General features: G+C 45.6%; 4 protein-coding genes, 2 long non-coding RNA genes and 5 other non-coding genes across 17 annotated transcripts; 5 read left to right on the top strand and 6 right to left on the bottom strand.

The window, feature by feature from the left end:
* Window positions 1-19,988: 19,988 nt before the first annotated feature.
* Window positions 19,989-281,276, bottom strand: SHISA9 (shisa family member 9). Its single transcript, XM_029057989.2, has 6 exons — window positions 281,117-281,276; window positions 280,535-280,990; window positions 271,532-271,659; window positions 43,323-43,478; window positions 36,636-36,683; window positions 19,989-21,929 (listed from the first exon to the last, which is right to left on the bottom strand). The coding sequence occupies exons 1-6, from the start codon at window positions 281,209-281,211 to the stop codon at window positions 21,550-21,552; spliced, it is 1,263 nt and encodes a 420-aa protein (XP_028913822.1). The 5' UTR covers window positions 281,212-281,276; the 3' UTR covers window positions 19,989-21,549.
* MIR1332 (microRNA mir-1332) lies at window positions 175,507-175,585 on the bottom strand. Its single transcript, NR_034634.1, has one exon. It is a non-coding gene; the product is annotated as a microRNA mir-1332 (primary transcript).
* LOC114809290 lies at window positions 217,987-218,091 on the bottom strand. The gene has a single exon (XR_003757077.1). It is a non-coding gene; the product is annotated as a U6 spliceosomal RNA (small nuclear RNA).
* A 30,666-nt stretch (window positions 281,277-311,942) lies between the features above and the next one.
* Window positions 311,943-324,533, top strand: LOC114809185. The gene is made up of 4 exons (XR_003756956.2): window positions 311,943-312,275; window positions 312,357-312,490; window positions 323,284-323,368; window positions 324,092-324,533. It is a non-coding gene; the product is annotated as an uncharacterized LOC114809185 (long non-coding RNA).
* Window positions 324,534-348,751: 24,218 nt separating this feature from the next.
* CPPED1 (calcineurin like phosphoesterase domain containing 1) lies at window positions 348,752-448,836 on the top strand. The gene is made up of 4 exons (XM_029058662.2): window positions 348,752-348,846; window positions 362,250-362,468; window positions 418,827-419,249; window positions 447,451-448,836. Exons 1-4 carry the CDS (start codon window positions 348,777-348,779, stop codon window positions 447,678-447,680), a joined length of 942 nt encoding a protein of 313 aa, XP_028914495.1. The 5' UTR covers window positions 348,752-348,776; the 3' UTR covers window positions 447,681-448,836.
* Window positions 448,837-483,343: 34,507 nt separating this feature from the next.
* LOC114806314 lies at window positions 483,344-485,251 on the top strand. The gene is made up of 2 exons (XR_003754342.2): window positions 483,344-483,499; window positions 485,113-485,251. It is a non-coding gene; the product is annotated as an uncharacterized LOC114806314 (long non-coding RNA).
* Window positions 485,252-522,196: 36,945 nt separating this feature from the next.
* Window positions 522,197-1,076,140, bottom strand: SNX29 (sorting nexin 29). Of its 7 annotated transcripts, none has more exons than XM_039911120.1 (22): window positions 1,076,071-1,076,140; window positions 1,049,393-1,049,457; window positions 1,046,537-1,046,589; window positions 1,025,682-1,025,806; window positions 1,003,025-1,003,205; window positions 998,547-998,617; window positions 997,531-997,779; window positions 992,890-993,268; window positions 989,974-990,092; window positions 984,211-984,286; window positions 983,167-983,249; window positions 939,403-939,466; window positions 935,741-935,869; window positions 883,204-883,286; window positions 830,290-830,396; window positions 768,464-768,580; window positions 744,333-744,388; window positions 740,125-740,206; window positions 702,707-702,826; window positions 653,093-653,233; window positions 588,735-588,874; window positions 522,197-524,464 (listed from the first exon to the last, which is right to left on the bottom strand). In XM_039911120.1, exons 1-22 carry the CDS (start codon window positions 1,076,075-1,076,077, stop codon window positions 524,335-524,337), a joined length of 2,577 nt encoding a protein of 858 aa, XP_039767054.1. In that variant the 5' UTR covers window positions 1,076,078-1,076,140; the 3' UTR covers window positions 522,197-524,334. The 7 variants fall into 7 exon arrangements, with proteins under 7 accessions (XP_039767054.1, XP_039767055.1, XP_028908875.1 ...); XM_039911121.1 differs by having other exon boundaries at window positions 984,217-984,286; XM_039911122.1 differs by lacking the exon at window positions 522,197-524,464 and adding an exon at window positions 571,910-572,285.
* TRNAR-CCU lies at window positions 660,084-660,156 on the top strand. The gene has a single exon. It is a non-coding gene; the product is annotated as a tRNA-Arg (tRNA).
* On the bottom strand, window positions 969,430-969,536 carry LOC114809312. Its single transcript, XR_003757099.1, has one exon. It is a non-coding gene; the product is annotated as a U6 spliceosomal RNA (small nuclear RNA).
* LOC114809485 lies at window positions 1,026,039-1,026,165 on the top strand. The gene has a single exon (XR_003757269.1). It is a non-coding gene; the product is annotated as a U6atac minor spliceosomal RNA (small nuclear RNA).
* Window positions 1,076,141-1,083,870: 7,730 nt separating the features above from the next.
* On the bottom strand, window positions 1,083,871-1,089,176 carry TNFRSF17 (TNF receptor superfamily member 17). The gene is made up of 3 exons (XM_007666026.4): window positions 1,088,964-1,089,176; window positions 1,088,406-1,088,552; window positions 1,083,871-1,084,685 (listed from the first exon to the last, which is right to left on the bottom strand). The coding sequence occupies exons 1-3, from the start codon at window positions 1,089,088-1,089,090 to the stop codon at window positions 1,084,375-1,084,377; spliced, it is 585 nt and encodes a 194-aa protein (XP_007664216.1). The 5' UTR covers window positions 1,089,091-1,089,176; the 3' UTR covers window positions 1,083,871-1,084,374.
* Window positions 1,089,177-1,110,226: the final 21,050 nt, after the last annotated feature.

Here is a 1,110,226-nt window from a genome sequence, read left to right as displayed (position 1 = left end):
CCGGTTCTGTAGTCTTTGGTGTCCAGCTTTCTCCATTTTAAATATTCACTGCCTTCCCCATGCTGTTCTCCAGCTCTCTGCTTCTCTCTTCCCAAGCTCATCTTATATCTGTATCCCGCTCAGTGCTCCAGACTCTTTCTGGTGCTCCACTGGACGGACTATAGGGTAGATGGAAGGTGGCAGAATACCCAATCAACAGCTGTCTGGGGAACTGGAGGAAGGCACAGACAGCGATGGAGAATGGGAAAAAAAACATTTTCGAGAAAAAGGTAAGCCCATTCTGCAACCATCTCCCCCTTACACCATATACCGTGTGCAGGACAGGGACTGTGTCTGATTTAATTAATATATACCTGCCCCAGTGCTTAGAACAGTGTTTGACACATAGTAAGCACCAATAGTAAGTAATAAATATCATACAAACCCCAAAACAAAAAAAAAATACAACAAAACAACAGACTACACGTACTATACTGCCAGGATGGACAGAAATCAGGGGAAGGCTTGCTCTCCTAGAGCGAAGGCTGTTTGAGCGTCAGGATTTAAGGAGGTAGATTCAAAAACAGAGATGGGAATGATGAGGGACAAACCCATTAGTGCAGCCAATGGAATCTGTCCTTACTCCTTACTCTCCATCGGTCTCTTCAGCTGCCTCTGTAGGCATGGCCAGGATCTCACCCACGGTCCCACAGTCTTTGATAGGAAGCGTGGAACCACCAATTTGCTTCCAGAATTCAGGACTCACCTCAGGAATTACTCTCCATAGAAGAGGGCCAGATTCTGGGCCTTGAGGGAAACCCAATAGACAGAAATGGGATGTTCTGAAGGAGGTAGGAGAGTGAGGATAGAGAGAAGGAAGTATTGAAAAACACAGCATGGCCAATTGGAAAGAGCAAGGGCCTAGGGAGTAAGAGGACCTGAGTTTTAATCTCTGCTTACCTCCTCTGTGACCTTGGGCAAATCACTTCATCTTTCTGGGACTCGGTTTCCTTATCTGTGACATGGGGATTAAATTCTACTCCCACTGATTTAGAACGTGGGCCCTTTGCGGGACAGGGACTGTGTCTGACCCCATTATTTTCCTTCCACCCCAGTACTTAATACAGTGCTTGGTATTATTACCCTATTTATTTTGTTAATGAGGTGTAATCCCCTTGATTCTATTTATCGTGATTATGTTGTCTTGTTTTTGTCCGTCTGTCTCCCCGGATTAGACTGTGAGCCCGTCGTTGGGCAGGGATCGTCTCCCTCTGTTGCCGAATTGTACCTTCCGAGCGCTTAGTACAGTGCTCTGCCCATAGTAAGCGCTCAATAAATACTATTGAATGGCATGTACTAAGCTCTTAAAAAATACAACACTTAAAAAGTATTACTATTATCATTATTGTGATTATTATAGAGTTGGGAGGCAGAAGGACCTTCAGGTCCTCCTGAACCAGTGGCAATCCTAAACACCTGAAGCCCACCCTTGCACTTAGATCCACTTCTATAGTACTCAGCCCCCAAATACCTGTGGCATCTTTAAAGACTTCCAGTTGGGCCAACAGAGACTCAGAGTTAATCTTGACATTTATTTTCAATGTTCCCGTGCCCAGTCTGGCCTTTTCTTTCCCTCAGTCACTGCCCTTAGGTTCTGGCTCAACCTCACCTTCAGTGTGGCCTTAATCGCACACAATTCTGAGTCTGCTGAGCACTGGGGTAGATGCAAGGTTATGAGAAGGGGCACGATTTCTGCCCAGCAAGGGGCTGGCGATCTATTTGATGCCCAGTTCACAGAGGAGGAAAGCGAGGGTCGGAGAGGTTAAGCATTGTGTCCAAAGGCACACAGTAGACCTGTGGCGGAGCCGGCTCTTAAATCTAGGTCTCTGACTTCCTGTTCCGTGATCTTTCCACAAGCCATGCTGCTTCCCGACACATCACAGAAAGGAAACAATTTTCCCCACTGGAGAAGCGGTGCAGTCTACTGGAAGAGCACAAGCCTGAGAGTCAAAGGACCTGATTTCTAATCCCAGTTCTGCCAAGTGCTTGCTTTGTAACCTTGTACAAGTCACTTAACTTCTCAATATCCTCAACTGTAAAATGGGGATTGAATACCTGTTCTCCCTCCTACCTAAGACCGTGAGCCCCATGTGGGATAGGGATTGTATTCAACCTAAGTAACTGGCATCTACCCCAGCAGTTAGAACACATAGTAATAATAATGTTAATAATGTTGGTATTTGTTAAGCGCTTACTATGTGCAGAGCACGGTTCTAAGCGCTGGGGTAGACACGGGGTAATCAGGTTGTCCCACGTGAGGCTCACAGTTAATCCCCATTTTACAGATGAGGTAATTGAGGCACAGAGAAGTGAAGTGGCTTGCCCACAGTCACACAGCTGACAAGTGGTAGAGCTGGGATTCGAACCCATGACCTCTGACTCCTAAGCACTTAACAAACAACAATAAACAACAACAAGCAATTAGACAAACAGACAAGCCCGACCTAATCAACTTTAAAATGGAAGGGGCAGGACTAAAGGATGATGAGTCTCAAAGTTCTCAGCTAAGTCAGGGGCTGAAGGTTTCTTCTGCCAAGGAAGATGAAAGGTAGCTGGGGAGTGAGATCTGAGAGGGGAACAGTTGGGTTTCCCTCTCTCCCTAACCTCTCTCCACCTCTCTCCTGCTCTCCCACCTGTTAAACCGAGACCTCCCCCAGCTCCCCATCCACCCCTGGTGGAACAGGGATTATGTCCGGTACAGTTAACTTGTGCTTAGCCCAGTGCTTGGCACATAATAAGTGCCTAATGCATGCCTTGGTCATAAGCAGCATTAGTGGAAAGAGCACAGGCTTGGGAGTCAGAGGATGTGGGTTCTAATCCCTGCTCCACCACTTGCCCGCTGTGTGATATTGGGCAAGCCACTTAACTACTCTGCCCCTCAGTTACCTCATCTGTAAAATGGGGATTAACACTGTGCGCCCCACGTGGGACAACATGATTACCTAGTATCTAGCCCAGAGCTTAGAACAGTGCTTCGCACATACTAAGTGCTTAACAAATACCATAATTATTGTTATTAGGAGTGGTAGAGCATGGGCCTGGACATCAAAAGAACCTGGGTTCTAATTCTGGCTTCGCCACATGTCTGCTTTATGACCCTGGGCAAGTCACTTCGCTTCTGCCTCCCTCAGTTACCTCATCTGTAAAAATGAGGATACGAGTGTGAGCCCCATGTGGGACAGCGGATGCATCCAACCTGATTATTTTGTAATTACCCCAGTGCTTAGAACGGTGCTTGGCACAGAGTAAGTGCTTAACAATTACCAGAATTACTCAATTAATAATTTGTTTTTGTTGGGGGCAGGATGTAAAGGGCGAAAAGAATGGAAGAGTTAACATTGATGTGGAGAAGAGGGAGTGACAGATTTATGGCAGTGAAACAAGATAAGGCATCTGGGACGGGATAGGGAGCTCTAAAGATGTGTGTGATGGGGTAGAGCTAAAATAATGTAGAAATATAAAGCCAGCACCTGCATACTGAAGTGAACTTATGAGAAACAGTGCAAAATCAGGGGAGTAGGGTCAAGATAGCTCATATCCCCACCCACAGTAGGACAAAGAACATGATCCAACATACAAACCTTACAGAAACATTCAGGGCATGTCACCCTCCCCCTCAAAAATCTCCAGTGGTTGCCTATCAACCTCCAAATAAAAAAAACCTCTTCACTATTGACTTCAAAGCTCTTCATCACCTTGCCTCTTCTTATCTCACCTCCCTTCTCTCCTTCTATGTCTCAGCATGCACACTCTGTTCCTCCGGTGCTTACCTTCTCACTGTGCCTCAGTTTCTCCTGGCTTACTGTCGACTCCTGGCCCACGTCCTACCTCTGGCCTGGAAAGCCCTCTTTCCTCAAATCCTTCAATCACTCGTCCCCCCTTCAAAGCCCTATTGAAAGCACACCTCCTCCAAGAGGTCTTCCCAGACTAAGCCGACTTTCCCTCAGCTCCAACCCCCTTCCACCTCACGTCGACTCACTCCCTTTGCTCTTCCCCCCCGCCCCACAGCACTAATGTATATATGTATATATCTATAATTTTATTTATATTGATGCCTGTTTATTTGTTTTGACGTCTGTCTCTCCCGCTCCAGACTGTAAGCCCGTTGTGGGCAGGGATTGTCTCTCTTTATTGCTCTATCGTACTTTCCAAGCGCTTAGTACAGTGCTCTGCACACAGTAAGTGTTCAATAAATACGATTGAACGAATGAATGAATGGAGGAAGGATGAGAGAGGAGGAGCTGGGGTCGAAGAGGACCAGACAGGGCCAAGAAAGGTTGAAAGGAACTGAAAAGGGATGCAACAGAGGAGTTTTGGTCAGTTACCTGTGCAACTTTAGCTCACTGTGATGGTGACATCCCCACGTGGAGGTGGGGAATGGCAGGATTCAGTAAATAACTCCCACTGACTGGAAACCGGCGGTGCCCTGTTGCTCCTTGTCTCCAAGCAGCGACAGCAAGCACGACAGTGGTTCAGAAACCAAGTTGCGTGACTGAAATTTCTCTCTCTTATTGTGAAGGGATAAAAGATAGTTAGTGCAGAATTCTACTTTGCATTCCGTCTGAAACATCAGCTCCAAATCTGAATAGGATTCAGAAGTAAAGGACACATATGCACAATAAAAACATTTGAGTGTGTCTCCAGCATTAAACTGTTCATTCAGCAGTTAATAATAACGATTAATTATGGTATTTGTTAAATGATATTCTAAGAGATGGGATAGATATAAGATAATCAGGTTGGACACAATCCCTGTCCCTCATGGTGCTCAAATTTAAGTAGGTGGGAGGACAGGTATTAAATCCCCATTTTACAGTTGAGAAAACTGAGGCACAGAAAAGTTAAGTGTCTTGCCCAAGGTCACCCAGAAGGGAGGAGCCAGCGTTGGTTAGGAACCCAAGTCCTCTAACTTCCAGGCCTATGCTCTTTCCACTAGGCCACACCGCTCCTCTGCTATGGTATAACTTATGTGACTTGATTCACAATCTTTGAAGCAACTCCGCAGGTTGACATTTGCTGCTGGGTCTGCTATGATTTTTATAAGGGGATGACTAATGCTCTCATATATGAACACAACCGGCCTCTTCTACAACCCCATTTAAATAGGCCAGAAACTGCATCACACTTTTTCAGCTCAGAAGAAATGGATCAGAAGATATTTAGCAGACGAGTGAACAGTTCTGGCTAAGGGTTTCTTTGTAATAAACCAGGATCATCCAGAATAGCATCTTCAAGGTCCCAAGCCCACCCTCTGGGTATCAAGTCCAGAAATCTCTTTTTTAAGACTCTCAGCTAAACTTCAGCTAAATGCAAGATCTTCAAGATCTCTTCTGTCATATCAGCCGGACAGGGTTGGTTTGCTTTCCAGGCATTTTGTCCCTTCAGAGACGGCCCTTTGTGGTGTGATAAATGGACCGGCAGCACTTCGGTTCTTTCAGTGTCTAAAGAAACACGAACCAGGGCAGAGGGAGAGCATGGACAGCATTCTGAGAGGAGCAGACAGACTCTTTAGGTGACCGCTAGGTACCGTTTGACATCACTGCAATGTCATGATCGTTGAAGCAACCTAAACACCTCTCACTGCCTAAAAAGAAAAATGAGAAAATAGAATTGGACCACATTCAGCTAGAATGAGTCTGACAGGATAGTAAAAACAAACATCTCACCTCAAACGTTGATGGATGTCTTGTGCCACCGGTCTCCGAGGCAGTGCAGGAAATCTCACACTTGGTTGTCATAGCTTGTTACGGGCTGGGAACTTGTCTACCAACTCTATTGTACCGTACATTCCTAAGCGCTTAGTACAGCACACTGCAGATAATAAGTGCTCAATAAATATGACTGACTGATTGTTATGAAATGTGGGGAAACCAGAGGGCTAGAGTCATCATACCCACAACCTTGAACCTTGTTTCATTAAAGTTCAACACTACCTAAAAAGGCCAGCTGAAATGAATGTAGGACCTGTTTTGAACTTGCACTCGTCCCCTGGAAAGCTCACGAAGTGGGAGCTTGGTCTTCACACTTCTGGCCGTGAGGGAGGAAGTATAGCGACCTCACCTCAGAACAGCCACTGGCTGAAATCGTGCCCAGATCGAAACACGATCTGAGGCCTTTACTTGCTTTCATAGTGGCTGCTCAGATCCCTGGACAGGTGAGCGGAATGCCAGTAGATTCCGAATTTTACAATGCTCCTTCTCTAGGCCATGAACAGAACCAAATTTGCATCCCTCTAGCTCTATGGCCGGGTCCATCAGCGAACCACCAGATTCAGACTGAAGTAGAAAATTCAGACTAACATTAACATCCAGATTTTCCTTGAGTTGCATAAAACAGGCAGGAATAGGTGAAGTGCTTTAACAACCTCAGAAGGAATGCACTCTTCACGTCTTGTCGTATGCTGGCAAGTGGTCTCCGACTCCGTGGACACATCTCTCCCAGAATGCCCCATCTTCATCTGCAATTATTCTGGTAGTGTATCCACAGGCTTTTCTTGGTATAAATACAGAAGTGGTTTACCATTGCTTCGTCCACGCAGTAAACTTGAGTCTCCTTCCTTGACTCTCTCCCATGCCGCTGCTGCCCAGCACAGGTGAATTTTGACTTCTGGCAGATTGCCTTCCACTCTCTAGCCACTGTCCAATCTAGGAATGGAAAGGCCTCTGCTTGACTCTCCCACCCGTAGCCGAGACTGTTAGAGGACTGGAAACAACCCAGGTGCAATCCTGAGAGGGGGCTCTTCATATAGAAGGCTCCTAATAGTAATTACTGGCTCCCTCTCTCTATTTTCCTCACTTTCACCGCTGATTGATTCCATCACTGCCTGCAGTCCTCAGCTCTTCCCCACAATCTTACACTCCCCATTCTTTCCAGTTTGGGCGTTACGGTGTCCCCTTAAACAATCGCCTTTGCCTACATATGCCCTCCCTTGACGCATCTGCCAATTCCCAGCTCTGGTCTGACTAAACGTATGAAGGACAAATTGATATTTTGTGGCTGTTGCCCTTGACATTCCTTTTCATTTCATTTTTGCTTTTCCGGAGGTTTTTGCAAAGAGAGTGGAAAACAGCCACTCACTCCAATCTTTACTAAGCCCCACGTGGGACAGGAATTGTGCCCAACCTGATTATCGTGTATTTTTCCCAGTGCTTGGTACATTGCTTAGCACATAGTAAGTGCTTAACAAGCACCATTATTATTATCATTACCATTATTATTACTCAACGATTACTTATAGAAATGGTGACGGTGCAGTGGTGTCTGCCCCTTCTGCTGAGGCCTCAGAGAAAATAGTAATAACAATAATAATGATAAAAAATAATGGTACTTGTTAACTGCTTACTATAAGCCATGCATTGTACTAAGCACTGGGGTAGATGTGAGATACGCAGGTTGGACAGTCTCTTGCCACACATGGGGCTCAAAGTCTAAACTGGAGGAAATAGTATTTAATCCCCATTATATAGATGAGCAAAATGAGGCACGGAGAAGTTAGGAGACGTGCCCAAGGCCACCCAGCAGATAAGTGGCTGAGCTAGAATTAGAACCCTGCTCCTTTGGGCTCCCTTGTCTGGTCTCTTTCCGATAGGCCGTGCTTTTTCTGTCCAAGACCCCAGGCCGCTCTCATCCTTCCTCCTGGCCACCTCATGAAGGGGCCACCGGGCAAAGAAGGATCAGGTGGGAAAGTGTGAATGGCTCAATACAGATCATCACCATTTCTGCAAAAACAACCCAACTTCTTGGGATCCTGGCAGAAAGCCATGCCTTTCCCCTCTAAACCATTGGTGTCTGAGCAATGTCCATCCCAAATGGCAAGGGACCAGAAAAGGTGCACAACAGGCAACTCTTCAAGAGATTCTCTCTCAAAGACACATAAGCCCATGCCATCAGCAGCATAGACTGCAAGGGCAACTTGACACCCTTTATATGAGAAGCAGTGTGGCTTAGTGGAAAGAGCACAGGCTTGGGAGTCAGAGGTCATGTGTTCTAATCCCGGCTCTGTCACTTATCAGTTGTGTGACTTTGGGCAAGTCGCTTCACTTCTCTATGCCTCAGTTACCTGATCCGTAAAATGGGGATGAAGACTGTGAACCCCACGTGGGACAACCTGATGACCTTGTATCAACCCCAGGGCTTAGAACAGTGCTTTGCACATAGTAAGTGCTTAACCAATACCATAATTATCCTTACTATTATTATGAGATCTCCCGCCGATTCTAGTCATATGTCAACCTCGTTAAGGGACTTAAAAGGAATTTTTTCAGAGAAGGGAACAGGTCACCACAGCACTTTAAAATATCTAAGATCCAAGAATCATTTTTTTGAAATACAACGGTAAACTGATCTACCAAATCTCTTCGACATCAATTATCTCATTTTGTGAAGTAGAAAGAGGCAGGAATTAATGTCCCCATTTTACAGATGGGTCAGTGGTGGCAAAGACGGAGCAGGTCACGCGGGGAGGCCGTCAGCGGCACCGCGATAGGGGTCCAGGTCTCCTAACCCCAAGCCGCCTACTCTTCTATCAGATCATACTACTTCCAAGCCAGTGAAGCAGACTGGAGGCACACGGTGACTTTCCGATCTGCCCCTGACATTGGCTAATGACTGCAATGGGCTCCCACTCACCATCTCACCAACACAAGAAAAGTGTGGCTTCCAATTGCACCCAGCAACCCCGTTGCCAAGAAACAAATGAATGGAAGCAGACACCACCCTTTTCGAACGTTCCTGCTGAATCGGACTTGGGTTTTCTCGTTTACCCTGAGGTAGAGGCTTGTGGGACGAGGGGGAGGTGACCTATAGCCATCTCTAAATAGAGGAGAGATTATTACACCGAGGACGATGAATCAATCAATCAGTCTGGTGAACAGATGTTTCCCATTTTTTGTCAGGATTGAGCAAGACAGAATGTTCTTAAACTACGGCAAGAAGAAAGTAGGTGAAATGCACTGAATAATTATTAGGGTACTTGTTTCACGCTTGCTATGTACCAGCATCTTTCTGAGCACTGGGGTAGATACAAGTGAACCAGGTAGGAGACAGTCCCTGTCCCACAAGAGGCTCACAGTCTAAGTAGGAGGAAGTAAGAGATAATCTCCATTATACAGGTGAGGTAACTGAGGCATGGAGAAGTGACTTGTCCGAGGTCACACAGCAGACACATGGTGGAAATGGGATTAGAACCCAGGTCTTCTGACTCCCAACCCTGTGCTCTCTCCATTAGGCCATGCTGCTTTTTTTATGAATGTTCTCTTTATGAGGGCAGCTAAAGAAGGCCGGGCAAGCGCTGTCTTAACAGGTCTTCGGAAATAGGCCCAACTCTCACCAGTTTGGGACGGTTTGGGTCTCACCCTGCCTGCAGGTGGTCTCCTTTGACAACTGAAGATTTCTCCTATAAATCCAAAGAGGCTGTGTAGTTTGGGAAATATCCAGACATCGACGGTGTACATATGCTTTAGAGAAGCAGCGTGGCTCTGTGGAAAGACCCCGGGCTTGGGAGTCAGAGGTCATGAGTTCGAGTCCCGGCTCTGCCACTCGTCAGCTGTGCGACTGTGGGCAAGTCACTTCACTTCTCCGTGCCTCAGTTACCTCATCTGTAAAATGGGGATTAACTGTGAGCCTCACGTGGGACAACCCGATGACCCTGTATCCCCCCCAGGGCTTAGAACGGTGCTCGGCACATAGTAAGCGCTTAACAAATACCAACCTTATCATATGATTTGATTCATTCCAGATCCGTGCAGAATGTTCTCCCCTAGTTAGTGAAACAACCATGGTAACCATCGTTGACAGCTAGGAAAGAGGAAGGGAGAAGGTCTTCTGCTTATGTTTCTTGCCTTGCAGCTTAAACGCTAGCTAGCATCCTCAAAGCAGAACCTAAACTGTACCCCTCATTCAAGTGGAGATCCCCCTTTATTCTCAGTCCAAGTAATTCCTAAAACTGAGGATGCTCAGAAAATGAAATGAAATGTCAACACCTGTCGACGTGAAGTGATACCCACTTCCGATGCAAGTGTGAGTGATGTTGCTAAGCAAAGCAAGCCAGTGATTGCTAAAGCTCAAAGAAACGGTGCCGCTCACAGGAAACCGTGAACGATTGTTTACATCATTTTGCCAGAAGAAATGAAGGTCTCATGTTCACGACAGATCGTTCACCAGAGCGCCAACAGGAAGTATAATGGGGTGTTCCCAAACTGGGGTTCCTTGAGCAGGTCCTAGTTAAAGATCACCCCAGGTAATTGAAATCCTCACACTTTGCTGTTTGGTGGAATGAAATACAGAATCCCCGATTCTTAGGTGACAGAGAAAGCCAGCGGGAGTGTCTGAGGGACTGGATGCGCTTCCTTGACTCTGGGCAGGCAATCAAGCAATTTCATACAAACCAAGGATTAGAACGACAGTGTTGCGTCCTTGTTTGGGGGCAAGCAGACTGTATGAGGGCCAGGAGCTCCCAGGAGGCTTGGAGCAGAAAAAGTGGGACCTGAGCCTCAGAGGGGCCAGGAGAGATGGAGATTGGAGCTGTCAACTCGTTATGGGCAGGGAACATATCAGTTAACTTTGGACAATTCCCCTTCCAAGCACTTAATACAAAGCTCTCTATATGGTAAGTGCTCAGTAAATATCACTGATGGATGGGTAGATTGATCAGATCCTCTTGCTATGCTCCACCATCCAAGACCCGAGACCTGGGAGAAGAGGAAGAAGAGCTTTCCAGTCACCTGTTGCCCAAAAATTCCGAATGCGCTCCTTTTTTATTTCCTAATAGTAGCCTCACCTCCTTCTTGCTTTCTGCAACTTCTATTTCCCCTCTTCCTTAAGAGAACACCGGGAATGGCCTCCACCACCATTACCCCCTACAAATTCCCACGGAACACATATTCCCAGGAAAACCATACATACAGAAGAGGCTGAAAAGGTGGCATTTCCTTCGGGACGTATGCCTCTTTCTCAATAGGCCTTCGATCTCACTGTCAGTGGGCCTGCAGCCTGATTTCATTCTGGCCCATCCTGATTCCGTGGGGCCCAGTTGTGAGAGCCTAGAGTCTCTTTGCAGAAACATCATTATAATGACTCACGTGTGCCGAGATTTCCACTCCAGAATCTCAGTGTCTCCCGGGCTCCAGATCTGGTGGGAAGTAATGGCGTTCCCATTCCGCATCTGGGTAAAATCTGAGCACAGTGACATAACGGGAAGCACTGTGGCCTACCGGAAAGAGCACGCTCCTGGGAGTCAGAGTATCAGGTTCTAATTCTGGCTCTGCCACTTGTCTGCTGTGTGACCTCGGTCAAGTCACTTAACTCCTCTGTGCCTCAGTTCCCTCTTTAGTACCTGCATTCCCTCCTATGTAGAATGTGAAACCCACAAGAGACCTGATTATCTTGTATCCACCCTGGTGCATAGTAGAGTGCTTGGCACATAGTAGACCCTTAAAAAATATCACACTTATTATTGCCTCAGAGTGAATCAAAACTTGTTTTCCAGGGCAGAATCCAACTTGATTGTAGTAGATGAAATGCAATTCTTTGGTTTCAAAGCCCAATATTTCCTTTTTAAAACTTCCAACCAAGACCAAGTACCCATAACCCTTTACTCAGTTTGGCCCCACAGATTTCAACAGTTAGGGGGGATGAAGTGATAGAATACCTGCTGGGATGTTGCCAGCACCGGTGAAGGTTTCTGACCAAAGAATCACCCAGGACATCTTCCTGATGATCAGACTCAACTGGCAGCATGGAAATAGATGGCTCACGTAGGTGGTGAATCAGTTCATCAGTCGCATTTATTGAGCACTTACTGTGTGCAGATCACCATACTAAGCGCTTGGGAGAGTACAGTACAAGAGAGTTGGCAGTCACATTCCCTGCCCATAATGATCTTACAATCTAGAGGGGGAGAATGACATGACTTAATATAAATAAGTTGTGGATATGTACGTAAGTGCTGTGGGGCTGAGAAAGGGTGGAATAAAGGGAGTAAATCCACCACAGGAGACGCAGAAGGGAGTGGGAGAAGAGGAAACGATGGTTTAGTCAGGGAAGGCCCCTCGGAGATGTGCCTCCAACATGTCGCCGACGTGAAGGCCACAACGGCTGCTTCCCCGAGCAACCAGCATCAGAACTGGGCTGCAGTCACTTTGGCCGTAAACGGGTTTCATCCCCTTGGTGCATTTTGCCAAGGGTTGCATCCCTGCCTGCCTTCCAGGCATGAGAGCACATGTGTTTATGGTATTCTGCAAACCACCATTACCAGAATTGAATCCTCACTCATGTCCTGCCTCTGGTCTGGAATGCCCTCCCTTTTCACATCCGACAGACAATTGCTCTCTTCTCCTTCAAAGCCTCATTGAAGGCACATCTTCTCTGAGAGCCCTTCCCTGATTAAGCCCTGATTTCCTCTTTTCCCACTCCCCTCTGAGTGGCCCTGACTTGCTTCCTTTATTCACCACGCCAGCCCTGCCCCACAGCACTCACGTACATATCCATAACTATTGAGAGCTCACCTCCTCCAAGAGACCTTCCCAGACTGAGACCCCCCTTTTCCCTCTGCTCCCCCCCCACCCTCTGCTCTTCCCCCTTTCTCCTTCCTCTCCCCCCAGCACTGTGCTCATTTGTCTATATTATTTATTACCCTATTTATTTTGTTAATGAGGTGTACATCCCCTTGATTCTATTTATCTTGATAATGTTGCTTGTTTTTGTTTTTGGTTCTGTTTTGACTCTGCCGTCTGTCTCCCCCGATTAGACTGTGAGCCCATCACTGGGCAGGGATGGTCTCTATCTGTTGCCGAATTAGGCATTCCAAGCCCTTAGTACAGTGCTCTGCACATAGTAAGCGCTCAATAAATACTATTGAATGAATGAATATTAATGCCTGTCTCCCCCTCTAGACTGTAAATTCGTGAGGACGGGGAATGTGTCTATATTATTGTTGTTTGTACTCTCCCAAGCACACAGTAAGCACTCCATAAATATGATTAATTTGGTTGATTCCGTAGGGAGAGCTCTTGGTTCTGACATCTTTGGGTCTGGGAGGAGGGTTGTTCGTCATTTAGGAAACGCCACTATTATCACTCAGTTCCTGAGCTCTCATCTCCGGCTTAGGGTGCATCAATGGGACCCAGGGTCAGGGGCTGGCTAGTGAGGTCCTTCCCCTCGACTCAAACCTCAAGACTTTGGAAACCCTGAAGGACATTCCCTAGCTAAGGAAACCTAGGGCAGGGAGCCACCTGGGCCCTGGAATTTCTCCTGCCTAAAATGGCATAATAATTTCTAGTTCAGCAAAGAAATATGCAGAAATATAAATTGCCAGAAAATAAGGCATCTTCATATCATAAATCCCTCCTTCAGATCCTGCACATTTTGTTCCTTCTGAGGAAGAATGAGGATTTTTTTTTTAACAAAACCAAATTATTGTACTGCCATAAAAAGCATGTTAGAAAAACGCTGAATCAGATAGAAGTTTTCTGAATTGGCCAAAAGGCAAATCGAAGGGATGTGACAAAATTGTGTCAAACAACCATGACATCTTTTGACGTGAAAACTCTATCGGAACTCTTCATCCCAGCACCGGTTAGGATGTAGAATGTGACAAGGTATGGAATAAAACTCTGTTCTATGAAAATGACCCTTCCTTTCCACTATCCATATTCCTTCAGGGTCCCAAAATGAGATATAGCTCAAATTTATAATGGGGACCATGTGGTATGTGACTGGATGGGCAGAGAGCTCAAAGAGGTTGTCCTTTTTAATATAGTTGCTAAGCCCTTACTTTATGCTGAGCAGTGTATTAAGTGCTGGGGTAAATACAAGATAATCAGGTGAAGTAAGTCCCTGTTTCACATGGAACTCACAGACTAAATGAGAGGAAGAGCAGAAATTGAATCTCCAATTTCACTGATGGGGAAATTGAGGCCCAGGGAAGTTAAGTGACTTGCTCTAGGTCACACGGCAGACAAGTGGCAAATTCAGGATTAGAATCCAGATCTTTTGACTATTCCCAGGCTCATGTTCTTTCCTCTAGGCCATGCAGCTTTCTTTGAGGGGAAACGGAGGAAAGCGGCCGTGTCTTAATGATGATGCCTTGTTAGATGCTTTGGCTACTAAGTGGGCTGGGAAATCCAGGCTGTTGGGTATCAGAGGAGCTGGTTTCCAAGGGGCAACATGATGTTTTGGTTTCTTGGCAACACTGTTCTGGGGCACCTGCAACAACTTGTCATGAAGTTGACTTTTGCATGGCTAAAGGTAATGTTCCCATGTCCTGCTAATCTGTCCTGCTAACTGAGGGAGGGGCTTAGAAGTGAGAAGCAGCACGGTCTAGTGGATAGGGCATGAGGCTGGGAGTCAGAAGAACCTGGGTTTTACTCCTGGCTCTGCCACTTGTCAGCTGTGTGACTGTGGGCAAGTCACTTCACTTCTCTGTGCCTCAGTTACCTCATCTGTAAAATGGGGATTAACTGTGAGCCTCATGTGGAACAACCTGATGACCCTGTATCTACCCCAGCGCTTAGACCAGTGCTCTGCACCTAGTAAGCGCTTAACAAATACCAACATTATTATTACTATGATTACTCCTGGCTCTGCCATTTGTCTGCCATGTGACCTTGGGCAAATCACTTACCTTTTCTGTGCCTCAGTTGCCTCATCTATAAAATGTGGATTAAGACTGTGAGCCCCATGTGCGACATGGACTGTGTCCGGCCCCATTAGCTTGTGTCTGCTCCGATGCTTAGTACAGTACCTGGCATAGAGTAAGTGCTTAATAAATACCACAAAAAAGCCCTTAGCTCAGCACACATTCTGGTCCTGAAAGGAGCTAAGGCAAACAAACAGTCCCCGGGGGTGAAGAGAAAGACAGAGGAATAGACAGCGGTGCATGGATCAGAAGTCAACATCACTTATTATTAGTCTTTTCCTGGGTTCCAGCCTCTTTTCGGGTTCTCTCCTTGGGCAGAACCAGAGGCTTTGCCCAATTTTCAGGGATCGCATCCCAGCTCCAACTCCTGGCTGCTGGGTAACCTTGGGCCAGTGGCTTAACTTCTCTGTTTCTCATTGTCCTCACCTGTAAAATGGGGGCACAATTCCTGTTCTTCCTCCTATTTAAACTGTGAACTCCATGTGGGTAGCCTGTAGCCCCTCCAGTGCTTAGTATGGTGCTTGGAGCTTAAGAAATATCACAATTATCATTTCTCCATCTCTCCTCTCCCACTCCAAGCCCTGTCCTTTCGGCAAGAAGTCAGACATTTAAAGCTACTGTCATAAAATAAAGTTCCTGGGAAGTAATCAGGTATTCACACTACTGAACCAGGCCCCAGCCCGTCCCTCCGACGATTGCTGCAAACACAGAAGCCACCACGCTGGGTCCCAATCTCTATTGCCACATACGAAAACCGAGCTGGGGAAAGAAACCAACTACATTATACGTTTCTCCTCGGGATGCCTTTCAATTCTTTCAATCAGAGATGCAACGTGGCCTAGTGGAAAGAGCAGGGTCTGGGAATCAGAGGACCTGGCTTCTAATCCCAGCTTTGCCACATCTGCTGTGTGACCTTGGTCAAGTCAATTAACTTCTGTGTGCCTCAGTTTCCTCATCTGTGAATGGGGATTAAGACTACGAGTCCCATATGGGGCATGATCTCTATCCAGTCTGATGATCAGGCATCCACCCAAGTGCTTAGTAATAATAATAATGATGGTATTTGTTAAGTGCGTACTATTTGCAAAGCACTGTTCTAAGCACTGGGAGGGGGGGATACAAGGTGATCAGGTTGTCCCACGTGGGGCTCGCCAGTCTTCATCCCCCATTTTACAGATGAGGGAACTGAGGCACAGAAAAGTGAAGTGACTTGCCCAAAGTCACACAGCTGACAAGTGGCAGAGCTGGGATTAGAACCCATGACCTCTGACTCCCAAGCCCGGTTCTTTCCACAGGGCCACGCTGCTTCTCCAGCCACGCTGCTTCTCCTACAGTACCTGGCACAGAGCAAGCGATTAACTAATATCATTTTTAAAAAAAAATCCAATTTGAAGTGTTTAAAAGGAGAAGGTAAGCCCCAGTGGGGAGCCCAGAGTTAAATGAACGGCAAAGTAACACCGTCACCTATTAACTGAATGACTCCACCGTGATCCCATTTGAAAAGCTGTTCCCTTCATGAGGAGGCTCAAGTGCCAAGCGAAAACATACCAGCCTTTCCAAGGCCGGTGAAGGAATGGGCAGAAAAGGCTCAACTGTTCCCCTGCAGAAACTCTTCCCAAGGAGTGAGCGAGGCTCCCTGGGAAGAGGAATTCAATCTCTTAGGCCAGAAGCGAACTGAACCTGGAGTTCAATCAGTAGTTCCCTGGTTTATGAGTCTTCCAAAGTGTTTTCCTTTCTTCCAGGTAATTCCCCACCTGTCTATTTCAGGGGCTGATTCACCTGTGTCAAGAAGGGCGCATAGCATGGCCTAAAGGAAAGAGCACAGCATTGGGAATTCTAGCTGTGGCTTTGCTGCTTGCCTGCTGTGTGACCTTGGACAGGTTACTTAATTTCTCTGTGCCTCAGTTTCTTCCTCTGTGAAAATGAAGATCACATATCTGTTTTCCCCTCCCCTTAGCCTGTGGGTCCCATGTGGGACAAGGGCTGGGTCCGATCAGTAAGTACTCAATAAAAATCGCTGATTGATTGACTGATTATCTTGTATCTACCCAGGGCTTTTTTATGCCATTTGTTAAGTACTTACTATGTGCCAGGCACTGTACTAAGCTCTGCGGTAGATACAAATTAAACAGGTTGGACACAGACAAGAGTCACAGACAAGTTAAGTGATTTGCCCAAGGTCACCCAGCAGACACAAGAGGCAGAGTCAGGATTAGAACCCAGATCCTTCCGACTCCCAGCCCCATTGTTTTATCCACTAGGCAACGCCTCTTCTCAGTGCTTGGCACAATACGTGCTTAACAAATACCACAGATGAGTGATATTCGGAGAAGCAGCGTGGCTCAGTTGAAAGAGCACGGGCTTTGGAGTCCGAGGTCGTGGGTTCGAATCCCGGCTCTGCCACTTGTCAGCTGTGTGACTGTGGGCAAGTCACTTCACTTCTCTGGGCCTCAGTTACCTCATCTGTAAAATGGGGATGAAGGCTGTGAGCCCCACGTGGGACAACCCGATTCCCCTGTGTCTCCCCCAGCGCTTAGAACAGTGCTTCTGCACATAGTGAGCGCTTAACAAATACCAACATCGTCATCATCATCATATTCACACATCATCCATTTCCAACATCAAGTTAAAAAACAAACCCCAAATTAAACCATCAACTGTCCTGCTCCCTTGAGGGAATCCTAAACATTTAAATGAGTGGTTCCAAATGTAAATATCTGCTTACCTTTTCCCCTACCTTTCTGCTTTCTCCCATTCTGGAGTGGGGTGCGAGGGGCTTAGTCGGAAGAAAGACAATTCCTGAGGAAGAGAAGTCACATCCTGATCCCTCTGCCCCCGGTCTGCTCTGGAGAGAGAAAGATGGCCTGGAAAGGGATGGGGTCCTGTTTCTTTGGCCTGGGTTGCTTGCCAGCTGGAACACTGTATTTTTCTTGAGAGCGTTGGAGAGTCAGTTAGAGAGCAAGTGGCCACTGGCAACATGGTGTTCCCAACTCCAGCCACCCAGATTTGCGGACTTTGGTATTCACCAGCCCCGAAAAATACGTCCTTCCCACTTGCCTCCCAGAAAACTGGGCCGGATGAAGCCCTTCTCACCGCCTATTTTGTTACTCACCTCCTCAGGTAGAGTTTGAAGTGGGGGGACATTCTACCGCAAAAGAGACAACCCATCTCCCTCCTGCTCATCGCTTAGAGTGCTCTTTTTCCTGCTTTACTCGGGAAACATAGCCAGACCCAACAAGCACCCTCCCTTGCCTGTGCCTGTGTACTTAACCAGATAGATAATCCAAGAGATTTTGAGCAAGCCACACTTCTTTCCCAGTCATGGAATATCCTGGCTAGGATAAATGGCAGGGAGTACAGAGGGCCAAAAGCCCTGGGTTAGTACGTTCCAAGGAAATCTTTCAAAGGCTTCTCTGAGATGAGAATGCCTCCCTTTCCGGGCTTGTGTCCTGGACGTCCGGAACCTCTCTGGACCTGACATCAAACTGCAGTGGTTCAGCTGTCCCGGTCGTTGCTCTGCAGGAGGGAGTTGGGGGGGGGGTGGGGGGGGGGGAGGACCAAATCCTCAGCAAGGTGCCCTGCATCCTGCGGACTCTCGTTAACAGGCCGGAAGGTCCGAGGTGACGGGGGCTCAGTGAGCACATTCTAAATCATCGGCTGGGGCTCAGCTGGCAGAGAGGCAGCTAGTGACCGCGGATCACGACTCTGCCACTGACTTCCCGAGCGACTTCAGATCCGCTACTCTCGATTGGCCCCTCTGGCATTTAGCAGCTGGAGGTGAACTGAGCGACCTATACACCTGACAGGATCTCACCTTCTGTCAGTTTCAGCTTCTCTTTCACAAAACAGAGCCAGGCTGTCGGGAAGACTAAACAGTTCGTGTTTGGAACGTCCTCTCACCGTGCTAGAATAATACAAGTCAGATCTGGCTGGGTCGATTTCCCTCAGTGGGAAACGATGGGAGGAGGGACAGGGTGGATTCATGCCAGCCACCAACTTCACATGTAATTAGATTTATTGCCAGGTAAGAAATTTATATTAATATAGTGAATACATATGTTTACAAATAAACATTCTTAGAAAACAAACAAACGTTTTTATTGTAGGAAGTATTATTGGTCTCAAACTCTGCAGTTAACAAGTATTAACACGGTTTTACTTACAGAACATACAATTACTAAAATATCGTCACATGAAATATGCTCAAGGTACACAAAACTTTTGTGGAGTAGGTTGCAGTTGCCAGGGGCGGGACCCAAAGCCATTGGGTTCAGAGCAACTAATACTCTGTTCAGGGGCCAGTGCAGTTCAAACAGCCACTGATGGAGGCAGTTAAGATCAACTAAATGCACATAGGGAGGTGTAAGAGGGTCTTGAGTGCCTAGAGTCTTCTTCTCTGCGATGCGTTCCCCTACCCATTGCTGTTAGAGGCCAAATAGCCAGTCTACCATCTTGTGTAATAGCCCATTTAGACAGCAAGACCTGAGACCCTCCTTTGGAGATGACTCCAGAGCTGGCCTTCCCTCTGCCCACTTCAGGCCCCAACCTGGCTCTCTTCTCTCCGTCTTTCTCTCCCTCATCTCTTCTTTCTTTCTCTTCCTTCCTTTCACTCTTTCCCTCTCTCTCCCTTTCACTTTTCCCTTCTTTCTCTATTCTTCCCTCCCTTTCCCTTTCTCTTTTCTTCCTTTCTTTCTCTTTCTCCTGTTTGCTTTTTCCCAAATTCTCTACTCTTCCACCCCTTTCACCTTTTCCCTCTCTCTCTATTCTTCCTTGCTTTCTCTCTCTCTCCCTTCCTTGCCCCCTTCTCTCCCCACTCCCCCTTTAACACATGCACTGGATCCATTGATTCTGGCCATTTCTACCTATTTCTTCACTGGGGATGTTTTGCCACCCCTCCGGGTGACTCACTATTTTGAAATAAGCGTTTCTTTCTGGGCTGCCATTCCACCTCCTTCCACCCCATTACTGAATACCGTCCACTACACTGCACATATCTGCCACCAAAGCGGAGGCAGACTAGGAGGACTGGTGTTGCAGGGGGACTCAACAGGGAGACATTCCAGGCAGGGACTGACAGGATGGGAGCTATATGACATAAATGCTGAGGACTCCTTGGGTGGAAAGGAAGGTAATGATGTGCAGGTTAGGACTTTGGGGCATGGGAGTACTGACCCAAAAAACTTGTTCTCTCAAGATGCCTAAATGCCGGGACCCCCTGAAGCCCCCCTGCTCAGGTCTGATTGTTTCCGGGTGCCACACGGCGAACCCCACCCACCCGGATGCAGACAAGCCTAGCGTCTCAGACAGCTCTCTCCTCTGGCGTTAGGAGCAAGACACGGACAACAGAGGACTAACAGAGTCACCACAGTTGGGGCGGGAACTCCCATCTTCCCTCTCCCCTGCTTCTCTCAGGGTCAGGCTGGGACAAAAATCAAAGCCCAAAGGGCCAAAGTCTCGCATGCCCTGAACCAAGTAACAAAGAAGTGTCCAATCTGGAAGTATGTTCCCAAAGGCAACACAACTTTAGGTCATTTTGGTTGAAAAAAGCAATGTGTGCGCAAAGGGAAACTCTAGGGTGGGAATGTGGCGGGCTGGGATGTGGGGTAGGGGGCAGGGGGAGAAAAGGTGTGTGTGTCGGGGGGGAGTTTTCCTGTGAACCCCTGGCTGTGCTACCACAACGAAAGGAGAAACAAGAGTGCTCGGCAACTAAAGGAGGTATGGAAACAACTCCTAATACTTTAGTAAATCATGAGGAAATAAGCCTAAAGTAACACAGATTTTCACTCAGAAAACAAGACTGTCATCGAACAATAGTAATACATTGAAGGCACCACCCACGCTTAGTCATTTTCAGTCCAAAGCAGTTGAAGTCAGGCGACACACTCAGGGTGAAGGAGAGTTGGGAACAGACAGTTAAGTAAGATTTGTTACCTTCCTGCTCTGCGAGGCAAACGGCTGCTTCGGGGAGGGCTAAGGATGGGTTTTCCCCTCGCCTTGCTTTGCTGCTGTGTTTTAAACAAACATCTCTCCGTCTGGAGACTGGGAAAAATATTTTTGTTCTGCAGCTGGTTTTTATTTGTCCTTTTATGCTTTTCTTTTATATATATATATAAAAAGAGGTTCTTTTGCACGCCTCTAAACCCACTCCTGGCCAGAAAGTTCACCCTGCACTCTGCAACTGTGACAGTCTCAGTCATCTTTACGTGGAATAGTCTTTGCCTCATTTTGTTAGAAGGTGGTGGGCGCAAGGGTTTTTTTTTCATGTGTGTTGTTTTTTGCTTCCGACGGGGATGATATGAGAGTTCGGCAAATGGCAGGCTGAGTGGTGAGAGTGCCTTCCTTGGCTTTCCCAGGCAGGCGTCTGAGAACCGGTTGTTCTCTTGGAATGAAATCAAAAATTCCTGACCAAAGCAATGGGTTACGGTAGGGTTCCAGGAGACCTTATTCTCCTATGTGCTCGTTCTCTCTCTCTCTCTCTCTCTCTTTCTGTCACTCCCACAGCAGGAACAAATATCTCCTAGTTAAAAGTTTCTGCAAATGGAAAGTTTCTCTGGAATTGTGCTACTCGTCATGGATTTTAATTTCAAGTAAAAAAAAAAAATAGTCACATGGTTTGGGTTCGTTATTCTGCGGTCTCCAGTGGGAAGTATGAGTTGCTAATTCTCCATTCGGTGTATTGCTGATTGCCTTTTCTCCTGTCCCGGGCTGCCCATCGCCTGTGTACTAGGGAGTCCCCGAGGCCAAGATCTTCTCCATGTCACCGATTGGTTGGTTAACGGTTTTAGCTGTGTGTGTGTGTGTGTGTGTATTTGTGTGTGTTTGTTTTTTGCCTCTCTTAGTTGTGTGTGGTCATCAGGACATTCCAGGGTTAAAGCTCAGACAGTCACCTCTGTTTTGCTGTTAGTGATGAAGTATGGCTGTGGGGGCAGGTAGTGCTGGCTCCGAGTAGCCAGCGGTTCGCTGGAGGCCGGCTCAACGGCCCCGTGCTTGCCCTTGTTGGCGAAGGCCTGCCGCCGCAGGGAGGGCTCGTTGGGGTCCCAGCCCTTGAAGTTGGAGTTGGAGGTGTAGGCCAGGGGGTGCGTGTGCATTTTGGAGGCGCGGGACTTGTGCCCGTTCTGCTTGCCAGGGCCGTGCTCGGGGCTGTAGGGCCGAGGCTCCTCCTCCACGCGCACCGGGTGCAGCGGCAGGCTGCCCTTGGCGGCCAGCTCGGCCAGGTGCCGACGTTTGGAGTAGAAGTCGTCGTTCACCTTGTCGGCTGGGCGGGCGGGGTGACCAGGGTCGGGACGGGGGGACGGGGGAGGGGTTGGGGGGAGAAAGAGAAAGAGAGAGGAGTAAGGCGCCGGCAGGAACGACAACACGCCGCCAACACCAACGCAAAGGTGAGGAAACACGTCAGGACACCGTGCATGCCACAGCCCCGAGGGGCACAAGGTCCCTCCCAACAGCGACTGCAGTCAGAGGGTACGGTTAGAGCCTTTCTGATCTGGCTTCCTGGATTCGAGGCCTAGGAACAAGAAAGCGGATTGTGGATCATCATCCCTCTCATCGCCTCCCACTCCGACTCCGAGAGCCACAGACGTTCTGGGAAGAAGAGCCAGGGCTCCGATCCCCCCCTGCTAACACGATCGCTGGGCCCCGGGCAGAACCTGGACAGGGCACGCTCAGTGCGTTCTTCCCCGAGAGGCTACAGGGCCCTAGCGATAAAGCCACAAGTCCACAGGCCTCAGGTCTGATCCTTCCCTCTCTGATCCTTTCATGGACCCCCATCTCCAGCTGTCCCTCCTGAGGACCCTTTTATCCTTCCCATCGATGCCCCGTAGATCAATTAGCCACCAAATCCTGTCTGGACCCAGGCTTCTAATCTGAGCTTTGGTCCTCAAGGATCTTAGAAAGACACTCAATCCCCTGCCTCAGTTTCCCTATCAGGCCCCTGACTTTCTCCACTCTTCTGGGTACAGCATGACTTGTTCAAGGCTACAGATTCTCTGGTGGGGAGGGAATGCCATGCTCAAAGGGCTAAGCTCCTTTGGCATCTCGTATGGCTATTCATCCAGGAATCACGGTTCCCCTGAGAAGCTGACACAACCAGACTTCTTGTCCAATGCCTGAGGAGCTTCTCTCATCTGCTCTAACAGGCTGGCGGTCATCAGAAGCACCACCAGGTGAATATAAGAACAGCGGTGACACCATTACTGGGTCAGACCCGGGGTCCAGCCTTCCGGGTATTCTTCTCCACCAGTGGCAAAGGAAGCTTGGATGAATCAGGTGAGAGTCGCCTTCCTCAGGGCTAGAGATGGAACAGAGAACATCCTGAACTTCCTCTTGGGAAAGAACACAAGATACGTGGATTTTTTTTTAACCAAATGCAGCTCCCCAATGAAGCTTGGATGAGCCCAAATCTAGTTTCCCACATCTTCCTTTGACAGTGACCCTTCTGACTTGGTTTTCCTTCTTACGATAGGCTTTAAAGCACGCCATCACCTTACCCGCTCCTACCTGACCTCCCGGATTTCCTACTACAATCCAGCCTGCACATTTCGCTCCTCTAATGCCAACCTACTCGCTGTGCCTAGTTCTCATCTATCTCACCACCGACCTTGTACCCACATCCTGCCTCTGTCCTGCAATGCCCTCCTTCTTCATAACTGACAGATCACTCTCCCCACCTTCAAAGTCTTACCGAAGGCACATCTCCTCCAAGAAGCATGGCCTGGTTCTGAATTCCAATAATACTGTTTTCCCCATCTGTCTACATTTCGGACCACGCCTGAATATCAAATTTAGTAACAAGTACTACCTGGTTCTGCTAATTAGAAGAACAAGGAGACCCCCCCTCTTCAGCTCTACTGCAATGAATGGACACAGTCAGGCTGAAGGAAGAGAGGCAAGGAAGCTGTAGAACTGAATTATCTCCTCACGGGAACCACTGTCTTATAGATTTAAGCAGGGCCGCCTCTGAAAAGGACCCACTGATTCTGAACTTAGCCATGAGGGGGTGGAGGGTGATGGGTTCTTATTCAGCCAAGGTAGCTGTCATTAGGTATGCCTTGAACTGGTAGCCCTTGGCTTATTTAATTGCCGAAGGCCAAATGTGGCTCTGGATCCAAAGCCATAGGCCATAATTCACAGTCTAGTGGAGAAATCCCTAGCCTGGGAGGTTGAAGACTGAAGTTCTAATACACCTCTGTCACTCACTCGTCATGTGGACTTGGAGATGCCGCCTAACTGCCCTGGGCCTCAGTTTCCCCAGATGGGACATTGGATGATACTACCTATCCCTTATCTCCTCAAGGGGAAATGGGAGAGGGTGAAGATAAAACGAGATATGTGAAAGACTGAACATTTAGGATGAAAGGTGTGTGTGAGTGGTATTTTGAACTTTTTCTTTACACTAATGGTGTTCAAGGAATATAGCATTTTATGAAACTTTCCAAAGGCTGGACAGAAAGTTCTTGCCGACATTTATTCCTATAGTAGGAGAATGGGCAGAGTTAAGGAGACCTGATCAAGATGCTTGATACACGACAACAACAAAAGTAGTAATAATAATAATTATGATAATGGTATTTTGTTGAGCACTTACTGTGTGTCAAGCACTGTTCTATATGCTGGGGTAGATACAAGTTAATCGTGCTGGACACAGTCTCTGTCCCACATGGGGCTCACCCTCTTAATCCCTATTTTGTAGATGAGGTAACTAAGGCACAGAGATGTTGTGACTTGCCTAAAGTCACACAGCAGACCAGTGGCCTAATCCCAGTTTAGAATCCAGATCCTCTTACTCCCAGGCCCTTGCTCAGAATCAAGATGGATCCTGTGACGGCCTCTTAGCTTGGCTCAACAGGCCATTTCAGGTTTAAGCCTTCTTTTCACGGGCTAAGAACAACAGCATACAAAGCCCAAATTGGCTTTTGACTGGATTCCCTGGAATTAGGCCAACCAAGGTGACAGAACTTTCTTCTAGTTCTTTAAGGCAAAATTGTAGCTAGTGAAATTCAGGTGCCTTCAGCTGCCCTAGAAATGCCTGCTCAGAGGGCTGAGGGAATGGTGGACAAGGTAGGAATAAAGATTCTGTGATCTTGTCCCTCTCTCAGCTACGATTAAGCTCTACTCCAAATTCCATTGTTCCCTTGATTTCTCTAGTTCTTTGACCTGTAGTTCTCATGTTTACCCATCACCTTGAAGGGTCAACTGTGGTACCCTACGGATTGCACTTTGAGAACCTACGATAACTCACCCGACTGCCATGGAATTTAAAGAGAACCTTTCTGTAACTAAGAGACAAGCCCAAAGTCATCACTCCTGCCTAGTCCATTAATGGACTGACAGTATTTATTGAGCATCTACCCTATGCAGAGCACTTCATAAGTGCTTAATACAATACTCTGCACACGGTAAGTGCTCAGTAAATACGACTGAATGAATTAAGCACTTATGAGAATACAATAGAGTTCAGAGACAAGATTCCTGCCCTCAAGGAGTGGATGATCTAAAGGAGGAGACAGATGCTAAAATAAATTATAGGTAGGGGGATGAAAAACAGTTACAGATATGTTCACAAGTGCCGTGCTGTGCGGGAGAGGTTGGGAGAGTATCAATCAAAGGTATTTCTTGAGCACTTACTATCTGCAGAGCACTGTACTAAAACCTGGGGAGAGTACAATTAAACAGAGTTGGTAGACACATTCCCCATCCAAAAGGAGCGAACAGTCTGCTTAAGAGAGCAAGATTCAGGGGCATAGAAGACACGGAAATAATGAGGTGGAAATAGAGGGGCTTAATAACAGTAATAATCATTGTGATATTTGCCAAGTGCATAGTATATGCTAAACACTGTTCTAAGTTCTGGGGGTGGATATGAGATAGATCCTGTGGGAGAGAAAGATCAGATATTCAACCACTATTTTACAAATACAGAAATGAAGGCACAGAAAAGGCAAGTGACTTGCCCAAGTGCACCCAGCAGGAGGGTGAGGGAGTCAGAACCAGAACCTGGACCTTCCGACTCCCAGACCTATGCTCTTTCTTTGAGAAGCAGCGTGGCTCAGGGGAAAGAGCACGGGCTTAGGAGTCAGAGGTCATGGGTTCTAATCCTGGCTCCTCCACTTGTCAGCTGTGTGACTTTGGGCAAGTCACTTCACTTCTCTGCGCATCAGTTACCTTATCTGTAAAATGGGTTAAAGACTGTGAGCCTCACGTGGGACAACCTGCTTACCTTATATCTAACCCAGTGCTTAGAACAGTGCTTGGCACATAGTAAGCGCTTAACAGATATCATCGTTATTATTATTATTTCCACTAGGTGTAGCTAGGGGAATGGAAGGTGGGTGGGAGTAGTCTGTCTCCCACTCTAGACTGAAATGTCATTGTGGACAGGAAATATATCTGCTTATAGTGATAGCGTACTCTCCAAAGCGCTTAATACAGTACTTTGCACGCAGTAAGCACTCAATAAATATGACTGAATGAATGGGAAATGCCACAAGAGGAAAGCTCAATCTCAGTCAAACGATGGCATTTATTGAACGCTTATTGTGTGTAGAGCATTCTACTGAGCACTTGCAAGAGTTCAATAGAGTTGATAGACCTAATTCTTAGAAATATCAGGCAACTTCCTTAGGCAGCATTTTTCCTCACCTTTGGCTTTCTCATCCCAATCCAGCTCCCCGAGTCTCAGGTGTGAGTCTGGCTTTAGGACCAGAACAGCCTGGTCCTTCTTCCAGGTACGGAGGAGGAACTGGCAGTAACTGGAATCAGCAGTCGCCAGAGACGGTCCTACTCACTCTTTCCCAAGGCTCTCCCATCAATCATCAATCAGTGACATATATCGTGTGCAGTGCACTGAAATAGGTTTTTGGGAGAGTCCATTCGAGTAAGTAGGAATGATCCCTGCCCTCATGGATTTTACAGTCTGGCAAGGGAGACGGAGACTAAAATAAATTATAGGGAGGGGAGAAAAGTGAGTGTAAGTATATGTACATAAGTCCTGTGAGGGAATAATAATAACTGTGGTACTCGTTCAGGGTTTACTATGTGCTAAATGCAGGGACAGGCACAATGCAACTGGATATAGGCCCTGTCCCTCCTGGGGATCAAAGTCTGAGAAGGAAGATCAGGTACTGAAACTCCATTTTACAGATGAGGTAACCGAATTACAGAGAAGTTAAGTGACTTGCTGAAGGTCACGTCACAGGCAAGCGGCGAGGCCGGGATGAGAACCCAGGTCTCCTGACATTCAGTCCAGTGCTCTTTTCACTAGGCCACACTGCTTCCCCACTCACAGGGATGCAAGGTTAGAGTCAGCAGAGCTTTCCTTATCGTAATAATAATAATAATGATAATGGCATTTGTTGAGCTCTATGTGTCAAGTGCTGTTCTAAGAACTGGGATTAGTGCAGGGTCAAACTGGACACCCCAGTCCCATATGGGGCTCATGGTTTTAATCTCCATTTTACAGATGAGGTAACTGAGGCACAGAGAAGATAAGTGATTTGCGCCAGGTAACACAACAGACAAGTAGCAGAGACAGGATTAGAACCCAGATCCTTCTGACTCCCAGGCCCAGGCTGTATCCACTAGGCCATGCTGCTCCTGCGGGTCATGTCTAGATAAGCTGACCTTTCGTAGGTTTCCAATTGGTAGGACAAAAACTCAAGAGCAGGGCAGATGGGAGATTGGAGGAAATAGGTCCGTCAACCCTCTGAGCAGGCATTGCTGAGGCACCCGAACAGAACCTACCTTATAAACCTTCCCTAGAGAGGGAAGGAGAGTTACGCCTCGCCGTCTGCCCTGATTTTGGGGAATACAGTCCAAAGACCATTTCGGCTTTGGGTGATGTTCTTAGTCCATTAAGGAGTTCCTTGCATATAAAATTAAGAAATTCATTGAGAAGCCTGTAAGAGCCATTGAGGCATTCATTAACCTAGTCAGTCCGTGGTGCTCTGTGGGCAGGCAGCCGACAAACAACAAACCAGGAAAGGAATCTGCCCCCCACCCGCCCTCGTAATATCTGTAGCCTTCTTTGGTCAGATCTTTCTTCATTTGAAAAAGGTGTTTCCTTTCAGGTGCATCTAATTGCCTCTGAAAGAGCCAAGGTTGGAAAATTAAGCTTCACCTGCTTCCATCTGTCTCTCCCTTAATTAGCGACAGAATACGTTCTGGAAAATACAGATGCAGCAAGTAATCGGCCCTTGCTTTCATTAACCGGGAGAATGCAGAGATAACAGCACCATCTCAAATTAGAATGTGCTTTTGAGGTTCGCCCAGAGTTCCATCACCCCAGGTTCCCGCTTCCTGAAGGACGGATCTATTACAGAGGCACACAGAATGGCACCATAACTTGCTTTCTTGAAGGGATTTCACTGGGTGAGATGCAGCTCGAAGGGGAAACGGCCCTCTGAAGCAAGCCTTGTTCTTTGCAAGCATGCACACATAGCCCCCGCCCCCAGTGCTCCTTCTTTTTGAAGGAAACAGAATCTCCCACCGAGACACTGCAAGAGCAAATGGATTGCCAAGACCCCTACTGAATTTCCCACATCCCTCTTTCCATCTCCCCAGTGCCACAGATCTGATTTTTCACCCTTTCTGAGGGCTAAGAGAATGTGATTTAATGGCAATATTTTCATTCTTCATCAAATGGATACATTTGATCGATGGTCATTATGTCCTTGAGCGATATCTCTGACACCAATGATTTTCTTAGATCATAAGCTCTTTGAAGGCAGGGATCATGTGATACCCACTTTATACAGTGCCTTACTTGAAGACAGTGCTTAAAGATGGTCCATAATAATGCTAATAATAATAATGGTCCATAATAATTGTGATGAGTGAAATTGAAGGTCTATTGGTAATATCTTCCCTAGGGAATTCTGGCTGTAATAAGGAACTCTCAGGACTAATGCAGCCAACAAAAACCAGAAAGCCCTATAAAAACCAATCTGAATCCCCCTCTTTCTCCTCACTAGAGGGAGGAGAAGATAAAGGCAGCGGAGCTTGCTGCAACATGGCTGTATTATGTCATCCTGGATGTATTGCCCGGGTCTGCAGTTCCATTAAGATGAATGCCTTCAGACCCCAGTAAATTGTGTCACCATTTGGGCTTTAATGGTTTATAAATACAATAGAACAGAATACCAGCTCCCACTGTAGAGAGACAAGGGCTGAAGAAAATGCCGCCGCTTGGAGGATTTATTTTTGCTCTCCTATGTTTGGCACACTGTCTGTGAATTTTTTTTTCTGGTCTTCCTGCTTTATCATCCCCAAGGATGCATGGATGATTAAAAGCCGGGTGGACAGTGCCAACCCCAGAACGTTTTTTTGTTGGGTTTTTTTTTTTTTGATGTTTTTAAACACTCCAGTTGGTAAAAGGCAGAACAAATTCCTGGGGTTTTGCATTTACCATCAGTCAGAAATGGGAGAAAAAAAAATCAAAAGAACAGTAAGGCTTCAATATGCAGAAGAAATACCAAGAGGAAACCAGAAGAATTGTCTTGGTTACAATCCACCACTTTCTACTTTTCATTCCCAGTTGCAAGGATAAAATGGCATTTGAACTTCAACTAATCAAGACAACCACTCCCAGACACCCTGGCAGAGAGCTCCGGGCTGCTCCAGACTTTAATTGTCTGGAGAGCTTGGAAAGCCACACAGGTGGTCAACTCCTTCCTCCCTCCTCTTGCCTTCCTTTCAACAGGCCCCAGAGTGCAAGGATCTAAAGATTGCTCCTGCCACTCCAAAGAGGGCTTGAAAATCCATTTACAATCACAGTGGCTTCGCTTCTGTGGGTAAATGTTTGGCACCTGCAAGTGATCCCTCTTTACGCAGGGAAGGGCCGCAAAACCACAGAGGCTCCCCTGTTGATGAGGCTGATCCCCTCCTGTCCTATTCACTCCTGACACTCCTTTGAAAAATCAAATCTTTTATTTTCTGTTTCATTCAAATACTGCTCTTGGCTGAACCTATTAAGCTGTTTGCTAGATTGACCATGAAAGATGATTTGAGGGGCATGAAACTGGGCACTCTTTGGGGCATTTTCTCATTATTGATCCAAAAATCGGTGCAAACACACAAAATCCAATGCCAGGCCAGCCCCCTGGCAGTGAGAATTCAGGGAGGCACAAGGGTAGCCCAAAGTAAACCCAGACTCGTAGTCTTCCACCCTGATCCTTGGGAAGCAGTGTGGCCTAGAGGATAGAGCATGGGCCTGGGAGTCAGAATGACCTGGGTTCTAATTCCGACTCCACCACTTGTCTGCTGTGAGACTCTGGGGAAGTCACTTCACTTCTCTAGGCCCTAGTTACCTCATCTGTAAAATGGGAATTAAGCCTGTGAGCCCCATGTGAGACGGACTGTGTCCAACCTGATTAACTTGCATCTATCCCAGCTCTTAGAATGGTGCTGGATACCTAGTAAGTGCTTAATAAATACCATTACTATTATTATTATCCTCTTGACCAACTCCATTTGCCAATCCTGTTGCTTGGACTTGGGCTCTGTCTCTGCAGGCTCAACAGGCAAAGGGAAAGCCAAAGAGGAGAAGTGGAAGGGAGTAGAAAAGAAGCAGGAAGATGGTGGGGCAAGGAGAGGAAGAGAGCCGAGAAGAGGGGAGTCCAAGATCTAGTTTTCTCTGATGTTGCTAGGACTTTTAAGCAAGAATGGTTGGGAAGCAAGAGGGCTTTGAGACAGAATTGTTGTGGGATGGGGAGGGAGGAGGAAGGGTGCGACCCTCACGGTTCTGCTCAACAGGCTGGGTGGCAAGTTGCCCTCACGCTCCTGTGCCTTCCTCTTATATTTGCAGCAAACTGGGCAAAAGGAGCCTCAGTAAAGAGAATCAAAATGCCACGCATTATTCCCCTAGGACTAGCAAAATACATTTCAATTATGGTATTCATCAAATATTTTCTAGAATAATTGTCACATTTTCAAGTGTTTACTAAGGTCCTGGGGTCAGCACAGTATGTATTTCTCAGTGCTGGCGTAACTCCAATATAAGTAGCTTGAACCCAGCTCCTGTCTCACTTGGGAACCACGGTCTAAGAAGGGAGAGTCTCAGGTCTTTTAGCCGCATTTTATGGATGAGAAAACTGAGTCATGGAGAGGATAAGAGGCCTGTCCACGGTCACCCTGCAGGTCAGTGGTGTATCTGGGGATAGAATGAATCTATGACTCCTGGCCTCCCAATCTGGTGCCTATAAATGGGTTGACCGGGACATTAATCTACCTTACACACACAGCGCGGACAGAACCAATCTTTGTAACCTATTCTCTGGTCCACAGGAATCAAATTACAGTCCCTTTTCAAACAGGATCATTTCAAAGTTGGACACAGAACCTGTCATCCAGGTAGGAATGATGTGAGCTCACTAGGCCAGGATGCTACACTGGTCTGTCTTTAAATTTTAATGAAGTTTTATGGGTAATTATCATTCTGCAGTACTGCTGAATCAAACAGGAGTCTCTCTGGTGACTAATTTAACACCTGTTACACTCCCCAGTCTTCTCATCAAAGGCTGGGCAGCTTAATAGGTTAAAATGTTTGCTTGGAGCTTTTCAAAGGGTATTGAGCTTAAGTGCTGGTAGAATTGGATTTTTATTAAAAATATCTCAATTCCTCCCCCACCACTTGAAGGAAGTTTGCCCACTCCAAGTCAGGAGGGAAGAATATATTAAAAAGTGGGATTTCCAGGAAGCGACCCTAGCTTTTTATGTGCAAGCATTCATTCCCCCTGGGTTCAGAGTCGCTGCGGTGCAGGCAGAGTTTGGCTCAGTCACAAATTAGATTTTCTTCTTTCACTGTGCACAACCTTCAATGCCCTCATGGGATGGGAGTGATTGTTGTTGGCCTCCTCCACGTTTGTCTTCTGCACAAGTTCTTGACATTAAAACTACCTTGGGCTTGTTTCTCCCCTAACGGAATGAAGTAAGAATTGTGGCCTGATTGAAGTTCCTGTCCTTATTAAAATTAAAAAGAAACATACCCCAGTTGGGTAAAATGGAACTGAGTTAAATCAACTCAACTTTCCTCTAAGAGGATGATGCCACTGAGTTGTAGTTTGAAGACATTTGGGACCGACAGGGCGGTGCCTGCAATCTTAGGACTGTAGACACTTTGTGGGTAGGGATCGTATATATCAACTCTACTGTACGGTAATTTCCCAAGCACTTAGTACAGGGATCTGCACCATAAGCACTCAGTAAATACCCATGATTGATTGCTTTACACACAGTAAGTGCTCAGTAAATCTAACTGATTGATTTGATGGAACCCTCTTGGAACAGAAAGAAAAAGACCAATTTCTATTTCAGTTCACTGGGGATTCAGTTCTGGAATTCATCCTCTAGTACAAAGACCATTGGGCAAGGGAAGTTTGAACTAGACTCGGTCCTAGCACATGATTCTGAGGCAGTAGATCATTTTTTCTAATGCTCCTCCAGGACAAAGGGAAACAGGGAGGAAAATAATGTATAAAACAAACCAAGGGATGGAAATCAGCTCTTGGAGAAGGTTATGAAGACTGTTTCCTGTCTCTCCCCTCTCTCTCTTCGATCACATTTCTCTGTCAATTCTCTGTCAATTCTCTGACAGACCCCCAGTGTGCGTAAATGCTCAAGGAAATACAAACCAGATGACATTCTCCACTCCATTCTCAGTCAGGGTCTGCTGAATTCTGTTTCCTCTCCCACAAGAGGTAGTGACTTCACAGTGGTGGGGTCCTGGTATTTTAGCCGGTGGCTCTTCAGAGGGTCTAGCATTTGAAAAACCCATTGAGAATGCAGCAGTCTCACAGTGTCTAGGTCTCAGAAAGCTGACCAGGCTGTGAGGGATTAGCTGATGACAGAAGCCTTCCGAAAGGACAGAGGCTCCCCCTTCAAGAACATGCGGGCCTTTATGAAGACTAGAGAGCTTTCCCTTCTCTGGCTAAATCACTCCTGATCTGTTAGCCCCTCCTCTTATCTGTGGAGAAATCTATGGCCCTTCGAAGCAGGGATGTAAATAGTTCCATCATCTCTGGCCACAGGAAGAGGGTCCCTCAGGGCCCTGTGGCAGTAAAACTGGAACAGCTGTTTTTTTTTTTTTTAAAGAAATTGTTTCCTCTGAAGCATTTTTTCTGCTCAGATAAAAATAAGCCAGCTTCTCACAGGGTGCACCCAGCCCAGTTCCAATCCTGGAAAAAGTGTTCCGGCACTGCCCGTTTTCACAGAAGAGCAAACTTAAAAGTCAAAAAATATGGAGCTTTTAACTTGATTATTTCGATGTAAATAAAATCCCAGAGTAGCAGATACATATTTGTCAGATCAGTCTGGCAGACAAGACCCGGTTTGATTCCTAATGAATTCTAAACAAACGTCAGGTGAGTGAAGGAACATTATGGGGTTGAATGTGGATTGATCATAACCAGTAATGGGGTATCAGACTGTAGGCTGTGAAAAACTGAATACAGAAACCATTGTGATACACTCGTCCCTCCGTAGCATTTTCTGCCTCAGGATGTCAAAGTGCTTCACTAAGCCCAGTGCTACCCAGGCAGTGAAAACTTTCTTCCTCCTTCAACTCTACCTCAAGAGAAGGGCATGAACATGGAGCGATTCTGCACTTGAGGCAAGCTAGAACCTCAGTTAGGCCTCATTGCTTCCCTCCTCACCTGGTGCCTAGTGATGGCCCTTCTGAAGAAAAAAAAAATCCAATTTTCTCCAGGACGCCTTCCCTGATTACTCTCTCAGCTCTCTAACCAATATCCCCCTCAATTATTATCAGTACCATTATTGCTAACTGCCACTTCAGCACTTCTATGTCACTAAAACTCTTGGTTAGTCACACGTATTATTATACTCTACATATATACTTAAAATGCACATATTGCTATCCTCTACTGCTTCCTGTAATTTACCGTAGTGCCTCTCCCAGTAGATTGCAAACTCCATGAAGGCAGGGACTGTGTCTACAGTACAATCCTCCCCAGAGTAGTCATTCATTAAATAGTATTTATCATCATCATTACTACTATTGTGAGATTAAAACTCAGGAATGATTGGGCTAGGTTTCCTGAGAAAATATCCTAGAAGGGTGACTATTTCTCCAGTTCACTTACAAACTCTCTGGGAATCACGAGGTGACCACTCCCCCGAAGCCTCCCCTACATACAACCCCCCATAGCTATATTCATGCATAGGAATGGAAGGAGAATTCCAAATGGATTGCTTGAAAGAAATTGTTTTCCCCTGACCCGCTCCCCTCAGGGAAGTCTCTGAGGTAGTTATTAAGCAAGGGCATTTTAAATATTTTCTTGCCAAATGCAAAATTAAGGGCAGAGTCCAAAGGAGCTGAAGGACAACGGTGGAGAGACTGGAGGAAGGTTGAGAGTGCCTTGTATCGTACTCTCCCAACATTTTAGTGCAATATTCTGGATCAAATAAGCACCACTGATTGACTGAGCTACTGTGACTTGCCCTCTTTCCCAACACCCCCAGCTTCTGGGGAGGGAAGTGAGCCGCAATCCCAGGTATTGGGTCCCCGGTTTTGTGAAAAAGCACCTTCCCTCTACAATACTCCCACCCTGTTATCAAGAAGTTTCTACATACTTCCAGAAAACAGCAGACTAATAGCTGGGAAGAGAACTGACTGCATCAAAATTCTGTCACAAGGTCATAATCGCTTTGTTTTTCAAAGCAAAAAAAAGTTTCAATCTTAAATTAGTACGTCTGTTGTTCCAAATTGTTTCAATTTCCAAAAATATACTTTGACATGCGAACTATTATCTGACTAGATCAGAAAATCTATTTAACTCAAGAAAATAATTGGATTCCTAGTAGCATATTAACCAGTACACTCTTCAACTTGAATTTTAGCCTCCCTAATGCTCCATTTCCATTTGGCAATGTACTGTAATTCAGTTCTTTCTCCTGAATTTAGGTTGCCTACAGGGTTCCCAATTTCTGACTCTTCAAAAAGAGTGTCTACTCACTTGGTATCAAGCTAGCATGGCCCCTATCCGGCGAAGGGATATCTGGTATTCTTCAATACCACTGGTGTCTCCCCTATCTTTCAAACTATGAGCCTCTAAGTGATGCTGTTTGATATTGCTAAGGGAGTCACTGGAGGCCTTCGTGAATTCTGCACAATGAGAAGCAAGTGTGGGAACTACCCAGGATAGCACAATATACTGATGTCAGGGTGGCTCAGTGAAAAGAGCCCGGGCTTGGGAGTCGGAGGTCATCATGGGTTCGAATTCCGGCTCTGCCACTTGTCAGCTGTGTGAATGTGGGAAAGTCACTTAACTTCTCTGGGCCTCAGTTACCTCATCTGTAAAATGGGGATTAAGACTGGGAGCCTCACATGGGACAACCTGATTACCCTGTATCTACCCCAGAGCTTAGAACAGTGTTCTGCACATAGTAAGCTCTTAACAAATACCAACATTATAATTATGTCAAATATGATGTTTTATGCCTGGGACAGATCCACCTGGGAGCTCCCCACAGCCCATGCCGGGTCCTACCAGGTCCATCTGAACACAGGTGCCATGACATTTGGAGGCAGGAGCAAAGGTGGAGGGAGGTTGGGAGCCTTAAATAAAGGAGTCCATCATAAAGGAGTCTGGTTCTGTATCTGTAAAGGGAAGACTATCTGAAAACTGGACTGTCCAGAATACAATGAGTTGAATAACCAACCTAAGTGGGACACATCCCACCGAATTCCAACGGGAGTCAGGACGAAGTTAAAGGAAGACATGGTTTGGAGTACAGAAGTGTGACCTTTCACAGCAGACTAATGGCAGCGGCATTTTTCCTGAGGGGAGCGCAAAGTGAGGGAGGACTCCAGAAATACTAAATCTACAGCCATCACTTTTGAACACACTCTGAGCTCTGGGCTGCAATCTGGGTTTTTTCAGTGCAAAATGCCTCATCGGGAAAAACCACAGTCATTAGGCCTTAGCTCAAGAGGCAAGGTACAGTGTAGAGTGAAAGCCATGACATTCAGGCCTGACTCATTCTTCATGCCTCCCACCTCTGGGCAGCTTGCTCATGGCAACTCCCAGTTCTGCTCTTTGGCAGCCAGAGAAGCCCCCAATCCACCACAAATCCCTCTGGAATGTTTGTCTCTCTAGATCACAATCTCCAAAAGAGTAAGGATGGTGGTGCCCACCAATTCTATTGTATTTAGTCAATCAAGCACAGGTATTAACCACTTGAGAAAGTACAATACAGCTTTGGTAGACGTGATCTCGGTCCACAGAGAGTTTACAGTCCATCCCAAGCATTCAGCAAGTGCTCCTCACGTGGTAAGCACACACTGACATCACTTAAACAAATACCACGATTATTATTAAGTAAATATTAGGGAAGCAGCGTGGCCTCTTGGAAAGAGCATGAGCCGGGGAGTCAGAGGATGTGGGTTCTAATCCCAGTTCTGCCATTTTGACTGCTGCTTGACTTTGGGCAAGTCGCTTAACTTCTCAATGCCTCGGTCTCCTGAACTTGTAAAATGGGGATTAAATCCTATTCTCCCCCACTTAGACCGTGAGACCCATGTAGGGCAGGGACCGTGTCCCACCCGATTATTTGGTAGCTGACCCTGCGCTTAGTACAGTGTTCAGCACATAGTAAGTGCTTAACCAAGTACCATTAAAAATAAAAATAAAAGCTTAGGCTTCTTACCTGAATGTTTCCTCTCACACATTTGCCTTTGTGAAAAATGAATTTTAGGACACAGGTAAGGTCAACAAATCAGCAAATCAATTAGCATTTCACCCTAAAAGAGCCCGAGACCACCTTGGCTAAGAGCTGTGGATAAGGCCTCCTATGTCCTTAATAGGCAGACACATACACGTACGTACACGCACAATCTGACAGGTACACCTATGTGCAATCTGACATGGACACACACCATGCAGAAAACTTCTGCACTTCCACTGTTGTGCCAAGACGTCCAAACAGAGGAGCAAGAAAAACCGTACCATACCTTTGGGTGACTTAAGTGTCGCCACTGGCCAGTCACCATCACAACTTCCTAAAAAATAACAATCAAGAGATGCAGATCTGTTTGTTCTGCTTCACGGGCACTAGTGGCTGGTTGGCACCGCTCTCACCAACCGGGCACTCCCATCTGCATCGCCAGCTGCTACCTGAGTTGGCGAATGGGCACTCCAAAACAAGTTCATCCACGATCTCCCATTTCGTAGAGTCGGGGTAGGAGGGGAGGGGGATCCCTCAGTGGGCTATTTGTCCCAGAGACTAAATGTTTTTGTGGGTACCGATGACAGCAGAATTTAGAGTAATGGGCCTTGGTTTGCATCTCTGGTTTAACCTGCTCTTCTCTGTTTCCAAAATCCCAACTGCAGGTTTTAGGACACGATCCATGAAAACATTTTAGGGATCCATAGAAACAAGATATGAAGTTGTACTGGGTCATGAGTCACGCCTATACACCTTCTTGTTACTGCTCTCCTGTTGGGCTTTGGGGTTCTCATGGCACTTTTATTAAATACATAATTCAACCTCAAAGGGATTTAGCACCTTGCAGCAGAATGAATGGAGATTTGGAGAGAAGAAGCCATCAAAACAGATGTTTCCCCATTACCCCCGATTAGACTGTAAATGCGTCAATGGGCAGGGACTATCTCTATCTGTTGCCGATTTGTACATTCCAAGCGCTCAGTACAGTGCTCTGCACATAGTAAGCGCTCAATAAATACTATTGAATGAATGAAACAATGCAATTTGGTGCCAGCCTGCATTTGGCACAACGCAAAAAGGAGAAGAACTTTGGTTTGTGGAAACCGCCCCCTGACATCCCACATAGATGGGGCCCACTTTTAATGGTGAGGGGCTAGAAAATAGCCTAGAGTTAGTTACTTCATCAGTGTCAAATCTCCCTTACCTTAGAGGCAACTGTTTTTCAGGTGGATTTTCTTGTCCTGGTCACTCCACTCACACCACTCTCTAGCAATACTTTCACCACAGACACCAGCTCATTAGACTATAGGGGCCATATTAGACCAGGAATTTATATGGCTTGCTCTTTCTAGACACAATTACCTAGAGTATTCAGACAAACTCCCACCCTATCCCCGAACCTAGTCATCCTCTTCTTCCTTTCCGTGCTCCCCTTTGCCTGAAATGGCTGGGGATAATTGAGGAAAAGCCATGGTTAGGGTGGTCCATGAGTCAGATGCTGTCCAGAGTCAGAAGCCTCTTCAACCCTGAGGCTGAACCCTCACGGCCTAGCACCAAACACTGATCCTCACAGACTGACTGTGCTGGAGGCCTTCTGGGATCATTCCCTTTAGGGCAGGCTCTCCCATCAGAGGAAACTCCTGGTCCTCCAAGAGATGAGAAGAGAATCTTCAAGTCATGGCTGTGGAATCCAAGCTGAATTGTGGAACCTGAGAAAGTGCCTGACACTAGTATTCCGGGTGTGGCAGAGATGAGAGCCTGGATGCTTACTGCTGCTAACTGAATCCCCTTCCCTTGATGACCAATGATGCGTATATCAGCCTTTCCCCATCTGCTCCTTGGGCATTGATCCCGGGAAAGCTATGCCTCTTGTCTGAGATTCTCACTGAATTCCTCTCAGACGCAACCACTTCCGGAAGCTGCAGAGCTGACCCATATTTGGGTTCCTACTTACGATAAAGAAGGCACCTATAGAGGTACCCTTTTATTTCATCAACCTTACCTGCCAATCTCTCGGGCATTCAGAATGCTAGCCCTAATTAATACATCTCCTCCGAAGTGTTTTTGGCTCTCCCAACATTCCAGATGCTGTAACGAGTGTGAGAAAAGCACGACTAGATACAGGTGAGAGTCGTCTTTCCCTATCCCCTGGATGTCAGAATTGATAAGAAACTATATGGAAATGTTAAAGTTTAGGGGCTTTTTATGAGACAATTACATAGAAGGTAATAATGACTCAACTTCTAATAAGTAAAAGTGCTAAGTGAGGTTTTCTCCACATATATTGCTTAAAAGGATGGTGGTTATGTCGCTGAACAAGGTGCCTTTAGGCACACGTGGGGTCAGGTCAAATACCCATTTTTCTTGCCAATTTACCTTTGGAATGTCTTCAACCTTAAGCTGTTAGTGGTGAAGGAGTTCAAGTCAGCCCCTCAGGACCGTGACTTGACATCAATTCTTGTTCAAAGCTGTTCCTGTTTCAGGTATGCTAACTCCGTCCTCATTTGGAGTTAGCCTCATCAGTGGTGCATAAAAGAGCAGTGGCCAGTTATGCACAAAAAAAGCAAAGTTGATGAATTGGAAAGAAGAATAATTTATGCAGAAAAGGGGTAGACAATCACTTTGTGCACTTTCCCCCACCAAAAATGAAATGCTGAAAACTGCTTAGGAGCATCAGGATAAATGTCATCACAGGAAATGAAGGCATTGAACCATCTGAAGACTTTGGGGTAACTTGGAAAAGAAATGAGGGATATGATAGAAGTAGATTGTGAATTAGTAGTTGATGCAGGAATCCAATTGTCTTTTGGGTTCTCATTTATCAAGAGGTAAAGACTTCCACCTTATGAAATAGCATATACCCTTCTGGGGTTCAAACCAAGGCATCAGCCACTCTGCTCGAGAGTTGAATATTGATGTAAGGTGTTGAGCAGAAAAGAGAATCTATGCAAAGTGCAAAAGTGGGACACAAATGGGAAGCAGCTCCTGCTAGGTCGGTGTTGTTTTGAAGGTGCTATTTTTTAAAAAGAAAAAAAGAGTTTTTCTTTAAAGAATGTAAAGAAAGGAATTTTTTATGAATTAAAGAAAGGCTCAAACAGCTAAAAAAGAATTTTGGCAGCACTGAAGAATGACGACAGAGCTCAAGACTTTCAGCAAATAAGTGTACTCAAAATCCTCAATCCTCCCGTCCCATAAACATCCCAGAACTCTGGACATACGGGACTAGGTGGAGCATAGGTTCTAGAAACCAGAATTTCTACATTTCCATGCATTCCAAGACATCTGTCTATCACAAGCCCACAGAGCTGAAAGCTTCTGCAGCTTTAAAAATGGGATAAAGGCAATTTCAATAGCCTTGCAAATAGCCAACATTTATCAGCCTAGAAAACATTTATCGAAGTCCATCCTGCCCCAGGAGGTGCATGGCTAATACAATTGGCATTCTTTTCGATTCAAATACAAAACGGGAGCAAAGATTTATATGCAGAGCATAATTAGCATAAATCAGCCAAGAGGACCGAAAGCAACAAAAATCTCTTGTAACTCAGGCCCGATGTTCTTGGATGGAAGTTATTTCTCCCTATCAGCAGCAGCTAGCCAGGAGCTCAGAGTTATCTTCAATCAGTGCCTGTCTCTCATCTTGATCCAGACACTGCCATTTCACAAGCAGAAAGCAAGATAGCACGTGAGGTTTACTGCATAGCAAGTAACAGTTGATGGCTACCTAGAAAGGAACGTGGGTTCTGCAAGGAAACTCAAGTAATCAACGTATCCTGTTTCCTGCCTCCTGCCTCCAGATTGGTGAGTGACTATTCCATCTGAGACAAAAGAGCTTCTCTGTAACCCTTGCCCATCGCCCTGCCAGGGGAGAACTTCCTGTGTCTACCTGAATGCTTTCCGCTGCAATTTCAGCTTATTTGATCTTGTTTGGGCCTCCGTGGGCATGGAGGACATCAGGTCGGCATTGCCCAAGAACATCTTACCAGTTAGGCTCTGGCTTTAGTTAGTTCCTTTTTTCTTTTTTTTAATAGATTGATTGACTCAAGAAGGGAAATGAGCCTTCATCAGCATCCCCTGTTCTATTTGCATCCCGATCCCAGCAATAGAAAGGGATAAGTGGGAGCAGCCTTTGTAATAAAACACTTGTGGCGTGGGCTGGGGGAGCCGGATCACTGCAACACCTCCAGTTGTTTCCAGGGCTCTGCAGGGAAAGAGGAATCCCACTCTCCACCTCATGTCTGCCGCCGGCTGCTGGATCAATACTCAGTCATTTGCCCCCCTGCGCCAAGGGGAAATGAAAGTGATGGAGCGAAAGGGATTAGAATCCGAGGGACCTTATCATTAAGACCATGGCTCTGTAGACTTGGATGAAAAGTAGGCCTGGGGCAGGGTTCCTCCCACCTTGGCCCATGGTCACTGCCAGAGGAAAAAAGACTGAAAAAACAGGCCAGCAATCACAAAGGGCACACATGGCGTGATTTTCGGGCAACGTTCTCCTAAGCGTGTTGGCCAGGAGTCAACCATCTTGTTCTATTTGGGAAAAAGGTGATGGGTTTGCAGCCTTGGTTTGAGGAAAAACAGATAAGACCTCAGAACGATCCCCATTTTGGGAAAAAGGAATACTTTTTAAAGAGTTTCAGGTTGGGCTTCAAGAGAAAGCTTCCCTGAATGCTGTTGGTTTCAGTGCTTCAATCCGAAGGAATATTTTTCCAGGTCTTTTAGACCACAAAAATGGTGCCTCGTCGATGAATCTATCGGCTCCCAAGCAAGGAGAGGGAAAGAACAGCTTTGGGCAATTTCCTCCATTCTTAATAGGACCAAATTTTCATTTTGCAACATTTCAAATAGAATCCATTTTCTTGTGTCAGAGATTGCCGTGTTTGGGAAGTTTCACCTTTGAAATAATTAGCAACGTGGCCTATAGAGCTGAAAAGTTTTTCAAGGATGTGGATGCAGAACAAAACCAAAGATAAGCAATGCTACATGATGGGTTTTAGGAACTCTGTATTCAAGAAGGAGATAGCTAGATAGATGTACTGGTCAGAGGGTCCATGTAAGGGGTTGTTTGTCTCGAGCTAATGCACCCACATTTGCAGAAGGAAACTTAGTTATTATCAGTTCTGCAACACCGCTTTGAAATTGGTTGATGACAGTTGGTCTCAATTCTTTCGGGCTATTCATCTGATTTAAAAAACGATTCATCTAGTTAACGAAAGCCTAGGAAGCTAAAACAGCAAACCATTTCAAACTGACTTCTCTGCCTGGCTCTAATGATTCCATTAATGATATGTACTTCATCATTCTCACTATGATCATATTACGCCTTAATAAAGAGCCTCTGAAAGCACATTTATTACAGATTTACATTTCCCTCAAGTGGTAAAATACAAAACTATTTTCTACCCCATGTGAACATTGAGGAGTCAGTCACACCACTTGTTTGGTTACATGCTATTTGGCTCCGAGACCATCTGTGGCTCTCTGCCTGTTGGCTCAACTCAGAGAGATTTATGTGGTGCTGCATGACTGTGACAAAACATCGAGAGGATGGTCATCTCACACCAGATTTCTGGAGTTGCCGCAAAATGGCGGTGGGAAGGGGAGGCGTGGAGATGACGGATGAGAAAGTGAAGGCTTTGTCCACATTTTCTCATCTCCTCTCCCTACTGTAGCTGTGGAGACATAGCCACAGGCTATTTGGTTTCATCCTCTGCACATAGCCTTTATTTTTCTCTTTCCAGAACCCAACACTCTTCCTTTGGCTGCTTTGCAGTAATTATGACGGGCCCTGCAAAAATACCGGTTAGCCTTTCAATCAGAGTTTCTCTGGCCCCATGCTCAGCTTGTTCTCAATATTTCAATCCGTTAGTCTTTGCCAAATAACCCATGCCCTTTGTAAGCGATGGCTGGTATTAGGCCAACATTTTCACCTATTCTGAAAGAGTTGCTGTTAGATCCTATGAAAGTTTAACAAACTGAATGCCTAATTAATAATACTTTTCCAAAATGATGGTTCCAGGGAACCCAGTTGAGCTAAAGGAGCTGGGAGGCAGCTCTAGAATGGGTTTGGTTGTTCCTAAAATGCTCTCTACTCTTCAACTTCCCTAATTTTCCCCAGCCGGGAGGGTTGGGCTTTCTACTGGGAACCTGGAGAGAGAATAAAGCATCTTGTTGGTCTGCCAAGATTTCCTTCTTTACCTTGCAAGTCAAATTGGGCTTTGGACTAATCAGGGAGTAGATTTCAAGACCACTGTCTAGGCTCTAACGGCCACTGGTGACTGACATAAAATGAGCCGGAACCCTGATATGAGTTGAATATCCATGCATCAGTTTATCGGGGAGCTTCCCCAGAGACAAGGACCGTGTATTTTCTCATAGTGTTTAGTACAGGGCTCTGCCCACTGCAAGCTCTTAATAAATTATATTACTACTAGGGGAAAATGTGTTAAAGGGTTTTAACCCCACCGTGGTGTGAGACATAGTCTTGGAGATTTTGAATGAATTTGAAATGGAGCGCTCTCCTTGCCAGTATGGACTGTACAGGAGATGAAAGGGTGGCAGAATGAAGTCCATGGGGGCTGAAGAAGGGAAGGAATGTCATCTTACATCGTCAGTGACTTGAATCCATTTCCCAACCTCCTGTAGTGTTATCTTTACACAGTCTCCATGGGGAGGTAAAAGAGTGGGATGATATTACAGTGCCCTATGTTTCCCACTGAAAGTGTCTTGGAAAGTTCTGGATCTTTACAGAAGCTTCTAGGAGGTAGGGGTGTGTTGGCAACTGGTCTATTTCCCAGGACTGCCAAGAGTGGGGCACTGGGCCAATGTCGGGGGAGGAGAAACATTATGAACTGCTTTTTGTTACGGACATTCGAAAGCCAGGGTGAAAGATATAAACAGCCAGACATCCCTTTTCAAGAATCGATTAGGTTACGCGACTCAAGGAAAGGCAACTTGCTTAGATACTGCTTACCGACTGCCTTGAGGGAGGCGTACTTGTTGAGCTCCTTGCCCGGGGGCTGCTGTTCGTAAGGATTTGAGATTTGGCCCAGGTTGGGGTAAGAATGTGGATGGGACATCTGGGGGAGGAGAGGCGAGGTCGGCACCACGTTATTCATCTGCGACGCATCTGCAAACGAACAGAAGCAAACAGAGGGTGAGGCACAGACAGGAGCCAGCTGGGTCAGAGTTAGGCCCCCTGCACACATCCCACTCCAAACCCAGACCATCACTGTGCTGTGCCTTCCGGCCAGGTGTACCTGGCTCCAAGGGGGTAATTCCCGGAGAGATTTAAGAGTGGTGCCAGAACCACATGCATCCAAGCCTGCCACTCAGCCCACCAAAATGACTGCTCTATGGCTCTAGTGTCAGTGTGATTGATTGTGGAATTTGTTAAGTACTTACTATGTGTCCAGCACTGTACTAAGCACTTGGGTAGATAGAAGATCATCAGGTCCCCCATGGGGCTCACACTCTAAGTAGGAGAACAACAGGAATCCCCATTTTGCAGATGAGAAAACTGAGATACAGAGAAGGTAAATGACTTGCCCAAGGCCACGCAGCAGGAGAGTGGTGGACCGGGGATTATAATCCATGACCTCTGATTCCTAGGCCCATGCCATTTCCACTAGGCCAAGCTGCTTCTGTTCTGTTGGTTGTTTTTTTAGGGGGAGGGGTTGTATAGCATTTGTTAAGTGCTTGCTATGAGTCAAATACTGTCCAAAGCACTGGGGTAGACACAAGGTAATTAGGTTGCACACAGTCCTTGTCCCGCATGGGGCTCACAACCTAAATAGGAGGGTGAACAGGAGAACTGAGGCACGGAGAAGTTAAGTGACTTGTCCAAGGTCACAGAGCAAGCATTGGCAGAGCCAGAATTGGAACCCGGGTCTTCTGACTCCTAGGCCTGTGCTCTCTTCAATAGGCCACACTGCTTCTGATTAAGTGGAATAAGCTTCCCCGTGGCCTTGATGGGATCAAGGCAGCCTCCAATTGTGGACAGGTAATTACTGAGAGAGAGGTCAAACCTTTGCAGCCTTTCCCTTGGAAGACAGATACCAATATGGAAAGATTAGAAGGCTAGCTAATTTATTCTTCCTACATCCTACATCCTAACTGGCGCTGGACCTTTAGGGGAAGCCCACGGCCACTGGAATGAAGCAGGTCTCGAAGAGCAGAGGTGACTCAGGCTAGGCCGAAGGGTGGTCGCTTCCACTGAACTCTTGCCAGCTGCCGGGGCTCCAAATTTCTCCAGCCTAACCAGGAGACTCAGCAGTGCCATTCCAACTGGAAAGAAAAAGGGTGAAGCCTACCATTTAATTAATTTAATTGGGGTCTTTGTTAAGTACTTCCTGAGGGCCAGGGATTAAGCACTTGGGTAGATATAAAATGATCAGTTCAGACGTCGCCACTGTCCCACATGAGGTTCACAGTCTGAGAGGGAAGCAGAACAGGTATTTAATCTATATTAAATAAATATATATTTATTTCATTTATACAGATGAGGAAAATGATAAACAGATAATAATAATAATATGTTAAGTGCTTCCTGTGAGCCAAATAAGGTCCTGACTACTACTACTACTACTAAGGTACCTTAGTACCTTACCGCTACGGGCTCTCGTTATATCCCGGCTAGACTACTGTGTCAGCCTTCTCTCTGACCTCCCTTCCTCCTCTCTCGCCCCGCTCCGGTCTATTCTTCACTCCGCCGCCCGGCTCATCCTCCCGCAGAAACGATCTGGGCATGTCACTCCCCTTCTTAAACAACTCCAGTGGTTGCCTATCAACCTCCGCTCCAAACAAAAACTCTTCACTCTAGGCTTCGAGGCTCTCCATCACCTTGGCCCTTTCTACCTCTCCTCCCTTCTCTCTTTCTACCGCCCACCCCGCACGCTCCGCTCCTCCGCCGCCCACCTCCTCACCGTCCCTCGGTCTCGCCCATCCCGCCGTCGACCCCCGGGCCGCGTCCTCCCGCGGTCCCGGAACGCCCTCCCTCCTCACCTCCGCCAAACTGATTCTCTTCCCCTCTTCAAAACCCTACTTGAAACTCACCTCCTCCGAGAGGCCTTCCCAGACTGAGCTCCTCTTCTCCCTCTACTCCCTCTGCCACCCCCCCTTTACGTCTCCGCAGCTAAACCCTCTTTTTCCCCTTTTCCCTCTGCTCCTCCACCTCTCCCTTCCCATCCCCACAGCACCGTACTCGTCCGCTCGACTGTATATATTTCCATTACCCTATTTATTTTGTTAATGAATTGTACATCGCCTCGGTTCTATTTAGTTGCCATTGTTTTTACGAGATGTTCTTCCCCTCGACTCTATTTATTGCCACTGTTCTCGTCTGTCCGTCTCCCCCGATTAGACTGTAAGCCCGTCAAACGGCAGGGACTGTCTCTATCTGCTGCCGACTTGTTCATCCCAAGCGCTTAGTACAGTGCTCTGCACATAGTAAGCGCTCAATGAATACTATTGAATGAATGAATGAATGAATGAATGAATGAATACTATGGTAGGTACAGATAAGCACATCGGACAGAGTCCCTGATCCATATGAGATAGGAGAGAGAACAGATATTGAATCCCCATTTTACAGATAAGGAAACTAAGGCACATATAAAATAAGTAACTTGTCCAAGGCCACACAGCAGGAAATTGGAGGAGGTGGGATTAGAACCCAAGGATCCTTACTCTCCGTTATGTATTCTTTCCATTAGGAAAGGGGTTAGAAGCAGTGTGGTTTAGTGGAAAGAGCACAGGCTTGGGAGTCAGAGGATGTGGGTTCTAATCCCGGCTTCACCACTTGTCTGATGTTTGACCTTGGATAAACCACTTAACTTCTCTGGGCCTCAGTTACCTCATCTGTAAAATTGGGATTAAGACTGTGAGCCCCAAGTGGGTCAACCTGTTTGCTTTGTATCTACCCCAGTGCTTAGAACAGAGCCTGGCACAAAGTAACTGCTTAACAAATGTCATTATTATTATTAAACTAGACAGTAAATGTAAGCACCTAAAGTGATTGAGGCCCTCAAAACTGTACGCTTATTGTGGGAAGGCAATATGTCTGATAATTGTTGTATTGTACTCTCCCAAGTGCTTAGTACAGAGCTCTGCACGTAGTAAGCTCTCAGTAAATATGATTGATTGTTTGATTGAGATGGAGGAAAAGAAAATGAGATATACCTGAACTTTCAATAGTTCCTGGTAACTCTTAGTAGAGAAAAGCACTTCCACTACAGAATGATGTTGGGCTCTTAAAGGGAACAAATGACCTCGAATCTGTAAGCTACCTGTGGGCAAAGAACGTGTCCTACCATCTCTGTTATATAGTACTCTCCGGAGTGCTTAGAACAGTGCTCTGAACACAGTAAGCACTCAGTAAATACGATTGATTGACTGACTGATTTACTCTCATGCTAAATTAAAGTTATGACTGGTGAACACCAGTAATTTGGGGAGAGGAGAAGATGAGTGGGAGGGAATACAGAGGGAAAGCAGAGGGAAAAGGGAGATGAAGGGGAGGGAGGGGAAGGAGGACAGGAAAGGGAAGAGAGGAGAGAGAAGAGAGGAAAGAGAAGGGAAGACAGAAGAGAGAAAAGGGGAGAGGGGAGCAAAAAGAGAGGCACCAGAGAGGGGAGGGAAGGAGGAGAGAGGAAAAGAAAGGGAGATGAGAAAGGGAAAGGGGAGGGAGGGAAGAGAAAAAGGGGAGGGAGATGAGAGAGGGAAGAGGTAAAGGGAAGAGAGGAGAATGAAGAGGAAAAGAGGAGAGTGAAGAGGGAGTGGGGAGAGAGGAGAGAAAGAGAAAAAGGAAGTAGGGGGAGGAGAAGGGCAGAGCAAGCAGGGGAGGGCAGGAGAGTGGGAGAGCAAGAAGTATTTGACTACTTCTTCATCCTCCTGGCTGACCTCCCGGCCTCCAGCTGCTCCCCGTCCCGTGCAAACATCACACTGCTGTCTGGATCATTTTTCTAAAACATCTTACCCCCCATTTCTCCCCACATATCTCCAACCATTTATTCATTTGATCATATTTATTGAGCTCTTACTATGTGCAAAGCAATGCAGTAAGTGCTTGGGAGGGTACAATATAACGACAGTCACATTCCTGCCCACAGTGGGTTCACAGTCTTGAGTGTTTGTCCATTCCTCTCCACATAAAACAGAAACTCCCGACCGTTGGCTTTTAAGCATTCAACAATCTTTTTCCTTCCCATTTATGAATGTTCTTTTTTTTTTCTTTTAGTGGTATTAGTTAAGTGCTTGCTATGTGCCAGGTACTGTATTAAGCATTGGGAATGATACGAGATAATCGAGTTGCACAATGTCCCTGTCCCACAAAGGGCTTACAGTCAAAATTTCCATTTTATAGATGAGGTAACTGAAGCACAGAGAAGTGAAGTGACTTGTCCAATGTCATACAGCTGACAAGTGGTGGATCCGGGATTAGAATCGAGGTCTTCTTGACTCCCAGGGCAATGCTCTTTCCACTAAGCCACACTGCTTGCCCTTCATCCCGGTTCACAATAGTCATTCCCGTCACGCTGACCTTTCATTCATTCATTCAATCGTATTTATTGAGCACTTACTGTGTGAAAAGCACAGTACTAAGCACTTGGGAAGTACAATTCAGCAACAGATAGAGACAATCTCTGCCCACAAAGGGCTCACAGTCTAGAAGTGGGGAGATAGACATCCAAACAAGTAAACAGGCATCAGTAGAGATTTCTATGCATTGGCTGGGAATTGAACCCGGGCATCCTGCGTTGGCAGATGAGAATTCTATCACTGAATATTCTCACTGTGCCTCATTCTCATCTCTCCCATCACCAACCTCCTGCTCATACTTCCTTGTCTGGAGCTCTCTCCCACTTTTTATTGCACAGACCTCTCCTCATCTTCAAAGCCCTTCAAAAATATATCTTCCCCAGAAGTCCTTCCCTGATTATTCTATAATCTCCCCACTTTATAGCCTCTAACTCTCCCTTTAGTCCTTCAGTACAACCTAGGCAGTTAAGTACTCATGACATATTGTCATATTCTATTACTTCCTCCTATCAACTTGACAGCATAAGACAAGACATCTGTAATTTAAGTGTCAGTGTACCCAGCTTTATTGTAAGATCCTTGAGGGCAGAAATCAGATTTATTACAGAACTCTTTATTTTCCCACCCAAACCCTCGTCCTTCCCCTGAATTTCCCATCACTGTAGACAATACCACCATCCTTCCTGTCTCACAAACCTGTAACCGTGACATTAACCTTCACTCCTCCCTCTCATTCAACACACTTATTCTATCACTAAATCCTGTCGGTTCAACCTGCACAAAATTGGTAAAATTCGCCCTTTCCTCTCCACTCAAACTGCTACCATGTTAATCCAAACACTTATTCATTCATTCATTCATTCATTCATTCAATCGTATTTATTGAGTGCTTACTGTGTGCAGAGCACTGTACTAAGCACGTGGAAAGTACAATTCAGCAGCAGAGACAATCCCTGCCCACAATGGGCTCACAGTCTAGAAGAGGGGACGCAGGCATCAAAACAAGTAAGCAGGCACCAATAGCATCAATGTAAATAGAATTATAAATATATACACATCATTAATATAAACAGAATTATAAATATATGCATATATACAGTGCTTCGCACATAGTAAGCCCTTCAATGCCATCATTATCATTATTATTATTACACAAGTGTTGTTGGGGGGGAAGGTGGTAGAGCAAAGGGAGCGAGTCGGGGTGATGGGGAGGGAAGAGGGAGCAGAGGAAAAGGTGGGTTTAGTCTGGGAAGGCCTCCCGGAGGAGGTGAGCCTTCAGTAGGGCTTTGAAGGAGGGAAGTATGATTGGCAGATTTGAGGAGGGAAGGCATTTCAGGCCAGAGGTAGGACGTGGGCCAGGGGTCGACGGCGGGACAGGCGAGAACGAGGCACAGTGAAGAGGTTAGCAGCAGAGGAGCGGAGTGTGCAGGGTAGGCTGTAGAAGGAGAGAAGGGAGGTGAGGTAGGAGGGGGAGAGGTGATGGACAGCTTGGAAGCCAAGAGTGAGAGGTTTTTGCTTTATACTCAGCAACCACTGGAGATTTTTGAGGAGCTTGCCATGACTACTTTATCAGCCTCTTTGCCGACCTCTCTGCCTCCTGTCTCTCCTCATTTCAGTCCATATTTTATTCTGCTACTTGTATCATTTTTCTACAAAAAATGTTCAGTCCATGTTTCTCCTCTCCGCAAGAACCTCCAGCCTTCTCTGCATCAAAAAGAAACTCCTTACTATACGCTTTAAAGCATTCAATCACCTTGCCCCCTCCTACCTCACCTCTACTTTCCTACTACTTTGCTTCTCTAACGTTAACCTACTCACTTTACCTCAGTCTCATCTATCTCACCATCAACTCCCTCACCTATAGCCTGCCTCTGGCCTGGACTCCCTCCTTCTTCATACCTGACAGACACCTACTCTCCCCGCCTTCGTAGCCTTATTGAAGGCACATCTCCAAGAGGCCTTCCCTAAGCCCTCTTTTCTCCCACTCCCTTCTGCGTCGCCTTGACTTGCTCCCTTTATTCACTACCTGCTCCCAGCCCCACAGCACTTACGTACATATCTATAATTTTTTTTTATATTAATGTCTCCTTCCCCCTTCCAGACTGTAAGTTTGTTGTGGGCAGGGAATGTGGCTATTGTATTGTTGTACTGTACTCTCCCAAGTGCTAGTTCCAGTGCTCTGCACCCAGTAAGAGCTCAATAAATATGTATAATTGATTGACGTTGTACTCTCTCGAGCACTTAGTACTGTACACTGCACAGGGAAGGCACTCAATAAATATGATCAATTCATTGATTCCCCGAGCTGTGAAGTGGAGGCCCCTCTTCTCCCCCAACCCAAACTGCAATAAATTACAAGTCGCCATTAGCAAAGGCCAGAACAAGAACTAAGTTACAGCTGGCTGGTTCATCCTGCATGCCCCGGTTTGGACAATCCAATTCTAGGCTCCTCCAGCACTTGGCTTCTCTCCTCCCTCAGCTGGTTTTCAGGAAGGCTCACCTAGGGGATGAGGCCCTCCAGCCTTCGCCGCTCTCTTCCTTCCGCTGGCCCTCAGGAAGACCTTCTGGGGAGATGGGGGCTCCTTCAGTTCACCCTCATGTCTAGACCGCGTCTCAGCAGGAGCTTCATCCTGCATTACATGTCCCAAATGATGCTTTCCAAGACAATTGGGGAATTTAAGTAGAAAGTGTTCAAGTGCACATTCAATTAGTCATGACAACTCCAGTTGGTGCTGACACGGAGATGCCACGTACACAGGGAGAAGCGTTTACAGATAGCTCCAGCCTCTGGAAGCTTCCCATGTTTCACCTAGATTTCAGTGGCTCAGTAGCCTCAGAGGATGGTGTCCTCCTAGTGGGATACCATAGGGGCACTCAATAAATCGTCAACTCAGAGTGGTCCATGAATGGACTCTCCAGGGGGAACTACTCTTCCTCCAAGCTTCTCCCAAACTGCGTCCATAGTTTTCAAATGCAAGCTCCTTGAGAGCAGGGAATGTGCATCTTCTATCCGTTGCACTCTTGCAACTGTTTAGTACCCTCTAGTCTTTAGGCTCGTTGTGGGCAGGGAATGTATCTGTTAAACTGTACTCTCCCAGAGCAGTGTTCTGTACACAGTAAGCACTCACTAAATACGATTGCCTGACTGATGCATTGCATTCAGTCAGTGCTCAAAACCACTGATTAATAATATGGTCCACCAGCCAAAGCCTATCTCCCATTACTGCCCAGACAAATACGAGGACTCCCTCCTGCTGCTGACCATCTGGCTCAAAAAGCTGGAGGGCAGCACTTGGAAATGGAGGTGAGAGTCCAGTGGGAAATGTTCTCCCCTGGTTTGTGGTCTCCACAGCTCTTCCTCCCTCTAGCAATGATAACTGTGGCATTTGTTAAGTGCTTGCTATGTGCCAAGCACTGTGTTACAATCATATCAGACGCCCAACTATAGCAGAATTGACCATATATTAGTTTATGATTCCAAAGGAAATATGGGCCCCTTGCAATTTCAGAGTTCCTGTGTATTAAATTAGAGAAGCGCCATGTCCTAGTGGATAGCCCACGGGCCTCAGAGTCAGAATAATAATAATAATGTTGGTATTTGTTAAGCGCTTACTATGTGCCGAGCACTGTTCTAAGCGTTGGGGTAGACATAGGGGAATCAGGTTGTCCCACATGGGGGCTCACAGTCTTAATCCCCATTTTACAGATGAGGTAACTGAGGCCCAGAGAAGTTAAGTGACTTGCCCACGGTCACACAGCTGACAAGTGGCCGAGCCGGGATTCGAACTCATGACCTCTGACTCCAAAGCCCGTGCTCTTTCCACTGAGCCAAGAAAGACCTGGGTTCTAATCCCAGCTCCACCATGTGTCTGCTGTGTGTCCTTGGGCAAGTCACTTTACTCCTCTGTGCCTCAGTTCCCTAATCTGTTAAATGGGGATTACTGCTATGAGCCCCATGTGGGACAGGGACTGTGTTCAACCCGGTTTGCTTGTACCCACCCTAGAGCTTAGTACAGTGTCTGGAACATTATAATCACTTTACAAATATCACTATTATTATTACTAATATCATCATTATCAGTATTATTTCCTGAAAGCAAACTGGGAAGAGGTGAGCTACAATCATATGCAGACCCAAGAATAGGGTAAATCAAGGGAAATAGAGGAGAGGGGGTAAAAGAGCCAAGGGCGGGGGCCATGTTGCCTATTCTAGCAGATGTTCCCAGTGCATGCTAGTGCTCAGCATGCAGGAGTTGCTTAGTAAAAATCTGATGAATGATTGACACGATAAAAGGTGTATCTTTAGGGAAGGGTTGGGACAAAAAGAACCAAACCCTGAGAGATGAGGGAAAGCACGAATTGCTACAATCCAATTTTGGTTAAGACTAACCTTGCTGTATATTCAAACTCACTGAAGAACAATTAAAGCCAAATCCCTCTGAAAAACAGTGCCTCCAAAACTGACCAAAATCCAGAATCAAGGCACACTCGGCTTTGGGTGTTTTCTACATTTCCCTGCCTCGTTCCTTTCTGCCCATCTCCCAGTAATCCTCATGGGGTAAATGCTGGTGATACCAGCCAGGAATAAGCCCTACAATAAGTCCGAGTAGGTTGGGGAAGAAGGCCTTGAGCTAATGCATTGAATAGTTTCTGCCACTAGTCAATCAATGGTATTTATTGTGAGCTTACTATGAGCAGAGTACTGTACTAAGTGCTTGTGAAAGTACAATATAACAGAGTTGGTAGACATGTTCCCTGCCCACAGGGAGCTTACAGTATACAGTAGAGACAGACATTAATATAAATAAATTACAGATTTGAACATAAGGGTAGTAGGGCCTAGGGAGGTGTGAATAAAGGACACAAGTCCAAGTTCAAGGGTGGCGCAGAAGAGAGTGGGAGAAGATGAAATGAGGGCCTAGTTGGGGAAGGCCTCTTGGAGGAGATGGGCTTTCAATAAGGCTTTGAAAGTGGGGTATGAAGAGGGAAGACTTAACAAGCCAGAGGTAGGACATGCCTATGGGGCTGTCAGTGAGATAGATGAGATTGAGATAGGTGAATAAGTTGGCAATTAGAGGAGAGAGTGAGTGGGCTGGGTTGTAGTAGGGAAGCAGCGAGCTAAGGTAGGAGCGGGCAGGGTGATTGAGTGCTTTAAAGCCGATGGTATGGAGTTTCTTTTCGATGGGGAGGTGGACAGACAACCACTGGATGTTCTTGAGGAGTGGAGAAACATGGGCTGAACATACAACCAAGCTGGTAGACACAGTCCCTTTCCCACAACAAGTTTACAGTCTAGAGATGAGGGCTTACAGCCTATGCTCATCTCCCTTCCTTTATTGTTGGAGCTCCAACAGAAATCTGTTGGTGTGTAATAGGGATGAGGGGGAATGAATGAGTTTCCGGAAGTGGGTATCATGCTCTTTGAACCAGTGGGAAGGGAAGACCTAAATAGAGGGGAAAAGGGTAAACTTAAGAATTAATCAGTGATAATGATTGAACACTTACTGTGTGCAGAGCACTAACCTAAGCACTTCGGAGAGTACGATAGAATTGGTAGATACAATCCAAGTCCTCAAAGGCGGGGGACAGAGACACTAAAATAAATTACAGGTAGGGTAAATGGAAGAGTATAAGAATGTGTACATATTTGCTGTTGTGATGGAGTGAGTATCCAGGAGCTTAAGAGGTACAGACTAAGCCCATAGGTCAAACAATCAATAGCATTATTGAGTACTTACTGTGGGCAGAGCACTGTGCTAAGTGCTTGGGAGAGTACAATAGAATTGGTATCCACCCACGAAGAGTGAGGAGAAGTAATCTTCCCTAGTGGATAGAGCATGAAGCTGGGAGTCAGAAGGATCTGGGTTCTAATTTCAGCTCTGCCACTTGTCTGTTGTGTTACCTTGGGCAAGTCGCTTCATTTCCCTGCGACTCGGTTCCTTCATTTGTAAAATGGAGACTAAGACTGTGAGCCCCATGTGGGACAAGGCCTGGCTACAACTGGATGATCTTGAATCTACCCCAGTGCTTAGTATAGTGCCTGGCACATAGTAAGTGCGTAACAAATGCCATTTTAGAAAAAGAGCTCACAGTCTACAGGTGGAGACAGACATTACGATTAATTACAGATATGTACAAAAGTGCTTTTGAGTTGAGGATGGGGCGAGTATCAAGGGCTTAAAGCATACAGACCAAAGATCATAGGTGATATAAAAGGGAGAGAGAGTAGGAGAAATTAGGGCTGAGCGGGAGAAGGCCTCTTCGATGAGAGATGTGATTTTAGTAAGGATTCAAAGGTGGGGAGAATGTTGATTTGTCATACATGAAGCGGGAAGGGGGTTCCAGGCCAGAAGGAGGATATGAACAAGGGTTCAACAGGGAGACAGACAATACTGAGGAACAGTGAGTAGGTTGGGTACCTGGGACCAAGGTCAACAGGTAGAATGAGTAGAGGTAGGGAAACATAACATCTTTTTAGAATGATTTGCAGAGATACTAGTCCCATTTCTCTCTTTCCCTGGTTCCCTTTATCAGTATCAGGTTCCCTTTAGAATTTGTCCTTGGTTTTATTAAGAACGTATATGTCAATCTGAGGTTACACACATTATTTGGATATATGCATTCATATATGTGACACTGAGTGGAAAATCGGTCTTTCAACCCACACTTTCAGTCTGTCACCAAATCCTGCCTGTTCTACTTTCAGAATATCTCTAGAATCCATTCCATTCCCTTTCGTCTCCATCCAATCTGCTACCACGCTGATCCAAAAGCTTGTCATAACCCTCTCTATTTCATCAGCCTCTTCGCTGACCTCCCTGCCTCCTGTCTCTCCTCATTCTGAGCCATGCTTCACTGTCTGAATCATTTTCCTAAAACATCACAACTCCCCACACCTCAAAAACCTCCACTGGTGGCCCACCCACCTCTGCATCAAACAGAAACTCCTTACCACTGGTTTAAGACCCTCAATCAGCTCTCCCCTGCCTTCCTAACCTCAGTCATCCCCGACTACATTCCAGCCCACACATTTCATTCCTCTAACACCATCCTACTTAATGAACCTCAATTAATCTCTCCCCATCACCTCCCTGCTCACATTCTCCCTCTGGCCTGGAACACCCTTCCCTTACATACCCGACAGACCACCCTTCTCCCCACCTTCAAAACCTTACTAAAATCATATCTCCTCCAAGAAGCATTCTCTGACTAATTTTTGATTTTCCCACCCTCTCACATTCCCTACTGCATCGCCTAGCAGCTTGGGTCTGTACCCCTTAAGCGCTTTGATACTAATCTCACCCCAAGCTACCCAGTACTTATGTACATATCCTCATATTCAGCTGTAATATATATTAATATCTATCTCCCCATTTAGTAAGTTCTCTGTGGGTAGGGGCTGCATCTACCAACTCTATTGTGTTGTTCTCTCCCAAGCGCTCGGTACAATGTTCTACACCCAGTAAATGTTCAATAAATACCACTGATTGATTGAAATTGATCGATTGAAAGCTACACTATAGCTATGGGTGAGGAAAAATCCAGTGTATTGTTATTTTTGAACATACTCAGGCATACCCATACCCTGCACAGGAGTTAAACTAGAACTCTGGTAAATTTAGCCCATGAAACCTAGTGTCTGGTTAGAGTCCAAGAAGGTGGGAGTGGGCTTCTGCTGTGCCAGTTGGCACTCTGGCTGCCATCCTGCAGCCTGGTGGGGGCTGGGGGTGCTTTAGTCTTATGAACAAACTGGCTAAAAGCCTGTTTCAGCTATATCATCACAGCCCTTCTCAGCTTTCTGTTTCTCTGAATATACGTCTCCTTCAGATCACTGAAGACATTATATGGTCCTGTAAATGGCGTCATAGCACTTCCAGAAGACTGAAGATAGCTCCAGCCTAATCACAGACAAGGAGGAAGCCTGAAGAGATGGCAACAACATTTCCACATACGCCTCACACTTTCTGCCATTGAATAAGAGGCCCTTCAAAACATACAAAGCCTCCCCTCACACCCAGGTCACAACTGCTGATGAAGTCATCTCAGGCGTCAGAGCTACGAAAATGGAAAAGCGCTTGGTCCTGATGGCATATTTTCTGAGATCTATAAACATGGCAAAGACACCCAGCTTTAACACTTACATATGCTCTTGTTCCAAAGCTGGAACACTAAGGAAATGCCACAATATCTCAGAGGTGCCACCATCATCCCCATCTTCAAGAATTTGGGCAGAAGACCAGATCGCTACAGATATGAAGGCATATTACTCCACTGGCAAGATCTAAAATTCTCATGGACCAGCTACTAAAGGATACTGTGGATTGAACACTCCCTAAACCACAGTGTGACTTCATATCATAGCATGTCATAGTGGACATGATCTTCTCTGCTTGTCAAAGACAGGAAATGTGCAGAGAGGACCATTAAGATACCATGCTGAGAAGCTGCATGGCCTAATGGATAGAGCACTGACCTGGGAGTCAGGAGGATCTGGATTCTAATCCCAGCTCTGCCACTTGTCTGCTGTGTGACTTGAGTAAGTCGCTTAACTTTTCTGTGGTTCAGTTATCTAATCTGCAAAATGGGGATTAAGATAGCAAGCCCCATGTGGGACATGGACTTTGTCCAACCCAATTTGCTCGCATCCCCCCCCCCAGTGCTCAGTACAGTGCCTGTCACATAGTAAGTGCTTAAAAAATACCATAACACAAAACTCTCCAAGACTTTTTGAAAGCATTAGACACCATCAGGAGATTGGGACTCTGGGAGCTAGACATCCTGAAAAATTCATTACGATTCTGAGACTACTTCATGGTAGCCTGTCTGAGCTGAGAGAGCCCTGTTTGATCCATTCCTCATTGCCAATGGGATGAAGCAGGGGTGAAAAACACATCTGGTCCTATTCAATTTATTCTAAGCAGCTATGCTGGAAGATGGAAAAAGAGACCCGGGCGTGAATGTTAGAATATCTCTTTCACAGGCTCCCCTTCCGCTTCCCACCCTCTAATGGTGGGGATGGATCAAGGTTCAGTTCTGGGGCCCCTTTTATTCTTCTTGTAGGCCCACTTCCTTGGAAAACTCATTTGCTCTCACAAATTCAACTCTCTAGGTGGATGATTCCCCAATATACCTTTCCAGGCCTGACTTCCCTCCTTCTCAGCAGTCTTATATCTCCTCCTACCCTCAGACACCTGTACCTCAGTGTTCTGCCAACACCTCAAAATTAGCATCTACAAATGAGAACCCTTCATTGACTGATTATAGTTGATTGATTATGGTATTTATGAAGTACTTACTAAGCGTCAAAAACTTGCTCTAAGTGCTGGGGAAAATGGTTGAACACAATCTCTGTCCCACATGGGGTTCACAGTTTTAATCCCCATTTTACAGATGAAGTAACTGAGGCACAGAGAAATAAGGAGAATGTCCCAAGGCACACAGGAACCAAGGGGCGGAATCAGTATTAGAACGTAGGTTTATCTGACATTCAGGCCCAACCTGTATGCACTATATCATGCTGCTTCTGCCCTCATCTTCCCACTCAAACCCTACCTTCCCTCTGACTTTCCTAACACTGTAGACAGAACCATCATCCTCCCTGTCTCACACGCTCGTAACCTTGGCATTATCCACAACTCATTTCTCTCATTCAACCCACACATTCAATCTGTCACAAAATTCTGCTTGTTTCTACCTTCACAACATCTTTACAATCTGCCCTTTCCTCTTCATCTAAACTGCTACCATGCTGATCCAAGCACTCATTATTTCCTGCCTCGATTAGTGCATCAGCTTCCTTGTGGACCTTCCTGCATCCTATCTCTCCTCTCTCCAGTTTTTCCTTCACTGCTTAGATCAGTTTTCTGAAAAACTATTCGGTCCAAAGCTCCCCACTCCTCAAAAACCTCCAATGGTTGCTCATCCACCTCCAACTTTACAGAAATTCCTGACAACTGGCATTAAGGTACTCAATCAGCGTTCTCTCTTCTACCTCTCCTCACTCATCTACTACAACCAAAACCACATAATGCACTTCTTTAACACCAACCTACTCTCTGTACCTCATTGTCATCTATCCCACCATCAACCTTTTACCCATGTTCTCCCTCAGACCTGGAACTCCCTCCCCCTAATCTAAAAGACCACTGCTCTCCACATCTTCAAAACCCTTCTAAAACATCACATCTCCTCCAAGAGGCCTTCCCAGACTAAGCCTTAATTATCTCTCTCCTCCTTCCCCCTGCATCGACTATGAACTTGGCTGTGCAAGCCTTAAGCACTTTCCCACCCCAATCCAACAATACCTAAATATTATCATATTCTACTATTTTCCCTATCCCTAAATCTATTTTAATATCTGTCTTCCCCAGTAGACTGTAAGCTCCTCGAGGTGAGGAATCGAATCTACCAACTCTGTTGTAATGTACTTTCCCATGTGCTCAGCTCAGTGCTCTGCACACAACAAGCACTCAACAAATACCACTGATTGCTTTGATCCAAAATCTAGAGACAGTTCTTCAAGAATTCCTGAACACATATACTGAGCCCTAGAGGCACACACCTCTAGCGCATACACCCAAGAAGACACACAAATGATTGTAAGTCACTATTTTTATATCTGTTAAGTGCTTATTACGTGTCAAGCACTATTCTAAGCGCTGGGGTGGAAACAAGTTTAACAGGATGGACACAGTCCCTGTCCCATGGGGCTCATAGTCTAAATTGAGGAGAGGAGGATTTAATCCCCATTTTACAGATGAGGTGACTAAGGTGCAGAGAAGTTAAGTGATTTGTCTACAGTCACACAGCAAGCAAGTGGCCAAGCTGGGATTAGAACCCAAGTCTTCTAACTCCCAAGCCCTGTGCTCTTCCCACTAAGCAACACTGCTTCAAGTCAGCTGCTTTATTGAATCAGCCATCCGTTATAGGTGGAAGTTTAAGAAAGCTGAGGAAATGTATCAGCCTGCACCAGAAGAACCATACCCACAACCAAAAATGTTTAGTGCTGATTGCGGAGCAATACATTGCCACCGCATTCTATTACCTACACAGCAAACGATCAGCGATAAACAGGGAAGTAGATAATCGGATCGAGAAGGCCAATGCATCCCGTGGGAGACCATCGGACAGAGCATGGTGGCACTGTGGTGTTCAGTTCCAAGACAGACTAAAGCTGTAGAGCTGTTCAACTTTCTGAGCAGATGTGACACCTGGACTTCCCATCCGATTCCTTGAGCAGTTACACAGTGTCATTTGTAGGGTTTTAGCATCAGATGGTGAGACAATTACAAACAAAGAAATCCTGGAATATGTCAGACTCCTAAATCGTGCCTGTGCTCACCTCAAAACAGCTGCATCGGGTGGGATAGGATAGAATACCTACGCAGCTGTTGAATGATGAGCTGAAACTGGAGAACCAAAAGCAAGGAGGCCAGAGAAAATGCTTTAAGGACACAGTAAATAATTCAGTTGTATTTACTGAGTCCTTACTGTGCACAACACTGTACTAAGTGTTTGTTTTATTGGGGGCCTTGGAACTCACTAACGCATATCTCCTTTGCAGACTGTCTTCCAGCCTGGCCCACACCAGAAGGGGATGGGTTCCTTTCAGAGTCAATCTCTCCCTCCCTGACATCATGTAACCTGGTGGTCAAAATAACCTCTGCAGAGGGAGCTGGGAAAACTCTATGAGTTATCACAGCCCCAACCAAGACTGCCTCCAGTTTCATCCTAAACCCTGCTCATACCCAAAGCTCATTCATCACAAAGCTAGAGAGGAGGAAGTAACTTAGCTCCTGCGATTGTTCTTGGAAAAATGAGCTTCTTGACCCATGGAAGACTCTCTGGGAGTTGAGGAAGTAGCCAATGCCAAAGGTTATTTACATTCATTCTAATCGGTCCAAAGAAAAAGAAAGTCAAGGAACGCTCTGATGGTGGGCACGGAAATAATAATAATAATGATGGTACTTTTTAAAGTGCTTACTACGTGCCAAACACTGTTCTAAGCTTTAGGGTAGATACAAGTTAACCAGGTTGAACACGGTCCCTGTCCCACATAAGGCTCACACTCGAGAGCTGCATCCAAAAATGGGTTCTTGGAGCAGATTTCTCCAACAATACTTTCTCTCTCAAGCAGTTTTCAGAAATCGGTAGGCTACAGAAATCTGTGTTCCCAGGACACCTCCTCTAGCCAACTTCACTTGATTCTAGTCCTAACCATAGCAATAAGCCTAAAGAACCCTCAGAGTTCTCACAACACAGTTACCCCTTAATCCCAAACTCAAAGGGGATGAAAAGGAGAGGTAGAGGGCCGACAGTGTCTTTAAGCCTTGTGTCCAGTTTATTTTAGGCCCTGGATACAGGTCTCAACACATGCTCTTGTTCCTTTGGATATTGTCTCTGAGATTTTCATTCAGATGATATACTGAGTAGATTATTCTCCAATTAAGGACTGATTTTAAAAAAAGACAGATAATTCATAAAAATAAAATTCACATTCTTTCAGTCTTCTTCCAAATCTTCCTTATTGGGAAATTGAAAAAACATAGGACTGGGAGTTAGAGGCCTGGGTTCTAATTCCAGCTCCACCATGTACCTGCTGTGTGACCTTGGGCAAGTCACTTCCCTTCTCTGTGCCTCAGTTCTCTCATCTTAAAAATGGGGATCAACACCTGTGCTCGCTCCTACTTAAACTGTGAGTCCCATTTGGGACCTGATTATCTTGTATATCTTGATTATCTACCCCAGGGCTCAGTACAGTGCTTGGCATATTCATTCATTCATTCAATAGTATTTATTGAGCGCTTACTATGTGCAGAGCACTGTACTAAGCGCTTGAAATGAACAAATCGGCAACAGATACAGTCCCTGCCCGTTGACGGGTTTACAGTCTAATCAGGGGAGACAGACGGACAAAAACAATAGCAGTAAATAGAATCAAGGGGATGAACATCTCATTAAAACAGTAGCAATAAATAGAATCAAGGTGATGTACATCTCATTAACAAAATAAATAAGGTAATGAAAATATATACAATTGAGCGAACGAGCACAGTGCTGAGGGGAGAGGAAGGGAGAGGGGGAGGAGCAGAGGGAAAGGGAGGAAAAGAGGGCTTAGCTGAGGGGAGGTGAAGGGGGAGTAGAGGGGGAGCAGAGGGAGCAGAGGGAAAAGGGGAGGCTCAGTCTGGGAAGGCCTCTTGGAGGAGGTGAGCTCTAAGTAGGGTTTTGAAGAGGGAAGAGAATCAGTTTGGTGGAGGTGAGGAGGGAGGGCGTTCCGGGACCGCGGGAGGATGAGGCCCAGGGGTCGACGGTGGGGTAGGCGAGAACGGGGGACGGCGAGGAGGTGGGCAGCGGAGGAGCGGAGCGTGCGGGGTGGGCGGTAGAAAGAGAGAAGGGACGAGAGGTAGGAGGGGGCAAGGGGATGGACAGCCTCTAAGCCTAGAGTGAGAAGTTTTTGTTTCGTGCGGAGGTTTACAGGCAACCACTGGAGATTTTTAAGAAGGGGAGTGACATGCCCAGAGCGTTTCTGCAGGAAACACATATAATAAGCTTAACAAATATCTTTATTATCATTAGTCTTTTTTTATTATCTAGAATCCAGTGTCCTCATCGCAGAAGGAGATATTTTTCCAACCTAGTAGCTGCCTTTTGTGTGTGTTACGGAGGGGAGCTGTGTCCTAGGCAAAGAAAATCTATCTTGCCCAGTTCACAGTTACACTGAATTTGTCAGGGGAGAACACAGTGGTGTGGGTACCTAGGAGAACAAGTTCAGTTTTGAAATAATTCAGTTAATTTCACTGAGTTTATAAGGCTCACTCAACAGCTGGTAACTCCTGAATTCTCACCTTTAAACAAAAAATTGCGCTTTATGTTGTACTATTCAGTCCACTGCCCAAGTTGGTAAGCAGTGTGAAGACTGCTAACAGTGAAATGTACTGGAAAATTGTGTTCAGCCGGACCAATCAAGATGTGTTGGCTTGCTTTTACTTCCTTGGAAAAATAATCAGTCATATTTATTGAGCACTTACTGTGTGCAGAGCATTGTACTAAGCCCTTGGGAGAGGACAATGTAACAGAGTTAATAGAAATGTTCCCTACTCACAATGAGCTTACAGTCTAGAGGGGGAGACAGACATTAATATAAATGAATAAATTACATTTATGTATATAAGTATTGTAGGGCTGAGGGAGGGATGAACAGAGAAGCAGCGTGGTTCAGTGGAAAGAGCACGGGCTTAGGAGTCAGAGGTCATGGGTTCTAATCCCGGCTCCGCCGCTTGTCAGCTGTGTGACTTTGGGCAAGTCACTTACCTTCTCTGTGCCTCAGTTTCCTCACCTGGAAAATGGGGATTAAGACTGTGAGTCCCGCGTGGGACAACCTGATCACCCTGTATCTACCCCAGCGCTTAGAACAGTGCTCGGCACATAGTAAGAGCTTAACAAATACCAACATTATTATTAAAGGGTTAAAATCCAAATGCAAGGGGGATGCAGAAGGGAGTGAGAGAAGAGAAAATGAGGGCTTAGTTGGGGAAGGCCTCTTGGAGGAGGTATGCCTTCAAAGGGAGGATGAAATAGCAGATCAGTAACACCCCTGATAAAAACTGCATCCCAGCAGGAGTTGCTGTAGCCTCTGGACATTCCCAGATTGGAGGATGTTTTCTAAAATTTTCAATTTGCGCTGCAATCCAATCTCAATTTGGTAGGCTTCGCGATGAAGCACTGCAGTTTCAGACTTTCCCTGTAATTTTCCCTTATAGCTTAAATTCTGCTGACTCAGGAAGAGGCTCCACCTTGAGTTCAAACTTTCCTTCCGTAACCCCGAGTATACTCAATTCTGCCGTTGCATCTGTTTTCCAAAACCATCTAGGCTAAAAGGGAAATTAGGGAACTTTCTCCTCATGACACCAGCTTAATTGGGCTTGGTGCTGTTTTTATTGAAGAAATTCATTAAGAATGCAATGAAAAGAGGGAAGTGGAAAGAGCACTGTGGAAAAAGCACGGGCTGGGAGTCAGAGGACCTGGGTTCTAATCCCAGCTCCACCTGTTGGTTGCTGTCTGACCTGGGCAAGTTAATTCGCTTCTCTGTGCCTCAGTTACCTCAGCTGTAAAATGGGGATTAAGACTGAGCCCCATGTGGGACATAGTCCCTTAGTATCTGGTATCTACCCCATTACTCAGTACATTGTCAGGCACATAGTAAGCCCATAACTCATACCATAAAAAAAATCCTTACATGCATGAGAATAACGGCAGAGGACACAACCTGTGGGTTATGGTAGAACTAGTTGTATCAGAACTAAGGCAAACACTGCAAGGAACCATCTTTCCCATTTTCTCCCTTTAGCCCTTCTCCCTCTTTTCTCTCCCCCAAATATATTCTCTTCTCTTTGCCTCAGGAGAAAGCATTTCCTAGTTCTTAGAAAGTTCTGGTGTTCTTGATGCAAAGCTTAACACGCGGAGTTCAGAACATGGAAATTCAGAATATGGAAGGCACTTAATAGAACATATAAAAGGGAATCTAGCAAGCATATTCTCCTGTATTGAAAGAGAGGTGAGATTTTCAAAGCAGTTGTGAAGAATGCTTCAAAGTGGGGTTTTTTTGGTCCTGCACTGGCTTTCAGGTGAGTGTGAGACCATGAGTCCTGCCCAAGAGGAAATGTGATTCACACTCTTGGCCTAAACCTGAATAAGAATTTTGGACATGCCTCAGCACATGATTCAAAGTAACATTTCCCCCCTTTTTCAAAGCTTTAGTAACATTATGACCCAAAGGGCTTTCAATAGAGCAGGTGAAAGTGCACTCAAGATAATAATGCCTGCATCAGGAAGTTTCAGCTCAGGAAAGTCAAGTTAGATTTAGAACACATAGTTAAAGAAAGAATATGGGCAGCAGGAAGACGTTTTGAGCAAAATGAAGATTATACATTAATGACTTTAATGGTCATGGGTTCGAATTCCAGCTCCGCCGCTTGTCAGCTGTGTGACTATGGGCAAGTCACTTAACTTCTCTGGCCCTCCGTTACCTCATCTGTAAAATGGGGATTAACTGTGAGCCTCACGTGGGACATCCTGATTACCCTGCATCTCCCCCAGCGCTTAGAACAGTGCTCTGCACATAGTAAGAGCTTAACAAATACCGACATTATTATTAATGAGATTCTAAAATCCTGTTTAGATTATAAATTCCTCAATACCATACCTTCACTCTCCATCCATATCAAATAAAAAATACCATTGGATGAATCAATCAATTATACTCATTGAGCACTTACTGTGTGCAGAGCACTGTAAAAAGTGCTTGTAAGAGTACAATATATCAGAATTGGTAGGCATATTCCCCGCCCAAAATGACCTTACAGTCTAAAGGGGGAGATAGCCATTAATATAAATTACTTAGGGATATGTACCTAAGTGCTGTGTCTCCACCAATTCTCTCCACTTATTGCTCACTGCTACCAGCTCAATCTGCTCTCTTCCCACCTGCCTCTTACACTTTTTCATCTTAATCCCCTAGCCTGGAACTCCCTCCTTTCCAAATCTATCAGACCGCAGACCTTACCACCTTCAAAGCCCTACTAAAATTCCACCTACCTGCCTAATCCCACACACTGTCACGTCAACCCAACATACATGTCTGGTCCTTATACGTTTATACCCATCCTCAGCGCTTGTGTGTGTATACGTGTCTGTATATATATGCACAGTTAAACATTCAATTGTCAATCAGGGGCATTTATTGAACGCTTATTTTGCAGAGTATTGAACTAAGCTCTTGGGACAGTAAAAGACAGAGTTGGTAGATATGACCCCTGCTCTCATGGAACGTACAGTCTTATTTATTCTAATTCCATAATTCTCCTGTTGATAAATATTTTTATGTCTTTCTCTCCTATCAGAGGGGTTAGGGAACATATTTTTTTCCCTCCATGATACTTTTCCCAGAAGTTTAATACAGTATATTTTATTCAGGTTGCACTCAATAAAGGCCATTGCTACTATTCCTATTGTGGCTTCCCAAATGCCCCATCCAGGGGTCTGCACACTTAAAGGGCTGAATAACTGCTATTGATGATTTTTAATTGCAAACCCCCCTAAACACTAGACCTTTCGCTAGTTCAGGCAAAAATGGTGATTTGGAAAAAGGTAAAAAATACTTTTAAAAAAAAGGTAAAAAGGTAAAAAATGGTTTAGAAAAATATCCTCACCTGCAGCCAAGATCACAAACAATAAACCCAAACAATTAATCTCCTGGAAACACATATTCTTTTAAAATCCAGTTGTTAGCTCTGCATAAGGCCACCTTCCCATACTTCAATATCCAAGTCTCGGGAAACACAAGTTGATCTTCCCTGGACAATGATCAGGATATCAACTAATTAAGAAGCTAAATAATTTTAATCCTCCCAAGATTCTTCTGGGAGACACGAGGGAGATCAGATATGGGGATGAAGGCTACATCCTTCGGCCTTACCTTTAGAAGAATATTAGGGGAATTAATTAGCTTTGCCATGGGCTCCTCCTCCTCCTCCTCCTCCTCTGGTCCACCTGTATTTATATGACTTCACACTAGCTCTTGAGTTATCCGCTCTCTGCTGATGAATTAGTTTATTTAACTGGACCCCAGCTGACTCATTGCTCCAGTAAGGCAATATTCATAATCCTTGTTTACTGATTTTCTTTCATTTATTTGGCAACAAGATTTACAGCTTCCTAAATTATACAAAGAATCCATCTAGTGCCCCAAACAGTGCATGCTAATATTTTGTCATGTAATTCCAAGTTCTTTTAAGGAAATATAATTGGTGCCTGACCATTTGACTTCATTCTTGTCACCAGGTAGCAAATTAGAAATTCCAAGATGTGAGAATTTTAATCCATCTACAGATGTTGGGGTACTTTGAACACAGCACAGTCAAAGGGGAAATTGAAAAGAAATGGGCATCTTGCCCTGTTTGAAAGAGTCCTCCTGGGGACAGAAGAGAGGAGAAAACTAACAGTGCAGCTTCCGACTCTCCTGCCAAGATGTGAGAAGGGGAAGTGGGTGGATGGAGGATGAAGTTGGGGGGATACACAGTTAGCGGAGAGACATAAGTACCTGCTCACCTGCCCCCCACCCCCATCTTCCTAGAGCATTCCTAGAGCATCAAGCCATAGAAGATGCCTATGACCCAGGAGAAATATTCGTCCCCCTACTCCAGCAAACAACGGCCAACGGTGCCAACCACTCTGACCTAGCGGAGAGGTCAGGATGGGAGAGGGTGGCACCGAGAATACTTGCTAAGAATGCTAAGAAGCAGTGTGCTTAGTGGTTAGAGCAAGGGCCTGGGAGTCAGAAGGACTTGGGTTCTAATCCTGGCTCCACCACATGGCCGCTGTGTGATCTTGGGCAAGTCTCTTAACTTCTCTGGGCCTCAGTTACCTCACCTGCAAAATGGGGATTAAGAGTGTGAGCCCCACATGGGACATGGACTGTGTCCAACCTGATTAACTTGTTTTGACCCCAGCGCTTACAACAGTGCTTGGCAAATAATAAGCACTTAACAAATACCATAATTATCAATCATCATTATAAGAATTTAACACACACCACTACTATGGTTATTATCACATAGTTGTATCTGTTAGAAACAACTCAAACCTACAGCTACATTGGAGGTAGGGGATCTTAGCAACCTCAATTCAATTTAGACCCCGCGTGTATTAGCAAAGCCAAAATCTAACTGGCATTTAAAAACCTTAAAATCAACTTTCAAAAGAAGAGTATTTCTCCTTTCAAAGTAGTGAGACACTTACCTCAGTCATGTGAGCCTACAGTTTAGGAATTAGAGTGGATGTTACTTCTAAGTGAATTAAATTTTTCAGATCACAGTTTTCTCCTTTGTAATATGAAACTTTTATTTCCAAAGCCACTTTGAGGCACTCAGTATTGCCACCAGACTACTATTAGCACTTTCTCATATATTTTCTTACCCATAATAATGTGATTAATATAGCACACGCCATCAATGAGACTCCAAATAGCAGTTGTTTACTAAATGTGCCTGACTTTCAGTAATTCTGAATTTAAGGCAAATGTTCCTATAACAATTAAATTCTCCCAGAGCATTTATAGGCACCAGGCTAAAATACTGAGAGAATATTGTTAGCGTTGGGTGGCACCAGTTGGAATCTGGAGAGGGACCTGGGGCAAAATTCCACTGGTTCAGCAGAGAACAAATCCTGTTTATGCCACAACCCCCTGGACACCACTGGAACCTGGCAGGAATTCTGGGTCTGGGCTGGAGCGGACTCAGGAGATGGCAGAAGTGGTGCAGTGCTATCGGCAGCGCAGTTCCAGGCCCAGAGGGATCCGAGGGCGCTCCAAGCTTGCTCTGTCCTGAGCTCCCTCCATGCCAACTCCAACCATTTATACCTCCTGTTGGCTACCCTGTCCATGGTGGTTGTCCCCCACTTCTCTCCACACCTCCCCGTGGCCCTTCTTTTCGACAAATAACGTCAGAAATGCTTTGCCCAGCTGTCCTTCCAGACCATTATTCGCCCTCTGACAATGGCAACTGGATCCTTGGAGGATCTAGATGATGGCTCCCTTCTTGATATCCATCCTCATGCTTAGGGATAGATCAAATCACATCCCTAAATCGCAGCCCCTGCATCCCTAATTTTCTCTCTAGCAACCCATTATTAACCATTCATCCATTGATTTATTCAAAACTCTCAAATGCACTGAGAGTTTTCACTTACCTCATCAGATAGCAAGGTTCTCAAGGTGTAAGGTACCTATCTTTTCTACTTCAGTTGCTTAATTTGGTAGGAATTTAATCAGTAGCATAACTACCACTACCTTCTGTCCAATTTCCCATGGTAACCAACCTCAAGGGCTTCCCAACCACACAAAGTGTTTCCATTTGTTGGCTTTCAACCTCTTGCCCTTAAGCTGCAAAAAACATGGCAACTGCTGAACTACGATCCATTTTCACTCTGCCTTCACCCTTCCTGATTTTGTAGGCTTTAATCACATCCCATTTTAATCATCGTCTTTCTAGACTAAAGAGTCCTAATCCTTCTAGATTATCTTCAGGAAGAGGTTGCCATTTCCCACGTCATTTTGATTTTCCTTTTCTCTATCCCCTCTGCTCTTTTTGTGCCTTTACTGAAATGTAGTCAGTAGACCCAGCATGAAAACACTTCCAGTGTTGCATCCATCTTCTTGTTCCTTTGGCCCTGGACCCTGAAGCAGCTCCCCCTCATAGTTTCCATTTGTAGGGAAAGTGGCCACCAACTCTTGTACTGTACTCTCCCAAGCACTTAGTACAGCGCTCCGCAGCAGTAAACGCTCAATAAATATGATTGATTGATTTATAGAAACACATATCAAGGACTGGGCATTTCCCCACTTCTCCCATCAAAAATTGGGTCATTCACCCCCCAGGGACTGCTTGGATTCCTGGTCTCGCCTCCTACAGAAGCTTGTTTTCTGATAATTCCCCAACTACTTCCTTTAGCTCCTAGAAGTGTTGGGATTGAAGCTGGGAGCTGAGAGTGTCTCTCCCACTCACAGCTGGAGTCTGGAAGATCAAAACTTTGCATTTCCCAGGCAGCTCATCCTTGGACTATACCAAAAGTAGGTGAAGGAAAAGGTAGAAGCACACTCCCATGGTGACTGTGGACTGTGTAGGAACGAGGAAGTCAGATGAAGAAGACTGAGGTGGGAGGGGTTTGTGAAATGAGGGAAAGAGGAGAAGGAGGACAAGATTGCAGAAAGGCAGAAGATGCCATGTATCCAAAGTGCCAAAGTTCAGTTTTCCATACCCTATAGTCAAACCCTGAGCAGAAACTTTCACCATGGGGCCAAAATATTATTAAATATGCCCATTTCAGCTCCTAGGAGACTTGAATTCCTCAGTACCACTGCTGGCTTGAAACAGAAGCACTCTTGCTTGCGTGTGTTCCCTGGCTTCAGCGGAGAGAACAGGACCTCTTTTTTCCAGGCTTTGAGAACTTCTATCCTGGTTACAGTGTCCAGAAGTCTCACTTTAGGTGGGATTGTCCCAGATCTGTCCCAATTCTGAATGTTTTCACCCTGCCACCCAAATGGCCAATACTCTGTCTCATTACCTCTCCCTGCAAAAATGGGGCTGATCTTCTTGGAGGAAAAAGATCAACTCTACCTTCCATAGGTGATAACTCCCGGGGGGTTATAGGAGCAATTGCCCCCAGAGCTCTTTGAGCTCAACTCCCAGTCTTGTTCAACACAGAGAGAGTTTCCTATCAGGGCTGATGGTTCTCTGGTCTGTTAGTTTCTGGAGTTTGTCACTTCTCAGTTCCCTTCTCCCTCCTCACCTAAAACACTTGTTCCCTTACCTCGCATAAGGAAAAATTGACACCTTTTCCTGCCACCCATTTCATGTATATCCAAAGGAGGGATTCTCCTGCCCTTCCCCTTCTACCGTCTAGTTGAGAATTTCCTCATTCTCATTTTGCACTCTGGGATTTGGATCAGTTTGGATCCCTGGTTCATCTCAGATTCCTCCCTGAATATGGGTGGGATCTAGGAAGTCATATAACAACCTCTGTGGCAAAGAGATGACCTAATTCTCTTCAAGGAATCCATAAGATAGCTTTCCCAAAGGGGAATGTTCCTTCTATTTCCTTTTCCTTCTCTCTCCTGTCCCTTACGTCCTGGTTGAATTGGACTTGAATGACAGAACCAGGGGTAGCAGGGAATTCCAAACTACTCTGATGATTGGCACAATAGACTCTCGGTGCCACCCTCTCCCATCCTGACCTCTCCGCTAGGTCAGAGTGGTTGGCACCGTTGGGCTCAGAGCTGGCCTCACCCTGGACCGAGTCCCAAGTCCACCTTGGAGAGTGCAGAAATCAAACACCGTACTCTGGGCTGAGCTCTGCTGGTGTGTGTTCGGTACCTCTACTCCCATTAAGCTGCATTCAAACAATTAAAGATCTGAAGAAGGGAATCGCGGATACAGTCAGCAAGGTCTAGTGGAAAAAGCGTAGGCCTGGGAGTGAGGAGATGTGGACACTAATCCTGGATCTGACAACTGCCTGTTGTCTGACCTTGGGCAAGTCACTTTCTGGGCTTTAATTTCCTCGTCTTTAAAAACAGAGATTAAAATACATTGTCAATCAATGGCATTTATTAAGTGCTTCCTGTGGGCAGAGCACTGTACAAAGTCCTTGGAAGAATACAGTACAGCAGAGATGGTAGACATAATTCCTCCCCTTCAGGTTGGGAGCCCTATGAGAGTAGATACAGTTGGAAGCCGAGTGGCCTAGTAGAAGGGCACAGGACTGAGGTCAGGAGACCTGGGTTCTAGTCCCATCCCGGCCGCTTGCCTGCTGGTGAGCTTGGGGAAGTCATTTAACTGCCCTGTGTCTCAGTCACCTCATCTGTAAAATGAAAATAAAATTCCAGTTCTCCCTCCATCTTGGACTGTTTGGAACACAAACTGTTTGATCTGTTTATATTGGATCTACCTCAGTATTTAGTTTAGTGCTTGGCACGTTGTAAGCACTTATCAAGTACTACAACTAATAGATATGATCCCAAGGGCTTAATACAACTATGCCTAGCACTCAGTAGGTACCTAATAAATATCACTGACCGACTGACTGAGTTTACCGGGTCCCTAAAGCCAGCTCTGCCTGGTTACTGCAGATTTTGTTTCTGGGCTGCAATATTGCTATTTTCTTTCCTGCAATGGTTCAAGTTGAGCAATGCATTCGGGGATGGTATTTTGGGACAGAAGGGCTTTTCCTGAATTATATTCTAAATATTGCTCCTTGCTCTTTGCCTGTCTCCAGGAGACACACACCATACTCTCCAGCATACCGAACTGGATAAATCTGAGCTAAACAAAGAACACAAACTGATTCTGCCTTGCTCTTTTTACATTTGCACTAGCTGCTGTGCCTATTGGCTTCTTGGGATGAAATGAAGCTCATGTTGGTGCAAAGTCAGTTTTTTGGGTTTTTTTAAGAGAGTAAGGCACACTTTCTATTTGTACTGCACATGCTCCTCATATTGAGAACACAGAGCAGCATGAAAGGACGATCAAATGGCAAAGTGTGGGTAAGTACAGAGGTTGGTATTGTATTGGCATTTCAGCTCTCAAGTGGTGTGAACTTGCTGAGTCAATGAACAATTATCACCCAGAGAACTTCTAACTGGGCTCCTCAGTGCAATGACAAACTTGGAAAGGGGATCATGGTCTTCCTGTGGCATTTTAAAAAGAATATTACTATTGTTTAAACTTTAATAGTGACTCCCACATTACTAACTACCCTGTGGTACCACTTCATCCCAGCTACCCGTCTCCATGTGAACCAAATCTACTCACCATTCCCTGCAAGTGACTCTGTAGCCTTCCCACTATTCCCCCTTAACCTGGATTGCCCTTCTTCCTCCTCTTAGCCAAGTCTCGACCCTTTCCTCCTTCAAAGCTCCTGCATGAAGCCCTTCATTTAAATCCCCACTAATGCTATCCAGCGCTTAGAACGGTGCCTGGCGCATAGTAAGCGCTAAACAAATACCTTTATTATAATTATTTTTTCACCACAACCATCTAGATTGGGTGACTATATCTACTAAGGTTGTGTAAATAAATCTGCAAACCCCATCCCTCTAACTCTTGTATTTCTGTCCAACTGCAAGTTATAAGCTTCTCGAGGGCAGGGACCACACCTTACTCTATTACTCCCTTTGGTCTCTAGTTTGGTGTGCTGCCAAAGTACAATGTTTACCGAACCTGGAAAATGGATATTCAATACCCATACTACCTTCGACTTAGACTGCAAGCCCCACGTGGGACAGAGACTGTGTCCAACCTATCTTGTATCTCCGCTAGTGTCTAGTCCAGTGTTGAGGATCGTCGCCGGCAGCACACAGATCAGCCTGGTGCGCAACAATAAAGAAAGGGATGGTGCTTTCTGAGCAGGGGCTTCTCAAGTCACATTGCTAAAAGCCAGGATCGAAAACAGAGCCAACAACCACAACTGGCAAATGCATAGAAAAGAACAGCTTTTACATGCCACAGAGTGGAAGGAAATGTCACTCACGCATCAGTATTTTAAATCACATCTGCACTCAGGAAAACAACGTTCGATCGGGAGCATCAACTTCGCCACTAGTTTGCTGTGAGACCTTGAATAAGTCAATTAACTCCTCTGTGCCTCAGTTCTCTAAAATAGGTATTCAATAGCTGTTCTCTCTCCTACTTAGAATGTAAGCTTTATGTGGTGTCTGATGATCTTGTGTCTACAGCACTTAGTATGATGGTTGGCACATAGTTTTTAATAAATACCACAATTACTAATTATTATTTTCCAATACGAAGGACAGCCTAAACCATTCTGCATCCTTAATAAGGTTGTCTTACAGAGAAGAAGTGGTCCAAAGAATTGTCTAATTTTGACTTCACCTGGCAGATGAAGACCTATTCTGTATCATCCAACAGAGGAATTCTACCCTAAAGAGGGAAGGGTTGCCGGGAATGGAAGTAGGCTTTTACCACGAGAGTTTTTAAAACTCTCCTAGTGGCTGAATCATTATTACTTGTTGAGTGGTTAAGGGAAAAGAACCAGTCCTTTTTTAGTGTGTGCTGTTCCATCTGTTGTTTCCATAGTTGGAAAAGTTTCTGGAGAGAAAGAGACCTAAAATGTGGCTAGGCTTAAATCAGATTTCGGACGGAAACAGCTGCAGGAGGTCAGAAGACGTTGCACTTGCCATCAGCCTGTCAAGTCACATAGCCCAAGAAATGAATTTGGAGAGACAGCAATTACCATAGGATGTGACATCCTAAAGAGAGAGAATGTAGAAGTTGATGGTGGGTGGTGGTAGATGGATGGAGTTACTTAGTAACCAGGGCCATGTTAACACCCCATTTGCCTGGGGTCAGTGGATTTTGCGGGGTCCCTCGTGACATAATATCACAGCGTATGGTGACATTAACACTGTCTCCCTGGTTTAGCCGAATAGAACCAGGCTCATCCCTCCATCTCGGTGCCGGCCTCTAGCCCACGTCCTGCCTCATGCCTGGAACGCCCTCCCTCTTCATACGCAGCAGACGATCATTCTCCCCACCTCCAAAGCCTTATTGAAGGCACATCTCCTCCAAGAAGCCTTCCCTGACTAAGCCCTCCTTTCCTCTTCTCCCTTCTGTGTCATCCTGACTTGCTTCCTTTATTCATCCCCCCTCCCAGCCCCACAGCTTATGTCCATATGTGTAATTGTATTCATCTATATTCATACCTCTCTCCCCTTCTAGACTGTAAGCTCGTTGTGGGCAGGGAATGTGTCTGTTGCACTACACTCTCCCAAGCACTTAGTTCAGGATTGACTTGATTGACAGACAGTGCTGACTTCTCCATGCTATTCTTCCAGCCCAGAGGGGATTTATTTATTGCTTGGGGGCAGCGAGGTAATGGCTCCCACTAACAATCCCTAATCTCCCTTCAATTAGTTGCTAATTGATGGGGCTTTAAGTTATTGCTAATGGGACTATTAGTATTTCAGCTCCTGAACCTGGGCCCCTGGCATGGCTATGCCTGGGTCAGCATCCTCACAGCCAAGGGCTTGGGGACAGGGTAAGAGATGAGATGGGGCAATAATCCTGCAACCCCACTCTTCTCTCTACAGGTCTCTTCTCTTCCTGATTTATGATGATTGAATCGGGGGTCTTCTGATCTGAGCAGCCTAGGATGGATAATAATAATAATAGCTACTATTATTATTATTATAGTACTTGTTAAGTGCTTACTATGTGTCAAGCAGTGTTCTAAACACTTAAGTACATCCAAAGTAATCAGATTGGACACAGTCTCCATCCCACATGGGGCTCACACTCATCCTCATTTTATGAAGAGGTCACTGAGGCCCAGAGAAGTGAAGCGACTGGTCCAAGGTCACACAGAAGACATGCGGTGGAGCCGGGATTAGAACCCAGGTCCTTCTGACCTCCAGGCCCGTGCTCTATCCACTAAGCCATGCTGCTTCCTGTGTACTTCTTGCACGCAGTCCCCATCAACAGGTTGGAGCCGAGCTGCAGAGGTAGGAGGGAGTTCTGCCGCAGGGCTAGGAGGGCTCGGGGATGGGAGTGCTCTTCGGTGAGGGTGGGCCTGGGAGTGGTGATGGCATTTTATACAGCCTGGGACCACATTATGGACTGTTTGCCGAGGGATCTCTAATCCTTAGGCCCCCGGATTAAGCTCCATGAATCCCTGCAATCAGCCAGGACCGGTTGAGGCATATATGTGGTGGGTGAGGGTGGTTTGTAGTGGAGTGTAGGGTCTAAGTACCCATGCTGGAAGCAGAAGCCGTGTTAACCAACATGGGCCAACCACAGGTCTGTAACCACATGTAGCCTCTGGGTCATTTGTGAGAGCCTGGGAACCCCCACCTCACCCAGCGTGGCTCAGCAGCGTGGCTCAGTGGAAAGAGCCCGGGCTCGGGAGCCAGAGGTCAAGGGTTCAAATCCCGGCTCTGCCACTTGGCAGCTGTGTGACTGTGGGCTAGTCACTTCACTTCTCTGGACCTCAGTTCCCTCATCTGGAAAATGGGGATTAAGACTGTGAGCCTCATGTGGGACAACCTCATGACCCTGTATCTACTCCAGTGCTTAGAACAGTGCTCTGCACGTAGTAAGCGCTTAACAAATACCAAATACCAGCCACCTCCCAGCACAAACATATCCTTAATGAGGTTCTTTTGGTTAGATTCCCCAGTGGCAGGGGACAATACATCCTCCTCCCTGGAATATCCACTTTCCCTTTGCTCATGAAAGAGAATTTTTCCCAGAGCCCTCTGAAGCCTCCGAACTGGTACCCTCTAGGCCAGGGCAATAAAGGCATGTGCCTTCTCCTGGAATATATAGAGTAAGTCATTCTTAAATATTTCAATGTAAAATGAGAGGAGCAGCAGGCTACTCTAACTATTCTATGCAGATTTACTCTTTTGGCCACAACTGTCGCCTCTATGCTGATGACTCCCAAATCTACGTCCCCAGTCCTCACTTCCTTTCTTCTCTGCAATCACATATCTCCTCCTGCAGCCTGAGTAGCTCTACCAGGATGTCCCACTGGGAGTCGAGATCAAGGATGTGGGTTCTAATCTCGGCTCCGCCACTTGTCTACTGCGTGGCCTTGGACAAGTCACTTCTCTGGGCCTCAGTTACTTCATCTGTAAAATGGAGGATTCAAACCATGTGAGCCACATGTCGGAATTGGACTGCGTCCAATCTGATTAGTACAGTGCTTGGCACCTAGTAAGCGCTTAAATACCACAAAAATGAAAACGACGAAAAAAAACCCAGAACTGAAAACTTTGTCTTTCCCCGCAAATCTTCACTTTTCCATCACAACTGACACCACCCCCACCGCTATTCTCCTCCGCTTCTGAGGCCTCTTATCCCTTATTATCTTACTTTATACCCACCACCATAGTTCATTCTGCCAGTTCTAAAAAGACAGATCATTAGGACTTGGATTTCGGTACCACCTTTCTTTCTGAGTCCAGTGTCTTGACCTTCTGTGATCTCATCTGTTCTCACAACGTGCTGCCAAAAAGAGGTGGGGGTAAGATACTCTTCCCATTTTACTTATGTGGAAACTGAGGCACTGGTCAGCTGTGGGAGCTGTCCAATCACCCATTGAATCATCGGAGAGAGGATTAAACTCCTGGACCTTCATCCTTGGGGCAGTGCTCTGATTGGACAGAATCATTGCTCATCATTCTGAGTTTGGCTTTCTCGCTTCAACTCAATGCCTTGGTCCATGGGCACTGATTCCATTTAATTCGAAATTAAATCATCAAGTTGTTATTTTCAAAGAAATTGTTTTCAACCTTTTCCTAAACAGCTTTGGGATCCTTGGCCGGGGGAGAGAAGGGCTGGGAAAACAAGAGAAAGCATTTACCCACAAGTAAACAAATGTGAATGCTAAATGGTGCTAGTCAAGTAAGAGACTAAAGGCTAAGGGAGGTTCTAAAATTGGAAAAGTGAGCTTTTCCAACCCCACCAGGAACTGTGCATATGAGTAATACCAAACCAGTAGTGGGGTTTGTCATTTTCCCGACGAGCAGCAATGAGAGAGGGAGATGCTAAAGATCTGAAGGTTGCTGCAGTTACAGGCCATTATCTGCCTTCAGCTGTGAACCACCCAGACACCCACTCCTCCATTTGTGGTTATGATGTAACAATAAGCCTGCAATTATATTTTAGTTGTAAAAAAGAAAAAAATAATAAAATGAGCCGTGAGTCAAAGTGCCAGCCCGGTGCTCTTTCTGCCATAAAGTTATGTAACTGGGTGGGAGGGTGTGGGGACAGGAGGACAGGGGTTTGTGAAGGCTTTGGGCTATAACCTTTGGACAAAGTAGGGCCGTTTGCTGTAAGAAGCCGCCTATACCAAAATTGCAGAACCTCCCTCAGTGGAGGAGGTGAAAATCTGAAAGCCACGGAACAGGTGCTCAATCATGAAAATAATAACGATGATGGTATTTATCAAGTGCTCACCATGTGTCAAGCACTGTTCTAAGCGCTGGGGTGGGTACAAGCTAATCAGGTTGGACACAGTCCCTGTCCCAAGTGGGGCTCACAGTCGTAATCCCCATCTTATAGGTGGAGTAACTGAGGCATGTAGAAATTAAGTGTCTTGCCCGAGGCCATTCAGCAGACAAGTGGTGGATTAGAACCCTTGACCTTCTAACTCCCAGGCCTGTGCTCTATCCACTAGGCTATGCTGTAGGGGGGAGTCACTCAGACCCTTTCGAGGGGTCTTTCCCAGGACAAATCTCTCTTAATGGGCAGAGAACATGTCCATAAAAATTGTGATATCTGTTAAGCACTTACTCTGTGCCAAGCACCACACAAGATGCTAAGGTAGATATAAGGTAATCAGGTCAGCCACAGTCCCTATCCCAGACGGGGCTCAACAATCTAAGGAGGAGAGAGAACAGACATTTTATTCCCATTTTAAAGGTGAGGAAACTGAGGCACAGAAAAGTGACGTTCCCTCGGCAATCATGTGGCAGAACCGGGATCAGAATCCAGGCCTTTGGATTCCTTGGCCCCTTCCACTAGGCCATGTGACACAGATATGGGCAAAATCAGAGCCTCTATTCATTCATTCAATCGTATTTATTGAGTGCTTACTGTGTGCAGAACGCTGTACTAAGCGCTTGGAAACTAAAATTCGGCAACAGATAGAGACAATCCCTACTCAACAACGGGCTCACAGTGTAAAAGGGGGGAGACAGACAACAAAGCAAAACAAGTAGACAGGCATCGATAGGATCAATATAAATAAGTACATTTATACATAGGGTTCTGAGAGCCCGAAGAAGCAGTGTGGCCTAGTGGAAAGAACATGGGCCCGGGAGAAAAAAGATCTGGGTTCTAATCCTGCCTCCACCACTTGTCTGCTGGGTGACCCTGGCTAAATCACTTAACTTCTCTGTGTCTCAGTCAGCTCATCTGTGAAATGGGGCTTAGGACTGTGAGCCCCACGTGGGACAGCCTGATTACCTTGTATCTACCCCAGCGCTTGGAACAGGGCTTGGCACATAGTAAGCACTTAACAAATTATTATTATTATTATTAATAAATCCCATCAAAAAAAGTCCTGCAGGCAAATGTTAAGGCCATGCAAGGGGAAGAGGTAACAAGATCAGATCTAGCTAAATGGGTTTCATGACCTCTTAAGCCCCAAAATGCCACTTAGGGCCCGGACGATCATCCTGACTGTTCGGAGAGGACAAGTTCCTGAGATAAATGCAGGTTTTTCCACTGCCCTTGGTGCCCTGTAGAACCAGCCCTGATGGAACAGAGGGGATGAACCACTTCACAGATGGTTAAGCAAATCCACTCTCCAAACCTTGGCTCAGCCAGGGAATTGCCTTGGGCTCCTCACTTGACTTTGAGTCAGCACGAGCAGAGCCGGCTGCCCCCCTAACTCCCCTGGGCTCTGGGTGGTACAAACCTTCTAGCAGGGAGGTGCCCATTGTCAGGAGGCCAGAGAGAAGCAACCACCCTATGCCAAAAGTCCTGATTCGGACCTCAATGCCCGCTACAGTTTGATTGGTGGGGGGTGGGTGCTCTGCTTTTCTAACGACAGTGCCCCATTGCTTTTATTTCATTTTTGTATTTATCCCTATCTTTGTCTTTTACGTTGGTTCGTGTTCTTATTTTATCTTTCCTGTGGGTCTGTCATCTGTACCCCTTCCCCCCTTAACACCTAATTCAAGAGCCCCCAAAAGGAGAGGAACTGTGTCATATTCCCACATGTTTATTTCCCAGTGCTTCAAACAGTGCTTTACACACAGCAAACACTCAGTACATTCTATTGCTACTACTAAGCACCTGCAGCAATGAGAACTGTTTCTTTGTTTCCTAATTTGTGTGAAAGTTATGTTTCTTCTCCTTCCTTTCCAACAGAAATGAACTAGCCAGTTTTCCTAAGGGCCCTTCATATGACTGATAATTTCATCACCGCTCAACCTTGTCTTCTCCAACTGAACAATCGCAGTTTTTTTTTCCCACTTTCTTCCAGTAGTTCACTGTTTCCTACAAGCAACTCTGTAACTCCTTCCTGAACACACTCCCAAACCCGATGTCCAGACCCAGACAAAGGTCTCAAGTCGAGTCCGATACCAGAAGGAGTCAAAGAATAAGTCCTTGGACACATACTGTGAATCAGTGGCCAAACTCCTGCCTCCACTCGATGACCTCTTAGGATTAGAACAGATGTCATTCAAAAAGTAGAGAATTTGCCACTTGTCATCTGTGTGACTTTGGGCAAGTCACTTAACTTCTCTGTGCTTCAGTTACCTCATCTGTAAAATGGGAATTAAGACCATGAGCCCCACGTGGGACAACCTGATTACCTTGTATCTTCCCCAGCGCTTAGAACAGTGCTTGGAACATAGTAAGAACTTAACAAACACCATCATTATTATACACTGGGTCCACAGCACCGGCTAACAGTCCAGGATTCACAGTGATTTCTCCCGACACAGATACATTCCCTTTCTCTGAGGAGTTCAATTCCTTTTACATCCATTTGGGAATAAGACAGCTGTGTGCTTTAGCTGTTCCCAAGAGAGACTGCAAGGGAGGAGGAGGAGACAACAATAACAGCCAAAAAATAAATCTCCTCTGCCGACTGCACCTGGCTTGCTTACATGGGGTAAAGTGGGAGACCACAGCAGCTAAGAAGTGAATTAGGGGCCTTTCATTAGAGGCACTGTCATGTTTAAATGCTTTTTTCAAGTCTTTAAAATTTCAACGGATGCCAATCCCTGCACCATCTTATCCTATGTCACATCCACAGATATTTTTAAAGTCACATTTGTGTTCTTTTTATTTTCTTGTGGATTCCCAGGTAAGTTTTCTAAGGGTAGGCAATGTATTTTTTTTCCTGAATGCATTGGACATTTCTGTGTCTTTTTAAGCATGGCTAAAGGAAAAATCACCAAAAAGATTTCATTTCATTTAGGCTCTGCCACAGCCTTTTGCTTGATTTTCTATTTTGCCTGTCCTCTTTCAAATACTGATCAGATAACAAAAAAAATGGAAGAAAAATCTTTCTGCATTTCACAAAAGAGACATTATTGTATCATTAGAGTGTCATTATACTCGGAGCCTCTAATGCACTGGTCTTTGTTAGCATATGGCAGTGGTTAGCAGTGGAGTGTTTATTGCCAGATTAACAGATCATGAAGTAAGATATGAAACTGTGCTATTAAGTTGTAGATAAGTAATTAGATGACAAGGAAAATACATTACCCAGCATTTCAAAATATTTCCACTGCATAAGCAGTTCATTAAAATCTCTCTTCCTTTAACAGAGCCCCATCAAGAATCTGCATCCCATACCATTTAGTTTCAAAACAAAACAAAAACTCCATTTGGATAAATGATTTCTGACTGAGCTGAATGATTAGGCTATTACAGTCACAGGTGTCTATGCCAACGGGAGGGGTCAGACTTTTTCTCTGAGTACAACAGAAATAGCCTACGCCTTGCAGGATTCTGTATTTATATGGATGTTTTTAATTCTTGTTTTTCAGAAAAATGGGAGGCCACCCCCTTCAGCCCAAACGAAGAAGCTTCTGAGGCAACGTGACTATCACCTAGTTCACACATTCTTTAATCCACTGGCCATCTGACTTTTGGAGAAGAATATTGAGAAATCTCTGCTTTCGGATGCGGTGAGAAAGACCACAGACCTGGGAGTCAGAGGACCTTGGGTTTTAATCCTGGTTCTGCTATAGGCCTGCAGTGTGATCTGGGATAAGTCATTTAACTTTTCTGTGACACAGTTTCCTCACCTGTAAAATGGGGATTGAAATCCTGTTCTCCCTCCTAATTAGCCTGGGAGACCCATATGGGTCAGGGACTGTGTCCAATCTATTGAACTGGTATAGACCCCAGTGCTTGTCACACAGTAAGCACTAAACAAATACCATAATATGAACATTATGAAGTGAGAACTGGATTGAGCTGGCTGGATTTTCGGAAAAAGCCCCAAGTCACGGAGTCTTAATAAGGAATGGGAACTAGGTCAGAGGTTTCAGGGCTCTGAAATCATCAGTCAAAAGTGTAAAGAAGAGAGACTGAGGGATGCAGACAAAATGATGCCTATCTGGTGGTGTGCCTGACCATTTCAATCCATAATTGTTTGAGAAAGTCTGGGTCCAACAGCCGGAAATACCCCATTTAAATGTTTTAGCTTTCCCTAAGAAAAGACTGATCCACTGTTCAGAATTCCTCCAAGTCTTTACCACTTTTTTTATGGCCTTCCAACTTTTAAACATTTGGAATTATTTATGAAAATGGCTGTGGGATTATGAATCTAAAGCACAGACTCTCTAATTAATACACCAGGGAGGTATCTTTTTAATGGGGCCAGTTTTAAAGGGTCCTAATATTATAATAAAATGTTAACTTTCCTGGTCCTCTGACTTAGATGATAAGAAGAGAGTATAGGTTAGCCGTCATTTGGGGTTCTCAAGACACCACAAATGGCATTTGTGGTATTTCCCTAACAAATTACATCCTGTCTTGAGAGATTCAAAGGTGATGCTAACAGTGGTGAGATTTTATCAGTGTGCCTGAATCTATGAAGACAAATTCATTATGGACAATACCTTGAACATCGTGGGCATATAAAAGTGACCCCTGTCTGGGCTGTAGCATCTGTGGTCTCTATACTGCTGCAGTAGCTTCCATTTCTGACTTTTAAAGGCATGAACTTCTAAATGTGTCAGTCTATTTCAAATATTTGTACACCACTTCTGTCTCTCAATTTTCCACAATGGTGCAGCACCTCAGGCTTTGCTTGAGTTTGTCTTTACAACATTTTATGACAACATGTCAGCACTTACCAGCTCCAAAAGCTGTCTCCACCCAGGAGAGTCATTTTGTGGGGATTTTATGGAATTTGTTAAGCACTTACTATGCGTCAAGCACTGTTCTGAGTGCTGGAGTAGATCCAAGTTAATCGGGTCAGACACAATCCCTGTCCCACATGGGGCTCACACTCTAAGTAGGAAGGAATACAGGTGTGGAATCCCAATTTCGCAGTTGAGGAAACTGAGGCACAGAGAAGTGAAGTGACTTGCCCAAGTTCACACAGCAGAGTGGTTGAGCCAGGATTAGCACCCAGATCCTGTGGCTCCCAGGTCTGTGCTCTAACCACTGCATCACATTGCTCAGGGATCCCATTGCTTCATACATTACTGTGGGAGAACTTGCTAGCACCATCCCTCCTCACATAAATAATGAGCCTCATCTGTTGAGCAGGTCCTTCACAGCGTTCTGTACAGGATTTTCAAAACTTTACACCATTTTAAAAAGATCTGTCGACCTGATTTATTGGAAATTGTGTCCATTAACATTTTAAAATGCTCAACAAATCCTTCAGCATAGCCTGTGAATTATAAAATCTACAGTAGGAAATAGTATAAATCTAGGAATTGATATTTGACAGCATGCTCAAACAACTCTCTTTTTCTAGAAACAAAGTTACTGAACTTCTACTTTCCAAAATAAACAACTCCAGGATCTCAGGATGTCATGGATCAGGACAGCCTGACCACTAATGGGAAAAAAAAATTCTGGAGTGAGTTTAAATTTCAAAAAACACATAACCACATAATTCCCAGGTGAATCCCTGGGAAAATTCTCCAGGCAGTCACAGAGTCTCTTTGGGGAGTTTACAGGTCAATTAATACAGCCACCTGCAGACAGAACAGCGCTGGTTTCGGACAAAATTTCCACAGTTAAAATAGAATCCGGTCAAATGGATAGAAATAGATCCCTGAGCTCGTTTGCTAGCCAGGATCTTTCTGAAGTCAATGTGCCTCTCAATTTGATCATATTCCCAAGAGGGACAATTGGACAATTGGGAAGCAGCATGGCCTAGTGGCAAGAGCACAGGCTTGGGAGTCAGAGGACGCGTGTTATAATCAAGGCTCCACCACTTGTCTGCTGTGTGACCTTGGGCAAGTCACTTAACTTCACTTTGCCTCAGTTACCTCAACTGTAAAATTGTAAGACTGTGACAACCTGACTACCCTCTATCTATCCCAGTACTTAGAACAGTGCTTGGCGCATAGTTAGCACTTCACGAATACCATAAAAATAGTATTTGGATTAAATAAGGTTCATGACACAGGTGGCAATTAAAAAGTACGTGCTCTTAACTGAACGTTTAGATTGTACTGTGTCCCTTTATTTCCAAAGGGGGTGAACATTTAGATTGTACTGTGTCCCTTTATTTCCAAAGGGGTTTGAGGTTATCTGTAAGACTATAATTGCTTTTCACACATCTATTAGTCTCTGGTTTGAGCTCGTCTACCTTGCACCTAGTTTCGGGTAAACTAATCAGTGATCAGTAGGTGAGCTGAAATCGAGTATAGCGTCGAGACTCAGTATGCCCTCAGTAATATCACTGACTGACTGACTGATTTGATCTGAAATATTTGGGTAACTGAGACCAAGACACAGTATTATTTTATTTCAGCTATTTGGAAAATCTGATGTAGACCTGGATTCTTACTATGTGCCAAGCACTGTTCTAAGTGGTGGGGTAAATACAAGAGAATCAGGTTGTTCCACGTGGGGCTCACAGTCTTAATTCCCATTTTACAGATGAGGTAACTGAGGCCCAGAGAAGTTAAGTGGCTTGCCCAAGGTCACACAGGAGACAAGTGGCAAAGTCTGGATTAGAACCCATATCCTCTGACTCCCAAGCCCGCGCTCTTGCCACTGAGCCTGGATCTGTGAACTTTTGAGCTCACCAATGAAGGCGGTGTTCTCTGTATCATATCACCCAAGATCTCCGCTGGACCAGGTTTTATCTCACTTCCCCTTGGGCAGAACCTCCTCTCAGAATAGGAAAGTTATTAACACTGCTTGGCATGGAGCTCAATGCTGTGAGGGAGTTAGGGATGACCGTACCTGGGCCTTTCACCTACTTTCACAACCTTTGGTCGGATCACAACGGGGAAACCATATTTGAGGAGATGATTTTCCCAGTGGGAGTCTCCATTGTTTAATGAGCACCTGCCCAGACAGCAGCATGAATCAACAATGCCACATATGGGGTCGTGCGCCATGCAGACTAGCCTGTTTTGGGGTCATATCCTTCTAGTCCTGATAGAGCTACTCTAGAGATCCTGCTACCTGATTGACGTATTGAATTGAGGTTTTCCCACCTTTCCAGTGCAATAATAATAGTAATGGTATTTGTTAAGCACTTACTATGTGCCAGGCAGCATACTAAGTGCTGGGGTGGTTACAAGTGAATCGAGTTGGACACAGTCCCTTTCCCACGTGGGGCTCACAGTCACAACCCCCATTTTACAGATGAGCTTACTGATGCACAGAGAAGTGAGGTGGCTTGTCCCAGTTCAAACAGTGAAGTGGCGGAGACGGGATTAGAACCCATGACCTTCTGACTCCCAAGTCCTTGCTCTATCCACCACTCCATGCTGCTTCTCATGGTGTCCATCTTAGGCCACTCCTCTCCCACCACGACCCATTCTGCACACTCTTCTCCTCTAGAACCCACGTACTCACTGTCCCACACTCTTGTCTCCCTCTCTTTCAACTCAGAGCCCATACCCTCCCTCCTGCCTGAAACTCCTTCCCACTATAGATCTGACAGACAGGCACTCTTTCCCATTTTCAAAGCCCTACTGAAACCATATATCCTCTAATCAATCAATTAATCATATATATTGAGCGCTTTCTGTAGGCAGTCCACTGTACTAAGTGCTTGGGAGAGTAGAGGAAGTCTTCCCTGTTTAAACTCATCTCTCCACCCTATTTTCCCGCCCTACAGCCTGAGCCACAAACTCAGTCCCATTCCTTAAACACTTAGGTAGTTATTTCCCTCCTCCACTCAGCCCTCCTGCCCCGGGCACATCGGTACGTATCTTTACACTTGGTTGCATCCCTTACCCATAATTTATTTTAATGCCTGTATCTCCCACTAGACTGTAAGTTCCTTGAGAGCAGGAATCTTGTCTACCAACTGTACTGTACTAACTCAAGTATTTAGTACATTGCTCTTCACATACTAAACACTTACCTCCAATTGACTGATAAAACAAATGTTCTGTCATACTGATGATGCTGATGACTTTTATTAAGTGCTTTCTGTGAGCCAGGCATTGTCATAAGATAAGCAGCATGGCTCAGTGGAAAGAGCCCGGGCTTGGGAGTCAGACAGCATGGGTTCGAATCCTGGCTCTGCCACTTGTCAGCTGTGTGACTGTGGGCAAGTCACTTCACTTCTCTGTGCCTCAGTTCCCTCATCTGGAAAATGGGGATTAACTGTGAGCCTTCCGTGGGACAAGCTGATTACCCTGTATCTACCCCAGCGCTTAGGACAGTGCTCTGCACATAGTAAGCGCTTAACAAATACCAACATCATTATAAGGACTGAGGTAGATTCTAGGGAAAGTACTAGGGCATCAGTGTGGTCTAGTGGATAGAGCACAGACCTGGAAGTCAGAAGGACCTGGGTTCTATCACTTCTCTGCTATGTGGCCTTGGGCAAGTCACTTCAGTTCTCTGGACATCAGTTACATCTTCTGTAAAATGGGGATTCATTCTGTGAATGCCATGTGGGACACGGACTGTGTCCAATCTGATTAGCTTGTGCGTAGCACATATAAACACTTAACAAATACCATAAAAAAGATACAAAATAATCTATATAGATGGGCAAAGCAGTTACAGGGGTTACAGGGATGTTTATTTGAAATCTTATCAACAATAGTGTTTTCCTACTATCACCTAACATTGCCGACAAATGGCTGGCTAATTTGTGCAGTGAAGACTGATGTGACTACCCTTGCAACCACCTGCTAATTAATTTACAATGTTCCAGGCCAGAATCCCTTAAGACTGTAAGTTCCTTGTGGGCAGGAAATGTGTCTACCAAATCTTTTGGTATTGTACTCTCCCAACAGCTTAGTACAGTACTCTGCACACAGTAAGCACTCAGTAATTACCATGGATTGATCGGCCCCTTCCCATCCCGTACCTCCCGCCCTCTCCTCACAATCCTTCTCTGATTCCTTGCCGCTGGGCCCTGCCCTTGTCACCTTCTATTTCTGTGATTCTGGTCATCCCCTTCCCTCCGTGAATCGATCACTCATGGGCTAAGCTGGGTTATGTCAGCTGTGTGACTTTGGGAAGTCACTTCACTTCTCTGTGCTTCAGTTACCTCATCGGTAAAATGAGGACTAAAACTGTGAGCCCCATATGGGACAACCTGATCACCCTGTATGCCCCAGCGCTTAGAACAGTGCTCTGCCCATAGTAAGCGCTTAACAAATACCAACAATTTTTTATGTCCACAAAATTCCTGCTTGTGCTTTGCGATACCTGTCCCCTTACTCAGTCATTGCACTCTCTGCCCCAGTGGGAAGACGACTGATAGGGAAGAAAGAGTGGGAATGGTGTCATGCAAGCCAACAGCACTATAATCAAGGCTTTTCTGCTGTTATCCCCAGGAGACTCCAGCACCATCCTCAATCCTCCAGAGAGAACTGAAAGGCCACAGAAAAAAAAGTCCTCCCTCTGGTCATCCCACCTTGTTGTAGATAATAATAAGAATAAAAATAGTGGCATTTGTTAAGCGCTGACTGTGTGCCAAACACTGTACTACATGCTAGCATAAGTACAACATAATCAGATCAGACTCAGTTCCTGTTCACATGGGGCTCACAGATGAAGAAGAAGGAAAGAGAGATTTTAATTCTCATTTTAAATATGAGGAAACAGACCCAGAGAAGTTAAATGACTAGGCTAAAGCCACACAGCAGGCAAGAGATGGAGCCAGGATTGGAACCCAGGTCCCCAACTTCCAAGATTGTGCTCTTTCCACCAGGCAGGGCTGCAGAAGACTTTAGATAAGATCAATTAGCACATTAGCAGATCAGAAAAAAAGCCAGGTCAGGTTGACTCCAGCACCAATCAGAAATCAAACCCAAGACTCCAGTATCACAGGAGGAAAAAGGTGACTTAGTTCAGAGGCCCTGGATAAATCAGGACAAAAGGAAGTCACTGCAAATCCTTCAGTTGGAAAATGAGATTCGTGTTTTGTTGAGAAACATGAGGGTTTACATTTTTGTTTCAAACAAGAACTGATGTTTGCCCTTAGAGAATAGACTCATGGCTCGCTTTTCAAATGCAAATCATTCAAAGTTAAAAGAGCGGAACCTCAATTATCTAGGTATTTCAGATGGCTAGGCTTTGGGAACTGAATTATCTCCATAATATTGGCATTTTTGTGTTCTTATCCAGTTCTTCACCCAACAGGTGGAATTTGTTACCATCGCAAATTGTCCAGGTAAAAAAAAAAAATCAATTAATACCATTTATTGAGCACTTATTGTGTGCTGAGCATTGAACTAAGCACTTGGGGGGTATAATTCAACATAGTTGGTAGACATGTTCCCTACCCACATTGAGTTTATAGTTTAGAGGATATTGGTAGTTTCAAGAAGGGCTTGGGTAATTTATGTATGAGAAGACCACAGTTGGTTATATGAAATGGAAATGTAGGCATATAGCAGAAAAATGTTGGGAATCTTCGTTAATGAGTCCTCAACCACAAGGGCGGATGTCAAGGAGGGTGACTATCAAAACGTTTTTCCAACGGCCTCGTGCCTGCTATTGGAGACCAAATGTTGGCTGAGCCATTGGTCTAGCCCACTGATGGCATATGTTCTTATCATTTAGGCCAAAGTGTATTTTTAGGCCTCTGTCCTCTGGGTAATGTGCATATGCAGATCCACATGCTGTCTTTCTCCCTCATTTCACTTTCCCATTGCCATTTGTGGTCCACAATCTCTCTGTCTCTTCCAGTCATTCCTGCCAACCCCTTCCCATCCCGTACCTCCCGCCCTCTCCTCACAATCCTTCTCTGATTCCTTTCCGCTGGGCCCTGCCCTTGTCACCTTCTATTTCTGTGATTCTGGTCATCCCCTTCCCCCCGTGAATTGATCACTCACGGGCTAAGCTGACAATTCTATTTAAAACAATAATGGGAACAACAACAACAACAGAAGTGTGACAGAGGCACATCTGCTTCCCCCACCTCTCAGTTCCGCATTGAGCCATCCTCCTGCTGCAATTACATCAGCACGGGGCTAAAATAGTTCCCATCTCCCCCCCACTGCACAAACTTTATGCCCTTCGATGCCTGCAAATGGGAGATAGCTCCCTGATTTTTAACCTTCTTTTCCTGCCAGCATGGTAGCCACCAATTCTTCCCAGCTACCTTGAAGGTTCAAGAGATAGCCTTACCTTCAGGGAGGCTGGAACGCTTTGAAACAGGATGGGGCGTTTTTTCAAAGAAGTCCAGAGAGGACTCATCCTCTCATTAGCAGTGGGTTGGCATTCCGGAGCCTAACTCTTGCATCTGACTCTGAACTGGATTTTTCTGTATCTATCCCAGCGCTTTGAACAGTGCCTAGCACTTAGTAAGTGCTTAACTTATAACGCATTTACTATTATTAGATAATGAGTTCGGACTCAGTATCTGTCCCACACGGGCCTCACAGTCTATGAAGGAGGGAGTAGGATTTAATCCCCATTTTACAAATGAGGAAACTGAGACGCAGAGAAGCTAATTGGCTTCCCCAAGGTCACACAGGAGACAAGTGGCGAAACTGGGATTAGAATTGACTACCAGGCCCGTGCTTTTTTCATAAGGCCCTGCTGCTTCTCTAGTGCCTTCAGAGTGTCAGAGCTGGTAGTCCATGAGCTGCTGCTGCCCAAGATGGCTCACTAGGTGGGCAGGGCTGAGGAGAAGGTCATGGTTAGGAGGTTATCAATCAGTGTGTGACTCACCCTGTACCTCCTCCTGGAGGTGTGCTTCAAAAGAAGACTCTGAGTTTGAGCTCCTGGAGTGTAAGCAGGGGTCCTTCATATGTTTACCACATACGGTGCTTCTCTGGCCAAGGGGAACCACTGATATAATCATTCAGGGATAGACTGATTTGTCAGATTGCTCATCCCACTCCTAACTCTGGGGCCAGAGAAGTCAAGGAAACTAAGCAAAGAGGATAATAAGCTCCTCTTTCCAAGGGAAGCTGGAGGCCCAGAGGGTGGGAAGCTGATGTCTCCTCTTCTGGCTTCGTCTCTCATATGCCTCGTGACTCAGGGAGAGGGGAAGCCCAAAACTTGCTGTGAAATCTGTTTCATGTTCTCATTTTTGAGATTCTGTCCTGGCCTTTTCCTAGCTCTGCTCCACTGGGGCCAAGAGAACAGGTTTGGGCCCAAGTTTTAATTTATACAGAAAGAATATTGTACCTTTCATCCTGCTTTTTTCCCTGCTCTAATTAAGTTTTCTTCAGATCTGGCCTCAATATGGGGCAGGTAAAAAGAACCGAGAGAAAAGAGTAGTGGGAGACAAGCAGGAAGCTGAGAATTTCCATAGCTCTGAAATTTTCCAGGAATTTATTGCCAGACATGTCCCTCACTGAATCTTCCAAGTGCTTAGTACAGTGCTCTGCACACAGTAAGTGCTCAATAAATGACTGAATGAATAAATGAGTGACTTTCCCTTTCTCTTTTCCATTTCATTCATTCATTCAATCCATTTGATCCACTCAACGTTATGCAGGAAGGTTCCCCAGCAAGAGGGTCTGTATCTGTCTCCAACAGTTTTCAATTTAATTTGGAAATGTTGGGGACATAATTGTGGAGTTTCCTCAAAACCATTTCCTGCTGGGAAGAGTTTGGATCTCTAGGAGGAAGAATGACCTGAAGGAGCCCAGGAAGGCTGCTAACTTTCTAACCCTGAATAGGACTGGTACTGGTCCAAAATGGTTTATGGGCAGCCTAATCTTGGATGCAGAGGGTTGGACTAGATGATTTCTCTTCTTAACCAAAGAGCCTATGGTTTCTGAGAGACTATTTTTGTGATTTGGCTGTTTACTAAGTGGTTACTAAGCACCAAGCACCGGATTAAGTGATGGCAGGGTAAATTCAAGATAAACAATTCAGGAACTGTAAGCTTATTGTGGGCAGAGAATGTGTCTGTTTGTTATATTGTACTCTCCTAAGTGCTCAGCACAGTATTTTGCATACAGTAAGTGCTCAATAAATATGACTGAATGAATGAATGTTTCTATCCCCTCAAAATCTCACAATTGACCCCCAAAGGAGGTCCCAAGAGACAGCCTGGCAGCTTAAGTGAGTGGACTGGGAGTCAGAAATCCTGGCTCCACACTCCCACCTCCACTCCACCCAAGTGTCCTTGAGCCAAATTTTCTCCCCATTTTAAAATATGAACTATTGGAGGATGAGAGCTCGGGTTAAACCACAGAACCAAGTTAATGCAGAATATGCTGTTTGGCTCCTCAGTGACCTCATCAAATGTGGTAAAAGGAGACCACATTACACTGTAAGATCCTTTAGGGCAGGGACCATTGATTTTAAATTGTATTGTACTCTCCCAATCAGTTAGTACAGTGCTTTGCTCATAGTAAGTGCTCAGTCAGTACCACTGATTGATAAGAGCAGAGGAAAAGGAAGCTTTCAGGCTGCTGGTATTATCCTCCTCTAGCTGTTAAAATGGCACTTTTGAGAAGTAGATTGGGTATAATTTATTTCCTGCGTTTCTTAAATGGAAATAATGGCCTGTTCTGTGGTTATTATTTCAGAGGGAAGTCAGTGTCCCCAACAGTCAGTAGTTAAAAAAAATGCCAAAACAGTAATCAAAGAAACAGAGGTAGAAAATGTAAGAATCTGGAAATCACCTTTTCCATTATCCTCACAGAAATCACCAGAGTCGCATCAACTGGGGATCCGGTTCTGGGCCAGGCCCCCCCCAACGAAATCCTGGTTCATACTGAGAGGAGAGCTAGTGATTGGTTCAAGGGCTATGCAGCATGAGGAAAGGGCAAAGGAAGCCTGGAGAAAGAGGATGAAGGGTGATTTATAATGGATCCTCAAGTATTTGAAGGAACCGTCTTCAGAAGGATGGTCACTCTATACCCCTCCATCAAGCCCAAGGACTCAAACCAAAATAAATTTAACCTCTTATTACATATAAGAACTGGGGATCTAGGGAGGTTGTGAAAGAGCACGGGTCTGGGAGTGAGAGGAACGGGGTACTAATCCAGGCACACTTGCTGTGTGACCTTGGGGAAATCACTTAACTTCTCTGTGCCTCAGTTACCTTATCTGGAAAATGGATATTCAATAACTGTTCTCCTTCCTACTTAGATCGTGAGCCCTGGGTGGGACAGGGACTGGGTCTGACGTAACTATGTTCTATCTTCACCAGGATTTAGATCAGTGCTTGATCCGTTGGAAGACCTTAACAAATACCATTGTTGTTATTATTATTATCATCATCATTTTGCAGTGTGGTCTAGTAGAAAGAGCGCAAGCCTGAAAGTCAGGGACCTGGGTTCTAATCCCTGCTCTGCCACTTGCCTTGGGCAAGTCATATAACTTCTCTATGCCTCAGTTTCCTCACCTGTAAAATGGAGGTTAAATTCCTGTTCTCCCTTTCACTTGCACTGTGAGCCTCATGTGAGACAGGGCCTGTGTCAAACCCTCTTATGTCATATCTACTATAGTGCTTGGTACATAATGAGTGCTTAAATACCACAGTTACTCTTATTGTTATCTTCTTTGGAAGATTTTAAAAGCAGAATAGATCTTTACCTTCTGAGATTGCTGGTGTAGGGTCCCGCTTAGAGCGACGGAGATGGACTGTGGGACCTCTCAAAATTCAGATTTCTCTAACTCTGTGAAAAGTCACCGTTGCAAGGAATCTTGATCAGATCCTCCTCTGCTTCCCGAGACCCCAGAGGGCATCCCAGCTCTGAGACTAGGCATCTGATGAACTCTCTGTGCCGAGGCCCTATCTTTCCTGGCCCTCAGTTAGCTATCATACTAAGGAGAGAGTGGATATAAGTAGGAAAGAGCTAGTCTGCTGGGCTACCAGGTAAAGCCTAGGGGCTGGTGTGGTATTTGGCTCTCACTGACTCTATCCTCGATTGGAAGCTCCTAGAGGGAAGGATCAAATCTTGTCTACCAACTCTACTGTACTCTCCCAAGTGTTTAGTAAAGTGCTCTACAGATACAACGTTACAAAGTAAGATTGAATGGAACCTAGATCAGGCAAAGAGTCGCTCAGAGGCAGAGCAGCACCACTGCCAAAAGCATTCATTCATTAGTATTTATTGAGCGCTTACTATAGAGAAGCTTCTGTTCTTTACACTTCTCCAACCTAGACTCCAACTCTAGTGTTCACAGAAGGATTTCCCAGGCCATCCTGCTCCCGCTTGGACTCCTTACCCAACCCTTTCGATGCACACAGATTCATACTCTTAGCCACTCCCTTTGCACTGAACACAAGTCCCTTGCATCCCTGTCCCTCTATCGTCCTTGAATCTCTAATCCCAGCCTGGGATCACCTCCAGAGGCTACTTCCTTCTCTCCTGCCCTCATGCCATGGAATGATGTTGCTGGAAAACCAGACTGACTTCCACCACTTCAAACTCACTCTTTCTTAAACACAGCCGTCTCCTCTGCTCAGCACCTCACTTCTCCCTCAACAACTGCTATATCCATTGTCCCCTTCAATTATCCCAGATCTTTGACCTCTTCCTGAAACCCCCAATTTTCCATCAGCTCCCCCTCTTACCCCCCCCTTCTGCCCCCAGGGTGCTTGCCAACCAAAAAATCAAACTAAGATGTGAGCTCTCCCAAACCTCCCCCTCACATCCACTCTCTCACCCTTCCCAGCCATCTCTCAAGAGGAGATCTCTTGCTTCCTTTCAAAACCTTACTCCCTCCACCTGTTCATTTCAACCCATCCCTTCCCATCTTTCAAAAACTCTTGCATTCACTCTTTTTTTGCTCCTGGGCCACCATATTCCACGTTTCTGTCTTTCTCTCTCTTCTCCTTCCTTTCTGTCTTCAAGCACATCTTGTCTTTGCTCAGGACTCTAGCAGGATTGTGCTGTTCTAAGACATGAGAGGACCTCTTGTTCAAGACAGACATCCCTGACTGACAAATGTGACAGGAGCAAGGCTGACACAAAAAGCCAGGCCCTCAGGGGGCCTGGGCTACTGGGGCAATCGTTAACATATTCCACTTGTTAGCATCCTCTGAAAATCTTGCCCCAAGAGCCATGGTAGAACAATTCAGGTTCCGCCACTGCCCCCAAGATAGCCAAGGAGAGCAAATGGGAAGCTAACTGGTCCAGAGAAGAGTCGCACCTTGCTATGTGGTACTGAGTAGAGTTGCGTGTTGTCTACATTTCCAGCAGGGCCCTTTGTTTTCCAAACAATAACTCTGTGTGTCTCTCTCTGGGGGGGGTGTGGGGTGTGTGGGGTGTGTGTGTGTGTGTGTGTGTGTGCTCCACGTGGACCAGAATGTGCTGGCACACCAACCGGACTCACACATATTTAAACCACCTCTCGATCAGAGTCCATGCCTGCAAGGTAGGGAGGGATGCCTGGGTTCCTTTGTTGACCCTGGAGTAGACCTTGGGTATCTCCTCTTTTCCTTCAGCTTAGATCTGATCAGGAAGCAACCTATTTTTTCCTGTCTCTTCAGCTCAGAATCAGGGCTGAGGAAATGGAGGGGCACTCTAGGCTCCATGACTAACTTTGGGTGGGGCAAAGGGACCCTCCTGGACCCTTCTCAACCCAGGCCAGAAGCTGGTCTCTGCTGTAGTTCCAGCCAGCCCTCCGAGGCAGCGTTTGAAACAAAATTTGTACGGACCCCAGCCCCTATCACAGTGCTTGGCACATAGTAAGCACTAAACAAACACCATGATTATGATTATCCACTTTGAACACTACATGCCTGAAGGCCCAGTCACCGGAACTAATCCACGATCCTGATGGAAGATTTGGTTAGAAAGAGACATGAGGGTCAACAGTCAGTGAACTGATGCTGACCACTGAGGCCGCTCGGTAAATATCACTGGGACATTCTGTAGATGATGGAACTGATGATCTCTCTCACATCCGGGGGCCTAACAGCTCAGGGTCCGCGAGTCAAGAGCCTCAGTTAGCACTATCTCACCTCTTGATCTCATTTCCCCTCTCTGCACCTCCTCAGCTGGATGACGGGATTGATAATGCCAACGCGCTTACTGAGTCTGTGACGTACAACAGTCAGATAACATGTTTTACTGTGAAGAGCTTCGATTCTCTGGGTTCAGGGAATGAGAAAGGTCTACCTGGAAGCAAGTAGAGGATAGAGACCAGAATGCAGCATGAAAGTCAGAAGTCCTAGATGGGTCTTAGCCCCAGCGTGGCCACTGGCCTGCTCTGTGACTTTGAGCTTGACACCCAACCTCTCTGGGCTGCGATTTCCCCATTATAAACTGGGGACAATGGTGATGTCAGATTTCACTTCGCCTCACAGCAGGAGTGTGAGAAAACTGACATGGGATTGCTTGGAAAAACAGAATGACTCTATAGACATTCTTGCCCTCCTAACCATTGGTTTCTTTTGAAAGACAAGATAATGATTTATAAGACACTTTCTCCTACTCACTCTTCCTGGGAGAGGTAGCCAACCCATCAGAGGAAGTCTGGGTTTTTTTGTTGTTGTTGTTGTTGTTTGTTTTTTTGGTATTTGTTAAGTGCTTGTTATGTACAAGACACTGAACTAAGTCCTGGGATAGACAGAGTCCATGTCCCATTGAGGGCTCCCAGTCTTATTCCCCATTTTAGAGATAAGGTAACTGTGGCCCAGGGGAGTTAAATGACTTGCCCAAGGTCATACAGCAGAAAAGGCACATAGCCGGGAGTAGAACTCTGGTCCTTCTGACTCCTTGCACCGTGCTCTATCCAATAGGCCACACTGCAATCAACCAACAGTTTATAATAATAATGTTGGTATTTCTTAAGCGCTTACTAGGTGCCGAGCATTGTTCTAAGCGCTGGGGGAGATACAGGGTAATCAGGTTCTCCCACGTGGGGCTCACACAGTTTTAATCCCCATTTTCCAGATGAGGGAACTGAGGCACAGAGAAGTGAAGTGACTTGCCCACAGTCACACAGCTGACAAGTGGCAGAGCCGGGAGTCAAACTCATGACCTTTGACTCCGAAGCCCAGGCTCTTTCCACTGAGCCACGCTGCTTCTCCCACAATCAATCATATCTATTGAGCATTTACTGAGCGCAGAGCGCTGTACTAAGCATTTGGGACAGTACAGTGGAACAACATAGAGTCGGTTGACGTGTTCCCTGCCCACAACAAGCTAGTTTATGGCTGGAAGTGGGTAGGGCACAAGTCAATGAATCTGCCACACTGTAATGGTTAATTAGACAATTTGAATTTCAGTCTCCAGAATGAGATTAGCCAAATCCCCCTTACTAGAATAATGAGCTCCCTGATGACCTTTGCTGGAGCCGTTTCGGCCATCCTCCGAGCTTCGCCTCTTTGCCTTTACCTCTTTGTCCCCTGTCTGATGGCAGCTTGCCGGGGAGAACCCCAGTGTCAGAACAGTGGTGGCTTCCAGCCAAAGGGGCTGGTATGGCACCTGGTTCTCAGTGACTTTATCCTCACTTAGAAGCTCCTAGAGGGCAGGGATCGGTTCATGTCTACCACTCTACTGTACTCTCCCGAGTGCTTAGTACAGTGCTCTACACTCAGTAAGCAATCAAACGAAACCAGTGATTGACCGGAGCCTAGATCAGGCAAGGAGCTGCTCAGAGTCAAAGCGGCACCATGTCAGAAGTAGAGAAGTTTCTGTTTCTTAAACCTCTCCAACCTAGACTCTAACTCTAGTGTTCACAGTGGGATTTTCCAGGCCAGCCTGCCCCAACTTGGGCTCCTTACTCAACTTCCCCTCTTGATGCACACAAATCCATAATCTCAGCTGCTCCCTTTGCAACTGAACTCTGCCCTCTCTTCTGCACACAGTAAGCGCTCAATAAATACTAGTGAATGAATCAATGAATGCTCAGCAACATCACTTCTTCATCAACTTCCGTGTCCATTAATTATCCCAGTTCCTCGACCTCTTCCCGAAACCCCAGTTTCCCACCAGTTCCCCCTCTTATCCCCGCTGGTGCTCATGGCTGACAAGAAATCACCTTCCCTGGCAGGGCTGCCTTGTCTGTGAAAATTTGCAGACACCTGAGAAATCTCCATAATCAGTTATTCTCGCTGTTCAGCTGGCAAGTTATAGGCGCAAGGTAAAACCCTAAGATGGTACAACTTTGCGGTACAGAGGTTAAAGATGTCATCAAACCACCCAGCTCAGGATGATCCAAAATAGATGATCCAACTGCCTCGTGTTGTCTACATTTGGTCACTACTGTCAATCAGGAAGACTTCTTGCTGGAGCCCAGTTAGGGACAGAGGGAGACCCTACCCCTAACTCAGGGGGAACAGAAGAGCCTGAGAGATGGGCCAACAACCGCCTTTGGCCTCAAACCTGCTTTTGAAGGATAAGATGGACCGGGATTTCTAGTTCAGTAAATCTTGGGCCTTTAGCTCAGACTTCCTGGTGGCTGCGGGGCTCTTCTTCGGGAACTGTGACTTAGAGCACCAATTCTGTCTAAATGCACCACCTTGGCCCTTACTATGGCAGCTCGACTTGCCTCTAACCACCTAAATTGTTCCAACACGCCCACTCCATCTGTTACCTACCTTATCTTTGGATTCTCAAACCCTTTCCCCCTCTCTCTCCCTAGTGATTCCTGCTGGCTCATGCACTCAAGGACAGAGGAAAGAGCCAAACCCCAAGTATTCCCCCACCCTTCTGGCCTGCTGTCTAGCCAACAAACCAATTCTTGACTGCCAGAAGGACCTGCCAGTGGAAATCTCAGCATCAACCTCTTGGTCTCCAACAAAGGCGCTCTAGAAAGCCTGCTGGATACCGATACAGAGAGCCTTATAATGATTTTTTCCACAACAACCCTGAAACACCCAAATATAGTGCCATAATTGATCTCCAAGAGCTTGCAATTGTGGAATCAGATACATTTCATCTGTATTAGAATTGTGGTTAGGTCAATAATCATATTTATTACAATTATTAGTGATAATAAAAATAGTAATGATATTTTTAAAGTACTTACTATGTTATAGACACTGTACTAAGTGCTGGGGTTGATACTAGCAAATCAGGTTGAACCCAGTACCTGTACCATATGGGGCTCAAAGTCTCAATCCCCATTTTACAGATGAGGTAACTGAGGCACAGAGGAAGCGAAATGACTTACCCAAGGTCACACAGCAGACAAATGGTGGAGCTGGGATTAGAACCCATGATCTTCTGACTCCCAAGCCCATGCCCTATCCATTATGCCTATGTGCAGAGCACTGTACTAAGCACTTGGGAGAGTACAATACAACAGAATTAGAAGACACATTCCCTGCCCATAACGAGCTTACAGTCTAGAGGGGGAGGTGGATATTAATCATTATATCACAGTATAGATTTCTAATGCATTTAGATTGATATTCACAGATGTATCATTCCCAAACACCACAAAAAATAAAAAATAAGAACAAAGCATAGTGATAGAAGTGCAATCAAAATGAAAGATCATCAAGCACAATATTTGCTCAGGATCCAAAAAAGATTGGCAAATGTCCTAGAATGCAGAGCCTCGATCCCCTCCAGAGGGGAGTGTTGTCTTCCTTGGAAGTCAACCAGTGAAGTGAAGAACCAGTGTTCAAAAAGAGTGACTGGAACTGTCCAGGGCCCCGACCCTCTTTCATATCTCGGGCCTATGCTGCTCCGTGTCAAAATCCCCAGTCGACCGTTCCCATTGTGGCGACCACCCAGAGGCAACCAAGCCACTGCGAACCTTGAGGTCCCAGAATGCTGCAACCGAATCGCAATTCCACACCACTTATCTGAGATCTTGATCCTCACAGGGAGAGAGATTTCACATGTCAGAACGAGGTGCGTGACAAATGAAGGCTGAGATCAGCTAACCAGAAGGAGAGGGAGAGAAAAAGTAAGAGACAGTGGGAGACAGCAAAAGTGGGAGAGAGACCAAGGAAGATAGAGACAGAGGCAGAACATGCGTTGGGAACACACAGAGTGTAGGCGACCTGGTGAGCATCGCTGTAAATGTATTTGACCAAACAAACATTTCCAATACAAATAACTTGACTCGATGAATTGACTTACATGGAGCAGTAGACCGATGCATACATAAAGCTCAATATTTTCACAGCTAGATGGGTGGCACCGGCTCTTCTTATTTATTTACCTTGAATAAGAAAAGCGGTTTGATGATATCAACAGTAGGGTGGCTAATGGGCATGAAATGTGATTTCTGTTTTGTTTTCCTCCCAGACCCTGTTCTCATATCAACAACTTTAGAAAATGCTATAGTTCAAGACCAAGAATAGCTGCAGGGTCAGATCCTGCTGACAATCTAAGAAAATAAAACCCCATAGAAAACCAAATTTCCAATGTATCTGACGGTCTCTGGGCCCGAATGGGACACTTGGTGAGGCATGTAACCTCTCTATGCCTCAGTTTCCCTTCTAGTGATAATGCTTGCCACCCTAGTATCTCGGGAAGTGTTGGAAGGATTGGTGAGAGAAGAGATGTATAAGAGAATATGCAGTTGCAGTCATAAAGCCAAGGCAACTATGTGAAGGGTGGAAGGGGCTGAGAGTGGTTTGCTCAAATGATCATCTCACAGCCCGGCTCACCTTCACCTTGGATCCTGAAGGCCAGTGTTCTGAATGGATCAGGAGAACGTGTTTCATACTCATCTCCGAGGAGCAGCCTTACCAAAGCCTCTCCTTGGCTTCACTCCACCTCCCACAATGGCCCCACCTAACACTGTGTGGCCGAATCCCTCATCGATAGGGACCGCCCCCCCTCCCTGCCCCAGATATGGGAAGCAAGCCCCTGCAGCCCCGACTCAGACAACTTTAAATGCCAAGTGGAGAGGCTGAGGGGAAGGAACACGGCCTGGAGCCAGAGTATCTAGGTTCAAATCTCATTTCCACCACTTGCCTACTGTGGGACCTCGGGTAACTCCCATAACTCAGTTTCCCCATCTGTAAAATAGGGATTCACTACCTACTCTTCTTCCTACTTGACCGTGCGCCCCACGTAAGACCGAGACCGCATCTGACCTGATTATCGTGTATCTACCAGTGCTTGGCATACAGTAAATGCTTAACAGATACCAATCAATCAGTTGATCATATTTACTGAGCACTTACTGCGTGCTGAACACTATATTAAGGGCCTGAGAGAGTACATTTTAAGGGAGTCGGTAGACACATTCCCCGCCACAATGAGTTTAGAGACTAGAGGAGCAGATAGACATTAATATGAATAAATACACGAATCATGGATACGTACACAAGTAACGTGGGCCTGAGAGAGGAGTCAATAAAGGGTGTAAATTCAAATGCTAGGGCACTGCAAAAGGGAGTGGGAGAGAGGGAAATGAGGGCTTAGTCAGGGAAGACCTTTTGGAGATGTGCTTTTAATAAGGCTTTGAAGGTGAGGAGATTGATCATCTGTTGGCTATGAAGAGGAAGGGCATTCTAGGCCAGAGGCAAGATGTGGGACAGAGGTCAGCAGCGAGACAGGTATGATCAAGGTGCAGTGAGTAGGTTGGCATTAGATTAGTTTAGTGAGCCGACTGGGTTGTAGTAGAACATCAGGGAGGTAAGGTAGGACGGGAATAGGTGATTGAGTGCTTGAAAGCATGTGGTAAGGAGTATCTGTTTGATGCAGAGGTGGATGAGCAACCCCTGGAAGTCCCTGAGGAGTGGGGAATATGGATTGAACTTCTTTTGGAAAAAAATTCTGGGCAGTAGAGTGACAAATAACTGAAGTAGGGAGAGACAAGGGGCAGGGAGGTCAGCAAGAAGGCTGATGCAGTAGTCAAGGCGGGATGATATCACAGTTGCTATTATTAGGACCAGGTACTGTGTCTGATTCCCTCCGATGAATTCCTTTTCCCAATGCTTAGTAAGTACAGTGCTCTGCACACAGTAAGTGATTAATAAATAAGATTACCTATTAAGAGCCACAAAATGGATAAAACCTCCTGAGGCAGAAAGGGGCCTTGGAACTTTATAGACCATCCATGGGGACTTTTCTGAAAGGGATCATCCAAGGGACTGGGCAGAACATGCCACTCAGTCAGTCAATAACATTGATTGAGCACTTACTGTGTGCAGAGCACTGTACTAAGTGCTTGGAAGAGTACAATAAAGCAGACACATTCCCCGCCCACAACGAGCTTATACGCTAAGCTTTAGAGTTCCCTTGGCAACGGTGCCTCCTTTCTCTGAGAAGAACTTGGCAAATTAGATGGCCCTGGGTGAAGAGAACTGAAACCTTTTGTATAGAAAGTCAATCAATCAATCAGTGGTATTTGAGCACTTACTATGTGCAAGACAATGTAGCAAGCACTCGGGAAAGTACAATCATCACAACAGAGTTAACAGAAATGTTCCCTGCCCATGGTCGAAGCTGAGAGAACAGGAGAGGAGAACCTAGGAGGAGCCCTCTAACTGGAGCTCCCAGAACCACCTCAATAGCAGACTCCTGAGGGAAGAAACCTGAAGTGCTTAGTACGGTGCTTTGTATTCATTCAATAGCATTTATTGAGCGCTTACTATGTGCAGAGCACTGTACTAAGCACTTGGAATGTACGTTTCGGCAACAGATAGAGACAAACCCTGCCCAGGAATGGGCTCACAGTCTAAATGGGGGAGACAGACAGCAAAGCAAAACAGAACAAAACAGTAAGCGCTCAATAAATCCAACTGAATGAATGGAGAAAATCAGCCTTCCACTTGGCAGTCCTTTCTTTCCATTATCATTCAGCAAGACACCTGAGTGCTAGTGAGGAAGAGAGGGTGCCAGCTTTGGGGAGTATAGGTTGTGGTGAGTGGGGAGAGTCTCATTCTATTGATCCTGTGGGGCGTCAGAAGATATCTCACTGGGGAACCAACATGGCCTAGTGGGAAGGGCATATGCTGTAAGGACATATTTATATGTATCTGAACATATCTATAATTTATTTATTTACTTGTTTTTATTAATGTCTTGCTCTGACATTAATCTGTCTTGCTCTCCTCTAGACTGTAAGCTCAATGTGGGCAGGGAATCTGTTTGTTTTTGTTATATTGTACTCTCCCAAGTGCTCAGTACAGTTCTTTGCACACAGTAACACTAAATAAATATGATGGAATGAATGAATGAATGAATGAAGTCAGAAGATGTAGGTTTTAATCCCAGCTCTGTCACTTATCGGCTGAGTTACCTTGGGCAAGTCACTTAACTTCTCTGGGACTCGGTTGCCTCATCTGTAAAATGGGGATTAAATATTTTATATGGCATTTATTAAGCGCTTACTAATGTTTCGGGCACTGGGGTAGATACAAGGTAATCAAGTTAGACACAATCCACATCCCACATGGTGCTCACAGTCTTAATCCCCATTTTACAGATGAGGGAATTGAGGTACAGAGAAGTGAAGTGACTTGGCCAAGGTCACAGAGAAGACGAGTGGTGGAGTCAGAATTAGAACCCACATCCTTCTGATTCCCAGGCCTAGGCTCCATCCACTAGGCCATCCTGCTTCTGCTGAGAAGCAGCATGGCTCAGTGGAAAGAGCCCGGGCTTGGGAGTCAGAGGTGGTAGGTTCTAATCCCGGATCTGCTGCTTGTCAGCTGTGTGACCTTGGGCAAGTCACTTCACTTCTCTGTGCCTCAGTTACCTCATCTATAAAATGGGGATGAAGACTGTGAGTCCTAAGTGGGACAACCTGATCACCTTGATTCTACCCCAGTGCTTAGAACAGTGCTTGCCACATAGTAAGCACTTAACAAATACCAACATTATTATTATTATTACCCCTTAAACTTTGAGCCCCATGGGGGGTGGGGGCCAGGTCTGTTCTGATTATATTGTATCTATTCAGACCTTCACACAGTGTTTGGCACATAGTAAGCCCTTAGCAAGTACCATAATTACTATTATTAATAAAACTGAGATTTTTCTGAAAAAGAGAGGCAGCCTACTTGATCTGGTGCTTAATGTGATGAAAACCCCCAGAGAAAGTGACCCTGAACTGGAAGAGTTTGGGAGGTCCCCAAATATAGCCTGATACCCTTTGGAGAGGTTTTAAGGGTTTTTTCCCCTCACAAGGAATATCCCCAAAAGTTGCCGATTTGGGATCTGAACCCCATTCCGGTCCCTAATGCTCCTGTTGATTCAAATGGCTGTTGCATTCACGTCATGTGTGGCGTCAGGCTCTTGCGTTCTAAGTCAAAGCTGCCTCAGGTTTTGCAGCCACAAAGGGGTGTCTTAAAATGGAATTGGGCCGTATTTAAACTCGAGGAAGCCGAAAATAGGCAATTTTTTTTCCTCACAAACTTTTACAGATTTATTTTTTTTATCTTGAGCCGGGACTGGGAGGCACTGAATCTTTGCCTGGGGCGATCAGCTCCAAGCTGAATTATCTTTCCTGGGAAATTCAAGAGTTTAACAGAAATCCTGAAGGACCTGGGCTCCCTGGCACCCAGTGGCTTTCTCCTCCATCCCCGAAAATAATGGAGCTAAGAATATCTCTTCTAATGGGAAAATCCTCCAAGAAGGAGGTATTTCTTAACATTAGCCGATGAGGGGGGCAGGGGAGCATGGAGCGAGAAGTGTTGTTTTTTTCTCATCCTCTTCCGCTCTTCATTCCTGTCTTCGTTTCTGGCATGTTTAGCTGACTTTTTTGCTCAGCAGCTCAAGTCTCTGAGGTTCATGTTGAGCTCTATCTCTCAGCTTGGAAATTCCCTTCCAGGAAAATCCAACTGTCATTCCCATCTTAACAGAAACTGGGTCCCAGGAAAGAAGTTAGCCGGTAACAATTTTCCCTCCCCTTCCCCTGTCCCCTTCTCCTCTCACTATTAAAACTTTTCATTCCTCAGGGTTGATGGGGGTCTCTAGAAATAAAAGCCAAGGACCTCCAAAGTTTGTGTGAATTTGGTTTTCTTGGAATATACACATAGATAGACATGGATAGACATTAAATAAGTTTGAGTCTCTTCATTAATAATTTAGCTATGATATTTATTGGGAGATTACTCTGTTTGAAGCACTGTACTAAAAACTGGGGTAAGGAGGAGACTCATCACAAATGTTTACTGAGTGCCTGCTGTGAGAATTAGAAAACCTGATTCCTATCCTCAAAGAGTTAACAGATTACTGGGGAAGACAAACACTAAAATAAATTGCATATAGGAGGAAGAAGGAAAAAGGGATAAGCATATGAGTTAGGGTTTAAGCAATAGGTTATGTACAAAAGTGCTGTGGGAGTTTGTTCAGCAGAAGTCCTGGAGGGGCAGTAAGTAGGGGAGGATAAACAGGGACGATTAGACATTAATCAGGGAAGCCCTCCTGGAGGAGATGTGACTTCAGAAAGGGCCTTGAAAAAGGGGAGAGCTGCAGTCTGTTGACATAATCAGTTCAGACATAGTCCCTTTGCCACATGAGACTCACAATTTAGGTGTGAGGACAACTGTGTAAGACACAAGAATAAAACTGCTGACAAAGGGGGCACTGTGAAAATTGAACAATCTAAAATGAAAGGCCCAGAGAGGTACTCGAACGGTCCTTGAAGGGGCAGCCCTGAAACTTCTCCCCACTCCAGGCTTCAGGCCTTAGTTCCAACATGCCCCACTGTCCTTCTGCTAGCCGACTGTGGTATTGTTCTGGAGAAGGAGAGGGAGGTCGGTCCGGCCAGTGGCTGTACACTGGCAGACACCCAAATGCACAGTGGTATGGCAGCTCTGGGCATGTGGGTTATGACTTTTTGTTGCTCACTGGGTCTGTAGTCCTCTGTAAATTCTGCTAATTCCCTTTCCTAAACTCTGCAACTCCACTAGGTGCCCCTGGGGAATACAACTGTGTTCTTTACGAGCTGGATGGCATTTTCAGAGCCACCTTTGCCTAGGCATGAGAGAGAGAGAATGAGAGAGAGAAAGAGAAAGCAGGAGCCCCCAGGTGTTTTCACATTTGCACTTAAACTGCTCCTACCCCCAAGAGTGGAGATAAACTATGGCAGCTTCAGAGGTGACTGAGCAGAATGCAATTTGGGGAACTCAGCTGGAAGAAGCTGAAGCCCCCAGGCCATGTGAGCTTCCCAGAACCCTTCCAGGCCATCAAAAAGCCCCGAACCAGAGATGCTGTGGAATGCAGAATGATGTCCTGCTCAAGCTTTTCATCAGCATCGAGCAGAAATCAATCCAACCCATTAGGCAGGCAAATGAGGAAGCTGTCAGGCTGGAAGCTGTCAGGCTGCTGGGATGGATATTTCTATTTTTCTAGTTCGGATCGGATTTCAGCCCATGAAGGTGAGCAACGAGCGGAGGTAGACAGCATTAGGGTAACAATGAGGGCGGGAAAGCAGCAGTGTCGATAAGTGCCACAGAATCATGACACTAATTGAAACTGATGCTTCCTCCTCGACCAAAACCTCTCTCTGTCTCCTCAGAACAATAAATCAAGAATAACTGTTTACTCTGTCTCATCCTATTCTAGTGTGTCGTGGCCTGAGATTCTTTCCCTGCCACATGTTCATAATGTGAGAGTTGATTAAGGACCCTCATTTTCCTAATGAGAGAAACTTAATTTTTTGGCATTATCTTCCTCATTAAAAAAAAAAAATCCGTTTGGGGTGACTTCTGCTGTATTATTTTTCCAGCCAAGGCCCTTTAAGTGTACACAAAAGGCCAATTTTAGCACTAAACTTAAGCAACAATGAAATCTGCTGCTTATTTTAGGGAAAGCATTTTCATAAACAGTGAGAGAAGTCAATTACCATGGTGCGCTGCTTGCTGCCCAGCTCTTATCTCCAGTCTTGCACTGCTAGAGGCCACCCCTCTTACGACAACATTTCTTTGAGAGTCAACTCATCTCCTCAGGAAAATCCACTCATCAGGCCAAACAGAAGCCACCTTCTGTCTTTTCCCGAAACCCCAGACAGCGTTTGCTGCTTTCCAGCACTATTGACGTTTTCTCTCCCTAAAAATCAGGTGCTTTGCTCAGTTTTTCCCATGGTCCTGTTTTTCTAAATGGCACTAGAACTCCTTCATGGATAGAAAATGGCTCTGCTATTGTCTACCTCCAGTAACGTGAGCCAGATGGCCAAGAGGATAACCTGAATTTACAAGGGTCTTCTGAAGGACTGGGGTGCAGCGATCCTGCTTCTTGTAGGTGTTGCTGCATCTCAAAGTGCAACGCTCTGGACGACATATTGCCGACCGCTCTCTGATCAATTCATGCTGATGGCGGGTGTTCTGGGTCACAGTGTTGTAAATCAGGAAATGCTCAGGTTTCTCATTTTTGAACTCCAACCTGTCTGAGATGGTAAGCAGGTGGAGGGGGGAACCCTGGCTTTTGGTGGCGCTTTAGCTTGCTCAATACACCACTCCCCCCAACCGCTTGCCTGACAACTGCAAAGAAACTCAATCTGCAGAAAGATGGTGATGTTTGTGATCCATCTGAGTCGGTCGGTGCCATGACAATTTCTGTCACAATTTCCTGTTGGTTTTTAAGTAGACACCCGCAGGCTGTACACTGTCCTGCCATGGAAAGGGAGTATACAGTCAGTGACTGTCTTGCTCCATCTGAAAGTATCAGTAGTGGCTGTTTGAGTAGATAAACTCGTCTCTGTTTTTAATCCCATTTTATATTGAGCATATACTATTTATATACAGTGTGTCAGCTGCTAAGAAAAGTGATCCAAAACAATGTTGACGCTTCCCAATCCATTCTTTTCACCAGAAAACACATCCATTACCCTGATGGAAATTCACACCCCACACTCCGCATCTGGAACCTTTGCATCCAGCCTCCTGCAAAGGGGTAAAGGATGCACTGGGCAGCATTAGAAAAAGTCAAAAGAGAGAAGCTGAAGTGATAACTAGAGAACATAACAAGGTGTGTGTGTGTATGCATGCATGCCATGTTAGTGAGAAATGCATATCTGAAAGGCAGCTTGGGAGTTACTGAAAACTAATGGGTCACCTGAAGGTGCTTAATATCCTGAAGGAATGTAGACTGCAATCTCCTCTTGGGCAGGGATCACGTCTACAACTCTGCTTTATTTTACTTTCCCAAGCACTTAGAACAGTGCTCTGCACACAGGAAGCAGGCAAAAAAAACCATAGTTCGATTGCTTGATTGATTAAACAGGGTCCTTTGTTTCAAAGTTGGACTGCGAGTCCCGTGGGCTCTGAAAAGTCATAGCAAAGACAAACTAAGACAGGGTATGTCTTTGGTCTAGGGTGGTTCAGCTAGCCCCGAGGGGTTTCCTTGGCTATTCAGGCTCCCTCAAGTCTATGCCAAGGTCTGACCCGAACCAAGATAGCCTAAGACTTTCTTCAGTCTGAACAATTCTAAGGAACTGGAAAAACAGCATCCCCATCTTTCCCTTCCATTCTATGGAGTTTTTTGCAGCTCAAGATTGCAAATTCACAGGGTGTTTTCTGCCACCTCCCAGCACCTAGCCCTACACTGTGGCCCTGCTTGAGGACTATCTGTTCCTCCTTAAAAGCGGGTCATTTGAGATAAGGACAGGATTTTCAGGACACAAAATGCAAAGGTGGTTCTTTTGTTAAAAAAAATAAAACAAACAAAAAATAAACCTAATATTTTCCTAAAATTAAAGGGTATACTTGAAAATTTAGGAAAAGAATGAACAAGCACTCTTCCTTACAACAAAACATGGGCCTTCTGATTGTAAATAAGATCAGTATAAGGCAAAAAGAGAATAAAATAAAATTCATCTCTAAACCTAAGATTTCCCTCCCCCAGACATTATCCTGAATTAGAGTTTCAGCAGTTTTATAATTCTAGAATGGTTTTCTCCGGCCAGCCCAGTCCGGTGCAGGCCTTCGATATCTGCCTCCAAGTGATGTCTGGTCCCCTTGTGACCTCTCCTGTCTTCCCCAACCAGTCCTGCCCAGCATTGACAAACAACTTAAATTCTCCGCTGCCTCCTATTTTAAGTCTTTGCCACCTGCAATGCCAACCGGGAGGAGAAGCCCTTGTGGGCATTTCTGTCTTCTCCTGATAGCTCCTATTAGAAATCTGCACAAGTTTGGAATCTATAAAGCTGTTAATACCTGTCCCATAGAAGTCCCATACTTCAATCTTTCCCCTGGAGATTAAGTCTAATCAATAAATCGAGCAATCAGTGGTATTTGTTGAGCACTTAGCACGGAGCACTCTACTAAGAGATTGGGAGAGTACAATACCACAGAGCTGGAAGACATATTCCCTGCCCACAAGAAGCTTAGTCTACTGAGGAGACAGACATTAAAATACTGTAAATATATGTACAGAAGTGCTGTGATAGCAAGTGCTTAAAGTCCAGGAACATTTTCTAAGATCATTTAACACGCTCAATCTCAACATCTCTAGTTACTGTACAATTTCTACCCTCACCACTCTGAAATCCCTCTATGGCACCACAACCTACCACCTACCTTCTCTCCCACACAGCTCCTCCTCGCAAATCTGTCCTGTTCCCCTCAGAGAACTCCAATCTTTTACTTCCATCAAGTTTTCTCAAGTCATTGTGCCCCATTTAGTCTCCACACCCAAACTATCTCCCCTTGACAACGAAATTGACATCCTCAACTCCAACTTCTCTACTGAACTTAATTAACTAATTCGCTCCCCTTTCCCTTCATCTAATTATACCACTAACCCCCTCCTACCTCACCTCATTGCTCTTCTTCTACAACCCGGCCTGCACACTTCACTCTTCTAGTGCCACCCTACTCAATATAACACGATTTTGTCTATCTCTCCACTGACCTCTCACCTATATCTTGCCTCTGGCCTGGAACACCCTTCCTCTTCATATCCAACAGAAAATTACTCTCCCCACCTTCAAAACCTTATTCCAAGCCTCCTCTAATAGGCCTTTCCTGACTAAACCCTCCTTTCCTCTTCTCCCATTCCCTCCTGCACCATCCTTGCACTTGGATATGCTCCTTTATTCACCCCTTCCTCAGCTCCACAGCGTTTACGTACATATCCTTAATTTATTTTTTTACATTAATGTCTATCTCACCCTGTAGACTGTAAGCTCATTGCAGGCAGCCAATTTAACCAACTCTTTTAAATTGTTATATTGTACATTCTCAAGCATTTAGTACTGTGGTCTGCACAGAGTAAGCACTCATTAAATATGACTGATTGACTGATTGACTGACTGATTTCCTTCAATATCTTCAAGAAGACTTTATCCCCAACGTAAATCTTAGGGAAAAGACTTCTGGAATTAACACTTGTCCAGTGTCTTCGGAGGACAGGTTTTGGAATTCATTCTTTCAGGACACTAAGGCAGCCCTTGGTGTGTTTCTAATTCTAATTCTCTTCCCCTCTTCAAAACCCTACTTAAAACTCACCTTCTCCAAGAGGCCTTCCCAGACTGAGCTCCCCTTCTCCCTCTGCTCCCTCTACCGCCCCCCCCCCCTTCACCTCTCCGCAGCTTTACCCTCTTTTCCCCCCATCTCCCTCTGCTCCTCCCCCTCTCCCTTCCCATCCCCTCAGCACTGTACTCGTCCGCTCAACTGTATATATTTTCATTACCCTATTTATTTTGTTAATGAAATGTACATCGCCTCGATTCTATTTAGTTGCCATTGTTTTTACGAGATGTTCTTCCCTTTGATTCTATTTATTGCCATTGTTCTCGTCTGTCCGTCTCCCCCGATTAGACCGTAAGCCCATCAAACGGCAGGGATTGTCTCTATCAGTTGCCTACTTGTTCATTCCAAGCGCTTAGTACAGTGCTCTGCACATAGTAAGCGCTCAATAAATACTATTGAATGAATGAATGAATGTTTAGGGCACAGTTTGCCAAATTATATCATACTAGCCAGAAATGGCTAATGCCGTCCCACCAGGATGTCACTGAGTACCTTGTCCCTGATTGACCATGTTCAATAACTTTAGTTTTGGGACATAGAGGGTTTTTTTTCAGTGGGTGGAGTGAAGCTGCTTTTCAGCAAAAAACAAAAAGCCAAAATTGGAGCTCTTTGTTGATTCAGACAGTGTTACAGGAGGCCCATTTGTTTCATGTCCTCTGGCTAAAATCACTTTGCATTTCCTGTTAACGACACTGCTATGACAGTGACCACATAAGCTGCACAGCAGCAATGCTTGACGAGTTCCCTACCATCTAAGTTGCATGAAATGTGTTTCTTGAAACTACATTCACCGGGTTTCCCAGTCCCTGCCAGACAACAAGCAGAAGCTGGTTCTTAGTGCATGGGAGAACATGAGTGCTTTAGATTCCTGCAGACCCATAGGTGGTCTATTGTGGCCTTTTTTTGCAGAGAGGTGAAGAAACCCATCCAAGGAACCTGGCCTCATCCAATTAGAGTCCTCTCTAGGATAATCATCATCTTTATATCTTGCTAATAAGCCAGTATAGTCCTTAAACACTTTAATACCCCCAGCCCCACAGAACATAAGTAAATATACTTATGTATATATATACTCTATGTATAAGTATATGTAGATCTATCTACACTATCTATCACTATCAGATCTATCTATACTCTACTCACAGAGTATATGTATAAGTATATGCAGATCTATCTAAACATATAGATACTATCTAAACGTATATGTATAAGTATATGTAGATCTATCTAAACATATAGATAGATCTACATATACTTATACATAGAGTATATTTCCCCGCCCATAATCTATTTTAACGTCTGTTTCCCTCTCTAAAATGTAACCTCCTTGTGTGATCACACCTACCAACTCTAATGTACTGTAGTCCCCAAGCGGTTACTATAGTGCTTTGTCCACAATAAGCACTCAATTCCAATCGATTTATCAATTGATAGAGCTTTCCTAAAAGGCTGGCTTCCCTTAGGTGCCTAAGAAGCCGTGACCGTTGACTTGGTCTGTTGACTTGCTTATTTCGAGTGTTTCGCCCTTTGGTTAAGTAAGCAGCCCCGACACCCTCCAGAGGAGGCCAGTAGATGACCCTGTGCAACTAGACTTTCCCACTGGTCATGGCCATCCTCGTTATCAATTTATGCCACGTGCTCAGTGCATTTGATCCAGGGTTCAGCAGTGACATGGAGTTGGATCTACTCTGCCACCTATCCTACCATGCTGGGGTGGGAGGTGGTCCAGGACCTACAAGGAACAAGCCAGAAGCGAGGCCCTTGCCCTCAAGGAATTTGCAAATTAAAGATATGCTCAGAACCCCCTGGTGAGTGCGGCTGGGCAAGGGTGAACATGCTTCGCTCCCAGGAAAGAAAGACAGTGACTTTCTCTTTTGTTTTATGGTATTTGTTAAATGCCTACTATGTGCCAGGTGCTGTACTAAACACTGAAGTAGAGACTCTGTCTTATATGGGGCTCAAAGGCTTAATCCCATTTTACAGATGAAGTAACTGAGCCACAGAGAAGTTAACTGACTTGCCCAAAGTCCCACAGCAGACAGGTGGGGGAGCAGGGATTAGAACCCAGGCCCTTCTGACTCCCAGGCCGATGTTCTATCCACTAGGCCGCCACGCTGCCTGTCTTCAGAAACTCCTTGTGGTGACCTGCATTTCTAGGAAAACTAACAAAAAGGAACTCGAAGGGAGGCAAAAAGAGGCTGCTTACACCAGACCGGCAGAGAAATGCACTCAGCTATTTCTGAAATGGCTGGGCCAAAGTTGAGAACAAGGGACTAATGGTGTTTCAAAGCCTTGATCTAAGCATTTTCGAACGTCAAATGAAATGTAGGGACATAATTACCAGAAACCTTAGAGACAGCCGCTTAGAGGGCAGAGTTTTTAATAAAGCTATTAGCTTCACAAGTGAAGCAAGAACACCTCATGGCCATTGCTTGCTCCCAATATGCTTTTTTTAAAAAAAATGCATTATATGTGCAAATCTCTGGGGGTGGGGGCTACGAGATGGAGCGATGAAGAGGGGAGTGGGCGGAGATTTGGTTTATAAGAATTCGAATGCAAAAGGCACAGGCAGCTTGGGCCCTGATGCTTCTCTCTGAGACTCTGGAAAAGCTTCGCCTCCCTCCAAAATGATTCATTTGGAAATGAACCCCTCCCTCAAGGAAGCTGGTGGCAAGTAATGGACAGCTGAGGTGGGGATCCCCCTAGCACTGCGTAATCTGCACAGCCACTTGCTCAGCTCCAGGAATTTGTATCTGACCCCTTCAAGTCTTAGGCACTTCTAAGCATCCACAGAAATCATCGCAGAAGTGATATGATCCCACCCTCCACTCTCCACCGGTGAAAACTGAGTTCTTATGGGACAGATGCTGGAGGTAGGCAGCCATTCACAGCACACTCTGCATCAGCCGAGATTTCAGATTACCTGGCCTCTGTTCAGCCCAAGTGTCTTTCACCCGCAAATTCCCTTTTCTGTTCTGGTCCAAAAGTCACTTCCTCCAAGATTAAACTTCCTTTATTCCTCAAACAGTGGAGGAACCAGAAGCAGCAGCATCGCCCTTTGGAATTGTGTGTTCACGTACACAGTGGGTTGAGATCACAGGATGAGGCTGCCTAAAATGAGCACTGTTCAGAAACACTACGGACGGAAACAAGATATAGGGCAAAAGCCCTTCCTGCTTGTTATTCTCGGGGAACAACTTGAAGGAGCTAATTGGTCCAATTTCATTCTCATGGTGGAAATGGCTCTTCTATTCTTTTTAGACCTTCCTCAGCCAGCGAGGTCACACAGTGGAGCTCCATAAAGACCAGGGACTGGATCAGACTTGTTTATCTTGTATCCACCCCATGCTTAGTACGGGGCTTGGCATGTAGTGCTTAACAAAGACCACAGTTATTAATTATCATTATTAGTCCTATCCAAACAATGCCTCATCACTAATGACTAACCTCATCAACCTTGACCTGCCTCTTTCCATTCACAACCCTGAACCCTGCCACATCAACCACAGATTTGGGTCTCGGCTCTACACTGTCCTCTAGACACAACCACCTATCCCACCTCATCTCACCTCATTCATTCAATAGTATTTATTGAACACTTACTATGTGCAGAGCACTGTACTAAGCTCTTGGAATGTACAAATCGGCAACAGATAGAGACAGTCCCTCCTCATTGATGGGCTTACAGTCTAATCGGGGGAGACAGGCAAAAACAATAGCAATAAATAGAATCAAGGGGATGGACATCTCATTAAAATAATAGCAATAAATAGAATCAAGGTGATGTAGATCTCATTAACAAAATAAATAGGGTAATAAAAATATATACAAATGAGCGGATGAGCACAGTGCTGAGGGGAAGGGAAGGGAGAGAGGGAGGAGCAGAGGACAAGGTGGGGAAAAGGGGGCCAAGCTGAGGGGAAGTGAAGGGAGGGTAGAGGGGGAGCAGAGGGAGCAGAGGGAAAAGGGGAAGCTCAGTCTGGGAAGGCCTCTTGGAGGAGGCGAGCTCTCAGTAGGGCTTTGAAGAGGGGAAGAGAATTAGTTTGGCGGAGTGAGGGGGGAGGGTATTCCAGGATAGCAGGAGGACGTGGCCCAGGGGTCGACGGCGGGAAAGGAGAGAATGGGGGGCGGCAGAGGAGCGGAGCGTGCTGGGTGGGCAGTAGAAAGAGAGAAGGAGGAGAGGTAGGAGGGGGCAAGGGGATGGAGAGCCTCGAAGCCTAGAGTGAGAAGTTCTAGTTTCATGCGGAGGTTGATTGGCAACCACTGGAGGTTTTTAAGAAGGGGAGTGACATGCCCAGAGCGTTTCTGCAGGAAGATGAGCCGGGCAGCGGAGTGAAGAATAGACTGGAGCGGGGAGAGACAGGAGGAAGGGAGATCAGAGAGAAGGCTGACACGATAATCTAGCCGGGATATTACGAGAGCCCGTAGCAGTAAGGTAGCCGTTTGGGTGGAGAGGAAAGGGCGGATCTTGGCGATATTATAAAGGTGAGACCGGCAGGTTTTGGTGACGGATCGGATGTGTGGGGTGAACGAGAGAGCCGAGTCAAAGATGACACCGAGGTTGCGGGCCTGAGAGACGGGAAGGATGGTCGTACCATCCACGGTGATAGGGAAGTCAGGAAGAGGACAGGGCTTGGGAAGGAAGATGAGGAGCTCAGTTTTGGCCATGTTGAGGTTTAGGTGGCGGGCAGACATCCAGGTGGAGACGTCCTGGAGGCAGGAAGAGATATGAGCCTGAAGGGAAGGGGAAAGGACAGGGGCAGAGATGTAGACCTCACCCAAACTCCCTCCCACCCATAGGTGAAAAAGTACCCACCCTCAACTCTGTCCTTTCCATCAACCTAAACTCCTTTGCCTTCCTATCCCTTCAACACTTCTACACTTCCAACTCCAAGCTTCTTTCACTCCTGCCCCCACGTAGCTGAATGCGGCTGGTGGAAATCAACGCTCTTTCTTAATAGTATTTGTTAAGGGCTTACTATGTGCCAGGTACTATACTAAGCACTGAAGTAGATACCAGATGCTCAGGTTGACACAATCCATGTCCCACATGGCGTTCACAGTCTTAATCTCCATTTTACAGATGAGTAACTGAGGCACAGACAAGTTAAGTAACGATCAAGATCACACAGCAAACAAGTGGCAGAGCCAGAATGAGAACCCATGTCCTTCTGACTTCCAGGCCCACGCTCTATCCACTAGACCACACTGCTTCTCACACAATTCCCAGCCAACTTCTCCCTCTGCAAAATCACACTCTCATTCTTTAATTCAGCTTTCTTCTGGAAATGGTGGTCCCCGAAGGAGATTTTGCCGGGAACAGGGGAATTGACCTCTTCTCTGAATCCCAAGAGGCAAGAACCCACAGCCTGCCAATAAATGGTTTTCCTTTCAAGCCCCAGCCGTCCAAATCAGCAGCCAATTTGGATGGCTCCAACCGAGGTCCAGAATTGTGGGACTTGTGGCCAAACAGGGCCTGGTAGGATGATTCGGATGAACTTGATGCGAATAGCAAATAGCTGTCACTTTCCTATCCTCCGTTGCCAGCATCCCTGAATAGTAGCCAGAACCAGGAGCCAGGGAGAGAGGAAGGACTTAGAGATAGTCCTACTATTTCTGCCTCTTACCCTACGCCTCTTAATGGGGGACCCCAGTTGCTAAGCTGAACGAGCGAGGGGCCAGGATCCTACAATATCTGGTTCATCCAGAATCCCTCGCGGAGCTTATTGAGGGAGCTTAGAGCTGCATAATCAGGGTCCCGCCTGTGTGAGACCGGACCAGACATAGACTTGTTAGGGAAAGGGTCAACAATCAATCAATTAAGGCTATTTATCGAGCGCTTACTGTGCTCCGAAGACTGTACTAGGAGCTTGGGAGAAAGTACAGCAGAGTTATTAGACGATCAACCTGGCCACAAGGAGCTCACAGTCTAGAGGAGACTGAGGCAGAGAGACTCAAATTGGCAGCGGTGGTGGGCTCCTCAGTCCAAATGGCCCTCTGCCCTTCTGCTCTGTCCCCATCTCCCATGGTCCGTGATCACTCATTTATTCAGTCGTATTTATTGAGTGCTTACTGTGTACGAAGCACTGTATTGAACACTTGGAAAAATATAACAGAACAGTAATCACAGCTGTACAGTGTGTACGGAAGGCTTCTCTGAGGAGGCCAAAGTTTCAATTCCATGAGTTTTTAACCCTATACCCTGACCTTTCTCCCTTGGTATACCAACTTTTCTCTCACGTACTGCCTCCACCACTTAATAATAATAATAATAATTATGGTATTTAAGTGCTTACTATGTGCCAAGCACTGTTCTAAACGCTGGAGTAGAAACAAGGTAAGCAGGGTGTCCCACATGGGGCTCACAGTCTTCATCTCCATTTTACCGATGAAGAAACTGAGGCTCAGAGAAGTTAAGTGGCTTGCCCAAGGTCACACGGCAGACAGGTGGCGGAGCCAGGATTAGGACCCGTTACCTCTGACTACCAAGGCCGTGTTCTTTCCACTAAGCCACGCTGTTTTTTTTAAAAAGGAAAAAAACCTAGGTCCCTTGAGGTGGCTACTCCCCATTCCTTGTCCTGAAGTGCCAGGTTTGGGGGAACCAGGCAGTAGAGTCAGTTGAAGGCTGTGCCTGAGAAGGTGCCGGAAACTGCCATTAAGGCAGATGCCAGCCATTCTAACACGAACCTCTCCCTGGAGCAATGGGCAACCATCTCCACAGCTTGGGCATGCTGTGTCCCACAACTTCCATGTCTTCTGAAGCAGCAACGTGGCCTAGAGGATAGAGCAGGGGCCTGGGAGTCAGAAGGACCTGAGTTCTAATCCCAGGTCAGCCCCTTACCTGCTGTGTGACTTTGGGCAGGTCACTTCACTTCTCCGGGTCTCAGTTCCCTCATCTGTAAAAATGGTGAGCCCCTCGTGAGACTTGATTATCTCCTATCGACCTCGGCGCTCAGTCCGGTGCTTGCCACATAGTGAGTGCTTGACAAACACCACTGAACATTCCCCAGGACGGCACAGGCTTTCACTGTTTAGGTAATAGTAGTGATGATAATAACAGCAACGATAATGGCATTTATTAAGCACTTACTACGTGTCAAACAGTGAACTAAGTAGTGGGGTAGATGCAAGATAATCACGCCAGATATCATCCTGCCCCACATAAGACTCAACCTAAAGAGGAGGGAGAACAGGTAGAGAATCCTCATTTTACAGATGAGGACACTGGGACCCAGAGAAGTTAAGTGACTTGCCCAAGGTCATACAGCATGCACGTGGCAGAGGCAGAATTAGAACCCAAGTTCTCTGACTCAACAATAATAATTGTTGGTACTTGTTAAGTGCTTACTATGCACCAAGCACTGTTTTAAGCACTGGCATAGACACAAGCTAATCAGGTGGGACGCATTCCCTCTTCCACCTGGGGGTTCACACTCTCAAATCCCCATTTTACAGAGGAGGTAACTGAGGCCCAGAGAAATTAAGTGGCTTGCCCAAGGTCACCACCAGACATGCGGCAAAGGCAGCATTAGAACCTAGGTCCTTCGGACTCCCAGGCCCCTGCTATATCCACTAGATCACGCTGCTTTCTAGGCAGAAATTATGCCATCAGCAATGAATGGCCAGGCCGAAGTGTGAATTACTGCCCGTGTACCTCCTCAGTGCTTAGTACAGTGTTTCACACCTCCGTGCATGTAATGCCCTTTATGATTGGTCGACTGAGCTGGGGAGAAAATAACTACAGGACTAAAGAATGAATTCCTCAGGCCTCTGCAGGGCGGAGGCAGCACTCGCCTGGGATAAACGCATCAACGAGCACAGTGTGCTCACCACGGGGCGGAGCAGACGGTGGGTCTCGAGAAAGGTGTGAAGTTGGCATCTGAGCGGCAGAAGGGAAGTCTGGAATACCCAAGTTAAAGTCCCGTTGCCCTAACCAACCTCACTCTGCCCAGACTGGTGCCTCCAGACCCAGAGCCCAGGACCCTGCCAGAGTGCTGAGGGAATGGAGGTACTGATCCTGGGAGAACCCTCTGGGGAAAGTGGAAAGGCGTCAGTGGGATTTCATTCATTCAATAGTATTTATTGAGCGCTTACTATGTGCAGAGCACTGTACTGAGCGCTTGGAATGTACAAATCGGCAACAGATAGAGACGGTCCCTGCCCTCTGACGGGCTTACGGTCTAATCGGGGAAGGCGGACAGACAAGAATAACAATAACGATAGCAATAGGGATCCTTTCCAAAGCGGGGTTTTTAATTAAGGATAGGGACTCGGGCTTTTATCAGACTGCATTTGTGCCAATTAATAACTTTCTGGAACTTCTCTGCTCCTGTGGGAGGGCGGTCTTAGCCCGGAGAGGTGGCAAGAAGACCAGGAGTTGGGTGAGATGAACCTTCACGGTTTTGTTTACCAATTCTGGGGATGAACCGGGGGGACGCGAGATCAAGAGAAACTGGATTTAATGAGCGTGGAGAAGAGGAGAAGAAAAATCACTGTCAAGCTGTGGGACTACAAACACCAAGGTCTCTTCTTCTACAAAAAAAGGAGAATCGCTTGGGTCCCTACCTATTTCCCAGGCTCGTGTCTGTGTGAGGCAATGAGTCCTTTGGGTGGGGTGTGTCAGCTCACCATGCCGTCTTATATCGATTCTATTTATTGTCATTGTTCTTGTCCGTCCGTCTCCCCCATTAGATCCCCCATTAGACTGTAAGCCCGTCAAAGGGCAGGGACTGTCTCTATCTGTTACCGATCTGTACATTCCACTGTACATTGTACAGTGCTCTGCACATAGTAAGCACTCAATAAATACTATTGAATGAATTATCAGCCAACAGACGTTAAACTGAAGCGGCTGAGGGGAGGCAGAGTCCCGAAACTCTGATTTCAAAGTGCAACTACCTAAGTTGCAGGTGGTTCCGAGGATGACATAGCAAGGACCCCTCTCTTCCTAAAGACATTTGGGTCTGGCCAAAGATACCCGAGAGGATTTTCCCAAGTCGCCACACAGTCGGACTGTCCACCAGCCATCCCACTTCACTTCCCTATGCAGCCCCATTTGTCACCATAGACAGAACCTACCAAAGAGTAGTAGCGATAGAATTGCCCGTCGATTCCCAGACCAGATAACGTTCCAAAGTGTTGATTTCCGGAATCTGGAGTGATGTGGGGAACCAAATCCAAAGTAATCTCTGTGTATGCAATTATTATTATTCTATTTGTTAAGGGCTTGCTAAATGCTGGGGTAGACACCAGTTATTTAGGTTGGACACAGTCCCTGTCCCACATGAGGCTCACAGTCCAAGTAGGAGGGAAAACAGGTATTGAATCTCCAATTTACAGTTGAGGAAACTGAGGCACAGAGAAATCAAGGGACTTGCCCAAGGTGACACGGCAAGCAACTGTCAGAGCCAGGGTTAGGACTCAGATCCTCTGATTCCCAGACCTGTGCTCTTTCCACTAGGTGACTTCTTGGACATGTACATAAGTATGTGACCGCAAGGTCAAATGTTGGAGCCTCTCCCCAGAGTCTCCATGTCAGACGGAGGTTTGATTCCAAGGTTTATGGTAAAGCTTTAATCCAAGGCTGCAAATTGCTGTCATTAACCACTCTGCCGTGAATGATTCCCTGCTTTCATCCTGCCGAAGCTCTGAAGGATTTTTTTTTACCCTTGGTAAGTCAGCTCACTCATAGGATGACAGACTGCAGCTGTCGCTAAATTCTGATTTGGTTTCTCAGTAATTTGGAGTTTTTTATGGCATTTATTAAGCATTTACTCTGTACCAGGCACCGTACTAAGCGCTGGAGTACATACAAGCTACTCGGATTGGAAACATTCCTTGTCCTACATTGCGTTCACAATATTAATCTCCAATTTACAGGTGAGGGAACAAAGGCCCAGAGAAGTGAAGTGACTTGCCCAAGTCACAGGGTAGACAGGTGGTGGAGCTGGGATTGAACCCAGGACCTTCTGACTCCCAGGCCTATGCTCTAATAATGTTGGTATTTGTTAAGCACGTACTACGTGCAGAGCACTGATCTAAGCGCTGGGGGAGATACCGGGTAATCAGGTCGTCCCACGTGAGGCTCACAGTTAATCCCCATTTTACAGATGAGGTAACTGAGGCACAGAGAAGTTAAGTGACTTGCCCACAGTCACACAGCTGACAAGTGGCAGAGCCGGGATTCGAACGCATGACCTCTGACTCCCAAGCCCGGGCTCTTTCCACGGAGCCTCGCTGCTTCTCTTTCTGCTAGGCTATGCTGATTCTTAGTCTCCTAGAGATTTGCCAGTATGTAACAGCTAGGCTTAAGAAAAGGATCACAGGCCTGGGAGCCACAGGGCTTGGGTTCAAATCCTACATAATATTACTTCATAATGTTACTTTCCTGATGTGTGACCTTGGACAAGTCAATTCATCAATCAATCAACTGTATTTCTGGATCACTTACTGTGTGCAGGACACTCTTCTAAGCACTTGGGAAAGTACAACAAAACAATATAACAGACATATTCCTGCCCATAACAAGTTTACACTCTAGATGACTTCTCTGTGCCTCAGTTCCCTCATCTGTGAAATAGATCTGTGAAATAGAAAATCTGTTCTCCCCACCTCTTAGATGGTAAACTCCATGTGGGACAGGGACTTCGTCTGACCTGATTATCTTGTAATAATAATAATATTCATATTTGTGAAGCGCTTACTATGTGCAGAGCACTGTTCTAAGCGCTGGGGGAGATACAAGGTCATCAGGTCGTCCCACGTAAGAGTCACTGTTAATCCCCATTTTACAGATGAGAGAACTGAGGTACAGAGAAGTTAAGTGACCTGCCCACAGTCACACAGCTGACAAGTGGCCGAGCCGGGAGTCGAACCCATGACCTCTGACTCCGAAGCCCAGGCTCTTTCCACTGAGCCACGCTGCTTCCCTTCTTGTATCTACCCTAGTGCTTAATATAGAGTTTGGCATATAGTAAATACCAACAAATACTGCTATTAATATTACAATTTTTACTGTGATTGTCAGCTTTATCTTTGCCTTTCCCCTCTCCCCAGCATGGGCTGTTTTTCCAGCTCCTTTGCTGAAGTGCCCTGCTAGATACAGAGCAGGCTTAATAATAATAATAATAATAATGATACTAATGATGTGTGGTATTTGTTAAGCGCTTCTTATGTGCCAGGCACCATTCTAAGCCCTGAGGTGGATGCAAGCCAATCGGGTTGGACACGGTCCCCGTCCCCCATGGGGCTCACAATCTTAATCCCCATTTTGTAGGTTAGATAGGTGAGCTCACGCAGTAAGTCAGTGGCAGAGCCAGGAAACAAAATGTAGTTGAAGAGATGGAGACCAATTAGCTCCCTTTAGATTTCAGTGATTTTAAGAGTTATTGTTAATGTTACCAGAGGAGGGGCTTTCCCTCCAGTTTCTGTGTCCTCACTCTCCCCGCTGCGAACGCAAACTCCCTGTTGGGGAAGCTGGACCAATGGGCCTCAACACTTTCCCACCCCGCTTTCTTTACCACAAGTCACACATCACCCAGTAGCCCTTTGAGAGCAAAACTATTCTGGGTGATTTAAAGACGCATCTCTCCGGGGAGAAACTGGTAATAGCTTCAACATTCCTTTTCCCCACCAAAGACATTTCACACAGAATATGTACCAGATCCCCGCTGACCAAAGCCACGGTCTCTACGGAGCCAAACGCCAGGCTGGCAACAGATCCCACAATCAAAACTCTTGGTTCAGCCAGAACACACTTTGGGACCCAAAGATGGCTAAGGGTTGGAGAGAAGGGGAGAATGGTAGTGTTATCTACACTAGTGGGGAAGGAAGGAGGCAAAGAGGATTTAGGAGGGAAGATGAGGGGTTCCGTCTGGGACATACTGAGCTGGGTGCAACCTGCAGTTTCTTGTCAGAAGCAACATTTCCATTCCATGAGAAGCAGCGTGGCTCAGTGGAAAGAGCCCGGGCTTGGAAGTCAGAGGTCATGGGTTCCAATCCCAGCTCCGCCGCTTGTCAGCTGTGTGGCTTTGGGCAAATCACTTAACTTCTCTGGGCCTCAGTTCCCTCACCTGTAAAATGGGGATTAAAACTGTGAGCCCCATGTGGGACAACCTGATCACCCTGTATCTACCCCAGCGCTTAGAACAGTGCTCTGCACATAGTAAGCACTTAACAAATACCTACATTAATATTATGATTGTCTAGAGTTGTCCTATTGTTCCTTCATTCATTCATTCATTCATTCATTCAATCGTTCATCCTTCCTTACTGAGCGCTAGGTACAAAGCACTATACTAAGCACTTGGGAGAGTACAATAGAACAATAAACAGACACATTCCCTGCCCACAACAAGCTTATCATCTAGAGTTCACAGATGACTTTGCTGACAGTGACAATGCTTCCGTGGATGCGGTGGCCACACAGAGAGTCTTGCACGCTTGCCCTTCCTCTTCATGAAAATTCATCAGGGCTTTTTTTTTCAGGTGAACGCCGCTCAGACACCGGTGCTTAAGGGGATTAAAGATATGCCCTGCCATTTGAAGGACCTGTGCCGGAATTGCTTTTTGCAATAAAGGTGACGGCTGGTGCCGAATCATCCATACTCCCCACCTGTCACCCCATCAGATCAGACCCAATCCCTGTCCCACAGGGCTCACTGTGTAAGGTGGAGGGAGAACAGGTGAGGAAAATGAGGCACAGAGTAGTTAAGTGACTTCCCCGAGGTCACCTAGCAGCCAAATGGCAGCGTGGGGTGAGAACCCGATTCCCAGACTGCATGAATGACTGCCACAATCCCTAGGGGACGAGTTTCACCACCGAGAATCTGATTTCACTGCATTTCAAAAGGCGCAGGCGAGAGGCTTCTACGGCCCGTGGTGCTTCATTCTATACATTTTGCTCATTAAAAATTCAGCAGTTTTCCTCATGTTGAAGTTCTCCTTTTGCAGTTTACAAGACAAAACCTTCCCTCGCTATGTCAGCAGCTGTCAGCACCAGCAACTCTGTATTGTCCCCGCCTACTGTCATGCCAGCTGAGAGGTGATTTGCCAGCCAGGCCTGCCTAGAAATAAAGGTCGCCAGCCTTCACCCGCTTTCAGCCTTGCCAAGAATAGTGGGAACTAGGACAAGAGTCTAATGCAAGCCTGAGTTTAAGATCCCCTGTTTCTTTGGCACTCCTAGACAGTAGCTATTAGACTTCCCTGGAGCGATCTTCTCCACTACCTTTCCCTCTACCTCTAATAGTAGTTGTCAAATTAAGCTCTTACTATGTGCCAAGCACCACACCAATCACTGGGGTAGATGCGAGACAATCAGGTCAGACACAGTCCCTGTCCCACAGAGGGCAGGTTCACAGTCTAAAGTAGGAGGAGGGGCAGATGTCGAGTTCCCATTTTGCCGATAAGGAAACTGAGGCACAAAGAAGTTGAGTGACTTGTCCAAGGTTGCATGGCAGGCAACTACCATGGCAGAGGCAGTAATAGAACCTAGGTCTTAAGCTTACTCTGAGCAGAGAACATGTCTACCAACTCTTTAATACTGTACCCTCCCAGGCATTTAGTACAGTGCTCTGCACACAGTAAGCACTCGATAAATACCAGTGATCGATTGATTGATTCTGCCTCCCAGGCCTATGCTCTCTCCACTAGGCCACGCTGCTTCCCTGTCATTCTAGCTCTCATCGGTGAAACACAGTGAAGCACATGTCCGTTTGGAATCCCAGGCCTGCACCTCCTGCATGAGATATATAGGAAGTAGCCCCACCCTCCATCCTCACCAAATGCCTGTTTCACCTCTTTGTCTCCCTCACCCTCCAACCCCAGCCAGAATCCAGGGGAGGGGGACTGGCCACTGACCTCTCGCCCACGCCCTGCCTCTGGACTGGAGCACACTCCCTCTTCATATCCGACAGACAATTACTCTCCCCCCTGCTTCAAATCCTAATTGAAGACACGTCTCCAAGAGGGTTTTGCTGTCTAAGCCCTCCTTTCCTCTTCTCCCACTCCCTTCTGCATCTCCCTGACTTGCTCCCTTTATCTATCCCGCCCCCCACCCCAGCCCTCTTCTGGCCCTTGGGGGCTGGGGTTCATTGGAAGACTCTCTGGCCCATGGGTCCTAGCCCCATGCCACGACTGTTTCGCTTCAGGCCTCTACTATTATTTGATCTTTTTCTGGTATCTAATTGACTTAATAGTACAGTTTTCAAAATGCAGCAGTCTTCAAGAGCCACGAAGCAAAGCCTATTCATAGAATTACGAGCCATTAGCTGAAGAAAACAGCAGAATTTAAGGACATAATAACAGTAATTCTAAGATCGGTAAAGGTCAATGGGCCCATCATTATACCCCTTCTTCCTCCTCTTGATTTGCCTTTTCCTCTCCCCCCTCCTTCTTGTAGCTGCTGTCTCCGGGAACACTCTCTCCAGACAGTGTGTACACTGATGTCTCCTTTCCAGTGTGTGGAGCCATGCGGACCTTCCCGATGTGCTCCGAAGGGCTTTCTTCACTTTTGTCTCCCACTATAGCACGTAAGCTTGTCGTGGACAGGGTGCGTTTCTGCTAAGTCTGTTGTGTTACATTCTCATTCATTCAATTGTATTTATTGAGCGCCTACTATGTGCAGAGCACTGTACTAAGCGCTTGGAATGTACAAATCGGCAACAGATAGAGACAATCCCTGCCCTTTGACGGGCTTACAGTCTAATGTACATTCTCCCAAGTGCTTGGTACAGTACTCTGCGCATAGTAAGCGCTCAATAAACACCACTGATTGATGGTCTCCTGACACCTCCCACCATCATGCTAGTAGCCCAGAAGAGCTATCCAGAGTCTAAGCTTGTTGTGGGCAGGGATCACGATTACCAACTCTGTGATATTGTACTCTTCCAAGAGCCTAGTACAGTGCTGTGCACAGAACAAGCACTCAATACATACCACTGATTGACTGATTGATTTAGCCCTTGGTGATTCTGCCCTTGGTCTAGCCGGGTCTCTTGGATCCACAGAACACCAGTTCCTCCCTCCACCGAGCCCATCCCAGGGCTCCGATGTCACTCACTTGTCAGATCGTCCCAAGGACATTTTGGGGGTTACCAGCCCTCAGCTCGTTCCCTGCGACTGCTCTGAGCCCCACCCCAAGCAGACCTCCAGGATCCGGACAAGCTAACGAAGGAAGCTGGACAGAATGGTCAGGTGATAGTTGATCCTAGCCTCCCCACCCTCCCTCTGAGGTTGCCGTGAGGGATCATTTATGGCTTTGAATGAGGCTACTCTTTCAGCAGCTCTCAGAAGACGGGAGCTTTCCCAAGAGCACCCAAGCAACTCAGAGAACGAGGGGGTCAGGGGAGTGGGAGAGAAGAGAAAAGGGGTGTTGTCACATGAGACTCACCCCACGACTGGTTCTTCAGAGTCACGGGGACTTCAGGCAAGGACAAGTGGGGGCTTCTGGGAACAAGCAGTCTGCTCGCTAAGTGGTCTGACATTCCCCACCCCCGGATCACGAGCCCTCCTTCATGCCAGGGCCTCTCTGAATCCCTTCTTTTTCCCAGCTTGAAAAGCTTCAATTTGGTTACTGTTCATTATCATCCATTTAGACTACTCTCAACACCGTGGAACATTTAAACAGTGTGAACAATGTTGTCAATCTTTCCACATGTTGACTCTAAGACATTAAGAGAGAAATTTATTACCCAGTAGGAGGGGAATTAGGGGGTCCAGTTTCCATTAAAAATAACAGAAATAGTGAACTGGTCTCCTGGGATTGCCTTGGGACTGTTTATACTTGCCCCCCACTGGCGGTGTGGCCTAGTGGAGACCCGGGTTCTAGCCCTGGCTCTGCCCCTTGTCAGCTGTATGTCCTTGGGCAAGTCACTTAACTTTTCTGTTCCTCAGTTTCTTCATCTATAAAATGGGGATAAGATATCTCTTCTTCCTCCTTAGAGGGAGGTTCTCTTGTGCAGCAGGGGCCGTGTCCAGTTTATCTTCCACTCCAGCACTTAGTACAGTGCCTGGCACGTAGTAGGTGCTGGATAAAATAGAATGTGGATAAGACAAGGTTCTCTAGGTCCTGGCACTTGCCACAGCCCCTAGGAGTGAGGTCCAGGTCCCAAACAATCATCTTTCCCAAGCTGCTGGAATGTCAAAGGAGCACCCCAACCCTCTTCCTCTGAAAAATAGTCTCTTTCTTCTCCAGTCAGCACCAGCTTAATATCAATGCTCCACTGGCATCAGAGACATCTAATGCGGGAGAGGGAACTTCTAACTTCCAGCGGCCCCCATATCCAGGTAGACTGACCCCAAAATCACCCTAGGCAGGTCAGTCTAACCAGCCTTTAATGGACACCCGGGGAAGAGATTCTACCAACTCCCTCCGTTCCCATTTCGGGGTTTGCTAATCTTCCCTTTTGCAAAAGTTTTATTCAAACTAACCTAAATCTCTCCTATGAATCGACGCCTTATCGTGGCAGGAGAGTTCACATACACTGATGAAGCTTAGAGTTATGCCATATAGGGCTACCCATAATGGAAAGGTCTAAGATGAAGCGTCAGACAAAGTCGATTCAACTGTGCTGGGCAGCAGCGGCATGGGAAAGAGTCAAAGGTGGGTGATCAAGTGACCGAAGCATTTATCAAAGACAATGGAAGAGACTCTAGCTTTGACTGCACCGAAGAAGGCGATGGTAAACTATTTCCATATCTTTACCAAGAAAGTTCTATGGCTACACATACCAGAACAATTTTATGACAGAAGATGGTATGTTTCGAAAAAGATTTGTCCATGCAGTCTCTGTGGGTCAGAAACTACTCGACGACATTTGAAGAAGAAGAAAGAGCCTAAATCTGCCATGCTACAGTTCAAACCCATTTCCCCTCTACCCAGTGGATGTAGAAAAGCCATCCCTCTGCTCTGCATAAATGGCTCACCACCTTGGGGCAAACTCTCATCAGTTCTGCCCTTGGGCTTCTCTCCTCCTGTAAATCCATCAATCAATGGTATTTATAATGGGAACTTGCTGTGTGCAGAGCTCCGTATTCCATCCTTGGGCATGTACAATAGAAATGGTAGACACGATCCCTGACCACAGGGATCCAGTGGGGGAGACAGACAAGAAAATAAATTAAAGTTAGGGAAAGTGACATAGTGAAAGGATATGTACATAACTACTGCTGCAGTGGGGTGAGTATCCAAGTGCTTAGGGGGTTTTCATTCATTCAATCATATTTATTGAGACTTACTGGGTGCAAAGCACTCTATTAAGCACTTGGGAACGTTTATACAGTATAACAATATAACAGTAATAATATAGCTGTATAACAATAAACAGGCCTAAGTGCATAGGTGACCCAGTAGGGAGGAAATATAGAATGGGAAGATAAGAGATTAGTCAGGGAAGACTTCCTGGAGGAGAGGTGATTTTAGTAGGGCTTTGAAGATAGGAGAGTGATGGTCCATCAGATGTGAAGGGGGAGGGACTTCCAAGAAGGAGGGAGGATGTGAGTAAGGGGTCGACGGACGGCTAGACGAGATAGAAGCCCAGTGGGTAGGCTGGTGTTAGGGGGGTGAGACTTGGGCTCCTCTGGGCTGCATTGCTTTCTGAACTTCCTCCGAGTCTCCAGCACCCTCTAAAGATGCAGAGTTCACCAAACTGTTCCCGCCACTATAGAGAGGGCTTGGGCAACACTGAGGACAAGGGAAGAATGACCTCAGAGTTGTCACCTACTAAACTCTTCCTGACCAGGGACTCAGCACTGTGCTTTTTTAACATCAGCACTAGCCACTTGCCCCCGAACAATGAGCTAAAAACTTTCCTGTGAAAACCTCCTCGGAAGCCACTGAAGTGTTTCCCCATCCCGGTCACCACCCCTCTTTTCCACTCCCAAAGGGAATTTATTCCTTGGCATCCAATTATCTCCCCTTCTCTTCCTCCCCACAGGGTTCCTCGTGGCTCAGTGGAAAGAGCCTGGGCTTCGGAGTCAGGCATCATGGGTTCGACTCCCGGCTCTGCCACTCGTCGGCTGTGTGACTGTGGGCAAGTCAGTTAACTTCTCTGGGCCTCAGTTCCCTCATCTGTAAAATAGGGATTAACTGTGAGCCTCACGTGGGACAACCTGATTACCCTGTATCTACCCCAGAGCTTAGAACAGAGCTCTGCACATAGTAAGCGCTTAACAAATACCAACATTATTATTATCATTCTGGGAGGAAGAACTTCCCTGAGGCCAATAACCACCCATGAAAGGTTGGCGGTGAAGTATGCCGATTCTCCTTTTCTCTCCCTCCTATCTATGCAACACAGGCTGCTTAGCCTGCAGGAAAAGCAAACTACTGCCAGTAGTTCTGAAATGTTCCTGCGACAGCCTTTACCCAGTTATAACCGGGCTGGTCTTCCGCTTGTTCCGAACTGGATAGCGTTTCCTTGCCGAGCTTTCGTCTTCTGGAAAAGCAGCACCCAAATCTGGAGGTGTGCTGTTTCCATCCGCGCTCACTGCTGTTTCCTCCCATTGTTATTTCGCTATGGCCCGCTCCTTTCCACGTTTTCTTCTGACATAAATATTTGCAGAAAATGGGACTGTTCTGTTTCATTTCATTTTCACGCCTAGTTCTGCCACCTTTTTATTTGAGCTCATTTGACATAAATATTTATATGTAAAAATATGTTCTTGCAACCCATGATGTTCATTTAGAGACAGTCTCCTGTACGAGGCTTTTAGAACCATACTAACTCGGTCACCTGAGCACTGGCCTTTTGCCCTCAATCAAAACCAGGCAACATACCGTGTAAAATCAAAGAGAGGAAAATGTGCCTATTTGCAGTTAAAATCAGGGCAATAAACACTTGAGCTATGTTAACTCTCCTTTCCCCCAACAAATATACCATTAAATGTTATTGTTTTGAATGCCCGGGTGTGACCCTTCTCTAGAATCTGGGCCTTTCTTTCCGGGGAGTTGTATAGCTCTGTTTTGGGAAGTATTTTTGCAATGCACATTTGGGTCCACAAGTAAAGGCCAACTTTCTATTTTGAGTGTGGAGGTGAAAAGGGGTCAGGGATGTTGTAGGAGCAGGCTTCAGTGAGCTAGCAGGCCGGAAATCCACCATTTTGGAACTTTTGAGTCCCGTCTGGCAACTCTCAGGTCCTGTCACAGGCCAGGGATGAGCAAGGTTGGAGAAAAGCAATGGGGCCTAGGGGATAGAGCAAGGGCCTGGCAGTCAGAAGGACCTGAGTTTTAATCCCAGCTCTGCCACTTGTCTGCTGTGTGACCTTGGGCAAGTCACTTCACTTCTCTATGCCTCAGTTCCCTCATCTGTAAAATGGGGATTAAGACTGTGGGCCATGTATGGGACAGGGACAGTGTCTGACCCAATTATCTTCTATCTTCCCCAGTGCTTAGTACAGTGCCTGGCATATAGTAAATGCATGGCAATTATCATTATTATTATTATTATATAATAATTAAATCCAGCTCCCAAAGCTGCGGGGGCCATCGCTCTACTCTCAATCAGTGGAATTGCTCTAGCACTTACTGTGTTCAAAGCACTATACTAAGCACTTGAGAGAGTATAACAGAATTAGTAGGTAAGATTGCTTCCCTCATAGATCTTACAATGGAGGGGAAAGGCACTGTTTCACAGCTTCACAGTGTAAAACTGTTCATGCTAACAATTGTTGAATTTTTAAGTGTTTATCATGTGCCACGCACTGTCCTAAGTGCTGGACTAAATACAAGATAAACAGATCAGCATAGTCTCTGCCCCATAGCAATAATAATAATAATAATTTTGGTATATGTTAAGCGCTTACTATGTGCCGAGCAGCGTTTTAAGCATTGGGGTAGATACAAGATAATCAGGTGGTCCCACGTGAGGCTCACAGTTTAATCCCCATTTTAGAGATGAGATCACTGAGGCACAGAGAAGTTAAGTGACTGGTCCAAGGTCACAGAGCCGACAAGTGGCAGAGCCGGGATTAGAACCCACGTCCTCTGACTCCCAAGCCCGGGCTCTTTCCACCGAGCCATGCTGCTTCTCAATCTAATGCAGTCTAATGCATAACTAACACAGTCTAATGCAGAGGGAGAACACGTATCTTAATCACATTTTTACAAATAAGATAATTGAGGCAGAGAGACATTAAGTGATTTGGCCAAGGACAAGAAGCAAATGGCAGAGATGGGGTTAGAACCCAGGTCTCCTGATTCTCAGGCCTAAACTCTTTCCACTCTGCTTCCGGACTGCTTTCCCCACCGTTCTATTTTGCCCCAGGGGAAGCCGTCAAGCCAAGACCCAAGGTGTTCATCTCCCACAGGAAGAGCTGCTGGCCCCAACTTTAGAGCCCGGCACTTACAGAACAGATGGGAAGGGTCCCTAACTCTGAGGAGGAGTCCTAAGAGTTCAGGTCAGTGCTGCAGAAGAGGTAACCCAGACCCTCCATTACACCTGATCATCATCAGTGGCATTTATTAAGCTGACTGTGGGCAGAGCTTGGGAGAGTAAAATACGACAGAATAGTACAATCTCTATTCGGTGTGGAGGCAGAACCAGGAATGGCCTTCATCCCCTGCCTCTCTCCCCTCCAGAAAATAACCTCATTTTCCCTTTCATCTTTTCCTGGATTCCAAGAGACATCTTAGTTGCTATAGCATTTTATCACTTGAAAAGGCAACCAGGGCTATTTCAGCATTTACCCGAGAGTCCTTCAATTATCACCTAGCCCGGACCTTCTCTTTGCCAGGCCGCATCCTCTGGGTGATTCAGAGAGATGGAGGCCCAAACGTGATGGGAGATGAAAGAGAGGGTGTATCTACCTGGAAATAGGGAAAAAAACTTTTTATGGTATTAGTTATGCACTAGGCCACTTCCATTTCCCTCCGGGGCACTCAAATCGAGACTCCCTCAGACCAGCACCCATCCTCCAGCCACTTTCCCAAAATGGATAATAGTGGTGGTATTTGTTAAGCGCTTACTCTGTGCCAAGCCCTGTTCTAAAAGCTGGGGTAGATACAAGGTAATCAGGTTATCCCACGTGGGTTGTCCCACAGTCTCAATCCCCACTTTATCGATGAGGTAACAGCACAGAGAAGTTGAGAGTCTTGTCCCAGGTCACACAGAAGACCGTGGGATTAGAACCCACGATCCTCTGACTCCCAAGCCCTCACTCTTTCCACTAAGCCTATTTACAGTGCATATGCACACTGCCTTATATACATTTCTCCCTGTTGTGTGATCAGGTTCTCTGTCACTACGCTAGTTACATTTGGTCTTGACTTAAGTCTCCCTTGGGAAGGGACTGTGAACTTTTTTTCAGTCATCAATCAGTCAATAGTCTTTATTGAGCACTCAACACTCTGTAAAGTACTTAGGAAAGTACAATACAATGGAGTTGGAAGACAAGGAGTTTACAATCTACAGGGGGAGACAGACATTAAAATAAATTATAGATAGGGGAAGTAGTAGAGTATAAGGCTATGTACATAAGAGCTTTGGGGCTGGGGTGAGAATTAAAGGGTTTAAAGTGTACATAAGGCGTACACAACCAAGTGCAAAGTCAACAATGAGGGGAAGGTTGAAAGGGGAAATGTGGGCTTAGTTAAGGAAGGCCTCTTGGAGGAGATATGATTTTAAGAAGGACTTTCCCATAGCATCTAGATCAGAGCCAAAGCCCCCTTTGGAGCTTGATTCAGAAGGCTAAAGTAAAAAGGATAGATTTCTAATTTAACTTCTTCAGGAGTCACTTTATCTTTACTTGAACTGATCTGATCATCTTGATCTGATCTGATCAGTGTCTGATCTGGTCATCTTGAACTTACTCCTGGTGCTTAGCACAGCACTTGGTTCCTAATAAACATTTAACACATTCCACAATTAGGATTATTAGGAGAGGGGACAGTTTTCGGGGATTTCAACTCCTCTCAGGAACCAACTAATACCTGCTCCTGGAGGTCTTGGCACACAAATTTCAATTTACAGAAAACAGTGAGAGTCAATAATAGGGGAGGGATAGAGAGCGAGAAATAGAGTGGGAAAGAAAAGAAGAAAGAGAAAAGGAAAAAGAAAAAAGAAAATAAAAGAGAGAGAAAATCAAAGTGAGAAAGAGAAAAGGAAAGAGAAAAAAGTGAGCTGGAGAAAAAGAGAGCTGAACTCCCAGTACTTTTCATGCCAGGTTTCAAGCAGCAGGTTTTAAGCTTCTAAACGATTTAAACCAAGTTAAACCTTGGAATATAAATAGCTGGGGAAGAGGCCAAAAGCAGAACACTACCTAATGGATGCAGACAGACATATATGGTGTTTGCACGTGTAATGCACACAAGTTGTTTTTTAGAGAAATGAACCCTAGCCGGAGCCAGTGTACAAAGCTGCAATGTAATTTAGAGAGAAAACCCCATCAGCTCCCAGAAGCAAAGGATTTCTCTTACTAGCTAGAAAACATTATTCATGCTATGGTGATTTCCTGATCTCATTTCCAAAACAAAGACACAGAATTCTACCGATTACTCACAGACCCAGCTATTCTACACCAACAAGCTTTGAAACAGCCAAAAAAAAAAAAAAAGAGAGAGCGAGCTTGGGCACAGAAAGGGCATGAATGTGTTGAAAATCCTAAAAAATCCACAAAATCTCAATTAGGAAAGGGAAAGAAGCTGCTCTTAATCTCTCGTCCCCCTCAAAAAATTGGCTGCCTTTACTGTGAAAACATGTGCCTGCCACCCTACCATGAGTTCAGGTTAATGTAACCTAAGCAAATTCTACCAACCTACATGGTTGGGACCCATTTCTGAAAGAGAAAATATCTAGATATAAACAAACCCTTGGAATTCCCACCCAAGGTGAGGTGCTTGGAAATGAGAAGGTGTGATGAACACACAGACATTTGGGTCTGGGGGTAAGACAAAAAGGAACCCTCATGGGGTTTTCCACAAAGCACTTTCTCAGGAGGCAGAGAGGAAGTCTGTGGCTCTGGGAATGTTGTTTTGTCACGAGCGGAATGAGAGGACTCAAAACAGCCCGATGAAGCAGGGTGGTTCAAGGTAAGAATGCAAGAAGCGAGCAGGTTAGGTGATTCGATGTTTCTATTGTTATGGCTCATGGCAAGCACTCATGATATACCAAGCACTGTGCTAAGCACTGGGGTAATCATGATGTTGGTATTTGTTAAGCGCTTACTATGTGCAGAGCACTGTTCTAAGTGCTGGGGGAGATACAGGGTAATCAGGTTGTCCCACATGAGTCTCACAGTTATTCCCCCTTTTACAGATGAGGTAACTGAGGCAGAGAGAAGTGAAGTGACTTGCCCACAGTCACCCAGTTGACAAGTGGCAGAGCCGGAATTCGAACCCATGACCTCTGAGTCCCAGGCCTGGGCTCTTTCTACTGAGCCACGCTGCTACACAATACCATCAGGTTGGACACAGTCCCTGTCCAACGGGGGCTCTCAGTCTAAGGTGGAAGGAGAATAGCTATTTAATTCCCATTTTATAGACGAGGGACCTGAGACATAGAAAAATGACTCATTCATTCAATCATTCAATAGTATTTATTGAGCGCTTACTATGTGCAGAGCACTGTACTAAGCACTTGGAATGTACAAATCGGTAACAGATAGAGACAGTCCCTGCCCTCTGACGGGCTTACAGTCTAATCGGGGGAGACGGACAGACAAGAACAATGGCAATAAATAGAATCAAGACTCACCCAGGGTCACACACAGGCAAGTGGTGGAGCCGGGCTGACTCCCAGAACTGAGAAGCAGCGTGGCTCAGTGGAAAGACCCCGGGCTTCGGAGTCAGAGGTCATGGGTTCGAATCCCGGCTCTGCCACTTGTCAGCTGTGTGTCTGTGGGCAAGTCACTTAACCTCTCGCTGCCTCAGTGACCTCATCTGTAAGATGGGGATTAATTGTGAGCCTCACGTGGGACAACCTGATGACCCTGTATCTGCCCCAGCGCTTAGAACAGTGCTCTTCCCCTAGTAAGCACTTAACAAATACCAACATTATTATTATTATTATTATTAACTGTGCTCATTCCATCAGGCTCTGCTGCCTCTCTAGGATTAGAACACAGGTCTTCCGGTTCCCAAGACCCTTATCCACTGAGTCAGCATCCTTGTTTCTCGTGCGTCTCTTTGATCAAAAGGTAATTGTTGTGCCTATTACCCCACCACTGTGTGTTTGTGATTTCTAGGATGCCGCAGTGCTCACTTAGAGGGCTCAACTCCAGACACCAGTAACCCGAGGGCACTGCATCTTCGACATGGCACATGGTGTCTTTCAGGCAGCAGGATACGGCAATGGCATTGTTACGGGAGGAGAGAAGGAGCAGGCCTAAGTAGGAATGTCTGCTACTCTAAAGTGACCTTTCAGCCCATGTTTTCCAAAGGTCCCTGAGAGTTTGGGGATTACTTAAATGTCTCCCTCTTGGGCGACCACCCAGACATCACTTCTGATCTGCCTCGGGCATTGCTATTGCGATTAAGTTCCTTTCCCTTTTTTCACATGTGAAAACGACTCTTTGTCTCCCTGCCCCATCTCTGTTCTTTACCGACTATTTGTTTGGTTGAGAGGGCTCCTCAGCAAGAGGAATGAAATGAAGAGCTCGTCTGAAGCCTCCTGTTTCTAAGTGCCACGCAAATGACATCTTCATAACATCTGACGAGCTTCATCAAGTACAAAGGAATTGTCTAAAACTACAGCAGTTTCACTTGCACAGTGTACCAAAAAGGTAAGAGGTCATTTTGTTTTTCTAACCCTGCGAGGGTTTGTCGCTGACCGTCTGGGTCTCTCTGCTTATCGTTTACTACCTTGGTCTCCCTAAGAGAAGAGAAAAAAATAATAATCACAGACAAAAAAAATCCCAAACTCACATCTGTTTGAATTTCCTAGCTAAATAAACAAGAGTGGTTAATATCCTCGTAACTGCCTCTCTCCAATGACAATGGAGACTGGACTCTTGTCTCTTCTGGGGAGAAAAGTATAGCGACAAAGCAAGTCAACGTAAGAGGAAGTTATACGTCTCAGTGTCTATTCACTCGTTACTGGTCATAAAGCACTGAAGAAGACTAGGAAAAGACTAGGTTGCTTCAGCTGACAGTCCCCCAAGTTCCCCTGGCTTTCCATTTCCAATCGATCATATTGATTGAGCGCTTCCTGTGTGCAGAGCACTGTACTGAACGCTTGGGAGAGTAGAGTGTAGCAGAGTTCATAGACAATTTCCCTGTCCAAAAAGAGCTTACAGTCCAGAGGGATAAGTAATACAAATAATAATTATGATAATGGTATTTAAGTGCTTAATCTGTGCTAAGCACTGCGGTGGACATGAGATAAGCAGGTCAGACAAAGCCCACAGATATAACACCAGAGAACACATCTGCCCATTTTGGGGTGAATCTGTCTCAGATCAATAGCTCAACGCATCAAGACTATAAGCTCGTTGTGGACAGGGAACGTGTCTACGGTAGGTATTGTTATATTGTACTCTTCCAAGTGTTTAGTACAGTGCTCTGCATACAGTAAGCACTCAATAAATACAACTGACTGACTTCAAGATGGGGGAAATGACCTCTGGAGGCAGAAGCCAGCCCGCAATCTCACTGACTCTGCCCTATTATGGTGCACCAATGCGATCTGAACTCTTCAGATGGACATAGATAAGACAGTCAAGTCAGGTAAAGTGACCTCCAGCTGTGGAACCCCAGCACTAGGGACCGACGGTAAGTAAGAAGGAAACGAAAGTTACATACCAGCCCACACCCTTCACTCTACCGAGGGATCTCAACACCACCGCCCAGTTTACAGCTGTTACTGGAATCTGCTACGTAGGCAGGATGTTCGTCCAACATGACACAGAGAGAGACCAGCTCAACCTTGAAGGTTGTCGGGAAACATAATAAAAACCCCCTTCCCAGAAAACGCATTAGCCAAAGATACCACAAACCATAGGAAAACATCGGCATTCTCATGTCCATACCCAACAAACAAACATCTCAGAAAACATCCGGTGATAAGCTTTTGGTTGACCAGCTGGACGGGTCCGGGCCGTTCCAGGGACCTTCTGAAGTCTCCCTCGGGACACAGCTGAGCAGTACTACAGTCTTCTTAAGATTTCTGATCCAGGCAAAGAGACTCACGAGAAACAAGGATGCTGGCTCAGTGGATAGAGCACGGTCCTGGGAAGCGGAAGACCTGGATTCTAAGCCCAGCTCTGCCACAGGTTCTGCTGTGCGACCTTGGTTAAGTCACTTCGCTTCTCTTTGCCTCAGTTACCTCATCTGTAAAATGGGGATTTAGACTGTGAGCCCCACGTGGGATAGGGACTGTGTCCAACTTTATTAACTCGTATCTACCCCAGCGCTTTGAACAGTGCTTGACACATAGTCAGCTGTGTGACCGTGGGCAAGTCACTTCACTTCTCCGTGCCTCAGTTACCTCATCTGTAAAATGGGGATGAAGACTGTGAGCCTCACGTGGGACAACATGATTACCCTGTATCTCCCCCATCGCTTAAAACAGTGCTCCGCACATAGTAAGTGCTTAACAAATACCAACATTATTATTATTATAGTAAGTGCTTAACAAGTGCAATAATTATCATTATTATCATTTTGCCCAAATCAGAATATTGAGTCGGCAGCATCACAGTGATTTCCATTCTCATGGATCCCGCCCGGCCTGCTGCACCTCACTGGAGAACCAAGCAGGAGGAACAACTGAACTGCAAGAGCAAACGCTCTCGTTCTGACAGGGAGAGCCTCAATAAACTCAAACACCATGTAAACAACGGCTGCCAGAGCAAATTGCTTTTCTTTAAAGCTCCAACCTGCTCCAATCTGAAAGTCTGTCTGGAAACCACAATTGCCTAGTTACTCAGTGTTGCTTGAATTTATTGAGAGGAAATGTCAAGGTTCCCGCTTTAACATGGATCACTTTGCTCTCCTTGAAAACTAACAGGTCAGAGGGATCTCATCTTCAGACTTTCTCCTTTGGCGGCGAGGCGCTGTTCTTCCCCTCTGCCTTTTAACTCACCTCCAGGGACCTTTCCTTTGAAAATGGACATATTCCCCTGGGTGCCTTCTTCCTTTGGATCCTTCTTCCATCTCGCAGAGGAGATTGAAGTTCGTCCAAAAAAGAAAAATAGCAAGAGGCAAAGGACTCTCTCTCCTGACAAGCCCAGCAAAGCAATGTATCGGTGGTATTTATTGATAGCTTACTATAATAATGTTGGTATTTGTTAAGCGCTTACTATGTGCCGAGCACTGTTCTAAGCGCTGGGGTAGATACAGGGTAATCAGGTTGACCCACGTGAGGCTCAAGGTCTTCATCCCCATTTTACAGATGAGGGAACTGAGGCCCAGAGAAGTGAAGTGACTTGCCCACAGTCACCCAGCTGACGAGTGGCAGAGCCGGGATTCGAACCCATGACCTCTGACTCCAAAGCCCGGGCTCTTTCCACGGAGCCACGCTGCTTCTCTAATGTGCAGAGCACTGGTCTAAGAGCCTGAGAGAGTACAATACAAAAGAGTTAGTAGACACCACCCCCGCCTTCAAAGAGCTAACCGTCTACTGGGGATCAGTAGAGGGTAGTGAATATCTCACTGAATGAGTTCAGGGGCAAGTTTCACCCTACCGTCTGTTAATTATTCGAATCCCAGATCTGCCACTTGTCAGCTGTGTGACTGTAGGCAAGTCACTTAGCTTCTCTGGGCCTCAGTTACCTCATCTATAAAATGGTGATTAAGACTGTGAGCCTCACGTGGAACAACCTGATTCCCCTGTATCTACCCCAGCTCTTAGAACAGTGCTCTGCACATAGTAAGCGCTTAACAAATACCAACAGCAGCATTGAGGCCACTTATGTCTTCCTAGCTAAGACTCTTGAGGCCCTGGCACGAATTCTGACTATTCTTCATGAAATGCCACTGTGTCCAAAAAGATACTCTCTGGAGAATTCTCTCACGAAGGTGAGTAAGTAGAATAAAGTCCTAATCATGACGTTTTGGGGGGTTTTTTATGGTATTTGTTAAGTGCTTACTATGTGGCAGGCACTGTACTAAGCTCTGGGGTATATACAAGATAATCAGGTTGGTCAAAGTTCATGTCCCACTTAGGGCTCACAGTATTAATCCCCATTTTACAGATGAGGTAACTGAAGCATAGAGAAGTGATTTGCCCAAGATCACATAGCAGACGAGTGGTGGAGCTGGAATTAGAACCCAGGTCCTTCGGACTCCCAGGTCCCTATCCACTGGACCACACTCCTTCTCACCTTTACCTACTTACAAGGATGGACCCAACCCCAAACATGAATGTACCAAGTAGACTTTTCCCCAGGGGAATCAGTGAAGTCTGGTTTCCTGCCAGTTTGAACCCTGGGGCTTGAGACTGAGTCTGTCTGCATTGGCCATAACCCACGGCAATTCTTCCTCATGGAATCAGACAAGGGCAAGTAAGCCCTTAATATAGCGCTCTGCACACAACGCTCAGTAAATTCAATAGTATTTATTGAGCGCTTACTATGTGCAGAGCACTGTACTAAGCGCTTGGGATGTACAATTTGGCAGCAGATAGAGACAATCCCTGCCCATTGACGGGCTTACAGTTTAAGCGATACCAATGACTGACTGACTGAACAAGCAATGCCTATAGCAATAATGGCAATAGCCGTAATTTTGGCTTCCTATAATGCCTAGCATCCTGAAGCCTCGCTAAAGAATAATAAGGGCTGAAAGAAATTTCACAAGTTAGAGCTAGGGTGAGGAAGCTTGTAGGTTTGAGGAAACCTTTCTCCAACGCTACTGAAGAGTTACACTTCTTGTAGGAGCCTAGAGTAAATTCCTGCCACACTCGACTTCTCCTCTCCTTCTGGGAAAAATAGGTTTCTTTCAATCCCCGGCTGCTAGTTGGCCCTTTGGAAACAGGAAAGAGGTTGACATTGTGATGGCTCATATCAGAACTGGGGGGCAGAGAAGCAGCCTGATGGACCCCCTCCTTCCTACCCCCAAAATGATTTTGTTTTGCCTCTGCCTTCCCCCAGGGGTCTTCCTGGTTTCCACAGGAACCGTTCTTAGAGAGGTGGGGAAGTAGCTCGGTAAAATCATTTCCTGTTCCCTAAAAACTGGTTCACATGCTCTTCGGAGCGACACAGTAGCCAATCCAGTGTCACCCAGCCCCTTATGGGCCCAGGGGTGGCCTGGGGGATTCTTCCACTTGCTGGTCTGTAACTAGGCCTAGTTTGGGCTTCCTGGGGTTCTCCCTGGGAATTGTCAAAATCAATGGGGTAAAACTTCTGAGCCCATTCATATACTCTGCCTGCAACAGAACTGCTTCAGACCAAGAAAAGATGATGCATTTTTTTTTGCTGCTCCTGGGTCTGCTTTTAGCCTCCGAAGCCAAATTTTGTGGGCACGAAAGAAGGCTTATGATGGTTGGGATAATCGGGAAGGGGCTTAACCATCAAGGAGAGCTTATGGTTAGTTTGAATCTGAACTTACTTTAATCCATTTGCAGTAGCTACATCACTTATTAAAAATCTGTTTTCTAACCTAAACTCTCTCCTCCCCAACCCTATACACACACTTCCTTGTGCCAGTTAAAACTATCAGGACTCCAAAAAACCACTAATTCATAATTTGTTCATATCAGATTATTACAATGAAAACTGCAGCTAAAATGTATGTGGACTCTCTTCTCTGACAATCTCAAATCAGTTTTCATCTTTTGAGTCACTGTGAGATGGGCACAGGGCCAATCTGGGGGGGTCATTTCTGGGAATTGCAGGATGGAAATGCTGGGAAAGGGTTCAGGGATCTTCAGTGAGATGCAGGGCAAGGGGAGACATGGACATGCCATGAGAGGGATGGGGATAGGAGGGGCAGCGGCAGAGAAATGCTCTTCCACAAAATGCTACATGGATAAGCTAAGCCTGGAACTTCTTCCCCCTCCGCATAATAATGATGGTATTTGTTAATTGCTATGTGTTAGGCACTGTACTAAGCACTGGGGTGGATACAAGCACATCGGGTTGGACACAGTGCCTTGTCCCACTTAAGGCTCATAGTCTCAATCCACATTTTGCAAGTGAGGTAACTGAGGCCCAGAGAAGTTAAGTGACTTGCCCAAGATGACCCAGCAGACAAGTGGCAGAACCAGGATTAGAAGCCATGAGTTTATGACTCCCAGACCCATGCTCTATCCACTACGCCATGCTGCTTCTGGCCAGACGATCACTCTCCCCACCTTCAAAGGATCATTAAGGTCACATTTCTTCCAAGAGGCCTTCCCCAGTAAAGCCCTCTTTTCTTCAGCTCCCTCTCCTTTCTGCATCAATTTGGAATTGGATCTGTGACATTAGGGCATTTGCTATTTGCCCCACCCTCAACCTCATGGCACTTCTTGTACAAAGCTATAAATTACACAGTATAGTGGGTAGGGAATGTGCCTCCCAACTTTAAGTTGTGCTAAAGTAAGCACTTAATAAATATTGATGATCACAGGTTTGCCCAATTTCACTCATTTCCCACATAGCCTCTCTTTCCTCTGCCGAGTTCATGAAATACTCTGATAGAAAATAACCACCCCAAGGGGATTCAGGGCAGACTTATTTGAGTAGCAAGTTAGACTTTTTGAGGTCTTTTGAAGCCTAGCTCTCTAAATTAATTTTTCATAGTGAAGAATTTCCAAACCACACTTCATTCCAACTTTCAACTCGTTTGTCCTCCCCTAATCCCTTCTTTCCCTCACATTTTACAAAACTCAACAAAAAGATCCTGAGAAAAATCAGTGCATTTCAGCTGAGGATGCTCTAATTTCTCGTTCTGGGGTTCCTGGAGCGGCCGAATCTTCACCACGTTAACTCAGACCTCCCCGTTCTGGGTAGTTTTTTTAAAATTTTAGTTCACTAGGCAGCCACTTGATCCAAGAGAAACTTTCCTGCCCAATTAGCAAATGTTTTGATGTCATGCAGAAAGCTAGCTAGTGTTGATAAAATTTAAATACTAAAACAATCTGATTTCAAACCTTCTTGGAATGGGAAAATAATTGAATTGAAACATTCCAACCTCACCACCAACTCATATGGTCAGGTTTCCCACAGTAAATCAATTCTACTCTATCCCAGATAGATTTTTTTTTTTAAGATCCTCCCCCATCTCTCCTCCCCTGCAATGGTTTGGACATTCTTTATCTTGGCTTCAAGTATTGAAAACGATCCAAGGCAAAAACTGGGTTGAAAGCCGTGTTTATTAAGCACAATGAAAATCTCTTAGAAAAGATGAGTAAATATGACAAGCTTTTCATAGCAGCTAAAGGAATTCACCTTTTTAGCGTAACATTCATCTTTTTGTCTCAATGATGAAAAGCCCCTTTCAATAAGAAAACATTCATCGCTGGCTTAACAGTCACTATATCAGACCCATCTGGAGAGAGACAAGTTAGCAACCACATTCTTCTTTCCATCATCCATCCTTTAAAAGTGACTGGATATGAAATGTGGTCCTTGGATTGAGGTCCTGATGTACCATCACTCCTCAAACAGGTGCTTCTGATGGAGCGGTGATATCACCTCATCTGTAAAATGGGGATTAAGGATGTGAGCCCTCTGTGGGACAGGGGCTGTGTCCAACCTGATTATCCTGTGTCTACTGGAGCGTTTAGTATAGTGCTTGGTACATAATGTTATTATTATTATTAATACATTTGTTAAACGCTTACTACGTGCAGAGCACTGTTCTAAGCGCTGGGGTAGATTTACAGGGTAATCAGTTTGTCCCACGTGAGGCTCACAGTCTTAATCCCCATTTTACAGATGAGGTAACTGAGGCACAGAGAAGTTAAGCGACTTGCCCCGGCCCACAGCCGACAAGCGGCGGAGCCGGGATTCGAGCCCATGACCACTGACACCCAAGCCCGTGCTCCTTCCACTGAGCCGAACTCCTTCTTTATTATTATTATTTTTGAGAAGTAGCATGGCCTAGGGATAGAGTTTAGGCCTGGGAGTCAGAAGGACCTGGGTTCTACTTCCAGCTCTGCCACGTGTCTGCTGTGTGACCTTGGGCAAGTCACTTAACGTCTCTGTGCCTCAGCTCCCTCATCTGTAAAATGGGGATTTAGATGGTAAGCCCTATGTAAGAGCCCGGGCTTGGGAGTCAGAGGTCATGGGTTCGAATCCCGGCTCTGCCACTCGGCAGCTGTGTGACTGTGGGCAAGTCACTTCACTTCTCTGTGCCTCAGTGACCTCATCTGGAAAATGGGGATGAAGACTGTGAGCCTCACATGGGACATCCTGATGACCCTGTATCTCCCCCAGCGCTTAGAACAGTGCTCGGCACATAGTAAGCGCTTAACAAATACCAACATTATTATTAGTATGTGGGATTGGCACTCTGTCCAACTTATCTCGTATCTAACCCAGTGCTTAAAACAGTGCCTGGCACATAGTAAGCACTTAAATACCAGATTATTATTATCATTATTATTATCACAAGATAGGACACTATCATTCAGGATAACAATAAAAATCTGGCCACTGTCTGTTGTTGGTCGGTGAATGGGGGCATTACGACCCCAGGAGAGCAGATCCGCTCAAGTGAGGAAGGGGCCTCCTGAGGTAAGTAAGTATTGTCATAATTGTTAAGCTCTTATTATGTGCCAAACACTGTACTAAGTGCCGGGGTAAATTTTAGCTAATCAGATCCCACATGAGGCTTATAGTCTAAGTAGGAGGGAGAACAGGTATTGAATCGCCGTTTTGCAGGTGAAGTAACTGAGGCAGAGAGAAGTGAAGCTACTTGGCCAAGGTCACACAGTAGACAAGTGGAAAGATCTGGGATTGGAACCCAGGTCCTTCTGACTGCCAGACCCGTGCTCTATCCATTAGGCCACGCTGCTTCCTTGTAGGGTCAGGCTCTGTAATAATCAGTAGTGGTATTAGTTAAGCACTTACTAATAATAACTGTGGCATTTTTTAAGCACTTACTATGTGCCAAGCACTGTCCTAAGTGCTAGGTAAATACAAGGGAATCAGGTTGGACACAGTCCCTGTCCCACACGGGGCTCACAGTCTTAATCCCTATGTTACAGATGAGGTAACTGAGGTATGGAGAAGTGAAGTGACTTGCCCAAGTTCACACAGCAGACACGTGGCAGATCCAGGATTAGAACCCATGTCCTACGACTCCCAAGCCTGGGCTCTTTCCACAAGACCATATCGCTTCCCTATGTACCTAGCACTGTGAGAGGTACTGGATAAATTAGATGGGGCACAGTCCCCGTCCCACACGGACAAGGCGGGGCAGAACAGATATTTAATCCCCATTTTACAGATGAGGTATCTGAGGCCTGGAGAAGTTAAATGATCTACCCCAGGTCACAAGTGGTAAAACCAAGATTAGAATCCATGTCTCATCCCTCCTGGTCCTGTCTCTCTTAATTAGACCACACTGCTTGACAAGGCGCATTGAGCACCCTGCTAATCGCCTCTAGCTCAAGGCAAACCCTGTCCACTACTATAAGAGTTAATACACCTCTAATGTCACCATAACAATAATAACAATTAGAGTGGTATTTAAGTGATTACCATGTTCCAAAGGCAGCATGAAATGTTAGGATGATCAGGTCAGACACAGTCCACATGGGGGACACAGTCCAAGTAGGAGGAAGAACGGGTATTGAATCCCCATTTGAGGAATTAAATGATTCATTAAATGATTAAATGAGAAGTTAAATGATTCACCCAAGGTCACGCCGGCAAGAGGCAGAGGCAGAATTAGAACCCAGTCCCTCTGACTCCGAGGCCTGTACTTTTCCCACTAGGTCACGCTGCTTCTCTAAACCAGCAGCTTGCTCACCTGGCTCAGACTTCAGCTGGGGATGTTGATCTTTAATAATGTTGGTATTATGTGCAGAGCACTGTTCTAAGCGCTGGGGGAGATACAGGGTAATCACGTTGTCCCACGTGAGGCTCACAGTCTGAATCCCCATTTTCCAGATGAGGTAACTGAGGCCCAGAGAAGTGAAGTGACGTGCCCACAGTCACACAGCTGACAAGTGGCAGAGCCGGGAATCGAACCCATGACCTCTGACTCCGAAGCCCGGGCTCTTTCCACTGAGCCACGCGGTTTTAAAGCCCTTTACCTAAGAACTGTGGAATGGGAAGATCCAGGGCTCTGACCGTAGACGGCGAAAGCCTGCCTATCCGTGACCTTTACGCTCCACTGTTGGGAATACCGAAAGAAAGGTTACAGAAAAATCCATTAAAGAAATTGAAAAATCTTCAGCCTGACATTAGCGTTCCTACTGGACAGCGATCTTAATTAAGGAGGTTTTTCTCGAACAAGAATCACATCATCGGATCCTGGAAATGTGGCCACGGAAAATGGATGCAACATAACACAGAAAATGAAGAAACGGGAATGAAGAGAGCCTGGCATATGGGGCCGGTTGGGACTGAATCCTCCGGGCCAGTTTTAGGAGAGTCCGAAGTTGAGTGACAAATTGATGAGACGGAAAATAGAGGATCGGAGCCCCTTTTTTGTGGAAATCCTGGTTTGGAACATTTATTTATATTAATGTCTGTCTCTCTCTCTCTAGACTGTAAGCTCACTGAGGGCAGGGAATGTGTCTGTAATAATGCTGTATTGTACTCTCCCAAGCACTTACTACAGTGCTCTGCCTACGAGTGCTCAATAAATAATAATAGATAATAATTGTGGTATTGTTAAGTGCTTTCAACGTGCCAGGCATTGTACTAAGCCCAGGGGGAGATACAAGGTGACTGGGTTGGACACAGTCCCTGTGCCTCATGGGGCTCACGGTCCTAATCCCCATTTTACAGATGAGGTAACTGGGGCCCAGAGAAGTGAGTGACTTGCCCAAGCTCCCCCAGCAGAAAAGTAGCAGAGCCGATATCAGAACCCAGGTCCTTCTGACTCCCTGCCCCTTGCTCTATCCCCCAGGTAGATGGACTGATTGGTTTGGGGGGCAGAAGGCACCCACCCCCGTGACGTCCTTATCTCCTGGAATCATCCCCGGCATGAAATGATCCATCTCTGTGACTGTTGGGCGCTGGAAAGGCCAGTGAGGAAAACGCAGTCCAACGAGAGAACGTTAAACAAACAGGGTGTTCCAGGCAGAAAGTGGCCGAGACGAGGCTAGGGTCCAAACCTCCGGGCCACGGCCCCCTACGCCGCACCGCCGTATTGATCATTTAAAGCTACTCTAACAACGCGCACCCTCACGCCCGCTTTACAGGAAGGGAGGCCGAAGCCGGAAAGATTACCGGAATCAATCCATCAATCGATGGTATTCGTTGAGCATTTATGGGGTGCAGACCACGGTAGAAAGTGCTTGGGAGAGCACAGGAGGCTTTTTGTTTTTTATGGTATTCGTTCAGTAAGGACTTAGTATGTGCCAAACTCTACTGTCAGCTGTGTGACTGTGGGCAAGTCACTTAACTTCTCTGGGCCTCGGTTACCTCATCTGTAAAATGGGGATTAACTGTGAGCCTCACGTGGGACAACCTGATTACCCTGTATCTACCCCAGCGCTTAGAAAAGTGCTCTGCACATAGTAAGCGCTTAACAAATACCAACATTATTATTAACTTCTCTGTGCCTCAGTGACCTCATCTGTAAAATGGAGATTAATAATAATAATGTTGGTATTTGTTAAGCGCTTACTATGTGCCGAGCACTGTGCTAAGCACTGGGGGAGGTACAGGGTAATCAGGTTGTCCCACGTGGGGCTCACACACTTTTAATCCCCATTTTACAGATGAGGGAACCGAGGCACAGAGAAGTTAAGTGACTCGCCCACAGTCCCACAGCTGAGGAGTGGCAGAGCCGGGAGTCGAAATCATGACCTCTGAGGCCGAAGTCCAGGCTCTTTCCACTGAGCCACGCTGCTGTGAACCCCACGTGGGACGACCTGATCACCCTGTATCTACCCCAGCGCTTAGAACAGTGCTCTGCACATAGTAAGCGCTTAACAAATACCAACATTATTACTATTATTCTAAGCCCTGGGGTAGATACACATTAATTAAGTTGGACCCGGTCCCCCTCCCTCACTGGCCTCACAGTTCAAGTAGTGGGGAGAACAGAGAACTGAGGCACGGAGAGATTAAACAATTTGCCCAAGGTCACAGAGTGAGCAATTGGCAGAGGCAGGATTAGAACTCAGGTCCTCTGACTCCCAGAGGACCATGCTCTTTTCACTAGGCCATGGCTGCTTCTCCGTGTCTGTAGACACATTTCTTGCCTTTAAGGATCTTACAAGCTAGTGCAATCACAATCCACTCTATCGTAGAGAAGCAGCGTGGCTGAGTGGATAGAACACGGGTCAGAGTCAGAGGTCATGGGTTCAAATCCCGGCTCTGCCACTTGGCAGCTCTGTGACTGTGGGCAAGTCACTTCACTTCTCTGTGCCTCAGTTCCCTCATCTGTAAAATGGGGATGAAGACTCACGTGGGACGACCTGATTACCCAGTATCTCCCCCAGCGCTTCGAACAGTGCTCGGCACATAGTAAGCGCTTAACAAATACCAACATTATTATTATTATTATTATGTGCCAAGTACTACTGTAAGCACTAGGGTAGATACAAGTTAATCAGGTTGGACACAGTCCCTGTACCCCAATGGGGCTCACATTTTTAATCTCCATTTTACAGATGAAGTAACTGAGGCCCAGAAAAGTGAAATGACTGGCCCAAGGTCACACAGCAGACATGTGGTGGAGCCAGAATTAGAGCCCAGGTTATTCTGACTCCCAGGCCTGTGCTCTGTCCACCAAGCCACGGTGCTTCTCTTTCCAATCCAGCAGAGACAGACGGGAAAATACATGATGGAAGGTTTAGGTCCAATTTCTTTTTGTATAATAATGTTGGTATTTATTAAGCGCTTACTACGTGCAGAGCACTGTTCTAAGCGCTGGGGGAGATGCAGGGTCATCAGGTCGTCCCACGTGAGGCTCACAGTTAATCCCCATTTTCCAGATGAGGGAACTGAGACACAGAGAAGTGAAGTGACTTGCCCCCAGTCACACAGCTGACAGGTGGCAGAGCCGGGAGTCGAACCCATGACCTCGGACTCCCAAGCCCGTGCTCTTTCCACTGAGCCACTCTGCTTTTTGTACGAATAGAATATATTTGCATAGGGAAAAGAAAAAGACAAGGCGTATGCATCGTTGCCCTTTGAACTTGTGTTGGGCTGGAAAGGTCGATGAGAGGATCGCCGTTCCAGCCTCACCACGCACATCCCAGTACTGTCCCTTCTTGGTCGGCTGCTTCCTCGTCTCGTCATCCTTACGAAGCTTCTGCTCCAACGGGACCACTCTTGTTTTCATTGCAGCGTGCCACGCTGCTCCATCTCTGCCAACTGATTCCCAGTTTTCCATCTGGGATGCGGCACCATCTAAGCATTTGTTTTACCGTGCCCTTGAAACGTTTCCTCTGCCTGCTTCTCTTTCAGGTTTCCTAACTGCACCTTAAAACACAACAGCTGTCAGGGCATCCTGCTGTTCCTTAGAACACATTGGATATCTTCATCCTTAGGATAATAATAATAATGTCGGTATTTGTTAAGCGCTTACTACGTGCAGAGCACTGTTCTAAAGCGCTGGGGGAGATACAGGGTCATCAGGTGGTCCTACATGAGGCTCACAGTCTTAATCCCTATTTTCCAGATGAGGGAACTGAGGCACAGAGAAGTGGAGTGACTTGCCCACAGTCGACCGGGGGCCTGGGAATCCGGTGACCTGGGTCCTAATCCTGGCTCGGCCACTTGCTTGCGTGACTTTGGGCAAGTCAAATAACTTCCCTGGGCCTCAGTTTTCTTAGCTCTCAAATGGGGATTCGATCACTGTTCTCCCTCCTACTTAGACGATGAGCCCCATGTGGGACAGAGACGGTGGTCATCCTGATTATCTTAAGCCTTCCACAGCGTTTTGTACAATGTTTGGCACATAGTAAGCACTGAAATACAATAGTTACTATTATTATCGTTACTGGGGTTACCAGCATTCTGGGCACAAGTCCTCTCTTACTGTGAGTTCCCCAGATAGGTGACTCCGATCCCCAGGAGGAAAAGAGACGACGACGATGATGATAATAATAATAATAATTCGAGTGGTATCTGTTAAGTGTTCACTATGCGCGAAGCACCGTACTAAGCATCGGGACAGGTACAAAACCACCAGGTCCCACACGGGCTACACAGTCCGAGTAGGAGGGGGAAAAGGTATTGAATCCCCATTTTACAGATGAGGGAACTGAGGCACAGTGAAGTTAAGTGATTTGTCCCAGGTCAGAGAGTAGACAAGTGGCAGAGCTAGGATTAGAACCCAGGTCTGACCACACTGCTTCTCTGAGGTGTCAAGGAGGAGGGAGCCAATGGTCGCAATTTGCTCCGAGCCTTAAACCAGAATCAGTGCCACTCATCCACACCAGACAAGCTCCAAAGCTCGGTCTGGTTCACTGTCCATGCTTGTAGGACCCAAGATGGGGGTCGTGCTTATTTGGGATTTGATAGTGGATCTCAGCTTTCCGGGAGGATTTTCGCCACTTACGCTTATGGTCTTTGGGAAGACGTTCTCCAGTACATTAAACACTGATAGATCAATAACATCCACTGGGTTGTACTGTCCCCGGGGACACGGATTGTGTCTACCAACACTACTGAACTCTCCCAAGAGCTCTCTAAATAATGTTGGTATTTGTTAAGCGCTTACTATGTGCCGAGCACTGTTCTAAGCGCTGGGGTAGACACACAGGGGAATCAGGATGTCCCACGTGGGGCTCACGGTCTTAATCCCCATTTTACAGATGAGGTAAATGAGGCACAGAGAAGTGAAGTGACTTGCCCACAGTCACACAGCTGACAAGTGGCAGAGCCGGGATTCGAACTCACGACCTCCGACTCCCAAGCCCGTGCTCTTTCCACTGAGCCGCGCTGCTTCTCTTCGGTGATCGCTGCACACATTCATTCAATCTTATTTATCGAGCGCTAAGCGCCGTACTAAACACTAAGCTCACCAATAGAGACGATCCCTGCCCGCAACGGGCTCACAGACTAGAAGGGGGGAGACAGATATCAAAATAAGTAAACAGGCATTAGGTGCATCATTATAAATAAATAGAATTATAGGTACGCACACATCATTCATAAAAACAGAATTATAATTATAAATACGTACACGTATACACAAGTGCCGTGGGGTGGGGAGGGGCGGTAGAGCAAAGGGAGTGGGTCGGGGCAATGGGGGAGGGGAGGGGGAGTAGAGGGATGGGGGGCTCAGTCTGGGAAGGCCTCCTGGAGGAGGTGAGCTCTCAGTAGGGGTTTAAAGAAGGGAAGAGAGTTAGTTTGGCGGAGGGGAGGAGGGAGGGCGTTCCAGGACAGCGGGAGGCCGTGAGCCGGGGGTCGACGGCGGCACAGGCGTGAACGGGGGACGGCGAGGAGGTGGGCGGCAGAGGAGCGGAGCGTGCGGGGTGGGCTGCAGAAGGAGAGGAGGGAGGTGAGGTAGGAGGGGGCAAGGGGATGGACAGCTTGGAAGCCAATAGTGAGGAGTTTTTGCTTGGTAAGGAGATCGACAGGCAACAAGATACCTTGGATTGAGCAACCCACTGTGTGCAGAGCACTCCACTAGGAGCTTGGAAGACCGCGACAGAGTTGGTAGACGCAATCTCTGTCCTCAGAGAGCTTACGATCTAGATTAAAGAGTCACTGCAGTAATTGCAGGTTGTTCTTTTCCCTAAGTTGTCATAAAATCACGAGGGAGTCCTGCATTTCACCGCACACTCACCTGAGGAAGCCTGCTGGGGAGACTGCCATGGGGGAGTATTTAATTGGTTCATTTACAAACTCGAGTGGCTCACAAGAAGACCATTTCCCGACACTATAAATATTGTAGGTTTACATAGGCATAGTTTAAAATGGAAATGATTTCTCGGCTATATCCTAATCGGTCGGGAAAAAGGGTTCTGCCAAAAATCTCACAGTTTACAACTGCCTCTCGAATACATTTTTATGACACGCAAGGTACCGTATGGTGTTACGCTCTCTCTAGACGTAAGCTCACTGTGGGCAAGGAGCGTGTCTGCTATCTCTATTACGGTGTGCTTTCCCAAGTGCTTAGTAACAGTGCTCTGCACAGAGTAAGCGCACAATTGATTGATTGTAGAGAGAGTGGATAGGCTACCAGAGAAACTTCTCCTCACTTTTTGAAGAACTTATCCCCACACTTGGGGTTCCAAACCCTCCATTCACTTTGTCGTTACAAACAAGAGTCAGCCGGTGTCTGGCCTGTGCAAAAGGAGTGGAAATAGAGAGCAGAATAAGTATAACAATAATAATAATGTTGGTATTTGTTAAGCGCTTACTATGTGCCGAGCACTGTTCTAAGCGCTGGGGTAATAATAATAATTGTGGTATTTGTTAAGCGCTTACTAGGTGTAAAGCACTGTTCTAAGCGCTAAGGGTAGACACAGGGGAATCAGGTTGTCCCACGTGGGGCTCACAGTCTTAATCCCCATTTTACAGATGAGGTAACTGAGGCACCGAGAAGTTAAGTGACTTGCCCAAAGTCCCACAGCTGACAAGTGGCCGAGCCGGGATTCGAACCCATGAGCTCTGACTCCAAAGCCCGTGCTCTTTCCACTGAGCCACACTGCTGAATGTTGGTATTTGTTAAGCGCTTACTACGTGCCAAGCACTGTTCTAAGTGCTGGGGTAGATATAAGGGAATTAGGTTGTCCCACGTGGGGCTCACAGTCTTCATCCCCATTTTACAGATGAGGTAACTGAGGCACAGAGAGGTTAAGTGACCCAGAGTGAGAGTTGCTGAGAAGAGGAGACCCCTCCATTTTAGAGTGGTTTTCTGTCACCACAAAGCTCCAACAAACACCCACACAATCCAATAATTTAAAAATCTATGGACAACGTCCTTTAGTGCCCAAGCTTTTATAGACTCAATCCTTTCTGGAGAATAATTAAAAGTCCCAGATATAAATAATGTCCAGTGCTATCTGGAGCTATTTATGGAGTAAATTTGTGTCTATTCACCACTATAAATTCTCCCGAAGGACAAGCAATGTCCTTCCTCGGAGGTGCTTTTATGAAGTTCAGGTTTGAAGGGAAATTCTCACACCACTCGAACAACTCCCTGCCGGCAGCCTCGACACATAGCAAAGATGAGGATCTCGAAGATCTAGGCCTCTGGAGCGGGCCCCCGATGGCTGATGCCCTCTTCTCCTGCCCTTCCCTAATAACGTTGGTATTTGTTAAGCGCTTACTATGTGCAGAGCACTGTTCTAAGCGCTGGGGTACATACAGGGTAATCAGATTGTCCCAATGAGGCTCACAGTCTTAATCCCCATTTTACAGTTGAGGGAACTGAGGCACAGAGATCCTGACCACAACTCCCCACACAAGGACTTCCTGCCTCATTTCTCTAGCTGCAAGCAGGCTGCACTGCAATTCCTACCGAGCTCCGGAGCTGACAGTCCTCAAAAATGCACCCCCGACCTTGTGGAGGGAGCCGGCCTGGGAATCGGAGGCAGAGGGAAGGTTTTGCCGGGCCTGCTGCTCATCTAATCCACACCACTAAGGGAGTTGCAGCATGACCTGGTGGAAAGAGCGAGGACCCGGGAGTCAGAAGACCAGGGTTCCAATCCCAGCTCCATTTGCCTGTGGTGTGACTTTGGGGAATTCCCTTAACTTCTCTGTGCCTCAGTTTCCTCAAGAGTAAAATTGGGATAAGATACCTCTTCTTCCTTCCCCCTTAAATGGGGAGCTCCATTTGGGTCAGGAACTGTGTCTGACCTGATTATCTTGTACCTAATTCAGTGTTTAACAAATACCATGGTTATTATCATTACAAGCTATACTCCGGGGAATTTTGCCTCTGTTTCCTCATCCACAAAGTGGGAGGTAGCAGGGGGAGGAGAATTCTGCCTTGCTGCCTCCTGGGGCCCAGAGTCCTTCAGTTCCTGTATTTTATCTTCTCACCAAGTCCACTCTTCTCTCCCCGTTTAGGGATTTTGAGATCCTTCTGCCGCTAGTACCTTTGCCCGAGAGGGTTCGGGGGACCAGAGTTGGATTCCCTGCAAACTCACTGTGGAGGGGTTTAGCCAAGAGAATTTCTGGAGCCATTTGGGAGGAAACTTTCCATTTTGGACAGAAACTAACTGCTGGTGTTCCTCTGCTGAACTTCAGTAAGTACCCGGCATAAACCGAGTAGTAAATGGGACTACAAACGGGTGCGAAACCTGCCACAGTCGATCTCAGCAGCTGCTTAATTTGTCTTGACGACAAGCCAAGGCTCCTCAGCTTCCATTTTCTTTGCAAGAAGCCAGCACTGCCTCCAGGTGCACTCTTAAAGAAGGTGTCAGCTTTAAATACCAAGGGCATCACATCTTTGTTCCAATTGCTTTTCACACAATCCCACACCCCTTCCAGGCCCCAAATTTATGAAGCAGTTCTAATTGAATCCTTCCCAGCGTCCTATCCTTCGGGGTGTCTTGGGGGGCTGCCATAGGGAGAAAAAGCACAAAAACCAGAGATAACTCTGGTTGGTCTCCTGCAGGCCGGATGGTGTCCAACCTGATTCACTTGTATCTACCCCAGCACTTGATGACGATCACGGTGTTGGTTAAGTGCTTACTATGTGTCGAGAACTGTTCTGAGTGCTGGGATAGATATAAGCTAATCAGGTTGGACACAGTCTCACTTGGGACTCACAGTCTTAATCCTCATTTTACAGATGAGGTAATTGAGGCCCAGATAAGTTAAGTGAGTTTGCCCAAAATCACATTTAGCAGACTAGTGGCAGAGCTGGAATTAGAACCCAGATCCTCCTGACTCCTAGGCCCGTGCTCTACTCACTAGGCCATGCTGTTTCCTAAAAACTTAGACTAGTGTTTGGCACATGGTAGGTGCTTAACAAGTACAGTAATTATTATTATTAGCATTATTATCATCATCATAAATCCCACCCCCACTCCCTATTCTCTAGGGTTGGTCATTCCAAAATGGATACCAGGATGGTCAGTTTTCCCATCTGCTGAGTGCTCTGAGTCAGCAGACCTGGTATTCTCTAAACCCAAAGAAGTCTCTTCCCCTCCCTGCCTTCACAGAGTTAGAAGTAGAGGAGTCAAGTCCCGTTCCAGAATTCATCTCTAGACCGGAAGATCCCTCAAGACTGTAAGCACTTTTGGTCAGGGAACATGCCTGCTAATTCTGGTTTATTGCACTTTCCTAAGTGCTTTGTGCAGCACTTTGCACATAGTAAGCGCTCAAGAAATACCACTGATTAATTGATCTCATCTCTGAATGAATGAAAATAAATGGTGGTATTTATTAAGCGCTTACTATGTGCAAAGCACCGTTCTAAGCGCTGGGTGATACAAGGTGATCAGGTCGTCCCACGTGGGGGTCATAGTTTTAATCCCTGTTTTACAGATGAGGTAACTGAGGCACGGAGAAGATGAGTGACTTGCCCAAAGTCACACAGCTGGCAAGCGGCGGAGCCGGGATTAGAACCCACGACCTCTGACTCCCAAGCCCGGGCTCTTTCCACTGAGCCTCGCTGCTTCTCTACTGTAGAACGTTTCTCTTGTTGGCTCTCATCTCCCCGGGTGCCCCCTGTTTGCAAGGGATTATGCAGCAGCCGAGGCTGACACGCTTTCTTAAAGCATTAAAGATCATTTCTCCATCTCTACAAGGCCAATTAGGTCATCACAAATGCATCTCTGGCCCAGAGAAAGTATGCCTTCTTGCAGCTAAATGGCTATTCGAGACACCTTGGTATTAGTGCCGGTGATCCCCATAATTTTTGGTCTCAATTAGAAATAATGAGGTTTTTCAAAGGCTGAAAAAGAAATCTCCATTCAAATATACAGTTAGGTTTTTTTTTTCCTCTCTTCTCACTTAAGAATTAGAAGTCTAAAGGTTGAATTAGCAATTCATCCTTTAAATTAAAATTCCTGTATGCACTCTGAATTCAGATGGAGTAATAATGATTTTGTGTTCAACACCTATTGCTTAAGATAAAACATATTTATCGAGGGTTACCCACTTCGGAAATAGACAAGTGGAGCATCATTGCATTCTTCCCCAACACAAGGGGCAAAAATCAATGAAGCATCCTACGGGCAGAGCCAAAGAGGAGGAAGAAGAAAAGAAGAAAAAATCAATTACCATGCTATGGATGACATGTTTTCTACGCCCCTGACGCCACCTTGGAAATTGGTTTACAACATGATCGCATCTAAAAAGGCTGCATTAAGTCATCAGCCATTCAGAACCAAGAGTGCCCTCCTTTACCCCCAGCTCTGGTGTGCTGAAGTACAAGTTCAAGGTAAACATCACTAGAAGGCTTAAGGTGATGATGATGATAATACTATTATTATTATTTTTCTAGTATTTGTTTAGTGGTTCCTATGTGCCAAGCACTGTGCTAGGTGATGGGGTAGATACAAGATAATTAGTTCCACAACAGTTCCTGTCCCACATGGGGATAAGTAGGAGAGAGAAGAGGTATTTAGTCCCATTTTTCAGATAGGGAAGCCAACTTGCCCAAGGTCACACAGCAGGCAAGAGGCAGAGCCGGGATTAGAAGCCAAGGCCTCTGACTCCCAGGCCTGAGCTCTCTCCACTAGGTCACAGATACATGAGGCATAGTTCTTGTCAAAGGAACAGTGTTATTGGAGCTGTGGGCTACCGCTCCCTCTCCCCAATCCATCTGAGGCAACCATGCTTCATCTTACTCCTTAGGGTGAGGGGGGATGCCTGTCCCTGAGAATGAGATACCTTAGAGGCAGAGCCAACTCTTTCTCTCGTGACCAAAATGCAGATCGCATATATCCACAGTCACCTCGAAAACCTTACAGAATTCCCTTTCGTTGCTTTCCGGGGGTTCTATAGATAGTGCATGATTCAAAACTCTACCGCCTTCATCAATAAGTAATGTTGCTTCCCTGAGCTCACTGGAAAAGAATGGAATTTGACCTATTCCACTGAGGTTTGAGGTTGACAAGCGTAGTCAATCATTTTTATTGAGCGCTTACTGTGTGCAGAGTGCTGTACTAAGAGCTCGAGAGGGTTATAAGAGATTTAGTAGATACGTTCCCTTCCCACAATGAGCTTAAAGTCTAGAGAAGAAAGAAGCCCTCTGGTATGCTATTCTTCATTCCACTTGAATTTATTTTCGCCCCAGGATCGCAGTGCGTGCTTTAACTGATGTCACAAGGGCTTCTGGGATGATGGGAGATGGTTAATTTCAAATGCCCATCACTCCCTACAGCTGTGCAGGTCAAAAGTAAAAAGAAACTCAGATGCAGCCCATTTCTAGAATAATTGCCTGTATTTGCAATTACAATTTTATCTAAGCTCCTGGCATATAAAAATGGTTCCAGGAAGATCCTTAGTCCTTCCTGATAATGTAAAAGGATAAAAACGATGAGTCAGATCATCCTCCATATCAGGGGACCTGGGTCAACTTAATTTCCATCAGTCGATAGTATTTATTGAGCACATACTCTGCACAGAACACTTAGGGGAACACGATAAATCAATTGGTACTTTTTGAGTATTTTCTGTGTGAGGATCACTGTATTAAGCGTTTGGGGGAGTATAATACAACTGAATTGGACGACACATTTCCTTTCCACAAGGAACTTACAATCTAACTGGGGAGACAGTCACTAAGCTGAATACTGTAGGAAAAAGCAACAAACAGAGTTTACAAAAATGTTCATAAATGCTTCAGTGAAGGTGAAGGAAAGGGTGAGTGCTCAAGGGTGTAGATGATGTTGAAATGCTGAAGGGCAAGTACTAAGGGAAATATATAGAGACATGAGAAATTAATCCGGGCAGGCCTTTGGGAGGAGATGTGATTTCCATGGACGTGTATGGGGTTTAGATTTCAGGAACTTCACCTCTCTCTCCCCTTTGATTTCCCCTTTGGTAAAATGGGATGATGATCATCTTTGACTCACTGGAGATCCATATGCCTTCTATTCTCCAACTACACCAACACCCTTGAAGAACTCATTCTCATGGCTCCAACTACCATCTCTATATGATGATTCCCAAATCAACATCTTCAGCCCCAATCTCTCTCCTTTCTCTGTAGTTTCACCCTTCCTCTTGCCTTCAGGACTTCTCTACTTGGATGTCCCACCGACACCTCAAACCTAACACATCCAAAAGAGAATTCCTCATCATCCCACCCAAATCCTGCCCTCCCTTTGTCTTTCTCCTCACTGTAGAAAACACCACTCTCCTTGTCTCACAGGTCCATAACCTTGGCATTATCCTCGATTTATTCTCTCATTCAACCCACATATTCAACCTGTCAGTGTGGTCAATCCAAATTGCTACTCTGCTGATCCAAGCATTTTTTATTTCTCACCTTATTACCGCACTGGCCCCCTCGCTGACCTCCCTGCCTCTCCCTTCTCCAATCCATACTTCACTTTGCTGTCCAGATCATTTTTCTGAAAAAGCATTCATTCCACATCTCTTCCAATGGAAGCCCATCCATCTCTGCATCTAACAGAAACGTATCAGCTTTAAGCCACTTAATCAACCCTCTCTCTTTTTACCTCGCTGATCTCCTACTACAATCCAATCCACACAGTCCACTCCTTCAACATCAACTTGATTCTATTTATTGCTATTGTTCTAGTCTGTCTGTCTCCCCGTTAGACTGTAAGCCCGTCAAAGGGCAGGGACCGTCTCTATCTGTTACCGATTTGTACATTCCAAGCGCTTTCTACAGTGCTCTGCACATAGTAAGTGCTCAATAAATACTAATGAATGAACTTACTTTCTGTACCTCGATCTTGTCTATCCCACTGTGAACCCCTTGCCCACTTCTTGCCCCTGGCCCGGAACTCCCTCCCCCTTCCCATTCCTCCAACCGCCGGTCTTCCCACCGTCAAATTCCTTTTAGAATCACATCTCTAAGAGGACTTCCATGAGTAAGCCCTCATTTCCCCTACTCTCCCTCCCTTCTGCATCATCTTTGCACTTGGTTCTGTACCCCTTAGGCCCTGTTTATTCACTCTACCTCTAGCCCACACCACTTATATACATATAAGCTCATTGTGGGCAAGGAATGTGTCTAATTATTGTTACACTGTACTCTCCCAAGCACTTAGTATGGTGCTCTGTTTCCCCTAAAACACTCAATAAATAGCACTGTTTGATAGACATTTGTAAGCCTAAATTAAATGACAAGTGTCTAAACATCCCATAGATTTCTCCTCAGAGTTGGCAGAGATGACTCCATTTGGATTTTTAATGAATTTTCCTGGATTTTCACCCACAGAAAACTAGAGCTGCCCAGTAGGTGAATAAGATTAATGAAGGGATAGGAATGGAGTAGGGTAGCCTCTGTCTAGTCTTAAACTAAACAATCTAGCTTTCAGCTGCTCTATCCCCAGGCTGGTACTGGCTCAGTGTTGTATGCCTTGTGTTTGGTAATTTTATTGAAACGCCCAGGTTTCCTTGGCCTTGGCTCCCACTGTCAAATCCTGGGTTACCCATGTGTTTGAGGGTACCGGGGATGGAATCCAATGGCTCTGAAGCCAGGCCAGACTCAGATGTCACCATGGCAACACCATAGCAACATGCTCCATGTTTGGTGAAGTTTCTCCTACTACAATCCAGGCCGCACACCTCGCTCCTCTAATGCTAACCTTCTCGTGCACCTCAATCTCGTCTATCTCGCCGCCGTCCTCTCAACCACATCCAGCCTATGGCCTGGAACGTCTCACTCCTCACAATGAGTCTCCCCCCTTTCTAAGACTTATTGAAGGCACAAATATTCCAAGAGGCCTTCCCTGACTAAGCCTTCCTTTCCTCTTCTCCCACTCCCTTCTGAGTCGCCCTGACTTTTTCCCTTTATTCATCCTCCCCCGACCCAGCCCCACTGCACTTATATAAACATCTGTGATTTATTTATTTATATTAACGTCTTTCTCCCCCTCTAGACTGTAAGCTCATTGGGGGTAGGGATTGTGTTTGTTTCTTATTGTATTGTACTCTCCCTCTGCACACAGTAAGCAATCAATAAATATAATCGACTGCTCAATCTCAGAGCAAGAGAATCTCTCCCTGATGACTTGGACTGGGAAAGCCCCAGAACTCAGTCCTTCCCTCCAGTTGGGACAGATCTGAAGCCCAAAGTTGCTTTTTGCAAAGGACTGTTCTGCAGGCTCTCTATCAGGCCGTCTTTACCCTTGAATAAAAAGAAGCAGGCGGTAGCTGAGCCAAAGGCCGGAGCCATCGAGGGTCTTGCATGAGTCAGATAGCTGCCGGGATTTCCAGCCAGGAGGGGATTTTGCTCAACTGAATCATATTAAGCTCATTCTCTAGATTGTAAGCTCACTGTGGGCGGGGAACATGTCTCTTTATTGTTGTACTGTACTTTCCCAAGCACTTAGTACAGTGTTCTGCACCTAGTAAGCACTGAATAAATATAATTGAATGAATTAATCTTTCAGCAGAGCTCACTGTGGGCAGGGAATGTCTACTAACTCCGTTATAAGACTCTCCCAGGCATTTTGTTCAGTGCTCTGCACACAGTAAGTGCTCACTAAATACCACTGATGGATTGATTGCCCAGCACCTGAAGAAACACATAGCAAGAGAATTGCTAGCCCACTTTGTTCCGTGATTGTGCAGGGCCTAGGCAAGTTACCTGGTTGCTCACAAATGCAACCTCTAAGACAAAGAAAGAACCCACTCTGAAGTGTGCCGACTGCATAAACGTTGCTGCATCGGCTTGATTAATTTTTCATGCAAATTATCTTGGGCCCATTTGCCAGGACTTGAAAAGAAATCAGACAGAGGGTCTGAAATAAAATACTGATTTCTCTCTCCTTCCTGCTACTTCTCTTTTCATGGAAATGTGTGCCTAGGGGTGATCCTGCTGGGTGGCTGGCTGGCTGAGTGCAGAGACCCGGTGAGTAGAGGGTGAAATAAGTAGAGTGGTTTGGATGGAAAAGGGAAGAGAGGTGCCTAGGGAAAGTGCCTGGAGGTGAAAATGCATGAAGCCTCTGAGATTTCCCCAACCTGACCTGAAAGTCTGCTTTTACTTCAAGTCACTTTTAAGTTCCTGAAGGATTATTAACTCTACCATGTTCCCAGGAAGGAGCGAAACAGCAATTACATCGATTACCTCCTCAAGAAACCCTGTGGGAGATTTAATTCACAGACCTAAAAAAACCTGTCTGAGGGACAAGTAACTTCCCCTCCCCCAAGACTGACAAACACACAACACACACACACACACACACACACACACACACACACACACTTCCCCATCCCCTTCAAAGATAGCAATCTGAGAAAGCTCGTGCAGTGAACATCCTTTAATTAGATTTAAACAAACTGCTTTCCAGAACACCTCCAGAGGGGAGTTTTTGTAATTTTGTCCATTATAGCCAGATCAGTCAAAGTGAATTTGTTGTTTTCACCTTACCTAGTCATTATAAACAAGATCTATTAAAGTAGTCGAATGAAAATTCTGTTTTCCACAACAAACATTTTATAAAATTTTAGCTCTTCACCTTTGCCTAATGCATTTTTCAGAAGTCCTGTTCTGAGAACGAGGAGGGTCACCTGCTGTTTTCAAGGTGCATCGAGAAGACTTAAAGAATGTACTTTGGAGAGAAATAGGAGAGAAACTCATGAAATGGGGCATGAGCCCACTGTCCCCCACTCAATATCACAATTCCATTTTCCACCTTACTCTGGTCTCCCAGTGAGAAAGGGGGTGGAACAAAGGCAGGCCCTCCCTTTGAGGTTAGAAAGAGAACCAAGGTTTGGGGGGGGGGGTCCCATTCCCTAGAATAGGAGGTCTCGGTTCCCAGGAGCCTCTTAAATGGAGGCATCTCCACAGACCGGAGGGGCAGAAACATTGAAAGCATAGTTACAGAGGGGAGAGAGGCAGGAAAGATATAATGGTGGTATTTGTTAAGTGCTTACTATGTGCAAAGCACTGTTCTAAGTGCTGGGAAGGATACAAGGTGATCAGGTTGTCCCACGTGGGGCTCACAGTTTTAATCCCCATTTTGCAGATGAGGGAACTGAGGCACGGAAAAGTGACTAGACCAAAGTCACATAGCTGGCAAGCGGAGGAGCTGGGATTAGAACCCATGACCTCTGACTCCCAAGCCCGGGCTCTTTCCACTGAGATCTCGAAAAGCCTCCTGGGTGACAGAATAGGAGTGAACAACTGAGTCAGCAACAGTCTTATCTGAATGGATTTGCCCTGCTCTCTCTTTCATGTGAGAGAGAGGAGGGGGGAGAGACAGAGAGAGAAGGGAGGGAAGAAGGAGGGCAAATCCTTTCAGATGTATACATTCATTCATTCAATCATATTTATTAAGAGCTTACTCTGTGTAGAGCACTGTACTAAGCACTTGGGAAGGTACAATACAACAACAAACATATGTAATACATATATAAACACACGTGCGTGCGCATGCATGCGTTCTCTCTCTCTTTCTCTCTCTCATCCCGCGGACTCAAACACACCCAGGAGTGTTGATGGCTAGAAATGAGAAGCAGGAAGCGAGTGGGCCAAAGGAAGTGAAATACCAAATTCAATGACTAGTCATAGGAGTCACTGGAAACCGATCTGGAGACTGCTGTAGAAACGGATCCATATCTTGGGGGCTGGAGGAGGCGGGCGATCACAAAATCACCTTGCGCTGAATTCCTCCAGGAGAACGAGCGAGAGGAAAGAAGGGACTCATCACTAGCCACGGCTGTTTCACAGGACCATGTCTCTGTTGTATTTTTTCACAAAACTGCCCAATCAGACCTCCCGCCTTCCCATTCACACACATCCTAGATTTCAGTTCTCCAGAATGGAAGAACTGGAGTCAGGCAGGAGAGGACAAAGGGGGATGGAGTTAGCTGGAGAGGCCCAGTTCCTCCTCCTCGCCTCCCGGCCAACAAAAGGAGCCCAGGGAACAGTAGACAGGCAGTGACGGGAGGGTAGACAGTAGAAACCTCGGCTCCCACTGACAACTTGCCCCAACCCTGCTCCCACCCAACGGCCCGCTTGGGTCCTGTCTGTCTCCTTGCAGCCCCTGCTCATCCAGGAGGCAGCATCGATAGAGTTTCCCCGAGCAGGGGAAGTTAAGAAGGGAAAATGAACCACAACCACTGCTCTCAGAATGTCCTTCCTAACAGGGAGACAAGACACTGGTGTGGCCCAGAAGAAAGTGCATGTATTGGCATGAGAGTCAGGAGACCTGGACTCTGGTCCCTTTTCTGTCGCAGGCCTGCTGGGTGATCTCAAGCTAATAATGGTGGTATTTGTTAAGCGCTTACAGTGTACAAAGCACTGTTCTAAGCACTGGGGGGATACAAAGTGGTCAGCTTGTCCCACGTGGGGCTCACAGCTTTAACCCCCATTTTACAGGTGAGGTGAGGTAACTGAGGCACAGAGAAGTTAAGTGACTTGCCCAAAGTCACCCAGCTGGCAAGCGGCGGAGCTGGGATTTGAACCCATGACCTCTGACTCCCAAGCCCGGGCTCTTTCCCCTGAGCCACGCTGCTTCTAGTCACTAGCCTCTTTGTGCCTCGGTCCCCTCCTCTGTAAAACGGGGATAAAATACCCGTCCTCCCTCAATCTTAGATTGTTCGCCCGGTGTAAGATAATAAGTCTGATCTGATTGTCCTCTAACCCAGTGCTATTCATCGGTACTATTGCTATAATTATCATTTCTCTATTTCCCCTAGCTTTAATATATTTTAATATTTATATCCCCCTGTAGGCTGGATATAGGCAGAGATCATTTCTACCAACTCCACTGTACTGTACTTTCCCAAGCACTTATTACAGCGGTCTTCAGGCTGAAAGTTCTCAATATACAATAATAATGATGATGATGGTATTTGTTAAGCGCTATGTGCCAAGCACTGTTCTAAGCACTGGGGGAGATGCAAGGTATTCAGGTTGACCCACGTGGGGCTCACAGTCTTAATCCACATTTTACAGATGAGTTAACTGAGGCACAGAGAAGCAAAGCGACTTGCCCAAGGTCACACAGCAGGCAAGTGGTGGAGCCGGGATTAGAACCCACGACCGCTGACTCCCAAGCCCGGGCTCTTTCCACTGAGCCACGCTGCTTCCCTATTGGAGTAGATCCAAGATAATGAGATTGGACACAGTCCTTGCCCCACGTGAGCCTCAGTCTGTAAAGGAGAGAGAATAGGTATTTAATCTCCCTGTTACAAATGAGGAAACTGTGGCACAAAGGAGATGAGTGATTTGCCCAACATCCTGCTGGAGGCACATGGGTGATGGGAGATCACTTCTATCAACTCCACGGTACTGTACTTTCCCAAGCACCTATTACAGTGGTCTTCAGGCTGAAAGTTCTCAATATATAATAATCATGATGGTATTTGTTAAGCGCTTACTATGTGCCAAGCACTGTTCTAAGCACTGGGGTAGATGCAAGGTATTCAGGTTGTCCCACGTGGGACTCGCAGTCTTAATCCACATTTTACAGATGAGGTAACCGAGGCACAGAGAAGCAAAGTGAGAGTCCACTTGAGAGTCCAAGTCTCCTGACTTCTAGCCCAGGCTCTTTCCACTACACCACACTGCTTCCCTAAAACTTACACTGAAAGATCAATGGACTGTACTCACACAGAATTGGGCGGTGGAAAAATAAAACAGGAGATGAGCTCCGAAGAACTCAGCAATGATGGGAGGCAGCCTGCCATTTATTTACCGAGCTTCTCGGATTACTAGAACGCAGGCAGGAAAGTGACACGACCCAGATGAAAAATCCATGACCCGGCAGCAAACCTGTCATTGGTGAGAAGAGAGAGCCGGTCTATCTCTAGTCCACTCCAAGGGAGAAGGGGCCTCTACTGTAGCCTCCACCCACCCCCACCCAAAATCCAGCTGAGGATTTTCAGCCAGTCTAAATGAGAGACTAGAAAAGGGGTGAGATAATAATAATAATGGCATTTATTAAGCACTTACCATGTGCAAAGCGCCATTCTAAGCGCTGGGGGAGATACAAGGTGATCAGGTTGTCTCACTTGGGCTCACAGTCTTAATCCTCATTTTACAGAAGAGGCAACTGAGACATAGAGAAGCTAAGTAACTTGCCCAAAATCACACAACTAACAAGCGGCGGAGCCGGGATTAGAATCCATGACCTCTGGCTCCCAAGCCTGTGCTATTTCCACTGAGCCATGCTGCTTCAAAGGATAATCTCAAAGCCCAAGATGAATTCCTTTTTCAAAACATCAGAGATGAGGACAATTCTTTCCAAGTCTGGATTTTGGTTTAAATAAGAGCCTTCTGTCACCTTAATCAATCAGTGGTATTTATTGTGCTTTTTAAGTGCAGAGCATTCTACTAAGGCCTGGGAAAGTATAATTACCACAGAGTTAGCACACATTCCCTGCACACAGAAAGCTTACAGTCTAGAGGGGGAGACAGTCACTAATATAAGTAAATAATTCATAATTCATAGTTGAAATATGTGTGTACATAAGTGCTGCGGGGTTGAGGGTGGAGCAAATATCAAATGCCCAAAGGTCACAGAACCAAGTGCATAGGCAATACGGAAGGGAGAGGGAGCCAGAGAAAAGAGGACCTAAGCGGGGAAGGCTTCTTGGAGGAGATGTGACCTTAATAATGCTTTGAAGGTGGGGACAGTGGTGGGCTGCTGTATATGGAGGGGGAGGGAATCCAGGCTAGTGGGAATGGGGTCGGTGGCAAGAGACATGAGAACGGGGCAGGGAGAGTAAGCTGCAATTAGAAGAGTCGAGTGTACAGGCTGACGAGTAATAGAATAGTGAGGTAAGGTAGGAGGAGGTGAGCAGATTGAGTCGCTTTTGAGCCAATGGTAAGGGGTTTCTGTTTGACCTTCAACAGTTCTCCCCACTCGGGACTTTCATAAACGCTTAAGTTGCACACCCCCTCAGAAAATCCACTGAAACCATTTTTTTTGAACTTACAAGCAGAAACAGCGTGGCCTAATGGATAGAGCACGGGCCTAAGGGGTCAAAAGGATCTGGATTCTAATCCTGGCTCTGCCACTTGTCTGCCGTGTGAGCTTGGGCAAGTCACTTTACTTCTCTGTGCCTCAGTTACCTCATCTGTCAAATAGGGATTAAGACTGTGAGTCCCATGTGAGACATGGACTGTGTTCAACCTGATTAGCTTGTACCTACCCCAGTACTTAGAACAGTGCCTGACAAACAGTAAGCACTTCAGTACCATTAAAACAAAAAATATCTGCGAGAGCTTTAGTGAAGTTGATCTAATGCCTCCCTAAAATCACCGAAATCCACCCAAGAATACAGGTAATATTACCCGAACATTGACAAGAGAAAATGGATCTTCCAGAGAAATGCATTGTTTATGGGATGCTTTGATTGGCATGAAAGCTCTGTTTTTATAAAAGTGCTTTTTCAATAAATTGAGTGTAATTTGTTAATTGCACAGTGTAACTCTGCAGACTGGTTTTTTAATGACCTGCGTTTTCGCTCTCGTTAACACTTCAGCTCTCCTCCCACCGCAATCTGGCTCGGAGGCATTTATTAATACTGAATAAGAGGGTGAAACCTGAGTGATTTGCAGATGCCCCAAATTCGGGGGGAGGAGGGAGAGGTAGAACGGCTGGTGATGGAGATGGCATTAAGGGCCAAAGTGCTTCCGCTCGGCAGGCCAAGCAAACACCCCGATATGAGAAAACAGGACAGAGCTTCTAGTGACAAGGTTGCTGAGGCCTAGTGCCTTTTGGCCTCACAACAGGGAGGATGGGAGAAGGGGCAAGAAGACCAAATGTTTCTGCTCTCTGCACCCGCCCCCACACACCCGATCTGGAAAAGCACGTTGAATCTCACAGAAAGCTACGCAAGGCACAAATACTTGGAGGAGCATGGAACTGGTGACAGAGATAGAAACGAGGCACAGTGTTTACGTTAGCTTGGGATGAGTAAAGCACATGAGCTGAGGTATAGCCATTTGTTTTGCTTTATTACCATATTCCATTCCTTATTCAGCAGTTTGCCCAGGGTGTTTCATGCCATTACCACCTCAGAGGGCGGGTAGTATGAAGGTTCAGTAATTAGAAGAGCCAGGAGTGGAAATGGCACCCACGGGTTCACCTTGTAGTCAAAGTCCTAGATGTGCCAGCCAGCCAGGAAGATCAGTCAGTCAGTCAGTCGTATTTATGGAGTGCTCCCTCTGTGCAGGGCACTGTACTAAGTGTTTGGAAGAGTACAACAATAAACAAGCACATTCCCTGCCCACAGTGAGCTTAAGGTCTCGAGGGGAGATCACTGGGCCCACATGAGCGAGCTGTCCCTGTTCAGGACTGCAACTTAGAGAACCATCCAGTATACACTTAAGGGACTATCACTCAGAAACAACAAGGCTAAGAGTCGAAATGAAAATATCTCCATGTTTGATGGATGCAAAATGGTTACCTGCAAACATTTGAGACCCGGAGGGAGGGGAGGGGAGAAAGAACAGGCCTGGAGGACTAGTTGGGGAGTAGGAAGAAAGGAAGGAGGAGAAGAGGCTGGTTCTCTCTCTCACCGGGTTTGTGGCCGAGAGATCTGTCCCATGGGGAATCCAGGCCATCCCACTTGACTCTCTGCCGCTCTGAAGAGGGTAGCCACACACCCCTCCTCGTCTGCCAGGGTAGCACATCACACTCCAGGCAGCAGACTGGAGACCATAAATAAAGAGTCTTATGCTTAAAAATCCCTCTTGGTCACAGATGGGAACCCTACGTATTTAGGGCCAAATGGGACGAGGACCGTGTCCAATCTGATTTCCTTGTCTGCACCCCAGAGCTTAGAACAGTGCCTCATACATAGTAAGCACTTAAAAAGTACCGCAAAAAAAAAAATGGAGCTCATCAGGCATCGGTGCTCCAGACAGAACAAGCCAATGGTGCCGGGGAGCCAGCATGGACCAGTTGATGCATCTGTCAGGATATTGTGTTTCCAGATCTACAGCCTGAAAGGCGGGAACCTAGTGAATGATGTCAATTTCCAAGATTGTAATTATGTTACATGTTCACTTCATTATTCCAACTAAGCCGCCTCTGAGGAAATAGAGCTGTTTCTGGGGCTGCTCCATCCGATCGGTGGTTCTGCCTTGCAGATGTGGGTCAGGCAGTCTAGCCTCCTGGAGATCAGCTGCTGTTAATCTCGGGGATTCTTCTGACTCACGGCAGGGGCCTCTGAGGGACAACTGGAGGAGTTGGGAGGAAGAAGCCCCTTTTAGACCCGCCTTTACATATTTGTTTAAAAACCTGTCACTCCATTTCTTTGCTGGCTATGGCGAAGCCAAACGCAAACGCACCATTAGCAGCGAAGCACGGCAGCACAAAAAGTCATCCCCCGATCCCGGCTTCCAGGAACGTGTTTACCAACTCTATTGAATCGCACTCTCCCAAGCACTTACTACAGTGCTCTGCACACAGTGAGTTCTCAATAAATATGATTGATTTCTCCCGAGAGGGGAGATTTGACTGTATCTTCCATATGTACGAAAGCATATTTTTACTTATTTACAAATATAAGCAGTGATTTGTATATTCAACGTTTTATTCACCTAATTTATCCTGTTACTTCTACTACTTTCAGCTGAATCTTGGTTCTTCCTTCTACCGCCACTAATTCTAAATCATTCTCATCAATGAGTGGTATTTATTGAACGCTTACTGTAAAGTGGACTGTAATAAGCGCTTGGGAGAATACAGTTCAACAGAGTTGACAGACATACTCCCAGCCCATAAGAAGCTTACAGTCTATATTGTGTCCAACATTAGATTGTAAACATTAGATTGTAGATTGTAAAAAAAATCCCTTTGATTCTATTTATTGCCACTGTTCTTGTCTGTCTCCCCCGATTAGACCGTAAGCCCGTCAAAGGGCAGGGACTGTGTCTATCTGTTACCGATTTGTACATTCCAAGCGCTTAGTACAGTGCTCTGCACATAGTAAGCACTCAACAAATACTATTGAATGAATAAACTCCTTGAGAAGAGAGAACATGTTTCTTTAATATAGTGCTTAGCACACAGTAGGTGTTCCAAAAATACCAATCGATCAGTGGTATTTACTGAATGCTTTCTGTGTACTAAGTACTTGGGAGAGAACAATACTGTAGGGTTGATAGAGACAATTCTTGCTCATGTGACACAAGCTCTCAGTACAGTGCTCTGCACGCAGTAAGCGCTCAATGAATACGCTTGAATGAATACCACTGATGGATTGATTGTTTAGTTGTTATCAGCTGACCTGCTGGGGAGTCCAGAGACTTTCTCTAGGGTGAATTAATTGCTATCTCAAGTGGGACAACCAGAATACCCTGTATCTTCCCCAGCATTTAGAACAGTGTTCTGCACATAATAATTATTATAATTATTAATTCTTGGAACCTCGGTAGAACCAAGGTATTCGTGGGACCACTGGATATTTAAATAGGATTCTTGGAGGTTGCCATCTTTTGCCTGTGAGCTGCTTTATCTTGCCTCATCAAAGTTTAGCATTCTACTGCATCTGCCAACTTGTAAAACTCTCAAGGACCTATTATGACAGATAATCATAGTAGACATTTCCTGCCCTCATTGTATTTCCTGAGGGCGTGCCTCATTAGCTCTTATCTGGCAAGCATGCTGGTCATAGATGTTCAGTTGACTTCTAGAGTGTGCTTTTAAGCAGGGATTAAATGTGACTTAAAGCTTTTTGGACAGGGGAGATTGGTCTGTCTGGGCAAATTGTCCCTGACATGGGATTTAAACCTCAGGAGAGGTCTGATGCTGGGAAGATGGAATGGTCAATACGGTCGGGTTACTGTAGCCTTATCTTTTGCTAGAACATTGTGGTTCTCCCTACCTTTATTCTTCATTCCCTTAGATTTCCTAATAGAGCGGAATTCACTTCTCCAGGATCTGGTGACCCAGGATAAGATGATACTATAGGTGAGCAGAATGGTGGAAAGGGCAGGGGCCTGGGGGTTCAGAGGACCTGCATTCTAATCCTGGATCTGCCATTTTTCTGCTGTGTGACTTTGGGAAAGCCACTAAATTTTCTGGGCCTCAATTTTCTCATCTATTATTATTATTACACTTCATGCCCTAAATGATACAGAGAAATACCCAGTGGAAATAAAGCGGACAGACTAGAGTTGTTTCCATAGCTAGGGCCAGCACAGAGCAGCCCTGGCTTCAGAAGATAAGCGAATGAGGGGGATTGCCTCGGGGGACTCTGTTATTAGGGGAAGGGGTCCAGGGATTGGGGGAATGGCTGTTAGGTGGGAAACAGGAAACCTCCAGATCAAGTTGGGGGAATCAAGGGTGCCCCTGGAGAAACACTCCCATACAGAATGGGGGTGGGGTCAAATGTCTCAAGCCAGGTCTACCTGAAACTTTTGGAAACCAATCAGAAATGGGGTTGACTAGCTCTCCTTTTGCCTGGCCATCATTTCTCAAAAGATAAGTTACTCGCTTGGCCTCAGCCACTTTCAGAATGCTCCCTCACACAAAGAGCCCTCCCCCCGCCCCCCGGTTCTCCGAAAACCCTGACGCCTCCCAGTTCTCATCGACTTTTCTGCCAGATTACCTGCTACGGTCCTGTGGCCAGGCCAATTTCTCCTACTTACTCCTCAGATCCGGAATGGAGAATCATAGGAGTGGAAGGAAATCATGGGAGTGCCTCTAAGGGAAGGGGGCGGGAAATGAGTGTTGTCATCCGAGAGAGATGCCATCTATCCATCTTCACTCTCCCCAGGAGATTCTTCAGCATCCTCTGGCCACAAAGTCCAAATTTCTCAATGCTCAAGAGACATCTTCTCTTGCCAAGTGATTAATCCAGATTAACTCTATGACTCCCCTTTCACAGCAGTGGGAACTCCTTCTCCCACTGAGCTAAGTTACCGCAGAGGAATGGGTCCAAGCTAGTAGAGGCACCGGCCTGATTTTAAAAGAGTTCCTCTCCTTAGTCTTCAGGGAGCCTGTCTACTGAGGGAGCTGTGGCTGATCTGGGACATCCTGTGGACCCACTGGTCACTCGGGGGGGACTCGGCGGAGCAGCTGACAATAAATCCTACAGTCAAGTGATCGCAGCCTGCTGCCTTGCTGCTGTTTCCTAGGTAACCAGCTCACCGCAACTGTACTGGGTGAAAGGAAAGCCAGAGAGGGGAGGAAAAAAAGTGCAGTTAGTAAAACTCCCTCCCCCCTTTTTCCACTTTTTCTAATCAGTTTTGTTTAGGAATGAGAAATATGCTGCAATCCAAAAACTCAGCTGCCAGATGGGGCTTGCTCCACTTCTTAACTATCCCACCCTCCCACCGACTGACAAGTACTAAGCGCTTAGTACAGAGCTCAGCAAAGAGTAAGAGCCCAATACACACCATTGATGATGATGATGATGAAGATGGCAGAAGAGAAATTACTTATCCTAGAGATTTCCAAGGCTGCTAACCTTTCCTCCCACCCTCTCCAAATGGATGTCCCAGAGCCAGCCTCTTCTAGTTTGCACCCCAAAAGTGCAGGTATAGGGTGAATAGCAATACCTGAATGGAAAGTTCCCATCCTCCAGGAGAAGCTCTAGGAAAGATAATCTTAAAAGCAAAGTGTTGGAGAAAACCTTGAAAAACCTGTCTTATATCACTGGGCAGTGCCTTAAAACCACCTAATAATAATAATAATAATTAAAGTACTGAAGTGCTTACCATGTGCCAAGCACTGTTCTAAGTATTGGGGTAGGTACAAGTTAATCAGGCTGGACACAGTCCCTGTCCCACATGAAGCTCAAAGTCTAAGTAGCGGGGAGTAGGATTTAACCCCCATTTTACAGCTACGGTAACAGACGTAGAGAGGTTATATTAACTATCCAAGGTCATACAGCAGACACATAGCAGTGCCGGGATTAGAAACTAGGTCCTCTGACTCCGGGGCCCGGGCTTCTTTCCGCTAAACCACGCTGTTTTTCCTCTAATCTCCACAATTACTTTAGGGAGAAAGATGTCAACATTTTCCAGGGTAATCCAGATTGTGGATGTGGATGTGCGTATTTTGCGTATACAAACTCCCACAAATCCTTTAAAAAGTGGAGCGGCAGATCCTGGTCACGGTCCACCCATACAGTTCACCAGCAGCCAGCTTCAAAATTGCAGTTGTCCTAACCCCTCTTCCGCACTCTTAAGTGTGCAAAGGGTCCCTGCACTACACCTGGACTACCATTTTGACGCACGTGGACTGGGTGTGAGCTAAGACTGGGACCATTCCACGGAAATTACAAACAATTTCAAACCCGCCCCAGTTCTCAGGTGTCTTTATGTAGCATCTTATTTACTTTGAAATTCCCTGCTTTCAAGACACCTGACATTTATCAAAATGAGTTGCAACTGAAGGTAGAAGGGTGCTTTCCCTGAAGTAGGCTATAAATCGTTGGACTCCATGCCGAAGTCTCTTACGGTGAGGCTACATTCAATTATGGCTATTAGTCTCTAAGCATTTTCATTCATTCAGTGGTATTTATTGAGTGCTTACTGGGTGCAAAGAACACAGTTGACTGAACTGCGTCAGCTGTGGGAACCCACTGTCCCTGAGGAGGTGAGGAAGCCTTATTAGAGGAACGAGGTTGGGGACTGGGAACTTGGCTTTCTAGTAGTAGTGTTAGCATTGTGGTGTTTGTTAAGTGCTTACTATGTATCAGGCACTGTACTAAGCGCTGGGCTAGATGCAAGCTAATCAGGTTGGACACGGTCCCTGTCCCTCATGGGGCTCACAGTCTTAATCCCCATTTTACCGATGAGAAACTGAGGCAAAACTTGCCCATGGTCACACAGCCGACAAGTGGCAGAGGCGAGATTAGAACCCAGATCCTCGTGACTCTCGGGCCCATGGGTTATCATGGGAAGGGTCTACACCCCTTCCCTCCTGCCCATCTCCAGGGACAGAGCCAAGCTACCTTTAGGGTGGAGCAAGGGATGGGAGACCTGTCAAAGTCAGTCAGTCAATCGTATTTATGGAGAGCTTACTGGTTGTGGGGAACCGTACTAAGCGCTTGGGAGAGTACAGTATAACAGAGTGCTTACTATGTGCCAAGCACTGTTTTAAACATGGGGTATAAACAATACTAGCAGATCGGATGTAGTTCCTGTCCCTCACGGAGCTCAAAGTCTAAGTGGGAAGAAGAACAGTTATTTAATCCCTATTTTACCGAAGAGGAAACAGAGACAGAGAAATTCAAGTGCCTTGCCTAAGGTCACAGAGGAGGCAAGCGGTGGAGCCGCAAATAGAACCCAGGTCCCCTAACTCCCACCAGGCCTGTGCACCTTCTACTAAGCCATGTTGCTTCTCCAGAGAAATCAACTTTAGAGATCAGCAACCTCCCTCTAGCTTTCCACAGCTGGATATGTTGTCCCTAACTCAGCAGGTCTTCTTCATCCTTGCCTAGTTCAGTCTCTCCGCTCACCCTCTGGCACTCTCCCCATGGCGTAGTGGATGCAGCACGGGCCTGGGAGTCAGAAGGTCATGGGTTCTAATCCTGTCCCTGCCACTCATCTGCTGTGCGACCTTTGGCAAGTCATTTCACTTTTCTGTGCCTCAGTTACTCATCTGTAAAATGGGAATTGAGACAGTGAGCCCCATCTGGGACGGGGACTGTGTCCAATGTGATTTGCTTGTGTCCACCCCAGTGCTTAATATAACGCCTGGCACATAGTAAGAGTTTATTAGTATTACTATTATTATTCTAGAGTCACTCCTCAGGGGGAATAGCAGGATGGATATTGACTGGTCAGAAACTCCCAGAATATGGGCAGCAGAGATTGGTTGGTTAACACAGTAATCTTAAAGTAACTAAAAAAAACAAACCCTGCAAGTTCCTGGGCATTGGGTGATGATAATAATAATAATGATGATGACAATAATGATAGTAAGCAGTACACTAAGTGCTGGGGTAGATACAAGATAAGTAGGTTGGACACAGTCCCTGTCCACATGGGGCTCACAGTCTTAGTAAGAGGGAGAACAGTACTGAACCCTCATTTTGCAGATGAGGAAACTGAGGCACAGAGAAGTGAAGTGATATGCCCGAGGTGACCCAGCAAACAAGTGGCAGAGCCGGAATTAGAACAAAGGACCTCTGATTCCCAGGCCCATGCTATTTCCACTAGGAAACTCTGAAGGATACTTCAAAACTCAAAGTATTCCTACCCCTAAGTCATATCCACTGGAACCAATCAGAACTCATCATAGGCTGTAGGCTTCAGGAATAAGAAGATCCTTTCAACCATTCCGGACTCTGCCTTCTCTTTTCAGTAACTTAGAATCTGTGTGGCCACCTGGATCACTCTGGACTCTATTATCAATCGGCGTGGCTCAGTGGAAAGAGCCCGGGCTTGGGAGTCAGACGGCGTGGGTTCGAATCCCGGCTCTGCCACTTGGCAGCTGTGTGACTGTGGGCAAGTCACTTCACTTCTCTGGGCCTCAGTTCCCTCATCTGTAAAATGGGGATTAAGACTGTGAGCCTCACATGGGACTACTTGATTAGCCTCAATCTACTCCAGTGCTTAGAACAGTGCTCTGCACATAGTAAGCGCTTAACAAATACCAACATTATTATTATTATCAGTTGTACTTATTGATCACTTACTGGGTGCAGAGTACTTGGGAAAGTAAAATATAACAGAATTGGTAGATGTGTTCCCTGCCCACAGTAAGTTTACATTCTAGATAGGGACAAAGACTACTGTGATGAAAGCAAATCTCAAAGACCCTTTCTAAATACCAAAAAAAAAAAAACCTCTTATGGCAGACAGATAACAGTAATATAAGCAGAAAGCATATCTAAAAATCCACAGGGAATTTTCCAAAAGCTGCAAATGTGTAGTTTTATTTTGAGTTAAAGTGTGGTTTTCACACATTCGTTTTTCTCTCTTTTGTTAATATCATTAGTGGTCCTTTTTCTGACATTCTTCTTCCTTCTCTGGCTGGAGAGGAAACTGCCGATGAGAAACTACACACAGTAAGGCAACTATCCAAGACAACGCCTGCAAGTGGGTGTGAAGTCCTGTTAAATAATTGGATATTTCTGCATCTTCTGCTCAGCCAAAAAAACAAACCCCACAAGGGTATTTTTTTCAGATACTCAAACCTCGGCTAGCCACTGTAAATCACCTAATCTCCACTCTCAGCCAATCAGTGGTATTTTCTGAGCACCTGCTTTGGGCAGATCACTATACTAAGCATTTGGAAGAATACCATATAATTAGATTTAGTAGACATGATTCCTGCCTTCAAGGAAGAGAAGCAGTGTGGCCTATTGGATAGAGCATGGACCTAGGAGTCAGAGGACCTGGGTTCTAATTCTGGTTCTGCTACTTGTCTGGTATATGATCTTGGGTAAGTCACAACTTCTCTGGACCTCAGTCACCTCATCTGTAAAATGTGGAGTAAGACCGTGAGCCCTATGTGGGATAGGAACTGTGTCCAACATGATCAGCTTGTTTCTACTCCACCACTTAAGCGTTGTGCTTGGCACATAGTAAGTGCTTAACAAATACTGTTAAAAAAAACACCAGGTGTCATAACCATTCATTTTTTTACAGGGTGCTATCATTAAATCATCCTCTAATTTAGGGTGAAGATTTAACTTTCTAAATGAGACCTGTGGGGCAGCTGTACCTCCTTCCTTCATGTCCCCAGGGGGCCACTAAGCAAATAAGTTCACTGTGGGCAGTAAACATTTCTTCCAACTCTGTAATACTGTCCTCTCCCAAGCTCTCAATAAATGCGAATGATTGAATAAGCCCTCGGTAAATACAAATGACTGATTAGTGCAAGAATACCCCAGGTTACGCTCACCTCATTATAACAACAGCCCTGGATCCTTTTGATATCTTACCGCAGTTTACAACCAGAAGCTCAAGCACACTGCTTCAGAATTGGCGCAGCCTTGCCAGATCCATTCCTCTTCATCAGTGAAATAAAGCAGGGTTTTACAACTCTGCTGAAGTGTTCTCTTCCAAGTGCTTAGTACAGTGCTCTCCACACAGTTAGTGCTCAGTACGTACCTTTGATTGATTGGTACCAGATTGGATTTTTTTTACAGTATCTGTTAAGAACTTACAGTGTGTCAGGGGTAGATTCAAGATAATCATGTTGGACAGTCCATGTCTCACATGGGGTTCACAATCTTCATTCCCATTATACAGATGAGGTAACTGAGGCAAGGAGAAGTTACTTGTCATGCTCAAGATCACACGGCAGACAAGTAGCAGAGCCAGGATTAGGACCCAGGTCCTTATGACTCCCTGGCCCGTCCTCTATCCACTGCTTCTTGTTCAGCCCATTCTATGCAGCCACATTTGAGGATGCAACCAAGAGACTGTAGGTTGGTCTTTGGGTAAAAGGTTTAGGAAAATCATAGCATCAAAGGAAAAATGCAAACAGTGCCACAGACTTCAATTAGGAAACACAGCAGTGCTGCAAAAGGCAGACTTTATGTATACACGATGCTGAAGGGAGTGCCACTCAAACACTGATCTTGGCAATCACATCCGATCGCACGGATGAAAACCTCAGCATAAGTAGTCTTCTTGGAAACCAGAGGATGGATATAGAAAGGGTGGGGGTTGTAAGCTCAGCTCAAATCACAAGCTGGAACCATCTTATAATGTGACTGGCATCAACAGAATTGGGATTGATCGAAATAACATGCAGTGAAGATTTAATTGTAGGATTTAAATAATATTGGATTTTAGAAAGCCCTCCCTCAGGGTAATTCTACAATATCCTGGGAATCTTGGGCACAGCCACCTTCAAGCCAGACAGGTTAGAACATTCAGGCCCTAAATCCAATGAACCGGGTGCAATCGACCCCATCTCTTCTTTGTTCTATTCAGCGGAAACATAACTTCTCAAATAGCCACTATCTAAAAACAGCAGCTGTCACTGGCAGCTTCAAAGGGCTAGTTGTTTCTTTCGTTCAAACACTGGCTTTTGAAGAGGTTAAACATCTCTCTTGAAACTCAGGACGTGTCCTAGGTGTTTGATATTTAGGAGAAACAAAACAGCATTGTGTCATGCTTAACAAGGACAGACGCAACACCCTCAGAAGGTCTGTCGACCACTGTGTCGCTTGGTTCAGCTCCCCAGGGGAAGACTGGGACCAGAAGACATCCCCCATTTGGTCCTGATGGCAAGAGCAGTGGGGAGAACTCCTGGGAGTTGGCAGGCACCCAGGGCCAAGCAGAGGTGGCAGGAAGAGGTATGTCACAGCAGCAGGTAGGATACAGGACTCACAGCCACTGTTTCCATAAAGTTTCCAGTGTGGTTTCCTGTTTCCGTTGCCCTGTCCGTCTGCCTGCTTCCCCTGCTAGGACATCTCCTTTCTTTTTCTCCCTTTTCCTCCCTATCTGCTCCTCTTCCTCCCTTCTGCTAATTCTTTGGCTAATGGTTCTGTCCTCTGGAGACCCTACATCCGTGGACGTTAGAACATCAGGTCCCTTTAGTTTTTCCCCTTGACGTCCCCAGGTTAGAAGCCAGTGCACAAAGCAAATCTCTCACTTTCAGTCTGGGAGATTGAAAACATTTTGGTGACACGGGGTCCAAAGAGTAAGGAAACGTGGGTTCTAAACCCAGATCTACACCTGGCTCAGTGGAAATGTTTGTTCATGATCAATCAATCCAGCCAATTTATTGAGTGCTTATTGCGTTTAGGGCCCTGTACAGAGCACTTGGGAGATTATAATCCAACAGTATAACAGACACATTCCCCGCCCAACAAGAGCTTACAGTCTAGATGAGCAGACAGAATAAATAAATTACAAAAATATACATAAGTCCTGTGGGGGTGGGAGGAGGGGTTGGTGAATATAGGGACCAAGCCAGGATGATATAGGACAGAGCAGGAAAAGAGGGAATGAGGGCTTAGTCAAGGAAGGCCTCTTGGAGGAGTTGTGACTTCAATAAGGCTTTAAAGCGGGGAGAATAACTGTCTGTCAGATATGAAATAGGAGGGCATTCCAGGCCAGGGGCAGAATGCAGGCAAGAGGTCAGCGGTGAGATAGACAAGATCAAGGTACAATCAATAGGTTGGCATTACAAGAGCAAAGTGCGAGGGCTGAGGTGTAGTAGGAGAGCATCAGGATGAGGAAGGAGGGGGCAAGGGATTTGAGTGATGGTAAGGAGTTTCTGTTTGATGTGGAGGTGGATGGACAATCACTGAAAGTTGTTGAGGACTGGAGAAACATAAACTGAACATTTTTGTAGAAAAATGATTCAGGCAGCAGAGTGATGTATGGAATGGAGTGGGGAGAGTCAGAAGGTTGGGACGTCAACAAGGAGGCTGACATAGTAATCAAGGTGGGAAAGGATAAGTGCTTGGTTTAACATGGTCGCAGTTTGGATGGAGAGGCAAGGATGGATTTTAGCAATGTTGTGAAGCCTGAACCGACAGAATTCAGTGATAGATTGAATATGTGGGGTGAATGAGAAAGATGAGTCCAGGATAACATCAAGTTTATGGGCTTGTGAGACAGAAAGGATGATGGGGCTGTCTAAAGTGATGGGAAAGTCATGGGGAGGGCAGGGTTTGGGTAAGAAGATACGGAGTTCTGTTTTGTACATGTTAAGTTTGAGGTGATGGCAAGACATGCCAGTAGAGATGTCTTGAAGGCAGGAGGAAATAAGAGACTGCAGAGAGGGAGAGAGATCAGGGCTGAAGGTGTAGATTTGGGAATCATCCACATAGAGGTGGCAGTTGAAGCCATGGGAACGAATGATTTCTCCAAGGGAGTGGGTGTAGATGGAAAATTAGAGGGGCACCCAGAACTGACCCTTGAGGGAAACCCATAATTTAGGGGTGAGAGGTATAGGAGGAGTCCGTGAAAGATACTGTGAGAGGACAGTGTCAATAAAGCTGAGGTTGGATAACGTTTCCAAAAGGAGTTGGTGGTCGACAGTGTTAAACGTGGCTGAGAGGTTGAGGAGGACTAGGAGGGAGGAAAGACCGTTGGATTTAGCAAGAAGGAGATCATTTGTGACCTTTGAGAGGGAGGTTTCCATGGAGTGAAAGAGATGGAAGCCAGATTGGAGGCGGACAAGGAGAGAATTGGAGGAGAGAAACTTCAGACAGTGGGTGTAGACAACTCACTTAAGGAGTTTGGAAAGGAACGTTAGGACAGAGAGGGGGTGATAACTGGAGGGAGCCGCAGGGTCGAGAGAGAGGTTTTTTTGGGGTTTTTTTTAGGATAGGGCACCTATGAGCATGTTTGAAAGCAGTGGGGAAGAAGCCATTGGAGAGGAAATGGTTGAAAATGGCAGTCAGGAAGGAAGAAAGGAGGGGAGCAAGTGTTTCGATTTTTGAAACCGTATTTCCTGATATTCCCACAGTTTCATTTTTCAATCCAGCACAGAGGAGATCTGCAACTAATTCTTTATGTCGCGATTGACAGGGAGCCCCTGAAAGGTGCCTGTTGGAGTCTGTGTATCCATGATGTGGCCTCCTCATCCAGTGCCTCTTGTTTGGCCTAGAAGCTCCCTCGATTGATAGCTCATTCCGCTGCCAACCTGCCTCCTCGGGGCACAAACACGGATCGGACGTCTAGCGACATCACACAGTCGAGCTCCCCTTCCGTTTCCGAAGGTTGCACGGTACCCTTGGCCAGTCAGAGACCACCTCTAACCAATTGGAGACTGTTCCCGATCGGTTGAAGATGGCCTCTGATTGGTCGGGAATGGCTTCTCGTCTGTCGGAGTCTCTTCCACCCCCGAGCGCTATCCGTTTGGGCAGAGGAGGGTATTCCGGGCTCAGGGACCCAGGAGCTGGGATCCCGCAATTCCACTCACCAGTCAGGCTGACATCTTCATTTCCAGCAAGACAAAGGGATTGGGGAATTCTACAAAGGATCCTTTGTTTACATAGTTTTCTCCCCACAAATTCAGATCTCAAAATGGAGAGTTCCAGTCAAAATATCTTTTCCAAAGTATTTCTCTCCCTTACAGATACCACCACTATGACCCTGTGAACAAATCACCTATTTCTCTATGCTTCCATCTTCCAATCTGTAAAACTGAGATGGCAATTCTTGCCCTTCCCCCACACCTCTTGTCTTATTCATTCGTATTTGAGCGCTTACTATGTGCAGAGCACTGCACTAAGCACTTGGAATGTACAATTTGGCAATAGAGACAATCCCTGTCCAACAACGGGCTCACGCTGTTCAGTCATTTCCAACCCATGGACGCCATGGACACATCTCTCTCAGAACACCCCACCTCCAACTGCCGTAGTTAGGTGGTGTATCCATAGAGTTTTCTTGGTCAAAATACGGAAGTGGTTTACCCTTGCCTCCTTAATAATAATAATGTCGGTATTTGTTAAGTGCTTACTATGTGCAGAGCACTGTTCTAAGCGCTGGGGGAGATACAGGATAATCAGGTAGTCCCACGTGAGGCTCACAGTTAATCCCCATTTTACAGATGAGGTAACTGAGGCACAGAGAAGTGAAGTGACTTGCCCACAGTCACACAGCTGTCAAGTGGCAGATCCGGGAGTCGAACTCATGACCTCTGACTCCGAAGCCCAGGCTCTTTCCACTGAGCCACGCTGCTTCCCCAGCCACGCTGCTTCCGTGCAGTAAACTTGAATCTCCTCCCCCCACCCCTCTCTCCCCAGGAATTTGAGCATTTTAAGCAATGAGAAATAGGTGGCACATAAATCGAATGCATCATCACCGTGCATTCACTCTGGGCATGCCAGTGTGTCAATATGACCAAAATCTTCTCTTAGACTTCAGCCTGGATACCTGACAGATACTGATTTTTTGTGAAGCAAGTAATGAGCCCTGTTGGCATATGGGGACATCTTCTTTTGGGAATACATACAACTCGCACCTAGAAAAAAATATTTTTCTTCTCTTGGCCTAAGGAGGAGCACAAGTGTAGAGAGTGCAGAACATTTCTAACCTCCTCCATAGCTACAACCTCTTCAAATTAGGTTAGGAAAGTTAAGAGAAAAATCAATCATCCAAGACCCAGGAAATTGAATAGCAAATCCAAGGCCAACTCACTGCCTATTCCTCTTTGACCAACTTCAACTGAATTTGGCAAATAATTTTCCTTTTGAGAAGGGTGGAAGCTTTTTTTTTATGGCATTTGTTAAATGCTTACTCTGTGCCGGGCACTGCCTTAAGCACTGGGGTAGATACAATCTAGTCAGGACACAGTCTCTGCCCCACATGGGACTCACAGTCTTAATCGCCATTTCACAGATGAGGCAGCTGAGGCCCAGAGAAGTGAAGTGACTTACAATAATAATAATTATCGTATTGGTTAAGTGCTTACTATGTACCAAGCACTGTTCTAAGAGCTGGGGTAGATACAAGGTAACCAGGTTGTCCCACGTGGGGCTCACACTCTTAATCCCCATTGTACAAGTGAGGTAACTGAGGCATAGAGAAGTTAAGTGGCTTGGCTAAGGTCACACAGCAGACAAGTGGTGGAGCCAGAATTAGAATCCAGTACCTTCTGACTTCCAGCCCCATGCTCTACTAGACCATGCTGTTCAGTAGTCCTGATTTCAGCATGAACTGGTGAAGGATTTAGCATGGAACACTTCCTGCCCCTCTAAAGATGGGAAGCAGCATGGCCTAGTGGAAAGAACATGGGCCTGGGAGCCAGAAGGAACTTGGCCTCAGTTCCCTCATCGGTCAAATAGGGATTAATACCGTGAGCCCCACGAAGGGCATGGACTGGGTCCAACCTGATTATCTCGTAGCTATCCTATCTACCTTAGAACATAGTAAGCGCTTAACAAACACCATTAACAACATCAACAGTTAAGCTATTTCTAACAAGACACTCATGACGCAGGACAGCAAACTTGGAGTTGATGATGTAGACTATTGAAGCAGCGGCCAAAAAGGCCCACAGAAATCAGGGCATCAACAGGATGGAGAAAGCAGATCTAATATTACAGCTTTTCCCTCACAGAAGATATAATAATTATATTTATTAAGCTCTTACTACACGCTTAGCCCTGGAGAAGACATAAGATGACTGGATTGGATACAGTCCCCATCCCACATAGTGCTCACGGTCTAAGAGGTAGGGAGAGTGGGTATCTTATTCCCATTTTTTAGATGAGGAAACAAGCATGGAGAGGTTAAATGACCTGCGCGGCAGGCCGGGGGCGAGAACTGGCCCTACAACTTGGGTCGCCTGACTCCCAGCCCCGTCCACTAAACCGCCCTCCCTCCGGGAAGTAGTAGTCAACCTATGAAAGCCTTCATGACCGAGGCACCGTCAACAGAGTTACCTCCCAACTGAAGTCGTCGACTACATCTTAGAAAGGACAGCCCTGAGGGAGGAAAGGCAAAGAGAGAAAAAGCAACCAAAATGATCACAGGGGTGGAGCAGCTTCCCCATGAAAGCAGACGGCAAGTATATTTTTTTAAGGGTATTTGTTGAGCACTTACTATGTGCCAGGTACCGTTCTAAGCCCTGGAGGAGATACAAAGTAATCGGGTGGGGCACATTCCCGCTCTCACTGAGGGCTCACCGTCTTGATGCCTTTCTACAGACGAGGGCCCTGAAGCACGGTGAAGTGAAGTGACTTGCCCAAGGTCACACAACAGACAAGTGGCAGAGCCGGGATTAGAACCTAGGTCCTTCTGACTCTCAGGCCCATCCTCTAGCCACTAGGGCATGCTGCTTCTCAAGTATTAGATCTCCAGCAGTCACGAAGCCAACAGTCACTAAGTGAAGAAGCGTGGCCTAGGGGAAAGAGGATGAGCTTGGGAGACAGAGACCTGGATTCTATTCCCACCTCCACCTCTTGTCTGACATGCGACCTTGGGCAAATGACTTACGTTCTCCTGTGCCTCATTTTCCTCATCTGTAAAATGGGGATTCGTCACTTGTTCTCCTTTCAGACTGTAAACTCGTTGTGGGCAGGAAATGTGTCTATTATATTGTTATATTGTACTCCACCAAGTGCTTTATTCAGTGCTCTGCAAACAATAAGTGCTCAGTAATAATAATAATGCTGGTATTTGTAAAGTGTTTTCTATGTGCAGAGCACTGGTCTAAGCGCTGGGGTAGATACAGGGTGATCACGTGGTCCCGCGTGAGGCTCACAGTTAATCCCCATTTTACAGATGAGGTAACTGAGGCACAGAGAAGTTAAGTGATTGCCCACAGTCACACAGCTGTCAAGTGGCAGAGCCGGCATTCGAACCCATGACCTCTGACTCCCAAGCCCCGGCTCTTTCCACTGAGCCACGCTGCTTCTCAATAAATATGATTGACTGCTGTTTAGACTGTGAGCCCCACGAAGGACGTAACAATAAATAATTATTATTATGGTATTTGTTAAGTGCTCACTATGTGCCTGGTAATGTTGGTATTTGTTAAGCGCTTACTATGTGCAGAGCACTGTTCTAAGCGCTGGGGTAGATACAAGGTCATCAGATTGTCCCACGTGAGGCTCACAATCAATTCCCATTTTACAGATGAGGTAACTGAGGCACAGAGAAGTGAAGTGACTTGCCCACAGTCACACAGCTGACAAGTGGCAGAGCCGGCCTGGTACCGTACTAAGCGCTGATGACTAAGACCTGATGATCTTCTACCTACCCCAGCCCTTAGTACATTGCTTAGCACAATGTAAGCGCTGAACAGTTACCACCATTATGATGATGATGATTGCAAAGGGTTTGGAGAGGAGGCGGGTAGAAGAGCAGTTCATGAATCCCTCGGAATCAGCACTTGGCTGCATGTGCTTCTCAGAGCAAGCGGCGTGTAAAGGGAACTCATTTCCTCAGAGTCGTATCAGCAGCACACACCAAGAGATTCAAGGAGAGTTTAGACAAAAGTATGACGGGATATTAGAGGAAACATCAGAGGGCCTCAGTCAGTCAGTAGTATATATCTAAAACGGAGTACAAAATAGTAGACATGGACCCTGTCTCCAAACAGCTTATTTATTCAATCGTATATATTGAGCGCTTACTGTGTGCAGAATATTGTACTAAGCGCTCCGATCTAAGAAGGGAGACAGACACTAGAAGAAATTACAGATAGGGAGATGTGATTAGATGTCGAGGAGGACAATCACCTCACTGTGCCTTCAGCATCCTTCAGTGCCACTGTCAGAAGCAGAATCCCGGGGTGATGAATGGATGGACATCAGCCTGACCCAATACCGAGTTTTTTATGATTTTTAGACCCATTGAGGAGTGCTAGAAAGGAGTTTGGAGAATTCTCGGGAGCAGAAAAATATAAGCACTCTTTCTACTTTCCAAAAATATTTTTTTTTCTTTTTCATTGGCTTTTCTCCAGACCATCTTGCCTGTCATTGTAAATGACGAGAAAACGGTGGTTGGCCCCTGACCATTCCCAACCTTCTAACTGGCATCTGGCTGAGAGGAATACCTGAGCTCCCAGTGATCAAAGCAATCAATCTCCCTGCATTTTATGTGGTTCCTCCACTTACTGGACCCAAAAAAGGATTTTGGCATCTTTTCAGTCTCTTTTAGGCTTTCCATCCTACCGACCTTTAGTTTTCTTAGTTCAACACAAATACATTATGTAACTCGGGATGGGAGAGTCATAAAAAAATATTCCCTTGCCTAATATCATTCTGTTATTATTTTGACATCTGTGTAGGCTGTGGAATGATTCCTTTAATGCTGTGTGAGACATATTTTTATCCTCTGCTGTAGCATACAGCATATGCAAATCTTTCTGAAACCTATTATAGAAGGTTGTACTTATAACCCTATCTAGCTACACGAGAAGGCAAGTCCATAAATGGGTAACCCTGACGTTTGGTGGGACTTACTGGAGATCAGCTCAGTTGCAACAGGGTTAAAATGGTTCCTGACACCCCTACCCAGCAATTCATTTTCTTTTCCAAAGAAAAGAGAGGTAAATTTGGGGCTTAATTGCTCCCCCCCCCCCCATATTTTCATTGCACAAACTATACCCCAGCAAAAGGAATTTGAAAGGAAGCAATTAACTCACAGAGCTACATCGCTGCTTCATCTCAGCCAGTCTTTCAGAGTAGAGTACAGAGAAATAGTAGAAGAAAATCAGGGAAGCAGCATGGCCTAGTGGAAAGAGCATGGGCCTAAGAGTCAAAAGACCTGGGTTCTAATCCTGACACCTCCACATTCCTTCTGGATGACCTTGGGCAATTCCCTTAACTACTCTGTGCCTCAGTTCCCTCATCTGCAAAATCGGGATTCAGTACCTGGTCTCTCATCCCGTGAGCCCCGTGTGGGTCCTGATTATCTAGAATCTATCCCAGCACTTAGTACAATGCTTGGCACATAGTAAGAGCTTCATACCACAATCATTATTATTTATTATTTTTATAACATCCCTACCTTTTACATAAGAAAGGTAAATACACCCAAAAGACATAAAACCATCACTACTCTCATCCAATAATAACCAAGTCACAAGTTAAAGGATAAAGAATACTAGGTGACTTTCAGTGGTGTGGGCAACCCATGAAACTATGTTTGAGATATAGTAAGATCACATCTCCTCAAAGAGGCCATCTTGGATTAAGCCCTCTTTTCCCCCCCTCCCTCTCCCATCTTCATCCTCTATGCACTTACATCAGTATGGGCTCTTTGGGCACTTGAATCACCCCTCCATACAGCACCTACAGCATCCAAATATCCGTAATTTGTTTATATTTAATGTCTGTCTCCCGCTCTACACTGTGCTTATTGTGAGCTGGGAGCATGTCTTCCTATTCTGCTATATTATACTCTCCCAAACGCTTAGTATAATGCTCTGCATCCAATAAGCACTCAATAAATATGACTGAATGATTGAGCGCTTACTCTATGCAGAGCACTGTACTAAGGGCTTGGAAAGTACAATTCAGCAACAGATAGAGACAATCCCTACCCAACAGTGGGCTCACAGTCTAGAAGGGGGAGACAGACAACAAAACAAACCAGGCAGAGGGGCATCAAAAGCATCAAAATAAATAGAATTATAGATATATACACACCATTAATAAAATAGAATAATGAATATGTACAAATATACACAAGTGATGTGGGGCGGGCAAGGGGGTAGAGCAGAGGGAGGGAGAAGGGGGAATGGGGAAGGGGGAGGAGCAGAGGAAAAGGGGGGCTCAGTCTGGAAAGGCCTCCTGGAGAAGGTGAGCTCTCAGTAGGGCTTTGAAGGGGGGGAAGAGTTAGTTTGGCAGATGTGAGGAAGGAGGGAATTCCAGGCCAGAGGTAGGAGGTGGACCAGGGGTCGACGGCGGGACAGGCGACAACGAGGCACAGTGAGGAGGCTAGCGGCAGAGGAGCGGAGTGTACGGGGTGGGCTGTAGAAGGAGAGAAGGGAGATGAGGCAGGAGGGGGCAAGGTGATGGAGAGTTTTGAAGCCAAGAGTGAGGAGTTTTTGCTTCATGCAAAGGTTGTTAGGCAACCACTGGAGGTTTTTGAGGAGGGGAGTGACATGTCCAGAGCGTTTCTGTAGAAAGATAATCTGGGCAGCAGAGTGAAGGTTGTTAGACTGAAGCGGGGCGAGACAGGAGAATGGGAGATCAGAAAGGAGGCCGATGCAATAATCCAGTTGGGATATTACGAGAGATTGTACCAGCAAGGTAGCAGTTTGGATGGAGAGGAAAGGGCGGATATTGGCGATGTTGTGAAGGTGAGACCGGCAGGTTTGGGTGACGGATTGGATGTGTGGGGTGAATGAGAGAGCCGAGTCGAGGACGACACCAAGGTTGCGGCCTTGTGAAATGGGAAGGATGGTAGTGCTGTCCACAGTGGTGGGAAAGTCAGGGAGAGGACAGGGTTTGGGAGGGAAGATAAGAAGCTCAGTCTTAGCTTGATTCAAGTGACATGCTAAATCCAACAACACCAGTTTAAGGCAAGTAAAATTGGGCCTGGAGTGAGGGTTTGCTACTGTTTATGAGGATGCTCCTGATGCCAACTCCTTCATTACAGCACGTGAGCTGCCTCTTTGCAAATACCCAGGTGGTAATTCATACACCTAAGGAACACTTCTAATATCCTGGAAGTTCCTTGAGGGCAGGGAACATGCCCGTTAATTCGACTGTTCTTCCCCAAGTACTCAGCACAATGCTCTGCACACAGTAGATCTCAATAACTACTAGAGAAGCAGCGTGGCTCAGTGGAAAGAGCTCGGGTTTGGGAGTCAGAGGTCATGGGTTCTAATCTCGGCTCCGCCGTTTGCCAGCTGTGTGAGACTTTGGGCAGGTCACTCAACTTCTCTGTGCCTCAGTTACCTCATCTGTAAAATGGGGTTAAAATCTATGAGCCCCACATGGGACAACCTGATCACCTTGTATACCCCCAGCTCTTAGAACAGTGTTTTGCACACAGTAAGCGCTTAAGTACCACCATTTTTATTTATTTATTTATTGTCAGTTTACCTGGAGGTGGGTGCTTCCGGAGTCAGGAGCAATAGCTACTGTTGTCTCTGATGGGTTAATTCAAAGTTCAGACTTAGATTCAATTACAGAATTACTTGAGAAGCAGCATGGCTTAGTGGAAGAAGCACGGGCTTGAGAGTTAGAGGACATGGGTACTAATCCCGGCTCTGCCACTTGTATGCTGTGTGACCTTGGGCTTAACTTCTCTGTGCCTCCGTTCCTTCATCTGTAAAACAGGGATTAAAACTGTGAGCCCCATGTGAGACAGGGAGAGTGTCCAACCTGATTTGCTTTTATCTACCCCAGCGCTTAGAACAGAGCCTGGCACATAGTAAGGGCTTAACGAATACCGTCATTATTATTAGAATATAAGCTCATTGTGGGCAGGAACGTCTCTGTTATATTGTTATATTGTAGTCTCCCAAGTGTTTAGTACATGCTCTGCACTCAGTAGGCAGTCAATAAATATGACTGACTGAGAAGCCTGAAATGAACCAATGGTAAAAAGTGGCCTCTGGGCATTTGGATTAATCAAACAATTGTATTTACTAAGTGCATACTGTGTGCAGAACACTGTAATAAGTGCTTACCAATATTGTTTTTGTTGTTTGCTGGTTTTATGATATTTGTCAATAACAATTATGGTTCCTTAGCGCTTACCATATGCCAAACACTGTACTCAGTGCTGGGGTTGATACAAGTTAGGTTGGACACAGTTCCTGTCCCACACAGGGCTCACATTCTTAATCCCCATTCTACAGAAAGGTAACTGAGGCCCAGAGAAGTGAAGTTACTTGCCCAAGGTCACACAGCGGACATCTATCGGACCCCAGATTGGAACCCATGACCTTCCAGCTACCAGGCCTGTGCTCTTCCCACTAAGCCACGCTACTGCTCCGGTTAAGCACTTCATTCATTCATTCGTATTTATTAAGTGCTTACTGTGCAGAGCACTATTACTAGGTACCCAGCACTGCTAAAGCACTGGGGTAGATACAAGCTAATCAGACTATGTTCCACACATGGGGCTCACAGTCTTAATCCCCTTTTTAAAGATGCGGGACCTGAAGGTCAGAGAAGTTGAGTGAGTTGCCCAGGGTCACAGGGCTGATAAGTGGCAGAGACAGGATTAAAACCCAGGTGATTCTGATTTCCGGGTTCGCGCTCTATCAATCCACCAGGCCACACTGGTTCGCTACTGAACCAACTGAGCCATCTATTTCACTCTTCCTCACACCTTCGATATTTTGCTGAATTATCGTACTATTCCAAATGCCCCTTGGAATGAGCTTGGTGGGAAGGTAGTATTTCTTTTCGAAAGGCTATTATTTCCTTCAACTGCAACTCTTCTGGAGTTCACTAAAATCATATCCCCTTAAGAGCCCTTCCCTGACCATCCCCTCATTTCCCTCCCAATATCCCTCCCGTCTTCTTTGCCTCTGCACTTAGGTCTGTACCCCGTAAGCCCTTTGATACTCACCTCGCACCCCAGCCCTCCAGTACTTATTTCCAGATCCTCATACTCTGTTGCTTCCCCTATCTGTAGTTTAATGTCTCTCTCCCCCTCTAGAATGTAAGCTCCCTCGGGGCAGGGAGCAAATCTATCAACGCAGTTGTACTGAACTCTAAGTGTTTAGTACGGTGCTCTGCACACAGTAAGTGTGTAATAAATACCACTGGTTGATTGCAACCCTAGGGTCATAGTCCACTCTTTTGAAATGGCAACCGAATCTGTAACTGAATGGAAAGAACCAAACCTTAGCCCCTTGAACATTCTCTTCAGCACCTTTAGCATTTAGTTTGAGGACTGGAGCTACATCTCTTACTTCTGAGGACATGGATGGAGAAGCACATGCAGACAGGGCCTTTCTTGCATCTTTCCAAAATCCATTGGCACTGAGCATCCTGCTCTTTGGCATTACTTTGACTGTGAGCCCCGTGTGGGACAGCGACTGTGACCGACCTAATTACCTTGTATCTACCCCTGTACTTAGAACGGTGCCTGGCACCAAGTAAGCACTTGACCGATACCATTAAAATAAAACTAATGAAAAAAATAATATTTGTGGCATTAAAGTGAAGAACTATGGAGACAAAGGCTTGGAAATCTGCCTAACATGCTTGGCTCTTTTTCAGTTCATTACTTCCAAATGAATTTACACTGTGGGCCCCATGTGAGATGGCGACTGGGTCAAACTTAATTGTCTTGTAGCTACTCCAGCGCTTAGTACAGTGCTTGGCACACAGTCAGCATTTGAATACCATCATTATTATCATTACTGAACTTTAGTATTTTAAAAGTATCTTGATTAATGAACGACACCACTGGCATTCAGCTTTTCCTAATACATTCCCTCTTCTGGCCATCACCTGAGATTGGACTGCTCAGATTGATTAATCGATTGCCACTAGCTCTGCAACAGCCTCTACCACCACCTGAAGGGACGGAGGCGGCAGGGGGATGGGGAGATAGGAGAGAGATAGGAGAGAGGGAGCACGCACACGTCCACACCCACAAGAGGCTGCCATATTTAAGTGTTTCCAATGATTTTTGCCTGTCCAAAATTGAATGGAGAGGAAAAGGCAGATTTGAGGAATGCTGTGGAGGAATACGCAAGAGGTTCAAACTGCTACCATGTAATCCAAGGATTTATCCTATGCCGCCCTGATTACTTTATCAACCTCTACGTTGACCTCCCTGTCTCTCCCTACTTCAGTCCATACTTCACTCTGCTGCCTAGATCGCTTTTCTATAAAAGCATTCAGTCCATATTTCCCCACTCTTCAAGAACCTCTAGTGGTTGCCCATCCACCTCCACAAACAGAAACACTTTACCATCAGCTTTAAATAATTCAATCCCCTTGTCCCCTCCTACCTCATCTTGCCACTCTCCTACTGTAACCCACCCCACACACTTTGCTCCCGTAATGCCAATCTACTCAAATATCCCTCGATCTCATCTATCTCACTCCTGACCTGTCACCCACATCCTGCCTCTGGTCTGAAAAGTCCTCTCTCTTCATATCCGACAGAAAAGTACTCTTCCCAGCCTCAGAGCTTTATTGTACGCACATTGAAAGAAGTCTCCCCTGACTAAGCTCTCGTTTCCTCTTTTCCCACTCTCTCTACATCACCCTGATCTGCTCCCTTTATTCAGCCCTCCCTCAGCCCCACAGCACTTACGTTGTTGCTGTTGTTTTTCTTATGCTGTCAAGTCGTTTCCGATCCAATAGCGACTCCATGGACACATCTCTCCCAGAACGCCCCACTTCCATCTGCAATCATTCTGGTAATTTATCCGGAATGATCATTTATCTGGTAATTTATCCAAAAAAACGGAAGCAGTTTACCATTGCCTCCTCCCGTGCAGTGAACCTGAGTCTCCAACCTCAAATATCTCCCGTGCCATCGTTGCCTAGCACAGGTGAGTTTTGACTTGAAGCAGATTGCCTTCCACTCGCTAGCCACTGCCCAAGCTACGAATGAAATGGATATACCTCTGCTTGACTCTCCCTCCCGGAGTCAAGCTGCTAGAGTACTGGAAACTCTCCAGGTGCGACCCTGAGAGGAAACTCCCATTTAGGATGGGATATTATTTTCTGAGTGGCCGGAATACTGTAGGACTCCTGAGGGACACTGAACCAGATTGGGCTTATCCTGAAAACGTCAACACCCCTCCAAATAACAAGATATTTGGAGAAACGGTGTGGGTTAGTGAATAAAGCACAGGATTGGGGATCAGAGGGTTAAAAAACTAGCTTTGCCACTCATCTGATCTGTGATCTTGGGTAAATCACTTATCTTTTCTGGGACTCAGTGTAAAATGAGGATTAAATATCTGCTCTGCTACCAACTTAGTCTGCGAGTCCCATGTGGCTCAGGGATTTGGGTCTGATCTGATTGCATTCTATGTACCCCAGCGCTTAGCACAGAGATTAACATATTTTCTGTAATTTTTGAAATAATTTTGTATTTACAAATTACCCGTTTCTTGTCATTTCCATCAGATATCCTTCTTCGGGTAGGGCTCCATGTCCTCTCTCTGTACCAGGTGGCTGCTTCCCATCCCTTTTCTTTAACCTAGTCCTGGAATGACGCTGGGATATTTCTTATACTTTGAATGCCTCGTGGTGTTTCCTTGATCAAGCCCAACATCATTAAGTTCATCTCCACTTAAATAGTTTTAAATAATGAATGGCTCCTAGATTTTAATTATTCATCCAAAACATATACAAAATAACATGTGAGCTTAATGTAATTTGAGAAAATGAGCATTACAAGCCTAAGTGCCACTCTTTAGCTGTATGTCACTCATAGTGGTCATGGAATCAGACATTTCTATCATAGTGACCTGCCGGTAAATGTCAACTTTCCTATGGGTGTCCACCTTTGGTTGGCTGGCTTGGAAAATGTGAAGATATCCTGTTGGCCTTTTCTCATTTACATTCGGCTCTCCGTCCTCCTCTTGAGTATAATCAATCAATAGTATTTACTGAGTATTTGTGTTGTCTTGAGAGCTTGGGAGAGCACAGCACCATAGAGTTGGTAGACATGATCCGGGTCCACCGGGAGCTTATATTCTAGAAGGGAAGATGGACATTAAAATACAATAGATGGGGATATAATATGAGGATATGGGTATAAGTGCCGTGGGGCTGAGGGTGGTGTGAAAATCAATAACATCTCTGCCTCTCTAGGGAAAAACAAAAAAGGGTCACATTGGAACTCAGCATTTCCCTATAGAAGGACAGAGTTGAGCTTTCTCAGTGGGTCAGGCAGGATTTACATCAAACTTAGCATTGCTTGACCGTGGTTTGTCTATAGTTGCTAAATCAATAAATAAATTATATTTTTGAGTGCCTTCTGTACTATCATATTTATTGAGCACTTTCAGAGTGGGGAGCACTGTACTAAATGCTTGGGAGAGTGCAATATAATAGAGTTGGTAGACATGTTCCCTGTCCACAAACGTTAGTATAAATAAATTACAGATACGGACATAAGTCTATGGGCTGAGGAAGGGGTGAATAAAGGGTGCAAATCCAAGCACAACGGTACGGCAAAAGGGAGTAGGAGGAGAGAAAATGAGGTTTTTATCACGGAAGGCCTTTTGGAGGAGATGTGCTTTTAATAAGGTTTTGTAGGTGGGGAGAGTGATGGTCTGTCAGTTATGAACAGGGAGAGCATTCCAGGCCAGAGGAGGATGTGGGCGAGAGGTCAGCAGTAAGATAGATGAAATCTGTACTAAGTACTTCCTGTACTAAGCGCTTGGGAGACTGCAGTACAAAAGAGTACAAACAGATGATCCCTGTCCACAAGGAGTCTAGAGACAAGAGGGAAAGACAGACATTAAAATAAAATAGAGATAGATGCCTACTTAAGTGCTGTGGGGCTGAGGGAGGGGTGAATATCAAAAGTGCTGAATCCAACTGTTTTAGTAGCTCAGGGCTCCACAAGTAATTCATCTGAGATAAACGTATGTTGGGGTGGGGAGGGAATTAAAGTTGGAAACAATCTTTAGTTCACAGTAATCCCAATTCCTTCTCTGTTCCAAATAATGTATCTCAATCTTTCATTTAGTGGCGGGCAATCTTGAATACCACAGAGTCCCCAGATGGTGGGCGGGCAGGATGCTGTTTTGATGGCTTTAGGTATTTACTGAAGTATTGCAACTCAGAGATAACCTCCATCTCATCCCTTCTGAATTCAATAAGGCTGTCATAGGTGTTGTTTTGAAGCTGACAACAAATGGGGATAGCTAGGCATCAAGCTCACCCTAATCATCTATTTGTACTAGGTGGTCTGTTGGAAAAAACAGGCTACTGGGAGTCAAAAGACGGGTTATTCATTCATTCATGAGTATTTATTGAGCGCTTAAGGACTGTACTAAGCAGTAGGGAGACTACAGTACAATACTAGACACATTTTTGCCCACAACAAGCTTTGTCCTGGCCCTGCAAGGACTTAACCTCTCTGACCCTCAATTTCCTCATCTGCAAAATGGAAATAAGATAGTTTATGAGTCCTGTGTGAGACAGGGATTGTGTCTGATATCACTTTGTATTTTCCCCAGCAGTTGGTTAAGAGGAAGCACTGAATAAAATCCACAATAACAAAAGAAGTTCATAGTTATAGGACCCAGTGCAGATTGAGTCTACCCTTTTCTTGCTCATGGAGGGGGCCTATCAACTCTGTCGTACTGCACTCTCCCATTCACTTAGTGCTTAATAAACACCACTGATTGATTAAAGGTCTCTTTCGGTAACACGTAACTGCAGCCTTGTAAATAAGTACATAAAATCCCATCTTATCCTTCCTACCGAGCTCCCAGTTAAAATTTTCCTCCACTTTGAAAATGACACTGCCAGAGAGACTGCATCCCTGTGTGTGATTATTATATTATAGACAGTAAGCACATTGTGGCCAGGGAATGTGTCTGCTTATTGTTGTATTGTTCTCTCCCCAGTGCTTGGTACAGTGCTCTGCACACAGTAAGCGCCCAGTAAATACAATTGAATGAACGAATATTATGGCATTTAGTGCTTACTGTGAGCTAAGGATTTCGGTAGATACAAAGTATGATATTGGGCACAGTCCCTTTACCAGTAGAGGCTCACAATCTATCTTAGTCCCATTTTACAATTGAGGAAATGGAGGCACAGACAGGTTAAGTGACTTGCCCAAGGTCATTCATCAGGCCAGTGGTGGAGATAAGACTATTATTATTATTGTTGTTACGGTATTTGTTGAGCTCTTATGTGTTCTAATTGCTGGGGTAGATACAAGTAAATCAGGTTGGACAGTCCCTTCCCCACAAGGACCTCACAGTCTAAGTAGAAGGGAGAACAGGTATTTAATCCCCATTTTGCAGTTGGAAAAACTGAGGCACAGAAAAATAACTTGTCCATGGTCACACAACAAGCAACTAGCAGAACCAAGATTAGAACCCAGGTCCTTTGACTCCCGGGCCCATGCTCTTCCACTAGGCCACACTGTCTCTTTTGAGAGACAATCTCTTGCACATTTAGCTCTTAAAACTAAGTAGGGCATCATTTTTTGGCTCTGTACCATTCAGGTGAGCATTGGTTTCAGTACTAGTTATGTGAAAGAAAACAGCCTTCTTGTCTACTTGCCCAATATAAATTGGCAATGTCATGATTACAAAAAAGGACACTTTGTACATTTCATTTTGCAAATGTACCCTTTTTCATCTTTCATCATAATGATTATCCAACAACGTTGATTGACCCCAAGAACCATGAGGCACTAGAGTGTAGGGACTGGCATGGCGGCATATCTATGCATGGATAAAAGGGTGAAGGCACACATTTACAGAGACAAGTCGGCGCTCGAAGGAGACGGGGTTTAAGGGAGCTTCTTGAACCAGAAATGTGAGCAGTAAAGGCTGGCCCGAGTCAACCGCCTCATTCCCTTATTTCTTTGCTTAGATATTTTTCCCTTCTAACAGAAATATCAGCCACCATGGCAGAGCCAGAAAACAAAGACACTAAATATTGAAATGAGTAATAAGAACAAATAAGACCTTCTAGTGCTGTCATCCAGCTGCCTCACGTGGGTTGGCTGAAGTGTGAGCAGGAACGGGGCTGGGGGGGAGGGAGGGAGGGGGTGTGTGTGTGTGTGGTGACAGAATATCTATCAGACTCCCCCCTCAGAACAGGAACATCCTTCAGATCTGTACACTGCAACCCAGTTGGCAAAAACAGACAAACCAAGGGGTAGGAAGCAACAAAGAGAAGATGGGGAAGAGAGGAAGGGAGTGAGGAGAAGAATGGAGAAGGATGGGGAAAAGGGAGGGGAAAAGGGAAGAGAAGGGTGGAAGAAAAGAGGGAAAAGGGATGAGGAAAGAGGACAGTGGGAAAGAAGAGACAAAGGTAAGGGGCAGAAGGGAAAGTGAAACGATAGAAGAAAAGACAAGAAGAGGGGAAAAGGGGGGAAATGAGTGACAAGAGAATGGGGTGAGAAGAGAGTAAAGATTCCCCCCTTTTCTGTGCTCTCCTTTCCCCTTTCCCCTATCCCTTGCCCCTTGCTCACCTGCAGCCCAGAAGGCCCACAAGTACATCATTGGAAAAATGGGGTGGAGAGGTGGCTCTGCAGGTGCCACCTCCACTGCTGATTGACCAGGAAGGCCTAGGCAATGTGACCCAACCATCCCCTATCCCCCTGGGAAACGGAACTGGCAGTTTTCCACCACTGTCTCGGCAAATGCAGTCCCCCTGATGGGTACCAACGCAGGCACTAGTAAGTACTCACTAACATGATCGATTGATTGGCCGTTTGATTGGGAGAAGCAGAAACCTCCTCTTCTGCAATGGACAAACCACTGGCCAGGAGGCAGAAGTTTCCTCTGCTGCTATCATATGGAGCTTTGTTCAACTGAAGATAATAATAATAAGATGATGGTGGTATTCGTTAGGTGCCAAGCACGGGTACTAAGAGCTACGATAGATACAAGACTGTCAGGATGGAGACAGTCCCTATCCCACATGGAGCTCAAAGTTTTAAGAGGAGGGAGAAGTTAGAAGCGTTGGTGCAAAGCACCGTTATTTTCAGAAGACATGAGGTTCACTTATTCACCACCCCATAAACTATACATCTCTCTAGCAAAGGGGACAAATGAGAAGATACCCAGGCACTTACTCTGTGAGAAAGAAGATAAAATCGTTGGCATTATATTAATAACAACAATGGAATTTGTTAAGCACATACTATATGTTGAGCACTGTTCTATGCCCTGGGGTAGATACAAGTTTATCAGGTCAGACACAGTTCCTGTCCCACATTGGGCTCACAGTCTAAATAGGAGGGACAACAGATATTAAACCCCCATTTTACAAGTGAGGAAATAGGCACAGAGACGTTGTGACTTGTCCATGGTTATACAGCAGGCAAGTGGCAGATCTAGATCCTCTGACTCCCAGGCCCAGTCTCTTTCCACTAGGCCATGCTACTTCTCAATTATATTAAACCCCTAAGATTCTGAATGGTTATTCATTCATTCGATAGTATTTATTGAGCACTTACTGTGTGCAGAGCACTGTACTAAGTGCTTGGAATGTACAATTCGGCAACAGACGGAGACAATCCCTGCCCAGTGACGGGCTCACAGTCTGAACGGGAATATTTGTAGGCTTTCAAATCAGTTATGTTCACATACAAGATTAGTCCTCAGGGATTCAAGCCCTTTTGAAACTTTGAGTACAGCATAGATCTAGCTTTAAATAACCTTGATTTGATCTAAATGACTTTCCATTTAAGTGGCTTTCCAGTTATTGAGTAGGAGTGACATTTTGGCCCCTCCTCCAGAGTCTCTCCACCAGTCAGTTAAGGGCATCCTGCTTGTGTCCTTGTTCTCCCCCAAGGCCCCATCCCCTCCCCTGGCTTGGGAAAGCAGGTGGCGAGAGGTAGAGAATTCAGTTCCTTGGACCAGGAATTACTACCTAAGACTATGAACCTAGACTACGAACAAACGAAATGCGCAAAACAGAAGCTTCGTCCTTCCAACATGACCTTTCGGGGCTTACCTTGGCTCAGGCGGGATGGAATGTCAGATGTTTAATTCTTAATGACCTGATTGTCACCACTTTGCCACCGCTCGACTGAATGAAGCCCTGACTTTCCGGAAAGCTGCCAAGCTTAGAGAATAACACACGGAGATAAATGATTCTATAAGTAACTAGCAGCTTAAAAAAAAATCTGTATTTTATTTAACATGCTTAAGCCCTTGCTGTCATTGGAAAAGAACAGCATATGGCTAAAGAACTTTAACTTAATCCAGGAAACAAAGAAGGCTCCCAGAAACCTTTAGAAGCATATGGATTTCTCGGTTCACTGAGTTTATTTTGAAAATAATTCTTACAAAATGTTTCCCATTCAAAGACATTTTTTTATTGATTGAAGTGTGGTGCTGATTTTGGAGCAATTGACAGCCTAATATATTTAAGAGATTTGTTTCAGTAATTACTCATCAGTTTGAAAGAAATTCTCATTACTAATTAATATTTGTAAAGCACTTTGCAGACATAAAGCACTACATAAGTGCTTAGCTATACTATTACTATTCTCACTCTCACAATCTTTAATCATTTTAAGAGCCAAATAGTCCTTATGACATGTTCACAAAGAATTATTTTAGAAAAAGCATTTCATTTCCACCATCCTGAAGAACATTAAAGAATAAAATGACTAATCCCTAATGCAACTATAAAATTTTTACAGGATTGAGGAGGGGGGTCTTACTTGAAATTTATACGATATTTTTGGGGAAATGACTGGTATTTCTTCTTTGGATTTACTGGGCTTTCTCTCTACGATGAGGCTGCCTTGTGTATTCAGAGGTGAGATTGGGAAATGCAACGGTGAGTTCATTGTGGGCAGGGAATGTGTCTACCAACTGTTACATTGTACTCTCCCAAGTGCTTAGGTACTGTGCTCTGCATTCATTCATTCATTCAATAGTATTTATTGAGTGCTTACTATGTGCAGAGCACTATACTAAGCGCTTGGAATGAACAAATCGGTAACAGATAGAGACAGTCCCTGCCCTGTGACAGGCTTACAGTCTAATCGGGGGAGACGGACAGACAAGAACAATAGCAATAAATAGACTCAAGGGGATGAACATCTCATTGAGACAATAGCAAATAAATAGAATCAAGCACATAGTATGTACTCAATAAATATGATTGGTCGACTGATTGATGTGAGAGAATGAGTGAAAGAGTCAGAAGGGGTGGTCAACCTCTTACTTGCTGCTGTCATCTAGACTGTAAGCTCGATGTGGGCAGGGAATGTGTCTGTTGTATTATGTTGTAGTCTCCCAAACGTTTAGTACAGTGCTCTGCGGTAAGTGCTTTAAAAATACGATTGTTGTTCTTTCCCGCCGAAAAGATGGCTTTGGAGGAGGACTCCATTTTCCAATCAACTTCTCTCCATCACCACTTGCTCGATCACCCGAGCCTTTGTGCCCCACCAACCTGGGGGCTTGGAGGGACAGCTGGAAGCGGCAGATAGGGTTGGCTGTGAGCAGAACGGAAGAGTGGGAAACGTGGGAGGGCAACGGGAGCCGAGTGGAGCTGAAGTTGGGTCTTGGCAGATCATCTCATCAGCTACCACTGAGCAAGGGCAAAAGGGGTAAGAGAGAGATAGAGGACACTCAGCCCCCAGGAAGCAGCAGCATGGCTTAGCGGACATGTCTGCTGTATGACCTTGGGCAAGTCACTTAACTTCTCTGGGCCTCTGTTACCTCATCTTTAAAATGGGGACAGGGACTGTGAGAGAGGGACTGGGTCCAACCTGATTATCTTGTAGCTACTGGAGAACAGTGCTTGGCACATACTTAACAAGTACCATCATTATTATTATCATCAAGCTCACCCCTGCTCAGGCTGACCTTTCACCAAGAAGCTGCCCCCTGCTCAGGCTGACCTCTTAACCCAACTTGTTAGGCCCTGAAAACCTGCTCCAACTTTAACTGCTTTCCAGCAGGGAGGTAGTGTGTTCTAGTAATGTTGGTATTTGTTAGGCGCTTACTAGGTGCAGAGCACTGTTCTAAGCGCTGGGGTAGATATAGGGTGATCAGGTTGTCCCACGTGAGGCTCACAGTTAATCCCCATTTTACAGATGAGGTAACTGAGGCACAGACAAGTGAAGTGACTTGCCCACAGTCACACAGCTGTCAAGTGGCAGAGCTGGGATTCGAACCCATGACCAGTGGAAAGCATCCACTGGTTCTAGTGGAAAACATCCAGGGATGGGAGACCAGAGTTCCAATCCCAGCTCTGCCACGGGCCTGTCGTGTGACTTTGGGTAAATCCTTTACCCTGTCTGTGCTCCCATTTCCTCATCTGTGAAATGGGACTAAAGCATTTGCTCTCTCCACCTCTGATTGTGAACCCCATGTGGAACTGTGTCCAATCTGATTATTTTGAAAGTATTCCAGTGCTTGTCAAGGTAGCAAGTGTTGAATAGCATTGTTTATCGTCAATCAATGGTATTTATTGGGCACTGTATGCAGAGCACTGTTCCAAGCGCTTGGGAGAGTACATAATAACAGAGTTGGTAGTCACATTCCCTGACCACAGTGAGCTTACATCATCGCTTTGCAGGGCACACCTCCTCCAAGAGGCCTTCCCTGAATAACCCCTCTTCCCTCCCCTCTCCTCCATCTCCCTCTTCTTTCTGCATCATCTTTGCACTTGGATCTGTCATTCACCCTCTTCAGCCCCAAAAGCACTCATGTACATATCTATAAATTACATATTATAAATTATTTATTTATATTAATGTCTGTCTTCCCCTCTAGGCTGTAACCTCATTTTGGGCAGGGAACGAGACTACCAACTCTGTTGCATCATACTCCTCCAAGCGCTGAGTATAGTGTTCTGCACACAGTAAGCACTCAATAAATACCACTGATTGTACAGACAGAACAGCAGCAGGCATAACAGTGTTTCCCACCCTCCTCCTGACTTCCTTTAAGCAGCTTTCGATGGAGGGAAGGAGCCTGCATAGGCTACAGGCTGCCGGTTGTGCTGATCAGCCTATTTTACTGGTTTTTTCGGAGGAGGATAGAGGGGAAGAGGAGAGTGTCAGTGCATTGTGGGGACCCGGGAAGCAAGGGCATTGGGTAGAAATGCCAGGATTATTATCCCTCCTGAATGTCCTCCTCATCTCATTTCCCCCTTTGACCGATGGAATTTAAAGTATAAGGTGCAGGGAGGGGAGGGAGCTATCAAGAGCTGTCCTCTTTCGTGTTGGACTACACAACTTTTCCCATTCTGTGTTGGCGACTCACAAGGTAAATAAAACCTAGAAAGATGGGGCGACCCAAGCCGTGCCTGTTTTCTCGATTTGTATTTTTTAATAAAAAACAATCAAAAGTTACTGAAACGAGAATTACTGTTTAAAGCAACCCAACAGTCACCTCGATCTCGGTGCCTCAGTTACCTCATCTGTAAAATGGGGATTAAGACTGTGAGCCCCACGTGGGACAACCTGATTCCCCTGTGTCTACCCCAGCGCTTAGAACAGTGCTCGGCACATAGTAAGCGCTTAACAAATACCAACATTATTATTATTATTATAAGCCTGTGGGGAAATTTCAGCTTAAGCCATTCCTTTTCTTTTAATTAAGTGAATGTCCTAAACCACCATTCCTCTAGCAAGCTGTGGCCAAAAAACTTACGCGGCTTACAATCAAATAGGAAGGGCAGCCCCATAGATATAGAAGGGACTTGGTATCCACTCCCTGGGGGCCTTGGGAAGACATCTGTAGACATCCCATCTATAGTCAGTCAACTGTATTTATTGAGAGCTTATTGTGTGCAGAGCACTTTACTAAGTGCTTGGGAGAGTACGGTGTCACAATATAACAAACACAAACCCTGACCACAAAGAGCTTATCCTGCCCAAGCTGCAGGTCTGGAGAAAGACGGAAATTTGAGGCTTTTAAACGTCGGTGCAGACCATTAACAAGATATGTTATCGTGACTTAATTAACTTTTAGACAGTCAGAAATCTGGCACTCGCCAATATGAACTGAATTAATCAAGAAGCCTGCAGAAGCAAGCTTAATTCACAGATTCCTCTCACAAAATTCAGACAAGCCTCTCAGGAAAGAGATGTCTTTGTACCCCACCGAATCATACCATTCAAACTGCTTTTCTCTCCCTCCACTTTCTGGCCCCCATAATTAACCAAGCAGGTGTAATCCAGAAGAGAAATGCATTTCCAGAGCTGGAGACATCATGGGCTGGTTTATCCTTTAATGCATTTTTTTTTTTTGGAGCGGGGCGGCAAGGGGGCGATTTTTTAATGCTATTTGTTAAGCACTTACTGTGTACCAGGTACTGTACTAAGCACTGGAGTAATCAGGTTGGACACAGTCCCTGTCCCACATGTGGCTCTCAGCTTTGATCCCCATTCTATGAATGAGGAAACTGAAGCCCAGAGAAGTTAAGTAACTTTCCCATGGTCACACAGCAGACTAGTGGTGGAGTAGGATTAGATCCCAAGTCTTTCTGATTCCTAGGTCTATGCTCTATCCACTCGATCACACTGCCTCTGCACTCCTGAAGGCATTGCCTACTTTTGCAGTCAGTCGTTCAGAGATTATCAAGGTACATGCCTGAAAACAGCCCCGTGAAGGTTGGTGAATTGGCGAATATTCCAGATCAGTTGCCTGGATGGCTTTATTTGGGGGAAAAAAAAGGAAGGTGGGGCTCCCTGACAAAAGAGGTTTAAGGAGCATAAGGCCTGCAGGCACAATCGGTGAAACGCAAACACACTATGTGCCAGACACTGAACTAAGTGCTGGGGTAGATACAAGCTAATCAGGTTGGAAATAGTCTGTTTCCCACATGGGGCTTCACAATCTTAATCCTCATTTTACAGATAAGGTAACCAGGCACGGAGAAATGAAGTAACTTTCCCAAGGTCACGGAGCAGAACAGTGGTGGAGCTGGGGTTAGAAGCCAGATCCTTCTAATTCCCAGACCCAGGCTCTTTCCACTAGGTCACGCTGCCTCTCAGGAAGCAGGAAAGGCCGGTCCAGTGGAGGGGATAATAATAATAATTAATAATAATAATGGTATTTGTTAAGCATTTAACTATGTGCCAGTCACTGTACTAAGCGCTGGGGTGGATATAAGCAGATAGGGTCGGACACAGTCGCTGTCCCACGTGGAGTTCACAGTCTCAATCCCTATTTACAGATGAGGTAACTGAGGCCCAGAGAAGTTAAGTGACTTGCCCAAAGTCACACAGCTGACAAGTGGCGGAACGGAATTAGAACCCGTGACCTCTGACCTCCAAGCCCGGGCTCTTTCCACTGAGTCACACTGCTTCTCATGTATGTTGCAGGGAGGCAGACATTATTTCTCTCTGTCCATCAGGATGATTTTTGGCCTCACTCCTGAGAGCCCACGTGAAATTCAGCAGGCGCTTGCTCTTGCTTAGTTAACACTGAGGGCAAACATCATTGAATATTTTAAGTTGACATCATCTGCAGACGCCGGCCTCAGCAAGTAGTTCCTGTTGTCCAGCGTGACCTTCCCCTATCCTTTAGCGCCTCTCTCTCCTCCTCCCCAAAGCCTCGCAATGATCCCACGGTCGAGCACTGCAGCATTTGAATGTCAACTACTCATTCTGATTGTTCAATCTGTCTCAGAGAAAAGGTGACTGTCAAGAGCGGAGTCCTGCGGTTCAGATAACTCCAGCACCCTCCCAAGTCTGCACCAGTTTCTCCTCTCCTTCCCAAGGCTTAGGTCAAGCCCTGTAGCCAAGAAAACCCCTGTGCACTCATTTAGAAAATGATGAGAAATATATGCACACTCATTCAATCTTTGACACGGCAATTTCGCAGATATATGGAGGAAGGATGGATCGTGCAGAGTTTTTGCCAAAATCTACGTGTCAATCAATGGTATTCTTTTTTATGGTATTTGTTAAGCGCTTACTATGTGCTAGGCACCGTGGAGCAGATAGAAGCTAGTCAGGTAGGACAGAGTCCATGTCTCACAAGGGGCTCATAGTCTTAATTCCCTTTCTACACATGAGGTAACTGAGGCACAGAGAAGTGAAATTACGTGCCCTAGGTCAGACAGTGGCGGAGCCGGGATTAGAACCCAGGTCATTCTGACTTCCAGCCCTATGTTCTATCCACTAAACCACACTGCTTCTCCATTGAGTGCTTAGTATGTTTAGAGCACTGTACTAATCCCTTCGGAGAGTACAATGCAATAGAGCTGACAGACAAAATCCCTGCCCTCGAGGAGCTTACAATCTAGCTGTGGAGATAGGCATTAAAATTAATTAAAGATAGGGTAAGCAGCAGAGTACAGGAATATTTATATAAGTGCTTTGAGGCTGAGATTGGGTATCAAAGAGATACCAAGTGCACAGGAAACAAAGAAAGGGAGAAGAAGATGGGGAGATAAGAGGCTAATCGGGGAAGGCTTCCTGGAGGAGGTAGGCTTTTAGTAGGGCCTAGAAGATGTGGAGAGTGTCGCTCTGTTGGATACGAAGGGCAATCTCCAGGTAGGAGGGAGGGTATGAGCGAGAGGCTGGCAGGAAGAGAGACAACACCGAGATACAGTAAGCATGTTGGTATTAGAGGAGTAAAGTCAAAAGGCAATTATACAAAAAATACCCAAAATAGAACTGAGGTACCTTAAAAGAATTGAAAATAATTCCTTGAGTATATCCCTCTCTTCTCATTCAACTAAACCACATACACCTGAAATTTTCATCTTGGAAACATTCATCCCAAGCTCTACAGGGCTTATGTACTTATTTTTATACTCTGCATTTCCCCAATCTGTAATTGATATGAATGTCTGTCTCCTCCGGGCCTGCATCTATTGTACGGTCCTCTCCCGAGCAATTAGGCCAGTGCTCCGCACACCAGTAATTGCTCAAATACCACTGATTGATCAATCCAGGTCCTAATATATGTACATCCACAATGAAAAATATCCTTCCCCAAGGAAAACGAGAAGATAGCCCTACTGCAGCAAACCATCTCCAGATAGAATTTCTTTCATTCTTATTTTTTTGCAGGAAAATTAATGAGGTCTGATGGATATTTACATCCTGCCTCCTCAATTCCACAGTAGGAAGGTAAAGAATTTTAATAAACACTGACATACAGTAAATTCCGGCCCTTTTCCCCCTTTGGAAGGCTGGGCTTAATGGGCTTGACCATTCTGAAATGTGATTTCGATTTAGAATTGTGACATGTGCTATCTTCCCGGGGAACCCAACCTGGCAGCTAGTTACAAAACAACCGCCTCCTCTCAAATCATTTCAATGCATTGGAAACTCAATTCATTTCACCCAGGACACAGCTGGGCCAGCAAGGGAGGAAGGAAATACAGGGACTGTCTCTATCTGTTACCGACTGGTACATTCCAAGAGCTTAGTACAGTGCTCTGCACATAGTAAGCACTCGATAAATACTATTGAATGAATGAATGAAATGGGCGCAGGACAATAAGCTGTTGGTAGGGGGAAGGAGAAGGGGATGGTCCTGAGATAAAGGCCCAGTGCTATGATTCCGGAGAGCGCTTTTGCTGGGAATAATGTTAAAGGTCAGTTAATTGTATTTATTGAGGGGTAACTATGTGCAGAGCACTGTACTAAGTGCTTGAGAGAGGACAATACAACAAAAAGCAGATACTTTCCCTTCCCACAATGAGCTTACAGTCTAGAGGAAGGAGAGCCAGATCTCTCTCTGGGTTTTCAGAAGCCACGGAAGTTTGCTGAATGCTCTGATATTTAAGTTCCTGTGTAGTTTCAAAGAAGAACACGTGAGTTTCTGAATCGTTTCTACCCACCTCAGCTGATGGACCTCTGGGGAGTTTCTGATGCTAGACTGTGGGCCTCATCAGAAAATGGAACGGGGAGCGTCGATGGCAGGAGGGTGGGAAGCAGTGTAGCATAGTGGATAGATCTCGTGCCTGGGAGCAAGAAGGACCTGGGTTCTAATATTGGCTCCACCACTTATCTGCTCTGTGACTTTAGGCAAGTCACTTCACTTCTCTAGGACTCAGTTACCTCCTCTGTGAAGTGGGGATTTAGAGTGAGCGTCCTATGTGGGACAGGGATTGTATCTAACCTGATTAACTTGTATCTATCCCAGTGCTTAGTACAGTGCCTGGTACATAATAAACATTTAAATACCATTTAAAAAACAAACCTATGGCAGGGATGCTGTGTGAAAGTGCTGGTGTCTGGGGTTGCATCAGCAGGAGAGTTTGCTGTTCTAGAGGAGCTTGGGGGGGAAAAAAAAGGAGGCGGAAGGTCCACTGAGGGATCTGGATGAGAAGCGGCTGTTCCCGGCCCACAAAAGTGATCTCCCCAGCGCTCTCCCCAGTCCTGCTACTCTTCCTTGGGGAGAATGGCAGGAAGGAAGAAGTTCCTGGTATGCAAGCTGAGGTTTCTGATCACCAACATCTTAACTCTAGACTGTAGAGAAAGTGTAGAGTCTAGACAGAGGTCTACACTCCCTCCAAACGGTAAGCTCATTGTGGGCAGGGAACACGTCTACCAACTTGGCTGTATTGTACTCTCGTGGCTCGGTGGAACGAGCGCGGGCTTGGGAGTCAGAGGTCACGGGTTCGAATCCCAGCTCTGCCATTTGTCAGCTGTGTGACTGTGGGCAAGTCACTTCACTTCTCTGGGCCTCAGTGCCTTCATCTGTAAAATGGGGATGAAGACTGTGAGCCTCACGTGGGACAACCTGATTACCCTGTATCTCCCCCAGCGCTTAGAACAGTGCTCTGCACATAGTAAGCGCTTAAATACCAACATTATTACTCTCCCAAGCATTTAGTTCAGTGCTCTGCACACAGTAAGCATTCAATAAATACCATTGTTCTATCTAATGCCTGTCTCCCCCTCCATACTGTGAGCTTGTTGTGGGAAGGGAATGTGTCTACCAACACTGTTATATTGTACTCTCCACAGCGCTTAGTACAGTGCTCTGCATGCATTAAGCACTCAATAAATATGATCGATTAAAGTTCCTTGAGAACCGGGTCCATCCAGATCTTTTCCTTGTAGTTTGTTTCCAAAGTGCTTGTACACACAGTAGGTCCTCACCAAATATTGATGATGCTAATCGATGATCATATGGGAAGAGGTCAGTATAACAGCAGCCTTGTTATACTGTAGTAGATCCAGAGAACCTCCATCTTACCCATTCTCCTTGAAGTTGAGAAGGAGCATTTCACTAATAACAATTCCTATCATCTCTGAAAGAATTGGGGGCAACTTTAGGAGGTATTATTGTGTCAGAGGGAAAGGCAAATGTCCTGCCCAGAGAGGTTAAAATGAGCTATGGACTTGCATTTGCATATGAGAACGGAAAAAGGAAATTCTAATGATGCGACTACTGTTTTCAATGTGTGTATGTATCTGTGAAAATGTGTGAGTATGTGTATATGAGAGAACGAGAGAGAGCAAGAAAATGTGTGTGTGTGTGTGCAGAGCTTGGCTAAACTATCTCCTTGTCCTTGAAAACCTCTGTAGTAATTCCCATTAATTACAGTCAAAGTTTTATCATCATTTAATTAATCCTACCAGCCCTAAGAGAAGTAAATTTGGTCAATGAGTCGGAAGCAGTCCTAACTATTGTTTATACTTTGCTGAGCTACACATTGTTAATCTGTTTATAATATCAAGTGTGAGGGTATGAAAGTGGACAATTGCTCTGTCATGAGTTCTGCAAAGTACTCAGTGTTCCTGAGCTCTTGCCTCAGGATGGCTTGGAAGGGGGGAAACCCAGTTTTTCCAGTATATCATAATTTGGGGTAAACTTCAAATCATTTGTCATCTATTTTCAGGCAATCCACGATAGAAGGCAGGTATTCCTCCCTCCCAGCCCCTTCCCCGCAAGTCCAAGCATTATGTTTGCTTGTTGTTATTCAGTGAGGAAAAATGATTATTTGAGCTACGTGCATTTAATGACCTGTTCCTATTGATTTGGTACCTACTATAAGGTTCCTCATCCTACTAGGGCTCCTTCTCCCGAGCAGTTCAAAGGACAGTTACTACATTGAAACTATGAGGAAAGAGGTAAAGTAATATTGTCTCCATTTTCCAGAGAGGGAAAGTGAGGCACAGAAAGGACACAAAGCAAGTGTCTGAAGGAGGATAGACTAGAACCCAATCACCCTTCCTGCCAGCTTGGTGTCACATACCCTGAATCGCCTTCCCACCAGCACTCTGCCCCTCAGCCTCGAGGGCTCAGTTGGGGGGTTGGCATTCTGGCAGCAATCTATGCTATTCCTGACCTGTTCCGATCAACTGCTTTATCACCTGCTCAGTGGGTTATGTAATAGTGTTATTCCTGCCGGAGAAGTGAGACAAGCAAGACCTTCTTGACAAGCAATCTCGTCCTTTGAACCGGTGCATATGTTAGAAGCAATCAGTGCCAGAAACCTTGGCAAAGATGGGCAGGGAACATGTCTACCAACTCTGTTATACTGTATTTTCTCAAGTGCTCAAAGCAGTGCTCTGCACACAGTAAGTGCTCAATAAATATGATTGATTTTGCCATTTCAGTCTCCCAGCCGCTCTAACACCTGCTCTGGACTTCTGCAGCAGGGGCAAGTTCTGCCCTAAAAAAAAGACTGATTTCTCCACAGAGGCACAGTGGAGCCCTCTTCCTCAATTCCCCTTCTCAAATAGGTACTCTGAAACTTGCTTTTAAAAATTAATCATTTTTTCTAAAGAACATCCATTCGGACTCTTTCCCCAAACTACCTCTTCTCATATAATCATCAATTAGCATCATCAATATTTGGTGAGGTCCTACTGTGTGTACAAGCACTTTGGAAACAAACTACAAGGAAAAGATCTGGATGGACCTGGTTCCCAAGGAGCTTTAATTGATCATATTTATTGAGTGCTTAATGTATGCAGAGCACTGTACTAAGCGCTGTGGAGAGTACAATATAACGGTGTTGGTAGACACATTCCCTTCCCACAACAAGCTCACAGTCTGGAGGGGGAGACAGGCATTAGTATATATAAATTTCAGACTTGTACCTAAGTTCTGTGAGGCTCAGGGAGGGCTAAAGGGAGGAAATCAGGGTGATACAGAAGGGAATTGGAAAAGAAGAAATGAGGGTTTAAGTCAGGAAAGGCCTCTTGGAGGAGATATTCCTTCAATAATGCTTTGAAGGTGGAGAGAGCAATTGTCAGATATGAAGAGGGAGGGCATTCCAGGCCGGAGGGGGGACGTGGGCAAGAGGTCAGCAGCAAGATAGACGAGACTGAGGTACAGTGCGTAGGTTGGTATTAGAGGAGTTCAGTGTGGGGCTGGGTTGTAATAAGAGAGCAGTGAAGTAAGGTATTCATTCAATAGTATTTATTGAGCGCTTACTATGTGCAGAGCACTGTACTAAGCGCTTGGAATGAACAAGTAGGTGGGGGTAGTGATTGAGTGCTTTAAACATGACGGTAAGGAACTTCTGTTTGATGTACAGGGGGACGGGCAACCACTGAATGTTCTTCAAGAAGAAGATGGAGGAGTGGGGAAATATGTACTGTATGTTTTTGTGGGAAAATGATCAGGGCGGCAGAGTGAAGTAGGGACTGGAATGGGCAGAGACAGGAGGCAGGGAGTTCAGCAAGGAGGATGATACAGAAATCAAGATGGGATAGGATAATTGCTTGGATTCACATGGCATCAATTTGGATGCAGAGGAAAGGGTGGATTTTAGTGAGGTTGTGAAGGTTGAACTGACAAGATTTAGTAATAACAGCAAGGTTAGGGGCATGTGAGTCTGGAAGGGTGGTGGTACTGTAAAATCACGGGGAGGACAGGACTTCGATGTGTACATATCTATGATTCTATTTATCTTGATGGTATTGATGCCTGACTACTTGTTTTGTTGTCTGTCTCCCCCTTTTAGACTATGAGCCCATTGTTGGGCGGGGATTGTCTCTATCCGTTGCCAAATTGTATATTCCAAGAGCTTAGTACAGTGCTCTGCACACAGTAAACACTCAATAAATACAATTGAACGAATGAAAAATAAAGAATTCTGTTTTGGACATGTTACGTTTGAGTTATCGGTGGGACATCCAAGTAGAAATGTCTTGAAGGCAGGAGCTTCCCATTTAATGGGGGAGGCAAGCTGATCAAAACCGTCTGTACACATAGGTACATGAGTTGTCAAAGCAATCTGCCCCCCCTTCACCTCCTCTCAGCTAAGCCCCCTTTTCCCCCCCTTTCCCTCTGCTCTTCCCTCTCTCCCTTCCCCTCCCCTCAGCACTGTGCTCGTCCGCTCATTTGTATATATTTTTTATTACCCTTTTTATTTTGTTAATGAGATGTCCATCCCCTTGATTCTATTTATTGCTATTGTTTTTGTCTTTCTGTCTCCCCTGATTAAAATGTAAGCCCATCGGTGGGCAGGGATCGTCTGTTGCCGAATTGTACATTCCAAGCACTTACTACAGTGTTCTGCACATAGTAAGTGCTCAATAAATATTATTGAATGACTATATACAAGTGCTAAAGGTGGCTAATGGGATGAGGTGAGAATGATGGGATAAGGAGTGTAGGAATTAGCCTCTTGGAACTTATGCCTTGCTAGGAGCAGCGTGGCTCAGTGGAAAAGAGCCTGGGCTTCGGAGTCAGAGGTCATGAGTTCGACTCCCGGCTCTGCCACTTGTCAGCTCTGTCACTGTGGGCAAGTCACTTCACTTCTCTGTGCCTCAGTTCCCTCATCTGTAAAATGGGGATTAACTGTGAGCCTCACGTGGGACGACCTGATTACCCTGTATCTCCCCCAGTGCTTAGAACAGTGCTCGGCACATAGTAAGCGCTTAACAAATACCAACATTATTATAGGAGGGGTTTGAAGGTGAAGAGACTGAGATTTGATGAATTTGGAGGGAGTTCCACACAGAGGATGGAATGGGTCAGAGATGGGAATTTGTGAGCAAAATATAGACGGTTCATTTCCCTTCATCAGATTCCTTGTCTGCACTGTAACACATGAACTCCTACTCAGCGTTCTCCTCTTCTCTGAGTCTCCCACACCTGCCCCACCCTCAATCCTCCAGTGATTTCATTCATCTGAAAATCCAAATCTCTATCGGTCTTCTCCTTAGTGACAAAATTAATCAGCCATGAGCTCCCTCAAATCTCCCCCTCAGCTTCCCCAAATTTTCTCCTCCCCACTCCCCAACCACTCATCCTTCCTGGCCACCTCTCAGGAGATCCCCTCCCTGCTCATACCTCATCCCTTCACATCTTGTGCCCACTCTTCTTCCTTCCCTGACCTCCATCTTTAACTGCTCACTCTCTGCTAGCTCCTTTCCCTCTACTTTCAAACATGTCCTACTCTACATGTTTTTTACACATCTCCTACTCTAAAAAAAAACCAAAAACCAAACTCTCAACCCTAGTATACCATTCAGTTATCGCCTCACTTCCTTCCTTCCCTACTGTTTGAACTCCTCCAACAAACTGTTTACATCTACTGTCTCCAACTTCTTCAACTCCCTCCTTGTTCTTCTTCATTCAGGCTTCTGCCCTTTTCCCTCCAAGTTCACCAACAAACTGCTGCTCACCAAATCTACTAGACTCTACTCTGGACTAATCCCACCAGACTTCTCAGAAGCCTCTGATACTATGGACCAAACACAGTGGAAGCACTACCTTACTTTGTTTTCTTTGACAATTCCTCTCCCAATTCTCCTCTTACCTCTCTGACTGCTCCTTCTCAGGAATAATTTCTCCAGTTCTTCCTCTTCCTCCCATCCCTAACTGTGCTTTACCCTTAGAGCCTCAATTCTTGCTCCCCGATGTTCCAAGCTACCCCCATGCCCTTGAGGAGCTAATCTGCTCTCTTGGCTCCAGTTTTCACCTCTATAAAAATGATTCCCAAATCAGACTCCCTAGCCCTGACCTCTCTCCTCTGCAATCTTGAATCTCTTCCTGCTTCCTGGTCATCTCTACAGAAACTTAACATGCTCTAAGTTAAACTCATCTTATCTCCTGAATCCTCTCCTTTTGAACTTTCCCGTGCCTGTTGACAAGATAACCATCCTATTCCTCCTTCAGACCTCCACCTTGATTTATCCTCCACTCCTCTCTTTCAACCTAAAAAATTCAGTCACCCTATCATGCCTATTCTTTCTTATTCATTCATTCCCACAAATCCAGAATCTGCACTTTCCTCTTCAGCCAAACTGTCACTACGCTGATCCATATATTTTGACAACTACTGCATCATTCTCCTCACAGACTCTGCCTCCATTCTCCCCCCTCTCAGGTCCATTCTTCACTGCTCATATTTCTCTAAAACATCATTCTACACCCATCTCCTCAACTCTTCAAAAACCTCCAATGATTACTCATTCCTAACAGAGTTAAGGCACTCAAACTCAACCCTCTATTTCTCCTCACAAGTCTCCTACTGCTCCCCAGCTCAGAGTCTTCACTCTTCTCAAGCCAACCTACTCATTGTGCTTTGTTTCCTTCTCTCCAGGCATTGACCCTTTGCTGACCTCTTCCCTCCTGTGTGGAACTCCCTCCCCATTCACATCCAGCAAACCACTGCATTCCCCATCTTCAAAACCCTCCTTGAAGTCACACTTCCTCAGGGAAGACTTCCCTGATTATTCTCATCTTCCCACTCTATTGGCACTGCAGCACTACCACATCACTAAAGCACTTTCCCCACTCCCCTCTTCTGGGTAGAAATTAAGCACATTTCTATTATTTCCCCCAATTTGTAATTTACTTTTGTGTCAGTCTCCCCCACTAGACTGTAAGCTCCTTGAGGAGGGTAGGGGTCGTGTCTACCAACGTTTTTGTAGTCTCCCAAGAGCTTTACACAGAATAAGTACTTAATAAATACTTTAGATTGACTGCCGGTGGGGTCAGCCGGTTGGATGCTGGGTCCCTTTCTCTTGGCAGGAACACTTGGCTGATGTCAGTGCAAGAGAGTTAGGAGATATTGGATGCTAATACAGAGGAAGTCACTGGTCTTTCCATTCATACCTCTCTTGGGGCTGGTTCACTTGAGTTTCCAGCTGTCAGCCTCCAAAAAAGAGTTCAGAGAAGTGCAAAGGCTCCTAGGACTATTGCATTAGTAATTTTAAAACATTTTATCCTTAAGGTTGGATTTATAGTACAAATTTATCCAGCTAATTCAGACCCCACATACTCACTCAAATTCTCACCAGAAATATCCAGATTACTGAGGCCAAAGTATTTTCTAAGGCTTAATAATCATTAGCTAGGTATACTTAGCCTAGTGGGGAAGGAGAACCTTCTATCCATGAAATTCATTACCATGCCCATGATCGATCCCTTTACTTTAGCAAAGTAGCCTGGGATATCAAAGAGAACAGTTGTCCCCAGGACCAGGTGGATCCAACTTCCCACCCTCAATGTGGGGAGAGTCCATGGGAGCAAACTCACTCCAAGTCCCAGGCTCCATGAAACTCCAGTGAAGACAAGCAGCTCCAGCAAGAGATGAGAAGGAGAAATGGGCCATTTATATAAAAAAAGCTCCTCGGTGTGCCACCCGAGAATAAATATTCCAGGTGCTCACTTCTCCTGCGTGTCTCCCAGTTCCTAGGCCCATGCTCTTCCTACCAAATCACAGCTTATAAAATTCTTCTGCATGATATAATCAACATTGTGAGTCAACCAACCAATCATATTCATTGAGCCTTTACTGTGTGCCGAGCACTGTAGTAAGCACATGAGAAAGTAAAATATAACAGAGTTGGTAGACCATCCCCAGAACACAGTGAACTTACAGTCTAGAAGGGGAGACAGATATTAATACAAATAAATAACAGATATGTACAGAAGTTCTGTGAGCTGAAGGTGGGATGAATATGGGTGCAAATCCAAATGCAAGTCCCGCTTCTAAGTCCATAACTTTTCATATCCTTCATTTCTACCCTCATGAAGATCTCTAGACCTGCTGGGCTCTTGGTGAAGAAGGTGGCTCCCTCATAGGGTTGGGGCCTTTTATTCTCTATAAAATGCCCTCTGTGTAAAGGATTTCATTTCTTGGCATCCAATTAACCTTCCCACTGAAAAAACTGCCCAGCCCCTAGGCATCAGGGAGAAATTGAAAGTCATCAGCAGCTGGGAGGCTAAAGAAATTAATTTGTCTTTGTGGGGACTCTCGATTGAAGTGGCACCAGGCTTCAAAGGTGTTGATGAATCAGCTGCCCAAGGCAGCTTTGATCTTCTGGAAGCAATTTGTATAAACAAGAGAAATATTATTACCCTCCCCTGGAGCTTGCCCGTGGCTACCTGGTGAATCTTAAGGGAATTGCCAGTCTAAAATAATTCAAGGAAACTTTCTGTGTGGCTGACCAGAAGTTTCCAGAGTGCCTCAGAAGAGTATGTGCAAGGAAGACTAAGTTTTGCAGATTAAAATCCTATGCCAGACCTCTTAGACAGCAATTTCTGCCTGGGCCTTCTCAACACGGAAGTCAGTCATCAGGAGAAAAGCAGCATGAGGCCATGAACACAGGCCTGGGAATCAGAAGGTCCTGAGTTCTAATCCCAGAAATGCCAGTTGTCTGCTGTGTGACCTTGGGCAAATCCCTTAGCTTCTCTGGGCCTCGGTTACCTCATCCGTAAAAGGAGAATTAAAACTGTGCGCCTCACGGGGGACACGGACTATGACTAATCTGACTAGCTTGTATCTACCCCAGGGATGAGTTCAGTGCCTCACACAATAGGTGCTCAACAAATGCCATAAAAAGAAAAAAATAGGTCTGGGATTCTCCATTGCTCTAAAGACCTCAACATCCCCGAGCTGCCTTCTGAGCCCAGTCTCTTTCTGATACTCCCAAAGTCTGTTTTAGGCCCAAGCCAGAAGACCAGAACTCTCTTCTAAGCAGACAATCTCTTCTGATTGGATTCACTGCAGCAACAAGGTAGGTGCTCCCTCGAGTAGCAATGAGAATGGATATTGTCCCCATCCATGGTCCTCGCTGCATTTCAAGCCTGGGTTTGGTTCAAATGAGGCTTAGTCCCTCATTAGCAAGGCTCAGGGGAGGGAGAAAATTCCCCATCACCCTCCTCTGGGAGCAGGATGCCCAAGGAGCTCAGCCCCCTCCGCTCCTCTTAAAGCACCATCGGGCGGGAATGGGATTTTGGTAAAGCCACTGGCTCCGGTCTGGGGCTAATTTACCCACAGCAATCTGGATGTCTGCCAGCCCTGGAGTGCCCGTCACTACATTCAAGAGGAAACACAAGCCTCTCCTTGCCAAAAGTCTCCTGTAACCTCAGCATGAGAGATCTTCTTCTAACTCCTGACTGATTAATCAATAACAACTTCAGGGGAAAGAGGATGTAGGCAAAAGAGGTCTTCACTCCATTCCCCAGGTCTCCGAGAAGCTGAAAATAACCTAATTAGATTGTCTTAATGCCTGGGTGCCATGGAGATAATTCAGCTCCCAGCCTATCATGGCTTGCTCTCTTTTGAAAAGTATCTGGCTTCATCGTGGGGGAATCTTGCTGATACTGGGGCTAGGCCCTGCCTCATCCTTACACCACTGATACATCTCTCAGAAGATGATCAAAGTCAACACTGGCTTTACAAGATCTTTGCCCACTGCAACACAAGAGTTAGAGTGCAAATGACAATGCTACAGAAACACATGGGAAATATTTATTCTGTAAAAAGAGGAGAGGGGATTCCTAGAACTCAGTTCTGCTCCAGGCCTACAGACCTGCTGTTTTGAAAATGGCAGGCTACCTCAGAACTCTCTGGAATTAGCTGAAACGATTCCATTTGTGCCCCCGGAAGGACCTTATTATGTTGTTTTTACTCAAGTGGACAATAAGCCTTTCCCACACCTACCCCGAGTCCATTTTGGGCTTGTCATTCGGCTACCTCGGTGATGTATCCGGAGTGAGCCCATGTCTCAACTGTATATATTTTCATTGCCCTATTTATTTTGTTAATGAAATGTACATCGCCTTGATTCTATTTATTTGCTATTGTTTTAATGAGATGTTCATCCCCTTGATTCCATTTATTGCTATTGTTCTTGTCTGTCCGTCTCCCCCGATTAGACCGTAAGCCCGTCAAAGGGCAGGGACTGTATCTGTTACCGATTTGTACATTCCAAGCGCTTAGTACAGTGCTCTGCACATAGTAAGCGCTCAATAAATATTATTGAATGAATGTGGGGTGGGGGTAGGGTCTTACCACTATCATTCTGACATTCTTCCCAAAGATTTCTGCTCCCTCTTCCCTGTCAGAATGAAAAGGAGAGGTTTTGGTGTCACCTAAGTGGAGGAATGCAATAATCAAGGTAATTGGTGTGTTTGTTAAATACTTACTAAATGTTCCAAGTATGGGCAGCGCACTGGGCTAGATACAGTAGTCGATCGTATTTACTAAGCACTATGTGAAGAGCACTGTGCAGTAAATAAACACATTGCTCGCCCAATCAGTCCTTCATTGGGCTCCCAATCCGAAGGAGAGAATAGTATTTAATTCCCATTTCACAGATGAGGAAACTGAGGCCCAGAGAAGTGATTGTCCAGGGACTTTCAGCAGGCAAGTGTCAGAGCCAGGATTAGAGCTTAGATCTCTTATTCTGTGTTCTTGTCATTCGGTTAAGATGTCAGTGCTCAGATGAATTCTGACACTGTGTGCAAGTCCCACGTGAGCTAATAAGCACTTTTGTGAAATGAATCTATCAAGGTGGGAATTACTATTACTACTAGGGGTGCAGCAGCATTTTCTGGAAAAAGCCCGGGCATTCAGAGGACCAGGGGACTAATCCTGGTTCCACCATTTACCTGCAGTGTGTCCTTGGGCAATTCACTTAATTTCACTGTGCCTCAGTTCCCTCATCTGCAAAATGGAGATTCAATAATAACTGTAGTATTTGTTAAGCGCTTCCTATGTGCCAAGTGCTGTACTAAGCGCTGGTGTGGATACAAGCAAATCAGGTTGGACACGATTCCTGTCCCATGTGGGGCTCAAAGTCTCAATCCCCATTTTACAGATGAGGTAACCAAGGTCCAGAAAAGTCAAGTGACTTGCCCAACGTCACACAGCAGACCTGCAGCGGAATCGGAATTAGAACTCATGACCTTCTGACTCCCAGGCCTGTGCTCTATACAGTAGGCTGAGAGGCTTCTGTTCTACCTACTTAGACTGTGAGCTCCTTGTAGGACCTCATGATCTTGTCCCTATCTCAGTGTTTAGTACAGTGCTTAGGACAGAGTAGGCAATTAACACGTCACAATTTTTTTTTATCTTAATGCTACTTGTTAAGGGTTTGCTGTGTGCCAGGAACTGTACTAAGAGCTGGGGTAGGTACAAGATAATCAGGTTGGACACCCTCCCTGTCCCACATGGGGCTCACAGTTTTAACCCCCATTTTAAAGCTGAAGCAAATGAGGCGCAGAAAAGTTAAGTGACTTGCACAAGGTCACACAGCAGACAAGTAGCAGAGCCGGGATTAGAACCCAGGTCCTCTGTCTCCTAGGACTGCGCTCTTTCCACTGGGCAACACTTCTTCCTCCTAATAACAGTTATCATCGAGAAGCAGCGTGGCTTAGTGGAAAGAGCATAGGCTTGGGAGGCAGGCGTCGTGGGTTCTAATCCCAGCTCCGCCAGTTGTCAGCTGTGTGACCTTGGGCAAGTCACTTAACTTGTCTGGGCCTCAGTTCCCTCATCTGTAAAATGAGGATGAAGACTGTGAGCCCCATGTGGGACAACCTGATTCCCTTGTATCTACCCCAGCGCTTAAAACAGTGGTTTGGCACATAATAAGCGCTTAACAAATACCAACATTATAATTACTATTATTACCCATCCAGAGCTCAGGCTGCAACTGTACATAAACCTTGTGTTGGTGATTTAAAAGAAGACACACCTCTAGCTTCGGATTCTGGTACGTTGGACATTCTAACAGCTTTTCCTTCTCGTAGGGAAAGGGAGGACATGAGAACTATAGCGGGATTTAACATTGTGGTACCGCTCCGCTCCCCACCCTTCCCAAGGCCCAGATTGTTCCAACCCAGTGGTCTCCTCAAAACGAGAAACAACTCCAAAGATCTTAGGGTCTACGAGATTCAGGATTGTAGTACAAATATGACTTCTAGAAAGTTTAAGGGGGCTGAGTCCAGTGACCTCTTCAGGTCACTTGCCACCGGAAGATCTCAGATTCTCAGCAGGGGCCCTGTTTCATTCATTCAATCATATTTATTGAGCACTTTCTTAGTACAGAGCACTGTACTAAGCACTTGGGAGAGTACAATACAAGAAGATGAGAGTCAGAGTCCTCCTGTGTGAGAAGGGGCAGTTTCCAGTACTGGTGTGAGCTCCTCTTCTTCCAGAATAAGTTCATCCAGATGTTTTACGACCACCTTGCCTTTCAGCTGCCAATTAACGCTCACTCAGAAAACATCCACTAAATGCAAGGTCATCTAGGAGTCCGAGGACCTGGGTTCTAATCCCAGCTCTGCCACTTGCCTGCTGTGTGACTGGGGGCAAGTCACTTAACTTCTCTGGGCCTCGGTTACCTCATCTGTAAAATGGGGATGAAGACTGTGAGCCTCACATGGGACACCCTGATTACCCTGTATCTACCCCAGCACTTAGAACAGTGCTCTGCACAGAGTAAGCACTTAAATACCAGCATTATTATTATTATTATCTGAATTATATCTACTTCAGTGCTTAGCCCAGTGCTTGTCACCTACTAAGCACTTAACTGTTCTCCATTTTATTTAGAATGAGACTCCCATGTCAGTCAATCGTCACTTAACTTCTCTGTGCCTCAGTTCCCTCATCTGTAAAATGGGGATTAAGACTGTGAGCCCCACGTGGGACAACCTGATTCCCCTATGTCTACCCCAGCGCTTAGAACAGTGCTCGGCACATAGTAAGCGCTTAACAAATACCAACATTATTATTATTAATTGAGCACTTACTGTGTGCAGAGCCCTATACTAAGCGTTTGGCAGAATACAAGGATAAACAGAGACGTTCCCTGCCCACAGCAAGCTTACAGTCTAGGAACTGTGCCAGACCTGATTAACTTGCAACTATCCTAACGCTTAGAAGAATGTTTGATGCATAGTAAATACTTAAATACCCTAATAATAACCATAATTTTTCATTATTATTAAAAGGGCAGCCATACAAGAGGTAATATCCCCCCAGAGGTTTATTCCTAAAGTAGAGAGACTTTAGCATCTGCAGGTTAACCCAACCAGAGACGGGGGTGGGGGCAGTCTTCTTTGTCCCTTTGGTAAACCTCTGACCTTTCTCTGTGGCACTGGTAAGAAGAGAAGAATGGTTTAGTGGTTAGAGCACAGGCCCGGGAGTCAGAAGGACATGGGTTCTACTCTTGTCTCCACCACTTGTCTCCTGTGTGACCTTGGGCAAGTCACTTACCTTCTCTCTGCCTCAGTTACCTCATCTATAAAATGGAGATAAGGCCATGAGTCGCTGGACAAGGACTATGTCTGACCGGATTTGCTTGTCTCCAACTCTAGCGCTTAGTACAGTGCCTGGCACACGGTAAGTGCTTAACGAATACCACAATTATTATTATTATTAATTTTGTTTCTGGCCCAAAGAGAAGATGTGGGAATCAAGATGAGATCCGTTCCATAGAGTTTGCTTCATTCTCAGGAAGCCACATAAAGGAAACTGCTCTTTCACAGGTTGTCTCTGGTCTGAAATGGGTCTTGATTCCAAATAAGATGATACCCAAAGAAAATGAGGCAAATTCTGATGGGGCAGGGTTGGGGGGGAAGCTACGCCACTTATAGGAAACTACAATGCATCATCTTCCCTGCACAACCAAGAATTTTGAAGCTGATCGCCCTCGGTTTCACCGCACAGGCTTTACCACGCACTGTTTTTACACGTATCTCAACGCCTGTGAATTTCAAAGGGTTGGCTGTTTGGACAGGAAATAAAATAAGAGATCCTCACAGTGCATGAATAATTCTCTTCATTATGTAGCCAAGCAGAAAAGCAAATTGCAAAGGAAAAAAAACCTCAAGAAGTTAACAACATCCATAATATTCTTTGTGGTGGTACTAATTAAAATAAATTAATGGGACTTTTTAAAAAATCCACATGGATTTCATGCATTTTTTATGAATCCTGTTACTGAAGACCATTGTGGAACCAAGTGTTTGCACAGAGTAGAAAACAATGGAAGGCAGAGAGGGAAAAGGCCGAGATATTCTCCAGTTTGTACCCTTGCCATCTCATGTTCACTTAGCATCTTGGGAGTGCATTTATTTACAAGGTCCTTACCACCTAGACTGGTCGTATAATTTTTATCAAACACCCTAGCTGGCACTCCTTCCCCTTGCATCCTGGCCAACAGGGGAGTGGGGAAGGAGAGAGATAAGGGAAAGATGATAAAGGGAAAAGGAAGGAAGGGGAGAGGAAAGTGAAGAGTTGAGGTTCCCCAGAATTCCAAAACATATCTACTCCAGCATTTAGTCCAGTGCTTGGCACCTAGTAAACAACAAATACTACCATTATTAGTATTAATATTTTGACTTTACAGTCCTAGAAGACAGAGAGAGAGAGAGAGAAAGAGACATCTAAACTGAAGATCCTTCATCCCAGTTGGGAAAGTCCAAGCATTTAAAGGGACCAAGAGTAGCTGAGCTTGGTGCAGTCAAGCCTGGCTTTTTTTAACTGTGGCTGGCCCCATTATGAGATATTTATTTGCTATTGTTTTAATGAGATGTTCTTCCCCTTGACTGTATTCATCGCCATCGTTCTTGTCTGTCTGTCTCCCCCGATTAGACCGTAAGCCCGTCAAAGGGCAGGGACTGTCTCTATCTGTTACCGATTTGTACATTCCAAGGGCTTAGTACAGTGCTTTACACATAGTAAGCGCTCAATAAATACTATTGAATGAATGAATATTTGTATATTTTTCTAAAATGGTCCAGGATGACTTACAAATATCCAGGATTATCCCTAAGGTTAGTCTTTGATACATGCATCACACAGCCCCCGAGCGATGGGATCGGGGTTAGCTCTAGACCAAATGAGTGCTTACTCTATGCTGAACACTGTACTAAGTGCTTAGGAGACTACAATACAATGTAGTTAGCAGTCATGTTCCCTGCCCACAGTGAAACCCTGATTATCCATTTCTTCAGGGGACTCTCCCCCACCCAATTGCTCCCCCTGACCTGGACCAAATGAATTCAGAGGCAGAACTGATGCGTTTTGTGCTGGGATAAGTCACCCAAACAATGCCCTCTTCCATTCCTCATGGCCCTTGTGCCACTGCCCATCCTTGGAGGCACTCCCATTAGGAACTGCTCAGGTGCCCAGCACAGGGACATCCCTCCCCATCAGTGCCACAGCCCACAGCAGGGCAGAGCCCCGTGAAGCTCAGCACTGTGGCTCATCCCCAATTACTCCACTGACCACACGATGATTTCCGAACTTCAATGCCAAGTTAGCGTATGGAAAGTTTTCCTCCGGCCTAGTGGAAAGAGCAAGGGCCTGGAGGTCAGAGGACCTGGGTTCTAATCTCCGCCTTACCAGTTACCTCTAGTGTAACTTTCGACAAGTCTCAACTTCTCTGTACCTCAGTTACCTCATCTGGAAAATGGGGATTAAGACCGTGAGCCCCATGTGGAACATGCACTGTGTCCAACCTGATTCACTTGCAATTATGCCAGTGCTTAGTACAGTGCCTGGCACATAGTACTTAACAAATACCACAAGTATTATTATTAGTAGTAATAGTACTAATACAATAATATAATACTAATAATAACAATAAAAAAGCATGTCCCGGGACCTGAAACCTGTGACTCTGCCCAAGCCAAGAGCCCCCAGGCTGAGCCTAGGCCACCTACTCCTAAACCCAGCCCTGGTTGCGTCTCTATGGGCTTCCCCCTTGTACTTGTCTTCTCTATGCTGTCGAGTCATTTCCGACCCTTAGCGACACCATGGACACATCTCTCCCAGAACACCCCACTCTCCATCTACAATCATTTTGGTAATGTATCCATAGAGTTTTCTTGGTAAAAATACGGAAGTTGTTTACCACCGCCTCCTTCCACGCAGTAAACTCTCGACTCTCTCCCCTGTTGCTGCCGCTGCTGCTCAGCACGGGTGAGTTTTGACGTGTGGCAGATTGCCTTCCACTCTCTAGCCACTGGCCAAGCTAGGTATAAAATGGGTATGCCTCTTTTTGACACTCCCTCCTGTAGCCAAGACTGGTAGAGTACTGAAAACTCTCCAGGGGTGACCCTGAGAGAGGTCCCCCTTGTATAGAATCTACCAAATGGAACGGGCCTGAGGCAGTGATCTGGTCGAGCCCACTGCTTCCAGGCAGAAGGCAGCTAAACTACCCAGAGGAGATGGCTGGCTGGCTGGCTGGTGTTGACTCTTTAAAGCTCTTCATGAAATGGGGAATCAACTTGTTCCAGGATTTAATGGGCCTGAGAGTCCGGGAATTCTTCCTTCTGTTAACTGAGCTCTCTCTTGCTGCCATTTTAACCTATGTTCTTCTCTTTTATTCCACTTGAAAATGAATAACCAGATAATGCATCTCCTCCTGGCCTTCCACCTACTTGAAAACAACAGGTTACAGGGTGTCCTGCACTCACACAGCAGGTGCTCAATATATACTGCTGATGGTGCCATCATTTAATCTTTGCCCTTTTCCTCCGGACGATTCCTTCTCTCCCTTGAATCCGATTTTCCAACGTTCTCACCATTTCGCTGGAGAACCTCATCCGTAGAATGACAGATACTGCCACCTGCTGAAGATCAAAATTGGTGGGATGTCAGAATTTTTGAACGGTAAAGGAAAGACTCTGAAAGGTTCTGAATGCCTCACACCTACATCCCATGGAAAGTGCAAGTTGTATTACTATTTACTACATCTGTGCCACTCCATTGGTAGGGCCAGGGCCCAAGGAGTACTAGATGTAGTAATAATAAGCTCGTTACGGGAAGCCAGTCACTCGTATTTCTTGAGCGCTTACTGTATGCAGAGCACTGAATTAAACATTTGGGAGAGTTCAATACAGCAATAAGCAGACAAATTCGCCACCCACAACGAGCTTACTGTCTAGAGAGGGAGACAGACATTAGCATATTAATATAAATTACAAATATGTACCAAAATGCTGTGGGGCTAGGAGGGGGGATGAAAAAATATGGAACACTTCGCGAATGTGAGTGACATCCTTGTGCAGGGGCCATGCTAATCTTCTCTGTATCATTCCAATTTTAGTATCTGTCGCTGAGGCAGGGAATGTGCCTGCTAATTCTGTTGTACTGCACTCTCCCAAGTGCTTAGTTCGCTTGGGAGAACCAAGAATAAATACCACTGATTGATTAATATTCATTGTGGAATTTGTTAGGTGCTTACTATATGCCAAGCACTGTATACTAAGCACTGAGGTAGATACAAGATAATCAGGTAAGGCCCGACCACGAGGGGTTCTCAGTCCAAGGGGGAGGGAGAACGAGTATTTAATCGCCATTTTACAGACAAGGAAACTAAGACACAGAGAAGGTAAGTGATTTGCCCAATGCCCTGCAGCAGGTAAGTGGCAGAGCTGGGTTTAGTCCCTTGACTGCCGGCCCCAGGCTCTTTCTACTAGACAGACTAGCTTCTCTGCTTCCTTGTCCCTGAAGCGCTGGGGCAATGTCTTCCTCTTTCCTTCATTATCCAGGAATGTTACAGCCAGCAACAGGGGCAATCACCAAAACATAGAGAAGAACAGCCAGGACACCTAATAACGGCCAACAGTTAACACATTCTGTGGATCCTGTCAATACCACCCACAAACACCAGGCCCAAAATAGCCCCCTTATCCCGCCCTACCTTCCTGAAACAGAAGCACTGAATTCAAACACTATGTGGGTCTCCTGTCCAAGCGCTAGCCGGCTTAACGATCGTAAGGGAGGAAAAAGCTCAACTCTCCCCAAGAGTCTCAACTTAAAGCCATCTCTGGAAGGATTTAATTAAAATGAATAAATGCCAAATTAGGACCCAATTAAAATGCTCATTGAATAGAATGATTAAACATTATAAATAGCAATAAAGACAAACATATTTTGAACTTATTAAAAAAAACAACTTTTTCTTCATGAAATTACTACAATAAATCTTGGAAGAAAAGGGCATTGCAGATTCCAGTATCACTCACCCCTAGGCACTCTCAAAAACAAAAGCGATTCCGGGGAGGAGGTTTTAGTCAATAGCTATGCAGAGAACAATCCTAAGAATATTATTAGAAAGACCTGAACTACTCTTTGGGAAGGGGGAAGACTGACAGATCTACAGTCAATCTCTTTTTTTCTTTCAACTTTTGATGGAGCTGTGAATAGAGTGATGCTAATTTAGTCTTTATTCAGAAATGAGGAATTTTTTTTTTTTCCCTAGTGGGGTTAGATTTTGAATTTGAGATCTTCCTTGAACTTCCTCAGTCCTGGGCATTTCATCCACACTCAGAACTTCAGGATTTGAACTTCAGTTACTTCAGCAAATTGTGAGAGTCTTAAGGACTTAGATGCCAGACATTTTCATCCTCAAACATTTCATAAGCTTTTAATTGCCAAATGGTGTCCAAGGGGGAAAAGGCCCCAAGAAGCGGATAATGAACCTAGGGCATTCAATCTTTCTTATTAAACAATATTTTAATGAGCTACTACTAAATGAATCAGAAATATGCAGATTCCATTTCCTTTGAAATATGCAGGGCTTTTAAACTGCAAAGAAAAAGTGCTGAGGGAAGCAGTTTAACCCTCTGACAACAGAGAGAAGGGCTGAGTCCTATTTGGAACTGATACTCAGTGATTTGGTCTGTAGTTTAAGTTCCTCCCCATCCCATAAGGTATAGCCCGGGCTTCCCCTGAAGGAAAACAAGAATAAATAAAAAGCACCGGAATAAGCAGCCATCTCTAGTAAATTCTGTGAACCTGGATCGAAGTGTGTTTTACAGCAACTCTGTGAAAATGTCAGCTGTAATAAAGAGCCCTAAAGAACGTTTTCCCTTTCCTAGGTATCCAGCCAACCTCCTCAAGGAGGTGGAGAGTTAAGCCTTAGAAACGTTGAAATTATTATATTGCCTTTCATGGGACATTATAACTGGAGGCAGAATGAGTGTAGAATACGTTAATGTCACAAAAATTGAAGCCATAGGAAAGGCAGGGTGGGCTGCTTTTTGGTTTGCTTTCTTCCAGAGTTAAAAAAAACTCTTTAAATTCCTATGGGCAAATTCTTCAAATCGCCAGGGTCTCAGAAGGGAATTCCAGGCTGCACTGGACTAGTCATGCTTAACCACTGAGTCGGCCTAGGCTACCAGGGCAAAAAAGAAATCAGGTTGAGAAGCAGTGTTGCCTAATAAATAAGGGCACAGCACTGGAAATCAGAAGACCTGGGCCTTAATCCCGGCTCTGCCAGTTGCCTGCCGCACGGCTTTAGGCAAGAGATATAACTTCTCTGGGCCTCGGTTTCCTCATCAGTAAAATGGGGTTAAAATACCTTTTTTAAAAAAATGGTTCTCGATAATAATAATAATGAGGGTATTTGTTAAGTGCTTATTATGTGCCAAGCACTGTTTTAAGTGCTGCGCACTGTTCTAAGTACTGTGCAAGGTTCTTGTTAGGTACTTGTGTGTTAAGCACTGTTCTAAGCCCTGGGTAGAATTCCAGTTAATCACGTTGAACACACAGTCCCTTCCCGACATGGGGCTCACAGTCTAAGTAGGAGGGAGTAGGATTTAATCCCCATTTTGCAGTTGAGGAAACCGAGGCACAGATTCCAGAGTTGCAGAGCTAAGGCCTCATCTGGAATGGGGCAAGGAAGGGGAGAATCAGTGGCTCTCAAATGCCTTCATTCTGACACCAAATTCTTGGCTCCCTGTTGGAATTGTCACTGATAGTAGGTCTGAAGCCGCTAAGGGCGTGGGGCCTGGGCTCACAACCAGCCAAAGTCTTTAGGCCAGTTTGGTCCTGCACAGCCGGTAAATAGTACGCACTACCTCCCAGGAGCTGGGTTTGCTGCTACTGTACATAAAGAATCCCCAACCATAACCAGATACTCGAAATTCTTGCTTTTGAAGAGCCAGAGAACGTGATCCAAATTTTAAATGCCCTTTGGACGTTTGGTATTCACGTCACCCTTACTCCCACAGAAAGTGGGAGTACATATGTGTGTACATATGTATGTACATACTTTGTACATATCTGTAAATCATTTATTTATATGTCTGTCTCCCCTTTCAGACTTTAAGCTCGCCAGGTGCAGGGAATATCAACTCTGTTGTATTGTACTTCCCAAGTTCCTAGTACAGGGCTCTGCAGAGATGAAGCTACCATTGGTAGGTTAAAAGTAAGCTCGTTGTGGGCAGGGAATATGTCCACCAACTCTGTTGTATTCTCCCAAATGCTTAGTACAGTGCTCTGTGCCCAGTAAGTGCTCAATAAATTCCACTGATGATGATAAAAGAGTAAGAATTCAGAATCAGGTATTTTTTTTTTTTTGTCTCTGTAATGTTTATCAGACAAACACGTTGTGGGCAGGGAATGTGTCTGTTCATTGTTATATTGTACTCTCCCAAGTGCTCAGTACCCTGCTTTGCTCACAGTAAGCGCTCAATAAATATGACTGAATGAATGAACATATGAAATAACCTTGCAGACCAACCCTTTCCAGGTCAAAAAATCTCTACTACTACAATCCCTACCACAGGGAGAAAGCAGAGATGGGAAAACGGCAAAGAATCTTCATTCTGTTAAGCAGCTACATTGTTGATGGAAGTGAAGACTCTTCTGACCCTTCCACAGATCTGCCACTTCCCTGCTGGGTGACCCTGGACAAGTCACTGAACATTTTTGTGCCTCAGTTTACTCAGAGTTAAATGGGATCCTTCACCTGATCTCCCTGCCACTTAGATTGTGAGCCCCATATAAATCAGGGACTGTGTCCAAACTGATGATCCTGTATCTACCCCAGGGTTTGTAAGTCCATAAATGTCATCGTTATTATTATCATCATTAACGTGTGAGCTCAGACCTCTCCTGAGAGCCTGGCCTGCCCATTGAGGCGGCATCACCACCAGCCCCTGGTCCTAACCCTAAGCCCTCTGTCACCAGGGCAGGTTTCATGCCAGTTAGTCCCCAGAGCCCAGGGAGATTAGAGAGAGAGTCACGGCCACATGTGACACAAGCAGGGCAAGAAAAACATCTCAGTGACCCCACTGGCTGCTTGGAAAATGGAAGGAAATCACCACCTTCCCACCACCAGCACTCCCACCTCCTCTCCCCATCTGCAGCTGCCAACTAGTTGGGCTCTGCAGACCGTCAGCCCCATATGAGACAGGGACTGTGTATGATCTACTGATCTCGTATCCAGCTTAGCATTTAGCATGGTGCTTAGCACAAGGAAAGGCTTAATGAATATCATTACTACTTATTTTTATTGCTAAGAGTAGCAATAATGGACCGTAAGCTCATTGTGGACAGGGAATGTGTCAGTTTATTGTTATACTGGACTTTCCCTAGCGCTTAGTACAGTAGCCTGCACACAGTAAGTGCTCAGTAAATACGACTGGTAAACAATAACCTGAGGCAAGCATAATGACACAACCACAACGACCAAAAAAATCCCTACAGACTCAAAAGCCTGCCTTCAGCCAGTCTGTGTAAGTTACCACAATCAATAATCAATACAAAATGCGCTCAGTGGAAAGAGCCCGGGCTTGGGAGTCAGAGGTCATGGGTTCGAATCCCGACTCTGCCCCGTCAGCTGTGTGACTGTGGGCAAGTCACTTCACTTCCCTGGGTCTCAGTTCCCTCATCTGTAAAATGGGGATGAAGACTGTGAGCCTCACGTGGGACAACCTCATTCCCCTGTATCCACCCCAGCGCTTAGAACAGTGCTCTGCAAGTAGTAAGTGCTTAACAAATACCAACATTATTATTATGGCAGTGTGCATAGGCTGCACCACATTATATTCTGGATAGAACAGGAAGACACTGATTCAGAACAGGTCCAGAACCCACAGGGGGTTCACAGGAACGCAGCGAAAAGCAACATGTGAAATTCAGCAATTCCAAAATTACAACTGTGTATTATGGTTAGGAAGGGATGATGATGATCTTCGCCTCCTCAGCTTCTTCATGGCGCAGTTAGAGGCTGCCACAGACATTTGGTGGAAGGGATGTAATCTCTAACCTGCCAGGCCAAGTGGAGGGGCTGACTGGCTAAGGGTGACCTAATAGGCTGCCTCACTTGCACATGGCGAGGGAGAGAGGTGGTGATTTCTGCCCCTCTTCCCCCTGTCGCTCACCCTCCAGTTAGTGTAGTGGGCTGCACACCTAGGCTACAAACCCCAGCTTCCCCCCCATCCCCCTGCAGTGAGGGGAGAGTGGGAGAAGGGAGAATTTTCCAAGGCAACTGTACTGAAGAATGAAGTCAGGCACTGAGAATGTGTTTAAGGATGTTTTTGATGTTGTGCTCCTTCATCTCCCCCGTGGCCTTAGAGCGGGAAATGATCAAGTCTTCCCTTAGCCCGTCCACATCTTCTGGTTCAAGAATAAAGACGTTGGCCCCAGGTCCAACATTTGTTACCCTGATGGTGCGGCTGATTTGTATCTTAATGACCTCTGGGGGCAATTCATTTTCATGACTTATACTCCAGGTTGTTTTATCAAAGCGATTATCACCATAATGAGAGCTCATGGGGTGGGCTGTGGCGTGGAATGACAGGGCAGTGTGGATACATATGCCTAAAGCGATCCTTTCTCTCTTTCCTAGTGTTCTAAGCTTGAAATCTTCTCTTCCTGTATTTTTGTTAAAACACCAAAAGCCGCAATATGGACACCATGATGAGAAGCAGGGTCGCCTCGTGGAAATAGTACAGCCAGGGGAACTAGGTTCTAATACTAGTTCTACCACTTGTCTGCTGTGTGACCCAAGGTAAGTCGTTTAACTTCTCTGTTCCTCAGTTTCCTCAACTGTAAAATGGGGATTAAATACCCGTTGTCCTTTCCACTAAGACTGTGACTCCCAGGTTGTGACTGTCCTTATTATCATGGACCTAACTAAGCACTTACTTGGTACAAGCCTTGGCACATTGTAAGGTCTTAAATATTACAATTATTATTCAATTATTATTATTACCGCCATCTATTTGGTAGTGACTGCAGTTTAATAAGACTGGAAATTTCAAATCAGTTTTTGGTTTTAATCTGGCTAGAAAATTTGGAGCTATTTACCCAGACTGGGACATTCATAAATCCTACATATAATATCAACAAAAGAAATTATTCCCTGTAATGAGAGGGAAATGAATAATTGAATGATGGAAAATAAAATAAAACCCAATGCCTGAAGTCTAATTCACTTAACACTGGAACCATCCACAGCTTTTACTGGAAAAGTTCCTTGGAAGCGGCATGGCCTAGTGGAAAATAGGACATGTCTGCAAGTCAGAGGATCTGGATTCTAATCCTGGTTCCACCATTCATATGCTGAGTGACCATGGACAAGTCCCTTTACATCAATGTCCCTCAGTTTACTCATCTGTAATGGGGATTAAATTACCTGTTTTATCTCCATCTTAGACTGTGAGCCCTATGTGGGTCAAGGACATTCTTACATAGTACCTACCCCAGGTCTTTGTACAGCACTTGGCAGATAGTTTTTAATGTTATTATTATTATTTTGATAGCTCATTCAAATCCTATTTGATATTTAGCTCTCAACTGGGTATGGGAATAGGGGTTGAGAGAAGCATTTCACTAACATCCTGGGAGATGGGAGGGGGAAGGAAGTTGGGAGTCGGAGAGAAATGGAAGGAGGTAGGAAATGGAGGGAAGGCGGGAAACAGAAGGGCCGAGAGGGAAAGGGCAGGGAAAGTTAGGGGAAAGGGGCAAGCTTGCAACCTACTTGTGATTTAAGATATGAGACTTATGGAAAGTTTCCTGAAAAGACAACTTTTTGGCCCAAAGCAGACTGTGTTTAAGATTTTTGACAACATGCCTTTCAACTTGAAAAGGACTCACTTCGTTCAAAATATGTATGCTACCTCAACAGCCATTAGCCAATCAGAAAGTGTTAACACACTTTAAGTCCCAAACCTAAGAAATGTCAGATGAACCAAATTCTGGTCATCCAAGCCCACAGGAAGTTGGTGGACACAGGGGTGGGACTGGGAGGGCAGCAAGCAGGAACCTGGGTTTTAAAATCACAGCTCTTCCACTGGCCTGTTGTGTTCAATCATATTGACTGAGCCCTTACTGTGCGTAGAGCACTGTAGTAAGCACTTGGGAAAGTACAATAAAACAGAGTTCATCCATTCAATTCTATTTACTGAATGCTATCTGTGCACTGAGCACTGTACTAGCACTTGGAAGGGTACAGGTTGGTAGTCATGTTCACTGCTTTTAGACTGAGAGCCCGTTATTGGGCAGGGATTGTCTCTATCTGCTGCCGAATTGTACATTCCAAGCACTTGGTCCAGTGTTCTGCACATAGTAAGTGCTCCATAAATACTACTGAACGAGTGGATGAAGGACCTTACAGTCTAGAGGGTGCTGTAATCTGTAAAATGGGGATTCACTAGACTGTGAGCCCCCCATAGGACAGGGACTGTGCCCAACCTGTTTACCCCAGTGCTTAGTACAGCCCTGGCAGATAGCAAGCGCTTAACAAATACAACAACTACTGCTGTAATGGGAAAGGCAGAGACAAGACCAGAAAGTCAAAAAATTGGAAGACGTGGTAACCCGGTACCAGACAGAGCAAATCAGAGAGCAGCGGCAGCGAAAGAGAAGCAGCGACTCATGATCGGCTCTGCCTCTACCTGCATCAGCCACCTCCACCTTCACTCCAATCGCAGCTGTGGATTGCTTCCCCCCAAGACTGTGGGAGCAATCCAGGGTCATGGTGGAAGAAGCAGGCTAAGCCTGACTGAGCGCTCAGTACGGCGCCCGGCACAAAATAAGTGCTTAACAAATACCTCTATTATTATTATTATTATCATCAACTCCCGCTTCCCCTTACCTCCTACTGCTGCACGCTACTTCTCAGCTCCCTGCTGCAGCTGCTGAGCCCGTCACTGGGCAGGGATCATCTCTATCTGTTGCCGAATTGTACATTCCAAGCGCTTAGGACAGTGCTCTGCACATAGTAAGCGCTCAATAAATACTACTGAATGAATGAACCCCAGCCCGTCTGCTGTCGCCAGGTCACAACAAGACTTCTGAGGGTGGTAGGATGAGGAGAGGGTAGGATGAGGAGCTAAAAATCTGTGGCTGTCCTATCTCATACAGAACATCCGGCCTTGCTGGACTAAGGATATGGTTTTCTATATAAGGCAGACCACCGGAAAGGCAGAGAAGCGGTGTGGCCTAGTGCACAGACCATGGGGGTGGAAGTCAGAAGGACCTGAGTTCTAATCCCTACTATAATAGCACTTCCCTGCTGTGTGACCTTGGGCCAGTCACTTACCTTCTCTGTGCCGCAGCTACCTCATCTGTAGAATGGGGATTGAGACTGCGGGCCCTATGTGGGACAGGGACCGTGTCCAGCCTAATTAGCTTTTATCTACCCCAGTGTTTACCACAGGGCCTGGCACATAGTTTGCATTTACATGCCATAAAAAAAGGCAATCCAAGTCAACTGGCACTTTTAATCTTCTTCTTCTTAGGGGAAGCAGTGTGGCTTAGTGGCAAGAGCCCGGGTTTGGGAGTCAGAGGTCGTGTGTTCTAATCCTGCCTCCACCATTTGTCTGCTGTGTGACTTTGGGCAAGTCACTTAACTTCTCTGTGCCTCAGTTACCTCATCTGTAAAATGGGGATTAAGACTGTGAGCCCCACGTGGCACAATCTACCCCAGCATTTAGGACAGTCCTTGGCACATAGTAAGCTCTTAAATGCCATAATTATTATTATTATTATTGTTAATAAAAACTGCAACACCACATGGGGGGAAAATCCAAGGTGCCCTCGACTTGGTCTAATGGGGAGGAGAGACTAAAACAGAAACCATTTACAAAAACCAGTTAATGTTTCCTTTAGCTATGGACTAGAACCCAGACCAAGAGATTGACCTTGAGAGTCTTCTTGTTCAGAGATCTCTGAGTATTAAGGAACTAATTCTGAGGACTTGTTTGGTATCAGGATGCTATTTCTCTTCTTCACGATATATCAAAATATCAAATGTGCATTTTTCAATGGAGTGGTCCTGCCTAGAGGCAGGGGGATGGCCTCAATGACCTATGACTGCCCCTTAATAAATGTTGGTATTTGTTACGCGCTTACTATGTGCAGAGCCCTGTTCTAAGCGCTGGGGTAGATACGGGGTAATCAGGTTGTCCCATGTGAGGCTCACAGTCTAAATCCCCATTTTACAGATGAGGTAACTGAGGCACAGAGAAGTTAAGTCACTTGCCCACAGTCACACAGCTGACAAGTGGCAGAGCCAGGATTCAAACCCACGACCTCTGACTCTCAAGCCCGTGCTCTTTTCACTGAGTCACGCTGCTTCCCTCTACACTTGAGGACCCCAACTCCTTATCTCCCCTTCCCCCACAGAGCTGAGGTGAGTATGAAGAGGAGGGGATGGAGGGGATTCCCACACCTCTTCCAGGTCTTGTTGCTTGGGCTTCAAATTCAGTCTTTCAACGGAACAGCAATCTTTACCTTGGCAACGGCTGAATCCAGTTGCAGCAGGGTTAAGCAGAAGAGATCTCTCGGTGTCACAACAAAAAATATTGTTTAAAAAAGAATAACCCTGAAACCTTGACTTCCAGGATCTCCACCAGACCACTCCATTTACCAGTGCTCTTCACTAACTACTCTCCTGGCACTCACCTTCTCCCAGGCTCTCCCACTAAATGTCCTGTGCTCTCAACAGTCCCACCTTCAATCCCTCCCTCAAGCTTTGTCCCCGGCCTGAAACTCCTTCTCCCTCAAAATCATCCAGTCTGCAGCTCTCCCCTTCTTTAAGGTCCTCCCAAAACGCCACCTACTTCAGGAAGCTTTCCCCAGTTAATTTGCAGGACCCCAGTTTGGTCGGTCTATTACCCACCTTTGACATTTATGTACTTTAATCATCTCAGCAATCACATCTATTTTTATCAACACATTATTTACGTATCTATACATTGGTGTTTAGTTCAGCTGTCGTGTCCTGATGCATTTCTACTCTTCCCTGTTTATACCTTTTCTTCCTCCAGCTTTTCCTCTCTGTAAGAAATTTTTGTCTATCTACCCCATTAGACTGTAAGCTTTACAGTCATTTGGCATTCCAGGAGACAACCAGCCATTACAAGGCTACATGTGTCTTGCTATCCCGGCTCAGCCACTTGTCAGCTGTGTGACTTTGGGCAAGTCACTTAACTTCTCTGTGCCTCAGTTATCCCATCTGTAAAATGGAGATTAAGACTGTGAGCCCCACGTGGGACAACCTGATCACCTTGTATCCTCACCAGAGCTTAGAACAGTGCTTTGCACATAGTAAGAGCTTAACAAATGTTATCATTACTAGGGTACTCACCTGATTGCTAATAGTAGGTGCTCAATAAATAGTACTGATTGAGTACAAAATCCTTCTTACACCTGTCTCGTTTCCACAAAATGAATAACGTTTCTTTTTTTCCTGAAAACAATTTCAGATCTCTTCTGACTCCAGTGAGTTGGGAGAAAAATCTATACCTCTTTCTTTTTAATAAGAAAGCGAAACACAAGATAAGGGGCTGACAGATAGTGGGGTTGTGCTTTGATGTGCCTGTTCTTTTCTGTCTTGCCACTTATCTTCCTCAGCGTTGCTGCCTTGTACATAAAGACTGGAATAAATTAAAGTCAGGCAGGCCTATTCCAGACCTCACCTGAGGGAAAAAGTAGTTCCTCCCCTGGATTGTGCTGCTTTTTTACCTCTAGATACCCAGAATCATTTTGGCACGGCGCACTATCCAACCTTCCCCTACAAAGAAGTACTGAGGAGAAGCAGCATGATCTAGAGGAAAGAGAACAGGCTTGGGAGTCAGAGGACTTGGCTTCCAATCTCAGCTCTGCCACTTGCATATTTGTGACCTTGGCACATCACTTAACTTCTCTCTGCCTCAGTTTGATCAGCAAGCTCGTTCTGGGCAGGGAATGTATCTGCTTATTGTTATACTGTATTCTCCCAAGTGCTTAGTACAGTGCTCTGCACAAAGTAAGTGTTCAATAAATACAATTCAGTGAATCAGTGAAAATTGGAATCCAATACCTATTCTCCCTCCTTCTTAGGCTGAGTCCCATGCGGGATCTGATTATCTTGTATCAACCCCAGTGCTTAGTACAGTGCTTGGCATATAATAACCACTTAACAAATACAGTTTACTCACACAGGGTCCCTGATTATCTCTGGAAGAGTGTAAGAACTTGAAGGTACTGCTCAGAATCTACCACATTAATGATTTTTTGGTCCAACTCTTCTCCCCTAACAAATAGGCATTCTTTTTGGCAGTGTCTTCCCAAGCCAAGATCCCCAAGGCAAACATTTGCTTCCTCCAATAAGAAATGTTATCCATAATTAATCATATTTAGTGAGTGCTTACCATGCAGAGCACTGTATTAAGCACTTGGGAGAGCATGAAAGAACAGAGTTGGTAGACATTTTTCTTGCCCACAAAGAGCTCCCAGTCTAGAGGACTATAGCCATAAGCATCGCAGCCCAACAAATCTTTTAGAGAAGTTGAATTATTTGAGCATTTTTAAAAAACATTTCCCCAAACAAGCTACTGCTCATTCAGTCAAATCACCTAACTGCAAGCTATGCCCTTGGCCCAGGACTTTCACAAGGATTAAAGATGACCTAGTGGAAATATTGGCAAATAGATTTGGGCTCTTGAGAAGGCATAAGTGCTTTTCTAATTGTTCCATTGCTGTCTCTCCACTATAATCTTACTGTTAAAATCTCCTTAATTAGAAATCTTAGCATCTCCACCAGCAAATTGGCACAAGTGGATAGAGCCTAGGCCTCAGAGTCAGAAGGTTAGGGTTCTAATCCTTATCTGTCAGTGGTGTGCTGTATGATCTTGGGCAAGTCACTTAACTTCTCCGTGCCTCGGTTTCCTCATCTGTAAAATGGGAATTAAGACTGTGAGCCCTATGTGGGACAGGGACTGTGTCCAACCTGATCATCTTGTACCTACTCTAGTGCTTAAAACAGTGACTGGCACATAGTAAGCGCTTAAAACCATCACTATTATTATTATCTAGACACATAGCCATGGTAACTGGAAAGGAACTAACCATGGGTGTGGTGGAAGGGAAAACCCAAGGGTTAAAGCACCAAAAGGGATCTGGGAAGTTTAATCCAGAATCCCTGGAATTCCACTGAACCTCTTCAACAGGAATCGAACCTGACAAGCTATACTGTGACTGAAAGGACCTGCCATCCAAGTACCTGAACACATCTTTTCGGCGAATCACGGCTCTTATTGTAAAATGGTAGTGATGGCTAATGGGTCTCCTAGTTACTGATGGCAGGTTCCCCCAACTTAGATGCTATTAGGTCATCCAGTCCAGTACAACTGGTCGCTTTGAGCAAAGGAGAGGTGACATTAGGGAAAATCATCTTTCCTAAAGGATTTATCATTTTTGTCTGAACTAAATATTTTGACACAAACTCTTACCTTCTGTTGATAAGAAAATACCCTAATAGAGGTTGTACAGCAGGTCGGTTGTACAGAAGGTCATGACCAACTTCCACTTCTACTGTGAACACATCAAGACAGCAAAGACTTAAATTTCAGGGAGAGGTTTAGTTTAGGCATGAGGAAGGAGAAAATAACCCAATACATTCCGGTAGAGAAGAACTACTTCTTAGACTTTCAAGAGATGGTCCAATATGGGGTAATTTGCTTTTGCCCTACCAGGAACCTCTTCTGTAAAATGGGGATTAAGACTGTGAACCCCATATGGGTCATGGACTGTGTCCAACCTGATTATCTTGTACCTGCCCCAGCGCTTAGAACAGTGTCTGGTACATACTAAGGACTGAGCAAATACCATTAAAAAAAAACAACAGTGAATTTGCACCCCCACGTGAATTTTCCGGTGAAGTTAATATCTGGAATTAAGCCAAGGAATGTCTGAAGGAAGGAAATGTAATTCTTATCCCTGCCTTCAAGCACACCAGGAGAAACCCTTGATTGCTAAAAATGGTAATCTTTCCTTCCGACCCCAATTTCTACGGCAAGGACGATAATCGCTATATACTATGCCCTCAATTTCAATTACCAAGCCATTTTGAAAAAGGTTCTTTGGTTGATGTTCTTGAGAACATCTTAAAAATACTTATAACAGCTAAAAGTCACTCACCTTATCTGGTGTCCGGCATGAATCTAATCTAAGGTCAAAAGCCCATTTTCCATCTATTTAGAGCGGAGAGACCCAGTTGAGAATGTTATTCCATGACTTTTGTTATTAGGCACATACATTTCCATCAGTAGATGAGAGCTCGCCATTTCTCAAACTGCAGAATGAGTTTGAGCTTTTGGAATGGGGTAGGTGTGACGAAAATGTGAAAATCTTCTGCAAGGCTATGATTTAACAAGTTAAAACATCCTTAGAGGTTTTTCCAGCTTCAAATAGTGATTTTTAGTCTCATCTCCCTACACAGTTGTTCATTCATTCAATAGTATTTATTGAGTGCTTCCTATGTGCAGAGCACTGGACTAAGCACTTGGAATGTACAAATTGGTAACAGACAGAGACAGCGCCTGCCCTTTGACGGGCTTCCAGTCTAATCACGGGCTTACAGTCACTAAGGAGGATGCATGGAATGACAACTGGGTCTAATATGATAGAAAAAAAAGTCCCATTAAAGAAATTGGTTTGCCTCCTCTGACATAGCACACAACATTGGTCCAATTTTAATCTCCAGCAACTGCCTGTCATTTTTGGATGCCATATGCTCATACGAGTCAGTAAATTTTGGTACGCTGCTATTCTCAGTTCCTGCTGCTAACTCTATGGAAAAGAAATTGCAACTTATTGGTATTTGTTCTGGGGGTCAAAAAACAAATCCATGGTCCTAATATTTCCCATTATTTACTATCTTTGTCTAGTATAATTAAATTCTGGATGCTTCAGATGATTCTCTGAAGTCAACTACAGTCAAAATTGACTCCTTTGGTTACTCATTTCTTTTCCTTCTCTCAGTACAAATCAACCAAGATAATTAGATAAGGTTCATCTACACTTATGAAAACTGATGCTCTTCTTCCCAGAGGAGGAGCCAAATCATACTTGCATGTGTGTTTTTTTTCTTAAGCAAATGATGGGTATCAGAGATCACAGTAGAAATGCCAAGCAAATCTGAAGTCTTATTCCATGTGTCATATCCAATTTTAGCATACAGCAAGTTGGAGGTGCAAGCCAAGGCAACTATTCCACTTTGTCTACATGAAATCAAGCAGCCAATTATTTTTGGGGGGGAAATGGGAAAAATGCACCAGCCTTGCACTTCCAGTTCTCATTTCAATGCTTAAATCATTTAGTTTTTGCTAGTTAAGCAAATAAATCGGCAAAACTTGCACCTTGGTGACTAAGGTGTCACTGCATCGTTGAGCAAAATTCACAAATCTTGTTATTAAATAGTTACAGTACAGTTTTAGATCATTTTAAGCTTTCTTCTGATTGGACTTCATCCTGAGGGAATGAGTAGTAAATTCTTTGGGTACACTGAACTATTCAGACAGGTGCAAAGAGGACCCAGTAGAAACAAATTCTCTTTCCCCGCCAGGTCTCTTCCTCCACCTCTTGGTCTTTTTCAACTGGGTCCTCTGAAAATAAATATTGACTGTGAGAGTTTGTGAGGCTCCACAGAATTAGCCTCTGACTCTAAAGCATTTCCCTTACTGCGATGAGGGACCATAACAATAATGGTAATGGCAATTGTTTTCATTATTACAGTAAATAGTAATAATTATGGTATATGTTAAGCACTCACTATGTGCCAGACACTCTTCTAAGCGCTGGGGTGAATACAAGCAAATCGAGGTGGACACAGTCCCTGTCCCACATTTGGCTCACTGTCTCAATCGCCATTTTACAAATGAGGTAAAACTGAGGCCCAGAGAACTAAAGTGACTTGCCCAAGACCACACAGCAGACAGTGGCGGAGCCGGGGTTAAAACCCATGACCTTCTGACTCGCAGGCCTATGCCTTATCGACTATGCCATGTTGCTTCTCTACTTATTAAGCACTTACCATGAGCTAAACACTAGGAAAAATACATAATCAGATTAGACCTAGCATCTGCCCCTCATGGAGTTCCCGATCTAAAAGGAAGGGAGAGCAGGGAAGTACAAAGGAAATGCAGGAAAGCTGACAAGAAACCCCTGGAAATCCACTGAACCGATCAGAAAATGATCAAGGCCGTGGCAAAAAATGATTAGTTTTCACAGAGATAAGATTCTGTCCCACCTTACCAAGTAAAACTCATCGGTTTTGCTGTGACTAACAAAGTTCAGATACAGACTATGAAAGTGGTCGAGTAAGGGGGGAAAAAAATCAGGATAATTGCCTTGCGTGGGGAGAGGAGACCAGAGGCCCAGGAGTAGGAGTGGCGCAGAACCTCCTTTGGCTCCAGAATGGCATAACCTCTACAGTCTGCTCCAATCTGGGCCGGGGAACTCCAAAAACAATGACTCCCACCTCCCAGCTACTGAGCAAAGCTGTCTCCCTAGAGGCTAAGCGGGAACCCAAGCAGAAATGGCCCAAGGGAGAAGGGACCAACAGCCTGGTGTCAAGAGTGGTGTTGGTCTGAAGACTGGAGGAGAAGACCCAGCAGCAGATTTTAACTGCGGGGCAATTATTCATTCAATAATATTTACTGAGTGCTTACTATGTGCAGAGCACTGTATTAAGTGCTTGGAATGTACAAATCGGTAACAGATAGAGACAGTCCCTGCCCTTTGACGGGCTTACGGTCTAATCGGGGGAGAGAGACAGACAAGAACAGTAGCAGTTAATAGAATCAAGGGGATGAACATCTCATTAAAACAATAGCAAATAAATAGAATCAAGGTGATGTACATCTCATTAACAAAATAAATAGGGTAATAAAAATATATACAGTTGAGCGGATGAGTACAGTGCTGAGGGGATGGGAAGGGAGAGGGGGAGGAGCAGAGGGAAAGGGGGCAATTATCAGCCATGGTATTTACTGAGCACTTACTGAGAGTGCAGAGCGCCATACTAAGTGCTTGGGAGAATACAATACGACAGAGTTGGTGGACAAGTTTCCTGCCCTCAACGAATCCAAGTGACACACTCAGCATCAGCCATTCCTTAGTGCTGCCCCATTCCAGGGTAAGGGTGACATCCTGATATCAAAGCTCCATGCGGGCAGGGATCATGATTACTATTATTACGCACTTACTCTGGGCCAAGCACTCTTTTCTAAGTGCTGGAGTAGATAAAAGTTCATCATGTTGGACACAGTCCCTGTCCCACATGGGGCTCGCAATCTAAGGAGGAGGGAGAATGGGTATTTTATTTCTGTACTTAATTTGTTTTAAAGAAACAGGCATAGAGAAGTCAAGCCACTTACCCAAGGTCACACAGGAAGCAATTGGCAGAGCTGGGATTAGAACTCAGGTCCTCTGACTCCCCGTATCCCAGGCTTTCTATTAAACCATGCTGCTTCTCAACCGGATCTACTGTGTTGTATTCTCCAAAGCTCTTAGTACAGTGCTCTGTACACGGTAAGGACTCAATAAATACCACTGATTGATCTGGAGTCTTCGAAGGGGACCCTTGAATATGGAGCGGGCATGGCACCAAAGCCCAGAGTTGAAAGGGGCTGACAGGCTTCCGGGAAAGTTGAGCAAACTGGGAAAGTCTGCTCGCTCCATGAAGCCAGAGGAAGTAATTCCCAAAACATTTTGAGAGGAAGAAGCAACCGTCCCATAACGGGGAGCATTCTATCCAAGTGAATTCAGTGCCACTCAGAGCAGCCGTAAAGGATAGAAAGAGATCTTGACAAGCAAAGAGTCCAAAAAAATTGAATGAGGTACTTTACTCCCAAGTGATCAAATCAGATATTATGAAGAATGAAAGCAATGGAGTGAATTACCTAAGCAATGCCTATTTTATGACAAATTCTGTAATGTGAGCTCAGAGCTAGAGATATTCCTCTGGCATTCCCTTCTCCCTCCTCTCGCACCTGCCCCTAGAAATGTATCACAAAATGAATTGTTTTCACAGAAATAGGGTAAAAAACATTTTCATCTCTCTGGCAGCCATTCTCTAAAAATATTCTGTTATCTTTCTTTTTCACAGCCTTGTTCAAAACATCTATATTTCCAAATTATAAGTCTTCAAGGGCAGTAACCTTCTATTCCCCTCTTTTCCCAAATTTCCTCCTTGGTTAGTACCTTGTTTGGCACAAAGGAGAAATTCAATAAATGATGACAACGATTATGACGTTGATGATGAAGACTAATCCCTCGCGATAAAATCTGGGATTCTAGCAGCCGTCAACACCCTTCAAAAGAAATAAGGGACTACTTTCTGACAGGCAGGGATTCCTAAAGTACTCCAATTTTAGACCATAGGTTGGTACTGAAGTGACTTTATGACTCAACCTGAATAAACTCCCCTAGCTCAATCTGCAGACTGTTTCTTGAGATAATTAGGGAACCGTTTGTAAATATGCCTTAAATTGAGGTGTCCACCAACACACAGTTATTCTGACTTTCGATTTTCCCTGGAATAAGATCTGTCCAACCTGCCACCTGGTCCCTTAACACTCAGCAAAATATGGCAGTGTTTGAAAGAAAAGAAAAAAAGAGTCTATTTATCACGTCTCCTTCATCAAAATTTGGCCTAGACAGAGCTGACAGGACATCTTATGCCAAGACGTCTACAAGAATCCATGGGATGAACCACGAAAAAGAAAGCTAATTCTGAAGACCCCCTGAAGTGATACAAGGTGGAACGGAGTTGGGAAATTCATCTGCATAGAAATGAGCTCCCTTAATTATTAGGGTCCCTCCCAACTGTTCAGCTACCTGGAGGAACAACAGTTCTGACAGCTATGTGATGTGGGTAGATAGTAAGACTACGTCAAAGAGATCCAGTTGCTGCTGATGTATCCAGCTCCATGCACCCTCTAATAATAATAGATACCGTATTATGGTTAAGAGCTTACCACGTGCCATTATTACTGTGGGTTAGATGTAGTAATATCAGATCAGACGCAGTCCCTGTCCAAAGTGGGGCTCCCAGTTGGGGAGACGGATATTTAATCCCCATTTTACAGATGAGTGAAGCATAGAAAAGTTAATGACTTGCCTAGGATCACACAGAAGGCATGTGGCTGAGCTGGGGTTGTTAGACCCAGATCTCCTGACTCCCAAGTCCTGTGCTCTTTCCACTATGCCATGCTACTTCTCTAGGTGTTCATAGACACACGACCACACAACAAAAGACGGTATCTATATTTGCTTTTTCATAATCAGTGGTGTTTATTGAGTGCCTACTGTTTGCACGGCATTGTTCTAAGCTCTTGGGAGAGTAAGATATAAGAGAATAAGCAGATGGGCTCCCTGACGACAATGAGCTTTCAGTCTAGAGGAGGAAACAGACATTGACAGCCTCACACATCCACACAAGAGTAGATTCATCCTTGATTATGCCCTGATTAGGCAGGGTCTCTCTCCCCCTCTAGACTGTGGGCAGGGAACACATCTACCAACTTGTGTGCTTTCCCAAGCACTTTGTACGCTGCTCTGCACACAGTAAGCGCTCAATACCATCGATAGAGTAAGTCAGGCACTCGGCTAAAAGGCAGTGCGTCTCTCCGCCGCCCTCCCCGCAAAGTCTGGCCATGCGTGCCCCACCTCGTTTCTGCTGAGCCACAGCACAAGCCATGGGGAGGAGTCAAAATTAGGCATCAAGACTAGCTAGCAAAACCAGCAGAGCAAGCAAGGCAGAAGCCACTAATGATCTTTTCTGTACAATAAAAGTGGGAAATTTCAGGGAATGGCAAGTCAGGCTTCACCTCTTAATATCGGCTCGGGGTTTTTATGAGTCGCGCTGGAACAGCCCTCTGCTCGGCCGCTGAAAATTAGTGGTGCTTTTGTCTGGATTAAAGGTGTTAACTCGTCAGCTCCTGGGTCACACACTGGACTCGAAGACAGTTCTGGATATCCGGCCACTTGTGTCTGGGGATCCGAGCGCAGCCACCGACGTGGAACAGCTAGCTCCTAAGTCTCCCGAGCCTCTCTCAAGAGAACGCTGTCATCACCATTCATCTTCTTTACTGCCCCTATGCGGCCCGCTCCTTGTTAGAGATTCAGACCTGAAAAGCCGAGGATGCTTTTTCCTGAGAAAGAAAATGAATAGGGAGCAGAAGAGCACTGACCAATCCTCCCTGAACAACCATTGTTTACGAGCACACTGTGCTCGCCTTCGCTTCTTCGCAAAATTGATTTTTTTTCCCTTGAACATTAGTCCCGTGAAAGTCCAAGCTTTGTTTTACTGCAGAATTCCTCGGGCCACAGACACTGCTCAGCTGCCTCTGCCTAACGGTCGCTCACTCCTTCAGTTCACAGGTGTAAGAGCCTCTTAACTGAGGTTAAAAGACCCCCTGAAAGCTGAAGGGAGCTCCGCACACAGTGAGTCCTCAATAAATACTATTGATTGATTGATCTGGACCCATTGCTCACCTTCAATGGATTCATTCCCCAATTTCTTTTCTCCAAGCACAATTTCCCAATTTTTTTTTTAAATGCTCATTTAGGGCAGTTCCCCTAGACTAAGTCAGTGTGACCAACAGCATCTCAGAGGCGAGAGGCTGTCTGATCTGAATGAGCTCAACTGGTTCCAAATAGATTATAGCAATCAATCTCCTGAACCAGGAGCCAACATAGCAACAGCAACACAGGCACTCCTTGGCAATCACAAGCCCCTCTTAAATATTCAAGGGAGAGAGATGGGACTCAGCATTTGCTAGCTCACAAAATGGAAGGGACAACCTACAAGGCTAATCGTCTTCTCCCTTCTTCAAGGATGCCTTAAGTTTATGAGGAAGACAGAGGCAACTCTCCCACTCTGCACTGTGCTTTCGTAAGACCTTCAGTCCTGAACAAGACCCGACATCGAACTTCAAATAGGCCAACAGAGAGTATACTCCTTATTTTAAATGCCCTCAGCGATATGCTCACAAGACAAAATTAATATTACATACAGTTTATATGGAATGACATAACAATTAACAGAGCCACACCAGTTAGAACAACTTCACTCAGTAAGGAAATGAGGCGCTAAAATGTGCATTTCATTACTGCTCTCTCCAAATCCTGGTCCTAAACCTCTCCATGATCTAACCTGAGGGGGAAGCTGGTATCTAAGGAGGGAGAGGGAGAGTTTGTCAGCCCCTTAGTGGAATATTTCCACATTGGTGGAAAAAGAAATCCTTAAATTCCTTTAGGGAGTGCATTCTGGGTCCTCCTCCTCATGACAGCTCCGAGCTCCTCAGCACAGTGATGGCTTCCTTCTAGTTGGCATGTCTCGCCAAGCACACATATGGCTTATTGGTTCAATTCCCCTTTCTACAGCTCCCTACCTACTAAATGACTAGAAAAGGTGGCAGCAAGTAGTCAGTGTTCTCATTGATCTTCACCTAGAATTGGCCTTTCAGACTGAAAACAGTCCCAATTTCAGTGTCCCTTTAATTTGTTTCAACAAAAGTGTGTGATTATACAGGGCTTAATCATTTTCACGATCAGCTCCTTTGAAGAGTCCCTCAATTTCGGACTGACCTTAATTCAGTTCATTAATAACGAGGCACTGATTTAGAAGGGTTTCAATAGCCAACTTCATGTGGGGGAGCGAGGGAAGAGGGTAATTTTATTTTCACGATTTACTTTGTAGCAGAATTGCCAGAAGATGGGAAAAGAAACACGGGCAGCCTCATTCGAGTTTACCCTAGAGTTTAACTTTTCAAAGAGAGAGAGACAGAGAGAGAGGGAGAGAAAGAAGTGGTGGGGAGACCGTTAAAGCAGCTCATTTAGAAATAGACCTGCTCAAAACAACAAAAGTGCCACAGGTCGGATAGCAAATGAGCCATATCAGACACCACTAGCTGAAAAGCATCGTGGCCTGATGGAAAGAGCCTGGGACTCAGAGGACTTGGATTCTAATCCTGGCACTGCCACCTGTCTGCTCTGTGACCTTGGGCAAGGCACTTAACTTCTCTGGGCCTCAGTTTCCTCATCTGTAAAACAGGGATTCAAAACCAGTTCTTTCTCCCCCTTGGACTGTGAGCCCGTGTGGGACAAGGGACTGGGTCTGACTTGATTATTTTGCATCTATCCCAGCTCTCTTGGCATGCAGTAATTGTTTAACAATATTGATATTATCAGCTGAAGGAACAGGACAAACATCACTGAGTCCAGGAGGAACTTCGTCCCAAATGTCAACTTGGTGGGGGGCCCAGAAAAGGAGTTACTCTTCGGGGAGGGCCAAGACGAGAAGGCTTCCAGCAAGCTTCTCCAACACCACGCCTTCCAGGGCTCTGCCATCTTGGATTGGCGTGTTCTACGGCCCCTAAAGAGGTCTGCTTTATTTCCCAACAGTAAACATTTATTTCCCAGTGGCTCTGGTGAACAAGAAGTGCAATGGGGCAAGTCACTGCGGGGCAGGGCCATGCCATCTTTTACGGAAAACTGCTCCAATCCATACTTAACTAACAGGTCCAAGTCACACAACGACTAATTACCCAGTTTCTGGTCTGCTTCCGCAGTAAGCCCCTGAAAACCTGTGGTTGCTGCAGCTTCGGTTTCCCACAGACCCATGGGATCATAGCTTGCTCCCTGAATTTAAGGACTGCTGCTCCTCTCCTCCAGGGAGGGACAGTGAGGTGTGGATGAGGCGGGAAAAGCGCTGGGCATCTGTGCAAGAACACAGCCCATTTTTTTGGTATTTGTTAACTATTTACTGTGTGTCAGGCACTGTATTAAGCCCCGGGTAAATACATGCTAATCAAGTTGAACATAGCCCATGTTCTACTTGGGGTTCACAATTTTAATTCTCATTTTACAGATGAGGTAACATGTTCAGAGAAGTGATTTGCCCAAGGTCATGCAGCACACACGTGGCAGAGCCAAGATTAGAACCCAGGTCCTTCTGACCCCCAGGCCTGTACTCTACCCACTAGGCCATGCTGCTTCTGCCATTATGCCCAGGACCTAAACACCCATTCAGTGGACATACGGACACACATTCGAGAGGTACGGGGCAGGGCCACTGGGCTGCCAAATTATTTTTTAAAGACAATGGGATCCCTAGCCCCCATTCTTTTTCCCTCCAACTGACAATTTACTAGAGTCGGTAGGTCTGTTTAGTTCAGGATTGCCACCTCTGTAAGAAGCACACAGAATAATTCCACTTGACAGGCCTGTACCCAGGCCTTGCTGAAGCCCCCCGTTCGGTCTCATTTTCACTGTCCACGAGAATGGTCTTTGCTAAAGCGGCCGATTACTTCAGTTAAAATTCTGTTGCAAATCTGCCCCATGGCTTTGGAGATTGATTTACTTGTTGCAGCTGTCAGTGGAAAATTGGCTTGGGTCTTACCAGCAGGTTGCACGGTGACGATGAGAAGTTATTAGAGGATCTTGGAAACCGGGGAGGGGAGCGACACGCATTCTTAAGCCAACAAGCCACAAAGGGAAAGAACCATTTGGAACTGTTTTGTCTGGGAAGCATGAAAATAAAATCATCATTTCTGGCCCGAAGGCTACATCAAGCTGAAGCTCAACTTTAGGCTGGAACCCAGTGGTTGGGAAAGCGCCAGGTGATAGGTTGCTGCAAGCTCAAAAAGGAATAAATATGACGTTCTAAAATGTTAAACGATCTCTGAACCATAAATTGCCCACCAGGATTTGTACCAATATACGGCAGGCTGCCAAAATCTCCCCGGGAGCCAAGATTGCTAAGGGAGGGGACATATCCAAAAATTCCAACACCTAAAAACTCCCCAAACTCCATCCCTTCTATTCCTTTCTCGGTAGTCCCTTGGAGTAACTGGTCAGAGGAACAAATTTCAATCTTCTAGAACCCTCGGAATATACTGAGCAGCGTGGCTCAGTGGAAAGAGCACGGGCTTTGGAGTCAGAGGTCATGAGTTTGAATCCCAGCTCTGCCACTTGTCAGCTGTGTGACTGTAGGCAAGTCACTTAACTTCTCTGTGCTTCAGTTCCCTCATCTGTAAAATGGGGATTAAGACTGTGAGCCCCACGTGGGACAACCTGATTCCCCTGTGTCTACCCCAGTGCTTAGAACAGTGCTCGGCACATAGTAAGCGCTTAACAAATACCAACATTATTATTATTATTACTGTACTAGACTGTACAGTACTAGACTGTACTGTAATATACTATACTATACTGTACTGTACTGAGAAGCAGTGTGGCTCAGTGGAAAGAGCCCGGGCTTGGGAGTCCGAGGTCATGGGTTCGAATCCCGGCTCTGCCACTCGTCTGCTGTGTGACTGTGGGCAAGTCACTTCACTTCTCTGTGCCTCAGTTACCTCATCTGGAAAATGGGGATTAAGACTGTGAGCCTCATGTGGGACAACTGGATTACCCTGTATCTACCCCAGTGCTTAGAACAGTGTTCTGCACATAGTAAGCGCTTAACAAATACCAACATTATTATTATTAGACCTCTTCACTGTCAAGCTATATCAAGGACGCCTCATTCCCGAACATATTGCATAGTCCTGCCTCTTCCTCCCCGGCCTGGATTCTACGGTTTTCGGACTTTCCTATTCTGCTCCCTGAATCCCACCCACACCGGCTCTCTGCTCTCCCAAGCAGGTAGTCCATCAGTAGCAAAAAGGCACACTCCTTGGAGTGTTTCCAGAGCTGGCTACAGAGAGTAAAGAAGGTCAGGGCTCACCTCAGAGCAGCTGGACCTTGGTGGTTGGCCCGACATTATTCGCACTCCCTGTCTTTCCAGAAACGTCTCCGCTGGTGCACGGAGTGCAGGGAGTACGTAGATGGGCGGGAATGCAACACGCTGAGCAGCGTGACCTAGTGGATAGAGCACGGGCCTGGGAGTCAGAAGGACCTGAGTTCTAATCCCAGCTCCACCACTTGATGGCTGTGTGACCATGGCCAACTCACTTAACTTCTCTGTGCCTCAGTTACCTCATCTGTAAAATGGGGATTAAGATTGTGAGACCTATGAGGAAGAAGGACCGTGTCCAACCGGATTATCTTGTATCTACCCTAGTGCTTACTATGTGCTAGGCACACAGTAAGCACTTAACAAATACTGCAATTATTATTACTAGGTGGGCAGGAATGAAGTGTATTATGTATAAAAAAACCTAGACATGACCTGCACAGTTAAATCGACCGTATTTATTGAGTGCTTACTATGAGCAGAGTACTGTTTTAACCACTTGGGAAAGTACATCAACAGAATCAGTGGACCCCATCCCCGACTATAACGAACTCACATTCTAGAGGAAGACCTGTTTAGAGGTAAAGTGACCACATGATAGTGCTGATGCGTGTGTCAGAGGGCCACACCCCGGCAGGTAGTTGCCTTGGAAACCGCTGCGATCTTTGCCACCCATGTTAGCTGGCTGTTCTTCAGGGTTCCTGATGGGCCTGTAAACCTCCCAAAATGCCCTTGGTGGTTCTTTGGTTAGACTCTTTGGAGAAGCAGTGTGGCCTAGAGGATGGAACACGGGTCTGGGACTCTAAAGGACCTGTGTTCTAATCCCCAGCTCTGCCACTTGTTTGCTGAGTGACCTTGGGAGAGTCACTTCACCTCTCTGGGCCTCAGTTACCCCATCTGAAAAAAGGGAATTAAGACAGAGTTCCCTGTGGGACATGGACTATGTCCAACCTGATTAACTTGTATCTACCCCAGCTCTTAGAATAGTGCCCGGCACAGAGTTAGCACTTACAAATAGCATAAAAAATAAATTTAAAAATCCTGGATGACTGAGAACCCCAGCAAGTTATTATAACTAGAACCTAAGTGTACTGATTTCCAAAGCGGTGGTCTTTTCACGGGTCATCGGGGTTGAACTCTAGACTGTAAGCTCATTGTGGGCAGGAAGTGTGTTTTGTTATATTGTACTCTTCCAAGTGCTTAGTACAGTGCTCTGCACTCAGATATGATTGACTGACTGACCTATGAAGAAGCCGAGGAGCAGAAAAGTGAAATGACATCCACCGTGGACCAGGGATTTCTGACTCCTACTGAAGAAAAACTACCAGAAACAGGTGAAAATAGACTTGGGATCGAATAAACTGATGGGTGGATAAGAAGTGTTCCCCATTTGGAACATTCATCTAGAAGAATAGAAAAAAAAGTGGGCCCAGGACTAGAGTAGGTCATCATTTGCTTTGAAGAAGGATTTTTAAAAAAACGGTATCTGATCAGCGCAATGTTTCAGGCACTATATAAAGTGTTGGGGTAGATACAAGAAGATAATCATGTTGGACAAAGTCCCTGACCTACATAGGGCTCATAGTCTTCATCATCATTTCACAGATAAGGTAACTGAGGCACAAAGATGATATATGACTTGCCCAAGGTCACACAGCAGATAAGTGGTGGAGCCAAGATTAGAATCCAGGTCCCCTGACTCCCAAGCCCGGGTTCTTAACACTAAGCCACACTGCGAGTTGGGACTGGGAGGAAAGAGCCTCACTTTCCGATTATATATCTTAGTTACAGTCACAGGCCTAAACTGTTCATTACCCAGCACTCAGTACATTCCTCTGGACACAGTAAGCGCTCGATAAAAGACTGATTGATGAAGATGCCTGACTCCACTACTAAAATGAGTCAGAAAAAAATATTCACCAAAAGTTCAGATGTTCATCCAGCCTTTCAAGCTGACGATGGTGAGTCGGACTTGAGGACTATGTTTTGGCGTGTACGGTGTGGAAAGCCACTCAACCCGCCCCTGGGAAACTGAAAGCTTGGGGACATGGAAGAGTGGATGATCTCAGGGGATCCAAGCACTGCCCAATTTAAAATCTCAATATAGGCATGCACCCTCAAATTACTGTGAAAAGCCTGAATAGACTGAACATTATCACACGATTCCTGTTAGAAGTCACAGCACCAGCAATTAACACAGAGTTGGGGTGAGAAAGACTCAGAGGAGGAGGTCATCACTCAAGGGGGTGGCAAGAAGTGAAATGATATGAGGAAGAGGGAAGTTACTCATCAGGGCTGAGCTGCTGCTGGCTTCTAGTTTGGAGCAGATCCCTTCCTCTGGCTGGACTCCATTTGGGAAGAGGAGCAGCGTGGACTAATTGACTGTACCTCGATCCCATCTATCTCAATGTTAGCTCCTCATCCACATTCTCCCTCTGACCTGGAACTCCTTCCCTCGTCATGTATGGTGGGCAGGGAATCAGTTGTTTGTTGTTGTAGTGTACTCTCCCCAGCGCTTAGTACAGTGCTCTGCGCACAGTCGGTGCTCAATGAATTCTACTAATGAAGATCCCATCTCCTCCAAGAAGCCTTCCCTAATTGAGCCATCTTTTCTTCTCTTCCCTCTCCATTCTGTGTCACCTACGAATTGATACTATGATTGAATACTTGAATTTGTATCCTTGAAGCACTTAATGCTCACCCCACCCTCAGCCCCACAGCACCTACGTAGCCATAATATTTTATTTTAATGTCTGTCTCCCCCTCAAGACTGTGAGCTCTTTTTAGGCAGGGTATGTGATTACCAGCTCTATTATATTGTACTCTCCCAAGTGCTTAGTACAGTGCCCTGCACACAGTAAGTGTTCAATAAATACCATCGATTGACAGAGGCTCTACTTAGCATTCTCCGAGCTTCTTGGAGAATGTTAAGTTTGTAATTCACCGTTTCGTTTGCTGCAACCAATATGTACTGTGTAGATCTATCATCAAAAGGAAGCCCTCCTGATAACTGCAAAACCCTGGCCCTCCATTTTGGAAGTGACCCATTTCTCTGGATGAACGTAGACTAGCATTTGAAGTTCACGAGCTCATAGGTGACTAAATCCGTGCTTCCCCTATCACCTTCCCATCGTACTTCCTAGAGTCTTGGTTCATCCATCACAGTCAAGCCGTGCACGTGAATCTCCTCCGATTCATTTCTCTGTCCCTGGGAATCTGAGAATTACCAGCAGGCCCCACTGTCTGCCATTTTGGAATAATCACGATGGGAGTGATGCATCTGCTGAGGTCTGAAGGACCACCCAGGCTTCAACTGCAGAAAATAATTAGCCATTTGTACTCCTTTTCTCAGTGGAACCACATCTTTATTTCACAGTTGTATACTAATAGCTTAAAGGAACAGCAAACCATCTCCCCCATCTCCTTTCTGTGATTAATGAGATTTAAATTGGTCCTGTGATAAATGAGTACCCTAAAGGCACAGAATAGTTATAAGAAAATTATTTGATAATAGATCATGGATTTCTGGATAGTTTCAGTATATCGGTCTACAGTGCCTACAACCCAGTTGATTTCTGCTTGTCATTGGCATCAAGTACATGATTGCAAAGAATTTGCAAATATAAAAGGGGCATCTGTGTGCTAACAAATAATCAAAATAACAGAACGGTTTCCCACTAACTCGTTCTACAAAGGCAAAGCTGAAGTGACCAGACTTGCTTATCACCACTCCAAATAATTACGCTTTAATGCATTCTTTCAGTATACCCAAGACTCTCCATTCCTGTGATTAAGGTTTTCTAAATGAAGTGCATTTCTAAAAATGAACTTTAATTGGGATTGAGGAGTTACAGAAGGTAACAGCCGCACAGATGTCAAAGTTGCCCTCTTGGTTAACAAACAGGTCACTGTGACCCTGCCCTGTGCCCCAGGGAAGAGTCTTTCTGCTCTACTCTTCCCCAAGCCCCTCAGCCTCCTAACTACCAGCAGAGCTGCCAGGTTTGGGATTTTTCCACAGTGGTACTGCTTCGCTCTCAAATTTACTTCGTCAATCAATCAGTGCTATTTATTGAGCATTTACTGTGCGTAGAGCACCATACAAAGTACAACAGAGTTGGGAGACACGCTCCCTGCCCTCATTTTAGCTACTGTTCCTACAAAACTGGCTGGAGGCAGCTCTGTCAGTCAGTCAGTCAGTCAATCGTATTTATTGAGTGCTTGCTGTGTGCAGAGCACCATACTAAGCGCTTGGGAGAGTATAATGCAACATAAAAACAGGGGCATTCCCTTCTCACAACGAGCTCACAGTCTAGTCGGGGAGACAGACTTTAATAGAAACAAATTACAGATATGTATATAAGTGATGTGGGACTGAGGCGGGGAGATGAATAAAGGGAGCGGGTCAGGGCGACGCAGAAGGGAGTTGAAGAAAAGGAAAATAGGGCTTAGTCATCAGGGAAGGCCTCTTGGAGACGTGCCTTCAATAAGGCTTTGAAGTCGGGGGACAATAATTGTCTGAAGGATATGAGGAGGAAGGGCATTCCAAGCCAGAGGCAGGGCATGGGCGGGAAGCAGATGGCGAGATAGATGAGATCGAGATACAGTGAGAAGGTTAGCATTGGAGGAGTGAGTGGGCTGGGTTCTAGTAGGAGAGTGGTGAGGTGAGGTAGGAGGGGGCAAGGTGATTGAGTGCTTTAAAGCCCACGGTGAAGAGTTTCTGTTGGATAGGGAGGTGACGAGGCAACCACCGGAGGTTCTTGAGGAGTGGGGAAATATGGCCCGGCAAGGTCATGGGAAGGGCTTCCCTCTGGGAAGGGAAGCTTTGGTAACACGCAATCGATGGCATTTATTGAGCAGTTACTGTGGGCAGGGCACTATATTAAGTGCTTGGGAGAAGCACTTATTACGACTGATTGATCACTTGAGAGAACAACAGGGCCTGCAGACATTTCCTGCCCACAAGGAGCTTGTAGACTAAGGTACACCCTCATCTCCTTTGGGCTAAAAGTGTCTTAGCTGATATGCTTGTCATTCCCTTTGCATAGTGGTGTCTGCCACCTCCTATCTGCTTGATGGGGAGGAGCCAATGCTCTGCCAGAACTCTTTCCGCCACATCTTCCTCCCTCCCACACAGTCCCCCACCAAGCCCCAGTGCTACTGCCCTTTTATACCCCGTTCAGAGGAGCCAGAGTTGTTTGAGGCATAGGTTCAAGAAGGGCTTGAACAGACTGGAAGATGAGCAATTCAGAATGGGTTATTTTACAGAAAGTGACGAATGCAAAGGGGAAGAACTAGGTACGTTACATGGTACGGCCCTAGACATTATAATAGTAATATAATTGTGCTATTTGTTAGGTACTATTTGTCAAGCACTGTTCTAAAACACTGGGTTATATAAAGGCTAGTGAGGGGACAAACATCAAACTGGCTCCCTCAAGCATCACACAACCACTGTTGGAGACGGAATAGAGGTCTGGAAAGACTCCTTGTCTAAGCCAGGATTGGTGTCGCTGATATGTTCCTTCCTCTTCCTATGTGCTCGTAGTTCTTGAGTGATCACTTTGAGGAGAGAAGGTACGGTTCGGTTCCACTACTAAAACTGCTAACGCTAGAGCTATTTTTTCCAACTCAGGATCCCGCTCCACAGGAACCAATCTTGTCTTGCTTTTACATGGATGACCAATCAATAAACAGGGTTTACTGAACTCTTATTGTGTGTATGGCATGCTTACTGTGTGCACGACACGAAGCGCTTGGGAGAATACAGAACAACAGAATTAACTGATGCATTCCCTGCCCATGAGGAACTTACAGTCTAGAGAGATAGTGGGGAAGGGAGACATCAAAATAAAATACAGATATGTACATAAGCACTATGGGGCTAAGAGTGGGGTGGGAAAAAAAATCAAGTGCGTAAAGGATACGGATCCAAGTGAATAGGTCACCCAGAAGGGAGACCAGGAAGGAGAAATGAGGGCTTAGTCACTGAAGGCCTAACGGAGGGTATATGATTTGAATTAGGCTTTCAAGGTGAGAAGAACTGTGGTCTGTCAGATACGAAGGTGGGCAGAATCCAGGCCAAAGGGAAGACATAGCCAAGGGATGAGTGGCATCATAGATGAAATTGAGGTTCAGTGGCATTGGAGGATTGAAGCAAGAGGTTTAGTACAGTGCTCTGCACACAATAAGCGCTTAATAAATATGATTAAATGAAATTCGATTGAATGAATTTGCTTGTATTACCCCAGGGCTTAGTACAGGACCTTACCCGTAGTAAGTGCTTAACAAATACCATAATTATTATTGTTCTTAAATTGAAGGGAGACTGGCATCTTCAGCCTGTCCAGAGACCGAAGGTGGCGAGAAGCCAGGAGACCCTGACCCATCCCACACCCTCCATTGCTTCCTCCTTGCTGAGTCCCCGTCGTCATTATTAATAGCTCTGCAGGAACATCACGTTAGCTTTCAGGATGTCACCTGAGAAATCAAGTGCTACAAAAGTAGTAGGACAGATTGTTAGAAGCATTCTATTCTCATTATACGAGACAGGCAATTTTCTCTGTAAACTTGAATTTTTCTGACACCTTGCTGGTGGACCCCATACTCATTTAATACACATTACAGTAGCTTGATTTTTATGGCACTGTCTTGTAAAGGATTGTCCTAGGATTACAGACTGCATCATTAATTACCTTAAATACTCTAAATGTTTGTGATGTACCCTTCATGGCTCCCATGCTAAATCAAGAAGAACGGTTCCCAGTAGCAGCTCATTAGTACTGTGGTTTTCAACTCTGGGGGGAGAAGTACCCTCCAGATGCCACTTGATCTTTGCCTTGATCCAGCAGAGACCCTCCGGTAGGATGGGGGCAAGGAATGTGTCTGTCCTCTTGTACTCTCCCAAGCACTTAGCACTCAATAAATACGATTAACTGACTGACAGGGAAAGGAGGAGCAAGTGACAGGCCCAGAATGGAGAAACATGATGACACAGAGACATAACAGGCTTCAATAGTAGACAACTCTTTGCTGCTAGATTCCTATCTAAAGCAAACAAACAAGTGAAGTGAATGATTCATTCCCACCCTCCTTCCTCAAAGTCACCGCCATAGTAAACGGAGACCTCGAGCACTTGGGTCAAACACCACCTGGTCTAATGTGCAGTAACAGTAAGCTCATTGTGGGCAAGGAATGTGTCTATCAACTCTATTTTGTACTCAAGTGCTTAGTCCAGTGCTCTGCACACAGGAAGTACTCAAATACGACTGATGATTGACTGATTGATTCTTTTGGGGTCTCGTTTGCTAATTCAGAAATATTATGAAACCAGGGCTGCAGTTTTGGGTTTGCCATGACAGCTGGTCCCAGTTCAAGCCTATCACAGTTGAAACCAGAAAACACTGGGAAATGTCTCCAGAAACATTTTAGAAAGTTAAAAAACTCAAAATAATGGTTCAGTCAATCTGGTATTTATTGGGTACTTACTGTGTGCAGAGCACTGTACTAAGCACTTGGGAGAGAAAACTTCAATTGAGTGGGTAAACATGATCCCTGCCCACAAGGACCTTACAAGGTTCATGTTCAGTCTGCCTCAATCCCCCTGCTCCTAGTAGTTACATAAATCTATTCACCATCTCTTTTTCTTTAAGGCTTTCCCAAACACTTAGTGCAGGGTATTGCACTCAAATAGATGTTCAGTATAAACTACAACTCCTATTCATTCAATCATATTTATTGAGCACTTACTGTGTGCAGAGCGCAGTACTAAGCGCTTGGGAAAGTACCACACAACAATGAACAGTGACATTCCCTGCCCACAACGAGGAACAGATCATCCCCACATTCAAAACCCTGTCTTTATTAGTCTACATTAAGTTTCTTATTATTTCCTCTTTCCCTCCTCACTCCTTTTTATCTAGGGACCTTCACCTTCTCATGTCCCCACCTCTCTCTTTTTCAATTGTCAGTCACCCCAATTCCATAGCTCCGGCCCTGCCTCGCTGAACTCCATCCTCTTCCTCCCGGTGTGCCTAGCCAACAAAACCTCTTCCTCGTGCCCATCTAAGATTTTCCTCCGCTTCCTCACCTGACATTTTCAGACTCTTCTGCTGCTACCTCATTCTCCCCAGTCCCCTACCTGGGCGTCATTAAGGCGAGATCTGATGAAAAGACCAAGAAAAATGACACCGACTCACTGAAGCAGAAAGCCATTCCTCACCCCACTGTTCTTTGTCTTGTCACATCCAGACTGTCAGGCCAGACAGCGGACATCAGGCCTCTGGCAGCGAGTACCAGCGACCCCTATTCCAGGAGTCAACGTCCCAAGTCCTCTGGTAATAGATGATGCACCAGGATTATGCTGCTGCCTAATCTGGCAGACGTAGCCTACCTGAAATATCTTCTGCCATTTCCAAGTTTCAGACCACCACTCTGCTGTTAGAGGGTCCTCCTTCTCCCTTCCCACCCCGCCCAACACTTCCCTGCGTCTGCTTAGCGGCTCTGGCCCCGTGGAAGGGCAGTGGGGAGAGAGGAGAAGGTCCACAGGACAGCAGCAGGAGCCTCACAAATCACAGCTCAAATACAGAAGTGGCAACAGCCATGCTGCCGTGGTCTCAGCTCCTTCTGAGAATTCAGCTCGCTCTACGCTCCTTCCCCTAGGGTCCCCTCTCAATCACCACCACAACCATTTGGACCTGCTAAAGCCGGCTATGAGGAGTTGAGTGCTTTATCTCTCTGGGCCTTAAGCAATTCAGTTTTTTTCCAGGGCATCTGCCCTATAAGGGAGGTGGCTTGAGATCAAATTAAATCTGTGTGGGAAGAGAGATGGGTGAACTAAGGTATCACCATTCCTACACACCAAAAATTTTCTGAGAATCTTTTGATACTACAGATGGATCCTGCTCCAAATTAAATGAGGGGGGAAAAAGAAAAAAAAAATTTGCCGGGACTAGATGAGATTGGGCCTGCCAAATCTAGTCACAGCCTTTATGTGTCCTAAAAACAGGCTGGCACAATGTTAGTGAAACTCCTGTTCTTATTGACATGACTAGGTGCAGCTTTAGAGTAAAAGATGCTATTTCCTGTCTTGGCATCTTCTCTTCCTTTATAAAATAAAAATCCTATTTCTAAGAACTAATTTGAACTATATTAGCTCCGTCTAGTCTATCTGGCCACCGACCTCTCACCCATGTCCTGCCTCTGGTCTGGAACACACTCCCTCCTCATATATAACAGACAGTTACTCTCCCCACCCTTCAAAGCCTTACTGAAGGCATATTTCCTCCAAGGGGCCTTCCCTGACTAAGCCCACTTTTCCTTTTCTTCCACTCCCTTCTGCTTCGCCCTGACCTGCTCCCTTTATTCATCACCCTGTCCAGCCCCACAGCATTTATGTATATATTCATAATTTATATTAAATGTCTGCCTCATCTTCTAGCCTGTAAATTCACTGTGGGCAGGGAATGAGTCCGTTATATTGTATTCTCCCAAGCATTTAGTACAGTGCTCTGCACACAGTAAGTGCTCACAAAATATGACTGATTGAACTAAAGCACTCAGCAGGGCAGCACATCCACTTTGAGGGGTTCCTGCTTAAAGCCGAATGCGATGATGAGGGAACTACTGCTGATCAGGCATATTTTTATGAACTGAAGAAAACAGTTGGAGTTTTCTACTGTGGTTTCCGCTCGGCTTCAATTAATTCTGCAAGACCCATCTCGGTGTCAGTGTTTTATTAAAGAGCGCCACTGTCAAAATGCAGTCTGGAATTTTTCCGCAACCTTCTGCAATCCTGGGGTGAATTCAGTGAGGGCAAAATAGCCTGCAGACTAATGTCCCTTTGTATTCGGGGAGACAGACGCTTTCTTAAACATTTCCCTCAACTAGGACAATGTCCACAACAGTCTCACACTAAAAGAGGGAAGAGTGGGGGTAGAAAGATGATATTCCAATGGTTCTTTTTCTGGAATCCTCTTGAATCTGACAAACCAGATAATTATCTAAATTTACTCAACTAGAGGATGCAGGGCACTGAACTAAGGTTTAGAGACCATAAATTTTAAAAAACCCAAAAAAACAAAGACATGATCCTTGCCATCAAGGAGGTTAAATCTAAATGGGACCACAAGAGATCTGAATCAGTACACTGTTTCTCTGAACCTCAATCTATCCCACCAATGACCCCTTGGCCACATCCTCCCTCTTTCCTGGAACTCCCCCCCCCTTCATACGTACATATCTGCAATTTATTTATATTAGTGTTTGTTATATTGTTCTGTTGGTTCTACTGTTCTACTGTACTCTCCCAAGTACTTAGTACAGTACTCTGCATAAAGTGAGTGTTCAATAAATACAATTGACTAATATCCAAACAGACCACCACTTTCCCCACCTCCAAAAGCCTCCTAAAATCACATGTTTGTCCAGACGCCTTCCCTGACTAAGTCTTCATTTCTCCTATCCACCCTCCCCTCTACATCACCTATGAACCCAAATCTTTACCCCTTAAGCGTGTGATACTCATATCTTTATATCTTTACACTCTATTTTCCTTATCTGTAGTTCATTTTAATATCCATCTCCTCTTCTAGACTCTAAGTTCCTGTGGGTAGGATCACATCTACCAACTCTATTGCATTGCATTCTCAAAAAATACATTTATTGATAGGCATAAATAGGTTATTAGACTATGACCCTGAGTGAGACTAGATATGAGTAACAGATACAAATGAATAGATACACAACAAATACATGAGTGTCGAGATGGCTGCTAGACTGTGAACTCTATAGGGGACAGGGGCTGCGTCCAACATGATTATCTTGTATCTACCCCAGAGCTTGGTAGAGAGCTTGGCACTTAAATACCATTATATTATTATGATGATCAGGAAGGTGAGGAAGTTAACTAGGGTTGTCTCTTGTGGGAGGAGGAAGTGACTTTATAAGAGGTCTATGAAAGAGGAGAAGAGGAGAGAAGAAAGAGGAGAAGGTCAGCAGGGGAGACAGGCCTGAACAATAGCTTAGAGCCAGTTCAACTGAGGAGGCAGGAGAACTCTGCCTGGGAGAAACAAAGAGCAAAAACTGGCAAGGAACAAAAGGAAAGAGTGGGTAAGGGGGAGCCAGCTGTCAGAGAGCTGAAAAACTCAGGGTCAGTACTTTTTGTTTTACACAAAAAGCAGTGGACGGGTCATTCCCCTATGATTTGTGAGGAGGGAAATAATATGATCCCACTGAGGGAATCACTTGTTGATAGGTGTGCATATTTCTTTCATTCCACTCCCAACATAACATGGCCACTGTAAACCCTGCCATCCCCAAAATGTCAAAGGTATAAAATGGTATACTTGTGTTTTCTTGAAAAGCAGCATGGCTTAGTGGAAAGAGCACAGGTTTGGGAGTCAGAGGTCATGAGTTCTAATCCTGGCTCTGCCACATCTGCTATGTGACCTTGAGCAAGCCTCTTCACTTTTTAGTTCATTTGTAAAATGGGGATGAAGACTGTGAGCCCCATGTGGGACAACCTGATTACCTTGTCTCCACCCCGGTGGTTAGAACAGTGTTTGGCACATAGTAAGCGCTTAAATATCATCATTATTATTCAACCGTGTTTTTAATACTGAGTTCACCTGTGTAGGGACGGGGCCTGGTACAGATCAACTTTTAAACCCCTCCCAGCTCCCTTCCCATGGTTCCTTCTTAGCCCTGCAGTCCACCCCAGCCAACCGAAAGCTCATGCCAGGTTTCTCTGGGTGGGTTCCGGGGGGAGAAGGGATGACGGCGGGGAAACCAAGTGACCGCTCTATGGGGAATCGAAATGTAAGGAGCAATCAGGAGGGAGGGAGGGCAGAATGCAAACAACAGCGGACAGACCAACCTGGAAGGCAGCAATCAGGAATGAGGGCATGGGGAGGGCTTTTTACACCAGAGAACTCAACAAACTTCACAGCGGAGAAAAATAAAATTGAAAACAGCGCTAAGCACTGCAAATAGCCAAAACAACCTCCTAGTCAAGGTCTGCCTTTTCAGCTTTATGGTGCAGAAAGAACTGCCGGTCACACATCTATCTTTTTGAGACACACATACACACAGATAAAATCTCACTGTGAGTAGCATCATCTCTGAACTGGAAGGGTATCCCTCTAATGTTGATGATAATAATAGCCACACCAAGGATTTATACTGCATCCTTCCTCTAAAGGGCTCAAATCCCCTCATATCTATCACCTCCTTAATCCTCGCAGCCTCTCCCTGAGCTAGAGAGGACATCTGATGGTATGAAGAAATATTTGCTGTGGGCTATTCAGAGTGACTTATCTAACTAAAAATTCCTGGGAAAACAACTGTCCTCTACATAAGTAACTGGTTAAGCATCAGAATGTTGTTTCCACACTTTTCTTTTTCCTTATCACTTGTCTCCTCTGCAAAAATAGGCTTTCTATTTTCTAGGGTAGCCTACAGGTACACTGGGCGAAGATAAAGAGTGCGAAGGGAGCTCATTTCTAATTCACAAAAAACAAGTGCACAAAAATCCCCCACAGAATTTATGTACAAATCCATCTGTAATTTAATTTTCACATCTGTGTCCACCTCTAGTCTGTTAAACCCCCTTTTAATAGTATTTGTTATGCATTTACTATGTGCCAGGCACTGCACTAAGCACCGTGATCAGGAACTGTGCCATTATTTTCTCCCAGATGCTTAATAAGGTGCTTTGCACATAGTAACCACTCAATCATTACCAACTGATTGATTGGTTGATTGATCAGAAAATTGTGCTAAAGGAAAGTAATTATGAGGACAAGCCCTAAGCATTGCAAGAAAGAATTCCTCCTTCCCACATCATGGGCATCCCTGCAAACAACAACAATTTGGTTGTGAGGGGTAAGACTTTATTATGCTTTGGGTCATATTTTAGTCTTCCTCCTATTCCCAGGAGAATAGTAGTCTTAGCTTGGTTTTACACAGTGATGAAGGTGAAAAATAAAAACAGTTCCTTGTGGTTAGGACTTGGACTACTGCCCAACTGTGAGCCAGGAGATTTCTTTGCTTTTTTTGCTTCCCCCAGGTTTTAAGAACCCTGGTTGAGCATAATAATTAAATCTGAAACATATCCCTAAGTGATTTAATAACATATTTTATAACACAGTAAAATCAATATTGTGATCATTGGTGAGTGATTATTAAAGTAGTTTTGCACCTCCAGAGGTTTGGTACCGTTATATTTTTATATCATCCTTACCAACAGCATGGTCATTTCATAAATATTAAACACACCAATTCCCTCCTTAGCTTCCTTTTGTGATAATGAAATTGAGCCGGCACTGACAGGGACATTGCTAGGCAAGTAATGATATAACGGAGTCAAAATAAATTAAATGGAACAAAGCTCCTGAAAAATCAATTGTGATTGAATTTGTGGATTGAACCTCGGAGGAATATTACCTGTGATTGGGTGGCATTTGACAATTGCCTAGCTCTCTATGAGATTTTTAAGGTGTGCAACTAACCCTGACACTTTATTTTATGTTCACTGAGCTCTGATAGAGACACCTAAAACAAACACGTATGAATTACGAGCCAGATGAGTTGCAACGACATGGATGATGACAGTATTTATTCAGGAGATAATGCACAGGCTTAAAAGCGGGCAAAGTTCTAGGGAGAGATTCCTGAGCAAAATGAGTCCAACCCTATTTGATAAATGGTCTGAGAGTCTTAGATTCCATCTGATTTAAGTCTTGTTGGTTATAAGAGTGGTGCAACTGGAGACTACTGATTCCCGGAGTAAAAATTTCACAATGAAGCCAGCCATCCATTTAGGTCAGAGACATTTTAATCTTGCTACATGAGAAGCTTAAGGGTCTCATTAGGGAAATAAACAAAGCACAGAGTTGAACCTGAGAACATGGCCAAACTGCTCCATTTCCAAAGTACTCTGAGGGCAATTTGGTCAGAGAGGTTGCACCTTCAGAAAACCCAGTTTAAGTGCGGTTGAACTGGCTTATCCAAAGCTAGAGCAATATGAAAAGCAGTGTGATTTAATGGAAAGCCTGGGAGTCAGAGGACCTGAATTCTAATCCCTGCTCCACCACTTATCTGCCATTTGACCTTGGGCAAATCACTTCACTTTTCTGGGCCTCAGTTACCTCATCTGAAAAATTGGGATTAAATGCTCCTCCCTGATTTAAGATTGTGAGCTCTATGTGGGAGACGGACTGTGTTCAACCTGAGTAACTTGCATCTTCCCCAGCCCTTAGTATAGTTTCTGGCACATCGTAAGCGCTTAACAGGTGCCGCTAAAAAAAAAATTAAAAATTAAAAAGCATTTATCACAGCAGGAAGGTGAGTCCTATCATTAGGTCCTATTTTTTCCCCTTAGGATCTGGCAGGGGCAGGCTGTTGGAATTCATTCATTCATTCATTCAATAGTATTTATTGAGCGCTTACTATGTGCAGAGCACTGTACTAAGCGCTTGGGATGAACAAGTCGGCAACAGATAGAGACGGTCCCTGCCGTTTGACGGGCTTACGGTCTAATCGGGGGAGACGGACAGACGAGAACAATGGCAATAAACAGCGTCAAGGGGAAGAACATCTCGTAAAAACCGATGGCAACTAAATAGAATCGAGGCGATGTACAATTCATTAACAAAATAAATAGGGTAACGAAAATATATACAGTCGAACGGACGAGTACAGTGCTGTGGGGATGGGAAGGGAGAGGTGGAGGAGCAGAGGGAAAAGGGGAAAATGAGGCTTTAGCTGCGGAGAGGTAAAGGGGGGATGGCAGAGGGAGTAGAGGGGGAAGAGGAGCTCAGTCTGGGAAGGCCTCTTGGAGGAGGTGAGTTTTAAGTAGGGTTTTGAAGAGGGAAAGAGTATCAGTTTGGCGGAGGTGAGGAGGGAGGGCGTTCCGGGACCGCGGGAGGACGTGGCCCGGGGGTCGACGGCGGGATGGGCGAGACCGAGGGACGGCGAGGAGGTGGGCGGCGGAGGAGCGGAGCGTGCGGGGTGGGCGGTAGAAAGAGAGAAGGGAGGAGAGGTAGGAAGGGCCAAGGTGATGGAGAGCCTCGAAGCCTAGAATGAGGAGTTTTTGTTTGGAGCGGAGGTCGATAGGCAACCACTGGAGTTGTTTAAGAAGGGGAGTGACATGCCCAGATCGTTTCTGCGGGAAGATGAGCCGGGCGGCGGAGTGAAGAATAGACCGGAGCGGGGCGAGAGAGGAGGAAGGGAGGCCAGAGAGAAGGCCGACACAGTAGTCTAGCCGGGATATAACGAGAGCCCGTAACAGTAAGGTAGCCGTCTGGGTGGAGAGGAAAGGGCGGATCTTGGCGATATCGTAGAGGTGAAACCGGCAGGTCTTGGTGACGGATAGGATGTGTGGGGTGAACGAGAGGGACGAGTCAAGGATGACACCGAGATTGCGGGCCCGAGAGACGGGAAGGATGGTCGTGCCATCCACGGTGATAGAGAAGTCTGGGAGAGGACCGGGTTTGGGAGGGAAGATGAGGAGCTCAGTCTCGCTCATGTTGAGTTTTAGGTGGCGGGCCGACTTCCAGGTGGAGACGTCCCGGAGGCGGGAGGAGATGCGAGCCCAAAGGGAGGGGGAGAGGACAGGGGCGGAGATGTAGATCTGCGTGTCATCTGTGTAGAGATGGTAGTCAAAGCCGTGAGAGCGAATGAGTTCACCGAGGGAGTGAGTGTAAATGGAGAACAGAAGAGGGCCGAGAACTGACCCTTGAGGAACTCCAACAGTTAAAGGATGGGAGGGGGAGGAGGCTCCGGCGAAGGAGACCGAGAATGATCGGCCAGAGAGGTAAGAGGAGAACCAGGAGAGGACAGAGTCCGTGAAGCCAAGGTGAGATAAGGTATGGAGGAGGAGGGGATGGTCGACAGTGTCAAAGGCAGCAGAGAGGTCGAGGAGGATCAGAATGGAGTAGGAGCCATTGGATTTGGCAAGAAGGAGGTCACGGGTGACCTTAGAGAGAGCAGTCTCGGTAGAGTGGAGGGGACGGAAGCCAGATTGGAGGGGGTCTAGGAGAGAATGGGAGTTAAGGAATTCTAGGCATCGATTCTGGAAGACACCCATGCTGAGAGGATTCATGATGTGACATTTTCCTTCACCGTCTACTATGCTGCCAGCTGGTTCCTCAGGAAGATGTAAGTAGTGTCATTCCTACAGCCTCCCTCTCCCCATCCCTCCTTTCTAAATGAATGGAACTACTCGTCTATTCCCCATCGCTCACACCCAAAGCTTAGGCTGAGCCTCCACAAGCTGTCTCAACTGCCCCAGAGCGCTTAAGGCAAGCTGAAGTTAGGCTCAATAACTTCTCCTTAGAGCTCCTCTGGACCCATGTGTTTGTGTAGATCCTTAGGGGCAAAGAGGGGAGAAAAAAATGGAGTTCAATGCTGCCTACTAACTGCTGCAAAGTGTTAGTCAAGAGGACCCAGCTGAGGGTGAAAGCCAGAGACCACACTCAATAAATAGTTCTCCTGCTCCATTATGTACACGTGGAGGTGAATAGAAGCACATTCAAGAAAAGTACAGGAAACAGCACCAACCTCCATGAGGTCTCCACACCCTCATAAAAGCATTCCACACCTCGAGTACATATGGACTCTGAAAATTACTAACCAAATTTAGCTGCTCTGAAAAGGTCAAGATACTGGAACTGTTCCATTGAAGCAGGGTTGCCTAGTGGATAGAGCAGGGGTCTGGGAGTCAGAAGGACCTGGGTTCTAATCCCAGCTCTGCCACTTCTCTGCCGTGGGACCTTAGGCAAGTCACTTCACTTCTCTGTGCCTTAGCTACTTTATCTGTAAAATGGGGATTAAGACTGTGAGCCCCATGTGGGACAGGGACTGTGTCCAACCCAATTTACTTGTATCCACCCCAGAGCTTGGTAGAGTGCCTGGCACATAGTAAACACTTCACAAACACCACAATTATTATTACTGTTTTATTGAACAGCTGGCTAGGCCAGAGCCGAGGGTGCCCTGTCTGATCCATTCCCCGTTACCAATGAAGAACGGTGGGGATGTGTAGTGGGCTGGGTCTTGTACATTTTATTGGATGCAGCCATGCTGGAGACATGGATGCAGTAGTTAGAATACACTTCTGCACCTCCGGAATACTCTTCCAACTAGGTAGACTGCAAATTCCTTGAGGGCAGGGATATACCTACTCTATTGAACCCTTGAAAGCTCTCAGTACAATGTTCTGTGTTGAGTAAACATTCAATATCATTGATTGAATAGACTTTGTCTGACATCCAGAGTCCTAGGAAAGGTGATTTCATTCATTCAGTCATATTTATTGAGCGCTTATTGTGTGCAGAACACTGCACTAAGCAGTTGGAAAGTACATTTCAGCAACAAATAGAGAGAAGCCCTGCCCACAGTGGGCTCACAGCCTAGAAGCGGGGAGACAGAATTACTGTATGCAAACATGGCACCCTAAAGCCTCACATCCAAGAAGACAGGCAACTGACTATTGACCCTTTCTCCAGATCAGTCTGACACTGAACAATTAGTCTAAAGAAAACCAAGATGCTATGTCAACCTGCACCAGGAAAGCCAGACACACAACCAAAAACATATAGTGGCAATACCGAGCTAAATATTGCCACAGAATTATGTATTTAGGCAGCACATTGGCCAGCAGCACAATGATAGGTAAGGAAGTACAAAACCTCACATAGTAAGCGCTCAATAAATACTGTTGAGTGAATGAAAACCAAATTAAGAAGACCCACACATCCTGGCAGACTGTGGTGGCAATGTAGTTAACAGGCCCCAGAGCAAACTAAAAGTCTACAGAGTTGTTGCGTTGACCAACATTCTCTAAGGCTTGGAGGCTTGTACCATACAAGGACATCAAATCCAGAAACTTGAGCAGTTCCATCAGCATCGTGTATTGGCTCAATAAATCACCGGTTCCATCAGCATCATTTAGTTACTCAACAGTGAAGAGCAAAGGAAGATCAGCAAAGATGTTCTGGAACGTATTCAGTCTCTTAACATTGAGGCTACGCTCACCTTAACACAGCTACGCTGGGTGGAATGCGTGAGGAGGACGATCAACAGGAGGATCTCCAAACAACTGTTGAATGGAGCCCTGAAATTAGGAAACCAAAAGCGAGGAGGACAGAGGAAACGTTTCAAAGACACAGTAAGACACAGCCTTAGACAATGCTGCATCCCAGCAGAAAACTGGGTGTTGATTCCTTAGGGCAGAATGCCAAGAAGTTGCAAATATTAAACATCACAACCCAACAAGAGACAGTCTTTTACGTTCACAGTAGGTCCAGGATATTGACCTTCTCAGCCACACGCATACCCTTAGGTGAATTTCAGTGAGTGGGGTCTGCAAAAATCAAAGCTAATTGTGTGTGTGGGTATTCATCTTTCCAGAACCGAACAGCTCATAAAATGAAATGGAATTCATGTTCTTGCAGTGTTCTTTTCAGTTATTAGCACAGTATTTGTTTTACTAATAGGACAATCAATCTTCTAATGAGACAAGATTAAAAATTCTGAAACAATGACTTTGAAGAAAAAACTTCTTCATCCCACAGTTGTTGGCATTCTGTGCAGGAAATTTGATACTCGGAGAAGCTTTGGCAATATCGCCATGGTATCATTAAATGCTTTGCTAATAGAATGTCGAGAGTGGTTATGAACTTTGAAAATGATACTCTTCAGATGGTGTGAAGTGTCAAAGATAAATGATTTAAAGAACGACTACAAGCATAATGTGGCAGGTGCCTTGCCTCAGTGCCCTGGACATATCATTACAGTCATTATTGAGCTAAGCACTGAAATTAGCACTGGGGAGGGATAGAAGGAAGGTAATTGAAACACGCTTCCGTGTCCTTTAAGTGATCACAGATTATAGGGGCAAAGACTGATACAGAAGAGTCAACAGGAAAATTGCACTTCAAGATTCAGAACGTACAAAATGAGTACGTTGGGGTACGTGTTAAGTGCGTACTTTGCACGAAGCACTGTTCTAAGTGCTGGGGTCGGTACAAGACAATCAGGTCAGCCACAGTCCCTGACTGACATAGGTCTCACAGCATGAGGGAGACCAGATACTGATTCCAGAATAAAAACATCCCCAAATCAATCGGTGCACAGGGTTTCCGGGAAGGCCAGATACATGTATCTTTGAGATATTTAGAGAAGCAGTGTGATTCAGTGGAAAGAGCCCGGGCTTGGGAGTCAGAGGTCATGGGTTCGACTCCCTGCTCTGCCACTTGGCAGCTATGTGACTGTGGGCAAGTCACTTCACTTCTCTGTGCTTCAGTTACCTCATCTGTAAAATGGGGATTAACTGTGAGCCTCACGTGGGACAACCTCATTGCCCTGTATCTACCCCAGCGCTTAGAATAGTGCTCTGCACATAGTAAGTGCTTACCGAATACCAACATCATTACTTTAAATATCCGGATAAGACTCAAATAACAAGGATAGTACCGATCTCTCGTTCATCTGACTTCACCCATCCGGCATAACTGTTGGCAATTGTGATCAGTCAGAATATATTTCAGTGCCAAGCAGAGAGTCTTTTTTCAATTTGAATCACTTCCCTCCTCTCTCGCAAATGAGCTGAAATCCCAAAAAAGCTGTATAACATTACACGCAACTTTTGTTTTCAGGCTTTAGATTTGAATTAACCAACAGTCGCTTAATAAAGCATCAAGATTACGATTACGCTTTGCTTCATTTACTCTGTGTTCTTGTTAAGATAATGTGATCGGATCTCCCTTTTCAACTCGTAATTAATTAACTCCTTTGAAAATGCTTATTGGTTTTTTGGGAGGGCTCAGAAAATTGTATACTTTTTATAATATGGGATATTATGTTATTAAATGTAAATAAGTTCATTTTACATTAACCACTGGGAGATGCAGTAGTTAAAAATACATTTTAAATTAATTCAAAATACAAGTGACAGATGGATTGCACGGTCCTGAAGCCTGAAAGAGTCATGAAAAACTACTGAAAGCTTAAGATCAGAAAATCACAGAACTGGAAGGATACTTAGCAGTCATCATCATCATCATCATCACAATAATAATATTTATTAAATGCTTACCCTGTGCCAAACACTGGGGTAGATACAGTCCCTATCTCACAAGGGACTCACAGTTTAAGGGGTGAGAAGAGCAGGTTTCTTATTTCCATGTCACAGATTAAGCACAGAAAGGTTAAGTGACTTACCCACAGTAACACAGAAGGCCAGCAACACAGCTGGGACTAGAACTCAGGTCTCAGCTCGGGTCACCTGATTCCCAGTGCCATGTTCTTTCCACTAGACCAAGCTACTTGTCCACGCTTCACCCGTGTTCACGGCAAGTTAAACATGACCTCTAGAGATCCCACTGAATAAGGACCATTAAGAGGTCCTCTAGATTGTAAATTCAATGTGGGCAGGGAAGATGTCTACCAACTCTGTTATACTGGACTCTCTCAAGCACTCAGTACAGTGTTCTGCACACGGTAAGCTCCCAGTAAATTCCACTGATTGATCGATAGGAGGTATGGGAGAAGTCTCGCAAGGGTTGACTTGTTCTAATCTCTCCCACGAGAGAGTTTTATGTCTCTCCTTCGATAGGTTTGGCTCCGAAGAAGGCACTTTACTGACCCAAAGCCACTGCCCTGAGAGACTCAAAGATGGCAGGCACCTGCTTTCCCAAGGTTCAGGCTTCGATGCTGGAGAGACACTGGGCTCATTAAACCTCTGGCATAATCTCAAGCATTGAATTCCTGACTGGTGACTTCCTGAATTATGACAAGTGTTTTTCTGCTACAAACAGTTTTTTTTAAAAATTTTCCTGGAGCTCTTTGCTTTTAAATAGCTCATCTGTTTGCATAGGAGCTATGGCTGTTTTATTATTAATTTGAAGTTTGAAAGTTAGTAGGTGCAACTACATGAAGGAGAAGAACGATTATAATTTTTTAATGTCTTCTCAATACTTTGAAAATTTGAGTGCCTCTTCTACACAGCAGCCCCTCATAAACACGGGTACACGATAATAAATTACAGGCTTTCTGAGTCAGTTATAAACTTGTCATCAGGTTTGCTTGTATTTTTTGGTACATATCTTAGCCATTGATTTGGACCCCATTCCTGATTTTTCAGTGCACTAGAGGGGAAAGAAAGCATTTTAAAGCGGAACAGAAGAATGATCACATGAAAAATGATCCTAGACGAGTTAGACATTTGTAGCCATAAGGACCCCTTCACTTCAAATACGAACATCATTAGCTGCACAAGATAGTTGATCCTAGTCCTTTCTAGCATGATTCGTGGTTTTTCTCTCCAGTATTTTAGATTGAGCCTCTTACGATAAGGTGCATGAGAAAATGAAGCATCATGGCCTAGCGGAAAGAGCACAGGCCTGAGAATCAGAAAGGCCTGGATTCTAAACCCAGCTCTGCTACTTTTCTGCTGTGTGACCTTGGGCAAGTCACTTCACTGTGCCTCATTTATCTCATCTGTAAAATGGGGATTAAGCCTGAGAGCCCCATGTGGGACAGACTGTTTCCAACCTGATTAATCTGTATCTACACCAACGCTGAGTACAGTTCCTGGCACATAGTAAGTGCTTAACAAATACTATTTAAAAGAAAAAAAGAACAAAGCCAAAGCCTCAGACGATCAGTGGTATTTACTGAGTATTGACTGTGTGCAGAGCAACGTACTAAACACTCAGGAGAGTACAATACAATCAAGTTGGTAGACACAATTCCTGCCCACAAGTTGCTTAGTCTGGATGCAGCCTAGATTAGTTAGGATGAATGACTTAGCTAGTTTTTAGAGTGTGCTTTACCTTTAAGAATGGAAATGTATGGCCATTCACAATTACTTTCTAGACTACAGGGAATGTCATGATTAAAGCTATCTTACATTAAATGGGTTTTCTTTTAAATGGGTCACGCTGTATAAATGTAGCTGGTTCTGCTGTCCAATCACGGGCACAAGGGACAATGTGAAAATAATGAATGGTGACTTTGTCAGCCCCACAGCCCTTATGCACGTATCCGTAAGTGATTAATCTTAATATCCGGCTCCTCCTCTAGACTGTGAGTGCGTGCCAACTCCAATATATTGTATACTCCTAAGTGCTCTTAGGATAGTGCTCTAAGGATAGAGGGTAGTACAGTGCTCTGCACTCACTAAGCATCATCAGTGTACTGATTTTGTGTGTGTGTGTGTCTGAGCCTCGAACTCCAAAAGCACTGAGACAGAGAAGAGTATCACTAGGATAAAAAGTAAAATCAATCAATGGTAATTATGGAGGGTGACTATAGGCAGAGCACTACCCTAAGCCCTTGAGAGAGAACAATAGACTACATAGACATGATTTCTATCCTCAAGGAGCTTATGATCAAGAGGGGGACCAGACTTCAGGTGGGTACCCAGTGCCAATCACAGGGATAAGTAAACCCTAAATTACTACCTGACACCCAGAGAAAGCTTGTGACATTACCCAATGGACCAGGTGGGTTCCTTGCTGGGAAAACCTGTGAGAAGCAACAGTGATGTCCACAACAATGGTGGTTGGATTGGTTTTAAAATTGAGCTCACTGGGCCCAGGGCGGTGTCCAAAAAAACCCAATCTCTCTCTCTCCGCCTCCCCCCGTCCCACCTCTACAGATTTTTGGGCTCCTCAAGTGCAGCACCCGCACCCCCCACCCCAAGTCTCCACATATAACTTTCATCCAGTCTGACTGTCCCTAGGGAAGATTGGGGAAAGACAGGTTTGATGCTTCCTAACTGCATTAAGTGGGGAGAAGAGTGTACGAAACATCTCAGGCCTAGTGAAAGGATTCTTTCCTGGAGAGCAGGACTCTTCCCACGCCATCACCTCCCCATTCACTCTTCAAAAGCCAAAGCATGAAAAACTTCAAGGGGGCAAGTTAATCAGAAATCTTTATACCAAGTAATCAGTGTTCACTTTGTCAACAATCTTTACCAAAGATCAATCATATAGGGTGTATCAGATTGAAAGTATATTCTTGAGAGGCTGCGCAAATCCAGGTTTTAGGATAGTAGTAGAAAGGTTTCAAAAAGAAGTCATGAGGCAACTTGTAGAAAGTGACCTCTGCGGGGTTTGTTTGGCAGTTTGCATAAAATGGCTCTTATTCTTTAAGAGCACCCTGTCACTCAAAATGTATGTTTGAGCCCCTCACCTTTCTACCAATTCCACTTACCATGGCAAATACATATCAAAATCTGAAGTTCTAACCGTAAGAGCCCGTGTGTTTTAAGTGGGTAGAAAAAAAAAACCTACATAGAAAATGAAGAGAATAACAAATGGCTAAGAATAGGGGCAGCTGCTCTATGCTAGTTACTGCTCTGAGCAAGAATTGGCATCTTTTTCCTTTCTTATTTGCATCTAAATCATTAGTCTAAAAAAAAAAAATCTACTCATCTTAGCTGACAAGCAAGTCTAGTGAAATCATTTCACTGTGGGCAGGTCTATCTACCCATTATATTGCGCTGTGTCCTCCCAAGTGCTTACTACAATGTTCCGCACGCTTTAAGTGCTCAGTAAATGCCAATAATCGACTGTGAGCATAAGGACGACGATTGAGGACTGTGGATCTTGGGAGGAGCTGTTTACCACTGCCCTCTCGTGTACACAATCAGCCTTGTTTCGGTGGCCTTGGCCATTCAGCCCGTCTAGAATAACGCAAGCCTTAATATCACTGATCACAAGTGAAGAAAGGTCTCCTATTACTTGGCAGAGGCAAGGCTATGTGGAGAGGAAAAAAAAGAAAAAGTAAAAGAATCCGGAAATGACCACAACTCTCAAGTGTTACTGGAGACTTAAACTGAAATAACACTGATCAATCATGTACCTGTATTGGTCAGGAAGGTAAAATCCTCCCAGATTGAAGACCCTGCGCGGTCTATTACGATCTAGTCCAGAAAGCCTTCTCTCCGTGTCCTATAAAATCCCTGAAAAGCATTTTTATAAGGGCTTACGATGTGAAAAGTACTAAGTGCTGGGCTATTAATGTGAAAAATCAATTAAGACAATTTCTGGCTCACCAGGGGCTCTCAGTCCTAACAAGCATGATGGCATTTATTAATCACTTATTATTAGCCAGATTGGACACAGTCCCTATCCCAGAGGAGAACAGGTATTTTATCCTCATCCTACAGATGAGAAAACTGAAATACAGATCATCTCCTCCAAGAGGCCTTCCATGACTAAGCTTTCATTTCTTTTAACGGTATTTAAGTGCTTACTATGTGCCAGGCACTGTCCTAAGCTGACTACAGGGTACGTCGCTGAATACAGGATAATCGAGTTTGACCCAGTCCATGACCCACATAGGGATCAAAATCTCAATCCCCATTTTACAGATGAGGGAACTAAAGCACAGAGAAGTTATGTGACTTGTCCAAGGTCACACAGCAGGCAATTAGCAGAGCCAGGATTAGAAGCCAGGTCCTCTGACCTCCAGGCCCTTTGCTGCTTCTCCTTTACTTCCCATTCTCCCTTCCTCTTCTGTATCAGCTACACGCTTGCATCTGTACACTTTAAGTGCTTGATATTCACCCCACCCTCAGCCCCACAGCACTTACTTACATATCTGTATTTTAATGTCTGCCTCCCCCTCTAGACTGTAAAAATCCCTGGGAGCAGGGACTGTTTCCACCAACTCTGTTGTATTGTACTCGGCCAAGTGTTTAGTTCAGTGCTCTGCTCACAGTAAGGGCTCGATAAGTACCAGTGATTAATTAAGGGACAGCAGGAAAGTGGTGGAGCTTCAACAAGAACCCAGGTCTCCTGGTACCCAGTTCCACGATCTTTTCACTAAGACTATATCTCTCTGCGTATCTGGAGCGAAGCTCATTTTGGGCAGGGAACGTGACTGCTAATTCTGTTGTACTATATGCTTTCAAGTGCTTAGTACAGTGCTCGCACATAGTCAGCACTCAAATAATACGATTGATTGTTTGAGTTCCCATTCAGGAGACCGTCAAAGCTCACCAGTGAGTTCTGGACTCCCCAAGAAACACTGAGGACATGAGGCCTGTCATCATTTTGAGTGCAAGCGAGAAGGAGTCGAGACCTTCTCAGAGAGAAGCAGAATGGGCCCAAGCGTAGGAGATAGTCTTTTCAGAATGGTCAGAATTCCCTGATCTGGGAGGGTTTTCAGCTCCACTCAGAAACCTCTAGTTCTTTTCAGCTCCCTTCAGGTCTTGTGGCAACCTGTGGAATGGTTAGGGCTCAGAGACCAGTTCCCAGATGGGGAAGAGCAAACACACTCTGCAGGCGAAAAAGCAGTAGGGGCAAAGATCAACCAGTGCCATGGAGTTGGTTGGCACCTCTGATTTCCAGGAAAATTTGCACCATCAATTTTCTGTGCTACCACATTGCCCTTAGAGTCATTTTAATGGCCTCACTTCTCCCACATGAAATAGAAAAAAATCTATAATAAGAATCACCCTGCTTGTGGTCAGGGAATGCGTCTCCAAACTCTGCTATACTGTACTCTCTCAAGCGCTTAGAACCATGCTCTGCACGCAGTAAGTGCTCAATAAATACCACTGACTGGCATCATCTATATTTCACTGAGTCAGTTCGGTGTTCATCCTTTTTGTCTATATTAAATTGGTCATCTTCTCCATGTTTTATAACCATCCTCTTCCCTTCGTCCACAGAGTCCAGTCAGCATTATATAACCCCTGGTCATTCAGAAACTATTCATTCATCTTCAAGGCCGACCTGTTCTACCTCCGCCATCTGCTTTATTATGTTTCCAAAGCACGGAAGCAACTTCAGAAACTTTAGCACAGTGACTTGTTTGGCTAAGAAAAGTGATTCATCTTTATCTTGCCCAACCTCGACCCCCAGAAGTGTTCTTGAGTGAAAAAAAAAGTCAATGGACACGTGTCGGGAAGAGAAAAATGAACTGACAATTAGTATTTTATAATAAAAACATACAAAGTACCCCTGACCAAAGCCCTCTGAGATCACATCTCCTCCCAGAAAGCCTGACTTGACTAATTTCTCCTCTTTTCAGATATCCCCCACCAAAGCCCCTACCCAAACTTCTGTGACTCCTGAACACTAAAAGCAATGTGACTTAGAGGATAGAGCGTGGACCTGCAAGTGAGAAGGATCTGGGTTTTAAATCCCAGCTCTGCCACTTGTCTGCTCTGTGACCTTGGGGAAGTCATTTCACTTCTCTCCACCTCGGTTGCCTCATCTGTAAAATGGGAATAAGAGTGTGAGCCCCATGTGGGACAGGGACTATATCCAACCTGATTAACTTGTACCTACCTCAGCACTTAGAATAGTGCTTGACACATAGTGCGCGCTTAACAAATACCATCATTATCATTTATTACTAGTGAACTCACAACCTCCCAAAACACTTTTGCACATACCTTCTATACCCTATTATTTACGCACAGCTCAGGCATATATCACCTTTACGTGCCTCCTCCTATCTGTTCATCGTTTTACGTGCCTGTCCCCCTTACAAGATTATAAGACCTTTAAGGGCAGGCACCTTATCTACTAATTCTATCGTTCCTTCCCGGATGCTTAGTTCAGTGTCCTGGCACCCTATCAATATCACTCATTCATTCAATTCAGTCATACTTACTGAGCGCTTACTGTGTGCAGAGCACTGTACTAAATGCTTGGGAGAATACAATATAACAATAAACAGACACATCCCCTGCACCCAACAAGCTTATAGTCTAGACTGACTACTGAAAAAGGTGGTCACAAAATCGGAAAACAGATCCAGGTCATAGGAGTTCATCCATCAGTCGGCAGTATTTACTGAGTACTATACTAAGGGCTTGAAAGAGCATAATTCGACAGAGTTGGTAGACATGATCCCTGACCCCAAGGAGCTTATAGTCAGTCTATCTTGTAGAAAGCACTGTGTTGGCTCTAAGGTTAGGATTGGGTGTTGGGGCCTTAGTTTTGAGGGTTGCGACTTTTCAAAAGTCCCACTCATTCATTCAATAGTATTTATTGAGCGCTTACTATGTGCAGAGCACTGTACTAAGCGCTTGGAATGAACAAGTCGGCAACAGATAGAGACGGTCCCTGCCCTTTGACGGGCTTACAGTCTAATCGGGGGAGACGGACAGACGAGAACGATGGCAATAGATAGAGTCGAGGGGAAGAACATCTCGTAAAAACAATGGCGACTAAATAGAATCGAGGCGATGTACATTTCATTAACAAAATAAATAGAGTGATGAAAATATATACAGTCGAACGGATGAGTACAGTGCCGAGGGGATGGGAAGGGAGAGGGGGAGGAGCAGAGGGAGATGGGGGGAAAAGAGGGTTAAGCTGCAGAGAGGTGAAGAGGGGTGGTAGAGGGAGTAGAGGGAGAAGAGGAGCTCAGTCTGGGAAGGCCTCTTGGAGGAGGTGAGTTTTAAGTAGGGTTTTGAAGAGGGGAAGAGAATCAATTTGGCGGAGGTGAGGAGGGAGGGCGTTCCGGGACCGCGGGAGGACGTGGCCCGGGGGTCGACGGCGGGATGGGCGAGACCGAGGGACGGCGAGGAGGTGGGCGGCGGAGGAGCGGAGCGTAGGGGTGGGCGGTAGAAGGAGAGAAGGGAGGAGAGGTAGGAAGGGGCAAGGTGACGGAGAGCCTCGAAGCCTAGAGTGAGGAGTTTTTGTTTGGAGCGGAGGTCGATAGGCAACCACTGGAGTTGTTTCAGAAGGAGAGTGACATGCCCAGATCGTTTCTGCGGGAAGATGAGCCGGGCGGCGGAGTGAAGAATAGACCGGAGCGGGGCGAGAGAGGAGGAAGGGAGATCAGAGAGAAGGCTGACACAGTAGTCTAGCGGGGATATAACGAGAGCCCGTAGCGGTAAGGTAGCCGTTTGGGTGGAGAGGAAAGGGCGGATCTTGGCGATATTGTAGAGGTGAAACCGGCAGGTCTCGGTAACGGATAGGATGTGTGGGGTGAACGAGAGGGACGAGTCAAGGACTCATTCCAGGTTCCCCGTGAAAATTGTCTCACTGCCTCTGCATGCGTTGCTTCTGGTGGGTTCTCCCGACACACATTCATTCATGCAAGACAGTCTAAAAGTATTAGCATTGTCTGGGGCAACTTTCTAAAGGATATTTTTCTGCTTCTCAATCACCCAGTTTGCTCAATTCATAGTAGCAGCCTACATTTAGCCTGCCTTTTTAAGTTCCCTATTTAACCGAGATGAATTAGTGTTCCCTCCCCTTTCACCCCTTGGAACAATGAGATAGGGATGACTACAATGAGCTTGTAATTTCAGTTAAATTCCAATTTGGAGTGATCCTAGGGCTTGTAACTTTAAATGAAAAAGCTGTTAACAGTCACCCCTCATAGCCAAGAATACAAACGCCATTTCATCTCCTCGATGGATGGAGTATCACATGACATGTTTGCTCTTAGAAGTCTAGATTTATTTCCAGGTACAACATCTGAAAGGGTTATTTCATTTCTATTAACCAATACTCAATCCCAAAGCAATGGCTTTACCAAAGTTATTGGAATTAATCCTGTTTTTCAAGGCTTTGGGACTCAATCATAAAGCTTCCAACTGCTGAGATATTTTACAATGAAAAGTTGTCTTCAACACACACACACACACACACACACACACACACACACACACATACACAGAAGTTTATGGTGTAAATGAATGCCACTTAAAATAAATACTTGTCGTATTTAGGTTAAGCCCATTTTGAAAACTGTAATTTTTTTTCCATAATTCATTAGAACATTCTCTAAAAGCTGTTATAGTTTACCCACAAAATAATATCCAGACAAAAAAGAATGCTGCATTGAGTGAGACTTTATGTTAATTCCTACCAACTTTTTCTCTCCCAATAAAACATTAACCCTAAAAAAAATAAATAATACCAAAAAATCCAGGAATCCTGAAAAATGTGACTGCAAATGAAATCTTCTGTGATCCCGAGCTGAGGGCAGGAATAGCAGCACCAACTTGGGAATGTGCAAAACCGCTATTTTTTAGGTTTTTCAAGAACATCCAGAAGCAACTAAAGTGTTTCTGAATTGTCTGGTTTTCATTCTTTTCAACCAGCCCCTTAACATTATTTTAATGTGGGGGTTACTTGAAAACATAATTGCTATGAATAACCACTGTAGTACAATGTTGTCAAAATCTAAACAGTTTTGTTGTTCCTCAGCTAACATTAGTCAGAGTATCAGCTCCACAGCGTAAGGTACATTCAGACCTTTGAAAGAAAATCAATTTGAGGAATTTGCAAGGATTCACAACCAGAATAGTTCTGCTTACCACGAAGTAGAATTCAACCTTCTTTTGACTGACTGAATAATTAAACTTGCTTCTGCTGGATCTTGACATTTCCCCCATGAATCCCACTCACAGAAAAAAGGACTCCAAAAAGCAGATCATGTTTCCTTTTCACTCAAACTCCAAGCCTATGATGTCGCTCTACAGTTCTCTCTAATGTGTAGGACTACCTCTACTCCAATCAGATGCCCCAAAACTCGGAAGAAAACATAGTCAGATCCAAATGGAAATACCAGGGATCATTAACCAGCAACCCAGGCCCCAAGAAATCACCATTCGGGTGGAGTTCATTTTCTCAATTAACTTGATTAGCCCCTGCCCTTTCAGTTGAAAAATCACAGATGACTGCCAAATTCAGCGAGGAACAAACTCTTTTCTAGTTCATCCAAGTAACGATAAATCCCTTCACCTCACCCAGTCTAAAATTGATAAAGCCATTTCTACTTACGTAAGTTATTGACTGGCGCTCTTGTATCCATGTTTTCATAATGTTGAACATGAACTACAATGTTTAGGTCTCTTTCCATGTGATCCGTTGCGCAGTGGCCTTGTGGTCTCATGACGTCAGCGAGAGCCCTGAGAAAACACGGACACAGATTAAATCTTAAGGAAAAAGGATCTTTCACAGTGGGTGGTAAATTCTCCATCCAGGAGATGACAGGGCCCACATCCTGAAAGAAGATGCTTGCAAGGCTCTACTGGCAAATGCCACATACCTGCTGCTGTGTCAAAGAAAATCATGGAACAATGATTCAGGGGAGGGGTGGGACAGAAGGCAATGAGATGCTAATCAAAAAAAGGGAGCCCAGTCAATCCTCCTCCTCCCCCTCTTCCGCTTTCCCTTTCCTCACTCACCCCAGCCACTTAAATCCTATAAGGACCAAGCTTTTCCTATTCACCTATTCACCACGTGCCCCGGCGTCCAAAGATGTCCCGAAGTAAATCCACTCAACTGTACATTTGAACGGGCAGACTACATGCTGAAAAAGGCTAAATCAGCATTCCTTCCCTCAGTAGGGTCCAATAACTGATATTAGTGTTGAGTAGCAGGAGCCAGGATTTCAATGGGAATAGGGAGTCTGTGAAAGGACAAGTATGGTTCTAGTGCAGAGATGACCCATGTGCAGCTCACAAGCCACATGTGTCTCTTCTTCACTTACTCTGTGGCTCCTGGTCGTGTGAGTTTTATCATTATTTTGCCATGGTGGCCGACTGCAATTTTCTTCTGCTCCTGCTTTATCAGCCAGTGGGCCCAGTGTGGGAAGGGAGCCCAGTTTCATCCCAGCTCCTGCTCCGAGAACATCTGGTCTCCATCACTCATTATCCAATCACCACCACCGGAACACTTGCTCTCCGCCACTCACCAACCAATCGCCGCCACCGGAACACTTGCTCTTCACCACTCACCAATTACCACGGCAGGAACACTTGCTCTCTACCAAGCCTCCAGTCTCTCCCTTCCCCCAAGATACCAGAGGAACCAAACCCCACTCTGGAAGGAGCCAAAAAATAGGCAGAAAGAGAGCATCCCATCACCTGGAATTTTCTCTCTGCTGTGTTTCTGAAAAGCAGAGGACTCCCAAATGCTTGGAATAATCTTCCCATGCTTCCCACCCAACACTGTGAGAGCCAAGCTGATGAGAATATTGAGATGGTCATGATAGTCGATAACCAAAGAATGTTTGCTGGCAACCAGGCTTCATTGCCCCTTCCAAGAACTATGTAGTTCACATATAATTGAATTTTAAGCTGTTTCCAGTTGGTAAATTCCTTCTCTCCACCCCTTAGAGCACGAGCCCCTTGTGGGCCAGAGACTTTGTCATCTTTTATTCTTGCGTAGTTATCTCAGCCCTCAGTCCAGTGCTTTGCACACTGAAAACAATAAGTGGTATAATAAAGCATCCTACCAGAACTCAATATTTAGGCATCAGCATCCTAAGGAGCCCCATTAAGAGACTCAAAGGAAATAATCCCCCAATCTCATATTTTTAGACTGAGAGATTCCTGAGGTTCAGTAAGTGCTAAATAAATAATAGTACTTCTAGTATTAATCCTGTACTAATGAGAATGTTAGGAGGCAAAAAAAAAGGCTAGGAAAGGAAACAGAAGAATGTAAAAAAATAAGTGATAGTAGAAATACTATTAAATACAATTGATTGATAGTGTATGGGAGACCAATAGCTATGCAGTCCAGTATCCAGCAGGGACAACAGAATGCTTTGTGAAACTATGTGAGGTCCTCCTTGACATCTAATCTACCTACATGCTAATATTCCTAGCATTTCCTCCTGGAACCCTTCTCGGACTACTTGTCCACAAATTTATCCCAATCTTTGGGAAACAGCATGTCTCAGTGGAAAGAGCCCGGGCTTGGGAGTCAGAGGTCATGGGTTCTAATCCAGGCTCAGCCACTTGTCAGCTGTGCGACTGTGGGAAAGTCACTTAACTTCTCTGTGTCTCAGTTCCCTCATCTGTAAAATGGGGATTAAGACCGTGAGCCTCACGAGGGACAACCTGATGACCCTGTATCTACCCCAACGCTTAGAACAGTACCCTGCACATAGTAAACGCTTAACAAATACCAACGTTATTATTACAAATCCCACATTCTTACAGCTCACCGTGGGAAGAAATGTTTCCTTTGATTTGTTTTGAGCCTATCACTTTCAAGATTGCAGGAGGAGGAGCGGGAGGGGACTTCCTCATTCTGGCATTATGGGATTTGGCCAACAACAATTCCCTGTTCACCCTATCCACAGCTTTCAGGATTTTCAAGAAGCAGAATGGCCTTGCGGATAGAGCACAAGCCTGGGAGTCAAAAGGACCTGCGTTCGAATCCTAGCTCTGCTACCTATCTACTGTGTGGCCTTGGTTAAGTCACCTAACTTCCCTGTACCCCAGTTACCTCATCTGTAAAATGGAGATTAAGACTGTGAGTCCCATCTGGGACACGGACTGTGTCCAAACTGATTTGCTTGTATCTTCTCCAATCAATTGTATTTACTGAACACTTACTGAATTCAGAGCACTGTACTGAGTTCTTGGGAGAGTACTATATAATAGAGTTGGTAGACATGTTCTCTGTCCACATGAGTTTACAGTCTGGAGGGAGAGACAGACATTAATATAAACTATGGATATGCACATCAGTGCCGTGGGAGGAGTGAATAAAGAGAGCAAATCCAAGTTCAAGGATAAGCCCCCCCCAGCGCTTAGTACAGTGTGTGGCACAGAGTAAACCCATAAAAAAAGTGTAGACTTCACCCATGTTCCCCAATCAGCTTGCATTTTTCCAGATGGGAGGAGAAAAGAGGGGAGACGGGTGGGAAGGCAAGAAAAGGGGAGGTGGAGGGGAAAAAGGAAGGAAGGAAATGTTAGGGACGAAGTGGGGGAAGCAAGAAAGGGAAAAGGAGAAAAGAGGGAAAGGGGACAGCTGTGTAGAGTTGGAGGAAAAAGAAAAATCAGAGGGGAAAATAATCTCGATAGAAGGGATATTAAACCCATGCAAATGATTGGTAGTGACGACCTAGCTGTAACGCCAGGCTGCCGTTTGGGCTATTATCAATAACAGCATCGGGCACCACTTTATCTCTACTCTTACCGATCTCGTTGGCTGCTGCGCACCAGGCTGGCACTCCCCAGCAGCAAGGGTGGTGACATTTTTTAAATGCTTCCGTTTGTGCTCTCTGGTGGAGGTCAACGCTGCATGGGTGGAGACCCATGTCTCTAAGAAAAATGCATGGCTTTATTGTAGATATGTTTTGGTAAACACCGCAGTGGATCTTAACAGGCATCAGAAATTGAGCTACCGGAAATATCCATCTCTTTGCTGAATAGGTACGGGGTCCGGGGATGGGAGGGGGGAGGAGAGACCGGCGAAGGCAAGTGAACCCTGCCCAAAACTTCTTCTTAGCACAGAGATTGAGCCCTAAGCTCCTGCTGAAGATCTCACTGCAGCACAAATGTCTAAGAGTCCGGGTGGGGTTTGGTTTGAAGAGGAACGGTTCAGAGCTAGCGATAAAATGCTATGAATGGGGGATGTTTCTATGCAGCACTGCAGAGAGTTTCCTTCACCATCTAGAAGGAGCCAACCTCTCAACTTGACAAGTGCAGTCACTCAAGACCTAAGCCACCACTGAGGTTTAAACTGGGGTCTAAATTCCAAAATTGCCTTTAGATGGAACGCGAGGGGGGAAGATTTCAAAGGGTGACGCCTTTTCTCGCTAAACATCGAGGACTTTATTCTACGGCAAAATAATAGGGCTCGCGACCTTGGGTTTACAAAGAAAGCTTTGGGACATCCTATTTGTTTCTCCAAAGAGTTTCTAAAACAGCACCCAAGTCAAAGGACGCTCTGATCAGGATCCTTCCTTGATCTGAGGAACAAAGGTGCAGTTTGTTAGAGAGCCATTCCTCCTTTTCCCAAAGCCATGGTGCGTTAGTAAATGCCATGCTCCGAGGGTTTTATTGTGAAGATCAGCTCTGGAAGGCTACAATCCTCAGAAGGGTTTAGGCAACCCACATGAAACGTCCTTCTTAACTTCCTCTTCTAAAGCTATGTCAATTGGCCAAAGAATAGGTTTTTATTTCCCTGCAGTTGCCTCCTTGGGCAGTTAGGATCAGGCTACTAATTTAGCCCTTATTCTAATCTATTTTCCTTTCCTTGAAAATGAATAAAATGAAGACACATTCTGACCCTTGTAGCCAAAAAAATAAATAAATTCCTAGGCTTTTTATTCCCCTCTTCAAATTACAGGTACAGGATACTTGAAGAAGAGACAGCAGACAACTTGTAAAGGAAGACGAACTGGTAAGAGTTAGACACGGCCATCGATAGATGTCTCAAGTTCTCTTTAATGAACAGCAGAAAGGGAAGACAAAAACTCAAAACTGCCCATGTGAGTAAAAACAGAAAAAAAGAGAGAGAGACTGTGGAGGAGAAGCCGGGGCATGGGCAGAGACAGAAAAGACGGCAGAAACTCCCACCTTCTTCAAAAACTACAAAGAACACACAAGACACTCCGGAGGGTATTTTGTCACTGGGAGCCCCGATTTCATCGGAAGGCTTAAAAGGCACAGGGGGGATGTTTCACGCTACACGCTCCCTATACCTGAAGTCATCAAAGAAGACTTTATCGAAATCTGCCCGAGGAAGACATGGACATCGTCGCCTCAGGAAACAAGAGGCTCGGAGATGTATTTTTTTAAATCCCTCTCCATGGGATGAGCCCAGGAGTTGAAAAGGGAGATAAGCAGGAGGGTCTTTCCCATTTATAAGACAAACCACAGACAACCTGGCGGGTTCCGCTGCCCGGCCCCACAACCTATCCCCATGAAATTGGTCTCTATGAATCTAGGGTGACGGCACCTTCCTAGACTGTAACACAGAAAGCGGGACTCCATCAGTCACTCCATAGTATTTACTGAGCACCTACTGGGAGTGGAAAATTGCGCCAGGCCCTTGGGCGAGCACAGTAATACTAAAGACAAGCTCCCTTCCCTCAAGGACCTTAAAATCTAAAGATTCTACCATCTAACAGCCTCCACATACAGGGAAAGCTCAGTGCCACGGACTTAGAGAAAAGTGACCATCCTCACTCGCAGATTTTTGGAAATGAAGGCGTGAGCCGAGAGTCCTTAAGATTTACATCCCTTGCTTGCCCACATTCCTTACTTACCCCTGGCAAAATTAGGGAGCAGAATCGATAATGCTCCGATTCATTAATAATAATAACAATAATGTTGGTATTTGTTAAGCGCTTACTATGTGCAGAGCACTGTTCTAAGCGCTGGGGTAGACACAGGGAAATCAGGTTGTCCCACGTGGGGCTCACAGTCTTCATGCTCATTTTACAGATGAGGTAACTGAGGCACAGAGAAGTTAAGTGACTTGCCCACAGTCACACAGCTGACAGGAGGCAGAGCTGGGATTCGAACTCATGAGCTCTGACTCCAAAGCCCAGGCTCTTTCCACTGAGCCACGCTGCTTCTCATTCATTAGCCATTCATCTGATTCATTAGCCAGGCTCTAAGCCTATCCCTTTAGAGGAGTCACTTTCAGACGAGATCTAATTCAATCTCTGTGTCCCACTCGGTCCCAGCCAAAACTAATTGAAAGGCTTGAGATGAACAAGTTAATTTCACATGGAAATAGCTTTATACAAGGTTTCCTAATACTGAGCTCGATGCTTTAGCCCTGGTCACCTCGCTCGGCCTACATTAACTGGTAAATTTCCGACGTTTATTACGAAACATTTGAGGGAAGCATTCTCCTCACACTTTGGGGGTTATCCTGTTTACTGATAACACATACCCAAAAATAAACATAAAGGTTGCAGAGAGAGAGAGAGAGAGAGCGCAGGAGAGAGAGAGGTAAGACATTTCAAATGAGCCAGAGATAACTTCTTTGATCTTTTTTGATGCGATAATTGCGAGTCACGTCAAAAGTTCCTGAAAACAGAGAGGAGATATAGGCCTAGGGAACAAGTAGTTACAGCTGCAGTCTTCAAGCAAGAATTAAATCTCTTTCATTAGGACTAGGAAAGCATGCCACTTGAAACAGTGAGGTTTTCCTATTCATTCTGAGTTCTAGGCTTCCCAGAAGTAATAGAAAGAACCTCTGCAGTGAGGCTTGCGTGGTGGATCGGGGAGGAAAGGGGCCAGATCTCACTGGAACCCATCTCAAGAAGCTTCTTTCTCTAAATACAGGGACACGGGACTCGTTAAGGGCAGGACAAGGAGGGAAAGGTGAACTGCAGCCATGTAAATTTACCATTAAACCTGCGACCGCAGGGGAGAGGACCCTGGGTTAACCGTCCTTTTTCTATTCACCCCAGGTCAAAGACCCAAGTGAGCCCACGGCTTTACTAATACTTTGCAAAAATATACGGTGCCATCCTACACAGATCAAACGCCATCACCTATTTATGAGCAATTTTTAAAAACCGTATCTCTGAAAAAGGACTCAGCTGGACTTTTTAACAAAGCAGGGCACCCTATCTGGGACGATCAGCCAGTTTCACCCATCTTTTCCTCACAGTTCAGCTACAGAGGAGCAACCGAACCCAACCCGCACCAAACCCCCTGCAGATTTCACCTCGGAAAATCCAAAAACGTGAGGGAAATTACCGCCCTTCCAGATCGCAGATCCCGGGGGGAGGGGGTGAGAAAAGAGTTCAAGGCTCAGGAAAACTCATGTTAAAATCACCGCGGATTGGGTTTGGGATGCGTTTTGCATTGGAGGGTGCTGTGGATGATTTATAGTAGAATGCTCTGAAACGTCTAAAATGGGCACTCCGGCTCCCATTCCGGTCCTCGGGCTCTTCTGCCTCCAAACCGGTCTGCCGACCTAATTAAGAGGGGCGCTCCCCCTCCAACGACTGAAAAACGAGGCTCCCGCTTATAAATAGAAAATAACTAGCGAGGCACTCGCTGGTCTATTTGGGGGTCGGTTTCTTTGTTCGGTTCAGGCTGTTTTGCACCGGCACACACACGCAGGCACACGCGTACACACACATACACACTCGCACACACATCTCCGCCCCCTCCAGACTCAGTTCCAAAAAGACAACTCGGGTCGCAGCCATCCACCTGTTCCCGGGGCCTCGTTCCAAACTGCGCCCCGCTCCCAGCCACGGTCTCGGGGGCCTCCCCCGCTCCTGCCCGGCAGAATAATAATAATCAGAATAATAATGGTACTCGTCAAGCGCTTACTACGCGTCGGGCTCCGTACTAAGCTTTGGGTGGACACGAGCAAATCGGATCGGACGCAGTCCCTGTCCCACGTGGGGCTCCCAGTCTCGATCCCCATTTTACAGAGGAGGGAACTAAAGAGGCACAGTGAAGTGACTTGCCCGAGGTCACTCGGCAGACCAGTGGTGGAGCCGGGATTAAAACCCAGGTCCTCTTGACCCCCGGGTCCCCGCTCTATCCACTATTCCATGCGACCGAGCCTCCTCTTTCCCAAATGACCGAGATGCGGGGATCGATCTGGTCTCTTAAGAACAGCAAAAAAAAAAAAGGCAAATCGCTTCATTGATCCTCAAATGCCATTTTCCATCTGCTTTGACTTTCCCCTTGCCTGGGAATAGCATATCGGGGGAGATGGAGGGAAAACTTGGTAAAAAGGCCCGTGTGCGGGAGTTTTTCCCGACCCCGGAGGAGCGTGGGGTGACTGAGGGCTCCAGGTGGCTAACCTGGCTAAGGTGGCTAAGGTGGCCAAGACGGCCAGGGTGGCCAACACCGCCTCCTCTGCGCCCCGGGCCTGGGCTGCTCGCCGGGCATAGGGGAAACGTGGGATCCGGACCCCCGGAGCCGAAGGGACCCTCTCGGTTCTGGAGGCTGGGGGGGGGGGGGGAGGCCGGGGGGGACGGATGGGCGGGGGAGGGAAGCGGGGGGGGGGTGCAGGGAAGAAGGAGGGCAGGAGCCTGTTTCCCCTCTATCCTCCACCCCCTCCCCACATGCCTCTTCGACTTCACCTGTCAGAAAAAGGTAGGTGCGAACCCTACTGATGCTCACACTCACGGTTTCTCTCTTTCTCTCTGCTTTCTTTCTCCCTCCTTTCCCCTCTCCCCTCTCTCTTTCTCTCCATCTCTCCCCCTCTCTCCCTCACTCTCTCTCACTCCCCGCCCTTCTCTCTCTCCCCCATTTCTCTATCTTTCTCTCTCCCTCTCTTTCTCTCCCCCCCCCACGACTCTCTCCCCCATCTCTCTCACTTTCTCTGTCTCTTTCTCTCTCCCCCTCTCTCCCTCATCTCTCCCCCCTCCCCATCTCTCTCTCTCTCTCTTTTTCTCCGTCTCTCTCCCCCCTTCCCCCTTTCTCTCTCTCTCTCTCCCCATCTCTCCCTCTCATTCTTTCTCTCCCCCTCCCCTCTCTCGCTCTCTCACTCTCTCTCCCCTGTCTCGCTCTCTTTCTCTCTCCCTCCCCCCTGTATCTTTCTCTCTCCCCCCTCGCCTCTCTCTCACTCTCTCCCTTTTTCTCTCCGTCTCTTTCTCTCTCCCTCTTTCCCTTTCTCTCTCCCCTCTCCCCCACCCTCTCTTTTTCTATCTCTCTCCCCCATCTCTCCTCTCTTTCTCTCTATCTCTTTCTGGCTCCCCACCTGTCCTCTCCCCTCCTCCTCAGCTCCATCCCTCCCCTCCCGGCTCCAGCCTTGCGCTCCGTCCGGCTGGGCAGGATCCCTGCGTGGAGGGAGGCGGACAATCCCCGGAGTCCGAGCGGCTCTCCCTGGTCCCGGAGGGGGAGGAGGAGACGATAGACGACCGGAGACGCCCCTCCTCCCCTTTCTCTCCCCCGGGCTCCAGACCCAAAGTTCCGTCCCCCCCCCCCGGGGGAGAGGGAAGGAAGGAAGGAGGGAGGGAGGGGATGGGGGTCGAGAAAGAGAGATGGGGGGAGAGAGACAGAGAGAGAGACGGGGAGGGGGCAGGGACGAGGGAGCGAGAAAGAGCCGACCCACCTGGACATGTGTTCCCGCTGGGGCCGGTGCGCCTTCTCTAGCCCCAGCTTGGTGAAGATGCCCACCAGGACCATGACGGCCACCACGCCGCAGATGATGTAGACGATGAGGTTGGTCTTGTCCTTGGTGGGGTCGTGCAGGGGGTCGTCCTTGCGGGCCGGGGGCTTGCCGGTGTTGAGCCACAGCGGGGTGTCGTAGTTGGTGCAGGTGCTCTGGTCGAGGCGCGTCTTCTTGAACTTGCAGCAGAACCTGAAGCCACAAGTGCCGCAGCAGAAGACGAAGTCGCCGGAGCTGCAGTTGAACGGCGGGTCCCACTGGCCCATGACATCGAAGTAGCCTCGGCAGAAGTCCGGCGCCGGGGAGCGCGTCGGAGGGGGGTCGGAGGAGCCTCCCGAGGGCTCCCCGGGCCCCGACCGGTTCCCCGCCGACAGCATCCCCGCGTTGCCCGGGGGTGGCGGGGGAGGAGGCAGGGGAGGAGGAGGCGGCGGAGGAGGAGGCGCCGGGGCCGGAGGCGGCGGCGGCGGAGGCGGCGGCGGCGGCGGAGGAGGAGGAGGCGGCGGCGGCGGCGGCGGAGGAGGGGGATGCTGCTGGCCGCCGCCGCGCTCCTGGGCTCGCCCGACGCGGGCGCACAGCTCGGTCAGGCAGCAGCCGAGGAGCAGGCGGATGATGCGACGCATCGCGTCTCCCGCCCGGGGCCCCGCCGCCCTGCGGGCGCCCGAGCCGGGGGTGCCGGCCTCCCTGACCCCCTCCAGCGCGCCCACCGAAAGGGGCTGGGGGGCGAGGGGGAGGGGGAGGGGGGCTCCCACCGAACCCCCCCCCTCCCCCGGCCTCCCCGCGACCCCTCTCCTCGGAGCCCGGGGACCCGCTCCCCGACCGAGCCGGGCCGGGCCGGGGCGAGCGGCACTTGTGGAATGGGAGAGGAGGGCGCGGGGGAAATTGAGGCAGAGGGAAGGAGGGAGGGAGGGAGGGGCCGGCGAGGGAGGGGCCGGGGAGGAGCCGTCACCGGGCTGCCCGGGCGGAGGGGGGACGGGCGGGGGGCGGGGCGGGGGGCGGGGGGGACCGGTCCTCCTCTCCCCGGGGGCGGGAGCGACGGCGGGAGGGGCGCCGGAGGGACGGGCGGAAGACACGGGGGTCCGCAGCCCGGGGGCCGCCCACCCGTCCTTGCAGCCTGCCGCCGAGGGGACGCTGGCTCCTCCTGGCAACCTGGGGGAGAGGGGCTTCTGACCTGCCCCCGCAAGCCGGGGGAGGGGGGCTTCTGACCTGCCCCTGCAACTCGGGGGCGAGGGGCTGCTGACCTCCCTCTGCGACCCGGGGGAGAAGGGCTTCCGACCACCCCCTGCGATCTGGGGGAGAGGGGCTTCTGACCTCCTGCAACCTGGGGGCGAGGGGCTTCTGACCTCCCCTTGCAACCCGGGGGCGAGGGGTTTAGGACCTCCCCCTGCGACCCGGGGGCGGGGAGCTTCTGACCTCCCCCTGCGACCCGGGGGCGAGGGGCTTCTGACCTCCCCCTGCGACCCGGGGGCGAGGGGTTTATGACCTCCCCCTGCGACCTGGGGGGCGGGGAGCTTCTGACCTCCCCCTGCGACCTGGGGGCGAGGGGTTTATGACCTCCCCCTGCGACCCGGGGGGCGGGGAGCTTCTGACCTCCCCCTGCGACCCGGGGGCGAGGGGTTTATGACCTCCCCTTGCGACCCGGGGGCGAGGGGTTTATGACCTCCCCCTGCGACCTGGGGGGCGGGGAGCTTCTGACCTCCCCCTGCGACCCGGGGGCGAGGGGTTTATGACCTCCCCCTGCGACCCGGGGGGCGGGGAGCTTCTGACCTCCCCCTGCGACCCGGGGGCGAGGGGTTTATGACCTCCCCTTGCGACCCGGGGGCGAGGGGTTTATGACCTCCCCCTGCGACCCGGGGGCGAGGGGTTTCCGACCTCCCCCTGCGACCCGGGGGCGAGGGGTTTCCGACCTCCCCCTGCGACCCGGGGGCCGGGAGCTTCCGACCTCCCCCTGCGACCCGGGGGCGAGCGGCTTCCCACTTCGACCCGCCGGCGAGTGGTCTCCGACCGCGACCTGCGGGCGAAGGTCCTCTAAGCGCCCCTTGCGACCCGCGGGCCGGTGGCCCCTGCCCTCCCTCGGCAACCTGGGGCCGAGGGGCCTCTGACTTCAACCTGCGGGCCAGGGGCCTCTGCCCCGCCCCTGCAACCTGGCCCAGGTCCAGGGCGCAGGACCGCCCGACCGGCCGGGAGGGAGGGAGGGAGAGAAGGAGGGAGAGAGGGAGGAAGGAAGGAAGGTAGGAAGGGAGAAAGAAGTGGATTCCAAGTTCCCCTTCCCCACGTGCCTTCGCCCCGCGCCCCAGACCTGCTTCCCTGCCCACCCTCGGCGCCGGCCGGGTCCGGGACCGGGGATGGACGGAGGGAGCCGGGCAGGGGCGGGGGAAAGCCAGAGACGGGAACGCACGAGGAGGGAGAGAAAGACGCGGCGGGGAAAGCAAGAGGAATCTCTCCGAAATCCAGCCGGGGCTTCCCTTTCTCACTGCCACGCGGAGGGCGCCGCCCCTCTGCACAGAGCCCCGCGCTACAGGCGACCCCCCTGGCCCTGCCCTGTCCGGCCCTGTCCCGTCCGACCTCATCCTGTCCGGTCCTGCCCTGTCCAGCTCTGTCTTGTCCGACTTTTTGTCCCGCCCGGTCCTGTCCTGCCCGGTCCTGCCCCGTCCGGCCTGGCCCTGTCCGCTCCTGCCCTGACGAGCACTGCCCTGCCCTGCCCTGCCCTGTCCTGCCCTGCCCTGCCCTGCCCTGCCCGTCCCGCCCTGCCCGCTCCTAACCCTGCCCCGTCCGGCCTGTCCTATCCGCTCTTGCCCCGCCCGGTCCCACCCTGTCCGGTCACATCCCGTCCCGCCCCGTCCGCCCGGCCCTGCCAACCTCCCGCGGCTCTCCTGCCCCTGCCCCTGCCCCGGGGGATCTCTGGGGCCACCGATGGTCCCTCAGACGGCTTCCTCTTCCCTGCCTCTTGCTTGCCCGGTGCACGGCCGGGGAGTGACGCGGGCCGGCGGACGGCTCCGTCCAACGACCCAGAGCCGGGAGGGCCAGTGCTCGTCGCTTCCCCCCTAACCCTCCGAAATATCTCTGTCCCCCTAAGCCGAGTTTTCCCTCCCTCCGGCCTCGGACCTTCAGATGGGCCTCCGGGCCTGGCACGTGTCCCCCCGCCCCTCGAAACGCTGAAGCCCCGGGGGAGGAAGGGGCCGGTCCTGGGGGGATGGGGTAGGTCTCGGGGCCCGGCCTTCCGGCTCCACTGCACCCCCAGATTCCCTATCCCGTCCCGCTGGCGGCTCCCACGCCCTCCCCCCCCCCCCCCGTCCAGCCTCCTCCCCCCGACCCGCTGGCTCCGTTGCGCCCAACCACCCGGGTGCCGACCTTCTGGCTCCGGTACCGACCGTCACCCCCCATCTCAACTTCTTGGCTCCGACGCCCCCCCCCCCCGTCGCCCCCCTTTCCCCCTCTCTGGTCTCCAGACCCTCCCGTCCTTCCTTTCCCGTCCTCGGCCCCTGCCTCGGCTGGGAGTTCGTTCCCGCGGGCGGATTTTTCCGCCGGGGGATGCCGCATCCTCCCCCTGGCTTCGAGCTCCACACGGGCCGAGGCGTTTGGGCCTCTCGACCGCTCCGTCGAAGGCGGTATCCGGCCGGCCGGCTGGACTGCGGAGTTGGGTTTCTCCGACCGCCGACGCGACGTTCCAGGGCCTTTCGATACTTCGAGGCTTCTCTCCCCCGTAAATGAGACGCACTTTGGGTTTTCGACACCGTCCGAGGGGCGGGAGTATCGATCGTTACTCCGTCGCGGTATTCGCGTGCTGGTTTTTGGGGATGTCTTGCTTCCGCACCGTGGCTCCCCTTTGAACGCCCTGAACTCTCCCGGATTTAGAGCAGGCCGAGGATTCCCGCCCCCTCCCGCGGAATACTTGGGTTTAGGGATCCCTTTCCCCCGGGAGCAAGTTTTCCCACAACTCAATCTCACAGATGTGATTGATTCGTCACCGGGGTGTAGAAGCGTCATCCCAGGGATGTTTTCCGACACGCCGAGCTAAATCTAACCGTAAACCGCGACCGATCGACGTGCAAATGGCATATGATGTGTGTGGAATGTGTGGAACGTGTGAGTCTTACTGGGGCTTGTGTGTGTGTGTGTGAGCGACTGACACATTGCGGGGTGCTTCGTCGATACTGAAATCTCTGAAGAAGAAAAAGACGAAGAGTCGTGGAGGGAGCGGCTAGGTCCCTGCCTTGTCTGCATTCTGACCTCCCCCTCACCTCCTCCCCTTTCCCCCATGCCTTTTTCTGGTCGAAATTGTAGAAATCCACAGATTTGGTTAGCAGCTTTTACTGACGAGTGAGCCCCTAGATGGGTGGTAAGGGAGTGCCTGGCACCTAAAGAAAACAAACCCTTCAACCTACCGATCCACCTGTACCCCCCCCCCTCTATTTTTAGGAAACCTGATTCCACCTGTGCTACTTCAACAAGATTCGACCCGGCTCGCACTTACTTTCTGTACATCCTGTGGGGTTTTTCCTCCCGCCGACCTATCGACAGGGAGGTCGATTCCCAAATGTCATGAATTTTTAAAAAGGGATGATCTTTTTGTAATTATTCTGTTTTTATCATGTATATTGTTCCAATACAGACAGTTGACACCCTATAGCGCTTAGGTAAGTATCCTTATACTCTACCATTTCCCCTCTCTGTGATTAATATCGGACTCCCGCCTGTAGAGTGAAAGTTCTCTGTGGGCAGGGATCATGTCCACAGACTCCATGTCGTCCTTTTCCAAGCTCTGCAAGGAATATGTCTTTAATGAATATCACCGACTGATCGAAATGGCATATGATGTGTGTGGAATGTGTGGAATGTGGATCGATTGAATACCTGGTTAATGGGGGACGTCCCTCTATTGGGGTTGAGTATTGGTCCCTAAATTTCCCCAATTCTTGTGATTCTAGAGGGGTTTTTTCCCCACTGCTTAATGGGGCACCTGGCAAGTTCATCTGCTATAACAGATCATTAGATTTTTTTTTTTCCTGAAATGTGTATATGCAAATGAGATGAAATTAAAGTTCAGTTTTTGATTCAAGTGCTTTTCTGAAAGAGATTATGACATTATTATTTACAGTACATTCATTTTTAAGGTGTCTTTGTAGAAATTTCATTCAGGACTACTTCAACCATTTTAAGAAATGCAAATTCTGCACATTACAATTACAATGCAATAACATTAGAACAATTAAAGAATATAGAAACAAAACACTCCCCAAGACCTTTACTTAATAGCAAAAGAAATAGTCTTTGGAGCAGCTTCTACTCTGTTCATTTGGTGTTCAAGAGAAACAAAGATAAAGGGAAGTAGACAGTCGGAGTGATTTTTCTGGATAACTGAGGTGAAAAAATCTGCCGCTAAGGGAAATTAAGGTGGGGAGCAGAGGGGAAACTGAGGTGGGGCAGAGGGGACGGCTTTCCTGAGGACATCTGGTTGAGGAGATCCCCTGCGGCTCAAAACAGAGAAGCAGCGTGGCTCAGTGGAAAGAGCCCGGGCTTGGGAGTCAGAGGTCATGGGTTCGAATCCCGGCCCCTCCGCTTGCCAGCTCTGTGACTTCGGGCAAGTCACTTAACTTCTCTGTGCCTCAGTTACCTCATCTGTCAAATGGGGATTAAAAACTGTGAGCCCCACGTGGGACAACCTGATCACCTCGTATCCCCCCGGCGCTTAGAACAGTGCTTTGCACGTGGTAAGCGCTTAACAAATACCACCATTATTATTATTAAAACAACTAAGTTCTTCCCCGGAGAGAGTCATTCAGTCAATCAATCAGTGGTATTTACTAGGTGCAGAGTATTGCACTAAGCGCTTGGTAGAGTAAAATACAACAGAATTAGAGGACACAGTCCCTGTCCATTGTGAGCTTACAGGCCTAGGGGGAAGACCACCGGCTTGGGAGTCAGAGGTTGTGGGTTCTAATCCCAACTCTGCCACTTGTCTGCTCTGTGACCTTGGGCAAACCTCTTAACTTCTCTGTTACCTCATCTGTAAAATGGGAATTAAGACTGTGAGCCCCACATGGGACAACCTGATTACCTTGAAACTACCCCAGCACTTAAAACGGTGCTTGGCACAGAGTAAGCACTTCACGAATACAATAATAATAATCAGAGGGGAGCTCACCGTCTAGAGTCTACCTTCTCTAGAAGTTAATCTCTCAAGAGAGTTAATAATAATAACTGTGATATTATTAAGCACTCAACAGATACTTTTGAGGGATTGAGGAACTCACCAAGTGCTGGTGAGAGACACTGCTGGCCTCGGGCAAATCTCTCAGGCTTGTGGTCCCACTTCCAGGGTCAGATCAGGATCACCTGCATTGGGGAAGTAAGAAAAAAGGTAAGGATTGGAACTTCATGACAACGCAGCAATTGCGCTCAAGATGCTTAATAATAATAACTGTGGAATTTGTTAAGCACTTACTATGTGCCAAACACTGTACTGAATGCTGGGGTGGGTACAAGACAATCGGTCCCCCAAGGGGCTCACAGTCAAGGTAGGAGGGAGACCAGCTCTTGAATCCCCTTTCAGCAGATGACGGAACTGAGGTCCAGAGAAATTGACCTGCCCGAGGTCACACAACAGATTATATGGTGGAGCCTGGAGCGGAACCCAGCTCCTCTGACTCCCGGTTCTGTGCTCTTTCCACTTGACCATGCTGCTTCCCTTTATGCGGTCAAAGGATCGGTGTCTCGTTTGCAGGACAAGAGAGGGGAGTGGGTGGAGAGCCTTAGGGACAGACCAAATGGATGATCGTCCCAGTTATCCAATTTTTAAGAGGTACCGGCTATGGAAAACCATTCCCTAGAGAAATCTTGGACCAGACAGGGTGGCTTAAAGAACAGAATTGCCACATTGGCATGAAGTTTCAACCCTTACCTTTTTTCTTACTTCCCCAGTGCGGTTGATCCTGCTCTGAACCTGGAAGTGGGGCCACAAACCCGAGAGATTTGCCCATGACCACCATTGTCTCTCACCAGCACCGAGGGGCTTAGGGTTCCTCAATCCCTCGAAAGTATTTGCTGCTTGCTTTTTGGGTGCAGAACACTACCCTAAAAGCTTGAAAATGTGCAATAGAATTAATAGATGGGACACCTTCCCTCATGGAGGGTGCAATTTAGGTGGGAAGGTAAAACCCTAAAATAATTTACAGACCAGATGAAGAAGCAAAATCAGGTAGGCAGATGCATGAGTGCTTAGGCAACAGGGCATGTAAGTCTGACAGGCACAGAATTGCTAAAGTTGGGGGTATAACCTAGGGAGATGAAAGATTAATTGGGACAGGTGTCATAGGGGAAATGTGATTTTAGGAGGGCTTTGAAGACGGGACCAAGCTGTGTATTGGTGGATTTAAAGAGCCAGTAAATTTCAGGGAGAAGGAAGGACATGAGCGAGGGATAATAAGGTAAGAGACACAAGCGACAAGTGTTCCCAATTCCTAAGTACTGAAGCTGAGTTTTTTTGTTTCATTATCCATTTAAAGGGAGTTGTTTACTTTAGGGAATTTGGAAAGTGAATCAGGAAAAAGGAGTGCTGTATGGTTTATGTTGTGCCTCTTCTAATGTGCTCTGAGTTCATTCTGAAATAGGCTCTCTTTTTTGTGTTAAATTTAAAAAGAGATTACAGCTGCTTAAAGTAATATATGACATTCTGTTTTAAATTATTCCAAATCTCTATTTTGGAAGTTCTTTGAAATGTATTTAGCTTGAGTGCCTGGTGACAAATCAGCCTTAATAAGATACTCCTATGGGGTTTTCTTTTTTTTTTTTTAAGTCCAGTCATGGGTTTTCACATAAGAGACTTAAAGCATATTTTATTTTCTTCCAGACTGTAGATTCTAGACTGGAAGCGCACCGTGGGCAGGGAATGTGTCTACCAACTCCGGTTACCCTGTACTCTCCCAAGAGTTTAGCCCGTGTTCTGCACACAGATTGATCGATTCTTTTGGACCCTCAATTGCTAAGTCAGAAACATCACGACGGCAGTGCCGCAGTTTGGGTTTAGGAGGTCCTGTCTAGTGGTCAGAGTGTGAGGAGCAATTCCAATATGATCTCTGGGAGGGAGCGAAAGAAAGAAGAGCATGGGAAGCTCACAGAGAAAGCACAATGCACAGTAAGTTCTTCGCTTTCTCCGCTCTTTCCAAGTGAGAATGTGGCAGGCCACTGCACTGTCTTTTCTGTGCAGAGCCAGTCGGAGCCAGGGAACATGGATGTTCTAGTCAATCAAGGGTATTTATTGAACATTTACTGTGTACGGAGCACTGGACTAAACTCCTACAATACCACAGAGCTAGCAGAAAAACTCCCTGCCCACAAGGAGCTTAGTCTAGCCACGGTAGCTATCGGCCAAACTAGTAAACAAACTCGCTCTGTATTAGATTATCCTTCCTTCTGAGCTCAAATGTCCGTTTCCCTAAATAATAGGCTTGCGTAAGCTCCTTGTGGGCAGGGAACGTGTCTACCAACTCTGTTAGATTGTGTCACCCGAGCGCTCTGCATACCGTAAGCGCTCAATAAATACGTTTGATTCATTGATTATTTCCCCCCAACAAAGTAGTTGTTGTGGATCCTGCACCTGTCTTTGTAGCAGTCAGAAATGTGTGAAATATAAGATATCTGAAATGTCTGTGCACTGGTAGCTGTCTCTCATGGGTTGTTTGGACTAAACCTAATAAGGAATCTGGCAACATTCCTTTTGGCCCCTTTTTTTGAGAAAATGGTACAGGAATAAGAATGTTCGACATTTCTCAAAGAGAGATCTTTGGACTGCTGACCTTCATACTTGTCCTGAGCCAAGAACTCCCCTTGGGAGATTTGAAGAACAGAGTTGATTTGAAACGGAGGAAGCGAAAGGCTTCACGGTCGAAACTTCACCAGTTACTACCTTTGTGCCTCTAGACCCCTTTGAGATGCTGAGCTGGGGTTGGAAAGGGAAATGGGAGCCTGAGAGAGGGGAGATTTATATGGAACACTTCATCCACTTTCCCCTCACACCCAATACCTCCCCACCCCAAATTTATTTCTTCCCTTCGATCTGATTTAAATGGGAAAATGGATTTCAGACTGAACATCATTTGGGCACACTCAGGCTGTTCATGACCGAAGGCACATTACATGTATGATGTGAATGAACTTCATGGTTGGAAAGCAGCGTGACCTAATGGGAAGAGCACAGGCCTGGGAGTCAGGAGGACCTCCGTTCAAATCCTGGCTATGCCACATACCTTCTGTGTGACCTCGGGCAAGTCACTTAACTTCTGTTTGCCTCAGTTACTTCCTCCATAAAATGGGGATTATGAAAGTGACCCTTATTTGGGACCGGGTCTGTGTCTGACCTGATTAACTTGTATTTTCCCCAGCACTCAGTACTGTAAGTGTTTAACGAATACCATAAAAAAGTCACTTGACTTGTCTGTGCCTTAATTCCCTCATCTGCAAAATGGAGATTCCATATCCATTCTCCTTCCTATCAGACAGTGAGTCCCATGTGGGACCCGATCATCTTGTATCTATCCCAGTGCTTAGTACAGTGCTTGGCCTATAGTATGCACTTAAAAAAAATACCACAATCATTATTATCATCATCATCATTATCATCATCGTGATAAGTTTTATTACTATTAAAGGCTTCTTTGTGGAAAGACCTGGCACTAGTGACAGTTTTGAAGTGGATTCTTCCATCCCACTTCAGTGAGCTTCTTTACTTTGTAACGAAGACTAGCCTACCCCAGCACCGGTTTGATAGAGCAGCTTTCTTGGGTGAGTTTAACCAGAAATAGACTTTTAAAAAATATCATCTGTGTAGAGAAGTGCAGGTTTCTTAGCTGCATTATATATAGAAAGCAGAACACCTAAGTCAGACCACATGCCATCATTACTGAAACAATATGTAGATAAAATGCCAGCCTAAAAAAAGTGCTGGGTGGCCTTGTACAGCATCAAACCAAAGCAAACTCCAGACTAGGGATAACGCATTACCGCGTGATTATCTTCGATTACAGTAAACACATCTGATTTTATAAATCTGTTTTATCAGCACACACTTGAGTACTTTTCACTTATACCTGTATAAAAGTTGACTGAAATGGCTGGTTAGAGGATTTAAACTTACGGTCCAATAGGCTGTAAGCTCCTTGTGGGCAGGGAATGTGTACACCAACTAACTCTATGGTATTTTACTCTCCCAAACTCTTAGTACACTATCGGGCACGCAATAAGTGTTCCGTAAATGCCATTGATTGATTTGAGGTTTTTGGAGGAGTGAGGAGACATAGGTATACTCCGTGTACTTCAATCTCATCTATCTCAGGATGGAGATCCCTTGCCTCTTTCCTCCCTCTGGCCTAGAACTCCCTCCCTCTTCATGTCTGACAGACCACCACTCTCCCTACGTTGAAAGCCTTACTAGAGTTACATCTCCTCCAAGAGGCCTACCCTGACTAAGCCCTCATTTCCCCTACTTGCCCTTCCTTCTGTGTCACCTTTCCACTTGGATCTACACACTTAAGCGCTCGATGTTCACCCCAACCTCAGCCCCACGGTACTTATCTTCATCTCCTTACAGTCCACCGCTTCCTCTCTCTGTAATCTATCTTAATGTCTGTCTCCCCCTCTAGACTCTTAGGTCCTTGTGGGCAGGGATCATGTCTACCAGCTCTGCTGTATTGTTCTCTCCCAACTCTTAGTACATTGCTCTGCGCCCAGTAAACGTTCAGTGAATAGCATTGATTGGTTGATTGATCGAGGTAGAGAGAACCGTGAAAAGGCTGAGATATGATGCACATTTGGATGAAAAGGAAGGGGCAGATCTTAGAAATGTTGTGGAGGAAAATGGACCGGATTTACCAACAGACTGACTAGGGGAATGAAAAGAGAGGGAGGAAAAATAAGAACATCTCAGTTATAGGTTTCAGAGAAGGGCAGTAGAGTGACATTGCCAACCGTGATAAGAAAGTTAAGTCAGGGAGAGCATTCCCAAAACTTCAAGCTATCAGAAGGGGCATAAATCTGGGTTACATGTATTGGTCTTATAAAGTTAGCTGGGAAGGATGGGATAGTTAGTGAAACTTGACCCAGTGCAAATATAACTGGTTTTATTTCTGATTAAAGACTTAACTATCTCAACTGATGAGAGTAAACAGAACCTCTCAGCTCCCTAATTACTTTGACCTGCCTTGTCAGCTGTGTGACTGTGGGCAAGTCACTTAACTTCTCTGTGCCTCAGTTCCCTCATCTGTAAAATGGGGATTAAGACTGTGAGCCCCACGTGGGACAACCTGATTCCCCTATGTCTACCCCAGCGCTTAGAACAGTGCTCTGCACATAGTAAGCGCTCAACAAATACCAACATTATTATTATTCCCACAACTGGAGTCTGGGACAGAGTCCCGTCTAGAGTCCAGCAAGTCTTGACTTCTTAATCTACCATTCCTCCCAGCAGGCCTGTCCATCTCCCTCCGTGGGTCGGCTTACTTAATTCACCTGAGAAATCATCAGCATTAAAGGTGCACATCCCAAAACAGTACTTTGCTGAATAATACCCCACCCTTGCCGCGGGCAGGGAACTTGTCTACCATCTCTGTTCTATTGTACTCTCCCAAGCGCTTAAAACCCAGTAAGCGCTCAATAAATTGATGACTATAAAAGTATTAAGACGACCGCTTCAATAACCGAGGAAAAGAAACTAGCCAAAATGCATAACAGGGTGCATGAGGGAAGAGAGGAGTTCCTTTTAATTCATCCAAATTTCCAGTAACTATAATTCAGATATCTCAATTCATCATTTCAATGGGAATATAATCAAAGTTAAGAGTCCCTACAGTCATCATCCTCAGCCCCACAATGCTACTTACGTTAGGCTTTTCTTCTTTGCTTGACTAATTTCTGACAATATTGATTGAAGAAGCTGACTTACAGCATGTTCTTTTCCAAGAAGAGATGGAGTTGAATTTTTCCCTCTCTCTTGACAAGACAAATAGCCTAGATGTAGATATCAGGCATCCGTGGGGGAAGGATGAAATAGTGAGGCCTTAGTGCCTGGGGAAGAGGGCAAGCAAGCACCTAGAAGGAGTTTCATATCATGACTATTCATTTGTCTTTCCCGGCCTGGGGGATTACAGGAATCCCGGGTAGCGTTTCACTGGGAAAGCAATCAATTTCCCTTAGTTGGAAAAAGCACTAGTTTTAATACACATCTACCAACTAGGCAAAGCCACTCTCAGTTCTCTCTGAGAACTCGTGGGGGATTGGTGAGAAACAGAAAGATCAAAAAAAGGGATAGTCCAATGCATGTCTATAGTAAGTGGGGACAAGGATACCATGGAAATTATGGATTGTTGGTAAATTTAATTTTCTCACCCTTCAAACCGAGCTCAAAACCCACTTCATTCAGGAAGCCCAGAGGCCTCTATGATGCTTAACGTCACATTTCATCCAAATAATTTTCGTGTGTGTGTGTGTGTGTGTGTGTGTGTGTGTGTGTGTGAAAGAGAGAGAGAGAGAGAGAGATCAGTAAACCTGGCTCTGAAAACTGAAAAAGTTTGACTGGCTTAATAAAGTTATCAAGATCCCTATATTACTCTATGATGATGTTCATTCAGTCATTCATTCAATCATACTTACTGAGAGCTTACTGTGTGCAGAGCACTGTACTAAGCACTTAGAAAGTACAATTCGGCAATAAATAGAGACAATTCCTGCCCAGCAATGGGCTCACAGTCTAAAACTGGGGAGACAGACAACAATAGCTGGGCTATGCAGGATTTGGAGACGTCTAGACTTATCCTTTCTCCATCAGCAATGGAGTACAGCAGAACTACACAATGAGAACAATCTTGTTCAATCTCTTCTTTGCAATCCTGATTGAGGATGCCTCAAGGAATCAGATGAGCTTATGCTTCTCTAAGTCAAAGCCTGTGAAAATCAACCAAAATCCTTGAATCAATTATACAAGAGGCCCTAAATGCACTAGTTGCCTACCCACAAAAATAAAGGCATCTCTATGTGAGAAGTGATTGTCTCTACCCTCTCTCTTGTACTGTACTCCCCCAAGCATTTTGTACAGTGCTCTGCACTCACTGAAAAAACTGACTAATTATGAACCACCATACAGTCAGCAAAATTCTGCAATGTAACAGTAGGTCTAGTTATATCTGACCTGCCTCTGGTGAAATCAATCAATCAATCCATGGTATTTATTGAGTGTTTACTATGTATAGAGTAATACATAGAAATAAGCGTTTTGGAGAGTCCAATACAACAGAATTAGCAGACATGTTCCCTGCCCTTAACGAGCTTAAGGGCTAGAGGGGGAGCAGACATTAATATGAATAAATAAGTCACTTATAATATGTAATTTAAAGATAAGTGCTGTGGGGTTGGAGGTGGGGTGAATATCAAAGGTCCAAAGGTCATAGATCCAAGTGTATAAACAGCCAAGGATTTCTTTCAGTGACCAGAGCTGAACATGGTCTCTGGATTCCACTACTTAAGCAGCACACTGTCCAATAATGCGAGGCTTGACAGAGAGGTAGAGTGATTCAGACCAAACTGAAGATCATTATAATAGTTGTTCTTTATACTCCAAGAAGACATCATCAGTGATGAAATTTTCTTGTAAATGCCCTTCTGGCTAAAAGGATCTCTGCCGGACTCACAGCTTCTATCACACTGCACACACACTGTGCTGTTGGGTTGGTCTGCAGAGGCTGGCGGTGTTTTCATTCTGGTCTCATGGTGTCTTAATCCTTTCTAAGACTACTAAGAGGAGCCACTCCTTCCTTGATTTCAGTGTGCCTGGATGGTCTGTATATCGCAATTGTTTCTCCATTTTCAGCTTAGCTGGTGCGTTTTCGATGTCTCTGTTTTACTCCAACTTTAAATTGATTTCCGCAGTTCTCTGCTTTTGGTTGCACCACTTTCAACTCACCATTATAACACCTGTTTGGTCCATTTACTCTGCTCTCATATCCCACCCAGCAAAGCTGTGTTGAGGTGAACCTAGCTTCAGTGCTAGGAGACTCTCTTTTTTTCCCCTTCTTTCTTGTCTATAGAAGTGGATGTCCAACCTCCTTTACCTCCTCTCCCTCTCCCTTCTGCGGTCATCTATGCACTTGGCTCCGTGACTTTGAGCATTTGACATTCGCCCCACCTTCAGCCCCACAACCCTTATGTGCATATCTTTAAATTATATCTTATAAATTACTTATTTAGATTAATGCCGGTCTCCCCCTACGAGACTGTGAGCTTGCTGTGGTTAGGGAACGTGTCTGCCGACTCTACTGTCTTGTACTCTCTCAAGTGCTTAGTACAGTACTCTGTTCATAGTAAGCACTCAATAAGTACCATTGATTGATTGATTAGGCCAGCTCACGGGGATCTGTCACAGAGGTCACATCCGACTTCTACAATCGTTTCATCAAGGCCCCTTATCTTCCATATTCAACCTCAAAAGTCATGCTAGATTGACAAACACTGAGATTATGGAACAGAGTCTGTCTATCACAGCGGAGTACAGTAATCCTCTTTACACCTCATAACACTCTTCTTTTAGTGCTCTTTCCCTGTAACGCTATGAATTTAAACTGCACTTTGCCACTGCAATATTTACCTTGGTTTAACCACTTAGCTTATCCTCCTTCTGAAATATTTTAACTGATTTGACTAGAGATTATAGGCCGTTTCAGTTTGGTTGATGGCAGCTCTATTTAGCATAGATAATGACAAGTCTAACCTGCTAGCACAAAGTACCTTTTTCCTGAATAAGTTGTGAAAGGCAATACTTTGAAAATTAAGGACTGTGTTTACATATGATTACAAAGAAAGCCAATCGAAAATCACTATTGACATATATTTACATTGTTCTTTGTCATGTAACTATATTGATTGGGCTTTTTATATATTTGGTCAATATTCTGGACCTCAGGAGAACATCCTATGGGAAACTATAATTAATTAACCACTCTTTATCTTAACACTCGGTTTTCACGAAAACAGTTATAAGTGTGAACTGAAATAGAGCAGGACTTGTTTTTTTTCTACTGGTACTTGTTAAGCGCTTACTAGCTCTGCCACTTGTCAGCTGTGTGACTGTGGGCAAGTCACTTAACTTCTCTGTGCCTCAGTTACCTCATCTGTAAAATGGGGATTAAGACTGTGAACCTCACTTGGGACAACCTCATTACCCTGTATCGACCCCAGCGCTTAGAACAGTGCTCTGCACATAGTAAGCGCTTAACAAACACCAACATTATTATATGCCAGGCATTGTACTAAGAGCTGGAGTAGATACAGGTTGAACACAGTCCCTGCCCCATATGGGGCTCACAATCAGAAGGAGGAAGATGTAATCCCCATTTTACAGATGAGGAAATAGAAGCACAGAGAAGTGAAGTTATTTGCCCGAGGTTGCACATCCACCTCTACATCAAGCAAAAACTCATCGCCATTGGCTTTAAAGCAGTCAATCATCTTGCCCCCTCCTACATCACCTCGCTACTCTCCTACTACAACCCAGTCCAAACACTTCGCCCCTCTAATGATAACCTTCTCACTGTACCTTGATCTCATCTATCTCCCTGCCGACCTCTCACCCACATCCTGCCTCTAATCTGGAATGTCCTCCCTCCTTTTATCCTACAATTACTCTCCCTTACCTTCAAAGCTTTATTGACGGTTTTATTGACGGTACATCTTCTCCAAGAGGTCTTCTCTGATTGAGTCCTCCTTTCCTTTTCCTCGATTCCCTTCTGCATCATCCTGACTTGCTCCCTTTATTCATCCCTCCTCCCAGCGCCACAGTATTTAAGTACATTTCTGTCATTTATTTATCCTAATGCCCGTCTCCCCCTCCAGACTGTAGGCTCACTGTGGGCGGGGATTGTGTCTGTTCACTGTAATATTTTACTTCCCCAAGCGCTTAGTACAGTGCTCTGCACACAGTAAGCACTTAGTAAATACAACTGACTGACAGCAGTCAAGTGGTAGAGCCAGGATTAGAACTCAGACCCTTTGACTCCCAGGCCCGTGCTCTTTCCACTAGGCAGTACTGCTTCCCAATACTTTCTATCTACATACTCTGAGTGGGCCACGTAAGGAAAATGGAAGACAGCAGGTTTCCAATAGTTGCTCTACTATGAGCCCAGGTCGGGTAACTGTAAATGAAATGGACAGAGAAATATTTTGTAAACACAAGGAAATCAATGATTCTACGAATCTTAAATTTACATCTTTCCCTTTGTGTTTTTAGATTTCTTAGAGCCTTTTCCCACCAACCCCAACCCTAATCAAGCCAGGCACACATGAAGAATGCCTTGTAAATCGAGAAATAATTCAACCCCCTTTGCGACAGATGTACTTGAGAAGCAACGTGGCCCAGTGGAAAGAGCACAGGCCTGGGAGTCGGAGGACCTGGGTTCTAATGTCAGCTCTGCCACTTACCTGCTGGGTGTCCTTGGGCAAGTCAATTAACTTAATGTTGGTATTTGTTAAGCGCTTACTATGTGCCGAGCACTGTTCTAAGCGCTGGGGTAGACACAGGGGAATCAGGTTGTCCCACGTGGGGTTCACAGTCTTAATCCCCATTTTACAGATGAGGGAACTGAGGCACAGAGAAGTTAAGTGACTCGCCCACAGTCACACAGCCGACAAGTGGCAGAGCTGGGATTCGAACTCATGAGCCCTGACTCCAAAGCCCGTGCTCTTTCCAATGAGCCACGCTGCTTCTCCTCTATGCCTCATCTGCAAAAAGGGGATTCGATATCTCTTCTTCCTCCTACTTAGACTGTGAGCCCTATGTGGGGCCGGATTATCTTCCATCGACCCCAGCTCTTAGTGGAGGGTTTGACTCATAGTAAGCACTTAAATGTTACAGTTATTATTATTATTATTACTTTGGGTTGGAAGATGACAATACTAGTCTTGGAGAGAAGCAGCGTGGCTCGGTGGAAAGAGCGCAGGCTTGGGAGTCAGAGGTCATGGGTTCTAATTCTGGCTCTGCCACTTGTCAGCTGTGTGACTGTAGGCAAGTCACTTAACTGCTCTGTGCCTCAGTTACCTCATCTGGAAAATGGGGATTAACTGTGAGCCTCACGTGGGACAACCTGATTACCCTGTCTCTACCCCAGCGCTTAGAACAGTGCTGTGCATATAGTAAGCGCTTAACAAACACCAACATCATTATTATTAGTTTTACAAGTCTGCGTAGCTGGGGTCGATAAGATCAGTGCAATTGACTGGCAGTCCCCTTCGCATCATGTGAAGCAGCAGAAAACAGTAATCTTAGGGGACTGTTTCAGATCTAATTATCTTGCATTTGACCCAGTGCCTAGCATGTAGTTCACGCTTAACAAATAGTATAAATGCAAAGTGGTAAACAGCTACTAAAGCAGTTGTTTACTTGGAACAATCCGCAGAAATGGCACTTAACTAATGCTAAAGTTTGACTGTTCAGGTTGAGGCAGGTTGGATTAGGGGAAAAGAGTCCAGGGCTGGGAGACAGGAGACCCGGGTTCTAGTTCCGTTTCTGCCGCTAATCTGCTGTGTGACTTTGGGCAAGTCACCTAACCTCTCTAGGTGCCAGTTGCCTGATGAGTTGACTGATGTAAATGCAGATAAAAATACCTCCCTGCCACTTACACTGTGAGCCGCAAAGGGGATAGGGACAGTCTCCATTCTGATTATCTTGAATCTATCCCAGGATTTAGCACAGTGTTTGGCACATGGTAGACGCTGAGTAATACTATCATCAATATCAATAGTATAGGCCAACGAGGGCCTTTTCTACTGCGATAATGTGGAAAACACACTTGTTCCATGTAGGTACTATCAATCTTTTTCAGTGTCTCACTTGAGATTTTCTATAACTAGCTGCTTATTTTTATTGGGCTATTAAGTATGATCCAGAGTTCTAGGAGAACAGCTTTTCCTCATAGTTTTTTGTAAATTGATGTACAATTTTGTTCCTTTCCTTAAAACTGCTGATTCCCACTTTTGTCTAAAGTGGCAGACAGATTATATCTCTCCAGTTACCACCGCATCGCCCTTCTCCCATTCCTCTCTAAACTCCTTGTGTGAGTTGCCCGTACTCTCGGCCTCCACGTTCTCTCTTTGACCTCCTCCAATCTGGCTCTGCCCCTTCCACTCCAAAGAAACAACCCTCTTGCCAAATCCAATGATCTCTACTCCATCCCAATCCTCTTTGACCACTCAGCTGCCTTTAACACTATGGAGCACCCCTTTTCTCCTGGAAACGTTATCTAACCTCGGCTTCATTGACCCCGGTCCTCTCCTGGTTCGCCTTCTATCTCTCAGGCTGCTCAGTCTAAGAATAATAATAATGATGATGGTATTTGTTAAGTGCTTACTATGTACCACGCCTTGTACGAAGCACTAGGGAAGCAGCGTGGCTCAGTGGCAAGAGCCTGGGCTTCGGAGTCAGAGGTCATGAGTTCGACTCCCGGCTCTGCCGCTTGTCAGCTGTGTGACTGTGGGCAAGTCACTTCACTTCTCTGTGCCTCAGTTACCTCATCTGTCAAATGGGGATTAACTGTGAGCCTCACGTGGGACGACCTGATTACCCTGTATCTACCCCAGCGCTTAGAACGGTGCTTCGCACATAGTACGCGCTTAACAAATACCAACATTATTATTATCATTCCAAGCAAATAGAGTTGGACCCAAACCCTGTCCCATGTGGGGCTCACCGTCTCAATCCCCATTTGACAGATGAGGTAACCGAGGCACAGAGAATTGAAATAAATTGCAAAAGGGCACATAGCAGGCAAGTGGCAGAGCCTGAATTAGAACCCATGACCTTCTGACTCTCAGGCCCGTGCTCCATCCACTATGCCACGCTGCTTCTCGGACTCTTCTGCGGGCTCCTCCTCTGTCTCCCATGCTCCAGCTGTGAGAGGTCCCTCAAGGTTGGGTTCTGGGTCCCGACCTACTCTCCATCTACACCCACTCTTCGGTCCGCCATTTCCTCTCCATCCAAAGAACTACTATGCCGATCGTATCACCTCCCATCTTGACTACAGCATCAGCCTCTTTGCCGAGCTCCCTACCTCCTGTCTCTTCCCTCTACAGTTCATACTTCACTCTGCTGCCCAGATGATTTTTCTACAAAGCCAAGAACCTCAAGAACCTCCAGGGATTGCCCGGTCACCTCTGCATCGAACAGAAATTCCTTAGCATTGGCTTTAAAGCAGTCGATGGGCTTTCTCCCTCCTAAATCGACTCGCTGATTTCCTACTACAACCCAGGCCGCACACTTCGCTCTTCTAACGCCATTCTACTTACTGTACTTCGACCTTGTCTATCTCGCCGCTGACCCCTCGTCCACGTCCTGCCTCTGGCCCAAAACGGCCTCCCCGCTTCATATCTGCCAGATAAAAACTCTCCTTACGTTCAAAGCCTTATTTAAGCACATCTCCTCCAGGAGGCCTCCCCCAATTAAGCCCTCACGTCCTCTTCTCCCACTCCCTTCTGCGTCGCCCTTGTATTTGGATTTCCACCCTTTAGTCAACCACCCTCAGCCCCGCAACACTTAGGCACATATCCCTAATTTATTTATTTATATTAATGTCTGGCTCCCCCTCTAGATTGTACTAGAGGCAGGAAAAGTTTCTACTCAATCTATTATATCGTACTGTCCCCAGCACTTAGTACAGTCCTCTGCACACGGTAGCCGCTCAATCAATTTCACCGATTTTTTTCCTATAGTAGATAAGTGCTTTTTTATGTGTCAAGCACTGTTCTAAGTGCTGTAGTAGATACAAGTTAATTAGGTTAAATATAATACCTGTCCCACACAGGCCTCGCAGTCAAAGTAGGCGAACAAGTATTGCATCCTCATTTTGCAGCTAAGGCAACTGAGCCACAGAGAAGTTCAGGGATTTGCCCAAGGTCACGCAGCAGGCAAGTGGTGGAGGCGGAATTAGAACCCAGGTTTTCTGGCTTTCAGGCCCATGATTTAACAATAATAACTGTGGAATTCAAGCACTTATTATGTGCCAGATCCTGTACTAAGAGCTGGGATGGATGCCAGGAAATCAGGTTGGACATAGATTTATCCACTGAGCCATGCTGCTTCAGTGACTTGATTGATTGAATATTTGTATATATACATATGGAGATGCTGACTTTGTCCATTACTTTGTTTTTCATTTGTGGCTTTTATTTTTCTCCTGCTTTTCTCAACAATATGGAAGACCCTTACGAAGCCAAGCTGACTTACAGCTTTTGTAATCCATCAGTCAGCGAATCGTAGGTATCGAGCGCTTACTGGGTGCAGAGCACCGTACTAAGCAGTTGGGAGAGTACAATATAACAGAGCTGCTAGACAATTTCCCTGCCCACAGCGAGCTTACAGTCGAGAGAAGTGGGAGTACTATGGTAGCCACTGTTGTCGAGATCTCGGATATTCCCTGTTCAAAGATCAGATCTCGCACCCGTTGTCCTACCGCCTGTCTTGTAATGCGTATCACGGGGTGTGAGGAGAACTGGGTGACAGTGTGTGGACAGTTCCACCCAAACCATCGCCACTACTGCAGCGTGGCTCAGTGGAAAGAGCCCGGGCTTGGGAGTCGGAGGTCGTGGGTTCGACTCCCGGCTCTGCCACTTGTCAGCTGTGTGACTGTGGGCAAGTCACTTCACTTCTCTGTGCCTCAGGTACCTCATCTGTAAAATGGGGATGAAGACTGTGAGCCTCACGTGGGACAACCTGATTACCCTGTATCTACCCCAGCGCTTAGAACAGCGCTCTGCACGTAGTAAGCGCTTAACAAGCCCGTCAGTGGTCAGGGACTGTCTCTATCTGTTGCCGATTTGTACATTCCAAGCGCTTAGTACAGTGCTCTGCACATAGTAAGCGCTCAATAAATACTATTGAATGAATGAATGAACAAATACCAACATTTATTTATTTATTTATTCTTATTTTACCGCAGAAACAGCTCAATCACATATTCTACCGGCCTTAGAAATATGTTTCTCCCCTTAATCACTGATGTCTGGGCAATGCTTCCCGGGAATGGCAAGAGGCCTAAAATAGTGTACTATTGTATTTTCATGGGCACGGTGAGCAAGTGGATGAGAGTTCTCAGTGTGACACTCGCATCCATGGATACAATCTCACCATCAGCAGCATCATCTGCAAGTCGAACCACAACTGTAAAATAATTAGAAATGGGGTGACCGATAAAAATATGCCTGCCTGAGGTATCGTTTCTGAACCCACAGAACGGTGCTCTCTCTTCCACTCTATGCCACATACACTCAAACAAATACACGCGCATAGTCGGTCCTCCTCTAACAGGGTGGCCAAACCTCATGAACTGAAGAGCCATAAACCAAAACCCGAATGTATCTGAGAGTCCCAGATCCAAAAACAATCCTTTAACTGGAAAGTCAATCGGGCGATCGGGGAGGGAGCGGGAGAGGGAAAAGGGGGGTGATGTGGCCGGGATGGGGAGAGGGCTAGAGCAGATGCCCACTAAAGCCCCTGCTGCATTAAAATGGTAAACAATAAAGCGTAATCTCCCTCACTTTTCACTGTGAGCTGTACCGCAATGGAATCCCCTGTGGCTTGCAAGCCGTAGTTTGGCCACCCATATCAATCGGTGGTATTTAATGAGCACTGACTGTGTGCAGAGCGCTGTACTAAATGCTTGAGGGAGCACGACAGAGTTGGCAGACATGATCCCTACCTTTAAGGAAGTGACAGAGGAGGTTGTGTTCTTGCAGAACCCCACATTAAGGAAACCTTATGGTGCCTTACTCATCCCATGTCTAACATTACACACACACATTTGCATAACTATTTCTTCCAAATTACCCTAACATGCATTTTTGCAAAACCTCATAGAGAAAATGTGTTACAGCAGAAGTAGCATAGCCTAGTGGAAAGGGCCCAGGCCTGGGAGTCACAGGACCTGGGTTCTAATTCTGGCTCTGCCAAATGCCAGCTGTGTGACCTTAGGCAAGTCACTTAACTTCTCAGTGCCTCAGTTTCCTCAACTATAATGAAGGGGTAAAATACCTGTTCTCCCTCCTTAGACTGTGAGCCCCATGCAGAACTGTTGTCTTGTCCAACCTGATGATCTTGTATCTTTCCCGAAGCTTAGTACAGGGCTTGGCACATAGTAAGCACTTAACAAAACCCATAAAAATAAGATTAATTGGCCCATCCAGCCTGATGATTTATTACTTATAGGTGGGCTCGTCTATCTTATCTCACTATTAGAGCGTAAGCTCTAAAACTATATATGGGCCTCTAGATTGTAAGCTTCTCATGGGCAGGGACCATGTCTTCTAACTCTATTACACTGTACTTTCCCAAGTGCTTATTTATTACAGTGCTCTGCACACAGTACGTACTCATTCAATCATATTTATCCATCGTAACTGTATTCATTCATTCATTCAATAGTATTTATTGAGCGCTCACTATGTGCAGAGCACTGGACTAAGCGCTTGGAATGTACAATTCGGCAACAGATAGAGACAGTCTCTGCCCATTGACGGGCTTACAGTTAAATCGGGGGAGACAGATGGACAAAAACAATAGCAATAAATAGAATCAAGGGGATGTACTGTACTGAGCGCATGGGAGAGGACGACACAAAAATAATAACAAATTCTCTGCCCACAGCAAACTTACTGACACTGATTGATTGATATACCCTGTACTATCAATACAGTGATGGTGTGTATATCATCAAGGGTAGTTATAGAGTCTACTCTTTGGGGGATTTTTCCAAAAAGGGCATATAATTATCCTCTTGAAATAGTTTGAATGCTTTACCACATGGAGACAGGAGGATATACCAGATGACTTGAAATATCTTCAGAGGAAGAGTGTTTGGAGTTAGTTACCGATCACTGTAAGATGAATGTCCAACATACAGGATGCTAAGCATCTGAATAATCATTGGTTTGGCATTGGTGATCTACATTTACCTGCTTTGTGTTGCTGCCTAGATGATATTTATAAGGAAAGCCCAACACTGTTGCTTTCATGAGTTATGTGAAAGATGTAGCAGAAATTAAAATCTTTTACAGGTTGTCTATCGGGATCCTAAATGAAAAACCTTGTAAACTTTTCGACGAAGCTACATGGATATGCCTTTTGGGATAGATTAAAGGTATTTTTAGAAAGTCCTAAGTACTCATTTGTATTTGATTCCTCAACGATAAAGTCTCCCATTAAGAGATTGTTAGCTCCTCTCTAGATTTTAAGCTGCTTCTTGGCTGGAATGTAATGATAATAATTGCAGTAGTTGTTAAGCACTTAGTATGTGCCAAGCACTGTACTAAGTGCTGGAGTGGATACAAGCAAATCAGGTTGGACACATTCCTTATCCCACATGAGACTCACACTCTCAATCCCCATTTTCAGACGAGGCCCAGAGAAGTGATTTGCCCAAGGTCACCCAGCAGACAAGTGACAGAGTCGGGATTAGAACCCATGACCTTCTGACACCAAGGCCCGTGCTCTATCCACTACGCCATGCTGCTTCTCTGTCTACCAACATGTCCACCAACCCTTTGGATTTTACTCTTAGTATAGCGCACTGCACATAGAAAACATTCAATAAAGACCATTGATTTATTATCGATCGATTGAGCAAAGGACCAGCCTCTGTCCTACGGAGAGAACCTCTGTAAAGGAATTGACCCTAACGAAACTGATTCGTGCAGCTCTACATGCCCCATCTCATCCTTCCCAGTTGCGGGGCAAGGCACGCCGCAAGCCAGTTGGCAGGCAGGTGTACAACTCGTTGTGAAGTTCCCACAAAGAGGTTTTCCTCGCAGAACCCATTTTCGGCCAAAGTCACTTCGACAGAGTGCCGATGCTGTGCCGTAGCTCCAAAACCCAGCAGGCGGTTACCTTGGTAACCACTGGGGTCTTCGCTGCCCACATTAGCCAGCTATTTTTCGGGATTCCTGCTGGATCTGGCTACTTCATGGATTGCCTTAAGGTTTTATTTTTTCCCCCTCAGAAACCTTCACCACTAATGGCATATTTTTTTATGGTATTTATTAAGCCCCTGCTGTGAGCTGCACTAAGCACTGGGGAAGAAAGAAGCTATTCAGTTTGGACGCTGTCCCTGTCCCACATGGGGCTCACGGTCTTAATCCCCATTTTGCAGATGAGGTAGCTGAAGCACAGAGAAGTTAAGTGACTTGCCCCAGGTCACAGAGCAGACAAGTAGCGGAGCCAGGATTAGAACTCAGGTGCTTCCAGGCCCATGCTCTATCCACTAGGCCATGCGACATCATCCCAGCAGGTAGAATGAGGACCAGAGTCCATGGATCCACAGTAGTACTAGAGGCTGCCAGTGTTAAATGGAGAGGTTATAAACATCTCGATCATCAGCTATATTTATCTATTGCTTATGTGTGCGTACCACTGTATTCAATCATATTGCATTCATTCAGTTGTATTTATTGAGCACTTTCTGCGTGCAGAGCACTGCATTAAAGACTTGGGGAGTACAATATAACAATAAACAGACACAGTCCCTGCCAAGTACTTGGCAGAGTACAGTATAACAGAATTGGTAGACACATTTCCTGCCCTCAAGGAGCTTGCGGTCTAGAGGGGAAGACCGATTTTAATATAAATAAATAAATTACGGATATACGCGTAAGTGCTGTGGGGCTGAAAGTTCGATGAGGGAAGGGTGCGAATTCAAGTGAAAGGGTGATGCAGAAACAAGAACAGAGACAAGGACAGAAACAATGTCTTTTGCATTTATTGTATTCTCCTGGTGCCTAGCATACTGCTTGTCACACAGAAAGGGCTCAATAAGTAATATTGTATGGATTAACAACCGAAAGAACAGATGAAACATGAATCTTTAGGAAGCCATATGGTAAAATACCCAAAAGGGAAAATGGAAATCTTGTTCTATTTCATAATCCCCTCTGCTACATTAACATATCTCAAAATCTACGCTTATATTGAAATGCTTGGAGAAATAGAGAAAATAATATAAACACAAATAATTTAAGTGCCGAAATTATAACCGTTTGCTTCAAATATCTCAGTCCGATCCGCCATTCAATTCTTCTTAATTCTTTTCCATGGGGTTTAAGAGAGTGTTTAGCATTGATAGAATTAAAATTAATTTGCGCCCCTCGGAAAGGTTTTGCAATTTGCGAGGAAATAACGCCGGTGTATACGATATGGGAGAGCAGAGTGCCTTCTTTAAAATATGAGCTCCAGCCTCTTCGGTGGTATTCAGAAATATAGCTCAGCGTTCAGGCCGATAAAACTTTCTTTCAAAATAGGATAAAACCATCTGGCTTTCCACGGGGCCAAAGAAGTTCGAGGCATGTCGTGAAAACGGGGGATGGAGGATGATTTGGTCAGGGGACTCTGGCAGTGAAAACCGGTAGAATGGACATTGTCAAATATTGGTAATGCTGAGCACTCACCTGCTGAATTCCAGAGCGGCCCTGCCTGAGAGCGGGAACCCCAAACGGAGGTTGGAATGGAGACCCCATGGATCGAGTAGCTATTGCAATGCTGCTCTGGGGACCCTCAATCTTCTCTGAAGGTACAAGGGCTCTGTTGGACACTGGGGTCGGGATAATCACTGACTTTTCCCCTGTCTCCCTTTCTCCTACCCTGCCCAGAGTTAGAAAATGTCATCTTTGTCATCCTTCTCTTAGCGAAGTAGCGCGGCCCAGTGGTAAGACAACAGGCCTGGGAGTCGGAGGACGTGGGTTCTATTCCCCACATTGCCACTTAACGATAATCGTGGCTCAGTGGAAAGAGCCTGCGCTTCGGAGTCAGAGGACGTGGGTTCGACTCCCGGCTCTGCCGCTTGTCAGCTGTGTGACTGTGGGCGAGTCACTTAACTTCTCTGTGCCTCAGTTACCTCATCTGGAAAATGGGGATTAACTGTGAGCCTCACGTGGGACCACCTGATTACCCTGTATCTACCCCAGCGCTTAGAACAGTGCTCGGCACATAGTAAGCGCTTAACAAATACCAACATTATTATAATAATGATGATAATGATGATGATGTTTGTTAAGCACTTACTGTGTGTCAAGCACTGCTCTAAGCGCTGGGGTAGATACAAGATAATCAGGTTGGACACAGTCCCTGTCCCACATGGTGCTCACAGTCTTAATCCCCATTTTACAGATGAGGTAACTGAGGCACAGAGAAGTTAAGGGACTTGCCCGAGGTCACACAGCAGAGAAGCGGCAGAGACGCGATTAGAACCCACGTCCTTCCGACTCCCAGGCTCACACTCTATCCACTAGACCACGCTGTTTCCGTCCTGTGTGATGCTGAACAAATCTCTTGACGGCTCTATGCTCCAGTTTCTTCATCTGTAAAATGGGGATTAAGTACCCGTTCTCCCTCCTACTCAGATGATGAGACCCCGTGTGTGAGAGAAATTGCATCCCATCTGATTGAATCGAATCTACCCTGGCGCTACGTACGGTCGTCGACACCAGTGAGCACTTTAAAATACGACAATCAGCATTATTGTTAGAGCTCTAGATGTGCCGAGAAGCACAAGGAACTCACCGCTGAAAGCAAACGTTGCAGATACAAGAATTTTAAATCCCATGTAAAACGTGCATCAGGGAATTGGGAGAAATAATGTAAGACGTTTCTTAGAACTGATCTTTAAGGTGTCTTCTGTGACCCGTTTGCTTCCATCCGTACATTGTGTGAAAGCAGGAAAACATCTTATTTGAATAACACATCTGAAAAGCAGGAAAGCATCTTATTTGAATCACACATCTGAAAAGCAGGAAAACATCTTATTTGAATAACACATCTGACTGCTAATGTCTACACAGGCGGTTCTACGATGGAAAAGCAAATTCATCCTAAGGACAGGTATCATAAACCAATACATCTACAGTGTTTTACACATGACATAGCAGTAAAATTCCCTATCCTTCTCTACATAGCATCCCATTAAAATGAAAGTACTGCTTCAAATAAAGATAGCAGATCTAAGGTGGTTTTTTTTTTTTTTGCTTTCCTGGGTAGGAGGGATTGTTTTAAAGAGACTAACCCCACTTTTTTATGGTATCGGTTAAGCACTTAGTATTTAGTGCAGTGCTTGGCACAAATAAGGTAGATATAAGATAGGTTGGACACCATCCCTGTCCCACATAAGGCTCACTGTCTTAATTCCCACTTTACAGATGAGGTAACAGAAGCACAGAGAAGTTAACTTAATTGGCCAAGGTCATACAGCAGACAAGTGGCAGAGCGGGATCAGAATGCAGGTCGTTGGACTCCCAGGTCCGTGCCCCTTCCATTAGGCCATGCAGTATTCTGACGGGAGAGGCAGGATAATCGTTCCATCAACCCACTGATGAGCTGACCGGCCTTTTCAGCATCAGTTTTCTGAATTTCACCCTGTGCCACCGTTAAAGTCGCATCTAATTCCTACCTGAGTATTCATTCCCACTGCTTAGTACAGTACTTTGGACATAGTAAGAGCTTCATAAATACTCCTCCAGGTGGGATTTTCCAGGCTAGGTTTCACTGATTGTTTTTGCTTTTTGAAAATGTCTCACTCTATACGGTGTCTTTCTTCTTCTTCTTCTTCTCCCTCTCCTGATTTGAAACAGAATATGGAAAATGCCAGGCAATTTCTATGCAAATTAGCATTTCCCAATTGTTCTAAATGGGATAAAAGAATGTGACCGTGGGTAATTTGCAGGAATAAAAAATAGGCTCCAGTTTCGGCAGCAACAGGAATATATAGGAAAAGGGCAAAGCAGAAGGAGAGGCCACCTAACAGGCATGTCCCAGGCTGACTTTTTAGCTACAAAAGCAAATGGTTCATCAAAACTCAGAAGAAAAACCCAAATAAGGTCAATAGAGAAAAATCACCCTAATAGCATCTTGCTCCAGCTCAATAACCCTGTCTTTTTAAATCTCCCTCCTTTGGAAAACTAGAGAAGGATGAGCCCGGGTGGCAGAAGGACCTGGATTCATTCATTCATTCAATTGCATTTATTGAGCATTTACTGTGTGCAGAGCACTGTACTAAGGACGTGGAAAGTACAATTCAACAGCAAAGAGCACAATCCTTGCTCACAAGGGGCTCAGTCTAGAAGGAGTTAATCCCAGCTCCACCATTTATCTGCTGTGAGACTTTGGGCAAGTCACTTAACTTCTCTGTGCCTCAATCACCTCATCTGTAAAATAAGGATTAAGACTGTGAGCCCCATGTGGAACATGGACTGTGTCCAATCTGATTAGCCTGTATCTACCCCACTGCTTAGTGCAGAGCCTGACACATTGTAAGCACTTAACAAATACCAGTTAAAAAAAACAAAGCTGGAGAACCTTTTCAAGTTCGGTCAGTATCTGTCCTAATTTATCATCTGCCTCAGATTACGAACACAAATTCTGGGCACTGCATTACTCAAGTAAGGACATATCCCAGCCTCTCCGGTGAAAAACGTTTCTTAAATCTTTGCACTCACTTGTCTCCGAGCAAAAGTTATTAATTCTTGTCCAAGGATCTTTCACACTTTAACATTTGCACAGTGGAAGTCTCAGAACCCTTTTGAAAGCAGGACAATATGAATGATAAAATATTACAGGGTGAAGATTCCAGGTATATTCTGGCTTTAAAGCTCATGGCCCAGAAGGCTACCGGGCAGCATTCTGGTCTCTCTGGCCAGGGGGCTGGGCTCAATTTTCTCATCTGTTGTTTTGGAGAGTACCGCTGACTCCAAGTTTAGGATAAAAGTAGGTCACCCAGACGATTTCAGATTTGAAAAACCTAGTGAGGTTCAAAAGAGGAAAAATGCAGAAATGAAAATGTTCCAATGAGAGGAAGTAGAATCTAGTCTTTCGTGTAGCCCTCCCCATAAATCTTGCATTTGGATTTGTACCCTCTATTCACCCTCCCTCAGCCCCACAGCACTTAAGTACATGTCTGGAATCTCTTCATTTATTTTACTGCCTGTCTCCCCCTCAAAACTAGAGCTCCTGTGGGTAGGGCCTGTCTGCCAGCTGCTATAGTGTACTCTCTCAAGGGCTCAGTACAAAGCAACTTCTTAATAAATACCATTGATGGATTGATTGATACATTTTCAAACAGGTGGGGCCATCCATACGTCTCCTAATTCCAAGTCCTTCCTCTCATTTAGCCTTTGGATTTAAGGTGGGACCAGACCTGAATTATCGTACAGTAGAGACAATGTGGTCAAGTGGGTAGAGCACGGGCCGAGGAACCGGAAGGACCTGGATTCTAATGCCGACGTCACCGCTTGTCTGCTGGGTAACCTTGGCTGAGCTATTTCACTTCTCTGTGCCTCAGTTACCTTATATGAAAAATGGGGGTTAAGACTGTGAGCCTCACGTGGGCCAGGGACTGTGCCCAGCCCGATTTGCGTGTATCTACCCCAGTGCTTAGTACAGTGCCTGGCGCATAGTAAGCACTTAACAAATACGACAACTATTATTATTATATAGAATCTCGAACCTCTGCAGAAGAGCAAAGAGACTAAACTGTCCCCAGAGGAGTGAGGACCACAGGCTTGGAGTCTGCCGTTCTTTGATTCCAATTCCTTGGGCAGAAGGAAGAGGCGGGAAGTATCACTTTCAGGTAAAACCTGCAAAGTGGTGCTCAGGGATTCTTTCCCTCCACCTGACTTCCATTAGCATCGGTGTTAATGGGGCTCCTGCTGCTCAATCCCTTTAGAGACTGTGCAGTTTAAAGACATTAAAGAAAAATGCTAAATACAGTTCAAGACCAAGAGGCAGAGTTCAGGTTGCCAGGCTCGGTAATCTTCAAGAAAAGGCAGTCCTCTCTCCCACCCCATCCTCATTGCCTTTCCTTTCATGTGAAATGGGACAGTTTCCCTAATCTCAGCTCTACCACTTGCCAGCTGTGTGACCTTGGGAAAGTCTTTTGGCCTTGGGAAAGTCTTTTGGTGCCTCAACTGCCTTATCGATTAGACTGTAAGCCCGTCAAACGGCAGGGACCGTCTCTATCTGTTGCCGACTTGTTCATTCCAAGCGCTTAGTACAGTGCTCTGGACATAGTAAGCGCTCAATAAATACTATTGAATGAATTTATAAAATGGGGATTAAAAACATTGGACCGGAAGCCCTATGAAGGACAGGAACTGAGCCTGGATTGATTATCTCGTATCTACCCCAGAGTTTAGCGTAGTGCTGGGCAATCAAGCAATAGTATTCATTAAATGTTTACTGGGTGCAAAACACTGAATTAAGCACTTGAGTACAATAAAAAAGGGTCGGTCTCCTTGTGGGTTTAGCATAGTGCTTGGCAATCAAGCAACGGTATTTATTAAATGTTTACTGTGTGTACAAAACACTGAATTAAGCACTTGAAGAGTACAATATAAAAGGGCTGGTGTCCTTGTGGGTTCCCTGCCCACAAGGAGATTACCATTTAGAGGACTATATATGGTAAGCACTTGAATGCCGCAATTTTTATTCATTCATTCAGTCGTATTTACTGAGCGCTTACTTATATCTCTACTTTTTAATCACCAGAATTATTGTGCACCTACCGTGGAGTAAGCATAACGTGCAAACCAGGGAATTCAAGAGAAGATTAAGAGAGGATCATTCCATCAGTGGTATTTACTGAGCACTTACTGTGTGAAGAGCACTGTACTAAGCACTTGGGAGAGTGCAACAGTTGGTAGACATGTTCCCTGCCCACAGTGAGTTCACAGTCTAGAGGTCCTTTTCCTTCAAGGAGGTAGGAAAACCAGAAAGGCTCATGCGATTAGATTATTTGAATCTGATCACCTTAGAGTGTTAAAATGCTACACAGGTGGGATTGTGTAAAGAGCAATAACTCAGTAGGATTTAATATCTGCTCTGAAATGGGGAAAAGAAGATGGAGCAGGAAGACAGAACTATTAATTTATGGCTCTGCTCTCAACCAGAGGGAGGAGGAAGAAATTTTTTTTTGTTTTTGTTTTTTGAGCACTGCTGCTAGGTCAGCTTAGGTTATAGTGGAAATAAAGGAGGTCTGGGAGACAGGGATTCTGAGTTTTAGTCCCTACTTCGCCCCGGCCTGCTGTACCACTTAACCTCTCGATGCCTCAGTTTCCTCAGTTATAAGAGAGGAATAATAATGCCTTCCTTCTCCTCCCTCACAGCAATAATGTCAAAACAAAATGAGGTAAGAAATGTGGAAATAATCACCCTCCACAGATTCCAGGTATTATTTTTTCTCCTAGTTCCATAGCTTTTTAAAATTTAATTGCTCCTAAATCCCGGAGAACATCCTAAAAAACACTAAACCTAATACAGCTGAGGGAGGGGATGGAGAAAGGGGTTTGTCTGAGAGAGCAGGATGTTTGCCAAGTTTATGTTGAGCTTCATTTTACTGTATTCCATCTTTACCCACACACAAGGCTCTGGATTTCTCCAGGACTCACCCAGCCTGAAAATGACCTTCAGTAATTTCCATAAATGGAACTGGCAGACCTAACAGTAGAAGATCTCTCTGAGATCTCGTCTCACAGGCCAATCGATGTACCCCTTTTTTTCCAGTTTATTTGTTAACTAAAACCATATCCAGATGAATGGGAGCTTCACTAAAGTTTGTGTTCCTTTGGAATTTACAATCAGCTTCAATGAGACCCAAGAAGAGCGAATTCTACAACTAACACTCAGGAGGTAAATAATTTTGCTCCACTGTGGAACTCCAGCTGTGGTGTCCGTGCTGCTTCTGAAAAGAATTCTGTTTTGACTCATCAGTGAGATGACCTTCCGTGGTACCAACTCTTCTGGAGAAACAGTAAGCTCCTCTATGCTGCAGTGTAGCCTTCCGAAGGGGTGTGAGCATGCCTACCAACTCTATCCCAAGCAATTAAGACAGTGTGCTGCGCACGGTAAGCACTGAATAACTCCAATTGATTGATTTGATTTGAGGTATTCTTTTCTTCTTCTGAAATAATGGAAATTCTTCTCTGCAGCCTCATTCCCTACAACCCACAAAGGCTTTAAGTGCAGAAAAGCTTGGGCCGGAACATGAAAAAGTGGGTTGTTGTGGTGGTGCCGTTTGGCCATGGGTGAGGGGTTGGGGAGTAGGCTTAAATGCAAGTTCAGCAGAGTTCTGCAAAAATTGAGAAGCAGCAGGGCCCAGTAAAAATAACTGTGGTATTTGTTAAGAGCTTACTCTCTGCCAAGCACTGTGCTAAGAGCTGGGGTGGATATAAGCAAATCAGTATGGACACAATCCCTGTCCCACATGGGGGTCACAGTCTCAATCCCCATTTTACAGATGAGGTAATAGAGGCCCAGAGAAGCAAAGTGACTTGCCCAAGGTCACACAGCAGACCAGTGGTGGAGCCAGGATTAGAACCCACAACTTTCTGACTCCCAGGCTCACACTCTATCCACTATGCCACGCTGCTTAGAGGATAGAACACGAGCCTAGGCGTCGGGAGGACCTGGGTTCTAATTCCGGCTTGACCACTCATCTGCTCCGTGACCTTGGGTAAGTCACTAATCTTCTCCGGGCCTCACTTACCTCATCGGTAATATGGGGATTGAGACTGTGAGCCCCATGTGGGACCTGAACTATGTCTAACCTGATTGGCTTGTATCCCCCCAAGTCCTTAGCACAGTGCCTGGCACATAATAAGCACTTAAATACCATTTTTTAAAAGAAATGGAAACCAGGGGTAAACTTTCAGTTCACAGACTGATTTAAATTTCCGTGCTCCTCTAAGGAGGGCTTTGATAGGGAAACCAGTTTTTATCCATTATGCTTTATTTATATTAAAATCCATTTCCCTCTTATTGCGAGCGGGGAACGGATCTCTTTCTTGTTATATTGTATTCTCCCAAGTGCTTACTACAGTGTTTTGCACATAGTAAGAGCTCAATAGATATGATGGAATGAATGAATCCCAGCTCCTGGGCTTTGCTGTTCGACTTAAGGGGACCACATTGATCTGCAATGTTCACCTACTGGTGAAAAGAAAAGGGGTGGGGAAAATGACTAATAAAAATCAGGTAGAGTCCATTTCAAACATGAACTGCCTTAGAAATGGTTAGAAGAAAAACAAATATCAGGACTAAATCTTCCTCTCAAATCGTGTCTGCCCTTACTGGCCCCATCTTTGGCTAAAACCCATCTACTGATGGCAGAGAATGTTTTTCCAGTCTCTCTCAGGTGCATCTGTAAAAAAGCAGAATTAACACTAGGGGAAAGTGACAACGGTGATTTTCTTGGTCTGGGAATCCTGATCAAACAATTTATGGCATTTATTGAGAGCATAAGTGGGCACACGGGGCGGTGCTTTTGCTGGTATGGTGCAGGCAGGTTGGAGGAAGAAGGAATCAAGATGCTACACAAATTGTAAGGGAGCTTGGACTCCTTGTGAGGCTTGGAGTTTCTTCAAAGTCCTATCTGCATCCAGATTTGGGTGCGGCCTCAGGTCCGAGGGCTTTGCCGCTGTTTATGACTCTGCTGTGGTGACTTCTTCAAGAGTCTTGGCCTGTTGGAAGATTTTTTTCTATGTTCTGAAGGGCCTCATCTTCCACAGTAGTTTTGAGGAGAGTGGAAAATCTTATTCCTAACTCTTCAGGATTCCCTTCTGCTCTGTGATGAGATTATAGTTGTCTTTACTCTTTGGAGGGGTTGTGGAGGCATGTAATGAATGAATGTAGAGGGTCATATATTAATTTTTGACATTTATTGCACACTAAGCATTGGGATAGGTACAAGATCATCAGATTGGATGTCCAGACTGCCATAAAACATCTTTAATGATGTGTAGAAATTTTTGGGTTTGTGCCAGTCTGGGTAGCCCCTGTTCCCTTTTGCTTCGCCCTATCGCCACCTTTATCTTAACTTGAATTGTGTATCACAGTGCAAGTGTCTGTAAACCCCACCGTTAAGTGAGTTTTTAGGTGCTGCAAGGCTGTGGTGCAATAATCCTTTTGTGGCAAAATAGACATTTTATTTTGGGGAAATTTGCATCAGACTAATTTTTGAAACTCTGATCATGCCTGCTGTCTTCACAATTGTGTGATAGAAAATATCATAGAGAAATGCCCAGTTGTTCATACTGAGGATGGAGTTTTAGGCTTCCAGTTCCAACAGAGCCACTGTAATATGGCTGCAGAGTTCCATGCAGATGATTTAATTCTCTGGGAGACTAACTTTTAGCTACCTCGGGTTGGAGAGCACTTTTCAACACAATCATCGTATAGGCAATTTGGATGTGGAATGTTCCCGACAACGGTCCGCCCATCATTTTCCTCCATTCGTAGTTTGCCGTGACAATATGCTTGAGGTCCCCCTGATGCTCTGTGGTATTTTTGTTCCCGTCAGGCTACCCCACCCACTGGCTCGTTCCCTCCTCTCCCATCTCTGCACTCTCTCGTTTATGTATTTGGTCCAGCCTGGAACTCTCTGCCCCTTCACATCTGGGATTCGGCTGTGAGACTTCCAAATTTGTACTTCAAACCCTGATTCCTCAACTGTACTCTGGTGTCAGATTTCCTCCTGCCTCCAGGACATTTGTATTTGGAAGTCTTGCCAGCACTTAAAACTTTGTGAGTTTTTTTGTATTTTCTTCTACAGGGGATATTTCCTCCTAACCCCCCACTCTTCTAAACTTTCCCACCAATATCCTCCCTGTCCCACACTGCCATATCTTGAAATCACCTTTTGTGCCTCCATCTTCAAACTGTCACCAGGTTCTTCAGGTTTTTTCCTCTAACATTTAAATGATCTCTTCATTTCTTTCCAGTCCTCTCCGTTGTCACTGCCACGACCTCAACATCTCCTTCAGGAGGCTATCCCTTGTTATTTCGTACATACAACAGCCCGTAAGCAGTTTTTAATAGTATTTAAGCGCTTACTATGTGTCGGGCACTGTACTAAGCTCTGGAGTAGATATAAGATAATCCGTTTGGACCCACTCTCTGTCCCACATAGAGCTCATAGTCTTAATCCCCATTTTACAGATGAGGTAACTGAGGCACAGAGAAGGTAAGTGATGTGCCCAAGGTCACACAGTAGACCACTCTGCTTCTCCTCTCCAGCCTAATAACAATATTAATAATAATAATAGTATTTAAGTACTTGCTCTGTGCCAGGCACTGAACTAACTGCTCAGATGGATACAAGCAAATCTGGTTGGATGCCATCCCTGTCCCATTTGGGGCTCACAGTCTCAATCCCCATTTTACAGATGAGGTAACTGAGGCACAGAGAAGGTAAGTGATGTGCCCAAGGTCACACAGTAGACAGGTGGCAGAGCTGGGATCAGAACTCAGGTCCTCTGACTCCCAAGCCTGTGCTCTTTCCACTAGGCCACTCTGCTTCTCCTCTCCAGCCTAATAACAATATTAATAATAATATTAGTATTTAAGTACTTGCTCTGTGCCAGGCAAATCTGGTTGGAAGCCGTCCCTGTCCCATTTGGGGCTCACAGTCTCAATCCCCATTTTACAGATGAGGTAACCGTAGCACAGAGAAGGTAAGTGATGTGCCCAAGGTCACACAGCAGACAGGTGGCAGAGTCGGGATTAGAACCGATGACTTTCTGCCTCCCAGGCCCGGGCTCTATCCACTAGGCCGTGCCGCCTCTACCACAGCAGCATGAATGACCTTTCTGAAATGCTGAGTTCCATCATTCTTTTATCTGCAGTAGCCTAAAGTGGCGCTCATTCACTCCTCGCATCAGATTTAAACTTCTCGCTCTTAGATTCTCCACCAGCTGGATCCCTCCACCTTGGTCGTCTTCTTTCCCGGCTCTACCCGTTCTCTCCATTGCCCAAGCCAGTCTCCTTCCTGTCCCTTCTATTTGACTCCCCTACCTCTAAGCTCCCCTTGACCCCATTCCATGGGGTAGGCTTCCAATTCCACACTGACACGACAGCCCTCTCTTCGAAACCCTAATCAAAATCGATTCTTTCCCGACGCGTTCCCTGACTGACCCCTTGCCGCACGCCTACTTCATTCCCTAGTACCTCCTCAGCATTGAAATTTTGATCCCTTCCCTTAAGGAGCTTACATTCTCCCGGAGAGACACACACTTATGAGAAGCAGCGTGGCTCAGTGGAAAGAGGCCGGAGTCAGAGGTAAGGGGTTCGGATCCCGGCTCTGCCACTTGGCAGCTGTGTGACTGTGGGCGAGTCACTTCACTTCTCTGGGCCTCAGTTCCCTCCTCTGGAAAATGGGGATGAAGACCGCGAGCCCCACGTGGGACAACCTGATGCCCTTGTATCTACCCCAGCGCTTAGAACAGTGCTCGGCACAGAGTAAGCGCTTTACAAATACCATCAGCCTTCTCTGTGCCTCAGTTACCTCATCTGTAAAATGGGGATTAACTGTGAGCCTCATGTGGGACCACCTGATTACCCTGTATCTACCCCAGCGCTTAGAACAGTGCTCTGCACATAGTAAGCGCTTAACAAACACCAACATTATTATTATTATTAATTACAGATAGGAGGAAGTAATAGACTATCAAGTCATTTTTAAGTGGTATTTAAGTGCTTCCTGTGTGCCAGGCACTGTACTGACCACTGGAATAGTTGCAAAGCGATCAGATTGGACGCAGTCCTCGTCCTACATGGGGCTCACAGTCTTAATCCCCATTTTACAGATGAAGTAATGGAGGCCCAGAGAAGTGAAGTGACTTGCTTAAGGTCACACAGCAGACAAGTGGCAGAGTAGGGATTAGAAACCAGGTCTTTCTGACTCTGAGGCCCCCGTGCTCTAATAATAATAATGTCAGTATTTGTTAAACACTTACTATGTGCAGAGCACTGTTCTAAGTGCTGGGATAGATACAGGGTAATCAGATTGTCCCACATGGGGCTCACAGTCTTCATCCCCATTTTACAGATGAGGGAACTGAGGCACAGAGAAATCAAGTGACTTGCCCACAGTCACACAGCTGACAAACGGCAGAGGTGGGATACGAACCCATGACCTCCGACTCCCTAGCCCGGGGCTCTTTCCACTGAGCCACGTTAGCACACAAAGGTTCTGGGGTTTGTGGGAGGGGAGGCATGTGAGTACTTAAGTTCTTAATTGGCATGGAAAAGCTGAAGTGGTCGTTGGGGAGATCAGATAGGTTTATTAGAGTTTAATCAGGGATAGCCTCCTGAGGAGATGTGATTTCAGAGGGCTCTGAAGGTGGGAAGAGCTGGGATGTTTTGGATGTAAAGAGGGAGCAAATTCTAGGAAGGAAGATGGGAGGGGGCAAGAGATCAGAGATAAGAGAGATGAGAATGAGGCCCTGGGAGTAGCTCGGTTGACTATCAGTCTGCTGGACCATGAAGCTGCAGTACAGAGTTTATTCCTTCATTCAGTCGGATTTATTGAGCGCTCGCTGTGTGCAGAGCACTGTACTAAGCACTTGAGAAAATTCAGTGCAACAAGAAAGAGTGACATTCCCTGCCCACAGTGAACTTAGAGTCTGGGAGAGGGGGAGACAGATATCAATACAAACAAATATAATTTCAGATATGTACATAAGTGCTGCGGGGCAGGGAGGCAGGATGAGGGAAGGGAGCAAGTCAGGGAGATGCAGAAGGGAGTAGGGGATGAAAAATGGGGCATAGGGAAGGCTTTTTGGAGGAGGTGTGCCTTCAATAAGGCTTTGAAGTGGGGGAGAGCAGTTATCTGTCTCATAATTGTCTTTCTCTATACTTCTTGTGGTCCAGGAAAATGCACAAAGAAATTGTTAAACATCAGCATGATTCTAATAATTTAGTATTTGTTAAGCACTTACTGTGTGCCAGCCACTGTACTAAACACTTGGGTGAGTACAAGCAAATCGCGTTGGAAACAACCCCTGAACCATTTGGGGTTCACAGACTCAATCCCCATTTTACCAAAGAGGTAACTGAGGCACAGAGAAGTAAAGAGACCGGTCCAAGGTCACACAGGAGACAAGTGGCAGAGTCCGGATTAGAACCCATGACCTTTTGACTCCCAGGCCCGTGCGCTATCCACTAAGCCTAAAAACACAATTTGAAATGGAGGGAGCGCAACGACGATGTTCCTTATTGGATACGACATTTCTTCAAAAACCTGCTGCTTATCTCCAAGTGGTTTAGCATTTCCACTGTCAAGGGCACATATTGGCTGCACTGCAGTGTGACCTGGTGGGGGAGGGTCCCCAACTCCCCTCCCTCTTGCAAACTGTTGATTTCATAGGGCACCCTGACATCCCTGTGAAGAGCTTTGGAAAAATAGGAGGGCTCTTCCTTTGGCTCGGTTATTTCTGAAAAGTTAGTCTCTGATATGCCCTTTTTTTCCCCATTAACAGGCTCACCTCCCATTTATTGGTTTTAAAGTCTCCATGTCACATTGGCTCAGTGAAAGCACTCTTGAAGTAGCAAAACCTGCCTCTACCACAGCAATTTGCATTTCAAAAGGAACCTGTCGAAAACATCAGAAGTTTTTTTTTTTTTTCTCCCAAAGATTTGCATAAGGAAGCAACTAGTAACAGCTTTCCCTTTGGGAAAACATCAGGATTCATTGCCCAGCTAAGCAAATGTTGACCTCAACTTTCTCCAGCATAACATTTAGCTCTCAAGTCAACAAACCAAGATATTGTCTGCACACACAAAAAAAGAGGTCAGTATTAATTTTGCTGTAAATCTTTTCTGTAGGTAGCGCTTACCCTACAACTGTTTTTACAAGAACACTGAAAATATCAGAATGTAAGAAAATGGGGTATTTTGCATCACACATAGGACAATTTCGCAAAAGATTGTTCAGGTGCCAGAGTAGACAGATATTTCAGATACTACTGTATGTTTCAGGGTTTATGGAATTGAAAAGCTGGTGTAAAAAAAACATTAACTCCCCAACACCCTCAGAACTTTCAAGTCATTTAAATAACTCCCCAAATTTGAAACAGAGTTTCACTCCCATATAGTGGAAACAGCTTAGCCTAGGAGTCAGAGGACCTGGGATTCTAATCCTGGCCCTGCCACTTGTTTGCTATGTGACCTTGGGCAAATTCAATTATTCAGTCGTATTTATTGAGTGCTTACTGTGTGCAGAGCCCTGTACATCACTTAATTTCTCTGGGCCTCAGTTACCTCATCTGTATAATGGGGATTAAGACTGTGAGCCCCATTTGGGGCAGGGACTGTATTCAACCTGATTTCCTTTATCCATTCCAGTGCTCAGTACAGTGTCTGGCACATAGTAAGTGCTAACAATCCACAATAGTTGTTATAATAATAAAAATATATCTCACTTGGGTGAACTGGTGAACTACACAAAATTGCAGGACCTCTTCTCCCCCTTGGGTTTGAATTCTGTGTCTAGACTGTAAGCTTCTCCTGTAGACTGGAAACTCCTTGTAGGCAGGGATTGGAGTTTACCAACTTTCAAAGAGCTAGGCCTTGTACTCTTCAAAGAGCATAGTACAGTGCTCTGCACACAATAAGTGCTTAATAAATCCCACGGATTGGTTGTTCAATAGTATTTATTGAGCGCTTCCTATGTGCAGAGCACTGGACTAAGCGCTTGGAATGTACAAGTCGGTAACAGAGACAGTCCCTGCCCTTTGACGGGCTTACGGTCTAATCGGGGGAGACAGACAAGAACAATAGCAATAAATAGAAATAAGGGGATGAACATCTCATTAAAACAATAGCAAATAAATAGAATCAAGGCGATGTACATCTCATTAACAAAATAAATAGGGTAATGAAAATATATACAGTTGAGCAGATGAGTATAGTACTTGAGGGGATGAGAAGGGAGAGGGGGAGGAGCAGAGGGAAATGGGAAGAAGAGGGTTTAGCTGAGGAGAGGTGGGGAGGGGGTAGAGGGAGTAGAGGGAAGAGGGCAGCTCAGTGTGGGAAGGCCTCTTGGAGGAGGTGAGCTTTAAGTAGGGTTTTGAAGAGGGGAAGAGAATCAGTTTGGCAGAGGTGAGGAGGGAGGGCGTTCCAGGACCGCGGGAGGACGTGGCCCAGGGGTCGACGGCGGGATAGGCGAGAATGGGGGACGGCGAGGAGGTGGGCGGCGGAGGAGCGGAGAGTGCGGGGTGGGCAGTGGAAAGAGATAAGGGAGAAGAGGTAGGAGGGAGCAAGGTGATGGACAGCCTCATAGCCTAGAGTGAGAAGTGGGAAGTTGTGCATTCTTTACTTCATGGATTCTTTCTCTTCTGTAACTGATACACTATAAACAAATATAATTTTACCCTTTAAGAGATTAGAAAACTGACAATAGGAGGTAGTCAGGATCATGTCTTTTTATGGTATTTATAAAGCACTTTCTATGGCCAGGCACTGTGATAATAATGATAATGGTATTCGTTAAGCACTTGCTATGTGCCAAGCCCGCTGGGGTAGATACGAGATAATCAGGTTGCCCCACGTGGGGCTCACAGTTTAAATCCCCATTTTACAGATGAGGTAACTGAGGCACAGAGAAGTGGCTTACCCAAGGTCACACAGCAGACGAGTGGCAGAGCCGGGATTAGAATCCATGTCCTCTGACTCCCAAACCCGCGCTCTTTCTACTAAGCTAAGCACTGGGTGGGTAGATACAAGACAGGTTGGACACAGTCCATGTCCTACTGGGGCTCACGGTCTTAATTCCCGTTTACAGATGAGGTAACTGAGGCGCAGAGAAGTTAAGTGCCCAAGGTCATCCAGCAGAAACATGACAGAGAGGGATTAGAACCTGGATCCTTCTAACTCCCAGGTGTACTCTATTCACTAGGCAACACTGCTTCCCTGTTCAGTATATGGGGCTGCCCTTATATTAGAAGATGATGCTACCGACTATGAATTATTACCAACGCCTGCAGGTCGGTGTGATTGATATAATCCGTAGTATACTCTGAATGTAAAGATTATCTTTTGCTAAATTGACGCATTAGCTTGCAGAGACCCTATTCAACTCTGATGCTTTTGGTGATCCCTAGTGGAAAGCTCATGGACCTGGGAATCAGAGGATCTGAGCTCTAATTCATTCATTCATTCATTCAGTAGTATTTATTGAGCGCTTACTATGGGCAGAGCACTGTACTAAGCACTTGGAATGTACAATTCGGCCACAGAGAGAGACAATCCCTTCCCACTGACGGGCTTACGGTCTAATTGGGGGAGACAGACGGACAAAAACAAGACAACTTAATCGCGATGAATAGAATCAAGGGGATGGACACCTCATTAACAAAATAAATAGGCTGATAAAAATATATACAGATGAGCACAGTGCTGAGGGGAGGGGAAGGGAGAAGGGGAGGAGCAGAGGGAAAGAGGGGAAAGGGGACTTGGCTGAGGGGTGGTGAAAGGGGGGGCAGAGAGGGAGCAGAGGGAAAAGGGGAAGCTCTAATCCCAGATCTGCTACTTCTGAATGATGTTGGGCAAGTCATTTCATTTTTCTGGGCCTCAGTTTTCTCATCTGCAAGCTGGAGATTCAACGTGGCTCAGTGGAAAGAGCACGGGCTTTGGAGTCAGAGGTCATGGGTTCGAATCCCGGCTCGGCCACTTGTCAGCTGTGTGACTGTGGGCAAGTCACTTCACTTCTCTGGGCCTCAGTGACCTCATCTGTAAAATGGGGATTAAGACTGTGAGCCCCACGTGGGACAACCTGATTCCCCTGTGTCTACCCCAGCGCTTAGAACAGTGCTCTGCACATAGTAAGCGCTTAACAAATACCAACATTATTAATACCCATCCTTCCTCCTACTTAGACTGTGAGCCTCCGTGGGACCCGATTATCTTTAATCTAACCCAGCACTTAGCACCGTGCTGAATTATAGTAAGCACTAAACAAACACCACAGTAATAATAATAATAATATTGTGGTATTTGTTTAGAGGTAATTATTGTTATTATTGTGATATTTGTTTAAGGATAATTGTTATTGTTATAATTGTGATTATCCCCAACCTTCTGTTCAAGGAGATCAACTCTTTTTTTTGTATGCCACATTCTAGAATGAACTTTCTGACAGTTGCCTTCTGACAGTCTGTCATATTTTTTAAATGGTATTTACTATGCACTTACTATGTTCTAGGCACTGTACTAAGCACTAGGTAGATGCAAGGTAATAATAATAATAATGGTATTTGTTAAGCACTTACTATGTGCAAAGCACTGTTCTAAGCTCTGGTACAAGTTGATCAGGTTGTCCCACGTGGGGCTCACAATCTTAATCCCCATTTTACAGATGAGGTCACTGAGGCACAGAGAAGTGAAGTGACTTGCCCATAGTCACATGGCTGGCAAGCGGCAGAGCTGGGATTAGAACCCATGACCTCTGACTCCCAAGCCCGGGCTCTTTCCACTGAGGCAGTAATCAGGTTGGATACAGTCCAGTCCCACTCAGCGCTCACAGTCTTAATCCCCATTTTACAGATGAGGTAACTGAGACACAGAGAATTTGTGATTTGCCCAAAGTCACATAGCAGACACATTTTGGAGCCAGGATTAGAACCCAGGTCCTCCTGACTCCCATAATCTTCTAGGCCATGCTGCTTCTCCTTGTTTGAAAAAAAAGTCACTCTGCCTTCAGAATGTTTGTTCTGCTTTATATGCTTGTTTATTCCATATTTTAGCAACACGTACGGCAGCTGCTTGGTTATCCACCTATCATCTATTTTCTTCACATGTTCCAACTAAAGAGACTGAAAGCAATGAACATTGCTTCAATCTTAGTTAACTAACTGTTTTTCAGGACTTGGTGGACCTCCTGCCTTTCACTTGAAGTTGAGGTGATGCTGATTTAAAAACTGCTCAAGAAGCCCAGTCTGACTTCTGTGGTATGACGGAACTCACAGTTATTTTATTTTTTTTAAAAAAAAAGGCAAGGCATCACCTTGGCTTTGCAGATCTTTAGTCTGATCACCTGAGATTGAAAACCGTGCTGTTCTCTCAGAGGATACATATCTACCAAGGTTATATTCCTGAATCTGGTTGTTTGAGGGGTTTTTTGTGGGGGGGAGGGGATTTTTTGGTCTTTGTTTTTTGGTGTTTAAGTGCTTACTATGTGCCAGACACTGTACTAAGCACTGGAGTGGATACAAGCAAATTAGGATGGACACAGTCCCCGTCCCACATGGGGGTACAGTCTTAATCCCCATTTTACAGATGAGGTAACAGATATGGAGAAGTTCAGTGTTTTTCCCAAGGTCACACAGCAGACATGTTGAAATTGGGATTAGAACCAAGGTCCTTACAACTTTCAGGCCCGTATTCTATCCTCAAGGCCACGCTGCTTTCCGTATGTCCACTAAAGCAGCTTAGCTTACTGGAAAGAGCACAGAACTGAGAGTCAAAGTACCTTGGTTTATATCATAGTTCTTTCACTTGCCCACTGTTTAACATTGGGCAAGTCACTTAACTTCTCTGTGCCTCATCTGCAAAACGGGGATTCAACACCTGTCTCTCCCCCTCCCCCTCAGACAGGGAGCCCCAGAGTGCATAACAAATATCATTATATAAATCCTTTTTATTGATAAAGATCTTCTGTATCTTTTTTGCAGAGATCATGTCTGCTCTACTATGCTGTGGTTATGAATCACATGGCAATACCTTCATTCTTCAGTAACCTGAACAGAAGAATTCTAGCACGAACCTGGTCGACAATGGAGAGCGGTGATATAGCCGACAGCACAGTCCGCTCTCTCACTTTTTCTTCTTGAAAATGGTGATCACTGTGGCTTCTTGACATCCTGTGCCATTTCTTCTATGTTCCGTATAATGATGAAAAGACCCTACAGATTTCTAAGCATTCAGTCTCCTACCTGCAGAGAGATTTACCATTTTTCGCATCTTAGCCTGCAGTGGTGTTTTCCTTTTAATATTGAAGTTCCAGCCATGCATACACCTTTTGATTGGTTCTCTATGCATCAAAGAACATAATCCTTGACGTCGGAAGTTGTGTTCATACTATCACCGGGAGTTGAGATTTTCAATAAATAACGGATCCAGAATTAGAACTTGTAGCCTCTGATTTTTATTTTTTTTTAGTCAGTTGATTACCCAGAGACCCAGACTGTTTCTGTGGCACTACTGTTAAAGGTAGGATCCCCTCAAGAGGCATTTGTTTGGCTTATGATCCAGTTTGGGTCTAGTGGAGTTAATCTCACTATTAACCATATAACTGTCACAGTGAAATTCAGTTAAGCATAAAAGAAGAAGCAAAGGGCAAGATGGTATGAAAGAGATCGGTTCTCCCCCTGAATCATCGAGAGAGCATACAAAGGAAAACTCCCCCTTTTTTTGGTTTCTTCCCACTACAGACACCTTCTGGTATTTGTTTGGTGGCAGTTAGGGAAGAAGGAGAGATAGAGGAGGGAAGAAAGGAGAAATGGGAGTCTCCAATTTGTATAGTTTGATTCTAAATATAAAATGAACCAGAAGGTTTTCCCTGTGGGATCGGTTTCTTCTAGGGATATTTCCCTGCAGGGCAGGAATTCCACAGGGAAAACCCCAAGTACTCATTTCAAATTTAGAAATGAGCCATCACCCCCTTCCCTGGGTTTGGCACTGCCTTCTGGTTGATTGAATGCCAGTTGCTGGTCCCCGTCTGGTGATTCAGAGATCTTTTTACCACCGTAAAGTTCTAGAGGTGCATCCAAGCACTTTAGGGAGCAGTAAAACGATACGGTCTTACCCTAGGAGTTTACATTCTGTATTTAGTACCAAAGACGATGGGGGCTAGGTCCACTCATCATTTAAAGTCACATCCCAAAGGGACCTCATTTTGACTGCTCATTTCCATCTATTCATCCAGTTGTTATATCTTTCTGTTGATTTCCCTGAGCATTTCAGCTATGAGAGGTGAAGAGGGTGTACAGTAAGTTTACAGCATTAAGCAGCGATAATTTGTACCAACTGGCAGTAATCTTTAGAAGCCTGGTCCACTGGCAGGAGGTTATTACACAAAGGAGCAGAATCTAAAACAGAGGGGAGTGAAATAAAAACAGCCAACCCATCACTACGTTATATAAAAGAACAATGAATGCCGTGAGTCTTACACTGGAAAGGTGATGCAGATGGGCATAAAACATACAGGACAAACAGAGGGAATTCAACCAAGTGTTTAACTCATTATTTCGGCTTTGTATCTCTTATTGCTTCAGTGACTCAAATAATATATTATAGGTTTTACAGATAAATGGTTCAAGCCCACACTAAATGAGTCAGATATAAATCAATTAATTTGTGAAACCTTATCTCTGCAAATAGTCAATGTCATTTCTGTCCTTTTCTGCCAAATGATTCTTCAAGTTAATTTACACAAACCATCTTTTGAGCTCTTAGCATGAATGAGTTCTTTTTTTTAAAGCTATAAAAAGAATAATCAATATGCCTTTGAGAACTTCTGAGGGAAAGAGCATACCCTACCACCCAGTAGGATCTGAGGTTGAACGTAGTTGTTTTTCCATTCAGCCTGGAGAGGTCTTGCCTCCGGCACGTGTTAACAGAGAATTTAATATTCCAACGACTTGATTAAAGCCCAAACAATTGGAGGAGGAGTGTTGTCAGTGTGCTAAGGAAGGGCAAACCGTGGAGGGTACGAATAAAAGAGAAATAGTAATGGCGGTGGTGATAGAGGGAGAAGAAGCAGTGTGGTTTAGTGGCTACAGCACGGGCCTGGGAGTCAGAAGGAGCTGGGTTCTAATCCCAGCTCTGCCACTTCTCTGCTGGGTGACCTTGGGCAATTCACTTCACTTCTCTGTGCCTGTTCCCTGAACTGTAAAATGGGGATTTAGAGTGTGAGCCCCATGTGGGACGAGAACTCTGTCCGACCTCATTAACTTATGTCTATCCCGGTGCTTAGAACAGCGTTTGGTACGCAGTAAGTGCTTAACAAGAGCCATAATTATTATCAGTAGTAACGTGACCTGTGTCCTCTCCCACACACCCCATCCCTGCAAATCTGCTCTGTTCCCCTACAGATACCTCTGATCTTTCAACCCACTTGAATTTTCTAAAGCCATAATGCCCCATTTGGTCTCCTGACCTAACCTACCTTCCCTTGATGCCCAAACCCATACACTCAGCACCACACTTTCCCCTGAATTCAACTCCCTCCCTCCCTGTCCCTCCCCCGAACTCATACCACCAACCTGCAGTCCTGAATCACCTCCACAGTATGCTTCTTCTGCTCTTGTGCAGTAGCCACAGAGCTGAAGGAAATCCAGACCCCTGGCTGACCTCAACCATCCTAAATTCATTTTAGCCTGCTTTAACTCTGCCCTCTCATCCTCCCGGCAACAATACTGCTCCATCCTCATTGACTCCCATAACCATTGCCCCTGAGAGCTATTTCAGACTTCTAACTCCCTCCTTAAAGCCCCTGTTCCCTCGCCCCCAAAGACCTTGCCGGGTAAAATTGAAACTATTTATTAGGTGTGCTCTCTCAAATCTCCACTGCTCCTTTTGAATCTCTTCCTGCCCTGGCTTCAACTTTCCCATCCTTCCCACCAGTATCTCAAAAGGACATTTCCCACCTCCTCTCAAACTCTACCCCCTCCTCCTATGCCTCTGACCCCATCACTTCCCGCTATTAGTCCTTGACTATTGCATCTGCCTCTTCTTTAACCTCCTTGCCTCCTGTCTCTCCCTGTACTTCCCATCCTGTCTCTTCCCTCTGCTGCCTGGATCATTTTTCTTAAAAACCATTTAATCCATGTTTTCCCCCTTCCTCAAAAATCTTCAATGGTTGACCATTCACCTCCACATCAAACAGAAACTCCTCATCAGCGCTAAGACACTTAATCAGGCCTCTCCCTCCTACCTCACCTTGTTAATCTCCTACAACCCAACCGGGTCACTCTGCTACTTTAAAGCCTACCTTCTCTCTATATCTCAGTCTTGTCTATCTGGCCACTGATGCCCTTGCCCTTGTCCTCCCTCGCGCCTGGAACTCCCTCCCCTAAATATCCAACAGTCCACCACTCGCTCCACCTTCAAACCCTCCTAAAATGGCATCTCTTCCAAGAGGCCTTCTCTGACAGAGTCATTTTTCCTCCCCGCCCTCCTCTCTGCATCAACTCTGTGCACTTGGCTGTCGTATCCCTTATGGACGTTGATACTCAACCCAGTAAGCGGCGTGGCTCAGTGGAAAAGAGCCCGGGCTTGGGAGTCAGAGGTCATGGGTTGGAATTCCGGCTCTGCCACTGGCAGCTTTGTGACTGTGGGCAAGTCACTTAACTTCTCTGTGCCTCAGTGACCTCATCTGTTAAATGGGGATTAACTGTGAGCCTCATGTGGGACAATCTGATGACCCTGTATCTACCCAGCACTTAGAACAGTGCTCTGCACATAGTAAGTGCTTAACAAATACCAGCATTATTATTATTAACACTTTTATGTAAATACCCATATATTCTACTGTTTCCCCATCTGCAATATATTTTACTGTCAGTTTACCCCCGTTTCCAGTGACAGTGTATGGATCTGAAAGCTGGGCAGTGAAAAAACAGGAAAGAAAGAGCATTGATTCTTTTGAAACATGGGGTTGGAGGAGACTTTTGAGAATACATGGACTGCCCGAAAAACAGACAAATGGGTTTTGGAGCAAATTAAGCCAAAGTGCTCTTTGGAAGGCCAAATGACTCGATTTAGATTATCATATTTTGGACACATAATCAGGATGACTAATTCTCTGGAGAAGACATCAATGCTAGGAAAAGTCCAGGGAAAAAGTGGAAGAGGCAGACCAGCAGCTAGATGGGTAGAATTCATAACAATGATAATAGAAGAACTGTTAGCAAGATTACAGACTATGGCAGAAGATAGGACGTTCTGGAGAAAATGTAACCGTAGAGTCACTAGGAACTGGAAATGACTCGACGGCACTTGATGATAATAATAATAATACTTACTCCTGTAGACTGTAAACTCCTGTGGGCAGGGATTCTGATTGCCAACTCTACTGTATTGTACTCTCCCAGGTGCTTAGAACAGTACCCTGCACACAGATTAGTTTGTATCTACCCCTGTTCTTAGTACAATGCCTGGCACATAGTAAGTGCTTAACAAATACTGTAAACAAAGATCCAAAAAAAAAGAAGCACTCAATAAATACCTTTGATTTATATTAATTGACCACCCTCTGAGTGCAATACATTTTACTGGGAAAGTACATTTTATTTGGGAAAGTCCAACTGGCATCTTGTCTGCCCACAAGGTCACAGTCTAATGTGAGAGACAGACATAAAAGTATTTACAGAAGGTGGAATCAGAATAAATAATTGAATGTACAGTTGAATAAACATATGGACACAATTGCCATTGATGGGTATAAATTAGTATGTAGGGCCTGAAAACCCAAATGGTTTGTGCACATCCACAGGTTGACTACCTGCCCCGGTAGAAGAGTTCCTAATTAGGCAAGAAATCTTGCACTTTATTGTTTTTACTTCTTATTTTGCCCTCCAGTGGCAAACTGTTCCCAGATCTTTCTGGCAACATCGATGAACTGAGAAAGAATTAGGAACAGGAGAATTCTACTCTCATCATGCCACTTGGGTAATGCAGTCAGAAGCCACAGAAAAATCAAATCCCTTTCATGTCTGAGGTTTGTAAGGACTAAATACTAGAATTTCCACTCCTAAAAATCAAATACTAAATCTACCTCTGGCCATTTGACTATCAATGAGGCCAAAGGTGCTTTTCCTAGAGTGTTCTTCAGCTTATTAATATTTTCTTGGTCTCCGATTCAGAAGTTTCTAGAATCTTATGTAGCCCCCAGGGGTAGACATAAGATCACCGCAGAAACAGTTCCCATCTACTGTTGTTCTGTTAAAAAAAAAAAAAATAAACTCAAAACCCAAAGGCACCAATTGCCTTCCAAATGTTACCCTGAAGCAAGATTTCTACAAACCATCTCACGGCAGCAAAGGAGCAGTTTTCCCATTTTACTACAACAGATTATCATTTTTAACTAGTCTATATGGAGACAATCAGGAGGAGCCTGCATGGGGAGAAGAGATTTGAAGAGGGAGACAATTTTTCAGAAGAAAATATCGGCTTGTCCTGGAACTCGCCCCTGCACTCCTACCTTCCTTAACTTCTATTTTTAACCACTCAATCTCCAAGGGCTCCTTCCCCTCTGCCTTCAAACATGCCCACGTCTCCCCCATCCTAAAAAAACCCGCTCTTGACCCCACTTCCCCCTCCAGTTATCGCCCTATCTCCCTACTACCCTTCCTTTCCAAAATCCTAGAACGAGTCGTCTACGATCGATGCTTAGAATTCCTTAACTCCCATTCTCTCCTAGACCCCCTCCGATCTGGCTTCCATCCCCTCCACTCTACCGAGACTGCTCTCTCTAAGGTCACCCGTGACCTCCTTCTTGCCAAATCCAAAGGCTCCTACTCCATTCTGATCCTCCTTGACCTCTCTGCTGCCTTTGACACTGTTGACCATCCCCTCCACCTCCATACCTTATCTCACCTTGGCTTCACGGACTCTGTCCTCTCCCGGTTCTCCTCTTACCTCTCTGGCCGATCATTCTCGGTCTCCTTCGCCGGAGCCTCCTCCCCCTCCCATCCTTTAACTGTTGGAGTTCCTCAAGGGTCATTTCTTGGCCCTCTTCTGTTCTCCATTTACACTCACTCCCTCGGTGAACTCATTCGCTCTCATGGCTTTGACTACCATCTCTACGCAGATGACATGCAGATCTACATCTCCGCCCCTGTCCTCTCCCCCTCCCTTCAGGCTCGCATCTCCTCCCGCCTCCGGGACGTCTCCACCTGGATGTCGGCCCGCCACCTAAAACTCAACATGAGCGAGGCTGAGCTCCTCATCTTCCCTCCCAAACCCGATCCTCTCCCAGACTTCTCTATCACCGTGGATGGCACGACCATCCTTCCCGTCTCTCGGGCCCACGATCTCGGTGTCATCCTTGACTCGTCTCTCTCGTTCACCCCACGCATCCTATCCGTTACCGAGACCTGCCGGTTTCACCTCTACGATATCGCCAAGATCCGCCCTTTCCTCTCCACCCAAACGGCTACCTTACTGTTACGGGCTCTCGTTATATCCCGGCTAGACTACTGTGTCGGCCTTCTCTCTGACCTCCCTTCCTCCTCTCTCGCCCCGCTCCGGTCTATTCTTCACTCCGCTGCCCGGCTCATCTTCCCGCAGAAACGATCTGGGCCTGTCACTCCCCTTCTTAAACAACTCCAGTGGTTGCCTATCGACCTCCGCTCCAAACAAAAACTCCTCACTCTAGGCTTCGAGGCTCTCCATCCCCTTGCCCCTTCCTACCTCTCCTCCCTTCTCTCTTTCTACCGCCCACCCCGCACGCTCCGCTCCTCCGCCGCCCACCTCCTCACCGTCCCTCGGTCTCGCCCATCCCGCCGTCGACCCCTGGGTCACGTCCTCCCGCGCTCCCGGAACGCCCTCCCTCCTCACCTCCGCCAAACTGATTCTCTTTCCCTCTTCAAAACCCTACTTAAAAATCACCTCCTCCAAGAGGCGTTCCCAGACTGAGCTCCTCTTCTCCCTCTACTCCCTCTGCCATCCCCCCTTTACCTCTCCGCAGCTAAACCCTCTTTTTCCCCTTTTCCCTCTGCTCCTCCACCTCTCCCTTCCCATCCCCACAGCACCGTACTCGTCCGCTCAACTGTATATATTTTCGTTACCCTATTTATTTTGTTAATGAATTGTACATCGCCTCGATTCTATTTAGTTGCCATTGTTTTTACGAGATGTTCTTCCCCTCGACTCTATCTATTGCCACTGTTCTCGTCTGTCCGTCTCCCCCGATTAGACCGTAAGCCCGTCAAACGGCAGGGACCGTCTCTATCTGTTGCCGACTTGTTCATCCCAAGCGCTTAGTACAGTGCTCTGCACATAGTAAGTGCTCAATAAATACTATTGAATGAATGAATGAATGAACTGCATGGGGCAATACCATGCTTAGTGCCTAACTGAAGTTTAGTTTTCTGTGATTGAGCCGAGCAGTCCAAATCCCCATTAGCAGAGTTCCCAGTCTCTCTCCTGCCTCTGAGCCACATCTGTCTGATTGGCAGGGGACATTCCAAGCTTTTCCAACACCTCCCACCCCCCACCTTGACCTCCCATCTCACTGTGATCCTGAGTTACTCCAGGAGTCTGGGCAGACTGGCTGAAGTCATCGATCGATCCATCGGTCGGATTTATCGAGCACTCACTATGTGCAGAGCACTCTATTAAGCGCTCGGGAGAGTACATTACAACAGAATAAGCAGGCACATTCCCTATCCAATAACAAGCTGACAATCTAGAGGGAGAGATGGACATTCATGTGAATAAATAATTTATAATATATAATTTAAGGATATGTACATAAGTGCTGTGGGGGTGGGCAGAATATCGAGTATCCAGAGGTCACAGATTGAGGTGCATAGATGGTGAGGACGTCTATGCAGCTGAGAAGGAGGAGGAGGAGGAGGAGGATGGCAGAAGCAGAACCAGAAGCCCATATGTGGAAACAATGCCACAATCCACCTGCCTTGCCTCCATAAACTCAATCTGTGCTGCGTGGGACTAGAAAGTAGAGTAATAGATAGTAAGCCCCTTTCCTTAACTAGCAAAAGAGGCTGGAGGTGTTAGAGCTGTTAAGAAGGCATCCTTGAGGAACTCCTAATCTAGTGGGATTCTAGGCAAACATGAGGAGATGACTATAAATTTGTGAAGATTATATTTGTAAAACTAAAAGTCCTCCACCCCCTCCATCCCCTCTCTCATCCTTCCCAGCCACTTCACAAGAGATGATGTCTCATCTACTTCCAAAATCTACCTTCTCTACCTGGGTACCCTTGACCCTATTCTCACTCACCTTTTATGAAGATGATGATGATGATTAATAATAACAAATATGGCATTTGTTAAGCACTTACTATGGGTCAAGCCCTGGGTGGTATGCAATTTGATCTGATCAGAAACAGTCCTCCTTGTCCCAAAAGAGGCTCACAGTTTTATGGGGAGGGAGAACAGATATTTAATCGGGAAAATGAGACTCCAAAGAGTTAAGTGACTCAGCCAAGGTCACCCAGCAGGCAAGAGAGATATTCCATCCCAGGTTTCATGACTCCCTGTTCTGATGATTTATAACTACTCTTCTACCCTTCCTGATAACCATCTTCAACCATTCACTCACTGATGGTTCCTTCCCATCTCCCTTCAATCAATCAGTGGTATTTACTGAGTGCTTACTGTGTTCAGTGCACCATAGTAAGTGCTTGGCGATATATCAGTCACATTCCCTATGCTTATGCAGCCCCTATTTTTTAAAAAAGGTCTTCTCCGGATCCCACTGGATCCTCTGGCTACCACCCCATCTCCCTATATCATTTCCTTTCTTCAAAATCCTTTCTTAGCCCTCTATAATCTGGTCTCTACCTACTTCTTTCCGGTGAGTCTACGTTCTCTAAAGACACCCCAAAAAAACCTCCTTGCCAAATCTAATGGATTCTTCTACCCTAACTGCTTATCTTATATCTACCTTTATGCTCAGCACAGTGGTTGGTACATAGTAAATGCTTAACAATTATCATCGTGCTCCTTCTCAATCTCTTCGGCAAGCTCTTCCTCTGTCTCCTACCCTCTGACAGTGGGATTGCCTTGAGGCTCAGTTCTGAGTCTCCTTCCATCCTCCATCTACACTCACTCCTTTGGAGAACTAATTTGACCCCACAGTTTCAGCTACCAGCTCTATGTGAATGCTTCCCAAATATACATCTCCAGCCCCAACCTTCCTGCTCCTCTGCAGTCGTACATTTCTTTCCGCCTTCAAAACATCTCTATCTGGATGTCCTGCCGGCACCTCCAATTTAACACGTCCACAACTGAACTCCTTATCTTCCCCCCCAAACCCTGTCTTCCCCTTGTCTTTCCCATCGCTGTAGACAGGAATATTATCCGCCCTATCTCACAAGCCTGTAAAGTCGACATTGTTCTCGACTCCTCTCTCTCATTCAACCCACATACTTAATCTGTCACCAAATCCTGTCGGTTCTAACTTCACGACATTGCTAAAATCCGCCCTTTCCTCTCCATCCAAAATACCATGCTGATCCAAGCATTTATACCATTCCACCTTGACTACTGCATCAGCCTCCTCACTGACCTCCCAGTCTCCTCTCTCTTCCCACTGCGGTCCCTGCTAGAGAAGCGGCCTGGTTTAGTGGCCAGGGCATGGGCCTGGGAGTCAGAGGACTTGGGTTCCAATCCCGGTTCTGCCACTTGTCTGCTGTGTGACCTTGGGCAAGTCACTTCACTTCTCTGTGCCTTAGTTCCCTCATCTGTAAAATGGAGATTAAGACCGTGAGCCTCACGCGGGACAACCTGATTACCTTGTACCTACCCCAGTGCTTATAGATAATAACAGTGCTTGTCACATAGTAAGTACTTTACAGATATTATTATCATTATTATACTTCACTCTGCTTCATGGATCATTTTATTAAAAAAAAGATCAGTCCATGTCTCCCCACTCCTCAAGAACCTCCAGTGGTTACCCATTCTCCTCTCCATCAAACGGAAACTCCTTGCCATTGACCTCAAAGCACTAAATCAGTTCGTCCCTTCCTATCTTACCTCAGTGATTTCCTGCTCCAGACCAGCCTGCTTTGCTCTTCTAGCACCAACCTACTCACTGTGTCCCAGTCCCACATCCTCCCCCTAGCCTGAAACCCCCTCCACCTCCATATATGCCAGACTGTCAATCTCCCCACCTTCAAAGCTTTATTCAGCTCATATCTCATGGCTCAGTGGAAAGGGCATGGGCTCAGGGGTCAGAGGTCATGGGTTCTAATCCCGACTCCGCCACCTGTCAGCTGTGTGACTTTGGACAAGTCACTTAACTTCTCGGTGCCTCGGTTACCTCATCTGTAAAATGGGGATTAAGACTGTGAGCCTCACGTGGGACAACCTGATCACCCTGTATCTACCCCAGCGCTTAGAACAGTTCTCGGCACATAGTAAGCGCTTAACAAATGTCATCATTCCTATTATTATATCTCCTCCAAGAGGCCTTCCCCGGTTAAGCTCTCCTTTCCCCAGCTCCCCTTCTCTTCTGCCTCATCTCTGCATTTGGATCTGTGACTTTGAAGCATTTGATATGTGCCCCACCCTCAACCCCACAGCAACCCCCATATCCACGGATTATATATTATTATTTATTCATATTAATGTCCGATTCCCCCTCTAGACTGTAAGCTCACTGTGCGCAAGAAACATGTCTGCCAGCTCCTGTCTGCTGAGTACAGTGCTCTGCTCATAGTAAGCACTTAATAAATACCATTGATAATGGTGATGATTTCTTAGCCTTTCAGCCGTCTTTAACAGGATGGACCAGTCCCTTCGTCTCTTCTCGGGAAAACATTATCTAACCTTGGTTTTATTGACACCATTCTCTCCTGACTCTCATCTTAACTCTCTGGTTACTCCTCCTATATCTCTTTTGTTGCCTTTCTTCAGTCTCTCACTCCTCAACTATGGGCATCTCTTAAGGTTCTGTTTGGGGCCACCCACTCTCCTCCCTTTACACTGACTCCCTTAAGAGCTCATCCTATCCCATGGTGAGGAGTTTCTGTGTGATGACAGATGGATGGGCAACCTGAAGAGGTTTCAAGCAGTGGGGACCCTTACAAAGAATGAGTTTTTAAATAAATGATCCATCAGCAGACTGAAGTATGAACCAGAGTGGGGACAAACTGGAAGCAGTGAGGTCAGTGAAGGGGCTGATGCAGTAATCGAGGCAGGACAGTAATAAGTGCTTGGACCAGCAAGGGAGTGGTTCCTTCTCGCTCTCTTCTGATTCTAGAGGAAGGGGCTGATTCTAGAGATGTGATGATGTTCCTAGAAGGGAGACTGGCAGAGAGTCAGGTCAAAACCAGAGCCCTTCATATCCAACCCCTCAGATCCCACCATGGTCCACTGGGCTCGTACTTTACCATTTCCACTGTTGTACTGTAGCTCGAGTGGACGCAGTGTGATATATGAATGCTGATGAGGGTGTAGGGATTGGGTGATGTTGGGTTCTCCACCGTTGTACTGTAGCTCGAGTGGACACAATGTGATATATGAATGCTGATGAGGGTGTAGGGATTGGGTGATGTTGGGTCAGCTGGGGTTAATCAGGGAAGGCTGCATTTAGAAAGTGGATTGGGGGAGTGGCTTTGAAGAGGGAGGACAGAGTTTGGCAAAATCGAGGGGAAATGGCATAAATAATGGACCGGTAAGCAAGGGAATCATAAAAAAGGAATAATGTGATTGCTTAGAGAGAAAGAGAAAGCAATTCATGTCTTGTAGCAGGAAAAGAGCATAGTTAGCCACAAGGTTTGTTCCATCTCATATTGAGAGAGAGAGAGGGAGGATTGGACTTGTGAAATATTGAGGAAGAAACAGCAGACCCTAGAGGTGTAATTAAATGTCAATTTGATTCTTTGTGGGTAACTATCTTTATGATAGAGGCTAACAATTGTTCTAAATATGACCTCTAAGGAATTCCACGTAGACTCGTTTAGCTGATACAGAACTATTCTATTTTTAGCTTACACAAACATATGCAAAAAAAGTACAATTATACGAATCCACTGAACTATGCTGAAATTCAAATGTGTACATAACTTTGGGGGATTCCTTCTTCTAATACTCTGTATTTTGACTTTGTAGCTCTTGAGATAAAAATTCCAATTTGTCTGCCTGGGAACATTAAGAAATAGAGCTATCTCTCTGCCAAGGAAGAACCATCTAGATATAGATGTGTGTCTGAGCTGATAAATCGTTGTTATGTCTTGTAATTTAAGAATACAGTTACAAATTCAGATCGTCAAGGGCAGTACAGGAGGTTAGGGTGAATTATATGGATTCTTTTAGCCAAGAATATCTTATGAAATACTCAAGCCTGTTCTTCTGTAGCTATGGACTCTCTAGGTTGGTTGGCTATTAAAGATTGATAATATTTATTTATTCATTTACACATAGTTGTCCCTTGTGTCAGAGAACTCGCCCCTGACAGGGAAATTCACCTATGAGAGCATGTAATAATAATAATAATATTGGTATTTGTTACGTGCTTTCTATGTGCCAAACAATGTACTAAGCACTGGGATAGATACAAGGTAATCAAGACCCACGTGGGGCTCAAATTCTAAATAGGAGGGCACACAGGCATTGAATCTCCATTTTGCAGATGAGGGAACTTTGGCACAGAGAAATGAAGTGACCTGCCCGAGGTGACAGAGCAGGTAAGTGGCAGAGCTGGGATTGGAACCCAGGTCCTCTGACTCCCCAGCCTGTGCTCTTTCCACTAGGCCACGCGGGACCCGCATCTCCCATATGAACTATATATACATTCACTTCTCTGTGCCTCAGTTCCCTCATCTGTATAATGGGTATTGAGACTGAGAGCCCTACGTGAGACGGGGACTGCGTACAAACCGATTTGCTTGTATCCACCCCAGCGCTTAGGGAAGTGCCTGGAACATAGTAAGGGCTTAACAAATATCATCATTATTATTATAAAAAGACTGATCCTGGTTGTGCAGACATGTTCCTTGGTTACAGTGTCTGGTTGTGTTGTTACGTGACCTTTATGACCCTTATGAGATTTCAGCTTTTGGTTTTCCAGTTTCAAGTCAGTACACAGAAACTGTTTGGGCATCCTGCATTTTCCCTTGTTCTCCAAGAAGTTTTAGTAACCCACTGAGCTAAGAAGGACACTCCTAATGTTTGTCCTGTCACTCTCTGAGCCTAACCCGACCTCTCCTCATCTTTTAAGCGGTGGTATGCACACTTTCCCAATCCATGACCTTCGCTGAAGGATGATCCTGACCAGAAGGGATTCCTCCAAGGTGATCTGTGAAGCTGGGAATCTAAGCCTAGAGCTTCACAGTCATCAATCAGTCGTATTTATTGAGCGCTTACTATGTGCAGAGCACTGCACTAAGCATTTGGGAGAGTACGATACAACAGAGCAAACACACAGTCTCTCTGCCCCAACAAGCATGTCATAGATCATACTGTTTATCCTATTTAGTAGACTATGCTCTCCCTATCTGTCTCACTCTCCCCCTCCTAAAGCTATAATCTATTTTTTAGTTTCAGTACTGATGCATCTTTTCCATTTTCAAGAAAATTATTGGTACTCTCAAAAGGTCAATTTTCACCACTATTAGATTTCTAAATTGGTTCTGTCCCTTAAGCATGGTGAGTTGATCCATGGCATTTCAAACTTGGTTACTGTTTTTATTATGTCAAATACTCCCTCCCGCATTGAACCTACTAAAGCACATCCAGAATAGATGTGGCAAATCTCCTGAGTCCGTCACACCCTTAAACAGTCTCCCCATCCCCGACGCTGTGACTTCTGAAATCTTTCCACCTCACTCTTTCAAAATGGGTTAATTTTTTATCTGCATCCCTCACTGCTTTGTCATTTGAGTTCCAAAGTCTAGACTTGATCCCTGCAAAGCCAGGAAGAGATTGGGGATTTTCTTGTCCTTCTCATCCTTGGCCGGCAGCCATATTTGCAAGCTGACACGTTACCTCCTGCTCAGAGGACCTTCAAGGAGCTCCACTGTGTAACAGCTGCTCTGCACTCCTGCAAATGTTCTCTGTCAGAGAGATTTCTGTGAGATGACAATCTTTCTGCCCGGGGGTGGCGGGGAGGGGCCATCCCAAGGTAATGCAGCTTTCGTCGGCCTGGTCGACGGGTCTCCGGCATGTGGAAGGTGGGAATCTGTATCCAGACGGCTCCTTTAATCCCACCATTTGCTGCAAGATTTAGTAACCATCAGAATGATAAAAATCTTAATTATGGCATTTGTTAAGTACTTACTATGTGCCAAATACTAAGCGCTGGGGTGGATACAGGATCATCAGGTTGTCCCACGTGGGGCTCATACTTTTAATCCCCATTTTACAGATGAGGTAACTGAGGCAGAGAGGAAGTGAAATGACTTGCCCAAGGTCACACAGCAGACGAACGGCGGAGCCGGGATTAGAACCCACGTCCTCTGATTCCCCAGCCCGTGCTCTTTCCACTAAGCCAGGCTGCTTCTCCATAATTATTAGTAATAGAGAATACTGTTATTCTATACTATAGAATAGTGCTTTAATATTTATTTCTGTATGTTGATCGTGCTGTATTTTTTCCCAAATCCATATCTTGTTTGGAAAATACATGTATTGCTAGCCCTTTGTTTCGGGAAGGTTGTTACTGGATAATGGCTAAAAAAAACAATGCTTTGCATGCCTAGATGATGATGATGATGATGATAAAAATAATAACCATGCACGTTTAGCAACTACTATGGGCCAAGCACTATGAGAAGCAGCATGGCCTAATGGACAGAGTGTGGACCTGGGAATCAGAAAGTCATGGGTTCTCATCCCGGCTCTGTCACTTGTCAGCTGTGTGACCTTGAATGAGTTACTTCACTTCTCCGTCCCTCAGTTACCTCATCTGTAAAATGGGGATTGAGACTGTGAGCCCCATATGGGACAGGGACTGTTTCCAACCCGTTCGGCTTGTATCCACCTCAGCACTTAGTCCAGCACCTGGCACATGGTAAGCACTTAACAAATACCACGATTATTATTATTATCCTAAACATTGGGGTAGATTCAAGGCAGTCAGATCGGACTCAGTCCCTGTGCCATCCGGGGCTCACAGTCTAAGAGGGAGGGAGAACAGGTATTGTGACTCCTTTTTACAGATGAGGAAATGGAGGACCAGAGAGGTGATTTGCCAAGATCACACAGCAGACATGGTGGAGCCAGGACCAAAATCTGTCTGCCTGTCTCTCCGTCGAACCCTAGCCCTCCTCCTTCCTCTGGCCTGGAAAGCCCCCCCTCTTCAAATCCGCCAGACAATTACTCTCCCCGCCTTCAAAGCCTTAGTGAAGATACATCTCCAAGAGGCGTTCCCGGACTAAGCTCCACTTTTCCTCATCTCCCACTCCCTTCTGTGTTGTCCTGACGTGCTCCCGTTGCTCTTCCCCTTCCAACCACCCCCCCGGCACTGATGTACCTACCTGTAATTTTATTTATTTGTATTGATGTCTGTCTCTCCAGCTCTAGACTGTGAGCTCTTTGTGGGCAGGGAATTGTTGTACTGTACTTTCCCAAGTGCTTAGTAAAGGCTTAATAAATACAATTGAATGAATGATTGAATAAATGCTATTGGGTTTGTTACACATTGAACCTATTTATGTTTTCAATTCGGCCTCCCGGCGACCCAATCTTCAAAAAGTCTGTGCTCAAGGACGATAGCCCCACTCTTTATTTCTCCCTATCACACTGGTCTACCTGTGGCAAAGAATAGTACCTAGAAACAGCTGTTCTTTCCATCTTGTGATATTAATAATCTGAACATTTTTCTTTGAATGTGTTAACTGTATATTCTTGGACAGTTTGGAAACAACAAATAACTGGTGATGCAAAGAAAAGTTAAACAAACATCAAACAACACAATGTTTTCCTCTAAATGAGAACATTATCTGCCACTGTCAGCAAAAAAAAAATTGCTGGAGTTGTCGGCATTCTAAAGTTTCAGTCAGAAAATAAAGTTTGCATTCAATAATTGGCTGGTTAGGAAGCCACCATCATTTATTTTGCCTAGGCTTCTGAGACAATTCCTCAACTGTCTCAGATAATCTTCATTTACTATCTGTAAGAGTGGTTTCCCAAAATGTCAACAGTCCTTCCCCCTCCTTCCCCTGTCATCACCACACCCTTTTCTTCCCTAAAAATAACCTCTGAGATGAAGGTAAGGTACAAGATACCGTGACAATTTATTGCATTTCCTGTTTTTCTTTCTTCCAGTATTGGTGAAAAGCAGGGATTCCTGTCCCTGGTCTCTTTCCCCCAAGCTCGATGTAGTGGAGCACCTAATGAGATTGATACAGTTTATCGCTCACTAATTCATCTCAATTAGCATTGAGATTAGTTTTAGTACCTTTAATGTCAACCCCCCAGGGCTCAGTCATTGGGTAGCACATAGTAAGTGCTTAAGAAATACCACAATTACTTTCATTATTACTTAGTAAGGAAGGTTTGGGACTCCTTGTTTCTTAACTGGAGGATTCATCATGTAAGGCCAATCAAGGGAAATAGGGAAAGTGGTAGGAGGCAGTCCAGCTCTAATTACATTATCGATCCCCACTCTCCCCCAAAATAACCTCCCTGAAGGCTTTCTGCTACCCAGGAAGCTGTCTGCCTGCCTTAAAAGGTAGCTGCCTCACCTGGTCACATGAAAACTATCTCTGCCCCACTTTAAGATATTACATAAGAATAAGAAAATGATAGAAGCTGGGTTTTCGATGGTAATTTAAAAATGTCTCCGGGTAGTCAGTGCAGGCCCTGCGAAGAAATAACAGGGAATTAAAGCCGTGCCTACACAATTCAGTATTAAGGCTTAGAATCCAAAGAAAAAGCAAAAAACGGGGTTTATTTTGGCTGAATATGAGGATTTTTCAGAACAAAAGCTGAAATCGTAGAAATGACATAATTCATGGGACCTGTCTCTACTCAGATTTGGAAAATGATTTATCAGTAAATGAGAAAAGTGGAACACCTACAGCTAATCCAGAAAGACTATTTTCAAAATGACATTAAAATGTGGTGGAGAGAATGGAGGCTGAATAACAAAATAGCGACTGGGAGAATGAATTCGGGGTTCTAACTTGTTGATACCAAAAAAAAAAAATACACATGAAACATTAATAAGACCAATAAGAGGGGGAGGTCTATGAGGCAATCGCCGTCAGTTTATATTTGCTGAGTGGCTCCAGAGGACAGTTTTGAGGAGAATACAATATGCAGAAAAAACCCCTTGCCCTTAGTGTGTGAAATTATAAAGATGGCCCAATATATATCTTCATATATCCATATATATCCTTATGTTTTCATATATCCTTGAGTGCTTCAGGGCATTCAATCGCCTTGTCCCCTCCTACCTTACCTGGCTGTTTTCCTACTAAATCCCAGCCTGCACATTTCACTCCTCTAATGCCAACCTACTCGCTGTTTCCCAATCTCCTCCATCTCGCCACTGACCTCGAACCCGTGTCTTGCTTCTGGTCTGGATCGCCCTCCCTCTTCATATCCGACAGTCCACCACCCTCCCCATCTTCAAAGCGTTATTGAAGGCGCATCTCCTCCAAGAAGGCTTCCCTGACTAATCTCCTCCAAGAAGGCTTCCCCTCATTTTCTCTCCTCCCTTCTGTGTTGCCCTTGAATGTTGATTTGCTCCCTTTAGTCACCTCTCCTTTAGCCCCACAGCACTATTGTACACTTCTGTAATTTATTCATTTATACTGATGTCTGTCTCCCTCTCTAGGCTGTAAGCCGCTGTGGGCAGGAAACATGTCCCCCCAACTCGTGTGCAGACGAAGCAGCGTGGCTCAGTGGAAAGAGACTGGGCTTGGGAGTCAGAGGTCGTAGGTTCGAATCCCAGCTCTGCCACTTGTCAGCTATGTGACTGTGGGCAAGTCACTTCACTTCTCTGGGCCTCAGTTCCCTCATCTGTAAAATGGGGATGAAGACTGTGAGCCCCATGGGGGACAACCTGATTCCCCTGTGTCTACCCTAGCGCCTAGAACAGTGCTCTGCACATAGTAAGCGCTTAACAAATACCAACATTATAGAGAAGCAGCGTGGCTCAGTGTGGAAAGAGCTTGGGCTTGGGACCCAGAGGTCGTGGGTTTGAATCCCAGCTCTGCCACTTGTCAGCTGTGTGACTGTGAGCAAGTCACTTCACTTCTCTGGGCCTCAGTTACCTCTTCTGTAAAATGGGGATGATGATTGTGAGCCTCATGTGGGACAACCTGATTACCTTGCATACCCCAGTGCTTAGAACAGTGCTCTGCACATAGTAAGCGCTTAACAAATACCAACATTATTATTATTATTACAACTCTGTTATACTTTCCAAGCACTTAGTACAGTGCTCTGTACATAGCAAGTGCTCAATAAATCTGATTAACTGATGGATTATATCTAGTGAAACCTCAATGTAAGATTTTCCTTTTCTTTCTTTTTGAATTGGAAGTCAACTTAAGTGAAAGCTATAGCTTTTAGGCCTTCTGTAGCCTTCTAGGCCCTTTCTCTAATTTCTAATCTGAGAGTTCTGATGAGTTTTAATTTGGAAATTAAAAATGTAAGATCAGTTTTACGATCAAGTGACAGACAAGAAGGAGGTTTTGCAGAGACACATAGAAGACGCTTAGCAAATGTGAAATGAACGGTAAAGGACCTTTAAAAGATAACTAAACCTTGTTTAAAAATGCTCTGGGATTTGGAAGACAAATTGATTACTCTATTGGAAAGAGTAGGGCCACAGGTAATGGCTTGACCTAGTGGAAAGTGCAAGGGCCTGGGGGTCAGAGGACCTGGGCTCTTATCCCAGCTCTGCCACTTACCAGGTGTGTGACCTTGGGCAAGTCACTTACATTTTCTATGCCTTAGTTTCCTCCTACTCCTTAAAATGTGAACCCCATGAGGGACAGAGACTGCGTCTGACCTGATCATCTTGTATCTACCTCAGTGCTCAGCATATAACATTTGACAAATGCTGTCGTTATAATTAACAGTCACACTGAAAACATCAGGGAAAAAACCTCTCGGTCTTCATCTGAGCAAAAAATGATTTTGCATGCTCTATCTCTGATGGAAAAATTTGGCCAGGAAGTCACCACCTTAGTCCATCTCCTACAGAAAGAAAAAAAAAAGTTTGTACCTATCAGCAAATCTGAGTCAAAGTGAGTATTACTTTGATGTTGGTAGACTGCCTTTTTTTTTTAATGGTATTCATCAAGCGCTTTCTATGTGTCAAACACTGTTAATAATACTGAGGTAGATACAGGTTTATCAGGTTGGACGCGCTCTCTGTCCCGCATAGGTCTCACAGTTTAAGCGAGTCCCCCAGTTCTTTTTTCAAGAACCTCGTTATTTAAGATCCCGTCTTTCCACGTGATGCTAGAAATGGCAGGTAGTTGAAGGTGATGGAACTTCTTTCTTTTCTTATTCAGGCCCTTGGCCAACTAACGATTTCAAGAGATTTTATCAAGTCTATGAAAACAGGTAAGAGGTCTTAGGGTTGTGATCTGGACTCCTCCTGTATCTGTCAAACTGCAAAAATCCTATCTGCCGGGCTTAGCTTTGGTGGCATGAAACACTCCTAAACACTACTTCAAGTATATCAGTATGAAACAGACTAAGTAGTTGAATACACAAATCAAAATATACATATGTACAAAGTGCTGGCCTTTTAAATTCAGTTCTGTGCTTCTGTATAAACTGTGAACTGTTATATTTAAGGTTCCTTAAAGAAAACTGCAGTTTTCTTTAGCTGGCCAAAATGTTAAGGACTCATCTTAGCCTCGACTTTTGAGGAAGTTATTATTCATTTCTTCAGTTGTATGTATCGAGTGCTTACAGTATGCAGACCACTGTACTTATCGCGTGGGAGAGTACATTATCATTTGTATATATTTTTATTACCCTATTTATTTTGATAATGAGATGTACATCCCCTTGATTCTATTTATCGTGTTTATGTTTTGTTTCTCTCCGTCTGTCTCCCCCGATTAGACCGTGAGCCCGTCATTGGGCAGGGATTGTCTCTATCTATTGCCGAACTGGATATTCCAAGCGCTGAGTACAGTGATCTGCACATATTAAGCGCTCAATAAAAACTATTGAATGAATGAATCCATTATAACAATAAAAACACACAACGAGCTTACAGTCTAGAGACCGTAGTAGTCATAACCACGGAAACTGGTTAAACACCTGGATGCGATGGCATTCGTGGCTCACTGGAAAGACCACAGCACTGGGAGTCAAGAGACTTGGGTTCTAATCCTGGGTTTGTCGCTTGCCTGCCGTGTGACCTTGGGCAACCCACTCAACTTCTCTGGGCCTCAGTTGTCCCAACTGTAAAACGGGGATTAAATACCCATTCTCTTTCTGACTTGGACTGTGAACTACATGGGGGACAGGAACTGTGCTTGATCTGATTGATCTGCTTGTACATAACTTTAAATTAGTCATTATAAATTACTTATTTATTCATATGAATGTCTGTCTCCCCCTCTAGACTGTTATGGGCAGGGAACTTGTCTGCTAATTCTGTTGAATTGCACTCTCCCATGTACAGTGCTCTGCACATAGTAAGTGCTCAATAAATGCATTGATTACTTGATTGATTCTATTGTACCTATTCTTGTGCTTATAATAATGATGGTATCTGTTAAGCTCTTACTCTTTGCCAAGCACTCTTCTGAGTGCTGGTACAGTGCTTAGCGCATGGTTGGTGCTTAGTACCATTACTATTAAATCTATAATCAAGGAGGGGACCTTCTCCTCAGGTATCTGCAGAAACTTTTCCTCAGTGTATGGAAAAACTCAAAAAAGCCCTCAAAATTTCCAAGATGTGACAATAATCATCATTTTCAAGAGGAAAATTTTCATGACTGACTCTGGAAATTACTGGGCCACCTCACTATTTTCTGTTGCGGTCAAGGCTCCAGCCGTTTTCTGGAAAGACCCGTGAAGAAAACAGTGCTGGGTGAAATGCGTCGTGGCCTCAATCCCAAAGCCGTTGCTAGTTATTTAGTTTTTTATTGCTTTCGAATCCTCAGCACTTCGTACCTATGTATAGTTTGATTTGTATATTCAATTCCTTATCGTGTTTCATCCTGATATACTTGAAGTAGCTTCTTTGATATCCTCCTAGGTCTACTCTTTATAAATTATTTTTGTCCTCCTGCCTATCTTGTTAGACTGTGAGCTCCCTGAGGATGCAGTGTGTGTGTCTTGTTTATGTTGTACCCTCCCAAGCCCCCAGGACAGCGTTACGTGCACTTGGCTGAATGGATAGATCATAGACCTGAGAGTCAGAAGGACCTGGGTTCTAATCCCGACTCTGTCACTTGACTGCTGTATGCCCTCGGGCAAGTCACTTAACTTCTCTATGTCTCAGTTAACCCATTTGTATTTAGTTTTTTATCGCTTTCGTATCCTCGGCACTTTGTACCTATGTATGTTTTGATTCGTTCATTCAGTCGATCGCATTTATTGAGCGCTTACTGTGTGCAGACCACTGTACTAAGCGCTTGGAAAGTGTAATTCGGCAATGGATAGAGACGATCCCTAACCAGTAACGGGCTCATAGTCTACAAGGGGAGAGACGGACAACGCAACAATACCCAGCAAGTGGACAGGTATCGATAGCATCAATATAAATCGAATTTTATATACACATTATTAATAAAATAAATGGAATAATAAATAAGTACACATATACACAAGCGTTGTGGGGCGGGGAGGGGGTAGAGGGTGGTGATTATCTTCTATGTACCTCAGTGCCTGGCATATAGCGTGGCTCAGGGGAAAGAGCCCGGGCTGGGGAGTCAGAGGTCATGGGTTCTAATCCCCGCTTGCCAGCTGTGTGACCTTGGGTAAGTCAATTCACTTCTCTGTGCCTCAGTTCCCTCATCTGTAAAATGGGGATTAAAACTGTGAATAATGTATATTCAATTCCTTATCGTGTTTCATCCTGATATACTTGAAGTAGCTTCTTTGATATCCTCCTAGGTCTACTCTTTATAAACTGTGAGCCCCTGTGGGGCAACCTGATCACCTTGCATCCCCTAGCACTTAGAACAGTGCTTTGCACATAGTAAGCGCTTAACAAATACCACCATTTTTTTTATTACCTTGTATCCCCCCCCCCCCGGCACTTAGAACAGTGCTTGGCACACAGTAAGGGCTTTTTATTTCTCCCCCAATTAGACTGTGAGCCCGTCGTTGGGCAGGGACGCTCTCTCTCTGTTGCCGAATTGTCCATTCCAAGCGCTTAGTCCAGTGCTCTGCACATAGTAAGCGCTCAATAAATACGATTGAATGAATGAATGAACAGCTACCACCCTGGATGTTAACCCCATTTTACAGATGAGGTCACTGAGGCCCAGGGCAGTGAAATGACTCTTCCAAGGGATTAACTGTGAGCCTCACGTGGGACAACCTGATGACCCTGTATCTCCCCCAGCGCTTAGAACAGTGCTCCGCACATAGTAAGCGCTTAACAAATACCGACATTATTATCTTTCCTCAGTTCCCTCATCTGTCAAAAGGGGATGAAGACTGTGAGCCCCACGTGGGACAACCTGATGACCTGTATCTCCTCCAGCGCTTAGAACAGTGCTCGGCACATAGTAAGCGCTTGACAAATGCCACAATAATAATAATGTTGGTATTTGTTAAGCGCTTTCTATGTGCCGAGCACTGTTCTAAGCGCTGCGGGGGGGATACAAGGTGATCAGGATGTCCCACCTGGGCTCACGCATTTAATCCGTTTTACAGATGAGGTAACTGAGGCCCAGAGAAGTTAAGTGACTTGTCCAAAGTCACACAGCTGGCACGCGGTGGATCCGGGATTAGAACCCATGACTCTCTGACTCCCAAGCCCGGGCTCTTTCCACTGAGCCACGCCATCATTCATTCATCCATTCAATAGTATTTATTGAGCGCTTACTATGTGAAGAGCTCTGGACTAAGCACTTGGAATGGACAATTCGGCAATAGAGAGAGACAATCCCTGCCCAATGATGGGCTCACAGTCATCATCATCATCATCATCATCTTTCCTATCCTTTTCATTCAATCATATTTACTGAGCGCTTACTACGTGCAGAGCACTGGACTAAGCACTTGGAATGTCCAATTGGGCAACAGTGGAAAGAGCCCGGGCTTGGGAGTCAGAGTTCATGAGTTCGAATTCCGGCTCTGCCCCTTGTCAGCTGTGTGACTGTGGGCAAGTCACTTCACTTCTCTGTGCCTCAGTTCCCTCATCTGTCAAATGGGGATGAAGACTGTGAGCCTCACGTGGGACAACCCGGTGACCCTGAATCTCCCCCAGCGCTTAGAACAGTGCTCTGCACATAGTAAGCGCTTAACAAATACCAACATTATTATTATTGTCAGCTGTGTGACCTTGGGCGAGTCACTTCACTGGGCCTCAGTTCCCTCATCTGTCAAATGGGGATGAAGACCATGAGCCTCACGTGGGACAACCTGATGACCCTGTATCTCCCCCAGCGCTTGGAGCAGCGCTCTGCACCTAGTAAGCCCTTCACACACCCCAATATTATTACCATCCCTGCCCAGTGACGGGCTCACAGTCTAATCATTCATTTTTTCCTTTATTCTGTGCAAGAGCCCCAGCGGGCAAGGTGGCGAAGCACCGACGGAGCACGGAGGAGTCGATGGAGCTTTGAAGGTTTTAAAAGGGCATTTTTAATTTCAAGATTTTCCATTTTAAAAGATTTTTCATTTAAAAAATGAAGGAAAGCAGAAGAACCAAGAGGCCTATGGGAGAGGCCACAAGGGCGGCCCACTTCCGGTGGCCCACTTCTGATGCTATTTATTGCCATTGTTCTTGTCCGTCCGTCTCCCCCCGATTAGACTGTAAGCCCGTCAGAGGGCAGGGACTGTCTCTATCTGTTACCGATTTGTCCATTCCAAATGCTTAGTACAGTGCTCTGCACAGAGTAAGCGCTCAATAAATACTATTGGATGGATGGATGGATGGATGGATGGATGGATGGATGGATGGATGGATGGATGGATGGATGGATGGATGGATGGATGGATGGGTGAATGAATGGATGGATGTATGAATGAATGGATGTATGAATGAATGGATGGATGGATGAATGGATGAATGAATGGATGGATGGATGGATGGATGGATGGATGGATGGATGGATGGATGGATGGATGGATGGATGGATGGATGGATGGATGGATGGGTGGGTGGATGGATGGATGGATGGATGGGTGGATGGATGGGTGGATGGATGAATGAATGGATGGATGTATGGATGAATGAATGGGTGGATGGATGGATGAATGAATGGATGGACGGATGAATGAATGGATGGATGGATGAATGGATGGATGGATGGATGGATGGATGGATGGATGGATGGATGGATGGATGGATGGATGAATGGGTGGATGGATGAATGAATGAATGAATGATTCACAGGCTCGCAGGCCGAGGGCCCTCCAGGCTGCGCCATCGATCCCAGAGCGATCGCCCCGCCCGGGCCCAGCCCCGACTAATCGCTGAGGAGCGACGGAGCGCGCTGCCCCGCCCCCAAGGACCCTGGACTTCCGGCGCCCGTCCGTTTCCGGTCCCCCGGCGGAGCCATGTCCGCGGCGGAGGAGCGGGACGTTTTTCGCAGGGCTCAGGGCAGGACGCTCCATGCCTTTGCCGCAGGTAGCGCCGGGCCCGAGGAGGGGGCGAAACCGGAGGGAAGGGGGGGCGCAAGGCGGAACGTTTGGGGGGGCGGGCGCGGCTTCAGTCGGACCGGTTTGAGCTGCACACTGGGCGCGCGCGGGGAGGGGAAGGGAAAGGAGGGGGCGCGCGCGGGCAGGGGAAGAGAAAAGAGGGGGCGCGCGCGGGGGCGCGCGCCCGAGTGACCGTTTTCCTTCTCTCGCGAGATTTGGAGGAAGCCGGTTTGGCCAAGGGGGCCAAGGCCTTTAACCTTGTAGTTGAGGCAGAGAATAATAATAAAAATAAAGGCATTTGTTAAGCTCCTGCTATGTTCAAAGCACTGTTCTAAACGCTGGGGGGGATATATAAGGTGATGAGGTTGTCCCACGTGGGGCTCCCAGGCTTCATCCCCATTTGACAGATGAGGGAACTGAGGCCCAGTGAAGTGACTTGCCCAAGGTCACCCAGCTGACAATAATAATAATAATGTTGGGATTTGTTAAGCGCTTGCTATGTGCAGAGCACTGTTCTAAGCGCTGGGGGAGATCCAGGGTCATCAGGTTGTCCCACGTGGGGCTCACAGTCTTCATCCCCATTTGACAGATGAGGTCACTGAGGCCCAGAGAAGTGACTTGCCCCAGCTCACACAGCTGACAATAATAATAATAATGTTGGGATTTGTGAAGCGCTTACTATGTGCAGAGCACTGTTCTAAACGCTGGGGGAGATACAAGGTCATCAGGTTGCCCCATGCAGGGTTCACAGTCTTAATCCCCATTTGACAGATAAGGGAACTGAGGCCCAATGATGTGACTTGCCCAAGGTCACACAGCTGACGATAATAATAATAATGTTGGTATTTGTTAAGCGCTTACTATGAGCAGAGCACTGTTCTAAGCGCTGGGGGAGATACAGGGTCATCAGGTTGTCCCACGTGAGGCTCCCAGTTAATCCGCAGTTTACAGATGAGGTCACTGAGGCCCAGAGAAGTGATTTGCCCACAGTCACATAGCTAAGTGGCAGAGGCGGGATTCGAACCCATGACCTCTGACTTCCATGCCCAGGCTCTTGCCACTCTCTAGAGGGGGAGAAAGACATTAATATAAATAAATACATTACAGATATGGACATAAGTGTTGTGAGTCTGGGGGGGGGAGGCATGAATGAAGAGTAAAAGGTGATGCAGAAGGGAGTGGAGAAAAAGGAAAAAGGATATTAATATAAATAAATAGATCGTGGATATGTACTGCTATGGGGCTAAGGGAAGGATGGATAGAGGGAGGAAAATCAAGTACGAAGGCAATGCAGGTGGGAGTGGGAGAAGATGAAATAATAATAATAATAATGGTCCTAGTTAAGCACTTACTGTGTTCCAAACAATGTTCTAAGCGCTGGGGTGGATACGAGCTAATCGGGTTGGACACTGTCCCTGCTCTATATGGGGCTCCCAGTCTTCACCCCTTCACCTTTAATAATAATGTTGGTATTTGTTAAGCGCTTACTATGTGCAGAGCACTGTTGTAAGCGCTGGGGGAGATACAGGGTCATCAGGTTGTCTCACGTGAGGTTCACAGTCTTCATCCCCATTTTACAGATGAGGTAACTGAGGCACAGAGAAGTGAAGTGACTTGCCCACGGTCACACAGCTGACAAGTGGCAGAGTCGAGATTCGAACCCATGACTTCAGACTCCCAAGCCCAGGCTCTTTCCTTTGAGCCAGTGAAGTGACTTGCCCAAGGTCACCCAGCAGACAAGAGGCGGAGTCAGGATTTGAACACAGGTGCTTCTGACTCCCAGGCCCCTGCTCTGTGCACTAAGTGTGGCTCAGAGGCAAGACTGTGAGCCTGTCAATGGGCAGGGATGGTCTCTGTTACCGAAATTGTACATTCCAAGCGCTTAGTACAGTGCTCCGCACATAGAAAGTGCTCAATAAATGCTACTGAATGAATGAAGAGCCTGGCCTTGGGAATCAGAGGTTCGAATCCCGGCTCACTTGGCAGCTGGGTGACTGTGGGCAAGTCACTTCACTTCTCAGTTCCCTCGTCTGGAAAACGGGGATGCAGACCGTGAGCCTCACATGGGACAAGCTGATGACCCTGGATCTCCCCCAGCGCTTAGAACAGTGCTCTGCACATAGTAAGCTTAACAAATACCAACATTATTATTATTATTAAGCCATGCTGTGGGCTTAGTCAGGGAAGGCCTCTAGGAGGAGGAGTGCCTTCGGTGAGGCTTCGAAGGGGAGAAGAGCGATGGCCTGTTGGATCAGGCCCGTCTCCCTGACGCCGCACCTCGGCTCAGGGGGCAGGATTCTCCCCGTCGGCCTTCCAGATGAGGCATTTAAAAATCGCATTTAAAAAAAATTTTAAAGTCGGGTCCCGGCGTGAGACCCGGGCAGCTCTTTTCGGAGGGAAGATTTAGCAGCGGGCCCAAGAACAGATAGTGCAGGATACAGAGACGGGCTTCCAGCTCAAGAACCCGAATGTCTCTTATTACTACTGAACCTACCGTTTATTTTGGGGTGGGTGGGCTTTCGAGAAGCAGAATCCTCTTAAAATGCTCAAGTTAAACTATTTTAATTTTAAAAAAAGCCAAAAATAGAGGATTCCGTTGCGGCACCTTCAGATAACCGCATTTTTGGAGAAGAAAAGCCGATGCCGCAATGGGGTGTGATTATTACAGACGGATTTAAGTGCCGACAAGCAGTCGGTTAACCGATTGTATTTATCGAGTGCCCGCCGTGTGCGGAACTCAGACCGAGGGTTTGGAAAAGTACATGCTAGACATGATCCCAGCCCACGAGAGTTTGCAGTCTACAGGGGGAGGCAGACATTAAAGTAAATTTCGGATGGAGAGAAATAGAGTATTCATTCAACAATATTTGAGTGCTTACTAATAATAATAATGTTGGTATTTGCTAAGCACTTTCTATGTGCAGAGCACTGTTCTAAGCACTGGGGTAGACACAGGGGAATCAGGTTGTCCCACGTGGGGCTCACAGTCTTAATCCCCATTTTACAGATGAGGTAACTGAGGCACAGAGAAGTTAAGTGACTTGCCCACAGTCACACAGCTGACAAGTGGCCGAGCCGGGATTCGAACTCATGACCTCTGACTCCAGAGCCCGTGCTCTTTCCACTGGTACTAAGTGCTTGGAATGTACAATTCGGCCACAGATAGAGGCAATCCCTGCCCAGTGACGGGCTCACAGTCTAATCGGGGGAGACAGATGGACAAAAGACAACGTAATCACGATAAAAAGAATCAAGGGGATGGACACCTCATTAACAAAATAAATAGGGGAATAAAAATATATACAAATGAGTGATAATAATGTTGGTATTTGTTAAGCGCTTATTATGTGCAGAGCACTGTTCTAAGCCCTGGGGTAGATACAGGGTGATCAGTTTGTCCCACGTGAGGCTCACAGTCTTAATCCCCATTTTACAGATGAGGTAACTGGGGCACAGAGAAGTTGTGACTTGCCCACAGTCACACAGCTGCCCGGTGGCAGAGTCGGGATTCGAACCCATGACCTCTGACTCCCAAGCCCGAGCTCTTTCCACTGAGCCACGCTGCCTCTCAAACAAGTAGTAGAAGGATATATCCTGGGTACGAAGCGCTGGTAAAAAAAAAAAAAAAAAAAACCGCAAAAAAATTGATGAGAATAAAAGATGGTCCCCAACCCTCATGGGCCTCTACATTTTAGGATAAGGAGATTCCAGAGCCCTGCTACCTTGGTAATAAAGCCGGGATTTCAAATGTTCCAGTTTGAAGATCACTTCAAAGGGAAAACTCTCCAAGAATAGGTTTCTCTGGGTCTACACAGCGCCTAGAGATTTTCCCTCACTTCTGCTTATGCCAAGCTACTTCCTCAGGCTCTCAACTACTTCCCAGATTCATCATTTTTAGAAGAGGACCAGGTGACAGTAGCCCCACTCTAAAAATATCCGTGGAACCACTCTACAGGCCTAGAGCTGAGGGAAATCCCTAAGCAAATCGCCCCCAATGGCCATTTTCGATTTCTGGTCTGTCGAGTTCACCTCTGCTGCTTTGTAATATTGGCTAATTATTTAGTCCCTTTCAATTAGTTTTAAAATTCTCTTTGGTCATCTCTAGACCGATACAATGAAGGATCAGAGTATTGCAAAAAGTGAAGCGTGTAGTACGTTTTGGAGATGTTGCTGGCACGTGTCTTTGTTGATTCTCTGGATCACTTTGAATTATATGTTATCCGTGATATTAATACCTGTTTCCCCCTATAATAATAATTATGGTATTTATTAAGTGCTTACTCTGTGCAGAGCACCGTTCTATGCGCTGGGGGAGATACAGGGTGATCAGATTGTCCCACTTAGGGCTCACATTTTGTAATCCCCATTTTTACAGATGAGGTAACTGAGGCACAGAGAAGTAAAGTGACTTGCCCAAGATCACACAGCAGACAAGTGGCGGAGCCGGGATTAGAACCCATGATCTCTGACTCCCAAGCCCGGGCTCTTTCCACTGAGCCACGCTGCTTCTCTAGACCATAAGCTTGTTGTGGGCAGGAACACGCCTGCCAACTCTGCTGTACTATACTTTCCCAAGCTCTTAGTACAGTGTTCTGCACGTACTGACCACTGACTATAGGGTGCAAATAATCTAATGCCATTTGCCACTGGAGAGGCAGTCTGAGATTCATTCATTCATTCATTCATTCAATAGTATTTATTGAGCGCTTACTATAGTAGTGTTGGTATTTGTTGAGCACTTACTATGTGCAGAGCACTGTTCTAAGCGCTGGGGGTAGATACAGGGTCATCAGGTTGTCCCACATGTGACTCATGGTTAATTCCCCTTTTTCAGATGAGGGAACTGAGGCCCAGAGAAGAGAAGTGACTTGCCCACAGTCGCACAGCTGACGAGTGGCAGAGCCGGGATTCGAACCCATGACCTCCGACTCCCAAGCCCGGGCTCTTTCCACTGAGCCGTGCTGCGGAGCACTGTGCTAAGCGCTTGGAATGTACAATTCGGCAACAGGGAGAGACAATCCCTGCCCAATGACGGGCTCACAGTCTAATCGGGGGAGACAGACAGACAAAATCAATAGCAATAAATAGAATCAAGGGGAGGGACATCTCTTTAACAAAATAAATAGGGCAATAAAAATATATACAAATGAGCACAGTGCTGAGGGGAGGGGAAGGGAGAGGGGATCATGGAGATCCCAGTTGAATCGCTGGTGTATATTTACCAACAAGTACTGCCATCTCTGTCCTCATGGAATCTCCATCCTCATCACCGCCCGCTTCCGTATAAAAAACCAAGACGGTCCTAAAAGCACACACGCAAAAATGTGGGGTTTGGAAGCCTGTCACCCAACTGTAAACTTGAATCGTATTTATTCTTCATGTACTGCGCACATAGAAGGGTCTGAATTGTGACAGTGAGATCACCCCATCGTGATAGTCTTTGTAATGTGTTCTAGAGAACTCGTGCTTGAAGCTGTGTGACTGTGGGCAAGTCACGTCACTTCTCAGTGCCTCAGTTCCCTCATCTGTGAAATGGGGATTAACCGTGAGCCTCATGTGGGACAACCTGATTATCCTGTATCATCTACCCCAGCGCTTAGAACAGTGCTCTGCACATAGTAAGCGCTTAACAAATACCAACATTATTACCTACCTTGCTCAGTTATATAACCACACTATATGTGTTGGAAAAGCAGCATGGCTCAATGGAAAGAGCCCGGGCTTGGGAGTCAGAGGTCATGGGTTCTAATCCCGGCTCTGCCACTCATCCGCTATGTGACCTTAGGCAAGTCACTTAACTTCTCTGGGCCTCAGTTCCCTCATCAGTAAAATGGGGATTAAGTCTGTGAGCCCCATGTGGGACAACCTGATTACCTTGTACCCGCCCTGTGCTTAGAACAGTGCTTGGCACATAGTAAGTGCTCCCCCATCCCCTCGATTAGACTGTGAGCCCGTCTTTGGGCAGGGATTGTCTCTCTCTGTTGCCGCATTGTACATTCCAAGCGCTTAGTACAGTGCTCTGCACATAGTAAGCCCTCAATAAATACTATTGAATGAATGAATGAATGAAAGTAATTGGTTATTTTTAGGAAAATATAAACAGTTGGGCATAGTGTTCATATTCTTTTGCAGTAGATTGTCACCCGGCAGATCGGTTCTTCATTTTCACGCAATTAAATTTTCCCTTATAAATGATATGTGCAACCTAGATAATTTCTCCAGTAATGTGAAGTAAGAACAGAAGAAATGCCATTAGTGGATCAGACTAAGGATTCATCCGGCCCAGTATTTGGTCTCAGATTATGGCAACAGAATATTTAGAGGTACTAAGTACCCCCCCCGTCAGGTCACAGTCCACCATTTCCCCTCTCTGTCTTCTATTTTATTGTCTGTCGATCTCCCCCTCTAGACTGCAAGTTCCTTGTGTGCAAGGACTGTGTCTACCAACTCTATTAATAATAATAATAATAATGTTGGTATTTGTTAAGCGCTTACTATATGCAGAGCACTGTTCTAAACGCTGGGGTAGACACAGGGGAATCCGGTTGTCCTACGTGGGGCTCACAGTCTTAATCCCCATTTTACAGATGAGGGAACTGAGGCACAGAGAAGTGAAGTAACTCGCCCACAGTCACACAGCTAACAAGTGGCAGAGCTGGGATTCGAACCTACGACCTCTGACTCCAAAGCCCGTGCTCTTTCCACTGAGCCACGCTGCTGCTTCCCAAGCGCTTAGTCTGCGCATGCTTACGTACCGATGATTGATTGGCTATGTGACGGTTACCTTCCTCGTCGTAATAATAATAATATGTTGGTATTTGTTAAGCGCTTCCTATGTGCAGAGCACTGTCCTAAGCGCTGGGGGAGATGCAGGGGAATCAGGTCGTCCCACGTGAGGCTCCCAGATTTCATCCCCATTTTGCAGATGAGGGAACTGAGGCACAGAGAAGTGAAGTGACTTGCCTACGGTCACACAGCTGACAAGTGGCAGAGCCGGCATTCGAACCCATGAACTCTGACTCCCAAGTTACGTGTTCTTTCCACTGAGTCACGCTGCTACTTTCACAGATAGGGATGAGCCATTTAAACGTCCCTCGTTTGGCCTTCTTAGGACCCTACCTTCTCTTCCATTAATTGATCCAAATTCCCCGTGAGCCTATTGATATTTTTAGCCAGCATAACTTCTGGCAGTCCACTATTTCATATGCTTTCTTCATGCTGGGAGCACAATATAAACTGTATAAATCTCACCTGGGAATAGCTACGGTTCCAGGTCCTCTTCAAATATACACAGAAATGATAATTAACTTTTCCTAATGGGTTTTCTGATTAGGCCTACCCTTTTTCATAACCAGAGAAGCAGCCTGGCTCAATGGAAAGAGCCCGGGCTGGGGAGTCAGAGGTCATGGGTTCTAATCCCGGCTCCGCCGCTTGCCGGCTGTGTGACTGTGGGCAAGTCACTTCACTTCTCTGTGCCTCAGTGACCTCATCTGTAAAATGGGGATTAAAACTGTGAGCCCCACGTGGGACAACCTGATCACCTTGTATCCCCCCAGCGCTTAGAACAGTGCTTTGCGCATAGTAAGCGCTTAACAAATGCCAACATAATTATAACAAATAATCCTTATCTGGCAAATCTTTAAACAGCTCCTGTGAAGAGATGGGGGCATTCTGGAAAGCAGAACCCAATTTTAAGGCATCATCATTCTGATTTATATCTGTAAATAATAGCAAGAATTTCTTTTTCCAAGTTACCAGAGTGCTAATTACGAATAGGTTGAAGAAATACAGTTATTCTCATATTTATCTATCGTATGCCGAACTGTCAAGTAGGTTTTTTCAGCCTAAGTGATCATCTTTATTGACGTACCTGACGGTTACTCAGACGAGACCCATTACTTGTGACAGTGATTATTCTGGAGAAGAAGCCCATTTGGTGAGCATTTTAAAGAAGCCTCACAACCGTAAATCTCTCTACTGTTGCACACCTTTGTGGTAAACCCCTGATAGAGGGCTGAGAAAATCCAGTCCTCGTTTAAACACGTACCGACGGGCTCAGAATTAAATTTCCAGTAGTTGTGGAAGCGGTAGGTTGAGGAACAGTTTTTTAAATTACGCATAGAAATTCCAAGAAGGATCAAACAGTACTGAAAATTTGATAAATAGTTTAAGGCGTTCGCAAGCTAGAGCTGAAAGCAATAGAAGCCCATTCCTTCAGATTATTTCTTTAGAGGTGTTGGTAGGATTTAAATGTAAATTTTCATTTATGATCTCTGTAGTCTCTCCATCGGTACTAATAAATGTACCATTTTTCATACTAGCCCATGAAAAGCTTCCTATTGGAATTTTTTTGGTGGAGAAAAATGAAATCCTTGTCAGTTGGAGGTTTATCCGTGTCACACTCAATGTGGAATGTTTTCCAGTGATAAGCTCCTTGATGACAGGGATCGTGCCTACCTACTGCGTCGTACTCTCTCAAGCACTTATTACAGTGTTCTGCGCACAGTAAACACTCAAATACCATTGATTGACTGAATGATCTGCTTATTAGTGACAAAAATGAGATACGTGAACTATACGGTTGGAAAAACTCAGTTAAGGGACAGGCCCAACCAACTAAGAGACTGGGGAAAGAGAGGCAGATCAACAAGCCAAGAGCTATGCTTTCTAAACTGAGTTTGTTTATGTATATTAATATTTCCCTCCCCATCTAGACTGTTGTAAGCTCACTGTGGGGAGGGAATCTATAATAATAATAATAATGTCGCTATTTGTTAAGCACTTACTATGTGCAGAGCACTGTTCTAAGCGCTGGGGTAGACACATGGTAATCAGGTTGTCCCACGTGGGGCTCACAGTCTGAATCCCCATTTTACAGATGAAGTAACTGAGGCCCAGAGAAGTTAAGTGACTTGCCCACAGTCACACAGCTGACAAGTGGCAGAGCGGAATTCGAACCCATGGCCTCTGACTCCAAAGCCCGTGCTCTTTCCACTGAGCCACGCTACTTCTCTAATTCTATTTCTTGTTATATTGTACTCTCCAGAGTGCTTAACGGTGCCTTGTTCCAAGTAAGCGCTCAGTAAATACGACTGATCGAGTTAATCTTTAAAGTTTAAAAGCAGTATAACTATATCCGAGATTTGGCATGCCGACCTAATAAGGTCCTTAACCAGCTAGGCTAGAGTTGAAAACCTTGCCACCTATAAGTATAACTGAGTTTTGGAATTTAAGTCTTTTTGTTAAAAAATGTAGGAATTTACCCTTGATGATCAATGCTCACCTCTGTTGATAAAATCTAATGCTGAACTCTCTCAAGTGCCTCATTAGCACTCAATGCGAAGTAAATGCTCAATGAAAACCCTTGATCGATTGATTTTCTCTTTTGGTAATATCCAAAAAAAAGGAGTGAGAACAAAACATTGAGTTGGGCAGAATTTAGCAGTATTTCTAGTTTCTCTAGGCTTTTCTCAGATGGGTGATAAGAACTGGATACATTTATTTCAGCAGGGCAGCTAGTACAGTCACTGGTTGGCTGGTCACAACTAAAACCGTCAATGGTATTTCCAGTTCACGGTGGAGAAAAATGTCCACTTCATCAGTAAATGATAAACATGCCCAAAAGGTGCAAGAAAACTGCAGGGAGAAAATGTACGGGCAGAGTAAAATCTGATCCAGATACCTAGTAAGACCGATGGTCTTAAAAGTCAAAACAGAGAGGCTGTTGCTCTTTGTTTGTATCGCTTTTAAATACATTAGTGTCACACCAGTGATGTAGACAGAATAATTCAGAGCTATAGAGGGCAAAATTATTTTGGATACGTCTCAACAGAATAGAAGATGTCTTCCCTTCAAGGGTGTCTCTTGGGATAAATTCCACTTCAAAAGATGTCATAAGGTCAAATTGTTTGAGGGCCGCCTTTGACGGCAGTTTAAATCATTTCGACGCGTCATGAAACCTGCTACCTCACGTATAAAAAAGCGAACCAAAATTCATTTGCAGATGCCAACTGTACCCTCTAAAAGAAGCAGCGTGGCTCGGTGGAAAGAGCCCGGGCTGGGGAGTCAGAGGTCATGAGTTCGAACCCCGGCTCTGCCACTTGTCACCTGGGTGACTGTGGGCAAATCACTTAACTTCTCTGGGCCTCAGTTCCCTCATCTGTAAAATGGGGGTGAAGACTGAGCCTCACGTGGGGCAACCTGATTCCCCTGTCTCTCCCCCAGCGCGTAGAACAGTGCTCTGCACAGAGTAAGCGCTTAACAAATACCAACATTATTTAAACTGCATGGATATCTCATTTCAGAAAATTATAGCGACATCTTGGAGCAGTCGCGTTGGTCCTGTGGCCCGTCTAGGTGTGATGAATCAATTCACGATAGCTCCACGTGACCCCTAAATGCCAAGAGGTTCCGGCCAGTTATTCTGTCAAACTTTCGGAATACGGGAAGAGATGATCTTTAAAGTGGTGGGGAGACGAGGCACTAACCCTTTTATAGGTCCAAGGAATAGAGTGCTGCTCTGGGAATAATAATAATGATAATGTTGGTATTTGTTAAGCGCTTATTAAGTGCAGAGCACTGTTCGAAGCATTGGGGTAGATACAGGGTAATCAGGTTGTCCCACGTGAGGGTCACAGTCTTAATCCCCCTTTTACGGATGAGCTCACTGAGGCACAGTGAAGTGACTTGCCCACAGTCACACAGCTGCCAAGGGGTGGAGCGGGGATTTGAACCCACGACCTCTGACTCCCAAGCCCGTGTTCTTTCCACTGAGCTACGCTGGAATCAGGAGCCCTGGGTTCTAACCCCGGTTCTGCCCGTGCCAGCTATCGAAGGGCACTTGGCTAGTTGCAGTTTGCCCCCATGGGACTGTGACTGGCAGCAGTGAAAGAATTTGGCTATTGCAAAACCTGCCACTAGCCCCGTAATCAACCCCTCCACCTTGCTAAAGTCTCTGAACCGAGGATCCTCCTGTCATTCGATCAGTGGTATTTATTGAGTGCTTACTAGAGAAGCGGCATGGCGTAGCGGATAGAGCAGGGGCCTGGGAGTCAGAAGGTCAAGGGTTCTAATCCCGGCTCGGCCCCTCGTCTGCTCTGTGACCTCGGGCAAATCGCTTCACTTCCCTGGGCCTCAGTTTCCTCGTCTGAGCCTTATGCGGGACGTGGACTGTGTCCAACTCGATTTGCCTCTATCCACCCCAACGCTCAGTACAATGTCTGATAAGTGTTTAACAATTATGTGCAGGACACTGTACTAAGTGTCTGGGAGAGCACGATACGACCGAATCGGGAGACGCGTTTGTGGCCCACGGTGAGTTTACGGTCTAGAGAGGAACTTGCAGTTTAGAGGATTGACGGGAAACTCCGCCATCATCGTAAGCCGCCCTCCTCAGTCACCGTGTGACTTTCCCCCACTAACTCCAGCTTGTTTCCGATGTTAGAAGTCTTAATGATGCAAACTGTTTTCCACTCCTATTTAAAAATGAATGCATTTCTCTGCCCAAACTGTTCTGACATGATGTATGAGCAGATTTTGTGACAGATGTGTTTTCCACTTTTCACGTAAAGGGCATGAAGTAAAAATACTTCCCTCATTTTTGAGCAATTAGAAAAGGATCCTGCCAAAATTTCCGGATCGATGGACCGTACTCTTTAGTCCGAAGAAAGAATTGTCCATAAAAGTCTTCTGGCTGGCAACCGTCGGCGGTGAAGGGTTCACGGCTTCATTTCAAAACTGAGATTTCAAGAAATAGGATTTTGATTAACGTTATGAATATTTCATTTATAATATATCGGTTTTCAGGAGATGTGTGGATGGAGTGAAATCCGAATTGAATTCTGAGTATTGTATATGAACGACGGTGAGGTCATCTGAAGAAATCTATGCCGGTGATTCCGGGGGCAAAGCAGGACTAGGTTTACCTGCTGAAACCAAAGATTACAACCCCAAAATTTGCAGGGCACATTTGAGAAGTCCAGCATTTACATTGGCGTGTTGTGGCACTGCGGTTGGGGAAATCTTAGTTGAACCTCAAATCTCCTCCCTCTATCTCTCCTCCCATTCATCTATGCTGTAATTCCTGGACCCTCCCCTGATGACTGTAGAATATTTGTAAATCGATGGTCTGATTAGCTGATATCCCTGTTTCCCCCATTTCTCTTGGAAAAGAAAAATCCATTTTTGAAATTTTTCCAATTTATTTACAACACACACTTAGCCCTTGGGTTAAATAAGTGATTTGCTACCTCAGATGATGATAAAAATAATAGTGATAATACTAATAATTGTGTTATTAAGCGCTCACTACCTATCAAGTCCTGTACAAAGCACTGGGATAGATACAATATAAGCAGTTCAGATAAAGTACCTTTCCCACATGCGGCTCCCATTCTAATGGAGGGAGAATGGGTACTTTTTCCCCATTTTACAGATGAAGAGACTGAGCCATAGATAAATTATCTCTAAACTTTTCTAAACTCAGTTTCTCTAAACTAAGCTAGAGTTTCATGGTTGCCCTGAAGAGTTTAGTTTGAATATCCCACAACATTCATGTCCTACTTTAAGAGATTTCTGCTCGGAAAATCCAACCTGGACCACCCACCCAAAGTTCAGAATCTAAATGTTATGCAAAGAAAGTTACAAATTCTGCATCCACTACTCAAGCATTGAAAATTTAATGTAAACTGTTGTCATTCAGACGTGGCTACTTTGACTACAGAATTGAGGCCTCAGCTTTTTAGCGTTAGTGATTTTCAGTGGTTTTGGGGTAAAAATTTTCAGGGTCACAAATCGAGAGTCTAAGTATTTTAGCAGCGGACAAGTTTTGGGCTGGGACTAGAACCCAGATCTTCTGTCTCCCTGTTCATGTTCTTCACACCAGGGCACACTTCTTCACAAGTTTCTAAGAACCAATTTTAGTCACTAAAAAGCTGTCCCTGCCCTAAAGAGTCACCATTATAACCTGTAGGTATAAACGTTTCTAAGAATTCCACGTAATAATTTAAATATGCCAATCCTGGCAGTATAAAAATTCTGTAGATTGAAAAGTCGAACCGAAAAAGCCATCACTGAAAATCAATATCTTACGTACAGTGCTATGCTCCATTCTGTTTTGCTATAAGTCAGTTGTAGAATTTCAAACGAACAACCTGGTTTCACTGCTTGGAAAGTCCCTCAAGGTTTTCTCTAGCTTTTGGGAGTCATCAGATCCCAAGTATAATTCGTAAAAAAATCCAGACGCTCAAGTCTGGAGCAGGGAAATGATCTGTTTGAAAAGAAGCTTATTAGCATGAGCTACTTAACCATAAGGAAATGTTACTTTCAGTGGTATGGTTATCGGCACGCTTCCCTTGCAAGATTTGCTAATATATCGTGAATTCTTCGTTTAAGAAAATGAACGCCACTGGGAAGCCCCCTTCTACTTCATCCAAGGAGCAGATCCGCAGTTCGGCCTGATGAAAGCCTGGGCGGATGGCGACTGTAGCAGCGGGGGAGATGAATGGGAGCAAGAGATCAGATTAACTGAGCAAGCAGTGCAAGCTATTAACAGGCTCGACCCCAAACCGAAGTTCTTCGTGCTGTGCGGTGACCTCATCCACGGAATGCCTGGTAAGCCCTGAAAATGGTGTTCTTCCGTTCTTCGCCGTGTCCCGATTGTAATCAACATGCTAAAGAAGGCCCACCTGAAAAGAAATCTTTGTTCGGTAATTATTTTTTTAATGGCATCTGTTCAGCACTTACTATGTGCCTGTCACTGACCGGAAGCCCTCTGAGACTGTAAGCTCACTGTGGGCAGGCGATGTAATCCACCAACTCCGCTATTTTCATTCATTCAATCGTACTTATTGAGCGCTTACTATGAGCAGAGCACTGTATTAAGCGCTGGGAGTGTACAGTTTGGCCACAGATAGAGACGATCCCTGCCCAACGACGGGCTCACAGTCTAAACGGGGGAGATAGATATCAAAACAAAACAAGTAGGCGTCGATACCATCAAGATAAATAGAATCATAGATATGTACATAGACCTTTATTGAGTGCTTAGTATGTGCAAAGCACTGTTCTAAGCACTGGGGGGGAATATAAGGTAATCAGGCTGTCCCACGTGGGGCTTACAGTCTTAATCCCCATTTTACAGATGAGGTCACTGAGGCACAGAAAAGTGAAGTGACTTGCCCAAAGTCACCCAGCTGACAGGCGACAGAACCGGGATTAGAACCCATGAACTCTGACTCCCAAGCCCGGGCTTTTTCCACTCAGCCACGCCGCTTCCATATTTATATTCCATATTCCATAGTCCACTGTTATATTTACTCTCCCAAGCAATGTTCTGCTCCCAGTAAGTTCTCAGTAAATATGATTGAATGATCGATAGACACTAAGCGCCGGGCTAGATACAAGCTAATCAGCTTGAACCCAGTTCGTGTCCCACATTCATGCATTCATCTGGTCGTATTTACTGAGCGCTTACTGTGTGCAGAGCACTGTACTAAGCACTTAGAAAATACAGTTCGGCCACAGATAGAGACAGTCCCCACCCAACAACCGGCTCACAGTCTAGAAGCGGGGAGGCAGACAACAAAACCAGTAGACAGACATCAAGAGCGTCAAAATAAATGATGCTAGGTGGCGCGTGAGGCTTACGGCCCGAATCCCCATTTTACAGATGAGATAACTGAAACACAGCTAAGTGACTCGCCTGAGGTCACACAGCAGACAAGAGACGGAGACGGGATCAGAAATGAGGGTCTCTGGCCCGTGCTCTCATCTGTCAGGCCACGCTGCGTCTCTAAATGCTCTTTTCTTCACCGCATGGTACCGCAGTAGTGTGAACTGTGGGAAAGCTCATCGTAGCTGATATTCAGAACTTGTGAATGATTAATAAATTTAATCAGGTGGAAACTTCTGATGACCCAGTTGAAGGTGAATAAGGGCTGCACCGAAGTGGGAAGACTTCAGACGTTTCCAGAGGAAAGATTTACAACTGATATGGGTACCCGTTGCTACGTATTGCCTCATCTTCTTTTCTTTCCCCCGGTTTCTTTTAATTTTTCTTTCCGTCTTGCTCCCTCTCTCAGGGGCAGTGCTAGCATTTTGGCAAACCTGGACAAGGTGTCACTGTTCAGGGCAGAGGGAAGGGAATGATTAAGAAGCAGCGTCGGAAGCAGCGTGGCTCAGTGGAAAGAGCCGGGGCTTGGGAGTCAAAGGTCACGGGTCCGACTCTGCCACTTGTCAGCTGTGTGACTGTGGGCAAGTCACTTCACTTCTCTGTGCCTCAGGGACCTCATCTGTAAAATGGGGATTAACTGTGAGCCTCACGTGGGACAACCTGATTACCCTGTATCTCCCCCAGCGCTTAGAACATTCCTCTGCACATAGTAAGCGCTTAACAAGCACCAACATTATTATTATTATTGTTAAGGGGGAAATCAGCTCTTTAAATGACACTTCCCCTCACACCGTCACATTCCCCTGTGACCCTCTGAGCCTCTCTCTTTCCCGCTCCGTTCTCTGCCCCCAAATCCAGTCCTGAGCATTGCACAAAGTAGTCTGGTACCGTTCCATACTAGTCACTTCGAGCTGGCTTTAGGGGTGGGCTGGCTACAATTGGCAGTCAAGACAAATGCCTGATTGCCCATCCAAAAAAAATAAATAAATAACAATAATAATAATGTTCGTATTTGTTAAGCGCTTACTTTGTGCAGAGCATTGTTCTAAGCGCTGGGAGAGATACAGGGTCATCAGGTCGTCCCACGTGAGGCTCACAGTTAATCCCCATTTTACAGGTGAGGTAACTGAGGCACAGTGAAGTGACTCGCCCACAGTCACACAGCTGACAAGTGGCAGGGCTGGGAGTCGAACCCATGACCTCTGACTCCGAAGCCAAGGCTCTTTCCACTGAGCCACGCTGCTTTCTGCTTTGCTTGGTCCTTCCCTTCCTTCTTTCCTCACCCCACCTTTTAAACTGTCTCCTGCCCCTTCTCCTTCTCTTCATTCTTCCCTCTGTTTCCGCTTCTTCCACTTCACCCCAGCCCGAAGCACGGCAGGGAATCCAAGAAAGTTGCAGGATTTCAGTTGCAGGGCGGTGGGAGAACCTAGCGGCTATTAGATCAAGCAATCATGGGTTCGAATCCCGGCTCTGCCACTTGTCAGCTGTGTGACTGTGGGCAAGTCACTTCACTTCTCTGGGCCTCAGTGACCTCATCTGTCAAATGGGGACGAAGACTGTGAGCCTCACGGGGGACAACCTGATGACCCTGGATCTCCCCCAGCGCTTAGAGCAGTGCTCTACTGTTGAATTGAATGCTATTGAATGCTCTGCACATAGTAATCGCTTAACAAATACCAACATTATTATTATTATTAATCAATCAATGACATTTATTGAGTGCTTACCGTGTGGAGAGACCGGTATCGAGTCCTCGGAAAAGAACGATACTCGAGGGTCGTTGGAGAAGCAACGTGCCAACCACTGTTAGAGAAGCGGTTTGCCAAGCACGGTTCTAAGCGCCGAGGTAGATACGAGTTAATCGCGTTGGACACGGTCCCTTTCCCCCATGGGGCTCACAGTCTTTCCCCCCATTTTACAGATGAGGGAGCTGAACCGTAAAGAAGTGACTTGCCCAAGGTCACACAGCAGGCAAGCGGCACAGCCGGGATTAGAACCCAGGTCCTTCTGACCCCCAGGCCCGTGCTCGATCCGGTAGGCCACGGTGGCGTTACTGGAGGCTGGAAAGGAGATTGGAGTAATGAGCCATCAGTGGTGTTTGTCGAGTGCTTACTTTGCGCAGAACACTGTACTTAGTGCTTGGGAACGAATAATACAATAGGAGCTGGTTGGTAGACAGCTTCCCCTTCCTTCTTTCTTCCTTCTTCCTTCCTTCCCTCCTTCCCGTGAGGAGCTTACAGTCTGGAGTCGCGGGGACAGACATTCAAATACCGTGGCTGGGTGGAAAGAGCCCGGGCTTGGGAGTCAGAGGTCATGAGTTCGAATTCCGGGTCCGCCGCTTGCCAGCTGTGTGACTTTGGGCAAGTCACTTCACTTCTCTGGGCCTCATCTGTAAAATGGGGATTAAAACTGTGAGCCCCACGTGGGACATCCTGATCACCTTGTATCCCCCAGCGCTTAGAACAGTGCTTTGCACCTAGTAAGCGCTTAACAAATACCGCCATTTTATTTATTTGAGTGTAAGGATGTGTACATGATTGCTGTGGAACTGGGGCTGTAGCAAACTACTTAGTGGGTACAGAGCCTATTGCATAAGTGACGCAGAGGGGAAGGTGGGTGGGGGAAACGAAGGTTTAGGGAATAATCCCGGCTTTGCCACTTGTCTGTTGTGTGACCTTGGGCAAGTCACTTCACTTCTCTGGGCCTCAGTTCCCTCATCTGTAAAATGGGGATTGAGACTGGGAGCCCCACGTGGGACAGGGACTGTGTCCAACCCGATTTGCTTGTTTCCACCCCAGCGCTTAATACGGTGCCTGGCACATAGTAACATAGTAAGCCCTTAGCAAATACTATTATTATTATTATTGTTATTAATAATAATCATACTACTTAATGGCAGTTGCATGCATAGTGGAGCAAGACTTGAACAGTGACTTCGATTTTGACGATTACTGTGGGCTACAGTCAAGTTACCGATCCAGACTGTAGGACCGTTGTCAATTCATTCGTTTATTCATTCATTCAGTCATATTTATTGAGCGCTTACTGTGTGCAGAGCACTGTACAAAGTGCTTGGAAAGTACAGTCCAGTCCCTGCCCACACCGGGCTTACAGTCCAGAAGTGGGGCGACAGACATCAAAACAAGTAAACGGGCAACAATATAAATAAAAAGAATTATAGATATATACACTTCAAAATAAGTAAACCGGCATTAAAACCAATAAATGGAATTATCTATACATACATATATACACAAGTGCTGTGGCGCGGGGAGAGGGGGTAGAGCAAAGGGAGCGAGTTGGGGAGACGGGGAGGGGAGGGGGAGCTGAGAAACGGGGGGGCTTAGTCTGGGAAGGCCTCTCGGAGGAGGTGAGCCTTCAGTAGGACTTTGAAGGGGGATCGTTTGGCGGATTTGAGGAGGAAGGGCGTTCCAGGCCAGTGGTGGGACGTGGGCCAGGGGTGGACGGCGGGCCAGGCGACAACGAGGCACGGAGAAATCATTTTTGTCCGCTTGGAGACTACAGACCCTGGCGAAGATTATTTCATTCGGGAGGAATACCCCATTCAGCCCACTCCCGGCGATTAGATATCGATAGCCTAATGATAGGATGACCGGATGGACTGATTCCAGGAGACGAGTCGGGCTTCGATATCATCAGCACCCACGTCTCTTCCCTCCACCCTACCTCAGCCTAGCATGCTCTGTGTTACTCATCAGCTGCTCTGCCGTGGTGTGTCCTTAAAGGGTAAATGATAATAATGTTGGTATCTGTTAAGCGCTTACTATGTGCAGAGCACCGTTCTAAGCGCTGGGGGAGATACAGGGTAATCAGGTTGTCCCACGTGAGGCTCACAGTCTTAATCCCCATTTTCAGATGAGGTAACTGAGGCACAGAGAAATGAAGTGACTTGCGCACAGTCACACAGCCGCCAAGTGGCGGATCCGGGATTTGAACCCGTGACCTCTGACTCCCAAGCCCGGGGCTCTTTCCACTGAGCCACGCTGCTTCTCTAGAATATCTAGGTCCGTCCCTCTGCCTGCCGAATTCCAGTAGTGGGGCAGTTGGGGAGGCTGCCAGGTGTTTCCGTTTACCAGGGTGTTCCCCGATTCTAAATCGTTCCCTTTTGGACATCGCACTAAATTCTTTCAAACCCCTAGGGTACCGTTTAGTGCCCGGAAGCATTAACGGACTCACTGAACGGGACGCGGAATTTACGCTAAGTCCTAAAGCCTAATTTATAACGAGGGGGTAGCTTAGGAGCTGGGAGAATGAACCGCCCTGTTCGGATTCAAGTCCAAATTGAAAATCCTCAGCAAGCGGGTGCATCCCGAGACTAGGCTTCCCTGGGCCGACTCAGCCCCCGTGAGCTGTGACTCGAATCGTTTGTTTAATACCATTTTGCCTTTTTCGAAAACTCAGAGTAACAGATCTCAGTGGACCTCCGTCAGACTTCCTTGTAGATTTTTTTTCGTTTGTTTCGAATTCTATCTTCTGGCATAGAGATTCAAAATACAATTAAAACATCACAGGATGTCTTTCCCTTTTAAAGTGCAAATAAAACCACTGCCAAAACAGATTTGTATTGGTCATCACGGACCACTTTGTCAAATGAATTCCTAAACTGCACCTGCGCGTTTTTGAGCATCTGTTTACATCGTGAAGCACTGCATTATAGAAATAAAGCCAACCTCGATATGAGGCTATCTGTTTCTGGAAGTTAATGCTCGGTGCTGTTTCAAGGAAGCCATTGAAATCTGGTCCTGTTTTGGGATTCTTCAGTCCCTTGCGATCAGTTGTAAAATTTTGCAAAGGAATTTAACGGTTCTGTAAAATCTAGTGAGCCCGGGCTCATTTCGGGCGTGAGCATGATCGGGGACTAAATTCAGTACTTTGTTCTCGTTAGCTATTAATTCTCATTCCGGTACGTGTAAATCTGTTTGGGAGCAGAGAACGTGCCTGGCTCATCTTTCGTGCTTTCCTAAACACTCGGTAAAGTGCACTGCACACAGTAGGTGCTGAGAAAATATTGATTCTATTCTTACTACTGCTGCGCATGTATCATTTAATAATTACAATGGTAATGTAATAGGATTTCCTTTCCCTGAAATAGTATATTCAATCTCAGTGGTTTCAAATTCAAATTGAAGAAAATTACTGTTGGTTTGAAAAATTAATACCTTTTCAAAGTTGGCCCAGACTAATCAGAATAAGATTGTAATGCCACCTCTGTACAGAGCTCGCAGTTAATTTCACAGAGGTTTAAACAATTACACAGGTTTTTGTTTTTAAACATTACCTTTTGGATTACTAATAATGTGTGACCTAGTCCTCAAATGGCGAATCCGGGAATCCTGTGGTCTTTGAACTCGCTGTTGTTTTTCTGAGACCTGTTTGGAGGTCACCGATTTGAAAAAGGCAAAACAAAAGCCTATCCGTTGTCATCCCCCAAAGTGATATCGGTTGAAAACAAAGCAGCTTCATGGGGTTTACTGACATATCCCAAAGAACCCTAAAATGATTCTGAACTCTGAATTGAGGTCGTGTACTGATCATAAATAGCATTTTTTGGATTGTAACTTGTATTTGGCTATTATGAAATATTTATTCAAATAGCATGCATATATCTTCCGTTTTTGTTGCGTGAAGATTGTTTTCAACTCTTAGGTGGGCTCGTGGCTTGTTTCTGGGACCTACAACTGGCTTCTTTGGTGCCCTAAATTCTTTCTCACAGTTTAGGACATTAAGATGGGATCTCATAATAATAATAATAATAATAATAATGTTGGTATTTGTTAAGCGCTTACTATGTGCAGAGCACTGTTCTAAGCGCTGGGGTAGACACAGGAGAATCAGGTTGTCCCACGTGGGGCTCACAATCTTAATCCCCATTTTACAGATGAGGTAACTGAGGCCCAGAGAAGTTAAGTGACTTGCCCCCAGTCACACAGCTGACAAGTGGCAGAGCCTGGATTCGAACCCATGACCTCTGACTCCAAAGCCTGTGCTCTTTCCACTGAGCCATGCTGCTTCTCTACATATCCAACCCTGCGTTTGGAAAAGAGACCCAAGTATCCCGTGAAAGGATGGGGGCTGACTGGTTGTTGTTTTTTAACTTTGGGGTTCAAAAAATAGGATGCATGTCATACTGGGGGGACAAGTTTTTTTGTTTGTGTTTGTTATTTTATGCAAAATTATATTCTGCCCTCTTGCAGCATTGTTAGCTGTTTTCAACTCTTCAAGATCAATAGTCGAGAAGCAGCGTGGCTCAGTGGAAGGAGCCCGGGCTTGGGAGTCAGAGGTCATGGGTTCGAATTCCCGCTCTGCCACTTGTCAGCTGTGTGATTGTGGGCAAGTCACTTCACTTCTCTGTGCCTCAGTTACCTCACCTGTAAAATGGGGATTAAGACTGTGAGCCTCATGTGGGACAATCTGATTACCCTGTATCTACCCCAGCGCTTAGAACAGTGCCCTGCACATAGTAAGCGCTTAACAAGTACCAACATTATTATTATTATTATTAGTCTGCATAGAAGAGCTCTTTGTTAAACATAATGGATGCTCCCAAGTGCTCAGTACAGTGCTCGCTGCCCACAGTAAGTGCTTAGTGAATACAATTGATTGAAAGATCATTCATTCAATAGTATTTATGGAGCGCTTACTATGTGCAGAGCACTGTACTAAGCGCTTGGAATGTACAAATCAGTAACAGATAGAGACAGTCCCTGCCCTTTGACGGGCTTACGGTCTAATCGGGGGAGACAGACAAGAACAGTGGCAATAAATAGAATCAAGGGGATGAACATCTCATTAAAACAATAGCAAATAAATAGAATCAAGGTGATGTACAGAGAGGTGCGGGGTAATGCGTTTCCGGAGAGAAAACGGAAAAACAGATAAGGAAGGAATAACGGTGCAAAATACGGGCCAAAAAGATCGGAGGGTCATAGTGGAATCAAGGTGCCGAGCCTATAAAGGAAGCCTGAGTGAAGGTTTATGTAGTTTTCAGTCACTGTGCACCTGTATCCATTAGGAGAAGGTGAGGTCACCATCAAAGCCCTGTGCTTTAGAACCCTTTTGAAATGACCTGGCAGGAGAATTGCAGGAAAAGAAACGCAAGTAAAATTATAAAGGCCGGAATGCCAAGGGACTGGCTCTGCTGGCGCTTCTCTGAAACTATTGGCATATTGAACCCTTCGAGGGCCAGGCACTGCAGTTAATTCTCACCCTGCCTAATTCTCACTCAATTCTCCAATTCTCAATTCCCCCTCTAGACTGTAAACTCTTGGAGGCCAGGACCGTGTCTTCCAACTCTGTTGTATCACACCCTCTCAAGTGCTTAGAACAGTGCTCGGCATACGGTAATCGCTCAGTAAATACCACTGATTAATGATGTTGGTATTTAAGCGCTTACTAATTGCAGAGCACTGTTCTAAGCACTGGGGGAGATACAGGGTCATCAGGTTGCCCCACGTGAGGCTCACAGTCTTCATCCCCAATATCCAGATGAGGTCACTGAGGCACAGCGAAGTGACGTGCCCACAGTCACCCAGTTGCCAAGCGGCAGCGCCGGGATTCGAACCCATGACCTCTGACTCCCGAGCCCAGGCTCTTTCCACTGAGCCACGCTGCTTCTCTTGATTGAAGAAGACCCACTGGCTGACCAGAGAGCCGTATCCCTCCACAGGCGTGGCAGAGGTTTTGTCAGAGGGAGATTGGCAACGAAGATACGGTTTTCTTCGGAGTGCTGTTTCCTGCTGCTTTTGCCTGGTTAGATCCACACCAGAAGTAATAATAATAATAATTATGGTATATGTTAAGCGCTTCCAATGTGCCAAGCACTGTTCTAAGCACTGGGGGAATAATAATAATAATGCTGGTATTTGTTAAGCACTTACTCTGTGCCAACCACTGTTCTTAGCACTGGACTAATAATAATGTTGGTATTTGGTAAGCGCTTACTATGTGCAGAGCACTGATCTAAGCGCTGGGGGAGATACAAGGTAATCAGGTTGCCCCACGTGAGGCTCACAGTTAATCCCCGTTTTACAGATGAGGTAACTGAGTAGATACAAGGCAATCGGGTTGTCCCACGTGGGTCTCCCGGTCTTCATCCCCATTTTCCAGATGAGGTCACCGAGGCCCAGAGAAATCACGTGACTGGCCCAAAGTCACACAGCCGATAAGTGGCGGAGCCGGGATTCGAACCCATGACCTCTGACTCCCAAGCCCGGGCTCTTTCCACTGAGCCACGCTGCTTCTCTTGCCGAGCTCCGTTGAGTAATAGATATCTCCCTGCTTCAGCTAGACCTGTTGTTAAAATGAGGCAGGGTTAAAATAATTCGGGCGTATTTTCACCTATGCCCCCTTTCCATCCACTTCCCACAAATCAAGTTTTCGGGTGACCTTGTAGCTCAGCGTTTGGTGAGCGGCTTCTGATAATCAGGTCACTGAGCTTTGCTTTGGAACATTTGAAGTCTCAGTGGCTTCGAAGAGGATTCCGTAAATCTTGAATCTTAGTATTTTTTTCCATTTGTGATATTGGTTAAACTTCCATTATCCTGTTCAGGGATCTGGTTCGGCTAGGAGTACTCATTTCACCATTACCTAGTTCCCGGTACTTAGCGAAGTACTTAGAGCTTGGTGCAATGCTCAGCACACAAGAGCTGCTCAATAAATACTATTGATTGACATGCCCCTTCGAAATTCAGGAGATTTTGTATGATGACTTTTTACATTTTCATCTACTGATAGGTTTTTTTCTGATTTTTGAAGCATTTACCCTGAGTTACCTATCATGGTACTGTGGATGCTCAATAAGCATTGATTAACCAATTGTAAGAGAACATTTTAAGAGAAGCAGTATGGTCTAAGTGGATAGGGCTTGGGCCTGGGAGTCAGAAGGATCTGGGTTCTAATCTCAGTTCCGCCACTCGTCTGCCGGGTGACCTTGGGCGAGTCACCTAACTTCTCTATGCTTTAGTTAACTTAGCTGTAAAATGGGGAATAAGATTGTGAGCCCCATGTGGGGCATGGGCTGTGTCCAGCCTGATTACCTTGTATCTACCCCAGCATTTAGCACAGTGCCCGGCACAGAGTAAGCACTTAACAAACACCATTAAAACACAATAAAGAAAAACACAATTTACCACTATCTCCATTCCTTTCAGTAAGGAATCAGTTTGCTCTTTGATGCAGTCCATACAGTTTCATAGAAGTGTCAGAGTTCATTTTAAACCCTTTGTAAACGGTACTTTCTTAAAATTTACTTCAACATTTTCAATACTTAATTTAGTGCAGATCAATAACTTCAGTAGGTCATTAACCGTGGCTTTTTATATTAGGAGTCAAGTAACTCTCATGAAATTCCTTGGAGTAATTCCAAGGTGCCATTGGAAAACACTGAGCTTAATTCTCCTACTGCCTAGATTTAGGACCTGAGACTAAATTAGGCACTTTGAGAGGAACATTATCTCTTTGCGAGTACTGTTGAATTCATTCTTCCAATCGTATTTATTGAGCGCTTTCTGTGTGCAGAGCACTGTATAAGCGCTTGGGCAGTAAAATTCGGCGACAAATAGAGATAATCCCTGCCCACGCCGGGCTCCCAGCCTAGATGGGGGGAGACAGACAACAAAACAAGTAAACAGGCATCAGTAGCATCATTATAAATAAATAGAATTATGTGCACATCATTCATAAAAATAAATAGAATTATAATTATAAAAATATGTGCATATATACACAAATGCTGCGTGACGGGGTGGGGGGGTAGAGCAAAGGGAGCGAGTCTGAGAAGGCCTCCTGGAGGAGGGGAGCTTTCAGTAGGGCTAGGGGACTTGATCATGCTGTCACTGCCCTAACCTTCCCTGAATGATCAGAAAGAGTTCACCAGAGTCCCCAGTTTATCTCTAGTAAGGAAATTTCAGCCCAGAAGAATGGGATACTCTTTATTTTTGATTAACATATGGAAAGCGATGAAAGAAAGAAAAAGATCTTTAAATTGAGTGGGTTAGTTAAACTCCCATCAATTCCTTTGAACACTGACTGCTGGAAGTCTTAGGATTCCAGCAGACAGAGGTGATGCGTAGAATTTCTGAGCAGATAACCTAGGCAGCAATCAGATGCAAGGCTTGGATCTGTTACCACTTCATATCCATTACAAATGCTGTTAAAGTAGCTAAGCAATCAGTGATAATGCCTCCCTATACTGATGTTGATTAAAAGTGGTTTAAAACTAATTTACCTAATATTACTAATTAGGAGACTTGGAATATTACTTGAAAAGTTTTTTTTGATTAGGTATGTGCTCAGAAATAGTATTGTTGAGAGCATTTAGCATTCCAGGACTTTTGCCAGCATTTCCAGTTGGAGGTAGGAGCCTATCTGGTGTGTGTTGTTTCAACTCGATGTTTTACCTTACGCATTTCTATTTTTAGTAAGCGACGATGGCTTGTGTATTTAAAAGTGAATGTTGTAGCGAATTAGAGTGTAAACTACATGATGATAAGGGACCCTGTCTTTTTATATGCAGAATTATCTAGCCCGGTATGGGCACCTGAATCAGGCTCAAAGTTTTCTTTCCAACATATTTACAAAAGGCACCGAAGAAGGGGATGAACTATTATGATTCTCTTTCAGAGATAATATTGATCGTAATAATAAAAACCAGTAGTAATAATGATAATAATAGCATTTAGAAAGCACTGTGCTAAATCTTCCCTCCCAAAGCCGGTCCTCTCCCAGACTTCTCTATCACCGTGGATGGCACGACCATCCTTCCCGTCTCTCGGGCCCGCGATCTCGGTGTCATCCTTGACTCGTCTCTCTCGTTCACCCCACGCATCCTATCCGTTACCGAGACCTGCCGGTTTCACCTCTACGATATCGCCGAGATCCGCCCTTTCCTCTCCACCCAGACGGCTACCTTACTGTTACGGGCTCTCGTTATATCCCGGCTAGACTACCGTGTCGGCCTTCTCTCTGACCTCCCTTCCTCCTCTCTCGCCCCGCTCCGGTCTATTCTTCACTCCGCTGCCCGGCTCATCTTCCCGCAGAAACGATCTGGGCGTGTCACTCCCCTTCTTAAACAACTCCAGTGGTTGCCTATCGACCTCCGCTCCAAACAAAAACTCCTCACTCTAGGCTTCGAGGCTCTCCATCACCTCGCCCCTTCCTACCTCTCCTCTCTTCTCTCTTTCCACCGCCCACCCCGCACGCTCCGCTCCTCCGCCGCCCACCTCCTCACCGTCCCTCGGTCTCGCCCATCCCGCCGTCGACCCCCGGGTCACGTCCTCCCGCGGTCCCGGAACGCCCTCCCTCCTCACCTCCGCCAAACTCATTCTCTTCCCCTCTTCAAAACCCTACTTAAAACTCACCTCCTCCAAGAGGCCTTCCCAGACTGAGCTCCTCTTCTCCCTCTACTCCCTCTACCACCCCCCCTTTACGTCTCCGCAGCTAAACCCTCTTTTTCCCCTTTTCCCTCTGCTCCTCCACCTCTCCCTTCCCATCCCCACAGCACCGTACTCGTCCGCTCGACTGTATATATTTTCATTGCCCTATTTATTTTGTTAATGAATTGTACATCCCCTCGATTCTACTTAGTTGCCATCGGTTTTTACGAGATGTTCTTCCCCTCGACTCTATCTATTGCCATCGTTCTCGTCTGTCCGTCTCCCCCGATTAGACCGTAAGCCCGTCAAACGGCAGGGACCGTCTCTGTCTGTTGCCGACTTGTTCATCCCAAGCGCTTAGTACAGTGCTCTGCACATAGTAAGCGCTCAATAAATACTATTGAATGAATGAATGAATAAATGCTGTGGCGAGGGGGGTAATGGTATTTGTTAAGCACTTACTCTGTGCCAGGCACTGTTCTAAGCACTGGGGTAGATACAAGTGAATCAGGTGAGACACAGACCATGTCCCACATGGGGCTCACGGTCTTGATCCCCATTTTAAGGAAGAGGTCAGAGAAGTTAAGCGGCTCACCCAAATTCACACAGCAGACAAGGAGAGGAGCCGGGATTAGAATTTAGGTGCTTCTGACTCCCAGGTCTGTGCTATGCTACTTCCCAATATCTACTTCCCAGTATAACCAGATTGGACACTGTCCCTGGCCCACAAGGTCATCACAGTCTAAGAGGAAGGTAAAGCAGGTGTTTTTTCCCTTATCTGCAGAGGAGGAAATAGGGGCACAGAGAAGTTCAGTGACTTGTTCGAGGTCACACAGCAGGCAAGTGGCAGAGCCAGCACTCCCAATCATTTGCTTCTTCCACTAGGCCATCTGCCTCCTAAAAACATATTACTAAGTGGAGAAAACTGAGAAAAACCCTCAGATCCATCTTCACAACCAGCTTCAGATGGATCTCCACATACGATGCGTCCAAATAATTCAGAGAATTGCCAAGACCCCGGGAGAATTTTTCTAATATACATTAAGGTAGATTTAATTAATTCATTAATCCATATTGTTGCTAAGTGTCTAAGGCATGCAGAGCATTATACTAAGTGCTTGAGAAAGTAAATTGTAAATAAAAGATAGGATTGTTGTTTTCTCAAAGTGGAAAGTCTAGCAGGGGTGTTCAGAGAACTTTTTGCAGTTGGAGAAAAAGAAAAGCTACAAATCGTCAACTTGTTGTAAGAAGCAACATCGTTGGATAAGAGATTAAATATATTCAGAAATAATAGACGATGTAAAGAGATGTATGCGTAAGTGCTGAGTTGGCCTTTGGGATCCTGAAACCCGGGGGAAGGAAAATGTCCAGGGAATGCCTTCTGGAGCTGATGAGATTTCAGGAGGGCTTTGAAGCCAAGGAGAGTTGTAACCTGGTGGATTTGACGGGGATTGGAGTTCCAAGACAAGAGTTGGGAATAAGCAAGGAGTAGAAGACAGGAGAGGCGGGAGTTAGGGGTAGGACTGAGTTGGCTTGGATGGAGCATAGCGTGCAGGCAGGGGAATGGCAGGTAAGGAGAGCAGAAGGGTAAGAAGGAGAGGGCTGGCGGAGAGCGTTGAAGTTAAGATTGGAGCAGAGGATGATGAGAAGCCATTAGAGGTATTTGAGAAGGCAAGATACATGTCCTGAGCTTTGTTTGGGGAAGGTGACCTGAGCCTCAGAAGGAGGAGATTTAGTTCTTTTTACCTTTTGATCAACATTTAATCCCCTTTCCATATTGGACTTATTCCTCTAAGCACTCATTTCCTGAAAATGAGCATTCTGCCTCCTTGATGTGCCTATTTTCTGTTGCTAAGTGAAAAACTAAAAAGGAGCACGATCCCGAAGGGCTTGAATTGCCAGGTAATTGGTCAAGTGATCGGAATGTGTAATAAAAAAATCATTAGAGATTGGGAAATAGAATTTAAGTGCTAAAACTGCTGAGAAAACGCATTTGCATAAAGCACTAATGACAAGGATCTAGAGGCTCAGCTTCTTATACCATGTTCTTTGCAGATATTTAGGCGGCTGATCAATAGACCTCTTTAATTCTTTGTCATCTATTTGAATGGAAATTTATTTGTTATAGCCTCTAGATAAATTTATCTAGTTAACCTGTTGTTCGGGTATTTCATCTTTGGAACATACGATCCTTAACCTTTTAAAAATGTGACACGAATTATACGTCGGGGCTTAGTCGGGTACGTACAAGTCCGTACAAGGAGGATGGTGTGTGGATATGGCACTGATCACCCCTAAACCTGTGGTAGCTCTTACTGTAATTAGCTGAAGCTGTTAGAAAGTGAGTGAGATGAGTCTTGTCTCATACCTTGTAGGATCAAAAAACTGATTAGTCTCTGATAAGGGATCAGTGAATGAGGAATATGTATTCTTTAGATCCATTTATTTGCATACCTATGTTAATTAGGTAAAGATAAAAAAGAAAGCATTCCAAGTGAAAAGGATTACGGCACCTCAAATTCCTTGTTAATAGATAAAGCTAATTCATCTCTTTAAGAGAAGGAGTCAGTTTCTCTCATGCAGGATGCTTAGAACAAGTTTGGAGCAAAATGTGTTTAGCAGTCTAGAAAGGGTGTCCCGTCAGCCTAGTGATAATGAAATGTTTTTGCTCTGCTAATTTCCTTTGCTTCAGGCAAGGGAAACGGCTTTTAATCCACTAGTACAGATTGCATTATATTATTATGTATATGAGTATATGCATCTTGCCAGGTGAATATAAAACCTTGGGGCTGGGATGGACCTTAAAAATTGTTTTAGTTCACCCCTGACCTTCCAGCTAGGATCCTAGTTAATCAATCAGTGATATTTATTGAGAGCTTACCGTATGTGCAGAGCACTATAGTGAATGTTTAGGAGAGTTCAATTCAGCAGAGTTGGTAGACACGTTCCCTGCCCACAAGAAGCTCGTAGTCTAGAGCGGGAGGCAGACATGAAAATAAATTACGGATGTGTACCTAAGTGGAGTAGGGATGAGTGTGGGGTGAATAGCCAGTGTTTAAAGAGTACAGATCCAGACGCTTAGGCGACGCAGAATCGTACTCGAATCATCCTGACGGGCAAGACTGCTTTTAGACTTCCAAAGAAATAAGGTTCCACATTTGATTTCTGAAATGGATAGCATTTCTCCTTTCACCTTTCAAATTTTAATAAAGCATCTTTCATACAAAAGCTGAAGCTATTGTAGAACTGCTCACTAGGGTTGGCGGGACAGACGATACGCTTTTTCGTTTCTTTGCACTTAGCCGCAAGTACTGACGGAACAAGGAAGGGGACGAAGTTTTCATTTCTGGATTCTTCCCTAAACAAGCCAGTTTTTTTTCAACCATTTAATGACAAAGCCGTGTCGTTATATCGAAATAAAATGCTTCCAGTTACCGTCTAGGACCCGTCCTGCCAAACGTACTCACTCCCTCAACCCTTCCAGATGAAAGTAATAGAAAGATATTAGTCTGGGAATTGCATTTCCTTGCTTATTAGCCTGGGGTGGCAGTGGGGTACTTTCAGTATAACTCCACAATCCCTAAATTAACAATAATGTGGGATTCTCAGTCTAATATCTCAAAGAAAGTCATTTACAAACACTTATTAATGGGAATTTCATACTCATAGATATTTCTTATTGTGTAATGTAGAAAAATGGAGCAGAGAGATTGAACGCCGCACCCACAGTCCACCAGTTTCCCCACCTTCAAAACCCTCAGAAAATCACATCTTCTTCAGTAGGCCTTCCCTGACTAAGCCCACATTGCCCCTACCCACCTTCCCCTCCGGGTCAACTCTGAAATTGGCTGTGTACCCCTTAAGCATTTTGATACGTACCCCATCCTCGGGCTTGGGAGTCAGAGGTCATGGGTTCAAATCCCGGCTCCGCCTCTTGTCAGCTGTGTGACTTTGGGCAAGTCACTTCACTTCTCTGGGCCTCAGTTACCCCATTTGTAAAATGGGGATTAAGACTGTGAGCCCCACTTGGGACAACCTGATCACCTTGTATCCTCCCCAGCGCTTAGAACAGTGCTTGGCACATAGTAAGCACTTAAATGCCATCATTATTAATACCTATCATACAATTAATCATATTTATTAAGCACTCTTTGTGTGCAGAGTACTAAGCGTTTGGGAGACTATAGTTAACAGAATTGGTAAAGACATTCCCTGCCCTTAAATATTCTTATACTCCACTATTTCTTCTATCCCCAATTTATTTTAAGGTCTGTTTGCCTCTCTAGACTGTAAGCTCCTTATGGGCAGGAAAAGTGTCTGGAAATTTTGTTGTATTGAACTCTCCTAAGTGCTTAATACAGTGCTCTGCACTTAGTAAGTGCTCAATAAATGATTAATTGATTTGATTAATTGACACACTCATTCTCAGTCTCTTTTGCGGACTTCTTCTCTGCTTCCCACCCCTTAATTGTGAGAGTCCCCTTCTAGTTCTGTGTCCCCTTCTAGTCTCCATCTCCATCCACTCCCTTGGAGAACTCATTCCTAGCCCATAGCTTCAAGTGCTGCCTCTCTGCGGATGATTCCCAAATCTCCTTTTCCAGTCCTGACCTTTCTCCTCTGCAGTCTGTCATTCCCTCCCACCTTCAGGACATCCCTGCTTGGATGTCCCACCAATACCTCAAACTTTAACGTATCCAAAGCTGAGCTCCTTAACTTCTTACCCAAACCTTGTCCTCCCCTGTCTTTCCCATCTCTGTAGACAGTACCACAGTCTTCCTTGTCACTTCCAGCCCGTATCCTTGACATTATCTTCGATTCATCTCTGTCATTCAATCTCATATTCATTCTGTCACTAAATCGTACCGGTGGAACGTGGCTAAAATCCGCCTTTCCTTCCCCATCCCCACTGCTTACTATGCTGATCCAGGCACTTATCCCACCTTGACTATGGCATCAGTCTCCCCACTGATCTCCCTGCCTCCTGTCTCTCCCCACTCAAGTCCTTTCTTCATTCTGCCACTTGGCTCATCAGTCTAAAAAAAAATGTTCAGGCCGTCTCTCCGCTCCTCAGGTGCCTCTAGAGGTTACCCGTCCACCTCTGCATCGAACAGAAACGCCTTACCATCACCCACGCCTGCCTTACCGCGCTGATTTCCCATTACAACCCAACCTGCACACTTCACTCTTCTAACGCCAAGCTGCACACTGTACCTCCGTCTCCTCCGTCTCCCCACTGACACTTGGCCTCTGGCCTGGAATTCGCTCCCTCTTCCGTATACGACAGATCACCGCTGTCCCCAAAGCCTTATTGAAATCACAGCTCCTCCAGGAGGCCTTTGCCAATTCAACCCGCATCCCTCATACTCCCCTTCCATTTTGCATCTCCCGTGTCCTTTCATCTGTTACTTTAAGCACTTGATGATTCCCTCACCCTCAGCACTTACACACCTATATAGGTAGTTTAATTTAACGTCTTTCTCCCACTCTAGACTATAAGCTCCTCACGGGCAGGGAACCTGTTGTATTGTACACTCCCAAGTGCTTAATACAGTGCTCTTGCTCACAGTAATGCTCAAATACTATGGATGGATTGAATGAAAAATTAGACCCAGCTCCTGGCCCTCACAGGAGCTCATAATCCAAGAATAAATGGGGAAGGGAACGGTAACACACACATGAGGAAAGATTGAAATAACAAAATGCAGGTGGATTCTGGGATACTTATGTAATGTGCTCCTTGAAAATGTGGGTGTAGTTTAGGATCGTATTTTAAGATTTGTTTTCCCATCAGACTTAAATGGTATTTGTCCCAGAATCAGGCCCGACAGGATGACTGAGTAATGCAGGTAACTAAAAATTAAAGTAGAGCTCCCTCCCCGCACCTGTTTCTCCCTCGTCCTCGCCTCCATTCTCCCCAGGCGCATCTCTGAGTGCTTCTGATCGTTTCTGGCTCCTCTCACCCTCGTAGTATTTTCTTTCTGTGCAGCAGTCAGTCAATCATACTTATTGAGTGCTTAACTGTGGACAGAGCACTATACTAAGTGCTTGGGAGAGTACAGTAGAAAAATAAAAGAGGCACATTCCCTGCCTACAGTGGGCTTGCGGTCTAGAGGGGGAGACAGACATTAATATAAATAAATAAAATTACAGATACGTACGTGAGTGCTGTGGGGCTGGGAGGGGGGATGAATAAAGGGAGCAAGTCAGAGCCGTACAGAAGGGAGTGGGGGAAGAGGAAAGGAGGGTTTAGTCAGGGAAGGCGTCTTGGGGGAGATGTGCCTTCAAGGAAGATTTGAAGGTGGGGAGAGGAACTATCAGTAGATACGAAGAGGGGGAGAGCGTTTCAGGCGGGTAGGCAGTGACCGCCTCCGCAAACCGGGCACCATGGCCGCTGCCAGCAAGAGAGGGAAAATGTTCCAAGGTTTCCTCTCCTAGGAAATTTTGACTTTTGTCCTGGGACAAAATACCTGGGTCCCAGACCTGCCTCTTTGCCTCCAGGGCCAGCTCCGTGGAGCTCAGCTGCCTTGCTGTTCTCTGTCTGACTCTTGGATCTGTATTCACTCCATCCTCAGCCCCACAGCACGTGGGTGCAGATTTCTCAATTATTTAGTCATATTAATGTCCCTCTCTCCTTCTATAATAATGATGTTGGTATTTGTTAAGCGCTTACAGCGTGCAGAGAGAGCACTGTTCTAAGCGCTGGGGTAGATACAGAGGAATGAGGTTGTCCCACGTGAGGCTCACAGTCTTCATCCCCATTTTACAGATGAGGGAACTGAGGCACAGAAAAGTGAAGTGACTTGCCCACAGTCACAGAACTGACAAGGGGCAGAGTCGGAATTCGAACCCAAGACTTCTGACTCCCAAGCCCGGGCTCTTTCCACTGAGCCACACTGCTTCTCTTCTTCTATACTGCATGCCTGTCATGGGCAGGGAACGTATCTACGAGCTCTGTCGTAGCGTTCTCTCCCGAGTGCTTAGAACACTGATCTGCACACAGTGAGTACTTGTTAAATACCATTGATTGATTAATTGACTCCAGTCTCTATTGCCCAATTTTAGCCTCCCTAGACCCTTAAACCCCCTAGTAGGGACTTTGTTAGGCTAGCGATGGTAAAACCTCAGCAGGAAGTTCCCAGGCTTGAGCCCTTATCAGTGGTTTGGGTCCCATTAGCAATAACAATAATAATCATGATATTTATTAAGCACTTATTATGGGCCAAGCACCGTCCCGAGTGCAAGGGTAGATACCGTATGGATACAGTCCTTGTCTCACATGGGGCTCACCATCTGAGGGGAAGGGGGAACAGGTATCGAATCCCCATTTTCAAGATGAGGAGCTTGAGGCCCGGAGAAGTCAAGTGACTTGCCTGAGGACACACAACAGGCAAGTGACAAGTGTTGGTTATCGGCAAAAGAGTTATTACGCCCCAAGTCTTCAGTTGTTGTGTTTACAAAGGTTTGGTAGCTACAGACCTCATTAATCCAAAATTCTAAGCTTGAAGGACCCCTCCGGTTTTTAGTCGCTTATTCTGTGCATTTATTTTTTCAGGTCACTGAATATCATTCTGGGTGTTCATTTGCATGTTTATCAAGCATAGCCTTCAAGTTACTAATTTTCACAGCCCAGTGAATTCGATACATTCCGATGAATGTGACACCGATCAATTTCCGCCCCCCTGCCCTAGTTGTGAAAACTAGTTATAGTCTGAAGCACAGAAAGCAGCTAGGGAGAATTAAGTGGAAGCTGTCAAGACTCAACGGTGTTACCCAGCTCAAGACAGTAGAGTAATTGAAAATGTGAGGGTTCGTTATCAACTGTGGCACCTCATTAAAACCCGAACGGAGCTTCATGGCAAGGGATGTTACACGGTAATCGGATAGCGGGTTAGATCTTTGACTGCCCAACGATGCTTTTCGCCATAACTAGTATCGCTCGTCCATGCTCGGTTGAGAAATTCCTCCGAAGAAATCTTCAGCGGTTTCGTTTATCAAAACCCAAATGGTCTGTTCTTTCAAAATAGCATTTTCAAGAAAGATTGGGTCAGACAGAAGTTGGTGGCATATGCTACTTTAAAATATTTCTATCACATGAACCCATCTTCCATCTCTAAATGCTTATTTATACTCAGAAGTGGAACTGAGACAGAATGTCCTGGAACAAGGCACAGGTAAAATAATACGTGCCAGTGCTCCCGTTCCGGTTTGCGTTATTTCAGTCGGTGGTATTTTTTGAGCCCTTCCGGTGTGCTGACTACTGTACTAAGCCTTTGGGAGAGTACAACAGAGTCGTCAGGCATATTTCCTGCCACTTCAAAGTGGATGTTTTTTGTTGTCAGTCACTCGTACTTACCGAGCGCTTACTATGTGCTGAGCACTGTACCAAGCCCTTGATTCTATTTATTGCCATTGTTCTTACCAAGCCCTTGATTCTATTTATTGCCACTGTTCTTGTCTGTCCGTCTCCCCCGATTAGACAGTAAGCCCGTCAAAGGGCAGGGACTGTCTCTATCTGTTACCGATTTGTCCATTCCAAGCGCTTAGTACAGTGCTCTGCACATAGTAAGCGCTCAATAAATACTATTGAATGAATGAATAATAATAATAAATAACGATGGCATTTATTAAGTGCTTACTATGTGTCAAGCACTGTTTTAAATGCTGGGCTAGATACAAGCTAATCAGGTTGGACAGAGTCCCTGTCCCACTTGGGGCTCACAGTCTCAATCCCCATTCTACAGATGAGGTAACTGAGGCCCAGAGAAGGGAAGTGACTTGCCCAAGGTCACCCAGCAGACAGGTGGTGGAGCTAAGATTAGAATTCAGGTCCTGGGCTCTATCCTCTAGGCTATGTATAGCAATGTGTCGAGCTCACGGTCTAAAGAACCGTCGTCGTGGGGGACGCGGGGTCTCTTGGACCGGGGACTCCGTGATAATCCAGGTGCGGGGCCGTCCCACCCCGGCGAGCGTGCCAGCGTCCCAGCGTGGGCGCATGGGACCTCGACTGCAGGGTTCCCGGCCGCCACCGAAAACACCGTCTGCTGCTCTCAGCCGGCCTGGCACTCAGCGGACTGGGGGAGTCACCCCAGGGTGGGAAAAGGGGGAAGAAGACTAATAATTCTAATGTGGCATTTGTTAAGCGCTTACTATGGGCTTACCGTCCCGGCTCGGCCACCTGTCAGCTGTGTGACTTTGGGCAAGTCACTTCACTTCTCGGTGCCTCGGTTACCTCATCTGTAAAATGGGGATTAAGACTGTGAGCCCCAAGTGGGACAACCTGATTCTCCTGTGTCTACCCCAGCGCTTAGAACAGTGCTCGGCACAGAGTAAGCGCTTAACAAATACCAACATATGTGCCCTGCAATAATAATAATACTGTTGGTATTTGTTAAGCGCTTACTGTGTTCAGAACACTGTTTTAAGCACTGGGGTAGGTACAGAGTGATCAGATTGTCCCACGTGGGGCTCGCAGTTTTAATCCCCATTTTCCAGATGAGGTCACTGAGGCCCCCGAGAAGTGAAGTGACTTGCCCACAGTCACACAGCTGACAAGTGGCAGAGCCGGAATTCGAACCCACGACCTCTGACTCCCAAGCCCGTGTTCTTTCCACTGAGCTACGCTGCTTCTCCGTGTGCTAAGCGCTAGGACTGATACAAGCAAATGGGGTTGGACACAGTCCCTGTCCCACATGGGGCTCGCAGCCTCGATCCCCATTTTATAGATGAGGGAACTGAAGCCCAGAGAGGTGAAGTGACTCGACCGAGGTCACACAGCAGGCAGGCGGCGGAGCCGGGATTAGAACTCAGGTCCGTCTGATGCCCAGGCCCGGGCTCTAGCCACTTCTCCGGGTGGGCACAGCCTCCCTCTCAGCCTGGGAATGGTCGTGTGGCTGCTGGGCTTCTAAGCGCCTGGCCTGGAGTCATTCATTCAGTGGTATTTATTGAGCGCTTACTATGTGCAGAGCACCGTACTAAGCGCTCCCGCCTCAGCCCCACGCACCCGGCTCCCCGGAGCCGCTGGGCATGGAAAGGCACACCGCGGCTCCTTAAATCCCCCCTCCAGCTCACCGTCCCGGTCGCGGTCGATTTGGCTCGTCGTGTTCACCCCTGTTTAGGATAAGGACTCAGCACTTACGTTTGCGATTATACCATTCGATCAGTAGGATTTATTTTGCGTCTACTTCGTGTGCAAGTCGGACTCGATTTTGATTTCCGCTCTCACCCCTGTTTAATACGGGTACTTAATATAAGGACTCGGCACTTACGTTTGTCATTATGCCATTCGATCAGTAGGATTTATTGAGCGCCTACTGCGTGTGCAAGTCGGAGTCGATTCTGATTTTTGCTCTCACCCCTGCTTAGTGGGGCTACTTAATGTAAGGACTCAGCACTTGGGTTTGTGATTGTACCATTCCATCGGTAGGATTTATTGAGCACCTACTGCGTGTGCGAGTCGGACTCGATTTTGATTTTTGCTCTCACTCCTGCTTAATAGGGGTACTTAATGTAAGGACTCAGCACTTATGTATGAGATTATGCCGTTCGATCGGTATTATTTATTGAGCGCCTACTGCGTGTGCAAGTCAGAGTCGATTTTAATTTTTGCTCTCACCCCTGTTTAATGGGGGTACTTAATGTAAGGACTCAGCACTTAGGTTTGTGATTATGCCATTCTATCGGTATTATTTACTGAGCGCCTACTTTGTGTGCAATTCGGAGTTGAATCTGATTTTTGCTCTCACCCCTACTTAATGGGGCTACTGAATGTAAGGACTCAGCCCTTATGTTTGCGATTATACCATTCGATCAGTAGGATTTATTGAGCGCCTACTGCGTGTGCAAGTCGGACTCGATTTTGATATGTTTCACCCCTGCCTAGTGGGGGTACTTAATGTAAGGACTCAGCCCTTATGTTTGCGATTATACCATTCGATCAGTAGGATTTATTGAGCGCCTCCTGCGTGTGCAAGTCGGACTCGATTTTGATATGTGCTTTCCCCCCTGTTTAATGGGGCTACTTAATGTGAGGACTCAGCACTTATGTTTGTGATTATGCCATTCGATCGGTATCATTTATTGAGCGCCTACTTTGTGTGCAAGTCGGAGTCGATTTTGATATGTGTTTTCACCCCTGGGGGTCCGTAGCGTAAGGCCTCAGCACTTATGTGTGTGTTTATTCCATTCGATCAGTCGTTTTTATTGAGCGCCTACCGTGGGTGGAAGTTGGGAGTCGATTTTGATTTTTACTTTCACCCCCTTTTACGGGTGCTTTGGTAGAAGTTCTCAGTACTCAGGTCTGTGTTAATAGTAATAATGTTGGTATTTGTTAAGCGCTTACTATGTGCAGAGCACTGTTCTAAGCGCTGGGGTAGACACAGGGGAATCAGGTTGTCCCCCGTGGGGCTCACAGTCTTCATCCCCATTTTACAGATGAGGGAACTGAGGCACAGAGAAGTTAAGTGACTTGCCCACAGTCACACAGCTGACAAGTAACCATTCGATGAATATTTAATGAACAGCTACTGTGAGCAGAACATGGTACTAAGCTCTTGGGAGAGTAGGATCTAGCAGGGGAGGTAGACACTAAAATAAATTACAGAGAGGAATAATAATAAGAAGAAGAAGAATGGTATTTGTTAAGCGCCGACTGTGTGCCAAGCACTGTTCTAAGCCCTGGGGTAATAATAATAATAATTATATTGGTATTTGTTAAGTGCTTACTATGTGCAGAGCACTGTTCTGAGCACTGGGGGAGATACAGGGTGATCAGGTTGTCCCACGTGAGGCTCACAGTTAATCCCCATTTTACAGATGAGGGAACTGAGGTCCAGAGAAGTGAAGTGACTTGCCCACAGTCACACAGCTAAGCGGCGGAGCCAGAAGTCTCACCCATGACCTCCGGCTCCGAAGCCCGGGCTCTTTCCACTGATAGAAGGTAATCAGGTTGTTCCACGTGGGGCTCACAGTCTTAATCCCCAATTTACAGAGGAGGGAACTGAGGCCCAGAGAAGTGAAGTGACTTGCCCAAGGTCATACAGCTGAGAAGTGATGGAGTCAGGATTAGAACCCACGATCTGAGTCCCAGGTTTGTGCTCTTTCCACTAAGCTACGCTGCTTAGGAAGAAATGATAGAGTATAAAAGTGTGTACTTAAGTACGGCGGTGAGGTGTCCGTCTCCCCCTCTAGACCGCGAGCGCGTCGTGGGCAGGAATGTATCCGTCTGTTGTTAGAGTGTACTCTCCCAAGCGCTTAGTACAGTGCTTTGCACTCAAAAAATACGATTGAATAAGCAGCTTGGCTCAGTGGAAAGACCCCGGGCTTGGGAGTCAGAGGTCGTGGGTTCTAATCCCGGCTCCGCTACTTCTCAGCTGCGTGACTTTGGGCAAGTCACTTCACTTCTCCGGGCCTCGGTTCCCTCATCTGTAAAATGGGGCTGAAGACCGGGAGCTCCACGTAGGACAACCTGATCACCTTGTATCTACCCCAGCGCTTAGAGCAGTGCTTGGCACATAGTAAGCGCTTACCAAATACCATTTTATTATTGTGGTTGTTATTATTAAATATGATTTATGGCTGACAGGTGTGAGTGTCCGAGCGCTCAGGTGGCAACAGGCTGAAGAAGCAGCGTGGCTCAGAGAAGCAGCGTGGCTCAGGGGAAAGAGGCCGGGCTTTTCATTCATTCATTCAATAGTATTTATTGAGCGCTTACTATGTGCAGAGCACTGGACTAAGCGCTTGGAATGAACAAGTCGGCAACAGATAAAGACGGTCCCTGCCCTTTGACGGGCTTACGGTCTAATCGGGGGAGACGGACAGACGAGAACGATGGCAATAGATAGAGACGAGGGGAAGAACATCTCGTAAAAACAATGGCGACTAAATAGAATCGAGGCGATGTACATCTCATTAACAAAATAAATAGGGTAATGAAAATATATACAGTCGAGCGGACGAGTACGGTGCTGAGGGGATGGGAAGGGAGAGGGGGAGGAGCAGAGGGAGATGAGGGGAAAAGAGGGTTTAGCTACGGAGAGGTGAAGGGGGGGTGGTAGAGGGAGTAGAGGGAGAAGAGGAGCTCAGTCTGGGAAGGCCTCTCGGAGGAGGTGAGTTTCAAGTAGGGTTTTGAAGAGGGGAAGAGAATGAGTTTGGCGGAGGTGAGGAGGGAGGGCGTTCCGGGACCGCGGGAGGACGTGGCCCGGGGATCGACGGCGGGATGGGCGAGACCGAGGGACGGTGAGGAGGTGGGAGTCGGCGGTCATTGGTTCGAATCCTGGCTCTGCCACTTGGCAACTGTGTGACTGGGCAAGTCACTTCACTTCTCTGGGCCTCAGTGACCTCATCTGTCAAATGGGGATGAAGACTGCGAGCCTCACGTGGGGCAACCTGATCACCCTGTATCTCCCCCAGCACTTAGAGTAGTGCTCGGCACATAGTAAGCGCTTAACAAATACCAACACTATTAACAGGCTGTTAAAGAGGCAGTCGGAGGGTAAGGAGATGAGAGATGAATCGGGGAAGGCCTCCGGGTAGAGATGGGATTTCAGATGGGCCTGGAAGACGAGCGGGGCAGATGTGAACGCGGGGAGGGGTTCCAGGCCGGAGGGAAGGGGCGAGCAGTAGTTTGGGGAAGGAGAGACAAGGATAGGACACCGTGACGTGGGAAACTTTGGATGAATGAAGTGTGCAAGCTGGGGTATAGTCATTGTCGCATTTATTGAGCCCTTACGGTGTGCAGAGCCGTGCTAAGCGCTTGGGAAAATACAGTACAGCAATAGAGAGAGGTAATCCCCGCCTACACCGAGCTCACAGTCTAGAGTAAACGGACACCGGTGGAAGAAGTAGGATGTTGCTTTTGATTATAGTATTTGTCAATATTGTTCTATCTGCTGCTCCATTAAGAGCTTAGGGTACGCGTAGGGAGGAACCACGTAATTTCTCCATTTTGTACTTCCCAAGCACTTGCAATTTTGGATGCCCAGCAAATGCTAACTGCTCTTACTGCTGTTGAAAATAAAATTCTTCCCCCACAGATTCAGCTTGTGTTGTTTTCTTGATCATCATTAAATGGAGCTTTTTATGTTCAGTGCTCTCAGACTGCTTAGAATCATGAATGTTGATATTATCAAGGTTCACCGATCCAATTTTGCAGTGGTTGATGAAATCGAAACGGAATGATCGTTTCCATAAATATGACTGTCGTTTCTGTTTTGAAGTCCGTGACTTGAAATGTACTGTCAATTTTAAGTTTCAGAGAAATGGGACTGTCTTTGCGCGGTCGTAGCTTAAGTTGTGAGACTTTGAAAGTATTTCTATTTTAGCAACTGTACTAGAGAAACTGTAAATTGGTTCAATACAGTGATCCTCAGAGCCCTAGAAGCTTCTAAATATCATAGTTGCCTATTAAAGTTCCCCTTTATATCTGAAAAATTATATTTTTTAAACTCGTCCTCATAATTTTTTTTTCAATTGCTTTAGTGATTTCACCTCTATGACTCTTCTATTTTTTACTATCGAGTAAATACTTTTTCAGGAGACCATCGCGAGGTACTCAATTAATAGAGTCATGTGAAAACGGCTCCCTCGTTCCTGAGTTGGGTTTCATGTTTTAAATCGTGGAAGTAGTGAAGGTTGTTCCTTTAACCTCGCTAAGAGCACCCGATCTTTCAGAACTCACATTTGTTATCTCTAGGAATTTTATTCATAATTTATCCTAATTCTCTTGGCCTCCCAAAATGCATTCCGTTGAGGCTCAGCATTTTCCATCTGGTCTAAAACTCCAGGGTAAATTAATCTCACCAAGGACTCTGTAGGCCTCTTATAAGCTAGCACTATCCTTTCTAAGGATTTGGTTCTTCGGCAGTTGCTTGCAGGTTAAAAATGCAAGTATATTCATCCGGTATTTATAGTAATAATAATTATGGCACTTGGTAAACGCTTACTATGTGCCGGGCACCGTACGAAGCGCCGGGCTGGATGCCTGCAAATCGGATGGGGCACAGTCCCTTTCCCACGTGGGGCTCCCAATCTCAATCCCCATTTTCCAGATGAGGGGACTGAGGCCCAGAGAAGTGAAGTGACTTGCCTAAAGTCACGCAGCAGACGAGTGGTGAGGCCGGGATTAGAACCCTTGACCTTCTGATTCCCAGGCCTGTGCTGCTTCTCTAGGTGGGTCGGAGATAGTGTCATATTTTGTCACGATTGCCTCCTCTCCTATTGATGTTGACGCACGTAGCCGGATTGAGATACAGGGAGTCCTCAACCTATAATGCCATACAGCAGTTACCCAATATTAATGTTGGTATTTGTTAAGCGCTTACTATGTGCAGAGCACTGTTCTAAGCGCTGGGGTAGATCCAGGGTAATCAGGCTGTCCCACGTGAGGCTGACAGTTAATCCTCATTTTACAGATGAGAGAACTGAGGCACAGAGAAGTTAAGTGACTTGCCCAAAGTCACACAGCTGAACAAGCGGCGGAGCCGGAATTTGAACCCATGATCTCTGACTCCCCAGCCGGGCTCTTTCCACTGAGCTATGCTGCATGAATGGTATCCTGTGGACCTGAATGCAGATCATCTCTTATTTTACTTTTTGCCAAAGCAAGCTTGCTAAACCTTGCAGGAACAACAGAGAGTCATGAAGCTTGAAAATATATATACATATATATATAGATATATATAAAAGTTTACCTACTTAAACACGAACAAGCTGATTTAACGGAGATACCTTTGAGTCATCTATAATTGAGTACACAGATCTGGGTCATTTTGATAAAAAATGGGGTAGATGACCTGGGTTCAGGAACCCGCAGCGTGACCTAGAGGATAGAGCACGGGCCTGAGAGTCAGGAGGGCCTGAGTTCTAATCCCGGCTCCGCCACTTGTCGGCTGAATGATTTGGAGCAAGTTACTTCACTTCTCTGGGCCTCAGTTTCCTCATCTGTAAATTGGGCGTTTAAAACTGTGAGCCCCATGTGGGATGGGACTGTGTCCAACCCAATTATCTGCATTCATTCATTCAAAAGTATTTATTGAACGCTTACTAAGTGCAGAGCACTGTACTGAGCGCTTGGAATGTACAATTCGGCAGCAGATAGGGACAATCCCCGCCCAATGATGGACTCACAGTCTAATCTTGTATCTACTCCAGTGCTTACAACAGTGCCCAGCACATAGGAAGCGCTTGACAAATACCATAAATAATAATAATTATTATTTATAACATTATTCCTTTGAGAAAATCGGTTCCTTCGTGCAACATTTTGCCTTCAGATGCAGTTTTGGGGAAAGATTTGTCTCATAAATCCGAAGTCTGACCTATTGAACTGATATTTAGGACGGTTTGGTTCCATGAAAGCATTAACTAAATTCTCATCAGTAATATTGATACTAATATACATACTCTTAGCCCTTTGAGTGACCAGCTTGAAATTACAGTCAGTGAAGTGGTTCTTTTACCAGAACTCATTTAAGCGGTAACTTTATTAAGTAATGGGAAGATCAACAACCTATCATTTTATTTAAGCCAGTTACAGACCAGTGTTTATAATTAAGACCGGGTAATTAAGATTTGATCATTCTTGCTGTTGACAGGTTAGTAAAAGAGGCCAAGGAGACTGTCCTTGTCCAAGTTCAGTGTTTGAGTTCAATGTTTCCCAGACTGAGCTTCCCCTTTTCCCTCTGCTCCCTCTGCTCCCTCTGCTCCCTCTCTGCTCTGCCTTCACCCCCCCTCAGCTAAGCCCCCTTTCCCCCCTTTCTCTCTGCTCCTCCCCCTCTCCCTTCCCCTCCCCTCAGCACTGTGCTTGTCCACTCATTTGTATATATTTTTATTTCCTTATTTATTTTGTTAATGAGGTGTCCATCCCTTTGATTCTATTTATCGCGATTAAGTTGTTTTGTTTTTGTCCGTCTGTCTCCCCTGATTAGACTGTGAGCCCGTCACTGGGCAGGGATTGTCTCTATCTGTTGCCGAATCGTACTTTCCAAGCGCTTAGTACAGTGCTGTGCACATAGTAAGCGCTCAATAAATACTATTGAATGAATGAATCTTTGTTATATGGAAATGGTTTGCAAAGACAATTTGGGAAGATTTTTTTTAATTGAGGGTCTACCCTGCTGACACCAGTGAACTTTCCATGAAGCATTTAATACATCAGATGATGATGAGAACGCTTAGCAAACATTATCCTTCTGTTAGCCCATAAGCTAAAGGCTAAATAATTTGAAAAACCTTGTTTGCCTTTAAGTAGGTAAGCTTTTCTACATACATATATATGTATATATGTATGTATATATGTATATGCACACACACACACACACAGACACACACACACACATATATCTTATCTTTTCAAGCTTCATAACTCTCTGTTGTTCCTGAAGGTTTAGCAAGCTGCTTTGGTGAAAAAATAAGAGATGATATATATATATATATATATATATATATTTTTTTTTTTTTCAAGCTTCATAACTCTCTGTTGTTCCTGCAAGGTTTAGCAAGCTTGCTTTGGTGACAAATAAAATAAGAGATGATCTGTATTCAGGTCCACAGGATACCATTTATGCATTTGGGAAACTGAATAATTCAGAGACGTGTCATCTCTGGCACATGGTTTTAATGATGTGTACTTTAAATTATCGAACATATTCTACAAAGGAGAGAAAAAATGGACACTCCAGATATCTCTCTCAACAAGCACTTATACCTGCAGTACCGACTAGGTTATTAAGCATCCATCCTTGACCAGGAATCACTTTTATTGCTGCCGTTATAATGACATTATTCCAGGAGAGCCAGGCCACAAATAACCTTGACAATAAGAATCGGCGGGGAACTCATTTTTGCAGTCAGGCCCTTGTAATCGTTGGGGAGGAAGGCCTATATGAAAGAGGCAGAAATGTTCATGTGTTTCCAAGTTTGGGTCTTCTTCTAGTGCATTATTTTCCAAGCTGGTCTTGTAGCTCTAAGTTGATGAGAGAGTCATGAGGAACGCTTCATAGCGCACGCTCTCTCCCCTCACTCAACGCCCGATTCACTACCTCCAATACCAATAGGCTCCCAATGCAGCGTTTAGAGGGGAACCACTATCTGGAACTTTCTGCAGCCCTCCTGCCCCCCTGGACCGGACTGTTCCCGTTACATTTGAATTGGCTCAGAAACCCCAGTCGATCCTTCCCTTTTAGGTCTTAGAACTGCAGTGGTTCAAAATTAGAGGGTTAGTTCCAATCAGGTACAAAAAACAATAAAACATTCAATCATCAATTTAAACCCAAGACTTAAACGTAGGGAGTGCAGCAGGATTTCGGTTAGGCTGCTTTGGCTGTCGAATACATCTTCTATGTAGTGGAGTGTTTAGAGAAGCAGCGTGGCTCAGTGGAAAGAGCCCGGGCTTGGGAGTCAGAGGGCATGGGTTCGAATGCCGGCTCTGCCGCTGGGCAGCTGGGTGACTGTGGGCAAGTCACTTCACTTCTCTCTGACTCAGTTCCCTCATCTGGAAAATGGGGATGAAGACTGTGAGCCTCTCGTGGGACAACCTGATTAGCCTGTATCTACCCCAGCACTTAGAACAGTGCTCCGCACATAGTAAGCGCTTAACAAATACCAACATTATTATTTCTCCCTCTGAAATTTATTTTAAAATCTGTCTCCCCGTGTAAACTGTAAACTCTTATGGGTAGGGACCTTGTCCTCCTATTCTACTGGGGGGCAAATCACTTCACTTCTCTGGGCCTCAGTGACCTCATCTGGAAAATGGGGATGAAGACCGTGAGCCCCACGTGGGGCAACCTGATCACCTTGTATCTACCCCAGCGCTTAGAACGGTGCCTAGCACATAGTAAGCGCCAAACAAATACCATCATTATTATTATTACATTGTACTTTCCCAAGTGCTTAGTGCAGGGTTCTGCCTGTAATAAACACTCAATAAATACCACTGCTCGATTTAACGTTAGCATCACAAGGTCATACTAGAGTGAGATCATGGTGGGCAGGGAATGTGTCTACCAGCTCTGTTATAACGTGCTCTCCCAAGTGCTTAATAATAATAATGTTGGTATTTGTTAAGCGCTTACTATGTGCCGAGCACTGTTCTAAGCGCTGGGGTAAACACAGGGGAATCAGGTTGTCCCACGTGGGGCTCACAGTCTTAATCCCCATTTTACAGTTGAGGTAACTGAGGCCCAGAGAAGTTAAGTGACTTGCCCACAGTCACACAGCTGACAAGTGGCAGAGCTGGGATTCGAACTCCTGAGCCCTGACTCCAAAGCCCGTGCTCTTTCCACTGCGCCACGCTGCTTAGTACGGTGCTCTGGAGACTGTAAGCTCGCAATAAATACGTTTGATTGATTGAGACTTGAGGGGAAGCCAGAGAAGTGATCTGGGTGGCTCCCTCTACTTTGACGCTTGAACTGTTGATGCCAGAAGCAGCCTGGCATAGTGGATAGAGCACGGGCCTGGGAATCAGTAAGTAGGTCACGGGTCCTAATCCCGGTTCCACCTCGTGTCTGCTGTGCGACCTTGGGGAAGTCACCTCTCTTCTTTGTGCCTCAGTTCCCTCACCTGTAAAATGGGGATTGAGACCGTGAGCCCTGTGTGGGAACAGAGACTGTGTCCAACCCGATCTGCTTGTATCTACCCCAGTACTTAGTACAGTGCCTGGCACATAGTAAGTGCTTAAAAAATACAGTTATTGTTATCATTATTATTATTTACCGTTCCTTTCCTATTCTCTCCCTTGGCTACCCATGTGACTTGAGACAACCCTTCACAAGGGGGTTGATCTCTGAAGGGATGGTTGGAAACTCAGCCGGATGTCAATCAAACTGTCCCAAAGTGAAAGAAAGTGTGCATTGTCCTGGGTCAGGCTGCCGGCGTTTTCCACCTGATCCCGTTCACTTTTCTCACATCAATCCATCAATCGAGCAACAGTATTTATTGAGCGCTTACTGTGTGCATAGCGCTGTACTGAGCGCTTGGGAGAGTACAGCGTGGCTCAGTGGAAAGAGCCCGGGCTTGGGAGTCCGAGGTCATGGGTTCTAATCCCGTCTCTGCCACCTGTCAGCTGTTTGCCTTTGGGCAAGTCACGTAACTTCTCTGTGCCTCAGTTACCTCATCTGGAAAATGGGGATTAAGACTGTGAGCCCCATTGTGGGACAACCTGATTACCTTGTATCCCCCACCCCCAGTGCTTGGAACATAGTAAGCGCTTAACAAATGCCATCATTATTATTATTATTCAGTACAACTGAGCCACATCTGAGCACTAGTTTATTGTTGCATTTGATTTTCAAGGGTTGTACAGGATTGCCATATCAATACAACTAAAAATTTGATCTACTACCCCCATTTAAAAAGTAAAGGAGACTTAAATGGTTTCAGTAGGGCCACTGAAATGCTAAATCAGTGCAGCCTGAGTTACTTTCTTCTCTCAGAAATGTAAAGTTTTAATTAGAAAGAAGTTATCTCATGGTAAGGTTAATGCAGGCTAGTATGCCGAATAAAACCCAAGGGGCATTATAGTCAGAAAAATGATTGGGGAACCGCCTAACTGTTTCTGCTCCCTGTATTTTCCCTCAGTTACATCTGCTTAATGGTCTCACGAAAATAAGGTTTTACTACTCTCAGCGTTGCACAGCTGCGAAAGAGCCGGCTGCATCCCCTCTGCCCTCCGCATCTTCATTAAAATTGTTAGATGATGTTCAGATTTCAATCGCTTTCTTGTCTGTTGTGAGGGTTAGTGATGAAGCGCAGTAGAGAAAACACAGCTTGAAGGATTCTTTATTTTTGAAATTCTTTGTAATACGGAGAAGCTTTGCGGTGATGACCGTGAAAGTGTTTGATTTTAAACCGAGCAAGCCCATAAATTGTGGTTTCATTTCTTGAGAGTTTCAATTTCCCCGAAACACTTAGGACAGTGCATAGCACTCTCCCCCTCTGTAGACCGTAAGCTCCCTGTGAGCAGGGTTAGCATCTATCAACTCTGTTGCGTTTTCCCAAGTTCTTCGTATCGTGGTCTGCACACGGTAAGTACTAAATAAATACCATTGATCGATTGGGACTCGGTAAATGGCATTATTACTTCTACCACTAAAATTGAACTCGTCCAAAGCAGAACTCGGTATCTTCCCACTGATTTTCCCATCACTGTAGACGGCACCACCATCCTGCCCTGAACCTTGGCCTTCTCCTCGACTCCTCTCTCTCATTCAACCTACATATTCAATCTATCACTAAATCCTGTAAATTCAACCTTCGCAGCATTGCTCTTTCTTCTCCTTTAAAATTGCTTCCACGTTAATCTAACCACTTAGCCTATACCTCTTTGGTTACCATATCAGCTTCCTTGCTGACTTCCCTGCCTCCTGTCTCTCCCCGCACCCATCCCTACTTCACTCTGTTGCCCGGATCATTTTTCTACGAAAACGTTCAGCCCACGTTCCCTTACTCCGCAAGAACCTCCAGTAGTGGTCCACCCATCTCTGTGTCAAACAGAAACTCCTAACCATCGGCTTTAAAGCACTCAATCGCCTTTCTCCCTCCTACTTCACACTGTTGCTATCCTACTATAATCCAACCCTTACAGTTTGCTCCCCTGATGCCAATCTGTTCGCTGCACCTCGATCTCGTCTATCTCGCCACCGACCTCTCGCCCTGGTCCCGCCTCTAGGCCGAAACTCTTTCTCGCCCTCCCTCTTCATCTCTGCCGTACAATTACCCTCCCTACCTTCAGAGCCTATTGAAAACACATCTCCTTCAAGAGGCCTTCCCTGACTCAGGCCTCATTTCCTCTTCTCTCAAACCCTTCTGTGTTTCCCCTATTTGCTCCCTTTATTCACCCCTTCCTCAGCCCCGCAGCACTTATGTAATAATAATGATAATAATGATGGCATTTGTTAAGCGCTTACTATGTGCCAAGCACTGTTCCAAGCACTGGAGGGATAGAAGATGATCAGGTTGTCCCACATGGGGCTCATGGTGTTCATCCCCATTTTACAGATGAGGTAACTGAGGCGCAGAGAAGTTAAGTGATTTGCCCAAAGTCACACAGCTGACACGTGGCGGAGCTGGGATTAGAACCCATGACCTCTGACTCCCAAGCCCGGTCTCTGTCCACTGAACCACGTACATATCCATAACCTATTTATTTACATTACTCTCCATCTCCATCTCCTCTAGACTCTAAGCGTATTGTGGGCAGGGAATGTGATCTGTTGTGCTCTCCCAAACACTCAGTACAGTGCTCTATACATGGTAGACGCTCAATAAATATGATTGATTGATACTACTTTCCTGATTGTACCTGGGGTTACTAGGTATATGTCTTGTGCTGCTGACACCACAAGGGTCCTAAGGGTTGAAAATTTGAGTTAAGTAATTACCTGTAAGTAATTAGAGGTGAACAACCGTACTATTCAACCTGAGAATTACATTAGGGGGCCAAAGCCACTCAATATCTGTGGGGGTTTTCTCCTCTTCTAATAATAGTAATGTTAGTATTTGTTAAGCGCCTACTATGTGCAGACCACTGTTCTAAGCGCTGGGGGAGATACAGGGTAATCAGGTTGTCCCACGTAAGGCTCACAGTCTTAGTCCCCATTTTACAGATGAGGGAACTGAGGCACAGAGAAGTGAAGTGACTTGCCCACAGTCACACAGCTGACAAGTGGCAGAGCCGGGATTCTAGGTATGAGCCGCAACGATCAATTGGCAAATGTTAGATCAATATGCCACCTCACGATTGTACGAGGTGCACCTGAGATTCAGCTGGCTTGGATCTGCCATCTTTGGGCTAGGATTTCCTCCCCCTGGGCTGCTGTTAGATTTAATAATAATAATAATAATAATAATAATGTTGGTATTTGTTAAGTGCTTACTATGTGCAGAGCACTGTTCTAAGCACTGGGGGAGATACAGGGTCCTCAGGTTGTCCCACGTGAGGCTCCCAGTCTTCATCCCCATTTGAGAGATGAGGGAACTGAGGCCCAGAGCAGTGAAGTGACTTGCCCACAGTCACACAGCTGCCAAGTGGCAGATCTGGGATTCGAACCCATGACCTCTGACTCCCAAGCCCGGGCTCCTTCCACTGTGCCACGCTGTTAGAGGGGTTGGGTTGAGCCAGGCCAGGGGGAGACCGCCAGTGACTCAATACGACTCTCCTAACCCCAATCTGCCTCAGCTCCAGAGTCCAGGCTAAAAATAATCTGGCGGCTTTGAACTCGAGCCAGCCCAAAGCGACGAGGCCACAGAGGGACCCGAGACCTTTCTGAGGTGCTCTGGTACTGTATTCGTGTTCTTCAGGTAATTATAGGAGCGAATTTGAAATGAACAATTTTTCGACTGCTTGGGAAAGATCTTGAGAGGTTAGAGTGGCCATCCGCGCCCTTCTGGGCAGGACTGCATTTCTAACGATTTGAGGGAAAAACCTTGTCTCCCCTTTACTTTAAAGCCTGTAGGTTCACTCCCGCCTTGGCAGTCTTTGCCAATCCTTTCAGACTGAATCAGGAAATGCTTTCTGGGCATCAACTGTCATTTAACCTTACCTGCCCTTAATTTGCGCTAATGCAGAGAGAATCATTTGAATTGCAGCTATCTGCTTTATAAGCCTTCCCCTGCGGTGTCGTATTGATTTCATTGCTATTTAACCGTCCCTCGCGTTGAACGGTGAAGCCAAGTCCAGATTTCAGTGGGTGAACGAGGGGCTCCATTAGCAGTTGTTCCACTGACTAAATGCTCTCGGGTTATAAAGGTTTTCCTGCTGTTCAATCTAAATTTCCTCAATAAGAGTTTATTCTGTGTTCATCACTTCCTATTTGGACTCTGAAAGCTAATGAAAATAGCGGAGTCTCTCATTCTGCATTAGCCTCTCGTCTGCGTGCTACTGAAAACACACTTTATTCTCATAAAAGAGATGTCCCGCAACAGGAAAGCAAATCCATGATGGTGGGAAAAACTATTTGCAGGCTCTGTTATTATTATCTACCGACTTGATCCTCGGTGGGAAAGGGAAAATATTTTGAAGGTCTCCGCGGTACTGGCCGGTGTGTAGTTTTCCAGCGAGCTGATTTGTAAAGATTTTGTCAAATCTGCCCGTTGAAAAAAATATTTGCGAACAGAAGGAAGTCAGAAACAGGCAGCTTGCGTTTTTGGTGTTCCTTTGTGAAGTTTATATTTTAAGTTTTCCTTCATTAGGGGAAATTCCTCTTTTTATCATGCAAAAGAGAAACCTCGTCCCTGGTCGTTTGCATTTGACAGGTAAGCACTAAATTACCAAGGCATATGCGGGCTGCTTGGGTGCAGTGTGTTTAAATGAAGCAGAGTGATTATTTTCACAGCAGAAAGTAGAACAATAATCCGAAGGAATGGGTAGTTAAGTGGACACCTGCGTAGTTAAAAATGAAGAAAAAAGCCTGAGTTCACAATAACCAATACAAGTACAACGCATTAAAACTCCAGGAATGGCTATCCCGCCGAACGGTCTCGTCCTCTTGGGAATTTTACCCATATTTCAAAAACCGTAGCGTCACATTTCTTTAACTTTTACCATATGTCCTTTTAATATTGTCTACATCCTTGTAGCACGCCACAAAATATCTACAGATGGGTTTGTTCTGCAGGGAACTTCCATTTTACTATGGAACCTCATTCTAATGAATTTGGTTTTGTTTTATTCGGGTAAATCGGAACTTAAGTAGACCGTACCTTCTGACAAAGCACCTACTTAAAATCCAAGATGAAGAAAAGGCAAAGATTCATTTGATCCGTAAGAGATCCAGTGGATGAAGCGGGATCAACTGAAAACAAGAGAAGAAGCGTGGCTCAGTGGAAAGAACATGGGCTTCGGAATCACAGGTCATGGGTTCGAATCCCAGCTCTGCCCCTTGTCAGCTGTGTGACCTTAGGCAAGTCACTTGACTTCTGTGCCTCAGTTATCTCATCTGTAAAATGGGGATTAAGACTGCGAGCCTCACGTGGGACAACCTGATTACCCTGTATCTACCCCGGCGCTTAGAACAGCGCTCGGCACATAGTAAGGGCTTAACAAATACCAAAAAAAAAAAAAAGTCCCACAGAAAGAACTGCTAAGTATTGATCTTGGACTAGGCGTCTCGGTTAATGCTCTGTTTCAGATGTGGTCAAAAGTAAACATTCGGCCTTTTGAGCTAAACTGACAGCACTGATGACATTTCTAAATCTGTACCCTGTTTCAACGGTTCAGCACTTTCGTCCTTCACGGGCCTAGCCCCAGGAGTAGGGGTAATGGGGATTGGAGAGTTGAGGGGGGCGTGGGAGTCCTGGGGAAATTGCTGTTGTGGTCAGGGAGCGTGTCTACCAACCTCCATTGTACCGTACTCTCCCAGGCACTTAGAGCAGTGCTCTGCCCACACTAAATACTCTCCCCAGCTCTAAATAAGTATCACTGATGAAACTGGGAAGCAATTTCACAAGAAATAGGGTTCAAGTTTAAAAGAAGGTGGAGATTGTTGTGCTCACGTGATTTATGAGACCAGGGCCTTCTCGTTGAACGACACTGAATGATGAGCAGAATTACTAGCCCGTCTATTCCCTGGCATTCCGAAGAAATAATGGTGGGAGGTAAAGAATCTGATTAGGATCCAAACGGAGACGCCGCAGAATCCTTAGGGAACATCATTCGATCAATCAATGCTATTTATTGATCATAACTGTGTGCGGAACATTGCACTAAGCTCTTGGGAGGCAACAATCCGATAGAATTAGTAGACGCAATCCCAGCCCTAAAGGATCTTAGAGTCTGAAGGCGAAACAGACATTCAGATGAATGACAGATAGGTGTTGTCTTGTTTTTGTCCGTCTGTCTCCCCCGATTAAATATTGGTATTTGTTAAGCGCTTACTATGTGCCGAGCACTGTTCTAAGCGCTGGGGTAGACACAGGGGAATCAGGTTGTCCCACTTGGGGCTCACAGCTAATCCCCATTTGACAGATGGGGTAACTGTGGCACTGAGAAGTTAAGTGACTTGCCCAAATTCACCCAGCTGACAAGTGGCCGAGCCGGGATTCGAACCCATGACCTCCGCCTCCAAAGCCCGTGCTCTTTCCACTGAGCCACGCTCGTTGGGCTTAGACTTTGAGCCCGTCATTGGGCAGGGATTGTCTCTATCTGTCGCCGAATTGTACATTCCAAGCGCTTAATACAGTGCTCTGCGCATAGTGAGCGCTCAATAAATACTATCGAATGAATGAATGAAATGGCTTGAGTAGAAAAACAGATTATATAAGTTTTATGGGGCCAAGGGTGGGCTGACTATCAAAGTACGTTCAGCATATAGTGGAAGCATGTTCTACCTAGGAAAGCCCAGTATCTGCTGGGGACAGATAAGCAATCAGCCCCTTTGCTTTCTGGGAAGTGAAATTTTCTCCTGTCCTTCCCTGCAATTTATTCCCTTGTCAACTCGAAACCAGATCGCCGATTGAATGGTCGGATATTTTAAACAGCTCTCCCCCTGGCTTTCCCATTATGAAAACGTGGTGGGAAAAAAGTGGTGGTAGACTGCACCGCTATTTTCCCCGATGCACAGGCCCGTCACCGTGGCATTGTCCTTGACTCATCTGTCCTATTCAGCCCACGTATTAAATGTCACCATGGCTCTACCTTCATAACATTACTAAAAATCTGCTCTTTCCTCTCCATCCATACCGCTATTATGCATCCAGGCACTTAAATCCCGCCTTGACTAGTGAATCGGCCTCCTCGTTGACCGCCCAACCTGCTGTCTCTCCCCACTCCAGTCCATACTTCACTCTGCTGCCCAGGGCATTTTTCTAAAAAAAGTTCAGACCTAGTCTCCCCTCTCCTCAAGAACCTTCAGCATTTGCTCATCCACCCCCGAATCGAACCAAACTTTCTTACCGCGACCTTTAAAGTACTCAGTCAGCCTGTCCCCCCTTATCTTCACTGATTTGCCACTATAGCCCAGTGCAGTTCATGCACTTCACTCCTCCAATGCCAACCTACTTACTATACCTCTCTCACCACCTATCCCTTGTCCATGTCCCCCTTCCAGCCTAGAAGTCCCTCCCCCTTCTTGTACGACAGACGACCGCTCTTTCCTCCTCCAGTGCCTTGTTCAAATCACGTTCTTTTCAAGAAACGAAGCCCCCATTTCCCCTACTCCCTCTTATCTCTGTGTTGCTCTTGCACTTAGTTTTGTACCCTTTCATAATAATAATGTTGGTATTTGTTAAGCGCTTACTATGTGCAGAGCACTAAGCGCTGGAGGAGATACAGGGTCATCAGGTTGTCCCACGTGAGGTTCACGGTCTTAATCCCCATTTTACAGATGAGGTAACTGAGGCACAGAGAAGTTGAGTGACTTGCCCACAGTCACCCAGCTGACAAGTGGCAGGGCGGATTTGAACCCGTGACCTCTGATTCCCAAACCCGGGCTCTTTCCATTGAGCCACGCTGCTTCCCATGGGTCTTAAACACTTGGGTTTTAATCCTGGCTCCGCCACTTACCTGAAGTTTCACCCTGGGCAAGTCAAGTAACTTCTCTGGGCCTCAGTTCCCTCATCTGCTAAGTGGGAATTCTCCTTCCTATTTAGACCGAGAGCACCATGTGGGACCTAGTTATTCTTTATTTACCCCCCAACATTTAGTATAGTGCTTGGTGTATAGTAAGAACTTAACAAATACCACATTATCATCAATATTATCATTATTATTGTTAATAATAATACTTGCCCCACCCTCAGCCTCCCAATCCTCAAACGCTTAGTGTAGTGCTTTGCAGACACCAAGCACTCAATAAATGTGATTGATTATGTACATTTTAATGTCCGGCTCCCCCTCTGGATCGTAAGCTTCTTGTAGACAGGGGACACGTCTACCAACTTTGCGTTATCCTTCCAAGCGTTTAATACAGTGCTCTGCCCATCGTAAGTGCTCAATAAATACCACCCATTGTGACGCGGCAGTCTAACAGAGGGAAGGGGTGTGGGAGTTTGGGAGAGACAGAGAGAAGGAATCACTGAGGAGAGTCAACAGGAAGGATGAAGTAAAATTCAGCGACCCTATCGTAGGAACTTTCCACCTCAAAATAAAAACATTAATAAAGCTACACTCTTCATCTGTGCACAGCTGAGTTCACAGTTTTGTAAAATTTTGGTAGAAATAGGCCAATGAACCTTGGCTCAGGAACCAACCTGCCATTTATAATTTGTTCCTATGAGAAAATTGGTGTTGACTCACAGTGTTTCGACTTGACGCAATTTTCAGGAACCATTTGTGTATTGGTTGGAGGACTTCTTGTATAGGAAATCTATATTTTACGCTAGCTTTAATTCAAGGACTCTGTCCTTCTCTGTGGTGGGCCGTATTAATAGCAACAATAGCCTTCCAATTTTGTTTCTACAATTTCCTCTGGGGCCTTATCCTAGGTGATTATTGATACAATTGGCCGTGGACCTACTTCGCCTCCTCGAAATAGAAGAGAGTAATTCAGTTTCTGCAGTTCTATCACCCTAAGAGATCGTCGCTTCTGAGTTCATAAGGACAAATGGCTATATTTGAAGGCTATTTAGCTCTTAAACCCCTTTTCATTTGCATTGAGCATCTAAGACTCCGAAGAACTGCTGAAAATTCAAAAGTGAAATTTGGTTCCAAGGGTCCTGGCTTATAATGGAGTCTTAAAGCACAGATAAAGCGAGTCATATGAAACGAGAATTTTTTGTAGCATTTGACATCCTTGGAAGACAATGAATAAATAAATTCCATTTATTCTTCAAAAGGATTACAGTAAGCATGGTAATTTGACGGACTAGAGGTGAATCGCAGAATTTAGTTGTTGGAAACATTCTGTGTTCTCAGTACATTGGAAAATGGTGGGGTTTTTTATACCAGGTAACCTTTGCAGTTGCCAAAGTTGCCTGAAAATATGGATTATTACAAAGAGGATTATCCCTTCGGTGTAGCAATCAGTTTAAGAAGACAGTCTGCTGGTAATAAGATGAGGCGAAGGCGGAAGGGCAGTCTTCTTATTTTCTTCCAAATGTTTTCCTTTTTAATAATAATAATAATAGTAGTGTTGGTATTTGTTAACCTCGTACTTTGTGCGGAGCGCTGTTCTAAGCGCTGGAATAGACACAGGGTAATCAAGTTGTCCCACATGAGGCTCACAGTTAATCCCCATTTTCCAGATGAGGTCACTGAGGCCCAGAGAAGTGAAGTGACTTGCCCACAGTCACACAGCTGCCAAGTGGCAGAGCTGGGATTCGAACCATGACCTCCGAGTCCCAAGCCCGGGCTCTTTCCACTGAGCCACGCGTAAAGATGAGCTGTCTTGGTTTTTTTTTCCCTTTGGGTAGCGATGCTACATGCGGCGAAAAAGTAATTGAAATCCTAAAATATACAGTCCCTCTTCCCTACCTCTGTGGGGAGATTTTGCTCCCCTGAGCTGTCGCCATATTTTAAAGCTCTGGCGTTGTAGGGGTGGTAGGCTGGAGAGGGAGGAGAGCCGTCTTTCCCCCCTGCCATCTGGGCTGGGCTTTTGAGGGAAGACTTCCCACTGTCTTGAGCCACTCCAGACGCCCCACATCAACCACTGAGGCTGCCTGCAGGAGCAGAATGGAGGGTGAAGGGGGAGTCCAGGCTTCCTAACAATTAGTGCATCTGGAAGGTCGTGACATTTTAGGCCAAGACTGAGCCTGTCAAGAGCAGGGAGGCCTCTGAGGCCTCTTTCCTATTGCTGTTTTTATTCTAATAGCGCTGATTTTCTTCCATTGTTGTCTTCTCTAAATTTGTCCCGCTCTCTTTTCCTGTGAGTCTGTTTTCTGCTCCGTCTACTCCCGGAGTCCCCCGTGACCCAAGGATTGGGCCTGAATCTGAGTCCCTGTAATTTTCTCCAACCGCTCAGGACAGTAATAATAGTAAATAATGGTGGTATTTGTTAAGCGCTTACTATGTGCGAAGCACTGTTCTAAGCGCTGGGAGGATGCAAGGTGATCAGGTGGTCCCACATGGAGCTCACAGTTTTAATCCCCATTTTATAGATGAGGTGACTGAGGCACAGAGAAGTTAAGTGGCTTGCCCAAAGTCACACAGCGGGCAAGCGGCAGAGTCCTCTGCACATTCTAAGTTCATAATAAGTGGTATTACTCCTCCTTCAGTTCATTCATTCAGTCGTATTTATTGAGCGCTTACTGTTTGCAGAGCACTGTAGTAAGCACTTGCGAGACGATAAAATGACACATTCCCTGCCCACAACGAGTCTAGAGGGGAGACAGACATTAATACAAATAAATAAATTACAGATTATTAAATTCCATCAATAGCTTGAGTAGAAGTAATGGGTGCTTGGAGCTTGCTTTGCATTGAGAAGTGTATCAGGCAGTGGAGTGAATAGAAAATAAACACATTTTAGCCCCGGTCCTTATCCCCCAGGGGATCCCTGATCTCGACTGGAGGCAGGAGGGGATGGACAGGCATTCAGAAAAGAGACCTCAGTTAGAGACAAGGCACAGACGGTGGGAGCCCTTCAAATTCAAGAATCAACAGCCAAGAGAGTGGACAGACTTGATGATTAGGATGATGAGCAGAATGGAGGGAGAAGGGGGAGTCCAGTCTTCCTAACCATTAGTGCACCTGCAAGGTCGTGACATTTCAGGCCAAGGATGAGTCTGTTATTTGAAGACAAAAATAACGAATGAACAATCTTCAGGACACGCCCGATGTATTTCCCTGCGCCGCTCTTAGAACCAAGCCGCTGGTCCCTCCCAGGATTTGAACATTCCCAAAGTCTTGGGGGTTCAGGTCCCCGCAGGGCCTGACCTCTGGTTCCTGCCTGGGGCAGGGTCTGGACTCCTACAGGGTCCGCCAGTTGAAGGGAGGCCCTTCCGGACCCGAGGGGGTCCTGCAAAAAGCCAGAGCGGATGCTGGGTTCGCCAGACCCCGCGGTCCTGATCTCTCTTTCATTCATTCATTCATTCATTCATTCAATAGTATTTACTGAGCACTGACTATGTGCAGAGCACTGTACTAAGCACTTGGAATGGACAAATCGGCAACAGATACAGTCCCTGCCCATTGACGGGCTCACAGTCTAATCGGGGGAGACGGACAGACAAAAACAATAGCGATAATAGATATTAGATAATAGATATAGATAAATAGAGTCAAGGGGATGTACATCTCATTAAACCAATAGCAATAAATGGAATCAAGGTGATGTACATCTCATTAACAAAATAAATAGGGTAATAAAAATATATACAAATGAGCGGATGAGCACAGTGCTGAGAGGAAGGGAGAGGAGGAGGAGCAGAGGGCAAGGGGGGGTCCTGTGTGGACCAGACGTCCCTGATGATTTTGTGGGAGGAGAGAGATTGCAAGTAGCCCCCTGCAGAGGCAAGAACGCGCAATGCCATCTACGATGGATATTACTCTCCAGCTAGATTCTAGGTGAAACGTTAACTTTTTTCCTTCATCCTTTTTATTCTTCAGGTGTAAAATAATAGAACTAGTGGTAAGGAGCTGCTCGTGACATACGTGACTGGCCTTCAGGTGCAAAGATAAGATTTGGTCCCCTACCTCCGATATGACATCTTGTAGGAAAAAAGAAGCAGCGTGACCTTCCCCTCCCCTCAGCACTGTGCTCATTTCTATATATTTTATTACCCTATGTATTTTGTTAATGAGGTGTACATCCCCTTGATTCTATTTATTGCAGTTAAGTTGTCTTGTTTTTGTCTGTCTCCCCCGATTAGACTGTGAGCACGTCATTGGGCAGGGATTGTCTCTATCCGTTACTCAGTTGTCCATTCCAAGTGCTTAGAACAGTGCTCTGCACATAGTAAGCGCTCAATAAATACTATTGAATGAATGAATGACCTAATGGAAAGTGCACAGGCTTGGGAGTCAGAGGACCTGGGTTCTAATTTCAGCCCCACCACTTGTCCTTGGGCAAGTCAATCAGTTATATTCATTGAGTGCTTTCTGGATGCAGAGCACTGTCATTGGGCGCTCGGGAGAGACGGTATTAACAGAGTTATTAGCAGGGAATGTGCTCGTCTCTAGACTGTGAGCTCGCTGTGGGCAGGGAATGTCACTGTTTATTGTTGTACTCTACTTTCCCAAGTGCTCAGTACAGTGCCGTGCACACAGTAAGCGCTCAATAAATACAACTGAATGAATGAATACCCATAACTAGCTTAGGGGCTAGAGAGGAAGGCAGGCGTTAATCTGAATAAATAGAAATTTAAAGATCTGTACATAAGGGCTGTGGCCGTGAGTGTGGGGCGACTATCAGATGTCCAGAGATTACAGATCCACCTGCATATCCGACGCAGAAGGGAGAGTGAGCGGGGGGAAAAGAGGGTTCAACTGGGAAAGGCCCCTTAGAGGAGATGGGACCTTAATAATGCTTCGAAGGTGGAGAGAATGATGATCTGGCGTATATGGAGGGGGAGGGATTAAAAACAAGGAGGGAGCACTGTGAAAACCTGACGTCCTTGCCCATTCTCAAACCATCCAGGTGCTTGCCTATTTGCCGTTCATCTAACGCTTACACTCTTGCTTCCTGTTGTGGAGTGGGAGATGACCGCTATGTTCTGCTGTGGTCCTTCCCAAAGCCGTACTTATAATAATAATAATGTTGGTTTTTGTTAAGCGCTTACTATGTGCAGTGCACTGTTCTAAGCGCTGGGGTAGATACAGGGTAATCAGGTGGTCCCACATGAGGCTCACAGTTAATCCCCATTTTACAGAGGCCCAGAGAAGTGAAGTGACTTGCCCACAGTCACACAGCTGCCAAGTGGCAGAGCTGGGATTCGAACCCATGACCTCTGACTCCCAAGCCCGGGCTCTTTCCACTGAGCCACGCTGCTTATCACTGGACACTTTCTTTTTATCTTGGGAAAATGAGAGTCGGAAAGTGAGAGACCCCATCCCTCTTGTCAATCAGTGGTCTTCACTGAGCACTTGCTGCGTGCAGAGCACTGTACTAAATGCTCGGGAGAGTACAGTTTCAGGTCACCTAAGACGCCCTCTCAATCTACCCCGCTTCCGGCTAGGGGCAGCCTGCTCTGCTCGTACCGGGGTGGACCGGAGCCTACGTAGACCGCCCGTCCCCCCGTACATCGATAATGACGGAATACCGAGGAAAGAGGTGGATAAGTCCAGGTTGATAGTTTATTTAGAGTGGAACGCGGCGGGGCATCCCACAGGACGGTCCTGTGGCGGCCGGCGGACTCGGAGAGATCACACCGCACCGCGTGCACTGCCTTATATCCCCTCTGGTGTGCCAAAGGGGGCCCCGGATGGGCGGAGGGGAGGGACGCATCGGCCACCTGGCTCGATGCTCCCTCCCCGATATCTCCGGGGCCCCAAGATTGGCGAGGCGGTATGTCCTTGGCGGCCGTTCACCGCACGGTCTCGCTGCCGCCGTGGGGCCTCCTTCCTCCGGCGGGTCCGTCTTCCACCCGGGGTTGGCACTACGCCGGCGCTGTGCCATTAACGAGGCGGGATGGAGCGAGGGTCGGCCTTGACCGTGCAAGCCCAAATGTTTCCCATGGAGTCTGACCATAGCCTGCTCTGTCCACTCTACCCCAACCCAATCCACCGGTGGTGGGAAGCTCTCTTCCTAGTGAAACGGGTGCCCGGTCATTTTAGTTTCCGAATCTTCCACAGTGTAACCTTTGAAGACATTCATTTTAGAGTCCAGCTGCGTTTTCAGAACAAAGACATCATCCTCGAGTCTTTCGACCTTAGAGTTTGGTAACAGAACTGTACCTTGAACTGAATAATCAATTGGCAGTAAAGCATTAGATTTCTCAATCATTCTCTGCTGTGATATAGAATAATTCCTGCTGGAGTCATCTCTTTTACCTGCTCTCATTTTCCTCTTCCTAAGCGTGAACAAACCCCTCGGTATTGTATTCTGATCTTATCTCTGTAGCTATTCAGATTTCTTACCTCAACCTTGCTCGTCTGATGAATTTCTTGCCGTTTCCCTTTTTTTTACAATTTTGCATTGGTTCCTAAGAATCCATTTCAGTTCTCACAGATTTACATTCCTTCAGTCCTTTTCATTCGAAATTAAAAACGGCCAAGGGATCGCAACTGAATATTATGTTTTGTAGGTATTATTAGGGAGGTATTATAATAAGGTCCCGATTACATAATGGCTTTTCGGATTCTTCGGGCGGCTGAAACTCATCTGCAGAGGAGTTAAAATTATATTCAAACATATGACTGTTTTAAACATAGGACTGCTTTTGATCTAATATAGAAACACACTTCTTGACGTAAGGGGTGAAATAAAAATGAGCTGGATTTACATTTAATCCAGAATCTCTGTGAATGGAAGCCGCCATATTAGTAACAGGCCCACAGACCTCCCGATACCTTAAGGAAGCGTCCCGCCAGCTGCTCATTTTATGGTTTTACCAAATTGATTCTCAGCCCTGGTCTTCCTCTGTGATGGATTGGCTAACCCAGACCGTGTCTGATCTCGTATTATATCCACCCTAGCGTTTAGCACAGAGCTTGGCACAGAGAAAGCGCGTCACGACTATTATCATTAGTATCATTATCAGTACTCCTTGTGGGATGGAATCGAATCTACTGATTATGTTGCTTTGTACTCTTCCAAGTGCTTAGTACAGGACCCTGCGCTCAGTTAGAACTCAATAATATCGATTGATTGTTGTTATTTGTGTCAAAGACATAATGCAGGGCCCAGATAGTTCTCCAGCGTGGCTGCTTTGACATTCATTCATTCAGTAGTATTTATTGAGCGCTTACTATGTGCAGAGCACTGTACCAAGAGCTTGGAATGTACAATTCGGCAACAGATTGACCGGCTCACAGTCTAATCGACATATTCAGAGAGGCAGGAAGGCAGAAACTATGGTGTTTGTTAGGTGCTTACTGTGTGTCTAGCACTGTTCTAAGCACTGGGGAAGACCACCAGGTGAGAGACAGTCCCTGTTCCACACAGGGCTCACAATGTAAGTAGGAAGGCATCAAACCTCCATTTTACAGATGAGGTAACTGAGGCACCGGGAACCTACGTGACTTGCCCGTGGTCCCACACTAGGAACGCAAGGAATGCGTCGGTTACAGCGCACTCGCCCAAGCACCTAGTACAGTGCTCCGCACACAGTAAACGGTCAATACGCTTGACTGACTGACTCTGACTCCCAGGCCTGTGCACTTTCACTAGGTCACCCTGGCAGTGGGCCCTCCGAGTTCATGAATCGTTAAGACTCGGTTTTAGGAAAGCGTATTAAGAAACTGGGGGTGGAATGTGTATAGCCGAGCGATCTGCGGTGTTTATCGAGTGCTTACTGCGTGCGGAGCGCTGACCCAAGTGTTTGGGAGAGAACGGTACCAAAGAGTTGATAGATATCATTCCTGCCCTTAAGAAACTTGCAATCTAGAGGGGGAGGCAGAGTTTAAAATTAATCGGGGAGGGGAAGCAGCAGGGTGTAAAGCTGTGTACCCACGTACTATGGGGCCGGGGTGGGGTGAGTGTCAGAGTGCTTATCCCCCGTAAGCCCCACACGGGACAGGGGTCGTGTCCAAACCCATTTGCTCGTATCCACCCCAGCACTTAGTACGGTGCCTGGCACATAGTAAGTGCTTAACAAATACCATAATAATAATAATAATTACTTAAGGGAGACCGTCCCAAGTGCACCTGTCAGCTGTGTGACTGTGGGCAAGTCACTTAACTTCTCTGTGCCTCAGTTACCTCATCTGGAAAATAGGGATTAGCTGCGAGCCTCACGTGGGACAACCTGATGACCCTGTATCTACCCCAGCGCTTAGAACAGTGCTCGGCACATAGTAAGCGCTTAACAAATACCAACATAAGCCCGTCATTGGGCAGGGACTGTCTCTCTCTGTTGCCAATTTGTACATTCCAAGCACTTAGTACAGTGCTCTGCACATAGTAAGCGCTCAATAAATACTACTGAATGAATTATTATTATTAGAGGGCAGAGAACGGAGGGCAAGTAGGGTAAAGGAAAGGAAAGCTAGTCGGGGAAGGAGATGTGATTATAGTAGAGGCTTGAAGAATGGGGAGTGTGGCGGTTTGTTAGAGATGAAGGGGGAGGGAGTTCCAGGCCAGAGGGAGGATGTGAGCAAGGAGGGATTGATCGGCCGGGAGAGAGACAAGATGGAGGCACAGTCCTGGCTTTCCCCTGAGGTTCTACCCTTCGGGGGAAAAAGAGCAGACGGGACTCCCCGCTTCGTTCCTCCAAAGGCACAACCACTTGAGCCGCTCCAGTTTCTGAATGGGTTGAAGTCGGAAATTCTGTGACTGCCAGAGCATAAGGCATCTCGCTCTTAATCAGTGATTTGAGTCTTTTCCCTTTCATGTTTGGAATTTCTATTTTGTTTGTACGGGTATGCGTTCAACTGCCGAGGAGTATTTAGCCATGTGTACCCGGATTCTGAAAATGCGTACGTTGCCATTCGTCTCACGTTTTTGCTGTTTTTCTGCAAATGAACTAACATTATTTACTCCATTTCCAGGAACAGTGTCGCTCTCTCCCATGCAGTTTAAATGATTGGACTTGGGAATTTGTTTTTCTGTTTAGTTTCTGTCTGGCAGATGGTAGAGCTATAAACGCCACACCGAGTTCTTAGTTCAGTGTTTTGCCCCCAGTAGGTGCTCAGTAAATATCACTGACGGAACGATCGATCGATAAGCTCACCCAGGTCCTGCCTCTGGCCTGGAGCTCCCTCCCTCTTCATATCCGACAGACGATTACTCTCCTCCGCTTCGAAGTCTCAATAAATAGATTAAAAAATAAATAAATGGTGGCATTTGTTAAGCGCTTACTATGTGCAAAGCACTGTTCTAAGCGCTGGGGGATACAAGGTGATCAGGTTGACCCATGTGGGGCTCACAGTTTTAATCCCCATTTCACAGATGAGGTAACTGAGGCACCGAGAAGTGAAGTGACTTGCCCACAGCCACACAGCTGACAAGTGGCAGAGCTGGGATTCGAACCCATGACTTCTGACTCCCAAGCCCATGCTCTTTCCACTGAGCCACACTGCTTCTCGAATGAAGGCGCGTCTCTCCCAAGAGGCCTTCCCCGACTAAGCCCTCTTCCTTTTCTGCCACTCGCTTCCGTGTCGTCGCGACTTCCTTCTTCCCTTTATTCGTGACCCCCTATCAACTCCACAGCACGTCTGCACGTAGTTGTAATTTTATTTATTTATATTAATGACCGTCTCCCCCTCCAGACTGTAAGGTCACTGTGGGCTGGGAATATCTGTTGTGTTGTTATATTGTACTCTCCCAAGTGCTCAGTACAGTGCTCTACAGACGGGAAGCGCTCAGTAAATACGATTGACTGGCGGACTGACTGACTCTGTGCCCTCCTACAGTCTCCTTAGACCTCAGGAACTACACGACTGTCGTGAGTGGAACGGTGCAGACGTGCTTCCAAAATGGCATAACAAAACTGCTGGGGAATGTATCCGTGAATGCCACCAAAGCGGCGGGGTAAACACTCCCATAAAGCGGACGTCTGGTGATATTTCACTGGTGGCCAGCTGGGGAATATAAAACCGGCAACTCGTGCCTGGAATACTGAAGAATGGTGACAGCAAAGACTGGGAAGAGGGAGGGTATCAGAAGAGAGGACGGAAATCACCTCTTCTGAGTTGGGCATGATCCTTAGTGGGTTGGCAACAGGAGTTGGCACCCTGACTACTCCAATCTGGTTTTGTCCCTTTGCAGGCCCTTTCAGGATTTGATTCTCTTTATTGCCATTGTTCTTGTCTGTCCGTCTCCCCCGATTAGACCGTAAGCCCGTCAAAGGGCAGGGACCGTCTCTATCTGTGACCGATTTGTACGTTCCAAGCGCTTAGTACGGTGCTCTGCGCATAGTAAGCGCTCAATAAATACTATTGAATGAATGAATGAATGAATGAATCATTCCTCCTGTGCACGGGGAGGCATTGGCAGCGGGGCGGGAAGCATGATAAATCTCTCCATCATCTTCCACTTAATTCCACCCAAAGAGTAAGGGAGGAGAAGCGGGTTTCGTGAACTTAAGGATCACTCCGTAACTCTTGGCAAGTCGTAGGCCTGGGCCGCCAACTGAGAACTGTGATCATTCTGCCTCCCTTTACTAGCACCTGGGTGCGTCGTTCCCCACCGATGACATATTGTCATCCTCCCGCTTCTTCCCTCCCAGGAAATGCCTTTATCACAGATTCTTCCTCGGTCCTCTTCTTGGGTCCTTCTCAATCGCTCAATCGATCCATCGGTGGTATTTATTGAGCACTTCCTGTGTGCAGAGCACTGTAGTAAAGGGCTCCGGAAAGCACTTTACGACAGAGTTGGTAGATGCAGTCCCTGCCCGTAAGAAGCTCCCAGAATGCAGGGGGAGAAAAACATGAATATAAATCAATCTATTCATCTCTCTCAATCAACCCACATATTCCATCTGTCACCAAAATATGTCAGTTCTACCTTCACAACATTGCTAAAGTCCACTCTTTCTTCCCCAGCCAAAGCGCTCTCATACTGACCCATGCACTTATCCTATCCCGCCTTAACTACTGCATCAGCCTCCCTTCCTCCTGACTCTGCCCACTCCAGTCTATACTTCACTCTGCTGCCTAGATCATTTTTCAGTCGCTCAATCATATTGAGCACCTCCTGTGTGCAGAGCACTGTGCTAAGCTCTCGGGAGCGTACAGAACGACGACGTAACAGACGCATTCCCTGCCCGCAGTGACTCCTCCAAGAATACTTTCGGCCTGTCTTCCCACTCCTCAAGAACCTCCAATTTTTGCCCGTCCACCTCCGCTTCAAAAAGAAACTCCTTTCCATTGGCTTTAAGGTACTCGGTCAGCTGGCCCCTTCCCGCCTTACCTCGCTGATCTCCGACTCCAGCTCAGCCCACAGGCTTTGCTCCTCTATCGCCTCTGTCCCGATCTTGTCTGTCTTGCCATCGACCCCTTTCCCACCTCCTTCCCTAGCCTGGAATTCCCTCCCCCTCCATATATGCCTGACCGGTACTCTCCCCACCTTCGAAGCCTTAATGTCACCTGTCCTCCAAGAGACGTCCTCTGATTAAGCCCTCTTTTCCCCGGCTCCCTCTCCCTTCTACGTCGTCTCTGCACTTGGATCTGCGACCTTTGGACGGTCGCTATTCTCCCAATCCTCAACCGGCACTTTTTTCAAAAGCCGTCGATTCCTTTCTGATCCGTAGCGACTCCACTGATACACCCTCTCCGGAAAGTTCCGTCTTCTGCCGAAAAGCCATTCCGTATATGGATCCGTTGAGTTTTCTTGGTAACGATACGGAAGTGGTTTGCCATTACCTTCTTCCATGCGGTGAAAAACCTGAGCCTCTGCCGTTGTCTTTGATCGACTTGATCATCCGCCTTTGACTCTTTCCCACGACGTAGCTGCCCAGCACAGGCGAATCGACTTTGTCTGATGCTTCGTCCTAGACCTTTCCAATTGGGGGTAACCCTGTATGGCGGAGCTCTAAGCTTCATGGGCACACGCAAACTCTCCTGCCGTTATAAGGTGTCGATTCGTAGGAGAATCAGCGCTTAAGCATTTATCTCTGAACGATAAATTACAAATTTATTTATCTATATTAATGTCTGTCTCCCCGTCTAGACTGTAAGCTCACTGAGGGCAGGGAATGTGTTCAAAAACTCCCTATTGTATTCTCCCAAGTGCTTAGTACAGTGCTCTGCATACAGTAAGCGCTCAATAAATACCATCGATTGATTAAATCACGGAGAGAAGAAATAGTAGAGAAGCAGCGTGGCTCAGTGGAAAGAGCACGGGCTTTGGAGTCAGAGGTCATGGGTTTGAATCCCGGCTCGGCCACTTGGCAGCTGGGTGACTGTGGGCACGTCACTTCTCTGTGCCTCAGTGACCTCATCTGTAAAATGGGGATTAAGACTGTGAGCCCCACGTGGGGCAACCTGATTCCCCTGTGTCTACCCCAGTGCTTAGAACAGTGCTCTGCACATAGTAAGCGCTTAACAAATACCAACATTATTATTATTATTATTATTATTAAAGAGATTTTATTACCCTATTTATTTTGTCAATGAGGTGTCCATCCCCTTGATTCTATTTATCGTGATAATCTTGTCTTGTTTTTGTTTCGTTCTGTTTCGCTCTGCCCTCTGTCTCCCGCGATTAGACTGCGAGCCCGTCATTGGGCAGGGACGGTCTCTATCTGTTGCCGAATTGTCCATTCCAAGCGCTTAGTCCAGTGCTCTGCACATAGTAAGCGCTCAATAAAGATGATTGAATGAATGAATGAAAGAGATGTTTATAGATGTTTGGGGGCTGGGGTAGGTATCAGAGTGGTTAAGCAGCCTGCAGCCAAGTGCGCAGTTGATGCAGAGGGGAGGATGAATAGGGAAAATGAGGGCTAAGTCGGGGAGGCCTCTTGGAGAAGATGTGATTTTAGGAGGGTTTCGAAGGTGGGGAGTGTGGTGGACTGTCAGATATGAAGGGGGAGGGAGTTCTAGGCCCAAGAGAGGATGCGGTCAAAGGGTTGTTGGTGGGAGAGACAAGATCGAGGTCCAGAGACTTGATGCGTCTCGAAGAGGCTCTTGCTAGTTGTACCTCAGTGATCACAAAAGAAATTATGCCTAGCAGAGGGCTGTACTGTGGAGGAGGCGATCAGTGATTTTGCTGGCACAGTCCCACTTTGGTCGCCTTTCCCGTCCTCTCAGAAAACATCCCGGTTTTCCCCGCTACTGGCCCCTTCAGTCCCCGATTTTTAAAGCAGTCTCCTATGTTACAATTAGAGAGTAAAAAATTTCTTTCAACATTACTAGTGGTTTAAAAGAAGTTATTTGAAGTTAACGGTACGTTGTTATTTTGAGTATAAGAAGATTTGGAGACATTAAGACAGGTTAATGTTTAAAAGATTTCTATTTATTCCATTTAATTTGGTTTCTGCGGTTTCTAGAATAGACGCATTCATAAGGCCGCATTACCCTTTAGACATCTGCTCATAAATTCACACCTGAAAACCTAGTTATATTTCAACACATTTTTTTAAATCTAATTATTTGTAGTATTTGTTTTCCCTCAGGGAATAATTTTGTCTCCTTGTATATAAATGACATTTAATCCGTATATTAGAAAAGCTTTCGATTTTAAATTGCTCTCAAGATTAGTTTTCTTCTTCAAGTTTTGAGTCACTCTTTTTTGGCGCACCTCTTACCCGCTTTCATCGCTTGTCACTACAGTGTATTAACTACTCAGTAACTACAGCTTATTTCTCTTTCCATTCGCATCTGTGAAGTCCCATAATTACTGTTGTTGAAAACAAAGAAGAAAATAACACATTTTGGAAAGTTTGCCATGAAGTCGATATTTCATTTTCCTCATAAATCCGTCGGGTCTTAAGTAGGACAGTTAAGTAAAACTCTCTCGTAACCAAACCGATGGTTCAGCAGCAGAAAATACCCAAGTCAGAGTGGAAGGCAAATTTAGAAATGAAAGACTGTGAAGAAATGGAAGAGTCAACTCCTGGCATTTATTGATCTCTGGACAGTAAGCTTGTTACGGGCAGGGGAACGGGCCCACTGAAGCAGCGTGGCTCAGTGGAAAGAGCCCGGGCTTGGGAGTCAGAGGGCGTGGGTTCGAATCCCGGCTCCGCCACTTGTCAGCCGTGTGACCTTGGGCAAGTCACTTCACTTCTCTGGGCCTCAGTGACCTCATCTGGAAAATGTAGATGAAGACTGTGAGCCCCACGTGGGACAACCTGATTACCTTGTATCTACCCCAGCTCTTAGAACAGTGCTTGGCCTGTAAAGTGCTGTAAAGTGTGGATGAAGACTGTGAGCCCCACGTGGAACAACCTGATCACCTTGTATCTCCCCCAGCGCTTAGAACAGTGCTTGGCACATAGTAAGCGCTTAACAAATACCAACATCACTATTATTATTGTACTCTCCCAAGCACCTAGTACAGTGCTCTGCCCCTAGTAAGTGCTCAAGAAATACCACTGATTGACAGAAATGGTATAAAATTTGCTTTAATTTTTACAACATTTAAATATTTCAGGTTTGATTTTCATTCGAAAAGAAAACGATACCCTGGTCCCGGAGATCTAATAATTATAGTATTTGTTAAGCGCTTACTATGTGCACAGCACTGTTCTAAGCGCTGGGGTAGATACAGGGTGATCGGATTGTCCCGCGGTCGGATTGTCCCACGTGGGGCTCACATTTTTTAATCCCCATTTTTACAGATGAGGTAACGGAGGCACAGAGAAATTAAGCCCAAAGTCACACAGCAGACAGACAAGTGGCGGAGCCTGGATTAGAACCCACGACCTCTGACTCCCAAGCCCGGCCTCTTTCCCCTAAGGCACGCTGCTTCTCTTCCGAGAAGACCTAGGGATGGGGAGTGGTGGCTTTGGAAAGGCAGCATCTGCTTGCACCTTGACTCTTCCATTGGAGCCTTAAATGAGAGGGAGGAATGAAGTAAGAGCGGACGGCCTTGCTTGCAACGGTCGCCGGGAGAGCTTCTCCTATCGGTTAATCCTCCTGCTTGGGAGAGAAGGCGGGGAAAGGAAGAAGGGAGCACAGTTACTCAGGGAAGAGAGGAGGAGAAAAGAGCAGAGAGCAGCAATACCAGCAGCAGAGCCGAAAAGCGTTCTGTGGGCAGAGAGAGAAAAATCCTTTATTTTCTTCTGCGTTTTGTCTGGATTTAGGAAGATAATAATTAGGGGTAGAAATAAGGGTAAATCCTGGGTATTCATTGCTATTACAGATGGTTAGATAATTTGGGACTCTTTTCTGGGCTCTTAAAGATCCCCATCCCCCCACACCCTCTGCTCTTCCCCCTTCCCCTCAGCACTGCGCTCATTCATATATATTATTTATTCCCCTATTTATTTTGTTAGTGAGGTGTACAGCTCCTTGATTCTGTTTAGCTTGATGATGTTGTTTTGTTTTGTTCTGTTTTGCTCTGCCGTCTGCCTCTCCTGGATTAGACCGAGAGCCCGTCGTTGGGCAGGGATGGTCTCTATCTGTTGCCGAATTGTAGATCCCAATTGTGTAGTCCAGTGCTCTGCACATAGTAAGCGCTCAATAACTACTATTGAATGAATGAATGAATGAAAGGTTCCATTTAAGAGCTCTGAGCCGGTAATTTCCTAAACGACGTCCGAACGTCTAGAGGAGTTAACGCAGTTTCCCCACACTGCCTAACCCTGGAAGTAAACTTGGACTTGGGATGCATGTAGGCAACGAGCATCCATGATGTCCTTGGGTAATCTGAGCCCCTGAGAGGGTGGTAGTAATAACAGTCATGATACTCATTAAGCACTCACTATGCGCAGAACGCTGTATTAAGCACGGAGAGAAAATACACAGGTGGGAATTGAATATGGTTCCGGTCCTTTGTAAGACTCACGGTCTAAAAGTGTAGATCCTCAGAAAGCCCCAGACTTCTAAGAAAGCACCCATTCTGTACTTGAATAAACATAAATCATCTAAGATGCCTTCTGAGCAATTTTTACCTTCCTGCGCCATTTGCACTCTTGGTATAATGGTCTTTTTTCTGTACGTTGCCTTTCATTCATTCATTCATTCATTCATTCATTCGTATTTATTGAGCGCTTACTATGTGCAGAGCACTGTACTAAGCGCTTGAAATGTACAAATCGGCAACAGATAGAGACAGTCCCCGCCCATTGACGGGCTTACAGTCTAATCGGAGGAGACAGACAAAATAGCAATAAATAGAATCAAGGGGATGGGCATCTCGTTAAAACAATAGCAGTAAATAGAATCAAGGTGACGGACATCTCATTAACAAAATAAATAGGCTAATAATACCTTAAGGTTAGTTTTCGACAAGGTCGTAACTAACTTACTGACTGTTGACTGTGATCTGTTTCTAGGAACTCCATGGCGGGAGGAGCAAATAAAAGACCTGAAGAGAGTCCTTAAAAACATCGACCGAGACATCCCCCTGGTATTCGTCAGCGGCAATCACGACGTCGGGAACACCCCCACCTCTGAAACCATAGATGATTATTGCCAGATGTGGGGAGACGACTATTTCAGCTTCTGGGTCGGCGGCGTTCTTTTTCTTGTCCTGAACTCCCAGCTATACTTTGATTCTTCCAAATGCCCCGACTTGAAACGGGCCCAGGACCAGTGGCTGAACACGCAGCTAGCGCTGGCCGAACAACGGAAATGCAGGCACGCGATCGTGTTTCAGCACATCCCTCTTTTCCTTCAGAGCCTCGACGAAGACGACAGCTACTTTAACATAACGAAGCCACTTCGCCAAGAGATGATGGACAAATTTGTGAAAGCAGGTAAGATGCTTTTGCGTTTATCTAAGGGTTGGCAGTATTTTGAGCGTACGGCTCTGTCCTTACGAGGAAGCTTTTCATCGGTCGTTGAGTCATCCGGCCGTATTTATCGCACGCCTGTTGTGTGGAAAACACTGTACTAAGCACTTGGGAGAGTACGGTATAACAATAAACAGACATATTCTGTTCATTTATTCCCCGATTAGACTGTAAGCCCGTCAGTGGGCGGGGACTGTCTCTATCTGTTGCCGATTTGTCCATTCCAAGCGCTCAGTACAGTGCTCTGCGCATAGTAAGCGCTCAACAAATACTATTGAATGAATGAACATATTCCCGAGAACTAGATGGCGAAGACTGTGAGCCCCATGCAGGACAGGGTCCAACCTAATCCACCCTAGGCACGTAAAATAGTGTTTTAGTGTTTTATACGTAGCAAGCACTTAACAAATACAATTAAAAAAAGGTGGGGTGGGAGGCCAGTAAACATGACTCACACTAATAAATCTCTTTTAGGCTGTTTCTCTCTTTTCCCGTTCTTTCCTTGTGTGTCTGTCCCTAAATCGTGATCCCTTTGTCCACCCGAAAAGTGTCTGAAACCTCTCCGGGTATTTTTACCAGCTCACGCCCGGGCGCTTTATACTTTTTAAATGCTTTATTAACATTATTTTTGATGCACTGCTCAACGTCACCCTCCCCCAGGTGACGTTGGGTGGCTGGGCAGTGAGGAAGAGCATAAGGGAGGAGGTCTGTACAAGACCTCGTTGCAAGCTGAGCCCGTCATTGAGCAGGGACGGTCTCTATCTGTTGCCGAATTGTCCATTCCAAGCGCTTAGTACAGTGCTGCACATAGTAGGCGCTCAATGAATACTATTGAATGAATGAACTCTTCTTGAAAATGGAACAAATGGCTAAAAAGTCAGGTTGGAAAAAATAGCGGAAAAGGCAGGTCTAATCTCCAGGTCCGGTTATGCTCTGGCTAAACAATAATAATAATGTTGGTATTTGTTAAGCACTTACTACGTGCCGAGCACTGTGCTAAGCGCTGGGGTAGATACAGGGTAATCAGGTTGTCCCACCTGAGGCTCACAGTTAATCGCCATTTTACAGATGAGGTAACTGAGGCCCAGAGAAGTTAAGTGTCTTGCCCACAGTCCCACAGCTGACAAGTGGCAGAGCCGGGAGTCGAACCCATGACCCCTGACTCCGAAGCCCGGGCTCTTTCCACTGAGCCACGCTGCTTCCCAACACAGTCATACGGGAAGGAGGAGGAAAGTCTTCTGTCAGTAGCAGCAAATTTCATCTAGGGAATTCAAAGTCAGTCAGTTATATTTATTGAGCACTTACTGTGTGCAGAGCGCTGCGCTAAGCACTTGGGAGAGTACAATATAGCAGTATCGGCTTTAAGGTTGCACTGGTCAGTTATATTTATTGAATGCTTATGGATTCGAGCACTCTACTGAGCGCCTAGGAGGGTACAATACAACAATATATCAGGTTGTAGAGGTGAATCTACCCTTTCGTATGGCTGTGTGACCCGGACTTACTACAGCTTCTTGATCAGTCTCATCAGTGTCACCTACTAACTATTGCCATATAAAAGGACCTCCTGCATAGATTATTATTATGGCATTTGTTAAGCGCTCACTGTGTGTCAACTACTGTTCCAAGCCCTGGGGTAGATACAAGTTAATGAGGTTGGATTCATTTATTCATTCAATAGTATTTACTGAGCGCTTACTATGTGCGGAACACTGTACCAAGCGCTTGGAATGTACAATTCGGCAACAGGTAGAGACAATCCCTGCCCGGTGACGGGCTCACGGTCTAATACAGTCCCTATCCCAAATGGAGCTCACAGACTAAGGAGGGAAGAGAATTTCCACTGGAATGAGGAAATTGAGGCACAGAAGAAGTTGAGCGGCTTGCCCAGGGCCTCACAGCCGGCAGCTGGTGGAGTTGGGATCAGAACCCCGGGCCTTCGGACTCCCAGGCCTGGGTTCATTCAGAGAAGCAGCGTGGCTCAGTGGAAAGAGCCCGGGCTTGGGTTTGAATCCCGGCTCTGCCACTTGTCAGCTGTGTGACTGTGGGCAAGTCACTTCACTTCTCTGGGCCTCAGTGATCTCATCTGTAAAATGGGGATTAACGGCGAGCCTCACGTGGGACAACCTGGTTACCCTGTATCTACCCCAGCGCTTAGAACAGTGCTCTGCACTTAGTAAGCGCTTAACGTTATCATTCATTGCAGCACTGAAGCAGTGCGACACAGCAACGCGGCTCCCTTGGACTGACCTTGCAAACCTAAGCCGTAGCAAAATACCTGAGCAGCTCCTGACCGGTGAATTGAATTAGAATTTCCATACATGCAGCGAGCACAGAGTCAACAATTTAAAGCTCCAGTGAAACATGCCGCGAAGGTGTGATATGGCAGTGGAGCGCGGGAGGTCACCGAAGCAGGCGGACCACCCTAGCGGGCGAGGTTCGGGAGAAGGGGGTCGTGAAGACGACACATCGGGAAGGCAGACTCGGATAGATGAACCGAGCCACGAGGTGAACGCGTCGGGTTAGCAGGCGACTCTTTTTAGGTTCACCGGGTGCAGAAGCATTTCAGTCCCGCGACAGTCTTGGCAGGCACACCCAGCCAGGTGCGGAGCTAAGATCTCTCTATCGGGACTGTCGTCTTGGGGGCTGAGGGTCAGCTCCCCGGCGAGGAAGCCGGAGTCTTCGTCGATAATGTCGGTGGACTGTTTTCTCCAACAATGTCTTCCAACCTTTCCTTGTGGAAGCTCACCTGGAAAGGTTTTTTTTTAGAAATGATTCACTATCTTTCGGGCTTGTCAGATCACAGCAGATGATGACGTTCCCTTTCTATCTGAAAACTGAAGATTTTTTAAATCTGTGATATGGCTGCCGTGATTGATCGCCCTGGATTTTGCTCTAGTTATAACATGTCCCCCCTTGATATTAAATTTTCAATTCCAGGGCAATTGCTGTAATCTAAACAGATTTTGTCGAACTCGAGAGTCCAAAATTCACCGGCTTTCATTTTGTGTCGCGAATCAGAGAGGCAGCGTGGCTCAGTGGAAAGAGCCCGGGCTTGGGAGCCAGAGGTCATGGGGTCTGATCCCGGCTTCACTTCTTCACTTCACTTCTCTGTGCCTCAGTTCCCTCACCTGTCAAATGGGGATGAAGACCGTGAGCCCTACGTGGGACGACCTGCTGACCTCGTATCTCCCCCAGCCCTTAGAACAGTGCTTGCCGCACAGCAAGCGCTTGACGAATGCCAACGTTAATTCTTATTATTCTCCGGCCCCTTGCGATTTTCCTGTTGCTTTTGCTTTCTCGTTTCTAAATCCAGTACTTTGAGGCAAATGGTAGTGCTCATCTAACGTGCCAAAGCCTGACGAACAAACGGTCATAAAATAAGAGTGGATTTCGTTCCCTCAGAAGGCCCCTGAGTACTGGGTGATGCCGTATGACAAAAGTACCAGAAAATCTCGACAGTCTCCTTTTAGTCTTAGGGCGTTATGGGGGCCAGCGTTGCTTTTTGAAAACTAATAAGCACCAGTAAGCATTTTGAGACGGTTGATATAAAATACCCGGAGTTTGGGGGGACATTTTCCTGCTGTTGTGTAACAGGGGCTTAGAAGGGGGATCTTGCTGCCATCTAGTGATTCAGTGGAAGGTATCTGGGGGGGAAGGGGAACGGGGAACGCTATCGCCAAGGAGGTTTTCGTTCTCTCCTAGAAAGAACCGAGGGCCCACCTGCGTCGCTCTCAAAATCAGTCGATCGGTCGGATACATTCATTCATTCGTTCAATAGTACTTATTGAGCACTGACTATGTGCGGAGCACCGTAGTAAGCCCTTGAGAGAGCACAATGCAACAGGATTAGCAGACGCCTTCCCTGCCCACGACGAGCTTCCGCTCTAGAGGGGGAGGCAGCCGCTAATAGAAATGAATAACCTACAGGAGAGCGGTGCCCGAGTCGGCGGGTGTGTCTGGAGGCCAGGTCGACCGTGCAGAATCGAAGGCGCGGAACGTCTTGGGGCCGGGGGAGGCGGGGCGCAACGAGGTGAAGTAAGCCGCTGGCCTAGGCGTGGGGGTCCTGGGGACGGGGCCGAGGAATTCTCAAGTGGGAGGAAAAGGAAGTCCTGCCCAGGAACTTGAGACTGGCTGGAAGGGATCCACAAGCAGGGTCAAGACTCTAATAACCGGAACTGTAGCACCGGGCGACCCGGCTCCTGGAGACGGAGCAACGCTCTGCGGCCTTAGAGTCAGTCGCCCTTCCCTGCTTATGCCCGGGCAGATGGAAATTGCCCCCGCAAGGCTCCCTAGAACCCACATCCCTTAACCCAAAGTTCTTGCACCTGCAGCCCCGAATAAACCCCACCCTGAAGGAGAGTTACCGCATCTGCGAACGTGAGTCACCATCCCTTAGTGAAAGAGAAGCAGCACGGCCTAGTGGCTAGAGCGCGGGCCTGGGAGTCGGAAGGTCACGGGTTCTGATCCCGGCTCCGCCACTGGTCTGCTGTGTGACCAGGGGCCAGTCGCTTCACTTCTCTCTGCCTCAGTTACCCCATCTGTGAAATGGACATTAAGCCGGCCAGCCCCACCCGGGACGACCTGATTACCTTCTATCTACCCCGGCGCTTAGTGCAGTGCTTGGCACATGGTAAGCGCTTAACAAATACCATAATAATAAGCATTGATTGTTAAAAATAATAGTAATAAATATGACCGAATTGAAGCACCGTAATAATATAATATTATAATTATTATACATATTATTATAATACTATGCTATTATATATTATTATTACGGTACTTCATTCAATTTGGTCGTATTTATTCAGCGCTTACTGGGTGCAGAGCACTGTACTGAGTGCTCGGGTGAGTACGATATAACAACACCCAGACACATCCCCTGCCCACAATGAGCTTACAGTCTGGAGGGGGGAGAGGGGAAGGGGAAGGAGTGGTTCAGTGCTGAACCTGAACTCGCATCACCCGGGGGAGGAATTCCGGGTCTGAAACCCCTAAACGGGAGGGCCTGAGGGAGATCTGCTGCCGGGGCAGAGACCCAGATGGGAATCAAGCGGCGTACCACTGGCGTGAGAGTCGCCCGGATCCTCGCGGAACGTTGGGCCTCGGACACTGGGCTGGGTTCCTACTTAAAATCCACAGTCTCTGTTGCTAAACAGGATACTATAGAAGAAACAAGCGCGTGAGCAGTTATTACAGTAGTTTCACAACAGAAGGCCGTCCTTATTTACCCCATGGGAAGCAGGGATCTTGCATCTATCTAACTCTGTGCTCAATACAGTGCTCGGCACCTAGTAAGAGCTTAATAAATACCATTAGCATTATTATCATCGTCGTCGTTCCTATTTCACGTTTGCCAGTGGATATAATAATAATAACAACGGTGGTATTTGTTAAGCACTTACTATGTGCAAAGCACCGTTCTAAGCGCTGGGGGGATCAGATTGTCCCCCGTGGGGCTCACAGTTTTAATCCCCGTTTTACAGATGAGGTATCTGAGGCACAGAGAAGTTAAGTGACTTGCCCAAAGTCACCCAGCTAGCGAGCAGCAGAGCCGGGATTCGAACCCACGACCTCTGACTCCCAAGCCCAGGCTCTTTCCACTGAGCCGCGCTGCTTCTCTGTGTCCACTGAGGGCTGCCAGCACCAAACTCTCCCGGGTTTCTGGGTAGGGGCTACCCTACCGTCGGACGGCAGCCCGGAGTCTGCAGTTATATCTGAGATTGACTTGGGACCCCCTCCTCTCGTGGTCTTTGCAGTTTTACTCCACGCTCGAGGAGGTGCAGAGAGCCAGTTCAGAAGTAAGGATCGGAGACACCCGCTCGACCCCGGAGCTTCGTTGTTTTATTTTCAGAGAACGTTACGAAGCGGGGGAAGTGAGGCCAGCGAGAATATTTCATTCCACAAGTTTGTTTTTTATATTAAACGTCTGATGGTATAAGTGCTTCCGTAAATGCGGTAGTAATTGCTCTGCCCTGCATTGTACTGAGAAGCGGTAGCTTGTCGATTGGCGGCTAGAGCCAGTTCCCCCCCACCCCCAATCCTCCAAAATTGCTGGCCAAAAACCTATACACGTGGCCGAATGAAGTATTTGGCCCTATTCAGACAGGGATATAGTCAAGGAAAAGAATCTCTCCTACCACGCACTGTGATTTGATTTAGAGAAGCAGCGTGGCTCAGTGGAAAGAGCCCGGGCTTGGGAGTCAGAGGTCATGGGTTCGAATCCCGGCTCTGCCGCTTGGCAGCCGTGTGACTGTGGGCGAGTCACTTCACTTCTCTGTGCCTCAGTTCCCTCATCTGGAAAATGGGGATTAACTGTGAGGCTCACGTAGGACAACCTGATGACCCTGTATCTCCCCCAGCGCTTAAAACAGTGCTCTGCACGGAGTAAGCGCTTAACAAATACCAACGTTATCGTTATTATTTGGAGCAAACCTGATATTCAGATTTGTAAGGATATTGAGGGGTTCAACCATCCTTAGAGATGGCTTCACAGAATCCTTGCATATGACCTTATCGGCGCAACAAACCTTCGATTGAATGGTTACGAGAAAACGACTGAGGCCAGAGCAGTGTGAGGGAATGGATGGGCCAGAGTGTTTGATTTGGACCGTGGCGTCAAAAGGCAAATTACATGTTGGGCCTGACGGAGCGATTGGGTGGGTTACTTGAGAAATGTGAGCATCTGAGTCGGTATTGTCCTCAGATTTCCTGGTTCACCGCAAATGAATTTGATCCCTTTCCATAGCAAGTTCATTTGATCCCGTTTCCGAAAGTTCAAGGGATATTTTGTAAAATTAATTGCTTAAAGATGATGATAAAATGGTAAGTGATGATGGCAGTTACGTTCATATCACCTCGGGTTTTCCGGGTGGTATTTTCGCCTAACGCTATTCCAGGCTCGTTTTTCTAGTGTCCACCCTCTCACCTCCTCCACCGTCGCCTCCTCCCCCCCCGCCCAAAAAATATCAGTTCTTAAAAACATGTCAAAGCTCATTGGAATTATTAGGGTATTGTTTAATTATGATAATTGTGTTGTTAGAAAATACCATTTTAATGAACAGATCCCTCCTCAAATAACCCCCGAAAGGAAACCTGCCTCTGCTTAGGTTTCTAACAGATGTTTTAGTGAATAATTCTGGATTTTATGGAATGAATAAATCATTGAATAAAATGTAAACAACCTTCTCAGATCACTGCCTTAATTTAAAAAAGTGGAACGTGGTGTGTAAGTGGAGGGGGAGGGAGTATAATTGCACATTACAGTAGCAGAAATATGCTGAGTCCCCTGTCAAGAACGGTGAGCTCTCCTTGCCTCCAGGTTTCCTTAGCAACACTCTTTGCTATCTTAAAGATCCTCCTTTATAGATCTACAAAGCGTTGCGGAGAAAGTACAAATAAACACGGAAGGACAGATCCACAGATGTGAAGTGACACCAGTTATTTTCTGTCTTTTTGCCTTGCCAAAGGATAATCAATTTCCGAGCCGTCCGCGGTTATGAAATTGCTCTCTCTCATTCGCCCGATTCACGCGTTGAGTTCTAAAATACCAACACGAGGCGATGTAATCCCAGCCCCATCGATAGAGTTTCGAAACCTGTGCTGCCTCTTACAGTTCAGCAGGTTAACATTCAGAACAATTACTATTTATGTCAGTTTTCTGAATCCGAGCTGAAATTACATACTTCGCTTCGGAATGACTGCTTCTCCAAGTTACCCTAATGCTTTACACTCCTTCGGTATGGTTATTAGCTTGCCTAAGGGGATTTTGTACTCTTGGAAAATTCCAATATATCGATCTTTCTAGTAAAGAAGCAGGATTCATCTTAGAACTGGAGATATGTCTCCCGCGACTGTGTATTTTTGTTAAAGGAGATGATGACCTACGTTTGTGATCTTAAGAGTTTTTAACGTTTCCATCATTCATTCAATAGTATTTATTAAGCGCTTAGTATGTGCAGAGCTCTGTACTAAGCGCTTGGAATATACAATTCGGCTACAGATAGAGACGATCCCTGCCCAATGACGGGCTTTCAGTGTTCTTTAGAGGAAATATAAGGTTTCTAGGAATAGCAGTAATTATATTTATTGGGAAAGTGCAGCAGAAGGCCGAGATGTGTTCCCTGCCCGCTCTGGGGGAGATTGAGTTCCTGGGGAACAGAAAATCATCAGAAATGCAGTGGCGACGTAAGCAGCGGCCTCAACAGCCGCAGTACTAGTAGTCTGTAGTAGTGATCGAGCACCCACTCGGTGCGGTGCACTGTACGGAGAGCTCTGGAAATACAGAACAAGGAAGTCACCCATTTTCTGCCCATTAGGTTTCGACTCTGATTTGTTTACAGCACTATAAAAATGAATAAAATGTGTGGTCAGATGTACATGAGGGAGGGAGCCAGTGGAGATATTGAGGAGAGCCTTGTTAAAAACACACGTCCAAGAAGTCTTCCCCAGCTAAACTCCCATTTCCTCTTCCCCCACTCCCTACTGGATGGCCCTTGTACTTTGATTTGTAATAATAATAATGTTGGTATTTGTTAAGCGCTTACTATGTGCAGAGGAATGTTCTGAGCGCTGGGGTAGATACAGGGTAATCAGGTTGCCCCACGCGGGACTCACAGTCTTAATCCCCATTTTCCAGATGAGGGAACTGAAGCACAGAGAAGTTAAGTGACTCACCCACAGTCCCACAGCTGCCGTTTGTACCCCTCGTATATCCCTCCCTCGGCCCCATAGCACTTACGTACTATTTATTTATACTAATGCCCGTTTCCCCTATTAGACTGTAAGCCTGATGTGGTCAGGGACTGTGCCTCCCAACTCTGTCGTATTGTCCTCTCCCAAGCACTTAATACAGTGCTCTGCTCACAGTAAGTGCTCCTTCGTTAAGATTGATTGAGAGATGTGAACCGAGCAATGCTTGAGAAAGGCGATCTGGGCATCAGCAGCAAGATCACACTCTCCCTCCAGACATTTTTCGGGACAGCCCCTGGAGACGGAGTATGAGGTGGATATAATAATAATGATTATGGTATTTGTTAAGCGCTTACTATGTGCAGAGCACTGTTCTAAGCGCTGGGGTAGATACAGGGTCATCAGGTTGTCCCACGTGGGGCTCACAGTTTTTTTAATCCCCATTTTTACAGATGAGGTAACTGAGGCACAGAGAAGTTAAATAACTTGCCAAAGGTCACATAGGAGATATGCCCTTGGCCAGAACCGGAACAAAATACCTTGACGGTCTTACATTTGACCTTCAAACCAAGGTGCAGAAAGAGTGGCCCAATGAACTTCCCAAGTGCTTAGTAGAGTGCTCTTCACACAGTAAGCACTCGGTAAAGACCGTTGATGTAGATACTTTAGTCCTTTTAGTAAAGCAGCCACAGACTCTCCATAGTTCCATTAAAATAAAATCCTCTTAAGGAATTTCATACTCTTTAGTTCATTTTCCAAGTTTTGATCTCAGAATTTGATGTGGTGGGCCACATTTTTATGTTCCAATCAGTTCCGTGTAAACATCATGTTTTAGTCATTCGATGTCTGTATTTCATTATAAACCTAGATAAAAGACCAACTGCAGAAGCTACATCTGGTGTGAAGTGATGAATTACATTTCTCACATTGGAGGTACCCTTAACAGTTGGGCTAATTAAAGTTAAAATCATGTCCTTATGATAAATATTTATAAATTGAGAATCTGTCACTTGTAAATGTGTGCTGTTACTTTATGAAGTTAAGATAACTCTTTGAATGCAACGTTTTCCTGTTCACTATTATTTCTTCAGAATCTTATTTTTCCTCACTGCTAAAGCCAAAATGACTCCTAAAGGTAACATTTAAGTTACAACCAGCGCTTAGTGCAGTGGCTGGCACATAGTAAGTACTTTACACATTACAAATTTATTTACAAAGAACCACAATAAGTCACTTCAAAAACGGACTTGAAATCAGTGGCCGAACGGAAAGTCTGTCTTTAATTTTTATCTTTCCGGCAGTCGGTTTTCATTTCACGTTAGACACAGCTAAAGTGAAAAATAACTTAGATGATGCTTATTTACAGAGCCACCAAAATACCATGTATCATGTTGTCTGTTTCATGGTACAGGTTTGTTTCGTGGTACTCGTTAAGTGCTTACTATGTGTCATAAACCATTCTAAGTGCTACGATAAGTACAAGTTAATTAGGTTGCAAACAGTCCCTGTCTCCTATCGGAGGTTCAGTCTTAAGAAGGAGGGAGAACAGGTATTGAATCCCCATTTAACAGTTGATCAACCCCCGATTAGACTGTGAGCCCGTCAATGGGCAGGGATTGTCTCTATCTGTTGCTGAATTGTACATTCCAAGCGCTTAGTACAGTGCTCTGCCCTTAGTAAGCGCTCAATAAATACTATTGAATGAATAAATGAATCAAACTGAAGCTCAGAATTAAGTGACTTGCCCAAGGTCACGCTGCAAGTAATTGGAGGAACGGGGATCAGCACCCAGGTCCTCCGACTCCCAAGCCTGTACTCTTTCCACCGGGCCAAGCTGCTTCTACATAAACTGGATTACAAATGGCTCTAAAATATATGTACGTAAGTGGTCAAAAGTTTAGTATTCAACTTTTAAAATATAGAAAAGAGTTATTATAAGCGGGTATTGTGTTATTTAGTATAGACCGTCTCAAGACCGGAATAGAGGGAGACGGTGAGAAGCACTGAGGGGGAAGGACAGGATTTGGATGGGAAGAGAAGGAATTCTGTTTTAGACGTGTTTAGTTTGAGGTGACGGGAGGGCATCCAAGTAGAATGTCTTCAAGGCAGGAGGAAATGCGTTCCGAGAATATCCGTCATATTTGCTGGGTGCTTATTGTGTGCCGAGCACTGTACTAAGTGCTTGGGAGAGTCCAGTACAACAGAATTGTAGTCATGTTCCCTGCCCACAACGAGCTTACAGTCTCAAGGGGGAGAATTTCCAGAAACACAACTCCCGTTTTTCATTCACTGGGAGAGATCTGTCTCCCGTGGCATTGCAGTCTGGAACTGATGGGTCTTCTAACCTGGCTTAAAAGGCGGGCAATTCTGCTCTCTTTTCATCTAATAACAACAACCATAATAATAATAACTGTAATATTTGTTAAGCGCATACTCTATGCCAAGGCACGATACTAAAGTGCCGGTTGATGTGGGGGGTGATACAGACAAATTGGGTCGGACACAGTCCCTGTCCCACATCGGGCTCGCAGTCTTAATTTCACAGATGGGGTAACTGAAGCACATTCATTCATTCGTTCATCCAATCGTATTTATTGAGCTCTTACTAAGGGCACTGTACTAAGCGCTTGGAATGTACGATTCGGCAACAGATAGAGACAAACCGTGCCCAACAACAGGCTCACAGTCGAAAAGGGGGAGACGGACAGCAAAACAAACAAGTTGACAGGCATCGATACCATCAAAATAGATAAATAGAATCCTAGATGTGTACACATCATTAGTAAAATAGAGAAATAATATATACAAATATACACAAGCGCAGAGTGATGTGACTTGCCCAAGGTCACACAGCAGATAAGCGGTGGATCTCAGTGGAAAGAGCACGGGCTTGGGAGCCAGAGGTCATGGGTTCTGATCCCGGCTCTGCCACTTATCAGCTGTGTGACTTTGGGCAAGTCATTTAACTTTTCTGTGCCTCAGGTACCTCATCTGTTAAAATGGGGATTAAGACTGTGTGCCCCACATGGGACAACCTAATTGTCTTGTATCTACCCAGCGCTTAGAACGGTGCTTGGCAAATAGTAAGCGCTTAGCAAATACCAAAATTATTATTATTATTATTATTATCCAGGATTCAAACCCAGGCCCCCAGGCCAGTGCTGTATCCACTAGATCATCGGGTGGCCTCTAAGGACTCCGACACCCAAGCACACATGTTATATAAATTAGAGAAGCAGCGTGGCCCAGTGGAAAGAGCAGGGGCTTGGGAGCCAGAGGTCATGGGTTTGAATCCCGGCTCTTCCACCTGTCAGCTGTGTGACTGTGGGCAAGTCTCTTCACTTCTCTGGGCTTCAGTTCCCTCATCTGTAAAATGGGGATGAAGACTGGGAGCCTCACGTGGGACAACCTGATGACCCTGTATCTCCCCCAGCGCTTAGAACAGTGCTCTGCACATAGGAAGCGCTTAACAAATACCAACATTATTATTATCATTATTATTATTACCCCGGTCACGCGGTGAGACAAAAAGATGTCATGTGCACTAGCTCACCCAACCCGAGAGTGTTTCCAATTCACTTCCCAACTCCCGTCTACCCCAGAGTTGTTGAGTTCCCCATCTAGATCCCCGTAAGCTGGGGCGCCACTCCCGATCTGAGGAATTCCGTTCCAGGAGCTGAGGCGAAGCAGGGCCGGGTACATAAAATGAAAACACCAGGTAAAGCCATCCAACGCTGTATGGGTACCAGGCAGGGGATAGATCATCTGCAAACCAAGAGTGTGAGACATAAATCCGCATTAATGGCCGCTTTCACCTGGTCACTAGCCTGTTAGGTGCGCACAATCTGCATCGTCACTTCAGAGTGGAAAACGCGATAGGCTGGCTGAAAAATTTAAAAGGTTCATCATTTACACAACAGAACTAGATCTCTGTTAAGGCTTTAGAGCAGTAACTGACTATAACGAAGAGAGTAGTATGGAATATTCCAGTTGGCATATGAACTCCATTACACTACAAGAGCTGAAAATCCAATTCAGGAGCAAAGGTGATTCAGGAGCAGGCAGTTACTTTTTATTGGTGACCCAGAAATGATGATTACGGTTTTTAAAGATGGTAGCAAAGGTGTGACGCTGATATGAAAGACCTCACGCTAAGTGCCTCATTTCCCAAGAAATGGCACAAAAACACCTCAGCCCTAGATTATCGGGAATTTCATGCTTGTGTTTATGGGAAGCGATCGCAGTCTTTTACAAGGATGGCATTTAAATACTGGAACTCCCTCCCAGAGTTCAACGGACAATGCGTGGAGAAAAAAACAAACTGCAACACACTCTAAAACGTCAGTTCCTGAGTTATAATTCTCCCTTTTTAGCTCTGTGCAAACGTTCATTAAAATGCAGCCTTCTTTTAGTTGGTCATCCTGTTACCCCCCCACCGATAAATTTCAATTACCAAATTCAGCTCTGCTCTTGGTCCAATGGGAAGAACGTTGCATTGGAAATCAGGAGGGCAAGCGGTACTAGCCTTTTAGGGCTATATTTTCAGCGGTGAAGGTTTCTGACCCCCGAAACCGCCTGAGGCATTTCACGAGATAGATGCCCCAGCTGGAATCTTGTCAAATAGCTGGCTGCCTTGGGCGGGGAAGACCACGGTGGCTACCAAAGCAACTGCCTTCCAGGTCACGGTGCCACAGCACAACATGGACACAGTGCGGCGGTCATTTTGACTGTGAGTGGGTCCGCCTCACAAAACGACAACAGAAAAACCTTTGTGTGCATGTACCCCTGCCCACCTACTCATTTGACACTGACCACATCCGAGCGAGAACGCTACTAGAACGCCATAATCATTTTTGCGGTCCTCGTATATCGTTCTCCACTCCACCGTCATCACCATCCTCCATCTTATACAGTTTCAAATTACTGCGTCCTTTCCGGGACACCTAATTTGTGTCAGAAGGACTGGATTTTAATGCCGGTTCCGCCACTTGTCTGCTGTATGACCTTGGGCAAATCACTTCACTTCTTTGGGCCTCAGTTCCCTCATCTGTGAGCCCTATGCAGGACGTGGACCGGGGCCAATCTGATGACTTCGTATCTACCCCAGCACTCAGAACAGTGCCTGGCACATAGTAGGCACTTAGCAAATACCACAGTTATGATGATGAAGATGATTATTATTATTACTTGTACTAAAATACACCTCATGAGTTCACCTAGTGTTAGGTAATTCATTGTTTCCAGGAGAACTGGGAAATGTGTGTCCTTAGAGGAAATTCTGCCATATTGGTATTTCCTTTCTAGTTATTAAGATAGACAGTGATTATTTGGGGAACAAACATTTTGATAGAACAGTTTGGAAACAAATAACTTTCAACAGTGAAGGAGTTAGATTTTTTTCCCTGGAAATTCCACCACTTCAAAAAAAAATTCCTTTTCCCACCCTTAGTATGTATACCGTCTACCTCCCCAGAATTCTAATCAATTCTTATCGATATATCAGATTAGAAATCCTCTAGGTGAACTTCCCATCGGTCAAAGCAATATCACTAATAAGCCCCTCGTCCCGGCAGCTGTATTTAAAATGAGACTAAGGCAAATGAATGCCCTATGATAGAAATCTAGAAAAAGACCATTCTGAACTATTTCTGTCATGACTCCGTGTGCATTTCTATACACAAGCCAGTTATCTTCTCTTGCAGATAAAATTGAATTCCCAATAAAAGGCTTAATTTGTAAAGCTAAAAAAGATGTTATGGGAAAATACTTAAGCACCCTTTATGCTAATTGGAAACACATGCTGATTATGGTAAATAATGAAATGTGCACCGTATTTAATTTTCTTTCCCATCCTCTACGAAGTTTGAATGACCAAAGCATTAGGGACAGATTAAAAGAATAGTCTCCCTTATTCCTTCCCGGCAACTGAAGTTAAGTGTCTCAAAATTATGGAGCATAATTAAGCAATAAGGCAGGCAAGAAGTGTAGATGTCATGATGTAATCACACCCTAGGGCCTTTTGATGCATGAGGTACAGCTAAGTGGCACTGTTCGGCTGGAATGGAATTATTTCCTAACAGTGCTGTCCCCTTTGCCCTGCAGTTTTGAGCGCTGGTGCGCTAAAGGATTATAAGACAGATGTTTGCATTGAATGTGGAATAGGTTTTGCTGGAGGAAAATATTACGGGCAGGGATTTCTATTCTTCTCGTCTTTTTCCTCCTCCGGCCACTCCTGTTCCAACCCGCCTTCCTCTCTCCCCCTCTCCTCCAGTCCTGCCTCATTTCCTCCCTCCCTCTCCTTTCTCCTCGGCACCGTGCAGCTCGCAGACGTCGTCGACAGTAGGATCCCAGTCCCCTGGACCTGCTCGCTTTTTAAAAAGCAGGTTCATACCCCTGCGGGGACGAAGACAGATCTACCAACAGGATCTGTCCAAATCTATTTTCTGGCTGCTATCTCTTGAATCAGATACGGGTCTTCCCTTTTGCTCTAGATCCTGGCACCTTTCCAGGGAAATTTCACAGATGATTAAGGTGGAAAGATGGCCCGTCCATCGATCGGTGGTATTTATTGAACACTTATTATGTGCGGAGCAGTGTATTAAGTGCTCGGGAGAACACGGTACAACAGAATTAGCAGGCACATTCTCTGCTCATAATGAGATTATATTCTAAAGGGCCACGAAGAGAGAGCTCGGCATTGGAAGTCGGAGGGACCCGGGTTCTAATCCCGGCTCTGCCATCTGTCTGCTCTGTGTCCTTGGACAAGTCAGTTAACTTCTTTGTGCCTCAGTTACCTCATCGGTAAAATGAAGATTAAGACTGTGAGCCCCATGTGGAACGGGGACTGTGTCCAATGTGATTAGCACGTCTCAACCCCAGCACTTAGTACGGTGCCTGGCGGACAGTACGCGCTTAAGAAACACCATTAAAAAAAATCAGAAAACTAAATATTCTCGTGGTTATTTCTCAGTCACCAAGAACTTTTTTGGTATTGAAATAGAAACAAAATTTCAGTAGTGGAATAAATAAACAAAGCCTTAACCTAGGGCTTAAATTTTAATTCTGGGTCCCCTGAAAAGGCCCGTCTTGGTGGTGCCGTATTGGAATTTCCTTTCTAGTTATTAAGATAGTGATTATTTAAGGAACAAACATTTTGATAGGACAGTTTGGAAGCTATTAAATAACTTTCAACAGTAAAGGAGTTAGATTTTTTTTCCCCTGGAAATTCCATCACTTCCAAAAAAATTTCCTTTTCCTAGCCTTAGTATGTATACCGTCTCCCTCCCCAGAATCCTTATCAATTTTATCAATACATCAAATTAGAAATCCTCCAGGTGAACTTCCCATCAGTCGTTACTAATGAGCCCCTCGTCCCGGCAGCTGTATTTAAAATGAGACTAAGGCAAATGAATGGAAATCTAGAAAAAGACCATTCCGAATTATTTCTGTCACGACTCCGTGTGCATTTCTGTACACGAGCCAGAGCACTGTATTAAGTGCTTGGGAGAACACAGTACAACAGAATTAGCAGGCACGTTTTCTGCTCAAAAACCAAACCAAAGCAGCCGTTACTAGCAAGAGAGAGGTCACCGACTGTTGCTGATTGCCAGAACTGCTCTCTCCTTAAAAAATGTTGGTATTTGTTAAGCGCTTACTATGTGCCGAGCACCGAGAATGCTCACGGATACCCCTCTTTGGGGGACCCCCTCAACGAGGAAGATCCTTGTGTGTACGAACTCCGCTGTTGAAATAATGACAGAACTCTTAATGAGTTTCCACTGCAGTCAAGATAAAAGAGGGTTAAGCTGAAAGACACGGCTTGGTGCCGGTCCCTATGGGTCCCTGCAGTTATTCAAGCGGCAATTACATTTTTACCTTAACTGTTGACTTGGGGAGTAGTTGGAGTCAATATTGTATACATTTTGAAATCTTGCCTGCGAGAAGCACTATTGATTCTGCAGTTCCCGTGTAGTCATTTCTATGGACAAAAATGAGTGTGGTTTGAAGATTATGAACTCTTAATGGCACCATAAAGAGAATTTGAATGCCTCACCTAGCTCTCAAATTTAGCACCCAGCTAAACTTTGTAATAAATATTTTTTGCGACTTAAAGCCACAGACTCAGGGGTTGTGTAAAAACAGTGAACTCTCCCAGGTGCTTAGGACAGTGCTCGGCACCCACTAAGCTCTCAGTAAATACGACTGACTGACTGACAAAATGAACAAGCAAAACGTAAACCCGGTTCTGCCGAAAAGTTGAAGCTGGGGCTAATAATGCTAACTGAACTGCTTTAAACCAGCAATTTCTGCCTGTCATTCCTCGTCCCTACCCAGGACCAATCAGTGCTTAGTACAGTGCTTAGCACATAGTAAGTGCTTAAAAAACTGTTATCATTATTATTCCATCAGAGATTTTTTGATTCTTTCAACCAGTGCACAAATTATATTCTCGAAGAATAACTGATTATCCTGAACATCTTTCTTCCGGTTAAATCCTATCTATGTTAGATAGGATGATGCAGGCTTTAGATGTCATGTTATTGGGTCACCAGAGTGGTCTAGCGGAAAGAGCACGCTACTGGAAATCAGGAAATTCATCTTTTGGTTTTGATTTTTTGTGGGATTTGTTAAGCACTTTGTGGCAGGTCCTGTACTAAATGAAGCGGTAGATCCAAGCAAATCAGGTTGGACACTGTCCCCGTCCCCCATGGAGCTCACAGTCTTAATCCCCATTTTCCAGATGAGGTAACCGAAGCCCAGAGAAGTGAAGTGACCTGTCAAGGGTCACACGGCAGACCAGTGGTGGGATTAGAATCCAGGTTAGCCGGGATTAGCCAGGATTAGAACCCAGGTCCTTCTTACTCTTAGGCCCCTTCTTTAATAAAAATAATAATAATAATAATGTTGGTCTATGTTAAGAGCTTCCTATGTGCAGAGCACTGTTCTAAGCGCTGGGGGAGATACAGGGTCATCAGGTTGTCCCATGTGAGACTCACAGTCTTAACCCCCATTTTACAGATGAGATAACTGAAGCACAGAGAAGTGAAGTGACTTGCCCACAGTCACACAGCTGCCAAGTGGCTGAGCTGGGATTTGAACCCATGTCCTCTGACTCCCAAGCCCGGGCACTTGCCACTGAGCTACGCTGCTTCTCTAATGATGGCATTTGTTAAGCTCTTACAATGTGCAAAGCACTGTTCTAAATGCTGGGAAGGGACACGAGGTGATCAGGTGGTCCCACACGGGGCTTCCAGTCTTCATCCCCATCTTAATAATAATAATAATAATGTTGGTATTTGTTAAGTGCTTACTATGTGCAGAGCACTGTTCTAAGCGCTGGGGTAGACACAAGGGAATCAGGTTGTCCCACGTGGGACTCACAGTCTTCATCCCCATTTTACAGATGAGGTAACTGAGGCCCAGAGAAGTGAAGTGACTCGCTCACAGTCACACAGCTGCCAAGTGGCAGAGCCCGGATTGGAACCCATGACCTCTGACTCCCAGGCCCGGGCTCCTTCCACTGAGCCACGCTGCTTCCCCTTTCTAATCACACGTCTGCTGCCGGCCTACTGTGTGATATTAAGCAAGTCATTTAACTTCTCTGGGCCTCAGTTTCCTGGGGATAAAAATACCTGTTCTCCCACCTCTTAGATTAAGAAACTCCCTCTTAGATTATGAACTGACTCTAGATATAAACTCGTTGTAGGCAGGGAACATGTCTATCATCTCTGTTGTATTCTACTTTCCCGAGTACTTAGTTTAGTGCTCGACACACAGTATGTGCTCACTGATTACCAATGACTGATTGAGGGATCGACGGCACTAGAGATTATATCTGCCCCAGTGCTTGGCATGTATTAAGCCCTTAAAAGAGACCATAATTATTTTATTAAAAATAAGTTTGGTGTATCTCCGAGTTAAGCAGCGTGACTTAGTGGAAAGAGCGCGGGCCGGGGAGTCAGAGGTCGTGGATTCTATTCCCAGCTCCGCCACTTGTCAGCTGTGTGACTTTGGACAAGTCACTTCACTTCTCTGTGCCTCAGTTGCCTCCTCTGTAAAATGGGGATCAGGACTGTGAGCCCCAAGTGGGACAACCTAATAACCTTGTATCTATCCCAGCGCTTCGAACGGTGCTTGGCACACAGTAAGCGCTCAACAAATACCAACATTATTATTATTACTTAAGTAAACTTTAGCAAGTCATTGAACATCAGTGGCAATGATTCCTTAGTGAGTTTTTGCCATCTTTTTATCCAATTACTGAATCCTCAGACATAGCCGATAAGTGATATTTTTAACAATGCTTGTCTTTCTATCTGGTGAAGAACACTGTCCTCAGACTTACGCTTTAAGAAAAGTCCGGTTTAAATTATCTCCCGTTCTTTAAAAGGCATGTAAGTTGTCAGAGCTCATTTCCTTCTGTGGAATCTGTCAAAAAAAAAAAGTTTTATCCCAGCTGCCCAGAAAAATGTCTCTTCTTTCAGTCTTCTTCTTGAGTCCCGCTTGATCCTTTGTGATAGCGTGAAGATAATTGTAACTGAGGTCAAACCTTAGAAAGAATTACACTTGTTTCCGTGGGCTGATTTGCCAGGTAGAATTACATTTCATAATATTCATCTTTCTCACCCCTGAACAAGCAGTTTTCGAAGAAAGCAACCTATAGCCCTCATTTAGCTCTTACCTATGCTACAGTCGTCCCTTCATTTCAAAGATGATGCGGCCGACGTTGTTTCCAGATTGAAAACCCTGATGTGCAGCCAAAAATCCATTATTGCATTCATCTAGGCTCAAAGCTCATCTTCTAGACTGTAAGCTCGTCGTGGGCCGGGAATGTGTCTGCTAACTCTGTTGCGGCGCCAGACCATATTTAATAACAATAATAATAATAATTATGGTATTTGTTAAGCACTTACTATGCGCCAAGCACTGTTCTAAGCACTGGGGTAGATACAAGGTCATCAGGTTGTCCGACATGGGGCTCACAGTCTTATCCCCATTTTCCTGATGAGGTAACTGAGGCACAGGGAAGTGAGGTGACTTGCCCACAGTCACACAGCTGACAGGTGCTCTGCACATAGTAAGGGCTTAACAAATACCAACATTACTATTGTTATTATTATTATTATTGTTGTTAATTCTGGATGATTATCTAAAAACTAAGAGCTTAAAAGCCAGATTGTCCTTTAGACTAACAGTACAGAGGCAACATTAAGTTATGAATGAATTATGGTCTTTTTAATTGAGTTGAAAATGAGCGTTCTGGGTTCAAGGGAAATGATACTCGTATCCACCTCATATAAAAGCAATATCCACAATTCAGGGTGCTGAACTACAAAAGGCTGCTTCCCTGACCCAAAATGTGGAATCCCCAAGAATATCATTTTAAAGACTCAAGAGAGTGGAAATGTTTGACAGTTTCGGAGAATATTGAAAGGAAAAGGGTATTGCAGTAGGTCGGGATGAAATAGAAGAGATTCTTCCAGGTGTAATGGAAAATGCACTCTAGGTAGCTTGACCAAAGTGCTCCCCTGAAAAGTGCTCCCAGTGCTCAGTCCCACTGTGGTTTAGACATAAGGAGAAGGGTCACACAAATGAATAGGAGCAAAGTCTGGGCACATTTGAAAACTTAAACTAGAAGCGATTTGATCTTCATGGCCTTGTCTTATGCCGCCGAGTCGTCTCCGACCCGTAGCAACGCCATGGACACCTGGACGCAGAGAAGCAGTGTGGCTCTGTGGAAAGAGCCCGGGCTTGGGAGTCAGAGGCCATGGGTTCGAATCCCGGCTCTGGCACTTGGCAGCTGTGTGACTGTGGGCAAGTCACTGAACTTCTCTGTGCCTCAGTTACCTCATCTGTAAAATGAGGATTAAGACTGTGAGCCTCACGTGGGACGACCTGATTACACTGTATCTACCCCAGAACCTAGAACAGTGCTCTGCATATAGTAAGTGCTTAACAGATACCAACATCTCTCCCAGAAAACCCGTCTCCATCTGCAATTGTCCTGGTAATGTATCCATAGACTTATCTTTGGTAAAAATATGCAAGTGGTTTACCACCGCCTCCTTCCGCGCAGTAAATTGGAGTCCCTGCCCTCAACTCTCTCCCATGCCACTGCTGCCCGGCACAGGTGAGTTTAGACTTCATCCATTCAATAGTATTTATTGAGAACTTACTGTGTGCAGAGCACTGTACTAAGAGCTTGAAATGTACAGTTCGGCAACAGATAGAGACAATCCCTGCCCAACGACAGGCTCACAGTCTAAAAGGGGGAGACAGACAGCCAAGCTGAACAAGTAGTCAGGCATCAATACCATCAAAATAGATAAAAAGAATTATAGGTATATACATATCATTAATAAAATAAATACAGTAATAAATAATATATACAAATATGGGGAGAGGAAGGAGGTAGAGCAGAGGGAGGGAGTAGGGGGAATGGGGAGGAGAGGAGGGGCAAAGGGAAAGGGAGGGCTCAGTCTGGGAAGGCCTCCCGGAGGAGGTGAGCTCTCAGTAGGGCTTCGAAGAGGGGAAGAGAGTTAGTTTGGCAGACGTGAGGAGGAAGGACGTTCCAGGTCAGCGGTAGGACGTAGGCCGGGGGTCGACGGCGACACAGGCGAGAGCGAGGCACAATGAGGAGGTTGGCGGCAGAGGAGCGGAGTGTTCGGGGTGGGCTGGAGAAGGGGAGAAGGGAGGTGAGGTGGGAGGGGGCATGGGGATGGAGAGCTTGTAACCTGTAACAGATTGCCTTCCACTCTCTAGCCACTGCCAAATCTAGGAATGGAATGGATGTACCTCTACTTGACTCTCCCTCTCCGAGTCGAGACTGGTAGAATACTGGAAACTCTCCAGGTGCCACCCTGAGAGAGGAACGTCATGGTGGAGGGGTACATTTATTTTCTAGTGACTGTAAGAAATTACCGTTCTGGAATAAGTGTGAGTGGGAAAATGGCTAATTTAAAAAAATAAAATAGTTGGAACTATTATATGGATTTGGAATGCTCCATTAACAGGAACCACTTCTCATCTTTTAGGAAGACCTGAAATTATGTAGCAGATTCTCGAAATTACCATTAGATTTGATAAAGTAAAAATGAGGTCAGAATATAAGCCTGTCCTTGGATAGCAGATGTATTGGAATATACCCAAGTGGTGATAGTGTGAGAGCAATTATATATTGGTATTCGTTGTACCAAGCTGGGAGCAGAAATGTACTAACTGAATAACAGAGTTTCTTACTGAAAATATAAAGTGGGATTTAAACAAATCTTCCTGTTGACTGTTTACCCCTACAGAGACCATTTCTTGAGCATCTGTCTTTTACATCAGACAGGTAAAGAGGAAAACACTCAATCACGTCTGTCGAGTCAGCTTTCCCAAATGTCTTGGGGCCTGGGTTGATTCTTTCCTAAGGTGGATATTTTACTCTCCAGTTGCATTTTTCAGCCCCTCTTCCTTCTTTCCAAGTTTTGGTTTTCTTACGGTTAACGAGATATACGGGGCGAAATTGGGGAAAGATGAGATTTTGCTTCCTCAGCTTTACCTGGCTGAGGTATTCAGTAAATTCTTTCCGAAGGTGGATATTTTACTCTCCAAGTGCATTTTTCAGCCCCTCTTCCTTTTTTCCTAAGTTTCGGTTTTCTTACGGTTAACAAGATATTCAGAGCGAAAACGGGGAAAGGTGAGATTTAGCTTCCTCGGCTTTACCTGGCTGAGGTATTCAGTAAATCGTAGTCGTATTCAGTAAATACGATTGACTGATTAATTGATTGCTCTTTCCTGTGATTATTAAGCTCTTACTGTGAAATAAGCACAGTGCTTAAGCGCTGTGATGGACGCAAGATAACTATCAGAGACAGCCCTATCTCTCATAGGGCTCACAGTCTAAGAAGAAGGGAGACCGGGTATCTTATCTCCATTTTATAAATGGGAAACCTGAGGTCCTGAAAGGTTAACCGACTTACCTGTCTACCTGTTTCGTTTTGTTGTATTTCTCCCCCTTCTAGACTGTGAGCCCGTTGTTAGGTAGGGATTGTCTCTACCTGTTACCGATTTGTACTTTCCAAGCTCTCAGTACACTGCTCTGCACACAGTAAGCACTCAATAAATACGATTGAATGAACGAATGAACTTGCCTAAACTGTGGCACTGTGGGCAGGAAAAAGTGAAAACTCTGTTGTACTTTCCCAAGTGCTTAGTTCAGTACTCTGCACCCGGTAAGTGCTCAGTAAATTCCATTGATTGATTAGAACCATGGTCTCCTGATTTTCAGTTCCGTGCTCATCGGTCTCCTCACCTTCACGGCCTTTTTAGAAGCACATCTTCTCCAGGAGGTCTTCCCCGACTGAGTCCTCATTTCCTCTTATCCCGCTCCTTTCCGCCTCGCCCTCACACTTGAATTTGCACCCTTGATTCACCCCTCCCTCAGCCCCACAGCACTTTATGTACTTATCCGTAATTTATTTATATTAAATGTCTGTCTTCTCCCTCTAGACTGTAAGTTCGATGTGGGCAGAGATCGTGTCTGCCAAGTGTATTATATTGTAATCTCCCGAGCACTCGGTACCGTGCTCAGCACGCAGTAATCACTCAGTAAATACCATTGATTGATTATTCAGTCCTGATTCCCAATTTCCAAAAGCCACCTTCTCTAGACTCAAGGGGGATGAAAACTCGTCCAATTAGGTAGAGATAAATTGCTTGCCTGACAAAGGCCAAACAGAATATTAAGACTGTGTCTTTAAGAGCAGACAGTAAAAGGAGGGATTGGCAAATATTCAGGTAATTTTAACTGTGCATCCAGTGAAACCGGTAGTCTTGCCAAAAAAATCCATGCGAGGCTCCATTCAGACCAATTAAGTGACTATATTGATCGTGTCTCCTAGATAATTGCCAGATCTCCCTTTAATTTGTGCTCAGTAGACCTAACCTGTGGATAATCAGGAAGTAGATTTTGAATTTTACAATTCCAGTTTTCAGGCAGGTTTGAAGTGACTGTAGAGTGATGCCACTTGAAAATTCTTTAGCTGCCATATGACTTATGAAAACTACAAAGCTGTTGCCATTTGGGGTCATATTTTGTTTATACACTGGATAGATGTTTTACAGCAGATGTCATACATTTATCCCACGTGCCTATCTGCCTGCTTCAGTGCTGTGAACACAGAAAGGGCTTAAAATATACTGATGATGTTGAGGAGGATGATCAAATGTATTACCTGGAGAGAGTTAAGATGGTCCCCATATCTTTAATTTACGATGAAATAGTTGTTTACTTTTAGTTTCGAGTGAGAGTGCAGGAGCATGGTCAAGACAGATGACTGAAGAGTTGAATACACAGACATCTAGACCCTCCGTTAGACTCTTGGCTAAAATCAGTCTGCTGAGGGGATCGATCAGTCAATCGATGGTATTTATTGAGCACTTACTGGAGGAGAGCACTGTACTGAGCATTTGAGGACGTACCTTACAACAGAGTCGGTAAAGATGGTATCCTATCCAAGGTTCACAGAAATTAGAACTGGATCAAAATTTCACAAGTTCTGTGGGTTCGTGAAACAGTCTCTCTCCCTTACCTTTTGCCTGGGGGCGAGTGGGGATTTGTATATGTGCGGTTGTGGGTCAAAAAAGTGGAGTAAAACGTTGGTTCAAGAAAAAGCGGAATGGCGATAAGAGGGGTGAGGGCCCGAGTGACTGTGGAGGCAGGCGGCAGACAAGGGGAGCGAGGAAAGTGAATGAGGTGTTGAATGACCGTTCCTTTCCGCCCCTTTGGATTTTAAGGGCCAGGGATTGGTTTCAGAGAAATACGAGAAGAACCAGTTTGTGCTACACGTATTGACGTACTACCCTTCACTTCCGTACAACAGATCACTCCTCCTCGGGCGTCTCTCAGACGCCGTCTCAGTCACCTTATCTGAGGCAGGACTGGGGGAGGCAAATGGGCGTATCCCCCAAAACTAGAAGTGAACCTGGGGAAATTCTACAGCGCTCGGAGAAGGAGTGAAGATCCTCTCTAATAGAGATTCTCCCCCAAGCATTTGAGACCGACTTCCCTATCTCCCATCGCGCCTCAGGTTAGCCACTAGTTAGGGGTGGATTGGCCATCTCGCCACCCCTAGGGACTAAGATTAGTGCCCCTCCTTTCCCCTTCCTCCCACTTTGGAACAAAAAAAAATGTTTTCCGAGTTCCCGACTGTGCTGCTCCTGAGGCGAGCTCACTCGGGATTTCCCCAGTCATAAAGCCAGTCGTCTTTCTGTACTTGCACTCTCTGTTCTGCTGTGTGCTCGGGTAGTTGGCTGCAATAAAAAAGAAGAGGTCACAAACACCCTGTATTATATTGGTAAATGTTTTTAGGGTCTTCCCCCCCGCCACAAAAGAATTAATAGGCTCAGTGGAAAAAGCCCAGGCTTGGGAGTCAGAAGTCATGGGTTCTAATCCCGGCTCCGCTGCCTGTCAGCTGTGTGACTTTGGGTGAGTCACTTAACTTCTCTGTGTCTCAGTTACCTCATCTGTAAAGACGATGAGCCCCATATGGGACAACCTGATTAAAAAAAACTGTTGGTATTTGTTAAGCGCTTACTATGTGCCGAGCACTGTTCTAAGCGCTGGGGTAGACACAGGGGAATCAGGTTGTCCCACGTGGGGCTCACGGTCTTCATCCCCATTTTACAGATGAGGTAACTGAGGCCCAGAGAAGTGAAGTGACTTGCCCAAAGTCACACAGCTGATAAATGGCTGAGCCCGGGATTTGAACCCATGACCTCTGACTCCAAAGCCCGTGCTCTTTCCACTGAGCCTGAGACTGCATCTCCTCCCCCAGGAACCGTTGGCTCGGTTCCTGGAGTTGGTCGGGAACACTAGGACGCTGAGCAGCCAGTTGAGTCTGCCCTCCCCTCTGTAGATTTCTAGACCTTACACTCGTTGGAGTCAGGGAACGTATCTACCAACTGTGTTATATTGTACTGTTCCAAGCGCTTATATTTCCCCCCCCCCCCCAGCACTTAGAACAGTGCTTTGCACATAGTAAGCACTCAACAGATGCTATTATTATTATTAGTGATGGTATTTGTTAAGTGCTTACTACATGCCAAGCACTGTTTTAAACTTTGGGGTACATACAAGGTAATCAAGTTGTCCCACGTGGGGCTACAGTCTTCCTTCCCATTTTACAGGTGAGGTAACTGAAGCACAGAGAAGTTAAGTGACTTGCCCCAAGTCACACAGCTGACAAGGGGAGGAGCCAGGATTAGAACCCACGACCTCTGACTCCCAAGCCCGGGCTCTTTCCACTAAGCCACGCTGCTTCTGCCCTCATTCTGCCCTCATTCCCACTATTTTCTTCTATTAATAATAACTCTGGTATTCGTTGTTAAGGATTTTTTAGGGTACTTAAGTGCTTGCTATGTGCCAGACACTGAACTAAACACTGAGGTAGGTACACGATCATCAGGTTAGACACGGTCCATGTCCCATATGAGGCTCACAGCTTTAATTAATCCTCATTTTACGGGTGCGGTAACTGAGGGATGGAAAAGTTAAGTGACTTGCTCAAGGTCACACAGCAGATTAGTGCTGGAGCCGGGATTAGAATTCAGATCTTTGTGACTCCCAGGCCCGTGTGGTCCTTCCACTAGGCAACGCTGCTTCTACAGCACCAAGCCCCGTACTAAGCATTGCAAGGAAAAATAAGCTAATCAGGGTGGACGCAGTCCTTGTCTTACATAATAATAATAATGATGGTATTTGTTAAGCACTTACTATGTGCCTAGCACTGTTCTAAGCGCTGGGGGAGATACAAGGTAATCAGGTTGTCCCTTGAGGGCCTCACAGTCTTAATCCCCATTTTACAGATGAGGTAACTGAGGGACAGAGAAGTTAAGTGCCACGCCCAAGTTCACACAGCAGACAAGTGGCAGAGCCGGGATTAGAACCCACGTCCTCTGACTCCCAAGCCTGCGCTCTTGCCACTTAGCCACGCTGCTCATGGTCTAACTGGGGGAAGAACAGATGAAGCAACTGAGGCCCAGAGAAATGAAGTGACTGGCCTGAGGTCGCACAGCAAGTTAGAGAAGCAGCGTGGCTCAGTGGAAAGAGCCTGGGAGTCAGAGGTCATGGGTTCGAAGCCCGACTCTGCCACTTGGCAGCTGTGTGACTGTGGGCAAGTGACTTCACTTCTCTGTGCCTCAGTTACCTCATCTGTCAAATGGGGATTAACTGTGAGCCTCGCGTGGGACGACCTGATGACCCTGTATCTACCCAAGCACTTAGAACAGTGCTCTGCACATAGTAAGCGCTTAACAAATACCAACATTATTATTATTATTATTAAGTTAGTGGCATAGGCAGGATCAGAACTCAGGTCCTCTGACTCCTAGAGCCACTAGAACCCACTGCTTCTCACCAGTGTTATTGGCTGGGCAGCACCGGGTCCTCATTCGACCACCAGACTACCTCCAAAAACTGCCCTCAAACCAAATCAAATCAGCGGTCAGTGCTCCAAACTTGTAGGACCTCACATCCTGGGGTCAACTCTCATTCACGGCTCAAATAATGCTTCGCTACCATCTCGTGCTTCAACACCCCTGCTAAGTTTCTTTCCTTATTAAAGCAAAATTAGGGAAAATCTCACGCTGCAACGGAAATAGTTGTCGAACAGAAGCAATTAGGCCACTGGCAGCCTATTCTGTATTATTTGAAGTATTTTAGGACAGCTTTGCCAATATGAACATCCTCCTGTGATTTCTTTCGCTCTGACTCACTGGGAACAGGTTAGTCCGAAGCAGCGGGCTAAAACTCAGATGTGCATATTCAAAGAAGAAACTGTAAAGCCATCCAATTAGATCCACTGTAAAATCATTATCGGTCACTTGAACAATCATCACAGACGTTCTTCTCTTTGAGAATGCCAGTAAATATGAAATGAGATTTAAAAATAAATGAGTCTTTCCAACTAATGATTGCTAACGTGAACTGCTTTCAAAATTACCAAACAGCACTCCCCCAAATTTGCTGTTGATAAATATGAATTAAGCACGAATAGCCAAATTTCATAAATGTAATTTAATGGAGAGAAAAGGCTAACCGGTCTGTAAGTCACCTCCCCGAGGCAAGTACCTCATTCTGCTCTATCCCACTGTGCTTCTACCTTCGAAGGCCATATGGTTCTATAATATAGGAAATGAGATTTTGGTGGTAATAAATTCTCTGATCCATCAGTACCTGTTTTATTTTCACTTCATAAAATGGGTCCATCAAATATTTTTCGATCACTGTTACTTGGAGTCCAGTACGATCCCGGCCGGGCCGTTTTGTTCTCTGTGCGTGTGCTTCCAGACAGTTGACCGTCTTGTAAACTATCTTTTCTCCTGATCTTTTTGCCTAAAGGAAAAGAGTTTCATTTAACTGGTTACTTGACTTCGCTTTTCTAAGCCCCACCCTGGTTAGTTACTCCTTTTTTCCCTTTAATTCCAGGTATAAAAGCTGTGTTTTCTGGCCATTACCACCGAAATGCTGGGGCCCGCTGCAAGGATCTGGATATGGTTGTGTCTTCGGCGATTGGATGCCAGCTGGGCAAAGATGCCCACGGGCTCCGAGTGGTGGTGGTTACAGCTGAAAAAATCGTTCACAGATACTACAGTTTAAATGAATTGAGCGACAAAGGAGTCGAAAAAGATCTGATGGATCTGATGATGCCAAAATAATCATTTTTCTTTAGAGCGACGCTTCCTCCTTTTTAGATGCCACTATTTTATTTCTCTCTGAACCAAGGTATGATAATCTCTCAATGGAAAAAAAATTAATTGGTGACTTTGCATCATTGTGCATAAAGTAGTTACCTTTTTTTATTCATTAATGCTGTCTGTCCTAAAAGATAATTCACCAGAGATTTAACTTGAAAGATAATAAAGCATTTATTATTATTATTTGCAAATAAAGCATTTGCAAAGCGCCTGCTAATGCTAACAATTATTATGGTATTTTTTAAGCACCTACTAAGTGCCGAGTACTACTGGGGTAGAGAAAATACAGTGAGGTCAGATACAGTCCCTACCCTTCCTGGGGCTTGCGGTCTGAGGCGGGAGAAAGTACAGGTATATGATCTCCGTCGACCAGATGAGGAAATTGAGCCATGGAGAAGTTAATAATAATGTTGGTATTTGTTAAGTGCTTACTATGTGCAGAGCACTGTTCTAAGCGCTGGGGGAGATACAGGGTAATCAGGTTGTCCCACGTGAGGCTCACAGTCTTCATCCCCATTTTACAGATGAGGGAACTGAGGCATAGAGAATTGAAGTGACCTGCCCACAGTCACACAACTGACAAGTGGAAGAGCGGGGATTCGAACCCCTGACCTCTGACTTCCAAGTTAAGTGACTTGCCCAAGGTCACACAGCAGGCAAGTGGTGGCGTGAGGTTAGAACCCAGGTGTCCTGACATCCAGTCCTGTGCTCTTCTCACTAGGCCTTGCTGCTTCTCGAGATGAGAATGGGAACAATTGGCAAAGGCATAGTAAGATAGAAGGAATCTGAATCAAACCACTTCTTGACCGATCCTTCAGACAACATTACTGAGAATCAAAGTTCAGGTTCTGTTATCCAAGTTGATCTCTGCAGCCTCCAACCCCAATTAAACTCAATCCCAATTAGGTTTCTCACCTTAAGGTTCCCATTTACGCCTCAGACTGCACCTGGCACCCTAAATTGCCGCTGTGAACCCCAGGAGCTGTCCCAGACTTGGAAGAAAACTCAGATAACCTGTGATAACATTGCTCTCTTTTCTGGTGAAAACAATTGTCTTTCTCCTGTTACCGGAAACATGTCCATTTATTAAAATAAAGAGCTACAAATCCAACCTTCACCTTGATTACGGAATATTTCATTTCTCGCCGTGTCACATAAGGAGAACAAAGAGTACAGCCTGATTGTGCAGATCAGACCCGAAGTTTGCATTCGTGATAGCAAGAAAGGTCACTTTGGGCATGCGAATCAACTGTATTTAATCAGACATCATTTAGGGTGGATAAGGGAAGCCCAAAGATGCCCCCTGTGTCAAATCATTCTACCAGTGCTCCAGCGAACGTGGTCTTAAACTCGTTGGCAAATGGCTGACTTGCCAATCGTTGACAGTCACCAAAGTCTCATTTCAGAGAGCGCTTTGGTCGGGGTCAAGTCGACATCCATAAATTGCCTGGCTATTTCAACCCTGAATGGGATTTTAGCTTGAAATGTCCTAATAACTGAAGCCAAAGCATAGTTTTGGATGTACGGGATCCCAATGATATGCTATTGTAAACCTAATCTGTCGGTATTTTTCAAATTTTCAGGGTTAATTATCTCTCCAGTGTATCTGTGTAGAATCCACCTGTTCCTATACAATCATGATGAAATGCATTCATCCAAGTTGGGAGGATCCATCAGATTTTGGTTTCTTTCCCTTTCGATCCACTAAGAAACCTTGCACGTATACCACATCTAAACTAGCAAGTGATATTATTCCCAAAGGAATTTCTCAGCCGCTATTTCCGTTTTTGCCACAGTTCTATGCCACACTTGATGCCCACCTAACGTTAGTGGTTTCTCGCTGGATAGGTGCAGTTCTCCATCAGGGAGACATTTTCCTTTACTTCGGCCTCAGAGTCCACCCCGGGATCTCTGACAGTCGCTCCGTGTCTGTCTTTGCCTGGCCACAGGACAGGGTCCAGAGTTTGAAAATAGGGCCATGTCACCCAGCACCTCTGGAACGCTCTCCCTCTTCATATCTAACAGACAGTCATTCTCCTGACCTTCAAAGCTTTATTAAAGGTGCAACTCCTCCAAGAGGCCTTCCCTGACTAAACCCTCATTTCCTCTTCTCCCACTCCCTTCAGTGTCCCCCTTGCATTTGATTTTGGTCCTTCCCTCAGCCCCACAGCACTTGCATACATGTAAGTATTTATATAAATGCCTCCACCTCTAGACTGTAAACATTGTGGGCAGGGAACTCCGTTACATTGTATTCTCCCAAGCGCACCGTAATCACTCAATAAATACGATTGACTTCAACGATCAGGCATGCGACTGCCCGGACCAATCAGAAAGCATGCCCAAGGAACCACGTTCCATACTCCTTCTACCTTATTGCCACAAATCCACCCTGCTTCATAAATGAATGAATGATGGTATTTGTTAAGCGCTTGCTATGCGCCAAGCACTGTTCTAAGCACTGGGATAGATACAAGGTTATCAAGTTGTCCCCCGTGGGGCTCACAGTCTTCATCCCCATTTTCCAGATGAGGGAACTGAGGCGCAGAGAAGTTTAGTGCTGGTCCAAAGTCACACAGCTGACAAGTGGCGGAGCTGGGATTAGAAACCGCGTCCTCTGACTTCCAAACCTGGACTCTTTCCACTAAGCCACGCTGTTTCATGAAAATGAACCCTGCTGAATCGAACCCCCAAATTCTAATTTAATTGGGTTGAAAATGAGACTGTAAATAAAAAAGCCATTAAGCAGGAGACAATATCTGCTCTTCTTTTTTTTTTTTTTGAGCTGCCTTTTTGTCCTCGTCCTTTTTAATCATAATAAATGTCATTGTCGCTGTCTAAAGAAGGCATTTTACTTTGCTAGCGTTGGCCTTTAATTCTGGAGGAGTATATCGGTCAGTCGACAAGTAATTTTTGGACTGCATTCTGCAGTTGTTTTTGAGTTGCAGGTTTCTCCGATGCTTTCATATGAGTAGCTGAACCTCAGACAAGGCTCGATAGTCCTTGGTCATGAGAAAGAAATATAGCCTTACCTTAATGTTCTCATCCTGAAAGCTTTTTTAAAAATGCATTGCTTTACAATTAAACTACAGAATTCACTAGAGACCTTGCCAAAAATTTGGGACAGTGTAACAAAAGCAAGGAAAATTTCATAGAAAAATAATGGGATACGCAAATTCATAGGGAATAAAAAAGGAGTTAATTCTAAAATAGACTGCAGGATTATACCATAACCCATACTATATGCCCCAAGAATACGTTTTTTAAAGATTAGAAAATACCTCAGACCTTTTATCTGAATTGCATGCTTTAGTCATTTAACATGATCAAATAAATGTGTTAAAAAAATATACCTTGGCATTGGAAACTGGTGGACAAAATGTATCACTAACCAATTCTGGTTTTTTTCTAACAGACTAAGCTTGGAGTGGATACGTTTCTAGGATATGTGAGAATTGGAAAAGGTTGGCAGGGAACAGATTCAGAGACAGGAGGAAGCAGTGGAGGCTTTGTCCTGTGGGCAAAACTTTGGGGGGATTGGGACTAATTGGGTAAAAAAGGGTCTTCTCGTGAATTTCTCCATTTGCAAGATCTTCTGGGTTCAGGGGCAAGGTACGTGGACACACCGCGGACAGCTCTGGCCTCCTGAGCACTCAGAAGCCAACAAGCCAAGACAGTTTGTAGAGAAGCAGAAATTCTTAAAATTCTCACCGAGTAATGCCCGAGGTAGAGGAAACTCCCTTCCTGGGTAAACCCAAATGACTCTTGGGTAGAATCCAATCACAAATCTCTTCGACAGGTCACGATCAACGCGCTTGAGATGAAGCAAAGAAGAAAACTGGGCCCTGCCCGCCCTGTGGGCTTACCTGAGGGTTGGATTGTTTTAACATTTCGAACACCAATTTGAACAGGGATTTAGCGGCCTAAATCTACCCTTTTGCCATCCCCTGCCCCCACCCCGGAGACACAGACCTTGTCCTTGGGACTGTTCTATGTTTTGTAAAATTAGACCTCTCTCTGTGATTCTAGTGAAAAAAATGGATCGTTCCTCTGACAGCTTTATTCTGGAGGCAACCCAAAGCACTAGAAGTGTGGAGAACAGGAAAAAAATATCCTACAAAGCTGCTCTGTTCACATAAAAGATGAAGGCAGAAAACAGGGGAAATGTTTTAATGCATCTTTTTAGTTTTTCCGATATTTTAGAATTGCCCGTTGTTGAGGGAAAGTGGGCATTGTAGGGAATGCTAAACCTGGATAATTTAATGGCTTTATAGTAGTAGCTTTATTTTTCTCTAAGCGACTAGGCCATATATCACTCTATGTATATACACTGAACCGTGTCCTAAAGGTAAGTAAACGAACCTATATATTTACGCTCTAAAACTTTGAGCGGGCATAGCAGAAAGTAATTCTTAATAGTTCATTTTGATCTCTATGGAGTGCCAGAATGTTTAGGACGAAGCAGCGTGGCTGGAGAAGCAGCGTGGCTCAGTGGAAAGAGCATGGGCTTTGGAGTCAGGGCTCATGAGTTCGAATCCCAGCTCTGCCACTTGTCAGCTGTGTGACTGTGGGCAAGTCACTTAACTTCTCTGTGCCTCAGTTCCCTCATCTGTAAAATGGGGATTAAGACTGTGAGCCCCATGTGGGACAACCTGATTCCCCTATGTCTACCCCAGCGCTTAGAACAGTGCTCGGCGCATAGTAAGCGCTTAACAAATACCAACATTATTATTAGGACAGATATTTCATTACATTTGAAATGAAAAGGTGTGTAAATATGTTGTCATGCCAATTTGTAGGAATGCCTCCTTGTAACATAAGGCATGGTCTTTTTAATGAGTAGATCATTTTCTGTCTATCCCTGTAAAAGGTTAATGTCTGTCCCTTAAATGTTCAAACGTCCACCTTAAGAAATTATAGACTAATTAATTCTGTATTCCTGTGGCTGATTTTGTAAAACTATCGGAGAGTTACATTCTGGGAATAATGGATGCCTGTCATTTTAAAACAGTGTGTTTTGGCTTGGAGGACTGAACGCTTTTCATTTGATTGATTTTTGTTTACTTGATTCTTTTACTCCTAGTGTAGTAATACAAAATTTCCTTTTTTAATAATCAAAGCTTATTCTGTGGAGACAAATTTGAAGTATCTGCAATCAGAAGTTTCGCTTTGTCATTGAGCGGGATTTTTTTACGTAGAAAATAATTTTATTGATTAAATAATAGGGGTGCTAATTATAGCCATTCCCTTTCAGGGTCGCACCTGGAGAGTTTCCAGTACTCTATCAGTCTTGACTATGGGAGGGAGAGTCCTCAGTGGCCAACCCATTCCTAGCTTGGGCAGCGGCTAGCGAGCGGAAGGCAATCTGCTACACGTCGAAACTCACCTTTGCTGGGTAGCAGCAGCACGGGAGAGAGTCGAGGGCAGAGACTCGACTTTATTGTGCAGAAGGAGGCGGTGGTAAACCATATCCATATTTTTACCAAGTAAACTCTATGGATACACTACCAGGATGATTGCCGGTGGAGGTGGGGTGTTCCGGGAAAGATGTGTCCATGGTGTCTATTGATCGTAGACGACTCGACGGCATAAGACAAGAATTACAGCCGGATAGAGCCACGTACATACCACAGTTGGAAATACCTCATCCTTGAAGACACAAATATTTCTTCTTGGACTTGAGGTTTAACGTTGTTTCCAGGGAGATCTAGGTGTTCACTGATTAGCAGTATCCCCGTTATCCATCCATTTTGTGTTGTTCCCAAAGAACAATACTACCAATGGTTTGTATATATTGGCCAACACAGTTCTAAGTGAAGAACCCATGAGCTTGGGCTTTATGACTAAGCAGGTGTTGATTTCTGGATTTAAGCACGTTGCACCTTTTTTATTGTTTGGCAAAACGCAATGGCATTCCTGCCATCTGTTTAGAATGGGGAGCCATCTGTCTTTCTGAATGTTCTTGTCAGATTTGCAGAATTGATGTATCGGGGATGCCTAATGGAGAATAATTTTAGGATATGGCATAGTAGACCCAACCTTCAATCCAGTTCAGTATTTCAGACCTGTCTCTTCCCCTCATTCGCAAAATTATCAAAAATTACAACTTTAGAAAAACGCGCTGAAGGCATCAGGCGTGATCCGGGTTAAACCATGGACTGCTGGGAGGCAACTTCAGGAGATAGCTTGGCATGAGACAATCAAGGAGCAGTTGCTCTTCTTGAGCAGGAGTCTCGAGAAGCCTGGGAGACCAAAAGGCAGATTCAGGTGGCGGTGGGGCCAGCAATCGACAAAAACAATAACCTCATGTGAACACAGTGTGGGATGAACTCTTCTGGCCTATCAGTCTTCTCAGCCACACCCTCGGATGTGAGTAGGAGTTCACTAGCAGTAGCATCACTCATTCATTCAGTAATTCTTACCTATTGCCAGACCTCTTCTTGGTGATCCAGTGTGGAAAGAGGTTTCCACTAAGCACCCAGGAAAACCTCTTAGTACAGTGCTCTGCACACAGGAAGCGCTCAATAAATACGATTGAAAGAGTGAAAGAACATGACTCTAGATCCCAGGTTCTAGCCAAGGCCCTGCAAGTAGAGAAATGCAAACTGGGGCTATGCCAGCAAGTACAAATCTGTTGCCGATTTGTACATTCCAAGCGCTTAGTACAGTGCTCTGCACATAGTAAGCGCTCAATAAATACTATTGAATGAATGAATGAATGAAGGTCGTAAAGGATTCTGACCAAAGAACCACTTAGGGTATCTCACAAGGAGGATAGGCCCAGCAGGCATTGTGTAAGTTTATTCTGGGCAGGGAACATGCCTATCAGCTCTGTTTTATTGTACTCTCCCAAACATTTAGTACAGTGTTCTGTACGGAGTGAGTGCTCAATAAATACGTTAGATTGTAAATGAGTCCTTCCTGAAAAAATCCTTTTCCTGCCCTTCACCGTGTACTGCACCCCATTCACCTACTCACTCACTGAAGACCGAGCCACAGCCAGAACCCAACTGCCAGAGAGAGTGCGTGTGGCACTGGGTAAGTCACCACAATCAATTCTTTCACTCAGCTTCTCAGTCCTGAGGCTTCAGGACTGAGATTTGTCTCTCGTTCTAAATGGGGGACTCCACCATGGAGCACCTACTTTGTGCAGACCTCGGGGAGAGTACAAAGATGATCATTCAGAAAGGCCCTTGATCCACGTGGAGCCTCACAATCCGATCAGAAATAAGGAGTGGGGCGGGTGAGGTGGTGGAAAGGTTGTCATGACTGAAACAGCAAGACAGCATGAAAATCAAGAACAATAAGCACAATAATCGATCAGTTGTATCTTATGGAGCACTTATGTGCAGAGCACTGGATTAAACGCTTGGGAGAGTACAATAAAGTAGAGTCGGTTAGCACGAACCCTGCCAGTGGGGCCTTAAATTACAGATAAGGGAACGATTTCCCTGCTCCTCTTCAAACTATATTTCTGATTTTGCTTCACTCTCTCTATATCTATCAGGGGTATTTATTGAGTGCTTACTGTGTGAAGGGCACTGTGCTAAGTGCTTGGGAGACTACAAGTCAGTAGATATGATCCCTGTCTACAAGGTGTTAATAATCTGGAAGGGGAGACAGACATTAAAATAAATTCCAGATAGGGGAAATAAAAGAGTTTAAGGAGATGAATATAAATGTCACGGGGCTAACGCTGGGGGAAGTATCAAAATGCTTATGAGATCCAGATCCAAATGTAAAGGTGATGCAGAAGGGAAAACGGATAGGGTGGAAAAACTAGGGGTTAGTCAGGGAAGGCATCCTGGAGGACAGATGATTTCAGTTGGAGAATCGATTGAGTGTTTTAAAGTCAACCATAAGGCACTCCTTTTCGAAGTGGAGGCGGATGGGAGCCACTGTAGGTTTTTGAAGAATGAGAAGACTTGGTCGAACAATCTTTAGGAAATTATCTGGGCAGCAGAGTAAAGTATGCACTGGACTGGGGAGATACAGGAAGCAGGGAGGTCAGTGAGGAGGCCGACGCGGTAGGCGAGGCGGCACGTGATAAGCGCTTGGATCAGCATCGGTGGCAGTTTGGGTGGAGAGGAAGGGGTGAATTTTAGTGATGTTGTGAAAACAGAACCTACGGGATTTGCCAACAGATCAAGTACGTTGGTTAGACGAGAGATGAGTCAAGGAAAATGCCATGGTTAAGGGCTTGTGAGACAGGGAGGAGGGTGGTATTTTCTACGGTAATGGGAAAGACGGGGAAGGGAACTGGGTTTGGGTGGGAAGATGGGGAGTTCTGATTTGGAGATGTTAGCGTTGAGATATTTGCAGGGTAGAGAGGTTCCAAAGGCAGGAGGGAATGCGAGACTGCAAAAAGGGAGAGAGGCCAGGATGGAGAGGTAGATTTGATTAGTCAACCGTGTAGAGATGGTAGTTGAAGCTGTGGGAGTGAAGGAGTGGGTGTGGGTGAAGAATAGAAGAGGACCCAGAACTTCGCTTTGAGGAACCCCCGCAGATAAAGGGGTTAGTGGTAGAGGAGGAGTCTGTGAACGAGAATGAGAAGGAGCAGCCAGAGAGTTATGAGAACCAGAGAGGAGAGAAGAGTGTCAGTGAAGCCAAGGTTAAATAATGTTTCCGGGAGAAAGATGTGAAAGGAGGGTGGAGAGAGAAAGTTTTTCATCGACTTTTAAGTAATTTGCACACATCAAGCATATTTTTGAAGATGATTTTTTGACAGAAGAGTTTGTTGTGGATCTAAATCTTCAGTCGACAGCCTTAATACTAAGCACCGTCCTAATTAGTAGGGATTCAAGGCCGGTAAGATCATTTGCTTAGTTCTGGAAGCTATGAACCACTCAGTCCCATCCCCCCGCCCCAACGCCTCACCACACAGTGGCTCTGGCTGTCCCCAGTCCCCGGGCTCCAAATGAACCAACGTCTAACGGAGTGTGGTCAAGGGGAGCTCCTCCAGGTAAGCCACTCCCAACTTGGCAAGCACAAGGGCCAACAAGGAGGTCGGGATATTACGGCATAAACAGACCAGAATCTAATTAGCCTGGCACCCTGAGCCAGAGTCCCTCGATCCAATTATTTGATCCCCGTACTTCTCGAACTTGAGTGATGCCTACGCTATCCGGCAGCCATCCGCAGAGATCCAGCAGCAGCGACGCAGGCGAATCTCACCCACTGTCTCGAGAGGAATCAAAGCCTCCTCGTCGAGGTGGCCAAGTTTCGTGGCTTTCTTTGACTTCCCCAGCTATAATTAGCCAAGAGAGAATGGCACTAACGATGCCGTGGCGCTCCGGGAGTGGTGTGTGCCTTGGTGATCTCGGAGCCTCATCTTGTTTGTTTATGAAAAAGAACGGGACCGCACACTGAGCGGAGTTATGAAATAATCCACCCATAGAGACAGTCTAATTATCATTTAAGAAAACGGGCTTTTTGATGTTGAGTAGACATTTCAGCGACATCTCTCCAACGGGGCCGATAATTGTAACTCCCCTTCAAAAGGTGATTGGCTTTGCTGTGTGTGTGACTACCACATGCTCGCCCTGCTGGAGAAATAGAAAATAATTAAAAGTCTTTTGTGGTTCACTTCGTGTCGGATAACTCGAGAAAAAATAGGCAGTCTGGCAATCCTGGCCATCTCCGATCCCTCAGTCAATCAATCAGTCAGTGGTACCTATTGAGTGCTTACTACGTGGGGCGGAGCGGCTTTCTAAGTGCTCGGGAGAGTCCGTTTCAACGGACTCGGCAGACACCTTACCTGCCCAGAGCCTCAATGCTTGCCTTCGGAAGAACGTGTCCGAGTGATGGAGTTGCCAAATAAATGCCCCAGCACATCAGGACAGCCCAGGAGGTAAAAATCCCATTCCCTGTAATTAAACTTGATCTGAAGGGAAAGATTTAGTAGCTGATGATTATGGAGGAATCGATAAATATTCATTGAGGGTGTTCCTGATGATAAATTGCTTACCTTCGGTAGAGCGTGGCTAATTTGAATTTCCTCATTGGAAGAATTCCATTTAGTTTTAGAGAAGTAAAAAATCTTTAATGAAGTTAATTATCCTCTGAAAATGTGTGTCCCCTTTAAGTCTAATAGCAGCAATATTTTCTCTTTTTCTAGCTAATTTGATCACAGCTCCTGAGAGGGAGATTAGCTACAGGCAGTGTTTTGTCCCGTGGGGTGGGTTTTCGGGGCACGGGCCTCAATTTGTGTCTATTCCTCAAAATAAAGCAACTGGATACCTGTGGGTAGGGTTGCCCACAGCCTGATATTTCCATGACGTAGTTTCAGTGGGCTGAAATAGTGGAGAATGCACCATATAGTCTGTGATTAAACTAGCATGGCATAGTGGATAGAGCACTGGCCTGGGAGTCGGAAGGTCATGGGTTCTAATCCCCGTTCTGCAACTTGTCTGCTGTGTGGCCTTGGACAAGTCACTTCCCTTCTCTGTGCCTCAGTGACTTCATCTGTAAAACGGGGATTGAGATTGTGAGCCCCAAGTGGGACAGGGACTCTGTCCAACCCGATTTGCTCATATCAACCCCAGCACTTAAACAGTGCCAGGAACATAGTAAGTGCTTACCATATATTATTATTGTTATTAATTGCATTTAAAAAAAATCCTAATATTACTAATTACTAAAACTCACGTAGGTGAGTTTTATTGTACGACACATTTCTCTCCAAACCTCGAGAAGAGTTCTGTTCTGTTTCTTAGCAAAACCTAAAGGAAAAACAAAAACAGAGGCTCATGTTTCAGGCTTTAATCACACCAGGGGAGCACAGGGGGCCAACTTGCCTGGAAAAGTTGGCACATACAGACTCCAGCCCCTTCCCTTAGGGAGAGAATTTTGAAAGGTACCACAGCCATGGGGAGAAGTTCAGTGTGGATGACTAGACTCCACTGAGGAATTTTCCTCAGGAGATTGAAAGCCTTCCTGTATTTAGTGCTCCTAAAGGAAGAATTGGAATTGGGAATTACATCTAGGATCCAACTGCTAGCTTTGTGTAGGCCCCAATGTCCGTGGCTCACCTAGATTCCTAAATAAGACAGGATCAAAATTGGGATTTAATTACTACCACAAATTAGAAAAGTTCACAACAGAAAATACCAAAAATCTACATTTGCAAGATAATATTGAAAGCCACTGAAGTTCTAGATTGTTAGGGCCAAATTGAGGAATTGATTAGCAAAAGTCAGGTGGAAGCAGCATGGTCTTGTGGAAAGAGCATGGGCCTGGGAGTCTGGACACCTGGATTCTAATCCCAGCCCCGCCACTAACCTGTTGTGTGACCTTGGGTAAGTCAGTTAACTAGTCTGTGCCTCAGTTTCCTCATGTGTAAAGTGAGAGTTCAATACCTTTTCTCCCTCCTATTAAGACCGTGAGGCTGATGGGGGACAGGGAGTGTGTTCAGCCTTATTATCTTGTATCTGCTCCAGTGCTTAGTACTGTGCTTGACACGAGAAGCAGCTTGGTGTAGTGGCGAGAGCACGGGCCTGGGCGTCAGTAGGTCACGGTCTCTACTCCCGGCTCCGTCACTTGTCTGCCGTGTGACCTTGGGCAAATCACTTAAGTTCTCTGTGCCTCCGATAGCTCATCTGTAAAATGAGGATGCAGATTACGTGCCTCACATGGGGCGGGGACTCTGTCCAGCCCAATTTGCTTATATCCACCCCAGCGCTTAGTACGGTGCCTCGCGCATAGTAAGTATTTAACAAATACCATAATTATCATTATCATTATATTATTATTATTATTAGTTAGCACTTAAGAAATACCACCGTTATTGTGCGCTAGGCCTGCCACTGACTGAGAGCTTGGCTGGGGGAAAAAGCTGGGAAATAAGGCTGTTAACTCTCTGGCAGCCCTAAAATTAAGATAATGTGCAAATTAACCCACTCTAGTTTACTTTTTGCTCCAAGTTTAGCTTTTAGACTGAGAGAAATTAGTATATAACATGAAGAAATATTCTGGCTGGATTTCAGGGAGCAGACAGGCTGCTCAATATCAGAAAGCTTCCAACTATCTCCCATCCCTTGCTCCACCTTAAAGGTAGTTTGGATCTGCCCCCGGAGATGGGCGGGAGCAGGTAATAATAATAATAATGTTGGTATTTGTTAAGCGCTTACTATGTGCCGAGCACTGTTCTAAGCGCTGGGGTGGACACAAGGGAATCAGGTTGTCCCACGTGGGGCTCACAGTCTTAATCCCCATTTTACAGATGAGGTAACTGAGGCACCGAGAAGTTAAGTGACTTGCCCAAAGTCACACAGCTGACAAATGGCCGAGCCGGGATTTGAACTCGTGACCTCTGACTCCAAAGCCCATGCTCTTTCCACTGAGCCACGCTGCTTCTCTATATAGACCTCTTCCGTGATTAGAGAAGCAATGTGGCCTAATAGATAGCGCACGGGCTTGGGTGTCAGAAGGACTGGGTTCTAATCCTAGCTCTGCCGCCTGTCTGCCATGTGACCTTAGGCAAGTCCCTTAACTTCTCTGTGCCTCAACTACCTCAGCCGTGATATAGGGATTAAGACTTTGAGCGCCAGTGTGGGAGAGGGACCTGATTTGCTCGTATCCACCCCAGTGCTTAGAACAGTGCTAAGTACATAGTAAGCGCTTCACAAATGCCACAGTGATTATTATTATGATGATTGGCAAAGGGACCGGCCTCCTCCTGGAATCATCCAACCAATTCTGGGGCCCCCCTACAATGTTCGAAATGATTCTGGAGGGGGAGTTTGCCCTTTTGTCCTATTATTATTATAATATTATTATTAAAATTCCTAGGTAGAGAAATTAATTGTAATATCAAGGATTAGAAAGGGCATCAGTTCAAAGAGGTGAGGTGCCTAGAAAAGAGTCAGCTTTACCTAGCGGAAAGGGCATGGGATCCAGGAACTAATCCCAGTTCTGCCATTGGTCTTCTACCTGATTTTAGTTAAACCCTTTACCTTTCTGTGCCTCAGTTTCCTCATCTGTAAAATGGGGGCACCGTTCCGGGCCTCCCCATATTTCGGACTGTGAGCCTCTTATAGGGCAGGCATTTCGTCAGTTAATTAATCATTCAATCAGTGGTATTTATCCCATCTGTTTGTCTTGTATTTACTCCAGGGCTTGGTACATAGCCCAGAATAGCATAAGTATTATTCTCTCTTCCATTCAGTCTAGACTCCCTCTAGACTAGAAGTTTATTGTGGGGTGGGAATGTGTCTATCAACTCTGTTGTATTGTCCTCTTCCAAGCGCTTAGTACAATGCTCTGCACACAGTAAGTGCTCACTAAATGTAATTGATTGATTAAGCTCAGAGGAGCAGCATGGTCTAGTGGGAAGAGCATGGGCTTGGGAGTCAGAGGACGTGAGTTCTAATCCCAGTTTTGCTATTTGTCTGCTGTGTGACCTTGGGCAAGTCACTTCACTTCTCTGGGCCTCAGTGACCTCATCTGTAAAATGGGGATCGAGACTGTGAGCCCTACGTGGGACAATCTGATTATCTTGTAACTACACCAGCGCTTAGAGCGGTGCTTGGCACACAGTAAGTGCTTAACAAATACCATAATTATTATTATTATTAATAACATAAGTATTATTCTCTCTTCCATTCAGTCTAGACTCACTCTAGACTGTAAACCTGTTGTGGGAAGGGAACGTGCCTACCAACTCTGTTGTATTGTACTCTTCCAAGCATTTAGTACAGTGCTCTGCACACAGTAAGCACTCAAAGAATGTAATTGATTGATTGTGTCCACCAAAGCTGCTGGAAGCTTTGAGGAAAGGAGTGAGTGAAGAGGATGGGCGAGGGGTTTCAGGGCAATGTAAAAGGTCAATATTGCTCAAGTGACACTTATACTAACATGCCATTAGCTACCATAATAATGCTTTTCTCTTTATTGGCATCTAGTCTCTGGAGGAATTTCACTTATTTTAAGGTAGCAATTGAGTTTCTATCAACTCCAGATAAGACAATAATTTAGTATTGTAAAGGCAATGTAGTTAAGTGAATTCTTCTCCCTCAGTGCCCCTAACCCCAATATAAACATGAAGGAAGTTGACCTTAGTTAGGTGAATGGTTTCATTCAGACATTTAAACCAGGACACTAAGAAGCTTCGGTAAGTGCTGCGGGGAGAGAGCTTTGTATCATTTTGAGTTTTAAGGGAGAAGAAAAATTGGCCTCAAATGATATTCAAAGCTCCAAACATTAGGCTCTCTCCCAAATGACAAACACAACCAGAGCAGAAAAGAAAAGAGATTACACAGGCACTAGAATAAGACAAAAACACCTCCGAACACCGAGGAAAATGAAGAGGACTAAAAGATGACCAGATGGCTAAATAATGGAAATTGTAATCCATTTTGAAAGAGTCATTTTCATCATCAGCCCAATGGGAGGAAGATAATCTAGCCACATACTGCATTGAGTGGAGGGGGTCCAGTAATTTTCCACCAGTAATGGCCTCCCGCTTTTAAGGAAATGGTGAACAATACTCTCCCTGGGAAATGGAAAGTGAGCCATTTCACAAAACCTAAAATGATCAGCTCTGGAGCAAGCAAGAGCCGCTGAATACCTTCAAGAGAAGTCCTTGTCAAGCTGTTACTCTTAGTTAGCCCCGACCTGAGCCCTTTTTTTACTGAAGGTACCTGCAGGAACACTTCATCAGGTTCCATTGCAGTCTTGTCTGGTCTGGGTCTGCCTGACATCTGTCAAGGTCTGCAATCTGCCTTCAGAGTCCTTTGTTTTCTTTAATGGTATTGGTTAAGTGCTTACTATATGTCAAATACAATTTTAAGTTATGGTAGATACAAGTTAATCAGGTTGGACACAATCCCTGTTCTGCATGGGGCTCACAGTCTAACTATTGAATCCCCACTTTACAGCTGAGGAAACCGAGGAACTGATAAATGACTTGCCCAAGGTCACCAGCAGGCAAATGGCAGAGCCTGGATTAGAACCCTGGTCCGCTGACTCCTAGGCCTGTGCTCTTTCCACGAGGCCACGCTGCTGCAAACACCGCTTTTCCATCCCCATTACCGGGCATTTCCTGCTCCCACAAAGACCAAATTATCTTTCTCTGATGAAGCTCAGACCCCTCTCTTTTCCCTCCAGCCTCTCTATCACCGTTATACTCCCGTTTTCTTAAATGATCCATGGAAGAGTAGGCTTCCACTCTACTACACTAGTCGACAGCCACTCAGCTTGGCAGGAAAGGAGTAGAGCCAGCTTCTATAAGGGACCATTTCATTTCCAAAAAGAGGCTGCTGTCAGGGTCCGATTTCCAAGCACTGCTTATATAATGAATATGAAGTGGAAGCTCCTTGTCAGCAGGGTCCATGTGTCCTCTTACTGTTGTATTCTACCAATCAATCAATCAGTGGTATTTACTGAGCACTTAAAAGTGTGCCGAGCACTGTTCTAAGTGCTCGGGAGAGTACACTATAAGAGAAATTAGCAGACATGTTCCCTGCCTATAGTGAACCTATCAAGCGCAGTGCCTGGGACCCAGTAAACGCTCCATAAATGGCATTAACTCATAGACTGGAAAGAAAGTAAGTTTTGGAAAATACTGTCTAACAACAGGCACCTCACCTCTTGGAACTGATCCCCTTTCTTATCTCCAGTATTACCATCAATTTCTCTATCTAGGAATTATAATTATTTTTCTAGTATTTTTTAGAGGGGTAAGCCAACAACAAGCTGCCATATTAGTTACTGTTTGTGAGCACTTGTATATATTTGTACATATTCATTGCTCTATTTATTTTATTGATGATGTACATTTATCTATGATTCTATTCATCCATTTTGATGGTATTTGATGCCTGTCTACTTGTTCTGTTTTGTTGTCTGTCTCCCCCTTCTAGACCGTGAGCCCATTGTTGGGGAGGGAGTGTCTCCATCTGTTGCCGAACTGGACTTTCCAAGCGCTTAGTACAGTGCTCTGCCCACAGTCAGCGCTCAATAAATACGATTGAATGATTGAATGAATCCCCCGAACAACAACAAAGAGGAGACTGGCGAAGGCACTGATGGGCTCCACCTGAGAGAGGCGATTGCTGGCCTGTGGGGGGGAGCACGAAGGGAGGTGTGGCCTTCTCTCCCTGTTCTATCGGGTAATGGGCCTGGACCCCTGCACGAGGAGCCACAGCCGCGATGCCTAAGGCAGATAAAAGGCACTTGTTTTGAAGTGTAAAAAAGCACGTGAAGTGCCTGGAGTGGAAGGCAGGCAGAGAAGCACTGAGGGAGAAGGACCTGGAGTAGAAGTATGCGTGCAGGGGAGAAGGATGCCGGGGAGAAGCAAGAAGGAAGCACGGGGAGAGCAGCCCTGGAAAGCAGCAGAAGGCAGCAGCACTTGGAGGCAGAAAGAAGCGTTGGCAGAATGGATTTTCTTCACCAGCGGACTGGTACTGGACCCTGGGTGGGGGCGAGTGGGTGTGTATAGATGTGTCACTGCCTTGCACGTTGGTAAAACTAAGTAAAAGCCTTTCCACGGTTACCTTGGTCCTTGATGGTGTGGTTGGATTCACCGCATGTCAGGGAAGCTCCCCCGGCGGTTCAGGAAGGTCCTGGTTGGTATTAGCTGGGGGGCTCATGATAGACAATAACTTGGTGCCATATACGGTACTCACTGCCGGGGTAAGTACAAGGTAATCAAGTTGGATGCAGTTCCTGTCCCCCCACGGGCTGGTCAGTCTGTGTTGGAGGGAGAACAGGTATTCAGTGCCCATTATAGAGATGGGAAAACTGACACAGAAGTTAATTGATTTGCCCAAGGGAATTGTAGGCATCTTGGCTGAGATTTGGGGAGGGCTAATTAATTTTATGAACCAGTACCCATTTTTGAGCTGATGGTCATCTGCAGGGCTGGAGTCACCAATCTTCAGGAAAATTAAACCAAAGCCTACTCTAAATTCTAGTGGACTCATCCTTTAGTAACTTTGCACTAGAGCTTTCAGACCTTTTTGTCTAACTTCAATGATAATGTATTTTCACTGTATCAATACAAATGAAAGGACAGTTGTAATGCCGAGAAATCTCTGACATGTGACCCCTGAGCTGGCTAAGTAGCAAATTTATTGTGCAACTGTTTTTATGCTTCTAAAAACCATACAATTATCTTCCCTCCCACTGTTATGTGAGCTTAATCACCCATTCCTAGCTCATCTGAAGCTGGTTGTGTATTGGTTGGTACCAAATCAAGGCTAAAAGTTGAAGCTGTTAATTCAATAATTTGTTCCAATTCAAAATGCTGATACGAGTCTAAAGTAAGTTTCTTATCCATGGTGGTTCTAAGCACTTTTCATCCTTGGATTCTTTCCCTTAGCCAAGGCCCCACTGAGTGAATTTACACATATGATACTTAAGCTAACAGGTTGGATTTGGAAATTGGCTGGCTTAAGCAGGGTCTAGAGAGACTCACACAGAAGGAAGAGGCTATTTTAGTGAAGAGAATAAGTGCTGTTCCTTTTTTCACCTTTACTTCAAAGTAGATAAATTCTATGTGTTTATTTTTAACTCTGAGGGTTCTTTTTATCTTTCCAGGTATCAGTTTCCCCACTCTGAAGTCTACTCTGTGGTCTATGGGTAGCTGGATAGGACCCCTTTGGGAGTTTTTGGTTGTTTTACCCAGAAATGCCGCAGGAAATTTGAAATATCTCAAGGATATAAAAGGCAGCAATTAGAATTCTGATGAAAATAAGCTTGCAGGGTTCAGATATAGTCCTTCCAATTGCAATTTCTTTATTCCTTTGGAATTTGAGGGACATACGCATATCCATGGATCTGGGCAAAGAACCGATTTAAAATGTCTCTCCCCAGGCACCCTTATGTGGAGAACACACAGCGTTTCCCGTTGTCAGAGAACTGGGAACTCCCAGGCAGAAGTGCAGGGAGCAGTGGGAAATCCAAAATGCTAGAAAGGGTCTGGTTTTGCTCCAGGCCTGGAGAGCTAGACAAGGAGTCTTTTCAATCTGTGGGCCCTAGAAGGACATCAAGCTTGTTAGCCAAGAATTGGTCCCCAAAGTGAGAATGATGACAACAATTTAAAAATAATAAAAATAGTGGTATTAGTTAAGCGCTTACAGTCTAACCCGATTAGCTTCTATGAACCCCAGCCCTTAGAACAGTGCTTGACAGGTAGTAAGTGCTTTAGAAATACCATCATCATCAAAGTATGACGCATTGGAGTAGATAATCGGATGGGACACCTGTCCCACTTGGGGATTAGTAGAGGTAGGAGGAAGTCAAAGTATTTAATCCCCATTTTACAAATGAAGACATTGATACACAAAGGTTAAATGACTTGTCCAAGGTCACACGACAGGCAAGTGGAAGAATCAGGATTAAAATTCAGGATTGGAAGAACCAGGTCCTCTGACCCCCAGACCCGGGCTCATTCCACTAGGCCCCACCACACAATTCAGAACCCAAACTCAACATGCTGCTTTCATCTGGTCAGGATGAAAAAGACAAAACTAAAAGATGAATTGAGGAGCACATCAGGGAAATCTAGGGAGAAAAGGGTCCCTCAGAGTATGGTAACGCTAAATTGTGTCAATCTTTGAAGACCACTGTCTTTTTTTTAGAGGTGAAGGGGTTGCACCTGCTAGAGAAGAATCACATACATTAATGTAGATGTAAAGGGGCATATAGGACACCCCAATCATGCAAAATTTTTTATTCAAATGTTATATGAAGGTGCAGCCAATTCTGTTATTCCATTTCCGGGCTATCAAAACAACTTTCTTCTCCCCTCCACTTTTCCCCACACCCTCAAATCTTCCACACCACAACTCTTGCCATTTCCACCTTCTGAAATTCTACATCCTCCAAGAGGCTCTTCCCAATTGATTTTCTTTTCTCCAGATCACGTCCCCTCTGGTGTTCACAGCTATTTTGTACTCCCTCCCAGCTATTTTGCCCTCCCTGATGCTTGTACCATTGATATGTTTTTATTGTACAATATCTGAGCCCCTCCTAATCACAAATGATTGTCTCTCTCCCCAGCTAGATTGTAAACTCCTCTAGGACAGGGATCTGGTCTATAAACTCTATGATACTTAATACATTTATACAGTGCTTACTCTATATACTAAGCACAGTAGGTGCTAATTAAAGACTCTGGATTGATTGTTGCTGAGCCTCCCCACCTCACAGAATGCCTTAGGTAGCTCTTTTAAGGATCTTTCCACTAACATGCCTGAGAGACCAAAAAGGTTAGGGAAACACAAAGTGAGATACAATCATCCTGTTGTCGTCAGCTCTTGAAAAGGTTAGATGGGGAAGGAGGCTGACTTTTTTTTTTTTTTTTAAATGGCCGCAAACAAGGGCTTGGGATTCTCGGCCAAATTGGAGAAGGACTGTGAAGTGGAAAGAGCCTGGGCTTGGGAGTCAGGTCATGGATTCTAATCCTGATTCTGCCACGTGTCAGCTGTGTGACCTGGGGCAAGTGACTTCTCTGGGCCTCAGTTCCCTCCTCTGTAAAATGGGGATGAAGCCTATGAGCCGTACTTGGGACACTCTGATTATCTGGCATCTACTCCGGCGCTTGGAACAGTGCTTTTCACAAAGTAAGCACTTAACGAATGCCATCGTTATTATTTTCTTGATCCTGTCTAGTGGTCACCCTCGCTGACTTCCCCCCGCCTTTATCATGAATAATCAAATGCTTTCTGAGTAGAAATTTGTGGAACAAAGCTTGCAGAGCTATCCTGCTGTGAGCTTTATTCAAGAGGAAGAATCTTTCCCTGCCCCTTTCTGAGAGTGGCTGGGATGCATATAGGACATTGTGTTTTTCCATCCTTCTTCCAGAAAGGCGCAAACATCTGTAAATAACTGTCTGTGTGCTAATGATGGCAAACATGGAAATGGCTGTGGCTAATTGCCTACTCAGCATTGAATTTTATGACAAGAAAACTGCATCGCCTTAGCACACAAATTGCCCTCATTCCCTCATCACAATGGAAACGATAGCTTGATCGTTTCCTCTAATTGAAATCCCCTCATTTCCCATCTGAATTTTAAACTCAGCTCTGCCTTTCTCTGGAACAGTCACCCCTAGTCAGTTGGTGGGGTAGGGTGGGAGCAAGATGTTCTAAATAGGGGAGGGTCACCCCCTGCCCCCTCCCTTTAGGGTCTTTAGGGGTCCATCTGGGAGTGATTGAGTTGGGGGGCCAGTGGGGAGGGTGAGGACTGTGTGGTTGCCGCCTCCTCCTCTAGACTGTAAACTCATTGTGGGCGGGGAACGTGTCTCTTATTGTGTACTCTCTCAAACTCAATAAATGTGATTAACTCTCCCTTTAATTTCAGAGCAGATCTGAGGGGATGGGAGAGGAAGCAGAGTGGCTGAGGAATTGGTAGGCATCTGGGAGGGGAAGGTCAGCTCGGAGCCTGGTGTGTGGTAACAAAATCACTTCAATTCCATAGGATGACCTTGCAGAACAGAGAACCAGATGGCCTCAAGTGGTAGACAGGGTGGTCTCACGTTAGAGAAGTAGTACGGCTTAGTGGATGGAACACGGGCCTGGGAGTCGGAAGGACCAATTCCAGCTCTGCCACTTCTCTGCTGTGTGACCTAGGGCAAGTCACTTTGCTTCTCTGGGCCTCAGTTCCCTCATCTGTAAAATGGGAATTAACACTGAGCCCCATGTGGAACAGGGATGGAGTCCAGCCTGATTTGCTTGTATTCAGTGATATTTACTGAGCACTTACTGTGTGCGGAACACTATACTAAGTGCTTGGGAGAGTACTGTACAACAATTGACACATTCCCTGCCCACAGTGAGCTTACATTCTAGAAGGGGGTGACAGACAATATAGATATGAAGTGCTGTGAGGGTGGGAAGGGGGAGAAGAACAAAGGGAGCAAGTCAGGACAACTCAGAAGGGAGAGGGAGAAAAGGAAAGGGGAGGGCTTAGGGAAGACCTCCTGGAGTAGATGTGCCTTCAGTAAGGCTTTGAAGTGGGGGAGAGTAATTGTTGGATTTGAGGAAGGAGGGGAGGGTGGCTGAGGGGTTGACGGTGAGACGAGGCACAGAGAGAGCAAAGTGTGAGGGCTGGGTTGTAGTAGACTAGTGAGGTAGGAGGGGGCAAGGTGATTGAGTGCTTTAAAGCCAACGGTGGGGAGTTTTTGTTTGAGGCAGAGGTGGATGGACTTCGAAGAGACCTTGGTTGAATAGGTGGGCATTCTTCCCGACTCACCGTAAAATCACAGGTTGCTTTTCAATGTGTAAGGACCCAGAGGAACCATGGAATCTTGTAGGGTGATGATGAACTTCTCCATATCAATATGGAGGCTCACTCATCTCATCCTCTTCTCCTGCCAGTGTCCTGTGTGGAGTAAGGATCCCTCATGTAGGGAATGCTCTGCCCAGATGACGTGCCCACCTACCCATAACACTAATGTCTTTGTATAAGCTCGTTGTGAGGAGGGTGTTGTTGTACTCTCCCAAGCGCTCAGTGTAGTGCTCTGCACACAGTAAACACTCAGTAAATACAATTGATTGAATGCTGGATGGAGTGTAATCCTGGCCCGAAACGTTTGAGGGACGTGAAGGAGGGCTGGCATTCCGAGTTGGGGGCTTCGTCTCTCCCCGAGTCCAGATATCGTCACAGAAGTCTCCGCTCACCAAGTCAGTTCAGTTCTCGTCTGCTGTCGGAGGGTGTCCGTTCTAATTTTATTTTCCATCCTCTCCTTCCTCCGGGCACCGAAGATCTCCTTCCCATCAACCAGCTCATTCATTCAATCGTATTTATTGAGTGCTTACTCTATGCAGAGCGCTGTACTAAGTGCTTGGAAAGTACAATTCAGGAACAGAGAGACAATCCCTGCCTACAACGGGCTCACAGTCTATAAGCGAGGAGACAGATATCAAAACAGGTATCAATATAAATAGAATTATAGATATATATACCCATCAAAACGACATTAATATAAATAGAATTATAGATATGTATACATACACAAGTGCTGTGGAGCAGGTAGGGGGTAGAAGAAAGGGAGCGAGTTGGGGTGATGGGGGGGCTAAGAAAAAGGGAGGCTTAGTTTGGGAAGGCCTCCTGGAGGAGGTGAGCCTTCAGTAGGGCTTTGTAGGGGGGAGGGAGTGGGATAGCTTGAGGATTTAAGGAGGGAGGGCATTCCAGGTCAGGGGTAGGACATGGGGGTCGGAACAGGTGAGGACAAGCTGGAGGGATATGCACTGGGGGCAATCTTGGGCTGACCAGACCTGGGGACATCTGCGTTTCATTTTGTGTCTCACTGATCTGAAGAAAAGCCATGGGGAAATATGAGAGAGAAAGGGAGAGGAGGAGAGAGTGCAGGAATGCATGAGTATGTACACTGATCACATTATTTCAGTATTTCAAGAATGGTGTCCACTTCCCATAGTGTTGCCCCTTCATGGAAAGCAGATTGGCCTAGTGGATAAAGCACAGATCTGGCAACCAGAGGCCCCAGGTTCTAATTCTGGCTCTGTCCCTTATCTGCTGTGTGACCTTGGGCAAATCACTTAACTTCTCTGTGCCTCAGTTTCCTCCACTGCAAAATGAGGATTCAATACCTGTTTTCCCTCCTCCTTGACTGGGGGCCCCATGTGGGACAGGAGTTGTCCCTGGCCTGATTAACTTGTATCTACCTCAACACTCTGTAAAGTTCTTGACTCATAGCGAGGGTTTAAAAGAATACCATAAAAAAATCTTTTGTTGCCTTATGTACCCACCCAACCCAGGGAAAAGGATGCAGTTTCTTTTCCTCTTAGCTTGGAATGCCTTCTCCATAAGGAAACCCCCCATGTTGTTCAGAGAGAAGGGAGTATATTTTGCATTCCCCTTGTTGGGTTTGGACACAAGAATTAAAGGGGAATAGATCACAAGAAATACAGAAATCAGGTCAGTGGGATATGTTTTTCAAGCCTTCTTGAAAGAAAATAAATAATGAATACCGGGAAGATCATTTGTTTGTACAGCGTTCCCTTATAACTGCAGTAACCATGTTTCTGTAATCAATATCAGCCGGATGCTTAGCCTAAATCCTAAACTCTGTGACTGGCTTCGCATCCCTGGAGGAATTCAGAGTGTTTAGACTTCCCAAATGTACCGCAAACGCCAGGAGCCTGCGCCCCTTGTGTCTGAGTGGATGTTCCCCATCTCAAGAGATTGTAGATTAAACCAATCCCTTAACAGATTGCTTCATTAGGAGAATGGATTGAGCTTTAAGGATTATCAGAGAGATATTACTGGATGCCTCACATTAGCACACTTTGAAAAAAAAAATCTCCTGCAACGTAATTTCTCTGCTTTACCCCTCTCTTCCCCAGAATTTAATCTAAGTTGAGGAAATTCATTTTGGGCTGTGTGCATTTTATTAACTTCCCATCAAACTTAAGTATAATAACCATGACACTCTAGCAATCTGGAGAGGCAGCAGGTCTCTTTGAAATTGCTTTTTATTGAGTCTGTGCATTAAGTCCTATCACCTCAGGACATAGGCAGGCCTGACAGTAATAGGACTTTACTACCAAATAAAGCATTTTTGCTTCCCTTGGACTTAAAGGAAGAGCCAGAGGACCAGACCAGAGTTCCTGGTGTAGCATGATCTTTGGGGTTTTGAGGGCTCACCATTTTGCGACAGGGAATCTACCAACTCTGTTATATCAAGCTCTCCCAACCGCTTGGCTCGGTGTTCTGCACACAGTAAGCGCTCAATAAATACCGTTGATGGAGCTGATTGATTTTTCTCAGTTTGGGAACTAGGTCTTAGCTGCAAAGCCACAGTCTGTGTGAAAGCGTCACTTTCCTCTCCAATATTTGGTGCTGGGGTTTCCTGCCATTTTCCACAGAGAAGATACTGCATTATCATTTTTCTGAGAAATCGTTCTGCACACATTTCCTCTCAAAACCCTGTGTTTGCCCATCCGTCTCCGCATCAGACAGAAACTCCTTACTATTGGTTTTTAAGGCACTCGGTCAGCTATCTCCTTCCTCCCTAACCTCATTCCTCCCCCACAACACGCACTTCACTCCTGTAACATCAATCTCAATCTTCATCTCGGCTCTCTCACTGGCAACCGCTTGTCGTCCCCTCCAACCACCGCTCCCGGCCTGGAATTCCCTCCCAGTTCATATCCACGGACCACCTTCTTATCTTCATCTTCTCCTCATCTTCATAGCCCAACTAAAATCACATCTCCTCCAGGAAGTCTTCCCTGACTAACCCTTCATTTCCCTACCCTTTCTCCCTCCCTTCTGTGTCACCTTTGCACTTGGGTAGATACCCCCTGAGTGTTTTGATACTCACTCTACCCTCACCCCTATAGCACTTATTTACCTATCCTTCTACTCTGTTACTTCTTCATTTTGGATAGGGAATGTGTCTAACAACTGTTATATTGTCCTCTCCCAAGTGCTTAGTACACTGTTCTGTACGCAGTAAGTGCTCAGTAAATATGATTCTACCTGTAATGCGTTTTAATGTCTGTCTCTGCCACTAGATTGTATGCCCATTGAGGGTAGGATACGTGTCTTTTTTTTCATTACATTCTCCCAAGGGCCTAGTACAGTGCTCTGTGCACAGTAAGCTCTCAGTAAAAATTCTGAATTGCCTGATTGTTTACCCCGACCTTTACAATTCCTCGCTACTGCTCCTTAAGGCCAGAGTAACTTCTCTGGGCCTCAGTTACCTCATCAGTAAAATGGGGATGGAGAGTGTGAGCCCCATATGGGACAGGGACTGTGTCCAACCCGATTTTCTTGTATCTACCCAGCGTTTAGTACAGCACCTGGCAGAGAGCAAACACTTAAATACAATTATCAGAGAAGCAGTGTGGCTCAGTGGAAAGAGCCCGGGCTTGGGAGTCAGAGGTCATGGGTTTGCATCTTGACTCTGCCCCTTGTCAGCTGTGTGACTGTGGGCAATCACTTCACTTCTCTGTGCCATCGCTTCACTTCTCTGTGCCTCAGTTCCCTCATCTGTAAAATGGGGATGAAGACTGTGAGCCTCAGGTGGGACAACCTCATTACTCTGTATCTACCCCAGTGCTTAGAACAATGCTCTGCATGTAGTAAGTGCTTAACAAATACCAATATTATTATTATTATTGTCCAAGAGCCTTGACGGAATACAGCACTGGGTCTCGCTTGTACTCCCCCCACCCGGTTTGTGATTAAGTTCTTCATCTGGAGAGGTCACCGAAGGGTCCCTGGTTCTTCTAGACACAGGGATTATGTTCTCTGTGCACAGCCTGGCCTAATAGAAAGACCACAGGCCTGGGAATCAGGTGACCTGGGTTCTAATCCCAGCTCTGCCCCTTGCCATTTTAACTTCTTAAAGTCTCAATTTCCTCATCAGTAAAAGGAGGAATATTCAACACGTGTTACCCCACCCCCTTAGACTGTGAGCTTCATGTGAGACAACAACTGCACCTTTGATCTGATTGTGTTTTATCTAGCCCAGTGCTCAGAATGGTGGCGTATATTCATTCAGCCGTATTGAGCACTTATAATAATAATAATGTTGGTATTTGTTAAGCGCTTATTATGTGCCGAGCACTGTTCTAAGCGCTGGGGTAGACACAGGGGAATCAGGTTGTCCCACATGGGGCTCACAATCTTAATCCCCATTTTACAGATGAGGTAACTGGGGCACAGAGAAGTGAAGTGACTTGCCCACAGTCACACAGCTGACAAGTGGCAGAGCTGGGACTTGAACTCATGACCTCGGACTCCAAAGCCCATGCTCTTTCCACTGAGCCATGCTGCTTCACCTATGTACTATTTACTATTTACTATGTACTATGTACAGAGCACTGTACTAAGCACTTGGGAGAGAACAATACAACCATAAACAGACACATTCCCTGCCCACAACGAGCTTACAGTCTAGAAGGTAAGACCTTAATGAGTAGCTCTGTTATTAACTGGAATTAGAGCACTGTAAGCTTACCTACTCTTTGTATTGTACAAGCATTTAGTACAGTGCTCTGAGCAGAAAGAGCACTTATGGTCACATCTTCTCCAAGAGGCTTCCCCCACCCTGAAGCTCTCTTTTCCCGACTCCCTCTCCCCTCTGCATCATCTGTGCACTTGAATCTGGGACCTTTGGACATTTGATATTAACCCCATCCCCAAACCCACAGCGCTTAAGTACATATATTTATAATAAATTATTCATATTAATGTCTCCCCCTCTAGACTGTAAACTTGTCTTGGCCAAGGAGCGTGTCAGCTAATTCTGTTGATTTGTACTCTCTCAAGCACTTAGTACAGTGTGCTGCTCGTAGTAAGCACTCAATAAATATCAACTGATTAAGAAATTCCATCAATAAGTTGATCACCATTTTCAATACCACATGCCTGTGCACAAGTTGTCTTCCAATGCTGAGGTGCCCTGGTTGTGAACAGGCTGAACTTTGTCAGTCAATCATATTTATTGAGTGCTCACTATATGCAAAGCACTGTACTAAGCTCTTGGGAGAGTACAAAATAACACTAAAACAGACACATTTCCTGCCTACAACGAGCTTACAGTCTAGAGCATTCCCTAATTTCTGAGCAGTGTTCCAGCCAACTCATGGAGTAGAAACGTGAGTTCTGGCAGAACTCAGGTGTTTCACATGTCACCTCAAAACTGGAATCCGTTAGGGTCGGGAGGAAGGGCCAATAAATTCACTTCACTTTTTTTACTCAGAGCTTGAGCTCCTGGATTCATTATACTAAATTTATACTAAATATGTAAATTGAGAGTCTGGGTGCAGAGTTCCAGAGATTTTTGTAAAGCAGCCTGCACTTTAGATGCTCACAAAGCAGGCAATGGTGATTTTTTTTTTTTTCTTTCGGCTCTAATTCCTTGGCCCTTTGCTGCGTTTCTACCCAGCAGTTGGCGCGGCCTAATTGAAGAAGTCGGAGAGAGCAGTTGACCGAAATCCAATAACTTAACGTTGAGAGAGTATGAAAAGAGATCTATAAATCTAATATATAAATAAAGCAAAAATAAGCAAGGAATCAAAGCGGTGAACGCTGCTGGACAAAGATGCAAAAGAGGAATGTTGAAGGGATGCATTTACCTTGAAGGAACTCTTATAGACAGTACAAAGATCTAGGCGAGAAAATAGTTTGACCCAGCAGGAGCGGTGGGGAGATGTGCTGGAGTTTATTCGATAGTATTTATTGAGCATTTACTTTGTGCAGAGCACTGTACTAAGTGCTTGTGAGTTTGGCATGAGAGGAAGAGTCCCAGTAAGTGGCAAAAGACTGAAGACCCTGGTTCTTAGACCCAGCTCTGCTGCCGACGTTCTGAGGAAGAAGTCTTCTTACTCAGTCCCACTTCCAGCTCTCTTGGGCGTGCTGTGTTGAGTGACAATTATCCTTTAGGTTCAAATCATGACTGGAAATAATTATCCTAAGTGACAAGGCTCGTAATTTACCGAGGACTAAAAGTACACAGTCTCCATATTTGGGTCTGGGAAAGTCCACTGAGACTTTGTGTTGGGCACCTCACATTTATAATAATTATGACATTTACTAAGCGCTATTATATGCCAAGCACTGTAATGAGCTCTGTGGTAGATACCGGATAGTCCTTTTAAACAGAATCCCTGTCCCACATGAGGTTCACGGTCTAAGTAGGAGGGAGTAGGATTTAATCCTCATTTTACAGATGAGGAATCTGTGGCACAGAAAATTTAAGTGACTGGCCCAGGGTCCCACATAGCAGACAAATGGCAGATCCGGGAAGAGAGCCACACTGCTTCCCTAACTACACCGTCCTTCTGACTGCATGTAATATTCAGTTGGAGCTACTCAGGACTGTTAAAATTTCTTGCGCGCGCGTGTGTGTGTATTGCCGTCCGTGAGAACTGACCGGCAGCCCGACCTATGGAGCAGAACTGAGAGGATAAGAGTGACTCCATCTGAGTGACTCCATTTTAGGGTCTCCAGGACTTCCCTCCATTTTCTGATCCCCTCCAGTTTGTGAAACTGTGGACCTTCAGATAAGAAAGCCAAATAAGGAAAGACCTGACACACTGACCCCAGTTTGGCCACTCAAGTTGAACAAAGAACAGGGAGAGGAGAATGGAATTTTCCCACTGGACCTAATGAACGTAACCTGGAGGCATGGCATGGCTCAATAAAAGACGCAGCAATTCGGGGGTTCGAGGCTGCACACCCCCCTGGGACGAACGGACGTATAGCCACTTTCCTCCTTTTCTGTGCTATCCCAACTCCCGTCTCTGAGTCTTTCTATCTATATCACCACCTGGGGTAATCGACCTCTATGATCGGAACTGCCGATCTTCACCCCGACGCTTTTAGATTATTTTTTCAAGAACAATATGCTTGTACATATTTGTGTTTCTGATCTGGCAAGGCTTTCTGAAATGGCTAGGCGCTGGCCCCGTGAAGCCCGCCACCTTCAGCGGAGTTGGTTCACAGGTCAGAGGCCTCTGGGGCACCCAGAACAGAACCACCTACCCCCGGACCTTCAGACCATTTCAAGGACGTATCATGGAGGGTGAGAGCTTGGGACCTGGGCCACAGGAGACCTCATTCTTCTCCGGCCCTCACCCGTGCAAATGGCAATGTCGGTGGCTTTAGAATGGAACCTTCCAAAGGGCTGGGATCTTTACCTTTAAGCTTACTCTGCCTCCATCTTACCCCTCTTTCAGTCAACACCTTCCTCAGAACCTCCCTTCTTACTGGAATTCCTTCTCCTTACAGATCATCAGACCAGCGCTTTCCCCATCTTCAAAGCCCTACTAAAATCATATCTCCTCCAGGAAGCCTTGCCTGACCGATCTCTAATCTCCCCACCCTGTTTTCCCTCCCTTATTTAGACTGTGACCTCCCATGTGATGATTTCCATTATCTTATATCTACCCCAACGCTTATTAGGATGCTTGGCACATAGAGAAGCAGCATGGCTTAGTGGATAGAGCACAGACTTGGGAGTCAGAAGGACCTGGATTCTAATCCCAGCTCTGCCACATGTCTCCTCTGTAGCCTCGGGCAAGTCACTTAGTGTCTGTGGACCTCAATTACCTCATCTGTAAAATGGGGATTAAGAGTTGAGCCCTATGTGGGACAGGGAGTGTGTCCAACCTGATTCTATCTACCCCAGTACTTATGATATTATATATTATATTATATATTATCATACCATAATTATGATGGTATTTAAATGCTTACCATAATAATAATAGTACTGGTTAAGTGCTTATTAGGTGTCAAGCACTTAACCAGTACTATTATTATTATTATTATGGTAAGCATTTAAATACCATCATTATTATTGTTCTGTCACTTATTCACTTTAATCCCCCATCCACTATGCACTTTGATACTCTCCTTACCCCCATAGCACTTATATACGTATCCCAATACTTTTTTGCCTCCCCCTACATGTAATTTATAATAATAATAACGATGGTATCTGTTAAGTGCTTACTATGTGCCAAGCACTGTTCTAAGCGCTGGGGCAGATAAAAGGTGATCAGGTTGTCCCACGTGGGGCTCACAGTCTTCATCCTCATTTTACAGATGAGGTAACTGAGGCCCAGAGAAGTGAAGTGACTTGCCCAAAGTCACACGGCTGACAAGTGGCCGAATGGGGATTAGAACCCAAGCCCGGGCTCTTGCCACTAAGCCATGTTGCTTCTCAAAATTAAAATTTATTTTCATGTCTGTCTTCCCCACTACACTGTAAAGTCCAGGGATCATGTTTACCTACTATAGTGTGTTCTCAAGCACTTAATATAGTGCTCTGCACATAGTGTTTAAAAAATACAGCTGATTGTTTTGATAATACAAGATGATCAGGTTGGACACAGTCACTGTCTCACATGCGTTCTCATTCTAAGAGAAAGGAAGAACACGTAGTTTGATCCTCATTTTACAGTTTGGGAAACCGAGGCACAGAAAAGTTAAGTAACTTGCCTAAGGTCACTCAGCTGGCAGGAAGTGGAGCTGGGATTAGAATCCAGTTCCCTTGCTCTTTCTCCTAAACCACGTTGTTTTTCAGGAGTAAGTATTGTCATCCACACGCAGCTATTACTCAGTAAATTGCCTGGATTGATTGTTTGATGGATTGATTGAGCATGGGGTTTCTCGCCTGGATTTCCCAAAGATACTCTCTGCCTTGGGACTGTTTGGGTGTAATGTTGTGGGGAGGTAGGCTGATGGATGCCAAGATGGCAGTCAGTGGTATTGAGTGCTTACTATGTATAGAGCGTTATATTAATCACTTGAGAGAGTACAGCAGAATTAGCAGAAACATTCCCTGCACCTAACAAGTTTGCATGTCCTATTCAGTCCATTTTCCCTGTGATTCCAAACATGTATACATGCATATTTGCATACATGTATGCATTTTAAGTGTGTATATGGGGTGTGTGAACTTCTGCAAAAGAGCAAAGGTCTCTATTTTAGAACAGGGAAAGAGGAACAGAATTTAGCCCAAAAGATGACAATTCTTTTTTTTATGGTTTATCTTAGTATTTCCTGAAGTAATATCACCGTTTCCGCTCTTTAGATGCGCAAAGGTATTTTACATTATTCATGAAAGCAGCCACGGACTACAGTTCAGTCACGGTAATTAATGGGAAGTGTGAATTTTTATTTTCTTTTCACAAAGTGAACTTGTGGTGGCCGCTAAATCACGGCAACAGTCACAGAAAGACTGTAGCGCATACTGAAGAAGATGTTAGTAAACATAGTTAAACATTCATTATACTGCAGTGATCAAAGTTTCAAATGATTTCAAATTACAAACAGCATTACGTAACCTTGCCAAAAATATTTACATATGCTGGAGAAGAAAAATAAATACAAAAGTCCTCAGCAAATTTAAGATGCACTTTTTTCCCCAACATTGGTGATTATTTATTCATTGAGAAATGAACTTTCAGAGGTCATTCTGGGGTGCTGATTGGGGAAAGAAAAAGGGAGGCATTCTTTTCTCAAACTTCTGTTGTCATTTATCAGCAGGGTTGGTTCACATCGCTCCGGGTCACAAAGAACAGAACCACCTACCCCCAGACCTTCGGACCATTGCAGGACATTCCATGAAGGGTGAGAGCTTGGAAACTGCAGCCTTAGGAGGCCTCGTTCTTCTCAGGCCTTCCCCAGTGGCTAGAGGGATATTGGAATTACAAGAATTTTGTTTCTCTGGAAACAAGTGTCTTTTAGCTCTTGGGGGCCAACTTTGCCTTTTGAGAGTAGGGTTGAAAAAGAAGAGACTTTATGGAGGATAGAAAGTGGAGGGCCCAGGCTTCGAAGTCCTAACAGGCTGCAAAGTCGTCATTTTGGGTCCCTTTAACACTGATTGGAAATTCTCAGGTCTTATCAGACACTGAGCTGAGAGAGCCTAGGAGTCTATCACATAGTAGGCAATTACCCCTTTGTCCCCTTGGAGTGGGTGCTTAGGCTCCTTCTGGTGCTTATAATTTGCCTCAGATTAAAGCGTGTATTAAGCACCTATTCTACGTGCTTCCTAAACTCTAGGAAGTTATGAGATTGGACGCAGTCCCTGACCCATGTCAGGGCTCACCATCTAGTCGCATTTTACAGATGAGGAAACTTGGACCCAGGGAGGTTAAGGGACTTGCCCAAGGTCACACAGTAGGCCAGCGGTGGAGCAAGGACTCGAATCCAGGTCTCCTGACTGCTAGTCATGTGCCCTATCCAAGATGAGAAATGGGTCCGTTTCCATACCCTACATCTATTACTCATCTTCATCTTCCTCACCCTTGTCCTAGCCCCAAGAACACAGGTGGCCAAGACACCATTCGGTCCTTGCTCTAACAAGAAAGCCTGCTATTGGACGCAGCAGCCTGGCCTAGAAGATAGAGCACAGAGTCAAAGACCTGGGTTCTAATTCTGCCCCGCCACTTTGCTGTGATACCTTGGGCAAGTCACTTCTCTGTGCGTCAGTTACCTCATTTGTGAAACGGTGAGTTAGTGAGGGTAAGACTAGGTCTAGCATGATAAATAGTAACATCCACCGATCCCAGTTCAATCCCCATTAGACCTGCTACTGAGGGTATTCCCATCACTTTGTCTTTTGGGCTGTCTGAGACACTAGATCATCATCATCAAGTGTACTCGAGTGCTGACTGCGTGCGGAGCACTGCACTAAGCACTTGGGAGGCGATGGACCGAAAGTAATCAAACCTCCGGACACTGGCTATAGTCTCGTGGTCCACGGGGTCCATTGGTGGTCAGGGAGATTCTCAGTTTTATAATCAGGTGCACGATTGTGAGTTCAGCTTCCTCTCATTAATTGGCCGGTTGGGTTTCTATCCCCAGTAATCTTATTTGGTGCTCACTGTGTGCAGAGCACATACTAAGTGCTTGGGAGAGTACAATATAGCAGACACATTCCCAACCCACAGTGAGCTTACGGTCTAGAGGGAGAGACAGACATTAATATAAAGGAGTAAATTATGGGTAGGTACATTAGCACTGAGGGGTTGAATGGGGGGTGAATCCGAGCGGTGCAGAAGAGAGTGAGAGAAAAGGAAATGACTTAGTCAGTGAAGGCCTCTTGGTGGAGTTGTGCCTTCAGTAAGGCTTTGAATTATAGGGGAGAGTAATTGTCTGCTAGATATGAAGAGGAAGGACGTTCCAGGCCAGAGCCAGGACATGGGCAAGAGGTTGGTGGCCAGATGGACGAGATCGAGGTGCAGCGAGTAGGCTGGCGTTAGAAGAGCTAAGTGTGCGGGCTGGGTTGTAGTAGGAGAGTAGCGAGGTGAGGGAGGAGGGGGCAAGTTTATTGAATTTTATTACCCTATTTATTTTGTTAATGAGGTGTCCATCCCCTTGATTCTATTTATCGTGATTGTTGTCTTGTTTTTGTGCTTCTGTCTCCCCCGATTAGACTGTAAGTCCATCGATGGGCGGGGATTGTCTCTATCTGTTGCCGAATTGTACATTCCAAGTGCTTAGTACAGTGCTCTGCACATAGTAAGCTCTCCATAAATGCTATTGAATGAATGAATGATTTAAAGCTGATGGAAAGGAGATTCCGTTTGTGGAGGCGAATGGGCAACCACCATAGGTTGCTTATATTTTTCACAGGGTACATGGTTATGGTTACAAAGTCGTGGCTGCTTAGCGATGACAGTACTGGGCTGTGGCCTAGTTAGTTGTGGCTAACTAGATGTTGATTCTCCTGGTGCCGTGTCTCCTCAATAATAATAATAATAATAATATTAAACCCTTACTATGTGCCGGACACTGTACTAAGCGCTGGCGTGGATACGAGTTAATTATGTTGGACACAGTCCCTGGCCCGAGTGGAGCTCACAGTCTTAACCCCCATTTTACAGATGAGGTAACTGAGGCAAGGAGAAGTGAAGTGCATTCCCCACAGTCACAGAGCGGACAAGTGGCAGAACTGGGATTAGATCTTCTGACTCCCAGGTCCGTGCTCTATCCACTATGCCGTGCTGCTTCCCGTCGGCTAGATGAGAGCGCTCGATCTTCCGAAGAGCTCACGTACATTTTCCTCCCTTTGTAATGTTTTTCCTACGTTTCCTCTTAGCAGGCCTGCGTGAACCCAAAGAGGTATGCAGTCCCTTTAAATCACTTCGGGTAACTTGCACCTGGGACTTGGCCCAGCCCAGCAAGGTCATGCTCTTCTGCATGGACTGCTTCAACTTCTTGAGATCCAATCCGTTGGCAAGAGGGCTATCTGTTGCCCCTCCTGTGACCTAAATGACCTACCCACCCATCTTGCTTTGGCTGCCTATGTGCTCTTTATCCTTCCTTTGTCTCCTGAATGTGTCCCGCTGTCTTTGAAATATGTCTCCACAATGAGACTTTGCCCATGTGTTCCTTGGGTTCCTTTCTTAAACGCTTGCTGTCTGCCAACACTGTGGGCAAAACAATGGAAGGTTCTCCTTTTCTCCCATCCAGACTGTAAGCTCCTTATGGGCAAGGAACTTGTCTACCAAATCTCTTACGTTGTACTTCCCCAAAGGCTTAGTACAGAACTTTGCTCACAGTAAGGGCTCCGTAATTCTGACTGATGGATAGTCCATCCTACCCGCATTCTGAATGCAATGCAATGGATCCGTGCCAGTGTCCTTTACCTAGTATATTCACCACTGGCGTTATTTCCTTCCTGAGATTCAATCGTATTTATTGAACACGGTACTAAGCACTTGGAAAGTACAATTTAGCAACATGTATATAGCGTCCCGCTTCCTCCACTTCTTCACAATTTCTCAAATGGATTCTCCTGGGCCGTATTCACTGGGCATCCATTTGGTCCTCAAAAACTTCATCGCTGGTCCAGCTCCCTGCTACGGCAGCTGCCGTCTTCACTTTTTTCGGTCCGATTTTGCCGCGTCGTTGGCAGATATAGCCCTGTCGTTAGGGAGGAATAGTAGGCGTCGGTTGCTCGCCATCGATGTCGACTCCCTCTTCCAGTTGAGCTGATCGAAGAGCGACGCCGATGAGGCTGTAACAACTTCAGTGATCTTAGGCAGCTCTGCCTAATTCCTCTGCTTATGTTCATTTGGCATAGGCTGTGGAGACTCACGGTTTCTCGTCTGCAATTCTAGTTGTTCTCCTGGCAGCCTATATATGTCATGTTAAGTGCCATTGATCTGAATGCTGTCTTCTAATCGAGGAAAGTGAGGCAAGATGGAATTTGGTTTTACTAGCACCTTTCTGCTGATGGCATATGGACTATCCTGAGTGAAATCTGGCCTGTCTTCTTTTTTCGTTATGGTACTTTTTAAGCACTTACTATGTGCCAGACACTCTCCTGAGCGCTGGCATGGAGTCAAGGTAATCAAGTTGAACACAGTTCCAAGTCTTGTCTCAATTAGGGCTCGCAGTTTTCATCCCTATTTTACAGGTGAGGTAACTGAAGAGGAGGTTGCCTATCAACCTCCGCATCAAACAAAAAATCCTCACTATTGACTTCAAAACTCTCCATCACCTTGCCCCTTCTTACCTCACCTCCCTTCTCTCCTCCATCCCAGCCCACACACGCTGCTCCTCTGGTGCTAACCTTCTCACTGTGTCTCGATCTCACCTGTTCCGCCGTTGACCCGTGGCCCACATCTTACCTCTGGTCTGGAAAGCCCTCCCTCCTCAAATCTGCCAAACAATCACTCTTTTCTCTCCCCACCCCACTTCAAAGAGGCCAAGAGGCCTTCCCAGACTAAGCCCCCCTTTTCGTCAGCTCCCGCTCCCTTCTGCATCGCCTCAACTCACTCCCTTTGCTCTTCTCACCGCCCCACAGTACTTACGTATGTATGCATATATCTATAATTCTAATTATATTATTTTTTATATTGATGCCTGTTTATTCGTTTTGATGTCTGTCTTCCCCCTTCTAGACTGTAAACCTGGCGTGTGCAGGGATTCTCTCTTTATTGCTGAATTGTACTTTCCAAGTGCTTAGTACAGTGCTCTGTACATAGTGCTCAATAAATACGATTGAAAGAATGAATGAATGCCCAGTTGGCCCAGGTTTCTCCAGAAGGCATTTATGTGGGTGAGATGGGCACTCCGAGCCCCGGATTCGAGACTAAGGGGTGGGAACAATCAATGGGAGAAAGCCATTTGGACAGCAAAGATCAACGGCACCTGTACATCCTCTTCTTTTCCCTCCCTCAGAAATGCCAGCACTGGGAAGTGGAGAATGACTTCATTAAATCCCGTGGTTCCACGGATCCGTCTCCCTGGATTTATTGCCTACTCGCCACCCGGAAGGACCCCGGAGAAGGAGAGAGGGCCGAACGCTTGCTAAGCTGTTCCGGTCCTGTAGCCTGAAGTGGGTAAGTGCTAACTGTGTGTCGGGGGGCCTGCTAGTCAGAAGGTCATGAGTTCTAATCCTGGCTCTACCACTTGTTTGCTCTGTGGCCTTGGGCAAGTCACTTCACTTCTCTGTGCTTGTTACCTCATTTGAAAATGGGGATTGAGACCGAGTCCCACGTGGGACGATGGGACGAGGACTGTGTCCAACCCGATTTGCTTGTATCTATCCCAGCGCTTAGTGCCTGGCACAGAGTAACTGCTTAACAAATACCACTACTATTATTAATAATAATAAATGCTTTATTATTATTACGTGTTATAAGTTGGGATATGTTCAATACCTCTAGAAAAATCAGTTGATCGATTGGATTTACTGAGAATTTACTGTGCGCAGAACACTGTACTAAGCTCTTGGGAGAGTATAATAATAAAATTGGTGGACACGATCCCTGCCGACCTAGATCTTACAATCTAGATTAAAAAAAAAGGAAACGCCTTTATGAGCTAAATGGATTGTTCCTTGTTAAAGAAATTCAGAGCATAACAACACTAGATCATGAGTTTCTCGAGGGCAAGGATCATGTCCATCAACTCTCCTGTACTCTTTCAAGCACTTAGTACAGTGTTCTACACGCTGCAAGCGCTCAATAAGCATCACTGATTGCTTAAACAGTAACTAAACCAAGTGTCATAGTATAATTAGGAATCTTTGCAAGAGGCTGCCAAAATAATTTATTCTGCTCACTGAGGTCATGGTTTTTCAATTTAGGGCAGCACGGTCTAATGGATAGAACACGGGCCTGGGAGTCAGAAGGACCTGGCTTCTAATCCCGGCACTGCCACGTGGGTGCTGTGTGACCTAGGGCAAGTCACTTCACTTCTCTGTGCCTCAGCTACCTCAGCTGTGAAGTGGGGATTAGGACCGTGAGCCCCATGTGGGACACGGAGGGTGTCCAACCTGATGAGCTTGTATCTATCCCAGCGCTTAGTACGGTACCTGGAACATAGAAAAAAAAAGAATTCCTCCAATTAAGATGGACCAACAGACTTCTTGCTTTCATAAAGTACGTCGTGGCAGGCCAACAGCTTCTCAATACCTCTTCACACCTTTTGACCTCCTCTCTCCATCAGGGTTCTCGCTAGCCATTTTTATAAATTCATCTTTCTTTACAATTCATACAAGACTTCTCAAACCTCAAATCTTAGCTGGTCGTGGAGAGACTGTAACTGCTTCATCTTTTCTGGCTTCTTGCCAGGGATACGTTAGATTGTTCGGGGTTAAACAATAATGACTGCACCCCCAGGTTTTATGTATGATGAGATGGCTGTGACCCGTGGTAAGGAATCAAATAATAATGATCGAATCTCTGGGTTGTGTGTGTTATGGGGTGGCTGAATCCTGGGATACTCCTGTAACATAAAAGTCCACAGCAAAACTAAATGATGAGGCATAGAAACTGAAAGCCTGAGCAAAAGACCTTCCCGGAGGCCGATGAGCCTTCCATCAATCGATCAATCATATTTAATTAGCACTTACTGTGTGCAGAGCACTGAACTAAGCACTTGGGAGAGTACAATAGAACAGTCGATTGACACGCTCTGCCCACAACAAGCGTCTATCATCTGAATTCAGGGTCAACTGACAATACAGCAAATCTGCTGAGCTGCGGTGTTCTCTGCTCATCCCATTCTGTGGAGTCCCACCGTGAATCAAGCCTACGTGGAAAACCGCTGAACAGTTCCGGTTAAAGTTTAGGTGACCGTTCTCTGGATTTTTTCTTTTTCTTTTAAAACACTTTTCTTGAAATAAGTTAATGTGAATCTAGCATCCGCCTTCTAGGGACAGTGCACCATTCTTCATCAGGGTAAACACTGCAGAGGTAAGCGTCTGACACTCGTCAGTAGCCAGTGTGTGTGTGCGCATGCAGGTTTCGATTCATCGGGGAAAAAAAAATTACATATTTTGAAGCCACACCAGGATCAGGGCTGTTAGCGTTGCCATAGTAACAGAGCACGGAGCATCCCTGCTCCCGATTTTTCTCCTGCCCTCACTCTAAGCCGATGTCCTCGGAGTCCTGGGAGAGCAGGCAGCGGGTAGGAGGGAGGGGCCTGCTTGGCCTGGCCGGGAAATCTTTGGGGGCGTCAGTCTGAGAAGGCCATCGAAACACCATACAGATGATCAGATGATATAGATCTACAGGTTACATCTCGCAACCTGGCCGTGAGGTGAACTGAGCTCCTCTGTTTCTTCCTACGGTAAACGGAGCTCAGATGCAGAGACTACACAAAAGTCCGGGCTGTAACTCAGTAGTCATAGGAGAAGGAAGAAAAACAGGGGGAGGAGGAGTAATGCAGGCTGTACTCAGTGCTTAGGAAATGCAAAACAAAGAGACATGTTCCCTGTCCACAAGGAGTTAATCTTTTTTTTTTATGGTGTTTGTTAAGCCCTTACTAGCTGCCTGGCGCTGTACTAAGCACTAGGGTAGATAGCAGCCAAGTCCAGCTGGACACAGTCCGTGTCCTACAGAGCTTTAATCTCCATTTTACAGAGGTACTGAGGTACAGAGGTACAGAGAAGGTACAGAGAAGTTAAGCGACTTGTCCGAGGTCATGCAGCAGACAAGTGGCAGAGCTGGGAATAGAGCCCAGGTCCTTCTGATTCCCGGGCCTGTGCTCTATCCACTAGGCCTCATTGCTTAGCAGGAAGATAGACAATAAAATATTTACAAATAGAGTAATCAAAATGAATAATTGAAATACAATTAAACATGAATACAAAAATATTGAGGATGGGTGTGGTTTCCCGTTTGGTGTCTTCTCCAGACTGTAAACTCATTGCGGGCAGAAAATGAGTTTACCGATTCTGTCATATTGTACCCTCCTAAGCACTTAATACAGTGCTCCGTACACAGTCAGTGCTCAATAAATGCAACTGATTAATTTGGTGTTCAGAGAGCTTGACGGAGTCCCTGAATGGCCATGAATTATCCCGCAAGCTGGATTCAAAATGTTTGAATGGTTTGCTATTCCCTCTCCGAAAGCAGAGACAGAATCTTCCTTGCCAGTTGGCTGATCCCTAAGCATTATTATTGTTATTCATCCATCATAATTATTATTATGGTACTTGTAAAATACATGATATATGGCAAAGCACTATACTATACTAGAGAAGCAGAGTGGCCTAGCGGATGGAGCCCTGGCCCTGGGAGTCAGAAGGTCATGGGTTCTAATTCCTGCTCTTCCACTTGTCTGCCCTGTGACTTTGGGGAAGTCACTTCACTTCTCTGTGCCTGTTACCTCGTCTGGAAAATGGCGATTGAGACTGTGAGCCCCATGTGGGACAGTGATTGTGTCCAAGCAGATTTGCTTGTATCTACCCTAGTGTTTAGTACAGTGCCTGGCACATAGCAAGTGCTTAAAAAATACCATAGTTATTATTACCATTATTATAGAGAAGCAGCGTGGCTCAGTGGAAAGAGCCCGGGCTTGGGAGTCAGAGGTCATGGGCTCGAATCCCGGATCCGTTACTCGTCAGCTGTATGACTGTGGGCAAGTCACTTCACTTCTCTGTGCCTCAGTTACCTCATCTGCAAAATGGGGATGAAGACTGTGAGCCTCACGTGGGACAACCTGATGACCCTGTATCTACCCCAGCGCTCAGAACAGTGTTCTGCACATAGTAAGCACTTAAATACCAACATTATTATTATTATTATTATTAATAAGTACTGGGGTAGATAGACTTTTAGCACCAAATGGGTCAGGGACTGTGTCAAATCTGATTGTCTAAGTTCTCTTCCTTCTCTGTCTACCTCAACCCATGTGACCGGGTCATTGACAGAGGAGGTGTGCCTTGTGTCTTGAATAATCGAGATGGTTGAGGATGAAGACTGAGGATGGTGATTTTCCTGGTAGGCTCAATACGTTCCACCTCCTGTGGGAAGTTCAGGGCTTGATCTACATTCATTCAATACTATTTATTGAGCGCTTACTATGTGCATAGCACTTACTGACCGCTTGGAATGCACAATTCGGCAACAATTCGGCTTACCAAGCCTGACCAGAAATGCTCCCAGTTCTGGTCAGAGACCAGGGACGGGCAAGGCTGGAAGCCCAGCCCAGAGGGTGGGGTGGCCCGGTGGGGTGGCCCCGTGGGGTGGACGCCTCTGCTCTGGGCTCAGGGAGACCGGGGCCGGTCAAGTTCTCCAAAAGAGGCATTTCTATTCATTCATTTGCGATCTGTGGACTCGATGATCAACTTAATTGCTTCTGCTTGATTTTTACCACTTGGGCCTGCTCTTACCCTTGAACCCATTATGCGTTCAGCAGCTTGTGTCTGCCTGTCCTCCCGAGTGGCCTGTACAGTCCTCGGGGGCAGGGATTTTGCCCCTCCTGGACGGTTCTCAAGGATGAGTACCTGGCTCCGCACTCAGGAGGCTAGCTCCCTAAGTGCCGGGGATGACGAGAGGATCTTATCAGTCCATGTTCCAGAGCCCTTGGTTACGCTGTTCTGAACGAGGACTCGGATTAGGCAAAAACCTGCATCCAGTTCCCCGTCTGGGGTAAAATGCGGACTTGAATCGATCCCTACTTCGATTCCCTTTTTTCATTCATTCATTCACTCGTTTTCATTAAGTGCTTACTGTGTGCAGAGCACTGAACGAAGCGCTTGGGAAAGCACAGTACAACCCCAAACAGTGAAATTCCCTGCCCACAATGAGCTCACAGTCTAGAGATTCAGCCTCACGTGAGCCCGTTCACCGACTTTTCAAAGTCAGCTCTACTCCCAGAGGTTGAGAGATGTCTCCGGGGGTACACGGTGTTACTGTCAGGATTATTATATCAGACTCTTGGTTCAGCTCCCTGCCTCCTGTCTCCCCCGCCTCCAGTCCCTACTTCACTCTGCTGCCCTGATCATTTTTCTACAGAAACTTTCAGTCCGTGTGCCCAGCTCCTCAAAAACCTCTAGGGGTTGCCCATCCACCTCCGTGTAAGGGAAGTGTCTTGGGTGACAGCTTATAGCCTGCCACCTCAGACCACCTGACTTGAATCGATGGGTTCTAGGTGCCGTGTTTCCCATCACAGCGCCTGGGACTCTTCTCATGAGAGCTTCTTCTTCCCAGAATGACCGAAGCGAAAGATGGCATTTCCTTCAATCTATTGAGGTCAAACTCCTCAGGGGCCAGAGGATGTAGGAGCGACAGTGTTGACCTTTCCTGTATGAACTCTCCTTTGGAGGGAAGAACAGCTGTTCCGTCAGAAGCCGTCAGGGGCAAAAAGGAATGATTAATTTTCAAAAACCAGACGTAATTGGAGGAGTGGACAGGATGGAATATAGAAACAGAAAATGAGGCAGGGGCAATAGCAAGCACAACTTTGGAAAATTGGGATGAATGTGTGTTCCCCTAGCTCTACCTCTCTTAAACACGATGCCCTTTCGAGTGAATTTCTGAGAAACGGAGACTGGGAGACACATGATCTGGTGAAAAGTTGTAAGCGTGTGCTGACTGTGTGCAGGGCACAGTACTAAGTCCTGGAAGAAAATATACAGGGGGAAAAAGCACAGGCCTGGGAGTCAGGGGAGCTGTGTTCTAGATCCATCTCTGCCACTTGTCTATTGTGTGACATTTGGCCAGCCGCTCAACTGGGTCTCATTTTCCTCATGTGTAAAACAGGATTCAACACCTGTTGTCCCTCCTACTCAGACTGCGCACCTCACGTAATAATAAAAATTACGGTGCTGTGTGCTAAGAGCTTACTATGTGCCTGACCAGAGTAGATGCAAGCTAATCGGGTTGGACGCAGTCCTTGTCCCACATGAGGCTCACGACCTTAATCCCTTCACAGATGAGGAAACCGAGGCCCAGAGAAGTGAAGAGACTTGCCCGTGGTCATACAGCAGATGAGGATTCTGCACACAGTAAGCGCTCAACACATAGGATTGAATGAATGAATGAAAGCGGCAGAGCTGGGATTAAAACTCCCGTCCTCTGACTCCCGGGCTCCTGCTTTCCACTAGGCCACGCTGCTTCTGTCCCATGGGGACGAGGAGGGTGTCTGACAGGGTTCTCTTATATCCACCCCAGTGCTGGGCATATAGTGAGCACTTAAATACCACAACTGTTCCGCTCCTCTGTCTCCTCTTCATCTGGCTGCTGAAGCAATTGGCCGGAAGATCACCCGGCTACGCTGAAGTTCATCTCCCAGGGAGACCAGTTTGGGCCTGAACCGGCAGATTCAGTCCAACCGAGTGAGCTGGTACCAGCTCGATTCTGGTCGATGAATATTTATCGCGGGCGCCCAGCACGCTAGTGCCGTGCTACAGTTCACTTATCGCACTGCATATTCAGTACATGCAGATGAGCTCCTGGAGTGGATGAGACACATACCCTTCTCCCTCTTTTCCAAACAACCCTTCCGATTTTGCCATATGTGCGTTAGTATCACTCTCCCCTGCACAAGGCGCAAACTGCAATTTGAAAGCTCCGAACCCCCGACTGTCGCTATGGTGGCTCACGTTCATTTGTTTACATCCCATCCCTGGGATGGGGATTCTTGCGGGAGGTGAGAATCAGTCGTATGTACTGAGCGCTTGCTGTGTGCAGAGCACCGTTAAGCACTTGGGAGTGTGCAACGTAACAACGTTACGGACGCAGTCCCTGCCCACAGTGAGCTTACAGTCTAGAGGGGGAGACGGACATTAATATAAGTAAATAAAATGACAGACATGTACGTAAGTGCTGTGAGACTGGGCGGGGGGATGCAGAAGGGAGTGGAAGGAAAGGAAAAGAGGATTTAATGAGGGAGGGCCTCTTGGAGGAGGTGTCCCTTCAATAAGGCTCGGAACTGCGGGAGAGTAATTGTCGGATATGAAGAGGGAGGGACGTGGACGAGAGGCGGGCAGCAAGATAGACCAGAATGAGAGCCAGTGAGAGGGTTAGCATTAGAGGAGCGAAGTGTGTGGGCTGCGTTGTAATAGGAGGGGAGTGAGGTGAGGTAGGAGGGGGCAAGGTGACTGACTGCTTTAAAGCCGATGGAGAGGAGTTTGTGTCTGGGACAACTGATAACACTAGCTTCCGCAAATAGGGAAGGAGAAAATGTTTCAGAGGCATAGAGGAGCACACTCAGTCTTTTGAGGTCAAATGCATTGCCACAGTAAAGGAGGAAACACGCTGGGCAAAAGGCAACTTTGACTTCCCCACAATTAGCTGACGCTCTCTGAGGTTGGCGGGCTGGGCAGGCCTGGAGTCTCCAAGGGCAGTGGTGAGGCAGACAAACCCACCCTAGGAGAAGTTCTCCTGGCAGCTGGACCCAAGCAGGAAACTGTCCAATCCCCAGAGGTTAGCCAATGGGTCCAACTCCAGTGGACAGGGTCGAAAGGAACTCCTTCTCTCAACTCTCACAGAAGTCTCAGTGGGGGAAAAACGTAATTAAGTAAATGGTTTTCCCGTCACGTTTTCCACAATCACTACCTTTTCTTACATGATTTTAGTTTCTTTGCCTTTTCCACCTGAAACTCCCTCCCCCTTGATATCGGAGACCACCACTGTCCCCATCTTTAAAGCTCTACTAAAATCACACCTCCTCCAGAAAGCCTTCCCTGACTAACCTCTCCTCTCCCCATTCTATTTCCTTCACTCACTTCATCACCCAGGCACTTATATACTCACCCCATCACCCTCAATCTGAAAGCACTTACATATGCATCGTTTATCACCTGTAATTGATTTTAATGTCTATCTGCCCCAGTAGATTGTAAGAGTCTTGAGGGCAGGCGTGTGTCCATTGACTCCTTTACTCTCCCAAACACTACAGTAAGCTCTAAATACATATCGATCAATTCATTTTCTTCCACCATTAAATACTCATTGTTTTTCAAGTAATCCTTCCTATTAATGTTGAGGGGCGGCAAATGATCCCATCCCTCGTTTGTTAGGCAGGATGTTAGACCAACTCTAGCTGTTGAGCTATCAAATACATTTTCCTGTGTCAAAGTGATTTGGAGGAAGGGGTAATTACAGCTTGCATATTAATTCTCCCTATTTAATATAATTTCTCCCCATCCAAGGAGAATAAACAGGAGTCTTTATTCAAATATTAGGAACCGCTTGACTAGGGCTCTCTGGGTATAGTCCTTTAAAAAATAAAATGAAAGCAAAACAATCGGAGCTGGCTTTTCAATTATGAAGTGATATATCCTTATATGTAATCGTCTCAGTGGTGCTGCTCAATGCCTAGGGAGTCCACGTAAATTCGCAGTCACGGCCAATCAGGTGGGAGAATTTTCCTATCGGGGAGAGTTGTGGCATTTCTCATCGGTGACTTATTCATCAATAAAGCCGAGAACCAGGAGTGGAGAATGATGTCACAGCGTATCTGAGAGGATGTGAAATTGGATTACTGGGGTAATTGGTGGACCCTTTTGATGAATGAGGCAATCGTAAATCCGCCGCTTAAACGATCTCAGTTGCCTCTGTTAGCAGCCGCTAGCTTCCCCAAGAGGCTCTCTATTGTTCATCCCAAACTGTGAAGTGTTCCGTCATCGGTTGGACGTAGATGGTTGGCTTCGTTAGTTATCTCACTGACATGAAAAGTGGGCAGCCGCGGTGTCTGGGGCCTGAGGAAAGTATTCGTGGAAGACTTATGACATGAGCCAGCACTTCCCCACAAGGTTCAACAGAGTCCCGGGCTTCGTGCTTCCTGATCAGTGCTGGACATCCTCATATTGACTTAAGTTTCCACCCTCATAAGTCCTGGGAAATGAACAAAACACCGACTTTAAAATAAATGATGTGGATCTACTATATTCATGCAAGAGGGGTGTTAGCTGGTTGGCACAAGTTTCTGATGTATCATTATCCATCCTGCAACTTCCCTGAATAGCACAGTAAGACTGAAGAAGAGATCTGGCTAGGGGAGTAGGGACGGGCCAGGGAGATGGGGAAATTGAAGAATGATCTTGGCTCCCATATGCCGTTTTCTCATTACTATTATTATTATATTTATAAGATGCTACCTGCTGAGCACTGAGATAGATATGAGATTGTACAGAATCCCTGTCCCACATGGGAGCCCACAGTCTATCTTATATCTCTCTCATCTGTCTTCCCATTTTACAGAAGAGGAAACCGAGGCCCAGGGAGATTAAAGATTTACCCAAAGTCACCCAGCAGCCCAAAGGCGGGACTGGGACTCAAACCTGGGACTCCTGACTCCAAGTCCTGTGCTCTCTTTCTTTTAAGGTATTTATTGAGCACTTACTATGTGCCAGGTGCTGTACTAAGCATTGTGGTAGATAAAAGATAATCAGATTGCAGTCCCTTCCCACATGGGGCTCAGAGTCTTAATCTCCATTTTACAGATGAAGTAACTGAGGCACAGGGAAGTTGTGACTTGCCCAAGGTCACGCAGCAGGGAAGTGGCGGAGCTGGGATCGGAGCCCATGACCTTCTGAGCCCCAGGCCTGTGCTCTATCCACTAGGCAACATGGCTTCTCAGGCTGCACTTTCCTTTAGCCCACATGATCGGATGTGTCTCCGGCCCCTAGAGCGATCATCGCAGACGGCACTGTGCCCTCCGATCCTCCCTCTGGCGCTTGGGTGGCCCACCCAGGAGTTGGCTGACTCTGTGCCCAGGCATTTGGAATCAGCGACTTCCCAAGTAGTCTCCTGCCCCTGTAATTTATGACCGGCCTGAGATGGTTGCACCGATCATTCTGTCAATTTTTTCAGTCCCGTTCCAGAAATCAGTTGATTTTCTTTCTATCAAAGCTATTCTTCTAATTGCCCAGGCTGGCCCTGGTGAATTGAAATGTACTTATTTATTATGCATTTCCTGTCTGCAACCTCAATTTCCCTCATTACCAACATGTCAGGGTGAAATCCCAAGCTGATCTGTGACTTGGGACGAATGCACTACTCTAGTCAGCCACGCCAACCAGCAGGGGAAGTAGCCGAACACGAATATCGGTGCAGAGAAGAGCCCAAAGGCCCGGTCTGGGGCTTCTCTACTAAAACTCAGTTGAAGAAGTCACTCGGGGGAAGAAGACCTGTGTGTGGGGCATGAGGTTTTAGTCGGGGAGAAAGGATGGAGTGAGAATGTCAGGTGGAAGCCTGGTGTAGTGGATAGAGCATGGGCCTGGGAGTCAGAAGGTCATGACTCCTGAAGTTTCTAATCCCAGCTCCACCGTTCGTAGGTTGTGTGACCTTAGGCAAGTCACTTTCACTTCTCCGTGCCTCGGTCAACTCATCTGTAAAATGGGGATTGAGAGTGTGAGCCCCATGTAGAACAGGGATTGGGTCCAACAGGCACCAGTGTTTAGTAAAGTGCCTAGTACATATTAAGCGCTTAAATAACACAGTAATTATCATTATTATTATTTTGAAAGTAAGTGGGAAATCTCTTCTGGAGAGATGACTGAGAAGCTTGAGAGAGCAGAAGTGGAGGTGGGAGAGATTTGGAGAGGTGAGGGAGAGACTTCAGGGAAGTGCACAAGGGATGGTTTCAGTTGGGTCAACAAAATAGTTGCCCAGTTGGCATTAGGGGTCAGAGGTGGGGAATTAAAGGCACTGGAGTTAAAGTTTAATAATTCATTTTAATGTCTGTCTCCCCCTTTAGACTGTAAGCTCCTTGTCTACCAAGGTCGTGTCTACCAACTCTATGTAGTTACTTTCTCCCTAGCCCTCAACCACTAAAAAATACCACCGATTGATTAGGCTAAATGAAGGATCGGGCATGGGAGTCAATGAGGGAGGAGAAGTGATGTTGCCGGGGAAGAGAGGGCAGAGTTTGAGCAAAAAGGCAGAATTTGAGGTGGCCGCAATCAGCCAACCCCAGGGTTTCCACAAGCAGTGTGGCCCAAGTGGAACGAGCACGAGCCTTGGAGTCACAGGATCTGGGTTCTAATCCCAGGTCTGCTAGTTGTCTGCTGTGTGTCCCTGGACAAAGTCACTTAACTTTTCTATGCCTCAGTTCCCTCATCTGCAAAATGGGATTATCTATTCTCCCTCCTACTTAGACTGTGAGCCCCATGTGGGACCTTGATTATTTTGTATCTGCCCCAGCACTTAGTACAGTATTTGGCTAATAGCACTTAACAAAAACTACTACTACTATTATTATTATTTTTATTATTATCATCAACATCCCTCCACGGCACGAACCCAGGAGAGGAAGTGTGCTGTGAAAGTGATCCGGGGCTGGCTGTGGGGAGTGCAGGATGGAAGGAGGGAGAAGCAGACCTCACATAATGCTGTTCTCTCCTCCCCTCCTTTTCCTCTTTGAGGTCCCTGGCTTTGGGAAATTGGGAAATTCCGGCTGGAGCTCACATCTCCCATCCCCTAATTCCACTCTGTTTTCATTAAATTCTGGTATCCAGCTTCTACAAAGGTAGGCCCTATCTGGGTTTAGAGGAGCTCCAAATTTTCCCAACCCAGATTAAGTACGAAACCCTCTGTTTTGCCAGTCACTTAGCCATATAATGTGCCCCAAAACTCCTCTCTCACCCACAGTGGCTCTGCACTGAGTTCAGTACTCCGCCCTGGCTCTGCTCCCTCCTACCCCTGGCTGAATTAACCTCCTACACCCTCAGTATATCGAAGAGCAGTTCAGAAAACTGCAGGCTTGTTTCTTAGACTATTCTATTTAGGTTGAGAGATCGTGCATCTGGGTATTTTCCTAGGTTTGCGGGGAAGAGTTGAACTGTTATATTGTACTCTCCCAAGCACCTAATACAGTGCTCTGCACACAGTAAGCGCTCAATAAATACTATTGATTGATTGAACTCCTTTGGTGGTTGTTCCCCCTAATCATCTTTCACAACTCACCTCCTGGCTTGCTCCAACACAAGGCAATTTATCTTGTCAGCAGCAGGAGTCTTCCTCAGAGGGAATTGGCTATTCCTATTACTGAATACTGTCACTGTGATTACTACCAGAATTTGCACCCTGTCTGAGAGCAGGGGGCGGAGGGTGGAGAAGAGAGAGAGAAAGATTGAGAGATTGCTGTAGAGTGGAATTAGGGGCTAAAGAGACTCCATGTTGGGTTGGGGTTGGCTGATTGCGGGCCACCTCAAATTCTGCCTTTTTGCTCAAACTCTGCCCTCTCTTCCCCGGCAACATTACTTCTGGTCCCTCATTGCCTCCCATGCCCGATCCTTTATTTAACTTAATCAATCAGTGGTATTTTTTAGTGCTCGAGGGTTAGGGAGACTGTAATACAACAGAGTTGGTAGACACGATCCTTGGTCGACTAGGAGCCTACAGTCTAAAGGGGAAGACAGACATTAAAATGAATGATTAAACTTTAACACCAGTGCCTTTAATTCCCCACCTCTCCCCCCTAATGCCAACTGCATGCTAAAGAGAAGCCACTGGGGAAGGAGGACAAGGTTGCAGCCTCTTGGGTTTGACCTTTCTGAGTGGCCAACAGGGCCCACTTCCTGTCTTTGTCCAACACCCGGAAAGGGCCTAATGAGGGCCATTAATCATTCAGTCGAAGATATTTACTGAGTGCTTGCTCTGGGCTGAGCACTGTACTTGGCAGAGTACAACAGTATAAGTAGACAGGACCCCTGCTCCTCTGCAGCCCCCGACTCTCTTCGAGTGGCCGGATGGAGCTCCCTTCTCCCCCTGAATCTCTTCCCCCCTCGAGGTGGAACTCCCTCCCCCTCATGCAGTTCCGACCATTTGCCGGAGGAAGCGACGGTGGCTTAGTAGGTAGAGCATGGGCCTTGGAGTCAGAAGGACCTGGGTTCTAATCCCGACTCTGCCGCTTGTTTGCTGTGTGATGCTGGGCAAGTCACTTTTTTGTGCCTCAATTACGTCATCTGTGAAATGGGGATTAAGACCGTGAGTCCCATGTGGGACAGGGACTGTGTCCAATCTGATTTGCTTGAATCTAACCCAGTTCTCAGTACACTGCCTGGCACATAGTAAGCACCTAACAAATACCATAAATATTATTATTATTAGCATTATTATGAGTCGCAGGGGGGCTGCAGCCCTCAGTGGGAGCAAACATCTCAGCCAATCAATTGCCTAATGATATTTATCGAGAGCGGTCCAGCTCGGAAGAGCCTGGTTTGAGCATCTGTAAGTCGGGGAGGGGAGAGAGCCCCAGACCTATTGGAGAGAAGTGGGGATGGAGGATCATGTCGTCACCTATCCTCTCCTCCCCTTCCCCAAAATCTCTGGGCAGCCATGAGGCACACTAGCCCCATCCATTAGCAGGAATTAGTCAATGTTAATATCGGAGGAATTAGTGCAAAGGGGACATCAAAGCTAAAAGCTAATCACCACGGGGCAGGAGAGTGGCTGGGTGAGCTGACATGGGGGAAGAGGGAAGCTCCTATCAGGATTCATGTCTCAGAGCTTTGTAATCTTGCCACAGCTCCCTGTGTGGGCTCTGGTTTGCTCCTGCACGTACGTATACACACACACACACACACACACACACACAAAAAAAAATCCCCCAGCCTCCCACCCCGACTTCAACTGCCCTAAGCCTCTGTGTGTGTTGTGTAGGTGGGGTTGCGGGGGAGAGATTGTCCACAGAGCAGGGGAATGACTCTGGGTCGGGGTGGAGCAGAGCGAAGGCAGGGAGAAGGCTCCGATGTTGTCATATGCAGTGTGACATAAGCTTATCATGCATTTTATGAGGGGCCCCTGCTAAATCAATCAGCCCCAGAACCCGTGGCAGGTGTTTCGTGACCCTGACCAGGGTAGTAAAGTAACAAACGGAGCACAGATGCACCAAACACCCAAGGCAGTATTCCTACAGGATATTTCGATGTTTCTCTCAAGAGCCCAGTGAGAGAGTGATCCATCATGTGGGAGGAAGTCTAACATTAGGGATACAAAGGAAAAATGCCAACATGGTGAGGGGGAGAAAAATAGAGAGAAAGAAAAAGAGGAAACTCCTCTAGTCCCACGTGTTAGACAGTTTTATGGGAGTCTTTGAAATGAAGATCTGCTTTTCCTTTGGGACTGGATAAAACCTCCATCCGGCCATCCTCTCCCTTTCCCACCTCCTACCGTCAGTCTTCTCCTTTTCTTCTTGTGAGGAGGGGAGAGATGCTCTGGGGACCTCAGGTTTGGGGTGAGCTAGAGGTCCCCCAAGGCCACTGCCTCGCTGTGTTTGACTCTTCCTGGATCACCAAGAAGCAGCAGACTTCAGTGTCTCTTCCTGTTTCTCAGCCCACAAGATGGGGCGAAGTCGATCCGGTTAAAGCTGGTCTCTTGTGGCATCTGGCCTGAATATTGGGAGGGAAAAACAAATGCGGGAGGTTGTCGTGTTCAATTTTAATTTATTTTATGGAGATGGAATCAAAAGCCCATGAACCTGATATGCAAATCTATGGAAAAGGAATTGTTAATGATAATCGGGAGCCCTGGGCTTTGGCGGGTTGATTTCTCCTCAATCCAGGCAGCGCTTTCCACTCTGAGAGGGTAGAGCACGTCGTCTGCTTAGCCACTGGGGGTTCCTGGCCGTGAACCAGCCTGCTGTTTTGCCTCCAGTAAAGTCACTCTCTAGTGGCTTGGGAGGTTCTGCTGGGATGGCTAACTGGTGTTCGGCCAGTGCCAGGGAAGAGTCTGCCCTCAGGGCCGGAGCTGAATGCATTATGCCCTAGGCAAGTCAAGAGGAGTCAATCCCTTTCAGGGAATTTAGAGCGTGACTGGGAATTTGCTGATCTGTGAGGAGAAAGAGGAGAGGGACCATGCCGTGGTCAAGACTTTGATATGAGCACATCCTGCTGCCTGGCTGAGAGAGGTGGAAGCCACAGCTGCCCTCTTCTCTCCCATGGTTACGTCTGCCATGGGGCTGGAGTTGGTTGGGGCCAATAGCCTAACTGGCCGTCTGACCATTCTGGTCTGATCTCCTCTCAGGGCCTCTCCCTACTAGGGGAAACGTTAAATGATCACTTGACAATAATTCTGATGTTGACATTCAGTAAGCCTTTACCGTGCATTAAGCACTGGGGTAGGTAGAAGATTATGCGATCTGACACTGTCCCGGTCCTCCATGGGGCTCACAATCTCTTTTTTCACCATTTTACAGGTGAGGTTAAGTGAGCTGGCCAAGGGCACGTAGTATACCAGTTGTGGAGCTGGGACCCAAACCTGGGGTTTTTCTGACTCCCAGAAATGTACTTTTTCCAAAATGCCACACTGCCTCCACCCAGATCAAATCTCTTTCTAAGAGACCCTTTTTTCAGAGGGGAAAGAGAGACCTGAATCAATAGATCCTGGGCTTAATACATTCCTGCTCATTTCCCCTACTCTGTCTCCCTTCTGCATCGCCCTTGACCTTGAATTTGAACTTTTTATTCACCCCACCCTTAGTCCCACAGCAATTATGTACGTGTCTGCAATTTATATTAACGTACATCTCTCCCTCTAGACTGTAGGTTCCTTAAAATGATGGCATTTGTTAAACGCTTACTATGTGCAAATCACTGTTCTAAGCTCTGGGAAGGATACAAGGTGATCAGGTTGTCCCACGTGGGGCTCACAGTTTTAATCCCCATTTTACAGATGAGGAGGCACAGAGAAGTGAAGTGATTTGCCCAAAGTCTCGCAGCTGACAGGGGGCAGAGCTGGGATTTGAACCCCTGACCTCTGACTCCCCAGCCCGTGCTCTTTCCACTGAGCCACGCTGCTTCTGGGCAGGGAACATGCTTACCAACTTTGTCGTATTATATCCAAGCACTTAGTACAGTGCTCTGCCCCCAGTAAGCACTCACTAAATATGATTGATTGGTACTTATTAAGTGCTTACTGTAGGCAGAATACTGGCCCTGGGGCAAGTAAAATAAAATTGTTAGACATGATTCCTGTCCTTGAGGAGCTTACAGTCTAGTGGGAATTACCGGAATCTGCCATACCTATTGGGCTTGACTGTATCAATGGCTAAGTGTCTCGTGGGCAGGGAATGTGTCTGTTTATTGTTATTTTGCACTCTCTCAAGCACTTACTACAGTATTGGGCACGCAGTAAGCGTTCAATAAATACGATTGATTGGAACGACAGATGTTCCAGGTCCCCAAGCAGCATCCTGCAGTCCCGGAAGAGAAGGAAAAAAAAAAAAAAACCGTGATGGTACTTGTTAAGTTCTTTACTATGTACCAGCCACTGTTCTAAGCACTGGGGTGGATACAAGCGAATCGGGATGGACACAGTCCCTGTCCTATGAGGGGCTGACAATCTCAATTCCCCATTTTACAGATGAGATAACTGAGGCCCAGAGAATTGAAGTGACTTGCCAGGGTCACACAGCAGACAAGTGGCAGAGCCGGGATTAGAAGCTATGACCTTCTGATTTCCAGGCCCGTACTCTATCCACTCCACCATGGTGCTTCTCACTCCACCATGCTGCTTCCGCTGCTGGTCCTGTCTTCACACCCATCAATCCCCAAACCTGAGGTCAACTTGGTTTCCCCAGTCCGGATGGCTACAGGAGGCAGTTTTCTAAAGACACCCGTTCCAACACGAAAATACATTTACTCTTCACTCCTCATTCGTTCTGTTATTCGGGGATCTTCTCTATTATCTACCATTATTTTCTCCCTGTTCTGGGTTTTTCTTTTGTCTTTTTCCTTTTTTTTCCCCTTAAAGAAGGCTATTTATCACTCCTTGTTCCCTGTGTTTGTACAGCCAGCCAGCTTGGCGTAGGAATAAAATAATCCATCAAGTGGAAATTCTGTTTACTCAGCCTCCTGAATTCAAGATTTTGGGAGTGGGAGGAAATATAAATTCCTAAAGGGTAGATTGTACTATCGATGGATGAGGCATCTCGCTGTCCTGCCATCAGCTGGGTAGTCAATGCAAGATGCACAGTTCATTTACCTGCTTATCCCTAGAGGAAAGAGAAGTTTCTCGGTTGGCAAACCAAGCTCGCCCAGCCTTTCCCAAACGCACCTGGGTGCAAACATTCTATTTTCCTCCAAATCTGCCCTCGTTCGCATTCCCTGAGTGATGTGCATTTTTCAGTGCCCTCCTCTCCTGTAGGTTAACCCACCGCCTTTTCCCGAAGCAAACTCCTGCTGCCAGAGAAGGGAGACAGAATCTTTCCTTAGTGCCGGCCCCGAATTCGTCAATCGATCGATCGGATTTATCGAGCACTTACTATGTGCAGAGCACTCGGGAGAGTACGGTGTAACGGAGTTGGTAGAGACGTTCCCTCCCATAATGAAGTCCAGAGAAATTTGCAGGCCAGCAGGACCGATTAGCATTTTGGTCCCTTCTGCCGAGGTCGAGGCAGTGCTTAGAACAGTGCTTGGCGCATAGTAAGCGCTTAAGGAATACCATTATTATTAGTCCCATCCAAACCCCGCCATCACTCCCCAGAGGTGCTCCTGCTGCTACGAGAAGCAGCGTGGCTCAGTGGAAAGAGCCCGGGCTGGGGAGTCAGAGGTCATGGGTTCGAATCCCGGATCTGCCATTTGGCAACTGTGTGACTGTGGGCACGTCACTTCACTTCTCTGTACCTCACTTCCCTCATCTGTAAAATGGGGATTAACTGTGAGCCTCACGTGGGACAACCTGATTACCCTGTATCTACCCCAGCGCTTAGGACGGTGCTCTGCGCGTCGTAAGTGCTTAACGAATACCATTATTATTATCATCATTATTATTATTATTATTATTAGACAATAGCCCTTCTCTGGTCAGGGAGGAACCCCGGTCTGTGAAGCTGAAATGATGAAGACTGGAGGCAAGTGATGTTCATGATGTTCCTGCTGGACCTATACTCTTCCTCCAGAGAGGGACTGTGTCTTAGACTGTGAGCCACCCCTGAGGGGCCTTTCCCCCCCTCCCACCTCACCTCACTACTCTCCCAGCCCACACACTTTGCTCCTCTAATATTAACCTTCTCACTGTACCTAGATCTCACCTCTCTCGCCGCTGACCTCTCACCCGTGTCCTGCCTCTGGCCTGGAACTCCCTCCCTCCTCGTATCTGACAAAATATAACTCTCCCCTCCTTTCCCACTCCCTTCAAAGCCTTATTTAAGGTACATCTCTTCCAAGAAGCCTTCCCTAACTAAGCCATCCTTTTCTCTTGTCCCGATTCCTTCTGCAGCACCCTGACTGGCTTCCTTTATCCATCCCCGACCCTGCCCCACAGTACTTACGTACATATCCATGATTTCTTTATCTCTATTAATGTCTGTCTCTCCCTCTAGACTGTAAACTCGCTGGGGGGAAGGGAAATTATCTCTCTATTGTTATACGGTACTCTCTCAAACACCTAGTACAGTGCTCTGCACAAGGTAAGCACTCAAATATGATTGAATGAATGAATGGCAGGGACGGTGTCTAATTCCCACCTGTATATTCCCTCCCTCCTCTGAGTGCAGGGCTCTGCAGCCCTCTAGATTGTAAGCTCATTGTGGTCAGGGAACCTGTCTACCAGCTCTCTTATATTATACTCTCCCAAGTGCTTAGTACAGTGCTTTGGCACACAGTAAGTGCTCAATAAATACGACCGATTAATTGATTGATCTGTGCCCCAAAATAAGCACTTGTGACCCTGAAAAGCAGCATGGCCTAGTGAATAGAGCACAGGCCTGGGAGTCGGAAAACCTGGGTCCTAATCTCTGTTCTGCCTCTTGTCTGCTGTAGGACCTTGGGCAAGTCACTGGGCCTCAATTATCTCATCTGTAAAATGCGGATTAAGACTGTGAGCCCAATGTGGGACAGGGACTGTGTCCAACCCAATTTGCTCGTATCCATCCCAGCGCTTAGTAGATGCCTGGCCCATAGAAAGCGCTTAACAAATACCACGATTATTATCGGTACCACAGAGTGAGTAGACATGATCTCTGCCCTCACGGAGCATCAGTCTAGCATCTAGGCTTATAGTGTTTCAGTTTACAGCTTGATGAATTTGACTGTCCCGCCTCAGAGGTGTCTTGGAGAACACACAAACCCAATTCAAATTGCCGTCACCCTGCCACTGACTCACCAGCCTGCTGGATGCATTGGGGAGAAAAGAGAGCTGGATTGAGACCATCCAGTGGTGAGAGAGGGCCTTTTTTGTCCTTTCCAAAAAGACCTTAACCCAGCAGCCCTCCACCTCCACAGGGTCGGGCACATCCCCAGACTCCTGGGAGGGGAAAGCAGGGCCCAAAGCCTATTTATCTAACAGAAAGCGAAAGCCCTTTGCACCCGAATTAAAATGAGGCCATATTTCCTGAGTAGAGGCTGTCTTCCCGCCTCCGGGACTTCCCGACGAGCTTGCCGTCACTATTCCTTCTCGACGTTCCAATCCTTCCTCACGTGCATATAAATACACATTTCCCCGCCCACTCACACAGATATACATTTGACACTAAACTGTTTAGCCACATTTTCTCAGGGGCTCCTTCTGTGGAGAACAACTCGTCATCCTTTAACTTTATGTGTCGTTTAATGGACTGGAAAGCTTTCTCTCTCTTTTTTTTTTTGGCCGAAACAGTCCCCGAAGTCCATTATACACTCCACAAATGGGAGCTTCATCCTATATAACTGGTCATTTACACAAGTGCCTGCAGGCCTCCAAATACTGTGAGCCCGTCCTTGGGCAGGGATGGTCTCTATCTGTTGCCGAATTGTACATTCTAAGCGCTTAGTACAGTGCTCCGCACACAGTAAGCGCTCAGTAAATACGATTGAATGAATGAATGCTGGAGTCAAGCGCCCACAACCACTTGAGATAGCCGCCTCTCTGGCAGCTTCTGAGGCCCAGCACTCCGACTTGACTGCTCTCATCATCAGCCTGATTAGTCAGTCCGTCGTATTTATTGAGTGCTTACTGTGTGCAGAGCACTGTACTAAGCACTGGGGAGAGTAAAATACAACAATAAATAGATAAGTTCCCTTCCCACAATGAGTTTACATTCTCATCAACATTTTCCCTGTTGGGCCAGTGAGGTGGAAAGGATTGCATCCCCACTGTGGAGAGTGTAGACACTAGTCGGTCACTCAGTGAGTTGTATTTATCGAGCGCTTACAGTGGGTAGAGCGCTGTAATAAGCGCTTGGGAGAGTACACTATAACAATTAACAGACACAGTCCCTGCCCACAATGAGCTTACGCTCTAGAAGGGAAGACAGACATTAGTATAAATACGCAAGAGTGTAAGCTTGCTGGGGGCAATTCTGTTGTACTGTACTCTTCCAAATGTATAATACTCTGTGCATAATACTCATAATAAGTGCATAATGCACTGTGCTCAGTAAATACCACTGATTGATACACCAGGACTCAATCTGAACCTCTCTGGGCCATCCCAGAGGATGTGCGGCTGTGCAGCTGAGGGAGTGAGATGAAGCTGTTTGCTATACTGATCTACCAGGATGCCCATGTGAAGCCTTATAGGAAACCAAGAGCCTTCTAATTCAGGAGAATTGAGAATGGAAAGCTCAAAGGGGGGTGGAGAGGAAGCAAGGGGATTGAGGCTGAAGAATATGTGACTCTGCCATTCCTCTGGTGGCACTAAAGACGTGGTGGGGCTGCAGGTGTTTGTTTCCCAGGTTGCCAAGGGGCTTCTCAGTCCATCAGGCACTGGCACTCGGCCATCTCACTGTCACTATTGCTCCACTGTAGAGTTTGTGCTCCTTATTGGAAATGCAATCTGTCTGAGGTCCAAAACAGGCCAGACACGCCCACCAGCAGACTACTGAGGAACAGATCATCGTGGACTTCTAAGCCAGGGTGAGACCGGATCCTCTAAATTTTAACGATAAAAGGGACTGAAGATCGCAAAAGGCGGGTCTGTCACTCCCTCCTTCCCCTGCATCTTCCTTTCTGTTCTCAAAAAGAAGGACTTAAGATGCCTGGAACTTGATTAAATTAGTTACATTCATTCAAGGGTAAAGCGAGAAAAGAGAAGATAGCAGCAACGGCATCAGTATTAAGTCCGGCCAGAAAATGGGGTTCAAATGGTATGTTTCTGAGTACATACTGTCTGCAGAGTATCGTCCTTTGTTCTTAGGAGAGTATAAGAGAGAACTGATCCTGCCGGACAGGAGAAAGGGAAATTGCTCGTAGCTTTGAGCAGGTGCAGTCTGCCAATCCTGCTCACCAGGCGGATGGACACTGAAGAGGGCACCCAGCCAGAACCCAGGAAGCGGCAGGGCAAAGCCTTCCCGATGGGTACAGGGATTTGGATGGAGGTTTCTGCCCAGCTGGCTGGCATTGTTAAGATCATCCTCTGGGAAGGAAGGCCTTGGTAACCACGGGAGCCCAGGGACCAGATCCCAAACTCACCTTTCATAGGTTGCTCCGAGAAGCGGCATGGCCTAGTGAATAGACCATGGGCCGAGGAATCGAAAGGACCGGGGTTATAATCCCAGCTCCGCCACATGTCTGCTGTGTGACCTTGGGCAAGTCACTTTGTTTCTGTGGGCCTTGGTTACCTAACCTGTAAAGTAGGGATTAAGACTGTGAGCCCCGTGTGGGGCAGAGACTGTGTCCAACCTGATTTGTATTTACCCCAGTGTTTAGGAGAGTGCTTGGCACATAATAAGCACTTAGCTAGTACCATCATTATTATTATTGTTATTATTCTCAGTTCCTGCCTTGTTAAGTTGTACCCAACCTCAGAGCCCCCAAAGAGTTAATGAACCTCTCAGAGGTCCATAGACCCATATTCACGCAGGGGATTGGTGTGCTTGGAGCGAATGCATTTGGCCTTATCCAGGTCATTATCTGCAAAAGGCTTAAAGCTCAACAGATGGAAATATCACTCTGAGCCAGCTAATGAGTCTCCCAACTCAAAAGGCCGTTCCTTCGGGATAAGGTCTGGCCTACCTTTCAGCGCAGCATTCGGTTACCCCTCTCTAACTTCCCAAAAACCGATTTGTAGCCCACTGCAGTGGGATTGTCGGCTTGGATCGGGCTGGTTTCAGTGCTTGAAAAGAAGATTGACCGCAGACTCAGGTGAAATCAGGACTCCAGCAGCTGGTTCAGGCCCACACCAGGTGTGCCATCATCCATGTTCACAGATGCCCAAATTAAAGCACATGAATTACTAATTGGGAAAGCATCAAAAACTTCATTTAGGTTAAAGAAAAGTTGTGTGTTTTTTTTCCCCAGATATGCTAGACCTAATTACAACCAAGCTTGGTTTAAAGCCCTATACGGGTTCAGTTGCGGCGGTCGCTTTCCTTAGCTAAAGCCAACTAATTCAGAAGCCCCTATTTGCCATTTAAGTACCTCATTAAAAGTCCAACGCTGACTTTTTCTAAATTGGAAAACACAGAGGTAGGGCTTCTCTGGCTGGAGGGCCATTCTCCAGTGAGTGGGGGGTTGGATGAGTTGTAGGGAGGCTGGCTGAGCTTCCGCTCCAGGAAAGTTCTGGGTAGGGCTCTGCTAGTGAGTTTGTCACCAAGGGGAAGTAAGGCTCATCCTTCCGGCTATTGCCCAATAAAATCCATGACTTATTCTCATGGTAATGGACTGGCTTCCTAACAGAAGGCATCTCCTTGGAAGACACATGAAGCTACTACAGTGGTATCGGTGATAATTGGTAAGTGCTTGCTATGACTGATCGAATCTTGTCCTGCTCTTTGATGTTGAATATGGTTCACTGAGGACGATGGAGAAACGGCTGTAGTGTGACCTAGTGGAAAGAGCACAGGCTTGGGAGTTAGATGACGTGGGTTCTAATCCCGGCTCTGCCACATGTCTGTTGTGTGACTTTGGGCAAGTCGCCTGTCTGTGCCTCGGTTACCTCATCTGTAAAAGCACGGTTCTAAGCATTGGGTTAGATACAAGGCAATCCAGTCAGACACAATCCCTGTCCCACATGGGGCTCACAGTCTTGAGCTCTTCTCCCACTCCCTTCTGCACCGTCGTTGGGATGACACTCTCTGTTAACTCCTGTCCTCTCCTCAATCTGCTTAAAACCCTTCTTTCAATCATTCAGTCAATCAGTGGTATTTGCTGAGCTCCGACTGTGTGCTTGGGAGAGACAACAGAGTTGGTAGACGTGTTCCCTGCCCCCAACGAGCTTACTGTCCGGTGCCCCGCTCATGGGCCTTAGATCGCCCCTGCTCCTGTCTGTATTTATTCTAACCACTTGGGTCCCAAGTGCCTCTGAGTAAGACAGAGAGTATTGATTGACCACAAAATGGTAGCTCCTGTGGGAATACATAATAATAATGGTATTTGTTAAGCACTTACTATAAGTCAAACACTTTTCTAAACACTGGAGTAAATACATGACAATCAGGATGGACACTGTCCCTGCCCCACATCCACCTCACAGTCTTAATCCTCCATTTTACAGATGAGGTAACTGGGGCACAGAGAAGTGAAATGACTTCCCCACAGTCACACAGCAGACACGTGGCAGAGCTGGGATTAGACCCAGGCCCTCTGACTCACAGGCCTGTACTCTTTCCAGTAGGCCCCACTGCTTCACATATTGTCAGCTGTGTGACTGTGGGCAAGTCACTTCACTTCTCTGTGCCTCAGTTACCTCATCTGTAAAATGGGGATTAAGACTGTGAGCCTCACGTGGGACAACCTGATTACCCTGTATCTCCCCCAGCGCTCTGCACATAGTAAGGGCTTATACCAACATTATTATTATTATTCTTCCATCCAACCCTATTTCTTTCATCTCGATTTTATACTCCCCATAAATGTGTACACTGAACTTGTTGAGTGTGGTGAATGACTTGGGTCATTGGAAGAGGGTAAGATGTCTAATTAAGAGTCAATTAAATGAATACCATGGAAACCAGAGATAATTACATAGTAGTATGTAATGCTTCCAGAGGTTACTGTGAAAAAAGCTTCCTGAAATAGCTCACACACACTGTGGGCATTAATGTAATTACGTTTTTAAGGTCAACTCCCCCCTCCTTGTTTTTTTTTTTTTCCTTTACTTGTTCTTCACTTTTAGATGGGATCATTTCAAGCTTCTAATGGGAGTCTAGGCATGTAGGTCTCTTTAGACAGAGTTGCTGTGTGGGAGAAAAGCTACCACAAACCTTTAAATTCTCCCATTTCCTTTCATGCCCACCCCAGTTTCCCTCAAAGTTTTGTTCAAAATGGACACAACTGTAAAGATGCTGATAGGTTTTGCCTAGCGAATAGAGCACAGAAATGGAGTCAGAAGGACCCGAGTTCTAATCCGGGCTCTACCATTTGCTTGCCGTGTGACCGTGGGCAAGTCACTTCACTTCTCAAATGATGTAGAAATCCTGGGTTCTTAGTGTTTGCACCATCGCTCACTTATTGTAGCTCAAGTGGGTGATCGAGTGATCAGAGATAACGGTAGAGACTCAGGCTTTTACAGCGTGTAAGAAGGCAGTGGGAAAAAGGAAGTGGGAAACCACTTTTGTATCTTTACCAAGAAAACTCTATGGATACACATACCTGAATGACTATATGACAGAAAGTGGGATGTTATGAAGAGGGTGTGCCCAAGGAGTCACTTTAGGTTGGAAATGACAACGTCATTTAAAAAAGACCCATTCCCTGCCCACTCAAGCTTAAAGTCTAGAGTTTTAAATGTTTGGCTGTCAGGCAGAGGGGAGCTCTGAAATTTCTTCTCATTTTTCTGTTCTCCTGCTCACAGGTACACTTATACTTGTGTATACAACTGCTTTTATCCTTAGTTTAAAAGGGCCGGAGAAGCAGCACGGCCTAGTGGATAGAACATGGGTCTGGGAGTCAGAAGGCCCTGAGTCCTAATCCCAGCTCCACCATTTGTCTGTTGTGTAACTTTGAACAAGTCGCTTAACTTTGCTGTGCCTCATTTACCTCATCTGTAAAATAGGGATTAAGATCATGAGCCCCATGTGGGGCATGATCTTTGCGCAACCTGATTGCCTTATATCTACCTCAGGTCTTAGAACTGTGCCTGGCAGATAGAAAAGCGCTTAACCAAAAAAAACCCCTTCCCCAGGACTACACTTCTCCCTTCTCTCAGGAGGATTCCTCCGTAATTGTCTCAACTACTCCACTTTCCACCTCCCCACACCGTCCCTCTCCTGATTTCTACCCTAGCCATGCACAGGCTAATAACAGGGGCGCCTGGGCACTACAGGCTTGGCAAATAAGATGGTGGGTAACTTTGGGGTAGACTTCTAAAGGAGCCGTAATTTGAGGCTGAACGTGTCTCCTGTATCCTTCTGTATTCCCTGCAGGTCATGGAGGAAAGTGTTTTGAGTAGTTAAGTGGATTAATAGCTGTAGAATATTACAAAGTGTTCTACAAAGCCAAGGCTAACTGACTTGCTGTGTTTTTTGTGGGTCATGGAGCTACAATAAGTAGGAGATGGTGCAAATGCTAAAAATCCAGGATTTCTACATCATTTGGAACTAGGGAGCTGGGTGCTAATAAGCAGGGTAGAGAGATCTTATTTGGTTGCTGTAGTTTTATTTTTTTTTAACGGTATTTGTTAAGCACTTATTATGTGTTCTATGCTGGGGTAAATACAAAATAATTAGTTTGGAAACAATCCCTATCCCACATAGTGCTCACAGTCTTAATCCCCATTTTACAGATGAGGTAACTGAGGCCCAGAGAAGTTAAGAGATTTGTGCAAGGTCTCACAGGAGACGAGTGGAATAGGTGGCCTTAGAAGGCAGGTCCTCTGACTCCCAGGCCTGGCCTCTATCCACTAGTCACGCTGCTGCTCAGCACTGAGGAGAGATGACCTGTTGGAAGAATTATCTTTCTGGGGCCGCTGTGTTTGACTTCAGTGACTACTTGAGGGAGCGCGCCTTGATGGGGGGGAAGCTGGGGAACGTCTTGCACACGTGAACCACAAACACAAATCCTCCACCTTTTAGACCTCGCTCCTGACATGGCCAACTGACTCTTCATTAGAGAGGGCATTGGCTTTATATTCGACAGGGTATCGATTCCCGTGAGCATCCAAACCCATTTAGTGGAGAACACCAGACTGCTTTAGGTTGCTGTTATTGCTTAGCTGTGTGATAGTGGGAGATATCTACCAAAGTACCCTGTTATAGGATAAATACGTAATTGAAAAAGTGGATGAGAGATATGTACACTGAGGCAGCAATGATTTAAAGCATCTTTAGTCTTGAATGCTGATAGTACCATCCTCCCTGGGCTGTTACTCCGGTTCAGGTTGTACATTTGGAATGGGTTTGCTGAGGGCAACGGGCAGATCTTGGGCCTGCCAGATGCTTTCTCCAGATGAGGTGTCATCGGGCGGCTTCCCTCGGCTGGGCCTAAAGCAGCCAGGCATGAAGGCAACATAGTTTTCCAGGTCTGTCCTCTTTTGTTTTGCAAAAGAAAGTCAACAAGCCATCTTAGCCAATGCCCTGTTGTGTGTCTCTGTATCACTGCAGATGGTTCTGGCTGGTTGGACCCAGAAACCCGGAGTCAGTCATATTTACTGATCACTTGCTGTGTGCAGAGCACTGTAGTAAGCGCTTATCTTGTAGTAAGTACAAGATAACAATATAGCATACATATTCCCCGCCCACAAGGAGCTTACTGGGCTCTCAGTGAGTCTGCCATTCAAATACGAAAAAAAGCTTTCACATATTTCAGTTGTTTTAAAGCTGAAAACAGACTGAATGTAAAGTATATCTACTAGGTTCAAATCTCCTGTCAGGACAGAAAAATACAATAGACTCTTCAAAGAGCCTAAGACATTAAAAGTGTTCAGCACCAAGATTGATTTTTTTCCTTTTTCCCCTTCAGGCTTGAATTTACTCACCAGCATGAATCAATGAACACAAAGTATGTGAAATCAATGAACGCCAACTTCACATTTCTGATCTGAAATTTTTTTTAATGCCACAATATGTCAATACACCTAGCCTGCAAAGCTAGAAACAACATCTTTACTTTTTTAAAAAAATCTTTAGTCCCAGGCAGGTGACAGTAAAAGCCCTCACACTTGTAATTGTGGCTGGTATTTCCTACAAATTATTGCTATTATTATCATCATTATTATTACTACTATGAGAAACAGGGAAAGGCCAACAGCCTATAACTGAGATAGAGGAAGTAGCTTCTTTCAGCAATCCCGGATCTGCCAATTGTGTGCTGGGTGACCTTGGACAAGTCATTTAACGTCTCTGTACCTCAGTAACCTCATCTGTAAAATGGGGATTAAGACAGTTAGCCCCCCCTGTGGGCCAGTGACTGTGTCCAACCTGATAAACCCCCATCTACACCAGTACTGAGAACAGATCTTGACACTCAGTGCTTAAATGCCATTAGAAAACAACAACAAAAGAACATTTAGTATTAATTCCAGACTGCCCACTTTAATTTTGGCTCGATACTGAGAGGACAGGAAAAGGGCCTTCACTGTCATCAGCTTTCCAGGATGTCATTTCTGACTGGCTAGCAACAAAACAGCCTTTCATTCATTCAATAGTATTTATTGATCACCTTGACTTGTGATTCATTTAGCCCTGGGCTTTTAGCACTCTGAGGCTTTGCTCCTGTTCTGAATTTGCTCTTGCCTGCATGTTACCGTGCATTCAGAAATCTCCAAATGAATCAGTTGTGAAGATTAGATTGAAACTTAATGAAAGTTGCCATTCAGAGAATCTTCCAGAAACTGAGAGAAGGACAAATGTTGGAAAAGCAGCCTGGCCTAGTGCAAAGAGCACAGGGATGGGAGTCAGAAGACCTAGGTTCCGATCCCTCCTCTGCCACATGCCTGCTGTTACTCTGGGTAAATCTTTTAACTTCTAAGTTATAGATGCCTCAGTTTCCTCATCTGTGAAGGTAAGATTCGATAACCATTCTCACCTCATACTTAGACTGAGGGAAAGGGGACTGTGCTCTGCACACAGGAAGCGCTCAATAAATACGATTGAATGAAGGACCTGATCATCTTGTGTCTGTCCCAGCACTTATTACAGTCCTGGGCACATAGTAAGGGCCTAACAAATATTTTATTATTATTATTATGATTATGGTCGATGGCTCCCTCATCACAGAAAAGCAGCGTGGCTCAGTGAAGAGAGAACGGGCCTGGGAGTCAGAGGCTGTGGGTTCTAATTCCGGCTTCGCCAGTAATCAGCTGTGTGACTTTGGTTGGGCAGGTCACTTAGCTTCTCTGTGCCTCGGTTATCTCATCTGTAAAATGGGGGTTAGGACTGTTCGCCCCACGGGGGGGCAACCTGATTGCCTTGTATCTACCCTAGCGTTTAGAACAGTGCCTGGCACATAGTAAGCGCTTAACAGATGCCATAACTATTATTATTATTATCAATGGTATTTATTGAGAGCTTATTGTGTGCAGAACACCGTATTAAGCGCTTGAGAGAGTACAGTGCAACAGACTTGGTAGACACATTCTCTGCCCACAGTGAGCTTACAGTCTAAGGCCCCACCCCGATTTTCCCTAGCTAGTTCTTCAGTCATTGTCGGGATTGCAATGTTAGCTTTCTTTCAGGTTGCGTGAATCAGGCCAAAGAAGTGAGTGCGAATACTGTTACCACTGCGTTCGATTGGACTTTAATTTTAGCTGGCTACCAAGTAATTAGCTAAACCGACTGAGAGCACATCTCCAAGATTGCCACTGGTTTCTTGGATAAGACTCTCGTTCATTCATTCAGTCGTATTTACTGAGCGCTTACTGTGTGCAGACCACTGTACGAAGCCCTTGGAAAATACAGTACAGCAATAAAGAGAGACAATCCCTGCCCACAGTGGGCTCACAGTCTAGAGTGGGGGAGACAGACAAGAAGGGTTCCTGGAGATTGTCCAACACTTTCTTAGTTCACTTTTTCCACAGATTGTCATAGGGAGGAAAGCAGGTGGTTGTTTTTTAAATTAATTTCAAAGAAGCAAGGGAGTGTTGAAGGCAGTGCTGTGTGAAAACATAAAGAAGAATTAACTGATTTTTTTGGTGTCTCATCTAAACAATTTGTGTTAATGTTGGCAGCATTCCCATTTATGGTGTTTTAATTAGTATAGCATTTATTAAGCACTTACAATGCGCTAAACCCTGGCTCGGTTACAAATTATGAGATTAGACACAGTCCCACACAGGGTCATAGTCAGATCTCACTATATATTATAATAATAATAATGATGATGGCATTTGTTAACATCTAAGTCCCAAGCACTGTTCTAAGCACTGGGGAGGATACAAGGTGATCAGGTCGTCCCACGTGGGGCTCACAGTCTCAGTGCCCATTTTACAGATGAGGTAACTGAGGCACAGAGAAGTTAAGTGACTTGCCCAAAGTCACACAGCTGGCAAGCGGCGGAGCTGGGATTTGAACCCATGATCTCTGACTCCCCAGCCCATGCTCTTTCTACTGAGCCACACCGCTTCTCTTAGCCACGCTGCTTCTATTATCTTATGCCTATTTTGCAGGTGAAAAAAACTGAAGCCCAGAGAGGTTGTGACTTGCCCACAGTCACACAGTAGGCCAGTGACAGAACTGGGGCACAAACCTGGGTCATCTGACTCCCAGGCGCATGTTCTTTCCACTAGGTCAACGCTGTTTCTTTTTCCCCCCTTTCTAAAACATCTTATGTTGATTGAATCCATGGTTTTCCTTTTGTGAATTTACTTTAACTTGCAAGGTACTGGTAATGTCAGTGCATGAAAATGTATTGCCAGTAGCAATATGTGAGAGAACTAGAGAAAACTAAAAGTATAGTTCTTTTAATTTTTTTCATGTGTGTTTAGCTGACAGTCCATCTTCTGCCACCTCCCATAATACCCATCTTGGGTTGCTTTCTCTAGTAGTTCAATTCTATTACCTTCTCCCATTAAATGAATTCTATTTTATAACAGGCACAGTTAATAAGAATATTGCTTCAATAAAAACCTGACGTCTAGCGTGTCTTATAGGGAATTTAGCAGCTAACATGTGTATGCTAATGAAAAGTGCATATAAAAGAGACTCAATTACAAAGAAGCGGAAAACAGTATCTTCTAATTTATAAAATGTCACAGTCTTTATTTCCTGTAAAGAAGCATATTTCCACCAGATTATAACAAAATTACCACAGCATATTTCAAAAGAAATTTTTAATACAAGAGGTTTTTTTTTTTTAGAAAATTAAATACATTTGTTTAAAAATTCTATTATGTAAACTGAAATGTAAGAGGGCTTAAAATAATACTAAACATTCCAGGACAAAAGCATATCTCTATGCCTTATGAATACATACACACTACCTTTGCATTCAGATACTTGTCCTTTAACTTACAGATGGCTAACAACAATACAATCAGCAGGCTGCCCAGATTATTCAAATGCCTTAAGGTTCTGTCACAGGCAAATTTCCTTCTATTGCACACTGCCTTCAACACAGCTTAGCAAGTTAATATTTTTTTAGAACCAGACTTTTTTCTCTTCTTTTTAACAGGAGAAGCTAATCGATATTTACAGTTCAGTGGATCATTCCAGGGATGGCTAAATCTAAGAGTGGATAGGCATTTACTTTTCAAATATTAGCTAGTAAAAATTCGAACGAGCCTTTTTTTTTAACAGTTCCATGCTCTAACTGTGACTACTTCTTTAGCTGTCAATGCCTCTGTGTTCATCTACATAAGGTGTTGTCACATCCTGTTTGTTTGTTTTTTAATGTTAAGTGCTTACTATGGGTCAGGGATTGTACTAAGCACTGGGTTAGATACAAGGATATCAGGTTGGACACTGTCCCTGTCCCACATGGGGCTCACAGTCTTAATCCCCATTTTGCAGATGAGGTAACTGAGGCTCAGAGAAGTTAAGTGACTTGCCCAGGGCCACCCAGCAGACAAGTGACAAAGCAGGGATTAGAATCCAGGTCCTCTGATTTAGAAGCAGGTGTTCTTTTCAGTGGGCCAAACTGCTTCCCAGTACTGTTTTCCAATGCTTTTTTTCTTTCTTTCCTCTCCTACGTGCTCTATGCTCCTGAGTTCTCAGCCGCAAATAGCTCATTTGGTGAACAGATATCACCAAGAATGTCCCCAGAATTAGATTCTGAATAGGGAACATAGGAAATGAGGTGAATGAGTGGGAAACCCAAACTATCCCAAAATGGCTACCTTGAGCCAAGCTCAGTGACTTTTCCAATGCCGAACATTTTATGCATGCAGGTGATGCTAATCCTCATACCCTCTAATATATCCAATTATTTTGGATGAAATCCAAACTCCCGACTCTGCAACGCCATTTAAACCAACACCCTCAGACTGAGAGAAAATTTAGGGTTGTCAGAGCCCAACTTTACCGACAGTGGGACAATATGCAGTCAGGATGAAAATAGGACATGGATAAATGTCACTATAAAAGTTATAATCAGGAGGATTTAAATAACTATGAGATAAGAGCAACCTACCATCATTGGCTTTAAAAGATACCTCAGTTTTTATCATTCATTCTTATCAATCCTTTAACGGAGGTTTGATGCTTAAAAAGTCATTGCACTTCTTTGCTACTAGAACATAAAATGAACTTCTTGACAGAGGAATGTTTGCGAAAATATATAGTGTTACAATTGTGCAAAAGCGACAGCATTTAGGAAGCAAATAGTTGATACCGAGTTTAATGAAATAATGCATAAAAGCGACAGCATTTAGGAAGCAAATAGTTGATACCAAGTTTAATGAAATATGCATAATATTTTGAACTGTGTTAACTGCAATCAATTTAGTTTCGTATTACATTGTCTATCTGGGAAAAGCTTGCCCAGGGAATGGCCGAGTGGTTGAAACATGCGTAGGTGTCCCTGTGAAGATGAAAATGAGTAAAAGGAAAAGAGAGAATAAACTGGTTATGAGCCTGATCATGGGGCTGTAGAGTTGAATATATTCAAAGTACGGATGCATGTAAAATCTGAAAATATGTTTCTCCTCCTCCCTAATTATTTATGAAGCCCATCATCCAAAGTCCTGCCCATCCTTCCCGGAAAAGTAATTCCCTCCCCACGCTCTTTTTCCACCAAATAAAAGCCATTTTTTCTGCTCTATCCCAAAGCACCTGAGAATCATGGTATAGCAGAAAACACTGCTACATCTGGCCAAATTCCCTGTCTTTCTACCTCACCACAGTTCTGAATCATTTTTGGATGAAGTGGAGAAAACCCTATTCTCGGGTGGCACAGAAGGTGGTGGTCGTGGCTGCCTTTAAGGCTAGAATCCTAGCTCCACCACTAGCTGGGATTTAGATTTTGGTATTAAAAAGTCTTGCATCAACTTTCAAGAAGACAGAGGAACTTTCAAAAGTGTTTGAAGCTGGTGGTAGAGAGGAGTTCAAAGGTGTGCAGAGATTTTCGGATCTTAGCCTACTCTAAGGTGCCATATTAAGGAAAAGAAGAAAGCTGTCGTTCAACCTAAACTGGACGCGTTGTTCACTGAATGTGAAAAACCATGCTCCCAGTCAGCAATACAAATTAGCCCCGCAGCCTCCTGCAAAGGCTGATCGTCATAATGCGACTCCTCGCTTAATTATTTTACTAGAGAGTAATAGCTTAGTGACATTTAATGCTACGGAATATTGCAGGTAAAAAATTCCATATTTTTCCAGAGGTTCTGGAACAGATTTCAATTTTTAACATGAAAGTCTAAGGGAGAGCATATCCTTTGACGCAGCCATTCATGAAACAATCACTCTTTTGAGGCAACCGATCCCTGAGGCTGTAGCCAAAGACAGCAGCTTTTTTAGAGCTTGTTTTGAAATATTTCCCATTTCTCAGGGCGCTAATTATACCTTTATGTAGAGATTCCTGAAACTAGTGTGAAGAGGATGGCTCTTGTGGCCTGAATATAGGAGTGAGGAGAGAGAGAGAGAGAGAGAGAGAGAGAGAGAGAGAAAGAAAGAGATAGTAGGAATGAACACACACCCATGCACTGGGAGAGTGAATATTTTGTTTCAGAGCTCTGAGACTTGCTTACTGAAACACTCACAGAATCAATTCTTTCCTGGAATTATTTGGAGACGAGTCACTTCTCGTGGGCAGAGAATGTGGCTGTGATTATTGTGTGGTACTCTCCCAAGTGCTCTGCACAAGAAAGTGCTCCATAAATATTTACTGATCGATATTTAGTGAACAGGACACAATTACAGTGGAGACGTGATAGAAGTTGCAAGCCACGCTGGCCGAGTTAAAATTGGGGTGTCCAAGGAAGGAGGCTGGCTTAAGCTACGAGGTCAGCCTAAGGAAAGCACGACTTCGATATTGGTCTAGGGACTCTGCCCAGCTGCTGTCTTGAGAAGCAGCGTGGCGTAGTGGATAGAGAATGGGCCTGGGAGTCAGAAGCTCATGGGTTCTAATCCCGGCTCTGCCATTTGCCTGCTGTGTGACCTTGGGGAAGTCACTTCACTTCTCTGTGCCCCAGTTACCTGATCTGCAAAATGGGGATTAAGACTGGGAGCCCGATGTGAGACAGAGACTGTGTCCAGCCTAATCACCTTGTATCTACCCCAGCGCTTAGAACAGTACTTGGCACATAGTAAGGGCTTTACAAATAACATCATTATTATTATTATTACTATTACTAACACAGTGGGAGCTCAAAACCCCCTATTTCAGAAGGGATAGAATGGAGGCTTCATGTCCAGGTTGAGTGAAGGTGAGCCTCAAGCCAGTTCTCCCCAGCATGGCAAATCCTACCATTTGTTCTGCTCTGGAGACCAAGGCAGAAAGAACTTGAGAAACTGGGTTTTGGGGATTTTGCCTTGTTTTTAGAACCACCCCTAGTCTCAGATGGCTCGGTGCTCACCCACGCTATTACGCTTATACGTCCTGATAATGAATTGCTAAATCTTCTGAGCTGATCTTTCCTTCTGACTGATTACAGCCTATTTCTTCATTTGACAGCTGTATACTACTTTGGGATCCTGGAAAACAATTTGGCATTCTTTAGTAATTTGCCTTCGTAAAAAACTACATTTTAATAAAGATCCCCTCTAGGGAGCAGAGCCAGGCTTCCTGTAATTTTGTCTCGTCTCCAAATCCTTGCCAATATCAATTCCATCCTCATGATTTATGACTTGCACTAGATTTTACATGATGATATAATTTGTTTACAACATATTCTCTGGCAATCCTGCTTGAGAACAGGGACCTCCTCTGGAATAGCCTTGCTACTATTAATCGAGCTAAACAAACATGCTTTAACAGACTTGGGAAGCATTTCCTACCCCTTTGTTAACCCTGTTGCACACAAACCTGGGTTGGGGTTTTTTTCTTGGATTGTTTGTTTTTGCTCTATGGGTGACTTCTTTTAAGTCCAGCTTTACACTGCTGTGTAGAAGCTATGCCTGGGAATAGTGATGAACATAAATTCCCAAAGATGATATTTTAAAAAACAACGGTCAGGTGGCAAGCTAGTATTGACAGATACTTCTATTCTACAAACCTTTGGCAGGTAGAGCTCTAACAATATTAATAGTAATGATGATGCTTAATAATTATGATATTTAAGTGCTTACAATGTGCCAGGCACTGTACTAAGCACTGGGGTGGATACAAGGAAATTGAGTTGGACACAGTCTCTGTCCCACGTGGGGCTCACAGTCTCAATCCCCATTATACGGATGAGGGAACTAAAGCCTAGAGAAGTGAAGTGACTTGCTCAAGGTCGCACAGCAGGTTAGTGGTGGAGCAGGGACTAGAATGGAATAGACAGGAAATCAAGTTGCTAGTTGTCTATGGTTTGATGGAGGGATATTCCAGGAGAGCAGCATATTGTAGTGGCTAGAACATGGGCCTGGGAGCCACTTACCTTCTATGTGACCTTGGGCAACTCACTTCTCTTTTCGGTGCCTCAGTTACCTCATCTGTAAAATGGGGATTCAGACCGTCAGCCACATGTGGGACAGGGTCTGTGTCCAACCCGATTTGCTTATATCCACTACAGCGTTTAGTATGGTACCTGGCACATAGTAAGCGCTTAAATATCAGTCATTTCTAAGCGGACTGAGTAAAGAGAGTCAGATAAACCCCTGACTACTTTCATTATACTAAGTCCGGTTTAAGTAATTCAACAAGGAACTCTCTCAACTGGTCCTTAGCCCCTCGGGGCAGTCTGTCCCCAACCTATTTCACCTGAATCACACTGTTACACATTGATATTCAATATTAATATTAATAATACTCATTAGGTGCTATGACTCTACCACGGTGCTAAGTGCTTTCTAAGATACTAGTAGATACAAGGTATCAGATTGGGTACAGTCCCTGACCCTCAGGAAAGTCACAGTCTAAAAAAATAGGAGAACAGGTATATTATCCCGTTTTACAGACGAGAAGCTGAGGTACAGGAGGGTTAAGTCAATTGCCCAAAGTCACACAGCAGGCAAGTGGTGGAGTGGGGTCTTGAACCGGGGTCCCAGGCCCTGGTCTTTAGGCCACATTGACTCATTTATTTTACTGGACCTGGTCATTTACTTCTAATGCTTCAGAAGATAAAGTAAGATACTCAGTGGATGCCCCTGAATGGACAGTTAATCAGCGGACCTAGTGTAGAGTGGCCAGGGACAGCACTTGTGGTACCGGCCACCGAGACACCCATGACATGGCATGTATTAAACTGAGCATGCAGCCTACCCCAGCTATGTCCAGCGGGACATTTTGTGGAATTCTCCCCAACTCCACCCAAACCTGGGAGCCCACCTTCTTATCCCCTGCCCACCCCAGGGTCATTGCTTCCAAGCTACAGAGCTCAGAAGCAGAAACTGAGGAGGAGAGGGGATTGGAACATCAGATAGCTGACTGAAAAGCATCCAGTTCCATATTTCTCCTGAATATGGTAAAGACCAACTGAAAACCAGATTGCTCAGTATGAAAACGGCAAAAGGTCACTCTTAGTGTCTCGTCTCTTCTGCCCTCGAGCCCAGAACCTTAAATCTGCTGGCCCTTTAGGAGATGAAGGGCAGGGGCCTGTCTGTAGGAATGGACAGAAGTTTTTGAACAGTGACCATGGCCTCGTGTGGTTTTTAGCTGTTCCGTCCCCATCCGGTCATGGACCTGGATGCTTCTGTATCTCCTTAAAAATTTTCAGCTCCAAGCCTCCATCCTCATGGCTTCTGCTACCTTGTTTCGCGGCTCTGACTGGGACCAGAGTTCACATGAACCCAAGGGCTCTGGAGCAAGTGGAGGGTTTGGGGCCTGTTTCTAGAAAAAGCTTTAGTAATAATAATAATGACTGTGGTATTTGTTAAGCACTTACTAGGTGCCAAGCATTGTTCTAAGTGCTGGGGTAGATACAAGATAATCAGACTATCCCATGTGGGGCTCACAGTCTTAATCCCCATTTTCCAGATGAGGTGATTGAGGCATAGAGAAGTTAAGTGGCTTGCCCAAGGTCACACAGCAGACAAGTGGTGGAGCGGGGAATAGAACCCACATCCTCTGGCTCCCAAGCCCGGGCTCTTGCCACTAAATCACTAAACTTGCTTCTCTAGGATTGCTTGAAATTGGTGTATGCCTTCAAAATGGCTGGGCTACTGGCTTCCTATGTGCGGGCATCTCCTTGTCCCCATATTTGCCAGAGCGGACAACCACCATTTCATTTGTGACTCTCCATGCCCTGAAGCCTAGCCGACTTCCAGATTCTGGCAGCCATGGAGTTAAAATCTTCCTTAGCAGCTTATTCAGGGAATGACACCTGGAGTGGGCGGGGACAATTGTTCACAGCTGGGGGTGTTGGGCCCCTTTCCCAGTAATCAAGGAAAGGCATCTGGGGTGTGTGGGAACAATTGTCCTCAGCTGGAGGTGTTGGGCCCTTTTCCACTAATCTTTCCGGGATTCTCTTGAGGAACAGCGCAGTGGCCAGATCCTTCTTTCTTCAATCCAGGTAAAACCTCAAAATATTTGAATGAAAGCTAGGAAGAACCTCAGGGGATCCTTGGTCTAAGAAGGGTTACAAGTTTGTGAGCCAAGATGTAGGTTGGTTGTGGTTTAGTGGTTAGGATTTGTAAACATTTGGTTCACAGGGAGAGGCGAACTCTGAAATTGGTCACTTTTCTGTTGTTGCTCACTTGCGTGCTTATTTCTGTATCTGGGGCCACTTCAATCCTTACTCAAAAGGGTCAGCCTTCCCAGGCTCAACTTCTACCTGGTTTTTGGAAGATTTCTCTTTAATCGTCTGAACAGCCCCACTCTCCCCCGACTTGTCCCCCATTTCATGTCTGCTGTGCCCACAAGTGGGCTAAAAACAGGGACCACTGGGCACTACAGGCTTGGCAAAGCAGTCGGTGGAGATCTTGGGGGTGGACTTCTAGTAGAGCTGTAAGCTACTTCTAAATGTGGCTCCTATTTCCTAAAATTCCCTGGAGGGTGTAGTGATGAATGTTAAGTAGTTAATCCTATAAGCTCCTTGTGGGCAGGGAATGGGTCTACCAACTCTATTATGCTCTCCCAAGCCCTTAGAGAATGCTATACGGAGTAAACCCTCAATAAACATCATTGAGTATTGTATTAGAAAGAGTTCTGGCAAACTGAAGTCGTCTGGGTTGCTGGGGTTTTTGAGTGTGAGGGGCATCTGAGCCACAATTAGCGAGAGATGGCACAAACACTAAAAACCTAAGATTTCTGCATCATTTGGGACCAGGAAGCTGGGTATTAATAAACAGGGCAAAGAAAGGTTGAGGAACTATTTCCTTTGGACCATCAAGTGAATAACTTTAGGATATAAATAAGAGTTGATCAAACTAAGCCGAAAGAACATTCTCTTTAAAGCTATGGGCAGCAAATGGAAACCATTCTCCACCTGGCATTCTTCTAACTGGGCTCTACATGCAGTTTCTTTCTATGTGCGAATTTCAGAGTAGTTAGGACTTTGTAGAGTGTTTGGGGAAGAAACTTGCGATGTGAATCTGCAGGATTCAAGGGCAAAGTCAACCGCTCCGCCCAAGAAAAGGCTCTGCGGCATACACTTGGGCTTTTATGTTTTCTTTGGCTAAAAGAGGTAATGTTAGATACGTGAACAGCAGGCGGTACCACTATCAATCTTACCCACCTCTGAACCTTTTTAAGATGCAGGTTCTCAGTCTGTTCAAAACAAAACTCATGAAATGGTCATGAATTTTTCAACAAAGGCAAACTTCAAAAATATCAAATTCACAGCACACCAAATTCAGGGTGAGGAGGTGCAGAGAAAACTTGAGTTTTTCGACTGCCCACAGTTATTTATTTTATAAATACATGCAGAGCTGCCAGCTCAAAGCCCCACATTCTGACTCACGATTCAAACTTAGGCCTGTGGAACCCCTGATCTCTGACCCCTTCCGGCTTTTGTGATTTTTAGCCTAGCACTTGTTAACTTTGGCACCCAGGTGTGTGTCTGCATGTATAGTTATTTATTTTGACCACTGTAGAGGTGAATTTCTTTTATCCTGTCTCCTTTCTCCCTCTCCCCATCCTCTCCCCCCCTCCATTAAAGTATAAGCCCCTTATGGGAAGGAAACAAGCCATTTTATTCTTTACTTTCCAAGCACGTAGTACAATGCAGTGGGTGATCAACTAATACTACTGTGACACCCTGTAGGTACCACCACGACAGATAAAGCCACAGTAATTGTGATATAGCATTTCATTTCCAAGTCCAGTGGCTCTCCTTCAGCTTCTCTCCATAATAATAATAATAATAGTACTTGTTAAGTGCTTACTATGTACCAAGCCCAGTTCTAAGCACTGGGGTAGATACAAGTTGGACAGAGTCCCTGTTCCACATGGGATTTATATTCTTAATCCCCATTTTACAGAGGAGGTAACAGGCCCAGAGAACTTAAGTGACTCGCTCAAGGTCCCACAGCAGACGAATGGCGGCGCTGGGATTAGAACCCAGGTCCTTCTGACTCCCAGGCCTGTGCTCTATCCATTAAGCCATGCTGCTTATCTCAAACTCAAAAATATCTAAGCCATCTTTCAGGTGTGCCTTGTTGGGTCACACCATTTGATATCCGAATAAAGCTCCGTGGGTTCATTTTGAGGTCCCTACAATCAATCCTATCTTCCTCCTCTGGGAAAAAAAACTATAGATACCATTTTGTATGGACCCTTGTCTTTAGGCAGAACAGTACCTATACCTGTTCAAACTAGAGTTATATTTTACTGAGCTATTAAACTATTAAAACTCTCCAGAGGAACAACACATTCCTGGATTTAACAGCCATAACAACTATTAATTCTTTTTAAGTTCTGGCTTTTAAGTATTTGCGGCAGTCTGAGTCCCAATTTGGATATAGCTTCCTTAGGCAACTTTAGTACTTTAGGTAGTCCTTCCGGCTAGATCGACCTTCTCAGGATAAATAATCCCAAATGCTGTGTTGGGTATAGTTTATCTTCTACTTCATAATTCTCTCCTTTCTGGGCCATCTCCAATTTTTTCCAATATTTCACCTAAAATGTGGCATTCAGGACAAAAGTCACTGATCTGTCCAAGGTAAAAGGGAGAGTTAATGTTATCAACTACCCTTTTCCCTTGGCAGATAATAACACTATATATTGGCCCAAGGACCTGAACTCTGATATCTGGCTCACTTAAAGGTGCCATGTGCTTTAGCGTGAACGATCTGATTTGTTTCCGGGGTAGTTGGTAACTGGACCTTTGACCATTTTCTGTTAAACTGGATTCTGTTGATTTCAGACTGTTTCTTCCAGTATATCCTGGTCATTTTGAATACTGATCTTTTCCTGGCTGATCTTTTGGGGGCCTGCTCTCTAGTCCACTGGTTTTGGTCTGTCATTCTGAGAAGGAAACCCTGTTTCTCTCCAAAAACGAACTCATTAGTTGGAGCCTTCAATTTTCAGGCAGAACCAGGATTTTTAGATGTAGTCATTCAAAAACATGCTGGCTAGAACACGGCCAAATGGCAAGAGTAGCTGAGGGTTACTATGGGTAATATCTTTAGGATGAAATCCCTTCTAGATCACGATCCTTTGGTTCATCCAACTCAGGAGGCTGGGCTGGGGTTGCCCTCCTTGCTATCTGTTTTAATTCATTCAATTGCACAAAGATAATCGGTATTTTCAGACCTTTGGTAGCTCATATGGAGGCCTAAGTGGTCCCTCCTTAACAAAGGTCAGTGCAGGGTGGGCCATTTTACCTAGGGCAGACACCTTCCCCTATAACCCATCCCTACATTGAGAAGGTCTCAACCACCTTCTCCTACAGGAACACTAAAAGCATTTTAAGAAGAGCCAGGTCATCAGGCCCTGAATCACAGAGCCCAAAATCAGTGCTAGGAAGTTCATTCTCATCTGTGCTACTTTAAACTCGTTATCAGGCTTGGCAAAATAACCATTTAAAGTGGCTCCCTCCTGTGGCATTGCACCAATTCCCCAAAAAGATTCTCCAAGAATATTACACTAGAAGGGAGAAGCCTACAAAATACCTCTATGTGACGAGGCTCTACGGCTCGGAGTATTTAGTGTCTCAGAACATTCTAGGAGTAGCAGATCATTACAATAAATAAAAAAGTCATTCTGTTTCCAAAAAGGAAAATATTAGAGGGATTTCCAGTTTCTAAACACCTCTCTCCCTGTACCAGGTTTCTGGAAGTCTGCATTGTCAGCTGGGCATCACAAACGGAAAGCATCTAGTGTACCAGACAGTGGAAGTGGAAGTGTTACAATGCCTATTATGAAAGAGAAAGGACCTTGAACCACAGAACTCTGTACCAGTTAATTTTGAAGCCAACGGGCACTGCCCCTGAGCCGGTCTACCGAACATTGGAAATCTGTGGCATATTTTCAAGTCTCTACTGTAGGGCTTTAGAAATATGGTCACTGATGTGTTCAGAACGATCAGTTTAATCAGGAGTGATGACCCAGTCCTAATCAGTCTGACTCTCTCTCTCCCCCACCCCTCAGTGGAGCTTATAGAAGCAACCGAATAGGGCAGGCGAGAAGGATGGGGTGGGCTAAAAGGAAGGCAGGGCCAACTTCCGTGATCATACAAAGAGGTCAGAGGTCACCACTCTGTGGCTCCAGATTCCGTGATTCCCTAGGCAGGTTCCGGGATAATTTGGGGAAGCGAGAAGCCACTCTTGTGCGACCGCCCTTGCCGGCTGGATCTCCAGGAGGGGTGATGTTGCTGCAAGAGACGGAGGGAGAGAGAAAGAAACAGGGGTCAAAGTTACTCGTGAGAGAGAGACGATTGGAAACCTTCCCCAACCCTGCTTTTCACAGGAGGAGAGTGTTCCAGGTATACCCTGCTCGGGCATTTGTGTGTGGTGTGGCCTGAAACTAAATACCTCTATGTCTCTGACTTTAACTGGCTTGCATTTTAAGATGGCCATTCGTTTAGTTCTCCGCTGACTTGTCCTCAGCCTGGTACCGATGCGGAATCAGGCACTTTCATCCGTTCCTTGGAACCTTCAGTGCTACGCCTCTCTCCTCCCCAGCTCCGGCTGCAGGGTGGCCCTGAGAGAAGGCTCCAACAGACCACCACCACTCCCCACTTTCAAAGCAGTGTCGCCCAGTGGATAGATCGGGGTCTGGGAGTCAGAAGGACCTGGGTTCTAATTCCGGCTCCTCCACTTGTCAGCTGGGTGACCTTGGGAAAGTCATCGCACTTCTCTGGGCCTCAGTTACCTCATCTGTTAAATGGGGATTAAAACTGTGGCCCCCCCAATGGGACAGGGTCTGTGTCCAATCTGATTGGCTTGTATCTACTCCAGCACTTAGAAAAGTGCCTGGCACATAGAAAGCATTTAACAAATACAATGCACTTGTACTATGCACTTGGAATGTACAAATCGGTAACAGATAGAGACAGTCCCTGCCCTTTGACGGGCTTACGGTCTAATCGGGGGAGCGGACAGGCAAAAACACTTATTAAATTCACATCTCCAAGAGACCTTCCCTGACTAAGCCCTCATTCCCCCTACTCCGTATCGCTTCTGGCATCACCTATTCGCTTGGATCTGTACCTTTTAAGTCCTTCATATTCACCCACCCTCAACCCCAGAGCACTTACGTGCATATCCAAAATTTATTTTAATGTCTGTCTCCTGCGCTAGGCTTTAAGGTCCACGTGGGCAAGGAATGTGTCTCCCAACTCTGTTGTACTGTACTCTCCCAAGTGCTTAGTACAGTGCTCTGCACAAATAAATGCTGTTGAGTGACTGGAATTGGTGAACTTGTATAGTAAGGCATGGTTGACATCCTTGCTAGACAGGGTGCCTGGCAGGTCATCCTAGTTGGTCCTTCCCAGTCTGGGTCCCTTTAATGAGGAAGATGGTCCCTTAGAGCACCAGCAGCAGGGCTTAGGTTTGTTTTGCTTTATTTGCTTTATGGTACTTGTTAAGCGCTCACTATATGTCCGTTCTAAGATCCAGGTTAGGTACAAATCAACTGGTCAGACACAGTCCCTGTCCCACTTGGGGCTCACAGTCTGAAGTAGGAGGGAACACAGGTATTGAATCCCCATTTTACAGCTGAGGAGACCGAGGTACAGAGAAATTAAGTGACTTACCCAAGGTCACAGAGCAAGCAACTGGCAAAGTAATTGGCAGCACTGGGATTAGAATCCTGGTCCTCTGACTCCCAGGCCTGTGCTCCTTTCACTAAGCCAAACTGCTTCCCCAGCCTCCTCCTCCAGCCCACAGGGAGATCCAGTGGAGAGTGGGCTGGAGCTATCTCCCCGGCTGTCCCTACCCAGGTGGAGGGACTGCTGATGACCCCCTACAATAATCATGATGATGTTGATAATTCTTAAGTGCTTATTATGTGCCAAGTACCAGAATTGATCCAAGATGATCAGATCAGGTACAATCTGAACCGGGAGGGACAGTTCTTATTTAATCTTGATTTTACAGCGGCAGAGAGAAGTTCAGTTGACTGAGTTTCCAGCAGGCAAGTGATGGAGCCCCAGATCTCCTGACACCCTGTCCTGTGCTCTTTCCACTAGGCCATACTCCCCTCCTTCTTTACTTGCTCCCCCATTCCCACCAGCCTTTTGGTAGAGGGGCGGGCCATGGACTCCTCCTTCCCCAACTTCATCTTCCTACGAGGGTGGACCTTGGAGTGAGGTTGGGCAGGACCCTGGGAATCCCAAATCAAGTGAGTTGAGTCAGTACTCCCCGGCCAAGGCTGGCACGGAGCCAGGACCACATGGAAGCAGGGGACCCGAACGACCGGGAGGGCAGAGATGTCAGGGTTCCCCCTCCAGCTGGAGCCAAGGTCCCACTGTCTGGGATGTAACGCCCGAGGCCTCCCCTCTCCCTGATATCGGTGCTTGTTATCCACACGGGACCGGGAGATGGGGCAACCTGGAAGATAGGAATACCTGCGTTAGCTGTCTGTTCAGGTCAATACACCCCTGTTTTTACCCTGATTATCTTAGTATTGCTATTATTATTTTGTGAGTTATTGGGAGCTATAAGAACTTTTCATCTGATTTTAAGTATAATAATGTTGGTGTTTCTTAAGCTCTTCCTATGTGCAGAGCACTGTTCTAAGTGCTGGGGTAGACTCAGGGTAATCAGGTTGTCCCTCGTGAGGCTCACAGTCTTAATCCCCATTTTCCAGATGAGGGAACTGAGGCACAGAGAAGTGAAGTGACTTGCCCACAGTCACACAGCTGACAAGTGGAGGAGCTGGAACTCGAACCCACGACCTCTGACTCCCAAGCCCATGCTCTTTCCACTGAGCCACGCTGCTTCTTTATAATATGGGAGGTGGACAGCAAAGGGGGGTGTCCTGCATTCTCCAGAGCTATCACTGGTCACTCTGTCTCTGCCTGTCTCTCCTCTGCCTGCTCATCAATATAAAGCAGGCCACATTGACACAAAAAGCTAGTCGTCGTGGCAGGGGGCCTGACCCGTTTCCCTCTTGAATTTTGTGTTCTAACAGTTTCACAGTCCAAAGATATTTTGAAGGGGACAAACTGATAAGGTGCCAATCTTCACATTTATTTGACTTTCAGCTCTGCATCTTGTCATTTTAGCATCCATTATACGACATAAGGAGGGAACGATTATGGACAGCACCATAATCCTGAAAGGTTATTCTTTTCCAATTCTGTGTCGTCTTTCCTGTTGTTCTCAAAAGTCTTGAAATCCATTAAGCGTAGCCCCTTTCTACAGGTGGAAAAATCACATCCTCTTCAAGAGGCCTTCCCTAACTAACTCCTCATTTCACCGCCCTATACACTCCTCCCTCTGCATCGCCTATGCAGTTGGGTTTTGTATCCCTTACTCCACCCCCAGCTCCACAGCACTTACGGCCATATCCTTTCATTCAATCAATTAATGGTATTTACTGAGCACTTACTATGTGCAGAGCACTGTACTAAACGCTTGGGAGAGTTCAATTTTATTCTGCCATTTTCCCTATCCATAATTTAATGTGTCCCCCCCCCCAGACTATTAACTTTTATGTGCAGGGATCATAAAATAATAATAATCACCATATTTGTTAGGCGCTTACTATGTGTCAAGCACTGTTCTAAGCACCAGGGTAGATACAAGCTAATCAGGTTGGATGTAGTCTCTGTTCCACATGGGCCTCACAGTCTCAATCCCCATTTTACAGATGAGGTAACTGAGGCATAGAGGAAGTGAAATGACTTGCCCAAGGTCACACAGCAGCTAAGAGGAGGAGCTGGGATTAGAACCCAGGCCTGTGCTCTATCCACTAGTCCATGCTGCTTCCCAATATCTACCAACTCTACTGTATTATGTTTAGTAGAGTGCCCTGCACATAGTAAGCACTCAAATATCATCGGCTGAATCAAAGCTAGAGGACTCCCTGTAACCATGCCTCGTATTCCGTCTCACCACACGGTCTATCTTCCTAGGAACCTTTCCCTTTCCCTCAACTTTCTACCACTTACCCTGAATCCCAACCTCTGTCCCGTCTGACAACGCTGCCCGAGGCCTGTGGCAATCAGCCTAACCTGATCCGCCTCTCTGAATCGCCAAGCAGCAGGGCAAGGAGGGATGAGGTGTGTTGAGGCTAGAATTCCTAACCTGAACAACTTGATCTTCCTATGTGGGGGGAGGGAGCGAGATTGTAACCTCCACAGGGGTAACGGCCCCTCAGCTTTTTGCGAGTTTCCCATCAGGTCTGAAAATAACCCCTGCTCCCCACCAAACGGTGACTTTCTGGCTTGTTAATTTTTCGAAACTTGTCTCCTCTTAGTCCCTGTCTTTACCCTCCCCTCCTAAAATCCCTGACTCCTTTGTGTCTTCACGCTTTAATGAAAAGTTGGCACTTAGAGGAGGGTTTTAAAGCTATTAGTTAAAATAAGGTTTGGGAATTATTTAGGGATTGCATTATCCATGTTCTCCTTGGTGCCCTTCCTCATAAGGAATATCCTAGTTGGTTGGCCATTTCAACTGAGGTCAGTCCTGAGGCTATGCTCTTTAGCAATCAATCAAGTGACTTTTTTAAGGGCTTACGGTGTGCAACATGCTGTACTATGCTCTTGAGAGAGTCCAATATAACAGAGTTGGTAAACACGTTAACTGCCCACAGTGAGCTTCCATAAAAGTGAAGGAAACACTCTGTCCACCTAGGACTGTCTTTCAAATGACCTTGGGACTCTTGCATGCTCCCTTCATATGTTTCTGTGTGTTTCTGCTAGATTGGAAACTCTTTGCGGGCAGGAATCATATTCTCATTCTGTTAGTACAGCATTCTACATACGGTGGATGCTCAATAAATGCTTTGGAAGCTAATTTTTATTTCCCCAAGGGGTGCTTTTGGAAAACAGCTCTCTAGAGCAGTTTGGATTTCCTTATGTCATTTTGTAAATTCACACATCCACAACCCGGCAATGTTTTGCAACTATATCTCAGAGCTTATTAACTAGTGGTGGCAGAAGATGGAAATAAGAATGATCTATATACTGCCTTAATGTGGCTCCTGTTTATAATGATCTGACGTGTGATTCATTCTAATCTACCACAGTGGGTATTCAGAAGTTCACAGGTTTAGCACAACTACGGCATCTATAATTTGCCAAGGTTTTCATATCGTTGATTTCCATGGTGGCTTGGCCAACTGGTGTTTTTATTGGCATTATAACCTGCTACTGCGCTTCATTAAAGCCATTTATTTTGAAGGAGAATCTGATTCAAAGATTGGCTGTGGAATAGGTGCTCAGCGCTGCCTATCCAAGGTAAACAGTTCGGCTCGACTAAGCGTTTTCACTGCGTTCTCTAGATAGAATGCTGTTAGAGAATGTTTTTCCAACAACGCATGTCTATCGGGACAAGGTGGTGTCAGAAGAAACAACTGTCCATATGCCCGGGCCGTCAGTTGTGTAGAACCTAACACAATACGAATTTTCCTGAACATGGTGTGAGTCAAAAATGAAACCCCCATGCCGTAGAAAAACCACGGCTACTCGGTCTAGGTTGGAGACGATTTTTGTTGCTGTCTGTTCTCAGATTCTCCTGTGACACAGACAAGTATTGTAGCAAGCGTGACGTTGTTGGCAGTGCAGAAATTGCTTAAGCTGGGCGGCGGGGATGGGGAGTTCATGATATACCTCTGTAAGATTCTGAAAGCAGTATGCATAAGCGTGACAAGCAATTCCGAATTTCTGAATAATAATTATACAAGTACACCCAGCGAAAAACATTGGCAAGACAATGGGTTGTTCATGTTTTTTGTTGCTTGACTACAAGGACAATCACCCAGGTCAATCTGTAATGATCACATTCACCTTAAAAATGACCATTTGCCATTTATAGGTGGAGGATGTTTCTAAACAGCCAGTAGAACAAAGGACTTTCTATTCTTCTATACACCGGGCTAAAAATGACATGAATCCATCCTCCATGTTGGGGAGCCCTGGGATGTCCCTAAATCAGTATTATCTGTTGACCTCTTCCATTTAGCATCTGCTCCTCCTAAGCTGGAAATCAGTGACAGGTTTCAAAACTAATTTAGATCCCTTGCTTCCTCTCAAATAGGTGGCTTAAAAGGATACTTGTCTTTTCCAAATGGCAGCTAAAAATACTCAGTGCTGTGCTGCCAAAGCTAATGAAATTCTTGACTTCTAATGAAGACACGACTTTTCTGATTGCCAGGAGAACTAGCTACAGAAAGACGTTTTGATCAAAACAGCCTGTTTTGATCAGCCAGGAAGTTCTTGAATTTTAATTGAATCTGTCTAGTAAAAGAGCTTCATCTGTCTTTTTTCTAAATGTAACCTCAATGTTTCTGATAAGACTTAGGAATACATCTAATATGTGTAACAAAGTAAAACCACCAGGCACCCTTTGTGTGAAGAAGTTGAGGTTTCAGAGGGTTTAAAACTCCTGAAAGTAGATGATTCAAAGGGAAAAAGTTCAACACACCAAATCAGTTCCTAAAACACTGCTTAAGTTGAAGTTGGCCAATCCAAAGCCCTTAACCCTCACGTCTCTTTATTCCAGACCTCAATATGTATATTTTTATTTATTGATCTGTATATTTAATTAGTTCAGCTGTTTCACTGTGATATTTGTTATACTACTCCTTGCTTTATCCTTCTTCCTCTTGCATTCACTAACTGCAAGTAATTTTTGTTTCCCCATTATATGTTCAGCTCCCTGAAGCAGAAAACATGTCTTGCTACTATTATGCTCATGCCTCGGTGGAAAGAGCCCAGGCTTGGGAGTCAGAGGTCATGGGTTCGAATCCCGGCTCTGCCACTTGTCAGCTGTGTGACTGTGGGCAAGTCACTTAACTTCTCTGTGCGTCAGTTACCTCATCTTTAAAATGGGGATTAAGCCTGTGGGCCTCACTTGGGACAACCTGATTATCCTGTATCTACTCCAGGGCTTAGAACAGTGCTCTGCACATAGTAAGTGCTTAATAAATACCAACATTATTATGCTCTCTTACGTCTTAATACAGTGCTTGCATTACGAGGTGCTCAGGGAGGTCCTCATTGTTATTAGCGTTATTAATGTATTTAAGCACTTACTTGGTGCCAAGCACTGTACTAAGTGTTGGGGTAGATACAAGATAATCAAGTTGGGCTCAGTTCCTGTCCCACATGGGACTCAGTCCAAGTAGGGGGGAGTATCATTCATTCATTCATTCATTCATTCATTCATTCAATTGCATTTATTGAGCACTCACTGTGTGCAGAGTACTGTACTAAGTGCTTGGGAAAGTACATTACAACAGTAAAAGGTGACATTCCCTGCCCACAGTGAGCTCACAGTCTAGAGGGGGAGAGAGATGATTGGCCCTGAAATTACAGGGGTAAGAACACATTTCCCAGCCCAGAGAAGGATACCTCCCGCTCCCCACCGCCCTCATGCAACCTAGAGTTCCGACTTGGGCTGGCAGGCCTCTGCTGACGAATTAGACTCCTGAAACAGCAGACAACTCCACACAACAGCGAGACTGAACACAAGAAAGCCGACCCTGAGTCTGTGGGCCCACGAAAGGGATGATCCTCCCCTCGACAACAGGGAGAGAGCTGTGCTGAAGGAGGATACCTGGAGCCCTCCAAAAGCTAGAGCCAGGGGATGATGCCCCGGGCCCTGCCAGGGGAAAAACACCGAGAGTTGTTGCCCCAGTGAAAGATAGTTATAAGCCCAAAGCCCAAAGTTATAAGCCCAAAGCCAAAGCTTATAACCTCACCTGAAGGAGAGGTGCCCCTGCTACAGGCAAGGCCCACTGGGTCAGGACCTGGAATCAACCTGGAGTCAACGGTTTTGATTGAGTGCCTACCGGACTAAGCATTTGGGAAATAAAAGATGGGATTCTTGTCCTTAAGGGGCTAATGATCTAATGGGGGGAATTAGTGGATAAATTAATGAATGTGCTATAGCTGAGGATTAGCAAGAGTAAATCGGTGCATTTTGAAGTGGCTGATGGGAGGGGGATTAATCAGAAAATGCCTCACGGAGGAGGAGGGTTTTCAAGGAGAAGAGGGCTATGACTTAGGGAAGCTGAGGGAGAAGGCCATTCTAGACAAGGGGGCAACGCATGAACAATAGATTAAGAGCAAAGAACAATTAGAAGGCTTTCCTCAGTGGAATGAAGAGCATTGAGGAAGCATGCAATTAGTAAGAGAAGAGAGTATATAGTGGGGCCATCTGCTCCACACCCATAAGGGTCCTGAACAAAATAATTCAGGAGCTGGCGCTGGAAGCGTGGACCCTTGGATTGCTCAACTGGTGAAGCGGCGTGGCGTACGTGTCAAAGGGTGAGGAGTCTGGTCAGCCCAGCACGTGGAAAATCCTGAGTCGAGGAGGTGACAGAGCTTAGCATTTTACACATCTGGTAAAGGAGCATAAGAACCCACAGTGACTTTGTGAGGGGGGTGGTCTTTTGTAGCTGCTGAGCAGAGGACACCAGCTAATCTGGGCCCGTTTGCTCATTTGTTCATTTTATGGTATTTGTTAAGCACTTACTGTATGTTCTAAGCACTGGTGTAGATACAAGTCACTGAGGTTGGACCCAGTCCCCTAAGGGGCTCACCACTTAAGAGGACAGTGCTCTGCACATAGTAAACACTCAATAAACACCACTACCTGAGGGATAACAGGAGAATTGAAGCACAGAATAGTAAAGTGACTTGCCCAAGGTCACACAGCGAGCAGTTGGCAGAGCGGAGATGAGCCCAGGTGCTCTGACTCACAGGCCCGTGCTCTTTCCACTAGGCCTTGCTGCTTCCACTAGGACTTGACCAACTACTCGCTGTGACGGAGGACGCCCACAAATGTGACCAGCCCAAGGTAGGATGGGGAGCTCAGGAAGTCTGTAACGTCCGAGCCGTGGATACCTAACTATAGTAATCGACTCGTCCCAGAGTGCACGAAGGCAGCGATGCGGACTCTTAAGGCTATACCTGACTAAATGTTAGCTCCAAGGTACTCAGTTGAGATGCTCAATTCATCATTTACCTATTGAGATTGGTATTTGTAGTCAGTGCTACTCGGGGTCTCTTGTTCATTCTTGACTCGGAATCGAAAACCAACCCGGTCCCAACTCTCCCCCCTTCCTGGTTGGTTGGTGACACTAGGCAGGAGGGAACGAGCTGGTGGAAAAATCTCAAGATGACAGCCAAGGATTCTTGGTTTCTATGAGAATTAATAATAATTATGGTATTCGTTAAGCACTTACTAGGTGCCAAGCACTGTTCTAAGCACTGGAGTAGATGCAGGGTAGATTGTCCTACGTGGGGCTCACAGTCTTGATCCCCATTTTACAGATGAGGTAACTGAGGCCCAGAGAAGTGAAGTGACTTGCCCGAGGTCACACAGCAGATAAGTGGCAGAGCCGGGATTAGAACCCATGGCCTTCTGACTCCCAGGCCCATGGTCTATCCACTATGCCATGCCGCTTCTCCTATGAGAGATGATGGGCAGCCTTTGGAGGTTTTTGAGGGGGAGCCCAAAAAACCCCCACAGCTCCCACATTTTAGAAAGATGATACCTGCAGTTATATATGATAGGTTGAAGGCTGAGAGAACCAGAAAAAAAGCTGTTATAGTCATCCAGCTGGGAGATGAGACGATATTGTTATACTGTACTCTCTCAAGCGCTTAGCACAGTGCTCTGCACACAGTGAGCACTCAATAAATACGATTGACTGACTGTACCAATGTGGTGGTTGTGAAGATAGAGAGAAGGGGTGGATGTAAAAATACTTTAGAGGACCTGGTGCACAGTAAGCATTTAACAAATATTATTATTATTATTAACTGGCAGGACTTAGGCAAACTGTACGTAGGAGGTAAATAATAAAGTAATCAAAGATGGTACCAAGGAAGGACTCAAGTTTGTGGTAAAGGGAGCACAGTGATGTTATTTAGAAAGAAGAGAAAATTAGGAAGGGTGGGGGTATAGGAAAGGATACGACCAATTTAATGTGATAGTGCCTCATCCAAATGACGATTCCAAAGGTGGGAAGAAATGTAAGAGTGCAAAGCAAGTGAGGGATGAGAGCTAGCTAGCATGGTAGATTCCAGAGTTCTTGTCATAAGCTGCTAGTCAGAGTTGATGAGCTACAAGAGAATGCGGTGAGAAGAAGCTGAAGAACCGAAAGCAAGAACACAATGCACATCTGTACCGAGAATTATAGTTGCACAGAGAACACAGTGATATAAACGTACAGCACAAATTTCAGGGAAGAAAACGGGTCAGTGTGAACAATATGAATTAGGAGCATCATGTACATAAGACTGTTAATATTGATGAGGAAATGCATGATAATATGAAATAGACCCGATCGCAGGTGCCACAAAGATTTCCAAAGAATGAGGTGAAAGCTGCCATACGGAAGAGCCCGAGAAGGGGTTACAGCTATTGGTAGCCAGAGCAAAGCAAAATATTCAACCAAAGAAAGACAAAATCACTAGGGTGAAAAGGTGACAGTCCCAGGATGGGACAATTTCCCAGGAAAGTGAATCTCACTCAATAATTTTAGAATTTAGAGACTGTTTAAGTGAATTTAGACAACATTCAATTGGCTTTACTCAGCTTGAGTCCAGTCCCCTGCTTGCTTCCTTTCCATTGTTTTTTTAAAGGTTGGAGAGGAAGGAAAGACAACAAAAATAATGGTGCAGCCTACTGAGGTAGTTTAGGACAGCAGTCCCATTATCAAATGCCAAAGGCAAAAAAGTTTTTTTAAAGAGTCAAAATGTGGAGGAGGAAAAATGAATAGAAAGAGAAAAAAGTGAAGTAGAGTACTTGGGCCAGTAGACTGCAATTTGGTGGATAAATAAAATGACTAAAAGGAACAGATATAAATTAAGAGCAAACAGTGAAGCTAACTGAATACACCAGGTTGAGATGTGGGATTCAAGGGCGTCACTGACTGACCATTCCCTGGATGTTCCTGTCAGTATTCTGGGGATTCACGGGGAATGTCGGGCACTAGGCCCATCCAGAGCCTGCCCTGAGAGACCCTGGCAAAATCCACTGGCAGTTTGCAGGAGGAACCTGCTTGTCAGGATATGGAACCTCCTCTAGACTGTAAGCTCGTTGTGCGCAGGGAATGTGAATGTTGTTATTTTGTACCCTCCCAAGAGCATAATACAATGCTCTGCACACAGTAAGCACTCAGTAAATACCATCAAATGCCTGCCACTAAGGTCTTAATTCCTTTTGTCTCCCTGTCCCTCTCCTGTCCTTCCCCCGTTCCTGCTCCCCTGGTCACTCGAATTCACTGGACACCGCCCGTGAGCAGAGCACTGTACTAAACACTTGGGAGAGTACAGAGCAGTAAGCGGACACGATCCCGGCCGCCAAAGAGCACACCACATTGTAGGGAGAGAGAACAGAAGAATAAGTGCCCAAATAGTAGGGTTGGTAAATTAAGTCCTCAGAGTACAAGAGCAAGCAGGAGAAGGGGGACTCAGCTGCTCTGAGGAAGAGGGTTGCCCTGCTCTGCAGAAACTGATAAATATTTCTTCCCTTCTAAATGAGGAAGCTGAGAGTTGGTCACAAGGCAAACTGATGGAAGAACTGGAAAAAGGAGCAAGTTCCTCCCAACACTTCCTGTGACTCTTACATACCAGCAGAACCTCAGTTTCTTCATCTAAAAAAAAAAAGAAAACACTACCAAGTTATCTCCCTGCTACAAGAGAGAAATAATGAAAGGTGATTTTAAAGCAACCAGTTAAGGTGCTCTAGAAATACTACATGACAGTATTGCTCACACACACATATTTGCTGGGAAATACCCATTTCTGATGACTTTTACCCATCACTAAAGAAGTACACTCCCTCATTCAATCCACATATACAATCTGTCACCAAAACCTATCAGTTCAACCTTCATAATATTGCTAAAATCCATCCTTTCCTCTCTCTGCAAATTGCTACCACCTTAATCCAAGCACTTAACCTTTCCTTCCTTGATTACTGCATCAGCCACCTTGCTATCTTCCCTACCTCCAGTCTCTTCCTACTTCAGGCCATACTTCACTCTGCTGCCCGGATCATTTTTCTACAAAACCATTCAGTCCATGTTTCCCCACTTGTCAAGACCCTCCAGCGGATGCCCATCCACCTCCACATCAAACGAAAACTTCTTCCCATAGGGTTTAAAGCACTCGCTCAACTTTGCCTCCTGCTACCTTATTTCCCTGATTTCCTACTACAACCCAGCCTGCACGCTTGGCTCCTGTAATGCCAACCTACTCACTGTATTTCTATCGTGTCTATCTCACTGCCAACCCCTCGCCCACGTCCTGCCTCTGGCCTGGAATGCCCTCCATCTTCCTATCCAAAAGACAATCACTCTTCCCACCTTCAAAGCCTTATTAAAAGCACATCTCCCAGAAGCCTTCCCCGACAAAGCCCTCATTTTCCTCTTCTCCCCCTCCCTTCTGTGTCGCCCTCACACTTGTATTTGCACCCTTTATTCACCGCCCCCCCGCCCCACAGCACTTCCGTACATACCCGGAATTTATTTCTATTAATGTCTGCTTGCTCCTCTAGACTGTAAGCTTGTCGTGGGCAGGGAACACGCCTACCAACTCCGTTACATTAAACTCTCCCAAGCACTTAGTACAGTGCTCTGTAGCGAGTAAAGGCTTAATTAAAAAGTCTGATATGCTGGGGAACGGGGACTCGCCACAAAAGACACAACCAGCTTCTTGAGCTATTTTTCCATTGTCACTTACAAACTTTACTCAACCTCAAGTGGCAGGATAAGATTTTCACCCAGGAAAGTTCTGGAGAACAGTCAGCTCTCCGGTACTAAGGCAGTGCTCTACTGCAGCCTAGCTTCACTGGGCAGGACGTGGGAGGTGAGCAACCAAGCAGCTGTGAACGGAAAGGGGGCATGTACATGCAGGGAGGACAGAACAAAAAATTTAGAATGAGCCACCGTTAATATGGCGATGGGCCGGGGGGATGGACTCATGCAATCACTGACACAGATCCAGCCATCTGAGTGGCTTGCTTTGAGAAGATTGGGATGTTAAGAAACTGTCTCAAGCAGGGACAAGACCTGTATGCAGGAATGACAGGAAGGAGCTGTCTTTGGGTGCTAACACTGTGGAATGCGCCATCCACTGGTCTTCCCCGCCACATGGCGTATCCGGTAGAATTTCCTGGTTAGTGTCACCTTCGACAATGAAAGATACAAATATGTGTGGATATGTAGGTATAGTCAATTCACATGCATGATTTCATTCATTCAGTAGTATTTATTGAGCACTTACTATGTGCAGAGCACTGTACTAAGCACTTGCAATGTACAGTTCGGCAACAGATAGAGACAATCCCTGCCCTTTGAGGGGCATGATGTCTTCACATCCTAAGTGAAAACCGTCAGTATTTGCTGGCACAATACCAAATCCTCAGAAGGCCTTCTGACTCCCTGAATGATTTTTCTAGTCTCCTGGAGGCAAGATGGACTGATATATTGGGTTGGGTCATCATCACCCTCAGTCACATTTACAAAGGGCTTACAATGTAAAGCACCAAGTACCAGGAACTTGAAAACATCTAGTAGAAGTGAAAGATGTAACCCTTTCCCTTGAGGGGTTTAAAACTGAAGGACTCACCTACCTAAACATCCTTAGGTGGAGGTTTAGATTAGGTTAGGGCTAAAAGAGTCCTCACTTCCAATAAAGCCGGGCAGGTTTTTAGGAGGAGATGGGTTTTTGAGAGGTGAGAGAACTTCTTTATAGTATTGGTGAAGTGCTTACTATGCATCTGACACTGCTCGCAGAGCTGGAGCTCAAGACTTGGACATGGAGCTCAAAGTCTTGGATTTGTGCTATTTACTTACCCCACCCTCTGCCCCACAAGCACTTATGGACATATCCAGCTGCTTGAGCCATTTAAAGCTGTTTAAGGCAGAGGAAATGACATGGAAAAGGCTCAAAACAAGTGGATAGAGCATGGGCCTGGGAGTCAGAAGGACATGGGTTCTAATCCCGGCTCTGCCATTTATCTGCTGTGTGGCTTTGGGCAAGTCACTTAACTTGCCTGTGCTTACAACACCTCTTCTGAAAATTGGGGATTAAGACTGTGAGCTCCATGTGGGACATGGATTGTATCCCACCAAATTAGCTTAGTATAGTGCCTGGCACGTAAGAAGTCCTTAATACCATAAAAACAAAAGAAAAAACTTGGAGTCAGAAAAGCTAATAAAGATGGTGGAGGAAGGGTTTTCTCGATTAGAGGTAGATGCCTAGTCAGGGAAATCTGGAATATACATAAACCCGATGTGGAGGTGTTTTGCCTTTGTTATGGCTGTCTGCTGAGTTGGTTCAGCAGTGATGGAGAAAACTATAAGTGATGGTTTTAATTTGTGTGGCATCATTCAATTTAGAAGTTTAGAAAAGTAACTACATGTGTTCTTTTTTTAGTTGATTTTCCAAGAGGGTGCTTATAATAAAACTATCATTCTAGGAAACATTGCACTGCCCACTACCATAAGACTTTACCAGCAAAATAAATTTCAAAGCAATAATCATTCTGTAGACAAAATCATCTTCTCTGGACTCCCTGTGAATACAAATGGCAGAAATTTTGAATGCTCACTTAAATCACTTCATTTCTTCTTTTTGTGTACCATGAACAGATTTCTCCCTCTAGACTGTAAGCTCATTTTGGGCAGAGAAAATGTCCGCCAACTCTTTTATATTGTATTGTCCCAAGCACTTAGTACAGTGCTCTGCACATAGTAAGCGCTCAATAAACACCTTTGATTTTAAAAAAAGCTGTTATACTGACATTTGGTCTGTTAGAAACCTCAGAAAGTGTTTTCTGAGATTGGTTTGTGTAACTAATATAAAACCAAATTCAATCAATTAATTGTACTCAGTGCTTATTGTGTGCAGAGCACTGTACTAAGTGCTTGGGAGAGTACGACATAAGGGTTGGTGGACACATTCCCTGCCCACAGTGAGCTTATAGTCTAAAGGGAGAGACAGAGAATAATGTAAAGAAATTATAGATGTGTACATAAGTGCTGCAGGGCTGAGGGAGGGGTGAATAAAGGGTGCAAGTTCAAGTTACAGGGGCAACGCAGATGGGCGGGGGAGAAGGGGAAATGAGGGCTTAGTTGGGGGAGGCCTCTTGGAGAGAAGCAGCATGCCTTAGTGGAAACAGCCCGGGTTTGGAAGTCAGGATGTGGGTTCTAATCCCGGTCTGCCATTTGCCTGCTGGGTGACCTTGGGCAAGCCACTTAACTTCTCTGTGCCTCAGTTACCTCATCTGTAAACTGAGCCCCATGTGGGACAACCTGATTACCTTGTATCTACCTCAGAGCTTAGAACACTGCTTTGCACATGTATACCATTATTATTTTAATTGCTATGCGCTTTTAATAAGGCTTTGAAGGTGGTGAAAGTAACTGCCTGTTATATATGAAGGAGGGGGGACTTTCCAGAGCAGAGTCAGGATGTAAGTGGAGAGATAAACAAGAGTGAGGTACAGCGAATAGGTTGGCGTTAGAGGAATGAATTGTATACTAAGCGCTGGGGTGGATACAAGCAAATCAGGTTGGACACCATCCCTGTCCCACGTGGGGCTCACAGTCTCAATCCCCATTTTGCAGGTGAGGTATCTGAGGCCCAGAGAAGTGAAGTGACTTGCCCAAGGTCACACAGCAGACAAGTGGCAGAGCCGGGAATGGAACGCATGACTTTTTGACTCCCAGGCCCGTGCTCTATCCACTACACTATAAGGAGGGGGAAGGTGACTGAGTGCTTTAAAGCCTATGGTGAGGAGTTTCTGTTTGATCCAGAGGTGGATGGGCAACCACTGCAGGTTCTTGAGGAGTAGGAAAACATGAACTAAACGTTTTGGTAGAAAAATGATCCAGGCACCAGAGTGAAGTACGGACTAGAGTGATGAGAGACGGAAGGCACGGAGGTCAGCCAGGAGGCTGATGCAGTAATCAAGGCGGGATAGGATAAGTGCTGGGATCAAGTTGGTAGCAGTCTGGATGGAGAGGACAGGGTGGGTTTTAGCAATCTTGTGAGGGTTGAACTGACATGATTTGGTAACAGATTGAATACGTGGATTGAATGAGAGAGATGAGTTGATGATAGCGCCAAGGATATGGGCTTAATGAGACAGGGATGATGGTGGTGCGGTCAACCTAGTGGGAAAGTCAGGGAAAGGACAGGGTTTGGGTGGGAAGGGAAGGAGGTTTTGGACACGTTAAATTAGAGGCGTTGGTGGGACATCCAAACTGTTTGTAAATGCTAATGTAATCCAAAAATAAATTACCCCTGCAATCCGTTTTTTCTGGGAAAAAAAACACATGTCCCTTATTCTATTCTGCTAAGGCACTTTGTGGTCTAAAGTCACTTTATGTAAGTGTCAAGCAAACCAGTGACCTTACCCTCAACTCACACCAGGGATAGGTCTGCGCACAACATGGCAAAAATCACTATCTCATATTTTTCCTGAAAACCGTAATTCTATCGACATTTGGAAAGACCAGTTTCAGAGCTCTTTTCTGCAGAAACAACCAGGCTGGTGAAGTCACAGTCCACCTGAACCTAGGTTCTCAGTCAAGTTCTTCTCAGTTACTCCCCGAGTATGGTAACTCTCAATCTGCAGATGTGTCTAGTTCTAAGGTAGCCTTCTGAGGTCGTCCAGTTTTTGTCCCCTAAATAAGACCCGGTATGTAATGAGGTGGCATGGTGGATAGAGCCCAGGCCTGGGAGTCAGAAGGTCATGGGTTCTAATCCCGACCCCACTACTTGTCTGCTGTGTGACCTTGGGCAAGTTACTTCACTTCTCTGGGCCTGTTACCTCATCTGTAAAATGAGGATTGAGGCTGTGAGCTTCACGTGGGACAGGGACCGTGTCCAACCTGATTTAGTACTCTTAGTACAGTGCCTGGCACATAGTTAAGCACTTAACAAACACCATTGTTATTATTATTATTATTAACAATATAATTATCATTATTAATCACATGGACATCAATCACATTCTCCCCATACCTTCCACGTAGTCGATTCTGCAGCAAGTCCACTTCTAGAGTGGAAACTAGGACCTCTGTATCTTGGCTAACAAGAAATGAATGGACATTACTGAGTTCCGGATGGCATGAATGTTCAACCCAATTAGAGTCGAGAAAGTGGCCTTGTGTGGAAACAGCTAGAATGTCTGAGGACAAGAAGGCATAAAGAGTCTTCTTTTAATGTCAAAAGTGTGATTTGCTTGTTTCTTCTGCAAAAAGTTTGTATTCTGTATTTTTGAATCCAAATGAGTAGATTACAAGAACTTGCCCAGTATATTAAACAATATACAGATTGTGAGACCCTGAAGGGCCAGGATGCCTGCCTAATACCAAACGTATACTCTTTCCCAGTGCTCAGTACAGTGCTTTGCACACAGTAAACCCGTCATACAGAGCATTACTACTAAAGGCCTTCAAAAGGTTTAGTGGTCTGCAAAGTGTTTCCCAGCCCCTCTCATGTTCATCTGCATTCTTTCCCTGAAGGGAAAATCACTGGCAAGAACTTTTTTAATTTAATGAAAAATCCACAGAAAGTCCAGTTTCTCTCTTCTTCCCCATGACAGTATGCAGAAGGGACAGAGAGAAGGGGAAATGAGGGCTTAGTTGGGGAGGAAGGGAGAGATTGATCAGGGAAGGCCTCTGGCTCAATCTTTTGTGCTTAGTACAGTTCCTGGCTATACCATTAAAAAAAAAAACTAGTATCTTGGAAGTAGCAGCCGGCATACAGTCACCCCTGGATAGTGGTGAACTCAGGGGGAAGAGAGAACCTTCACTTTCTGTCTGTTTTTTATTAAATTAAAAAAATTTCTTCCCAGTGATTTTTCCCTTTGGGGATAGGATGCAGATGAACATGAGAGGGACTGGGAAATACTTTGCAAAAACCTACACCATTTGAAGACCTCCAGTAGAGATGTTATATATTAAGGGCTTACTGTATGCAGAGCACTGGGAAGAGTGGACAGTTGGGAATTAAGCAGGCCTCCTGTCAATTCAGGGCCTCACAATCTTTATCTTCAAGGATGTTTAAGATACTGGGCAAGTTCTTGTAATGTATATATTTGGATTTGAAAAGATAGAAGACACTTTGAGCAGAAGAAACAAGAACCCCCAGTATGCAGGCTGCTCCATACAAGACAATAGTTAGTTTTTGTTTTTTAAATGGTAAGTGCTTACCATGAGCCAGGAACTGTACTAAGCACTGTACTAAGCACAAACGTTTGTGCAAGAGGCCTTTCCCAACTGAGCCCGCCTTTCCTCTACTCTGTGTCTCTTCTACCTCACCTAAGGATTTGGATCTGTAACTTTTAAGCACTTGCTATTTTCCGCCCACCCGCCTCAGCCCAACAGCTTTGATATACCTATTCTTATTCTCTCCCATTTGTCCTATCTGTAATTTATTTTACTGTCTTATCTCCCACTCTAGACTGGGTCATGTCTATCGACTCTATTGTACTGTACTGTCCCAAGTGCTTAGTACAAAGCTCTGTACACAGTAAGCTCTCAATAAACACCACTGATTGATCAATAGGCCATCTATCACCTTGACAGTGCAAATAGTGCAGCCAGAGCATTTTTTTGACAGAGATAAATAACATAGTGTGTCTTTTCCCGAACCTGGGCTCTCCAACAGTGACTAATCGACTGTGTCATCAGTTCTTGACTGATCCATGATCGTAGTAATTCAAAACATTGGGATTTTTAAGGTGCTGGTGGTGGACCAAATAATCTATTAAGAGCCAGGGTAATAAAACACAATCAGATCAGTTATACAATCCATGTCCCTCCCACATGGGGTTCATAGCCTAAGGGGTCGGGAAAGCAGGTCTTAATCCCCATTTCGTAGATGAGATAACTGAGGCCCAGAGAAGTTAAGTGACTGCCCAAAGTCACGCAGCAGGCAGGTGACGGAGCTGGGATTAGAACACAGGTTCCCTGACTCCCAGGCCCGTGTGCTCTCCACTGGCCTCACCAAGGCTGCTTCAGTAGTCTGTAGGAGGCTCTTGAGCATACTTGAAGCCTATGGATTGGGGGTGAAATTACATGACTTCCCCCACACTCGGTAAGCCACTGAGGCCGAATCAGACCTGAGCAAACAGAGCGTGGCCAACTTTCAACAATCTTGCAAGAAGTTCCTGGAATTCGTGACACAGACTCCAATTTCTAAAATGCGTGTCCATCCTTTATAAAGGAGTCAAAGGGGGCCAACTGGTCTCTCTTAGATGAGACCATCTTTCAAAACCCACCGCCCTATCTGAAGCCCGAGGCCGCCAGTCCTCAGGGCAATTGGTGAGGGGCTCATAAATGGTCTCCCTAAGCAGACACTTCTCTGATCTAGCTGTTTTTTGGTTTCATCCTTCCCTTCTATCTGCTTTTAAGGTTGCCAACAGATCTCCCCTCCTTTCCTCTTCTCCTTCTCCCCCTGTATGCTTCCCTTCTGCTCCTTAGTGGAGAAGATCTGACTAAGAGCCTGCCCTGGATTCTGTACTTGAGAGATTCACCATCTCAGGCAAGTCAAAAGGAAGGGATTTCCTACTATTTCTTCTAAGGGAATAGTAACAGTCAACTGAGAAACAATATGTCCTAGTGAATATAGCACAGGCCTGGGAGCCAGAAGGTTCTGGGTTCCTATCCAGTCTCTGCCACTTGTCTGCCGTGTGACCTCAGGCAAGACACTTTACTTCTCTGTACTTCCATTACCTCACCTGTAAAGTGGGGATTAAGATTGTGAGTCCCTTGTGGGGTGGGGCTTGTGTCCAACCCGATTTGCCTGTAGTCACCCGAACGCTTAGTACAGTAGCTGGCGCATAGTAAGTGTTTAACAAATGCCACAGTTATTATCACTATTAATTTCCTGCTGACCCTGCCATACTTTGAACACACATAGTGTGGTGCCCCCAGCCTGGGGCCTTTCACTATGTGGCACGAAGAACTACAAGAGTTTCCGGATAACAAAATATTCTGTCAGCCTAGCTAAAGTTCCAGAGGTTGGGGAAGAGGTGGGATTGTGAATCATAGGATTTTAGGAATGACAGCCTAAAATGCATACAACTGCTTCCTCATAAGGAATAAGCACAAGGACCTAGAAGCCTCACCCAGCTAGAATTGGGATTTCGATTATTTCATGTTACTGAACACCCACTGTCCCCTAGGTATCTCCACATAATAATATTAGTATTTGTTAAGCGCTTACTATGTGCAGAGCACTGTTCTAAGCGCTGGATAGACTTCCTGTCGGCTCCTTTAGCTCAGTAGGTCTAAAACTCCCAAATCCTCCCCTCCACCTAACTTTCCCATCGCCATTGACACCACCACCGTCCTTGCTGTCTCTGAAACCCACATCTTTGGTAATTCCTTAACTCCTTTACTCTTTCAATGATCCCATTCAGACTATCTCTAAATTATGTCCATTTTTCCTCCATACGTCCAGGATCTAGCCCTTCTTCTCCATCCAAATATCCGCGCCCCCCCCCCCCCCCCACTTTTTTCACAATTCAAGAAAGGAGCGTATCAAAGAGAGAAACTTTAGCTACTGAAAGCTGGTGTGGTTTTGTTTGCAGCTATCTGGTGGGCCTCAAAGCTGGTGTGGTTTTGTCTGCAGCCATCTGGTGGGCCTCGGGCAAATGCCTGGGTTTCAGATACTCGATTGGTCAGCTAGCTTGTTTGAGAGATGGGGAATGGAGGTAGATAAGTGAAGATGGTCCCGAGAAGGATCTCCCCCAAATGTAACCTCTTGCAAGTAGTAACCCTGAAAACTTAAGCATTGCTAGAAACAAGTGTAACTAGGGACTCCCGCGGAGACCACTGGTATAGATGTGCCTATTTTGTCTCTGGGTTACAGTCTCCATATAGGCTTCTGGGGTGCCTAACGTCAGCCTACGCAAGCCATGGAGGCTTGATGCATTCTGGTGATTATGGAAAAGAATAGCGGATCGTTTCGGCTAGTTCTGTTGAACTGTATTCTCCCAAGCACTTAGTACAGTGCTCTGCATAAATACCGCTGATTGAATGAAATGCTCTTTCATAAGCAACTTTCCAGGTAACCTTGGGGTGGTCGGCCAGAGAAGGACCTGGGAGCTTTCCCAGGCCACACATTGAGAAGCAGCGTGGTCTAGTGGTTAGAGCACAGGCCCGGAAGTCAGAAGGACCCGGGTTCTAATTCCGGCTCAGCCACTTGTCCGCTGTATCACCTTGGACAAGTCACTTAACTTCTCAGTGCCTCTGTTCCCTCATCTGTAAAATGGGGATTAAGACTGTGAGCCCCAGGTGGGACATGGACTGTGTCCAACCTCATTAGCTTGTATCTAACTCAGTGCTTGGAAGTCAGAGGGCCCGGGTTCTAATCCCGGCTCGGCCACTTGTCTGCTGTGTGACCTTGGATGAGTCACTTAACCTCTCGGTGCCTCTGTTCCCTCATCTGTAAAATGGGGATTAAGACTGTGAGCCCTAGGAGAGACATGAACTGTGTCCAACCTGATTAGCTTGTATCTACGTCAGTGTTTAGTACAGTGCCTGGCATTTAGTAAGCACTTAACAAATACCACAGTTATTATTATTCACAAGTAAGAATAGCTTTTCAAGAGAATGAAGGTCTGGTAAGGCATTCTTGATGGAGATACTGAACGTGACTAGTAAAACCTTTTCCTTTGCCATGCAAGCTGCTATCTAATGCACTGAGGCATCCTGCTGCAATTAACAATGAATAAAACAGTCAAAATGATCTTTCCTCAGTATCAAGCATACACATCTTTAGAGGCTCTGTTCCTCTTCTACTTGCTCACAATTCTCGAAAGTTGGGTTATCCGCATAAAATGGGGAGGGGGGTGTCCTCGGCCTGTGCCAGTGAGAGTCTCATTGGCCCCTGCCCCACCAAATGGATGGGATGGGAGGTGCTTCTTGAGATTCCCTCCGTGCATAAGCGGCAGGATATGCAGGTCGAGACTATTCGAAGTTCTTCAGTTTACGGTAGTTTCGACGGTTTCTACCGTGGAAGTTACCAATTCAACACTGCTTTGCCTATAATTCACTGGGAGCTCTCGCATAATGGCAATAAATGATTGAATTGAACTTCCCTGGAATAGCAGAGGTTTCTGGAGGTTTCCAGTTTTTTGCCTCCAAAAGGACTTCAGCTAGCGCACCCATAAAATAGCTTAGTAACTGCCTTTCAGCTTCCCGTGTCCTTTAGATTTAGTCTCCCGCGAGATGCGTTGGAAGCATTTGAGGTGGTCCGTCTCCCCCTTTCTAGACTGTGAGCCCGTTTTTGGGTAGGGATCGTCTCCTGTTGACGAACTTTACTTTGCAAGCGCTTAGTATAGTGCTCTGCACACAGTAAGCGCTCAATAAATACGATTGAATAGATAAATGAATGGTCTTGGACCCCCATGGTCCAGCGACTGCAGTTGGTAGGGTCTTCCTAGTGACCCCGCTCCTCCACCCAGTGGGGATCTCACTTCAAATGAGTGGGGTTCATCACATCCAAAAGACACAGGAACACATTTGGGATACAGATAACTGGTATTTCTTTGGTACTGTGTACCTTGTTACAACAAGGTAATGACCCAGAATTTAAGTAACAATTGGTATTTGGTATAAGGGTTTCTACAGCAGCACTTACGTACATCTCAGTAATTTATATTAATGTCTACCTCCCCCTCTAGACTGTAAGATCGTCGTGGATGGGAATGTGTCTGTTTTATTGGGATACTGTACTCTCCCAAGGCTGGTGGCAATGGGGGAGCAAGGAAAGAAGGAGGGGAGGATGGCCTAGTGGAAAGAGCATATGTCTGGGTGTCAGCAGCAGCGTGGCTCAGTAGAAAGAGCTCGGGCTTGGGAGTCAGAGGTCATGGGTTCAAATCCCAGCCCTGCCACTTGTCAGCTGTGTGACTGTGGGCAAGTCACTTCACTTCTCTGTGCCTCAGTTACCTCATCTGTAAAACGGGGATTAAAACTGTGAGCCCCACGTGGGACAACCTGATCACCCTGTATCTACCCCAGCGCTTAGAACAGTGCTGTGCACATAGTAAGTGCTTAACAAATACCAACATTACTATTACAGTGCTCTGCACACAGTAAGCATTCAATAAATACGATGGAATGAATGAATAAATTGTGAGCCAGGACCATAAACCAGACCCTGGAAAAAATAGAGACTTGCCCTAGTCTTGTACTCTTTCTTAAATTTAACTGGGATTTCCCAGCTCCCCTGCAGTACCTCCCTGGACAGATCCCCCCATCCCCATGATCATGTTGTCCTCCGGCACCCTTCCTTAATCTCAGCCAGGCCAAGGCTGACTGCACATTCCAGAGATAGGCAGAGATTGAGTGCTACTTCCTTGTCCGCATGGCCTTTTATCTTCTTTCTAGCTCTGTTTTGACCAGTTCCTCCCTTCAGCTTCAGCTGATGTCAGCAAATGTGTGATTAGCAAGTTATGTAATTGACATTCCCCTTTGGGAGAGTCCTCGAGGAGCTGGAAATTCACTTGTGCAGCCTGTAAATCTAGGAATTCTCATCTCTGTGTATTCCAAGGCCCAGGCTGGGCAGCCCATCATAAGGGTGCAGTGAGAGACTCCTCGAAGGAGCTTAACCTAGTGGAAAGAGCATGGGCCTGAAGTCAGAGGACCTGGGTTCTAATGTTAACTCCGCTATTTGCCTGCAGGGTGACCTCGGGCAAGTTACTTAACTTTTCTGTGCCTCAGCTTCTTCATCTGTAAAATGGGGATTAAATACCTGTTAGCCTTCCCACTTAGCCTGTGAGCTCATGCGAGACAAGGAATGTGTTTGACTTGATTATGTTGTGTCTATCTGAGCAAATATTTTAGTATAGTGTTTGGCATATAGTAAGTGCTTAACAAATACAACCATTAATCAGTCAATCAGTCAATGCAGTGTTCTACACAAAGTAAACACTTAATAAAAAGCATTAACTGTTTAATAATAATAATGTTGGTATTTGTTAAGCACTTACTATGTGCAGAGCACTGTTCTAAGCGCTGGGGTAAACACAGGGGAATCAGGTTGTCCCACGTGGGGCTCACAGTCTTAATCCCCATTTTTACAGATGAGGGAACTGAGGCACAGAGAAGTTAAGTGACTTGCCCACAGTCACACAGCTGACAAGTGGCAGAGCTGGGATTCGAACTCATGAGCCCTGACTCCAAAGCCCGTGCTCTTTCCACTGCGCCACGCTGCTTCTAGCTTCTGCTGTTTAGCGTGTGTAGACCACTGCATTGAGTACTTGGGAGAGTCCAATACAATAAAGTTGGTAAACACGATCCAGGTGTTTATAGTCTAGAGGAGGGGTTCACAAATTTCTATTATTCTTGTTCCCTGCCTCATCTAGAGATAGGTTTAGGCAAGACAACCAGTTCCCAAGAAACCAACAGCCGGTAGAATGTTATGTCCCTGGTTGGGAAGTTCTCACAGTTGCCAATTCTCAAAACCACTTTTGTTTAAAACAGGTTGGAAGTGCTGGATTGAGAAAATCAAATGAGAGATGTCACAGTCTGTTGATTCTGCCACTTTCCAGATGTAGAGCAGCTGAATGGGCAGAACACAGAAATTCAGTTATTTTCGGTAGTGAATTACTGTGTTTGGAAGGAAGCAAAGGGAATTTATTTCTTTTTCTGGAGGATGTGGGGGAGAATATCTGTAGTACAACTTCTGCATAGCTCGTGGATCCATATCTTGCTTGTGTCTTTTCAGTATGGGGTCAGATGCTACTAAGGGATTTAATTAGACTTTACATTTCACACTGAGTCAAAATGTGAATTCCACAGGAAGCTATTTTCACAAACACGTTAATCACTCCCGAACAGGAGTATGTCACCTTCAGAGAGACTGTTTGAAACTGTAGTCTTTAGACTTCACTCTCCAAAGGCTTGAAATAGTCTCTGTGAGTCCCAAAATGAAAGTTTTACTAGAAAAGGTGTTCTCTTTTGCCACTGGCCTTCTTACTCTTCCTGCTTAGATTGTGGGACAAGGACTGTGTCAGACGGTCTTGTTTGGTATCTATCCCCCAAATTTAGTGCGGAATTTGGAGTTTAGAAAGAACTCAACAGATTACATTCTACTAATATTAGTAACAGTAATGGTTTTTTTGTTTGCCTCCTGGGTGCCAGGCACTGTACTAAGCCCTTGGGAAGTACAAATCAAATAAGTGATGCATTCCCTGCATACAAGGAGCTTTCACTAATGGAGAAATGAACACGAAAACATTTACAGAGTAATCAAAAGAAGTAACTGAACGTACAGTCTGTATATTGTAAGATCTTTTCTAAACTATAAGCTCCTGTAGACTGTAAACTCCTCGTGGGCAGGGATTGTGGCTACAACTCTACTGAATTGTACTTCCCCAAGGGCGTAGTATAATGTACTGCCCACAATAAGAACTCAGTAAACACTTCTGACTGAATAACTTCTATACAGAAGTACACGGGAGCGGTATTAAATAAGTGGATGCACACTGGAGAATGCCAGTGGGTTTGTATGCCTTGGAGTGCTGGGAATTAATCGGGAAGATGAGTTGTCGGAGGTGGGACTCGACCTCCCTCAAATCCAGTCAGGAGGGAGGGCTGCAGTCTGTCACATTGACAGAGGAGCAAGTGCCAGTCAAGCATTTATTGAGCTCTCATTGTCAGCAGAGCACTGTACTAAGCACTTTGAAGAGTTCAATACAACAGAGTTGCTAGACATGATCCCTGACCTCAAGAAGCTTACAGTCTAGAGGGGGAGACAGACATTAACATTAGTTATGGATATGTGCATAAGTGCTGCAGGGCTGATGGTGCCACGAATACCAAGTGCTTAGAAAGTAAGATCTAAGACACATAGGAGAGGAAGTAGGGGAAAGGGGGACTTAATTGGGGAAGGTCTCTTAGAAGAGATGCGATTTGAAATAAGGCTTTGAAGGTGGGGACAGTGGTGGTCTGATGTGTATGTAGAGAGAGCTTGGATCAGGGTAGTGGTTGTGAGTAGAGAAGAAGGGAGGATCTAAGAGACGAGTAGGCAGAAACAGCAGGATATGGCAATATATTGATTGTTGAGAATCAAAAGACAATGAGTAGTCCAGGATGGCACTGAGGTTGGGAGCTACTCTGATGGGGAAGATAGCAGCGTAATCAACACAGATCATAAAGTTAGGAGAAGTGTGTTTAGGGAACAAATTGAATAGTTCCATTCTTCACAAACTGAATTTGAATGACTGAAAGGTTATAATCATTATAACTGTGGTATTGGTTAAGCAGTTACTGTGTGCCAAGCACTGGACTAAGCACTGGGGTAGATATAAGATCATCAGGTCTCATAAGGGGCTCCTACTCCAAGTATGTAAGCAGCATTTTCCTAAGGCCACGCTGCTGCCTCTCAGGATGTCGGAAGCAGAGTGGACTAGTGGAAAGAGAACATGTCTGAGAGTCGGAGGACCTGGGTTCTAATCCCAGCTCTGGCACATGTCTGCTGTGTGACCTTGGTGAAGTCACTTTCAATTTCTTTAATTGTAAAATGTGGACTAAATCCTACTCCCTCTTGCTTAGACTGTGAACCCCATATGAGATGGGGACTGTGTCCAGCTTGATCATTTTGTATCAATTCCAGCCCTTAGTACAGTATTTGGCACATGGATAGAGCATGGGCCAGGGACCTGGGTTCTAATTCTGGCTCCATTTGTCTAGTGGGTGACCTTGGGCAAATCGCTTAACTTCTCTGTGCCTCAGTTCCCTCATCCGTAGAATGGGGATTATGACTGTGAGCCCAATGTGGGACGGGGACTATGTCCAACCTGATTATTTTGTATCTACCCATTTGTTGTGGCATGACAGTGGAGGAGGGAGGATTAGTACAGAGGACTTGCTGATCACAACAGGTGGCAGAGAACAAAAATGTGTGACCTAGTTTTGTTTTTCTTCTGGAGATTTTAACACATATACAGGAAACTGGAAGTTTTGGGGTGAAGAATTGAATCAGGGTAGATATTAAGGGAACATTTGCACTCAGACAGCACCACTGCAGACTAGACTTTCACAAGGCAAATAGCATTTGTCACTACAAATTAGATAAACCAGCTATTTTTTAAAAAAGATTTTAATGCAGTGACATTTCTAAAGGCCTTTGCTGAAAGCAAGGCAGCATTAGTGCAGTCTGCATGACACCAACGGCACGGAAACAACAGCTGGAAGAAAAATCAGTTGGAAACAAGTTTCCACTGTCAGGAAAGAAATACGGCGATAGTTAACATCATCTATTTGCTGTTAAATTTGCTTGGTTTTGGTGGTCAAACCACATCTGTGACAGGCCGGATGTTGGCTTTTTACCTCCACCTTTGATTTCCCACCAATGCTACTTTCAAGAATAAGCCCTGGCCCCACCCTCATCATAAAAAGACCCCCACAAACATCAGATCCTCTGTTTTCAATCCATTGATAGATTTATTAAACCGCTTACTCTGTGCTGAGCACTCTACCAAGCACTTGGGAGAATACATTAGAATTAGTAGACATGATCTCTGCCCTCAAAGCGCATAGTGCAGTGCTTTGCAAACAGTTAGCGCTCAGTGAATGAAAGACTATTACCATCTAGCAAGGGAGAAGGACACTAGAATAAATTACAGGTAGGAGGAAGCGATGGACTGGAAAGATATGTATTGGTGGTAGTGGTTAAGAGTGGGGAGGGGACACAGTGTGATGAGTACCCAAGGTGATGGGAAAGTGCTGAAGTTGTGGGCAATCGAAAGTGGAGGAGAGAGATTAATCAGGAAAGGCCTTCTGGAGAAGAGGTGATTTCAGATTGGCCTTGAAGAGGGGGAGAGTAGAGGTCCATTGGATACGAAAGGGGCAGGAACTCCAGGAAGGAGGGTGGGTTTGACTAAGAGGTCGGCAGCATGAAAGTTGGCTAGAGAGGAACAAAGGGTGCAAGCTGGGGTGTAATGGGAGAGAAGCGAGGATAACTCAGGGAGAGAGAGCTGATCGAGTGGGACCAAGTTCCCATTTTGGGTATATCTTTTCCATTTTTCCAAAGGTTTTGAGAGAAGATGCAACTGGTGCTCTTTGTACCTGTTATCTCATCTGTAAATGGGGGTTGAGACTGTGAGCCCCGCAGGGGACAGGGACTGTGTCCTACCCTACTTCCTTGTCTTCCCCCCCCCCCCCCCGGTGCTTAGTACAGTGTCTGGCATGTAGTAAGCGCTTAACAAATACCATAGTCATACACCTCCTTACCTCATCTGTAAAATGGGGATTGAGACCGTGAGCCCCTCATGGGACTAAGGACTGACTGTGTCTAACCCGATGTGCTTGTATCCTACCCAGTGCTTAGTAAAGTGTCTGGCACATAGTAAGAGCTTAACAAATACCATTATCATTATTATTCATCCCGCTATACTTCCTGGTCTTCTATATTAGACCATAGCCCTCAACCTTGTAAGTCAGTTGCCCAGGAACAGCTGAAGTTGCCAGCAGTTCAAAGATAGAGTGGACCAGAAGAATTGGCACAGGCTCAGAGATAAATGGCAGAAAGGTGGTTCCTTAACTCAGTGCAGTGCTGAAGGAAATTAAGAAGACCTGTGAGGAAAATGGGAAGAAAGAGCACCAACCACTCAATGGAAGTTGCATCTAGTTTCAAAACTTTGGGGAAAATTGAAATCTTTCCGCCTTGTAACCCAAAATCTGTGGTGATTCTTCTGTTCATGGGGATTCCAAGGCCCCAGAATAACAGAACGAGTCTGGCCCACTGCATCTAGGAAATGCAGGCGGTTCAAGCTAGTCCTGGGCAAGTGGACTTCCAAGGTATAGGGCTTTGGTGTAACTCAGAGCAACTGCTAATTTGGGAACCAAAGCCCCAGAGGCCTGGGAGTGGGTGGGTTGAGGGGAAAGCTTTATTCTCCAGAGTGGAGCACATTTAGAATGCAGGGGTGAGGGGCTGCTGGAACAAAAGGATTGTTCTGAAATGGTTTTAGTATAGGTCAATTAGAAGTGATAAACTTGAGGGAGGGTGACAAGCAAACAATCCCCATAACCATTTTTGGCATATATTAAAAGAGATTTTGGTTTGAAGAGACAAAATGGCTCTCACCGCTTGTTATATTTTGGAAAAAACAAATGTAAATATAAGTATTTCTCACTGAAGTAAACATTAAGACGCCGAGTAAGTTCTGCTTATAAAACTTTTCTTTGTACCATCTTTATCCATTTTGTATTTTTCAGGGAGAACTATGGTTTTTCAGAATCTGTTTTTGCCTCTCTCTTCTAGATTAACTCAAAATCCCAGAACACATTACATCAGAGGTTTTGAAACTCATGAGAACAGTCAGGGGAGAAATTCACAGTGCAATTAAAACTTTCCACTTCCCTCAGTACAATGAAGCATGTGATCTGGGTGGGGCAGTTGAAGAAATTACGTGGTCCATTTTTCCATCTTTATGATTCAACAATAAATGTATTAGCAGTTAAATATCATCCTTGGACTTGAGCGATCACCATGGCCCATTCAGACTTTAAGGAGAAATGGTCGTGTTGTTAAAAAGAGGTGATATGGCCTTTTAAAAATATTTACAAAGCAGAATGGCAAAGTATGCTTTCTGAAAGTGCAGAAAGACTTGACTGCCCCGATAATATTTTAATTCCATTAAGCTTAGGTTGGACAAATCCAATAATATCATTTAATGACCTCAGCACAACCATTATTTTGGTTCCCCTTTGCTATTAAACGGTGGAACCTTGCTCTGTTCTCCTTGAGAAAAAATTCTGGTACTGTGCTGCAAAGCCGAAACATTAGCCTAGTTAGGACTTCAACCTAAATGCAACAGTGGTTTTTGTTCAGTGATTAATTGGCCCGGGGGGTCATCATCCATGAACAAGTGCCAGACCCAGTAATATTCTAAGTCAGGTTCAGGCAGCACCTTCCTTCCTGCCAGAAACACAACGCAGATGATAGATATTCCCCAGCTTTGGAATAAACTCCTGTGAAGGTTGGAGAAAAACCTCATCTCTTTATTGGACCAAGATTACAATTTGGAGATAGTCTCCACTAATTTGAAGTTCAGGAACAATACATTTTGGATCTGTATCTAGCCTAGGCTCCTAACTCCAGGAAGGAACACATATAATACAACCATGACAGATAGCTGCTCCATCATTTCTATGTATCTCCAGCCCTCAGGATCCACGTCTTGCTTGCTAGCCAGCTCCTAGACAGTTTGGAAGCTGTTCCTCATGGCTAGCCTAAATTTTCTCCAATTCCAGTTACTTTCCTCTAATTTTAGACCCTATAGAACTAGAGAACTGGCTAGTATCTCTCCCACCAAGGAAACAACAACAACCTTTCTTAGACCTGAAATTATTTTCAGCCTTTTTTTCTTCCAGAACTGTACAATTCCAACTCCTTTAACTGTTCTTCAAAGGTGCTATTTCTAATCCTTTGATTTCTTCAAGTCCTCCTAAAGCTTTGATTGCCATGGCTGATGTCCTCTGAGTTCTCTCCAATTTCTCCCTATCTCTAGTCAAATGAGGAAATGAAAACCAGACAGAAGGGTATAATTTTGGTAGTGGAAGGATTGCCTGTTCCTTCTGTACATTCCCGTGTCAGAATCGCTGACATTGACCTCATGGTCCACTGTGATTCTTAGGTGTTTTTCAACACTTCCTGTTTCCCGCAGGGCATTACTCTTTCACGACTTTGGAGGAAACATCGTCTAGTGAAAAGAACAAAGGATGGGAAATCAGGAAGTCTGGGTTCTAGTCCCAGCCCGGCCACTGGCTAGCTCGTTAACCTCGGATAAGTCACAGGCTCCTCCATGCCACAGTTTCCTCTTTTGTAGACTGGGGATCAACACACTCATTCTCCATGCCTCTTTGTAGACTATAGAGTGCTCTCCCCCGCTAGACTGTAAGTTCACTGTGGGCAGGAAATGTATCTATCAACTCTGTTAAACTTTACTTTCCCAAGTGCTTTCTACAGTGCTTTACTCACAGTACGTGCTCAGTAAATACGATTGATTGAGATTACGAGCACTGTCTGATAACAGTTCATGTATTTAGTAAGGGCTTACCATATGCCGAGCGATAGGATATATTCAGGATAACCAGACACTGGACCCTGATTATTTTGATTCTTCTCCAGAGTTTGGCACGCGGTAAGCGATTAATAAATAACAAAAATGGTACTTAAGTGCGTACTGTGTGCCAAGCCCTGTTCTAAGTGCTGGGGTAGATGCAAGTTAATCAGGTTGGACATAGTCCGTGTCCTGCAAGGGGCTCACATTTTTATGCACATTTTACAGATGAGGTAACTGAGGCCCAGAGAAGTTAAGTGACTTGCCCAAAGTCACAGCAGACAGGTGGCAGAGTCAGGATTAGAATCCAGGTCCTTCTGACTCCCAGCCCCATGCTCTATTCACTAAGCCATGCGGCTTCTCAATACTAGCCTAACCTGTAGCAGTTTGTTTTGACCTAAATGCCCTCTCCGCTCTTGTGTTTTAGGTGGCTATTTCCCTAATTTGTCAAGGTCACTTCGAATTCATTTTTTTGGACTCCCAAGATGTTAGCAATTGTACCCGATGTACTTTCATCCTCTAATTTAATAAACTTAAATCATCATCCTGGCTATTAAAAGGTAATCAGTGCCAAGCCCAGGATCAATCTCCAGGAAACACCTCTCGACATGTTGAATTGTACTCTCTCAAGTGCTTAGTACATTATTCGGCACACAGTAAGCACTCAATAAAAATGATTGAATGAAGGCTCCACACACAGAAAGTGCTCAATAAATGTGAAGATACCTGCTCAGCTGCACCCAAAGTGGGTTTGCCGTTCTTATTGGTACGAAATGTCCCTCTTTCCCTATTATGATGCAGAACAGTGTTTTCCACCTGATTTTGGCTTGAGACAGCCTAACTCTCCCTTTCCTGATTTTGTAGTAAGCCTCCCCCCGCAGTGGAAGTGGACGGTTCTATTTAAATCAAACAACTTTATCTGTGTGGGAGAATAAATTTGAATCTCTCAACTTTTCTGAAATATAATTGAACATGGAATCATAGGTGGCCTCATCTGATCTTCAAACATGATCAGAAATGAATCGTAAGGTAAAGAACTCCATCAGAAGCCAATGATGTTCAAAATCACTAATCTCAACGGAAGTCAAGAGATCAAAGCGATATCTTTTCAATATAGGTGTCTTTTCATCAAACGCTCTCACATTTTCTTCTTCTGAAGCCTGAAGTCTTCCCCGCTTCTTTCTGAGGTGGAAGTCAGACACAACCTCACTATGTTCGCCTCGAAAGAGCTAAGTTTCAAAAACGCAGCTCCCAGAAGAGGAGGGCTGATAAAATGCCACCCCTGAGGGCTAAAAGAAGCTAGCTCAGTAGATCTAACGGGTCAAGATGAAGGGAACAAATGTCCATTGTCAAGCCTCTTAAAGATGAGGGCTTTCTCATGGAATCTGGTTGCTACTTGGATTTGCCAGCCGATATGCCCACTCCGTGATGGCGATGGGGATTGACGCCCACTCTATAAGGGCCATGGAGGCGGCCGCCCACACCGTAGGGTGTTATGGGTGACTACCCGCTCTGTAGGGCAGATGAGGGTGACTACCCACTCCACGGAGGCGGCTGCTCACTCCATGGGAGCGGTGGGGGTGACGATGAAGGTCGCCCACTCCATTGGGGTGATGGAAGTGGTGACCTACTTTGTGGGGGCAATGGAGGGGGAGGCGATGGAGGTGGCCACCCACTCCATGGGGGTGATGGCCTGGCCACCCGTACCAAAGGGATGATGGAGGTGGCCACCCGCTCCGTAGGGGCAGTGGGCATGGCCACCTACCCCATGGAAGCAATGGAGGCAGCTCACTCCATGGGGGTGGGAAGGAGTGACCACCCTCAGCTCGGGGACTTAGACTCCCAGACCTGCTCGTTGCAGGGCTCTTACAATAATGGACGATGTCGGCTTTGTGACCTGTTAGGTCTGTTAGGCGACCTGTTGACGTTGATCCTCACCCATATCTCACCACTTCCCCTACCTCTCCCACTCAAAGTATCCAAATCCCTGCCTGTTTTTAGCCCTCACTTTCCAAACGAAGAGTGATCCATCTCTGTTTTCCAATTTTGCCCATGATTCCCTTGACTGCTCCAGCGCATCATTTTGTGCTCTAACCAGAACTTATTCCTCAATCAATAGCAACACTTATTTATTGTGAAACATGTCCAGAGCCCTGGAATAAGCAATGGGGGGACAACATGGTCACCCGAATTCACATCTGGTCCTTGAACCCATAATCAAAATGGCGGGGGAGGAGGACGTAAACACAGCGGGAAAGAGAGAAAAGATCACCGTGAAACAGCTAAAATTAAGAATAAACAAAGTAAATGAACCCAGTCATTAGTAGAAAGATGAGAAAGGTCTGGGCTTTGTATTTGCCCTTGTTAGCTTCACGCAGTGCCAAATTACCATTACTCTCCCTTGAATTCTAGCATTGGGAAGGCAGGTAGCCTTTGCCTCCCCTCCCCTCCTTTGAGGTGGGAATCGTCTTTGGGTGTGTTGGGAGGGTGGAAGGGGACGCCTATTATAACAAGTCACCCCCTTAGGGACCCAGAAATCCAGGAAAAGGGGAGCTTGAGGTCACGAGTTGAGGGGCCTTTCTCCAAGTAACCAAGGATAAAAATGACGTCAGTGTCTTTCTGCCATTAACATCATCATGTGTTTTTCACTGCTGCTCTGGGCCGAGTGTGATTTATCAGTCACTTCAGCTGGAGGCTTTAAATGGTATTTTAGGCAAGGATCAAAGTGGGTCAGTCACACCCAGGAATCATGCCAGACAGACAACTGACAGAAGCCGCCACACGGGTTTAGCACGAGGAAGGCTAGTAACCATATTCGAGAAAACACTCTTCTCTAAGAAATCCCCTCCCAGAATTTTAAAACTATTCTATGACTCTGCTGTTAGTGATGAAACAAGTTAGGCCACAGTAAGGCCTCCGTTCCTAGATCCTGACTTTCAGAAGCCTTGGTTTCTCTTTCTCGTGACGGTCAGCAGAACAGCAGATGTACTTATTGAGCTATCAATTATTTATATTAATGTCTGTTCCCCCCCTAGACCGTAAGCTGTTTGTGGACAAGAAATATGTCTTCCAATTCTGTTGCATTTTACTCGCCCCAGCACTTCGCAAAGTGTTAAGCAGTCAATAAACACCATTGATGATGATGATGCTCTGCACCTAGTAAGCACTCAATCAATGCCATGGATTGATTGATCGATCGATTGACTGTGCACAGAGCTCTGCCCTAGGCCCTTGGGAGCATCTTTTAAAAGTAGAATCAATTCATTATATTGACCACTTTCTTTGTGCGAGGCACACAGTACTAAGCACTTAGAAGAGCACTGCAGAGTCAATAGGTATAATCCCTGTTGTCAAAGAGCTTTCCATCTAGAAGGGGAGATAGACACTAAAACGAACTACAGGCAGGAGACAGTAATAGACTATGAAGATATGAAAACAAGTGGCAGGAGGGGGTTGTGAGAATTTAAGTAGTTAAGTGAGGCAGAAAGCTGAAGTGGCATTTGGGGAAAACAAATGGGGAGAAGGGAAATGAATTGAGTGAAGCCTCTTGGAGGAGATGTGATTTCAGAAAGGTTTAGAAGATGGAAGAAATAGTGATCTGTCGAGTATGAAGGGGGAGACAATTTTCCATTTGCAGTCTTCCCTCTCTAGATTCTAAGCTCACTGGGGACAGTGAATGGGTCTCCTATCTGTGGTGTATTGGACTCTCCTAAGCATTTGGTACAGTGCTCCTCATAGCATAAAGGCTCAGTAAATACCATTAACTGATCATCGACTGAGTCTAGGATAGGACTGCTACCCGATTTAGGCTGTTGCGCATGAATCCTCTTCCCTGGCAGGTCTTCACCACCCATCAGATGGTGAGTTTGGAATAAGAGAAAATCAATCTTTTTGTGGCGATTTTTGCTCAGCACTTACGATGTGCCAACCACTGTTCTACGTGCTGCGGTAGATATAAGATAATCAGGTTGGACACAATCCTTGTCCCAGATGGGGCTCACACTCTAAATCAGAACTCTTTGAGGGCAGGGATCGTATTTACCAACTCTCTTGTAATCCATCAATCAATCAGTGGAATTTATCGAGTACTTATGAGCAGAGCACTGAACTTGAGCCCTTGGAAGAGTACAGTACAATAGAGTGGGGAGACATAATCCCTGACCTGAAGGAATTTACAGTCTAGTGGCATTTCCTCTCCCAAGTGCTAAGTTCAGTGCTCTGCACACAGTAAGTGCTCAGTAAATTCCATCGATTGATAGCGTGGGTCGGACACACCATCCCAGCCCCAGCCGGGAGTCTCATATCTCCCGCCATAGCGAGGGAGGCAAATCACATGATCTGCATGGCTCAGTGGAAAGAGTCCGGGCTTGGAAGTCAGAGGTCATGGGTTCGACTTCCGGCTCTGCCACTTGTCAGCTGTGTGACTGTGGGCAAGTCCCTTAACTTCTCTGCGCCTCAGTTACCTCATCTGTAAAATGGGGATTAAGACTGTGAACCTCACGGGGGACAACCTGATGACCCTGTATCTACCCCAGCGCTTAGAACAGTGCTCTGCACAGAGTAAGCGCTTAACAAATACCAACATTATTATTATGATGATGTTGTGGAAAGAGCACAGGTCTGGGCATCAGAAGGTCATGGGTTCTAATCCTGGCTCTGCCGCTTGTCTGTGTGACCTTGGGCAAGTCACTTCATTTCTCTTGGCCTCAGTTACCTCATCTGTAAAAGGGAGATGGAGACTGTGAGCCCCATGTGGGACAGGGCCTGTGTCAGCCTGATAAACCTGTATCTACCCCAGCGCTTAGTACAGTGCCTGGCACCGAGTAAGTGCTTAACAAATACCAGAATTATCATTATAATTAGAAGCCAAAAGCCCACAAACCCCTTAAAGAGGCAGGCAGAGAGGAGGGAAACCCATTCCCTCTCTCCACCAACCCAGACTGCAACACTCCTCAAGCAGGGCTCCCAAACCCCTTGACCTGCAGCGTAGGGAAACGTGCCTGGGAAGTTAGTCCCGGACTAGGATGACATGAGGATTCTGCACTGCCTAGACCAGGAACAACTGGGCCCATCCAAGACTTCAAGGTCCACAGGGGTTCTCAGAGGGGCTGGCCCTGGCTCCCATCCATGGTTGGGTCCCAGGCCGCCACCCCCTCCTCCCAGCATCAGCTGCTCTACCACATTCCCCCACCCCCGCCACATTGGCCGCCAGCAGGCAGGCACCCTCGGGGCAGGATCGATGGGCTTTAGATTATCGATGATCGTTAAGGAGCAGCGCCCCCGTAGGCCCCCCACGATCCCACCGTTCCGCCTGTGATTCACTTGTTTCCGTTTCGCCGGGAACATCTCTCGAGCATCCCAGATTGGGTGCGTTTCTATTTCTGCCCAGCCTGGGGACGCATGTGTCAACGTTTCTCATCGTGGCATCGGCTTCCTGGCACAGCCCAGTCTCACAGACGGGGAGAGGGAGAATTCCCACCCCCAAAGAGAGCTGAGAATTGGACAACCGGAAACGGCAGTCGGAGGGGAAAGGGCAAAGGCACATCCCGTATCACCAGAATGATAACACCGGGGGAATGGGTTCGAGTTGGTTCAAGGCACTCTCCTAATTGAAGAATTTCTCTTCCGCTCCATTCTCCTCCCACACACTGAGCCCCCAGATCTCTCTTCCTTTTACCGGTAACACGGCTGACTCTGAATTTAGAAGTGTAATTGAAGAGACACCTGCTGCATGACTAAATGTCTTAAGTGTGTGCGACTTCAAATGGGAGAGTGCATGTCAGTCCCTTGTTGCCAAGGAAACCGGACTGCTGTTGTAATGACCCAAAACTCTAACTGGTTGCGTGTTCTATTTTTGAGACAAACGTTAACCAGTTCCTAGGTTGCTACAGGAATGACTGGCCCGGATCCAAGTTGCTTTCACTGTCGGGGACCAGGAAGGCCGGAAGGGAGTGTTGAGGTGCTGGTAGAAGGAGGATAATAAGGATCGGTCCTGGAACTTCTATCAGAATGAACTTCCGAGGAAGCTGGTTTTGTGGAAGTGTGACTGTGGTACCGGGTGTGTGGGGGGTGGGGTGGGGAAGGGACTCAAATATGCCCACGTAGGTGGACATGCGAGCACATACACGCATCCAAAAAATATGGCCTTGCATAATGACTTCCTGAAATTCTGAAGAGGCTACAGGAGAAGAAATGGCACAGCGAGCAATATTACCTGCATTACTGAAGCTAGAAGAAAGGCTTGTTAAGCAACCCACCTCATAGTCTACTAAGCCGTTTTGTCCATTAAAGGGGAAGAGAAGAAGCCTGACCTAATGGGAAGCGTTCAGGCCTGACAGTAAGGGGACCTGGCTTCTAATCCCAGCTCTGCCACTGACTTGCTGTGTGATCTTGGGCAAGTCACTTTTCTGTGCCCTAGTTTCTTAATCTGGAAAATGGGGATTGACTACCAGGTCTCCCTCTGTCTTAGATTGTGAGTCATGTATGGGACAGAGTTGGTGTCTGACCTACTAATTTGTATCTGCCCCCAGGTTTTAGTATAATGCCTAGCACATAGTGAGTACCTCTATTATTATCTAAGCGATCAATTGCTGCTTATTTCCTCATTAGGCAGACTAGCAGCTCCTTACCCTGAAGTGCAGTAGAAAAGGCAGCACGCACAGGGTTCTGAAAAACAGAGGTGGGACGAGAAGCTTACCTTCTCCCAAATCTCTGCTTCCTTCTCAAAAAACTTGGAGGCCAAAATGACCCATTCTACAAGATTTAACCCAGTCTTTGCAGATTCAGAGAGGAAGGGGTAGAAGAAGGGTCTCATTTCCTGCTATGATGGAGGTCTGTCTATGAGATTAGAATGAAAGCATAGAGCCATCAAATCAAGCATGCACAGCTCTGTGGACGTAAACTTTATGTTCTGCCTTGCTTTTAAAATGTCTCTTTGCCTGATGGCCCTTCACTGAATGCTACATATCATTCTGGAGGTCTCTTTGTGGGAATGCATCCATGCTTTGCCCCCATTGAGAAATGGAGAATAAAGCACATAAACATTATGATACCAGCATCTTTATTTTCTGATTCCGAATGTAGCTCTATGACTTCAGAAGGAAAGGGATAAGCCTTAAATTCTCCCAAATTTTAACTGAATTAGTATTCAATCCAGGTTCTTCCAGTTGGGTACAGTTAGTTTCTTCAGAAGCAGCGTGGTCTAGTGGATAGAGCACAGGTCTGGGAGTCAGAGGCACCTGGGTTCTAATCCACTGCTAATCCACTTGTCTGCTGTGTGACCTTGGGCAAGTCACTTCACTTCCCTGGGCCTCAGTTATGTCCTCTGTAAAATGGGGATTAGGACTGTGAGCCCCTCATGGGACAGGGACTGTGTTCAAACTGATCAGCTTGTATCTACTCCGGCGCTTAGTACAGTGCCTGGCACATCAATCAGTGGTGTTTATTGAGCACTTTACCTATGTGCACAGCACACAATCAGCAGACACGCTCTCTGCCCATAGTAAGCACTTGATAAATACCATTAAAAACAAACAAAAAAAAGCGCCCTGAAATGGTAGTTTTACATTAAAAAAAGTTCACACAATCTCTTGTATGGCTATATCAAAAAGACCAGTTATTAGTGAGAATTGGTAAGCGGTATTTCAGCAAATGACTCTGAGAAGCTCAGTCATCTTCTATCACATTGGACAAGATTAGCTTCTAAATAACTTCTATTCCTTCAAAGTGAAGCTAGTGGTTTGCCGTTTTTTTTCTTACCTGTTGGGAGTTTTAAGGGTAAAGTCAGGTTTTGACTAGAGAGGACATCACCTAGGGTGGATGGAAATGTGTCTCATACCTGAAGCTTCCAGACTAGGTACTGCATTAGAGTTGGTTGGAGATGAGCATGGAAGTTTTTACAAAAGAAAGGGAAGAATTTAATTAGACCTAACTCCATCTGGAATAAGTACTGTTTTAGCTGTGGAAGAATGTAGCTGTCTTTGTATTCAAAAATGGTACTACTGCTAGTGAAATCTCAGCCTGTGGGCATGGCTGAAAATATTTTTGCATAACTGGCAATCCATTCCACACTGTGCCCAGAAACATGGTCCTTTGCCAGGCTGATGTCTGCCCTGCGTAACGCCTCTTGCCATTTCATATCTTCCTCTTTCCGTCCCAAATTTCCTGAAACATCTGCTCGAGAAGACCAAACCTACTTCTAATTTTAGGGCAGGCCTCATGTTAAGTCTACAGAAAGTTGAAGTTCTGCATCTGGGAAATCCTATACAGAGCCAAATATTTTCACTGGCCACGTGGACCTCAGCGCCGTCTCTGAATTCTGATACCTAAGCAGTATCCTTTCAGCAACCTCCCTTGTGATCACCGTGGGCAGTGCCAAGTCCATAGACAAAGGATGATTCTGCCAATGCTTGGTAGACTGTGAGCTCGCTGTGGGCAGCGGATGTGTATACCAACTCGCTTATATTGTACTCTTCAAACCACTTAATGGAGTGCTCTGCACACAGTAAGTGCTCAACGAATACCACTGACCCATTGATCAATACTGTGTCCAGGGGGGTTCAGAAAGCTGGACAAGCGTCCCATTCATTCATTCAATAGTATTTGCTGAGCGCTTACTCTGTGCAGAGCACTGTACTAAGTGCTTGGAAAGTACAATTCAGCAATAAAGACAATCCCTGCCCACACCGACCTTGCAGTCTAGAAGGCGGGGAGACAGACATCAAAATAAGTGAATAAGCATCAATATAAATAAATGGAATTCTAGATATATACAAATCAAGTAAACAGACATTAATATAACTAGAGTTATAGACATATACACAAGTGCTGTGGGGCAGGAAGAGGTGGGTAGAGCAAAGGGAGAGAGCAGAGGCGACTCGCTTCAGCCCCTAAAAACATCCTGGCCAAGGCACATAGGGAGAATAATAATGTTGGTATTTGTTAAGCGCTTACTATGTGCAGCGCACTGTACTAAGCACTGGGGTAGATACAGGGGAATCAGGTTGTCCTATGCGAGCGAGGCTCACAGTTAATCCCCATTTTACAGATGAGGTAACTGAGGCACAGAGTAGTTAAGTGACTTGCCCACAGTCACACAGCTGACAAGTGGCGGAGCCGGGATTTGAACCCATGACCTCTGACTCCGAAGCCCGGGCTCTTTCCACTGAGCCACGCTGGAGAAGGCACATAATAACAGAATTGAGCATACTCTACTATCCGAGCACTTATTTATTCACATATCAACTTCTCCACTCTTTTTTTTTGCTCCAAATGGTGAATTATTTTATGTCTGACTCCGCACTTGGATTGGCAGGGATAATGTCTCATATTGAACTTTGCCAAGTGCTTCGCCCAGTGCTCTGCACACAGTAGATGAACACAATCAATCAATTAATGACATTTATTGAGTGCTTAATGGATGCACAACACTGTACTATTGTGCTTGGAAAATATAATCCAATAGCATGGGTTGACAGGGTCTCTGCCCGAAAGGAGCTTTCAGTCTTCAGCGGGGAGACAGACAATAAAATAAATAACAGATGGGGGAATAGTAGACTGTACACATATGTGCTATAGGGCTAGGGTGAATATCAAAGTGCTTAAGGGGTATATAGCCACTGCATAGGTGACGCAGGAGAAATGGGGGCTTAGTCAAGTCAGTGAGGGCCCTTTGGAGGCGATGTGATTTTAGGATGATTTTAAAGGTGGGAAGAGTGGTGATCTGTCATATATCATGGGGGAGGGGGTTCCGGGACAGAGGGAAGACTTGGGGAAGGGGTCAGGGGGGAAAGTTGAGATCAGAGTCCAGAAAGTAAGTTGGCATTAGTGCGCCGACTGGTAAGAGATCAGCGAGGTAAGGTAGATGGAAAGCTGACTGAGTGCCTGAAAGCCAACGGTAAGGTGTTTGCGGAGATGGATGGGTAGCGGCGGTGAAACAATTTTTCAGAAAGATGATCCTGGCAGCAGAGTGAAGTATGGGTTGGACAGGGGAGAGACAGGAAGCAGGGTGCTCAGCGAGGAGGCTAATACAGTCGTTTTAGACTGTGAGCCCGTCGTTGGGCAGGGATTGTCAGTATCTGCTGCTGAATTCATTCAATAGTATTTATTGAGCGCTTACTATGTGCAGAGCACTGTACTAAGCGCTTGGGATGAACAAGTCGGCAACAGATAGAGACAGTCCCTGCCGTTTGACGGGCTTACAGTCTAATCGGGGGAGACGGACAGACAAGAACAATAGGAATAAACAGCGTCAAGGGGAAGAACATCTCGTAAAAACAATGGCAACTAAATAAAATCGAGGCGATGTACAATTCATTAACAAAATAAATAGGGTAACGAAAATATATACAGTTGAGCGGACGAGTACGGTGCTGTGGGGATGGGAAGGGAGAGGTGGAGGAGCAGAGGGAAAAGGGGAAAATGAGGCTTTAGCTGCGGAGAGGTAAAAGGGGAATGGCAGAGGGAGTAGAGGGGGAAGAGGAGCTCAGTCTGGGAACGCCTCTTGGAGGAGGTGATTTTTAAGTAGGGTTTTGAAGAGGGAAAGAGAATCAGTTTGGCGGAGGTGAGGAGGGAGGGCGTTCCGGGACCGCGGGAGGACGTGACCCGGGGGTCGACGGCGGGATGGGCGAGACCGAGGGACGGCGAGGAGGTGGGCGGCGGAGGAGCGGAGCGTGCGGGGTGGGCGGTGGAAAGAGAGAAGGGAGGAGAGGTAGGAAGGGGCGAGGTGATGGAGAGCCTCGAAGCCTAGAGTGAGGAGTTTCTGTTTGGAGCGGAGGTCGATAGGCAACCACTGGAGTTGTTTAAGAAGGGGAGTGACATGCCCAGATCGTTTCTGCGGGAAGATGAGCCGGGCAGCGGAGTGAAGAATAGACCGGAGCGGGGCGAGAGAGGAGGAAGGGAGGCCAGAGAGAAGGCTGACACAGTAGTCTAGCCGGGATATAACGAGAGCCCGTAACAGTAAGGTAGCCGTCTGGGTGGAGAGGAAAGGGCGGATCTTGGCGATATTGTAGAGGTGAAACCGGCAGGTCTTGGTAATGGATAGGATGAATTGTACATTCCAAGCGCTTAGTACAGTGCTCTGCACATAGTAAGCGCTCAATAAATACGATTGAATGAATGAATGAAAGTGGGATAGGATATGTACTTGGATCAGCTTGGTAGCAGTTTGGATGGAGAAGAAAAGGAGGATTCTAGGGACATTGTGAAAGAAGAACCAACAGGATCTATTGACGGATGGACTATTTGAGTTGAATGAGAAAGATGAGTTGAGGATAATGCCAAGGTTACAGGCTTGTGTGACAGAGATCCTGGTGGTGTTGTCTATAGTGACAGGAAAGTCAGGGAATGACAGGGTTTCGATGGGAAATGAGGAGTTCTGTTTAAGTATGATTGACCCGATGATAGATCTAGTGCCAAAGTTGTAGAAAGTGAATTGAGAAGGGCAGTGTAACCCGTGGGAGACTGAGAGATTCAAGCTTTAAACCCAACTAAAGTTCTATGAAAAAGGAGGATGTGGATGGCCTTCTATATGGACAGGAAACCTGGACCTACCAAAAAAGGCACATTTGACTTCTTCAACAGTTTCTCATCACGGTCCCCTGTAGGTGAAACACAAGCTCAGATGGAAAGACCAGCTGTAAGTCCCTAGACTGCAGCCAGTTCACCTGATAATAATAATATTAATTTGTTAGCATTTACAACGTGTCAAGCACTGTTCTAAGCGCTTGTCAAGCTAATCAGGTTGGACACAGTCCCCGTTCCACATGGGGCTCACGGTCTTAATCTCCATTTTACAGATGAGGTAACTGAGGCACAGAAAATTTAAGTGATTTGCACAGCAAAGTGGAGGAGTCGGGATTAGAACCCAGGTCCTTTTGACTCCCAGGCTTGTACTCTATCCACCAGGCCATACTTCTTGCTATTCTTCTTCTTCTTCTTCTTATTCACCTCCATTTGAGGGTATTGCTCATTGTAACCCAGCTTCAATGTGGGGAACATGATGCGAATGGGGGACAGCAGCCTAGCCACGTGACTGCTATATTGAGAGGTAAAATGGAGCATATGCAAGCAGGGAGAGCAAAATAAATGTTTTAAAGATATACTGAAACATGGTCTCAAACAATGTGGTGTAATAGGGAACTGTTAGGACACAACTGCAACAGACAGACCAGCTTGGCATGGAGAGAATATTTCCACACAACAGTGCCTTAACCATATGCTAAATAAGAGAGAAGGAGATGGATTAAGTACAAAGCCTGAATCGGTGAAATATCCCTGAGAGCTTCATTTACACGTTTATGAACTGGAGCTAGTAACATTTCACCTTTCTGCTAGGGTTCTGGCGAGATCCTTAGAAATGCTGCATAAATATTTTGAAAAGAGCCAATATTTAAATATTTGAGAAGAGCACGTCCAATATTGCTCATTATCACTCCTGTTTGCCTCAAGAGCAAGAAGAAAGATTATTGCCCCAAGTGAAATATTTAGATTCGGTGACTAAAAACGACCCCTACTTGCTATGTTGTTCTAGTTGATTTGAAATTTCTAAAATTAAGCGCACCTAAAAGCACTGTGCTAAACAGGTATTAAATGGAATGTGGGTTTCATGAAGTGGCAAATTCATGAAGCAACTTTTTATTGGTTCCTTTCTCTGTACTTCCAAACAGCTGCTTTATGGTGAGCTGGAAGTGGGAAGCGGGAAGTCCAGAGGAAATGTCTTGAGGAGACGTAGCCTCAGACCAGGCCGACCTTCCCGTGGAAAACTAGGTATCCGTTGCCTCAGATGGACTACCGTGCTGCACTGCAGTCAACGAAGGAGTGGTTCCTTCCGAGCGGAAGATTCATAATGATGGTGACAAGGAGGCAAATGCAAAAAAGAGCTCCAGGCCTTGCAAACAACATATATGGCAGCACACCAAAGCGTAGCCTTTGTGTGGGCACAGTGAGGTCAGAACTGTGGGTCCTCTGCATTGACCTTCTCAGTCACAAATTGCACCCATAAATAAAATTCACCATCAGTGGATTATTTTTCAAACACGAAGGGCAAATATAGATAAACAGATAAAGAGCTACCTATATATCTAAGCTCCTGTGGGCGGGGATCATGTCTACCAACTCTGTTGGTCTCTACCCTTCTAAGTGCTTAGTACAGTGTTCTGCAACCAGTACGTGCTCAATGAATACCATATACATATATATGCGTGTGTGTGTGCGTATGTATATGTTCTATATATATTTGTCCTTTGTGCTTGCCTCAGTATATATGCGTAAGCACATATGGATATGTTTACAGGGAGCTATGAATAGATAGATACATTTGTCCTTTGTGTTCACAGATAGATGTATCTCCAAATTATGCCTCATAATTCATTATGGAGCATGGCATAATGAGCTCCCTTGTGTCAAAGAGAATCGGTTGCAGCCAGCTGTCCAATCTCTTCGGGCACGGATGCCACATACACCATGCCGATGAGACAGAGGAAGAGGGCAACCATCTGTTCTCTGAAGTCTCTCTGGATCTACACCAAATGGGGAGGGAAGAGCTGACCACCTGCTTCTAACCAATCCCCCACCCCTCCAACACCCACATACGTGCACACACACTTCAGGAGGATCTGCACTATCTAGTTCCTCCCTCCAACCTAATCTCTCTAGAAGGAGTCAAAGGGATAGGGAGTTGGGGGAAGAACTTGTCCATTCCTGTCACTCCCAACTCACCTCTGACCTTCCACTTCCAGCAGTCATAAAAAAGATGCTATGGACTATGACGCCCCTCCTCTCCCTTTCCGGCATCAGGAGCCTCTGGTGTTGTTGGGAATAGAGGGGGAGGACTCAAGGTTTTCCTTGAGTGACCTGGTGACCTGCATATGGAGGCAGAGGCCTGTTAACTGTGGTATTTGTTAAGCGCTTACTATGTACCAGATACTGTACTAAGTGTTGGGATGGATACAAGCAAATCAGCTTGGACACAGTCACTGTCCCACCTGGGGCTCACGGTCTTACTCCCAATTTTACAGGTGAGGTAACTGAGGCCCAGAGAAGTGAAGTGACTTGCCCAAGGTCACACAGCAGACAAGTGGGAGAAGTGGAATTAGAACCCAGGAATTAGGAGCGGCGTGGCTTAGTGGGTAGAGCACAGGCCTGGGAGTCAGAAGGACCTGGATTCTAATCTCAGCACTGCCACATGTCTGCTGGGTGACCCCAGGTAAGTCAATTAACTCCTCTGTGCCTCACTACCTCATCTGTAAAATGAGGATGAGTGTGAGCCCCATGTGGGGCAGGGGCTTGTCCATCCTGATTAACGTGTATCATCCCCAAAGATTAGCACATATGATAATAATAATAATGGCATTTGTTAAGGGCTTACTATGTGCCAAGCACTGTTGTAAGAGCTGGAATAAATACAAGGTAATCAGGTTTTGCCACATGGAGCTACAATCTTAAACCCCATTTTACAGGTGAGGTAACTGAGGCACAGAGAAGTTAAGTGGCTTGCCCTAGGTCACAGCAGACAAGTGGCAGAGCTGGGATTAGAACCCACATCCTCTGACTCCCAAGACCATTCTCTTTTCACTGAGCCATGCTTAACAAGTACCATAAAAAAAGTCCTTCTGAGTCCCAGACTTGGGCTGTTTTCCACATAGGCCACGTTGCTTCTCTATTGGCCAAGAACCAGTCCTGGGTTGGTCTAGACTAGACATGTAATGTCACTCTGTCACACATTCATACACTGGGGGTTTTATTGGCAATTCCAGCACCTTGGGAGGTAGTTGATAGGGACAGGGGTAGGGAGCAGCAGAAATCGAGCTCCGGCCAGCTCGGTAAGTGGGTAGGAAGGCCCGGAGGTTGGGGACAAAACACTGCTAACACACTTCCTATGCTGTTATGGTCCACTCCAGCCCAGCCAGCTGCCTCCACCAGCCCAAGTAGCACAGGGACCTGGGCTGGAATAGGTTCTGGAAACCCCAGTGGAATTGGTGGCAGCACTGCTGAGGTCTGGGGAGATTTTTATTCTTTTTCTGTAATAGTATTTAAGTGTCTACTATGTGCCGGGCACTGAGGTAGATGTAAGGTAATGGGTTAGTACGGATCCAAAATGGCGCTCCCGGACTTAATCCTCCATTTACAGATGAGGTAATGGAGGCACAGAGAAATGAAGTGATTTGCCCAAGGTCCCCCAACAGACAAGTGGCAGAGTGGGATTAGAAGCCAGGTCCTTTTGACTCCCAGGCCTGTGCTCAGTCCACATGCCACACAAGGAGATTCTGGACTACCTGGGCCTCCTCAATTACTAGTAATAGGAGTAGCTTGGGGCCTGGGAAAGTTGCCCTTCTCTCCCCTCACCATTTTCCTCCAACCTGGGTTGGGTTTGCAGATCTAATAATGGATCCTTTTTATTTAATCTAAGTTCGGGGCCATCTACCAGTATATTAACCTTTTAATTAAGGGCTAGATAGATAATAGAAAAGGCCATTTTTGGTCCGCTTAAGGATACTGACACCAAACTCGACAGCTCTGCTGAAAAGGACATGGTGCTGAAAAGGAAATCGATGAAATGGGAAGTGTGTGTGGGGGGGGTGGGGGGAAGGAGGATGGGTTTGACTGGGAAACTGTCCTCCCATTCGTTTAATTAAAGACAACAGTCACCCAGCATTATCAGGCTCTCAAAGCTAGTTGCGTTTCTTTTCCTAGAGGAGACTGGCTCCTAATAGACCTTTCCGGCTCAGGCTAGTTGGAAACAGAGAAAAAGCACTGAAGGCAACAGTTTTATTAAGTGGGAAAACGATGTGTGGTCTGCATACTTTCTACATTAGGTACCTGAAATCCAAAGCCTTTCTAGGTCAGTAATAATGGAACTGGATTTATCTGCTAGAATTTATCCACACTCCTACTATATAAATAGAACACATATAACAAGCTGCAGGAAGGATGCTACTTTTATCCTTGATGAGGGAGGAAGCAAGGCTCTATATTCTTTCATTTCGGTTCACAATGCTTTGGGGGAGTGTTCGCCTAGTTTGGGATTGTAAATAAGCAACAGGGGGAAGGCTTTGTCCTGCAACTTCCTAGCTGGGAATTTTGCCATCATGAGTAAGGCTGATAATAGGTTGGATAAGGCTGATAATAGGTTGGATACTGCAAAAGGCTAATTCTCCAAAGGTCATTTCAGGGACAGATGACCCACAGGCTCAACTATGGCAGCCGCTGGATCAGTCGGCTATTCTCCTGTTACAAGCCAGCCTGCACACTTCACTCCTCTAATGCCAACCTACTCATTGTACCTCAGTCTCGTTTATCTTGTCGCCGACCTCTCGCCAACGTCCTACCTCTGTCCTGGAATGCCCTTCTTCTTTATATCCGACAGATAATTACTCCCTCCACTATAAAGCCTTATTGAAGGCACATCTTCTCCAGGAGGTTATTCCTGATTTAGCCCTCATTTCTGCTTTTCCCTTGCTCCCTTTATTCACCCCTCCCTCAGCCCCACAGCACTTATGTATACATCCGTAATTTATGTATTTATATTAATGTCGGTCTCCCCCTCTGGGCAGTGAGCTCACTGGGGGCACGGAAGGAGTCTACCAGCTCTGTTGTATTGTCCTCTCCCAAGCACTTCGTACAATGTTCTGCACACGGTAAGCGGTCGATAAATATGATATAATCAGGCACCTACTATGTGCACAGCGCTGTACGAAGCGCTTGGAACGGTACAATATAGCAGACAAATTCCCTGCCCACAACGAGCTTACAATCTAGAGGATCGGGTGGCTCCTTTCTGAAGGATGAAGATTACGTCCTGTCCTTTGCAGTGTTCTTCTCTGAGCCCTTCCCCATCTCCAGGCAATCAGGAACCTTGACCCCTCTGGTTTTCTTTTTGCAAGGGGCCTCGCCTTTTCCATCTAGTTCAACATTTCCCTCTGGATTCCTTTCAGTTCCTACTGGGCTCTTTCTTCTCCTGGTCTCCAATTTTTCTCCCTGATGGGAATGACAATAAAGGGAGAAAGGATATTAATAATATTTGCAGGATTTGTTAAGCATTTACTACGTGCTAAGTGCCAGGGTAGTTAAAATCAAATCGGATCAAGCAGGGTAGAAGTGCTTTCAGTTTTCTTTCGTATCTGCTCCGGGGGAAATCCAGCTCAGTGCTGAGCCTGGAAGAAGGGGGATGATCTTGCCAAAATCATCCCGAGTGATGGCAGAATCTGTGTTGAGGAAGAGCATGTGTTTTCCTGTGCTTAACTCCCTCCACTTTTGGTTCCCGACTCTGGGTGTCACTTCGGTGCAGATGCGGTTTCCTGGAATAACTGTCATCAGGCATGTGACATATTTTGTATCTGGGATTTTTTTATCCCTTTTCTCCTTATCCCCCGGAACTTATTATGGCTAGAGCTGCAGCCAGAATGGCCTGGGGCCATGGATAATGAGAGAGCACCTAGGCTCCTCAAACATAATTTACACTGGAAATGAAACTGCTATTCTCTGCTCCAGCTCTGCCCAATAAACAATGAAATAAAAAAACCCCTAAATGCAGAGAGGCAGCAGGAGAGGAGCCTGGCTGGCTGGCATAAGTGAGCAGGGGTGAGGGGGAGACCGGACCCATTTTGTAAGGAGAAGGAACACGGGCGTTATGGAGAGGACTCGGGAGAGGGGACTCATGCCTAACGAGTGCAGAAATCCTGTCACAGCTCTTCCTGTACTATTCCTTGCCCAGCTGCCAGGGTCAGGGGAGCAAGTTCCGAGAAATTAGAGAGAGAGGGATTTTTAAATTCACGTTCCCTGGATTCCACTGTGCATAACTAGTGCCGAAACGTGGAAGGTAATCGACGATCGGTGGAACTGTGACATACACGAAAGCAGTTGTGTTTTTCCTAACCTTTTTGGGTCTCCAATCTATGGTATTTATTGTGTGATTACTGTGTGCAGAGCACTGTACTAAGGACTTGGGAAAGTACAGTACATCAGAGTTGGTGGACACGTTCCCTGCCCACAATGAGCTTACAGTCTGGAGGAAGACAGACTTGAATCTAGATACATAATTTATAGATATGCACATAAGCACTGGGTCTGAATTCCTTTATTTTTGTGTGTTTTGAAAGCACACTTAAATGGTTTTCTTTTATATTTTCTTTAAAAAAGGCACTCTAAATGGTAGCTGCTTGAACTTCTCTGTAATTTCCTCTTCATGTTTTTTCAGTTTACCAGTCAAAACAACAGTTTTAGTAGTTATCACCTGAAGGTATTGAGGAATGAAGTTACCTTTTCCTTATTTTCAATGTCATTGTTCATAATAACTCACCTAAAGTCTTAATTCACTCCTGATTATATTGCCAGGGATAACAGTGACAAGCAGAGGTGGTTAAGCCTTTCTTTATGACATCCCGCTGAAGAGCCAGCCAAACTCTCTTAAACACTTTTCTAGTCTTGGCTGTTATTGTATCTGGAAATAAGAAGTTGGTCCTTGAACTGCAAAGTTCAAAATTAAGAGGAGGAGGGTCAGAAAAGGAGTCAGCAAAAGAGATGAAGGGCAGTCAGCAAGGCAGGAAAGAACTTTTGGGGAAAACTAACAGTAAACAATGTTTTCAGGAGGAAGGATGGTCTGCACTGACAAGGTGACTGAAAGTTACAGGAGGAAGCCATCTGGGAACTTGGAGTGCCCTCTCACTGGAGTAAAGGGGATGGAAACCAGATTGCAGGGAATCAGGGAGGAAGTCTGATTTTTAATGGTATTTGTTAAGTGTTTACTATATGTCGAACATTGGTCTAAGTGCTGGGATAGGTACAAGTTGATGAGGTTGGGCACAGTCCCTGTCCTGCTTGGAAGGAACAGCTATTTAAATCCCCATTTTACAGTTGAGGAAACTGAGGCCCAGAAGAGTTAAGTGGCTTGCCCAAAGTCACACAGGAAGCAACTGGTAGAGCCGAGATTAGAACCCATGTCCTTTGACTCCCAGGCCTGTGCTCTTTACATCAGGCCATGCTGCTTCCTCTTGAGAGATGGTTGGAAAGGAGATGGCAAGAGTGGATGTAGGGATGGGACTGAGTTGGGGAATGGAGGAAGGACACTTTGGAGAATTCCAGCTTGATGGTTCCAGATTTGTTAATAGAGTACTTGGAAGGTCTTCAGGGGCAAGGGAAGGAGGCACTTTATTGGTAAGGCTTAAGTCTGATGCCTATTGTTGATATGTTATAATAATAATGGCATTTGTTAAGCCCTTACTATGTGCAAAGCACTGTTCTAAGCGCTGGGGAGGATACAGAGTGATCAGGTTGTCCCACGTGGGGCTCACAGTCTTCGTCCCCATTCTACAGATGAGGTGACTGAGGCGCAGAAAAGTTAAGTGACTTGCCCAAGGTCACACAACTGACAAATGGCAGAGCCGGGATTAGAACCCATGACCTCTGACTCCCAAGCCCGGGCTCTTTTGATCCTTCCATTCTTTGGCTCAACAGCTCTGTTTCATAAATGGCTTGTGTCTGCATTCTCTCTCATTAGGTGACAAATTCTTCGAGGGCAGGGACCAGACATCTTCCTCCTTTGTATTCTCCCAAGGACTCGGTAAGTTGTTTTCCAAATATCATCCTTATTATGCCTATCACTGTATTGATGGTTCATACTCCAGAAGAAGGGGCTTGGCTTCTAAACTTCTGCTTCTTAGGAGTCCCAAACGTGTTTCCCTCACTGTAAATTTGATGATGGATTCTTCAGACAATGCCTCCTAAAACCAAAGGCAACTGAACAATGAACCCAGTCATCAAATTCAGATTCCCATGTTCTCCACCCATTTAACCCTGAGACCATGAAAGCATGAAAAGTGATCACAGGCACAGGAAGTCCAGATACCTAGTAAATGAACAGGTGAAAGAGTAATCCCGGTTCAGTCAGAGAGGGGCATGAGAGTTATTTAGCTAGTAATTGGACTCTCAGGTAACTGGGGGCAGGGGATGAATAGTATGGCTCTGATGTGCAATTGCCTATCTGTATTACCACTGCGCTTGTGGAAATGTTTGATTTTCAATAACCTGCCTAAATTGTATGTAAATTCTCACCTATTAGACCTGACACACTGATAGTGAATATACAAATAGATAAATGCTGAAACAAAGCAGAACGCTAGAGTCTGAAATTTCTCAAATTAATCCTTGCAGACAGACAATTTCTCAAGTTGACATTTCCATTATTCAAACCACAGCATTTACTGAGCACCTATTACTTATGGTATCCTGTATGGGCATACAGGAAACAGCATGGCTTAGAAGAAAAATCACAGGCCTGGGAGTCAGACCACTTGGGTTCTAATCCCGGCTTCCCCGCTTGTCTGTTGTGTGACCTTTGGCAAATCATTTCACTCTCTGTGCCTCAATTACCTCATCTGTAAAATAGGGATTAATGTTGTGAGCTCCATGTAAGGCATGGACTTTGTCCAACCCGATTATCTTGTATATACATAGATGCCACTAACAAAAAAACACACAAAAAAAAAAACCAAAAAAACCCAAACCTGTTATATAAAGTTGGAAACCTAGCCTCTGCCTTGTGGAACATGCATCCAATAGGCTATAAAAATATTATTCCTGTTTCCCCTACAATTTTTAAAACAATGTTACTTAGCTTTTGACCTTGTATTATGACCTCTTTAGACTAACAGGGCAGATGCTTGTTGATGGAGCATTAAACTTACTCCCTCAACAGTACTCCCTCAAAAGAGTCTTCCCAGCAACAGGTTTCAATCAATCAATCAAGCCATCACTTAAATTTACTGAGGCCTTACTGTGTGCAGAGCACTGTCCTAAGTGATCGGGGGAGTACAAAACGAAGTTGGTAGACACATTCCCTTTCCACACGAGTTTACAGTCAGAAAGCTGCTCAGATGTATATATATATGTATATATATATGTATATATATATGGCAGCTTTGCAAACAGCCTCAAATCTCTCAGCCTGCAATATTTTCCCTTTGCTAGGATTGCAATAGGTGATGATGATGGTATTTAAGTGCTTACATGGGTCAAGCACTGTTATAAATGCAGGGGTAGATAGAAGCTAATCAGGTTGGACAGAGTCCCCGTCTCACACGGGGCTCACGGTCTTAATCCCCATTTTACAGATGAGGTCACTGAGTCCCAGAGAAGCAAAGTGGCTTGCCCTAGGTCACACAGCAGACAAGTGGTGGAGCCAGGGTTAGAAACCAGGTCCTTCTGACTCCCGGGCCCTTGCTCTCTCCTCTAGGCCAAGCTGCTGTGGGGAAGCTACGTGGAAACTGGGCGGTGAGTGGTGGAAGCCTGGTGTGGGGAGGGATTGTCTCTTTTTATTGCTGAATTGCACTTTCCAAGTGCTTGGTTCAGTGCTCTGAACACACTAAGCGCTCAATAAATACGATTGAATGAATGAATGGAAGGCACTGATGACTATATTATCACCATCATCTTAGGGCAGGGTTAGCCACCCTTAGGCGGGGAAACTTTTCGGGGGTAGCTTTTGCCGCTGATGGGTCCGTGGAAAGTGAAAATAACTGTGGGAATTGGTAGGTGCTTAGAATGTACCATACACCCTAGTAAGCACTGGGGTAGAAACAAGATAACTGGATCAGACAGAGTCTCTGTCCCACAAGGGGCTCACTGTCAAAATGGAGGGGAAAGAGGAGATCAGGACTCCCTGAACATACAAAGGCAACTCTTGTTTTCTGAATCCTAATTCACCCCTACCCCAACCCCATTTTGGGGTGAAGTCCTCACTCTCATCCTCTTCCACAGAGCCTTGGATTAACCTGAAAAGAATTTCAAAGGCAAATGAAGAAAGTACAACGAGATAGTTCTACTCCTAGATCTTCACAAACATCTCTCCTTATCGACTAACATCTTGACTTTTGGCCATGTTTCCCAAGATCTTTTGAACTGATTTAAACTGGCCTTGTTTTCTAAGATGCCTTCTTCCATTTTTAAAATAACTATCAATAATTCATCTAGTAAATAACCTATTTGCTTAGAATTCCGTTGGAGGCCAACCTTCCATTGTGGAATATTTTTAAGGCACAACAATTCCCAAAACAAAGCCTACAACTACAGTCACGCTTTGATGTGAGCCGGCCACTTTTGCTGGAAAATGATGGTGACATTCGCTATTTTGATGTGCAATTGCAAGGGAAATGGCGATATGGAGTTTACTACGGGGACAACGACTGAATGGGGGAATCTCAGTTTCCAGTCCACCTGTAGTCAACCGTTGGGGAGAAAGGAACCCTTTGTCTTCCCAGGCACCAGGACACATTAATGGGACCATACCAATTACAGTATATTTTACAGCAACCTCACTGCTACATTAATTCATCACCATTAATATTTTACAACAAGACTGCCTGGCCTAAAATAGATTGGAAATATATCTCTTAAGATAGATGATGCCTATTAGAGACCGTTAAGGCTCAGGTCCCATCCTTGTTAGGAGTTGGTGGGTTAAGGGTGCATTTATCATCTGCAACAGAGAAACCCGATCTCTTGGAGATGTTTCTGTTCTAGCGTTGGGGGTTTGGACCCCAAAATACAAAGGCAGGCCCTGACAGCATGATGTAGTGGATAGAGCGTGGGCCTGGGAGTCAGAAGGACCTGGATTCTAATCCTGGCTATACCACTTGTCTGCTGTGTGACCTTGGACAAGTCACTTCACTGGATCTCAGTTATCTCATTGGTAAAATGTGGATTAAGAGTGTGATTAGTGGCAAGAGCACGGGCTTGGGAGTCAGAGGATGTGGGTTCTAATTCTGACTCTGCCACTTATCTGTTGTGGGACCTTGGGCAAGACACTTAGCTTCTCTGTGCCTCGGTTACCTCATCTGTAAAATGGGGATTAAGACTATGAGCCCCAAGTGGGACAACCTGATTGCCTTGTATCTACCCCAGCTTTTAGAATAGGGCTTGGCACATAGTAAGTGCTTAACAAATGCCATAACTCTTATAATAATTACAATTATTATTATTACCATCCCCTTGTGGGACAGGGACTGTGTCCAACCTGATTAACTTGTATCTACCCCGCGCTTAGAACAGCGCTTGGCACATAGTAAGCCTTTAACAAGAACAGCGCTTGGCACATAGTAAGCCTTTAACAAGTAACGTAATTATTAGTATTATTAATTTTCTCTGAGGAGCATAGGCATAACCCTGGCATCAATGAAACAAGACTGTTGGGCTCTTGGGAGTTGAGAACTCACTAGCCTACTGGGTGATCCCCCTGCGGGCATCTGAGTAAACCCAGACCGATATCTATCAGCCAATCCAAGGTATTTGTTGAATGCTTCCTGAATGCAGAGCACTGTACTGAGCACTTAATAATTAATAATTATGGCATTTGTTAAGCGCTTAACTATGTGCCAGGCCCTGTACTAAGCACTGGGGTGGATACAAGCAGATCGGGTTGGATGCAGTCCCTGTCCCACGTGGGGCTCACAGTCTCAATCCCCATTTTACAGATGAGGTAACTGAGGCCCAGAGAAGTTAAGTGACTTGACCAGAGTCACATAGCTGACAAGTGGCGGAGTCGGCATTCGAACCCATAACCTCTGACTCCCAAGCCTGGGCTCTTTCCATTGAGCCACGCCACTTGGGAGAATAAAGTACAAAAGAGTTGGTAGACACATTCCCTGCCCACAAGGAGTTTTTAGCCAGTAGGAAGAAGCATGAAGGTTCATTCATTCAGTCATATTTTTTGAGCACTTACTGTGTGCAGAGCACTGTACTAAGTGCTTGGGAGAGTATAATATTACAGTAAACAGACACATTCCCTGCCCACAACAAGGTTACAGTCTAGAGCCCTACTCTCGGTGAGAAAACTATGTTGTGCAGATGGTGGAGTCCCTGCCTGATCTACGACCATCTTCCCAAGCTGAGCGTTCCTAACTTCTCACCTTACCAACTTTTCTCCCTCTGTTCCTGGGGTCCCTACTCACCTGAAGAATACTACACGTGTACTACATGCATTTAAAGTGTACGTATGAGAAGCAGAATGGCTTGGTGGATAGGGCACGGGCCTGGGAGTCAGAAGGACACGTATCCTAATTCCGGCTCTGCAACTTGTCCGCTGTGTGGCCTCGGGCAAGTCACTTCACTCTCTGTGCCTCAGTTACCTCATCTGTACAAAGTAGATTAAGACTGTGAGCCAATGTGGAACAAGGACTATGTCCAATTTGATTAGGTTGTATCTATCCCAGCATTTAGTACAGTACCTGGCTCATAGTAAGTGCTTAACCAATACCTCCCTCCTCACAAAAGTGCCCTTTAACATGATTTTTATCTGGGTACTCAGGAAATTATTATCGAAGTAGAGTGTCCTAGTGGATAAAGCACAGGCCTGGGAGCCAGAGGACCTGGGTTCTAATCCCAGTCAATCAGTGGTATTTTATGAGCACTTATTATGTGCAGAGCACTGTACTAAGTGCTTGGGAGAGTGCAATGCAACAGAATTAACAGACACGTTCTCTGTCCCTAACAATCTTACAGTCAGCTCTGCCACTTGCCTACTGTGTGACCTTGGGCAGAGAAGTCACTTAACTTCTCTGTACCTCAGTTTCCTCAACTGCATAATGGGGATTCAAGTCCTTTTCTCCCACCTACTTGATTATGAGCCCCTTGTGGGACAGGGACTCTATCCAGCCTGATTAACTTATATCTACCCAAGCTCTTAGAATAGTCCTTGACACGTAATAAGTGCTTAACAAAGACCATTTTTTAAAAAGTCACCTAAGTTAAAAAAGCAAGTGAATAAATGGGAGCTAAATGTGTGAATAGTAATGGTATTTATTAAGTTCTTACTATGTGCCAGGCACTGCACTAAGCACTGGGGTGGAGACAAATAAATTGGGTTGGTCACAGTCCCTGTCCCACATGGGGCTCACAGGCTCAATCCCCATTTTCCAGATGAGGTAACTTAAGCCCAGAGAAGTGACGTGACTTGCTTAAAGTCACACAGCAGACAAGTGGCGGGGTCGAGATAAGGACCCATGACCTTCTGACTCGCAGGCCCTGCTCTATCCACTACGCCTTGCTAAGAAAAGGGCAGATAAGGAGTACCAAAGTGCCCACGGCAACTGGGTTGCTTGGCACTGACTGATAACCTAGGCTGGCACCATAAAGGTAGTGGCAAGAAATGGGCTCCAGTGGCCGTGTGAACGGGAACATCTTTGCGGATGATCCTCCATAAAAATCAGCCTGTGGATGGAGATTAACTTTAACCTCGATTTAAAATGAAAGAACCATAAGACTCTCAACTCCACTGGCACCCCAGTGTTCGAGAGCAAAATTTCTGAGCGAACTGATTACTGGGACACAATTGAAACTTCGCTCAGCATCCACCGAGAACTCCCGGGAAGCCCTGGATGCTATGTGAATTTTCATTACTTCAAACGACACAGGAAAAAATGAAGATCCACAGAGACAAAATTGAAACTCTGGGAGTCGTTCTTAAGCTTATCCCACTGGGGAATCTCTGATGAAAGAAAAGGTGATAGTCAATAGAGTCTCCCCTCTTTGAAATAGTCAATATTTTACCTGCAAAGGAAAACTGAAGCAAATTAGATGTGACAACCTGCTTAGGGAAAACAATGAAAGGGCCCTCCAATTCAGAGCAACCACTGATTTGGTGAAGAGCTGCCTCACGGACCGGTATCTCGGGAGGCTAATAGCACCATCCACTGCCAGCCTGTAGCATCAGGTCTCAAACTGTGGGAAATGCTAATCAAGGAAATTAATTACACATTCTGAAATGGAATAGTCCCTGTAAGGATTATCAGTCATTTATTATGGCCTCAGCAAGCTGCCAATCCTTGTCAAATCTAATTATTTCAGAGAGAAATTTCCTTTGAAATTAGGACTTATTGATTCATGTTTCTAAGCAGAGCAGCACATTTTTATCACATTTCTAGGCCGTGGCAAATGACTGGGAGTTCGGGTTGATTTTTCTTTCCTTTCTACAGCCGCCAACCACTTGTTCCATTTTTTTAAAAGCCTTTTTTAATATTAGTTTAGTGCTTACTATGTGTCAAACACTGATCTGAGCACTGGGGTAGGTACAAGTTAATTAGGTCAGACACAATCCCCATCCCGCATGGGGCTCCCAGCCTAAATGGGGGATGGGGGGACGGGCCGGGGAGGGATCTCTGAGGTTTCCCCTCTAAATAGGTTAATCCGATGTCTATGTAACAGGCACCTCGGCACAGGTCAATAGGTCAGCTTGCTTATCTTGGGACTGTGGAGTCAGAGCTCATTTATCAACTGCCCACATACTTTGAAGTTAGAGAGCTATATTTAACTCATCTACCTGCCCTATAAAACACATCAAAGCCACCCTGAGGAGAGGCTAGTTCTGGGTGAACGATCCCCACCCTGACCACCTAGAAGGGCTCTGAAAAGGGTAACTGATCCAGTTGGATCGGTTGCCCCGGAAGTAGTTTTTGCCTCCCCTCCCGTTTCCAATCTGGATTTCAGAAACTCTCCGGGCTGGCTTTCGGACAGAACAAGAAGGTTACGTGTCCATATCACGTTGCGGTCACTGAATATTTGAGAAGCAGCATGGCATAATGCATAGAGCTCGGGCCCGGGAGTCAGAAGGTCATGGCTTCTAATCCCAGGCTCTACCACTTGCCTGCTGTGTGAGCTTGGGCAAGACACTTCCCTTCTCTGTGCCTCACTTATCTCATCTGTAAAATGGGGATTAAGACTGTGAGCCCCATGTGGGACAGGGACCGTGTCCAACCCACAATTTGCTTGTATCCATCCCACTGCTTAGTATAGTGCCTCACACAAAGTCAGCGCTTAACAAATACCATGGTTATTAACAAGAGGATCCCCTTTGGGTGGCAAGGTTAAATACGGGCGCAGGGCAGAAGTGTTTTGTGAATAGAGCCCGCACTTCAGACTCCAAACTGAACGCTCCTGGGCACTTGGTTATGCGATGGCAGCAATGTGCTGGAGGAAAAAAACAAAAAGCTCTGCCACAAGATATTGGAAATGACATCATCAGGTTATGTTGATGAATGACTAGTGTAAAATAATGACATCGTAAGGAATGGGTTGTGGGGGAGTGATCGTTTTTCTTACCCCATCAATCAGTAGCATTTATTGAGTGTTTATTCTGTGCGGAACACTGCAACAAGAGCTTGAAAGAGTACAATGGAGTCAGAAGGCACAATTTCTTCCTTCAAGGTTAAAGACTAAAGGAGAAGACAGACATCAAAATAAATTACAGATTTACAGATCGGGGGGAAGTTATGGAGTATCACGATATGTACCTAAGTGTAATGTTGGGGAGTGTAGGAGTCTAGGTACCCTTGTAGGGTGTAAGGCCCTCGTAGGCAGGGATCGCATCTCCCAACTCTGCTGCATTGTGGTTTCCCAAGCGCTTTCTATAGTTCCCTGCCCACGATAAGTGTCCAGTAAATACCACCGATTGACTTAGGGGATAGGGAGGGGCTGAAATGGCAGTTGTGAGAGGAGAAGTACGGTGAAAATATGAGGGATTGAGAGAAGTCCTCCTGGAGCAGACGTGATTTCAGAAGGGCTTTGAAGAGATGCAGCATGGTGGAATGGAGTCAGAAGGTCATGGGTTCTAATTCCGGCTCCACCACTTGTCTGCTGTGTGACCTTGGGCAAGTCACTTAACTTCTCTGGGCCTCAGTTACCTCATCTGTAAAAAAATGGGGATTGAGAGTGTGAGCCCAGTCTAGGAGAGGGACTGTGTTCAAACTGATTAACTCGTATCTACCTCAGCACTTAGAACAATGCTTGGCACCTAGTAAGTGCTTAACAAGTACCATAATTACTATTAATTATTACCTGGCAGAAGGGAGGGTGTGAGCAAGTAAGGTGCAAGAAGCAGTGTTACTTAGTGGATAGAGCTCGGGCCTGAAAAGCCAGAAGCACGTGGGTTTTAATCTCAGCTCTGTCACTTGTCTGCTATGTGACCTTGGACAAATCACCTCCCTTCTCTGTGCCTCAGTTACCTCATCTGTAAAATGGGGATTGAGACTGTGAGGCCCATGTGGGACAGGGTCTGTGTCCAACATGATTAACTTGAATCTACCCCAGTACTTAGTACAGCACCTGGCACATAGTCAGTGCTTCACAAATATCATAAAAAGTCAACAGTGAGCAAGTGGAGAGTGAGGAGTGAAGTATGTGAGCTGGGGTGTTGAGAGAGAGGAGTGAGGATACGTAGGAAAGGGGAGCTGGTGGAGTGCCTTAAAGTGAGGAGTTTTCCTTGATGAGAAAATGGCCGGAGAAACATTTGGGGGTTACTGAAGGGGGGGGGGATGCATGCAGAACAATGTTTTAGAAACCTGACCTGTGTCACCGAGTGAAATATGGAGTGGAGAAGGGAAAAACTGGAGGCCGGCGAGGTGCCCGGTGCAGGAGTTGAGTAGGGATAAGACGAGGGTTTAGAACAGTGCAGTGGCCGTCTGTATGGAGAGGAAGAGGAGAATTCTGGACACGTAAAGGCAGAACTGACAGGATTTGGTGACTGACTGATTATGGGGGTTGAAAGAGAGAGATGTCACAGATAAAGCGTGATTGAGAGACTGGGACGATGATGGGGTGTTCCTCCCCTTCAGGTTGCCAGATAATGGCTGAAGCTGGGCCTGGGAACTCTATGAACCCTCTGGGGCCTTCTGGAAATGGCTCCCTGGAACATTTTCTAGCTGCTCTGGTGGCAGAACACCCACCCCGGATCTATCCCAAAATGATGTCCATGGCCATCAAGGGCACTGGGGTCAGGGAACGCTTCTACCAATTCTGTTGTATTGTACTCTCCCAAGTGCTTAGTGCGGTGCTCTGCACACAGTAAGTGCTCGATAAGTACCATTGTCAAAATCAGTGCTTAGTAACCCTTTGAGGGACACGAAGAAGGGGCGCGATCTCGCCCCATATTATCACTGCAAGGTTACACACATGAGCGGAGGCCTGGGAGTCAAAGGACCTGGGTTCAAATCTCAGCTCCACCACCTGTTTTGTGTGACCGAGAGCAAGTGGCTTCACTTCTCTGAGCCTCGGTTCTCTCATCTGCAAAATGGGGATTCAACAATACCTGTTCTCCCTCCTACTCAGACTATGAAGTCTCTGAGGGACCTGATTATCTTGTGACTACCCCAGTGCTTAACACAGTGCCTGGCACATGGTAAGTGCTTAACAAATACCACAATTATTATTACACTCTCACTTCCCCATATCTTTTACTCAGAGTTATTAGGGATTCTGAGGCCTCTTTGCACTCTCAAGTCCATTAGGAATAATTAGACCAGGTTCATTAGTGGATACAGAAAGGGAATCGTTTGAAACCCCATAGCTATTGGCTACTGTTTATGAGAACTCACAGGGGTCAGAAGTACCATCTGTATAATGGACAAGAGAAAAATGAAGTGCCTATCTTGGAAAAAGGGAGGCCGTACAATCAATCAATTGTATGTACTGAGCATTTCCTGTGTGCAGAGCACTGTACTAAGCTCTTGGGAGAGTACAGTATAATAATATAACAGACACATTCCTGGCCCACAGTGAGCTTACAGTCTAGAGGGGGAGACAGACATTAATATCAATAAATAAATTCTAGATATAATAATAATGTTGGCATTTTTAAGTGCTTACTATGTGCAGAGCACTGTTCTAAGCGCTGGGGTAGATACAGGGTAATCAGATTGTCCCACATGAGGCTCACAGTCTTAATCCCCATTTTACAAATGAGGGAACTGAGGCACAGAGAAGTTAAGTGACTTGCCCACAGTCACGCAGCTGCCAAGTGGCAGAGCTGGGATTCGAACCCATGATCTCTGACCCCCAAGCCCGGGCTCTTTCCACTGAGCCACGCCGCTTCCCCATATCTATATATCTATGTGTATATCTATCTATCTATCTATCTATCTATCTATCTATCTATCTATCTATCTATCTATCTCTGTATAGATATATATATGAATGCTGTGGGACTGGGAGAGGTGATTGAATAATAGGAGCAAGTCAGGGTGACCCAGAATGGAGTGGAAGAAAAGGAAAAGAGGGCATAGTCTCCACTTGGAGGAGAAGTACCTTCAATAAGGCTTTGAAGGGGAGGAGAGTAATTGTCTGTCGGATATGAGGACGGAAGGCACGTTCCAGGCCAGAGGAAGGATGGGGTCGAGTGATTGGAAATGAGATAGACGAGAGAAATTTGGTTCTTGGAGAAGAATATCTCAGAGACTGAATTCTACCTGGATATCTTATCCCAATAAGCACATCGCTTATTTTCTATCACTTCACTTATCCGCAAACCCCAAAATAGTCACATTATATTTCTGAGATCATTAAGTGCCACTTACTGCCATCTATCTTGCTGCAGGCAATGACTTCCCCAAATGAGGAAAGCTCCATGAAACTAGCTTTCACAAATGTCCCCTGGCTTTGCCCTTCAGGGGTTTTTTTGTTTTGTTTCTAAAGGTATTTTTCTCAAGCATTTTCTATGTGCCCGGCACAGTACTAAGCACTGGAGTAGGTACCAGATAATCAAGTTGGAGACGGTCCATGTCCCACATGGGGCTCAACTCTCTGAATCCCCATTTTCCAGATGAGGTAACAGGCACAGAGAGGTTAAGTGACTTGTCCAAGGTCACACAGCAGATAGGTGGCCAATCTGGGATTAGAACCCAGATCCTTCTGACTCCTAGGCCCTTGCTCTATCCAGTAGGCCATTCTACTTCTCGCTGAACTATCTATAACAGGCAATGCAAACTAAATTGGCCTAGAGGTTCATCCAAAAAGTATTACCTAGTCACCTCCCCGATCCTCCCTTTAGAGAGATTCACATACAGATATAACAAAACCTGGCAAGCCTCCAAATGATTCACCCAGCACCTAAAATGGGGAAGGATGGCAGAGGCGAGGGGGCGAAAAGACAACATTTTAGTCTGAATTTGTGGATCCTTAAGCTAGACGGGTCCTTCCAGCTGAAATAGAGTGCACAGGTGTTTCATAATGCATGAAATTTGCTCAAACTTGGCATTCCAGAGTGGCAGAGAAATTTCACTACAAAAGGTGAAAGGCCAGGCCTTTGACCTAAATTGTACAGTTCTGTGATTCAGACCTGTTAATTTGGATTTTCTAAGTGGGCCTCGGCTCACTTGGACAATATTGTAACTGAATGACTTTTCAGCAAAATAAATTTCACAACCTGAAGAGTAAATGTGGCAGCAGATGCGGGGGAAAAAAAAAGTCAACTAAGCTTTCTGCTGAAAATTCAGCTAGGAATTTGTGCACTGACCTACATTGCTCTTTCCTTTCCACCCCCGGAACGTTTTAGCTTTTTTTTCTTTCTTCTCTGCATCAGAAAAATAGGCTGCATTTCCTTAGGATGAATGACTTGTTTAAAAAATAACTTTTTAATAACCTGTTAAGTGATAGAGCCACATATTTAAACTTTCACAATGTGTAGACCAATTCCAGGCAATGAGTTTCTGGAATATTAAGAGAAGATTTTTTTTTTTCCCCCTAATCAAAGCGTTTGCAAGAGAACACCTGATGCTTCTCTTGCAGCCTGTGCCAGCAACCTCAATGTGTCATGTCAAATTCACATCTGCTTTTTCAAAAGTGGAGCAACAATTAAAACAATAGACTGCTTGGGATAAATTGAGAACTTGGGATTTTATTTATCAATCTTTGGTGGAGACCAGCTACCTGGCAAAGTCCAGGGGAAGGTACAGAAGAGTCAAAATTCAGTACGTTACAAGAGTACAGGAAAGGTGCAGTTAAAAGTTAACATGAGTAGTTCACTGCCCTGCCATTCTTGTAACTAGCTCATCGCTGTTCCTGTCCTTAAGGCTCTAAATTCTCTTTAAAGAATCGGCAGATTTTATCTTTCACCTGAACAATATATCGGAGCTGGTTTGGGAAGTTACGCTCATTAAGGACTAAAGGTTTCTCCCTCTCCCTTATAGCCAGCAGGGATCTCAGATACACCCAGGACGAAGGAATCGATATCACGTGAAAGGAATTATGGCAAAGAGTCAGGCTCCGGGGAACTGTGAGACTTTCTCGGGAGCGGAGGGTGTTTCCTAATGGGATCTGGCAATGGGGAATTCTGGGACTCAAACTTCCGGCTGGACCAACGTGCCGTTTTCCCAGAGAATGTGGGAGCGAATAGCTCCTGGTAGGTGTGATCGAGGGCTGCCCAGCCAGCCCAAGACATGGCTGCACATCTGGTGCCATTTATGCCAACCAACACATTTCAACTTGCAAATCCCACTTCCCTCAAAAGAACTGCCGTGTGACAGTGAAGCGAACAAAGCCCAAGAAAGCTGTTTCTTTTGCTTTCCGCTGGGGTTTATACCAATGTTTAGTCAAAACTCCAATATCAATATTGTGTCATTTCTGTGATCTCCTACAGAAATTCTTTTTTAAAAAAGCCCATGAAATTGAACCTTATGTTCTCTATGTTAATTAGGCACAAAAATGTTTTTTTTTTTCCCAGCTCTGATTAATGGCAACCAGAGCAACGGAAATTATACAACATGCAGGGATGTTCACATTAACATACAATTTTTACAATTCGACTGACTAATGTTTGGTAAACATGCACAGGAGATTTCTAGAATTGCTCCAACCAGACTCATTAGCACCTACAAATCTGCCCCAGCCTTTTCATCCTGGACTTGCTATTGTAATATATAACAACACAATTTAGGGATTTAGTCAAATATCAAGTGGAGGGTAAAAACAAACTGATTAACTGCCACCGAAATTCATTTGGGTTTGTTGCTTTGTTAAAGAAAAATGGAAGCAATTTTTGGCTCCTACAAAGAAGGGCTGTAGTTCTGGGTCTTAAATCATACATGCATTTGGAAACTTGACGGTGTGCTAACCTCTCTGTACCTGTAGGCAAATCTAAGGCCTCAATAGCCATGACAAGTCATCTTGACTATCGTTCAAAATTTTCTCCAAACTGATGGCGTTGAATTCAAAGGCCTGAAGACATGCTACTCTTCCATGTGATCACATTAAGCATTTTTGTGAAGACTGGATTCTTTTTTATTTGTCTACTTTGATTTCCTGCAGGCACATCCTTCTAACTAACATATATCAAAAGTCCAGTACAAGGTATACCGTTTCCAGCTTTCTTCCCCGCACGTGAATATATCAAACCTTTGTTTTAAGCCCTTGGAATTTTTGTTACTAAGTAACAAACCTGATATAAAAGCCCATCCAATTAATGACTTGTGATTATGACAACCTTTTAAATGGGTGAAGAAAGGACATAATTCTCTAGTTTTCCGGGTGTTAAAAACTTAAAAAATCCAAGTGAGTTCCATTGGATGTAGCAGAGTTCAAGAGTGCTATCATTTAATTGAATAAGCAGGAAAGATAAAATTTTAGCATTCGGGTTGAATTGTGAGTCATAATCGTTTTGCAGTTACTTACACAAAAAAGGGCATCAGTTGAATAAGAGTCTCTTTTTTGGGATTTGCTGTAAACTCTGGGACAGTTTGAATGATTTTGTTCATAACACTTCTTAAGTAATTCTGTAGCTGCTTGCGTCGCTCTTCCACAAACTTTGCATCCTAAAAAAAGAGAGAGAGAAGATAGCCTTAAGCTTTATTTCCCCAGACTAGACACTTGCCCACTTGTAAGTACTCAGAACTGATATTACGACTGGTCTTCTCTTAATCAATCCGCACTTACTGAGTACCTACTGGGTGCTGAGCACTACACTAAGCGCTTGGGAGAGTACAATGGAGTCAGTGGCCACGATCCCTGCTCTCAAGGAATTTACAGTCTAGAAGGTGAGGGAGATAACTTGCAGATAGGAGGAAGGCGGAATGGGTGTCCTTAAATAAAACAAAAGTCCTTCAGGTGATCGTGATGACAGAAGTGCTGAAGTGATGGCTGGAGGGATAAATCGGGGGAGCAGAGACATTAACCGAGGAAGGCCTCCTGGAGGAGGTGTGATCTCAAGACGCCTTTGAAGATAGGGAGTGGTCTGGTAGATATGAAGAGGAAGGTAATTCAAGGCAGGACAAATGGAGTGAGGAAGGGGTAGGAATGGGAGAGACAAGAGTGAGGTTCTATGAATAGCTTAGCTTGAGTGGAATGGAAAGTGTGATCTGGATGTAGTAGAAAAAGAGAACTGATAAGTAGGATGGAGAGCATCTTAATGTAGTTTCTTAAAGCCTCAGGTCTGGAATTTATGCATGATGCAGGGAAGAACGGGCAACCATTGAAGGTTTTTGAGGAATGAGGAGATAATATGCAGAACAGTGTTTTAGGAAAATGATCCAGGCAGCAAAGTACAGACTGGAGAGACGAGACATTTCTTTTTCTTTTACTTTAAAAGTCACTCAAAACCAGCCCATAGCATATTAATATTTAAAACATTTTTATCATTATAATGAGATTCCCTCATTTGTACCATCCTCCAAGATGTCGTTTTATTTGCATGATTCCATGCCCATTTCTGTGCTTTCCCCTGAAAACTCCCTCATTCAGGGTAGCGATGGAAGAGAGAGGCCTGAGAAGAAGCTGATGCAGGAGTCAATCAATCTGTGGTATTTATTGAGTGCTTACTGTGTGCAGAGTATGGTGCTAGGTGCTTGGGAGAGTACAATACAACAGAGTTGGTAGACAGTCCCTGCCTACAAGGAGCTCACAGACAAGAAGGGAAGACATACATTAAAATAAGTTACAGATGGATATGTACATAGCGGAGGTGAGGGTTGGGGGGGGGCAGTCAAGGTGGGATGTGACTTAGTGCCTGAACCATCAGGGTGGTGAGGTTTGAGTGGAGAGGAAGGGAAGGATTCTGGAGTGGCCTACCAGATAGAGCTTGAGCCTGGGAATCAGACGGACCTGGGTTCTAATCCCGGCTCCTCCACTTGTCTGCTCTGTGACCTTGGACAAGTCACTTCACTTCTCTGGGCCTCAGTTCTCTCATCTGTAAAATGGGGATTAAGACTGTGAGCGCTTTGTGGGACAGGGACTGTGTCCGACCCAACTATCTTGATTTCTCCTCCAGTGCTTAGAACAGTGCCTGGCACATAGTAAGTGCTTAACAAATACCATCATCATCACCACTTCTCTGTGTCTCAGGTACCTCCTAAGTAAAATGGGGATTAAGATGCTGAGCCCCATGTGGGACTCCTAGACTGTGCGTGGAGCACTGTACTGAGCGTTTGAGAGAATAAACAATAAGCAGACACATTCCCTGCCCACAGTGAAACTGTGAGCTCACTGTGGGCAGGAATGTGTCTGTTGGTTGTTATATTGTACTCTCCCAAATGCTTAGTACAGTGCTATGCATACAGTAAGCGCTCAATAAATACGATTGAATGAATGAATGACTCCCTTCTGCACTGCTCTGACTTGCTCCCTTTATTCATCCCCCTTCCAGGCCCACAGGACTTATATACATATCTGTAATTTATTTACTTCAATTAACTTGTGTTTCCCCCTCTAGACTGTCAACTTGTTGTGGACAGGAATGGGTCTGTTTAATGCTGTACTTTCCCAAGTGCTTAGAACAGTGCTCCACATAGAGCTTTCACTTAATACAACTGAATGAATGAACACTGCATTTTGCCTGATTATCATGTCTCTCAGCGCCTGGCACAGAGTAAAGCACTTAAAATTATCGTATAAATATGTGGAGGAAAAATCAAAAGAAGGTAGCAAGAGACCGAATATAGGAGTTCCAAAAGAGAGGGTGAAGTCAAGGATAATGGGAATGTGCTTCAAAAATGGGAATGTGGCAGTAGTCATCTATGATGGGAAAATTAGGTGGAGGCACTTGGGAGAGAAGATGAGGAATTAAGTTTACGAGAAATAGAGCTTGAAGGATTAGCAGAACATCCACAGAGAGATGCCTCAGAGGCAAGAAGAGATATTCCCGTTGTTGGGGAGGGATTGTCTCTATTTGTTGCTGAATTGTACTTTCCAAACACTTAGTACAGTGCTCTGCACACAGTAAGCGCTCAATAAATATGACTGACTGAATGAATGAATATGAGATTGAAATGGAGGTGAGAGGCTGGGGCCAGCTAGGGAGATTGGAGAATAATCCGCACTGAGGTGATAGTGAAAGCCATGGGAGTGGAGGAGTTTTCTGAGGGAGGAGTATAAAGTGAGAAGGGAAGGGGGCTCAGAACAGAGCCTTGAGGGACAGTCATCATTACCTGGTGAGAGTTGGAGGGTGAGCAGATGAAAGAGACTGAGGCTCAACAGCCAGAGAGGCAGACAGAGAACTGTTAAGCACATAGAGCATTAAGATATGCACGTAAGTGCTGGTGCGGGTTGGGGATGAGGACCTGAGTGCTTATGGAGTAAGGATTCAAGTGCATAGATGAGGCAACAGGCAGGGAAATAGGGTGGGGAGATGAGCGGTTAGTCAGGGAAGGCTTCCTGAAGATGTGATTTTAGTAGGGCTTTGAAGATGGGAGAGTAGTAAATTGCCAGATGTGAAGGTAGAGGAAGTTCCAAGCTGAAGGAAGGGAGTGAACCAAGGGGTCCCCCAGTGAGAGAGTTAAAGTGAGGCACAGTGAGTAGGTTGGCTTGAAAAGACCAAAGCGGCTGTGCCGGGGTATAGGGAGAAGATCGAGGATAAGTAGGGGCGGGTGGGGAGATAGGTGGTGGAGGGCCTTAAAGTCCATGGCAAGGAGTTTCTACTTGACGTAGAGAGGGAGGCACAAAGATTGGAGGTTTTCTGAAGCATGGAGATGTGCACCGAACGATGTTACAGATAATCCCAATTTGATGGTGATGTCAATATCTAACCCCAGAGCTGGAGAGGTCCCCAAGAATCGGTGCCCTTTAACCTTGGGACACAGAAGGAGACAGGGAGCATTTCTGAAAATCTTGCACATGAACACTAGCGGATCTGGAAACTACATGTCTTAGCACCGCAGCTCAGCTCCTGAAGTTCAGTCCCACAGACAGGCAGATCAATACCGTTTCGACTGCATCTGGGGAGAAATAGCTCTCCCACATCACGGCCCGTCACTCCGTATCAAACACTGGCATGAACAGCCAAAAGGAGTTCCTTTTCTCGTCAGGTGGGCCCATGGAGATTTGCAAATTTCTCCATCCTTGGCTGAAAAATCATCCTGAACTTTTTGTTTCTTTTATGGTATTTGTTAAGAGTTTACTTTATGGCAGGCACTGTACTAAACACTGGAGTAGACATAAGCTAATCGGGTTGGACACTGTCCCTGTCCCACATGGGGCTCATAGTCTTACTCCCCATTTTACAGGTGAGATAACTGAAGCACAAAGATGTTAAGTGACTTGTCAAAGGTCACACAATAGACAAGTGGCAGAGCCGGGATTAGAATCCAGACCCTTCTGACTCCCAGGCTCATGCTTTATCCACTGGGCTGTGATGGTCTGAACCCAAAAAACTCTCTCTCTCTCTCTTTCTCCTGCTCTTCCTGCCCCTCCCCCACCCCCGGCAAACACGCACACTTTGTTATATTTAACCCATGGTAAAAGAAACCTTATCTGCTTAAGGATTTAAAATGCTTCAACCTCATAATAATAATTACGGTATTTGTTAAGCACTTACTTCGTGCCAAGCACTGTTCTAAGACCTGGGGTAATCAGGTTGTCCCACATGGGGCTCACAGTTTTAATCCCCATTTTCCAGATGAGGTAACTGAGGTCCAGAGAAGTGAAGTAGCTTGCCCAATGCCATATAGGAGAGAAGTGGTGGAACCCGGATTAGAACCCATGTTCTCTGACTCCCAAGCCTGTGCTCTTTCCACTGAGCCACACTGCTTCATAAAAGCAAGCCCTACCAACAAACACCCAACTCATCTGCTGACACACAACCCCTTGTTGTTGACTTCTTTTGTTGTTGCTAAAGATACAATGTCCATTAGTCAGAGAAGCAAATTCTTACACAGATTAAAACATTTTACAATAAAATATTAATGAAAAACCCTTTAAAAGGCTGACAGTGAGCTATGCTTTCAGTATGAAGGATTTTCCAAACCTGCTTTGGTATGAATATTGATGTGTGCGGAAGGCAACAACAATCTCTACCATTGCAAAAATGGTTCTAGATTTCAAAATGTAATTTTGTCTGCTGACAGCCATTAAAAGATTTATTATTTTAAACCATTTCTAGGATGACAACGGAATGTAGAAAAATGGCAACGAATACCAGAAAAATCATTGCTCTCATCAACTTTAGCAGATCTTGAAACTCCTCACCTTGTCTCCCCCACTTACTGTTGAACAAGCGAAAGGCGGCAAGATTCCGACTGAAAGCGTAGCTACAGGTGCTGACGTTCAGCCAGAAGGAAAGCCACATCATTAAGACATGCACTGCCCTTAAACCAGCCTAATTAATTCTGCGCTGCCAAAAATGGATCTTGTTCAGCTCAATCCAGTACCCCAAAACGATGGCATCTCTGCCACTACTGAGGTCGATAGGTGACACTGTAAACCCGTCAAAGGGCAGGGATTGTCTCTATCTGTTACCGATTTGTACATTCCAAGTGCTTAGTACAGTGCTCTGCACATAGTAAGTGCTCAATAAATACTACTGAATGAATGAATGACACTATTAAAGAGAGCTCTTCATAGTACTAGTAATATTATCATTGATAGAATGCATTTATTGAGCTCCCACTGGGTGCAAAGCATTGTACTAAAGCACTTGGGAAGTTGTCCGGTAGCAAGATATGGAGGGTCACAGGGAGCTAGTGTACAGTTTTGTTTTCATGGTACTCCCAAGTGCTTACTATGTGCCAGGCACTGTACTAAGCATTGGGGTAGATACAAGCTAATCAGGTTGGACCCAGTCCATGTCTCACATGGGGCTCAGTCTCCATCCCCATCTTAAAAATGAGGTAACTGAGGCACAGAGAAGTTAAATGACTTGCCTAAGGTTACACAGCAGACAAGGGGTGGACCTGGGATTAGAACTTGGGTCTTTCTGACTCCCAGACCCGGGCTTCATTCATTCACTCATATTTACTGAGCACTTACTGTGTGCGGAGCACTGTACTAGGTACTTGGGAGAGTAAAATACAACAATACATAGACCCATTCCCTGCCCACCGCGAGTTTACAGATCAGAGGAGGGGAGACAGATATCAACACAAATAAATTATAGATATGTACATAAGAGCTATGGGGCTGGGATGGGGGAAGAAACAAGGGAATAAGTCGGGGCGACCTAGAAGGGAGTGTGAGAAGAGGAAAGGAGGGGTTTAGTCTGGGAAGGCCTCTTGGAGGAGATGCGCCTTCAATAAGGCTTTGAAGCAGGGGGAAGGTAATTGTCTGTCGGATTTGAGGCGGGAGGAAGCTCCAAGCCAGAGATGTCTGTTGTTGTTTTATTTGTTTGTATCGAGTGTAGTGGCGATAGAAGAATCTAATCGTGGTAAGCATCACTTAATCCATCTCAAGACGTCATTTTCTCAGATATTAGGGGTAGCCAGTCTCTGTTTTGGGTTTGTCAAATAATCAGGACACACAGTGTCCTGAAATTTTTCTGTTTTCAGTTTCCAGCTCCTACTAGTCACATGTTTTACATACACTCTATGTGCTCCATGAATTGAATTGTCACTGGTCCCTAGGCTTGAAACATGCATTTGCAAATTTGAATGAAATTATTTTTTTCAGCACATTCATTTTTGGATACTTTGAGGGGTCTGTTTCCTAATGCTCATTTAGAACAACAGTATTGTTCTGCACTGTCTTGTTAGAGTATTTTTTTTAAATCTGTGTGCTTTGGTAATAACTATGGTTTTTATTAAGCACTTATTATATGCTAGACACTTTACTAAGCATTGGGGGAAGGAGGGGTAATACAAGTAAATTGGATTGGACAGTCCCTGTCCCACATCGGGTTCACAGTCTTAATCCCCATTTCACAGATGAGGTTACTGAGGCACAGAGGTGAGGTGACTTACTTTCTATCTTTAGTTTTAGTCTCCTTTGTCTTTATGGCAGCATGTTGCTTAGTGTGTATATCCTCCATTGGATTGCAAGTTAAGTTCATGGGTTGTTTTTATTTTTATTCTGTGCTGACACATCGTATTCCAGAGGTAGATACAGTTCAGTGGAGCCATCAAATAGAAATTGAGAAAATATAGATAGATATCAAATAGATATTGAGATAAGGAGTGAGGTATAATGTTAGGGAGATTGAATTTTGAGTTCGGAGCGACTGGGCTGTTGAATTTGTTCTCTGCCTGTGCTCTGATATTCAGTGTTATTTAAGAAATGTTTCAGTTAGTTTAATGATCGGCAAAATGGACATCCAAATACTATTTTACATATAATTTTTATTAGGTTCACGTGTGATCGGGCCTGTGTTTGACATGAATTTCTTATGTGTTTAACAGTGTCATTGATCAAGTAACATTCCAACTATAATTGGAGGAGAAGTAGCTCAATCCATTTTACATGCTAATCTGCAGCACAAGTGAGTCCTAAGCGAGATACGGAAAATGTTGGCTTTTTTCCTTTGTGGCTGGGGAATGATGAATACTTTGAACTATGTCTTTTTCTGGGGTTTTATAAATCAGCCATTGTCTGTATAAATTGCAATCAGGTTTCATAGTATTGTTTCAATGGTATTGTCATGCACTATATCTTTTTGATGGTAACATTAGGATTTTTGTTAGATTTTTGAGTTGGAGTCTGGATGGTCATATTATCTGTCATCTGCAGGAAGAAAATCAGTTGGTGAGTTCTGATATATGGGCATGTCTTTTTTTTTTAAATGGCATTTGTTAAATGCTTATTATGTGCCAGACATTGTACTAAGCTCATCCAGTTGGACACAGTCCATGTTCATCATAATAATGTTGGTATTTGTTAAGCGCTTACTATGTGCAGAACACTGTTCTAAGTGCTGGGGTAGATACAGGGTAATCAGGTTGTCCTACGTGAGGCTCACAGTTAATCCCCATTTTACAGATGAGGTAACTGAGGCACAGAGAAGTGAAGTGACTTGCCCACAATTGACAAGTGGCAGAGCTGGGAGTCAAACCCATGACCTCTGACTCTGAAGCCCAGGCTCTTTCCACTAAGCCACGCTGCTTCTCTAATAGGGCTCTTTGTCTTATTCCCCAACTTACAGATGGGGTCACTGAGGCACAGAAAAGGTAAGTGACTGGTCCAAGGTCACACAGCAGACACGTGGTGGAGCTGGGATAAGAACTGACTCCCAATCCCATGCTTTATCCACTAGGCCACGCTGCTTCTCACATCAGGGTAGTTGTGTGTTTTATTAGAGGGGTGGTGGAGAATTTCCAGTACATCTTTAGATATGTGTGTAGTTTGTTGTTTTTGTGATTGGTTATCAAGTACTTGGGAATGTGTAGGTTTGTTATACCTTGCTGATTGTGATTTTACAGCAATGAAAATTGTTTTGATTTATTCCAGGTCATTTTTGTAATTTTGGCTTGTTTGTAGTTGATAAAAGAAAAATTTTGTGTCGGTTCACATAGTACTGTTTATTGGATTTATTTTTATGTATTTTTTATTTTGCCTTAATTCATAATAGCTTTTGATTTGATAGGATAGAGGATAAGAAGGACCAGAGTCTTCTTAGAAGGTAAGTGAAGTCTTCAGAACAGGTGCCTCTTGTTCCGGGATCATGGAGCAAGGTAAAGCGACTGCTGCTAACCAGTGAACCATAGGTCTGTGTGGAGCAAGGGGCAAGAGCCCTGTTTACTGATTCTGAGGTTGTAGTTTCAAAACTGGCTTGAGATACAAGTAAAATGGTATTTTTAATATAAAATGAGTATATCCCTGACATTGGTGTGTTGTGAAGTATCTTTTGGATAAAGAGTAATATGGCTTATGTGTATATATATATATATATATATATATATATATTTTGTTGTTGTTCCTGTTACATGGAGAGAGGTGAAGGTAAGAGGGATCAGGGTCTTCTTGGAAGGTAATTGAAGTCTTCAGAGCAGGTGCTTCTTGTTCCTGGTGAGAGGTAGGTTGGTGTGGAGCAAGGGGAAAGAGGCCTGACTGTGAGATTGTAAGTTTGAATGAGTGTCAAAGTACAAATAAGATGGTATTTTTAATATAAAATGAGCATATGCCTGTATATTGGTTGGTATGTGGTGAAATATCTTTTGGCTAAAGAGTAAGATGGCTTATGTATTTTTTTTTTGTTGCTCCTGTTACATGGAGAGAGGTAAAGGTGAGGGTAATTAAGCAGAGCACTCAGTGTGGTACAAGGGGCTAAAGCCCTGCTTATGGACCTTGAGGTTGCAGGTTCAAATCCCACTAGTGCCAGGAAAAAAGTGTATGTGAGAGAGAGTGAGCAAAGGGGAATATTCCCAGGCCAGAGCTGGGAGAAGTCCAGAGCTCCCCTATTGGGGGGGGGGAGAGAGAGACTGTTCTTTTTCTCCCACCCAGCTTCCTTCCCCCACCCCAAGGAGAGGAGACAGAGGACACCACTCTCTGAGGCTTCCTCCTTACCTCCCCTCCAAGAGCAAAGGGGGAGTCCTCTAGGGCACCCCCTCCCCTCTTAGTAGAGAGGAGACAGGGGTAATCCTCTGGGGCCTCCCCTGCCTCCCTTCCCCTGTTCTCCCACCACCCTGGCTGGGATGCCACCCAAGGTTTTGGGGAGTAACCACCAAAGGCTCCCCTGCGAGAGCCTTATCAATCGGCCTCGACAGCTTTGCCCTCTCAGGCATTGGGCCCCCTGTCTGCCTCTCAAACTGGCCCAGGGCCATGGGATTCCCGTGACAGGTGACTCACCTGGAATTTAGAGGCAGCCGCCACCTCATAGGGGCACGATAATACCGAGGACAAGATGACCCCACTTGCAGGTTCCCCCTCTCCCTAGAAGTACATAGTTCTTGTGTTTCTTCAATGGCAGACTTCCGGAATGCTTCAGATCAGTGACTCTCCCAAAGCCACACATCACTAGGCCACCTGCTTCTTATTTCAAGGAAGGGAGAGAGATGGGCTATGATGATCTGTACAGTGGCGTCTAGTCAAGATTTCAAAAGGGAGTGGTGGGAGGCAGGAAGACCAGCGAGGAGGCTGAAAAAATATTCAAGCCATAAAATGACCAGAGCTTGTACCAGAGTTGTGCCTGTTTGATTTGAGAAGAAGGGGCAGATCTGGGCGATATCATGCACAGGAAGAACTGGTAGGATTTGGCAGGAGATTAAATATGGGGCTTGAAGGAAACTGCAAAGTGAGATGAAATTGAGGTTATGAACTTTGGGGTCAGAGAGGATGGTGGCATTTTGACTTAGAGAGGAAAGTTTGGTAAGTTATAAATATGAAGTGCTGTGGGGATAATCAAGTGGAGATATTGTGGAGACCAAAGAGACGCGGGCAAAATGTCAGGGCTGGAGAGAGCTGGGAATTGTCCTCACAGAGGTAACTGAAGTCATGTACTGGAGGAGATCCTTGAGAGACTGGGTCTAGAGTGAGACGTCCCTCTAAACTATAACCTTCTTGTCGGCAGGGACTGTGTCTAACGACTCTGCTGTATTCTACCAATCAATTAATTGTTTATACTATGCACTTACTATGTATGGAGCACTGTACTAAGCACTTGGGAGTGTACAGTGTAACAGAGTTGTAGACACTCCTGTCCACAATGAGCTCACAATCTAGAGGGGGAGACAGACATTAATAGAAATAAACAAATTACAAGTATGTATATAGGTGCTGTGGGAGGGGTGAATAAAAGGTGGTAAATCAGAGGGGGGGGGGGTGGGAAAAGAAGAAATGAGGGGGGTTTTGTCAGAGAAAGCCTCTTGGAGGAGATGTGCCTTCAATAAGGCTTTGAAGGTGAGGAGACTAATTGTTTGTCAGATATGAAGAGGGAGAGCATTCCAGGCCAGAGGCAGGAGGTAGGTGAGGTGTTGGGGATGAGACAGACAAGACTGAAGTATTGTGAGTAGGTTGGCATTAAAGGAGTAAAGTGTGTGGGCTGGGTTATAGTAGGAGAGCAGTGAGGTGAGGTAGGAGGGGGAAAGGTGACTGACTGCTTTAAAGCCAATGGTAAGTCAAGGACTTATTGTGTTCTGCACACAGCAAGTGCTCAATACCATTGACTGACTGACAGACGGGATCTCAGAACAGAAGCTTCTGGGACATTGGCAAGCAAACAAAACTGAAAAGAAATGGTCAGAGAGGTATGAGGAGAATCTGGGGAGCACTTTTGTTCAGCAGAACCAAAGTCTGAAAGTGTTTCAAGGAGGAGGAAGTAGTTTCCCAGTGCCCAAGGCAACCAAGAATTCAAGAAGGAGTAGGATGGAGTCGAGCCCATTGGATTGGCTACAAGGGGGTGGGGGGAACCATGAAGCAGGCAGTCGCAGGGGAGTGATTGGTCAAAAGTCTGATTAACAGTGGGCCAAAGACAGAGTTGGTTGAGAGTAAGTACGGGCAGTGGGTGTACGTGACCTGCTCCAGGGGTTTGGATAGGAATGGGGCTCTCTGTGCCAAAGAAAATCTTTTTAGAGCAATGGGAGGAGTATCCACTGTGGGGAGAGCACTCAACTATATAAAGCAACCTGAAGAATACTACAGGATAAGGATGTCTATCATCAGCAACAACTATATGACAATGCCTCATGAGGAGGAAGATTACTGGCTATCTGCCCAATCTTCTGAGACCTAAACAAGAAATCAGAGGGGTTATAATAGCAGGAAAGATGGGAATATAATTAGAGAGAGCTATGCAATCAAGATAAATTTTTTATAATTTTTTATCATTAACTAATAAACTGTAGTACTTGTTAAGCATTTATTATGTGACAAGAACTGTACTAAACACTGGGGTAGATATCATACAATAAGATCAGACACAGTTTTTGTCCCTCCCAGGAATCACAGTCTAAGGGGGAGGGAGAAAAGGTATTTAAATCCCATTTTAAAGATGAAGAAACCAAGGCACAGAGAAATGACTCAGACTCTCTGGGAAGGGACAATCATGAAAGTATTTAGAAAAAAGGAAATCAGAACAAATAACTAAATGTACAACTGAATAAACCTACACACGCTGAAGATAAGTATACATTAATAAGTGGTAGCTGAGACTGTTGGTTGATAAAAACTAAAGGTGATGGGAACTAACTGGGGAGGGCTTGTTGGAAGGGATGGGATTCGAATAGTTGGAGAGCTGTGGTAGGGCAGATTTGAGGAGGAGTTCCAGGTGTGGGGGAACAGCATGAGCGAGACGATCGGGGTGGGAAAATCAAGCATGAAGTACAGTTTCAAGGTGTACAGGTTTGCTGAAAACCTGATCCTTATAGAACCCTACCGGTAAAAGGGAGGATCCTGGAGACATCATCAATATCCATCCTCCTGCCCTCAGGCAAGATCCCATCTGAGGTGTTTTTTTTTTTAAAGATCTCCCAAGAAGGACATTCCACCACCTTCTTCAATCACTTATTCCATAGAAATGCAATTCTCTATATTAAGAATTTCTAATTGAACCATTCCTCTGGCTGCCTGAGGCAAGAGAGGAGGAGAGAAGAAAGGAGGGAATGGGTAAGAAGCCTTGACTACTTGGTCAGAGTAAGGCCACCCCCATGACAAGTCACATCTGCAGTGCAAGACTTACTTTAAATTTGTACTCTACCGATTACACCGAAATTACACCTTTGCTGGCGGTACTGAGTGAAACAAATAATTCCGGCCTTATCCCTCAAAGAATCCTACTGCCACATGCTCGCCAATGAATACGGCTATTTACATTCGATAATTTCACTACTGGCATAATTCCTTTTCTGTGAGAAACACAATGATGGTACCTCTTAAACAATACAATCTGTCAGGATGGGTAACTCAATATGTAATTGTTGCTCAGAGAAATCAAGTCCTTTTGTACTAAAGCCAAAAACAGCTATCTCCACTATTCAGGCATACCGTTTGCCTGGTTTGAATATCAAGATAGGGTCTTCGATTCAAAATCCCAACCCAATTAACCCAACCCAATTAAGTAGTGGTAATAATAATAGTATTGAGCCCCTATATGGTGCAGTATACTGTACAAGGTGCTTGAGAAATATGTAACAAAGAAGTGCCAAGATTCTCTGTCCACAGGGAGCATACACTCTAATGGGGAAGACCAACATGAATACATACATACATATGGAATAGTCAAAATAAGTAAACCAATGTACAACTGAATAGCATATGTACAAAACTGCTCAGAACGGGTATAAATAAGTTGATACGTACTAGAATTGGCCGATGGATTTATAGGCTAGAGGGTGCTGATAAATTAATTGAGAGAAGCTTATTGGAGGAGGAATTTTAGGGGGGCTTTCAATGTGGGGAGAGCTGTGATCTGTCAGATTTGGGAAGGGAAGGAGTTCCACGCTGGGAAAACAGTCTGAGTGGGGGAATGGAGGTGGAAGAATTGAAAGTGTAACTCAGGGGCACAGAGAACCACTAGAGAAATAACAGGGTGAAAGGTGGGGCAAGATGGAGAATTTTAAAGCTCATTGTGAGGAGTCTTTATTTGATGCGGAGAGATAGAGGAAGCTAGAGTAAGGGTTTTAGGAAAGGAATGATGAGGGGAAAATGATGCTTCAAGAAGGTGATCCGTTTGGTAGCGGATACTGTAGACTGAAGGAGGGAGCGGGTGGGTGCAAAAAGACCAGTGAGAAGACTGATGCAACTGCCTAGCCATAATTTGATCAGAGTTCGTACAGAGTGGAAGCCATTTGGGTGGAGAGGAGGGGGCAGATCCGGGAAATGTAAAGGAGAAATCCATCGGATTCGGCAGGAGATTGAAAATGAGACTTAAAAGATGGTGTGGAGTGGAGGATGGCACTGGGGTTGTGGGCTTCTGGGACAGGGAAGATAGCGGAACTACCGCATCAGCTAGCAGTGGGTTCAGAAGGGGAGGATGTTCTCTTTGAGACATGATATATTTGAGGTACCAGAGGGACATCCAAGTAGAGATGGTCTAGAGGCAGCAGGACATGTGGAATTGCAGGTTAGATGCACTTTGGGAGTTATCCACAGAGGGATGGAAATGAAATCAGGTGAACAGATGAGATACCCCAAGAGAGTGGGTGTAGAGTGACAAGGATAGGAGTGAGAGAAAAGAGCCTTGCAGGATGGTCATAGCTAAGAGAGGAGAGGTGGAAGAGGAGACAGTCAACAAAACTGAGCAGCAATAGAGAGGAAGGAGGACAACCAGGCTACAACTCTATCAATCAAATCAAGACCTGATAGTGGTTTTCAGGAGGAGGGAGTGGTCACTGATGTCATAAACATCTGAGACGTCCAGGAGGATTAGGATGGAGCACAGACTAGGGTCCTGATGGGCAGAGATTAGGTCTACCAACTCTACTGTTCTCTCCCACACACTCAGTACACTGCCCGGCACACACTCGGTAAATAGCATTGATTGATAAATAGCATTGATTGACTGCGCATAACCATTCAGTGGCCTTAGTTTTGGTGGAATGAAAGAATTAAAAGCCAGACTACAGAAGGTTGAGAAGAGTTTGGTTTTTCTTTGTTGTTTTTTTTGTGGTGCTTGTTAAGCTCTTACTATGTGCCAGATACTGTACTGTGCACTGGGGTAGATACAATGTAATCAGGTCGGATACAATCCCTATCTCACGTAGGACTCAACAGTCTTAATCCCCATTTTACAGATGAGGTAGCTGAGGCACAGAAAAGTGAAGTGACTTGCCCACGGTAACACAGCAGAGAAGTGGCAGAGCCGGGATTAGAATCCAGTTCCTTCTGACCCCCAGGCCCGTGCTCTATCTAGAGTTGTTGGAGAGGAAATGAAGGCAGCTGGTGTATATGCCACTTTCGGTAAGTTTGGCTAGGGATGAGACAAGGGAGATGGGGTGCCGTGGGCTCAAGAAAGGGATTTTTTAGAATGGGGAATATTTGAGTGAGTTTGGAGGCAGATGAGAAGGTTCCATCAGAAGGTGAGAGATTGAAAATGGTAGTGAATGAGGGAGGAAAGTGGGAGCAAGTGATTTTAGGAGGTGAGAAGGGACAGGGTCAGAGGTGCTGGCAGGAAGAGGGGATTTATAAATAAAACAGGGGCAGACCTTCTCTTGAGGAACAGGTGGGAAAGAGGACAAGGAAGGAACAGTTCATGCCTGATGACTTTGATTTTACCAACAAATTAAGTGGCTAAGCTCAACAGGAGTTAAGGAGGGAGTTAAAGGGTTCTACCCTCAAAATAGAGGTGGTAATGAGCCCAATTCTCTCTATGCATAAATTTAATATTGATGATAATAATAATAATAGTTATTAAGCATTTTACTCTGTGCCAATCACAGTACTAAGTGCTGGCAGAGATAGACGATAATCAGGCCAGACCCTGTCCCTGTGCTACATGGGTCTGACTGCCTAAATGGGAGTCAGAACAAGTATTTCACCTCTCCCTTTTATAGATGAGGAAATTGAGGCACAGAGAGGTTAAGTGACTTGCTCAAGAGCACACAGCAGACAAATGGTAGAGCCGACCTTAGAATCCAGTTCCGCGACTCCCAATCCTGTTCTTTTTTCCTAGGCCAAGCTATGGTAGTAGGTAGGCTGCTAGGGAAGAGTATTAAGCTTGCTGTGGGCAGGGATCATGCCTGTTATAATCTATGAAGTGCTCAGTACAGTGCTCTGCACACAGTAAGCGCTTAACAAATACCACTGACTGATTTTAGACTGTGAGGGGCCCCCGTTCAGTGCATTCCTTCACGTACTTACATGTCCTCTAGTGATCAAAAAGTCAAGTAGCAATCTTATTCCCAGGGAAGTAACCAAAGGAAAGCCCTAAGGAAACTGAGGTCCATAGTCTTAGTTGGTGTAAAATGAATCCAAAGTTTTAATCTGTAAAGCTAAATTCCAAGAACTATGTGATGTTGCTGCTTTTGACGAAATATTAATTAACCTAAGAAATTGTTTAGAGTAGGTGGGGGTGTGTGTGAGAGAGAGTGAGTGCACTTCATGTCTGCGAGAAGAATTTAAGATGGCACCTGCTACATGAGATTGGACTTTCCGAGTTCCAGATCCTACTGAAAAGATTGGTCCTCTCAGGGGAGATCAGCTTCTGGGGTCTCTGCCTTCTACAGAAACAGGTGGATCCAACACAGGCCTTGGAGCCTTGGGAAAAGCGACAAGCCACCCTTGCCTCCCCTAAAATGATTTTTTCTCAAACCAGTGAGGAGAGTTCTCCCCTTCCACTCCCCCCTCCCGTACACATGCCCACCAGGCACTAGGATTTACAAGCAGGCCCATTTCCCCAGAATTAAGTACAGATAAAATATTCATATACTTGATTAATTTTTAAAAATTCTTTCGCTCTTTCTACTACATTCTTGATTTAACTGCCTTTTTTCTCAAAAAAGAAAGGACCCTGCTGCAATCTCTCAGTACTCGATAACCTGAAAGATAATTTAGTGTGCAGAATTCATTGATGTTTTTAAGGAGGGAAAACACAGACTTTAGTATCAGTCAATCCGCGAAATTTATCTTACGTTTATTTTCTGCAGTGGATTGTTCTATGCACTTGGGAGGGTATGACTGGGTATGTAGAGCAGTTTACAATTGGGCTGGGGAGAGAAACAAAATACAATTCATGTAGGGGAGGCAACCGAGTAGAAGGATATGAATAACTGCAGATTGGAGGGGAGGGCAGTGAGTGCTTTACAAGTAAAGAGGTGCTGGGGTTGAGAGGGAATATTGGGTGGAACAGAAGAGATTAGTCAGGGAGAGTTTCTTGGAGGAGATACGAAGAGAGGGCACATTTACTAGGGGAGTGAAGAGTGTAGCCTGGGTTGGAGAGGGAGAGCTGACTGAATGCCTAAAAGGCAATGGCAAGCAGTTTCTGTTTGATACAGAGATGGAGGACAACCCCTGGAGCTTTTTGAGGACTGGGGAGAAGTTCACAGAACCTTTTTTGCAAAATCATCCGGGCAGCAGAGTGAAGTATAGACTGAAGCAAGGAGAATGAAGTATGGACTGAAGTGAAAAGAGGAAGGGAGGTCAGCAAGGAGGCTGATAACAATAGTTGAGCTTAGACCAGCAGGTTAGCAATTTAGATGGAGAGAAAGGGGTGGATTTTGGAGATGTTGTGTGGATGGACCCAACAAGATCTGATGAGTGCTGGAATATGCAGACTGAAGGAGAGAGATGAGTCAAGGATAATGCCAAGGTAGTCGGCTTGTGAAACTGGGAGGATGGTGGTATTGTCTATAATGATGGGAAAGTTGAGGGGAGAAGAATGGAATTCTACCATTTTTGGCAATTCTATGATTTTTCTATAAAATTGTTCAGTCCATGTTTCCCCACTCCTCAAGAACCTCCATTGATTGCCTATCAATCAATAAGCAGCGTGGCTCAGTGGAAAGAGCACAGGCTTTGGAGTCAGGGCTCATGAGTTCGAATCCCAGCTCTGCCACTTGTCGGCTGTGTGACTGTGGGCAAGTCACTTCACTTCTCTGCGCCTCAGTTCCCTCATCTGTAAAATGGGGATTAAGACTGTGAGCCCCACGTGGGACAACCTGATTCCCCTATGTCTACCCCAGCGCTTAGAACAGTGCTCGGCACATAGTAAGTGCTTAACAAATACCAACATTATTATCTACCTTTACATAAAACAGAAACTCCTTACCAACGGCTTTAAAACACTCAATCACCTTTACCCTACCTACCTTACCTCCTTGCTTTCCTACAACAACCCAGCCCTCACACTCTGTTCCTCAAATGCCAACCTACTCACTGTAGCTCGATCTCATCTATCTCACCACCGACCCCTCGCCCACATCCTGCTTTTGGCCTGGAGTGCCCTCCCTCTTCATATCCGACCATCATGCTAACTTAACTAGCCCAGAAAAGGGGTTGAGATACACAAAACTAAATGTTTCTTTTTATCCAGTGTTATAAAACAAGGAAACTGTGAACATGGGGGATACAAACTCAGTATCTTATCTGCAGATTTACACAAAGGCTCCGCAGACCAGATTATTCTCCTATCAGAGCTGAGGCATCTTGAGCGAAAAATATTGCTAGGATAATTTGCATATGGCCTTTGAATACCATTTTGTCCTGGTCTACGAAATGCATGAAATCCTTTGCCGAAATGGGACAATATGCAGGGATGGCAGAGAAATGAAGCTAAGTGTAACCCATTTCAATGGCTGAAATGTGTGACTTCACTTGGAAAATCCATGTTTTAAGATTACCCATGAGCAGGTTATTAGAAACTTCAGGACAGGTCGATATTCACACTATACCAAAGGTCATCAGTGTCCTCATAATACTACTAATAATAGTGGTGTTTAAGTGCTTACTGTCAATCAAGCAATGGCATTTATTGAGTGCTTACCTTGTGCAGAGCAATGTACTAAACGCTTGGGAGAGTACAATATAACAGAATTAGTGGGTGCATTCTTCCCTGCCCATTACAAGCTTACAGCTTAGAGGGTTGAGGTTCTATGTTCCAAATGTTGGTGTAGATACGCGATAACCAGGTCCCACATGGGGCTCACAGTCTAAGTTGGAGGGAGAAAAGGTATCCAATCCCCATTTCGCAGATGAAGGAATTGAAGCATAGAGAAGTTAAGCGACTTGCCCAAGGTCACACAGCAGGTAGGTGGTGGAGCCGGCCTCAGGGAAGGTACTTATCATGAGGGGTTTCTTGAGTACCATATTTTCATTATATTTGGTAAGCGTTTACTATGTACCAAACGCTAATCTTTGGGTAGATACTAGTTAATTAGATTGGACACAGGCCCTGTCTTGTATAGGGCCCACAGTCTAAGTAGGTGTATAATCCCCACTGTTCAGTTGAGGAAACGGAGGCACAGAAAATAGTAATAATAATAGTTATGCCATTTGTTAAGCGCTTACTATGTGCCAAACACGGTTCTAAGCGGTGGGGTAGATACAAGGTAATCAGATTGGACACAGATCCTGTCCCACATGGGGCTCACAGTCCCAAACCCAATTTTACAGATCAGAAGTTAAGTGACTTGTCCCAGGTCACAAAGCAGGCAATTGGCAGAGCTGGAATTGGAACTCAGGTCCTCTGACTCCCAGGTGGATGCTCTGTCCACCTGCATGAAACTGTTCGTTCACTGAAGGACAGCTTGGCTGGGCAATTCTTGGTATTTTAAATAAGACTGAGTTATCAGACGTTTTCCAGGTTGGTTCCTTGGGTCCCCAATCACAAACAGCACTAGACTCAAGGAAGCTGTAGGCCAGTCCAGATTCTGGCAACGGCGACAATGGTCTGAGAGTCACTTAATGAGATCTAACAGCTTGTGACTTCTCTGGGTTTTTTTTTCCCCTGCTGTTCCTTTCCTATCACAATCCTATTGTCAATTATGCTTTCAACTATTAATAGAGAACACTGGGAGTTAGTGTGCTCTCTCTCTCTCTAAAAAAACAGAGCATTCGGGGCTGTTGTAATGGGATTTTTTACCCACAGAGGTTCATTTTATTTGGAGCCGTTAAAGGATAAAGGCGGCGGCACGTTAAGAAATGCTATTTTAAAATCATTGACTGTCAGGATGAGGGCTGCAAGACACATTCATAAAATCCAAGGCAGGGATCTTCCTCTCTCCCCGCACTTTCCCCAAGAAGTTTCTCAGTTCTGGGGACATTTTCCAGCAGTGCCATCGCCTGCCAGATCTTCCCAGGCAAGGAATTTGTCCATTTATTGTTACCCTCTTCTCTCCCAAACATCTAGTACAGTATTCTGCCCACAAAAAGCACTCGATAAATATAATCGAATAAATTCAATGAACACACATTGGCTCTCCGGGCCTACTGCTCCCCAGCTGACGCCCGTCACTCCTCCCAAGCTAACTACACCCTGCTTTCCACTCGCTCTACCCCTTACTCCGTCCCCTTGAAATAACAGATCCTTGTGCAACTCTCCCCATACTCAAACCCTACTTTAAAAACCTCACCTCTTCTGGAAAATTTTTCCTGATCAAATGGCAACCCCCAGTCATGACAGATGATACCAACAGCCAGCTTTAGTATTTATGTATTTCGGTCCGAATCTCAGCAAAGAAGAACTAGACTGTAAGCAGGGAACAACATGTCGACCATCTCGGTTGTAGTGTTATATTGAACTCTCTCACGTGCTTAGTACAGTGGTCTGCAACAGTAAGCACTCAACAAATACCACTGATTGATATATAACATTTGCATAGTTATTCAGCTATTATTTACCCTGATATTGTTGTACTGTTGGCTTCCTTCTCTATCCTTGTTCTACTCCCTGCTCCTCTATTTAAAAATAATTTTGGCCAGTGTCCCCTGTTAGATTATGGTTTCTAAAGACAGGAGAGGCAACTTAATTCTCTGAACCCTCTCAGGCTCACAGTCCAGTGCTTTGAACTCAGTAGGTGCTCAATCAAGACCACTGATTATTTGATTGAAATTTCTGCCTTTCCAAAGTGCATGCCACTCACTTCATATAGAGGTTTGAAAGAAAAATACATACTGCTGCTTTGCACGGATCTTGACAAGCTCAAAATTTCAGAGTATTTTACAAAACAAAATGTGAGGAAAAGAGAGTACGTGTACACACACACACATTGTCCTTTTTTATGGTATTCGTTAAGAACTATGTGCCAGCCATTATACTAAGCGCTGAGGCCGATACAAGCTAATCAGGTTGGAAACAAGTCCATGTCACACAAGAGGCTCAGAGAAGTGAAGTGTCTTGCCCAAGGTCACCAAGCAGACAAATGGTGGAGTAAGGATTAGAACCCAGATTCTTCGGACCCACAGGCCCGTGCTCCATCCACTAGACCACACCTCTTCTCTGCTTGTCCTTCCCATTTGAATCTTTCTAAACTTCCAACAAGGGGAATACTCCAATTGTGTGAGGCCAAGGGGCTGGCTCCCATGAGTCCAGGTCAGGCAGAGAGCTCCTAATTAATGTGGGCCACAGGACTCAGCTTTAAAACCGATATATCACCCAATCAGTCAGTGGTATTTGTTGAATGCTTACTGAGTGCAGAGCACCGTACTAAGCATTTGGGAAAGTAGAATACAGTAGAGTTTGGAGAAACGATCCCTTACAAGGAACAAGAGGAAAACATAGGAAAACCCCTCCCTCATCCCCACAGCACTTATGTCCATATCCATACTTCATTTCTTTACATTAATATCTGTCTCCCCCTCTGGATTATTACCTCGCTGTGGGCAGGGAACGTGTCTACCAACTCTGTTATATTGTAATAATGGTGGTATATGTTAAGCACTTACTATGTGCAAAGCACTGTTCTAAGCGCTGGGGGGGGGGATACAAGGTGATCACATTGTCCCACGTGGGGCTCACAGTCTTAATACCCATTTTACAGATGAGGTTACTAAGCCACAGAGAAGTTAAGTGACTTGCCCTAAGTCACACAGCTGGCAAGCGGCGGAGCCGGGATTAGAACCCATGACCTCTGACTCCCAAGCTCGGGCTCTTTCCACTGAGCCACGCTGCTTCTCTAGCTCTCCCAAGCTCTTAATGCAGTGCTCTGCACACGGTAAGTGCTCAATAAATACAATTGATTGACTGACTGAAAACAACATCAAAGAGAAAAACCAGAGACAATGAGGTGGTAGATTCTTTTTTTCTGAATAAAAGCCTTCCTCCACATAGGATAAGTAAGAGGACCTGTATCCTCTAAGTCCTTGATATCCATCTCACCTTAAACCCCCCCGCACATATGTACATATCCATAATTTGTTGTAATTTCCATCTACTCCTCTGGACTTTAAGCTCCTTGTGGGCAGGGAACCTGTCTACCAACTCTGTTGTATTGCACTCTCCCAAGCACTTAGTACAGTGCTCTGCACACAGTAAGTGCTCAATAAATAACCTTGATTAATTGATTACTAATGGTATAGTTTGAGTGCCTTCTGAGTGTGATGCACTGTACTAAGCACTTGGGAGAGGACCACAGAAGCAAAGGGCACGTTGGAACTTAACCTCTGATGAGGGAGTCAAGCAAACAAAAAAGTCACAAATCGTCAGAACAGTGGGAATAACCAGGATCAGAAAGGGAGCAGAATGAGAATGCCGGGATGAAACAGCAAAGTAAATCTGGACAAATTAAACAAGACTAAGAGTACAAATAAATATAGTAGCTGTGGTCTTTTTTAAGCACTTATTAGATAAAAGATAATCAGAGAAAACATAATCTGATTGGACACAAACTGTGAGCCCCATGTGGGACAGGGACTAAGTATAAGGGACAACATGTACTGAATCCCCATTTTACAGCTGAGGAAATGGAGGCCCAGAAATGTTGTGACTTACTTGCCCTGTTCTACAACAGGTAGGTGGTGGATCTGGGATTAGAACCCAGGACCTCTGATTTTCAAGCCCATGCTCTTTCCATTAGGCCTCTCTGCTTCTTGAATAATTGAATACACAATTGACTCTTCATGAGCACAGAAATTCTGAGGATAGGCATATGTAGGAGTACACGAGCGCTAGCAGTGGCTGGGGGTTATTATTCTTAATCTTATTTTAGTTGTCCTGATCTATGCTATTTCATGATGATGATGATGTTGGTATTTGTTAAGCGCTTACTATGTGCCGAGCACTGTTCTAAGCACTGGGGTAGACACAGGGGAATCAGGTTGTCCCACGTGGGGCTCACAGTCTTCATCCCCATTTTACAGATGAGGTAACTGAGGCACAGAGAAGTGAAGGGACTTGCCCAAAGTCACAAAGCTGACAAGTGGCCGAGCCGGGATTCGAACCCATGAACTCTGACTCCAAAGCCCGTGCTCTTTCCACTGAGCCACGCTGCTTCTCTGGCCGTCTCATTCTACTTCCTTACTGACGCTTATTATTCCTACTGATCATACTATTTGTAACTCTTCTGTATGCCTGACTCCCCCATCAGGGTTTAAGTTCCATGTGGAAAAGGAACATGCCCTTTGCTTCTGGGAGCCTCGTGGAGTTGCCTTGGATCCAATTCTAGAACTGCTTCAGCCAAGGTTCTATTTATTCTTGATTCTATTTATTCCTATTGTTCTCGTCTGTCCATCTCCCCCGATTAGACTGTAAGCCCGTCAAAGGGCAGGGACTGTCTCTATCTGTTACCGATTTGTACATTCCAAGCGCTTAGTACAGTGCTCTGCACATAGTAAGCGCTCAATAAATACTAATGAATGAATGAATGGTCAACCCATTTTTAACTAATTAAAAACTAATTAATTAACTCCAAAGCCAGGAGTTTCACGCCACCATCCTTGGCTCTGGTCACTGCACTGGCTCTCTTTTACCCCGTTTCCTACTTTAGGTAGTCGATTTTAAGGGGAGTCATTTAACGCTGAATGACTTAATACAATGCCTAGCAATACAGTAAGCACCTAACAAATATCATAAAAAAAAATAATTTCCAAGCAGGGTGGGCAGTAGCTCTGCTCTCATCTTCTCAGTTCTCACTGACTTGGAGGTGGCCAGAGAGTGGCAACCCACGCACAGTCCCGGGACCAAGGCCAGCTAGCTTTGGCCACACCGCCTGCCGAATGGCTGGCTCCGAGGCCGCTGAGCCGTCGTCGGGGACAAACTGTGGGTGTGTGGCCTAGGCCCTGACTGGTGATGGAGGAGGAGGCCAGCTGCCCGGCTTCAGGAGCCACAATTCCTCCCTTTCCAGCAGGAGAACGGGGGACGTGCAGAGCGATGAAAATAGATGGACCCAAAACGGGTGAAAAATATGGGAAAGGGAGTGATGGAGACTGGAATGGGTGTATTGCTGAGAGAGGGAGAAGGAGAAGGCAGGGCAGTGGGTTAGGGCTGCTGAATAGAGGAGAGGGGAGGGTACTTGGATGGGGGTACGGAAGGAAGATGGATGAGTTGGAGAGACTAGAAGGGATGTGTGTGTGTGTGCTGCATCATCATTAAAAGCAGTATTTGATTGAGCATCATCATCATAGTGCAGCATCATCATTAAAAGCAGTGTTTGATTGAACATCATCATAGTGCTACATGCTCATTAAAAGCAGTGTTTGATTGAGCACCTATTTTAGGTGGGGGCGGGGGGGGTGGTGCATGCACACATGCTGTAGGATGTTGAAAACAGTTACAGAAGTAAGGAGTCATCCAATCCAGTGGCGATGGAGTGGACCATTCACTGGATGTAACGGATTCAACGCATGGTCTCAGAAAGTGTCAGTGAGAACCACGGTTCACTCAACGAGGGCATATCGTCAGGCAGCAGTGTAGACACCAGCTCTTGGGTGGCACTACGGGCTTTTGGTTCGATACTCGTCAGCCTGGGACTGTTCTGAATGGCTCCCTAACAAGAAGGCTTCTTGTAAAAAAAACTTTAGAAACGGTCAACCAAAGTAGCTCACCAGGGGGTATCCTACTCATAGCATTGCTATCGATCACTGACTCTTATTAAGCGCTTACTGGGTGCAAAGTTGTGAACCAAGGGCTTGAGAGAGTACAATACAGTGGAGTCGGTAGACATGATCCCTGCCCAGGTGGAGCTAGCGGTCTAGAAGGGCAGATAGACAATGAAAGAAATACAGATCAGGGAAATGGCAGGGGATAATGGTAAGTACATAAACAATAATAATAATAATGTTGGTATTTGTTAAGCACTTACAATGTGCAAAGCACTGTTCTAAGCACTAGGTGGATACAAGGTGAGCCTCATGGGGCTCACAGTCTTCATCCCCATTTTACAGATGAGGTAACTGAGGCCCAGAGAAGTTAAGTGACACAGCTGACAAGTGGCAGAGTCGGGATTAGAACCCATAACCTCTGACTCCCAAGCCCGGGCTCTTTCCACTGAGCGACGCTGCTTCTCTCAGCACCGTGGGGCTAAAGGTGAGGTGAAGATCAAGGGCTTAAAGGGTCCAGATTCAAGTGCTTTCTTTTCTTTCTTTGTTGGTATTTGTTAAGCGCTTACTATGTGCAGAGCACTGTTCTAAGCGCTGGGGTAGACACAGGGGAATCAGGTTGTCCCACGTGGGGCTCACAGTCTTCATCCCCATTTTCCAGATGAGGGAACTGAGGCACAGAGAAGTTAAGTGACTTGCCCACAGTCACACAGCTGCCAAGTGGCAGAGCTGGGATTCGAACTCATGACCTCTGACTCCAAAGCCCAGGCTCTTTCCACTGAGCCACGCCGCTTCTCTGTGCGACACAGAACGGAAAGCAAGTATGGAAAATGAGGGTTTAGAAAGGGAAGGTCTCTTGGAGGAGATGTGATTTTTCAGGATGGCTTTGAAGGTGGGGAGAGTGATGGCCAGTTGATATGAAGAGGGAGGGAATTCCGGGTCAGAGGGAGGTGACGGGCAGGGGTTGACTGTGAGATAAAAGATGGCACTGCGGTACAGTGAGTAGGTTGGAATTAGAGGAGCCAAATCTACAGGCTGGCTTGTAGTAGATCAGCGAAATGAAGCAGGAGGTAGAGAGCTGAGTGCCTCAAAGCCGATGGTAAGAGTTTCATGCACAGGTGGTTGGGCAACCACTTGAGGTTTTTTTTTTTGTGGAGTAGGGAAAGTGGGCTAAAGATTGTTTTAGGAAGATGATCCGGGCAGCAGAGTGAAGTATAGATTGGCGCGGGGAGAGACACGAGGCAGATGCAGTGGTTCAGGCTGAACACGCTAAGTTCACGGATCAGTGCAGCAGTGTGGCCGGAAAGGAAAGGGCAGATTTTAGCAAGTAACAGATCGAATGAGAGGTGAGTCAAGGATAACGCCAAGGTTACGGGCTTGTGAAACGGGGACGACGGTGGTGTAGTCTACAGTGATGGATACGGCGGGGTCTGGATGGGAAGATTAGTTCTGTTTTGGACGAGTTAAGTTTAAGGTGTCGGCGGGACCTCTAGAAGAGACATCCTGAAGGCAGGAGGAAATGTGAGACTGCAGAGGGGAGAGAGGTCGGGGCTGGGGATGTAGATTCTGGAATTATTCACTGAGAGACAGTAGTTGAAGCCATGGGAGCAAATCAGTCGTAGTCCAGGAGGGTGTAGCCGGAGAATAGAAGGGGATCCAGGACTGAGCCTTGAAGGAATCCCAGGAGAGGGTGGGAAGCAGAGGAGGAGCACCAGGAGAGGACAGTGAAGTCAAGCATATACCAAAAACACGAACACTAAAGTAAGACTAATACAAAGCCGGCTCCAAAAAAATCTTTGTTTTTATGTGTACAAGCACAAATGGCCAACTGTGGTTCAAGAGTGGATTATGCCATGACCCCATTTCTTCTCCTAGCCCCTGTTCTGGATGCCTTGGAGAAGCAGTGTGGCTTAATGGCAAGAGCATGGGCTTGGGACTCAGAGGATGTGGGTTCTAATCCTGGCTGCATCACTTGTCTGCTGTGCAACCTTGGGCAAGCCACTGCACTTCTCTGGGCCTCAGTTACCTCATCTGTAAAATGGGGATTAAGACTGCGAGCCCCACGGGGGACAACCTGATTACCTTGTAATTACCCCAGTGCTTAGAACAGTGCTAGGCACATAGTAAGTGCTTAACAAATATCATCATTATTATTATTTGGGCTAGGCCACAGTTTGTTTGCAATTTATGAAGGAGAGGCAGGGCAGCAAAGGAACAAACCCTCCAATGTATCAATCCAAGGTGCAGGCTTCTACATCTCTTATCGGTCTCGTCACTACAGTGAAGAGCTTCGGAACAAACACTTTTGTCATGGTGTTAATTAAGTCATTACTATGTGTCGGGCACTAAACGAAGCGCTGGGGTAGATACAGGCTAATCAGGATGGACCCAGTTCATGACCCACTTGGGTCTCTCAGTCTTAATCCTCATTTTAGGGATGAGGTCACTGAGGCACAGAGAAGTTAAGTGACTTGCCCAAGGTCACACAGCGGACAAGTGGTGGAGTCAGGATTACTTCTGGGTGGCAACATCAGTTCGGCTGCTGTACTGTTTGCTGTTTCTGAAATGAATTACTCAGATATAGATTTATGAGCTGGAAATGTATTCAATTAGCATTTGAATAAAATTTTTCTAAGTGCTCTAGCCGACACTCATTGAGTATACCTTGACCATTATTTGGGATTTGGGGTAATCCATGCCAAACACGGTTTTCTCCCAGTACCCTGACTAGAACAGGGTGTTGATGATGATGATGATAATAATAATTAGGGTATTTGTTAAATGCTTACTTTGCGAAAGGTATTGTACTAAGTACTGGATGGATATAAGCAAATTGGGTTAGATACGGCCCCTGACACATGGGGCCCACAGTCTTAATCCCCATTTTACAGATGAGGGAAGTTACACAGAGAGAAGTAAAGTGACTTGCTCAAGGACACAAAGCAGACAAGTGATAGAGACAGGATTGGAACCCATGATGTTCTGTCTTCCAGGCTTGCGCTCTACCCTTTAGACCATGCTGCTTTTTACTCTATCTGACTGACGTGTAGAGAAGAATTTTGGCTTTATTTAGCCACTAGTGTTCTTGTTTCCTTTATGGTCTAAAATGAAGGAAGGGGAAACTGAGGGGTGGATGATGTACAAAAATTATGATATGGCAAATACTGTGGGCAAGGAAGGTCTTTTTTTTTTCTTGCATTAAGTAGATCAGGCTTTCTAACGTGGCTCCCTCTGCTCTTAAAAGGATAGTCGAAACCTCACAGAGGCACCAAAGAATGTGGCCGAATGGAAAGAGCACGAGACTGGGAATCAGAATCTGGGTTCTAATCCTGGCTCGTCCCTTGCTTGTTGTGGAACCTTGGGCCAGTTACTTCACTTCTGTTTCCCCATTTGTTAAATGGGAATAGAATAACTCTTCTCCTTCTCCCTTTCACTGTGAGCCCCATGAGGGATAGGGACTGTGTCTATCCTGAGTATCTTGTATTCGTCCAGTGCCTAGCACAGGAACTGGAACATCAAACGATTTTATTTATTGAGGGCTTACTGTGTGCAGAGCACTGTACTAAGTGCTTGGGAGAGTACAGTGTAACAGAGTTGGTAGACACATTCCTTGCCCATGAGCTTAAAGTCCAGGGGGGACACAGTCTAAGTGTTTATCAAATACCAATGGTAATTATACCACAATTACTGTTTTCATCATTATGACCAAAAGCTGACTCAAAATACCTCAACCAGATCTTCTATTATGAATACCCACCCCTCATCCCACAATTATATTTAGACACAGGGGACGGAGAGAAGCTTAATCCTTTTCAGAAAAAACATTTAGGCTATTTACCTACTAGCACAAGGTTGAGGAGTTTTCATAAACAATCCTATCTCATGCACCTGTAAGCACTATGCAATAAAAGCAGAAGGGCACAGTGCAGTTAAATAACCAGTTTAGAAAGATGTGAGCTGAATATTGGCCATCTGTGGCTCTCAAGGGGTGCAGTACTTAAATGCAGCTACATATAATGAAATTCTCCCCATGGGTTATAATAAAAAACCATTTTTCCAGTTACACTGGCTTGTGGACATATTCCATACCTGAGGAGGAGAACTGCTAAGTATGGTCCACTTGAACAGGTGTTTGCCAATTTGTTACTAGAAATCATAAATCCTGCCACTCTTCCTAGTTCAGAATATAACTTCTTTAGGAGAAAAATAATTTAAAAAAGAAGTACTTGCCTCGTATTTCCAGATTATCATTAAACAGGGTACTGGCTGATGACAGCTGTAGAACCAATAAAGCTGAATTGCCTATGCTTAGCTCAACCTTGGTCATTGAACCTGGAGGAGACTAGAAGTTAATTCAGCCCTCTGGACCTCTTCTAGACCACTGGCGGGGTCAGGGTTGGTCCAGTGGTCCAGGGATGATCGGGAAGCAAATGTCGCCATTCAGGAAGTGGCATCGTTCTTCCTTTGGCAGTTGCAGGTAGGAGGGTAACTCTTTCCCTCAAAATCCATGGTTCAATTTCTACACCCCTAGCTCACCTCCTCCAAGAGGCCTTCCTAGACTGAGATCCCCTTTTCCCTCTGCTCCCTCTACCCCCCCTTCACCTCTTTGCAGCTAAACCCTCTTCTCCCTCCCTTTCCCTCTGCTCCTCCCCTTCTCCCATCCCATCCCCTCAGCACTGTACTCGTCCACTCAACTGTATATATCTTCATTACCCTATTTATTTTGTTAATGAGAGGTACATCACCTGATTCTAGAGAGGCAGCGTGGCTCACTGGAAAGAGCACGGGCTTTGGAGTCATAGGTCATGGGTTTGAACCCCGGCTCTGCCACTTGCCAGCTGTGTGACTTTGGGCAAGTCACTTAACTTCTCGGTGCCTCAGTTCCCTCATCTGTAAAATGGGGATGAAGACTGTGAGCCCCACGTGGGACAACCTGATTCCCCTGTGTCTACCCCAGCGCTTAGAACAGTGCTCGGCACATAGTAAGCGCTTAACAAATACCAACATTATTATTATTATTATTATTTATTTGCTATTGTTTTAATGAGATGTTCTTCCCCTCGATTCTGTTTATTGCCATTGGTCTTGTCTGTCCGTCTCCTCCGATTAGACTGTAAGCCCATCAAAGGGCAGGGACTGTCTCTATCTGTTACCGATTTGTACATTCCAAGTGCTTAGTACAGTGCTCTGTACATAGTAAGCGCTCAATAAATACTATTGAATGAATGAAATCTCTGTGTGAAATTGGTGAGGGAGAGGTGGCTACTTCCCACTAGCACCCAACTCCCGTTGCCCACTGAAGGTGCTCACTAAATTCCTTTAAGTATATGAGCTTAACTCCAGTGTCCCTCCTCTGGCTTCATGGGGCCTTCTCAGGAGTGTTCTACAACTGAGAAGCAGCGTGGCTCAGTGGAAAGAGCACGGGCTTGGGAGTCAGAGGTCATGAGTTCGAAACCCGGCTCTGCCCCTTGTCAGCTGTGTGACTGTGGGCAAGTCACTTCACTTCTCTGTGCCTCAGTTACCTCATCTGTAAAACGGGGATTAACTGTGAGCCTCACGTGGGACAACCTGATTACCCTGTATCTACCCCAGCACTTAGAACAGTGCTCGGCACATAGTAAGCGCTTAACAAATACCAACATTATTACAACTGCTCTCCTGAAATCCTAACAGGTCTGGCTTTGGCAGGGTAGGGTTCACCGTTCTGCTAATGGGATTCCCAAGTTGTTCCCGCCCTCTAATAACAACTTCACTGGGCGGTTATCACCTCATCATATCGGCAAACAATTCTTTGTTCATAAACAGGGTCTGCAGGAAGGACTTTGCTGGAGCTTGCTCTTAAAAGTTCATTAAAAATAACAGTATTATTTATTAAGGGCATGCAATCAACTCACCCCCTCCTACGTTACCTTGCAGATTTCCTACTATAGTCTAGCCTGCAAAAACACTCCTCCAGCATCAGTTTGCTCAATGTGTCTCAATCTCAACTATCTCACCACCGACCCCTTTCCCATGTAAGCCCTCTGGCTTGGAACTCCCACCCCCTCCATATATGCCACACCTTCTTTCCCCACTTTCAAAGCCTTATTAAAATCACATCTCTTCCAAGAGGCCTTTCCCAATTAAGCCCTTTTTTCCCCTCTACTCCCTCTCCCTTCTGTATCACCCATGCACTTAGATCTGTACCCTTTAAGCACTTGACATTCATCCCATCCTCAGCCCCATAGCACTTAAGTACTTATCCGTACTTCAATTATTTCTATAAATGTCTGCCTCCCCGCCCTTGACAGTAAAGGCCTTGTGGGCAGAGAATGTGTCGACCAACCCTATTCTAGTGTGCTCTTCCAAGCACTTAGTACAGTGCTAAGCACACAGTAAACAATAAATACCACTGATTGATGGGATTGATATGTTCCAAGCACTATACTGAGCACTGTAGTAGGTAAGCCCGTCGTTTAGACTGTGAGCCCGTTACTGGGCAGGGATGGTCTCTATCTGTTGCCGAACTGTACATTCCAAGCGCTTGGTACAGTGCTCTGCACATAGTAAGTGCTTAATAGATACCATTGAATGAATGATCAGGTCACAGTCCCTGTTCCTTATGGGGCCCAAAGTCTAAGTGGGAGGGAGAATATCTCCATTTAATCCACATTGTATAGATGGAGCAACTGAGGCATAGAGAAGCTAAGGGACTTTCCCCAGGTCACCCAGCATACAACTGGTACCCTTGACTCCCAAGCCTATGTACTCTCCATTGGAGAAACAGTGTGGTTTAGTGGGAAGAGCCCGGGCTTGGGAGTCAGAGGATGTGGGTTCTAATCCCCGCTCCGCCACTTGTCTGCTGTGTGACCTTGGGCAAGCCATTTAATCTCTCTGTGCTTCAGTGACCTCATCTGTAAAATGAGGATTACGACTGAGCGCCCCACGTTGGACAACCTGATTACCTTGTATCTACCCCAGCCCTTAGAAGAGAACTTGGCTGATAGTAAGCACTTAACAAATAGCATCATCATCATCACTCATTTTTGCCTTAGGGTCAAAACGAATTTACGAATTTTACCGACGGCAAAATGAGAAATTAAGCCAATCTGATCTGTAGTCCTAATTTATCATCTGAAAAGTACAGTACTTTCTGAGTATTTGCTCATCAGAACATCATAGCAACAGTAACACCCCAGATAAGGGAAGGATTGTTTTTTTGTTCCTGGGAAACAAACAAATTAAGAGTTATTTTCTCCACCCTCCCAGTGGACAGCTGTCTTTGGTAAGGGCCCATTAGGTTTTTATCTACCTTGCTAAATATAAAGGATGCCATATTGGTTCAGACCAATGATCAATCAGTGCTCTATCTCTGACAACGGCAACAAAGGAGGCATATGGAGGAATTACTTGGCAGCTGCCCTCCGGAATCAATATCCTCAATTTTCCCCTTCAAACACCTATCGTTATTGTAACTGCTCCCAGGCCAGTTGGATTCCCATGAATCTTCTCCCGGAAGTCTTTTCCAGCTACAAGCATCCAGGAGTCATTTGGTCTGGGAGAATGCTCCCTGGGGAAACTGAAGGAAGCAACGATATTACACTGTCCCACTGCTGAACCACCATTTCGGCCTGTTCATTTTCCACTGGGAGGCCCCAGGGAAATTAAGAGGTTTCCCAACAATCACAGAAGCTGGAGTGTAGTCTGTCAGATAATTGGTGGCTTTGTCTTTGCCTTCCCCGGCTTTCACTGTCAGCTCTGCCCGCTCAGTCTCAGATGATCACTTTCAAATGTCAGAGTCTGGCTATCGCCTTTTCTCTCTTCACCTCCACAAAAACAAGGTCGGTGATGCCTGTTTCGTGAGGATGCTCTTTTCCCCTACTCCCTCTCCCTTCTGTATCATTCATTCATTCATTCAATAGTATTTATTGAGTGCTTACTATGTGCAGAGCACTGTACTAAGTGCTTGGAATGGACAATTCAGCAACAGATAGAGACAATCCCTGCCCATTGACGGACTTACAGTCTAATCGGGGGAGACAACTGGAGAAAAACAAGACAACTTAATCACGATAAATAGAATCAAGGGGATGGACACCTCATTAACAAAATAAATAGGGTCATAAAAAATATATACAAATGAGCACAGTGCTGAGGGGAGGGGAAGGGAAAGGGGAAGGAGCAGAGGGAAAGGGGGAAAAGGGGCTTAGCTGAGGGGAGGTGAAGGGGGAGCAGAGAGGGAGCAGAGGGAAAAGGGGAAGCTCAGTCTGGGAAGGCCTCTTGGAGGAGGTGAGCTCTCGGTAGGCCTTTGAAGAGGGGAAGAGAGTTAGTTTGGCGGAGGTGAGGAGGGAGGGCATTCCAGGACAGCGGGAGGACGGGGGCCGGGGTCGACGGCGGGCTAGGCGAGAACGGGGGACGGTGAGGAGGTGGGCAGCAGAGGAGCAGAGCGTGCGGGTTGGGCAGTAGAAAGAGAGAAGGGAGGAGAGGAAGGAGGGGGCAAGGTGATGGAGAGCCTTGAAGTCCAGAATGAGAAGTTTTTGTTTCATGTGGAGGTTGACAGGATTTTAAGGAGGGAAGTGACAAGCCCAGAGCATTTCTGCAGGAAGATGATCCAGGCAGCGGAATGAAGAATAGACTGGAGCGGGGAGAGAGAGGAGGAAGGGAGATCAGAGAGAAGGCTGGCACGATAATCCAGCCGGGATATTATGAGAGCTTGTACCAGTAAGATAGCCGTTTGGATGGAGAGGAAAGGGCAGATCTTGGCGATATTGTAAAGTGAGACTGGCAGGCACTGGTGATGGATTGCAGGCATTGGTGATGGATTGGATGTGTGGGGTGAATGAGAGAGCCGAGTCAAGGATGACACCAAGGTTGCGAGGTTGAGAGACGGGAAGGATGGTCGTACCATCCACAGTGACAGGGAAGTCAAGAAGAGTACAGGGCTTGGGAGGGAAGATACGGAGATAAGGAGGGAAGATAAGTATCACCTATGCACTTAGATCTGTACCCCTCGAAGCACTTGATATTCACCCCTTCACCCCCACAGGACTTATGGACATATCCACAATTCATTTATATTAATTTCTCTCTCCTCCTCTAGACTGTAAGGTTCTTGTGGGCAGAGAATGTGTCTACCAACTCAATTGTAATGTACTCTCCCAAGTACAGGTAAATCAGGTAATTGGTGGCTTGTGGTTTTTGTCTTTGCTCTCCCCAGCATTCACCGTCAGCACTGTCCGCTCAGGCTCAGAGGATCATTTTCAAGTGTCTGAGTCTGGGGGTCAGTTTTTCTCTCTTCACCTCCACAACCTTAAGGTTTGTGACGCACGTTTCGTGAGGATGCTAATGGAGGTGCCGAGGGGCTTGTCAGTTCTGCGTTGGTGGTGGTGGGGACTTATTCGGACAGACTTTCAGACAGCTCTTCTCAATCCGCAATAATGCATGCTGAGCAGCTGCAGGGCACAGTGGAAAGATCACAGATCTGGGCGGCAGGGGATCTGGGTTCTAATCCTGACTCAACCACCTGTCTGATGTGTGGCCATAGTCAAGTCATTTGCCTCGATGCCTTCATGTATAAAATGGAGGTGGCATGCCCGTTCTTCCCCTCTCTCAGACTGTGAGCCCCATCTGGGACAGGGACCGTGCCTGATCTAATTATCTGGTATCTACTCCAGGGTTTAGCACAGCGCATGACACAGAGTAATCGTTTAACCAGTACCACCGTTGTTATTAAGATGTCAGGGCTTCTGGTCATAATAGATGGAGTTTTCAGTCCCACTTTCCAGGACATTATTTGCGACCAGACTACAAGCCTAAAAAGACAGCCTTCTGCCTCATCTGACATTTCCCTCACCCCTAAAATAGAATGCCAAGGATAGTGAAGCTCTGATTCCTCATTTTCATCATTTGAATTTTCAAAGGCTGATTTTTTAAAAAGGCTTTACTTCTTATTCGGCAGTATTCTTGGCAGCTACAGATCAGAAAACTTATCTACAGCATGATTGACAACCATGAATCACTTAGGTTCATCCCTGAAATGATTGAGATTCAGACTAGTTGGTTAGCCATTAAGGAAACAACTCAAATGAGTTGCCACTACCCAAGATCTGTGGCTAATAAGGTTAATCCATGCTGAATCCAATCTTTGTACCAGTTATTTCCTGCTCCCTGAAAAACACAATGGAGTCCCATAATCCACTGTCTTTCATCTCTTCCAATTTACAGCAATCTGGGCTTCTTTCTGAGATAAATGTATTTACATTTCCATCCATCATCTAAAAAGTGTCTTCTTTTGTATTCTTTTTGCACTTCCTTGACACTTTCAAATAGTCAGAAAGTCAGGCTGCTGCGCATGAGACGAAGCAGTAGACACACAGGGCAAAGGATATCAGCGAAAGGACAAAGAATGATTTCACTTTCCTGAAAGGATGAAGAAAAGGATCTAGATGCACCATCTAGTTCCCAATAAGTCATGCCTCTAAACTCCAGAAAACCATAAACTGCTTGTGGGCAGGGTCTATGTCTGACTTCTAACTACTCCTTTAACAATGAGCTACTGTTTGGGTTTGAAGATGATGACAGGGAGCTCTTTGGTAGCGTATGTGGGTGGGATAGGTTGATCCCGTCCTCATCATGTGTGAGGAAGATTGCCCTTTGCTGCAGTGCATCATTTCTCCCTCTTGGAGACAGGATTTTCTCAACGCTTCTGCTCTAACACAGTTACCCGAAGTCTGATTGCTGCACACCTATCCCATCTGTCTTCTGCTGCTGTCTCAACTGTTCCCTGCTAGGTCATATCTTTGAAAACATCTGTTTAAAACCCTTCATGGTTTTGCCATTGCAGTACTGTTGTCTGGGTATCCTGCTGTTGTTGATTCTCCTCCCACGGCCTTCCCAGCAAAGGTGGAATACGATGAGACTTAGTAGAGTGATTATAACTCTTGGGAACTCAATCAATTTCTACGTCGGACACGACGACGTTAAGCTGCTACATTATTATGGTTGTTTCTTACCTCTCTATCCCCTTTAAAATAATAATAAATAATAAAGGCAGAATCCACAAAGGGTGAAGGGCAAAGCAACACCTGACACTAAGAAAGAACCTGCCTTTGGGGATGTCTCTACATTGCTCCTCCAGGAGACTTCTGCAGTCAGTGCTCTCCTGCCACTGTGGAATATCTGCCACTTCAGTTAAAAATGAAATAAAAAGATAAATCTCCCTGTAGGCGCCGGCCACACAAAACATCGTATTTCCAGAGAGGCCATTTCACTTGGCCCATCATACAATGTTCTACACACAGATGAACTCCAATATGTCAATCATATTTAACGAGCACTCGCTGTATGCAGAGCACTGTACTAAGCGTTTGGGGGAGTAGAATATAACAATAAACAGACACATTCCCTGTCTACAACGAGATCACACTGACACTACTGTGTTGTTCCCTCCCAAGCATCATTCCAAGCGCTTAGTACAGTGCTCTGCACATAGTAAGCGCTCAATAAATACTATTGAATGAATGAATCTGATACAGTGCAAAACTCAGAATCAATATTACTGAGTGCTTACTTTGCCCAGAGCCCTATACTGAGCACTTGGGACAGTGCAATATAACTGAGTTGTGAGAGTATGAGAAAATATAAAAGAATTGGTAGACGAGATCCCTGCCCACGAGGAACTTATAAGTCTAGATGGAAATGAATGAATTAATAGGATGCTGGCTCTTCACAGAGCTGTGGCTTTTAAATAGCATTTTCCCACACTCCTAGGGTGGGTGGGGTCTTCAAGAATGTAGATCATCCAATTGGGCGATCGATCATGGTCTGTTTAAGGAAGCCGTTTTCAGTAGAGACATTGGGACTGGTTCTAGCCAAAAGTGCTCAGAGACAACTTAATACTTGTTAATTACTGTGCATCAGATAACAAGCACAGCACCCACACAGCTGGCTGGTCTCTCTCAAATGGCCTGAGGAAAAATTTCCTGAACAATCGAGTCTCAGCTCCCATGTAGGAATGATTTCTTAATTAAGTGGTTCTTGATTTGAAAACCCGCCCCTATGAAATACACCAAGGCAAGCAAGCTGCAGTATAAATTCCTGGCCCCAGAAACATCCCATTTTATAAATGGAGCTGTTTGGCGCTGTTAAGCACAGGCACAAAATATCACGGGCATAAGCTGGTTTTTCATTCCTAAACTTGTTCTCTTCCCCAAATATTAACAAGCAGGTGCATTCCTAGGTTCGACTTCCCAAGGGAGTTTGAATGTCAAGGGGCAAATCACTTAAATCCAAAGAAATTCGACCTGAAAATCTCTCAAGAAGAATTAACATTAACAAGCTTAACGTGGTTCACAGGAGCTCTAGTCCCACAAATAAAATGTGCAACTCGGAATGCCAAAATCCTTTCTTTTCTGTTTTTTTTCACTAGAGGGAGTTTGGTCCCAGTCTGCAGACTGAAAAGCTACCAGTTTCAGGTCATTATTGGTCCAAAATGTACACTGGGATTGCCTGACCAATGGCTAACACTGGTATTCCACAATTATTCCACTTTAAAGCGCCTGTGAAGAATATTCAGAGCATTTAAAGTGAGACGAACATAAACGGCATGATTTAGAACCACTTCAAGTGCCTTCATCGTCAAAGGTTTAACAGCATCATAATCAACACCAAATGGGACATTTTTTGATTGTCTAACGATTGCTTTCTAAATCAGTACAAATTTTTCAAGGAGTATGCCAAGAGGAAAATCACGAGCAGAACAGCATGCAAAGAGGGTTTTCTGATTTGCCTGCAAAAGCCAGACTGAGGCATAATCCTATGGCCACTGGGCTCTGATAAGTAAAAGCCAGCTTTGTCCCGGCAAGTGTCTGCACACAATTCAAGTCCTTGATGAACCAAACCATTGCTATCAATCTACTGGGATATGGAAAAAAAAAAAAATCTCTTGAAAGGCAGCTCTAGGTATTTCCTTGAAAAGGTCATGTTCCATTCTGGAAATGTCATGCTTTGGCTAGGTTCAAAGTAACCCCATAAATACAGTGGGATTCTCTAGACCTTGGACTTTAGGTAGAATATGTTCAAATCCAAAACAACTCCCACAAGCACATCAATCAGTCATGCTTATTGAGAGCTCAATGTGTGCAGAGCACTGTACTAAGCGCTTGGGAGAGTACAATATATTCCCTCCCTTCAACGATCTCACACCGATGTCCTTCGTGTCCACTTAATAATAATAATAATAATAATGTTGGTATTTGTTAAGCACCTACTATGTGCAGAGCACTGTTCTAAGCGCCGGGGGAGATACAGGGTCATCAGGTTGTCCCACGTGAGGCTCACAGTTAATCCCCATTTTACAGATGAGGGAACTGAGGCACAGAGAAGTGAAGTGACTCACCCACAGTCACACAGCTGACAAGTGGCAGAGCTGGGAGTCGAACCCATGACCTCTGACTCCAAAGCCCAGGCTTGACAAGGAGGCATTACTGAGGAAGTCTCACAGTATTCTAAAGAGTCAACTTTCCCTTGCAAAAGCCTGTCTGCCCCTCTAGACTGTAAGCTTGCTGTGGGCAACGAATGTGTCTGCTATATTGTTATGCCGTATTCTCCCAAGCGCTTAGTACAGTGCTCTGCACATAATAAGCTCTCAATAAATATGACTGACTACTCCTGTAGTCACTCCAGCTCCAGCTGGTATTTACTGAGTGCCTACTGTGTGTAGAACACTGTTCTAAGCACTTGGGAGAGACCCAGTCCCTGCCCAGAATGAGTATACAGCCATTAACATAAATTAGAGATAGGGGAAATGACAGAATATAAGGATATGTAATGAAGGAAGTGCTGTGGGTTGAGGATGAGGTGAATAGCGAGTGCTTAGGGAAAATAAGTGCATAGGTGATGCAGAAGGGAGGGTGAAAAGGGGAAATGAGGGCTTAGTCAGGAAAGGCCTCTTGGAAAAGATGTGACTTTTAAAAGGCCTAATAATAATAATAATTATGGTATTTAAGTGCTATGTGCCAAGCACTGTTCTAAGCACTGGAGTTGATACAACGTAATCAGGTCGTCCCATGTGGGGGTCACAGTCTTCATCCCCATTTTACAGATGAGGTAACCGAGGCATAGAGAAGTGAAGTGACTTCCCCAAAGTCACACAGCTGATAAGTGGCGGATCCGGGATTAGAACCCATGATCTCTGACTCCCAAGCCCGTGCTCTTTGCACTGAGCCACGCTGCTTCTACACGTGACTAGGATCACATCTCCTGTAAGATGGATCCATGGGGCTGATCCATCTTACCGGGGAAACTACTCAATGATGACAAGGGACATGCAATCCCTAGCCTTTGCCAAACCCTGGGATCTACCAATCTGGGTGTCAATGGCATCTTCTACCCCCTGCCAGCTAAGGGTACACCTTGCATCAAAGGAGGCAGCCAGGGCTTCCCCACCACCACAACAAAAGGGAAGGGGGCTGGACCAGGATTTGAGGTTTCTAGATAACCCATGCTCAAGATGAGCAAGGTGCTAGGAACTTGTCTAGAAGTATCAACGGCAAATCCTGGTTCCAAAATATGACAATACAGCAAAGTCTCAGCAGGTCTAGACTCCCACCCAATCACCAGCCCTGTCACCCACCTTGTCCGGTGATTCAAGGAGATCCTCTTCTGGGGACTGAGCACCCAGCCCCAAGGGAGGGCATGAGCGGTGAGCCCTGGTTAGACACTCCCTCCCCGCTCCATTGGAAGTACATATTCTGATCAAATTGCACAACCTGGCACATAGTCTGACTGCGGCTGGTGCCCACAGATACTGCTGGCATAGTGGATAGAGCACGGGCCCGGGAGTCAGTTGATCAAGGGTTCTAATCCCAGCTCCACCACTCGTCTGCTGTGTGACCTTGGACAAATCACTTCACTTCTCTGGGCCTGAGTTACCTCATCTGTAAAATGGGGGTTGAGACTGTGAGTGTCACATGGGACAGGGTTTGTGTCCAACCTGATTGCTTGTATCCACCCCACCGCTTAGTGCCTGACACATAGTTAGCGCTTAACAAATAGTACAATTCTTATGATTACCACCGGGATTGTTCCAGCAGTTGTGTTCCGTGACAGAAATTGAGCCCAGGCATAGTGGGTCCTCCCTCCCTCCATTAACGCCCACCCCAAATGCCTCTTGTATATGCCACAAACTAAATACAGTCCTAGCTTTGAGAATATTGCCAGTTTGGTGGCACATTCTAGCAAATCCAGAGTTTCTTCACTGAAGCGTATAGCTAACGCAGACCTCGTCATTAAACGGACATGGCTGATTGTGGACAACTGGGCATTGGGGATGCATGCCAGAAAGAAGAATTTACCATTACTTGCAAATCAGGACAGGGAATCCTGAGCCCTGATGGACGGAGGGGACAGAGACATCTGAACAAGAGATCTTCAATGCTGCGGAACTGTTCCCGGTTAAGGAGAAAGTTCCCTGGTTGTTTTAGTGATTGGCTTCTCCCCACCCTGTTTCCCACCTCCTTCCCTCTCACCAGAGACTGCTGGGAAGTAGAAAATGAAAGCATCTCTCTCGAGTTGACCGAAGCAATCCCTCTAAACATTCTCTCTAAAAGCACATTGAGACATTTCTGCATAAAGGGAAGGATTATTCTCTTCATGATCATATTTCCCCGTTTAGATTATCCCCCATTTAATTTTGATGAAATGACACTGATCTAATGGGAAAAATAATAAGGAAATCCAGTAATGAGACCCGACCAGTTTAATTATCAAAGGGAGATGTATCATGCTGTTTTGCCTAATGGAGAAGAATGAATTTGCCCACCACAATGCATCACTGTCATTTCATCCATATGAATCTGTTAATGCCTTGAAACATTAGTCTTCTGCTTGATATGGTAACACCCTGGTATCTCAAGATGACTTTCTTTCAGGGGGATACACAAAGGATAAGTAGATTAGCATTGAACTATGGGCCCCTGCTCCAGTCAGGCCTTCTGCTTCATCTCTCGCCTACCCTCACTCCACCTGTTCTTTCCTGGGCACAGGTCCAATTATTTTCTGGCCTACATAAACCCCTGGCCAATCAATAAATGCATTGTACTGATTGAGTGCTGTGTGCAGAGCACTGTTCTAAGGGCTTGGGAAACACAGTGAACAAGATTATGGACATCAAGCACTGTTTGAGAGGGGCTAGGTTTAGCTGCATTTTTAAGAGGTACATATTTTGAATGTTGGTCTACCCCAATTAGATTGCAAGATCCTTGTGGGCTGGAAACACGGCTTTTGCTTGTTATAGTCTTCCAGGGCTTAGTTCAGTGTGCTGCACTCAGCTGATACTCAAAAAAAAATGTCTTTACTTCTACGATAGGCCATGGCAGTCATCTTCCTCGATGAACTGCTGGCCCACAAAGACATGTGTGAGATGGTCCTACCTACAAGAGATCTCTTTTGCAATAGTTAAGCTCCTTGGGGGCAGGGAATGTGGTGATTAGTAGAGTGCACTGAGTCCAGTGGGTACTCAGTAAGAGCTAGTCAAGCATAAGGCTTGATGGCCATGAAAGTTCACCCCAATAAACAGCACTGGTTTTGAATAGAGGGAAATATCAAGGAAGTTAAGAAATAGCAGCTGCAACTCAGGGTCTTGAATAGTTTCCAAAAAAAAATGCAGCTTCAAAATGAAGTTTGAGTGAATCACCTGAGAGGTATCTCGGCGGTGGTTCATAGCAGGAATACATGGATTGGTGGATGGAAAAGTTTCAGGTTTAGGGAAACCTGCTGAAGGGTTTCGGTGTACGTTTTGTCAGTTCTAAGCTGCACCAATTCTCAGGATTCCCTCCAAAATGCTGGCAAAGCATTGTTCTTTCCCTCTGTGGGTTTATACACCAAAGAATACTACCACCAGCAGGGCCAGAAGACATACAGAGTCCTTAGAGAGCAAAAAAGTGTGGTCTAGTGGATAGAGCACAGGCCAGGGCGTCAGACGGGACTGAATTCTAATCCTGGTCCCACCAGTTTTCTCCTGAGACACCTTGGACAAGTCATTTAACTTCTCTGGGCCTCAGTTACCACATCTGTAAAATGGGGGTTAAGACTGCATGCTCCATGTAAGACATGGACTATGTCCAACCTGATTAGTTTGTATTTCTCCCAGGAAGTGCTTAACAAATACCATTAAAAATAAAGAACTAAATAAAGGCAAGTTGGCAATAAGGCCCTTTAGGACCAGTTCTCACCTAAGTGAGAAATCATTAAGAATCTCCTTTCAATTCATAAAACAAAGTCTAGAAAAGGCATCCTGCATGGGAAGAATGGATGAGTCACAACAGAGATCTAAGAAGTGCTGTAATCTGAAAAGAGTGACAACCTCAGGCAGCAAGCAGGATGGGTTGTAACTTTTCCATCTGGGAGCTGTGCTCGCAAAGGAAAATTCCCCTTGGTGCAATGACACCTGAGAAAGGGCATTCAATCAGCAGTCTACCCACCAAAACTCCAAATGAGAAAGCACAAAAGTCTCCAGATGACCAAATCATGTGCATTTATGGTGAAGACAGCTATTCGGAAACCCGGTCTTTGAAAATCCCTAGCATTTAATCGCAAAAAACTTAGCTCTCCACAGAGAAATACTACTTTACCACTCCCCCTTGGATTGAATAAACCAGACATATAAATTAGCTTGGGGATGTAGGCCCAGAGCTTGAGATAAGGCAAGCTGAGTCTAATAAAAATCAGGCCAGATGCAAAGAACAATTCTAACCATGGCAAAATCGCCCATCAAGAACAACGCATGAGCCTCAGTCCTGAGACTTCAGGTCTGTTATGTCCTCTCACACGCTCTCAACCCTGCCTCCCATGTTCCTTTTGGAGGAGGTCTGCGGCACCTTGCAAAGGGCATGTCACCTCTGCAAGCATATCACGACTGCAAGCTCGCTGTGGACAGGGAACATGTCTACCAACTCTGTTATACTGTACTCTCCCAAGTGCTTAATACAGTGCTCTGCACCTACTAAATAAGAATGATTGATTGAAGTGCAAAATCCATTTATGCCTAATAACGATGACAGCCTAGCGCCGAAGACAGCCCCATGAGTTAGCAGGCTTCACCCTCGTCAGCCAGCTATTTTTTTATGATTTCTGCTCGGTCTGCCAATTCCACCGAGCACCGTAGGTGGTGTAGGGATGGAAGAGCTCAGAAAGAGCCAGAACTAGAGCCAGCTCTCTTGATTCCCAGGGCAGTCCCCTTCCCATTGGACCCATGCATGGCCCTGGACTTAACAGAGGTACTTCTCGATTGATCGACAGTGTTAATTCTACTCAGGACACTGACTGTGAGCTTCTTTGGCTTCCGGCGAATACCGTCATCAGCAGCGGCAATGCTTCCTTTCCCCTTCTCCCACTCCCTTCTGCGCCGTCCTGACCTGCTCCCTTTATTCATCCCCCCTCCTCCCAGCCCCACAGCACTTATGTCCCTGTCTGAAATTTATTGATATTCACATTTGTCTCCCCCTCTAGACTGTATGCTTGTTGTGGGCAGGGTATGTATCTGTTTGTTGTTGTACTGTACTCTCCCAAGCAGTTAGTACAGTGTTCAATAAATACGACTGACTATGACACTGACAGGAAGGACTGAGGACTGTCAATTACATCTGTGGGCTAGTAGAAGTTTGTGCTATTTGACCATCGGGCATCAACTACTACTGAAATCTGGGGCTAATACTAGTAAATGACTCAGTAATGGTTAACATGCCAGTTAGGCTGATTGATTCTCAAATGCAGGTTAAGAAGAATAATCTGACAAAAGCATCTTATTCTTATGCCCATCACTTAATCCCACCACTTGTCTGTTGTGTGATCTTGGGCAAGTCACTTAACTTCTCTGTGCCTCAGTTATCTATAAAATAAGACCGCAAGCCTCATGTGGGACATGGATGGTATCCAACCTGATTAGCCTGTACCAACCCCAGGGCTTAGAACAGTGTCTGGCACACGGTGTTTAACAAATAACATAAAAGCAAAAACAAACTAAAAAAAATTACTTATTTGGAAAATTTATGATCTGTAAGCTCTCGTGGTTTCAAGGGCAAATTTGTGCCATATTTAATATCTGCTAAATTTAAATAAGATCTATTTAAATAATGATTCAAAACCCTTTCAATCTTTGGATACAACATTCAGATTACTAAATGTTTAAGTACCATCCCTTCCTATAACAATGTTACTATCAAATGGAGGAGAGGATGAATAGAAACACACAAGGATAAATGTTCTTAGAACTGTGTCAAATATCATTGTTTCAGCAATAATGCTGAAATATCAGTAACCTTGACCAAGCAATTGAAATTTCTACCAGTAGAAAGAGTCTCACTGAAAGAATCACACTCCCTGGTATGAAAATCAAGAAAGCATCCAATTCTTATTGGAATCATTTCCCTTTTTTATGGTATTTGTTAAGTGCTTACTATGTAGTCAGGCACTGTACTAGGCGCTGGGGTAGATAAAAGCTAATTAGGTTGGATACAGTTCATGTCCCACATGGGGCTCACAGCCTCAATCCCCATTTTCCAGTTGAGGTACCTGAGGCACAGAGAAGTTCAGTGACATGCCCAAGGTCACACAGCAGACAATACTTTATTTCGTCCTCCCCATCCTTCATACTAAAGTTTGAAGATATTTAACATACTATTTCAGTAACCCAATCCCAGATCTGATAGTGTGTGTGGTTAAACTTCTTCCTGGGCAAATCTAAGCCTCCTTTTGCCATCTGCTGCATTTTTATCACAATTCCTCATCACATGAAAAGGAAAGGTGTTTTCCTCCAAATAGCCTTTGAGAAATGTCCTACCCTGATCTCAATTTCAGGCTCCCTCTATTGTATGCAATTCATCCCCAAACTGCCTTCCAGAAATGCCCTCTGCCTAACTAAAAGGACCACATTTTAGTGCCGCTTTTAAAATCTCCTTTTCAGGGAACCCAGATCAACAACAGTTCTGATCTCTTTTTATTATTATTATTGTTAATAATAATAATTGTGATATTTGTTAAGTGCTTACTATATCCCAGGCACCTTACTAAGCGCTGGGGCAGATACCAGCAAATTGGCTTGGACACAGTCCCTGTCCCACATGGGGAATCACAGTCTCAATCCCCATCGTACAGATGAAGAAACTGAGGCACAAAGAAGTGAAGTGACTTGCCTAAGGTCACACAGCAGACAAATGGAGGAGCTGGGATTAGAACCCACGACCTTCTGACTCCCAGACCCGTCCACTCTGCCATACTTATTCAATACCTTATATGCCATGATTCCTCCTATCACTTCAGTTGCCCTTAGACACACTTTATTTGATTCATTTTAGGCAGAAAAATGCACAGTAACTATAATGTGATATTACTAATTCCTTTCCCCAACCTAGAAATAATTTCACTGCTACAAATTCCCAGGCTGATTTAGTTTGTTAGTTGGTTTTCCCATTCCTGAGCTAAAAGTGGATTTTTCATGACCTCTATCTCCTTTCACTCCTTAGATATTCATAAGTGCCTGGTTCAGGCAACAGTTCATGCTTCTTGGATTTCATTCTCAAACCTTAAATGGAAATCATCCAATGCATATGCTAATCCAAATGTAGATTTCTCTGAGCAGTATTATCTGAAGTATAACACAGTATTTTAGCCAAAGAAATGTCTTTCACCCTTGTATTGCACCTGAAATGTAACTCTGCTGCCTAAAAATAAAGGGCAAGGATCATTTTTAGCTCATTCTCCCATTCATTAATTATTGATCTAGGGCTTGGATGCCTTATAGAATGGCAAACTTCAGGAAGGAGAGGGTGGCTGCCTAGAGGCAAGGTGAGAAGCAGTCCCTGTGGCAGGGCCTGGGAGTCGGAAGGACCTGAGTTCTAATCCTGGCACTGCCACTTGCCTGCTGTGTGACCTTGAGCAAGTCACTTAACATCTCTGTGCCTCAGTTTCCTCATCTGTAAAATGGGGATTAAAACTGTGAGCCCACGTGGGACATGCACTTTGTCCAATCTGATTAGCCTGTATCGCCCCCAGCACTTAATACAGTACCTGGCATATAGTACATACTTAACAAATACCATTTTTTTAAATTGAAAAAAGGGGGCTTCAGGAAGTACCTCTCTTCCAGAATGCCAGAGGCCAGGAGACCTGACCCTTTGGACAGAAAGTAAGAAATGATGTTCAGCACTAAGGAGGTATATTGTAGATGGGTGTAGGGTTTTTTTGCCATGATATTCTTCACCTCTCATTTAACAGCCTTGAATTGGACCAGTTCAAAATGCATTAAGCGCTAACCGGTCAGAAAATTTTATACAGATTTTTATCCATTTATTTCAGATACTGTTCTTGCTAACAGGGAACTGAATTAGTTTAGCACAGCAGAAAGGGCTCAGATTAGATTATCTCATTACAGAAAGAGGAAATTCCAAAGGGCTTTGACTCTGAAATGTTAGGAAGGTGACAAAAGATGTAAGTCAAAAACAGTGGCCAATTTTTCATCCTAATGCTACTGATGCACCCCTCCACTGTCTTCAGCCCCTTGGAGAAGACCACAAGGAAGGGAAAGCATTTGATTCATTTATTAAATCAATGCTTTTGAATCATACACAGATACCCCTGGAGCAATAACGAAAGGATGATTTACAACTCTTGAGATATGTTGAGACACAAATGGTATTTCTGAGGGAAATGCCTGTGAAACAAAACATTTTTTATTTGCTTCATTCCATTTTCAGCTTGAAAAATGCCCCAAATTGTTCTCGTTTGTGTTTTCTGTTGGGATTTCCTATTCTGAGAGAACAAAAAACTGAAACGGCACAAGGAAAAGATAAAAAGGTGAAACGAGGATTAAGCACAATGCCAGTTTTGTTTGGCTGGCTCATCTTTTAATGCTCCCAGTCAAAAACAAACTTGGTATCTATTTCAGATCTTACAATCAGTCCAAGGGAGGCCCAAAAGGTCACGCCAAGATGATCTCAGGACTTCTCTCTTAAAAAATGTTGGCATCTTCACATTTCCAGTATCACCTTCCAAAGGACTATTCGCAACCTAACTTGTCTCCACCACAGTGGGTAAAACCCTGACCCCAAAAAACAAACCCAGATTTTTCATTTGCAAGTTCCCAGTTCCTGTTAATGAAGTCAAAGATTTTCTGGAGACAGAAATGTCCAAGGGTCAGTTCCACAGAAGTATTATACCTGGGAGCGACTTGGAGCCGGTGGAAAGACAGGGTAACTAATAGCAGTCTGTTCTAAAACCTCACCTAGCCCACAGAGGATTTTTCCGGTACCTGGCCTGACACCCATCACTGTCTGGCCCCTCAGTATCCTTATCTTAACCCAACTTCCAGAAAGCCGGGGAGACGTAGGTTTTTGGACTCAATGTTGCAAAATGGCCACAGCCCTCATATACAGCAACTCATCTGGTGTGTGGATACTGCTAGGCATTTTCGTCTCTTCAATCAGAGCACTCCAAGGCATTTGTAAGGCCACATAAGAGTACGGTCAAATTTAAAAGCCACAGCCCCAAAAGGCCTGACCAGAGGGATATGAGGTTTTTTTCATATTTATATTTTAGGTCTTTGTTAAGCTCTATGTACCAGGCACTGTACTAACCACTGGGGTAGATACAAGCTAATCGGGTCGGACACAGTCCATGTGCCACATGGGGCTCACAATCTTAATCCCCATTTTACAGATGAGATAACTGAAGCAGAGAGATGTCAAGTGACTTGCCCATGGTCACCCGGGGGCAAGTGGTGGCATTAGAACTCAAGCCCTTCTGACTATGCTCTATCCACTAGACCATGCTACTTCTCAGTTGCCCATGCCAACTTCAGATGGCGAAGCGGGCTACTGTCACCCCCAAATTGTCACAATGAGGGGACAAGGCTCTTTGAGAAAGGTGGGCAGCCAGAGGAAGCCTGTACTTCCCGTTGGAGCTAGATGGTAGTGGGCAGAAATTAATCAATGGCATTTATTGAGTGCTTACTGTGTGCATAGCACTGTACTAGGCCATGGGGATAATACACTATTAAAGAGTTGGTAAACACATGCCCTGATTACAGTGAGCTTACACTCTGGACTTTGCAGCTGTGATGGCAACTCCACTTCTTTAGCTTCCTCCCACCTCGAAGTCACAGTTTAAACCAGCCATTGGCGATGGATCCACGTTTTGTGGAAAATCCCTCCCTCCACTCTTACTAGCTTCCCCCCTCCCCTACTTTCCATCATTCTGATCTTCCTGGCTGATTTTCTAAACAGAGGGTTTCCTGTTAGACGTCAAAGGAGCAGCAATGGTGAGAGTATGATGAGCTGCTTGGATATATATGTTGGTATTTGCTAAGCGCTTACTATGTGCCGAGCACTGTTCTAAGCGCTGGGGTAGACACAGGGGAATCAGGACGTCCCACGTGGGGCTCACAGTCTTAATCCCCATTTTACAGATGAGGTAACTGAGGCACAGAGAAGTTAAGTGACTTGCCCACAGTCACACAGCCGACAAGTGGCAGAGCTGGGATTCGAATTCATGAGCCCTGACTCCAAAGCCCATGCTCTTTCCGCTGAGCCACGCTGCTTCTCTGGCACAATCTTCTGCCTTTTAGTCTCTCCGCGCTCTCTTTGCATGTAGCTTCTGCTGAACGATGGCAAGTTCAGGAGCAGGACCCAGGGGATGTAGCATGGCATAGGGGATAGAGCGTAGGCCTGGAAGTCAGAGGACCTGGCTTCTAATCCTAGCTCTGCCAACTTGTCTGCTGCTGGGTGACCCTGGGCAATTCACTTCCCTTCACTGTGCCTCAGTTACCTCATCTGGAAAATGGGGATTAAGACCGAGAGACCCACGTGGGATTTGGACTATGCGCAACCTTTTTAGCTTGTATCTATCCCAGTGCTTAGTTCATTGCTTGGCCCATAGCAAGGGCTTAACAAATACCATTAAAAATGCAGCTTTAAGCAAATGGCAAATTTAAAGCTGGATCTGGGTCATTTTTCATGTGGATTTTCCTCAGAATGATTATTCCATGGAAAAAAATTCCAGAGAAGTAATTTTAAGTTTCAAAAACACCTTGTAAATCCCAACTTCCTCCCTCCTTCAGGCATCGCTCCTTTCTCTACCTCCTCCAAATCCCACCCCTCAAGTCCCTGGTTCGCTGCCCCTCAGAAATGATCGTATCTAGATGACAATTTCAAGAATCCTGGTCTACCATACAATGGTGTGAATTTTGCCAAACCCTCCTTTACTCATCTGCATTTTACAAATCCCCAAACTATCCAGGAAATAGTTCAAAGCTGCTCTGAGGGTTGGTGACTTGAGACTCTTCCAAATGAATAAGTGGACAAGGGACCAAATGCTGAATGCAACAGTAGGCATGAGGTTGCCGCCAGAGCACCCCGTGCGTGGTGCCATCTCAGAGTCGTTCAGGATGTTACTGAGTAGGACAGTGCCACATGACAGAGCAATGAAATCACGTGAATCAAACTTCCCCATAATACTCCATGCTGGGTAGCATTCTGCTCATTTTACAGATAGGTTGCTCAGCACCTCCCAAAATACAAGTCACGCACCCAAAACTGCAGCGTAACTCAAGTCATTCATGGAACCCAACTCTCAACCCTTAGGCTTCATTCTTTCCAACTGAAAGTTGATGTGATAATGGAAAAATACTATTATTTCTTCTACTACTCTACTAGTAATGATAATGATGATAATAATAATAATTTTACCTTGTTTTAAGTACTTACTGTATGTCCAGCACTGTTCTAAGTGCTAGCTTAGATACAATATGGGCAGAACAGATACAGTCCCTGTCCCACACAGGGATCACAGATTAAATATGGTGTGCCCATTTTTACAGATGAGGAAACAGACACAGAGACATTAAGTGACTTGCTTAAGATCACAGAGCAGACAATGAGATGAGAACCCAGGATTTCTGCTCTTTCCACTAGGCCAGGGTGCTTCCCGATGAATACAATCAGGGTACAATTCTGGATCAGAGATTAATGAGGGTCTAGAACATTTTTCCTCCCAGCAAGCTGTGAGGGTCTCCGTTAGCTAAGAACCATCTCTCACTCAGGGGCTGCAGTTTAATCTTGGTTCCAAAAGTCTCTTTTGTAACACAGATTGGAAAAATTTCACTTCATTGAGTTTCTATGGAGGGCTTAACACTATCTTCTGGCCCTAACAGGTTCCTGGAATGCAACACAAATAACAAAAATTGTCTGAGTGAAGTGATGGTCATGCACTTAGTCTAAAAAGTTTCTGAAAATGTCAGACTGCAACTTCTGATTTCCCACAAACTCAGCTTCGTCAGTCTGGAGGAGCTAAGTAGATTTGGCTGGGTCCATTTCTGCTATGGATTTCTACAATCCTGGGGTTCATTATCCAGTGTCAGTCAGTCAATCGTATTTACTGAACACTTACTGTGGACAGAGCACTGTACTAAATGCTTGGGAGAGTACAATATAACAATAAACAGACTCATTCCCTGCCTACAATGAGCTTACAATCTAGAAATGAGGTTCCTACTAAACCCCACTCCAACTATTCCACTACATATCATTTTTGTTCCCAGCTTTAACGTTTTTGTTACTTGATATGTCATTGACCAGAGAGAGGGCAGAGATGGTGAGAGGAGGAACCTTCCAAACCGGCAATACTCTGAGTTAAATGTTAAAGTCTAACTACTTTAAAATGTCTGTTCTCTCTCACCTTTACATTATGAACCACAGGTGGGATAGAAATCGAGTCCGACCTGCTTTATATTGCATCAACCCCATTGCTTAACGCAGTGCTTGGAACATAGTAAGTGTATAATGGTAATATCAATAATAACAAGAACAAATAATAACTAGAATTTCTTGTTAATATTCTTGTTATTATTACTGGAGGGTGTTGAAGCTAACAGACAACATTAAGTTTATGCATTATCTGGGAACTTCAAGTGTCCATGTTGGATTCCAGTTTCCATGAACAGGGAACTTATGAGTTGTAAATGAAGCCACCTTTTTTCAGAAAGTGTTTCTTGGAAAATGAGTTGGATTGTGCTAGAGGGAACTTGAGTATTTACCCAGGGCCTGGAGGTTAAATTGCACTTTTCCAGTTTTCCAGAAGGGTTTGAGGAAGAGCAGAGCAGCAGCACTGAAGTGTCATACAGTCATCACCACTCTCTAGAACTCACACCCCTGGACTCTCCACCCAGCCACCCAGAACACCGGAAAGTGGGGCCTATCCTGGAAGTAGAGGGAAGTCCAGCCTATTACCATCTATTTATCTGGCTCTTTGAGATTATTTGGGTAACTCGCTCGTATCCAACTATCTCCTCAAATCAAGGCCTTGCCTGGTCCGACTATTGGAAATAACTCAGTTAAGACAAATAAATAACCAAAAATATCAGGAGAGATAATAGAATGCCAAAGGGGGAAAGGGGATAAAAAGATCCCGAGGATCAGTGGAATGACTTCCTAGGCCAAGGAGGCAAGAGACACCCAGGTGTTGGATTTTAGGTCAGTCATCTTAAATCCACTTGGTTTCTGGACAAATAGCAATAACAATAATAATATAATAATGAAACCAAAGTGGGTTGGAAACAGTCCTTGTCCACATAGGGGCTCACAGTCTTAATCCCCATTTGACAGATGAGGTAACTGAGGCCCAGAGAAAAAGAAGCGACTGGCCCAAGGTCACACAGCAGACAAGTGGTAGAGCCAGGACTAGAACACAGGTCCTTCTGACTCCTAGGCCTGTGCTCTACCCATTAGGCCACGCTGCTTCTTATGAAGTCACAACAGTGAAGTGAACTGTTGCCCTCCATTTTCTGACCCTCCAAATTGAAACATAGTATTCACTGAGTGCCTAATGCCAGCAGAGTATTTTACTACCTGTTTAGGAGAGTGAAGGAGAATTACTAGACATGATTTCTGCTCTCAAGGATTGCATTCTAGTGGAAGAGACAGACACAGACATGTAACACATAGGAAGAAGTGAGTACAAAAGATATGTATATAGCACTATGGGGCGTTATGAGGATCTAAGTGCTAAGGGAAGTGTGAACTTGAGTGCTGGTGTAGGAGTTGGGGATTATCAGGTGAGGAGATCAGAAATTAATCAGAAAAGGCCTTCTGGAGTTGCTGTTTCCGAAGGCCTTTGAAATTGGGGAGAGCAGTGGTCTAATGGTCTAATGAATGGGGCGAGAGTTCAGACAGGGGAGAGGGGCTGAGCAAGAGGTTAGGGTAGGAGTGACAAGAACGAGGCATAGAGAGTATGTTGGCTTGAGAGTCAGTCAGTCATATTTATTGAGTGTTCAACAGCACTATACTAGCACTTGGGAGAGTACAATCTAACAATAAAGGACAGATTCCCTGCCCATAACAAGATTACAGTCCTAGAGGGGGAGACAGAAAGAGAGAAAAATGGAGAGTATGAGGGGATGAAATGAGAGAAAAGAGTGGCTAAGTAGACAGAAGGAGGGAATCGAATGAGTGCATTAAAACCAACTTGGAGGAGTTCTTGCTTGATGAAGAGAGGAATGGACAACCATTGGCGGTTTCTGAGGAATGTGCAGATTGTTGCTTTAGAAAAAGGATCCGGGCAGCTGAATGAATTACAGACTGGAGGTGGAGAAGACTGGAAGCAAGGAGAACAATGAGGAGGCTGAAGCCGTAGTTAAGCCAGGATTTGGAAAGAGACTGGAACAGAGTAGTAACAGTTTGGATAGAGAGGAAGGGGCAGATTTGGAAATATTTTGGATGTTTGAAGCTTGCGGTGGTGGTGGGGCATGCGTGTAGAGATGTCCTGGGCCCTGGAGGAAATGAGAAATTGCAGAGGAGAGAGTTCAGTGCTAGCAAGAGAGATTTGGGAATCATATGCATAAAGATGGTACTGAAGCTATGGAGTAGATGAACTCCCCAAGGGAATGAGTATAAATTGAGAAGAGAAAGGACGCAAAATAAGACCTTGAAAGGCATCCAGAGTTAGGGGGTGGGAAGAAAGAGGATGAGCTCAAAAAAGACACTGAGAAGGACTGGCCAGAGTGTTAAAGGGAGACTCAGGAAGGGACAAAGAAAAACCAAGATTTGATAGTGCTTCCAGATGGAGGGAATGGTTCATGAGGTCAGAGAAAGATGAGAGGTAGAGAGGAGGAAGAGGATGGAGTAGAGTCCATTTGATGTGGCAAGAAGGAAGTCCTGGGTATCCTTGGAGTTGGGGGTCTTGGTGGTGTCAAAGCGGCCGAAACTGGACTGTAGAGGGTCAAGACCTTTCGACATTTGACATTCTTCTTACCCCCAACTTTACAGCACTTACGTATAGATCTTTAAGTTAGTTATTATAAGTTACTTATTTATAAATATTAATATCTGCCTCCCCCTCTGGATAGGGAACGGGCAGGGAACGTGGCTGCTAATTCTGTTGTATTATCCCAAGCGCTTAGTTCATTAGGGGCAGGGGATGTTTCCGTTTATTGTCATATTGTACTCTTCCAAGGACTGAGTGCAGTGTTCAGCACACATAAGCACTCAATAAATTCAACTGAATGAATGGTGTTTTGCACATAAGTGCTTAATAAATATCATTGATTGATTGACTGATCAAGAAGGGAGCTGGTGGAGAGGAAACGAGGGCAAAGGGGATACAAAACTTACTGGAGTAGTCCGGACAGGAATGGTGGAGATGCAGCGATGGGTAACTGGGTTGTGCAGTGGGCTCCAGAGGATGGGGGAGAGGTGCCAGTGTTTGAAGGCAGAGGGGAAGGAAGCATCAGGAGAGTGAATGAGTGGGAGAATCAGCGGTGATATCAGAGGTGGAATTGGCCTATTTAAGATGCCTCCGTCCATCACTTCACCAAAGCAGAAGCAGCAATTGAATGGAAATGAAACCTTTTAACCATGACTTGTATTTTTTCTCACATCTTTGGAAATAAAATTCTTTCATTTCCAGTCAACTCAATATGGAGCTGTACTGCGACTTTCATATAGCGATCCATTCTTGCAGATAGAAACCATTTCAACCCTGTATTTGAAGCCTAGCAGACGCAGGTGAAAAATACTAAGATCTGATTATTTTTTGCATTCCTATCGAGACAAAATATCAAGTCCATGGGCCTGTACGACCGCCTTCAGTTAAGCCAACAGGATTATTATAATTTTCAGATCTAATTACTTCTGTCGGCTCGCTTGCTGACCAATTACAACTGAGCACCTAGGAACATCAGCCTGGTGAAAATCAAAGAGTTCAAAACTCATCGCATCCTGGTGTTTGTCATACGATGGAAATCAGTATTTGGCTCGCACTGGCCGCTTTGTAGCAATCCCTTGTCCCAGAGGCAGAGAACCCAGCTGGACTGTTTCTCCTCTCATCATTTTACCATTTCATTGCAGAAGGAACGGTTTGGAGAAACCTCAAATCACTCTGACCTATCAGGAATCAGTTTGTAGCTACGGTGCTGGGTTGCTCCGTTAAGGACAAGGGACGAGAAACTCCATTAAACCCCTGGATAACCCTACTTTTTCCCCTCCCTTCCTTGAGTGAGCCCCCAGCTGCACACCTGAACAATTACATTCATTCCTGCTGGATGGATCTGAAGACTAATCTCCAACCTCAAGTAACCAATACCGCAGGCATCCGTCTCAACCTGAGGCTCGATGAAAATTTACTGGATTAAAAAAAAAGATTCACCAGTCTCTGTCAGGGTGTGCACACAGGAGAAGTGTTGCTTTGCTATTAAAGTGAGCTGAATCTGGATTTAAGATGCCTTCCTCCTCTGCAGTCCCACAGAAAGGAAAGGAGCTGGGTGCTAATCCAAAGAGTTTGGACCGGGGCCATCCTGGACAGTGGATATAGCACAGGTGTGAACGGATGAGAGGTGACAGATCTTCTGCCCGACCCCCAGACATCCTACTCACCATCTGACAATGGCGAACATTTGTAGACTTAAAAATCCAATTCTCCTTATCGCTCAAGCCCAACCACATTGCACTTTCTAGATTCCTGTGTAAGTGACTTGCTTTGTGTAAGAGAAATGCAGGAATCCTCATCTAATATCCTATAAGATCATTCCTGGGTACTTTTAAGTGGTTAAACCTTCCCCCTCTTGACATCTGGTATCAAACCTGTTCTCATCCTGAATGGCAGGGGCCCAGAAAAAGGTAGACTATTATATTTTCATGGACACAGTGAGCAAGGGCTCCAGAGATTATTTTTTAGTAACACTTCAGCCGTGTGGCTGGCTGGACTCTCCCCCAGTAGATGATGGATGATCCTTGTCCAATCATGAAAATTTTGGGGGTTGAGGACCGGTGCAAAGGATTGATTATAAGGCTGATGGTTTGCCCAGTGCCAATCACACTTACTCAGATCTACCTGCAGCTTTCCACTGGGACAGTGGGTGCAATGAGAGAGTAGGTGGGCAGAGTGTAAGCAACAATTTCACATACCAAACCCATCTGGGGCCAAACAGGCAATGCTCACGCTGGGCCATTGTGCCAGAGTGGTCATCACAGAGGTCTTGGCCACCCAGCCTAGCCCACTACTGTCAGGATTCCAGTGGGTTACGCCACCAAATGAGGTCCCCTGGGTGGTTCTTAACCACTAAAAAAGGCATTCATTCTCCTACTTCGGGCTCTTTGACCCTTTCCCTGCAGGAAGGGACGGATAGATTTACGGATACAATCTTCCTGTCAGTAACTTTACCTTTGAACCAAATTACAACTAGTTATGATACTGACACTGGAGAAAATGAAGGACAAGCTCCCTAAAATCAGTAAAGACTGAATAAAAGACATGTTTCCATTAAATCAATCAGTGGTACTTCCTAAGAGCTTACTTATTTGTAGGGCGCTCTAGTAAGCGCTTGGGAGAGTACACTACAACAGAGTTGGCAGACACATTCCCTGTCCACAGTGAGCTTACAATTGTTTTAACATCTTTCTCTCCCATAAGAGGGTAAGCTCTCTGAGCAAGGACCATGTCACATCTTTGTTTTATACGTCCCATGCTCTGACTATAATGTACTGTGCCAAGTAGGTGGCTGAATAAATGCTATTTCCTAGTACTACTTTAGTCCAAATATCTAAAAAAATTATATTTAAATTTATATTCCATTACCTATAAAGATTGAGCATAATAAGCGTGGCCTAATGGAAAAAGCATGGGCCTGGGAGACAGAGGACTTGCGTTCAGGATACAAAACAGTTGCTATAAAGGCAAGGAAGACAGAGGAAATGTTTAAAGGTTTCAGTAAACCACAACCTCAGAGAGTGCTGCTGTGTGCAGAGCACTGTACTAAGCCCTTGGGAGAGTACAATATAATAGAGTTGGTAGACGTGAAGTCTGTCCACAAGGGTATTTTGTAATGTCATGAGATCCCTAGTCGGTATTTGTTAAGCACTTTCTATGTGCAGAGCACTATTCTAAGCGCTGGGGTAGATACAGGGTAAACAGGTTGTCCCACGTGAGGCTCACAGTCTTCATCCCCCTTTGAAAGATAACTGGGGCACAGAGAAGTTAAGTGACTTGCCCACACAGCTGCCAAGTGGCAGAGCCGGGAATCGAACCCATGACCACTGACTCCCAAACCCGGGTTCTTTCCACTGAGCTACACTGCTTCTCACCCAAGAGGTTCCCACTCACTGAATCACTCAGTTGCTTCCACTCCAAGGAGGTTCAGTTTAACGCTGATAAATGTGGGATAATAGCTGGGGGCGGGGGTGGAAATATATGATTGCTAGCTACAGCTAGTAAATCTCTATTCATTAACTTACATAAATAAGTTCTCTCTCTCTCTTCCTTTTTCTTTCTCTCCCCCTATCTCTTTTTCTCTCTTTTCCCTCTTCTCTCTCTGTCTGTCTTTCTTTTTGTCTCGCCTATATTACTTTCTCTTTCCCTTTCTCTCCCTCTTCCTCCCTTCCTTCCTGTCTTTCCTTCTGTTTTTCTTTCTTCTCCCTACCTCATCTAAAAATTACAGCCTCAGCAGTACAGAGACTATATCCTGACCCAAGACATCACATCCTAAGTTCCCCTTAAACTGTTTGCATTTAAAAAACAATTGATGTACACATAGAAAATTGCAAAACAACAAACCTTTTACACCTCCTAAGCTGTTAGTACAGGTTCATACTTGAGGCAGCCCTTCCTTTTTACCTAATGAAACTTATGAGGGGTAAAAAAACTCTAGGGGACTTGAAAGATCCCAGCAATCCTGATTCCTTGAAACTCCAACCTCATATGTTTGCATCATATCTGAATGAGATATACTCTGTGTCCAATTCGGCTGAACCTCCCTCAAGCCAAGTCAAGGATGGTTGTGGCTATTCAAGTCAGGTACCTTCAAAACACCCTTACACCTAGTGCAAAATCAGGACTATGGGGAAAAAACTACTATGGGTTTGGCTAAAGTCACTCACATAAGTAGAAGGAAGGCAGTCCATCAATTACCTTTTTCACCTGTTTTCCTCTCATCATTGGCTAAAACATCAAAGATAGAAAAAAGCTCAAATCTCTTGGCATTTTCTCTAACCCTCCATTTGTTGGGTTATCAATGTATTGCTCAATGGCATTTATGGAGTGCTTACTGTGTGCAGAGCACTGTACTAAGCACTCAGGAGGATTCGACACAACAGAGTTAGTAGCGTGGCTCAGTGGTAAGAGCACGGGCTTTGGAGTCAGAGGTCATGGGTTCAAATCCCGGCTCGGCCACTTGTCAGCTGTGTGACTTTGGGCAAGTCACTTAACTTCTCGGTGCCTCAGTTACCTCATCTGTAAAATGGGGATTAAGACTGTGAGCCCCACGTGGGACAACCTGATTCCCCTGTGTCTTCCCCAGCGCTTAAAACAGTGCTCGGCACATAGTAAGCGCTTAACAAATACCAACATTATTATTATTAACCACGTTTCCTTGCCCATAACAAACGTACTCTCTAGAAGGAGCTTATGTCTTTATTTTTATGATTTCCCCTAACTTCTTCTGGACAAACCCTCAGCCAGGTCTCACCTGTACCTGAGTTTCCCCACAATTCCATTACAGAAAGGAGGAAAAAGCTCTCCAGCATCCATGTCATGGGTATACGTGTTTACAGGCCCTCACACATCCAGTCAAGTTCCGTACCTTCAAACAGGACCAGCTGGTAGTTTGATTACTGTATCAGCTTCCTTCTGACCTCCCTGCCTCCTACCTCTCTCCCCTCCAGTCTATACATCACTCTGCTGCCCACATCATTCTTCTACAAAACATTCAATCCATTGTTTCCCCACTCCTCAAGAACGTACAGGAGTTTCCCCTCCACCTCTGCATCCAACAGAAACTCCTTACCATCGGCTTTAAATCACTCAATCACCTTACCTCTTTCAACCTTACTTCGCCATTTTCGTACTACAGCCCAACCTGCACACTTCGCTCCTCTAGTGCCATCCTGCTCACTGTACCTCGATCTCATCTGTGTCGCTGCCAAACTCTCACCCAAATCCTGCCTCTGGCCCGGAATGCCTTCTCTCTTCATATTTGACAATCACATCTCCTCCAAGAGGCTTCCCTAAGCCCTCATTTCCTCTTCTCTCTCTCCCTTCTGTATCCCCTTGAACCTAGATTTGCACACTTTACTCACCCCTCCCTCAGCCCCACAGCACTTATGTACATATGTGTAATTTATTTACTTTAATGTCTGTCTCCCCTTCTAGACTGTAAGCTCACTGTGGGCTGGGAAGCAGTAAGGCCTAGTGGATACAGCATGGGACAGGGAGACAGAAGTACCTGGATTCTAATTTATTTATATTCATGTCTGTCTCCCGTTCTAGACTGTAAGCTTGCTGTGGGCAGGGAATGTGTCTGTTTATTGTTATACTGAACTCTCCCAAGCACTTCGTACTGTGATTTGCGCACCCTAAGTGCTCAATAAATACGAGTAAATGAATGAATGAATCCCAACTCCGTTACTTGCCTTCTGCCTGACCTTGGGCAAGTCACAACTTCTCAGTGTCTCAATTACCTCATCTGTAAAATGGGGATTAAGACTGTGAGCCCCTTGTGGGACAGTGACTGTGTCCAACCTGATTAGCTTGTATCCAACCCAGGGCTTAATATAGTGCTTAACAAGCACCATAAAATAGAAAAAAAACAGGGAAAATATCGACCAACTCTCTTACGTTGTACTCGCCTAAGTGCTTTAGTACAGTGCTCTCCATAAAGGAAGTGCTCGATGAATATATTTGATCGATCCTGTCTGCCCGAAGAGCTTGGACGCAAAAGTTTTGCTTCCTCCATTTTGCAGAGAAACACAGACTGGTCTGCCAACATCTCCAGGGCCAGACTAGTCACTGTGTGGGTACCAAGCCCAGGAATTCCCTGGCAGATTCCAGTGGCTGAGATTCTCTGGAACAGCCAGAATGTAAGGTCTGTATCTGGGAGTTCAGAAAGACTTGTGAAAGGATGATAATGTGGGCGGTCTACCCCACCGGCACCACCCCACACTCTGCCCGCTGGGATGCTGTCCCTTTATTGCACTATAGGAATTTGCTGCCTTCAGCAATTGTGCTTGCTTTGCGAAGCAATTGGGAATGTAGAAAGCGAGTCCTTTTCCAAAACAATGTGGCCCAGCCTAGTTCTTCCTCACCCTTTCTTGTGTTCTTAATGAGAATTTAAACACCCTATTTCTACAATAAGCTGATCTATTTGAAGCTTAGACAGAAAAGATATGCCTTTCCCTGTTTTCCAGGGAAAAGAGAAAAGCAGAAAAGCCATATGACCTTTCGATGAACTAGTCTTCTAAGCAAAGAAAAAAATCTCAACTGTCCAATGAAGCACAGCAAATGCACCCTTATTTTACAAGGTAAGACCTTCAGTAACCAACAACAAGCATTTGCCTAAGACTCCATACAGTAAAGTCCACTTTAACAAGACACCCATCACTAAGATTCCTGGGGGATCTAGCTTCACTCATGCTTTGGAAAACTCTTTCTGATTGTAGGAAACAACCAGGAAATTCTTTCATTCAGTCGTATTTCTTGTATGCTTACAGTGTGCAGACCACTGTACTGTGCTTGTGAAGCACAATTCAGCAACCAAATAGAGACAGTCCCTGCCCACAAAGGCTCACAGTCTAGAAGAAATCATAACGCCCAAGGAGGGAGTGAGAACAGAATCACTTATCAATGACCTCTTCTAATCAATTTCAGTTTTACAGAAGGCACCAAAATGACTGAGGAAGGGAACTTGAATTATTGGCCTTACTTTTCATGTAGTGGCCTCAAAAACAAAATCAATTGAAACCTCAAATTTCCTTTTAATTTGATTAAGCCTAAATTTTCATATTCAACTTGAGGCTTCCCTTTCCAAAATGATCTGATATGCTTAATAAATATATAATGTCGATTGAGGGAATATGTATCTGACAGCTACAATAGATTACACTTCACAAACAGTTGTTGATAGAAAGGAAAAACTGTTTTAACACGATTCTGGCTTTGCGATTTTACAAAAGGAAAGACATACTTGGTGAATGATTTGGCTTTGTATTCTTTAGTAGACCTGAGTGTTATCCAATTTTTTTTTTATTTTTTGATTCCAACCCTCAAAATGTACGCTTGGAATATTAAAAAGGCATTTTGAAGTCAAATCCTGCTCTTGTAAAATATACGGCTAATGCTCATCACTTCACTGCCAGTGATTCCTCTGTCAGAAATGTAAGGTCAAATAAAAACTGCTTACTGGGTTACTTTTTTTCTCAGCCCCACATTCTACTGTAGAACAGACGATACCTGAAAAATGGGCAAATGTATTGCTATTCTAAATTGCCACGAAAGAAATAGCTGTAACGGTGGTTTTAACTGTTTCCTTGAATAGCATTTTGGACTATAGATTCTAGATCAGATTACTTAATGATCTCAGAGATGACAGAAACTTTGAATACATTATGTAGCCTCCCTAAAGACACATTTAACATGCTTTCTGCTTGTAATTATCCTACAGTATTCCACTGGGCAGGCAGATAATTGTTGAAGTGAGAAAAAAAGTTCAGAAGACCCTTGCCATCTTTCAAATAAAACAGAAAACCCTATTGATTTTGCTTAGCCACTGGATAATCAAAGGGCTTTAGAAGCTTACTTGTGAATAACTGACATCCAAGCGGTTACTGACCAAGCCACCGGGGGTAACTGAGCCTTTGAGACAGGTCGGTATCCAAAAATCATACCGTTATAACGATGAAACCGTTACCTCATTGTGTTATAAATCCGCCCTTGAAAACAACAAATATTTTAAGAATTCCCCAACTACTTCTAGAATGGCAGCCAAAAGTGGTACGGGAAGCAACCACCTCTTTGCCATTAAGGACGAAGAAGGACAAATTGCTACTGGGCCGGCCAATTAAATGGTCAAGGTGACAGCTCATCCAGGTGAAGATGTTTCAACTGCTTTGATTCTTGGCAACTGTCAGCAACCCTTTGGATGCCTTCGCAATAAAGGACCTCTCCTTTCCCAGCTCTCAGTAAACAAAGGCTGCAGGAACGGAGGACTTAGATGGGCCTTGAGCAGTCAAGGGCATGAAAACGTCCCCTGTAATATTTAGATATTTGACCACCTAAAGTCATGCGATGCTGGGTCTCTTCCTCCGGTTTGTAACGTAACAGAGTAAGGCCACAGAGAACGCCGGGTGACGGTGTCCCCTAGCCCACACAAAACTACATCCAGAACACAACAGTGATGATGACAAAGAATACAATCAACCTGTTACCCATTTTTCACCTTAATATCAGATCTCAAAACTGCAACATCCCAAAAGAAATCTCCACTTCGTCATGTGACCTGAAGGGGTGCCTCTCTCACTTACCATCTGGAATAGCACTTGGGGTTGAGGGGAGCTACAGTTTTCATATAACAGCTAGGCTACTGTATTAGACTCCTCCCTGGTCTCCAGCCTCTCTCCCTTCCCATTTATACTACACACTGCTAAATGGATCACCTTTCCAATGTTACTATCCAAACACTGGTCTCCACTCCTCCAAAACCTCCACTAGATTCCCATTTTCGTCTCATCGATCAGTCAATTCAAATCACCTGAGAAGCGGCATGGCCTAGTGGAAAGGCCACGGGCCCTGGAGGTAAAGGGGCTGTGTTCTAAACCCTGCTCTTCCACTTATTTGCTATGGGACCTTGAGCAAGCCACTTCACTTCTCTGTGCCTCAGTTCCGTTATCTGCAGAATGGAGATTTTATTATTATTATTATTAATAATGATAATGGTATTTGTTAAGTGCCTACTATGTGCCAGGCATAGTACTAAGCACTGGGATGGAGACAAGCAAATTGGGTTGGACACAGTCCCTGTCCTATGTGGGGCTCAGAGTCTCAATCCCCACTTTACAGATGAGGTAACTGAGGCACAGAGAAGTGAAGTGACTTTCTCAAGGTCACACAGCAGACAAGTGGTGGAGTCGGGATTAGAACCAATGTCCTTTTGACTCCCAGGCCCGTGTTCTACCCACTACGCCATCCTGCTTCTGTTGTACCTCCTAGTTAGTCTATGAACCCCACGTGAGATCTGATTATCTTGTTTCTACCCCAGCACTTAGTACAGTTCTTGGTACATAGTAAGTGCTTCACAAATACCAGTTATTATTATTATCATTATTATCTTATGATAGGGGGTCACTCCTCTTCAGTACCTCTCCCTCCATTACGTATCAGCTCACTTCACTCATTTTCACTGACCTTCTCCCTTCTAATCTAACATTTTTACTGAAACACGCTCTCAATTATCCCACTCCATCCACTGTCACGTGGACCATTCCAGCCCCCCTCAAATCCAAAAGACCACAGGACTTCTTACTTGCAAAGCCCTTGGAAAACCCCAACAAATATTCCTCCCATTAACTGCCCCAGTGGTATCTACCCAACAGCCTCTTCTAGCACATACATATTTATCAAACCATCCCGTAGCACTTTTTATATGTGCATAAATCAACTGGACGTTCATTCATTTATTCCAATTACTCCCCTTGAAAACACTATGCTTCTGTTGTATTTTGCCAAGTGCTTAGTACAATGCATTACTTCTCGTGGATGCTTAAAAAATAAATTGTGATTGTTGTTAAAAATAAAGTACTAAAGTGTTACTTTTCAAATCGGCTAGCAAATGTTTGAATGAGGAAGCAAAAAAAAAAAAAAAAATCAATACCCCCTTCCAAAAGTCAACAAACTCTACCCAGAAGATTACCAATTGCTCTTGATTATTTTTGTAGTGAAAACATGGCCACAGATATTACATTAAGGAAAATGGGAATTTACTCAGGTGGCAAATGCAAGAAATTTAATTTTAGCTAATGATTGAAACTACCTAATTTTTTATTTAAAGGTTGTTTAAATTCATAAAATCTCTTCTGATGCTTTGAGCTATTCTTTTAATTAGTGGTTTTGAAGCTGGTTTCTATGGAACATTGGAATTCACAGATGGTCACAAGGGACTTTGTAAAAAAAAAATAAAAATAAAATAACAAAAGGTAATTTTGATTATTGTACAGTTTGTCCTCCACAGTCTACTATTGCTTTAGCTGTATTTCTTTGGAAACCTTAAGCAAAATGGTTTGATGCTACTTGACATAATTGACTCACTGCACATATATTTACTGACAATCACCCTGACCTCCCCTCCCCCCCACAATACGTGCAGCTATACCCTTTGACTGCAACATCTGGACAGGGCCATCCAGTATGGCCTAGAGGAAATACGGCCTGGAAGTCAGAGGACCTGGGTTCTAATCCCAGCTCTGCCAACTGCTTGCTGTGTGACATAGGGAAAGTCACGTACTTTCTCTGTTCCCACCATTCCTCAACTGTAAAATAAGGATTAAATACCTATTCTCCCTCTTACTTAGACTGTGAACCCATGCAGGATAGGGACTCTGTCCAGCCTTGCACCAACACCAGTGCTTCGATTAGACTGTGAGCCCGTCGTTGGGCGGGGATTGTCTCTATCTGTGGCCAAATTGTATATACCAAGTGCTTAGTACAGTGCTCTGCACATAGTAAGCGCTCAATAAATACTATTGATGAATGAATAGTGTTTGACACAAAGTAAGCGCTAAACAAATGCCATAAAAAGGTAGGTCAGAGATCCTGTCAGGTAAGTAAACCTCCTCATCCTGTCCCTTCCCAACACCCCAAACTCACTTTCCCCCCTCACCTCCCTAGCCTTTCTCCTCACTGCCAACGCTTCTTTTCTTTGAACTTCACCCCAACACCAGCTACTGTTACCCGGTCCCCCTTCCCTGCCCCTTTTCTCCCTCCCTGCTTCTTGTTCCACCTCCCCACCAGAGCACCTGGAATGAGGGCGTATCAGGGCAGCCTGGGGGTGGCCGTCCCCTCCCAGGCCACCATCAATGCCGCCACTCCCCACCCATCTGGTCCACAGAATGTCCCACTGCCCATTCCCTGGCTTTGCCCAGCCGGAAAAGGGAGCACAAAGCCTGGTAGGGGAAGGGGAAAGGAGCCCGCTGCATCCACACAACACCAGCTGTTGCTATGACTACAGTTCAGGCAAAGGAGATAAATTAGTGGGGACTTGGAAAGACAGGGCGGGGGTGAGTGTGTGATACTGGGCTAGGAAGAGAGGAGTTAAGCTCCTGGGAACAGGAAAGGGCAAGGAGAGCTCAGGGCATGAGAAGGAAGGGAGGGATTTTTTATAGTAGAACCTCTACATTCCTGCAGGGCTGGATCATTCTATCAAGCCCAGCTCTGGACCAGATATTAACTGTCATACGTCTAAGGAGAAATGGACCTCAAGATACCCAAATATAGCCATCATCTACAATGCAATCACATTTTCACGGAGTGCAACCCTCTTGGATTGTGGGTTTGCCTGAATTAAAATATACTCGGGTCACTGCCATAAATTTTATGTATTGGCTCTTCACCAGTGATGCATTGGTGGGTGAGGTGGTAATTTCTTGGGAGTCTGAAGCAATTTTACAAAGATTCTATGATTCTAAATAACCTCTAACCCTCTAGTTTTTCCTGACATTTTTTTGTCCTTCCTGTCTCATACTAGAAACCTATAACCTGATGTAGAATCTCAAGTCTGTAGTTTTTATGGACTCAATTCCACATTTCTCTAATAGGAAAATGATTTATCTGTTTGGAGATGGAGATAAAGTTGTTTTATGTTTGTTGTCTTCTGTGTTTGTTCTTACTTGACTGAATGCATTTTCTAAACTACTAGTTTATTTAAGAGATTATTAAAAAATATCATTTCACGTTGAGGTGAAATTTGAATCAGTAATAATATCCTAAGCCACATGGCTTAGGTGCGAATTTTCTGAAAGAGGTTGATTCCCGTCTCATTCTCTGTTTAAATTTCAAGGGGATATTTACAAGTGCTGTCTTTGCAATATCCGAGATCGGCAGACAATGTTTTATCAAAATCAAACAAATGAAAAATACTAAATCATCTTGCATGCATTCTCCATGTGACTACTGTAGCAAAACACTAGGCAATGGGATTTGATCTTACGTCACAATACCTTATTTCCAATGGCCTTCTTGGGCGGGAAGTTATAGGCTCTTACTTGGGGGTACTTATTTTGTAACTTGTGATGCAAACTTCGGAACTCTGTATACCGTCTATACACATTCCATTCGTCGTCCTTTATCCTGATATAGACCTGTTGAGAGTAAATGAGAAAAGATGGAATTTAATCCAAGAACAACAACTTTGTGAAGATGGCATGAACAGAGTGCTCTGACCCAAGAGTTTCTCATGCTAATCAATAATATTTATTGAGCTAAGAGTCTAAAGAGAGAGACAGACATTAAGGGATATTTACAGAAGTGCTGTGGGGCTGGGGTATCAAAAGTGATAAAAAGTTAACGTACTAAGAATTAATTCTCTAGTAATATATTTTGGCTTGATTCTTTCTCCCGAGTTTAATAAGCTACTGAATGTTTAGAGTTATCATGTACCTCTGCAGTTTCTACAGAATCCAGTGAGACACAATCATAAAAGATGAGAATTATTAGTGACCTAAAGAGGAACATAAAATTATGTTTCTCAACCCTTGCTTCATAGAATATACGAAGCAAGCTTGAAAAAAAAATATATAACTAGGCTTTCTGAATTCCCAAACTGCTTTCTTATTCACAAATGTCAATCACTTGCTTTTATGTCCCTCAGAGATAATGTGAACTTCCAAATTATGTCGTTTGTGAGGTTTTGGAATGGACCACAAAGAAGAAACCATGGCAATGTTATTATTAAAATGCAAGGAAATCACCATAAATTATATTTAGTAAGCATCAAATGATACTAAGTACAAAGTAAGTTAAACTTTGCTGAATAAAATTCCTGCCCTCTAGGGCCTTAAATTTCAAATGAGACAACAGTGAAAATGACAAGCAAATAACCAGCCCAGGACATCTGCAGTGTACAAGGGGGATTAAGCAAATATTCTCCAAAATAAATGAAATTAGAAACCAAATATTTACAGCTATTCAGTGCAATGTGTTATGTAAATCGGTCAGTCAACAATATTTAATGGGGCACTGCTTGAAGGGGAGAACATCATTAGAAAATGCTTCAAGAAGTGGAAGAGGACATTAACTTGTTCTTAAGGGAGGAAGGCAAAGAATGGGGCTATGCTTTGGAATTTTAGGAGGAAATGCAGAAGGAACGTTTAGAAAATTCAACAATTTCTTACTATAAATTGTTGTTTTCCCTTCAGGTGTCAAGTCTATCAAAAAGCGCACTTCTTTCTAAGCCAATTTTCACAGCTTTTTAAGGCCTTTGTGGCCTTGGTATCATTCTGGATTTTTTTTTAACAAATACAAAAAGAAAGCAGAGAAAGGCATAATGTTTTTAAAGATATATCTCATAAGTGATATTGTCTCAGTTTCTTCATGTGTTTTTTCAATCTCTCCCAGCACCAAAAAAACCCACAAAACTTTAAGGCATCTCCCTCATACCGGCCTTTCTCTTTTAAGTGATTTTTCTGGAAAATAATGTAATTGCTGAAAATTAATAGAGAATAGAATGCTTTCCACTTTGCATTTTTCAGAGAACCTTTTGTATAGCTAAAAGCTTCATGCTGGAAATGTGATGGGAGATCATATATTGTTTTTTAAAAATGCATATTTATTCATTCATTCAACAATTGTGTTCACTGAGCACTCACCGGGCACTGTATGTATCAGTGAGCCCTCTTCCCTACTCTGAACAAAACAAACTACCTTTAAATGGAATTTTCTATTAGCTATACTTATCCAATTAGATTAACTTCCCCAAATTTCCTACCAAATGTCCTCTCCAGCCTTACAAAATTCAATTCAAGTAGGTGGGGTGGTGGGAGACCACTTTGGGTTTTCAAGCCACAGCTGAGGGAGGTATAATGCTTGCCAAAGGACCAAAATGAAACTTCAAGATTTAAGAAAGAAGCCTAAAAAACAGAGTCAGTACTACCAACTTGCACTTCCTGGCCCACACAGTAGCTAAACAGCATTTATTAAATGTTTACTGTGTGCAGAGCAGTGTTCTAAGTTCTTCAGAGATCCAATACAGTTGATCTCGGTCACTCTGTTCCTCTAGTTCATCACCTGTAAAATGGGAATTCAATGCCTCTTTTCTCTCTTACTTCAACTGTGAACCCCATGTGGGGCAGGGAATGATTATCTTATATCTACCCCAGAACTTAGGGTAGTGCTTGACACACAGCAAATGCTTAAACAAATACAATAATCATAATAAAAATAATGCAGTTGGTAGACACAATCCCTGCTCCTAAGGAATGTGCAGTCTAGTGAGGGAGATGGACATTAAATTACAATTAAGGGAAGCAACTGGTACAGAACATAAGTGCTGTGGGAGTGGGGTGAGAACTTTAGTGTTTAGTGGGTGGACTAAGTTCATGGGAGAGACAGTAGGAATTAAGGTTGGGGGGAGGGGGAATGAGAGCTTAATCTAGGATAGTTTCCTGGAGAAGACTTTACTTCAGGAGGCCTTTAAAGGTGGGGATAGCGCTGGCCTGTCGGATCGAGAGTGGAAGGGGTTCCAGGCCACGGGTCAATGACAGGCGAGGCGAGGGCGAGGCACGGTGAGTAGGTTGGTGTTAGAAGAGCTAAGGATAAGTAGGAGGAAGAGAACTAAATGAATCAGTATCTATACAGAGAAGTGATCTCCCCTCTCCTTCCTTCCACAAGCCCCTTGGTGATCTATCAACCTGCCTATTGGTCTGTTGAGGAAGGAAGCTGAAAAATCCACTTATGACCAGAAAGCCAGGACCCCAAGAATCTACACACGAAGTGTGGAAGGCTAGCCTGGGGACCAGACCCTCTGAGAATGCCTGATGATCAGTACGCTGGAGTTGAAGTGCTCTCAGTATGACCCCCCCCCCCCCCCCACCAAGCTCAAGAAGCCTCCCAGTTTTTGGGTAGATATAAGATAAGCAGGTTGGACACAATCTATGTCCCACATGGGGCTCACAGTCTTAATTCCCAATTTATAGATGAGTTACTGAAGTCCAGAGAGGTGGAAGTGACTTGCCCAAGGGTCGCCCAGAAGACAAATGGAGGAGGTGGGATTAGAACCCAGGGCCTTCTGACTCCCAGGCCCACGCTCTAGCCACTAGGCCGTGCTGCTTCAGTTGATGTCCATCTCCCCAGGCTATTTGAGCCAAACTCCACTTTTACCAGTTTGAACCTATACCCATCCTTAGCACTTAAAACTTATTTCAAACACTGAACAATCATGTATCTATTCTCATACTCAGATCTTACAGACAAATCGCTATTTTAGAACAATGTCAATTAGATTCTAAGGTCTTTAAGGGCAAAGCCCATGCCTTTCACTACTTTTGTGCCCTTCCAAGCACTTACTAGAGGTCTCTGCAAGAGGAGGAAATCAAATTAAAAACTATTGATCGACTGCACTCGGTAATAACATACTGCTGATTCTTAACTATGTGAGGAGTCACAGGCAGATTATTTCTCAATAAAGTGTGGGATTTTAAAATCCATGCACTAAACTTTGCCAACATCCAGAATCCATAGTCCAGGGCAGAAGTGCTGTCTAATTTTACTATCAGGTCAAGTTTAACCATCTTGTGCTGGAGCGACTGCTTTTGAATAACACGGCTGGAATGTTGGAGCCTGAAAGAGTTATACAGTTGAAGTTCTCTTTCTCTGTTCATATTACTTTGCTCTCTCCCTGTACTTATTGTAGTATAGCTTTTCTTCCCTTGTCTCCTAGTCGCTATGAGTCCTCTCTCTCAGTTGCTCCTTGTTCTGTCCCTCAGTCTCCCACCTTTGTCTCTCTCAGTCTTTCCTCTTGCTAAACAGGGCCGACTTCAGATTTTTGACTGAATTGGTTGCGTTTAATATTCCTCCACAACCCATTATGCTCCATGTGCACAGCATTCTGTATGACATTTCCACGTTACCCCCGCCCGGGCCCACAGCAATTCACCATAATGTCACATGGAAGCCTTTTTGACTCCTCCAAACCTAGAGCTCTTCCCTCAGGGGAAGCCTTAAGCCTCACCCACTGATCCGGAGCCATAAATTGGACCTCAAGGGTGCCATTTCTGACTCACCTCGCCACATCCAGGGGTGGTTGTACCTAAATTCTGATGTTGACTTGGCTGCTGTGCCTCACTGGCTAGACCAGGACTAAGCCAGGATAATTTGATCCAGGGAGAAAATGTTCCTTGTCATCTCCACCCTATGTCGTCTGTCTTCAGAGGCAGCTTGGCCTAGGGGATAGAGCACGGGCCTGGGAGCCAGAAGGATCTGGTTCTAATCCCGGCTCTGTCACCTGTCTGTGTGATCTTGGGCAAGTCACAGAACTTCTCTGTGCCTCGGTCCCCTCATCTACAAAATGGGGATTAAGACTGTGAGCCCCACGTGGGAAAGGGACTGCATCTGACCTGATAACCTTGTATGTACCCCAGCACTTAGAACTGTGCTTTGTACACAGTAAACACTAAACAAATGCCATTATTAATTACCATTATTATCCCAATGGGCCATAAAAATGTGCCATTTTGCACTCTACCCCCTCACTGAAACACTCTTTGGGGGGGAGACTCAAGCTCTTGGTGAGCAGGGATCATGTCTATCCTCCCAAATGCTCTATATAGTGCTCTGCATACAATAAGTGCTAAATAAATACCACTGATGCTTAGGCTGAAACACAGTTAGGCTGCTTGACCATAAAATGCCATGAACATCAATCAAAAGTATTTATTGAGTGCTTACTGTTGAAGGAAGGTACAAAGCACCTGGGTCGGGGACAAAAGAATAGGTAGAAAAGACCCCTGCCCTCGAGGAGCTTTCAGTCCAGAGGGGAAGAATTCCTTAGGGACGGGTTTCATTTGAAACAAAGATCAGCTGTAGAGAGAGGGCTGAAAACCAGGTAAGTGAAAAAATGCATCCAGGCTTTGAACGGCTCAAATGAGAAGCGAGTTGTTACACAACTTAGTTGAACACATTACCCTAGAGTTAATTCTTAATATTGCCCAAGAATAGAATTGGGTTCATTAGATTCATTTTCTCGCTTTAAAAGCCCAATTAAACATACAATCCCACCACAGTTGTCTATGACCTCTGGTTTTTGAAATAGGGGAGAGGGTCTAAAGAAGAGGCGGCATTTAACACTCCGGATGTGACAGAGGGAGGCACATGTCTCCATCAAAGGGAGGAGGAGCTCAGTGGCAGTTCGCAGTGGCACCCAAATTAGCAATCAACGTTTGCAGGAGGAAGTGGGAAGGACCACGGTAGAAAGAAAAACCGTTTAGAAGCCGAGGAGCTGAAGCTCCAGTGTAGGAACCTCTTTAAAAAAAAAAAAACACGCTAAAAAGAAGATGAGGAAAAATATAATCAGTTGAAGCGACATTGTAAAGAGCATGAAAGCAGGCTGACAACGCAAAGCGCCTTTCGTTAATACGGCATTATTCGATTTGCTTCCATGCCAGGCAAATAGAGAGGCAGAATTACAGTATAGGGGAAGGCAGTCAATAAGAATACAATAATAATGATGGTATTTGTTAAGCGCTTAGTATGTGCCAAGCACTGTTCTAAGTGCTGGGGCAGATACAAGGTAATCAGGCTGTCCCAAGTAGGGCTCACAGATTTCATCCCCAATTTACAGATGAGGGAAGTTACTTACTGCCCAAAGTCCCAAAGTCACTTACTGCCCAAAGTCACACAGCTGACAAGTGGTAGAAGCGGGATTAGAACCCAAGACCTCTGACTCCTAAGCCTGGGCTCTTTCCATTTAAGCCACACTGCTTCTCCACAATGAGGCTCCTCCGCCGGCAGAAGCAGATAACTTGAGCCAGATGTTCCAGAGAAGAGTGAATGAAAGACTCCCATTCTAAAAGTAATGATTCCGACGCCTGTGGCTAAACAAAGTATGTGCTCAGAGGACTAGTAAGGGGCTTGTTATTTGCTTCGGATATCTGGTTGCATACTGTGCATATGTGGGCAAAAACGGGGACATCTGGAATCGGCTTTTCCTCGAAGCCGTAGAAGTAAAGCATTTTCAGAAACAAATATGGAATGTCGCTCTGGTAACGATCTTCATTAGTGTGTGGCGATGTGATGACGCTGATGATGGACTAGCAACCCTAAATTCAACCTTTGCCTATAGGAAACCTTTGGCGGGGATAAAAGACCAACTACAGACGAGACCGTACAAACCAAGAAAATCCAGCATCGAGCGTACTACTCAATGCGCAACACCTGATATTAAATGCCCATTAAAATGGATCAGGAAAAAAAGAGTCGGAGGTGGAGTGAGGAGGAAAATTGCTGAAGAAATTTCCCTTGTTCTTTTCCCACATCACCTTGGGATTTAGGGGCTTGAAGAAGGGTGTGTGAAGGAAATAGATGGCTAGCAATTGAAACAAGAAAGCTTGGGGAGTTTCAAACTAAATCTACCTCTCCAGCTTCATCCTCTCTCCTTCCCTACAGTCTCATATTTCCTCCTGCCTTCAGGACATCTCTACTTTGATATCCCACTATCACCTCAAACCTCACATGTCCAAAATAGAACTCAATTTCCCACCCAATCCCTTGCCTTTAAACTTTCCCATCACCGTGGACAACACTACCATCCTCACTCACAAGCCAGTAAACCTGGCATTATCCTCGACTCAACTCTTTCATTCCACCCACGCATTCAGATGATCAAATCCTGTCCGTTCTACCTTCACTACATCTCTAGAATCCACCCCTTTTTCACCAACCAAATAGCTACCACCCTGAATCAAGCACTTAGCAAAACAACCTTGACTACTGCATCAGCCTCCTCACTGACCATCTCTGCCTCTGTCTCTCCCCACTCCAGTACACACTTCACTCTGTTGTCCAGGTCATTTTTCTTAAAATAAAAAAAAAACCCCAAAACATTCAATTCTCATCACCCCACTCCTCAAAAACCTCCAATGGCTATCCATCCATCTCTCAATCAAACAGAAGCTCCTGACCATTGGCTTTAAGGTACTCAATCAGCCCTCCCCCTTGGCCTCAGTGGCCTAATGGTTAAGGCACTGGCCTCCTAAGCCAGGGATTGTGCGTTTGAGTCCCATCTGGGGTACATTAATGATATTTTGTGAGAAGCAGCGTGGCTCAGTGGAAAGAGCACGGGCCTTGGAGTCCGAGGTCATGGGCTCGAATGCCGACTCTGCCACTGTCAGCTGTGTGACTGTGGGCAAGCACTTCTCTGTGCCTCAGGTACCTCATCTGTAAAATGGGGATTAAGACTGTGAGCCCCACGTGGGACAACCTGATTCCCCCGTGTCTACCCCGGCACTTAGAACGGTGCTCTGCACATAGTAAGCGCTTAACAAATACCAACATTATTATTATTATTATTACCTTCCCTTGCTTATCTCCTACCATAACCTAGCGTGTACATTTTGCTCCTCGAACACCAGCCTACTCACTGTGTCGTGATTTTGTCTCAACTTACCACCAACCCATTGTCCACGTACTTCCTCTGGTCTAGTACTCCCTCCCTCTTTATATTCAACAGACTATTACTCTACCCACCTTCAAACCTCCATAAAAAATCACACCTCTTTCTATAGGCTTTTCCTTACTTAGCCCTTATTTTCCCACCCTATTCGCCCTCCCTACTGCATCACCTATGCTCTTGGATCTGAACCCCTTAAGCACTTTATAATCACCCTACTCACCCCAGCCCCAAAGCCCTTTGGTACATATGCTATATTCGGTCATTTTCCCCATCTGTAATTCATTTTAATGTCAGTCTCCCTCTCCAGTCTGTTAGCTCCTTTTGGGTAGTGATCGTGTCTGCTACATCTACTGTACTATACACCTCCAAACCCATACTACAATGTTCTGCCCACAGTAAACACTTACTGAATACTACATGACTGATTGATCAACTCTATATGATTTCTGAAAAAAACACTAGGTCTTGGTGGTTCAAGATTCTAAAATAACCAAGGAATATTGGTTAGTATACATTACCGCCTGAAAAGAAAACCTTTTATGGCTTGGCATGACAGAAATTTGGGGCTGATCATAACATAAAACAAGACGAGAATGATGCTAGTGGAATATGTGATGTCTGTAAGGAGACACATGGCCTCCTCCTCTTCCTTTTCCCTGTTATTTCTTCTGCCCACCACTAACGGAGGTGAGGAAACAGAACTGAATGAACTAAAAGAAATAACTGAATGAACTAAAAGAAATAATCTTGAGTGTGGCGGGAAGTGGGGGAATATGAGCCAACTTCTTTGGCAGAGGAAGATGAAAGGTGAACATTTGAAATTAAGAAAAAACAAACATTCTATTTAGAGCATCCAATAGTGCTTGGAACCAACAGCTTCAATGACTCTTGACTTGGATACCTAGCCAACTCCATGGTGGATGAGGCAAGAAGAATTCTAGGTGATTTCCCAAGTGACCCACACCGATTAACCATCATGCAATATTTCACTGTGGGTGTTTTTGTGATCAGGCCACAACCCCGTGGAGATCATTTTGGCATGCATATTTGTGATCACGGCAGAACCACAATATACCCTTTCGAACTCTATAAGGGAGTGTCACCAAATCCAATGTGCCAGAGGCCTCTTAGTATCTGGGCTTTTTCCCTTTCTGAGTGAGAAAATTGCCCCAGAATCAATGTCTAGTCATTTAAAAGAAAAAGAAGCTTTAAAAGTCACAACAAAAAACATCCAGGACCACACTATACACCCTGTGGACAGCTCAACTCAACTGTGTTGACTGACTAAAAAAAAAATATATAAAAACCTTCCATTTCAATAACTTTTAAGATAAAGAAGCCCATATGTTTCTAAAAGCTTTCAAATTTCCATTTACTTCTTCATTGCCTACCAATAGGTTATAGCCTAAAAATAGGTGAGACTGAACTGTGAGATTCACCCAATTACAAGCTTAGCATTTACTTAGGTAATGAAAAATAGAATTCAATAAAGCCAATTGAGTAATACAAAAGGGATTGGGAAGAAAAAATAAGTATTTATAATTAATTAAATCAAGGTAAACAAGGCTGTGGATGAAGTCGTGGGCAGAACTGCCATAACTGAGAAGTAGCATGGTCTAATGGATAGCGCAAGGGCCTGGGAGTCAAAAGGATCTGGATTCTAATCCCAGCTCCGCCACTTGTCTGCTGTGTGACCCTGGGCAAATCATTTAACTTCTCTGGGGCTCAGTCACCGCATCTGCAAAATGGAGATTAAGACTTTGAGCCCCATGTGGGACACACCGTCCAACTAGATTAGTGTGCAGCGACCTCAGCACTTAGGACAGTGGCTGGCACGTAGTAATTACTTAAGGAATACCATAAAAAAAAGCTAAAATTAGGTCCTAGGACTCAAACATCTAATAAGACCCCCTCCTTTATGTGACCCTCAATAACGTCATTACAAGTGTCACCAGCCAGGATGGCAGCAAAGGTAAAGAAGAGCTGTGGGTAAGGCAACTACCAGAAACTTCTATCCTCAAGTTGACCTCCATCCTCCTAATGCATATTTGGCTCCCTTAAAGCACACCCCCCCCCCCCCCACTATGAGTTTAGAGCCATGGTGAGATATAAACCCTCTCACTGCTCTATACAGATCTCTCTGCCCTCTGAAAAATACTATCTCCTTTAAATTGATCGGATTTTCCTGACTTTACTTGTACTACCTAACAACAGAACCTTTGAAAATAGGACACTGAGATGACCTTGAGCCATTTAAACCTCATAAATCGAGCTATTTTAGCTGAAAAACATAATATATGTTAGGCCCAAACTCTTCATCTGAGTAGATTTGGTAAACTATGTTCTGACTCTGAGGCAAGTCTAAGAGCTTTTGTTTTGAGAAATGAAGAGAGGAATCCCTAAAAAGGAGGAAGACCGAGGTGATTACCAGAAGTATCTGTTCCGCTTTTTAAGCCAGAAAAGGCTTCTTCAATTTCAGTCTCTATTGGTTTAGAAAAAGGTAGAGGATAATATCTATAATCAAACCAGCCCTTCACTCTTCTACTTAACAGCAAGTTCAGCTTTCAAGATATCCTTCCTCAGGGGAAAAAATGATGGAGGAAACTCCTTTAAAACACGGGGGGAAAGGAGAGAAAAAATAACCATACAAGGTACTAAACTTGACACAGCACGAGTCATGACTTCATTTAGCTGCTGCTGACAGGTTTGAAAACTGGTCATCCATCACCATCATCATCAAAGGTATTGATTGGGCACTTACTGGCTGCAGAACATTTACTAAGGACTTGGGAGAGTGTATACATAGCTGTCCTATGTAATAATTCAAAGAAGACAGTACTGATGAAGGAGTTCAACTATGAGTGGGTGGGTGGCTGATTTACCATCCCGGACACAACACCCAAAAAGGCTGTCCCTCTGCAGTTTTCTCTTTTGCCTCTTCGTCTCTCTTTCCATGTGAAGTCTCTCTCATAGAGAGTCGCTCCCTTCCTGAGAGCAATGCACCATGCAGCTCCGTCCACAGCAACAGACTCAGTTTTCAGCTGGGATGCAATATTGTCTGAGGCTTTTCATTTCTACTATGTCCTTGAAACATTTTCTCTGCCCTCCTTGCTTTTGGTTTCCCAATTCCAACTCTCCCTAGAGCTGCTTTTTGGATCTTGTGCTGTTACCCATTCTCCTTACATCTCCCACCCCATGAAGCTTTGTTTAAAGTGAGCATGGCTGCAGTGCTAGGAGAGGAGAATACATGATCAACAGAAAGGTCACTGTCCTCTAGGAGTTTATAATCTAGTGGGGTGGACGGATAAAAATTATTAGCAAAGAGTGAGAACAGGAAGGAAGAATTAAGATGTAATAGCTGAACAACTGAACGCATAAAATTTAAAAAATACAGATATACACAAATGCTTAGGAACAAATCATCTCGGGGACATGTAAAAAATCTGAGAAAAGCTTCCAACTCTGTCCTATTTATAGGACTTGAAATAGACCTTTCATTTGGTCTAGTACCATGTGCACAGGAAATACTTATTTTCATCTTTAAAATAGATAATAAAGGCACTACTTAATTTAAGCAGGCCAGGAAGGCTGAAGATTTGATTCAGTGGGTATACTGTTTGGAGAGGGCAATACAGTAGAGTTGGAAGATATGATCCCGGCCCTCCAGGAGCTTCCAGTCCAGCAGGTTGCAACCAGTGGACAGGTTACGCTCCTTCCGTCACCCACCACCATGGCTGCAAAAACCCTGGCCCTGGCTGAAACCCACAGCCACAGAACCCATCATTCCCCACGAGGAGGTTTCTTGGGTTCATGGGGCAATTTGCACCCTGAAAGTACTTAGTAGCAGTGTCAATGATATTTACTAACACTCTGGGGAAGGAAGGGTTGAACAAGAAGAAGCTGGTGGGCTGCAATATCATCGATGATGGGCGGAGCGGCGGTAGAACAAAGGACCAGCATGGGGGTGGCAGGCATGGGGGGTGATTAGAGGGTGCGGCTCGGGGGGTCTCAGTGAGGCATAAGGCCACAGCTTCTAGAAAATGAACCGGAGTGACCACAGTGTCTGGTTCCACGCAGGCAAGAACACAGTGGCCAGTCCCTAGTCTGGCGACTTTTGTGGCATTGAATCACGGGTCCTTCCTAGTAGTGATGAAGGTTGCCTCTTCAGAACACACACGATCTCATCCCCTTTAATCACTGTACGATCTCTAACCTCACCAACTCTGAAATCCCACTCTCCGACCACATTCTCAATCAATCAGTGGTATTTATTCAGGACTTACTATGTGCAGAACACTATTCTAAGTGCTTGGGAGAGTACAGTTCTCCTCTCTCACACATCCCCTGTACACAAAAATGTCCTCTCCCTCTACAGAGACCCTTCTAGAGATATCTTTGTTCAAATTCATTCAGCATGGAAACCGAAATTCTATGGACGATAAAAATCAACAAATAGCCAACGGTCAGGTCCAGATGAATTGTCCGCTTTGAACATTATTAATACTGCATCAACCTTCCCACTGACCTTCCTGCCTCCTGCCTCTCCCTTCTCCAGTCCAAACTTCTCTGCTGCCCAGATCATTTCTCTGAAAAAAAACATTCAGTCCATATCTCCCTACACTTCTAAAACCTACAACGGTTACCCCTTCACGCAGGCAGTAGACAGAAACTCCTTACCCCCAGTTTTATGGCATTCAATCACACTGTCCTCTCCCATCTTTCCTCACTCATCTACTAAACCCAGTCCATATAACTTTAAATTGTGTATTAGAAATTACTTGTTTTTATTAATGTTTGTCTCCCCCTCTAGACTGAAAGCTCACAGGGATCATGTCTGCGAATTCTGTTGGATTGTACGCTCCCAAGAGCTTAGTACAGATAATAATAACAATAATAATAATAATGTTGGTATTTGTTAAGCACTTACTATGTGCAGAGCACTGTTCTAAGCGCTGGGGCATACAGGGTAATCAGGTTGTCCCACATGAGGCTCACAGTCTTCATCCCCATTTTACAGATGAGGAAACTGAGGCCCAGAGAAGTGAAGTGACTTGCCCACAGTCACCCAGCTGACAGGTGGCAGAGCCGGCAGTTCTCTGCACAATGCATGCGCTCAGTCAGTACTACTGATTGATCGATCCTCTGACACCCATCTTCCCAATATACCTCAACCTCATCTCTCTCACCGGCTAACTCTTGTCCATATCCTCCCTCGGGCCTGGAACTCCCTCCCCTTTCATATTCAAAAGTTTTCCAACTTCCCACCTACACATCTCCTCCATGAGGCCTTCCTCAACTAAGACCTCATTTCCCCTCTCAACCCTCCCCTCATCATCGACTGTGCACCTGGCCGGGTACCCCCTTAAACACTTTGATACTCGCCTCAGTTCTATAGCATTTATGTACCTATCTTTACACTCTGTCATTTCTCTTAATGTGTGTCTCCCCCGTAGACTGTATGCTGCCTGTGGGCAGGGATCAGGTCTACCAACCCTATTGTATTGTGCTTTCTCCCAAGCACTTTGTAAAGTATTTTGCTTTGCAAAGTGTTTTACACTTTGTTCTGCACAGAAGAAATGCTCAATAAATATTCCCGACTGATGGATTACTTTCTCTGCTCTCCTTGGGCAGGACCCCCATCTTGGCTCCGTCTCCCTTCTATTTACCATTACAGGAATTGAAGCATCACCCATGACCTTCCTTTAACTCCAGGCACCCACATGACTTAGTAGCACCTCTTCAATATTTCTTGGCTTTTGTGGGCATGAATTTTCCTATTACCTAATTAGGATAATTACAATACATGCAATCATGAAATTAAGGCAGGTAATTATAATGTTTAATGAATTGTCAAATGCTATGCAGTCTTGTAAACAAAACAGAGTGTGTGCCACAGGCACCACGCTGTTTTGTAGCCCCTTTCTGCTATTTTGAAAAATAAGTAATTAAGTGGCCGAGGACTTTCTACACACTTTTCCCTAGAGGTCTTAATACGTTTTTGGATCCCTGAAAGAAGCAGCATGGCCTGGTGGATAAAGCATGGGCCTGGGAGTTGGAAGGACCTGGGTTCTAATCCCGGCTCTGCCAATTGTCTGCTGTGTGACCTTGGGCAAGTCACTTAATTTCTTCGGGCCTCAATTACCTCATCTGTAAAATGGGGATTGAGACTGAGTCAGGGACAGGAACCGTATCCAATCCGATTTGCTGGTACCCATCACAGCACACAGATCAGTGCCTAAAACAAAAACTCCTCACCACTGGCTTTAAAGCACTTAATCACCTTGCCTCTCAGTGTGGCTCAGTGGAAAGAGCCCGGGCTTGGGAGTGAGAGGTCATGGGTTTGAATCCCGGCTCTGTCACTTGTCAGCTGTGTGACTGTGGGCAAGTCACTTCACTTCTCTGTGCCTCAGTTACCTCATCTCTAAAATGGAGATTAACTGTGAGCCTCACGTGGGACAATCTGATTACCCTGTATCTCCCCCAGTGCTTAGAACAGTGCTCTGCACATAGTAAGCGCTTAACAAATACCAACATTATTATTAGGGAAGCAGCGTGGCTCAGTGGAAAGAGCCTGAGCGTTGGAGTCAGAGGGCATGGGTTCGACTCCCGGCTCTGCCACTTGTCAGCTGTGTGACTGTGGGCAAGTCATTTAACTTCTCTGTGCCTCAGTTACCTCATCTCTAAAATGGGGATTAACTGTGAGCCTTACGTGGGACAGCCTGATTACCCTGTATCTCCCCCAGCACTTAGAACAGTGCTCTGCACATAGTAAGCGCTTAACTAATACCAACATTATTCTCCTACTACAACACAACCTGCACACTTCGTTCCTCTAATGCTAAAATGCTCACTGCACCTCGATCTCGGCAATCTTGCCGCCTCTCGCCCATATCCTATCTCTGGCCTGGAACGGCCTCCCTCCTCATAGCAGAAAAATAATTGCCTTCCCTCTCTTCAAAACCTTATTGAAGGAACATCTCCTCCACAAAGCCTTCCCTGACTAATCCTTCCTCTTCTCTTCTCCCCCTGTCTTCCGTGCCGCTCTTACTTGCTCCTTCATTCATCCTCCTTCCAATCCCCAAAGCATATATGTATGTATCTATATATATCTGTAATTAACTTATTTATCTACTCATTTACATTACTATCTGTCTCTCCCTCTAGACTGTGAGCTTGTTGTGGGCAGGAATGTGTCCGTTTGTTGGTTATACTGTACCCTCCCAAGCGTTCAGTACCGTGCTTTGCAAACAGTAAACTCTCAATAAATATGATTGAATGAATGAATGCCTGCTCCACAGTAAGCACTTAACAAATATCACAATTATTTTTAGAAACACTTGTTAATGTTTTCACACAAGATGTGTTTTCTAGTTTTAAAACTACCTCAATGTATACACAGCACCCATCACTGAAATATCGAGACTCCTCGTCCACTGTGCTATTTTAAGATGAACAATAATGATTCCAAGAGGGCGAACGCATGAACCTAGCAGGAGATGACTGAGTTTAAACTTCCAGAAATATTATGTCCCATGGAAGTAAGCACTTGATGAACTGAACATAATAGCCACTCTACCCACAGCTTCTGAAACGATCTCTCAGCCTATTACTAAAATGCTGACTTTGGAGAAGAGAAAATATTTGGTTCCTGTGCTTTTCTATGGATGTCTTGCAACTAAACGTACTAGAGAGAAGTCGCTGCCTCTAGATCCCTGTTTCTCAGTGCTAGACTTGGCTCCGAGAAGACTCCTGGGCGGTACGTGGAGCAGCAGTATAACCTAGTGGATAGAACACAGGCCTGGGATTCAGGCCCAGGTTCTAATCCCGGCTCCACCGTTTGTTGGCTGTGTGACTCTGGGCAAGTCACTTCACTTCTCTGTGCCACGGTTACCTCATCTGTAAAATGGGGATTGAGACTGTGAGCCCCTCCTGAGACAGGGCCTGTGTCTAACCCAATTTGCTCGTATTCACCCCAACAATTAGTACAGTGCCTGGGGCAGCCAAGTATTTTATTTCTACAAAGAAATACCACAGTTATTATTATTATTATTATTATTATTAACCTCATCTGTAAAGTGGGGATTAATACCATGAACCCCCATGTGGGACACAGACTGTGTCCAACGTGATTATATTGTATCTACCTTAGCACTTAGGACAGTGCCCAGCACATAGTAAGTGCTTAACAAATGCCATAAAAACAAAAGAAAATAAACAATAAATAAAAACCCTTTGAATCCTGCACGGCCTCAGCGTGCAGTTACCATGTCAGTGTTGAAGTCCTACAGAGCCACAGGGCAGATCTGCTGAAACAGCTCCCAAGTCCCAGGCTCTGGGTTCAGAGCATCAGCAGCCCCTCCTGAGCCCAAGGCCCACAAAATATTCATTTATATTAGTGTCTATATTAGAGACTATAAGCTCTAGACCGTCAAGTGTCGGCAAGGAACGTGCCTACCAACTTCGTTATATTGTACTCTCCCAAGTACAGTGTTCTGCATTCAATAAATTCCATTAATTGACTGACTTGCAGACCCTCTTCTCTCTTTCCCCTGCTCACCCTTTTCTCCTAAATCAAGTAAGATCACATGTCAACGGGGGCACACATCTCCGATCCCTGACGGAGATGCGCACGCGTCTCAGCCAACCATTTTCTTCTCAATTAGGTTTTGCAGGACATGGCGATACCCTAAAGAACCTCCAAAGGGTCGTGGAGTGGACCCTGAAATTTGAGCACTGTCCCATTGAAATCAGGCCGTCTGGTCACCTAGTGTAGGGGTGGACAGGTCATCAGGTTGGTTGGGGGAAGAACAGCAGCAAGCAGCAGAACCAGGTCCCCAGGACAGCACTGGCAGCAGAGGGAGAGGAGCAGGAAGAAAGAACTGGGGCAGGGACAAACACAGGAACACCCCTGGTGCCCTCAGTAAAATCTCCTCAGCATCAGTGCTAAATCATGTTTCAGAGACTCTTAATTTTACTGACTCAATTTCCTAAATATTAAACATGGTTTTCGCTACACCAGTTTAAATATTCATTAACAAACCCAGAAGCCGGTCGCAGGTTTGTGGACACAGACAACCATCCGAGAAAAGGCAGAGAAAAATTTGTCGCAATAACGGATAATGACTGCCACCAATGCTAGGAACCTACAAACACCCTAGTAGTTGAGTTTCCCGGTTAAATATTATCAGATTTGCATCGTTTGGGTTTGGTTAAAAAAAACAAAAAACAACAAATGGGATTACACATTTAAGTTTCTTTCTAGCATAAAGTGCATAGACACTTTTTTTCCCCCCAAAGTTGGTCCCAAATTGATTTTGCTTCCTTAATAATGATATCAGGAACAAAATGATTTGCATTTTGGCTCGTGGACTGTGTTAATGGATACTAACAAGACTTTTCTCTTAATGAAATGGTTTCATGTGTTATTAGCTATAAGTGTCCTCTTTGCTAAAATGAGAGAATTAACTGGTGGCTTGTGCTAATCCAGTGAAACCATTAATGCCAAATGCCAGAAGTGAATAACTGATTAAGGAAAGCTCCTTTTCGGTTCATTGGATTACATAAACAGAGCAACAGCTTGGGCAACATCAGAATGTATTATTTGATGAGAAATTAAAAAGATGTGCAAGTACCATTAAAATCATCATCACTACGGTGTTTAAGTGTTTGATAATAATAATGATGATAATAATTGTAATAATGATGACAATGGTATTTGTTAAGTGCTTACTATGTGCCAGGCACTATTCTAACGGCTGGGATTGGTACAAGCTAATTGAGTTGGGCACAATCCCTGTCCCACCGTCTTAATCCCCATTTTACAGATGAGGTAACAGGCCCAGAGAAGCGAAGTGCCTTGCCCAAGGTCACACAGCAGACAAGTGGCAGAGCTGGGATTAGAACACAGGCCCTCCCGACTCCCAGGCCCATGCTCCATCCCCTAGGCCACGCAGCTTACGACGTACCAAGCTCTCTTCTAAGCGCTGGGTTAGAGCTACAAGGTAATCAGGTTGGACAGAGTCCCCCACAAAAGGAAGGTACTTTTACATTTAAGTTTCACTGACAACCCGTGTCCATGAAACCCACCCAGTTCCAACTGCAGTGAGGAAGGTAACAACAAAAGCAGAGCATACTCTCAAAAGATGGATTCAAAGTGGGCCAGAAGTTCTTAGACTCTGTCCACTTTTCCAATAATGCCATTGTAGGCATTTTGAATACACAACTCAGAAAGGGTGAGGCCGTGCTAATAAAAGGTAGTTCAGAAAGGTGAGTTGCTTTTTAAACGGTATTCGTTAGGGGCTTACTATGTGCCAGGCACTTTACTGAGGGTCGGGGTGCATTCCAAGCGCTTAGTACAGTGCTCTGCACATAGTAAGCGCTCAATAAATACTATTGAATGAATGAATAAACACAAGCTAATCAGATTGGACATGAGTGTCATTCAGCCTGGGCATATGGTCACTGTGGCCCTCTATTTCCACCTGTGAAATCAACAGCCCATTACTTGCAACGTTCAGCACACTCCATCAGTACAAGCCTCATCCACTGAGCCCCCAGTAGCCCCCCGGATGGCTTTGGGAGCCCGAAAAGGAAGGGCAGAAATGCCTGAGCACTGAGGCAGCCCAGGTTCCAGATCAGTGACCGGAACTGTGAGCCCGTCGTTTAGACTGTGAGCCCGTCATTGGGCAGGGATTGTCTCTATCTGTTGTCGAACTGTACGTTCCAAGCAGTTACAACAGTGCTCTGCACATAGTAAGCGCTCAATAAATACTACTGAATGAATGAAGCAGTGACTGGAGAAGCAGTGTTGCCTAATGGATAGAGCACAGCCTTGGGAGTCAGAAGGACCTGGGTTCTAATCCCAACTCTGCCACCTGTCTGCTGCATCACCTTGGGCAAACTGCTTCACTTCTCTGGGCCTCAGTTACCTCTCCTGGAAAATGGGGAATAAGACTGTGAGCCCTATGTGGGACAGGGACTGTGTCCAACCCGATTACCTTGTAGCAGCTTAGTTCACCGCCTGGCACATAATAAGTGTTTAACAAATACCTCAGTTATTATTATTAGTCCAAGAGATCATGGGGCATTTTGCCTCGTGTCATTTCTCATCTTCCCCTGGCTGTCTCCAGGGCCTCCTCTCCTGCTCTGAGTGACAACGGGCCGGCAGTGGCCACAAGCATCACAAGCATCACCGGAACAAACAGAGCAGATCTCCAGTCAGAGAGTATCTGGCTGTCCCGGGCCCCCAGGGAGAGCCATGAGCAAACCTCGCTGGCCTGGGGAGAAGCAGAGAGTGCCACAGGCCACCCAAGCGAAATTACAGCCCATCTCGGGTGATCTGTGCTCTAACGGGACGCGATCTGGACAGCCCAGCGCTTCTAATGCCGCAGAGACAAGTCACTTCTTTACCTGCCAGGGTTCATCTTCCACGGTGCTCCGATGCAGCGAAAGCAACCGGCAAGGTTACGGTTTGGTGACGCCAGTCTTAATCCCAGTATAGATTTCTATTTTCCTCGTGCTAATGAGCTCACACTTTAACAACCCAACTCCAAATGAGTGGGAAGGCAGATCTCTTTCTAAGTCTATAATCAGAGACAGGGTTGGGGGGGAAGGGGGAATTGCACCAACCTTAATACATGTTATGGGCTGCAAAACATTTTATGAGGAAACCAAAATATAGGTTGATGGAGCAATAAAATGAGGGCATGAATACTAAAGCATCATTTTGAAATATTAAACTACTTTCCAGAGCTGGGGAAAATTACCATTAATACGAGAGTTTTATCAGGATTTGGACCTGAGTAAGCCATATGACTGTCCTTCAAATTAAAGAAGTAAATGATATAAATACGCATGGGAACATGAACAGGGGTTGCCTCCTCCTTGTGCCCCTTGGTAATATTGGAAGTTCTCTGTCCTGCCTCTATCATTCAGGGAGGTAGAGAACAGAGGGGGGGGTTATGATCACTCCCGCCTACTCTCAGATAAAGCACAAAATGTGGTGGCTGATCCTGGGGTACACCCGCAAAATAGAGATAAATGATAGGCATGAGAGAATGAATAAGCCACAGATTCATTAGGTAGCCCATGATCATGAAGGTGGCTGATGGGAAGGCACAGAAAAATGAATCGTGGAGGAGGAAACGTTTCCAGGAGGAGACTTTTTTTTTTTATGAGGGCTTGAAGGGAGGGACAATGTGGAAAAGCTAAGGAGACAGGCTGTTCCAGGCAGAAAAAGGAGAGAACGATGGGAGGGAGGCAGGAGAGTCAAGAATAAAGGACAATGGGGTTTTCTTGGTAAAATTCAAGAACATGACCTGGAATAGTCTGGGCAGAGGGGTTGGAGGAGTGTACTCAGCTGATGAAAGGCCCTGAAGCCAAGAATGAGGAGTCTTTCTTTTCTATGGGAAGCGAAGGAGTCACTGGAGAATTTTTTTTTTTATGGGCGGGCTGACGACTCATAATGTTGCAAAAAGATAAATGCGGCTGGGGGTGACATTTGCTTAATTGTAAAAAAAAAAATAATCTATAATGTTAAATTATTGTTTCTGTTTGTCTTCCCTTCTGGATTGTTGGCTTCTTGAGGTCAAGGACTGCCTCTAATTCATACTTCCCTGTGTATACCCTAAAGCACTTCAAACAGCATTCTAATTAGGCATTAGTCCCTCATTTGGAGTTAATTCCATCATAATTCTGAAATGGTGATGATGGCGACAAGGACGTTAAATGATCAGACTCAATGTGCGACCCAGAGAGGATCCTCAAAGGAAACAAAAGAGGAGAAAAACAGAGAGCGAAACAGAGTGATAGGCAACATGGACAATGACCTGAGAGTAGGGAATGTGTCCTATTTACTGTATTTGCCTATTTGCTTAGTACAGTGCTCTGCACACAGGATGCACTCATCAAATACTACTGATCAACTGAGAACAGTGAGAAGGGAAAATGAGGGGAGGCAACAGAGAGGGGACGACTAAATAGAAAGACAGGCGAAAGGATATTGGAGGACAATGAAGAATTGACGGTCTGAAGGGCAGGGGGATGAGACGAGGGAAAGGGAAAGAATCGCAGAAAACGAAGGAAGGAAAAAGGTCAAAATGAGAATGGGGAAACCATCTGTTTAACTTGGGCTCCACTGACCTCTAAACAAACCAGTTTTACGGTCACCCTTGGGAGAGCAGAACTGAGTATCAGAGACTCCAAGGATGTTCAGCGGCTTTAGCTCGCCAACATTTTAGTTGAGCGATCTCACGCCATTAAGCAAAGCAGCTCTTAAGTAAACTCTGGGGTTTGAGATACAGTAATCCAGCAATCATGTTCATTAGGACATCATTTCAATGTAATAAAGAATTATCACCTCCTTCATACCAAGTCACTAATCAACTTTTCCAAGATGAGTGGCATCTCAATAGAGATAGTTACTCTGAAAAGGGATCTATTTCCATTCAACATATCTTAGGCAGAATACAATTTCTCTGTGCTTCAGCTTCCTCATCAGAAAAATAGGCATTAAATATCTGTTCCCTTTCCCCCTTAGACTGCAAGCCCCAACTGTGGGACAGAGACTGTGTCTGATCTGACTGCATCTACCCGAGAGTTTAGCACATAGGAAGTGGTCAACAAATACCATCATTATCATTACTCTATTTGCTTCGCTTTGGTAAATCACAGAGGTGTGGGAAAGAGAAGCAGCATGGCCTAGTGGAGACAGCACAGGCCTGGGAATCAGAGGACCTGGGTTCAGATTTTGGCTCCACCCCTTGTCTACTGTGTAACCTTGTGCACTTCTCTGAGCCTCAGTTCTCTCATCTGTAAAAATGGGGATTAAGACGGTGAGTCCCGTGAGAGACATGGACTGTGTCCAAGCTGATTAGCTTGTATCTGCCCCAGCACTTAGTACAGTGCCTCGCACATAGTAAACGTTTAACAAATACCATTAAAAAAAAAGAAAGGGTGAACTGCTCCCATGGCACCAGTTGGGGAGAATTCAGTTCACTGGTTTCTGGGGGACACTTGGCCAACCCGACAAACAGACTCCATGCTCCTGATATAACAAGATGCAGAAAAAGAACTGCTCAATCCTCAAACCCGGCCCTGTAATCCATAGGACGTGGACCTAGACCCTGCCCACTTCCTCCAAGGCTAGATACGTCACGAGGTGTCCAAAGAACAGTTAGTCTTTCCATATTTTACTTGTTCTTCGTAAAATGACTGTCCGGTCATTTTCACCCACCAGTCAGATTTCTTAACGTTCAAGAGGATGAGCAGTTTGTGAAGCCCAGCGGGCGAGGAATCTGTCTTCTTATTCTTGTATTGTATTCTCCCAAGTGCTTAGTACTGTGCTCTGCACACAGTAACTCCTCAATAAATATGAGCGATTGATTGAAACAACCTCCCTAGTGCTATATTGTACTCTCCCAGGTGCTAAGTACAGGGCTCTGCACACAATAAGCGCTCAATAAATATGATTAATTGACTAATGGGAATGCGGGGAGGTCAAGGTCAACACGAAAGAAGATGGGCCGTCCTCAGAGAAGAAACGCTTTCCCCATAAATATATGAATTCTGCTCTTTCCTGCCTAACAACAAGGGAAGGGAAGAATCATTTTTTGCCTTGTTCTCCAGTTCCAATTTGTGATATCATTCGCTCAAGGTGAGTTCTCTAAAGTTATCCCCAAAGTGTCACCAATAAACACAGATGTAAATTATTTTTTTTTTTGACACAGCTGCAAGATTGTGCTTATGGCTGTTAATCTCCCTCTTCGAAAAGCACCCAATTTAAGAATTTCTGCAGTAATCATTTCAGAGTAATGAAAAACAAACAGAACAAAAGAACGTTTCAGCTGTGATCCGAGCAGCCTTTTGGTGTCTCTTTCTAATGTACATTTTACAGAGACATATTAGTAATTATGAAGAACCCGCTTTTATCTCCACAAAGCCAAAGATTTTCCTGCTTGCAGACCACAAACATGGTAATATATTTAATTTACATGCTGGATTTTTTTCCATACTGATGTGTCTCGGAAACCTTTAAAACTAAGAAGGATCTTTGACTAGAGACGGCCCAGACTTGGGTAATAGCAGTCACAAAGAAAGCTCTCCTGATGGGCCAGATCTCTCTAGGTTTCTGCATCCAACAGCCTGCTAGAGCTGTTTTTTATTGGTTTGTTGTTTGCTTTTTTAATGGTGTTTTTGAAGCACTTACTATGTGCCAGGCACTGTCCTAAACACTGGGGTGAATACAAGCTAATCAGGTTGGACACAGTCCATGTCCCCACTGGGGCTTACAGTCCTAATCCTCATTTTGCAGGTGAGGTAACTGAGGCCCAGAGACGTTAAGCGGCTTGTTCAAGGTCACATAGCAGGTAAATGGCAGAGCCGGGCTTGGCACTGTACTAAGCGTTAGGGAGAGTACAGTATAACAGAGTTAGTAGAAATGATCCCTGGCCACAAAAGCAAGATATTCAGATGAGCAGCCCTTGTTGTGAGACACTGGATTACACTACTGAGAAGCAGCATGGCCTCCTGGATAGATCAGGGGACTGGGAGCCAGAAGAATCTGGGTTCTACTTCCAGCTCCACCATTTATCTGCTGTGGGACCTTGGGCAAGTCTCTGTGCCTCATTTTCCTTATTTATAAAATGAGGATCAAGGCTCTGAGTCTCATGGGGGACAAAGAGTGTGTCTGTCCAAGCAGATTATCTTGTATCTGCCACCAGCATTTAGTACAGTGTGTGGCACACATTAGGCACTCGATAAATATCATTTAAAAAAAAATCACACCAGCACTACTCTGACGTGCCTGAGAACTCTGCAAAGTGAGGCTTTCAGAAACCTGCATCATGACTTGCAGATCAAACCAAGGTACAAACGTGGCACAGGGAGGGAGGCCTATGTGAAAGAGATCCAGGGCTACGATCGTGGTGATGGTATTTGTTAAGCGCTTACTATATGTCAAGCGCTGATCTAAGCACTGGGGGAGATACAGTGTAATCAGGTTGGACACAGCACCGGTCCCACACTGGGCTAATAGTCTTAATCCCCATTGTACAGATGAAGTAATGGAAGCACAGAGAAAGTAAGTGACTTCTGCAAGGTCACACAACAGACAAGTGGCTCTATTCACTAGGACATGGTGCTTCTCTTTGCCTCGCTTTTCCCTGACACCTTCTTCACTTTACTTGAGGCATGATGTGGCTTGATCCATGCCATCACAGAACCTCTGAAGTGTGAAAACAGCCCCAGGCTCATCACAGATCAGCAGAGAATCCTAAAGAGATGGCAAGAACTTTCAAAGTTCCTCTACATGTCATCCACTACTAAAGACGAGGCCTAGCAAAACATCCAAGGCCTTCCAATATGCCAAGATATGACACTCGTGCAAGCCATCGGAAAAGCATCCGTGCAGTCAGGGTTATGAAAAACATAAAGGCACTTGGACCTGATGTTTTACTTGCTGAGATCTACAAGCATGGAGGCTACACTTCTGCACGATGCAGAGTTTTGCACACAGCCTCTGTGGGTCCCCAATTTTAAAAGCAGCAGAATGCCTAAATCTGGCAAATTTGGCCTAAACCCTAAAATCGGGAGAGAGTCCCATCAAAATTGGGACACGTCAATTCTCTGTGACAGTGTAAGGGCCTCAAGGGCACGGATCATGTCTACCAACTCTGTTGTACCCTCCCTCATCCTGAGTACAGTGCTTTGCACAGAGAAGGTGTTTAATACATACTACTGACTGATTCTTCTAGAGACAATTCAGTCAACAGTCAAGGAACTAGGAAACAAGGGCTATGGTTTTGATAATCTAGCAAATAGGAGTAGATTCCCTTCTGGAAAGCAGAGTGCAGTTCTGGTTGCTGCATCAGAGTAAGAACATTAATAAAGGTGGAGAAGGTATAACGAAAATCATCAGCAGGATAGGAAAATTTCCTCAGAGGATAAACTGAGAAAACAAAGATTCTGAATTCTGAAAAGATGCAGGCTCCGGAAAGCCATGATCGAAGACTACAAAATCACAATGGACCGGAACAGGGCAAATGCAGAATTGTTGTTCAACAAATCCACAGTGCTGAGAAGAGCGGACATCCATTGAGGCTTGAAGGTGGTAGCTTCAAGATAAACAAAAGGAAACACTTCTTCACACGGCAGCTGGAAAACCTACAGAATTGATCACTGGGGGAAGTAGTGCAGGCAGAAAATAGCAGGACCGCTGGGGATCTGCATAACTTTAGGGACCAAATCTCTGTCTAGGGTTACCAGAGGGACAGTTAGGGATGTCAGATGGACCGTAGGACACATTACTTCACGCGATTCCTTCCGGCGAGCACTGCTGGAGACAAAATTCTTTGCCGGAAGGACCACACTGGTCCAGCTCTTATTGACTTACTCTTAACCTCTCAGTGTCTCACTTTCACTACCAAAAACAGTAATAGCAAAACTACCCCTACCTGCCATAAAGAGATGCTAGGAAATGAAGGGGATGAGACAGGCCATACTCTCCCTGGCAGAAAGCTAGCACATAAATCCAAGACTTTGCTCCTGTTCTTTTAGGGCTGCTTAATCCGTTAGCCCCCGACTTACGGCAGATCAGCAGTCGATAACCCTCTACGCATGAACTCGCTGACCTCAAGTCTGCTACGTTTTTCCTCTCTCATGCTAACGCTACTTGTGTGCTGTTGCCTTTAAAAACGGAGTGGGGAGAAAAGTCAGTGTTGGATTATGATAAAATATCGGCTAAGCACATACGGAATTTCTAGAAGGCAATTTGATATTTCATACATCTGCAGTCACGGCAGAGGAAAAATAGGGCGATAGTTAAGCGCATTGTATCAGAACAAAACAATGAGGAAAAAAAAGAAGTAGGTAGTTTGCTCCAAAATGTAAGTCTGAGGGAAATTATAAGATACACACTGCAGCTGATAAGAGAGAATCGTTTTATTGCTGCAATCAGATTTTTATTATACAAGCATAAAGAGGCAGCAGGTAGCTAACACCACCTAGAGGACAGATATTTAAACTTAACTAGGGTTTTCAACCCGAAGATGAAGACTTTCCCTTGAAGACTTACATGGTATGATCTAGGAACAAACGAAAGACTTCAGAGTCAAAGGAACTGAGGTCATGAGAAACCCCGAGCCCCATATCCACAGCAGGCCGCGACACTGAACTACAAGCATATTAGAAAAGCGTACAGTGAGCTAAATTCCAAAGTCAATCGTTCCTCTCCTGCTGTGTTAGAGCCAGATCGGTGCTCTGACTTGTTTCCCTTCACAGTTTCCAGGGCTCAGCTGACCAAGCTCCAAAAAATCCCACTGCTCTAAGCTCCTCCTATAGATCGTAAGCTCCTTGTGGCGGGGAATCAGTCTATCGATTTCATTTTATTGGACTCTCCCAAGCGCTTGGTACAATGGTCTCCACCCAGGAAGTGCTTAGTAAAAACCACTGATTGACTAAGAGCTGAATCCACAATGGACTCATTTAGTGATAATAGTTCCCCAATCCAAGATGGGTAACCATGAACCCCAAGAAGATTCCCAATTAGAGTGTGTGCATGCGTGTGAGAGACTGTCTTTATTAATAATAATAATATCATAATGATGGCATTTGTTATATGGCAAGAACTGTTCTAAATGATGGGGTAGATACAAGGTATTCAAGTTGGTCACAGTCCCTTTCCCACATGGAGTTCACAATCTTAATCCTCATTTTACAGATGAGGTAACTGAGGCACAGAGAAGTGAAGTGACTTGCCCAAGGTCACACAGCGGACAAGCGGCAGAGCTGGGATTAGAACCCATGACCTTCTGATTCCCAGGCCTGTGCTCTATCCACTACACCATGCTTTTGGGGTAGACAACCCAGTACAGGTGGCTAGACTTGGGTGACCAAACAATCTTCCCTCCTCGCTGGGAGAAAAAAAAGACTACTCGGAAAGAAAACATACAGCCTCCCTATAAACTATGTACTTACTGACACAGTTTTTCAAGAATATAGGGGTGTGTGTGTGTGTTTTCTTTTTAGATTGCCAAATGAGAGCCAACTATCTGGTACTGAAATTCTTTAAGATAAAATTATGACTTGGAAGGGAAGTTGAGCAAGTCAATTGGGAGGATAGCTCGTCCCTATTCAGTAGCCTAAGGGGGCAAGAAGCCAAAGGGCAAGGAGCCTTCATCTGGGTTCTACTGGCTGCAATCTCTCCGGGAAACCTCTGGCATGGTAATAATAGCGATGATGATGACGATAACAATAATGATAATGACAATAATTAGAGGTATTTGTAAGTCCTTACTATATGCCAAGCACTGCAGTAAGCTCAAGGGTAGATGCAAGATAATCATGTCCATTCAGTCCCTGCCCTATATGGGGCTCACAGTGTAGGAGGGAGAACAGTATTGAATCCCCATTTTACAGTTGAGGAAACTGAAGCACAGCGAAGTTGTTACTTGCCTCGTGACTGTAACCTTACTGTGGGCAGGGAATGAGTCTGTTATATTCTTGTTTTGTACTCTCCCAAGCGCTTAGTACAGTGCCCTAAGTGCTCAATAGATGAGACTGACTTGCCCTAGATCACACAGCAGGCACGTGGTGCAGTCAGAATTAGTACCCAGGTCCTCTGACTCCCAGATCCATGCTCCTTCTACTGGGCAATGCTAAATCATTAAGACGATTCACTTTAACTATAAAATGAAGCTTTGAGAGCTGGCCCATCTCACAGGACTGTAAGGGGAACATTGTAGTTGAAGGTACAGTTACCTGCTCTGTTAATAATAAAGCCCATTCCAATTATCCAGTGACATCTAAGTACAATAGAGGCTACCCTCTCATCTAGCATTTGATGTTACTAAATCCCTTATGACATGCGATTTGTAAGTCCACTGTGGCAGGGAACACCTCCACCAACTCTGTTACATCGTACTCTCCCAAGCACTTCGTACAGTATTCTGCACCGAGTAAGCGCTCAATAAATACGACCGATCAACTGATTTGTGGAACCGAAGGAGTCACAAGTCTCAGGACTGGTGTGCCAGGTCATCAACAGTCCTAAACTGAGTGGGGTCATTGCTCCGTCGTGACCAAAGATAGGGAGTCCCTGCCGTCCGTCGAACTCCAATCTGACGTGGGCTGGGAATGAAATATCCCCTGTGGTCTCATTGGGGTTTCTCTGGACTGGTTTAAAATTCCTTAAATCCCTGGAAATTAGTTCAGTCATCAATGAACCTCCCTGACTCCTCTCTCTGACCTAATCTTATGTGTGGACTGAGAATGTAGAGGGGGGAAGGGGAGGAGGGAAAAGGGGGTAGGAAGATAGGACCCTTCCCCGGGCCAGAGAGAGCTCAGTTGTTGGATCACATGACAGCACGGTGATTGGGGAATTTTGGAAAATGGGTGCTTAGCAACCCCTTTAAATAAATGCCACCTCCGGGCTTCAAAATACGCCTATTACTAATGAACGTTCCTCAGGAGTAACAAAAGAAATGACAGCTACAGACAGAACCAAGTGCAATTTCATATATAAACACAACTTTAGAAGGGCAGACGTGAGAACGCTTATCTGTAAATGAAGTCAACAACTTCAACCCTAGTGCCCAACTTCCCACTACCATCACCTCTCTTTTCACCCTCTCCCACTTGCTCTTGCTAATACACACAAACATACACATACCGGGGTATGAAACTAATGAACAGAATTCTTCCTTGGACAAGCTGCCATGTTGTTGGCTTGCGTATAATGAATATCAAATCAGTGAGTCAAACCACAGGGGAGATGGAAAGCAGCCCTCTCCAATAGCTCAGCAGACGACACAAACCTCAACTCCAACTCAGTACGTTTCAGCTACGTTTACTGCTTTCGTAGACCCGAAGAATAATTAATTAGGAATGGACCCATTTCACTGACTTTCAAGGTACGATACCTCAGTTTTCTTGACTGACAAAAACAGCCAATTGGTAAGCTGTTCTGAAGCTCCATTTCTGGGCATTTTCCTAACAGTATGATTGTGTGTGTGTGTGTGTGTGTGTGTGTGTGTGTGAGAGAGAAAGAGAGAGAGAGAAAGACAGAGTGCACGCTTGCCATTTAGATCCCTGCTTTGCTCAGTACCAACTGTAAGGATGTTCGGGGACAAGTTTGTCACAGTCTCTCTGATCAGAGAGAAAAACTGGAGAATTTACATGGTACAACCCTAACTATGAAGAAGGTTAAGGAGGGCAACCATCATACTATGCCACCCAACCTCTTCTCGTGCCACTGTCAGAGACAGACGAGGAGGCTGGGCGGACTGTTGGAGTAGTAGAAAATTGGGTCTAGTATGCCATTTCTTATGAACCAATTTCTCATTCAAGGAAGGAAATGTTTCTGCATAAATAAAATACCCAGATTCAAAGTAGTCTCTGGCCCTCACTGGATCTCGGAAACGCTGCAAAATGTACCTGCCAATGTTTTATGTTATGTCGACACTGCAGCTCCCCCCAAAAACAAAAACGGAAAAAAGCACACGCCCCTAAAGAAAAAAGAAATTCAAGGAAAAGTTAAAGGCAGTGTGGTCTAGTGGAAAGAGCTCAGGAGTGGAAATCAGGAGAAGTGGGTTCTGATCCTGGTGCCATCCCTTGACTGCTGAGTAAACTAGGGAAGTCGCTTCATTCCTTTGAGCCTCGGTTTCCTCATCCAGAAAATGGGGATAAAATACCCGCTTCCCTCCGCTTTAGATTATGAGCCCCATGTGGAAGAGAGACTGTGTCTGAGCTGATCGTATATCTCCCCAGCATTTAGCAGAGTGGTAGACATACAGCAATCACTTAACACATACCACCATTATTAACAATAATAATAATAATAATGGTATTTGTTAAGCGCTTACTATGTGCAGAGCACTGTTCTAAGCACTGGGGTAGATACAGGGTAATCAGATTGTCCCAAGGGGGGGGTCACATTTTTTAATCCCCATTTTTACAGATGAGGTAACTGAGGCACAGAGAAGTTAAGTGACTTGCCCAAGGTCACACAACAACAAGTGGCGGAGCCGGGATTAGAACCCACGACCTCTGACTCCCAAGCCTGGGCTCTTTCCACTACTAGTAGTGGTGGTAGTAATAACAGGAAAACCCATTTCCTAGTAAAGTGAAGTTAAACATTTCTTGGCCTTCGAGAAATTTTATCAAATTAATGTGAATTTTTAAGGGGATTTTGGTGGAAATGCTGTGATCATACATCTGGAGGTCTTGGTTAAACGTTCCTGTTTGCTTTTGTTCCCTCATTTCATTAACTCTTTCAAAACCTCTGTTTTTTCCAAGCCCTGATAGGCTTTCCATCTCTTCACTGCCACAGAATCATCGCTACACGTTCTCACGTTTCTAGCAGTTTTCTGAGCTTTGGACTGTTCATAACTCTTGTAGGACTTCACAAATGATTTCCATGTTTCACCTATTTGCAACCGATTTTGCGAAATTGATGGAACTTGGGGTTTAATGAAATCTGAAAGGATAGCTCCATTCTTTTGCAGATCTTTGCAGACCAGCACAAAACCCTTTCCTGCACTCAGACCCATTTTGTTAGAGAATTCCATTTTGTCCTTTCCCTCACGTCTCCCAGGTCATTCGGGGGTCCTTTGTGATGAAACTTGAACTTTGACAGGGGAAGCCAGGTAGTTCAATTGCTACGGGCATTTGGCACCCTTTTGCCACTGGGAAATCAATTCCGATTTTCCATGAACTCCGAATAGTGATTCGCTGCAAATTATTTCACTCCTCCAAGACACATCTCCAGAGTTATAAACACGTCTTGTTCTTCTCAAATGGAAAAAGCGGGCCAGTCTGTCCCTTTCTTGGGAACTCTGTGCACTGTTCCTATAGAGTTGCACAGGATGAAACACTGGTCCAGAATATAATTCCGATTCTGGGAACTAATGGTGGATCACGCCACTCACCATTTATTCCCTCTGAGTTCAACCCTTTTCACTGCAGTCTGGTCAACAGTCTTTTCTTTATTTTTTCCCCAGCTTCAACCTCCGCATAGTCTTTAATCAATCACACATCTTGTTTTGTCACTGAATGAATGATGGGACAGAAAAGGTCTTCTGTTCCATTGTGCTCGGTCACTGAAGTCGCTCTACGCTATTCAGTGGCCAACGCCATCCCTTTTCTCCAAGGAGCTTCTGGAAAAATAGCCTGGCATTTAGTGGTAACCACCCGCCGGGTGCACGGGGCAAAACTAAATGGTCAGAGTTCAAGCTTCTCTTCAAAAGGCCCAAAGTACCCTGGATGATGGAAAGGAACAGCACAATGGGCTTAAAAGACGCCAAGCAGACCCGTGAGTGGAAGCCTAAATGGCAAGTCTACTTTCAATCCAGCCAATCCGACACCAAAATGAGGTTGACAATTCAGCACCGAGAGCAGAATACCATTTTTGTCCAATCTCTCCATTAACTGACAAAATAAGATGCGTGGATGATTATCAAAAATGTAAATGTGGAAGCTGGAAAAAGTTGTCAGTCTGACTTCGGGGAGACGGTCTGGTGATGAACCGACTGTCAGCCCGACTGACTGAGCTGATTCTTTCTCTCTCCTCCCCAAGGCTGAGCAAATCCATCAAGTAAACTGCTGCCCTGGCATCACGGTCCCTGTTCCCCGAATGCCCTGGGCGCGCCGGCCTGCAAAGATCTCAGCCACTGCAGAACATCTTCCGGACCTCTCTCTCCATCCGATGGCCAAGAGAGAATCTTGAAGCAGCATAGGCTACTGGAAAGAGCATGGGCCTGGGAGTCAGAAGGACCTGGGTTCTAATCCCAGCTCTGCCACATGTCTGCTGTGTGACCCTGGGCAAGTCGCTTCGTCTTTCTGTGCCTCGGTTACTTCATCTGCAAAATGGGGATTAAGACCGTGGGCCCCATGTGGGACAGGGACTGTATCCAACCTGATTACCTTGTATCCACTCTAGTGCCTAGAACAGTCCTTGCCACAAAGTAAGTGCTTAAAAATACCATTATTATTATTTCAAGAAATCGCTGCTTACCCACACGACTTCCATCTACCCACCACGACCTCCAGGGTCCTCCTCTCCCAGCCCACCGGACTGCCTCCCCGAGACCCCACTCTGGCTCTCCTCGGAGACCGAGGAACCTCAGTCTCAGCCTTCCCTGTGCTACCGTGGTGGGACAGAGAAAAGCCACCACAACCTGCCACTGACTCCACAAAACCCTGGGCAGATTTTGGCGGCTGCTGCTCTAGCCACAGTTGTGAAAGTGGACGCTAAGCTTCGAGGAGCCCGACATTCTGCTCCTTTAGCCACAGCACTCTGCGGATCTTTGTTTTTATTTTCCTTCTGTCCAAATCTTTATGTTGTCTTAGAGTCTTGTTTCTTCTCTCCTTGAGTGTCTCTTGCCAGTCCCCTCTCCCCTGCTTATATTTTGAAGACTGTGAGTCCCCAGAGAACCACAGACCGTGTCCACTTCCCATCTGTGTATTCTTTCCCTGCACTCAGTAAAGTGCTCTGCCCTACAATCAATTCCTTAGAGCTGGTTTTCGGCTGAATTCTCAGGATTGAGGCTCATCTGTCACTGCCAACGGGAGACTCTATCATCAGAACTTCATTCAGTTACGCAAACCTTTGACAAGGCAAACTTCTCTTACTTTATAATATGTTTGGATAATCACCTTTACATAGCAAAAGCTTAGGTGTAGGCTCACGTCACCCAGCTAGGCTGGTTGAAACACACAAAAAACCAGTTAAAACTCAATGAACACCAAAGGCGAGCTTCTCAGGATTTACGGATGCTTGCCTACTGTCAATCTTGCTGACGCTTTCCTGCGGTTCACCCCAAGTAGCAGCAGAGAAGCAGCATCGCCTGGTGGTTAGAGCACAGGCCCGGGAGTCAAAAGGACCTGGGTTCTAATTCTGGTTTTGCCACATGTCTGCTGTGTGATCTTGGGCAAGTTATTTAACTTCTCTGTTTCTCAGTTACCTCATCTTCAGAATGAGAATTAAGACTGTGAGCCCCAGGTGGGACACGGAGTGTGCCCAACCTGATTATCTTATATCTACACCAATGCTTACAACAGTGTTATTCCAAAACTGTACTTTCCAAGCACTAAGTACAGTGCTCTGCACACAGTGAGCGCTCAATAAATACGACTGAATGAATAGTAAGTGCTAGACAAATACCATAAAAAAGTAATTATAGCCTACCCACATTGTGCATGCCTGCACTATTCTTCCAATTGTCAAAGATCAGAAGTCCAATTTTCCACACCTGTTTCTCTGGCAGTGTGGAAACGCATGAAGTCATTGAAATCATTTTCTCTGTAAGTGTCAATGACTGAGCCTCCAGGGCTAGACCACTGACACCTGGTCTCTGAGAGGAAAATGAGGAAAACCCAAACTGAGGCACAGCTGAAGAGCAAGGCAATCAAATACATTTAAGATGGTGACAGCATTATCAGACGCAATAGATTAAAACAGGATTTTCTTTTTATGGTATTTGTTAATCGCCTATGTGCCAGGCACTTTTCTAAGCGCTGGGGTAGACAGAAGATAATCAGGATGGACACAGTCCATGTCCCATATAGGGCTCACAGTCTTAATTCCCACTGTACAGAAAAGTAACTAAGGCCCAGAGAAGTGAAGTGACATGCCCAAGATCACACAGCAGACAAATGGCGGAGCCAGAATTAGAACCTAGGTCCTTCCGACTTACAGGTCCGTACTCTATCCATTAGGTCATGCTGCTCCATTCATAGTCAAATTCCTTTATCATGGTATTTGTTAAACGTTTACTATGTGTCACATACTGGTCTAAGTGCTGGGGTAGATACAAGTTAATCAGGTCAGTCTAAGTAGAAGGGAGAACAGGTATTAAATCCCCATTTTGCAGTTGAGGAAACTGAGGCATGGAGATTTGAAGTGACTTGCCCAAGGTCACCCAGCAGGTAACTGGCAGAGCCAAGATTAAAACCCAAATCTTCTCGATCCTAAACCCATGCTTTACCCACTAGACCTCGCTGCTTCCCTGAAATCTCTTGCCTGTAGGCTTCTTATTTCTAAGCCAGAGACAGAAACAAAACAGACATGCCTTTGAACCAGGCACTTTATGGATGCTACTAAATGTGACTAGAGAGGCTGGAAAACAATCCCAGAATTAATGGAAAATTTTGATGCTTTATCTACTGCATTACCAGTTAGTCCCAGACCACATCCAGCCAGACTACACCAGAACCACGTAGCAAAGGGGACAACACCTGGCTCTGTTCGGTGTAAGGAATATGCCAATTTTTCCAGAAGCACAGATATTGTTTATAGTGGCTTGAGGAGAACTTTCAGTTGACATACGTAACAATTTGGAGTAATATTCTTAAAAGTAAATGCCTATCGATAGCCCATTTCTAAAAGCCTGTTCCAGTAATGGACGAATTCTGAAGTGAGTCCCCAAATACAGGGATGTTAGAGTAAGGAAAAGTGTCTCAGGCACTGTCAAAATTTCAGCTTTTAGTGAGAAAAGAAAACACTGACCAATAATTAGTCTCAGCCTGAAAATAACACATAATTGTCAAGCTTTTAAAATAATGCACAGGGGCTGCTAGCCTTACCAATTTTAACCACCATCTAAACAGGCTGAGAGACTTTTTAAATCCAGTTAATGAGATATTTTAGCCAACTGATTTCCATAGAATCCTTTGAAATAATAATGGAAGGAAAATTTAAAAAATAGGAGTAAAACTGATTGGGAATTAAGAGTCTTGGGATTTAATCCAGGCTCCTCTGACCACGTGATCTTGGCAGAGTCATTTCTCCGTGTCAGTTCCTCCTGGAACAAAGGAATGGACAGAAGGCCACCAGACTGTCCTGGGCTCAAGAATTGGATGAGAGCAAAAAACAACAGGATAGTCAATAGGGACAGAAAATCAGTTTTGAGGTGTGGTGGGAGCAAAAGACAAAGAGATGGGGAGAAGAGGGAGAGAGGGAGAAAGAGAAGTGGACAGGAAAGAAGGGGGAGGTGGGAGAAAGAGGAAAGGAGAGGGAGGAGATGAGAAAGAGGAGAAAGGAGAGGGAAAGTGAGACAGAGGGAGGGAGGGAGGAAAAAAGAGAGGAAGAAGGAGACGGAAGAGGGTGGGAGAGGGAGAAGGAGGGAGAGAGAGGGAGATGGAAAAGGAGAGCAAGAAGGAGAGAGGAAGAGAAAGGAAAGGAAAATAGAGGGAAAGTGAGAGAGAAGAAGGAAGAGAGGAAAAAAGACAGGGAGAAGGAGAGTAGGAGAGAGAATGAAAGGGAGAGAGAAAGGAAAAGAAACAGAGGGAAGGAAAGGGAGAGAAAGGAAGGGAGAGAGAGGAAAAAAGGTGAGAGGGAGACAGGGAGAAGGAAAGTGGAAGAATAAAGGAGAGAGAAGGAGAGAGGAAAAAAAGAGAGAGATGGGAAAGGAGAGAGGAGAGAGGGAAGTAGAGGGAGAGTGGAAAAGAGAGGAAGAGAGGGAAAGAAATGGGAGAAAAAAGGGGCAAAAAGGGAGGGAAAGACTGACAGGGAGGAGGCCGGAGAGAACGTTAGGAAGGAAGAGGAGAGTTTCTCACTCACCTGCTCCCTCTACCCCTTACTATTACTGCCGTCCACAGTGGCTCCAGCAATGCCCAGGCCCTCGACTGGCACCGTACAACCACACTGGCTAGGGTTCGGCAGACGGGCAGCGGTGGCAACGGGGCCAGTTGTAATGAACTGGCCCTTCCCCAGTCAATTCTTGGGTTACTGGTACGAGCGACGAAACACATTTCCAGCCTTGCCAGAAAGTCCAGGGGCTGTCTGGGAAGGCCTGGTCAAAGCCTGGAAGTGGCTACTCTTGTAGGAGCGGCTGCTGCAGCCGACCCCGCTGGAAGCCCCGACCCCGCTGGAAGCCCCGGCCCAGCCCGGCAAGGGTCCCACAGTCTGGCCGGGGAGACAGATACTAATGGAAAGGATGGGGATGGGGAAACTGTAACAGACTTCACGCATCTGCTCGGGACTGCCGGGGTTGGAAGGGGTGACGTACCTAAATGCTGGGGCAGTAATTACTCACGTGCATGGGTGAAGCAGGAGAGAAGGAAACATTGTGGTCAGGGGTTTCCTGGAGGAGTTGTGATTTTGATAGGGCTTTGAAGATGGGGAGAAAAGTGGTTTGTATATTTTGTTTCCTTGTGGCATTTGCTAAATGCTTACTATGTACCAGCCACTGTACTATACACGGGGTAGCTATCTAGCTACCAGCTTGGACACAGTCCATTCATGTCCCACACGGGGCTCACAATCTTAATCCCCATTTAACAGATGAGGTAAATGAGGGCCAGAGACGTGAAGTGACTTGTCCAAGGTCACACGGCAATCAAGTGGTGGAGCCGGGATTAGAACCCATGTCCTCTGACTCCCAGGACCTGGGCTTTGGCCATTCGTATACCATTATTATTGTTATTATCATGATTATCATGCCACGGCGGGACTATTCGCTGGTCTCTTTGCCTCCAGCCTCTCCCTCCGGTCTATATTACGTGTAGTTGTCACTCGGCACACACCACTGCACTCCTCAAAAACCTCCACTGGTTTCCCTTTTCCCTCTGCAACAAGCCAAAACTATAATAATGATAATTATAATTACGGTACTTAAGCGCTTACTATATACCAAGCACTGCTCTAAGCACTGCGGTAGATACAAGTTAAGCGGATTGGACAAGGTCCCTGTCCCACATGGGGCTCACACTCTTATCGCCATTTTACGAATGGGGTAACTGAGGAACAGAGAAGTTAAGTGACTTGCCCAAGGCCACACAGCGGACATGTGGCAGAGCTGGGATTAGAACCCAGGTCCTACTGACTCCCAGGCCTGGGCTCTATCCACTAACAAAAATTCCTCACAATAGGCTTCAAGGCTCTCTACCAATTCATCATACTCATTAGCATGTAAGCTTTTTGTGGGCAGGGAATGTTTCATTAATTTTTTTGGAACTTTCACGCGATTAGTACACTGAACCGCTCCTGGGGGCACACAATAAAAAGCTTGTATTCCCAGAGGTACCAGAGGATTTACTATCAGAAACCCTTTGCCCCTCCCGCTACATGCTACAGAACGTATATAGAGAGTGAATGACATAACACATTGAAATGAGGGGGGTTCCTCTGACGAAAGGTGCTCTACAAATACAGAACCTTATTAAAATTGAGTCACTGTGTACAAAAGGTTACCTAACACTATGTTCCTTTATCCTAACTTGCCAGAATATTGGCAAGAGACACACATGAGGGCAAGACAGGTTGCCTAGTTTTTCCTTGATCATTAGGCATTGCACTGCAGGCCCGAAACAATAAACAAGCATTTTCTAACTTTTTTTGAAATTCATCAAGCATTTTCAAGCATTTGCAAACATTTTCTAACTTTTTTGAAATTCATCATGACAAAGTGAAACGTGTTGAAAGCTATTAAAAGCTACCTATATATTTGAAATGACTTCTCATTTCTCCGTGGGTGCCCCTTGAAGTTTTTACTGGAACCGGCACTAAATGAAAGTGTCCAATTTCAAAAGTGTCCAATTACGTTCAACAAGGCAAGATGCACTAAACATGCCAAATGGTAATTAAAATCATGACTTAATACAGTTACGCTTTTCCTTCCGCGCGGCAGGTTGTAATTTCTATTTCTGAAATAATCAATTTCTGATTCATAAATATAAAAGCATGCCTCATTACCCGATTCCACTTGTTGGAAATCAAGAGTTGTTCCAATTTTATCGTAGGTAAACCTAGCAGCTCCATAGAAATTGCTGATTGGGAATCAACATTAACTTCTCCACGCCATATACTTCCAAGATTATAACTACCAAGTTACTTCTATCCAGCCCCCTCTTACTGGAATAGGGGGCCCAAGCCTAACTGCCCATCTTCATCATCATCATCACCATCAGTCATCATCAGGATTTGCTGAGCAAATACTAGGCACTTAGGAAACAGACCAAAAAAAGAAAAAAAAAAAAAGAGTCCTGGCTTTTGAGCAGTTGATAATCTGGTAGGAGAAAGTTGGCTCCGTTTGGTACCGGAACAACGTCGGACCTGAGTATCTCATATGTACTCCAGCTCTTAGTAGAGTGCTTGGCATATAGTGACTGCTTAACAAATGCCATTAAAAAAAAGCAAAAAACCATCCCCAATACTACAATTACGATGTTTAGAGATTGAAGGCTGCTGGCTACATTCCTGCATCCTATCCACCCCCTGCAGGATCTCTGCCAGTACCGGGAATTGCCTCCCACAATTCCCAGCACTTCCAGCAGCCAGATGCCTCCTACCCACTTCTGATGCTCTGACGTGTCACACCAATCAATCAAACAATAGTATTCATCGAGTGCTTACTCAGTGCCGAGCACTGTACTAAGCGCTTGGAGGAGCACGATAGAGTTCGCAGACATGCTTCCCGCCCCTTGAGGGGCTTACAGGGTGGTCTTCTCTCCCTGTCCTTCCACTCCTCACGCTCACGTGGACTTGCTTCCAAGCTGTTCCAGCCTTACCAAGTCAACCACTTCACCGACCCCCCACCCCCCGCCCTCCTGGGGCCATTCGTTTCTCGGTTTTCTCCTAGGATGGGGATGAAGCAGTCCCACCCTGCAGATGCATTCAAAGTTGTTTCATCAATCAACCAATCAATGGTATCTGAGTGCTTACTATGTGCAGAGCACTGTACTGAGCACTTGAGAGAGTACAACAGAGGTGGAAGACAGGATCCCTGCTCACGAGGAACGTACAGTCTCTGGAGGAGCTCACGGACTAAAGTCAAACCTTTTGTGTATAAAGTTCATTTATTCAATTGTATTTACTGAGTCCTTACTGTGTGCACAGCACTGTGCTAAGCACTTGGGAGAGTACAATATAAAAATAAAAAGACACATTCCCTGCCCACAATGAGCTTAGAGTCTGCCTTTCCTTTTATATTATTTGTGTATACTATTTATGTATTGTATATATAATATACATATATACCTTTGAGATATATATAAAATATACCTCTGATATATATATACACATTTAGAGCTTAGAGTCTGCCTTTCCTTTTATATTATTTGTGTATAGTATTTATATATTGTATATATAATATACATATATACCTTTGAGATATATATAAAATATACCTCTGATATATATATATATATATATATACACATACACACACATTTAATTCATTTCAGCTGCACCCTTGTGAAAGTACAGAGGGACAGGTACTATCACACCCATTTCGCCAACAGAAAGACTTAGACCCACAGAAGTTAATTAACTTGTCAAGTTATTCAGACAGTAGCCGAGTCAGGACTTGTTCGATATGCCCAGACATCAGATGGCAGGTAATAAATCCACAGCACTTAGCAGTAAGTGTCTCCTGCATGCAGACGATCGGATGAAGAGCCGGGTGGGGATTAGCACGGAGGACGAAGATACCACTTTTTGTCCACAAGGAGCTTATGTTGAGGAGTTGCTCTGGGTCGGGAAGTGATGGATTGGAAAGATTAATCAACCCAAATCCCCTGTTCTCAAGGGAAGAACAGTGCACAATAGTAGCCCACCGGTAACTTTCTTTTCCACTTGAGTATGACCTTCCAGGAAATCTTGCTAGCGACAAACTTTTGGACTCATTTATTACTTGCTCAATCTCGAGACTGTCAAAAAAGGGCAGGTATTCAACCGGGCCAACTCAACAGCATTTCCAGGAAGGAAATAACAGGGAGAAAACTCAATAACATCCCCTAGGTTGCTGTATCCAGGTGCCTTCGAAACAACATTACCTAATAGAGGCGTCTCAGAGTCGCTAAATTTGGCAGCAAAGAAGCCTTATATGGAATCCTATCCCTAGAACCCACTTGGTCGCACTGAAACTACAAAAACATTTACTGAAACTTCCAATTGTGTAGAACAATATATGACACATCCTTCTTCCACTCTCCTCTTTATGGTGTCAAGAATCCTCCTTTGCCTCACCCACAATAGAAGACCAAATCTAAAATGCCATTAAATTAAGCACGGCAAAATGCATTAAATATGCCACACGGCAATTAAAATAATTATCTACTGTGTTATGCTTTTTGAAACTGGAGCTGAGAGGCCCACACTGGAATCAGAAAAGGCTTTCATTATCTAAAAACAAAATGAAGGAGGGTAAGAAACTTCAATCAAACCTTTCTGGGATGGAAGCGATATCTCATTATGGAACAAGAGAATTTTCTACTCTATACCTTAATCCTGGGAAACTGGGGAGAATAGCCTCATCTTTGACACAGAGGGGAGTTCAAATGAAATTGGATGGAGCAGTGATTTACAAGGCTTGAATTTGCAAAGGGTGTGGAAGGGCAGTGGGGAGGAAAGGGAGGGAGGGTCTCAGTGGATTCCTCTGTTTCTGACCTGAATGTTTCTGAGACAAAACAAATCCCTGGCACCAAATCAACATCTTTAGGCATCACCATAGGCAGACAGATACATTTCTGTATAGTTAAAAGGACCATCCAAAGCCACCCAGGTAATTACCATTATGCCACTCCCACCTGGGGTCTGGAAGGAAGAGGATACTTGTACCTGTTTTGTTTTGTTTTCTGTCTCCCCCCTCCTTCACTGTGAGCCCGTTGATGGTTAGGGATCGTCCCTATCTGTTGCTGAATTGTACTTTCCAAGCACTTAGTACAGTGCTCTGCACACAGGAAGCGCTCAATAAATACGACAATGAATGAATGAAGGTCATTCTTTACCTTACAGAGAGCTGTTTCCGTGGAGTGAGTCATGGAAGCTGCATGGCCTAGTAGAGCACGGGCCTGGGAGTCAGAAGGACCTGGGTTCTAATCCTGACTCCACCACTTTGCTCTGTTACCTTGGGCAAGTCATTTCACTTCCCTGTGCCTCAGTTACCTCATCTGTAAAATGGAGATTAAAACTGTGAGCCTCTTGTGGGACATGGACTGTGTCCAACCTGACTACCTTGTATCTACTATTACTTTGTAATAATAATAATAATAATGTTGGTATTTGTTAAGCGCTTACTATGTGCCCAGCACTGTTCTAAGCGCTGGGGTAGACACGAGGGAATCAGGTTGTCCCACGTGGGGCTCACAGTCTTAATCCCCATTTTACAGATGAGGTAACTGAGGCACCGAGAAGTTAAGTGACTTGCCCAAAGTCACACAGCTGAAGGGCTTAACAAATACCATAAAAAAGTGGAGGGGGCAGAATCCAGATTGGAAGGGATCAAGGAGATAATTGGAGAAGAGGAAGTGGAAACAGTTGGTGTAAAAAACTCTCCAGAAGGTTAGAGAGGAATGGTAGGAGGGAGATGGGATGATCACTGGTGGGAGCCATAGGGTCCAGGGGGAGGGGGGCGTTCCAAGATAAGGAATTTATAAGCATGTTTGAAAGCACTGGGGAACCAGCCTCTGTAAAGTGAACACTTGAAGATGGTGGTCAAGGAGGAAAGAAGGGAGGTGAGTGTTTTGAAAAGGTATGAATGGATGGAGTCAGAAGAAAAGGTGGAGGGGGTAGTTTTAGAGAGGAGGCAAGAGATCTCTTCTTGAGTTAGTGCACGGAATATAGGGAGAGTCGAAAAGGGCGGAGGAGGAGAAGAGGTGGGGGGATTGGAGAGAAGCAAGAGAGATTTTAGGAAGATCACACCCGTTTCAATTTTGTAGATGAAGTATGTGGCCAGGTCGTTCAGGGAAAGAGACGGTGGGGAGAGGGGAAAAAGGAGGTTTGAGGAGGGAGCTAAATAACTGGAATTGCTTGTGGGAGCAGTGGGTATGGGAGTGAATTACGAAGGAGTGGTATTGTTGTCAGGCAGAGTTGAGGGCCGAATCGAAGGAGCTAAAAATGATTTTAAGGTAGACAAGGTCAGAGAGATGTCTGCCAACAGTACTCCAAAGCTTGGACACGGGAACAGAGGAGGCATACTATGGAGGTGATCCACGGTTGCAGGTTTGAGATTCACAGTGGGACAGGGGAGCAAGGAAGTTCAGTACAGTGGAGAGGGCGGTGTTCAGGGTACTGATCTGTACGTCAAGAGAAGGGAGTTTGGTACTGAAGACCCAACGGGATAGATGGCTGTAAAATACTGGAGGGGTGGTCAAAAGAACGGAGGTCTCTGTGGGGGAACAGGACAGATTTGTCAGGAGTGGTGGTACGGGAAAGAGAGAAGGTGAGGAGGTTAAGATCTGAAAGAGGAATTTAAGAATTGGTGAGGGTAGAGATTGTTCACTGACTAAAGATTATTAAATCAAATGTGGGTTTGAATTGGTGAGTCTGTGAGATGGGATGTAGCAGGGGGTCACTGGAGCAGATGAGTGAGAGGATGTGGACAGTGGGAGGGTGACTGGGGACATCCACATGGATACTGAAATCCCCAAGGACCATGTAAGGATGGAGAATTGGAGGAAGAATATGAGAAAGGGATCAAAATGGTTCAGAAAGTGGATGGTGGGGCCTGGGGCGGGAGTTCGGGGAGGGCAGTAGATGACTGACCAGTAACTGGAGTGGGTGGAAGAGGCTGATAATATAGTCTTCAAAGAAAAGGAAAAGTATTGAGGGGGTGGTTCAAAAGCAGCACTGGAGCACCGGAAGGAAGTCAACTTCTCCCCACCTTTCCCAGCGAGTCAGGGGGAGTGGATGAAGATGAGACTCCCTCCAGAGAGGGTAGCAGGGGAGACTGTGTCACCTAGGGAGAGCCAGGTTTCACTGATGGTGAGGAGGAGCAGTGACTGTCAGGAACAGGTCAATGGAGAAAGGGAAGCTTCCCCATGGAGTGGGGGTTCCACAGGCTACACTTGGCTGAAGCTGTGGGGAGGGTTTGAGGGATGGTGGTGGGATAAGAAGTAGGAAGGGGTCGAATGGAAGTTATCCACCTTACATATTCTTAGCCTACTTTTCTAATTCAAAGGAATTCTTTGGCATTCCTCCTCAGTACTCAGATCAAAGCTTAAAACCCTTAGGTGACCTTTAGTTATATAATCTCAGATACAAACTAGTTCCCACACTCTGCTCTCAGAAAGACCTAAACAAAACATTTCAAGTTTTGCCACATTTCCTTTCCGAAAGAAGGGAGGAAACAAGAGAAGACATGTATGTAAAGTGTCAATCAGACTGACTGAGTAGCCTAAACCATGCCCTGGGACACGTTTTTGCAGGGGAAGAAAACTGATTGTCTCTAACAGATGCCTATGAGCTGATCTGTACCAACTGCTTTAGCAGCCTCAGTGACAAATTCCTCCCCCTGCCCTCCTGAAAACAAGGCTGAAATGCAATTTTCTCTAAAAACATCAGGGGATTACTCAAAACAATAGTAATAATTACAGTATTTTGTTAGGTGCTTACTATGGGCAAACACTGATCAAGTGCTGGGGTAGGTGCATGATAATCAGGTCAGAAACCATCCCGGTCCCACAAGGGGCAATTAGGTCTAAGTAGGAGGGAGAACCTCCAGAACGGATGAGGAAACTGAGCCAGAGAAGTTAAGTGACCGGACCAAGGTCACACAGCAATCAAGTGGCAGAGCCTCTGACTTCCAGGCTCCTGCTCTTTCCACTAAGCCATGCGGCTTCTCTTGCTCCACTCAAATCTCTGACAAGATCTAGGAGTTTCTACTCAGGGCTGAAAAGGCCCAAAATGGTGGGGTTCTGGTCCCTTAGCTCTTTGAAGCTTGTCTCCTTCCAGTTTGCTCCCACCAAAATCTCCACCTTGATTCTGCCCCACTCTCAGAATGAAAAATTGGCCCATCTAGTAGCTTATGATAACATGCAAAGAAAGAGAATTCAGTTGAGTTGCGAGCTGCTTTGGGTTCTGGAGGAACAGTGCAGCAGATGCTACTCTCGTGACTGGAAGGAATTAATGCTCTGCCTCAAATTCTAATTTCCAGCCGGAGTGTGGAGAAGATCAGAGTCCGAGTGTTATATCTCAATCTGCCTTGTACCATTTTCTAATCTCATCTTACAGGAACACACAGCCAAAAGGGGAGCTTATGGACTTCTTTCTTGGCCTGAAAATTGTTGAAATTGTCTTGAAGCTGTGCTAAACTAATGAAAATGGAAAGAAATTTTCAGGCAGAATTGACCTGTTAGCTCAGGATACAGATGGAAATAAAAATACGTGGAGGAAAATCACGTAACACTGTCATTTCCAATTTCTGCTTTCAAAGATGGAAGTTAAAAGACAGTTTTTAGGTCATAGGCAGATAGCTGAGAGTCAGGGAATTAGTGAGGAAAGGATTTTTTTTCTCTGGAGAAAGATGATAAGGCAGTCTGCTGGTGTATTGTATTAGCATTTCACTTTGATTTAAAAATTAATAAATCAATACAATTTACTGAGACTTGGCTCTGTGTAGAGCATTATTCCAAGCATCTGGAAAAGTAACAATAGAGTTATTAGGCATCATCCTGCCTTCAAAGAGCTTCAATAATAATAAACAGTATTAATCATATTTATTGAACATTTATTGTGTGCAAAGCACTGTATTACGCGCTTGGGAGAGTACAGAATTCTCATCTATCTTGCTGCTGACCCTTTGCCCTCATCCTTATGCGAAGAACAGTGGCTGGGTGGATAAGTGTACGGGCCTGGGAGTCAGAAGAACTTGAGTTCTAATCCCGGCTCTGCCACATGTCTGTTTGTGACCTCGGGTAAGTCACTAAACCTCTCTCGACCTCAGTTACTTCAGATGCAAAATGGGTATTAAAGGTGTGAGCCTCATGTGGGACAGGACTGTGTCCAACCTGATTAACTTGAATTTACCCCAGTGCTTAGAACAGTGCTTGGCACATAGTAAGCGCTGACAAGCACCATTATTATTATCCTCCCTGTGGCCTAGAACTCCATCCTGCTTCATATCCAACACACCACCACCCTCCCCACCTTCAAAGGCTTATTAAAATTACATCTCCTCCAAGAGGTCTTTCCCCACTAAATCCTCATTTTCCCAACTCCCTCTCCCTTCTTCATCATCCCACACTCCATGAGGATTAGTTTTCAGCAGGTTTGGAGAGTGCAACAAAACACCCCGGGGCTAGAGCAAAGGAAGGACCCTTCTCATCCCGCTTCTGAAGCCGTTGGCTAGAGCTGCGGCTTGCACCGAGTGGTCAGGCCTCTGGTCTCCCTTCTTCATCCTCTCAGAAAGTATCTGCTTCAAGCTCGACCACGTGTGAGGACGTTCAGGGATGGCGGCAACCGTAAGTCCTCCTCTTGGAGCTGCCAGAAGGGGGTGAGTGGGTTCAGGAAAGGACCATGAAGAAAACTCCACAAATAGGGTATGGGGGAATGGTGGAGGGAGAGAGAGGAAAGACAAAGAAAGAGGAAAGGAAAGATAGGGAGGGAAGAAGAGAGAAGTGGGGCAGGGAGGCCAGTGAGGAGAAAAGGAGGGGCAGAAGTAAGGGTCTTAGGAGGAGCTAAACTCCAAGAGAGAGGAGAGTTGTCCTTAGCAAAGGAGCAAGGGCAGTCAGCATTATTATATGAGCCAAGCATCTCAGGGAACCGAGAATTTGTGGTTTCATTAATGCCATCTGATGTATTCGAGTTAGGTAAAAATCCCATTTTCGGTTTGAATCTGAGCCCAGACCATATTTTATAAAATTTCAAAAATGGCTCAAAAACACTTTCCACCAAGTTTCTTCATTACTTCCTCATTTGACCTCCCCCCGCCCCATTCCAGGAATTCTTAATATGCTGCTAACCCCAGGTTCTACATTACTATTCAGGGAGGGGTAAAGAGCTAGGACCAAGGGAGTCAGTATAATATTACCTTTCTATAGTTCTCTCTCTCTCTCTTTCTCCCTCTCTCTCTGGTTCTGATGGTCTTGTACCATGTTTACCTAGCCAATGACTGGTCAGATAACAGGAGCTCATGCCATACTCCAATAAAGAGGAAGGACCCATCACAATTTGGGAAAAGAGAAGGTGTGAGGCAGAATCTTACAGCCTGGTGAGCTCCTAGCATTTATTCAATCATTCACTTGTATTTAATGAGCTCTTACTGTGTGCAAACTACTAAGCATTTGAGAGAGTATAATAGAACAACAAACAGACTCATTCCTGCCCACAATGCTCAGGGTTACCAGTCAGCACGGAGGAGCCAATGAAACCCCCCTTCAATCAATCAGTCAATCGAATTTATTGAGTGCTTACTGTGTGTAAAGCATCATACTAAGCACTGGTATAATATAATAGCGTTGATAGATAAGATCCCCGCCCACAACGAGCTTACAGTCTAGAAAGGGAGTACACAGCTTTGTTACCTCCAGTCTACACATTCAATTGTATTTATTGAGTGCTTACTGTGTGCACAGCATTGAACTAAGCACTTGGGAGAGTACAATATAACAGTAAACAGACATATTCCCTGCCCACAGTGAACTTACAGTCTTGGGTCTACTGCTACCACGGACATAGGAGCAGGACAGGCAGCTAAAAGTGGATCTACATGGTTCAGAAGTCCCCAAACACCAAGGTGGAGAAGAAAGGAGAAAAAAATTAATTGGTCTCACCCCTCCCTCGCACTAAGTGGCAGTCCTAAGAAGCTGCTGGCAGTAGGGCAAATAAGAGGGGTAAGAAGTCAATATTCTCTGGATTTGCCTGGGACTTTTGGTACTCAGGAAGCTCAAGAGGATCATGGCCTGGGAAATTTACTGTCACCTCTGGCAGAGCCCTGACCATCCCCCCATCCCACCACCAATTAGTACAATGCTAAGTGCTTAGTACAGTGCTCTGCAGACAGTAAGCGCTCAATAAATATGACTGAATGAATGAATCTTGCTCCCATCCGTCAAGCCACTGGGAAGAGGAGTTGCTTTGGGAAGGCAAGAAACAGAACAGAGAGGAAAAAGGAAAAGGAGTAAGGGAGGGAGGAGAGAAAAAGAATGAAAGAGAAGATGCAGGGAATTGGAGTAGGAAAGGAAGAGCTACAGAGGGAGGCGAAGGACTGAAAAGAAAAAAGAAAGGGGCAGAAAGAGTGGCAGGTAGGGTGGGACAGAGTGAGGGAGGAGTTGTAAAACAAAGAAAAGATCAAGAAAGGGAGTAGGGATTTCAGGAGTAAAGAAAGGCAGAGAGGAATATCAAACGGAAGAGGAAAATGAGATGGAGAGGGGTGCCAGTGGTTAACAAGAGTCATAAAGGGGAGGAACAGAAAGACAAATGAGTACACGTTCTGCTTAATGAAGAAAAGAAGAGATAAACGAAAGAGGGAGAGGAAGCGTGGGATTGGTGGGGCGGGGGCAGAGGGGTAGAAAATTTCAGAAAGAAAGGCAAGAAAATAAGACTGGAGAGAGAACAGAAAAGTAAAACATCTACATAACCCAGGCAAAATAGAGATTAAAATGGTAGTATTCAAAAATATCCACTTAGTAATCCTTATAACTTGTGTTTTCACTAGGCCTTGTGACTAGAACTTTGCTAGTGAATTAGGGAGAGTTCTGCTGGCCAAGCAAGTCTGCTTGATTACAGCCTAACTGTTGGCAAAGAAATGGACTTTGGACCCACGCATTATGTCATCCTTCATGTTCTTCTTCCTGCTCATGTTCCTGTTTTCCCTCCTACTTAGACTGTGAGCCCCATGTACACAGGGACTGTGTCTGACCTGATTAACTTGCATCTATCCCAGCATTAGAACAGTATTCGACACAAACTGAGTGTTTAACAAATACCACAACTCGGGTGTAGAGCTTTCTCTTCCCAACCACTGTTTGTGTGACCATAGTTTCAAGCTTCCATGCTCAGAGTTCTCACTACCCTTTTGAGTAAACTTGGTTTTCCATGCATGCGGCGGTCAACCCCTGCCATTTCCAACTGCTCCCCCTCTGGAGTGGAGGGGGTTGCATAGTGAGGAGCATTCAGTAGTATTTATTGAGCACTTGCTATGTGCAGAGCACTGTACTAAGCGCTTGAGTATTTGTTAGCGCTGACTATGTACAGAACACTGTTCTAAGCACTGGGGTAGATATAGGGTAATCAGGTTGTCACCCATGAGGCTCACAGTTAATCCCCATTTTACAGATGAGATAACTGAGGCACAGAGAAGTGAAGTGATTTGCCCACAGTCACCCAGCTGACAAGTGGCAGAGCGGGGATTCGAACTCATAACCTCTGACTCCCAAGCCCGGGCTCTTTCTACTGAGCCATGCTGCTTCTGAATGCCTCAGACTCAATCTTACATTGGGTGTCACACCATTAAGGTTCAGTTGCAGGGCTCCACACTTTTCTCTCAATTCACTGTGGATCTTTGCAAATTCTGCCATTGCTCTTGGCCTCGGAGCAAAATATGAGAAAGCAATTTGCGATCGGGGCAAAAAAAGTGAACTGGCTTAACAGTGAACTTACTGTTAAAAGGTAAGAAAAGTATTGCCACTTACTAGCACATTTATCTTGGTTAGCGCTAGCTTGGAATAATGATTTCTGGCTGTCACGAACTTTCCTGAATTTCCAATCAGTGTCAACATCAGGTGATAGGTCAGGATCACAGACGATGAGGTTGTGGAAGTCTCCTAGCATTGAAGCTTTTCCCCCCCTCCCCACAGCCTGTGCTGAGTAAGACATGGGAGGAGAATGAACAACAGCGGAAAGCCCAAGCGACTGCTGTATGGAGCACTGAAACTGGGAAACCTAAAGCAAGGAGAACAGCATAAACTAATGGATAGTGCTTGGGCCTGGGAGTCAGAAGGACCTGGGTTCTAATTCCAGTTCTGCCACTTGTCTGCTGTGTGACCTTGGGCCTCAGTTACCTTGTCTATAAAATAGGACTGTGACCAACCTGATTAGCTTGTATCCACCCCAGCATTTAGTACAGTGCCTGGCACACAGTAAATACTTACCAAATGCCATAAAAGAATGAAACATTTTAAGGGCACAATAAAACAGAGCCTCAGTCTTGCATTCCAATTGAAGAATGGGAGTCAACTGCCATGGACAGATGAGAATGGTTCACAACTATCAATAAAGGAGCGACTCTTTACGACCCAAAGTTGATAAGAAAAACGAGACGAGGCTGCAAAAGAAAGCACGGCTCCAAGGGCTGCAAACAACGCACATGAAAACCCAACAAAGGATAGCTTTTTGTACATATAATGTGGTTGGGATTCTGATTTCCTACATTGGCCTTTCCACTCACTCCTGCGCTCAGAAGTGTCTTCTTTGAATATTAGGGATAATTATATATAATCCTACCTTTTACCCAGCACAGCATTCGCTCTACCAGCCTTACCAATATTTTGCCAGCCACAGGTTGTCAGAGGAAACTTGAATTTAAGATAGAGATCTCAGAGAAATAGTTTGCTTCCAGAACAAATGTGTCAATTAGCTTTGCTTTAAATTACACATTCTTCTTCACACAGTAGTAAAAGGAACAGATGACAGTAAATCTGTGACTAATGTTAGTAGGATGCTCCATTACCTTCTGAATACCTGATTTTGTAGTGGGTAACTGCACATTAAGAAGTCTAGCCCCTGGTTTAGAACTCACAGTCACCCCAGTCAAGCTGAAGCAAAGGACTGAAATCACTGAACACACCATCCAATCAGAAGCAGGATTTTGGTCGCAATAATCCAAACGATTGCCTTAAACTCTACTTAGGTTTGGCTGAAGAGATGGAAGTTAATGTAATATGTGTGTGTTTAATAATAATTGTGGTATATGTTGAGTGCTCACTATGGGCCAAGCACTGCATTAAGCACTGAGGTGGAAACAGGTCAGACACGGTCCCTATCCCACACGGGCCTCCCAGTCTAAGGGGGAACATGAACAAGTATTGAACACCCCATTATGTAGATATGGAAACTGAGGTCCAGAGAAATTGAGTGACTTGCCCAAGGTCACCCAGCAGGCATATTGGCAGAGCTGGCATTTTGGGGCAAGTTCATGTTCTTTCCACTAGACCATGCTGCGGAAAGAAAATGATGTTACTGATGATTCATTCATTCATTCAATAGTATTTCTTGAGTGCTTACTGTGTGCAGAGCACTGTACTAAGTGCTTGGAATGTACACATCGGTAACAGAGACAGTCCCTGCCCTTTGGCGGGCTTACAGTCTAATCGGGTGAGGCGAAGAGACAAGAACAATAGCAATAATGACGAGGTCCTACCCATGTCTGTGAATATATTTGAAAATGCTGATGCAGGACACACACACACACACACACACACAGAGCACACACCCGCACGGCTTACAAGGATAGATTACCGTTGTACTAGTGAGTCTGTCCCACAAAAGAACTGTCCATTCTCTACTTTGCCTCATTTCTTCCTGGTCTTCCTGAAGCCTTGCTCTAACAGATGTAGCATTTAAGTAGAGTAGGCTTCTCTGCAAATGAAAAAAGGACAGAAGGGTAGCCAGAGTCGTTCCACAGAATTTACTGAGGGTCTGCCAGGTTCAAGGTCCTGCACCAGGCAAGTGGGGAACACACCGCAGAAAGAGTACATGTGGACGATGAGTAAAAAGAGGAAGATCCAGGCCAATAGTGAGTCTAGAATTCTCAGTCCTCTAACTGGAAAAGTAAACTGCTCCCTCATTTGCAGTTAGGTTGTCCTAATGGGCCACATTCTCAATGTTTCTCCAGACAGGTATTTCCTCTCAAATGCACCATTTGCCTCCCAGAAAATGCTCCAATAATTTAATCAATTGATCAATCGTATGCATTGAGTGCTTAGTCTGAGCAGAGCACTGTACTAAGTGCCCGGGTGAGTACAATATAACAGACTTGGTAGACACGTTTCCTGTCCAATTTAGCCAGTTCCTTCCAATTTAAGAGATTGTTGGGAAGTGATACCATAAAAAAAAATCCAAAACAAAACAGAAGAAGCACTTATTGAGCTGTCATTTATGTATTCATATTAATGTCTGTTTCCTCTTCTAGACTGTAAGTTAATTATGGGCAAGGAATGTGTCTACCAACACTATTATAGTGTACTCTCCCAAGTACTTAGTAGAGTGCCCTGAACACAGCACTTGATACATACAATTTAAAGATAGACTGGTACTTCCTCAGAATAAATTTCCTGTGTCCTGCTCTTTGTTTCTATTTCATATTAGCAAGACTAATCAACTTTTGGCAAAGGTCCCAAAAGAATTACACTGCTAGACTTTCTGAGTTACTATCCTCTTCTTCCTGGCTTATCCTTACTGACAACTCCAAAGAACATCTGAAATATATCAATATGCAATGGGTACAGGGAGGGATGGGATACGTTAAGGGGCATCCCTCAGGATTCTCATCCAATTAACCTACTAAATTGAGCAGGGTGCTAACGTTTTAGAAGACAAGAAAATAATTCAAAATAGACAATTAAAAAAAAAAAATTCTTGAAAAAATAGGATGAAACCTGATAAGGATTCTCAACAGATAGTGCAGAATGGGGAAAGATAGATTAGGAATGTGTGGCAGAAATATTTTAGGGCAATAGTTAAACAGAAACCATAAACCAGTCATGTACGGACAATTAGTCAAAATGCCAACATAGTATAGGACTATATGAACAGAATGATGGTCAAGAGTATTTATTAATTTACTCATTCATTCACCCAATTGCAATGCTGAGAACTTACTTGCCTGAAGGCAAAGGAGCTGGACCAGATGGACTCTCAAAGTCCCCTTCAACTACTGGACTCATTCTATCATTATTCCTGATTAACGCCTCCAGTGATTAACATTTATTAACTGTTCTTCTCCAGAAGAAGGGTCTGTTCTGAGTCCCCTGTTCTCTATCTACACTCCGTCCCTTGAGGAGTTCATCTGCTTCAACTACCACGAGAGCACGGGCCTGGGGGCAGAAGGCTGTGGGTTCTATTCCCAGCTCCTCCGCTTTTCTGCTGTGTGACCTTGGGCAAATCCCTTCCCTTCTCTGTGCCTCAGTTATCTCGTCTGTTAAATGGGGATTGAGACTCAGAGCCCCATGTAGGGCTGGGACTGTGTCCAACCCAATTTGCTTGTCTCCATCCCAGTGCTAAGTACACTGCCTGGCACAAATACTATCATTATTATTATTATTTTTTTATTACTATTATTATTATTAAGAGAGTGAAGGAACCTGGCTAAAGCATGGGAGGCTAAAGAGAGCTAAGGAGACTAATTTAGGAAGGCATTAAAGTTGAGAAGGAAGCAATGGAACTCATGGAAAAAACACAGACCTTGAGAATGTTTCCCTCTTTTCAGTCTTGAAACAGACATGTGCGAAGGTTCAGAAAAGACCTGTCCAGTACACAGAAAGGTGGGGAAAGTGACTCAGAGCATGAAAGCGAAAATCTGAAAATCCTGAATTATTTAAAATCTAATTAATCCTTGTGAATATATATTCTGACCATAATTCTGGTGGGAAAGATTCTGATGAAGACTGTCAGGATTACTCCATTGCCCTTTCAGAGACTCTGAATTTGCTAACCCATAGGAAGAAAAATGTACCAGAAAACATGTGGGCTTTCAAAGCTCAGGGAACATCTTAAAATATCAGGCGATCATATTTATTGCACGCTGACTGTATGCAGAGAACTGAACCAAGTACTTGGGAGAGTACAAGCAACAATATAACAGACATATTCCCTGCCCACAACGAGCTTACAGTCTAGAGGGAGTCAGGTGATGAGGACCTGAAAGCCTGAGCCTTGTCTTTTCCTCCATGCTCGGTCACCAAAACGTGCCAGTCTCACTTTCACAACATCGCCAAGATCCGCCCTTTCCTCTTCATCCAAACTGCTACCTTGTTGGTACCATCTCTCATAATATCCCTACTAAAAGCTCACCTCCTCCAGGAGGTCTTCCCAGACCGAGCCCACCCTTCCCCTCTGCCCCTCCTCCCCTCCCCATTGCCCCTACTCCCTCCCTCTGCTCTACCCTCTTTCCTTCCCCACAACACTTGTGTATATTTGCAAATATTACTCTATTTTATTAATGATGTGCATATATATCTATAATTCCATTTATCTATTTTGATGGTATCGATGCCTGTCTCCTTGCTTTGTTCTGTTGTCTGTCTCCCCCTTCTAGACTGTGAGCCCGTTGTTGGGTAGGAATTGTCACTATCTTTTGCCAAATTGTACTTTCCAAGCGCTTAGTACAGTGCTCTGCACACTGTAGGTGCTCAATATATACGATTGAATTTGAAAATTTTATCTTCATGATAAAAAGGCCTGCCAAAATATGTGCTCCAATTAATGGGTGTCAAGCAAGAGGAAGGGGATGCTCATGAGCCATAACCTGGTTCAAATTAGAAAGTGAGAAACAGTGTGGCCTAGCAGAAAGAGCATGGGCCTGAGAATCAGAAGGACCCTGGTTCTAATCCCACCTCTGCCACTTGCCTAAGTGACCTTGGACAAGTCACATAAGTTCTCTGGGCCTCAGTTGTCTCACCTGAAAAATGTAGATTAAGACTGTGAACCCCATTTGGAACGGGGACATTTTCTATCCTGATTTCCCTGTATCTACCTCAATGCTTAGTACAGTGCCTGGCACACAGTAAGCACTTCAGAAATACCACAAAGAAAGGGAGACAATTATCAACAAAACAGCCTTCATATTCTTAGATCGTGAGCACCTTGAGGGCCAGGGACCTTGTCTAATTCCTAGTTCTCCATTTTCTCCCAACAGTACAGTGCTCGGAACCCGGTAAGCCCTTAATAAACACTATCACTAGAGGTATCACCCAGAGATACGAGATCTGATTTTACAGTGGGGGTGAACTCCTCTCTGGGTATTAACTTCCGCTCGCTTATACTGAAGTAAATTAAACTCATTCAGGACCCCGCTAGTAAAACAGTAAAATGGCAAAATATTCTACCATAAATTAGATTATTTTTATGGGAGAATATGGGTGACATTTCCCTGTGCTGCCTCAGGAGTTAAAAAGTGTCCAAAGAAAGCGGACAATTAGGAATTTAAGAAGGTGCCACTTCATGAACAAGATTATGCTTGCAATATCGTCAGCCACAGTTGAGCCCACACATGGGTTTCATTCCTGAGGTGTGGATCAGTAGCGGAGGAAACATGGCGTGTTCCGATCCTTCCCCCTGTCGATGGACAAGAATATGCAAAACCGGAACTTCTTCTTTTCCCTCCACCAATCCCTCATCTGGGAGCTACCATCACCAAACAATATCCTTCCTCTCCAGCCCTTTGGGGGACTCATTCGTCTCATCGGCCTCTAAACCGGCTAGGAACAGCAACCTCAGTTGGCAGTCCATCTCCCCCCCATTTCACATGATCGTACGATTAAATACAGACTACGGTTCCTGCAGCTGAGGGCTTTCTTATTTTAATCCCTGGAATGGACGTCACTCTCAGTTTTGATTAAGGGTAATTCGAGCCTTTCAGATGTCCAAATTGTTCGTGTTGATTTCTGGAGTACAATAATAGCATTTTGTACTAAACTTATTTGCAGCTCAAACAGTGTTCAAAACCTTGTTTTGATTGCTTGTTTGCTGAGAGGGTAACATTACAAACTCAACAGAATCGCATTCTGTATTGAGGGTGGTGTGGGGAGCCAGCGGGGGGAGGGGGTGTTACAGTTGGAAACAATTTAGGAAAACTGAATATTCAACAGGCTCTTCTGAATCTAAGTCTACCACTGTGTTTCACATTTCCATCCAACACATTTTCTCTCCTCGATCCATATGATTTTCCGCATCTTTCAAGCAGAAACTCAATTGGCATAGGCAGCTGCTCCCTGTAATTTGTCTTGGAAAAACAGTTTAATCTGAGTCGAAGTGTTTGCGATGATTTTATTTTAGTCAGTTTTTATGGAGTTTGTCCTAAGAGTGTTTCTCCCTCGTTTGGGAGTCTCCTCGGTAAAGTTTCATTTTCCATCCAAGAAATATGGACATTATTTTCCATTTCAGCAAAACACGAGCTTAACAGGAGCTTGCGCTTTACCAATGTCAGCAGGATGTGAAAGATTCCCCACGCTGACTTCCTTACAAATCTCAGCCCTAATTTATTGTGGCATTTCTCCACGGGATTTTATTAACAAATCAAGCAGGGCCCACTGCTGCTGCCATGTTTTCCGTCAGCAGTTTTATTACAAAGTCTGCAAAGATTTTAGAAAGTTGCTTCAAATTCTCATGGGGTTCAAGCTTCACTCGAGAGGTCTCTGACCGGTGTCTGCTCCACTCTTATTTGATGAATGCCTGATGTCTTGTCTTGAACATAACGGGTGTCATTTGCAACCTATGTGTATATAATTTGCATAGGAAACCTATTAAATACCACCCATGCCCTTTGATCCTGCTAGACACAGGTAAAACCCATGTGTGGGCTCAACAGTGGCTGACGATATTGCAAGCATAATCTTGTTCATGAAGTGGCTCCTTCTTAAATTCTTAATCGTCCGCTTTCTTTGGACACTTTTTAACTCCTGAGGCAGCACAGGGAAAAGGAAGCAGAGATGCAATTCTGCTGAACTTACACTTTTATCTGTTTGCTCATCCTGCACGGGACTAAATCCTTTTATTCACCATGCCGATACTGCTGCAATAACCCAGGCTGTATAACAACCATCTGGATCATGATCCCAGATCCCTTCACTCACTCTGATCCTGGTAGTTATATTCCTAGTATTAGTAGTAATATTAAATTTTTTTGATGGTTCACGGGGTAAAATGCACTGCGCTAAGCACACAAGAAAGTCAAAACAAACAACTGACACATTCTCTGCCCTCATGAAACATACATTCTAATGGGGGAAATCAATCAATGGTATTGAGCGCTTACTGTGTGCAGAGCACAGCACTAAAACCTTGCAGAAGTACAAAACACCAGAGTTGGTAGACATATTCCCCACCCACAAGTAGTTTAAGAGTCTAGGGGTCAGGATCTTTCACCCTAGAGAAATAGATATAAAAATACTTTGAGTAATCAAAATAAGCAATTTAATGGACAACTGAATAAATGTTTTGCTATAAGAGCTAGGATAGATATAAATATGTACGTGCTAGAGCGAATCAAAGGGTTTATATGACTTGGGATCCAGGGAATCAATAAGGAATATTGAAAGAGATGGGAATTCACAGGGACTCCGAATTTGAAGAGGGCTGCGGACTGTAAGTTTAGGAAAGGAGGAGAGGAAGTTCCAAGTCGAGGGAACAGTGTGAGTGAGGGGATGGAGGCGGGAGAGTCAAGAGAGAAGTAGACTTTGAAGGTTAGTTTGGGAAGAATGAAGAAAGGGAGTTCAGGAGTTGGGTAAAGAGAGTTTTGTGAAGCGAGGTGGATTGGTGGAGAGCCTTGAAGCCAATTGTGAGATGGTTTTGCCTGGTGTGGCGGGACAGAGGGACGGATGGAAGGTTTTGAAGAACGAGAGATGATTCGTGCAGTTGTGTTTGCCTAGATTGGAGGGGGGAAGACAGACGTAGGGAGACCAGTGAAGAGGTTGATACAGCCATCTAGTTATGATATGACCAGAACTTGTACCAAGGTGATAATTATTTGGGTGAAGAGGAAGGAGAAGGTAAAGGTGAGCAGGAAGAACCGGCAGGATTTGTCAGCAGAGTAAATGAGAAAGTTTTAAAGTAGAGTGTGGAGTTGTGTGACTCCAAGATTGCAGGCTTCTGGGCCTGGGAAGATGATGGTACTAACAACTGATATAGGAATATTATGAGGAGGAGTACATTTGAGAGGGAAGAGATTAGGTCATTTTTACTGGCCAAAATTTTTTTAATTATTGACTATCCATAGCACCAGCAATATGGAATTTTGGTAAATAAATAACTATGATATCCACATCTTTGTCATTAACTCTACAGACCCATTACTTTACTTCATTGGCCAGCTGCTGGTGGGACAATTCACATCACAAATCATTTGCTAATCCATTCTTTCCTAAAGAGTTAGGTATTTTTTTCCCCCATCGGGATACTCACCATTTTTCCATGGTGATGTGACATTCAAGTAATAATAATGATAATAAAAATAATCATGGGGTTTGCTAAGGACAAACTATGTGCCACTCACTGTACTAAGCACTGGGGCATATACAATCTAAACAGGTGGGACATAGTCTCTGCCCCAATTGTCTCCTTTCTAAATAGGGAATTGAGAGGGGAAGACAGAGGCAGGGAGACAACTGAGGAGGTTGATACGATGGTCTAGTTAGGATATGACCAGAGCTTGCACTGAGATAGTAATCAAAATGGAAATTAAACAGGCTCTGTAATCCTAAATAGGATCCCCATTTTACAGATAAAGAAACTGAGACCGAGACGGTAAGCAAACTGCCCAGGCCACCCACCAACAGAGCTGGGATGAGAACCCAGGTCTCCTGAATTCCAGGTTTCCTGAATTCCAAGCCTGTGCACTTGCCACTAGGCCATCCTCTTCTCAAATGCTTCCACCTCCCCTAGCTAGCATAGATATTACTTTGACTATGCATTTAACGTTCTCCTCTTAAGTGCCTCTAAAAGCCAAGGGGTTCCAGAAGGATTCAAGATTAAGTTACGAAACTTCCAGGCTTTTAGCTCATATTCGCCAAAGGCTTCTTTTCACTCTGCTTATTTTATATTCATTAAAGTCCTCAGCTCTTAAATGATTTCAGCTGCTTACTGCCACAGAAGGCATTTAGACATTATTAGCAATAATTTACAGGTACGTCAAAGACTCTCTGTTCTGCTGAAATGGGACAGCGACACAGACCATATTTGCCTGGGGAATCTAGAAGGGAAAGCATTACAATCTTAATATTATCAGTTAGCCCATTAAAAAGATAAAACTATTCAGTTCACATTAAAGTGATCACTTCAGTTTTCTTTGTAAAATACTCAGAGGCAGAAAAAATATGAAAGCATGGTATTCTCGACAAAGAGTTATTTACGGGGCCAGCTTCCTTGACAGGCCCTTCGCATAAGCCCAGAGTGAAAGGAGAAGTGGGTCTGACCAAGATCAATACTCACTAGATCAACGGATTTAGTTCTCTGCTAAAAAAGCAGCCTGCAGTTTTGCCTGCTGTGTTCTTCGGTGACAAGTCAAAGTTTGCTCTCCCATGTTATTAGCTGTAGCCTTACAAAAAGAATTAAGCAACGTCACCTCGTGGAAAGAGCACGGGCCTGGAAGTCTGAAGGACCTGGGTTCTAATCCAGGCCCTGCTGCCTGTCTGCTGTGTGACCTTGGCCAAGTCACTTAACTTCTCAGTTACCTCATCTTTAAAATGGGGATTAAGACTGTGGGACATGGAGTGTGTCCAACCTAAATAAGCTTGTATCTACCCCAGTGCTTAGTTCAGTGCCTGGCACATGATAAGTGCTTAATATATATCATTAAAAAAAAAGAAGAGCACCGGCCTGCGAGTCAGGGGTCCTGGGTTCTAACCCTAGCCCTGCCACTTGTCTGCTGTATTACCTTTGGCAAGTCATGTAACTTCTCTGTGACTCAGTTTCCTCATCTGAAAAATGGGGATTTCATTCCTGTTCTCCCAGCCCTTCAACTTTGAGCCTCATGTAGGGCAGGGGCTGTGTTCAACTTCTATCTACCCTAGCACTTAGTACAATGTCTAGAACATAGTAATTGCCTACAAAATACCATTATTAATTCACTCACATTGTTGGAAGAGGAAGAAATGAAGGCATCAGAGAGCAGAGGGCTGAAGAGAGCAGGGATCGGGTCTACTATCTCTCCAGTGTTTAGTACAGTGCCTGGTACATAGTAAGTGCTTAACACATACCATGATTATTATTATTATTATTACTCTACTCACTCAAGCACTTAGCAGACTTCTCTGCATACAGTAAGCATTTAATTCATCCTGGCTGAAGTAGGAATCTCTCAGTATAAGACTGGCAAATAAGAGCTCAGGCCTGGGAGTCACCATCTCCTCCAGGAGGCCTTCCCTGACTAAGCCCCCCCTTTCCTCCTCTTCCACTCCCACCTGCGTCACCCTGACTTGCTCCCTTTGTTCTTCCCTTCTCCCAGCCCCACAGCACTTACGTACATACCTGTCATTTATTTATTCTATATTAATGTCTGTCTCCCCCGTTCTAGACTGTAAACTCTTTGTGGGCAGGCAATTTGTTTATTAATAATGTTGGTATTTGTTAAGTGCTTACAATGTGCAGAGCACTGTTCTAAGCACTGGGGGAAATATAGGGTCATCAGGTTGTCCCATGTGAGGCTCACAGTTAATCCCCATTTTACAGATGAGGTAACTGAGGCACAGTGAAGTGACTTGCCCACAGTCACACAGCTGACAAGTGGCAGAGCCAGGAGTCGAACCCATGACCTCGGACTCCAAAGTCCAGGCTCTTTCCACTGAGCCACATTGTTTATTGTTGTATTATACATCCCCAAGCACTTAGTACAGTGCTCTGCACACAGTAAGCACTCAATAAACATCACTGAAGAAATGCATGTATAAAAGAGGACCTAGGTACTAATCCCGGCTCTGCCAATTACTTGCAGGGTGATCTTGGGCAAGTCACAACTTCTCTGTGCCTCAGTTCCTCAACTGTAAAATGGGGATTAAATACCTGTTCTCCCTCTTACTTAGACTGTGAGCCCCGTGTGGGACAGGGACTGTGTCTGACCTAATTAACTGTATTTACCCCAGAACTTAGAATAGTATTTGATACATAGCAAGCACTTAAGAAATACCATTAAAAAATAAAAACTACAAACTTTAGGAAAACACATATTAACAGAGTGAAAGAAGGAAAGGCCTGATGGAAAGATAAGCTTAAAAGGCACATTAATCCAAGCTCCTGGCTATTATTTGATCAGGTAAATTAAGCAGAGGGCAAATTTCCACACAGGACCAGAAGGAAACCATATTAATACCCAGAAAAAAAGAAAAAGCAACAATCACAACACGACCCATAAAAACCACACCAGACAGGGGAAAGACAGAGAGCAGGAAAAAAAAATGTGGATGCAGTTCCATCTGCAGAGCTGACTGACAATTTGTTGGTTACTTAATGCATCGGTGATGTCATGGCTGGTTTCCTGCTAATATTTAAGAGGGCTCGCAGAGGGCAAGAGAGGTCTCCGGTGATGTTGGCCCACTTTCTGTAAAGGTAAAGTCACTACCAGGCTGCTTAATATACTTCTCTGGGGAAGTTCCTTGGACATATTAAAACTTGACATGCCATTCTCCAAAAAGCTTATGCTATGAGGAAGGAAATAGCATGGATTTCTCAACAGCAGAGTTTACCAGATCCATTTATAATTTTCCAGCCATGAGAATGACCAGGCAATTCGACAGATTTCAGCAAGGCTTTTGATTCCCAACACTTCTGTGAAGGGAGGATATGCATACAGACCAACACTGGGGGAATAGTGAGCTATACTCCATCACCCCCAGGGGTGGTAAACCTGAGGGGGAAATGAAAGGGGAGAGGGTGGGATGAAGAGGGAAGCAGACTTTGGTTTTTCAAAGTTTATTCCCAAATTTAGAGTTAAATGTTGTGAATCTCCCCCAGGATTATGGGTTTTTTTCGGGGATCGTCTTTACAGTGTGGTGGTTCCCCAAGGAATAATTTTAAATTTCGAAATGAACTTCAGAAAGAGTTGTTTCTCTTTCCCTAAGCCAGTCAATCGTATTTATTGAGCACAGAACCATACTAAGTGCTTGGGAGATTACGATATAATAACAGACACATTCCCTGCCCTTGCCGTGTTTGCTGCTGGCTGAGGAAACCAAGCACAAGTTCCCACTCCCCAGCTGCCAATCTGCCAAGGATCCTTCAGGAAGGCTTGGCTTAAACCATATAATTGTCAGGAGGAAGAGGGGAGGGGAGGAGGGTGATTTCCAACTGGCACAATGGCAGAACCCAAATGAAAATTTACCACTGATTCAGTGTTATGTTGGGGAAGGTATTCAGAAATCTGCTAAAGGGTTTTGCCTTGGGCAAACACCTGTCTGAAGGACTTGGGACAGGAACTGAGACCATGTTTATCAAGTTGCAGCTGAAATTAATTGAAACAACACTGGAAACGCTTCCCCAGACAAAAATAAAATTTGAGTGATCCCAATTAGTTCTTCCAAAACAACACTGATACAGGCTGACTGCAAGCTCTTTGAGGGCAGGTACTGTATGTGCCATTTCTAGTATACTCTCCCAGTGGTATTTATCGAGGGCTCACCGTGTGCAAAAGCAACGTCCTAAGAGCTTGGGAGAGTACACCACAACAGAGTTCGTAGACATGTTCCCGGCCCACAGCGAGCTTAGTCACCAGTGACTGATCGATTAATATGTTGGGAAAAGTCTAGCTAGGCACAAGGATGATAAAAAAGGAAAGGATCTAGGGGCCAGAGTTGGGACTAAGATACATGCTTAGTGTAATGTAGGGCTGCAATTTACACCATTTACAAGGTTCCCAGATGTAATCACGGGAAGGAGCATGACATAGTGAATAGAGCACAGGCCTGGGAGTCTGAAGGTCGTGGGTTCTAATCCCATATTTGCCACTTGTCTCTGTGACCTTGGACAAGTCACTGCACTTCTCTGAGCCTCAGTCACCTCATCTGCAAAAGTGATTTAGCATGTATTCTTTAAGGTCAATCAATCAGTTGTACTTATCGAGCGTTTACTGTGTGGACAGCACTGTAAGTGCTAGAGAGAGCAAAATATAACAGAGTTGGAAGAGCGCACTCCCTGCGCACGATTATCTTACAGTCTTAAGGGAGATTCATATTACTAAATTATGAAAGGTACATACGTGCTATGGGGCTGAGGGAGGGGTGAATGGAAGGAGCAAATCCAAATGCGAGGGTGATACAGAAGGGAGTGGGAAAAGAGGAAATGAGGGCTTAGGGCAGGTCTCTTGGAGGAGATTTGCAGTCAAAAAGGCTTTGAAGTAGGGGAGAATAATTGTCTGTCTGATATGAGGAGGGAGGACTTGTCAGGCCAGAGGCAGGCTGTGTGGGTGAGAGGTCGGTGGCAAGATAGGCGAGATCAGGGTACAGTGAGTAGGTTGGCATTAGAGGAGTGAAGTGTGTGGGCTGGGCTGTAGTAGGAGAGCAGCAAGGCAAGGTGATTGAGCACTTTGAAACCGATGGCAAGGAGTTTCTGTTTGATGCGAAGGTGGATAAGCAGCTACTGGAGGAGTGGGGAAACACGGACTGAAGATCTGTGTAGAAAAATGATCCGAACAGCAGAATGAATATGGATTGGAGAGAGACGGGAGGCAGGGAGGTCAGCGAGGAGGCTGATATAGTGATCAAGGCGGGACTGAATAAATGCTTGGATTAATGTGGTAGCCATCTGGATGGAGAGGAAAGGGCAGATTTTCGTGAGGTTGTGAAGGCTGAACCGAAGGATTCAGTGATAGATTGAATACGTGTGTTGAATGCGAGAGATCGGGCAAGGATAACATCAAGGATATGAGCTTGTGAGACAGGAAGGATGGTGGTGCCGTGTACAGTGAGGGGAAAGTTGGGGGGAAGTCAGGGATTACTGGGAAGATAAGGGAGTTCTGTTTTGGACACGTTAAATTTGAGATATCGGCAGGTCATCCAATTAAAGATGTCTTGAAAGCAGGAGGAAATGAGAGACTGAAGAGAGGGAGAGATATCGGGGTTGGAGATGTAGATGTGGCAATCATCCACACAGAAGTGGTAGTTGAAGCCATGGGAGCAAATGAGTTCTCCAAAGGAGTGGATGGAGACTAGAAAGGGATCCAGAACTGAACCTTTAGGGACATCCATAGTTAAGGGGTGGGAGGCAGAGGAGGAGCCTGTAAAAGAGACTGAAAAGGAGCTGCCAGAGAGATAGGAGGAGAACCAGGAGAGGACAGTGTTAGAGAAGCCGAGGGTGGATAATATTTCCCAGAGAAGGAGGTGGCTGATAGTGTCAGAGGCAACTGAGAGGCTGAGGAAGATTAGGATGGAGTAGAGGCCGTTGGATTTGGCAAGAAGGAGGACGGTTTTGGTCGAGTGAAGGCAACGGACACCAAATTGAAGTGGATCAAGGAGAGAATTGGAGAGGAGTAACTTGAGATTCATTCATTCAACAGTATTTATTGAGTGCTTACTACGTGCAGAGCACTGAACTAAACTCTTGGAGTGTATAATAGCAGGTGTAGACTACTAACTCAAGGAATTTGGAAGGAATGGAAGGAAGGAGATGGCGTGATAACTGGAGAGAGTAGTGGAGCACAGGGATTTTTTTTTAGGATGGGGGAGATGAGAATGGGTTTGAAAGCAGTGTGGAAAAAGCCACTGGAGAGCGACCAGTTGAAGATGTCAGTCAGGGAGGGAAGGAGGCGGCTTTAATAACGTGTGAAGGTTTGGGGTCGGATGTGCAGGTAGAGGGGGTGGATTTTGAGAGAAGGCAGGAGGATCTCTTCTTGAGATACTGCTGGGAAAGATAGGAGAGTTGAAGAAGGGGCAGGAGGAGGGAGGGACTGGAGAGGAGAAGGGGAGGTTTTAGGGAGATCACACCTGACGGTTTCAATTTTCTCAATAAAGCAGGTGGCCAGGTCATTAGGTATAAGAGATAGGGGAGGTGGGGGGGACAGAGAGTTTGAGGACGGAGTTAATCAACTGGAACACCTGGTGAGAGCAATGGGCATGGGTGTCGATAAGGATGGAGAAATTATTTTGCTGGGCTGGATTAAAACACACAAGGATGAACTTGAGGTGGACAAGGTCGGCTTGATATTTAGATTTCCAGCAGCAGTGCTCTGTGGCTCGTGCACAGGAGTGAAGGAAGTGGGCTGTGGAGATAATCTAGGGCTGTGGGTTAGTGGTATGAGACTGATAAAGGGAATAGGTTGAGTTCAGTAGAGAGGGTGATGTTAAGGAAATCAATTTGGTCATCAAGGGAAGGTAGCTTGGGTATTGAGACTAAATGGGGCTGGTTGACTTAAGAAAATTGGAAGGGGTCAAAAAGATTATGGATATTTTGGGGGGGACAGGACAGATTTATGGGGAGGAGGTGTGTGGGAAAGAAGGCAGGTGAGGAGGCTGTGGTCGGATAGAGGGATTTCAGACTTGGTGAGGGTAGAGATTGTACAGATGATGAGATCAAGAGTGGGTCCAGGTCAGTGAATGGGTGAGGTGGGGTGGAGCAGGAGGTCAGTGATGTTGAGGAGTGACAGAAAGCAGGCAGTGGAAGGGTCTTCAGGAACAGCTATGTGAATACTGAAATCACCAAGGAACAATTTAGGCAGGGAGAAAGAGAGAAGGAATGTGAGAAAAGGATCAAAATGGTTCAAAAGTTGCAGATGGAGCCTGGGAGGCAGGAGATGACTGTGACTAGTATCTGCAGTGAGTGGTAGAGGCAGATGATATGGGTTTAGAAAGAAGGGAAAGAAAGAGATGGGGGAGGTGGGAGAGTGTGAAAATATTTGATATTTTATAAAGGCTTACTATGTGCCAGGCACTGTACTAAGCAGGTAGGTACAAGATCATGAGGTTGGACACAGTCCATGTCCCACACTGGGCTCAGTCTTAACCCCCATTTTACAGATGAGGTAACTGAGGCCTAGAGAAATTAAGTGACTTGCCCAAGGTCACACAGCAGACAAGTGGGGGAGCCAGGATTGGAACCCAGGTCCTTCTGACTGACTTCCAGGTCCACGCTCTTCCCACTTGGCCACACCATTTCTCCTCCTTCACTCTGTTGTCCAGATTATTTCCCTAAATGTCGTTCTGCGCAGATTCTGGGTATGATTTAACTAGGGTGCTGTTACCCCTTTTGAACTTGAGTCCTGAGGGGACTACAAAAGGGTGCCATTTAAAAAACAAAAACCTAAAAGGTAAATTGAATAGATCAATAATAAACATTTTCTGAACTTTCTGCACCCACAACTGCTTGCTCAGGATGCCCTTGCTCAGCAATAAAGCATGGACACCAACACAAAATCTAATTACATGTACTGGGAAATACTTTCTTTTGAAAACCAATTTTCCCTAGTGTTAAGAATTTTTTAGGTACCAATTAACAACTACAGTATTTTTTAATCACTATCTATGGGCCAAGAACTGTACTACGTGCCAGGATAGATACAAGACAATCAGGTCACATACATCCGCTGATCCACATGGGGCTCACAGCCTAATGTGGAAGGAAGACAGGTACTGACTCCCCATTTTACAGATGAGGAAATTGAGGCACAGATCTGCCTATGTAAAATAGCAGGCTAGTGACAGCCAGAATTAGAATCCAGGTCTTCTGAATCCCAAGCCCAGGCTCTTTCCACGAATATGTAGAGTTGCTATCCAGTGAGAAGGCCTGGGAAAATTTTTTTGTCTGCAAACTTTAGACCTTTCTCCTAGATCTCTGCACTGTTATCCATCAAGTCTCACTGCGGCTTTCAAACAATGTTATACTTACCCCGTGTGATTGTGAGAATCAAATAAGACAAGGTCACTGCCTGCTGCAGGTCCAAGATAAGAAAGCAAGCTCTGCCATCCCACTCAGTCTGCTTAGCTATTGTATTTCCTACAAATCTCTAAAAGTGAGTTTGATAATAAGGTTAAGCCTCCAAACAGGTTTCAGAAGTAAACTAAGCTAAGGTTTGTAAGCAAACTCTTGCCTTATACATTAGGGAGGGCTTCATTTTTTGATAAAGAATGCAAGCCATCATTAAATTGTTTGGAATTCAGTCATAGTTGTACTTTCAGTCATCAAATGTACTTTCAGATTCACTGAAAACATTTCTAATCCATCATATTTTCCCCGAATCTAATTACAAACTCTAGCAAAACCAACCTTCATTTGAAATTGTCTCCAAGGACGGGGGATAAAACATAGTAAGAACCTCTTTGCTTTCGGTATTATTTTATTATTTGGCTGATTTCGTTCGTTAAGGGGAGAAAAAAACATTTAAAAGATGAGCGGCATTCAGATGGAAAACAATTATACAAATTTGTAGCAGAGGCTCCAATCCCCAATTCCATCAGGCAAAATACCAAATAATCAGAGTAAAATGAAGTCGCTGGCTGTTCCCCATCCTTTAACCCAAAGACACCACAATGCAGCTCTGCAAATCTTCAAAGCCCATCTTAAAAATCACCCCTCTTCCAGGAAGACTTCCCTGATTATTTCAAAACATCCCAACTAGTCAGCCAAACTGCCATCCTGAGCACTTTTGCATTTTAATCGCATCTTTAGCATGTACCTGTTTACTCATTTGCATATTCATCTTTTTTTTTCCCAGACATTTCACCCTGACTGATTGGAACTAGGTCCTATTACAGCCTTGATTTTCTAGATTCTTCCATTGTCTGTCAATCATTTTGGTCTGTCTCCCCCATTAGAGTGTAAGCCCTTTGAGGGCAGGGAACAGTCAGTCGGTTGTATTTACTGAGTGCTTACCGTGTGCAGAGCACTGTACTGAGCTCTTGGGAGAGTACACTATAAAAATATAACAGACACATTCCCTGAGCTTACAGTCTAGACGGGGAGAGAGACATTAATAGAAATGAAATTACAGATATGTAAGTGCTGGGGACTGAGGTGGAGGGGTGAATAAAAGGAGAAAGGACAATGCAGAAGGAAGTGGGGGAGGAGGAAAGGACGGCTTAGTCAGGGAAGGCCTCTTGGAGATGTTCCTTCAATAAGGTTTTGAAGGTGGGGCGAGTCATTGTCATGTTTCTTGCTCCTGTGGCTCTCTCTCAAGCACTTAATAGTAATAACTGCGGTATTTGTTAAACACTTACTAATAGCCAGGTGTTGTGCTAAATGCTTGAATAGGTACGAGATCGTCCGTTTGGACACAGTCCGTCTCACAGGTGGCTCACAATTTAAGGAGGCGGGAGAACAGCTATTTAATGCCCATTTTATGGATGAGGAAATTAAGCCTCAGAGAAGTTAAGTGATTCACCTAAGGTGACACAGCAGGCAAGTGGAGAAGCCAGGATGAGAACCCAAGCCTCCTGATTCCCAGACCTGTGCTCTTTTCAGTAGGCAATGCTTTGCCCTCAACAGGCACTCAGTAATTGTACCTAAATCTTATGTATAACTATATCAACAGATGTTTCTATCAGCATGAGTCCTGAAGCCATTTATTATACAGCCAAATCTCAATTATTCAGTCTGTTTTTAAGTTTGTAGGTCATTCAGGCTCATTGCTTCTCTTATTCCTCCACCTTTTATTTTCCTCACCACTGCCGGTTCCTGATTGTTAACATCTCAGGGTGAGCAGGAGGAACAAAATGAGACAAAACAGTCCATTCTGCTGCATGTTAGTAGCACTGGTATGAAGATTTGGGGGAACAGGAGGTTAGAACTATGTGCTAAAATGAAATTTGTGCTCTCCCTCACTCCCATTTGCAGCGATATACATGCCAGTCGCAATTTGTACAAAAATGCTCTCTTTCGTAGAGTGACATCTCTTCCTCATGTTGTCACTTTCCAACCCTAGTTGGTGAATAGATTGGCCCAATGGGGAAACGTAATAAGGTAATAATGGAACAAAACGCATGGTCACCTGAATGAGACCCTCTAGTCGAATCCATTTCCCGGCTCCAATTTCACTTGTGCTCTTGCTGTCCAGAGTCAAGAGGGTCTGTCCTTTCCCCTGAATCTCCCTTAGTTTTCTGGCCATACACATGTTTCCTGCTTGCCTAGTAATTGGACTATATACCAGACCATCAGCATGGCCTAGCGGATAGAACGGTGGCCTGGGAATCAGGAGGATTTGGGTTCTAATCCGGGCTCCGCCACTTGTCTGCTGTGTGACTCTGGACAAGTCACTTCAAGTCTCTGAGCCTCAGTTACTACATCTGTAAAATGGAGATTAAGACTGGAGCCTCATGTGGGACAGGGATTGTGTCCAATCCGATCAGCTTGTATCTACCCCTGTAGATACAAAGGTATCTAGATAGCTTGTAGAGAAGCAGCGTGGCTTAGTGGAAAGAGCGTGGGCTTGGGAGTCAGAGGTCACGGGTTCTAATCCCGGCTCCGTCGCTAGTCAGCTGTGTGACCTTGGGCAAGTCACTTAACTTCTCTGTGCCTCAATGACCTCATCTGTCAAATGGGGATTAAAACTGTGAGCCCCACGTGAGACAACCTGATCATCTTGTATCCCCCAGTGCTTAGAACAGTGCTTCACACATAGTAAGCGCTTAAATACCACAATTTTTTTTATTTGCCCCAGCGCTTAGAACAGTACTTGACACATACTAAGCACTTAACAAATACCATCATCATCATTATTATTATTTCCCAGAATTGCTAAAACTCATTCCCACCATCCTCTTTTGCTCATACATCTATGGGCCATCCTCTAGGCGCGCCTTACACCTTGAATCGGCAGGTTACCCTATTTTTGGACAGCATATCTGCCTTGTCTGGATACAAGCCTCCACCAGCCTGTGTGTGCCGCCTGCTTTCCCCAACTCTAAGCACCAAACGGTAGTTGGAACAGAATTTTGCTTGGACAGTGTCCTTCGGCATACAGCTGGGATAAACGGGCTCTCGCTAAAACACTCTATTCGCTACGGGAAGATAACCTTTAAAGATTGGAACCAAATTGGTTCTCTTATCTGTGGGTGGTATAGGATCCACTGCTTTAAGCTACATCCCGTGCCGTTTAAATCACTTCAGCAGATCCAGCCAGCCAAATACCTACCTCGGCCCAGAAATCTATCGGCGGCATTACTGAATGGTAACATCAGAGCAGCCAAATAATCCTCGCAACAATTCCCTGCTGCATTTGCCCTACAAGCATTTAGTGCATGAAAGATAAAACTGAGCTGTCCTGCAACTTTCAGCAGGGCAAGGCTTGGTTTTATCTTAAGCGGAGAAATTAAATGCTAATTATGTCCATACTACAGGTCTTGGAAAAGCGTGCATACCATCATAATACTAATGATGTGGTATCTAAGTGCTTACTATATGCCAAGCACTGCACTAAAAGCCGGAGTTGATTCAGGATAATCAGGCCCCATGTGGGGCTCACAGGGTAAGTAGGAGGGAGAACAGGTATGAAATCCCCACAGTGCACATAAGAAGACTGAAGCACAGAGAAGTTTAGAGACTGGTTCAAGATCACCCAGCAGGTTCTCTTCACCATAGAATGAGCAAATGGTACAATCTGTCTGATATGAGAATCAATGAGAATGATGGATGGGACCTGTTAGAACAGCTATGTTTGCCCGCTGGAAGTTGCCAGATACGTCCACAAATTGCCAGGCTGTCTGTCGATTTTTACATTGCTCTAACTCTAGTTGAGACGGAGGGAGGGAAGCAAGGAGGGACGATAAGGCAGTTTAGCAAACAAGAGAGCCAGCCAAACAAAAATATTTGGGATAAATTTCTGATAAGACAACCTGACTATTCTAGAGTGCAGCCAGGAGAGTCAATGTACGATACTGGCTCAAAGATACTTAATCGCTCACGAATGAAACTGTGCTAAGCACTATAGGCTCTTGACCCTTTTGCCAGGGAGCATTTCTGTGGTAAAACAGCACAACATAATATCCTTTTGGCCGCTGTGGGACTATTACAGAAAGCCATGACCAAGTACTGGCAAGCTTTGCTTCCCCCCCCCCCCCCACACACACACTCCCTTTCAGTCACTTGGAGGAGAAAAGAAAGGAGCAATGGTTGGGCGGAAACTGGGAAGTGGTATAACTGTAACTGTTGAACAGTTTCCCTGGATGGGTGAAGGGCATCAGGGGGGAATCAGGGACATCCTGAGCCTGCCCCATCCTGAATCCTCCTTCACTCCATCCAGGGTGTGCCCCCCCACAAACTTTATATTTGTTAAGTGCTTACTATGTGCCAGGCACTCTACTAAGTGCTGAGGTAGATATAAGCTAATCAGATTGGACACAATCCACGTCCCACGTGGGGCTCACAGCTTAGTGGATAGGGCCCGGGTCTGGGAGTCAGAGGTCGTAGGTTCTAATCCCAGCTCCACCACTTGTCTTCTGTGTGACCTAGGGCAAGTCACTTGACTTCTCTGTGCCTCAATTCCCTCATCTGTAAAATGGGGATTAAGACTGTGAGCCCTTTGTGGGACAGGGACTGTGTCTAACCTGAATACCTTGTATCTACCCCAGCACTTAGTGCCCGGCAGATTGTAAGCAGTTAACAAATACCATAATTATCATTATTATTATTATTCATCCCCATTTTACAGATGAGGGAACTGAGGCCCAAGGGAATATAAGTGATTTTTCCTGAGGTCACACAGCAGATAAGTGGGTCTGCACAGAACCAGTGTAACCTAGTGGGAAGAGCATGGGCCTGGGAGTCAGAAGACCTGGGTTCTAATCCCAGCTCTGCTACTTTCCAGCTGGGTGACTGTGGGCAAGTCGCTTAACTTCTCTGGGCCTCAGTTTTCTCAGCTGCAAAATGGGAATTAAGACTGTGAGCCCCATGTGGGACAGGAACTGTGTCCAACCTATCTTAAATCTACCTCAGAGGTTAGTACGGTACCTGCACATAGTAAGCACTTAACAAATACCATAAAACAAAAAAGCGATGGAGTGAGGACATCCCCTTCTCCCCAGAAGGGAGGGAAGGTCCTCTTGGCATCTCCTGATCAGTCCTGAGAGTCCAGCAGATTCTCTCAGGCTGCAGACTGAGGGACCATAGACGACCACTCAGAGAGGAGAGAAGAGCAGGCAGGGAGAAGCAGAGAAGAGGGGTCAAAACCTGCCAGAATTCTAGGTCAGGGAGTATGTAACCTTGGGCTTACCTCCCTGATCAGGCTTAGATGAAGAATGCTGAGAAAACCCTGATGCAAGATGGAGCCAAAGATCCTGGAGCTGAGAGAAGAGTTGGAATCCCTGAAAGAAGTGAAGATTTTCTTTTTCTTTTTTTTTAGATCTCATCTAAAGCCCTTGTAAAAATATGTGCTGGCTGAATTCAGGTTTTGCACCCGTGTACTTTTCTTCCTCTGATCATTATAATTTAAGTTCAATTAACATATGGTTTTATGGAATTTAATAAAGCAAATTTAATTAGAGCTACTTGCCTCGTAGAATAAAAATATCATCAGTCACATTTATTTTGGGCCTTGGTGGAACAATAATTGGTCATTAAAAAGTTGCCTGTGAATATTATTAGTGGTGATGAGATAATTTGGCCAAGGGAAATGACACTTTTCAACAGGTGTTGATTTTCTGACTTGAAAGAGCTCCTGTAGGTATTTGTGCTCAGGACTGTCACTTTTGCAAGTATTTTGGGCACTAATCGATCAATTGTATTCTTTGAGCACTTACTATATGCAGAACACTGTGCTAAGCACTTGGGAAAGTATAATTCAACAGAATTTGGAGACACATTCCCTATTTACAATGAGTCCAGAGGTTATCCTGAGAATAAAGTGTTCCATGCCCATTTACAAGGTGCAGGCTTCCTTTCTAATCCAATCCAGTCCTAGTCCCACAGTAAAAAGCAGAGAATCTGACGAGTTAGAGGAGGAGGAGCCAGTAAGTCAGTCATGCAATGACTTTGGAAGCGTCTTACCCATCTGCCTCTTGGGTTGCTCGCCTAATTGAATTCTCGCCATATTCCGCCTCTCTCAAGACGGAGGCCTGTGAGAATCTGAACTGCTGAATGGAGGCTACTGGTCTCCCCAGCTGGTTAGGCCATGAAAAAGGCCCTGAGAAAACTGGCATCGTCATTAGCAGCCCGGCTTGAGCATCTTTTTAACTTCCTTAAAGGTTCAAAAACAGCCTCCATGGTGACTAGCCTTTTGAAGGCCTGACACTAGTCCGTTTTTCTTTCTCAGCCCCAATATATGAGCCAGGAGAATAGGAGACCAAGTCGTTCATGACACAACCCTTTTGAAGGGACCTCAAATATGGGGGGAGGGGGCGGTGCCCTTGGCCTCGAGGGTTAGGAAAGGATGCCTTGGATGGGGCTAGAATTCCCAGAACCACGAGGGAAAGACTGCAAAAGTCCCAGCTGATTCTTATGCTATTGGGAATGAGAAGAGATGGGTGAGGAGACTATTGAGAGACAGGCAAACACCAAGATTCTCTGCACTGAGAAAGTCCTCAAAGATTGATGGTGCTGATGGAATCTTCCAGAAAATGGATCTCTGTCCTAATGCCATCAACACTTGTCTATAAAGCAGCTCACTTCTCACCAAGTCCATGTGACTTAAAACCCGAGGAGTCATTGAAAACACTAATAGCCTACGTTTTGCCCTCACATTCTATGCAAATGTGTAGGCAGCAGATTTGAGGGAGGAAACCGGGAGCAGAACCGGGGTCGGGGTCACAGTGAGATGCAAGTTCAGAACTGAGAATCATGGCATAAAGGAAGCCGGCAATCAGGGGTCACGGAAGAGAGAGAGCTCTAGGCCAACCTGACGACCAAGTAAGTATGAGCCTGGGAAACAAAGGAAGTGGGAAGACATTAGGGAAAAGGAGGGACGCAGAGGGTAAAGGTTGGGGGTAAAAGTCCCCAAAATGGGACTTTTTCTTTTCCATGGGTCTCATATTGGAGTGAAATGCAATTTATTACCAAGGCAGGATGTAAAATTGCAACAAGAAATCCAACCCTTGTGTCATCGTTGAGCTATGAGTATGCCAGAGTGTCTGACTATAAAACTTACCCGGGACTCTTCTCCAGTGATCCGTTTTCTATCCAAACTCAGGGATTCCCAGAGTAAATGCTCTTTCTCTGGGGCCCAGATAGACACCCCTTTTCTTTCTGCACTCATCCCTTCCAAAGAGTGCAAACACCTTGGCAAACATTTCAGTTATAGTTTGTCAAACTAAAGAGTGAGGCACAGACACCCCATCTTCAAACATCTTATTTTTCCTCACAATGCAACTATTATAAGCTTTCCTGAACCTATCCATCAGGGCATGAGACAGCTGTCAGGGAAGTTAAAATATACTTTCCTTCCACAATCTGAAGCCTTATTCTTAACACTTTTCACACCTCCTTTTCCTCGGCAAGCTTTACAAATAAGATTTTCTAATGTCATCAGGTCTGCTGCCTAGCCCCCAGAGCTAATATAAATTTGATGCCATGACACTCGCCACCATCCGTGAGAAAAAAAGAAACCGTTTTGAGGCTGACTGGATTCAGGAAGTTGGTAGGTGGGCTGCTGAGCCCTGGTTATAATGTACAAATGGGCAGTTTGGGATTTCAGCCACTGTGACTATCTCTTCGTCACCGTCGGGGATTACAAAGATGAATAATCTTCTCTATCTCACTGACCGCTTCTACATTTCATGCTTTATTTCTTCTCCGTGTTGTATGGACTGATATCCCATGTGGTTTTAAATCTCATTCCTCCTTCTATAAATGATGACAGTATAGCCCTAGCCATCAAATGAGATGGATAGGGCCATGGTGAGAATAGTTAGGTTGGTTGAGATACAAAATTTGGGTCATCTCAAATGAAATACACTCACGGAGGAGATTCCAGAGTTACATTGCTGAGTTGCTGAATTATTTTCAAAGCTTTAAGAAGACCAAGAAAATGTCTCCATTTAGTGACTCACAACCTGCTTCATTTCAAAACCCCCGATTCCCGCTTCCAACATTAATTATTACTATTATGGTACGTGCTGCTTACTGTGTGGCAAGCATTGTTCTAAGCGCTGGGGGAGATAGAAGTTCATCAGATTGGTCCCAGTGACTGTCACGGTCTTAATAGTTTTACATGCCCCCATACCCTCTGCACCCCCATATCTACAGGGTGAGATTTCCAAGCTGTTGAAGACGAGATGTATGATATTTGTTCTTTGCTTCACTCCAGAGAAGAGTAGGGTAGGTAGGATAGAGAAGGGTAGGCAGGATAGAGAATGTGGGGATGAGGTAAAGGGATGACATTAAAGCACACGGTGTTGGATCAGATTCTCAAAAATCCCAGGGTCTCATCTCCCTCTGTAACAGAAGACCCTCATTCATCACTAATGGCCAGCCCCACCACGCAAAAGGGCCTTGTTCCTTGAAAATATGGTTGTAACTTGACTATTTGTATGCTGGAGTTATGTTGCCCATGGATTTCCATGTTTTAAATTAGGATTCATTCCAGAATCTCTAGAAAAATAATATACAATGATTTTACCTGCGATAGAATGGGAGCAGTAAGGATCCCAAAACTCCCATTTAATCTTTTTAAAGTAATTCAAAGTATATCATCACAACATTAAATACATGAGGAGTTGTGACTGATGATGTCTCTACAAAAGGCTGCAGAAGTAGAAGCTCTTTTAGCGGACCTGGGTAGTGGCTTTAATGGAGATTTTAGTAGGAAGTAGAATGGCCCGGTGGAAAAGAGTACAGCCCTGGGCATCGGAAGATCTGAGTTCTAATCCCGGCTCTGTCACTTGTCTGCTATGTGACCTTGGGCAAGCGATTTAACTTCTCTGTGCCTCAGTTCTCTCAGCTGTAAAGTAGGGATTCAATCCTCCTGCCTCTCAGACTGAGCCCCCTATTGAGCAGGGACTGTGACCCACCTCTTTATCTCATATTCACCACAGTGCTTAGCAGTATAAAAAAAATTGCTCAGATTAGGTTTAACAGCAGCTTTCTTTTCCTCATAAAGCACTTTGTAACAGGCTCACGCTTTCTGAATGTCTCTGTGCATCTTTGAACTCTTTCTCCAAGCAGAGTCTTCTTTTTCAATCTTGTTGAAATTTTACCCACTTTCTTGAAATATAATGCTAGACTTTTAAATCCCGTTTTATTAGCTGGTGGAGGACAAACTAACTTCCACATCATCATCATCATCATTGTGGTGTTTGTAACGTGCTTACTCTGCTGCGAGAAGCAGAATGGCCTGGTCTATACAGCACACACCTGGGAGTCAAAAGATCATGACTTCTAATCCCAGCTCTGCGACCTATCTGCTATGTGACCTTGGGCAAGTCGCTTCACTTCTCTGAGCCTGTTACCTCATCTGTAAAATGGGGGTTGAGACTGTGAATCCCAAGTGGGAAAAGGGGCTATGTCCAACCTGATTTGCCTGTATCCACCCAGCACATGGTACAGTGCCTGGCACATAGTAAGCAATTTACAAATATCATTATTATTATTACTCTGTATCAAGCACTGCATTGGGTAGTGGGGCAGATGCAAGATAACCAGGTCCCAAATGGGGCTCACCATCTAAGTAGGAGGGAGAATGGCTATTGAATGTCCACTTTGCAGATGAGGAAACAAACACAGAGAAGTTAAGTGACTTGCCCAAGGTCCCAGAGCAGGTACATGGCAGAGGTGGGATTAGAACACAGGTCCTGTGACTTCCAAGCCCGTGCTTTATCTACTAAGCCCTGCTGTTTCATCAGCTTTGGCATTTTGCAATGATGCATTGGACTGTAGAATTTAGAAGAGTTCTCATTAGACCAGTCTTCCTCTAATGAGATGCAATTAACTCATCGACACCTGTACCATCTGTTTCTAAATTAAGTTGCCCTTCTAGTTCAATGACTTTTGTTTTTCTCTCATTGGTCACTTTAATCAACCGATCAGTTGTATTTATTGAGAGTTTATTGTGCGTAGAACACCATACTACTTGGGAGAGTCCAATATAACAACAGACACAGTCCCTGCCCACAGTGAACTTACAGTCTAGAGGGAGTTTAAGGAGGTGAACATCTGACCTAAACTGTGGGCAGAGCTTCCTCCAAGATCTCTTCATTGTTGATTGCTTAATCTCAGTCCAGTGAGGGATTGATTTACTAAATCAAAAGACTGGAGGGTTTGGCACACGACTTGGAGCAAGACAGTGAACACAGCATCAGCTCATGTAACCTGTGCAAAAGTTTCCAGCAGGAAGGGCCTGATTTCCATCAGGGTTGTAACTCAGGGTATCTGTGTATTAAAACACTCATTTCTACCATAAAGCAGCTTTTCAGGACTCATTTTGGCTAGGATATACTGCCCAGGCAATATATGATGGGGTTTTTTGTTGTTTTGCTTTATGGTATTTGTTTTTGTGCCTACTACAGGCCAGGCACTGAACTAAGCATTGAGGTAGATAGTACAGTTCTCTGTACATAGTGAGTGCTCAATAAAAGTGACCAAATAAATGAATACGAGCTAATCAGATGGGATACAGTCACTATCCCACATGTGACTCACAGTCTTAAACACCATTTTAACAATGAGGTAACAGAGATGTCAAGCGACTTGTCCGAGGTCACGCAGCAGACAAGCGGAAGAGCTGGGATTAGAACCCAAGTCCTTCTGACTCTCAGGTCCGTGTTCTATCCACTACACCACACTGCTTCCCTTGGTAAAGCCAAGCAGAGGGGAAAGGGAACCAAGAATAGAGGGCGACAAGCATTCCGGGATTTTCCTCTCTGAGTATTCTGTCCATCCAAGCCAATGGATAGTTGACTGATGGATTAGGCCTAGCTCCCTGAGGCGATAGACACCTTTGGGGGTGTCTACCACAGAGATTATACTTTACACTGTACCAGGGAAGAAAAGGAGACTTCAAAGCCTCACGATACAGGAGAGTAAAACTCTCTGGGGAGGGGCAAATTGAAGAATGATAGAAATTGAGGGAGATTAATCAATCCATGGTACTTTTTAGGCAATTACTATGTGCACAGCAGTGAAGATGGGGAAGAGATGAAGGAGCCCAGGTAGGAGCAGGACGGGGAGGAATAAGAAGTGAATGTATGGATGGATAAAAGGGAGCAGCTTTCAACGTGCTATGGCTACTGATGCATATGCTCTCGGACAGCCAGCGTGGAAGGAAAGGGCACCAAAGACAACATGCGTGGTGATGCATTCAGAGAAGCAGCATGGTGTAGGGGATGGAGCATGGGCCTGCGAGTCAGAGGGTGAGGGGTTCTAATCCCGGATCCACCACTTGTCTGCACTTGGGTGACCTTGGGCAAGTCACTTCACTCTGTGCCTCCGTTACCTCATCTGTAAAATGGGGACTGAGACTGTGAGCCCCTTCTGGGACAGGGACTGTGTCCAACCCAATTTGCTTGTATGCACTCCAGCATTTAGTAGAGTGCCTGCCACAAACTAAGTGCTTAACAATATGACAATTATTATTATGATGATTATGGTGTGTTCTCCAGTCCTGATACAGGATGAGGTTTTAAAACTGTGGCTGGCGTCTCTCAGGTACAAGGGGGTCAGTTGCTGATGGAAACCTAGAGGTAAAGACCTCGTATCAGGTGGTTCTTGCCCCCCGCAACAGCTTTGGTTAGAGGACCCCAGTTAGGGAATCATGTTCTCCCAACGGCATGAGCCTGTTTACGTTTGGCCAGTTGGTGCACATAAATCAATCGATCGTATATATGCCAGGAAACGTCTACCAACTCTGTTATACTGTACTCTCCCAAGTGCTTAGTACAGTGCTCTGCACACAGTAAGCACTCAAATACCACTGACTGGTTGCATTTATTGCGAGTTTACCGCGTGATGAGCACTGTACTAACCACTTGGGAGAATACAGTGTAACAGAGTTGGTACCCATATTCCTTGGCCATAATTGAGAAGCCGCATGGGTTGGTGGACAGAGCATGAGCCTGAGAGTCAGAGGGTTCTAGGTTCTAATCCTGCCTCCACCACAGGTCTGCTGTGTGACCTTGGACAAGTCACTTCATTTATCTGGGCCACAGTTATCTCATCTGTAAAATGGGGATGAGAGAATGGGCCCCATGTGGGTCAGGGACTGTGTCCAACCTGATCAACCTGTATCTACCTCAGTGCTTAGAATAGTGCTTGGCACATAGTAAGTGCTTAACAAGTACTATTATTTCTATTAATGAGCTTAGAGCCTAGATGCACATGCTTCAGCCTAAGTTTTCCTTCTCTGTAGCTTTCCAAAGACACAGCCCTTCACGTTATTAGAGAGCTGGGGACACCTCCATAAAAATATTGCTTCAATTCAATTTAGATCAGAAACACTCCACGTTTACGGTGGTTATGACATTATGGTTTCACGACACTTGGAACCAACTCCCTGTGCCAATGTGTAGTTGGTGACTCGGCCCTAAATCACTGCTCTCCATCATAGTTTTGAATGCGAAAGATGTGTTCCTGCTTATTAAAGTGATCAAAAGGCTTGTGATAGTGTTCTAAAGAAGACGGGTTAACATACACACAACCTAGGAGACTTTGATGCTGCCCCTCAAGGCTAATAGTTTTTCTAATCCAATAAACAGAATTTAGGAGGAAAAATGTGCATTGCTATGTCAAAGACTGTTTATGAAAAACAGACCTAACACTCGTAAAAATGGGCCATTTCTATTAACTTGCTACTGAACTTTATTACTAATAGCTCAATGTTACCAGTAACTTGGCAAACACTCTCACATTTTGATCAGTTTACAGATATCTATTCTAAAGAAAAGTAAAAAGTGAACTACACCCCTACAGGCACATGAACAAGTCATTTAACTTCTCGGAGCTGCAGTTTCCTCACCTAAAAAAGGGGCATAATAATACTGGAGAATAAACTAAGATCATCAGTGTGAATCCTTGGGAATTTTTCTTTTTTTAAAGGCCTGTACAAATCAATGGCATATTTGGAGTATTTACCATGTGAAGAGCACTGTTATAAATGCTTGGGCAAGTACAAAAGAGATGGTAAAAGCGATCTCTGCTCTCAAGGAGCTTTCAGTTTATAGATGGAGATGGGCATTAAAATAGATTACAGAGAGGCGAAATAGAATATAAAGAGAGCTATGTAAGTGGTGTGGGGGTCGGGTGAGTATAAAGGTACGCAGCCAAGTGCATAGTTGATGCAGAGGGCAAGATGGGCAGGAAAAATGAGGCAGGTATCCATATTTCAGAAGTGAGGGATCACCTCCAAAGGTCATGTTCTGACAGATTAATTTCTGGATCCAGAGTGTTAGGTTTTCCACCCCAGAACCTGCAAGTGGATGCTGCTCAATCAGTCAATCGTATTTATCGAGCACCTATTGCATTTGATACTTTCATATTCTGGATTGAACTATATGAAAACCTCAAAAGATTTTAACATTTCGTATCCTTCTTCACTTTTTAAATTCCCCTCCAACTGACCTACCTTTGAGAAATGCTTGTCAGGAATATTGGTGGTGTTATTTTGTACACTCTGGTCTGTAGCTGTTGCTATTAAAGCCATTCTCCGTGGTGAATTCAAAAAGCACTTTCAGGAAGTGACCCTCAGAGAGTGAGAGTGCGAGAAAGAGAGACACAGAGAGTCCAAGAACCTTTCAGAAATGTTCAGGGGGAAGAATGAAAGTCTTTACCCTTCAGAGAAGGAAAGAAAAATTGAAACATCTTCCTTAAGGGCAGAAAACAAACTCAGTATTTTCGACGGCATGATTTCTTTCCTTGTGTTGTTGAAACATTTCTCCAAACTCTTATGCACTTTGTTTTGGTCAATAAGCAAAACTCTAAATGAGCAGATGCAAAGCAAGATCTGCTGCGGTAGAATTGCCTGGAGAAAACATAGAACGCAAACGTGAGAAGCAAATTTATTGTCCGTCTGCCAAACCTGAATGCTACAGTGGAGACTGCAGTTTCGAACAGTACTAGTTCTAAGAGTCATGGCCCTTAATATCTGAGGAGCACTTGATCCCCCTCTGGACTAAAAGCTCACTGTGGGTAAGGAACTTGTCTACCAACTCTGCTCCATTGTACTCTCCCAAGCGCTTAGTACAGTGCTCTGCACACGGTTAGCGTTAGTGAACACCACTGACGATGCTCTCAGGACAACATTATGTTCAGGAAGGTAGTAAGGGAGGGGAAGGGTTAGGTTTGTGGAATAAAGAAGTAAAGAAAGCCTGAATGAGTTCTTTAAGTGAATGAAGATTTTCAGTGAGTTCTCAAATCATGGATTCCAGAAATTTGGTAGGACGCTGATTTCATTAATGTATGTTTTGAGTGCTTAAGATGGGCCAAAGTACTGTGGTAGATTCAAGATCATTCGATAATCAATTATATTTATTGAGGGCTACTGTATGCAGAGTACTGGATTAAGCACTTGGGAGGGTACAACGTACCAGAGTAGGTAGACACATTCCCTGCCAACAAGGTTTAGAGGGGAAGACAGACATTAAAATAAATTATGGAAATTTATAAAAGTGGGGTGGAGCTGAGGGTCAGGTGAATAAAGGGTATAAATTCAAGTGCAAGGGTGACCCAAAAGGGAGAGGAAGTAGGAGAAATGAGGGCTTAGGTAGGGGAAAGCCTCTTGGAGGAGATGTGACTTTAATAAGGCTTTGAAGGTGGGAAGAACGGTGGTCTGTCGGATATGAAGCGGGAGGGAGTTCCAGGCCAGAGGTGGGACGTGACAAGGGGTCGGTGGCGAGACAGATGAGATGGAGGTACAAGTGAAGAGGCTGACTTTAGAGGAGTGAAGTCAGTGTGCTGGGTTATGTTAGAAAATCAGTGAGGTAAGTTAGGAGGGGCAAGGTGATTGAGTGCTTTAAAGCCAAAGGTAAGGACATTCTGTTTGATGTGGAGGTGGACGGGTAACCACTGGAGGTGCTTGGGGAGTGGGGAAACAGACTAAACATTTTTTTAGAAAAATGATCCGGGCAGCAGAGTGAAGTATGGACTGGAGTGGGGAGAGACAGAAAGAAGGGAGGTCAGCAAGGAGGCTGATGCAGTAATCAAGGAGAGATAAGATAAGTGTTTGGCTCAGCATAGTAGCAGTCTGGATGGAGAGGAAAGGGCAGACCGTAGCGATGTTGTGGAGGCAGGGCCGACAGGATTTGGTAACAGTCTGAATATGTGGGTGGAATGAGAGATGAGATGAAGATAATGCCAAGGTTCCGGGCCTGTGAGCCAGGGTGGATGGTGGTGCTGCCTACAGGGAGGTTTGGGCGGGAAGATGAGAATCGGGTTTGATACAGTCCTTGTCCCACACAACCCGACAATCTAAGTGGTAGAGAAGGAGCTGGTATTCTGACCCTAACCCAGTCAGGTTAACTGATTTGCCCCAGGTCACACAGCACATCGGGGCAGATTCCCATCTCCTGACTCCCAGACCGATGCTCTTCATACTATGTCATGCTTATTTGATCCGTTTTGATGACCTAGCGGCCTTAATCTGGAATATGTACCTCAGTGACATGATCACCTCATTAAAAGAAATGAAATTTCATCCAGCCAATTGCCCTATTCAGTAAGAATGTGTGCCCACCTCCCCAAACTCATATGCTGTTGAAATTATGATGTATGTGATATTTCAATTTAATCAGGTTCTATTAACCAAAATCACTTATTAAGTGCTTACTGTGTGCAGAGCAGTGTACTAAGCACTTGGGAGAGTACAATATAACAAAGTTGGTAGACACGTCCCCTACCCATGATGAGCTTACATTTTAGAGGGGAAGACAGACATGAATATAAATGAATAAACCACTTCATTTTAATATCATAAAAGCAGCAGCATGGTCTAGTGGATAGAGCATGCCTGGAAGTCAGAAGGACCTGGGTTCTAATCCTGGATGTGCCAATTGTCTGCTGTGTGACCCTGGACAAGGAATTAACTTCTGGGTGCTTCAGGTACCTCATGTGAAAAATGGAGATTAAGACTGTGAGCCCAATGTGGGACAGCGATTGTGTCCAATCTGATTACTCTGTATCTATCCCAGTGCTTAGAACAGTACTTGGTACAAAGTCGGCATTCATTCATTCATTCATTCAATAGTATTTATTGAGCGCTTACTATGTGCAGAGCACTGTACTAAGCGCTTGGGATGAACAAGTCATCACTGAACAGCACTGAACAGATACCATCATTATTATTATTATTGTCTACTCATGCCAAAACACATGTAAAAATGGCAGTGGCATATATTTTTTATTGTAATTTTACATGTGAGGAAAACTGGCTCAGAGACTTTAAGTGACTTGCCAAAGGTCACACAGCAAGGCAATGGCAGAGTCTCCTATCCCCCAGTCCAGGTCATTACTACTTCCCCCAGAACTCGGACTTGGGAGTCAAAAGGACCTGGGTTCTAATCATAGTTCTGCCTCTTGTCTGCTGTGTGACCTTGGGCAAGTCGCTTCACTTCTCTGGGCCTCAGTTCCTTCCTCTATAAAATAGGGATTAAGACTGTAAGTCCCATGTGGGGCATGGACTATGTCCAACATGATTAACTCGTCTCTGCCCCGGTCTGTAGTATAATGCCTGGCACACAGTAAGTGCTTAACAAACACTACTTAAAAAAAGTCACTTCAAAATCATGACATGAATTCATTACCTTAACAGTAAAGGGAGAATAATATGTTCCAGCTTAAGAGCACGTAACGTGACCTTTAAATTGCAAATTCAAGCAACATGTGGTAATGAAAACAGACAGACAAGCACATAGTCACAGGATGAGCTTAATTAATTGGCACAAATGATTTTGTAACTGAAACTTGGTTTAACTGCCCAACCCCAAATCGTCGGTGGAAAAAGAATGAGGAAATATTAAGAGCAATAGCAACAGAGAGGCAGGGAGACCGAAAGTCAGACAGAACCACAGGAAGAAAAGGGTCGATGAGACTAAAAAGACAAACAAAAGAGACAGACGGGCTGCCAGAAAGGGACAGATGGTTATTTATGCTCCAAAGTTAATTCAAGCAAAGAAAATGTCCTTTTTTTCTGCCTATTCATTTGCATGATGCTTTCCCCTAAGTGTAGCTCACGCCAAGTATGAGCTGAAGGCTTACTGACCATAATCCTGTGCATAGGTCAGGGTTTACAAATGCTCAGCTTCAGCAGCTATAGAGTTCTTGAAGAGGGTGATAACAAGAACAAAGACACATTTTATTCTCATGCATTTTATCGGAGTAGTTCACGAACCATTACTGGCTGAAACTCTGGCTGAAAATTCAGAGAACAAAATGGCGAACTAAATCCAGAGCTGGCTTCTCCCCAGTTGCTGTGGGGACTCCGAAGAGCCAGAAGAGATCTGAAAAGAATTAGGGCAGGAGTCACCAAGCTCAACGGAGCTGTGAGAATGACAGCAGCTTGAAAGAAAGGCCCCCGACAAATCATTTCTGGATGTGCTTCGTTATGGGTCCAGAACTCAGCAGCGAAGCTCAAATGGATCCATATTGTTTGGCTGCTTGTATTCATTTATTCAATTGTATTTATTATGCGCTTACTGTGTGCACAGCACTGAACTAAGCGCTTGGGAAAGTACAATACGACAATACACAGTGATGATCCCTGATCACACTTCATCCTCCACACAAACAGGGTAGAAAAAGCCAGCTTCCCGGGTAAAGTGAAGCAGCTGAAGGGGTGAGAGAACATGGCCGTGGAGTCAGAGGACCTGAGTCTAATCCCGGCTTTGTGCCTTGGGAAAGTCATGCCACTTCTCTGGGCCTCAGTTTCCTCATCTGAAAGATGGGGTTGAATACTTGTTCTTCCTCTCCCCAAGACTGTGAGTCTTGTGTGGGACAGGGACTTAGAACCGTGCTTGACACACAGTGAGCGCTTTACTACTATTACTTATGCTACCTAGCCACGGCTTGACTCATCAAGAAGCAGCATGGCGGAGTGGAAAGAACATGGGCCTGGGAGTCAGAGGACCGGAGTTCTAATCCCGGCTCCACCACCCATCTGCTGTGTGACCTTGGAGAAGTCACTTCACTTCCCTATGCCTCAGTTTCATCATCTGTAAAATGGAGATTAGACTGGTGAGTCCCATGTGGGACAGGAACTGGGTCCATCCCGATTATGTCGTGCCTACCCCAGTGCTGAGTACAGTGTCTGGCACAAAGTAAGCACTTAACAAATACAATTATTAACTGAGGAGAATGGATTTTCCCTGAATTTGATGTAAACCCATGGATGCACTAGGGTATACTTTTTAAAAAGTACTGCTAGCTTGCACTGTCTTCTTTACTGCAGGCCTTAAATGTTGAGTGATATATTTTCTCTGGGTGACAATGGAGCCACACTTGCCTACCCTATTTATGTTTCCTGAGAAAGAGCCAAATGCTTATAGAGAAGTTTCTCAGATACAACTAAACATGTAAGGCGCCAGCCTTAAACTGCAATCCGGAGCAGCACTGTGGCCCTCAACCACACTTGTGGAGATTCTGTTTTTGGCCAATAAATCCTTGTCACGATCTACATTTTCAAAAGTGGATGGAGCACGGGCCTGGGAGTCCAAAGGACCCGGTTCTAATCCCGGCTCCGCCACTTGTCTGCTTGGTGACCTTGGGCAAGTCACTTCACATCTCTGGGCTTCAGTTCCCTCACCTGTAAAATGGGGATTAAGACTGTGAGCCTCATGTGGGATCTGGACTGTGTCCACCCCGATTAGCTTGTATCTACTCCAGTACTTAGTACAGTGCCTGGAACAGGGTAAGGGCTTAAATACCATAAAAAAAAAGTTCCAGAAAAGTGACACTTTACTTGATACCATTTTGGTAACAGAAGTGTTTGCTTCCTAAATAAAATATTCATGGCAATAGCAAGACTTTTCTACAAATGTTTCACTCATTACAGATTTAACCACCTTAAAATAAGACATCCAAGGGTTTTCCTTTCCCCACCCCCCAAATTGGGTGGGGGGGGGAGTCCTCTTCCGGAAAACATGACACACAGTGTTTAGGAATGCTGGTTTAACTGTTTTGAAAGCATTTTTTTGGTAACCAAAATATTTACTGCAAACAAACATCATACAGCAAGAGGCAGGCTTTCTTGGTGCCCAGTCTGTGGATCCAGCATTGTCCTTTTTAATCTCACACACACACGCATCCCCCCACCAATCAGTCGGTCAACCTATCGTATTTATAGAGCGCTTACTGTGTGCAGAGCACAGTACAAAGCACTTGGGAGAGTGCAATATAATAAAGTCAGTAGACACATTCCTTGCCCACAAGAAGCTTACGGTACAAGAGGGTCGCGACGAGAAGAGAGGGGCAATCCCTCGTTCCAGTCAACAGTGGATGCCCAGGCCAATGGCCATGAGGGCATTGAAGATGCCCTACTGCTTCACCCCTTCATTTAGCAGAAGAGAAACAGCATGGCTCAGTGGAAAGAGCCCGGGCTTGGGAGCCAGAGGTCATGGGTCCGAATCCCTGCTCTGCCACCTGCCAGCTGGGCGACTGTGGGCAAGTCACTTAACTTCTCTGTGCCTCAGTTACCTCATCTGTAAAATGGGGTTTAAGACTGTGACCCTCATGTGGGACAACCTGATTACCCTGTATCTCCTCCAGTGCTTAGAACAGTGCTCTGCACATAGTAAGCGCTTAACAAATACCGACATTATTATTATTTAGACCCAGCCTCTAAAAACCTAGGTACCCACTCCACCCTACCCCACTTATGTCCATATATCCTTAGACTAGGTCGCTTCCCTTGTCTGAAATTTATTTTAATGCCTATCTACCCCAGTTCACTTGAAAGCAGGGATTGGGTCCTCTGCCTCTTACTGAACTCTCCTATAAACTTAGCATTGAGTAAGAGCTCAAATGCCATTAGTTGACCTATTCATTTACTGATATTTATGGCCGGGGCATTTTTTTGAAGAACACAGGACAACTAGCACTCATAAGAATGTGTGTCATTAAGATGCACTCAAAGACAATCCAAAATGCGTTCAGAAGACACTTTGAGAGAGTTATTAGAAATAATGTTAGAGATTGGTCAGAATAATGAACTCAGCTCTTTTCACGCCTCAGATTTCTCCCTAGAAGGTGAGTTGGCACCTTGGGAGGGGCATGAATTCTTTCATATAGGGAACTATTGAAAACACAGCACGTTCCATGACAACCCCACAGAAATTATTTCCTAGCCAGATGGATTCTGCCAAGTTTTCCTCATTAGCAGATTTACCCAGCTGACATACCCATTCTGTCCCACGTCTGCCCTCTTCATCCCATCCTCTCTGATCCCCCAACCAGCCCTCTGCATTCCCCTTCTCTCCCTAGCCCCCATTCTTCTGCACTCCTACCGTGGCTCCTCTAGTATGTAACAGTTGCTGCAGCTAGTGACCCCTTCTCTGCCCTTCTTTGGGCAAGTCACTTACCTTCTCTGTACCTCGTTTCCTCAACTGCAAAATGGGGATTAAATCCTACTCCCCTCTACTTAGACTGTGAGCCCCACTTGGAACAGGAACTGGGTCCAACCTGATTAACTTGTATCTACACCTGTGCTTGACAAATACCATTAAAAAAAGAAAGTAAAGGGGATGTTTTACAATGCAACTCCCCCAATTAAAATCATAACTTAGCTTAAAGGGTTTGGATATTAACTTTTTAATGGTATTTGTCAAGCACTAACTACGTGTCAGGCACTGTACTTAGCGCTGGGGTAGATACAAGCTAATCAGTTTGGACATGGTCCCTGTCCCACATAGGGCTCAGAATCTTTATCCACATTTTACAGCTCAGGTAACTGAGGCCCAGAGACGTGAAGTGACTTGCCCACAGATACATAGGAGACAAGCGGCAGAGCAGGGATTAGAATCCAGGTCTTTTTGACCCCCTGGCCTGTGCTCTATCCACTAAGTCATGCTGCTTCTCTCACAGCCAATCCATTTAGTAGCATTTTATGATCGCCTACTGTGTGTAGAGCATGATACTGGGCACTTGGGAGAAAGGTTGGCTCCAAGTGGTGATCAGTAGAGGCAGCCTGTTTGGGGGCATTCTGCTGGGAGGGTTGGTGGAAGCGTTTAGTACAGTGCTCTGCACACAGTAACTGCTCAATAAATACGACAATGAATGAATGAATGACTTGGCCCACCTTCCGAATGAAGTCATTACATTATGCCTCGTGCCCAGGGCAAGCTGTGTGGCATCAAGGTGTCCGGTAATCACATGCTGGGGGAATGGGCGGCCCCCTAGAGAGGAGCCTCCAATTTTTTTCCTGCCTCAGGATGGAAAAAATGTCTGAAACTGACCCTCACAGGGAACGTAGGACAGTAATAAAAGAAGGTACCCTCTCCCAGAAAACCTGTTGAAAGGTATTGAGTTCTGCCTAGGTAGTTTGGAAAAAAGACCCATTGCTTAATGTGGCCAATGGAAAAGAATTGCTCATTAATAGTCCAAAGAACAGGAATGGAGGTGCTACAGTCTTGAAGGATAGACGGGAACCAAAAGAAGAAATATTTTAGGGCCTCCAGGGTCTTTGAAAAAGGAAGAGAAGACATAAAATGTGAGGAATTCCACTTGGCACTCAATCAGGAGAAGGTGCATTTTGAAGGACCCCACCCTATCTTTATCATCTAGTCATATTATATTCATTAATATAATTTATATTAATGTTGTCTCCCGCTCTCGACAGTAAGCACGTGGGCAGGGAATATGCCTACCAATTCTACTGCATTGTATCTCTTAGTGCTCTGCACACAGTAAGCACTCAATAAATACCACTGATAGATTGTCTCTCTCTAAGCCCACAGTTCACAGGGCAGTATCTGACAGTCTCAGTCACCTACTGAATATTCAATACTCAGCAAGCCACGGCAACCTCATTTGGAGGTTTTATCCTGTTGTCCCTGGCCAAAAGATCAGCAGATAGCATAGAATTCCTTTCAGGAGGTAGAAATTCAATACACCGCCTATGTTAAAAGGAACGATTATCAGTGGTCCAATGGACACGTATGAAGCTAATGTTCTATTACTCTGAAAGCTGGAATAACAGATTATGGTAACCTGCTCCAACCGAATCTGATAGTTAAACCAATTTATGACGTGTTTGAAAAGGATGGTACTCAATGTGTACATATGAAATGGCAGCCATTCCTTCATAGAGAAACATGTAGGAACTCCAGACACTTCTCGATCTCAGTCTGACCTGTCCCAGATCCAAGCAGAGAGGAAAATAAAAAAATATTGATGATTCTTACCTGGTATACATGGAATGCATTAGCAGCTTTTCCACGAAGAAAAACGGAAGGAATCCAGACATTTATGAGGGCTCGATTTGATCTGGCCAAAATGGAGAGAGAGGGAAATGAGAGAGATTAAAATGGATTAATTCGCCAGGATTGTGAAAAATTACAAAACTGGTTTGCACTAGCGTTTTGATGGAAATGCTAAGCAAAAACAAGCTCTCATAAGATATTTTAGTCACAGCTGAAGATATTTGAAATAAAACTGATTTTTAAGCTTTTGATCTAGTGCTTAGTCTGCGCAGAGCATTGCCCAACTATTATGCTTTTTAATTCTGCTGTTCCATACGATTCACTATCTTCACAAAAATCCTCACGAATGACTGGAACTCACAATGAGAACAGGAATGTCAGTTGGAAAAACTGAAGATCAACCGTGGCCTAACTGTAAAAGCTGAAGCGTATGATTCTGGAAGCACCAAGCCCTTCCCTCACTCAAAATGTTCCAAGATGACCGTGTTTAACATCTCCAGGAAGGCACCCGATCTAATATCCAGCCCATAAAAATTATCCTGGTGCTTTTAGAACCCAACTGGAGACGTTTACTTATGGAATTATTTGTGATTGCAACCTCCAGGGGACAAGACATTTTCTTTTAACTCAGAAAACAGTGGGCTGGAGATGCTCTTGAGAGGCTGCATTTCACCTCACCCTAGCTTTGAAACTTTTTAGAGGAAGATGGGATGTAACGATCCAATTCCAACATGTGAAGCCCAGGCTAAATTTTTTGCCCGCGAACTGGTTGCCTGTGTTATGAAATTTCTTCTCAGAATAATTTTACAAGTACCCAGAGGCTGCTCTTTTCATTTTCCTAGCAGTGGGGATTTTGGACCATCACTAATGAACTGTTTTATGAACCGTAATGGATAGCTCTAGTTAGTACAACCTAACAGGAACCTGCTTAAGGAGCCACTCTGAGCTTTCACATAGCTGCAAATGCTATAAATTTGACATACCCTCACCTTGACATGTTTTACGATATCTAAGTGTGGGCAATAAAAGGAGTCTTTTTTCATGCCAATCTACATAGTTGCTTTGATAACAGAAAAATAAAAGGTACAGTAATGAAAAAGTTTAAGCTTATATTAATTTCTGTCTCCCCGACCCCAAGACTGTAAGCTCATTGTGTGAGGGGAATGTGCCCGTTTATTGTTATATTATACTCCCCCAAGCACTTAGTACAGTGCTCTGCATGCAGTAAGAGCTCAATAAGCACAACTGACTGATTCATCACCATATCAGTTCCCAGATGAAAACCTAAAACCTACCACCTAGTGCTATTTTATCATATAGTTCCGAAACTACCGAGCTGCTAATTAATATAAACTCGTTGTGGGCAAGGAACGTTTCTACCAACTTAGATTGTACTCTCCCAAGCACTTAGTACAGTGCTCTGCAAACAGTAAGAGCTCAATAAATATGATTGATTGGTGATTTGTAAGCAGCACACACCCTTGAAACCCACTTGATGCAGCAGCAGCAGAAGCGTTTATTAAGTTCCCACTTGATGCCATTCTTAGTACACAGTGCTTGGGAAGTAGAGAACAACAAAGAGACTCACTCCCTTGCCCATATTTAACTGGGGTATTTGTTAAGTTATTATTATTAATCATGGTATTCGTTAAATGCTTAATATATGCCAAGCACTGTTCTAAGCACAGGGGTAGATACAAGGTAATCAGTTTTGCCCCCCGTGGGGCTTACTGTCTTAATCCCCATTTTACAGATGAGGTAAATGAGGCACAGAGAAGCTAAGTGGCTTGCCCAAGGTCATACAGCAGACAAGTGGCAGAGGCGGGATTAGAACTCATGTCCTTTGACTCCCAAGCCTGAGCTCTTTCCACTAAGCCACGCTGCTTCCCTAAGTGCTTACCAACTGCCAGGTACTGAACTAAGGGCTGGGGTAGATACAAGATAATCAGATAAGACACGTTCCAGTCCCACAAAGGACTCGCAGTTTAAAAAGGGGGTAGAACTGTTTTTTTAATCCCCTTTTCACAAATGAGGAAACTGAGGCCCAGAGAAGGCAAGTGATTTCTTCAAGGTCACACAACAGGCAGGCAGAGGATCCAGGATTGGAACCCAGGTCTTCAGGTTCCCTGTCCCATGCTTTTTCCACTAGGTCAGGTTGTTTCTACAAGCCCAAAAAAGTTTTCATTCTAACGTGGGAGACAAGCATAAAAAATCACATTCAATCTACAAATTCTCAGTTCAAAACTTATCCCATAGTTTTGATGGACCTCAAATCTAGGGAATGAAAGGTAAAAATGAAACTGATGTTAATATTGAATCGCTTGTTATTGAACAACCTTCCTAGAACAGCCTGCCACTAGCCTGCTGTGTAACCTTGGGCAAATCACTTCACTTCAAGCCTCAGTTCCCTCATCTGCAAAAGGTGGATTCAATAACTGTTCTCCCTCCTACTTAGACTGGGAGCCCCAGGTGGGACTTGATTTTCTTGTATCTATTCCAGAACTTAGTACAGTGCTTGGCCTATAGTAAGTGCTTAACAAATACTACTACTACTATTATTATAAAACATATACAACTAGAGAAATAAAATACATATATATGTGTGTATATATTTATATGTGCTAAGGAGGGTGTAAATAAGTTCTTAAGTGATAGGAAGGGCTCCATATGCTGCCAAGCTTAAAGTCATAAACACCAATCTACCAAGAACTAACGATGATGAAAACATGTCACTTAATGGAAGCTGGACATTGATGTAGTTAAAGGAACTCAGGCCTTTGGATTTAGCCTCTCTGGTTACCTTATTAATGGTGGGGGTTTTTTTGAGAGACGCATCATGGATGAAGATCACGATTAAATACGTTCCTCAGACCTAACAATGTCTCCAGCTGTTATCCAAACCCAGGGTTCAACAGAAGAACTGCCTGCTTACAGCCAAATAAAGCTATCTTTTTCATCCCAGTAAAGCTAGGAAAGAGGAAAAGGAGAAAGGGACATTATGGATCCAAGCCCAACAGGGGTAGCAGTTTAGAAAGAGTTCTTTCGTTGAGTGTGTGGGGCAGAGGATTTAGTAACGAGCTGATGTTTAAGCATCCCCTATGTCTCCCACTCTACACTGTAAGCTCGTTATGGGCAGGGAATGCAGCACGGCCTAGAGGATACAGCACGGTCATGGGAGTCAGAAGGACCTGCGTTCTAATCCCGGCTCCACCACCTGCCTGCTGTGAGACTCTGGGCGAGTCGCTTGGCTTCCCTGTGCTTCCGTTACCTCAGCTGTAAAATGGGCATTATGACTGCGAGCCCCCATGACGGTCAGGGACTGTGTCCAACCTGATTTGCTTGTAACCGCCCCAGTGCTTAATACAATACTTGGCACATGGTGAGCACTTAAGAAATACTACAATTATTATAATTATTACTATTATTAATAGGACGACCAACTCTGTTGTACTGTACTCTCCCAAGCGCATAGTACAGTGCTGTGCATCCAGAAAGCCCTCAATGAATACCATTAACTGACTGACAGAATTCCAAAACACTCCCAGATGAGAGATCCCTCTAAAATGCAGGAACATGAAAAATGTCCAGACTAGCCAAGGCCATCCATCATTCATTTAACAAATAAATCCTTCACCCGTAAAGGATGGGACTGCTTAAATTGTGCTGTACTTCTCCATAGATCAAACCACTGGGAGCATAACTAAAACAGAGCCAATTGCTTTGGGGGAGGGGCCCCGCCTGCCACAGATATGTCCGTCTTCTCAGAATGCAGGCAAGGGCAATTGCAAAGAAATATTCTGCAAAACCAAACCCAGGGCTTCAACCTTTCACCCAAACACCCTGCCATTCCACAGTTCAAAACCAGCTGCCGCAGCCACGCAAAAAAAACCTCTTTTCAAAATTGTTAAGGTTCTTAGTGATACGATTCAGGGACCGGACAATCTTCCCAAGGTTCTTCAGCTGAAGCATATAATGAAATTCCTCCTCACCTCCATCCCCAGTGGCCCCCAAATGAATGGGACCCAAATGCTAAGACTGGACACATCCTCTCCGGGGTGGGAATACCGCCATCTTTTACAGGGACTGCTGTAACAACTCTCAAATGGCGGACTGTTCTGTCCCCAGAAATGTCCATCTAGACCCATTTCCATATTTCGACGCATCCTTACCAGCCGACACTGCAGACTTACATTTCAAAATCTGATAAACTCTGGTCTTCAGATGTTTGGCTCAAATCTCCAGGGACCTGCCATCAGAAGAGAGGGTAGGGGGAAGGAGAGGGGAGGAAAGGCATAATTAGCAGGATGGTTTATATAATGTAGGAAGAATGCTACGCCCAAGGGATTGCCAAACATTTTGCGGGTAGGATGCCACGAAAACAGCCGTTTCCGCGAAGCAGCGTGAGGCGGAGGAGGATAGAGGAGGGGCCTGCCACAACTGCAACACGGCACCGGTGAGCAACTCATCTATAATCATGATGGAAAAGAGGTTCATCTACCGAGATCATCATAAACATCTAACTCGGGAGCCATGAAGAACTTATTAAAGTGTGAAATGAAAGGTATTAGCTACCTGGATGAAAAAAATACACATTTCATACGTGATGAAACATCAAATACCTATAGAAAGATGATAGACCAACCTCTGTTTCAGGCACAGCCTTTGTGCTTTGCAAAGACAGACTAGCAATGCAATAGAGGGTTGTGATTAGGTGAAACCTTTCAGGGGGGAATGAAAAAAATTGCATGACATCTCAAGGGAGAAAGAGGTGTTGAGCCCACAACTTTATAAGCATACCTTTGTAGTCAGCTATTTCCCCTATCTGTAATTTATTATAATGTGTTTCCCCCTGTAGACTGAAAGCTCCTTGTGGGCTGGAATCATGTCTACCAATTCTACTGCACTGTATTTTCCCAAGCACTGTACACAGTCTTCTGTACACCGTAAGCACTTAATACAACTGACTGATTGTTCGATTAAATACCAAAGCTGCCTGAGTCAAAGGTCGGCTTATGATCCCGAGGGAACTGGGACAGAGGAAGTCATGTGATCCTTTCTACCCAGCACACTTCTAATAAAAATAATAATAATTGAGGCATTTGTCAACTGCTTATTATGTACCAGGCACTCTATGTGCAAAGGTGGATACAAATAAATTAGGTTGTACACAGTCCCTGTCCCACATGGAGCTCACAATCTTAATCCCCATTTTACAGATGAGGTAACTGCGGCACAGAGGAAGTGAAGTCACTTGCACACAGCAGACCAGTGGCAGAGCCGGGATTAGAACCCAGATCCTCTGACTACCGGGCCCTAATCACCAGGCCACGTTGCTTCCCTGCAACCTCTGCCAAGTCATGATTGGTCACCTCCCACCCTCTCTCTGATGGAGGCACTGCAAGACTGGTCCTCCCGTCAGCTGCAGGGCAGGGGTTGGATCAGGGAAAGAAGTTGGAGGTCAGATTCCTCAGCTTCATTACTTCAACCAATCACTTCAATTCCCTAGAGGTCATCCTCTCTCAAACAGCTACTAACCGACTGAATTTCAAATGGTCAAAATACAACTTAATAATAATGGTATTGTCTAGTGCTTTCTATGTGCCAGGTACTGTACGAAGCGCTGGGGTGGATACAAGCAAATCGGGTTGAACATTGTCTCTTGTCCCACGTGGGACTCACAGTCTCAAGCCCCATTTTACAGATGAGGCAACCGAGACACAGAGAAGTTAAGTGACTTGCCCAAGGTCACACAGCAGACAAGTGGCGGAGCCGAGATTAGAACCCAGGACCTTCTGACTCGCAGGCCCATGCTCTATCCACTAAGTCATGCTAGAGGCAGGAGTGTTACTGTACTAACCCAGAAAGGAGGCAATGGGGGAAGAAAACCTCTAGAAGCACTTAAAATGTGTTGGCTTTAAACCACATACCCTGCACTGCTTCCTAATTATAATTAATAAGGAAGAGTACTAATTTACTATTACTACTTTTAGAGTGCTAAAGCATTTTCTCTCCAACGAGAGTTTCCCTCGTTGACAATTCCTTTACAAGTTATATTTTGGACAGTGGAAGGCAGTGCCAAATGACCTTTTAAGTCATTCCTTTTTAGAAGAGTTCCGATGGCAATTATATGGCATAATCTGTGCCATCAAACCCGCTGATTTATTGTGCCCACAAGAGTTTCGGAGTGGCTCACTGGAGGAATAATTCATAAACTTTCTAACCTTTGCAGAACACATATGGATAATTGGGATTGGTCCTAGTGAAATTATATAAATTTACAAGTTAATTCTGAGAAGCAGCATGGCCTAGTGGAGAGAGCACGGGCCTGAGAGTCAGAAGGACCAGGGTTCTAATTCCAGCTCCACTACTTGTCTGCTTGATGACCTTGGGCAAGTCACTCCACTTCTCTGGGCCTCAATTACTTCACCTGCAAAATGGGGATTAAGACTGTGAGCCCCATGGGGGACACTGGACTGTGTCCAACCTGATTAGCCTGTATGTACCTCAGCGCTTAGTACAGTGCCTGGCACATAGTAAATGCTTAACAAATATCGTTCTTCTTCTTCTTATTAGTCTGACTAGTGCTATGGGACAAACTGCCCTTTCCCATAAAAAAATGGATACTACCTCCCAGCCATATTTCTTTATGACTCAGCCTTGTTTCTAACCACAGACTTCAGGACAACAATAATGATGGCATTTATTAAGTACCTGTTACCTGTCAAGTAGACAACAATAATTGCAGTATTTATTACCTGCCAACTATCAAGTAGTGGGGTATATACAAGACTATCAGATTGGACATAAGTCTCTGATCCACTATGGGATCACAGGCTAAGAGGTAGGAATAGTAAGCACCTTATCCCCATGTTACAGATGAGAAAACTAAGACACAGGAAGTTACAACTTAATTACTATTGCGATATTTTTTGTTGCGGGCAGTATGTGATCGATGAATATGACTGATAAATTGATTGACGCTTATGCATCTATACACCAAGTTCTGTAGTAACCCCTAGGGCAGATACAAGATAATGAGGTTGGACCCAATCACATGACTTGCACAAAGTCACCCAGCAGGGTGGTGGAAGAGCTAGGAGTAGAACCCAGGAATCCTGACTTCCAGCTCCAAACTCTTCCCATTCGGCCACGGTGGCCTCTCCTCCTTGTGTGAATTTACTTTGCCAATTTAGCAACTTTCCTAAGAAGGTCCCGCATCCTTCTTCATTCCCAACTAAACTAGCCCATCAGTCTGTTGTACTGGATTTCTCCAAGTGCTTAGTGCTTCCCGAAATGCTCGCAGTAAGCACTCAACAGGGCAGGGAACATGGCTTCCAACTCTCCTATAATGTACTCTCCCAAGTGCTTTGAACAGTGCTCTGCACCCAGTAAGTGCTCAGTAAATATGACTGGCTGATTGATGAATACCATTGATTGATTGATTCATTGATCTATCTTCTCTGAACTACAGCTAGAACAACTTCCGGACCCGGGAGCCACAGGACGAAGGAGCTCAGAGACGGTGAGTTCCATCATCGTCTTCTAACAATAATAATAATTACGATATTTGTTCAGCACTTACTTCGTGCCAGGTGCTGTACTAAACTCTGGGGTGGATACGAGCCAATCGGGTTGGACGTAGTCCCTGTCCCACATATGGCTCACAGTCTTAATCCCTATTATACAGATGAGGTAAGTGAGCCACAAAGAAGTTAAGTGACCTGCCCCAGGCCGCACAGCGTGACAAGTGGCGGAGCCCGGATCAGAACCCATACTGATCGACGGGGAGGTGTGGAACCAGGCATTCGGCCTATACACCTTCATCTTTTGGCCTTCCCAGACCTTGGGCCAAGACTGCTTTTGACATTCACTGTGTACCATTAAAGATAATTTGGGAATAAGTGACACAAGAGATGTGAGGAGAAAAAGCTCTTTTGCCTTTCCTACCTGTAAAATGGGAGCAATGTCCCTGATCTCTTTGTGCATCCAGAGGACTTCTGTGCAGAACCTCCAAAGAAAGGAATTGGATAGCATTTTGCAAAAGACAGAAACCTAAATAACAGTGTGGAGCTGCCTACCAGAGAGCCTGTATCTGGGGAATGGAACTAAGTAACCGAACGGTTCAATTAGAAATCTGCCCTTTCCAGCTTCTGTACCGAACACTTAATATGTTCTCAGTAAGCACGGCCTCATTAATATCCCAAGAAGGAATTAAAGAATGACAGCATGTGTATTATGTTGGGTAATAAAACTGTCTGGGTAGATTATTCCCCTAATACACCTATACATTATTCCCCTAACAATGTGTACTTTGGTGTGCTTTCCTGTAATTATAAAAGTGATATTTTCACATCCAATGTGTATTTTTTTTTCACATTTTGTTGATTATGCAAAACATGAACCTCCGGGTATGAGAAAGGTTAGGAGTGGGAGGATAAGAGGAATGAGCAAAAATGAAGGAAAGAAAAAATGATTTAGAAAAAAGGTTTCTCATTCTAAGTCAAGCTAGGCTCCAATTTGTGAATCAAAAGAAGATGAGAAATAGGCTAGGAAAGAGAAGGGTTGATATTGTCATCCAACAATATTTATCTTGATTTTGCACAGAACTCTTTCCACTTTCCCTTGTTCCTGATTACCCAACTCTAGCTCTGACCTGGTTCTTCCCTAGGAAGTCACTGAACAAGTTGCAACTCTGACATTTTTACTGGTCAACTTGTCAGCTCCCCCAAAATAGTTTTGAAAGAGAAACCAGAATATCAAATGACACCGACTCAGTTGAAGATGTTCTAGACTGTGAGCCCGTTGTTGGGTAGGAATTGTCTGTATCTGTTGCCGAATTGTACTTTCCAAGCACTTAGTACGGTGCTCTGCACACAGTAAGCGCTCAATAAATACGACCGCATAAATAATAATAATAATAATAATGTTGGTATTTGTTAAGCGCTTACTATGTGCCGAACACTGTCCTAAGCACTGGGGGAGATACAGGGTAATCAGGTTGCTCCAGGTGAGGCTCACAGTCTTCATCCCCATTTTATAGATGAAGTGACTGAGGCCAAGAGAAGTGAAGTGACTTGACCAAAGTCATTCAGCTGATAAGTGGTGGAGCCAGAATTAGAACCCATGACCTCTGACTCCCAAGCCCATGCTCTTTCCACTAAAGCACTGATTAGACTGTAAGCCCGTCAAACGGCAGGGACTGTCTCTATCTGTTGCCGACCTGTTCGTCCCAAGCGCTTAGTACAGTGCTCTGCATATAGTAAGCGCTCAATAAATACTATTGAATGAATAATCACACTGAAAAGCAACCTGGACTGCAGATGATAGTTTCATACCAAGTCTATTCATTTAATCGTATTTATTGAGCTCTTACCGCGTGCAGAGCACTATACTAAGCACTTGGGAGAGTACACTCTAACAATAAACAGACATATTCCCTGCCCACAATGAGGACAAGCTCACAGTCTTGAGGACGAGCCACAGAAAAACACACTGCAATCCCTCCACTAGGCTGTAAGCTACTTGAGGGCAGGGATCATGTCTACTAACTCTGTGGTCTCTCCCATGCCCTTATTACATTATTCCGCAAAGTAAATATTCAGTAAATACTACTGATTGTTTGAAACTAAAATGACAGTAACGCCCTTCATTAATCTCTTACTGATCATGGAGGATTTTCCACAGCCTCCTGCAAGATATCAAGACAGTGGACTAAAGTTATTCAGTGATGAGAGGGATATGGACACGAGACCACACTCAAATCTTTCCATACCTGCCAATATTTCTGAAGGAAGTATTAGAAGATTTCAGCTAGTTTATTGCTTGCTGTTTCCCCTTCTCAATAAAACCCTTTGAAATTTCACTTTGGTTAGGGTAAAATGCTAATTTTGTACATTGCTTAACTCTTCCTTCCTTCACAAGGATGGATTTAAGCATCGACTTGGCACAACTCTTCTTGGAGGTGGGTAAATCAACACCTGAACTTCGATCAAAACAACCCAATATTAGGCTTAGGAAAAAGCTTAGCAATATCCCCCAACTCCCTTCAGTTTACTGAGAAAAGGGTAGGGGTCCTCCTGGTCCTTGTCCTCCCAGTGCCATTTTCCTGTCATCTCACCCCCTCCGTCTCTCTCTTTCTCTTCCTGTGAAGCCCATATCATCCCCCTCTGCCACCCACTTCAATTACTAGTGGCCATTATCTACCTCCCCCGGCCCACTCCTTTCCGTGTCACCCTGATTTACTTTTATTATCCCTCCCTCAGCACCACAGCACCTGTGTACTTATCTTCAATTTATTTATTCAGATTAATGTCCATTCCACCCTCTGGACTGTAAGTTCATTGTGGGCAGGGAACGGATCTATTAACTCTGTTATTTTGTACTCTCCCAAGCACTTAGTACAATGCTCCGCACAGAGTAAGTGCTCAGGAAGTACAATTGATTGACTGATCACCCCTAATCACTGTTCAAACCTCTACCTTCACCTACGTTTCACCTACGTTAAACGCCAATCCCACCTGCCTTCTCTCCCACACACCTCCTCCCTGCAAAACTCTCTGTCCCTGCCACTGACACCTCCCATCTGTTGACCCCCTCCACCGATCCTATCTCTTGATACAGTCATCTGCCAGAGGAATCACTCGATAAATACTGACTCGTGAGACGATATGATTTAGAAGGTGATCCAGCTAAGGAAAATGGGGCACATTTTACTTCTTATCTGACCTGCTGAGTGCATGGAATTTGTTGGTGAATCAAACATCCCAGTAAACTAAGAGTCAAGACGGTCCAGAAACGCGTCCCAGGAGCTGCCTTTTGCACAGGTCACTCAAAGAGCTAGCCCAAGCTAGATAATTAGGCACAGAGTTATCAATCAATGCTATTTATTGAGCCTTGGGAGAAAACACAACAGAGAAGGTAAACTTGATTCCCTTCCCACCAGGAGCTTACAGACTAGAGGGGGAGACAGCTATGAAAATAAGTTACAAATGGATGAGTACATAAGTGGTGTGGGGCTTGGGGGGGGCGCGGTAAATAACAAAGTGCTTAAGGGGTATCGATCTAAATGATGGTACAGAGCCAGCAGATCCAAGTTCCTACAGAAATCAGCTGGATCCTGACCAAGCTTAAGTTCAGGTATTTGGTAAAGATGCACCCTCTGAAAATTCCCTACTGTGCAAACAGCTGTAAAAAAATTGATCACTGGAATAGCAAATCCCCTGATGGACGACTATCCTGCCATGCCCTCCGATCGCCTAAAATTCCTCCAGAAGAGTATATGCAAGGCTCTAGGCCTCCCTATCGGCAGAGGAGGACTCACATCTAGTTGGGCCTGGGGTCAGAAGGACCTGAATTCTAATTCTGCCTCTGCCACTTGTCTGCTGGGTGACCTTGGGCAAGTCACTTCACTTCTCTGGGCCTCAGTTACCGCACCTGACAAATGGGAAGTGAGACTGTGAGCCCCATGTGGGAAAGTGACTGTGTCCAACCCGATTCCCTTATATAGCTCCCGGTGCTCATTACAGTGCCTGACACACAGTAAGCACTTAACAAATACCACCATTATTATAATCTGCTAATTGTGATTACATTAATAGCATTTATTAAGCACCTAATTGCTAAGCACCGCACTGTACCCTTTGAGAAGGTTTCCCTTCTGCATCATCTAGGCACTTGGATCCAGACCCCTTAAGCACTCTGTTACTTATTCACCCGTACTGGGTGTATGTCTACATCCCTCCCCTCTGCTGCTTCCCTTGTTAGCTATTTTAATGCCGGTCTTCCCCACTAGATAGGCCTGGGAGTCAGAAGGTCATGGGTTCTAATCCCACTCTGCCACTTGTCTGCTGTATGACCTTGGGCAAGTCACTTAACTTCTCCGTGCCTCACTTCCCTCATCTGTAAAATGGGGATGAAGACTGTGAGCCCTCTGTGAGACAGAGGCTATGCCCAACCTGATTAAAGTATATCTACCCTAGTTCGTCAGTGGCTGGCAGATAGTAAGCACTTCACAAATATTATTATTGTTATTGTAAGCTCTTTGAGGGCATGGATTGTCTCCCAACTCTACTGCATTGTACTCTTCTACGCTTCAGTGCTCTGAACAGAGTCAGTGCTCAATAAATAACATTAGTTTATTGATACTGTGCACAACAGATGCTAAACACATATTCCCACCCCTCAAGCCAAAATTCACCCAAGCTGGGCAGCAGCGGCATGGAAGAGAGTCAAAGGTGGACAGTCAAATTTACAGTGCGAAAGAAGGCAATGGTAAACCACTTCCGGATTTTTACCAAAAAGACTACGGATCCACTACCAGAACGGCTGCAGATGGAGCTGGGGCCTTCTGGGAGAGATGTGTCCATGGAGTCACTATGGGTCAGAAACAACTCGAGAGCATAATACAATACGAGACAAGGAGCTTACAATTTGAGAGTGGAGGGAGAGAAAAGCGATGTACAAATACTAAAATCGGAAGACTACGGATACAGCAGGAAATAGTACAACTCTATCAGAAGAGCTGAATAAAAGCATATATATGCATTTATATATGTATATGTGTACATATATACATATATTGTATAGAGGCAGGAACTTACACACACACACTCACATATATTATGTAGATGTATACTTCTACAAGGGTATATAGAAGCAGCAGGGCTTAGTGGATACAACACTGGTCTGAGTCAGAAGGACCTGGGTTCTAATCTCCGCTCTGCCACATGTATTCTGTGTGACCTCGGATAAGTCACTTAACTTCTCTGGGCCTCAGTTACCTCATCTGTAAAATGGGGATTAAGAGTGTGAGCCCCAAAAGGGACAGGGACCAATTATTAATATTAATAATAATAGTATTTGCTGAGCACTACGCGCCAGGCACTGTTCTAATTGCTGGGGTGGATACAAGGTCATCAGGTTGGACACAGTCCCTGTCTCATATGGGACTCACAGTCTCAACCCCCATTTTACAGAAGAGGCAACTGAGGCCAAGAGAAGTGAAGTGATTTGCCCAAGGTCACACAGCAGACAAGTGGCAGAGCCGGTATTAGAACCCATGACCTTATGACTCCCAGACCGATTAGAACCCATGACCTTCTGACTCCCAGGCCCATGCTCTATCCACTACTATGTGCTTGGCATACAGTAAGCACTCAACAAGTACCACGACTGTTATTATTATACACTCCAACCTTGCTGGTTATTCATGCTTGCTATGGCAATTACTGGCATCTTCCAAGTGGAAAACGCCAGACAATACAATTTTAATGGTATAATGTCTTCCTGATGCTCATATTTTTGTCTGAATTTGGCATGGACTGGACTGGCATCTTGGGCTCCTCCCAGATCAGCAGACCCAGACTCTGAGCTCCAAAATACCCTGTTAAGATGTCTAAAAATGTCTAAATGGGGGAGCTAGCAGGGTTGGCCACTGATAAGGGGAGAGGTTGGCTGCTTCACTGCATTGTTCAGCTGACAGGACTGAACTAGGTCACTGTCTGGTTAACCAGGCTAAATAAGTAATGTGGCAGGACACTTTCACTTCTCCCTTGTTTTTTAAGGAGAGTTTTACAGGTCTGCAGTTACCACGGGTACAAATTAGAGAGACTCGACCATCTCTTGCCAATATTCGATGGTCTCTTCATTCACTCCCCAGCCCCTCACTGGCCTGAGACAAGAAACTCTAAGATTCCAAATTAAGAATTGCCAGTCATTCCATAACCCAGTCCATAGGGACATCAAATTATCTCGATTAGATAACGAGATGCATACACCCAAAAGGGTTCAATATCATTCCATCTGGCCGACTGAGAGACTGAGGCTCCCGGGAGTTGTGACTAGTCCCATGTCTCACGGCGAGGCAGGGCCAAAACCAGACTCTCTAGCTCTTGACCCGGTATTCCTTCCACTAAAACATACCGTCAAACCCCATCAAACCTTCCCACGCTATTCAGTGAGGCATTTCCAGGAAGATATACTCTCTCTGATGCTTTCCTCATAGAGAATCTCTCGTAAAACACCCACTGATCACAGAAAACTACCTTTCAGGAAATGAGCTTGTATCTGAATATATAGAAAAATAAAGCTAATGACCGTGTCCCTTATGAATTACTTATGACTGGAGTAGGGTGTGGAAAAAAAATTTAAAACAACCAGTTGCTTTGGTTTCTCGTTTCTACTTAATCAGCCCCAGGAACCTCATTGCAAACATAAGCTGCCTTAATATTTGGGGAGCCAACATTGCATTTATGCAGCATTTATTTAAAACAGTTTACTGGCCCTGGAGTGGATATTATGAAAATAAAGGCTTCTTGCCAGGCTGATATATCAACATCTGACTAATGACTGAGTTGCAGAGTACGAGTGTGATGGCATTCCAAACCAAGAGCTTCCCCAGTTTCCTGAAACGATGCTACTTCTGCCTCCGACACAGCTAAGGAGTGACGAGGAGAGGCCATTCCACGCCCTCCCCGCTGAGCTGATTTATAAGGAAGGAATCTGGGAAGTATGGCGACTCGGTAGAAATGTTTCTTTTAATGAGAAACTATGATCAAGCAATCAGCACAAGTGCATATGGGCCATTTACTGCTAATTACATGTACACGCTATATTTTTAACATTACAAGTGCTAAGATTACATCTGCAGCTGATGAAGCTGTGTTCACTGTTAATTCAGAGAGAAAAGCAAAATGACTCTGGAATTTTTCCTCACAGAGTTCTTCCTGGCACTGAACATTGAGCTCTGCACATCCACAACCACGGATCGAGACCTGACTCAAATACATTTAGAAGGCTTTTCAAACTGTAATAATAATAATAATGTTGGTATTTGTTAAGCGCTTACTATGTGCCGAGCACTGTTCTAAGCACTGGGGTAGATACAGGGTAATCAGGTTGTACCACGTGAGGCTCACAGTTAATCCCCATTTTACAGATGAGGTAACTGAGGCACAGAGAAGTTGTGACTTGCCCACAGTCACACAGCTGACAAGTGGCAGAGCTGGGATTTGAACTCATAACCTCTGATTCCCAAGCCAGGGCTCTTATCTTTGCTAAGCACTTACTCTGGGTCAAGTAGTGTATTGAGCGCTTGGGAGAGTACAATATAACAGAGTTGGTAGACACATTATCTGCCTACTAAGGAGCTTACTGTCTATAGGATCTAACACCGTCCCTGACCCATTTGGAGCTAGCAGTCTAAAGGGGAGGGAGAACAGATATTTCATCGAGGACTCTGAGGCAAAGTTAAATGACTTGCCCAAGGTCACACAACAGGCAAGTGGCCAAACTGGGATTAGAACCCAGGCCTCTGATTTAAGTTTATGTATTAGGAGGCCAAAATGAACCGGTGGAAGCCCAGGACGTGAATTGTTGTGGCAAAGGAATAAATTCACTTAACACCTACACTGCATCCCAGGTTAGGCTTCCTCTCCAAACCCTGTCTGCCGAGTGTTGGAAAACCCTGGCCCATCTCTAACCGAGGTTTTGCTTCCTTATCCCTCTCTTCCCTTGATCATCTCCTTCCCCGTTATCAATTCTTCCCTCTCTTTCACAGAAAGAGAGAATTCCTCTTTAGTCATCAGGAACCCCCACCCCCACCACAGCAGCTTGGCCTACTGGATAGAGTAAGAGCCTGAGAGTCAAAAGAACCTGGGTTCTAATCCTGGCTCCACCACCTGTCTGCTGTGTGACCCTGGGTAAGCCACTTCACCTCTCGGTGCCTCAGTTACCTCATCTGTAAAGTGGGGATTGAAACTGTGAGTCCCATGTGGGCCATGGACCGTGTCCAACTCAATTTGCTTGTATCCACCCCAGTGCTTAGTACGGTGCCTGGCACAAAGTAAGCGCTTAACAAATGCCACAATTATTATTATTATTATTAGAAACCCAGAAGGGTGTGGGTGCCGAATGAGAATCTGACCCAAAGGGTTAGCACCTTCCTTCCCTTACTCCGACCTAACATAAAAACTATTTTCCACTTTTGTGAAACCCAGACTGCACCAAATCTGCCCGGGGGTGCATTCTAATGACTTCTTCTTGCCATTACAAACAAAACAACCCTGGCAACATTAGTGGGTATCAGACAGTGGAGGAAGAAGGTAGCATAACTCTCCCTAGGCCAGTGCATTTTCCAGACCTATTCAGTTGTGCAATGAGAAAAAAACAAAAAAAGGATGCAGACGACAGTTGTTCTTCCAATAAAGTTTATGACACGAGGAATTTAGCCACTGACTCTTTGTGGTTTATCAGTAATTGAAATCTGGAAGCTGCATTCTTTTGTTTGCTCTTCTCTCTCCTGTCCCTTTACTGTATCTCAGAAACTTCCCTAACCATACTTATAAGCTAAGCCACCAACCCACCACACTCCCTGCTCCTTTGTTACTAACATTAAGTTGCGGCTTCTACAGTGCATATCTGCTAACTGGTTTAGACAACACAATGCTCAAGGGAAGGACTAGTTTTAAAGTTGGGCAGCCAGCTTGACCCCTGACTTCTACTTAGCTCGGCTGCCTCTTAAAGAAGCATCTTCACATCTCCACTAACAACAACAACAACTGTGGGATTTATTAAGTGCTTATTATGTCCTCTAGACTGTAAATCGTTATTCATTCAATCGTATTTATTGAGCACTTACCGTGTGCAGAGCACTTTACTGAGTGCTTGGGAGAGTATAATAGAACAATAAACAGACACATTCCCTGCCCACAATGAGCTTACAGTCTAGAGTTGTGGGCAGGGAACGTGTCTACCAACCCATATATTGTACTGTCCCAAGCAGTTAGTACAGTGCTCTGCACACAAGAAGCACTCAATAAATACAACCGTGGTCTACTGGATAGAACATGTTCCCGGGAGTCAGAAGACTTGGGTTCTGATCTCGGCTCTGCCACGTGTCTGCTGTGTGACCTTGAGCTGATCGTTTAACTTCTCTGGGTCTCAGTTCCCACATCTGTAAATGGGAATTAAGACGGTAAGCCCTATGTGGGCAGGGACTGTGTCCAACCTGATTAACTTGCATCAAGCCCAGGGCTTAGTACAGTGCCTAGGAAATAACTTTACAGATACCTAAAATAATTGATCAATTGCCAAATACTGAACTAAGAACTGGAACAGATAAAAGATAATCCGGTTGGGCACAGTACCATGAAGGGCTCCTAGTCTAAGACAGAGGGTGCAGAATTTAATCCCCAATTTGCAGATGAGGAAACTGAGGCACAGAGAAGTTAGAGTGACTTGCTCTGCTTTGGTACAGGCAGTGTCCAAGGCCCTTGGAAAAGCCACCTTCCCAAAAAAGCCCTGAAATGACACTCCAGGAGCCTCTAAACAAAGACTTCATCATACCCCGACGGCACCGACCGGTTGGAATTGACGATTTCCAAAAATCGATCATAGAAACCTTCAATTAGCCACCAAACTATCCCTACAGAAATCAGGCCAAATAAGGACCCTGCTAGAGAAAAAGCACCCAAATTCTGGCCTTCGTCTATAAGCGATAAATGACAAGGAGCAATTAAAGATGCAAGTCTTGCCATGATTTTCTGGTCCATTTATAATCAAGTCATCCTGCAGGGCGTCGCTTCCCTCCAACCTCTGCCATCCAACTGCTCCCAAAGCTGACATTTCTCTGATTAGGTTAAAGCAATTAATCCCATTCAGGCCTGGCCATACTGCGCTAGGCTGGAACTCCTGCATTTTCAAAGCTGGGCCACGCCAAAATGGATATTCACTCATTCAATCGCATTTATTGAGGGCTTACTTTGTACAGAGCACTGTACTAAGCGCTTCGGAGCATTCAGTACAACGAGCGATGACATTCCCTGCCCACAAGAAAGCCCCTCGGACAGCCTCAGGGCACGTGTCCCGAAGAAGGTCGACTAGTAAATTACAGGAGCCCGTGGCCATCACGCCACCCAAAAGGGCCTCAATTCTCTATGAGAACCATGGGAACCTGTTACACCAGGGCGCTAAAAAGCTGTTGCCGTAACAGAGAAGCTACATGGCCTTGTAGAAAGAGCATGGGCCTGGGAGTCAGAGGACCTGGGTTCTAATTCTGCCCCTGCCACTTGTCTACCCCAGCCCAGTACCTAGCATGCAATGAGTGCTTCACCAATACCACAAAAAATAAAAGAAATCTAGAATTAAGTGACGATGCCAGGTGCTAATGACAGAATGTATATAAAAGAGGGGAGTGTGTGTGTGTCCAAAGGATTTTTTTTCCCTAGACACTTTGTCCTAGGGACCGGTGCTGAAGCTGCCAGAATGGGTGAGCTTGGATGCCTCTGGAAGATAAGCCTGCATCTTTCTCACCCTGACCTCTCATCCCTACAGCACTTACGTACCTCTCCGTAATTTATTTCTCTACATTAATGTCTTTATCCCCCTCTAAGCCGTAAGCTCACTGTGGACAGAGAGGGTCCCTACCAACTGTTATATTGTACTCTCCCAAGCGCTGAGTATAGTGCTCTGCACACAGTAAGTGCTCAATAAATAAGATTGACTGACTCTGGGAGGTAAGCCTGCATCTCCCTCACCATGAGCCTTCAGTCTCACGGCTCTTACGTACATATCTGCCACTTGTCAGCTGGGTGACTGCGGGCAAGTCACTTCACTTCTCGGTGCCTCAGTTCCCTCATCTGTAAAATGGGGATTAACTGTGAGCCTCAAGTGGGACAACCTGAATACCCTGTATCTACCCCAGCACTTAGAATGGTGCTCTGCACATAGTAAGCGCTTAAATACCAACATTATTATTATATCTGAAATATATTTCTCTTTATTAATGTCTGACTCCTCCTCTACGCTGTAAGCTCGCTAATGATAATATGGGGAGCGTGTCTACCAACTCTGTCATACTGTACTCGCCCAAGCTCTTACTACAGTGCTCTGCACACAGGAAGCGCTTAATAAATATGACTTACTGACTCTGGAAGTAAGTTTGCACCTTCCTCACCATGAGCCCTCAGTCCCACAGCATTCATGTCCATATCCACAATTTATTTCCCCTCTATTAACATCCATCTCCACCTCTAGACTGTCAATTCACTGTGGGCAAGAAGCAAATCCACCAACTCGGTTATATTTTACTCTCCCAAGCGTTTAGTATAGTGCTCTTGACTGCAAACTTGTTTCTAGACTGTAAGATCATCTCTAGACCGTAAGCTTGTCATGAGCAGGGAACGAGTCTGCTAATTCTGCTGTATTGTACTGTCTCAAGCGCTTAGTACAGTGCTCTGCACATAGTTAGTGCTCAAATACTACTGATTGATTCCTCTGCACACTGTAAGTGCTCAATAAATATGAATCATTGATTGACGAGCCACAGTGGATGATAAATAAACCTGAAAACTGTGGCAGCTGCCTACGAGTGTTGGGGATCGCTGCTGGTGAGGGGAGAATTTGGGGCTACCTAGAGGGTCCGTCCTGCTGATAGAGAACACCATGTAGGAAAGAAGGCACTGGAAAAACCATCCCCTCCCCGCAAAGCAAGGTTTTTATGGTAATATCCCATTCTCCTCATGCAGTAATCCCTTGAGGCTGACCCAATTCCTAATGCACTCTCTCCTCCGTGCACACATCTGGGTTTGTGAAAGCAGAGTCTTTCATGACTGTTCCACTTCTGGCACTAATGATATTCGGAGGAGAGATAACATTGAAGTGCTTCATGAGGGGAAGGCATATGCCCAGGCAGAAAAATAGACGCCGGAGTGGAGGGAGAAAAAGAAAGCCGCATTTCAATCTCATGAGCCTTGACACTTCCTTTAACCAGACAAGCTGCTCTGGGGGAAGCACTGATTTCAATCACGGGGGATTCAGGTACCAGCATCTAAGACCAAAGTCGGCCAGCCACCTTCCAGTCAGATCTTTATAAATGAAAGGTTACTTGCACCCGAGGAGAAACATCAGCCGTTCTAACAGGCGTGTACCGCCCTGAGACATGTACACCATCTGCCTCCCAAAGAATAGCAACTTACTTTGATGTGATATTACAGCAAGGGGTTTTGATCCACTGTTCTCAGTGGCAGATGAAATGGAAAACAGAGCTCAGAGAGAGCCTGCCTGCCCGACAGTTCAGAGTAAGTGGTCACCCTCTCCTCGGAGCGTGTGACCGAAACTCTCATTCGCTGATCTATGTTGAGCAAGCCACGTACAGGCCTCGGTATCTGGAAGCTAATATGTCTCTCAGTTGTTGGCAAGGAGACGCCAGTGTTTGAAACACGCTTCGCGTTCCACCCGGAGAGGGAATACGGTGTATCTCTACTCGCAATATTTTTGCTGTTGCCTTCGCAGCTGAGCAATTCCTAACGCAAGACCGACCCAAACAAGAAACGGAACCAAGGCACCCCAGTTCAGTATCAAATCTCAAAGTATCAGTGTCAGCTCTTAAAGCACTCCATCACCTTGCCCCTCTTACCTCGCCGGTCTCCTTCTGCAACCCAATCAGCACACTTCTCTCCTCTAATGCCAACCTTCTCGCTGTACCTCCATCTCGACTATCTAGCAGCCGACCTCTCGCCCATGTCCTGCCTCTGAACTGGAAAGCGCTCCCTCTTCATACCCGACAGCTATGAGGCCACTATGACAGAGACAGAGGTGGCGGCCTAGAATTTCTTCAAAGCAGCAGGTGTCCCGGAGTCCCTGCTGCCTCTAGCTTGTGGCCCGGGTTACCCCAGAGGAGGACTGCCTAACCCTTCCTGTTGGCGGCAGGAGTGGAAATTCTGGAGAAGCGGCAAGGCCTAGTGGAAAGAGCGCGGGGCTGGGAGTCAGAAGGGACTGGGTTCTAATCCTGACTCCGCCTCTTGTCTGCCGTGTGACCTTGGCCAAGTCACTTCTCTGGGCCTCAGTTATCTCACCTGTAAAATGGTGATTACGACTGTGAGCCTCATGTGGGACAGGGACTGTGTTTGTACCCATCCTGGCTCTCAGAAGAGTGCTTGAAATGCAGCAAACACTTAATGAATACCATCATTTATTAATATTATTATTCTGGGGGGCAAGCTAGTACACTCACAGCCTCTTTCTTCTTGCCTCTAACTGCTTCTACTTGTTTCCATGCCGAGTATACCCCTGGGTGTAACTGCGTACGAATATGTCTGCCCACTCTGTGTCTCTTTGCAAGTCTGTGTGTGTTTGTATGTGTGGATCATATCCAATTTTGATCCAAGACAATCTGGTCACTTTGATACACCTTCCCACAACATCATCCTACCCATTTACCCTCTCTTACAAATCCTTCTGTTCCTTCCCATTTCTTTCTTCAACTTTCTTCAACTCCCTTCTACATCACGCTGACTTGCTCCCTTTATTCACCTGGCCTCCCAGTCCCACAGCACTTACGTGTTTATCTGTAATTTACTTGTCTACATTAATGTCTTTCTCCCCCTCTGAACTGTAAGCTCAATGTGGGGATGGAATGTGCACGTTATATCGTTATATTGTACTCTCCCAAGTGCTTAGTACAGTGCTCTGCACAGAGAAGCAGCACGGCTTAGTAGATAGAGCACGGGCCTGGGAGTCAGAAGGACGTGGGTTCTAATCCTGGATCCGCCACGTGGCTGCTGTGTGACCTTTGGCAAGTCATTTAACTTCTCCGGGCTTCAGTTACCTCATCTGCAAAATGGGGATTAAGAGGGTGAGCCCCATGTGGGTCTGGGACTGTGCCCCACCTGATTAACTTGCATTCACCCCAGCACTTAGAACAGTGCTTGGCACACAGTAAGTGCTTAACAAGTACCATAATTAATATTACTACAGTAAGTGCTCAATAAATACAACCGACCGATGCCTTCTCTCCATCACGTGTGTCCATTTTCCAGCATCCCGTTTTGCTCGGTCTTTCTTTTCCACTTGCCTCCTACCACCATTCCTCTTCGGTCCTATTCTCGGGTGTGGCACTGTCCTTCAGATCAAAGATAACACTGCCCACGGTGAGACCATTCCCGTGAAGATGTCTCTGAGACGGAATCTCTTGCACACTTTGTGAAAGTACTATGTCACACCTTTCCCTTTATAGTTCCTTGCTGTTTGGATGAGCATTGCTCAGACACAAATGGTTGAGGGGGGAAAGGTTATTTCTGTAACAGTGGTGATGGTTTACTCTAAAGCAGCCAAATTTTCTTTCTTGGTTGCCCTACGCCCAGCGGCACACGTTTCAAAATGGCTAGTATGGAGAACAGGTGGCCAGTTCTACTACTTAGCCCCCTCTCCGTTTAACCCTTGAGGCTATTTACATATTAGCCCGTGAATAAATTAAAACACTTCACTTTGTAGCACAGATTGCAACAAATATTAAAAGAGACGATCTTATTCTCCAAAATACGGAGTGTTTTTGGTGGGGGAAGCTTGAACTTTCCATAATTTCCAGAGCACAAGATACAAATCAGGACGCTGGGCTCAAAAATGGCCTGAAGTCAGGCAGACGCATAAAATTCTGATCAACCGACATATACGTGAATCTCATGACCTGTCGACTTGCCCAGAGTGATCAATGTCCAAGGCAGAAAATAGAGGGTGGAAAGAGAGAGAATAAAGCCCGATTCAACCTGAAAACCAAGAAAGGTTTTTTAGGTTCTCCATCCGGAATGGGTTGACTTTACAGCCACAACTTCAACGAACGGATCAAATTTCATCCTCGGGAGCAAAAACTGGCAAAATAATGATACTAGATTTTTCAAAAAGAACCTGAAGTGGAAGTTAAAGTTTGTGAAGGGCCATTGACAACTGACAGAGGGATGAAGTTGGACTGAAAACCTCTACTGATCTGGTCCCAGAGAAACATTTACAGTAAAGTCTTCTCGTGCATCACTGCAAATCAGGGAAGACATTTTAAATAGCTCCATTTAAGCTGCCTCAGAAATATGCCTCTTCAAGACTGGAGGCAATTAAAATGTATGCTCTCTGCATGCTGAAGAATTTTTATTTTCAAAACTTGGAATGCAATATTTTAGACTGTTATGGGGTTGTATTATGGGGATGATGTTTCATTATTTGATATCCTGAAAGTGCTATATGAATAAAGGATTCACTCCTTTTAAGTCTTCCTCGTTAAACTCAAGCCATCTTGAGACAGATTCTTATGTTTGGGATTATTGGGCTGTTGGGAGAGACCCAAACGTGCTCTCCCCTTTCATCAACTATACAGTTGGCTGTCGCCAGACTACTTCTTTTATTTTGTTCTGTTTTGCTTTGCTGTCTATCTCCCCCATGTAGACTGTGAGCCTGTTGCTGGGCAGGGATTGTCTCTGTTGCCGAACTGTACATTCCAAGCGTTTAGTACAGTGCTCTGCACATAGTAAACACCCAATAAATACGATTAAATGAATGAATGTACCCCTTAGGCATTTTGATCATCACCATGTCCCCATAACAGTTATATTCCTAGCTTTATACTGTACTATTTCCATTAACTGTAATTTATTTTTATGCCTGTCTCTCCCAGCAGACTGCAAGTTCCTTGTGGGCAGGAATAGTGCTTATGAATATCACAGCTTCTCTGGGCCTCAGTTACCTCATCTGTAAAATGGGGATTAAGAGTGGAGCCTCATGTGGGACAGAAACTGTGGCCAACCTAATTAATACCTCAGTGCTTAGGACAGTGCTTGACACACAGTAAGTGCTTAACAAGCACCATTATTATTATTACAAACTCTACTGCATTGTAGTTTCCCAAGCACTTAGTATCGTGCTCTGCACACAGTAAGCACTCAATAAATACCACTTTCTCACTTGACTGACTTTCACCTCAGTCCTTGTGATGAAACATCAGGTAATGGGGTTTTTTTTCTGGTTTGTTTATTTTTTTAATGGTACTTGTTAAGTGCTTACTACGTGAAAGGCACTGTACTAAGAGCTAGGGAGGATACAAGCTGATCAGGTTAGACACAGACCCTGTCCCAATTGGAGCTCACAGTCTTAATCCCCATTTTACAGAGGAGGTAACTGAGGCCCAGAGAAATTAAGTGACTTGCCCAAGGTGACACAAAAACTAAGTGGCAGAGCTGGAATTAGAACCCAGGCCCTTTGACTCCCACGGCCATGTTCTTTCCACGAGACCTTGCTGTTTCTCTCGACTCTTGTCTTTTCAATGGCTTTTCTTTTTATTTCCCAACAGCTTGGTGAACCTATCTGTAATTTATTTATATTGTCTGTCTTCCCCTCTACACTGTAAGCTCCTTGTGGGCAGGGAATGTATCCACGTGTTATATTGTACTCTCCCAAGTGCTTAGTACAGAGCTCTGCACAAAGTAAGTGTTCAATAAATACGAATGACTGACAAACCTGCTTAGATTGGGGCTGGAACACCCCAGTGTACAAGAATTCCTTAGCCCCTGAACAATCAACCGGTGGAACGAACCATTTTTCCCCCAAGATTGTTCAGGGCCAGATTTTGCGGGTCCTATTATTCCATCTTCTGATTATTAAATAATATAAAATGTTCAAAGAAAGAAGAAAATGCAGCATTCAAACCCAAGGCCTCATCTTTACGTTTGCCCAGGTGCACCGGTTCAGCGGACCGGTGCCAAAGAAGCAAAGGGACTAGATGTAAGCTCACTGAGGGAAGGGAATGTGGCTACCAACCCTGCTAAACTGTTCTATTGTACTCTTCCAGGTGCTTAGTTCAGTGTTCTGCACACTGTAAGCACTAAAGAAATGCCACTGATAGACTGACTGAAGCAGGCAGCTGAACTCAAGTCTCCAGCAACAGAAATCTGCTGTGAATGCCACAATAATTTCTTCCTTAAATACAGCTGACTGATAAAGGTTATATTTTCTTTGTTAAATTACAATCGACTTCATTAAAGGTATAGCAACCTCTCCCCTTTCAGGAGATACAAAAATCACTGCAATCATGAAAATCTGAAAAGAAGACAAACCAAAATGGATAATCACTTCCCGTCATTAATACTACTCGATTACTGGAGATGAATTGGAGACTGGAGTATTGCAGTACTGGGTGACTGAGAAGCAGCATGTCGTAGACTATGGGGCCTGGGAGTCAGAAGGTCATGGGTTCTAATCCTGGCTCTGCTACTTGTCTGCTGTGTGACTCTGGGCAAGTCACTTCACTTCTCTGGGCCTCAGTTACCTCATCTGTAAAATGGGGATTGCGACTGTGAGCTCCAAGTGGGACTGGGTTGGTGTTTAACCTTTGTATCTACTCCAGCATTTAGAACAGTGTTTGGCACATAGTAAGCACTTTAAGCCAGTATTATTATTACTATTATTGAAAGCAAGGACAGAGGCAGCACAATGCCTTAAGAAAAGAAGGAATGCCAAACTTGGTCAGATAAGCCAAGCCTGTCATTGGGCAGGGATTGCCTCTATCTGTTGCCGAACTGTACATTCCAAGTGCTTAATACAGTACTCTGCACATAGTAAGCGCTCAATAAATACTACTGAATGAATTGAATGAATTCATCCCATACAGCATTCTGTCTCCTGCAATGGCAACAAAAGAGCTTACAACACTCAGCAACACTCTAGACTATAGGTTCCCTGTGGGCAGGGAACCTGTCTACCAACTTTATTACATCCAAGAATTTCATACAGTGCACTGCACACAGTAAGCGCTCTCTAAGTACGACTGATCGATTGATTACGAGCTAACCAAATTATTGTAGATGAACTGGTCATGAAAAAAACACTCCATATACTTAAATGTGAACATGTACAAATGAAAAGTATAGCACTTCATTAGCATTAAATGGAGATGTGATTTTTTTTTCCCCCCTCGGTGGGAAAGCTATGCTTAACAAATTATTTTCATTCTGTTCTTTCATTATGTGTTATTTCCGGTGACCTCTCTTTTTTACCATTTAATTTACTGTTTCCATTTTATTCTTCACAGTAGAAGCTTCTCTAGCTGAGAATTTTAGTAACCTCGCCTAATCAGATCCCACTAAAAGGTAAAATTCACTGGCTCAATTAAAATGTGAATCCAAAGAAGAAAAATAAAAAGTAAGAAAAACAGATTATTAAAAACATCTTATCTCTCAAATCTTTCACCAGAAAAATCACTGAGTTGAATTAAAGTTTGATATAATTATGCTCCCTGATAAAAAATCTGGCTTCTGGAACAGAATGAAGAAAGAAGAGAAAACCATATGCACATCAGAGTTTTTAAAATTGCATTTGTTAAGTGCTTACAATGTGCCAGATGCTATATGAAGTGCTGGGATAAACACAAAATAATCAGGTTGGACACAGTCCCTGTTCCAGACAGGGCTCCAAGTCTTAATCCCCATTTTATGAAGTAACTGAGGCACAGTGAAGTTTAGTGACTTGCACAAGGTCACACTGCAGATAGGCTGAGGAGCTGGGATTAGAACCCAAGTCCTCTGACTCCCAGGACCGTGTTCTTTCCCCTAGGTCATGCTTCTACCATATTTTCCCATTTTTCCCCAATCTAAATTCTTCCTTGACCTTACCCTTTGCTCCATATTTCTTTTAAAAAAAAAAAAAGGGTTTCTTTACATCTACACATCACTGGGAAAGTCACTGGCTCAATCAATCAACTAACCTTATTTACTGAGTACTTTGTGCAGTAAGTATACTCAGTGCTTGGGAGAGTACAATATAACAGAGTAGGTAGACATGTTCCCTGCCCACAGTAAGCTTACAGTCTAGAAGGGGCTCAGCAAGAGCTGTGAGGTGGCGTCTGTGTGGAAGAAGATTCACCCAGGAGAAAAGTCTGAGGGGTCTCCTAGCGTCATGACCCCGCTTCTGATGGGTTAAGTCCGACTGAACAAGTTTCAGAGACTGTAAGCTCATTGTGGGCAAGGAATGTGTCTTAGTGCTATATCGTACTCTCCCAAGCGCTTAATATAGTGCATACTGTAAGAGCTCAATAAATATGATTGAAGCAATGAATGAATACACACAAGGAGGTCTTCGGTCCGTTACCAACGGTAACTGAGTTCTTTGTGCTTGCGGAGGATTTTCAGAAAATACCAGAAAGACCCAGCTCTGCAGTGGAAAGGACAGGTGTCGGAATTTGAATGGATGTCGATGGCCTTATGACACCCCGCTTTGTTTTCACTTTAGGTGATCCTTCTCTCCACACCAGCCTCATGGGAAATCTATTGGTGATTATGGATCACCCTGTGAACCTCCTTTCAGAAGTCCCTGTAATTGTAACAGGCTCCTCAGTGACACAGCGGCACACTGAAAGATTGCCTATCTAATTAGATGTCCTCCTAGGATAAGAGCAGTACAGACCCTAGAAAAAAGAAATGAGGTGTGCAGTCATCGAGAACAAAATGGACTGGATTTTTCTTGCCGTTTTCCTCCTATGTTCGGTCTTGGCCATTTTGGGACAATGATTGCCAACACTTTCAGGTGAACTCCCTTAGAAGTCTAATTGCTTAAACAATCTCTCCACCACTTCTCCGCTGTGTGACCTCGGGCAAGGCACTTCACTTCTCTGGGCCTCAGTTAATCTCATCTATAAAGCGGAGGATAAGACTGTGAGCCCCATGTGGGGCACAGACCGTGATGAGCCCGATTAGCTTGCGTTGACCCCAGCATTTGGTACAGTGCCTGGCACACTGTAAGCGCTTAACAAATAGCATAAAACAATAAAAATAGCCTAGCTTTTCTTTTTCCAAATTTCTTTCTTCACCCCCTAGATCATCTTGAAGAGATCCCAGTGCTCTGAGGTTGCAGAATAGAATCTTTTCCAACTGAAACCTCTCAAAATCCACCAGGTGACGAGACGTAGCGTGGTCCAGTGCTCTGAGCATAGACCTGGAGTCAGAAGGCCCTGGATTCTAATAGCAGCTCTGCCATTTGTTTGCTGTGTGACCCTGGGCAAGTCACTTCATTTCCCAGTGCATCAGTTACCTCACCGTAAAACGCGGATTAGGACTGCAAGCCCTGTGTGGGACAGGGACTGTGTCCATCTTGATTAGCCTGCATCTACCCCAAGTTTAGTACAGTGCCTGGTACATAGTAAATGCTTAAATATAATTTTAAAAATTCTCATTATATTCACATTTTCATGTTTGTAACTTGGCATGCAAAATTCCATTTACACTAAACTAATCTCCTACCTTTGTCCACCTAAGGCCTTCAGAGTAGCATTTCAGAACATAAATCATATAAGTCATTGGTTTCAAATGGCAAATACATTTTGCAGCGCCTTGCCTTTCTGCAAGTAAGCTTGGAGCAAATTTGACTGAAAGCTCATTATGAGCGGGTAACGTCTCTGCTAATTCTGTGTTTTTTTCTACTCTCCCAAGCACTTAGTATGGTGCTTTGCACATGGTAAGCGCTCAGTGAATACACTGATTGATTGATTTAATGAAAATACTTTCATACTTACTGGGCCCCGCAGGTCAATAAGTTCCTGTCTCATCTGAGACACAAGTGCTTCCTTAGCTATCAGGGCACGGTGTAGTCTCTCGTTGAATTCTATCAGCTCTCCATGCATTTCTGCCACCTGAAAGACATAGAATTCGAACATTTAAACTCAAGAATGAAAATTCCCTCAGGGAAAGAATTATATTTTTCCCTTCCTCCCATCCTTTTCTGCATATATCAACAACAGAGCTTCATTTCCCTGCATGCTGAGGTCATTCAGGGAAAAAGAGAGTTATTTGGTTTATAAATTAGTTTGCTCAAAGCTAACCAAAAAGTCAATAAATTACTTTCGCTCCTGGGAGTGATAAACAAAACATCAAAATTAAATATGGAATAAGGTGAAATGCGATTTTAGGTTGATGGAGGATTATATATCTGAAAAATACCATTACATTAAAATAGATTTAATCAATTTTTAATACCATACATATTACCATGAACCTACAATATCAAAAATCTCCATCTTCATCTATAGAAAAGAAGATCTATCAATCTCATAGTTTTTGAGCGCTTACCGGGTGCAAAACACTGTACTAACCGCTTGGGCGAGTGCAAAACAACAGAGTTGGAAGACACGTTCCCTGCCCACAACGAGGTTACAGTCTAGAGAATGAGCTTACACTTCAGATAAATCCAATGCACTTTACAAACCTCAGGGAAAACTGTTCCAAAAACCTGCCTACATACTCCATGAAATGATCTTTCATAATTCCAAATCAATCAATCAAGGTTATTTATTGAGCACTAACTGTGTGCAGACCACTATGCTAAACATCTTGCCTGCGTGATCCGCTATCGGCTCAAATCCAAGGCTTGCGAGGGTCACTGGAGAAAGAGAAATGGCTATTTTCTGAGAATGACCATTTCTCTCTCTCTTCCAAATTCATTCCAACCACCAACATCTTAAACCCAGTTCAGATCTTTTGGCTCGCCAATTATATGAGTCACAGTTTCAAATAGTTCGTATTTGTCACAATAACTTTAAAAATGCCTGACAGAAAGCCATCAACGTGGTTCATTTTTAAACAGGTCATTCCAGTGACCAGGCTGGTCCCTTACAAAGTTACGGGGAGAAGAGGCTAAAGGACATAAAGTTTCTCCTTTCTAGGACACTGCCCTAAGTACACATCAGAACACCAACTGTAATCATCCAACAACATGTAATTTGTTGCTGGTTTCACTTTATCACCTGGATAAGGATGTCCAGACATTCAAGCCCGCTTAACAGAGGATACGAATTAGTGGAAATTATGAGAAAATACCCAGGGAAATTAGGTATAGATAACTATAGAGAGCTATCGATCAACGAATGGTATTTATTGAGCGCTTGCTATGTGCAAGTGCATTGTACTAAGTACTTGGGAGAGCACAATAAACCAGAATTAGCAGACATTTCCTGCCCTCAACAAGCTTACAGTCTAGAGGGGGAGATAGCTGTCCTTCGTACTCAAAGACAATGTTTCATGGTGACATTCACCTGCCGCAGCTTGGGACACGGAAAAGGCCAATGTAGGAGCCAGCCCTTAGTCTCAACCAGCATTGTTCAATGACTGTCTCTTGCTGGGCTGGTCTAGTTTATAGTCTGCAGTGCCCAGGGGCTAAGTTTCCCTCTGACTCTCTCAGGCAATAGTCCTGCTGAAACTTACTTTGAGGCTGAGGGTGCTTCACCTGCCTTAAGAAATGGAGAGACAATTTTCAGCAGTCCGTGGTGAAAAAAAAAAAAGTCTTCACCTACACGAGCTTGCACTGCAGCTCAGTATGCAAGGCAAAAATCTTGAAATAATAATAATTAGAACACCTTCCCTCTTCGTATCCGACAGGTGATGACTCTCCTCACCTTCAGAGCCTTACTGAAGGCACATCTCCTCCAAGAGGCCTTCCTTGACTAAGCCATCATTTCCTCTTCCGTAAACTTATTGTGGGCAGGAATGTGTCTGTTATATTGTTATCCTGTACTCTCCCGAGTGCTTAGTACAGTTCTCTGCCCACAGTACACGCTCAAAAAATATGACCGACTTTTCTCCCACTCCTGTCTGTCACCCTGATTTGCTCCTTATATTGACCCCTCCCTCAACCCCACAGCACTTTTGTACACATCCATAATTTAGTTATATTAATGTCTATCTCCCCCTGTAGACTGTGAGCTCACTGTGGGCAAGGAACCTTTCTACCAACTCTATTATATTCTACTCTCCCAAGAGCCTAATACAGTATTTTACATACAGCAAGCGCTCAATAAATCCGATTGAATGGTCTGTGAGCAGTAACCCTGGTTTAGTCATTAGTCTGCACAGTACTGGACAAGTTATCTTTGTGCCTGAGATGGGGGGAGACGTTACTCACCTACCAAAAAGGAATTATTAATATTGGAAGAAAGTTCCCCGCAAAAGCTTTGATTAATAATATGATCAGTCGAGGAAAAAGCCACAGTGTATCTTTTTAATCAATTTTTTCTTCCCTGTAAGCTGCACTTAATATTCCTAGCAAATGTGCACATACTTGCTTTGTGATCAAAATGATAAAGTTTATTCCCTTTTGACCAATACTAAACAAATGTAATACCTCTAAGAATACTCATTCTAACATCTTCAAATTGAATTCACATAAGCTCTTCATGAACCTACTAAAGGCCGGGAACCAATTTACCACATAGTAGGCAAGAAATATACAACTGCCAATATTGCTCCTAAATAACTGCTAATAATGTTACATAAAATGGGATCTTTAAATAAACCCAACTGCCACTTCCAAAGGTAGATTTTGCAAGGGGAACAATGTTAAAACAATTTTCCAAGCAGAGAAACATCCTATCTCCCTCTTTTTATTGTGTTCCACTACAAGTTTTTCTCTCACGGATATAAAAATACCTTAGACTTATCACAGTTTTATTACACCACAAATAATACAACGGGGTTGAGGCGAAGCTAAGCTGAAAGAATCGCTGCACAGATCTCGACTGAGAGGTTCATATCTATTTCAACAGACCATTACGATACACGTATCTTAATATATCTCATGAAAATGTATATCTAATTAGAATTTATACATGAGAATGGAATCTCCAATCACAAATATTGGGCAGGTCTCCAGTTTAGGATTGATATCCTCTTCTCTCTCCTACTTCTATTCCCCCTCCTCCTTACACTGTGAGCCCCATGCAGGACAGGGACTGTGTCATCTACCCCAGTGCTTAGAATAGTGTTTGATACATGGTAAGCACTTAAATACCATAAGAGAGAGAGAGAACCTGGGCGTAGGAATTGATCATTGATTGGGATAGTTAGCACGGCAAACTTGCACTCTCTCACCGCTGCCAGTCAGGCTCCCGCTGGGCAAAAGGGGTATAAGTGAGTCGGACAGAGAGGAGCGTAGCACCTTGCCAAGGGCAGAAGGAAATTATAAGCGCAAAACTAATTTGCGGCTGAAGTGACCGCAGCGGGGTGCCAAAGCTGGCTGACGGTTGCCAAGTGACCACCTTGGTAGCTACTTTGGTTTTCACTGCCCACTTGAGCCAGCTATTTTCAAGATTCCTGATGAGCCTGTCCACCATGTCTTTGGTGGTTCTTGATCAGAAGCCTTTACTACTGAAGGCATAGGCTCAGTATGAGAAGCAATATGGCCTAGTGGAAAGAGCACGGGCCTACGGGTCAGAGGATCGGCCTTCTAATCCTGTCTCCACCATCTGTCTGCTGTGACGCTGGGCAAGTCACCTCACTTTCGGTGCCTGTTACCTCATTTCTTAAAATGGGGATTAAGTCCTCCTCCCTCTGACAGACTGCAAGCCCCTTGTGGGACAATCACTTCGCTTCTTTGTGCCTCAGATACCTCATCTGTAAGATGGGGATTAAGACAGTGGGGCCCATGTGGAACAGGGTCTGGGTCCAACCTGATTAGCTTTTATCTACTTTAAAACACATAGTAAGCACTTAACAAATATCATAAAAAGATTAAAAAAATACAGTAAGAGACTTCCAAAGGTCATTCTGGGAGAGATTACCCTAAACTACCCTGTCCAAAGCCTATGGTATTACTGTCACAATGCCCCAAGAAAAATTAAATATTAGAAGTTATCATTAGTTTAAATTAGCCCAGTATGATATGCCAAATTCTTAAATCTTGCCTGGTAACTGCATATTCAAATCTGGGCAGGCTGAATGGGATATTTCACCCAGAACAGTCTTCTATTCTTCCCATTGAGAAAAGCTCTATCTTCAACCCCTCCACCCTCCCTCTCTCCTCCCAGCCCCGGTTTCTTTAACTTATTCTGGGCACAGTTTGAGCTAAAGCCAGACCTAGTCAAGAAACTCTTCCTATAGCCTCTCATTACTCATTTTATTAGTAAGATTTTTCTGAACAGTGTCGTTCCCTTAACAACCTCAGGGAATGTGATATGAAAAATAAATATTGAAAGTGTTTAAGAAAATGCAAGAAGCAGCACCAGTGCAATAATCGGGAAATGATTAGAGCAGAGGTGTAACCCCACTTATGGAGCCGATTTTAAAGGTTGGGTCGTGGGTCCCAAAGGGCTGTGAAAGGGACTGGCAGATCAAAGGGTCCCATCAATCGGGTGACAGAGCTTTCTCCAGAGAGACCCGTGGTGGGGTGGAGATCCCCCCTCCCTTTAGACTCTAAGCCCTTTGTGGACAGGGAATGTGTCTACTGCTGTCTTGGGCTCTCCCAAGTGCTTAGTACAGTGCTCTGCACACACTAAGTGCTCAATAAATATGTTGACTGATTGACTTTTGGGTGTTTGGGGTTGGTCTGGTTTCAACCCGTCAGTGTTATTTCTGAATAGCGTGAAGGGATGGTGCTTTCTAAAGCAGTTGTAAATCAATCAGTCAGTGGTATTTATTCAGCTCTTACTGTGTGCAGAGCACTGTATTAAGTGCTTGGGAGAGTACAGTATGTCAGAGTTGGTAGACATGTTCCCTGCCCACAAAGAATTGAATATAAATCATTCAATCAATGGTATTTATTTAGTGCTTACTGTCTGTAGACCACTAAGTGATTGGGAGAATATACAACAGTGTTGGTAGACACAGTCCCTGCCCACAAGGAGGTTACGGTTCATTGGCGGAGACGTACATTAAAATAAATTACAGATGTGTACATGAGTGCTGTGGGGCTGAAGGTGGAGGGAATATCAACTGCTTAAAAGGGTAATAATAATAATAATAATGTTGGTACTTGTTAAGCGCCTACTATGTGCCAAGCACTGTTCTAAGCGCTGGGGGAGACACAGGGGAATCAGGTTGTCCCACGTGAGGCTCACAGTTAATCCCCATTTTACAGATGAGGTCCAAGTGCACAGGAGATGGAGAAGGGAGAGGGAGAGTGGGGAAACGTAATTTTATCTACCCCAGCGCTCAGAACAATGTTTGACACATAGTGAGCGCTCAACAAATATCATTTAAAGAGGTAACATTTCCCTTGTAAACTTAGAGGGGTGATCAAAGGTACTGATAATCTTTCAGAATGAAAAGTAGAAATTGAACTTGTGCTTAATAAAGTTGCTTGGAGAACTCATGCACTTGGGATTCTCCCAGTGGAATCAGATCACTCAGAGTTCAGATGAGATGAGACTCTCCATCATGTGGTATATCCAACTTCCCAGACTTCCCACTCATTGCTTCTAGAGCCAGCAGAAGCCAACCCAAAGGAGGGAGAGACTGGAGGCAAGGTTGATATAACAGTCAAGCCGGTATTTGACCAGCACCTGGACCACCATGGTAGCCTCTTAGTTGTAAAGGAAGGGACAGATCCTAGAAATATTGTAGAGAAAAAGCCAACAGGATTTGGTAATAGACTGACTAGGACTAAGGGGTTGAAAGAGAGCACTTAGTACAGTGCCGAGTGCTTCGTAAAGTGCTCTGCACACAGTAAGCGCTCAATAAATACAATTGAATGAGTGAAAGAGAGGGTGTAGTCAAAGACAATGTGAGCTTCAGAGATGGGGAGGATGGTGCCGTTGTTAACGGGGACGTGAAAGTTCCAGGACAGAGGCAGGATGTGGGCAAGGGGTTGGTGATGAGATGGATGAGAGCGAGGTATAGTGAGTATGCTGGTGTTACAGGAGCAAAGAGAGCATATTGGACTGCAGTACGAAATCAGCAAGGTAAGGTGGTCTTGAAGTGTCACTCGCTACTCCTCAGGATTCTGCATTTGCTTCCTGTGTTCCTCTGCATCATGCAAAATCTCCTTACAAGACTCTGCCAACGTGCCCCATCTTCTGCTGTCTTCACCCATTACCTTTCTTCAGCTAATGCTAGAGTAATCAGATTAGATTAATGCTAGATTAGATGCAGCTAATCTAACTGCATTTTGCTCTGGCCTCTCCTTGCTCAATTCCCTCACTCAAACTGTTCCCCCAACATGAAACTCCCTCCCACCCCAAATCCAAAAGACCCCATCTTCCCACATGTTCAGAACTTTCCTAAAAGCCCACTACCTCCAAACACATCAAGACCTAGTACCCCCAAGTCATATGAGCCCACCAGCCTTCTCTAGCAAGTTTGTGCATATCTATACCCACCCTCAGCTACCTCTGTATGGACGTTCATTTGGTAATTCATTTTGATGACTCTATTTAATATTTCTATGTCCGCCTCTTCCACTAGAGAGTAAGCTGTTTATGGGTAGCAAAGACGTTTCATTTCCCTGTTTTAGACTTCTCGAGTGCTTACTCTGCACTAAGCATTGCACCTAATGGTAAATTCACATTGCATTAAGCACTGCACCTAATGGTCATTCAGTAAATACACCTCCTCCTAATAAAGTGTTGTGCTTGTTCCTCCCCCTGCTCCCATTATTTGTCACTTCTGTCTCCCCGTCTCCTCTATCAGGTTGTAAGCGCACTGTGGATGGGGTACATGTCTTATGCCTCACCTGTTTTCCCCCCCAAACACTCACTGTGGGTGTTTAGTAAATACCATCGCTTGGTTTAGATTTGAAAGGAGGAATTTGAAATTGAAAGGAGTGAGGAAGTGGAATTGTGGGGAGGAAGAAGAGGAAAGGATATTAAAGAACAACTCGTGAGCAGGTGAGATTACTCATTTTAACGTGCCCCATCAATCAGTTGTCTACCCAAGGTCACACAGCAGATAAGTGGTGGAACCCATGACCTTCTGACTGCTAGGCCCATGTTCTATCTATGAAATATTGCTAATAACCAGAATATGGGAAAACTGCTAACTGAATAAATAAGAAAAGTATATGCACTGCTTAAGTCCTAAGTAAACTGTGTAGACATTAATGCTTAGGTTGGTGGGATACCATGACCTGTGTAGGTGGAATTTAATTGGGAAAGATGGGAAGAGTTGCAGTCTGGTAAATTTGAAGGGGGAATGGAATTCCAGTTAGGGAGAAGGGTTTAAGCAGGGGGTATAAGTGGAGACAGTAGACCGCAAGCTACACTGAGAGGGTTAGCCTGGAAGCAGTGGAGAGAACAGAGCAGAGAGGAGCGGGTGAAGAGAACGAGTATGTAAGGAGTGGGATGTCTTGAGTGCTGGGGTGAATATAAGCTAATCAGGTTGGACCCAGTCCCTGTTCCACAGGGGGCCCACTTCTTAATCCCCATTTTACAGATGAGGTATCCGAGGCACAAAGATCTAAGTGACTTGCCCAAGCCCACCCAGCAGACAAGTGTCAAAGCCAAGATTAGAACCCAAGTCCTTTACACTCCCAGGCCCGTGCTCTATCCACAAGGCCATGCTGTTGCTCAGTGACGCTCCCAGGTACATATCTGTCTGTAATGTATTTTAACTTTAGTCTCCCCCCCAGTCAGCTCCTTGTGGGCAGGAAGTGTGTCACCTCACTTTAGCATAGTTTACTCTTCAAGCGCTTAGTACAGTGCTTGGCAAAGAGTAAGTGCTAAATACATACCATTGATTGATAACATGGAATAATAATTCTTCTAATATAATTAAATGTATAACCAATATGGAATATAGGAAAAGGCTCCAAGTTCAGAACTATAAAGGTGCTATCAATAGCCAAGTTAGTATTATTTTATAAATTGAGGAAAGACAAATCTATATATTTATACTTTTTGACAATCATTTCAATATTTTTCTGTCCAATTTAATGCAAGGCAAAGGAACTATTTTTCTTCCTCTTGATTTACTCTTTAGTTAGATATTCCCTGATTAATTGTCATATGTCAGCTTCTGCGGAAACAAAGTCCCTGAGCTTTTAGACATCTAATGTGGCATTGCATATTCATCCCTCCTTTATTATCCCCTCCCCACCTGCTGCTCCACAGACATCTCTGTTTAGATAGCTCCAAATCTCTGTCGGAAATTAACATCGATTTCTCTACTTTAATCCAAACAAAACTATAACTCTGCATTGGATTTTGGCACCACCAATAACAGTGGCTGAAGACATTACAAGAAGTATCTCTGCACTAATTATGACACAAATTCTGCAGGTACAAAAACAGAGCAGATCCAGAGATCATCTGGAAATTATTTAATCTTTTTTTAAAGACCTCTAGTAAGAGAGAGGCTACAATTGCTTTTAGTAATCTAAACTTTTGTTCTTCCTCTCCCTAGTAGCCAAGTTGTTTTTCATTACAGTCAAATTCTCCCTTCCTTTGATTTTAGCTCCTCTTTCTCTACCCTCTGTTGTCATGGAGTAGAAATGGTCAGGGTTCACCTTATCAGACACACAGACCTCTCCTCTTTTTTCATTAATCTTGTTTCCTAAGAGGACTATTATAACAGGAAGATGAAGAGGTGAAATAGGAAAGGAGGGAAGGGACCACAAAGACTATAAAAGAAGTCAAAACAAACCAAATTACATGCATTCTAACCAAATTTATATCAGAACAGTAAGGCACTGTATCACGGAAGGGGCAAACTTAGCTGCCCTAAAAAACCTAACAGCACAGTGAATGACAGTCTGACACAGCTGCCTAGCAGAGAATTTGCCTGATGGATGACTCCTGTTGCTTCTGAAAATGCGATTCTCCTCTGCAGGTGACTTGTCACTGGACCATGACTAGCAAATGGTTTCCCTCTCCCTCCAGGCCCTTGCATCTCGACTTCTGATTACAAGCTAAAGGCACCAGTTAGCCAGACAGATATAGTAGTACATCAGCGAACCTTGGGGGAGGGGGCTAGAAATAGGCAGAGCCAGGCACAACTCTGATTCTAAATGGGCTCCAAAGAGGAGGCTCAAACACATCCTAAGAGAAAGGCACACACTGCTTAAACGCAATAACTAGGAACACAAAGTGTGTGGGCTGGATTGTAGTAAGAAAGTAGTTAGGTGAGGTAGGAGGGGGCAAGGTGATTGAGTGCTTTAAAGCCAGTGATGAGGAGTTTCTTTTGGATGCGGAGGTGGATGGGCCACCACTGGAATTATTGGAAGTGTGTGGTTATTCCTGTGTGTTTCTTAGTACAATGCTCTGCACACAATCAAAGCCTGGTAAACACTGATACAACCCCTTGGGTCATCTCCCTTTCTATAATAATAATGTTGGTATTCGTTAAGCGCTTACTATAATAATAATAATGTCGGTATTTGTTAAGCGCTTACTATGTGCCGAGCACTGTTCTAAGCACTGGGGTAGACACAGGGGAATCAGGTTGTCCCACCTGGGGCTCACAGTCTTCATCCCCATTTTACAGATGAGGTAACTGAGGCACCGAGAAGTGAAGTGACTTGCCCACAGTCACACAGCTGGCAAGTGGCCGAGCCAGGATTCGAACCCATGACCTCTGACTCCAAAGCCCGTGCTCTTTCCACTGAGCAACGCTGAGCACTGTTCTAAGCACTGGGGTAGACACAGGGGAATCACGTTGTCCCACGTGGGGCTCACAGTCTTAATCCCTATTTTACAGATGAGGTAACTGAGGCACAGAGAAGTGAAGTGACTCGCCCACAGTCACACAGCTGACATGTGGCAGAGCTGGGATTCGAACCCATGACCTCTGACTCCAAAGCCCGTGCTCTTTCCACTGAGCCACTCTGCTTCTCCTACCACTGTCTTATTGCCAAAGCATCAATTCACACCAATCAGGTTTGATTTGTAAAAGTTTGGGGGCTTATTTTTGCTTGATCAATAGGGAAGAAAAATGGAAACTAAGAAAATCCCCCATTTCTCTGCCCTCACACTTCACTCCTCTTACCAACCTTGTCCCTGTACTTTGATCTCATCTATCTCTCCGCCAACCTCTCAGGCACACCCTGCTACTGGTCTGGCATGCCTTCCTTTCCTCATATACGACAGACACCGACTCTCCCCACCTGCAAAGCCTTATTGAAGGCACATCTCCTCCAAGGGGCCTTCCTAGACTAAGCCCTCATCATTTCCCACTCCCTTTTGCATCACCCTGACTTGCTTCCTTTATTCATCCCCCTTCTCCGCCCCACGGCACTTGTGCACACGTGTATTTTATTTATATCAATGTCTGTCTCCCGCTCTAGATTGTAAGCTCATTGTAGGCAGGAAATGTGTCTATTATATTGTACTCTCTCAAGTGCTTAGTACGGTGCTCTGCACAGAGTAAGTGCTCAATAAATACAGCTGATGGACTGACACTTTAATGGGAGGGAAAGGGGAAAAGGTCTCCAATAGTTGCTTAAGAAACAATGAGTAATAAAGGAAGTGCCCAAGAGCTCACCCCCTAGATTGACAAAAGAAAACATAGAGGAAGAAGCTAATCAAACTGGCCATTTGGCCACCCGACACTGCTTGCTGGCTCCAATCTCCAGGAACAGTGGCATTACAAGATCTTGTTTTGGCCTTCAGTGCCCCAGCCAGGCTCAGAGCTGGACCTGAAAAAGCTTACAGTAACAGGATCTTCTTTTGTAAAAAAGGCAATATGTATTCTTCCCCATGGCTGTTTTGATCTCGCACATGACAGCTTTGGAAAATTCAGCCCTATCTAAATTAAAATCCTCAGCCCGTAATTTGCCTGATGAATCCAAGGGTGACATATCAATCGCTTAAAAACATTCAGCTAAAAAGGCCACGAAACTGACAAAGCAAATATAGAGTATGTGACTTGGGAGTTCTTCATCGGGCCCTGTAAAACTCAATATTTAGTTTTCAATTTTCTGATTACTTAGTTCCTAAGCTAGATGTTACTCAAGGTGAGGAGTCTCTTGAGGCATCTATCTACTATGCCATGCTGCTTCTCGAACTGTGGTTACCCAATAAAGCATAGCCTGGACAGGCTTGAATCAACCCTAGTGTTTAGGACAGTGCGTGACATACAGTAAGAAAAGCAACATGGTTTAGTAGAGCATGGGCTTGGGAGTCGGAGGATGTGGGTTCTAATCCTGACTCTGCCACTTGTCTGCTGTGTGACCTTGGGCATGTCACTTCATTTCTCTGGGCCTCAGTCACTTCATCTGTAAAATGGAGATTAAGACTGCGAGCCCCATGTGGGACAACCTGACCTTGTATTTACCCCAGAGCTTAGAACAGTGTTTGGCAGATAGTAAGCACTTAACCAATACCATAATTATTATTAGTAGTAATAAGCGCAAAATAAATAATCAACACTAGTTGGTTAGCATGGCAGGTCCGCCGACAGGACCAGACTTCAAAAATTTCTTTGTTGAAACACTGGAGACAAGATCCTGTCTCTCCCCACTCCAGCTCATATTTCATTTCTGCTGCGCGGATCATTTTTCTAAAAAAAAATTTAAAAATCGGTCCATGTTTTCCCGCTCCTCAAGAATCTCCAGTGGCTGCCCAATCACCTCCCCATCACACAGACACTCCTTGCCGTCGGCTTTAAAGCACTCAGTCAGCTCACTCCCCTCCTATCTTACTTTGCTGATTTCCTACTACGACCAAGAACATTCGCTTGGTTGATCTAACAGCAACCTACTCACTGTAACTCAATCTGGTCAAATGCTCACCTACATCCTGCCTCTGGCCTCGTATATCCTCCCTCTTCACATCCAATGGACAATCAACTCTCCCCACCTTGGATGCCTTATTAAAAGCACATCTCCTCCCAGAGGTCTTCCCTGACTGAGCCCTCACTTCCTCTACTCCCTCACCTTCCTCCCTCATCCTGGATTTGTACCCTTTATTCACCTCACCCTACAGCACTTATGCACATATCATCCATTTACATTAATGTCTGTCTCCCCATCTAAACTGTACGCTCCTTGTTGGGCTGGGAGACATATTCACCAAGTCTATTATAAGGTACTCTCCCAAGTGTTTAGTACAATGCTCCGCATACAATAAGTGCTTAGTAAATACAACTGATACAACCCCTTGGGTCATCTCCCTTTCTACCACTCTCTCACTGCGGAAGTATCAATTCACACCAATCAGGTTTGATTGGTAAAAGTTCGGGGGCCTATTTTTGCTTGATCAATACGGAAGAAAAATGGAAACTAAGAAAATTCCCCATTTCTATGCCATAATGTACAATTTCATTTTAAGAATGTTAACATTAATTTTCTTGAATGGGCCAATTTCAAACAATAGCTGTAATTAAGATGCATTACAATCAGTCAGAATATTACAGTGAATCTAGTTTGCAAGACTGCATCTGTAATTCCTGAAAAATTCCCTCCAGATTTTGATGTTTCCCCAAGCCTTGTACTCTCTCACAGTTACCAGATCCTAACTGGTTCTTTGGGATTTTGCTCTCTACCTGTTAAATTCTTAAAACATCCCAGGCCTATAGCCTACTCTTCAATCCACATCTTCTTCAGAAGTGTCGACCACTGAAAAGTTGCTGGGGTTTTTCTTTAATCATGCAAGTTATGGGGCAACAATCTACTCAAGACATAAAGTCTGAAAGGATTTGGTCACATCCTCACACCTTAGGGAAATTAGGCCTTCTCAGTCACCCTCCCTCTGATGGAATACTCAGGGAGTTTAAAATACTTCAAATGGGGCTTAATAAATGATAGACAAGTTTTAAAATGAAAAATATTAAATTTTATGAACATTAAAAAGGACCCACCCTTGAGGCTTAGATTTTCATATCAGGCAGATTTGATTAAATTGGAGGCCTAGAACTTAGCTATTATAGGTTGTTGAAAGAGAATTTCCCAACAGTGCCCCAATGCTGTTCTCATACAGGTTCATCTCTACAGGAGGATATGTCTTTTGAGAGGGAAAGCAAAGGGGCAGCCTTTTTTAAAAAATAATAAAAGTGGTAGGCGGTATTTATTAAGTGTTTACTAAAGTGTCAAGCACTCTATTAAGCACCGGGATAAATACAAACTAGTTGGACCTAGTTTATGACCCATATAAGGCTCACAGTCTTAATCTCCATCTTATGGATGAGGGAACTGAGGCACAGGGAAGTTAAGTGACTTGCCCACGATCACACCGCAGATAAGTGGCAAAGCTGGAATTAGAACTCAGGTCCTCCGGCTCCCCGGTCACTAAGTCATGCTGCTTTGGAGGGACTCCAAATATCTACCAGCCGCTAATTACTACCAGTTTTGCCAGAACAGAATTTTCACCCATAACACAAAACACTTCCTGGGTGAGACACCATACACCCAGTGAGGAAGAACACAAATCACACTGCAATCAATACTTACTCCTTATCACATAAATATTGGAAATACTAAGCCCAATTCTCCCAGTGCCTGAATGTATTCACTGGTAATGATAGGCCCTTTGTGAGAGGAATGCTAATTTCTTCCAGCCACTGGGGAATCATTAGTTTAACACAAAAGGGGAATGAGCTTCGGCACAGGGAGCATTTATTTTGGGGAAACAAAAGTTGTTTCAAATAATAATAATAATAACAGTTCTTGGTAAGCACTTACTATGTGCTAAGCACTGTACTAATTGCCAGGATAGTATTTTTAAAATATAATGTAGATCCGTGGTGTTGAGCGGGTGATTTTTTTTTCCCTTTTATTAATTTAAAATTGTCATTTACTCCTGCGCATCCAAAACTTGGTCTGAAGGGCTGAGTCCCACGGGAAAACCAATAGAGCCCTGCCTTATATGTCTGTCTCCCCCGTTCTAGACTGAGCTCATTGTGGGCAGACAACATGTTTATTGGAGTATTGTACTCTCCCAAGTGCTTAGTACAGTGCTCTGCACACAGTAAACACTTAGTAAATACGATTAAATGAACGGAGTCCCGTTCACACGAGACCAGGCCACGGGAATTCAGTAGCCCAGAGCACCATGATGGCAACGAAGTTCCCTCCCACAGACGGGGGAAGGGAAGAAGCGCCCAGGGTGGATTGGTATCTTGCAAACCAGAGTGAAGAAGCACATGAAGAGCTTCATTAACCTCAGGAAAGGTTGGAAGGGTGAAGTTCTCGTTAGTCTTCTTTTTTGAACACAATGGCCTATCCTGGTGCCTCTACATTGGTTCTGAAAATGAACCAAGATCCAATGCCCTCTTTTCCAGGGAAAACAACAGTCTTACCTCCAGCAGATTACAAATCCAATTTCTTTCCTAAAACAATTGATCAACATCCCACCTCTCTAATGACTCAGACTTTGAATACAAAGATGACACATTTACAAGGAAATATACAATACTTAGTATAAAAATTGATTGTAGCCCCATGCTACCTACTGAATATTCACCAAGTGCAGATGATTCATACCTGCATTTGCAACTGGTTGCCAAAAAATCTAAACTTTCGGTTTGAGGACTGGTGCACGTTAAAATCTGCAAAGTCACAGGTGGGCTCTTAAAGTCTTCTTCAAATGTTAGCCTTGAAAACTTTACAGAGCACCAGTTTCAGAGCTGATATTTCTCTATTCTCTGTGCTTTCCTTATAAATCTCAAAGCTGATCGATAGGTTTCTTGGAACTGAGCAATGGATCCTTCACTTTTGAGCTCGGTGTGCTATCAAAAGGGAGACTGGGTTCTAGACACCAGTCACTGCTTCTCTAGGGACAACACTGAGATGAGGAGATGATTTCTGACCAATCATCAGCCAGAGAATGGTGCCCTTCATCATGGTGTCCCTGGAAACCACCAGGGCAGGAAATTGGCTTTCTCTAATTTGTTTATAAATCTAAACTCAGAACTTGGGGAATTTTCCAAGAAAAGTGTACCAACTCCCAACTTTCTGGAGGGAGTTTATTGTTATATGAGGTATTTTTAAAACCCTCATTTATATCCGTAGTACTGAGAGGGTGAAGGAAAAAGTGGCTGTCTGGGGAAAATCCCTGGGAATACAATTTAAATTTAGAAGGCAGGAGAAAAAGACAAAAGAAAAAAAACAAGAAACAATGGTGTTCTTGTCCCTACCCTGTCCAATACACCAACTCCTTGGGGATGGATGAGTTCAGGTCTTCCCCACCCCAAGTGACAACACATGACAGGCTAGTCTACTTTTCTGGCACATGACTGGGCCATTTAGACTAGTTTCCAAAATCATTAGCTGGCCCTTTGGTTAGTGGGAACCTGTTGGGGTTGAAGCACCATAACACTGTACTTAAGCGCTTACTACAGTGCTTTGCATACAGTAAATGCTCTATAAATATGACTGAATGAACACTGGGGCTCCTCCATAGATGTCAATCATGGGTATTTACTGAGAGCTGACTACATGCAGAACACTGTACTAAGCAATTGATAGAGTACCGTGCAACAGAATTTGTGGACACTCTTTAAGGAGCAGATAGGTTAGAAAGCTACCATTAGGGGCTCTTCAGCCTGAAAGGAAACTCTCAGATCTTGTCAAAGACCTAGGAAGAAGTCGATTGGGAGTATTACCATCATTATTATTACATTTATTAAGCACATACCATGGCTTAAGCTCTGAGCTAAGTGATAGAGCAGATCCAAGCCAACCAGCCTGAAATGTGGTGGGCTGCAGACATGCCAGATAGAGGGGCTCGTAAGGTGGATCCCCCCCCGCCAACTCCCCGGCCTATCCCGTCTCTGGACCCCAGCCTCTCTCATCTGGGGTCTCGGGCAAGATCGAGACTTTCCAACAAGACCTGAACAGACACACTCGCACTGATGACTTCCTGTTGGCTCTCTGAAGCCTGTTTCTAAAAAAACGTTCAACCCAAGTTTCCCCACTCTTCAACAACCTCCAGTGGTTGCCTATCCACCTCCGCATCAAACAGAAACTCCTCACCATTGGTTTTGAAGCAGTCGATCACCTCGCCCCCTCCTACCTCACCTCGCTGCTCTCCTACCATAACCCAGCCTGTATACTACTCTTCTCTAGTGCTAACCTACTCACTGTACCCCGATCTCTTCTCGCACCCTTCCTCTTGATATCTGACACTCCCTACATTATAAGTCCAATTGAAGACATATCTCCTTCAATATCACTTCCCTGGCTAAGCTTTCCTCTTCTCAGACTCCCTCCTACATTGTCCTTGTCCTTGGATTTACTCCCTTTATTCATCCCTCCCTCAGCTCCACGGCACTTACGTACATATCCATAATTTATTTCTTTTAATGCATGCCTCCTCCTTTTAGACTGTAAGCTCCTTATGGGCAGGGAACATGTCTACCAACTCTTATACTGTGCTCTACCAAGTGCTTAGTACACTGCTCTGATTGTTAATTCCCTGAGATCGTTCTACGCAAATCAAGGAGTGAAAATCCATATCTTGGTGAGACTGAGTGTACTTCAAGACCTAAATAAAGCATCCAATTCCTCAAGGGTTCTACCAGATAAGCCTGGTTGCCCCCAGCTCCTTTTAGCTTCCAGCCCGTGGAACTTATTTTCCTGACAAAACCAAGCTTTCTCAATATTTGACCCTGTGAACTCAATAGAGATAGATGGCAAAGGAAGTGGTATATTCTCTGTGCCTCCAGCATAATGTCAGTTAAATTCTGTTTACAAAGTCACCAGCGAGCATGCAAGACTGAGCGAACACAGATTGTTTTTCAGATCCTGAAGTGAACTCACAGAGCCAAGGGGAATGAGAAATGGGGGGGGAAAAATTCCTGCCTGGTTTTATAATTGTGGCAAATGGGTTATGAAATTTCTTCAAACAGGATGTGGAATCCATAACATCATTTAGACACTCACCTCTATGCCTGTTACTGCACTTTAACCCAGAGGACCCAATTATGCTGCAAATTTAAATTATCAACTGCAGTGCTGTTAGAAAACTGCATTAAATAAAAATCAGAGTTGGGTGGTAATCTTCAGCTTCTACTCTGTGTAAGGAACCTTAAATCGGATGTGTGTTTTCTCGATTTTGTTTTGGCATCACCATCATCACCTTAACTTATTAAGCCCCAACTGACGCACTGCACTGTGGTAGGCATTCCACAGAGTAGATTAAAAAAACACCACCACTGTACTCTAGGAGCTTAGAAACAACACTGAAATGCATTACACTTCCAAAAGGCAGCCGAACTTATGAATATTTTCTAGAATATTATGAGCATTTATTAAGCACCTACGTATCACTAGACTCTCTGATTCATGGTACCATGGGAACAAGGAAAAGGCCCAGGCAGTGCCTGCATAGGAGAATTATACTGTGTGGATTAGGACTTTTTTCAGAAGAAAAAGTAGATTCTTGGCCCAAAACTGCACAGGACAAAAGTCTAACATTAAGTACCCAACTGAAGCATGGAAGAATAAAGCTTTTCACACGTGTATCCCTCAATCAATTGCATTTATTGTGCACTTACTATATGCAGAGCACTGTTCTAAGCCTCTGTAAGACTACAAGAGAACCAGTAGACACGTTCCCTGCCACCAGTGAACTTACAGTCTAGAAGAGAAGACATTAATACGAATAATTTCTAATTTCTTTCATTCACCTACTATGAACTAAGAGGTTCCATGAAATTCTATCAATCAGTGGTATTGGTTGAGTGCTTACTGTGAGCAGAGTACACTCTATCGGGATTATCCTCTTCCCATGTCCCCATTGGTATTCCAAGAAATGCTGTGGAATGAAAGTAATGCTACCAGAAGCTAAAGTGGCATGGGTTCCTTGCCTTGGAAAGCATGTGAAGGAGAGATTATTAGGAGAAGTAGTGTAGCCTAATGGAAAGACTATGGGCCTGAGAGTCAGAGGACCAGGGTTCTAATCCTGGCTCCACCACTGGTCTGCGCGGTGGCCTTGGTTAAGTCAATTCACTTCTCTGATGCTCAGTTATCTCATCTGTAAAATGGCGATTAGGATTCTGAGCCCTGAGTGAAACAGGGACTGTGCCCAACCTAACTTACATCAATCCCAGCACTTAGAAAAGCATCTGGCAGTGCATAATAAAAACATTTAAAAAAAAATTATGCTGCCCCCAGCCTCCGTCCAGTCCCACCCCTCCTGGAGAAGCCAGACTCCTGATGTGGCCCTGATTATGGCCCTAAAGGCTGATTGCTAGCCACCTCTTCCCTCCCCAATGGACCCAGACCCTACAAGAGCCAAAATGCACAAGCATTAACAATCAGTTTCTCTACCCTAGTGGGCCACCATGTTACAAAATAGAGAGCATAAGAGAGAGGGTGAGAGATGTGGGGGATAGAGCTAAAAGGGACAAAAAAGAGTGTCAATCAATATTTGTTGAGCACTTACTATATGCAGAGCACTGTACTAAGCACTTGGGAGAGTACAATTCAACAGAGTTGTCAGACACGTTTCCTGCCCACAACTAGCTTACAGCTTAGAGGGAGAGACAGACATTAATATGAATAAATAATGATAAAAATAAAGATATGTAGATAAGGGCTGCAGGGTTGAGTGATCAGGAAAGTGGGTTCAGGAGAAAAGGGGGCTTAATCGGGGAAGGCCTCTTGAAGATGTGACCTTTCTAGTGCTTTAAAGCTGGAGAAAGCAGTGGTTTGCCATATATGGAGCGGGAGTGAATTACAGGCTCAGGGGAGAACATGGGAAAGGAGTTGATGGAGAGATAGATGAGATCAGGGCTCAGTGAGTAAGCTGGCATTAGAGGAGAGAAGTGTGGGGCTGGGCTGTAGTAGGAGATCAGTGAGGTAGGAGGGAGTGAATTGACTGAGTGTTCTCTGAGAATAGGTATCTTTTTTCCATCTTTACAAAAGAAGAAACCGGCACAAATTAAGTGACAGCCACGGTCACACAGCAGGCAGGAGGCAGAGCTAGGATTAGAACACAGGTCTCCTGACACCCAGGCCTGTGCTATTTCCACCAGCTTACACTGCTCCCCAAAGAGTTAGGGTAGTGATAAGGCCAGGAACAGGGAAGAAACAAAAAGAAAAGTCAAGGGGTGGGCAAAAAGAAGAATGAGAAGAGAAATGAAATGAGGATTGACAGGGGGCAAGAGAATCGGAGAGGAGAGAATCGGAGAGGAGAGAATCGGAGAGGAGAGAATCGGAGAGGAGAGAATCGGAGAGGAGAGAATCGGAGAGAGCAGAAAAGCCATTACAAACACTGAGGTCAATTTAGAAGAGAGGTAGGGGGAGATGAGGTGAGTAAATTAAAAAGAATTACAAAAAGAGAAGAAAGGTAAAGAGGCAGAGAGAAAACCAGGATGAGCCCAAAGTGCCCTCAACCTGGGGATAGACAGACTCTTTACTGAAATCCACTTAACTGCCTCCGCTTGAAGATGCTCAGGTGTTCCTTTCTCCACTTCTCCATTTCTTTTCCTCTTGTTTCCCCTCTTTGAATCCACCAAGTGTCACTTTCTTCTTCTTTTGTGCAGTCTCCCTCTACTCTCTATGCTTCTCCCTTTGCAATGCCAGCACTAGAAAAGAGGAGCAGCAGCTGCTGTCCCTTTGGCTGGTAATGAGAGCAGGGCTTGGCCAATTAATGTTCAAGTTCTGTAATCTTCACCTGAGCAACACCTGTGCTCCTGACTCAGCAGAGAGGGGAAGAACTGAACATGAAGCTTGGTGACAATTTGTCAGACTTCCCCAAAACAGCTATGATTTCTCTTTCAGCTATTTAGTCAGCTGTACGCAAATTTCCGAGAAAGGGGCAGGTTGCCAGAGATATATCTCCTATGATGGTGATTTCAGCATGGTGAAAGTTATTACAAAGTAATGTTCATTATAATGAAAGTCAGAGGCTCACTGAGTCAGTAGGGGCAATCTCCAAAGGAACAGGACACAGTGATCATTGTGGGCAGGGAATGTGCCTGTTTATTGTTATACTGTACTTTCCCAAGTGCTTCATACAGTGCTTTGCACAAAGTAAGTGCTCAGTAAATACGATTGAATGACCGATGTCATGGTCTTCATCCTTATCTAGTGATAAGGCTAAAGACATGGTAGAAACTGAAAATTCAAAGAGGGGAATCTAACACAAAGGCTACAAACACAGCCTGTTTGTTCACATGTGCATGACCTGTTGCTTCCAGGCACAAACTCTCAGAAAGGCTCTTTTTCCATTTCTGTAGGCTAACAAAGTTGGCATGCAGGGAGAACTGGATGTTGCCAAACTCTCACTTTTAGCCCTTTTGGAGGTTCTTGTTCCCTAATAGTCCAATTCCACCTTCCTTTCTAAAGAGAGGGGTTTTTTTAATAGTATCTGTTAAGTGCTTACTATGTGCTAGGTACCATACTAAGCACCGGGGTAGATACGAGCTAATCAGTTTGGACACAGTCCAAGTCCCACATGTGGCTCACAGTTTTAATCCCCACTTTATGATGAGGTTACTAAGGCACAGAGAAATTAAGTGAATTGCTCAAGGTCACACAGCACACAAGTGGCAGAGCTGGGATAAGAACCCAGGTCCTTCTGACTCCCAGGCCCCGTGTGACCTTGGGCAAGTCACTTCACTTCTAGTGGAATGGCAAAAAGGGGCCTCATTTTGGTTATGCCACCATCAGCTGAGAAACAAGAGCGAAGAAAGTGATCTGGAGGATGATAGTTGCTGCAGTTCCTGGTTCCCTGGCAATCTCTGCTGTGGTCCATCAAACACCAAATAACAGAGAAACTTACAAGGAAACATTTTTACAGGGCTCAAAATAATCCACTTTGTGTAAAGCCTGGGGATGTTCTGCTACATTAAGCCACATCAAGAGTGGTTCTTGGTAACAACTGAATTCATTTTTCTACTCTGGAGGGGACTGGATCTTCCATCCCTATGTAGACATGTGGATTCTCTCATTCCTGAGAGAAAAGAGAGTTCTGCCACATGCTGGGCCGGGGAAACCGGGAGGGTTAAATTTTTTTAAAATCAAGGACCCAAGACTCCTGGTCCACTGAGACAGGAAATAATTAGAAACAATACACTAAATTAAAAGCACCATTCAGAACAAGGCCTTTCAAATGGCTAAGAGTTTAAGGGTAGCCCAAGATAGAGAGTCCCGGTTCAGCTTTCTTTGTTCAATTGTCGGCTATGTCATGGAACAAGCAGTCCTTCCTGCTGTTCCTAGCACAAATGAATGTCAGGCACAGAGATATTACCTGTTGAGACTCGTTTCATCTGGTTTGACCACAGTGTGCACTAGCTTGATTTTCTACTATTTCTTTTTTGAAAAATGAGTCCACTATCTCCAACGCTGCCAAAAAAAAAATATGTACACCAGCAATGATTGTGTTTTTGGCAAATTCGCTTGGACGACACCTGAAAGCAAATTCCTGGTAGAGCAATGATCTGCCAGGAGAAACTCTGATCCCTCAGAGTATCCACAGTGGGTACGGATCGGAACCTCCACGTGAAGTTCAATAGTTTATAACCCAACAGCTACTTGAACGGAAAAGTGTCTCTCTTAACATGATCAATACAGGATACATTAGTTGTCCAGCAGCATGGATAGAGTACAGGCCTGGGAGTTAGAGGACCTGGGTTCTAATCCCTACTCCTCATCTTGGCAGCTGTGTGACTCTGGGCCAGTCACTTATCTTCTCTGTGCCTCAGTTACCTCATCTGTAAAATGGGGATTAAGATTATAAGCCCCATGTGAGACAGGGACTGTGTCCAACCCTATTTGCTTGGACCCAGCCCAGGGTTTAGTACAGTGCCTGGCACATAGTAAGTGCATAACAAATACCATTTAAAAAAATTATAATGATATTATTACCTAATCCGTAAAATGGAGATTAAGACTGTGAGCCGATGTGGGACCATGGACTGTGTCCACCCTGATTAGCTTGTATCTACCCCGGCGCTTAGTATAGTGCCCGGCACATAGTAAGTGCTTAAAAAATACCATTTAAAGACCAAAAAAAAAAAAACTAGTTAGCCTTTAATAAATACCATTTTTAAAGAATGAATGAGGATGAAATGGGAAGTGCGAAATTTCCTTTTGCTTACTTGATGTGGGCCTAAAGGGATGGGCTTGAAATCAAAGTAAATACTGTGTGTGTTGCTAAACCCAGGCCCAAGCAGGACCCTTTCTGGTTTCATGACCCATAAGTTACTTCTAGAAGTGGTTGCTGTAGCTCTGGGGGGAAAGAAATCCACCATGCATTCCAATCGCCTAGTCTACTCTCACTTTAGGTTCCAACATGAAAGAGGTAATGAGCTCTCAACTTGGTAAATAATTAAAAAGAAGCAATTGGAATTTTAAAATCTTTATCATGAGGAGTACTTTGTCCTAAAGGAACAAAAATATCTCAAGCAGTATGCACACTACATATAATTCAAATGGCTGGGCTGTGGAGCACAGGCAAGGTAACAATACTCACTGTCGTGGAGATATTTCCTCATGTTTACTTGACTGTAAAATGCACTTTCAGGGTCAAGGTCATTTGTTTTCTTTTCAGCCTTCAGGTGAAATCTTGCCAGAAAGAATGATTTTAATTCAGCTACTCTGAGATTTGGGACATGGGTCTGGAAGCATGGGCACAGCAACTTGAGAAGTACTGGTCTTTCAGGAAGCCTTGGGCAAATGGCAATCTTATGTTTGCTGTGAAATGGGAATGATGATCTCTTTCTGAGTGGTCTGAAGAAATGTTATTAAAACTGAACAGCTCAAAATAAGCAGTTCGAGTTTCTCTACTAACAAGCCAACATAAAGGCCAAACCTAGTCAACTGAGCCATTTTCCCCTAATTAGGCAGTTTTTAAAATGTTAAAAAGTAACTATGTCAAATGCCAAGTTTTCTCAAGGGAGAGTGGGTTATCCCATTCCCATTACAGGTGTCAATGCTGAAGTACTGGATCCAGGGCACTGTGGGCTTCAAGTGAAACTTTCCAAACGTGCTACAAAAACCACCGATGGATATGTTTGGCTGCTGGCTGGAATTACATAGTTTGTGCAGTTTGAAATAATTATTGGTGCATGAGTCTGTTGACGCTTAACAGCGATAGTTTAACCCGAATAACCATGCTTTATGTCAGTACTACAAACATATACACACCTAGCCTTGATATTTGAAGGAGATGATGATAATAATGGCATTTGTTAAGCACTTACTATGTGCCAAGCGGTGGGGTAGATAAAAGATAATCGGGTCAGATATCGTCCCTGTCCCACACGGGGCTCACTGTCTAACGTGATGTAGATATGACTGAAAAGCACTTAGTACAGTACCCTGCACACAGTAAGCACTTAATAAATACAATTACTTGATTGTAAAGACTTAATAATCACTAATTTTGTAAAAACAAGTCCTTCCTAGAAGACCCACCTCCCATGACCACTGGACTGTAAGTTCCTTGAGGTCAGGGACCCAGTTTTTGACTTTCACTGTATTCTTCAAGCACCTAGTTCTGCACCTAGTTATTTAGCAGTAAGTGCTCAATAATACCACTGACAATGAAATAATTGTCATTAGGTTTTATTACATCTCAGTTTCTGGTTCTGTTTGAGTTCAAATATACGTATTGTATTCATGCAATTCAATTACAGTTAGGGTATTGATTAAGTGCTCACTACTTCCCAAGCACTGAGTTTTGTACAGGGGTAGATTCAAGATAATCAGATTGGACAGAGTCCTCTGTTCCACTGGGATATCATAATCTAAGGAGAAGGGAGGGTTGGGGATCTTATCCCCATCTTACAGAAGGGGAAACTGGGACACAGAGAGGTTAAGTGACTTGCCCAAGGACACAGAGCTGGCAAGTGGCAGAACTGAAATTCCAACCTTGATACAAAGCATCCTTATTGCACACTCAAATGCACACGTCACAAAAACAAATGTCCTTGGATCATTTCCACGTATGCCCCAATTCAGAGTTTAAAGCAGTTCCTGATACATGAATTATACCAAAATAATTAAGTTTTGGAAAATAAAATCCTAGAATCCTAAAACTGGAAAGGACCTACAGTGGTCAACCACTTCAGTGCTCTGCCTCAAAGAAGCCAAGAACGGAAGGGCAGCTAAAATATCCAAGGATGACAATGCTCTATCCTCTTCGTAGATATTGCCAAGGAGGGTGACATTAGGACATCTCTCTGTGAGCTCTTTTAATACTAAGTTCTTTCTTTTACTATTTCCTTGTGTCCGGCCTGAATTTCTCCTCCAGAAACTGAAGCTCATTTTTTGCTGTCCCTGGAGAAGATGAAGGAACAGTTGGTCTCCCTCCTCCTTAGGGATTACGTAGCGCTCAAAGATACACAGATAATTCATCACCAATTATATATAACTGTCCTTCACATTCAAAAATGTTGCTGTTGATGGCAAATCGTATCCCGCGTGCAAGAGTAGCCGAGAAGGTCACTACAAGACAGAGAGTCCTTTCCACTCCGTGCACACATGAAGATCGTGCTTTATGCTTTGGTGACGGTTTTCATTTTGTCCCTCGCTATCACAGACTTCCTGAACCCTCCGCTCTAAAAGATCTCCCCCATTTCGGATTGTCATACCCCAAGATGATCTATCCGCCCCATGGCTTCCAAGACCCTCACCTCTGCCCCATAATCTGAGGGTGCCCCTCACTGAATCTTTACACATTTCTCCATTCTTCCTTGCTTACAATTCTTCCACTTTTAGGTCACCATTCGGCAGCTGTTTGCATGATCTGATCCCAGGTTCCATCCTCAAAGGCTCTTTTGCAATGTTTTGCTTCAGAACTACGCTACAGAGCCCTACTGACAGTGCCCTGTCTGGTCCTTCTAGGTGACACTAAAGAATGAGCTCTGGAAGTTGAATATGATGTCTTTACAGCTCTACCATGACTCTACTGTGTGACCTTGGACAAGTCACTTCACTTCTCTGTGCCTTAGTAAAGTCATCTGTAAAATGGGGATTGAGACTGTGAGCCCCATGTGAGACAGGGACAGTGTGCAACCTGATTTGCTTGTATTCACCCCAGTGCTTAGTACAGTGCCCAGCACAAAGTAACCGCATAACAGATACCACAATTATTACTAGTACTATTACCAGCTCCAGTTCTCACAGCCACAAAGGGAGCCGGCGATGACATCTCAATGTACCTTAGGTGAGGTCCCAAATCAAACCCATATGGAAACCATACTGTTCAATCCCCTAAAGGGCAAGTGGAGAACTTTAGTTTCCTTTTCCTCATCTCTGCGTGTTAATTAAGAATTCAATGACAACATACAGTTCTTGATAAGGGGAAGCAGCGTGGCTCAGTGGAAAGAGCCCGAGCGTCGGAGTCAGAGGGCATGGGTTCGACTCCCGGCTCTGCCACTTGTCAGCTGTGTGACTGTGGGCAAGTCACTTAACTTTCTCTGTGCCTCAGTTACCTCATCTGTAAAATGGGGATTAACTGTGAGCCTCACGTGGGACAACCTGATTACCCTGTATCTACCCCAGTACTTAGAACAGTGCTCTGCACATAGTAAGCGCTTAACAAACACCAACATTATTATTATTTGAAGAAGGTTTTGATGAGAAGTATGTTCATTTGTCCACCCCATTCAGAGTCAATCATACTTGAGCGCTGTGTGCAGAGCACTATGGTAGGTTGAGAGAGTTCAACATAATATAATAAACCCATTCCCTGCGCACAATGAATTTACAATCCAGAAGAGACAGACATTAAAATAAATAAATAAATACCAAATATGTACCAAAGTGCTGTGGGGCTGGGAGGGGGTATGAATGAAGGGGGCAAGTCAGGGTGACACAGAAGGAAGATGAAGAAAAGAAAAAGAGGGCTTAGTCAGGGAAGGCCTCTTGGAGGAGATGTGCCATCAATAAGGCTTTGAAGAGAAGCAGAGTAATTGTCTGTGGGATATGAGGAGCGAGGGCACTTTAGCCCAGAGGCAGGATGTGGGCGAGAGGTCAGCAGCAACATAGACGATTTTTATTCGAAGCAAGATGAAGTGGACTTATTTGAAAATTGGAAAGGATTCAGTTGGGCCTACAGAAAAATATATATCTATTTGTAAAGCCCAGGAGTGGGGAGTTTTAGAGCCTCTAACCCTGAGGATCTGCAGAAAAAGAAGAGATAACCATTCACCTGTCTTGCCGGCAGGAGATTGGACTAAAAGGCCTCTCAGAGTTCCTTCCAGCTCTCCAACTGGAATTAGATCATGGGTCATTTTAAAAGAGGTTAACAAAGGCAACTTGCAAAAAGCAGCCTTCTGCAGCAATTTGTCACAGACCTAAAGAATTGTCCAGCACCTCCTGATGACAGCAAAGGGACTGAAATCCAGAGGCTACTTCTTGAGGAGCTTTTTCCTATGTAGACACCAAGCTCAAACCAACAGCTGGCTCTGTTTTGGCCACCAGTAAAGTAGGAGAAGCGCAGAATTGCCTTCATCAGCACTAAAGACCCTGGGCATCAGATAAGTGTCTCCCCCGATTAGACCGTAAGCCCGTCAAACGGCAGGGACCGTCTCTATCTGTTGCCGACTTGTTCATTCCAAGCGCTTAGTACAGTGCTCTGCACATAGTAAGCACTCAATACATACTATTGAATGAATGAATAGGAGTTTCAGTTGCATTAACTGCTTTCCCTCCTACTTAGACTGAGAGCTCCATTGTGGAACAGGGAGTGTGTCCAATCTGATTAACTTGTATCTGCCCCAGTGCTTAGAACAGTGCTTGGCACATACTGAGTGCTTAAATACCATGATAATAAACCTACAAAAATGCTTTGAAATTGAATTGTTTCTATATTCCAGGTCAAACTCAAGATGATTTTGAAGCAGAAAGTTGAAAAGCATATTAATAGGAAGTTTTAGCCGACTGAGAGATCAGATCTTGCTAGCAAAGGCACTCCCTGACCCAAGAATTCTTAGACAAGAGGAGAAAGATTTTTTTTTTTATTCCAAAGGGTACAGCAACAAAGATTGCAGGACCATTCCAAAAAGCATGAAATAGTCATTAAAGTCAACAAGAAATGAGTAGGAAAGCAAAGTACTGGGGTTTATGAAGGCTATCCGGACCCCAATTTCACCAGACTATCAAATTCTTTCGCAGTTTCCTACTGTGCAATATTTTGACAACACAAACGTTTTATCTGAATAAACAATAGAAGACAATGAAAATACACTTTGGTCCTTCAAGAAAAATGTGTAATCATAAATAGGTCTAGGCATTTTATTAAGAGAGATATGGAGGGCAGTTCATTTGAATAGTCAAAAACCACTACAAACTATTTATTATTTATCAAAGTAGTCATGAAGAAGTACTTCATGGTCAGATGAATAAATTCTGTTCTCTTTTAAATGAAATAAAGCTGCAGGTGAGCTGCTAAAAAGGGGAATGACATCATACGAAGAGAAATGTGGTTAACATTTGACATTTTTTGGTATTTCCAAAAAAGCCCTCTGAATTTGATATTCCCGGACCCAACTGCGGAAACATTGGCATTAACTCTATGCAGGAATCCTTGGTCTTCTCTTGGAAGAAATGGGGAACACAGAGTAATGAAGAAAAGTCTGGTACTGCCATGAAGAGGAAAGATTAGTGTTCAAAATGCCATCTAACCAGCAAACGGGTAGATCAGATCTAAGAGAATTTCCTGGACCATTTTGTAAATTCATTTTTACAGCAAAAACAATCTCTTTTGTATTTGAGAACCAGGGGACATATATAGCAGGGCAAAATGAACAATGAGTTAAATCCTCATGGCAATCCTGATGAAACCCAGTGATCGCGAAAGTAATAGGTGTCTGAGAAGCTACAGGCAATCATAGGTGTGCATCAGTGAAAAGGAATATTTCCACATGCAAAACTATGATTCAGTTATTTGCTTTTAGGTCTTTCTGTTAATGTGTTAGTACAACTGTAATTTATAATTTTCTTGATTTATTATATCTGTAATTTAACATTAATGTCTGTTTCCCCTTCTAGACTGTAAACTCACTGTAGGTTGGGAATGTGTCTGTTATATTGTACTCTCCCAAGCGCTTAGTCCAGTGCTCTGAACACAGTGAGCGCTCAATAAATAAGGCTGACTGATCAATTGCAAGAAAGGGACAGGCATCTTTTGGGACCTCTGAGTCAGTTTCTACAAAAACTGGACTTTTTAAACTAATGGGATTGTCCCTCAGAAGAAATGTCCTGCATTCTATTATCCCTGTGTAGTGACCAACTTGGGGAGGGAGGTTAGAAAAATGGGAGGAATAGGTGGGGGTTGACTTCCCACATTCCCCCCACTAATTTAAAGGAAAATGCTCCAGGATTCTCCCCCATGCTGTAGCATTTCCAAGGGAAACACCCTGAGATTTTAGAAAAAAAATACCATGGAAATACTGTTGATTGATGGATAAGCAATGAGCCAAACTTCCTCCTGTTCCTGGGTCACTGTGGGTCACTGTGCAGTTCACAGCTACCCACACAATTACCGCTCAGGTAGAGAAATGTTGGCTACGTTCCTGGGACCATTCTCCGATACTGTTTTTGAATTATACTTTCCTTTAACTCTACCTTTATGCCGAAAGGGTGCAACAGACAACAGGACCAAAACTCGACAGATCCCCTGTGCTCAAGCTCTGTTAAAAAGAGCTCTTCTTGGCAAATGTCACCCAAAATGCTTGTTTAGAATCCTACCAAGATAGAGGTTTAGAAGCGTAATGTCGAGGTTGCCTTCCCAGACAGGGACAACCTGTGAACCAAGTGAAAACTGAAGACATTTGCAATCCAAACACTTCTTCAGAGTGACTTATGCAACATCGGATGCTACAGCCAGGAAGCGAGCATAAAGCAACTCAACTTTTTTTTTTTTCCAAACAGATTTCGGTATCTTTTAATTACCAAATGGTGATAGATCTGAATAGAGGAGTGGTTCCAAAAGAGAAGCCTCCTCGCATTGAATGGGATTGGCAAAGGCAGTGACTGACACCTAAGGGTTTAAAAGGAAATACGAAAATCTTCCGATCAAAATTTCCTCTTCTGATAAGTACTTTAGGCTTTAAGTGTGTTGGGTAAATGGGCCTTTTTTATACTGATCTAATCAAGAACGTCTGCAATTGAAATTTTAGCCACTGACATTACATTCTGCCTATCTTCTCTCTGCATGCTTTTATGGCTCCAGTATTTTTTTTCTCTCTCTCTCAACCTCCTGTTCCATGATAAGTAATGATCTCACTAACTCCTTTGAAATAAAACACCCCCACACACACCCCACCGATGCTTGAAACCATTTAAGCAGCTTTAAAAGGCTCTGATTTTCTGCAGAGAACACTCTACGATGGCTGTTATTTAATCAGCCAGGAAAAGCCTCCACATCAGGGGCATTCACTAGAAAATTGCCAAGGGCTATTTCTGAGGGTGCATGAAATATTGAGGATGGCCAGAAGTTTCATAAGGGAGCGTTGCTGCTTCATCAACGAGAACAGCAGCAGCGGCGCCCGCTCGAGGCTCTACTGCGCAAACCCGCTTTCCACATAGGGCCGAAGACTCCATCATTTTTCTGTTCCCTGACAGAGCTTCTCCCGTGGAAGAGCTATGGACAGACCTGGGGAGAAGAACGCTCCCAGGAAAGTTCCATTCAGGAGAATGAAGACCAATCTTCCAGCCTTCCCAAACGCCTATATTACAATCTTTTCTGATCTACCTGTGTTCCTCTCCAAAAACACACACAATTGCAAATCTCAGTTGCGAAAACAAAACAAAAACCATGCCAGCATAATACACTGATATGCAGTACCCTAAATGGATTCACAACTAAAAATCTGAAGCAGACACTGTCCCATACAGACTCTTTTGTTTCCAAAAATTGTCAAGGTGTCAAATGAACCCGGGATGATATATAGGAGAACAACTTGTACAGTGCTCTCCAAATATTTAATTAATGTGTTTTCTCCGCTTCACTACCTGGGAACAATGGGACACAAGTTGGAAGACAAAGTCTAAACTTCCATTTTGAAATTCTGGGCTTTGTAAGTCCTTGTCACAACCTTAATAATACTTAAATGTAGTTTTTTATGTTAATTTTAATTAGGTTTTCCCTAACAATCAGTATCACAATTAACCTTCAGAGATTAGCTGCCAAAATGCATTGAACCAGCTTTTCCGTAGCAAACCTCTTCTTAAACTTGCTTCACTGGTTTCCTAACCTTCCATTTAGCCAAGACTTCTGCGTGAGGCGAAAATTAACCATGTTGGAGGGCAAACGAATGCCCACTGCAGACGTGTATACTCTTACGGCTGCTCATAAAATGATCACATTGTGTCCAGAGGCCATCCCGAAGAGTTCAGAGTCGGAACATTCATACCGTTTTAATTTCACTGAATGTGCAGGTTTTGGTGCCGCTTTGTGGTTAGGAGTTACTGCGAAGTTGTATTGTAGTCAAGTGGATACTTTGGGATTGCTTGCAATCTGAAGAGGGAAGGTTTTGGAGATAATAAGGGATTCTGTTTAGTCCCTGACTCGCTTAAAACAGCTCACAGGCTTTTAGTATCCTGCATTTAGCTTGTGTTTCCATTGCACTTTCCTAAGGGCTAAAGACAAGCAGTGTGGCCTGGTGGCTAGAGCATGGGCCTGGAAGCCAGAAGGACTCGGCTTTTAATTCCAGCTTCGCCATTTGTCTGCTATGTGACCATGGGCACGTCACTTCACTCCTACTGGCCTAGTTACCTCATCTGTAAAATGGGGGCTTAGACTGGGAGCCCCACATAGGACTTGATTACCTTGTATCTACCCTGTCACTTAGAACAGTGTGTGGTGCATAGTAAGCGTTTAGCAAATAATATTAAAAAAAGGTTCAAAACCCCTGACAAACCACCACCCGCTTATTGTGGGCGCAACGTGCTTCACATGCCCAGGTCCAAATCAACTGTATTTATTGAGTGCTTCTGTGTGCATAGCACTGTACTAAGCGATTTAGAGAGTACAACATAACAGAGTTGGTAGACACTTTCGTTCTCTGCCCACGAGGAGCTTACAGTCTAAAGGCATTTCAGGAACATACCTGGGTCTAGAAAACCAGCCAACCAACCAGGACGCTCATGGTAAATGCTCATTAATTCATTCAATCGTATTTATTTAGCGCTTACTGTATGCAAAGCACTGTACTAAGCACTTGAATGTTCAGAGCAAGGCTGAGGGGAGAAAAAAAAGGATGAGCCTAAAGCTTAAGACATCATGACCCTCCTCTGTGGTTCTGGTTCAACATTTAGGACGATGCAGTTCACGAAGCTGCTTACTTAAGCCTTCACGGGTTCATAACCTTTGTGGACTTCTCACTTTGTGAGCAGCTCTTTATTCCGGGACAGTGATCTTGTCTGAGATGTACTTTAAATCTTGCACTTCAGGTGGAAACTTCTGTCCCTTCACATATTTATAACACCACAATGAGCCCCTGCAGTAAAACGGATCAACAGCAGCAGCCTCAATCTCCGGATTCCCGAACTCAAATCGCCTCTGTAAATGATTACCGACTAATAGGCCCTCCGCAACAGAAAACTGGTCTTCCCGAAGAAAAACACAGTGACAGCAAATCCCAGAGTGTATCAAGTGCTAAATGATTCGGATCCAAACCCAAACCATCTGCTGCTTGGGGTGTACGGGGCAGCTTCTCGGCGCCCTGCTGAACCGTGCTTTCACAGAGCGAGGAGAGGTCAGGGCCACCGAAAGACAGTGACTTCTGGATATCCTCATCTTAAATATTTTACGCCGGTTTGAATTTTTCAGTGTCTGCCTTTATTACAAGATCAAAAATTCAAATTATCTTTTGATGGATTAAACTCCTTTTTTTCTTTTTCTATTTTATGACTCGTGGTTTCGCCCCCTCCTCCCACTTCCTCCTCACCCTGGGTAGCTTCTAATGCGCGTCAGTTAGTTGTTAAGCTTTCTAGTGATTCCCGATATAAATCCAGATATGAAAGGTAGAGGTCCCATAAAGTCATCGTTAAAATGTGTCGAGGAAATTAAAGAGTCCTGCCAAATCCCTCACAAAAACAATGTGGCAGGCCAATTGCTCACTAACGTTACTCCCGTGTTGGTCATGCTACAGGGAACAGCACATGACTCTGGCCTAGAACACCCTCCCTCCACATATCAGACAGATAATTGCTCTTCCCCACTTCACAGCCTTATTGAAGTCACATCTCCTCCAAGAAGCCTTCCCTGACTAAGCCCTCCTCTCCGCTTCTCTCACTCCATTCTGCATCACCCTGACTTGCTCCCCTCATTCATCCTCCTCCCAGCCTCGCAGCACATATTGTCTGTAATTTAATTTATCTATATTACAGTCTCTCTCTCCCTCTAGACTGTTAGCTTATTGTGAGCAGGCAATGTGTCTGCTGTTTTATTGTACTCTCCCAAGTGCTTAGTACAGTGCTTTGCACACAGTAGGCGCTCGATAAATACCATGGGATGAATGAATGAAGGAACATGACCAGGCCTTCTAGTTTGTAAAGGAATGTTCATTCATTCATTCATTCAATAGTATTTATTGAGTGCTGCAGAGCACTGTACTAAGCGCTTGGGATGAACAAGTCGGCAACAGATAGAGACAGTCCCTGCCGTTTGACGGGCTTACGGTCTAATCGGGGGAGACGGACAGACGAGAACGATGGCACTAAACAGCGTCAAGGGGAAGAACATCTCGTAAAAACAATGGCAACTAAATAGAATCGAGGCGATGTACAATTCATTAACAAAATAAATAGGGTAATGAAAATATATACAGTTGAGCGGACGAGTACAGTGCTGGGGGATGGGAAGGGAGAGGTGGAGGAGCAGAGGGAAAAGGGGAAAAAGAGGGTTTAGCTGCAGAGAGGTAAAGGGGGGGTGGCAGAGGGAGTAGAGGGAGAAGAGGAGCTCAGTCTGGGAAGGCCTCTTGGAGGAGGTGAGATTTAAGTAGGGTTTTGAAGAGGGAAAGAGAATCAGTTTGGCGGAGGTGAGGAGGGAGGGCGTTCCGGGACCGCGGGAGGACGTGGCCCGGGGGTCGACGGCGGGATGGGTGAGACCGAGGGACGGTGAGGAGGTGGGCGGCGGAGGAGCAGAGCGTGCGGGGTGGGCGGTGGAAAGAGAGAAGGGAGGAGAGGTAGGAAGGGGCGAGGTGATGGAGAGCCTCGAAGCCTAGAGTGAGGAGTTTTTGTTTGGAGCGGAGGTCGATAGGCAACCACTGGAGTTGTTTAAGAAGGGGAGTGACATGCCCAGATCGTTTCTGCGGGAAGATGAGCCGGGCAGCGAAGTGAAGAATAGACCGGAGCAGGGCGAAAGAGGAGGAAGGGAGGTCAGAGAGAAGGCCGACACAGTAGTCTAGCCGGGATATAACGAGAGCCCGTAACAGTAAGGTAGCCGTCTGGGTGGAGAGGAAAGGGCGGATCTTGGCGATACTGTAGAGGTGAAACCGGCAGGTCTCGGTAACGGATAGGATGTGTGGGGTGAACGAGAGAGACGAGTCAAGGATGACACCGAGATTGCGGGCCTGAGAGACGGGAAGGATGGTCGTGCCATCGACGGTGATAGAGAAGTCTGGGAGAGGACCGGGTTTGGGAGGGAAGATGAGGAGCTCAGTCTCGCTCACGTTGAGTTTTAGGTGGCGGGCCGACATCCAGGTGGAGACGTCCCGGAGGCGGGAGGAGATGCGAGCCCGAAGGGAGGGGGAGAGGACAGGGGCGGAGATGTAGATCTGCATGTCATCTGCGTAGAGATGGTAGTCAAAGCCATGAGAGCGAATGAGTTCACCGAGGGAGTGAGTGTAAATGGAGAACAGAAGAGGGCCAAGAACTGACCCTTGAGGAACTCCAACAGTTAAAGGATGGGAGGGGGAGGAGGCTCCGGCGAAGGAGACCGAGAATGACCGGCCAGAGAGGTAAGAGGAGAACCGGGAGAGGACGGAGTCCGTGAAGCCAAGGTGAGATAAGGTATGGAGGAGGAGGGGATGGTCGACGGTGTCAAAGGCAGCAGAGAGGTCAAGGAGGATTAGAATGGAGTAGGTACCTGCTCTTTTCAAAAACCTTCAAAACTCTTCTGAAATCCCATCTCCTCCAAGAAGCCATCCCAGATTTATCCCCATCTAATATTCCCAACAACTGCCACTTCAGCTCTTCTGAGCCACTCACACACTGAAATATATGGTTTACTGCTTACATAATAATAACAGCAATTGTGGTATTAAGTGCTCATGAAGTGCCAAGCACTGTTCTAAGCTCTAGGGTAAATAATAAATATATGGTATTTGTTAAGCACTTAGTATGTGCCAAGCACTGTTCTAAGCACTGGGGTAGATCCAAGGTATTCAGGTTGTCCCACATGGGGCTCACAGTCCTAATCCCCATCTTACAGATGAGGTAACAGAGGCACAGAGAAGTTAGCTGACTTGCCCCAAGTCCCACAGCTGACTAGTGGTGGAGCTGGGATTAGAATCCACTTCCTCTGATTCCGAAGCCCGTGCTCTTTCCACTGAGTCATGCTGCTTCTCGTTAGATACAAAATAATCAGGTCAGACAGAGTCCCTTACCCATGAGGGACTCACAGTCTAAGGGGGAGGGAGAACAGTTATGTAATCTCCATTTTACAGATGAGGAAACTGAGGTACAGAGTTTAGTGACTTGCCCAGGATCACACAGCAGGCAAGGGGCAGAACCGGATTTGGAACCCAGGTCCTCTGGGTTCCATCAGTTTGGTCACACTGCTTCTCTAAATGCACACATTACTTGCTCTATTACTTCTTCCTATCTGAAATTTATTTTAGGGCTCCATCCCCACTTCTCTTTCTACATTCTTCTCCAAACATCTTGAGTGAGTTGTCTACACCCACTGCCCCCACTTCCTGTCCTCCAATTCTCTCCTGCCGCCTCCAATCTGGCTTCTGTCTCTTTCACTCCACGCGAAAATGCCCCCTAAAGACACATGACCTCATTTATGCAAATCCAACGGCCTCTACTCCATCTTAATCTTCCTTGACCCTTTCAGCCGCCTTCACCCGTGGACCCCCTCCTTCTCCCTGGAAACATTATCCAACTTGGCTTCACTGGGCACTGTCCCTTTCCCCGCGTTCTCCTCCCATCTCTCTGGCCACCCCTCTCAACCCTCTTCCTCGGCCTCCCACCCCCTTAACTGTGGGGATCCCTCAAGGTTCAGTTTTAGGTCCTTTTCTATTCTCCATCTATACCCACTCCTTGGAGAACTCATTCGCTCCCATGACTTCAACTACCATCTCTGTGTGGATGATTCCCAAATCTTACCTTCCCAGGCCTGACAAGTCTCCTCCTCTGGAGTTCTCCCGTTTTCTCCTGCCTTCAAGACATCCCTATTTGGATGTTCCCTGACATCTCAAATTTAATATGTCCAAAGCGAATTCCACTCTTCTCTCCCAAACCCCATCTTCCCCCATCTTTCCCATCACCGTAGATGACACCACTATCCTCCCTGTCTCACAAGCCCATTCACCTTAGCATTATCCTTGACTCATCTCTCTCATTCACCCACACATTCAATCTATCACCGAATCCTGTCGGCTCTACTTTCATAAACAGTGCTAAATCCACCCTTTTCCTCTCCATCCAAACTGTTACTACACTCACCCAAGCACTTATCCCATTCTTGACTATCAGCATCAGTTTCCCCACACTGGACCTCCCTGCCTCCTGTCTCTTTCTACTCCAATTCTAACTTCTCTTTAACTGTCCAGATCATTTTTCTGAAAAAGCATTCAGTCCATGTCTCCCCACTCCTCAAGTACCTCAGTGGTGACCCATCCTGGGACTGGGTCACCACTTCCTCGCACCAAAACACAAACTTCTCAGGATTGGGGCTTTAAAGCACTCAACCCATCTCTCCTCCTCCTCCTCCCTATCTATACAACACAGCCCAGTCACTGTGCACCCCTAACACCCTACTACTCACTGTACCTTTGCTTCTCAACTATCTTGCCACATCTTTCCCTTGGCCTGGAACTCCATATATATAACAACCATCACCCTTCCCACTTTCAAACCCACTTTCAAAAATCACATCTCTTCCAAGAGGCTTTCCCAACTAAGCCCTCATCTCCCCCATTCCTTCACCCTTCCGAGTCACCTAAGCACTTGGACCTATACGCTTGAAGTACTTGATATTAACTCCACCCTCAGTCCCACAGCACTTACATACATAGCCATGATTTGCTTTAATATCTCCCTTCCCACCTAAAACTGTAAGCTTCCTTAATCAGTAGGGAATGTGTCTACCAACTCTAATTACACTACAACTCTCCCAAGCACTTATGGAGTGTTCTGCACATAGTAAACGCTCAATAAATATCACCGATTGATTGACTGGCTATAAGCCCCTAAGTTCAGGCATGTGTGTTTATCTATGTGTGTGTGTGTAAGTAAATAATACATGGAGCAATTATATAGTCTATAAATAATAGTAAATAGAATGATTTTTAAGGCTCACTGTGGGCAGGGGATGTGTCTGTTACATTGTTATATTGTACTCTCCCAAGTCTTAGTACAGTGCTCTTTGCACAGTAAGCGCTCAATATGACTGATTAATAATGATAATTCAAATATAATTATTTTACTCTCCCAAGCACTTAGAAGGTGTTCAATAAATAATACTGATTCAATTCTCATTGGAAAATATTTCTTGTTTTGTATAAAGCAAAGACACCTCACTACCGGCTTTAAGGATGACTTCCCACTGTTCCTTCTTATTTATTGCTCTCTTCTCCTGTTACCCACTAGCTGGCTGTCTTCACTCCTCCAACAAATCTTCTATTCTTCACCCAAGCCCCTCCCACCTCCCATTCCTCATATCTTCCCAGCCACCTGCAATTCCCCTAACCACAGCCCTCCCCACCTTCAAAGCCTTCCTAAAAGCCAAGACACATTCCCCAGGTCCATCCTAATTTCTCTGGTCAAGCCAACCTATCAGTCCACTTTCTTACTCTATCTATTTACTGATTTTTGCTTTCATCATTTGTATCCCTGCTCTTACTCTTTAGTAACTTACGTTAACTGGCTTCTTCCATTAGGCCCAGAGTTCCTTTATAGCCAAGACTTTGATTTGATTTGCCTAAGTTCCTACTTCAGGGGTCAACAAATGTTATGCATGATAATGAAATGCTGTCTCCTGAAGCTTCCAAACCCATTGCTCCTTGACAAGCCCATCATTTCCAGTTTTATTTTCAATCTACCAAAGAGGGTTTGGCAATCAGTAACTTTGACTGTAATATTTTGGAAACAGCTTAGGCCACTTGTTATACTGTTTATTGATTACTGCTTGAGCAATGGCTCTAGAGATAGTCTTATCTTTATTGGGAAATTGTGATAGACACTAATTTGGGGGTTCAAGTGGGGTTTGCCCTTTGCAGGTACAAGTCAGAGGTGCAAAATTCATCAAAGAAAGCCTTCCCATGTGTGGGAATCATCCCATACAAGATTGAAAGTTACTTCCTCAAAGGAATTTAAGCTCTTTGGGAACTTAATCACCAAAGTGCCACTCAAGGTATTAGGACAGAAGTTTTCTCAAGTTCTTATAGCAACCCAAAAGAGCCTTATATTCCTCCCTCCAGCCATGCTCCTCCCACAACTTACTTACTACCATAATATGGCTCAAAAACCAAAGAATGACTGAAATCACTTTACGTAAAAACAAAAGTGGAACACCAACCTTGCATCTCCATAGCTAACAGCAACTTAAAGATCACCATCCTATTCACTAGAATGAGGATATCAGATGTCCTGGTAGCACAATTCTATACACGTTTACAAAGACCTATAAATTTATTAGAGCTTTATGTTTCCCTCCTAGTGGGATATAGTATAGAACTGCAGTATCTGTTCATTTGGCAGGAAAGGGATTTTTGGAAATGTCTAAATTAGGCAGAAAAATTCTCCAGTTTCATCTTCAGTTGCTCTTATGGGAAAGGAGACTCTCTTCTCATCAATATACAGCTCCTTAAAAATAAGCAATAAAAATTTTCGCAAACAAACCATAGTTAGGGGAATAGTCCAAAAGGTGAATTGTGCTTCAGCTCTGCGATGCCTATTACCTTTAATGGAAAGTTAAGCACCTAAAACTTCATAAATTTCTGAACACTGTCCCCCAGAGACACCTATAAACAAAGTAGAATTTCCCTTGCTACTCTGCTGGGAAGAAAATATGCTGGTATTCACATTAATATTTTTCCTCTCAGTCACTGACAAAGCGTAAGTAAACAGCATTATTTTCCAGACATACAACTATTCCTGGGATAGCTAATTATAAATGACTAGTCCTTCCTTATCATTTTCTTTTAAAGGAAGATGGATTTATTTTCTAATACAATCTGGAATTATATTATGTTCCTCCAAGGGAAATCTGATCTTATCATGCCATTCTTTACTCAATCTACAACCTGTGTTTAAGCAACAACAAACTCACCCTGCAGGGACATGCTTCATTTTCCGTTATTTGTTATCCTAATTGTAGATTTTAAAGCCTGATCCTCAAGTACCAACTGCAAAATTTTTAAATACATTTAGGTTCACTTTGTCATTTCAAACCTGAAGTTTTAGCGCTTCAGTATATCATCTTGTTGGTACCCTATACTTCTTATAAATCAAATGTCAGATGAACCTTTTAGTGTTTTTTCCCCCGTAGTAGACAAAGTACCTGATTTCTGGTGAAGACGGACCTATAGATTCTATATGGTCTACAGAGCTTTGCCTACATGATCACACCTTCATTGCCTGTCATTTCTGAACTGCAATCACTATTCTCCCCTATTTCAGTCCAACTAAAAATCACATCTCCTCCAGGAAGCCTTCCCTGACTAACCTCTCAGCATCCCACTCGATTTCTCCCCCTACTGAATCATCTACACTCTCAGACCCTCCCCCAAAAAAGCATTAGGGACTCATCCTTTTCCTTCTCCCCTATAGCACTTAGGTACATATCCTCAAACTCGGCTGCTTCCCCTCCCTGCAATTCAGTTTAGTGCCGATCTCCCCCGTTAGACTGTAGGCAACTTGAGGGCAGGGATTGTGTCTATTAAGTCAATTATAGTCTCTTAACTGCTTAGAACAGTGCTCTGCACAGAGTAACTGCCCAGTAAATATTATCGATTAATTGATTGATATGGAATTTATGTGCACGATGCAAACACCAAGTCAAATGGAAAAGCAAGAAATAAACAGTACCACCAATCAAACGCTTCAGTTCGGTTTCCAGTTTCCCTAGGATACTTGAGCTGGAGAGAAAAAAAAAGAGGCCAAAACAGGGTAGACTCTACAAGCCCTTGGGCAGAGTCCATATCTTCCTCCCTCCTTGAAGCTGCATGGAAAACAATGCCGGAGCTTCCAATAAATAAAGATGCTCCCAGAAATATGCTGCAGAGAAAATCTTGTATTGGAGCAGCCACTGCTCTGCTGTTCACTTAGACAATATGGGTCCCATATGCTTATCCACAAAGAAAGAAAACGCTCTAATTAGCTCATTGCCGGCAATAGTCTTCTTTGCAAATAGTCTCACTTATTACCACTGATGTGGCTCATTGTCCGCCGCCAATCAGCAAGAACTCTATTTCCCAAACAGACTTCTTATTTCCCCACATGACAAGATGAAAGTCCCATTATAATAATTTGTGTTATTCAAATAGACTGTTAATATCACACTTGCAATTGTTTTTCCACCAATTGTACTTCTGCCACCCCTTTTCATCACCCATATTTTCAAACCAAAACAGTTAGAGTGCTACATTCAGTCAGCTCAAAATTTCAAGCCAGAACTGACTACTTTTGACTTGAACTTGAGCAGAAAATAATTCACCCAGCAAACATCCAATTGTGCTCCATCCTAAATATCTGTCATTTTAGTCTATCCTTTGTGCCTCAAAAGCCAGCAGGTAATACTACACGAGCTCTCCATTAGCAAAATCAAAGGTTGAACAATGCAGAGACCTAGACCTGTTGCACCTTGAAAGCCGAGTTGCTTCTTAAGCACGGCACTGAAGCTAATTCTGATCACAATTTAAGTGTGGTGCTTCGAAAGAAAATGGATATATTCTTATCATCAAAATTCCCATCACACCTTCTGTGATGATTTTTTTTATAATACCAAGAAGCATCTTCTCAAAACAAAAACATCACTTGGCTCCCTACTTCCTGGAACTCCCTTCTTCTTCACAGCTAACAAACCACCACTCTCCCCATCTTCAAATCATATCTTCTCCAGGAAACCTTCCCTAAATTCTCATCTCCTCATCCTATTTCCCCATCTTTCTGTGTCACCTGTGCAATTGGGTTGGTTACCCCTAAGCACTTCGATCCTCACCCTCACAGCACATAGGTGCATTTTCTTACACTGTTGCTTCCCCTACTTGTAATATATTTTAAAGTCTGTCTCCCTCACCAGATTACAAACTCCCTGTGAGCTCTAATGGTGTCTGACAACACTACCAACTCTATTGTACTCTCCTAAGAGCTTTCAACACTTGATATTCACCCCCACCCTCAGCCCCACAGCAGGGGCCTGGAAGTCAGAAGGACCTGGGGTTCTAATCCTGGTTCTGCTACTTTTCTGTTGTGTGATTTAGGGCAAGTCACTTCACTTCTCTGTGTCTCAGTTACCTCATCTGTAAAATGGGCATTTAGACTGTGAGTTCCATGTGGGTCATGGACTGTGTCCTACCTGATTACCTTGCATCTATCGCAGCACTTAGAATGGTGCCTGGCACATAGTAAGTGCTTAACAAATACGATAAAATAAATAAATAATTTTAATGTCTACCTCCCCTCTAGACAGTAAACTCCTTGTGGACAGGGAATGTGTCTGTTAACGCTGTTTTACTGTACTTTTCCAAGTGCTTAACAGTACAGTGCTCTGCCATTAATTGACTGATTTGCAGACAGTAAGCACTCAATAAATATCAGACTGATTGATAAGAAGGAATTTTTCATAAGGTACAAAACAATACCAAACCTGCCCAATGTACCAGGTCTCCAAAAAAACCCCAGAAAACCTAGACGTTTAGTCATGTCTTCCAAGACTGCTCCAGCGCATATTGTCACCAATTTTTTTAATGGCATTTTTTAAGTGCTGACTATGTGTCAAACACTGTTCTAAGCCCTAGGGGAGGAACAAGTTAAGTCCTTCATTCAATCATTCAATCGTATTTATTGAGCGTTTAGTCTCAGAGACTAACCCTGTTTTGCAGTCTAAGTAGGAGGGGGAACAGGTATTTAATCCCTATTTTAAAGTTGAGGAAACAGACGGAGAGAAGTGAAGTGACTTACCGTGGTCAAACAGCAAGCAACTGGCAGAGCAATTGGCAGAGCTGGGATCAGAACCCAAGTCTTCTGACTCCCAGGCCGATGCTCTTTCCACTGGCCCATGTCTCTTCTCATTCCTTACTCCCCTTAATCTGCAAATGATGTGGAGTACCATCTCTTCAAGAAAGCACATTCTACCAACTTTATTAACTTATGAGGATCTTTCCTCAAAGATCCACCTAGGAAACTAGTGGCCCTCAACTAATTTAATGAACACTGTAATTGAGATCATCTCCATGGGATTTCCAGGAAATCTCTCTCTGCTTCAAGTCAAGGAAAATCTGGGTCACTGAGTCATTTGACTTCCGCCTAACCCTCACCAACGACTTCAGAGTGATCCACTTTACAGTAGCCTCCTGGACGATACTGTGCCCTAATACAGTGACCGATGACCCCGTCAATCATGACAGCATATTACTGTCTTGGGGAAAAGAGCTATAAAGCCCCATCCAGGCCAAGAATAGACAACAGATATCTTGATAATACCCAAATTTCTTACATAGTGATTTTATTCCCAAAGTGCTTTTTCACCGATATTTCGCTTCATATCTGTCCTCCCAACAACACTGTGAGGTAAGGCAAAGAGTATTGGTGCCATTTTGCAAATGAGGAGGAAACTGAGGCTTAGAGAGGTTAAGAGACTTGCCCAAAGTCACACAGCAGGCAAGTGGCAGAGCTGGGCCTAGAACCTGGTTCCTCTGAGTCCAAGATCCTTGCTCTTTTTACCACACCTGCTTCCCCATGCTGGGAAGCAGCACGGCCTCGGGGATAGACCACAGACCTGGGAGTCAGAAAGAGTTGGGTTCTAACGCCGGCTGTGCCACTTGTCTGCTGTGTGACCGTGGACAAGTCACTTACCTTCTCTGTGCCTCTGTTACCTCATCTGTAAAATGGGGATTAGGACTATAAACTCCGTGTGAGGAAGGAACTGTGTCCAACCTGATTAGACTGTATCTACCCCAGTGCTTAGCACAGGGCTTGACGCATAGTAAGTGCTTAACAACCACCACTATTATTATTATTATTATTACCAAGATGTCTCTGGAAGAAGGGGCCCAGCTTATTAGCATTCATGAGTCAAATGTCCCAGAATGCAATCAGAGTAGAGAAGCAGTGTGGCTCAGTGGAAAGAGCCCGGGCTTGGGAGTCAGAGGTCATGGGTTCAAATCCCAGCTCTGCCACTTGTCAGCTGTGTGACTGTGGGCAAGTCACTTCACTTCTCTGTGCCTCAGTTACCTCATCTGTAAAAGAGGGATTAACTGTGAGCCTCACGTGGGACAACCTGATGACCCTGTATCTACCCCAGCGCTTAGAACAGTGCTCTGCACATAGTAAGCACTTAACAAATACCAACATTATTATTATTATTAGATGGAACAAGTGTGTCCTCTGAGGAGAAAGACTCTCTTCTGTGATCATGTTGAACTTGAACACAATATAGAGGACAGGCTGTCAAATGTGGCCTCTACTGCCAAACTAAAAACATTTTTTGAAGAATTTTCTAAGGGCCAGATAATCAAAATCTAAAGTTTTTGTCACCATTCCCAGAGGCCATAACACTTCAGTAGGAATTACATCATTATCAGCTGGCACACTTCAAATAATCATCATTAAACTCTAAAGTTTCTTTGAGTTGCAGCCTTAGGGAAATTAGCTAGTAAAGGCAGCAAAATATGCATTCAAGAAAAGACTTTACAGATTCATTATTCTAGATTTTCACACAGGACAAAGTTTCAAAGACTGTGTAGTATCTTAATTCTCCCCTTAGCTAACTATAAACAATCCACTATTTCAACATGTTGAGAATGAAAAGGAGCACTTTATCCACTTTTAAATATCTAGTGGATATGTCCTTTAGTTGTTTTCCCTTTCCATGGGAAAAGAACAATGATGTTCACGAGATCAAAAAGAATACAGCCCTAACCTTCCCTATTCAAAGCACAGAGGTCTGTAATGATGAATGCCGGCATAGGAGAAACTATATGTAAACTAACCAAAGCAAACAGCTCAGCTCATACTTTTACATTCTGTGAATATTCTCTGCTTTATTTACAGGGGCCTATTCCTTAATCACAAAAGCCAGGCCCTGCACTGGTACTTAATAAATATTCAGAAATGGATTCACGGTTTGGATGACATCAGAGAAGTTCAGAGCCATTTCTGTTTGCTTAGTTCCTCCTAGAGACATTTTCATAATGCCCTCTAGGCAACTTTCCCCCTCCTTACTCCTTCAAAATATTCATCCACTGTCCAATCCATTTGCCATGGGTCTTCTCTGGGCCAGGGATGCAGTGGGGTGTGGGGTGGCCCAGAATCTGAACCCAGAAACCCAAAGAACATCTCAGACATTTGTCCAGCCCACTGAGCCAAGAAGTCCTCCCTCTGGCTGCATTCCTGTGAAAATCAGAATCCATAACCCAATTACTCCAAAACACAATGTTTCAGGCACTTCCAGCTGCCTTGGGTCTTTGTAGGCAAAAGACCCTAAAGCCTGGAGAGCTAAATTGGGAATATATGCTAATAAAAGAGACCCCATGTTGGCTTGTAGCCATTTGAATATTCCATTTTCAAGTCAATTTGAGGGGCGGGGGTTCGGGGGGGAGGGGACCAGAGGGGTAAGGAGGTGTTTTGTATTTGAGGGTATACCTGTCAGAGAGAAAATGTTGTTAATGTTTCAAGAAAAACCAGTGATTTAAATGCAGTAGAAAAGGGGTTCCCTCTTCTTGCTTCAGGAACTTCAGCTCCTGTCCCTGTCCCATAATCTTTCCCTCCATCTCATTCACCTTTGGGGATAGTCAGGGATGAGGCCATTGGAGATTTGGAAGGAGAAAACACATACATGAAGGAAAGGGGGAGAGCAATATATGGAATCCATGGTAGAGAGGGAGAGAAGGACAGAAATAGAGAAAGAAAAAGAGGCAAAAGAGAGAGAGAAGGGGGAGCAAGATCCAGATAGGTAGACCAAAGGAGGGAAGAATGGGGTAGAGGAGAAGGAGGAAGGGAGAAAGATGGAGAGAGGGAGAGAGGAAGGGAGGAAGAGATGAAGGAAAGAGAGAGAGAACTTCTACATTTGGATACTACAGACATATCTTTTTTCACTTTGATTTTAACTCTCTATATTAAAATACTCATGTATTGAGTGAGTTTAGCCAAACCACAATGTTCACTTTTTTCACCACAAGAGATTTAAGTCTATCACTTGACCTGAACATTCAAAAGTAAAAGAAGACACTGTGAAACCTAGGCATTATAGGGACTGAGAAAGGTTTTCTTTGTTGTATTACATGCTCAGCCTCCCCTCCTCAAATTCTCCACTTATCTGATTCTCAAGGGCCCCACTTCCTAGAACACCAGAAGCTGCGATGAGAATCACCACAGGGAGGGGAGAGAAAGAAAAGCGGAAGGTAATAAACTAATTTTTTTCCAGCCAAAAACCTTTCCTCCAAATTTCCCTATCTCTGTTCCTACTTGACTTCAGGAAGAGTAAAGGAGCTTCAGAAACAGGGAGAATTAGAGTATGATTTAGGAGGTTAAGAGAAGGGTGGAGACAGTGAAGAGAAAGCTTCACATCTCTAGTCCTATTCCCTTGAAGATATTCAAAACAATTCACATTTTCACTCACCTTGGGAAGCAAAGTGACCTAGAGGAAAGAGCAGGTTTGTGAGAGTCAGAAGTCCTGGGTTTTAATCCCAGCTCTGCCACTCACTAGCTTGCCTGTGAACTTGGACAAGTCATTACTTTCCCTGGCTCAGGTTCCTCATCTGCAAAATGGGGATTAAATCTTCCTCTCTCCTAGCCTGTGAGCCCAAAGTGGGACACAGGTTGTGTTCAACCTGATTAATAATAATAACAATAGTACACTAGTACAGTATAATAGTATAGTACACCTAATGCAGAGCTTGGCTCAAAATGTGTGATTAACAAATATCACTACCATTATCATGATCACCATCATTTCCAAATCTAAATCTCTAGCCCTGACCTCTCAACTACCCTCCCCCATCCTTTATTTCCTCTATTTTCCAAAATATCTCCATTAGGATGAATTGCTGCTACCTTACGCTCAGCGCATCTAAAACTGAATTTGGTTCCTAACATTATTCCTACTTACAACTTCGGTCTTCTCGCTCCCATAAACCTGTCAAATCCCACGTGTTGCCAAATCATGCTGATTCTTCCTCCAAAAACTTTAGGGGCTCCTTCCCAAGGCCTCTCGATCCTCAAGGCCAATCCAAGCCCAACCTATCTGACCCATCCACCCCAGAGTGCTACAGAGAACCATATATTGTCAGGGGGCATGGAGGAAGTGAGGGAGAAAGGGTCAGGGGGAGAAAGGGGCAGAGGGAGAGAGGAGGGAGGGAGATTAGAGAGGAAGGAGAGTGGAAAAGAGGAGGGAGAGAGGAGGAAGAAAAGGAGAGAGGAGGGAGAGAGGGACAGAGGGAGGAGGAGGAGGGAAAAGAAGGGGAGAAGGACTGAGGGAAATAGTGCTGCGGACCACATCAAGATGGCAATGGTAAGGCCAGTCTCAAGCCCGTGTCATGGTACCTGCGCCATGTGAACTGTAAAATGGCCATGCCACATGAAACTCCTCCATCATGCGCCACTTCAATCCTCATGCGCCACTCTTGCGCGGGCCGGTCGGGTGTCACACAATCATGGAAGTGCTCACTGATTAGCTACTGTTACTACGTGCACCTAGCTCCGACTGGGAGCCCTGCGCCAGCTGGGGGTTCTGCCGTACCAATAAAGCTGGCAGGGCAGCCCGGGATCAGGGCGCTGCAATCACTCGTACCCGCCCCGGGATGAACGGGCTGCTCGCCGCTTTCCTACTGTCCTGTTCTTTGACCCGTTCCCTTGGAGTCTTTCGTCTCTTCATCGACTTATTGAACCCTCTCTAAATTTGTCGATAACAATAGGGAGGAGGGAGAAGAAGGGAGGGAAAGCAGAGCAGTGGAAGGATCCTGAGAGACCAGAGTGATAGAAGGCAAGCACTTAAATACAGCTCAGCTCGGCTCAACAGCTCTAAGTGAGAAACTGAGCTAGAAAAGAAGAGCATGCAACTTCCAACTCTTCTTGCAAGAAAGAAACTGGGCAATCCCTTCCACCTGAACAAGATGTAATCTCTTTTGTGTGTGGTTTTTTTTAAAAAAAAAACAGGGAATACCTAAGGACACCGGATATTAAAAAGGAAAGAAAAGCAACATCTTTCTGCAAACATGAACAAAGCCTCCTCGACTAACAAAGATGTGGAAATAGACAATATTACTTCTGTATTTCCAGTAGAGTCCACTTTCAGGTCTTCAGGTCTCCCTGTGAGTTTCAGGCCTTTCTTATTGGGTTAGTGTTCTAGAAAAGCAGTTTCCAGATACATGGACATTTGTATCTGTCAGGAATGAGAACAGTCTGAGCACAAGGTGCTGCTTTGGTCATTTTCTGAACTCTACTACAATCAGAATTTATGTTTCAAAGTCACGTTGGCAAATCCACCCAGAGAAAATGCTCATGACCCTGACTTTTTTGGAGAGGGAGAAATGTAAATCTAATTTGGTCAAGTGGGCAAAGTTACAGATCATTTGTCTCGGAAATAAGAATATCCCGGGGACAACTAATAATATCCCGGGGACAACTAATCTCCAGACTAAATGAGGAGAAGCAGTCACAGGAAATAAATACCTTAGTTTATCTTAAACCTTCCACACAACCACCCATAGCTCTCCCGTATTTTAATCTTCAGCACTCGTGTATTTTTTTATTTGCACATTCAATTATTTATTCAGATATTTCATCCTGATACATGTATGCTTTTTGCTGCTATATCCCTATCTTTCTCCTGCTTTCCCTGCTGATAATGCTTTTTACCTGACCACTCTCCTTCTGAATGGAAAGAAAGAAAAAGAAAACAGAGGAGGTGTTAGGATAAGCATGGACTAGTGGAAAGAGCATGAGTCGGGGAAGTGGAAGACCTGAATTCTAATCCCCATCTCCACTTACCTGCCGTGTGGGCTTAGGCAAGTAACTTAACTTCTCTATGCCTGTTTCCTTATCTGTAAAATGGGTATTTAATCCCTGTTCTCCCTCCCTATGAGTGAGGCCCATGTGGGCCGGGGGCTATATCTGATATGTATCTAGTTCAGCACTCAAACACTATGTGCCAAGCACTAAACAAATACCACAATAATTATTATGACCGTGGACTGTCCTACGATAACATGGATGACCAGCCACATTGAGGGAAGCAGCAAACATGGTCGAGACTGGGGAAAGTTATCACTGTGGACTTTGGGAGCACTGGTCTGAGAAAGAATAGAAGTAACCTAGAAGTGAGAGGCAGAGTGACCTAGTGGAAAGAACAAGGATCTGGGAGTAAGAGGACCTGGGTTCTCATCCCAGCTTCTCCACCTACCTACTTGCCGTGTGACCTTGAGCAGGTCACTTAACCTCTCGGTGCCTCAGTTACCTCATTTGTATAATGGGGATTAAAACTGTGAGGACAATATGGGTCGTGGATTGTGTCCACCCCATCCTGATTATCTCTCATCTACCTCAGCTCTTAGTACAGTGCCTGGCACAGAAGTGCTTTCCAAAAACCATTTTAAAAAGTGCCTTTGACAGACCAGAACAATATACAAGGGGGGCATGGAGGGAGAGATGAAGGATGCAAGAGAGGGGCAGAAAGAGAGATGGGGGCAGGAAGGAAGGTCTGTTTGGGTGAGTTGGCAAGGAAGATTTTTGTAAATGTATATAAGAAACAAGATTACCTCTGTGTGCTCTTTCTGCTACATAGTAAGCGCTTAACTTTAAAAAAAAAAAGGAAACCCTTTAAACTCAGTGTGTCTGAGGGAAAAGTTGGGGGGAGTCAAGTTGGTGACTGCATCTGATGGAAAAGAGGGGGCAAGTCGGGGAGTGAATCGGATGGAAAGGAGGAGGAAGTCTTGAGTTCATCTGACGCAAAAGGGGGGTGCATTTCACGGAAGGGGAGGCCAGGGTTCCAAATTGGTAGCGCATCTGATAGAAAATAGCACTTCTGACATAAATGGGTGATGGAGTGCATTTTTTTTAAACCTAAATCCTTTTTTTTCTTGAAGAAAGTGACAAGTGAGTGGTGGGTTAAACCCAAGCTTAATTAGGTAAAGAAACTATGTGGGATTTTTTTTTTTTGCAAAGAGGGAAGCAATGTGGCCTGGTAGAAAGAGCACCAATCTGGGAGTCATGAGGCCTGGGTTCTATTCCCAGCTCTGCCATTTGCCTGCTGAGGGACCTTGGGCAAGTGCCAGATGAGTGACCCTGGGATTCAATACCAGTTCTCTCCCCTGCTTAGACTGTGAGTCCCATATGTGTGGCCTGATTATTTGGCATCTCCCTAAGGGCTTGTGCTTGGCACATAATAAGTATTAATAAATACTATAATAACTATTATTATTAACATTATTATTATTCTATGAAAAATGAGACTGTGACAGTAACTCATGAATCCATGGATGCTAGAAAAGGACCTCTAGGAAAATCAAAAGAGGATCTATAAGTGTTCAAATATGTGCTCATTAAACACCCTAGTATTTTGAGCTTATTTCACAGTTCTCTTCTAACCCAAATCCTGGATGAAAATTTTATACTTGCAAAGGGGAAGAGTTCCTGGGGAAATTCATTCAAAGAACAAAAAGAAGGGGATAATTTGGGATCTATGGGACATGTAGTTACTTTGCAAAATGGATTATAAATTTGAAAGTCAAATTTAAAAGTGCCCTCTTCTTATAGGACAATCTTCTAGGGCCACAGGCCAGAGGCCAGAATAGCATTTACTTAGTTATTGTACATGCATTTATTCTGATTTAATTATCTGTAAATTCATTTAGGTCCGTCTTCTCCATTAGAATACAAGCTCTCTGTGGACAGGGAATATGACGCATGCTCCTGTTGAACTTTTCCAAGCATCTGGGAAGCAGTGTGGGCCTAGAAGAAAGAGCATGGGCCTGGGAGTCAGATAAATGGAGGTCTAATTCCAACTCTGCCACTTGCTTATGTGACTTTGGGCAAGTCACTTAACTTCTTAGTGTCTCAGTTTCCTCTCTTGCAAAATGGGGATTCAATACCTGTTCTCCCTCCTGCTTAGACTGTGAGCCCCATTTAGGCCAGGGACCGTGTCCGATATGTTTACCTTGTATCTACCCCAGTGCTTAGTACTCCGTAAATGCTTAACAAATACCACAATTATCATTATTAGTACATTTCACTGCACCCACTTGGTGCTCAGTAAATAACTGGAAGGGAGAGTTACCAATCAATCCATCAGTGGTATGTACTGAGTGCTTATTATGCAGAGCACTGTTGTAAATGCTTGGGAGAGTAAGATACAAGAGAAATTAGCCAACAAGTTCTCCCAAATGGATTTTTACCTATCACTCATCCAGAAAGGGGTCAAGTATTTCCTCTTTCCGACAGACTCATGGGAGAGAAGGGGCAGTTTGGCGTTGCATCAGTATCTCTGGAGACACTGAATCAAAATCACAAACAAAATAAGGGACAAAAAAAGGGGCAGTCTGCTCATCTGACTCCAACTGAGGGATTACAGTCACACAGTTTCAGCCCTATTCTCTTGCAAAGGATTAAAAAATATATCTTTCACTCTCTATGGTCATCCTCATTTCATGGAGCCATTATAATGTTTTGTTCTATAAGTGGTACTGGCACAAAATTCCAGTAAGCAAAAACACATTCTAACTACAAAATGTCCATTTGATTCATTCTGCTGTATAACTTTCCCGCTAAATTGACTACTACTCCACATCGGAATTCACATCTACAAGGCCGTCTGTACCTCAGACATAGGCCAACCGCTACCAAGCTATTTACAGTGAAAATGATATCTGCTCCTTCCTTCTGAACCAAAAAGAAGAAATAGGAGGGATATTCCATTCGTTTTAAAAGCTTTTACCATTAATGCAGAAGAGATATTTCAACAAGACAAAATGGCAATATTTTAGCATTTAAATGCAGTTTTGGCCACAAAGGGAAAATCACTTCTACCTATTGCATGGTAAGAATTGTATTGTTACAAAATAACACATTTCATTTACAGGAGGGGAAATGAATTTAAAAGACTCATTTTCAATAGCATTATTCTCAGTCATCCGGAAATGAGGGACCAAATGCTGAATTTCCCTTCATCAGAAGTTTTAGTTTCTTTTCAAGGCCCGCCTTTTGTATTACCCCTTACATTACATGAGGTTCATTTAAAAAAAAAACACACTTTTAAGGAAAAAAAAACCCTTCATAACGACCATCATCCTAGCTGAACAGATAATGTTCTTCAGCCAGATCAGAGAAGAAAGTTGCGTGCACAGAGTGAAGCTCCTGAATTTGGGCTTTTTAAAGGTTTGGTAAAAATAAATTGGGAACCTCTTGCCGCAGCAAGCGAAAGGCTGACAGTTTGCCCTAGCGAAGCTTGTTTTGTGGGAACTGAAAATGGAAGCTGTGAGTCACAACGAACAGGGGCCTGACTGAAGACAGCGGCGACAGCCTTTTGCTTCATCCATTCTTGAGACAAACTGTCCCGCAATCGAGGGAAAGGCATGGAAAGAAGCGGAGATGATAGAGGGAAATCAAATCACAAAGGAAATGGTGAAAAAGGTTGAGTCTCTACAAACCAAACCAAGAGATATACGGGAAAGTTGGAAAAGAACATTCTCAAGTTGATGGGGCCTTTCTTATCTGAATGGCTGTCGGTCTTCTCTCATCAGGTTTATCTGACAGGATGGACAGAGGGATTCAGGGTCAAGGAGAAGCTGTGGATTATGACCTTTTGGGCATAAACAGGCAGGCTGAGCCCAACCCGTCATCATTCTTGATAGGATTTTGGACCTTGGAGCTAGAAGCAAGAACTGAGTCAGGAGTCAGGGGATCCAAGACAGGAGTGGAGGTGGGACTCTAAAGGGCAGGATTGAAAGGGAGGGAGCAGAAAGAATGATGGCGAGGAGCAAAGAGCTGAGCTCTTCAGTCTCGAAAGATCCTGGCTGAAAGAGGACATCAAGAAGGAGGTGGAAAGGATAGGCACATAGTTACCACTGAACATAGTTACCGCTGAACAAATATCACAGTTATCATCATTAGAGAAACGTAGCCTGGTGAGAAGCAATACGGCCTATTAGAAACAATATTTATTATGTGTCTACCACGTGCAGAGCCCTGTACTAAGCTCTGGGAGAGAATACACGGTTGGGTAACAGACACAGTCACTATCCTTCCGGGAGCTTGCAACTTAGAGAACCAACTTTAGAGTCAGAGGATCTGGGTTCTAATCCCAGCTCCAACACATGCCTGTGTGACCTTGGGCAAGTCGCTCCACTCTCTGTGGTTCTGTTGCCCCATCTGTCAAATGGGGAGGCAATAACCTGTTCTCCCTCCCTCTCAGACTATGATTATGTACCTACCCCAGCCTTAGAACACTGCCTGACACAGTAAGGACTCTGTGTCTGATGACGGTTGTATTGTTCTCTCCCAAGCTCTTAGTCCAGTGGTCCGCACACAGCAAGCGCTTAATAAATACGACTGAAGGAACAAGGATTTAATAAATATCATAATAACAATGGGCGTGCAACTGTTGTTCACCCAATCCCACAGCATCAGGATAAGGGGGTACCCACTGCAGCTTGAAGAAAGTGGGCACCAAACCAACAGAAGAGAAAATGCTTCTTCTTAGAGGGGGTGGTCAACATAGGGGACCTGTAACCACAAGTGACTGTCCTGGCAGAAAATATCAGGAGATGCAAGAGGAGATTGGATAAATTCAGAGACAAGTGGCCCAAAGTGGATTACTAGAGTGGAAAGTTAGTGCGGTAGAAGGAAAAAGTTAAGGACATTTTAAGAAGGTGCCCATTAGAGAAGCAGCGTGGCTCAGTGGAAAGAGCTTGGGAGTTGGAGCCCATTTGAGAAATGAGGAAACTGCAGCTCAGAGAAGTTAAGTGACTTGCCCGAAGTCACACGACGGGCAAGTGACGGAGCTGGGATCGGAACTCAGGTACTCTGGTTCCCAGGCACGTGCTCTATTCACTCGATAATCAACCAATCCATCAGTGGTATTTATTGTGTGCTTTCGCTTTCCCTATTCGGCGCACCGTACCAAGCAGTTGGGAGAGTACAATCTGACAGTTAGCAGATGTGTTCCCGGCCCACAATGAGCTTCTCACCAGGCTATGCTGCTTCTCCAATAATAACTGTACTATTTTTTAAGTGTTTATTTTGGGCCAAGCAGTGTGCTAGCTACTGGGAGTGATAACAATGTTAAGGGTTCGCTACGTGCCAAGCACTATACTGATCACTGGGGTAAATACAAGATAATTAGGTCAGATACAGACCTTGATCCTCAGCCGGCTCACAGACCAAATAGGAGGAACACGTATTTAATCCCATTTTACAGGTAAGGAAACGGAGGCACAGAGAAGTGAAACGACTTGTCCAAGAGCACACAGTCAACAAGTGACAGAGCCGAGACCAGAAACCTGATCCTCTCTCAGGCCTGTGCTCTTCCCATTAGGCCACGCTGCTTTCATAGAAACAGGAAAATTCCAAAGACATCAGAATCACTCAAGAAAGGTAAGAAGCATAACCACTGGGCACAAGAACAGGTACGCTGCTAATCAGTCTACTTCTCTCGGCCCTCTTTGTAAAGTCATCATCAAAAAAATGCACCTTTACTGACCCGGAAGAGTGAAAGAGTTGGGAGGGGAAGAGGGGAGAAGAAACCAGAACTTTGAAAAAAAAAAGGTGAAACCCAGAAAAGTTAAGCATTCTCATAACAATTAGCATACATTTAGTTAACATGCAGGTTCTGCCAAAAACTTCCCCAAATTAAACTAGCTTCAGCTGTGCATAAGTGGAGGGCTGAGGATCCAAGAGAACGAGATGTATTATTCACTCCACCATTAATTGAGGGTTGAGCTTGTCCCAGTAGACACCAGTGCCGGATGCTCAGTTTATGACAAACAGCCACTGCCAACTCCAAGTGCCCTATGAAAAGAGGCTAAAACCATTAGGCTTTGAGCGCAATTATACTGAATTAACAAAATAATACCACCTTTCCTGCAGTAGGCATGTTGGAGACCGGCATTCTCCGGAGGTGAGGTTTCTTTTTTCAAGTGTGCATGAATGAGGTTACGAAGATCAACAGGTGACCAACGGGCTCTCCGTGTTGCGCATCGATAATGATTGTTCCTTGTCATGTTTCAAGGCTTGGATCCCCACTTGGTCTGGTGCCATTTTCATTTCTGGCCCTCGTCACTGCGATGTCTCCAAAGCTTCTGACCTCCGCTACGCATCAGGCTGGTCTGTCTCTATCTCTCCTATCTCCCAACTGTCCTCAGCTCAACTGCACTCTGTGAAGTCTTGCTGCCGTGAGGTCGTAAAATGTTCATTCTGGCTTTCTTATTTGTGATTCTGCTGCTTCAGTTTGCCATTTGGCGGCTGTTTGAGGGTCCTAAAATCTCTTCCTGCTATATATCCTGCCCAGTTACTGCACAATACTAAGAGTGTTGCTTTGATGCTTGAGGCACTCACCAGGATCACAAGCAATGCAGAGCTGGTATACACCATTACCGACATCGAAGCAACACTCATCTTGTGCATGTGATCCTACAAAAGAGTCCTCAGGAGAGAGGCGCTCCTGACTGAAGCACTTCCTGTGGCACAGAGAAGTTCAGTGACTTGCTCAAGGTCACAAAGCAGACAGATGGTAGAGCTGGAATTAGAACCCAGGTCCTCTGACTCCCAGGTCCTTGCTCTTTCCACTAGGCCACAGAGGCACCTATTGTGTGCGAAGTACCGTACTGTCTGGGAAAGTAAGATAGAAATGAGCGACACTCTCCCTATCTTCAAAGAGCTGCAATTTAAGGAGGGAGCCAGACTGACAGAACATTTTGGTAAATAAAGGTAACAGGAAGAAGACCGAAGAAAGATGCTATCAGAAATCACAAATGAAGGCAAAGATGAATAAACAAGTGGATAAATAAGCTGTGTCCATAGATCCCTTTATCTACCTAAGTGCAAAGAATAGCTGTACACCCCTCGGTGCTAAGGGTTGGCTGTTGGATCGACACAATTTGGGGTGTTAGAAATTAATGAGAGAATTCTTCCTGGAGGAGGTAGGCTTTAAGAAGCGCTTGGGGGCTTTGAAGAAAGGGAAAGCTGTGATCTGGTGGATTTGAAGTGGGAAGAAGCTCCAGGTGGGGGAATGAAGAATAAGTAAAGTGTCAGCTGGGGGGAAAAATAGAGCAAGGAATCGAAAGAAAGTTAGATTGAGAGGGGCAGCAGGGTAGTGTGGCTTAGTGGAAAGAGCCCAGGACTGGGGGTCAGAAGATCTGGATTCTAATCCCGGTTCTGCCACTTGCATGCTTTGTTAGCTTAGGCAAGTCACTTAAGCTCTCTTTGCCTCGGGTTCACCAACTGTAAAACTGAGAGAAAATACCTGATCTCTCTCCCTTAGACCACGAGCCCCATGTGGGAGAGGGACAGTGTCCAACCTGATGATCCTGTATCTACCCCAGTACTTAGTACAGTGCGTGACACAGAATAAGCACTTAAACAAAGACCACATTATTAATTATCACTCACAGAGATCCTCAATAAATACGATCGAAGGGATGAAAGGAGAGAGTTCCCAGTCACCCTCTGAGGAGGTATAATCAATCAATCAATCAATCGATCATGTTTATGGAGCACCTGTGTGCAGAGCTCCGTACTAAGAACTAGGGAGAGTGCAATAAAACAATATGACACATTCCCCGCTCACCATATGCTTACAGTCTAGACGGGCAGCCATCCTACTCATCTCAATAATCGGTCTGGGGGTTAGCCGATAAATGCTTTTCAGCCAGCAGTCCCTTCGACATTCCCTTTGCAGGCTGGATGTCACAAGAGGACACTTTCAAAATGCTCACTCCATTCCCGTCTGAAATTCCCAGCTCTCCCCCTTACAGGTGAAGGCAAGTAAGAGTTCAGACACATCTAGAAGTACGAGGAGGCTGCTGAAGGACGGACAGTCGGCGAGATGCCAAGGAAAGAATGAGAAGCTTCCCAGGCTGCTCTCAGTAAAGCCAAACTTCACAGATTTTTCTCCCGTAGCATAAGGCAGCTCAGGAGACGACAGAGAGCCGTTATCAGTTCAGTGGGTCCACATTCCTGGGAGAGGAGTGAAATCCCATTCTTGGGTTTTCTTCTTAATTGTTTCAAAAACGCCTTCAAATGGATTCCCTGAAATGTTTTCCTTCCCATCGTGGGGACCTGTCAAAATCTAATTTATTCCTTGCTCAGAGCCTCCCACGCTCAAGTTCAGCATCCCCTCCTAGCTGATGGCACAACTGCTTCTGGAAATATTCTGTCCACTGACTACTCACTGCACAGTCACTATTGCTGCACTGTTGGGAAGCGGTGTGGCCTACTGGAAGAGCATGGGCCTGGGAGTCAGAGGACCAGTGTTTGAATCCCAACTCGGCCAACTTCCTGCGGCATAGCCTTACTTAGCCCAAATACTTAGCTTCTCTGGGCCTCAGTTTCTTCATCTGGAAAATGGGCATTAAATGACTGTTCTCCTTTGCTTGGGAGAGTACAGTACAACAATAAACAACAACAAGCTTACAGTCTAGAGGGGGACACTGGCCGTGCTAAGTGCTTAAAAGAATACCACAGTTACTATTCTTATTAGTATGCTACTCACAGATTGCTTCTTAATTAGGTAAGTACCATTTCCTCCCATTTTTCTTCACCTCTCACCCCACACTCTTAGCCTCTCATCCCATGTCTTAGCTATCAGTATGGCTTCCCTGGCCCTCATAATCTGAACCCGACCCTCTCCCACATCTCTGTTCTCCCCTATACTCCTCCCCCTCCGTGGAGTAGTCCGGCATTCATCTTCAATGGTTTTTCACTTCGCAGCCGTTTCTTCCTGCCCCTCCTCTTCCCAGCTGAGCTGGGAGAAGGGGCCAGACCAGAGAGAGATGAAGGGAGGATGGGCGGCAGTGGAGGCCTGAGAAGGGGCCTTTCCCTTTCCCCTTCCCCACCCTGGTCGACCCCTGCCCTACCAGCACATCAGTCAAAAGACACCTGGGTTCTAATCCCACCATTTGTCTGCTCTGTGCCTTCGGGCAAGTGACTTCACTTCTATGAGTCTCAGTTATCTCATCTGCAAAATGGGGATTAAGACTGGGAGCCTTAATGCAGACTCCATGCAGGATGGAGACTGTGTCCAACTTAATTAGCTTGTATCTACTCCGGAACTTAGTACAGTGTCTGGCAAATAGTAAGTGTTTAACGAATACCTTTTTTTTTTTTTAAAAAAAAAAAGGGAGGCAGGAGCTGCATGCCACAGAGAAAGGGAGGGGTTGGCAGTGGCTACTACTAAGTTAAACAATTTAAACCAGTAAGAAAAAGAGAAAGAATCCGGGTCAGTTATGCGTAGCAGGCCAGTCTGGCAAGGGTTGGATGGGAGACAGCTCGGGAAAACCATGGAGATAAGGGGGCTATCTGAGGAGCATTTTGATGCTACTGATGCCTGTCTACTTGTTTTGTTGTCTGTCTCCCTCTTCTAGACTGTGAGCCCGTTGCTGGGTAGGGATTGTCTCTATCTGTTGCCGAACTGTACCTTCCAAGCGCTTAGTACAGTGCTCTGCACACAGTAAGCACTCAATAAATATGACTGACTGAATGAATGAGCACGAAAACCATACTGCCAATTCAAAGGGTGGGGAGGTAGGGGTGGGAGGGGTTTAATTACCTGAAGAATACTCAAAAGACAAAACCAAGCACAAATAACTTCAGTTCTGGTGGCAGAGAAGACTAATGACCATCTGACAAGGACTTCTATGACTACCAAGCCAGGCACCTTCTATTTTAAAGGATTTTATGGATCTGAGTTAATAATGTGGAGGGATTTTCTGTATGCATTTTTGAATGATCAAACGCCCCAGAATGGCACCAACAACACATTTTAAAAGAATCTCTAATTTACTCCTTTCAACATAACTACTGGATCAAAGCATTTTTTACAGTACAGCGCTGTAATCCATTTGATTAATCTGCACCGGAATAAATGAGAAGCCACAAATCTCAAGCAAGCAATTCAGAGACCAAATTCAAGCAGCTTGCTTGTTGCAAGCTATAGAAAACCAATGGACTAACCCTGAATAGAGTCAAGAAATTCATTAGGAAATTGAAAAGACAATTTAACCTCAGTCGACAGATGTCAAATTTCATGAATCCACATTTCTTCATGAGCACACGAGCTCAAACTACTAATGCCTGGTTATGAGACTGGGCCACTATAGCAGTGGACATACCTGAATACCATGAGGTCATGCTCAGAGAAATCTGTTATTTCTCATCACTGTATCAACTCTTTATTCTGGAAACCAGTTGTTCAGCTTAGGATAATAATAAAAATTAAAATAATAACAGTAATCATAATAATCATGATAGTATTTAAATATTATGTACCAAGAACTGTGCTATGTGCTACAGTAGAGACAAGTTAATCAAATCTGAACAGAGTCCCTGTCCCAAATGGGGCTCATGGTCTCAGAGGAAGAGAGAACAGGAATTTTCTTTCATTTTACAGATGAGAAAAACTGAGGCAGAGAGAAATTGAAGGACTTGCCCAGTGTCGAACAGCAAATAAGTGGTGGAGTCAGAATTAGAACCCAGGTCCTCTTACTCCCAGGTCCATGCTCTTCCTCCTAGGCTGTGTGGTTGAGGTTGTAACATTCAAAATCTCAAGGAGAAACTTTCCAAAGGAATGCAAAATAGAGATCAGAAGATGCCCTGCTCTGAGGAGGAACATATTTGCGGGATCTTTGCCCCTGGTTCCACCACCAATCTTTCCTGATCATCAATGTTCCTCCTCTCAGAACCCTATGGCCCTTTGATAGAACTAGCCGGTAGGGACAACCTTCAATGCTATCTACCACAAATCACTTGCAAACTAAACTCCCCTATCATTTTTAAATGTGTCATTCATTCACCCGGCATTCACTAAAAGCTGAGTCTACACCCTGAAAAGAGTAATTATAAACAAAACCCAAAATAGTACCAGCCTAAAAAGCTGATTCCAGTCACTCTAATTATAAGTATTTTTGTAAACCAGATCGTTTCCCAAGTGTTCCTTTGAGTGTGCCTCTCTGTCATTCTCAAGAAACCTACCTAGATTCCCGACATAGTCTCCCTATAAGTAAAAGCATGATAGTGAAGCCTCACGAACACCAGCACCCACTAAAGACAACAACCCCGCTCAGGTGAAGAAAGCAATCTGACCTATGAGACACAGAGAACCTACCCTTTATAAGGACAAAATATAAGAAGCCAATGAATGAATGTTCATTCTCCATTATAATGTGAAGGAGGAAATATTTAGAGGGTCCTCACTGATTCTACTTGCCACTCCCCAACGCCCCAAAACAAAGGTGATCCCACAAGCAACTTTCTTAAAACACCTCATATCCAAAAGGAAAACTGGCATATGCCATATCATGAAGTAAAAATATCAACTAAGGTATAGAGCCAAAGATATTTTCTTTCAGACATGTTTGCGAAGAACTTGTTTCAGTCATTAAAGCTAGCACAGATGAACTCTCTAGACTTGGTTAATCTGCATTTCCCAAGCGGCTAGTATAGTGCACTGTCTCAAAGTGAAGATCAAGAAATGCTATTATAACTACTACAATTGAAATCCAAACCAAAAATATCTCTTAAGCATTTATTTCCCCACCAATCATTATATTTCAAGCCCATGTTATGGTAACGTTACTGATTTTGCTGATCTCTGCTTGGTGCTGACAAAACCTGTAGATAGAACATTGACCAAGACATGATCATAATCCCTTTTCTGGAAATTATCTGAATAAATCCTATTTAGGGAATTATTTTCTTTTCTCCAAAAAAAAAATGTTAAAAAAATACCTAATAGACAGAGTTTTGGGTCTGTTAGCATGGTACTGTCGGTATGCCACTATCCTCAATAACGTTAAACCATTTTGCTAGACTTCAGTGCATTAAATGCTCTGAGGCCAAATGGCTGTCTTTTTACTCGAAGCAATCATATAAAACCTCCAAGAATGAAAGCACCTTTTAGAAATTTTTAGTCATTCTTTTATTGATAGGATGAATCACATCCAGGTAATGAAAATGTTTTGGGTTGACTGAATATTGACGGCATTGAACATAAAATGCCTTCTATTCCTTTTCCTTTCTGAAATCTAAATAGAACTTAATTAACTTTCCCCAAACTCTTTTAGTAGACCATACCTGGTGTGTGTTTACATAGATTCCTGGTTAAACCAACCCATTAATACGACGACAGAAAAGAATGACAGAAGTGCGGCTGAAAGATGCTCTATTAAAACCATTAATACAAAGGGTTCAGAAAAAAAGTCCTGATAAAATGAAATGGTAATATTATTCACAGATGACAGATCTCTGACAAAACTTGGCTTTACAAATGAAAAATAGTGAAAAAGCAATTTGGGACAGTCCATGCCACCTCATAAGCATCTCAGCTTCTGTTATGAATGTTCTTTGGCTCACCTCCCAGGCAGTCAGGATCCCCTCTGATATGGCTGTTTGTCACGTCCCATTGTTCATGGGACCCGAAAAGGGAGCCTGATAGAAGAGTGATGGTAATAATAATAATGGAAATAATTATACTAATACTAATGGTGGCAATTGTTAAGCGCTTACTACATGCCAAGCACTGAACTAAGTGCTGGGGTAGCTGCAACCTAATCAGATTGACACAGTCCCTGTCCTATAAAGGGCTCACAGTCTCAATTCCCATTTTACAGATGAGGTAACTGAGGCCCAGAGAATTGAAGCGACTTGCCCAAGGTCACCCAGCAGACAAAGGGCAGAGCCGGGATTAGAACACAGGTCCTTCTGACTCCCGGGCCCGGGGTCTATCCACTAGACCACGCTGCTTCTCTAGAAGAGTTGGGCAGAGGAGAAGGAAACAGATGTAACTGATCTGAATCCTATGAACAGCCTATAATTCCCTGATGATATGATGTGGCATGCACTGTCCCAACTCCTTTAAAGCTGCAAACAATACCTTTTGCAAAGTGTTTTTCTCTCAACACACTCAATCCATTCAGAGAGAAAATACACCTCCATCTTTAGACTGTTAGTTCACTGTAGGCAGGAAACATGTCTACCAACTCAGCTGTAAAAACTACCATCAAAATAATGGTATTTTTTAAAGGCTTACTAAGGAAAGATAAGGAGACAAGAAGCAGCATGTTCTGGTGCGTAAAGCACAAGCCTGGGAGTGAGAAGGACCTGGGTTCTAAACCCAGCTCTGCCACTTGTCTGCTGTGTGACCTTGGGCAAGTCACTTAGCTTCTCTGTGCCTCAGTTATCTCATCAGTAAAATGGGGATTAAGACCATGAGCCCCACCGTTGGACAAAGACTGTGCCCAACCTGATGACCTTGTATAATAATAATAATGTTGGTATTTGTTAAGCGTTTACTATGTGCCGAGCACTGTTCTAAGCGCTGGGGTAGACACAGGGGAATCAGGTTGTCCCACGTGGGGCTCACAGTCTTAATCCCCATTTTCCAGATGAGGGAACTGAGGCACAGAGAAGTTAAGTGACTTGCCCACAGTCACACAGTTGACAGCTGGCAGAGCCGGGATTCGAACCCATGACCTCTGACTCCAAAGTCCGGGCTCTTTCCACTGAGCCACGCTGCTATTTCAACACTTAGTAATAATAATAATACTGGTATTTGTGAAGGGCTTACTATGTGCAGAGCACTGCTCTAAGCGCTGGGGTAGATATAGGGAATTCAGGTTGTCCCACGTGAGGCTCACAGTCTTCATCCCCATTTTACAGATGAGATCACTGAGGCACAGAGAAGTTAAGTGACTTGCCCACAGTAACACAGCTGACAAGTGGCAGGGCAGGGATTCGAACCCATGACCTCCGACTCCCAAGCCCGGTCTCTTTCCACTGAGCCACGCTGTCTGGGACACAGTCAGCACTTAACAAACGTATAAAAAAGGTTCTGAGTCCATTTTTCACCCTGTGGGACCAGGCAGCATTGTTGAAACCCTCTCTTACACGGTAGTCAAGTATGGAGGTTGACAACCCAACCCGACAGTGAGTCCTAGCAGCTCCTCAACTTGGGAAAGTCCACCTCCAAACAGCCTAGAAAACAATCAATGTTAGCGCAAGCCGTGATAACACTAGGTACATGTGCGCAACTGTTTCGGCCACCATCAGATAGCAGTCTACCCAGACGAGCATTCCCTCTTATCAAAGAGCCTTCCCTAATTACCCAACAGCATTTGATGCCAAGCACACGTTAGATATACATGTTGTAGAAGATCTGATAGGTTCTGCCAAAACAAAATGAAGCTTTTACATCTCAGGTAACCTTACCTCTATTAGCTTTCTTTCATAGGAGCTGGCAAGTTCTTCATTGACTTCTTCTGGTTTTTGTTCCGGAACCGTAACTTCTCCTTCAGCGTTCCAAAGGTTTGGCACGACTATAGGGAAAAGCAAATCGTACCATGAATATTTTATCTAGCCTGGGAAATTATTTCCAGTGAAAATGTTTATCTCTCTTCCAAACCACTTCTCCAGAGAATGCCTTTTATAATACCACAAATGTTAATCTCTGCAATTCAGGAACATTTTCCTACAAACACATTAAACACGAATGGTTATGTGTAAAAATTACTGCAAACGCTGTCATGAGGACAAACCCTGAAGACCGTATATTCGACCCCAACAAACTGGTTAAATGTATTTATTCCTTAGTCTCAACCAGGTCTTTGTTTTCTCTTCAAAAGAATTATCCACTGAGGGTATTTCATACGAACATCACCCCTGATAGGAAAAGCAGAGTTTGTATATTTTAGCAGCGGAATAAGAGACTATTAGCTGCACCGTATTCTCCCGAGCACTTAGTACAGTACTCTGCACATGCTAAGCACTCAGTAAATATGATTGACTGGCTGACTGACTCTAACAACCCAAACACAAAACTGCTGAAATCCAGTACTAACTTCAAAAAAAGTCTGCCAAAAAATTAAATGAAAGAAAATTGACAAGGCTTAGCTACGTGGGCCGTTTGACAGTCCTTGGCAGATACCAGACATATAGACCCACGTGACATCACAGGAATTACACTGAGTATGCAACATAATACAATGATGTCACACACCATTTGGTGGAAGAGGCTACCAGAACCCAGCGTGTTTCTTTGACTCCACTGCTCCCATGTGCTCCAGAATCTTTGTGTCTCCATCCCGGGCCCCCCTGAACACGGGTGCCAATTCTGAGCCAGGCAACTTGTCTGCATGAGCCAAGGTGGAAGAAAGTTTGGAACATAAAGCGAAAATACCAGACATAACAGATTCCATTGCTGTATATGTACGAGACAGGAGACGGACCAGCTGACAACGAGACCGTCTGTTATAGAACGCGATGAACGGCCACCGTAGTCTTATCCCATTTTCTCAAGCTGCATCTATGTTCGGGGAGATTTTTTTTTCCCCATTTCAAAAACAGGCCTTAAAGCTGGCAGCTTCTGAGTCTGAGCCAGGCAAGGAGAAGAAGAGAAATTCATAAGATCCTTTAATGATGTTGATAACCTCAAAGTCCGGAACCAAAGGGTTACCAGCTGTTGGATGGAGACGGACAGATCGGCTCTTTAGAAATCCTTCTCCCTCCATTTACTTTTCCCAAGAATAGGAGTTTGCTTCCTTACTGTTGACATAATCTCTGAGGCCTTATTTTCTCCCCCATTCAAAGAGGCCCCTGAACTCCATTCCAGGCAAGGCTGGACATGCAGCTTCCTCAGTTCAGAGCTTGTGGGAACTGGCTCGAAAAAGAACCTAATCAGGTCGTTTCAGGTTCGAACCTTCCCAATCGATCGATCAAAGGGATTTACTGAGCGCTTACTGTGTGCAGGGCACTGCACTAAACACTTGGGAGAATATAACAGATTTGGGTAGTCATGATCCCTGCCCTAAAGGAGTTTACAACCTAGTGAGGGGAAACAGTCATTAAAATAAAGGTTAGGTAGGAGGGAAGTATAAAGATATGTATAAGTGCTGAGTCGGTGGGGGGGGGAGGGGGTGTTCCTAAAGTGTGAGGGGAAGAAATGCCACTGCACCAGAAGCCCAGGAGGGAGTATAGGGTGGGATGAATAGAAGTGAGTCAGAAAAGGTTTCCTGAAGCAGATATTATTTTAGTTGGGCTTTAAAGATGGGGACAGTGGTAGTGTGTTGGATAAGAAAGAGGAGGGGGTTTGAGGCAGAAGAGAGGTCACGAGCAGGGCACGAGAGACAGGATTGAGGCTCAGTAAGTTGTTTGGTGTTGGAGGAGTGAAGCGAGCAGGCTGGGTTGTAGGGGGAGATAAGTAAGGATAGATAGGAAGTAGAGAGTGGATTGAGTGCTTCAGAAACCAATGGTGAGGAGTTTCTGCTTGGTGGGGATTTGGATGGTCAATCATGGGTGGTTTGGTAGTTCCCCCGTGGGGAAGCAGTGTGTCCATCAATTTTGTTGTACTGTACTCAATTATCCCTTCCTTGCCTTGATTACTGTATCAGCCTCCTTGCTGACCTCCCAGCCTCTACCTCATGGTAAACGCTCAGCAAATACTATTTAAAAAAAAAAGATGTGTGTGGTTGGGGGGAGAAGGCAGGTGAGGAGGCTGCGTGAGAAACCGCAATTTCAAAGTTGATGAGTTAATGAGATCAAGCGTGCATCCAAGTTGGTGAGAGGATGAGATGGAGTAAGAGGTGGGCAGAATTGAGTGAGAGGAAATAGTGGGTGGGGGCGTCATCAGGGATATCCAGGTGGATACTGAAGTCCCTGAGGATAGGCATGAGGAGAGAGAGAGAGAAGGAATGGGAAAAAGGCACCAAAATGGTACAGAAAGTTGGAGGTGGGGCCCGGGGGGAAGTGGTTAAAAGCGATCAATAATGGAATGGGTGGTAAAGAGGTCCCGGCTTCACTCCTGGCTCCCCCCAGCTTCCCCGTCTCCCATTTGAGACTGCAGCACCATGACAATGAGCACTGCAATGCCCTCACAGCTAGTCGCCCCCTGCACAGCTCCTCTCTCTTGGCGCTTACGTCCACACATCACAAGACTATGTGGTCACTCGTGTCTGTCATAGCACGTGCTTCCACTAAGTGCTTTGGCTAGAAGGCCATTAAGGAATTAGGGAACATTAATCTGACAACATGAGCCTCGCTGGATGCTGGACATTATGATATCAGTTTGGGCGTACTACGTGCCAGACACCATGGCTATTGAGAGGATGTGTTTTCCTTAACGTGATGTCCTTTGAAATCACAACCCTCACGTCTTAGGAGAACTGGTTGTGTTTGTTCAAGCCGCTCAAACTGCACCTAGCAGCTTGGCAAGCTTGGCCTGTCTTCCCTATGAGCACCTCAGTTCTCAAATACTGCCGCTCAGTACTGGGCCAAAATCTGACCAGGAGAAGTGGGGCCCCAGTTTTTGAGCCATACAGAGCTCTGATTTCCAACTCTCCCAGAGAAAAATACACTAGGCACATCCCCATTTTCTCCTTTTTGAAGACTGGATGATTTCATCCAAGGGTACACAAACCTCATCTACACTCGACCTGCAATTAGCAGTTGGGAGTTTCTGTGCGTTAGACCAATAAATGTCTTTCTGATTCTTCAAGGCAAACAAATATGTGAGAAATATGAGAAGTCTCATTATTAGTCATCTACGTTAAATTGAATGTATTACAGTTATAGCGATCATTGTTGCTCTTCTAGTCATGATGGGTCTCTCTTCTCTTGAAGAATGGAGAATATTTTGTTATTGCCTTCAAATTGCCAGAGAGAGCGCGCAAGAGAGAAAGTAGTGAAGCTCTTTGTAACCTCGAGTCATTTCAGTCCATCATTTCATCATTCATCATTTCATTTGATGCCGTGTGCTATCCCTATATGTCACTCAAAGTAGGTTGACTATATGGTGATTCAATCATGAAAGTAGAGGCTAAACGATAAACAAAATTATTTGTGACTGAGAAGACAAGCAAAGGGGGAAAAAAACAGCTACAGCATTCCTGCGAGTGATGTAATAGTTCTGAGTTGAATGAGTGGCAATTTAATACCCTATAAGGAAAGCCTGCCTGTCTATTAATGTCAATAAAAAGTCATCCCTGAATTCAGGAAAACAAGCTCCAGAACATTTGATAGCAACTCAATCTTAAACCTAAAATTTAATCATTTTCAATTTTGTTCCATATTTGGAATTGGCTTTACATAATTCAGTTTAAAACTAGTATCTTTCTAGGATTAAAGAAAAAGTTAAATCTCTGACAGTTAAATTCACCATAAAAAAAAGAGCAATTTCAAAATATGTGACTTGGTATTTTTCCTCTGCAAAATTTATTTTAGGATAAAAAGAGTTTCTGAACAAGGCTGGAGTTTAAAGGTGATTGTGAAGGTGTGGGGGGGAAATGGGTCTCGATTGTGAACATTGAAACTTACAGCACATCCCTCCTAGGTGTCCTCACAATCATCTTGATATAACCATTTCATTTGCATGTATCCGTGTTTCCTGCCTAAATTATTTTAAACTAAACTCGGAGCACCGTGGAGAGCTAGACGGCACACAATATGACGAGGTGCTGTTTTGCTTTCCAACGGAATGTGTTGAACATGACCTTTGATGAAAACAGCTTGAAGTGCTTGTGGGGAAGAGCAGAGGAAAAAAAATAGCTTAAAATTCACAGTTGGCTTCATAGGATTTTCTTAAAGGTAGACTACGTTCAGTAGCCAAAGGCTCTGCTTCGTGATATGAGAAGTCGAAGATACCTTGAGATGCCAAGATTTGGGACTAACGTGTTATTCTGGGAGACCAAGAAGACCAAGGGCATTAGGGCTTTTCTAGATTGTGAGTCCCACGAGGGGCAGGGACCATGTCTAATTCCCATCTGTGGATTCTCTCACAGCGCTTACTAGAGGGATCTGCACGGTAGGTGCTTAACAAAAGCCATAACTTTTACTATTCCAGCAAACTGATCTGTTTTCAGCCCAGTCACCAGGAAACAACAGATAAACACTAAACCCAGCACACTCTCACTTGAATGGCCAGACACAAACAGAGAGATATGAAGTAGCCTGAACACAAAAACTGTTTCCTGATCACATCAGATGGACATAGGGAGCACTAATGGGGTATGAGGGAGAAAACTAATATTTACCTCCTTTTTTGTTTCTTTGCTTGTTATGCATTTTTTAAGTTCTCACTACGTGCCAGGAACCGTACTAAGTGCTGGGGTAGATGCAAGATTCAGTCCATGTCCTACGAGGGGCTCAAGTCTTAATCCCCATTTTACAGATGAGGAAACTGAGGCCCAGAGAAGTGAAGTGACTTCCCCAATGTCACACAGCAGGCAAGTGGCAGAGCTGGAATTAGAACCAAGGTCCTTCTGACTCCCAGGCTTGTGCTCTATCAACTAGGAAATGCGGCTTTTTTTGCCTTTGCTGATCATGATTTATCACAAGGGACTGGGTGTCCAGGCCACGGAGCTTGGCAACTTTTAGAAGGCATTTGGCTTTTGATAGGGCAAACATTCCCAGCTGCCCGAACTTACTGGCAGAGGCCCTATCACTGCTGCTCACAGCTTGTTCCTCTAGGATGTAAACTCATTTGCGGCAGGGAATATTTCCACTAATTCTGCTGTATTGTATCTTCCCAAGTCTTATTACAGTGATCTGCACATAGTACATGTTCAATAAATACCACTGATTGGGGAAATTCTGATTTTTACTGCAGGATACTTAATCTGTGCATTACAAACATTCTCATCATTATCCAGTGCTCGGTCCTGGGAAATGTAGGGAAGGGTGGGACACAACTCTCAACTTAAAATGAGGCCAAATGAATCCAAAGATCTAGTTGGTTGATTCCCAGGTGGCTCCCTTCCTGCTCGGAAGCGAGGACCGAGCCAGTCATCGGTTCCTGGCTACCTTGCCTGAAAACAGCTCTACTGTAATGGATTACAAACAGCTCCATCCCACATTGCAAGGGTGACGCATAAGGGAATGGAAGAAGAATAAATGAGGGCTTAGTTGGGGAAGGCCTCTTGGAGGAGATGTGCTTTCAATAAGGCTTTGAAAGTGGGGACAGTGGTAGTCTGAAGTACATGAAGGGGGAGTACCAGGCCGGAAGAAGGAGATGAATAAGGAATAGGCAGTGTGATAGATGAGATCAAGGTAAAGTAGTAGGTTAGTATTTCGAGAGCAAAGAGTGCAGATTGGGTTATAGTAGGAAATGAAGGAGGTAAGGTAGGAGGGGGCAAGGTGATTCAGTGCTTCATTTCTGACGGTAAGAAGTTTCTCTTTGATATGGAGGTGGAGGGGCAGCCACAGAAGGTTCTTGAGGAGCGGGGAAACATGGACTGAATCGTTTTGTAGAAAAATGATCTGGGAAGCAGAGTGAAGTGTGGATTGGAGACGGGAAAGACAGGAGGCCGGGAGGTCGGCAAGGAGGCAGAGGCAGTAGTCAAGGAGGGACAGGATTGCATTCACGTGTTGGCAGTCCAGATGGAGAGGAAAGGGTGGATTTTAGTGATGTTGTGAAGGATGAATCACTAGGATTTAGTGATGGATGGACTACGTGCGTGGAACGAGAGAGACAAGTCAAGGATAATGCCAAGACTACAGGATTCTGAGACATGGAGGATAGTATTGCTGTCTACAGTAATGGGAAAGTAAGGGGAGAACACGGTTTGAGTGGGAATATGAGTAGTTCTGTTTTGGACATGTTAAGTCTGAGGTGTCGGCGGGTCAGCCAAGTAGACATGTCCTAAAGGAAGGAGGAAGTTTGAGACTCAGAGAAGAGAGGTCAGGGTGGGAGTTGTAGATTTGGGAATCACCTGCATACAGAAATAGTAGTTGAAGCCACAGGAGTGAATAGTTCTCCAACAGGAGCGAATAAGTGGGTGTAGGTGGAGAATAGAAGGGGACCCAGAACTCAGCCTGAAGAGATTCCCCCAGTTAGGGTGCGGGAGGCAGAGGAGGAGCCCACAAAAGAGTCTGAGCCTGAGAAGCCAGAGAGATAGGAGAACCAAAAGAGGAGAGTGTCAGTGAAGCCGAGATTGGATAATGCTACCAGGAAAAGGGGTTGGTCCACCATATCAAAGGCAGCTGAGAGGTCGAGGAGGATTACGATGAAGTAGAGGCCCCCGGATGTGGCAAGAAAGAGAACATTGGGGCCCTTTGAGAGGGCGGTTTTGGTGGACTGAAGGGAACGGAAGCCAGATTGGAGTGGGTCAGGGAGAGAACTGGAGGATAGAACTGGAGAAAGCAGATGTAGACAACTCACTCAAGGAGTCTGGAGGCGAATGGTTGGAAGGAGATTGGGCGATAACAGGAGGGAGCTGTGGGGTCAAGGAAGGAATTTTTTAGGATGGGGAGACATGAGCATGTTTGGAAGCAGCCACTGGAATGTCAACAGAAGACAGTGGTCATTGAGGAAAGAAGGCAGAGAAGAATATTCTGCCCTCGATGATTCTTCCCTCAATTTTTTATTGACGGAAGAATCATTCAATACATAAACAGTTGACTGACTGACAAATATAAATGTGGTGGTTCTGGTCTCAATTGTTTTAAAGTAGATGCATTTATTTTTTCTTGAGCACAGAGACTAACTCCAAGGTAATTCAAGAGAGGTGCTAGCAGGTTCTGGGCTCTGGATTTCAAGATGGCACAGAGGATGGGCTGCCTCTCACAGCTGTAGGGGGTCAGGGACTGGACTCGGTCCCGAGACCGTTGTGTGCAGAGACCACGCAGAGCCCTGTCCGACAAACCCAACGGATCGGACCCTGGGCTCGGTCGGTGCCAAGGTGAGTGATAGAAACACCTTTGCGTGGACGGGTCAGTGGCAGCAGGCTGTGGAGGCGCTTGGAAGAGAGCGACAATCACCAGAGTCACTTGTGCCAGGTACTGTACTAATCGCTGGGTTAGATAATACTGATAATTTTGATATTCGTTAAGCGCTTACTATGTGCCAAGCACTGTTCTAAGCGCTGAGTAGATACAAGGTAATCAGGTTGTTCCATGTGGCGCTAGGTAACTGAGGCACATAGAAGTTAAGTGACTTGCCCCAAGTCACACAGCTGATAAGTGGCAGAGCCGGGATCTGACCCCAAGATCTCTGACTCCCAAGTCTGGGCTTTTTTCCACTGAGCGATGGGACGCAGTCCCTGTTCTACAGGGGGCTCGCAGCCATTTTACAGATGAGGTAATTGAGGCACAGAGAAGTGAAGTGACTGGCCAAAGGTCTCACTGAAGACTCCACCAAGATTAGAACCCCAGTCCTTCTGATTCCCTGCCCCGTGCTCTAGCCGCTAAGCCACGTTGCTTCTCAAAAGCTTCTGACCGAAAGGGGGTTTCCAGCGCAGCAGGGTTTTACAGGCAATACCTTTCCCCAAAAAATGAATGTAGCTGCCTTGACGACGGCAGTAACTAATCACTATCCAATGTGAAGGCTTCTTTTCCACCAGCCCCCTCCACACACACAGCCTATAGGGGTACAGGTATCGGACAGTAGCCCAAATCAACCCTGCCTCACACAGAGCCTCTGGTTACCGTAAACGAGCCAAGGACGGACAGAAAGAATAGAGCTTAAAAATGGAGCAGGTAAACGACAGGGAAATCACAGGTGGATACATAACTTCTACAGGTCTCTATGCCTCGTAGGCAAATTGAGTAAGGCTTTTAGGTTAACTGCAAATGGTCATTACAGCTTCTAAAGTTTAAGGAGCCATATGATGCTATTAAAGATGACTGGCATAAATAAATACTACTCATCTCTACCCTTGAGGGTGCTGTTGTTTGCTTGATAAATACGATATCTTTGAGGCATTTTCGTGAGAGTCAGCACGAACATAATATGCCTGACTGGAACTCAACAGAAAACGCAAAAGTCTGACATCTCCCCACATTACTGACTGACCCACACATCCCACACATTAACCTTGATTTTCCTCTTGCTTAGGTTTTCAAGAGAAATCTGTTCATCTGTTCACCTGCTTAAATGGCTCATCCTACTTGCAGAAGATGATCTAAATATATAACATATGCAGAAGTACAGCTGGGAATGACTGCTTTATAAAATCAGAACTGTCATCACACCCTTCACAAACCACATTTTCACCTGCTCACATGATGCATGATAGCGACGTCTTCGAAGTTTTGCCGAGTGAAAAGCAGTTTGACGGTGCAGACCATTTCTTGGTTGGAATAAAAAATTCAGGCAACCTTGCCAAACAAAGTCGGTTCTCTCATCCCGATCCAAAGAAAACGAGACAGTTTACTGCGCAAACCTTTGGTTGAATGAAATCTAACCAATGACAGGGAACAGGCAAGGCTGCTGCTAGTAAGGGAAGAGGGGGGTGGGGGCGGCGTACGCAAAACCCTTCTCATACGGCATCTGTCAAACCAACCTTCTTTTTCAATTGCAAGTTCCACAACGGAAATGTTTGTTTGTTGGTTTCTATTAAAAAGTGCCCCAAAAGAGCTCTTGGGAAGGGGAAAGGTGAAAATTGGATATTTTTTCAGTCGGGGGTGAAGGGCTCTAAAAACATTTCTTTTGATAATACAGAGTTCTTGTTGATATTTTTGATTGCAGCTAGCACTCTACACAGTCCAAGGGCTTGTTACCACAAAGTAATGCTTCTCAAGAGGAGTCTTTGTATTGGTCAAGTGGCCCAGAACTGAGCATGCTCAGCAGCCGTGCAGTCACACAAGTCAGTCAATTGTATTTGTTGAGCGCTTACTGCGTGCAGAGCACTGTGCTAAGCGCTTGGGAGAGTACAATATAACAATAAGAGACACATTCCCTGCCCCAAACGAGCTTACAATCTAGAGGGGGAGACAGACATCATTATAAATAAATAAATTACAGAAGTGAATCTGAATACCGGTCTTGTTTTGTCCTAATGATAAGGAGCAGAAGAAAAAGGTTGAATAAAGCGCTCAGGGTTTGCCACCAACTGAATAGAGATAACACTTGTACAGTGCCCTTCAGCCTTTCTTAAATAACCACCAGACCCATCCCTTTGCCATAATGAAGCAGACAATTACATATAAGTAAGGAATACGAGTACATTTTTCTTCTTTATTAGAGCAAAACCTTGGCATTACAATAAACTATGTAATGAAGCACCGTGGCTCAGTGGAAAGAGCATGGGCTTGGGAGTCAGAGGTCATGGGTTCTAATTCTGGCTCCGCCACTTGTCAGCTGTGTGACCTTGGGCGAGTCACTTAACTTCTCTGTGCCTCAGTTCCCTCATCCGTAAAATGGGGATGAAGTCTGTGAGCCCTACGTGGGACAACCTGATTGCCTTGTATCTACCCCAGCGCTTAGAACAGTGCTCAGCACATAGTAAGCGCTTAACAAATACCAACATTATTATTATTATTATTATTATTATTAAAAGAGGAGCTTAATAAAGGTCTCCGAGAGGCCTTCCCCGATTAAACCCTCATTTCCCTTACTCTCTCTCCCTTACACTCGGCTCTGAACCCTTTAAGCACTTGACATTCACCTCACCCTCGGTCCCAGGGAACTTACGTGCGTATCCATAATTGATTTTAATGTGTCTCCCCCTCGAGACTGTAAGCTCCTTATGGGCAGGGAACACGTCTACCAACTCTGTTATATTGTACTCTTCCAAGTGCTTACTTATCACAGTGCCCTGGACACAGTAAGCCCTCAATAAATATGATTAATAAAGATAAGCTGCGATGGATGATTACCATCAATCTAAAACATCGTCAAGGCAAGGCACTGGGCATGGTCCCTGCCCATAATGATCTTACAGTCTAGAGGGGAAGACAGACATTTGATCCGGTGAATTAACCGAATACAGTCACCATCCCACACACATGTGGGCTCTTCCTGAGTGCAGAGCACTGTATTAAGCGCTTGGGAAAGTACAGTAGAACCGAGTTGGTAGACACGTTCCCTGCCCACGATGAGCTTACGGGCTAGAGGGGGAGACAGACATTAGCAGCGTGCCTTAGTGGAAAGAGCACCGGCTTGGGAGTCAGAGGTCACGGGTTCTACTCCCGGCTCTACCACTTCTCAGCTGTGTGACGTAAGGCAGGTCACTTGACTTCTCTGTGCTTCAGTTACCTCATCTGTAGGGTGGGGATTGAGACTGTGAGCCCCATGTGAGACAACCTGATTACCTTCTATCTACCCAGCGCTTAGAACAGAGCTTGGCACACACAAAGCACTTAACAAATACCATCATTATTATTATTAAGAGTGCCAGCTGGGGTCTAATGGGAGAAGAGCGTGGTTAGAGAGAGAGCTGATGAGTGCCTTAATGATCTGTGCATTTTTCCCCTTCTAGACTGTAAGCCCGTTGTGGGCAGGGAGTGTCTTCATTTGTTGCTGAATTATACTTCCCAAGCGCTTAGTACAGTGCTCTGCACACAGTAAGTGCTCAATAAATGAGACTGAATGAATGAATGGGACAAGCAGTGACATGGGGATTAATACAGTCGTCTCAGGTAGGACATGGACTGTGTCCAATCCTGATTAGCTAGTATCTATCCCAGCACTCAGAACAGTGCCTGGAACAGAGTAAGCATTTAAGAAATGCCATTAAAAAAAACCAAACCCAGCCCTGGCCCATATTGAACTAAAAATCACATATAAGTAAGGAATGCAAGTATATTTTTCTTCTTTATATGGCAAGATTTTGCCATGTAGAATGAACTACAGGATAAGATGAAAGGATAAGGGAGAAAGAACATGAAGGCTTCTGCACCAAATATCAATTATATTGAACAACATAATAGATGAGCTAAGGGAGAGAAGAATCTGTGGCCTAATGGAAGAGCACTTGCTTGGTAATAATAATAATAATAATAATGTTGGTATTTGTTAAGCTCTTACTATGTGCAGAGCACTGTTCTAAGCGCTGGGGTAGATACAGGGTCATCAGGTTGTCCCAGGTGAGGCTCACAGTTAATCCCCATTTTACAGATGAGGGAACTGAGGCACAGAGAAGTGGAGTGACTTGCCCACAGTCACCCAGCTGACAAGTGGCAGAGTCAGGATTCGAACCCATGACCTCTGACTCCCAAGCCCGGGTTATTGCCACTGAGCCAAGACCCAGGTTTGAGTGCCAATATCACCCCTGGTCTGTGACCTTGGGCAACCCACTGAACCTTTAGATTCCCCTCATCTTATCTTATCTTATCAGTACATATCTTAAAATGCTATATTATGAATTATTTATTCATATTAATGTCTGCCTCCCCCTCTAAATTGTAAACCTGTTATGGGCAGGGAATGTATCTGCTCTTTTGTTATACTGTACTCTCCCAAGTGTTCAGTACAGTGCTCTTCACATAGTAAGTCCTCAATAAATACCACTGATTGATTGATAGATGTCTAAAATAGATTGTGAGCACTATGTGGGACAGGGACTATGTTCTATCTCATAACCCTGAATCTTCCTCAGTGCCTTGGACATAGAAAATGCTTAATAAATTTCACAATAATAACAGAGAGAGAAAGACTTGTGATATACAACTCTGTAGATGGATTGCATTTACTTGCTTAAGAGAACCCCTTTGTTCTCAGGGAATACAAGAGAATAATACCAATATTAATAATAATTGTGGTATTTGTTAAGCACTTATTATGTGCCAGTCACCATACTGAGTGCTGCGGTGGATACAAGCAAATTGGGCTGGACCCACTCTCAGTCCTACATGGGGCTCATAGTCTCAATCCCCATTTTAGAGATGAAGTAACTGAGGCACAGAGGAGTGAAGTGACTTGCCCAAGGTCACACAGCAGAAAAGTGGTAGAAACGGGATTAGAACCCATAATCTTCTGACTCCCAGGCCCGTGCTCTATTCCCTAGGCCGTGCTGCTTCCCGGCAGAAGAGGAAGAAGAGAGGTTTACTAGTTACTAATAGTCTGAAAAATTTCCCAAGAGAGGTTCGAAGTCCTCTGTGAGGTCTGATTATGGAGTAGATCAATCAGTGTTATTTATTAAGCACTTATTAAGTGCAGAACACTGTACTAAGCACTCGGGAGAGTACCACAGAATTAGCTGACACGTTCCCTGCCGATAATGAACTTAGAGTTTGGCAGTAAAAGAGCAACTCTTCTCATACAGTACCTCTACCTGAGGAATTCCAAGTCTCATACAAAGTTTCACGACAGCCAAAGTCAGATAAGTAGTTGAAAAGTATTTGCTCCATTTTCTTTCGGGGAGTTCAAAGCCCAGAGAGGTTAAATGGCTTCTCTGGAACATCCCCAAGATTTCTCCTCTCTAAATGGTACGGTACCATCTGCCTCCTTTTCGACAATTAGGCATCCGGACCAGAAAGAATACCATTTCCTGTTCGAAAATACTACCGAGATGATAGAAATTTCCAAGTTTCACCAACTTATTATTTTCTGTACGAAAATGGAAAAATTCAGCAGGATAAGCACCTCGGTAAGACGGGCAGTCACCCAATGTATAAAAGGCCAATGATGGCTCCTTAAAGTTTGTATTAGAGTATATACTACATAATACTATACGTTACACTTAATGATAATAATGTTGGTATTTGTTAAGCGCTTACTATGTGCAGAACACTGTTCTAAGCGCTGGGGGAGATACAGGGTGATCAGATTGCCCCACGTGAGGCTCACAGTTAATCTCCATTTTACAGATGAGGTAACTGAGGCACAAAGAAGTTAAGTGACTTGCCCACAGTCACACAGCTGACAAGCGGCAGAGCCAGGATTCGAACCCATGACCTCTGGCTCCCAAGCCCGGGCTCTTTCCACTGAGCCACGCTGCTTTTCTTCTTTATCATAATGTCTGTCTCCCCCTCTAGACTGTAAGCTCGTTGTGGGTGGGGAATGTATCGGCTTCAGAGCTCTCCATCACCTTGCCCCCTCCTACCTCACCTCCCTTCTCTCCTTCTGGGAGCCCAGCCCGCACACTCCGCTCCTCTGCCACTAACCTTCTCACTGTGCCTCGTTCTCGCCTGCCCCATGGTCGACCCCTGGCCCACGTCCTACCTCTGGCCTCCTCAAATCCACCAATCACACTTCCCCCCTTCAAAGCCCTACTAAAAGCTCACCTCCTCCCGGAGGCCTTCCGAGACTAAGCTCCTCTTTTCCTCTGCTCCTTCTCCCTTTCCCAACGCCCTGACACTCTCCCTCTACTCTACCGCCCTCCGCGCCCCACGGCACTTGTGCGTACATGTACATATTTAGTATTTGATTTATTTTATTAATGATTTGTATATATCTATAATTCTATTTATTTATAATGATGGTATTGATGCCTGTTTACTTGCTTTGATTTCTGTCTCCCCCCTTCTAGACTGTGAGCCCGTTGTTGGGTAGGGATTCTCTCTGAATTGTACTTTCCAAGTGCTTATTATGTGTCAGTAAGTGCTCAATAAATACGATTGAATGAATGAATACTCTCCCAAACGCTAAGTACATGCACAATAAATACCACTGATTGATTTTTAAAAAAACAACTGGTTCGGAAGAGGCTCTTACGAGCAGTTAACTGGAAAAAGTAGCTGCTGTCTCAGTATTGTACACAGAGTGTCTGGCCTCATTTGTAGAGGGGTAGCTGAAGGTGTGGTGTATCTTGGCGCCTAGAGCACCCTCAGATCAAACGATCAATCATTCAATCGTATTTCTTAAGTGCTTACTGTGTGCAGAGCTCCGTACTAAGTGTTTGGGAGAGTACAACTTAAATTTGGTAAACATAGTGAAAGTTCGTCTCGGGCAGGAAATATGTCTACCACCTCTGTTATCCTGGACTCTCCCAAGTGCATAGTACAGTGCTCTGCACATAGTAAGTGCTCAATAAATGGGAGTAATTGATTGATTGATGCTTGCTTTTCTAGGTTCTAAGTAAAAGGAATGGAACACTGTTTTTATCACTCTGGAATAACTCCTGAAACTGGACTGCTCCATTAGACAGTTGAGACAAAGCTCTACCCTGCTCCAACCCTTCAGGGTTTTCACAGGAAACTATTCTTCTCCCCTTGTTTTTGAAATATTTCTCAATTTACACCCAAGTTTGGATCGATTTCCTCCCGCACTTTATTCTTCAAACAATTCTACATCAAAAGTAAATGTCTTCCAAAAAGAAGGCATCTCCCCTTTTATGTGAGGTAAAAAAAAAAAAAAAATTAAATGAGTTTTTCAACTGAGCAGTAATTTGCTCTGAGAAGGGAATTACCGTACCATGATTTACACAGGTGCAAAATATTCTACGGTACACCATCAATTTCATGTTACACATACAAAAGGCACAGCAGGCATGGCATTTCATAATGGCATTACCCAACGGAGCGTTACAATATTGTTGGTTTATTTTCAGCAACCATTTTGGCTTTTTTTAAAAAAAGGCTCCGTTCAAAACTGTCTACCGACCAGATTTTGCTTTACTTTAGGCCACCTCGTTTTCGGGTATTTGTGTGCATATTACAAAAGAAAAATAGCTGTTCTGACAGGTTCATGGGCTTCAGAATCAGGCTCTATTCCTCAAACATTCTATTCAAATCTACTCCCTTTTGTACTTCAAAAAATGAAAAAGATGCTACTGCACACTTCAAAACAAGATTGATATCTCTAGTGACCTCTGATTCTTGGACTCAATAAAATACCCGTACACAAACCAGGTTATTGCAAGAAACTGAGAAAAGGCATAACTTACACTGAGATACCCTTGTTCACTGCGTTTATCAGCAAGACTCACAAAACTCTTTGCAGGAAGGCACCTCAGTAACCTTCCCTGAGGCGCTAGACCATCAGATGAAGTCAGATGTGATTAGCTGATGCTTTACAGGAAAAAAAAACACATTTCAACCTGAACTGAACTGACCTGCCCAAATTCACTAAACACACTGTATTGGGTAAGGGATGGGAGTGGGTAACCTTGGCCTAGGAATGTAAGTGACCAGTACACCTGTTACCCACTCACTGACACTGTTCTGAAACACCCTCAGGATTGCTTGAAAAGTAAAATTTTTGTTCTCTTTTTCTTTGCTATCTCCCCCGATTAGACTGTGAGCCCATCACTGGGCGGGAATTGTCTCTATCTGTTGCCGAATCGTACATTCCAAGCACTTAGTACAGTGCTCTGCGCATAGTAAGCACTCAATACTATTGAATGAATGAATGAATAAAATGTCACAGGAGAAAATGTCTTTATTCATCCACATTAATAAGGATAATACTAATTGGGGTACCGAGCGCTTACTATGTGTCAAGCACTGTATTAATCGCTGGGGTAGAAATGACATAATCAGTTTGGACACTGTTCCTCCCCTACATGAGTTTCATAATTTAAAGGGAGGGAGAAGAGCTAATGTATTCCCCATTTAACAGATGAGGAAATTGAGACATAGAAAAGTTAAGTTACTTGCCCGAGGACACACAGTCGACAACTAGCAGAAAGGATTAGAATCCACATTCCCGGATACCCAGGCCCACGCTCTTTCCCCTGCATCATGTCATTCATTCATTCATTCATTCAATAGTATTTATTGAGCGCTTACTATGTGCAGAACACTGGACTAAGTGCTTGGAATGGACAATTTGGCAACAGATAGAGACCATCCCTGCCCAATGACGGGTTCACAGTCTGATCGGGGGAGACAGACGGCAGAGCAAAACAGAACGAAACAAAAAGAAGACAACGTTACCATGATAAACAGAATCAAGGAATCCCATCGAGTGGCAGGATGGGTAGTCACAAGAGGAATCATGGGAAGTTGAAGAAGGCATGGTGGGCACAGATGAAGAAGACGGAGGAGAGAGCTGGCTGGGTAGTCTGAGGATGGGGGAGCAGGGGGGATGGAAAAGAACATTTGCCAAGGAGCAGAGGGGGACGGGAAAGGACATCTACCATGCCGAGAAGTGGCATGGAGAAGCAGCGTGGCCTAGGGGATAGAGCCCAGGCCTGGGAGAAAGAAGGACCTGGGTGCTAACCCCGGCTCCGCCGCCTGACTGCTGCGTGACCTTCGGCAAGTCAGTTCGTTTTTCTGCCTCTATGACCTCATCTGTAAAACGGGGATTACGACTGTGAAGCCTATGTGTGGGACACAGATTGTGTTTAACCTGATTAGTCTGTATCTACCCCAGTGCTTAACAGAGTGTCTGGCACATAATAGGCACTTAACAATTACCATCCTCATCGCTGAGGCCTGGCATCTCCCTGACATCAAGGTGTCCTATGTCTCTTCAACCAAGCTCCCTGAGCTGACCTCTCTCTCTCTTTCTGAGCTCCCTCCCATCTCCCCGCTTTCTGACTTTCCAGGCCAGTTCTCTTCCGGGGCGTTAGGCAACCTAGATGTTGGTTGGGTCATCAGCAATTCCAGACACAAGCAGAGGAGAAGTCACCGAGCTGCAACCGACATCTGGGCTTTAGAAATGTACCACATTTTCCCAAGTAATGGCAGAGTAACTTCAAAATATAGCAAATGCCTTCTTTCATCTTTGTGGTGGATGACAGGGAAGCCACAATCATCACCTGAGGAGGGACCCCGGAGCATGCACTTAATAATTTCGTTGGGGAATCAATCAATCCTATTTATTGAGGGTTTAACTATGTGCAGCACACTGTATTAAGTGCGTGGTAGAGTGCAGTATAACTGAGTTGGTAGATAAGTCTCCCGTCCACAATGAGTTACAGTTTAAATGACTGTACCATGGGTACCACGAAGGTTTCTTGAGCTTCTCACTTTTGTTTTGTACTCCAGGAAATCATTATACAACAGCACGTAGCTCTTCTGCTGCACGAAGTCTAGAGGAAAGATTCCCAGCTGAGTTGTTAGAAGAAGTCCCCCCGAGAAGGCTCTGAGATTTTCCTTGTACAGTATTGCCATTTTTGCCTTCCTACGGCACACGCATAGGAGGGTGATTATTCATCCAGTTTTCATCTGGCTTGTGCTCCACCCATTAAGAACTAACTCCTGGACTTTGTCGTACCTAGTCTTCTGCTTTTGGCCTCCATGCTCCCTCTGCTTTTTTAAAAAATTGCATTAGTTAAGCGCTTACAATGTGCTGGGGTAGATTCAAACTAAGAACTGGGGTAGATCAAAGCTAATCAGGTTGGACACAATCCATGTCCACCATGGGGCTCATAGTCTTACTCCCCAATTTATAGATGAGGTAACTGAGGCATGGAGAAGTAAAGTGACTTGCCCAAGGTAACAGCAGACAGCTGGCAGAGCTGGAATTAGAACCCAGGTCCTTCTGACTTCCAGGTCTGTGCGCTATCCACTAGGCCACACAGCTCCTCTAGACCGTTAGCTAGTTGTGGGCAAGGAACATGTCTCTCCATTCTGCTATTCTGGATTTTCCCAAGCGCTTAGTACTCTGCTCTGCACACATTAAGTGCTCAATAAGTATGAGTGACTGATTCTGCCCCCGGATTCCACGATGACTCTGGATCACAATGACGCGGTTGGGGCCCTCCCAGAAAAACAGTCACGTTCTGGGGCCATTTCTGACCAAAACTGACACTTTTGCAAAATGGCAGAGGTGTGATGTCATCACATCACCAACTTGGCAAAGGTGACATCACATGCATCTCAGGGTCTAGACTTTTCAGTGGCCACAACTGATCAATCCATCAACGGTATCTACTGGGTGGTTACTGTGTGTGGACCACCATGCTAGACTTTAGGGTAGGTAGACGCGATCCTTGCCCCCAAGAAGCAGCATGGCCTGGTGGATAGAGCATCGGACTGGGAGTCAGAAGATCCTGGGTTCTAATCCCAGCTCTGCCGCTTGTCTGCTGCGTGACCTTGGGCAAGTTGCTTCACTTCTCAGTGCTTCAGCTACCTCAGTTGGGAAATGAGACTTAAGACACCGATCCCCAAGTGGGACAGGGACTGTGTCCAACCCGATTTGCTTCTATCTACCCCAGTGCTTAGGACAGTGCCTCCTCCTTCCTACTTCGACTGTGAGCTCCAAATGCCTTTATGTCAGGTACTTTTTACTTTGAAACCTCAGTCTCCCTTCGCCTCAGATCCTGCTGCCAAGTTTTGGGGGTTTGGGGAAGGGAATGCAATGACACTGGAGGAAGTGAAGGAGTCACCTCAGCAAACAGATTCTGTGAACTTCTACACTGAATGGTGTGTGTGTGTCTCTCTGCACGTGTGTTTTGCGCATATGCCTACAACAACCTTACTGACAAAGGGTGGAAGCAGTGTGGCCTACTGGAAAGAGCATAAGACAGAGTCAGGAGACGTGTGTTCTAGTCCCAGCTCTGCCACTTGCTGCTGGTTGACCCTGGACAAGTCACTTAACTTCTTGGAGACTCCACTTCCTTTTCTGAAAACTTGGGATTAAATGCCCATTCTCTCTCACCCTCAGATTGTAAACTGCTAAAGGGGCAGGTCTGATCTGATTCTGTTGCATCTCTCCCAGCGTTTACCACACAGTAAGTGCTTAACACACACCAGAACTTGCATAATTATCATCATATAAATTATTTTATGGGATTAGCAAGGAGACCAGAGAAGCAGCGTGGCTTAATGGATAGAGCGCAGACCTGGAGTCAGAAGGACCTGAGTTCTGGTTCCAGCTCTGCCGCTTGACCACTGTATGACCCTGGGCCAGTCACTTCACTTCTCCATGCCTCAGTTCCTTCAATTGTAAAATGGGGATGAACACTGTGAGCTCCATGCGGGACGAGGACTGGGTCCAACCTGAATAGCTTGTAGCTACCCCAGTGCTTAGTACAGTGCCTGGCGCATAGTAAGTGCCGAACAAGTACCACTTAAAAAAAAGTTCAAGATGTTTTAGTGCCATCAGTGGCCACCTTCACTCGACCCAAGCAGCGTAAGGTCCCGTCTGACCAATTGCTACGTTGCGGTCCTCCGCTGTCCTTTATCTATTAGCCGAGGGGTGCGTGCAGATGTCCAGAGTGAGTAGGCAGAAGGACCTCTGAAATGTCATTGCCAATTCCCTCCAATGTAGGAGGTTTACATTTCAAAGCCGAGGCAAAGTCCCTTTGGCCTAAAATACAAATGGATCCCAGCAACGTGAGCCCGGCCAAGAAATCCGAGTATCTGTGAGAACATCAAGGGAACAGGCACATTCGCTGGCATCCTCAGTACATTAAAATAAGATGGTTCCCAACTCAGAGGAGATGACCGAGCGGTTGTCAGTAACTGAACCGTGGAGGCGGACCCGCAAGCCAAACCAGAGCAGCCAACACAAATGCGTTCCCTGCCAAGGAACCAGATGCTTCTCCTGGAGGAAAAATTATGTTTCAGAATTTATCATCCGTGTCCTGCGACTGCTGTGATGGAAACCGGAAGGAGTGGTATAGTGGAAAGCTAAATGTCAATCGTGATTTTTTTCGGGGGTGGGGAGGTCCAAAAAAAAACCGAAATCGACTTTAAACGACCGCCATATTTGGGAGCATGTAAGATAGAATGTTTTTTGGTCCAGATGCAGATAAAGAGGGGTCACACCTTGCACTTTTGGGGGGAAAAAATCTATGATGATTCACTTGAGGGGTATAAAGAGTTGCTGCATCTTAAAATGTGAGGGAATCCAACAAACTGGAAAAAACAGCCCTGGAAAGTAAAGTTGAGAAAATTTAAACAATTTTCTGACAAAGGTTCAAAATTTCCTCCTCATCAAGAAAGCATATGCTCTCCTTGGAAACTTCATCTTATTTTTTTTAAAGATAGGTTTCATACTTCTCTCCCCAGTGTTTAAAAACTGGATTGATCCATCAGAGATATAACAGTTAACACAGAGTCCTCTCAAAGTCCCCCTTCGACATTACAATTCTAAATTAAAACATACAATAAGTTGCTCTAGAGAATCTGGAAGAAACATGATCATTTTTCAAAAAAAATTCCAATTTGTCAGTCCAAATGAAGTTAAGAAATGGTGGGTAATTTGAGTCCTGGAGTGTCACAGACCTGTGTGTGAACATTAGCTAAAGACATTCCTCGTTACTCCATCCTAACAATTCCTTAAAGCTAAAAATATTTCTTTGAGATAAAGACCAGAATACTTGTCAAGACAACCAAAATCAAAATTCATTATCACCCATGTCTTAACAGAAAGGGCACATATTACCAATTTTACAAGTGGATGCGATGTGCATCCATCAGGGGGAGAGACTAAAGTACTTGTGTCTAAAATTTCTAAGTGGAAACCCTCTAATCTAGCAGCCCAAAGGTGCAAGAATAATAATGCACTATAGCAGAAGATAAAGTCAAAGCCATTTTTTTATACACACAGTAATGCATGGCCCAGTGTAAAGAACATAGCCCTGGGAATCAGAGAACCTGGGTTCTAATCACAGCACCGTCACTAGCCTGCTTCGTGACACTGGTCAACTCACTTAACCTCTCTGTGACTGTTTCCTCATCTGTAAAATGGGGAAGAAATCCCTCCTCCCTCTGTGAGTCCAACGTGGGAAAGTGACTGTGTCCGACCTGACCATCTTATATCCACCCCGGTGCTTGGCACAAAGTACTTAAATATTATTACTATTATTATTTTTATGGCATTTGTTAACTGCTTACTATGTGCCAGACACTGTACTAAGCGCTGGAATAGATACAAGTGAATCAGGTAGGGCTCACAGTCTTTATCTCCATTTTATGGAGGAGGTAACTGAGGCCCAGAGAAGTGAATCAACTTGCCCAAGCTCACACAACAGACAAGTGGCAGAGCGGGATTAGAATCCAAGTCCTTCTGGGAGTCCCAGGCCTGTGCTCCATCCACTAGGCCTGGATGTTCTTCCCCTTGACGCTGTTTAGTGCCATTGTTCTCGTCTGTCCGTCTCCCCCGATTAGACTGTAAGCCCGTCAAACGGCAGGGACTGTCTCTATCTGTTGCCGACTTGTTCATCCCAAGCGCTTAGTACAGTGCTCTGCACATAGTAAGCGCTCAATAAATACTATTGAATGAATGAATAGGCCACGCTGCTTCTCACTAGGGTCTTCGTAAAATCTATTCACCATTGTGGTTATTGACAGGCCCGCTTCCATTTTGGGAACTGTAGACAATTTGGATCTCTTTAGCAACAATTTATGGATTTTTTGGTGGGAAGTGATCTGTCCCTCTCCCCCTTTAGTTATTAGCTGGTCAGGGAGGGAAGAGTTTTGATGATTCAGTTAAAACAACCTCGTTTATATTCTGAAACATAAAAGGAAATAATTCAAACAGACTAAACACTAGATTACTGGGCCATATTGGCTCACCTCATTGAAAGGAAGCCATGTACGGATTTATCGACGAGCCCTTTAAAGAAGCCGAAGTTATACTGCTAAACACTCAAGTTATCTGACAGTTAATAAATAACAATGACCGAGTCCTCCAAATGACAGGAAGGAATGTAACTGCCCTTCTGAAGCTGAAATACTAATTCTCATCTGGCAATGCAGGGTCTAGGGACTCCTAAGCAGACATAAGGCAGTGATATTTCTCGAGTTCCCAGAGGCTTTGACAATGGAGACCATAAATAGTTCAAGTGCTTATTCCGGTCTCACGCTGCCAGGTACAATAAGCCAGTGACCAGGAAGACGGGCAAACGCTCAATTCCTACACTTGAACAATACAAGGATGCATACGGATGCAATAATGCGTCATTTCTGGTGCTCCAGGAGCCCAATCATACCAAACAGTTCCCTAAAATGGTGTGTGTGCCAACTCTGTTGTACTGTCCTCACCCAAGTGTTTAGTATAGTGCCCTGCAAATAGTAAGCGTTCAATGAATACCATCGATGGTGATAAAAAAAGAAGCCGTGTGACTTAGTAGAAATTTTCTAATCCCGCCTCTGCCACTTGCCTGCCACGTGTCTGCTCCTTATGTAGGCAGTAAATTACTTGTGGTCAGGGAACGTGACTACCAACTCTGTTGAACTGTACTCTCCCAGAAGCAGTATGGCTCAGTGGAAAGAGCCCGAGCTTGGAAGTCAGAGGTCAGGGGTTCGAATCCCAGCTCTGCCACATGTCAGCTGTGTGACTGTGGGCAAGTCACTTAACTTCTCTGAGCCTCAGTTCTCTCATCTGTAAAATGGGGATTAAAACTGTGAGCCCCACGTGGGACAATCTGATCACCCCAGATTGTCTACCCCAGCGCTTAGAACAGTGCTCTGCACATAGTAAGCGCTTAACAAATACCAACATTATTATTACAGTGCTCTGCACACAGGAAACGCTTACTAAATACCATTGACGATGACGATGATAAGGGTGTGGCCTCAAGCAAGTCACTTGACTTCTCTGTGCCTGTTTCTTCTTCCGCAAAATGGGGATTAGCCTTTCTTTCCTCCCTGTTGGATTCTGAGCTTGGATTGGGACGGGGACAGCGTCTGAGCTGACTATATTGTATCTACCTGCCCTAGTGCTTAGCACAGATCTTGGCACATAGTAACCGTTTAACAACTATTACAATTTATTAATAACAAAGGATTTTTCCCAAACCAGATTGAAAGTCTAAAAAGAATACTTCGTTCTACAGCAAATGAGGGTAAGAATAGGGTATGGTTCTCACAGTTGCCTCTCAATTATATTTGTTACCATTAATCCAGCATTTAGCAAATATCCCAGAGGAAAGTAAAATGCCACCAGTTGCCACAGGCCGCCAGATGGAAAAACACAGCAGATGGCAACAGAAACTTTAAAGATGAATTCTCCTCTAGCATTTTACTGCACCTCCATGAATTCTAGCTTTTTTTCATTTTCACTTTGGGAAAGTATCTACTTTCCTCCACTCTTCTACCTAAAGCCTATCTAGGCACTTGGATTTTAATTATTGCTGTCTTGATACCTCCATCTTGATTTGTACTAATATTAATGATCATTAATAAAATAGAATAATAAATATGTACAAATATACACAAATGCTGTGGGGAGAGGAAGGGGATAGAGCAGAGGGAAGGGGTAGGGGCGATGGGGAGGAGAGGAGGAGCAGAGGAAAAGGGGGGCTCAGTCTGGGAAGGCCTCTTGGAGAAGGGGAGCTCTCAGTAGGGCTTTGAAGGGGAGAAGAGAGCTAGTTTGGCAGATATGAGGAGGGAGGGCATTTCAGACCAGAGGTAGGACGTGGGCCAGGGGTCGACGGGACAGGCGGGAATGAGGCCCAGTGAGGAGGTGAGAGGCAGAGGAGCGGAGTGTGCGGGTTGGGCTGTTAGAGAAGAGAAAGGAGGTGAGGTAGGAGGGGGCGAGGGGCTGGAGAGCTTTAATGCCAACGGTGAGGAGTTTTTACTTCATGCAAAGGTTGCCTGTCAACCACTGGAGATTTTTGAGGAGGGGGGTGGCATGCCCAGAGTGTTTCTGTAGAAAGATAATCCAGGCAGCAGAGTGAAGTGGGGAGAGACAGGTTGGGAAATCAGAGAGGATGCTGATGCAGTAATCCAGTCAGAATATGATGAGAGACTGGACCAACAAGGTAAAGGTTTGGATGGAGAGGAAAGGGTGGATCTTGGTGATGATGTGAAGGTGAAATACTAGCTGACTTTTCAACCAAAGGAGAGAACATCTTAAAAGCAGCTCTGAGCACAAACCATGTTTACCCAAAGATGTGAAAAAAACCCCTTTATCCATTTTCCTTTCAGTTGTTTCCTCAAATCATTCACTTGAACTTCTGCTGGTTAAACCAGGCAGTAACAACGGAGTAGGAAGCGGGACCATTAAGAGTCCCTCATGATGTTATTTTGATGAAAAAAACAGCAATAACGAAACCCATCCTGGGGAAACTGGAAAGCCATTTCTGTGATAAAACTCCAGGCACAACTCCGGCACTAGGGCATGGGGACGAATTTGACTTCCACGATTCCCATTTCACTACCTAAATATTCTACCCCAGCATTTTAAAGCTTCAATACAACTTCCTAAGAAAATCTCCAATTAAATATTTCAACTAGCCTGGAAGGGAAGGACCATATAATTCAGATGCAGAATGTTATAGTTCCATAATGCTCATCTCTAGCTGGCTCATCTCTGATTGGCTGTGGCGAAGCCTAGGGGCATATTGGTAAAAAGAAATGAGACTTTTCCATATCTTCATAATCTACTAAAACACTACGGCTAATCAGAGAGAGAATGTGGCACGACAGTGATGGAGAGGCTTCTGTCCTTAATTTATAGCAACCATTAGGAGCCCCTGAAAGGGTATGGCAGAAAAAATGGAAAAGGCAAAGAAAAAGAAAACTGTTTGAGATCAGACCTAGGAAGTTCCGTCTTCTCAGTTCCAAAAGAGCTTTAAATGCTGGGGATGGAGCCAAAGTCCCTATTCCAAAGGTCAGGTTTATCTTGAACACTGAAATTAAATAAATGGATTGTATATCAAGAAAATTAAGCTTCAAAGGCCCAGATTCATTAACCTTTGAATCTGAATGGTCCTACCAGGAGCTCTATTACTCACTCCCACTATCGTTTTATAGGTATAATATTCACGCTCAGAACTGTGATGATGCCAAAAGCCATTCTAGGCACGTGCAATAATAACAACAATATAACCTTCCATCGTTATTCTAATCCTCAACACGGATTTCTACGGGAAGCAGCATGGCCTAGTAGATAGATCCTGGATCTGCCACTTGTCTGCTGTGTGACCTTGGGCAAGTCACTTCACTTCTCTCTGCCTCAGTTACCTCATCTGTAAAATGGGGATTAAGACTGTGAGCCTCATGTAGGACGGGGAGCGTGTCCAACCCAATTACCTGGTACCTACCCCAGCACTCAGTACAGTGCCTGGCATATACTAAGTGCTTAACAAATACCATGATTATCACTATTATAAGTATTATTATTATTGTTAGATCGGACCCCAGTCCCACCACTGGGCTGCTTCAGTGACTTCCAAAACCTGGTTGCCCTCCTGAGACCTCTTGGGGATATTTACCACACAGACTGGCCTCTTCAGAGTTGCTACATCTGTCCTGGGATGGAAGTGCAAATAGGTAGAATGGAACTACTGGCAGAGATGTCTTTTGCCCGGCCTCGTAGCTCACTGACCCTATGGTCACTTTCTGAGGTCCAACACCCAGATTTCACAGGAATCCCAGTGAAACCAGTTATTTACTTCCAAGGCAAGGACACTCTCTCAGATCAAGCGCTTAGTACCGTGCCCTGCACACAGTAAGTGCTCGGTAAATACCGCACTGAGGACGGTTGATGATGACGAGGACGACCTCTAATGCCCCGAGAGACTGCAGCCACCATCCCGTGTCTTTTAGATGTAACACCATCGAAAGAGCTGGGAATTAGTTGGGGGTCAGCAGACTGGTCCGGCGTCATGAGGGCAGGCCAAGGGGGTGCAGAGGGATGACTGGACTACATAGCCGGTCTGAGAGAGTGTGGTTTCCAACACATGGACTCTTCAGGTACGCTCTCTGATCTCAAACCACAAGAAATTGTCCAGTGGATCTTAATTAAGGAATAAAAATACTATCCCTGGTTTTGAACTCAGTAATAGTGGCAATAATATTTACCGAGTGCCCCCCGCCCCCGGGAGGAACACACTATATTAATCTCCCTCTCTGCTCCGGGAAGGAGTAAGAGAAGTAGCGTGGCATGGGAGTCAGAGGACCTGGGTTCTAATTCCAGCTCCGCCAACTTGCCCGCTTTGTGACCTTAGGCAAGTCAGTTAACTTCCTTGTGCCTCCATTACCACATCTGTAAAATAGGGATTAAGACTGTGGGACATGGACCGTGTCCAACCTGATTAGCTTGTATGTTCCTGAGTGATTAATACAGTGCTTGGCACGCAGTAAGTACTAGAAAAATACGAAGAAGAAAAAAATAGACCCTACTCTGAGAGTCAAGGGAAAAGAATGAAAAGAAGGGAAATAAAATGGCAGCAGGTCTTCCACCAGGGGACTGTGGGCTAACAACTGTGGTGAGGACTGTGGAAGAATTGTGACCAAGTGACCTAGTGGATAGAGCACAAGCCTGGTAGTCAGCAAGACCTGGATTCTAGGCCCAGCTCTGCCACTTGTCTGCTGGGTGACCTTGGGTAATTCACTTAACTTCTCTAGGCCTCAGTGGCCTCATTTGCAAAATGGGGATTAAGATTGTGAGCCTCGTGTGGGATAGGGACTGTAGCCAACCCGATTAACTTGTAACCACCACACTGCTTAGAAGAGTGGCTGGCACATGGTAAGTGCTTAACAAATACCACTATTATTATTATTATTAGCAAAGTGGCTTGCAAAGAAGATGGTGTGATCACAGGGGGATCTGCTAGAGGAACTACCAAAGGTCACAGGGCTCTACCACCCTAGGTTCACCTTTCTAGCCAATGTCTTTCCAGTTAAGCAAATCCCTCCCTGTATCTGTGGGCAGAAATGATGCCATCAGCAATGAATGGATTTTGGAGGACACTTTGCCCACCGTCTGTGATAGTCATATAATAGTAGCACTTATGGACACATCTGTGATTTTATTTATATTAATGTCTGTCTCCCCCTCTAGACTGTGAGCTCATCATGGGCAGGGAATCTGTTATATCGTTATATTGTACTCTCCCAAGCACTTAGTACAGTGCTCTGCACACAGTAAGAGCTCAGTAAATATGATTGACTGGTTAGTAGTAGAAATGGTATTTATGGAGCCCCCCAACTCAACAGAATAATAATAATAATGGTACTTGTTAAGTATTTACTATGGTCCAAGCACTGCTCTAAGCACTGGGGTAGATACAAGGTAATCAATGTCCAACGGTGCAGCTCATAGTCTTAATCCCCATTTTCCAGATGAGGTCACTGAGGGCCAGAGAAGTGAAGTGACTTGCCCAAGGTCACAGAGCAGCCAAGTGGCGCGACTGGAATTAGAAGCCGTGACCTTCTGACTCTCAGGCCATGCTGCTTGTCAAACAAACCTGCCTGGGGATAAGCCTGTTTTTGCTTCCCACAAGAAACAAATTTAAACAAAAGAGCAAAGATCTGTTCGATTTCTACGGCTTTACCCGGGGAAGTCATTACCCGAAGATTTAGAGGCACCGAGAGTGTGTGCCAGGAGAAGGGGGAGAGGGCCAGGTGATGTAAACAAAACTGTAGAATTCCCAAGTCAGATGAAATCAAGTTGCAGGGTGACGGTATTCTCACTTGAAAACACGCCTTTCACATTTACATCATGTGCCTCTCTTTGCTCAAGCCCTTTCCATCATAAATATATCTACCAGAAAAAAAACCAACATAACGAGTCCAAATTTCACTCCCAACTCCTGAATCTAATCAGGCTTGAAATATGGATTCCTGCCAACTCCTGCTGCCTAGTGCCAGAATCTACTGCCCAGTGGATTTCACTTTTAAATAAACCATGCCCCACACCCAAATGATCAGATTAGGGTTTTAAGCACCCTTCGCGCAGAAAGACACTGAGCCACCGGTAAACACAGAACCCAGGGTACGGTTCTGACACAAATATCTCTATCTGTAATCAACAATTGATCATTTGCTCTATAGGGTTTTTTTAATAATTATTACAAAATCCTGCATTCTTAAATTGAACTTAATGTTAGGCATTCATTTCAGGGAAGCATGAAAAAACTCATGAAAATAGGCTTCTATATAGGTATCTGATTCAATTTTTTTTTAAGACCTGCTAATCTCTCTTTTGGGCTGTGCCTCTTTATATCACTATGAAATTCCAGACGACATTAATTCAATTTATTCTACACCCTTCTAAGTGGTTGCGCATAAGCACTAAATACCCTCACAAACACTACATACAAACACAGAGTTCTTGTCTCTCCTACAGGTTTAACAAGATTTTATTTGGGAACTCTTACGTAAAGGAGATTCATTAAGATTGATCGTTGCATTGGAATAGGGGAGTAAAAAAAGAAGTTTTACACAACAGATTTAGCAATTTGGAGGAATTCAGCTCTTGCCAGTATAGGAAAAAGGATTCCTCGATGCTTTCCAACATTAAAATACCGATTTCTGGTCCTCCATCTGTCTGAACCTAGGTTAGTTAAAAAGCAGGAGAGTAGGCTTTTTAACCTCAAATTATTAAGTACCAAAAAAACCCCCAAAACCACAATGAAAACTGGCAAAGGAAATATGGGACTTGCCATCCTGTTGAATGACCATAAGAGAAAAGCTATTGCACTGTACTCTCCCAAGTGTTTGGTATAGTGCTCTGCACACAGTAAATGCTCAACAAATACCACTGACTGACTGTTGGGCTTTCCCAAGTAGTTTATACAGTGCTTTGCCTTTTTTAATAGTATTTGTTAAGTGTTTACTATGTCCGGGACACTGTTCTAAGTGCTAAGATATAAGGATTATAGATACAAGGGCTAAGTCAAGAGAATCAGTTTGGACACAGTCCCTGTCTCATGTAAGGCGTGGCTCAGTGGAAAGAGCACGGGCTTTGGAGTCAGAGGTCATGGGTTCAAATCCCGGCTCAGCCACTAGTCAGCTGTGTGACTTTGGGCAAGTCACTTAACTTCTCGGTGCCTCAGTTACTTCATCTGTAAAATGGGGATTAAGACTGTGAGCCCCACGTGGGACAACCTGATTCCTCTGTGTCTACCCCAGCGCTTAGAACAGTGCTCGGCACATAGTAAGCGCTTAACAAATGCCAACATTATTATTAAGGCTCATGGTCTTAATCCCCATTTTATAAACGAGGCAACGAGGCACAGAGAAGCCAAGTTACTTGCCCCAGGTCACAGAACAGACAAGTGGGGGAACCGGGTTTAGAACCCAGGTTCTCTGACTCCCAGGCCCTTGCTCTTTCCATTAGAGAATGCTGCTTCTCTCTGCAGGAACTCAATAAATATCATTATCACTATTACCGGCACTACTTGGACTTCTACTTACTGCACGGAGTACTGAATTTATTAAACACCCAAAGGCGACTACCAATAGTATTTCTCCAGGGCTTCGCCCATATTATCTCACCGAACATCAGTTAAACCACATGTCCCTATAAAAAAGGAAGCAGAGAACCAGGTGCAACATGGACCAGAGCAATGCAACTTTAACTGCACCCTAACCCTGCCTGATTATAATTCAAGCCACTTCTCCAGAGTCCCTTTATCTCCTTACCAAGTTAGAATCAATAGGAAACATCCATTCGGCCGAGTGGAAAGAGCCTGGGCTTCAAAAGATCTAGGGTCTAATCCTGGCTCGGCTACTTGCCTGATGTGTGACCTTCGGTAAGTCACTCTGCTCTACTTCAGTTTCCTCATCTGCAAAAATGGGGATGACACCTATCAATTCTGCCCCTTGCACTGAGAGCCCGAGACGGAGCAGGGATCGAGTCCAATCTGCTTATATTTTACCTACTCGGAAGCAGTATGGCCTAGAGGGCAGAGCACAGGGCTGGGAGTCAGAAGGACGTGGGTTCTAATCCTGGATCCGCCACTTGTCTGCTGTGTGGCCTTGGTCAAGTCACTTCACTTCTCTGTGCCTCAGTTCCCTCCTCTATAAAACGGAGATGAAGAGTATGAGCCCCATGTGCGACAGGGACTGTGCCGACCTAAGTAGCTTGTATCTACCCAACGCTTAGAACGGTGCTTGACACATAGCAAGCACTTATATACCATCATTATTATTATTATTATTACAGTGCTTGGCATCAAATGCTTAACACGTACCAAAATTATTACTATCAACATTATTATTATTACCCAGTTTTAGCACATAGGCTCACAGACGGATCAACATATTCAGTGACTGTATGTTTTGACTGCATCCAAGAAAAGATGAATTGGGATTGCGGGGGGGGAAACCCCCCTGAAAAACATGGTCTATTTTCTGAGCTTGTTGTGGGCAGGGAATGTGTCTGTTGTTGTACTGTATTCTCTCAAACGCTTAGTACAGTGCTTTGCACCCAAGCTCTCAATAAATACGACTAAAGCTCCCCAGATAGCAGATGTTCAAGTTGGTTCTTCAAGGACGAGAAAATGTCTCATTTCTCATCTTCTTCTATTTTTCCTTGAAGACGGGCCTCTGCCCGCTCCAGTGATCTTTGCCTTGTCCTCTGACTCCAATCATTGAGAATGTGATGGATCTTCAGGTCCGCTCTGACACACCTCCCACCGATGATTTATCGGGGGATAAAAGCCACAACGCCAAGAGCCAACTACTCAGAAAGTTAACGAGCAGAACCATTACCAGTTTTTAAACCAGCTCACTCCTGACTTTACCCGGAGGGGAGTGGCACAAGCCTCAAGAAAAGTTGCATAAATTCCAAATCAGTTGAGAATCTCCAGGTTCATTTAAATATAACCCCCCTCTGCCACCAAAACCTGGGGGATTAATAAATCATTGAGTCAAGCTGGTTGTGGGAACAATTGTCACAAACGCATTCCAATCTAGAAAAATCATACATTTTTCCTTTCGGGTTGAATTTCTTCCTACCTTCTTCCTGGTGCCTTCTCTGATTGGGAAGAACCATAAATACACATATCACTTTTTCAAATCTTTGGAATATTGTGCCTCTCTTTAATGGCCCTGAAACTGTCAATCCTCTTGTTCTTCCCTCCTGGAACTGTAATCAACATTTTCTTCTGATCTGTGGCCTGGATGACTACACTGTAAACAACTGTGGCATTGTTATGAAAATCAGAAAATCTCATCAGAAAATCAGCAATGATAACCTTCTCATTGGGGGAACGACAGACACTTGCGCACAGATCCTAGGAATGCTGGAAAATAAGTACTAAGAAAATCAAAAGTCCTTGTGAATGTCATTCTTTGAGCACCTTAAAGCTGAAGATGAAAGCAGTGTGGCCTACTGGAAACAGCAGGGGCTGGGGAGTCAGGAGATACGGGTTCTAATCTCAGTTGCCTGTAGGGTGACCTGGACAAGTCATTTTTTTTTTAAATGGTATTTGTTAAGCACTTTCTTTGTGCCAGGCACTAAACTAAGCACTGAGGTATATAAAAAATAGTCAAACAGCACGCAAAGAACAAAACTTGGGCAAAATGTGAATGCAATGTTTTTCATGGCAAGACCTAACCTCCTTTTAGGAGGCAATATGTTAGCAACAGCACGGTCTGGAAGAAAGATAGAGCCCATACCTGGGAGTCGGAAGGATCATCCCGACTCTACCACTTGTCTGCCAAGTGACCTTGGCCTGTGGGCAGGGAACCATGTCTACCAACTCTGTTCTGTTGTACTCGCTCAAGCGCTTGGTACCGTACTCTGCACATAGGGAGTGCTCAATAAATATGAATGAATGATTCTCTGTAATTCAGTTCCCTCATCTGCAAAATGGGGAATAAGACTGTGATCCCCAAGTGGGACAGCGACTGTGTCCAACCTGATGAGCCTGAGTGCATCCTAGTGCTTAGTACAGTGCTCAATGAATATCACCAAAAATAAATACACATGAGTCAATCTTGGTCTTCTCCCCAAACCTGTTTGGAGCCTAGACTGTGGCCCCTCTAATGGCCATCCCTTTGGCTTGCTAAAATCTGAATAATTATAATAATAATGGCATTTAAGCACTTATCGGGTGTCAAGCAATGTTCTAATGAACTATATGGACCACACTTTGAGGATGATAGTACTGTGGAGAAGAAAGCTTGTTACAGTGTGATTAGCTTCCCCTCTAGACTTTACGCTCATTGTGGGAAGAGACTGTGTCTCATATGGTTATATTGTACTATTCAAAGCACTTAGTACAGTGCTCTGCACACAGTAAGTGCTCAATAACTATGATTGACTGGCTGAGCTCTCCAAAATCCAGGCTCTGACTCCTAGTTCCCGCCTAGTTCCTCACTGGCTGAACTGCACTGGAGTTGACAGACTAGGTGGGAAAATAATTTCACTTTTATCAAGATTGCATGCATAGTTTGCACAGCTTGAAAATCAGTGTGGCTTAATGGATAGAGCATGGGCCTGGGAGTCAGTAGGAGCTGGGTTCTAATCCCAGCTCCGTCACTTGTCTGCTGTGTGGCCTTGGGCAAGTCACCTCACTTCTCTGGAACTCAGTTACCTCATCTGTGAAATGAAGATTAAGACTGTGCACCCTATGTGGGATAGGGACTGAGTCCAACCCTTGTACAATTATCTTGCATCTATGCCAGTGTTTAGTACAGTGCCTGGCACATACTAAATGTTTAAAAAATGCCACAATTATCACTCTCATTTTCAATGGGATTGCATTTAGGGAGAAATCAGAGACATAACAACAACGATGCCCTTTAAAGCCTTATAAGAACATAGAAAACTAAATTCCCCAAGACACTAGCTTTCTCCTTGTGAACCAAATGAGGAGTACATACAGGATCAGAGTAGATACTTGATGTTTTTCCTCTATGGAGCTGGTGGAACTTCTAAAAAGGGACACAAGGTCATTCATAATGAGGCCAAACTTGCCAGAGGAATCCATGGTAATTCAGTCTTTTTGATAATAATAATAATAATAATGTTGGTATTTGTTAAGCGTTTACTATGTGCAGAGCACTGTTCTAAGCGCTGGGGTAGATACAGGCTAATCAGGTTGTCCCATGTGAGGCTCACAGTTAATCCCATTTTGCAGATGAGGTAACTGAGGCCCAGAGAAGTTGTGACTTGCCCACAGTCACACAGCTGACAAGTGGCAGAGCCAGGATTCGAACCCATGACCTCTGACTCCCAAGCCCGGGCTCTTTCCACTGAGCCACGCTGCTTCTCTGATTCTGCTTCTCTGCTTCTTCTCTGCTTCTCTGCTTCTCTGATTCTGCTTCTCTGCTTTTTCTGCCTCCTTTTTGTTTTTTATGGTATTTGTTATGCATTTACTATGTGCCTGGCACCTTTCTAAGCATATACAACTTTATTAGGCTGCACACACTCTGCAATCAATCAATTAATTAGGTTGGACCCAGTCCAAGGGGCTCACAGTCTGAATCCCTATTTTTACAGAGAAGGCAACTGAGGCACAGAGAAGTTAAGTGACTTACTCAAAGTCACACAGCAGATGAGAGGCAGAGCGGAATTAGAACCCACGTCCTTCTGACTCTCAGGCCTGTGCTCTTTCTACTAAGCCACACTACTTCTCATGCCTCAATTAGATGAGACTTTGAACCGGCAGCAACTAACTTTGGATGCTGTCTGACGGGCACACTTCAAAAGCACCCTGAGGTTTGGGCTGGGGCAGGATAAGAACTCAAAGGCTCCAAGGAATTTTCTGAAGATCCTTTCGCTCCATTTCAATCCACTTGCCTCGAGTCTGGGACAAGAATGGGAAAGAAAAATCCGGCAAGAAACCAAAATGAGGCTGTTTTGTCTCATGTCAAAAGAAATTCAGCTATAATGTAGCTTTCTTTACTGGTTTTTGTTAAGCACTTACTAGGTGACCAACACTGCTTAAGCTCGGCGGTAGATACGAATCAATCAGGTCAACACAGTCCTAGTCCCACCCGGGGTTCACAGACTAAGTAGGAGGGAGAACAGGTTTTGAAACCCCATTTTTAGCATTGAGGAAACTGAGGCATAGAGAAGTTAAGTGACTTGCCCAAGGTCACACTGCCCATAAGTGGCAGGGCCCGTGCTCTTTCCACTAGGCCATACTGCTTCCCTGTTCTTGCCTGGGGTGAAAATTCACTGGAGGGGGGGAGGGGGTCCCCACTTCTTTTCTCCCCAACAATCTTTCTACTGGTCCAGACCCCAGCAAACAACCTAAAAACAGAAGTTGATTTTTGCCTGTAATCAATCAAAATCTAGCAATTCTGAATTCCTCCTTTTCTCCTGTCCTTCTCTCCTATACTACTACTTGCATCTTTCAGCAGTACCAATCGGGGCAGCGTGCAGAAATCAGGGAATGCACACTACAATATTGAAGGCCCAGATCTAAAACCCCAACTTCCTCCAATGACGATGATAATAATAACAATAATTGTATTTGTTAAGCACTTACTATGTGTCAAGCACTGCTCTAAGTGCCAAAGAAGATACAGGATGATCAGGTCAGACACAGTCCCTGTCCCACACAGGGTTCACGATCCAAGTAGGAGAGAGAACAGGTATTAAACCTCGTTTTACAGATGTGATAACTGAGGCATGGAGAAGTGAAGAGACTTGCCAAGGTCACGCAGCAGGCAAATGGTATTTGTTAAGCGTTATGTAGCAGGTAGATACAACTCTGTCAGGTTGGTCCTCTGACTCCCGGGCCCATGCTCTTTCCACTAAGCCACAGTGCTCCTCCTTCACCCCTGCAATCAATCCATTAATGCTATTTTGCACTTACTGCGTGCCGAGCACTGTAGTAAGTGCTTGGCAGAGTACAATACATTAGAGTTGGTAGACCCGATCCCTTACAGTCCAGAGGGGGAGACAGATCTTTAAAAAATTACAGTTGAGGGAAAAGGCAGAGAGTAACAATATGGACAGAAGTGCTATGGGGCTGGGGGTGGGCTGAACCTCCTTATTGCCAAACCCACTATTCAAAGTAGCCCAGAGAGAGGAAAAATAGCCCCATCTCCTTGACAAAAGAAAGAGCAGGGTTCTGCAAAAGCTTGTCCGCTGACCACACCAAGCGGTTTATAGCGGTGAACTAGAGTCAAATTATAGAGATGGGCATCTTTCTCCAACCTCCCCCAATCCCTCTTCCGATGAGTTCTCGAGGCCCTCAAATCCAGGAAGCAGGTACAACCCATCGGGCGTAGGAAGTCAAGGGGCAGGCAGGTCAAGGAGAAAATATGCCCCGTGGATCACTCTCCCTCTCGAATGAACAGTCAGAGGCTTGGCACCGCCTCTCTCTCACACCCAGGCCCTCCTCCCGCCCGCTCCCACGCATCCTTCTGTAGCCGTGGCAGGGCTGGAATACGAGATTACTACAGAGTGCCTTACGTAAAATGCTGACTGCGGGGAAGGGAGAAAAGAAGCCTCTCTTCCTTTCATAAGAGTCATATATGGAAAATAATTACAAACAATCCATGGCGCTAAAATTAATTCTCTCCCTCGCCGATGGAAAAAACGGTAAGCCTTGGTGTAGTCTGTAAAGAAACCACTTAATGTGTACGGCACATATTTATTCATTTTTAGAAATTCTGCTACTGCTCCACCCCCACCTTTTCTTCTATAAAATCTGACCAGCCTACTCAGCTTCTATTCTTATCCCTCCCTCATTTGCGTAATTTTAACACTGCAGAATATAGCCAGCCTAAGAATATTTTTTTATAATTACACCCATCACAGAAACTGTCGGTATCTAATGAAGGATAATTTCGGCTATTATAAGGAGCTTAAAAGATCATTTTCATGAATAATTCTTAATATGAATCATTAAATTCAAACAATGTCAGAAATGTTAAAAAACTGAGGTGTCTAAAAACAACATTTCCTTTTAAAGACGGAGAATGTAGTTTGTGAACTGGAGAAGCCAATAGAACTTCAATAAGTTTCTAATATGGGTGAGAGAACGAGTTCTAAAGCAGACTCCTACCCTCTAGGAGAACAGTTTTTGAAGCCTTGGGAAATCGGGCAGGAGGGAGAAACAGCATGGTCTAATGGACAGAACACTGGCCTGGGAGTCAGAAGGACCAGGGTTCTAAATCCCGGCTCCGCCACCTGTCTGCTGCGGGACTTTGGACAAGTCACTTCACTTCCCTGTGCCTCAGTGACCTCATCTGTAAAATGGGGATTGAGAATGTGAACCCCATGTAGGACAGGGACTGTGGCCAAAATGACGGAGTTGTATCTACCAGAGCGCTTAGAACAGTGCCCGCCACGAAACGCTTAACAAATACCATAAAAAAAAAGGGAGGTCCCGGCCACAACTCCATCTTTTGATGAAATCTCGAAGTCGCGGCCATCATCAGTGGTATTTGTTGAGCACTCACTGGGTGCAAAGTACTGCACTTAAGCACTTGAAAGTGTACAACACAACAAAATTGGTAGACATCCCCCCAGCCCACAACGAGCTTACAGTCTAGACAGACATTAATATAAACAAAATAATTTATAATATCAGATTTACAGCTATGTGTGTAAGTGCTGTGGGGCTCTGAGTGGGGCGAATATCAAATACCCACAGGTCACAGATCCAAGTGCAAAGACGATGCAGGAGGGAGAGGGAGCCGGGGAAAAGAGGCCTTAACTGGGGAAGGCCTCCTGGAGGAGATGGGATCTTAATAGGACTTTGAAAGTGGAGAGAGTAGTAGTCTGGCATATAAGGAGAGGGGAGGGAGTTCCAGGCTAGGGGGAGGAAGTGGGAAAGGGATCCCTGATGAGAACAAGATTGGGGCCCAATGAGTATGCTGGTACTAGAGAAATATAGTACATGGCCTGGATTATAGTAGATCAGTGAGGTAAGGTAGGATGGGGTGAGCGATTCTGTGCTTTAAAGCCATCGGTAAGGAGTTTCTGTATGCCACGGAGGTGGACAGACAGCCACTGGTGGCTCTTGAGGATTGTGGAGACAGGAGGCAGATGTAATAATCAAGGCGGGATAGGATAGGTGCTTGGATCGGCATAGTGGCAGTTTGGATGGAGAGGAACGGATAGAGTTTAACAATGTCATGAAGGCTGAACCGACAGGCTTTGGTGACAGACTAAATATGTGGGTTGATGAGTGAGATGAGTCGAGGACAGCTCTAAGGTTAGGGGCTTGTGACATAGGGAGGATAGTGGTACTGTCTACAGTTAGGGGATAGAAAGCGGTAGGACAGGGTTTGGCTAAGAAGGTAAGGAGCTGTGTTCTGAACATGTTTAGTTTGAGGTGTCAGTGGGACATCCAAGGCAGGAGGAAATTTGAGACTGCAGAGAAGGAGAGAGGTCAGGGCTGGAGATGAACATTTGGGAATCATCCGCAAAGAGATGGTATTTGAAGCCAGGGGAGCAAATGAGTTTTCCGAGGGAATGGGTGTGTGTGAAACACCTGGACTTTCAAGCACGGAGGAAACGCAATACTCAGACATCTGCTCAGACTCAATCCAAAAAAGTTTACCTAAACATATAATTAACAATAACAACAACTTGTTGAATTTGTTCAGGTTTTTAATAATCCCAAAGCAATGTCCCAACACCTGTCTCATTTTATTCCCCCAACATCCCCAGGAGCCGGAAGTGGGCAGGCATTATGACTCCCATTTTTAGACGAGGAAGCAGGTTTTAAGAGGTAACAATTTGTTCGGGGTCACTGGTAAAATTATAAAGTATACTTGAACTGTGAGCCTCATTTAAGCCAGGGACTGTGTATGACCTAAAGTGCATACACCCCAGCACTTAGAACACAGAGCAAGTACTTAAATACCATAATCATTACAATAATGTAACACATGCACACACACACGCTGGAGTATAGCTATAGGGCAAAATTACTCAAGTGAGGAAACAGAATTCCTGGAATCATCTATCGAACTAAATTATTTCTTGCCATTGCAGTTGTTATCCAGTGTTTGTTATTTTTTCATCAAAAACCCAGGGAACAGGTCACAAGGAGGTGAATTGCTTCCTAATGGAGATACTTCTCAACTAAGACTCCTTTATGTGTTTTCTGCCTTTGGAATTCCTTCAGAAAGGCCAGTGCAGTGTTTTAACAGCCCTTGCTCTTCAAAGGGACATGAATTCTGGGTTTACTACCCAGAGTGAGATCTTCCTTTACACTCCAATGATGTTACCTCTGAAACCATTAAAATCGAAGCCTTCTATTTTAATCCCAATTCCCAGGATCCCACGTAGTTGGGTTGTCTTCTTCCCAAAGGTTCGGACAGCAATTTTTGTTGCACTGTACTTCTATTTCATGCTTACTTTGGCACTGGACATTCATCCGTTCAATCGTATTTATTGAGCACTTACTGTGTGCAGAGCACTACATTAAGCACTTGGGAAAGTACAATAAAACCACCTACAGTGACATTTCCTGCAAACAATGAGCTTACAGTCTGGGGCCAGGGGGAGAGAATCAAACATGTTGAGGAGCCACAATTTGGCTCCCAGCTCCGTTGAGACCCTCAGTTCTATCAGTCAACCAATCAATGGTATTTATTAAGTGCTTCCTTTGTGCAGAGCATTTTAGTCAGGCCCCGGAAGAGTACTAGACAGTCGGTAGGCACAATCCTTGTCCTCAAGGAATTTACAGGTCCAACTCTCTCATCTCTAGTGAGGATGTATATTGGTGTAGGTAGCTAGTAGTAATAGTTGTGGTAATTGTTAAGCGCTTACTATGTGTCAGGCACTCTACTAAGCACTGGGGTGGATACAATCAAATCGGGTTGGACCCAATCCCTGTCCCACATGGGGCTTACCGACTTAATCCCCATTTTACAGACGAGGTCACTGAGGCCCAGGGAAGTGAAGAGACTTGCCAAAGGCCACCCAGAAGACAGTGGCGGAGCCAGGATTAGAACCCATGACCTCCCGATTCCCAGGCTCGTGCTTTATCCGCTCCAACCCTGTCCCCAGTAGTCAACACTTCAACTGGAGAGGCATGAACCAGTTTACATCCTCACTGGCGATGAAAGAAAGAGTTTAACCTCTCTGAGGAACTTAATTTCACCCTAGTCATCATGAGTTTCTCCCTTCAATGTTTTGAGGGATTTGAGTGAATTCACCTGGACAGAGTGCAGATTCAAGAGCTGAATCTGACCTCCCAAAAGCCAGCCTAGGCTCAAACCCTAAATCCTCTCACTCTGAGATTGTGTCCAGGGCTGTTATTCACCGAACACAACTGCAATACTTTGGCATGCTACCAACAACATCTGGATCAAATAGCTATTAATTCTCCTAAAACCTGATCTCTGGAAAAAGAGAGGTTGCCTCACTGTACCCTTTCAAATCCGCAATGCAAACAAGTGTCTGTTTTCAGCTTTTGAGAATATAAGAAACTCAAGTTCTCCTGAGACTGCTTTACCCTATTGTGTTTTTTTTCCCTTCCTAGAGTGGTCCTTCAATATTTCATTTATAGAAACACTTTAGCAGAAGGGACCGCTTCCTACTGCACACCCCATTGTACACGGCAATTACAATCCTTTAGGGAGGAGCAATCGAAATAAGAACAGCAAAAGTGGCACCAAAAGCAGTAGCTCCGAACATCCTCAGGAAGTACATTTTCCCCCACTCGACTGTTAGTTCAGTAATGACCATTATGTATTTTCATTGTGAGTCCCTACTTAGAAGGGTCAACTCATTCATCTGAAATAGTCCAATACTTCATGGTTCACAAAATTTGTAAAAAAAAAAAAAAAAAAGTTCCCAATTTAGAATATGTTACAAGACTTTGAAAGTACAGGATTCATAAAATTTGTAAAAAAATTTCCCAATTTAGAACAAGTTGCAAGAATTTGCAAGTACAGGATCATTTGTTTTGAAAGCAGCTTATTTTGTTATGAGGCTAAAGTATCCCACAGTGTGTGTGTCTGTCAGTCTCTCTCTCTCTCTCTCTCTTTTCAAAACAGTGTTTTTCTCAGGCAAGGTCTCAGGTCTGGCATGCCTCATTAAGGGCATGACAAGAAACAAGGAACTGTCCTCCAGTTTGAAAGGGGAATGAATGACAATGGTTAGGATGCTTTTTAAAAATTTTCCAACCATTTAAATAACATTTAATAATTGTAATAATGCCAGGCACCACTCTAAATACTGGGGTAGATATGAGATAATTGGGTTGGACACAGTCCCTGTCCCACATCACAGTCTTAATCCCCATTTTACAGATGAGGCAACTGAGGCCCAGGGAAGTGAAGTGACGCACCCAAGATCACCCAACAGACAAGTGGTGGAGCCAGGATTAGAACCCAGATCCTTCTGATTCCCAGTCCCGTGATCTACGCACTAGGCCATGCTGCTTCAGATTGGTTAGAAATTCTGGACTTGGAGGTCACCCTGAGAGCTCATCAGAGGTGAAAATGGACCTGCCACATTGACTGCACGGGATTCAGGATAATGGGGAATTTGGGTCACCTATTAGAGCACAAAATGGCAGAGGAAAGAAAAAAAATTACTCTTCAAAGTTACCCGGAGAAGAACAACAACAAAAAATGGCTAGATCCACATAAATAAGTACTGGGCTTTTAAATGAATGCAATAACCTTTCTGTCTCTCTGGCTGTGTGTTTACACAAAATTGCTTGTGAGCAAATGCTGAGTGTATCTGACTGCAGGAATTCAACTGAGTCTCCCTCTCTAGACTGTAAGGTCACTGTGGGCAGGGAACGTGTCTATCAACTCTGTTATATTGTTCTCTCCCAAGCTCTTAGCACAGTACTCCACATAGAGTAAGTGTTCAAAAAATACCACTGATTGACACTTTCAGGTTAGACATATGAGGAGCAGAAGGAGTGTGTTTTATGGCTATAAGGATTCATTCAGTCATTCATTCATTTAATTTTATTTACTGAGGGCTTACCGTGTACACAACACTGTAGTGAGTGCTTGGGAGAGCACAATAAAATAATAGACACAATCCCTGCCCACAATGAGCTAACAAGTCTAGAGGATCTGAGGGTAATTTTGCAGAGCATAGATGGGGACTGAGAAGAACCTAAAAGTGAAAGAAAAGTCTTGTGGGCAGAGACAAAAAGGAGATTTCAGCATCAGAGAGGGGATCGATTGCTAAAACAAATTTGGGTCTCCTAAAATGAAGGGGTTAAGGTCTCATTAAATCCCACGTGAAAGCTAAGGTAGCCACAGTGTCCGATCCCATCCCCGCATGTACAAGCTGTTCCTTCCAAACGCCACGGCATTGTGGAGCCAACAGGTTTGCCCGGTCAGATGAACATTCCCTAATTCCCTGACAAGGTTTAAGCCAAAACGTGGAGTAAAAACACACATTCTGGGAGAACTGAGTGCTTAGAGACCCGATCCACACATGCAAGTGATTTACCGCTCTCTAAAAAGAAGGCAAAACCCCAAGAACGTGATCCACTGCAGGTGGTTTCTGCTTGGGTGTCCCTGCCTCAGAGGAAGCAGCTCCTGGTATGTCATTCATTATTCCATCGCATTTATTGAGTGCTTACTGTGTGCAAAGCACTGTACTAAGCATTTGGGAGAGTAGAACAGAAAAATAAATATATTCCCTACCCACAACGAGCTTATGGTCTAGAGAGAGAGACAGACATTAATATAAATATAAATCAATTCCAGATATGTACGTGCATCCAACCAGAAACCAGAAGAGCCACCATTGCTGCCCAAGCTGAACTGAACCCTTCTGAGGAGGGATTGCTGGTCAGCCAAAATGGTGTACTTTGGGCCGTACCTCAACCTCCAAGGCGGCTCAGGAGGTCTTTCATCCAGAGCAGGCCTCTGCTGTTTCCTCCACCACCCTTTGCTCTGCGCTGTCAACCGGGGCAGGGCTGGCAAGGGTCGTGCTTGCTGAGAAAATTGGAGGCAGCTCGAGAAGTCTCCCCCTCCATCTCGCTCACTCTTTTTTTTTTGGTTAAAATGGTATTTGTTAAGTGCTTATTATGTGTCAAGCACTGTACTAAATGCTGGGGTAGATACCAACTAATCACGCTGGACACAGTCCCGCAGGTCCCCCGACTGCCAGGCCTGTCCTCTTTCCACTTAGCCATGATGTTCTTTTGCCCTGCCTCCTCTTTCTTTCTCTCCTATCTAACTCCTCCTTCAACTTCCTTCCTCCCTCTGCTCATCCCATCTTCTTGCTGCCACTTCCCGCTTTCTATAGCCCTCTCCTCCTGGAGCATAAGCAAGTTACTGGGACTCTCTGAGGTATTTCTCACCACCTCGGTTCAAAATTAAGCCACTATGATGAAGTTGGCACTGACGATCACCTCAAGAAACGAGGAAGGAACAGTCTGTCTAGAAAAATGATATTTTAGAAAGCCACTTTGCGCAGAAAGGCAGGGCATCATTACCAAACCAAAAATACAGAATGGCCGTTTGACATCTAAACCCTGTAATTATTAACAGTAAACAAGAGCAGATTTCCAAATCAAAATATTTTGGGGAAAACAAGGAACACTGTCAGCTTTCCTTGTGGGAGGTGGGTTGAAAAACACAAGATGATATTCAGGGACAAGCACTCAAGAGACTTCTGAAGCCAGGCCTGAAAGAAAATGCAGGAATTATGACTATGATAAAAACCATCTAATGAAGCTACACATATCTAGTTTCCCGGTGATCAAGCTTGTGCAGAATGGTGCCAAAAGTATTTTCAATAATAAGTTGATCAAAAGCATTTCCAGGCCCTCAGTTTCACAACGATGTAGAGGACTAACGACAGAACAGCCAGTTTGTTTTCTCTCTCTTTTTTTTTAAATGGTGTTTGTTAAGCCCTATGTGCCAGACACTGTACTTAAGCGCTTGGTTAGGCATAAACTAATCAGGTTGGACACGGTCCATGTCCTCCATGGGCCTCACAGTCTTAATCCCCATTTTGCACATGAAGTAACTGAGGCATAGAGTAACTTACCCAAAGTCACACAGCAGATAAATTGGGGAACTGGGATTAGAACCCAGGTCCTTCACAATTCTATGCCTATGCTCTCTCCACTAGGACACTCTGCTTCTCGTGGCCTCAAATTAAGAAAAACTTGCTTTGCAGGGCCCACCTGTTCTGATGCCACAGGCTTCAAAAATGCTTCTGAAATGCCAGCTATAAACACCAAATGAAACTGATATTTTTCCAGATTATTGAAGCACTTGAAAACAGTAATTCTTGGTGCTTTAATAACAGTTTGCTACTAAAATCATGACAACGGATTTTCAACAAACTACTTGGTCCTCCGTGTACAGTTGTCATTGTTCGGTTTTTACAATACAAAATCAGAGTCATAATTTTATTCAGGCCACACCACTGGCTAGGACTATTACATTGAGATGATGGATGACAAAATTTTGAGTGGCTTACTATAAAATTACTGCCCTAATCTATCTGTTCGCAATCCATAATTTAAATGTTGTACTAGTATATGTTTTAATAGGATGACTTGCAAAAATGCAATACTAGAAGAATTCATCCTACACTATTATTGTTTCCTTTTCTAGCAAAAAATGAAAACCTCTAAACATCACAAATAGGCTTACACGCTTCCAACACTTACATCTTTCTAGCAATTCCACTGAGGAGGATTTTCAACAAGGTTTGACCAGAAAGTATTAAGTAAGCCTACAGTAAATGCAATTTGCATTGATTTGAGGTGAGGGAAGAACTCAAGGAGAGACACGGGCGATCTTAATGTGGGTGACAACGTAACAAGGAGAAAAAAGGTCAAGCCGAGACCGCCTGAAATGTCTGTGTACAAAAGCAAGGACACGGGATCTAAATCACAGCTCTGTTACCATAAGAGTATCTGTGACACGGTGAGAAGACTCTGGTGGTGATTGTAACGATAATAATAATGACAACAGTACTTATTAAGCATTACAGGTTAAAAACAATACTAAGCGCTGGGTATGCACAAGATTAGGGAAGCACCGTGGCCAAGCGGAAAGAGCATTGGGACTGGGAGTCAGAACACCTGAGTTCTAATCCTGGCTCTGACATATCCGCCGTGAGATCTAGGGCTTAAGAGAGGCAGCGTGGCTCACTGGAAAGAGCACGGGCTTTGGAGTCAGAGGTCATGGGTTCGAACCCCGGCTCTGCCACTTGCCAGCTGTGTGACTTTGGGCAAGTCACTTAACTTCTCGGTGCCTCAGTTCCCTCATCTGTAAAATGGGGATTAAGACTGTGAGCCCCACGTGGGACAACCTGATTCCCCTGTGTCTACCCCAGTGCTTAGAACAGTGCTCGGCACATAGTAAGCGCTTAACAAAATACCAACATTTTTTAATCCCGGCTCTGCCACCTGTCACCTGTGTGACTTTGGGCAAGTCACTTCTCGGTGCCTCAGTTACCTCATCTGTAAAATGGAGATTAAGACTGTGAGCCTCATGAGGGACAACCCGATTACCCTGTATCTACCCCAACGTTTAGAACAGTGCTCGGCACATAGTAAGTGCTTAACAAATACCAACATTATTATAGAGAAGCAGCGTGGCTCAGTGGAAAGAGCATGGGTTTGGGAGTTAGAGGTCATGGGTTCGAATCCCAGCTCTGCCACTTGTCAGCTGTGTGACTGTGGGCAAGTCACTTCACTTCTCTGGGCCTCAGCTACCTCATCTGTAAAATGGGGATTAAGATTGTGAGCCTCACGCGGGACAACCCGATGACCCTGTATCTACTCCAGCACTTAGTACAGTGCTCTGCACATAGTAAGCGCTTAACAAATACCAACATCATTGTTATTATTATTAGGGCAAGTCAGTTCACTTCTCTGGGCTTCGGTGACCTCATCTGTAAAATGGGGATTAAGGCTGACTGCCCCATGTTGTACAGGGACTGTGTCCAACCCCATCACCTTGTATCCATCCCAGCGTTTAGAACAGTTCCTGGAACACAGCAAGTGCTTAACAAATACCACAGTTATTACCATTATCATTATTAGAATCATATTTTAATAATAATGATCATTATTATTATTCAAATCAGATCAGACACAGTCCCTGTCTCTCATGGGGCTCACAAAATAGGATTGAGTTCCCATTTTACAGATGAGGAAACTGGAGCACAGAGAAGCTAAGTGACTGTCTGAGGTTAAACAGCAGGCAAGTGGCAGAACAGGGATTACAACCCAGGTCCTTGGACTCTCACTAGGCCATGCTGCTTCTCTGGTGATCCTGGAGCTGGGTTGTAAAAATTTAGGCTGTTCCAAAACAGTAGAAAAAGAAAATAGTGAGGGGTATTGCCCTTATGCCAAGAATATACGCACCTGTCTGCGGTAGCTGAACTTCTTCCCCGAGTCCTTACCTGACCTTCCCTCCCGTCCCACCCCTGGATGCAAACTTGGGTCCCTCTCCAGGCTCTCCTCATTCCTCGCCCCGACCCAAAGTGGGACAGGGTCCACGGAGACCGAAGCCAGCCCAGACCCGGGCCGGGGAGGGCATGGAGATTCGGTCTGTGGCGGCCATAGCAGCCAGAACCCACAGAGGTCCTGCCCGGGAGGGGGAGGGGGTGTCCGAATGCTCAGGGCCCTCTCCAGATACCGCTGTCCTGGGGCGGGTTCATGTCCGCGTCCTGCCCTTGGGAGCTGGGAATACTGGCGACTGTGGATTTCGTTTCTCACGGAATCACGGCCCGTTGGTTTCACCTTCACATCGCCAAGATCCTCCCTTTCCTCTCCATCCAAACCGCTACCACGTTACTACAATCGCTCATCCTACCCCGAATGGATTAATACTGTTGGTATTTGTTAAGCGCTTACTATGTGCCGAGCACTGTTCTAAGCGCTGGGGGAGATACAGGGTAATCAGGTTGTCCCACGTGAGGCTCACAGTTATTCCCTATTTTACAGATGAGGTCACTCAGGGACAGAGAAGTTAAGTGACTTGCCCACAGTCACACAGCTGACAAGTGGCAGAGCTGGGATACGAACCCATGACCTCTGACTCCCAAGCCCGGGCTCTTTCCACTGATCAGCCTCCTTTCTGACCTCCCAACCTCCTGTCTCTCCACGCTTCAGTTTATATTTCACTCTACTGCCCGGATTATCAAGGTTCGCAGTGAGGAATTGTGCAGGAGGACGACATGAAAGAGTCGGGAGGCCGGGAAGAAATCCTTCATCTCTACTTAACACGAGAGAAGAGGGAGGGCAAAAGGCAGCCAGGGCAACCAACCCAGGCCTCCTGACCCTGGAGCAGAAGGCACAGGAGGCCTTAAAATAGAGACGCAGTGTGGTCTAGTGGACAGAACACGGGCCTGGGAGTCAAAGATTTGAGCTTTAATCCCAATTCCGCCGCTTGACCGCTGTGTGACCTTGGGCAAATCACTTTTCTCTGAACCTCAGTTATCTCATCTGCAAAATGGGGATATGACTGTGAGCCCCAAATGGGACATAGACCAAGTCCAACCTGCTTCACTTGTATCCACCCCGGTGTTCAGTAAAGTGCCTGCCACATAGTGAGAGCTTAATAAATACTTGCAAAAAAAAAATATATGAATTTTCTATCTGCGTTCCCAAGGCCTAGCACAGATGATGTACTGCCCAGACTCTTGCAGACAGATACCCTCAGACCCGCTGGGACCAGTCAGAGAGGACAGGGGATGACGGAAGCAGCGAGGCTTAGTGGAAAGAGCATGGACTTGGGCGTCAGAGGTTGTGGGTTCTAATCCCGGCTTCTCCACGCGTCAGTTTTGTGACTTGGGGCAAGACACTTAACTTCTCTGTACCTCAGTTACCTCATTTGTAAAATGGGGATTAAGACTCTGAGCCCCACGTGGGACAACCTAATTACCTTGCATTTACCCCTGCGTTTAGAAGGGTGTTTGCTGCTTAACAAATACCATTATTATTATTATTATTATTATCATCAGGGCCAGACACACAGCACACCTTAGAGCTGGAAAGGCAAGGTAATATCTGAGGAGTTTTTCTGGCCCACTCTTCTCCAGCCCCCAAAGACCAAAACTGAGGTTAACTCAGATATGGAGTGTCCCACACACAAGGTTGCGAAATTACAATAAAAATATGTTGCCTAAAAAACTATAAATATGCCTCACCTTCCTGGGAAGCTTATGGAGCAATATGAGAGGCATCCCACCAATCCATCTCTCTGTCCCCAAATTGTGATAACTTATCTCTGAAAGCGCCAGGAAATCGGATCCGCCCCCTAAGGGGCTTCCTGAGCCTCCACCGAAACATGGGTGGCTTTTCCTTCGTTTCCTCAGGCTCCTCCATCTGAGCAAACTTTTGAAATTTCTCCCCGGCTCCTCATTTGTCAAATCACTTCTGCCATTCCTTCTCCCCTTGGTGCTGATTACCAAGATCGTTCCTATCAATAGGCCATTCCTTCTTCCGAGCCTCCCTGAGCTTCCTGCAGACTAATTAAACGGAACCAGCGACTACAGCCCCTGGCTGAAAAATTTATCACCGTGGAACAGGGACTTATGGGCCCCAAAATGGATTGTGACGTGACTGAATTCACCTGGAAAGAACAAGGGAAAGAGTTGGAGAATAAGGATGCAGACACTCCGCAGTTAAGGAGCAACCTCCATCAAGAGAAAATAAGGCGTTTTTCAGAAACTCATCCAGGAAGGTAGCTATTACCTGACACCCAGAGGGGTTAATTATCTGCCCGAGAACAGGTGGAATGTCACGACTATTGGAGGCCAGAATCCAAGATTGCTCAATCCTGGGCTGCTGGTCATATCAGCAAAGAAATACAGTTTGGGATGACAAGAAGATGTTGCCTATTCATCCACTTCATCCCTGAGATCCTGCTGTCAGGAGAGGCAGTGCTGCCTAATGGAAGGCGCAAGAGTCTGGGTGTCAAAGACCTAGTTTCTAGCCCCAGTTCTGGACAGTGGCGAGCCCTGTGACCTTAGGCAAACCACTTCATCTCCTGGGGCCTCAGTTTCCTACTCATCTGTAAAAATGCGGAGATCACTGATCTTCCTTCTGTGAGCCCCTTGTGGGAGAAAGGCTGTGTCTGATTTAATAATAATAAAAGACTAATTGTGTTACATGTTAAGAGCGCATAAGTGCTAAGCCCTGGGGTAGCCGCAATATAATCAGAGCACATTGAATCTCCCTCAGCAGTTTGCACCTAGAAAACGTGGAAAAAATGCCAATAATGATAATAATCAAAACACCCTTTGCAGAAGTGAGACTTCCTCTGGGAAACTAGCCCTCCATGTTATCATGTATGATATAACACAAAGAAATCCATGTTCTTTCCAGCTCTAGTCAACTGATGACCCACAAGTGGTAACCTGCCTTCCACCGGGGTCTGCTTCAGGCAATGAGTCAGAGAGAAGCAGCATGGTCTACTAGTTAGAGCACGGGCCTGGGAATCAGAAGGACCTGGGTTCTAATCTCAACTCCGCCACGTCTGCTGTATGGCAAATCTAATTTCAGTTCCACATTGATTCTCCTAGGTGTGGAGACCTAGGTTGCTAAATTTCTTCAGAGGATTCCTTTATGAGCAAATTAATAACTGCCAATAAGAGCTCTAAGCCTGAGGATACAGAACTCAATGTTGAATTCTTTCAACCCACTTAGGGTACCTTTGTCTAAACTGTTAGCTCACTGTAGGTAGGGGACATGTCCACCAGCTGTACTGTACTCTCCCAAGCGCTTAGTACAGGGTTCTGCACACAGTAAGCGCTCAATAAATATCACTGATCGACTGATTTCTAGCCACTCGCTGGTGCCTTCCAAGGAGATCCCTTAATCCGAAGTGAGTAGATTGCTTACTGAAGGTTTAGGTCTTATGAGCCTCACATGGGACAACCTGATTACCCTGTATCTACCCCAGCACTTAGAACAGTGTTAGGCACATAATAAGCGCTTAACAAATACCAACATCATTTTTATTATTATTATTATCTTTATTTAACGACATTTCTTCAGTAAATGGAAGCCGGTTGAGGACAGCTTTTCCAAGAGGTCCCGGTGGACGTCCTCAAATTAATATGCTTCACCTCGAAAGACTCTCTCAACTTGGAATTACACTCCTAAAGTCCACCCTTTTCCTCTCCATCTAAATGATTACTATGCTGGTCCAAGCACTTCTTATATCCTGCCTCCTTGCTGACCTCCCTGCCTCCTGTCTCTCCCTACTCCAGTCCATACTTCACTCTGGGGCCCAGATCATTAAGGGATCCCTAATTTTTCTCCACATCAAGCAGGAACTCCTGACCAGATTTAAGGCACTCAATTAACTCTCTCTCCCCACTACTTAGGCTTGCTCCTCTCCCACTGCAAGCCAACCCGCATGTTTTGCTCCTTTAATGACAACTGCCTCACTCGGCCTCGTTTCCACTCTCATAAGAGGCCGTCCATGATTAAGCCCTCTTTTGCTGATTCCCTCTCCCTTCTGAATTGTCTATGCACTCAGATCTGTATCCTTTGGGCACTTGGCATTCACCATACCTTCAGTCCCACAACACTTAAGAACATATCCATAATTTATTTATACTAATGTCTCCCTTCCCCTCTAGACTGTAAATTTGTTGACGTGTCTTCCAACTCTGCTATACTGTATTCTCCCAAGTGCTAAGGACAGTTCTCTGCGCACAGTAGGTACTCAATAAATACAATTGATTGATTAAGGGCAATGAACGCGTCTTCCAACTCTGTTATATAATACTCTCCCAAGTGCTTAGAATAGAGCTCTGTATGCAGTAAGTGCTCAATAAATGCCAATGATTGATGATCAGTTGCCTCTTGTTCACATCCTCCTGTTTGGAACTCCCTTCCCCTTCATATCTGACAAACCACCACTCTTCCCACCTTCATCTTCCTCTAGACTGCAAGTTTTGGGGGGGCAGGGAATGTATCTGCCCACTCTGTTGTACTCTACTCTCTCAAGTGCTCAGTGCAGTGTTCTGTACATAGTAGGCGCTCAATAAATACCACTGATGATGATCTTCAATGAACATCAAGTCATATCTGCTTCCAGAGGCCTTCCCTGATTAATATTTCACCAACGCACACTATCTCCCCAACAACTGCTGCTTCAATATTTCTAAGACATCTGTGCCCTTAAATCTTATCCGCTAAACCCTTTAAGTATTCACCTTATTCTCTCCCCACCAGAACACTCGTGTACTGTCTTTAAACTCTGTTGCTTCTCCTTCTGTTGTTTCTCCCTCTTTATATAATAAAGATATATTATCATTCAGTTAGTAAACATGATCCCTGCCATCCAGGAGCTTGAAATATAGTGCAGGGGGTGGAGTGAGGGAGTGAGGTGAGGAGCGAGGGAAAGACAGACACTAGAATAAATAAAAATAAATTTATTTTAGCATCTGTCTCTCCCCCGCTCCTCGACTCACTCCATCACTCCTCCTCCGCCTCCTGCAGTATATTCCAAGCTCCTGGATGGCAGGGATCATGTCGACTAACTGAATTTATGGTTTCAAGCCCTCAGTACTGTGCTGTGCACAGCGTAAGCGATCAATCAAAACTACTGATTGATAGGTCAATCCAAAATATTTACTGATGGCTGGATTGAAGGAGTCAAGACCTAATAGCCAAACAGGGGAATTTTTGCCAGCCCTCTGAAAGACACAAATAAAATTTAAAGTTGACCTGGAAAGACTGGAAAATTGGACCTCCAACAACAAGAGGAGAGTCTAGAAGGCCAAGCACAAAGTCTGATAGGGGAAAAAAAAAATCATATAATGCAAATCGTGAAGAGGAACGACTGGCTAAGCACGAGTGTAGCAGCAAAAGATCTGTAGGTCAACATCAAACACGAAGGAATTTATCCCTTTTTGTCCAACTTCCCGCTGTGGAACCATTAATTTCTCAGTCCCTTGAATGTCATTATAACTAAGCTCTACTGTATAAATACATTATACAGCACCACTACCACAAAAAAAGCCAATAAAACCCTGGAATTCATTGACAGAAATATGATATGTAAGAGTATTGGGCTATACTGGGGACTGGTCCGCCCCTTAAGTTCGAGTTTTGGTCACCAGACTTTTAAAAGGTAATGGAGAGGGCCTGTCTAGCTTTCTTATTCTATGATTCTATAAACTGACCTGTCTCTATTCTCACTTACATCACAGAACACATTAACAAATACCAGCAAGCTTCCTGGATGCTAGTTTTCCAGAATCAGAGAATAACAAATATGTTTAAAGAGAAAGATGATCTTTTTCCAGGCCACATGCCTGATGTAGCTACAGGACGGTACTTCAGAGATGAATAAGCCAATCACAGAATGGTATCTTGGTTCATAAACCCAAGAGGAGGAAAATGATCTGTATTATATAAAGAGGAAGAAACAAGTTCTTCCATGTGCTTAGCAAATAAAGGCATAGTTTGGAGTCAGTATATTGGCAGTTTTCAACCAGGGGAAGCTCTGATTATCTGTAAGAAGCCAAATCGCAATGCCAAGTTTAAACCCAAATTCCAAAAGTAATCCAAATTTTCTCTCATTCATAAAAGAGATCAAAAATGTGTCCACAGGGCAGGCTGGCTGTCAATGAAAATACTCCTGCATTTAAAACTTAAATGAACAACAATAATGACTTTGGCTATGTGACAATGTATCTTCTCTCACTTCAGGTCGACCGGAAAATGGTTCCAATTAAAAAGTGCCACAAAATGTATCTTGCTCTTAAATTACCTAGCAGAAATATACATAGGTAGCGAGGCTCCACAGAGCAGGATAATATCTTTAATTATTTCCTCTCAATCTGTTTAAAATTCATCTGAAACCAAACTCTTCACTGCAAAAAATGCATTTATACAGTAGAGCTTAGTTATAATGACATTCAAGGGACTGAGAAATTAATGGTTCCACAGTGGAAAGTTGGACAAAAAGGGATAATACGCCAAAGCTTGTATCCTAAGGGTAATTCCCAGGCACCGTGCTGGGAATACATTGGAAAAGGGTCTTTATCCTAAGAAATGATTTATAACCACCTTTGTAATCAACGTTGGCAGCTGTTTTCCATAAAATGGCTTCAATACAATGGGTATTTCTGCATTTTAGGAAAAGATAAAACATATCACCAATGGGAAACAATTTCGTATATTGCAAATCTGTCTTACTCGGTTTGTAGGGTCATGCTGAAATTGTTTCCCCTCCCAAATGTACTTGGAAGGGTCTAAACCCATCAATCTTAAAGGGAACCTTAAAAAAAATTAGATCCTTTCTGATGGGGAGAAATTTTTCAACTAATATTTCACGACAAGCACAATGCTCTTTATTTATTTATGCTTTGAATTTACCCCCAAATTAAGGTTGGCAAATTCTTGAATGAACTGTGGAGTGGGCGTTAGTATGACCACTGCAGAACATTCCTAAACAAAATTGGGATACAGCACTCCACATCCAGGGGAAGCTAATTACGATTTGGTGTGTTTGTTCCAAGAGGCATTAAGGGAAGGTCTTTTAGAGTGAAAAAGGAGACCAAGGATCACAAATCCCCTTACTCATTGGGAGCAGTACACAGGTATTGATGATTAGCCTAAAGTCAGATATCAGAAAGCTAAGCAATGAATGAGTGTTACGATGGCCAAAACGGCCTCACATGTGGCTTAGGGTGCTTTCCCGGGCAATCCCTGAGATGCACAGAGCCGGCCATCTCCCGCAAGGTTAAGGAATGAAAGGCATCGGAATTGGAAAGCCTAATTTCTACTTTTCCCTCTAAGGGGTCAGTTCTGTGCCTTCCTTGGCTTCTCCACTTTGGCTCAGTGAGATGATTCTTCCAGCTCGAACCTCAGAGGTTTTGCACTGCTCACTGACTGAAAACCCCTGAGAGTCAGGGCGGAAGACATTATGGGCAGTTTCTAATCAAAATATAGGTGCGTAGCACAATACACCCTTCAAGGATAATAAGCAGAAGAAGGCTTTTCTTCCTATTTGTATATTCATGTCCTCATGAATGCAAAATTCTTCCTTCTTAACCTTTTCCCTCACCTTCAGTTGTTTGTCCTTCCCTTTTCAGCATCTGAACAGCTCCGACATACTTCTTTAGCTGTACTTTCAGTACCTCGTTTTCTCTGTAGATATAAGAATAAAACACAGATATTACTATATTAGTGAATAAGAGTCAGGATCAACCTTCATGAAGAAAAACCGTGTGCTACGCAGCTTATAAATATTAATATTTTCCATCTGTCCTATCAGATTATCCCTGATGAATTGTGAAGACAATTTCTTACCCAGGAAAGATCGGACAAGTGTTAAGCAGTGATTCAAAGATCTGTTCTTCAAGCCTAACAGGAACTCAGGCTAAGGGGTCTGCATGCACACTAATGAAAAGAACTTTTTTTAAAAGCAGAGCTGGAATTTCATCCTTTCCCTCTCCCAGAACTGCCATCTCTAGAGGAGAATCTTTAAAACTTCATCCTTTTATTCTTTCAACGTACGAGCAACGTGACTATTTAAACACATAGTAAGGCATGGAACAATATCAATCAACTTCATCAACTCGACCTATTGAGCACTGACAATGTGCTCAATACTAGACTCTTGGGGAACATACAGAAGAGGTAAAAATGTAACCCCTGCCGCACAGAAACCTGTAATTTAACGAGACCAGGGCAGGACTGAGCAAGGCAAGGAATTCAGAGCAACTGAGGAGCTGCTTGGAGCACAGAAAAAAAGGAAGTTCAAGCTAGAACCTTCTCTCATCTCAGACTCCACAGCCACCAACGCCAGTGCTCATTCCAGCCTTTCCCAGGAAGAATTTCAAGGCCGATCTGGTTTTGAAAGGCTGATGTCTCCCGAGTGTGAGACCACGAGAATAAACCTTCAACCGTTGTTTTACAGGTTGCAATAAAGGCATGCCCATTCTTTTGACAGCAATTGCTTTTGAAAATTGTCCTGCTAAACTTCCTGAATAGCTGCAGCATGTGGCCTCTGTCTGGGAAAAGGAGCTGGTAAAAGATCGTCATTTTTTTTTCTGCTTTTCCTTCTGGTTTAGGCTTTCATTTCACATTAATTTTCAATGAGAAACCTACAATTTAAAGTTTTCTACTGTTTTAGCTCCCCCTAGTGATGCTGAGTGTGGCCGGTTTTCCTTACGCCAGAAAAAAAAAGCCTACATCAAGTCAAAGATACCAGTGTTTATGCTTATGGAGTGAGTGTTTTGCAGAAGAAAATACGGTAAAATTAAATGGCTTCTTAGCTCCATAAATCCATATGGAAAGGCTTGCAAAAGGGCAAATCCACCAAATTCCCCTTAATTACATCCTTTCCTATAATGGACACTTGTTCGGGCTTCTTCGGCTTCCAAATATTTTGACATTTCCGCCACATATTAACAAAACCCAGTTATCCCACTAGGTAATAGCACAGGTGCACCAAAAAAAGAAAAAAATCACTTTAAGCTGGGGCCATTTTAGCATCTGTTTCTGTTTCGTGAGTTTTTTCACCTTCATCCATTTAAATTCCATTCCATACTGACGCTGGGTACAATTTGGTACAACATAAAAGTAGAGAAAATGAATGTGGTTAGGTTCCTATAGTACATAAATTTGGCAGAGTGATATCCGAGACCAAACTATGCAAATGGATAGTGGAATATGTGTCAAAATCCTGGTCAGTTGAGCATGGAGCCTTGAGTTAGGAGACCTGGGTTGTATTCCTAGCTCTGCCACTCTATCGCTGCCCTGCTGTGTGAACTTTGGCCCATCACTTAACCTTTCTCAGCCTGTAAAATAAGGATAAGACTGATTGTGAGCCTTATATGAGATAGGCTCTGAAATATGATTTGACTGGTTACTCCGTATCCCAGCCCTTAATGCTTATTAAGTGCTTTATAAAAGCCAGAATTATTATGTTAAAGTCCGATATGCAGGCTCCCAGTTTCTTTGCTTAAATATATTCCAAGCCGAACTGCTTGATAAATCAACTGTTGGTATTTTTTTCATTAACACATCCCTAAGCAGTTATCTAAAAAATCACACTGACAAAGAACCAATAGGTTGTTTTCATAAAAAATATAACTCCAGGCAAAATAATGGCAAAACAATAGGGTTAAATATTGACAGGTATAGTCTTTTCAGATCCATCAAAAGAACTGTAGTATTTACACTGACAAATAGAATTTGGCAGTAAATTTTAACTGGTTAATACTGTGACTGCATCTATGAGCATAGCAGATTGTATGGAAAGACACTCCCTTAGTAAACTTGGAGAAAATTTAATGATGGAAATCTAACAACACTCAAGAGTTCTTTCACTTTGACTATCTGAAAGGATACCCATTATCTATGCTTCCTTAGTTCAAGAGACGTCTCCCAGGAAGTGGGGCTTGCTTCTCTTGTTATGCTACCAAATCTGAGTCTCTTACCCTCTGGATCTTGTAAAGTGTGTCTTTGACTTTCAAATAATAGTAAGGTTTTATATGCCTAAATTAGGAGTGTGGCAGATTATCAGTACATCAGAGTAATGGGCAAGGCAGTTTTGATTAAGTACTTTCCCAAAGGCTCAGTAAAATGCTCTTCACACAGTAATCGCTCAATAAATACCATTGGTTGATTTAAATTCCTAGATTAAATTAATTTGGGCACCTATTTACACTCTATTGCTTCCTCCTGCCTGTAATTTATTTCAGTATAGGTCTTTCCTAATAGATTGTAAACGGGGCTCTTGTCTACTAATTCTATTTTACTCTCCCAAGTGCTTAATACAGTGTGCAGCGCGTAGCAGGTGCTCAACAAATGCTTCTTAATTGATGGATAATATTTAGGATTTACTCTCAGATTTCTGGCTTGGATGAACCAGAAAACGGGGATAACCAGGAAAACCGAAAAATCTCTCCCAGTGTTATTGGCTCCAGCAAGCCACCCATCAATTGTTTGAATGCTGAGCCCACGCTCATCAATCATCAAAGGAATTTACTGGGCGCTATGTGCAGAGCACTGTACTAAGCGCTTGGGAAAGTACAATGCAACAGAGTTGGCAGATATGTCCCCTGCCCACAACAAACTTACAGTCCAGAAGGGGAGATAGACATAATATAAAAATATTCTTTAATACATAATTTTAAATATCTATAAAATGATGCTAATTAATAATTAATAATAATAATGTTGGTATTATTAAGCGCTTACTATGTGCAGAGCACTGTTCTAAGCGCTGGGGTAGACTCAGGGGAATCAGGTTGTCCCACGTGGGGCTCACGGTCTTCATCCCCATTTTACAGATGAGGTAACTGAGGCCCAGAGAAGTTAAGTGACTTGCCCACAGTCACACAGCTGAGAAGTGGCAGAGCTGGGATTCGAACTCATGACCTCTGACTCCAAAGCCCAGGCTCTTTCCATAGAGCCACACGGCGCTGACTATGTGCTAAGCACTGTTCTAAATGGTGGGGTAGCACAAATTCATCAGGTTGGACACAGTCACTGTCCCACACTGGGCTCACACTCTTAATCCCCATTTCTTACAGATGAGGTAACTGAGGCCCAGAGAAGTGAAGTGACTTGCCCTAAGTCACATGGTAGACATGCGGTAGGGCTGGAATTAGAACCCATGACCTTCTGACTTTTTACGAGATGTTCTTCCCCTTGACGCTGTTTAGTGCCATTGTTCTCGTCTGTCCGTCTCCCCCGATTAGACCGTAAGCCCGTCAAACGGCAGGGACTGTCTCTATCTGTTGCCGACTTGTTCATCCCAAGCGCTTAGTACAGTGCTCTGCACATAGTAAGCGCTCAATAAATACTATTGAATGAATGAATGAATTCTGACTCCCAGACCCGTGCTCTGGCCACAACGCTATGCTGCTTCATCAGTGCTCAAAGGTTGGCGGGGGGGGGGGGTGAAAATCAAATGCTCAAAGGTCACAGACCCAAGGGCAAAGATGAGTCAGAAGGGAGAGGGAGCCAGGGAAAAAAGGGCTTAATCTGGGAAGGCCTCTTGGAGGAGATGAGATCTTAATGCTTTGAAGGTGGGGAGAGTGGCAGTCAGACATATCTGAAGGGGATAGGAGTCCCAGGCAAGGGGGAGGATGTGGGAAAGGAGTGGGAGGTGAGAGACGAGATGGGGGGTCCGGTGAGTAAGCTGGCGAAGCAAAGGGTGGGAGCTGGGCTGTGACAATTCCAACCTTTGCAGGATGGCTCTGGCACTCTGCTCCAGGGACAAGCTCTTCTCAACACCGTGACTTTCCCACATCACTAGTCCTCTCCCAGCTGGGGGAAAGGGGGGGACGGGGTGCTCCTCCGTGAGGCCCTGCATCCTTTGTCCCCACACCCACAGAGGGGAGAGTGTGAAAATCCACAGCCCAGACCAACTGCACCCATATCTTCGAGAGGTTAGAGTGGAGACATTTTATTCTCACAACACTTCCACAATTAGCCAGGTTTTTCCCACAAATAGCAAATTACCTGATTAATTTAATATTTTTATACTATTTAGTACCTAAATTTGGTAAATGCCCCGAATGGCACCCCACAGGAATCCAAGGAGCCTGAATCATTTATTCGCTTCCTCCAGTGTGAAACAAATTCACTTCTGCCTGGAATAAACTCACCAATTACTCACCTCGAACCCTAGAAAGTAGACCAATACCTACATGTACAGCTATTTGGCAAAAAGAATGAAGGAAGAAGTGAAGAGATGTGACTTGCCCATGTGGATGGGGGTAAGATGATCATCTCCTAGAAAAGGACCTGGGTTCTAATCCCAGCTCTCCAACTTCTCTGCTGTGTGGCCTTGGACAAGTCACTTAACTTCTCTGGGCCTTTTACCTGGTTTCCATATCTATAAAATGGGGAATATTACTAGTATTCATAATAATAATAGTGATGGTATTTGTTAAGTGCTCACTATGTGCCATGCACTGTACTAAGCACTATGGTGGATACAAGCAAATCGGATTAGACACAGTCCTTGTCCCACGTGGGGCTCACAATCTCAATCCCCAGTTTACAGATGAGGTAACTGAGGCCCAGAGAAGTGAAGTGACTTGCCCAAGGTCACAGAGCCGACACGTGGTAGAGCCGGGATTAGAATCCATGACCTTCTGACTCCCAGGCCCACGCTCTCTCCACTAAGCCATGCCGCTTCTCATAATAACTGTGGTATTTGTTAAGCACTTAGGTGCCAGGCACTGTACTAAGCGCTGCAGTGGATACAAGCAAACAGGATTGGACACAGTCCCCATTCAGCATGAGGCGCACAGTGTCTTGACCACTTTACAGATGAGGTACAGACGAGGCAGAGAGGAGTGAAGTGACTTGTCCAAGGCCACACAGCCGACAAGTGGCGGAGTCAGGATTAGAATCCATGACCTTCTGACTCCGAGGCCTGTGCTCTATCCACTACGCCATGCTGAAGACTGTGAGTTTCAGGCATGGATTGAGTCCAGACTAATTAGCTTACGCCTATCTCAGAGCCTAGTATGGTGTCTGGCACATAGTAAGCGCTTAAACACTTTAACAAGTAGGATAATCTATTGCCAGCAGAATCTATGCTTGAGTTGTTTGGTAGTAGTCGTGATGATTTGCACTGGGCCATCCATATTCTGTCACCCTTAGAGGGTAAAGTCATTCTAGACGGGGAATTTCTTCATTTCATTCCTTCCAAGTGCTCAGCACACTGCATTTTACCCAGCGGGTGCTCAATAAATGCGATTCCTCCTTCCAGCCTAACTTGTTCTGATGAGTGGCCCTCACTGCAAGACAGTTAAATGAGACAGCAGGTGCTCAGCCAGTCGGTCGATCATATTTACTGAGCACTTACTGGGTGCAGGGCACTGTACTAAGCACTTGGGAAAGTACAATGTAACTGACATTCCCTGCCCACAGTGAGCTTACAGTCTAGAGGTCATGGAACAGAATATTTCCATCCCACCTCACCCATTTCGCGTGAGGCTTTCGCAAAGATTGGGGTCAGCGCCTCATCTCGGGCCATTTTTTAATCATTCTTGAATTCTCCCTTCTTCGCTTGGAGTATTGTGATTCTCCGTCTAGCTGACCCATCATTTGTTTTGTGTCCAACTAGGGGTGCCCTTTCCAGCTTTGACCTATTTCAAAATGGAAAGATGATTTTCTTCTGAAGATCAACCATGGAAAATCATTACTAGATGCAAGTTTTAATACAGAAGATTCAAGATGCTAGAGGCGTCATAAAAGTTATGGGGAAAAAATAGACAGATAATTATATTCCTTACATACCATTACACAGATAGCAAGGTTTGTTTGCTAATCAACACAGCTTTGGTAGGACTCAGTCCCTATTAAGAGCCTATTCAAGCATGAGAAAAATCCTCTTTCGGTATGCAACCGAAAATATACTTTCTTTTCAGGGGCTGATTTAATCCTGGGGAAATCATTTTAACTTTCTCAACATATTTAGGGGTGGGGGGAATGGGATAAAGAATCTGTCTGACAGAAAACTGGCTTGAGTGAATGAAGGACTTGGAAAGAGGTCCACTCAGAGGAATGATGAATCAATCAACAGCATTTACCGAGCACCTCCTGAGAGCACAGTACTACCTACTTGGAAGAGCTCTTTAGAAAAGCAGATAGGATATCTCTGCCCTCATGGAACTTACAGTCCAGTAAGGGAAGCAGACACTGGAATAATCTAAAGAGAGAAGGAAAATGGACAGGCGGATGGAGAGATGAGTCAGTGCTTCACGACTAGGGTATGTAAGATATAGTGTATAGGTAGATATAGGTAGTTGTGAGTACACAAATGCGTACTTGTCACCGAAGAGCTCAATGGGACAGTTGGTGGGGTATGACTTGGGGAGAACAATTCATCTGGGGAGGTCTCCTTTGGGAGGAATAATTTGAGAAGGGTTTTGAACATTGGCGGGGTGGGGCTTGCCGTGGTCTGTCAGGCGTGATGAGAGAGGGACCTCCAGGCAAACTAAAAGGTAGGAGGTAGGAGAGACAAGAACGAGGCCCAATGAAAGCCTGGCTCGAGAGAAGTGAAGAGTGTGAGCTGGGATGTGGTGGGTGAACAGAGTGGATAAGCAGTGGGGAGAGAGGGCGGACCGAGTGCCTTGAAACCGACGGACAGGAGTTTCTGCTTGATGTAGAGATGAATGGACAACCACTGAGGTTTTCGAGGAGCGCGGAGCTGCTGCAGAACAATGTTGAACAGAAAAATGATCCTAGGAAGGCTACCTTGCCTGCAGAAAAATTCCTAATTAAGAAGCAACGCCAAGGAGAACATGCTTGACTGCCTACCCTCCTGCTGGAGCCGAAAGGTAAGTCCAGATGCCCAGGAAAAGTGGACTTTTGGAAGGCTTAGCTCTCTCCTGAGGCCATCGCCTCGCTAACTTAAAAGCGACACAGATGTTAGGCCACAGGTACAATCCTGTCAGAAGTTAAATTAATTAAAATGTATATACCACAGGCCTGTCATTAGCCAACCAAAATAGCACCTCTGTCGAAGCATTTACCACTGGGAACAAGATTCTAGAGAAATGTAGATTTAAGTCGCGGGGGGGATATAAAGACAACTGACGTTACAAAATCATTGCCTTTTTGTAACCCTCCTTAAAAAGCATTATGTTAGGCAAAGTATATTTGATGAAATATTTCTGAAGAGTACGTAAAAATCTGAAAGTCAAAATACCCCGATACTAAGAATAACAGAGTAACCAGATGGCTTAATTATTTTAGATTTCTTTCTATAGCATCTTTTTGCTTTCCCATTTTGGGGAGAGAAAATAACACTAGCGGAATAAGCTCCTGACAGAGCAGATTTGTTTTCCAAAATCCCTTTCCTTTTAAGAAAAGATGATTAGGCAGACGTTAACATAAACAGAAGTGTCAGTACCGAATGTGTTCCGTGGAGCGGGCGGGGAATGGCATCCAATGGGGAACTTTAGCAAACTCAATTCTTAATTTGAAATTTTGATCCAAAGAGTTAATAGGCTGGAACTAACAATCATTTTACAACTGTACATTTACTACAACTTAATGAAAATATAAAGAGGCATCAGTTTAAAAATGTAACTGCTAAACTCCAAATTTGAAGAAATTCTGTGATAACTATCTTTATTTCTCTTCCCAAACTTTAATGGTATTCGAATGGCATAAAATGCTTGGTTCGTTGTAAGATTTTATAATTAAATTTTCCATATGCAGAGTCTTATTTCCCCCATAAGTATATTAAAATACTACTGGATTTTATGACTGGGAAGTTTTATTCTTTTATAGCAGTATTTCTATGTACCCTGAGAAAAAAAGCACTGTGCTACAAGAACTGGATTTTATATATCACACTGTAGAAGTTTAATAGATGATTAGAAAGCCATAGCAATCATACTTCCAAACAGTTCAGTCTGCAGTACAGAGGAGAGGAAGCAAGAAGAACACAAGTGGAATGCAAATTAAAAGACTTAAGAAATATCAAGAGCAAAGAAAGAAAACTCCCAAGGGAACCACAACTCGGGAAAAAGCACATGTACTAATTCACATGTGAATGTAAATATTCACACGTATCTTTCCTACACTCATATATCGACCAACTGCTTTTTATCTTAAGCATTGGGGAAAGAAAGCAATTCATCAAGAAGATTGCAAATACCTCTCTGGATAGCTTCAAATGACTGCAATAATTAATGGTTGTACGATGAGGTAATTATCCTTGTCCCAATGATAGAATAAACAAGCACCTACTCAAGACAACACTACTCAAAGTTTAATTACTCAAAACAAAACTAATGAACCTTTTAAATGCAATTGGTAATATACGAGTCAAAACTTCACAATAGAGAGCTATTAGAGGGAATATTTTGGTAGAAAAGAACTTAATTTCAAGTACCTGGGTTCAATTACTTTTTGCTACCCTTGAGAAAAAACTGGACAGTCTGGATCACCACATCAACACTGGATGATCATGGGGATTCAATTATAATGATGCAGGAAAGTTGTAAGACTTGGATAAATTACATCAATACATCAACTTGCAACAGTTGTACCGACCGTGGCGGGGGGAACCCTATGGGAATTGAGCAGAAACCTGGGTTCAATTACTTTTTGCTACCCTCGAGAAAAAACTGGACAGACTGGATCACCACATCAACACTGGATGATCATCGGGATTCAATATAACGATGCGGGAAAGTTGTAAGACTTGGATAAATTGTATCAATAACATCAACTTGCAACCGCTGTACCGACCGTGGGTGTGGAAACCTATGGGAATTGAGTAGAAATGGGAAGGTTACGGCTCAGTTGATTCCGGTGGGCATTGACGGTCTGTTATTTCCGATTAGCCTATTTGTCAATGTGTGTATGCCTGTCTCTCAGGTTAGAATGGAAGCTTCCCTGTGTGCAGGGCAAGTGTCAAACTTTGGTCGTACTTTCCCAAGCACTGAGTATAATATACTGCACCCCTAGGGAGCACAGGATAAATACCTTCCTGGCTAAGGACTAAACTCATTTTAGAACAAAGTAAATCTTAAATGGGTCAAACCACGGGCATTGGCCCTTTGAGATTCCATTAGGAATGATCCAAAACTCTACCTGTATTTGCTGTAATTTGGGTATTTGATAAGTGCTTTCCATATGCCAAACACTGTACTAAGGGCTGGGGTAGATACAAGATAATCAGGTCCCAAAAGGGACTCACAATCTAGGTTGGAGGGAGAACAGGTATTGAATCCCCGTTTGGCAGATGAGAAAACAGAGGCACAGAGGAAGGTGAATGACTTGCCCAAGGTCACACAAACAGGTAAGTGGTGGAGCAGGCCAATACTCTTTCCACTAGGCAATGCCGTTTCTCTGCATAAGAAATCCAGGAGGAAAAAATTGGCCTGTATTATCCCTTATCTTTACTTGCCAAACCTATTCTTAATCCTTCCTTGCACTTCTTCTTGCCTTGCATTCATTTACTCCCTCATCCCTGCTCCCAACCACTACTTTCAGTTGCCTTTACAACTTTTCCACTTCACCGCGTGGTCTTCCTCACTGCCTCTATGAACTTGAAGAAAGAGCATAAACCCGGGAGCCAGGGACCCTGGGTCCTAATCCCAGCTCCTTAACTTGCCAGCTGTGTAACCTTGGATCAGTCACTTAACTTCTCTGTGCATCACTTTCCTCATCTGCAGAATGAGGGTGAAATAGCTGTTCTCTTTCCCTCTTAGACTGAGGACCCCATGTGGGTCCATGACTGTGTCCGACCTGATTTTACTGCATCTACCCCATCCTTATCAGAGTTCTTGGCACATAATAATAAGAAGAATAATGGTATTTGTTAAGCACTTACTATGTGTCCAGCACCGTTCTAGGCACTGGGGTAGATACAGGGTGATCGGCTTGTCCCATGTGGGGCTCACAGTCTGAATCCCCATTTTACAGATGAGGTAAACTGAGGCACGGGGAAGTGAAGTGACTTGCCCAAAGTCACACAGCTGATTAGTGGTGGAGCCGGGATTAAAACCCACGTCTTCTGATTCCCAAGCCCATGCTCTTTCCAATAGTAAGCACTGGACAGATACTGTAGTTATTGTTTCCTGAGCAGTCAGTAATTTCCAGTTCAGTGAGTAACTGATTCCATTAACAAAGGCAATCAAGGGTAATGATAATAATTGCGGTACTTGTTAAGTGCTTACTGTGTGCCAGGCACTGTACTAAGCGCTGGGGTAGGTACGAGGTAGTCAGGTTGGATACAGTCCCTCTCCCACATGAAGCTCACAATCTTAACCCCTATTTTACAGATGAAGTAGCTGAGGCACAGTGAAGTGACTTGTCCAGGGTCGCAGAGAAGATAAGTGAGGAGTCAGAATTAGAACCCAGGCCCTTTTGACTCCCAGGCCTGTGTGATATCCACTAGGCCACGCTGCTTCTCTAAGAGCCACGTGCATTAGAAGTCAATAGCAATAATGGAACACAGATCCAGTTACGACTCCATTCTTGCCACACTACACACAGAAATTAAATATGGGCCTCCCTCCGTCCCCTCGCACCCTTCTCCCTGATACAGTAAGTGGCGATTTTTCACCTCCATTTCAAACTGCTTTTTTTGCAGGAGAGAGGTTGGGAGGAAATAAGCTGGGTCTATAGTTTGTGTTTCTCCTTGATGATTTCCAGAGTTTTCATGACTTTAGATGCGTGGATTATAATTTTTGCCAGCTGGAGGCAGGGAGTCCATAAAAAGCTTGTTTGGAATTTTAGTGCTCTCTCCCATTTTCATCACTACACTGTCTCTTTTATAACTCCATCTGATGAGCCACCTGGTAAATTCAGCCTCCAGCGACTTGTTTTCACTGTCTTCTACCTAAAGCTGGTGAAACAACCCAGACGATCTGAAAATCTCATGTAATTAATTGTGTTCAGTACACACCCGCAATATTCTGAATGTAACACAACACTGATAATATTCCAACTCATTTGGGATTCAGTTTTTGCCACGTTACCCTGATTCCAAATATTCTTCAGGACTGTTCCATAACTAAAGTTCCTGAAGGCTGTGAGCTCTTTGAGTACGGAACATGCCTACCAGCTCTTTTGCACTGTGCTCCCCTAAACGCTTAGTACGCTGCTACGCACACAGTAAGTGCTTTTATTGCTATTGTTCTTGTCTGTCCGTCTCCCCCAATTAGACTGTAAGCCCGTCAGAGGGCAGGGACTGCCTCTATCTGTTACCGATTTGTACATTCCAAGCGCTTAGTACAGTGTCTGCACATAGTAAGCGCTCAATAAATACTATTGAATGAATAAATACCACTGAGTGATAAAACTGAAACGTCCTCTCTTTCTGGAGACCGCCATCATTCCCCTAGGCAACCACTGGAATTTTTCCCAACCCAAGGGGATGGGAGTAAAGAAGTACGTTAACAATCTACCTTACCCAGGTGTGACGGTCACTCTAACTATCCCCACCCGCAGAAGATGGTTGAGGAACCCAGGAGCTGAGCCTCTAAGTGCCCCTCCCTGAAGGAAGTTTAATTAAGCAGCTACTAAAGCCTTTAAGGGAGTAATTTGGGACTCTGGACAATGAGAGGGAAGAACGAAGGGAAACCAGGTAGTGGGGAAGGATGAGAAGCAGCATGACCTAATGGATACAGCAAGAGCCTGGGAGTCAGAAGGACCTAGGTTTTAATCCTGGCTCCTCCACTTTTCAGCTGTGTGATCTTAGGCAAGTCACTTAACTTCTCTGGGCCTCAGTTACCTCATCTGTAAAATGGGGATTAAGACTATAAACTCCATGTGGGGTGAGGACTGTGCCCAACCTGAGTATTCTGTAACTACCCCACAGTGCTTAGAACACTATCTGTTCTAGTAGGCGCTTAACAAATATCATAGGAAAGAAAAAAAAAAGATCCCCATTTATTTGGAGGAGAGAAAGATTTAAGCCATGATCCTGGGAGTTTGATACAGGAAAGGCTCACAGCTACAACCTTGGAAGGACACAGAGGGATCCAAGATGTGATCCTGAAGGATTAGGATACCTGGAAGGTTTAGGGATCCCAAGATGAGGACTCTAGAGGAGGGAGATTCTGCCTGAGGGGGAAAAATAGCAGACCTAGAAGGACTGGGAGAGGGTGACACTAGAAGCTGGGCTAACGATAATAATAATTATTATTATTATGGTATTTGTTAAGCACTTACTATGTTCCAAGCACTGTACTAGGCGTTAGGATGGATACAAGCACATCTGGTTGGACACAGTCCCTGTCCCATGTGGGGCTCCAGTTTCAATCTCCATTTCACAGATGAGGTAACTGAGGCACAGAGAAGTGAAGTGACTTGCCTAAGGTCACACAGCAGACGAGTGGAGGAGCCAGAATTAAAACCCATGACCTTCTGACTCCCAGGCCCGTGCTCTATCCACTATGCCATGCTGCTTCCCTATGCTGCTTCTCTCGGGAGGAGGAAGGAACTAAAGGAATGTAAGCTCTGGAAAGTAGCAAGGGTCCTTACCAAGGGTCCTTGGCGGGAGATGGGGAAGGTGGTTTGGATTCAAATTCTATTTGTCACCTAATTAAAGCACTAAGGATACTTGCTAAACATCTATCCAAAGTTACTGAGATCTCAGATCTTCAGGCCTCTCTGCTTTGGGGCTGGAGGAGAAATTCTATCAAATCATTGAGTGAAAATAAGTGTACTAATAATGATGGCATTTGTTAAGCACTACTATGTGTGGAGCACTGTTCTAAGTGCTGAGGGGGGCATACAGACGATCAAGTTGTTCCACGTGGGGCTCACAGACTTGATCCCCATTTTAGAGATGAGGGAACTGAGGCCCAGAGAAGTGAAGCGACTTGCCCAAAGTCACATACCTGGTAAGTGGCGGAGGGATTAGAATCCATAACCTCTGACTCCCAAGCCCACGCTCTTTCCACTGAGCCACATAGCAGTACCTCTAGAATGCAAACTCCCTGTGGGCAGGGAACGTGCCTACTAACTCTGTTATACTGGACTCTCCCAAGCACTTAGTACAATGCTCTGCACACAGGGGAGACACACGGACCCGGGGAATCCACAGGAAGGAGAAGTGGCTTAGCCTAGTGGAAAGAGCATGGGCCTGGGAGTCAGAGGACCTGGATTCTTACTAGACCTGAGTTCTGCTACTTGTCTAATGTGTGACCTTGGGCGAGTTACTGGAATTCCTCACCTGTAAAATGGGGATTCAATACCCTTCCTCCTCCTACTTAGACTGTGAGCCCCATGCTCACAGGGGTTGTGTCGGACCTAATTAACTTGTACCTATCACAGTGCTTTAGAAGAGTGTTTGAAACACAGTAAGCGCTTAACAAATACCTTTTTTTAAAAAATAAAAAAAAAAAGAAGCTCCCTTTCTCCGTGTGCTTCCCAGATCCAGCCTCGGGATGGGGTAGGGTAAACTAGTCCCCAAATGATCCCCTTGTCCTCGGAGAAATGGCTACGTTTGAGTCACGGGATGATGACAGCAATAGGGGTGCAAGGAGTTGGGGTCCACTGGTTCAGGATTCCCTAACATTTCTGTCCCTTAAAGGGAAGATCTGAAGGGTTTTAAGATTCAGCAGAAACTACCGGGGTCCAGGCTGCTCCTAAGGTGACTAATTCAGTCGGGATTTACGTCTGAGGACCACAACTGGTCAGGAAAAGTCTCCTAGAAAAGAATAAAGACTACACTGAGAACTGATAGGTCAGGCTAATGCAACGGGACTGGAGATCAGCCGTGCAGACTTCACTTGGGTCTAGTCTCTGATACCACATTGCGGCCACACTGTTTGACGGTCTCCTTCTTGTTATATTTGGCTTTCTTGCTTTGATTTTTGCCTTCCACATCTTGTGTTGCACTGATGGTCAGTCTGCTGTCTAGGCGATAGAATTCTTACGCCAGAATTGGACTGTGTGGCCAATGTAGTGTTTTGGTGGTGTGTTTGGCTTCGCCGGCACGAGCCGATATATCATCTCTGTCAACTCAGAATCCACGACTGAATGAGCAAAATGGTTTGCGATTGTCTTCGTGGCTTCCCGGATGCGTGTTCTTGAGGCACAGAATTCTGTGTCCAGCAATTTGTCAATGTTTCTCTCTAGGAATCTTGGGAATCTCCCAGAGGAATGGAAGCATGCTCTCCCTCACTGCATCCAGGCCTCTTTTTGCATCACCCAAACATGGCTGCATAGACTACAACCAACGGGACAGGATCCCATTACACAGCCCCGCATTAAGCCCACTGGCAAAGGGGACTGGATCGGCCAGCATCCGGGATCTGACCGATCCGACCACGCCCGCCTGAAGTTGTCTGAGAATCCTGAGAAGCAGCGTGGCCTAGTGGATAGAGCTCGGGCTTGGAAGTCAGAAGGACCTGGGGTCTAATTTCAGCTCCACCACGTGTCTGTTGTGTGACCTTGGGCAAGTCACTTCACTTCTCTGTGCCTCAGTTACCTCAACTGTAAAATGGGGATTAAGAATGTGAGCCCCATGTGGGTTGTGCACTGTACTCAACCTTGGATCTACCCCAGGCGTTTAGTACAGTGCCTGGAACAGTGTAGGCACTTAAACACCATAAAAACAATCCTAATGAATTTTTAGAGTAACCAAATTTACTAAGCACTTTCTACAGCCCAGATCTACTGCTGGAGTGAAACACTTCTGTAAGGGCTTTGAAAACCAAGAGAGAACTTGGGGCTGTTCCTTGCCTTTCACCTGAGGTTCACGTGCTAAGAACATCATGGAGCCGGTGCCTTCTAGTGACCCACGCTGAGACTCTGAGTGGATTTTCTTTTATAGTATTTGTTAAGTGCTATGGGGCAGGCACTGTACTAAGCACTGGGGTAGAAACGTGCTGATCAGGTTGGACCCCCTCCATGTTTTCATCCCCTTGTTAAGATGAGGTAACGGAGGCCCAGGGAAGTGAAGTGACTTGCCAAAGGTCACACGGGAGATAAGTGGCTGAGCGGGGATTAGAACCCAGGTCCTTCTGACTTTTACTCTATCCACTAGGCTGCACTGCTCTGTAGAAGCAGCGTGGCTCAGTGGAAAGATCACGGGCTTAATGTTGGTATTTGTTAAGCGCTTACTATGTGCAGGGCACTGTTCTAAGCGCTGGGGTAGGTACAGGGTAATCAGGTTGTCCCACGTGAGGCTCACAGTTAATCCCCATTTTACAGAGGAGGTAACTGAAGCACAGAGAAGTGAAGTGACTCGCCCACAGTCACACAGCTGACAAGTGGCAGGGCCGGGAGTCGGACTCATGACCTCTGACTCCGAAGCCCAGGCTCTTTCCAGTGAGCCACGCTGGGTTTGGGAGTCAGAGGTCATGAGTTCGAATCCCGGCTCTGCCACTTGGCAGCTGCGTGACTGTGGATGAGTCACTTAACTTCTCTGTGCCTCAGTTACCTCATCTGTAAAATGGGGATTAACTGGGAGCCTCAGGTGGGACAACCTGATTACGCTGTATCTCCCCCAGCGCTTAGAACAGTGCTTGCCACATAGTAAGCTCTTAACAGATACCAACATTATTATTATTATGTGAGTCTGTTTCCGAGTCGACTGTCCAGCGGTCCTCTACCGACCATTAACGTCTCACCCTCTCTGTCTTTCCTTATTCTCCCAGTGCCTCATTTCCCTTCCACCCGGTTCTGTTCTCCTCCCCCTGCCCCTGGGACACCTAGGAGCTCCTAACTGTAGCCACCCTCTTCTACTCCCATCCCCTACTTCCTGCTTCCAGCTCCAGCCCAGCCAATTCTTCAAGCTCTCGGCCCTGAGAGCTCCTCCCGCAAACTGCACACACACATTTTGAGGACAGCCCAATGGCTGGTTTACTAAACATACGAGGTCAGATGAGTTATAAAGCTTGAGCGTGCCCTCTGCATCTTCCCCTTATAATTTTCCCTTTTTCATTTGCCCAGAAATAAACACAATGGTTTAAAATAAAGGAGCTGTGAGGATGAAATAAATAATTCAGTATTAGCACTCTGAGCATAAGGAAAATAGCTTTATAAATGTAAATGTAATGGAGTATTTGAAAATAAAAATGTACAATGCTATTATTAGTATTGTAAATAATGTTAAATGTGGTTCACGCTACCTGCTTCCGGGGTCTGCTTGGAGGATTATGGGATAATAATAATAATAATGTTGGTATTTGTTAAGCGCTTACTATGTGCCGAGCACTGTTCTAAGCACTGGGGTAGACAAAAGGTAATCAGACTGTCCCACGTGAGGCTCACAGTCTTAATCCCCATTTCACAGATGAGGCAAAGAGAAGTTAAGTGACTTGCCCCAAAGTCACACAGCTGACAGGTGGCGGAGCCGGGATTAGAACCCATGACCTCTGACTCCTAAGCGCGTGCTCTTTCCGCAGGATTCCCCAATGTACTTCAAGACGAACCGGAAACACAAGCGGTGTTTATGATAATCAGGGGCTTCACCCCCACCCCCTTTTGGGGCTGCCCATCTCTCAGTAAGAATGGGGTAGCTTAGAAACCATAGCTGTAACCGGGTTCAGAGTTAGAGCACTCTCCAGGCCCAGTCTCAAGTGGCAAAAGGGCTCTCTGTCTAGCCCTGACCACTTTCCCCACGCACGCCTGCTCCATCACCGTCTCCCCTGGGCATTCCATGAGTGTCCACACCGTCCCCTCTGCAACCCTGGCCTGGGTATATGTCTGTGTGTGACTCCAGATCCCCCTCTCACCCCCGAGTGTGTCTGGGTCTCTCCTTTATCCCCCTAATCTCATCCCCTGATCTGACCCCTACCCCTCTGCGAGTCCCACCCCAAGTTCACTCTTACGCTCAAAGAAGAAAAACCGGCACCCACGATGACAGTTACTCAGCAGATCACCTCCACAGAGGGGGAACATGTTCTTCCAGTAGGTATCCAACACATACTTCATTATCCGGTTTCGAGTATCAGTTTTCAAACAAGTATATCATCAGGCTGCAGTAGTTTTTGTCCTTTCTTGAGTTGGAGTATTCCTTCAAAATCCCAATTATCTTTATATTGTCCTCCCCCAAGCGCTCAGTACAGTGCTCTGCACACAGTCGGCACTCAATAAATACAACTGATTGGATTTAAAACCCGGGTAAGACGTGCCTGCTGTCTTTTTAGCAGCAAAATGGGGCACTGGAGGGCTGATTAAAAGAGCAAAGCAAGGAATGGTACTTTACACCTAGCAAATCTGTTCATTGCATGTGGGCCCCAAGATTGCCACAAAACTCAAGGGTAGACAGGAGAGTTAGGGTTAAGGATGAGAAGGGAGCAGATCATTTAATCTTCATTTGGTTCTCTCTGGAATTTGGAGGTGTCTGGGCTTTATAGCCACGGGTTTTACCATCTCAGTCGACACTAGGTCTGCCCAAAAAGCTCTAGACTTCTAGTGTTACGTTCTGTAAGTAGCAAATGCATTTTCAATTCAGTCACTTATGGCTCAAAGATTTGGCAAACCATAAAGAACTCCGACACTGCTTAAAAAGGTCTATCATTGCCCCTGAGTACCCTTGATTAAAATATTTCCTTGTCCCCATTCAATCTCAATAAGGTCTTTGATAATAAATATTGAAAACCCAGGGAAGAAATATCTGAATTCGGAACGAGTCGATTCTCCGGCCTCCTGACTCCCAGGAGACCAAAGCTACCAGATACGGGTGGGATGGGAACTATCACCTGGAAATCTTTTAAGATGGCTTTATAAAGGTCAGCACCGCACTTCTGGAAAAAATATATATTTATATTTCAATAGATTACACAGGGCTGACTAGAGAAAGCAGTGTTAAAGGGCATCAGAAAAACACAGTCCTCCTGGTAATAATTTTGGAAAATAATATCCAATGCCCAAGAGCTGAAAAGCATGGGAGCTAGGGAAACATTCTGCTTGGAAACAAGAGACTGATCCATTTTGAGCTGGCAATAATGCCTGATCTACTGTGTTTCCAAATGAGCTCTTAATAACCATCACTTTCCAAACCCAACCCAGTGAGTGACTCCCCAGCCCATCGTGTTCCCGGTCAGGAAGTGAGGCGCTGCCATATCCTTCCTCAATCAGGCGTGACTGAGAAAAGTAGTGAGGCCTAGTGGATACAGCACGGTCTAAGAGTCAGTAGGACCGGCGGCTCTAAGCCCGGCTCTGCCATTTGCCTGTTGTGTGACCTTGGACAAGTCACTTCTTTGTACCTCAGTTCCCTCATCTGTAAAATGGGGATTAAGAGTGTGAGCCCCAAATGGGACACGTAATGTGCCCAACCTGATTAGCTTCTATCTCCCCAGCGCTTAATACAGTACCTGGCACATATCGAGCACTTAACAAATACCATTGGGAAAAAAAGGGGGGGGTAGCGGGCGGGGGGTTTCACAGTCTTAATCCCCATTTTACAGATGAGGTAACTGAGGCACCGAGAAATTAAGTGACTTGCCCAAAGTCACAGAACTGACAGGTGGTGGAGCTGGGATTAGAACCCATGACCTCTGACTTCTAAGCCCATGCTCTTTCCACAGGATTCCCCAATGTACTTCAAGACGAACTTCAAGACGAAATGTACTTCAAGATGAAAAAAGGGGGAAAAAATAGCTAATAGCAGGAAGGGTACAGCCTGAAGGTACAAGCAGGTTATCAAGGACGGTGCACAGGAGGAAAAACAGCTGTAGTCCTCATTTCTCACTCTGCACTGACTCCACAAAAAGAAACCGCTCGGCCCATCAATTCTGTATTTGTCCTTCGACTTGAAGGTGACAACATGAACGGTGCGATTCACGTAAGGGGCAGGTCCTGATCGCTCCCTAAGCCGGCACAAATTGCCCCCTGTTGTGCTGACATTTGCCGCCGACAAGGTGTGGTGAGGTTTTCATTTTTGTCTCATCTCCCGACCCTCTCCTAATTTCTGGACAGCAGCTGTCTCCCAGTGTTCACATGCCCTGTCCAAGTCTGGGTTTTCCTGCAACTCCAAAGTTTCTTCTTTTCCCCCCTTGGTTTTGAATGCCACATCTGTTTCCCAGCAGTCATACATGTATTGATCCATGTATCCTACTGTTATTAATTCTAATTAAACAAATTCCCCTCATATCCCCACCCCGCTGGCTCTTCATCTTCAAAGCCCTTCTGAAAAGACCTCTACGGGAGGTCTTTGCCGATTCATTTCTAATCTCCCCATTTTACATCCCCCCAATGGCCGCTTCGGCACTTTGGCACCATATATTGTTATAAAGTTATACTGTACTCTACCAAGTGCTTAGTAAAGTGCTCTGCACACAGTAAGTGCTCAATAAATACCACTGACTGACGCCACTTACAGAATCAAAAACTCCCATAGAACAGAGCACAGGGGGTAGAGCACAGGCCTGGGAGTCAGAAGGACCTGGGTTCTAATCCCAGGTCTGCCACTCGTCTGCTGTATGACCTTGGGAAAGTCACTTCACTTCTCTGGGCCTCAGTTACCTCATCTATAAAATAGGGATTTATTGTGTGAACCTTATGTGGGACACCCTCTCTCTTCTGGGCTGAAAATACCAAACTGTACAAAGGTTCAATGACACCTTGATGGCAAAGTGGGTAATGGAAAAATATCTCCACACTAATCCTATGATAAGAAAGCAAGGTAATTTCACCCTGCCAACTCCTGAAAAATGCCCAAATAAATTTACAAAGCTATCCCAAAAGAATTCACATCAACCTCTCTTCCCAGTCAAGATCTGAACTGTTATTTCCCCTAAATACCTGCAATGACAAAAAGAAAGATGTTGCCTTTTTTGTTCGTTTTTGTTAAGTGCTTACTATGTGTCAGGCACTGAACTAAGCCCTGAACTAGATATAAGTTAATCAGGTGGGACAGTTTTATCAGGTCAGTCCCTGTCCCACACAGGGCTCAAAGTCTTAATCCCCATTTAAAAGATGAGGGTGAGTCACAGAGAAGTGAAGAGACTTGCTCAAGGTCACACAGCAGATAGGTGGCAGTACCAGGATTGAAACCCAGATCCTTCTGACTTCCATGGCTGTACTCTATCCACTAGGCCACACTTCTTTTCATCAATAGCTAAGTAAAGGAGACGCTTAAAATTTTCAAATAAATGCTATCACCTTGGAAAGAAAACCCTAAATTTCTAAATGTTTTTAAACCCAAAAGATCCACTTGTCCCAGACGTTACTGTCTATTTTTTCCATAGAAGAAAAATATCCTGAGGGATTATTAAAGAGAATGCTTTCATTTCTGGTATTTTGTGATTAATTCACAGAAGAACAAATATATGAATATCGCACGGTCTCTGCAATGCTGAAAACTTAACCAACCGAGTCGTCTAAACCCATACAAGGAGAAAATTAATTTTACTCTGGAAATTTCCAAGAGGGCCATGCTGCTTATTTGCCATGCGTGATGAATGACGGGCTTGCCACCCATCGAGAGCGTTAAAGGGCACCCCCAGCCGCACCGACGTTGGACGAAATCTGTTTATTGTTGTAATGTATTCTCCCAAGCGCTTAGTATAGTGCTCTGCACATAGTAAGCGCTCAATAAATACGACTGAATGAATGAGTTGGCTGTAACTGGAGGCACAGAGCCCTGCCATTTTCCACCAGACACTTCCAGTGCATTATATCATTATTAGTATTATTATGGTATTTGTTAGGTGCTTGCTACGTGCCAGGCGCTGTTCTACTCAGTAGGATAGATACAAGATAATCAGATTGGACACAGTCTCTGTCCCACTTAGGCCTCACAGTCTTAATTCCCACTTTAGAGATGAGGAAACTGAGGCCCAGAGAAGTGAAGCGACTTGCCCAAAGTCACACTGCAGACAAGAGGCAGAGCTGGGATTAGAACCTAGGTCCTCCTGACTCCCAGGCCCATGCTCTGTCCACTAGGCTATGCTGCCTATCCTCTGTGAGCCAAGACAATGGCAGCAACTACCGGGGGTTGTTGCCAAAGGCACAAAAATGGTGAGCCGGGTCCCAGAGCGGGTGCCCATCCTAATAAGAGCTTCGATCTGGGGCTTTCTTAGCTTTCGGGTGCATCAACCATATTTCCGTTATGGACCCAACAAAATGTGGAAAGGCAACGTCACGGTCTTTTTGCACACTTCAGAGCAACAGCCAAATAAATCTAATTTGGAAAAGTGGATCCCAGTCTTGCAAACAATAACTTTGATTTGTCCTTCCAGCCTGCCCTCCTTCAGGATTCCTTTCTACTTCCCCAGCCCTCATCCAGTGGGCAGGGGATGTGTCTGTTATATTGTACTCTCCCAAGTACTTAGTACAGTGCTCTGCACACAGTAACAGCTCAATAAGCATGACTGACTGATTGTTTGGTAGTGGCATCCACTTAGACCAATCATTGAGGCCATCCCTAGGAAATGAAGTGTGACCAGTGACACTCTCCTCTTCTAATGCCGAATTTCTACCTGTACCTTAATCTCATCTCTCTCACCACAGACCTCCTACCCATGTCCAACTTCCCTCCTCATATCTGACAATTACTCTCCCCTCATTCAAAGCCTTAACGAAGACACATCTCCTCCAAGTGGGCTCCCTTCCTCTTGTTCCACTCCCTTCTGCATCGCCCTGACCCGCTCCCTTTATTCATCCTGCCTACCAGCCCCTCGACACTTATGTACATATCTGTAATTTATTTATTTACACTAATCTCTGTCTCCCTCTCTAGACTGTAGGCTCGTTATGGGCAGGGAATGTGTCTATCGTCACAGTGTACTCTCCAAAGCACTTAGTACAGTGCTCTGCACGTAGTAGGCACTAAATAAATACGACTGACTGACTGATTGTGGAAAAGAATATCTCTGGGCATCCTCTTAGCTGCAGACTTCCCTGGGTCCCTTTCCAGGCCACACAAGATACAGACAAAAGACTCTCCCCAGAGAGGTGAAGACCGCACCCCCGGCTCTCTCTTTCCCTACAGGGGGACAGAGTAGAAGGGTGTTCGTCTCTGTTGCCTGAGCCAACCCCATTCCCCATTTTCCCTTGGCTGCAACAGGCAAAATCTCGCTAAACACACCCATCATTATAACTGAGAAGAGTTGGCAACATGGCAGCATTCAAATTAGCCACACTGCATTTTCATGTATTCAATAACCGCCTAATCTATTTATTATTCATGATGCGTGGAATACAAAAGAACAATCACATTTAAAATAGATCTGTTCCCTCTGTTGGTAAAACCGCTTTTAAAATCACTTTTAACAAATGAAACACTCTTTCCAAGTCTGCAAACAACACTCGGGGCGGTCTTCCGGTCTCCTTTCATTTCTATTCCCCACCTGGTTTTAGTCTCCAGAGGAGCCTGAAAGATCACTTCTGTTGATAAATTCAGTCCCATCACTGTTCACCCTTTCTCTCCGGGGCTGAAAATACCAGACTGTACATGGGAATTCAGAAGACTAGAATTCTTCACCACCGAGGACCCAAAAGGTCACTTCTCCCGTTAAAATAAGGCCACTTTGTCATTTTTTTCCCTTAGATCTGCCTGGCTTTCTAAGGGCATCGAGAGTAAGATAGACAACCTCTTGATAGCTGACAGGTCACATTCCACAATCCTCTCACTTAACTAACTTCAAGCGGCCGAAGAGATGAAAAGAAATGCCCCATTTCTCTCCAGATTCAAGAAGCACTTGGATAATTTGCAGTACCAACAAGAGAGCGAGGGGGATTTGGATCTTTTCTCCTCACCCTAGGATGCTTGGTAAATGGGATCTTGCTCCAGATAATTACTCCTAGTTACTCAACTTCTTTTTCCGGAACTGTCAACAAACTACGGAGGTAAAGCAATCTATTTAGAAGTGAGGGTCAAGTTCAATGTGGCTTAGTGGAAAGAGCCCGAGCTTGGGAGCCAGAGGTTTTGGGTTCAAATCCCGCCTCCACCACTTGTCAGCTGTGTGACTTTGGGCAGGTCACTTCACTTCTCTGTGCCTCAGTTACCTCATCTGTAAAATGGGGATTAAAACTGTGAGCCCTATGTGGGAGAACCTGATAACCTTGTGTCTATCCCAGCGCTTTGAACAGTGCTTGGCACATAGCAAGTGCTTAACAAATACCATCACCGTCATTATTATTATTAGTGGATAGAGCATGGCCCTGATAGAAGGACCTGGGATTTAATCCTGGCTCTGCCACTTGCCTGCTTTGTGACCTTGAGCAAGTCAAGTCACTGGGCTTGTTAAATCTGTAAAATGGGGATTAAGAGTGTGGGCCCCATGTGGGACAGGAACTGTGACCATCCTGATTAACTTGTACCTACCCCAGCACTTAGAAAAGTGCTTGGTACATAGTAAGCACTTGACAAATACCATAATTATTATTATTGTTACTATTAAGTGAATCTGGGATCAATTAAGCCAAATAAAGAATGGATGGTCTCACATCCTATTAATCAATCGATCATTCACGGACATTTATTTACAGCACTGTACTGTGCCCTTGGGAGAGCACAATACAATAGAGTTGGTAGACACTGCCCACAAGGAGCTTACGTCCTGGTAGTAATAGTATTTACTAAGTGTTTACAGTGTACTAAGCACTGGGAAAGAGTAACAATAAAGATAATTAATAATCATGGTACTTGTTAAGCACTCAGAATACACCAAACACTTTGTAAGCGCTGGGGTAGATACAAGTTAATCAGGTTGGAAACAGTCCCTTTCCCACGTGGGGCTCACAGTCTTAATCCCCATTTTACAGATGAGGGAACTGAGGCTCAGAGACGTGAAGTGATTTGCCCAAGGTCACACAGTAGACATGTGGCGGAGGTGAGATAAGAACCCAACTCCTTCCGACTCCCAGCCTCGTGCTCTATCCATTAAGCCATGCTGCTTTCCAGCGTGTCCCTCTGTCCCCCCAGGAGTCCATTTATTAGGCGCTTCCTGTGTGCAGATCAAACAAACAATGGTATTCATTGGTGCTTACTGTGTGCACAGCACTGTACTAAGCGTTTGGGAAAGTGCACTATGAATAGAATTGGTAGACAAGAACCCTGCTCCCCAAGAATTGAGACACTACAGGAGAAGACAAAAATTAAACTTATAGATGGGGAAAGACTTTCTTAACAGATAAGTAGGAGAGCAGTGGCACATAAGAAGGGAGTGATAACTGTCTGTTCTGTTTCTGAACAGACTGTCCAAGCCTGCGTAAAACGGGGACAGTTTCTGCTTCCTGCGAGGCCAGGACATCCTAAGAAGTCCCGGCTCTGCCACTTGTCTGCTGTGTTACTGTGTGCAAGTCACTGACCTTCTCTGAGCCTCAGTTCCCTCAGCCATAAAGTGGGGATTAAGACTGTGAGCCCCATGTGGGACATGGACGGTTCCAATCTGATTTGCTTGCATCTACCTCAGCGTTTAGAACATAGTAAGCGCTTAACCAATACCACAGTTATTATTATTACCCTACGGGCTCCTATGCTCAATTCCAGATGGGGTAAAAGTGGAACTCCGTAGGACTGGTCATCGGCCAGCCAACTTCCTGAAGGACAAATCCACCTTCTGCTTCACTGACTTTCAAGGTCTCCTGCCAGTCTGGCCGGACAATTCTTTAAGAAGCTCAAGAGCCAGCCGACCAGGCCCCGGAGCTCCACCGGCTGTTCCCAGCCGCGCCGTGCATCATTTGGCGCTCTCCGTCGGCCTGTTCTCCACAGGAACCTGCGACCCACATTCCTTGCAGGCGCCCCGAAGCGTGACTTCACCTGTAAGGCTGCAGCAAGCCAATCTCCCCCCGTGACTGTAGACATCTGAGGGGCACGACTAGCCAGAGACCATCTTGAAGATCAGCTGGAGGGGGGTTAAGTTTGAAAAAAGGGGGTGGGGGGGATGATTCAAAAGAGAGGTTTTCAACAACCTATCAAGAAATTAGAGGAGTCTGCATGCGGCTGTGAGATTTGGAAAGGAAGTGTTGATTCAAGAGCTGCTGAGAACAAAGGGAGATGACGGGCAAACTTATGTAAGAGGGTGGTCCCTGTACTTAAGGATTGGGCCTCCCAATCTATTGGACTCTCCCAAGCACTCAGTATAGTGCTCGGCACACAGTCATCACTCAGTAATTCCATTATTGATTGGTGCTGCCCATTCTGATGGGGAAATATGCAGGACGATGGAGTGGGAAGATGAGAAGCTACTGTCTTCCCCTCCCTACAAGGATTTGAGAGCCCCCCCCCCCCAAAATTTACAACTGATCAAAAACTTGTCCCAAATCGGCATCTTCACTAGGAAAGCAAAGGAAACAACTGACACTCAACTTGAGGCTCTCCAGCCAACTTGAGGAAAGCTTCATTTCAGGCTTTTTCCATCATTTACCACTACTATTGTTGTTGCTGTTTTGTTGTGCATTGCACATTTTCAATGTTATTCCCTATTTCAGAATAACAGTTTGCCAAGAGATCAGCAAAGAAGAAAGGCAATTCCCAGAAAACATTCATCAACTCTGGGTTTTAACATTTCTTTCCAGTGAGAAGAAAATCATTCATTTTAGTACCACATTTCTGCTCCACTGAATATGCTGGTTAAAAAAAAAAAAACAACTTCGCTGATGGGAGGAGTGGTCCTGATCTCTCATAGATTTTTTAAAAAGACAAATCGTTGGCATTTGGGCATGGCTGCTTTTTCGGGCTCAACCTCTTCACCTCTTGGGGAGTCCCAGAGGAACCTCTTCTACTAGAAATTCAAAAGAATGTGCTGACCATTTTGCTTATGGTATCTATTACGGGCTATGTGCCAAGCACTGTATGAAGCACTGGGTTAGATACAAGATATGCAGGTTAGACACACTCCCTGTCCCACATGGGGCTCACAGTCTAAGTTAGGAGGGAGAACAGGTACTGAATCCCCATTTTACAGATGAAATAACTGAGGCACAGGCCCAGAGTCACACAGCAGACAGGTGGCAGAGCCAGGAGAAGAAACCAGGTCCTCTGACTCCCAAGCCCGTGCGCTCTGTCCACTAGGCCACACTGCTTCCCTAAATGGCCATCAGAAATGGCCTTCTCTGTTCACCTTTGCTTCTTCCCCCTTTCTGGTCTGGCCTAATAGATATCCCAGCCTTTAATGGAAGAGCCTCAACACTGTCACATTCAGAAATTATAGTCAACACTTCACTGGGACACATCCCTGAAAAGCCCCATCTCGCAGGGATAAAAAGCAAAAAGGAAATACACTATTTCCAATAGAAAGCATATTTGCAAAACTCCACTTTAAGGAAAATTTGCAGGCTGTAACTCGTCCATGTCCAATGCCACACACACACGTATTCATGGACATTTTTTCCCAGCACCGCTTCATGCAGTCTCTAAAACAAGCTCTCGTCATCAGAACGGTTCCTATTTCCCCAACTGCATTTTAAGCTAAAAAACCTACTGAAACATTTATGACAAAAGTGAGTGTACATGCCCATAAAGAGTCATAGTGAACTGAATGTCACAATAATAACAATAAGGATGTTCATTTAGAGCCTACTATATGCTGAGCACTGTGCTGAGCTCTAGGATGGGTATAAGACAATAGGATCGGCATAGTCCTTGCCCACACAGGGCTCATAGTTGAAGAGAGAGAAAAAGAAATTGTATCCCTCTTTTTCAGATGAGGAAAGTGAGCCACAGAGATTAGTGACTTGTCCAAGGTCTCACAGCAGGCAACTGGAACAGTGCTCTTTCCACTAGACCATATTTATCACAACACATATTTAAAGAAATAATACCTTCCATATGATGGAGATAAATTCAAAGCACCACTGTCATAACTTCCTTCTGATCATCCTGCCATTACTGGAATCACCTAAGCTTCCCAGGACACAAATATTCCTTTCTACCTTGCATAAACTGAGGAAACAGAGAATGGGTAAATTCACTGTATCAAGTAGTATATATAATTGTAGTCATTTATTCTCATTCTCTCTCTCTCTCTCTCTCACACACACACACACACACTCTCTCTCTCTCTCTCTCTCTCAGTGTTTTCCTAAATGGGCCTTTATCATTTCCATCAATTAATCACATTTATTGAGTGCTTACTGTGTGCTGGGCACTTTACTAAGCGTTTGGGAGAGAACAACGGACACATTCCCTGCCCACAAAGAGCTTACTTTTCTTACGGATAATACAACTGAATGTTCTTGAAATAGCTCTGGAGACCAAAACCAAGTTATCAAAACACTTCTTGCCTTAACAGGACTGATTTAGACAAGCTGTCAAGTCACCTCTCAGCTCAACCATCGATCTACTGTGAATCCTAAGAAGCCCTGTTCCCTTCTGCCCTTTTCTGACACTGCTCTTCCTAGGTATAGAACATTCACCAGACACTGCATTTCTCTCCAGGAATTCACATCTGATTCTACAGGTCCAGACTGTCAAAAGAATTCAGGGAATTTCAAAACTGAAGCAATTGGTCTTTCTGCATGTTTCTTGCCTCTATAAAGTACCCTCCTTCCAAAGAAAAAAAGAAAGAAAATCAGCTGAGGGTAATTTACCAAAATGCACTTGATGTGAATTCATATAATGACTTAAGAATATAACTACAGAAGCTCCCATAAAGAAATTCAGCCACAGAAACTAAAAGGGGAAAAAGGAAATGTAGTTGAATTGCCTCATTATGATTGAACAAGTAATATAAAGCTATCACAAGTAACTAACAAGAGTGTGACGGAGGGCTTAAAATTGGGTCAAGCCCAAATAATTGCATGTCAGTTTCCCTGAGGCTCCAGTCTATTCCCTACCATTACTGGAGCAATCCCCAGACTTCTTTCAAAGGTCCTGGGAGGCAATTGGCTGCATCCATCATTCTGTCTAATTACCATAGGGCCATTTTTAGCAGACAAAGGGCAAACATGAAGTACAAATTTCAGGATCAAACCGGTGTCATACGGCTGGGTAAGCCACCCATTTATTAGGCCTAACTATTCAGGAGGAAAGCCAGGCCAGTGAAACAAGGAGAAAAAGGAGAAGCAGTGTGGCCTAGTGGAAAGAGCATGGGCCCTGGAATCAAAAAGACTTGGATTCTAATTGTGGCTCTGCCATTTATCTGTTATGTGACCTTGGGCCAGTGGCTTACTTTCTTTGAGCCTCAGTTACCTCATCTGTAAAATGAGGATTAAGACTGTGAGCCCCAGGTGGGATGGGGCTTTGTCCAACCTGACTATAATAATAATAATAATAATAATAATAATGATGCTTAAGCGCTATGTGCCAAGCACTGTTCTAAATGCTAATGTAGATACAAGTTAATCAGGTTGGACACAGTTTCGTCCCCACATGGGACTCACACTGATCCCCATTTCACATATGCGGTACATATGCTTACATCCTGCCATTTCTCCTATGTGTCTATTATACTGCTGCAGTGTAGAAGCGCTTAGTACAGTGCTCTGCACACAATAAGCACTCAATAAATACGACTGTGTGCAATTTATTTTAATGTTTGTCTCCAACTCCATTAAATTCTACTCTCCCAAGTACTCAGTACACTGTTCTGCACCAATAAGCATTCAAAAAATACCATTAATTGACTGGCTGACTGACAGACAGCACCCTCATGCATAAGATGTAGGTAGTACGATAGTCTACTGATTCACTGCTACCTTTCGGGGAGAAAAGGAGTGTAAATTTGATAATGCCTAGACAGTATGTGCAGCCCAGAAAGGTGCATTCAAAGTGACTTATGGTTGCCGCTGGGATAATAAGGCTACTTACACTCTTAGTTGGGTGACTCAGGCTTCTGTTGTGGCTATTCGTATTATTCATGAAATGACCCATTATGAAAATTACTCACAAGAACAAAAGTAATGACATTACTTGGTCAAACCAGCACTTCACCCAGTTTAGTACTCCGTCTCCAAGAGGGACATCCTGTCCTCCCCCTGACTTTTCCATCAAAGTAGATGGCACTACCATCCTTCCTGTCTCACAAGCCCGTAACCTTGGGGTTATCCTTGATTCCTCTCTTATTCCAACTCACATATTCAATCCATCACTAAATCCTGTCAGTCCCACCTTCACAACATAGCTAAAATCTGCCCTTTCCTCTCCATCCAAACCGCTACTATGTTAATAAAGTCATCCTGTCCCACCTGGATTACTGCATCAGCCTCTTTACTGACCGTCAGGCCTCCTGTCTCTCTCCGTACTAGTCCATACTTCACTCTGCTGACCAGATCACTTTTCTATAAAAACACTCAGGACATGTCACCACGCTCCTCAAAAGACTCAAGTGCTTGCCCAGTGGTTGTGCTATGGGTTTATCCAACCCGATTTGCTTGCATTCACCCCAGACATTAGTACAGTGCCCGGCACATAGTAAGCATTCAATACTACAATTATTAATTAGTATTATTATTCCACAAAGGGCTTCACTGCTTTGGAGGTCACTTTTTAGTAGCTGGATTTTCACATAGCTTTTGGTTGAGTATGGCAAGTTATCTTCCAACTGTCTTCCAATCATCAGGCTGCCTGTGATCTCCCAACATTCCACTGTCACTAAGTTGCACTGTTGAGTCTGTACTTTGCCATGTCTTTACGTAATTTCTTCTGAACACCCTGGTTTGAATGGGCCCCCTTTCATTTCACCAAAAAGTAGCCGCTTGTGTTTCCTGCCTGAGGTGGTTTGTGTTTTTTTTTTCATTTTGAGCACGGGCGCAAACTCGAGGCAGGGACTTTAAATCCGATTAGAATCAGGAGGTGGCAGGCTTCAAAGAGCTAATGGGCAAGAAAGTCACCATTTTGAGTCTTTTCAGTCAAGAACCGCCTTTTCCTCAAGAACCTCCAGTAGTTACCCATCCAGGTTTGCATCAAACAGCACCTCCTCACCTGTGGCTTTAAAGCACTCAATTACCTTGCCCCCTCCTACCTCGCTTCGCTGCTCTTCTACTACAACCCAGCCCGCACACTTCCCTCCTATAATGCCAACTTTCTCACTGTACCTAGATCTCATCTATCTCACCTCCAACCTATTGCCCACGCCTCCGGCCTGCAAAGTCCTCCCTCTTCATGTCCAACAGATAATAATTCTCCCACCTTTAAAGCCTCACTGAAGGCACATCTCCTCAAAGACGACTTCCTTAAGCCCTCATTTCCTGTACCCTCACTCCTTTGTATCATCCTGATTTGCTCTCTTTATTCACTCACCTCTTAGTCTCACAGAATTTATGTACTGATCCGTAAATTGTTTATTTATACTAATTTCTGTCTCTCCCTCTAGACTTTAAACTCACTGTGGGCAGGGAATGTGTCTACCAACTCTGTTATATTGTTTTATGGTACTCTCCCAAGCACCTAATAAAGTGCTCTGCAAACGATAAGCATTCAATAAATATGATTGACTGCTCTTCACATACTAAGCGCTCAATAAAGATGATTGATTGATTTGAGTCCTGACTGGAAAGTCTCAGGTTTTATTAGAGATGTGGAATAAGCAAGTGTGGAAGCCCAGCTCAGAGACCCAGGAGCCCAGAGAGTGGGCAACTCTGCATCTGAGCGGGTTGAGGATTTACTTGCCTGGAGCCTGGAAGCTTGACAAGGGGCAAATGATCTCTTGGAAGATTTTCTGGAGGTGAGACGGGGGAGTAGTAGGTAAAGTCATTTCTCACAAAAGGCTGCTTTTTCCCAAATGGGCTCTAGATTAGTCTGGAATTTTTGTGATCCCTTTTGTTTCTGGTTGGTTTTCCGCTGACCTGAGCATCTGTTTAAAGGGAATTAATTCAGGTTTTTTTTCCTTCTTTCTTTTTGTTCAGCAATGTTTCCATCTGATCTGTCTTTCTTCTGGGTGACATTTCAAATGGGATTTTTGCTTTGTTCATGCTTATTTGTAGTCCAGCTGTCTGACTTGCATGGTTGAGCTCTTTTAATCAGCCCATGTGGACAAGGCTTGCCTCTGAGCAAAGCAATCTTTAATGGGAGGGGATACAGCTCCCCTGAGGGTACTTTATACTACTCAGAACTATCTCTTGGCTAGTATACTCCTCCCTAAAGCTCAAACTCTCCTCAAACTCCCGGTTCCACAGCCTCCCTCATCCCTTGCCCCTAATGACCTGGCCACCTACTTTACGAGAAAACTATTAAGCGTAATCTCCCTAAATTCTCCCCAGTCCCTCCCTGCTCCTGCCTCTTCTTCAACTCTCCCATCTTTCCCAGCAGTATATCAAAAGGAGATCTCTTTCCTTCTCTCAAATCCTCCCCCCATATTTGCACGTCCAACCTCATCTCTTCGCACCTTATAAAAACACTTGCCCCCTCCCTTCTTCCTTCCCTAACCTCCATCTTCAACTCTGGCCTCTCCAACGGCTTCTTCCCCATTGCTTTCAAACATGCCCATGTCTCCCCTATGCCAAAAAAACCTTCTCTGACCCCACAGCTCCCTCCGGTTATCGGCCGATCTCCCTCCTACCACTCCTGTCCATTCTCCTTAAACGAGTTGTCTACCCCCTCTGGCTCAGGTTTTTCTCCTCCAATTCTCTCCTCAACCCCCTCCAATGTGGCTTCTATCCACTTCTTTCCACAAAAACCACCCTCTCTAAGGTCGAAAATGATCTCCTTGCCAAATCCAGCGGCCTAAATTCCATCCTAATCCTGCTCGACCTCTCAGACGTCGACCACCCCCTTCTCTTGGAAATATTATCCAACCTTGGCTCCGCAGACACCATCCTCTCCTGGTTCTCCTCCTAGCTCTCTGGCAGCTCATTCTCGGTCTCTTTCATGGGCTCGTCCTCTGCCTCCTACTCCCTACGTGTGGGTGTCCCGCAAGGTTCAGTTCTGGGTCCTCTGCTGTTCTCCATCTACAACCACTTCCTTGGAGAACTCACTCTCTCCCATGGCTTCAACTACCACCTCTATGTGGATGATTCTCAAATACACATCTGAAGCCCTGATCTCTCCCCCTCTCTGCAGTCTCACATTTCCTCCTGCCTTCAAGACATCTCTACTTATACGAGAAGCGGCGTGGCTTAGCGGAAGGAGCATGGGCTTGGGAGTCAGAGGTCATGGATTCTAATCCCGGCTCCTCCGTTTGTCAGCTGTGTGACCTTGGGCAAGTCACTTAACCTCTCTGTGCCCCAGTTACCTCGTCTGTAAATTGGGGATGAAGGCTGTGAGTCCTACGTGGGACAACCTGATTACCTTGTATCTACCCCAGCGCTCAGAACAGTGCTTGGCACATAGTTTAACAAATACCAACGTTATTATTATTATTATTTGGCTGTCTTCCCATCACCTCAAACTTAACATGCCTAAAACAGAACCCCTTATCTTCCCACCCAAACCCTGTTCTCCTCCTGACTTTCCTACCACTAAAGAGGGCACCACCATTCTTCCTGTCTCACAAGCCCATAACCTTGGCATTATCCTTGACTCCTCGCTCTCATTCAACCCATCACTGAATCCTGTCGGTCCCACCTTCACAAAATGGCTCAAATCTCCCCTCTGCTCTCGATACAAACAGCTACCAAGTTAATCCAATCACTTAATGAAGCAGCATGGCTTAGTGGAAAGAGCATGGGTTTGGGAGTCAGAGGGCATGGGTTCTAATCCCAGCTCCGCCACTTATGAGCTGTGTGACTTGGGGCAAGTCACTTAACTTCTCTGTGCCTCAATGAACTCATCTGTAAAATGGGGATTAAGACTGTGAGCCCCACGTGGGACAACCTGATAACCCTGTTCCTACCCCAGTGCTTAGAACAGTGCTTGGCACATAGTAAGTGCTTAAACTCCATCACTATTAGTATTATTATTATTATCCTCTCCCACCTTGATTGCTGTATTAGCTCCTAGCTGACCACTCAGCCTCCTGTCTCTCCCCAGTCCAGTCCACACTTCACTCTGCTGCCCTGATTATTTTTCTACAAAAACGTTCAGGCCACGTTTCCCCTCTCCTCAAGAACCTCCAGTGGTTTCCCATCCACCTCCGCCTCAAACAGAAACTCCTTACTATTGACTTTAAAGCAATCACCTTGCCCCTTCTGATCTCACCTCACCCCCTCTGATCTCACCTCACTACTCTCCTCCTACAACCTAGCACGCACACATTCCTCCTCTAATGTTAACCTTCTCACTGTACCTCAATCTCATCTACCTCACTGCCAACCTCTCACCCACGTCCTGCCTCTGGCCTGGAATGCCCTCCCTCCTCAAATCCAACAGACAACTCTTCTCCCCCCGCTTCAAAGCCTTATCAAAGGCACATCTCCTCCAAGAAACCTTCCCTAAGCCCTCCTTTCCTCTTCTCCCACTCCCTTCTGCATCACCCTGCCTTGCTCCCTTTATTCATCCCCTTCCCAGGCCGACAGCGCTTATGTACATATCTGCAATTTCTATTTATTTATAATAAGGCCAGTCCCCCCTTATACACCGTAAGATCATTATAAGCAGGGAATGTGTCAGTTATATTGTCATACTATACTTTTTCAACCATTTAGTAGAGTGTACTCAAGCACTCTGTACACGGTAAGAGTTCAATAAATACAACTGACTGACTATACTGGTCAGTCCACGGGGCCGGTGGGCTCCCGACCCATTATGAATGTTGGTATTTGTTAAGCGCTTACTATGTGCAAAGCACCGTTCTAAGCGTTGGGGGGGTACAAGGTGATCAGGTTGTCCCACGTGGGGCTCACAGTCTTCATCCACATTTTACAGATGAGGTAACTGAGGCCCAGAGAAGTTAAGTGACTTGCCCAAAGTCACACAGCTAAGTGGCAGAGTCAGGATTAGAACCCATGACCTCTGACTCCCAAGCCCGTGCTCTTTCCACTGACTGAGCCAGGCTGCTTCTCATTATGCAACTTGAACTCTATTGGAAATGCCTTTTAGGTTCCTCGGAGAATAATAACACACCAACTGGGGGAGAAATGGTGAGCAATAAATGGAAAAGCATTTTGAGATCTTCAGATAGGCATCCTGGAAAGAGAGAAAGTCTGGCAGAGCCAAAGGACACAACCAAAAATCTATTCTGGGCCAAGGGCAGAGTTTTCATGGTAATTAGAAAAAGCCATTACAGTCATTTTTATCCAGCACTGACTTAGCCCACAGATGGTAGAAGATTTCAATCTTCCCCTCCCAGGCCTGTAGGCTTGTGCTTATTTGCATGACTGGGTCAGTGCTCTACTCATAGGAAGTGCTCAATACATATAATTGAATGATTTATGATGTCATCTAGCAGAGTTTCTATTTCAATGGTCCGCTATGTTTTTTTCTTCTTTTCTTTAAATTCGCAGGGAGAACACTTTAATACCCTGTTAGGAAAGTTTAGTGTAGCTAGCCAGCATGACAAGGTGACAAACAGTTCAGTTTTAAATGGAAGAAAAACAGAGTAATTTTTCTGATGTATTCCATTTATTCTCTCACACCTTTCTTGGTTTTGAATTATGAGCATGATATCCCACTACACTGGAACTGAAAATGATAGATACTGTTTTACCAGAGAAAATGTGGTAAGAGAAAATAAGTACCAAATTCAGAATTTGCCTTTTCGTATTTTTAACAGGACTTGACATAAAATACATAAAGAGTTTTTTGGTAGGTGCTTTGCTTTTTTAAAGAAAAAAGGGGGGGGGGGGTTGAGGTGGTCTAAACCAACCAAAAACTTCAGCGATGATTTGGCAACATTTGAAGATGATGCCCCAGGGAAGAGGGGTTTGTCCTCAAAGGGTGGAGGCCTTTGACTGGCTGCTATGCTCACAAATTCCTCAAAATATATGAAAAACAGGAGCGTGCTTCATATACTCAGTGGGGACCACTGAGTGATCCTGGTAATAACTATTATGGTATCTGTTAATTGTTCATTCGTTCATTCAATCTGTTAAGCACTTAATATGTGTCAAGCACTCTTCTAAGCCCTGGGATGGATATAAGCTAATCAGGTTGAACACAGTCCCTGCCTTACATGGGCTCACAGTCTTCAACCCCATTTTACAGATGAGGTAACTGAAGCACAGACAAGTTAAGTGTCTTGCTCAACGTCACAGAGCAGATAAGTGGCAGAGCTGTGACTAGAACCCAGGTCCTTCTGACTCCCAGGCCCGTGCTCTAGCCACTAGGCCATGTTGTTTCCAAGAGAACACTCCAGGGTTGAAAAGGAGGTAGCCAAGAGACTTGGTGGATTCTTTAGGTTTGTCTTAACTGAGGCACACAGAAACAGAAACTTCCCACCCTCAAATTACTTTTTCATAACAGACCCAATTGTCGTCTCCACCCAGGAGGTTTTAGTTTAAAAAAGAGGTCAACAAATCTCTACAACAGGAAGTTCTGAAGGAACTGAGAGGGTCCTTGCAGGACTCTTGGCAAGAGGGTGGTACCTATTTTTACTATGCTTACTGGAACGCTAAACTGTCAACCCTCAGCTGTCAACTCAACATCCCCTATACTATAAGCTCACTGTGGGCTGGAAATGTGTCTGTGTACTCTCCCTAACACTTAGTACAGTGCTCTACACTCAGTAAGCACTCAATAAATACGATTGACTGACCGTCGCTGTGTGATAATTCCAACAATAATTATTACGGTATTTACTGAACCCTGATGCTGTGCCAAGCACTATGTTAAGCCATGGGATACACGGGAGATTGGCCATAGTCCCTCTCCCACATTGGGCCCACAGTCATCTTATCCCCAAGTTGACAGATGAGGAAATTAAGGTTAGTGTGCTCAAGGTCACCCAGAAGGCCAATAGCAGAGGTACCACGAGAACCGGTTCTCCTGATACCCATTCCAATGTTCTTTCCAATAGGCTTCTCCTCCGGTTCTTGGCAGGCTCCTTTAGCTGAAAGAGCAGTGATTCCTTGCAAAAATCTCAGTCTCCTGCAGCTACACGAGGATTTGGAGAAATATCACCATTTCGGTGTCTCTCATCCATAGCTCTAGGTATTCTGGAATCAAGAGGAGAGAGCTATAACCCAAAGATGATGAGGTTCCACTTGACATTTAGATAGGAAATCAGGTCCCTATCACACCTAGTACCCAAGGGAGAAGAAGGCTTGGCCACCCACAAACATCACAAATCCCCGGCCTGCAGTTGGCTTCTGAGTGTGTTTGGGGCACTGGACTGAAACCATCATTCTATATCCAATGTGAAGCACCGTGAATAGTCAAGAGAAAAATAAGAGGAACCCGCAGTTGGAGGGAAAATTTAGTTGAACTAGGTCTCCAATCAATCTACGGTATTTACTGAGCACTTAATATGTGCAGAGGACTGTACTAAGCACTTGGAAGAGTACAATACAACAGAATTAGCGGACAAGTTTCCTGCTCATAATGAGTTTATCGTCTAGAGGGGAGAGAGACATTAATATGAACAAATAAGTAATTCAGAATGTATAATTTAAAGATACGGACCAAGTGCTGTGGGGTTAAGGATAGGGTGAATATCAAATAGCCAAAGGTCACAGATCCAAATACAGAGACGAAGCAGAAGGAGAAAGCTGGAGAGAGAAGGCTTAATCGGGGAAGGCCCCTAGGAGGAGAGCCAGGAGAGAATTTTGTTGAAAAAACTGAGGTATACAGTGTTTCTAGAAGGAGGAGGTGCCGAGAGGCCGCGGACGACAGAGTGCAAGAAAGAGGTCATCGGTGATCTTGGAGACAGGGCTCTCTGTGGACTGAAAGGACAAAAGCAAGTTTTTGAGAGTCAAGGAGGATGTTCTGCAGAGGAAGTAGAGGAAGAGGATGGATACCACTTATTGAAGGGATATGAATGATAAAGGAAGAAGGAAGGAGTTGATAGGTGGCTGGATTTTTTTTTTTAAAGACAGGGGAGACATAAGCTTGTTCAAAAGCAGAGAGGAAGGAGCCATCAGTGAGTGAACAGTTGAAAATACTAATCTTTAAAGCACGGCATGAAAGGTTTTCGGGGCATTAAGCATATCTGGTGATGAAATAATTGGGTCTGTGAAGTATTTGTCTTGGAAGAGTAGACTGTCACGTGGAAATCAGTTGGCATTCAAGGGCATTTGACTTGTTTTTATAATTTAATTTTGTAATTTCTGGCAATAGCATTTGTATGGAATTGTTCATTCATAACTTTTTGACTCATTTCTCCCACGGTTGTCCTTCCATTTCCATTGACATCACAGGGATGAATCAGATAGCCCCCATATTCAGAGTTATTTGAGGGGAGATAATGAAGTTTTTTTATCAGAAACTTTGAAGAGGTATTATTGTCTTAAAAATTGAAAAGTAAAATCCACTATCTGAAATAAATGAATGTACTAGTAAACAAGTTGCATAGAGTTGCATAGAGTTCAGAGTAGCACACATTCAGGCATCGGAAGTAGCCTATGCTTATTCGTGAGCTAAAAACTTTCTTCCGAGAATCACCACATAACAAGCAATAATTTAAATGTAGCTGTTGTATTTCTTTTCAATACTCTAAATTTCATTCTTTTCTATGCTTGGTGATTAAAGGGGCCATATTTGGAGAGCTCATTATGAGAAGAAAAAATTGTCCTGGAAAGCCTCCAGGGGGGTGGGGAGAGAGATTCCAGAAGCACTTTGAAGATGGGGAGAGCCGTGGTCTGGCAGATTTGAAGGAGGATGGAATTTCGAACGGGAGGAAGGGTCACACGTAAGGGGTCAGAGAGGGAAGGAGGTTCCATCTTCCTGGGAGGAAGAAAGGAGTGAGTGGGAGCAGAGAATTCATAGGGAAGGAGAGAGCTGATGGAGCCTCAGTAAAGCTATGGAGAAGAGCCTCCCTTACCTATGGAGAAGAGTAAAAAACCAGTGAAGATTTTTGAGGACAAAATGTGTGAGGAACTATGTTTTCAGAGTGGTCGTAGCAATAATATTAATTTAGCACCAGAGTGCAAACTAGAATGCAAACGAGAATTAGACTTTATCCCTGATCCAACTGGCTCATGATCTAAGAGTTCAGGTTGGTGACCACGGAAAGATGAAAACGCAAAATTAGAAGAGACAAAAATGATGAGTAGTCTGTTATAGTGGATGGAGCATGGGCCCAGGAGTCAGAAGGTCATGGGTCCTAATCCCGGCTCTGCCACTTGTCTGCTGGGTGGCCTTGGGCAAGTCACTTCACTTCTCTGTACCTCAGTTACCTCATCAGTAAAATGGGGATTTAGAGTGTGAGCCCCCATGTGGGACAGCAACTTGGTCCAACCCAATTTGCTTGAATCCACCCCAGCGTTTAGTATCCCAGCTCTGCCACTTGTCAGCTGTGTGACTGTGGGCAAGTCACTTAACTTCTCTGTGCCTCAGTTACTTCATCTGTAAAATGGGGATTAAGACTGTGAGCCCCACGTGGGACAACCTGATTCCCCTGTGTCTACCCCAGCGATTAGAACAGTGCTCTGGCACATAGTAAGCGCTTAACAAATACCAACATTATTATTATTATTACAGTACCTGGAACATAGCAAGCGCTTCACAAATACCACAATTATTTTTATTATTATGAGGATGGTATGAGCCAGGGGTCATGGTGGCTTAGGAGCAAGGTTTCAGTGTCCTCCCATCTCAATCCAACAGTCCCTGTCCCAGGTTTACAGGAATTGGGGGACTGGTTAAGCATTTACTGTGTGTCAAGTATCGAACCAAGCATTAGCACGGTAATGAGTTCAGACAGAGCCCAATCAAATCACAATCATACCCATTTGTCAGACCAACGAACAGAAGCTGAGCCAAAGGACACACTGAATCAAACAAGGAAAAAACAGTCACCTCCCTCTCTGGAAAACCTTCTAGTCCGTTTAGCTTCATCTGGGATGGATTCTCCAATGGGAAGACTTAGGCTGTGAGCCCCGTGTGGGACAGGGACTGTACCTGGCTTGAATTACCTGTATCTACACCGGCGTTTAGAACACGCTTGATACGTACTAAGTGCTTAACAAATACCCTAATACCATTAAAAAAAAATCCAAACTTCAGACACAAGAAGATGTCTCCAGTCTGGCAAAAGCATCTTGTTAGGAGAAAAGGGTGGGCGTGGGGCTATGGGTGGGGAGGAGAGAACGGTAAACTCGTTGTGGGCAAGGAATGTGTGAGTTTATTGTTATAGTGCACTCTCCCTAGTACTCAGTACAGGGCTCTGCACACAGTAAGTGCTCAATCAATACGACTGAATGAATGAATGAAAAGCTTTTGGTCTCCCTGACCCTGAGTGAGCCCTGAAGCCCCCAGCTGGTTTGACACAACCTCCAGCAGCCATGGAAGGTCCATAATGCCCAGAGAGGGAGGGAAGGAGGGGGCCAGGAACTGACTGAAGAAGACTGAATTCTCCAAACTCCTGCCTCAACTGGGAAATTCTTTTTTTCCTCCCCTCCGGAGACTTCAGACATATTAGGAGATAGACAACAGTTGACAACAGATCCATCTGCTTTCACACTGAGCAGGATCGTATTGAAATGTTGAAAAATGTCTAGGCTGGGCTCTGGAGTATTTGAAAAATAATAAACTTTCAATATGGGGTGATGCTATGATTGTGGATATAAATCATAACAGGCAGAGAGCCATCGTGTCAGGGCACGGATCCCCATTCCCAGGATGACGATACTATCAGTATATAAGCGAGCAACTAAATTGGCAAGTCAACTCATTCTTAGAAATGTGAAATCTCTGGTTATCCGTGACAGCAAGCAAATTCTACAAAAACTCTCTCTTGCCATAAGCTTTCTTGGATATATAAACAGCTCATTGCTTCCAAAATGCAGAAGGGAAATCTAAAGAACAAAGACCACTAGCATTATCTCTTCGTTGTTTTATTGTACTTTCCCATGCGCTTAGTACAGTGCTTTGCACCCAGTAAGCGCTCAATAAATTCAGTTGAATGAATGAATGAATAAAGAAGCCAAGGAATTGAAAGCCATCCCCCACCACTTGCCATTGCTTTCTGTGTGAATTGCATTGTCTCATTTAGAGACCAACCATTCTGGGGAAGGAATCTAACAGTAATAATAATAATTATGGTACTTGTTAAATGCTTACTATGTGCCAAGCACTGTTCTAAGCCCTGAGATAGATACAAGTCAATCAGGTTGGACACAGACCCTGTCCCACATGGGGCTCGCAGTCTTCATCCCCGTTTTACAGATGAGGTAACTGAGGCCCAGAGAAGTAAAGTGACTTGCCCAAGGTCACACTGAAGACTGGTGGAGCCAGGATTAGAACCCAGGTCCTTCCTGTTCCCAGCCGGTCAATCATATTTACAAGTCCAATGTCACACTGGGGAGTTGGATGTGGATTCTGCATTTTAAATACAAGTTAGTACAGCACAATTGACATTCTTGTTCCATCTGCTAGAGAAGACTTATCAAATTTAAAGAATGGTGGCCCTAGCTAAAGTAGCCCAAGGTTCGGCAGCACCCGATGCAGGTGAATTATTGGAATTTAAAGACTGGTGGCCATAGCTGAAGTAGCCCAAGGTTCAGCAGAACCCGATGCAGGTGAATCATTGGAATTCCCTTGGCTCTGCTGCTTACGAGGAACTTGAGAAGATTTGGCAATTGCTGTTTCAGTCTCAATCTTCACCAGCCCTTGTGGAACACTCCTGACTCAGTCACGGGGAATAACAATAATAATAATTGTGGCATTTGTCACGCACTTACTATGTGCCAGGCACTGTACTAAGCGCAGGGGTGGATACAAGCAAATCGGGTTGGACACAGTCCCTGGCCCACGTAGGGCTCGCATTTTCAATCCCTATTTTACAGATGAGGTAACTGAGGCACAGAAAAGTGATATAACTTGCCCAAGGCCATACAGCAGGCAACTGGCAGAGCCAGGATTAGAACACATGACCTTTTGACTCCCAGGCCTATGCTCTATCCATAAGCCATGCTGAAGAACCCCGCCGACCCCAGAAACAGCAGGATGCAAGGATAGGCGTTGTCGATCCATAAAGGGCAAAATCGAAGTGGAAATTCTATTGGAATAGAAGTGGAATAGAAGCAGCATGATCTAGTGGAGACAGCATGGGCCTGGGAGTCAGAACACCTGGGTTCTAATCCCAGCTCTGCCACTTCTCTGCTGTGTGACCTTGGGCCATTCACTGAACTTCTCTGGGCCTCAGTTACCTCTTTTACTAAATGGGGATTAAGACTGTGAGCCTCATGTGGGACAGGAACTGTGTCCTAGTATCCACCCCAGAGATATATTGTACTCTCCCAAGTGCTCAGTACAGTGCTCTGCACGCAATAAAGCGCTCAGTAAATACATTTAAATGAATGAATAAATGAAGATGCCAAGGGATCCAGGTTTCCTCTGCTTACTGGGTGCTCTGCTCTGGAATGGAGCCCTGTTTCACTGAGCATGAGACAGATTGTGGCAGAGCAGTGTTAAGCCATTTTCTCCCCAATTTACAATTTATTTTTTATGGTATTTAAGTGCTTACGATGTGCCCAGCACTGTACTAAGCACTTGGGAGAGTACAATATACAATAAGCTGATACATTCCCCGCCCGCAATGGGCTTACGGTCTAGAGGGATCCAACCATCCAGGTATCCATCTAGAGGGATCAGGCCATCAGCCCACCTCCCTGCTTCCATTCTTGTTCCAACTCCCCAGACAGGTGGTTAGACCAACACTGACTCAAGCGCCCCTCCTTCGATTTCTTTCATGACTTTCTGCAACCCGGTTTCCACTCTCTTCACTCCATTGAGACCACTCTCCCCAGTGACCATCACTTTGACAACTTTAACAGGCCCCACTCTATCCTAACCCTCCTCGACCTCATGGCTGGCTTTAGCCCCGGTGATTGTTGCCTTCTGAAAACACTAGTGACGGTCTGAATGACACAGTCCTCTCCTGATTTTCCTCTTACCACTTCTGGTTAGCCCTTCTCATTTTATGTCACTGGCTTTTCCTCTGCCTCTCCCTAAATGTGGGTGTCCCTGAAGGTTCTGTTCTGGTTTCTTCTCCTTGCTTTACATTGACTCCCTTGGGAAGCCCCTCCCGCCTTCAACTCACTTGGCTTCAACTACCACCTCAGGGTGGATCGATTTTGCTTGTCCCAACCTCTCACCTCCACTATAATCACTTATTTTTCTTGCCACCACACAGCTCTATACGGATGTCCCCATGACACCGTAAGCGCAATGACTCTAAAACTGAATTCCTAGTCTTCCCTCCCAAATTCTCTTCCTCAGCTTGGTTTTCCAAAACTATCGACCACACCACCATCACAATCCTCCCCGTCTCTGAAGCCCATGACCTTGGCATTCGGTCTGTTGCTAAATCCGACTGATTCTTCCTCTACCATATTTCCAGGCTCCGTCCCTTCATGGACAACTCGCTGGTCTAGGCAGTTGTCACAAACCTGATCGACTACTGAATCGGGCGTCTTATTGGTCTCCCTGCCTCCGGGCTTTCCTCTCCAGTCCAGGTTTCACTCTGCTCTACCTTCATCATTTTTCTAAAACATCTGGTTCCTCAGAAACCTTCAATGGTTATCCAATCCTCTCTGCATCAAGCAGAACTCCTGACCATTGCCTTTGAGGTTCTCAAAGCAGCTTTCTCTATCACTATTTAATCAACTCTCTGCTGCCATTCTACCCCAGCTCACACTCCTCATTCCTCTCAAACTCCTCCACTTATGTGCCTTGCTCTCACATCTCTGAACTCTGACCCTGTGCTCATGATCTTCCTCTCTCCTGGAATTCCTTCTCTCTCCATACCTGCTGGACCACGAGGCCTCATCTTCAAAGTCATTCTGAAGTTTCCTCTCCTTCAGAAGGTCTTTCCCAGTGAATTTCACCTCTCCCTGGATAATATTTCGTCATTTACCACCCTATCACTCTGCACCAACCGCAGACACACTTCCTTACAGCCACTTATACTGCTTTTATGCATACTCTATTACTTAAGCACTCACCTCCAGATCCATTTCCTCCTATCTATAAATCATTTTATGGTCTGTCTTCCCTTATATACTATAATTCCAAGGGTCAGGATCTGTATACTTCAATAACTCCAAGCTGACTTCTCCAAGAGAGGTTGTTATCCTACTTTGACAGCCACATGGATCTAGAACTTGTATTTTTCTGTGACCTGGCATAATTGACAAGTATAACTACTTGTAGGGAGTCTGTTGGGCTCCCGGGATTCCTCTCACAGGTGCTTTAAGAACAGGCAGTCCCTCTGTCTGCCACACGGTCACCAGGGCTCTTGCTGACTAGAATGTGCCCACATGTCTACTGCAATAAAGAGGGTCTTCATGGTCAATGACCTAAAGGTTGCCACTTTTCGAACGATAGTAAGACTCACTACGCTTCTCATTCTAGTTAGCCTGTAAAATAATTTTCAGCTCCTTTCCTAAGAGAAAGAGGAAAGCAGAATGGGAAAACAGCAAAAATGATCATAATTTTTCAGAGGGGCAAGTGCCAAAATTTAATTTTGAAAATGTCTTTGCATTCATGTGAATGCTGTCAATTTGCTTGATTCCAACTCAATCTTCACTATTTACCCTTTATAGATGTTTCCCTGTCTGTAATCTCACCTGTTTTTCACTGAATTTTGACCTGCCCACTTTCATTTATATAGCACATCTCATATTAATGAACTGAAAACTCATTTCTCTCCCCAATGGATATTTATACCAATCTGCTAATGAGCATTCTATCAAATATAATTGTTTGTATAATTTTGTTTTAAATTTTTGCTTTTTCTCATTGATGATGAGAGACTCTTAAAGGTAATGGGGGTTGCCTATCATGAAAATGTGTTTTCAGATTTGGTTTTCTTCTTACCCAGAAGGACTGCCCATTTCCTAAAACCTGGCCATATCAGGTACAAGCTCTGGGGGTGAACAGCTGATATTTGAGGCTAATTCTTCCAACATCAGGTAGTCAACGTGAATGGCGTCTATCAGAGATAGCCATGAGCCACGGTCCTGCGTCTCTGGGACTATAAACCTGTGCACATGAATTGATTCTAGTGCTAGTGGCTTCACTCTCAGGGCAAAGGGTACAACAATCAAGCGGACAGGTAAGAGCGCAGCACACTGTGAAGTGACTGGATGATCTTCACGTAGGCTAGGGAGCAACAGGCAGAGAGAGCCAGGACTAGAACTTAGGTCTCCTGGTCTTCAGAGCAGTGTTCTTTCCACAGGACACATCAATCGATGGTATTTATTGAGTGCTTACTATGGGCATAGCACTGTATTTAGTGCTTGCAAGAGTACAATGCAACGAATGCAGCTGGTTTTTTTAGATACCCTTCTGTTCATCCCTTAAATATTATACTCATCAGCATACCGACTCGGGTTCATGCACGAACCTTACTCAATCAATCAATGGTATTTATTGAGAGCTTACTATGTACAGAGGACTATACTAAGCACTTAGGAGAATACAATACAGCAGAATTAGCAACCATGTTCCCTGCCCAGAATGAGTATGCAGCCAACAGACGTTAATTCTCCTCAAGAGAAAATAAACTGTGCTCATGGCTTTTCCCCACCCAGTACATCCTTGTGTAATTCCTGTTCCATTATGTCGTCTTCAACAATATCCATGCGGGGGATTAACCAAAAACCAAATATAAGCCCCCAAATGGCAGGGATGTTAATTCGTCTTTCGGTGGCTCTCTGTTGCCTAGCAACCGAAGCACAAACACCGCTCCGCTTTGCTTCCTCTCCCCCTTTCCCTGAACTGCCAGCCCTGTAGACGTTTGATGCCCCTCAGTGGCACGTCTGCCAGCAGATGAGCAGTCCTGGATTTCCTGCCATGCGTTTCCAGTAAGATGCTCTCCAGGTTCCCAGAGACACTAAAGCCAAGAACACCCTCCACTGCAATCAGAGCGTGGGAAGGGGCTTCCTAGGACCCCAGGCCCTATAACCTCCAGGCAGGTGAAGGCCTGACCCAATGGTATTAGGCACAAGCTTTCATTCATTCATTCATTCAATCGCATTTACTGAGTGCTTTTGTGCGCACTTGGGAGAGTACAATACAATAAACAGACACGGTGCATACCCACAAACGAGCTTGACTGACACCCCTTTGTACGTTATTCCAGTATCCGTATACCTGAGATAGTGGTCTCTAAGTATATATCATTCCTCTCACTGCCATTTTCCTGGAGTCAGTTCCATGGGGTAGCCTGTCGGTTGCAATCACCAGGACACTCCAGAATTTTCTACCTCAAACAAGGATCGTCACCTCTCACAAACTCCCGAATGAGACAAGGAGAAACCAATCTACCTATGCGAACCTGTCAGGGAACACACCTGCAATTATTCTTAAGGTAACATTTATTCCCATCTTCCCTAATCATTTCCCAAAGTGAGATCCTCAACTCCTTTCTTCCGGCTCTTGTTGGGCTGCAAATTGCAAACTGGAGAGACAGAGTTCAAGCTCTGGGAATCCCCCTTCATGGCTTTACAATCTGGAGCAATCACTCTGGAAACTGATCTTGTGGAATCTGGCTCAAGAGAGGGCCGGATTAGCTTTAGAATACATTCACCTGCAGCCGTGCTCTGCACTGGATTCCCCTCTATGCACTAAGCTGAAAGTGAAAAGCAGATAAGAGTGGCAGATAAGACAAAGCCACTCATGGAAAACTAGAAGTGTTCTCACACAAATGTCAAAAAAGACATAAGTACTCAGATTTTTTTCCCCAAAAATAAAATACTACGCTCTTCCAGGGAGACAACACAGATCCAACTTCAAGGTTAGAAAATTCCTAGGTGTGTACTTCTGCCCTAAAGTTCGGAACACTGGAGGAAAACAATTTCTCCTAGGAACACCAGCCACCGTCCGGGAGTTCATCTTTTGTATTCTTGTCTCTCACATTCTCCCCACATCTCCCGTTGGCAGCTTTGATGAGAATTTCTGTAGAACTGTCAGTTCTCGAAAGGCTTGTATTAAGGAATGAGGAAAAAGCACTGCCTGCCCAACTAATGAAGCTCGCTCAGCTGAACTAACCAACAGCCTAGAAAAAGAAAGTTGTGTGCAAAAGGAGTGATTATGGAAAAATCACGATGGTTTTATAGCCTGACTTGGATTCTTCAATGCCAAGGGCTGAATGCTCCTATAAAGCCACTGGCCTTCAATGTTTTCATGCCTTTAAGTGCCTGGTTTTCAAGGGTACCATTCTCTCTCTTTCTCTAGCTCTTCTGTCCTCAAAACCTTCCCGAGATCATGTCCAAAGAACTTCCTTCATTAATTCAATCGCATTACTCAGCGCTGACTGTGTGCACAGCACCGTACTAATCACTTGGGAGGGTACATTAGAACAATAAACAGATACATTCCCAGTCTAGAGAAGAACATTCTGTTGGTTTCCAGTTGTTAGTGGGTCCGAGTACAAAGTGAAGAGCTGGGATAGGACATATGGCTATTTTGTAGGGGTTTCTGGCTACTAGCTCTGATTGCCCTTTAAGAGGAAGCCATGGCCCCTGAGGCTACCTTGATGTTCTGCATATAGGTCTTTAACCCTTTACTGCTAAAGGGTTGACCACTGAAACCTTTATGTTTCAACTCCTACTACTTCTAAGTACAATTAGTAAAATTGTACAGTGCTCTGCACATAGTAAGCGCTCAATAAATACTATTGATTGAATGAATAAAATATGACTTTGGAATCTAGTCATGGATTGAGTTCAAGAGTCTAGTGCCCAAATTCTTTCTGCTGGAAAAAGGAGATTGCTGGGAGCCTGTGATTTACTGTCCCTCCCAACCTTCAACTCTTGGAAAACTAATTTGTTCCTCCTTTCCTCCATAAGTATGTGAGTATGATCTGCTATCCCAGCTATCCATAGAAATGCAATATTTCATTTTAGTGGTACTTGTTAAGCGCTTATTACATGCCAGGGACTGTACCAAATGCTGAGGTTGATACAATCTAATCAAGTTGGATACAGTTCATTTCCCACATGGGGCTCACAGTCTTAATCCTCATTTTACAGAGCTCGTCCTCTAGACTATTAGCTCCTTGTGGGCAGGGAATGTGTCTGTTTAATGTTCTATTATACTCTCCCAAGCACTTAGTACAGTGCTCTGCATTCATTCATTCAATAGTATTTATTGAGCACTTACTATGTGCAGAGCACTGTACTAAGCACTTGAAAAGTACACAGTAAATGCTCAATAAATACAATTGAATGACTGAGGTAAACTGAAGCACAGAGAAGTGTCTTGGCCAAGGTCACACAGCCGACAAACGGTGAGCTGGGATTAGAACCCAGGTCCTTCTGGTTTTCAGACTTGTGCTCCATCCACTAGGCCATGATGCTTTGGTGCTAAGTGACCAGAGGGGGCCAGGATACTGACTGGTGGCTAAGGAAAGAAAGCACTGGTGATAGGATGCAGGAAGGAGACTGGGCTGACTGGCGGTTCTGCTACGACAACAATGATCCTTCTGGGGCTTCCTCTCGATCCTCATGTGGGATTTAGAGCAGTGGTCTGGGACGATCGTTTCTCACAAAACGAGTGACAGTCAAAACGAACAGGGAGAAGCCATTCAGTGAAGGGCTCTCCAAATCCCTTCGCACCCTATTCCGGCTTCCCACAAGTCACATCAACACCTCCTCCCAAATGCCCAGACATCCTAATAAGAAAAAACACAAAAAACCCAACTTCAGATAGGAGCTCAAATCAATCACATTCAGGAAATTTTCCATGAGAAGCAGCGTGGCCTAGTGGCAGGGGTACAGGCCTGGCAGACAGAGATCCTGGGTTCTAATCCCAGCTGCTCCACTTGTCTGCCGTGTGACCTGAAGTGAGAAGTCACTTCACTTCTCTCTGCCTCAGTTCCCTCATCCACAAAATGGGATTCAAATTCCCATTCTCCCTCCTACTTAGACTGTGAGCCCCAGGTGGGACCTAATTATCTCAGAACTACTCCAGTACTCAGCGCAGTGACTGGCACATAATAAGCACTTAACAAATAATAATAATTATGGTACTTGTTTAAGTGCTTACTATGTGCCAAGCTCTGTTCTAAGAGATGGGATAGATACAACCAGGTTGATCAGGTTGGATACAGTCCCTGTCCCACATGGTGTTCACATTCAATCCCCATTTTACAGATGAGGTAACTGAGGCCCAGAGAAGTTAAGTGACTTGGCCAAAGTCGCACAGCAGACGAGAGGCGGAATGGAAATAGAACCCAGGTCCTTCTGACTCCCAGGCCCGTGCTCCATCCACTAGGCCACACTGCTTTACCTGCTTTCTACTTGTTTTCCACCCTTATTTGAGAATTCACTGGAGTCTTCTTCACCTTCAAAGCTTCCACGGAGCTAGAAATCACTGCGCCTAACCTCATGTTTAAATGTGAAAGACAAGATACCCCTGAAGGGCACTCATCCAATTTTCTCCCTTTCCTTGAAGTTCTCTTGATTGTGTTAAGCCATGACTGCCCCTGATTTTCACCTCCTTGTACCATCCTCACATCAATACTACGAAGGATCCAGAATACCTGAAGAGACCGGACAGTGCCCAAAGGTGTCAAGCCAGCCCCATGATGAAAAAATATCTTTGGGAGAAGCAATCACTGAGCAGACTAAAATCCATAGGAAGTTTAAAGAAAATAAATACTAATGGCATAAGAGGCAAGACAATGCAACATACAGAGAGAAAGAGGAGAAACTAAGAGTAAATTACCAGAGAAGGCACAAAAATGTAAAAAGACAACAGCTTTCTGGGGACACCAGAAATAAAAATGGCATTTGTTAAGCACTTATGATGTGCCCAGTACTGTATTAAGTGCTGGGGTAGATACAAGATAATCAGGTCAGACACAATCCTTATCCCTCAGTGGACTCAAAGCCTAAGTAAGAGGGAGAATGGGCACTTAGACCCATTTTACAGATGAAGAAACTCAAGCACTAGACTGTAAATCCACCCCTTAACTGTACGCTTGTTGTAGACAGGGTGTGTGTCTATCAATTCAGTTGTACTGAATTCATGCATTCATTCATTCATTCCATCATATTTATTGAGTGCTGTACTTAGTCCTTGGGAGAGTACGATATAACAATAAACAGACACATTCCCTCCGCACAACGAGTTTACATCAATACTATTAAGTAACTTGACCAAGGTCACCCACTATAGGCAAGTGGGGAAACCGAGATTTGAACCCAGGTCCTCTGCCTCCCAGGCCCATGCTCTTAACACTCATATACATTCATCCAGCTGTCAGATGCTCTGTATCAGCTCCCCCACCCCTACACAAGAGCTCTTCCACCCTCTCCTCCCCAAGGCACTCCCTTCATTCCTCTCAAACTAGCTTTCGAAACGTCCCTCACTCTCAACTTTCCCAACTCCATCCCCTTGCTCAGGCTGTTCTCCCAGACTAGGACTTTCTCCCAAACCTAATCATCCAGGCAACAGTTTTCCCTAAGCTCAGAGCCCTCCAAGGAATCCCACTTTCTCTAAAAAGTCTTCCTTGAGTAGCTCCCGCCAGCTAAGTCAATCAACCCATTTAGCCTTCTTCTTCAGCAGTACTGAGTTACAGAAGCCTAATCACTGTCCTTTTTTCTGTTTATCTGATTACTGCATGGTGTAGTGGATAGAGCCCGAGCCTGGGGTTCAGGAGGCCATGGGTTCTAATCCCAGCGCTGCCATTTGTCTGCTGTGTGACCTTGGGTATGTCAATTCACTTCTCTGGGCCTCAGTTACCTCATCTGTAAAATGGAGATTGAGACTGTGAGCTCCACTTCGGATGTGGAATGTGCCCGACCCAATTTGCTTGAATCCACCCCAGCACTTAGAACAGTGTCCAGACATAGTAAGTGCTTAACAAATACCATAATTATTATTATTGTAAATATTTCTAGGTCCACCTCTGTCACTAGAGGCTAAGCTCCTTGTGAGCGGGGAACAGGTATCATGTTTCTGAGCCTTTCTAGAGGGCTTAGTACAATGCATAGCACCCAGTAGGCAATCAAGAAACCCCATTAATATTACCTGCCCATTTTCCTTTCCACTAGATCCATAATCTATATATGTTATGTCTGTCTTGTACAGGTTTACATAACATACAGGTAAATATAGAGAGAGAGGGAGGCAACAACCTAGTAATGATAATTATGGTATTCCTGTTAAGCACTTACTGTGTGGCAGGCAGTGTTCTAAGCACTGGGGTGGATACAAGCAAATCAGGCTATACACGGTCCTTGTCCTAAGTGGAGCTCAAAGTCTCAATCCCCATTTTACAGTCGAGGTACCTGAGGCATAGAGTAGTGAAGTGACTTATCCAAGGTTACACAGCAGACAAGTGGGGGAACCAAGATTAGAACCCATGACCTTCTGACTCCCAGGCCCGTGCTCTGTCCACTACATTAAGCTGCTTCCCCCTAATGATCAAATTGGTCTGAAATTGAAACCCACTCAAATCCTATTTAGCAATTCATTTCTAGACCTCAGTCTCGGATCTTCAGACAACACAAATGTTCCCAACTGTGCTTACTCAGAAGACTGAGTTCAGAATCCTGCTGCCTAACAACATGGAGGACTCAGGTGAGCAAACCAGAGACCCTCTGTAAATAGAGAATCTTTGTCACCCCTGGATATCAGCATACTTGGGATGATTATTTCAACATCTCCACTTTATGAAACAGCATCTAAATCTCCTCTTGCAAAGGCTGAAGTCAGAAACAAACGTAAGAAGCTTTGGCATCAGATCTACCTGTCGGCAAACGTGAGGTGTTGAATGATCCAGTTCCACTAGATTTTAAAATATCTGTCCAGTCATCATCACACCTCACCGCCTCTTCTATGCTCAGCCCAAATTTGGCATTCCTCTCTAAGGAATTGCCTAACCATCCCAACAGTTGACTCTCTCACACCCAACTCAGTGTTCATTCCACCCCCTCAAATCGATCAATGAGCAACCACTGTGTGCAGACCACTGTACCGACAGTTTGAGAGATTACAATGCAATAGATTTGGGAGACAAAAACCCTGCCCTCAAGGAGTTTACATCCCTATGAATTACACAGCCTGGAATACCACCTTCTTCTCTGTTATGCCACGCAATATCACTCTCCTCCCACCCAAACCCCTTTAGAAAGTCATCTTCTCCCCGAAGTCTTATCATACGGGCCTTCCAATCACACCATAACATCAGTCACACAGCCACATCACCCAAACAAACTTCTGCAGAGTCGTTTGTGCTTTATTTTTATCTATGCTCGTTCCCTCCCGACTAACAGATTGTTCATTTTCTTAAGGACAGTAAGAACACAGGTGCTCAATAAATCTTAATGTTGATAAAGGGGCCTTTAAAATGTTGCTTTTCCCCTCCCGACTAACAGAATGTTCATTTTCTTAAGGACAGTAAGAACACAGGTGCTCAATAAATCTTAATGTTGATAACGGGGCCTTTAAAATGTTGCTTTTTCCCTCCCGACTAGTAGAATGTTCATTTTCTTAAGGACAGTAAGAACACAGGTGCTCAGTAAATCTCAATGTTGATAATGGGGCCATTAAAATGTTGCTTTCTTCCTTTACCAGCTCCCTTAAGCGTTAAGTATTTAAAACACACTGATCCCCTTCAGTCGAAGGAGACCTCATATAACCACCAGGCCATATCTGTTTCTCACTACAAAATTCACAGTGAAGTTTCTGGTCCTGCCTTTCATTTTTGAAGAAATGCCAAGTGGCCAAATTCCACAACCCAATTCAAAGCAGCAACAGATAACAAGGACTGCAAGATGAGGTTTAACTGGTAGTAGGAGCAGATAACATCGGAATACTTTCATGCGGTCTAAGTCTTTTTTTTAATATTTCATCGTGTGTCCAAGAGGCACTCGAGTGTATCCGTTGTGAGCAAATTTCTTAATTTGTCACATTCCACTCTCCCATGAAACAACTCGAAATCCCTTCCTCTGCTATAGGCAGTTACTAAAGAATGGCCAGGTATGCAGTATGACCACATCCTACAATACCCAAAGAGACCAGGCCATAAGAAGCATCATGGCCTAGTAGCTAGAGCCTGGGCCGGGAAGTCAGAAGGATCTGGGTTCCAATCCCAGCTTCGCCACTTGTCTTCTGCCTGACCTTTAGCAAGTCACTTCTCCATGCCGTAGTTACCACATCCCTAAAATGGGGGTTAAGACTATGAGACCCAAGTGGGACAGGGTCTGTGTCCAACCTGATTAGCTTCCACCTACTCCAGCACAGTGCAGTGCCTGGCACATACTAAACGCTTAACAAATACCATTAAAAGAAAAAAAAAGAATCTCCTCCATGCTTTCTGTCCCGTTCCTCTTACCTGGCCAACGCCTGGATCTTGGCTACGTGTCTCTCCTCCTGTTCGGCCACTTTTCTTTTCAAGTTATCGATTTCTTGCCTGAGAGCTGCGGAGTGTTCCATCTCTCCGTCGAGCAGGTTCCGTAGTGATCTGGAAAGAAGGGATCCCACCGGCTGAGATGTTGTAAACCCAGCTACCATCACGCCCGGCGGACACACTGCTAAGATCACAAATGTAGCCATCCCCCAACTCGTTCCCTCTCCGAGACAAGAGGCCCTTTTTCTCCTCCTACCCTAGTACTCAACTAGCTCCTCTTTTGGATTTGTTAAAAACCATCCCATCTCCACCATCCCATCCTGGGGTATGGGCTAGGCTGGAGCTCTGGGGGAGGTGAATGAGGTAGTCGAGGGGCTGCAGGGAACATATTTCTAAATAACTTTTAGAAAGCCCTGAGCTTTGCGGTGAAAATGAGAAATCTGACCTATACAGTGCTTGATTACACTGGAAGGTCGACCTAAAACAAACAAACTCAGTTTAGAATAAATGTGTGTTAGATGGGCTTTGTTTTAAGAGAGCAACCCCATCTTAATTTCAATAGGAAAAAATGTCCTGAAAAAAAACTTAGGTAAACAGCGGTGGAAAATGATGTTTGTGACTCCGATACAGAGAGCTCAAATTATCAGAGGATTTATTTGTTTTTGGTAAAGCGATTTCCATTATAAATTCATTTTCTGTCAAAGCTCCATTTTTCATCCAACTGATACTTTGCCTTCCCACTGGCTTTTTATCAATAAGGTAAAATATGATCTGTCTACAGCACATAATCCTTTATTTTAGATAAGGAGCATACAGCCCTTAGTTCTTTCAGTTATTCGAAAGTAACTTCTGAGCAGTAAACACAATCTTACTGGAATCAAATTACCTATTATTTTGCTGGAACGGCCCCTTAAAACACTCGGGATTGGACACTTGGACAAGTTTGCTGTAAAGCAACCGAAGGACAGTCCCTTCTTCTCTAATGTGTGGACTGCCTCAGGAAGAAGCTTGAGAAGCAGTATGGTCTAGTAGTTAGAGCGCGGGTCTAGGAGTCAGAAGGACCTGGGTCCTAATCCTGGCTCCACCACTTGACTGCTCTGTGATCTCGGGCAAGTCACTTCACTTCTTTGTGAACAGTGCTTGGCACATAGTAAGCGCTTAACAAATGCCATCATTATTACATTCCTTGATCTGTAAAATGGAGATGAAGACTGTGAACCCCATGTGGGACAGGGACCAGATTAGCTTGCATCTACTCCAGCGCTTAGAACAGAAATTGGGGCATAGTAAGTGCTTAGCAGATAAATGACAGTGGTTAACAAGGGTGGCCAGGTTGATGTTGTGATCATTTTAGCCCTGAGTAAAAATAATACTAATGGAATGTATTAAGGGTTTACTAAATGCCGGGCACCGTTCTCAGCGCTGGGGTAGATACAAGGTAACCGGGTTAGACACAGTCCTTGTTCCACATGGGGTTCACTGTCTTAATCCCCATTTGACAGATGAGGGAACTGCAGTACAGGGAAGTGAAATGACTTGCCCAAGGTCACACAGCAGACAGTGAATGGGCCTCACCATAAAGAATCTTCACGTAAAGGTCACAACGCCCTGCGCTCCTGCTTGACTGTGCACTCACTGCACAGCGTGTCCTGACTGGCAAGGACGAGACGGGTAGAGAGGAGCCGCAAAAACCGCCAGGGGCAGAATCAACTCCTTCGAACAAGTTCTCAAGATGGAGGCCCCTCTGTCACAGTCAACAAGACACTACATCACCAAAACACTTCTTCCTCAATGCAGGATACAGCAAGGATGTCATCCGTTTTATGGACGACATCCTCTACGCTGTAAACTCATTGTGGGCAGGGATGTATCTGTTTTTTCATCTCTTGTTTTCTCCCAAGCATTTAGTACAGTATTCCACACACAGTAAGGGCTCAATAAATATGACTGATGGAAGAATTGACTGTACGGTGCATTACAGTGTAACGCAGCAACTTTACATTGTATTGAGGCAGACTAAATTTTCCATTTATTCTAAGTGTGGGAAGTGTTGATAAATTCAGAAGAAATCAAAATGACTCCAGTATGCTTGTGAGTTACATCGCACGGTATGAAACAAAATGGAAGACTGTGAGCTACTCAGGCTGGGAGCCCCGTGCGGGATGGGGTCTGTGTCCGACAAAATTAATTTGCACCCACCCCAGCGCTTAGAATCCTGTTTGACACATAGTAAGTGCTTAACAGATACCATTAAAAAAAGGACTGTAGAAATCATATACTAGACAGAGGAATTGGGAGGGGAACCTGGAAGAATATAAAATGTAATGGAGACTCATGGTGGGTCAACCAGAGTGATGCTGCACGATGCAAATTTTTCCATCTCTCCTTTTAACTCCTGTATTTTTTATTATTCTATCCCTCCTTGTCTTCCTCTTCTCAGTCTTTTCTAAAGAACAAGGAATGCACCTTCACTCTTCCCTGTAGACTGTATGCTCATTGTGGGCAGAAAATTTGCCTATGTTGTACTCTCCCAAGTACTTAGTACAGCGCTGTGCACACGGTAAGCGCTCAATAAATATGACTGACCAAATCATTTTCTCTAGATTCCCCCAGTGCTTATTATCAAATCGTATATATACCTGACACTCCAGAATAAATAACAGTAATAATAATTATGGTATTTGTTAAGCACTTATTATGTGGTGAGCACTTTTCTAAGCGCTGGGGTAGATGCAAGGTAATCAGGTTGTCCCACATGAGGCTCACAGTTTAATCCCCATTTTACAGATGAGGTAACTGAGGCACCGAGAAGTTAAGTGGCTTGCCCAAGGTCACACAGCAGACAAGTGGCAGAGTCGGGATTAGAATGATAATAATGATGGCATTTGTTAAGTGCTTACTATGTGCAAAGCACTGTTCTAAGCGTTGGGGAGCATTCAAGGTGATCAGGTTGTCCCACGTGGGGTTCACAGTCTTAATGCCCATTTTAAAAATGAGGTAACTGAGGTGCAGGGAAGTTAAGTGACTTGCCCAAAGTCACACAGCTGACAAGTGACGGAGTCGGCATTTGAACCCATGACCGCTGACTCCCACGCCTGTGCTCTTTCCCACTGAGCCACTCTGCTTCTCTAGAGCAGTAGAGATACTGTCACTGCTACATTTTCTAGGTACAAAGACATGTGGCTAAAAATATAATCTGGGGAAGAAGAAAAGACTATGTCTTTAACCTTGGCGGGGTGCAGTTCATAACAATCAGAGGTATTCATTGTGTACCTGCTGTACTCAAGGCACTATATTAAGCAATTAGGGAAGTACAATACAACAAAGTTGGTAGACGCGATCTCTGCTCAAAAAGAGCTTACAGGTAGCCAAATTGTGACCAACAGTAAAATCAATCCAATCAAAAATAGTTGAAAAACATTGGATTGTCTTTAGCGTCAGCAGGAAATACTTTTCTTCTCATTTTGCTTACTACGCATGTAACAAAGGTCTGTGCGTGTGAGTGTTTATATATCTGCTCAGCCTGAAAACCAAGTGAATGACTCTGCACACAGATCAGACTGGACTTGATCCAATCCTTTCTCTCGATTCTAAAAATATGGTTCCAAGACAAGGAATTTTGTCTCAAGTTCCAGAGCCAAAGGTACCTGTTCTCTTCTTCGAGTTCATCTTTTCTATTCATCATGGCTACAATGGCTTGTCGCAGTTCACCTGAAGGGAAGAAAGCAGAGCCAGGATTAATGAAGACCTCTCACTATCACTCCAGATCTCAGGGTGAGGTGAAGCAGTGTGGCCTAATGGACAGAGCAGGGGCCTGGGAGTCAGAAGGATCTGGGTTCTAATCCCGGTTCCACTTGCTGTGTGAGCTTGGGCGAGTCTTTTCACTTCTCTGTGCCTCAGCTACTTCATCTGTAAAATGAGGATTCAGAATGTGAACCCCATGTGGGACAAGGATTGGGTCCAACCTATCTACCCCAGTGCTTAGTGCAGTGTCTGGCCCATAGTAAGCGCTTAACAAATACCATTAAAAAAAGGGGGGTTGAATGTTCCTTAACCTCTTTCCCAGACCAGGTGCTTTGCCCTTTCGAACACCAATCCCCACATTGGAAAGTTTCATTTTCTAACCTGAAAGTCTGATGGGACCTAAAAAAAAAAAAACCATCATTTTTCAACTGAAACAACTGGGAAAGTTGGTTACAGTCACAAGCACAGAGCAATTCTCCAGGAGGAAAAACTGAGTCTTGATAGAGAAATCGAGATTCTGAGTTTAAAATGGCCTATCAAAGTCGCTCCTATTGGCCAATGGTCTCTGGAAAATGGAATTATTCCCCAGAGAGGCAGTTTATCTACTGTCAGAGTACATATCAAATTGGATCTGGCTCTAATAGGAAGATAAGACTACTGTCTAAGGTGTGTTAAAAAACGTGAGACTTTTCTGTAGCTCTCCTAAAGGTTTCAGTGGCCACTTCACACATATCATTCCAATAAAGAGTCACTACATCTTGTTATTTTCTGGTTCTTGGTAGAAAAGGACATTACAGCCCAAGTACATTTTATCTACATTTGGGAGCGTTACAGACGAGAGCACGAGCCTGGGAGTCAGAGAACCTGGATTCTAAAACCTGCTCCACCACCTGCCTGTTGTGTGACCTTGGGGAAATGACTTAACTTTTCTGTGCCTCAGTTACCTCAATTGTAAAATGAGGTTTAAATCCTTCTCCCTCTGACTTGAAATGTGAGCCCCCTTTGGGACAGTGACGATGTCTGACCTGATTATCTTGTATCTACTGCAGTGCTTAATGCATAGTAAGAGTTCAACAAGTACCATAAAATCAATCGATCGATCGTATTTACTGAATGCTTACTGTATAAAGTGCTTGGGAGGGTAATAATAATAATGGTATTTGCTAAGCGCTTACTACATTCCAAGCACTGCTCTAAGCACTGGGGTAGGTACAAGGTAATCAGGTTGTCCCACATGGGGCTCACAGTCTTAATCCCCATTTTATAGATGAGGTAACTGAGGCACAGAGAAGAATACAATATAATGGACTTGGCAGACACGTTCCCTGCCCAAAACAAGCTTACGGTCTAGAGGGGGGGACAGGCATTCACATAAATAAATGAATTACAGATATGGACATGAGTGCTGTGGAGCTGATGGGGAGGTGAATAAAAATAAATGAAAATGTTTTCTTTTTTGTAATAAAAAGACACATATAAATGACAGGATATCTTTTCCACCTTGTGCCCATGATCTGTTGCATGGGTTTTTGCAGTACTTTGGTCATATTTTTTGTTCTCTCTCTTCGTACTGCCATCCGGTTTTCTTAACATGGCCTCGCTGGCACATGAATTCATTAAAGAATTACCCTATAGATAACCAGGAGACCCTGGATATCATTTCCAGCTGCCTGAACCTGCAGGAGACAAGCTATCTCACTCTTAGGGGCAAAATGGCAAAAAGGTCAATGTAAATATGAAATATTTATGCTTTCCACAGCCAGGAAACACAATGACCTCCTCAAAGGGGGTAAACCAACCCAAAGGGAACAAACATTTAAAAGGCCACAGATAAGCAATGAAATCTAGCCCAAGTCAGCACTAAGCTGAAGATTGAGGTCAATTTGCAAATACAAGGATCAATTTCACTCATTCATTCATTCATTCAATAGTATTTATTGAGCGCTTACTATGTGCAGAGCACTGTACTAAGCGCTTGGGATGAACAAGTCGGCAACAGATAGAGACGGTCCCTGCCGTTTGACGGGCTTACAGTCTAATCGGGGGAGACGGACAGACAAGAACATTTTGAGACAATTTTGAGACATTTTGAGAACAATTTGAGACATAAGGGATCTCTGACGGTTGAAATGGTGTCAGTGGCCTTCCTGGAGTTTCCTGGGGCAAAGAGCGCAAATGGAGGCACATTATGACCTTTTCTCCCAAGGAGCAGCCTCTTCCGATTTTTCTCCTTCGGGCCCTTCTTCTTCAGGTTAGGATTTAGGAGGCCTTATTCAGGTCTGTTTTGGGGAAGAGGATGAATTTACACCCTATAAAATTAACATTCTGTCAAGTAATAGTGACTATAGAGGAGGTATCAGTGAATTGAATCCATAATCTGCTCCAATTGCAGCTACACGTCATTGCCGATACCGAACAGTGCAGTGTAGAGGGATTACGGTGCTCCTTGGCATTCCTTCTGTTGCAATTTAGGCAACCATCAGAATTTTTGACATCACTGTGGGGGATACCGGGAAAGCATGTGGCACGGTAGAACATGGCAGCAGCCCGACCAACCCTGTGTGGGGTTCCCAGTCTCAGCTTCGAAAAGATAATAGCAAAGGCTGAACTGAAAACAGGGTAAAATCCAGCAATTAGCAAATGCAATCATCCAAGAAAGAAGCAATGTGGCCACGTGGATAGAGCACGGGCCTGGGAGTCAGAAGTAACTGGGTTGTAGTCGTGGCTCCGCCACTTGTCTGCCAAGTGATCTTGGGCAAGTCACTTCACTTCTCTGGGCCTCAACTACCTCATCTGTAAAATGGGGAGTAAGACTGTGAGCACTATGTGGGACATGGACTGTGCCCAATCCAATTAGCTTATATCTACCCCAGCACTTTGTAAGCACTTAAATTCCACAATTATTGTTATTATTATTAACAAACCTATGTGCAGAAAACTGTACAAAGCACTTGGCAGAACACAATAAAGTTGTTAGCCAAGAGCCCTGCCCTCAAGGAGCTCAAGATCTAACGGGGGAGGTGGTCAATAAACGGTTTTACTTATTATGATGATGGTGAGGATCAATTACCTGTGTGACTGCGGATAAACCATCTAACCACTCTAGTTTGGCACTTCCATCTGTTAAACACGGGCAACAGTGTCAGCCTTACCTGGCATCAAAGAATGCTAGGAGGTAGAGTCAACAATACAAGCGAGATGTTTTCAGTGCTCAGGAAAATATAAGTTTAATATATACGAAGGATTCAATCAATCGTATTTATTGAGCGCTTCCTGCATGCAGAGCACTGTACTAAGCACTTGGGTGACTACAATCTAACAATTTAACAGAGTCAAAAGACACATTCCCTGCCCACATCGAGCTTACAGTCTAGAGGGGGAGACAGGCACTAATATAACTAAATAAATTTTAGATATGTACATAAGTGCTATGGGGCTGAGGTTGGGGGAGGGTGGGGAGGGCGGGAGTGGGTTGAATAAAAGAAGCAAATAAGGGCAACCCTGAAGGGAGTGGAAGAAGAGGAAATGAGAGCTAACATGCAGGAAGAAAATCCCTCTTCCTCTTTTTTTCTTTTATGCTACTTGTTAAGCACTTTATGCTTATGTTACAAGAGAAGATGGGACCTTCTGAAGAGGCTGTGTCCATGGAGTCGCTATGGGTCGGAAATGACTTGACAGCATTTGAAGAAGCACTTAGTATGCGCCTGGCCTTATACTAAGCACTGGGGTGGATACAAGCTAGATTAGACACAATCCATGTCCCACATAGGACTCACAGTCTTAACCTCATTTTAGAGATGAGGTAAAACTATAAAGGACTTGCCCACGGTCAAAGAGGAGATGAGTGGTGGAGCCAGAATTAGAACTCAAGTCCTCTGACTCCCAGGCCCATGGTCTTTCCACAATCACACTGCTTCCTACATTTCTACTTCCTCCCTACACACATCTTTCCATTTAGGGGTGACTAATTCAATGGAACTGAACATATCTCCTAGTTGAGGCTCTGGTCACTGAGTTTTCAGACACAAAACCCTTTTTTTTTTCTTTTTATGGTATTTCTTAAGCTCTTACTATGTGCCAGGCACTCTACTTGGTGCTGAGTAGATCCCAGGTAATCAGGTTGGACTTTGTCCCTATCCGACATGGGGCTCAAAGTCTTATTCCCTATTTGACAGACGGGGTAACTGAGGTAAAGAGAAGTGAAGTGACTTGCCCGAGGTCACACAGACAAGTGACAGAGTCATGATTAGAACCTGGATTAGAACCCAGGTCCTTCTGACTCTCTGGCCTGTACTCTATCCAGTAGGCCACTCTGCTTCTTTCTTTCTCCTTTCCCTAACACAAACAGGTGGTCTCCTTCCACACCTTCAAGATCCCCAACTACCTCCCGGATATGAAAGTCAGGACTCCAATTAAACTCCAACTGAAGGATGGTGAAGGCCTAAAAGCGACAACCCATTCTCACTGTGCATTAGCCAAAACGTAAGACCAGCCTGAATGTAAATTTTTCAGCTAATAGTTAAAAAGATTTGAAAACAAAAAATGAATCTAGTGTCCACTTTGAAAAGTAAAAACAGAAAGCTTGAAAATATGTTTTTTTTATGGCTTTTATTAAGCGCTTACTATGTTCTGTTCTAAACACTGGGGTAGGCACAGATCAATTAGGTCAGACACAGTCTCTGTCCCTCATGGGACTCACATACTAAGTATGACGGAGAACAGGTATTGAATCCCCATTTTACAGTTCAGGAAACTGAGGCCCCGAGAAGTCAAGTGACTTGACAAAGGTAACGCAACAAGCAATTGGGCCCCGAGAAGTCAAGTGACTTGACGAAGTCACACAACAAGTAATGGGCAGACTCAACATTTGAACTCAAGTCCTCTGACTCCAAGGCCCATGCTCTAGGCCACACTGAAAACAGGAACAAGAGATTCATTCCCACTGTGCTTCTGTGGCAATGAAAAAGGTTAGATTCAAAGATCTCTGTCTACCTTAATTTTTTTTTGGAAGAAAGAGGCTCATCTGTCCTCAGCTGTTATCACAATGAGACCTGGAGAGTTCTGGAAGATTTCAGAAGGGCTTGGAGGAACTCTGTTTTGAAAAATAGCTCAATTATTCCCAGATGTATTTAAACAATTAAAATAATCCAACCTGACCAAGTCAGTGGATGAACGGTTGCATTTTCACAGAGAACTCTGTCAGGTGGAGCTAAATATTTGATGGGGGAGGTGGGAGATGGTAGAATCAGTTTTGCTATTTGCTACATTATTCAGTGTTTCCACCTGAGTCATTCCCCAAAGAGTGATTTCAAATACATTTTTTCCATGGTATTTGTTGAGTGCTTACTATGTGCCAGGTTCGTTCTACGCACTTGGGTAGATACAAGCTAATCAGGTTGGACACAGTCCATGGTCCCACATGGGGCTCTCCGTCTTAATCCCCATTTTACAGATGAAGTAACTGAAGCACAGAGAAGTAAAGTGACTTGCCAAGGTCACCGAGCAGACAGGTAGCAGAGTCAGGATTAGACTTCTGACTCTCAGGCCCATACTCTAACCACTAGGCCACCTTGCTTGGAACTTCAAGGATACCTGTAATAATCTCAATAAAATTAACAATTGTGTCTTCAAATGTGAGGTCCTCTTTCATCAAAACCAGACTGCCTTAATTCGTATTCACTCCTATGTCCTCACAACCACCCTGTATAGTAGTAGGGGTTAGTAAGTGAAGTCACGACAAGTAGATTTAATAATTGTGGTATTTGTTACGTGCTTACTATTTACCAGGAACTGTACTAAGCGCTGAGGTAGATACGAGCTAATCAGGTTGGACACAGTCCAAATTCCACACGGGGCTCACAGTCTTAATCCTCATTTTACAAATGAGGCAACTGAGGCACAGAGAAGTTAAGTGACTTGTCCAAGGTCACAGTAGACATGCGGCATAGCCAGATTTAGAAGCCAGGTCCTTCTGTCTCCCAGGGCCGTGCTCGATCTACTAGGCTTCGCTGCTTAGGTTCTAATCCCAGCTCCGCCACATATCTGCTGTGACACCTTGGACATGTCACTTCACTTTTCTGAGCTTCAGTTACCTCATCTGTAAAATGGGGATTAAGCCTGTGAGCCCTATGCGGGACAGGGACTGTGTCTAACCCAATTACCTTGTATCTAACTCCAGCAGTTAATACAGTGCCTGGGACATAACAAATACCACAATTACTATTATTAAGGGTTATAATAACTGCACCAGGCAAATTGGCCACAGAAACATATTTCTAGCAGTAAAAAAAAAAAAAGGGGGGTGGTAGGGAGAAACCCTCTCAACCAAATGTTGGTATTTGTAAAGCGCTTACTATGTGCAAAGCACTGTTCTAAGCATTGGGGAGATACAAGGTTATCAGGTTATCCCTCATGGGGCTCACAGGCTTCATCCCCATTTTACAGATGAGGTAACTGAGGCCCAGAGAAGTGAAGTGACTTTTCCAAAGTCACACAGCTGGCCAGCGGCAGAGGCGGGATTAGAATCCATGACCTCTGACTCCCAAGCCCAGCCTCTTTCCACTGAGCCACACTGCTTCTCACCTGCCCTGCCCCATACATGAACAGCCAATAAGGCTGATGATGATCACTCTAAATAGGATCGTCACATGACCCATCTGAAATCAGATTCTGAAAGCATTAGCTTATCTAAGGATGCAAGGTAATGTGTCCTTGTGAAGGTGCACATATGCAGCAGTGGGGGAGATGACAGTATTCAAAATGCTACCAAATGGGGCCTGGATTCGACCTGACATAATTTTCAAAGAATTATATGGTGCACACTGAGGTGTCATTCACAAAAGACCTCTAATCGCTCTTCCCGACAAGAAAAAGTCACAACTGCTTTCACCGTATCTCAGACTGAGAGGCCCAAATTACATCAGGGTGTAGCCACGCCATGAGATGTGGCACGGCTGACTAGCGTTCATCTGATTCAGGCTATAATCCCAGTAAAACATTTGATATCCCTTTCACCCCATCACACAAGATGTGCCTTTTCAGCCAGCTGAACCAGATGTCAAAATACTTATCCAAATGACTTATGCTACAAATCAGAAAAAAAAATCCATCAGGCCAGAAATAGCTGTCAAAGCTCTTCACAGCTCCCAGAGAAAGGAGTCCTAGCACTGGCGGACCAAATGCCAATCTAGCACTTAGTACAGTGCTCTGCACATAGTCGAGCACTTAATAAATACAATTACTGTTACACCGGGGCACGGCACCCTTCTCCTCATTTGCCTTACCTCTGAGTATTCATTCACTAGCTCCACCATGTTGTCGTCTTGCTATTTTTCTCAGATAGTAAAGCTGTGAACTTCTGGCTTTATTTCCTTACGCTGAATAACTATTTCATTCAACAAATGCATCTGGTAGACAAATCAATCAACTGTATTTATTGAGCACTTACTGCGTGCAGAGCACTGTAATAGACATTCAGGAGAGCACAATACGGCAGAATTGGTAGAAACATTTCCTGTCCACAAGGAGCTTAAGTCCACAGGGGTGGGAAGACGTCAAATAAATTGCTTTTACGTACATTAGCGCTGTGGAGGGAATAGGGGCAAATCCAAGAGCAAGGGCGATGCAGAGGGGAGACGGAACCGGGGAAATGAGGGCTTAGTCAGGGAAGGCCTCTTGTAGGAGATGTAATTTTCATAAGGCTTTGAAGGTGGAGAGAGGGACTGTCTGTCAGACGTGAAGGGTGAGGGAGTTCCAGGCGAGAAGAAGATGTGTGTGAGGGGCTGGCAACAAGCTAGTCAGGATCAAGGTATGGTGAGTAGGTTGGTATCAGTTGAGTGACATGAGTATGGTATGTCGTAGTAGGAAATCAACAAGGTACAATAACAGGGGACAAAGTGACTGAGTGCCTTGATTGAAGCCAGGGGTTTTTGTTGGATGCAAAGACTGAGGGGAAACCCCTGGAGGCTCTTGAAGAGTGGAGAAAACATGGACTGAACATTTTTGTGGGGGGTTTTTTAGAAAAATTATCCAAGCAGCAAAGTGAAATATGGATTGGGTTGGGGGGGAGGAAGATTGGCAAGGTGGTAGATGCAGTAGTCAAGCCGGGATGCCACAAATACTTGGATCAGCATGGTAGCAATTTGGATGGAGCAGAAAGGGCAGATTTTAGAGATGTTGTGAAGGTAGAACTGACAGGATTTGGTGACAGACCAGATATAATAATAATGTTGGTATTTGTTAAGTGCTTAATATATGCAGTGCACTGTCCTAAGCGCTGCTGTAGACACAGGGAAATCAGGTTGTCCCACGTGAGGCTCACAGTTAATCCCCATTTTACAGATGAGGTAACTGAGGCACAGAGAAGTTAAGTGACTTGCCCACAGTCACACAGCTACTAAGTGGCAGAGCGGGGATTCGAGAGATGAGTTGAGGAAAAACACCAATGGCGTTATCAACACACCAGCCAAGCTAACATCTCTAAAGTGAGGCTTTCTCCCCGTCCTCTGTACTGCGCAGTTGTCATTGAGTCTCCATCACTGTGATCTTCCCCTTCTGACCAAAATTCCCAACAAAAAACAATCTGTTTATCATCCTTTAGCATCCAAGACTTCCAAAAAGCCCAAGTTGGTGGAGATTTCCTCAAGCCATAACTTGGATGGAGGGGAAGGACGGATGAATTAAGTCCGCCATTCTCTCCACTGACTAAAAGGCCCACTTGCACACTACCTTAGTTTCTGAACTTACAATCGGCTTGGCAATACAAGGCCAAGCGGCGCGTTCAATCAAAAACAGAACTGGACCAGTATGAAGGTTTGTTGTTGAGAGGCAGTCCGTATGGAAATCCTTGTTACTCCAGGAAGGGAATAGAAGCATTTTAACTTTTCCAAGGCTAGCAAGGCAATCCAAAATTGGCTGAGCCCTTTAAGTCCTTTGGCCTGGATTCTCACAACACTTAGTCTTCCATCCAGAGCAAAGTCGGGGGCTCAAGGGGATGGAGGTCCAGGCACCCCACGATGCGGCCCCCAGTCTCCTAAACTACCGCCATGGCTCCTACATCCCCTCCCAAAAGCTGCCCTCAAGTGCTGCCAGAAGAATCACACTTTTTTCCCCAGAAGTCATCAGGAATTCTCCCACTCCCTGCAGACCCTGCCCCGTTGCTGGGGCCAACTCTGCTCTGAAAATGGCTCCTTGTGGGCACGGATTGTGTCTACCAACTGTACTGAACTCTCCCAACTCCTTAGTACAGTGCTCTGCACACAGTCTGTGCTTAATACAGTCCACTGATTGGTTATTTGATTAATCATCTGAGCAGCCAGGATTTTGGACAGGAGGGTGGGGAGGTGGGGTGGTTGGGGGGAGGGGGGGCAGGTGGGAAGGGAGGAAGGCGGGAAGGCAAGGGCACAGAGAGTGTGAGGGACAGGGATTGTATCCAATCTGATTAACAAGTATCTACCCCAGCAGTAAAATCCTTGATTGTAAGCATTTTACAAATGTCATATTAAAAAAGAGACAGAGTATGAACAGGTGAGGACGTGGAATAAAAAAAGCACGACATCTAGGGAGCAGAATAAAATGGAGCTGTAGACCACTTGCCACTGGTCAACCCAAGGATACATCTGGGGCTGCCTTCCTTGCTTTTCTCAGCAAAAGATTTCTTTCTCTCTCTCTCTCTCTCCCTCTCTCTCTCTCCTTCCCCCCACCCTCCACCCTGTGGCTATTGTTTCACCAAATCTCTGGCAAGGGGGGGGGGGGGGGAGGGTGTATCCAAATTCCTGCCTGAAGGAAGGGGGATGAGAGCTATAGGAGGAAGAGAGTTGTCTCCTCTCAACTTGCTGAGCCTTAAAGGGCCCAAGGGCTGGCATAATAATAAATAATAAATAATCATGGTATTTGTTAAGGGCTTACTATGTGCCAGGCACTGTTCCAAGGGCTGGAGTAGATACAAAGTCATCAGGTTGTCCCACGTGGGGCTCACAGTCTTAATCCCCATTTTCAGATGGAGTAACCGAAACACAGAGAAGGTTAAGTGGCTTGCCCAAGGTCACACAGCAGGCCAGGATTAGAAGCCGCATCCTCTGACTCCCAAGCTCATGCTCCTTCCACTAAACCATGCTGTTTCTCTAGTTTTCCATCTTCATCAGAAAGCGGTCTGTATTGTATTGTAAAGGGCTCGGAAAGAGTTCAATTACAGAAAGGCCAGAAAGTAGCAACTGTCCTCCCTTTTGGCAATCTGGCCAGCTGCTCACCCCCCCAGGCCACCGCTCACTCACCCACCCACCAGTGAGCGGACCCACACTCCACGGGGCCTGCTCACTTGGCCTGGTGAGATGATGATGATGATAATAATAATTAATAGTATTTGTTACGCACTATGCCCCAAGCACTATACTAAGCAGCATGGCCTAGTGGCAAGAGCCTGGGCTTGGGAGTCTGAGGTCGTGGGCTCTAATCCCGGCTCCGCCACTTGTCAGCTGTGTGACTTTGGACAAGTCACTTCACTGGGTCTCAGTTCCCTCATCTGTAAAATGGGGATTAAGACTGTGAGCCCCACGTGGGACAACCTGATTCCCCTGTGTCTACCCCAGTGCTTAGAACAGTGTTTGGCACACAGTAAGCGCTTAACAAATACCATCGTTATTATTATCATTAAGCGCTGAGGTAGATACAAGATCATCAGACCCCACATGGGGCTCATAGTCTAAGCCAGACTGAGAATGGGTGTTAAAATCTTTGTTTTCCACATAAGAAAACTGAGGCCCAGAGATGTGAAGTGACTTGTCCACGGTCACACAGCAGACAAGTGTCAGAGCCAGGAGAGGAACCTAGGTCCTATGACTCTCAGGGCCAGGCTTTTTACACTAGGCCATGCTGCCAGGTGGTGCGGCATTCCATCAGCAGAGTATGGCTATTGTCCGGGATTACATATGCCTCCCTTCCCTGGGCCCGGGATAATACATTAGCAGAGAACATTCTGGAGATGTCAGGGCTGCCTCCCCTCTCTCTCAGTGCTGCTCCTCAATGATGTCATATGCAATGTGATCTGATGATGTCATACACCATCTTGGTCGACAACTTCTTGCCCAAGATGAGCTTATCCAGACCCCTGGCCCACCCTCAAACACCCCAATACATCCATTAGAGAAAATGTTTACCCAATGACCAATTATTTCTTTTCTTTTTTTTTTGGTATTTGTTAAGCATTTACTAAGTGCCAGGCACTGTTCTAAGCACTGGGGAAGGTACAAGACAGTTGGGTTGAACACAGTCCCTATCCCACACAGGGCTCACAGTCTTAATCCCCATTTTCCAGATGAAGGAACCGTGGCCCGGAGAAGTAAAGTCACATAGCAGACAAGTGGCAGAGCCGGGATTAGAAATCAAGTCCTTCTAACTCCCAGGTCCGTGCTCTATCTACTAGGCCATGCTGCTTCTCCATGAGTCAGCCTCCTGCCACACACTGAGAGAGATTCATAAATGGTAATTTCATTTGCACAGGAGACATTGGCACAGAAGAAATTTTAAGTTAGTGCCTAAGGAATGCCCCTTATGCATCACAAAGGGGAATTTTTTCCCAAAAGCTTTTCCGAGATGCACTGTAAACATTACAACTGTTCCGATCTTTCAGTTCAGAACAAAGAGGACCATACTAATATGGAAGCAATTTGTTTTTATAACTCTAAGGAACTAAAAAACTGATGTAAAACGCAGTAAACCGTATTACACAGCAGGGGCGGCGAGTTCCCTAAACTCTAACAGGAATCCCGATAATACCAACTTCCAAATTCACTAGTTGTTTCCCATTTTAAAAAGTAACGTCAAATATCTTTTGTACTTTCTCCTCACAAAAATCAAAAATGTTTTGTGTGTGAGATTGTTACTTTTCACAAAAGTACTGTTGGCAAACATATTACAGATCAATCACAAACCTGCCCGAAATGAAGCAAAGCCCGGGATATTTAGAAAACATTCATTCCTCGCCTTGAACTCGGTGGTAACCGGCACAGGTAACCCACTCGCTTGTCTCCTCGCCCGAAAGAGAGAAGAAAATAATCTCTTAAACTGTTTCAAGAATTTTAAGGAAAACAAGCAGCATTTTCTGAGAATCCAGCAAAATGAGATGAGATGAAGGGCCAATGTAAGAGCCACTGCCATTAGAAGGTTTGATGCACTGCTGGGTAATGCTGCCACTTTATCCTTTCTCCCCATCCTCACCAACTTCCTCCAACCCCTTTAATATGACTCAATAGTATTAACTGAGCGCTTACTGTGTTCAGAGCACTGGACTAAGCACTTGGAAGAGTAACATTGTACTTTTACAGGGTTGGTAGACACGTTCCCTGCCCACAGTGTACTTACAATCAAGAATACAAATATGAAACTAGGTTCCCTCCTTCTGCTTCTTTCTAATGAACTGCTGAGTGGCGGGCTGTGGAGAACTGGGGAAACAGGGAATCAGTCCACCAATTAACCATTCCACAGATCCACAGGCAGACAGAGACAGGGAGATTAGGAACACAGCAGTGAGCAAGGAGAAAAATGAAGGGAAGATGGAAGGCAGAGAGGAGAAAAAGAGGAGAAGAGAAGGAATAAGAGGCAGAGGAGGAGGCAACTGTGCCCAGAAATTACTGGAAAAAGACTAGGCACTCAATCAATGGTATTTATTGAGTACTTACTGTGTAGTAAGTGTAGTAGTGTAGTAAGTGTGTACACAGCACCTTACGAGGCGCTTGGGGGAGTACAATATAGCACTGTTCTAAGCGCTGGGGTGTATACAAGGTAATCAAGTTGGACACAGTCCCTGTCCTCCATGGGGCTCACAGTCTTAATCCCCATTTTGCAGGTGAGGTAACTGAGGCCCAGAGAAGCCAAGTGACTTGCCCTAGGTCACACAACAGACAAGCAGCGGAGCTGGGACTAGAACCCAAGTCCTTCTGACTCCCAGGCCCTATCCACTAGGCCACTCAACCTCATACACATGCACCCACACACACTCCTCTCCCTCTCCCCGCCCCCAACAGTGAAAGACCCAGAGGACACACAGAGAGACAAAGGTAGACAGTCTGGCTTGGAATCACTGCACTGAAGCCACCACGCCTCCAACTGCCCATGAAAAAAAGATAAAGAGCACACACATGAGGAGGAGGACAAACTGACAAGCGTGGCACCCTGGCACATCCAACACCCCAACTGGGAAACAGAAACTTCACAGGGAAATACGCCTGGGGCTGAAGGAAGGGCATTAGAGACCTGAATGAAGACCAGATTTTACACCCAGACCCAAACCACACCCCCAGTCTGTCTAAACTCACCTCATTCCTACCCACACCCTTCTCGTCTGCCCCAACTTTGCTGCCACCCTCTCCCAGCCCCACAGCTGGAATGTCCAGATGTCCATATCTGTCATTTATTTATTCTGATTATTGTCTGTCTCTCCCTCTAGATTGTAAGCTCACTGTGGGCAGGGAATGTGTTATATTGTACTCTCCTGAGTGTTTAGTACAATGCTCTGCACACAGTAAGTGCTCAAAAAATACAACTGTCTGACTGACGGCAGGTAGCCAGGGACCAGGGAAATGGCAAGGATACAGGCCTCTACGGAGCCCGAGAGGGGTAAGGACTGACTAGATTGTTCCAACCTCCAGAGGCTAATTCCCTCAATAATAATAATAATAATAATTATGGTTCTTGGTAAGCACCTACTACGTGCCAAGTACTGTTCTAAACGCTGGGGTAGATACAATTTAATCAGGTTGGACACAGTCCCCTTAATAATAATAATGATGGTATTTGTTAAGCACTTACTATGTGCCAAGCAGTTTTAAGCACTGTAGAAACAAGGTAATCAGGTTGTCCCATGTGGGGCTCACTGTCTTAATCCCCATTTTACAAATGAGGTAACTGAGGCACGGAGAAGTTAAGCGACGTCCCCAAAGTCACACAGCTGACAGGTAACGGAGCCAAGAGTAAAACCCATAACCTCTGACTCCCAAAATCGTGCTCTTTCCACTAAGCCAGGCTGCTTCTCACTCCCATATGGGGCTCACGCTCTAATCCCCACTTTACAGATGAGGGAACTGAGGCACAGAGAAGGAAAGCAATTTACCCAAGGTCATACAGCAGACATGTGGCGGAGCTGGAATTAGAAGCCAGGTCCTTCTGAGTCCCAGGCCCGTGCTCTAGCCACTATGCCATGCTGTGGCCACTCTGAAGCCCTGCTTCTTTTAGCTGGCCACTCTGGGCCACCAGCGCTTAAGAACAGTGCTTTATACATAGTAAGCGCTTAATAAATACCATAAATAACAAGTAACAAGTCACTTCACTTCTCTGTGCCTCAGTTACCTCATCTGTCAAATGGGGATTAACTGGGAGCCTCACGTGGGACAACCCGATTACCCTGTATCTACCCCAGCGCTTAGAACAGTGCTCGGCACATAGTAAGCGCTTAACAAATACCAACATTATTAAATACCACAAAAAAAACAAACCAAAACCTCATGTCCTGGAAACAAGCCTGCTGCTCTCACTTCACCAGCATTCTACCCTGGGGTTCCTGCTCTGCCTTGCCTAGCCACTTCCCGGGGGTCTCCTCCCTTTACAAAGCTCCATCCCACCTTGAAGCATCTCCCCAATGATTAGCACCCCCGGCTAATCTCCTTCAGATTTCATTCTCAGACACCAACTCTGCCTCAGGCAGAGGTCAGAGTCAAGTCCCTCTCTAGAGCGGGAGCAGATTACATGATGAATAACGACACCATTAGCTGCTCGTTAATTAAACCTTTGGTGGCTCTTCTGGCTGTGAGAAGCAGCAGAAGCTTCAGGAAGGGAAAATGGCTTCCCCAGTCCTCTAGGGAAGCACACTGCTGCCTGGAGTCCCCCGCCTCCCGTTTCTTCACGTCTGCCCTTTTTCCCCCTGCTGTGCCTTCTTTCTTCTCACACAGCAGACAAGTGGCGGAGTCAAGATTAGAACCCAGGTCCTCCTGACTTCCAAACTGTGGACTATTCACTAGGTAGATGGCCCCTTAATTTCATTTTTTAAAATCTCATACATTCTTGGGAAGTAATTTGGGTCATGCAGTTTTGTCCCCACTTTTCAGATGGAAAAATGAAGTGATTTGCCCATTGTCAGCTGCCTGATCGGTGGGGGGTGTGGAATTAGAACTCAGGACCTCCGAGTCCTACTGTTCTTTCCACCTGCCAATACTGCCACCATGTTTTCCGCCCCGATTAAACTTTCACGACTTCTATTATTAAAACAAAGATCGAATACAGCCCGGTCACAACCAACGGAGCTGAAGTCTGATAGAGACATTCGATTTAGCAGGTACGGGAGGAGTCATGGGAGAGCTGAGCCAAAGCCTGAATGGGGAGGATGGCCCGGCTTTTTAAAAGAACATCAACCGTGCATTCAGTCCTCCTCTCTAATCCAGGATCTGCCATTTGTCTAGGTGACCTTGGGCAAGTCACTTGCCTGGGCCTCAGTTACCTCATCTTTAAAATGGGAGTTGAGACCGTGAGTCTCACGGGGACTGGGTCCAACCTAATTTGCTTGTATCCACCCCAGAGCTTAGTACGGTGCCTGGCACATAGTAAGCACTTAACATCTACCACTATTATTATTATTACTCAATTCCGGAGCTACTGTGTCTGTGCCCGAGATGGTGGTTGTGTAGCTCAGAGGCCAAATCCAATCTGGGAAATCATCGCCTTCCTCTGTCTATAGTTCTCGGTGGAGTATATCCCCAAGGATATATCCCCATTCCAACATCTGCTGGGCTGGCCTTACCCACCGGGGTTAATTGGTGGCAAAGAAGATTAATTACATCCTGTGAAATATTCAGAAATAATTAGAATATAAAGCTTCACAGCTTCCTTTCACCCTCGGGCTGCAGTATCAAAGATACTGGCAATTTGAATGCTTGCAATTCATTCATTTAATGGGCCATTAATTAAAAATGCAGTTACCAAGGGGACGCTGGGAGTTGTCCCTCCCAGGTGGATTTCTCACAAAAATTCCAGGTCCTAGAACCCTTCTACTCCACCCTTGGGTACACATGAAATACAACCTTGTCTTATGTTTTTCTCAAGGGATGTCTTCCACAAGTCCAACATTTCTGCTGTGGATGTATTTGGCAGTTTTGTCTTTCAAAGGCATCTTTCACTTATCTTAAGCCCCAATCCACTTAACGGATGACACTCTGCAGTCTACCTTAGCTCTCTCAGTCAATCACATTTGCTAACCACTTACTGTGTGCAGAGCACTGTACTAAGCGCTTGGGAGAGCACACTACAACAATAAACAAATTCCCTGGCCACCATGAGCTTACAGTCTAGAGGGGGAGACAGACATTAATGTGAACAAATTACAGATACAAAAATAATAAAAAATGATAATAATTATGGACTTCTTAAGTGCTTACTAAGTGCCAGTATTAAGTGCTGGGGTGGATACAAGCCAATCAGGTTAGACACAGTCTTTGTCCCGCATAGGGCTCACAGTCTTAATCCTACTTGTACATGAGGTAACTGAGGCACAGAGAAGTGGAGTGACTTGCCTAAGGCCACACAGCAGAGAAGTGGCGGAACGGGATTAGAACCCATGACTTTCTCACTCCCAGGCCCGTGCTCTATTCACTGGGCCATGCTGCTAGTGCTGTGGGGCTGGGAGAGGGGATGAATAAAGGGAGCAAGTGAGAGTGACACAGAAAAGAGTGGGAGAAGAGGAAAGGAGGGTTTAGTCAGGGAAGGCCCCTTGGATGAGATGTGTCTTCAATAAGGCTTTGAAAAGGGTGGGGAGTCATTGTCGGTTGGATATGAAGAGGGAGGGCTTTCCGGGCCAGAGGCAGGATGTGGGCGGCAAGATATAAACGAGATCGAGTTACAGTGAGTAGGTTGGCACCAGAGGAGAGATGTGTCGGGCTGAGTGTAGTAGGGAGAGGAGCATGATGAGGTACTCAAACTACTGAGATTTCAATGAGCACTGGACAGGAACCTGACTGAATTTTTAAACACCTTCCAATGGAAAATTATCCAGTTTTATCCCCCTAAAAATTGGATCACAGGGTCCTCTTTAAAGTTTACAAAAAAGGAGCCCTGTGTAGAGAACAGTTTATCTTAATAATAACTGTGGCATTTGCTAACCATTTACGATGCACCAAGCACTGTTAAACTGATTAAACTGATTATCCTGTATCTACTCCAGTGCGTATCAGTTGGTCATAGTCCCTGGGGGGGAGGGGGAGTCACAGTCTTAATCCTCATTTTACAGATGGGAAACTGAGGCACCAACAAGTTAAGTGACCTGACCAAGGTCTCACAGCAGACATGTGGCAGAGCCAGGATTAGAACCCATGTCCTTTCATTCAATAGTATTTATTGAGCGCTACTGTACTAAGTGCTTGGCAGAGTACAAGATAACAATAAACAGACATATTCCCTGCCCACAACGAGCTTACTGTCTAGTCTGACGATTTGACAGTTTGACTCCCAACCCCGTGTTCTTTCCACTAGGAAATGCTGCTTCCCACTCCGTAATGGGGATCGTGCTGGAGTCTCCCATCAGCGAAAGGCTCAGCCGGTGATCCATCATGAAAACGTCGGAGCCAAAAATCTGCGCAAAGGAGCTGAGGAAAGAGAAGCAGGTTTGAGCACTTTGCCAACCCTGCTCGCTGAGTTCCTGCATGGAGTGCTAACGGCATGGAGGCAGGGGGAACCTGCTTAATATACCTTGTCTTTTCCCACCCCCTATGGGGAAAGTCCTCTCTCAAACAAGAGCATTTAAAAGTCTAGCTGGCAGAGAGGGAGGTGAACATGCAAAAGTAGTCCACGGTTCCAAAAAACCTTCAGTGCCTGCCCATAATCCAGAATTCAGGGAGCTAAGGGCGAGGCGGGGGTCATCTGGAAAAACTGTCAATGCGTTTTTCACACATTTCCTACAGAATCGCAAAGCTGGATTAGTGTAACAACCCACCAGCCCACAGGAAAAAAAAGGACCATTATTATTTCACTCTCTGAATTCCTCTGAGGAAAAGACAGGCTAAGACGATAAGCGGGAGACTGGGAAAAAAAAAATAATCTTGTGTTGGTTGGCAAGGAAGCAAGCCTAGAAAGTAGTTGTTTTAAAAAGTCATTCAGCCAAAAGGATTGCATTTGGCCCCCTATATCTGCATTGGCCATGCACCAATTTATCTAGAGGTACGCCGAGGAGAGCTGGTTCTGAGATGGAAACAAAAGTGTCTGCCTTCAGCAAGAACATTCAGAATCCATTTCCCCCCTCCAATATAGATACCCCTGAAAGCCGAACAAAAAGGAAATGGAAATTGGAAAGAAAAAGCAGAGTAAGTTCAATTTATTTCAGGTCCTCTGCTTGATTTCCATTAGGCCCACCGACTGCATTTTCTTTTTGTTTTTCCTGGGAGTTAGCAAATTAAATTTTGATTCTTCTCTGCCGCTTGCTTTTCCTGAATTTTTTTTGTAATGACTTTTGAACCATCATCACCGACCTAGATCCCCTCTCACCAGAGGTGAGCGGCAGAGAGGGGAACTTATAAAGAAGTGTGGGGAAGGCGGAGGTGGAGGGCTCTTCGAAATCTGTCGGTGCTCATAAATCTGCTCCACCGCTCCGAGTTTTTTTCAAAACTCAAATCAGGCCGAGAAAGAGAGAGAGAAAGGTTGTGTGTATTTGTGTGTATGTGTGTATATATGTGTGTGCATATACTCTCACTCTAGGCTTCAAGGCTCTCCAACCCCTTGCCCCCTCCTACCTCTCCTCTCTTCTCACTTTCTACCACCCACCCCGCACGCTCCGCTCCTCTGCCGACCACCTCCTCACCGTCCCTCGGTCTCGCCTATCCCGCCGTTGACCCCCGGGCCACGTCCTCCCGCGGTCCCGGAACGCCCTCCCTCCTCACCCCCGACAATCTAATTCTCTTCCCCTCTTCAAATCCCTACTTAAAGCTCACCTCCTCCAAGAGTCCTTCCCAGACTGAGCTCCCCCCTTTTCCCTCTGCTCCCTCTACCCCCCCTTCACCTCTCCTCAGCTAAGCCCTCTTTTCCCCCCTCTCCCTCTCCTCCCCCTCTCCCTTCCCCTCCCCTCAGCCCTGTGCTCATCCACTCAACTGTATGTATTTTCATTACCCTATTTATTTTGTTAATGAAATGTACATCGCCTGGATTCTATTTATTTGCTATTGTTTTAATGAGATGTTCATCCCCTTGATTCTATTTATTGCTATTGTTCTTGTCTGTCTGTCTCTCCCGATTAGACCGTAAGCCCATCAAAAGGCAGGGACTGTCTCTATCTGTCACCGATTTGTATATTCCAAGTGCTTAGTACAGTGCTCTGCACATAGTAAGCGCTCAATAAATACTATTGAATGAATGAATGAATGAATGAATGAATATACAGAGGAGGAGGTGGAGAGGGAGGCCAAGCTGCCTGTCACAGTTGCATCCTAGTAGACCAAAGCTATGTCATATTGCTCTATGTTACCATTAGCATTATTAATCATCTTCATAACATTTGTTAAATGCTGGAGAAAGGTATAAGGAAATTACTTCAGCCAACCCCTAGCCCACAGGGGACCCATACAATATAAAAGAAGATGAGCCAAAAAAAAGAAATACCCTAACTTCACCAAAAAGCAACCAGCATCAACACCATCACCACCAAAAGCAAAATAACATTAAGCAGAGAAGCAGTGTCACCTAGTCGATAGCGCACGGGCCTGGGAGCCAAAAAGACCTGGGTTCTAATCCCGGCTCTGCCATTTGTCTGCTGTATGACCTTGGGAAAGTCCCTTCACGACTCGGGGCTTCAGTTACCTCAACTGTAAAATGGGGATTAAGACTGTGAATCCGTTACGGGACAGGAACCGTGTCCAACCTGATTACCTCGTATCTACTCCAGTGCTTAGACCAGTGCTCGGCACATAGTAAGTGCTTAACAAATACTATTTTTTACAAAAACGGTACTGAGCTGAGCGCTGACTCTGAGCAGAACAGTATACTGAGCATACAGCTGGAAACACATTATCGTAAATGCAACAGCCTTCAGGCTCATCGGCACTCCAGCCGGGACCGACCTGGTCTGACAGTCACAGCCTTTCCAAAATTACAAAAGGTGGGCAAGAGGTTTCCGCTCCATCCTGCCTCTGAGGGAAGGTCTTCCCTCCGGGAGCGGCAGGTAAGAGAGGGTGGTGCGGCCCTGAAAATTACTGAGAAGAAGCCCCAAGCCATAGGGTACCAGCTTCTATCTGCCCCACTCCTGTGAGACAGGTCATTCGGGAGGATGCAACGAAAAAACCGGTAACGGATGCCCCAGTAGCCCTGTGTTCCTCTGGGCTTCCTTTTCACGCATCACTGGCTGTCTTTTTTCCTGAGGAGCTCCTCTACACTGCTGCTGCTGATACTCTAGCATAACCTGCTCTGCTGGAACCGCCAGGAGCTGAACTGGTGAGCCCCAGAAACTACGCCAGCCGGGCACCTGGCCATCCTGGGCCCTCATTCCCAACCAGCCCTGTGCCAGTGGGGCTACAGGAGTGAGGAGGGAAGGAGCCGGAGGGGAAGAGCTATAGCTGTGGCAGCCCAATGCCGCCACATATTTCAAAATGTTGGGACTGGACTCTGGACAGCTGGGTGGCAGCAGCACCCTCAGGCCCCTCCAGTCATCGATCGATCATATTTATTGAGTGCCGTGTGCAGGGCACTGAACTAAGCGCTTGGGTGAGTATAACACGACAATGCAACAGACGCATTCCCTGCCGGCAATGAGCTTGAAGTCTAACGGGCTGCAGCCCCAGGCCACTAACCAATGTTACTTGAGCCCTCACCGCGTGCAGAGCACTGTACTAAGCACTTGGGAGAGTTCAATACTATAGAATTGGTAGACACAATCCCCTGCCCACAAGAAGCTTTCAGTTTAGAGGCTCATATCTGGCTTGTTCACTTCTTAATCACAGTTTCATCCATTTCCATTTTAGCAAAGCACATGGCATCCACTTCAGTCATCTTTTGTCACTCCCCACACAAGCTCACTCCCCACACAAATCCCTCCAGGCCAAGGTGCGATAAGGGAGGTGCTGAGCTCTGAAATGCTCATCACTTGATAGACTCCAAATTGTGGTAGGTGAACAAAATATCCTATCCTAAGGAGGCCCTCCCACCACCCTGTGGCTGATCATCAAACACCTGGAGAACAAAGAGGAACTTTGTGATTTTTCAACAGCACCTCAGGGTGAGAACATCTGTCAGTCAGTCAATGGCATTTATTCATTCATTCAATCATAGTTATTGAGCACTTACTGTGTGCAGAACATAGCACTAAGCGCTTCAGAGAGTACATTACACTAATAAGCGGACACATTCCCTGCCCACAATCAATTTCACCGCCCTGAGGAGATGGCTGGGCTTCTCCTTAAGTGCTGCAGCCTGCATGAAACAGAGCAACGCCACTGGACCAGCAACGTGAGGAATTTACCAAGAGTGCTGAAACCACCTAAAGATTTGGACTCTGGCCATGCCTCCTCAGAAATTCCCTTCGATCCTCAATCTCCTTCAGAACAATATGGCTGTTCTTGAGTTGAAGATATCACCTCATCACCCACAGCTAATAAACACAGTTGTGAAATAGATCAACTAGGGAGTGAAAAGCGCCACTGAATTTGGCTGCCTAGACAATAAAATATGAAGAGGCAAAAGTGAAAAATAAATCAAGAAGGCTACTGTGTCCTTCAGGAGACTGACTGAGGGTGGGGCCAACGTGACATCAGGCTTCAGACTCAAACACCCTCCACATTAAGTTAGATAACAGAGACCATTAACCTCAAAACCACCGCTACAGGAATTTGGTTTGGGCTTAGATACCACTTCAAATCGCCGACTTCTGTTTGCTTTATTAATAATGTGTTTTACAAGCTGTCCAGAATCCAGAGCAGAAATCACCTCCAGAATAAGAGGGAAAATAAATAACACTGACATCTCTTTACAAAAGGGACTAAACTCAGAAGGCCATGTAGGGTCAACGTTTTGCATTTTATAAATTCTAAAGAAAATTACTAATAAAGGTAAAACAAAGCACATTTAGCTTATTGTTCCCATTTCAATCTATCGTTTTAAATTCGTAACTGCTTTCCCGTTACACTTTTCGGTCAGGCAAATATCTGATTCCAACCATCAAGTCCATTCAGGCCGTTGCTTAATTGAGGATGAAATTGAGAAGGCCGGAGAACAGGTTGCCTTACTGAGACTGCCCAAAAAAGAGGGGTTTTGCCCAGCCCGAGGAAGGAAGGGTCACCAAGCATATTCTCATTCCTCACCACCTTCGGGTGGTAGAAGGAGCACAAGAGGAAATCCAGGGAAACTGACACTCCCACCCAAAACTATTCCATTCCATGATTTACCAGACACCCATGGGATACAAGCATCGTAATCCTAAAAAATGCCACTTCCCTTCCAGCTCAACTTCGGTCCTCCACCTCTCTCCCAGGGACCAAATGGATGAACAATGCTGACAGTGAACGGGACTGAAGCCTACAAAAATCATGACAGGTGTCAGGAGGGCAAACACAGAATTGTTATGAGCCAAATCCCACAAGAGCAGGTCGAGGGGGCATCGATTGAAGCTTGACGTTAGTAGGCGCGAAAAAACACAAAAGGAGACCTTTCTTTCTGCTGCAGGCAGTAAGCACAAGGAATTCATTACCTTCAGAAGTTATGCAGACAGGAAACATCAATAGGTTCAAGGAAGACTGGGATAAAATTTGGATTAAGCTCCTCTTCTAAACTATATCCTCCTTGGGGCAGGGAATGTGTCAACTAACTCTGTTACATTGTAGTCCCCCAAGGGCTCAGTACAGTGCTCTGCACAAAGCAAGCACTCAATAAGTACCATTCATTGATTGATAAATTCATGGTTAAGCAGTCCATAGCCGGTTACTCATGAAAAAGTTGTGAAGGTAGGATGATGCATGTCCAGGAGGAGCAACCATTTTGTTTTCTCCAAGCATTCTGTTGCCACTGTAGGAAACAGAACATTGCTCTGAGCCGATGACGATAACATAACACTTGTCGGCTGTGTGACTGTGGGCGAGTCACTTCACTTCTCTGGGCCTCAGTTCCCTCATCTGTAAAATGGGGATTAAGACTGTGAGCCCCACGTGGGACAACCCGATCCCCCTATGTCTACCCCGGCGCTTAGAACAGTGCTCGGCACATAGTAAGCGCTTAACAAATACCAACATTATTATATTACTTCTATTGATGAGATATTTATATTAATGTCTGCCTCCCCCTCTAGACTGTAAGCTCGTTTTGGGCAGGGAATGTGTCTGCTTATTGTTTTATTGTACTCATTCATTCAATTGTATTTATTGAGCACTTGCTGTGTGCAAAACACTGTACTAACTGCTTGGGAGAGTACACAGTACTCAGTAAGCACATAGTAAGAACTCAGTAAATACGACTTAATGAGTAAAAAAAGTGTTTGCTTAAATTTTATTTTCTAATCCCATAGGTAGCAAAGTGTTCTTACTCTCTTCCGTTGCCCTACTTCTCCTATTTATTCATATTAAGTCTGTCTCCCCTTCTAGAATGTATGCTCATTTTGGGCAGAAACTTGCCTCTGCTAATTCTATTGTATTGTAATCTCCCAAATTCTACTGACTGACTGACACTGACTGATGGGGCAACTTGGTGGACTCCTAGCCATGTAAGAGATAGTAGCTTCCCTGAACCTGGTAATCACTCCTTAGCCTCTTACTCCATTAAACTTTCATTTCCCTTTCCTCCCTCTTTCTGAATGATTTTACCAATATCTGTTGCGTTTCTCAAATTTTGCTCTCAATGCAGAGACCATCTTGGTCCATCTGCTACAAGTCCTTCTGGCAGTTCAGTGCTGCCAACCTATGGCTTTTCTCCTTTGCCTAGGTGACCTCTACTTCATTAGCTGTTTTCCAAATGACCGTGCAGTTTCCAATTCTGCTATTGGAATTTTACCGATTTAAAAAGTCAGTATTTAGCTATATCAGGGGTGGCAGGGGATCATTTCTCTCCTCTGCTCACCCTAAGGGCATGATGCAATGACTGGCCGGAGGCAGCGTGGAGAGCACAGGTGTGTCACTTTTATTGATTCACATCTCCTCACAGCAGCCTCAGAACTCTGCAACTCTTGTCTAAAAAGGAGGGGAAAGTCCTGTGCCTTTTAGCCTTTTCTGCTTAGAACACTGATTCCCTCCATTTCACTCACTAAGCTTCCTGAGAGGAGAGAGAAGCCAAATCCCAGCTTCGTTTCCTTATTAACAGCACCAAGGTGAAGAAATGGAGCACAGAGGATAAAGTCACATGTAAAATTCTTCCCAATGGAAACGGTCTGATTTCCCATACTGGGCAAACCTACTTAGGTTTCACTTGACTTTAAAAGCAGTCTTCCACTGGCATTGTGTTTCTTTCACCAGAAGCAAGTTGAAAAAATCCAATCACTTTTGTTGACAAAGTCAAAACGCTCTGGTATGCACTCTTTAAAATCTTCCCCTCACTGCTCTTGCTCTCTCCCACCCCAACATCCACTTGCTTATCTTTCAAAGGAGATGGCCTTCCTGCTTTCAAAATCTACCTCCTCCACCCACATCTCAGGTCCCAACCCTCCTCTCCTTTTATTCATTCAATAGAATTTATTGAGTGCTTACTATGTGCAGAGCACTGTACTAAGTGCTTGGAATGGGCAATTTGGCAACAGAGAGACACAATCCCTGCCCAGTGATGGGCTTACTTTTAAAAACACTTGCTCTCACTCTTCCTTCCCCGGAGCTTACAGAAGGAGAAAGAAGTTAAAATAAGGAAGAGTGAGAGCAAGTGATTTGCCCATGGTCTCGCAGCAGACACGTAGTGGAGCGGGAATAAGAACACAAGTCCTCTGATTCCTAGGCCTGTGCTCTTTCCACTAGGCCACGCTGCTTCTCATGCTCCTCCCTTCCCTCCCCCACCCACCTCCTTCCCCACAGGATTGTACTTTCCAAGCACTTAGTACAGTGCTCTGCACACAGTAAGCGCTCAATAAATACGACTGAATGAATGAATGATTACAAATACTTTCTTGATTAAGACAGGAATCTTCCCCGGAGAGGCCGACATTAGATGAACCTCGGGATGTACTCCCGAGGACTGAATTCCAATCCCAAATTCAGGGACCAGCTCGATGAAGCTGGGCCTGAGGACCACCTCCTTCCCCATATTCCTTCACAGAGCCAACTCTCCAACTGTGCGATTCCAAACCTGGGAGATTCAACTCCCTTCCCTGACATGATTTCAAAGTTTCTCAGGAGGGCTTTCCCTCACCCTCAGGATGGTCAGGAGAGATCCTGTCCAGGAATGGGATTCTGTCATTCTGCTTAGAAGGTGTTACCTTTTTCCATCAAACACACCATTTGTAATATCTCCCCACCAGTCGCATTAAGAGATAAATCTCTCGGGAAATCTCACAACTGACCTCTTCAGTTTCTTCAATACTTCTCTCTCCATCCTAAGGAAATGCAAATTCCTATTAAAGAATCATCACTCAAACCTTGGTAAAGACTGATGTGGCAGCTACTTTTCTTCAATCGGCAGTGATTCCCTTAACCATGTTTCTTTCTCCCTAGTACGTGCAGTTCTCGGAGTGATTACCAAAACATTAGCAGAATAACCTCCTCATCCCGGTACCTTACTCGCAGGGATAGGTATGAGATCAAATGAAATTTATATGAGTCAAACTTTCAGGGTCCCAGATGAAAGCATCCAGGGTCGCTCTGCAATAATCCGACCTCCTCGTGTGATTTAGATAAAGAGGAGTGTGCCTTCCCTAAAGGAAAGATCCTGAAGAACATGAGTAACTTAGTGAAGATAGATGATATGGTATCTCTCCTGAAAGCCATCTCCTCCTACACTCATGCAAACCTAACTCCCACAGCTGAGCTCCGGCCCAATAGGCAAGTATCCCTTCGGTTCTGACTCCACGGCACGATCATCCTAACGTAATATACTCAGGAGCAAAGTGATTTTAGCAAGAACATCCATCCCGCCCCTCTGGCTGTTTGAGCCACATCTCTCATTGGTATGACAGCTTTCAGGGGGAACAAAAAAGCAAATCTCTTCAACGACATACTTGCCTTTGTCTTGAAATTTTCCACTTCAGACAGCAAGACATGAAGAAAATCCACCATTCATTTTCCAATGGTACTTCCAGACTAAAATCATAGGCCTAAATCACTTTGGAGAACGGGTGCGATCTTTAATATGCACTTTCAAATGACCCCTCGTGTACTTCACCTTACTTTGGCGACTCTTTGTATTCTGCTTTATCACAGCTAGATTGTAAGTAAAAACTGCTAATTTGGAGAAAGACTGGAAATGGGTCTTCCTAGAAATCTCCAAGTGACATTTCAATCTACCTCCGGATTATCCAGCAGCAGATGAGAGCAACATCAAACATTCTTGGGAGGAGAGGAGAAAACTACCAAAATGACTTGTCCACATTCAAAATACTGTCAGATTGAGGAAAGCATACCTTCTAAGACAGTATTTCATTAAAAGGCAGTTCTTGGAAATTCAGCATTTTCCACCCTTTCTTCTCTTCGCTTCAAAGGAGGTATGTTTTTCTATCTCTGAAAGCCAATGTTGGTGTTCACTTTCACAAAGGATGAGAGAGCGCTTCAAATAAAGTGTTCGCATATATGAACTTGAACATTTTTCACGGTGTTTGTAAAGCGCTCACTAGGTGTCATGCACTGTCCTAAACGTTGGGGTGGATATGAGTTAATCAGGTCCAACACAGTCCCCATCCCACGTGGGGCTCACAGTCTAAGCATGAGAGAGAACAGGCACTAAATCATCGTTTTGCAACTGAGGAAACTGAGGCACAAAGAAGTTAAGTGATCTGCCCTAGGTCACATGGCAGGCAAGGAGCAGAGCCAGGATTAGAAACCAGGTCCGCTGACTTCTAGACCCATGATCTTTCTGCCTGTCCACGCTGTTTCACAGGGATAAGATGATTTTACTGTTCTACGTACCTGATTTTCCATGACTATCAACTTCTTCTAAGGGGGCTGCCTACAAAGAGTGAGTATCACCTTTATCTCTTAAAATGTTATGAGCCAGCATTGCAGGCCACAACCAATTCAGAACAACTGAGAAGCAGTGCAGCCTAGTGGCTGGGGCCTGGACGTGGGAGTCAGAAGGACCTGGGTTCCAATTCTGGCTCCACCACTTGTCCGCTGTGGGACCTGGGGCAAATCTTCTCTGTGCTCCAGTGACCTCATCTGTAAAATGGGGATTAAGACTGCGAGTCCCACGTGGGACGGGGATGGTGTCCCACCTGATTAGCTTGCATCTACCCCAGTGTTTAGAACAGTGCCTGGCACATAGTAGACACTTAATGAATATCGCACACACACAAAAAAAAGAGCAGCCAATGCGTCAGTACCCGCGAAGAAGGTGATTTGCTGAAAATCTCAGCAAGGGAGAAATCTAAATGTCTGTTCCTTCTAGGGGAATCAGCACAGAAGCTCAGGACCTAAGAACATCCAAATGCAACTCGAATGAAAAGCAAGGAAATCTTTCAGGGCATCTGTTGAAACCTGGGATTAAGCAGCACAACCATGTTTTAGGAAACTTGACGATGATGTTGACTTCCTTGCCCAGTTTTAGAATCTCAAAACCACAGTCTTGCTTTCGTAGCTCCTTCAGCCTAGAATGTGATTAAAAGTAAATCAAGAATATGTTGCTATATGTTTTGGGGTTTGTTTTTTTTTTAAGATTTCGGACTTGATGAGCAACTCCTTTGCAACATGGAAGAAAATCCAACATGGTGCCCAGGTGAGGTTGCCCAACACCTTAAGAGCGCTCGTGAGAAAAATTCCAGCTCGGTTTCAATCCGTTTCATATTTGAACAGGGATTCCCACTGAACCTTTTGGCCCTATTTATGCTATTTCTATGCATCAGGACAGGGTTCGGGGTTCATCATTCATGGGTTCTGATTTTGGGAGCTGCATGCCATTTACAGGGACACCCCAGCTAAGGTTAGAAGCTGGGCTGTGCCCCTCAAATCCCCACCTGTGCGTGGGTGTGCGTAGGGATGGGGGGGCAGAGGGCAACCCTCCAAGAAGATTGAGTGCTGGAAGAAAGGCTTCCATGCTCACATTGGGAGTAACAGAAGTAGTAAGAATATCTATTAGTGCTTACTGTGTGAAGTAGCTAAACTGTAAACTCGTCAGGGGCAGGGGACGTGGCTGCTGATTCTGCTGTAGTGGGCTCTCCCAAGCGCTTAGTACAGTGCTCAATACATACCACTCATTGATGAGTACTATACTAAGTTCTGGGAAAGAATAAACTAAACATACAGGTGGGAAAAAGACATGATCCCTGTCCCTTGGGAGATGGAGTATTGGTGTGCTTTTTGTCTTTTCCACCCTCTCAACCAATAACCGGTATCCACTGAGTGCTTACTGTGGGCAGAGCACTATACTAAACACTTGGGAGAATGCAACAGAGTTGTAACACGGAAGTGGCATGGCTTAGTGGATAGAGCACGGCCCTGGGAGTCAAAGGGACCTGAGTTCTAATCCTGGCTCTGCCACTTGTCTGCTGGATAACCTTGGGCAAGTCACTTCACTGGGCCTCCGTCCCCTCAGCTGAAAATTGGGATGAAGATTGTAAGCCCCATAGAGGAAAAGGACTGAATCCAAATGGACTTTCTTGTATCTACCCCAGCACTTAGTACAGTGTCTGGCTTAACAAATAACCATAAAAATGAAAAAATAAATTTAAAAAACCGAGTTCGGTAAACACCATCTCTGCCTTCAAGGAGACTCACAACCCAGCAGAGTCGTCTGACTTCAAATTATATAAATTACATAAAGCAGTGACATCTTCCAGTACAAGGAACAGGTCACAGGCATATGAGAAGAACGAGCGACCGGCACATTAGAGGCTTATTGAGCGTCCCAATCCACCTGCCACCTTCCCAGCACACCGCCTTGGGCTGTTGCCTCCGAACCGCTCTGTTGCGGTGGGCTGCAGGCTTGCAGCGTCTTTGCATTTTAGACGCTGGGACTTTTGATTTGTGAGTCCTCCTCCCGGTGTCCCCCCCGTGCTCCCTCTTGTACCAGGTCTCTTCTGTAATTCATGTACACATCTGTAATTTTATTTCTGTCAGCCCCTCTAGACTGTAAATTTGTTGTGGGCAGGGAATGTGTCTGTTCTACTGTTTTCTCCCAAATGCTCAGTACAGTGCGCTGCACACAGTAAGTGCTCAATAAATACAACTGATTAACTCCCGATGACCCTGATAACTCCTGGTAACCCATAATCCCGATAACTCCTGATAGTTTTACCCCTGGACTTGTTCGATTCTGACCTGTATCTTTTCTGTCGTATTTTATATTGGACTACCTGTATCTTCCCTCTTGTGCCTATCAGCGAACCCTTCCCCACTTTACTAGTCCACGTAATTCTCTCCCTTGGCGCTTAGTACACTGTTCTGAATCCAGTAGGTGCCCAATAAATCCAATCATTACTATTCCTACAGCTAAAGGAAAACAAGGAGCAATCATCTGGACAAGGACAAAAATAAAGAAATTAAAGAAACCTTTGAAAAGTCTCTGCCACCGCCAAACATTTGTTTAGCAATACCAGCTAAGTCCGGGACTAATCCAGTCTATTGTTCACTGCTCCTTTCATTCATTCAGTCGTATCTATTGAGTGCTTACTGTGTGCACAGCACTGTTCGAAGCGCTTAGAAAGTGCAATTCAGAAATAAAGGGAGACAATCCCGGCCCACAACGGGCTTACAGTCTAGAAGGGGGGAGACAGACATCAAAACAAGTAAACGGGCATCAATATCATCAATACAAAGAGAATTATAAATATATACACATCAAAACAAGTAGACAGGCATTAATGCAAAAATACGGAACGCTTTCTCAATTCACGTGTTATCCTTGCGCAGGGGCCATGCTAATCTTCTCTGTATCATTCCAATTTCAGTATATGTGCTGCCGAAGCGAGTGCAGTCAGGCTCAGACCCAAGTCAGATAGCTCCGAGGCCTGATTCTTTTCTTTTTCCTACTTATATGTCAAGGCAGCCCCTATTTGCAAAGAGGTGTTCTAATATGCAGCACTTCACAAGTCACTGGGAGTCAATCAGTAAGAAATATTTCTAAGCTCCAGGTGAGAGGCTTGGTGGGACACTTGCTCCCTGTATTCATCGCCTCCACTCCACAGCACTTATGCACATATCTCTAATTTATTTCTATTAATATCTGCCTCCGCGCCCCTGCCCAACCCCGCAGACTATAAACTCACGGTGGGCAGCGAATGTGTCTGCTTATTGTTAAACTGTACTCTCCCAAGCGCTTAGAACAGTAAGTGCTCAATAAGTACGATTGACTGGCTGACTGAGAGGGTGGAAGAGAAGCCAAGATCCAGAGGATTGGCTGCTTAGGGAAAGCAGCGTGGCTCAGTGGAAAGAGCCTGGGCTTCGGTGTCAGAGGTCATGAGTTCGACTCCCGGCTCTGCCACTTGTCAGCTATGTGACTGTGGGCAAGTCACAACTTCTCTGCGCCTCGGTTACCTCATCTGTAAAATGGGGATTAAGACCGTGAGCCTCACGTGGGACAACCTGATTCCCCTGTATCTACCCCAGTGCTTAGAACAGTGCCCTGCACATAGTAAGCGCTTAACAAATACCAACATTATTATTATTATTATCCAGAGGGCAAGAAGACTCCAGTCAAGAGCAAAGAGTCAAGCGACCCCCCCAGCAGACACAAAACTTGGCTACGACTGACTTTACGACAGTCAATCAGTTTGCCCCTGGCCCGCAGACTTGGCTCTTCTAATGCCAGTTTACTTTCTCTCTCCATCACCTCTATCCCACCACCGACCCCTTGCCGGGTCTTCCCTCGGGCCTGGGACCTCCTCCCCCTTGATATCCGATGATCCAGTATTCTCCCCGCCTTCAAAACTGCCCTAAAAAAAAATCATATCTCCTCCAGAAGGAGGAATAGCAGTATGGCCTAATGGACAGAGCACCGGCCTGGGAGTCAGAAGAACCTGGGTTCTAATCCCAGTTCTGCCAATTGCCTGCTCTGTGACCTTGAGCAAGTCACTTCACTTCCTTGGGACTCAGTTACCACATCTGTAGAATGGGGATCAAGACTGTAAGCCGCATGTGGGATATGGACTGGGACTAATTTGATTACCTCGTATCTATCCCGGCCCTGAGCACGGTGCCTGGCCCACAGTAAGCGCTTAATAAATACCATAAAAAACCCCCCTCTTTACAACTTAATCTCATCTTCCTGTCAATCTCCTACTCTTGGTCTGTGAGTCCCATGAGGGCATGGGACCCTGTCTGAACCTAATTATCTGTCTTAGGGCTTATTACGGTACTCAGCACACGGTAAGCCCTTAATCAATACTACTATCCATCACCTGACCAACTCCATTTAATGCCCTCCTCAAATAACGTGTTCATGATCAGTTCCAAATCCCCTCAAGGGGAACTCCTGCCTTTTGCGAGAGAGTCTGATGTGCTTCATCGCATGCAAGAGGAACACGCTGGGAGTGGCCCTGAACTGCAACAAATAGATAATAAAAATTAATAATAATTATGGCATTTGTTAAGTGCTTACTATGTGCCAAGCACCATTCTAAGCACTGGGGTAGGTACAAGGTAATCGGGTTGGAAACAGTTCGTGCCCTACATGGGGTTTGCAGTCTTCATCCCCATTTTACAGATGACGTGTCTGAGGCATAGAGAAGTGAAGTGACTTGCCCAAGGTCACACAGCAGCCAAGTGGCAGAGCCCATGCTCTTCCCACTAGGCTATGCTGCTTCCCATAAGGTCTCTGGCTCCCAAACCCCAGCCTTAGATTTGTAGTCCACTCCACTTTTTAGTAGGAGCCGTAATCAAAAGCTCTTAAATGAATTAATGTCTCTAGCCTTTAAACAGACGTGCAGGAAAACAACCGGGCCAGGCAAGGATAATAAATGTCAAAAAAAAATGTTGTTTACCAGGAAAAGGAATAGTGAGAAATAAAAATTACAGTTTGGAGAAAAACATTTTTCCCGAACATCAATTACATTAAAGAGAAGGCTCTAAACACCTAACCATTATGAGAGATGGCCTGGAACAGGAATCACTATAATCATGCTGAAAACATATCACCTCAAAATGTTGCTTAAAGTCAGCAAACTCACTGGGTTTAGAGCAGACCTGCAGACCGACTGAAATTCTTCAGGCCCCTACAAAGCTCTGCTGTCCAGCACCATCTTTCCTTGTCGCTGAGATGAGTAAAAAAATATAAATATTTCTACTCATTGAGGCCACATTTTCCCTTTTATAAACTAGCTATATTTGCCCACAATCTGACCTCTTGGAAGACCAGGCTCATTTATTTTACACCCCAGAGGGAGGGGCTTTGCTTATCCACATGGCTAATTTCAACAAGAAGGGTACTGTCACCTCCTCACTTTCCTTTATTGAAACTGGATTTGATATACAGGATATTATGGCAGCTACCATTCTGGTGCCATCCTTTATTCTCCTCCTTCCCTGTAAGTACAGTATTCCCTCACTCCAAAATCTGGCCAAGATGCAGGAGCGGCTGGGGTGCGGAGAGAAGGCAACAGAAGTTCTGAGGCAGAAAAGATCTCCTAGGTGTAGACAATGATCTGCAGATGCTATCTATTCTCTACAAACACTCCCTTCTGCATCACCCTGACTTAGTCTCTTTATTCATCTCTCCACCCAGCCCCAAAGCATTTATGTCCACATCTGTAATTTATTTATTTCTATTAATGACTGCCTCTCCCTCTAGACTGTAAGCTCACTGTGGGCAGGGAATGTGTGTTTACTGTTTTATTGTACTCTCCCTAGCATTTAGTACAGTTCTCTGCACATGGTGAGTGCTTAATCAATACAATTGACTGACTGATTTCCCACTGATCCACCAACCAACTCCTCCTGCATTCTGCTTCCTGCATTCCGGGGAAGAGCTACGTTTCTCCACCCTTTTTCCCCGGTTTCCTCTACAATGGGGCTAAACCTTTCGGAATATCAATCAATTGTATTTATTGAGCACTTATTGTATGCAGAGCATTATACTAAGCGCCAGGGAGCACACAATATAATAGAGTTGGTAAACATATTCCCTGTCCAAAACGAGGTTACAGTCTAGAGGGGGAGACAGACATTAATAAAAATACATTATGGATATGTTCATGAGCTGTGGGGCTGAGGAGGGGCAAATAAATAAAGGGAGCATATCAGGGCGACGCAGAAGGGAGTAGGAGAAGAGGAAATGATGGACTTGGGAAGCATCCTGAATGAGATGCGTCTTCAATGAGGATTTGAAGGTGGAGTCTGTCGGCTATGAGGAAGGAGGGCGTTCCAGGCCGGAGACAGGACGTGGGCGAGAGTTTGGCGGCGAGATAGACGAGATCGAGGTACAGTGAGTAGGTTGGCATTAGACATTACAATAGACTTGATAAAAAATTCCTTTGAGTGGAGGAAGGTATTTCCATTCCATCTCCAACTCACACAGGATTCTGAAACTCCCTGACATGTTTATTGGAAGGTTCTTTCGAGCAACTTTTCCAACTCTACACAAACTGGGGGGGGGGGGGGGGGGGGGGGTTTGTTTCAGTGGCAACTGATGCAGGCATAAATCAGGGCACAAGCATTTCTAATTCCCTCTGGACTGTAAGCTTGAAGTGGGCAGGGAACGTGCCTACCGACTCTGGTGTCCTGAACTCCCCCAAGCACTTAGTAAAGTATTTTACATACAGCAAGTGCTCAATAAATACCACTGAAGGACGGACTCCACTTTTTCATCCGGCGATGGCTAACATCAAATCTGCAAGTGTGGTCTCCGTGCAAGTGGAGTACCGTCCTCTTTCACTTTAGTTTTCCTGCCCTCCGGAGGTTTGGAATCACGTTGCTGGGCAACAAGTGAGAGATGCTCGCTTGTCCTTGGAATCCAATAAGTCAGCAAAAGCCCATATGAAAGCAGCACACCCTAATAATCGAAATAACTGTGGTATTTGGATAGAGCACGGGCCTGGGAGTCAGAAGGATGTAGGATCTAATGCCAGCTCCACCACTTGCCTGCTATCGGACCTTGGGCACATCACTTCACTTCTCTGCGCCTCAGTTACCCCTTCTGTAAAATAGGGATTAAGACTGTGAGCCCTACGTGGGACAGGGATGTGTCCAACCTGATTAGAACGTATCAACCCAAACAATTAGTACAGTGCCTGACTCATAGAAAGCGCTTAACAAATACCATTAAAAAAGGGCTCATTTACAACTAAAAATGCATAGTCCCTCCTTCCTCTAGAGGGAGCGAAAATGGAGATAGGCTTGTGTATTTGCATAAATAATAATAATGTTGATATTTGTTAAGCGCTTACTATGTGACAAGCACTGTTCTAAGCACTGGGGTAGATACAGGGTAATCAGGTCCCACGCGGGGCTCACAGTTTTAATCCCCATTTTCCAGATGAGGTAACTGAGGCCCAGAGAAGTTAAGTGACTTGCCCAAAGTCACACAGCTGACAAGCGGCGGAGCCGGGATTAGAACCCATGGCGTCTGACACATCCCCCTTGTCCTGAACAATACTTAGAAAAAGGAAGCGTGGGCTAATAGGCTGTGGTTTTGTGTCTTCCAAAATTAAACCGTACCCTTCTCTGTCTCCTCTCTCGAAGTAAATCGCAACACGTGGGAAATAGTGGCTGCCTAAAAGTATGCAGGTTTTATTTTTCTATCTGGAGAAGTGCTAGGAAAGAGAAGCCTCTAGTGAAAGATGAAACTCCGGCATTTTTCACAAAGAAAAGAGACAGAACAACAGGCAGCCCCTCGTGGATTGGAAAAATAAAGCAAATAAAGAAGACCGATCGCTCCCCCTTGTGGTCTTTGGTTCTGAGCTCCGGCCCCGGTCGAATACTGCAAATGCTCACCCGCACTCAGCAACTTTCATTTACAGACAAAAAAAAAAAAATCACATTCAAGTGGAGCTATTAAGTAAAGATTAGGAGAAGAAAAAACGAACGCTCACTTGGAAGATGTACACAGGCGTTCCCATTTTTGGTCCTCCACTGAGGGTTGAAAAATAATGATAACAACAATAATGTTGGTATTTGTTAAGCGCTTACAAGGTGCAGAACGCTGTTCTAAGCACTGGGGTAGATAATAATAATAATAATGTTGGTATTTGTTAAGCGCTTACTATGTGCCGAGCACTGTTCTAAGCGCTGGGGTAGACACAGGGGAATCAGGTTGTCCCACGTGGGGCTCACAGTCTTAATCCCCATTTTACAGATGAGGGAACTGAGGCACCGAGAAGTTAAGTGACTTGCCCAAAGTCACACAGCTGACAAGGGGCGGAGCCGGGATTCGAACCCATTGACCTCTGATTCCAAAGCCCGTGCTCTTTCCAGATACAGGGTCATCAGGTTGTCCCACATGAGGCTGAGTCTTAATCCCCATTTAAAGATGAGGTAACTGAGGCACAGAGAAGTGAAGTGACTTGCCCACAGTCACACAGCTGCACACCCACCTCGGCACATTTATAAAGGTACCCATTCAAGTGATGGTGTGACCTACTAAGAATAGCATTTACTAAGCACCTGTTTGCAAAGAACTAAGTGTTGGGGACGGGGAAGGAACATATATGGTAATCAGACACAGTCCCTGGCCCTCAAGAGCAGCCTGGTTAGTGGAAAGGGTCCGGGCTTGGGAGTCAGAGATCATGGGTTTTAATCCCAGCTCCGCCACTTAATAATAATGCTGGTATTTGTTAAGCGCTTACTATGTGCAGAGCACTGTTCTAAGCACTGGGGTAGACACAGGGGAATCACGTTGTCCCACGTGGGGCTCACAGTCTTAATCCCCATTTTACAGATGAGGTAACTGAGGCACCAAGAAGTGACTTGCCCAAAGTCACACAGCTGACAAGAGGCTGAACCAGGATTCAAACCCATGACCTCTGACTCCAAAGCCTGTGCTCTTTCCACTGAGCCACGCTGCTTCTCTGTACTATCCCAGCGGCTCAGCAAGCAGAACGGGGGGGGGGGGGGGGGGGCTTTTTTTTTGGTGGCATTTGTTAAGCGCTTACTATGTGACCAGGGACTTGCTACAAATCCTCTGTGGAAGATGGAGGGAGGAGGTGAGGGGAGCAATTGAGTGGCAAGGCCACTCCCACACCCATATAATCATACTTGGGGGGTGAGGGAGTTCATCACCGGAAGAGGGAAGAGACAAAAAATAGATATCAAAACAACAAAGACCATTAGAATTCAAAATCGGTTGAGTCTCTTCCTCTCGCTCACTTGCACTACAATTCCCAAAGCACAGTGTCCCAAAGGGTAAAAATCACTTTCCAAACAGAACAAGGGAATACCCGGCATCTGGTCAAAGAACAAGGGATTTTATTTTCCCCATGAGGTTCCAGGAACCGTGATTGCACAACTCCCTCTGCTGAAGTCTTGAAAACTTAATCCATCCGTTGACTTAACATTCAAGCCTTCTCTTCTCGTTGCTTTCCACCTCCGGATTGCTATCTGTCCTACTCAGTTTGCTTCATCTGGCTCCCTCTGACCTCCAACCTATCAATCATTCAATCAATAGCATTTATTGAACACTCTACTGAGTGTTTAGGGGGAATATAGCAGAGTCAGTTGGCACAAATCCTGCCTTCAAGGAGTTCACAATCTAAGCTCGTTGTGGGCAGGGAATGTGTCTGTTATATTGTACTCTACCAAACACCTAGTACAGAGCTTGGCGCATATTAAGCACTCGATAAATACAACAACGAATGAGACAGATACTAAAATAAATAACAGGTAGGGGGAAGCAACAGAGTAATTATCTGTACATAGTGCTAATGTGGTGAAGGGAGGGGAGCACCTAAGTGCTTAACGAGGAAACGCTAAAGTGGCGGGAAAGGTGGAAAGATGAGTGGTTAATCAGGGAAGGCCTCCTGGAGGAGATGTGCTTTCAGAGGTGCTCTGAGGATGGGGAGAACAGTAGTCTGCTGTGTGTGAAGGGGAAGGGAGTCTCAGGCCCAGCAAAATTAGAATGAGGCAAGGTGAGAAGATGGGCTCCAGAGGAGCAAGCCGAGGGGTAGTGGGAGACAAGTGAGACTAGCTGGAGGAGAATGCTGACTAAATGCCTTCTACGCTGGGCCCTAATGTGTTTCGTTAGGCTGTTTCTTTCAGGTTTTTTCCCCACCAGAGTGATTTCTCCGTTCAAAAATAGATACAGTGAAGAGGGAAAAGTGGGAAAAGGTGGGGGAAACCCCAATAAATTTAGCTATCTCCAATTCAGGCCAACCCTAACTGTGCCTCTGGAGTTCCGGGAGTTTCACACCCGCTCCAATTTAGCTCCTGACCCGTTTCAATAATTCCTTCGGTTTACTTGGAAGAAGAACCGATCAGGGGTCCTTCCATCCAGGGAAATTTCCGGCAACAGCTACGTCTGTCTGGAGAACTACGGACTGAAACGAGCCTCGGATTTTAAGGCGGGAGCCAGAAAGAAAGAGGACACTGCAGCCATCTCCTAGTGAGATTCGGGCAGGCAGCCCACACAGATAAGTGCAGTACACAGTTAGCCCATATCCCTGAGGTTAGCGCTTTGAGTCTGAATAATAAAAATAACCATGGTACTTGTTAAGCACTTACTATGTGCCAGCACCGTTCTAAGCACTGGGGGAGAGCCAAGTTAATCAGGTTGGACACCGTCCCTGTCCCACATGGGCTCACATTCTTAATCCCCATTTTACAAATGAGGTAACTGAGGCCCAGAAAAGTTAAGTGACTCACCCAAGGTCACACAACAAACTTGTGGCAGAGCCAGGATTAGAACCCAGGTCCTTCTGACTCCCAGCCCAAGCTTTATCCACTAAGCCACGCTGCTTCTCAGCAGGAATCTCCTCCCCAACTTGAGCCTTCAGGTGGAGCACCCAAACATCATTTTTCTGATTTTCAGCTTCTCCTTTTTCATCTCTTTCCCCTGAACCCCTCCGTCCGATGGAACGGCTAATGAACAGCCAACAGGCCACAGAGGGCATGATGACGGGGGAAGCGACATCCTCAAGAAGGGGACGACAGTCTCCGGGGTAAAAACGTAGGCCGTGAAAGAAATTCTAAACCCAAGACCGAGAGAGACTTTAAAGTTGAAGAGGCACAAAGAGAGGCCTTCAAAGAGTTGGGGATAGAGCCTTCTCGGGGCTCCTGTCAGTGACAGTGCAATTCATGCAGATTAGGAAACTGAAATGGAGCCATTTCAAAGGGCACATCGGCAGGCATGAAGTCGACCATGAGGAGACGCAACATTATGATTCAACCTATCCTCTCAAAGCCTCCCTAGGGTCGTACGACACGGCAGCAACTCTGCATCAGATGGTAGGCACCGGGGCTTAGGAGAGTAGAGTTTAGTCTAGCTTGGAACAGATACGTACTGATTAAGATCGACTTGTCCGTGGTATTTACAGAGCACTTACTGGGTGCACTGTACTAAGCAACCTGGGAGAATACAACGGAGTTGGTAGGCACGATCCCTGCCCGAAATGAGCTTGTCTGCTCCTACCCGTTCCTTTTCAGCAGTCGAAGTAGGAGTACTTGAGCAACCTCTGGGTGCAATGCACTAGACTCAGTGCTTGGGAAGTAAAAACAAGTGACACATTCCTTGTCCACAAGCAGCTCCCAATCTAACAAGGGAGACATTAGGGGAATGGAATTTACCTGGCAGTCTCGTGACATTTGAAAGTTCTGTGTTTACACAGTAACAAACTTTGGCTTAACTTCTCTGTTCAAACATGATTTTGCGGTACTGTATGGTACCACAGGGAGGCCCTGCCAGTCCAGGTAGATTAGAGTCTTTCCAGTGCTTTGAGGCAGCATGGCCGTGGAAGAAGAGGACGGGCCTGGGTCCAGAGGATAGGGTTCCTCTCTCGACCCTACCGCCCACCCGCTGCGGGCTGCTGGATAACCCCTCAACCTCTCTGGGCCTCAGTCTCCTCATCTGCATGCTAGGAACTCAATACCCACAGTGAGTTTACAGTCTAGGGTGGGAATATTACGGGGCTGGGGAGCACGGTCAAATTCACAGTCAATGCAGGGAAGGGGGTGGAGAGTGGAAGTAAAGGGCTTAGTCTGGGAAGGTCTCTTGGTGGAGATGTGATTTTTAAGAGGTTAGAAAGGTGGGGAGAGTGATGGACTATTAGATATGAAGGGGGAGGGAGTTTCAGGCCAGAGGGAGAATGTGGGCAAGGGGTTGGTGAAGTCAGTCGTATTTATTGAGCGCTTACTATGTGCGGAGTACTGTACTAAGCACTTGAGAGAGTACAACATAAAACTAAACCGATACATTCCCTGCCCACAATAAGCTTACAGTCTAGAGGGAAAGGAAAGATGAGACTGAGATACAGACAACAGGTTGGGGTTAAAGAAGTTGAGTGTGCTGTTGGTTTGTAGCTGGAGACCGGTGAGGAAAGGTAAGAAAGAGAGAGGTGATTGAGTGCCTTTAGGTTGATGGTCAGGAGTTTCTTTATGTCATCATTATTGGTGTTCATTGAGCGCTTAATGTGTGCAGAACACTGTATTATGCGCTTGGGAGAGTACAACCAAGTTGGTAGACACGTTCCCTGCCCACAGCGAGCTTTCAGCCTAGAGGAGGAGACAGATAGTAATATACGTAATTTGGTGGATGGGCAACCACTGGAGTTTTTTGAGGAATAGGGAGACATGGACTGAATGTTGTTTTGGGGGGTTTTGTGGGGAGGGTTGGGTTTTGGTTATTTTTGGTTGTGTTGGGAGTTTGGGGTTTTTTGTTCTGTTTTGTTCTGTTTTGTTTTTCCGAAAAACGATCTGGGCAGCAGAGTGAAGAATCCAATGGAGAGGGAAGTGACAGGATACATTAAGGTCCATATCTGAGCTGGGATGGTTCTTGGGATATACCATTCACCCAGATGGCCCAGGATCTTCTTCTGCTGGTTGCCAACAACATAGGAGGGAAGAGTTGGAAATAAAACCAAAATTATCTAAGAATTTGAGCCTCCCGGCAAATCCACTCTTTCCTGTGAATTTTGAGGTGCAAATATAGACCATCCATAAGGGTGCCTTTCAGGTTTCAAAACTTGTAAATCAACCACCTGGTAAATCCAAATCAGAAAAACAGTGGTATCGTTGGATAGTCTGTCAGTCAATCGTATTTACTGAGTGCTCATTGTGTGCTGAGCACTGTACTAAGCGCTTGGGAGAGTATATTATAACGACATAACAGACACATTTCCTGCTCACAAAGAGCTTACAGTCTAGAGGAGGAGGTGGACATTGATATAAATAATATAAAGGTTAAAGAAGGGGAGGGGAAGTGAACAAATGGTTGATGATTTTCTCTGGCGCCTGAAGCCTTAAAAGTAACAATCGGACATGTTGAAATAAAACTAGCTTTACCTGTCAGAAGGTGGTAAATAAAAAAGGAAAGGCCCCAGTCATTTGGCATCACCAAATTTGACTGTTCAGATAAGACTTTCCAGAGATTAGAATTAAAAGAGAAAAACAGCACCTGTGTGACCACACTTGGGGGGAGAATAGGAAGTGTTTGGATTGTGCATACCTCACACCAATGGCATAGTGCGAAAGTTTCAGGGAGGACCTCTGGAAAACCCCACTTCGGGCAGAGAGTCCCCTAGGGGGTTAAAGGGGAACTTGGACACCTGCAGGAATTCCCACCCCTCCCGAAGAGCTTAAGAGAATTCACCGATCTGTTAGATTTGAGATGTGAGCTATAAGCAGATTTAGCTCCCTCGCACAAGGGGAACTAGGTCCCAATTACCAGGCCTTTTGAGGAGTAAGGAGTAGGTGACCGAGAAGACAGAAGCCAAGGCAGTCTGAGAGATCTGGAAGATTGGTGAAGAGAAACAGAAGGAACACCATTGGTTTTCTGGCCACTGATCTCCAGGGACCTGATGCCGACTGCAGTCTTGCCCCACTTATATCTGTCATGAGGCCCAATTAAGGTGGTAGGAATCAATCAGCAGTATTTACTGAGTGCAGAGCTCGTACAAAGTGCTTAAGAGAGTACGATACAACAGAGTTGGTAGACACGATCCCTGTCCTCAAGGAGCTCACAGTTTAGCCTGGGACACACAATAAATTCAATTACGGATAGGGGAAATGGCAGGATCAGGGAAAGGGGAAAGATCAATAGGCCAGAGGTACGTCCAAGAAAGTCACTACTCATCCACCACAAATAATCAATAAGTTATGGTATTTGCTAAGCGCTTTCTTTATGTCAGGCACTGGATCAAATGCTGGGGTGGGTACAAACAAATCAGGTCGGACACAGTCCCTAACCCGTCTGGGGTTCACAGTCTTAATCCCCATTTTACAGATAGGGCAACTGAGGGAAAGAGACTTTAAACGATTTGCCCAAGGCCACAGAGCAGACAAGCGGCGCAGCTGCAATTAGAACCCATCACCTTTTGACTCCCAGTCCCGTGCTCTACCCACTATGCCATGCTGTTTCCACCACTGAAGTAACCCAGATTACTTTAAAGAGGGAAAGCTGGAGCTAATTACCAAAATATAAATAAAATGATAGTGTTTATTAAGCACAAAATGGCTTGTTCTGGAAGAGACACAAGGTTATGAGATCAGAACAGATTCTGCCCCACAAGGGCAGATGAAGATCCACTTCCCAGATGAGGAAACTGAGGCCCAGAGACATTACATAATTTACCCAAGCTCACACAGTAGGACAGTAGTAGAGCTGAGGTCTTCTGACTCCCAATCCCAGCCTATTTTGACTAACCAAGTCTGCTGCCAAAAAAAATATTGCCAAAGAAAGCACAACCACAACGCAGAGCTTAGAAGAGTGCCTCTCAAGTTGCTAGTGCTTAATAAATACCATGAAAAAAACCCACAGTCAATATTTTGAGACTTAAAATCTACACCGTACATCTTGATGAGATGGGGCGAGCAGGATAGATTTACGCAAAGTTGATAATAAGACGGGACTTCAGTGATGTCTTGCATGAGTGTACCCAGAAAGCCTCATTGTTCCTCCTCCTCCTCCAGCACAGAATCACAGGAAAAGAGGGACCTGGTGAAGTATCCTCTTTGAGGCAGGACAACATCCAAGATCCAACATCCATCTCCACTCACAGATAGCAATCGGAACTGTTTTGGTGGCCACTCTAGTCACTATACAAAAGGAGCAGCTGCCCTACTCCTCCCCGTCCTTCCTGTCACATCTCTGAGGATGGTGGTATTTGTAAGCACTTCCTATGTGTCAAGTACTGTTCTAAGCACTGGGTAGATACAAGTTTCTCCACTAAGACCATCCTAAGAGCCCCTCCCATTTTCCCTCTCCCAAAGTTTGTGACCAGTGATAGGGGTGTGCGTGTTCGTATGTGTGCACGCTTGTGGTCTCTCTCTCTCTCTCTCCTGAACTTTGACCAAAGGCCCCCTCAGACTTCCCCTGACTTCCCAGAGTAGCATGCTCCCCGTCTGTTTTTAGGACTTCCAGGGAAGGAAACGTCCAAGTCCGGCACCGTCGCTCACTGCCCCTCAAACTGCATTCGAAGGCTCTGCCTTCCTATCAATCACGCTCTGTCTTTGGAGATAAACAAATACACGGACTTCCAAATTACAAAAATAGATGTGGCTGTCGATCGCTTCCATGACAAAAGTTATTGTTCCTTGAGAGTCATTTCAAGAAAGATGGTTGAACCAGAGGATTGGGCCTAGGGGTTAGGAGGGTGTGGAATTACATCTCACTGTTTGGGTTGAAAATGCAAATGAAAGAATGCATGATGAGTGCTCATTCGCTTTCAGGAAAACAAATACAAATGTTGTCATTCATCAAAATAGTAATAACAACAACAATAATTTGTTAAGCACTTACTATGTGCCAAGCACTGTACCAAGGGCTGGGGTAGACACAACAATAATAATAATGTTGGTATCTGTTAAGCGTTTACTATGTGCAGAGGACTGTTCTAAGCGCTGGGATAGATACAGGGTAATCAGGTTGTCCCACATGAGGCTCACAATCTTAATCCCCATTTTACAGATGAGGGAACTGAGGTACAGATAAGTTAAGTGACTTGCCCAGAGTCACACAGCTGACAAGTGGCAGAGGCAGAATTTGAACCCATGACCTCTGACTCCCAAGCCCGGGCTCATTCCACTGAGCCACGCTGCTCCTCTACAAGATAATCAGGTTGGACACAGTTCCTTGTTCCACGTGGGACTCATAGTCTAGTTGAGAGGGAGAACAGGTATTGAATTCCCATTTTACATATGGGGAAACCGAGGCCCAGAGGGGTTAAGTAACTTGCCCAAGATCACATCGGGCAAGTGGCAAAGCATCAGGCAAGTGGCAAAGCTAGGATTAAAGCCCAGGTGCCCCGATTCCCAGGCTGTGCTCTTTCAACTAGGCCACACAGCTTCAAAAGCGATCAACGGGAGTAAAGGTTTTTATATTCCATTCGATGAATCCTTTTTCCAACATCGCCTTGTGCTAACACAGAGTCCCTGCAACCCAGTTTAAGAGAAAACTCCAAGGTACTGTAAAGGGAGATGATAAGTTATCCTACTGTCGAGTTAAATGGTTCAGAAAGTACTTACTAATTGTCATTGATTCGGGCACCGTGGCCGAGGGTAGCAGGCTGCTTAAAGGACTTCCCTGGCCGGGAGGGCTGGCTTCCACCCTGCGAAACAAAAACACAGAGGGAAGTTAACCTTGACGACAGGGATCTCATCCACCAAACTTATTGTCTCATACTCTCCCAAGCGCTTAAGACAGTGCTCTGCACACGCGGTAAGCACTCGGTAAATACCCCTGATTGATTCATCTCCAATATCGGAAATATAAAGCTCACTGCTAGAGGGCTATAGATCGCACTGAAGCTTGATTATGGAGTGGGAAGAAAATCAGATCTTCACTCCAGAATCTCCTAATATGGTTCAAGCGAAAATGTGAGTAAAGATGGTTTTAAAAAAAAAAAGTTCTCCTCTTTCCAGCATTAAATAGCAGCAGCATTTCTATGGCACTATTTCCTTGGACCTTAAATGACTTTCACATTTAAACTCTATTATTCTTCATAGGAGATAAGGAGGGGGAGGAATTATTTTTCCATTATACGGGAGAAGTTGAAGCACTGAGAGATTAATAATAATAATAATGGCATTTGTCACGCACTCACTATGTGCCAGGACTGTACTAAGTGCCGGGGTGGAAACAAGGAAATAAAGTTGGGCACAGTCCCTGTCCCCTGTGGAGCTCACAGTCTCAATCCTCATTTTACAGACTAGGTAACTGAGGCACAGAGAAGTTAAGTGACTTGCTCAAGTTCACACAGCAGACAAGCGGCAGAGCCGGGATTAGAACCCACGATCTTCTGGCTCTCACGCCTGGGCTCTATCCACTCCACCACGCTGCTTTCATGTGACCTGACCAATGTGAACACAAATCAGTAATGGCAGAGGGACTCAAACCCAGCCCTATTAATGCATTATCAACAGGCAACATCCTAAAGAATGCCACGGCGAGTTGGGAATCAAATGCCAGTCAAGAGTTCGGACTCAAGAGGAGGTTCAATTTGGAGGAAAATGCCAACAGACTTGTTAGGGTTGAATGCTCGGGAAAGAGTGACTTTTCTCTATGTGAACCTGTACCGAAGTTCCGGTCCCGCAAACAGGCCGCTCTGTTGTCCAGCTCCATTCTCCAGGTTACCTAAGGTGGCACCTGTAGAATATAAATTAGTCAGAGAGAGAAACCGAACAGTGCACAAAACCACAAACCCCCGGATGGCTGTGTCCCAGCAGTTTTGCATCTACGCTTACTGCTATACTCGCTAATCTTAGTAGGTGAAATGTTCTCATTTGACAATGCCTGGACTGCCACAGAGTGGTCGACTGGGGGTCGTTTCTGCGGCCACTGCCAAATATCAGCCGGGATACGGCCAGTCCAAACCACCTCAGCGATTACGGGATTCTCTACAACGCCCACCCGGAGAATTAAGACTTTCTTCCCCTCTGCGAGTTTGTTAAACACACACTGGAGGGCAGTGCAGCCTAATTCATTAACATTATATAGTCAGACATTCAGGGCTTCACTTAAAAACCAGAGTCCCTGTTTATAAGAACTACCCTGCATTCATTTGGGTTTCAGAAAGCCACTCACGGCAAACTCCATCACACACGATCTCCAGCTCCAGCAGAAAGCAAGACATTATCAAAGCCTGCACGCATCTTTGCTACTGCGAAATCATCTGAGGTTAAACAAGGTTGAATTCACCTGTGTGCATCTAAAGTTAAACAAGTTTGAATCCACCTGTGTGCATTTTTTTCTGGAACACAATTTAACGCCTTACTCTTCTGCAATCACAGTATCAACTGGCTCGCAAAATCATTCAATCCTACCAACACACGAGTTAGGGCCGACATTACCAAATCACCAAGAAAAACCTGATTTATCTGCTGCTCTAAGGGGTACGTCACACACCCACAGAAACTATCTCATCAGAATTTGACCCTATTCTTACCACCAAGGGGCTCTTTGCCTGTCTGTTTCTTTGGGCCCGATTCTTAGAACAAGCCCACAGGACCCCCCTGCAGCTGCTGAAACATTTGAGATCGGAGGGACTGCAGAACGATGATCTGGATAAGGGGAGGGAGAGAGAAATACCTACAGATGAATGAGATTTTCAAAGTGTCTGTTTAGGGCTTCATTCTAGACACTTACCACCTCCCCCTGGTTGTACCCTCCATCATTTAACACCCAAAATAATTAGCAGAGTTTTCCATTTCTTACCCTGCAGTGAACATTACTTCCATTAGCTAGAACTGCCTTCTCGGAGAGAGCTTGCTAAGGGTTTGAGATAGAAACTTCTCGTGAAAAACAAATTTTCAGCCAGGTTTCTTCCAATAACTTCTATTGTGCTTTATGAATCGTTATATACATAAATATCTTAAGTGGCTATTATAAACTTAATTATAAATGGTTACTGAAAAGTTTCTCTAATGTTCATGGAATTTATTTGAGATTTTTAAAAGTAAAATCAATTATCTCCAAGGTTGACTGCTTTCTAATCACTAAAAAAGGGAGAACAGAAAAAGTACTGCAGGAAATAGTTCTTCCATAAAATTATATACATGGGTGAGTGTGAGTTTTTATATGTATATCTCTTTCTTTCTTTCCCTTGTGAGTGTGTCTGAAACCCAATGTAGTCTGTAGTAATAATACTTGTGCCAATGTTTCTAACGGCATATCTTAAGCCCTTAATATGTACCAGGCTGGTAGTTGCAAAATTTAAGAGAAAAAATGACCGTAACTTGGTAGTAAGGCCAATACAGTCCCTCCCTCTAGATCACAACCGAAATAGCACTCGACCTGGATAGAACTCGATGGGAGAACAGAGGAAAAAGAATGACATAGTGCCCATAAGCTGGTGAAAATGCAATACGCCTTGGGCTGTACCTGCATTCTTGACCCTGACCATATAAACAAACGCATCCTTTACACACCTTATCGCTCGGTTTCTCCCACTCACTCTGGCACTTGGAAAATACTGCCTGCCTCATTGCTTCACGTTTCCTAAAGAATCCGGAAAACTTCCAAACTAACATCCTGAAGGGCAGGCACCCAGCTCAAACCCAGCAGTTGGTTTCACAACAAAATGGGAGGGCTTTTTTTTTTCTTAAGGAAAAAAAAAGGTATTTGTCGAGGCCTCACTATGTGCCAGGCCTGTTTTAAGCACCGGGGTAGATACTAGCTAATCGAGTCGGACAGCCTCTGTCCCACATGGGGCTCACAACCTTAATCTCCATTTTACAAAAGAGGTCACTGAGGCCTAGAGAAGTGAAGTGACTTGCTCCATGTCACACAGCAGACAAGAGGCGGGGGCAGGATTAGAACCCAGGTCCTTCTGATGTCCAGGCCCATACTCTATACACTTAGCCACACTGCTTCTCAGGTGTTGCCAATGATACTATGACCAATCATCTAAAATGACATATCAAGTGGTCAAGTGGCAGCATGTCAATTCAGCTGATGGTCAGTGGTTGATAGTCCAATCATAAACCTCAGAAAAAAAAAAAGTCAGATCAAGGCAATCTCCTCTATTCAAGGGAGATTGGACTCAGCTGTCCTCTGGTATCCGCTTACCATCTGTCAAGCACTGTACTAAGCGCTGGGGCAGATACAAGATAATCAGGTTGAACAATAATTACAATAATGGTATTCGTTAAGTGCTTACTATGTGCCAAGCGCTGTTTTAAGTGCTGGGGTAGATACAAGGTAATCAGGTTGGCCCATGTGGGGCTCACAGTCTGAATCCCCATCTTACAGATGAGGTAACTGAGGCCCAGAGAAGTTGAGTGACTTGCTCAAAGTCACACAGCTGATTAGTGGTGGAGCAGGGATTAGAACTCATGGCCTCTGACTTCCAAGCCCGGGCTCTTTCCACTAAGCTACACTTTTGCTCACTCTATGCAGAACGCGGTACTAAGCACCTGGGAGAGAACACTACAGTGGTTGGCAGACCGTTTAGCCCAAGAGTTTACAGTCTAGATGGAGAGAAGCAGCGTGGCTCAGTGGAAAGAGCACGGGCTTTGGAGTCAGGGCTCATGAGTTCGAATCCCAGCTCTGCCACTTGTCGGCTGTGTGACTGTGGGCGAGTCACTTAACTTCTCTGTGCCTCAGTTCCCTCATCTGTAAAATGGGGATTAAGACTGTGAGCCCCACGTGGGACAACCTGATTCCCCTATGTCTACCCCAGCGCTTAGAACAGTGCTCGGCACATAGTAAGCGCTTAACAAATACCAACATTATTATTATTATTAACTGATTAGCCAATTTATTTTGCAGCTCTTGTAAAAGATATTTTAAAAAAAAAATCACCACGACTATAGAAGATGGGTTCTGATGCCTGAGGCTACAGGCCACACTGCAGGTAGCTAATAAAGACAGAGGGAGGAAAGCTGGAGAGTGATTTAGGAGACTCTAATCTGTGCTCTAAAGAGCAGGGCCTAGTAGAGAGAGCAAGGGCCAGGGAGTCAGAAAGACCCGGGTTCTAATCCCAGCTCCACCACTTGTCTGCCGTGTGACCTTGGGCAAGTGGCTTAATTTCTCTGAATCTCAGTTACCTCATCTGTAAAATGGGGATTAAGACCATGAGCCCCTTGTGGGGCAGGGACTGTATCCAATCTTATTAGTTTATATCTGCCTCAGCACTTAGAACATTGCTTGTCCCAGAGTAAGCGCTTAACAAACACCATCATTATTCTCATTAACTTCCACACATTATCTGGTAGGTAGCGGGTCTGAGCAGCACGGACCCCGCTCCACTCAAGGCCCACCTGCTTTGACCAGAGGGCCAAGGCAAGCTTACCGCTGAGGAATCCTCCAGACTGTAAACTCATTGTGGGCAGGATATGTGCCTGTTAAATTGTTGTATTGTACTCTCTCAGGTGCTCAGTACAGAGCTCTGCACACATTAGGCGCTCAATAAAAACAGCTGACTTCCTGACATCCTCCAGTTCCCAGAAGTGAAGAGCTAGATGGAGTTGTCCACGGCAGCTCTAGGCAGGCTGCGACTAAGAAATCGTGCATGGCAGAGGCACCCCCTCTAGACTGTGATCTCGATTTTTTAAGGCCATTTGTTAAGTGCTCATTATACTCCAGGCACTGTACTAAGCGCTGGGGTAGATACAAGCTGATCAGGTTGGATGCAGTCGTTGTTCCATGTGGGGTTCACAGTCTTAATTCCCATTTTACAGATGAGGTAACTGAAGCAAAGTGAATAATAATAATAATAATAATGATGGTATTTGTTAAGTGCTTACTATGTGCCAAGTACTGTTCTAAGTGCTGGAGTAGATACGAGGCCATCGGGTTGTCCCACGTGGGGCTCACAGTCTTAATTCCCATTTTTCAGAGGAGGTAACTGAGGCACAGAGAAGTTAAGTGACTGGCCCAAAGTCACAAAGCTGATAAGTGGCAGAGCCGGCATTAGTACCCCCATCCTCTGACTCCTAAACTCGTGCTCTTGCCACGTTGCCCACATCACCGAGCAGACAAGTGGCAGAACTGGAATTAGAACCCAGGTCCTTCCGACTCCCAGGCCCGTGCTCTGTCTGCTGCTTCTGGTGAGGGGCAGGAAACACGATTGCTAATTCTGTTGGAGTGTACACTTCCAAGCATTTAGTACAGTGTTCTGCACATAGTAAGCACTCACTAAATATCGTTGACTGATTTGGTGGAGTCATCCTCCCCAACCCTTAACCCAAAGCCTTGCTCAAGAGGCACATTTGGGGCAACCAAGAAGAGCCAGTGATGGTTTGTGATCCTCATGTTGCCCACCCAATCTAGGTGGCTGCTCAGCCAGAGACCTTGAGCACTGACGGCACAGCCCCGGCAGGCAGGACCAGGACTAGAACCCAGGTTTCCCGATTCCCCAAGCCATGCTCTTCCCGCGGGCCAGCAGCGGTATGGCAATGCCGAGCAGTCACGAAAGGCACAACTTAAACCACTCCTTACACTTTTAGAGTGTCTCATGAATGTTCCCCGGACGTCAAGGAGAGAAGCAGCATGGCTCAGTGGAAAGAGCCCGGGCTTTGGAGTCAGAGGTCATGAGTTCAAATCCCAGCTCTGCCACGTGTCAGCTGTGTGACTGTGGGCAAGTCACTTAACTTCTCTGGGCCTCAGTTACCTCATCTGTAAAATGGGGATTAAGACCGTGAACCCCACGTGGGACAACCTGATTCCCCTGTGTCTACCCCAGCGCTTAGAACAGTGCTCTGCACATAGTAAGCGCTTAACAAATACCAACATTATTATCATCATTACCACCACCCCTTACGTTAAAGGTGTGTTAAAGCAGCACAGCTTAGTGGACAGAGCACAGGCCTGGGCGTCAAAAGAACCTGGGTTCTAATATCAGCTCTGCCACTTGTCTGCTGGGTGACCTTGGGCAAGTCACTCCACTTCTCTGGGCCTCGGTTACCTCATCTGGAAAATGGGGATCGAGACGGGATCCCTAGGTGGGACAGAGACTGGGTCCAACCCGACTCTCTTGTATCTACCCCAGCCTGGCACATAGTAATCGCTTAACAAATACCACAGTTAAGCTGAACCTCACAGACAACCAGTCGTTTACCTCAGTCAGTCCAGAGGTCTTCATCCCCAACAAGTCCTGAGCTCCCTTCCACCCTGTTTTCGGAAGTCTTTAGGCTAAAATAAAATCACTTCCGACAGCCTCCTCCGAACGTTACCAGGATCCTGAGGGGAAAGTTACCGTATCTCCAAGGGTTTGAGCCCCAGGTGGCAGAATGGAGGGAGGCCTCAGTCAAGGAGAAGACAGGCACAGAGTCCCACCGTCTCTTAGGAGACAGCGACACACTACAGAGACGAAAGAGCCGGGAAATACCTACCCACCGGGGTATAGGCCTCTACTCCACTGACAGGAAACAACATATCTGAATCACCGTGCAGCACCTGCAGAGGAGCCCAGCTGTGCATCTGTGAAAGGCAGGTGTTCTCCTCCAGCGGCCTAAATCACCAGAGAATAAAGACGGGCATCAGGCAGGATGACCCTTCGGAGGGTAACGCTGGGTCACAGGTGACATCAGGACGGGTCTCTGGTAATCGGACAGAGAGGAAGGCTAGACGTCCAGGAAAAACAGAACCTGGGAAGGAAGTACCTCAGAAGCCGGTGAGGGCCTCGTTTCGGCTTAACGTCCTTAGTACGCTTCTCGACCCAGAGCTATGCCCTGAAGACCCGTGTCAATTGACCAAATAGGCAGATCTGACAGGCCGTGAAGGTTCCGTTGTGATTCTCGCTCACGAGTCCCTTCGTGCTTGGCTTGACCTTTCGATTCTCTGCTCCTCTGGGTCACAGATCACTGCTGACGAAGGAGCTGGGGAGGACGACTTCAAGGCGTGACCCGACCGGGTCCGAGCCTGCCGGCGATCCTACCTCACGGGAAACAACTGACAGCTACTCTTGTGAGAGAAGCAAAACCAGAGGTTCAGCTCCAACAGAGAAAGGGGGAGAAATAAAACCGGGCTTTCTATCTGTTTGCTTTCCAGACCCGCTTTAAGGGCCATTTTTACTTCCTGTTTCTTCTTTCCCCTAGAGGTATGGCCTACAAAATCTCAGATAAGGTGATTTGTTCTAATTTACTATTGGATGAGTCACACCTTGTGGCGAGAAGTGGAGAGATGATCTTCCCATCTCAATTTTCCAGGAAATTCCATAATAATAATAATATTTAAGCACTTACCAAGCACTGTACTAAGTACTTGGGTAGATTCAAAATAATCAGGTCAGACACAGACCCTGTCCCACATTGGGCTCACAGTCTAAGGGGGATGGATACCAGGTATTAAACAAAAGTTGGCAGAAGGGGTCACGGTGCCTTTTTCCTTCCCTCATTTTAATCCCAATAATTTGGGCCTCCACTGCTTTCTTCTTCGACATCAGAGAAGCCCTTTACATTCGATTTACTTCCCCTTGCTTGTCTGCATAAAGGTTTCCCTTCATTTCCAAAATGCGGATTCAATGACTGGGCTCCTTCCTACTTACTCTGTACACCCCATGTGGAACCCGATTATCCTGTATCTACCCCAGCGCTTAAAGTGGTGTTCGGCATAGGATAATCGCTTAACAAATACCGCAATTATTACTGGGGTGACCATTCATCCAGACGATACAAAAGACCACGCCTCTTAGCTCACCTCTGGCCTAGCCAGAGAAGCTATGACTGCCAGAAGGCAGCCAGAAGGTCAAATGCTTCGCTGCTCACTCCAGAGAGGGTCAGAGGGTTTTTCAAGCAAGTTTAATAATAAAAATAATAATAATAATGATTGTGGTATTTGTTAAGCCCTTACTACGTGTCAGGCACTGTACTAAGCGCAGGGGTAGATTGGACACAGCCCCAGTCCCGCATGGGGCTCACAGTCTTAATCTCCATTTAAGGATGAGGTAAGTGAGGCCCAGAGAAGTAAGTGACTAACCCAAGGTCACACAGAAGACAAGTGGGGGAGCCAGAATTAGAACCCATAACCTTCTGACTCTCAGGCCCGAGCTCTAGCCACTAAGCCATGCTGCTGCTCAGTTTACCCCGGCTTGCTCCAGAAAAGAGCCAGACCACATTTCCTTCAAGGGTTCCTACCACCACTTCTGAAGGTTCAATAAAGTCAACGGGGTTGGTAATTTTGGAATCTTGAAACACCGCAATGGCAACAAGTCTCCCAGGCCAACCTCTTTCAACCCTGCAGGAAACCACACCCATGAGCTCGTGATGGGGATGATGAAGACAATGATAACAGCTGCTGGCCGTGAGCCAGTGGCTTTTCCAGCCCACAGAAGGCAGGACGTTGATAACCAGAAAAGCTCTTTGTCTTAATAGTCAAACGAAAGCCCCCGATTCCTTCCTATCATTCCAGGACGTAGGGGACAGAGCCCAGGTCTGGGAGTCGGGCGGGCTCTAATCCCAGCTCCACTACTGCTCTGCTGTGTGACCGTGGGCAAGTCACTTCACTTTTCTGGGCCTCAGTTATCTCATCTGTAAAATGGAGATTAAGACTGTGAGCCCTAATAATAATAATAATAATGTTGGTATTTGTTAAGCGCTCACTATGTGCCGAGCACTGTTCTAAGCGCTGGGGTAGAGAGAGGGGAATCAGGTTGTCCCACGTGGGGCTCACAGTCTTCATCCCCATTTTACAGATGAGGTAACTGAGGCACCGAGAAGTGAAGTGACTTGCCCACAGTCACACAGCTGGCAAGTGGCCGAGCCGGGATTCAAACCCATGACCTCTGACTCCAAAGCCCGTGCTCTTTCCACTGAGCCACGCTGCTTCTTGGACATGGCCCTACGTGGGACATGGACTGTGTCCAACCTGATTAGGTTGTATCTTAGGACGGTGTCTGAAACATAAAAGTGCTTAAATACCCATGTCCATCCCCCACTCACCTCCCGCAAAAGAAACCCCCAAAAAAACAAAAAAACCACCACTCTTTCTTCCCAAGAATATCAGCCCGAGAAGGAAACAGCCAAGCATCGCAAACTGCTCACCTTTCAAAATGATTTGAATTAGTCAAATGTCGCCCCCACAGCGTACTCTCCATCTTTTATTGGCATTCAAGAATGACAAGCTGAAACTTCTTTGTGAACAAAGTCGTCTTAAATCAACTCAATCCCACTTAGAGAGCAAGCATCGGAAACATCTTTCCAGCTACTGAATGTGGACAAAAGGGAATGGACCGCCCAGAAAGCAGGTAACTGAACTATTTGGGGTTTTCATTTCCCTCCCACACCCTCCCCCCAAAATAAAAGGCTTACTTCTTAGAAGCCTCTGTGTGATCGTCAAGGCTTTGGCTCCCCAATGACTTTCCATACACCTGGTCTTCATTTTCATCTATATCTTCATCATCAATACTCTTCACATCCAGTTTCTGGTACCCGTATTCCCCGTTGAAGGAACCTGAATCCATTTTCCAGGAGCTGCTACTGTGACTTCCATTAGAACTCTGAAGAAAGGGGTTTTCCAATGCCAATAAGGCATTAACCGATGATTGGTCTGAGTGTTCCTCTGAGCTCTCTCCCAACCCCGTTGTCTTTCTGGAGACGTCTCCGGAGTTTGGCTCATCTTCTTCCTCATCGAAGGAGATGATGTTGGTCACCTTCTTTTTCTTTTTCCGATCTTTTTTACATTTTGCATCTGCGGAGCACAGATCTGTGTTGTTAGAAAAATCATATGGGGCCACGGGGGAAGTAAACTCTTAACATTGCTGAGCCTTTTGACTTTTGACAATTCCCTTTACTGGCAAACGCTTGTCCGAAAGTTAGGCGATGCAGATTTTTTGTTTACACGAAATAATTAAAATCAAATTTAGTACCTGGTATACGGGGGAAAAAAAATCCAGGGCCCCTAAATAAAAGAGTATCACAGATAATGAGCATTCTTCCAATCAGCATAGATGAGTTAACTAAATAGACGGATCTGCCAATGGAGCCCAACGCAGTTCAGCTGGGGCTCAAGAAAACCGGCTAGCACAGCTTAATCGCGCAGGCACCATCATCCTCAAAAATAACGAACAATTCCCAGTAGGGTGCAAGCTCCTGGTGTCCCGGCGATGGGTCTGTGGTTCTGTAGTACTTTTCCAGGAGCTTAGCACAGGGCACTACACCCAGCAGGCACTCAATAAATAGCATTCCCCACCACTAGTCACATCCTGCTACTGCTCTAGTCACAGAGCCCTCCCACAGAGCAGCGCCCCGGCACGCTTGCTGGTGAACAGGGACATTCGGGGAATCTTTATGCTGTCGAAATTGCTCATCACTTCAGGAGAAAACGTGCTAGCCGCCACATTGCCAGGGTGATCGGAGCAACCACCGCTGAATCCCACGAGACAGAGCGTGCTGGCTACAAAAAACCCTGAGTTTCTCCGACAGGTCAGTTGGTTTAGCCCCTGCCTGTACAAAGGATGAACTGATAACACACAGACTAAGGATCACATCTCCCCTGAGAAGCCTTTCTTGACGGAACCCTCATTTCCCCGCACTGGCCCTCCTTTCTCTGTGGCCTATGCACATGGATCTATAAAAAGGGTATTTGTTAAGCACTTACAATGTGGCAAGCACTGTTCTAAGCTGTGGGTAGATACAAGCTGACCAGGTTGGACAGAGTCCATGTCCCACATGGGGCCCACAATCTTAATCCCCATTTTACAGATGAGGTAACTGAGGCACAGAGAAGTAAAGTGACTTGCCCAAGGTAACAGAGCAGACAGAGCTCAGTACAGCGCCTGGCACACAGTAAATGCTTAACAAATACCATAATTATTATTATTATTATTAAATAGTGGAGCCGGAATTACTCATCCCCTTTTCCAAGCACTTGATTTTCACAACATTCTCGGCCCCACAATACTTGTGGACATGTTCTTATCCTCTCTATTTCCCCTATTTGATTTTTTTTCCCCTATCTGTAATTGATTTTAATGCCTGCCTCCCCTACAGACTGTAAACCCTTTTAGGCAGGGATCAAATCTACCAACTCTACTGTGTTGTGCTCTCCACAGAGTAAGTGCTCAGTAAATACCACTGATTGACTGATGGGTTTCTAGGCTGTTGTTAAAATGCTTCGGGTAAAGAAATTAAATAATCCCCTTTCTCAACCAAGGCGGGGACCGAAGAGAAGTAGGGGAAGCCCAAGCGTAAAATGCCCTCCAAGAGGCCTAAGTAAAAACCCGCAAAGAACAGGAAGAGAGAAGTTGTCCCAGGATATGCAGAAGCATTAGCAGAATTAAAGGATCCTGCTCAAAAGTCAGGCATGAGCTACAAAGTTATTACAAATCAGAAGCTGGGTTAAATTAATCGCACTTAAATCAATGGTATTTACTGAGCGCTTACTGAGGGCTGTACTAAGCACTTAGGAGAGTACAGTCTAACAGAGTTAGCCGACAGGTTCCCTGCCCACAACGAGCTAACTGTCTAAAGCAGATAACCTCGCTCTGACGATTTGCCTCTTTGAACAAAACCCTAACTGCTGAAAAAATAATGAAGCAAAGCAGGTAGTTTTCTACCAGCATCCCTATCTACAACTACCTTTCCGATCCTAGAGTGCCAGAAATAAGGCCCTAAGACTAGCAGCAGGGTACAGAGAGGTGGTCCAGGATGGGAAGCGGCACGGGCTAATGGAAAGAGCCCGGGAATCCAAGGACCTTGGCACTAATTCCGGCTCCGCTACTTACCCGCTGAGGGATCTTGGGCAAGTCACTTCACTTCTCTGAGCCTCAGTTCCCTCATCTGCAACGGGATTTAATACCTATGTTCCCTCCTACTTTGAATGTGAGCCCCATGTGCGACCCGATTATCTTGTACCCGTTCCAGGGCTTAGTACAGTGCTTGCCACATAGTAGGTGCTTAACTAACATCACAATTATCATTGTCATTACAGGTCCCTCGAGCCAGCCTGTGGCCCAGGCCCAGTGCTCCCATCAAATGTCCTTCTGCTTTCTATGGCCAATTTCACCTGCCTCCACCCAAGAAGCGCCGACTTTTCAGTTTTGAACATGGAGCAAAAAGGGGGGGCTCGAATGAGGCCGGGGCAGGGGGAGGGTGGAGCCGCTCCGTTTCTTCCAGTCTTGCTCGGGTGTCAAGCAGAGACCTGGCACGAGTGATGGTGGCAAGCCAACACAGAAGCTGGCAAAGAAAGGACCCCCAGAGAATCAAGACCTCCGACCACCACTGCCACTTATAAAAACCCAGGTCCCGCTGCTCTCTTCCGTTCCTTGGGCCACCGTGTTGATGGAGGAGGGAAGGGCTCGGGAGAAGCGGCGAGGATCTGGAAGCAACAGCAGTGCTTCAATAAAGGCGGCGGCTCCTTCCGAGAGACCATATCTGTAAACGTCTGCAGCGTGGCTCAGGGGAAAGAGCACGGGCTTGGGAGTCAGAGGTCATGGGTTCGAATCCCCGGCTCTGCCACTTGTCAGCTGGGTGACTGTGGGCAAGTCACTTCACTTTTCTGTGCCTCAGGTCCCTCATCTGTAAAATGGGGATTAACTGTGAGCCTCACGTGGGACAACCTGATTACCCTGTATCTTCCCCAGCGCTTAGAACAGTGCTCTGCACATAGTAAGCACTTAACAAATACCAACATCATTATTATTATTATTATAAATCTGTAACATACTGATATATCTGTCACTTATTTCTTTATATTAACATCTGTTTTACATTCCATTCAATCATATTTATTGAGACTTTACTGTGTGCTTCTGTCTTCCCCTCTAGACTGTAAGCACACCGGGGGCAGGGAATGCGTCTGTTATATTGTTATACCGCACTCTCCCAAGTGCTTAGTACAGTGCTCGGCACACAGTATTATTATTATTATTATCATCAAATGCCGTCAAGTCTTTTCCGATTCGTAGCGGCTCTATGGTTTTCTCCGGAACGTCTTATCTTCTGCCATAATCTGTAACCTTGCTAACGGTTCTTCCGTTATCATTGTTATGGTTTCTATCCATCAGACTGTTGGTCTGCCTCTTCCACGTTTTCGCTGTACTTTTCCTAGCATTCGTGTCTTCTCCAGAAAATCAGTCCTGCTGATGTCGTGTCCAAAATATGCCCATTTAAGTCGAGTCATTTGGCCTTCCAAAGACCCCACTGGCACACAGTAAGTGCTCAGTAAATACGAATGACTGACCAACATCTACGAATGGTATTTACTGAACACGTTCTGTGTGCAGAGCACTAAACTAAATGCTTGAGAGAGTCCAAGACAACAGAGTTGGCAGACAGTTTCCCTGCCCACAGCAACCTTACAGTCTAAAAGATGAGCAAAACGCCCCCCAGACTCCTTGGGCCATCCTGAGATCATGCTGTGAACCAATGAAATTAGCGATGCCCCTCTGACACATCACATATAGGCGGTCTCCACTTCCCTTCCTGTTGCTTTTCCATTCTTCATATGGAAATGGAACTCCCAGGCTAAATTAGCTTACCTGTTCTCTGAGCACGGCATATCCTGGGGTATTTTTCTGTTTTGGTTTTTGGTTTTTTAATGGCATTTGATAAGCAATTACTATATGCCAGGCACTGTACTAAGCCCTGGGGTAGATACAAGCTCATCAGATTCGAGAGAATCCCTGTCCTACGTGAGACTCACGGTCTTAATCCCCATTTTCCAGACGAGGTAACTGAGGGCCAAAGAACTGAAGTGACTTGTCCAAGGTCCACATCAGACTAGTGGCGGAGCTGGGATTAGAACCCAGGTCCTTCTGACTCCCAGGCCCATAAACTATCCACTAGGCTATACTGCTTCTCATGGTTTAACTCATTTTTGATGGCTTAAAAAAATACTCAACTGCTTCGCTGAGGAAAAGGATGATTTTTTTTTTTTTTTTTAACATCTCCAACATCTTGTTTCCCTTTCTTGATCCAATATCAGTAGCCCATCCTCCCTGAGACACTCACCAATGTTGACGCTCTTGGACACCACTGGCAGGGGATCCGAGTCCTGGTCCGGCCTGATGAGGATTGACACGGCCGAGGCCGCGGTGATCTCTCGGAGGAGGCTGCTCACGCCGTGGGTGGACTCTTTCAACAGGGACGTCACGTTCTGGGTCGACTCCTTTAACAGGTCCGACACGGTTGGAGTGCATTTGCTCTGCCCGTTTAAATCCTTGTTGTCGATGTTGATCGCAAAAAGGATGGAGTTCAGTCCTACACAAAAAGAAACCTCGTGCTATTCATTCCTGATCACCTGTTCCCATCTAAATCCAAGGGATGAATAACCCAAACCCTCTCTTTTACCAAATTTATGCTTTATGAGCCCAGTAGTCACTCTGCTTTATGAGAAATAGCGTGGCTTAGTAGATGGAGCACGGGCCTGGGAGTCAGAAGGACCTGGGTTCTATAACCAGCACTGCCATGTCTTCTGTATGACCTTGGGCAAGTCACTTCACTTCTCTGGGCCTCAGTTACCTCTCCTGAAAAGTGGGGATTAAGAGTATGAGCCCCATGTGGGACAGGGTTGTGTCCCACCTGATTAATTTATACCTACCCTTGGGCTTAGAATAGTGCTTGCCCCATAATAAGTGCTTAACAAGTACCATAATTATCATTATCATTCAATTTGACTCATTCTACAAGAACACAACTTGGGATTTATTTTATACCCATCGTTTCCCCAAATGCATTTACATTTCATCTTTGGAAAAAAAAATTCTCGCAGTGGATGCCTCGTTATACCGAATCTAATTTTCTTTTGCATTAAAGAAAAAAATGAGCAGATTTGATTACAGATAATTTGAGCTCACCCTCCTTAACTGAGTTCTGGTGTAAGGGCTTAAGGAAGCTTAGAAACAAATAACCTTAATGACACCTAAAAAGTGAATGGTAGGATCTCCTCTTTCTGTCGCTGGAGACTTCGTTAAAGCTAATGGCCCTTCCTATGTAAACAGCAGTCATAATCTGGTTTCAAGGATTACCGGCTGCCATTGTTGGAAGCATGCTAGCCCGCTCTTCATCCATCACAAAAGACCAGTCTTCGTAAAAGTTGCTGTAAATTAGAAAAGACAAGAAAAGCCTCATAAGTTGCTATACACATTAGGCAGGCCTAAATTGAGCTTGAATCTACAGCAAGATGCTCTCGGGCAAACTGCTTGGAAATCATTCCCACTGACTAATGCATAATGTAACTCATTAAGACCGTACTCATTCAATCGCATTCACTGAGCGCTTACTGTGCGCTCAGCACTGTTCTAAGCACTTGCGAGAGTAAAACAGACCAAAATTACAGTCGGTAGACACGTTCCCCATCCACAGCGAGCATACAGTATAGAGAGGGATATTTTCAGAATCAAAATGTCATGTTATAAGAAAGGGCTTTGGAAAATAATCAGGTTTAACGTTAGGATTAAGTAAAACAGTTGGAGAGCAGATTCACAGCATTCACGTGGGTAGGGAGGAGAAATTCAAACTTCCAGAAGGAGCATGAAATACTCATATCAATGAAGGACCTGGTAAACCAGGACTGCAGGTTGAGGTTGCCCTTTTTCCCAGGGGAGAGGATGAACGGAGAGCAAACACCCTGGCCCAGCCTGCACATTAAGGGCTGGAAGAAAGAAGATTCAGTCGTGTGGAGGGTGCGGTTCTCGGGATTACGGGAATATGAATAATCCCCTCCGAGAGCCAGAAATGGGAGCACGAGAAAGACAACCATTCTCTTCTCCTCTGACGACACCAACAAATCAAAGAGAGCCAAGAGAATCCAAGTGGGAGGAAATGAGCTAATTACATGCGTGAACCATGAGATATTTTTTTCCCCATTTTGCTCAGCACAAGTCAGCCTCTCATTTAGAGTGCTAGGCCTGGTTCTGAGATCCAGAGCGGAGAACAGAGAAAAACCAAGGAAAATACAAGCTATATTGAAAAGTAAACGAGAGAGATTATTCAACCTAGAAAAAGGGAAAATGAAGGGTGAACTGAAGTAACAGCCTTCTACCCGGTTCACAAAGAAAGTTAACCGGTTGTGCCCTGTCTCCACTGAAGTTAGACTTCAAAAGATTTATACTACAACTTGAAGGATTTATGCTAGACAAAAGGAAGAACTTTTGGATGAGCAAGCTTGTTCGAAATTACAACGGTGCCTAAGGAGGGCTCTAGAATCTTCTCTGCAGGAGTTTTTAAACAGGATCAATTCTCATTCATCACTCGGGTCTGGATTTGGGTGGAGGGATGGGAGGGAAGTGTGTTTGGGGTGTGTGGTATGGAGGCCTAAATGACCTTTACAAGGACCTTACCTGTTTTGAGAATCTAGGGTGGTGATCGAAGACAGAAACTTTACAACTGCTTCCAGCTGCCAAATCAGATTGCTCTAAGATTGCCAAATCAATCAATCAATTGCATTTATTGAGCACTTACTATGTGCAGAGCATTAAAACAAGCATTTAGGAGAGTACAACACACTAAATTAACAGACGCATTCCCTGCCCGGGACTATCTTACAGTCTAGAGGGAAAGACGGCCATTCATATAAATAAATACATTCCAGATCTGTACTTAAGGGCTGTGGGCCTGGCAGGGGAAGATGAATTAAGGGAGCAAATCAGGGTCACGTAGCAGGGAGTGGAAGACAAGGAAATGAGGGCTTAGTCAGAAAAGGCCTCTTGAAGGAGATGTGCCTCCAATAAGGCTTTGAAAAGGTGGGGGAGAGTGAGATATCTGTCAGATATGAGGAGGGAGAGCATCCCAGGATGTGGGAGAGAGGTTGGCAGCGAGACAGACGAGATCGTGGTACAGGAGGCAGGTTGGCATTTGAAGAACAAAGTGCGAGGACTGGCTGAAGTAGGAGAGTGGGGGTGGGGTAAGATGGGGCAAAATGATTGAGCATTTTAAAGCCAACGACAAGGAGCTTCGGTCTGATGCGGAGGTGGATGGGCAACCACTGGAAGTTCTTGAAGAGTGGGGAGACACGTCCTGAAAGTTTTTGTAGAAAAAATGATCCGGGGAGCAGCGTAGAGTAAAGAGTGGACTGGAGTGGGGAGAGACAGGAGGCAGGGAGGCGGGCAAAGAGGCTGATACGGTAATCAAGGCGGGATTGGATAAGTGCTTGGATTAATGTGGTAGCAGCTTGAATGGAGAGGATAGGCGAATTTTAGCAATATTGTGAAGGTTGGACCAACAGGATTTAATGAGAGATGGAAAAGGCTTGTGAGACAGGAAGGATGGTGGTGCCATCTGCAGTGGTGGGAAAGTCAAAGGGAGGACAGGGTTTGAGTGGGAAGATAAGGGGTTCTGTTTTGGACCTGTTAAATTTGAGATGATGGCGGGGCACCCAAGTAGAGATGTCTTGAAGGCAGGCGGAGATGCTTGACTGCTGAGAGGGAGACAGATCAGGGCTGGAGATGTAGATTTGGGGATAATAATAATAATAATAATAATGTTAGTATTTGTTAAGCGCTTACTATGTGCCGAGCACTGTTCTAAGCGCTGGGGTAGACATAGGGGAATCAGGTTGTCCCACGTGGGGCTCACAGTCTTAATCCCCATTTTACAGATGAGGGAACTGAGGCACCGAGAAGTTAAGTGACTTGCTCAAAGTCACACAGCTGGCAAGTGGCAGAGCCGGGGTTCGAACCCATGACCTCTGACTCCAAAGCCCGTGCTCTTTCCAGTGAGCCACGCTGCTTCTCATATGGGATCCGCATAGAGGTGATAGTCGAAGCCACGGGAGTAAATGAGTTCTCCATGGAAGAGGGTGTAGACGGAGAACGGAAGGGGACTCAGAACTGAACCTTGAGGGACATCCCCAGGTAGGGGGTGGGAGACAGAAGAGGAGCCAAACGATCAGCAGCGAGAACAACAGCTACAACGAGCCCAGCATTATTAGGACAGGCAGACCGAGAGGACTGCATTCCAAAATAATCAACAATTAAGACTTAATGGCGGATCTGGGACCAGAATCTGGGGCTCCCGACTCCCCAGCCCCATGATCTGCCCACCACATTTTTCTAAATAAAATCAACAAGAAGCCTTCATATTCATGTCAACGTACACACTCCACTATTTAAGCACATGTTCAGCCACATATCTGTCTTTCCATTCTCTTCTTCCTTCAACCTGAAATCGATTTTGTGTTTGTCTCCCCTCCTACACTGTAAACTTCTCCAGGGCAGGGACTGCGCTTCCTGGCTCTATTGTCATCTCCCTGGGGCTTAGTACAGAGCTACCCATGCGGTAGGTGCTCAATAAATACTACTGAAGTATTTAAGAGAGTGTCCTGGAAAGGTGGTTCATATTAAAATTACCTCAAAACAATAGTGATGGCATTTATTAAATGCTACTATGTATCAAGCCCTGAATAAAACAAAGGAATTTGGGGGTTTTTTTTGTTTTTACTAATGGTATTTGTCGAGTGCTTACTATGTGCCAGATACCGTATTAAGCACTGTGGTAGATCCAAGTTAATAATAATAATAATAATAATAATAATGTTGGTATTTGTTAAGCGCTTACTATGTGCAGAGCACTGTTCTAAGCGCTGGGGTATCAGGTTGCCCTACGTGAGGCTCATAGTTAATCCCCATTTTACAGATGAGGTAACTGAGGCCCAGATCAAGTTGGACACAGTCCATGTACCACATGGGGCTCGCGATCTTAATCCCCGGATTGCAGATGAGGTAACCGAGGCACAGAGAAGTGAAATGACTTGCCCGAGGTCCCGCAGCAGACAAGAGGCTGAACCGGGATCAGGCCGTTGGGACTCCCGGGCCCACGCTCCAATCCACTAGGCCATGCCATTTACAAGATCATTAGACCTGTCCCAAGATCATCAGACCTGTCCCGGTTTCCCCAGGGGGCTCACAGTCTCGGAGGGAGGGATTTTATCCCCGTTTGACAGATGGGGAAACCGAAGCCCAGAGAAGGTAAGTTAGTTGCCCAAAGTGACAGAACGGTCAGTTGATCGTATTCACGGAGTGCTTACTGTGAGCAGAGCACTGTACTCAGCACTTGGGAGAGTACAATTTTACAATAAACAGATACATTCCCTGCCCACAACAAGCTAACAGTCTAGAGGGGGAGACCGACATTCACATAAATAAATACTATTACAGATATGCCCGTAAGTGCTGTGGGGCCGGGAGTGGGGGGGATAAATAAAGGGAGCAAGTCAGGGTGATGCAGAAGGGCACGGGAGAAGAGGAAAGGAGGGCTTAGCCCTGGAAGACCTAATGGCGGATCTGGGACCAGAATCTGGGGCTCCAGACTCTCCAGCCCCACGATCTGCCCACCACAGTTTTCTAAATAAAATATTCTCCACTGAGAGGGGTAAGGGGCTACTTCTTAGAATCACTCATATGCCCTCACTGAGGCCGGCCGGGTGCGGTGAGGAGGAGACGCCCAACACAATGAAGTGCCCGAAGTGAGGGAGGCGAGTGTGTCCGAACTCGAGGGCGCGTGTTACCTGAGTCTGGTTTTATCGGCAAGCACCATGTGGACATAGCGTTCCAGGGAGTGCTCGTTGAGAGCACAGCGCAGCCACGCTCGGCCTCTCCCCACGTCGGTGCTTATGTTCCTCAGGGAATGGAAGCGCTGCAGTTCATGCTTATTCAATACCTCTTTCACGTAATACCAAAATACCGGCTCTGCGAAAGAAGAAGAATGATAATGATCATGATGACACTTGTTAAATGAATAATAATGATGATGATGGTCTTTGTTAAGCGCTATTTGCCAAGCATCGTTCTAAGCATAGGGGTGGATATGAGTTAATCAGGTTGCACCCAGTCCCTGTCCATTTGGGGCTCACATGCTTAATCCCCATTTTACAGATGAAGGAAGCTCAGAAAAGACAAGTGATTTGCCCAAGATCACACAGCAGACATGTGGCGGAGCCGTGATTAAGATCCAGGTCCTCTTGACTCCCAGACCGGTGTTCTATCCACTAAGCCACGCTGTTTCTCAAGTGGTCACTAGGTCACTAGGCGCCAAGGTCCGCCCTTTCCTCTCCATCCAAACGGCTCTCGTGCTGGTACAGGCTCTCATAATATCCCGACTGGATTACTGTGTCAGCCTTCTCTCTGATCTCCCTTCCTCCTGTCTCTCCCCGCTCCAGTCTATTCTTCATTCCGCTGACCGGATCATCTTCCTGCAGAAAAGCTCTGGGAATGTCACTCCCCTCCTTAAAAACCTCCAGGGGTTGCTAATCGACCTCTGCACGAAAGAAAAACTCCTCACTCTTGGCTTCAAAGCTCTCCATCCCCTTGCCCCCTCCTACCTCACCTCCCTTCTCTCTTTCTACTGCCCACCCTGTACACTCAGCTCCTCTGCCGCTCACCTCCTCACTGGCCCCCGGTCACGCCTATCCCGCTGCCGACCCCGGCCCCCGTCCTCCCGCTGTCCTGGAATGCCCTCCCTCCTCACCTCCGCCAAACTCTCTTCCCCTCTTCAAAGCCCTGAAGGTTTGAGGGTTCACCTCCTCCAAGAGGCCTTCCCAGAATTTCCCTCTGCTCCCCCTCCACCCTCTGCTCCTCCCCCTTCCTCCTTCACCTCCCCTCAGCTGAGCCCCCTTTCCCTCTGCTCCCCCTCCTCTCTCCCCTTCCCCTCCCCTCAGCACTGTGCTCATTTGTATATATTATTTATTACCCTATTTATTTTGTTAATGAGGTGTACATCCCCTTGATTCTATTTACTGTGATAACGTTGTCTTGTTTTTGTTTTGTTCTGTTTTGCTCTGCCATCTGTCTCCCCCGATTAGACTGTGAGCCCGTCACTGGGCAGGGATGGTCTCTATCTGTTGCCGAATTGTACATTCCAAGCGCTTGTAGTAAGCACTCAATAAATACTATTGAATGAATGAAATGTGTAAAACTCTGGAATAGATACATCATCACATCGGACAGGGTCCCTTACTTACATAAACTCATTGAGAGCAGAGAATGTGTCCATTGATTGCTGCATCGTTCTCTCCCAAGCTCTGCACACAGTAAGGGCTCAGTAAATACCACTGACTGTTTAAGTGGGAGGGAGAACGGGTACTGAATCTCTATAAAAGGTTAAAGTGCCTTGCCCAAGGTCACACAGCAGGCAAACGGCAGAACCAGAATTAGAACTTGGGTCCTCGGACTTCCAAGCACGCTCTTCCCCTTAAGTCACGCTGGAAAGGGCCGGTGCTTTCAGCCACCTCTTTCATCCCAGTTCCTCATCACTGAAGCCAGAGAAGTTTACCACACGGTCGCCCCTCATTCCAAATCCTCAAACCGGTTGGGGCTCAAACCGTTAGGCTGCCAGCCACCTAATCAGCCTGATTAAACCCAAACGGTGGCATTGACTCCACCCTCTGCTCTTCAGTCCTGGGAGGACTAAACAGGAGGAATCTGTTGCAATATCTGGGCTTGTTTCAAAACACGCCCGATAAACCATCCGTATCCTAAGCACGTTTGGACACCGAGGGTCTTGGCTTGCCGCTCCTGAAAACAGAATCATTCATTCATTCATTCAATAGTATTTATTGAGCGCTTACTATGTGCAGAGCACTGTACTAAGCGCTTGGGATGAACAAGTCGGCAACAGATAGAGACGGTCCCTGCCGTTTGACGGGCTTACAGTCTAATCGGGGGAGATGGACAGACGAGAACAATGGCACTAAACAGCGTCAAGGGGAAGAACATCTCGTAAAAACCGATGGCAACTAAATAGAATCGAGGCGATGTACAATTCATCAACAAAATAAATAGGGTAACGAAAATATATACAGTTGAGCGGACGAGTACAGTGCTGTGGGGATGGGAAGGGAGAGGTGGAGGAGCAGAGGGAAAAGGGGAAAATGAGGCTTTAGCTGCGGAGAGGTAAAGGGGGGATGGCAGAGGGAGTAGAGGGGGAAGAGGAGCTCAGTCTGGGAACGCCTCTTGGAGGAGGTGATTTTTAAGTAAGGTTTTGAAGAGGGAAAGAGAATCAGTTTGGCGGAGGTGAGGAGGGAGGGCGTTCCAGGACCGCGGGAGGACGTGACCCAGGGGTCGACGGCGGGATAGGCGAGACCGAGGGACGGCGAGGAGGTGGGCGGCAGAGGAGCGGAGCGTGCGGGGTGGGCGGTAGAAAGAGAGAAGGGAGGAGAGGTAGGAAGGGGCAAGGTGATGGAGAGCCTCGAAGCCTAGAGTGAGGAGTTTTTGTTTGGAGCGGAGGTCGATAGGCAACCACTGGAGTTGTTTAAGAAGGGGAGTGACATGCCCAGATCGTTTCTGCAGGAAGACGAGCCGGGCAGCGGAGTGAAGAATAGACCGGAGCGGGGCGAGAGAGGTGGAAGGGAGGTCAGAGAGAAGGCTGACACAGTAGTCTAGCCGGGATATAACGAGAGCCCGTAATAGTAAGGTAGCCGTCTGGGTGGAGAGGAAAGGGCGGATCTTGGCGATATTGTAGAGGTGAAACCGGCAGGTCTCGGTAACGGATAGGATGTGTGGGGTGAACGAGAGGGACGAGTCAAGGACGACACCGAGATTGCGGGCCTGCGGGACGGGAAGGATGGTCGTGCCATCCACGGTGATGGAGAAGTCTGGGAGCGGACCGGGTTTGGGAGGGAAGATGAGGAGCTCAGTCTTGCTCATGTTGAGTTTTAGGTGGCGGGCCGACATCCAGGTGGAGACGTCCCGGAGGCAGGAGGAGATGCGAGCCTGAAGGGAGGGGGAGAGAACAGGGGCCTCCTTCTGACCTTGGACAGTGCTTAGAACAGTGCTCAGCGCTTAGAACAGTGTTTGGCACATAGTAAGTACTTAAATACCGCTATTATTTTCCCAGTTTGTTCTCATCACCCTTCAATTTCACAAATTGCTTATGGCTAGAAATTGACCTGAAGCTTGCCATCCCCAGTGTTGGGCAGAAGACTTCTCAGCTGGATTCTGCTTCCACGGCTAAATCTACTCCAGGATATTTAAAGTTCATCTCACCCACCATTTAATTGATGCAGAAATGTACAAATTTTCATGTAGGGATATATATATATATACCTTTCAGCACTGAAAGGTAAGCTGAAATCCAAGAGTAAGCAAGAGCTGACTGGGACATTGCTTCCAGGAAAATTAGTGAAGAAATTGAACTGTGACTTGCCTGGGGCCAGAATAATAATAATGGTACTTGTTAAGCGCTTACTATGTGCCAAGCACTGTTCTAAGCACTGGGGTAGATACAAGTTAATAAGGTTAGACATAGTCTCTGTCCCACATGGGGCTCACAGTCTCAATCCCCATTTTACAGATGAGGTAACTGAAGCACAGAGAAGTGAAGTGACTTGTCTAGGTCACACAGCGGACGTGGCGGAGCCATGACCTTATGACTCCCAGGCCCATGCTCTATCCACTAAGCTATGTTGCTTCTCAGAAGCATTTAACCGTGAATAGCGAAGAAGTTTTTCAGCCTCACAGGCCCCAACTTGAATCCCTTAAAACGTGCTTCAGAGTTGAAAAGCCGCCTATTCAGTTAGTCTTCATATTTGAAGAAGACATCACTGATGAGGTTCACCTACGAGTGCACGCACGGCTGAAAAGACCAAAGTGGACTCTCCACAATCCCCACCATATTGAGCACCCCAGAAGGCTGTCCTTTACTGGGGTGCTATGCTTAATACTTGCAGTGCCCGACACTGTTTTCGTTTTTGCCGCCTCGTCTCTTGTTCCTTATGAAGCTTCTGAGAAGCAGTGTGGCCTAGTGGACAGAGCACGGGCCTGAGAGTCAGAAGGACCGGGGTTCTAATGCCAGCTCCGTCGTTTTGTCTGCTGTCTGACTCGCTTCACTTCCCTGTTCGAGTTACTTCACTGTAAAATGGGGATTAAGACTGTGAGCCCCACGTGGGACTCGGGACTGTGTCCAACCTGATTATTTTGTATCTAGTCCGTCGGTCAATCGTACTTTTGAACGCTTACTGTATGCAGAGCACTGTACAAAGCGCTTTGGAGAGTACGACATTCCCTGCCCACAACCTAGCCTGGCAAATAGTGAGCACTTGAATACCCTGCCCAAAATAGAAAATTTTGTTTAAAAAGAGTGGGTCTGTCCTCAGCAAATGACCCCCAGTTTTCCACTGGGATATGGTATTGTCTGATGCTTTGTTACACCATTTCCCTGACAGGTTTACCCTCTCCTCCTCGCTTCTGCTTTCCCCAGTTTCAGCTCTCCATACAGGAGTTAATGATTGTGATATTTGTTAATCAATGACTTTTTCTCAATGGCCTTTTTTAAGCGCCTACCATGAGCCAGGCACTGTACTAAGCACTGGGGTAGGTACAAGCTAATTAGGTTGGGCACACATGGGGCTCACGGCCTTAGTCCCCATTTTACAGACGAGGGAACTGAGGACCAGAGAAGCGAAGCCACTTGCCGAGGGTCACACAGCAGACAAGCGGCAGAGCAGGGATTAGAACCCAGGTCCTTCTGACTCTCGGGCCCACAGACTATCCACTAGGCAATGCTGCTTTATTTACTGAGCACTTTCTGTGGGACCAGAACTATACTAAGCACCAGTTGATAGACGTGATCCCCGCCCACAAGACCAAGAAAGTGTAGTAGACTGTGGAGGAGACAGACATTAAAATATATTACAAATAGGGGAAGTGGCAAAGTATAATTATACCCAAGTACATATATTATATCTTGGTATTCTCCTCCTTCCTCCTCTTGGTAACTTTTTTTTGATGTCTGTTTCCCAGCTGAATTAAAAAGATTCTTGACAAAAAAGTTCATGACTACTACCTGCTCCCCCCGCCATCAGTCAGAAGGAAGGAAGAAAGGGAATTTCCTGTCAAAACCTATTTGGGGCCAGGGAGGAAAGAGAAGGGAATGGGATTCTGAACTGCCCCAAGCTGGGGCGAGTAGACCCAGCTGTCCCCAAAGACATAATAATAAAAAATAACAGTGGTATTTGTCAAGTGCTCACTATGTGCCAAGCACTGTACTAAGCCCTGGCATATATACAAGATAATCAGATAGGACCCAGTCCCCGTCTGACTTGGGGCTCCCAGTCTAAGAGGGAGAAAGAGCCGGAATTTTAACCCCATTTTACAGATGAGGAAACTGAGTCCCAGAGGTTACATGATCTGCCCGAAGACCCACAGCATTAAAGCAGTGGGGCAGGGACTAGGACCTCTGCTCGCGTTACACTCAGGCCCATGGCTCAGTGGAAAGAGTCCGGGCTTGGGAGTCAGACGTCGTGAGTTCTAATCCCAGCTCCGCCGCTTGCCAGCTGTGTGACTTTGGGCGAGTCACTTAACTTCTCCGTGCCTCAGTTACCTCATCTGTAAAATGGGGATTAAAACTGTAAGCCCAACGTGGGCCAACCTGATCACTTTGTATCCTCCGGCACATAGAACAGTGCTTTGCACATAGTAAGCACTTAACAAATACCACCATTTTTTTTCCTAGGACAGGCTGCTTCGCAGACCTCACGGCGGCTTCTGCAGCACGGAGAGAGAGGGCTTCTTCTCCTCCAAAGGGAGGCTCAGGAACTGAAAGAGCGGAGCCGTGCCAGCCAGCAGTGCCCTCGCCCAGCGGGCCACGTGGGCGCTACCCTGTCATGCTCAGGGCCGAAAACGCTAACTTCGGCCTCAAGCTTCCCCTGCCCTCTGGAAATACCTGTTGCTATGTATGAATCAGGTATGTAGCGCAATGATGCCTGCATGGGAAGACTGTACATATTCATTCATTCAATAGTATTCATTGAGCGCTTACTATGAGCAGAGCACTGTACTAAGCGCTTGGAATGCACAAGTCGGCAACAGATAGAGACGGTCCCTGCCGTTTGACGGGCTTACGGTCTAATCGGAGGAGACGGACAGACGAGAACAATGGCGATAAACAGAGTCGAGGGGAAGAACATCTCGTAAAACAATGGCAACTAAATAGAATCAAGGCAATGTACATTTCATTAACAAAATTAACAAAATAAATAGGGTAATGAAAATATATACAGTTGAGCGGACGAGTACAGTGCTGAGGGGATGGCAAGGGAGAGGGGAAGGAGCAGAGGGAAATGGGGGGAAAAGAGGGTTAAGCTGCGGAGAGGTGAAGGGGGGGTGGTAGAGGGAGTAGAGGGAGAGGAGGAGCTCAGTCTGGGAAGGCCACTTGGAGGAGGTGAGTTTTAAGTAGGGTTTTGAAGAGGGGAAGAGAATCAGTTTGGCGGAGGTGAGGAGGGAGGGCGTTCCGGGACCGCGGGAGGTCGACGGCGGGATGGGCGAGACCGAGGGACGGTGAGGAGGTGGGCGGCGGAGGAGCGGAGCGTGCGGGGTGGGCGGTGGAAAGAGAGAAGGGAGGAGAGGTAGGAAGGGGCAAGGTGATGGAGAGCCTCGAAGCCTAGAGTGAGGAGTTTTTGTTTGGAGCGGAGGTTGATAGGCAACCACTGGAGGTGTTTTAGAAGGGGAGTGACATGCCCAGATCGTTTCTGCGGGAAGATGAGCCGGGCAGCGGAGTGAAGAATAGACTGGATATATATGCATATATGTCTGCATGTGTGTGTACACATACATACAAACATATATATATATATATATGTACATATATTCATACGCATGTATATATACACAAACACACACGTTTGCATACACAGTGGCAAGAGCACGGGCTTGGGAGTCAGAGATCATGGGTTCTAATCCCAGCTCTGCCATTTGTCAGCTGTGAGACTTTGGGCAAGTCACTTAACTTCTCTGGGCCTCATTTACCTCATCTGGAAAATGGGGATCAAGACTGTGAGTCCTACAGGGGACAATCTGATTCCCTTGTATCCCACCCCAGCGCTCAGAACAGTGCTTGGCACATAGTAAGTGCTTAACAAATACCATCATCATTATTATTATATTCAATCATTTATTGAGTACTGCGTGCAGGGCACTGTTAAGTGCTTGGGAGAGTACAATACAACAATAAACAGACACATTCCCTGTCAATACACACACATATGACATAAATCGGCTGTGTAGTGCAATAATGTTCCACAGACTTGTGTGTACATATATGCACAGACGCACATTAATATTACTGTCTGTCTCCCCCTCTAGTACGTAAGCTCGTTGTGGACAGGAAACTTATCTACCAATTCCGTTCTGTGGCACTCGCCCAAGTGCTTAGTACAGTGCTCTGTACACATTAAGTGCTCAATAAATACCACTAATTGACGGCACCACACACAGCGTAATACAGTGACATCACTTGTGACGCCATAATTGATATGACTGGCCCCTCAACCAATGATATTAATTGAGATTTAACAGATTAGGTAACTGAGGCAACTAAGCGACTTGCCCAACGTCACACGGCAGACAAGTGGAGGAGTGGAATTAAAACCCAGGTTCTCTGACTCCCAGGCCCATGCTGCTTTAAATGGTCTTTCTTCGATGAATCTTTTACCAATCAATCAGTGGTATTTATTGAACGCTTACTGCGTGCAGGCACTGTACTACATGGTGGGGAGAGTATAATGAAAAAGTTGGTAGACACTTGTTGGTAGACACTTGAGACTTTGGGCAAGTCACTTAACTTCTCTGGGCCTCAGTTACCAACTTGTGTCTACCCAAGTTGGTAGACACATTCGCTGCCACGACAAGTTTAGAGGACTTTACCGGAACTTCCAAGAATTGTAGGATTAACAGACTGGAGTTGTATTTCATCACCACACACACACACACACACAGAGCCCCTCTAGTGAAGGTGTTAATGCCAAAAAAAATGGCAGCCATGAAGAAGCATAGAACTGGGATAACCTGCGTGGTAATCCACTAATCTATGTGGAGACAGCACCCGGAAAATCTAGATGTGACTGTCTTCAATTCCTCAGTGAAATTTGTGAATCCCTTGTGCATTTACCTAGAATAAATTTTGGATAAAACTAAGTTTTCTCTTTGTAGCTACAACAAAGAGACTTCCAGGATTGTCTCACAGGAAGAAGCTTATTTGCATTTTCATGAGCAAGACAGAAAAACTTAAAAAAAAAAAAAAGAAGAAAAGAAAAAAACGGAATTGAAACAATTACAGGAATAGAAAAAAATGGACTTCCCCTTATGATAAAAATAATTAGACCATTTTCTCCTCTTATATACCTGTCCAGTGAAATAATTTAAAAAAAAAACAACAAAATGTGCTTTTCCATGAAAATTGAATTTCTAAATCTAAAACTATAGATCGCTTTTACTGGATATTTGAAGCCTCAGAACAAGTCTGGGACATTGCGAGAACCTCAATAAACTGAGAAGAAATAGATACTACTGTAAAATACAGTCCTATGAGATCATCTCTAGAAGTAAAAAATCCAATGTAATGATTTTTTTAAGTTTTATGAACTCACATTTTAGTCAAGATTTCATCTCTACTGATAATTATTATGTATCTGCTAAATTATTACGTCCTAAACGCCGTACTAAGCACTGGGGCAGATACAAGATAATTAGGTCAGACAGTGTCTGTCCCACAAGAACCTCACAATCTTATGGGGGAGGGAGAACAGTTGTCTCCCCATTTTTACAAACAAGGAAACTGAGGCACAGGTAAATCAATCGGTTTATCCAGGGCCAATATCGCCAAGATCCGACCTTTTCTCTCCACCCAAACGGCGACCTTACTACTACAGGCTCTCGTAATATCCCGGCTGGATTATTGTGTCAGCCTTCTCTCTGATCTCCCTTCCTCCTCTCTCGCCCCGCTCCAGTCTATTCTTCGCTCCGCTGCCCGGCTCATCTTCCTGCAGAAACGCTCTGGGCAGGTCACTCCCCTTCTTAAAAACCTCCAGTGGTTGCCTGTCGACCTCCGCACGAAACAAAAACTTCTCACTCTGTGCTTCGAGGCTCTCCATCCCCTTGCCCCCTCCTACCTCTCCTCCCTTCCCTCTTTCTACCGCCCACCCCGCACGCTCCGCTCCTCCGCCGCCCACCTCCTCACCGTCCCTCGGTCTCGCCTATCCCACCGTCGACCCCCGGGCCGCGTCCTCCCGTGGTCCCGGAAGGCCCTCCCTCCTCACCTCCGACAATCTAATTCTCTTCCCCTCTTCAAATCCCTACTTAAAGCTCACCTCCTCCAAGAGTCCTTCCCAGACTGAGCTCCCCCCTTTTCCCTCTGCTCCCTCTACTCCCCCCTTCACCTCTCTGCAGCTAAGCCCTCTTCTCCCCGCTCTCCCTCTGCTCCTCCCCGTCTCCCGTCCCATCCCCTCAGCACCGTACTCGTCCGCTCAACTGTATATATCTTCATCACCCTATTTATTTTGTTTAATGAGATGTACATCACCCTGATTCTATTTATTGGCCATTGTTTTCATGAGATGTTCTTCCCCTTGACTCTATTTATTGTCATTGTTCTTGTCTGCCCGTCTCCCCCGGTTAGACCTTAAGCCCGTCAAAGGGCAGGGACTGTCTCTATCTGTTGCCGATTTGTACATTCCAATTAGTACAGTGCTCTGCACATAGTAAGTGCTCAATAAATACTATTGAATGAAATACTATTGAATGGTGGAGCCAGGATTAGAACCCGGGTATTGAGCCCTCTTTTCCTTCACAGAGCAATCAGGGCATGTTGAAGCACACAGCTAGCATGGTCCAACAGAAAGAGCACAACCCTGAGAATCTGAGGTCCTGAGTTCTAATTCCAGCCGTGCCACTTGTCTGCTGTGTTGGCTGACTGAGTGACCGTGGACAAGTCACTCAACTTCTCTGTGCCTCAGATTCCTCATTTGTAAGATGAGAACTCAATATCTGTTCTCCCTCCTACTTGGACTGTGATCTCTGCGTGGGGCAGAGATTGTGCCCAATCTGATTAATTTCTATCTGCCCTGGGGCTTAATACAATGCATGGCATGCAGTAAGTTCTTAAATACCACAACTATAATTGCTATTATTTTATAAGTTAGCTAATCATCCCAGCAACTAACAAAACTTAGGCAAATAACCTGATCGATAAGGTGAAAACAGTCATGCAAATGCGGATAGACATTAAAAGGCATAAAAATTCAGATCTTGAACCTAAGTGGGAAATGAATAATAAAATTAGAGACCATTCACCCTTGATTATCTGTGCTTTAAGGAAGTGATGATGTCATTCCGTGTTTCCATTTAAATGCCATTCACAGAGCTGCAAAGTAATTCTGGCACTACCTAACGTTCCAGGTGACAGGCGCTTGTTAAGCATTTACTACATGCTCAGCACTGTACTAAGCACTGATACAAAATAATGGGGTCAGATTCAGTCCCGTCCCACAAGGTGTCTAAGAAGGAAGGAGAAGGGGTACGGAAGCCCCACTTTACAGATGAAGAAACTGGGGCACAGAGAAGTGAAGTGACTTGTCCAGGCTCACACAGTAGGGAAATTAGATGAGGGGTAGATTAGAGATGACAATATACAAAGGCATTTATTTCATCCAGGACAAACATTATGCAACGACGAGCTCAGGTCTTGTCATCAGAGCGACTGAACTGTTACCCTGGATGTGGTCTTAAATATCATCTTGGGAAAGCACCTGTTGAGGGAATTGGTCATGACGGTGACATATTTGCTACGGTTCATTCATCCAATAGTATTTATTGAGCGCTTACCATGTGCAGAGCACTGTACTAAGCGCTTGGAATGTACAAATCGGTAACAGATAGAGACAGTCCCTGCCCTTTGACGGGCTTACGGTCTCATCGGGTGCCTAGTTTACTCTGAGAACTTAGCGTTTGCTTTGATTAGCATGATCGGTTTTAAAATAAATAAAACAACGGCACTCCAAGGAGCTTCTAGAAACATCTCAGCCCACACGTGTCGTTCTTATTCCCTAGTCACTGCCTGTTGTCGTCACTCTAAACGAAAACACTCCCAACCATTCTTCGCAGAGAATTTCTGCTTCCAAACGATCCTTGGACTGTCCAGTCCAACTGACTGAAATGCTTTGTGTTGGGTCCAAATATTTGCGGTCTTTCCCAAAACTCAGCTAATTCCTCCATCACTCAGGGGTCCTGGAAGCTACTGAAAGCCGTAAAAACTATTATAGCATTTTTGTACCTATCCATAATGTATTTTTATTAGTGTCTGTCTCCCACTCTAGACTGTAAGTTGACTGTGGGCAGGGAACATATCTACCAACTCATTTATGTGTGTGTATATACTCATACACAAAGAGAGACAGAAAAAGAGAGAGCGAGAGAGTTATTATGGTGCCAGACACTGTACTGAGCACTGAGGTAGACACAAGTTGATCAGGTAGAACACGGTCCATCCTAAATCCTAATCCCCATTTTGCAGATGAGGTAACTGAGGTACAAAAAAGTTAAGAGACCTGCCCGCAGTCACACAGTTGACAAGTGGCACAGCCAGGCTTAGAATGCAGGTCCTTCTGACTCCCAGGCCCATGGTCTATTCACTACACTCCCAAGCGCTTAGTACAGTGCTCTACACACAGTATGTACTCAGTAACTACGACTGATTGTGTTGCCTATTCTGAATATCCCTCAATCCCAGAAGGGGGGGGGGGGGGAATGAATCATTCTTCCCCCTCAGCCACCATAAAGGTAAAAGTCACATCTCTTACAATCCCCTCTGCTCCTCCTGAGAGGCTACTCAGCCTCTGCCACATAACGAAACCACGAATCAGAGACCGAGTTACACCTTCAGGCCTCATCTTGAAGGCAGATACTCCACTCACCTTTCCCAGCCAACTTTTGGTTGAGCTCATTTGTTTCTTTAGTTAGATTCACAAGCGGGGGCTCCAACTCCAGGTGGGCAAGGAGTCCTGACTGCTACCAGCCCGGCGAACGTGGTCCTGGGCGTGCCCGCCCCACCCCTCTCGGGGCCACGGGGGCCAGCGGGTAACCGGGAGCTGGAGGCCGGGCTTTCCCCGTCCTCCCGCATGCCATGGCTCCTCACCAATCTGCAGCCCCGTTTCCATGAGAGAGCCCCAACCTTGGGAGGGCCTGCGTTCCCACCTCCCTGCCCTGTGGGAACGTATTTGCAAGCTTAATGGATAGAACACGGGCCTGGAAGCCAGAAGGACCTGGGTTCCGATCCCGGCTCCGCCACTTGCTTGCCGTGTCCTTGGGCCAGTTGCTTCGCTTCTCTGGGTCTCAACTCCCTCATCTGTCAAATGGGGGTTAAGACTTGTGAGCTCAACGTGGGACAGGGACTGTGTCCAACCCGATTACATCGTATCTACCCCAGCGCTTAGTACAGCACCTGGCACATAGTAAGCGCTTAACAAACCACACAAATATTATTATTATGTCTACTTCCTGCGCCCATGTGCATATGTCCACCTTCTTAGACCAATGTCTGCATTATCAAGGACTTGCATGTCCACTTTTCTAGTCCCATGAAGTGTGTGTGTTTGTATGTTTCTAACCTCCCCAGCTGTGTGTGTGTTTGCATGTTACTAAGCCCACCTCCCCAAGTCCACAAGGGTATTTGCCTTTCATTTCTTCCTCCCCTCTCTCTGATCTCTGGGACCCCCACCCTAAGTCTGCCACTCCACTCAAAAGTGAAAAGCCGACGGCTCCGTCCGCTTCTTCAAATGACACCGACGACATCGCAACACTGATGAACTTTCTACTCCGAGATGGAGTCTCGACCTTACCACCCCCATTCGAGCAAGTCACATTAATTAAGAGTCCAGTCCGAGGTATGTGGCCGGGGTGGGGAGGGAACTGACCGCACACGGTAGCCTGCTAATTGTTTCCCTGCCAAGCCCCAAGTCAGAACACATTTAGTGATCTCATCCCAAGTACTCCCAATGGCTCCTACTCCATTCTGATCCTCCTTGACCTCTCTGCTGCCTTTGACACTGTCGACCATCCCCTCCTCCTCCATACCTTATCTCACCTTGGCTTCACGGACTCTGTCCTCTCCTGGTTCTCCTCTTACCTCTCTGGCCGATCATTCTCGGTCTCCTACGCTGGAGCCTCCTCCCCCTCCCATCCTTTAACTGTTGGAGTTCCTCGAGGGTCAGTTCTTGGCCCTCTTCCGTTCTCCATTTACACTCACTCCCTCGGTGAACTCATCCGCTCTCACGGCTTTGACTACCATCTCTACGCAGATGACACGCAGATCTACATCTCCGCCCCTGTCCTCTCCCCCTCCCTTCGGGCTCGCATCTCCTCCCGCCTCCGGGACGTCTCCACCTGGATGTCGGCCCGCCACCTAAAACTCAACATGAGCAAGACTGAGCTCCTCATCTTCCCTCCCAAGCCCGGTCCTCTCCCAGACTTCTCTATCACCGTGGATGGCACGACCATCCTTCCCGTCCCGCAGGCCCGCAATCTCGGTGTCGTCCTTGACTCGTCCCTCTCGTTCACCCCACACATCCTATCCGTTACCGAGACCTGCCGGTTTCACCTCTACGATATCGCCAAGATCCGCCCTTTCCTCTCCACCCAAACGGCTACCTTACTATTACGGGCTCTCGTTATATCCCGGCTAGACTACTGTGTCAGCCTTCTCTCTGACCTCCCTTCCTCCTCTCTCGCCCCGCTCCGGTCTATTCTTCACTCCGCTGCCCGGCTCGTCTTCCCGCAGAAACGATCTGGGCGTGTCACTCCCCTTCTTAAACAACTCCAGTGGTTGCCTATCGACCTCCGCTCCAAACAAAAACTCCTCACTCTAGGCTTCGAGGCTCTCCATCACCTTGCCCCTTCCTACCTCTCCTCCCTTCTCTCTTTCTACCGCCCACCCCGCACGCTCCGCTCCTCCGCCGCCCACCTCCTCGCCGTCCCTCGGTCTCGCCCATCCCGCCGTCGACCCCCGGGTCACGTCCTCCCGCGGTCCCGGAACGCCCTCCCTCCTCACCTCCGCCAAACTGATTCTCTTTCCCTCTTCAAAACCTTACTTAAAAATCACCTCCTCCAAGAGGCCTTCCCAGACTGAGCTCCTCTTCCCCCTCTACTCCCTCTGCCATCCCCCCTTTACCTCTCCGCAGCTAAAGCCTCATTTTCCCCTTTTCCCTCTGCTCCTCCACCTCTCCCTTCCCATCCCCACAGCACTGTACCCGTCCGCTCGACTGTATATATTTTTGTTACCCTATTTATTTTGTTAATGAATTGTACATCGCCTTGATTCTATTTAGTTGCCATCGGTTTTTACGAGATGTTCTTCCCCTTGACGCTGTTTAGTGCCATTGTTCTTGTCTGTCCGTCTCCCCCGATTAGACCGTAAGCCCGTCAAACGGCAGGGACCGTCTCTATCTGTTGCCGACTTGTTCATCCCAAGCGCTTAGTACAGTGCTCTGCACATAGTAAGCGCTCAATAAATAAATACTATTGAATGAATACTCCCGGAGTCTGGTACAATTCTCCCACCTAATGAATTGTGCACGCGCAGGCCCCCTTCAAAACTCGGCACTGGAAGCAAAAAATGGGGATCCCAGTCCTCCACCCCCCGCTACGCCCAAAGGGGCATGTAATTGACAGTTCACCAACTGTCCAACGTGGCTTGTGGACACAGCATCGGCCTGTGAGTCAGAAAGACCTGAGTTCTAATCTGACTTCTCTGCCGCTTATCTGCGTGTGTCCCTGGGCAAGTCATTTCGCTTCTCTGTGCCTCAGTTCCCTCATCTATAAAACGGGGATTCAATACATTTTCCCCCGCCTACTTAGACAGTGACTCCTCTGTGGAAGATGGGCTGTGTCTGACCTGATTAGCTTGTATCTTCCCAGAGCTTAGAACAGTGTCTGGCATATAGTAAGCGCTTAACAAGTACCACAGTTATCATCATCATCATGCTCTGAATTTCACACTTATGAAACTGTAACATTTACCACAAAAACCTCAAAGCCAGAAACAAACTAGAATAGAAGGGAGACAAAATGAACCTAGTATATTTAAAAACTGGACCAACTCTCCCAAGCGCTCGGTACCGGAAGCAGCATGGCACAATGGATGGAGCAGGGGCCTGAGACTCAGAAGCTCCACCACTTGTCTGCTTGTGTGGCCTTGGGCAAATCACTTCATTTCTCTGTGCCTCATCTGTAAAATGGGGATTTAGACTGTAAGCCCCAAGGAGGACAGGGACTGTGTCCAACCTGATTTTCTGGTATCCGCCCCGGCGCTTAGTAGGGTGCCTGATACATAGTAACCTCTTAACAAATACCACAGTTATTATTACTACTGTGCTCTGAACACGGTAAGTGCTCCATAAATACCACTGATGAAGTACACCTGCTCCCTTTTAAATATTAATTGGAACTCCTTTCTGCAAAAAGGAAAAAACCGATGTTTGATATACAGGCAACAAGAAAACGGCAGAGCATCTGCACAAGAATGTGCAATGGGCAAACTTGAAAAAACCGTCACCATTATACACTCTCCTCTATGCGAATCAGAACCTGGGAAAATCAGTTATTGCAAGAAAGTACATGAGCTGAACATTCAGAGTACTGTGTCTTTTTTCCCTGGGACACCACTCTGTGAAGGTTCAGTAAAGTTCCAATTTGCCATTCTTAACTTTTAGTTTGGCACAACGTTAGAGGGTTCAGATTTCCTTGCTCACAATCTTGTTGCTACCCCACATTAAGAGGATGGGCATCCTTCTGTGAACTCATCACAGGCATATAAGCCTGTTAGGGGCAGGGAATGCATCTGTTACACTGTTTTGTTACACTCTCCCAAGAGCGTAGTTCAGTGCTCTGCGCACAGTAAGCGCTCAGTAAATATGACTGATCGTCACTTCTCCACTCCGGTACTTTCAGGCTGATTGCAAAACCAAGTCAGAACTGTGAGCAGAAGAACAGTGATTCCTTTGTTAAAATTTTTTTTAAAATGATTTCAACTACCAGGGGCATTTGAGCAGCTTCTCTGTGGAGAAAAAAATACTCCGCACCTGGGAGAGTATGCCAAAAGCGAAAGACTCTCTGCCTTCAGGGAGAGATACAATCTCCTGGGGAAAACTGACAGACCTAAATTATCTACAGAGAGAGCAGGAGGAAGAGGGGACAAATCTCCATATTAGAAGCACCTTGAAATTTTTGATTATAATAATTACAAATTATGAATGATTTATTTTACCATCTGTCTTCCCCCAGGGACCTGGGTTCTAAACCCAGCTCTGCCACGTGTCTGCTGTGTGATCTTGGGCAGGTCACTTAACTTCTCGGGACCTCAGTTTCCTCCAATGTAAAATAGGCATGCAATACCTGTTCTCCCTCCTATTTAAGACCGTGAGGCCCCATGAATGACAGGGACTGCGTCCAACCAAATAAACTCGTACCTATCCCAGCACTTAAAACAGCGTTTGACATATAGTATGAGCTTAACGAGTACCATAAAACAAACACGTAAACAAACTATACGCTCATTCTGGGCAGGGAAGGTGCCTGCCAACTCTGTTGTACTTTCTCAAGTGTTTAGTTCAGTGCCCTTAATCGAGTCTACCCCCGACCCTGGTCATCACCCCTTTTATTAACACGACGATATTGTATCATACTGTATCATGTTGCTATATTAGCACCACTGTATTGTATCATATTGTATCATGTTGCTATATTACCGATTTCGTTTATTACTGTTTATTGTTGTCAGTGCTGCCACCCACCTCTCTGGCCTCGCCATGTCCCTCCTCCCCCCCTCCCCCCTCCCGCCCCTTCCTATCCTCCCCTTCCCCTTCCCCTTCCCCTCTCTCGCTCAGCTCTTTCCCGCTCTCTCCTCTGTCTCCTCCCCCCCTCCTCTCTCCCGCCCTAGAACCCCACTTTACCAGCGCTACCCCTCTTCCCCCTCCCCCTACTCTTCCCCCCACCTAACTCCCTCTTCACCCCCTCCCCCCTTCTCTCTTCCCCACCCACGCCCCATCCCAGTCCTCTTGTCCCACCGCCACCCCTCATCCCCCTCTCCTCGTCCAGGGCCCCGCCACCTCCTTCCCATCCAAACCCTCCCCTCCCCCCACCCTTCCCCCCCTCCTCCCCTTGCACCCACAGCTACTTTCAAGTGTGGCCTCTGGAACCCCCGCTCTGTTACAGGCAAGCTACCTTTCATCCATGACCTTTTCCTCTCCCGCTCTCTCCTCCTCCTCGCCCTTTCGGAAACGTGGCTCTCTCCCGAAGACACGGTCTCCGCCGCCGCTCTCTCCGGCGGAGGCCTCTCCTTCTCCCACTCCCCCAGACTCACCGGTAAGGGAGGAGGCGTCGGCTTCCTCCTCTCGCCCCGATGCCGCTTCCGCACTATCCCTCCTCCCCCCTCCCTCTCCTTCCCCTCCTTCGAAGCCCATATCATTCGCCTCTACCACCCACTCCAGTTACTTGTCGCCGTCATCTACCGCCCTCCCGGTCCCACCTCCGACTTCTTCAACCACCTTGACCCCTTTCTCACCTTCCTTCTCTCCTTCTCTCTGCCCACTCTGATCCTTGGAGACTTCAACATCCATACGGATGTACCCGACGACTCCTCTGCCGCCCGCCCGCTATCCCTCCTCGACTCTGCCGACCTCCTCCTCCACCATACCGCGCCCACTCACCGACTCGGTCACACCCTCGATCTCGTCATCTCCTACCGCTGCACTATCTCCTCACTCACCAACTCTGAAATCCCTCTCTCGGACCATAACCTTCTCACCTGCCTCATCTCTCACACTCCCTCCCCCTGCAAATCTTCGCTACTGCCCCACAGAGACCTCCGCTCTCTCGATCCCATCCGTCTTTCCAATAGCATCTCGCCTCACCTTGCCGCCCTGTCCTCTCTTCCCACTCTCGACGATCGGGTCTCCGCTCTCAACTCCACCCTCTCTACTCATCTCGACTCTCTCGCCCCCCTTTCCCTCCGCCGCTCTCACGCCACTAACCCACAGCCCTGGATCACCTCCTCCGTCCGCCTCCTACGCTCCTATGCTCGAGCTGCCGAGCGCCGCTGGCGAAAGTCCAAGCACCAAGCCGACCTCACACACTTCAAATTTATCCTTTCCTGCCTTAACTCTGCCCTCTCCTCCGCCAGGCAAAGCTTCTTCTCCTCCCTCATCGACACCCATGCCCGTCACCCCCGCCGATTGTTCCGGACCTTTAACTCTCTCCTTAGGCCCCCTGTTCCTCCCCCTCCCCCATCTCTCACCCCTAATGATCTGGCCACCTATTTCCTCACGAAAATCAACACGATCAGGTCTGAGCTCCCCAAAGTCACCCCTCCGCCTCTCCCCTCCCCCCCCAACAACCCCCTCCCCTACTTTCCCATCCTTCCCTGCAGTATCCTCAGAGGAGATCTCCTCCCTCCTCGCAAGTGCCACCCCCTCCACCTGCGCCTCGGACCCCATTCCCTCTCACCTTCTTAAAACCATCGCCCCTGCCCTCCTCCCTTCCTTAACTTCTATTTTTAACCACTCAATCTCCAAGGGCTCCTTCCCCTCTGCCTTCAAACACGCCCACGTCTCCCCCATCCTAAAAAAACCCGCTCTTGACCCCACTTCCCCCTCCAGTTATCGTCCTATCTCCCTACTACCCTTCCTTTCCAAAATCTTAGAACGAGTCGTCTACAATCGATGCCTAGAATTCCTTAACTCCCATTCTCTCCTAGACCCCCTCCAATCTGGCTTCCGTCCCCTCCACTCTACCGAGACTGCTCTCTCTAAGGTCACCCATGACCTCCTTCTTGCCAAATCCAATGGCTCCTACTCCATTCTGATCCTCCTTGACCTCTCTGCTGCCTTTGACACTGTCGACCATCCCCTCCTCCTCCGTACCTTATCTCACCTTGGCTTCACGGACTCTGTCCTCTCCCGGTTCTCCTCTTACCTCTCTGGCCGATCATTCTCGGTCTCCTACGCCGGAGCCTCCTCCCCCTCCCATCCTTTAACTGTTGGAGTTCCTCAAGGGTCAGTTCTTGGCCCTCTTCTGTTCTCCATTTACACTCACTCCCTCGGTGAACTCATCCGCTCTCACGGCTTTGACTACCATCTCTACGCAGATGACACGCAGATCTACATCTCCGCCCCTGTCCTCTCCCCCTCCCTTCGGGCTCGCATCTCCTCCCGCCTCCGGGACGTCTCCACCTGGATGTCTGCCCGCCACCTAAAACTCAACATGAGCAAGACTGAGCTCCTCATCTTCCCTCCCAAGCCCGGTCCGCTCCCAGACTTCTCCATCACCGTGGATGGCACGACCATCCTTCCCGTCCCGCAGGCCCGCAATCTCGGTGTCATCCTTGACTCGTCCCTCTCGTTCACCCCACACATCCTATCCGTTACCGAGACCTGCCGGTTTCACCTCTACGATATCGCCAAGATCCGCCCTTTCCTCTCCACCCAAACGGCTACCTTACTATTACAGGCTCTCGTTATATCCCGGCTAGACTACTGTGTCAGCCTTCTCTCTGACCTCCCTTCCTCCTCTCTCGCCCCGCTCCGGTCTATTCTTCACTCCGTTGCCCGGCTCATCTTCCCGCAGAAACGATCTGGGCATGTCACTCCCCTTCTTAAACAACTCCAGTGGTTGCCTATCGACCTCCGCTCCAAACAAAAACTCCTCACTCTAGGCTTCGAGGCTCTCCATCACCTTGCCCCTTCCTACCTCTCCTCCCTTCTCTCTTTCCACCGCCCACCCCGCACGCTCCGCTCCTCTGCCGCCCACCTCCTCGCCGTCCCTCGGTCTCGCCTATCCCGCCGTCGACCCCTGGGTCACGTCCTCCCGCGGTCCTGGAACGCCCTCCCTCCTCACCTCCGCCAAACTGATTCTCTTTCCCTCTTCAAAACCTTACTTAAAAATCACCTCCTCCAAGAGGCCTTCCCAGACTGAGCTCCTCTTCCCCCTCTACTCCCTCTGCCATCCCCCCTTTACCTCTCCGCAGCTAAAGCCTCATTTTCCCCTTTTCCCTCTGCTCCTCCACCTCTCCCTTCCCATCCCCACAGCACTGTACCCGTCTGCTCAACTGTATATATTTTCGTTACCCTATTTATTTTGTTAATGAATTGTACATCGCCTTGATTCTATTTAGTTGCCATCGGTTTTTACGAGATGTTCTTCCCCTTGACGCTGTTTAGTGCCATTGTTCTCGTCTGTCCGTCTCCCCCGATTAGACTGTAAGCCCGTCAAACGGCAGGGACTGTCTCTATCTGTTGCCGACTTGTTCATCCCAAGCGCTTAGTACAGTGCTCTGCACATAGTAAGCGCTCAATAAATACTATTGAATGAATGCTCTTTATACAGGTAGTACTCAATAACATTTGAGTAATTGCTTTCTGGACCCGGGACTAATTTTTTTTAATGGCATTTGTTAAGAATTACTATGTGCCAGGCACTACACTGAGTGCAGGGGTAGATACAAGCTAATCAGGCTGGACATATTCCATTTCCCACATGGGGCTCACAGTTTCCATCCCCATTTTCCAGAGGCCCAGAAACGTACAGTGACTTGCCCAAGGTCACAGAGCAGACAAGCGGCATAGCTAGGACTAGAACTCAGGCACTTCTGACACCCTGGCCCTTGCTTTTTCCACTAGACCACACTGTTTCTCCCGATTATTCATTCCTTCTCCCAGCCCCCACAGCACTTATGTGCATACCTGTAATTTATTAATTTATTTCTATTAATGTCTGTCTCCCCCTCTAAACTGCAAGCTCACTGTGAGCAGAGAATGTCTGTTTATTGTTGTAGTGTCCTCTCCCAAGCGCATAATATAGTGTTCTACACACAGTAAGAGCTCAAAAAATACAAATAAATAAATGAATAATGAATAATGTTTTCTTAACGGAAGTCAATTGTCCTCCAAAAGAGGAGTCTGGCCTTAAGTCTTACTGGTTCTGTGCTGGAGCCATCCTGCAGGATCCCCCTAATAGTTTTAAAAAAAAAAACAACTTGAGGCCGCCAGATTATCCTGGCTATCCCGGAGGGGTATCAGGGCTGTCCCGGAGGAATGTTAAGGTTGCGCTGAACTCTCAAGACGGGGAGCGAAGCAGACCAGTCCCTCAAAACAAAGACCAATTGTACGACCTGGGTTTCTTTTTTAATTTGTTTGTGTGTTTGGGGTTTTTTTTAAAAACAAAAAAACAAGGGATCTGGAGCCTGTCTCCAAAACTGGGGGGAAGAACAGACCCGAGTGGGACCACAAGAGAAGGGACTCAGCATGGCCTAGTGAAAAGCAGTGTGGCCTAGTGAAAAGCAGTGTGGTCTAGTGGACAGAGCCCAGGCCTGGGGGCAGAAGGACCAGGGTTCTATTCCTGGCTCTGCCACTTGTCTGCCGTGTGACCTCGGTCAAGTCACTTCACTTCCCTGGGCCTCAGTTCCCTCAACTGTAAATGGGGATTAAGACAGTGAACCCCAAGTGGGACATGGACCGTGTCTAACCTGATTTACTTGTATCTACCGCAAAGCTTAGTAGTGTCTGGCACGTAATAAGCGCTTAACAAATACTACCAAAAAAGTACCCACCCTCAAATGTACGGGTGCCAGATGATGAACGCTGAGCACGACCTATCCATTCCAAGCCAGTTCCTCTGAGATCCGCCATCCCATCGATCCGCAGCAGTGACCGTCTGAGGCTGGGCAAGGTCAGATCGTGTCCTTGCAAAACCCTCTGGTTCCAAACTGGACCACCCCCTGCATCACACACATCTGCAACATGAACCCAGCTGGCAGAAGCAGCGTGGCCTAGTGGATAGAGCACGGGCCTGGGAGTCAAGAGCTGGGTTCTAATCCTGGCCCCACCACTTGTCTGCTGTTTGACCTCAGGCAAATCTCTTAACTTCGCTGGGCCTCAGCTCCCTCATCCGTAAGAGGAATTGGGTCTGTGAGCTCCGTGAGGGACATGGACTGTGTCCAACCAGATCACCCTCTATCTACCCCAGCACGTAGAGCAGTGCCTGACACACAGTAAGCACTTACCAAAAGCCGTTACTAACAATAACAACCACCACCCAAGGGACTCCTCAGGAATATCTAGTCAACGCCACTGTAAAAAAAACAAGGGTGAACTGCATTCAGTCAACCATATTTACTGAGTGCTTACTTTGCGGAGATTACAATATAACCATAACTCCCGAAAAGGGGCCTGAATTAGAGTTCGGGATCCGGCTACGAGAACTCAGCCTAAAGAAGGACCAACTTCAGCAACAATAAAAAGAGTATTTCCACACTGAAGGTTTCCTTCCTGACCGAAGAAACTACACAGTCTACATTTGCCAGCTTCCCAAGGACACAAACCGACCAAACGCTACACCAACGTGGTTTACCTGTTTCTGTTTTGCTGGCAAATCCCGCTGCCTGTTTGATCGCCGCTGCCGTTAAGGCTAGCCCTCGACTCCTCTTCAAGCCGTGTTGTAATACAGCTTCGAACTGAGCGCACAGGCAAGTCACTCTGCAAAAGAGTCATCAAACCATCATGTGAAGAGAATAACAAAATGCAGCAGCCGTGACATTCCAAAGCAGTGGTTTCAGGCACTTGGAACAAAAATCCCAACCGGGAGGTAGATGCTTCTGGTTGAATGGATGCCCGCGCGCGAGCACACACACACACACCATCCTCCTGACCCTCTTTTACACTCATCTCTGCTACTTTTTTCTTAACATGTTGTTACCGTGTTCTTAACATGTTGTATGAAAGGAGAGAAGGTTAGCCCTCCCCTTGAGAAGGCTGGAAGAGAGGTCCTAGTGGCCTTTACAACACATATAAGGTTAGGGTATGGCCACGTACTTTGTGGCCTCCAACCAAGTTTTAGGAGAAGCAGCGTGGCTTAGTGGAAAGAGCCCGGGCTTGGGAGTCACAGGTCGCGGGTTCTAATCCCGGCTCCGCCCCTTAGCTATGTGACCTTGGGCAAGTCACTTCACTTCTCTGTGCCTCAGTTCCCTCGTCTGTTAAACGGGGATGAAGACTGTGAGCCCCACGTGGGACAACCTCATTACCTTGTATCTACCTCAGCGCTTAGGACAGTGCTTGGCACATAATAAGCGCTTAACAAATACCATCATTATTATTTACTATTATGTGAGACTTCTATCTAGTCTAATCACATTCATCATAGTCATTACGGCACACCAACAACAATTCCTAAAACAAGGGGAGACTAGGCTACCAGCTAAAGTAATGATGGCATTCGTTAAGCGCTTACAATGTGCCAGGCACTGTACTAGGCACTGGGGTGGGGACAAGCAAATCGGGTTGGACGCAGTCCCTGTCCCACGTGGGGCTCACAGTCTCGATCCCCATTTTACAGATGAGGTAACTGAAGCCCACAGAAGTGAAGTGCCTTGCCCAAGGTCACCCAGCAGACAAGTGGTGGGACCAGGATTAGAACCCATGACCTTCTGACTCTCAGGCCCGTGCTCTATCCGCTATACCTCGCTGTTTCTCCGTAAGGCAATTTAGAAAGAAATCACTGACTGTGGGAGTGTTGATCACAACCAATCCACAAGTCACGATGTCAGCTCAAATACACTTCACATTTTAAGAAACACCACCGCATTTTCCTAGATTGAATTCCCAATGTACCAAGTTGGATGGATTTTAAAATTCTGTGACAGGTTCTAGCCACTGACTGGCAAGCAATCCATAATCAAAATCTTGGTTCCTGGCCTCTGCTTACCGCACAGCTGGTGTTTAGCCAGAGACGAAATTTTGAAAATGGGATCCCGGGTTTACTGAATTCTCAATTATGAAATTTCCAGCTAATGTGCAATATTCCAGACTGAGTTTATGGGGTACAGAAGTGACCTAGATAGCCTAAACCACATTATTTCCCACTTCAAAGCCTCCCGAAACTTCCTGTTGCCCCTCATGTCAGATATAAGCTTCCTGCCCACAACTCTCCCCCGATTAATGATGTTGGTATATGTTAAGCGCTTACTATGTGCAGAGCACTGTTCTAAGCGCTGGGGTAGATGCAGGGTAATCAAGTTGTCCCCCATGGGGCTCACAGTCTTAATCCCCATTTTACGCTGCTTCTCTTCTCTGTAAGCCCGTCAATGGGCAGGGACTGTCTCTATCTGTTGCCGAATTGTACATTCCAAGCGCTCAGTACAGTGCTCTGCACATAGTAAGCGCTCAATAAATACTATTGAATGAACGAACTGAGAAGCAGCATTGCCTAGTGGAAAGATCTTGGGCCTGGGAGTCAGAGGACCTGGGCTCTAATCCTTGGTCCATCACTTGTCTGCTCGGTGACCTTGGGGAAATCACTTCTCTTCTCTGTGTCTCGGATGGCTTATCTGTAAAATGGGGATTAAGACTGTGAGCTCTATGTGGGGTGGGGACTGTGTCCAACATCATTATATTTTTTCTAACCCCAGGGTTTAGGATGGTACCTGACACACGGTAAGCGCTTAACAAATACCACAACTATTACAGTAAGAGAAGCAGCGTGGCTCAGCGGAGAGAACCTGGGCTTGGGAGTCAGAGGTCACGGGTTCAAATCCCGGCTCTGCCACTTGTCAGCTGGGTGACTGTGGGCAAGTCACTTAACTTCTCTGTGCCTCAGTTCCCTCATCTGTAAAATGGGGATTAACTGTGAGCCTCACGTGGGACAACCTGATTACATACCAACATTATTATTAACAAATACCATTTAAAAAAAAAAAAGAGAGCCGATGTATATCTAGCCTTCCCCCTCTTCTCTAGCCAGGCAAGCTTACCTGTCCTTGCCTCCAACCTCTGTACCTCAGTTCCCTCATCTGTAAAATGGGTGTTCAGACTGTGAGCCCCACATGGGACATGCTAATCCAACCTGATTACCTTGTCTCTACCCCAGTGCTTAGTACTGTGCCCGGTAAGTTATTAAATACCATAAAAAAACCCTACCCTTCATTCGAACTACACCCCCATCCCTGGATCAGGCTGATCCCCTCTCTTTCCTTGACTTCCCGTCCAAATTCCCCCAAATACACATCCCGCAATCCACGTCTTCCAGGATGTCAAGGAGCTGAAGGGACCGAGAGGGATCAGCTGATGGAGTGACTAGGCCAGAGGGCCTGGCTACTCTGTCGGACTTTCCACACCTGCTCTGCTTTGCTGTTCCCCCTCAACCAGCGGGAACCCTTGACTGGGCTCCAGATAATAATGTTGGTATTTGTTAAGCGCTTACTGTGTGCAGAGCACCGTTCTAAGCGCCGGGGTAGATACAGGGCAATCAGGTTATCCCATGTGAGGCTCACAGTCTTAATCCCCATTTTACAGATGAGGGAACTGAGGAGCAGAGAAGTTAAGTGACTTGCCTATAGTCACACAGCTGACAAGTGGCAGAGTCGGGATGTCTGTATAAGAAATAGAGGAGGTGGGGGCTAGCAAAGGGCGGGAGCGGTATTTCAAGTAGAATAGAGATTGGAGGGGGGCAATTTGTAAATTAACTGGAAAGCCCTAGACCTCGCGGACAAAGAACTATGTTGCCTCTTCATTTTTTTTCCCCAAAATGCCTATGGATGAAAACTTTACAGTTTCCTTGAGAGCCCGTTAACGTGCTGATTTATACTTACCATCAAGAACTCTCCTTCTTTATTTTAAGCCCAGTTTCCTCAAGCATTTCTTAAGTCTGAAACTACTTAGTCACCTTCATCATCTCTTCTCTACAGTGTCACTCCAACTCTTCAAACCTTTACTCCCTAAGATCTATTTCCATCTCTGGAAGCACTTTTATTGTTTTTACTTTGGACCCAGCCCACGTTACCACCCTTTTTTTAAATGGTGGTGAGACATGATACTTCAAAAAAGATCAGCCGTGCGTACATACAGGCATTTCTCCTACACGGTAATTGTGTTCTGCAAAATCCCAACTTCTCAAATTCATGTTGTGTCAACAACTGTCTCAGTGGGAAATATGGAATCGGGAAAGAGAACAGTTCATAAGCAACTGAAATAGTATGCGGCTTCAATCACTTTGGGTGAAATTCAAATCAATCATGTTTATTGAGCTCTTACTGCGTGCAAAACACTACACTAAGCGCTTGGGAGAGTACACTATGACTGTCTATTATTGTATAATTATATACTATAATAGACAGCTTAGAGTCTAGAGGGAGAGACAAATTCAAGGAGTTTGTGAACAACATTTTACAAAGCTGTGTCTGAAAGGAGCACGGGCCCGGGAGGCACCGAAATCTGGTTCTAATCCCAGCTCTGCCACGTGTCTGCTGTGTGACCTTGGGTAAGTCACTTCACTTCTCTGTGCCAGTTAGTTACCTCATCTGTAAAATGGAGTTTCAATCCTACTCCCCTCCTACTTAGACTGTGAGCCTCATGTGACCAACCTGTTGGACTTGGATCTAACCCAGTGCTTAATACAGTGCCTGGTACATAGTAAGCGCTTAACAAGTACCATTATTATTATTGAGAGGAGCTACCCTGGGCAAATTTGAGGGTGGGAGAAGGAAACGGAAATAAACGATGAAGACAGGTGATGGAAGGCCTTGAAGACAGTGGTTTTTCTGTTTTTGTTTTACACAAGGGAAATGCTGAGCCATAGGAGGCTCAGACTGCCAGGTGGGCAGGGAACATGTCTAATAATAATGTTGGTATTTGTTAAGCGCTTACTATGTGCAGAGCACCGTTCTAAGCGCTGGGGGAGATCCAGGGTCATCAGGTTGTCCCACGGGAGGCTCGCATTCTTCATCCCCATTTGACAGATGAGGTGACTGAGGCCCAGAGAGTTGAAGTGACTTGCCCAAGGTCACACAGCTGACAAGTGGCAGAGCCCGGATTGGAACCCATGACCTCTGACTCCCAAGCCCGGGCTCTTTCCACTGAGCCACGCTGCTTCTACCAACAGAGTCTACCAACTCTGTTGCATTGGACTCTCCCAGGATAGTGCTGTGCACACAGTAAGCGCTCAATAACTCCCATTGACCGAGGAAGCAACCAAGTGGTATGTGCCCAAGAGAGTTAAAGAAGATGTCCCGCATCAAGTGAAAAAGGGAGAGACATGCGGCCGTTCTAGTCCCGGCTCCCTCACTTGCCTGCTGTGTGACCTTGGGCAAGTCATTTCATTTCCCTTCTCTCTGTCTCAGTTCCCTCATCTGTAAAATGGGGATGAAGACTGTGGGCCCCATGTGGGACAGGGGCTGTGCCCAACCTGATTACCTTGTATCTGCCCCAGGGCTTACAACAGTGCCTGGCACATAGTAAGTGCTTAACATATACCATTAGGAAAAGGCTGTGTTTGGCAAATGATTCATTTTTAAATACACATATTTGTTCATTTTATACAGATAATTAAGGAGTGATAACAGGGTTTCCAGGGAAGCAGCACGGTGTAGTGGCTAGACCATGGGCCTGGGGGGTCAGAAGGTCACAGATTCTAATCCCGGCTCCACCTCGTGTCTGCTGTGTGACCTTGGACAAGTCACTTAACTTCTCTGGACCTCAGTTATTTACCTCACCCTGTAAAATGGGGATTGAGACGGGGAGACTATGGGGGGCAGGGACTGTGCCTAACCCAATTTGCTTGTATCCACCCCCAGCGATGAGCTGTGCCAGCCACCAGGTAAGCACTTAAATACCACAATTATTATTATTATTATTATTATTGTCGGAGCTCTGTCACTTGTCTGCTATGTGACCTTGGACGAGTCACTTAACTTCCCCGAGCCTCAGTTTTCTCATTTGCAAAATGTACATTCAGAACATGTTCTCTCTCCTCATCAATCTGGGAGCCCCATATGGGACAGGGACGGTGACTGACCAGATACAAGCTAATCAGATTGGGTCCAAACGGGGCTCCAAGTGTTAACCCCCACTTTACAGATGAGATAACTGAGGCACAGAGAAATCAAGTGACTTACCCGAGGTCAGGCAGCAGACAACTGGCAAGGCTGGGATTAGAAACCAGGTCCCATGCCCGTGCTCTACCCACTAGGCCAGGCTGCTTCTTGGATGAGAACTCTTTTGGGGAAGAACTCTCCTAACCCAAAATGACCCTTAGCTACTTTGCTCTCCTGAGCTCAATTCAATCGTATTTACTGAGTGCTTACTGTGTGCAAATCACTGTACTAAGAGCTTGGGAGAGTACAATATATCAATAAAAAGACACATTCTCTGCCCGCAAGGAACTTACAGTCTAGAGAGGGGGAAAGACATTAAAATAAATAAATTACAGATATCTACCTATGTGCAAACATACTCAAAGGGATGTGAATGGCAGCGGTCAGAACAGCCAGAGGAGGGTTTTCACAATACGCAGACACCAAACCCCACAAAAAATCCTTGACTTGTACAAACCGAGATAGGAATGCAGTCAGTCGGTCATCTGAAAATCTACAAATCCAAATCACGCCAATATAAAAAATCCACTCTCTTCCATTCTATTTCTGCACCCAGGTAGAGCACGATGGGCAAGGTTTCCACAAATGACAAGCAGACCAGAGTCAGAGCCCACACGAATCACACAAAACTGTTAACGACTCTAAGAACTCTATTTAAATCACACGGTGGCCGACATGTCTAAATAAACCTCTAAGAGTGAAACCCGATAAAAAAAAAAACCCAGAATGTCCGTATCACCTGATTCCATGGGTTGGAGATAATTTTTCTCCTTTACCGTAATAGCGGGTCCACCACGAGTAGAGCACTTTGGAGTGAAAGCACCAGGCTTGGCCAAACCCCAATCTCCTTCATTTTATCTGGTTTAGTTGACCCAACCTGACACTCCCAGGGTCGGGGCTCATATCTATTTTATTTTTAAATGGTATTTGTTAAGCACTTGCTATGTGCCAGGCCCTTAACTAAGCACTGAGGCACACGCAGGATAATCAGATTAGACACGGTTCCTGTCCCACAAGGGGCTCACAATCTCAATCCCCATTTTACATATGAAGGAACTGAGGCCCAGTGAAGCCAAGTGACTTGCCCAAGGCCACAGAGCAGACAGGTGGCAGAGTCGGGATGAGAACTCATGTCCTTCTGACTCCTGGCCCGTGCTCTAGCCACTAGACCATGCCGCTTCTCGATTCATTCATTCCATCGTATTAATAGAGCGCTTACCGTATGCAGAAAACTGTATTAAGCGCTTGGGAGAGTACAATACAACAATTAACAGACACATCCCCTGCCCACAACGAGCCACAAAAGTCTATATTCTTTCCCAGCTTTTAATACAGTAATCTGCACACAATAAGCATTTAATAAACATTATTTTTCCCAACTATTACTCCCACTGCTGATAGAAGCATTCCAGGCTGGTGACAGGAACTCCCCAGGAACTCATTTCTGGACACTGCTGGCTTGGATTCCTAGGAAGTCCATCCGATGTTTGCCTGTGGGTGAATACACCTGGAACGCCACGGACCCACTTGGGACATCACGGACGTGCCACAGACCCTGCAATTTCTAGGAGCCATGGTGACCCTCTGTCCTCACTACAAGAGGGGGGGTCTGTGGGTGGGAGAGAGAGTAAAGGACCCAGGCTTCCCCAACCCAGCCTGACCCATTTTTCTTTCACGTAGCCAGTGGCCCAGGGATCCATTAAGCACCATCTGAACGCTGACTTGCGAAGATTACTACGACCACCATATTCACCCTCCCTTCCGCATCACCTCTGCACTTAGATCTGTATCCCTTAAGGACTTTGATACTCATTCCACCCCCACAGCACTTAGGTTTCCACCCTTCTCGTCTTATGCTGTCGAGTCGTTTCCGACCCATAGCGACACCACGGACGCATCTCTCCCAGACCACCCCGGTTCCATCCGCAATCGTTCTGGTAGCGTATCCGTAGAGTTTTCTTGGGAAAAATACAGAAGTGGTTTACCACTCCCTTCTTCTGTGAACTAAACTTGAGTTTCCACCCTCGACTCTCTCCCACGCCGCTGCTGCCCAGCACCGGTGAGTTTTGACTTGTAGCGGATGGCCTTCCGCTCGCTAGCCGCTGCCCAAGCCAGGAATGGAACGGACAGACCTCTGCTTGACTCTCCCTCCTGTAGCCGAGACTGGGAGAGGACTGGAAACTCTCCAGGTGCCACCCTGAGAGGTGTTCCATCCTTATCCTCCGTCATCTCCTCTATCGCAAGGCATCCTAGCTTCCAGTCTCCACACCTAAAAACGAGCCAGAATCTACGATACAATTGTCCAGGCAGCGTCCGAAGCCCTACGTGTCTTTGTCTCGTCTCATGCTCTGAGTCGTCTCCGACCCACAGCAATGCCATGGACACATCTCTCCCAGAACATCCCACTTCCATCTGCGATCGTTCTGGTAGTGTAGCCATTCATTCATTCACTCAGTAGTATTTACTGAGCGCTTACTACGTGCAGAGCACTGTACTAAGCGCTTGGAATGTACAAATCGGTAACAGATACAGTCCCTGCCCTATGACGGGCTTACAGTCTAATCGGGGGAGACAGACAAGAACAATGGCAATAAATAGAATCGAGGGGATGAACATCTCTTTAAGACAACAGCAAATAAATAGAATCAATGGGATAATAGAATCAAGGTGATAGAGTTTTCTCGGTAAAAATATGGATGTAGTTCACCATCGCCTTTTTCCGCGCAGTAAACTTGAGTCTCCACCCTCGACTGCCTCCCGTGCCGCTGCTGCCCAGCACAGGTGAGTTTTGACTTGTAGCAGATTGCCTTCCACTCGCTAGCCACTGCCCAAACTGGGAATGGAATGGATATGCCACTGCTTTATTCTTTACAGTCTTCACTTTCCACGTATCTCATTCCCCTCTAGACTGTAAACTCTGCACACAGTCAGCACTCGGTAATAGAACAGATGGATTCCTGAGCATCCAGTATGGTCCCGTATACAAAGGGGTAATAATAATATTAATATTAACACATTTCCAAGAGGGAAAGATTGCAGCCACATGCTTTCAGTAGGCAGAACTTAGCAGAAAGATGCCAATGAAAGCAATGGGGCCTAGCGGATAGAGTTCGGGCCTGGGAGTCCGCGGGTCCTAATCCCGGCTCTGCCACGTGCTTGCTCTATGACCGTGGGCAAGTCGCTTCGCTTCTCTGCGCCTCAGTTACCTCATCTGTAAAATGGGCATCAAGACCGTGAGCCCCCCGAGGGACAAGGATTGGGTCCAACCTGGTTTGCTTGTATCCGCCTCAGCACTCATTATAGCGCCTGGCACGTAGTAAGCGCTTGACAAATACCACAACTGTTATCATTACCTCAGAGTTCAGTACAGTGCCTGACACTTAATAAGCATTTAAAGGCCATGTTATTATGGGAATCTTAATGAGAGCGTGGCAACCTCCCATCTGATCTGCCTTGCCACACCAAAATTGTTACGATAATTATTATTATTATGGTATTTAAGTGCTTACTATGTGCCAGGCATTTCATTCATTCAATAGCATTTACTGAGCGCTAACTTTCATTCAATAGTATTTACTAATAATGTTGGCATTTGGTAAGCGCTTACTATGTGCCAAGCACTGTTCTAAGAGCCGGGGGTGATACAAGGTGATCAGGTTGTCCCACATGGGGCTCATAGTCTTCATCCCCATTTTACAGATGAGGGAACTGAGGCCCAGAGAAGTGAAGTGACTTGCCCAAAGTCACACGGCTGACAAGCGGCAGAGCCGGGATTTGAACCCATGATCTCAGACTCCCAAGCCCGGGCTCTTTCCACTGAGCCACACTGCTTCTCTAAGCGCTTACAATGTGCAGAGCACTGTACTAAACGCTTGGAATGTACAATTCGGCAACAGATAGAGACGATCCCTGCCCAGTGACGGGTTCACAGTCTAAACGCTTAGTACAGGCACTGTACTAAGAGCTGGGGTGGATAGGAGCAAATCAGGTGGGACAGTCCCTGTCCCATATGGGACTCACACTCTTAATCCTCATTTCACAGATGAGGGAACTGAGGGCCAGAGAAGTGAAGTGACTTGCCGAAGGTCACCCAGCAGACAAGCAGCAGAGCCGGGAGTAGAATCCGTGACTTTCTGACTCCCGGGCCCGTGGTCCATCCACGACGTCAGACTCGGAAGTTCGGTCTTCTGTTCTGATACAACTAACGGGCAATGCTAAAAGGAGAACGGGATGCTGTTGCTGGGTATCAGTCAATCAACGGCAATTTACTGAGTGCTTCCTGTGTGCCGATCACTATACTAAGCACTTGGGAGTGTACAATATAACAGAGTTGGTACACATGTTCCCTGACTGCAAGGAAGTTAGTCTAGAGGGGGAAAGACATTACTATAAATAAATTTGGGGGGTGCACATAAAAAATTGTGGTACTTGTTAAGCGCTTACTATGTGCAAAGCACCGTTCTAAGCGCTGGGGGATACAAGGTGATCAGGTTGTTCCACGTGGGGCGCAGTTTTTTAATCCCCATTTGACAGATGAGATAACTGAGGCACAGAGAAGTTAAGTGACTTGCCCAAGGTCCCACGGCTGACTTGCGGCAGAGCCGGGATTAGAACCCGTGACCTCTGACTCCCAAGCCCTCGCTCCTTCCACTGAGCCATGCTGCCTCACATATGTGCTGTGGGACTAAGGGAGGGGTGAATAACGGGTGTAAATCAAAGCGCAAGGGCGACTCAGAATAATAATAATGTTGGTATTTGTTCAGTGCTTCCTACGTGCAGAGCACTGATCTAAGCGCTGGGGTAGATACAGGGTAATTAGGATGTCCCACGTGAGGCTCAGTCTTAATCCCCATTTTCCAGATGAGGTAACTGAGGCCCAGAGAAGTTAAGTGACTTGCCCACAGTGACACAGCTGACGAGTGGCAGGGGCGGGATCTGAACCCATGATCTCTGACTCCCAAGCCCGGGCTCTTTCCACTGAGCCACAGAAGGGAGTGGAAAAGAGAAAATGAGGGCTTAGTCGGGGAAGACCTCTTGGAGGAGAGGAGCTTTATTTGAAAACAGGGAGAGTGACGGTCTGTCGGATATGAAGAGGGAAGGTGTTCCAGGCCAGAGGCAGGCCGTGGACAGTTGTTTAAACGATCTTTTCCCCTCACCGGTCCGAGCCACTCTAAGGAATGCACGGCCGATTACCCTCCTGAGTAATAATCAGTTCACAGGTCTAACAGCATTTGGGGTTCATGCAAATTTTCCACAAGTCTCTCCTTCGGACAAATGTAAAACCCTAAAACCAAACACCCCTGGGCTCGGCACGGACTGGCAACAAGTTTACAGTCACGATTCGGCAAGGGCTCGTTTAAATGAAACCCGCTGTCCTAGATTTCAATCCGGCTTAACTCGCGGTGTTGATCTATTCTAAGAGGATTGCCCAGCATCTCGGACTTTCCACACGGGTTTGCCTCCTCACCGCTAGAAAAGTAAGCAGACGTTGTTTGGAGTGATAAAGGTGGAATCTGTCTTGGTTGAAAATGAGGACATCAATTAAGTGACAGAGTGGGCCATTTCAGACAGGATCAGTTCCAAAAGTTGAGCTTTGATGGGGCTGAGTCCAAGTTCCAGGGGAACCACTGAAAGCAGCAAAAATCTCTCCCACTTCTCTGGCTCTATAACCACCTGATCTGTACCTAGCCAGACTACAGTCCACAGAAGCAATCAGCTCACAGTTCTAACACCACATTTATGTCGCAGGCATTCTTTCAGTGCGCATTAAAGCAGCATGGCTAATAATTGTATTTCTTAAGCTCTTACTATATGGCCAGCCCTGTTCTAAGCCCTGGGGTAGATAAATCAGGTTGGACACGGACCCTGTCCCACATGGAGCTCCCTGTCTAGGTACGAGGGAGAACGGGTACTGAATCCCCTTTTTACAGATGAGAAAACCGAGGCACCGAGAAGTGAAGTGACTTGCCCAAGGTCACGCGGCAGGCAAGTGGTAGAGCCAGGGTTAGAAACCAGGTCCTCTGATTCCCTAACCCATGGTCTTTCCACTGGGCCACACTGTTCTTCAAGTCTCTCTTTAAACTGACTATATACATATCTAGAAAGACTATATCTATATCTATATAGATCTATATAGATATAGGCTTTCTATATATATAGATATAGATATAGTCTTTCTATAGTCTATATCTATAGTCTATATATAAATATAGATATAGTCTTTCTATATATATATATATATACATACATATATATATATATATATATAAAGAGAGAAGTACAGATATCTCTACCCAGACATACGACTATATATCTACTATACGCCCATACATTTTGTTTAGAATATGACAGGCAGTCCATAAATCACCTTATCTTGGGAAATGACCTAAAATCTGAATGGAAATAAGACTGATATTCAGATTTCTTATGGAGAATGTACACTTCAAACTCCAATACCATTACTCATTTCCTCCTTACAATATCATAGCCGTGGCTCAGTGGAAAGAGTCCAGGCTTGGGAGTCAGAGGTCATGGGTTCAAATCCCGGCTCCACCACCTGTCAGCTGGGTGACTTTGGGCAAGTCACTTAACTTCTCGGTGCCTCAGTAACCCCATCTGTAAAATGGGGATGAAGACTGTGGGCCCCACGTGGGACAACCTGATCACCTTATATCCTCCCCAGCGCTTAGAACAGTGCTTGGCACATAGTAAGCGCTTAACAAATGCCATCATTTAGAGAAGCAGCGTGGCTCAGTGGAAAGAGCCCGGGCTTCAGAGTCAGAGGTCATGGGTTTGAATCCTGGCTCTGCCACTCCTCAGCTGTGTGACTGTGGGCAAGTCACTTAACTTCTCTTGGCCTCAGTTACCTCATCTGTAAAGTGGGGATTAAGACTGTGAGCCCAAAGTGGGACAACCTAATTACCCTATATTTACCCCAGCGCTTAGAACAGTGTTCTGCACATAGTAAGCGCTTAACAAATACCAACATTATTACAGGCAAGCCTTAGGATATCAGGAGATTCCAAGTTTGTTGAGTGTATGTGAATACAGAGCAGGGTCTCCAGGACTTGCGGTGCTCAGTGAGTGAAGGTGGGCACAAAGTATCCATTATAGAATGTGTTAAGGATTTATTTGTGCCAAGCAATGTACTAAGCAATGGGGTAGATACAAGACAATCTTTCCCCTGCACTGTGCCCACCGTGATCTCAGGACCCTATTGTATTCTCCCAAGCGCTTAGTATAGTGTACTGCACACGGTAAGTGCTCAATAAATATCACTGATTGATGGACTGACAAGCCGTTACAGATCCCACCAGATAATCAGGAGTATTATCTATCCCAATAAGATGAATGAAAAGACAAGCCCCCAGAGAAGCATGAAAAGAGTGATGAAAGGATGCAGTTAGACACTTGTGGCTCGACTTCCTGACAACTAAGGGGCATATGCCAGTTCAAAGAAAGGAAAAAAAACTCACAGGAGTATACAGTCAAGAAACGAGAGGATTTGTTTCATCTGTTCCAAGTATTAAATGGGACGCTGAATCTCAATCTTGTCTATCTCGCCACCAACCCCTCGCCCACATCCTCCCTCCGGCCTAGAACGCCCTCCCACTTCAAATTTGACAATTACTCTCCCCCGCTTCAAAGCCTTATTGAAGGCACATCTCCTCCAAAGAGGCCTTCCCTGACTAAGCCCCCCCTTTCCTCTTCACCCACTCCCTTCTGCGTCACCCTTATTCTCTTTATTCATCGCCCCCCCCAGCCCTACAGCACTTACGTACATACCTGCAATTTATTTATCTATTTTGATGTCTGTCTCCCTCTCTAGACCGTGAGCTCGTTGTGGGCAGGGAATGTGTCAGTTAATTGTCACACTGTCCTCTCCCAAGCGTTTAGTACTGTTTGCTCTGCACACAGTGAGCGCTCAAAAAATTCAACGATGAATGAATGAAATGGGAAGGGAAATTTGTCCAACTAACCTTCTCAATTCAAGTCCTCAAGGATATAGGGAAGGGAAGGTCACCTTAGTATTTCTTTATGGGGGAAGTGGAGATTTCTGGAAGTCTAATGTGATCCTTGAGGATCTTCAGAGACATGGCTACATAATGCAGTCAAATAAGGAACCAGGAATTGAAAAAGAAAAAAAAAGAGGAGTGAGCAATTACTTCATGGGCTAAAAAGGGAAAAAGAGGGAGAGAGAATAGCGGCCTGAGACTGCTTTAGTAAAGAAATCTTAGCTGCAGAATTTTAGAAGGGAAAACAAAGCAAATACCAAAAGGGGGATCCTCAATACTTGATGATGTGCCCAGGGGTTTGGTTAAGGAAAGACTCCTACTATTTCTCACTCCTCATATTCTCTCTATCATGCTATAGGGTTAGATAAGATTGCTCTGACATAGGCTCAGATGTATTCTCATTAATATTTGACTGTGAAACACAAAACCCTATGAATACTTTGTAGCTTAATAATGTCAAAAAAAATGAAAATACTGAGATGAAAACCAAAACAGACTTGTTTTAATGTGCTAGATATCAACTACTGAATTTGTGATATTTCTTCACTCCGCTGCCCAGCTCATCTTCCTGCATAAACGCTCTGGGCATGTCACTCCCCTTCTTAAAAAACTCAAGTGGTTGCCTATCGACCTCCGCACGAAACAAAAACTTCTCACTCTAGGCTTCGAGGCTCTCCATCCCCTCGGCCCCTCCTACCTCTCCTCCCTTCTCTCTTTCTACCGCCCACCCCGCACGCTCCGCTCCTCCGTCGCCCACCTCCTCACCGTCCCTGGGTCTCGCCCATCCCGCCGTCGACCCCTGGCCCAAGTCCTCCCGCGGTCCTGGAACGCCCTCCCTCCTCGCCTCCGCCAAACTCATTCTCTTCCCCTCTTCAAAACCCTACTTAGAGCTCACCTCCTCCAAGAGGCCTTCCCACACTGAGCCCCCCTTTTCCCTCTGCTCCCCCTCTACCCCCCCTTCACCTCCCCTCAGCTAAGCCCTCTTTTCCCCCCTTTCCCTCTGCTCCTCCCCCTCTCCCTTCCCATCCCCTCAGCACTGTTCTCGTCCGCTCAACTGTATATATTTTCATTACCTTATTTATTTTGTTCATGAGATGTACATCACCTTGATTCTATTATTTTGTTAATGAGATGTACATCACCTTGATTCTATTTACTTGCTATTGTTTTAATGAGATGTTCATCCCCTTGATTCTGTTTATTGCTATTGTTTTTATCTGTCTGTCTCCCCCGATTAGACTGTAAGCCCATCAAAGGGCAGGGACTGTCTCTATCTGTTACCGATTTGTACATTCCAAGCGCTTAGTACAGTGCTCTGCACATAGTAAGCGTTCAATAAATACTATTGAATGAATGAATAATGGAAACTCCCAGTGTCAATCTGAATTTTGTCTACCAATAAAACAAAAGTAAAAATAGATGCACTACAGAATCTGCAAACTCTAGAGCTGAAGTTGTAAAGACAAAGATCTTTGAAATTTTCATAAAAGCCTCCAGCGACAGCATTAATATGAAACTGCTAAAAAGCTCCACTTTTTGCCTTTCGGCTGATCTACTGAGTCTGGGAGGTGACTGCTGCAGTAAGGAAAGAGATGAAAACCATGTGATGAACATACAGAGATACCTGGAAAGATGAAGGGAAAAAGCACCACTTTCAGAAACAACTGGGTTTCATAAGGTCAAGTGAGAAATCATGTGACGGGTCTCAGCTACTCTCAGAATGCACTTTACCCAAAAGAGATTTTTAAAAAATTTTTTTAAAAGAGCAGAAAAAGCAGGACTTTCAAAATGTAGAGAGAGAGAGCCTTCCTGGAAACTTTGCAAACTGACTTTATCTCAGGAAGGAAGTAGGAGAGATCACCGAAATCTACTGCTTTTTAAAGCTCCACTCCAGAGATAGTTTTCCTAATGGTATAAATTCAAAAACTAGAGTCGACCTTTCACTGCAGATTCTCCTCTCCATTTAGCATTTAAAAATTCTAATGAAACACGCTCTTCTTCAAGAACATCTTGAACACTAAGATTAAGGCTGCTTATGGTCTACCAATTTTGTTATATATTAATTTCCCAAGCGCTCAGTACAGTGCTCTGTTCACAGTAAGAGCTCAATAAATATAACGGCTTACAGAAAAGAGGACGAATGGAAGGGTGACTGAGTTAGATCCATTAACTGAGTAAATAATTACTTTCCATCACGTAATTTATAGAGAGGGATTGGAAATTCCCAGCCTAGCTCAACTGGTTAATGGTGGAGACGTCTCTACGAATCCCTCGATCATGCAGAGAAGCCACGTGGCCTAATCCCAGCACCGCCACTTGTCTGCTGTGTGAACTTGGGCAAGTCACTTCACTTCTCTGGGCCTCAGTTACCTCATCTGTAAAACGGGGATTGAGACTGTGAGCCCCATGTCGGGGCAGGGACTGTGTTCAACCCGATATGCTTGATCCACCCCAATATTTAGGACAGTGCCTGGCACGTAGGAAGCACTTAATAAATGCCACAGTTATTATCACTATTATTAGTACTACAATTATTACTAAAATTATTATTACTATTAATGAATGTGATACAAATGTCCTCCTAAATTAACTTCTCAGGGCCTCGATTTCCTCATCCGTAAAATGGGGATTAAGATTGTGAGCCCCTTATGGGACGGAGATTGTGTCCGTCCTGATTAGGTTATATCTACCCCAGCACTTAGAACAGCGCTTGACACATAGTAAGCACTTAAATACCACCATCGTTATCATCATCATTATTGGACTTTATAAGACATATTACAATGTAGGAAATTTAAAGGAGCCTTTCAAAGTCTCCTCAGCAACAGAAACCGACCAAGGAGTAATTTCAATAAGCAGTTATTAGAACGTGAGCTCCTCCTCTATGCATTTCTTTCCCAGAACCCAGTACGGTGTTTTGCACATAGTAAGCACTTAATAAATATTATTACTACTAAATTACTACTACTGAGTTCTCACTTGGGGAACAAAGAGAAACCCATCAAGGAGACAACTAGAAGGGGAGCCAGTCTACTGAAGAGTAAGGGGTCCCCCAATTGATAATAATAACTGTGGTACTTGTCAAGGGCTCACTATATGCCAGACACTGTACTAAGCATTGGGGTGGAAACAAGCAAATCAGGTCGGACACAGTCCCTTCCCCCATGGGGCCCCACAGTCTCGATCCCCATTTTCCCGATGAGGGAACTGAGGCCCAGAGAAGTGAAGTGACTTGCCCTAGGTCACACAGCAGATGGGCAGCAGAGCTGGGATTAGAACTCATGAGTTCTAATTAGAGAAGCAGCATAGCTCAGTGGGAAGAGCCCGGACTTGGGAGTCAGAGGTCATGGGTTCGAATCCTGCCTCCGCCACTTGTCGGCTGTGTGACTGTGGGCGAGTCACTTCCCTTCTCTGGGCCTCAGTTCCCTCATCTGTAAAATGGGGATTAAGACTGTGAGCCTCACGTGGGACATCCTGATTACCCTGTATCTACCCCAGCGCTTAGAACAGTGCTCTGCATAGAGTAAGCGCTTAACAAATACCAACATTATTAACATTATTATGACCTTCTGACTTTGTGAGTATCCACCCCAGCGCTTAGTACAGTGCCCGGGAAGTAGTAGGCACTTATATATGACAATTATTATTATTACTTTTGTCCCACCAGCCAAAATGAAGAGATTTGCACCTCTCTTCCTACTCTTTCCCCTTTTGCAAATTTGACGATTTGTGTCTGCTTGATTTCCTCGTAAGTAAGCGCCTCACGGGTGGAGACCATGTCTTTCGCTTCTGATGTATTTTCCCCAAATACCTCTTAGGGGCTCTGCACACAACAGAAACTCAAATTCTGTGGCGAGGATGATGACTACGACCTCACAAAATTCTGGGACTAAATCAAGGGGAGGAGGAGGGAGGATTGAGGAAGATAGAATCCTAATTTTCTAGAGGGGATGGGAAGAGCGGATAGGGCATGGGCCTGGGAGTCACCAGGTCATGGGTTCTAATCCCAACTCCACCACTCATCTGCTGTGTGACCCTGGGCAAGTCACTTCACTTCTCTGGGCCTCAGTTACCTCTTCTGCCAAATGGGGATTGAGATTGTGAACCTCATGTGGGACAAGGACTGTAGCCAACCCAATTTGCTTGTATCCACCCAGCACTCAGTACAGTGCCTGGCACACAGTAAGCATTTAATAAATGCCGTAATTATTATTAAACAACAAACTCATGGTCACACAGGAAGTTACTGAGGTAAGACTAACCCCAACCCAAGGCTCCAAAATACTCCATCCACCGCTCCCCTCTTTCCTCACATCTCGGAAGGAATAAAACCAAAATGCAGCCTGTCTATTAAACAAGGGAGATTTGTTCTTGCACCAGTAATGTCAAACTTGCTGAGGTTCATGTGGGACAGGGAATGTGTCCAACCAACCTCCTATCTGCCCCAACATTTTGTTCAGTGCTTGGCACAGAGGAAGTGCTTAACAAATACAATTATTACTGTTTCCGTAACTCTGGTCCCGTTAAATCCTGAATAGCAAACTACTGAAAAGAATCCTACACATGCACCACTAGGAAAGAAAAAAAAAGGTCAACCCAAAGTAATCTCACTGACAGAAGCTTCATCTTCACTTAAAAACCCAAAGCTTCTGTCTCTTCCCAACCCCTTTTTTAATGGTAATTGATAAGCGTTTTCTAAGTGCCAGGCTCTGTACAAATCACTGGGGTAGATACAAGCTAATCAGGTTGGACACAGTCCAGGTCGCAGATGGGACTCACAGTCCTGAACTCCAATTTACAGATGAGGTAACTGAGGCCCAGAGAAGTGCAGTGACTTGCTCAAGGACACAGCAGACAAGTGTCAGAGGTGGGATTAGAACCAGGTCTTTCTGACGCCCGGACCTGTGCTCCATCCAATAGGTCTTGCTGCTTCCCTTACCTTAGCGGGCCAACATAGCTGCTCCAGCTATTTGAATCCATGATGAATGGGGTGATCCATCCCTCAACATTTGAACAAGGCTTCCCAAAAAGCACAAAAAAGCTTTCAGGCACAATCCACACTGAAATGGATCGTTACCTTCACAGCAACAGTAATAAAAAAACACCACCACCACCAAAAAAAAAACCACCTTGCCCCTCAGGATGACTTTCCTAAATCATGAGTGTTGTACTGGGCTCTCCCAGGTGCTTAGTACAGTGCTCTGCACACAGTAAACATCCAATAAATACCATTAACTGACTGATCAGAAAGGCAGCTTCAAACTCAAATCCTTTTGCACTCAACTGGGTAATCCAAAAATCTGTCACAGTCTTTTGTCTAAGAGCCATTTACGTTATGTCAGCTCACTTATTTTCTAAAATTATGTCCCATGGATCAGGCCCAACTCTCTTTTAGATGAAGGGGGGTGGGGGGAAGACCAGGTTTTTCCATTTTTATCAGTTCACTGTCATTTGGAGATGTGAGGGAGGGAGAGGAGGGGAAAAGAGGGAAGGGAGAGTCAAAGAGGAAGGGCAGTTTCAAAAAAAGACACACCAGAAAGAATTGTTCTTCCTATTAAATCAAAGCAGACATTCAGGTATGCCTGTCTGTTCTGAAATTAATGTCTACAAGGAAAAAAGGGCAACTTTTTTTTTTCGATTCTCTACATACCACACTGAACATTTTATTTAGTGAGGTGGCGGGGGGGAAGAAGTGTAACCACATTTTTCCAGGAAGGAAGTGCTAAGCATTTCAGAACAGGTTTCTGAAACACAGGTGCTGATGCTCGACAGTTCCAATAAACATTTTTAGGCACCTCTCTCCCTCCGAACCATCACAAATGGTCACATCAAACAGGACACCGGCAGACGGAGAACTCAAGCCACTTTCTGAGGTGGGCTATTGTCTCAAGCCTTTCCACAGAGTTTCCTGCCCACCCTGTCCAGAGTAGCACTAATTAATTATCTCTTGGTTCGAAACCTTTTGAAGCAATCTCCCTCCAAATCTGCTGTCTCAGAGGGAAAAAAACAAACTACTATTCGGCTACCTTTAAGAGCGTACTGTATAATTACATAATATTGCTGTTTTCATAGCACTGGACTTTATCAGATCAGATGGGACAGTGTGAAAGCTGTCATTTTATTACGTGAAACAGGAAGTGAACGAGATACAAAACCGGTTACTTGAAAGCTGACCAAGCCAGGAGCTGGCCTGAGGAAAGGAAAACCTGCGCCATTTTCTACCATCTCTGTGCTTCTCTCTCTCTGTCGCTCTCAAAAGGAGTCAGACAGAAAAGCTGCCCATAAGGGCCTCAGGTCAACATGTTTGACTACTCCTACAGACCATAAGCTCGTCATGGGAAGGGAACATGTCTGCTAATTCTGTTGTAACACACTCTCCCAAGTACTTAGTATAGTGCCCTAAACACAGTAAGCACTCAATAAATACCATCGATTGACTGAACAGAAGGCCATACCACACGCATTCGCTCATTCAATCCATTCAATAGTATTTATTAAGAGCTTACTATGTGCAGAGTACTGTACCAAGACCTGAAAGTACAAAAAAAAACCACACACAGTAGACACATTTCCTGCCCAAAACGAGTTTACAGTCTACAGACAATGAGCTTACAGTCTAGAGATGAGCTTAGAGTCTAGAGGTTACCAACTCTGCTCTACTGTGCTCTCCCAAGCACTTAGTACAGCGTTCTGCACATAGTAAGCACTCAGCAAATAGCACTGACGGATCGATTGGTTCAACAACATCAAAAAGCACAATCAAGGGCCTATATAATAATAATAATAATAACAATGGTATTTGTTAAGCGCTTAACTATGTGCCAGGCACGGTACTAAGCGCTGGGATGGATACAAGCAGATCGGGTTGGACAGAGTCCCTATCCCACGTGGGGCTCACAGTCTCGATCGCCATTTTACAGATGAGGTAACTGAGGCCCAGAGAAGTGACACACAGCAGGTCACACAGCAGACATGGTCACACAGCAGACAAGTGGCAGAGCTGGAATTAGAGCCCATGACTTTCTGACTCCCAGGCCCGTGCTCTATCCACTAGGCCATGCTGCTTCTCTAATCAGTTTAGTCCAGATGAATGTCTGCCATTTCATTCATTCATTAACTCAATTACATTTTTTGAGTGCTAATGTGTGCAGAGCACTCTATTAAGCCCATGGGACAGTACAGTCTAACAATAAAACGAACACATTCCCTGCCCACAGTGAACTTACCAAACTCAAGTGGAGCAACTGTGAGCTGGAATATCGAATCCAGCCCATTTCTCTCCCCATTCCCAGTCCTCATCTAAAAGATCTGAGTCCAAGTGCATTTACCTGCTGTCAGAATCTGAGGCAATTTCTTTTCTTCCTCCAAAGCGGATCTGGCACTGTGTGCAAAAAGAAAATGAGAGCCATTTACAGCATCTGTTGGGGCTGGATTTTAAATACAACAAAACAGTTAGGCAACTACTGCAGAAAGAATGAACAGAATCGGGAAGCAACTTATTGCCCTTCAGGCCCTATCACAAGACCAGAGAATCAAACCAGAAGCCGGACCGCTCCCCAGAAACCCCGACATGACAGCGGAATATACTATGGCCTCTGGTGAGATGAGATGGAAAAGTGTGCATTTCAACAGAAGCCTTCTCATCCAAAGCCTGTCAGAAAAAGGAAGCGATTACAAAAATCCACAGTGGTTTTAGCAAGTTGTCTTGAGTTTCAAATGTGCCAAAACTCACAATCTATTTCACAGATCTAAAACTGGGATCCAATTTTATTAGGAGAACTAAAGATCAAAATAATTACTACTATCGTTAAACTCTTACTGTGTGCCAAACACTGTAGTAAGCGCTGGGGAAGATACGAGGTCCTTGAATAGGGGACTCAAGGTGGAAGGCCATAAACCTCCTGACAGCAGGGAATGTGTCTACCGACTCTATTATACTGTATTCGCCCAAATGCTTAGTGCAGTGCTCTGCACATAGTAAGTGCTCAAAAAATAATAATAATAATAATTACACCTGGTTGATTGATTAAGGAGGGAGAACAAGTATTGAGTCCCCATTTTATAGATGAGGAAACTCGGGCACAAAAGTGAAATGACTTGCCTAAGGTCACACAGTAAAACAGTGGTACAGCTGAGACTAGAACTCGGGTCCTTTGACACTCCCTCCCGCACCAGGCCTGTGATCTTTCTACTAGACCATGCTACTTCAACACATACGTTAACGGTTCATATCCACACATCAATGTGGTCTAATAATAATAGTATTTGGGAAGTGCTTAGTATGTGCCAGGCACTGTACTAAGTGCTGGGGAGAATACGGGCAAATCGGGTTGGACACAGTCCCTGTCCCACATGGGGAAGTCACAGTCTCAATCCCCAGTTTACAGGTGAGGTAACTGAAGCACAGAGAAGTGAAGTGACTCACCTAAGGTTACACAGCAGACAAGTGGTGGAGCCAGGATTAGAACCCATGAACCTCTGACTCCCAGGCCCATGCTCTATCCACTACACCGTGCTGTTTCGGTGGAAAGAGCACAGATCCGGGAGTCCAGGAAACCAAGATTCTAGTCCCGGCTCAACCACTTGCCTGCTGTGTGACCCCGGGCAACTCACAACCTCTTCCGCTCTCATTTTCCTCCTCTGTAAAATGGCACTAAGATTCCTGTTCTCCTTCTCTGTGGCTGGTAGCCCTGTGTAAGAAAGGAACAGTGGCTGCTCTGATTATCTTATTAAGGAGGAAAAACGGCCTAGTGGACAGAGCCCGGGCCTGCTCTATGACCTCAGGAGAGACACTTCTCGTTACAGGCAGGGAACGTGGCCACTAATCCTGATGTGTTATATTCAGTCGTATTTATTGAATACTCTCCCAAGAGCTTAGAACAGTGCTCGGCACCTAGTGAGCACTCAGACACCACTGATGGATTGATTTGATTTTCCCAACTGTAAAATGGGGATTCAACACCTGTTCTCCCTCTCCTGAAGGTTGTGAGCCCCAGCCTCTGGACTCTAAGCTCACTGTGGGCAGGAAACGGGTCTGTTTATTCTTGCATTTCCCTCTCCTGAGTTCTCAGCACAGTGCTGTGCATATGGTAAGCACTCAGTACAGACGACTGACTGACAGGTGAGGCAGAAACGGTGAAGCTGGTCGGACTGCATTACATATACCCCAATGCTTGGCACAGGTACCTAAGTATGATGATTATTCATTCAATCGTATGCACTGAGTGCTTATTAATAATAATAATAATAATAATGATGGCATTTGTTAAGCACTTACTATGGGTGAAGCACTGTTCTAAGCGCTGGGGGGGGGATACAAGGCGATCAGGTGGTCCCACGTGGGGCTCACAGCCTCAATCCCCATTTTATGGATGAGGTAACTGAGGTCAGAAAAGTGAAGTGACTTGCCCAAAGTCACACAGCTGACAAGCGGTGGAGCCGGGATTAGAACCCATGACCTCCGACTCCCAATCCCGTGTTCTTTCCACTGAGCCACGCTGCTTCTCTATTATGTGCAAAGATCTGTACTAAGCCCTTGGAGAGAACGATATAACAATATAACAGACGCATTCCTTGCCCACATGCGGACAGTCCAGAGGACGACAAATGGAACAGTAGCAAAATTCTTGTGCAAAGGAAAAAAAAAAATCAGATCTGACCGGTGTTTTCTCGTTATTATTAAAAAGGTTCCCCCAGTCTCCCCCGCCGGCGACCACCTTTTCTTTTTTTTCCTTTTCAGAAGAATTTTGCTTCTTACCTCATCATTTAGAGGGAAAGGAGACCCTCTGGACTACAGAAGGAGGAAGAGAAAAAGTCACAAGTTCCAGTTCCTGTTCTTCCTTCCGCAGATCCCTTTAAATCAATCATTTCTACCCACACCCTGGTTTCCTTGAGGTGAGGGGGAGGAAAGGTTCCCAAACCCTCCAAGCCTCACTTTTCACACGTACGTTCACCTGCTTCCTAGCCCAGAGAATAATGGCCCTCTTAAAATCATTCTCTGAAAATCGTTGTGGGCAGGGAATGTGCCTACCAACTCTGTTATATTGTATTCTCTCAAGCGCTCAGAACAGTGATCTGCACAAAGGAAGTACTCAATAAGTACCATTGATGATGACGATGGTATCTGTTAAGACCTTACTACGTGCCAAGCGTTGACTGAAAACGGAATTCCCCAGAAGTCTTACCTGCTTCACTGCATCCAGGAGCCGCTCGAGTAGAAACTGCCTTTTGGTGTCATTGCTCTGGGGGCCTAAAATTCAAAAAGATTGCATTAATTTCATTTCCCAGCAGATTTTTTTAAAATGATATTTCTTAAACGCTTATTATGCTAAGTGCTGGGGTAGATACAAGCTATTCACGCCGGACATAGTCCATGTGGCTCTCAGTCTTTTTACGGATGAGGGAACTGAGGCCCAGAGAGGTGAAGTGACTTGACCGAGATCACCCAGCAGACAAGTGGCGGAGCTGGGATTAGAACCCAGGTCCTTCTGCCTCCCAGGCCCATGATCTATCCCCTAGGTCACGCTGCTTCTGGACTACTTCAAGTACGACTTTCCAAAGCATTTTAAGGATCACTGGTGTAAAGCCACAACAAGAATCAACCAGTTGTATTTATTGAGCACTTACTGTGTACAGAGCCCTGTACTAAGCGCTCGAGAGAGTACAGTAGGACAGAACAGACACATTCCTTGCCTACAACGAGCTTACAGTCTAGAGGGAGAGACAGACATTAATATAAGTAAATTGTTGATATGTACATAACTGTTGTGGGGCTGGTGGGGCTGGGGGAGGAGGCTGAAAAAAGACTGAGCTTCCCCTTTTCCCTCTGCTCCCTCTGCTGCCCCTCTACCCCCCCTTCACCTCCCCTCAGCTAAGCTCCCTTTTTCCCCCCTTTCCCTCTGCTCCTCCCCCTCTCCCTTTACCTCCCCTCAGCACTGTGCTCGTCCACTCAACTGTACATATTTTTATTACCTTATTTATTTTGTTAATGAGATGTCCAGCCCCTTGATTCTAGTTACTGCTATTGTTTTAATGAGATGTCCATCCCCTTGATTCTATTTATTGCTATTGCTTTTTGGTCCGTCTGTCTCCCCCGATTAGACTGTGAGCCCGTCAATGGGCAGGGACTGTCTCTATCTGGTGCCGATTTGTACATTCCAAGCACTTAGTAAAGTGTACTGCACATAGTAAGCGCTCAATAAATACTATTGAATGAATTGAATGAATGAATGAACAAAGGGAGCAACTCTGGGCAAGGCAGAAAGGAGTGGGAGAAGAGAAGAGGGAGGCTTAGTCATGGAAGGCCTCTTAGAGGAGGAGGTGTGCCTTCAATAAGGCTTTAAAGGTGGGGAGAGTAACTGTCTGTCCGCTATGAAGAGGGAGAGAGAGCAGTCCAGGCCGGAGGGGGGTTGTGGGCGAGAGATCGGTGGCGAGAAAGACGAGCTCGAGGCACAGTAAGAAGTTTAGCGTTAGACGAGCGAAGCGTGTGGCCCGGGTTGTAGTAGGAGAGTAGCGAGGTGAGATAGGAGAGGGCAAGGCGATCGAGAGCTTTAAAGCCGAAGGTAAGGAGTCTCTGTTGGTTTCGATGCGGAGGTGGATGGACAACCACTGGAGATTTTGAGGAGTGGGGAGATGTGGACTGAACTTTTTTGTGCAGAAATGATCCGGGCAGTAGAGTGAAGTATGGACTGGAGTGGAGAGAGTCAGAAGGCAGGGAGGTCAGCAAAGAGGTCGATACAGTAATCAAGGAGGGATAGGATAAATGCTTGGATTAGCGTGGCAGCGGCTCGGACGGAGAGGAAAGGACAGATTTTAGTGACGTCGTGGAGGTGGGACCAACAGGATTTGGGAACGGATTGAATATGTGGGTTGAATGACAGAGAGGAGTCAAGGATAATGCCCAGGTTACGGGCACGTGAGAAGGGAAGGTTGGTGGTGCTGCCTAGAATGATGGTAAAGTCAGGGGGAGGACAAGATATGGGTGGGATAATAAGGAGCTCTGTTTTTGACACTAAATTTTGAGGTAACAGCAGGACATCTAAGAAGAGATGTCTCGAAGGCAGGAGGAAATATGAGACTGCACAGAGGGAGAGATATCAGGGCTGGAGATGTAGATTTGGGAAGCATCTGAATAGAGGTGGCAGTTGAAGCCCATGGGAGTGAATGAGTTCCCCAAGGGTGTGGGGGTAGATGGAGAAAAGAAGAGGACCCACAAGTGAGCCTCGAGGGACACCCGCAAATAGGGGGTGAGAGGCCCAGGAAGAGCCCGCAACAGAGACTGAGAATGAGAGGCCGGAGATATAGGAGGAGAACCGGGAGAGGACACTGTCGGAGAAGCCGGGTTGGACAGGGTCTCCAGGAGAAGGGGTGGCCAACAGTGTCAAAGGCAGTTGAGAGGTCGAGGAGGATTAGGATGGAGTAGAAGCCGTTGGATTTGGCAAGGAAGAGACCATTTGTGACCTTTGAGAGGGTGGTTTCTGTGGAGTGAGAAGGGGGCAGAAGCCAGATTAGAGAGGGAAAAGGAGAGAATCAGAGAAGAGGAACTCGAGACGGCAGGTGTAGACAACTCGCTCAAAGAGTTTGGAGAGGAATGGTGGGACAGAGATGGATGGAACTGTCAGGAAAAGGGAGGGTTTGGTTTTTTTTAGGATAGGAAAGAGTCATTGCTAAACCCACTGCCCACAATAAAACCTATGCATATCACTTGCTGAAGAAATTACAGTGCCCGTCCCACCAAATTGCTTAAAAATTCATTCAGTCATTCAATCAATTGAGCGCTTACTGTGTGCAAAGCGCTGTTCTAAGCACCTGGGAGAGTTTGCTATAACAAGAGACACAGTCCCTGCCCACAAGGAGCTCACAGTCTAGAGGGGGAGACGGACATTAAGGCACATAAATGAATAAATCAATACATTACAGATAAATACATATGTGCTGTGGGGATGGGAGGGAGGATGAATGAAGGAAGCAAATCAGGGTGAAGCAGAGGGAATGGGAGAAGAGGAGAGGAGGGCTTAGTTGGTGAAGTCTTCTTGGAGGAGATGCGCCTTTGAAAATTGCTGGAATAAATAACCTCCAAACACTCCCGGGTGTTACGACAACACAGAGTCTTTCCAGTCCACGGCAGGTCAGTAGAGCTAGGTCAGTAGAACTTTATATTAGTTAATATAAAATACAGGCATCCTTAATTAAGCAAAGGTCAAGAGTTTGGGGGTTCCGTCCCATCACTCTAAAGTTTTCCGGAAGGATCCATGAGGTTCTCTTTTTCAGGAGGGAGCCTGAAAGCCACAGCAATGGAGACCCAACTGCAGGGAGGAGTGGAGAAGAGACTACCCGGCCTCGTCCCCCTTCCCTTTTTTAACGGTATTTGTTAAACGCTTGCTACGGGCCGGGCACTGGAGTGGATACGAGCTAATCAGGTTGGACCCGATCCAGGTCCCAAATGGGGCTCAGAGTCTTCACCCAATTAACAGACGAGCGAACGGAGGCCCAGGCCTTCCCAGACTGAGCTCCTCTTCTCCCTCTACTCCCTCTGCCACCCCCCCTTTACCTCTCCGCAGCCAAACCCTCTTTTTCCCCATTTCCCTCTGCTCCTCCACCTCTCCCTTCCCATCCCCACAGCACTGTACTCGTCCGCTCAACTGTATATATTTTCGTTACCCTATTTATTTTGTTGATGAATTGTACATCGCCTCGATTCTATTTAGTTGCCATTGTTTTTACGAGATGTTCTTCCCCTCGACTCTATCTATTGCCATCGTTCTCGTCTGTCCGTCTCCCCCGATTAGACCGTAAGCCCGTCAAACGGCAGGGACCGTCTCTATCTGTTGCCGACTTGTTCATCCCAAGCGCTTAGTACAGTGCTCTGCACATAGTAAGCGCTCAATAAATACAATTGAATGAATGAAAAGAAGTGAAGTGACTTGGCCAAGGTCACACAGCAGACAGGGCCCTGTGACTCCCAGGCCCGGGCTCTCTCCACTAGGCCACGCTGCTTCTCTTCTTCTTGGGTTGCAGTGGCAGCCACTGTGGCCAAATTGGCCCATCCTGGCTCAATACTTGAAATCTCTAATACAGCCTTTAAGAGGAGCCCAGGACAGGGCAGTTCAGCCAGGACGGCCACCCCCAAAAAGTCCCCGCTCCTGCCCAAATGGCAGTAACAAAGAACCGAGACCTGGAGACTCATTGATTCGATCGTACTTACTGAGCACTGTGTGCAAAGCACTGTACTGAGCGCTTGGAGAGTACCGTATAACAATAAAGAGACACATTCCCTGCCCTCGGTGAGCTTACGGTCTAGAGAGGGAGTTTCGGCCTCTCCCCTTTTCTTCTCTCTGACCCTCCGTATTGCTTCTGGTCATTTCTCACGCTTTCGCAGCCCTGCCCTTATCCCACACATAACTCCTACCAAAGCGGAGCGACTTAAAGGCCAGAAGTCAGGGAGTGCGGTTGGCTAACTTCCCCGCTGGTCCACCAACACCTTGACGAACATCTGCATCTCGGATAAAAACCTGTTCTTCGATCGGCTGAGGGTTTTGAGTTCTGGAATGGAAAAGTCTTGGGTTTATTTTTAACAAAAAAAGAAGAAAAAAGAAAAAGAAAAAAGAAACTTCCTGTTACTTTACCTCGGGTTGCCTGTCTGCCGCCCTCTGAACAAGGCAGTCGGTGTCAATGGAAAACTCTTTAACCTAAAACTTTGCATGATATTTCGAGATTTATCATTGCTTGTGACAGATGGAAACGGGACGTGAGATGGAGAGGGGTAGGGAGGAGAAGACATTTTCGGAAGGCAGGGTAGAGTACAGCCTCAGACAATAGCTGCCCCGGGCGATAACTCCCGCAGACCGACAGACCGGCCTAGTGAGTTGCTTTTCAAGACAGGAGCGATTCTAGGGGGGCTGAAGGGGGTGGGAGGAAGACTCAATCGATTCAATTTACTGAGTCGGTCAATCGTATTTACTGAGAGCTTACTGAGTGCAGAGCACTGAACTACACACTCGGGAGAGTACAACAGACACATTCCCTGCACGCAATGAGCTTACAGTCTAGAGGGGGAGACCGACATTAATGGAAATAAATAGATTACTGATATGTACATAAATGCTGCGGGGCTGGGACGGAAGATGAAGAAAGGGAGAAAGTGCTGACTTTGTGCAGAGCACTGTACAAAATACTTGCGAGAGAACAACAGGCGCATTCCCTGCCCACAGTGGACAGTGGGAAGAATCTGAAAGAGGACTGGGAGAGGGAAGGGAGGCATAAACAAAAAAAGAGGGTCAGGTTTCGCAAACCCACCAACGCAATCAGGGACAATCTTTGGTGTTCACGGGGTGACCAAGATCGTCAGCTGGGTTGCAACCTTTTCAGCCGGGTTTGCGCCCATAGGTTATCTTCATTTTTGAATTATATATTATCAGCTATTTATTATATTAACGTCCATCTCCCCGTCTAGACTGGAAGCTCATCTTGGGGAGGGAATTGAACACAGAGCCTAGCTCTGTTATGCTGCACTCTCCCAAGTGCCGTGTACAGTGTATTACACACAGTAAATGTTCTGAAAATACCACTGACTGATCATCATCAGTGGCCTTACCTTCAAATACAAAGGATTTGCATTTCTTTCCCAAACCCCTTGAGAGCAGGGATCACTTCCACTAACTGTTGTACTGGCCCCTCCCAAGCACTTTGGCTCAGTGGAAAGAGCCTGGGCTTCAGAGTGAGAGGTCATGGGTTCGACTCCCGCCTCTGCCACTTGTCAGCTGTGTGACTGTGGGCAAGTCACTTAACTTCTCTGTGCCTCAAGTTACCTCATCTGTAAAATGGGGATTAACTGTAAGCTTCATGTGGGACAACCTGATTACCCTGTATCTACCCCGGAGCTTAGAACAGTGCTCGGCATGTAGTAAGCGCTTAACAAATACCAACATTATTACTCTGCACACAGTGAACACTCAAATATCACTGACTGAAAGGATGTGTAGAGACTAAGCCCCCTTTCCTCTTCTCCCATGCCCTCTGCATCGCCCTGACCTGCTTTTATCCATCCCCACTCCCTGCCCCGCAGCACTTATGTCCATATCTGTCATTTATTTTCCATATCTGTCATTTATTTATATTCTATCTGTCCCCCCTCTCGAGACCGTAAGCTCCTCGTGGGCAGGAAATGTGTCTGTTGTTTTACTGTAATGACGGTGTCTATTAAATGCTATGTGCCAAGCTCTGTTCTAAGCACTGCGATAGATACAAGGTTATCAGATTGTCCCACGTGGGGGTCGCGGTCTTCATCCCCATTTTACAGACGACGTAACTGAGGCACCGAGAAGTTAAGTGACTTGCCCGAAGTCACGCAGCCGACAAGTGGCAGAGGAGCCGGGATTAGAACCCGCGACCTCTGACTCCCAAGCCTGCGCTCTTTCCATTAAGCCTCGCCGTTTCTCAAGCACTCTCCCAAACACTTAGTACAGTGCCCTGCACCCAGTTGAGCGCTCGATAAATACACCTGACTGACCGAGAGAGAATGAGTGTCTAAATACCCTTCTTCTCTTTACAAACCTTCCTCTCAAATGAAGCTTTTTCTTCCGGGAGGGAAGAGTCCCTGCTCAGCCTGCTTCCTATCCAGAGGGACTTGATCCCTGCCCCTCGTTCCCTCTCTTTAGGATTAAGAATACCGATCAATCTCTCAATGATAGATGAGTGTTTACTGCATACCGAGCACTGTACTAAACGCTTGGGGGAGTACAGGACAACAGAGTTGGTAGGCGCGTTCCTTGCCCACGACGAGCGGAGAGTCTAGTGGTCACACTGGGTTTGCTGGGATTCAGTTCTGGGAAATTCATTCAATTCATTCGATCGTATTTATCGAGCCCTTATTGGGTGCAGAGCACTGTACTAAGCGCTTGGAGCAAATTCTTGAAATGGCAAACTGGCAGGATTGTAAGCTTGCCTTCTAGACTGTAAGCTCATTGTGGGCAGGGAATGTGTCTTGATTGTTCTACTGCACTCTCCCAAGCGCTTAGTACAGTGCTGTGCACACAGTGAGCGCTCCATACATATAACTCACTGACTGCACAGGCACTGACAGACTTAGCCAAGGAATCATTCGAACAGCGGCTCAGTGGAAAGAGCCCGGGCAAGGGAGTCAGAGGTCATGGGTTCTAATCCCGGCTCTGCTTGTCGGCTGTGTGACTCTGGGCAAGTCGCTTCACTTCTCTTTGCCTCAGTTACCTCACCTGTAAAATGGGGATTAAGACTGCGAGCCCCACGTGGCACAACCTGATGACCTTGTACCCCCCCCCCCGAATGCTTAGAACAGGGCATAGTAAGCGCCTAACAAATGCCATCATTATTACTATTTATTGAGCGTTACTGTGTGCAGAGCACTCTGCTAAGTGCTGGGAAGCATAAAAATCAAAACAAATATAATCACAGATTAAATCGACTGCCTTGCATCCAGTGAAAAGTAATTTTGGGGGAAGGAAGGGGAGGGGAAACGGAGGAGAAAGGCTGACCTTTAGAGTTGGTTTATCACGTGTGAGAAATGAAGCCCAGGAGGTCTGAGGAACAGAGTACAAGAGCACAATCCCGCCCCATCTCTTCTTCCCAGCTCATACCAAGCTCGATCGCCTGGAACGAGTCTAAAACTACGGAGAGGGAGTTTCCATCACGTAAAGGACATTCCCGCTCAAGGTGGCGGGGTTTCTCGGGGGTCAAGCCTAACGTTAAATTCCGGTTTCCTGTGGGCAGTTCTTGGACCCCGTGGACAAAACAAACATTAAAGAGACCAAAGAGGGTCCTGGGTCGATTGACTGCAGTCTCTCGGCACCTCTCCACCCTCATCTAGCCTCTCTGTGGTCTGCCCAAGGGGCACCCTGAGGCAAAGGATACCCTACTGAACCCTAGGTGGACGCGAGAGGGTCAGGAAGTGGGCCGGGTGCTTTTCTAAGCCGAGCACTGTTCTAAGCTCCGGGGTAGATACAGGGTAATCAGGTTGTCCCACATGAAGCTCACAGTTAATCCCCATTTTACAGATGAGGTAACTTGAGGCACAGAGAAGTTAAGTGACTTGCCCACAGTCACACAGCTGACAATTACGCGGCAGCTTCGCTCCACTAGAACAACTCCCACGTGTCAGAAAAGCCACCTAGTAGGCCATGATACTCGAGTCTTCCTGGCCTCAGACATTCTGAATCATCAGGATCATATCTAATATCTACCTAATAATAATAATAATAATAATAATAATAATAATAATAATGTTGGCATTTATTAAGCGCTTACTATGTGCAGAGCACTGTTCTAAGCACCTGGGGGAGATACAGGGGATTCAGGTTGTCCCTCGTGAGGCTCACAGTTAATCCCCATTTTACAGATGAGGGAACTGAGGCCCAGAGAAATGAAGCGACTTGCCCACAGTCACACAGGTGACGAGTGGCGGGGCCGGGATTCGAACCCATGACCTCTGGCTCCCTACTGTACCTACCATATTGGACTCTCCCAAGCGCTTAGTCCAGCGCTCTGCAGACGGTAGGCTGGCTCTCAATAAACACCACGGATTGCTTGGCGAGACCTCCCTCCATCGCTGAGTTTCCCAAATCCTGTCCTACATCTGGACCTCACCCTTCACCCGCTCACGTCCACGAGCTGTCCAGGAGCAGCGGGCCTATTGGCTAGGGCACGGCCCTGCCAGTCGGAAGGATCTGGGTTCTAATCCCGGCTCCGCCACTTGTCTACTGTACGATCCTGGGCAAGTCACTTCACTTCTCGGGCCCAGTTACCTCATCTGAACAACGGGGATTAAAACTGAGAGCCCCATGTGGGACAGGGACTATGTCCAACCTGATCGGCTTGTATCTACCCCAGGGCTTAGTAAAGCACTTGTCACATGGTAAGCACTTAACAAATACCATCATTATTAACAGCATTTTGAGTGTTTCCAGTTCCATGGCTCTGGCAATAATAATTAATACTTATGGCATTCGTTAAGCGCTTACTATGTGCCAGGCGCTATGTCCCCGGCGTCCAGACCGACCATCGGCAGGACCTTCCCCAACTGCCGTCAAGGAAATGTCGGCACTTTGGGCACTTCGCTTCACTGCTCTACATTACTCATGTAAAATGGGGATTAAGATGGGGAGGCCTATGTGGGGCAGGGGCTGTGTCCAACCCAATTACTTTGTCTCTACCCTAGTGCTTAGCACAGTGCCTTAAGTAATCATCATATACTATTTAAAAAAAAAAAATCTGGACCTAGAAGAGGGCCCAATCTCTGCTGTACCTGCAGAGTGGTTGGTACGCTACTAAGATCCCCCTAACTAGCCCGCCAGACGCTAGGCAACAACCTCGGACGTTGCCCTGCTATCCCTTCTCGACCGGGAAGGGGACGAGAGCGGGCTCCAGAGTCACGCTCCAACACGCAGCGACCCGGCCTCCGGTCACGGGGTGGGTGGGGCCGATCGGGAGCACCGGCCAGCCCGACTCCCCTGGGTGAGGGACTCGGTTCCCTCATCTGTAAAACGGGAATTAAGACCGTGACGAGAGCTTGTATCTACCCCAGCACTTCGAATAAATGCCTGGCCCTTAGTAAGTGCATAATCAATTCCACAATCTTAATCCTCACTGTACAGATGAGGTAATCGAGGCACAGAGAAGTGAAGTGACTTGCCCAGGATTTTACAGTCGTAAGAGCCAGGCAGAAATCCAGCCAGTAGGAACCCTCCTTGGGGCAAGGGGAGGTGGGAGAGCCCGGAAATGTCTGCAATTTTTGTCGGTTCTCCCTGCCTCCCTCTCACCCTAATAATAATGGTACCTGTTAAGCACTTACTATGTGCCATGCATTTTTCAAAGCACTGGGCTAGATCCAAGTTAATCAGGTTGGAGACAGTCCCTGTCCTAGAGGGGGCTCACAGATGAGGTAAGTGAGGCCCAGAGAAGTGAAGCGACTTCCCCGAGGTCACCCAGTAGACCCGTGGTGGAGCCGGGAACAGATCTCAGGTCCCCCTGACTCCCAGGCCCTGTGCTTTAGCCACTGAGCCATGTTACTTCTCTGTCCCTCCCTGGGGCATTTGCGAGCCGTGGTCCTCTGACGCCCGGGTCCGAGGTCTCCCCACTAAGCCACGAGCAGAGCTCGTGGGAGAGTACAGTATAAAAAAGTGGGCAGACGTGTTCCCTGTTCGCATGAAGCTTACAGTCCATTCATTCAATAGTATTTATTGAACGCTTACTATGTGCAGAGCACTGTATTAAGCGCTTGGAATGGACAATTTGGCAACAGACAGCGACAATCCCTGCCCAATGACGGGCTCACGGTCTAATCGGGGGAGAGAGATGGACAAAAACAAGACAACGTAATCACGATAAATAGAATCAAGGGGAGGTACACCTCATTAACAAAATAAATAGAGTAATAAAAATATAGACAAATGAGCACAGTGCTGAGGTGAGGGGGAGGGAGAGGGCGAGGAGCAGAGGGAAAAGGGGGCTTATCTGAGGGGAGGTGAAGGGGGGGAAGGGAGAGGGAGCAGAGGGCGGAGGGGGAGCAGAGGGAGCAGAGGGAAAAAGGGGTAGCTCAGCCTGGGAAGGCCTCTTGGAGGAGGTGAGCTCTCAGTCTAGAGCTGAACAAGAGGGATGGATGCTCTTGAGCCAGAAGTCTGATCCACTTCCCCCTGCCTTGAGCTGAACTTTGAATCCTGCCAGCGAGTCGGCAGGGACTCTACAGAACGAAGCCTCACACAACGCTGTGTCCCGCCTGAAACCTGGGTAGATCAGCACGATGCACTGCAGTCACCCTCTCACCATCTTGGTTTCATCACCATCACCATCTTCACTAGTCACTATCATTTCTAACCTCACTGATTCTGAATCAACACTCTCTCTGACCCCGACCTTCACCCCCTCAGCGTCGCGCCTGGAGAGTTTCGAGTACTCTGTCGGTCTCGACCGCGGAAGGGAGAGCCAAGCAGAGGCCCGTCCCTTCCATTCCCGGCTTGGCCAGTGGCTAACGAGCGGAAGGCCGTCCGCTACAAGTCAAGACTCACCCGTGCCGGGCGGCGGCGGCATCGGACAGAGTCGAGGGCGAGACTCGAGTTGACTGCACGGACGGTAAACCCCTTCTGGATTTTGACCAAGACTCTATGGATCCACTACCAGAACGATTGCAGATGGAGGTGGGGCGTTCTGGGACACGTGTCCATGGAGTCGCTGCGGGTCAGAGACGACTCGACGGCGTAAGACCAGATATATCAAGCGCTGTTCCGAGCGCTGGTTTAGATACAAGCTAATCAGGGTGGGCACGGTCCCCGTCCCACGTGCGGCTCACAGTCTAAATAGTTCATTAGTTCTTCTCGCTCCTAAATCCTACTTTCCTATTCTCCCACTCCTTTTTGCATCACCCTGACTTGGTCCCTTTATCCATCCCTCTTCCCAGCCCCACAGCACTTATGAATATATCCGTATTATATGTATATCAACGCCTACCTCCCCTTCTAAACCGTTAGCTCATCGTGGGCAGGGAACGTGTCCGTTATATTATACTCTCCCAAGGGCTTAGTACAGTACTCTACACACAGTAAGCCCTCAGTAAATACTACTGATTGACTAGGATCAACTCCCCATTTTACAGTGGAGGAAACTGAGGCCCAGAGAAGTGATCAGCCCAAGATCACACGGCAAGAAACTGGCAGAGGCGGGATTAGAACCCGGGTCCTCCGACTCCCAGGGCCCGGCTCTTTCCACTAGGCCGCGTTGCCAGCCAAGGGTCTTCTCGGCAGGGCACCGCAAACTTTCCAATTCATTCCGCGGGGCCTCAGTCGAAACACCAACCTGGATGTCAAGTGATGGAGGCCCGCCAGGCCGCTTAAAGCCGGGAAAGAGCTTTTTCCGGAAAAACTGAAACGGGAGCGCTTGGAGAGTTCCCGCGTGGAGAAACGAATCCTCGGCCATGTTTATAAGCCCCGGGGAAAGCTGAAGCTGTCCACACAAAAGCACAGAGCATTTGGCAGCGACAAGAGGGCATGAACGACTCTCGCACAAAAACAGCAGCCAGCCCTTGGGTGAAGAAAAATTATAAGAATTTTCATTCAGTATGCATCCTGGAACGTCCGAAGACACCAACAGCGCACCTTCAGAATGGAGGGGTTAAAACGGATGTTTTTCTCAAGGTATAAACACCAAAAAAAATTAATCTCAAAACCCAACATGGTCTAGTGGATAGAGCACAAGCCCGGAAGTCAGAAGGACCCGGGTTCTAATCCCTACACTTGTCTGCAAGTGTAGGGAAGCAGCGTGGCTCAGTGGAAAGAGCCCGGGCTTGGGAGTCAGAGGTCATAGGTTCGAATCCCGACTCTGCCACTTGGCAGCTGTGTGGCTGTGGGCAAGTCACTTCACTTCTCTGGGCCTCAGTTCCCTCATCTGTCAAACGGGGATGAAGACCGTGAGCCTCACGTGGGACAACCTGATGACCCTGTATCTCCCCCAGCGCTTAGAACAGTGCTCTGCACATAGTAAGCGCTTAACAAATAGCAACATTCTTCTTCTGCAAGTCACTTAACTTCACTGAACCTCAGTTACTTCATCTTGGAAAATGGGGTTTGAGATTGTGAGCCCCATGTGGGACAGGGGCTGTGTCCAACCTCATTCATTCAATAGTATTTATTGAGCGCTTACTATGTGCAGAGCACTGTACTAAGCGCTTGGGATGAACAAGTCGGCAACAGATAGAGACGGTCCCTGCCGTTTGACGGGCTTACGGTCTAATCGACTGTATCTGATTAGCCTGTTTCTACTCCAGCGCTTAGTACAGTGCCAGGCACATAGTAAGTGTTTAAATACCATAAAAAATTCCTAATGAGACTTTTCAGCTAATGCAGAGGGACGCTCATTTAAACTTTAAAGACACATGAGAAGCTGGATGGCTGGTGACGGCATCCGTGGATTCCAGACTCCCGTGACATCATTCGCATCGCGCCAGGAAAGCCACATAGTGACATCTTGAACAACATTTAGCAGAGGCCTGCCCAAGTCTGCCTGAAATGCTAAATAATAATAATAATAATAATACTATAATAGTATTGGTTAAGTACTTACTATGCCAAACACTGTGGCAGGCATTGCGATAAATACACGGAAATCAAGTCAGACACAGTCCTGTCCCACACAGAGCTCACAGAAGCTGCACGGCGTACTGGAGAGAGCACGGGTCTGGGAGTCAGAAGATCATGGGCTCTGATCCCAGCTGTGCCACTTCTCCGCTGTGTGACCTTGGGCAAGCCACTTCACTTCTCTAAGCCTCAGTTCCCTTACCTGTAAAATGGGGATTAAGATTAACCCTAACTCTCTGGGGGACACAGTGTCCAACCTGATAATAACAATAACGTTGATATTTGTTAAGCGCTTACTATGTGCCAAGCACTGTTCTAAGCACTGGGGTAGATACAAGGTAATCAGGTTGTCCCACGTGGGGCTCACGGTTTTAATCCCCATTTTCCTGATGACGTAACTGAGGCCCAGAGAGGCGAAGTGACTTGCCCAAAGTCACCCAGCTGACAAGTGGCGGAGCGGCATTAGAACCCACGACCTCTGACTCCCAAGCCCAGGCTCTTTCCACTGAGCCACGCTGCTTCTCTGATGGGCTTGTATCCGTCCCAGCACTTAATACAATGCCTGGAACATAGTAAGCACTTAACATGCCAATTATCATTATCATGACTATTATTAAAGAGGGGGGCAGTGACGTATCCTTAGGAGACAGGGGGCAGACCAGCTGAAACCCACTTGGAGGAGCTCATCTCCTCCAAGAGGCCTTCCCGGATTGAGCCTCCCCTTTTCCCTCTGCTCCCTCTCTGCCCCCCCTTCACCTCCCCTCAGCTAAGCCCCTTTTCCCCCTTTCCCTCTGCTCCTCCCCCTCTCCCTTCCCCTCCCCTCAGCACTGTGCTCATCTGTATATATTTTTATCACTCTATTTATTTGGTTAATGAGGTGTCCATCCCCTTGAGTCTACTTATCGCGATTAAGTTGTCTTACTTTTGTCCGTCTCCCCCGATTAGACCGTAAGCCCGTCAAAGGGCAGGGACTGTCTCTATCTGTTGCCAAACTGTCCATTCCAAGAGCTTAGTACAGTGCTCCGCACGTAGCAAGCGCTCAATAAATACTATTGAACGAACTGAATGAACGAAAACCGGGTTGTCCCGTGTCAAGCAGGACAAATGGGTACCCTCATCTCAGCACGCGTGTTTTGGCTCTCTGGCAGGTGAACAGAGCCACGAACTGATCCCGGGCGCCACAGCACACTGTTCCACGGTCACCAAGAGACTCTGTCTCTTCCCCTTCCCTCAGCCCTTAGCAGCATATCCAAAGCCCGGCCTTCCCGGCTCTCCACCGACCCTGCCCGCCTTAGAGGACGGTTCTCCGTCTTCGACTCTCCAGCTCACCAAACTCCCCGTCTATCTCGCTCATGCCTCCACACCACCGAAGATTTTTAAGGTGATTCATTCAGTAGTATTTATTGAGTGCTTACTATAATAATAATAACGTCGGTATTTGTTAAGCACTTACTATGTGCAGAGCACCGTTCTAAGCGCTGGGGGAGACAGAGGGTAACGGCTTGTCCCACGTGAGGCTCACGGTTAATCCCCGTTTTACAGATGAGGGAACTGAGGCACAGAGAAGCCAAGTGACTTGCCCACAGTCACATGGCTGACAAGTGGCAGAGGCAGGATTCAAACCCATGACCTCTGACTCCCAAGCCTGGGCTCTTTCCACTGAGCCACGCTGCTTCTCTATGCGCAGAGCACTGTACTAAGCGCTTGGAATGGCCAGTTGGGCAACAGAAAGAGACAAACCCTGCCCAGTGACGGGCTCACAGTCTAATCGATCAATCCGTCCAAAGGCATTTATTGTATTAAAATTAGACTGTAAGACTAATTAGACCCCGATTAGACTGTAAGCCCGTCAATGGGCGGGGACTGTCTCTCTCTGTTGCCAATTTGTACGTTCCAAGCGCTCAGTACAGTGCTCTGCACATAGTAAGCGCTCGATAAATACTATTGAATGAATGAATGAATATTAAGTCCATGGGGGAGTAAAATATAACAAAATGAGCAGACGCGCTCCCTGCCCATAATGAGATTACAGTCTGGGGCGGGGGGAGATAGACACTAACATGAATACATAAGTAATGTGTAATATATCACTTAAAGATCTGTACGTAAGTGTTGCGAGGTTGGGACGAATATCGAACGTCCAGAGGTCGCAGACCCAAGCGCACAGACGACGCAGGAGGGAGAGAGGGAGCCGGGGGATAGAGGGTTTAATCGGGGAAGGCCTCTGGGAGAAGACGTAACGTTAACTATCCGTTGCCGATTTGTCCATTCCAAGCGCTTGGTCCCGTGCTCTGCGGATAGTAAGCGCTCGATAAATACTATCGAATGAACGAACTATGATTTGAAGGCGGGGAGAGCGGTGGCCTGGCATATATGGAGGGGAGGGAGCTCCAGACTAGGGGGAGGGTGTGGGCAAGGGTTCGGCAGTGCGACAGATGAGATCGGGCCAAGGGGAATAAGCTGGCGCTAAGGGAGAGGGATGTGCGGGCTGGGCTATAGGAGACCGGTGAGGTGACGGAAGACGGGACGAGCCGGTCGACTGCTTTAAAGCCGACGGTAAGGAGTTCCCGTTTGATGCAGGGGTGGATGGACGACCACCGGGGCTTCCCGAGGAATGGAGACGTGGACATTCATTCATTCAAAAGTATTTATTGAGCGCTTGCTATGTGCAGAGCACTGTACTAAGCGCTTGGAATGGACAAGTCGGTAACAGACAGACAGTCCCTGCCCTTTGACGGGCTCACGGTCTAATCGGGGGAGACGGACAGACGAGAGCAATAGCAATAAATAGAATCGAGGGGATGAACAGCAATCACTCCTATTATCCTCACACCTTGTGAACATCACCACTACCGCTGACTTGAAAATTTCTGCCACTCGAGTATTCAGGTGTCACTCGAATACGGGTTTCCGTGATGAACTATTTTATACGGGCAGGGGACGGGTCTGCTGATTCCGCTGTACTGTACTCTCCCAAACACTCGGTAGAGTGCTCGTAGTAAGAGCTCAGTAAATACCATTGATTGATGTGGATGTACAGCAACTTTATGTTGGGATAATCAGTGCTTGCCTCGTCTGCTCCGTTCGACCGGATGCTCATTATTCATTCATTCAATAGTATTTATTGAGCGCTCACTATGTGCAGAGCACTGGACTGAGCGCTTGGAATGGACAAATCGGCAACAGATACAGTCCCTGCCCTTTGACGGGCTCACGGTCTAATCGGGGGAGACGGGCAGACAGGAACAGTGGCAATAAATAGAGACAAGGGGAAGAACATCTCATTAAAACAGTGGCAAATAGATAGAATCAGGGTGATGTACATCTCATTAAACAAAATAAATAGGGTGATGACAAAATAAATAGGGTGATGACAAAATAAATAGGGTCCTATCAAGGGACTCTGTCTCTTCCATTTCCCAGGACCTCAGCGGCGTATCCGAAGCCTGGGCTTCCCGACTCTCCGTCGACTGTCCCCCACCTCAGGGAACGGGTCCCCTCCCGCTACGTCTCACCTCAAACTCCCCATCTACCTCCCTCTCGACTCTCTGGCCCCGATCCCCTCTCCCCCAGCCCCCACCCCCCAATTCCCTCCCCCCATCTGCCACTCCACAGGCCGCCCCGTCTTTAAATCCCTTCTTAAAAAAAATTAAAAAGTAAAAAAACTCCCCCTAAGGCGCTGTCACCGATTCCTTCCCGAGACTCCAGGTCGTTTCAACCCGTCAGCGCTGAAGCGTTTTTCTACCCATCCTCGGCACCTGTGTATTCATTCGTTCAATAGTATTTACTGAGCGCTTACTATGTGCAGAGCACTGTACTGAGCGCTTGGAATGGACAGATAGAGACAGTCCCTGCCCACTGACGGGCTCACAGTCTAATCGGGGGAGACGGACAGACAGAAACAATAGCAATAAATAGAATCAAGGGGGTGTACATCTCATCAAAACAATAGCAATAAATAGAATCAAGGGGATGTACATCTCATTAACAAAATAAATAGGGTAATAAAAATATATACAAATGAGCGGACGCGTACCCGTACGTTCAATTACGTATTCGAATCCCGTAACCGTGGACGACAGAGAGCGGGCAGAGAACTTTTCTCGTGCTCCCGCCGTACTTTCCGAAGTGCTTAATACAGTGCAGCGCACCCGAAGGGCTCTACACTCAGCGGGTCCTGAGTATTACTCATTGCCCAACTGATAGATCATTAACTGCTTTGGAACAATAACTGACCCCCCTCTCATTTTTATTTTTTGAAATGGTATTTGATAAGCACTTACGACGTGCCAGGCGCTCTACTAAACGCTGGGGTAGATACGAACTCCTCAGGTGGGACCCAGTCCACGCCCCACATGGGGATCACAGTCTTAATGCCCATTTTCCAGATGAGGGAACTGAGGCACGGAGAAGCAACGTGACCTGCCCAAGGATACGCAGCAGATGAGCAGCGGAGCCGGGACTGGAACCCAGGTCCGCAGCTCCGGGCGCCACCATCTCTGAACTCTGGTGATGAAATTCGAGGTGGCAGGACGTCAGAAAAGCACTTTCCAAGCCCTCTGGCAGCCGACTGATGTTCACGTCTCGTCTTGGGCCGTCAAATCGTCTTCAAGGCATAGCGACGCGACGGACACATCTCTCCCAGGGCACCCCGCTTTTCGCCGGCGATCGTTCCGGCAGCGGCTCCATTGCGTTTTCTCGATACGGTGAGTATTCCAATGAGTTTACCGACGGGTGGTCTACCGCCGCCTCCTTCCGCGGAGTGAACTCGAGTCACCGCCCCCGAGTCTCTCCCGCGCCGCCGCTGCCCAGCACGGGGGAGTTTTGACTCGTGGCGAATTGCCTTCCGCTCGCTAGCCGCTGCCCGAGCTAGGAATGGGACGGACAGGCCGCTGCTGGACTCTCCCTCCCGGGGCCGAGATCGGTAGAATCCTGGAAAGTCTCCAGGTGCGATCCGGAGAGGGGGCTTAATATTCAGGCAAACCTTCCCCGACAGACGGCAATAGCTAACGAGTCATTTCAGTGCTGCTCCCCAGCGCCGTCGACCGGATCCAGTGACCACCGACACTGGGCCGAGCGTTCTACTAAATAACAATGTCGGTACTTGTTAAGCGCTTGCTATGTGCCGGGCACCGGTCTAAGCGCTGGGGTAGACACAGGGGAATCAGGTTGTCCCACGTGGGGCTCACGGTCTTCATCCCCATTTTACAGATGAGGCAACTGAGGCGCAGAGAAGTTGAGTGACTCGCCCACAGTCACGCAGCTGACAAGTGGCCGAGACGGGATTCGAACCCATGACCTCTGACTCCAAAGCCCGGGCTCTTTCCGCTGAGCCACGCTACTAAACGCCCAGGCGACGTGCCAAAGAAGTGAAAGCCACAGTTCCAGCTCCAAGGAAGTGTACAAACCGCAGAGAGGGGACTAACCAATGATACTCGATGAGCGCAAAACAGCCCCGCCTTCCCCCATCACTGTAGACACCGTCACCGCCCTCCATATCAAACCCCTAACCTTGGCCCTGTCCTCGGCTTCGCTCTCGCCTTCAACCCGCGAACTCGATGTCACCAACCCCTGCTGGTTTTACCTTCCCACCGTGGCTAAAAGCCGCCCTCTCCCTCCACACTGCGACCGTGCGGATCCAACCACTTACATTCCACCCTCACTACTCCACCGGCCTCCTTGCGGACCTCCCTGCCTCTCCCCTCTCTCGTCCCCACTTCACTCTCTCACACCCAGCTCGTTTTTCCCAAAAATCCACTTCGCCTGCGTCTCCCCGCTCCTCGAGCACCTCCAGGGGTTGCCCATCCCCTTCTGCATCAAACAGAAACTCTTCACCGCTGGTTTTAAAGCAATCGACTTGTCCCCTCCTGCCTTATCTCACCGATTCCTTCTCCCATCCCACACGCTCGCTCGATTCCTCTCAACCCGATCTCCTCCCCGTACTTCAGACTCATCTATCTCCCTGCTGACCCCTCATCCACGACCCGCCTTTGGCCTGGAACGCCCTCCCTCTCTGTTTCCCACAGATCGTCACTCCCCCCGCAGCGTGGAGAGAGCCCGGGCTCGGGAGTCAGGGGTCAGGGGTTCGAATCCCGGCTCTGCCACCCGGCAGCTGTGTGACTGTGGGCAAGTCACTTCTCCGGGCCTCAGTCACCTCATCTGTGAGACAGGGATTAACTTGGAGCCTCACGTGGGACAACCTCATTACCCTGTATCTACCCCAGCGCTTAGAAGAGTGCTCTGCACATAGGAAACGCTTAACAAACACCAACATTTTTCTTTTTTTCCAAGCCTTATTAAAATCACGTCTCCTCCGAGGGGCCTTCCCCAACTATGCCCTCATTTCCCCTATTCCCTCTCTCTTCTGCGTCACCTCTGCACTTGGATTTATGCCCCTTATTCACTCCACCCTCGGCCCCACAGCCCTTGTGAACGTATCTGTAATTTTAATATCGGTTGCCCTCTGAAGCCCTCTGTGGGTAAGGAATACTTCTACCGACTCCGTTCTATTGTACTCTCCCAAGCTCTTAGAAAACTGCTCTGCACACGGTAAGGACTCAGTCAATACGTGTGATTGATCTGTAATCTATCTTCACCTCCGACTCCCCCTCTAGCCTGCGACCTCCTGGTCACACAGTACCCTCCCAAGCGCTTAACACAGCGGCGGCAGAAGCCGCGTGGCCCCTCGCGGACCCAACACGGGCCGGGGAGTCGGGAGGCCGTGGGTTCTAATCCCAGCTCCGCCACTTGTCTGCTGTGTCACCTTGGGCAAATCACTTCGCCTCTCCGGGCCTCAGTTCCCTCATCTGCAAAATGGGGATCGAGATTATGAGTCCCACATAGGACGGGGACTGCGTTCGACCTGACGAGCTTGTATCTACCCCCAGGTTTGGTACAGTGCCTGGCACATAGTAAGCGCTTCGCAAAGGCCATAATTATTATTATGAGACCAGGCTCTGTGGGGCAAGGAACTCCCTCCCTTCCCCACCTCCCCAAATCACGTGCATCTGCACTCTGCCGTTTCTTCTGCCTCTATCCGGCGCTGACGGTGCCGACCAGCGCTGCGGGGAGCGGGTTCCCTCCTTCTGAGGCCACCTTCTCTCCGGGACATCGTGTGTTTCCGAGGGATCCGGGGGCGTGTCTTCCCGGTTCCCACGAGAACCACCTCCCCGGGCAACCCCGGCAGTAAGGAAAACCTCACCTTGCCGCGCACCTCCCGGGGCGAACGCCACTAGTCCGAGCCCAACTCCTTTCTACCGAGCCCGCGTGGCGGAAACCCGCGCGGGGTCAAAAAACCGTCCCCTGATCGATCACTCCATGGTATTTATTGAGCGCTCGCTGTGTGCGGAGCGCTGCCCTAAGCGCTCGGGAGAGTCCACTACAACAGAGCCGGAAGTCTTGTCTCCCTGCCGGGCCAAACACAGAGTGAGCAAACGGCCGTTCTAAGAGCCCCGGCTGCACCTGCGAGTCGGCCCGGCGCCCTCCGTCCGTCCGTCCGCCCGTCCTCCGTCCGTCCGCCCGTCCTCCCGTCCGTCTGCCCGTCCTCCATTCCGCGGGGCCTCGGCCTCCAGTGCTGACCTCAAAATCCGAGGGGGCCACGCGGTGGAGGAAGGAGAGAGGGAAGAACAAAATCCTAACCATCCTCCTCCTCCCGCCCCGGCCCCCTCCCCCAACGCCCTGTTCTACTTTTTCAACTCCGGCCGAGTGTCTGATATTCTTTTCACGATGTCCGTTGGGACCTCGCTCTGTGTCAAGCCCTGCGGTAAGTACTGGAGTAGATACAGGGTGATCAAGAGGGATACAGTCTCTTGTCCCACTTGGGCTCGCAGTCTAAACGGGAGGGAGAACAGGGACTGAATCCCTATTTTACAGTTGTGGAGGAGGCGGCACGGGGAATAATAATAATAATAATGTTGGTATTTGTTAAGCGCTTACTATGTGCCCAGCACTGTTCTGAGCGCTGGGGTAGACGCAGGGGAATCAGGTTGTCCCACGTGAGGCTCACGGTCTTCATCCCCATTTTACAGATGAGGTAACTGAGGCTCCGAGAGGTGAAGTGACTTGCCCAAAGTGACCCGGCTGACAAGTGGCCGAGCCGGGATTCGAACTCACGACCTCTGACCCCAAAGCCCGTGCTCTTTCCACTGAGCCACGCGAGATCACACAGTGGGCACGTGATGGAGGCGGGATGAGAACCCAGGTCCTCTGGCTCCCGGGCCTCTGCGTTTAGCTCCCGCTGGCACGACAGAGTGGGACGCTGGAAGGAGAAAGGGGAAAAGAAAAAAAGCTTAAATTTGAGACCGGCTCTTTTCGAAACAGGAGGCTGTCCAAGTTTATTCTGTTCTTTCACTTTTCCCAGATGAAGACTGAAAACCGCTTCACCCAGGAAGCTAAAAATCACTTCATTAACACTCTTACATGCTGGATCATCAAGAGATATTTCCTTCGTGCGATCACAAAACGGGTTCCTTTTCCTGGCCATCCAGGCCTACAGACGTCGGGTAAACCGCATGGCTAGAGAAGCAGCGTGGCTCAGTGGAAAGAGCCTGGGCTTGGGAGCCAGAGGTCATGGGTTCGAGTCCCCGCTCTGTCCCTTGTCAGCTGTGTGACTGTGGTCAAGTCACTTCATTTCTCTGGGCCTCGGTTCCCTCATCGGTCAAATGGGGATTAAGACTGTGAACCTCATGTGGGACAACCTGAATCTACCCCAGCGCTTAGAACAGTGCTCTACACATAGTAAGCGCTTAACCGATAGCAACATTTATTATTTAGTTTACTTATTTTCTGGATATTTTACCACCGTAATGGACGCAACAGTTGAGGAAAGTTACCCTCTGGCTCGCATCTTCCTTCCGGCTTGGGACTCCCTCCCCTTTCCTGCCAGACCACCACTCTCCCCCTCTTCAAAGACTTATCGAAAATCACATCTCCTCCAAAAGCCCGTCCCCGAAAAAGCCCTCGTTTCCCCCTTTCCGTCGCCTACGTACTCGGATCGGTACCCTTTAGGCAGTGGATATTCGCCCCACAAAACTCAGCTACCGATCCGGAATTTATTCTCTTTCTCCGCCTCTAGACCGTGAGCTCCCGGTGGCCGAGGGACAGAGCGACCAATTCCGCGGTCCTACGCTCTCTCTCCCAAGTCAACCCATCAGAGGGCAGGGACCGTCTCTATCTTTTACCGATTTGTCCATTCCGGGCGCTTGGTACAGTGCTCCGCACATAGTAAGCGCTCAATAGATACTATTGAAAGTACTCGGTACAGTGCTCCGCCCACAGTAAGCACTCAGTCGGCAGCACTGATCGATTTCTCTTTATTGTTATATCGTACTCTGCTTTGCACCCAGTCAGCGCTCAATACATCCGCCCGAACGAACGAACGAACGTCCATTTAACTTGAAACTTCGTGACCGGCACCTGCCGGTTCCTGATGACCGTTATTGTTGAACTCTGCCAGGACATGGGAAAATGCTCCCGAGTCCTCCCCGACAAACCCGTCTTCGGGGCCCGCTGCCCAAGCCCCATCCCGGTTTCTAAAGAAAGAATCCTTTCCGTCTCCACAGATTTTTCCCCTTTTCCCTTCCCGGCCTCGGTCTGCGCGGCGGATTTCTTAAGCCGCGTCCGCCCAGCGAGAAGAACTAAGACTTCCTTTACTCTATCGATGTCGCTTTCGTAACTGCAGAGAAGCAGGGCGGCTCAGTGGAAAGAGGCCGGGCTGGGGAGTCAGAGGTCAAGGGTTCGAATCCCGGCTCTGCCACTTGGCAGCTGGGTGACTGTGGGCAAGTCACTTCTCTGTGCCTCAGTGACCTCGTCTGTAAAATGGGGATTAACTGGGAGCCTCACGTGGGACAACCCGATGACCCTGTATCTCCCCCGGCGCTTAGAACAGTGCTCGGCACATAGTAAGCGCTTAACAAATACTATTATTAACTGGTATTTTTAAGGACCCGAGGATGAACGAATCCGTTTCTCCCTTTCTTTTTTTTGACATAGTTGGCGGTTTCATTTCCTTTCATCCTGTGACGGCAGAGCAGTCGGTCAAGGCCGGACTTCTTCTCGCGTGGTCGCCTTCACCACGAGGACCGCCCCCCCAAATGTCCAGGGAGACCCCCAGCTGCAGAGTGCCCAGACTCTTCATCTTAGCGGCAAAGCCGTGCCAGCCTCGTTTTCGTCCTCCCTCGTTTTACAGCAACAATCTGCCAGCCCAAGGAATCCTGGCTCTCCTTGCCCCTCCTGCGGCACAGACTAACAGTAAAAAGAATCTTTAAGCACTCGCTCTGTGCCGAACAGTGGGACGGATGCCAGATATTCAGGTCGGACCCGGGGCTCCCAGACTTGAGACGTCGGATACTCAGGTCGGACACGCTCCCTGCCCCACATGGGGCTCTCGCTCCAAGGAGAAAGGAGAAGGTGTATTTAAATCCCCACTTTTCAGATGAGGAAATTGAGGCGCCCGCTCCTTCCACTGGGCCACGCGGCTTCCAAGCCTCGGCGATCCCGGGATTCCCTTTGCTCTGGGAAGGTCTCAAAAATCCCCGCAACGGTGACCGTGACAAAGGCCATCCGATCGTATCTACTGAGCGTTTGCTGCGCGCAGACACCGAGGGTCCCCTCCGGCTGCGGGGGATCTCGGTCAGATCGCCCGAGGGGGGGAGGAAGGCACGAATCCCGTCCCGTCAAGTCAGGTGATCTACAGCGACGCACCATCGGACTCGTGAAGGCGACGACTACCCCCTCAACACCGCCCCCTCTTTCATAGAGAAAAAACAAACAACCACAAGAACAAAACCACGCCGTTCAACAACATTTTATATCGCGCCAGGGTTTGACAGTTTAATGCCCCTCTTACCTCCAAGTACAACTCGGTCGCTCAAGCAAAGATTTTAACAAGTGCGTTTCGCCCACCTCCATCCTGACATTAACTCCTTAAAATGCCCCGAGTCCCGATTCGCACCGAAAAAAATCGGTAAACAAACAAGAAACAAAAGACGAAGCAGCCACGAGTAGCTAATTTGGGTCGCAGGTGCGAGGCTGGGCTCCCGGCATCCAACTTTGAAGAAGCACGCCTTCCTTGGACGGAGGGTCACCGAGAGGGTTAGCAACCGACTTTCTCTCATTTGCAAGCAAAAATAACCCGACCTGTTTCGGTGCGGCTTCCCCTCCAGCCTGGGAGCCCGCTCCGGGCCGCCGCGACCGCTAACCCCGTGGTACCGTCCTCTCCCGAGCGCTTGGCGCAGGGCTCCGCACACGGTAAGCGCTCCATAAAGTCCGCCGATCGATACGGGGCGGAGCTCTCCGAGAGCCCCGGGGAGAGGGAAAGCGAGAAAATAAAAGCCGAAACGAAGGGAGACGGGGAGGGTCGTCATTAAAAATACTCACCGGGCGCTTACCGCGTGCGAGGCGCTGTAATAGAAACGGGGCCCGTTAAAGGCTTACCCTGGGCCGAGCGTCGTTCCGAGCGCCGGGACGGAAACCGGGCGGTCGGGTCGGCCACCGTCCCTGTCCCGCGGAGGGCTCGCGCTCTTCGTCCCCGTTTTCCAGATGAGGGAACGGAGGCCCGGGGAAGCGAAGCGACTCGCCCCTGGTCGCAGCTTCCTCTGCCCCTCGTCAGCTGTGCGACCGTGGGCGAGTCACTTCGCTTCTCCGGGCCTCCGTTGCCTCATCTGGAAAATGGGGATGTAGACCGTGAGCCCCACGTGGGACAACCTCATTCCCCTGCATCTCCCCCGGCGCTCAGAAGAGTGCCCCGCACGAAGTAAGCGCTTAACGAATACCGACATTATTTTTATTCCACTGGATCCGCGCGCTCACGGTGCGCGGAGCGCTGTGCTACGTGCTCGGAAAGTATGATCCGGCAACAGGGACGATCCTTACCCCAAGGTGGGCTCACAGTCTAGAAGGGGGAGACGGAAAATAGAACAAGCAGGCCTGCATCGATACAAATATATAGAATTACAGATTTATACACGCATCATTAATAAATCTGCACACACACACACACACGTGCTGCGGGGTGGGGGGTTGAGCGGAGGGAGGGGGGTCGGGGCGACGGGGAAGGGAGACGTGTACTGAGCGCCTGGGAGAGAGGCTTCTACAGAGACCCAGATCTGAGGCTGGGGTCGGGGGGGAGGCCGCGCAGAGGCGGACACAGAGACACACACACAGAGACGGGGAGACAGAGAAAGCCACAGAGAGGCACAGAGAGACACGTTCAGACAGAGAGAGACACACCGAGGCAGGGACAGAGAAACACACACAGGCAGAGACAAAGAGAGACACACAGAGACAGAGACACGCAGAGACAGGGTCAGAGGAAACACACAGAGACAGAGACAGAAGAGACACGCAGAGACAGAAGAGACACGCAGAGACAGAAGAGACACGCAGAGACAAAGACAGAGAGAGACACACAGAGACAGAGACAGAGGAAACACACAGAGACAGAGACAAAGAGACACGCAGAGACAGAGAGACACACACACAGAGACAGAAAGACACACACAGCACAGAGACACACGTACAGAGAGAGACATATACAGGCACATACACAAAGACAGAGACACACAGAGAGACATATACAGGCACAGAGAGACACACACGGACAGAGACATAGAGACAGACACATACAGAGACACACACACAAAGAGAGACACAGGTACAGAGACAGAGACACACATCCAGAGACACACAGAGACATAGGTCCAGAGACAGAGACCCGCATCCACAGCCAGAGACACACATGCACAGAGACGTAGACCCATATATAGGGCCAGAGACCCACATACACATCCAGAGACACAACCAGAGACAGAGAGGCCCACATACACAGAGACACACAGAGACATATCCAGAGACAGAGACATATCCAGAGACAGAGACAGAAATACACATCCAGACACAGAGACACAGAGACACACATACACAGAGACAGAGACATACATGCACAGAGACAGAGACACACATACACAGAGACATACATCCAGAGACAGAGAGACACACATCCAGAGACAGAGAGATGCACAGAGACAGAGGCCCACATACAGAGACAGAGACCCACAAAGACAGAGAGATGCACAGAGACACACATGCACAGAGACATACATCCAGAGACAGAGATGCGCAGAGACACACATGCACAGAGACGTACATCCAGAGACAGAGAGACACACATCCAGAGACAGAGATACACGGAGCCAGGCAGAGACAGAGAAACACACATCCAGAGACAGAGATGCCCAGAGACAGAGAGACACGCATGCACGGAGACAGAGATGCACAGAGACAGAGAGACACACATGCAGAGACAGAGATGCACAGAGACAGAGACACACACATGCACAGAGACAGGCAGAGACAGACAGACACACATGCACAGAGACAGAGATGCACAGAGACAGAGAGACATCCAGAGACAGAGATGCACAGAGACACACACATGCGCAGAGACAGACAGACACACATGCACGGAGACAGAGATGCACAGAGACAGAGAGACATCCAGAGACAGAGATGCACAGAGACACACACATGCACAGAGACGGCGATGCACAGAGACGGAGCGCGACACACATCCAGAGACAGAGATGCCCAGAGACAGAGAGACACACATGCAGAGACAGAGAGACACACTTGCACAGAGACACGCCCAGGCACAGAGACAGAGAGAGACAGAGAGTGTGAGCTGGCGATGACGATGCGGGGGGGGGGGGGGGGAGGAGGAGGAGGAGGAGGAGGCAGGGGGTCCCGACCCCGCTGCAGCCGCCGCCACTCACCGCTCATGGTGCCGCCGCCAGAGACACCGGACCCAGAGACAGCCGCGCGAGAGATAGCCGAGACGCCCCCCCCCCCCCCCCCCCCCGCGGGCCCAGGCGGCCACCAAAGCCGCCCCTCCCCCACCCCCTCCTCCCCCTCCCCCCGCCCAGAAGGGAAATACGGAAGCCGAGGAGGCCCCGCCCCCCTCCGGGCCCCGCCCCCTTTCCGCCTCCGCCTATCCCCGCCCGGCCCCGCCCATAAGGGGGCGGGGCCTCTCGCCGGACCCGCCCCGCGCCGGCGCGGCGGGCGGAGCGCGTGACGGGAGGGGCGCGCGACGGGCGGGGCGCGCGCGCCCGCTCTCCCCAGGCACGTGCTCTCTCCCCAGGCACGTGCCGGGCGCGCGCCCGCGCCCCCCCCCCCCCCCCTCCCCCCGAAGCCCGTGGCGGGCGGGCGCGCGGCAGGGCCGGAAGGCGGGAAAAGGCAGGGCCGCCGGCCTCGTGCTCACCCCAGCCACCATTAGCATCGTCCCCGATAGTATTAGTTCATCATGATATCCCTGGTAGGCCTTCGGGCGTACTTATATTAAATAGCGAGCGGGTGCGGAACACTGCACTGAGCGCCGGCAAAGAACAATTAGGCAACAGAGAGGGACCGTCCCTGCCCAACCGTGGGCTGCTAAGCCTGGGCTATGGGACAGACCCTCTTCTAAGCGCTGGGGGACATACGAGGTCATGGGGTTGTCCCCCGTGGGGCTCACAGGCTCCATCCCCGTCTTACCGATGAGGGAACTGACACACAGACGACAATAAAAACAATAATATTGGCATTTGTTAAGCGCTGACTGTGTGCCCAGCCCTGTTCTAAGCACTGGGGGAGATACAAGGTGGTCAGGTTGTCCCCCCGTGGGGCTCACAGGCTCCATCCCCATTTTGCTGATGAGGGGACTGACACACAGACAAGAATAAAAATAATAATATTGGCATTTGTTAAGCGCTGACTGTGTGCCCAGCCCTGTTCTAAGCACTGGGGGAGATACAAGGTGGTCAGGTTGTCCCCCGTGGGGCTCACAGGCTCCATCCCCATTTTACTGATGAGGGGACTGACACACAGACAATAAAAATAATAATAGAGAAGCAGCGTGGCTCAGTGGAAAGAGCCTGGGCTTCGGAGTCAGAGGTCATGGGTTCAAACCCCGGCTCTGCCACTTGTCAGCTGGGTGACCGTGAGCAAGTCACTTCACTTCTCTGTGCCTCAGTTACCTCATCTGTAAAATAGGGATTAACTGTGAGCCTCACGTGGGACAACCTGATTACCCTGTATCTACCCCAGTGCTTAGAACAGTGCTCTGCACAGAGTAAGCGCTTAACAAATACCAACATTGATGATGATGATGCGTTTGTTAAGCACTTACTATGTGCCAAGCCCTGTTCTAAGCCCTGGGGGAGATACAAGGTCATGGGGTTGTCCCCCGTGGGGGTCACAGGTTCCATCCTCATTTTACTGTTGAGGGAACTGAGCCACAGACAATAATAATAATAATGATAATGTTGGCATTTGTTAAGCACTTACGATGTGCAGAACACTGTTGTAAGCGCTGGGGTAGATACAGGGTCATCAGGTTGTCCCCCGTGGGGCTCACAGGCTCCATCCCCATTTTACAGATAAGGGAACATGATGGAGCCACAGACAATAATAATAATAATGATAATGATGGCATCTGTTAAGCACTCGTTATGTGCCGAGCCCTGTTCTAAGCGCTGGGGTAGATACAAGGTAGTCAGGTTGGCCACCGTCCCTGTCCCACAGAGGGCTCAGAATCTTCATCCCCATTTTACAGATGAGGGAATGGAGGCCCAGAGAAGTGTGGGAAGTGACTTGCCCCAGGTCACCGCGGGCATTCATCCATTCAATTGTATTTGAGCGCTTACTGTGTGCAGAGCGCTGTACTAAGCGCTTTGAAAGTACAATTGGGCAACAGAGACGATCCTTACCCAACAACGGGCTCACAGTCTAGAAGGGGGAGACAGGCAACAAAACAAACAAACAGGCATCAGTGGCATCAATATAAATAAATAGAATTATAGACATCATTAATAAAATAAATAGAATAAAAAATATGTACATACATACACACTGTGTGCAGATACAAGGTCATCAGGTTGTCCCCCGTGAGGCGCACAGACTCAATCCCCATTTTACAGATGAGAGGATTGAACCACCGAGAATAATAATAATGATTACGATGGCATTTCTTAAGCGCTTACTATGTGCCGAACCCTGTTCTAAGCGCTGGGGTAGATACGAGGTCATCGGGTTGTCCCACCTGGGGCTCACAGTCTCCATCCCCATTTTACAGATGAGGTAACTGAGCCACCAAGAATAATAACAATATTAGTAAAAGTGTTGGTATTTGTTAAGCGCTTACTGTGTGCCAAGCACTGTTCTGAGCGATGGGGTAGATACAGGGTGATCAGGTTGTCCCGCGTGAGGCTCACGGTCTCAATCCCCATTTTACAGATGAGGGAACTGAGGCAAAGGAAGTAAAGTGACTTGCCCACAGTCACACAGCTGACAAGTGGCGGAATCGGAATTAGAACCGATGACCTCTGACTCCCAAGCCTGTGCTGTTGCCACTAGACCAAGCGCTTACTAGGTGCCAAGCACTGTTCTAAGCGCTGGGGGAGATACAGGGTAATCAGGTTGTCCCACGTGGGACTCACAGTCTTCATCCCCATTTTACAAATGAAATAACCGAGGCACAGAAAAGTGAAGTGAATGGCCCAATGTCACCTAGCCGACAAGTGGCGGAGCCGAAATTAGAACCCAGGACCTCTGTCTCCCAAGCCCGGGCTCTTAATAATAATAATTGTGGTATTTGGTAAGTGCTTACTAAGTACTAAATACTTACTAAGCAGCCTGGCTTAGAACTCAGCACAAGTCTCAGAGTCAGGAGGACCCGGCCGGGCTTAGTGGCGAAAGCCCAGGCTTGGGAGTCAGAGGTCATGGGTTCGAATCCCTACTCCGCCCCTTGTCAGCTGTGTGACTGTGGGCAAGTCACTTCTCTTCTCTGGGCCTCAGTTCCCTCCTCTGTAAAATGGAGATGAAGACTGGGAGCCCCGTGTGGGACAGGGACTGTGTCCAACCTGATTAATTCGGATCCACTGCAGCACTTAGAACAGTGTTCGGCACATAGTAAGTGCTTAACAAGCACCATTATTATTCATTCATTCATTTATTTCAATCATATTTATTAAGCGCTTACCGTGTGCAGAGCACTGTTCTCAGTACTTGGGAAAGTACGGTACAACAAATAAACGGTGACATTTCCTGCCCACAAAAAGCTCACAGTCTAAAGGGGGAGGGGATTATTCTTATTTTTATGTGCCAAGCATTGTTGTAAACACTGTGGTCGATGCGAGGAAATAAGTTCCAACACAGTCCCTGGCCCACATGGGGTTCACTGTCTTAACCCCCATTTTCCGGATGAGGGAACCGAGGCACAGAGGAAGGGAAGTGACCTGCCCAAGGTCACACAGCAGACGTGGTGGGGTCGAGATTAGAACTCACGTCCTCTGACTTCCGGGTCTGTGCTCTCCGCACCGGGCCACACCGCTTCAGTTCTGTCGTATTGTACGCTCCCAAGCGCTTAGTACAGTGCTCTAGACTGTAAGCTCCTTGTGGGCAGGGAATGTGTCTATCGCCGAGTACAGCGTTCGGCACACAGTAAGCACTCAATAAATATGATTGACTGACTGCTCTGCACACAGTAAGAGCTCATTAAATGTCACTGATTGATCGATCGATTGATATTGCGGGTTAGGGGAAGAGTATGACTCTGAGAGAGAAGGAGTCTATTCTTATGGCACTTGTTAGTACTTTGGCATTTGGGGGAGCACTTACTTAGTGTCAAGCACTGTTCTAAACGCTGGGATAGATACAAGTTATTTAGGTGGGACACGGTCCCTTTCCCCCGGGGGACTCACGGTCTTAGTAGGCGGGGGAACGGCCATCGAGTCCCCATTTTACGGTTGAGGAAGCCGAGGCGCAGGGCAGCGGAGTGACCCGCCCAGGGTCACGCAGAGGGCAGTTGGCAGAGCTGGATTTCGAACCCGGCTCCCCTGGCTCCCGGACCCGTGCCCTCTCCCCTAGGTCATGCTGCTTCTCTGTCCCCCGCGATGCTGCTGGCCAGCTTTGGGTGACTTTGGGTGAAGTCCTGAGTCTCTCTGGGCCTCAGTTTGTCCATCTGTAAGATGGGGAAACAACAGCTGCCTTTCCTCCCTACCTGCCTAAGGAGGACTCGGTTGTTGTATTCATTCAAAGTCAGAGGTCATGGGTTCGAATCCCCGCTCCGCCACTTGGCAGCTGTGTGACCGTGGGCAAGTCACTTCACTTCTCTGTGCCTCAGAGAAGTGAAGTGACTTGCCCACGGTCACACAGCTGACAAGTGGCGGAGGCAGGATTTGAACCCATGATCTCTGACTCCCCAGCCCGGCTTCTTTCCACCGAGCCACGCTGTTTCTCTGAATAGGAATGAATGAATGAATGAATGAATGAATGAATGAATGAATGAATGAATGAATGAATGAATGAATGAATCAATGAATCAATGAATCAATGAATCAATGAATCAATGAATCAATGAATGAATGAATGAATCAATGAATGAATCCCCAATGTGGGGAGACAAAACATAAAAATATTTACAACTGTAGACGAGGTGTATATCGAGGAGCAGTATGGCTTAGTGGAAAGATTACGGGCCTGGGAGTCAGAAGATCTGGGTTCTAATTCCTCCTCCACCACTTGTCTGCTGGGGAACCTTGAGCAAGTCACTTAACCAATCAGTCTCCTCATCTGTAAAATGGGGAGTCGAGGCCCAGTCGGAGAAGCGGCGTGGCTTGATGGCTCGAGCCCGGGCCTGGGAGTCAGAAGGTCAAGGGTTCTAATTCTGACTCTGCCACGGGTCTGCTGTGTGACCTCGGGCATGTCGCTTCACCTCCCCGAGCCTCGGGTACCTCATCTGTAAAATGGGGATTGCGACGGCGAGCCCCGCCTGGGACAGGGACTGTGTCCAACCCAGTTTGCCTGTATCTACCCCGGCGCTTAGCACAGTGCCTGGCACATAGTAAGCGCTTCACAAAGACCGTCATCATTATTATCGTTATTATTATTAGCCGTCCTCCTATTTAGACTGTGAGCAGGCGGGATAGTGTCCAAACTGATTAACTTGTCTCTACCCCAGCGCTTAGAACAGCGCTTAACACGTAGAAAGCACTTAACAGATTCAATAATAATAGTATACATGGGGGCTAAGCAGGGAGTAAATAAGTTTTTAAGTACTCGAGGTGGCTGAAGGGACGATGCGATTCAGGGGGTTGGAGGTGGATGAGGGAAAGCTTGCTGTGGAGGTGGGGATGGTTCATTCTGAGGGCTTAGTCCAGTGCTCCGCACACAGTAAGCGCTCAATAAATACGACTGAATGAATGAATGAATTTGACGGGGTACCCTGTGAGGACAGAACGCCAAAAACGATGGGACGGCTCTCTGGAAAGATTGAAAAACGCTACACAAATTCAAGAAGTAGATGGGGAAACGTTGTCCAGGGGTCAGAGGAGCCTCCGGTGCCATAAATTCCTTACCCCGGGGTAGGGAGGGGAGGAAATTGGGGGGAGAAAAAGGGCTCGTCCTCATTCCAGAGCTTAATTCCGCCGGAATTCCTGAGGTTCTTCTGGGTGGCAGAGCCCTCGGGAGGGAAGGAGCGGGGCTGGCACCCGATCCTACAGGCCGGCACCAAGGCAGGAACTCACCCAGCTTCCCTGCCCTCCTCCGGCTTTAGAGGACGTCCCTGGCCCTCTTAATTCTCCTGCCCCATTCATCTAAACTCAGATTGGGGCTCAGAACGCACGGGTCCACGATTGCTCTCTCGCAAGGCGGGAAGCGGCGTGGCCTCGTGGAGAGAACCCGGGCCCGGTTATAATCCCGACCCTGCCAATTGTTTGCTGGGCGACCCTGGGTCGGTCGCGGGTCACTTCACTTCTCTGGGCCTCAGTTGTCTCCACTGTAAAATGGGGATTCGATCCTACTCCCTCCTATTTAGACTGCGAGTCCCATGTGGGACGGGAGCTGCGCTCAGCCGGATTCATTTGAATCTACCCCAGTGCTTAAAACAGGGCACGATACATAGTAAGCGCTTAACAAAAGCCATTTAAAAAAAAAATCGTGGCTACTTAATCAGTATAGGCAGGTGAGGAGAAAAATGCAGTGTACATTAGTAGAAAGGGAACCGGCCTGGGAGTCAGGAGAGCCGGGTTCTAATCCCAACACTGCCTCTTGCCTGTTGTGTGACGTTGGGCAAGCCACGTGACTTTTGGGCGCTCGAGTCTCCTCGTCTGTAAAATGGGGATTAAATACCTGATCTCCATCCCTCTTAGACTGTGAGCCCTGATTAGCTCGTACCTACTCAAGCGCTCGATCCGGTTCTCGGCACATTGCCAGGACTTGATAAAGTTCATTATCGTTATAGTTTCCGTTCACGTTATCAACTCTAAGAGAAATGATATTCTGAGTGCGGGACGGAGACCTCAGATTTCCTCACCTTTTTCGGAAGCAGCAGCAGCACAGCCCCTGCCCGGAAACATCCAATCTACTTCCCATCATAAATAACTGACGTTTTACAAAAGTCACACAAGTAAGCATGGAAGGCCTTTTATTTACTCAGATGGGGAATCTCGTGATGGAGGTGCGACAGTGATTTTAAAACTGTTCCAGGCTCCTGGCGGGAAGAAGTCAAACGTATTTCAGAATTTCATGAGAGGCAGCGCCGACGAAAATATCAATAGCAAGAACTTGTGATGTCGTGCTGAAAGAGATATGAGAATAGCACGGGTAGAAGTGAGAGGGAATGTGTAAGGAACACACTCAGATCACTGAGTCATGCAAATAACTTGATGGTAAAACAGTCAGAGTTCCCATAGTAAATAATTTCCATTTCTCTCGGCGTTCCCAAGGAGGGAACGAACGACGATCTCTTCATTTTTAACGATCCGCTGGTCAGGGGAATGGAAATTAAGCCGCTGGCCCCAGAGAAGGCATTTCTTCCCTTTGATTCTCACAACCGCTATCGCAAGTAAAGGGGGCGACCTACCCCGAAGGGGCAGCACATCGATCAACCGATCGGTGGTATTCATCGAGCGCTTACCGTTCGCAGACCGTTGGACTGAGCCTGGGAGACTATAATATAACAGAGCTGGCAGACGCATTCCCTGCCCACATCAAGCTTCCAATCTAAAGCGCGTTCAACTGTGACAGACTTCATGGAGGAGGGGCTAGAGTCCAGGCCCGGCAGTCAGAAGGACCTGGGTTCTAATCCCGGCCCCGCCGACTGTCTGCTGTGTGACCTTGGGCGAGTCGTTTCACTTTTCTCTGCCTCGGTTACTTCGTCTGTAAATTGGAGAATGAGACCGGGAGCCCTATAATAATGTTGGCATTTGTTAAGCGCTTACTATGTGCAGAGCACTGTTCTAAGCGCTAGGGTAGTAATAGGGTAATCGGGTTGTCCCTCGTGAGGCTCCCAGTCTTAATCCCCATTTTACAGATGAGGTAAATGAGGCACGGAGAAGCTAAGTGACTTGCCCACAGTCCCACAGCTGACAAGACGGGGACTGTATCCATCCCGGGGATTTGCTTGCCATCCATCCCAGCGCTTAGTAAAGAGCCCATAGTAAGCGCCTAGCAAATAGCACAGTTATTTTCAGTAGTGGTCGTAGTATTAATAATAATGTATACAATATAGCAAGTGGATAATACAGTACTCTGCCCAGAGTAAGCACTCGATGGATACTCCTGATTGATTGATTGATTGATTGATTGATATAACCCTCCTAAAATTTGCCAAACACTGCTGAATCCAAATCTCAGCTGTGTTCCTCCTCCTCACAGGCCACCTCGGGCCGCTAGCGCATCTCGTCTTAATGATGAAGAAAACTAATCGGCTTTGAGCCTGTCCCCGTGTGAGTTTCGGGGTGAATGAGTGATCGGTAAAGTACACATGCAAATCTGGAAGTACTGCAGACTATGGGATTTACACATCGCAGTGTTCGGTCAGTACAGAGTTTAATAAGAGTGAAAGAAAGCTGGTTTTCTTAATCGGCTGCCAGCGGTAAGGCGCAGAAGTGTATCGAGCGAGAAGGAGTTTCCAAAATGAAAAACAGAACTATTCTATCGACGATAACCAACGGGAATTTTTTCTGAAGAGAACAGATGCGGCGAGTCTCCCCTTCACCGACAGCAGACGACTGGAGTGAGGAGGGCGGGCCCCGTCAGGCTCACTGATGATGGAGTAAAGCCGATTCCCATATCCCGGAGAAGGTGTCACTCCCAGGCCCCGGCCCACCCTTGTAACAGTCATTTGTTTTCGTGGTGACAAGGACGGTTGCCCCTTCCTGTGTGGCCGGGAGCGGGAACGAAGTTTGGGAGGCCTCCTTCGGGTTCCCCGAGTTGCATTCTTCGCAGGTACACTCTTCGACCGTCACCTTCGTGGCTGTTCCCGCCCGGAGAGGGACACTGGCTTCGTCCTCCTTTGCGCCGTTCGGGACGGCAGCCTTAGCTGGATCTTGGGACTCGACACCTGATTCCCCTAAGACACAGAAGAGTGTAATTTTGCACTGTCTCTCCTCCCCTCTAGACCGTACGCCCCGGTGGCCAAAGGATCACGTCTAGAGAAGCAGCGTGGCCTAGTGGATCGAGCCCGGGGCCTCGGGACACGGAAGGACCTGGGTTCTAATCCCGGGTCTGCTGTGAGACCTTGGACAAGTCTCTTCTCTGGGCCTCAGTTTTACCTCATCTGTAAAACGGGGATTAAGACCACGACGCCCGGGGGACGGGGACTGAGTCCAAACCGATCGCCTTAGTATCTACCCCAGTGCTTAATACAGTGCCTGGTACATAGTAAGCCCTTAACAAATACCACAGACTATTATCATTTGTAGTAATAGCGACTCTCTTGTATTATACTCTCCCGAGCACAGTGTGCTGTACACAGTAAGCACTTAGTACAGTGTCCGGCACATAGTTAGTGCTTAACAAATACCATTTTTATTTGTAATGCTAAGCGTTCAATAAATTCCACCGAATGACCGATGGATCTACCTAAACTCGTGAACACTACACAGCCGGGAGGCCTCCAGATTATGCCCCAGAGGCTCTGAGGATCTAAGCTTGGATCTAATGCTTTCATCATTGGGCTCCAACAAAGCAGAGGGGGAATTTCCACATGCCACAACATTTCAAAGCCATCTTACTTTTCTCGGGACTGGGGAGAAAGTTGCCCCACTTCTCATTTTCAGATGGTTCGGGTGTTTTTAATCGGTGGATTTTAAATAAGCTATTCTGAATGTATATTTATATTGACATCGGTCTCTCCAGATGGTAAAGCTCACTGTGGGCGAGGAAGATGTCTATTACATTGTTAGAGTGTACTCTCCCAAGTTCTGCACACAATAAGCACTCAGTGAACCCTCAGCCCCACAGCAGCTATGTACATATCGGAGATTTATTTTTAACTTCTGGTTCCCCCTCTACCCTCTTAGTCCTTGCGGCCAGGGAACGTGTCTATCGACTCTGTCGTACTGTACTCGGTACTCTGCACGCCGTGAACACTCAATAAATTCCATTCATCGACTGACTGATTGATACTATAATAGAGGGAAGCAGCGTGGCCTACTGGAAAGAGCAGGGACCTGGGAGTCCGAGGACCTGGGTTCTAACCCTACCTCCTCCACTTGTCTGCTGTGTGACGTGGGGCAAGTCGCTCGACTTTTCGGTTCCTCAGTCACCGTCCTCTGTGAAACAGAGATTAAATCTCCCTCCTTCCAACTTGGACTGTGAGCCCCAGGTGGGACAGGGACCGGGACAGGGATAACCCACCCCGTATCTACCCCAGTGCTTCGTACAGTTGCCACAGAGTAAGCACTGGATAAGTAATAAGTACCATAAAAAGAAAGTGAGAAAAGTCTTCATTGGGTGACCTTTGGGTATTTGATATTCGCCCCACTCTCAACCCCACAGCACTTTTATATATATATATACTTCATATATATATATATATCTTTAAATTAGATATATTATAAATCATTTATATTAAGGTCTGTCTCCTCCTTTAGTCTCTAAGATCATTATGGGCAGAGAACATGTCTGCTAATTCTATTCTATTGCACTCTCCCAAGCTCTTAGTACAGTGCTTTGCACATAATAAGCACCTAGTAAATGTGATTGATTGATAGGACAGCCCAGAACCACCTATAATTTGAAGGACAATATCCTCACTGCTACCAGCGCTTAGAAGGGTGCTCGGCACATAGTAAGCGTTTAACAAATCCCGTTATTATTATTATTATTATTATTATTAGTCATGAACCTTCTCCTGCGGAACCACTCCATCTTTCAAAACCACACAAAGAACCATGTTCACCAGTTCCTCAGATCTCATGTCATGCAAAAAAATATGAAAATGAAGTATGAGCAGAGGAATATTATTGTTATTATTATTATTGTTATTACACTTCTAAAGGGAGCACCTGCCCTCTCCCACCTGATTACATTTCAAGGTGCATGCTAACAATAGGAAAACAAAAGGAAGCACTGTCCAGCATTTCTGCAAAGGTCTTCACCCACTAAACCCTCATTTCCTCTTCTCCCACTCCCTTCTGCATCGCCCTGATTTGCTCCTTTATTCACCTCCCCACCCCCCAGCCCCACAGCACTTACGTACCTATCTGCAATTTATTTATATTAATATCTGTCTCCCCCTCTAGACTGTAAACTCGTTGTGGGCTGGGAATGTGTCTATTATAGTGTCTTGTTGTACACTCCCAAGCTCTTAGCACAGTACTCTTTATACAGTAAGCGCTTAATAAATACGATCGATTAACTGATTGATCAATTTTGCCAAACCAAAATGAGGAGGTTAGGAAAGGGACTGCTCGCAAACACTCCGTCAGCCGAAGTCACTTCAATCCTTCCCTTTTCTCATCTCCCATTTTCTTTCCTCAGAAGGCTAAAATGGGGGTCAAGCTGATGATTGAAAGTGCTGAAAAGCTTTAAGCAGATATGCGTTCTTCTTTTGCTTTTCCCCCTTCCCAATGTCAGTGCCGTCTCTCTCTCCACATCTCTCTCTATTCATCTCTCTGTAAATGCCTCTTCCTGTCAGGATGCCATTTGCCTCCTTCGTTTACAACTGTAAATCATTGGGAGTAAAAAACTAAGGACAGAAGATGTAAGTGGAAAAAAACAAAAAGGTGGGTCAAGAGAAAGGTGACCAATGGGAATCACTTAGTGGTGTGGGCAGAAGAGAATGGAAGTATGAATTCTTTTTCCGTTTTGAAAAATCACATTTTAGGGGAGGCCTCTTAAACTCCATGGCAATTTTGTTTCAGAAAAAAAGGAACTGACTTTGAGGTGCCAGGAAGGCAAAGGAAAGGAGAAACAGAACTGTTTTCAGAACCAACCCATCAATCAAACAATGATATTTATAAAGTGCTTACTGTATGCAAAGAACTGTATTTCAGCTCTTGGGAGAATACAATAGAGTTGGCTGACATTTTGCCCTACTTCAGGGAGCTTACAGTCTAGAAGGGGAGAGGATAATAAATTAAATTACAGATAGGGGAAGCCGCAGGGTACAAGGATAGTAACCCAATATGAGTCCTGACTCAGCCACATATTGACAGAACGGGGAGCAGAAGGGAGGTAATTTCCAAAAAATTCTGAAGAAATCTAAATGATGACCTTCAGTGCTCCTCTTCCCTTAAATATAAATATTTAACACCTGGAAGAATTGGTTTGAGCATTCTCCATCCCTCAGAGAAGCTGCAAGCAATTTAATGCAGGTAAGAGGACTTTCCGAGGCGTATTTAAAACACGCCACAAGTGCTGCGAAGCATATATTTCCTGGTAGAGCCGGACAAGACGAGCAATTGTGGTAAAGTGGTCTTTAGCCCACCCTGTGACTTTGGACAAAGAATAAAACGTTTCTGGGAAAGGCTGATGGGTCTCGACATAACAATTAAGGGGAGGGGGAGCTGTGAGGAAGTATTTGGAAGGGAGAGAATTTGAGATCAGCCGTCAATGTCAGAATGAAGAAAGAGGATATTCATACATCTCCTAAGACCACTGGCCCACACAAACGCGACGGTACTAATAATTAATAATTCTCGAACTTGTTAAGCGCGTACTTCGTGCCAAGCCCTGTCCCAAGCACTGGAGTAGATACGAGTTAATCAGGTCGAAACCCACGGCAGCCAACGGCCAGAGAAGACTTTTGTAAAAATTCAGAATGATCGACCAGCAAGTCGCATACCTGTATTTTTAAGTTCCTCCTTTGTTTGCTCTTGACTCATCTTCTTAAATAAGAATGTTAGCACAAAAACTGTCAAAGACAAAACGGCTCCCATCCCCAAACAAATCCAAAGAATCTCATCTGTTATTTTAACTGAAGCAGTCGCACCTAGAGAGAAAAGGTCAGGGATGTGACAAACACAATGCGCAGAGCATGAAGCGTATATAATACAAATGACACAACAAAAGAGCACACTTCCCTTATTGATTAACATCAACTTTTTATATCTCAAGTGGTGTTTCCTCGATAATAGTCACTTAACTAGTTAGAGTTGACTAGGCTAATAAAGGCATTCATTTCAACTAGTTATCAAAGTTGAGTAGGCTAATAAAGGGATTCATTTCCAAAGAGTGAGCACTTGTGAGCGCCTTTGAAGAATTCACATTCCTTTGTTTTCAAGGTTTGAGTTAGTAAGCCTCACTACCTTCCTTGGGTTTTTTTAATTACAAGAAAAGCACAGTGCTCTATAAAAACGCGCAGCTCGCATCAGTGAATAAATTCAACAGAAAGGCCACTTACTTGCAGCACAGTAACTCTGACACACCAAGGGAGGTGACTTAGGACATCGAAGGTGACAAGGTTTGCAAGCTTGTAGCAAGTTGTCGAAATACTCATTTTTGAAGCATTGCTGTACCATCTGGATCATGGTCCAAAACCCTGGGAAGTCCAGAAAGGGGGAAATCTGGCCCAACCGTACCGATAAGCTGTAACTACCGCAGCTTCATTTCAAACAAGAAAACTCTAGGCGGCACACTTTGTTAGGAGGGGTTTCCCCTCCGGACACATCCCTCGGTGGCTAAGGATTTGAATACCGATTTTGAATTCAGGTTTCTAAGATATCTGGTCAGTAGTGTGGCGAACAGGGGAGGGTGGCGGCAAATATCTTGGGTAAGTCACATGTGAAACAGAAACCTCTTATTTATAGAGGATCCGGGCAGGTGAATAAAATAGTACTCGTGCCCGAAGGATATCAGTGGGAGGCGGGCGGGCACGTAGGTTCCGTAGCGTAGCGGGTAGGGCACAGCCCCGGGAGTCAGGAGGTCATGGGTTCCAATCCCGGCTCTGCCACATGTCTGCTGGGTGGTCTTGGGCAAGTCACATCACCTCTCTGGGCCTCAGGTCCCTCATCTGTAAAATGGCGACTGAGACTTTGAGCCCCACGTGGGACAGGGACCCTGTCCAACCCGACTTGCTAGGATCCAGCCCAGCGCTTAGTACAGTGTCTTGCAAATAGTAAGTGCTTAATGAATAACATAATAGTAATTATTATCTGATCGTGTTGTATCTACCCCACTGCTTGGCCCAGTGCTTGGCACATAGTAAGCACTTAAAAAATTCCATTATTATTATTATTACTATAATGAGTAACTTAGGTCCTGCATCATTTATACAAGATGTCCTGAACATATTTCAAATCTATTTATTCATTTAGACCGGGAGCCCGTCACTGGGCAGGGATTGTCTCTATCTGTTGCCAAATTGTACATTCCAAGCGCTTAGTACAGTGCTCTGCACATAGTAAGCGCTCAATAAATACTATTGAATGAATGTTTTCTTTCTGAGACTAAAAATGGTAATGAATAGAGACGATTACTGTGTTTTAGTCAGTTCTGTATTACGTTGGCTAAAAAGGTTCTTGTTCCAAAAGGTGCCAGTTCATCTCCTTAGTAAATAACAGTGAATATTTTCTTTTCATTCATACATTTTTCCTCCAAAATATAGATAGAAATATATCCCATATTTACAAGTTTTTCCCTTTTTCAATCCCTATGCCGGATAGATTGGGGAGACACACGGAAGGGGGATCTGAGCGGTGGGAAAAACATGGTGAGATGTGGCCAACGCAAACATTCCCATATTCATCCCCATATTTAGCCAGCTGCTACTCTCTGGCTAAACTTGGTAACGCACCCTTGCAGAAAGCAGAGAGGAGATTTTTAGATGACTTCTTTGCAATAAAGAAACTGAGGCACAGAGAGTTTCAATGGCTTGTTCTCACTCAAACAGTGAGTGGCAGAGTTTAGGCGTGAATCCAGACTAGCTGACCACATCCACTGGGTCTCACGACTTCTCAGAAAGATAGATGAGGTAAAGTGACAGTGCGCTTGCAGCGTCGTCCAATCCTTGGCCGCCATCTTCAGCTGCTCACTTCCCAGTGGCTTCTTCCCGACTGCTTTCAAACAGGCTTACGTTGCACCTATCCTAAAAGAGAACACCCTCCCTTGACCCCACGGCTCTCTCTAGTTATCGCCCCACACCCCTCCTACCATTCTTCTCCAAACTCCCTGAGAGAGTTGTTTACACCTGCTTTCTCCACTTCCTCTCCTCCAATTCCCTCCTTGATCCCCCTGCAATCTGACTTCTCCTTCTCTGTGCGGAAACTGATTCCCTCCTGATTCTCTCCTTCTTTGACTTCTTCACTGCCCCAAAACTGCCCTATCTACCGCAACCGAAGACTTTTTCTCCCCAAATCTGCCAGCCTCTATTCTATCTTCCTAGACCGCTCAGCTGCCTTCGACACTATAGACCGCTCCCTGCTCCTTGAAACTTGATTCGACCTCGGCTTCACTGTCACTGTCCTCTCTTGGTTTTCCTCCTATCTCTCTGTCCACTCTTCCTCAGTCTCTTTTGCAGGCTCTTCCTCTGCCTCCCACAGTCTGACAGTGGGAATCCCTCAAGGTTCAGTTCTAGGTCTCCTTCTGTTCTCCATCCATACCCACTCCCTTGGAGAACGCATCTGCTCCCATGGCTTCAGCGACCATCTCTTTGCAGATGATTCCCAAATCTACTTTTCCAGCCCCGACCTCTCTCCTTCCCTACAGTCTCACATTTCCTCCTGCCTTCGGGACATCTCTACCTGGTTGTCCCACCAACACCTCAGATTTAATACGTCCAAAAGTGAACTCCTTATTTTCCCACCAGAACCTGTCTTTCCTATCACTGCAATTACATTATCTTCCCTATCTCACAAGCCCTTAACCTTGGCGGGTCCTCAATTCATCTATTTCATTCCACACGCATATTCAATGTCACCAAATCCTGTCGATTCTATCTTCATAATATTGCTCCATCCAATTGCCATCACTCTGATTCAAGCACTCATCCTATCCCGCCTCGACTAGTGCGTCGGCCTCCTTGCTGACCTCCCTGCCTCCTGTCTCTCCCCACTCCAGTCCATTCTTCACTCTGCTGCATAGAAGATGTTTCTAAAGAATTGTTCAGTCCATACTTCACCATTCCTCAAGAACCTCCAGTGGTTGCCTAACCACCTCTGCAGCAAACAGAAATTCCCTAGCATTAGCTTTAAAGCACTCCATCAACTCGACCCCTCCTACCTCACCTCACTGATCTCCTACTACAGCCCTGTCTGCTCGCTTCGGCTCCTCTATCACCGACTTACTCACTGTGCCCCGATCTCATCTATCTCACCGCCGACTCCTTTCCCACATCGTTCCCCTATCCCGGAACCCCCTCCCACACTATAATAATAATTATAATGATGGCGTTTGTTAAGTGCTTACTATGTGCAAGGCACTGTTCTAAGCACTGGGGGATACAAGGCGATTGGGTTGTCCCACATGAGGCTCACTGTTTTAATCCCCATTTTACAGATGAGGCAACTGAGGCCCAGAGAAGTTAAGTAACTTGCCCAAAGTCACACAGCTGACAAGCGGCGGAGCCGGGTTTAGAACCCGTGACCTGTGACTCCCAAACCCGGGCTCTTTCCACTGAGCCGCGCTGCTTCCCTAACTATATGCTTCCCTATGTATGCCAGACCATTACTCTCCCCACCTTCAAAGCATTATTAAGGTCACATCTCTTCCAAGAGGCCTTCCCTGACTAAGGCTTCTTTTTCCCAACTCCCTCTCCCTTCTGAGTCATCTATGTTCTTGGATCCGTGTGACCTTTGGGCATCTGATATTTGCCCCCCTATCAACTCCACGGCACTTGTGTACCTATCTATAAATTTCATACTATAAATTATTTATTTATATTAACATCTGTCTCCCCCTCTAAACTCTAAGCTCACCGTGGGCAGGGAATGTATCTCCCAACTCTGTTGAACTGTACTCTCCTAAGCTCTTACTAAAGTGCTCTGCACAAAGGAAGCACTCAATAAATACCACTGATTGATAATAATAATAATTGCGGTATTTGTTAAGTGCTTACTATGTGCCAGTCGCCGTACTGAGGTCTGGGGTGGACACAAGCAAATCGGGTTGGCACAGTCCCGGCCCCAAGAGGGGTTCACAGTCTCAATCCCCATTTTTACACATGAGGTAACTAAGGCACACAGAATAATAATGTTGGTATTTGTTAAGCGCTTACTATGTGCAGAGCACTGTTCTAAGCGCTGGGGTAGAAACAGGGTCATCAGGTGGTCCCACGTGAGGCTCACAATCTTAATCCCCATTTTACAGATGAGGTAACTGAGGCACAGAGAAGTGAAGTGACTTGTCCAAGGTCACCCAGCAGACAAGTGGCAGAGGCGGGATTAGAACACTATCTTCTGATTCATCTTCCCGGTACCCTCCACTGTCTCCTACCAATGCTACAACCCTACAGCCTTTTTTACCCAGACTTAGGCTGAAATATACTCACTCCTGTGACGTTTCCCAACGAAACTTCTCCGTTCTTTGCTGGCCTTTTAGTGGAAGATAAAAAAGTCACCGGTCGTGGGAGGGATGGGAAGAGCCAACTGTTTGTTACCTGGAGGAATGAACAGGGCCGAAAAGTCCTTCTGAATAGGGCAGAAGAGGGAAGAGAAGCTATCAGAAGGCATGAATCGAACGCAGCTGTGAACACGGACTAAGGTGGACTGGACGTGAGGCCCGGATGCTGATGACTAGAGTTGCTCTGAGACTGGTCATAAAATTTTCTGGCTTTTCCTTTCTTCCCTGGATCTTAACACCATCCCTTAGACTCCTTGTTTCACAAGTAAGGGATAATCTGATTTAGGCCAAACACTGCAGTTGTCTGGAATCACTGAGAAAAGGTTTGGGCCCTGTCATGTTTGGAGTTTAGTTCTGAGGCTCAACACCCGCTAGCCAAAATGGGCCTGTTTTTACATCGCTTTGGGTCTATTCACAGCTGGTTCAATCTGACTTCATCATCATCAATGGTATTGATTGAGTGCTTACTATGTGCAGAGCACTGTACTAAGCGCTTGGGAGAGTATAACAGTCTTCCACTGATTCCTGTCTTAGAAGTGAATGTGTGTGTGTGTGTTCAGTCAATCAGCGGTATTTATTGGGTGTTTACGGTGTGCAGAACGCTGTACTAAATAAACCCTTGGGAGGATACAAAGTAACAGAGATGGTACTCACGTTCCCGGCTCACAGTGAACTGAGGGTGCTGTTCTCATCTCCGTCGGGGCGGTGGAAAGCAGGACGTGTGGGCTGACTGACCTTCCCGGAGCGGAGGAGATCCCTTCCCGGCCCCGGTGGGGCAGAGGGAACTGCCTTTGTTCTCATGATCTGCAGAAGCATCAAGTCCATTGAGGACAGAGGTGTTCAGTGGAGGTAGAATGACCTTTTGCTGCTTTTGGTCCTCCAAATCGAGAACGTTTCAGCTGAAGGTCTACAAGTCGAAAAGAATCAGGGAGTGTAAATTAATGATAATTGTGATATTTGTTAAGTGCTTACTATGGCCCAGGCACTGTACTTGGCGCTGGGGTAGATACAAACTACTCAGGTTGGACACAGCCCCTGTCCCGCATGAGGCTCACAGTCTTAATCTCCGTTTGACAGATGAGAGAACAGAGGCCCAGAGAAGTGAAGTGACTTGCCCAAGACCATACGGCAGACATGTGGCAGAGCCGGGATTAGAACCCATGACATTCTGACTCCCATACCCGTGCTCCATCCACTCACCCCAGGGTCCTAACATCTGCCACTTAGCTGTGTGACTGTGGGCAAGTCACTTCACTTCTCTGTGCCTCAGTTACCTCATCTGGAAAATGGGGATTAAGACCGTGAGCCTCAGGTGGGACAAACTGATTACCCTGTATCTACCCCAGCGCTTAGAACAGTGCTCTGCACATAGTAAGCGCTTAACAAATACCAACATTATTCTACCAATTATTATCCCTTAGAATCCTGGTTTCACAAGTAAGGGATAATCTGATTTATGCCACGCTGTTTCCGCCACGCTATGCTTCTTAAGATAACGAGGTCATGCTGTTGAATGGAAAACACTCTGAAAATCAAAGAGTCCAATTTGTTGAGCACTTACTGTGTGCGGAGCGCTGTACTAATCACTCGGGAGAATCCGATATAACAGAGTCGGTAGACATATTCTCTGTCCATAGCGAGTTTACAGTTGAGAAGAAATGACGATCTGAAGGACTGAGTCCTAGAACCCCCTCGAAACCGCTCTTTACTGTGTGAAGGTATGAAAATCCTAAAACGGATCTCACGTTCAACTGAAAATCAGGTAACTTGGGTTTCAGTGCTTAGCTCGGTCACTCCCGTGCTGCGTGATCTTGGGCAAAATCACTTATCTGCTCTAAGTCCCGGTTTTCCCTTCCGTAAAATGGAAATAATGTAGCAACTGCTAAAGTCCTAATCTGGAAGAGATGCTGGAAGAGTTAAAAAACCTCACACTCTGTAGTTGAATTTCTTGACGATAGCTGCTATATCAAGGCTTGATTATTCTCTTATTCTCTTTCCACTTTTGAATTATTTTTAAAACTTTCCAAATTTAAAACCCAGAATTGCAGAAAAGTCACTGGGCACACCACCAGTGAGATAAGAACCCACCAGCATAACTTTCTAAAATTCAATTTTTAGAGACTACTCAATGATTTCGCTTTTGCGGTAATCAATGACTGCCAACCTTATTAAATAGCTATTGCTTTAGGGAAAACTCTCGCCAAGTAGAAAATCAGCTAGGCCGTTTAAATTCACTTCGCTTAAGGATTTTTCTCAGGAGCTAAAATAAGATACTCTTTTTTACTTTCTAAACTGCTACTTAATATCCTAAAACCTTATGTACCATTGTATTATTACGAATATGAAAACAGTCTCTTCACACTCTGATTTTGAATGGCCCTCACAGAGGGTTCAATAGTCTTGGCATTTTTTTGATTTCTTGAACACGAGTCTTTCGGAAGCGGAACACGTTAATTTTGTGCTGTGAATAAAGAGTATTCGTGGTTTAAGATCATATCTATATTGCAAAGGGATACAATGATGATTACTTGAAGTTAAAATCTTGACGCAAGGGGTGAGTAGGTGTGTGGGGTCGGGGGGGTTGCGTATGTGTGCATGAGCCATGTTTTGCCTAAGGTTAGAAAAAATAGGAGATGGGGACTCAGTCAACTCAGTGAACCCTGCATAGCCATATAGAGACATAAAGAGAATCACATCATTCAGTCGGCCAGTCACACACATTCAGCTACAAAAAACCCAGGCGCTCTTTCAGAGACACACACAAACACACAAACACAACACGTGCGCACAACCACACAAAGAGGTAGGTGGGAGGAAGCTGCTAGCGTTGGGTTTTCCACAGCACCAGAGAGTGTTCATCGGACATTTAATTATCGTCGTTAAGCGTTTAGTTTGTTTCAAGCGTTATTCTTAATGCCGGCATAGATACAACTTAATCTTTCCTCTCCATCCCAACTGTTACCACGTTAATCCAAGCACTTATAATATCCCGCCTTGACTACTGGATCAGATTCCTTGTTGATCTCCCAGCCTCCTGTCTCTCCCAATGCCGGTCCATACTTCACTCTGCTGCCCGGATCTCTTTTCTTCAGAACCGTTCAGTCCGTGTTTCCCCACTGCTCAAGAACCTCAAGGGGTTGCCCATCCACCTCCGCATTGGAGAGAAAATCCTTACTATCTGCTTTAAAGCTCTCAATCACCTTGCCCCCTCCTTCCTAACTTCCCTGATTTCCTACTACAACCCAAAATGTACACTTTGTTCCTCCGATGCCAACCTTCTTGCTCATCTATCTCGCCACTGAACCTCTCGCCCACACCCCGACTGTGGCTCGGAACGCCCTCCCTCGTCATATCTGACAGACGATCGCTCACCCCACCTTCGAAGCCTCACCAACTAAGAGAGGCCCTCACCAACTAAGCCCTCATTTCTTTTTCTCTCCCTCCCTCTGCAGGATACTTGGATTTACACCCTTTATTCACCCCTCCTTCCACCCCGCAGCGCTTACATAATAGCTATAATGTATTTATTTATATTAACGTCTGCCTCCCCCTTCTGGATCGTAAGCTCGTTGTAGGCAGGGAATGTGTCTACCAACCGCTGTTTTGTTGTATTGTGCACTCCCCGGTGCTTAGTTCGGTGCTCTGCACACAGTAAGTGCTCAAAAAATATGATTGATAAATAAATAAAATATGACTATGTACATAATTGCTGTGGGGCTGAGGGAAGGGGTGAATAAAGGGAGGAAATCCAAATGCAAGGGTGATGCAGAAAGGAGTGGGAGAAGAGGAAATGAGGGCCTGGTTGGGGAAGGCTTCTTGGAGGAGAGGGGCTTTTACTAAAACTTTGAAGGGAGGAGAGTGATCATCTCATGAAGAGGGAAGGTGTTCTAGGCCAGAGGCGAGACGTAGGAGAGAGGTGAGCGGCGAGGTAGGTGCGAGCTAGGTACGGTGTGAAGCCGGGCATTAGAGGCAGGCCGGGTTATAGAAGGAGAGCGGTGAGGTGAGGGAGGAGGGGGCAAGGTGATTGAGACCTTTAAAATCGGGGTAAGGGTGGTCCATCCTGGTGCTGTCCTAGACTAGCTTGGGCCTCCCTTTGGCCCATAGCAGGCACTTAATAAATATAATTAACATTATCATTAGGTGGATCCTGAAGGAGCCATTCTTATCTAAACGCAGTGTGGGAAGGCGCTGGTGGGGAGGGGGTTCAAACCTAACAAGAGCCCATCTGCTAACTAACAGTCAAGGGATGCTTTTCCTGTCCTGCTCCGCCCTGTAGTAATAATAACGATGGTATTTGTTAAGCGCTTCTGTGTATCCGGCACTGTTCGAAGCGCTGGGGCAGATACAAGTTAATCAGGTTGGACACAGTTCCTGTTCCACATTCATTCAATTGTATTTATTGAGCAATTACTGTATGCAAAGCCTATAGAGAAGCAGCGTGGCTCAGTGGAAAGAGCCCGGGCTTGGGAGTCAGAGGTCGTGGGTTCAAATCCCGGATCAGCCACTCGTCAGCTGTGTGACTTTGGGCAAGTCACTTAACTTCTCTGTGCCTCAGTGACCTCATCTGTAAAATGGGGATGAAGACTGTGAGCCCCACGTAGGACAACCTGATCACCTTGTATCCTCCCCAGCGCTTAGAACAGTGCTTTGCACATTGTAATCGCTTAACAAATGCCATAATAACTATTATTATTATTATTATTAAAGCACTGTACTGAGCACTTGGAAGAGTACAATAGAACACTTAACAGCCACATTCCCTGCCCAGTTCGGCTCAAAGTTTAAACAGGAGGCAGGACAGGTATCGAATCACCATTTTACATTTGAGGAAACTGAGACACAGAGAAGCAAAGTGACTTGCCCAAGGTCACACAACAGGCAAGTGGTAGAACCGGGATTAGAACCCGGGCCTGTGCTCTCTCCACTAGGCACACTGCCTCTGACAGGGACAAAAGGGGTGCTTGGAAGAGCCGGCGAATGCTTTTCCGTCCCTCACGTCTCTCCTAGGCTTACCTAGACATTCAGGGGGGTTTTCTCTCCCCTTACTGCTCTTTGAGTTTTCCCATTTGAAGCTTTCTAACGGTTCTCAGCACAGGGGATTCACTGACATCCATTCCGCCTCCAAGCTGTTGACAGGCCTGAGAGAAAAGTTTCAGGGAAGCAGGGTCACTGCAGGAGGGAGGAGCGGATTTTGCCGACTGATTGATTGGTCCAAGGAAGGAACCAAATGGTATGATGGATGGAGACCAGAATATCCCCGGGAAAAGGCTGAGGGAAAAGGTTTGGATGGCGTTCAGGTGTCATTACCCTTCATCCCACGGAAAGCCCCGAAACAGTCACCTAGGCGGCATCACACTGACAGCTCATTAATTCCTGGGCGGGCAAGGACGATAACAAGGCAGGATGAGGAATGAGGCCTGTCTTTGTGCTGCTTCCAGAGCCCCGGGCCTTTGGGGGGAGGGAGGAGGATAGGAAGGAGGAAAGAGGAGCACTGTGGCCTAGTGGATAGAGCCCGGGCCTGGGAGTCAGAAGGACCTGGGTTCCAATCTCTACTCTGCCGCTTGTCTGCTGCGTGACCTTGAGCAAGTCGCTTAGAGAAGCAGCGTGGCTCAGTGGAAAGAGCACGGGCTTTGGAGTCAGAGGTCATGGGTTCGAATCCTGGCTCTGCCACTTGTCAGCTGTGTGACTGTGGGCAAGTCACTTAACTTCTCTGTGCCTCAGTGACCTCATCTGTAAAATGGGGATTAAGACTGTGAGCCCCACGTGGGACAACCTGATTCCCCTGTGTCTACCCCAGCGCTTAGAACAGTGCTCTGCACATAGTAAGCGCTTAACAAATCCCAACTTCACTTCTAGGTGCCTCTGTTTCCTCTTCTGAAAAATGGAGCTGAAGACTGTGAGCCCCATATGGGGCAGGGACTGTTGTCCAACCTGATTAATAATAATGTTGGTATTTGTTAAGCGCTTACTATGTGCAGAGCACTGTTCTAAGCGCTGGGGTAGATACAGGGTAATCAGGTTGTCCCACGTGAGGCTCACAGTTAATCCCCATTTTACAGATGAGGGAACTGAGGCACAGAGAAGTTTTTTTATTATCTACCCCAGCCAGTCAGTCAGTCGCATTTATTGAGCGCTTACTTTGTGCAGAGAACTGTACTAAGCACTTGGAAGAGTGCAATAGAACAATAAACAGATACATTCCCCGCCCACGATGAGCTTAAGGTCCAGAGGGAAAGACGGACCCTCATATAAATATACTACAGATCTGTACATAAGTGCTGTGGAGCTGGGAGGGAGAGGATGAATAAAGAGAGAAAGTCAGGGCGACAGAGAAGGGAGTGGGAGAAGAGGAAAGGAGGGCTTAGTCAGGGAAGGCCTCTTGGAGGAGTAGCCCACTGCTTAGTACAGTGCCTGGCATATAGTAAGTACTTAACAAACACCTTTTTTTAAAAAAAAAAAAAGGTGGGGGCAGAAGAACCATCCGTTTGGAAGTTAATTGCCGCTGCCTAATGAACAGCCAGTGTCCCTAGAGAACAAAAGGTCTGGGACTGAAGGGGAGAATGCAGAGCTGGGGTGGCTTGATGTTCCAGGGGTAACATCGAGCCCTAATAAGCAGGAAAACCAGATACGGAAGGGAAGGAACTCTCGGTTCTGCCAAGGCCACTGGAGCTTCTCAGGTGGAAGATGGAAAATTCCCAGGACTCACTGGAAAGAGACTTCCAAAAGTAAAAAGAAAACCAACCGAGCCCCCCTGGAGATTCTGTCCTGATTGGAATGGCAACGGAACAGAGCCACAGGTATATTCAAGACTCTCGACTAGTGGAAAGAGCACGGACCTGGGAGCCAAAGGGCCTGGGTACTAATCCCAACTCTGCCACTTGCCTGCTCTGTGACCTTGGCAAAGTACCTTCATTTCTCTGGGCCTCAGTTTCTTCATCAGCAAAATAGGGATTCCATACCCGTTCTCCCTCCGTAATAGGGACAGAGACTATGTCCCACCTGCCTATAGTGTCGTGCATAGTATGCTCTTAACAAATACCATAAGTCTTTCAATGACTGGCCTTTTAATGTTTACCAAACCTATGACAACTTCTGGGGTAAAGGCCAAGTTCCTTCTGCGACCCGGAAAAGACCAGTTAATCTCTCGCACTCTGAACTGTGGGAGGGGAACGTGTCTACCGACTCTGTTGAATTGTGCTCTCCCAAGTGCTTATCAATAATAATAATATTAATAAATGTGGTATTTGATAAGCGCCTACTATGCGTCAGGCACTGTACTAAGCACCGGGGCGGAGACCAGCAAAATGGATTGGACAACAGTGCTTTGCACAAAGTATGCACTTAATAAATGCCACTGATGATGATGATGATGATAATGAATTTCTCCAGTTGCATCTTATTAGGAGCCAAGACACCTCAATTTAAAATCTAACAATACACTTCTCAGAGTCTCAGTTTCCTTTCATGTGTTAGTAGCAGTAGCATTTATTGAGCACCCACTCAGTTCAGTGCACTATACTAGATGCTGGGGAAGTGCAGAATAATAGAGTGATATGTTCCCTACCCTCAAGGAGCTTATACACTTAAGGGAGAACGATTATAAATGGGGATTAGTTCACTGGGATATTGACTGGGGTGTAAAGGAGCATAAGCCCACGGAAGGAACTAGAGAAATTCAAGATTATGGACCCTAAGATTATATGAAATCCAGAGAAGCAAATTTTAGAGCCTGGAATTTGGGAATAGATCCGTGCAAATTAGCAATGGATCCAGAACAGAATAAACTGGAGACATTAACATTCATTTCACCGTAGCTGGTCTCGAGATCTTTCTCTTCTGAAGTCATTTAATGGGTTTCCTCTGTTACTCTGCTAAACAAAAGTTTTGGATTGTGTTTTTTTTTTTTCCTGGAAAGGGCTTTTAAGGTTCTCTACAACAAACCTCTCCGCTGGAATTCTTCCAGCAAGACAACAACCTGAAAAGCTTTCCCATGGAATCTTCCAGGTAATCTGCCAGGGTCCTGTTCTCTGCCATGTTCTTGGCCACATTCCTGTTCTTAAACTCTAGTTTGTTGGGACAGGGATCGGGAAGCAGCCTCTACTGGTCTAGAAGTCCACTGTTATTATTATCATTATTCATCCATCAGACTCCCCCAATCAGACAGACCCCAGCTCCTCCCTCCCTCAATGTCTTCCTACAGTCCTACAATAAGCCTTCCCCAAAATACCTCGTCACCTCAACCCATCAGCCTAGCACTTAGAATTGGCAACTGTGCTATTTGTTGAGCGGTTACTAAGTGCCAAAACTGTACCGCACACTGGGGCCGATAGAAGATAATCAGGTTAGACACAGTCCCTCTCCTTGTATCCACCCCAGTGCTTAGTACAGTCCCTGGTACATAGTAAGTGCTTAACAAACACCATAATCATTATCACTGTTATTATAGTTGCAAGCTAATCCGGTCGGACACGGTCCTCGTCCAACATGGGACTCATAGCCTTAAGCCCCATCTTACAGATGAGGTAAACTGAGGTCCAGAGAAGCGAAGTGACTTGCCCAGGGTCACACGGCAAACAAGTAGTGGAGCTGGGATTAGAACCCAGGTCCTTCTGACTCCCGGGCCCGCGCTCTATCCGCTAGGGCAGGCTCCTGATTTGCTAAGAAACAAGTTGTGTGTGTACAGAGGTTCCAGATTCCTAAGGAGCCAGTCTTGTCAACCTTGTCAACCTTTCGGTCATCCTCAAGTTACAGCTTCCCCCAGAGCCTCTATCCAGTGCTCCTCTTCAGCTTTTAGGCATGAGATGCACTTTCAGAGAAAGTTAAAGCCCAAAGTCCATCCAGAAGCAGTTACTTCGGACTCTCTAGCCCAAAAGTTTCTTGTGGGCCCACCAGCTCTCTTATTTTGTACTTTCCCGAGCGGTTAGTACAGTGCCCCGCACACTATCAGCGCTCAATACGTGTCTTTGATTGGAATACGACTGATCGTCCTGTCTGGCTGCCAACCTCTCATCCACATTCCGCCTCTCTCCCCATATCTGACAGGCAATGACTCCCCCCCTTCAAAACCTTTATGAAGCCACATCTCCTCCAAGAAGTCCTCCCTGACTATGCTTTCTTTTCCTTTTCTTCCACTCCCTTCTACGTCCCCCTGACTTGCTCCCTTCATTCATGCCCCCTCCCAGCCCCACAGCACTTACGTGCACATCTGACATTTATTTATATTAATGTCTGTCTCCCCTTCTAGACCATAAGCTCATTGTGGGCATGGAATGAATCCGTTATATTATTTTGTCCTCTCCCAAGCACTCAGTACAGTGCTCTGCACACAGTAAGCGCTCAATAAATACGATGACGGCCCGCCTGACTGATTGACCCACTTCTCCCCAGAGGAGCCATCCCGCAGAGGACAGGGCAGGTGTTGTAAGGCGGTCCTGTCTTCCATGCAGTTGGGACATCAACGGAACCAGTAATCGCTACCACAAGAGAGACTTTCAGCCCGCTCCATCCCCTTTCCCTCTTCCGTGGGTCTCTTGGCTCCGGAGATCTGCACGTGCTAACACCATCCTCTACTGTGCGGCGCTCATCCAGTGGCTTTCATTCAATCGTATTTACTCAGCACTTACTATGTGCAGAGCACTGTCCTAAACGCTTGGGAGAGTACAATAGACACATTCCCCGCCCATAACGAGCTTACAGCCTAGAGGGGGAGACGGACATTAATAGTAATATGAAGGTGAAGTATGAAGATGAACTTTTTTTTCAATTGCCTCCCTTCTCCTAGCTGTTTTCTGTTCTTTCATGTTATTTGTCGGGTGCTTACTGTGCGCCAGGCACTGTGCTGAGCCCTGGGGTGGATTCAGGCTAATCAGACTGGATGCAGCCCCTGTCCCTCAAGGGGCTTATATTCTTCATCCCCGTCTACAGACGAGAGAAGCAGCGTGGCGTAGTGGATAGAGCAGGGGTCTGGGAGTCAGAGGAACCTGGGTTCCGGTCCCGGCTCCGCCACTTGTCTGCTGTGTGACCTTGGGAAAGTCACTTCACTTCTCTGGGTCTTTGTCTCCGCATCTGTAAAATGGGGGTTAAGATTGGGAGCCCCATGTGGGACAGGGACTGTGTCCAACCTGATTATCTGTGTCTACCCCAGTGCTTAGTATAGTGCATGGCACACAGTAAGAGCTAACAAATGCCACAGTCAGTAGTAGTAGTAATAATAAAGTAATAGTAAATAATAAATAAATGTACAGATATTTACATAAGTGCTGTGGAGCTGGGAAGGGGCAAGTCAGGGTGACACAGAAGGGAATGGGAGAAGAGGAAAGGAGCGCTTATTCAGGGAAGTCTTCTTGGAGGAGATGCACCTTCAGCAGCATCCCTGTCCTCGAGGAATTTTCCAAGACATCCAGGGATTTCCCTAGTCCAGTTGAAAGCTTTATTCTGGAATCTCTCTCTTTTTTTATGGTAATTGTTAAGCGCTTACTCTGTGCTGGGCACCGTAATAAATCCTGGGTTAGATACAAGCTAATCAGGTTGGACACAGTTCACGTCCCACATGGGGCTCACAGACTTAATCCCCATTTTACGGATGAGGGAGCTGAGGCACAGAGAAGTTAAGTGACATGCCCAAGGTCGCACAGCAGAAAAATGGCAGAGGTGGGGTTAGAAGCAGGGTGGCCTAGTGGATAGAGCAAGAGGCTGGAAGTCAGAAGGAGCTGGGTTCTAATCCCAACTCCACCACTTTTCCGCTGTGTGACTTTGGGCAAGTCCCTTCACTTCCTCTCTGCCTCAGTTCCCTCATCTGTAAAATGGTGATCAAGACTGTGAGCCCTATGTGGGACAGGGACTGCGCCCAACCTGATTAACTCATATCTACGCCAGCGCTTAGTACTGTGCCTGGCACATAGCAAGGGCTTAACCAAGTCCATAAACGAGGTCCAGGTGGAGGTTGGAAACGAGCCTCTTACGGCCCGGATGAGAGGAGAGCGGAGTCAGCAGCAAATCTGTGAGTCCTGGCAACCTGCGCGTCGAAGTTACAGAGGAAGCAAACGACCATCGTCGGGTTTACCGACTGCTGGCTGGAAAGCTGACCCCAAAGGATTGCTTTTCGATGGAGCGTTTAACGTGGAGCGCAGTCCGAACTCGGCCTAGTCCGCAGCTCCGGCGGAGAACGAACGTGGCCGGGGCCCAAATGAGAGAGCCGCGGTGGGTCTAATCTACCCGGCCCTTTTCTTTCAACCCATTCCCTCCATCTTCATCGGCGGTCTCTCGAGACTGGACTGGGAGGTGGTAAGTCGCCCCCAGACGGGGCTGCCAATGCTGGGTTTCAACCCCGGAACCAAATGAAAAAAGCTTTTACAGTTGTGGCCGCCTCCAAAAGTTAAGCTGATTCAAAAGTGCCCCCAAGTGGCAATGGCGAAGCGATGACTGAAGCAATGGTGTGACCGGATTGTTTTTTCTTTTTCATTTTTGACACAATCTTTGAAAGGTTTGAGCTCCTTCTTGGCAAGGCAGTCTAGCCCGGCCAGGGCACAGGAGCAAAAATCCCCCAACAAACTCACTGAAAGTCTCTCTGTCCTTCTAGAAATGTTTCTCCAAAGGACTAAAAGGAGCTTCCCCTGAGGGACTTTGAGTTTGGCCCCAAAGCCCCCTATTTTAAAATTTTTTCTTTTAAATTGGTATCTGTTAAGTGCTTACGTCGTGCCAATCACTCTATTAAGCTCTGGGGTAGATACAAGCCAATCAGTCCTTGCGGTATGCGGTAACTGAGGCACAGAAAAGGTAAGTGATGTGACCAAGGTCACACAGCCTCCGCTTCTTCTTTTCTCTCCCAGTCTTCTGGTTCTTTTGTGTAAATTGCGCAGCACTTGTTTATCGTCAGGCAGAAAAAAGAATGTCGTAGCCTCGTGGATAGAACATGGGCCCGGGAGTCAGGAGTCAGAAGGATCTGAGTTCTAATTCCAGCTCCTCCACCTGTCTGCTGTGCGAATTTGGGCAAGTCACTTAACTTCTCTGTGCCTCATCTGTAAAATGGGGATGGAGACAGTGAGCCCTATGTGGGACAGGGACTGTGTCCAACTCAATTACCTCGTATCTAGCGCATAGTACAGTGCCTGGCACATTGTAAGTGCTTAACAAATACCACAATTATTATTATTATTATATAACATCCAATCAATCTTATTAGGAATCAGAAGGGGTGGATTATATACTCCCTGAATTTAAGGAAGAAGGGCATTTTCATAGACGTCTAATGCTGAAGGAAGGCACTTCAAGTGATTGTTTGTCCCAAACGGGCAGGTCCCTCCTTGGCAGGTTCATTTATTCATTCAATTAATTATATTTATTGAATTATATTTATTGAATTAATTTATTATATTATATTTAGTGTGTGCAGAGCATGTACTAAGTGCTTGGGAGAGTACAATATTACAATAAACAGACACATTCCCTGCCCACAACGAGCTTATAGTCTAGAGGTAAATTACAGAAATGTACATTAGAGAAGCAGCGTGGCTCAGTGGAAAGAGCCCGGGCTTGGGAGTCAGGAGTCATGAGTTCAAATCCCAGCTCAGCCACTTGTCAGCTGTGTGACTGTGGGCAAGTCACTGCACTTCTCTGTGCCTCAGTTACTTCATCTGTAAAATGGGAATTAACTGTGAGCCTCACGTGGGACATTCTGATTACCCTGTATCTACCCCAGCGCTTAGAACGGTGCTTGGCACATAGTAAGTGCTTAACAAATACCAACGTTATCATTATTATTATTATTATTATTATTATTATTACAAAAGTGCTGTGGATCCGGGAAGGGAGATGTCTAAAGAGAACAAGTGAGGGCGATGCAGAAGGGAGTGCAAGAAAATGAAAGGAGGGCTTAATAACAATAATAATAATAATGATGGTATTTGTTAAGTGCTTACTATGTGTCAAGTACTGTTCTAAGCACTGAGCACTTCTAAGCACTGGGAAGGCCTCTTGGAGGAGGTTTTGAATGGGGCCAAAGTAATTGTCCGTCAGATTTGAAGAATGAGGGTGTTCCAGGCCAGAGGCAGGACATGGACGAGGGCTAGAGAAGCAGTGCGGCTCAGTGGAAAGAGCAGGGGCTGGGGAGCCAGAGGCCATGGGTTCGAATCCCAGCTCCACCGCTTCTTAGCTGTGTGACTTTGGGCAAGTCACTTCACTTATCTGTGCCTCAGTGACCTCATCTGTAAAATGGGGACGAAGACGGTGAGCCCCACGTGGGACAACCTGATCACCTTGTATCCTCCCAGCGCTTAGAACAGTGCTTTGCACATAGTAAGCGCTTAACAAATGCCATCATCATTATCATTATCGGCGGTGAGATAGGTAAGATGGAGCTTGTGAGCCCTGGGTCCTCTCTGCTTATAGTGTATTTTCCCCACTGTGCTTAGCACAGTGCTTTGACACATGGGAAGCGGTCGCTAAACTCCGTTGATTGATTGTTTGATAAGGGCTCACCAACTACCATCAGTAGACGTTATCATTGTCATCGTTCTTATTATCGTTATTAATACTCGAAACCGCAAATCCTACTGCTACTGACTGCCTGGGGTACCCAGCAGACTCACTCAAGCTCTCAGGGATGAAGACGGTGAGCCCAAAATAAGATTCCTGGTCACCGAATGTGGACACAGACCGGAGCTAGCTTCACGTTCCATTGACAACCATCTCGGAGGAGGTGGTCAGATATGGGCAGAGGGAGCTGTGTAGCCTAACGGATAGCATGGCTCAGTGGAAAGAGCCCGGGTTTGGGAGTCAGAGGTCATGGGTTCGAATCCCGGCCCTGCCACTGGTCAGCTGGGTGACTGTGGGCAAGTCACTTAACTTCTCTGTGCCTCAGTTACCTCATCTGTAAAATGGGGATTAAGACTGTGAGCCCTACGAAGGACAACCTGATTACCCTTTATCTACCCCAGCGCTTAGAACAGTGCTCTGCACACAATAAGCCCTTAACAAATACCAACATTAATTAACATTAATTAATAATAGACCATTCCCTGGCCACAGTGAGGTTATGGTCTAGGAGAGAATGGACTTCCGTACGAAGAACTGATGTCACACAGAATAGGATAGGGGAAGAGGCAAATATTTCCCTCCCTCAGAGCGGTCAAATATCTGCAACTGGGTCGGGAAAGGGTAACAATAATAATAACAATTATAATAATTGAGACCTTACTTTGTGCCAAGCACTGCACTAGAGGCTGAGGTAGATACAAATTAATCAGTGGGACTGGGCTTCATGGGGAGGGAGAACAGGTATTGAATCCCAGAACAGAAACAAAACAGAAAAGTTTAGCCATTTGTCCAAGGTCAGAGCAGGCAAATGGTGGGCAAGTCATTTCACTTCTCTGTGTCTGTTACCTCATCTGTAAAATGGGGATTAAGATTGTGAACCCCACCTGGGACAACCTGGTAACCTTATATCTCCCCCAGCGCTTAGAACAGTGCTCGGCACATAGTAAGCGCTTAATAAATACCATCATTATTATAATTATTAGATGAGGGATAGAAAGAAACTGCTGCTGCTGCTGCTGCTGCTGCTACTGAAAGCAGATTTATGCCACAATGTGTAACTTGCTAAAAACTGGCCACAGATGACAGCTTTGGTTAGCCCAGAGAAGAGTTTAAATTCCTCCTCTATGATTTCCTCCTTGGCTGTTGACCTGAATGGTTGTTCTTGTTTAGGAGTTGTCCCTCCACCTCCGTTTCCAGTTCCTAGGAATGGGTGACTTTCCAAAACACTTTTGATCCCGGGTGGGATCTCTCTTGCATTTGCGGCTCGTCAAAGTGACACAACCGACGTCCATTTGACATCTTATTACGGCGGTGCCCGTATGGCCGTATAGCCTTCCCTCTAGACTCTAAGCTCCTGTGGGCAGGGAACGTGTCTACCAACTCCGATGTAATGATTACGATAATTGTCAAGGGCTTATATGTGCCAGTCACGGTTCTAAGTTCTGGGGTAGATACAAGATAATCAGGATGGACAGAGTCCCTGACCCACATGGGGCTCACAGTCTTAATCCCCATTTTACCGATGAGGTAACTGAGGCTCAGAGAAGTTGAGCAAACACGCCCAAGGTCACCCAGCAGACACGTGGCGGAGCCAGAGTTAAAACCCAGGTCCTTCCGGCTCCCGGCCCCTTGCTCTGGCCTCTAGGTCAGGCTGTTTCTCTTCCGCGCTGCTTTTCTAACTCTGTAAACGGTAAGCCCTCAAGAAATACCAGTGATGGACTGGTTGACTCCTTCCTGCAAGATTACACTGTCCCTAAGGTGAGCTGCCTCTCTCCCCCCTGCAGATCCTCAGGCTAGATCGGAAATCGTTCTGATACCCGCCTGGGTGGGAGGTTGAGATGGGGACTCTCGTCTCTTGCCATGGGACTGGGGGTGCCTCATCTCGCCTCCCTGGGCTCTGACGTTGTGTTTTGGGACCAGGATCGGGGCATTTCTCTCCCCCCTCCATCAGTCCCTTGGTCCAGCTTGGAGCTCTACTACTTTGCTGTGTGACTTGAGCAAGTCACTTCACTCCTCTGGGCCTCAGTTACCTCATCTGGAAAATAGGGATGGAGACTGTGAGCCCTGTCCAGGGACTGCGTCCAACCCGATCCAAGCAAATCCCGATTTCTTTGTATCCACCTCAGCGCTCAGTATAATGACCGACACGTAGTAAGCGCTTAACAAACATCAGTATTGTCGTTATTATTAACTGGTGACCAGAGGGGAATTCTACTCGCTCCGAGCCATGGCTCTCAAAGCTGGCCTCTGGAGCAGCCCCCCCTCAAAGTTCCTCCCCAACTCCTCCCCCAGTGCTCAAAATGAAAAGCTGAAAGCACTATTATCACGGAAGCCTCTTCCCTCTGACTTTCCCCCTCAGCAGACGGAACCAGGTTACGCCCCATTGTGTGAGGAGGGGTGGGGAGAGAGAGAGAAAGATGGAGAGGGATGTCCTTCGGTTCAGCGTCGACGCTGCTGACAGGAAAACTAGATCCATTAGCGTGAATGTCACTGAGAGATTAAATCATGCAGCCTTGCACACTTTGTCCTTGAAGATACAGTAATACATCTTCTCCAGGCACTCGCCATTCAAGGCGAACACTGGTCAGAGACCACTGGTTAACAGGGAAAAGGTGCCCTACCCAGCAGCGGGCACACGCTTGAGCTGGATCTGCAGGAATGGGGATGGTTTATGTGGAACCCTCCGCATTCTATCCCCCTGCTCCTCTCGGCGCAGGGGACATTTCGTGAAATGTCTGGGAGGGAGAATGGCTGGAATCTGCAGCGAGGTCTAGTGAATTAACAACGGGCCTAGGAGTCAGAAGGATCCTAATCCCAGCTCCGCCACTAGTCTGCTGTGTGACCTTGAGTGAGTCACTTCACTTCTCTGGGGCTCAGCTCCCACAACTGTAAAAAGGGGATTAAGATTGTGAACCTCATGCGGAACAGGGACCGTGTCCAGCGTTCTTCCTCTAGACCATAAGCTTGCTGTGGGCAGGGAATGATGATGATGATGATGGTATTTGTTAAGTGCTTACTATGTGCAAAGCACTGTTCTAAGCGCTGGGGGTATACAAGGTGATCAGGTTGTCCCACCTGGGGCTCACAGTCTTAATCCCCATTTTACAGACTAGGTCACTGAGGCACAGAGAAGTTAAGTGACTTGCCCAAAGTCCCACAGCTGACCAGCGGCGGAGCTGGGATTAGAACCCATGACCTCTGACTCCCAAGCCCAGGCTCTTTCCACTGAGCCACGCTGCTTTTATTGTTGTATTGTACTCTTCCAAGAACTTAGTTCAGTGCTCTGCACACAGTAAGCGCTCAGTAAGTACTGTTGATTGAACCCAATTAGCTTGTATCTACCCCGGTGCTCATTACAGTGCCCGACCCTTAGTAAGCGCTTGACAGATACAATTAAAAAAAAAACTAAACTTAAAAAAAAAAACCCACAAGAGAATATCTTTGAGACTTCAAAAGTTGCCAACACAATTGTTCCTTTAGGCATTTTCTCCACCAGGAAGCCTTCCCTGATTAATCTCTCATCTCTCCACCCTGTTCACTCACTCCTGCAGCCTCCATGCACTTGAGCCCTTACCC

The sequence above is a fragment of the Ornithorhynchus anatinus genome, chromosome 2 (assembly GCF_004115215.2).
Source record: "Ornithorhynchus anatinus isolate Pmale09 chromosome 2, mOrnAna1.pri.v4, whole genome shotgun sequence".
Lineage (NCBI taxonomy): Eukaryota > Metazoa > Chordata > Mammalia > Monotremata > Ornithorhynchidae > Ornithorhynchus > Ornithorhynchus anatinus.
Note: the sequence above shows the minus strand (reverse complement) of the source record. Positions and strands in the feature narration are given on the sequence as shown.

Coding starts and splice junctions, on each gene's coding strand:
- SHISA9 (XM_029057989.2), bottom strand. CDS start 281,211: ATGCGTCGCATCATCCGCCTGCTCCTCGGCTGCTGCCTGACCGAGCTG. Junction 43,479..271,531: donor AGCGCCAGTCAATAACTTAC/GTAAGTAGAAAT, acceptor GTTCGTTTGCAG/ATGCGTCGCAGATGAATAAC. Junction 36,684..43,322: donor CGCCTCCCTCAAGGCAGTCG/GTAAGCAGTATC, acceptor GTTATTTTTTAG/GAAGTTGTGATGGTGACTGG.
- CPPED1 (XM_029058662.2), top strand. CDS start 348,777: ATGTCCGCGGCGGAGGAGCGGGACGTTTTTCGCAGGGCTCAGGGCAGG. Junction 348,847..362,249: donor GCTCCATGCCTTTGCCGCAG/GTAGCGCCGGGC, acceptor TCTTCGTTTAAG/AAAATGAACGCCACTGGGAA. Junction 362,469..418,826: donor CCTCATCCACGGAATGCCTG/GTAAGCCCTGAA, acceptor ATCTGTTTCTAG/GAACTCCATGGCGGGAGGAG.
- TNFRSF17 (XM_007666026.4), bottom strand. CDS start 1,089,090: ATGATCCAGATGGTACAGCAATGCTTCAAAAATGAGTATTTCGACAAC. Junction 1,088,553..1,088,963: donor TCAGAGTTACTGTGCTGCAA/GTAAGTGGCCTT, acceptor TTTTCTCTCTAG/GTGCGACTGCTTCAGTTAAA. Junction 1,084,686..1,088,405: donor GGAGGAACTTAAAAATACAG/GTATGCGACTTG, acceptor TCTGTGTCTTAG/GGGAATCAGGTGTCGAGTCC.
- SNX29 (XM_039911120.1), bottom strand. Junction 740,207..744,332: donor AGTTTATCAGATTTTGAAAT/GTAAGTCTGCAG, acceptor CATTTTGGCCAG/ATCAAATCGAGCCCTCATAA. Junction 588,875..653,092: donor AGAAGGCCATTGGAAATAAG/GTATTGTGACGT, acceptor CTCTTTTTTTAG/GATGCAAAGTTTGTGGAAGA.